We start from the raw sequence: 1,039,532 nt of genomic DNA, 5'->3' as shown, positions 1-1,039,532 counted from the left end.
GGAGTTTCAGCCAATTTGTATGTTTATTAAAAGTCAGCAGCTACAAAAAGTGTAGCTGCTGGCTTTTAATAAACAGACACTTACCTGCTCCAGCGTTCCAGCGCCGCGCCGGCCGGGGCTCCGCTCCTCTTCCCCCCCTCCCCGGGCGGCGTCTTCATTGTCACTGTGGGCACCCGGCCGTGACAGCTTTCGGCTTCACGGCCGGGCACCCACTGCGCATGCGCGAGCGGCCCGGCGCTGCGCCGTGTCATTGGCCAGGAGATCGCCTAGGACCTGTGACGTGTCCTAGGCAATCGCCTACAGCAGCCCCTTCCTGTAGGCGACTAAGCTTAATCGCCTACAGGAAGGAGAAAGTGGGACAGGAAGTCCCACTGTTCCTGAAGCCCCCACTCCCCCCCCAAAAAATGACATGCCAAATGTGGCATGTAAGGGGGTGAGGAGTGGGATAAGAGGAAGTTCCAAATTTGGGTGGAACTCCTCTTTAAAGTCCAAGGGCCGGATTCCGATACCTGAGCGTATCTGTTCGGCCGGCGTAACGTATCTTAGATACGGTATGCCGCTGTAACTTTGGGCGCAAGTTCTGTATTCTGAAGGAACTTGCGCCCTTATTTACGGCGGCGTAACGTATGTGTTGCGGCGTAAGGCAGCGTAATTCAAATGGGGATCTTGGGGGGGCGTGTTTTATTTAAATTAGGCTTGACTCCGCGTATATTGCTTTTTTTTTTTTTAACGGCGCATGCGCCGTTCGTGAAAACATCCCAGTGCACATGCTCGAAAATCTGCCGCAAAACGTCATTGCTTTCGACGTGAGCGTAAATTACGTTCAGCCGTATTCGCGAACGACTTGCGCAAACAACGTAAAAAATTCAAAACTCGGCGCGGGAACGACGGCCATACTTGGGATACGCCGCACATACCCCTCATATAGCAGGGGTAATCTACGTAAATAGTAATTTGCATATTCCTTGCGTAAACAAACGGAAGCGCCACCTAGCGGCCAGCGTAAATATGCAGCCTAAGATCCGACGGTGTAAGACACTTACACCTGTCGGATCTTGGGGATATCTATGCGTAACTGATTCTATGAATCAGGCGCATAGATACGACCGAGCGTACTCTGAGTTACGACGGCGTATCAGGAGATACGCCGTCGTATCTTTCTGAATCCGGCCCCAAATCTTTTTCTGACCCTTGTTCCGTAATGTGGATGTAAACCAGCCGAACTGCGAGTCAGCTCTATACGGCTCGCAGTTCGGCTAGTTACGGAAACTCGTGACGCGCCTTATCCGCCGGGGGGGAGTTTTTGTCAGGCACGTCAATCATCTGGGCGACGTCCCAGAGGACATTGCGCCACTGCATAGGAACGCCTACTCCCGCGGGAGCTAGTACCCGGAAGCCAGGTGAAAAATAGCGATAATCGTAATACCGTATGTACACCCCCCCCTAAAAAAAACAGCATACTGTACATGTTTGAGGTATACAGAATGTAATGTTATATACTTGTTTTTTTTTGGGTGAACCCCCGCTTTAAGTTAAAAAAAAATTTTTTTTTTGCTTGAAAGTTACTTGGAACCCCCAAACATTCTATTTTAGCAGAGACCCTAGGGAATAAGATGGCAATTGCTGCAATATTTTATGTTGCACTGTATCTGCCCAGTGGTCTTTCAAATGCATTTTTTTTTGGGAAAAAATGCACTTCAATTAATAATCAACAAAAAATAAAAAACGAAACTAAAGTTGGCCCAATTTTTATTATATTTTTGTTTTTATGTGAAAGATATTACGCCGTGAGAATTGTGATCTATCTTAACCACTTGCTTACTGGGCACATAAACCCCCTTCGTGCCCAGGCGAAATTTCATCTTCCGGCACTGCGTCGCTTTAACTGACATTTGTGCGGTCGTGCGACGTGGCTCCCAAACAAAATTGACACGCTTTTTTTTTTTTCTACAAATAGAGCTTTCTTTTGGTGGTATTTGATCACCTCTGCGGTTTTTATTTTTTGTGCTATAAACAAAAAAAGAGCGACAATTTAAAAAAATATATATATATTTTATACTTGTTGCTATAATAAATATCCCAATTTTTTTTTTTAAAACAACTTTTTTTTTCTCCGTGAAGGCCGACGTATTTTTCGACTGGTTTGCGCAAAAGTTATAGCGCCTACAAAATGGGGAACAGAATTATGATTTTTTTTTTATTTATTTATTTTACTAGTAATGGCGGCGATCTGCGATTTTTTTTTTTTTTTTTATTTTTTTTTATTTATTTTTTTATTTTTTTTTATTGGGATTGCGATATTGCGGCGGACGTATCGGACACTTTTGACACAAATTTGGGACATTCACATTTATACAGCGATCAGTGCTATAATAATGCACTAATTACTGTATAAATGTGACTGGCAGTGAAGGGGTTAACACTAGGGGGTGAGGAAGGGGTTAAATGTGTATCCTGGGTGTGTTCTAACTGGGGGGTGACTGGGGGAGGTGACCGATGCTGTGTCCCTATGTACAAGGGACACAGATCGGTCTCCTCCTCTGACAGCGCGTGGAGCTCTGTGCTTACACACAGAGCTCGACGATCGCGTGTACCCGGCGGACATCGCGGCCGCCAGGTACACGCATCGGCTCTTCAGCGATGCGCCGGGACAGTGTTTACCCGCTGCGCGCCCCCAAGAGGCGCGCGTGGGTAATGCACTTTAAAAGACGTCCACTTGGCACTTGAGAGCCGCACTGTTGACGTCTTTTGTCAATAGCGCGGGTCTCAAGTGGTTAAGAAAAATAATTGTGATTCTCATTTTAGCCAGAATTGTGCAGCTCTGATACGAACCTTAGCAGACCTCTTCACTTAATAGATCTAGGTGAATAAAAAATTGGCTTGGCTGAAATGTTGGTTCACGCTGTACTTCCAATGAACTCAAAATGGCCACCGGAATGAGGTGGCAAATATGAATGCCTATTGCTTATCAAATATTAAATGCCAGACTGGCATCTGTGGTCTATTGATAAAAGCATGTTGCTACCAATCTTGCTGTTGGATCCAGTCAACCCTAATAATTACTGGGGAGTTGGAAACAGGAGGAGGGTTGTCATCGAGAGTAAAATGGAGGTCGCTGTGCCAAGACGGCTGATGATCATGGCTTGTGATACTGAGAATTGCTCAGTCCTTAAAATTGCTGGTGTCTTGTGATTTGACATTTTGTAATCTGAAGCTCCATAGAAAGGAAGGTGATCACCAAATTTATGATCAGATTGAGCCTATTGTGTAAATATCTTGGCTCCACACTATAGCACTATGTATTTTGGTGCCAAAAGAATTGCTATGTATAGGTTACTCCAGGGCTTGCCAACTAGGGGTTCAGATACATTCCCAATGACACTGTTGATCCTTTTTAGCTCTGTGTAAGGTGGTAACTCTGCCCAATAACCAAGTGTAATGCCCATTCTTCCCACTGACTATCTCACCAATGTATCAGGAGTTGTCATTTTAAGCAAGGGGTTCCCTGAGAGATATTTTGAAGGGTTCCTCCTGTGTTGAAAAGGTTGAGAGGCTGAGTCACTCATTTACTAAATGTTTCCAGTGAACTTCGCAACCTGAAAGTTGTAAAATTCAACACCATATCCGGCAGAGACTGGCTATAAAAGCTATAGCGATGGACCTTGACACCAACTGTAAATAACATTTAGATTGTTTTTCTAATTTGTTCCCCAAAAGTTACTCAAGTGAACTTTCCATTATTAAAACGTTTTTTTTTTTTTTTTTTTTTGCTGCTATAAGTAGTATAATTCCTCAGCAAACAATGGGTTGCACATTTGAAGCTTCAGTGTCATGACATCCCTATAGAGCAGTAGATGGGACATGTTGGGCAGGTTCTCTGTGTAGAACAGAAGATGGGGCATGCCCCGCCTACTGCTCTATAGAGAACCTACCCCGGCATGTCCCCGTCTACTGCTCTATAGGGAACCTACCCCGGCATGTCCCCGTCTACTGCTCTATAGGGAACCTACCCCGGCATGTCCCCGTCTACTGCTCTATAGGGAACCTACCCCGGCATGTCCCCGTCTACTGCTCTATAGGGAACCTACCCGGGCATGTCCCTGTCTACTGCTCTATAGGGAACCTACCCGGGCATGTCCCCGTCTACTGCTCTATAGAGAACCTACCCCGGCATGTCCCCGTCTACTGCTCTATAGGGAACCTACCCGGGCATGTCCCCGTCTACTGCTCTATAGGGAACCTACCCGGGCATGTCCCCGTCTACTGCTCTATAGGGAACCTACCCGGGCATGTCCCCGTCTACTGCTCTATAGGGAACCTACCCCGGCATGTCCCCGTCTACTGCTCTATAGAGAACCTACCCCGGCATGTCCCCGTCTACTGCTCTATAGGGAACCTACCCGGGCATGTCCCCGTCTACTGCTCTATAGGGAACCTACCCGGGCATGTCCCCGTCTACTGCTCTATAGGGAACCTACCCGGGCATGTCCCCGTCTACTGCTCTATAGGGAACCTACCCCGGCATGTCCCCGTCTACTGCTCTATAGAGAACCTACCCCGGCATGTCCCCGTCTACTGCTCTATAGGGAACCTACCCGGGCATGTCCCCGTCTACTGCTCTATAGAGAACCTACCCCAGCATGTCCCCGTCTACTGCTCTACAGAGAACCTACCCCGGCATGTCCCGTCTACTGCTCTATAGAGAACCTACCCCGGCATGTCCCCGTCTACTGCTCTATAGGGAACCTACCCCGGCATGTCCCCGTCTACTGCTCTATAGGGAACCTACCCCGGCATGTCCCCGTCTACTGCTCTATAGGGAACCTACCCCGGCATGTCCCCGTCTACTGCTCTATAGGGAACCTACCCCGGCATGTCCCCGTCTACTGCTCTATAGGGAACCTACCCCGGCATGTCCCCGTCTACTGCTCTATAGGGAACCTACCCCGGCATGTCCCCGTCTACTGCTCTATAGGGAACCTACCCCGGCATGTCCCCGTCTACTGCTCTATAGGGAACCTACCCCGGCATGTCCCCGTCTACTGCTCTATAGGGAACCTACCCCGGCATGTCCCAGTCTACTGCTCTATAGGGAACCTACCCCGGCATGTCCCCGTCTACTGCTCTATAGGGAACCTACCCCGGCATGTCCCCGTCTACTGCTCTATAGAGAACCTACCCCGGCATGTCTGGGTAGGTTCTCTATAGAGCAGTATGTGGGACACAACAGGCAGTGGGTAGGGTAGTGACCCATATCCGATGTTTAAATAACTGGAATATTCCAACATGATTTTTTAAGTTGGCCCCCGTAAACACCGGTGCAATTTCCCTATTGTCAATGGAACTATTCAAATTGGTGTGACTTTGACTTTGCTGTGCCACGCTGATTTTGAAAAATGTTCCTGCGCTTTTTTTTTTTTTTTTTTTTTTTTTTTTTACTTCGGGTGCGACTTGCATAAAAGTCTGTATTAAGCCGCACAGATGTCGCGGTTTTGTGGCCACACACAATCATGTTGTACAATTTGCATTGAAATCCAACCTTTCGCTGTTCCTTTGCCATAAGAGTACCTGTTGATCTTCTGTGATGATTCTGATGAGCGCACGTCTTAAATGTGTTCATTATGTCTTAAAAAGCTTGTTTGCCCAACTAGCCTGTCTTTTGGTTGTGGATTTGGTATTGCACGAGTACTGTTGCAATGAAGGAACTGTTATGTGCTGTATTTCTCTATACTTAGAAGTAGAAAAAATACAAAAACTGTAACCACAGACATTTCGCCTCTTCCTGAGAGCGTGACTTCCGCATTGAGACCCTTCATCTTCAGTCGTTTTTGTACCTTACAAAAAAATGAAATGACAACCTGATTGGTAGATACTGAAAAGTGGCGATTACAAAGTGGTACTCTGGCTTCATGTTTGCTGCCTAGTACACAATGGCTGAATTTCGTCTGGCACCAGCTGGTTCAATAGAAACCGGCAGACATTTTGGCCCGCATGTTCGGCCGCCGGTCCGACAGTGACTGAAAGGCGCTGATCAGTGTTTTCTGTCGGGGTGGCGTCCCCACGTCGGAACACAATGGCTCAACGGGAGATTGATATACTAACATCAGACTGTTGGTACAGCGGCTTGGACCTGAGCTGTCAGTTTTTTGTTGGGCTGTACGAGACTTTAGTACAGTTATCCCCAAATTGTGGTCAGCACCTCCTCCACTTGCTTGTCTATGGGTATCGTTGCTAGAAGACCACTGGGTGCTGCAGTTGCATACAATTTCCCTGACGGGCTGCTATGAAATGGGAAGTGAGAGAAAATCCCTGCAAATGAAAGTGGAAGTAAACTTGTATCTTAAACAAATGGCTGACAGGCGGGGTATTTATGATGGAAGAGACCCTATTAGTCCCCCCTACCATAAATGCTGTCATGTTCATTGAGCTGCGCTTGCGCAGTTCAGCGAACATTTATGGACTCGCTTGGCCCCCAATCCGTGATGTGACTCCTGAGCAGCGTCATCGCGGCCTGGCCTATCAAAGTGGCCCGAAGGCACGGCGCCCAGGAGGGAGACCGGGAGAAGATTGCTGTGCCAGGGACCTGCCGACTCGTTCCCAGCGCTGTGCTGGAGGACGTCGTATGACAGGATAAGTCTGCCATTATGTACTAATATGCTGTGCATACTAGCCACCCGGGGGGCCTTAACCACTTAAGACCCGGACCTTTGGGCAGCTAAAGGACCCGACCAGGGTTTGCGATTCGGCACTGCGTCGATTTAACAGACAATTGCACGGGCGTGCGTCGTGGCTCCCAAACAAAATTGGCGTCTTTTTTTTCCCCACACATAGAGCTTTCTTTTGGTGGAATTTGATCACCTCTGCGGTTTTTATTTTTTGCGCTATAAACAAAAATAGAGCGACAATTTTGAAAAAAATGCAATATTTACTTTTTGCTGTAATATATATATATATATATATATATATATATATATATATATATATATATATATATATATATAATTACACATTTTTTTTCTCAGTTTAGGCTGATATGTATTCGTCCTATTTTTGCTTTAAATGACAATGGTAACTAGGATGAATAGAAGAGGGTGGATCTTCTTAATAGGGGTCACAGACAACCATACAAACTGACAGGTGTTCTAATCCATCTGTACTCTATCGAAAACTAAAAAATAGTTTTGCCTTTAGTTATACTTTACCTGCACACTGTGAGCATGTTGGTGTGCATTAGAAGCTGCAGCAAGCAACCAATTTCCTACTGGAAGGACAACGAACATCTTCTGTTTTCCTCCCTGGCTGTCCTGGCCCCCCTTCATTTCTTGGATTTCAGTTCTAATCCTGGCTCCACATCACATTTGGGTGTTGCATGTAAATGCAGCCAGACCAGGAACAGCCTCGTCCAGGCCGCTGCTTGTATCGGTAGAGATGCAGGGTTCAGGAGACTATGTACTGCACCCTGTCAGCCCTTCCCCTGCGGCCATGATCTGTGTAGAGAAGTATGTAATAAAAAGCAGGTTTCATTTCTTAAAAAAATAAAATAAATCATTGGTATGTTCAGGAAAGGAGGAGCTGGGGGGGGGGCTAAATCTAAGCAGAAAAAAACCTCAACCTTAAAGTGGTAGTAAACTCCTGAATAAGGAAAATAAGTGGGGCCCCCAGGGAATCGCAGAGTGGTGTCCTCACACGAGCCGTTTTTTACCATCAGATGCTGCCTCGCCATCTCCACTATAGGAAACTGGCATTGAAGCCCTGCTGTTTCACAGCTGGTTCCCTACTGCACATGTGCAAAGCACGCTGCACGCTGATTCGGCCAGCTGAAGGAGGGGGAGATGGAACTGTAATGTGCTAGTATGCACCACATGCTCGCTCATTATGACACTTCTCCTAAAACAAAGCCCTCCAGCACTGTGGTTGGCTCTTCACCTGGTCTTCCTTCCAGGTTTGCGCTCTTTGGCAACAATGATGTCACTCCCACTCATGCGCAGGTGGCATCACTGGCTGCTTCAAGCATACATCTCTCAAACGCCCCAAGTTTAGGTGATCCTTGCTGTAACTGCAGGTAAGCCTTGCCTTATAATAGGCTAACCTGTGTGGGTACAAGTAAAAAAAAGCAGAGTTTACTATTGCTTTAGGCTGGGTTCACACGCAGGACCCTTCTGCTATGCGCTCCGCGGTCACCCTGTAGATGTGTGAACCGGCTTCATTTAGAGTCGCTCACGCGTCATGCGAGTTTGATGTAGGGAAAACTGCATCCAATTTGTATTGGTGTAAATGGCAAATAAGAGTCCACAAGGTGGCATACACCTCATTGGACTTGGTACCCATACACACTATTAGATTTACCAAAACCATGTACCGTATTTATCGGGCTATAACGCGCCCCGGCATATAGCGCGCACCCCCGAACTTGAAGAAAAATTCCTGGGGGAAAAAAAAAATACTTAGTTTGGATGCCCCTCGTCGGTGTCTTGCCCGTCGTCCTTCTGCAGCCATCATGGTGTCCTCCCCGCGCTGAGTTTGAACCACTGTGCCGGCATATACCGAGCGCAGTATAGTCGGGCAGGCTCGGCTCCTCCCGCGATCACGTCCTGTGCGTACTTAACACGAGAGGAGCCGAGCCTGCCCGACTATACCCGAGTGTACTGCGCTCGGTATATGCCGGCGCAGTGGTTCAAACTCAGTGCAGGTATCGGCGTATATCGCGCAACCACGATTTTGCCCTGATTTTCAGGGCAAAAAAGTGCGTGATATACGCCGATAAATACGGTAATATGAGGTCAAACCTTAAGGCTCCACGCACACAGGGCTTAAAAATCTGTTTTTAGGCCTGTACATAAAAGCTCTCTAAATTTTTTTACTCCAAAGTTTAGGCGAGTTTTTATGTGTTTTTTTTTTTTTTTTCCTCCCAGTGAGCTTCAATTAGAAACGCGAATGAGGTTTTTTTGTTTTTTTGTTTTTTTTGTTTTTTTTTGTTTTTTTTTCTGCCTCTTAAAGGGGTTGTAAAGGGGAACAAAAATCTTGCATAAGCATCCTTTACCTGCAGACATTCCTCTTTTCACTTCCTCATTGTTCGTTTTTGCTCAGAAGTTGCTCTATTTCTTCTCTGTTCTGTTCACTTCCTGCTTGTCTGATTTTACTGACCCCCGTGATGGGAGGCTTTATTGCTGTGGTCAGTAACGTGCTCACCCCCTCCTGGGAACTACATCTGTGCGGCAGGACACTCTCTGTGTTAGAGACTTCAAGGAGGTGTGAATTACTGGGCGTGCCGCAATGCATACTGGGAAATGTAGTTCTTACAAGCAATTTTTTTTTATGCCAGTGTGCATGGAGCCTAATGCACACGATTGGAAATGCCAATGGAATTTTTCAGTCGGAATTCCGCTGAAGCCTACTTATATCAGTCTTGCCTACACACTGTCAGACTAAATTCTGACTGTCCAAAACGCGGTGACGTAAAACACTACGACAAGCCGAGAAAAATTAAGTTCAATGCGTCCGAGCATGCGTCGACTTGATTCTGAGCATGCATGGGTTTTTCTCTGGAGTTCCACAGACGATCGGAATTTCCTATAATAATTTTTTTTTTTTTTTTTTTACACGGATGGAAAAAGTCAGATGGGGCCCACACACGATTGGAATTTCCAATGGAAAAAAAGTCCATCGGAAAATCCGACCGTGTGTATGTGGCATAAGAGTTTCAATTTGTATGCGATCGGGCAGGCCCTTGCACTACATGGGTTTTGGTAAATCTGAAGACAAATCTAATGGTGTGTATAGGGCTTTAACATTTTTTTATACACCAGTAAAGGACTATTGCTGATTCTCTATCGGTGGCGTTTGTGGGAGGTAGTACCGTAGTAGATGTTTGCTTAGCGTGAATGGGACGTTTATCCCTCTTTTCTAACAATTACATTCTTTCCAACCGCCTGTTCTGCTAAAGTAAGCATTACCCCGATGTGTATAGAAAGCTTTCATCCCTGCAATAGATGTATATCCATTCTTGTCACCAATGGGAGAGCAGAAGAGAATTAGCACATGGGCTGAAGGGTAGTGCAGGGTCTCTGTACTTTGTGGTATTGGATGAACGCCATAGACGTGGGAACCCAACACCAGAGCGCTATGAATGGCGTGCCAAGTTACTTGGTGTCACTAGTGTGTGCACAATTGCTTCAGATTCTGGCTCTTCCAACCTTAGTAAATTTCCCTTTTATCTGTTTTCAAACTTTCTGAAACATGCAGAGCTTAAAGTGATTGTAAAGCCAGAAGGATTTTTTCATCTTGATGCATTCTACGCATTAAAGCAGAGTTCCACACAAAAAAAAATACTAAGTCAGCAGCTACATATACTGCAGCTGCTGACTTTCAATATATGGACACTTATCTGTCCTGGGCGCCTGCGATGTCTGCACCCAAAGCCGATCTGTCCCTCGAGTGGAGGCGCAGCCTTCTTTGGTAAGGGAATGAGGAAGTGAAGCCTTGCGGCTTCACTTCCTGGTTCCCTACTGCGCATGCGTGATTCGCGATCCCACTGGTCCCTGCTGTCTTCTGGGACCTGTGTGTGTCCCAGAAAAGACAGGGGGGGGGGCTGGGAGTAGGCACCGAATGTTTGTGTAGGTCACCTTGTGATCTATGCCCGGAACTGGGAGCAAATGCCTGGATTACACGGGTATCTGCTCCCTTCTCCCCCTGAAAGGTGCCAAATGTGACACCGAGGGGGGGGGGGGAATTAAAAAGAAAAAAACAGAAGTTACATTTTTGGGTGGAACTCCGCTTTGAGATAAAAAGCCTTCCGTGTGCAGCAGCCCCCCATAATACTTACCTGAGCCCCCTCTAGATCCAGCGCTGTTGCAAGAGACATTCGGCTGGCCAGGACTCCCCTCGTCATTGTCTGAGAAAGCAGCGCCATTGGCTCCTGCTGCGGTCAATCTGTCAGCCAGCCAATGAGGAGAGAGTGAGGGTGGAGCCCGGCCACTGCTCGGGGGCTGGATACACAGAGCCCTCATGGCAAGCTGTGGGGACACTCGGCAGGAGGGAGGAGCCAGGAGCATCAGAGGGGGACCCGAGAAGAGGAGGATCGGGGCTGCTTTGTGCAAATCCACGGCACAGGGCAAGTATGACTTTTTTGGTTAAAAAAAAAAAATTCTGTATCTTGGAAGATGAATGAACTTGCGTGGGAGTTGTATCCTTGCGGCATCGCCAATTTATATTGCCCGTAGAGCCTGAACCTAGAGGAACATTGCCCAATGAGGGAGCCTGCAGATTTTTCGTCGCTGAAGGAGGATAGTTCCACTTCAAGCCAGAACTTTATTGGCTTGTTGGATATAATTGGGTATATGAATTGTTGGATATTGCCATGATTATCTCCAGGTTTTGAGTCTTGTGCTATGAAATCAATCCGTACTTTTTAGATGTCTTTCTACTGAATCCCTACTAGACCTAGCAAAGTGTGTGAACATGCATGGCAGGCCGTTGTCTCTAAATGTCTTTATTCTGAATCCTTTACAGGAAAGTGACGTGATGAGACACATCACCGCATACATGACATTTCTTGGCGTCCAAACCGGTTACCCAACTTTTTCCTACGCAATCTATGTGTTAAGTAAAAGTGTCTAATTGTGGGGGAAGACCTGATTTTCTATCTACCCATTCATACTCCTTCCTGGCACAGTCATTTCTTACCTTCCCAATTCCTGGAAAGAAGGGAGATCTCTAGAGTGGAGAGACGGAAAGTAGAAATCTAACAATTTTTCACAACATTTCTTTAAAACAATAATTCCTAATCGTACAGTACAGGGCGCAGGCTAAGTAGTCGTAGACCCTACGTTTTCGATTGGTACGTTGAACCTCTTGACTCCGACAGTATGTATATATGCGGACCTTTGTAAACTGGTAACCGTGCTAGGTGCGCACTTTAGCATGGTAGCTGACGGATCGGGAGCTTTCTGATCATGTGACAGCCAATCGCAGCAGTCACATGGCCATGCCTGCCTCCTGGCGTTTAGTACTTTTAAAGCGCCGGGAGGCGATAGGCCCTAAGGGGTAAACCAGCCAAGATTCGAACAGTTAATGGGCAGGCTGAACGTACGATCAACTTTGGTACAACCAGCTTGCTGGATTCTCTTGCTATTCGTGGTGCAACTGTTTCACCCCTACATGCTATAGCCGCTAGCAATAATCTCCCCCATAGGGGAGAGTGGAAATCTGACAGGGCGGTCCCTGCACAGTGTGCGGGGGCCGCCCTGTCATCTGCCAGCTCAGTGGGGATCAATGGAGCGATCCTTGCTGAGCAAGCAGAGGTTCACAGGGCGAATCATCACGGATCCATCCCGTTGTTAAAGGGGTTGTAAAGGTACAATTATTTTTTTCCTAAATAGCTTCCTTTACCTTAGCTCATCCATCCATTTTGCTTTTAAATGTCCTTATTTCTTTTGAGAAATCTTCACTTCCTGTTCTTCTGTCTGAAACTACACACCGTAATGCGGGGCTTTCTCCCTGGTGTGGAGTGTCTTGGACAACAAAAGTCAGGACGCCCACTAACACACAGCTCCTTTCTCTATCTGCAACGTAAATAGCACCCTGACTCTCCTGTTGTCCAAGGGAGGGGGCGAGCACGACACTCCACACCAGGGAGAAAGCCTTGTATTACTGTGTGTAGTTACAGACAGAAGAACAGGAAGTGAGGATTTCTCAGAAGAAATACGGACATTTAAAAGCAAAATGAAAGGATGAGGTAAGAGGACTGCACTGAGGTAAAGGAAGCTATTTAGGGTAAAAAAAAAAAAAATTGTACCTTTAAAACCCCTTTAACTGCTTGCCGACCAGCCGCCGCAGTTATACGGCGGCAGGTCGGCTCTGCTGTGCGAGATCACGTAGATGTACGTCATCTCGCCGTTCAGCCAATAGGGGCGGGCGCGATCACCGCCGGGCACCCGCGATCGCTCGTTACAGCGCGAGAACCGGGGGTTCCTGGTCCTGTCAGGGGGAGAAATTACTTATCGTCTGTTCATACAATGTATGAACAGCGATCTGTCATTTCCCCCAGTGGCATTTTTATAGTAATCGATGCATTTTTATAGCACTGATCACTATAAAAATGCCAATGGTCCCAAAAATGTGTCCGCCATAATGTCGCAGTACCGATAAGTCGCTGATCGCCACCATTACTAGTAAAAAAAATAAAATAAAAATGCCATAAAACTATCCCCTATTTTGTAGACGCTATAACTTTTTTGCGCAAACCAATCAATAAACGCTTATTTTTTTAACGAAAAATGTCGAATACGTATCGGCCTAAACTGAGGAAAAAAGTTTTTTTATATATTTTTGGGGGATATTTATTACAGCAAAAAGTAAAAAATATATATATATTTTTTTTTTTTCAAAATTATCGCTCTATTTTTGTTTATAGCGCAAAAACTAAAAACGGCAGAGGTGATCAAATACCACCAAAAAGCTGTATTTGTGGGGAAAAAAGGACGCAAATTTGGTTTGGGAGCCACGTCGCACGACCGCACAATTGTCAGTTAAAGCGACGCAGTGCCGAATCGCAAAAGTGGCCCGGTCATTGACCAGCAATATGGTCCGGAGCTTAAGTGGGTAAAGTAAACATGTTGCAAGGAAACGCTGTCCGTCTTCAGGAAACGCTAGTTGCAGGGCTGTCATGCACTTGTTTAGTACTTTCTGACTCGGAACACGAATGCAGTATTGAGACAAGAAGGTTGCCAGGTAGTTGGCATTTTCAAAAACAGGTTTGCAACAGCAGCTCTTGCGTGACAGGTTTCTGGTAGTTCACATTGGATATTTTATTTTTGGATTGTGTAAATGCTTTGTATCCTGTGTCTGAATTAATAAAAAATAAACGCTTATAAGCCAACTATGGCTTTCAAAGGAATTCCCGCAAATGATTCTTCCAGATCCTCCCTCTGAGTTGCTTTGTATTGGAGGTCATGGACATTATAGGTGTTCTTATCGCTTGCAATGTTTATGATGTGATAATTGAAGGAATGTCCTTCCTGTAGGTGAGAATTTATTGTCTTGTCACACGGAGACATTGGCGGGGCGAAGGTTATTGCTGCGTTTGTATTTCTCTAGTTATGGACTATTATGTATTCAGGATTATAAACTTGCTGCTCTTTAGTACAAGTGATGTAAGATGGAAATTTCTTGAGTCTTATTTTTGAATTTTAATCATTTTCTCTTGTTCTATTTTAGTACGGAAACATGAATCCCGCAATGATGGGTCAGGCCATGTCACATGGAGGCTTCTATGGACAACCTCAGTACCCTGGAGGAGACCCCATGTGGAGCTACTTCACAGCAATAGCTGGACAGGTAAATCTTTTATATGGCTGCTATTTACATTTGGGTTCTACAACATTTAGTCCGTGTGCATGCAAAGGGCCTAGGCCTTGGCTGAATACCCTCATCTGGGGAGGTAGGTCCCATGACAACATACCTCTGTCTTGGCTTTGACACTTTGGATTTATTTACTAAAGCTGGAGAGTGCAGAATCTGGTGCAAAGAAACAATCTGCCTCCAGATTTTATTGTCAAAGCTTCATTGAACAAGCTGAAGTTAGAAGCCGATTGGCTACCATGCTCAGCTGCACCAGTTTTAGGAAATCCCCCCCACAGTCTTAGAGCCGGTTCACATAGGGGCAACCTGTCAGACGACTCAGCCGCCTGACAAGTCGCGGTCCGCTCTATTCAATGGAACCGTTCTAATAGGAGCGACGCAAGTCGCTCCGACTTAGAAAAAGGTTCCTGTGTGACTTTGGGGGTGACTCGGGGCGACTTGCATTGACTTCAATGCAGAAGTCATTTTGCAAGTTGCCTCTCAAGTCGTCTTGAGATCGCCTTGCCGAGTCGTGCCGCCCGTGTGTGAACCGGCTCTTAAGCTGAGTATACACGTACCTAAATTTATGAGGTTCAGCAGGAGCTGTCTGAATTTTGGTATGTGGGTACCTCTGTGCAACAGAAGCGGGTCTCAAGACTGTCTTCTGTTAAATGGTCCAGCTAGAAAAACGGCATTCAGACAGCCAACACATTTTGAGCCCCTCCTCCCCCCCCCCCCCCCCTTTTTTCATCAGGTCTGGATCTCCAGAAAAAAAAATTATACTAGTCATGGCAACGATCAATGACTTGTGGTCCGATTGCGGTGGACAATCTGACACTGAAAATGTTGACACTTTGCGGGAACCGGTGACACTAATGAGTGCCAAAAAAATATACATGGTCTCTGTACTAATGACACTGGCTGGAAAGGGGTTAAACGTCTAGGATGATCAAGGCTTCATGGACGCTGGCAGCTCCTGGCTGCAGAAAAAACGCAAACCTTGTTTATGCAGCATTTTTTTTTTTTTTTTTTTTTTTTTTTGAAGCTCCTGAACTCTGCTAAAGTCCATGTGGACATTGACCAATCGGGGCTTTTCTGGCATTAAGTTTAGGCGCTTTGGCAAAAAAAAAAAAGCTCATAACCTTAAAGGTGGTGTAAAGGCAGAAGGGTTTTCATCTTGCTGCATTCTATGCATGAAGATAAAAATGCATGTTCTTACGAATTTTCTTTTTCTTAAAGCGGAGCTCCACCCTAAAGTGGAACTTCTGCTCATCAGAACCAACCCCCCCCCCCCCCCACTCCGGTGTCACATTTGACACCTTTCAGGGGGGAGGGGGGTGCAGATACTTGTCTAAACACAGGTATTTGCACCCACATCCAGCCACACAGTCTGGCCGTAGGGAACCGGGCAGTGAAGCCGGAGCGCTTTTCTTCCTGGTTCCCTCACCGAGGATGGCGGTGGGGGCAGCAGAGTGACGAGCGATCACTCGTCCACTGCTGCGGACGGCGCTGGACTCCAGGACAGGTAAGTGTGCTGTTTTTAAAGTCAGCAGCTGCAGTATTTGTAGCTGCTGGCTTTTAATATTTGTTTTTTTTTTTCGGCCGAGATCCGCTTTAAGCTTATGGTCAAATAAGCTCAACAAAAAAATGTGAACATGGGCTCAAGCTTTTAAAGTGGAGGTTCACCCATTTTTCAACCTTGGATTCCTGCTCATTTTGTCTAGGGGAATCGGCTAGTTTTAAAATCGAAGCTTTACTTATTGTTTAGGGTATGGGCTGCGGGACTGGGCGTTCCTATTTGATTGACAGGCTTCCGACGGTCGCATCCATCGCGTCGCGATTTTCTGAAAGTAGCCGAACATCGGTGCGCAGTATAGAGCCGCACCGACGTTCGGCTTCTTTCAGCTACTCGTGACGCGATGGATGCGACCGTCGGAAGACTGTCAATCAAAATAGGAACGCCCAGTCCCGAAGACCATACTCGGAAGCGGCGGAGAAGATCGCCCTCTACAACGGTAAGTACTGCTTCGATTTTAAAACAACTAGCCGGTTCCCCTAGACAAAATGAGCATCAATCTAAGGGTAACATTTTTTTTTATGGGTGAACTCCCGCTTTAAACAAATCGAGGGGTGTTTTTTTTGCGCTGCAGTGTGCATGAGCTCTAATACATGAGGTGTTGCCGGCCAGGTCACTGAGTTAAAACAGAGGGGGAAACGCTTAAAAAACAAACAAAAAAAAACATGCAGCCGCCACCATCGGTAAGCTGCAATATATTGGTTTTGGGTTTGATATTGCTTTAAATTCTTGGACTCTTGAACGTTGGGTGCTCTCGTTTTTGCATTGCATGTGTGGGCAATAAAAACCTGACGGTGGTTCTAATCCTTCACAACTCAAAAGTTTTGCTGTTTAATGATGGTGTTTGTTTTGTTATGTGGACAGTTTGTTCCATTGTAGAAAGCAGTCGATCTGGTGACAAGGAAGTTCCCTTTCTGCAAAATAACCAGTTTGTGAAAGGTTCATAAATGATCCTTCTCACATTTCATGGTTCTGTTTCCTCTGATTAGTAAAGTAATGATTACTTCCTCTTACTATACATACCGGAGACAACTACAACTAAAGGGAACTTGCATTGAGACATGCAGAGGCTGGCACCCCGAAAGTGCTGTCGGGATTACATGCCCGGAACAATCTGCAGAGTTGAAGTTCTGACTTTGCTTGCTGAACGATGGCCGACGACTTCATGCCAAAACCAGCTATAGATTTATATTTTAAAAAAAAAAAAATTAACCCCCCCACACCCCCCTTTTTTGCGATAGGGCACTGCATTGCTTTGACTCGCAGTCATGTAACGCTGGACCCAAATAAAACGTTTGGCCTTTCCCACAAATGGCTTTCTTTTGGTATTTGGTCACCTCCATTTTTTTTTTTCTTTCTGCTTTAGAACGCCCAATAAAAAAAAATGTAAAAAAACCTAGTTGCTTTATCAATTTGGGCCAATATGTATTCTGCTACTTATTTTTTGGTAAAAATGATCTCAAGAGTTTATTGGTTTGCGCAAAAGTTGCGCCAACTCTCTGGACTATATTTGAATTTGGGCTGCTTTGACTGGGGGAAGATAAAGATCTGTGTTCCTGCTTGGCAGAAATACAGGATCAGTACATTCCCCTTCTCAGAGTGGTAGTCTGCCTTGTTTACATCGGGAGACAGGCAGAACAGCAGTCTAACGATTGGCATGTCCAGCGGACATTGTGTCTGCCTGACATGCTGATTGGCTTCCGCTATGTCCAATCGCAGTGGAGTGGGTCGCCGGGGTGTTTACACTTAGAAAAAAAATTGACAGCATCTCTTTACTGGACCTTTTTTATAAGTTGTCTTCCCAATGGAAAAATATCCCACTCCATTTGTGAGCAACTATTTTCACCCCTGGTTCACACCAGTGCCATTTTGTCATGAAATTTTACTGTTCAAAATCGCATGGTAAGTTGCACCCCATTGCCAGCAATGGAACCCTTCAAATCGTAACCTTGGAAAAGGTTCCTGCACTACTTTCTTCATGATTTCATTGGAGGTCCAAAATGTATGGATCTGTGGCTTTGAAATGGCACGATTTTAAAGCCGCACTAATGTAAATCAGGGCTAAGCCTAGGTTCAACTGGAATTAAATCGTGCCAATTCAGCTGAACTGAGACATCTGTGCGGGTTTCTGCAGAGATTTCTAGTGAAATCGCACCTCAAGTCGCTAAAAGTAGTACAGAAACTACTTTTGTGAATCGGTCTGGCGGCGCAAATACGGTGCCATTGACGTGTCAAATCGCTGCAGTGTGAACCAGGGCTTAAGGATGAAGCACACGAATGGCAAAATTCGAACCAAAATATCTGAGCTCTTGCAAATTGAGAATTGCTACTACATCCATCTACCCAACCAGAGATTGTTCGTTTTATCAAAGTGTCAAATATCGCACTAGTTTTGTTGCCCTTTTTTACTTTTATAACAAACTATAGCAACATTTTTTTTTTTTTTTATTACTCTGGTACATTCTCTATCAAAACGGTAACTTGTGATCTGCTCACCTGTGGAAAAATAAAAATCATGGTTGCATGCAAAAGAGAGATTCTACTCTCCTCCGGTGGCCATTGTCTCCTGTGCTTGCTATTCCAGAACTGCAGCCTCCGTCAGGCTCATCCCAGGTCAGGTGCTTGTGTCCCCCACCATGTGCTATGGATCCATCCTCTGACCCCCGTCATCACTGCTGTGTCTGTAGTGGCATGGGGGTCACAGGACAAAACCATAGCGTGTGGCAGGGGACACCAATGATTAAAGATCAAGTAAACCCTGATGGGATTTACTTCCTCTGTCTCCCTGCAAAGGTAAAGTAATGGGCTACTAATGGGCATCTCATTGTAGCCCATTGTGACACTTACCTGCAGGAGAAGCCCGCAATGTCCCGTCTTCCCTCATGGCAGCGAGCGTCCATCTTCACCCCTCTTCTTCCGGGGGCTGCAAACTCCGGCTCTGTGACTGGCCAGAGTCGTGTGACGTCACTCCCGCGCAGGAGCCGCCTTGAATGGCATTACCCCAGCGTGCCCTTTCAAGACGGCGCATGCGCAGAAGAAGGTGTCGCTCAGGGAAATTGCAAATATCGGAGACTGTGCAGGTCTCGGAGATATTGCAAGCCTTTAATCTAGGCTTGCCTGTAGGTGTAACAGCTTTTCTCCCCAAGGGTTTACAACCACTTTAACACTGCCAGAAGTGTCACGTGCTGAAGAATGATGGAGGCTGTCATGCTGATTGGAGCAAAGATTGCAGACGAGGGCCACTAGAGAGTGTAAGCTCTTGTATTGCAGGCTATTTTCAGCTTTTATCTAATATTTTGCATGGTTCTGGGTAGGGGGGTGAAAGACCCGTTTCTTGATGTTTGTCAGCCTGAACTAACCTTTTAATACAGATGCCGCTTTGTGTGCCCACCTTCAGGAAAAATGTGCTTATGAGTTTAGTGTTCCAAAAGCCGCAGCTGGTCTGATGCATTCCGCTGTACTTGCTAAAATGGCGATTTTCATATGCAAAGCGGGTCTTTGTTTGTCATTGTGAAAGGTGTCTGGTTTTGAATGTGAAAATAAACAAATGGCGCTGTTTTGCAGGACGGTGAAGTAGATGCTGAAGAACTACAGAGATGTTTAACGCAGGCTGGAGTCCATGGGACCTATTCACGTAAGTCACATGTTCTTGGCTGTAATTCCAGCCCTGGGTGCATGGAACAAGTCACATTGTAGGTCATAATCCCAGTAAGGATTGGTAGGTACCAGAAAAAGCAGTTAGAAGCAGTTGTATTGCCAAATAAAAAACAGGTTTTCTGAAATTGCATTGTAGTTATGAATCGGATGTGGAAGTGCTTTGAATAATATTTAGTTGGCCATTCTCACACCTTTTTTATATACTGTATTTGTCGGCGTATAACACGCACCCTATCTTTAAGAGGGAGGTTTCAGGAAAAAACTTTCCACAGCCCCCTGCGTATAACACGCAGGCACAGGTTACCCTCTATTTTCAGGGTAAAAAAGTGAGTGTTATACGCCAATAAATACAGTAATACATTCTATTACAAAATATATAGTTTTCTTTTTAAGGCATAAGGGGGTTATTTACTAAAGGCAATTCTACTTTGCACTACAAGTGCACTTGGAAGTGCAGTCGCTGTAGATCCGAGGGGGACCTGCATGGGAAAATAGCATTTCAGCTTGCACATGATTGGATAATAAAATCAGCAGAGCTTCCCCTCATTTCAGCTCTGCCCCTCAGATTTACAGCGACTGCACTTTCAGTGCACTTGTAGTTTACACTTTTAGTGCAAAATGGATTTGCCCTTCGTAAATAACCCTAATGGTGTAGCTTTAAAGTGGAGAAGAGCTCCCCCTTACGAGACTTTAATGGCCCAAGTAGTAGTAAACAAAAGGTATGTAAAAATTGTATTGAAATCTAAACATTAAAATTTAAATCAATAGGTGGCTATTGACATCTTAATTGCAGTTTTAATTTTGTTGACTAAAACATTTTAGTCAACTAACTTAATACCACTTTAGTTGACTAAAATATGACTAAAATGGCATTTTAGTCATAAGACTAAGATCCCTTTCACACTGGGGTGGTTTGCAGGCACTATTGTGCTAAACATGGCACCTGCAAACCGACCTGAAACAGCGGCTGCTGTTTCAGGCTTTCACACTGGAGCTGTGCGCTAGCAGGACCGCTCCAAAAGTCCTGCTAGCCGCATCTTTCCTTCCTATTAAAAGCAATGGGATCCCGCGGCTATATCGCGCCGGCAATGCGCCTCTGCAGAGGTGCATTGCCGGTGGTATTAACCCTTTTTCGGCCGCTAGCAGTGGAGTAAAACCGCACAGATGGCGGCCGTATACTGCCGCAATTTTGCGGTAAAGCACTGCTAAAAATAGCTGCACTTTACCGCCACCGCACCTCCCGCCCCGGTGTGAAAGGGGCCTAAAACTAAATCGCAATTTGCTGCCAAAATTAACGCTGGTTAATTGCACATGCATGGCAAAAAGCAGAAAAACAAAACTAGAGGTCCAGGGACTACTGTGATGAGGTCACCACGGCAGGTCACATGGACCACACGGGCATTTCAGGAAACTCCTTCTTCAGGGATGGGTAGAACAATTTTTTGTTTCCATATGTTGCCAAAGTAAATGCAGATTCACGTCGCAGCCACAGAGTGATTTTGTAAAAGCCAGACAGCCATGTCCCAACAACAATCCGGACGATGCAGCCAAAACGCCAGATGGAAATGGCAGTGAGCAACCGGCATGGATTAAAGCACAGCCACAGGTGGCACACGGGTACTTTGGAGGGCTTCTTGTAACACTGAGGAAATCCTCATGCTCTGATCAGAGAGGCAATGGGTCGATGCAAATTGGGGCCCCCCCCCCCAAGAAAGAAAGCGGACAGCATGGGTGCAACCTGTGAATGGGACGGTCCATCCCCCATTGCCTCTCTGATCAGAGCATGAGGATTTCCTCAGCGTTATAAGAAGCCCTCCAAAGTTCCTGTGTGCCCCCTGTGGCTGTGCTTTACTCCATGCTGGTTCTCTCTGCCGTTTTCATCTGGAGGTGTTGGCGCCACTATTCGGATCGTTGTTGGGACATGGCTGTTTGGCTTTTACAAAATCACTCTGTGGCTGTGTATCTGCATTTACTTTGCCAACATATAGAAACAAAATTGCTCTATCCATCCTGAAGAAGTTGGATAGACAAGCTGACAAGCCATTCACCTCTGCAGCTAGGGGTTCGGATCCCGGTCCCGGCTACATGTGAATTGAGTTTGGTGATCTCAGCCCGGCTCCTGGTGGGTGTGCTATGCGAGGTACGCCTGCGCTTAGTACGCCCTCCCACAAAAACCACCACACTTACACGCACTCGAAATTGGGTTAACATGCACGCACTTTGACCACGCGGTCTCTAAAAAGAGAGGCGAAGGACTAACGGGGCTGGTTGAGCGGGCAAATCCTCTCACTCCCTTATAGGGAGTCCCTCTGCCCCGTTGGGCTTCAAAGCGGAGCAGGTAGGGCGGGCTGTGTGGGAGGACCCCCTCACACCCGCCATTGCCACCCGGGGCATGGAGAAAGGTGGCAGATTGCCTCTGGGGGAGGCCTGCCTACTCCCAACTCCTGCAGTCTGGCTCCTCTCTCGAGCACACGCACAAATACACTTTAAAAGAAAAAAAAAAAAAGTTTTCTGAAACGTGTCAGGTGTGGTCCGTGTGACCTGCTGTGGTGACCCCGGGCCTCCTCTAGAGTTTTTGTTTTGTTCTGCTTTTTGCCATGCATGTGCAATTGAGATGTCACTAGCCACCTATTGATTTCGATTTTAATGTTTGTATTTCAAACTTTGTACATTATTTTTTGTATACTACTACTCGGGCCAATGAAGTCTCAAAAGGGGGAGCTCTTCTCTGACTTTTTGGGGTGTAGTCAATCATACCACCCCTTTCCTTTTTGTATGGTGTAGCGTTTTTCCCAATATATTGTGTGCTTATTTATGGCTTTGACACATATATCTAAAAAATAAATGCTGAATCTACTTTGCATTCCCCTTAAAAAGGAACTCCCCTCCAACCACTGTGTATTACACTGCGATTCTGTACTTGCCATATCTACCTCTAAGTCTGGCTGCATCCATTTTAACTGTGGGCAGCTGCCTGTTAACTTCCTGAATTTAGAGGCACACCTCCAGCTCTCATTGGCCCTCTTATGACTCATCCTCCCTTCCCCCTCCTTGCAAACCCTCAGAGGAGAAATAGCTGTGCATGTCCTAAGCCTAGGCTTTTTACCATACAAATGGAATGAGGTCTTTACTGGCAGAAAAGTTTTACTATCCAAAGTTAATAAAACAAGGGCAGAAGACTTCATATATGGGAAAAATGAAATGATGACTGAAGGTCGGCTTTAACTAGTCCCATCTACTCTTTGCCTGTTCAGTGTGGAGGAATCCACCTTGTTTGCTGAGTGATTAGTCACCCCAGTTCTGTCGGCTGCCATGAAAATGGTTCCCTGGAGGATTTTCTGGTATTTCTACGAGGACACGGCTAAAACATCAATGGCTTTTATTTTATAGACTCTTCAGGAGATCTTTTGTTCCAATGATTGCACATGTGTATTGATTTTTAGATATTGATCATAATCTTGTCCTAACAGTCATTTATAGATGGTAATTGACACTTCGAATACGGTGTGCTGGTTAAATATTACCAACTGATGAGTGCTCAGTGTTTCCTGTATTATGTCTTATCTCTGTAGGGTAAAGGTGTGTGTGTTTGACCTATATATAGAGCAATTGAAGTCCTAAACTGGTGATAAGAACGGTCAATAAACCTATCAGTGATGGTGTCCCCACAGGAGATCCTTCATACATTGTGGGGGTGGTTTACAAAATCTGGTGCAGCTGTGCACTGTACCCAATCGGCTTCCAACTTCAGATTGTACAATTAAAAGGGGAAGTAAAGGTACAATTTTTTTTCCCTAAATAGCTTCCTTTACCTTAGTGCAGTCCTCCTTCACTTCATCCTTCGCTTTTGCTTTTAAATGTCCTTATTTCTTAGAAATCATCACATCCTGTTCTTCTGTTTGTAACTCCACACAGTAATGCAAGGCTTTCTCCCTGGTGTGGAGTGTTGTGTTTGCCCCTTCCCTTGGACTACAGGTGAGTCAGGACACTACATTGCTGATAGAGAAAGGAGCTGTGTGTTAGTGGACGTCCTGACACTCCTGCTCGCCCCCTCAAGAGGCTTTCTCCACACCAGGGAGAAAGAATCGCATTACTGTGTGGAGTTACAGACAAGAACAGGAAGTGAGGATTTCTCAGAAGAAATAAGGACATTTAAAAGCAAAATGGAAGGATGAGGTAAGTGAAGGAGGACTGCACTAAGGTAAAGGAAGCTATTTAGGGAAAAAAAATTGTACCTTTACTTCCCCTTTTAATTGTACAATCTGAAGTTGGAAGCCGATTGGGTACCGTGCACAGCTGCACCAGATTTTGCCAATAAAAAAACCTGGAAGCTGATTGGTTTCTATGCAGAGTTGCCCCAGATTTTGCTCTCACTAGGTTTAGGCCCATTTCACATGGGCTGCAGGGTCTGATTAGGTGGACCTGACTGGACCCTGCATTGTCCTCTATGGAGTGGCGGATGCCAGGGGACACGTCTGCTGACACCCGCTGCCATTCGATCTGATCTTGTCGGAAAAATAGGATCACAATCCGTCCGTTTTTGTCAATCTGTCGATCGGCTGGAAAAAGCCAGGTGATCCGGGTCCATCTGATTGCACCATAAACCTGCCATCTTGGCCTCTGTTTAATCTACAACTGCAATGATGCTGCACATGTGATCAGATATGACACCAGCCATTGGATGGTTTGACAGTCTGAGCACACAACCAATGGGAGGGTTACTTTACGGGCACGTGCCAGAAATGTAACTTATTTGAAATGGTTAAACGGATGGGTTTACTTCCGCTTTATGGATTTAAACAAATGATGCTTCCAGTGAAAAATATCACCCTGAACCATTTACAGTGGCTTGGTGGTTAGAACTTCCACCTGTCAGCAGTAGGGTTGTCCAAATATCAACCTACTTGCATGGAGTTTGCATGTTCTTTCTCCCTGTACTCCAGTTTCCTCAAGCACTCTAAAGACGTACTGGTAGGTTAGTTGGCTCTAATATGTGTATAAATGAATGTGAGTTGGGGGGCCTTATATTGTAAGCTCCTTGAGCACAGACTGATAATGTGTATTTATCTTCATTTTATTTCTCCCAACAGCTTTCAGCCTGGAAACTTGCCGAATTATGGTTGCAATGTTGGATGTATCCTTTTCTAGAAGCGTTTTTGTGTAAGGATATGATGATGATAGACTTGTACAGTAAATGGCAGAATGATAAAGTAGTAATGCCTACTCTCTCTATACTCTTTATCTTTCTCAGTAACTCTCAGGCTTTAGGTGATCTTTTGACTTTCAGCGGTGACAGCTTCCAAATTTGTTTTTTCTTCAAAGAAAAACTTCACTCTGAACCATTTATTTTGTGTTGTGCCGCTAGTTAGATACAATGGAGAAAGTTCCGCTGGCGGGTCTTCCTCACTGATCCTGCCAATTAGTTGGTATGAGGTTTTAGTTGGTAGTTGGTATCGGCTTTCACACCTGTTTGGAATCCTGAGCTACAAAAACGATATGTCTCGCCATTCTCTTTTCAAGATAGGAAAATCAATAAATGTCCGTCCATGTTTACTGATAAGATCATGAAAACCTCTACATTTCTTTAACTACTCTAAATCAGAGGGACCATACAGGAAAAATGGGCTTCAATGAATTCAAAGAATTGTGGGCAGCTTTAAGTGCCTGGAAACAGAACTTCTGCACATTTGATCAAGACAGGAGTGGGTCAGTGGAGCCCCATGAGTTGAACCAGGCCATTATGTCCATGGGTAAGTAGTTTACAAATGAGGCCATCTGTCGTATCCATGCTAAATGTATGATCTTGGTTTGACTCCGAGTAGGGGGTATCAATGCTCATTGCAGATTGAATTTAAAACTTTGCACAGCCCCCTGCGTATAACACGCAGGCACAGTTTACCCTCCATTTTCAGGGTAAAAAAAGTGAGTGTTGTACGCCAATAAATACAGTGTATGTGTATATTTATTATGTGTATGTGTGTGTGTGTGTATGTGTGTGTGTGTGTGTATATATATATATATATATATATATATATATATATATATATATATATATATATATATATATATATATATATATATATATATATTACATTTTTGTGTTCTATAATCGCGTTTTTTCTTTTTTATCGACTAATTTCGATTATAACACACATACATTTTTCGGATCACCACCATATATAGTCCCCACTGTAATATCCACAGACATCTCCCCCACTGTATAGGAAGGTTAGTGCTAGCTTAGTCTTACCAGAGAAGCCGGCCAAACACGAGCGGTTGAGGCCAGGTGATGACATCAGCGCGCCGCTCTAGGCTCACCTAGGCCGCCGCCGGGTGGACCAAGATGACCGCCGCTCCGGGAGCTAGGCCGAAGCTGCAGCTTTTCCTATAGCCGAGCTCCGAATCACGTGGTGTGCTGATCGGCATATGGTGACTCGTTCGGATCATGGATCATTTACGATCCGTTGCACCACTAGTACCAATTAAAAGAATTTTGATCGATCAAAAAAATAAACCTTTAATTTCCACAGTGTGTGTTTATTTATGTATGTATATAGATAGATATAGATTATATATATATATATATATATATATATATATATATATATATATATATATATATATATATATATATATATATATATTCTCTTTTCTCACTTAAAAAGTATATACACTAAAGGCTTCTGTATACATAGACCCTCTACAATTCAAGACCCGACATTGAGGTGAAGTGTAATGACTGTGGGACTTTTCACCAGTATTAGAAGCATCGGCACCATTTGTCCACAGCATATAGAATTGTAATTTTTAATGGGGATCTTCCTCTTAAAGCAGGATGCCTGCATGTGGAATGTGTCTGATAGGGATGGTATTTTTAGCCAGCTGATAAATTCTATTCTGCCGCATGTTCTGCCCATTTCAAGAGAATGTTTGATAGACACGTACAGCCAACTCAGCTGGAGACGTCCATCTGATTAATTGCCTTAAAGATTTTTCTACTCGGTATAGGACGGGCTCGTTAATCATTATGACTAGGTTATATGCAGTTCTTTGAGGTGATTGGACATTTGCAAAAGAGGTAGCACAGGCCACCCTGTATAACCACCCCCATCCCATTCCAAACTAGCCTCAGTTTTCGGCTAGGGTCCTTGGGTGGTAACCTCATCTCAGAGAGAAGAGGGCTATCTTGGATCTTCGCTTTCATTAACCAGCTGCATCATGGCCATTTCAGCTCTTCATGCAGCTTCTGGAGAAGCTGCAGAGCCTTGGAAGAAAGTGGTGGTGGGGGGGGGCTTTACAGGTAAATTGCTATGATTGGTGCCACTGATCAGAGCCATCAGTTCAGCAGCATCTGCTGAAAAAAATCTGCTACAGGTTAGTGGCCATGAGCTTATAGTAGGAGGAATGCAGGTCCGTACAGACCTGGCCAGCTGAAAGCGGTGCTGTAGGTTCTTGCACCATATGGACCTGCCAGCGAAAGGGTTAATGCTGCCAGAGGTTGGAGTACACTCTGGGGACAGTATCATAAGCATTGCAGATCTTAAAGCGGAGTTCCATCCAAAAGTGGAACTTCCGCTTAATCCACGCCTTGCCCCCTCCTTGCATGCCACATTTGGCACTTCCTCCTTCCGCCCAGGCGATACGTCATATCGCCTTTTGGCGGCCCCTCCCTGTAGGTGATTGCCTGGGACGGGTGACAGGTCCCAGGCGATCGCCTGTCCAAATAGCGCAGCGCCGCTCACGCATGCGCATTGAGTGCCCGGCCGTGAAGCCGAAAGCTGTCACGGCCGGGTGCCCACAGTAACAATGAGGACGCCGGCCGGAGAGAGGAGAGGAGTGGAGCTACCCTGGACCTAACACTAACTGGCTGTCACACTAACTGGCTGTCACACTAACTGGCTGTCACACTAACTGGCTGTCACACTAACTGGCTGTCACACTAACTGGCTGTCACACTAACTGGCTGTCACACTAACTGGCTGTCACACTAACTGGCTGTCACACTAACTGGCTGTCACACTGACACTAAATGCAGTGATCAGTACATATATGATCACTGCATTCAGTGACGGTGGGGGGTGATCGGAAGGGGTTAAGTGTGCCTATGTGTGTGGTGTCAGTGTAGTGTTGGTGCGACTTGCTGTGTGAGTCTTCTCTCATCTCGGCGGTTTGAAAATACCGCCGAGATGAGAGCTGCATCACTTCCTCTGCCTATGTTTACATTTTACAGGCAGAGGAAGTGACACGGCGGAGGCTCGCGGGATTGGCTGGGAGCGATCACGAGGGGGCAGACGGAAACGAACAGCCGCCCCCTCGAGTCTGATCGCTCCCGCAGGTAAGCCGCACCCAGCGGAGGGGGTCCCGATCGGACCCCCGATCCGCTAGAAGTCAAGGACGTATATATACGCCCTTCTGCTTGTACGTGCCATTCTGTGGACGTAAATAGTCACGCGGCGGGCGTTAAGCGGTTAATAAGCATTAAAAATGCCTGGAACTCCCCTTTTAAGTGCAGTGAAAGGATCAGGTGGATTTACTAGCTTAGGCTCAACTCTTGGTTCCAATGGGGGTTGGCAGTTCATCTTTTCAGGGCCCTAGTATCCTTTTCCTCTGGCAGTTGCTCCCATTCCTACTCCATTGTTTGCCTGTTGGCTACACCAACTTCCCTTTGTCCTTTTTAGAAAAAAAAAAATTATCTCCTCATGGCCTCCTTGAAGGCTAATCATACGTTCGAAGACCTGGTAGATAATTGGAGGCTTTATTTAAAGTTTTTTTTTTTTTTTTTTTTTTTTTTTACATTGACGGGACCTGCCATGCAACCTACAGTTGCTTCAATGTCAGTCTCTCAGGCCTGTGTAAACTATGCGCATGGACCAAAATCCTAATCCATCATTACGGATGCTTCTGTCCAGTCCGAATTTTACCTCTTGTACCCCAATGGCTTGGCAGATGGGCTTTTCCAAATATGGAGGATTAATTTTGCTTCTACATGTGCCGGATTCTCGAACTGAAATGCTGGTCACCTAACCTCTCATGCAAGTGATGCCTTGAGCAGGGTTAGGCCCCTTTCACACGGGGCGGATCAGTAATGATCTGCCCGTGAACCTCCGCTTGCTCAGCGGGGATCGCTCCGTATATCCCCGCTGAGACGGCGGATGACAGGGTGGTCCCCGCACACTGTGCAGGGACTGCCCTGTCTTTTCTCCGCTCTTCCCTATGGGGGGATCGGATGAACACGGACCGTCTGTCTGTGTTCACCCAATCCACCAGACGGATGGAAAAGTAGGTTTTTCCTCCGTCACACTTTGGCGGGTCGGATGTCAGCGGGCATGTCACAGCTGACATCCGCGGCTCCATAGGGGAGCACAGAGCGCCTGTTCAGGTCCGCCTAAAAAACTGGCAGGCGGACCTGAACGGGCCGCCCGTGTGAAAGAGCCCTTACCCATTGAAGGCAAATGCTTGTTTGTTCCCTCCTTGGATAAGCACATCAAGAGAATCATGGGGCAAGAGCATTCCTTAATGTTGCACAAGGACCAAGTTGTTATGAAGCCTTCCATCTTATTCAGGATATTGTCTGGTCTGCCTTGCAACCCTCTGTACAAAGCTCATGGCCATTTGGTTAGACAGTCACATGCAGTCTGTATGAATGTTTCTAAATGTCTTTAAAATACCCGTATGAGAAGACTAGGATGCTCGCATCTCTGGTTTGTTGGCTGAACACAGCTTCACTGTGAATGATGTGGCTGCACCACAATTTTTTTTTTATTTTTTTTTTTTTTTTTTTATATGGAACGTGTGCTCATGCGTACCTCCTAATATGTATTTTTTCTCTTTTTTTTTTTTTTTTCTATTCGTATTTAAAGGTTACAGGTTAAACCCAAACACAATTAATACAATAGTGAAGCGCTACAGCAAGAGTGGCAGAATATTCTTTGACGATTATGTTGCATGCTGTGTGAAGCTTCGTGCCTTAACAGGTAAAGTGGTGACTATTCTACTTCTGAACTTATTTCTGTGTTTGTGTGGCTTTAAAGAATCCTGAGAAAGGTATGTAGCTTGCTATTGTAGATCTCTTCTGAAATTGCAGTTTTGCTGATCCAAGTGGATGTAAAGCCGCTCTCATCCTTACTAAATTACGGCCATAGTGCTGATCTATAAGGATATGGATGTCTCCTGCATGTATCCTTACCTGTCAAATGTTTCCCCTCTGTCTGTTATAAGAACTGAAAAACTTCAGATTCGGTGGGTGGAGTAGTGATGTTAGTAGACTCCCTGCCCACCTCTACACTCCCCTTGTCAATATGCATTTTGTCCTGTGTATTTCTTACACTGAATTTTGCTATGATCACTAACATTTAGTCAAAATCCAGAAAAGTAACCACATGACTTCAGAAAAGGAGTGGGGGTGGGAATTAAAAAAGAATGCCTGTCTCCAGGCTAGTGCATGAGATAAGTTAATAACCTGTCACTCACAGCAAGGGGGCGGAACAGACTAAGGTTTTTCTCTGTTAGTCCGTTTTATCTCACTGAACAATAAGAGTATTAGTGAAATATATTGAATTCCGCGCTACGGTATGGGTGTATGGGCTGCTGCCCCCCTAGTAAACCTCCCAAGGGAGGAGTGTAAAATAAGATAGAAGTGGTGTGATGTAGGGCTAGTGGCGCAGCTTAAGGATGGTTACTGGATATCCAATCACCGGTGTGTTGATACCTAGCACTCCATATAGAGTGTGAGTAAAAATTGTCGGACACCTCTGTGCGGTGGGCTCATGAGAAATACCCCCAATTTTTACTCGCACCCACACTCTATATGGAGTGCTAGGTATCAACACACCGGTGATTGGATATCCAGTAACCATCCTTAAGCTGCGCCACTACCCCTACATCACACCACTTCTATCTTCTTTTAATAAGAGGATTGATCAGAGCTGGATTAACTCTGTGTGGCAAGACTGGGCACAGATGATAGGAAATCTTTTACTCTACATTGTGACAGCAAAAAAAAATCGGGTTTACATCCACTTTAAGTACTTTTTGAGTTTCTATTCTGGAACAAGTATGCACCTCCAAAGTTCTGACTTCACTTCCTGCAGGCTTGGTTTTAGATCAGCGATATGGTATTTGAATGAATTGCGCACATCTGCAGCCACAGGACTTCACTTGGCCTCACATTGCTCTGGTGTGATTTTTGGTGACTGCAGTGGGTTTCTTGTCCATAACTTTGTAGCCAAGGGTTTTCCAGAGGTGTTCTATTGGGTTTAGCGTAGGACTCTGGGCTGGCCATTTCATTATATCAGTGTTCAGCTTCAAGGACCTGCTTTACTCGTTTTTGCTGTGTGATGGGGGCATTGTCATGCCTACAAATTGCTGGCTGATTGGGTGATGAACGCAGGGAAGGAACCGCATGTTGAAGGTTCTAATAAACCTGTAAAGGGGTCCCGGCTCTTGATTGGATAGATTGATAGCAGGGCAGCCATTAGCTCCCTCTGCTATCAATCAAGTCCAATGACCTGGGGCGGGGGCTCAAGTCGTCATTTGTGTCTATGGCCACTGAATGCCGTAGAGATCGCTGGAGTAGCGGTAACTGATTTTGAGCTCCTAGAACAGTGGTTCTCAACCTTTCTAGTGCCGTGACCCCTTGATAAAATTTCCCATGTTGTGGGGACCCCTAACAGTAAAATTATTTTCGTAGCGTGGGTTGTCAGCACCCAAGACAAGTAAATTGCACCCCTAACCCACGGATATTTAGCGCTCCCCGAGTCCCTTCCACTCGTACAGTATTCAAACCCCTTATGGTACATTTTAGGATGTACCACTCTTTCTCTTCTCCTTTCTTTCCCTTTGTTCTCCTTTCTTTCCTTCCCATCCCTCACTCTAGCTGTCTTTTGCTACCTTTTTCTTTGTTCCTCCCCCTTTTTTCTCTCCCTTCCATGTATTCTCTATTCTTATTCATTCTCTTACTCCTTGGTGGGTGGGGTTAATAGGATCAGTGGCAATGCTGGGGGGAGTTCTGATCAGTCAACTTGAGTGTCTCCGGATTCACGGTGCCTCCGACTTTGTGGTGTCTCGTAGTATTGACACCTATGCCAAAATCAGGAGATGGGGTCTCCTCCAGCCTCTACCACTTCACATTCCTCACATCAGCTGACCTCTAGTCTCATCCCCCCAGCCATGAACTGAATGCGCGGCTGCGGGCTCCAGGAACAGCCCAGGATTCGGTGACCCCTTGCAAATCATAATTTGACCCCCAGGTTGAGAACCACTGTCCTAGAAGGATCCCATGGTATATGCATAGTTATACTGGTCCAACTCTTTTTGGATAGAGTGAAGAGAGATTAGAACCCGTCAGTGTGTTTGTTTTTTATTTATTTTTATTGCTGCCTTTGCCACGTTGGGAAGATGCTCCCTCTTTCTCCTGTTTATGGTTAAAAGAGAATTCCATATTTTGGGTTGTCCCCCAAAAAAGTAAGAGGGGAATCTTCCAATGGGGACACTAGTTCTAAGGACCTGGGAGTCCCCACGGAATTCCCTTCATTTGCCGGGATTTCCTCACTTCCTGTTTGGCTATGGGACAGGAAGTGAAGTGGAATCTCTGCAATGGAACAAAGATGGTGGGGGGAAAATAAAATAAAAAATCAGACGGGTTCTAAACCCTCTTATCCTATCCGAGAGACCCTATAGTTCTACTTTAAGGATAACATCTTACTACTTTACATTATCGACCCATATAATTGTTAAACCATGGGAGGAGATACTTTTTACTAATCAATTTCTTTCTTGCCAGATGTCTTTCGGCGAAGAGACAGCATGCAACAGGGGATAGTCAACTTCATGTATGACGATGTAAGTGTCTTCAGTGAAAGATTACGTCTTTATGTGCAGAATTGTGTATTTGCACCTAACCTTATCGCCTAACATCCAGTGCCCAGCATACAATATTTTTTTTTTTTGTGTGTGTGTATATACACGGTATCTGGAAAGTATTCACAAAGCTGCACTTTTTCCACTTTTTTTTTTTTTTTTTTTTTTTTTGTTACAGCCTTATTCCTAAATGGATTCAATTCATTATTTTCTTTCAAAATTCTACAAACGATACTCCATAATGACAACCTGTAAGAAGTTTGTTTGAAATCTTTGCAAATTTATTAAAAATGAAAAACCTTGTACATAATTCACAGCCTTTGCGCAATGCAATACTTTGTTGAAGCACCTTTGGCACCAATTGCAGACTCAAATCTTTGTGTATGATGCTACATACTTGGCACACCAATTTTTGGACAGTTTCTCCTCTCAAACTTCTTCAGGTTGGATGGGGAGCCTCTGTGCACAGCCATTTTCAGTTCTCTTCAGAGATGTTCAAGTCTGGGCCACTCAAGGACATTCACAGAGTTGTCCCATAGCCACTTTATCTTGGCTGTGTGTTTGGGGTCGTTGTCCTGTTAGAAGATGATTCTTTGCCCCAGTCTAAGATCCAGAGCGCTCTGAGCAGGTTTTCATCAAGGATGTCTATGCTGCTGCATTCATCTTTCCCTCAATCCTGACTAGTCTCCCAGTTCCTGCAGCTGAAAAACCTACCCATAGCATGATGCTGACACACCACCATGCTTTACTGTAGTGATGGTATTGGTCAGGTGATCGGCAGGGCCTGGTTTCCGCCAGACCTGACGCCAAAGAGTTCAACCTTTGTTTCATCGGACCAGAAAATTTTGTTTCTCATGATCAGAGTTCTTTAGGTGCCCTTTTGGCAAGCTTCTGTTGTGCTGTTGTGTCTTTTACTGAGGAGTGGCTTCCATCTGGCCACTCTACCAATAAGGCCTGTGTAGTAGAGTGCTGTAGAGATGGTTCTTCGGGAAGGTTCTCCTCTCTTCACAGAAAAATTCTGGAGATCTGTCTGTGACCATCGGGTTCTTGGTTACCTCTCTAAGGCCCTTCTCCCCAGATTGCTCAGTTTGGCCAGGCAACCCGCTCTAGGAAGAGTCCTGGTGGTTCCAAACTTCTTCCATTTTCAGTTGATGATGGCCACTGTGCTCATTGGGATCTTGTACCCTTCCCCAGATCTGTGCCCCCATACAATCCTATCTGGGAGATCTACAGACAATTCGTTGGACTTCATGGCTTGGTTTGTGCTCTGACACGCACTGTTAACTGTGGGACCTTATTGTCCAATCAACTGAATTTGCCACAAGTGGTCTCAAAGTTGTAGAAACATCTCAAGGATGATCGGTGGAACCAGAATTCACCTGAGCTTAATTTTGAGTGTCATGGCAAAGGCTGTGAATACTTATGTACATGTTAATTTTTTTATTTAATTTTTTTTTTTTTTTTAATTTGCAAAGATTTCAAATAAACTTCTTTCATGTTGTCGTCATGGGGTATTGTTTGTAGAATTTTGAGTAAAATAATGAATTTAATCAATTTTGGAATAAGACTGTAACATAAAATGTGGATAAAATGAAGCGCTCTGAATACTTTCCAGATGCACTATGTATGTATTGTAATTTTATTTTATGAGCCCACTATGTCTCCAGAAGGCTCAACTGTGATACCCCCAACAATTTCATACTCTGATCGGATCTTGCCTAGTTGTCGTCCATATCAAATTGTGTGTGTGTATGTGTATGTGTGTGTGTGTGTGTGTATATATATATATATATATATATATATATATATATATATTGCATAACAATATACCTGGAGAACGACTGCATTGTAAAACTTATGCTGGCTATCTACTTATTGATTCATTCATTGAACTGATTGCTTTTTCAGCCATCTCCAGGGAAAAGGAAAAATGCTACTTTGCAGTGGGGGCTGCCCTTGCACTACAAAGGCTAAACTATGTTTGGGTCCAAGAGTGGCAACAGACTTTTTATTTACCTGATCCCTGGCAGCTAGTGCTTGCCACTGCTCCCCAACGCTTTAATAGTGAGCTATCGATCGGCGTCCTCTGATCCCATGTAGGGCTAAGTTGTAAGCTCCGTATTGGACTTGATGGTGTCCTAGGACTTTGCATTTGCTGTAACATGGTCTCACAGCATGGAGGGAGGCTTTAAAAGTAGGGGGTTGGGTAAGTAAAGAGCTTTTTGTGGCCCCCTAGACCCAAGCGATCATTTTAACCCTTGCAGTGCACTCTCGTTTGAAATTTTTGGGTTTAAAACGGTGGGGTTACTTTTTTTTTATTTTTTATAATTCATTCTTAAATACTGTATTTATCTTGCTATAACGCGTACTGGCGTATAGCGCGCACCACCGAACAAGGAAAATTCCTGGGGGAAAAAAAATACTTTGGATGCCCCTCGTCGGTGTCTTGCCCGTCATCCATCGCATCCTGCCCGGCGTCCATCAGCGGCCTTGTCCGGTCCGGCGTCCTTCTGTGGCCATCGTGGTGTTTGAACCACTGCGCCGACATATACCGAGCGCAGTACACTCGGGTATAGTCGGGCAGGCTCGGCTCCTCATGCGTAAATGACGTACAAAACGTGACCGTGAGAGGAGCCGAGCCTGCCCGACTATACCCGAGTGTACTACGCTCAGTATATGCCGGCGCAGTGGTTCAAACACAACGCGGGTATCGGCGTATATCGCGCACCCACGATTTTGCCCTGATTTTCAGGGCAAAAAAGTGCGCGGTATACGCCGATAAATACAGTAGTTTGAATTCACCTAACTGACCATTCAATGGACAGGATGTCAAAATATGTATGCCCAGCATCGGTGACTCTTTAAAGAGGAAGTAAACCCTCTGTAACTTTTTCTTATTATTTAAATACACCTGCAAGAGAGGCATAATGAGCTAGTATGCACAGCATACTAGCTCATTATGTGGCACTTACCAGAGATTGAAGTCTGCCTTAGTCCTGTTCACCGCCGCCATGTCCCCTGGAGCTTCTTCCTGTTTTTGCCACTCCAGCGCTGTGATTGGCCGGAGTGGCTGACGTCGTCACTCATCAGATCCCTGCGAAAACACGGCATTAACCCCACTAATGCCATTCACAAAACCGGCACCGCTCTGTTGTCTTACAGCGCTGCCGGTTTTTGTGAAAAAATCTCCTCTACCATGTAGATTAAAGTGGAGGTTCACCTAAAAACTTAATTTTTAACATTAGATTGATGCTCATTTTGTCAAGGGGAATCGGGTAGTTTTTTTTTTTTTAATTAGAAGCAGTACTTACCGTTTTAGAGAGCGATCTTCTCCGCCGCTTCCGGGTATGGTCTTCGGGACTGGGCGTTCCTATTTGATTGACAGGCTTCCGATGGTCGCATACATCGCGTCACGATTTTCCGAAAGTAGCCGAACGTCGTGCGCAGGCGCCGTATAGAGACGCACCGACGTTCGGCTTCTTTCGGCTACTCGTGACGCGATGTATGCGACCGTCGGAAGCCTGTCAATCAAATAGGAACGCCCAGTCCCGAAGACCATACCCGGAAGCGGCTGAGAAGATCGCTCTCTAAAACGTTAAGTACTGCTTCGAATTAAAAAAAAAAACTACCCGATTCCCCTAGACCAAATAAGCATCAATCGAATGTTAAAAATTTTTTTTCGGGTGAACTCCCACTTTAAGGAGATATTTCTTGCCTTAATCTAGGCTCACCTGTAGGTGCGAGTGTTAACAGTGGGTTACCAACCACTTTAATGCCCCATATCTGACTCTACAGGATAGGATTTTGCATGGCGGCTAAGAAAACCATAATTGCAGATGCACCTTCTGTCAAATTTAAGACACGGCTTGATAACAATTTTTTTTTTTTTTTGCTTAGTTTTTGCAGAACACAATGGCCATATAGATGTCTGGACTACAGTCAAGTTTATGAAGAATCTGGCATTATAAATCATCCTGTGAACTGTTCGAAGAGGGAACCAAGTGTGACCACACTGTGAATCTACCTTATTGTACAACCTAATATTTCAATTTTAAGTCGGTCCTTATACACAGTACACTGACTCAACACATTGATAGTTAATTTGTATTATAGGACTCAGAGATCGCTGTAAAATATATGTTCAAGCTTTCTTTTTTCATATAAAAATATATCTATTAAAATCCACCTTCGTCCCAGTTTCTTGTTTTGTGTGTTTTTTTTTTTTTTTTATTGTTTTTTTAGCGTAGATTTCAGTACAACTGTCTCTTGAAACAGGTGAAAATGCATTTGAATTTGGCAGCTGATATGACCTCTCTCCTACTTGCTTTGCGATTGGCTGCTTCCATTTTTTTCTCCAGTAAGTCCAACAAAAAGCTGCAAAGGCCGCCGATCAAAAAACAATCAGTAGGTGGAGAGATCTGTCAGTTACCTTGAACACTCATTTCAAGGAGCAGCTTGCACCTGTTTTGACAGCTGTAAGGGTGGGTAAGGAAGAACTCGTGCAGAACATGTTTGTTCACCTGCATAAATTGCATGCCATGTTGATAAACTGTAATTTTTGTAGTTCATTAAAAACCTACAACTCTACTTGTTTCCCTTGTATATTTTAAGCTTAAAACTTTGTATGAAGGCCAGGAAAACTGGCTATGACGGTGCTTCAAATTGCTTTAGCCAGATTTTCATTTATCTTTTTTCATTTCCAAATTGATTTAAGCCTCGTACACACAATTGGATTATACGACAGGAATTGTGTGATGACAGGCAGTTTGTATGCTCCATCTGACAATTGTCAGATTTTCCTGCAGACAAATGTGGGATAGCGGACTTTAAAATGGTCTGCCAACAATTGTGTGTTGCCAGATTTTCCTATCATGTGTACACATGTCCATCAGATCAAACTCCTAAGTACAAACGTGCATGCTCAGAAGCAATGCTCACCATAACACAACATTAGCAGAAGTTGCCCAAAGGGTGGCGTTAAAGAGACTAAAAAACACATTTTGTGTGTGTTGGTCGACAAATCTCTGCAGTTTTTGTATGCAATAAGTTTCTGGCCAATGCCCTTCGGGCAAAAGTCCTACGCTTTGGCCAAAAAAAATCTGATCGCGTGTATGAGGCTTTACTCTGCAATTCACTTTTTTTTGGAACAAATTCACGTATATATTCAGGCAAATCAATCATGTACCAGTTTGCCTAGTTTACAAATTGATGTGCTTATCTCAAATTGGTACTAGAGGATATGCTTGCTACAAGCCACCAATTGGGTTCCGATGTGCATATTAAAAACCAAATCCAGCTGTGTATATGATTAACACCTCCCGCCCAGCCTATTGTAAAAAAAAATAGGCTGGGCGGAAGCACTGCTCTCCTGGGTAGACATTGTATGGTATAGTTCAATGTGCACTCTGCTTATGACACCAAAAATAAGTGAAATGTATGCTGCTACATAAAATATATCAACCATCAGGTGAATATATATAAAAATTCCACAGCCCCCTGCGTATAACATACAGGCACAGTTTACCCTCTATTTTCAGGGTAAAAAAGTGTGTGTGTGTGTGTGTGTGTATGTATGTGTGAATGAATGAAAGACTTGTATAGCTCGGCACATGCGAACTGAATCGCCTCTGGGCGCTTGTTGTTCCTGTCTCTTGACATCAGAAGAGTTTTGATCTGTCTTCTGAAGGCCAGGTGGTTTTCCTCCAACCGAATTCTGGCTGGTAAAGCATTCCATAGTCTAGGACCCTGGAAAGCAAACCTTCTTTCTCCTTTGGACTTGTATCTTGCTTTGGGTACCTTGACCAGATTTTGGTCGGTAGATTGCAGAACGCGTTTGGAATTATAGGGTTCTATCTTGTCGCAAAGATATTGCGGAGCCTTCCCATGGATGCACTTATGCGTCAGACAGAGTGCTTTAAATGCAATTCTGTCCTTTACTGGCAACCAGTGAAGGTTTCTCAACGAAGGTGAGATTGATTCCCATGGTTTTTTCCCAGTCACAAGTCTGGCAGCCGTATTTTGAACGATTTGCAGACGTGAGATTTGGTACTTTGGGAGTCTGAGGTAAAGGGCGTTTGCATAGTCCAGTCTGGAGTTCACAATTGTTCCCACCACAACTGCTACGTCTTCTTTGGGAATAAATGGAATAAGTCTGTGTAGTAGACGCAACAGATGGTGAGATCCGCTGACTACTGACCCTATTTGTGCGTCCATTGTCATGTAGGTGTCGAAGATGACCCCGAGACTTTTGACTTTGGAGCTAGGGGTGATGATTTGGCCCAGAATGGGCGGGGGTGTCCAGGTTGGTGCCGGTTGACTCTTGCGGCTGGCGTGAAACATGAGAAGTTCTGTTTTAGAGCTATTGAATTTAAGATAACTCTTAGTCATCCAGTTTTCTATTAAAGAGAGACATTTCTCTAAACTGAGATGATGATCCTTTTTGTTGCAGATGCGAAAATACAATTGCGTATCGTCTGCATATGAGTGATAAAGTAGTTCTTGGCTACTGATGATTTTAAAGAGAGGCCGAAGATAGATGTTGAAAAGCACCGGCGACAGGGGGGAACCTTGGGGGACTCCACATGACACCGTGCGCTTCTCCGACGTGAAAGATCCCAGTTTCACTGTTTGTGATCGGTTTTCAAGAAAAGAGGAAAACCATGGTAGATCATCTTCTGCGACTCTGGCTACTTCAGCCAGTCGCGTCAGTAACAGTTTATGGTCTACCGTGTCAAAGGCGGCACTTAGGTCCAGTAAAACCAGGAGACAGGATTCTCCTTCGTCTGCTGCTTCAAGAACGTCGTCCCATATTTTAGTAATGCTGTTTCCGTCCCGTGTCTGGGACGGAAGCCTGATTGAAATGGATCGAGTAGATTATGGGTATCCAGATGCTGTTGCAGCTGTTGTACCACTACTTTCTCCATTACCTTGGAGAGAACGTTTAGGCCTGTTATGGGACGGCGATGAGTTGGGTCCTTAGGGTCTAGGGTAGGTTTTTTCAAGATGGGCTGGATTGTGCCCTCTTTCAGCAGGGAGGGCACTGTGCCTTCCTTAAATGACTGATTTATAAGCTGCGTGATGGGTGGTGCCAGGATGTCGGCACATTCCTTCAGCAGTTTAGTAGGGATAATATCATTAGGTGCTGTGCTGTTTCGCAAAGTACCAATGATGGTTTTTGTGGCATCGATGGAAGTGGGTTCCAGAGTGAACATTGTCGACTGTGGGAAGTTTTCTTTGGTGTTATATGGTTGACTGAAGGGGGTATTGTTCTGCCGAATGCTTTCCCGGATTCCCTCAATTTTGTTGATGAAGAAATCCGACAATCCATCGCAAAATTCTTGGGAATCTGAATTGGGGGCTTCAAGACATCCTGGACTCATGGTCTGGGTGACCATCTTGAAGAGTTCGCGGGGGCGGTTTAAGGCGCTGTTGATAACCATAGAAAAATTTTGTTTCTTGGCTTTGAAGATTTCTTTTTGGTATTTTCTCGTTATTGCCTTGTAGATGAAGAGGTTTTCCTCTGAAGCGGTTCTTTTCCAGGCGGCTTCCGCCCTTCTGCGCTCTTGCTTCAGTAGCGACAGCTGGTTGTTGAACCAGCCGGACTTGTTTTTCCGGATGCGGGCTTTGCGTTTCAGTGCTACGAAGTCGGCTGACTGTAGTAGGGCTGCATTTATGGCATCCAGTGTATCTGAGGCTGTTTGATGTGGATGGATTGTTTTGATTTTACTTCCCAAGGTAGATTTGAAAAGCTCCGAATGGAGCTTCTTCTGAGATCTAGTCCAGTGTGTCACTGGCTTGGGTGCTTTTATCAATGGGGGAGTTTTGGAAATTGTGAATTTAATTGCATGGTGATCTGTCCATGGCAATGGTTCATTTTCCAAAATGCTTATTTTCAGATTATGTCTGAAAATTAGGTCGAGCGTGTGACCTGAAGCATGTGTTGGCCCGCATAGAAGTTGCTGTAGCCCTAACCCTTCCAGGTGGTCAATACAGGCGTCGGCAATGGGATCCTGTGAGGAGTTGGCCCAGAGATTGAAGTCCCCGAGCAGCAAGAGGTGTTTGCTGTTAAGGGTGTAAGTGGAGATAAACTCCATCAATGATGGTAGGAGCTGCGATTTTGGCCCAGGTGGCCTATAGCAGAGAAGAATGTGGACAGTCTCCTGGGGGTTAGTTTGAAGTTGAAGCGTAAGGGTTTCCATGAATGGAAGAGGATTTTGAAGGACTGGCTTAGTGATCGCAAGGTGAATCTTGAGGATCACCGCCAGGCCTCCTCCTCTTTGTCCTATTCTGTTTTCCGTTATAATCCGATAGTTTTCTGGCACCAGTTCTCCGAGAATGGTGTTAGTCGGCCGAGAGCCAGCTTTCTGTAATAGAGGCAGTCTAAATCGTATTGTAGTATGAAATCGTGGATTTCTAATCGGTGTTTTACTCCCGATCTTGTGTTGACCAGAGCACATGATATGTGCTTAGGCTGGGATGAATGGTTAGAATTTTTGATAGTCTATCAATTCTCAAAAGTTGCTCTGTTATTAGGGCTTTTTTGGTGGTGATTGGTAATACTGTGGCGAAACGCCTCAGACCCCAAATAGTTTCTGCAGAGTATTGCTGATTGGCCATAGTCGCCAATCGCTGGGGGGGGGGGGGGTGCCGGTGTTTGAGTGATAATGGAGAGAAGATTCACTGAATCCTCTCTCTCGGCTTTGGTCCAGAGGAAGGCAAAAAACCCCTGGCCGTGCTGGGCCAATTGTGCTGCGGCAGGGAAAAAAATTCCTTCCTGATACCTGGAAAGGTGATCGGACAATCCCTGGATCAAGCACTGTTGGATTGTGGAGGGGGGGTGAGAAGTGTCTCTGTTGCTGGGGTGTACCAAGATGGCCGCCAGATGAGACACAGGACCCAGGCTTGGGGGGCTGTCAGCTAGGTAAAAAGCTGGCTGAGCTGGGTTGCTGATCGGGGGATGGTGGAGTCCTCCAGGGATAAGGGGGGATAATCCTGGAAAATTCTGCACAGTTTGGTGGCGTTTGCAGGGCGTATGGACGGCGCGCCGGTAGGCCGCGGCTGAGGCCGCGGACTTTCCTAAGGCGCGGCGGACGCGAAATGGCCTAGGCTGGCGCGGGTGTGTAAAAGACGCCGAAAATTAAGCCAGGGGGGTGGCGGGGGTATGCCTCAATCGTGGGTGGCCGTGTGGGGGTGATGCAGGGTAAACAGCGAGGCAGAGAGCCGCAGTGAGGGGCCGGTGTGACGGCTGTCCTGAGAAGGACGGCCGTCAATGGTTCCCCGGGATGGAAGGCCCTGAGAGGCAGGGTCTTGCCTGCGGAGAAGAGGGGGTCCAAGGGGAGAAAGGAGCTGGTCCTGGGAGCTGCGGTTTACCTCGTGCAGCACGAGGTATGCAGAGCCTGCCTAGCTTCTGTCTGGTCCCTGGTGAGAGCAGACTCGTAACGGAAGGTCCAGAGCGCCCTACTCCACCACTGACACTGACTGATTGCTCACTGATCTTGGAAAGATAGAGATTAGTTGGTGGACTAGTTTCTGACCTTCCAAGGTCACCGCTACCAAATGTTTTAGGACCTCTCTCAACTTGCCCTCTCCAAGCGAAAGGCCATTAAACTCATCCTGTGTGTGTGTGTGTGTGTGTGTGTATATGTGTATATATATATATATATATATATATATGTGTGTGTGTGTATATATATATATATATATATATATATATATATATATATATATATATATATATATAATTTCTCCACAGTAGCGATGCGACTGTCCATAAATCGTGAAAATATATTGCAATTCCACACTTGTATAAAACTTTTTTTTTTTTTGTTTTTTTAAGTGCAGAAAAATTATTACACAAAATCCTACACCAGTGATGAACAAGGGGCATCAACCCCCTTAAGAAAAGCACTCGCCAAATGCTGTTGCCTTCACTCTTGTGTTTGGCAAAATAAGCTTAAAGTGTATTGGAGTCTCTTGCAAACACCACTCTGTTCAGTTGACTGGCTATAAACTCCACATATAGGGAATAAAATTGGAATGGAAGCCTCCAATAGTGTGAAATCACTTGGGATAACTAATTTAATTAAAATAAACATTGCGTGTACATTAACCCCTTTATTACAGGACTTTTATTCCCACCTCCATACCCGGGCTATTCTGGCACTTCTCTCCTACATGTACAAATCATCATTTTGCTAGAAAATTACTCAGAACCCCCAAACATGTTTTTTTTAGCAGGCACCCTAGGAAATAAAATGGCGGTCAGGGCAACTTTTTGTGTTGCACGGTATTTGCGCAATAATTTTTCAAACGCCTTTTTTTGGGGGAAAAAATGGTTTCATTAATTGAAAAATAACAAAACCAGTAAAGTTAGCCCATTTTTTTTTTTTAAATATGAAAGATGATGTTGCGCTGAGTAAATAGATAATTAACCTGTCACGCTTTAAAATTGTGCACACTTATAGAATGGCATTGGTAGGGTAGGGGGTGCTACGTGAAATAAAAATGTTATACCCTAATAACATTTTTTTTTTTAAAAAAAGATATGTAAATGTACATCCATGAAAATCCATATGCAGTCTGTGCATGATCCAATCCAAAAGTGCAAATACATATAATAAAGTCCTCAAAATACTGTGTTCAATGATTTCAAAAAATAAACACTGGCTGTGTACAACAAACGTTGATTGATGCGGAAGAGAATCCGTGCACATAAAGCCTTCACCATATATTTAAATATGACACCCGACGTGTTCAAATAATAGGTGGCTCCTTACCAGCTCCAGTTGACTCTTTAATTAAAAAGAAGTCAAAAGCGCTATTTGGGAAACACTGTCCCATATGCCCAGGTTCCAATCTCACGGTCAGTTGTGAAGATACATAAACCGGAAGAGAGACCATATAGTGTGATACCTTTTATTAAAAACTTGTAAAATATAAAAATTAGCCAAATGGCTCCTTACTGGAACGAGTGCCACAATCCCGGCACTGAGGCTGTAAGCGTGGATCAGTAGAGAGTGTGAGGGTGTGTTGCAGCGATGGAGCTCTCAGTAAAGCGTGCGTGTCAGCGCCGACAACCAGCAGACCCGGAAGTAGCGTAGTACGTGAATGGTGTACGCCTCAACGTATGTTTCGTATGGATTGCGTCATCAGGAAGCGTAAACCAATTCACGTCGAATGATGCTTTAAATACCCAGTAACCCAATAGAGTGACAGGTGAGGAGACAACTCAACAGCCTCAGTCCCGTATCGTGCAGCAGGATTTGCTCACCTATCATAATTGACTGCTAAACTTGGGATAACATTTACCATATATTAACAATATTAGTAAAAACAATACGAAATTAAAATAGGCATAACAACGTAATTAAGTGGTCCCTTATCACAGTCCATACATGATGTTAGCTATTGTACCTGATTGCTATGAAAACAATAGGCACAAACCAATCAATCCGCAATGTTAATTCCAGATGTGACACATAATTTTCATTGATGAACAAATGAACATACCATAAAATATATTTAAAATACATTTGTAATATTTAAAATCATTAACTCTGATCCCCATATGGGATATTGGTATAAGCAAACTTAAACAGGTTAATTATTGGTGAGAAAGCAATTTAGGTCCAACTCGATATTGAGACCTTGAGGCTGCATCGTACGTAAACGGTACAGCCATTGGGTCTCATTTTGGGATACAGATTTAATAAGGTCGGTCCCTCTCCAATGACTAGTGACCCTATCGATCCCATAGAAAGTCATTCATTTGGGATCCCTATTGTGACAACGGTCAAAATGTTTAGACACACTATGATTGGGATAACCTTTAAGTATATTGGCCACATGCTCATTGATTCTGATTTTGAGGCCCCTGGTGGTGCGCCCCACGTATTGCAGAGAGCAGGAGCATTCCAGGATATAGGTGACAAATCTCGAATGGCAGGTAATTAATGGTTTGATATTAAATTCCTGTTGGGTCACATTAGATTTGAATTTTAGTTTTTTTCTTGCCCTGTCTGGTGGTGGTTTTACAGGATCTGCACCTGGTGCAATAGTAAAAACCAGATCCATCAAGAAATGTAAGAGTTTTTCTGGGGGGGTCTGGTACATTGGGTGCTACCATATTCCTTAACCCAGGAGCCCTTTTATATAAAAATTTGGGTTTGGCTGGTAGCACCGCAGAAAGGTCTGGGTCTTTCAATAGAATAGGCCAAAATTGTTTGAAATTTTTTTTCAACGCATTTGTACTGTCTATGAAAGCCAGATACAAAGGATATGTCCCCTTGATAAGGAATTTTAGATTTTGGTGCTAGTAAAGTCTGTCTGTCCATATTACAGACTAAATCCTTTGTGGTTTTTAAATGAATAGGATTATAACCCTTTTCTTTGAACCTTTCTGTTGGCACATTTGCCTGTGTGTCAAACTCTGTAGGCTGGTCACAATTTCGGCGTAAAATGGCACCAAACTTCGTTAAATCTCCATAGGCAACGCTTTGAAAAAATGTACAGGTTACCAGTTTAGAGAACCCTGAGCACATGTGACAGATGTGAAAGGGCCTGTAACATCGTTCACCATGACTGCTTTGGTGGTAGGTCAGTAATGATCTGGAGGAGAATATCCATGGAGGGACACAGACCTCTACAGGCCACACAATGGAAACCCGACTGCCATTTGTTATCGGGATTAAATCCTTGGACCCATTGTCAGACCCTATGCTGGTTCAGTGGGTCTTGGGTTCCTGATCACAGCTGCCGGCTAGCCACCAGCAGTAATCAATCAATAGCACTGCCAGCTCTGTGCTATCTTCTAACTCAGGGGTTTCCAAACATTCTAAGCAAAGGGCCGTTTTATTGTCCTTCAGACCCTTGGAGGGCCGGACTTTGGCCAGCGGGGGTTGAAATTTTCATGGCATCAATGGGACTAAACATCTGGTATTAGGGGTAGAAATAGTGCCCCATCGTTTGTATCATAGGGGGGAATAGTGGCCCATTAGTGGTGTCGGTGGGAGAAATAGATCTCCACTGTCGGTGTCAGATGTCAGAATAGTGTCTCGTATCAGTGGGAGGTATACTGCCCCAAGGGCCGGATAAAGGCAAGCAAAGGGCCGCAGTTTGGCGATCACTGTTCTAACTCATCCTAGGTGCTTTGAATTCAGCCCCTTGTAGATTGATAATAGAAATTTCCCTATATTCCCACCCCTTTCTGTTTCTCTATACTAATTCAGATGATGGTACTTTACTATGGCTAGTTACGTTTGTATTATCTAAGGCTATACTCAAAAAAAATTAAGAACAATTGTTATATCTACAGCTCGCTGATCACATCAATGTTCCATGAACTATAGATATGATAATTATTTCAGGGGTTCCCCCGAGATCTCAGACTTTTTGTCAGGGGTTCCTCGTGGGTAAAAAGGTTGAGAAATACTTTGTCTAGGAATACAAGCATGTGTCCTGTACTGTCCTCCAAGATAAGGAATGTACAGGTAAGTCAAATTCCCTATTATTTTCTTCTCTTAGGCTCCTTTCACACTGGGGCTCGATGTGCAGTGGCAGTATAGCGGCGCTATTTTTGGTGGCGCTATACCGTCGGAATTGCCGCGATATTTGGCCGCTAGCGGTGTGGTATTAACCCCCGCTAACAGCCGAAAAAGGGTTAATTCCGCCAGCAATGCGCCTCTATTTTCAGCTAGCTCCAGTATGGTCACATCATCCACTGTGTGAGAAAGCTGTGGCTGTAGGGAAGAGGAGAGCTTGCTTGATAATGACTGGTAAAGCCTGGAGTGTTGACATCATGCATTTGTTCCTATGTCCCATCTGTTGTTGGCGCTCCCTCCTCTCCACACTTGTGACAGCGCCCCTCTAAATTTTGCGCCCGGGGCGGTGGCCCCCCTTGCACCCCCCACGCTACGCCACTGGCTGGCAGGACTTTTGGAGCAGTCCCGCCAGCGGGCTTTCACATTGAGACGGCAGGGAAGGAGTTTTTCAGGTGGTATTTAGGCGCTATTTTTAGCGCTAAACTGCCTGAAAAACTCCTTAGTGTGAAAGGGGCCTAACTTTTATTTTTATTGGGTTGTTCATACAACTTCCACCCATATTTTTCAGGTCAGTGACTGTGGAGGGGCATGAAAAGCCATTGGTGACGCCTCCTACTTATATATTTGTCATGACCGCTTCATTTTTCCAAACATTCAATGACACCACACAGAAATGAATTTTTAGAAACTACTTTTTTTATTATCAGAACAATGCATATAATATTTTCTAAATACTAAATCATTTGCAGATATTTTACAGTGAAGTATACATGTCCATATTTACATATCTGTAAAATGCTTCAAAATTTATACCACAAGCAATGTAGAAATCCTAGCATTTTCGGGATATTATTTATAGTGTATACATTCACTAAAATTTGCTACTTACAATATGTACATACAGTAATATACTTGTAAAATCAAGTGCATGCTATCCGTACCCTCAGCAGGGTCTAGCCCCGTCGTTGGGTATATAACCTTAGAAAATATAAATACATTTAAATTTCTTATACAGTAGGTTCTATAGAATCATGCGTACATTGCAAAAGTGATTATGTTCTTGCAAACCGTGTATCTCTAGTTTAAAGAAAAAAAAAATGGCTGTTTCATTGCTTCTTTTTTTTTTGCAACTAAAACTGAAATTTTTGTAAAACAGTTGACAATGCATTTGATTCTTTAGTTAGAAAGCATAAGAAACATTATACACAACGAAAACCTTTAAATTAAATAAATACAAGGCAGAAATTGTGTCAGGCACCATGAAATTAAAACTATAGTCAAACAGTAGTACTGATTTTTAAAATGGCAATATGTACAGATGGGTTACACGAAGCTTCAAGCGAAAATAAACTTTCAGTTTAAATCAACTAAATGACAAAAGGTACATCAAAACAAAAGGCGTTCAAAGACTTTGCCCATAGACGGTGCAAATTTCTGTCCTGTGTTGACAGGTGGAATCCCTCCTGCTAAGACATTGTCGTATGCCGCTGGGGCTGCGGGAGTGGAAGCTTACCCCGCTGGGAGAAGACGTGATTATCTCTAGCGGTTATAGCAGCCGCTTGTGATAATCGCAAGCGAACCTGGCAGACTGGTTGTACCCAAGTTGATCAATCAACTTGGTGCATTCAGTCTCCCCATTAATGGTTCGAATCTCGGCTGGTTCCTGCTGAATGGGTCGAGATTCGAACCATGCATGGCCAGCCTTAGTTTTTTTTTTTTCTTTAGAAAGCAGTCATATCCGGAGTAGAAAAGCCTGTCCCCTGCCAGCATGTTGTAAAAAAGGACCCTTGCTCTCTGTGTTGAAGCAGTGGTCTCTCTGCAGAGGTCTGACACACCCGCTGTTGCCTATAGCTCGGTTGATCGGAGAGTTGTAGAGATTCAGCAGGAGGTGTTCAAGAAAGTAAAAAAATAGTGTTGGACTCATGAGGTCCATTGACGTTGCTATCCAATGGTATTTAGTGATATTGGTTTAGGTGATCTGGGGCTAGATTCAGAAAGAATTTACGCCGGCGTATCTATTGATACGCGGCGTAAATTCAAATCTGCACCGGCGTATCTTCTTTCTGTATTCAGAAAGCAAGATACGCCGAAATTTGGCTAAGATCCGACTGGCATAAGTCTCTTAAGCCGTTGTATCTTAGTTGCATATTTACGCAAGGAATATGCTAATTAGGTAGATACGCCGATTCACAAACGTACGTACGGGCTGTACGTAAGTTACGTTCACGTCTAAAGCATTGACGATTTGCGGCGTAATTTCAAACATGCGCACTGGGATTCTTTCACGAACGTCAAATACGTGGGGTCACAGTAAATTTAAATAAAACACGCCCACATCATCCAAATTTGAATTAGGCGGGCTTACGCTGGACCACATACGTTACTCCGCCGTATTTTATGGCGCAATTTCTTTCTGAATACGGAACTTGCGCCCTAATTTACGGCCGCGTAATGTATCAGAGATACGTTACGCCTGCACAACATTACGCAGGGCTATCTGAATCTAGCCCCTGGTGTCTAGATAGGCACCCCAGAGGATCTCCATGGTTCCCTTTAACTGTATTGGACTACAGTATAAAAAAAGAACTTAAGCAACACACCACTGCTCAATAGTCCGAATACAGTTTTATTCCAGTAAAGTTTTACGAACAATCAAAAGGGTTGCCAACGTGTTCCAGTGGTTCAAAATCGCCCCTTTCATCAGGTTTTTTATTAACTGGAATGTGAGTGGTATTTTCACAAGTTATAGGGTCTGCACAAGTCCCCCCCCCTGCCATAACCAGGAGCTGGTCAGAAGACCATTGTCGGTCATGCCCCTTCGACAGAAGCTGGCCGAACAACCAGCTTGTGTCAGACCGGCTGCAGTACACATGAGCTGAATGTCACCTGGTTTCTATTGAACCGGCTGATGCCGCCTGACATTCGGCCCATGTGTACGGGGCTTAAGGGTCCATCTCTGCAATATGCTGGCAGGGTCCAGGCTTTCGCTGTGGTTACTTTATAAAGAAGAAAAAAAAATAAGAAATAAATGTATAAAGGAAACAAAAAATAAAACTTTGTAAAATTTGGTGTTAATGTACCTGGAATGTATTTAGCTGATTTAAACTGGAAGTCCAAGCAATACAAAAATAGTAAGCTGACTACATACTGCCAGATCAACAAATAGGAAGGACGAGGGCCAACCGGAACAGTCTGTTTGAATTATATCCAGTTAACAAGGTTCTTACATTACAAAGTTTGGAAATGTTGATCTGACAAATCAAAATCTTTCGGCATGCGGCTAGCTCTAAAGCAGTGGTCTCCAAACTGCGGCCCGGGCCAGATGCTGCCTTTTGCTTGCTTTAATCCAGCCCTTGGGGCACTATTTTTATCCACTGATGGGACATAATTCCCCCACACTGACACCAATGAAGGTGCAGAATTCCTCCCAATGAAACCAATGAAGAGGCAGAATTTCTCCCAATGAGACCAACAATGGGGCACAATTCCTTCTAACGACACCAAAGATGGGACACAATTCCTCCTAATGACACCAATGATGGAACACATCATGAACATCATGATACATCTGGTTTGGGCGGTACTAGGTCACTTTTTTGTTTTTCGCAAAGATGGAACACAATTCCTCCTAATGACACCAAAGATGGGGCACAATTCCTCCCACTGACACCACTGATGGGTTGCTATTCCTCCCACTGATACCACTAATGGGTTACTATTCTTCCCACGGACACCAAAGATGGGGCATTGTTTATTCCCGCTGATGTTGGGACCTTTTCTACTCCCAATGGCCCCAGTCCGGCCCCCCCTTAAGTCTGAAGGACAGTAAACTGGCCCTTTGTTTAGAAAGTTTGGAGACCCCTGCTCTAAAGCATTATCTCTGCTTTCCAAACAAATCTGGTATTGTTGGGCTGGGCACTGGTACAGTAAACTTTGTTAAATTAAATGCCCTACGTTGGGTTCATTTAGAGCAGTCGTCTAATCTATACAGTATTCACTTGTTCCCAACATTTTGTGTATCTATAATTCCCCCATGCCATTAGGTACAATAGTCCCGTAGCCTGCATACAGAGAACCGGATAGGGGTTCACATAATTTGTAAAATGATACTGCTGCTGGTACCAAAACGTTCCATGGGCACCTCTTATATTTTTAATACTTTCTTGTCCACCTGAGGAGCACCCTTCGGGCTTGTGGCGAAAGATAAATCCAGTGTGGTCATTCAGAGGCCATTGACAGGTATGTTTTACCTGTAGGTGACCTCCTTGCCTTCCAAGTTGCATGCACCTGCTTTAAGCTTTTGTGATTAGGAGGGATGGGTGGCTTATGGGATGGATCCTTATGCTCCTAGCATTAGTAAATAGATAGGAATGTATATCATATTTACTTGTTTTAAACTTTTTTTTTACATTTCTTCAGTTACTTGTCGCTTTCCAAGCCTAGGCAAATTATGTCATACATCCCAGAAGTCTTCAGGAGGGAAGGATCAGTTTTCGCAGCTAAGCACTCGCTCCTGCCTGTATGCCCGAGCTAAAGCGCTACCAAAACCAAAATTGTAATATATTGCAGTTGCACCAATCATTAGATGTGGAGGCTGCAACAGTTTTCCTTTTCTAGGCTGTTTTCCCTCTGTTTTCACCTGGTGATCTGTCCATTAATAACCGTCCTGTATTAGAGTGCCCCACTCTGGATGAAGAAGCACAGCAGTCAACAGCATTGTTAATCTGGGGAGGGGGGGCGAATTTAGATACACCAACAAATTGAAGCTCACACTGCAGTTACGCAAGCAGTGTTTTTTTCTTTTGGGATAAAGGTTTTACATAAATAAAGTTTATTAAAAGTTTATTATAAGTTAATCATTGTAAGCCCGTCCCCCCATCTCCGTCAGTAGTAAATAGTTTGTCCCAATACTTTTAATTGATACATTTGCAGGAGTGTTTGTTTTGTTGAAAAACAACAGATCTACTGGCCAGATCACCATGAAAAAATAAAAGAAAGAACGCCTTAAAAAATAAAACGAATGCCGCCATTACATCTAATAATTGCTGAGGTGCAATATAATAAATGTTTGCTTGAGGGTTTAATACCACTTAAAGGGGTTGTAAAGGTTTACATTTTTTTTAAATAACAAACATACCATACTTACCACCACTGTGCAGTTCGTTTTGCACAGAGTGGCCCCGGTCCTCGTCTTCTGGGGTTTCTCAGCGTCTGTCTCAGCTCCTCCCCGCAATAGCTAACCCCCTTGGGAAGATCTCTCCCAAGGGGGTTAGCTTGCGGCGCACTCCCGTCTCATACACTCTGCGTCCATAGACACAGAGTGTATGTCCCGGTCCCGCCCCCGGGCGGCCGTGTCATTGGATTTGATTGACAGCAGCGGGAGCTAATGGCTGAGCTGCCATCAATCTGTCCAATCAACGCCGAGAAGCAGTGGAGAAGAGGACGGCCGGGGAACGCGCACAGCAGGTGAATGGGTTCATGTAAGTAAATGGGGGGGCCGTCATTGCCTGGAATTTTTTTACCTTAATGCATAGGATGCATTAAGGTGAAAAAACACGAACCTTTCCAACCCCTTTAAGGGCAGATTTATTCCAGGAAGTAAATGCTACATGAATCATCTGCCCTTACTCAGGATGGCCACCGCCAGTGGTTGCTTTAAATATTAAAAATAACATAAATAAGGGTTTTGGTTTGTGGTGCTCAGATAGAGTGTAGTTCTGCTTTAAATACATGCATTTAAAATATCCCCAAGACAAATATCTTAATTTATTGTATATTAAGGGCCAGATTCACAGTGGAGATACGACGGCGTATCTGCTGATACGCCGTCGTATCTCTGTTTCTATCTATGCGACTGATTCAGAGAATCAGTTATGCATAGATAGCCATAAGATCCGACAGGTGTAATTGTTTTACACTGTCGGATCTTAAGATGCAATACCGCGGCCGCCGCTGGGGGGAGTTTGCGTCATAAACCAGCGTCGGGTATGCAAATTAGGAGTTACGGCGATTCCCGCCAGTTTTTCGCGTTCGCTACATCGCCGCTAGTCTAGTTTCCCGTCGCAAAGTTAGTCGTTTTTTTTGGTGCCTTAACTTTACACAGCAATCGTATTGCTGTATAAAGTATGGTCGTCGTTCCTGCGTCGAAATTTAAAAAATAACGTCGTTTGCGTAAGCCGTCCGGGAATATGGAATTACGCTTCGCCGTTCGAAAAAATGACGTCACGGCACGCAATGCACGGCGGGAGTTCGGAAACGGAGCATGCGCGGTAGGTCCGGCGCGGGAGCGCGCCTAATTTAAATGGCACACGCCCATTTAAATTGGCCCGCCTTGCGCCGGAGGCCGCCGGCGTAGGTATTCATCGCAAGTGCTTGGTGAATCAGGCACTTGCAATGAAAAATTGCGGCGGTGTAACGTATCTACGATACGTTACGCCGCCGCTGCCCTACGTGAATCTGGCCCTATGAGTGTATGCACCATCATTTTTTTGGGGTTTTGGATAAAGCAGGGACAGGTTGGATTTGTTATCAAGATTTTTTTGGCTGCCTGTATTCCCATTGGGAAGATTCCCCCCTCTGTTTGTCCTGTTGACTACTTTCTCAAAGACAGAAAGTGAGATGAAATACAACATTTTAGAGTTGTCACCAGAGAAAAAAAGTAAGTTAATCATCCAATGGGGACAACTATTCAGGTTTATGTCAGAAATTCCCCTAATTTCAGTGAAATGTCCTCTTACAGTGCATCCGAACAAACGATTTTCTAATGAATGATGGAAAAATCGTGCGAGAAATATTATCGAAAAAGAAATTAGCGCAAGAAAATAAAATTCCCAATTTTGAGTGTCATGGCAAAGGCTATGAATACTTATGTACATGTGATTTGTTTCATTTTTTAATAAATTTGCAAAGATTTCAAACAAACATCTTTCACGTTGCCATTATAGGGTATTGTTTGTAGAATTTTTATGAAAATATTGAATTTAATCCATTTTGGAATAAAGCTGTTACAAAAGAAAATGTGGAAGGAGTGAAGCGATGTGAATACTTTCCGGATGCACTATACTTCCTAGTGCAGGGCTATGCAACTAGCGGACCTCCAGCTGTTGCAAAACTACAAGTCCCATCATGCCTCTGCCTCTGGGCGTCATGCTTGTGGCTGTCAGAGTCTTGCTATGCCTCATAGGACTTGTAGTTCTGCAACAGCTGGAGGTCCGCTAATTGCATATCCCTGTCCAAGTGTGTCCTCAGAAATGAATATAAATCTCCCCAGAAGAGATAACCTACATAATTACATAGTAGGTGAGGTGGAAAAAAACACAAGTCCATCAAGTCCAACCTATGTGTGTGATTATATGTCAGTATTACCGTGTATATCCCTGTATGTTGTGGTCGTTCGGATGCTTATCTAATAGTTTCTTGAAACTATCGATGCCCCCACTGAGACCACTGCCTGAGTAATGTAATTCCACATCCTTGCTGCTCTTACAGTAAAGAACCCTCTATGCAGTTTAAGGTTAAACCAGTTTTCTTCTAATTTTAATGAGTGGCCACGTGTTTTGTTAAACTCCCTTCTGTGAAAAAGTTTTATCCCTATTGTGGGGTCACCCGTACGGTATTTGTAAATTTAAATCATATCCCCTCTCAAGTGTCTCTTCTCCAGAGAGAATATGTTTAGTGATCATAACCTTTCTTCATAACTAACATCCCCCAGACCCTTTATTAGTTTTGTTGCCCTTCTTTGTACTCGCTCCATTTCCAGTACATCCTTCCTGAGGGCTGGTACCCAGAACTTGACAGCATACTCCAGATGCAGCCGGACCAGAGTCTTGTTGAGTGGGAGAATTATCATTTTATCTCTGGAGTTAATCCCCTTTTTAATGCATGACAATATTCTGTTTGCTTTGTTAGCAACAGCTTGGCATTGCATTGATAGGAGTTAAATCCCTACTCTATTCTAAACTAAAAAGTTTTGGCTGTAATAATGTAATAATATATTAAGGGGGAGGAACGTTAAGGAATGTTTCAATGGGCACAAGTTGGGGTGAATATTACAGGTGGCTACTCCATATATACATGGTTCGAATTCCAAAATAATTTTCTTTAGAAAAACGTAACTAAGAATTTCTGTTCGGATTTCACACCATTAGTGGGCTGCAGCAATGGCGCATTTTCGTGTTGCCATCAATTTTTTTGAAAAACAAATGATTTTCTAATTAATAAAGAAAGAATTGTGTGAGGATTATAATTGAAAAAGAAATGAGCATGAGCTCAAGAAAATAAAATTCCCAGGAAAGAAAAGAACATTCCTGGCCACGAAAATAATTTTCTGTAGCCACAAGAAAATGAAGGCTTAGTTGATCGAATTTTAAAATCAGTGGTGGCACCATTGGATCACAAAACGCACAAAATGTGTAATTTTTAAAAGAAAATTGGTTCAAAATTTGACCCGTGTATGGCCTGCGGTAGGCCTGGAATATTCAGAGATTCAACAAAATGCTTGCTATGGCTTTTAATGCAGTTCTCTCTTAGTTGTTCCTTTGTGGAAAAGCTTCACATAGATTCCAAAGCTTCTCTGGTTTTCTCAAATGCTTTGTGAAAGTTAAAGCGGAACTAAACCAATCAGTTTAGTTGCTTTCCAAGACAGTTACCTTCAAGGCATACCATGAATGATAACTGTCACAGCTGATTGTGCCCTCAACTGAACTGTCAAGCCATCAAATGGCTGGTGTCATAACTGATTACATGTGCGGCACCATGGCGACTGCAGATCAAACAGAGGTAAGATGGCAACTTCTTTGGCTGTGAAGGATAGGAGGGTTTAGTTCCGCTTTAATAGGATGTATGTAATATTTTCACTCTCCCATGGTCATAATCTAGTTTAATACAAATCAGCCTTTCTCGGCCAATTTAACACAGAGGAACCCTTGAAATAACTTTCAGGTATCGGGAAACCCCAGCCTAAAGCCTCTGCTTCTACAGCTCATGGTTCACTAATGTAACAGCTAGCTGAGATATAAGAAATAGTAAAAGAATAGGGAATGTTGCATATTTGACACCTAGGGCTGTCCTATTCCACAATTTGTTTTAGTAAAAATAGTAAAATGAAATAAATAACAATATTAATAATGGCTAGAAAAGAAAGGCAGTGAAAATTGGTAGTGTTCCCTTATATAAGTGGTCAGTAAAGAAATACTCCATTACATTAATGGCCATTGGGAAAGTGCTCCTTTAAATTGCTGGTCAGTGGAAAAGGATCCACTTGGATTGGTGGTCAGTGGAGAAGGATCCACTTGGATTGGTGGTCAGTGGAGAAGGATCCACTTGGATTGGTGGTCAGCGGAGAAGGATCCATTTGGATTGGTGGTCAGCAGAGAAGGATCCACTTAGATGAGATGTCAATGGAGAAGGATCCACTTGGATTGGTGGTCAGTGGAGAAGGATCCACTTGGATTGGTGGTCAGTGGAGAAGGATCCACTTGGATTGGTGGTCAGTGGAGAAGGATCCACTTGGATTGGTGGTCAGCGGAGAAGGATCCATTTGGATTGGTGGTCAGCGGAGAAGGATCCACTTAGATGAGATGTCAGTGGAGAAGGATCCACTTGGATAGGTGGTCAGTGGAGAAGGATCCACTTAGATGGGATGTCAGTGGAGAAGGATCCACTTGGATTGGTGGTCAGTGGAGAAGGATCCACTTGGATGGGAGGTCAGTGGAGAAGGATCCACTTAGATGGGATGTCAGTGGAGAAGGATCCACTTGGATTGGTGGTCAGTGGAGAAGGATCCACTTAGATGGGATGTCAGTGGAGAAGGATCCACTTGGATTGGTGGTCAGTGGAGAAGGATCCACTTAGATTGGTGGTCATTAGGGTAAGGGCCTTCTTTTACTGGTGGTCAATGTGAAAACATGTCTTTATGTTGGTGGTCATTGGGAAGAATGATCTTTGGCTGTCAATAGGAAGAATGCCTTCTTTACAGATAGCTAACAGGACCATTTACGTGTCAGTGGTTACTTATCTCAAATTGCTCATGGAACTCTTAGCAACCTTTGGAAGAATCCCGGTTGAGAAAGGCTGAGTACAATGGGACCATTCAGTCTGCACTGTGAATGAAAAATGTACTGTGTGCTGTTTTGTGCTCTTGTCCACATTCTGACAGCATCCCTGGCACTGCCAAGAGAACTCTGAAAATAATAGAGGCAACATACTTGTCAGTACCACTCTGGAGTATTAGCTTTATAATAAAACAGATAACATCCTATAGCCATGCATTCAGCAGCCACAACAAAACCATATTCATCAATCCCTGTTCCTCTTCCCATTTACACTTGGGGCTCACTCGACCCCGTGCTTCTGGTCTATTCAGTCTGCAGTGAGTGGCTTTTTGTTTACAGTGAGAAGTGCTCTTGTAAAGTACTAGTATGCGTATACTAACAAAGAGTCCATGCTGGCATTTCTGTCATTAACATAAAATATCCAAAATGAGACTTCAAACTTTAAATAGAATCTCTCATTTGCATTAGCCTCCTATGGGAGGATCCCACCTACCATATATCAGATATAGAGAAGAAACCTCATCCAGCTGTTTTCACTGGTTAAACTACAATGTTGTCCTCTATTATAATACATTTGTACATATGCAAAATGAAGGAAAAACGTTCTGGACAGCCGCACTCCAAAAATAAATAGCTTTTATTTTAAAATAAAAAAACACACAAAAAGCATGCCACAGCAGACGGGGTAAAAATCTGACACGTTTCACACCAAACTTTAGTGCTTATTCATAGCTTAAGCTTTGATTTTACAATAAAAGCAATTTATTTTTGGAGTGCGGCTGTCCTGAAAGTTTTTCCTTCATTTTGCATCATTCCATGCATTGCCAGCACCCGTGGCTTTGGATAAGGTGAGGAGACTTTCTGATTAGTATCCTAGAGCGGTGATTTCTCTTTTACATTTGTACATATGTTTTATAGAAAGGGCTAATATTTCCAGCAGGTGAAATCTGGAATTGGGTCCCGTAAAAACATGTAGTAAGTTTGAGGACAGAGAGGATCTGTGGGGTATAAACAGCTGGACAAATTTGAGTTGAAAGTACCCTTTTCTTTGTTCAAATACTTTATTGAGAATAGGGAACATTGAAGAAAATCCCCATTGACAGATTTGATTTGGTAGGTGCAACATTTGGGCAAATGCAATGTAATGCAAAGCCCAACAAACCCAAAGGTAGGTACTTTACCCTTGTTTCAGACTTATAAATAAGAAATATTTGGCTATTGGCCCTGAGTGGAGATATTCCCTCAATAATAGACATGTGCACTGCCCAAAAATTAGTTCATTTTCATTTTATTCTTTTTGTTGTTTTTTTTTTTCATTTTTCAGGTCATTTATTATGATCGTAATTCGTAAATTCGTACAGTCTTAAATTTGTACAGTCGTAAATTCGTACATTCTTAAATTTGTACAGTCGTAAATTCGTAGATTCTTAAATTTGTACATTCGTATATTCTTACATTCGTAAATTTGGAAATTCCAAATTTCGAAAGCCCGAAAATTGGAAAATCTGAAATAACTATTAAATTATAGATTATTGTAATTTCCGTTCAAATTTGTCTGTTAATGAACGTAACGAATACGTATTTGTCTGAAGTTACGAATTACCTGAAATAACAAATGCTGCATCTAAACAAATGGAACGGAACAAATTAATAATAAATAATAATAATAATAAAAAGTTTTTATTATTATTATTATTGTTATTTATTATTATTAATTCATTATGTTCCATTCGTTCAGATACAGCATTTGTTATTTCGGAAAATAATTTGTAACTTCGGATAAATTTGTATTTGTTAATTTATTATTAGTTAATTATTATTTCAAGATTTCCGAATTTACTCATATACAAATTTACTAATTTAAGCATTTACGTATGTACGAATTCATGAATGTGCGAATGTACGAATTTACAAATGTACGAATGCGCGAATGTACAAATTTATGAATGTACGAATTTACGAATGTTCAGAAAAATTTGTAAAACAGGTTTTCATTAATTCGGATATTTCCAAATTAACGAATTTGGGCGCTGGGCATTATATAGCTAACTGCTCCTTATTCAGACCTGCGATCTTCCAGCATCAACTTTCTTTGCTGCTCTGAATTTAGAGAGCTGCAAAAAACATGATCACTGAACCATGAAATGCTTTGCTTATTAATTAAAGCGTATGTAAAGGTTCAGATGTTTTTTTTTTTTAAATAACAAACATGTTATACTTACGTGCTCTGTGCAATGGTCCCCCATCTTCTCAGGTCCCCCGCCAGCGCTCCTGGTCCCTCCCCCCTGATAAGTGCCCCCAGAGCAAGCTGCTTGCTCCGGGGGCACCTGTGCAAGCCAGAGATTGACAGCAGCAGGAACCAATGGCTCCCGCTACTGTGTCTCAGCCAATGAGGAGGGAGAGACCCAGGAGAGATCCTGCTCTTGTGCACATCGCTGGATCAGGATCGGGGCTCAGGTGAGTAAAAGAGGGGACTGAGGGGGGAGCTGCACACTGATGGTGTTTTTCCTTCATGCTAAGAATACATGAAGGTGAAAAACCGTCAGCCTTTATAACCACTTTAAATGTGAACATTGGGCTGCAGACAAAGTTACCCTTGTAGTGGGCCCCCAAAGTTGAACTACTTCGTTTTTCTAGGGGATGAGAAAAAAAGTGAATTACATATTCACTCCCCCAGGAGCTGGCATTCTCTCTCTGGAGGATGTAGGGGATGTAGGCAGATGTAAATAGACCCTTGGGGTTTTCTCATACAATGCAGGACCCCTGGTCCTGCATTATACATGGTGACATCAGAGCACTGCGACTGGTTGGGCAGCAAAGCGGTGCGGCTTCAGAGGACCATTCATGCTGGAGGAGGGGATGCTAATAGGAGAGAGGGGTAAGGTAAGTAATTTCACCGTATTTCAACCCCCACAAAGCAAAACAGTTAAACCTTGCAGTACGGGGGAGACCTATTGCAAGGGCAACTTTTGTGCAGCTTGGACGTCTGATAAAGAATATTTGTGACAATGACAGGGTGAGTCTATATTATCACAAAGCAGCAGTTATCTTGTTAAGCTCATAAGTTATTTTACAATTTATCCCTTACAGTCTCCAATTTTTAGCATATACATATCCTACAGTAAACCAAACCATGTTCTCTACAAAATCCCTAACACCCAACTTTCCCCGTGGCCACCAATCACTCTGACACGCTTTTGCGTCTATTTATAAAACATTTGTTGGACGAATGTATTTGATTGTTTAAGCTGCAAAAATTTTCCCTGTATGCTTTCTAATACTATAACTTCCTATGATCGCCAGCTCCATCTAGTAGCCAATATTTATTGAGGTATTTTAGAAAAACATTCAGAATTTTGGCCACTAGGAGTGTCAGATCATAGGAAATCATATTAGAGAAAATCCCGGGAAAAATGAATGCAGCCTGGACAAATGCTTGTGATATTCGTTCAACTAAGAAATATAGACTCCTTTGTGTGTATTTTGTTAGGCCTCAGGAAACTGTTTATCAGAAGTCCTCCCCTGAGTGCATTTCATGATACCAAAGTTAACACATTTTACTTTTTTCATTATTTTACAGGTCTGTTTTCAGAAACTTTTGGTTTAAAATTTAAGTTCAGAAAAGAAAAATCACAGATATTATTTCTCTCTGTTGACATATTTACAAAGAAAATCCTTTGGTGCTAAAGCATACTTCATGAATTTAGACATAAATGGCAGACTTTAGGGAGACAGGTTATAAAAGGCTGAAGATCTGCTTTGTGGAAACTATTGATCCTGACTGTTTAGACTATTTATAAAGTTGCTGTTCCTAAAATCTAACATCCAAGACTTGACTGTTGACCTGTCTATTTTTATCATTTTGTTACACCACACTTTCCCATGTCAACTCATTGGGGTTGATTTACTAAAGGCAAATAGACTCCAGAACTTAGTAAATGAGATGAAGCTTCACTTTGCAAAGAATACCCAATCACGTGCAAGAAAAATAAATAAAGCATTTTTGTTTGCACATGATTGGATGATAGATCAAAAGAGCTTTTCCTTCCTCATTTACCAAACTCTGGAGCAACTGCACTTGCAGAGTGCACAGTCTACTTGCCTTTAGTAAATCCACCCCTTTACGTCATATTATGGAAAACAAGGACTCGCAACAACCAATCATACTTCATCTTTTCACTAATACATTTTGATTGGCTACTACAATATACTGCATATCAACCTGGAGGTGCTGTATATCTCAATCACCCTAAAGTTATTGTCTTGCCCATTCATTGTTCTTTACCATCCCACCCATTCCATTCTATCACACTTTGAAAAAGAAATGCACAACAAAAACACGAAAACAATGACAAACCAGCCCAAAAAGTCACATTAACACACTCCACTTCTGATCCATGCAAGACAGGTACCCGCTCCCACTTCCGGCTCAGTTTGCCGCAGTGAAGTGAGACAGAATTTCGACCCCCCCCACAGCCTGCCCATTCGCAAAGTGCAGTAGATACCGGCTGTGAAGCTGCAAGGCTTCACTGTTGGTTTCCCTTAACCAAGATGGAGGCGCCAGCACCTGAGAGCCAATTCAAGAATCGGCTCGGGTGAGAACACTGCTGGATCCCTGGACAGGTGAGTGCCCTAATAGTAAAAGTCAGCAGATACAGTGTTTGATGGAGGGCTGAAACTCCTCTGTCAGGCCTCGTACACACGACCGAGTTTCTCGGCAAAAAACAGCAAGTAACTTGATGGTATTTTTTTTTTGCAGAGGAAACCGGTCGTATGTACACTTTTCGACAAGGAAACTGACGAGGATCTCTTCGAGCCAAAAAGAGAGCATGTCTTCTTTTTCCTCGACAGGAATGGGGAAATTTGGCTCGCCGAGATCCTCGACAGACTAACAAGGAACTCGACAAGCAAAACGATGTGTTTTGCCCGTCGAGTTTCTCGGTCGTGTGTACGAGGCTTAAGTAGTGGATGTGTATGGATTATTTTTGAAGAATAAGGATATTGTTTAGTGTCACTATAAAGCTCAGTTGTACTCTCCCATCTTTTTAATATATTACTCAGTTGTGATCCTGAAGTGCCTGCTGTCCATTTTTATTTCCTTGGAGCCAGTTTCATGTTTTTTTACTTACCCTAGGTGTGTTGATTAGGATCTAGAAATATAAGTCCCTCCGCCGTGGTGGCAGGCTGGTAGTCTTCCCATTCACAGGGCCCTGTGAACGGATGATGCAGGTGTGCGAACCGAACCCCTGCTAGATAAAAAAAATAAACTGGATGTTTCATTGGGGAGCACCACATGATTTAGGTAAGTGCTTGGAGGTTGGGATTTGGAGAATGCGACTGTGTTTTACGTTATACCATAAATCTGGGTAACATAAAACATGGTCCTAAAGTGGACCGAGTCTTTAAGTCGGAGGGAAGCTAAAATCTACATACAGAGTCAGTTACTCAAAATATTGAAGTTACTGGACCAGCATGGGTGTGCTGGCATTTGCAGAAGCAGGTCAGCAATGGCAGCCTACATATTCCCTAATTTCTGGGTTCCTTTAAAAGTGCGGTCACACTCATCGGTAACAGTAAGGTCAACGCATCTTCAAATAACAAAAACTACCATGCTAATTACTAAATACTATACAATGCTACAGCTACAGATTCACTGGTATTATTATTTGTAAGTATAGAGGGCAATCCACCCAATGGGTAAAAGCAGCTCACAGCGCCCTCTCCTGGTCAATGCTTCTCTTGCTTTAGCCAACCAAAAATATCATCTAGCTGTGCAAAAGGCACAAATCATTATTCTTGTCACTACAGAAATGTGTGCTTACTTTGGCATATATTCTACATTCTTAAAACGACCTAAAAAAAGTCTGTAATTCGGCACCCGGCTTCTCTGTACGTTCCCTCTGGTGCTTTTCTCTGGTATGCAAATACCTTGCTTATTGCATATTCATAGACGCATTTAAATCTCAGGTCCTGTAATTAATAGCAGGAAAAGCTTCAGCGATACTTTCTATTGCCCAGAGGGCTAAAATAACAGAGAAGGCAAGGCTATGCAGATACTTGTCAGTCACTACCGGGAACTTTTTGTGACAAGCTCTGCTAAAAGTTTTTTTTCTAGGATTCAGCCTAATTGTTGTATTTGTCATTTAAAGGAGGACACTATTAGGTATGGATTGATGTAGGGATCGAGTGCCAATATTGTGTAAATGGTGCTATTTTGATACAAAACTGGGATTATCAAGCTATGAACATTTTGATCCTCATACTATATCTGCACACAGATTTGTAAAACATGGAAATCATACCACTCATGAAGTATGATTGCCTATTTGTGTGACTGTCCTCGGGTCCTCATGCAAATATGGAATCCCTGTGTTTTTTAATTAGATTGCCAGTAAATAATACCCCATTGAGATGATATTACAGTTTAAGGATGAACTCCAGGTAGATATACAGTAGAAGAACCGAATAACGCAGTGTGTTATTATTTACTTAGTAAATGTATTTTTTATATATATAACTAGTGCAAGTAGTGTAAGTTTGACTTGCCCTTTTGCAATCTCATGTAGAGCAGCACTGGGAGAAGAAGGGGCAAGACTGAGCCAATCAGGTGTGCTGCAGGCAAATCTGCTGACAAGGGTACCAGTTGATTGGAAGAGAAAATAGAGAGCAAAGAGATGACCTAATCAGCCTCCTACTGCTCTTTTAAGCTACCCAGGGGAGGGCTGGGCCGGGGGGCAGGGTGGGAATTGCCTCCCAGGCCGCCCTAACTTATGTTCAAAATGCCTGCTACCATTTTATTTTTTATTCTGGTCTTGGAAGTCGGGCCGGCCACTAGCTTTGCATCTCAGGAGTTGTAGTCCACACTCAAGCTCCCGGTGGGTGGAAAACAGAGCAGCGCAGAGGAAACTACAAGTCCCTGGGAGTGGATTTTTGGAAGCAGGCAGAGGCAGGGCATGACAGGGAGTCTGGACGCAGGTCTGGATGCGCTGGCTGCAACTTGACCCCAGGACCAGGAGCATTACCCCCCAGGAGGCCGTGGCATGCAAGGACCTGCTGAGCTGAGATCACTGAGGTGAGAGACCCTGACATCCATAGTTGATCCCCATCTCCCCCCCATATACCCCATGTAACCTGTCCCAGTGATCAGGCTGCATTGATGGGCACTGGAATTGGCTACACTGATGGGAACTGGTGAAGCTGCATTGAAAATCCAGATGGGCCATGGATGGTGAGCTTATTCAGCGGTTCAATGGACCACTTGACTGGACTTGCCCCCAGGCTTAAGGCTTTCAGCCCTCCCCTGAATCTTCCCATAGATAGTAAACTATCTATGGGCAGGCTGATTGTACCCAAGTCGAACCATTGATCCATTGGGTACAACCAGCATGTCAGATCTTTATATGCAATTATTTCCTTTTTCCAGTGGCACAAGCCGATAGCAATAATCACTGAGTTCTCCCGGCAGGGGTGGCTCCCCGTGCCCCGCTGTAGGGAGAACACAATAGCTCTGTGGGAAGGATTCCCCCATCAAATTGATTTCAAATCTTCTCAATGTTGTGCAACAGGGTTGAGGTCAGGGATCTGGGCAGGCCACTCAAGTTGACAACTGCAAGCTTGTCAGACTATGTCTTTGTTGACCTGGCTTTGTGCACAGAAATACACTCATCCTGGGACAGAAAGAAAGGGGCATTTTTTTGCACAATGTTAGATGTGCAAATTGCCTAAAATGTTTTTATATACCGTAGCATTAACAGTGCCATTCACTACAAACAACTGAACTCAATCATTTTGAAGGGTACCCATACAGTTTTGGTCGTTTAGGTAGGTGTGATGGTCAGGTACCCACAAACTTTTGGCCATATAGTATCGTTTAATCATTGCCTTGGCCCGCCTCTGTGTTGTAACAAAGGGCCTTATTGGTTGGTTGAACTGGATGGACTTGTGTCTTTTTTCAACCACGCTGACTCTGTAACTATTCATAAGTATGCCCAATCTATGTTGCTCCTACATCATCAAATGAAAGGGAATCTGTTACCAAACAAAACACCTATGCGAGAATAAATAATTCCTATAGTCTTGTTACACAGGTGCTTTGCTTTGTGACCCTTTAAAGCTGAATTAAATAAATTCCCTTCACATACAACCTAAGTTTCTTCGACGCTGGAAATCCAAGATTCAAACTTAGCACCACCTGTCTGTGAAATCTGGTGTTGCAACCTAAGTTTCTTCGACGCTGGAAATCCAAGATTCTTAGCACCACCTGTCCGTGAAATCTGGTGTTGCAGATACAGTTAAATCAAATGACAATCCATAAAAGTATTATGTACCTAGAGATGAATTGGAACACCACCAAAAGGTTCCAGTTTCTGCTTGCAAGCATAGTAGGGGAATATGAACCCCTCTATCTTGCTAAAAAGGGATTTCTGAGCCGGGGAGAATGAAAAAAAAAAGAAAATCTACAAGGTCAGCCTACACTCACGTTAGACCAGAGTTGTGTTACTGGCCGCATTCCCAGCATGCTGTGCAGCTTTCTGCTGATGACCAGTGCTCAACAATTGACCAAACACATGCTTCTATAATATCTCACTCATCTTTTTTGCTGACATAAAAGCTAACCAAAACAATTACTTGGAGAGTGTGCAAATATAAGTAACGCTCTGCGTGCGCCTAAAACAGAATGGTTCGGACATGGTCAACTAAAAGCATTCACACAAGAACATGACCTATCCGTGAAATAATTTAATATAATTCTACATGCGATAAAAACAGACATCATAACATGCAAGTTAAAAAAAAAATAAAAAAAAATATAAGGTGCCTTGTGATGCTGGCAGTATTATGTTATTTTAAGCATACAGTCTTTACATGATGTTACATCATGACTTATATATATATATATTTTTTCAAATGTACCTTTAGTAAGCTTCAAATGTATCAAAATATACAGTACTTTTGCATATTAGATATCATTTTTTTGCCCCTGAGTCAAGTAAAGAGGATTTAAATACAAAGAGGAAAACAGCCATTAAAAGCACTTACAATATAATTGAAGGTACTTAAAAAAATGAACCTTTGTTTTTTAATTTTTGGATTATTTGCCCGGTAGACCTGGGTCAGATTCATGCCTGTGGAGGGACATAGACCCTCTGTTGTGTATGGAAGAATCTGGCAGAGAAGTGTGCCTCACTGGGTTAAGATATGACGGACAATGCCTAGCCTGTAGCTCAATCGGAGAGTCGCAGTCGTGATCTAGTATTAACGTCAAGTTGTCCTCGGACGCCGTGTTGAGATGAACTCCACTGGAGAGGGATTCTTTGGATTTGGGTCTGGACTTTTCAAAGTCTACAAATTCTGGACTCTGTGGGTTGAAATACAGAAGTGTGAATGCAATGTATCCAAATAAAAGCCAACTGTTACTTTGACAAAAAAACAGATACAGTATATAAAACATATTTTGAGATTTGAAATGTAAGAGCCGGTTCACACTGGGGCGACTTGGGATCCGACTTGAAGTCGCCTCAAGTCGTCCCAAGTCGCGCTGTCGAGAAAAACAATGCAAGTGAATGGGAGCGGTGTTAATACACACGACTCGAGTCGCTCCGACTTCAAAAGAAGTTCCTGTACTACTTCAATACGACTTGTAGGCGATATGTACCCATTGATTTCAATGGAAGTCGCCTCCAAGTCTGATCACTGTCTTAACTGAAGCGACTTTCCAGGAAGACAACATACATTTCTCAGGCAAACCTTTCCCTCCCCCTCCCTCCCCTAGAGCTGATTGTTGTTTGATTGGCCACTGGAAAGTCTCCTGTCCTGGAGATGACTTCAAGTCGTGTTGTAAATCGCCCCAGATCGCCCTGTGGTTCATGCTCAAGTCGTGTCGGAGTGGCCTCTGAAAGTCGCGCTGGAAGTCGTGTCGCCCTAGTGTGAACCGACTCTTAAGGTGCCCATACATAGGCAAAACAAAGGCAGGACAAAGACAAGAATACAAAAGAATGAGCAGATGTGGGAATAGTAGGGAAGGACATAAAATTAAAAAACGAGAAAGGGTAATTTCTAAACCCCTTTTTCTACTATTTGTTTATTCATGTGAACATCACATATCTTAAAGGGGTTTAAAAGGTACAATTTTTTCCCCCTAAATAGCTTCCTTTAGCTTAGTGCAGTCCTCCTTCACTTACCTCATCCTTCGTTTTGCTTTTAAATGTCCTTATTTCTTCTGAGAAATCCTCACTTCCTGTTCTTCTGTCTGTAACTCCACACAGTAATGCAAGGCTTTCTCCCTGGTGTGGAGTGTCGTGCTCGCCCCCTCCCCTGGAATACAGGAGAGTCAGGATGCCCACACACAGCTCCTTTCTCTATCACCAACGTAGAGAGCGTCCTGACTTTCCTGTAGTCCAAGGGAGGGGGCGAGCACGACACTCCACACCAGGGAGAAAGCCTTGCATTACTGTGTGGAGTTACAGACAGAAGAACAGGAAGTGAGGATTTCTCAGAAGAAATAAGGACATTTAAAAGCAAAATGGAAGGATGAGGTAAGTGAAGGAGGACTGCACTAAGGTAAAGGAAGCTATTTAGGGGAAAACATTTTACCTTTACAACCCCTTTAATAAATAATAAGCAAAGGGATTAGAAACATTGGCATATTTGAGAAATTTGCTACTGGTTCTCCTATATGCAGCTCCTGCTGTCAGCCCCGGAAATGCCCTGACTCTCATGTATTGGCCACATTCAAGATAGTCAGTGCAAGTCATGTAACCCATGATGGCAACATAAATAAACACATAGTATACAAATGATATAGAAAGATCAGGTATTTGCGGTGACTGCTGAAGGTTACGTACACTCTGTACTCGTCTAACAGTTGGTAGTCTGAACTGGCTGTTACCAGGCAGCTTCTCCCTATTAGATTGTAAGCTTGCAGGAGAAGGGCCCCATTTTTCCTTGTATTGCATTGTATTTTTTGCTGCATTGCCTCCCTTTATATTGTAAAGCGCTGCGTAAACTGCGCTATATAAATCCTGAATAATAATAATAATAATATGATGATGATTTACACCCCAGGAATTGATGTGTGATCATACAAGTTCATTTTTATATTATAAGGTTGGGAGCCGGATCAGCACCTATACTACAACCGGGTTAAGTGGTGTGGATCCACCTGGAGTGATGTTATACTCTGAGGAATACAACTGTGTTTTTAATTGTAGGATTAATGCTGTTACTCCAGGCAGATATAAAAAAAATACTAAGTAATCCAGCTCTGTATTTATTAATGCATCAATATTTTTTTTCTGCAAGCAGTGTAACTGAATGTGCGGTCATGTGATGATGTACCCATTTGGTGGTATTTGATCACCTCTGCGGTTTTTATTTTTTTTGCGCTATAAACAAAATAACAGCGACAATTTTGAAAAAAACACTATGGGGGTTATTTACGAAAGGCAAATCCACTTTGCACTACAAGTGAAAAGTGCACTTGAAATTCCACTGAAAGTGCACTTGGAAGTGCAGTCGCTGTAGAACTGAGGGGAAAATGTAAGTAAAATAAAAAAAACAGCATTTTAGCTTGCACATGATTGGATGATAAAATCATCAGTTTCCCCTCATTTCAGATCTTCCCCTCAGATTTACAGCGCCTGCACTTCCAAGTGCACTTTCAGTGCAATTTTTAGTGCACTTTGCACTTGTAGTGCAAAGTGGATTTGCCTTTCGAAAATAACCCCCAATATCTTTTACTTTTTGATATAATACATTTCCCAATAATAAAAAAAAAAAATAATAATTTCCTAAGTTTAGGCCGATATGTATTCTTCTACATATTTTTGCTAAAAAATCGCAATAAGCGTATATTGATTGGTTTGCGCAAAAGTTATAGCGTCTACAAAATAGGGGATAGAATTATGGCATTTTTATTATTATTGTTTTTTTTTGTGACTGCGACATTATGGCGGAAACATCGGACACTTTCGACACATTTTTGGGACTATTGACAATTTTACAGCGATCAGTGCTATAAAAATGTACTGACTACTGTATAAATTTGTCACTGGCAGCGAAGGGGTTAACACTAGGGGGCGATCAAGGGGTTAATTGTGCTCCCTTCATGTGTTCTAAGTGAAGGGGGGATGGGACTTACTAGGGGAAATGACAGATCACTAGTGGCCACAGGGCGAAGCTACATAACATAACGTAGTTTCACCGAGCCGAGCCATTTAGCCGCAGTAAAACTGCGGCGGCTGGTCGGCAAGTGGCTAAAGCCTCGCTTCGATTTTCAGATGACCGAACATCCCTTTTTTTGTGCTATGAAAATTTTCGTACAACAGATTACACCGTCAGAAGTGACGTAACGTGTTGAATAGTTTTGAACGCATTCTTTAGGTTCTCAGCATGCGTAGTCCTGCTCTTACGATTTTTTTTTCTACGAAAACTGTACTAATAAATCGAAAATCGGATGTTGAGTTCACATCTGTAAAAAAATGTTATAGTCTGACGAAAAAGCGAAATCGGCTGTGGAAAGCACCGTACTAACGATCCGAAAATCGGCAGACAGCTCGTCGTACACTTTTTTCTATCTGATTTTTGCATCTATGTACGGGCCTGTACTCCTCTGTCTACATCTGCATTGCTATATGCCAAGAAATCAAAATAAAATAAAGTTATAAGAACTAAGCAACACATTTAAAAAATTGCTGGTTGGGATTCTCCTGTTGCCTTACCTGTGATGAGGGAGTGAAGCTGCGGTCAGTTTTGATGGACGCTCCGGAATGTACACTCTGTACTCGTCTAACAGTTGGTCTCTGGTAGTCTGAACTGGCTGTTACCAGGCTGTATGCGGGTGGCACCACCGAGGCCTGTCTCTGCAGGAGCTGGAGGATGCTCTGGATATCGGCAGTCATCTGTGATTCTAACCTGTATTTAAAAATTAAATAGGAAACAATGGAAGGATTAAAAGCTTACCACCGCACTGGAGCAAAATGATCTTCCAGAAATGATAGTGATCATGTTTCTTTAAAGTGACTGCCCCTTTATTAAACAAGAATAATGGGATTTTTTTTTTTTTTTTTTTTAGATCATATTTACCTAGGTGTATGTAGTGTGTATGCTGTAGTGTGTAGTGTGTAGTGTGTATGCTGTATCTGTCTCCCGCCAGCTCTACCAATGAGAACCAATGAGAACCAAGCGATCAAACCCCACCGATCACTCTATTCTCAGAGCAAAGAAATGGTGACTGCTAGTCACCGCTGTCTGCTCTGCCCCCCCCCCCTCCATGCTTACTGGATCGCTGGGCTGTGGAACGGGTGGAAGCAGCTGGCTCAGGCTCTTAGCGGCTCGATGAGAGGCTGAGCTGGGTGCAGGTCCAGGCATGTGGGCGGATCCGAGCTTGGACCGGCTTTGTGACATCAGCCAACAGCGGGCTTCAGCTCGCTGTCTGCTGAAAATTGGTTGCATTAGTGCAGAATGAACTGCACTCCTGTGAACCACAGGAGAAGTCCAGCCAAACAAGCCCCAGGAAAACGAGTATCCAAAGGAAAGGCATCCCTGTGGAGGAAAGATTAATACTTACCCAATCTGCTGCCAGTACCACTGATAACTGCTACCTCCATGAGCTCTGCTGGCTGATAAATATACAGCAGGGATATGCAATTAGCGGACCTCCCGCTATTGCAAACCCCATCATGCCTCTGCCTTTGGGTGTCATGCTTGTGGCTGTCAGGGTCTTGCTATGCCTCATGGGACTTGTAGTTCTGCAACAGCTGGAGGTCCGCTAATTGCATATCCGTGATATACAGCATCCTACACATTACCAGGAGTGTAAGTTGCCTGGTCTCCTACAGGGTGCTCTAGTTCTTTCCACCAGCTGCTATATGCAGTAATGTCCCATAGTGATGTAGTAGTATGGAGGAAGGAAGCATAACATGCAGAGGGATCCAGTCAACCTACACTTAGGGTGACCACGTGTCCCGGATTGCCCGGGACAGTCACGCATTTTGCAGGTCTGTCCCGGGCACCTTTATTCCAGGACAATACAGTGTCCCTGAATGAAACTGACAATGCCACACCCCCCCCCCCGGGGCCAATCTGATGCCCCCAAAAAAGGCTGCCACATCACCGCTTTACTCACTGACAGTACTTGTCCTGGCCGGGAATGCCTGGAGGAGCACAATCCCCGCCCCCTGCTTGTGATTGGAGAAATCATAAATCCCGCCTCTTGTGTTTAATCACTGTGCTGTGGTTCGTTACATCACAAGATGATTTTTGGGAAGGGGGGTGTCCCTGAATGGTAGTTTGGAAATGTGGTCACCCTACCTACACTTCTGGTTATAGGTCTGAGGAAGGTGGCTAGTCTCCCGCAACACATGTACTGGACAGTGAATGAATGGGAAATGCTCTGTGCACCTGACCCCCTGAGCATGCCTATTTTCCACTAGTTTTGTACTACTGAAAATGTGTTGGATGCTGAAAGCACTTTGGAGATAGTAGAGGTTGGTGGCATGGGCAGCAGGAGGGGTGGGTATTAAATCATCTTCTTTGCAGGGATGCTTTGGCATCAGATATTTTATTGTCTTATGCCCCGTACACACGATCGGAATTTCCGATGGCCTAAAATCAGATGGAATTTTTAGTCGGAATTCCGTTCAAGCTGTCTTGCATACACACTGTCAGACCAAATTCCGACCATCCAAAACACGGTGACGTAAAACACTACGACGAGCCGAGAAAAATTAAATTCAATGCTTTCGAGCATGCGTCGACTTGATTCTGAGTATGCGTGGGTTTTTTCTCCGTCGGAGTTGCACACAGACGATAGGAATTTCTATTGTTTTTTTTCCATCGAAATATTTCTAAACACCGACGGAAAAAAAAGTCAGATGGAGCCCACACATGAACCGAATTTCCGATGAAAAAAGTCCATCTGACTTTTTTCATTGGAAATTCCGATCGTGTGTACGCGGCATAAGATTCACTTTAACGTTGTAGGCTGTGGGGCCTCATCCTCAGACTGGCATTTACCAGAAGGTCTTGTGTGTTTGAGGGTACCTTTATTTGGTATTGATATTGATATTGGTATTGATAAAAATCACAAAATGTCTCATTTATACTACCATATCAGCAGCAGTGACAACAATCTATAATATAGTCCCCAAGAACTTAGTAGATATACATAAATGTGCAGGAGCACAACTAGAAAACACTGGGCCCCTCCGGCCATACAGATGGGTCACCCTATCAGTGGCAGGTGTCATATAATGTGCTTCTATTTACACCTCCTCAGTATTTGTAATCAGAGAGGAATGGCACTGTGACAGACTCACCCGGGACATCCACGAACCATCTTATGTCTAAAATCATGTCCACTAGGGGCATAGGATGACTGAGAAATTATATCTTGGATGGGATTATTATGTAATTATTATCCACAATATATTCCAGGATATCTGTAAAGAACTATTTACCTAGCTAGATTCAGAAAGATTTACGCCGGCGTATCAGTAGATACACCGATGTAACTCTGAATCTGTGCCGTCGTAAGTTTAAGTGTATTCTCAAACTGAGATACACTTAAACCTAGCTAAGATACGACAGCCTGCGCCGTCGTATCTTAGGGTGCAATATTTAGGCTGGTCGCTAGGTGGCGCTTCCGTTGAGTTTGGCGTAGAATATATAAATGCCTAGATACGCCGATTCACGAACGTACGTGCGCCCGTCGCAGTAAAGATACGCTGTTTACGTAAGGCTTTTTCCGGTGTAAAGTTATTCCATCAAATAGCTGGCCTAGTCAATGTTAAGTATGGCCGTCGTTCCCGCGTCGAAATTTGACGTGAATAGCGCTGGACGTAATTTACGTTCACGTCGAAACCAATACGTCCTTGCGGCGTACTTTGGAGCAATGCACGCTGGGATATGTACACGGGCGGCGCATGCGCCGTTCGTAAAAAACTTCAATCACGTTGGGTCACCAAACATTAACATGAAACACGCCCCCCCCCAGCCTCATTTGAATAAGGCGCGCTTCCGCAGGCCACATTTACGCTACGCCGCCGTAAGTTTGGAGGCAAGTACTTTGTGAATACAGTACTTGCCTCTCTGACTTAAGGCGGCGTAGCGTAAATACGATACGCTACGCCGCCTTAAAGATGCGGCGCCGTATCTGAATCCAGCCATCTGTTTGTTGATTCTGAACTCAACAGGTTAATTATAAGAGTGACTCATTCATCATGTTGGGACACATACTGTTAGATGCTAATTGACCCTGCTATTGTGTGAAGATGTCCTGTGTTTACACTTATGATAATGTATATTGTATAGCAGGTGAGCAGAGACGGGACGTCTACTCTGAAATGTCATATCTGAGTCGCCTAGTCTGGGTAAATGATTAGTTAATTAGCTCATGTTAATTTATGTTCTGGTTACCTCCTCTTGAAACTGTATATAAGGTTGCATTCTTGGTTCTATTAAACACTCCATGTTTAGCACACAAACAAGTCTTGTCTCGTTGTGTGTTGAGGGCAGCTGGAATATCTGATATCTATATCCAGACTGATAGGAAGCGGTATATGACAGAAGCACTCAATCGGAGTGTGGGACGTTCCGTTACAGGCACATAATGGGGTTGATTTACTAAAAGCAAATAGGCTGTGCACTTTGCAAGTGCAGTTGCATTCTATAGAGTTCAGTTGTTTCAGAGCTTAATAAATGTGAGGGAGCTCTGCAGAATTCCATCATCCAATCATGTGCAGGCAAAAAAACTTTTTTTTTATGTGTCAACATATACCGTATTTATCGGCGTATACCGCGCACTTTTTTGCCCTGAAAATCGGGACAAAACCGTGGGTGCGCGATATACGCCGATACCCGCTTCCTGCGCTGTGTTTGAACCACTGCGCCAACATATACCGAGCGCAGTACACTCGGGTATAGTCGGGCAGGCTCGGCTCCTCTCGCGGTCACGTCCTGTGCGTCCTTTACGCGAGAGGAGCCGAGCCTGCCCGACTATACCTGAGTGTACTGCGAATGTCATTGCGGGAAGCGGGGATCGAGCGGGGAGGACACCACGATGGCCGCAGAAGGACGCTGGACCGGACGAGGCCGCCGATGAACGCAATGGACGACGGGCAGGACGTGATGGACGACGGGCAAGACACCGACGAGGGGCATCCAAACTGTAAGTATTTTTTTGTTTTCCAGGAATTTTCCTTCAAGTTCGGGGGAGCGCGCTATACGCCGAGGTGTGTTATAGCAAGATAAATATGGTATTTGAGTCCGACAAATTGATCTCCCTGCCGGCATAGTGCAAGAGAAGAGCATAAACACTTCTCTTATGGCAGAGCTGGTCAGAGGGAGATCTTTCCCATGTTCCTGCTGCTACACAGAGCGATAACATTAATGCACATGGGGTGATTAGGGTGTGCCTGGGCACATCCGGCATACCCTGTGCGCACACCTATGCTCTCATTTATAACCCAAAACCACTGGTAGTCAGAGTGGGCAGCAACATAACATAACTACACTAAGAATTGTGGCCACTGTGACCAAACAATAAAAGTTGTAACTAGGCATTTTAAATGGGTCACTCCATGTTCCGAAGGTGCTGGCAGGGCTACTGAGAGATTCTACATCCTCCTTATTAATCACTGTTGTGCTGAGCCTAAGCTGTGTACTAAGGAGGAGTTCCTTATTTGTGGTCAGCTCAAACTAAACTCGCTCAGTGGATGGATCAGTGCACAGGAAACCAGTCTGTGCTTCTATGGCTGTAGTTACGCTCCTAGTAAATGTTGTCTATTATTCCTCCAAGCTGCTTTTAATCTTGTATTGAATCACTCTCCCTATTAACTTTTACAATAGTGCCATCACTAATATTCACTTCATATTTTCCATTTATCATATAACCAGTGCCACTTTGTGAATGCATGCATTGTACTGCCACAAATGTTTTTTTTTTATTTGATGTGAACACATTGCAGTTCTTATAAACTGCCAGCAGAGGGTGACCTTGCTCTACATTTTTATTGCATCTTCTGTTTTTTTAGGTAAAAGCAGTATGAAATGTGGAGTAGTATTCTTTTATTCAAATATACAAGTTTTAAATTACTCTGAACTAAATTAGGTTTCCAAGCTCTCAAGCTAATCTATGAATTTCAAATGGATAAAAGAAATCAGCACAGACAATGAAATATGACTTGTTTGTTTTGCAAGTTTCATCTTGAAAATGTGAATAATACAAGTTACCTTAATATTACAGTAAATTTCAAGATTAAAGCTTCTTACAGCGCTACCCCACTAACTCTCAATGACTAAAGATAATAAAACTGGTACAATGTACCTTCATACCGTTTCTAGAATAGCCCAGGAGCCCCACTATACACTATTTACAAAAGGCAAATCTACTTTGCATTACAAATCAGCAGAGCTTCCCCTCATTTCAGATCTACCCCTCAGATTTAGGCCCCTTTCACACGGGGCGGATCAGTAATGATCCGCCTCCGTATGTCCGTAAGCTCAGCGAGGATCGCTCCGTATATCCCCGGTGAGCCAGCGGATGACAGGGTGGTCTCCGCACATTGTGCACGGATCGCCCTGTCTTTTCTCCGCTCTCCCCTATGGGGGGATCGGATGAACATGGACCGTATGTCCGTGTTCATCCGATCCGCTCTGCAGACGGATGCAAAATCGGATCTTTGCGGAGGCGGACAATTACGGGTGTCAGCGGATATTCATCCGCTGACACCCGCAATCACATAGGGACCAATGTATGTCCCTTTTTCATCCGCGAACGGATGGATGAAAAAGAGGACATACGGTCCGCACGTGTGAAAGGGGCCTAACAGTGACTGCACTTCCGAGTGCACCTTGCCCTTGTAGTGCAAAGTGGATTTGCCTTTCGTAAAAAGAAAAACTTTATTACCAATAGTATTGGGACGCCTGCCTTTACACGCACATGAACTTTAATGGCATCCCAGTCTTAGTCCGTAGGGTTCAATATTAACATCTGCCTCAACACCAGGGGCGGACTGACAACTCATGGGGCCCCCGGGCAATAGAAGATTTGGGGCCTCCGGGCTTACAAATGGCCACCAAGCCAGGAGGCATTACAGAGGCCGGGCAGCTAAAATCTCAGGATTTTCACATCAAAAGCATGTCGGTTTTGGACATATCAGGGACGGATGTAAAAAAACCCACAGATTTTAACATACTGTCCCTGGTTGTAATGAGCCTGGCAACCCTGATGGGGCCCCCTAGTGGCATGGGGCCCTCGGGCAGTGCCCGAGTGCCTCAATGGTCAGTCTGCCCCTGCTCAACACATTCCATGATGATTGGATGGAGGTGTCCATGTTACCTGTGTGAATATAAATTCTGGGATATCTTCCTGACACTCATGATTAGAATTGAAGAAGTGGCTTGGAGAAGCTAAGAAATGTCTTCAACATTATGGAACTAGTCAAACTAAATGTGACTAACTGCTGCTAGCTACATAAATGTTGAAAATGGACACAAATGAGGAATACCACAATATAGAGATGATATTACAGGACATCTTTAGTATCCTATATGATTATTTTCACTTTGTCCTTACCTGTTCATCTGCTCCTGAATAAGGTCAAGTCTGTGCTCCACCTCACTGTAGGTCAGATCATTGTCGGCTTCTCCCATTCCCCAGGTCACATTGGTCAATGTTGTGTGATGAGTTGTACTCTCGTGTAGCTCAGGAACGTCTCTCTCCCAGCTCCTCTGACTTGCTATATCTGTCACAAAACAGGAGTATGCAAACTGGTCAAACAATGTCTGTGTTTGTTCAAATGGAACTCCAGCCAAAATATTCTAGAATTAGAAGAGCTAAAACCTGTCACATTTGTGTTGATGTCTTTGTACCTTGTTGTGGAGGCTTTCCCCTTAGTTCCCAGGAGGCTACATGAGGAGACAACTCTTGAACAGGGATCAAACCATTGACAAAACCTATTTTGGATAGAATGAGGAAAGGTTGAACCCCTGCCAGGGTTATGTGTTCTATATTCCCCCGGTTTGTAAGATTAACCTTGCTTCCTGTGACAGGAGGGGGCATGATGAGAAATTTCATCAGTGGGATGCAAAGTGTCATTAAAGGAAGCACCACATCTAAGGACTAATATTTAAAAAAAAATTGTAACATGCTAGGAATCCCAATGGGGCAGCAGACAGAATAACAAGACCAATGATGCTATGAATCTTTACCAGCAGGGGAGCATGGACATTCCAATGCGAGTACATCTAAGGACTAGTAGACTGAAATGTATTACACTGTTTAGATATCCTTTTTAATCCTTTGCCACCCACACTGATGTCCCCTTTAAAAGTTCTTAATGCCCATGGGAGCAGGAAGGATCAGCGATCATGTGACCACTGTGATTGGCTGTCACAGTGGTCACATGATCGGAAGCTGGTCCTGTCAGCTACCAATGTTTTCAGCAGCTCGGTCTTTGTGCTTGAAGCGTGCAGTAGGGATCCAGTCAGCATGGCTCCCAGTCATGTGACCACTGTAAGATAGTGATTATATGACATTGTTATATATTATTATGGATGTATTTTAATTTTTAGATCCATCTAATTGTGGTCTCCTCTTTCCCCTTCCTGAAGAACTGGCTTGAAAACGAGACTTGGAGGTTTTTCTCACTTCTTCTTCAGTATTGTTTAAGTGAAAAATGCGGTCTTTACACATTGTTGTCCATTTTTAAGCTTATAATAAAAAAGTACTTTTTAGCTTCTAATAAAAGCAAAGTATTTAATAAAACATATTCTAAATAACTAAATAAAAGCTGTACATGTTTTAAAAAAAAACGGTAATTTTTTAGGTAAGCAAACTAGACACAATGCTTTTCTTGAAGTTAACCAACACATACAGATGCCGCTAAATTTGGCCAAAGCAGGACTATTTTCATTGATAAATCTCCAGAACATGGAATTGCCCCTGAAGGTCAGGGACAGCTGGTAACTATGACAATTCCTCAGTAGTAAAAGGGCCTCAGTGTACCTAAAGCTGGAGAGAATCCCACTGCTAATACATCTCTGACACATCCAAGTTTAACACACACAATAGATGAGCAGGAAATGTTCACTTAGCTGTGAAGAACGATCACAAAATCAATGTAGCCTGCAGTATGAATTTTTCACATGTATCTAATTTTAACAAGAAAAATGACTATATCACATGCATAAGATATAAATTATAGAACATATCTTCCAGACATTTCTAGCAGATCAGCACACAGGCACAAGAGCGCCACAGGGCAGATCTGGGTGTCCAAAATGAGTATATATGCCTTCAGCCTGTAATTACATACTGTAAGTGTATTGATCACTTACTCGCCCTTGGTCCCAAACAGCTTAGTGGCAACCAACATCTACTATCATCAGTGTTTCAAGTCAAAGTTCTCTGCTGGATTATAGAACACCTCCGCCTTTTGCTATGGGAAGGGTTCTGTAGTTTAGCAGGGAGGACTGAAGCAGGGCTGACAACACTACAGCGACGGTAACATCCACAGATGTCTAACAGGTTCTCTTTTTTTTGTGTGTGTGTTTTAGGTTTTTCGGTTGATAATAGATGGTCCATTGACCTACTGGTCATTCTTTGATTAACCCTACCTGTGGTCTACAACTACCACCTTTTTGGCCATATGTGTGCTTTTATATATACAGGGCCGATCCGCCCTATAGGCTCACTATGCAAGCTGCTTAGGGCCCCGAAAAGCTGCGGAGTGCCCCCCAAATTGCTAGAGGCCCCGCCTGGTGAGAAGTCATTTTTGGCCCCTCCCCTCGCTGGCTGCATGGGAGAAGAGGTAAGAAGTCAGCACCCCCCGCTTCTCACTTTAATGTAAGATGTAATTTCCAACAACACCCTCTTCCATCCGCTTTTCAACTTTAATCTTTAATGTGACATGCCACTGTCGGCAGCGCCCCCCCCCCCCCACCACTTCTTAAATTTAATGTGACATGTCATTTTAGGCAGCCCGCCCCCCGCATCTCAACCTTAATGTGACATGTAATTTTGCTTAGGGCCCCAGGGAGGTCAGGATCGGCACTGTATATATATATATATATATATATATATATATATATATATATATATATATATATACATATATATATATATATACACATATATATATATATATATATTCACCTCACCTTCTTGTTTAGCATTTTTTTTAATTCTATACGCTTTTGTTAATTGTCTGTTAGACAAACCATTTACATACCCTGGCTGGTATCCCTTGTGCTTGGAACACATGGGGTGGTATTGTTTTCCCCATTTGTGCTCCTCCGTTTTCCCCCCTACCTCTTTCCCATCCGTGATGACCTCTGGCATCGCCAACCTGCTGCATTTACCTGTATTTCATGAGCTATGTAAGTTTTCCTTGTGGATTGTGCTTTGCTTACTACAGCGGCGTTGTTGTCAGCTCACTACAAGACGCCTGGAGCTCACTGCACTTCCAGTAGACAGCAGTGTTTTTCTGTACTCACAGCACTTATACAGAGATAATACATGGTGAAATATGCATGAAAAGTGGAAACTTACTAAAAATGCTTATTTTTTTCCTTTTTATAGATATATGTGGGAAGGTGCAGAGTGATGTGGCGGCAGAAAACACACGAAAGCAAACTGCAACCTGATAGAAAAAAGGGGCAGTAGAGTTGTGGACCAAAGGTGCCGACGGCACCTGTCTTTAGGAACGTAGTATGGCCTGGCTGGTCTACACCCAAACAGGAAAGCTTCCAGGAAGGATGATGTATTCCTGCAATTTCCCTATTCCTCCGGAAGTTTTTCCTAAAGCTAAGCACTGTCCTTATTCTAACCATTTGAAAAATGCCTGCCAAACCCTAGAGCAAGGGCTCTTCTGTGTTTCACGGGCTACAGGTTTGATCGTTTAATAGACTCTGCCTGACCCAAGATGGCCACCAGAGTCACATGGAGTGCCAGCATCCAATTGGATAGTCGCCTCCCTGTGACAGAGGAAATTATAGAGGAACTAGGTTTCTCTTGACTTCCTCCTCCACCTGCATTGCCACTGCGGATGGGTGCCACCTGCAGTGGAGAAAGTAAACTGCACCAGCCTACACATACACTTTTTTTAAAATCAAAATAAAGTTTATTGAACCTTAACAGACAGACATAGCATATACAACCAAAAGAGATGACAGTAGTGGTATTATTCCAATATGTCCGTGATCCATACAGACCATAGTACAACCAGCGAATATCAGACAACCTCAAAGCATAACCATATGTAAAATGCAATACAAACCATACAAACAGTGGGTGGGCAGAATTTCAGACAGTTAAGAATCCAGGAGATTGTCTCCAGTAATAAAGATCACCCCAGGATTCTATCCTTTACCAGGTCTACCAGGGCCAGACCAGGTACCGCCAACCAGTCCCTGCAGAGCCTGTAAAATTTACTTACTTGGTGTTGGAAAATTACTTTTTGAAGTCTGAGAGTGTAACCCATGCTGAGTACCCAATCTTTATGAGGGGAAGCCTTATCCGATTTCCACTGTTACAGAAGGAGTCTGCGGGCCTGGAATAAGGAGCTACTGTCTGAAGTTCTGCTAGTGGAAGGTCACCCAAGATACCCAGAAGACATCTGGTGGGTTCTACACATACACTTTAACTGTGACTAGGGTTTGTAGGGCTTTACATGGAAACTTCAGCACAAGCAGATATAATATACAGTAGAAGCACATACTGCATAGATAATTTATTTTAATCTCATTTTACCCTTTTTATAATTGGCTTATAACCAAGGGCTTGACACCAACATGGTAAAACATGTACCATGTATGGTAATGCACCTTGTGCACATTAATCCACTGTGGTGCCATTCATTTTGAATGGCACCCTAATGCACACGCCATAGTGCACCACAATACACAAGGTTTACTCCCATTTCCTAGGTAGTCCTTGATTCTTTATTTTAACAAGAAAAATATTTTTATACCAAAACTTCACAGGGGGAAAACTCTGGCTGCAATCCTCTTGCTCAGCAGGGGATCTGTCTGTTGATCACTTCTGAGCAGGTTGAGGACAGATCACTCTTATTATACAGAGCAGACATGGATACAGCCCGCTCTTCTCTATAGGCAGTCAGATGTAAACGGGCCAGCTGTCCATTTACACCTGACTGCCATCCGATCCGTTTACATTGGCTGCTCCATGGAGGAAAAAGGAGGTTCCGATCAGGTCCGCCAGAAAAATGAAAAGGTGGACCCGATTGGAATGTTCATGTATTGGGGCCTAAGTCACGGTTCACACTACCATGACCTGTAAGTCGCGTGACTTATGGTGAGACTTTGTCAAGAGACTTCCTGGCTACTTGAGTACTATTTTGAGGCACAAGTCTGACAGAAGTCGCCTTGAAGTAGTACAAGAACCTTTTCTAAAGTCGGAGCGACTATAGTAGTGCTAATTAAGACAGCTCTCATTGACTAACATGGGATTTCACATGTCATGTGACTTGGGGTCTCACAAGTTGGATCCCAATACACGGCAGTGTGAACTTAGCCTTACAGTGAATTTTGCAGCTTGAGCTTCTTTTTTTTCTCTACACCTGTAGGAGAAACCTTCTTTTTTTTTTGTATTGAGCCCAGAGTTAGGCTTTAACCAGTTAATGTAGCAGACACCAATAAAAAGAAACCCTGAAAGGCTCTACCCAAAATAAGAATAATGTTTTGGCTGAAGTTCCACTTAAAAAAATGGCGGTATTCCTTTCACAACATAATGCAGAACTTATTAAGTTATGCTTTTTCTTACCATATGACATGGCCAGCGCCTTCATTTAGCAGTCAGAAATTATATGATGAAATACAGGAAAGCTATGTTATTCTAGTTGTCACAGATCTTTATGTCTAGACTTGATAAGAATAATTATATTTGCATTGGTTTTAGGACACCATTCCCAGAGCAGATTATTATTACAGTGTGCACAAGAAATAAACTCATTTTAGATGCCATTCTCTACTAGACACAATATAATTATAAACCCAATAACAATTTCAGACCTTCGATAATAAGATTTTTTTCAAAGTCAATTGATAAAATTAATTTGCAAGAATATGATCCAGAAAGATACTAAAGCCAAAAATGAGTTCTGTTTGCATCTGCAATTAAGACGAGAAGTCCAGGGCTTATTGAATTATCTGAATTATACAAGGTGTTAATTTCATACCAGCTGTATGCCGAGTCTGTGGATTATTTCCTGTTCTAGTTCAATAAAATATTCTTTGCATTCCAAAAAAGACAGATCTGAATCACGTACGGACATGATCAAAATGCACACTTTTTTTGCAGACTTTCTAAATTTAGCCCAGACTAAAATCCGCAGTAGGTTGCCTTGGTAAGGGTTGCTATGGCTGCGGGGATACAAAGCTTCAGCCTAAATAAGTCCGCAGAAAGAAATCTTTCACTTGGAAAAGTCGTTCATGACAAGTTTGGAAAAGAAAACCTTCGGCTTTAGAGGAAGATAAAAATGTACGTCTTATTCTTTGGCACTTGCTTGAATAATCATTCATTATGAACAGTTCTGAAGGAAAAGGGACCGTCTGGTAACATCTTGCTCCTCATATGTGCGACTGGCCATAAATATGACCAACAGCTGGCAATTCACAGTGGATCAGACAGATTCCCTGGAAGCGGAAATATTTAGTGATCTACCCAAATTGCTGATTTGCTGAATACTGAACTAGCAAAGAAGACCGTGAGACCTCCATGAGTACTAGATGCAGCAAAGAGTCTGATCCCCAAACAATGGAAGGACCCTATGAGTCCAACAGAGAGGAGCTGGTTTTGCAGAATCAATGATATATATTATGCTGAACAGCTCAGGTTCATGGGAGAGGAAGGAGAAGGAGGATTTAAATTAAAATGGCAGGATTGGGTTAATTTTAAACTTTCACCGAGGTATATAGATAGGATGATATAGTGTAAGAAGTATAACGGGCAAAGAGAGATACAATACGAGACAGAATTTCGGAGATAGGGGAGGGCGGGAGGGTGGGGTTAAGGGATGAGGGTGGGATGAGGGTCTGTTCGGCTAGGGGAAATTAATGTATTCATTCACATATTTAAGTATTTTTTTTCTCTTTTGTATATTTATTGACATATATTTAAATGCACTTTTGCAATAACAAAATAACCAAAAAAAAAAAAAGTTTCCCACCATGATGTGAACTAAGGAGACTGCGAATGAACGCAAATTGATTAAGTCTCCTGATGGTTCTCTGAGGCGGAACAGAAAAAAAATAAAAAAAAAAAAAAAAAAAAATAAATAAAATGACTGACTACTACTTTTGGGATGACAATGTGCTTGTGTTTTTTTTATTTCTGTCCAAAGAAGGACTTAAGGAAGCTTTCAAAAACTTTACAAGATACCCTATTAAGATAAAAAACCTTCAGTATGCAGCTTCCCTGGAAGCCCCCCTAATACTTACCCAAGCCCGATCACGATCCAGTGATGTGCATTAGAGCAGCTGCTCTCCTGGATCTCTGCCTCCTGATTGGCTAAGAGACAGATGGCTCCCGCTGCTGTCAATTACAGCTCACAGCTAGTTAGGACTATCCCTATTCTGTGTGTCTTATGGATAGACAGAGTGGGACTCGGCAGAGAGCATGCACAAGTGCCCCCCATAGCAAGCAGCTTGCTATAGGTGCACTCGGAGAAGATAAGGGGCCAGAAGCACAAGTGGGGTACCAGAGAAGAATCAGGGCAGCTCTTTAAAAAAACATTTCACAGAACCGGTAAGGCCACTGTGGGCCACTAAGAGAGGTTCAGATGCACTAAGGGAGCTGGGAGGCACTGTGGGAGGTTAAGGGATCTACAGCTTGTTGAAGGCAAAGGAGAGAGGAGGCTGCAGCCTGGCACTGGGCCACAGCCCAGTGGTATAGAACCAAGGGACAGATGCTCAAGCTCACATCAGTGGATCTGGGTTCTCATCCTATAAGTTACCTGCTTCACCTCAATAGTGTTCTTTTTTCGTGGTATAAATTCTCACTCATGGTACATTTGCTAAATGAGGCCAGGCCAGCCAGCCTTGTGTCCCAGCCCTTTGGAAACAATCCCTCACTTTCCCCATTTCCTTGTGGCTGTCTAAAATTAATGACATTGAATGTATGGAACGTCTGATGGCCTCCTTTTACCATAGGGAGGAGAAATTTCATGATACATGGTTTCCATGGTTGATCTTTTCCTGTTCTTTCGCTTATCAGGATCTACAGTGCTCTTCTGATACGGGTCACCACATGGGTGATCCGGACCTTCAAGGGGATTCTAATAACAGGGTTTAACCTAGAGTGCTACAGCCTGGCCTTTAATTTTTAATTTCAATAACCTTTGCCTGCCTGGACTCCCTCTCTTTCTGCCCCCCCTTTTCTGTTTATCCTTACTCGTTAAATGATTTTTTTTCCCAATAGGTATTGGGTTCTGGCTTCCAACAGGCAGTCCATATGGGAGTCTTCTCTGTTTTCTATGGAGGATGCCTCCATGTCATTCCAGATTCCAACATGCACCTTTGTTTTGCTATTATTACTACTGTTTTTCAACCTACTTTGATGTAACAATTGTCTTTTCTCCAACTACTCAGCTTTGATCGAGCTGCCTTTTCATTGTTACTACAGATGTGCATATAATTTGTAACACCCATGTTTCTTGCTAAATAAAGAATAATAATAATTAAAAAAAAAAAGAATCGAGAGACAATTTATTATATACTAATTTATAATGAAAATTTATTCTTCTGTTATTACTGGAAATAGTTTCTCTGCTTTCCTTTGCTGGTTAACAGGACTGAGTACTGGGGAACATTACATTCTTTACAGAGTTAATAGTCCTTCCTATTCTGTACCTCCATTGTTGGTTACAAATTAATGGAGCTTTAACCGTTGTGTTTTTTCTTTTTTTTGTTGCTGTGCTGGGTGCATACACATGTAAGGTCTGCAGCTGCTTTAAGCAATTTGACCCTTGTACGTTGTTATAATTTTGGGAAAGGGTAATCTCTAGGTGAGCTTGCACTCTATGGGGCAGATTCACAAAGAATTGCATGGGCGCAGCGTATGTGAGATACGCTACGCCGCTGTAAATTACTTTTTTTAGCTTTGAATCCACAAAGTATTCGAGCCGTAAGTTACGGTGGCGTAGTGTATCTCTCGCGGCGTAACGGCGCCTAATTCAAATCGGCGAGTAGGGGGCGTGTTTCATTTAAATGAAGCACGTCCCCACGCCGAACGAACTGCGCATGCGCCGTCCCCAAATTTCCCGCCGTGCATTGCGCTAAATGACGTCGCAAGGTCGTCATTGTTTTGACGTGGACGTAAATTACGTCCATCGCCATTCACGGATGACTTACGCAAACGGAAAAACAAAATTCAAATTAAACGCGGGAACGACGGCCATACTTAACATAGCAGGTTCAACTATACGCCATGAAACAGCAGCTTTAACTATACTCCGGAAAAAGCCGACTAGAGACGACGTAAAATAATGCGACGGCCGCTCGTACGTTCGTGGATCGTCGGAAATAGCTAATTTGCATACTCGACGTGGATTACGACGGGAACGCCACCCAGCGGACGCCGAAGAATTGCATCTTAGATCCGAAGGCATACGAAGACGTACGCCTGTCGGATCTAACCCAGATGCCGTCGTATCTTGTTTTGAGGATTCAAAACAAAGATACGACGCGGGACATTTGAAAGTACGCCGGCGTATCAGTAGATACGCCGGCGTACTCGCTTTGTGGATCTGCCCCTATGTATTTCTTGTTATAAATAACTCAACATACTGTAGGTGCTTTCATAGATTAGGGTAGGGACTGAAATATATGTGAACTAATATTGCAACTTTTATTAAAATGTAAATTTAAAGACAGGTTTTACATTTGATTTAATTTACTTGCTAACAAGGGTAATTTATTTTTTATTTTTCTCTGAATGCAAACAAAAAGAACAATGGATGCAGTTTTAGCTGGTGCTGTAAACTTTTCCCTCAGAATAAATTTACAAATAAATATGTATAAAACCAACATTTTTATAGTACATTCATAATAAAATATCTTGAGTTGTATACCCTAAAAACATAAATCATATCCACAGAAAGCCATGATCAGCTATGCAAACCCAGAAGAACACTTCCCTCCCATGTATCAGTGAGTATAATTCTAAACAGTAGTAAAGCTTAAACAGATATGTAACCGTAACCGTGGAGGAGGTGTAGATATCCAGACACGTTTCGCCAATCTTAGCATCCTCAGGGTTTCATAGGGTGCAACTGAAAATGGATGATTTAAAAGAATGTTCCCCAAAATAGGATATAGCTTGATCTAGTAAACCCCCTGCAATGTACGACCACAGAGGTAAAGGTCGGAATATGGAATAAATGTGAAACCAAGACCCAACCTTCCGGCTGATAACCGAAAGGCAATGCATAGGGAGAAAAAGGCACTCAAACATCCTAGGTAAGTATAGGCCTTGCATCCAATAAGTGTATAAGACCTAAAACATGTAGATATGAAGAGGCATCCTCTTGGCATAGCGCAATCACAAGCATCCAATAATCCACTAGTTCACAATTCAAGCTTCGCACCTGTAACTATTTAGGTGTCCTTTTATGAAGCAGTGAAATCTATTCACTGCTTCGTTCTCCGGCATTCACGGAGGAGATTTTTCTCCTCTGTTTGCCTGCATATGAAGCGGAGTAGATCGCTTCACCCTTGGAGGAGTGAAGTGATCTACCAACACTTCAAACAGTGGAGAACGGCCCCTGATACTGGAATCTCGTGAGACTTTACGAGATTACAGTACCAGAAATTCACAGAAACACAGAGATGTCAGTTTTTTGAGCAGTGATAAATTATCACTCCTCAGTACACTGACAGATGGCGTGGTTAATTAAAATAACAAGTCCCCCTACATAATATATATATGTATACACACACACTATATATACATGTATATACACACACATTATATATATATATATATATATATATATATATATATATATATATATATACATGTACACATTATATATATATGTATGTATATACATAAATATTACAGGGGGACATAGTTACAGTGTTGGGGGGTCTGAACGAGGTAGAAGGAAGTTTAAAATCTTCCTCCTTCCTTCTCAGAACCCCCGGGATTCCCTCTTCACTCCCCCCGCTTCACCACCTCTGAGATGGCGAATCGGGGAGTGTGAATTCTGACACAGATCACCAGTAAAGCTCTCAGATCGCAGCTTCCTAAACTGGCCGTTACTGTGTCAATCTATGAGGATTCTCTGTGTGTGGAGATAATCGGTGGGAGAACAAGTTCAAACACTTCTCCCGCCGATTATCTCTGTTTCATAAACTGTTTATGGGCTGTGATCAGTGGTGATCCTTGGGATCACTGCTTTATAAACGGACACCTTAATTTGAACCCATTATGTTTATACAATTTTTTTTCTGAAAGTTTTGTATATTATTTTATGTATAAGATTTTTTGCATACTTTTACTACATTTAAATTCTATATTGTATTGATAGCACACAAATTCCTTTATATTTTTATACCAAATTGGTATACACCAATGACTCCCTATATATTAAACTATATGGGCCAGATTCAGGTAGGAGAGCGGATCTTTAAATCGGCGTAACGTATGTCATTTATGTTACGCCGCCGCAAGTTTTTCAAGCAAGTGCTTTATTCACAAAGCACTTGCCTGTAAAGTTGCGGCGGCGTAGCGTAAATCACCCGGCGGAATTCAAATTCGGCTGGGTAGGAGGCGTGTATCATTTAAATGAAACGCGTCCCCGCACCGAATGAACTGCGCATGCGCCGTCTGTAAAATATCCCAGTGTGCATTGCTCCAAATGACGTCGCAAGGACGTCATTGCTTTCGACGTGAACGTAAATTACGTCGAGCCCCATTCACGGACGACTTACGCAAACTACGTAAAATTTCAAAATTTCGACGCGGGAACTACGGCCATACTTAAACTTGGCTACGCCACCTAGGGGGCAGCTTTATCTTTACGCCGGCATACCTCTTACGGAAACGGCATATCTTTAATGCGACGGGCAAGCGTACGTTCGTGAATCGGCGTATCTACTAATTTGCATATTCTACGCCGAACTCAATGGAAGCGCCACCTAGCGCACAGCGGAAATATTGCACCCTAAGATACGACGGCGCAGGCTTTAAGTGTATCTCAGTTTGAGCATACACTTAAACATGCGACGGGCTTAGATTGCGAGTTACGTCGGTGTATCTACTGATACGCCGGCGTAACTCTTTGTGAATCTGGCCCTATGTGTAGAACCTGCAAATTGAATACATCAAAACCAGTTGTATCTATTTGTTAGCCCTGATTAAGGGGAAGCAGATCCACAAAGCACACTGGCTTCTCTGAAATCTTATACATACCTTGTTATGCATTTCAGCTCCATAACGTCCATGGTCTAATAGACAAGAGTGCTGGTTTATCATTATTTTCACCTATAATTTATGCAACATGAGAAAAGTTGTCTTTATGCCGTTTAGCGAGCTGCCTGTTATTTCTACATGATTAGATTGCAGCCTGTACCCTCAAGTGTCTTGTCTCATCTATAACAAAGGGCATTTAAATAAATGTATATCAATACTCTACTGTGTACAGTATTATTACTCCAAGCCATGTATAGAGATGTAAATGTATAGATCTCTCTTACCTCGATAGGATAAGCTTCTTTTGGTGATTGTTAACTTGTCAGGACACACAGGTTCTTCAAACTGGGGGACAGAAGGCTTGGTGAAAACAGAGCTGTAACCCCCAATTTCAGTAAACAGCGGCTTCTGTTCATTAATGGAGGAGACCAGTGAGGACAATCCACTTCTCTTTTTGTCTGTATTCTTCTTGTTGTAGTCACAATGTCTGAGATCCTCCAGAGAATTCTCTGAACCACCCTGGCTGTTGTCTCTGCTGGAATCTACAAATAAGAGAAAGGTAAAGAGGTGGTTAATTTTAACATAGCAAGGATATAGTGCAGAAAAAAATTACTATCCTTTTTCTTAATTCGTTTGTTTTACAGAATTTGGTGTATAATGCTTAATGAGGGTTGGCCACTGAATTATTTTATTCCTCCGCCAGCTTGCTGAAGTTATTGCATAATAACATAACATATACAATATTATGTTATCATTACATTTTATGTTCTGACTTCATTTTAGTGTGGTCTCTGCCTATTCATATAACTTGGCTGATTTTTGTTTTAGACTCTAGCCTATGGTGTGTGTTTTAATACATATCTTCTAAATACCCCTGCTCTCCTTTACCCTTCCTTCTGCCCCCCCCCCCCCCCAACACTTAGCAAAATTCCATTCTCCAGTACTAAACTCCTACATCATTTCTAATCAATGGTGACCATACATGCAACAATGCAAACATGTTTAATTACTGACCGATCCCAATCGGTTGTGGCGGAAAATATGATTGTATTAAATACTTATATCAATAAAATTGCTGTGTATATGGACGATCAAAAGGTCTGTTCATGCGATGGAACTATTGGACGTTCAGATGCCCAAGTGGATGAACATTTATATGTATACATTTTGATTGAGTAAACATTAACTGGTCGATAAAAATAAAATATGTTCATTTGGAAAATCGATACATAATGAGACTTGTCTATTTAAGTAAGTTTTGCATATACAGTATGTCCTACGTAACCACCTTATGTCATTATACTAGCCTCAAGTAACTTATATGTGTATATACAATATAATTCTTGTTATATATTTAGAATTTTCAGTCTGGCTGCCTCCATCTATGTCCATTGGGGGGTCTTTTCACTTTGTGTGCCTCTGTGCCCACCCCAGGCGTTAATGGGCGGACATTTGGCTACCAGTAGGAATGTACAGATTAATAAATACAAATGATACTTACGTTGTGTTGTTGCTATGATTGACGTATTGTTTTTTGGTACTAATACTATATTGTTCTAGGTAGCTTGCTGTCTTCTTGTCTGGGTTCTGAGGAATACTAATATCTGGTGAAACCCGTTGACCTTACAGACAGCAGGCTAACTGCATGCTATTTAGGTGTACATACTAAAACATGTAAATATATGGTTGAATGCACTTTTAACAAGCTATGTATACTTATTAGAAGGCATAATTTTCCCCAGATGTTTGGGTTGGGATACTTTGATTTGTATCTACGTTAATATTGTATAATAAAGATTTTTTTTATATCTATTACTTGTCTCCATTGCTTAGGCTGTTATAGTCCACTATTTTAGGTTACTGGAGAATTTTCTCTAGTCCACACCTAGTTTTTTCTTGATACATGTAAAGCCACCAATAGAGGCTCTGCAACTAATTTAAATTAGAAATAATTATTATTATTATACAGGATTTATATAGCGCCAACAGTTTGTGCAGTGCTTTACAATGTAAAGGGAGACAATACACCAAAAGTACAATTCAAAACAAGAGAGTTAAAGGAGCCCTGCTTCTGTGATCTTACAATCTAAGGCCCCGTACACACGAGAGGATTTATCCGCAGATACGGTCCAGCGGACCGTTTCCACGGATAAATCCTCTCAAAGATTTCCGCTGATTTCGATGGGATGGAGTGTACACACCATCGCATTGAAATCCGCGCGGAAATCCTCTGCCGATGACGTGTCACGCCGTCGCCGCGATTATGACGCGGCGACGGGCGCGACGCTGTCATATAAGGAATTCCACGCATGCGTCAAATCATTACGACGCGTGCGGGGAATCCCTTTGGACGAATGGATCCGGTAAGTCTGTACAGACGAGCGGATCCATCCGTTGGAATGGATTCCAGCAGATGGATTTGTTGTGCAGCACAGCAAATATCCGATCTGCTGGAATCCATCCCAGAGGAGATTTCTCCGCGGAAACAGATCCGCTGGCGTGTACACACCATAGGATCTATCCGCAGAAACCCATTTGCTGGGATTTATCTGCGGATGGATTCTATCGTGTGTACGGGGCCTAAGAGGGATGTGCTGGTGAAACAAAAGGTAGGGACTGTGAGGAATGATCTGATGAGGTGGTAGTTCAGGGCAGAATTGTGAATGATGAGTGGTGGACATTGAACGGTTGGTAAGGTGGATGAGTCTGGCAGAGGCATTCGTGATAGACTGAAGAGGGGATAGCTTGTGGAGAGGTTGGCCAATGTGAAGGGAGTTACAATAGTCAAGGCGAGAGATAACAATGGAGTGAATAAGTTGCTTAGTGGTGTAAATGGTTAGAAAGGAGCGTATTTGGAAATATTTTGGGGATGAAGTCTGCACAATTTGGACGGCGATTTGATTTGGTTGTATTATTGATGTTGATGGAAAATTCAGGTGGGGGGAGGGGGGGGCATGACGGTTACAGCTGGAGAAAAAACTATGAGCTTTGTTTTAGAAAGATTTAGTTTGAGGAAGTGGTGTGACATTCATGTTGATTTGTAAGTTAGTAATGTGAGAGGAGACTGAAGAAGTGAGAAATAGATTTATATAACATCAGCATAAAGGTGGTACTGGAAGCCATGGGAGTTTATTACCAGACAAAGGGAGGAGGTGTAATAGGAGAAGAGAAGGGGTCCGAGTACAGAACCTTGAGGTACCCCTACAGAAACCTACAGAAAGAGGAAGTGGAGAGGAGGAAACAGAGTTATAGGTCAGTGTGATAGGTAGGAGGAAATCCAGGTGAGAGCAGAGACTTGAAGGCCAAGAGAGTATAGTTTTTTTGAGGAGGAGGGGATGGTCAACAGTATCAAAGGCTGCAAAGAGGTCGAGCAGTATGAGTATGGAGTAGTGGCCATTGGTTTTAGCAGTTAGTAGGTCATTAGTGAGTTTCAGTAGGGCAGTTTCAGTGGAGTTTAGAAAGCGGAAGCTAGAGTGTAAGTGGTCAAGAAGGTTGTTGTCAATGAGGTAGGAGCTAAGATGGTTGTAGACTAAGCGTTCTAAAATTTTGACGCACACGGAAGCAAGGAGATGGGTCTTAAATTGTTCAGGCTGGTGGGATCCAGTGAGGGCTTTTAAAGTATGGGGGTGGTCAGGGCATGTTTTAGAGGGGAGGGGAGGTGTCAATAGAGAGGGAGAGATTGAACATATGAGTGAGGGAGCATAAGATAGAAGAATTAATGGAAAACAGTGAAAACTTAAAGAGTAAAAAACATGAATTCAAAATTGTATACTAAATGTTACAGCTACTTTAAATATGTTTGTGAAGCCCCCCTTCCGTGCAATGCACAGTCCTGTAATTCCAAACAAAGATAAAGTGAGGTGGTTCCCGCGCCAAAATATATGTTACAAAACGTGCATACAATTATAAACAATAATTATACAGGTTAAGCTGCTCCTCAGGGTACAGGGGTAAGCTGTGAAATGAGTGTAGAAAGTGCTATAGAGGGCACTAAATTATTAGGATACCTGCTGTGATATGTGCTAGGTATTAAAGGCCCCCCTAATGACGTGCACAGCACGAAACATATGTTGGCGGCTTCCTTCTGGTCCCCCCGCATCCAACTGATCTCGGCACTTGTTGGCACCTATCGGGACTTGTCACTGCTGCATAGCCCGCCGCACAGCCCAGGACCATTCAAGTTTCCTGCACCATCTGAGCGACGTTCTCCCACGAGAGATACCAGGCCAGCAGTCACAGTGCCGGGTAGGCACCCACTCAAGTAAGAGGCCAATCAGCTATTTTTAAAAATGCCTTTTAAAATAAACGGTAATACACTATGAGTTTCCTTCTCTATCTTTTTGTGGCTCTAAATACCGGTATCGCAATTGAGGCCATTGTTCCAGATACTATCGCATAGTGTGCAGGCACTCACCCTGCTCAGCGTTTATGACCTACTTTTCATTAAGTGGTCCAATCATTGTGGTAAGCGCATTTGATTATCCAGAGCACTTCGGGTGAAGTCGAATAGTTGGTGAAGGCTGTTTCTATCATCTGGAAATCTGATTGCATGATCACCTATAGAAGAATTTTTTCCTCATATTTTTCCAATACGAACTTCAATTTTCACAGTTTTTCATGGTGTCATTTTTTCACGGCTTAGCAGCAGCTTTGTATGGTGTAAATTTTCACGGTCTACCAGCAGACTTTTTGTACACATCATATATCTTTATTTATGGTTTATGTTTGTTATCATATAACACACATGTTATATATTGAATGAAGCATTAACTCTTTTGCCATTGGTGTATATTAGATATACCAATATATGTGAAATTTAATACCTAGCGCATGGCAGGTATCCTAATAATTTAGCGCCCTCTATAGCACTTTCTACACTAATTCCAAACAAAGCCAGACAGGGTGAAGAAAGCCCCCCACAAGGGTATGTCAAAGACATGTGATAAATGAGTGAGCACCAGAACTATAAATCCTATACACAAAGGCAACAAACTCTCAAAGCCCGAGAGTTTGTTGCAGAAAAGTGACAAGGGAACTGTAACATTAAGGGATACAAAAAATTGTCATAATCCTCCTGTACTGCTATTACAATAAATATCTGCTATCTAAGCAAGTCAGCGCTCCTCTGTGATTCACACACTAAATAACAGTATAGATAAGGTGTGTACAAGATTTTGACCTTCCTGGGCCACATTGGAAGAAGATGAATTGTCTTGGGTCACACATAAAATACACTAACAGTAAGGATAGCTGATGAGCAGAAAAAGCCGGGCAGATCACAAGGTAACTATTACTGATATAGATAATGTACCTGAGTAATAAAACATCATTTTTTTATATATTTTTTATTATGAAAGTAAAAGAGGGCAACATAAAACTAGTGTGACATTTGACACTGCTTTTAATAAACTAACGCAACATGGTTGGATGGATGTAGTAGAAATTCTCAAAGAATTCTTAAGGTGCTCATCAGATATTTTGTTTCAAATTTTTCCCTTTGTGTGCTTCATCCTTGAAAATAGTTGATCACAAATATTGGTTCTGCTGAAAACTGATGACATGAATAAGGCGTGATTGTGAAGAGTGGGAGATTTGGGAAGATAAAATGTATAAAAGTCCAATAAAGAGACGCTGCCAAATTTGTCTTCAGCCACATGTGTTTGCTAAGTGTAAACACATTTTTACAAAGAATAAAAAATAAAAATTAACATTATAAAGTATGTTTACGATTTTGTGTTGGGCTGCAGTCATAGCCGTCTTGGGCTACACACGACCCCTGGGCTGCAGGTTGCTCACACCTGATATAGATAAACTTAGTGCAGCAGTACAGAATATGTCTAATAAATCACTCAAGCCTTAATGTGATACATAATCTAAACCACATCATAATAAAGTGCTCCAAATGATACATAACCACTATGCCAAAATATAATTAAAAAGTGCTCTGTGCTTAATGTGAGACAAATCAATCTCCTGCAAAGCAATCCTGATTTTATAAGGGGCAATAGTGCTTCTTGTGCTAGAAAATGATAAACAACTGTATCACACACATTTCATACTAATGGAAATATAGTCTATCTTGCATGCCTCCAACCTTCAGTTTGTTTTTCATTTTCTAAATAGGTTCCTTAAAGCTAGTGCATTGTTGGTTCACTTACCTTTTCCTTCAATTTCCCTTCTAAATGTTTTTTTTTTTCTTTGTCTGAATTTCTCACTTCCTGTTTCTCCTCAGTAAGCTTGCCCCCATCATCGGAGCTGTTCTGACTGGGGGTTAGTCAGCGTGCTCATCCCACTCCCTTGGGACTACATCCCTGCGGGGAGACGCTGTGTTCACAATGTCTTTACACTCTTTTGTCCATCTCAGGAGTTTAATGCCTCATCTGGATTTGTTTAAGCCGTTAAATTCGTTTTTGCAGATATTTAGCTTAAAACAAACCCTAAAGCAAATCTTTAAGTGCTTTCCATAAAATATAACTTTATTAATAACAAAAGAAAGACACGCTCACAGTGTGCAGTGCACAAGAGTTTGTGCACTAAGATTGTATGCTTGTGATATCCTGTTACTGGCTCTAGCTTCGGGTTCAGACACTGCTGCTGTGTAATTCAATGTGCATTCTACCTCCTCCTACACACATGATGACGTCACCTTGACTCTGTCCTATGCGTTTTGTTCATAGACTTCCTCATTGGCTCAGAATGAAATGATGTCTAGGCTCAACTTATTGCCCTGTTTGTGTATAAATCCCATGGCAGTCATTTCTTATTTATTCTGCAGGACTGTCTATATTACTGTAATAGACAGCAATTATTTTATGTGGAGCTTGCAACTTATAAATGATCTACTAACTCATTCTATCTATTGCTCAGTACAATTTGATATTATCAGTATATTTGCTTATATACTCTGTATGAGTATAAGTGTAGCACTACCCCGAAGGACCCGTCTTTATGCTCTTTATTCAGCCGCTTTGACACATCTGGCTGACTAAAAGTCACTGCAAGCATTTATAAGAACACGAGTATAGATACCTTTAACCTGGCTGTCAGTTAGTACCAGAAAATAGACACAAGACCGTTTTGTGGTAAATGAACTCAGTGCATTAGGTTGCATTAGGTTAGGATGAATGGTGGTTTGACTATTATTGAGTATACAAAAGGTAGGTTCAGACACAATCTGCTAGAAGGTATAATCAATATGTCAAAGTAACTTATAGCTGGATTCAGATAGCTTTACACTGACGTAACTCTGAATCCTAAATTTAAGCGTATTCTGGAAACCAGATACGCTTAAATTAGGCTAAGATATGAGCGGCGTAAGTCTCCTACGCCGTCGTATCTTAGGGTGCAATATTTAGGCTGGCCGCTAGGTGGCGCTTCCGTTGAGTTCGGCGTATAATATGCAAATGACTAGATACGCCGATTCAGAAACGTACATGCGCCCGGCGCATTTTTTTTACGTCGTTTACGTGCGGCTTTTTCCGGCGTAAAGTTAGTCGAACAAATAGCTGGCCTAGTCAATGTTAAGTATGGCCGTCGTTCCCGCGTCAAAATTTGAATTTTTTACGTTGTTTGCGTAAGTCGTCCGTGAATGGGGCTGGACATTACGTCCAGCCCCATTCACGGACGACTTACGCAAACGACGTAAAAATTTTACGTTCACGTCGAAACCAGCCTGAGGTGTTCCTGTCTGCTGCCCAGCCTGAGGTGTTCCAGTCTGCTGCCCAGCCTGAGGTGTTCCTGTCTGCTGCCAAGCCTGAGGTGTTCCTGTCTGCTGCCCAGCCTGAGGTATTCCAGTCTGCTGCCCAGCCTGGTGTCCCGGTGCCTGTCTTCAAACCTGGTGTCCCGGTGCCTGTCTTCAAGCCTGGCGTCCCGGTTCCTGCCTTCCAGCCTGGTGTCCCGGTTCCTGCCTTCCAGCCTGGTGTCCTGGTTCCTGCCTTCCAGCCTTGTGTCCCAGTTCCTGCCTTCCAGCCTGGTGTCCCGGTTCCTGCCTTCCAGCATGGTGTCCTGGTTCTTGCCTCCCAGCCTGGTGTCCCGGTTCCTGCTATCCAGCCTGGTGTCCCGGTTCCTGCCTTCCAGCCTGTGTTCACAATGTCTTTACACTCTTTTGTCCATCTCAGGAGTTAAATGCCTCATCTGGATTTGTTTAAGCCGTTAAATTCGTTTTTGCAGATATTTAGCTTAAAACAAACCCTAAAGCAAATCTTTAAGTGCTTTCCATAAAATATAACTTTATTAATAACAAAAGAAAGAAACGCTCACAGTGTGCAGTGCACTAAGATTGTATGCTTGTGATATCCTGTTACTGGCTCTAGCTTTGGGTTCAGACACTGCTGCTGTGTAATTCAATGTGCATTCTACCTCCTCCTACACACATGATGACGTCACCTTGACTTTGTCCTATGCGTTTTGTTCATAGACTTCCTCATTGGCTCAGAATGAAATGATGTCTAGGCTCAACTTATTGCCCTGTTTGTGTATAAATCCCATGGCAGTCATTTCTTATTTATTCTGCAGGACTGTCTATATTACTGTAATAGACAGCAATTATTTTATGTGGAGCTTGCAACTTATAAATGATCTACTAACTCATTCTATCTATTGCTCAGTACAATTTGATATTATCAGTATATTTGCTTATATACTCTGTATGAGTATAAGTGTAGCACTACCCCGAAGGACCCGTCTTTATGCTCTTTATTCAGCCGCTTTGACACATCTGGTTGAATAAAAGTCACTGCAAGCATTTATAAGAACACGAGTATAGATACCTTTAACTTGGCTGTCAGTTAGTACCAGAAAGTAGACACAAGACCGTTTTGTGGTAAATGAACTCAGTGCATTAGGTTGCATTAGGTTAGGATGAATGGTGGTTTGACTATTATTGAGTATACAAAAGGTAGGTTCAGACACAATCTGCTAGAAGGTATATATCAGATACTATCAGGTAGTAACAAAAGTACACTTACCAAGGCCAAGATGCTGAGGGTGGCTCCCTTTGCGACCCGGCGCGGTCCGCCCCCTGAATTGGGGACAGGGGAGCAGACGCACCAGGAGGCACCGGTACCGATGGGAAGGTGAAGGTTCGGTGCGTGAAACAGGAACAACCGGGCAGTAGTCCACTTGGGAATGGCTGAAGATATGGCAGGGAATTCCAGGAGGTCCGGGAAGCAGGATTGGTAGGAAACAGGGAAATCCAGAAAACAGGCTGTGGTCAAGGAAGTTCAGATAAACAGGGTAGTCCAAAGTTCAAGCCAAAAGGTCAAGGGCAGGTGAGATCAGAATAGTCCAATAGGCAAGCCGAGGTCAAGGTAGGAGAAGGCAGCAATCCGGTAGAGTATAGCCAAGGTCAGGTAAACAGGAACAAGATCAGATAAGGTTTTTCCAGGATCCAGGAAACACTCCAAACAAGCGCTGTGACAAACCAGCAACTAGCCACAGGAAAGGGAGAGGTTTAAATAGCCCGCTCAGGGCTCTGATTGGCTGGACGGAACTACAGATCTTGCGCGCCCGTGCGCGCGCACCTGCTCGCGCCCGCGCGCGCCAACACCACGCACGCGCGCGCCAACACCACGCACGCGCGCGCGGCGCAAACAGCCGCGATTGCACCGTTCTGGAAGGCAGGTAAGAGTTAGTGCCCTGACAGTGCCCCCTCCCTAGGGGCGGACTCCGGACGCCTAAACTGTCCATCAGTTCTGGATGGTCCCGGTGAAAAATTCGGATCAGGCGAGGAGCATGTAAATTTCTGGAAGGTTCCCATGAGGTGTCTTCAGGCGGGTAACCCTTCCACTTGACAAGGTACTGGAGTTGTCTCCCTCTCTTCCGGCAACCTAAAATAGATTCGACCTCAAATTCTTTTTCACCTTCAATCTCCACTGGAGGAGGTGGAAGTTCCTCCCTTCCTGGAAAAGAGTCTGGAATAACGGGTTTGAGCAGAGATGCGTGGAATACGGGGTGGATCTTGTATGACCCTGGTAATGTTAGTTCAAAAGCCACAGGATTGATCACTCTTTTAATTTCGAATGGGCCTATGAATCTGGGACCTAATTTCCGAGAAGGAATGGGTAACCTAAGGTTCGTGGCTGATAGCCATACCTTCTCCCCGACTTTAAAAACTGGACACTCCTTCTTTCCCTTATCATAGGATCTCTTGTAATTTTCCTGGGTCTGTTGCATGTTTTTTTGAAGTCTTTGAAAATTTTGTTGTAAAGCAACTATATGTTCTTGGACAGCAGGTACAGGAATCTCGGGAATTGAATTTGGAAGAAAAGTTGGATGGTAACCATAGTTAGCCCAAAATGGAGTTTGGTTAGTGGATGAATGTAGAGAATTGTTATACGCAAATTCTGCGGATGGTAGCAAAGACGACCAGTCATCTTGCGACGAGGAGCAGAAGCAACGGAGATACTGTTCCAACGTTTGGTTGGTCCTCTCTGTCTGACCATTGGACTGCGGGTGGTAAGCTGATGAAAGGCAGATTTTAATCTCCAGAGATTTACAAAGTTCCTTCCAAAACTTAGATGTAAATTGCACACCTCTATCCGAAACAATGCTTTTGGGTGTTCCGTGGAGCTTCACGATCTCTTTGAAGAAAACTTTAGCGGTTTCTGCTGCAGAGGGTGTGCCAATCATGGGTACAAAATGTGCAAATTTGGACAGCCGGTCGACCACTACTAGGATTGTAGTAAAGCCTCCAGAAGGTGGTAAGTCTACAATAAAATCCATAGAGATGTCCGCCCAGGGGCGTTCAGGAACAGGAAGAGGTCTGAGTAAACCCCAGGATTTGGTGTTTGGGCCTTTGTAACGCTGACACCGAGAGCACGAAGTTACATAGTCTTTACAGTCCGACCTCCACTTTGGCCACCAGAAGGAGCGGCTAACTAGTTCCGCGGTTTTCCGAGCTCCAAAATGGCCTGCTAGTTTATGGTCATGGAATATGCTCAGTACTAGTTGCCTCGAGACCATAGTAAACCGTCCCGTCTTTCAAGAGAGAGTGAGGGTATGTTGGTAATTTGACAATTTAAAGCCGTCTTTAAGGAGGAAAGTAGATCCAACTGAGAAATCAGAAAGAAATTTTGGGACGTCAAGATGGTACTGGGTTCTGACTGATCAGGGGTTTCAGTGAACATTCTGGATAGGGCGTCAGCTTTTCCATTCTTAGATCCTGGTCTGAAGGTTATGTGAAAGTTGAAGCGGGCAAAGAACAAGGCCCAACGGGCTTGCCTAGGTCTCAGACGTTTGGCAGATCGCAGGTATTCCAAATTTTTATGGTCTGTGAAGATCAAGATGGGGTGAAGAGCACCCTCCAAGAGGTACCTCCACTCTTCTAGAGCGAACTTAATGGCCAATAGTTACCGGTCCCCAACATCATAATTTCTTTCCGAGAGATTTAGCTTTCGTGAAGCGTAAGCTATGGGGTGCAGTAAGGATTTGGGTCCTTGCCTTTGTGACAGGATAGCAGCGATGGCTGTCTCCGAAGCGTCGACTTCCAGGATAAAGGGCAAGCTTGGATCTGGATGCCTAAGGATAGGGGCTGAAGAAAACAAGATTTTTAACTTTTTGAATGCTTCTTGAGCTTCCCGGGACCAATGAAAGCGAAGACCTTGGTGAGTTAGACGAGTGATAGGGGCCACAATGGATGAAAAACCAACAATGAATCTTCGGTAAAAGTTGGCAAAGCCAATAAAACGCTGTACCCCTTTTTTGTCAACTGGCGCTGGCCAATCCTGAACTGCTTTGACCTTTTGCGGATCCATGGATATACCGTCGGTTGAAATGATGAACCCCAAAAACTGAATTGTAGTCTTCTCAAATTCGCATTTTTCCGCTTTAAGATAAAGCTTGTGTTCTCTGAGGATTGTCAGGACCTTCTTAACGTGGGTGCGATGTAGTTCGAGTGATACCGAAAAAATGAGGATGTCGTCCAAGTAGACGACTAGAAAATCATCCAGATATTGACGAAAAATGTCATTTACCAGATGTTGGAAAGTGGCAGGGGCGTTGCAGAGGCCGAATGGCATTACCAGGTATTCAAAGTGCCCGAACCTTGATCTAAAAGCGGTCTTCCATTCGTCCCCATGCCTGATCCGGATAAGGTTGTAGGCCCCACAGAGATCGAGCTTAGAGAAAATCCGGGCTGATCGGAAGCGTTGAAAAAGTTCCAGAATGAGGGGCAAAGGATACCTATTTTTGACGGTGATTTTATTTAGCTCCCTGTAATCGATACAGGGCCTGAGGGAACCATCTTTTTTCTCAACAAAAAAGATTCCAGCCCCGGCTGGGGAAGATGAAGGGCGGATGAATTTCTTTCCTAAATTTTCATCGATATAGGCTTTTAGAGCCACCAATTCAGTCTCTGAGAGTGGAAAGATTCGACCAAAAGGGATTTTAGAACCGGGAAGTAAATCAACGGGGCAATCGTATGGCCGATGTGGGGGAAGGCGGTCAGCCTGTTGCTTATCGAACACATCCTTAAAGTCCGAGTATGCAGCAGGAACGTGTTGAAGATCCGATGGTGCAGACATCAAGGTGGAGCAGGAGGCTTTAACGGGAGGAAGACAATGCTGAGAACAGAAAGCAGAAGGGAATGTGATGTCTTTTTTGAGCCAGTCTATAGAAGGTTGATGCACTTGTAGCCAGGGTAAGCCCAAAATAATAGGGAATAAAGGGGAAGGAATGAGATCCAGGCACAGATACTCTCGATGGCCGGTGTCGGAGATGGCGTGGATGGGCAGAGTTTCCATTGTAACTAATCAAGAGCGGGGTAGAGAGCCGTCTGCCAGATGGATCTGTAACTGAAAGTTCTTTGGCCGGTATGGGACATGCAGCTTCTGGGCTAGGGCAGAATCAAGGAAGCAGCTGCAAGCCCCGGAGTCAACGATGGCTGGCAGCCGGACCGCCCCCTGCGGGAGCTGTAGGGAAAGAAAAAGTACAACGTAAGTCTGTGGTAAGTTGGAAATATGGCAATTGAAAAAAGACGGTAGTCTTGACTTACTGGGTCTTATGGGACAGGTGCGAAGAAAATGTCCTGCAGCGCCACAATACAGGCAGAGGTTGGACTGCCGTCTACGTTGTCTCTCTTCAGGGGTGAGAGGTGCCCGGAGTAGACCGAGCTGCATTGGTTCTGGATCTGAAGACGAAGCAACAGGTGGAACTGGAGCAGGTGGAGGAGCCGGTGAGAATCTAGGCGGAACCCAATTAGGACGGGATGTCTGGAAGCGTTCCTGCCGGCGTTCTCGAAGACGTCGATCAAGCTGGGTGGCTGATTGGATTAAGGCTTCCAGAGTGGCAGGCGGGTCACCTCTGGCTAGCTCGTCCTTGAGGGATTCCGACAATCCTTGGCGAAACTGGTATTTTAGGGCAGTTTCATTCCACCCTGTGTCAGCAGACCATTTACGGAAGTCGGCGACGTAGTCCTCTACGGGTCTCCTCCCCTGGGTTAGTTGATGAAGAGTAAGTTCTGCGGTAGCTGAACGGAGAGGATCATCGTATAACTTAGATAAGTGTTCAAAGAAAGTGTCCATGGTGTCTAATATCGGGCTCCCTTGTTCCAACAAACTATGGGCCAAAGCTTGTGGTTCATCTGCAAGGAGGGAGATCACGAAACCAACCTTTACAGCTTCTGAACAAAAAATCCTAGGTTGAAGAGTCAGATATAGGGAGCAAGCGTTCTTAAATGCCCGAAACTTCTTTCGGTCGCCAGCGAATCGCTCCGGGGTAGGCACACGTGGTTCAGGATGAGTTACCAGCACTGGAGAAGCAGAAGAGGGTTGAGAAGAAGTAGGGCCTGTAGCTAATGCTGCGGAGGCAGTCGAGGATCCGGGGGTGACATTCATCTGTTGTAAGCGACCGTCTATATGCAGATAGCCTTCTTGAAGTTTCTGTACCGCTTCGGTGAGGGCTGAGACTTGTTGGCATAGCGTCTCAAAAGGCGAGCGCACCCTGTCGGCCTCGGACATCTGGCTGGTTTGTACTATCAGATACTATCAGGTAGTAACAAAAGTACACTTACCAAGGCCAAGATGCTGAGGGTGGCTCCCTTTGCGACCCGGCGCGGTCCGCCCCCTGAATTGGGGACAGGGGAGCAGACGCACCAGGAGGCACCGGTACCGATGGGAAGGTGAAGGTTCGGTGCGTGAAACAGGAACAACCGGGCAGTAGTCCACTTGGGAATGGCTGAAGATATGGCAGGGAATTCCAGGAGGTCCGGGAAGCAGGATTGGTAGGAAACAGGGAAATCCAGAAAACAGGCTGTGGTCAAGGAAGTTCAGATAAACAGGGTAGTCCAAAGTTCAAGCCAAAAGGTCAAGGGCAGGTGAGATCAGAATAGTCCAATAGGCAAGCCGAGGTCAAGGTAGGAGAAGGCAGCAATCCGGTAGAGTATAGCCAAGGTCAGGTAAACAGGAACAAGATCAGATAAGGTTTTTCCAGGATCCAGGAAACACTCCAAACAAGCGCTGTGACAAACCAGCAACTAGCCACAGGAAAGGGAGAGGTTTAAATAGCCCGCTCAGGGCTCTGATTGGCTGGACGGAACTACAGATCTTGCGCGCCCATGCGCGCGCACCTGCACGCGCCCGCGCGCGCCAACACCACGCACGCGCGCGGCGCAAACAGCCGCGATTGCACCGTTCTGGAAGGCAGGTAAGAGTTAGTGCCCTGACAGTATAATCAATATGTCAAAGTAACTTATAGCTGGATTCAGATAGCTTTACACCGACGTAACTCTGAATCCTAAATTTAAGCGTATTCTGGAAACCAGATACGCTTAAATTAGGCTAAGATATGAGCGGCGTAAGTCTCCTACGCCGTCGTATCTTAGGGTGCAATATTTAGGCTGGCCGCTAGGTGGCGCTTCCGTTGAGTTCGGCGTATAATATGCAAATGACTAGATACGCCGATTCAGAAACGTACATGCGCCCGGCGCATTTTTTTTACGTCGTTTACGTCGTTTACGTGCGGCTTTTTCCGGCGTAAAGTTAGTCGAACAAATAGCTGGCCTAGTCAATGTTAAGTATGGCCGTCGTTCCCGCGTCAAAATTTGAATTTTTTACGTTGTTTGCGTAAGTCGTCCGTGAATGGGGCTGGACATTACGTCCAGCCCCATTCACGGACGACTTACGCAAACGACGTAAAAATTTTACGTTCACGTCGAAACCAGCCTGAGGTGTTCCTGTCTGCTGCCCAGCCTGAGGTGTTCCAGTCTACTGCCCAGCCTGAGGTGTTCCTGTCTGCTGCCAAGCCTGAGGTGTTCCTGTCTGCTGCCCAGCCTGAGGTATTCCTGTCTGCTGCCCAGCCTGGTGTCCCGGTGCCTGTCTTCAAACCTGGTGTCCCGGTGCCTGTCTTCAAGCCTGGCGTCCCGGTTCCTGCCTTCCAGCCTGGTGTCCCTGTTCCTGCCTTCCAGCCTGGTGTCCTGGTTCCTGCCTTCCAGCCTTGTGTCCCAGTTCCTGCCTTCCAGCCTGGTGTCCCGGTTCCTGCCTTCCAGCATGGTGTCCTGGTTCTTGCCTCCCAGCCTGGTGTCCCGGTTCCTGCTATCCAGCCTGGTGTCCCGGTTCCTGCCTTCCAGCCTGGTGTTCCGGTTCCTGCCTTCCAGCCTGGTGTCCTGATTCCTGCCCTTCAGCCTGATGTGCCTGCCTTCCAGCCTGGTGTCCCGGTTTATGCCTTCCAGCCTGGTGTCCTGGTGCCTGCCTTCCAGCCTGATGTGCCTGCCTTCCAGCCTGATGTGCCCGCTTCCCAGTCTGATGAGCCCGTTTTCCAGTCTGATGAGCTTGGTTTCCAGTCTGATGTGCCTGCTTTCCAGTCGGATGTGCCCGTTTTCCAGTCTGATGTGCTTGTTTGCCAGTCAGATAAGCTTGGTTTCCAGTCTGATGTGCCCGCTGTCTGCCCGGATGTGCCTGCTTTCCAGCCTGATGTGCCTACTTTCCAGCCTGATGTGCCTACTTTCCAGCCGGATGTGCCCGCTGTCTGCCCCAATGTGTCTGTACCCGCTGCTCAGCTCAAGCTGCTTTTCGTTCGGTTTAAAGCCATGGACTTTCCTCATATCCAACCTGATGTGACTTTACCTGTTGCCCAGTTTGTCACCATGGACTTTCCCCGGCAGCAGTTAGTTGGAGCGTCCGGAGTACTAGCACACCTCGCCTTGGTATTTCTCATCCTGACCCTGAGCCTGCAATCCTGACCCTGAGCCTGCTTCTGACCCGACTTGATCCGATCTGATCCTTATCCCAAGCCCTGCTCTCCCTGTACGTCTTGCTCCTTGTCCCCCATCCTGCTGATATCCCCTGGTGTATGACCTCGGCCTGGCTTATTTACGTTTATGGTATCTCCCCTGTATTTGTATATAATCCAGTGAAAAAAAAAAAACTGACAGATTGCTGCATTAACACAAGCGATATTAATACAGCAAACTCCCCCACCATTGGCTACAACCACTATTAGGGTGTCGGTCGGCTGCTGGTTTTCAAGCATACTCATTCGACAGAAGCCACTCATGAGATTAGCTTTTGTCAGACAGGCAGCTGTACACAGGGGCCCGTTTATACTGTAACGGCTGATTTTGGGCGATATTTGGCCCATGTGGTACCCAGCATTATCACCACTAAAAGACATAGGGATTTTGCCAGCAAAGCAATCAGCTACAAATTATAATTTCCAAAGCGAAAAATAGAGCCATTTTTTACTAGAATTGTGTCTGTCGGGTTCCGAGAAGGAGGCCGATTGTTGAGAGGGCGCCCCTTGCAGCTAAGTGCAGTGCTCCCCTGGGAGTGATACAGAGGGAGCAGTGCCCAAAGGTGCATGGTTTGCCATGTGTTGTTGGTGATGAGTCGGTCACTTGGAGTGCACTGGTAGTCGTTGGGATGACCCGCAGAGCCACTGAGCATGGGATGACGGGCAGAAGGCGCCAGCATGTGCAAACTGGTAGCAGGAACTGAAGACAAGCCAGGGGTCATACACAAGAAATCAGTCCAGAAATGCCAGAGCCAAAGTATAGATGAAGGAGCAGAGAGGAGCATAGTCGGTGGTGCAAACCAGAGGTTAATCAGGAGCAGATCAGAAGCAGAAGTCAAAAAAGCCGGGTCAGTAACAGGAAACAGGATCATGGAGACACAGGCGCACAGCAAACACCGGGAAGCTGATGATAATCAAGCATGGTGCTGCTCCAACAGCAGGCTTAAATAGACTCAGAAGTACTGCCCACATCAGTACCACTGTGCACTGTGGTGGCCGTGATTGTCTTGGGCGGAATTGCCAGTCCCTCTTCGGCCATTTTCCTAACAGTGCCCCCCAAGGGCAGCCTTCCAAATCTCCAGAAGAGCCCATATTTTAGGATACCGGGTATAGAAACTCTGCAGGAGGTTAGGGGCGTACAGGTTACTTGCAGGCTCCCAGGAATTCTCCTCTGCTGGGTACCCTTTTCACTTAACGAGAAACTGGGCTTACCTTCCTCTATTTCAGCAGTCCAAAATGGCTTCCGCTTCAAATTCTGGTTCGCCTGGTTAGAGGCAGCTCTTCTTCTCTCCCTGGGAAGGGTCTGGGCATTCCTGGCTTGAGCAACAAAATGTGGAACATGGGATGGATCTTGTAGGACTCCGGCAGGGCAAGTTCGAAGGCCACAGGGCTGATTACCCTCTTGATTTCAAACGGGCTGATGAACTTTGGCCCCAGCTTCCTAGAAGGACAGGGCAACCGAAGGTTGATGAAGAAGAGCCAGACCTTGTCCCCCACTTTGAGGTCTGGGCTGTCCCTTCTCTTCAGGTCATAGTGTCTCTTGACATCTTCCTGGACCTTCTGGAGGGTTTGGAGGTTGGACTGGAGAAGGGTCAGCCGGTCTTGGACTGCGGGTACTGAGGCTTCTGGAATGGTATTAGGTAGAGCGGACGGGTTGAACCCGTAATTGGCCCAGAAGGGCGATTGGTTGGTTGTTGCATGTATCGAGTTATTGTAGGCAAACTCGGCACACACGAGCAGGCATCCTGGGAGAAGGTATAGAAGTATACCTCAATGAGCGTGGGGTGCCGCATAGAGAGCGTCAGTAGGCGCAAACCAGTAGCAGGAACTGAAGACAAGCCAGGGGTCATAGACGAGAGATCAGTCCAGAAATGCCAGAGACGAAGTACAGATGAAAGAGCAGACAGGAGCATAGTCGGTGGTGCAAGCCAGAGGTTAATCACAAGCGGATCAGAAGCAGAAGTCAAACAAGCCGGGTCAGTAACTGGGAACAGGATCACGGAGACATAGGAGTACAGGAAACACTGAGAAGCTGACAATAATCCAGCAAGGGGCGGCTCCAACAGCAGGCTTAAATAGACCAGGAAGTACTGCCCACATCAGTCACACTGTGCACTGTGGTGGCCATGATTGTCTTGGGCGAAATTGCCAGTCCTTCTTTGGCCATTTCCCTGACAGTGTTTCAAGACTAGGTTAGAATGTAAAACCGAGTACACATGGGCCAAATATCAGCTATTACAGTAGAAACGGGATGACTTTCACCCCTTGTGTACAGCTGCCTGTCTGACAGAAGCCGATCTCACGACCCGCTTCTGTCAAGCGAGCATGCTTGAAAACCAGCAGCCGACTGGCATCTGATCAGCAATTGCAGCCAATTGCTGCGAGTGCTGACCTATGTGTTCAGGCGGGTACAGCATTGCTTGTGTTAGTATAGCGATCTGTCAGTTTTTATTTTGTTCAGCCCACGTGTACGAGGCTTAAAACTCAGTTGCAGTCTGACTTTAAATCAGTGCCATGTTAAAACGGTATCGGATAAAATCTGAGATTATAAAAGATATATGGGTATAGCAACTGCTGCCAAGTTCCCTTGCTTACTCAGCCCATATTTTGAATAAAATGTATCGGCTTTAGTCTATTTTAATCAGTATGATTAAAGTCAGTGTCTTTTCCAGATATGAGTAACAGAAGTGTTGTTTTTCGGTTATATTTATGACATTGTTCAGTATAAAAATGAATGCTCTTTCCCAATCTGTGGTGGCTTCATTTTGTATTTTTATGCCATATGCTGTAACAATTTCAACAAACTGGCAGCATATAAATAGTCAACAAACAGAAAAGCAATGGAGAACAAAATGTCTCTGTTTATATATCTAGTCATAAGGCCCATTTGATATTTGTATGCTCCAGCATACTGAATAAGTAACATATAAGGATATATTTTTCAAAGTAGACAAAGCACACTTTGGAAAGAATGTCTGTATTCAGAGGATATACCAGAACACAGCAATAATGCATGTTCTGGAAGACTCATGGCTGTCTTTAAGGCAGGGCAAAAAGGGTAGCTGCCCTGGGCCCCATCATTGTTGTGGGGCCCAAAGCAGCTGCCTCATACTTGCCAACTATCCCAGTTTAAATTCCCTTGTCCCTTGAGGTTTTAGTCCTGTGCTGTGTTCCGATATCTCAGTGTGAAGTTCTGTTACTAATGCTGCCCCACTCTGCCCTATTGCCATGTATAGAAGACCTACCTGCAGATCCTGTGTTTACATGTAAATAACCTGCATTGATATGTAAATAGCCGCGTACCGTCTGCATTCATATGTCAATAGAGGGGGCATTCATATGTACAGTATATCATGCCCCCCTGAGGTCTACCCACCATCTGTCCACCCAAGATAGTTCAATTTATCTGCTTGCCCAGAATTCCAGAATTTACTTGTAGTTTTTAACTGTGTTAGGTCTAGTATAAATCCAGATGACTGGACTATATGTCCCACAATCATCTGCTATCAGTGAGAGGTTTCTCCTCTGCTGTCAGGAAAAGATGTGATTATTCCCAATGTTGAGCACAAGGGGGAAGGAGCTCCATGCATAGCCGGAGAAGGAGTGTCCCGGAGTGAAGGTAACAACACAGCCAGCACTTGGCTACACTGCAATATTTTTATATTTCTTTAAACTCTTTAGGGGCTGGTTCACACTTTGGCATGGTGTGGGAAAGACGTGTTCCATGCATGTTTCCCGCACCTCATTTAAGCGCACTGCCCTTGCAATCTGAATGTGGGTGCCAGTGTAATGTTAACAGCACTTCAAATGCAGTGTGTTTGCGGGCACTAAATTGCATGGCACCGCAGTACCATACAATTTGGCGCAGAGCGTTTTTAAAGTAGTGCATGCACTACTTTTTCTGTTTTCTGGTGCGATTTGCAGCCCATTTAAATGAATAGGCTGCACAATCATACCGCACAGGTGTTTAGATCTTTTGTTTAGATCTTATGATAAATAAAGAGAACCTGTACAAAACTATCACGATCTGCCATGAAATGAGTGTTTCCACATGGATTCCACCAGACAGCTGTACGTACACTACAATTATGTTCAGTTGCTAATTGCTTGCAGGTGCCTCATTCTTGTTCCATTGTAATAGGTGTCTTTGGCTTTTGCCAGCAGACTGAACAGCCTGTAGGCTATGCCATGCGAAATCTATCTACGCTGTATCATTACATTTGCCAGGGAAAGGTCAGCCACCGGACCAAGCAGGTTGTTAATTAAGCTCCTTTCTTAGCAGCCCAGTGGAAGGATGGAAAAGATTATAGAAAGTGACAGAACACGTGCTGCAGTTCCTCATTTTAAACTATGTTGGACAGATTTCACATGCCTAGAATGTGGTGGGATGTGGGGGAAATAAAAATAGATAATGAATGGTGACTAAAAATCACTGGACTGTACATAGAATGCATTCATGGCTTCAGATTCTAGACCGTAGCTTATATTAACATGGACTACAAATGATTTATTTGATTTTAATATTAAAATGGAAAAAGTCCATAGCCAGATGCCTGCTTTTATTAAATTCATGAGATCTGATTGCATAATTTTGACTAAATGGGCAACGTTTAGGTTTGGAATTCAGAAGAGACATTCTGCTTTCCATTTGATCCCTCATCATCCCTATCGGTCACTGAGAATATCCAAGAGTATACTTGGTATAGGGGAGCATGAGATTCTCTCCCCTATTTCCTACAATGCAATGACGGCCATCTGACCGTCCAATTACCAGTTCCAAGCGCTGTCTTTTGGGCATGAATGACGATTCCTCACAGTGATTGTGTATGGCACTTTTTACAAAGTTACATTGGTTCAGCTTAAAACAATCTAAGTATGTCTGTGTGATACCTGTGGGGTCCTCATGGTCAACAGCTGCTTGCATCATCGGAAATGATGCCTCAACCTGTACAGCAGTAAGCAGACATTTACCAGGAAGGGCGTGGAGTGGCCTTCATCACCATGACTATGTGTTTTAAGGGATGTCCTCTTTATCAAGTGATGCCTCGAAAAGCATTGTCATGGCGATGAAGGCCACTCCACGCCCTTCCTGGCGATCCTCCTCTGACCACTGTACAGGTTAAGGTGTCACTTCTGGAGACGCCAACAGCTTCTGATGCCCTTTTGGTGCATCACTTCCTGGGACATGGACCCCTGGGTGAGCACCAGAGTTTTCTGCCCTTCCATCCCACCAAATCAAGTGGTTTCCCTTGTGTAGAGGTCCACCTATATGCCCTGATTGTTTGGCCACCCTACACCCTGTTTGGTATCACTTATTCTGCTGGTCTACATCCCAGGAGCCCGAGGATTGCACATGAGCATATTGTTTTTCTATTTTTGGCCATTTATACTTTTTGCCTTATTCATCAATAAAGTTTCAAACTTTACACTGGCCCACAGACTATCCTTTATGGACACTTTGCTATAGACACTACCACTAAGTGAAAGAGGGATCTAGCTCTTTCAGTCAGTTTTATATATTTGTATTATACCAGTTCTCAAGTTTACAAGCTATACTGAGCTCAGAACCTCTTTCTATAACAACTTTGTGTGCTCTGGTGCCTTGTTTTGGTCTTCAAGGTTCTACTAAATCCAGTGGTTTACCGATAAGCAGCATGTGTATGAGATTATTTTATTAACCTCCCTGGCGGTATGATTATTTCAGAAAAAAGGTGCTGAAAGCGGTACCATTATTTGCAAGGAAATTTGGCGTTTTATACTGTAGGCCTGTAATTCTAATGCCGCGTACACACCATCACTTTATGTGATGAAAAAAAATGACGTTTTTGAAAACGTCACTTTAATTGACCGTGTGTGGGGGAAAACGTTGTTTTATGTCTTGTAAAAAACGACCAAAAAAAATTGAAGCATGCTTCAATTTTATGTGTCGTTTTTCAAAAGTGCACTTTTTACTTCACAGAAATTGACCGTGTGTAGCAAAAAACTTTGTTTTCTAAGACGTTTTTTCACCCGCGCATGCCCAGAAGCTACTTATGAAGCAAGCTTCAATGGTAAAACGTGGTGGAACGTAACCTCACTTTGCAAGATCATTGTGAGAAAACAATGGTGTGTAGGCAACTTCGTCTTTGAAAATTGAAGTTTCAAAAACGTCATTTTTTACTTCACAGAAAGTGTCGTTTTTTTTCATCACATAAAGTGATGGTGTGTACGGGGCATTAGGAATAACTCACTTAAATCCGACCAAACAGGAGTCTAATAGGCATCCCGGGTATGACATTTTTTTAAAAACAAAATTATAAATTATAATATAATAAATAATTATAAATAATTATAACAAATAATAATATAATTCTAATAAAAATTATTCAATAATGTAATCAACTCAAAATCACTGAAATTTGCTCAGTTGCAGAATTGTTGCTGTATTTTTTTTTTTTTTATGACGAATTTTCCCACAAATCGCTATCGCACAATTCTGCAAGTGATTATAATTTATTATCGCTGTTTTCTAGCGGCTCTAAAACCATTTTTGACATAAAGGGACACTTCTGGTTGCTATGGACAATCTACAGTTTGCAGGGAGAAAGAACCGTTTTTATTATATAAAAGAACATGTAGGGCACTGGGCAGACCACTAGGGACAAGGGGGGGGGGGGGGTGTATTTTTTACATACAGTACTGTAATCTATAAGATTACAGTATACTGTATGTATAGTGTTTGTTTACTTTTTTGAATTTGGCGCCGATCTCCGCCCCCGTGCGTCGTAACGTCGCAGGGAACGGAGATCGATGGCACACTGGGACACTGTGTGAATCGAGCGAGGTCCCGCTCGCTCACACAGCGCGGTGGCATCGCTGGATCCAGCAACAAGGTAAGCCAGCGCGCGCTGCAGGCTCTGCATAGCTACCCCGAGCGTGATTTGGGGTTACCGATAATGGCACAAAAAAAACACCCCGAGTCACGCTCGGGAATACCGCCAGGGGAGTTAAGAGTATTGGATGCCATGCATTCCAAAGACTGTAGCGCCGGACTTGGCTTGTTTTTTTCTGAAAACACTGATAAATAGACCCTAACAGTAGGTTCACATTTCTGTGACCTGAGTTCTGTGTGTAGGCAACTCATTCATTTCAATGGGCTGCCCTACTTGCAGAAATGCAGGAAAATAAGTCCCTGCCTCTTTTTTTTACAGGGCAGCACACCGACTCACATGGTGTCACAGTATGAATTAATAGCACCCTGCGTGCCTGCTAAATTGCACCACATTTTGTTTTTAGGTCAGGAACACAAGTGATTTTGTGAGCATTCCCGACCCGCACAAGTCATTTTTGTTGTCTCTCTACAATTTAGCATGTCTTTTTTTCCAAACTAGTCTTGTATTGTCCAATTTCAATGAAGAGAAATTGACAATTGAGGAATTCGTTAGAACTGACATTCTACTGTATGTTATACAACGTTCCTCCTATTTACATCAACTTTTCTCTTCAAATGTTTGTTGCTTTCTACCATTTTTTACACTTCTACATAATGCTGATATTTTCCATTTAGCCTGTTGTTTTGCTGTCGGAATAATGTAAATACTGTTGTAAAATAAGGTGAAAATGTGTTCGAAAGACAATATATATTATGTATATTATATAAGAGATGAAGAAAAATAAGGACCCAAAATATCATTTAAAAACACAATAATAACATCTTATTATGTCAATAAAGTACGATAGAATACTCTTTATGTAAACCTTAGAACAGATTAAAAAACAATATTTAAATATAACAAACCCAATTACCTTCATCTGATTTTTCTTTAAAAGATAATTTTCTTCTTCTTAGTTTGAAGCTCTCTTCATCAAAGTCAGCATCCACATGTGCTCTTAGCAGATCAGCCTGGTTTTACAAAACACACATATTATCGTAAGCCATAGGAGTGGCTTTTATCTCAGATCTTCATGTTAAAATATCAGTAAGGGCAATGAATACTTTTGAATGACTTAATTTTAATCACCTAAACATGGCCTGTTAAATCTTGCCTCCAACCACAGTAATACAGAAATTAGAATGCCTCCCCTCTGAACTATACCAGCCAATCAGATTTTAAGCAAAAGGAAAACAATCAACCTAGCTGGCTATCTAAAGAAATCGGTAGTTTGAGCTGCTTTTCAAGAATGAGCCCATATGTAAATCTTAAATAGTAACACAATGTAAATGGTAAAGCATTATTTAGACTGTGTAGCTCTGTGACAAGTCATGTATGTGGTCATAGGGAATAATGGACACCTACATTTCAGAAGTCTACATGCAAATATTTGGAGATGCCAGAAAACTACACAGTTTAAACGGTGCTAGGTCTTATGTGGGCAACACCAGTCATAAGACCCAGTAGCTTGCATCTAAAGGGTACAATAACATTTTAAATAAAAAGGAGGGCAAGGGGGCCAAAGCAGGGCTTGCTTTCTAAAGCATAGGTTACATTTTAAAGGAGTTTTACATGTTTATATAGGAAGTGGAAAACCTTTGAAAAAAAACAAAAAAAAACAATGCACAAGCTTCCCTGCTGCTAACTATGAAAGTTTTCCCTGTTTATACCCCACCAAGCAACTGTTTAAAATTAATAGCAAGTATAAAAACTGCACTTCGAGACTGTGTATAGCTGCTGGCACTTCACTAGACATATAGTGTAAAACATAAACAAACAATAGTACAGCGCTCAAACTAATGCGTGAACCTAGGAAACCATATGAAACCTTGGTTCAAGAATACGATTCCCAGTATCGAAGATTATAAAATGAATTAGACCAAAATACTCATTAAGTATATTGGATAACATGCAACTGATATAATAACCCAAAAATTTCAAAAAGTTCATAAATATAAAAAAGTTAATCAAACCAAAATATATATAGTGTCCTGGAAAATCACAATATGCAAGTGATATGGTAAACCTCAAAAACCTGGAAAAGTTCATAAATAGATCAAAGAATATCCTTATGTGTAGTAGTCCATCATAGAAAATAAATACCATAATTTGAATGGAAATCACCCGTGAACCAACGAAATAAGATTAAACTTCAATATCGCTGTGTGATCCACCACCAGAATATACAGCCAGCACACTTACCAGAAAGTATGGACTCATATACTGGGGAGTACTGGGTCAACCACGCAGGGAATAACCCTAATCGTATGTGGCAATCTCAAATGGTTGTTAAGAAAATCCACCAGCCCAGAATTGGATGGAAAGATTCAATCCTCAAAAGGCATGCTCGTGAGTTTTACCATATCATTTGCATATTGTGATTTTCCAGGACACTATATATATTTTGGTTTGATTTACTTTTTTATATTTATACATTTTTTGGTTATTATATCACTTGTATTTCACCCAATATACCGGTACTAAGTATTTTGGTCTAATTCACTTTAAAATTTTGCGATACTGGGAATCATATTCTTGAACTTTTTAAAATTACCTACTTGGCAGCTCTGTGGCTACCAATGGGCTGGGCAAAAAGGAGCCACAAAGTCCTACTATATTTGGAAGGTCCAGCGGAGAGACTTTCACACTAGAGCGCCAGAAGGATATGCAACCATGGGTGAGTTGGCCCTCTGGTGTCTACCTAAAACAGAAATATCAGTTTTGGACCATTGTGAACTCTCTGCAATGGGGATTCTGGGAGTTTATCAACTTTCACACCAAGCTCTTGGAGTGGACCTGAAAGACCTTTACCCTAATAATGTTTTGTCTTTCTGCAGAGCTTATAAAATATTTAAGGTTAAATGCTAGATATGAAATCTTTTTTATAGTTACACTGGACTAGCTTGAATTAATTTAAGTATGTATGTGTCACACCTGTGGGATCCCCTGGAAGCTGAACATCACTGTGGTACCCACCACTACTACAGTGATTGAAACTAGTGTCCAGGCACTTCTGCTTACTGAACACAGGTTGCCAGCTCAGCACGGGCACCAGAGAACCTTTTGCATTTTCTCTATGAATGCAAAGTGTTCACTGATTGGACAAGGTGGTAATCTTAACTTCAACTCCCTGCCTCTCCACCTTGTCTAATCAGAGAAGTCTTAACTGAGAACATGCAAAGTGTTCCCTGAAAGGCACGGGGGCCAGAAGCTAGTGGAGTAGCGGAGTTTACTACAGTGATTTCTATCTTCTACAGGGATCCTACAGGTATGGTACATACATACAGTGCATCCGGAAAGTATTCACAACGCTTCCTTTTTTTCACAGTTTGTTATGTAACAGCCTTATTCCAAAAATGATTAAATTCATTATTTTGACACAAAGTTCTACAAACAATAACCCTTAAAGACAATGTAAAAGAAGTTTGTTTGAAATCTTTGCAAATTAATTCAAAATAAAAAATGGAAAAAAAATCACATTATCTACTGATCATCCTTGAGATTTTTCTACAACTTGATTGGACATGATTTGGAAAGGCACACATCTGTCTCTATGATGTCCCACAGTTAGCAGTGCATGTCAGAGCAAAAACCAAGCCAAGTCCAAGGAATTGTCTGTAGACCTCTGAGACAGGATTGTATCAAGGCACAGATCTGGGGAAGGGTACAGAAACATTTATGTAGCATTGAAGATCCCAATGAGCACAGTGGCCTCCATCATCCATAAATAGAAGACTTTGGAACCACCAGGACTCTTCCTAGAGCGGGCCGCCTGGCCAAACTGAGCAATCGAGGGAGAAGGGCCTTAGTCAGGAAGGTGACCAAGAACCTAATGGTCACCCTGACAGAGCTCTAGCTTTTCTCTATGGAGAGAGGAGAACCTTCCAGAAGAAAAAACATCTCCGCAGCATTCCACCAATTAGGCCTGTATGGTAGAGTGGTCAGACAGAAGCCACTCCTCAGTGAAAGGCACATGACTGCCCATCTGGAGTTTGCCAAAAGGCACCTGAAGGACTCCCAGACCATAATAATTCTCTGGTCTGATGAAATAAAGATTGAGCTCTTTGGTCTGAATGGCAAGTGTCATGTCTGGAGGAAACCAGGCACCGCTCAATACCTGGCCAATGCCACCCCTGCAGTGAAGCATGGTGGTGGATGCATCATGCTGTGGGAATGTTTTTCAGTGGCAGGAACAGGGAGACTAGTCAGGATCGAGGAAAAGATGAATGCAGCAACATACAGAGACATCCCTGATGAAAACCTGCTCCAGAGCACTCTGGACCTCGGACTGGGGCCAAAGTTCATCTTTCAACAGGACAAAAACCATAAGCACACAACCAAGATAGCAAAGGAGTGGCTACAGGACAACTCTGCAAATGTCCTTAAATGGCCCAGCCAGAGACCAGTCTTGAACCCAATTGAACATCTCTGGTGAGATCTGAAAATGGCTTAGCACCGACGCTCCCCATCCAACCCCAAGAAGCTTGAGTGATCCTGCAAAGAAGAATGGGAGAAACTGCACAAAAATAGGTGTGCCAAGCTTGTAGCATAATACTCAAAAAGATCAGAGGGTATAATTGGTGCCAAAGGTGCTTCAACAAAGTATTGAGCAAAGGCTGTGAATACCTACATTATATACATGTGATTTTTTTCATTTTTTATTTTTAATTTGCAAAGAATTCAAACAAACATCTTTCATGTTATCATTATATGGTATTCCTTTTAGAATTTTTAGGAAAATAATGAATTTAATCAATTTTGGAATAGGGCTGTAACATAACAAAATGTTGAGAAAGTGAAGCGCAAGGGATGGACTGCAGTTTATATGCAATGAAGACTTGGGGGGTTATTTACGAAAGGGAAATCCACTTTGCACTACAAGTGCAAACTACAAGTGCAAAGTGCACTTGAAATTGCACTGAAAGTGCACTTGGAAGTGCAGTCGCTGTAAATCTGAGGGGTATATCTGAAATGAGGGTAAGCTCTGCTGATTTTATAATCCAATCATGTGCAAGCTAAAATGCTGTTATTTATTTTCCTTGCATGTCCCCCTCGGATCTACAGTGACTACACTTCCAAGTGCACTTTGTACTTGTAGTTTGCGCTTGCAGTGCAAAGTGGATTTGCCTTTCATAAATAACCCCCCAAGTCAAATAGATTGCATTTCAAGGTACCAATGGTCCAGACACGGTAATACCATGAGGCATATCTAATAGAACTAAAGGGCTATGGTGTAAATTCTGAACAGGGGTCCTCTCATTCATCACTGGACTTGACTCTTGGGATGCTAATTTTAAAATATTTTCTTTTTCAAAAAGTTTTCTACAAACTCAAGCAACAGAAATCTGTTAAAAATCTGTTAAAAAAAAAAAAAAAGTAAATGCTGTTTTATTCTGCACAAAAAGCAAGACTATCACAAAGCTCATAAGAGGGAATATCAGACAATATTGGTCTCCTGGTCTTATGGACCCTGTGGCATTTTTACCATAGGTACCCTCTGTTATATCCTATCATGGAACTAAAGTTGTTGCAGATCCTACTTTATAAGGTACCACTTTTCTCAGTCTATTCCGTGTGTCCCAGGTTTCTCATTCTTCTGGCTATTTTATAGTAGGTAGATGAAAGAAGTTTCTGTAATTAGAAACCATCAGAAAATACATGAGTTCTTTTTAGTCATCAGTCAACCACTGACTGTTAGGAGAATAAGCAGCCCAAACCACAAACAACATTATATGAATTCTATGAAGCACGATATGCAAGCACTAAGCACCAAAAGTAATATTAACACATACTAATTAAAAAATGGTTTAAAGGTATTAAATATAACTTTGCAAACCTTTGTGCTTTCGTCTCTTAAATTAAAAGTCAGCTCTAGATTTGTGAGAAACTGATCTGAGAATTCTGGATACATATCCAAAACTTCCAATAGTTCTTCTCGCTGAATTTTATGAAGATCACAATAGGTCAGAGCTCGAACATCAGCATTGGATTTCCCAGGCTTAGCATACAGGTGAACCATCTCTCCGAAAATATCATTTTTACCTAATGTAGGAAAGATCAACATGTAAAAATGTACACAATACAAACATAAAGTACAAGCAAAAATAAATCTTATCTCTGGTGGCGCTCTCTATGGGACACTAAATGCTTCCTAATACAAGAACATAGCAAAGCAGTTTGTATCACACTATTTTCTACAAAAGTGGATAGAACCACAGCCCTGAGAGATTGGAGATTAGCATCAGTTAATGGACTTCATGTAATGTAAAGGGTATACCTCGAGTACTGGTTAGCAGCAAAAAAATGCTCTGAGATCCCAATTTAAAGTCCCATACACACAAGCTGAATATCGACTGAAATCAGCCGGTAGAAACTGGCCGACATTCGGCCTGTGTGTAAAGGTCCTTGTTTGACATAAGCTGATCTTACGACTGGCTTCTTTCAAACAAGCATTCTGGAAAATTAACAGTCGATCGGCATCCAATCAGCACTCTCAGCCAATTGCTGTGAGCACAGACCAGTGTGTTCTGGTGGGGGCAATCCCCCTGTCAGAACACAATAGCACAGTGGGGTGATCTCTATACTAACATCGAATAGTAAGTACAGAGACCTTCTCGCGAGCTCCTCACTCACTGTGTATACCAGGCTTTAGACTCTTCTAAAATGGCACAGTTAAGGGTATCCTTATAATTGGAAACATATTTGTATTCATGATGACTGCAGTAAATTTTGGTGTTTAATACCTGCCTGCCAAAAATGACCCTACGCAGTCATAAACCCATGTAATGCAATCAGGAAGGTCCTACAGTATTGGGTTGCACTACTTGCAGATGTTTTATTTGTTTCTATTCAGATAGATGCCCAACTAAACATTCAGTTTTAATGAGCTAAAAAAAAGGTGCATCAAAACAAAAGGTGTGTAAAGTCTCACAGTTTGTTTTCTTTAGAAAGCAGCCACATCCCGAGTAGAAAAACCTGCCTCCTGCCAGCATGCAGTAGAGAAGGATCCTTGCTCTCTGTGTGTAAGTAATGGTACCCATCTAATATACCCCCTGTGGTGTCAGACCAACAGCTCTGTAATCCGCTGATTGGGGAGTTCTAGCACTGACCCAGTAAGTGGTGAGCCAGACCGCTTTGAAAAGACCATTGCTTCCATACAATCCATCTCTGCAACTTGCTGGTAGAGGACAAGCTTTTCTATTCAGGATGTGACTGCCTTCTAAAGAAAATTAACTGTGAGGCCCTTTCACACAGGGTGGACTTTGTTTTTGAGTAGCAGGGGATCTGCCCGCTGGTCCCCTGCTGATCAGAGCAGAGCAAGTTGATGACACAAAAAGAGCCCACTTCAATAGGTGGTCACGCCTAAATGGACTCTGCTTTCAGTTTACACCTGACATCCCTCTGATCCGCCTAGGCCCTAGACAGAGGAGGTCGGATCCCCTTGTATTGTTCTTTTTTTAACAGACTAGATAGGATCAGAGGTAGGCAGGTGTAAACAGACACAAGTACATTTACACCTGCCTGTGCATAGGGGTGAATGGACCTTCAGATCAGTTCTGCCTGAAAAAAAAAACAGGCGGACCTTATCTCATCACCCGTGTGAAAGGGGCCTAAGTTTTGCACACCTTTTGTTTTGATGAACTTGGAATACATTTAGCTAATATAAGCTGAAAGTTCAAATTGGCTAACACACATAGTACTGCCCTAGAGGCATTTTTCTCTGCAATATCCTCCTTGCCCATGGTCTCCTAATGGCTGCAGCTCAACCAATCAGCCTAATTATTGTATGCTAAAACTCACCTAATATCGCAACAACGATATCGTCTTTAAGGATTTCAATAGAACCTCTTGACAAAAAGTACAATGCAGTAAGAACATCTCCTGAGTGTACAAGAGTATCTCCAGGTGGAGCATGGGTAGTTTTAAACCTCATAGCCAAAGCTCGAAGACATCCTTTGCTGGCTCCATTGAATGCTTTGCAGTTCTGCAGCAATGTTTGGTTGAGGTGCAGGCAAATATCGGCTTGCAGGCATTCTGGAAATCCCTTCAGTACCTAGATATAAATGAAAGTAGTAATAGATTCACAATTTTTATTTGAATGTATTCCTGAGATAAATCCAATATTTCCAGAAGGTATATGGGTAAAAAGATGACTATGAAAAAAATAAAAAAACATCTGCAGTTATGAAACTCTAAAATTCCCCAACGTGGTTCCAACTATTTTTTAAAATGAGAAGAAAAAGGGAGAATATTTAAATTACCCTTTTATCCTCAGAACTCAAGAGAAGAATAAAACTTGAATAAAACTTGACAATTTAATGGAAATCTATTCGTCTTTTTAACAAATGGTTAAAAGGATTTTGACACTTTAAGAACACTAAAAGCTGCTGACAAGTATAAAGTACAAGTACCCAAAAGTGTGGTCGTTTCATTGTCTTCTGCTTCATCCAAATCCCAGGTCCTTCTGTTAAGGCAAAGGTCCAACAATATCGGGCAATGGTGGAGCTTACTACTAAGCTCCACTGGCCCCCCCACACACATTCCTATTGGACCATCACTATGATGTGCTCCTTCCTTTTGGCCAATAATATACTGTGGAAGGCAGGAGGGATAAAGCAAGCTATTGAGGAAGTACTGAAATGGCCCTTATCAGAATACACAACATTCAGGCGAAGAAAGAATAATAAAAGCTGCCATAACGATGTGCCTACTCATCTGATTGTCTGCATTTCATAGCTGTCAGCAGATTTCTTTATTCTTAAAGTGGAGTTTGAGTTGACTTTTTATGAACAGATTGCCTTTAATGTAAAAAAAAATTCTTAAAAAAAAAAAAAATTCTACTTACTTCTATATGGGTGTTACTAAATAGATTTCATAATCTGCCTAGTTTCTAGTCCAATGTGGTAGAACTTCCTGTCCTAAGACCCCATTGCCTCCTGGGAACTGATGACACTAATTTCCCTGGAGTCTCTGGGCATTACTGTGCTTTAAAAATCCCAGCATGCTCCTCTCTAGGAAAATCCAGGAAGAAACATGAACTGGGCTTCATGATGCCCACAGCTATGATGGAAACGGCCACAAGATCCCTGAGATTATATCAGGTAAGTTTTTGCAACTGTTTATGTACCGATTGTGCTTTATTAATATGTTTTAATTAATATTCATAATAATGTAATTGAGATTGCAAAAGAAAAAAAAAATGCCCGGAACCCCTCTTTAAAATGACAGTTTCAGAAAACGATCATGAGTAAATGTCCCGCCTAAGGTAAATATTTCTATGAATAAGTGGTAATGTTTAAAAAAAAGCTTCAACCTCTTTCAATAAAGTGTTCCCATTCATAAATGAAATCGGTATTGAGAGAAATAGGGAGGCTGTCATTGCTGACTTCCTGAAAATGGCAGTTGCCTGTCTTTCTTTGACCTCAACACTTTCTGCAAAACTGATGTAAAACAAGCATGCAGGTTAGAAAGTGTGAGTGGAATAACAACTCTCGACCTGCTAGGTGGCTCTGAACATTTATTGCAATATTTACGTATATATATATGTGTGATTCTGCATTTCCGGGTAGGGGGTGCGCCTGTCCGCCTGGCAGTGCTGGGATTCAGCACAGCATATGTCAATCACCGGGTCCCAGCCAGTGACTGACTGTCGGCACCCGGTGACCAGCTCTGAGCTTCATGGAACACAGCTCTGTGAGTGTAAACAGCACGCTATGTTCAGTGACAGGGGATCCAGTTGTACCAGGAATTGAAAACAGATAGATCCCCAGTAAAAGCAGAACACAGTACACACACAAACACTGACTAGGGACATATTTAACACCTTAATCGCCCTAGATGTTAATCTCTTCCTGCCCAGTGTCATTAGTACAGTGACAGTGCACATTATTAGCACTGATTACTTTAATAATGTCACTGGTGATGTCAGTGACAGTTAGTTAGTTTCCACAAAGTGTCAGTTAGATTGCCCACCGTCCTTATATAAATCTCGCTGACCACTGCCATTACTAGTATAAAAATAAATAAGTAAATAAAACTTCTAGTGTATATCCCATAGTTTGTAGACGCTATAACTTTCACGCAAACCAATTAATCAACACTTATTGGAATCTTCTTTACCAAAGACATGTAGCAGAATACATTTTGTCCAAAAGTTAAGAGATTTGATTTTTTTTTTACTTTTTTATGGGATATGTTTTATAGCAGAAAAAAAAAAAAAAAAAAAAAAAAAATATATATATATATATATATATATATATATATATATATTGTTTAATTGTTGGTCTTTTTTTGTTTATATAATAAAAAATAAAATACACCAACAAAATAAATCTCTATTTGTGAGAAAAATGTTGTATGTGCATAGCAATTCATGACGGCGCAATTATCAGTTAAAGTAGCACAGTGCCACATAGAAAAAAATGGCCTGGTCATGAAGGGTGTAAAGCCTTCCGGAACTGAAGTCGTTAGAGTGGAACCTCACCCAAAAGGGGAAGTTCTGCTTATTTACATCCTCCCCCCTCCTCTGCCACATTTGGCACTTGTTTTGGGGGGGGGGGTGGTGGAGGAGCAAGTACCTGGTTTTAACAGGCACCTGCTCCCACTTCCCGTCAGAACGCCCAGGCATCTTCCTACTTCCGGTGACGTAATTTCTGTGCGTTCCACGCTGGTTCCGTTTGACTTCCTGGTGACCACAGGACATGCTACAGACCTCTCTGTACCCCAGCAGCCAGTGGATTCAGTTTGGAAGATGCCAGGAGAGACTAGAGTGACACTATATACCAGATAAGCACCTTTGACCTTCAATCCTAGGGTCCACTTTTCCACATTCATCCACTATGGACCAGGTTTCGGCGGCACCTGCAGGACACAGGATCCTCAGCTGACATCCTCAAAGATGTGAAAGGCTAATCTACCCTGTTTTATCCTGCGAGTGCTTTTATTCTTTTATATTAAAATCCCTCTGTTATAATGCACTTAGTGGTGCTTCCCTTTCTTCTCCCTTTCCCACAGACTGCAGGACCATTCACAAAAGGGCAGAGCGGCTCGCACACGTGCAGTAAAAAAAAACGGCTTTACTGTCGGTTCCTCTTAGTCAAGATGCTGGTACCTGGACCCAAAGAGGATTGAAGAATCGACTCGAGTGAGAACAACACTGGATTCTTGGCCGGTTAAGTGTCCTTATATTAAAAGTCAGAAGCTACAGTATTTGTAGCTGCTGACTTTTCATTTTTTGGGCAGATTGGAGCTCCTCTTTAAAGGGTCACTAAAGGAAAAAAAAATTTAAGCTAAAAAGCTTCCTTTACCTTACTGCAGTCCTGGTTTCATGTCCTCATTGTTTGTTTTTGCTCTGATGTTGCTGTAATTCTGCTCTGTTCTGGACACTTCCTGGTTGTCTGTTTCCTGATCACCACAGTACTGGGAGATTCTAGTTTCGTTTTCCAAACCATCACTTCTCTATGGCTCTATACAGCACAGAGGCAGGATAACATGCAAAAACGAAACTGAAACTACAGGTACATTATATGATTGATTTTTATCTATTTGTAATCATTTTTAAAAGGAATCAGTTAATTATTATGTCTCTATACCCTGTAAACTGTTATTTGAGCAAAACATTTTTTTTCCTTTACAACTCTTTTAAGTGCAGAAACTATTCAGAAATTACTCTGCTGATTTCAAGGCAGTTCATAGTTTAAGTAGCAGCACAGTAGAGTAATCCCCTATATACGTATATAAGTATTACATTGTACTATAATATGACAGTCATAAATCACTTTTCAATGGTCACATCAAAATATAAAGTCTCAAGCCTCGTACACACGACCAAGGAACTCGACGGGCGAAACACATCGTTTTCCTCGTCAAAAGCCTTGTTAGGCTGTCGAGGAACTCGACAAGGCAAGTTTCCCCATTACCGTCGAGGAAATAGAGAACTTGCTCTCTTTTTGGCTCGTCAAGTTTCTCGACAGTTTCCTCGACGAAAATGTACACACGACCGGTTTCCTCAGCAAAAAAATATCTCCAAGCAAGTTTCTTGCTGGTTTTTGCCGAGAAACTCGGTCGTGTGTACGGGGCTTTACTGGGTCTCTTTACAATTCTTCCATGCAGGTAATCCTGCTGACTGCTGAACCTCTTAAAACTGATTCAACACTTGTTCTGAATGACTTTTTGAGATGTTTTATGAAATCCAGCACTGCAGGGAACTTGATGAATTCCCCACTGGAAAGCAAAAATACATATCTCTCTGCTGAGAATGACATGTTGTCTTCAACTTTCTCCCTTGGAATACCATGCCTTGCAAATACATAACTGAGTCTGTCTCCAATTGTTTGAGGCCTTCTGAATATATTGAAAAAAAAAGAGTTCACAGAAAGCAAGGACAGTCCAAAACCAAAGATAATGAGCAATAGTTCATCTAAGAAAGTTTGTGGAGGTGGCTGGTCTGTTTTCTTGACAGACAATTAATTTTTCAAACATCTGTTTGATGTACTAAGAAAAACAAGGGTTGATTTACTAAAACTGGAGAGTGCAAATTCTGGTGCAGCTGTGCATGATAGCCAATCAGATTCTAACTCCAGCTTGTTCAATTAAGCTTTGACAAAAATGGAAGCTGATTGGTTTCTGTGCAGAACTGCACCAGCTGATGCACCCTTCAGTTTTAGCAATCAACCCCAAAGTGTTTTTTACCCTTTGCGAATATAAATATTTAAAATTGTTGTTCCTAGTTTTAGTAAATCAACCCCACACTATCATGTTGACACATTTTCACTATGCTTTGGAGAGCTGTAAGGCCCCGTACATACGACCGAGTTTCTCTGTAGAATTCAGCCAGAAACTCGATGGCAGACGTATTCCGTCGAGAAACCCGGCCGTGTGTACACTTTCGGCCGAGGAAACCGACGAGGACCTCGTCGGGCCAAATAGAGAACATGTTCTCTATTTCCTCGTTAGTCAACGGGGAAACTTGGCTCGCCGAGATCCTCGGCGGCTTCACAAGGAACTCAACGAGCAAAACGATGTGTTTTGCTCGTCGAGTTTCTCGGCCGTGTGTACGGGGCCTGAGGGACTGTGCATAGCTTTGTTTTAGAATTTTATACTACCTTATGGGATTAATAGTTTACCCTCTGCCATGAGTAGGTATGATGAACATACAGTAGTTAAGCAAAATGTGTTACTTCGCCAATCCTACAATTATATATAATGAATCTAACATTATTAAAAGAACAAACAAAGTGCTATAAACTCAAACCCCATGTGAAATAAACCCCATATAGATGAATAAACCAGTATTCAATAATATAAATCCTCTGCAAAATAAGTCCAAAATGAATCCAAAATTAGGAAAAAAAGTTCCAATTCAAATAAAAAGTCCAATGTTCGTGGTGCTCCTTATTGTGAATAAATATATGGTTATTCTTCCACCAGAAACGTGCCACCGTCACCAACTTCTAAAATGGACACTCACCAGACCTAGATATATAAAATGCCTTTAATTATAGGGTGGATCTCCTTACAGGCAATACGCAATCCTCCTCCTCCCATGTACGCATTAGGCCCCATACACACGATAGAATCCATCCGCAGATAAATCCCAGCAAATGGGTTTCTGCGGATAGATCCTATGGTGTGTACACGCCAGCGGATCTGTTTCCGCGGAGAAATCTCCTCTGGGATGGATTCCAGCAGATCGGATATTTGCTGACATGCACAACAAATCCATCTGCTGGAATCCATTCCAACGGATGGATCCGCTCGTCTGTACAGACTTACCGGATCCATCCGTCCAAAGGGATTCCCCGCACGCGTCGTAATGATTTGACGCATGCGTGGAATTCCTTATATGACAGCGTCGCGCTGTCGCCGCGTCATAATAGCGGCGACGGCGCGACACGTCATCGCCAGAGGATTTCAGTGCGGATTTCAATGCGATGGTGTGTACACGCCATCGCATAGAAATCTTCTGAAATCCTCGAGAGGATTTATCCGCGGATACGGTCCGCTGGACCGTATCTGCGGATAAATCCTCTCGTGTGTATGGGGCCTAAGGGTCCTGATGATACCTTAATTTCTCTAAGACAAGGGACTAATCATAGTGCAGTATGTCCAAACCGATGTATTTCTAAAAATAAAAAACAAGGTCTCACTCACAAAGTGTAGTGCCTCCAGACCGGCACCAAGTACTTCCAGCAGTACCGAGCGCAGGAGACGCTCACCAGTGTGTTGATCCCCTTGGCCGGCGTGTGCTTCACGCCTCCGTTTCCATGCGGTTCAGTGGCAGGGGATGACTTGTGACGTGTTTCCGGCCAACATGCTACCCAGAAGCCTCTACGCGTTTTGAAATCAACCTTGCGTCGTCAGGAAGATATGATGAACATAGTGGCCATATTTTTTTTAAGTGAGAGACACTTTTTTCTCAGGTAGGCCTCTTTTTTCTTGCAATCGTTTAAAGTATAACTAAACCCCAAAGTAAGAATGACAATTTTTGGAAGACACTTTGCGACGATGACTTTAACGAATACATATATTTTTTAAGGTTTTACAATAAACTGGGATATATCAGTTCTTTTACCAGTGGACCCCTGGTGACCAATCTGCCAATCTCTGCTTCTCAAATAACAGTAGTTTCTACATTTAAATATCTGGGTGTACAAGTTACATCACAAGTAAGTGCATATGTGGACAGCTCCATTGTTTAAACCAAAGGGGGGAACTTTGGAGTAAGGCCTCATGTTCACGGGACGTTGTTCAACCTCTTCTGAATGATTTAACTTGACAGCTAGAAACCGGCGTCTAAAAACGGCCATTTAGCTGCGTTTACATGCCGTGTTTAGCTGCGTTTGCGACTAGAAGCGTTTGAAAAAAAATATGAAAAACGTCTGTAAACAAAACGCTGCTGAATGCTAGTTACTGTGTTTAGCCATGCTTGCGCTTAAAATGCCTCTTAACACAGCTTCTGAACGCACTTTTTTGGGGTTCGTAAAAAAGCCTCTAAACTTAACTGCCTAGAAATGACTATAAACGACCCTGTGTACATGTACTGATAAGATAACATAAAGAAGAGTTCAGGAGCAGTTGAAAAAAATTCCCAACTGCTCCTAAACGCCCGTTTACCAGCAGCAGTGTACATGAGGCCTAAGCTGCCTTTAACGATAATAGGTAGAGCTAACTTGATATTTTTTTAAACAAATAGATACCTTGTTTAGAGATCTTTTGGAAAAACAAACATCCCCGGATTAGATTACAAAATTTTGCAATTGCCTAAGGATGAAGGAGGCTTGGCTCTACCTAATGCAAGATTGTATTATCTGGCATTCCAACTCCAGCAATTGTATGGTTGGAATAGTATAGACTGTGAGGACCCCATTCAACATTGAAACTATATTTTCTCACTTACCGATAAATCCGCTGATGCAGTTAATAGTAGCCTACCACTTTTATAGTAAACGTAGCTATCCCACATTTTATTTAATTCATAACATTTGGACTACTATTTAACAAGATACTCATTATGAGGGATATACTCAAAATATGCCCAGAGGGAATAATCCACAGTTGCCTAAAGTAGCGAAACATGAACATTTTGATTTATTGAAAAAGGCTGGTATTCTGCTTCTTTGTCAACTTTTTGATAATGAGGTTCTGCAACCATTTGACAAACTGGCATATAAAAATTATTTGCCTAATAAGTAATTTTTTCAATATTTACAGCTGTGACATGCTCTGCAGAGCCAAGCAAAGAATTTTTTATTAAAATATAACCCTTCATCAATTCTAGCTATGACAGTAATTGTAAGAGGATCTAAAAAGGGACTCATAGGGAACATATATTCTTCTCTACAAGAGACAACTAGAATTAATCTACAAGAAGGTATTTCTAGACAGTGGCGTGGAGATTCGGGGACACTTAGGCCCCTTTCAGACGTGCCGACCGTATGTCCGCATTTTCATCCATCCGTTGCGGATGAAAAAGGGACATACATTTGTCCCTATGTGATTGCGGGTGTCAGCAGATGACCATCCGCTGACACCTGTAATCACCTGCCTCCACAAAGCTCCGCAAAATCGGACGGAAGAAAATCCTATTTTTCTTCTGTCTGGCGGATCGGATCGGGTGAACACGGACATACGGTCCGTGTTCATCCGATCCCCCCATAGGGGAGAGCGGAGGAAAGACAGGGCGGTCCCTGCAAAGTGTGCGGTGACCGCCCTGTCAGCCGATGGCTCAGAGGGGATTTTACGGAGGATCCCCGCTGAGCTTGACAGACACACGGAGGCGGATCATTACTGATCCGGCCCGTGTGAAAGGGCCCTTAGTGATGAAGAGTGGGAGCAAACTCTGAAGATTTTATTCGGGGAATCCTCTAAAGTTGTACTTCTGGGGTAAAGCAACTACATCAAATTGTCCAAGGTATAATACTGATGTAGGTACACTTATACATTAATGCCCCAAATTGCACCGTTACTGGGAGTGTGTATTTGATACTTTGAATTTCTTCAAAAAGTATTGCAAAGACCGCCATTTTATTATTCAGGGTGTTTGGGGTTCTAAGTTATTTTCTAGCAAAAAAAATGATTTTAACTTTAAAACCACAAGTTTGAAAAAAAAAGGCCTGGTCTTAAAGTGGTTAATTTGTGGATGTGTATGGATTATTTGGAGAATAAGGATAATTTTTTGTGTCGTTTTAGCTCTCCCTCTTCTAGCTGTGATCCCTATTTACAGTGTGGGATTATTTGTTTTTATGTGAATTAATGAAAAATGCATCCTAAAAGGTGGGTTCCTCCACTACCCATGGGTAATGTTCAGTCATTCCATAAGGAAACCAATCAGAATGCCTTACTTATTACAAGTGATGCAGGGCATAGTATTATCGGTGTGTTGAATCATCAATAGATAACAGTCATTATTTCAAATCTTAATAAGGAAACACAAATTATTATGTGGAAGAGTAAAATTATGTTCCAGACTTCTTTACCACACAATCTAGGAGAAAATAGTGTTGCAAAGAGAGATACAGATATGCCAAAAACATACTAAGGAGAGGCAAATTACAAAGTCTGCTATCTCCGAAACTGCTAACCTGCAAAAGCAACAGAGAAAACTCCATATGAGTTGTGAAATAGAAATAAGCCTTACCTGAAACACATCCAGACACCAATAACGTAACAACCAGCAGTGGTGGAAATAATGAAACACCTTTGTGTCAAAAGCCTCATGAAGGGACAGTCATTACAGTCTGTATGACAATCTCAGTCCCATCAGTATTGCAGGAAAAGTAACAGAACATCACTGGAACTGAAATTGGCATCAGTGATTTATCTTCTGAAAAGGTGAACTGTCTGCAACCTTCATCAGAAAATCTACAAGATCAAATAAGAACATCCCAACTAGAAACTTGTCATATATGGTTTGGTCATACAGTGCCCCAACCTGAGCCTGTGTCATAGAAAGAAAGGCAAAAGCTACCCAAGAAGCAAAAGTGAAGGAAGGAAAAGTCCACATATGGTGCTAGTTGAATAATTATTATTATTATTATTATAAAACAGGATTTATATAGCGCCAACAGTTTACGCAGCGCTTTACAATATACGGGGGAGATAAGGGGAGACAATACAGTTACAATACAATAAAATACAAGAGGATTAAGAGGGCCCTGCTCAGAAGAGCTCACAATCTAATAGGGTGGGGCAGGTGGTACAAAATGTTGTAACTGTGGGGAATTAGCTGATGGAAGTGGTAAAAGATTAGTTGGAGACGTGATAGGCTTCCCTGAAGAGGTTAGTTTTCAGGGATTGCCTGAAGGTAGCAAGAGTAGGGGATAGCCGGACAGATTGAGGTAGTGAGTTCCAGAGGATGGGAGAGGCTCTGGAGAAATCCTGGAGACGAGCATGGGAGGAAGAGACAAGAGAGCTTGACAGTAGGAGGTCTTGAGAATAGCGGAGAGGACGGTTTGGGATATGTTTAGAGACAAAATTGGTGATGTAGCTTGGGGCAGAGTTGTGGATGGCTTTGTAGGTTGTGGTTAGTATTTTGAATTTAATTCGCTGGGTGATAGGAAGCCAGTGTATGGATTGGAGGAGAGGTTTGGCAGATACTGAGCAGTTGGTAAGGTGGATAAGTCTGGCAGCAGCATTCATAATAGACTGAAGAGGGGATAGCCTATAGAGAGGCAGGCCAATAAGAAGGGAGTTGCAATAATCAGACTTTTCAAGAAGGGAAAGATGAAAGGAACCCTTCAGCATCTTCAGTGTGTATGGAAACGCACACCACACCCAGTGTATATCCAATCTGCTTACCAGAATGTAGAAATAAGTAGGCATGTGTTAATCAATAATCAGGGATCACAGCTAGGCTCTGCAAAAACTGATAGTGGATTGATGGTGATCCAATCATGGAGCAATGCTCACATGAAGCCACCAAGATCACAAACTCTAATCAGTAGTGAGTTTGATCATCCAAACAAAAGTTCAGCAACACCCAATGAGAAAATAAGACAGCAAACAGTGAAGCCCGTCAAGTATAAAAGTATGGTAGCTATTTATTGTAGTAAACTTACAGGTAAAAACAGGATAACAGACATCATGATGTGTAACGGCCGAAGCTCTCAGCGTGCTTGCATCTGCCCACCTGACATGTTTCATCCAACCGGATATCATCAGAGGTGTGGCCAGGTGGCGCAAGCACACCCTTTTATCTAAATCATGGATGACGTGCATCATGGAAGGCTGAACTTCACAGATGACAGACCGGCCAGAAATGAAGTAACTGGAACGCATCGCACACCGCGCTTGTGCTCCACTGCTGGCGTGTATCATGAAAGGCCAAACATCCTAGATAGCACGCCAGCAAGAAAATAGGTAACTGGAAACTCGCGTGTTCTCCACAGTAGAGCGATCACGCAAATGACACCAGGGTGGACGGAGAAAACTCCCTGTCACACATGATAGCTTAATGAAATAGCCAGACCAGGTCACATAATTACGTCACTCATCTTGCGTGATCGCTCTATGTAAAGTAATGTATATTAACAAGTACATTAATACATAACCAATATAAATACGTAATACATAACCAATATCAATACTTATAAAAAAAACTATGGGAGAGGCAATAATACATTGCTGGAGGCTCTCCTGGGTATAATAAAACTCCAAAAAGTTTATATTAAAAACATCTATGCTAAAAAAATACTACAAATATATTGATGAACACTAATAATATGAGCAAATGGCTCAGCAAGAACTAATACAAGGTACATATAGAAAGAAAGCCAAAAAAGCAACACTGATATAACTTTAGTTGAAACTCAGCCATCTAGTGGCAGACATGAATACAGGCGGTCTCCGGGTTACAAACAAGATACGGCCTGTAGGTTTGTTCTTAAGTTGGGTCTGTTTGAATCTGTAAGTTGAAACAGGTACATTTTTTAAGTGTAGCTCCAGACAAAAAACGATTTTTTAGATTTTTGGGTAGAATAGAGAAGGGTTAACACCCTTGTAATGTTTATTTTGCTGTCTGTGCCCGTGTTCAGAAGATTTCACCTCACTTTCTGTCCCAATGACAATTGGATTTAGAAAATGTTGGGTTGTTGTAGAAACAAGCCTTGATGATAAAGCATCAGTGGCGGTACCTTTTTCTATAATAACTCTTACAGGAGTGAATTTCCCTTCCATGGGGTAGAATTCCTCTCATGTCCTGTTGTCTCTCTCTGTTTGTAAGTAGGAGTTGTTTTGTAAGTCAGATGTTTGTAAATAGGGGACCGCCTATACTACATAAATAGAAGGAAATGTATGCAGTATGAATTGTTAAATATTAATTATTATTATATAAACAATTCACGTGCCGGTTAACGTTTAATCCAAATGGGGAATAGCATTTTAAGTCATAGATGCAGTGGTTCTCTAATCGTGAGATCTCTCTCTTGGTCACACTACCTCGCCAGTGAAGACTGAATCCATCAATAGTAATGAAAGTAGTTCCTACTGAATTTTTATTATGACATTCAAGATAATGACGAGAAACGCTATGTTTAGTAAACCCTTTCTTGATGTTAGTTATGTGTTCTTTGATTCTGACATTCATAGCTCTTATTGTGCGGCCCACATATTGTAGACCACATGAACAGATCAATAACTAAAGAACATTCTTGGTTGTACAAGTAATGAATGTGTTAATATCATACACCCTAGTCGTGACATTGGACTTAAATTGCCAAATTTTCATATCTTTGTTTATATTAGGATGGCACACAGCACATTTTCGACAAAGGAAAAAAGTCCTTCTGAAAAAAGGAGACTCTATTGGGAGCATCCAAAATATTTGGTACAATCTGGAGTTTAATGGGAGGAACTCCTCTAAAAATAACTTTTGGATTGTCAGGTAATACAGGGCCCAACACTTTTTAGTGCCGCCCAATGTTTGGTCATTATCTTTTTAATATCAGAATATTGATGCGAATAAGTGGGATCATTCTCTTGGGATTGGGATTTTTCTTTACCTTTTAGTATAGAGGCCCTAGCCATTAAATCCACAATAATTTCATCAAGATTGCCTGGTGTATACCCTTTATCAATGAATTTACTTTTTAGAGTTAAGGCTTGTTCTAAATAATCTTTCTTCAGTGAACAATTTCATCTCAAGCAAATAAACTGGCTTTAGGGTACAGATTTCAGCCATATAGGGTGATGGCAACTGCCCTGTCCAATGTAGCAATTTCTATCTGTACTTTTGAAGAAAGTAGAGGTGTTAAACACACATCCCTAATCTCAATATTTAAATCAAGAAAGTGTATCTTATTTTTACTAGCCTCATACTGTAATGAAATACCCAAAGTATTCTCATTGATTTGCTTCATAAAATCGGATAGCAATGTCATGTCACCATCTCATAGGAGGAAGATGTCGTCTATATTCCTCCCCAGAAGACCAATTCGGGTCTCCTGTTGGAGTAGACGACATCCTCCTCCCGTTTGGCCATAAACAGGTTTGCCATGCTTGGTGCAAATTTTGCACCCATAGCTACCCCTCTGTTTTGGAGATAGTAAGTCCCTCCAAACCATGAGGTAGTTGTGAGACATGGCAAACCTGAGTAATCCCAGCACAACCTCCATCTGAGGCAAAATCAAATGATCATCTCTCAGTAGAAACATGTCAACTGCTTCAAGACCATCTGAGTGGGATATAATAGTATACAGAGAGGCCACATCAGCCATTGCCATGATGTAGCTCTCATTCCACGCCATAGTGCCCAAAGTCTGAATTACTTGTGAGAAATCTTTGAGAAAAGATGGAGTCTGCAAGACTAGTGGCTGTAAAAGGCTATCTACATATTTCCCAATCTGGGAGATAACGGAATCCAGCCCGCTAATGATGGGCCTCCCCGGTGGATTAACAGGGTCCTTATGAACTTTTGGAAGAAAATAAATAAATGGTATACTTGAAGCTATAGGGATTAGATATATTTTCTCCTTCTTATTAAGTAGATGACTTTTAAAACCTGCATCTATGAGCTTAGTAAGCTCTTTTTTATATTTTGAAATGGGATCATGGTTTAATGGTATATATTAGACATCTACATCTGGACCTCTACCACCGCTTTGACACATCCCCCGCCTCTTTCTTGGTTCTGGCTGTGATCACACGAGATCCAAGAGGAGGCGATTGGGATAAGAAGATCTTACAAAGTGAAACCAAGTGGATTGAAAGATTGAATGCCACCCAACCCCCAGGTATCAATGAGCTTCAAACATACAAATCATTTTTATAGTTGGTCACGGTGGTATCTTTGTGGCTGACATTGATTCCTCCCAGGTCTCCCTAGTAGATATTGCACTATGGCTCTGCTCCCCCCCCTCCGCAGTGTATTGTGTATATATTTCTTGATATACATTATACTTCGTTAGATATTTTCCCCTTTTTGCTTTCTTGCTACCTCTGTTTTGTTCTTTTCTGTGTTTTTATGACTTTCCATCTTCCTTTAGGTACACTCAAATGTTTAGACATAACTGTATATAAAAATATTGAAGATGCTTGTATTACTTAATACATGTCCTGCTTCACTTGGCAGCAATAATTCATGGCCACTCTCACCATGCATTGGTTTGTGGCGTGTTACTATGTATAATATAGCTTTGTCTATTGTCTTCCTCTTTTAGGAATTAATACTTAAAGTTTCTCTTACCTATGACTCAGTTTGCCATGATTGCTAGGACTGGCGCATCTTTTTGGGTTTCATGGGGGGGTTGTGTACGGCCAGATAACCGCAGCGTATCTTATGCTGCGGATTGTTAGGGGATGGATGAGAGATTTTCGGCCTGACCTGTACTTGTGTTGATGGCTATGCCATCGAATACGTGCAGTGCCGGTCCGACACGCCCCGCCTAATCCCATTGGCGGAGCGTGTTCTTACACTCCTCCCCCTCCACGAAGACCGGCCCTATCACTTGCGTTGGCTCTGGCAGGCGTCATCTGACGCCCATGGAGCTTGTGTTGACAGGTGATTGGTCCTCGTGATCTCTGGTCGGAACACGTGATGCGGAAGTCCCATCCGCTCACGTGATCGGAGACATGCATGTTTATAACGGAGCAGGATCCCCAGGAAGCTACACGTTTGCTCCCATACACAGTGGCGTGTGAGACAACAGGTGTACCCGGACATGGTAAGCACTCCTTTATAGGACTCTTTCTTTTCTTTTGGCAGCGGTGACTGGCATTATTGGTTATGTTATAACAGCCCTCATTTAGACTGTCTTTTGTTTATCCATCTCTTTTTTCATACAGATACCATCTCATACCACTACAGCTCTGTTCTAACGGTCTGGTCCGGTTCTTATAATAATTTTTGGGATTTAACCCTTATGGGTATTTTCCCATTCTACTCACAAATGTGCAGTGTATATACATGATCTTGCACTCCTTCCTAAACTTTGAACCAGCCCTATACTGGCTGTACCCGGTACTCTGGGTATGTATACATGGATTTTTTGATTAGGGTTGCCATATGCACTTATGCGTTGCAAAAGCCCTATTTTCTTATCAGCACTATTTATTTCTTATTTTATTAGACCTACACTCCAGTCCAAATTTGTCCGAAAAATTACACCTCTATCCAGTTCGCTATCTGGAACTTGTTACCACAGTGATCCAGAATTACCGTTGGAATTCTTACACATATATATTTATTCCTTACCTATCATTGCTGATGGTAGGTCTATTATACCTTTTTTTTTTTTTTTTATATTATTACACAATCTTGCCTCTTTATATACACAAAATGGTTCACTTTCACTTCCTTACTGGTGATGTGTGGAGCTTCGCTATTACCTTTCCCTGACTCTATTATCACCGACAATTGAGATATATATATATACTCTTTTCTCTTTCTTGCCGCACTATCTAGGCATACCCGTTATTACTCGCCATTTTTTCTATTTTGGCGAGGACGGTGTCACTTCTCAACACCTCTGACTAACTATATGGGTATGTGGCATGTCCCTACACTTCCCTCACCTTGATCCCCTTTTTGCACCGGTGGTTTGGCGGTCCTTGGCAATCTGAGTCATTTTTTATGGTGCTTTTTTGCACAAGAAACACTATCTATTTTGATTCACAAAATATACAATGATAAATTAAAATCTGAAACCAATAATAGTCTATGTTTTTCCTTCCAGAAAGTATTCTTTTTAAGCTCCCGAAGAAGCAGTAACATGCGAAACATGTAGAGCCTATGTATAAAAATACACAAATTGAAGCCTACGTCTGTTCACCAACTGTTGTTGTTGTCCCTTGTGGACTATCTGTGGTTTTTGTACAACCCCTATGGGTTATTAGCATTTCAGAGATATTCTATGCTTACTAATGTTTTTAATATAGCCAATTATATGTTTTTTAATATTGTTTTTCTATATTGTAATTGTTGATTCAATTACCCAGTTCTCTGGGCTTGTATCAATAAAAAACTTTTTTATATTCTATGTTGACCATTGGTGCCTATAAAGTCCATTATTCCCTCAAAATTAAAAATCTCTACTTATGTTAGGATGTGGCACCGCAATACCTTAGGACACCCATAGTCCATCCTATGGTTGGTGTTCCTTTATTTCTTATTTCATTCTATATATTAGACATGTGCACACTGAAATATTTTGTTTCGAAATTTTGTTTTCGTCCGAAAAATAAATTAATTTTTTTACTCCCAAAATTCGTTTTTATTTATTTTGTTTCGTTAAAAAATGCATTAGTCCGAAAATCCGAATTAAGGTTGAATCTGTCAATTCAAGACTTGGTGTGGTGTTCTAAGAAGATTCGACGAAGCAGCTAAACTTTACGACGAATTCTCCGCCCACAAGCTATAGTAGAATTCTAATGTTGTATGACTAGTAATAATTATATTTATTAATTATTATTACTAGTCAGCCAACATTAGAACTCTTCTATAGCCTATGGGCGGAGCATTTAAACCATAAATGTCCGCTCGTGTCGATCATAAGTTTTTAGCTGCTTTGTCGAATCTTCATGTCTCTATAATGTCAAATCTTTTCTCTCTATGTCGAATAATCTTGGACTAATAGAGTTAGCTTAGGCATATTCGACCGCAGGTTCAATAGACACTATCGCTATTGTCACTGTCATGTCAAATCTTCTATCAATATCAAACTGTTATCGCAACGAAACTAAAATAAAACATTTTTTATGTCGGATATTTCCGATTCTGCACGTTCCTTATCGTTTGTTAAAACGAATGTGAAAATCCTCGAAATTCGGACGAAAATGCATTCGGACGAAAACGAATGCACATGTCTAGTATATATGTGTTTGTGTCAGAGAGGATATTATTCATCTCATCTACATACATTGTTTTATCCAACACCATGATCCCTTTGTCTGCAGGACAAATAAAAATATCACTTCTATTTTGTAAAGACTCCAACCCTTCGCAGAATCTGAAGTTGTTACGATCTTTTTTAATTTTAAGTTTGTCTATATGTTTTAGAACTAGATCCTTGAACACAGAGACCGATGGAGGAACAAAACCAGGTGGGTTAAAAGGGAGGCATTGGATAACCTCAAATGCCGCACCCCACCGGTGGTGCTCTCCATTGCCTTTGGGGATTGTGACAGAAAATACCTTTTGATGTTAATCTTCCTAATGTACTTCTGCACATCACCCCCACTCCTAATCCCCCCTTCCAACACAAATCCCCCTCCCCAAATCTCCCATCCTAGCACAAACCCCCCCCCCAAAAGAAAAAATCCCCTCTACCATTATACTTTTATAGCACAAATCCTCCCCCCAACACAAATCCCGCCAAATCACCACTCCTAGCACACCTCCTCAAATATGCCCTCCTAGAACAATTCTTAACACCCACCAAATTCCCCTTCTTAATACAAATCCTCTTCCCCCCAAAACTCCTTGTGGTGCCCCCCCCCCCACCTCACCTGATACCACAGTGCCCAAGGCAGCCGTCCCTGCTACCCACTCCTTGTCCCAGCCCTGCTTATATGGACAACTGGTATCTCCAGAAAATTTATTTGAAATAAAACAGCAGTGGGCTTCACAGTCCATTGTTGTGCATTAATTCTTTACAGACTATTTGATAAATGTCATTTGCCTCACATCTATGTACAAAAAAGTGTTCCTTTTCCACTTGGGTGGTATGACCTAGTGCTAGCGGAAAGTGACTGTACAATGAGAATATAGTGCTCACCCAACTCTGGCACTCAGAGAGAAAAAAAGGTTATAAAAAATGTTGATACATAAAGAATAAAGCCATGAATTTTAAAAGATGTCTTTTCATATTTAATGAAATTGCACTTTAGGCATTTTGTCTGTCTCTGAACAAATAAGTAAATTATTAACTATGATTTTGCAGTCATTTCTTGTATGCCAGGTCTTTATAGTCACAAAAAGCTGAACTAAAAAATAAAATGATAACTGATATATTTACTATAAACCTAAAGGGGAGTTGCATAGTTCTCATGAGGAACAATGTCAGCATGGATTTTATATGTTCTTCCCTGAATGAAATAGGTGCTCCGGTTTTCTCCCATCTGAGCTATTGTGACTGTGATCGGGACATTATGCAGTTAGTGCCGCTGGGGCTAGGGCTGCATTTAGTCTATGATAAACATCTATGAAAACGCAGATCATTATGGTGCAAAATTGCTAAGAAAATGTAAGCAATGCAAGGCAACAAGGAAACTTTAAAATAGGAAACACAGTAACTGTAGAGAAGACAGAATCCACTACCTTTGCTTGTTTTCTTTAAACCTACCGTATGTAATTCTATGCACTGCAGTGCGTTATGATCTTGCTGTGTCAAAGTGTGACATGTGTACATTTTTTTAGCATGTCGGTGTGAACTGTAGTCATAGAAAACTTGCTTTGTGTAGAACTGCACAGTCCTGACAGTGCTCATCCAGGTATAATTCAAATGGGTGCTTGTAGTGACCACCATTGATGGTACTGTGTAGATATTACAGTGCATCGGGGAAGTTTTTACAGCGCTTCACTTTTTCCACATTTTGTTACGTTACAGCCTTATTTCAAAATGGATTAAATTCATTATTATCCTCAAAATTCTCCAAACAATACCCCATAATGACAACGTAAAAGAAGTTTGTTTGAAATCTTTGCAAATTTATAAAAAATAAAAAGCAAAAATAAATCACATGTACGTAAGTATTTAGGGCCAGATCCACAAAAACCTGGCGCAACTTAAAAAATCCCATTTAAGTTACACTGCCTTAAAATTTCTACCTAAGTGCCCGATCCACAAAGCACTTACCTAGAAATTTCAGGCTGTGTAACTTAAATCCGGCCGGCGCAAGGCGTTCCTATTCAAATGGGGCGAGTCCCATTTAAATGAGGCGCGCTCCCGCGCCGGCCGTACTGCGCATGCGCGAAGTTACGTTACGCCGAGTTTTGTGGATCGCGCCGGCTTAAAAAAGTTGCGTTGGGAAAAAAAAAAAAATTTTGACAGCGTCGCTCGGCATGCATTCCTGAGGGAGAACTCCATGCCAATTTTCAAAGAAAAAACCGGCATGGGTTCCCCCCCCAGGAGCATACCAGGCCCTTAGGTCTGGTATGGGTTGTAAGGAGACCCCCCCCTACGCCGAAAAATCGACGTAGGGGGTCCCCCTACAATCCATACCAGACCCGTATCCAAAGCACGCTACCCGGCCGATCAGGAAAGGGAGTGGGGACGAGCGAGCGCCCCCCCCTCCTGAGCCGTACCAGGCCGCATGCCCTCAACATGGCCGGGTAGCGTGCTTTGGATACGGGTCTGGTATGGATTGTAGGGGGACCCCCTACGTCGATTTTTCGGCGTAGGGGGGGGTCTCCTTACAACCCATACCAGACCTAAGGGCCTGGTATGCTCCTGGGGGGGGAACCCATGCCGGTTTTGATTTTACAAATTGCCGTGGAGTTCTCCCTCAGGAATGCATGCCAAATGCCGTCGCTTGAATGGGCTTTTACATGGTGTTACTAACTTTACACTTTGTAACACCAGCCCTAGTTTTACACTTGCAAACTAAAACTTACGGCGAAAAAACGAAGCTGAAAAGCTTTGTGGATCGCCCTAAGTGCTAATTTGCATACTAGAAGCGGCATTTCGACTCGAAATGCCCCCAGCGTCGGATGCGGTACTGCATCCTAAGATTCGGCAGTGTAATTCAATTACACATGCCGGATCTTCTGCCTAACTTTGGAAAACTGCTTCTGTGGATCAGTTCCAAAGTTAGGACAAGGGATACGATGGAGTAACAGCAGTTACTCCGTCGTATCTCTTTTGTGGATCTGGCCCTTAGAGCCTTTGCCATGAAACTCAAAATGTAACTGTTTCCTGCGTCCTGTTTCCACTGATCATCCTTGAGATGTTTTTTTTACAACTTGATTGGAGTCCACCAGTGGTAAATTCAGTTGATTGGGCATAATTTGGAAAAGTATACACCTGTCCATATATGGTCCCACAGTTAACAGTGCATGTCAACCCAACCAAGAACAACCATCTCTGCAGCATTCCACCAATCAGACCTGTATGGTAGAGTGAGGAGAAGGAGAAGCACAACGCTCCAGGCAAAAATCAGGTGCAGAGGTGGATCACAGGTGCAGTGCTCGGCTCACCACTGTGGAAAACGAACAAAACAAGGAATTGGTCGCACACTGGAACTCTAAATTAGCTTGGTGTCATCTTTATTGTCACACTAGGTCAGACAAACACAGGGCAGCAGTTGACACATTTAACAAGCGATAGATAGCTTGCTTGTTCACAATGCTGTGAACAAGCAAGCTATCGCTTGTTAAATGAGTTTCGTTTGAATGGTAGAGTGGCCAGACAGAAGCAACTCCTCAGTAAAAGGGACATGACAGCCCGCCTGGAGTTTGCCAAAAGGCACCTGATGGACTCTCAGACCATAAGAAACATAATTCTCTGGTCTGATGAAACAAAGATTGAACTCTTTTGCCTGAATGGCAAACATCATGTCTGGAGGAAACCAGGCACCGCTCATCACCTGGCCAATATCACCCCTGAAGGACCCCTGAAGGACTCACAGACCATGAGAAACAAAATTCTCTGGTCTCATGAAACAAAGATTGAACTCTTATGCGTTATGTCTGGGGGAAACCAGGCACCACTCATCACCTGGACAATACCATCCCTATGGTATTGGCCAGGTAATACCGTGGTGGTGGCAAAATCATGCTGTGGGGATTTTTTCAGCGGCAGGAACTGGGAGACTACTTAGGATTGAGGGAAAGATGAATGCAGCAATGTACATAGACATCCTTGATTATAACCTGCTCCAGAGCACTCTGGACCTCAGACTGGGGCGAAGGTTTATCTTTCAACAGGAGAACGACCCTAAGCACACAGCCAAGATAACAAAGGAGTGGCTAAGGGACAGCTCTATGAATGTCCTTGAGTGGCCCAGCCAGAGCCCAGACTTGAACTCGATTGAACATCTCTGGAGAGATCTGAAAATGGCTGTGCACCGACCCTCCCATCCAACCTGATGGATCTTGAGAGGTCCTGCAAAGAAGAATGGGAGAAACTTACAAAAAGTAGGTGTACCAAGCTTGTAGCATCATACGCAAAAAGACCTGAGGCTGTTATTGGTGCCAATAGTGCTTCAACAAAGTATTGAGAAAAGGGGATTTTTTTGTTATAAATTTGCAAAGATTTCAAATAAACTTCTTTAACTTTCTCATTATGGGGTATTTTAAAAAAATGAATTTAATCCATTTTAGGATAAGGCTGTAAAATTTCCAAATGTGGAAAAAGTGAAGAATACTTTCCTGGATGCACTGTAAGGGTAAGAAATCACTTCACCAGCACACCACAGATGTCTCAAGATGTCAAAGAACTCCTCAGGGTGACTCAAACCTTGACGATATGTGACATTATATGTCAGTATTAAAGTGATTCTAAAGTAAAGAACTAAAAAAACAAAAATGTTATACTTACCTGCTCTGTGTAATGCTTTTGCACAGAGCAGCCCCAATCCTCATATTTTTTGGGCTCCCACACCAGCGGTCATGGCTCTGCACCCCTCTTGCTATGGGGGCACCAAAGCAAGCTTGCTACTGAGCCATGCTCTCTGTGTTCATTCACTCGTTGGCTCACTGGCTGTGATTGACAGTAACAGGAGCCAATGGCTCCTGCTGCTGTGTGAGCCAATGAGGAGAGAAAGGCCTGGGTGAGCCACTGCTCTCATGCACGTCACTGGATCCAGATGTGTCTCAAGAATAATAAAGTGTGAATTACTGCGCTGCTAGGTATACATGTATCAAGCTGCTAAACACAGCTACTGAAAAACAAGAAGCAAAAAACAAAATGTGGACACAAAAGTGTAGCGCTCTGATACAAAAACAGGTGTGAAAGTGAAAATCCAAACCATATGTAGTTAATATGCAGTAGTGTGGACTGCACATATATATAAGGACACAATTAGCAATAACAAAAAAAAGTCCAAGAATGAACAAAAAAATAAAAAATTAAATGAAGCAATGTTCAAAAATTGAAGAAAGAGATTGAATCTTCCAAAGATGAGTGAATAAATGTGAATCTCCAAAAGAAGAAATATCCCATCACCAGTGTGAATGCAGGCTTACCGGAACGTATGGACTCTGTGAAATGTATATTTCCAGAGCCAATCAGGTTTGGTATAACTGGAAACCACGGTGTGGAGTTACTTCAGGCAGGGCTCAGCGAATGATCTTAAAGCGATAACCTAGGGAGAACTGGAAGGTCTCTCACTCGGGGAATGCAGGAGATGGTCATCCGTGTTTAAAATTCACATAAAAACGTGGAGAAAGAAAAGAGGGGACGCCATAGTGTAATACCGTCAAAAAATCAGTTTTAGGTTTAATTAAAAGTTGCACTTACATGTCATATGAGAATATAGCGCACTTCAATAAAATGATGGCAACATTGGAGTCTTCCCTGACGCGTTTCGTGTAAGTACACGTTGTCAAAAGGGTATCCCTCTCATGTGGCCAACAGACAAATTTATAGTGAGCCCCCAAACACATACAACTCACCATCTGGGAGGAGTCACTCAGAATTGGAACACTTCCGGGTGAAAATCGAATCTGGACAAAGTGTAAGCTTAGAATGGCATGCTTGTCCGTGCAGTAAGCACCTTAAATGTTTAAAAAGACGACATAAGTGAAAAATGCCAGGACATGTAAAATGAAGGAGCGCTTGGAACAAGCGCTTCCTGAGTGTGGCAAGATGGCGACAGGGCGTGCGCTCCAAGCCTCGTCATGATGCCGTGTTCTGATAGGATGTTCAAGAGCGAGGAGGGGCTGCAGGCAAACACTTCCTGGCATCAACAAGATGGCGCCGGTGCGTGCGTTCCAAGCCTCGTTCTGACTTGATGTTCTGAATCAGATGTCAGAAACGAGGAGGCGCTCCGGACGAGCACATCCTGATTGTACCAAGATGGCGCCGGAACGTGCGCTCCAAGCCTCGTTTTGACTGTATATTCAGAACAGCAACGTTCCACAACACCTGACAATGAGCCAAGAAAGACTGGAATCATCAGAGAAAAGAGAACGAAGCGAAATGCAAATCAATGCAATTCACCTGACTCTATAGTGACCGCTGTGCATTCCATATATACCAAATCTAGAGATTCTGGACTAATCTGCATGATGCATCTATGTAAATATAAAAATAAAGATATAATGGCTAGCAAAGTGGCCCGGTGGTTAATAAATAGCTGGGGCTCCAAATAATTGTTAGAAGTGTGATTCCAGAGCGTATCATGAAGCTGAGCTATAATAGATAAACAATTTTAGAATCACCTGGAAAAGAAAATCTAAATAGGGATTGTAAAAACGTGAAAAAATAATATGTATAAAAATGCATATAAGTGACATGTCTATAAAGCATGGCCTTTAATATTAAAAAATGACAGTGACAGAAATAAACTGTCTTGAATGTTGCAGAATATGAAATCTATGAGTAATGAAAAACTCAAAGAAAGAACTGCAAAGATTTTTTTTGTAATAAAAATCAGATTATATCTGAAAAGCGATGCTGAGTGAGTCGTCCAGATGGTAAGTTGGATGCACAAACACGAACATACATTTACAGATAATATAATTAAACATGTCAGTTATACATTTAACGATACAAATAATTGTATCGTTACACCACAGATGTCTCAAGATGTCAAAGAACTCCTCAGGGTGACTCAAACCTTGACGATATGTGACATTATATGTCAGTATTAAAGTGATTCTAAAGTAAAGAACTAAAAAAACAAAAATGTTATACTTACCTGCTCTGTGTAATGCTTTTGCACAGAGCAGCCCCAATCCTCATATTTTTTGGGCTCCCACACCAGCGGTCATGGCTCTGCACCCCTCTTGCTATGGGGGCACCAAAGCAAGCTTGCTACTGAGCCATGCTCTCTGTGTTCATTCACTCGTTGGCTCACTGGCTGTGATTGACAGTAACAGGAGCCAATGGCTCCTGCTGCTGTGTGAGCCAATGAGGAGAGAAAGGCCTGGGTGAGCCACTGCTCTCATGCACGTCACTGGATCCAGATGTGTCTCAAGAATAAGGGGGGGCTGGGAGCGGCACCCAACAATTTCTTTACCTAAATGTATAGAATGCATCAAGTTAAAAAAACTTGAACCTTTAGAACTGCTTAAATATTTGGAGTGCTGGTGATTTCCTACTATATATATATATATAAAATATATATATATATATATATATATATAAAATATATATATATATATATATATATATATATATATATATATATATATATATATATATATATATATATATATATATATATATATATTAGCATATTGCCTTGCTCTTGCAATGGACAATGCTACACAATGCAGCCCAACACGGCTGGTGTGAAGAAATCCTAAAGCCAAAAGATTTTTTTTGGTTATGGATTGAAGAGGGAAGAGTCATGGACCTCAAAAAAATATATTAGAGGTGCTAATCTCTAGCCAGGATACAAGTTTGGTCCTATTCTGACATATTTTTGTGGGACTTTCTTGTCATTTTCAGGTTCATGGCTTCTACAATGACCAATCCAGGGGTTTATATTCATGTTTACATCTCTTTTGTTGCTGGCTACCTATGAGGAGTGATCTGTTGGTGAGACATGATGCTCTACTAGAGGACGTTTTAAATGCTAATACACTTTGATCAAGTCACCCTATTGTAAGTGCAATTTTATAATATTCGCTTATTCAAAAGGCATTTTTATCCACATGATCCAATGCATTCTTTTACCGTTTCATAGAAAAGGGAAAGGTTAGAACCAATGTCAGGATTTGGCTGCTGTCTTTCTTCACTGGAAAGATTCACTCCTTCTATATGTGCAGATGACCAATGGGACTGAAAGTGAAGGAAAACTCTAAATTTGTAATTATAGTTGGAAGGAAAAACTAAAAAAATCTTCCAATAGGGACACTTTTTTCGGTGACAACTGTCTAAGAGGGATTTCCCTCACTCTTCTGCTGATGTATTGAGCAGGTGGGTTGTGTTCCTTGTCTGCACGCCAAGGTTTAACGTTATCTAAAGCTAATTTGTTTTTATTTTGGATTAAGTAGAGAAGGATTAGAACCCCTGTCAGGTTTTATTTATCTGTGTCCTTGCTGGGGAGATTTACTCTATTGGTCATGGTGACCAATGTCACTGGGACTGAAAGTGAAAAAAAAAATCCTAAATTTTTAGTTGTTACTGGAACATGAATAGAGAGAGGATCTTCCAATGGGGACAACAAGCATAAGAAGCAGGCAGACCAGCCTAGTGAGACTTTTATTGAATATAAATATAAAATACTCACAAATGGAGTTGGGATAAAGTGCATATAACAACTTTCATCACACCACCGGATGCGTGTCCACCAGCAAGGGGTGCAGCTTACATGTTTCGCGTGTAATGCACTAGGCTGGTGAGCCTTTCTATGCTTGTTTTCAAGTACTGCAATAGTGTGTGCAGTGGTGGTTGGAATTCCTGGAGTTTTCCAGTTGAGTTAATTGGGAAGATCTAATGCCGCATACACACGATCGGAAATTCCGACAAGAAAAGCCTGATGTGAGCTTTTGGACGGAAATTCTGACCACGTGTATGCTCCATCTGACTTTTTTCTTGTCGTAATTTCCGCCAACAAAAGATTGAGAGCAGGTTCTCTATTTTTCGTCTGTATGCAATTCCGATGCACAAAAAAACATGCCTGCTCAGAATCAAGCAACAGAGCCGAACTGCCTATTTAACTTCATTGATCTCGGCTCGTCGTACGTCTTGTACGTTACCACATTTTTGACGGTCGGAATTTCAGACACGATTTGTGTGACCGTGTGTATGCAACACAAGTTTGAGCTTACATTCCGTCAGAAAAAATCCACGGTTTTCTTGTCGGAATTTCCGATTGTGTGTACGGGGAATAAGAGATATCTACTTGGAACCTCACTTTGTTGGCTTCCAATGGGGACACCTGATCCTGTGAAAAATGACAGAGAGGAATTCCCCTATTTTGGAGCATTTCCTTCCACTTTCTGTTGTGTTTCTGAATCAAAAACTGAAGAATAATCTTCCAAATGGGATACAGACAACAAAAGAAGAACTTAACAGGGATGACCAGTCCTTACAAGTTTTGCCTTTAGATATTCTATAATTTATCATTTTGACAGAAGTTTATCTTTAAAGTGACCAATGGGAAATTTACTTAAAGCGGGGTGCCGGGCATAATTTTTTTTTTTTTTGCAAGCTAAAATGAATCACATTAAATAGTCCCTAAAACATATTAATAGCTCCCCAAATCGTTCCAGAAATTATTGCAAACACTTGCTTTATATCCTCCAGCTCATGTTGTGGCCGTATCCATCATAAGTGTAGGCATGTGAAGCCCAGTTCCTTTTTCTTCCTGGTTTTCAGGGAGAGGTGCATGCTGGGTGATTTTTGGGCACAGTAATGCCCAGAGACTCCTGGGAAATGAGTGTCATAATTTCCCAGGAGGCAATGGGGTCTTAGGACAGGAAGTTGAACCACCTAGGACCAGGAACTAGGCAGATTATGAAACATTAAAGGCAAGCTGTTAATAGAAAGTTAATTTTTAGAGTGGAACTCCACTTTAATGGAAATGAAGACAGCAATCCAATTTTGAGGTTCTAAACCTTTCCCACACTATCAAAAAATGTTCTTTTAGTGCTGTCTGTGTTGCCAGTGTGAGGTATTCTGGCTGACACCTGACAAATTGACAGGGAGTATTTCACTGTTGGGCTTAATTCTTCATTCATTGTTCTAAAATGTGCAGCACGCGTCTTCCCTCACAAAAGACACCATACAACAAATAACATGTTCATTTGTCTTTCCCTCTTCAACATCATATACAGCTCTCTGTCTGAAAAGGCCAAGCATACTACAGTCATAGAAGGAATGATGTAAGATCCACACCCCAACCACTCGCTTCATCTGGAGCAGGAAACGCAAACAAGGAAAACAACCCATTTCATCGCTTCACATTTCTACAAACTATAATGCAGCCCTCATCTTGTCTTGTTTCTATGGGAACAGAAAAAATCTAAATGGACATCTGCCCCTTAGCTGGGGATGTTTGCTCCCTTGGTACAGACCCCTCAAAGGGGGTACTTTTTCCAACCAAACCGGGATAGATGGCAACCACACTTAAAATACCTGTTCATCATGCCAACAATCTGGTGAGCTGATGCCTGTGCTATTATCATTTACATTGTTCTTAGCTCTAAACACTACAGAACCAAGTCCCTCTATGGCAGGGGTGCCCAACCAGTGCCCCACGGAGCCCTATGATGTGGCCTGCGACCTCCTGCTCTAGGATGACTGATTGGCAATCTCAGAGCATCAGTGTTGTGAATGAAGGCGTGGTAAGGGATGCAAGCGGCTGGGAAGCAGAGACGCATATGTCGCTACCTCCTGTAAAGCACCACCTCCTATCACAGGCGGAGTGATCCCAAATGCACTCTGCCTGGGACTGCAACAGTCGGCGATACATGACTGTAAGACTGTTACTATAGGTAAATGTATTACTAAAATCACAGTGTATATATATATGGGTATATCTGTTCTTCAGTGGTTACTGAGCTGCTTTCAAACTGAATTGCAGGTGTAGCGCAGTGCTTCTGCGGGTTACCTGCACTGAGCCATAGACTTCTGTTATTACCTCCGGATTTGGTGAGCTTTCAGAAAGTGCACCACACCTGCAGGATATAATAGAAGCCTAAGCCAAAGTGCAGCTAAGCAGCCACAGGTGCACTGCGCTGCGGTAAACCTCAGCGCATTCAACTTGAAAGCAGCCTTAGGCCCCTTTCACACAATCAGTCTGACTCAATCAGACCTTTATGGAACTGGAGATGAAAATGGTCTTGTGTCCGTTTACACCCGCCGACCTCCAATTCGATCCACAAAAAGAACAAAACAGAAGGGGATTCGTTCCCTTCCGTCTGGGCCCATAGAGTAGTGTGGGCTGTGTGCTTGTCCCCTCTGCATAAGCAGAGTCCGCTCATTGTGGCCCGCAACCAGATATTAAGTCACTTAAGTGGCCCTCGCTCTTCAAAAGGTGGGGCACCCCTGCTCTATGGTATGTAGAATAAATTCTGTAATCCAATCGTGTTTCTGTTGTTCTGATGCACAACTGTGAATAACAGTTATCACCCAGTTAAAAATAAAGGAAATAAAGCTTAAATTTGAGATTTAATGATCACTTTCAGTGATTTTCACCCCACACATGACTGCAACATGTGTACTATACAATGGTGCATTGCAGTGTCAGTTATTGCACCCCAATGCACCTGGGTTGCAGCGACCCACAATTACATTAATGTAATGCCATGCATGGTGGAATGCAGAGTAAGAAAAAATAATGCATTTCCAATTTTTGCTGTGCTGTGGTTCGCTGGAAGCCCATTAAAATGAATGGGCTTGTTAATGTAATGCAAGTTCACATGAAACATAATGATTTACTAAAACTGGAGACTGTAAAATCCGGTGCAGCTGTACATGGTAGCCAATCAGCTTCTAACTTCAGCTTGTTCAATTAACCACTTAAGGACCGCCTCCTGCACATATACGTCGGCAGAATGGCATGGCTGGGCACAAGCACGTACAGGTACGTCCTCTTTAAGTGCCCAGCCGTGGGTCCGAAGCTCCGTGGCCACGGGACCCGATCGCCGCTGGAGTCCCGCGATCGGTCCCCGGAGCTGAAGAACGGGGAGAGCTGTGTGTAAACACAGCTTCCCCGTTCTTCACTGTGGCGCCGTCATCGATCGTGTGTTCCCTAATATAGGGAACCACAATCAATGATGTCACACCTACAGCCACACCCCCCTACAGTTAGAAACACAGATGAGGTCATACTTAACCCCATCAGCACCCCCTTATGGTTAACTCCCAAACTGCAATTGTAATTTTCACAGTAAACAATGCATTTTTTTGCTGTGAAAATGACAATGGTCCCAGAAATGTGTCAAAATTGTCCAAAGTGTCCGCCATAATGTCGCAGTCATGAAAAAAAATCACTGATCGCCGCTATTAGTAGTAAAAAAATAATAATTAATAAAAATGCAATAAAACTATCCCCTATTTTGTAAACACTATAAATTTTGCGCAAACCAATCGATAAACGCTTATTGTTATTTTACCAAAAACAGGTAGAATAATACGTATCGGCCTAAACTGAGGAAAAAAAAATTATATGTTTTTGGGGATATTTATTATAGCAAAAAGTAAAAAATATTGCATTTTTTTCAAAATTGTCGCTATATTTTTGTTTATAGCGCAAAAAATTAAAACCGTAGAGGTGATCAAATACCACCAAAAGAAAGCTCTATTTGTGGGAAAAAAAGGCCGCCAATTTTGTTTGGGAGCCACGTCGCACGACCGCGCAATTGTTAGTTAAAGCGACGCAGTGCCGAATCGCAAAAACTGCCCAGGTCCTTTACCTGCCTAAAGGTCCGGGTCTTAAGTGGTTAAGCTTTGACAAAGTAAACCTGGAAGCTGATTGTTTTGTTAATGCCCATTCATTAATGCACCGCAGATATGAGAATGTCATGTTGAAAACTGATTTAGTATAAGGTGCAGGATAGGCACAGCATTTAGACTGTAATTCCATGTATCATTCATTACCTTAGATGGCATTTGGATTTTGTCACCTGAAAAACAAAAAGCATTTTGACAGATTCTTGTCTGAATATAGGATTTTGCAATGGCACTGATTTCCCTCTTGGCACAATTATCAGCTACAGTTTTTCATATTGCTGAGAAATCCAATAGTGTGTTCTTTTTCCCTGCCAGCAATACCAAAGAAGACATGGTCAAATAATGTCTACCGTCTCCTAGGAATTATTTCTTACTAGTCTAGGCTTATAGTAAACTGCTTCTAAAATATGTCTTGTGTTTACGCACTTTTCTTGTCAAAAACTATTTGGGTTTATACGTTCTTTGGATATTAAAAGGGATATCACAGTTTTTTTTAAGTAGATACAGTTGTGCTCAAAAGTTTGCATACCCTGGCAGAAATTGAGAAATTTTGGCATTGATATTGAAAATATGACTGATCATGCCAAGGATAGCAATCACATGAAGCCATTTATTATCACATTGTTTTTTGGATCCTTTTTAAATCATAATGATAACAGAAATCACCCAAATGGCCCTGATAAAAAGTTGACATACCCTGAAATGTCTAGCCTTGGTGGAGACACAGAAGATGGCAATGGCAATTAAAAGGTTAATTTCCCACATTTGTGGCTACTTAAATCACAATTAGTGTCTGTGTATAAATAGTCAATGAGTTTGTTAGCTCTCACATGGATGCACTAAGCAGGCTAGACACTGAACCATGAGAAGGTAGAAAAGAACAGTTAAAAGACCTGCGTAACAAGGTTAATGAAACTTTACAACAATGGAAAAGGATATCCAAAGCCTTGAATATGCCAGTCAGTACTGTTTAATCACTTAGGAGAGTCTTGAAGAGAGTATGAGAGCGGTCAGTATTTACAGAATAAGGGTGATGAGGGTATGACGAGGGTATCATTGTGGGCAGTATATGAAGGAACACAGTATGTAGGGTATGGCATGGTGTTCAGGAGAGTGCAGAAGATGTGACTGTAAATAGCATGTTCAGGAAAGGAGTGCAGATAGTATGAGAGTGGATAGTATGTGAAGGAGAGGAGTGTGGAGGATATGACAGTAGTCAATATATGCTGGAGAGGAGTATATAGATTATGACATCAGGCAGGAGGGAAGTGTGGAGGGTATAAGATAGGATACAATGTGCAGGAGAGTAGTGTGGAGGATAGGGCAACAGCTATTATGTGCAGGAAAGGAGTGCGGGTATGACACAAGCCAGTATGGGTGTTTGTTAGGGGGATGAAATGACCAGGAAAAAATGTTGGTGGGTCCTCTAGAGGGATGACTGTCAATGGGGAGAATGTGTATTTGCTGGGGGAAAGAGATGAGCAGGGAGTAATGTCTGCCAGCCAGGGTAGGTGGGCATGGAAGGCATATCTGTGTGTGGGGGGTGTACTTAGGCAAACGGAGGAATGTCTAGCAGCCATGGGTTGGAGAATGCTTGTCAGTGTATGTGGTGAAAAATGGTCATCTTAGGAGCAATAACTGTCAGAGGAGGAGGGATGTTATTGGGCAAATGTTAAGCAGCGCAATGGAGTGAGGGCTATTTTCACCCAGAGCAACAAAATTAAGCTCCATACCTCTGGACTCTGTTGTCCACAATTTTCCTGCAGTACCACTCAGCACTGCAGGATACCCAGCTGGGGAGGAGACAGCTGTTTTCCCTCAATCCCCATAGCTGGAAACTTTTGGAAGTCTGTAAACCTGAGATTGTGGACCAGACAAGGAGAGAAGCTAAAAGCAAGGTTTTTGTGTCATTAAACTTGTTGTCTGACTATAGCTCTATGTTTATCTCAAAAATGTTTTTAAGCCATTTACTGTTGACTGTCTCACTACCTCTGTTGGTAGTTAATTCCAATCATCAACTACCCTTTCAGTAAAATAATACTTTCTAAGATTCGTTTTGAACTTTTCTCCAGTTAGTTTGAGGTCATGTCCCCGTGTTCTTGATTTTGGTTTCATATTGAAAAGACCGCCTTCCTGAACTTTATTCCCCCCCTTGATGTATTTAAAGGTTTCAATCATGTCTCCCCTTCTTTCCTCCAGACTGTACATATTAAGTTCTTGAAGTTGCTCTCGATAGGTTTTATCCCCCCACACCTTTAACCATTTTGTTACCCGTCTCTGGACTTGTTCTATCGTATCAATATCTTTCTGTAAGTGAGGTCTCCAGAACTGGACACAGTATTCTAAATGAGGTCCCACTAAAGATCTATATAGGTAAATCAGGGCCTCCTTCCTCCTGCTGGTGATCCCTCTAGTATAAACTGTATGTAGCTGTTAACGCACCTGCAAAGCGACCCAGTGTGAAAGGGGTCTAACAGAAAAAGGCCTCCCTCAAACTGTTGCCACAAGGTTGAAAGCAAATTGTCTGAAATGTCTTTGTGTACTGTAACATTAACACTACCATTTAGTACCTAAATTCAGTAATTTCAATATATTTTTGGCCACATAGGTAATATATAGGCCATATAGGTAACTGTGATGATCATGTTTCCGTAAACCATTTAGTGTATGTATAAGGAACTGCAGGCTTAGCACTTACCACCCATGTGCATAATGAGTGGTACATTTTAATACACTTTGAGCAATTAGGGTTTGAACCACCAAGGATCAGAATCACCAAGTGTCCAACGTAAAGATTAGTATAAGTAAGGCCTAATAATTATGCCTAGTTCAGACGTGCGGGAATAACGACTGGAAAAGTTCCCGTCGGAAAGCCGAGAACCTGCTCTGTCAGTCTTCCCCCCTACACATGGGTGGTTTTACCGACAGGAAAACTGCGATGGAGCTTTGGTCGGGAATCCCAGCCGTGTGTATGCTCCATCAAAGTTTTCCCATAGAAAAACTGCCAAAAAACGCTGGGCAAAAGTCCGCCGATTTTCCCGGCGGGAAAAAAAAGAGCTGGTTCTTATTTTTTGGCCGGCGTTTTTTGGGCAGTTTTCCCATCGGAAAAACTGCAAGGAGCATACACACGACCGGGATTCCCAGCTAAAAGCTCTCCTCTCAGTTTTCCCATCAGGAAAACCGGCCACGTGTACGAGGCTTTAGGGAGTATAGCAAATGCGAAGTGTAAATCTCCATCATCCCATGCAAATCAGCTGAATTTCCAGATCAGAATAACAGCAGAATTGTTAGCAATGGTTTCTGGAATGCGAGAAAATGCAGTGAGCAGGAGGAATTGGCTCTCTTTATCTCCATCACCATGCAGACACCCACTGCTGGGGTTTACTGTTTCCTGGTGACTGGTGTTCCTCTTTTGTACATAAAAACGTCCTCTGTGTCTCTTTAGGCTTTACATTGGCTCATATTCCTTTATCTACAACAAAAGTGTGTGGCAGTGATCTGATCAAACCCATTCTTAATTTTTCCGACATTCTCATAAGAAAACAGCTTACTTTTCATCTTCAAGCTATGACTTATAACAAGCTTCGAAAAGTGCACCCTGAACAGCTTTGCTTTGAAGAGAAAATGTAGCGCATCGCTTTTTAGAAGCTTCTCACTTGGGGCAGTGGTTTATTGGCAGGCAGTCAAATAAGAGTTTGCAATCACTTTGTTTGAAGAGATGACAGATGACACATTTATAAAACTTCTAGAGAACGCCCCACAGCATCCACACGCTGAGGTAATGACACAATGATCTTGAAATGAAAAAATAATGTCAGTATGAATTTTAGCATTTAAAAGAATGGCGTAGTAGCAGATAATATTAAGTGCACAGATACCAGCCTCTCACTGTTGGTTCCCAGTAGGATGAAGCAGCTGTCACTAAATTGGTTTTCGGACCCAGTGCTGTCACACTGCCTACGCTGTAAAAGATAACTTGTGGCAGCAGAAGTACAATCAAAACAAAATAAGCCTTTGCAGCCCACACCTAGGAGTTCAGTAAATACATTTAAATCCTCACTCTTCTTAGAAATATACATCCAGAGCTTTAGTTGTTGAGGTGCCATTCTACTAATTGTCAGAATGTTCTCCTGGAGGGCAAAAGTAGCACACTCACTATTTGACCAAAAGCTTGTGGACAACTGGCCACCGCACCAATGTGAAGTGGTTGAACATCTAATGCCGCGTACACACGACCGGAAATTCAGTCAAGAAAAGTCCAATGTGAGCTTTTGGTCGGAAATTCCGACCGTGTGTAGGCTCCAGCAGAATTTTTCTGTCGGAATTTCCGCCAAGAATATATATCTGGGCTTCTGGCGTGTCCCTGCATCTTTAAGGAGGAAAGGGCTACACCCATGGCATGCCCGCCCATAAATTATTTACTACTGTATATGTCTCCCACAATGGAAGCTCTGTTAGACTAAAGTGATATTAAAGGCAGATTTTTTTTCAATAACGTACATGTCATACTTACCTTCTCTGTGCAGTGACCTTGCACAGAGCAGCCCTGATCGTCCTCTTCTTGGGTCCCCCAATGGGGGCTCCTGGCCCCTCCTTCCTGCTGAGTGCCCCCATAGCAAGCAGCTTGCTATGGGGGCACCTGAGTGGGCTCGCTCCTGCGCCACTGCTCTGTGTGTCCATTCACAAATGTCCAGAGTGCGAATTTTCCCCTGTCCCCACTCTTTCCTCATTGGCTCACTGGCTGTGATTGACAGTAGCTGGAGCCAATAAGAAGGAAGAGAACCATGAGAGCTCTCGTGCATGTTACTGGATCAAGATGGGGCTCAGGTAAGTATTTGGGGGGTGGCTGGGGCTGCTGCACAAAGAAGTTTTTTTTACTTTCATGCATTTGATGCATGAAGGTAAAAAACCTGGCTTTGCAACCACTTTAAGTACCACAGTTTTCAGAGGTACTGTTGCGTAGTAGTGTGGCTTTACATATATTTGCAAATATATACAACAAACACTTTTTTAATGCCAATTGTTAAAGCCATTAAGGCTACATTCACACTGACAATAAAGGCCAGTGAGAATTGTAGCAGCAGGAATCTTCTGATTAATAGTGACAGGTCGCAGATCAATGTACTAACATAGTTTGTACAGCAAGCTTCTCTGTTTTTTTTTTGGTCAGCCCGTTGGGTTGAATGAAAAGAAAACTTACTGTGTGTACCAGGCATTAGATTTTGCTGCCAACCTGGTAAGTGTGCTGGGATAATTTTAGTATTTTATTGTTTTGTGAACTACCCTGCCCCGAGTGATTGCCTTTTTTATTTTACTGGGATAAGGTGACCTGGCTTATATATTCGGAAGGTGTTCAATAGCTTGAAGCCATGGCTCTGTGCAGGCCAATTGATTTCCTCTACACCAAACTCTCTTTAGGCCAACGCTCTATCCTGGCTTAGGCCAACAAGGCCCAGGCCTAGGGCAGCACTTTGCAAGGGGGAAGCACGGAAAGAGTCTGTGCTGGCTTGCACTGCACTGTTAGTGTAACGCCAGCCTTTTGGGGCGGATAGGGATGAGAGGCAAATTAGTCTAGAGTCCCCATAAAGGGGCCACACTGCTTCCAGTATGCGGGTGGCCGGCATTCCACAACTGTGGGGGAGGGGGGCAGTGCTTCTAATTTTGACTGTCCTATCATCCTGGACCTCACTGTGCTATATGTTTTCTGCTGCACCATTAGCATGGTTATATCTTCTTAGTCCTCTCCATGAAATTATCAGAAATTTGTGTTAAAGTACAACTATAGGCAACACTTTTTTTTCCATTTTTGGATAGCGTAAGGGGGGGTTTTAGCCCCTGTCACCTTTTTTTTACCATCCCTGTCCCATTGCAGAGCTTTCCCTTAATTTCCTGCCCCATAGTCAAACAGGAAGTGAGAGGAAGTATATGCAAATTAAGGGAATTCATTGTCGTCCCCCCCCCAGGCCCTCAGAACTAGCGTCCCCACTCAAACTTTTTATTTAACAGCAAGGGGTGTGGCCTTGACAGAAAGGGGTGGGTCATATTTAAATTAGGGGGTGTACAAGTTTAGTCAGGCCTAGGGTAGCACAAAAGCTGAATATACTACTGCTTTAGGTACCTGCCTTTGTGCATAGGGGCACAGTAATGCTAAATGCTGGAACAGAAAAGGGTCTTACCTAAACTGTTGCCAAAAGATTGTAGGCCGACAATTGTCTAAAATATCTTTGTATACTGTAACATTAACACCTGAATTATTACCTGAACTCACTCATTTAAAGGGGTGTAAACATATTTTTAGCAATGGACACGCGGGCTCTCGCCTGCAATGGATGCCTTGGTCGGGATATGCATAATGACGACCAGCTGGGACTCAGAGAGACCTGCTGGTAAGTCTAGCGGATATGGTACTGACACCAATGAGAGGATAGAGGCATTTGATTTCCAAGGTATGCAACCCCCCTTTGTTATACCATATGGAGCCCGCTCTGTGATTAACTCACAATGACTGTATTGCTTAGTTCCAAGCATATTATTACACATAGATTTGTTTTATAATAACAGGGGGAGTATCCTGGGTATAAAAATACAATACAGTGTTTCATACTGCTCCAGAAGACATTTTATGTGGAAAAAAAGGGGGGTACTAAACCCCTTTAGAGGCAGACTGCTCACCAGTCACCCACACAGTTATGAATTTAAGCTACCATATCATCCCAAAGGTAAGGAATAGGAACTATATATTCCCTACCGATATATGGGTTATGTACATCTTAACCCGGTGAATAGTCCTGGAGAGCCTTTGGACTTATTTGGGGTATAAAGTTTATCCTATGACATCTCACTCTTAATCAGATAATAATTAAGATATTTACACCTTCATCTTTGGATTGGAAGACTACTATTACCTCAGTAAGTGTGCTGCATTTTTTTCTACCTGTTTAGTGGTATTGTGATACCCATTACCTGGTTTTATATTGTTGTCCTTAGGTGTGTCCCTATATCTACCTATATAGGGGGGCTTGTTCCTCCCATTCCTTCCTCTCTCCATTTGATCTACTGTTGATTTTGTAAGTGCTTTTATGTTTAATGAATACACGTTCTGCATTGTATTGAATATTTCTATTATACAATATTTGATTATCTTGTTTCTCACTTTATTATAAACCTACAATATATTTGAACTCTTAAGCTCCTGAAGAAGTGTATACTATGCAAAACATGTCAAGCAACCTGTATAGCGGGATATCACCACCCCTCAAGTAGTCAAACAGGAGTCTATGGTCATGTACTGTATCTGATGTGTTATACATATTTGTAGGCTCCCTACCTATATATTAAAGGTTACTGGTGATATCAGCTTAAACTGTTTGTATTGTGAAGATAATCTAAGTACCGTATATACTCAAGTACAAGCCGGGTTTTTCAGAAATGTTTTTGTGTGCTGAAAATGCCCCCCTCGGCTTATACTCAAGTCTTTATATAAAAAATGTGTATGTGTCCTGCGCATAAGATGTTTTTAAGAAAAAGGCTTCTGCCCCCCCCCCTATTAAATTCAAGTCTCACTGTGTCCTTCTGCAGCCTCATGCACCTGATCTCCCGGTGCTGTGACATGCAGTCTAGTCGGCGGCCGTCCAGTGTAACAAAACCCCGCCTCCTCCTCGTCCTTGTCCGTGATAGGCAGAACACTGACTCACTGCTGGGAAACTGAATCAGTGTTCCGTCACGGACGAGGACGATGAGGGGACGGGGCTTAGTTAACCTTGACGGCCGCTGACTAGACTGACTGCATCTCACGGCGCTGGAGATCAAGGTACATGAGGCTGCAGATGGACACAGTGAGGCAGGGAGATGGACACAGTGAGGCTGCAGATGGACACAGTGAGGCAGGGAGATGGGCACAGTGAGGCAGAAAGATGGGCACAGTGAGGCATTCAGATGAGCACAGTGAGGATGCAAATGGGCACAGTGAGGCTGCAGATGGGCATTGTTGACCCTCTTTTCCACTTACAGTAGCTGCTGCATTTCTCACTCTAGGCTTATACTCGAGTCAATACGTTTTCCCATTTTATTGTGGTAAAATTAGGTGCCTCGGCTTATATTCGGGTCGGCTTATACTCGAGTATATATGGTATGTTGTGTATCAAGATGTTTTTACATCTGATTTTTAAACATTTCCAATAAAAATATATTTTTTAAACAGTGTTTACCTCTAGTGTGGTGCCAGTAAAGTCTCAAGTGTGTTTCTTTTTCCTAAATATCCTTATAATTAGGGACGTGGCACAGTATATTTTTGTATGTCCGCAGTACCACTCTGCACTGACATATTCCTTCTTGAATATATAGTTATGTGTGTTGATTAGGAATCCATAAACTTTTGGCCATTTAGTGAAAGTATAGGCAACTTCAGACAACAATGCCACTAAGCATTGATCACCCATGCACATACTGTGCAGTTCAACTTAGTACAGTCTGACTGAGCAACTGAGGTTAGAACCACCAAGGATTAAAACCACCAAGTGGCACTGTTTAAAGATTAGTCTAAGCAAGACCTAAGAATTAGCGAGTATGCCAAGTGTGAGCTAGATAATTAGCTGCACGTACACTACAAAAACCATGGATTTTTTTCAGACGGATGTTGGCTTAAACTTGTCTTGCATACACACGGTTGCGCGAATGTTGTCGGAAATTCCGAACTCCAAGAACGCGGTCACGTACAAGACGTACAACGGCACTATTAAAGGGAAGTTCAATACCAGTCGTGTTAGTAGAAGTTTAGTGAGAGACGATTTGCGCTTTTCAGTCCGTAACAGCGCGACGAATGTGCTATCTCCATTACGAACGCTAGTTTTACCAGACCGAGCACTTACGTCTTGTACTTGATTCAGAGCATGCATGGAATTTTGTGCATCGGAATTGTCCATACACGATCGGAATTTACGAGAACGCATTTTGTTGTCGGAAAATTTGAGAACCACAAGCTCCCATCGAACATTTGTTGTCGGAAATTCCGACTGTGTGTACGCGGCATAAGATCTGACTTAAACTAGTAAATTTACAAATGAACGTTCACACAAAAATTTGCATCAATACAGATAACACCCACCTTTTGGGTGCAGCTCTCCTTGCAGACCCTCTAAATACTCATCTGAGCCTGATCATGGTACAGCGCTGTGCATGTCTGAAGCAGTCTTCTACCCTCTCATACCTCTCAGAGGTGTGGCTGAGAGCAGCAGGAGCCATTGGCTTCTTCTGCTGCCAGTCAAAACCTGTAAGCAGGGAGTGGGGGGTGGGGCTGAGCCAGGCTGTGTGTCTGAATGACCGCAAAAATCCCAGCTCAAGAACGAGCCAGTACGAGTGCCCCTTAGAAAGTGGCCTCTTATGGGAGCACTCAGTGGGGAGAGGGGCCAAGAGTGCCGGCAGAGAACACAAGAAAAGGGGGGGTAGGGGCTGCTCTATGCAAAACCATTGCCCAGAACAGGTAAGTAAGACATGTTTGTTATTTTAAAGACTAAAATCCAGAAAATTTACAATCACTTCAATGAATGTCGTTAAAAAACCCCGAAAAATGTTAGTTTGATCTTGACATTTGATTTTGGAATGAATATAAAATGGTATTCACTGTTAAGCAGCCCATCGATTATGCCATTTTCTTTGGACTGAAAATTGTTTGATTCCCCCATCAACACAGTCAATATTGATGGGAGAATCCCTCCTGCAGCGTTATGGTGTTCTGCCAGCAGGTAGCATTCCTGGCCAGCAGAATACAATGATTACTGTAAGGCCTCGTACACATGACCGGATCTGTCCGTTGGGATTTATCTGCGGATCAGTTCCAGCAGACAAATCCGGTCGTGTGTACGGCCTAGCGGACATTTTTCGGTGGAGATTTCTCCAGCCGACGGTTTTCAAGCGGATAAAAATTTCTTAGCATGCTAAGAAATTTATCCGCTGGAAACCTGTCCGTTGGACTGATCCGGTCGTCTGTACAGACTCACCGGATAAGTCCAAGCGATCCCCATCCCTCGCATGCGTCGAAGTGATTCGATGTATGCTTGGAAGTATTTACCTTCCAGGGTCGCGCACGTCGGCGCGTCATCATCGCGGCGACGGCGCGGCACGTCACCGCCTATGTTTTCCGCTGGGATTTTGATCTGATGGTGTGTACAGCCCATCAGATCAAAATCGGGAGCAGAAATGTCCGCTGGAAACGGTCCAACGGATATCCTCTCGTCTGTACGAGGCCTAAGTGGCTATAGCAGCTGGCACTAATTGCATGTACAAAATCAGGCTGTCTGTACCCAAGTCAATTAATGGATCAACTTGGGTACAAGCAGCCTGCCCATAGATGGGTCGAATCTTCTAGATTGTAAGCTCTAACGGACCCTTTGATCCCTCCTGTATTGAATTGTATTGTAACTGTACTGTCTGCTCCCATGTTGTAAAGCTCTGCGCAAACTGTTGGCGCTGTATAAATCCTGTATAATAATAATAATAATAATAATCTTGGATGGTCCCTGCTGAACTGGCTGAGTTTCGATCCATCTGTGGCCGGCTCTAGAAATTATTTTGTTCAAGAAAAGTTTCCATCCTGTTCCTTTGAATTTTCTTGTCACTGCGGTCAAAAACAAATATCAATTTGAACCCACTACTGATTAGAATACCGAAAGAATGTTCTGAAAACAAACATTTTCAAACAATATTCTACTAGTGCATGGTCAGCTGTATTATGTATTACTGCAGCTTGTTACTCCTTATTAATTCTAGGCTCCAGGAGTTCGCTTATTACTAGCAATAGGAGAGTGATAATTGCGAGCCCAGTTCCTGCATTTCTTTCAGACTGATAATCTTTAAACTCATTAAATAATTCTTGCAAGGTATACAAAATGTGGCTGGCCTTGACACATTAAAACAATGGGCTCTATTTGCTGCAAGACAATCACCATCACAATTCATTAACACCCATTCAAGTGAGAACAAATATTACCACCATACAGCAACCATGGTAACTTCTACTTACAGAGGGCCGCTAATGCTGCTATAATCTCTTAATTTTTTCACATAAAGCTCATTAAGAGAGAATTGAGCTTTCTGCCGCTTCATTAATATGCAAATGGAACATTTTTCTGTATTGATAACAAGTCTTAAAATTTCTGTAAAACAAGACAAGGTTGATTTTCATATCATGTTTTGCCAAAAACCCTCATTACATCGAGCTCTAGCTTTTTATTTAATAAAATGTATTCTTTGTTAAAGGAAAGTATAGTGGTTTTATATTAATAATATAATATGGTAAGAACCAAAAACGTATAAACATATGAAGACATTTTTCTTTTCTTCAGTGAACTAAATATCCATAAAAACATATAAATACTGTATTGTGTAATCCATAATGTAGCCGTCAGATGGAGCGTTCAGCTCTTTTTTATGAATTTTCCCTGTCTCCTTTGCTCTTTTGGTGTAAACACCCTGCTGCTTACAGAGCTCAATATCTCAAACTGAAATTAACGCAGACATGATTATTTTATTAAGAGAACCCGTCCCCAAAAAATTACTACATAGGGGACTTTTTGTCCCCTATGTGATGAAAAAAAAGTTTAGTGATTTTTTTAAAAAAGTGTAAGAAATTAAACTTAAACACCCAAGCACTTAAAACCTCCCTAAAAAAAAGTTGAGCCCTCCTACTCTCATGTTCATGGATAAGTCCAAACTAATGACTGGGGGCTTTTAAAGTGTCGCCTATGGACAATATAGGGTACTGAAGTTTGTTGCTATTCCACAGGCATACAGTACACAATTTTAAAGAAGGCTTGACATGTTGAGTATCTACTTACCCTTTTATATTTTATAAAAATGGTATTATATTGTGTTTATGTGCCCTAAAATTAAGGTTTTACTAATCTTCAGGCCTACAATGCTTTTTTTTACTGTGTACATTGTTTCCTTTAAGGTAAACAATGATTATTTAGAACAACGGTCCGCAACCTCCCCGGAACCAGGGACTGCTTTGAGGAAGACAACCTTGCCACAGAAGGGGGGGGGTTATGGTTATGGGGGTTTCCTTTCACTGGGTGGGGTAGAGCTTGTCATCTGAAGTCAGCCCAGTATGAGAGCCCCCAGCACATGGTGATCTCTCTCTCCTATAGATTGTAGCAGTGTACGGGTCTCACCAGTGCTCCATGACAATCTTGTCCCAGCCCTCCTCCCTCCCCTTCTTCTTTTCCCCCTTCTCCTTATCTCTTTTCCTCTTCTTCCCACGTATTGCCGAGGTAACCAGGGACGTGAGTAGTGGGGTTGAGAGAAGGGGAGCGGGAACCTCTCTGGTCATTGGACGGTTGCAGTGCAGGTTCTGCTGGCTCACTCGCCCACATCCCCGCCATGCGGCCCGATCCCCCAGCAGACCACGGTCCGCAGGCCAAGGGCTGGGGACCTCTGATTTAGAACATGTGTTTATTGAAAATGTTTTCCCTTTAAAGTCTAAAGGGCACTTAGCAAACTCAAGATTACTTGTTTACTTCCTTGGACGAGAGAAGGAGAAGCCAGAGGCAGCCAACCAAAAAAAAAAAATAAGACATGCAAGTCTGTATATATGCCTAAAAAAAGGACATTCAGGGGGTCATGGTCTGCAGCTTCCAGCAACCCTAAATTTCAATCATGTAGGAATAACTACCAAGCAGAAAGAAGTAATTGATGTCAGAAGTTCTCCATATCATATTTCGAAAATCTGTACGGTCACCAAGCAATAGATAAACTTTCCCTACTCAAAGGGTAACAGACCCTATTCTGTATACTGTGTAAGCTGTAGCCAGCGAATTCAAAGCAGATCTTGTGGGGTAGGATTCATACAAGGAAATAACATCAACCTCACTGGGAGGTATCTTTGTCTTCGTTAGCCCTTGTCTATCAATATACATGACAGTATTCAAAAATGATTCAAGCAACAATTAAGATAATTTGCCTAGGTATTGTGCAGAGTGATGTCAATTTTGAGCACAGAGTATTCTAGGTATATTTTCCAGCATGCTGAAAAAAACATTGCGTGCTGTATTTAATCATTTGGCTTTATGGTGGCATATGGGAACCATTTCTGAGATTTTGGATCTACTGTTGTCTAAAAGAATGTGAATTTTTCACTTTACCAAGCTGATCATGCTAGACATTGGCCATCAATGTACTAGAAAAAAAACAGTTGGCTATATAATGTATTATAAATTCTGTGTTGGCACGATAAGCAGTTTAGGACAACAAATGTGTGTTTCAGGAACCTCCCTTGTGTTCTTCCAGGGAAAGGTGTGTGATGAAGCATATGGTGAGGTTAATGAAAAATGTGTACAAGACAAACCACTTTCCTGAAGAGTCATGTTAAGCAGTGAACCTCTCGTGTATTTTTCTACACTGAGAAAAAAAATATATATTATAGCAACAAAGCAACTATTTTTCGAGGCAGGAAATAGAGGGGTAAAAATCTTCCCATGATAAATAAACTGGAAAATATCTCCTTATCCTCTGAAATTCTAATGCCATTGCCAAACATAAACCTGAATTGCACTACCACAACCATACAATTTGTAGACACTTGACAATCTCACCAATTTTAGCTTTATTGTGGAGTTGCCCTACCTCCCCTTGCAAATATAACAGCTTCCACTCTTCTGGGAAGGCTTTTGAGTGTGTATGTGTGCCCATTCAGGCAACAGATAATTTGTAAGGTCAGGTACAAGTGTTGGATGGAAAAAAAACAGGTCTTTGTGCTCCAACTTATACCAACTGTGTTTAGTAGGGTTAAGGGATGAATTCTACGCAGGCCACTCAAGTTCTTTCCTGCTAAATTTATAAAACCATCTCTTTATGGACCTGGCCTTGTGAAGGGTTAAGGCTTTAGTATAGTTAAGGGATGGTTTCTACACATTCTTTATGGTACTGGCTTTGTGAACAGGGGTGCAGTCATGCTTAAACACAAAAGGTTGCCACAAGGTTGGAAAGGCAACATTCTTTTTAAATTGTATATTGTAGCATTAACAGCACCCTTTACTGGAAACACCTAAACTCAAAAATTTAGAGGGGTTTCCCTTGGCAATACAGGGTACATGTGTAATCGTATATTCGTTACTGGGTACTAGTAATACATTTAATAAATACAAAAATAAAACAAATACCCTTAATAAGTGGCATAACAATAGTTATAGCAGCACATGCAACTGCTGTGAGTCCTGGGAGTTAAAGGAGTCCCCATTAGGAAGCCTGTTTAGGCAAATTATTCATACTGTGGAAAATCTGTATGCTTATGAACATAACACAGATCTAGTTTTGTATCATAGAGAATTTGGGTAGCTGTTGACACAGACCTTGTATCCCTGTGAAGTCAACAGTATAGAAAGGTTCCTGAACAGAAGAAAGAAGTGGTCGCAAACTGGAACTCCAAAGTAGCTTGATGAATCTTTATTGTCACGAATGGTCAGACAAACACCGGAACAGCAGTTGACGCGTTTCACAAGCGATAGCTTGCTTGTTCACAAGTTGTAGTTGTGAACAAGCAAGCTATCGCTTGTGAAATGTGTCAACTGCTGTTCCTGTGTTTGTCTGTCTGACCATTCGTTACAATACAGATTCATCAAGCTACTTTAGAGTACCAGTGTGTGGCCATTTCTTTGTTCTGTTCGTGTTTGACGGTGGTGAGCCGGGGTCTGCACCTGTGACCTGCCTTTGCACCTGTTTTGCCTAGAGCGGTGGGTCTCCCTTCCGTCTCTGCATAAAAAGGTTCCTATCAGAAGCGCAGGAGGATTCTTCAGGATTACAGTTGCTAGTCCCAAGCCCCCCTTTCTTCCTCTGAGCAGTAAGAAGCAGTTGTTTAACTGTCTTAGCAGTATAGATCTATTGCCCTTACTTTGAAATTAACCCTTTTTCTCAAGCTGTAAAAAAAATACCAGAGCTTCTCCACAGCTAAAAACTGATCAGAAAGTCATATGAAAAATACCGCTTTCTAAGTGATCGTACAATAATCCAAACGTAAACACACAGCTTTCGAGAGTCCATCACAATTCATGAGAAATTATCGGATGGGATAAGCACGAAAAGTTTTCTGATATGATATAAGATCATACGATTTTCATTTAATCAGTACAGTTGTCGTTCGAAAATACAATACAAATACACTACAAAACATTACATTGTTTCATTTTTATTCTGTCATACGAGAATTTTAGTAACTTTAGTAAACTCTTCATTTTCGATATGAGACTAGCATACAAAAAAAGAAAAACGGACATTCATTTGTCTGATAATTTCACTGGGTGTACCAGGCATTAGGCCTCATTGTGCAGAACAACGCATCTCAACTAACCAGGTGTAAACAAACCCTCATTGTATGCAGGGGTATAAACAAGTATACTATATATTGTGATGGTGTTATTATTGTTACCACAACTCTTTTTTTGTTTTGTTTTTACTGACGTTTTACATAAGGGTGGAAATGTGTTTTCCCTCACACCCCATCCCCCCTTGCTTGGTGTGACAGCGAGCAGGGGGATCTTCTCCCTACACCCACTGTCACAATTAAAACACATTGCAGCTCATTATTCATTCAGTTTTCTTCAAGCTTAAAATAAAAGACAGGGCCTTGGAAACGCGATTCGGCCGGCCCCTTTTACCTATCACGACTTCCAGTATATGGTTTGAGTGAAGGCTACAGATGCTGCTTTGTAACCACCTCTCACTGGGTATTTGATGGTGTCCCTTCAGCCGATCATCGTTCCTGCCAGACTACTGCTTGCTGTACTGTCCATATTCCATCTCAGCCTGTGGAGTTGTATACAAGTGTTTTCACATGTAAGTCAGCTACACATTTAAGTGGTGATTTTATCCGTTCCTAATCTGCCGCCCTGCTGTTTCTTCTCTTGCATGCACATGACAAATCTCTCCCAGGTCTTATTGCCAAGAGATGTTGGATTTTGACATCCATCTGCTATGAACTGTTTGAATAGTACAGATTTGTCGCCTATTGTGGCTCTGAGCGCTGATGGTTCTTGTATGATATACAAGTATAGCACCCTCTAGTGCTAATAGAAGAAATTGTTATTTTTTTAGCTAAGGTAAATTTTTGCAGGCTGGTAATCAAACTTGTCTGTTTTTTGTTTCCTGGTTTGGGCAGTAATCCAGGGAGAGCTGAATGACTCACAGGTAGCATCACTGAGACCTCCTCCCTCTTTCTAGAATGCACTGGAAGCTTCTGGAAAGGAAGAGGGGAGGTAAGGTGGAGCTGCCTGAAGTATGCAGAGGGTACTGACCAATCCCCAACTTGGGTTGGCAGGGGACAGGCCTCCTCAAATACTTAAGGTCAGCCCAGCTGGGGAGAAGTTGTTCGGGTGGAAGCTGGAGATGGAGTGTTAGGCTGTCATGGCCTTTAAGGGAGCTCCCCAGTCTGGGCAGGGGACATTGGGCTTGGGTGCAGACAGGACCCTCTCAGGACTTATGGGGGTGTTCTGGACAAGAGGCACAGGAGCAAGCAGAGAACAGTGGTAGGACACTGCCAGGCAAGTCTCCAGGAGGAACAAGGAACAGCCAGGAGGGCTGGTGAGTGCCACAAAGTCAGGAGGACTGGGAGGCATGCCTGAGTGGACTGGGATGGAGCAGTCTGGGATAGGTGCACAGCCAGTCTGGAGGATTGTGGTGGCATGGGCAGTGGAGAGAGGCAGCTGCAGCCAGGAGGGCTGACAGGGCCTGAAGGGGTAATACTGGGATCAGTAGCCACGTGGGACAGCTAGCACTAAGACTACCATAGTTTGCTACACCATAGGGGTCCGTGATTCCTGCCTGCAAAGGGCATTTGCTTTGGGCCTGGCTGAGCCAGTGTCAAACATGCAATTCAGTGCTAGCTGGTCCTGAGAGTTGTAGTTCTACAAGCAAGTTTGTACTGGAGGTAGAAGAGGAGAAGTGTGTATATACTGGATGTATATAGTTAAGTCCCTGGAGAATTCCTGTTGATCACATGGACATTCCATATGTACCCTATCCCCATCCAAGTTACATCCCCTCAATAAAAACAACGAAAAAAAGTACAAGGACTATTTCTTGACTGTTGTATGTCTGTAAATTTGTGTGCCTGGCTGTGCAGGTTCACAGACGGACCACAATCACCCGGAGCCCCTACGGAGGTACCGCTACACAAGTCGTTTCTTATTTGTAAAAGCGGAACTTCAACCTCTCAGTCAACACTGACTACTTTTAATACTCATGCCTTAAAGGAGTTGTAAAGGAAACATTTTTTTTGCTGAAATGACTGTTTACAGGGTATAGAGACATAATAGTTAACTGATTCCTTTTAAAAATGATTAAAAATAGATACAAATCAATCATATAATGTACCTGCAGTTTCTAGTTTTGTTTTTGCATGTTTCCTGCTTCTGTGATGTACAGAGCCACAGAGCCAATACAGGAAGGACAGTGATGGTTTGGAAAACGAAACTGATTGGTGCTGTGGGGTTTTAGACACACAGTAATCACACCTCCTTGATTAGTGACCACAGAGAGAAAGCTCCCAGTACTGTGGTTATAAGGAAACAGACAACCAGGAAGTGTGGAGATCAGAGAAGAATTACAGCAACTTGAGAGCAAAAACAATGAGGACATGAAAAAAGCACTGCATTAAGGTAAAGGAAGCTATTAAGATAAAAAAAATCCTTTACAAACCCTTTAAGCATTGGTAAATTGTAAAGTATTTTTATTTACTTGTTTTAAAATATTTTTTTTTACATTTTTTCAGTTACGTCCTGGTTTCTGGCCTGGGCAAATAATGCCATGCATCTAAGAAGTCTTCATGAGGGGAGGCCAGGTTTTCTCAGCTAAGCACATCCTCCTGCCTGCATGCCTGTGCTAAGGGCAGATGGATCCCAGGAAGTAAATGCTACATGATTTATCTGCTGTTACTTAAGGCTCCAGAAATGCTAGGGAGCTGTTTTCAAAGTGATTTCACAGCAAAATAAAGCATGGACACATGGATGGATGGGGGAGTTTGATTTACATTTTAAAAATGAATTAAATAAAGTTTTTGGTTTGTGGTTCTCAGATGCAGTGTAGTTCTGCTTTAAAGTGATTATAAAGCCTAGACATTTTTTACCTTAATGCATTCTTTGCACCAAAGGAGAAGTACAGCCAAAGCTTGTTTGGCTGTACATTTCCCTTAGATCACAGGAGTGCAGTTTGTTCTGCACTTCTGTGACCTGTTTTCAGCTGAAGCTCGCTGTCGGCTGAAATCACAGAGCCGATCCAGACTTGGGCATTGGACAGATGCTGCATCCACCTAGGTAAGTATGATTCTTAAAAAAATAAAAGCCTTACTTCTCTTTAAGGGAAAAATGTTTAGACATCAGTATCACCCCCCTCCCCTTTACTTACCTGAGCCTTCATTCGATCCAGCACTGTGCCCGTCTGTAGCTCGAAGTATCTGTATGGACAGTTTAGTGTGTTTTCAGTTTTGCAGAAACACACTGCTGTCCATTTAACATATGGGTCATGTTCACATCCGTGCATTTTATGGAAAGGGCCAAGGACCTTTTTCTGGTTTTTGGTTCCATAGACTTCAATGGATCAAAAACATGTACTGAAAAACAGTCCACCTGGAATATGCAAATTGCAACATGCATAGGGGTGAATCAGGCCTTCATCATTTATGATGACAACCTCCCTTACTATCTCATTTATAGAATACCAATTCAACAAGATTAAAGAGGCACATCTGCCTGTTGTCTATAATGGCAACCCGTGCATGCCTAATTATATTAATATATTACAGGAACCTTGCCCTCCCACCAGGGCCTGACAAAACAGGTAGAGCTTTTGAAGTCATTTGAACGAAATGCAAATATGTAAAAAAAAAACAAATGTAATGAAATACAAAGCAAATAGTTCAGTATTATTTAGATGATATTAGAGATGTAATTATGGTAATGAATGTTGATTTATTTGCTGGCCCGTATCAGTATAACATGATGAAATTACATTTTACTAAAATACATTCATGCAGACTGAATTATAAGTTAGTCTTAAAGAGGAGGAAAATATCAGGACATGCAGAGACACACCAGAAAAACAATACTAATGAAGATCAGTGGAAATCTTTCATTAAGGGACCACTAAATCCAAAATCATGTTGCTATGAAAGCAAACAACAAATATATTAAAGTTAGTAATTATGTTCACATACTTGAGATGGATCAGACTGTATAACGTTGATGGGGGAAAACTATCCTCTGGTGCCTCCACCTTTGAATGTTGGCACATGTGTCAAACTTTGGACTTAGATGGTAGTTGTTCTCATCGACGTCTCTTGAGACATACTTCAGGATTCAAAGCAGTAACAGCAGAGGCTAGAATCAGGGCACTGGCCATCAAGAGCACGGCCAACACTTTAGATCATCCACAGTATGCAACTGCATTTACAAAATTGTTGCAGAATTCATGGTGTGCATGTAAAGATATACTTATCCTTAAAAATGTGCTATATAGCATGGTGCATTTGAATGTTTTCCATTAAAGAGTACCTCCAATTTGCAACAGTTTTTTTTAATTTTTTACTTTTTGTTCCATATGGTAGGATTCAGTTTCCATCCAGGCCTTAATAGCTGTCTTCTTTTCCAACTTCTCAAAAAATTGCACCAAGGTGACAAGCTAAACTTGACTTTAAATCTAAACAACTGTTAACAGAGGTCAAATTGCATTCTCCGTATACTGTATTCCTTTGGGTAACCCATAGGAGGTGCAAGGCACAGACATGCTGTATCCGTTGTGGGACTGAACATTGCCCATGCTTTTGTATGCCCACTCTGATGCTTCAACAGAATGTTTGCGGCTACATAGTTGATTTCCATTTCAACTACTTCTTAAATGCACGTAGGGCAACTTCTAAAAACCTGCGCCCAGCTTCCACAACCTGCTAATCCCATTGAAACAAAGAACTAGGCCCATCCTTTACTAAATGTTACAAGCCCAGAACACCAGGCCTGCCGGTTAGCATTCCAATAAATGCAGCTTTTATGTAGGCAGGGCCGCCATCAGGGGGTACAGGCATTACACCCGTATTGGGCTTGATGGTCCCCAGGGGCCCGGTCGCAGTACACCCCCCACCGTTTTTTTTAGTTTTACCTCCCACCTTTAGAAACTTCCCCCCTGGTTCTCTGCTCCAGGGGGGCCCTGCCCAAAGCTGTGTAAGGGGCTCCAAAATTTGTGATGGCTGCCCTGTATGTAGGGAACAGTCCATTTGCTTCAAGAGGGAGCCCCAGAAATGGGTCCATGGGGGAAATTCCTGAAAAGTTAAACAAGTGCCTCCATTGGAAGACTTTCCCTCTATTTCTGTTTTAGTGACAACTGTTACATTTTTATTCCCCATCAACTTTTGTCTCAGTGAACGTGGTCACCAGGACAAATAAAGAGAATTAATCTCTACAGTGGTGACACTGTATGACACTGAGTATATATAATACTGATATAGGTTCTAACCCTTCTTTACTCTATCAAAAACTAAAAAAAAGTTGGCTTTATATTCTCCTTAATGAAAGAAATATTTAAATGAAATAATAAAAAGCATGGCCATGGAAATTCAGTGGGATTCAGTCATACTGGAGCTGGAAACTGTAGGTTAAGCTATGGAAAGTTTACTACCTAAATTTTAATTGTGGATGGCTAATTGTGGTAAATCAATAACCACAACATGAGACAAAGAAGACAGGACAACCCATCTGACTAGTTTAATTTTTTTGTAGTGAACTGATAATGTATGCATTTGTAAATATATATACCTTTACGTAACAAGACAACATAGATTTTATGTTTAGTGGTCTCTTATATTATTATTATTATTATTATAAAAATATATTTTGAGACTGTATAATTTGATGGACACATCTATTCAACGTAACATCACAAATAATGCCAAAACAGCTTAGCCTGAAATAAATAATGGTATGGATTCTGGCACTTGGGCAGAATAATAAACGCGTATTAAGCAGACTACATTAATTTCAGCCCACATATGATGACACTGAGATTCTTTCTGGAGAGATTTTTTATGTCCAGTGTTGATATTTTGGTGAGGAAACAACTTTAAATATTAAATTGCTAAATAAATCATGTTTGAAGGGTCTTCGGTAACGGAAAGAAGGATGTTATTAAATAGACTGCAAGCATAAATTAAAAATTGGTTGATGCAAAATAACTCTTAATATCATTCACAGATACATTTGTAAACATTTCATTAATTTGTTAGAACTTTAAAATAAGATGGTTTAGAGGAGAGGTATAACTTGTAAAACACATTAAATCTTTTTTGTGAATCTCAGCAATACCAAATGCAAATAATACATTATAAAGGACAACTGTATGTTTGGTACAAGTCGTTCTTTAAAACATGCCCACCTGGTCCATTGTTTACCTCTGTCTCCATTCCAGCAATCTTCACTATGTAGCTCTTGCCAGAAAGTGCATAGCCTTTATTCTGAAATGCTGCTGTGTTTTCTCCATCCTGTGCATGTGTGCCACTGCCCCATTCATGGCTACTCATATTTATGGCGGCCTAGTGGTAGTGCAAAGTACAGCTCTCTTCATAAGAATGAACAGGTCCACAGTGTGCATGCACAGGAGGAAGAGGGAGCTTTTGAAAAATATATTATGCAAAAAACATTACTATTCAGCTGTGCGATAACAACAATGTTTTCCCCAAAAAAGGCCAAATACATGTGCTTCAATATATAAACATATGTAAAACACAAATAAAATACAGCCCCATGTGCGTAACATGTGGCATCCAAATAATGCAAATTACCTAAGAATCTTCTTATTTAACCACTTAAGGACCCCTTCACGCCGATATACATCGGCAGAATGGCACGGCTAGGCACATCAACGTATATGTACGTTGTCCTTTAAGCCCAGCCGTGGGGTGTTGCTAATTTTCAACAGATGAAGCATGTAGGGCGTGGCTTGTGGTGATACATCATCTCCTGTTTGCTGTTTGATTGTGATGTCTTATGGGTGTTTTTTACTGCAGTAAGTGCCATGCATTATACAATTTTCCTTTAGATTTACCAAAACCATATAATATGAGGTCAACCCTAAACACTTTCAATTTGTTTTCAATCAGGCAGGCCCTTGCGCTACATAGTTGAATGTAAATCTAAAGACAATTGAATACGAAAATTGTATAATAATGTATGGCAACAGATTGTAGGATACCACAATGCCATTCACCAGATAGTATTTAGAGGAGTGAATTATGTTTGGAAGAGCATTGCTGAAGCTGGGAGAAAGATTCTTAGGAATATCACATTATCTGGTTGGCACATTACACATGACACTGTTTTTTATTTGGGTTTTACATATACTGAAGTACGTGTATTTTCATTTTTTCTAAAACACATTGCATGTTATTGCATAGTTGGGCCCTTATTTTTTAAGCTAGAGAATATGGATATTTTTTCTTAATTTAATTTCAAAGTAGACAGTATATATTTATACATACAGTATACTGTATATACACAGATCAGCTATAACTTTATGGCCCACCTTTTGCTGCCTTGACACATCGAGGCACAGATGCCACTAGACCTTTGAAGGTATGCTGTGGTATCTGGCACCAAGCCGTCGGTAACAGATCCTTTATGTCCTGTGGGTTAGGGCCTCCATTGATCAGACTTGTTTTTCCAGCACACCCACAGATGCTCAATTTGATTGAAATCTAAAGACTTTGAAAGCAAAGTCAACAGCTCAAGCTCTTTGTTGTGTTTCTCAAACCATACTTGAACTATTTTTGCAGTCTGGCAGGGTGCATTTTCCTGCTGAAAGAGGCCTCTGCCTTTAGAGAATACCATTTCCATGAAGGGGTGTACTTGGTCACCCACTATGTTTAGGTAGGTGCTACGTGTCAAAGTAACATCCACATGAATGACAGGATCCATGGTTTCCCAGCAGAACATTGGCCAAAGCAACACTCTGCCTCTGATGGCTTGCCTTCTTCACATACTGCATTCTAATACTATCCCTTCCCCTGGAAAGTGATGCACACACAAATCCAGCCATCCACATCATGTAAAAGAGAACATGATTTATCAGACCAGGCCACCCTTTTCCATTGAATTATGATCCAGTTCCATTGAATTATGATGCTCACTTGCCCATTGTAGGCACTTTTGGTTGTGGACATGGGTCAGCGAGGGCATCCGGACTGGTCTGTGGCTACACAACAATTACACAGAAAGCTGTGATGCCCATTTTTTATTTTCAACACATCAGCTTTAGGGACAACACTTTTACTTGCTGCCTAATTTATCCCATCTACTTTCAGGTGCCATTGTAATGAGATAATTAATTTATTTAGTTATTTACTTTACCTGTCAGTGCTCATAAAGTTATGGCTGATCAGTATACAGTATATATACTGTGTATATATTGGGTAGCAGAGTGTTAATTCACATATAAATGCTTTTAGAAGACAGGTTGGTTAGCTCCAGGCAGGGCCACAAATGAACACGGCTGGAATGATGGCAGATATAAATACTGGACTAGGTGGGCTGCACTGAGAAGACATATGGCATGCCTTAAAAGACAACGTTTACCAAAAGTACATTTGCCCTTTAAAGAAATTCTGTATGAAATATAGAGAATGCCACTTCTGGCCTCCATCTAAAAATGCTAGTTGCCTGGCTGTCTCTGCCTTTAATACTTTGAGACCTTTGCTTGCAGAAACCACACAGATCAGGATAGTCAAAGTAAAGTCAAATTGAATCTGCATACTTATCCTGACATGGGATGAGCTTCAGGTTCTGGCCAAACCCAGCCTATTTACAGTTCAGAAAATACATGTCTGCTAGAATGTAAACAAAAAGACGTCCCGTTCTGGGTGACATCATTGGCCAAGTATGTTTACATTACATCAGTATCAGGAATTCTATCAGCTGCAATGGGAGTGTGGTAGGGAAGCATCGCCATGCGGGAGGTCATTGTTGCCTTAGCGAAACAACATCAAGCAGTGGGACTTTGTGACTGACACTGTATTTATATTGCTGATGTGATTGGCTCTGGATTTACATTTTTTACATGTATTTTTATTAAAGGACTTTGCCACGCTGTGTGTTTATTTTCTTTTAAATTTGTTTTATTATTATATATTTTATTATAAAAGGTGCTTTTAGATTTATAAAATTCCCCCTCTCCCTAAATTCCTTTTGAGGGACAGGATGTGGAAAAAGTTCTTATCCCTCAACAGAGAGACCATTTGCCTTGAAAGGGAGGGAGGCTTTGCTTCCCCACATTGCAAGGTACCCTCTAAAGATTGAAAGACATGTGGCCTGGTGTGATTTAGGTGGGAGTCCTGCCCTTTTGTTTTTTGGCCACTCAAGCTGCATTCCTGGATAAGGGCCTGCTTAAACATTTAGGAGGAACCATGCCATTTTGTTACATCATTACTATGTCTTTCAAGTAAAAAACAGCATGGGCTACCAGATTCCCCCCCCCAACCCTCTCTTTTGGGTGAATGGATGTGGGGGTATCAATGTACCCCTCTACTTGGGCGGGGGAGGGGGGGTTGGAGGATATGTGGAGTCCTCTTATTATAGAGGGGGCTTCCAGATTCCTATAAGTCCCCAACATACCTCTGAATCCTTCTTTTTGGGGGACCAGAAGTGGGGAAGAGGTCCTTGTCCCTCAACACTGGGACATGGTGCTTTGTAAAGTGTGTGGGGGGGGGGGGGGGCTCAGGGGTTTGGCATTAACATCGCTGTTCAAATTAGAAATTAAAAGAGATAGAATGAAACATAAGATTTGGCTCACATAGATTTCAATAGGGTTCTATATTTGGGTCTCAGTGGATTTGTTGAACCCCCCCACAAACTGAACGTTGCCTGGTTGGCTCATCCCTAATCCTTTCAAATAAATTAACCAATTAAATAAACGCACATATTTAGGCATGTTGTAGGTATAATTTCTAATACTAAATGATCAACTTTATTCCTGCATCATCAAACAGTTCTCTTAGTTGCAGAAGAACAGAAGATTGACTTTTATGGGCATGGACATTTTGTGATAATGGAACAGGTTATCTTTATACCCAGTGTTATTGTTTATGCCTTAGGAACCATCCATCCCTCCTTGATTTTTCAATTGTTCTGATTAAATTTACTAACAAGCTGTCTTAACAATTATATTCTCTACACTACTAATGTCCTGTTGTAATTGGGTTTAAACACTCCTACTAAAACATATGTATTCAGAATAAAATTCCTTATTATTCAACCTATGACTAAATTTCACATTCGTTTTGAGTCAGTGACCTAAAAGGTGTGGAAACCATTGTATCAAAATAACAGCCAGGGAACAAGCATTTTCAAACGGTGGGGTAAGCAACGGCAGGCCTCATACTTCCCTAGTACAGATTTCCTTTCAAATTAAAAGAGCAGATATCTTAAGACAAAGGCTGCACAGCAAATGTACATAACATGTACAAAATATTGTTTTACAAGAAGCTATGGGTACCTTTACATACATATTCAAACTAAGCAATTCCCATGGACTGAGTAGTCTGGCACCCCATCATTCAATATCCCAAAAAGTCATATAGGAAAAACAAAAATAAAAATTTGGATGGGACATTTAAGATGTGGTTCCTCAGCGAATAAGCAACTAGACATCCAATAAAATTACATAAAACAAAATGCTTATGGGATACAACTTCTTAAATATGCCCATTAATACCCATTATTGTGCATATTTAAGAACTTGTATACAATAAAGCTTTTGTTATATAATTTTAACGGAGGTCCAGTTGTTTATTTGTTGAGGAATCACACTTTGAAAGTCCCTTCCACATTTTTGTTTTTGTTCTTACTTTACATACATATTTGTGAATGGTAATAATAGCTCTTTTGAAAGTAGAGAGAGCCTACTGGTATAGACTTACTGGCCCTTTAAGAAGTAGGAAAAGTAATATTTCTCCATTTTAAAGACTTATTCAACTTTACCCAAAAACTGCCTTTGCAGGAAAGGGGTATCTGTAGATAAAAGCAAACTGTGCAACTTTGACTTGTGAGGCCGCGTACACACGACAAACGGACTGAAGTTCAGTTTCATCGGTCCAAACCGACCGTGTGTACTGCCCATCGGTCTGTTGTCCTTCGGACAAAAATTAGAGAACTTGCTTTAAAATCGAACCGATGGACGGCTGACCATCGGTCAAAACCGATGGTTAGTACACAAAAGCATTGGTTCAAAACCCGCGCATGCTCAGAATCAAGTCGACGCATGCGTAGAAGCATTGAACTTCGGTTTTTCAGCACGTCGTGTGTTTTACGTCACCGCGTTCTGACCCGATCGGTTTTTGAACTGATGGTGTGTACGCACATCAGACCATCAGTCTGCTTCAGCGGTGAACCAATGAAAATGGTCCATCGGACCATTCTCATCGGATGGACCGGTCGTGTGTACGCGGCCTCAGGGTTTCTCTGGTATAAAATTATCAATAATTTAAAAATGATGAGATATGCAGACTGAACTGAAGATGAACTTAGTATGACACATGTTACAGATCAGAATGAAAGTTTCTTGAAATGTTGATTTCCAAAGACATTTATTTAGAAAGGCAATTGCGTCAAGGATACTCTAAGCTGAGGAAAAATGGTAGATGGGATACTCAAACAAAGAGCCTGAATAAGAGAAAACCACTTTAAATTTAAACTACCTTTCTCTGTTTGTAAGGTATTTGCAGATGCAAACAACAACCAGTTTTATAACTGGGAAAGGAAAAATGTATTTATCCAACAGCAAGAAAACTACACTCTTTGCATGATCACTGTAATAATGTAAGACCCATTAAACCATACCAAGGTACCATTGCCCTGGAAAGACATTATAGAAAAGTCAACATGAGCAAGAAAAAGGGACAGATAATTCATTGTGAACACATTAGGCTCTAAGTAGAATCTCTGACATGTTTAACCTGTAATGGCTTCTTCATCAAAAGTTATTAACTACAAGAATCATTTACTATATTAATAAACGTTTCTGAGTTCATAATTCTTTTTTTTGTGTATTATTCTTATAGTGAATGTTTCTTGTAATTAATAACTCTCCCTGAGGAAGCCACTACAGGAGAAACATGTTTGAGATTCTACTTGGAGCCTAATGTGTTATCTTTATATGTCAATGTTTTTAACTGCAATTGGGATTTTATGAAGTTGGAGTCATTTTAACTGTTTACGTTACTTTGGTAGCTTTAAAGTCCCTTTTTCCTTAATTATGTTGGTTTTTCTATAATACATTCTTTGCATACAGTAAAAAATTATTTACAAGGGAATGTTTCTGGAACCTTTCTACAAGTGGTTTAAAAACAAAGAGAGGTCAAATGGAAGTGAACTAAATATCTTTCATTATTTAAAAAAAAAATAGTTCATACCTTTGAAAAACAATAACTATGAGGCCCCATACACACCATAGAATCTATCCGCAGATAAATCCCATCAAATGGGTTTCTGCGGATAGATCCTATGGTGTGTACACGCCAACGGATATTTATCCGCAGAGAAATCTCCCCTGGGATGGATTTCCAGCAGATGGATATTTGCTGACATGCACAACAAATCCATCTGCTGGAATCCATTCCAACGGATGGATCCGCTCGTCTGTACAGACTTACCGGATCCATCCGTCTAAAGGGATTCCCCGCACGCGTCGTAATGATTTGACGCATGCGTGGAATTCCTTATATGACAGCGTCGCGCCCGTCGCCGCGTCATAGTAGCGGCGACGGCGCGACACGTCATCGGCAGAGGATTTCAGCGCGGATTTCAATGCGATGGTGTGTACACGCCATCGCATAGAAATCCTCTGAAATCCTCGAGAGGATTTATCCGCGGATACGGTCCGCTGGACCGTATCTGCGGATAAATCCTCTCGTGTGTATGGGGCCTAAGTGTGTATATGCTTTGCAATTTATACATGCATATATAGGAGATTCTAATATCTAAAGGACTCAATGATGACAAGAAATATAGTACTATGTATTAGTAATATCATAATACTCAGAAATCAAAATATAAGTGCGTTTTCATAATCAATATGGTTCAGAAGTGAGATGAAAATAATGGTGTGATATATCCCCAGATGTCCCTAAAGGATTGGTATGTACTGACTCAAAATTGATCTCTGAATAAATCACACATCTCTGTAAAATATCACATGCAGGGATTATAGTACATTAAAGGTTAATATCACAAATATTCCTATCCACAATGGGGACTATACCTATCCACGCTATGATCTAACCAAGGGATAAAAATATTATCTTTCATATAAGGTTAAATTGAATAATTTCCATTTTATTCCCAGAAGATCTAAAATAGTAATTCCTAGTCTTGGAGCTCCATCTGGTGAGCAGGTACAGTCAACACCTAAACAAACATTGGGTTAATTTATAGAAGTACATTCCAATCAGATGTGGGTAAATATTCTAAACAACACCCTCTAGGCTAATTCTTAGAAAAAAAAAAGTTCAGAGAGGAAAGGGATCATCATCAGATCACACTCCATTGATCACCATCTCGATCAATCATTCATCATCTCCAACACTATCTCGATTGAACATCATCATCGCTCTAGACCTAGCAGATCAGCATCTCAATCTTCCAACAAGACACTCTCTCAAACATCATAGCTATCATGATCAGAGGCTCTGCCAATCGATCTCTGTAATATCTCTTCACATCAGACAAATGGCCTTGTGAATCCCCAGTGTGGAACCATAACCCTTCTTAAAGGTATTTATTTGGTAAAGTATACTTTAATAACTACTTTGAAATTTTCCTCTCACTTCTGAAAGCAACTGTATGCATATTTCATAGTTTCTTGTGTTATATTTTGGCGTTAGATCCTATTCAAAGGTATACTTGCCACCTTAGGAATCAGGTAATTTAGTCAAGCTGTTATCAGCGTAACTAATAGACTCAAGCCTTGAATTTTACTGCAGACGAGTCTGAGAGGAGGGTCGGATTTAGTGGATCTTATTGTCTGCCAGTAAAGTCCAAATGTGTTTATTCTGGGACAGTGGTGATGGTACCTTTCTGAATAACAAAAGTTATCTAATTTATCCTAAGTTCCTAGGCGTAAATCTTTAGTCATACTAATTATTGTTGAAGGTACATGATATTAATTTACCTTTGTCTTTGCAATGCAATAAATCTGACTTATATATGTGATTGTTAGTGACTTGATAGTGAATATATAATGTTTTATTGTTATGAAGTCCATAGTTTCATTGATAATTTTATTGTGATAAAAATCTCTACATAGAGTAAACAGATGCTTATATATATATTTATTATATTTTATGCTTATTAGCACACTGATTTGATTAATCTTGTAAACTTCCTGACAGACTACTATTGGATAGTGTCTTTGCTATAGTTTAGGCTGTTTATGTACCTTTTGAAGCCAATTAGACAACAGACATTGTTAAGAGCTAAAACGCTCACAGATGTTACTGTTTACCCCCATGATCACAGAAGGGAGCTCTCAAATCCCAGCACATGCACGGTTAACTTTCGACTACGCTTAGTTACTGGGAATGATGAAGATGATCATTAACAACTGGGAGTGTCCTAGCAACATCCTGACAACAAGTCAGGATGGGGGAATGCCCTCTCTGAGAATTTTTCAGCCAGACATTGGGATGTAGGTAGATAGCCTACACCTATTTCAATGGTATAATACAACTTTAGTCAGAGCTGCACAGTTTGTTTTTATCTTACCTGCATAGTCAGTTTGGTTTTAGTAAAGGTGAACTAACACTTTAAGTTCAAGGCCTCGTCAGCTTTTTCATAACTACATCATCCAACATACCTAGCTAAAGCTGCCAAATGGAAAACCACAGCTTACATCATTTAGCAAAATATTTTTGGGAGAATAGTCCTGAACAGTCTGCTCCAATAGCTATTACAATTGTATATTCTACCCTACTGTAAAGGTAATCAGAATAGTTGTTTGGAGCGCATTCTTCAAGAACATGTATAAACAGGATTCAGTGTCTACATTGTAAATCAGTATCAAAACATCTTACTTTCACCCTGCATAACCTCCAACTGTCCCAGTTTTGGTTAAAAAGTTCAGATGTTTTGACCGAGGGTCCAGGGCAAAGCAGAAATTTTATTGAGATTTGTCCAAAATGTGGGTGTTAGTCTGGGATGGGTTTCAAACAGTGGACGTAACAAATCTTAGGACATTGGGAGGCATGCATCACTCAGATTCATGCAAAGGAATGGCTTGAAGAGGTTCTCCATGAAACCAAGGGGGATTGTTAAAAAATCTAAGGCCCTCAACTCAATAATATTCAAGTCTGAGGTGTAATCTAAAAGAAGCCATCTGAGATATTGAAGTTTTAAGAAAAAATGCCATATGCTATGCATATATAAAGACCAATTTATATATAACTAATCCATTTCAGCAAAGGTAATTGCAGATATGTTCTCAAACTTCAAATAACCCTGACATCAATATGGAAGTTTTTTTAAATTATGAGTGGAATGAGGTGGGGTTTGGTCCTTCACAAGTTATTCATTGATGTCCATGAACCTGGGGAAGGATGAGGGGCCTCAGGAAGTTCACATCAAAGCACAGCACTGATGGTTATAGTATGGGGTATGGTGATGTGTCTCTGCTGAGGATACACATAGAGGTGATGACCTGGTGAGGAATCAGTCTTGTCTTCCAATACATAACTAGGAAATAAAGTTTTAAGTTTTTCATTGTAAAATGTAATGCTAACAAAAACATAGGATAGCACGGGGACAGGCTTAAGTTTTTACTGCTGTTTGTATCCCCAGTGAGGCGATAAATGTTCATTTATCATCCCAGTGACAGAGGTTCAGAGGAACGGAAAGTGATGGACAATCCCACAATGTGGATGCAGATAGCAAGAAAAATAAATACATATCTAAAAAAGATGGCTTTTTTTTGGGCTCTCCAGCTTTGATGACTTCAATTTCCTTAATTTCTGTCCCTTTGTCACATGAACAAAAAGGGATGGTGAAAATCTAGCCAAGGAAAAGGTGACAATTTTTTTTGGCTGGAGTTGCACTTCAAGCAAAAGGCTATACATTACTAAACATTGCCCTGCAAGTGAACTAGTTTATTTTTTTTCCTGGAAACCTCTTTAAGCCATCACGAAAGAAAGAAAAACTGCATTTCCCAAAAGGAAAAGCACAACTCAATCCAACATAAAAACAAGGCAAATATTCATTTAAAATACCTCCTGTTCTTACCAGTGGGTGTTGTTAATCCATGAATTAAAAGTTAGAGCAGGCAAAAAAAGAGATAAAACTATTATAAGTATGTTAGAAGACAACAACACAAATAATACATCTAACAACTGCTACCAATCATACACTGCAGGTGAACACGCAGCTATACGATCACTAACAGGTGCTGTATAACAGCGCTTCTCAACTCCAGTCCTCAAATAACCCCAAAGGCCACGTTTTTAGTACTTCCTGGCCATTTAATTAGTGTCACTGGATCAGCCATTATTACAGCTGTTCCCAGTGAAGTAGTGTCAACTTACAGTATACACAAAGACACATTTTTGGTATGTTTTTATGTTTTGAATAGAGTAGAAAAGGGTTAAAAATCTCAGTTTTTGTGTCTAACTAATTTTGGACATTTTGCTGTACTTCCTCTTCCAGAGACACAACAGGAAGTTAAAGGAACTTTCTCCAAAATATCCTCTTGGACAGTAAAATCCTCTCTAAAGGCCCATACACATGATGAGACTTTTCGTCAAAGGTCCGACGGACCTGTTTAATTGGACAATCCGACCGTCTGTATGCTCCATCGGACAATTGTTGGTTTTTCAATGGAAACATGTTCACTGTGCATGCTCTCAAACTTTGACAACAAATGTCGGATGGAATATAATTCTATCATGTGTACACAAGTCCATCGGACTAAAGTCCAAAGTACAAACATGCATTCTCAGAATCAATGCTAAACATCAGCCAACAATAGTTGCCCAAAGGGTGGCAGTAAAGAGCTGAAAAATCAAGTGATTTGGTGAAAGTTGGCTGAAAATGTTTTTCCGTGTGTATACAGAAAAAGTTCACGGTCAACGCCCATTCGGGCAAAAATCCATGGAAAAGTCCGATGGAAGTCCGATCGTGTGTATGAGGCTTTAGCCAGTTAAAAACAAAAGCAGCTTTCCCCATTGCAGGCTTTTCTCTCACCTCCTGTTTTGGTGACAACTGTAAAGTTTTGCATTTCCCATCACTCTTTTTCCTGGTGACAATGGTTACCAGAACAAATAGAGAGGGTGAATCACCCCAGCAGGGACACAGACAGCAATTACAAGCTGATATGTGTTTTCAACACTATCACACTCGATTAAAAAAAAAAAAAAAAAAATGTCGTATTTAGGGTACACTTTACAGTTGGGATGTGTACCACTGGTGACAAAGGGCAGTTGATGGCTTCTAAAATGGTGACTGAATGAAGCCAACAGAGATAGACCTTCTAGTTTACAGCTTGTCTAGCTTTTCTTCTGTCTGAGAAGATGACCATCTTCAGCAGAGGTGCTCTTTGTGTGTAACACTGCAGAAGATCACGCATAGGAATGAACTTGAACTTACAATGCTGCTTACTTACATTGTCTCTATAATTTGAGCTTCTTTTCAGACTGTTTTTTTTTTTTTGTAGTGAGGGACATGTAATGATTGAAAACAAGCATCTGCTGTGCTGTCTCCTTAGTTAACTCACAGTGCTGTGTGAATCATTTGTCATGTATTGTGTGTGTTTTTTTTTTATAATCAAGACTGTACTGTATAAAGGTACTAAAAACAGACACAAAACACAACGTAAAAGCAAGGTAAATAAAATAGACCAAAACTATTATAATATCTCTTTAAAATGATGCAAATGGTCCTCTTAGCTACAATGTAAAGGTCAGAGGTGTTTACTGATGTATGTCTAGCGGTATATGTAACAAGAATTAAAAACATGTGTTGTATTGGTGATGTATACCTGCAACTAGAGGGTGTCTGGTGGTTTAAAAATAATAATCATAAAGGTCCACTACCCTTTGGCTCTGATGGCCATGCTAGAGACAACCATGTCCTGGCTAAAAAATGACTATCATGTGCATGGTATGGGAATCTGAACCATAAACTTATAGCACAGACAGAGATTTACCTGGCAGAATTTTAGATAAAGCAGATGCCATCTGATAGGTAGATAGTACATTCAGCACACAAAACCTTCTCTCCTAGCTATCATTGAGATGATGTATGTATACATATGTTGCTTACAGATGATTACATATGTTACTTACAGATGATTACATATGTTACTTACAGTATACAATACAATGTTTCTTGGGTGAATAAAATCTGGGAATCTTGCAGTGACAGAAATCCATAAAACATGATTTACTAAGATTTTCTGAGGACTTGAGTTCAGAAACACTATTCTTTAATCTTGGAGAACAGGAAAAGTGGGAGAGGTATCCAACAGTGTTGTAAGGAGTCACAATGGGTAAGACCAGACCCTACAACTGGAGGCCCATAGCACCTCCTTTAACATCTCCAAATGTCTTCTCCAATGCGCTGGGAACTCAGCAGTAATATGGAAGGGCAGTTTGCTAAACTAGTCTGATGTGTCCTTGTTATTCCAGGTGTTGATTTTTAGCACTCTGAACCCAGTGCTGGTAGGTATTCAGTGGGACATTTGGTACTGAAATCAAGTTAGAAATAAATTGTTTAAGTACATTTCTGGCCCCTCCATTTAACCTAATCCTTAAGCTTGCATTGCCCAAGTTATTAAACCTAGCTTCATGCTAACTCTTAACATTGAACCTTCTTTGGGCTCACCTTACATTCTAAGGTGGTTCTGTGTGCCTGCTTGCCTCTTCACTTCATCTTAAAGGGGTCAGGTTCTGTGGGTCAAGGGTGGCTTACCTTTTCCCTCAGTTTGTGCCTCCTTATTGGCTACCTAATACAAACAACTGCAGTGGAAAGGCATAGAGAAATCCATCCATGACAACAGAAGTGTTTGATATTTGCCTAGTCTTGTTTTCTTTGGATGCCCAGGCACAATGAAGATAAAACAAGAATGGCAATCGTAGATGGGCACACCTTGAAATCTTAACCCTAAATTTTGACTAAGGACTCAAAGGGCCAGATTCACAAAGGACTTACGACGGCGTATCTACATGTACGCCGTCGTAAGTCCGAAAGTGCGCCGTCGTATCTATGTGACTGATTCATAGAATCAGATACGCCTCACTGTTGCCAAGATACGACCTATGTAATTCTCCTACGCGGTCGTATCTTGGGTGCATATTTACGCTGGACGCTAGGGGCGCATCCGTATATTTCCGCATAGAATATGCAAATGAGCTAGATACGCCGATTCACAAACGTACTTGCGCCCGGCGTATTAATATACGCTGTTTACGTAAGGCGTACGACCAGCGTAACTTTACCCCTCATAAAGCAGGTGTAAGTCATGTTAACGTATGGACGTCGGAAACAATTGTAGAAAGAAATGTTTGGACAGCCACACTCTGGAAAAACCTTCTCGGTTGCCTTTTATTGATAAAAGTTATCAAACACCATACATCACAGCAAAGACAGGGGCATACAGCTGACGTTTCGCACTACAATCAGTGCTTACTCATAGCTAACGTAAGCACGACGTCGGAAAAGTCGGAACAGCGTTGTATTTTACGTCGTTTGCGTAAGTCGTAAGTGAATGGGGATGGGCGTAGGTTACGTTCACGTCGACTAAGCATTGAGCCGGCGTAACTTAGGGAGAAAATTTGACGTGATACTGAGCATGCACGCGCATGCGCCGTTCGTTAGGCGCTTCATTTACGTGGGGTCACGATTCATTTCCATACAACATGCCCCCTACCAGCCTACTTTGAATTAGGCAGGTTTACGCCGGCCAATTTACGCTACGCCGCCGCAACTTATGCAGCAAGTTCTTTGTGAATACTGCACTTGCCTGTCTAAGTTGCAGCGGCGTAGCGTAAATAGGATCTGCTACGCCCGCACAAAGATGCGCCCAGATTCGTGAATCTGGTCCAAAGTGTCTCTGTTGCTATTTTTAAAAATTCATAAAGAGACTTGCCTGTAAAGAATACCAGGTTCCCCACTGTACACTGTGGTTCTTTTCACTGGTCTCTATGTCACTACTGTGTCCTGTAGTGATGTAGGAGCCAGTGGATAAAAGTACAGAGCACAGAGGAAGACCAGGCATCAGACACTCCTGGAAGTGTCAAATGCAGCAGATAGTGACAGTTTTTTTGGCTGGCCATAGATGACAATCTTTTTTGGTTCAGCCAGTAGGGAAAAAACAAACAGGTTCTTCCATTTACACAAGTGAGGATGGAGGTGTCCTACTGCTGTGCCATTGTATTCTGACAGCAATACACCTCTGCCGTCAGAATACACTGATCAGTGGCTACAGTCCCTGATCAACAACAGTTTTCCAACATTCCTGTTGACCTTCTGTTGAGTAGGAACAGCCATACATGAATTAAAAGTTCCATTTAACCGTAGCCAGCTTAAAGTGATCATAAAGTCTCTTTTTTCAACTATAAACATGTTATACATACCTGCTCTGTGCAATGATATTACATAGAGCGGCCCAGAATCTCCTCTTCTGGGGTCCCCCGCTGGCACTCTAGACTTCTCCTCTTCGTGTTGGGCTCCCATAGGTAAAACTTTTCCTCTGGCGAGCACACTGGCTCGCTCCCATCCATTGACACACGCACAGCATGGCTCAGGCCCACATCCCCTCCCCCTCACTGTATTTGACTGACAGAAGCAGGAGCCAATGGCTCCCACTTCTGTTTGCCAGTCCTTGTGTGAAGAGTGAGAATAGTTGACTGCAGTCTGGACACATTCCTGGATCGATCCAGGAATCAAGTAAGTGTTTAAAGGGGGCACAGCAGGTCCTAAAACATTAAGGTAAAATATGTATTAGCTTGAAAACCATTTTAATCCTCTAAATCAGAGCTTGCACAAGAGGCAACACAAATTTCAGAACAAAGTCCACAATTGCAGCCTCCATATTTCTCTCAGCACAGGTTTATCATTTTACCTGTACAATTGTAAGTACCTTTTACCATACCACTGATGCTTACTTAACCCCTGCGAACCTAAACTTACCTTGTCAAGAATTCAATTTAGCAATATTGAAAACCTCTCTCATTTGCTGAGAGCCACGGATTGATCCTTCTGGACAAGCAGAAAGCTGGTTAGCTTCCCTCTTCTGATAGGAAGGGTACTATCCACTGGCATGTTCCGATTGGCTAACACTAGAGGGAATACAATGTACCTCCTGCCACTGGAGAGCTAAAGCTTCATGTTGGATTTTTCCCTACAAAATACAGGACACATCTGAGCAGTTCAACCATTTGCCTCTAGGATTAAGGTGAATTATTTTGGTGGTTAAAAAAAGAGTCTGAGTAATAGTGAACATTGTTAGTAAGGGGTAGACCTTGATGCAGCCCATGCGTTAGGGGGAAAGGTGCCAATAGTTACCAATCATATATCCAACAAACAATTTTCTAGTGTAGGTGAGACAGTGAAGGCAGGAATGTAAAAATGACATTTGTGACATCATGCTCCTGGTTTAGTAAGTCAGTCATGGTGGAAAATGCCTAAAACACAGGTTGCAAAACTCTCCTGGTACTCACAGCAGATGCACTGGCAATGGTATCTGAGCTGAACATTGAATGTACTTCTATCAAGTGTTCTGCTTAACATATATGCATACAGTATTATAGCCTTTATTTTCTGAAGGGGGAGAACACAAGGGTGGCCATGCAAGGCCCAATGGAAATGATTAGGAACTGCGTTTGTTTTCCAATGGTGAACATTGTCTGATTCACTCTTCACTACCTACTAATTTGCTGACAAAGAAAAAGCAGCAGACAAAGAACCTAAGCTTTGCAGATTTTACCTGCAGTTTTGTGTTAAGGACAGTAACTGATTATATAGCAAGTATCAGGATGACACAATAAAATCTGCACCTAGATACCCTGTCACCAAAGTGCTCATTATGGGCTGAGAATGGGCATTTAGCACTTACTGTACCCCCTATGTCGGAGTCACAGTTGACCCTTCCTATAATGTTGAAGGCTCTTTCACTCCACAGCCCACAACTTGAGCCCATTCCTCACCCTGATGTCACCAGGGCATCAGCAGCTAAATGGGAAGCCTCATACAATACTGTACTTGGGAGCATGATGAGGCTTTTATTTACCATTGTCAGCGCCAATGTCAGCGGTGACTCAGAATCAAAAAGAAGATTGCTGAAAAAAAAAAAAAGAACAGAAAGATACAAAACAGGGATGTAAAGAAGGTGCTAGATGCCTCCTTTCATTGCACATGTTAAGATTACAATGTGTACTGTAGTGACAGGGTCTCTTTTGAAGGTAAGTTGGTATCAGCAGCTCCTACATCTCTATTCTTACAAGATTTCTTATTACCAATTTAACATTCATATTTCTAAAAATACACATAACATATTAATTAAATGTTAACGTTGTAACTGTTCTGATTTGTTACAGAACACTGCATATGACATTTAAACAACTATTTTCATTTGTGTCTTTTTCACATTACAACATACATTTCACACATGACTAGTTTTGTATTTCATGCACATTTAACATTTACAATAGTCTAAGTAGCTGTACATATCCTTAAAAGCTAGCACAATGGCACATATGTGGATCAGAATCGGATTCACCAAGAATTTTACTATTGATTCACTGATCTTCAACCTTTATCATGCTACTAGCAGTGCTTAAGATTCTAAGCCTTGAGATGAAAGACTTCACATTGGCTAAAATGAAGGTCACTGCCCTTTGGATGAGTAGCTGGAAGTGAAGATGTCTTATTCTGTCAGTAGGTTGTGGGAATTTGCTAGGATTTCGGTAAGGTCTACTCAAGGACAGTAAGGCCTCGTACAGACGACCGAACATGTGTGCTGAAACTGGTCCGCGGACCAGTTTCAGCAGACATGTTCGGTCGTCTGTACGGCCGAGCGGACAGGTTTCCAGCGTCATCGTCGAGGAGACTTTGCGGACACGTCACCGTGCTGTCTGTCCGCGCGGATTTCTGTCTGATGGTGTGTACAACCATCAGACAGAAATCTCCGAGGGGACATGTCCGCTGAAAACGGTCCGGCGGACCGTTTTCAGAGGACTGTCCCCTCGTCTGTACGAGGCCTAACATGATAATATTCAGATTATTGGTTGGTTATGGGGAAAAAAAACAACAAAAAACCTTTACTGTTTTTAAAATTGTCAACCATACTTCGAGGTCTATTTATAAAAAAATTAAAACTGCTATGCGACTGTCCAAAGCACTCGCACAGCTGTCATAAATAAATGCTGCAACTTGTGTAATATCCTTACTTCCTATGATTGTCAGCTCCATCTAGTTGCCATTATGCAGTATATTCCTGAAATTTTTAATCAGAAAAATACAGCATTATGGCCACTAGAAGGAGTTGACGATCATAGAAAATGAACATGTTATACAAATAAAGGTGATTATTTGTGCCAGCTGTGCAAATGTTTTTTTATAAATAGATCTCTTAATTTTCTACTTAAATAATTTAATCTGAATTATTCTCTTTCAGAGTACAATATTTCAGAAAGACATCATAAAAGGTAATTCTTCAGATTTTAGGATGACTTCTGTGCCTGGCTGTGCAAATTTTTGTCTCTTGTTAAAAAATGTATCGGTCATAAAGCCAATACGGTGCCTAGTTAGCATTGTATTAGTATGGTTAAAAGATGTATAAAAAGTATAAAGGCCTCCTCTCCTTCTGTTAAAAAAAAAGTATAAAGGCCTTGCTACCTTGGCGACCAGCAGTGTTCACTCATGACTGACTATGATCTTAGTCTTCTCATAGTGAAGCTGGATTACATGACTGCTAGACTAAGAAAGTACCAGTGTAGAATCCTAAGGGAAGATTGAGCAGGTTAATATACTAACCATATGCATTTCACTTGTGTATCTGTCTACATATAGATAGATACAGAATATATTCTGTGTGTGTGTATATATATATATATATATATATATATATATATATATATATATATATATATATATTGTGGCAGAGCGAGGCTCTGTCCCAATAAAAATGGTGTTGAAGTGGACACAGAGTCTGCATATCGGCTGAGTGCAGAGCTGCAGAGCTTAAATTTTAAAACAGAGAAAACTGCTCTGGAATTTTCTCAGATTTATTAATCTCTACAAGAGGCTCTGTGGCTTGGAGATTCCTCAGAGATATGGGTGGGACGGGACCTCCAACCCTGTGTCCAGATCTTATAGATAGCCTGCAGGGTCTGTGCCCAGGTGCACACAGCTCATATAATGAAGGGCTGGTGAGAGTTAGAAGTGAGAGGAAGGTGGAGTTGGAGCAGTGGCTGCTTGTGAGCATCTCTGTGTGAAGACAGATGCTGTGTGCGTCCAAGAAGCTCAAAGCTGTATGCGTTGAAGGGCTTCAAGCTGTGTGCGACCAAGAAGCCAGAAGCTGTGTGCATTGAGGACTTGAAGCTGTGTGCGTTTAAGGAGCCCAAAGACTGTACACATCCAAGACTATTGGACTGGAAGATCTGGTGGTTTAAGGTACCATCACTGTTGAAGAGTAGCCAGGTGGGCTAGTATTTTCAGTTACTTTCTGAACAACGTTTAAACCCCTGCGTGGGACTTAACAATATATGCCTGTTTGGTGTGGACTCACTACACAAAAATACACCTACCACGAGAGCTAACAACCCCCAATGTCACAATATATATATCTATATACACAGTATATATATATATATATATATATATATATATATATATATATACATATACATACACATACATACGCATACAGCACATACATGAATCTTACATTTTAATACACCGCTGCTGAATATTGTTATTCGGGTTCTTAAACCTATCACACGCATTGCTAATTCAAACAGCATATAATGCAACACTGCATAAGCAAGGGTCACATTTAGTGAACCTAAGTGTCAAAATAATTTGTAGATCCAGAGACATACAGTAGGTGTAAAATGAATTCACTCATCCTTGTCTCCACTTCCCAAGCTTCTATTCCTCATAGAGAACACAACATATATTAAGGGGTCAATAGGGAGGCTTGGAGAATGGAGAGGATGTGTCCAAGATCGACTTTTTAAAGAAAAAGTCATGGCTTTTATGATTCCTTTTTCAGTATTTACTTATATATTTTTTAAACCATACCATCTCAGAATTGCCCAGTTTGTGACATATTCACTTTAAATGGGAAGAGGAGTCAGTATAATTCAATATGACCTGAAGTTATGTCATTAACATGTAGCATACCACATCATTTTAAGGGTGATAGGAAACGGTGTAATACAAACAATTATGACTGTTTCACAATATTTTTGTGTTTTCATGTAGATTTTGTTATGACAGTTCCTATATGGTGTACTGAAGAATGCAATGTATAAAGCTATGACTATTCCGAAGTGTTTCATTATTCTGGCTAATAAATTAGTAATTGTGCTGCCTTCAGCCAGAATCTAAACAAATGTTGAATGCATTTATGTAATTGCACACATAAAAAATGCAATTCTCTGATCTCACACAAAACGTCTATCATTATGCATTTGTATCAGAGTAGCACCATACCATATTCATGTCAATGCCATTGGTGTAAGTCCAGGCGTGCTGGAAGTACTCTTCAAGCCTTTGGCGTAAGGGGTTGGGAATCTGATGAAACCTTATAAACTCTTTCACTCGTAGCATTTGCATATGGTACCGCGCAGTTCCTGAATATAATCTTTGGATTATTGCAGATACATTTCCAAAAATACTTGCATACATTAATGCTGGATTGAAAGGAAACAGAAAATGACATAGTGAGAAATTACATCAAATGGCATAAAACACATAAATATATGCATACATTTAACAACTATAAAAATAAAGCTCACCAGCGCTTAAACAGTTTTTGTAAAGAAAAATTTAAGAGTTTTGTTAAGACATTTAAGCCCTTTTTTAAATATTATTGGAAGCTACAGATTTATTTATAACATTTTATATATGTTTTATTGTATAAATGTTATATATTGAGATTATGTATCCAAAATTGTTCACTTTACTTACTTAAATTTTATAAGAAATGTACAAAAGGCCAAAACTAAAAAGAATTCATAGAAGTGCAACCTGGCCCCAAGGCACTACACAGCCAATATCTGCTAGACATGCCACTAATTGCATTGTTTTCAATAATTAATTCCAGACTACTTTAATTAAGCAGTAATAAAAACATTTGTAAAATAAATACTATGAAGTAAAGTTTGTGTTTTAAAACTAGAAACATGGAAAAGAACAATACTGACAATATAACATGTAGCTGCCTATACAACTGGTGTCAATAAATGGGCAACTGACTCTACCCACAAGCAGCATAGGATGTATGGCCAGGATGAGTTTGACTCCACCCACCAGCAGCTAGGCTGTATGGCCACAATGAATTTGACTCCACCCACTAACAGCATAGGAAGTATGGCAAGGTTGAGTTTGACTCCATTTACCACCAGCATAAGATGTTTGGCAAGGTTGAGCTTGACTCCACCCACCAGCAGCATAGCATGTATGGTCAAGATGAGTTTGACTCCACCCACCAGCAGCAAAGCATGTATGGCCAAGTTGAGTTTGACTCCAACCATCAGAAGCATAGGATGCACAATCAAGCTAAGATGTTTTGCCCAGGTAGCTAAGTGGTAAGCTTGTGGACCAGAATGAAAATTGCTTAGGAGCAGTAAAGTTCAATCTGGTCCATCAGCTGACAAGGGAGAGTTAGATGGTTATAGTACTAGGTTTTTGAATATCTGAAAGCAGTTTGTCAGGCCACATTTTTCCACATTACCTGGGGCTTGGAATTTAAGTAAGAAGTTTTCATTTTTTTCCTGGACCTCAGCTTTAAATGATCTGGGTGTTAATGGTTAACAAATAATAATGAGTGCAAACATCTGAAATGCTTGTCCCTGATTGTAGAGATTTTCCAATAAGAAAAAATGTATGTGACTGAGGAGCAATATTTATTTTTCTTAACATAGAAAATGAAATTGTTCACTATGCAGGTGCTTCAAACAAATGCCACTGAAGTTAAGAAGACAAGTCAAAACAGGTCCACAATTTAGAGAAGGACAATAACATTTCTCAGTGCCTGTTGCAAAAGCAACCTATAAAGACATGACTGCTCCAAAAGTGATATTTAAGTCTAACAAAAAATAATAATAATGGAACAGTGAGAGTTACGCCATTTTAAGAAGATGAAGATCCCATAATTGACTGTATATTCGCACCAGGAAGTATACAGAAAAAAAACATATTGATGTAGAGAAGCAGGATAGCTAACATAAACTATTGTACCTTTTGTTGTACCTTCCAAACATGATTTGTACAGTTCTACTTTAGATTGACATACCATTCTATCAGGTAGACCTTGGTAATTAGTGCCATCAATTTTCTTCTCTATTGCTCTTATTATTATTATTATTATTATTATTATTATAAAAAGAGATGCATTATTTGAACAAAAATGCACAGTATACTGACAACACTAGCAGATCCTCTGATTAATAAATGGAGGAGCTGTAGTTTTTCATGAATATAATTTTGATGATTTTAAATTGTAGGGTAAACTGTAGAAACACAAGGAATGTGGCTCAGCCTTTTCTTCTTTACTCAGAGGGACCAAGCTTTCACACTTCATGGTAACCTTGACAGAGGATTCTCAATGAAGATACCTGAATGTGTTACTACTGACTATTTTGGTGATCACCCAAAAATTGTATATTAGGTTACTTACTCTTATGTTACATTATCTTTAACCCTGACCCCTAACCTTAACCTGATCCCTAACCATGAACCTCAAACCAAAACCTAAACTAAACCAAACCTTACTCTAAACTCCTAACTGTAAATTTAAACCTCAATATAATCCAAAACATCAGGGTAGGACATAATTCATAATTCCATAACTGATAAATGGCAATATTCAGAAAAAGAGCAATACCTGACATCCAAAGTACACAAATTAAATGAAAGCTTAAATAACACACCAGACTATTCCAGTAATATCCTTAATTTCAAAAAATGTGAAAAGGTTGTGCTATTCCATAAATTGTATACAAGAGAAGCTTTAAATGTTCTCATTTGCAATGAAAAACATAAAAACTGCCTCTGTTGACAAGGTTTAGAAGGTGCAGACTTCAGGGCCACCAACTTTATCCTTTCATCGCTACTTGGTGATGGAGTAGGACACCTGCTAAACATATGCTTGCTCCACCTAAGTGACTTACTACAGCTGGCTATACATGGTTAGATTTTTGTTCAAACGTTTCTATTGAAAAATTGTGCATAAGAACCTTCTTCTTACCATCTGTGAGTAAATTATTTTATTTGAAAGCCCTTAACCTGCAATTGAAATCGAATCCTAGACACGTTATTAGGTTTTATGTACAAATTTTCAAAAAAGAAAACCACATTCACAGTTAGAATTTTGTTTGTTTGAGAAACAAATGTCCATCCAGCACCTTTAAATTCTCCAGCCACAACAGTCACAAATTAACATTGATGTGACCTCATTAACCACTTGAGATCTGCGCTATGGTCGAAAGACGTCCACAGCGCGGCTCTCAAGTGCCGGGTGGACGTCCCTGGACGTCCTGTTGTTGTTGTTCCCTGTGCGCGCCGCTGGGGGCGCGCAGCGGGGAAACAACGTGCCCGGCGCATCGTTCGGGAGCCGATGCGAGTGCCTGGTGGCCGTGATGTCCGCCAGACACCCGCGATCGTCGGTGACACAGCAGGACGTGGAGCTCTGTGTGTAAACACAGAGCTCCACGTGCTGTCAGGGAGAGAGGAGACCGATCTGTGTCCCTTTACATAGGGACACAGCATCGGTCACCTCCCCCAGTCAGTCCCCTCCCCCCACACAGTAAGAACACAATGAGGGAATACATTTAACCCCTTCCTCACCCCCTAGTGTTAACCCCTTCACTGCCAGTCACATTTATACAGTAATTAGTGCATTTTCATAGCACTGGTCGCTGTATAAATGTGAATGGTCCCAAAATTGTGTCAAAAGTGTCCGATATGTCCGCCGCAATATCGCAGCCCTGACAAAAAAATCAAATCGCCGCCAAAAAAAAAAAATCATAAATCTATCCCCCATTTTGTAGGCGCTATAACTTTTGCGCAAACCAGTCGCTTATTGCAATTTTTTTTTTTTTACAAAAATACGTTGAAAAATACATATCGGCCTTAACTGAGAAAAAAAATAGTTTTTTTTTTTTAAAAATTGGGATATTTATTATAGCAACAAGTAAAAAAAATATATATATTTTTTAAATTGTCGCTTTTTTTTGTTTATAGCGCAAAAAATAAAAACCGCAGAGGTGATCAAATACCACCAAAAGAAAGCTCTATTTGTGGGGAAAAAAGGACGTCAATTTTGTTTGGGAGCCACGTCGCACGACCGCGCAAATGTCAGTTAAAGCAACGCAGTGCCGGAAGCTGAAATTTCGCCTGGGCACGAAGGGGGTTTATGTGCCCAGTAAGCAAGTGGTTAACTATTGAAAAATCAAATGATTGTTACAAAAACAGAAATGTTTTAATTACTAGAATAGTGTTAGCAGTAAAAAAAAAAAAAAATTGAGTCTGTCTCATTTTTGTTTGTGTTTTCATTTTTTTTTCTGAATATAGATCTATGTTTGACCCAGATGTGATAAAATCTACATACAGTTGACTGACTCACTACCTATGCTGGAAGTCTAGACTCTTTTTGGTAAAATAATACTTTCTAAGGTTAGTTTTAAAGGAGGAGTTATAGTGACATTATTACTGGTATTTTTTATAGCACCAACAATTTACACAATATATTATATATACGATTTATTCACATCAGTCACTGTCCACAAGGATCTAATGCCTTAACCTCATGTACATAGATTCCCATTCTAGGGCAAATTTGGGCAGGAGCTAATAACCTTCGGCAAATGGTATGAAACCAGAGTACCTGGAGGAAATCCACACAAGCCGAGGATCGCACATGTAAACTCCAGGTGTTGCCTGGTGGGGATTCAAACCAAGGATCCTAGTGCTGCAAGGCAGAAGTACAAACAACTAAGCCACTGTGCTGCTTTACCAGTGTATGGCAGTAGTGACGCAAGTATAAAAACAACCCTGGACTTGCACCTTAACCAACAATTCAACATTGGTGGCCCCATGCTTTCTGCCTAGCTGCTTCCCTTCAAAAAGTAGCAATGTACAAGGGAGCAGTGTGGGATAAAACTTGTCTCTATGTTGTCCATGTCAGATTGGTGATTCACATTTTACAGCAATCTGACTTTAATACACAAGTTTTATAAAAAAATAAAAAGCAGGAAACAATTCACATTTGTCAACAAACAAAACACGTTTGTAGTTCATGCCAAGTTATCGAGACAGAACATGTAATATTCTCCTGATATTTATACTAATGAAATCTATTTCTAGATCATTAATCATAGCAAGATACCTTCAGAGACTCAAAGACCTTAAAATCCTGACAGAGCTAATTAGCAGTTGGTTTAAAGGTCTCGCTGGGGAGAATTATAGATCACCTTCTTGCATTTAAGCTACAATTATCAAGGCTGGCTTTAATCGGAGGTCCATAATGCTCCACAGCGGCAAAAGCAGACAAGCCAATTGGTTTCAATTTAATAGATTTAGTGAGGGATGTGGGAGTTCTAGGCTTGTTATATAACCTTCCATTCCAATTAATTCCCTATCTAGAATGACATGGATAAAAATCAATTTTAGATTTCTTTCTAGTATTGACTTGATGTTATCTACTCATCTTTGCAATCTTGGTAAACTACTAGGGAAAGTAAGAAATTACAGTATAGCTTGGTCTCCTTTTAGAAGTATAAGTCAGGCCTTCACTTTGTATTCAGATAGCGTCCTCACAATTTAAATCCTAACTCCAGTGAAACGACTTTTGTTTAATTTTGGAAAAATAAGGCCAAGCATTAAAACCAGGGTCTCTGCACCCTCTGTAGATATCTCAGGTAAATGGGGATTTGGAAGGGTCAGAACTTCTGTTTTTACTGCTGTGTCCACACGTAACAGATTTCACCTTACTTCTTGTCATTGTGACACTATGCATGATGGAGTATCAGCAGGAGAAAGGTAACCCCCCCAAACTGGCACCCCGACAAGAATACAAAACAAAAAGTATCTAACCCTTTCATACGCTGTCAGTTGTTAGCTCGCCTTTTACATTTTTTGTAAGGGTGAACTAACACTTTAAGGGGTCAGTCTACCTAAAAGTAATTTTAAAGAGATATTAAACCCTCAGATTTTAAATACTTTTCACAGCCGAGTACTGATACTGAGTATTTAACTTGTTTATCTTTTAACTCTTTTACTGCCACCTACATTTTTTAAACATATGTGCAAAAACAAACAAAAAAAACATATCCTGGGCTTATCTCTATTATTTACATCTGTACTATTGCACTCCCGGAATATGACTATTTCTATATTTCTGGGAGCCCCAACATTGATGCTTCAGGTCTATGCATATTCAGCATTAGAGTCGATACAGCTGCTATGCCTGTCCCTCCCCTCTTCCTGCCCTATCAGAGAAGCCTTTGCATTATGTGAACTCATTCACAGAATACAAAGGCTTCTCTGAATAGGCAGCAGAGGGGAGGGGTGGGCATTGGTGCTCTGTGTGCCTCTCTCTACAATCTCACAGCCCAAAGTGTCAGTGCATGCTCTGAGAGTGCCAGATATAAACAATAGAGGTACGTTCAGGAGATGTCATGTACTTCCTTGGCTTTAACTCATTGTGTGCCAGCACTTTTTAGAAAGTATTTTTAAACACACCTACGTTTCCACCATCCCTCTTCCTACTTATGAGTGCAATCACAGGCCTCAGATGCAGACAACTATACCTTTCCAATAACCCGGGCAGTGTTTATATTCTGTAATAACAGTATATCTTATATATTTACATATTCTAGACTCAACCATCTACAGCTTGGAGCAAGTACAATGGATGGCCACTATTCCCAGCAAATACATGCCAAGCTGATCCAGTTACCGTATTTTCCGGCGTATAAGACGACTTTTTGGATGCAAAAAAAATGCAGCCAAAGTCGGGGGTCGTCTTATACGCCGGTGACAGTCTCCGTCTGCTGCAAGCGTCCATGATTTAAAAGCCGCTCCTTCTCCTCTGAGTGTCCTGTGATAGGCGGAACACAAATCTTCCCAGCAGCGCCTCTGTTCTGTGTTCCTCCTATCACAGATGCCTTCTCATCCTCGGACGAGAGGACGTCCATGATAGGCGCAACACAGAACAGAGGCGCTGCTGGGAAAATTTGTGTTCCGCCTATCACAAGACAGTCTGAGCAGAAGGTGCGGCTTTCAAATCATGGACGCTCGCAGCAGACGGAGACTGTCACCGGCCTGGAAGTCAGAATCAGCAAAACGTGAGTGATGGCACTGTTGGCACAGTGGGGGAAAGTGATGGCACAGTGGGGGTAAAGTGATGGCACAGTGGGGGCAAGTGATGGCACAGTGGGGGCAAGTGATGGCACAGTGGAGGCAAGTGATGGCACAGTGGAGGCAAGTGATGGCATAGTGGGAGCAAGTGATGGCACAGTGGGGGCAAGTGATGGCACAGTGGGGGCAAGTGATGGCACAGTGGGGGCATGTAATGTAATGGCACAGTGAGGCATGTAATGACACAGTGAGATTTGAAAAAAGCCTGTTTCTGTCAGCGGTTCTGGCTACCCCTCAGCTTCCAGAAAGACTAGTAGGAAGGGGGTAGTCTTATATGGCGAGTATATCCCAAAACCAACATTTTTCCTGGAAAATTAGGGGGATCGTCTTATACGCCCAGTCGTCTTATACGCCGGCAAATACGGTAGGTGTTATTTATCCACATGGGATGTGGTCATTCATTGAGCCAACAGGGATGGGTCAGTCCATAAAGCTAAAGTTTATGTTTTCTCTACAGTTTTAGTTATGTTTACCTGTGATGAAGTATGTCCCTCCTATGAGGGTACGCCCTCTTCAGTCCTATCCTTTATTCATCTATTGAGAAAACTTCTACACTGCCTGTAACACAATCTCTAAACTGGGAAGAGAATCCTGTGACTGATTAGATTCTCCCCATTTACAACTTGTGTTACATGCAGTGTAATCAGTAAAGAAGTTTCCTCAATGGAGGAGAAGGCAGAAGGGGGAGTGCAACTAAGCCCAGAGATCCGAAGCTGGTAGTAACCACCACAGTGCCAGAAGTGCAGTAACAGGAACAGGACAGAGCAGCCTTTCAATGTAGAATTCTACAGAATCCAGCATCCTGTAAGTTGTGGGACATACTTTATCACAGGTAAGTAATTTAACTAAAGCTGTGGGTAAAACAATGGTTAACTAAACTTTAGCTTAAAGAGCCCTTTTCTGGCAGCTCCACCTATGCTTACTCTTTTATGCTTCCATGTGCCCTTGTGGATCAGCAGGTCTGACTCTGCACCTTCTTTTCTTGCTCATTTTGATGCACTCTCTTGCACCCCATCTGACTCTTCAAAATCCAGGTGCATGCACCAGAATTCCAATTATACCCCCAGACACCTTGTGCACCTGGAGCAGTTTAGCCAAACACATTGACACTTCAACAATGTTGCAAATGTCCTAAATGGCATGGCTTCCTTTTTAATGGTCATTTTTTTGATTCATTTTGCACGTTGTAAGGTTTGTTGTTTTTAGGCAGACTATTTCTATGACCTTACTTGTCCTGACCTTGCTTGAACGCCTTCATTACTTGTCTGTGCCTGTTTCTGGTTATGATGCCCCTGACTACAGTTCTATGTTATCCTTTTGACACTGCTGTAGCTACCCTGGACCCCTGCTATTTTATAATTGATCTGGCATGGTTAACCTATCTCATCCAGTACCTGGCTTGTCGGTTCACCTAATACCAATAGGCTGCAACTGTGGGGCTATTGGAACCCTATTCCAGCTCTATATTCCACTGCATAAGTCATAGTGCATAAGTGCATTAGTACCAGTTCAGACATATAAAATAAAAGCAGAAAACTAAGAGTGGTGCATTATTAGTAATAGAGTCTGAACTAGTGTTTGTACCTTACAATTAGTGAGCGTGAAATCTGTTATTATATTTATGTATTTGAGAAGAAGGGCAAAAGGAGTGAGATATGATGGTTGTTAAAAATTGAAATTTGTATTTACATCTTGTACATACGTATTTTGCAAAGCCATTTTATTTAGTGACCGATTCTTCTCCGGCAAGGGCTGACTAAATCAATAAATAAATGATTACTATAACTCTCAGAGTAGATTCTACTTACAGCCAATCAACATAACACAAATGGAGAAGATTTTTTCCGAGTTGGTATTGGGAGACACATTTCCAAAGCCTACGCTTGTCAGACTGCTGAAGGTAAAATAAAGTGCTGTGACATATTTGTCCTTGATAGATGGTCCCGAGCTGGGGTCACTATAATTATACGGTTTCTTTATTTGATCACCCAGAGCATCCAGCCAGCTAATTTTGTGAATTAGGTAAGGTCGTTCCACATTGCCAATTGCATACCAGATGCAGGCAAGCCAGTGAGCGATTAATGCAAAAATGCACATTAGCAGCATAAGGACAGCAGCACCGTATTCTGAGTATCTGTCCAGCTTTCTGGCTACTCTGACCAAGCGAAGGAGCCGCGCAGTCTTCAAAAGTCCGATGAGAGTGGTAGTCTGCAAATAAAAATAAAAAAATATTATTAAACTGTAAACATAGTGAGGTAGAAAAAAGGTCAAGGTCCACCAAGTTAAAGTCCATCTGCAGGCACATAAAAAAAATACCCTTGAAGTCTTGGATGATCCAAATGCTAATTTTAGACTGCAAGAGTTTTTATCTAATTATTTTTTAATGAAGGAACTCCAAAAAAAATAAATGGTTGTGGACAGTTTGAGACCAGACGTGCTATGTGAACTCCCGCTACAAAAAAAATCCAAAATGTCAATGATAGAAAGGCTGCTGTGAATACAAAACAATATTAAACTATATGTATACATCCTTTATACTAATATCAATTTCACATTTATCTATTTTAATCAGCTATGGTCTTTGGGCATGTCTCATATGCCCAGGCACTGAAGGGGTCAAAACAAGCTCACAACTGTGAGTTTGTTTCTCCCTTTCTTAGTAGGCTCCCAGCTTTTAGGTAAAAGTAATCATGCAGCCACCCAGTCACTTTTACTACCAGATGTCCCCTTTGTGGTTCCCGGGCTCTCATACTCCTCCTGGGAGCCAGGGACTGCAACAGTGTCAGGATGACGGGTGGGAGAAGAGCAAAGAATATCCATTCTTCAATGACCTTTGTGAAGTTTGAACCCACTTCCGTGTTCAGAGCTGTCAAAAATGTGATTGTAAATGTAGCCGGGAGCAAACTACAGCACCTGATTTTGCAGACTTGTCTCCTGCTGTCCCAGACTGTTCTGTATTCCCCTAGTGTTGGACTCGAGTTACTGACATCACATTCCTGAGCCTAAAGAAAAGCATTGTGGGAGCTGTAATTTTCTGACCAGACATTGCTAATCTTCAGAACCAACCATGGACCACACATCCCAGCCAGCTATCTGCTCCAGGGGAGAATTGTGGGAGGGACTATAAAGGGATCTGCTGACCAGGCCCACACTCTCTTGCTTCCTGGATCCCATCACATGAGCACCATTTTGTCGCTGTGTAAGGCCCCGTACACACGACCAAACATGTCTGCTGAAACTGGTCCGCGGGCCAGTTTCAGCAGACATGTTCGGTCGTGTGTAGGCCCGAGCGTGCAGGATTCCAGCAAACATTTGCCCGCCGGGCCTTTTCCCAGCGGACAAATATTCCTGGACTTGTTTTAAAACAGTCCGCTGGAATCCTGCCCGCTCGGACATGTTCGGTCGTCTGTACAGACCTACCGTACATGTCCGAGCGCCCGCCATCCCTCGCATGCGTCGAATGACTTTGACGCATGCGTGGAAGCATTTAACTGGCAGGCCCGCCCACGTCGCTGCGTCATCGTCGCGGGGACACCGTGGGCACGCCCCGCGTATTGTTTACGCGCGGACCGCTTTCATCGTACATGTTTGGTCGTCTGTACACGGCCTAAGGGGAATCGTGGCCTACCACACGATACACAGTCTACAGCTCAAGCCCTGGAGGGTCTAGACGTCGCCCGCTTCCTGAAGGATACTCTGCAGGATTGGTGAGGGAGCCTTTCCCCACAGATTCTATTGCTCTATTGATTCTATTCATACATATCCCACTCTGAATACTGTGCACAGACAACTTATACCTGAATCACATTAAGAATTGCTATAAGACAGAATCAGCTATCTTGCCTTGCTCATCAGCACTTTACCACATTAAGGAATTCTTGTTTATGAGCTCCAACTTGCCGGTGAAGTTAGTGCAAGGCCTTGCTTTTAGAACATCAATGTTATTGCTCTTAAAGGGGACAGGTTACTGAAATCTACATTATTATATCCATAATTGGGTTTTAAGGTACTATAGGCTGACCTGGGGTTCCCCTTTAGCAGTAGTAACACCCACAGCAATCAATAGCTTTCTTGAGAAACTTATCTATTACTGTTTATTACTGTACATGTTGGTATCATTTACTTGTTGCTGCTAATTGTTAATCCACTGCTTTAAAAATTGTTTCAACCAAGTCTTGGCTATTTTTCAAGGGCTTGGCTGACTAATATCATTTTAAGTCTCTTCTCTTGACTAAGTTAATCTGAGAGAGCTGAGCCTACTTGAATTGTGTCTGTGTGCCATTTAATGTTCTATACCACTAACCACCTTGCTAGGTGTGCCAGAGGGCTGAGTCTATTTTGTTTGTTTTTTAAACAACAAACTTGTTATACTTACCTTCTCTATGCAGTTGGTTTTGCACAGGCAAGCCTGGATGCTCCTCTTCTCGGGTGCCTCTTTACTGCTCCCTCCTGTCGAGTACCCCCACAGCAAGCAGATTGCTATGGGGGCACGGAGCCGAGTTGCAGCTCTGTGTATCCACTCAGACACAGAGCTGTGGCTCGGCCCCACCCCCTCTCTCCTCATTGGCTTACTGACTTTGATTGACAGCAGCAGGATCCAATGGCGCCCGCTGCTTTGTCTCAAGCTCCAATCAGAAAGAGAGAGTCCCGGACAACCGAGGCTCTCATGCAATATTGCTGGATCAGGATTGGGCTCGGGTAAGTATGAGGGGGGCTGCTGCACACTGAAAGTTTTTTATCTTAATGCATAGAATGCATCAATATGAAAAACCTTCTGCATTTAGAACCTCTTTAACACCAGGAATTGTACAAATTTTCATTAGGATGAAACAGACTTTTACTCCAAACAGATGCACAATTAAAGCGGAGTTTCCGCCAATTTTTTTTTTTTAACGCCAGCAGCTACAAATACTGCGGCTGCTGACTTTTTTAATATGGACACTTACCTGTCCAGCACGCCCACGATGTCGGCAGTTGAGGCAGAGCAATCGCTCGTCCCTCGGCTGCACCCGCCATCATCCTCGGTGAGGGAATCGGGAAGTGAGGCGTTGCTGCTTCACTGCCTGGTTCCCTACTGCACATGCGCAAATAGCGCGGCACGCTGTCACTGGTCCCCACTCTCTCCTGGGAACAGTGTGTTTCCCAGAAGATAGCAGGTGGTGTGGGTAGGGGCGGGGCTGCCGCAGGAGAGTATTCCCAGAAGTGGGTGCAAATACCTGTCTACACACGCTCTGACTTTTCTGCAAACTTTCCTAAAACTTTGCCAACATCATGTGGTTTTTCTGCTCTTTTCTGCTCTTTACCGCCACCCTTTGGTCAACTTCTGCTATTGCTGGCTGATTTTAACATTGGTTCTGGGCATGTGTATTTGCACTTCGGACAAAAGTCCGATGGATTTCTGTACACACGATAGGACTTTGCACCATCGGACTTTTGTTGCCGAAAAGTTTGTCCGTTTGCAGAGCGAACTTTTGTCTGATGAAAACCGAAAAAGTTTGTCCAATAGATCGTACACACGGTCGGATTTTTTGGAAAACTTGCTCATCTTGAAGTTTGTTGGCAAAAAGTCTGACTGTGTATGGGGCTTTAGACAGGTATCTGCACCCCCTCCCCCCTGAATGGTGCCAAATGTGACACCGGAAGGGGGGGGATGGTTTGAAAAGCGGAAGTTCCATTTTTGGGATGGAACTCCACTTTAAAAAGTGGTCAGAGGCAGTTTTTTTGTGTTGCAGGGCTACCTTCAGAAAGAGAAGAATTTATAAACAAGCGGCAATATCATAAAAAGTGGAGCTGCCGTTCATAGAATGCATTAAGATAAAAAACCTTCTGCCTTTACAGCTCCTTTAAATATAATAAAATAAAAAACATGTAGAAGCATCCTTGTCACGCTGTGTACAAACATAAGAATGCAAATGTGCATGTAGGGAATGCGTGTGTATATAAACAATGATTGTACAATACATATTGGGTATTGCTGTGCACACTGGAGTGGGAGAAACAATTATAGGTCCCTGATTTATGGTTAACTCAGCTTATGAGCTGTAAGAACATTTAAAGCGTTGTCTATTGATAATTTTTATTACTGTAATTTTTTACAATTTCACGGGTGCACGGAGATATGAGGCTTGGCATATCTAGTATCTTTTTACCCAACACAACACTGTCTTTAATTTTGGACATACATTGGGGATTACAGTATATTGTGTTTTTGTGCACTAAAATGTATTTTAGTATATTTGTTAAGAATAAATATAGATCTGGCTACACAACAAAAAAACATAAAAATATTGGGACTTTATAGGTGCTGAAACTTCCTCCTAGAATGATGAATCTTGCAATGTGATATTCATTTTTATTTTTTTATATAAATTGTATATTCATTAACGTCAGGCTCACAGCTGTTTCAGCTGAGAAATTACATCCTAGGGATGTGGTTTTGGCACAAATTCCACCCTATTTAAGGGTGGAATGATTATTTGCACATGTGGGTCATTATTTGTAGGTACTTTCAATGGTGGCAGCTGTATCCAGCTCGGATTAGGTGAAGAGTGTGAACGATTTAGCTGTGACATCCTCTCTGTGGGAGATAAGGTATACAAATTGTGTTTAAGTTTGACTAGATATGGGATGTGCAAGTTGTCTGGGAATGAAAATAAGTATTGTTCCTTCTATGCTATTCCAGATCTGATACTGTGCACTATATACCGGCTATTGGAATCTGCCAACCTTTTCTGTTCATGGATTTGAGCAGAGGGTTTCTTTTCTAGGTATGTTTGATATGATGGAGAATATATGGTTAAACTATGCTTTGAGTGGAGGATATGTTATAGCTGTGTGTCATCTATCTTTCCCCTTCTTTTAGTACCTTTTGGTTAAATGTATGATTGATCAGCTTGAATTGCCAATCCCTATATATTGGACCCTGTTTTGGCTTTTTGGATAAGCCCTTCCATTCGACCCCAGGTCTGCTTGACATGGACAGATGCCCGAAATGTGTAATGCCCCTAGGCTAGTATTCAAAAATACTACTACTTATAATAACTATCGTGATATCAATTGTTTATGAGTTCAGTCAATACAATCAATGTACAATATTCTTATCTATTTGTTTATTTTACAGCAACTCTAGTACATTCATTCCACTCCAAAGAAATCCATGATGAAGCCAAACAAGCGAAACGCGTTGGTTTGTGCAGCTCCTTATATATGTGAAAAATAATTGTTTGCCATGGTTATCTATGACTGCATAATCTATTTATCTATAGAGGATTTACTATACTTTGGAGAGGGGGAACTTTGTCAAATTTATTAAAGTTACGCTGTATAAACGTTGTCTTTTTCAATTTCTATCAATATTTTTCAATATATATCATTATGTCTATTATTTGGTATAGCCACAATTTTAACAATTTATAATAAAATTAAAGTTTAATATCACATTGCAAGATTCATTATTCTAAGAGGAGGTTTCTGCACCTATAAAATCCCAATATTTTGTTGTTTCTTGTTGTGTATCCTTACTCCAGCATGTGGTGTTGACTGTCAACTGTGTACATTATTATTATTAGACTTATTTTTGAGTAGTCCAGACACTAATAGAAACACCCATTGGTTTAGGCACCTAATCCCGAAAATAGATATTGAAATAGGGAAAGGAACAAAAGGTATATGTTGCGGTGAATTGGGTATTGCGGAAATGAAGAGAAAAAATATAGTCTACTGTTCATAAAAATTACAAAATGTTTTTATTAGATACAAAAAATATAAAAATTTATGGTCCAATCAATATAATGGTGGTCATCAGGTAACAAGGTTACAATTTTAAATCATACAGAAATCGCATATTCCCGACATGTTTCGCGGTTTTCGCTTCTTCAGGGGAAAGTGATATCCATTTGTATAATTGCAACTGAATGAACTGTCTATATGGCTAATTAAAAAAAAAATTCATTCAGTTGCAATTATACAAATGGATATTGTTTTCCCCTGAAGAAGCAAAAATCGCGAAACGTGACGGGAATATGCGATTTCTGTATGATTTAAAATTGTAACCTTGTTACCTGATGACCACCATTATATTGATTGGACCATAAATTTTAATATATTTTGTATCTAATAAAAACATTTTGTAATTTTTATGAAAAGTAGACTATATTTTTTCTCATCATTTCCGCAATACCCAATGCACTGCAACATATCCCTTTTGTTCCTTTCCCTATTTCAATATTATTATTAGACATGTGCATTCGTTTTTGTCCGAATGCATTTTCGTCCGAATTTCTGGGATTTTCACATTCGTTTTAACAAACGATAACGAATGTGCAGAATCCGAAATCTGAAAGATCTGACATAAAAAATGCTTTATTTTCTTTTCATTGTGACAACAGTTCGATATAGATAGAAGATTCGACATGACGGTGACAATAGTCATCTGTGTCTATCGAACCTGCGGTCGAATGTGCCTAACCTAACTCTATTAGTCCAAGATTATTCGACACAGAGAGAAAAGATTTGACATTATAGAGACATGAAGATTCGACAAATCAGCTAAAAACATACGATCGCCACAAACAAACATTTATGGTCAAATGCTCTGCCCATAGGCTATAGAAGAATTCTAATGTTGGTTGACTAGTAATAATAAGTATAATTATTACTAGTCATACAACATTAGAATTCTACTATAGCTTGTGGGCGGAGCACTGGACCGGAAATGTACGATTGCGACGTCGTACAGTTTAGATGCTTCGTTGAATCTTCTTAGAACATCCGACAGACACCATAAGCCTTCAATGACACATTCGACCTTAACCACTTAAGGACCGGACCAATATGCTGCTAAATGACCCAAGGGGTTTTTACAATTTGGCACTGCGTCGCTTTAACAGACAATTGCGCGGTCGTGCGACGTGGCTCCCAAACAAAATTGACGTCCTTTTTTTCCCACAAATAGAGCTTTCTTTTGGTGGTATTTGATCACCTCTGCGGTTTTTATTTTTTACGTTTAGGCCGATACGTATTCTTCTACCTATTTTTGGTAAAAAAAATCGCAATAAGCATTTATCGATTGGTTTGCGCAAAATTTATAGCGTTTACAAAATAGCGATTTTTTTTCGTGACAGCGATATTATGGCGGACACTTTGGACAATTTTTACACATTTTTGGGACCATTGTCATTTTCACAGCAAAAAAATGCATTTAAATTGCATTGTTTATTGTGAAAATGACAGTTGCAGTTTGGGAGTTAACCACAGGGGGCGCTGTAGGAGTTAGGGTTCACCTAGTGTGTGTTTACAACTGTAGGGGGGTGTGGCTGTAGGTCTGACGTCATCGATCGAGTGTCCCTATATAAGGGATCATTCGATCGGTGCAGCCGCCACAGTGAAGCACGGGGAAGCCGTGTTTACATACGGCTCTCCCCGTTCTTCAGCTCCTGGAGCCATGGAAACTGACGCATGTACCGGGGGGGGGGTCCCGATCGGACCCCCGACCCACGTCTAGGCAGGGACGTACAGGTACGCCAATGTGCCTGTCCGTGCCATTCTGCCGACGTATATGTACATGCGGCGGTCCGGAAGTGGTTAATGAATTTGGATTTCCGGACGAATGCATTTTTTAACGAAACTAAATAAATAAAAATTTATTTCGGGAGTAACTAAATACATTTATTTTTTGGACGAAAACGAAATTCCGAAACAAAATATTTCGGTGTGCACATGTCTAATTATTATATAGAAAAATAAATATACATTAGCTAAACGATTAGATAAATGATGAGTAACATACAAAACAATTAAACTACCACATTTTTAAGTCTATAGGTTCGCTGCATTCAAAAAACATTATAATGTTTTATGAGTTTTAAGCAATTTTGTAGCCAAAAATACAGATTGTAACATTTGTACAAACAAAAATGCAGCAGAAGCAATATGGCTTACAGTGTAAAAAATATAATTAGCTTGAGCTACCATGTTGGCAGTCAAAGCAATTTATCTGTGCCCCTACTGTCTTCATAGCACACTAAGGACTCTGGTAATAAGATCTGACAGGAGGTGAGAATGCTCTATTCCTATAGCTTCAGATGGAAAGCCTTCTTCTAAAATGCTTTCACAAGAGAGAATAGTATTTTTAATTACGACTTCTCAGATTTTCTATTTTTTAATGACAAGCTAAATGCTGTAGTCTGCATATTTAGTAGGCATAATATCACTATTCAGATGAAACTAGTTCTCCTGCTGTTTTCATATGTCCTAATTCACATCAAGTTAAAGACGGCAGAGCATAGCTGTGCAGGGGGGGTTACACAGAGCCACGTATTTAGAGCCTGATTATCAGGTAACACATGAAACGGGTGCAGATTACAATGTGTGTCTTCCTGAGCAAGTAATTACAGAAGGATAACCTTTCTGAAAGCCATTATGGGGAGGAAGTCATGGACTGAGGGTAAATCGGAAGAACGTTAAACAGAGAAAAGGATTGTATTTTTATTTCAAAAGAAGGGAGCTCATTTACTCAACAAATGACCATGTTTTACATACAGAAAACCAAAGCAATACTCAGTGGCACGGATGAATTCCAATTACATGACCCACTAAGTTACATTTGTTGTGCTTTCCCAAATATACATAGATCTATGGGCAGTGGTGTTGCTATTGTGTTGCGGGTCGCACCCAGATGACACCCGCCAGAGGAGTGACATCCAGGACCGGTGGCCTGCTTGTCTCCGCCGCTCACTTACACAGGACCACCTAGCAACCAATCACCTGCTGGTTAACTTGGATAGCCAATTCTGGCAGCTTCCACTGTCTATTCAGCGCTGTTGTTTTTCTCTCCCTTTCTGCCTCCTGCTTCCTACTAGGCTCTCCTGTGTCTCCCACTCTGCATGCCCTCGGGTAGGAATGGGCAAAGCTGCAGGGGGTAGGCGCTGTGTATTGTAAAGGGGTCCAGATGTGTGGGGGGCTGTGCAATGTAAAGGGGTCCAGAGGTGTGGGGGGCTGTGTAATGTAAAAGGATACAGAGGTGTGGGGGGCTGTGTAATATAAAAGGGTCCAGAAGTATGAGGGGCTGTGTAATGTAAGATGTCCAGGGATGCATAGCTGTGTAATTTAAGGGGTCCAGAGGTGCGGGGGGCTGTGTAATTTAAAGGGGTCCAAAGGTGTGGAGGGCTGTGTAATGTAAAGGGGTCCAGAGGTGCAGGGGGCTGTGTAATGTAAAGGGGTTCAGAGGTGCGGAGCTGTGAAATGTTAAGGGCTACAGGGGTGTGGGGGCTGTGTAATGTAAAGGGGTCCAGAGGTGTAGGGGCTGTGTAATGTAAAGGGGTCCAGAGGTGCGGGGGCTGTGTAACATAAAGTGTTCTTCATAAATTTTACCTGCAGTCCTATAGATTTCTGTTAGGTTGAACCTTTTTTTCTGCATTTTCTGAAAGGGCGCCAAAAGATTTGCTGCAGAAATCTTACTCCACTAAGTCTGGCTGCAACCATTTTAACTGTGGGCAGCTGAAGCTGCTGCCTGTTCACTTCCTGGATTTACACAGACACACAGAGGCACACCTCCAGCTCTGCAGCTCTCATTGGCCCTCGTATGACTCCCTTCCTGGCAAACTCTCATGAGATTGAGAGATAGAGAGAGCTGTGCATGATGTCATAAGCCTACGCATTTTTCCAGACAAGAAGCAGGAAGTGGGCTGTCTAAAGTATTTATGGTAAAAAAAAAAGTTTTACTATCCAAAGTTAAAACAACAAGGAGAGAAGATTTAAAAGATGATTTTTTTTTTTGAAGTTATGCTTTAATTGAAGTTAGAAGCTGATGGGCTACTATGCATAGCTGCACCAGATTTTGCACTCTCCACTTTTAGTAAATTAACCCCTCTGTCTCACCCTGCTCTGCACACTCTTAGGCCTCGTACACACGACCGAGAAACTCGACGGGCGAAACACATTGTTTTGCTCGTCGAGTTCCTTGTGAAGCCGTCGAGAAACTCGACAAAACAATTTTCTCCATTCACGTCAAGGAAATAGAGAATATGCTCTCTTTTTGGCTCGTCGAGTTTCTCGACAGTTTCCTCGACGAAAATGTACACACGACCGGTTTCCTCGGCAAAAAAATATCTCCCAGCAAGTTTCTTGCTGGTTTTTGCCGAGGAAATCGGTCGTGTGTACAAGGCCTCAGTTGCTCTAGATTTTTGGGCACTGTAACAAATTTGTAGAGGCCAATCTGCTGACAGCCCGTAGATATACATTTGTTCAGGGCTCTGGGCTTCAGCAAAATGGCGGCCTCCACCAAGAAGATATGAGAACAATGATGGAAGCAATTTACAGCACACACTAGCTTTGGTAGAATAATTACAATGTATGTTCCTTGCTAAAGAACATTATTTTGAGCAAACTGTTATGGGTGTGCCACTCTAAAATATATCCAAATCCAAAACTGTTTTAAACGTTTGAGAGATTTTTTTTTAAATTTGCCTGTATTACCTGATCACTTGGGGAGATTTACCTTGACGTTCTGCCCTGTTTACACAACAGGTAGTAGGGAGAAATCACAAGTAATGTCACTGCAACAAGTGTCCTGATTGGGAGATTTTCCCCCAAATCTTTTTGGTGACAACTCAATTTGTTGTCTTTTCCATCATATTCAGTTGAAGTGACAATGGTAACTAGGATAAATAGGATAAGTGGATGAATCTGCCTAGTGGGGATTCAGACATAAAACTTGACAGGGTTACTTACTCCCTCCCTCCACTTCAACACTAAAAACAATTTTGACTTTAGATATATTTGAAGTGAGGAGTAAGGCTGGTCATATATGGTTGGAATCTTGGCCAGTTCAGCAGGAACTGGCCAAGATTTGAACCGTTAATGGGCATGCTGAACGAACCAAGTTGATTGATTGATCAAATTGGGGACAACAACCCTGCCAGATTTTTTTACGATTATGCTAATCACTGTCTTCTTCCAACTTCCCTCGCCGGGAGCAGACAATAGCTCAGGAAGAGGGCTTCCCCTTTCAGCACTATCCATGTTGATGAGGGAATTGTGCAAATTTCTTTCCTGCAACCCATAGCTGCAGGAAAGAAATTTGCCTTAGGGCACTCTCAATGGCTAGGTGGTGGGTAGGCTGACGGAGTTTAGCTGTTAAGTCAGGGAATGTCAGGCCCCAATAACACAGAGAAACTAAATGAGGGAGGGGCAGACAATTTTTTTTCTTGCTAATTAAGGGAATTACAGGCATCTGGTGTCTAGTCTTAGGGAGAAGTTTTACTTTTAAAATTATAAAATGGAATACAGGTTCACTTTTGTGATATCATTAGAAAGGTGTAACAATTCAGTGGACCATCTATTGCGGGGATATGCAATTAGCCGCACAGTTTACCTGGAAACTTCCTGTTTGGGAAAACAAGCACCTGCATTCATCTCTGCAACACACAGCAGCTGCTACAAGTGGACTTCACCAACACAGCCAAGAGACTGACTGTCCTATGGACCCCATCTTTATGCCTAAATACAGTAACTTCTATGTGAGTAACTTGATGCTGTTTATACATTAAAAGTTTACACTCTTTTCTAAGTGGTGCCTGTTGTTGTTTTCTTTCTGCCTCAGAACTAGTGACCCCACTTGAAAATTTCAGGGTGGGTCTTAAACAGCAAAGGGTGTGGCCTTGACAGGAAGGGGTGGGTCATATTTAAATTAGGGGGTGCAGAACTTTAATCAGGCCTAGGGCAGCATAAAACCTAAATACACTAATGTTTCTCAGATATTTTTTGTGACAACCTAAGAGGCAAGGGTCACAAAGTTCCATTACACATAAACTTTAGGTATTATCTATGTATTTCTTATGCATTAAATATAATCTCCCTTTAAGACTAAATATAAAAGGGGAATATCATATAATGTCCTTTAATTATACTTTGAATAAAAAAAAATGAGACCTCCTCATCCATATTTAAACATCAACATCTAATACTAAATTACCATTTTACATAATAACTCAAGAGACCGGCGTATTGACAGTATAGCCTTGGGTTTCTTCACATATTTTACAGGAAATAGGTCTGTACACATTATGATTTAATTTCCACTGTTAAGCAGACATTAATTTCCTTGTTGAAAGACTTTCAGTCGCTCGGGGATTGAGGTTCATGAAAACTATTCCTTCTATGTGAATGCTAATTACATCAACTGTTCTAAAGGAATGTCTTCCTAATGGACGTCAATCAGAAAAGCTGCTGAGCTGATATTACTAATATACTGTATTTGTTTTATTAAAATGCCGTAGAGCCCAGCCCAGTCAGCCTATCAATGCGTCCAGAAAACAGTGACATCAGTGAGGTAATTCAGCCATGTGACTGGTTGCTGGTGATGTAAATTGCCTACAACCTTGCAGAGCCAATAATTGTCTAAATGCATTCCACCATGAGGGTTGTAATGCAACAACCGTTTTGAGAACTCATCCTTTATAAGTTCACCAGAGACATTAGAATCTGTACAATCTCTTTAGATCTAGTAGTAGTGCAACAGCTTACCTGCCTGGATACAGATTGGGTAAATAGAATAGGTAAGTCCTAATATTACATTTTTTTGGTAAATCTAACATTCCCTGTACGAAGATTATACAGACAGATTGCAATGTGAGCCAAAAAAAAAAAAAAACTTTTAAAATACCTTATTAATCTTTTTTAGTATTATTATTATTATTATTATTATTATTATTATTATTATTATTATTATTATTATTATTATTATTATTATCATTATTGATATTCCACTCCTTTTTGATCATTTAGTTGGAATTTTTTTTTTATAATATGAAAAAATATTTCAATATACACTAACTTCCCAAAATTGCTATATTTAAAGCAAGCTGCTTCCAAAGAGAACATTTGTCTGACTCTGTACAGATGGATGGACCCTCAATGGCCAATATAGAATGAACCTTTGGTGTCCATTATAGAACAAACTTTAAGGGCCAGATCCACATAGATATAGAACGGCGCGCGTATCAGAGATACACTACGCCGCCGTACCTTACCTGGCGCATTTTTCGATATTACATTTTTTTATGCAATTGTACCATATTTGCCGGCGTATAAGACGACTGGGCGTATAAGACGACCCCCTAATTTTTTTGCAAAAATTTTGGTTTTGGGATATACTCGCCGTATAAGACGACCCCCTTCATACTAGTCTGTCTGGAAGCTGAGGGGTAGCCAGAACAACCGCTGACAGAAACAGGCTTTTTTCAGATCTCACTGTGCCATTACATTACATTACATGCCTCACTGTGCCATTACATGCTTCACGGTGCCATTGCCTACCTCACTGTGCCGTTATACATGCCTCACTGTGCCATTAGTAACATGCCTCACTGTGCCATTAGTAACATGCCTCACTGTGCCATTAGTAACATGCCTCACTGTGACATGCCTCACTGTGCCATTAGTAACATGCCTCACTGTGCCATTAGTAACATGCCTCACTGTGCCATTCCATTCCCTGCCTCGACGATCTCCCTACCTTCTCCTATTTGCAGAGTATGTTAGACGGCGGGGAATTCATGATTTAAAAGCCACACCTCCCCCTCAGGCTGTTCTGTGATAGGCAGAACACTAATTTTCCCAGCAGAGCCTCTGTTCAGTGTTCTGCCTATCACGGATGTCCTCTCGTCCGAGGCTGAGGATGAGAAGGCATCCGTGATAGGCGGAACACCGAACAGAGGCTCTGCTGGGAAAATGAGTGTTCCGCCTATTACGGAACAGCCTGGAGGAGGAGGCACGGCTTTTGAATCATGGATGGCCGCCGTCTGACAGACAGGTACCCGGCGTATAAGACGACCCCGACTTTTGGGTCATTATTTTACATGCAAAAGGTCGTCTTATACGCCGAAAAATACGGTAAGTTCATCTAATAATACACCTGCCTAGCCTACACTCAATAAGGCTTAACCCAAACTACGTACAATTAAAGAAAATGTTAAGACATTAGTGACAACTTGCAATCTATTTGCAATCTATTCAGGTCTTTGTCACCAAAGGGTAACTATACTTTTACATTTGTGTTAATGCTCCTTCCACGTCAAAAAGTAAATAGTTATACAGACCTCATATGCAAACCTGACCAACAATGTACAATCCTGCTCTATGGAGCACAAGGCAGTACAACTTTAATCTTAAAGCTCACCAGAGATTATTTTGCTAGTGGAATTTTTCACTTCTTGTCCCAGAGACACAACAGGATATTAGTGGAAATCTCCCAAAGTTGGAGAGTTTTCTCTGGAACAAGTTTCACCATTAATAGAACTCACTTCATTTATAGTTTTTGGGACAACTGTACAGTTTTGGATATCCATTTTCTTTCTGTTTTGGTGACAATGGTTGTTTTGGTAGTTAGATTTTTTGTTATTTTTAAATCTGTGTTATTTATTCAATGTTGTATTTTGATTGTATGGATGCTTTTTTAGAGTATAGATTGTATTTGTTTTATGAGTGCTAATTGCTGTTATTGGCTAATTTTGGTGTGCCATTTTGTCTTGTTCTGTTCATTGTTGTGAACTTATATTGTCTTTGTTGAGTGTGGCTGTGTCACAATAATTTCCCTCTGGGATTAAGAAAGTATTCTGATTCTGATTCAGTACAAGTAAAGGGGTTAGTCTTCCCAATAAAGACTCAGCCAGCAATACAAATTTGACATAAGGTCTAACCCTTGCCCAATCTAGCCAAAACTAAAAAAAAAAAGTTTTCTTAGAGATACACATCAATATGAAGCTGCCCTCCCTCCCCCCTTTCAGCTATAGCTGTATGCATTCTTCTGCAAAGGCTTTCCACAATATTCTGTGAAAAATTGTCCCTATTCAACTAAAAGATGAATAGGGGTTGATTATTGATATTGGGTGAGAAGATCAAACTTGCAATCAGCCTTCCAATTCATCACAGAGGTGTTCATTAGGATTGAGGTCCAGCTTTGGGCAAGCCACTTAAGTTCCTCCACACCAAACTTGTCAAACCATATTTATGGAGCTTGCTTTGTGCACAGGGACACAACCATACTGGAAAAGAAAGGGGTGCTTCCCCAAAAAGTTTCCACAAGAGTGGAAGTGCACAATTGTCTAAAATGTTCTTGTACTGTGTGGTATTGCATAACAGTACCCTTATAGAGAAAATATAGCTGCGCTGCAATGAAGTGTACTCTGAATGGTCACCATTCAGAGTACACTTCATTGCAGCGCAGCTATATTTTCTCTATATTGTTTTTATTGTGTATATCTCACAGTTTTAGCCGCAGCAGCATATTAGTTAATTATCATTTCACCTTATTAGACAGCACAGTATTAACCATTCCACATTACAACAGTACCCTTAACCAGAGAAAAATAATTTGCATGGGCATGCACATGTTTTTGTCCACATAGTGGGGGACATGTACCAATTTTTCCACGCAGCAAGACAATGCTTAACAGGGGTACCAAGAGGGACTTCTTATGATATTGCAGCTTGTTTAGAAATTCTTCTCTTTCTGAAGGTAGCCCTGAAACAGAAAAAAACTGCCTCTGACCACTTCTCAATTGTGCATCTGATTGGAGTAAAAGTTTCATCCTAATGAAAATATGTACAATTCCTGGTGTTAAAGGGGTTCTAAAGGCAGAAGTTTTTTTTTTATCTTGATGCATTCTATGCATTAAGATAAAAAAAGTTCAGTTTTCAGCAGCCCCCCTCATACTTACCTGAGCCCAATCCTGATCCAGCAATGTTGCACGAGAGCCTCGGTTGTCCGGGACTCTGCCTTTCTGATTGGCTGAGACACAGCAGTGGGCACCATTGGCTCCTTCCTGCTGCTGTCAATCAAAGTTGGTGAGCCAATGAGGAGAGAGATGGGGTGGGCCGAGCTACGGCTCCATGTCTGAAGGGACACACAGAGCAGTGGCTTGGCTCAGGTGCCCCCATAGTAAGCTCCTTGCTATGGGGGCACTCAGCAGGAGGGGGGGTCCAGGAGTGCCGGGGAGGGACACGAGAAGAGGAGGATCTGGGCTGCTTTTGTGCAAAACCATTACACAGAGCAGGTAAGTATGACAAAAAAAACAAGACTTTAATATCACTTTATTTCTGTTGCAGACCTCTGCAAAGCTGTCTTAGTTGGTTTCCAATGAGTTCAGGGGCAGGGGTTCCAAATATACAAAATAAACGACCAAAGTTTTTTTTTTGCCTGATTTGCACCTAATTTTGTGGCTAATTTACCTGATACATGGTCCTCTGTGTAACACTGTGAACAAGCACACTTCTGGTATGCTCTTATGCAATAGCCAAAGTATACAACTCACCTCATCAGAGCCAGATCCAAATATCAGCAGATCAAAAGGTATCGCTGCAACCATATCTATTAGGAACCAGCCTTTAAAATAATGTATAGCTATTCTTGCAGGATCGCTGACAACCTCTTCATTCAGATTAACGTATGTGGTCCGGAAGTTTATGAGGATATCGATAATAAACATGATATCGACCATTAAGTCTACGACATTCAGAGGGTTGCAGGAATATCCACATGTGCGTCTCTTCTGCTCCTCTATGTCATTAAGTAGGAAGGCAGCTGAATAAGGAGTGAAAATCGCGGTATAAATAACAAGCAACAGAATGAGCCAGTCCCATACGGCTTTGAAAGGGCTATAGTGCAATATAGTAAACTTATTGATACGAGGTGCTTGAAGTTTGTACTCCGGCAAGACGTCCGCTCCCAGTGACAGAACCTGCAGAGAAAAAGCAGCAGAGATGACAATTAGGGAAAATATATATGTTTACATTGCTGTAAAAGGTTAACATGTCCCCTGCTACAAAATGCATAAATTGATACGCAACAAACTTTCTAGATAGGGGGGCACACAAATAATAAATAATAACATTGTGTTTTTTTAGCTTTAACAAGCAAGGATCTTAAGTCTTTCATTTCCTGCTGTTCTGAATTGTCACTGATCTGCTTTGTTAATGTATGTTTTTGCTGTAAACTATACTCAATAAAAATATATAACACCATTTATAATAAAATCAGCAAAACATTATTGCAGCAATACAGCAAAAATACTTCCTATACTTCCCATGTATATTACGTAATATAACAGGTAATATATACATACATATATATATATATATATATATATATATATATATATATATATAGTATATATACATATATATATATATATATATATATATATATATATATATATATATATATATATATATATATATGTATATATACCACCACCAACAACAATGATGTTACCGGCACCTGCAGCCTGGTCAAATTCCATGGTGTAAATTAAAGTGATGCCAGACATTGTTTAATTCACAATAGCTTCTAGTCCTCTGCTATTGGTCACATGTAAAAAAAACCAGCCTTTGGAATACAGAGTAACAATAAAAAGGGTATACGTTATATATGGGATAGAAGATGGCTCACACCATGCACCACATCCCCAAAATGTAAATAGACATTGTACAGGCAGAATGGGATTTTTTAGGTAATCAAATATTGCCAAATTACAATTTACCAAATCATTTAATTTTTCCATTAAAATATTTGATAAAATCAAAACAAATGATGATGTCCTCTCACATTAATCAATCCATTTAACTTGTGTGTAGTTACAAGTTAATCATAGTATAATGTCATTCAATAATATTTGATCTGAACGATATTTGATTGATCCAGCTACAGATGTTACATTCTTACATGTTTCGCCATAAACACAGCTTCTTCTGGAGTTACTGAAGCAAGCTGTGTACAAAACAAATTACATAATAAAAATCCAAATATAATAAAGGCAACACAAAAGGAATACGGCAAAATAATAGATTTAACAATAAACATTAATTATTTGTTTATTTAGAATAAGCCCTGGGGAATGTCAAGGATCTACCTTTTTTCTGAGTATGAATTCTCAGGATGTTTATTGTTAAATCTATTATTTTGTCACATTGTTTGTGTTACCTTTATTACATTTGAATTCTTATTATCTGATTTGTTTTGTACACAGTTATCTTGCTACAATTGTCATGGATATGCAGTAATGTTTGTGTGTCAGCTTACCTCCTCCATGTGCTCACCTTAGAGGCCAGTCACTCTCACCTGGCTGCTAAAATAATCTCTCCTCTAGCAAGGCTCCACCCCAGGCCATATCAGGTACTCTATATTAACCAGTGCACTGCAGGTCTGCCTTGCTGATCAGCGTTGTTTGTTAAGCATTGTGTGTTTGGTTCCTGCTTGCCATGTGCTAAGTTTATCTCTGTGTACCGATCTTGGCTTGTCCCCGACTATTCCTGTTTGCGTGTGACTCTGACCTTTGGCCTGTCTTTTGTTTATCCTGTCTGCTTGTCGCCCTGACCTTGGCTTACCCCTCACTATCTCTTGTATCCTGAGTGGCTGCTTTCCCTCTCTCCTCTATGCCCTACGGAGCGTGAGCTAGGGGACTCTGGGGCAGCGGCCTGGATTCAGTTGCAGCTAAGGCCCTCCTCACCACTCAAGGCTCTGGTGAAAACCTGCTGAATCTTAGACTCCGTGCCACGGGGAATCTTAGGCTCAAGCTTCCTGTGGGATCCTTGTTTGTGCTCCAGTGGACCTGCCTCCCATATCCACTCTGTGTTCCATCCACAGCAGTCTGCCATAGGGTTTACTGCCTTGTGGTGCACTCCTGACTTCAACGGGGTGCATCTCTCCTCTGGCCACAGGTGACCTGACAACAATAACTCCTAAAGAAGTCATGTTTACAGCGAAACATGTAGAGAATGTAACATCTGTAGCTTGATCAAATATTGTTTGAATCAAATATTGTTTTATGACATCATACTTGAATAGATTGCATAACATGGAAAATAATATATCACCTTTGGGACAAATTAGAGCGGAGACTGCGAGCCAGGCCTTCTAATCCATTATCAGTGCCTGACCTCACAAATGCGCTTCTAGAAGAATGGTCGAACATTCCCATAGACACACTCCTAAACCTTGTGGACAGCCTTCCCAGAAGAGTTGAAGCTGTTATAGCTGCAAAGGGTAGGCCAACTGAATATTGAACTCTATAGACTAATGCCGCGTACACACGATCAGTCAATCTGATGAGAACGGTCTGATGGACCGTTTTCATCAGACCAAACCGATCGTGTGTAGTCCCCATCGGTTATTTATCCATCGGTTAAAAAATGTGAAACTTGTTTTAAAATTAACCGATGGATACCTAACTGATAGAAAAAAAAAATGATCGTTTGTAGGCGCGTCCATCGGTTAAAAATCCACGCATGCTCAGAATCAAGTCGACGCATGCTTGGAAGCATTGAACTTCATTTTTTTCAGCACGTCGTTGTGTTTTACGTCACTGCGTTCTGACACGATCGTTTTTTTAACTGATGGTGTGTAGGCACGACTGATCATCAGTCAGCTTCATCGGTTAACTGATGGAAAAATCCATCAGACCGTTTTCATCGGATTGACCGATCGTGTGTACAGGAAGGCCCATCGGAACCCAACAGGCAAAGCAAGCATTTGCCTGGGGCCCCGAGCTGGCAGGGGCCCCCGAGCTGACCAGGGGCCCCAGCAGGGAGGGCCCTTGCTGCATCGCCGCGTCCTCCTGCAGTTCGGTCGGCCGTGTACCATAACCGCGCGGTACAGGAGAATCAGGTTCCTGTTCCAGGCCGGACTGACAGGAAGTGCACACACTGAGTGTTCACTTCCTTTCAGTCCGGCCCCGGGAACAGCAAACTGAATCTCCTGTACCGCGCGGTTATGGTACACGGCCGACCGGACTGCAGGAGGACGCAGCGATGCGGCAAGGGCTCTACCTGCTGGGGCCCCTGTGCGGACACCAACATCTGCCGGCGTGTGCGTGTGAGGATAGAGGTAAGCCGCCAACCCCCCCCCCACTTCTCAACTGAAAAACTGAAATGTCACTTTTTTTTTTTTGCCTGGGGCCCCCAAATGTCTTCAAATGGCCCTGTGTACAGGGCATAAGACTGGGATGCCATTAAAGTTCATGTGAGTGCAAAAGCATGTGTCCCAGTACTTTTGACAATGTAGTGTACTCCCCATACCCAGAAGTATAGCAGGGGGAGGAGCATGGTAAAGGTATAATTGTGATAGGGATGTAATTATGGAAACATACGGCCTCTAAAAGGACAAAGTGACAGATTCCCTGTAAACATGTGATCTTTAATAAAATAAAACTGACCAAAAACGTATTATCCTTTATCTTTAAAATGCACCTGTGCTTCTCCCAGGACCATTTTATTTATAAAGGTGAGCCTATTCCTATTATAATTGCCTCTAGCCTACTTATGTCCTTAACAGTCCTTGATTCTGTAATGATTCTTCGCACAAGCAATGCACACATTCTTGGAAACTTTAAATATATATACATAAATTACTGGTTATTTGGGAATAAAAACACTGCTAGTATTATAAAGTTTATCCCTTCAGGCTTCACAATGGGGCAGCAAATACAGTGCAAGTAGAATCTAAAATAAAGCACTCACAAAAAAATGAAATTGCTGAGTACAAATAACATTTGTTAGGTACACCACTGGAGCAGGAGGCTTGAATAGAAAACATCCATTATCTCATAGAAAGTACTTAGTGGTAAGTGCTCCATGAAACAGCTACGGTCTGGAATTACTACAACATTTTCACATTGTTACACTAACTGCTAGATAATATAGCTGATTTAAAGTGCATTTTTTTCTACCCAGTGCTTGCATAAATGCTAACTCCAGAATATGTTCTGTATTAGCATGCCTATACAAACACTAGAGTCAGCATTCGACTTTTATGCATTGTTATTTACAGAGATAGAGACATATTTACATACCAACAGGCTAGCTATATTACTAACCTTCCTAGGAAGTATACTACTGAAAAGCATGTTTATCCCATGTGAAACAGATTTATACTACATAGTAATGATTATTCAGGATTTCATGTGTTATCAATGATGGGTACACCAAATTAATGAGTTCAGGTGTTTCCAGTGAAGGATACAGTCAATGCTCCAGAATAAAAAGTCATTTTAAACCAGCGTTTTACAACCTTTTTTTAAACCAGCCTTTTACAAGCTTTTTAGAGTCCCCAAACTTTATAAACAAAGGGCCAATTTACTATCTTTCAGGCTTTAAAGGTGCCGTAAAAAGCAAAAAAACTGCGCTAATTAAAAATAAACAAAATAAAATAAAAGGCAGCAGCTTGCGTGCGATACACAGAACCAGAAATAGAAAGAGAAATAAAGCTGCGCCAACAAAAAATAAAAAACAAAACACAAATAGTGATGATAAACCAAGTCCACTCAGGCTCAGATATATATGTATATAGAGTCCCAATAAACACTTGGGCCTGGATTCACGTAAAGCGGAGCATCTTTGTGCCGGCGTAGCGCATCTCATATGCGCTACACCGACATAACTCTGAGAGGCACGAGCAGTATTCACAAAGCACTCGCTCCCTACGTTGCGCCAGTGTAACGTAAATTGGCTGGCGTAAGCCCGCCTAATTCAAAGTAGGAAGGAAGTGGGCGTGATCCATTTAAATGAAGCTTGACCCCATGCAAATGATGGGCCGAACGAACGGCGCATGCGTGCGCATGCTCAGAATCACGTCAAATTTACTCCCTAAGATACGACGTGAACGTAACCTACGCCCTGCCTCGTTGACTTACGACTTACGTAAACGACGTAAAATCCAACGACTGTTCCGTCGTCCATACCTTTGCATGGGTTGCGCCTCCCTATAGGTGTTTTAACTTTACGCTGGACGTTCGCCTTACGTAAACGGCGTATACTCATGCGACGGGCGCAAGTACGTTAGTGAATCTCTGACATTTGCATAGGCTCCGACAGCGTAGGAGACTTACGTCGGTCGGATGAAGCCACATTTCAGGCGTATCTTGCATTGAGACTCAGGCGCATAGATACGATGGCGCATTTGTGCACTTACGCGGCGTATCTACACATACATCGGTGTAAGTGTTACCTGAATCTGGTGTGTGTATGCAAATAAACGATCCTGAAGACAACACCACCGTGATCTCTTTACCAGTTTCCACACTGAAGTGAAGACCCACCACCGAGTTTAAAAGCCGCTTACCAGAGGGCAAGCTTGATTTGCAGTTGGCTATAGCCCAGCCGCGGCCTTTATTTTTAGTGGAATGACAGGGATACAGGTTCCAGGGAAGAACGTCGGGCGTGATCACAGGCTCATTCAGATGACATGGGTAGAGAAAGGGCGCACCATAGTGTAATTCCGTAAAACTTGTTTTTTTTTGCGAGAGATTAAAAGGTACTTACAAAAGCAGGTTTTTTATTTTTTGTTGGCACAACCTTATTTCTCTTTCTTTAAAGGTGCCGAACTGTGGATAGCAGGTGTGGAAAAATGTCGTGGCATCAGTAACAATGCCCCATTATTCAAGTGTCCCATTGTTGGTTTCAGTGGGCAAAAAAAAGCCCCCATAGTTGGTGTCAGTGGGAGGAATAATCCCCCATCATTGGTGTTAGTGGGAGGAATAATACCCCATCATTGGTGTCAGTGGGAGGAATAGCACCCCACTGTTGGTGTCATTGGGCAGAAAAGTGTCCCATCATTAGTGTTTGTGGGCAGAATAGTCCTCTAGCATTGGTGTCAGTGGGTGGAAATGTTCCCCATCATTGGTGTTAGTGGGAGGAATAGCCCACTATCATTGGTGTCAAAAGGAGGAATAGTACCCCATTATTGGTGTCAGTGGGATAAATAGTGCCCCACTGTTGGTGTCAGTGGCAGGAATTATGACACATTGTTATGGTCAGTGGGAGGAATAGTGCCCCAAGGGCAAGGTAAAAGCAAGCAAAGTGCTGCATCCAGCCCTGGGGCTGCAGTTTGGAGACCACTGCCCTAGAGGAACCCTTGCAATCATTTATAGTAATGAAATGACCTGGATCATTAGCCAATATGGAGGCTTAGGAGGCGGGGAGGGACACAAAGCACATATCCATAGCTGCTTACACAAATCTGGTGCAGTTGTGCTTAGAAACCAATCAGCTTCCAGGTTTAAGGTCGGGTTCACGCTGGTACGACACGACTGTTGTAAGACTGCGACATCGGTCCAACTTCGGTCCTACTTTAATCCGACTTGAATGAACAGAAATCAATTTTGCTCCGACTTTGAGATAGTCCGACTTGTCATTTGACCAATCAAAACAATCCCGGTGTGACATAAATTCCCTTTCCTGGTGCTGTAATCACCATGTCGGATGTCACAAGTCAGATGGTTAGGACGAGGACACGACTTAGATCAGACTTCAATGATATTGAATGGGCTGAAAATAGACTAAAATCAGACCAAAATAGTGCAGGAATCTTTTCTAAAGTCGGACCGACTTATGTCAGACCAGTTAAGACGGCTCTCATAGGGAATCATTGATTTGTAGACATGATGCGACATGTGCCCCCAAAGTCGGAGTGTATTTCACACCAGTTAGAACCGGGCCTTATTGTCAAAGCTTAATTGAACAAGCTGAAGTTAGAAGCTTACCATGCAGAGCTGCACCAGATTCTGAGTGCCCCAGTTTGAGTAAATCTCTCCCAATGATACTTAAAAATGTTATGTCCATTGCTTCTTGTCCTGCTCTGTATGGCTGATTCTGTGACCTGTTCATTTTGTAAATTGTACCTACCCTTTTAATAAGTTCAACAGACAAAGGAAGGGGAAAACTGTATACATGTACCGTTTGTATATATATATATATATATATATATATATATTTTGGTACTTACTTACATAAAATATAACAACATGCAGTTTTCATTGATTGTGCTCTAGAGGATGTTAATATGTTTATTGTGCTCCAAAAACATGCATTTAGCAAGCCATGCTAATATTTTGCCATTGTCATCATGCAGATTAGTCAGCCTCATAAAAGACGCTTGCATTACTTGCAACACTAACAAGGTCGTTCGAGCAGCTCAGCCATGTGTAACACAACATTTCCAACTATATACTCAAGAGGCAACACTTGACACAATGAGAAACACCTAACAAACGGCTTGTCCTTAAGTGTACTTTGGACCTTGTCCACTTCGAGTTGTCTCCTGGCCAAAACCCAGCTGGTGAATGAGCAAATGTTTCATAAGATATTCGTCACTGGCCAGCTCACTGAGATGGAACACCGATGAAAATGATCTTAATGTTTCTGTGAATCTGCCAAAGTACAGTTGGGAGATTCTGCCAGAAGAAACATTGGAACATCCTACTTTGTCTTTCAGTCATGTGTAGCTTTTATCAGAAACAATAACAGCCCCCGAGAGTTCCACATTAGTGATAATGGTGATGTATGAATGTTCTAGTAATTATGTCCATAACTAGTGTTATCAGATGAGATCCCCCCTCTACCCTGCAAAATGGTCCCTAGATGAGATACCTTCTCATTTTGCCAAGCAGTCACTTGTGGTTTAACCATTACTATTTTTTGTAGTCACTTCTGCGTAGAGGTGCATGTCCCCTCTAGCTACTAGTGACCCCGTATCGTGGTACTATACTAAGATGCCCACATCTGAGCAACTAAGGTGCTAATAACTCACCTACAAACTAACAACTCACAGTGGCTTATTGAAATTGATCCTGCCTTCACTTTCTCTTAAAACTAAAATAAGATAGCAGCCAAATAGAGAATTCACTGTTTTCAATGAGTCATCTGACTCATAGGAGTTGATTTACTAAAGGCAAATAGACTGTGCACTTTGCTCCAGATCTTAGTAAATGAGGTAAAGCTTCCCTTTGCAAAGAATACCCAATCATGTGAAGGAAAATAATGAGCAGCCAGGCAGGCGTGTTTTTTTTAAAAGTGACAGCGAGTGGGGGGAGAAGATCCCCTGCTTGCTGTTCTTAGAGGCAGCAGAGCGGGCAGTGGCTGCAGAGGGTTAAATGTTCCACTCTAAAAATGGGTGGAATATGTAACATGTTCCCAAAGGTGGACTTTTTCTTAAAAAATATTAACACATATTGATAAGCTTATTTACATCAAGCAGATTCCTTATACAGTTACAAGAAAAAGTATGTGAACCATTTTGGAATGATATGATATTCTGCACAAATTGGTCACAAAATGTGATCTGATCTTCATATAATTCACAACAATAGACAATCACAGTCGGCTTAAACTAATAACACACAGAGAATTAAATGTTACCATGTTTTTATTGAACACACCATGTAAACATTCACAGTGCAGGTGGAAAAAGTATGTGAACCCCTAGACTAATGACATCTCCAAGAGCTAATTGGAGTGAGGTGTCAGCCAACTGGAGTCCAATCAATGAGATGATATTGGAGGTGTTGGTTACAGCTGCCCTGCCCTATTAAAAACACACACCAGTTCTGGCTTTGCTTTTCACAAGAAGCATTGCCTGATGTGAATGATGCCTTGCACAAAAGAGCTCTCAGAAGACCTACGATTAAGAATTGTTGACTTGCGTAAAGCTGGAAAGGGTTATAAAAGCATCTCCAAAAACCTTGCAGTTCATCACTCCACGGTAAGACAAATTGTCTATAAATGGAGAAAGTTCAGCACTGCTGCTACTCTCCCTAGGAGTGACCTTCCTGTAAAGATGACTGCAAGAGCACAGCGCAGACTGCTCAATGAGGTGAAGAAGAATCCTAGAGTGTCAACTAAAGACTTACAAAAGTCTCTGACATATGCTAACATCCCTGTTAGTGAATATTCTATGGACAGATGAAGCCAAAGTTGAGTTGTTTGGAAGAAACACACAACACTATGTGTGGAGAAAAAGAGGCACATCACACCAACATCAAAACCTCATCCCAACTGTGAAGCATGGTGGTGGGGCATCATGGTTTGGGGCTGCTTTGCTGCGTCAGGGCTTGGACGGATTGCAATCATCGAAGGAAAAATTAATTCCCAAGTTTATCAAGACATTTTGCAGGAGAACTTAAGGCCATCTGTCCACCAGCTGAAGCTCAACAGAAGATGGGTGTTGCAACAGGACAACGACCCAAAGCATAGAAGTAAATCAACAACAGAATGGCTTAAACAGAAGAAAATACGCCTTCTGGAGTGGCCCAGTCAGAGTCCTGACCTCAACCCGATTGAGATGCTGTGGCATGACCTCAAGAAAGCGATTCACACCAGACATCCCAAGAATATTGCTGAACTTAAACAGTTCTGTAAAGAGGAATGATCAAGAATTACTCCTGACCATTGTGCACATCTGATCTGCAACTACAGGAAACGTTTGGTTGAAGTTATTGCTGCCAAATGAGGTTCAACCAGTTATTAAATCCAAGGATTCACATACTTTTTCCATGGTGTGTTCAATAAAAACATGATAACATTTAGTTATTTGTTTGTTATTAGTTTAAGCAGACTGTGATTGTCTATTGTTGTGACCAATTTGTGCAGAAATCCATATCATTCCAAAAGGGTTCACATACTTTTAATTGCAACTGTATATTGAAAGGGCAATGCATTCCCTTTAAAGTTAATCTGTAATTACAGGAAAATACAGGAAATGCTATTGCTGACCTCCTTCTAAAAATTCTAGCTACCAGGCTGCCATGCTGACCTCCTGGTTTTAAAACATTAAATTGTCTTTTTTTTGTTTATAGCGCAAAAAAAAAAAAAAAACGCAGAGATGATTAAATACCACCAAAAGAAAGCTCTATTTGAGTGGAAAAAGGGACATCAATTTTATTTGGGTACAGAGTTGCACAACCGCACAATTGTCAGTAAAAGCGACGCAGTGCTGTATCGCAAAAAATGGCCTGGTCATTAAGGGGGCAAATCTTACGGTCCTTAAGTGGTTAAGACCAAATAAACCTTCAGTTTAAAGCAGTTAAATACATTACAGGTACATTAAAACAAAATGTGCATAATGCTTTACAGTTCATTTTTCTTTTTAGAAAGCAGCCATAGCCTGAGTAGAAAAGCCTTCTGTCCCCTGCCAGCATGTTATAGAGGAAGAACACTTTCTTGCTGTGGGGAAGCAGTAATTTCCCTGCAGAATTCAGACATGTCCCCTGCTCTCTGAGCTAGAGCTCGTCAATAAGCAGGAATAATGGGCCTGGCTGATTGTATAGTTCTAGGTCTAAGCCAGCTGGGAGCATGTTGGTCAGTTGCAAGGAAACCACTGCTTCCACACAGTGAGCAAGGGTGCTTCTCTGCAGCATGCTGGCAGGGGACAGTTTTTTCTACTTGAGCTGGTGCTGCTGTGTAAAGAAAACGAACTGTAAGACATTGAACTTTGTTGGCCTTAAAGGATAAGTTTCACTTTCTTTTACAGTATTTAGTTCCCAATGGGACAGAGTAGTACTTTGTTTCATCTTCGTAACGCTAACAGCGTTGTTGAACAGGGCGCCTCCCCTTAGCACATGGCCACCAGACATCACAGTAGGCAAAGAGACGGCTGCTTTGCTAGCTACTGTCTGTCTCTGGTTTCCAGCACTTGCCTGAGGCAGGCATGACCCGCATAGCTTTCCTCTGTATTCCTCTTGCCAGTGCTTGCCTTGGGGAAGTGCTGGGAGCTGGAGACAGTGCTTGTTAGAAAAGTAGCTGTCTCCTTGCTAGCGGTGTTGGGGGGGGGGGGGCATCCTCCCTAACATCACATGCAGATGGGATAAAGTAGTACATGTATGTTGTCCTTTGGTAACTAAAAACTGAAAACATAATAATAAATTATACTATTTCTTTAAGTTTACATAGTATAACTTTAGCTGTAGCTGTTTAAGTGCATCAAAACCTTCTAGGGTACTCAGATAAAAAAAATAAAAAAAAACGATATCCGTGAAATCTGTCAGCATCTGTGACACTATGTTAATTAGACTCCATATATAATTAATTAACGTGACAACTTTAATGAGAACTTTCTACATTTGTTGAATTAATTGTCATGTTTAAAGGGCTGTCACATTGGGAGCCTTGAAAGGAATGAATGACCAAATGTGCAGAAAAGTGTGAAATTCATTTGTGACTTGATGCAGTAAAGGAAATCTTATACCAACATCAATCACTCCGTGCCCTGAATGGAAGCGACTGCCTTGTGTTCTACAATTGTCTTCCTGTTGTTAACATGAATGGTTCAGGATAATTATTCATTGCAAGAGGCCATCATCTATAACACCTGAATATAGAGTACATGACGGCATTGTTTTGAATAGGTGGTGCATACTCTGTACCCAATGCCAGCTAAGACCTCTAGATGTCCTAGTGACCTGCTACTAAGTGGAAGTGTTTCCAGTCATTCGCAGAAGTATAAACACCATGTAATTAAATCTCAATTCCCAAATGTTTCTTGCCTACATTAGAAAGATATGTGAAGAAATAAGGAAAAAAAGTGATTTCATATGTGTGTAGCGCTATACCCTGTAAGAGCCGCTAGATATATTACCCGGATCTTCTATTTCATCTCCTATAGCCAGGCACACAATATTTTCATCCACAGCCAGTTGCACACTTACTTCCGCTCGTTTCTTCAATAATCAGTCTAGGGCTTCTGGTTGTATTTGGTACTTTATTGTAGAACTTGGATAGGGAAGGGAATGTAGTGGGATTCAAATTCAGCTAGTTACAAGGACAGCTTCTTTAACTGAACTGTGCAGACTGTACAAATAGGAGCAAAGCCTATTGCTTGCAGAAGGACTCAGGCCTCGTACACACGACCGAGTTTCTCGGCAAAATCCAGCAAGAAACTTGCTGTTTTTTTTTTGGGCCGAGGAAACCGGTCGTGTGTACACTTTTCGACAAGGAAACTGTCGAGGATCCCGTCGAGCCAAAAAGAGAGCATGTCTTCTTTTTCCTCGACGGGAATGGAGAAATTTGGCTCGCCGAGATCCTCGACAGCCTAACAAGGAACAATCAAGGCATAGATGATTGACGTGCGGATAGCCGAACTGGGACTCGACTCTATATGGCGCCTGCGCGGTATAGACCCGAGTCCCAGTTGGGCTATTTTCGGAACGTGTGACGCGCCTTATCCGCACGTCAATCATCTACGCCTCTTCATAGGAACGCCTACTCCCGGCGAGAGTGAGAACCTGGAAGCCGGGTGAGAAAGAACTATAAGACGGTACAGCGGGAAAAATAAATAAAACATACCAGCATACTGTACATGTCGGAAGTATGCTGGATGTAATGGTATATAATTGTTTTAGGGTGAACCTCCGCTTTAAGCAGACAAGCTAATGTGGTTTTACCTACTGATTTCCTATTAAGCAGGAGACCACACTATGAACTAGCTACCCTCTAGCACCTACCTAGGAGGGTGCTACATGTGTTTTAACAATTTATGCATTAGTAAAAATCTTTAAAGTAAATCTAAAACTTAAAGTTTTTTTAAACTCAAGTACAAAAATCAATAATATTGCAGCTTACCGGTCAGTAAATGCTGTATTATTTTTTCGCCTTTTATTTTCACCTGGCAATTTTACCATTAACACAATTTTTATCCTAGGGTGACAACTGTACTAAGCAGTGCTGTCACCCAACAGCATCGAATGTGTTAGGACTACATAACACCCATCTCTTATCAATAACAGGGGTGTTTAGTAGTCCATAGAGATAACAGGCAACAAAGCTAACAGTAGACAAAAACAAAGAAGCAGCGCTCTATGGCTAAAGCATAAATACTTGTAGACCTTTGGCAAAGTAAAAGGTTAATTTATTGCACTTATGATAAATGAACAACTATCAATGATAAAAACTTGCAAAGGTTGCAAATAGCATTCATGGAAGCATATAGCCAATATAGATACTGATATAAGAAATTGCTATTAAAACAAAGGTACCACTATGATATCCGGGTGGGGAAGGGTCAACATCATTCAGTCAGCTTGTGGGTTGTACATGGAAAGGGATGTAATGATCCATGTGGATAACAATAGAAGCCCGGTAAACAGAGGTCAATGGTTGCGTCACCACCCTCTACCTCTTGGCTGGTGGCCAGGCTCTGTTGGTGTCCAGGATAGAGACCGCAATGGCGGAGCACCCTTGTGGAAAGCAGTGAGTGCTGTAGCTGGTCGCGGGTGTGAGCCACGCTAAGCAGCAGACAGCGTGGTATGATGTCCACTGCTGAGGAATAGGACCGGGAGAGCCGAACAAGCTGGCTGGAGCCGGGTGCACTGGATGACATCAGAGCCGCGCCGGAAACAAAGGGAATCAGGAAGCCCATCTGTAGTGGTGAACCGGAAGCTCTGGGTTGCCGTGGCTTACATGTTTCACACGCATGTGCTTTTTCAAAGTCCAAAACATGTACCGTCCCTTTGCTTCACCTCCTACCCAGTCCCAAGTACCACTTCTTTTAGAGAATACAGAACCAAGTATCATTTTGTGGTGCTAAGTAATTTGTATGGAATTTGTTAAAGATAACAAGAAAAGCAATAAAATACAACCCCCCCAGAAACAACAGATCTCCCCAACAACAAAAGAACCCCGCAGCAAAATACTTCTCCAGCAATAACAAATCCACCCCAGCAGTCAGCATTAATTGACTCTCCAGCAGCCAGCAACAATTGATCCCTCACTAAACAGTAAATCACTCCCAGCTACAATTGACCCCCCAACCCTCCCAGCAACAAATGATCCACTCAGCAACAGTAGATTCCCCCAGAAATAATAAATACCCCAGCAACAAAATACCCCCCAAGTAACAATAGATCGACCAAAGCAACAATAGACCCTGCAGGCAACAAAAGATCCCCAGCATCAATAAACCCTCCAGCAGAACGCAACAATAGACCCCTCCCTCAACAATAGATCTCTCTGAGCAACAATAGACCTCCCCTGCAACAACATATCCCCCCAAAACAACAGAACCTCCAGTTCACCCCAACACCCCTTGCCATTACATATACTCAGTGATGAAGGTGCCGGAACTGCGTTCCCCCGCGTTCCAGCTGAGAAAAAGCACTGCATTGCAGATTTGCTTTATAAAAGCATAGACTGCATTTTCTACCACATCACTAAGCAGAAACTTGCACGCAGAAATAGAGTTTGGATTCAGGTTAGTGATTTGTTTATTAAGGAATCCAGGATGAGAAGGATATCACTGAAGCAAGCAAATGTTAAAAGCCTATTTATACTATCACATTACCGCAATGCACGGTATAATGCCGCGTACACACGATCGGAATTTCCGACAAGAAAAGTTCGATGTAAGCTTTTGGTCGGAAATTCTGACCGTATGTAGGCCCCATCGGACTTTTTCTGTCGGAATTTCCGACAGGAAAAATTTGAGAGCTGCTTCTCAAATATTCCGATGGGAAAAGTTCTTGTTAAGTTCTTGCTAAGTTAAACTTAGATATAGCCTATATACCATGCAAATACAGACTTTGTGAAAGTCATTGTCATTGGAAAATTAACCACTTGCCGACCGGCTCGTGTCAATATACGTCGGAAAAGTGGCACGGGTGCGCAAAACCACGTACCCGTATATCACGCTGTCACCCGTGGCTAGCGGGTGCACGCGCCTGGCATCCACCACTGTAGCATGCCCGCGGGTCCCGCATACTCAATGTCCGCCGGTGGCCCGCGATCGTGGCACAGACAGGCAGAACAGGGAGATGCCTATGTAAACAAGGCATTACCCTGTTCTGCATAGCAACATGAGAGGGATCTACTGCTCCCAGTGATCAGGAGCATTGATCTCGGTCATGTTCTAGTGAGCCCATCCCCCTACAGTTAGGACACACTGAGGGAAGACAATTAACCCCTTGATCACCCCCTAGTGCTAACCCCTGTATAAATGTCAATGGTCCCAAGATAGTGTCAACATTGTCCGTTCTGTCCTCCGTAATGTCGCAGTCACAATAAAAATTGCAGATCGCCGCCACTACTACTATAATTAAAAAAAATAATAATAATAATGTCATAAATCTATCCCCTATTTTGTAGACGTGATACATTTTTCGCAAACCAATCAATTTACACTTATTGCGATTTTTTTACCAAAAATATGTAGAAGAATACATATCGGCCTAAACTGAGGAAGAAATTTGTTTTTTAGATATATTTTTGGGGGATATTTTTCAAAATTGATGCTTTTTTTTTTGTTTATAGCACAAAAAATAAAAACCGCAGAAGTGATCAAATACCAACAAAAGAAAGCTCTATTTGTGGGAAAAAAATATGTTTTGTTTGGCTACAACGTCACACGACCACGCAATTGTCAGGAAGGGGGTAAATACTTGTGGGGCTGAAGTAGTTAAAGAGCAGCAGCACACTGGTGAGGTCACCACTCTGCTCTCAAACTGTACAGCAGAACCTGAATGACATTCTGTGCTGCTATTTCTTCTCCCAGTCCTGAATAGCAGATTGTAGGTATTGCAGCACTTTATTTTGTTATTTGAATTATTATTATTAATTACTATTATGTTTTACAGGATCCAATAGTGGCATCAGTTTGCACAGTGCTTTACAAGATAAAGGCAGACCATTGCGTTACAATACAATACAAGACCAGGCGTGCAGTACCACAAGGCACAGTACATGGGTTGATACGGTACCATGCCATTCATTCGATATGGTACCCAAACAAACCTTCCTGGCAAGCTGTGCTGCTGTGTACCAGAGGACAATGCACTAGCATAGGGTTGATAATTATAAACAAAAAATAGTGCTGAAAATACCCATTTTACACTGACCTACATGAACAATGTGGTAATTTGTTATTATCCACTGTGCAACTACTGGAAGCATAAGCTTAGAGGTTGCAAGGTGCTATAAAGACAAGTATTGTACGCACCGGTAGAATTTATAAAAACAGAAACATGAGCACACACTGCCTATGGGGAATATAAAATGAGGTCATATTCATTCATGGGCACTTACAATCTGTACACAGTATACAGCCAATTAAAATATACCACTTCACTCAACACAACGAGCCCATGAAGCCAAAATAAAAGTTTACTCAGAGCAAATAAGATATTTACAGACATATCTATTAGATTTTAGGAGCTTATCTATAGCTGAAGATATCCAAAATGAAAGCTGTGAGGACAGAGATTTTCTTACACACAACTGATATCTTGAGCTGTAATCTCATGGCAGGGGATGGTCTCATAGAACCAGGGATGTGCAGTCAGGGGAGGCAGGTGAGGCAGGGCCTCATCTGCCATGAACATTAAAAAATTTTTTTTTTGAGCTTTGAGGGTCGTAGCTTGCGACCCAGGGTGCATGTACCCCACCACTGGGTTCTACCCCACCACTGAGTTCCTATGACATATGGTTCCAGAGATGTGGTGCTCCTTGCGCAGCCTGTTAGAAGCTAAATACAGAGCAGTCATTTTAAACACAAGCCGACACACTCTGCTTGCAGGCTGAGAGGTTGAGCTCATAGTGCCTCTCCTCACTTCTTGTCAGAGGTACTGAGCTCAATGAACAGCTTGAAGTCTCAAAGTCCCAGCTGTCCAATAAAAATGCTGCAGTGGAGGCACGCCTCTCACTGCAGCGTCATAGAAGGGGCATGTGTCTAAAAGACACATGCTCCATTCCAGCCCAGCCCTCTTAACTACAAAGAAAAAAAACCTGTTAATTTACGCGCAAATGTTTTTCTCATACAGTTAAGAGGGAAAAACTGATTCTGTTGAAAAGGTACGGTTATATTCAAGCTAAATCATATATTTATATGCTATATGTTATAACATAATAATTTATTATTGATCTATTTACTATGCAATAACTGGTTTGGAGTTATAACTTCAAACTTCAGTAATTTTTCCGTTAAAGCCGCGTACACACGATCGGTCCATCCGATGAGAACGGACCGATGGGCCGCTGTCATCGGTTAACCGATGAAGCTGACTGATAGTCCGTCGCGCCTACACACCATCGGTTAAAAAAACGATCGTGTCAGAATGCGTCGACGTAAAACACAACGACGTGCTGAAAAAAATGAAGTTCAATGCTTCCAAGCATGCGTCGACTTGATTCTGAGCATGCATGGATTTTTAACCGATGGTCGTGCCTACTAACGATCGGTTTAGTCCTATCGGTTAGGAATCCATCGGTTAAATTTAAACCAAGTTGGCTTTTTTTTAACCGATGGTTAAATAACCTATGGGGCCCACACACGATCGGTTTTGACCGATGAAAACGGTCCATCAGACCGTTGTCCTCTGGTTAACCTATCTGTGTACGAGGCCTCAGCCACCTTCTTGAGTACAGATTTTGAAAATATATAAAATTACCTTAAAAGCAATATATAATAATTATTTGTATATTACTTAAAGGGGTTGTTAAGGATTTTTTTTCCTCTAAATAGCTTCCTTTACCTTAGTGCACTCCTCCTTCACTTACCTCATCCTTCGATTTTGCTTTTAAATGTCCTTATTTCTTCTGAGAAATCCTCACTTCCTGTTCTTCTGTCTGTAACTCCACACAGTAATGCGAGGCTTTCTCCCTGGTGTGGAGAAAGCCTCTTGAGGGGGAAGGGAGCGAGAAGGAGTGTCAGGACGCCCACTAACACACAGCTCCTTTTTCTATCTGCAAAGTAGAGTGTCCTAACTTGTCTGCTCGCCCCCTCCCCCCTCAAGAGGCTTTCTCCACACCAGGGAGAAAGCCTCGCATTACTGTGTGGAGTTACAGACAGAAGAACAGGAAGTGAGGATTTCTCAGAAGAAATAAGGACATTTAAAAGCAAAATCAAAGGATCAGGTAAGTGAAGGAGGACTGCACTAAGGTAAAGGAAGCTATTTAGGGAAAAATTCCTTTACAACCCCTTTAAAGGAAAACGTTTTTTCACCTTAATGCATTCCATGCATTAAGGTGAAAAAAATTCAGAGTGTACCGGCTCCCCGTTATACTTACCTGCAGGGCCGATCCGCCCATTAGGCTCACTATGCAAACTGCTTAGGGCCCCGCAAAGCTGCGGAGGGCCCCCCAAATTACTAGAGGCCCCATCTGGTGAGAAGTCATTTTCGGCCCCTCACCCCGCTTCTCAACTCGCTGGATGCATGGGAGAAGAGGTAAGAAGTCAGCACCCCCCGCATCTCACTTTAATGTAAGATGTAATTTCCGACAACAGAACAGGGTTTAGCACCGGAAACACCTTTTGAAAGATAAAAAGTGCATTTTATATACAACTATATAGATCAGACCAAAATGAGGAACAAATGAGGGGGAAAGAGGGGGAGAGGGACAAATCAGGGACAGTCCCTCAAAATCAGGCACAGTTGGGAGCAGGGGCAGACTGACAACTCATGGGGTCCCCGGGCAATAGGAGATTATGGGGCCCCTGGGCAATAGGAGATTATGGGGCCCCCCGGCAATAGGAGATTATGGGGCTCCCCAGCAAAAGATTATGGGGCCACACAGTATACACATACACATACAGTTTACATACACAATATACACACACAGTATACACACACAGTATACATACACACAGAATACACATTCACACAGTATACACACACACAGAATACACATACAAACACTTAAAAGGTACTGGAGAAGCAGGGCAGCTATAATCTTGGGATTTTTTTTTTTTAAACACAGATTTTTTACATACTGTCCCTGGTTTTACTGAGGCTGGCAACCCTTATGGGGCCCCCTAGTTGCATGGGGCCCTCGAGCAGCGCCCAAGTGCCAGAATGGTCCGTCTGCTCCTGGTTGTGAGCTATGCATATTCTAGGTGAGGTCTTACTAATGATTTTTACGGGGGTAAAATGATATCTCTCTCTCTACAGTCCATACTTTTTTTTAATACAAGTGAGGGGGTTCTGAATTCAGAGGTGAGAACAATCAGCGGTGAGTACTACAAATAAAGTTATGGGGAGAACTTCTGATACCCGGATCATTCCAACCAGTCTGCAAAGTTAAAGCTGTTTTCCTTATTCTCCATTCAGAACAAATTGGTGGTTCTTAACTATCTTATACATAGAATAAATTGGGTTTACAGCTAACATTGTTCCCAATTTTAACTTGATTGCTGAACATAGAATGAATTGTAATATATTTATAGTAAATTATGAAGTGGTAATAATGAGGCAGTTAATTAGACTGATGATAAATACAGACATTTGCTATTTTAGGAGACCACATTTATAATTCATTGGCCCCGCAGATACTGCATTCAGTATGTGGACAAAGAATGACTTTCACATGACAGTAATCGCTATGGCCACGATTCAGGAAAGTGATTACTCTGCTTAGTTCTCCTGCTGTTGCTGCGACACGAGCACAATCTCAGAGGTAAGGAACGCAGCACATCTTAGCTGAATTACCTTGACAATTTGTGGCCGAAAGCCATTTTCCCTATACAGCACATTGTCATCTGGGGAAAAAATTGACTCTTCACAATTTAAAACATCATTGTTGGTCTAGTTTCGTGAGATATTAATTCCTCTTACACGGGACTGCCAAGTGCAGTCACATAAGGCAAGCCATATAAGACAGCGTTCAAAGGAAAGATAAAAAGCACTGTGGCTAGTAATAAACTGTTATACAGCTGAATGTATTGTGTACAATGCAAAGTTTCTTAAAAGAGAAGTATGGGATTCACTTTTTTTGTGAATCATAGTTACCTAGCTGGATGCAGGATTGGCCCGATGCTGCATCTGTCCCCCACTGGCTCTACGACTGAGAACCAAACACGCAATCACTCGGTTCTCATAGTCACCGGCTCTCCGCTCTACCCCACCATGCTCAATGGAGCGCTTGGCTGTGAAGGGGTACGAGCAGCCGGCTCAGGCTCTCAGTAGCTTGCTGAGAGGCTGAGCCAGGTGCCGATCCAGGAATATGGGTGGATCTTGACCATATGGTTGCGACCTTTCCTCAGCCATGGACTAATTCTGTGATGTCATGCGACAGCTCCCAAAATTCACAGTAAAGCTCGGTAAGGAGCCCCAAAATTTCTGTTGGCTGTCCTGCTATTAAGTCATGTAAGTTGCAAGATGGATAGTACTTGTTTTTCCAGCACATCCCACAGATGCTTGATGGATTGAGATCTGGAGAATTTGGAAACCAAGTAAAGACCTCAAACTCATTGTTGTGTTCCTCAAACCATTATTTAATCAAGCAGAGTGGCAGGGGGCATCATTCAGATGAAAGAGGTCACTGCCGTCAGGGAATACTATTTTTATGAAGGGGTGTACATGGTCGGCAGCAATGTTTAGGTAGGTGGTACATGTCAAATAACTTCAATATGAATGGCAGGACCCAAGGTTTTCCAGAAGAACATCTCAACATGTCTCCTGCTGTTGCCGGTCAAATCCTGTGAGCAGAGATGGGAGAGGGGGCGGGGCTGAGCTGAGCTGCACTGTGTATGTCTATGGATGCACACAGCGTGGCTCAAGTATGAGCCCCCAGATGTGCCCCCATAGCAAGTGGCTTGCTATGGTGACAAACCAAGAAGAGAAGTCTTCTGTGAGAAGAGGTCAAGAGGGGAAAGAGAAGACACCAGCTGGTCGCAGTGCTGGATCACTGACAGGCTCAGGTTATATATTTAAAATGACCCAAATAACGGTCTCCTGCAATAGAAGAGCTATTCTACTCCCCTCTCTGACATTTTTGTTTTGCTCCAGTCTACAGCATCCTTCAGACTCTTTGACACTTCCAGGAATGTCGGAAGCCTGTGTCCCCTCTGCGTGTTGTGGTACTATCCTGCCTACATCACTTCTGTGTCCTGTAGTGATATAGGGGTCATGGGATGGAACCACAGCATGGGCCTCTGTTAGGATTTTTTTAAAACAACTGACAGGCTTTGACAACTTCATTTTCACAATGCAATGTTCTAGTAGAAGTTAGGATCAGTTAAACAAAAGACAAAAAAAGTTTTACTGTGGACCTGCCTACAACAATATTTGCGTATGACATATTAAACATAAGAAATTCTCTCCAAATTGTGTATTTTTAAAATCACATTTAGATGTAAAGCCATGAAAAGTAAATGTTATCACAATTTCTAATTAAATTATGAATACATTAGCAAGAGTTTTATGTTACACAGGAAACGAACAGCATCTTAAATTGCGTATTTATACTTTAATGAATATTTATTAGGATGTCTGTAGCTGTTAAAAAAATGAAAAACAAAATTAGCTATTAAAGTAAAACTGTGTTAAAAAATAGAAGCAGACACCCTCTGGAGCCCCAACTTCTCTCTCCCGGTCCTATCTGTAGCAGAATGGAAGCGATTTTAGTGCCAACAATACCCTCACTGTGGCTGCCCTCTTACTGCTAGGCATGCTCCCTCCCCCATGAGACGAGACTTAGGCCCCGTACACACGACCGAACATGTCCGTGGACCAGTTTCAGCGGACTTGTTCGGTTGTGTGTACGGCCTATCGGACAGGTTTCCAGCAGACATTTGTCCAGCCGACCGTTTTCCAGCGGACAAAAATTTCTTAGCATGCTAAGAAACATGTCCGCTGGAAGCATGTCTGTCGGACATGTTCGGTCGTCTGTACAGACTCACCGTACATGTCCACTCGGCCGAAAGCCCTCGAATGCGTCGAAGTGATTCGACGCATGCGTGGAAGCATTGACCTTCCAGGGCCGCGCACGTCGCCGCGTAATCGTCGCGGCGACGGCGCGGCCACGTTTGATGGTGTGTACAACCATCAAACAGAAATCCGGCAGCGTACTGTCTGCTGAAAACGGTCCGGCGGACCTTTTTCAGCGGACAGTCCGTCCGTGTGTACGAGGCCTCACTGTATACCTTGCAACTGGGTACATGGACACCAAGCACATGTTCTACCATTACCTTTTTCAAAAGAGGATTACTTTAAAGTGGTTCTAAAGCCTGAAGGTTTTTTTTACCTTAATGTGCTAAATTCATTAAGGTAAAAACACCTTCAGTATACTGCTCCTCTCAGCGTTCCCCCTTAGTCCAATCTCCATCCAGAGATATGCATAAGAGCAGTGGCTCTCTCCCAGACAGAAAGGCAGTAGCAAGAGCCATTGGCTCCTGCTGCTGTCAATCACAACCAGTGAGGAGAGAAAGGGGGTGGGGCTGTGCTGCGCCCTGTGTGCCAATGGGCACATACAGGGGGCTTGGGATTGACCGCGTGCAAGGGGCCCCCGAAGCAAGCAGCTTGTTAATGGGGCACAGCAGGTAGGAGGAGCAAACAGCGCATTGGGGGACCTGAGAAAAAGAGGATTGGTGCTGTGCAAACCATTGCACATAGCAGGTAAGTATGACAAGTTTTTTATTTATTTTTTATAAAATGTGAAACGTTACAATTACGTTAAAGTGTTGTAAAGTTTTTTTTTATATATATAATCATGTCATATTTAACTGCTCTCTGATTTTGCACAGAGCAGCCCCGATACTCCACTTCTGGTGTTCCCTGCTCTGCTGCCAGTGCTCCTTGCTCCTCCTCTACTCTGAGTGCCCCCATAGCAAGTTGCTTGTTAGGGGGCTACTCACGCTGGGCTCTTCAAACATACTGCCATGAATGCACTCTGGATTATATGTTTACTTAAATAACATATACAAGTAATAAGAAAACAACATAAAGATCAACTTATAATAAAATATATATATATATTATAGTTTGAGTCCCGCACAACTCCTGCTTCATCACTTTACCACTAAGTAGGATCCTTTATGCCCTTCTTGTGACAGCGCAAACATTGCTTTTATGCTCCTGCACTCTGCCAACTCCCAAATGCTTCATTTAGCTTTAGGGCGCCTCACGACTTCTGAGCTGAATAACTTCCAGCACCAGCACTGTAAAATGTGGTGTTGCAGAACTGGAATTAAAAATATGACTTGCTTGCAGCTGGAGCAATGATAGGGGAGTCTAAATGACCTATTCCACATGGAAAGGGTGGCATCAGAGCGATGCTGCATCCACCTAGGCAAGTGTGTATTTTTTTATTTCATTTTTAAACCCATACTTCTCTTTTAACCCACGGAAATCTGTTCATCCATAAAAAGGCTAGATAGTTGTGTTTGTCACTCATGCCAAAGGTTCCCAGTCCTCATCTCCTATTCAGCCACTCATATGCCCATCCACATGTCCTGTCTGTTTGTGCCCTGGCAAACTTAAGTGAGTTTTAGGAAGAATTGATGATGTCACTAGGTGGGCTGATTGGTCAATCTTCAAGAGGGAACAAAGTACGGTAAGTTACATGTTTTTGGCTGCACTGTTAGGAGCTAGAGGGATGTTTGAGGAGGGTTATATTGCTTGCCAAGAGTTGGGCTTTAAACAAGAAGCTGATGGGATCAGAGGAAGGTGATTACTTTAATTAGCAAATTACAGCAAACCCAGACGATCCTTCAAAAGGGTCTAAACAACTCGGACAGACCACATGCCATCCTCAGATTTAAACTTGAAACATCTAATCTTACAAACACACCTTTTTGATAGAACAATTTATCCATCTACATTCTTACCTGCGTAACCTTCTCTGTAACATTGTGCGTTCGCTCCTTCACCTTGGGCGCTATGATCCCTTTTTCCGATGAAGGTGGAGAGGATGTCTTTTTATCAGTTTTTACATCTGAAAAGTTTAGTGTAAGTTGAGGGATTTTGTTGATGGTGCTGTATTTGTTCAGGTTTGAATCAGAAGTCGATCCGAGAAGGCTTGATTTGATATGATTAAATGGGCCTGAAAGCAGTCAAAGACAAATATAACCAAGATATTAAAAAAGGCCATTGTAAAACAAAACACGGAATAACATGAAGCTCTGAACAGGTTTTCATGTATTAAGATGCCAAGGAGAGATGGGTAATATTTATTTATGGTATATTAGTAATGAAGACTAAGTATTTGCCGAGGATTCCGCAGAAATGGAACATTCAAGCCTGGCAAAAGGTAAAGGTGAAAAGTGTAACTAAATGTAAAAATACTGTAACGCAGTTAGGTAACCAAAAACCACCAAACAGGAGGTCAACTCTAGTTACATAGTTACATAGTTACATAGTTAGTCAGGTTGAAAAAAAGACACAAGTCCATCCAGTTCAACCACAAAAAACAAAAAATAAAAAAACACAGTAAAATCCTATACACCCAACTCCATACCCACAGTTGATCCAGAGGAAGGCAAAAAACCCCAGCGGAGCATGATCCAATTTGCTACAGCAGGGGAAAAAATTCCTTCCTGATCCCCCGAGAGGCAATCGGATTTACCCTGGATCAACTATACCTACAAATCTTAGTACTCAGTTATATTCTGTACATTTAGGAAAGAATCCAGACCTTTCTTAAAGCAATCTACTGAGCTGGCCAGAACCACCTCTGGAGGGAGTCTGTTCCACATTTTCACAGCTCTTACTGTGAAAAAACCTTTCCGTATTTGGAGGTGAAATCTCTTTTCCTCTAGACGTAAAGAGTGCCCCCTTGTCCTCAGTGATGACCGTAAAGTGAATAACTCAACACCAAGTTCACTGTATGGACCTCTTATATATTTGTACATGTTGATCATATCCCCCCTTATTCTCCTCTTTTTAGTTAAACATGAAAGGGTTGGGTTTGGCCTCAGTCAAGGGACATGGTCTATCTGATGGGTGGTCCTAATCTTTATCCCAATATATATCTTGTGCAGATGATAACCTCTCTTACTAAATGCTTAGAGTTGTCTCTATCTTTATTTTTAAAATGGCCCTAAATACAGGCCAAGCATGCCCAGGTTTTGAGAAACACCCTATCGTTAAATATTTGCAAGGATTTTTCAGCATTAAAAGAAAAAATCTCGAAAGCAACCCCACTTAGAGCTATAGTAAACAACCAGTTTTTCCATGGTATGAAAGAGAATGTGCATACCCTATGTGAAAGCACTGGGCCAATGAGGGAAGTCCATAGCCTTGTGTGAGCTGCCATTTCATGACTTGCAGCTTACATAAGACATTTAGCTGGATTCACGTAGGGCGGCGTATTTTTGAGCTGGCATAGCGTATCGTATTTACGCTACTCCACTGTAAGTCAGAGAAGCAAGTGCTGTATTCACAAAGCACTTGCCTCCTAAGTTACGGTGGGGTAGTGTAAATGGGCCGGCGTAAGCGCGCCTAATTCAAATTGTGAAGAGGTGGGTGTGTTTTATGTAAATAAACCATGACCCGACGTGATTGACTTTTTTAACGAACGGCACATGCGCCGTCCGTGGACATATCCCAGTGTGCATTCCTCCAAAGTACGCCGCAAGGACTTATTGGTTTCGACGTGAACGTAAATTACGTCCAGCCCCATACACGGACGACTTACACAAACGACGTAAAATTTTCAAAAAAATTTGAGGCGAGAACAACGTCCATACTTAACATTGGCTAGGCCAGCTTTTTGTTCGACTAACTTTACGCCTGAAAACGCCTTACGTAAACGGCGTATCTATACTGCGACGGGCAAGCGTATGTTCGTGAATAGGCGTATCTCGCTGATTTACGCATTCTAGGTGTAAATCAGCGTTCATGCCCCTAGCGGCCGGCGACAGCTAAGATACGACGTCACAGGCCGTCGTATCTTAGCTACATTTAAGTGTATCTCAATTTGAGAATACACTTAAATGTACGACGGCTTAGATTCAGAGTTATGACGGCGTATCTGCTGATACACTGGCGTAAACCTCTCTGAATCTGGCTAATTGTTTCCACTCCCAGAGACCGAACGGAGCAGGAGTGAAATAAAGGTAGTTAATGAATCTGTAGATGTCTGTATGGACAGTTTCAATCTAACTTTCAATCTAATGCTGCATACACACGACCATTTTTCACAATGTGAAAAATTACATTTCTTTTTTATGGTCATTAAAAACGATCATGTGGGGGCTCCAGAGCATTTTTCGCAAACGTTAAAAAAATGGGCATTAAAAATTTAGAACATGCTCTAAATTTTCGCGTCATATATCACGTTGTCGTTTTTAACTTTGTGAAAAATAGTCGTGTAGGCTTTAACGACGTGAAAAAAACATGTATGCTCAGAAGGAAGTTATGAGACGGGAGCGCTCGTTCTGGTAAAACTAGCATTCATAATGGAGATAGCACATTCATCACGCTGTAACAGACTTCTGAAAAGCGCAAATCGTCTCTCACCAAACTTTTACTAACACGAAATCAGCAAAAGCAGCCCCAAGGGTGGCACCATCCGAATGGAACTTCCCCTTTATAGTGTCGTCGTACGTGTTGTACGTCACCGCGCTCTGCTCAAGCATTTTTTTTTCACGATCGTGTGTAGGCAAGGCAGGCTTAACAATAATCGGGTTGAAAAAAAGGTCGTTTTTTCTAGACCATTAAAAACGGTCGTGTGCACGCGGCATAAGTTCCGTAAGGTTTCTGACATCCATGTATAACACTAAAGTATCTCTGAAATATACACATTTTATATCTGATGACCCTGCCACAAAGACAGTAATCTCATTTTCTGTACTGGGCTGACAATGCAGCCTCTGCTGCCTTGAAATCTGAGCTCTAACCTGCTATACTACAGAACCCCTCACCCTCTCCTTATTTCCATAGCATTAGGTGGATGTCTTCTGTAATCCAGAGGTGTAACTAGAACATCCAGGGCCCAGGTGCAAGAAACCATGAAGGACCCCCCTGACCCACCCCTCCATCCAAGCCCTGCTTCCTGCATGCCCCCTGTGAAAAGCATCCAGCGCAATCAGAATGGCCTTTTACCATGTGATCAGCTAATCACATGTAAACAGACTTGCTGGTTATCAGCAGCCCTTTTCTCCCACACTGTGTCTGTGTGAGGAAACGAGAGCCGTTAACCAGCAAGAATGTTAGTAAATTGTTTACACTGATAATCAGTGCAGCCTATCAGTGCTAATCAATGCCACCTATCAGTACTGTATTTGAGTGCCGCCTATCAGTGCCCAAAAAATTCCACCTATCAGTGCCCATCAATTGTGCCCATCAGTGCCACCTATCAGTGCTCATCAATGCTGCCTATCAGTGCCCATCCACGCTGCCTTTCAGTGAATATTCATTCTGCCTATTCCGGGCCCATCAGTGCAGCCTATCAAAGTTTATCAATCCCACCTATCAGTGCCTCCGATTAGTGCCCATCCATGCTGTCTATTAGTGTTTATCAATCCTATCTATCAGTGCCCATCAGTGCTACCTATCAGTGCTCATCAATGCCACCTATCAGCATCCATCAGTGCCACAGCACAGTGGTGTAGTGGTTAGCACTTTCACGTAGCAGCAAAAAGGGTCGCTGGTTCGAATCCCGACCACGACACCATCTGCCTGGAGTTTGCATGTTCTCCCTGTGTCTGCGTGGGTTTCCTCCAGGTACTCTGGTTTCCTCCCACACTCCAAAGACATGCTGGTAGGTTAATTGGATCCTGTTCAAATTGGCCCTGTATATATGTGTGTATGACTGTATGTCCCAAGCATGTCAAGATCCTACAGGGTAAATGACCGCACCAGCCAGGAAGACACTGGGCCAGATTCATGTAGATCAGCGGATCTTTAGATCCGCTAGATCTATGTGTTTTACGATCCGCCGGTGCAATTTAGCGAGGCTAGTGCATGATTCATAAAGCACTTACCTCGCAAATTGCACCGTCGGATCCTAACTCCCCCCGGCGGAATGAAAATTCCGCGGCTAGGGGGAGTGTACAATTTAAATCAGGCGCGTTCCCGCGCCGATTTAACTGCGCATGTGCCGCCGGCGAAAAAGCCCAGTGCGCATGCTCCAAATGACGTCGCTAGGACGTCATTGTTTTCGGCGGCTAGGTTACTTACGGCCATCCGTGATCCCGACGGACTTATGCAAACGACGTAACAAATTTAAAACTCGGCGCGGGAACGTCGGCCATACTTAACATTAGCTACCCCTCATATAGCAGGGGTAACTATCCGCCGGAAAAAGCCGAACGCAAACGACGTTGAAAAAGAGCGACGGGCGGGCGTACGGACGTGAATCGGCAGTTCTCCTCATTTGCATATGCGACGTGTAAAAAAAAGCGACGACACCTAGCGACCGGCGGGAGATTACAGCCTAAGATTCGACTGGTGTAAGTCACTTTTACCAGTCGGATCTAAGGGAGATCTATGCGGAACTGATTCTTATGAATCAGTCGCATAGCTCCGACCGTGGGATCTCACAGATCCGACCGTCGGCTCTCACAGATACGACGGCGGATCAGGAGATCCGCCGTCGTATCTCTTGATGAATCTGCCCCACTGGCTGCAAAAAGCGCCTAGAGGCGATTCAGTTTGCATGTGTAGCGCTATACAAGTAATTTATTCATTCACATATCAGTGCTCATTAATTCCACCTATCAGTGCCCATTCATGCTGCCCATCAATGTTTATCAATTCCACCTATTAGAGCCTATCAGTGCTCATCAATACTGCCTATCATCATCCACCAGTGCTCACCAGTGCCTATCCGTGGCCATCAACTTGGCCTATTAATGCCCATCAATGCTGCCTATCAGTGCCCATAAATTCCACCTATCAGTGGCCATCAATGCTGCCTATTAGTGCCTCCTATCAGTGCATATCGATCAAAGCTGCCAGCTTCCCCAGCAGGGGATTGAACTGCGCATGCTCCGTTTTGAAATTTCCCGTCGTGCTTTGCGCGAAATGACGTCGCACCGATGTCATTTTTTGAACTTAGACGTGAGTTACATCCTTTTCTATTCACGGACGACTTACGCAAAAATAAAATTTAAAATTTGACGTGGGAACGACGGCCATACTTTAACATGGCAAGTCTATCTATACGCCACAAAATAGCAGCTTTAACTATACGCCGGGAAAAGCCGACTAGCGACGACGTAAGAGAATGCGACGGCCGCGCGTACCTTCGTGGATCGACGGAAAAAGCTAATTAGCATACCCAACGCGGAAAACGACGCAAACTCTACCCAGCGGGCGCCGAAGTATTGCACCTACGATCCGAAGGCGTACGAAGTCGTACGCCTGTCGGATCGAAGCCAGAAGCCGTCGTATCTTGGTTTGAGGATTCAAACTAAAGATACGACGCGGCAAATTTGAAAGTACGCCGGTACGTCAGTAGATACGCCGGCGTACTTGCTCTGTGAATCTGGCCCAACATTTTTTTTAGTTGTGGACAGAGAGGAGAGGGATTAGAACACATATCAGCTTGTATTGCTGCATGTGTCCCCGTTAGAGAGAGTCACCCTCTCTATGTCTATTTACAATTATCATTGAAAGTAAAAGAAAATGTAAAATTTAGAGTTCTCCACAGAATAGAGGGAAAGAGGGGAAATCTTCCAATAGGGACAGTAGTTCTGGTGACCTTTGGGTCTCCAAGGGATTCCCTTAATTTGCAAGGATTTCCTCTCACTTCCTTACTATGGGACAGAAAGTGAAGATAAATATCCCCAATGGAGCACAGATGGCAAAAAATTAACCCTCCGTTACTCTATCTAAGATGCAAAAAATAATTGCCTATAGATTTACTTTAAAACTGTTGTGCTAAAAAAAAGAGATTACACAGACTGCTGAATGGCTCAGAGAAGGGATACTAGCCGAAAGGCAAAACTACCTGTTTTGGTGAATTATATACTTGCTTGTAAGCAATGACAGTATGATTTTCAACCAGTGTCAAAAGATGCTCTCTTTAATAACGTTTTATTTTTAATTATCTAATAATTACAAAAATACTAAAAACTGTCAACAAACTTAAAAAAAGGGATAAACTTTTACATAGTCTAAGCTTAATCTGATTTTCTATGTTGTCTACTGAAGCAATAGAGCTATCTTTTCTTAAAAGTACAGGAGGAGATACAAGATTTGAATGGAATACTTGGTTCCAGTTGTTGACACTACCAACACTAACTGTCCTTCAAACCACTGCATGGTCATTGAACATTGGCTAGTCCTTATAAACAGCGTTATAATCAGTCAAGCAAACCCATTGTGGAAAAATTAATTATTTCCTAATGTTCAACTCTGGACGACCCTTTACCCAATTGTCCCCCTACCCCGTAAGAGGCATACTGTATGTATTATTACCTGTCTTCCTGTCTATTTGGCTGTTGTCAGACAAAACAGGAAGTGAGGTGAATTCCAACACAGGAAGCAACAATAACAGGATTAGTAGAACAAGGAGGGTTTTGGGGGCTTTTTCATGTTGTTGTTGCATTCTGTGTCTCCATGAGGGATATCTACCCTTACTTCTTGTTTAAGTGAGAGATGTTTGGCAGAACATGAAAAAAAACACTTACAGAATTCAGGCCCAATCTACTCAATAGGGTCAAAGACTGCATCTAAAACTTTACAGTTGTTCCAACTCCACTTCTCTTAGTGCCACCCAAATCTTTACTTTAAGTACTGTACTGTATATAGTGGGATAGAATTAGAACTTCTGTTAAGTTTTTGCTGCTGTGTACCCATTACGTAGGTATCAGGGTATCACTAAAACAGGACGTGAGGGGAACTCTCCTCATAGGTGACACAGACAGCAAAAAAGCAAACAGAAGGCGCCTTTAAGTTCACTAAACAAAAGACTTTAATTGCCCAAAAGATAAAATACACATTCTAGAATTAAAATTAAGCAAAGCTCATCATGGTAGGTAAGATAGGAAGTCCAGCGACAGGTGGTCCCAGAGGTAGTCCAATTTGAAGCTTGATGGAGTAAGTCCCAACCGACCACCAGAGGGGGGCCGCAGGAGAAAGCACCAGGAAGGACAACCGCACTGCCAGGACCCGAAATGTGACATCAGCAGAAGGCGCACGGGCCAGGGTGCAACGCAGGTGCCCGGATGTGACGTCAAAGGGGCAGGGTGCATTTCAGAGCATCAATTTGCTCCTTACTTGATGAGCCTTGCTTAATTTTAAGTCTAGTAAGTATATTTTATGTTTTGGGCAATTAAAGACTTGTGTTTACTGTACTTAGAGTCGCCTTCTGTTTGCTTTTTTCTGTACTAGAGTATTGCTTCCCTCTTGGAGTGCTGCCCAAGTGCTGTCTCAGACACCTGTTTGGCTGATCTGCATCCATCCCACACTGTGGACATCATCTCTGGCCAGTCCTGTTATCCAGGGTGCCCTACATTCCTTTACCCTAACACAGACAGCAGTACAACCCTTATGATCCAGGGACAGAAAGTAAGGGAAACATCCTCAACAAAAATAGATAAATATCTTATACTGTAGAGCACTGTATGCAAAAAGAAAACAAAAATGGCTTGAACTATTAAATTAGTGGCCACCTTCTAAAAAACATAGGGGTGCATTAACAAAAAAAAAAAATCACATAGGAATTTGACCAATGAAAGTACATTCACTTTCATTCTCTGCAAATAAGCCACAAATTGTTATTAGGCTCTCTGTGCTAGACAAATGTTTTTCATTGATTTAAGATTGAAAATACCACATTTGGCCACTAGAAGAGTCCTCTAATGGCCAAAACCAGTATTTTCGAATTTAACCAATAAAAAACATTTGTCCAACACAGGAAATATAGTAATAATAAGGTACATTTTTAGCCCCATTCATACAGAATACATGTATCAAAACTTTAACTTTTTTTTATTTTTTTAACAAATACACCCATTGATGTATTTGAAGTGTTCAGTAAAGTTTAGTTTAATTCCACTAGAATAACAAGGACTTAGCAATTATCCTGAACAAGTCTCCAAGCAATTCCATGACTCACTAAAATCGTTGATTTCATCAAAGTCTCTGTTTGATGAAGACATTGAATTGAGGGATACATTTCATTAGCCATGAAGCGAAAAACTTTGTGTAATAAAATAGCTGAGATAGCCAAGGAAAATGTAAAACCATGAGCTAGAAAGCTCCATTGATCTTGGAGAAATCAAGATCACTTTAATTGATCGATGCAGTTTAGGCACATTGGGCCAGATTCTCAAAGGCGTTACGACGGCGCAACACCATTAGCGCCATCGTAACACCTCATCTGGCCCCGGGTATCTATGCGACTGATTCTCAGAATCAGTTGCGCATAGGTACCCATTAGATCTGACAAGCGTAAGGCTGTTACGCTGTCAGATCTTAAAAGTATTTTTTTTTCCCGCCGCTAGGTGTCGCATCGTCGCTTTTCCCCGTCGTCTATGCAAATGAGGTAAGTACGGCGATTCCCGAACATACGCGAGGTCGACGCAGCGAATTAACGTCGTTTGCGTAGCGTACCCGACGCGTAAGGTTGCCCCTGCTAATTAGCAGGCGCAACCAATGTTAACTATGGCCGTCGTTCCCGCGTAGAATTCAATAAAAATTACGTCGTTTGCGTAAGACGTCCGTGAATGGCGCTGGACGCCATTTACGTATACATCTAGGCAAATGACGTCGGGGCGACGTCATTTAGCGCAATGCACGTCGGGTAATTTACCCGACGGAGCATGCGCAGTACGCTCGGCGCGGGAGCGCGCCTAATTTAAATGGTGCACGCCCCATTTGAATCAGGCGGGCTTGCGCCGAGCAATCTAACGCTACACCGCCGCAAGTTTACAGGTAAGTGTTCTGAGAATCAGGATTTAAACCTGTAGACCTGCGGCAGTGTAACGTAGAGCTCATACATTATGCTGCCCAGGAGCAGCGCTAATGTATGAGAATCTGGGCCATTGTGTAAATTCTATATCACTGGCATAAATTTGATTTATTAACTTGTTATTTGTTTTAGCTAAAAAAGGATAGAAACAAGTATATCTTAAGCCATTTTTTCATCCTAATTAGACTAGGGCCCTGGTGTCCAACCTGCGACCCATATGTGTCCCTTTTGCTGAATGGCCATTTGCAAGTCCCCAGTAATGGGAGCATTGATTTGCAAAGGAGAAGTATTGGCAGTGATCTCTAGCAGCCTCAAGTTACATTTCCCCAGTCTAAGGTTACCAGATATACAAAATAAAAATCGGGGGCGCCCTCACTTACCATGGCCAGTTTTAAAAACACCCACAAAATTGTACCCAAATTGTAGTCACACCCATAAAATCATGTTTCCATTTTTAACATGCCCTAAACATTTGGTCACCAAATTTTGAAACAAGGGGTATTTAAAGTATAAATAAGAAATGGCTTGGGTATCATGGGCAGAGAAATAATGGGGCACAACTAACTCCCTACTGCAAATTGTAGGTGTGGCAAAATTGCAGTAATAGTGGAAGGGACTTAGGCTGGCCATACATGGGTCGAATTTCAAAATAATTTTATTATGATTATCCAATCATGTGCAAGCTAAAATGCTGTTTTTATTTTCCTTGCATGTCCCCCTTGGATTAACAGCGAACTGCACTTCCAAGTGCACTTTCAGTGCAATTTCAAGTGCACTTTGCACTTGTAGTGCAAAGTGGATTTGCCTTTCGTAAATAACCCCCATGGTGTATAAATAAGAAATGTGTAATGCACGGATTACAGAAGTCAGGAGTGTGGGAGTAAGTTATGAACAGACAGCTTACAAAATAGGTAATCCTTTACACTATATATACAGCGCTGACCTGTAACATCAATATTCAAAGGGCCAACAAGTGTATTTCATTTATATATACCAGTGCAAATAATTAAACTCCAATACAAAAAAGTCCATAGAAAGTGTCTAACCAGTCGTCAAAATTCTTAACAAAGTGACACAGCACTATGCACCTGCCACACAGAAGAACTCACCAGATTTCCAAAACCACCCACTACAGGTAAGTCATGTAAAGCATGATGTTATAATAGTGCTCCGAATATTTCAAGCCTTGCTTCTCTGTGTGATAGCCTGCAATCATCTCACCAGCATGGCCCACATATTTAGGCGTTACATAAAAGAGCAAAGGGGGACTGACATAGTGTAAAACCTTCAACGGTATGAGCAATGTAAATACTTTTAAATCCACTGCAGTGCAATCCTCAGTTCATCACATATATAATGTGACATACATTACAGCTCTCGCTATCTCTTTCCTGTTTTTTCCCGGGTGTGTCCTACCTCACTTTCACGCGTAGTGTGCGTGATGGCATCACATCCTGTACCGCCCCGATGTGTTTCGTCACACGGACTTTGTCAAATAGGCACCTCTTGATAACGTCCGCGTGACAAAACGCATCCGGGTTGTTTTGCACATCTCTGTTCAAATTTTGAACATTGGTTATGAATTATTCAACACAGCACTACAGCACCTTTTTTATTACTGTACTGCACATGCATAGCACTGTGTCACTTTGTTAAGAATTATGAGGACTGGTTGGACACTCTCTATGGATTTTCTTGTATGGCAGTTTAATTCTTTGCATTGGAATATATAAATTAAATAAGCTTGTTTGCTCTTTGAACATTGATGTTACAGGTCAGCCTGTATATATATATATAGCTAGATTCAGAAAGACTTAGGCTGGTGTATCAGTAGATACGCCAGCCTAAGTCTGAATTTGCGCCGGCGCTAATTCAAGCGTATTCTGGTAACCAGATACGCTTAAATTAGGCTCAGATACGAGCGGCATAAGTGTCTTACACCGTCGTATCCTAAAGTGTAATTTTTAGGCTGACCGCTAGGTCGGCGTAGAATATGTAACTCACTAGATACGCCTATTCACGAACGTACGCCCGGCCGACGCAGTACAGATACGCCATTTACGGAACGCATTATCAGGCCTAACGTTATTCCATCAAATAGCTGGAATAGTAATGTTAAGTATGGCCGCCGTTCCCGCGTCGAAATTCGAAAATTTTAAGTTGTTTGCGTAAGTCGTCCGTGAATAGGAATTTACGTGATTTACGTCCACGTCAAAACCAATAGGACCGTGCGGCGTACTTTACCGCAATGCACACTGGGATATGTACACGGACAGGGCATGCGCCGTTCGAAAATTACGTCAATCACGTAAGGTCACCCCCCATTACCATAAAGCACGCCCCCTCAGGTAAATTTGAATTAGGCGCGCTTATGCCCGCCCGATTTACGATACGCCGCCGTAACTTAGCAGGCAAGTACTTTGTGAATCATGTACTTGCCTCGCTAACTTACAGCGGCGTAGTGTAAATGCCATACGCTACGCCGCCGCAACTATGCGCTCGCCATCCTGAATCTAGCTAATAGTGTAAAAGAGTATTGGGCCCTTGATATAGGGAATGATATACAGCTGCCTTACCTGCAATTTAATCCCAGCACTGGTATTATTTGTATTGCCACCACAAAATGATGTTGCTGGACTTCACAGCCAGAAGCCATAAAAACAAAAAATCTGACCCATTGCATGAGTATTGCCATGCAAGTGTAACTGGTTGCTAAAGCAAACAGCACTATTTTGGGGCTCTGTGAGAGCTCTGTGAATGAATAAACTACAAGTCCCGTCTTCCATCACAGCAGACAGCTTGTAGTTCTCGATGAACTGTGGGGGGGGGGGGGGGGGCGCTGGTGAGTATTCTTGTAGTTCATTGAGTTTTCCAGCACTTCTGTACTGGGTATTTGCAGGAGCCTAGCATTGCACCCGCGATCATCAATGCTTTACAGGATGTAAAAAAATAATAAATGCATATTTTTTACCTGCATAATCAATTGATTTTCTTTTTTCAAAAGGTGAACTTATCCTTTAAATGAAAGGATTGCCTATTACCAATCAGGTGTTAGCATTTCTATTTGAACTGTCACCTAAAAATAACAGCTTAATTAATGTTTTCTTCAAGTAACACCTCTAAGGTCTATAAAGGCAGTAAAATAGTTTTTATCAACAGTAAAACATAACAGGATAATAAAGAAAAGTTGTTTTTTCATAAGAACAGTGAACTTGAAAGAAGCTTCCATTTCCCTCAGTATGGATTTCCTTTAATTTAGTAGAGAGATGGTTCATCAGCATCGCTCCCAACTATCCTTCAATCGGGGAGGACCGTTCCTCTTTCCTCCTTTATTGTCTAGACAGACTTCTTTTAAAAATGTACTATTTATCTCCCAAAAGTGTTAAACTAAGTGAAGCGATTCATCCAACCTCCAAATTATTGAATTTGTAATTTTCAAGACTTGCAAAGATCGGGCAGCAGCAAAGAAGGAATTTGTGAGGTTTGTTTTGTGTGAATTAACCACTTCAGCTCCGGAAGATTTACCCCCTTCATGACCAGCCCATTTTTTGCGATACTGCACTGCGTTAATTTAACTGACAATTGTGCGGTCGTGTGACGCTGTACCCAAATACAATTGATGTCCTTTTTTTCCCATAAATAGAGATTTCTTTTGGTGGTATTTGATCACCTCCGTGGTTTTAATTTTTTGCGTTATAAACATAAAAGTCTGACAGTTTTGAAAAAAATAAATAAAACATTTTTACTTTTGGCTATAAAACATATTCAATTAAAAAATTTAAAAAATCGAATTTCTTCATCAGTTTATACCAATATGTATTCTGCTACATATTTTTATAGCGTCTACAAACTATGGGATAGATTTATGGAATTTTTTTTTTTTACTAGTAATGGTGACACCAATACAATGATCAGTGCTAAACAAAATGCACTGTCACTGTACTAATGACACTGTCAGGGAAGGAGTTAACATCAGGGGAGATAAAGGGTTAAATGTGTTACCTAAAGAGTGTTTCCTAAATGTGTTGTGGTGCTTTTACTGTTAGAAGATCAGTGTTCCTGCTTAGACCACCGTTCTGCCTATGTTGGAAATGATCATCAGGTCTGCCGGTCCCGCTGATTGGCTCCCGCTGTGATTGTGGTTGCCAGCAGCTCGCATGTGCACCCCAGAGCAGGAAGAGGCGATCACATACATGTACGTGATTTTGCCTGTAGGAGCAACCGCCTTGCAGTATATGTAAGCGGGGCAGTCAGCAAGTGGTTAAAGTGGTTGTAAACCATTCCATGTACCCAGTGAAGTGATTAGCCTCAGGTGATACACAGAGGCTGTACGGTGCATGCGCTACTGGTGGCGATGCGAGTGATGGTGTTTGAGGCAGGAGGTGGTGGTGGCAGGAGGTGATGGTGGGAAGAGCTGTCAGGAGCTGATTGTGGCAGGAGTTGGGGGTGGTGGGGGCAGGAGGTGGTGGTGGTAGTGGTGGGGGCAGGAGGTGGTGGTGGCAGGAGGTGATGGTGGCAAGAGCTGACAGTAGCTGACAGTATCTGATGGTGGTAGGAGTTGATTGTGGCAGGACATGGTGGTGGTGGTGGGGGCAGGAGGTGATGGTGGCAAGAGCTGGCAGGAGATGATGGTGTCAGAAGGTGATGGTGGCAGAAGGTGGGGGTGGCAGAAGGTGGTGGTGGTGTTGGGGGCAGGAGGTGATGGTGGCAAGAGCTGGCAGGAGGTGATGGTGGAGGACCTGGTGGAGGTGGTAGCAGGTGATGGTGGCAGGAGGTGTTGGCGGCAGGAGTTGGTGGTGGGTGCAGGAGGTGGGGTGGCAAGAGGTGGTAGGGGGTGTTGGTGGCAGGAGATGGTGGGGGCAGGAGGTGGTAGGGGCAGGAGCTGATTGTGGCAGGAGGTGGGGGTAGTGGGGGGACATGAGGTGGTGGTGGCAGGAGGTGATGGTGGAAAAAGCTGACAGTAGCTGGTGGTGGCAGGAGGTGATTGTGGCAGGACGTGGTGGTAGTGGTGGTGGGTGCAGGAGGTGGTGGTGAAGGTGGGTGCAGGAGATGGTGGCAGTGGGGCCAGGAGGTGATGGCAGCAATAGCTGGCAGGAGGTGGTGGTGGCAGAAGGTGGTGGTGGTGGGTGCAGGAGTTGGTGGTGGTGGTGGGGCACGAGGTGATGGTGGCAAGAGCTGGCAGAAGGTGATGGTGGCAGAAGGTGGTGGTGGCAGAAGGTGGTGGTGGCAGGAGCTGGTGGTTTGCAAAAGGTGGTGGTGGTAGGGGCAGGAGGTGATGGTGGGCAAGACCTTGCAGGAGATGATGGTGGCAGGGGGTGATGGTGGCAGGAGATGATGGTGGCGGGAGATGATGGTGGCAGGAGATGGTGGGGGCAGGAGCTGGCAGGAGGTGATGGTGGCAAGAGCTGACAGTGGCTGGTGGTGGCAGGAGGTGATTGTGGCAGGACATAGTGGTGGCAGGAGGTGGTGGTGGCAGGAGGTGATGGTGTCAGGAGGTGATGGTGGGTGCAGGTGGTGGGGGCAGGATGTAATGGTGGCAAGAGCTGGCAGGAATTGTTGTGGGCAAGGGATGATGGGGGCAGGAGATGACGGGGGCGGGAGGTGGTGGTGGCAAGAGCTGGCAGGAGGTCATAGTGGTGGGGGCAGGAGTTGATGGGGAACAGAAATCGATGGACTATTATTATATCGAAAATAACAGATTATTATATCGAAAATAACCTGCCACCACCAGGAGCTGACAGTAGCTGGTGGTGGCAGGAGGTGATTGTGGCAGGACGTGGTGGTAGTGATGGTGGGTGCAGGAAGTGGTGGTGGGTGCAGGAGGTGGTGGTGGTGGAGGCAGGAGGTCATGGCGGCAATAGCTGGCAGGAGGTGAAGGTGGAGGTGGTGGTGGCAGAAGGTGGTGGTGGTGGGTGCAGGAGTTGGTGGTGAGGGCACGAAGTGATGGTGGCAAGAGCTGGCAGGAGGTGATAGTGGAGGTGGGGGTGGCAGAAGGTGGTGGTGGCAGGAGGTGGTGGTGGTGGGTGCAGGTGGTGGCAGGGGCAGGAGGTGATGGTGGGAAAGAGCTGGCAGGAGGTGATGGTGGTAGGAGTGAGGGTGGCAGGGAGTGATGGTGGCAGAAGATGATGGTGGCAGGGGATGGTGGGGGCAGAAGATGGTGGGGGCAGGAGATGGTGGGGGCAGGAGATGGTGGGGGCAGGAGCTGGATGGAGGTGATGGTGGCAAGAGCTGACAGTGGCAGGAGGTGATTGTGGCAGGACGTGGTGGTAGGAGGTGGTGGTGGCAGGAGGTGATGGTGGCAGGAGCTGGTGGGTGCAGGTGGTGGGGGGAGGAGGTGATGGTGGTAAGAGCTGGCAGGAGCTGGTGGGGGTAAGAGATGATGGGGGTGTTGTGCCAGTAAATTTCAATCTGGTAGTTTGGCAACACTGCCCTTAGCAACAAGGCAGACCAGATTAATGTTCTGGGAGATTTTCAGTCAGGCTTCAGGAGGTATGTAAATGGCCTACACTTATAACAAAGGAATTATTTAAAGAGGAGCTTCAGTCAGATGTCCCAAGATTACAAGTCTACAAAAAAAATTCTATAGAAGAATTTCCTTTACTTTATCCAGGTTTTGCAAACACTAGCAAAGGAGCACCACTGGACTCAAATTCATATTTTAGAATAGGGGGAGGAGTTTCAAGAAACCAGGTGACTTTTGTTTCAAACTGAATTTTCGGTTTTAAATACTCTAAATACTCTAAATACATTCCAAATAGACCCCCCCCCCCCAAAAAAAAGAGAGGAAAAAAAACATTGTGCAAAGTTTCACATTTAGATATCTTTAGAAAGAGCAGAAAAGTTTGTGTCCTCTGTCAGCACGATCTTTGTGGGAAGCAGTGGTCTCTCTGAAGAAGTCGTACATGTCTTCTGCTGAGTTTGAACTGAAGCTCCCCAATCAGCAGAAAGCATAAGCTGTGTCAGAACCAGTGATGGCTGGTGGAATTTTTTTTGGGGGGTGCCAAACAGTATGCCCCCCCAGTTGGTCGGTAGCACTTACCCGATCACCGGTGGCTTCCCCTGCTCGGCGGAGGCAGCCTCCTTTTTTCAGTCTCTCCACGGATCATCAAGGCGGCTTCCGTTCCCTCCTTCCTCCTTGGTGGCCAATCTTCTCTTTTTGGCCAATTGGAAAATGGGTCTCGCACACGCTTCTGATTGGCCGGATTGAGGATCTGCGACCTGAGCCTACCCTATTTTTAAGCCTATTAGAGCCTCTGGTGCTTAAAAAATAACCCCGGTCCGCTGTAATTCATGCACCCAGTGCCCTGCAAGGGTCCAAATGCATGAAGAGGGGATGGCCATGGCGGTTGTGGATAGATTCATGCTATGCATTAATCTATCCATTTCATATAGAAGGGTGGCATGGAGAGAGAGGGTGGCGCCCGGGCGCCCATAATGCAGGGGCCGCCACGGGTCAGAACTCTGCAGAAAGACTACTGTTTCCCACGCAAAGGGCAAGGGTCATTCTCTGCAGAATTCTGGCAGGGGACAGGATTTTCTACTCAGACTGTGGTTACTTTCTAAAAAAAAATAAGCTTTAAGACTTTGTGGGGTTGATTTACTAAAACTGGAGAACTCTGGTGCACAGGGGCCTTGCTAGGTCTACAAAAGAATTGGGGCTACAGCCCATAGTGAAGTTACGAAAGCCATACGCTTGGGCGGGCATGCACATGTATAGAATATACGTGTGTGTATATAAATATATATATATTACATTACATATTATATATTATCATTACCTCAGGGTCCCCAGAGAGCCCCCCCTTTACATCAGGGTCCCAAGAAAGCTCCCCACTTATATCAAGGTCCCCAAAGAGCCTCCCCTTGCATTAGAGTCTCCAGAGAGCCCCCCATTACATCAGGGTCCCCAGAAAGATCCCCCTTACATCAGGGTCCCCAGAGAGCCCCCCCCCACTTACATTATGGTTCCCCAGAGAGTCCCTCCTTACCTCAGGGTCCCCAGAGAGCCGTTCCTTTCATCAGGGTCACCAGAGAGAGGGCGGGCAGTGAGAGATGATGTCATCTCTCTGCTGCCCGCGGCTGCACAGTGAGAGTGGAGCAGTGCTGATGCAGGGTGGGCAGTGAGAGATGATGTCATCCCGGCTCTCCAATGCTGCCTGCCCGCTCTCTGGTGCTGCCCGGCTGCAGAGAGGCCACGGCCGTCTCTGAGAGACTCAGGGCTATAGCCCCAAAAGCCACCCCCTAGCAACGCCATTGCTGGTGCAGCTGTGCATTGTAGCCAATCAGCTTCTAACTCCAGCTTGTTTAATTAAGCTTTGATAATAAAACCTGGAAGCTGATTGGTTTCTAAGCAGAGCTGTACCAGATTTTTCACTCTCCAGTTTTCGTAAATCTCCCCTTTTATGCCTTTTGTTTTGATGAACCTGGAATGTATTTAGCTGATTTAAACTGAAAGTTCAGTTGGACGTTAAGGCGCACCATTCATCTGAACCTCGATATACGTGGGATTCTGGTATATAATTTTCATAAGAGCGTGTTTCATATCATTAAACATCCTATTATAAGATTAGTAACTCCATTAGAACAGTGACAACAAATATAGACGACAGTTAGTAACTATACACCATGTTATCATAATCACATAATCATGCACAGCATGCAAGCTAGCAATTTCACAATCAAATGCCACATGGAATGGTTTGCCATGAATAATGATAGACAGGCGTACTGTACAAGAAATTACAAAAATATTCATAGCCTTATACCTGTAGGTTTTACTAGAGATTTTAATGAAATATAATTATTTCCACTGGGTTATTTAAAAAATCCCCCTGAGTTAGAGGTATAAAGTTATATAATATAGATAAACGTAGAAAACTGCTCAACTGAAACTTTATAATGCTACTCTATTTTGACATTATTAAATCACAATTAATTTAAAGATATTATCATGTTTTGTCCATGACAATTTGCCCATTAATTATATATAAAGATATACACTATGGGCTAGATTCACGTAGACTTACGTCGTAAGTCCGAATGTGCACCGTCGTATCTTTAAGCGTATGCTCAAATTGAGATACGCTTAAATGTTGCTAAGATACGACCGGCGTAAGTCTCCTACGCCGTCGTATCTTAGCTGTCTATTTACGCTGGCTGCTAGGGGTGTGTACGCTGATTTACGCCTAGAATATGTAAATCAGCAAGATACGCCTATTCACGAACGTACGCTCGCCCGTCGCAGTAAAGATATGCCGTTTACGTAAGGCGTTTTCAGGCGTAAAGATAAACCACCAAAAAGATGGCGCAGCCAAGTATGGACGTCGGACAGCCGTCGAATTTCACGTAGTTTACGTTGTTTGCGTAACTCGTGGGCGTGGGCGTAAGTGACGTTCACGTCGAAAGCATTGACTATTTGCGACGTGATTTCAAGCATGCACACTGGGATACGTTCACGGACGGCACATGCGCCTGTCATTAGGAACGTCAATTACGTGGGGTCAAGGCTCATTTTAATACAACACGCCCACTGCCTGGACAATTTGAATTAGGCGGGCTTACGCCGGCCCATTTACATTACGCCGCCGTAACTTAGAGCGCAAGTTCGTTCTGAATACAGGACCTGCCGCTCTAAGTTACGGCGGCGTAATGTATCTGAGATACGCTACGCCTGCCTAAAGATAGGCAGATCTTTGTGAATCTAGCTATTTATTGTCAAAAGTTTTGGGACACCTGCCTTTACAGACAAATGAACATTAATGGCATCTCAATCTTAAAGAGTTTGTAAAGGAAACAATTTTTTTATCTTAATAGCACTACCTTAATGCAGTGCTGTTTTTCAACTTTTTGAAGACCCCTCGTACTTTAAATTGCCTTTCATTTGGCACAATTTGTAGGAATGCGGCCATTTTTGTGGTTGTGTCTGGGCAGCTTATAGGCATTAGGCTGACACTGCAGGATTCCATGTATTGTATATCAGATCTTACTGTAAAGGATGACTTCTCTGATCTAAGAATTCATCCATACATCACAAAGGGTAGAAAACGGATACATAGGCTGAATCAATAAAAAGCTAATTATTGCTGTTTAAATGTAATTTGATGAGCTGTGAAACAAAATAAGCATAACTCTTTGCAGTGTACAGTCCTCTGTTTGACCTCTGGGTGGTTCATAAGAATCTGTTATTCTTCAGTCCTGGATTATAAGGATTTGGGCTGAGCTGAGTGATTGACCACAAAATTACTCATTTCAATATTGTACATTAAACTGTTTAGGCAAAATTTGCTTGAAAATAATAGTTTCCCTTTTTCCCCATTTATTTATAGTTTTGTTTTGGTGGGTGCATTTAGAATAGTTTATTGTATTTATAGTTATTTGTGCTTTTCAGATTCTGATTCTGAATACTTTATTAAGCCCAAATTAAAATTAATGTTTTTTTTTCCTCTTGTGTGTATTTAGTTGTATACTTTGTGGGTTTCAATTTTATTTTTAATTAATTTTATATTAATTTATGTATTTTTTATTTAATTTAGTTATTTAATGTAGTTATTTTTTACTGTCTGAAGTATCTTTATCTGTGGAAAGAACTTAAATAATAAGACTGATGGGCTGTTTTTGGCGTAAAGAACTTTCACACCTGCTGACCGTATGTCTGCTTTTTCATCCATCCGTTTACGGATGAAAAAGGGACATACATTGATCCCTATGAGATAGTGGGTGTCAGCGGATGAACATCCGCTGACACCCAATCTCATCAGTGTCCGCAATCCTCCAATTGTGCAGACGGAGGAAAATCCTATTTTTCCCATTCGTCTGCAGAGTGGATCGAGTGAACATGGACAGACGGTCCGTGTTCCGTGTTCATCCGATCCGCCCATGGGGGGGAGATCAGAGTTCTGACAGGGCGGTCCCGGCACAGTGTGTCGGGACCGCCCTGTCATCTGCCGGCTCAGCGGGGATCAACAGAGCGATCCCCGCTGATCAAGCGGATACACATGTACGGATCCCGTGAGGATCCGTACATTTATTGGCCCCTTAGGGGCCAATAAAGGCCCTTTGTAGCCTCACCCTCACCTTCACCGTAGACACTGTAGACAGTGCTTTTCACCAAAATGTCCACATTTTGCACAAACCTCCCATGTTTCACAGAAATTTTTGGGAAATGGAAACGCTCAGGTGTGCTTAGCCCTCAGCAAGAACCTTGGATGATCCACTCAAAATATATTTTAGTGCTGTGTGGATGCCATAAGATTAAATCAGTCACTGATTTTGTATCCCATAAGCCTCATACACACAATCAGACTTTAAACAAACTTTTCCGTGGATTTTTGTTCAAAGGGCGCTGGCCGTGAACTTGATATGCATTTACACGGCATGACTTTTTCAGCCAACAAACATGAACGTAGTGATGTAATAGACATACTACGTGGTTTCGCTGCTCTTTAGTGCCACCCTTTGGGCAACTTCTGCTATTGCTGGTTGATCTTTTGCATTGGTTCTGAGCATGCATGTTTGTATTTGGGACTTAAGTCCGATAGACTTCTGTACACACGATCGGACTTTGCTCCATCTGACTTTTGTTGCCAGAAAGTTTGTCTGTTTGCAGAGCGAACACTTGTCTGATGAAAACCGAAAAAGTTTGTCTGATGGTGCGTACACACCTGCTAATTTTGAAGTTTGTTGTCAAAAAGTCTGATCGTGTGTATGGGCCTTTAGGGATTACCTGTGGCAAAAGCCTTTCTCCTCAATTCCCAGGTCTGCTGCCTATGATGCTTGTTATGGGGAGGTCTCACATGCCCTGCTTTATATTAAATGTAGTTGGTATTATAAAATATACAGCAAAGAAGTTTGGGGGGGGGGTGGATTTGGACCTAAGATCTTGGCAACCCTCCTCCTACCACTGATTAAGAAACAGCCCTTAAAGGCTGCCAAGTATCTGCAGGAGTTTGAAAGGAGTCTCATGTTCTTAAATCCTACGCGAAACCATTAGGTGAAGAGTCAATCAGAGTGGCTCTGTACCTTGTGAAAGCTGTGAACCAATCTCAGCAACCACAAATGTAAACACTGCCCGTGTTTATAAACATTCAGCCCTCCTCTTCCTCTCACAATGAAGGAAGGGTAGGGGGGGGGGGTTGCAGGAAAGAGGGGATTACCAGTAGCAGATTCAAGGTGAGGGGTTTTAAAGTACAATTTTTCAATAAAAGGTATTTTTGTTTTGGAACCTTTGGATGTTCAGCCATTTCTTCCTTTTCTTGGGTTTTAAAGTACCACTGACCACCAATGGTTGTGGGATTTTGTTTTTGCAGAGGCTTGTGCAAACCTTAAACACCTCTGTACCAGCATGTTTCATTGCCAAAATATTGTGGCAAATAGCTTGGCGTGTCCCCTTTCCAAAAAGAGGGCATTTTGGGGGTGTTTGTACTGTACTGGCATTTTTAGTTGATATCGTATATATACGTTTTTTTTTTTTTTTTTTAAACGTGTTTGTCTTTTTTTTCTTAAAAAATATGAAATAACACTTAAAGTAAGCTCTATCTGTTTAAAGACAATCATACCCAAATTCATTCGGGGACACTGTTGTATGAGTAATTGTCCTTCAAACTATCAAAGAATTAAAGACTAAAAAATGGCCTGGCGTTAAAGGGGTATATAAAGGCTGGTATTCTAATGGTTAAAGAGATGTGTATATGGCAAACCATTCCAGTAGGCTCAATAATTCAGACACACATGCATGAATATTTAAACTTAAAAAACAAAACAAAATAAGCCATACCCCCTGCCATCCAGGAATGTGAAACTAGTTTTAAGGAGACAAAAGAGGAGTGAATGAAGTAATTAGGCATTTTTTGCTTCTTTCAATTGACCTCTTTGCTACCAGAGGAAGAATAAACCAATTAACAACGGGGGTCTGGCAGCAAAGGAGTTAACTACAATACTGTACTTCCAACCCTGCAAATTCAAAAAATAAATAAACCAGCGGTTAGGAGTATAGGGACTTTGTGAACGTTCGAAGCATATGTAGTTTACTAAAAAATAATTTGAATATGTAGCATTTACCGCTGGTTTATAGCCTGAAATACTGATTCAATAATGTGCATATTCATTATTGGGCCAGCAGAGGGCACCAGATTCTATTGATCATGCAACAGGCAAGTTAACATGCCGAACAAAAGTGGCACTCTTTAAGAGTCCGGTAAAGAAAAAAAACATTCGCCAAATCACACGTTACCTTTGATATCACGACCATTATCTGATATTCAGCAGAACAAAGGAAATATAAAAGAGAACATTCTAAATTTGGTGGAAAACTATAAACATAACAAGAGAGCCAAAACATACATAGAACATTAAAACATCTATACATGTTGGTTGTTGCAGCAATTCAAGTTGGATAATTTACAGAATAATGACAAAATATAATCCAATCACATGCAAGACTAGTCCCTACTAAATTAGAACTATAGGCAGTTAAAAAAAAGCCACATATGATTTACATATACATTCATCAAATATAAAATGAACACATTTATTATTAAATAGTACTTTAACCTGTAATATCATGTACAGCACTGGGAGATGTGGGCCAGAAATGTAAGACAACCGTGCTCTGTTAAATTCCACAGCACTGTAAAACATTAGAGCAGAGTGATGACCTCAACAGTTAACTTCTGCTCTCTCAATAGCCAATCACAGGCTGCAGCAAGTCTTTGACCAAGCTGGATTGCTTTAACTACAGTGGAAAAAAAGTCAGGTCAGCAACCTGCCTATGCTGTCTGGCATGGGTGCGTGCATCTTAAGAGTAGCAAAACAGAATTAAAAATCTTTTGGCAGGTTCAAGTCCACACATAATGTATGCACTGCATTGTGTATTAAGCTGTGCGCCTATATTATTTGTCTAGGATTTGGAAAGAGAAACATAATCATAAAATATTTTTTTTTTTTATCAGATCTAACACACAGGAAAGGGGTGCCTATTATTTAATTAAAGTTGATAGCCCACCAAAAAAATGACATTAATGTAGTAATTTAACATTAAATGCATTTTAAAATACCGCTAGTATAGCTGCCGTAAATCTGTGTTTTTATTATCTTCCCACAGTTCCCCCCTTGGCAGAGATCTACACTATAAATGGAATATAAATGACTGTATATTAGACAAGCTCAATTGAATTGCACAATGCTGCCACACTAACATGTCTTCAGGCATGGGAAGCAGGAATGGGAGGTGATTGGACACCTTACAGTCCAATGATCAGGGTGGAGGCAGGAAAGTAACACATACTAGGAAAGTGGTGACAACTAGGTATTGTGGCAGGGGAGTGCGAATCACAGGACTGGCTGAACAGAATTGACCAAATACAGTTCACAATCACATACGTAGTTCATCAATGTATTTGAAATGAAGCCGTTAGTCATTATGCCGCGTACACACGATCGCTTTTCAGCATGAAAAAAACATTGGGCCAGATTCAGGTACCTGCGCCACGGCGTAACGTATCCCGTTTACGTTACACCGCCGCAAGTTTTCAGCGTAAGTGCTTGATTCACAAAGCACTTGCCTGCAAACTTACGGCGATGTAACGTAAAGGCGTCCGGCGCAAGCCCGCCTAATTCGAATGGGGCGTGTACCATTTAAATTAGGCACGCTCCTGCGCCGGACGTACTGCGCATGCTCCGTTTTGAAATTCCCGCCGTGCTTTGCGCGAAGTGATGTTATTTTTTTGAACGACGACGTGCGTAACGTACTTTCGTATTCCCGGACGTCTTACGCAAACATTTTTTTTTTGAAATTCGACGTGGGAACGACGGCCATACTTTAACATGGCTCGTCTAAAGTTAAAGGATCACTAAAGGAATTTTTTTTTTTTAGCTAAATAGCTTCCTTTACCTTACTGCAGTACTGGTTTCATGACCTCTTTGTTCGTTTTTGCTTTGAAGTAGCTGTAATTCTGCTGTGATCTCCACACTTCCTGCTTGTCTGGCTCCTTATGAAAAATCTCATGGCAGCTTTTCACTGTGGTCCAAGCTGTGTGTCTAAAACTCCTCAGAACCAATCAGATTCATTTTAAAAACAAAACACTGCCCTGGATTAATTTTTTTTTTGTTCTGTGGGTCTCTTTACTTCATAGAAACATGAAACCAGTTTAAAAACGAAAGTGAAACTGCAGACACATTATATGATTGAATTTAATCTATTTTTAATCATTTTTAAAAGGAATCAGTTAACTTTTATGTCTCTATACCCTGTAAACAGTCATTTCAGCAAAAAAAAAATGTTCCTTTAGTGACCCTTTAAGCCATGTAAAAACAGGCTTAACTTTGCGACGGGAAAAAATGACTAGCGACGACGTAACGAACGCGAAAACCTTCGTGGATCGCCGTAAAAGCTCATTTGCATACCCGACGCTGGAAAACTACGCAAACTCCACCCAGCGGCGGCCGAAGTATTGCAGCCTAAGATCCGAAGGCGTACGAAGCCGTAAGCCTGTCGGATCTTAGCCAAAAGCCGTCGTATCTTGTTTGTGAATCACAAATTAAGATATGACGCGGCAAATTTGAAAATACGACGGAGTATCAGTAGATACTCCGGTGTATCTCTTCTGTGAATCTGGCCCATTGTTTTTCAGCATGTCCAAAAAACAACGTTTTTCCAACTTCATCATTAAAAATGATGTTGCCCACACACCATCGTTTTTGAAAAATGATGAACAAAGCGTGGTGACGTACACCACGTACGACGGCACTCTAAAGGGGAAGTTCTATTCGCCTTGGGGCTGCTTTAGCTGATTCCTTGTTAGTAAAAGACGATTTGCGCTTTTTTGTCTGTTACAGCGTGATGAATGTGCTTACTCCATTATGAATGGTAGTTTTACCAGAACGAGCGCTCCCGTCTCATAACTTGCTTCTGGGCATGCGCGGGTTTAAAACTTTGTTTTTGCCCACACACGATCATTTTTAGCAACACGGAAAAACGACATTTTAAAAAACGACGTGAAAAAATGCAGCATGTTGTAATTTTTTTTTTGTCGTTTTTCAGAAGCCGAAAAACGATGTGAAGCCCACACAATAATTTTAAATTACGTTTTTAAAAACGTCGTTTTTTTTTATGCCGAAAAACGATCGTGTGCACGTGGCATTAGTCATTGCTCACTCAGGTTGGCAGGCTTCGCCATGATCCTGTCTGTTACCATGATCCTGGCATTACAATCTAGCGAACTACAGACCCACTGACCTGGAACAAGCATGAAACAAGTTAGGTGTGAGAAGTCTGACCTTCTGTACTGCACACCTGTTTCAGGTCACCTGTGTAGTTCTAAAAAATGTGCATAGCTGTTTGTCCCTCAAAATCGCATGTTCATTTGTTCTGTGCAAATGTGGAAAAATGAACTGCTCTCAGGATATATTCTTTGCAATTTGAATGTGTAAAAGTGAAAAATACTTCATTATGGCCACTAGATGGAGCTGAGGAGCCTTATTTCTAATATTAGTCAGTGCCATCTATTGGCCATAATGCAGTATTTTCCCCATTTACACATTCTTTAGGTGGGCGTAAACCCACTTAAAAAACAAACAAAAAACTAACACCTGCAAGACAAAGGCATAATGAGCTAACATGCATAGCATACTAGCTCATTATGTAATACTTACCTGGGATCGAAGCCTCCGCTACGGTGCCCGACACAGCACCGGCCGTAGTTACTTCAGGGTATCACTGCTCCAGCGCTGTGATTGGCCGGAGCCACAATGACAACACACCATGCCAGTCACAGCATGACCTCCTTTAGAAACAGCACATTGCATGCGCAGACATCAGCGCAAGTCTCTATTGTAAATATCTCCTAAACCGTTTAGAATTAGGAGATATTTCTAGCACCTACAAGTAAGCCTTAATCTAGGCTTACCTGTAGGTAAAAGTGGTTGTACAACCACTTTAAACTGCTCTTGATTTTGCCCCTTTCGCACTGAATGATTTTACCATGATATTTCAGTGGATGAACAGCAATGCAGATTTTTTATAAATACACCTCTAATAATAAAGCATGAAGACAACGACATCACACGATTGGCTGTGAAGAATTACAAATCCATTGGCAGATTAAAAAGTAATATATATAAATATAATATAAATCGTGTATAACAATAATAATATGTGTTCAAATAGGGATAGCTGACTCGTAAGGGCTTTAATAGTGAATAGGGTGGAGAGCTAATGTTTTATTTGTAGGAATCAAAATAATTTGCATATTTGAAAAAAAGTATTATGATGCACAACGCATATATGTGAACCAGCCCCATGAAAAACAATGAGAAGCCAACTGAGATGTGTTTTGTTGCATCACAATGCACACATCGTGATGCAGAGGTGTGAACAAAAGAAAACAAAAATAATTATTAGCATGTTAAAAACAGAGGAGCAAAAGTGGTGTTGGCTTGAGAACCAGAGGGCTGATAATGGTCTCTTCTTTAGCTGTGCAATCAGGGCCATCGTTAATGTTGATTGGACCCTGGGCAAAAAATTTATTGCCCATGAAGGGCAGCAAGGCTTGTGTCACCACTGTTTTTGACATTCGAGGAAATCTGCATGCAGACTATTGACTAAGTGTTGAACGTCCCACCCGTGCACAGGAGTTTGTGTTCCGTTGTCTGTATAAAACTTTTCTTATATCAGCTTCCCATTATCCTCTTTCATATTTCAAGGAATAATTAGACAATGAGGTAGATGTAAGAAATGGTTGGATATTATGGCCCGCACTTTCACTACGAAGCCTACAGAAATATATTAAGCGCCATGCACAATTTCATGTATGGTAATTCACTGCTCCATTATTACTGCCGAAGGTCAATGTAGTGTGTCACTGCAGCACAAAACCCTCTCCATTTTTATTGCTGGATTACGTGGATAGAAACTCTAGTTCACATCTCTGTCATCAGTACTGGTTTCCATGCACTGCCCTAATCTGGCAACAAATGAGGATTTCTATGTATTCTACCTGATAGTTCATCTAGTTACTGAGCTCTGTTCTGATCTTTGTCCAGAGATACATATTGAAATCTCTACATTGAAGGGTTATTTGTGCCTGCGTATGGATAGCTTTAGCCTTTCGTAGATGAACAATCCACCCCATAGATATCTAATTGAGTCTTTCGCTAGAAGTCTCTTTTCAGTTTAAATTATATATGCAGTAACAAAATAAATGTTATTTTACGTACCATACATTTAGCCGGTCATAACTCAGTAGGCAATAAAAAAATACCACCGTGGCTTTCTTTCATAAACATAAACAGATACCGTATTTATCTTCATATAGCACGCCCCGTCGTATAGCGCGCACCCCCAACCAGGAAGGGAAATTTCAGGAAAAAAAGAAAATACTTACAGTTTGAATGCCCCTCGTCAGTGTCTTGCCCGGCGTCCATCGGCGGCCTTGTCCGGTCCGGCGTCCATCTGCGGCCCTGGTGGTGTCCTCTCCGCTTCTCCCGCACTGTTTCTGAGTCGATCCCCGCTTCCCACGCTGTGTTTGAACGCCGCCGCCGACATATACCAAGCGCAGTACACTCGGGCACACTCGGCTTCTTTCGCATAAAGGCTAGGAGGCGGCACAGGGCGTGACCACGAGGGAAGCCGAGCCTGGCCGAGTGTACCCGAGTGTACTGCGCTCGGTATATGTCGGCGGCAGCGTTCAAACACAGCGCGGGAAGCGGGGATCGGCGTATATCGCGCACCCACGATTTCCCCCTGATTTTAAGGGGGAAAAAGTGCGCGGTATACACCGATAAATACGGTATATAAATCTGGGATGCCCATATTTGCCAAGCATTGCTCTACTATGTGTCTACATAGTGTCTACTTATTTATATACTGCTAAGCCATTAAAAATGTTATGACCCCCCCACCCCCCCACCTATTATTGTATAGGTCCCCATTTGCCACGAAACAGCCCTGACCCTCTGAAGAGGGTCATCCCACAGATGATTGGATTGAGATCTGAAAAATTTGGAGGCCAATTCAACACCTCAAACTCGTTATTGTGTTCCTCAAAACATTCTTGAACCATTTCTGCAGTGTGACAGTGCATCATTATCCTGCTGAAAGAGTTAAATGTTTAATGGTTCCATTGTTTCTGGAGGAAATCAATTTTTACTGGGAAAGGTCTATTGGTGTTGGCTGCAGGGTATCTGTTTTATTACTTTTCCTGCTACCATTTACAAATTCCATACAAATTACTTAGCACTACAAAATGATAATTGGCTCTGTATTCTCTAAAAGGGGCAGTACTGAGAGGTGGGTGGGGATGGATTCAAGAAACAGTGCTCAGAGATGGGTAGGGGGCCGGAGACAAGAATTGACTCACAAAAGGGGGAGTTCCTGCATCTATTTTCTGAGAAAAAAAGCCCTGGTGGTACGTGTCAAGTAACATCCACATGAATGGCAGGACCCAAGGTTTCCCAGGAGAACATTGCCCAAACCATCACACTGCCTCCGCCAGCTTGCCTTCTTCCCATACTGCATCCTGGTGCCATCTCTTCCCTAGTTAAGTGATCCATACTCATCGGTCCATCCACATGATTTAAAAGGAAACATGATTCATCAGACCAGACCACCTTCTTCCATTGCTCTGTGGTCCTATTCTGAATTTCCGACAACATTTGTGTGACCGTGTGTATACACAAGTTTAAGCCAACATCCGTCGGAAAAAAATCCACAGTTTTGTTGTCGGAATGTTTGATCGTTTGTACGTGCCATTAGTGTTCAGAATAAAGGGGGCGTAGATCTGAAATTACACTAGGCAGAGCTCAGCGAGGAGAGTTTTGAGAGCTGATTGGAGTGAAGGGACACACACCCCTCCACACAGCACACATGAACAGAGCTGAGGCTGTCAATTACCTGGAGATCCCTCCCCTGTCACCTTTTTTCTCTTGGTGTCAGGAAAACTTGTCAGATGTGGCTCAAGCTGATAGCAGAGGATTGAGGCAGCAGAGAGAAATGACACTTAGTGCTCTGAATTGAGACAAGTATACACAATAGAGGGATATGCTTTGTTCATATTTAATGTCTGAGGTTTACAACAACTTTAATAATGTTGTTTTGTAATTGTATACATGTTGTCACAATTTATTAGATGCTGAAATAATGATGTACTAATACAAAATGCCCTCATTTAATTGTAATGGAGCACGGGGTGGAGCAAACCTACCTTATGTGGTTTATTCAGAAGCTCAGATGAAGAGTCAACTACCCTCCCGATAGCTGTTGCATATGTAACGGCTATCAGGAGTGTCTATTTTGTTATCTTGGGATGTGTGTAGAAATAAGGATTTAAAAAAGCCACAGGTGCCTCTGTATCTTTTTTGTCGCAAAGGAATGCTTCCACAATAGGACCCAATAGGGGTACATAACATCGGGCATTTTCAATGTCATGGCCTATTTTTCGGAGAACTCATGGAGGAGGTACACAAAAAACACACAAGCTGCTTCTTCCTTGGGCCACTGTTACTATTAAATGCCCCTTTATTGGTAATGACTGCAGTACTCTGCAAGACATTGGGGAAAATATACCTCTAGTAGATCTGCCCTGAATAGAATACAAAGCCAAAGAGGCGATCAATATCAAACTCTGTTCCAAAAAAAGCATCTCTGTGGTCCTGACTCACAATATAATTAAATAATGAGACCGAGAGCAGAGCTGTATATATCTCATAGGTTGGTGCCATCCAAATAAAAATCCCCACAGAGCATGCTTCCTGCTAGGGATGGAGGAGAGGGAATTCTCTGCCATTAACCCACGAAACTCCATCTTACATCATTCTGTAATAACACTATAGGGAAATACTGATTACACAGTGTGTGTATATATATATACTGTATATCTATTGTAAGGGATTAGCTCAGTAGCGGGGTGTGTGACCCCATTGATGGGGTCACTACACATGGAACGATACAGAGAAACATCCGAAGACGGTTGAAAACAAAGAATTTGGTTTATTCTTCCATCTTGCTGGAAACAAGTGCAAGCATCCAAACAGCATAAACAAAATCAAACATAAAATAAACCCTGGCCACTTGGGGCGTCTACCTTCACCACACAGGAACCTATCTATGGAGTCTGGCACAGCCTACTGCTGGGCCGACACTGATGGTCATACAGCAGAAAAACAAATAGTCTTTTTGATTTTTATCACACAGAAAAATCAACAGCACCTCACCTCTTCAGAAGTATTTCTGTTCACTGCTCTCCTTCACTCAAAAAGCCTCAGGATGCAGCAATCAGTAGTAATCCTCTGGATTACTTATAGAGGCCTTAATTGCCTCATTCTGAACAGCTGAAGTTTTTCAACGCCCTTAAATCTTTCTGGCTGCTTCTGCAGCCAACACCTGATAATAATTGGTGTATTGTCTAAACAAGGCAGAAATGTATCTCCTGTCTGTGACAACACCCACAGATTTGCCTGACTTCCTGTCACACTATATATACTGTATATATGGATAGATATTTATACACACTGTATCTATCTATCCATACACATACATAAGATTATTTATCTTGTTGCCATGGCATCTGATATATTAGGCAGCAAGTAGACAGGTTGAGGTGTGGAATGCAAAAAACATAAGCATTGCAGTCTGTTGTCTATGGTGCTGCATAGCCACAGACCAATCAGGGTGCCCATGCTGACTTGTGTCCACAGCCAAAAGAGCCTACAATGGGCACATGAGCATCAGAACTGGACCACACACAGAGCAAAAGAAGAAGGTGGCCTGGTCTGATGAATGAAGTTTTCTTTTACATCATGAGGATTGCCAGGGATGTATGCCACGCTTACATGGGGTAGAAATGGCACTATGATGCAGTATGGGAAGAAGGCACCTTGGCAGAGGCTTGTATTGCTTTAAGCAATGTTCTGTCCTGCCATTCATGTGGCTGTTGATTGACACGTACAGTGGAACCTCGGATTACGAGCATAATTCGTTCCAGGAGAATGCTCGTAAATCTAGTACTCGCATATTCAAAGCGAGTTTCCCCATTGAAGTCAATGGAAACGAAAATAATTTGTTCACTGATTTCAAAGGCATGCAATACTGCATGCAGCCAGAGGACTCCTTGGCTGATCTCGGCAAACCTTGGAAAGACTCCGTTCCCCGAGGTTTGCCAAGGTTAGCCGAACTGTCCTCGGGCCTTTCCATGCATTTCCGCATGGCGCCGATCAGCTCCAGCGCCCCCCCCAACTCAGGCCAAACGCGGTACTGCACACTGATTCTGTTTGTTTTGCGAGACAACACTCCCTGATGGCAGTGGCCTCTTTCAGCAGCATATTGCACCCTGCCACACTGCAAAAATGTTTCAAGAATGGTTTTAGGAACACAACGAATAAAGGTGATAACTAGGCCTCCATATTCTTTAGACCTCAATCCAGTCAACCATCTGTGAGATGTGCTGGAAAAACAAGTCCGACCAATGGAGACCCCACTTGAGAACTTACAGGACTTTAAGGATATGCCACTGTTAGCTTGGTACCAGACACCACAGGAGATCTAGTGGAGTCCATGTTTTGACAGGTCAGGGCTGTTTTCACGCCAAAAAGGAGACCAACTCAATATTCTATAATATATATAATTGTATATAATATAAGTATATTTATTATATATACTGTGTAAACATTCTCTGGATTCCACATGCCAAAATGGACTTTTAACTATCTGTCAGCAATAATGTAGCTAATATAAAGAAAGAGAAACTTTAAATGCACATGACCTGATGCTGATTAATTTTCTGGTGTTTTACAATCCCAATTCCAAAAAGGATGGGATGCTGTGTAAAATCTACATAAAAACATAATGCACTGATTTGCCAGTCTCATAAACCCATTAAATATTTAACCTGAGAAAATTACCTAAGAAAAATATAAGGTAATTTTAAAATTGATGGCGGCAACACGTCTTAAAAAAGTTAGGGACAGGGCAACAAAAAGCTGGCAAAGTAAGTGGTACTGACAAGGGCTGAAAGAACATTTTGCAACAGGTCAGTAACATGATTGGGTATAAAAAGGGCATCTGAGAGAGTCAGCATCTCAGAGTAAAGATGGGCAAAGGTTCACCAATCTGTGAAAAGTTATGTCTAAAAATTGTTAAACAATCTCAAAATAATGTTCCTCAAGGTTAATTAGCAAAGAAGAATCTGGGGAAATCTCTATGTGCAAGGGAAAAGGCCAAAACGCATTATTGGATGCCCGTGATCTTCGGGCCCCTTAGGCGGCACTGCATGAAAAACAGGCATGATTCTTCAATGGACATCATTGCATGGGCTCAGGAATACTTCAAAGAATTACTGCCTGTGAGCACAGCTCACTGCCACCCAAAAACGCAAGCTAAAGCTCTATCCTGCAAAGAAATCATATCTGGACATTATCCATAAACACCACCGTCTTCTCTGGGCCAAAGCGGATTTAAAATGGACTGTTGCAAAGCAGAAAACGGTTCTGTAGACAGATGAATCAAAATTTGACATTCTTTTTGGCAACCATGGACATTGCGTCTTCCTGACTAAAGAGAGAAACCTTCCAGCTTATTATTATTACAAAAGCCTGCATATCTCATGGTGTAGGGGTGCATTAGTGCTTATGAAAAGACAGTATGGGGACACACCTCCCCTCTATGTTTCTACATTATGGAAATAAGAGGGAGGATTTGTTAAGTAGTATAAATCACCAATGAGCAGCCTATAGTACAGAAAGCATCATGGCCAATCTGCGCTTGGGCATTGCCTTAAAGAGCTGGGTGATATTAGAGCAACATGTCACTACACAAGCCTCCAGCGACCCCTGCACCCCTATGCCTTCATTCACTCCTGTTTCATGTACCTCAAGTGACCCCTGCACACTTGTGCCTCCAGAGTCTCTGTGACCCCTGTGCTCTTCTGTGACCCCCAGTGTGCCCAGTGACCAAAAACCTCCTGTGCCTTCAGTGAATCTTTGTCCCATGTGCACCCCAGAGACCCCATGTGTCTCCAGCAACCATTGTGTCTCCAGCAACCATTGTGTCTCTAGTGACCTCAGTGTCTCCAATGACTTCTGTGTCTCCAGCAATCTCGGTGTCTCTCCAGCAAGCTCTGCATTTTTCCTTCTTTATTAGTTGAACTAGATGGACTTGTGTCTTTTTTCAACCAGACTAACTATGTAACTATTTCCAGTGACACCTATGTATCCAATGACCTCTATGTCTCCAGGAAATCCCAGTGTCTTCAGTGACCTCTGTATTTCCAGTGACCCCAGTTTCTTCAGTGATCTCAGCGTCTCTAGTGACCTTTGTGTCTCCAGTAATCCCAGTGTCTCCAGTGACCTCTGGGTCTCCAGTGATGCCAGTGTCTCTATTGACCCCTGGGAATCCAGTGACCTCTGTGTTTCCAGTAAACACAGTGTCTCCAGTGACCCCAGTGTCTTCAGTGACCCCAGTGTCTCCAGTGACCCCAGTGTCTCCAGTGACCCCAGTGTCTCCAGTGACCCCAGTGTCTTCAGTGACGCCAGTGTCTCCAGTGACCCCAGTGTCTCCAGTGACCCCAGTGTCTCCAGTGACCCCAGTGTCTTCAGTGACCTATATGTCTCCAGTGATTCCAGCATCTTCAGATGTCTGAAGAAGAAGCTGTAGCTTCAAAACGTGTTACCGCCCACCCACACATCCGCACACCAGCACGTCCTCCGTAGTGACGTCATGTCCAGCCTAGCGCCATCTTGTGTGACACACTGGTTACGGGGGCGATAGGCCGCGTACTGCTTCCATCTAGTGACACAGCCAGTGCTTGAGGCTGCTACAAAACCCAGAGAGCGCGGAGAGGACTGGAAACTGACAAGCTCTAACTACCTGAGCCCATTTTACTCAAATATCTTGTGAGTTGCTATTTGTCTTGCTCTTATTAAATCATTGATTCAATACTGCACTAAGTCTGGCACCCCTCTGTTCCTGTTTTTCGGAGCAAAAAAGCCCAGAATACATTTATTTAGATACAACGGCCCCTTTGAGGGCAACCATCATGCTGATGCGGCCCGCAATGAAATTGAGCTTGACACCCCTGTTCTTAAGTGTGCCTAAGAAAGAGCAAGGTTAAAGGCAGAGGGGGTTTTTTACTAAAGGCAAATCCACTTTGCACTATAAGTGCACTTGGAATTGCAATCACTGTAGATCTGAGGGGGATATGCAACGGCCCTAGAGCTTGGAAGAGTCAGGGAGCAGCTCAGCCAGCGGTCCACTCTAGCCAGGACTCGGCTCCCTCTTCCAGGGACGGCACACCTGCAGTCACATCCAGCACTCCCCGACTCGGGCAGTGGAGGGAGGAGGAGGGGAGATCAGAGTGTCATCTGGGGACTCGTCAGTCTCCTATGGTAAAGAGGCCTCTGATCGCCCCATCCCTGTCCGTCCGTCTCCCATGACTACTGATAATGCTTTATTGAAAAAGAATCGGGGGGGGGGGGGGCAACTGGTCAAGTTATTCTTATAGGCAATCCACTAAAAACATAGTTAAAATACATATACATGCGACCTGTTATTTTGCTAGAGTAACTTGTGCCTCCAGTCTTGTGTTTGAGGCACCCATAACTGACCTCAGTCAGGTCATGGACCCCATTTGCAGGCTGCACTTAATTTAGCAGATATGTAAACCCAATAGCAACATTTTAATATAATCTTTAGCATGATAATATAATTTCACAAGCCATTTAAAATCTTTTCGAAGCTACGACTTTAAAGGGATAGTTCACCTTTATCAAAAAACTGCCTATGCAGATATGGTGCACCTGTAAAAAAAAAAAAACTGTATGTGAATGCATGAAAGGCCGCATTCACCTGCCAATAAATGAAGATAATAATACCTCATTTACCTCACTTTATGTTGCTTCGCTAATACAAAGCCAGTTCACCCTGATAGAGCATGTGGCTGGGGATTCGGATTTTACTGCCCCCTCCCCATCCTGGCACCCAGGGGTGGCTAATGCCAGCCAGCATGGTCTGGAGATGGGGTTCCTGTCCCCAGGGGTGATAGGGTCCTCTGTACCCCCTATAGTGTCCTCTGTACCCCCATAGTGTCCTCGGAACCCCTCATAGTGTCCTCTGTATCCCACCATAGTGTCCTCTGTACCCCCATAGTATCCTCTGTATCACACCATAGTGTGCTCTGTACTCCACCATAGTGTCCTCTGTACCCCACCATAGTGTCCTCTGTATCTCACCATAGTGTCCTCTGTACCCCACCATAGTGTCCTCTGTACCCCACCATAGTGTCCTCTGTACCCCACCATAGTGTCCTCTGTACCCCACCATAGTGTCCTCTGTACCCCACCATAGTGTCCTCTGTATCTCACCATAGTGTCCTCTGTACCCCCCCATAGTGTCCTCTGTACCCCACCATAGTGTTCTCTGCCCCTCTCCACACCACACACATACTGTGTAGGTAGAACTCTCCTACCTTACACAGGTATACAAAGAGCAGAACAGAGATCAATGTCACAGGGCTGGATAGGGGCGGGAACTGCTGGTTAACTTTTCACATTAACATGAAAATTAACTCCAGCAGTTCCCGTCTCCATCCAGCCCTGTGATACCGCCACTCGCCGCTGTCCAATGAAGAGGACAGTGGCGAACATGTCAGTGGGCTGGGTGCCCATGAATTAATCACGGACCCTGAGGGGACAGACAACTAGCGGTGGCAGGCCGGGTGAGGCCCACGGGCTGAGGGTTCCCAACCTCCTGTTCTAGGACTTTGAAGTTAATAAAGGTCTAGGTTCATGAGGCCTTAGTTGCATGAAAAAATATATTGGGTTATTCTTTTGATCCACAAATAACTGGAATTTGTTTTATTAACCTTTTACATTACTTCACTGTGCTGAGAGGACAATAATGTACATTTTATTTTAGAATACAGTGTGTAATTTTTTTTTTAACTTAAACAAATGTGTAAGACAAGAAAAATGCATTTCATTTTTTTTTCAGCTTATAGTTTAAATCGCGAATAGTGTATTTATTAAAAGAGTTGCAAATAAAACTCTTAGGCCTTGTACACACGACCAGACATGTCCGATGAAAACGGTCCGCAGACCATTTTCATCAGACATTTCTGCTGGCGGATTTTGGTCTGATATGTGTACACACCATCAGACCAAAATCCCAGCGGACAGAAAACGCGGTGACGTGGCGGCGACGATGACGCGGCGACGTGCACGACCCAGGAAGTTCAATGCTTCCACGCATGCGTCGAATCACTTCGACGCATGCATGGTATTTCGGCCGAGCGGACATGTCCGATGAGTCGTACTAACCATCGGACATGTCCGACGGACATGGTTCCAGCGGACATGTTTCTTAGCATGCTAAGAAACATTTGTCCGCTGGAAACCTGTCCGCTAGCCAAGGAATCCGGTCCGCTAGGCCACGGTCGGACAAGTCCGCGGAAACTGGTCCACGGACCAGTTTCAGCAGACATGTTCGGTCGTGTGTACGAGGCCTCATATGCAATGTAAAAATTATTTAGGTGGGAACATTAGATAACTAATTGTGTGTTAGAAAATTGACAAAGCAGATATACATCAAGTATGTTTATACTAAATCTTGGATTTTGATTGGTCAGTGCTGAGTAGAAGGAAAGGATAGAATAATTGACGTATTAATTGTTGTCCCCCCACTCTCTTATACTTGCTGATTACAGTTTGAAGAAAATTTCAATCAATCGTAATAACTGTTTAAAATTTTCTTACAAGTGGTCACGTGACCGCAAAGCTCCGGTTGGTGCTTCGGTCAGTGCGGCTGGTGGGCATTAACTCTTTCAGGGCCAACAATACTTTAGAGCAATGGACGCCAGTGGAATGATGTCACTGCTCTAAGGATTTAGCGCAAAGACAGGCACACCTGCCGGGGCTTTGGGGATGATTTATAGTTGATCAGCATTTGCGTTTCCTTCAACTTTTATGGGGAGAGAATCAGTTCTGAGAAAAACAAAAGCCCATTGACACTGGCCCTCAAGTGTTGTAGTAATTCTTTCCCACAGTTCTAAAAGGTTTTTCGTCTTGGAAAAAAAAACTCAACAGAGGATAATACAGCCAAGGGGAAGGGACAGTTATTAAATTTCCACAATCCCTGCTGCAGGGGTTTTCCGAAGTAATATACGGTAGCTAGAAAAAAAGAATGGTATAGGCTACAGGGCTCAGGAACTCTACAGAAGATTGTCTTCAGGTGAATTCAGCTATGAAAGTAAAGTTATCAATGAAAACTTCAAGCATGCAGTTTTGGTGATCATACCTTCACTTGCGTGGCGGTCTCTAAAAACGCTTTTGGGATGAATAGTAAATCCTTCAATATCATGAACTGAAGATGCTCGTCTCATGCTACAAATACTTTCTTTTGACCGTGCATGAGACAAGCGAGAACCTGCATGTAGCATGTCTGGAAATAGTTGGTCCCATTGCCGTTTGGGTGAAGAATGGTCTAGAGGTCCAGTTATATTCACCAGAGGAGAACATTTATTAGAGTCTATTAGTGCTTTTGTATCATCTGCTTCAGAAGGGCTGCAACTTTCCTTAGTGGGGGATTTAAAGTGCTTCATGGCCATAGAGTCATCGCTGTGCTTTGAGTCCACTATGACGGCATCGGGATCTTCCTGCGGTAATGACTGTTTCCTGTAGTTCAGAAGTCTTAACGATGGTAACCGGAATCCAAACACTTTGCCTGGAAACAGAAAGGTAAAAATAAATGTTATAACATTTCTGAAGCTTAGCAATCATTAAATTAGTAAGTGTGACGCTAATATCAATGGGTGAAGTATAACGATTATGGAGCCAAAGCTAATACCCCAAATGGTGACCACTAAGGGAGAGTCTATGGGTATTTAAATGATGGATATAGAGTGTATATATATATATATATATATATATATATATATATATATTATATATATATATATATATATATATATATATATATATATATATATATTATATATATATATATATATATATATATATATATATATATATATATATATATAAATATATATATAATTTCTTGTATTTATCACTTTAAATCTATTGTGCTCTCTCCGACCCTTCTCCCAAGAACACCCCTGTGCATGCTCCCTAGAGCATCCAATGTGTGCAGGCTTGTTCATATCTGCAGACTTCTGCATGTGTTTGTAGTGAGTATTTTCATCCCACTTATTTGAAGGACCTTTGTTGTTTCATAATACATCATAACTACTATGTACTATTTATGGTTTTTACTTTCATCCTTTTATTCGTAGAAATATTACATCTCCCTCTCTTCTGAAAAAGCGGGTCAAAGCCTGTAAAATGCATAGAGATTTACAAGTTCTTCCCTTGGATACTCCATTAACACATACTGGGCAACACAATATCAAATAAGTTGATAAAACATCACAAGTGATTGATTTGATGTATATAGTATATATTGAGAGTATCTTTAAGGGGGTAGAGCAGCGTGATAATTGGTATTCCTGATAATACATGCTACATACCTCCCAACTTTTTGAGATGAGAACGAGGGGGCACCCATTAGCAAAAGTATGTAGGCATAGGACACACTCCCTGCCACACCCCCTTAAAGGAGAATTATACAACAACAAAAAATTACGAGTTAAACCCACAAGTGTTTTTTTTAGTTTTTTTTTTTACCATTACTATTCTTTTATATTCGCTTTTGAAGTTTACAAATGCAGCAATTTAGAAATTGGATGAGAGGTTTAGCACTGGGAAACACTTTTTTGAAAGATGAAAAGTGCATTTTTTATACAACTATATAGATGAGACCAAAATTAGGAACACATGAGAAACAGGGACAAGTGGACTTTGTTCCAAATCAGGGACAGTCCCTCCAAATCACGGACAGTTGGGAGCTATGCATGCTATACAGGAAAGTTTTTAGTCTAAAAAAAACAATTGTATACACAATTGTATACACTTTGGGTTATAGTAGATCAGAAAAGTCTGATTATTCTAAACCAGCCTTTTTTCAAACAGGGTACCTTGGCAAAATGCCTAAAATTACCTAAACATTGTAAACAAGCCAGCGGGTGGATCAAACCTCTCTTTTAGTTACAGAAAGCCACAGGTTTTTAATTGTGCACTGTTGCAACCTTCTAACCGCCGGTGTCCTAACAACCAAGGATGTCACCAGTTGATAAAGAGGACATCGGGCACCTGCACAATATCCTTGTTTCCCTCTCCCCTGCCCTTCTCTATTAGCACTGGGGTCACATTAGCTGAATGCGAACTAAGAAACACTGGAATACTAGTCAGCACCAGTGTACAAAGGTGTATTTGATTTGGAACTTCAGTATAAAGTACTTCTAATGTTGGGTTTGCTATGCTGCTGCAATATGAAAAACTATTAATTTAGTTTCTTACATTTTTTGAATGGTGTGTCTCGAGATTGTGCAGAGTTTGAAATGCTGTCTTGAACTTTAAAAAGGTTGAGAAACATTGTTCTAAACAATTTGTATATACTGATTCTCAGGACGAGGTGCTTTGTTATATACCCACCCTCTTCCTATGGTATAAATTGCTATTGGTTAAAATATTGTTGCTGGGCTTGCCCACTGAATACTTTATACAAAGGATAGTGCTAAAGTATCCCCTTGAATTGACCTGTAAGCCCTTGCTGACACTGCCGTGACTTGTCATGCAACTTTAGAGTTCAAAGACGCCAGACAAGTCGCACCACATTATTGGCAATTGGACCGTTCTAATCAGTGCGACTCAAGTCGTGTATATACACTTGTTCTCATAAGTTTACATACTCTGGCAGAATTAATGAATTTTTGGCCATTTTTTTAGACAATATGAACGATAACACAACAACATTTCTTTCACTCATTGTTTGTGTTTGGCTGAAGCCATTTATTATCAATCAACTGTGTTTACTCTTTTTAAATCATAATGGCAACAGAAACTACCCAAATGACCCTGATCAAAACATTATACCCTGATAATTTTGGCCTGATAACATGCACACAAGTTGACACAAAGGGGTTTGAATGACTATTAAAAGTAACCATCCTCACCTGTGATCTTTTTGCATGTAATTAGTGTGTGTGTATAAAAGGTCAATGAGTTTCTGGACTCCTGACAGACCCTTGCATCTTTCATCCAGTGCTGCACTGACTTTTCTGGATTCTGAATCATGGGGAAAGCAAATTAATTGTCAAAGGATCTGCTGGAAAAGGTAGTTGAACTGTATAAAACAGGAAAGGGATATAAAAAGATATCCAAGGAATTGAGAATGCCAATCAGCAGTGTTCAAACGCTAATCAAGAAGTGGAAAATGAGGGGTTCTGTTGAAACCAAACCACGGTGAGGTAGACCAACTTAAATTTCAGCCACATCTCCCAGGAAAGTTTTTCGAGATGGAAAGAAAAACTCACAAATAACTTCAGGTGAAATACAGGACTCTCTGAAAACATGTGGTGTGGCTGATTGAAGATGCACAAGTAGGACAAACTTGAAGAAAAAAGGGCTGCATGATCAAGTCGCCATAAAAAAGCCATTACTACGCAAATTTCACAAAGTATCCCGCTATACAATATGTCAAACAGCACAGAGACAAGCCTCAAACTTTCTGGCACAAAGTCATTTGGAGTGATGAGACCACAATTTAGCTTTTTGGCCACAACCATAAATGCCAAGTCAACAAGGCCTATGATGAAAGGTACATCATTCCTACTGTGAGACACGGAGGTGGATGGCTGATGTTTTGGGGATGTGAGCTACAAAGGCACAGAAAATGTTGTCAAAATTGATGGCAAGATGAATGCAGTATGTTATCAAAAAATACTGGAGGAACATTTACATTCATCAGCCAGGAAGCTGTGCATGGGACGTATTTGGACATTCCAACATGACAATGATCCAAAACACAAGGCCAAGTCGACCTGTCTCTGGCTACAGCAGAATAAAGTAAGGTTCTAGAGTGGCCTTCTCAGTCTTCTGACCTCAATATCATTGAGCCACTCTGGGGAGATCTCAAACATGCAGTTCATGCAAGACAGCCCAAGAATTTACAGGAACTGGATGCTTTTTGCCAAGAGGAACGGGCAGCTTTACCATCTGAGAAGATAACGAGCCTTATCCACAAATACCACAAAAGACTTCAAACTGTAATTGATGTTAAAGGGGGCAATACATGGTATTAAGAACTAGGGTATGTAAACTTTTGATCACGGTCATATGGGTAGTTTCTGTTGCCATTCTGATTTTAAAAAGAGGAAACACAGTTGATTAATAATAAATGGCTTCAGCCAAACACTAACCATGAGTGAAAGAAACATTTTTGTATTATCATTCATATTTTTTGAAAAATGGCTAAGAAATCATAAATTCTGCCAGGGTGTGTAAACTTATGAGCACAACTGTATAATAGTGTATATTTGCCTACCTTTACATGCACATGAACTTTAATGGCATCCCAGTCTAAGTCTGTAGGGTTCAATATTATGTTGGCCCAACCTTTGCAGCTATAACAGCTTCAACTCACTGGGAAGGTGGTCCACAAGGTTTAGGAGTGTGTCTATGGGAATGTTTGACCATTCTTCCAGAAGCGCATATGTGAAATCAGGCACTGATGTGGACGAGAAGGCCTGGCTTGCAGTCTCCACTCTAATTCTATTGGGTTGAGGTCAGGACAGTCAAGTTTCTTCACCCCAAACTCACTCGTCCATGTCTATGGAACTTGCTTTGCTTGACGTCCCAATACTTTTGGTAATATAGTGTATATTTGCATTGTGGCTGAAATGTTATTTACAAACAAGGAGACATATTTAATTATATTCAATTATCAATATTCTTGCCAGCAGGATATATACTGTGTTTTCGTTTTTTCAAATATTTGGATTCATAACAATTCAAAGGATGCCAAAATGGGCAAATGTTTGTTGTCATGTACCAACGGGAATACAGTCAGCAATAGCCGGCAAACAGAACAAGCACAAATAACCTCACCAAGCTGTCACATAAGACAAATCTAAAACAAGAGACAGAAGTGGAGGGCAGCAGCTTCAGCCAAGAAAGAAACCTGAGCGAGCTCAACACTTCTATGATCAAAGCCAACTAAACTTGCTTTTGCCTAAAACCAACACCTTGCCCTATAATTGTGTAATTTTCCTATATGCAGTATACATAAACACAACACTTCTACATTTGGACCAGAGAAAGTTGGCACTAGCGGGGTTCCCCCCCCCCCCCCCCCTTTTTAAGCATTTTGAAGTGAAGTTTAATACCAGTTGGCCAGAGTAGAAGTGTCTATCAGGTGTGTTGAGAGTATAATGTAAAATGTCAAATGTTTTTGAACCCAACTGCCATGCAGAAAGCATAGGAATGCAATATTGCTGTGCTGGCACCATAGCAAATCTGGTCATAGATAGGTAGTTTTTCCTCGATCAGCCAGAGGAGTGAAAGAGAAAAAAACAGATTCCTCCATTCACATAAGCCAGGTAGATGGAGGAATACCCTCTGCCGGGACAATGTATTCTGATAGCAGGACTAGCCAATTGGCTGCAGTCGTTGTTTAACCACTTAAGCCCCGGACCAATATGCAGCTAAAGGACCAAAGGTGTTTTTACAATTTGGCACTGCGCTGCTTTAACTGGTAATTGCGCGGTCATGCAATGTTGTACCGAAACAAAATTTGCGTCCTTTTCTTCCCACAAATAGAGCTTTCTTTTGATGGTATTTGATTGCCTCTGCGATTTTTATTTTTTGCGATATAAACGGAAAAAGACCGTAAATTTTGAAAAAAATTGATTTTTCTTATAACAAAAAGTAAAAGATATCGAATAAACTAAATTTTAGTCAAAAATTTAGGCCAAAATGTATTCAGCCACATGTCTTTAGTAAAAAATAAAATCGCAATAAGCGTATATTTATTGGTTTTTGCAAAAGTTATAGCGTCTACAAACTGGGGTACATTTTCTGGAATTTACACAGCTTTTATTTTATGACTGCCTATCTCATTTCTTGAGGTGCTAAAATGGCAGGGCAGTACAAAACCCCCCCCAAATGACCCCATTTTGGAATGTAGACACCCCAATGAAACTGCTGAGAGGCATGTTGAGTCCATTGAATATTTTTTCAATTTAACCGAACCTAAAATAACTAAATAAGTAACTGGCTAACCAGTAACACTTATACGGTGATCACTGGTGAAAGGGTTAACTCTAGGGGCAATCAGGGGTTAAAACCTTTATTTATGGGGGTACCTAACGCTATAGAAACCTGGCGGCGAACCTAAAGAAAAACTAGCTACCAACGGCAACAGTGACACTAATACAGCGATCAGAAAACCAATCGCTTAGTGACACTGGCAATAGGGGGTGAAAGGGTTAACTGGGGCGGTGATCAAGGGGTTAAACCTTTATTAGGGGGGGGGTAGGGGGCTACCCTGGACCTAAAGGGTCCTAACGCTAACTGCCCTAATACTTTTTTCTGTCACAAATGACACTAAATGCAGTGATCAGAAAATAAATGATCACTGCAATCAGTGACACTGTGACAGGGGGCTGGGTGATCGGGGGGTGACTGGGGGGGTTGTGTGCCTATGTGTGACTGTGTCAGTGTACTGTTAAGTGCAACTCACAGTTCTGATGTCTTCTCTCCTCAAGCGTCGGTCGAAAAGACCGCCACGAGGAGAGATGACATCACTTCCCCCTGCCTGTGTTTGCACTTACACAGGCAGGGCGGGCAGAGGCGGCAGATGATTCGAACGAATAGCCGCCCCCTCATCCCGGATCGCTCCCAGATGATTACCAACCGCCGCATGTACCGGGGGGGGGGTCCCGATCGGACCCCCGACCCACGTCTAGGCAGGGACATACCGGCACGTGCATCTGCCTGTACATGCCATTCTGCCGACGTATATTTACATGCGGCAGTCGTTAAGTGGTTAACAAAAGTTTTCTAGCATGTCCAACAGATGTGGATGAAACAATAAACTTCTGTCAAATAGGGATGTCTAAACACTGACCTACTTTACATTTTGATCAGTCTATGGCCAGCTTAAAAATTAGGAGAAGGTCTTTAAAGTGGAGGTTCACCCAAAAACTCAATTTTTAACATTAGATTGAGGCTCATTTTGTCAAGGGGAATCGGGTGTTTTTTTTAAAATCGAAGCAGTACTTACCGTTTTAGAGAGCGATCTTCTCCGCCGCTTCCGGGTATGGGCTGCGGGACTGGGCATTCCTATTTGATTGACAGGGTTCCGACAGGCTTCCGACGGTCGCATACAGTGCGTTACGATTTTCCGAAAGTAGCTATTACGTCGGTGCGCAGGCGCCGTATAGAGCCGCACCGACGTTCGGCTTCTTTCGGCTACTCGTGACGCGATGTATGCGACCGTCGGAAGCCTCTTGAAAGCCTGTCAATCAAATAGGAACGCCCAGTCCCGAAGACCATACCCGGAAGAGGCGGAGAAGATCTATCTCTAAAACGGTAAGTACTGCTTCGATTAAAAAAAAACACCCGATTCCCCTTGACAAAATGAGCCTCAATCTAATGTTAAAAATTGTTTTTCGGGTGAACTCCCGCTTTAAGGGTTAAAGTATGTCAGCACAAAGCACATGACAGAGCCTCTGTACCATCAATAGTCAATATTACAGTCTTTCTTAACATTTTCACTCCAGAGGAAACCTTGAAATACTCAGTTCTCAGGAACCCCTGCTAGGAACAGCCCATCTAAGCTAAACAGGAAAATGCTGCTTACAACGGTGGTCAGTGGGAAGAATGCCCCCTTACGGTAGCAGTTAGCATGCCACCCCTACAATCAGCTAAAAAGATAACTGGTGTTGTGCTACTTGCTCTCACAAGTGGCAACAGACCTGGAACTATGAAGCTATCATTAGATGGGGGGTCAATTAGCCACAGCTCTAGGAACCCATAGTAGCCTCTGGAGGAACCCTAGAGTTCCATGAAACTCTGGTTGAGAATGACTGCCATATCATGTACCCGGCATATACTGTATTCTTATCATTACTTCAGTTTTAACATTCTACTATGGAATATGTTTTTCCATGTCCTAGCTAAAATAGATTTCTTTTTTTTTAATGGCCCAAAAGCAATTACCTCTCCGGTTTTATATATAGCTTATACAGAGAAACAGTTTTGTCATGTGCTATCCAAAATTCAGATCACTGTAAAATAATAGTCCTAGTGAAGCCAGCATGATTATACATGATATGTTCCCATTTTCATTCTTCTCTTGCAGAAGCACAATTTGTTTTATTTTACGGCAAAAGGAGAGTGATATTTCTGATGTATAATTCACAGTGGAGTATTTGAAAATTGATGCAAATCTTTCCTTCTCTATGTACATTTAAATGAGCTACAGATTCAAGTAATCTCATGTGAAAATTGCTTTATATCTTTAAGCTAAAAGTAAGTGTTGGAATTGCAAAGAACTGGCCCCAGGGGGTGAAGACCCAAGCCCTCTGAACACTTTATTCTGATCTTCCAATACTATGCAATTGATAGGAAAACTACAGTTCATTTCAAATGAGTATTTTGAGTTATTAATGTGGTTTACCTAAAAGTCATTTTTATTGATATGACTTTCACGTTTTAGTAGCCTGTCACTCAAAGCTTCATAATGACAGACAAAACAAAAAGTGACATTTGGAGCTCTGGTGGTTTTGGGTAAAACAAGTTACATTAAAATTAACAAAAGTTTAACATTAAAGTTGAACTCCAGGTAAAACAAGTTTTGTTTAAATAAAAGAGCCATGTGTATTTTGATTTTGGCAATTTCTTCTAGAATTGTGTGGTAAGCAAGCACAAGCAACTTCTCCCCTTTTTCTCTGTGCAGAAACTTCCTGTAATGGAGACCAGTCACTGCTGTCCTCTATCCATTTGTGACCAACTGATCTTTTCTCCACCCCTTCCCGTAGTTTTCTTCAGAAAACCTGCAGCGGTTGGAGCACAGTGATAATTTACAAAATAGCTGCTTCTAACCACATCCCGGCCTATAGCAAAATGACGGCCGGGTGGTGGCTCTCCTGTTCTGATTGGATGTCATATGACGTCCTTCAGAACCAGCCACTCGTGTGCCCTCCTGCCCCCTTTGTAGTGCGGTGTGTCGCTCTGACACACTGCATCTCCGATCATGGTAAAGAGCCTATGACGTAGGCTCTTTACCATGTGATCAGCTGTATCCAATCACAGCTGATCACAGCGTAACTAGGAATCAACATTCCTCTATTCACACTAGCAGCGCATGAGTAGAGGAGAGCCAGCCAATAAGCAGCTCTCCTGACAGGGGGGATCTGCACCGATAATCAGTGCAGTGATTATCAGTGCAGCCCCATCAGCGATGCCCACCAGTGGTCACCAATGATGCCTAGGTTGCTTTGATAGTGGCCTTCAGATTGTCTGCATTGTTGAGTCTGGTGTCTCTCATCTTCCTCTTGACAATACCCCACAGATTCTCTATGCGGTTTAGGTTAGGCAAGTTTGCTGACCAATCAAGCACAGTGATACCATGATCATTTAACCAGGTACTGGTACTTGTGGCAGTGTGGGCAGGTGCCAAGAAGGTAGGCCTGCTTGCCTTATGGGAAGCAGGACTGCTATAGATAAAGAACACAGAAGCTAGCTATAGTGCCTGACCACCTGCATTAGGGGTAAGTGTGACAAAAATGCACTGCAACTGGAAACGCACTGCGTTTCTGACCTGAGTTTGAGGTGTTGTCAACATTGACTGACACTCACTGCAGGAACAGTGAATTTTGAACGCGGTAAGGAAAAACATGCACGGGTCACCTATTTACCGCACCATGTGTCAACCGGGGGGCTTAAGGTAGCCATAAGTGGCGTTAATTACATTGATTCCTTCTCAACCACCCAAAAGAGTTGTGGGTGGCACAGATTGCACTGACCAGTGAGAATCTCTTCTGAGCCTTCCTTATTCTGGGATGTGGCTGTGCTCATCGATGACTGCTACGGTAGCTGTTGCTAGCATTATGATGCTATATATAGTCTCTAGGGCTGTGTAATGAAGTTTTCAAGTCTCTCCCATTACACCTGCTGGCATGGGAGGGGGGAGATGGCATTTACAGCAGCTAAGTGCAGGGAGGACTGGGAAGTGAGGAGGGATAACTATTTTTTTTTAAAGTGTGAGTGTTATTTTTATGTATGTATTTGTGTGCACATTTATTTTATTGTTATAATGTCTTTGGTATGGTTCATTTATTCCCTTAAAACCATTAGCATATACTTTACCCGTTGGTCCGTGAACTTGCCTTAACTATAGCATGTGTTTGTGTTCTACATATGTTGAAGTGTTTACACATCATTAAATGACCTCATGTACTACCTTTATATATTGTTATAATTGCCTTGTTCCACAGTAAAGTTGTATTATATGTAGTATTGCTGTAATCAATCACTGTTCAGACATAGCAACACAAATGGAAGACAGATTAGCCATAAGCTTTAGATGCATTTAGTTCCCAAACCAGGGCATTTAAAAAAAAAAGCACACTAGTGATGTAACACTCTCTAGTCTTATTTGATAAATACTTTCTTTTATAACTTCCAGCGATGATGTGAGAAGCATTTTCTACATCCTTTCATTCTATATAGACAGTTGAAGAGTAGAAATTTACATTCAACTTACTAATTATACCTTTCGTTTAATCACAATTTTTGATATTGGAGCACAAATTAAGAACACAAAATACAAAATTGGTGCAGCACTAATGAAATTAGAAATATACAAGTGAACAAAAAGCTTATGCCGCGTACAAACGACCGTTTTTAATGTCATGGAAAAAAACAACGTTTTTCTCTACGTGATCCTTGTCAAGCCTGCCTTGCATACACACGATCGTGAATAAAAAATGCTCGAGCAAAGCGCGGTGACGTACAACGGCATTATAAAGGGGAAGTTCCATTCTAATAGCGCCACCCTTTGGGCTGATTATGCTAATTTCCCATCTCATAAGTTGCTTCTGGGCATGCGCGTTTTTTTCCCGTCGTTAAAGCGTACACAAGACCATTTTTTACGACGTGAAAAACATCAAGAAAGAATAGAACATGTTCTAAATTTTTAATGTCCATTTTTCTTGACGAGAAAAATGCTCTGGAAGCCTACACACGATCATTTTTAATGTCCAATTCAAAGAAATTGCATTTTTCTCGTCTTTTAAAAACGGTCGTGTGTACACGGCTTTAGAATAAAGTCTAATGAAGAGTCCAAATATACAGTCCATAGGTGAAAACCAATATCCGTGCTTTGTGTAGATGAAAAGTAGGTGAGGAGAAAGTGATAAACCTTCACATTAGATACATACAGCTCTACACCCAGGTGAGAGTAAGTAGCCTGCTTACCAGCTCTCCATGACCACTAGAATAATGGTCTCCCCAAGCACAGGGAAATAGGTCTACCCAAAAACCTTAATAGTAGCTGGAATTCCCGCTTTACAGATGGAACCAGTTTGTCGGTCTGGTCCAGTGACCAGGTTAGAAGTTTTGTATCCCGGCCAGGGTTGGTACAAGGATTTTCTACACCCCTGACTCCACCCCATTTGCCCTGCCCATGTATCCCCGACCTTTTTAATAAAGTGCCCATCAAATTCAGCCCATCAGCGCCCATCAAATACAGCCTGTGCGATCCGAGCCTCAGGGTCTGGAAGGGAATCTGGGACAATCTATCATTCCTCCACTCCTGGAGGAGAAGGAGTGGAAACGTGGAGGTGTTCTAGGTCCCATGCCCAGGATGGACACCATTAACAGAATACCTTGCATTTTTCTCAATAAATGCAAGGTGTTCTCTGATTGGACTCAGTGGAAATTGTGACGTCACTACGTGTATTGCTATGGCTATTTTAGTGATTTTTATAGCATACTTTTTGAGGAACATTTTTTAAGACCATATGTTGTTTAGAAGCTAAGGCTCTCCCTATTGATACACTAATGAACCCGTTGGACTGCTTCATGAGCTTAGGACAGGAAATTATGCTACAGGACGTTGGAGGAGGGGTAAGAGGACTTAAACAAGCCATGTGCTAAAAAGACAAAGGGACAGTAGTTCTGGAGGACTTTCGAGAATGAAGATATCCTGGTTAAAAGGTAGAAGACTCCATCACCAGGAAGAACCACATTTAGTAACTGTTTAGGGTATGTCTATTACATACATTGTACATGCTTATTTGCTATGAAGGATAGATAGCTTGTCCATGTTGTAAGCATTTTTTTTATGCTTTGTATACTGTGAGTTTTTTTCTTACAAGTGAGTACAGCATTTTTCTTTTTTAGCAAAGCAAATTAATATATGCTAAAGAGCTCTCATTGCTTCTTTGGGTTCACACCTATGCATTTTTCAGTGTTATTTCAGTTTTGCAGAAACACACTACAGGCCATTTAATATGGTTTCCTATGGATGTAGTTCACATCTGTGCATTTTATGGAAAGTGCCAGGGACTTTTTTCTGGTTTTTGGTTCCATAGACTTCAATGGATCAAAAGTGTGTATTGAAAAATGCAGCTGCAATATGAAAACTGCAATCTGCAAAACTGCAAAACACTGCCTCAGGATACGCTATATTTTTTTTTTCCTGCAAATTATTTTTACAACGAAAGGGGAGTTACCTTTTAAGTAGGGTTGCACCCATAGCACTGATGGGCATTGATAGGTGATACTGATGGGCACTGATGAGACGTAGACTGCGTCAGTAGTTATCTATTATTACATTTTGTTTTTACAATTTAATTTTTAACAATTTATTATTTATCACTTTTTACTATATATATATATATATATATATATATATATATATATATATATATATATATATATTTTACTTTTTTTTCTATTTCATGAATAAACGTAAAAAAAAACCTGAAAAAATTTAAGTTAGCCCAATTTTTTTGTATAATTTGAAAGATGATGTTACGCCAAGCAAATTGATACCTAACATGTCACGCTTTAATATTGCGCACACTTGTAGAATGACACCAGTACCTAAAAATCTCCATAGACGATGCTTTAAAAATGTTTAGAGTTACAGAGGAGGTCTAGTGCTAGAATTACTATTCTCACTCTAACGTTTGCAGCGTATCTAACCTGTATGTATCTGACTTTGATACTAGCCAGTGCCTCACCAGCCACTGACCTCACCGCACGTCCCTGATTTACCAACTCCTTCCGACTCCATCTTGACAGATCCAGGACAAGGGGGACCGGAGGAGGACCTGGGGAGGACACAGGAGACAATCAGGGATGATTGGTGTGGCAAGGGGGGCAGTTACAAGCGCCAATCTACCTGACAGCCACGGGAGAGAGAGGAGGAGAAGCGGCTGTCAGAAAAGCTATACAGGGAGATTAGTGCTTGTAACTGCCCCCACCGCTGCACCGATCATCTGTGAGGCTGCCTGGCTCCCCCTGCTGCACTGAGGACGCTGAGTGAACCGGCCTCCTGCCAGGTATAAGGTCAAGCATAAGAGAATTGGCACGAGTACCAGTACTAGTATTGGTATCAGTGCAACCCTACTTTTAAGGCTACATTCACACACCTTTGGTTGCAGTGCAGTACATTTATTATGCATTTTTTAACATGATCATATGTGTTGCAATCTCCGAGACCTACCAACAACTATATAGTCCGAAATTCTGCCCGACCAGATACAAATTCAGTGCATTGTTTAGTCAGGCCCTCAAATTACTTTAATCTAGAAAATGTAAATCAGATTGTAAGATCAGATTGTCATTATAACATGTATGACTGGGTTCAGCCTTGTTTTACATATGATACCTATCAAACACACAGGTTTATTTTTTTTTGCACACAATGCTAAAATGCATATGGGATACTGCACTTTGTTCAAGTAAGCCTTATGCAGCGTACACACGCTCAAAATTTCTAACAACAAATGTTTGATGGGAGCTTTTGGTGTGTTTTCCGACAACAAAAATTTGAGAGCTGGTTCTCAAATTTTCCAACAACATAATTTGTTCTTGTAAATTCAGAGCGTGTGTAGACAATTCCAACACACACAATTTCACGTATGCTTTGAATCAAGTACGAGGCAGAAGTGCTCGGTCTGGTAAAACTAGCATTCGTAATGGAGATAGCACATTCGTCACGCTGCAAAGAGCAGTAATGGACTGAAAAGCACAAAGCTGAAAAACGTGAATCGTCTCTCGTCAAACTTCTACTAATACAAGATTAGCAGAAGGAGCCCAAAGGGTTTTATTGTGCCGTCGTACGTGCTGTACGTGAACGCGTTCTTGACGTTCGCAATTTCCGACAACATTTGTGTGACCGTGTGTATGCAAAACAAGTTTGAGCCAACATCCGTCGGAAATGTATCTGCGGTTTTGTTGTTGTATTGTTCGATCGTGTGTATGCTGCATTACAGTACATTAATCCTCAAGACTTTTCTATTTCTCTTCTTAGATGTACTGGCTTTAGGCCTTTGCTCTTTGCTGTGCTCTTTGCTCAGGAAAATGACAATTTGGAGCAGTGAAGATGACTCAGAGATTAATTCACCCCACTTTCTCTGCGCCCACTCCATACTATATACTTCCTGCTGAGCTCTATAACTCTACACCCTCAACCTCGCTAATCTTAGAAGAAGAAGAAAATGAAGAAAAAAACATTTAATACTTTCTAACACTGGAAACAACACAGAAAAAATTATCTATAGGAATCATTCTATCTAGGAGCGCTGAACTCCAGAGTACACAAGAATCAGTGGTCCAAAATCTAGGGGTATCAGAGGTATCATATAGTCTATATATATATATATATATATATATATATATATATATATATATATATATATATATATATATATACACACACACACACAGTAACAGTATATGTGTATATATAATATACTTGTTTTCCATCAGTTAAAGGAGTTGTAAAGGAACATTTTTTTTTTGCTCAAATAACTGTTTACAGGGTATAGAGACATAGGCATGGATTCAGATAGGAGTTACGACAGCGTATCTCCGGATATGCCGTCGTTACTCTGAGTGTGCGGGGTCGTATCTATGCGCCTGATTCTTAGAATCAGTTACGCATAGATTTCCCTAAGATCCGACCGGCGTAAGTCTCTTACACCGTCGTATCTTAGGCTCCATATTTACGCTGGCCGCTAGGTGGCGCTTCCGTAGATTTACGCAAGGAATATGCAAATTAGGTAGATACGCCGATTCAGAAACATACGTCCGCCCGGCGCATTTTTTTACGTCGTTTACGTAAGGCTTTTTCCGGCGTAAAGTTACCCCTGCTATATGAGGCGTATCCTATGTTAAGTATGGACGTCGGGCCAACGTCGAATTTTCCGTCAATTACGTCGTTTGCGTAAGCTGTTCGCGAATAGGGCTGTACGTAAGTTACGTTCACGTCGAAAGCATTGCCTATTTGCGGCGTAATTTGGAGCATGCACACTGGGATACGTTCATGGACGGCGCATACGCCGTTAGCCAAAAACGTCATTAATGTGGGGTCAGCCTTCATTACCATACAACACGCCCACTGCATGGATAATTTGAATTCTGCAGGCTTACGCCGGACCAGATATGCTACGCCGCCTTAAAGCGGTTCTCCACCCTAAAGTGGAGTCCCGCTGATCGGAACCCTCTCCCCTCCGGTGTCACATTTGACACCTTTCAGGGGGGAGGGGGGTGCAGATACCTGTCTAAAGACAGGTATTTGCACCCACTTCCGGCCCGGCAAAAGACGGGCATTCCGTCACATCCCGTCGCCCCCCCGTTGTGTGCTGGGAACACTCGGCTCCCAGCACACAGCGGGAGCAAATCGGCGGGCGCGGGCGCATGCGCCGTAGGGAACCGGGCAGTGAAGCCGCAGCGCTTCACTTCCTGGTTCCCTCACCGTGGATGGAGGGGGGAGCAGCAGAGAGACGAGCGATCGCTCGTCCTCTGCTGCGATCGGCGCTGGACTCCAGGACAGGTAAGTGTCCTAATATTAAAAGTCAGCAGCTGCAGTATTTGTAGCTGCTGGCTTTTAATATTATTTTCCCGTGGCACATCCGCTTTAACTTAGGGCGCAAGTTCTTTCTGAATACGGAACTTGCGCCCTAAGTTACGGCGGCGTAATGTATCTGAGATACGTTACGCCCGCCGATAGATACGAAAATGTATCTGAATCCGGGCCATAATAGTTAACTGATTCCTTTTAAAAAACGATTAAAAATAGATAAAAAACAATCATATAATGTACCTTTAGTTTCAGTTTCATTTTTGCATGTTATGCTGCCTCTGTGCTGTATAGAGCCATAGAGAAGTGAGGTTTTGAAAACAAAACTAGAAGCTCCCAGTACTGTGGTCCAAAGGAAACAGACAACCAGGAAGTGTCCAGAACAGAGAGGAATTGCAGCAACATCAGAGCAAAAACGAACAATGAGGACATGAAACCAGGACTGCAGTAAGGTAAAGGAAGCTATTTAGCTAAAAAAATAATCCTTTAGTGACCCTTTAAGCCCCATGGTTAGTACATATTGTGACAGAGCGAGACCCTGTTACTGTTAAAATAGAGTATATGACACATCATTAAGGGTTAATGTAAGGTTCCAGACTATTGTTTCTGAGTGGAAAAAGCAGTTTTTTTGTTTTTCTCCAGATTCTGTAGTTCTGGATCAGAACCTTCAATCCTGTGTCTGAATTTTACCAGGTGCCTAAGTACACAGGTGTGCAGGGTTATTATATACTCAAACCTGAGGATAGCTCAGAGCTCCCAGTTTGGAGAGCAGAGCAGCCAACAAGGGAGCCAGGAGGCTCTGTATTTTCATTTGACTGTTTATATTGAAGTGGAAGAACCCCTGCATGGTCAATAATATCTATGTGAACTTTATGACCTTAAAATACGGTTTGATCTGGTGCAACTCATTAAAAAAGCACCTACCACATTAGTATAAACTCTTCAATACCACAATATTTAGACCAGATACAGTTTGCCTAATAGCCTAGATTGGGAGCTGAGGATGCTATCCTCTTCCTGCTAATTTGCATATATGCACACCGGCAAGCACAGTGAGGGGCATGTTTTTTGCATTCTCCACTGCGTTTGATACCATCAGACTGCCTTTCCTGGATGGGAGGCTAACAGTAATGAAGGCTGAGTTGATGTCTTCCTTGTGTCACGGATTGTTAACTTCTTGACTGGAAGACCACAGTATATGCATTTGCAAGACTGTGTGTTGGATAGGGTGGTCAGCAATATTGGGGTTCCAAAGGGGAAAGTTCTCTTCACGGTCAATACCAATGACTTCAGCTAGTGACTTCAGGTTGTGCCCTTCAGCTAGTGACCTTTCACACGGGGACGGATCCGGTTGCAGCAGTCCGCCAGCTCAGCGGGAGATCTCTCTGTGGATGTCAGGTCCCTCTCTGCTCACTGAGCGGGGAGGGGCTTGTCCAGCACCGCTGTCTCCTATGGAGAGATCGGACGACCCCGATCCAATCCGATCTCACTCGATCCGATCCGCCATGGACGTGCCAAGAGCACTGAAGCACCATGGGTGCCAAGAGCACTGAAGGAGGAGGATTGGGTCTGCTCTGTGCAAAACCACTACATAACATGTTTTGTTTTTTTGAACCTTTAATATCACTTTAACCACTTCCCGCCCGGCCTATAGCCGATTTACGTCCGGGAAGTGGTTCTGAAATCCTGACAGGACGTCCATGGACGTCCTGCAGGATTTCATGCCGCGCGCGCCCGTGGGGGCGCGCATCGCGGCGATCGGTGATGCGGGGTGTCAGTCTGACACCCTGCATCTCTGATCTCGGTAAAGAGCCTCCGGCGGAGACTCTTTACCACATGATCAGCCGTGTCCAACCACGGCTGATCACGATGTAAACAGGAAGAGCCGTTGATGGCTCTTCCTCACTCGCGTCTGACAGACGCGAGTAGAGGAGAGCCGATCGGCGGCTCTCCTGACAGGGGGGGTTCGCGCTGATTGTTTATCAGCGCAGCCCCCCCTCGGATCGCCACACTGGACCACCAGGGATGCCCACCCTGGAGCACCAGGGTGGGCAAAAAAAAAAAAAAAAAGCCCGCAAAAAAAAAAAAAAAAGTCTAAAAAATAAATAAAAAAAAAGCATTAAAAAAAAGAAAAAAGATGCCAGTCAGTGCCCACAAATGGGCACTGACTGGCAACCTGGCAAAAATCAGTGCTGCCACCCCAGTGTCCATCAGCGCCACCCCAGTGTCCATCAGCGCCACCCCAGTGTCCATCAGTGCCACCCCAGTGTCCATCAGTGCCACCCCACAGTGCCCATCCATGCCCAGTGCCCACCTATCAGTGCCCATCTGTGCCACCCATAAGTATCCATCAGTGCCGCCCATGAGTGCCCATCTGTGCCGCCTATGAGTGCCCAGTGCTGCCCATGAGTGCCCATCAGTGCCGCCTATGTGTGCCCATCAGTGCCGCCTATGTGTGCCCATCAGTGCCGCCTATGTGTGCCCATCAGTGCCGCCTATGTGTGCCCATCAGTGCCGCCTATGAGTGCCCATCAGTGTCGCATACCAGCGCCGCCAATCAGTGCCACCTCATCTGTGCCCGTCAGTACTACCTCATCGATGTCCATCAGTGCCATCTCATCGGTGCCCATTAGTGCCGCCATATCAGTGCCCGTAATTGAAAGAGAAAACTTATTTACAAAAAAATTAACAGAAAAAAATAAAAACGTAATTTTTTTTCCAAATTTTCAGCCTTTTTTTAGTTGTTGCGCAAAAAAAAAAATCGCAGAGGTGATCAAATACCACCAAAAGAAAGCTCTATTTGTGGGCAAAAAAGGACGCCAATTTTGTTTGGGTACAGTGTAGCATGACCGCGCAATTGCCATTTAAAGTGCGACAGTGCTGAAAGCTGAAAATTGGCTTGGGCGGGAAGCTGCGTAAGTACCTGGTATGGAAGTGGTTAAGCAGTGCCCTAAAAAAGGTAAAAATTACCTTTTGTCTTGACTTCCATCTGAAGAATAGCGGGGCACATTCTGGTATGTAAGTGTGCCTAGGCACGCTTGTATCTACAGCCTCTTAGCAGTATATGTGCAGAGCAAGCTCTCAGGCCTCGTACACACGACCGAGTTTCTCGGCAAAAACCAGCAAGAAACTTGCTGGGAGATATTTTTTTGCCGTGGAAACCGGTCGTGTGTACATTTTCGTCGAGGAAACTGTCGAGAAACTCGACGAGCCAAAAAGAGAGCATGTTCTCTATTTCCTTTTCCTCGACAGCCTAACAAGGAACTCGACGAGGAAAACTATGTGTTTCGCCCGTCGAGTTCCTCGGTCGTGTGTACGAGGCTTCAGACACTGTTGCCTGTGACCTGTTAGTGAGATTTGGTGATGACACTACTGTGTTGCCTGCTGGAGAGAATTCTGCAATGCATGCATCTCCCTGTTTTGTTTATGTAGTGGATCTGTGGTTTGTAAACCTACTATAGAATTTTCCACCACCAGTCATTGGTTGCTTAGACATATAATAAACAGTAGGATACGTCATCTTTAACAAACCACGTCATTATTTTGAGGGAATAAAGTATCTCTGTCTCACTATGAATGAATCAGCCTCACTTCAAAGTTCCTTTATGTAACTTTATGTGTCCCAGGTCAATGCATTCTTTTGTTAGTACCAGTTGGTTTTGATCGAAAGTTCCTTGGTAAGGGTAGCACAGGCATACACTCTACCACCTCCTACAATGCAGTGCCCTATGGCTATTGCCAGGCTTGCCCATTGCTGCATAGAAGTATGGGGGTGCCATCATAAAGCCAGTATTATTTGAATGTCAGTGTTTAAAGGCTATGGTGGTATTGCAGCTTCAGTTTACATGTGGGCACTATTGATTTTTATAAAGGGATTTGGACACAATGCAAGAAACTGATGGGAGAAGGTTCAGGCAGAGCTGCTGCAGTTCTCGAACGTCTGGGACAAAACTCACAGGAAAGTTGAACAGATCTGGTTTTGTGACTCTACAAGTTAGGGAATGTCAGTTCCCTTTGGATGCTTCTCATACAGGCCTTAAAGCACATTTGGCAATTTTCCCACTAGCTATTGTAATTCAACAGCAATTCCTGTGCTGCAAGCAGCCTAAGCTGGCTTTATAGTACACAATACACCCAAAGGCATTCCAGTGTAATGGAAATATTCTCTCCAGGATCTCGCTCCATTTGTCACTCTGTTCTCAGCAATTTTCAATAGATTTGAAGAGGTATCTGGTGATTGTATGGAGAACTGAAATAGAAGGTTTGTAAAAGCAAGCACAGTGAAACTTGGCAACAAGGCAAGTTAGTCATCTTATATAAATGGTTGCCATGGAAACACTAAAAATCTTTCACTAGAGACCTACCTGAGCCATCAAGCAAGGCTATAAAATTACTGATGAAACTTTTCCAAACAGTTTTACTGGGTCACCATGTTACTGGAAGTGACAGTGAGCTTAACTTTTTCCATGCCAAGCCAGCAGTTTATTTTTTTATATAAGGCCATACAATGTGGGCAATGAGAGGGCTTTCATTGTATAATGATAACAGTTGTTTATGTAAGGATGATATTTCCTTTTTGTTCACACGCCTTTATTTATTCTCTACATCATGGGTGTTTAACCTGTGACCCTCCAGCTGTTGTGAAACTACAAGTCCCAAGGCTGATAGTTACAAGCATGACTCCCAAAGACACTGACATGATGGGACTTGTAGTGCCACAACAGCTGGAGGGCCACAGGTTGAGCACCCATGCTCTAGATGCAGACCAAACTATTCTTAAAAAAGTGACAGTGGAAGAGGTTTGGACTAACTATGACTAGAGTGGCTTACAGCGGTAAACTTTTATTCATATGAATTAAATTGTCTTAAAGCAGAACTTGAATTAATATAAAAATTGTGAGCAGGCAGGATGTTTGTAATGCAGAATAGACATACAGTTGCAAAAAAAAGTATGTGAACCCTTTTGGAATGATATGGATTTCTGCACAAATTGGTCATAAAATGTGATCTGATCTTCATCTAAGTCACAACAATAGACAATCACAGTCTGCTTAAACTAATAACACACAAAGAATAAAATGTTACCTTGTTTTTATTGAACACACCATGTAAACATTCACCTTGTAGGTGGAAAAAGTATGTGAATCCTTGGATTTAATAACTGGTTGAACCTCCTTTGGCAGCAATAACTTCAACCAAAACGTTTCCTGTAGTTGCAGATCAGATGTGCACAACGGTCAGAAGTAATTCTTGACCATTCCTCTTTACAGAACTGTTTCAGTTCAGCAATACTCTTGGGATGTCTGGTGTGAATCACTTTCTTGAGGTCATGCCACAGCATCTCAATCGGGTTGAGGTCAGGACTCTGACTGGGCCACTCCAGAAGGCGTATTTTCTTCTGTTTAAGCTATTCTGTTGCTGATTTAGAGCCCATTCACATCTAGGCGACAAAACGCCCGACGCCGGACGCTTGTGCCGCTAGAGGGGGAAATTCCCATTGCTGTCTATGGAGATGGTTCACATCTCATAGACGCCATACGCCTGTCGCCTGAAAAAAAGTCTCGGACCCTTTTTTTCAGGCGACATTGGCGTTCGCCCATTGACAGCAATGGGAAGAATCTTAAAAAAAAAAAGATACACTATCCGCGGCAAAATACGCCGCGTACGCGGCGTTGCTTGTCGCGGAGATGTGAATGGAGCCTTACTTCTATGCTTTGGGTCGGTGTCCTGTTGCAATACCCATATTCTGTTGACCTTCAGCTGGTGGACAGATGGCCTTAAAGGGGTTGTAAAGGTTTGTTTTTTATTTTTTAAATAGGTTACTTTAAGCTAGTGCATTGTTGGTTCACTTACCTTTTCCTTCGATTTACCTTCTAAATGTTATTTTTTTCTTTGTTTTCTTTGTCTGAATTTCTCACTTCCTGTTCCTCCTCAGTAAGGTGTTCAGTAAGCTGTTCTTAATGACTTTCCACCGCTCGGATGATGGTGGAAAGCTTACAGAGGAGAAACAGGAAGTGAGAAATTCAAACAAAGAAAACATTTTTTTAGAAGGGAAATCAAAGGAAAAGGTAAGTGAACCAACAATGCACTAGCTTAAAGGAACCTATTTAGAAAATAAAAGACGAACCTTTACAACCCCTTTAAGTTCTACGGTAAAATGTCTTGATAAACTTGGGAATTCATTTTTCCTTCAATGATAGCAATCCGTCCAGGCCCTGACTCGGCAAAGCAGCCGAAAACCCATGATGCCCCCACCACCATACTTCACAGTTGGAATGAGGTTTTGATGTTGGTGTGCTGTGCCTCTTTCTCCACACATAATGTTGTGTGTTTCTTCCAAACAACTCAACTTTGGTTTAATCTATCTACAGAATATTTTGCCAGTACTGATGTGGAACATCCAGGTGCTCTTGTGCAAACTGTAAACATGCAGCAATTTTTTTTGGACAGCATTGGCTTCCTCTGTGGTATCCCCCCATGAAATCCATTCTTGTTTAGTGTTTTACGTATCGTAGATTCGCTAACAGGGATGTTAGCATATGCCAGAGACTTTTGTAAGTCTTTAGCTAACACTCTAGGATTCTTCTTCACCTCATTGAGCAGTCTGCGCTGTGCTCTTGCAGTCATATTTACAGGAAGGTCACTCCTAGGGAGAGTAGCAGCAGTGCTGAACTTTCTCCATTTATAGACAATTTGTCTTACCATGGACTGATGAACAGCAAGGCTTTTGAAGATACTTTTGTAACCCTTTCCAGCTTTATGCAAGTCAACAATTCTTAATCGTAGGTCTTCTGAGAGCTCTTTTGTGCGAGGCATCATTCACATCAGGCAATGCTTCTTTGCTTCTTGTGAAAAGCAAACCCAGAACTGGTGTGTGTTTTTTATAGGGCAGGGCAGCTGTAACCAACACCTCCAATCTCATCTCATTGATTGGACTCCAGTTGGCTGACACCTCACTCCAATTAGCTCTTGGAGATGTCATTAGTCTAGGGGTTCACATACTTTTTCCACCTGCACTGTGAATGTTTACATGGTGTGTTCAATAAAAACATGGTAACATTTAATTCTATGTGTGTTATAAGTTTAAGCAGACTGTGATTGTCTATTGTTGTGACTTAGATGAAGATCAGATCACATTTTATGACCAATTTGTGCAGAAATCCATATCATTCCAAAAGGGTTCACATACTTTTTTTTGCAACTCTATTATGTATCTTTTTCATAAAATTACTGCACATGCGCAGGCAGGGCTTTTTTCAGCAGGAACGTGGGGGAACGCAGTTCCAGAACCTCCAGCACTGAATGAATGTAATGTCAAGGGGTGCTGGGGTGTGTTGGAGGGTCTATTGATGTTGGCTGCTTGGGAATCTATTGTTGCTAGAGGGGATCTAATTTTGTAGAGGAAGGGGGTCTATGACATAACTGATAACATTCCCATCCAATTTTGTTAAGACACTTTTCTGCAGTGGAAAGAACAGCATCATTTGCTAAACTGTTGGAGAGCTTCTATTCAGTTGTGGTTGGGTTGTCACGCATCTGAGGTCTAATTTGAGATCAAATTAAACAGTTTTATGAACCAAAGAACCACCAGCATTTAAAATATTTACATCTGCCTGTGGTGGTGGTTGGACATATTTCAAAATGGAGGGATTGTTTCATAAAGTTCAGGATAGTTGGCAACTATGAATGGAAGAGCTGAAGCCTCAGCTAAATAGTATTTTCCTGACAAAACCTTTGTTTTGGATAGAGTGTTGAAGGATTAGGACCCACTGACCAGGTTTTTACTGTGGTCTGGGACATCGCCCTTTACATCCTTTCCTGTAGCACTGTCATTGGGACATAAAAAGGAGAAAAAAATCTCAAGCAGAGACACAGCAGCAAGAAAGACACTATTTTAGTAGGATATGGGAAGATCAGAACCCATGTCCACTTATTGACTGTGGTCTGTGCTTCCCCCTACAATGGGGTGCCATTAAAAATGAGCAAATTATGTTATGACATTCAAAATCAATCCTAATCCAATGCACCACATAGCTAATTGTACATTACCACCGTTAGAATACAAATAAATAAATAATTTCTTCCTCTCTACAACACGTTTCTAAGGGCCACTAGTCCAATACAAAGAATATTTCACTCCATTTACTTCAATGAGAAGCCCATCTATCAGCCTGTCAGATTTCCAACTGTTGTGTGTACGCTACAACGCACATGCACCAGCACAGACTGAAGCATATCCGAATATGTCTTTGAAGGGTCTCGTTCATCCTGGTCATGGTATAGCTAGTAGTAGTCAGTCATATTTAACTGGTTGCTCAGCTTGTTCTGTAATGTTGAAGACACACACTAGATGTCTTCAGCTTCTTAAAGACAATGCCTGGTGTGCGATACCTTTACAGAGGAGAAGGGTTGCCTACAGGTAAGCCTATGCTTTGTCTGTGCATTGTTGGGAAATGCATTAGGGACTCATTAGGAACCACATTTATCAGAAGCGCCTCGTTGCAGCAATTTTGCTTCCATGGATAATTGCAAATGTATAAAAAAAAAACTGACAGAATGTCAGTCTGCCTTGTTTACAAATGATCGGTGGGTGCCGGCTGACATTGAGTCCGCGGTACCCACTCATTGGTTACAGCGGTAGTGAGCCACCGGTGGCGCACACTTGTGCCCCCTACTGGAAGTGTGGGATCACGTAAAATATACATGATCCTGTGCACAGCGGCCACCCTGTAGCAGTAAAACTGCTATAGGGCGGTTGGCAAGCGATTAAAGCAAATCTCAGGGAACCAAAAAAATACTTTAAATGTAATCCTCAGTTTCTAAAAATCCCATATAAATCCTATAATTCTTGTACAAAATGCCTGTGCAAACTGAGTTACCACTATATAGGGGTAGCAGTGACATCATTACTGTGCTGTACAGAGAACAGAGTTATGTACAGAGCTCTATGAGAAGGACCCAGAAGCAGCACCCACTACAGGCTGCTTGCAGAAAAGTACATGGAGAGAGCAGCAGTGACCGGTCTGTATTACAGGAAGCTCATTCACAGAGGCAAAGGTCACACTGTATTACTGAACAGATCTGGAAGAAACGCACAAGGCACACCAAGATTTGAATAAGAATGCACATACTTCTTGTAGTTAGACAATATTTGCTTTTCCCGGAGTTCAGCTTTAACAATATTACATTTAATAACTGCAAAAGCTTTACATGCATGACTGGGTTATTTCATTTTTTTGTCTACACCTAGAGCTATACAATAAATCAAGCATTTCTCCGATAAAATGCATTACATTCATAAGGATTGTTCCCAATTGATTTGCTTACAAACAAGATTTAAGTTACTGTATGTTTGCTTCCATTTAACTTCAAAGTAATGACTGCTCAGTCCATCTAATTTATGGATTTTGTGGTTTAGGTGATTTGTATTGAAAACATATTAAGCATGTATTAAAAAACAGATAAAGGAAAAACACAGTTATACAGATTAAAACTGGATGGATACACTGAATGGATAAGGTCACTTCAAGTGATGAATAATGACCTTCAAACACAAACTGGGGACTGAAAGTTGCTTATGCAAAGCCAATGGCATTAATTCTTAAAGTGACCATGTTATTTTCCCATTTGTGGCAAAGAAATAGGCTGCTGAAAATAAGTTATAGTAAGCAGCCCCACCACCCGTGTTTATCTTCTAGAGCTCTGAGAAAAAACAGGTACTTCACAAGGGAGCAGGTCACTCTCTTCCCTACCTATTATAAGTAGTATGTATCTGTACCTACTCAGAGTTCTGAGACCAGACCAGCATTAACAGTCTTAAGCCTTGTACACACGATCAGATTTCCATCGGACAAAGCGGAGGACTTTTGTCCGAAGGGCGTTGGCCGTGAACTTGTATTGCACACAAACAGCAAAGAATTGTTGGCCAACGAGCACAAAATAACGTGTTTTTTTAGCTCTTCAGTGCCACCCTTTGGGCAACTCCTGCTAATGTTGTGTTATTGATTTTGTTGGAGATATAGGACTTTAAAGGTGCACCATGTAAAAATTCACTCAAGATTAATATTTATTAGGAAACAATATCATAAAAGTAATGGATACAGTACAATCTTATGCCTCGTACACACGTATGGGTTTCCCGTCGGGAAAACTGCCATGAGAGCTTTTGGCCGGGAGTCCCGGCCGTGTGTATGCTCCATCTCAGTTTTCTCGACAGGAAAACTGCCGGGAAAAAAAAGAGAACCAGGTCTCTTTTTTCCCGCCAGGATTCCCGGCAGTTTTTAAGCCGGCACTTTTCCTATGGGAAAAGACTGCGGTGTAGCGGGGTTTCCCGACCAAAGTTCTCATAGCAGTTTTCCTGTCGGAAAATCCTGCCGTGTGTAGGGGGACAAAGTAACCGAGCACGTTCTTGGTTTTCCCTTCGGGTTTCCTGGCGGGAAAAAGTCTGCCGGGAAACCCGTACGTGTGTATTAGGCATTAGCCATAGGTATACACAAAACATCCAATTGTTGACAATGAATTGCTGTAATCACATACATATTTGCATCACGTCCATGTATGTGGATGTGATGCAAATATGTATGTGATTACAGCAATTCATTGTCAAAAATAGGATGTTTGTATACACCTATGGCTATGATTATACTGTATTCATTACTTTTATGATATTGTTTCTTAAAGCGGGGGTTCACCCTATCAACGAAAAAAAAAAATATTTTTTTTCTTTTACCATAAAATCAGGCATTGTAGCGCGAGCTACAGTATGCCTGTCCCGATTTTTTTATCCCCGTACTCACCGTGTACTCGTACATCGAAGATACCGACTCCCCTCGGGGAATGGGCGTGCCTATGGAGACGGAGGATGATTGACGGCCGGCTCTGGCGCGTCACGCTTCTCCGGAAATAGCCGAAATAGGCTTGGCTCTTCACGACGCGTGCGCATAGCCTGTGCGCAGGCGCCGTGAAGAGCCGAGACCTACTCCGGCTGTCTTCGGGGAGAGTGACGTGCCAGGGCCGGCCGTCAATCATCCTCCCTCTCCATAGGCACGCTCATTCCCCGCGGGAGCCGAAATCTACGATGTCAGATTACAAGGTGAGTCCGGGGTTAAAAAAATCGGGACAGGCATACTGTAGCTCGCGCTACAATGCCTGTCTCGATGGTAAAATCGTGTCGGGGGGGGGGGTGAACTACCGCTTTAATAAATATTGTGTATATTTTTACATTAATCTTGAGTGAATTTTTACATGGTGCACCTTTAATGTCCTATATGTCCAACAAAATCACTTTCTAGTTCCTAGGGATGTTGGTGCCATATCTATTATAATACATTTTGTGCTGATCTCTTTGTACTTTGGATTTTTTTCAGAGGAACTTGTGTAGTATGCTTTTGCATATTAACCGTCGGTTTTGACCTATCGGTTAGGCGTCCATCGGTTCAATTTTAAAGCAAATTCTAAAAATTTTGACCAAAGGATAACTGACCGATGGGGCCCACACACCATCGGTTTGGACCGATGAAATGGTCCTTCAGTCCGTTTCCATCGGTTTTGACCGACCGTGTGTACGCGCCTTAAGAATTATGACCCGATTATTTTTTTCAAATAACAGTGAAATCACATATGAACTTTGCCACCCTCTGGTACCCCCCTTTATTATTCCTGTACCCCCCTCCTTCGCCTTCCTGAGCTGCAAAAGTCTCCTAAAAAATAACGTAACTTCTAGGTACGGCGCTAAATACTCACTCTTCACTGATCCTTCCACAATGCAGTGACCCATACCTATGCAACCTTTCCCAGACTGTAATACTGTCATGTAGGCAAGGCCAAGCTTATCCATAGGCAAATACAGATAATTAGGAAAGTCAGTGTTTGCCAACCCTGTCCTTAATAAGACATTAGGGTTGGTTTACTAAGGAATTGAGAAAATTCCCTCAAAAGATTGTAGCTGTGTTTACTTTAAATACCCAATTACATGTAGATAAATTAAACAGGAGTTTGCTTTTCAAATGGTTGGATAATTGAAGTAAACATTTGCACAGTTTATTGGGTGAAGATTCTCAAATCCCTTAGTTACTCCTCCTCATTGCGGTAAAGTGGAACACGTGGTGCTAGCTGCCTACATTGTTTATGGATGGTCTGCAGGCCCTCAGAGTGGCATCTGGTCACAGCAATTTCCGTAAGTCCATTGTTGTGTTCCTGATCTCTAGTATAGTAGGTTTGATATGTGAGTTATAGTTGAAAATGAGAAGGGAAAAGCTCTGCCAGTTAATAGCTGACATAGACATTTGACATTTATGTTCTATTAGATTTAACAAAGTCTGGTTCTGTACACAGATGCAGGTTTATGTACTTTATGTACAATGACTGATGGTAAGGCTGTCAAAGCTTTCCCCTGCCAGGGTGCCGTGACTTCAAAATGAACTGACTGCACTGATGATTTTTGCTCTCACTCTCACAAAGCCTAAAGTCATTGACCACAGCTTGCTTAAAATAGCCATGGTGACAACATCATGGTCTTCATGTCGCAGTATGTAATGGGCCAGCTGAGACAGAGTTACTCTGCAGTGCCCCCCCCCCCAACAGTAAATCATATAAACATCCAGAGGTTTATTTAATGATAATGCTCAGTAATAATCCATAACAGAGATCATACTACATGGTTGTAACAATGGCAGAACAATGGTTGTAACTGGTAACTCTCCTTTGCACCGTTTGCTTTCTTAAAGTAAATTGGCTATTCCCCAATATCTGTTTGGGTTGGACCTTTAAGCAATGGATTCATATGGCATGGCCCTCAAACTAATAGGAGAGTGGTGTTATTTTTATATAATCAATAAATCTCAATAGCAGGTTTGGAAAAAAAAAAAGACCGTACAGCTGTCCACCAGTCTATCTATTCATCCAACCAATAAGCATGTATAAAGAAATACATCCATCCATCCATCCAAACAACCATTCATCCATGTAGCTACTCATCTATCTATATTAATAAATGGAAATCTGTCTGTCCATCTAACCATCCATTCATTCATCCAGCTTTCTAGTAACCTACTTATCCAACCAACCAACCAACCATCCATTCATAGAAGATGGATGGATCTATCCGTTTATCCACATATATGAAAAAAATTGAAAGTCCATCTATCCATTTAAGCATCCATTCATCCATCCAGCCATCTACCCATCTACTTCAGCCCCATACACACTATTAGATTATCTGCAGATTTTTGTGTTCAGTTTTACCAAAACCATAAAATAGGAGGTCAAACCTTTAAGCTTTGTACACATGAGTGTGTATGCTTCATGGCAGTTTTCCCGACAGGAAAACTGCCCAACAAAATAGAGAACCTGCTCTCTATTTTCCCGTCTGACTTTTTCCCGTCGAGAAAACCGGTTGTGTGTATGCTTTTCCGAGGGTAAAAAAAACATGCATGCTCAGAATCAAGTATGAGATGGGAGTGCGCCTTCTGGTAAAACTAGCGTTCGTAATGGAGATAGCACATTCCTCACGCTGAAAATTATTATTAAGAGCAAATCGTCTCTCACCAAACTTTTACTAACACGCGATAACACAAGATCAGCAAAAGCAGCCCAAAGGGTGGCGCCTTTATAGTGCCGTCGTACGTGTTTTGTATGTCACTGCTCTTTGGACCGGCGGGATTTTGTATGACAGTCTGTACGCATGACAAGCTTGGCAGGAATCCCGTCAAGCTTGGCAGGAATCCCGTCGGGAAAACAAACATTTTTTTTTTCCGAGGGGAAAACCGGCCATGTGTACAGGGCTTTAGGCCACGTACACACGATCGGTTAAACCGATAAGAACGGTCTGGTGGACCGCTTTCATCGGTCCAAACCAATCGTGTGTGGGCGTCATCGGTTATTTATCCATCGGTTAAAAAAAAGCCAACTTGCTTTAAATTTAAGCAATGGATTCCTAACCGATAGAAAAAAAACGATCGTTAGTACGCACAACCATCGGTTAAAAATCCACGCATGCTCAGAATCAAGTCGACGCATGCTTGGAAGCATTGAACTTCATTTTTTTCAGCACGTCGTTGTGTTTTACGTCACCGCGTTCTGACACAATCGTTTTTTTTAACCGATGGTGTGTAGGCACAACTGACCACCAGTCAGCCTTATCGGTTAACCGATGAAAACGGTCCATCAGACCGTTCTCATCGGATGGACCGATCGTGTGTACAAGGCTTAGGAGTTTCAATTTGTATGCAATCAGGCAGGTCCTTGCACTACATGGTTTTGGTAAATCTGAAGACAAAAATCTGCAGAAAATCTAATAGTGTGTATGGAGCTTTATCCACCCATCCAACAGTCCATCCATAGAAGATAATGAAAAGAAAACAGCTAACATATTGAAGTGTCTTTGTTACTGGCAAAGCAACTGCTACGGCATCTGAGAAAACAAACATCTATCCATTTGTCCATCCAACTAACCATCCATTCATCCATCCATTTGAATAAATAGAAAGTCTGCCTATCCAATCAACAATCTATTCATCCATCCAGCCATCCATTCATCTACTCTTCCAACCGTCCATCCAACCATTATCCATCCAGCCATCCATTCATCCATCCAAAGAGGATAATGAAAAGAAAAAACACTGTGCATATTAAAATATCTGTGTGACTGGCGAAGCACCTGCTACTGCACCAGAGAAAAACAAACAGTCATTTTCAGATATACAGATATTGCAAATTACATGCCAGAATAAACAGAAATCACTCTCAGTTCAAACAAAGCTTTTATGTGCGTCATAATATCCAGCAGCTGTCATTCAAAGCTAAATGCAAGGATAGATTTTCCCTCATTTACAAAGACAGTGTAAAAACTTAAAGTGAACCTGCAACACACCTACACTATGGCCAGTCAATAGGGGGCTTGAAGAATGTGTATTTGATACAAAACTGTAAAATATGTGTACACACCATGTCATCTAATTGTGTACAACTTCGATATTTTCCTTTAGATTTAACAATAGCGTTGTAGCTTGAGGGTTTACCTAAAACAACCCGTTCACAAAGATGTCAACCTGGGACCTCAATTTCTTTTTTCAGGTATGAGATATGTACTGTATATTTACTTTGGTCCAAGCTTCACCAGTGTAAAGTATACAATAAAGATCATACCCGGAGATCAGGATTGCAAACAGACAAGTAGGTATATTTTATTGCAGAGTACAGGTCTGCTTTAAGCTTTGTTGTTTTATATTTGTTTTTGTTTTTTGCATACACAGTCTTTGTTTCACCAATAGACAATATATGACAAAGGGTTCCTAGAGCACCATAGGTTATCCAAAATGACAGTAAAGCTCACTATGCAGTTCCCTTTGTCTGACAATGGCCCACGACTCAAATAACACATTAGTTCTGTACACAAGAGGCTTCTTTTAGCACAGCTGAAAAGTGAGACAACATACAGTATGTATGGAGACTACTTATGTATGTAGACCAAATACTATGGGCCAGATTCACAGACGACTTACGCCGACGTATCTAATGATACGCGGCGTAAGTTCTGTGATGCGCCGTCGTATCTATGCGCCCTATTCAGGGAACACGATACGCCTGAATTTGGCCAAGATACGGCCAACGTAAGTCTCCTACGCCGTCGTATTTTGGGTGCATATTTACGCTGGCCGCAAGGGGCGCTTCCGTAGATTTACGCGTTGAATATGCAAATGACCTAGATACGCTGATTCACAAACATACTTGCGCCTGCTATGCCGTTTACGTAAGGCTTACGTCTGGCGTAAAGTTACCCCTGCTATATGAGGCGCAAGTAACGCAAAGTATGGACGTTGGAACAAGCGTATATTTTTACCTTGTTTACGTAAGTGGTACGTGAATGGGGCTGGGCGTAAGTTACGTTCACGTCGTTGCCATTAAACCGTCATATCTTAGGGCGTAAATTCGACGTGATTCTGAGCATGCGCGCGCATGCACTGTTCGTACGGCGCTTCATTTACATGGGGTCACGATTCATTAAAATACAACACGCCCACTACCAGCCTACTTTGAATTACGCGGGCTCGCGCCGGCCCATTTACGTTACGCCACCGTAACTTAGGGAGCAAGTGCTTTGTGAATACTGTACTTGCCTCTCTATGTTACGTCGGCATATGAGATGCGCTACGCCCGCACAGAGATACGCCGATCTCTGTGAATTTGGCCCTATATGTATGGACAGAAGGCTACAATAAAGTTTTCCTTTAGATTTACCAATAGTTTTGTAGAATGAGGGTCTAACTAAAACAACCTATTCATAGAGATGTCAACCTGGGACATCAATTTACTTATTCAGGTATGAGATATGCATACTTACTTTGGGTTCAAGCCTCACCAATGTACGTATGCAATAAAGATCATACCTGGAGATCAGCTTTAAAGTTCTGCTTTAACTTGGTTATTTTGCAGGTGGTACACCTGTTATCACCAGATCTTTTTATTATACAGATATTATGTCATCAAATGTGATAGCAGACAAAATGGCAACACACCACTTACTGCTATCACCCACTAAAGGTCATGCAGGTGACTGATCATGCAATGTTTAGGACATTGGCTAAATGCGGCCCTTTGCCTGCCTTAATCTGGCCCTTTGGGCACCATTCCATGATCGATGCGAATCATTATTCCTTTTATTGATACCAACAATGAGGCACCATTCTTTCCATTGATACCAATAGTGGGGCATTAGTCTGCTCACTGACACAAACGGTGGGTCCATTTGCCCTTTATTGACACACACAATTGGGCATACTTTCTTCCACTGATATAAATGTTGGAACACTTTTCCACCCACTGATACCAATGATGAGGCACTATTCCTTCCACTGACATCAACACTATTCTTCCCACTAATACCAATGATGGAGCACTATTCCTCCTCTTATTGACCAGAGGCACAATGTAATTTTTTTTTTACTTTCACTGATCACCAAGCTCCAGGCATTTTCTACTCCCACTGGCACCACCGACGGTGTACTATGTTTTCCACTGACACCAATGATGGGAAACTATTCCTTTCACTGACACCAATGATGGGGCACTATCCCTTCCACTGACACCAAAGATGGGGCACTATTATTTTCAATGACACCAATAATGGGGCACTATTCCTCCCACTAATACCAATGATGGGCACTATTCCTCCTCCTATCGATCAGAGGCACTATGTATTTTTTTTTTCTTTCACTGATCACCAACCCCCAGGCTTTTTCTACTCCCACTGGTCACAGTCCATGACGGACAATAAACTGGCCCTGTGTTTATAAAGTTTGAAGATCTGCTGCATAGACTGACCACTGGGATCCACAGATAGCAAACTATTACAGTATGGATATCAAGACCAAAATGAAGCAAGTTACACACTACCATTTTTATCCACTAAGCCCAGTGGGCTGAACTGTGCTCACTATGCAAAGTAAGTACGTTGATCTCCTCCGCTGAGCTATTGTGTTCTGACAGGGGGACGTCCCCTCCCACACCAGAACACTCAAAATCAGCTGTCTCTGCCATTGGCTGAGAGTGCTGATCGAGTGTTGGTCGGCTGCTAGTTTTCCACAGAAGCCGCCCAAACGAATGTCGTACGTTTTTTTTTTAACTGCCAAATGTCTTCCAGAGGAGACTGCAGATAAAAGGACAAAGGATTCCAGGTACATCACTAATAGTTTTACAGATACATGTATACACCAGTGGCGGTGCGTCCAAAGAGGGCGCAGGAGCACCGCCCCATCTCTCCTGCACCGCTCTATCACCAATAGATAAATTCATGCATTACATGAATCTATCTATTGCCGCTGCTGCCTCCCCCTATTATGGTGTCTGGCCCCTTGTCGGGCGCCGGACATCTGAATTACAGCGGAGGGGTGTTTTTGGAAGCGCCTAATTAGAGCCGTTGGCTCTAAAAAGGGTCCTGATTAGAGCCATAGGCTATAATAGGCTTCCAAATTGGTAAACATCGGATGCAATGCTGTGCGTTCGCTGTTTGCACAGTGTTGTGTTAGGGAAGCAAATAAATCGCTTCCCTAACACTGACCCGCCTCTCAGCCAATCAGGTGCTCGAGTTTGGTTACCCTGTCACCTGATTGGCTGAAGCAACAGGCGCTGTGATTGGATGCCTAAGCGTCCAATCATAGCAGAGACGGGACGAGGATGGGAGAAGACATGGAGGACTCGGAGCGTGGAGGACAGTGCCGAGACAGGTAAGTGCCGGGCCGGGGGGGGGGGGGCACACTGGCAGCATTTGATGGGGCACAGTAGCGGCAATTGATGGGGCACACTGGTGGCAATTGATGGGGCACACTGGCGAAAATTGATGGGGCACACTGGTGGAAATTGACGGAGCATACTGTCAGCAAATGGTGGGGCACACTGGTGGCAATTGATGGGGCACACTGGAGGCAATTGATGGGGCACACTGGCGACAATTGATGGGGCACACTGGCAGCAATTGATGGGGCACACTGGCGACAATTGATGGGGCACACTGGCGGCAATTGATGGGCACAGTGGTGGCAATTAATGGGCACACTGGCAGCAATTGATGAGTACAGTAGCTACGTTTGATGGCACAGTGGCGGGAATTTATGGGTACAGTGGCTGCGCTTGAAGGGTTTTCTTTTCAGTTTGTTTACACCCCCCCAAAAAAATTGAGCACCAGCTGCCACTGATATACATATTTACAAAACTCTATCAGACCCACCACCACCCATTAACTTTTACCTTCTCTGATATCATAGATATAATAAAGAGTCTATTTGATACACCAACTGCTGGTGAAACCAATAAACCTGAAACCTTGCAAATACATCAGTTTAAAGTTACAATACTTTTGAAATGTAATATTTCTGATTTGGGAAAGCTTTATCTCTGCAAGAAGTGCCATCTGAGAGTTGAGGGCTTTGCTCTGTGTTGACGTAACATGGAGGGGTCACAAGCAGACAGTGGACGTCTCTTATATTAGGATTGGAAATCCTCTTTTATGGCAGGAGTACATTTCAATATTGAACCTTCAGTTAGCACAAAATGTGTCTCTGTCATTTGTATGATCCTGACAATCTGAGCTGTAGGCAAAAGCTGTTTGTAATACGTGAAAAGCAGTCTTCAGGGATGTCATTTTTGCTATTAGAAGGCAGTGTCAAAACCTGATACACTGAGAGCAATTTAGCAGATCCTTGAAAAGAAAACATTTTAGTGATCGTGAAAGGGGCACACTTTACCAACTCTACATGACCAGATGCTACTCACCAAGGCTTTAAAAGGAAAACTTGTGGAAATCGCACTACATCTGAAAGACAACTAAAGCTCAACATAGATAAGGACTCCCACACAAAGAGATAAATGACGCCCCTGATAAAATCTTAAGTGTTCCTTGGGAAATCATCACACAAGGCAGCAGATGAGAACCAACTGTAATATCCTTCCGCTGCAGCTATGACTTTGAAAAACTTTATTATAAGATAGATGTTGATATTTGAATTGATATTAGAGGCCACCTAAAATCTCATGGTTATCGTTTCCACATAAAATTGAGTGAAGCTGGCTGCGAAAGACAGTTGTATCAGCAGAAAAAAATTCAACCACTAGAGAATGTCTGTCTTTTTTTACATGATGGCAACATAAACATAGGCATCCATGTTATCCAAGCATGCAGGTTTATGTCTTTTAACTACTTCCTGACGGCCGTACGACTTTATACGGCCGCAGTGTGGTTCTTAATCTCTGGGAGGCCGTCTATATACGGCCAACGGCCTCCAGCCACTGGGGGGCGCGCGCGTGCCCGCTGCATCACTGAGATGCCGATGCGCATGCCTGGTGGCCGAGATGTCCGCCAGGCACCCGCGATCGGCGGTTACAGAGACAAGGACGTGGATCTGTGTTTGTAAACACACAGATCCACGTCCTGTCAGGGAGAGAGGAGACCGTTCTGTGTCCCTTGTACATCGGGACACAGATCGGTCACCTCCCCCAGTCACGCCCCCTCCCCCACAGTTAGAAACACTATGCAGGGTACACATTTAACCCCTTCCTCACCCCCTAGTGTGTAACACCTTCAATGCCAGTCACATTTATACAGTAATTAGTGGATTTTTTTAGAACTGATTGCAGTATAAATGTGAATGGTGACAAAAATGTGTCAAAAGTGTCCGATGTGTCCACCATAATTTCGCAGTCCCAATAAAAATCGCAGATCGCCGCCATTACTAGTAAAAAAAATAAAAAAAAATAAAATAATAATTATGTCCCCTATTTTGTAGGTGCTATAACTTTTGCGCAAACCAGTCGCTTATTGCGATTTTTTTTTTTTTTTTACCAAAAATATGTAGAAGAATACGTATCGGCCTAGACTGAGAATTTTTTTTTTTCTTAATTGGGATATTTATTATAGCAACAAGTAAAAGATATTGATTTTTTTTTCAAAATTGTCGCTCTTTTTTTGTTTATAGCACAAAAAATAAAAACCGCAACCAATCGATAAACGCTTATTGCGATTTTTTTTTACCAAAAATAGGTAGAAGAATACGTATCGGCCTAAACTGAGGAAAAAAAAAAATTATATATGTTTTTGGGGGATATTTATTATAGCAAAAAGTAAAAAATATTGAATTTTTTTCAAAATTGTCGCTCTATTTTTGTTTATAGCGCAAAAAATAAAAACCGCAGAGGTGATCAAATACCACCAAAAGAAAGCTCTACTTGTGGGGAAAAAAAGGACGTCAATTTTGTTTGGGAGCCACGTCGCACGACCGCGCAATTGTCAGTTAAAGCAACGCAGTGCCGGAAGCTGAAATTTCACCTGGGCAGGAGGGGGGTATATGTGCCCAGTAAGGAAGTGGTTAAGGTGAATGGAGGCAGCATGGCATGGCATTCTCTGTACTTGACTATCAAAAAGTAGCAACTGACCAAAATATTCAGCAAGGCTTTTTACATCAGAATGTCAGCTAGAAATGCCTGGTTAATGGTAAAGCATATGTTAAGGCCATGTTTAACCACTTAAGACCCAGACCAATATGCAGGTTAAGGACCTTGCCCCTTTTTGCGGTTTCGACACTGCGTCGCTTTAACTGACAATTGCACGGTCGTGCGACGTGGCTCCCAAACAAAGTGGGCGTCCTTTTTTTCCCACAAATAGAGCTTTCTTTTGGTGGTATTTGCTCACCTCTGTGGTTTTTATTTTTTGCGCTATAAACAAAAATAGAGCGACAATTTAAAAAAAAAAAATGCAATATTTTTTACTTTTTGCTAAAATAAATATCCCACAAAAAAAGATATACATTTTTTGTTCCTCAGTTTAGGCCGATACGTATTCGTCTACCTATTTTTGGTAAAAAAAATCGCAATAAGCGTTTAACGATTGGTTTGCGCAAAAGTTATAGCATTTACAAAATAGGGGATAGTTTTATGGCATTTTTATTAATATTTATTTTTTTACTACTAATGGCGGCGATCAGCGTTTTTTTTGTGACTGCGACATTATGGCGGACACATCGGACAATTTTGACACATTTTTGGGACCATTGTCATTTTCACAGCAAAAAGTGCTATAAAAATGCATTGATTACTGTGAAAATGAAAATTGCAGTTTAGGAGTTAACCACTAGGGGGCACTGTAGGGGTTAAGTTTGACCTCATATGTGTTTCTAACTGTAGGGGGGTGGGGCTGGACGTGTGACGTCATTAAATCGTCTTTCCCTATATCAGGGAACAGACGATCAAAGACACTGCCACTGTGAAGAACGGGGAAGGTGTGTTTACACACAAGATAAAAAGGGGAACAAAGCCGCGCCACAAACTCTATACAGTATTATAAAGATATGAAAAGAAACAAGTCCATAAACAGAGATAAATCAGCATGGAAAATTCAGCATGGATCTCCTGTTAGGTATAGTTCATGCAAATAGAATCCTGGGAATTCACACCACCAAAGTGACAGATGATAACATTTGAAGTGATCCCTTCACCAGTAATATGAGGCCGCTTACCAAAGGGCAAGCAAACTGTCCTGTCGGCTATAGCCCAGCCACGGCCTTTAACCACTTAAGCCCCGGACCTTTAGGCAGCTAAATGCCCAGGCCAGGTTTTGCAATTCGGCACTGCGTTGCTTTAACAGACAATTGCGCGGTCGTGCGACGTGGCTCCCAAACAAAATTGGCGTCCTTTTTTCCCCACAAATAGAGCTTTCTTTTGGTGGTATTTGATCACCTCTGCAGTTTTTATTTTTTGCGCTATAAACAAAAATAGAGCGACAATTTTGAAAAAAATGCAATATTTTTTACTTTTTGCTATAATAAATATCCCCCAAAAACATATATATTTTTTTTTTCCTCAGTTCAGGCCGATACGTATTCTTCTACCTATCTTATGCTGTTTTTACTTCGATGTTTGTGAGTACAACTGGTAACAGGTAAAAAGCCATGGGAATCAGTCTCCCCAGTCTTGAGGTCCCTCCACTGGCTGACTGTACAGGACAGGATGACATTCAAGACGCTCTGCCTCACCCACAATACTTAAGCGGGAAAATAAAACCCTACGTCACCAAGCGCGTGCTCCGGTCAACCAACCAAAACCTTCTCCAAATTCCTAAAGCCCGCTACAAATCGAAGGGAGAACGTAGATTTTCGGTCCAAGGACCACGGCTCTGGACTGCTCTACCCACCACCATCCGCTTAGAGGAAAACCATCGGGCATTTAGGAAAAAACGAAAGACCCACCTCTTCTGAAAGACCGGTACGACGCTGGATTACAAGCGCCTTGAGGCGATTAAGTTTGCATTTGCTGCGCTATACAAGTTAATCACTCACTCACTCACTCACTCACTCACTCACAGAGGCCTAAAACTCAAATAACACCTTAGAGGTCTGTACATATCCAGGGTATTAAACATTGCTTGTATATTCTGCTCAGACCATGACCCCATCATACTTCCAATAAATTAATGACACCACAAATTGGAGTTAAATGGCCATAGCAGCCTTTTAATAACCAAAATATAAACAACATTTTAATAACTTATAAAACACTTAATACCACAGAGTAACAAAAAACATAGAGCCCCAAGGTCCTATTAGGCATCACGAGAAAGAAAGGTAACTGCGTATCACTTAATCAGGCTTCCACCTGCAAGACCACCGACTCGGAGACAACACGCAGATACACATCTCAACAACTGGGAGCCATACCTCAGATATACATTTTTTCCCCACCCTAACCTAAAAGAACCTTATACCCCACCTGCTGCATGACAGAGAAAAACACAAAAAAACTAAATGCACCACACTACGAAACCACAATTACAGGGCGGGAGGATTTCACCCAACTCCTAAGACCATAGGTGTGCGCAGCCTATTGCATTAGGGCATGGGTGCTCAACCTGTGGCTCTCCAGCTGTTTCAGAACTACAATTCCCATGAGGCATTGCAAGCTACTGACTGTTACAAGCATGACTCCCAAAGGCAGAGGCATGATGGGACTTGAAGTTCTGCAACAGCTGGAGAGCCACAGGTTGAGCACCCATGCATTAGGGTGTGCACCCCAAAGCTCCAACATATATGCATGTTTTATGACATGTTTACCAGTCTCTTCCCCACTTCCCATCCTGAAACAATGGGAGGAAGGGGGAACTAGGGAGTACACAGGGGGACCCGGGCAACAGAAAGAGGAGGAACAGGGACAGGAGGGGTTGCTTGATTGGTACCAATCCCCTGTATTTTTCTCCTGTCGACGAGAGGGAGAGGAGGAGAAGCCTACTTTCAGCTGCTGCAGAAGGAAAATACAGATCAGTTCCACTAAATTCCACCCTGCCGCTTTTCCTGTCCAGTTTCTGAGGGTCGACAAGAAAGGATTGCGGTTTGCCTGTCACCTACTCGCCATGGACGGGTTGCCAACCCCAGGATTAGGGTGTGCCCAGGCACACGTGGCATACCCCTTGCGCACGCCTAGGCTTAAGACCTACTGTATGACTGAAGACCTTCCCATACTAACCCTCTACAACTTCAGGCAACCCTGACCCAAGTTCTGCTGCCTATAATGTTTCAAACTGCAACTGAAACCCTCACCTAGACCCAAGCCCCTTTAAGCCCTGTCATGCTGGCCCTCTGTCCCTTTTCTTGTGCATTTTACTCCCTCAAGAGGCTTCTTGAAAAGTGATGTTAATGATGTGAAAACTACAGCATATCCTGCTGCTTGGATAGAAGACTTAATTTGTATGGATAGAAGATTGCATACAGTGGCCCAGATTCACAACCGAGATACGACAGCGTATCTCCAGATACGCCGTCGTATCTCTGAGTTGCGCCGTCATATCTATGCGCCTGATTCTTAGAATCAGTTACGCATAGATATCCATTAGATCCGACAGGCGTAAGTCTCTTAAGCAGTCGGATCTTAACAGCATTTTTTTTTGACCGATAGGTGGCGCTTCCGTCGAATTCCGCGTTGAGTATGCAAATTAGCGAGATATGCAAATTCCCGAACGTACGCGCGGCCGGCGCAGTAAAGTTACGACGTTTACGTTAGGCTTTTCCCGGCGTAAAGTTGCCCCTGCTATATGAGGCGCAGCCAATGTTAAGTATGGCCGTCGTTCCTGCTTCGAAATTTGAAAAAGTTACGTCGTTTGCGTAAGTCGTCCGTGAATGGGGCTGGACGTCATTTACGTTCACGTCGAAACCAATGACGTCCTTGCGGCGTACTTTGGAGCAATGCACACTGGGAAAAGCCACAGACGGGGCATGCGCCGCTACGAAAAAACGTCAATCACGTCGGGTCACAGTAGTTTTGCATAAAACACGCCCCCCTGATCCAAATTTGAATTAGGCGGGCTTACGCTGGCCGATTTACGGTATGCCGCCGTAACTTACGGAGCAAGTGCTTTGAGAATACAGCACTTGCCCGTGTAAGTTGCGGAGGCGTAACGTAAATCAGATACGTTACGCCCGCACAATTTTACGTGGCTCTACGTGAATCTGCCCCACGATGTATGTAGACTACCTATGTATGTATACCAAATATGCATGGGAAGAAGACTACATAAAAGGGTATGTGAATAATATATAAAGTATAGTAAATAATAAAAAAAAAATTAGGGGACTATTTTTTGTTGTCCCTCTGTAGACTCAGCTCAAACTGTACATTGTGTATGAGATCTAGAAAAGTTCTAAAGTACCTGTTTATCCTGCCATTTCCTTTAGCAAAGAACCCCTTCCTCTTTGTTATTGACCAAACTAGGCACGGAAGCACATCCCTACATGTAGCCAGTCTGCATGTCTTCTTTTGACTTTGGAATTACAGGACCTCATACCTGTAGTCACAAAGACAGATAAAAGCCACCACACTAATTCCCGCCTCGCTCCGCCTTCCACAGTTTAAGTGACAGTGCCTTTTTATCACCAAGCATTTTTTTCAGTCTCCACGCCCAGCCGATCTATCATGAGAAATGGGGAAGGTAGGGATGACATGACCACAGTTAAAAGGACTAACAAAAATCATTTTACAGCATTTTTTGATGGCTGTAAATAATGCAATTTGATGGTTTCAGATGTGTTTGTTTTAGTTTTATTATACCTTAATTTACAATTTACTATGCAATATTTCATATTAACTCAGCTAGCAATAAAGAAAATTATTTTCTAAAATTTTATTTTTGTAGACTAGACCATACTATAAAAGAACAAAAATATTCTTTAAATAACAACCTGAATAAGATCATCGAAGCAGCTCCTGACAGACAAGCCTGCTCTTCCATAAGGTCACAAAGAAATAGACTCATCCAAAGGACTAAAGAACAAAAAGGCTGCCTAATAGAGGAGCAGGTCTCTGCTAAGAGTGGCAGATGGTGAGAGTTCTGTCTATCCTCATCAAGATCACCGACCCACTGAAACCTTTTTTCCTTGGCACATACAGTATGTAGGAAATTTTTCTTACCCTTTTCTACACATTATCATCGGTATTATCTCTCTCCTGTTTTTATACAGAAACAACACAAATACACAATCTTGGGCATTTTATGACACTGGTGAAGCCATGGAAAATGATTCACAAGTAGGATATAAGCTGCATATGTCTTTAAAGTGTTACTAAACCAACAACAGTAAAATCAGTCTGTATATGCAGCAAATCATGCTTGTTATACTCACTGTGGAACCTAAGGGGTTAATCCTCTTCATTGCGTAAAAAAAAAGCTGATCCTGTCTTTTCTGATCCCTTCTTTTACTGTGACCTCATGATAGTACAGAGCCTAATGCCTTGTACACACGATTGGAATTTCCATCGGTATAAACTCCGATGGACTTTTCCGATGGAATTCCGTTCAAGCTGTCTTGCATACACACTGTCACACCAAATTCCGACTGTCAAGATTGCGGTGATGTACAACACTATGATGAGCCGAGAAAAATTAAGTTCAATGCTTCCGAGCTTACGTCGACTTGATTCTGAGCATGCATGTTTTTTTCTCCATTGGAGTTCCATACAGACGAACAGAATTTCCGATAGAAATTTTTCCGTCTCTTTCTAAGTCCGTCAGAATTTCCAAAGGAAAAACTCAGATGGGGCACACACACGGTCGGAATATCTGATGAAAAAATTATTTTGGACTTTTCAAATTTCCAATCGTGTGTATAAGGCCTTGTACACACGAGCGGATCTGTCCGATGAAAACGGTCCGCGGACCGTTTTCATCGGACATGTCCGCTAGCAGATTTTTGTCTGATGGTTGTACACACCATCAAACCAAAATCCCCGCGGACAGAGAACGCGGTGACGTATACGACACTGACGTTCTCTGACGCGGAAGTTCAATGCTTCCGCGCATGCGTCGAATCACTTCGACGTCATGCGCGGGTTCTCGGGCGAGCGGACATGTCCGATGAGTCATACTGACCATCAGACATGTCCGGCGGACATGGTTCCAGCGGACATGTTTCTTAGCATCCTAAGAAACATTTGTCCACTGGAAACCTGTCCGATCCGCCGGAAAATTGTCCGGTCGGCCGTACAGACGACCGAACATTTTCAGCAGACATGTTCGGTCGTGTGTACGAGGCCTAAGGCATTAGGGCATCCTGTACATGCTCAGTTTATTGTATATTGCCTAGAGAGTTATTTTTTTTCTTGGGAGAGTGCATGTGATCAGCACAGGGCCAATCAGCACTGTCCAGACAAAGGGTCAGGGGTCATGCAGCCTCAAAAAACTCCTCCTACAAGCTTTGACCAGTGCTCGACCGCACACTAAAGTCTCGTACACATGATCAGTCCATCTGATGAGAATGGTCTGAAGGACCGTTGTCATAGGTTAACCGATGAAGCAGACTGATGGTCCGTCGCGCCTACACACCATCGGTTAAAAAAACGATCGTGTCAGAACGAGGTGACGTAAAACACGACGTGCTGAAAAAAACGAACTTCAATGCTTCCAAGCATGCATCAACTTAATTCTGAGCATGCGTGGATTTTTAACCGATGGTTGTGCCTACTAACGATCGGTTTTGTCCTATCGGTTAGGAATCCATCGGCTAAATTTAAAGCAAGTTTTTTTTTAACCGATGGTTAAATAACCTATGGGGCCCACACACGATCGGTTTTGACCGATGAAAACGGTCCATCAGACCGTTGTCCTCTGGTTAACCTATCGTGTGTACGAGGCCTTATAGAAGTCACAAGGCTGCTATATACTGCTGAAAAGGTATTTAGCAGTTTATATTTACTAAAATAATTGCATTTCCATGTTCTGTGTACTGCGGGAGACCAGATATAATGAATGCAGGTTGCTGAGTTTAGTAACACTTTAACATCTGCCAAGAGTTCAGCTTCAAACAATGGACCACCAGGATATTAAATAAATGCTTTTACAAACTGTCCATAAAAAAAAAGATAAATTACAGAGACTGGGACAAACTATAATACTGCTACATTTTTTTTTATATACGGTCACCTATAAGCCACATGGAGCTTCTGTCAATGGCCAAACATAGCCTGTTTCCAGGTGCATTCAGCCTGCATTCGAGATCAGTTTGGGATGCTTCCATGATAAGCTTCCAGCTACCCTTTCTGCCCCTCCCGTGTGTCTCAGCCCTGGGTAGTAAGCTGAAGGTGCACATTTGTAAATAAGAGGAACAGTTGCCCACAGTTCCCGGGTCAGACATTCCTGGTGGTCAACATTGGAACATGATCATGTGCTTTAATTTTTAGCAGATTTGTAAGTATGGGTCCCCTACCTTAGCTTATTTTTTATATATATTTTTTTAACCAACTATATCATGTATTTCAAAATTGTTTTACTTTACAGATAATTGTGTGTGCATAATACCCTGAGGAAGTGAACATTGATTCATGAAACACGCAGGGTCGTAAAATCCAATTTTAAACTAATTATGTACTGATTTTTGGAATACTGTATTATGTTATGGAATATATCATGGCAATTACTACAAATCTGTCCATTAGCATGGTATTTGTTTGATATGCTATTTTACTATTATTGTACCTGTCAATAAATCTGCATACCATTCATTTATTTATTGGGTGTGTTAAGCCTCATTCAAAGTCCCAAGGGCAAATCTATGTTTATATACCTTCCTCAGTAAGGTCTGGTCCATACCAGAATCCCTCTGTGTTCCCCTGCAGTGCAATTTGGCAGCCCACTCATTTGAATGTGCTGCAAATCTCACCGGACCACACAAAAAGCAGGGCATGCACTACTTTTGAAAAACGTGCCGTACTAAAGTGCACGGTACTGTGGTAACATGCGATCTGGGACCCGAAAATGCACTGCATTTGCGATCTGCATATGGGGTGCCATTAAAAGGTTTTGGCACCCACAGCAGATTGTGGAGGCAGTGCGTTTTGAATGTGGTGTGGGAAATCCACACAGATCAAAGGAGTACAATTTGTTCTACACTCCTGTGACCTGTTTTAATTACAGTGGTGCTGAAGTCCACTGTCTGCTGACGTCTTTATATAAAATTATAAATTTGTTTTTGGATAGATTGAGATAGATTAAGCTTTCTTTTCGACTGCTGATAATCACAAAATGTAAAAAGCAACCTACACTTCACGAAATCATTTTATCAAATGTCTACAATGTTGTTTATATGAAGATAAAATCAGTAATATGTGGTTCATATGAGGACAGAATCCAAAATATATTTCAGCAAAACCTTTTGGATAGAAATAAGGAAGCTGCCAATGCTGACGTATTTTAAAGGCACAATATCCTGGGCTTTTCCCTGATCCATCTTTCACAGCTTAGGAAGCCACTTACCTGAAACAAGTATGGCACCAGTGAAGTGTCAATATATCTAATGTGCACATCCTTGTCCCAGGACAGTGACTTTCAAAGTCCTAAGGCAGGGATTAGAATGTTGGCCTGGAATCACTATTATGCCACGTACACACGACCGTTATTCATGTCATGGAAAAAAAAACAACGTTTTTCTCAACGTGATTCCTCTCAAGCCTGCCTTGCATACACACGATCGTGATAAAAAATGCTCGAGCAAAGTGCGGTGACGTACAACTCGTACGACGGCACTATAAAGGGGAAGTTCCATTTGAATGGCGCCACCCTTTGGTCTGATTATGCTAATTTCCCGTCTCATAACTTGCTTTTCCCCCTCGTTAAAGCGTACACACAACCGTTTTTCACAACGTTTATTTATGTGCCATCACCTTATATTTGTCAAATTGCACACCTAAACACTTCACCTAGCACACTAATTGCAGGTACACTTAAAGGGATACACACCACAAGCAGCACCATACCCACTCCTCTTAAAGAATTGTTTGCTGACTCTACCTAATTTTTTTTGGGGGGGGGGGGTCACAGGCTACTAGTCCCCAGCCCCACACATACCCCATCTAGGTTGCATGCAGGGCTTCATGGTGGCTTCCTCTGCATCTCCTCCTTCTTGGCGGCCAATAGGATCACTTCTCCTCTTGGGCCAAAAGGGTGACGAGGCTCAGGATCCACTTCCTGATTGGCCGGGGGGAGAATCAGGAAGACAACAGCGAATATAAATTCGCTATTGCTTTTGGATTGGGGGGGCGGTGCCCCTGCACCCTACATTACCTTTAGTTTGTATTAAATGTCAGAATTGGCCTAGACTGGAGGTGGTTAAATAAGACATTCAAGCAATTATCTTTTTTGTGAGATCAGCATTGGCACTTCTGTATAATCATGTTTTCTTTATTTTGTCTATTAAATCTGTAAAGATTTTCAGAATGAAAACCCACATAAGAAATTAAAACTTCCGAGATCTACTTACGGTTTTCTGATTTCAGTGGAAGAATTTGGCTTAACTTATCCGGGGAGCTAGGACTATCAAGCTTTGAGACACAGTCGAAATTAATGATGAACATCATGGCTACACCTTCCTGGTTCTTTACAGGAATAATATGGGTACTGCAAACGAACGTTGAACCTGAAAGAGAAGATAAATTACAGTTAGCTCCAAGATATTTCAGTTTTATTCTTCTAACTTGTAGGGAAAGCAGTAATTAAATGTTTCTTCCAGAACTGTCCCTTCTGCCTCCACAAGTCACAAGTCAAGTGAAGGAGTCACTATTTTGAGATTATTCATAATGTAGAGTAAAGACTGTACAAGGATAGTCCAACTGCAAGAATACAACTAAAGCCTGGCATAGGGGTGCAAATTCAGTAATTCACAAAAGGAGTCCCAAGAGAGATTTGCGAGAACCTCAGCAGCAACAAACAAAACTCTCATTGGGTAGGGAGAAAGTAGGTAGAAGAAGCTAAGGTCTAGGGTGGGACATATCACCCAAGTTAGTGCAGAATATCTGTACAGAGAAAGAGTATGTATGGCCCAAATTAAAGTGGATGTCACAATGCTGAGTATAAGATTTCCTATCATCTGTGCCCAGTCTTGCCACACAGAGTTAATCCAGCTCTGAGCAATCCTCTTTTATTGGTCAGTGAGATCAATCTTGACAAACAGCGAAAACCTTTGTCAAATCCTCCCCCTTGCTGTGAGTGACAGGTTATTTACATACCTCATGCACTAGTCTGAGACAGGCACATCCTGTGTAAAAAGTTCACAATTCACATCCCTCTCCCCTCCAGCTCTCCCAGGATTGGCTGCCTTTACTGTGTTTGTCCATTCATAAACTGAAGCAGAGTAACACACAGGTTACTCTGCTCAGTTATCACAGAACACAGAGCGATCAGTAACAAACGCTCCATGTCCCATTCAGAAAAGACATACCGGCCCCTGTCTCTGCTCTCCATCCTGACAGATTCCCTCGCATGCACCCCCTCATCCCCCCTCTCGCAGCCCGCGGTAGAGGAGAGCAGAGGGAAGCCGGTGGCTGCAGGGAACGAGGGGGGTCGGAGGAGGAAGACACACCGGGGCATGTGAAGGACATGGTGGGGGACGAGGGGGGGGTGGAGGAGTAAGCTCTGCCTCTCTGTCTCAATTATCCTCCTGTTTCTTGTGCACATGCGCAGGAGAAAAATTAGCGCGCTCTGCTTTTTCATAGAACGTGCTCTGTCACTCCTGCAGATGCACTTCAGTCTCCCCTGGCACGAGGCTCGTGCTCGCAACGCTGGCTGGCCAGGGGAGTGTAGCAGTGGGTGGAGGAGTCTTCAGACATTACGACTCCACCAACCGAGCGCCGGGAATGAGAAACACCCACCAATTCGGTGATATTGCGGGGCAAATTACAGCTGTGGGGGTGAGTAATAAAACAAAACGATACATGTAGGGGGCATGTATATCATTATAGATATTAACTATGTTAATATCTTGCAGGGATTTTCTCTCACTTCCTCTTTGACTATGGGTCAGGAAGTGAGAGAAAATCCCTGCAAATTAAGGGAATCCCTTGGGGATGAGAGGATGAATGGGGATGGAAAATAATAGGAGCAAATGATGAAATTATTTTGTATTAAGGAATAAGGTTAAAGTAACTCACAGACTCATTAAGATTTTGAATATGGAATAACCAATGGAAACAACGTGAATTTTAAAGGAATTATGTATAAATGTTAAAGTTCTTGTATTTTGTAAAAAAAATCAATAAAAAGAAATTGAAAACAAAACAGTTGAGAGAACAAAAAACTGAGATTTTCAAAGAATATTAAAAGTGGAATTACTTAAAACGTTTTTAACAAAAATAAATCTACTCAAAATAGGCCAGTTATGTGCGGTAAAACCTTACAAATAATATACCTTTAATTATTATAGTCCTCAATTTAGCTGGCAGATCTGCTGGAGGCTTTCAAATTTGCATGGATCATTACTGGAAAGTTAAAATAATTTATCAAAAGTTATCTTTGATTAAAGCTTCTTTAGCTTGCCTCAGTCTTTTCATGTACAACAATTAATCCCATCATATTGATTAGTGTATTATATGTACATTTGATGTCCCAGTTTTGAGTGAAGGAATTTTACACATTTTATCATCCAGAAATTCTCAGTGGCAGAAATTTTCTGGTGAGAACAGGGAGATTCTTAGAGAACACCAAAGTACAGATTTTGTAGCAAATTATCTGTGTGACTAGTCATGTAATACCGGTGTCACAGTTCTGGTAAAATGCATTAGGGTCAAGATGTAAAGTGAAGTTAAAGGAGTTGTAAAGTCAGAAGTATTTTTGTTACCTTAATGCAAGTTATTACTACAAGGGTATTACTAAGCGCAGTGGAGGACCAGGAGATTGACACTACCAGAAGTGTCATGCCGCGTACACACGATCATTTTTCGGGTTGTAAAAAACGAAGTTTTTCAGGCTCTAGAAAAAACGACATTTTTTTCAACTTCATCATTAAAACGGCCTTGCCTACACACGATCGTGAAAAAAAATGTTCTAGCAAAGCACGGTGATGTACAACACGTACGACGGCACTATAAAGGGGAAGTTCCATTTGGATGACGCCACCCTTGGGGCTGCTTTAGCTGATTTTGTGTTAGTAAAAGATGATTTGCGCTTTTCTGTCTGTTATGCCGCGTACACACGATCAGTCCATCCGCTGGGAACAGACCGATGGATGGTTTTCATCGGTTACCGATGAAGCAGACTGATTGTCCGTCACGCCTACACACCATCGGTTAAAAAACTGATCATGTCAGAACGCGGTGACGTAAAACACGACGTGCTGGTTTTGACCGATGAAAACAGTCCATCAGACCATTCTCATCGGTTTAACCGATCGTGTGTACGCGCCATTACAGCGTGATGAATGTGCTTACTCCATTACGAACGGTAATTTTACCAGAACGAGCGCTCCCATCTCATAACTTGCTTCTGAGTTTTTCACGTCATTAAAGCCCACACACGAGCATTTTTTACAACCCAAAAAACGTCAACGTTTAAAACGTCGTGAAAAAATAGAGCATGTTCGAGAAAAAAAATTGCCCGTTTTTCAGAACCCGAAAAATGCTCTGAAGCCCACACACGATCGTTTTAAATTACATTTTTAAAAAACATCGTTTTTTACAACCCGAAAAATGATCGTGTGTACGTGGCATTAGTTTTAAAGAAATAGGCTCCAAATTTCTCTTGTGGAGCTGAGTTTGCAATCAGAGTTGCTCTTGCTCTTGGGCAGGGGTGTCCAACCTTTTTGACCTTCCTGGGCCATATTGGAATAAGAGGATTGTCTTGGGCCACATATAAAATACACTAACATGACTGCGCACCAGTGCACAAAGAAAGGTCCATACAGAAATGCAACTATCCTCTCTAAAGACTGGTAAATTTCAATATATTACATTGTCGTACTTGTATTTAGATACAAAATGCGACAGGTTCACACCGTCGCATTTTGCGTAGGCACCGCAGCCCATTATTTGAGTAGGCTGCTGTACCTGCAGGAAAACGCAGAAAAAGGTCCCTGCACCTTTTTAAAATTGCTGCCAAACAGAAAGTGCATGGTGCTTTTGCACTATGCAATTTACTGCACCTGAAAGTGTGTTGTGTTTTAGGATGCGTGGGGTTGACATTAAGAATGAGTGGCACTCCCACGAGTCTGCCAAAGAGCAGCGTGTTTTGTCTTTGTGTGTCTGAATACGTACAATTTACATGCTATCATGTACCCGCAACAACCCGCCACAGTGTGAATCTGGCCTAAATCCTTTCCTTCATCAGACGTAAACAGATTAGGGCTGATACTGATTAAAATTTCCGTGTTCGATTAATCAATTTTTTAAAATCGATTAATCAACTAATTTCGATTAAATATAACGCACATACAGATCCAACTACTTTTAGCTGATCTCCTTGCATTGCAACTCTGCATTAGTCAGTGGTAAATGTGGTATACACTATATACAATCAACCGACACTAGTTAGTTTCCACAATCCATAACTTAACTTCACAGTTCACACAAATACGTTTTAAATTCAAACTGTAGCACTGACGTAAGTAATTTTTTCTTATTAAACTTTAAGAAAAACGTAGAAAGCTAGTTTAACTTTAATTATAAAACGTATCTAGTATATTGACGGTCAGTCACTTTATAGTAGGCAAGTAGGCATCACTTTAGCCAATCACGCAGACATACAAGAGTGTTTACATTTTCTGGAAGCAGACATGATCGCATTTTATTGACAATATACCCTGAAGAACCGAACAGTCTTTCGCACGGAACAGATGTTACCGACACACAAAGAATTGTCTGCACAAAACTGCTTAGGACAGGAAAACGATGGTTATTTTTGCCCCCTTCCCCTGATGGAGCCTGATGCATCCTCCTGCTCCACAGATGCAAAGGTACCTCAATCCAATGAGTGCAGTTTGCTCGCATCCAGCAGGGTAAGTCTCACTGTCCAGGCTGTCCGGTGATGTCAAGAATTTTGATCTATCAAAAGAATTTTGATCTATCAAAAGAATTTTGATCGATCAAAAAAAATTAAAGATTAATCGAGGAATTAATCTTTAATTTCCCCAGCTCTAAAACAGATACATTTGTTGCAATTATTTTTTTGAAATAAATATTGTGGCAGCAATCCTGCTGCATTATATAATATAATAAAACTTACATTCCACAAATGAACATAATGAATTCAGTTGGTTCGATTTTAAGCAGCTTATGCCACTCATTGCACTTTTTTATATAAAAAAATATAGAAAAAAGTTTCACAAAGTACACTTGATCTTTGCAGACTTCCCTAAGTGCCCGATTCAGCAATTCTGTCTGTTTCAGACTAATGCAATGTGACTAAACACGGTAAAACTAGAAACTTTACTTCCTTGGCCACAGCAAACTGATCTTATATTATATTCTATAAAAACTCAGCTCTATAATGAGGTAAGTGCTGATGCTGGGAAACAATCTGCAAAACAGAACAGTGCCTTAATTATCAGAAGACAATGACTATTGCTGCTGGGATAGCAAAACAAGCCTAAAGTAGAGCTGACATTCTATAATAAATTAGAGAGGTTGGTGTACCAAAGGAAATAGGCAGTTCACTCTGCAAGAACATTTAAATTTAGTGAAAATGGTGGAAATTCAATTTGAAAAGAATAGCCAATCAAATGCAAGGAAAAATAAACAAATAAGGCAAATAAAACATTTTGTTTTGAACATTTGAATTTTTGCTTTTGTATGGTTGGATGATGGAAGTCAGCGGAGTTCCCTTGCAAGGTGAACAGCCTATTTGCCTTTTGTAAACCAACCTCATTGACTCAAAGGAAAAGGGCCAAGTTCATAAATAGGGAGCTGCACTAGGCATTTACATGATACTGTATTATGCCATTTCAGCAGTCGCAGAGTTTTGTACAGTGATATTAGAAATTGTATGTTATTGTTCCTTCTTGTAATAGTGTAAACCCGTGTTTCAGAACTATTTTAAAAATGTATTACAGCCCATATACAAGGGTAGCCAGTGCTAAGAATCAGCCATTCTTGCCAGCATGGACAGGTACACAGTGTGGTTGATTTAATAAAGAAGTTGGGAAGTTGAACTTTGCAAGGGAATTTTCCCCAGAGCTTAGTGAATCAGGTTCAGCTCTGCTGACATCCAATAGCCATTCATATTTGTTGCAATGTTTTTATTGCCATTTATTGGGCTACAGCATCAAATTTAGAAGAAGTAGTATGTATTACACATATAAAAGTGATTGCGGAATGAGCCGCATCCTATCCATCCCTTAAGACGCACAGCGAAATGCATAGGTTGGAGCTTGTTTTGGAGTTACGTCATCCGACACAGAGTGTGTGCCTGCTCACAGTCTGTTGATTTGTGGCTGGAGCTGACGGTATCAGTGATTTGTATACAATGTTATACTAAGTGTTGAGTTAGACACTTCCTCGTGTAAGTGCATTGTGTTTTTTAATAGTTTTTTTTATAAAAGGGGTTTTACATGATGCAGTTTGTTTTTTATGTACAGTCTCACATTCTTAAGCAGCGTAGATGGTGGCTTGGGAGAGGAGAGTGGACTCGTTTAACCCCATAGTGGCTGGAAAAGAGTTGAATTGGTCATTATGGAGAAAGCATTGATGTTTATTGTTTTTGGTAGTTAGTGTAGAAGGTGGAGGAGGCACAGTGTGGACACTGAACATGGAGAAGAGGATAAGGCTTGAAGCAATAGCACTTTCTTATAGGAAGTTTGTTTTGCATATGAACTTTGCACTGTATATTTTTCTTGCATCGGACAGTTTATTTAGAAAATGGTGGGGACACCCGCGCTATTAACCTTTCCTGCAAGAGTTATCTCATACCCCACTTGGGGTTCTATGGCTGTGACTTAAAAAAATATAAGCCCCCCCAAATATGAGAAAGCCCTGGATATATGAAAACAGGGCTCTCTCTCTCTCTCTCTCTCTCTATATATATATATATATATATATATATATATATATATATATATATAAATTTGATGACTGGGGGGACACTCTGGTAGACTTATCAAGGCTACAGTTGTGCCTCTCCCCAAAATCTTAAGCCCTGTACACACAATCGGTTTGTCCAATGAAAACAGACCGATGGACTGTTTTCATTGGACAAACTGATCGTGTGTGGGCCCCATCTTTTTTTTTTTTCATCGGTGAAAAAAACAGAACATGTTTTACATTTTTCCTATGGATAAAAAAACAATAGAAAAAAACGATCGTCTGTGTGGAAGTCCATCGGTCAAAAACCCACACATGCTCAGAATCAAGTCGATGCATGCTCGGAAGCATTGAACTTAATTTTTCTCAGCACGTCATAGTGTTTTACGTCACAGCATTTGGACAGGGTCAGATTTTTGACCGATGGTGTGTAGGCAAGACTGATGAAAGTCAACTTCATCGGATATCCGACGAAAAAATTCATCGGATCAGATTCCATCAGATATCCGATCGTGTGTACGAAGCTTAACACACAAAAAAGAAAATTTGAATGAACAGTACACTTTTTTTAAGAAGATACATTTATTGACACTGGGCAATTTATGAATCATATGGATCATATGGATTTGTACCTTATTTATTTTGCACATTCATTGATATGTTATATTTTATGAAATATATATTTTTGGTGTATATTATATATTTAAAAGCAAAAGAAGCAATTTATGAATAATAAAAAACAGTTTGATTTTGGTGTTGCTCTGTCTTACCCAGGTGGCTAATGCACTGACCCAGAGCAGTATTAGAACAATTCCCTGTAAAAAAACATAATGGCCTACTACATAGGAAATTACAAACAAGCTGACAGTAGAAGTGATCCTCCAAGATAACCTTTATTGAAAGCGCTCTTGGGATGAAACGCATAAGCTTTATCTGTTTTATGGGTGACTTGACTCTTCAATAAAGTTTATCTCAGAGGATCACTATGAATGTTATCTTGTTTTTATTCTTGGCGTGGATACAGTGTGCAGAAAGGACTGTTGCTGGTCACCCACAGAGTAGAGCGCGGGTGTAAGTAGGATGAAGAACCTGTCCTTCTGTGATTGCTTCTACATGGAGCTTTTGGATGATGATGTGCGAAACTTTGCGTCTATCCCTTGTTCTTCTGTAAGAACATCAGCAGCTGGAATGCAATAAGGCTTGTATTTATGGCTTTGGGCATGTGACAATAGCATCAGTTTGACAGATGAATCTGATCTGCAGTTGACCTATTTCTGACCTGCTTCACCATAGAGAATCTATAACCCCTCAAAGGGAATCTATAACCCATCTGCAGCAAAAAAAAACACCTATTGATGCTTGCCCATTGAACTTCTGACAATGTTTTTATCACTATCCCTGCCTTCACATGGGTGTACTTAATGTACAATGGGCCCTAATTGTCCGCAAGGGATACACTGGTGTTCCATGCATCTGAACTCAGGCAATCCCATTCGTGTAAATTGGGAAGCAATGGCTGTACGAACACAGACACTGTTCCCGTTTTGATAGCCATGTGGGTGCATTCCCCAGACTCACACTGGCTGCGTTTGGGGACATACGCTCCTCCCACACAGCTGTCAAGTTGAAATAACTTTCAATCCTCAAAGAAAACAGCCTACAACCCAGTGGGCTGAATGGTAAAAAAACGTAGAAGCTTGGGCCAAGCTCCCTGTACTAACTATGCATTGTTAGTATACGGTTCTTCCCGCTGAGCTATTATGTTTTGACAGGGGGCTGTACTCTTGCAAGAACACAAGGGTGAGCGATCGCTGACATTGGCCGCAAGTGCTGATTGGAAGCTAGTAGGCTGCTGGTTTTCTAGCATACCCATTCAACAGAAGCTGGATGTTAGGCCAGCTCCTTTCAGACCGGCTACTGTACACACTGGCAGAATGTTGGCCGGTTCAACAGAAACCAGCCGATATCTGGCACATGTGTACCAGCCTTAAAAACATTCAACCAAAAGTGAAACTGACTTGAAACAATAGCCCAATAAGCTTTGACCAGAAGGCAAACTAGCCTAAGATAATAGACTAACAACATTCAACCAAAGATAGCATAAACAATATCCTAAGAACATTTGAACAGAAGATAAAATATCCTAAAGCCAGGCATTGACCGTTCATATCATGATTGGAACCATGTATGGGCAGGCTGAATGTACCCAAGTAAAACTGATTGATCAACAGCCTCTTGGATTTCACATGCAACTATCACTAGCGGCTGAATAATCACTGTATTCTCCTGCTGGGGATGGTCCCCCCCCCCTGCGAGAAGAACACAATGGCTTGGGGCGGGAGGGATTCTGTCAACACTGCGGTTGCAGGAAAGAAACTCACTCCGTCTAAGGCCGGCCTAAGACATTGGCCTAACAGCATTCAATCAAAGACAATAGCCTAAGAAAATTCGATCAGACTAGAATTAGTCTAAAAAACATTTAAACAGTAGTGGAAATACCATAAGAACATTTGATTTTGCCCTATTTGTACAACAGCCACAGCATTTATATTAAAAATCCCTAATGAGTGGTTGTGGATTAATTCATACAGAACGAATTTACAAGCAGCTATGCTTGATGAATGGCTATACATTTTTTTTTATAGATAGACCTCTAAATTCTGGCACATCAACAGTTATTTTTCTGTACATGAAGCGTGTGTAAATGGATAAACCTTGTGCATGTCTTGCAGATTATTACTAATATTTTTTTTTTGCTTTTTGCTTTAACATACGCTTTAAAACTCCTCCCTACCCTGAACAACCCCCCAAAAAATATGCATTTTCCAGTTTTGTTTTTTGTCAGTTCCTTTAACGTCCTTTTACATTGTCATTATTTCACATGGGCCAATCTGTGATCAAAAAGCTCAAGTTTTAGCCATTGTGCCTTCAAACCGTCTCTCCAAACTGTTACACCAAGACACTTGCCTCTGTTCCCATGGAAACAAACAAAATTACTTTAGTAAACAGAAAATAAGCAATTTAGGACTGTTTCACAACTTCTAAAAATAGCTTTGCTGAAGGATAGGCTGTGCGGCTCAGACTGATTAAATAAACACTATAGCTTTCTCCATCTGAGAATAGCACTCTTTAAGCGAGTGAATAACATTCTATAGAGCTGTCTTGTTTGATAGAAGGTTATTCAACGCATCATACAGACTCTTTTTATTTTGCATTCCTCAGCATTTATTCATATTTTTGATCCTGACTAGAAAATGTATATTGACAGAGAAAACATTTGGCTAACTAATAGTTGTAGAATTAAAATGTGGATTTGCCAGCAAACTGTTGGAGCCTTTGGAGGAGTGAAGCTCAGAAACCACAACGTTGCAAAAAGTATGTATTGAGTTTTGTATATGTATCTACTAATCAGGGAACAGTTTTGAATATATACAGTTAGGTCCATATATATTTGGACACAATTTTAGTTTTTTCCCAAAACATATTCAAGCTATAGTTATATAATAAATGTGGACTGAAAGTGCACATTCTCAGATTTAATTTGAGGTTATGTACATCCAAATCGGAGGAAGGGTTTAGGAATTACAGCTCTTAAGAATAGCTAACCCCCTTTCTCAAGGGACCAAACGTAATTGGACAATTGCATCAAAAGCTGTTTAATGGGCAGGTGTGAACTACTCCTTTGTTATTTCTTCATCATTTAAGCAGGTAAAAGGTCTGGAGCAGTGTTGCCAACCGCCAGTATTTTTACTGGCAGCCAGTAAAAAATGGGCAATTTTCTCCTGCCAGTAGATGCCAGTATGAGGAAAAGGTTGCCAGTAAAAAATATGGCTGTGACACTTGGCTCGGAACTGTGCATTGGCAGCTCGGGTCAAGAGCCAGCTGAGACCATCCAAGTGCCTGCTACAGTGTGTTTGGGCAGTGCCAGTGGGGGGATGGGTCTGGTGGAGGAGGTGTCTGAGCATGTCGTGTGATGTCATGGTGCAAGGGAGCCAAGCGGAGAGGCCAGAGCCTTGTGTGTGGGTCTGCAGGACAGGAGTAAGGCAAGCCAGGAGCAGAACTGTCAGTGTTGTTTGAACTGGAGGGGACTAAAGGGACCACCTGGCATGGAGATAAACTGTCACTGTGACTCAGGAGGGGACATGTCATGTCGATGAGGAGTCATCATCATCTGTGCTGCTGCATACTGCTGTCAGTATCACTGTAAGAGTCAATTTCATGAGTGCATCACCCATTCTAATTTCTTGACCTCCTGAGTCCTGTCTCTTAGCTACTTACTATATGCTTTTTGCTGTAATATCTACCGTAAATTGCATTGCTACTTGCATATTGTACTTATTTGTAGCATAAATACTGGAATTTGCACTTAAAACTGTAATTTTGTTACTTTTGTAACTGCCAGTAAAATCTTAGCTGTGCCAGTAAATTTTGGGTGATGTGTCAGTAAATTTCAATATGGTAGGTTGGCAACACTGATCTGGAGTTGATTCTAAGTGTGGTATTTGCATTTGAAATCTATTGCTGTGAACCTACATCATCCATTCAAAGAAACTGACCATGCAAGTAAAACAGGCCATTTTAAGTTTTCAAAAACGAAACAAATCCATCGAAGAGATAGCAGCAACATTAGGAGTGGCCACATCAATGGTTTGGTACATTCTGAGGAAAGAGGAATGCACTGGTGAGCTCAGCAACATAAAAAGGCCTAGACGTCCATGGAAGACAAAAGTGGTGGATGATCGCAGGATCCTTTCTATGGTAAAGATAAACCCATTCACAACATCCAGACATGTGAAGGACACTCTACAGGGGATGGGCCTATCATTGTCAAGGTCTACAATCAAGAGAAGACTTCACAAGAGCAAATACAGAGGGTTCACCACAAGGTGCAAACCATTCATAAGCCTGAATAATAGAAAAGCCAGATTAGACTTTGCCAAAAAAAATTAAAAAAGACAGACCAGTTTTGGAAAAGCATTCTTTGGATGGATGAAAGTAAGATAGATCTGTACCAGAATGACAGGAAGAAAAAAGTGTGGAGAAGGCTTGGAACAACTCATGATCCAAAGCACACATCATCTATAAAACATGGCAGAGACAGAGTGATGGCATGGGCATGCATGGCTTCCAGTGGCACTGGGTCATTTGTGTTTATTGGTGATGTGACAGAAGACAGAAGCAGCCGGATAAATTCTGCATTGTTTAGCGATATACTGTCAGCCCAGATTCAGCCGAATACAGTAAAGTTGATTTGACGGCGCTTCACAGTACAGATGGCAATGATCCAAAACACACTGCAAAAGCAACCCAAGAGCTTTTGAAGGAAAATAAGTGGAATATTCTGCAATGGCCCAGTCAATCACCTGGTATCAACCCAATTGAGCATGCACTTCACTTGCTGAAGGCAAAACTAAAGGCAGAAAGGCCCACAAACAAGGAACAACCGAAAACAGCTGCAGTTAGAGCCTGGCAAAGAATCAGAAAGGAGGAAACCAAATCTATCGTAATGTCCATGGGTTCTAGACTACAGGCACTCATTGCAAGTAAAGGATTCTCAACAAAATATAAAAAATTAACATTTTATTTATGATTATATTCATTTGTCCAATTACATTTGAGCCCCTAAAAATGGGGGCGGGGGCTATGTATAAAAATAGCTGCAGTTACTAAAAATTGTACTTGATATTTTTGTTTAACTCCTTGAATTAAAGCTGAAAGTCTGCACATTCATTTAGATGGTTTTGTTTTAATTTTATTCTGGTGGCATACAGAGCCAAAAGTATAAAAATTGTGCCTGTGGCCAAATATATATGGACCTAACTGTATGTATATTAACCACTTAAGGTCCACCTTATAGCAGTTTAACTGCTATAGGGCAGCACCTCTGCGCCGGATCGTGTACCGTATATATACATGATTCGGCTCTTCCGGGTAGGGGCGTGCATGCGTGCCACCATTGGCTCGCTCATGCTGTGATCATACACAGTGGGAGCCTATCGATAGGTATCACAGACTCTATGTCCATCAGCACCCACCAAACATCAGGCAAAGAGGCGGAACGGCGGTCTGCCAGGAGGGATAGGATGGAATTGATGTCCCTGCGAAGCAGGAAAAAAATTCCATGTCTTCCCCATGTGAAAGCAACACACACAGGGGTTTATTTACTAAAGGCAATTCCACTTTGCACTACAAGTACATTGCAAGTGCACTTGGAAGTGCAGCCGCTGTAGATCCAAGGGGAACATGTAAGGAAAATAAAAAGTAGCATTTTTGCTTGTACATGATTGGATGATAAAACCAGTAGAGCTTCCCCTTCCCCTCGGATCTGCAGGGACTACACTTCCAAATGCACTTTCAAGTTCAATTGCAGTGCATTTGTAGTGCAGAGTGGATTTGCCTTTAGTAAATCAACCCCACAGTGTAGTAAAATACTAGCTAGGCACACAGTTAACCTTTTGATCGCCCCAATGTTAACTCTTTCCCAGCCAGTGTCAATAGTACAGTGACAGTGCATATTTTTAGCACTGATCACTGTGGGCACTAGGATTTTTTTTCTGCTCCAAGAAGCTGTTATTAGCATTTTTCTGCTCCTAGAAGTTAAATAGTGTTATTCTATGTGTCCATGCAGAATACTTTAGGCAATTATCATTATTTGAGCGTCTAGGAGCAGAATTTTTAATTTTTTTTGTAGAGTTTCATGGAGCATTTTTCCAGCAGAAACACTCCTAAATGCTCCCAATAGCGTTTTTTGAGCTTTTTTTTACATGCTACTACAAAAATATATTACCAGCGTTTTTAATCCAGTGATTTTTCCCAAAAAATGCTAGTGTGCCTGGAGCCTAATGCCGGGTACAGACGAGAGGATTGATCTGCGGATACGGTCCGCCGGACCGTATCCGCGGATAAATCCTCTCGAGGATTTCCGCGGATTTGGATCCGATGGAGTGTACTCACCATCGGATCGAAATCCGCGCCGAAATCCCATCGCGAAGACGTGTCGCGATGATGACGCGGCGACGTGCACGACGCTGTCATATAAGGATACCCACGCATGCGTCGAATCATTACGACGTATGCGAGGGAGGGAATCGGACGGATCGATCCGGTGAGTCTGTACAGACCACCGGATCGATCCGCTGAAGCCGATTCCAGCGGATAGATTTCTTAGCATGCTAAGAAATTTTTATCTGCTGGAAATCGGTCGGGCCGAAAAAAATCTGCGGAAAAAGATCCGCTGGGATGTACACACCAGCAGATCAATTCCAGCGGATAGATTCTCTCGTGTGTACGGGGCCTTATAGTGTTACTGGTCCCCAAAAAGTGTCAGTGTTTGAGAGTCTGCTCTTCAGATACTTTGATTCTAATTTTGCTGTTTGTGTGCTTCATCCTTGAAAATAGTTGCTCACAAATATTGGTGGTGCTGAAAACGAATGACTAAGGTGTGATTGTGCAAAGCGGGATATTTTTCTTTGGGACGATAAAACTCAAAAAATTCAGGAAAGAGACACTGTCAGGTTTTTTCTTTGCTCACATGTGTTCACTAATGCTGCGTACACACGATCAGAAATTCCGCCAAGAAAAGTCCGATGTGAGCTTTTGATCAGAAATTCTGACCGTGTGTATGCTCCATCAGAATTTTTCTGTCGGAATTTCCGCCAAGAAAAATTTGAGAGCTGGTTCTCAATTTTTCTGACAAGAAAAGTTCTTGGAGGAAATTCCAATCGTCTGTGTGCAATTCCGACGCACAAAAAAAATGTATGCTCGGAATCAAGTCGACACATGCTCGGAAGCACTGAACTTCATTTTTCTCGGCTCGTCGAAGTGTTGTACGTCACCACGTTCTTGACGGTCGGAATTTTGTGTGACTGTGTGTATGCAACACAAGTTTGAACCAATATTCTGTCGGAAAAAATCCACGTTTTTTTTGTCAGAATTTCCGATCGTGTGTAAGTGGGATAAGTGTAAATGCTTTTTTTTTTTTTCAAATCCCCCCGCAAAAAATCAATATTTTTGATTAAGTTTATGATTTTTTGTTTGGCTGCACTCATAGCCTTCTTGAGCTGCATGCGACCCGTAGACCATAGGTTGGACACCCCAGTACTAGAACATCAACTGTAAATACACAATTGCTTACAGTTTACTGCACTCAAAGACATCTGATAGATAAGCGACAACAGTTTTCTACCTTCACTAGGAATACACTGCAAGGTGCAGCATGAAAACATTATACTTTAGCTTGATTAGCATCTGTCAGAAAGGTAATGGAAGCCATGTAAGGCAGCCAACGTATCTTATCTTCCCCCTAACATATGTAAATGGTCAACTACCTGCCGTGATGCTGTTCTTTCCTGACCTTTTACACAAATGAACTTTGCAAAACCATTAAAAAAATATAAGTCAGTGGATTCAGTTAACACGTTAAAGCTACCAGGGATGTGCCTGAGTGGCCAAGCTGGAGTGGCTTATGTTTTCTTTGATTGTCTTATAGTTAATAATTTAAAGGCCTTCTCAGGTGGTACCAGACAACATTCACCTAAAGCTACCGCCTCGTCTATTAATGGAAAGGGGAATGCAGATACTAACACTGTTGATCAGTCTATTTAAAGCGCACAACAAATCTAGAAGTAGGACATGTTTTGTAATCAATAATTGTATAAGAAAAGGGGTTTTTCAAATTCCATAGGACACGTCTTTGAACTGGAACACATGTATGCTAGGAACTCTAGTTCCTATACCCTCCCCCCCCATATGTATGCCAATCATTTTACAACCACAAGGGATTTGAAGTGCTACCCACTGACCATTCCACTATCCAATGGCAGCACCTTCATGTACACTTAGGCCCCATTCGCACCTCAGCATTTTGTAGCTTAAAGCTCCTAAACGCTGGCAGAGAAAATATAAATGATTCTCTATGGAGAAGGTTCACATCTCCACTCCAAGTCGCCTGAAGCCAAACGCCTGAATCTTAAAAAATGTATGTAGCTGGAATCGGGCAGATATGCACATTCGCGCTTTTTGTCGTGCATGTTTGCGCAATTTTCTGCTCAAATGTAAAAGATAAAATAATAATAATAATATATGAACAAATAAATGTAAAATACATGCACAAATAACTAAAAATCATCATAAATAAATCAAATAAATAAATAATAATGTGTAATAATACATAAATAAATAATTAACCCCTAACCTTAAAAATATTAAATAAAGTATTATTATTATTATTAGTAGTAGTAGTGGTAGTAGTAGTAGTAGTAATAGTAGTAGTATTACTAATTATAATAATAATAGTAAAACACCCAAACTCGAAATAAAATATTAACAATAATAATAATAATACATGTATTTATTTTGTGTTAGGGTTAGGGTGTTTAGCTATTTATCATTAATAGTATTACATTTATTATTACCTAGCATTCATTTATTGAATTTATTTATTATTTATTTATACATAGTTATATAGTTAGTCAGGTTTACGTCCATCTAGTTCAAACAATAATAAAATATTTGTGTATTTATTTTACATGTATTTATTCATTTATTATTATTATAATTATTGATATTATTATTATTATTAATAGTAGTAGTAGTAGTAGTAGTAGTAGTAGTAGTAGTAGTAGTAATAGTATTAACACCCTAACACACCTTATATTTTATAAATAACCCTAACCTCTAATCCTAACCCTAACTTGACCTTAACACCTTACCCTAACGAAAAATAAAATAATAATACATTATTATTAATAATAATAATAATAATAATAATAAAGAAGAACAAGCTAATGTAAAAGCTAAAAGAGCTAAAATACCTTGCAACAAATGATGCAACAGATTTTCTCTATTGGCTAATAAAAAAATGCCAAAGCTCAAAATCAAGCATAAAAACAAGCAAGCCACACATAAAAACGTGCCAATATTGCACATAAAAAAGTGCAAAAAACACCTGAAAAATGCTCAAAAATGCAAGGATCAGGTGTGAATGCAGCCTAAAAGCGCTTTGTCCTGCAGTGTGACAGTGAGTGAGGCTTAGTGCCCAAGCTGGAGAATTCAAGGGCCTTAATGATAGACTGAAGGACACATAGAAGAGGCTTATCAAGGTGCCTGTTCTTAGGCAAGACATTTTGGCCCAAGGAACAGAAGTTGTAGACCCCAATGGGGTTGCAGGGTGCATGTGTCAAGCTGAAGAGGTCATCTCAGGGCTTCACCAATAACTGCAAAATCATTTTAGGAAAATAAGGCTTTTAAAATAACCCATATATTTCCCAGACACCCTTGGAATCATGGAAAGCCTTCACAGAAGACTGGAGTCTGTTATAACCACAAAGCAAGGCATGGTTTTGGGATAAGAGGGATTTGAGATTAAATGACCAACAAGCTCATATAGGTGTGATGGTTAGGTGTGCACTAATGCCTTGCCATATATCGGTATTAATAGGCAATCTAAACTGTTGGGCAACAGCTAAAAATACAAGGTGCTGCAGAAAATAGTCAACCCTGGTATTTTGCTCTGGGTCTCTGCAATTTTTACTCACTGAAAACACACTATAGCAAGCATCTAACATTTGAGCTGCATTTTTTAAGCCATTTACCGGTATGTATTGAGATTTTAAACACTAACTACCATGTTTCCCCGAAAATAAGACTTACCACGAAAATAGGACCTAGCATTTTTTTTCCAGGAGGGCTGCAATATAAGACCTACCCCGAAAATAAGCCCTAGTTTAAAATGCTTGTAAAATCATATAATCCACTCTATTACGGTAGTATATAATGTACAATGTGTGTGTTTCTGTAATATAATTGCAGGGAAGAGAGCTCCAGCGGGTCACAGAAGGTTTTTGGCACACTTATATTACAGAAACATACAAATTGTACATTATATACTACAGTAATGGAGTTATTATAGGATTTTACAAGCATTTTAACTTGGTTTACATTGGGGATTACTGACAGACAGGGAGAGAGAGGGGGAGAGAAGACAGCACATTACATGGTAAGACCTAACCCAAAAATAAGCCCTACTGTGCCTTTTATTGCCAAAATTAATATAAGACCCAGGCTTATTTTCAGGAAAACAAGGTACATAACGATTGGCACAATTACAGTAAATCTGTGGTAATCCCATTGCTTGCAAGTTTTCTGTACACAGGCAGAGCGAGATAGAAATGTTTCACTCAGGTTTTCTGAACAAGCCCAATGATATTTTCCACTTCACAAATTTCCACACTTAAGTGGGTTTACCTTCTCAAGCGCTTCACTTTTCCTGCGCCTGCCGTATGACATTTCATTTCTCTACATATTCAGCTCCTTTGTATTGTCAGCATTTTCGAGCCATCTGTTTATAGATTGCTGGCTCTGTTTCATGACTCACTGTCAAAATCTCTTATGTCCTACAGTGCCAGCCTGCATGTGCATGACCTTTTTAACCCGAGAAGGGAGAAGCAAGCCAATCGAGGGAAACCCCGCAGTCTTTATTACTGTGCCGCCTTAGCCAGGATGCCAGGATGAAGTCACACCACAGCTGACTTGGTAAAGCATCTGTTCATTAAAATACAAATCAGCCCAGGGTAGTCTGCATTTAAAAGCATGTGTTCTTCCCTTGCTGTTGTGCAGTAAAACTGAGGCGGCAGGTGACTCCATATAATTTTTAGCTGCCCTCGCTAACCACCTTCTGAAGATACTATTTACCCGACTGTCCATGGCTTCAAATGGCAACAAACAAAAAATGAAAACATCATGTATGTGTAAAGCCAGTCATAGATAGTTAGAAATCAGTCCCTGCTGAACCAGCAGAGATTTGAACATGGGCAAGCTAATATTACACAAGTTGATCAATCAATCAACATGGGTACAACCAGCCTGTCAGATTTTTCATGCAATTATTGCCAGTGGCTATAGCCGCTAGCAATAATCACTGTGTGTTCTCCCAGCTGGGACGGCTCCCCCTGCTGGGAAAACACAATAGCGCAGCATGGGGGATTTCCCCATCAACACTGACTGTGTCGATGGGGGAATCAAGCAATTTTCTTTTTCTGCAAGTCTCGGTTGCAGGAAAGAAAATGGGTTGGGCTAATCTTAGGTATTGGGTGTCCCCTCCTTCCAACAAAATGTTGGTAACATTGGGCTTTAATTAGGTTGTATGAGGGTATATTTGTCCCTGAGGTGGTGTAGTAGCGGCAAAGTGCCTGTTTATTGGGTAGCAGATACAACTTGTTTTGTTGTGATTATATCAGCCTTCAAAGACCTTAGACCTGGCAGGAAATGTTTTTTTTTTTTTTTTTTTTTATGTTTTATGTAAATTACTTGTGACCCGACGTGATTGACGTTTTTTTTTTTTCTTATTTATTTTTTTGCTTTTAAAGTGGATTTTGTGCGTGTACTCGAGAGAGGAGCCGGACTGCAGGAGTTGGGAGTAGGCAGGCCTCCCCCAGAGGCAATCTGCCACCTTTCTCCATGCCCCGGGTGGCAATGGCGGGTGCGTGAGGGGGTCCTCCCACATAGCCCGCCTTACCTGCTCCGCTTTGAAGCCCAACGGGGCAGAGGGACTCCCTATAAGGGAGTGAGAGGATCTAGCCCGCTCCACCAGCCCCGTTAGTCCTTCGTCTCTCTTTTTTTTAGAGACCGCGTGGTCAAAGTGCGTGCATGTTAACCCAATTTCGAGTGCGTGTAAGTGTGGTGGTTTTTGTGGGAGGGGGTGGGCGTACTAAGCGCAGGCTTACCTCGCATAGCACACCCACCGGGAGCCGGGCTGAGACCACCAAACTCAATTCACATGTAGCCGAGACCGGGATACGAACCCCTAGCTGCAGAGGTGAATGGCTTGTCAGCGCAGTGCCAATCGCGTTGAGCCATCGCAGCTCAAATTTGCACATTGATAATGGTGCACCTTTATAGACTAGACTATCCCAGTTATATGTTGTACATTTTTGTCATTTTCTGTACGGATATGAAATTTTGATTCAATTTCAAATTCAAATGTATCTGTACCACCTTTTGAAACCTTCTAATAAAAAAAGTTTGTAAACAAAAAAATAAGGGCACTGTGATGTAAAGGGGGCTATATTGTAAAGGCTACATTGTAATGTATTCAAAAAGTGAACCATCTGGAGTGCATTCCAAAACTTTAGATGGAATCCCCCCCCTTGTTCCATCAGTTCAGCTATTGTGAGCCATCTTCCCCTTCGTATATAACTCACTACCTGTCTACACCCCCCCTCCCTTAAGTCTCGGAAAACTCCATCCTCATCTCCCGGGGGAAAAAGGGGGTTTCCCAGTACTGGGTATAGTGGAGAGGTCCTAGGGTCCATGCCCATCATGGAAAAAGCTGTTACACATATCTTCACTGTATTTCCCAGTATCGGGTTTTTGTTAAGTTCTTTTGGAAATGAAGCATACCACCATGGTGCCCTTTCTAATGGCGTTTTAGATTGGGATTGTTCAATTTGTACCCAGAGTTTAGTGTCTGCGTGCCTATTCCAGTCTATTAATCTGTTCAAGTGGGCAGCATAGTAGTACTTCCGTATATCTGGCACTCCCAGACCTCCCTGTTGTTTGGTATACATTAGTTGTTTTCTTTGTATTCACTTTTTGAATACATTACCAAACCCAGGGGTTTTCAAAAGACCAATTACGAGAATTGAAAAAATGTGTAGCGAGAGGGGAAGATTACAACATACACTATCATTATGTTATGATATATTGACACAGTCAGGGAATCATCCTCTGAAATGTGTCCAGGATTGGGAACAGGAACTAAAAAAGGTATTTAGCACGGAACAGCGACAATGCATATATAAACGAATACATAAAACATCAATATGCGCAAGGACACAGGAGACAAATTATAAGATATTCGCGAGGTGGTACAGGACACCGGAGAGATTAAACAAAATCTTCCCGGAGGTGTCAGATAAATGTTGGAGGTGCCTGGGGAATAAAGGGACGTTGTTACACATATTCTGGGACTGCCCTTTGATAAGGAGCTTTTGGCTGGAGATTAAAAGGATACTTCAGATATGCTCAGAATATGAGATACCGGAAGATCCAGAATTCTACCTCTTACATGTGAACCAAATACAAGAGAAAGCATATAGGGAGACAAGTCTAGGTCATCTATTAGATGCTGCAAAAATGTGCATAACAAAAAAATGGAAGTCCTCAACATCACCCACAATAGAGATGTGGATAAATAAAGTAAAAGAAATCAGTAAATTAGAAGAATTAATACAAACAGCACAACACCAAAAGGAAAGATATTTAAGAATTTGGACACCCTGGAAATCTTTTATAGACTCCAGGGCTTGAGGGGGGGGAATGGGGGTGTGGGATAATGGAGAGAGTATGGGCGAATTTTTTTTTTTTTTTTTTTTCTCCTTTTCTTTATGGTTTTGTTTTCTTTTCTGGTTTATATATCTTTTTTTCTCTTTCTTCTCTTCTCTTTGCTCCTCTAACAGATGGGTAGGAGTGTTTAGGATCACACCCATAGGTTAGAGGGGATACGCTACAGAACGCAGTGGCAAGGTCAACCTATGTGAATTGTATATATATATAATGAAGATGTGTACAACAACAGTATCTTAAAAGTAATAAGCACTGCTATAATTGTATAATGTATAATGTTTTATTAATGTGTATCTAAATAAAACAAAATAATCAGTAAAGGCTACATTGTGATGTAAAGGGACTGTGATTTGGGGGGGGGGGGGCTGTGTAATTGTAATGTTGTAAATGATAGCACTGTGATGCAAAGGAGGGCTGCAATGTGAACGAAGGGTTGTGATGTGAACGAAGGGCTGTGATGTGAAGGGGTGGCTATGATGTAAACTGGGGACTGCAATGTAAAACTGGGCCACTGCAATGTAAATAGGGGGCTGTGATGTGAAGGGGTGGCTATGATGTAAACTGGGGACTGCAATGTAAATATGGGCCACTGCGATGTAAAGAGGAGGGCTCTATGATGTAAAGGGGGGCTGTGATGTGAAGGGGTGGCTATGATTTAAACTGGGCACTCCAATGTAAAACTGGGCCACTGCGATGTAAAGAGAGGGGCTCTGTGATGTAAAGGCGGGCTGTGATGTGAAGGGGTGACTATAATGTAAACTGGAGACTGCAAAGTAAAGATAGGCCACTGAAATGTAAAGAGGGTGGCTCTGTGATGTAAAGGGGGGCTGTGATGTGAAGGGGTGGCTATGATGTAAATTGGGGACTGCAATGTAAAACTGGGCCACTGCAATGTAAAACTGGGCCACTGCAATGTAAAGATAGGCCACTGCAATGTAAAGAGGGGCTTTGATGTGAAGGAAAGGCTATGATGTAAACTGGGCCACTGCAATGTAAGAAGGGGGGCTCTGTGATGTAAAGGGGGATTGTGATGTGAAGGAGGGAATGAGGATACTGATGTGGGGGGGGGGGGGGTGTAATGTAAAGCATCTGAGTCATGGAAAAAACATGAAAATTCGACCTCTCCTGAAGGAGAATTTTACTGACCATATTTTAATTCAATACCCCTGCTGTAGATGTTGTCGTTGACTGAGGACATGCTCCAGAAGACAGATTTAGAATAAAGACACATTACCAGAGACTGCTATAGAGATAACAATCACTTTCAAAATCAGTGCTTCCACATTTGTGCTCCATACACCCCCCTATCAATTTATTCTGCCACATTTGATTTTTCTTACAGCAAGATTCATTAAAGGATCCAAGGGTAAAAAAAAAAAACAATTAAAATGAGAAAAGGGATGAATAGCAGACAAACAGTAAGATAGAATGAAAAAATAAAACAAGCCTTTTAACTATTAGAACCCAGTCTAACATGATGAGGAAAACACAGACTACCAGCTGCAGGATCCCACAGGGCACAAAATAAATGCCAAAGGGCACCAAAGCAAATTGGGCACCAGAGCAAAAGAGCATAATGCTTTTTTTTTTTTTTTTTTTACAAGAGGTAAAGTGATTTTTATTTCCTTTTTTTTTTTACATGAGGTAGAGTGATTTTTTTTTTTTACTTCCGTCTTTTCAAATGCATACTGTGGCCTGCCCTATTTTTTTAATACATACCAATGCCGGGCATTTGTGTAAACTGGCTGCATTGAAAACAATGATACTCTGATCTTGTGTTGTAAATGCTTAGAGCGATGCAGCTATGCACTCGTGACGTAATGAGCCCTAGGGGTCAGATGGGTTGTTTAATGCATTGACATGTGTTGGGAGCAAATTAGAAATGAATGCCGAGATCCCAAAGCACGTGTTACAAACACACATATGTGTGAATTCAGCCTATTGATTTCAATCACTAAAATCTCCCTGAAGCAATGTAATGTGACCCTTTATCTGGGTGGACACGCTTCTGAAATATGCCATTGGAAAGTTATGCATTAAAAATGTTCCCCAAAGATGAACCCCAACTTCACATTAAGGTAAGGTGACCAGATTTTTTTAATTAAATCTGGGGACATATATATATATACATTTTTATTGGCAAATGGCACAGGACTGTATAATACACAATGCGCTGGGCACAAGACTGCATAATACACAGAGCGCTGGGCACAAGGCTGCATAATACACAGAGCGCTGGGCACGGGACCACATAATACACAGAGCACAGAGCACGGGACTGCATAATACACAGAGCGCTGGGCACAGGACTGCAAAATACACAAAGCGCTGAGCATGGGACTGCATAATACACAGAGCGCTGAGCATGGGACTGCATAATACACAGAGCACTGAGCATGGGACTGCATAATACACAGAGCGCTGAGCATGGGACTGCATAATACACAGAGCACTGAGCATGGGACTGCATAATACACAGAGCGCTGGGCACAGGACTGCATAATACACAGAGCGTGGGGCACAGGACTGCATAATACACAGAGCGCTGAGCATGGGACTGCATAATACACAGAGCGCTGGGCACAAGACTGCATAATACACAGAGCGCTGGGCACGGGACCGCATAATACACAGAGCACTGAGCACAGGACTGCATAATACACAGAGCGCTGGGCATGGGACTGCATAATACACAGAGCATTGAGCACGGGACTGCATAATACACAGAGCGCTAGGCACACCACCTCTTAGCCCTTCCCCCACAACAGCTAAACTCTCCATAGCTCCATGCAGCTGCATCAGCTCTGACCCCTGCTCCCCCACTGCCCTCACCTGTGTACACCCCTCGATCTCAGCCCTCCACACAGTAAATTTTTGTCTCCACTATAGAGCATTAGGAGCGGCGGTGAGATTGTCCAGCGGGGGGTGTTGGCATCCGGGCCACAGGGCTGTTTCTCAGCCAGCATGGGATGCCCCGTCTACGTTATAATCCGGCCCTGAATCCGGGGACAAAACCGGGCACAGTGTCCTCAGTCGGGGGACTGTCCCCGGAAAGCAGGGACGTCTGGTCACCCTACATTAAGGTCAGTTGCACACAAATGTAAGAATTTACTGACTGATATGATCAGGATCTTGTAGTAAACTGATCCTAAGTAAAATGTTCTGTAAAGACCTGTGTAGTAATCAAGTATAGTGTCCAACACAGAACCATAAGATCCAATGTACTGAAGTCAGAGAGTAAATTAGGTTGTTTCGCAGCAACTCACAACAGGTTCTCCAGAGAACACATTTAATGGATCTTCCAATAACATACAAAGTCCACAGACGATACAAGAATCCAACAGAGTATAATTCAGAATCCCATCTTCTCCTAGACCTGTGCAATGTTCATCATAGAGTGACAAGACAAGACTAGATTTCTTGAATGCCAGCTTGAGTCCTTCAAATATTGGACTCACGCTGGAAGGGGGGGGGGGGGGGGCAAACAAATGTTCCTATTGAATGAATATCCCACCGAGTCTAATTAACATCAATAAACACTTCCTTATGTAAGGAAGTACCAGGCCACACACCTAGGTCATCTTAGATAAGATTAACACATCAAAGAGTCCTTTTGATACGCGTCGTTTGACCACTAACCCCTTTGATGTGTAACCTTGAATGCCTGTATGTAAACCTATATATACTGTGCCTTTCATATACCACAATATTTTACAATACCTACATATCTATATTAATATTACAACATATTCCCCCACTTGAGTCAGTTCTAACTACTAGAACTGACTCATAAATCAAACATTAAATGTCATTATGGTTTGAGGTATTGGATGCTTTACAATGGCTCATATGAAATATTAAGTTCAGAGAAAAAAAAAAATATTTGAATGTTCCAAAAAAAAAGTCCATTGCTTGATGAAAATTGAGAAAGTGTCCATGAATTCTTTATAATTTCTTGTATAGTGATATTGTCCATTCAGTGTCTCTCCCCCACTAGTCAACAATTTCTCCTGCTATTCACATGCAAATGCATATCTCCAGCAACGTACCTGAAAGACAAAAAACTCTCAGACAAAATCTCATTAGCAAGTACCTTAAACAAAGAACTATTTACATGTTTACACTTTAAAGCTAATTCACCCCCACTGCTATAGAAGTCTCATTTTCATTCAAAAACAAATCTGTACCATTTAACTGTTCTAATAATGTGTAATATTCTATTTTCATCTTATCATACTCAATCTTCAGATGGTCATATTTCTGTTTTAACTGAGGAAATGGTATCCAGGTCCTTTTCTTATTATTATTTTGGTCAGCTCTGTTTATCATGTTAATATCACCCATGTTTGACCCAGAGTTTCCCCTTTTGTTGTGATCATTAGATATTATCTTCTGATCTTTCTGTTCAGTGTTTGTCCTAAACAATGTGGCTACATCAATTCTGACAGCCTGCTCATTTGACTTTCTCCATAAATGATCTGCTCTCAATAATACGTCTTTTAAATCATGAGGATTCGGGGTAACTAATAAAATATTTTGTTTGATATCTTCATGCAAAGCATCTAGCAACATACTGATATGGATCGAGCCTCCCCGCTCAAATGCAAGATTATTACCGACCAACAATTCCATAACCGTATATATCCTGTGCGACAATTCATAGGGAGATTCACCTTGCATCTGCTCAATCTTCCCATGAATCGTAACATCAGAACGCACACCATACAAAACACATAATAATTCCAGTAATATGTCCCTTGTCCTCAGAGGCTGAATACAGATCTGTTTGATTCTCAGCCAAAGACTATTCCCTATAGAATGTTGCAAAACTCTTTCTAAGTCAGATGGGTTGAGATTGTACAAATCTCTGACATTCTGCAAGTCACAAAACCATTTTAAAAATCTGTTAACATCATGGCAGGGAACCATTCCTATTTCTTTAATAATTGCATCCAGTTCTTTTGGTTTCAAATGCTTCATTACAAGCTGAACTTCACCTGTATTATTGTTATTGTTATAAACCGTGGTGGTCACAGTGGGTGCGGCTGGCAATGAATTATCAGATTTAATATGAGGTTCTGTTTCATTTAATAGAAAGTTTGTATTTTGCTGCAGATTGCGTAATCCAAGATTTGATGCACATCTGCATCCCTGAGATCTCTTCTCCAATTCCATAATTCTTAATTTTAATCTCTCATTTTCCTCTGATAATTCATCACAACGTTTAGATTTCTCAAGCAAAGCTCCACCAATGGTAACTGCATGCAATTTTAAATTTACTGTCTCAGTTTCTGATTGGTTTTGTAACCTCTGGCAAACCTTATGGCCATTATCAACTGCACTCTGTAACTGCGCAATTTCCTCAACTTTATCATTCAAAGAACTTTCCATTTTTAAACAGCAAGACAACAAGCCCTGCACAATACAACCTTTTCTTTTACTTTCTGAAATTTTGCTATCAAAAACACTTTCCTCTAAAAATTCCTTCATCATAGTCCATGTCTGCTTACATTTTTCTGGCATTTCATAAGGACCGCCATGACGCTTAATACATTTTAATACCCATCTATTAACTTTATCAGAACTGACACTAGCTTCACACTGAGTAAGCATTTTGACTAAAGTATTAATAATTTAAAATAAAGGAAATATTTTACTCACCGCATTTGAAGCTCCACCTTGCCAGTTCCGTTCTTCTAGTGCACAGCAGTCTTTTCTTTCTTCAGTTTCCAGTCTCCAGAGAATAATTCTGGGGTTCCAAACTTGTTTAGTCTTGTATATCAGACTCTCTTATGTCACAACCAGACATTAGAGTCACCGCGCAGCTCTTGGGTCTCCATCAGACTTCTGTCCAACTCACAGGATTGCTATCATCACCGGCTTCTGTTACTAAGTCCTGAAAATGTGATTCTGGTCACTTGAACGGCACCAATGTAGTAATCAAGTATAGTGTCCAACACAGAACCATAAGATCCAATGTACTGAAGTCAGAGAGTAAATTAGGTTGTTTCGCAGCAACTCACAACAGGTTCTCCAGAGAACACATTTAATGGATCTTCCAATAACATACAAAGTCCACAGACGATACAAGAATCCAACAGAGTATAATTCAGAATCCCATCTTCTCCTAGACCTGTGCAATGTTCATCATAGAGTGACAAGACAAGACTAGATTTCTTGAATGCCAGCTTGAGTCCTTCAAATATTGGACTCACGCTGGAAGGGGGGGGGGGGGGGGTCAACCAAATGTTCCTATTGAATGAATATCCCACCGAGTCTAATTAACATCAATAAACACTTCCTTATGTAAGGAAGTACCAGGCCACACACCTAGGTCATCTTAGATAAGATTAACACATCAAAGAGTCCTTTTGATACGCGTCGTTTGACCACTAACCCCTTTGATGTGTAACCTTGAATGCCTGTATGTAAACCTATATATACTGTGCCTTTCATATACCACAATATTTTACAATACCTACATATCTATATTAATATTACAACAACCTGGTGTAAATGCATGTCAATGAGCATAGGCGTATACAAGCGTATATGTCTTATTTATTGCCAGTATTGCAATATTTGCATATATACACACGTAAAGACGTATATACGTAAATTACTGCACTCAAACGTAAAATTTTCTATTTTCGTTTTACCGCTCTGTAATCATCGCTCTATTACTCATCTTTACGCAGCTGTGTGTATGGTTTCAACAATTCATCTATGCCTAGATCAGTAAAAAAAAAATGGTGGCGTTTTGTACTCCAATGTGCAGGAGGCCTTCTAAAGAAAAAACAGAGCAAAATCTTTTCTCTCTAGCCTTATATGTTTGAATGACACGAGTAAACACAATATTGTATATAGGTCAGTATAGAGCTGAAGGCATTATTTATGCCATGCTGGGAACAGCTAGACAGCCTACAGAAAACAGCAAGCAGAACATATGAAAAAAAGTTAACCAAATACTATAGTAATAAAAGTGTTTAACAATGAATGGAAGCTCAGGAACGTTCAGGACTTAATTTAAAGGAAACCTTAAAGCGGGGTTCCGGTCATAAATGTTTTATTTATTTTTTGGCCAGTTCAATTGAATTAAATACATTAAATATAGTAAAAGATCCCCAAACGATCGCTAAAGCAATCTAACACTTGCCTTCTTTGCTGTAGCTCATTCTGTGGCCGTTGCCATCCTATTTTGTGGGCATCTGAAGCCCAGTACATTTTTTTTCCTGTTTTCGTCGCGAGGTGCATGCTGGGTAACCAGCATGCACCTCTCGATCTCGTGCGTGCGAAGTACAGCGGCGCTCGTAGCACAGGTTGTTTGTGTCGTTGTCATGACAACGGGCAGCGGCGGAGAAATGTCCCGCCCCGTTGTTATGACAACGTGATTTTTCGGCACAGAAGAGCGCTCAGTCTCCTGGGAAATGATGACACTAATTTCCCAGGAGTCTGTGCGGCTTAGTTAGGAAAGAAGAAGGACAGCGGTCCAGGAGGAAGGTAGATTAGAAATTCTGCCTAGCAATAGGCTATTCCAGGCAAGTAAAAACAATTTTTCACACATAACATTTTTAAACTGATTAAAAGGAACATATTGAAGCAAAGTGTGATTTTAGGGTGGAGCTCCGCTTTAACTGAGTACAATAGGGATAATGACATCCTCTGTTTAAAGTGCATGTTACCTGGATATCATGCTACTTTTCAAGTTTGTGTCTCTAGGACAGAAAGTGAAGTGAAACCTTTCCAAGAGTACAAAATGTAATTTTGAAAGTGTAAATGATGGAAATAAAATCTAACTTTTTTTGACATATAAGAATGTCTAATCTGTAATTTAATGCCTTTTGGAGATTTTTCCATCTTTCCTTGGCTTCGTTATGCACATTAATACAAATTTTTACCTGGGGTGCCCAAAACTTTCGATCCCCACTGTACAGAAAAAAATATCTCCTAATACTATTTTTTACATACCACTATCACGTGACCTTCCATGGTGATTGAGGTAGGTGGTCTACCACTGCAGTTCAGCTCTGCTGATTGGTCTTATAGCTGCCCCTTGTATTGTGATCTCATAAGGCTACCATTTGACATCCTCAGGGCTCAATAAAAAAAAAAACTACACTAATGGCTGTGACAGCCAATGGCAAGTTTACACATCACTAGCGTGGCCATCTGAAGGAGAAACATCCCAGTCCTCAAGAAAGAAGAATCGGAAGCCAGCCTGTAACGTGACCAAGGAAATAGGTAAGAATTTGTGAAATGCAGGTAGATTTTTATTTATTTTTAAGGAAAAGGTATAGAATCATTAAACTAGGTGGTGTGTTTTTCTTTTTATACCCCGTGACCTAAGATGCTGGAAGGCCAGCATGGTTTTTCAAAAATGTATCAACAATGGGTTGACTTTTGGAATTAAAGTATAACTAACTATAGTTAAGATGTGATAGGGTGTGGGTAGGTGACCTTAAAGGATCTGGCACCTCAGCCCTTAAATTAGAGAGATGAATACAGGGGATTGGGATTATAGCAGTGCCCACAAACACTTTTAATACAAGTTTACTACAAATTACAAGTTTTTATTGAACAAGACATATACAACGTCAAAGGTGCTTTAAAAGAAGAACAGAGTAGTTCAATAGTCATTGATACTGGCCAAGGTATTCATTTAAAAGTTACTGGTGTGTAGCTGATCCCTACATGTTTCGCCACTCAGTGGCTTCTTCTGAACTATAATTAACCTTTTGTTTTATGATTTGAATGCCTGTCAGACTTTCATTGGTGTTTGTGTCCTTATTGAGGGGAGATTTACTATCTCTGAAATAAAAAAAAGTTTTGGATTTGGATATACTTTGAGTAAAGTTTTTTCTGTCTCTGGCTCTGACTTGCAGCTGTTCACTAATGAGACAATATAATATATATTACCTCAATGTGTCAGCAGACAGAATTGTTTTTTAGGTAAATTTAGTAGAACTGTCACCATGTTTAACTATTTATTTCCAGTGTCAACATGCAGATCACGTCAACAGCTTTCACACCATGTATCTTTCTGCTAGAAAACTTGAAAGGCTTGAAACAGGTGACTTTTCATTCCCTCTTCTATTACTTGGCAACAGCAGCACGGATTTCTAGAGTAAAAATGATTTCTTCATTCTCTGTGTGTTTTATGGTACTGTAATCTAGCTTGACGTTTTCCACTTTTTTTTATGTCATATCTAGGGAAAATTATATACCTGTGCCTGATTCACAAAGCTATGATAGCGTAACTCCACTTTTGTTGAGAAAAAACATTCCCCTCTGGGTGATCTATGTATATTGCAGGGATTTTAACAATGTTTTTTGCAGATTTCTATCTTTTGTTATTCTAAAGAATTATCTGTGTATATGTCTGTGTCCATGGGCACTGTGAATGTAAACGGGAGTGGCTTTATAATTATCAATAAGCTGCTGTACTTGCAGGGCTCTAATGAGGAAAGTGGCAGGATCTGAATCTCTTTTCCTTTGGGGAATATTTTATAAAAGCTGCGTTATCCTTTCCATGAAGCCAGTGCAAATCCGATATCATATATACAATACATATAAAGTGCCATCAGTACAATGGTGCTGTAAAATCAATCAATCATCAATCAAAAAATAAATAAAGTGCATGAGAGTTCCTCCAAGAATGTGTAATAAATTAAGTGCCATCATTGCAAAGGTGCTATATGATCAATAATCGATCAAAAAGTAAAGTGCATAAAAGTCCACGCAAAAACGAACGTGCATAAAAATCCATCCAAAAAAGTTATGGCCCAATAATATCTGTGCAGCTACAAGATAATCTTCAAATACATGCTCAGAGCATCCACTAGTGCTCTATTGCAATACAACTTCCGTGCCCCTACCAGGGTGTGCACTCACCCACCAGTATAGAAACCCCTAATGGTTGAAAGGTGAGTGAAAAATATGGGTTGGAAAGCCTGGATGACCACACAGTGGCAAATAGGGGATCCCAAAGTCCAAGGATAGGAGTGGGGAACAAAAGAAAAGGCTAGAGAGTTACCGAGGGTGGGTGAGACACTGAGTGCCTTGAAAGAGGATGTAGATGGGCCGTCCGCCAGCACAGTCCCGCCAACGACACGCTCAAACGTGCAAAGAGGGAGGAAAGGAGGCGACCGCGTACAGGCACCCAGTGCCTATACATAGGCGCACGATACTTCTGTCATGATGCGTGTGGATGGAAAAATCACCAACGTCAGCACGGGGCGTCAGGAGATGCCACTCGTGCGGGCGTGGGGGGGTGGCGTCTGATGGGCCACCTTCTACACTTAGGTTCTAACCACCTAGCCCTACACTCTTGTTCATGGTCTTTCTTTCTTATCCTGGGAGTCTTGTATCCTACATCCTTCTACAGGGTTGTCATCTCACTGTTTTTTCCCCACTCACCTATCTCATCCATTTCCTTTATTTTCTTTCTCACCAGCAGTTCACTGCCTTCACTGTGTACTTTTATCATTTTTTACATATTTTTTATATATTTTTTACAGATGCCCTTTGGGCTCTTATTTACTGGTTTATCAGTGAAAGGGCTACTTTGTTGAACTTACTTTTGGGCTGCCCTGCCATCACTTTATTACCGCCTCAGCTCCTGGTTGGCTTGTATTCTGTCCCTTGGTGTCTCTCATCCTATACAACAATAGCTACCTCTTTATTATTCTACATTACAACTACAGGTATGAGTGTCAGGATTAGACATTTTATGCTCCCTCTCTTCCTGTTTTGGTTAATTACCATTAACCAACAATTTATTTATTTTACTCAATTTAGATGACCCCAATTACTGCTCCTGATGAGTGGATATTACTCAACGAAACGCGTCGAGTCTCACTACCATTGATGTCATATCACAGCAATCATGAAGTTACCATGGGTCATATTGAAAAGTTTGAGCCATATATCAATGCTATTTTACTGTACTATTTTAATATGTTCAACATTTGAGTAACCATTGACATCTATGTGAATCATGGGTTACTATGCATTTTATGCAACCATTTTTTACTGTTTGATATGATTTACCAATCATCTTATACCATACCTGGTAGTGTCTTATGGATGTACTATTAATGTCATTTTATGTATCATACTCAATGATGTTACTATTAAATGTTCTGTTTATCCTATTGATTGACTCATCCTGCCCTAGTGTTTTGTTTCATTGGAAAGTCCCACTGCCCCTCCCCCGCCCTTTCCCCTGTCCCCATTGCCATCTTTCCACACGATAGGTTAGTCTGATTAAAACGGTCTGATTGACCGTTTTCATCAGACCAAACCGATCGTGTGTGGGCCCCATCGGTTATTTATCCATAGGTTAAAAAAATAGGAACTTGTTTTAAAATTATATGATGGATAAAAAACCTATAGAAAAAAACGATCGTCTGTGGGTACGTTCATCAGTTAAAAATCCACGCATGCTCAGAATCAAATCGACGCATGCTTGGAAGCATTGAACTTAATTTTTTTCAGCACGTCGTTGTGTTTTACGTCACTGCGTTCTGACACGATCGTTTTTTAACTGATGGTGTGTAGACACGACTGATCATCAGTCAGCTTCATCGGATTACTGATGGAAAAATCCAACAGACCGTTTTCATCGGACTAACCTATTGTGTGTACAGGGCATTAGCCTTCAATGACAGATTTGACGTTTGTATGTTTTTCGCTGCTTCGTCGAATCTTCGTTGTTCATGTCGAATGGTCTACCCCAACACTGTCTCTATAATGTCGAATATTTCCTTTCTATGTAGAATAATCTTGGACTAATAGAGTTAAGGTTAGGCACATTAGACCACAGGTTCGATAGACACAGAACGCTATTGTCAGCGTCATGTCAAATCTCCTATCTATATCGAACTGTTGTAGCAACGAAAACAAAAATAAAGCATTTTTTTATGTTGGATCTTTCGGATTTCGGATTCTGCACGTGTGTTTTCGTTTTGTTAAAACGATAATGAAAATACCCTAAATTTGGACGAAAATGCATTCGGACGAAAACGAATGCACATGTCTACAACAGATCCGTATCCCAAATGTAGCTCAGGGACAGGATAAGATCATAGAGTGTATCATAGCATAATACTGTTTTATTAATAAAAGCCAAAATACATAAACTTGTGTCAGGGTGTCCTTGTCCTGGCACCTGGCATGATCTGCCAATATCTCAAGATGGCCGCTGCTGCTCCACAATTCCCTAGAGCCAGCATGCGCTCCACCGGGTGGAAGTAAGGCCTCGTACACACCACAGAGGAACTCGACGTGCCAAACACATCGAGTTCCTCGTCGAGTTCAGGGATGAAGCCGCCGAGGAGCTCGGCGGGCCGCCTTCTCCCATAGAACAACGAGAAAATAGAGAACATGTTCTCTATTTTCTCGACGAGTTCCTCGGTGGCTCCATCGGGCCAAAAGTGTACAGACGACAGAGTTTCTCGGCAGAATCCGGCTCTAACCGAGTTTCTCGCCGAATTCTGCCGAGAAACTCTGTCGTGTGTTTGAGGCCTGACATGTTAGTCTCTTTGGGAGTATTCCACCAAAAATGAAATTTTTGTTGCCGGGGATGCTCAAAATCTGACTTGTATCTTAGTGCAGACTTCTGGGAAAATCAGTAAGCCAATCACACAAGCCGGAATTTACATTACTGGGGGGCGTTCTGTACACACTCTGTGTATGGAATGCCTCCAGGTTGCCATATTGCATTGCATTTTACAGAAGATGACAGCACTGCAGATTGAAAAAGAAAGATAGCATTCACAGCATTAGTAGTAGACTACTTAGTGGCCATTTCAACATACGTAATGCAGACATGGTCCACTCTTGCCACCATCAATAAAGCCACGCTGAAAAGTGCCAAGCAGCTTTGAAGGAGTACATTCAGGCAGCAAGTGGCTGCAAAAAAACTGCAAGCATAGGCGTGCGCACAAGGTGTGCCAGGTGTGCCTGGGCACACCCTAATCACCCTGTGCTGTGCAGATTCCCCCCTGCTGTTTGACTGCAGAGAAAAGGACTGGGGAATCTCTGTTCTTAGTCCCATTTCTCTGTCTCTAAAGTGAGACATCAGGGGTCTGTTTGGATTGGTTTGGTTTGATATTTCACCAAAGCCCCTCAATGGGGCTCCAAAAAAATTTGTACAATTTTTTTTTCTAAAGAATAATAAAAAATTTAAAAAATAAACTCCTGACACCAATCTCCATCCTACTGGCATAATCCACTGCTCTACTGCCCTATATATATATTTACACACACGCATGTGTGTCTGAGCTTTGTGGTGCACACCCTAATGCAATAGGCTGCGCACACCTATGGCTGCAAGAGATGCAACAAAAGATGAACAAAAAGGTGTTTTTTCCAAATAAATAAGACATCTGTTGATAATACTGGGCTTTAGGAGATGTAATTCAGTGAGGAATTACATATACTTTAACATTAACCCATTAAAATGTTTAATTGAACTTCTCTGTTTATTTGCTATGCATTGCTTATGGAATTTCTAGGCCAAGTTATAATGCTGTCATGTGATTTTCTTGGCAATTGTATTAGTGAACTAATCCTATGAGTCACAGGCTAGGACTAGTTCTGTCTAATAAATGTCAATAAACATTAATTTGAAAAGTTGCCAGGAATACGCAGGTCAAAGGACGATTCCAGGCAATTACATAAAAGCACCTGCTAACGTTCATAGCAAACCATTCGGTGTGGCATTTGAATGTGAATTTTTAGCTTGTACTAATCCAATACTGGATGATTCTTTCATTGGCCCAGATTCAAGTAGATTTGCGCTTTATTTGCGCAGGCACAGGGCAACGATTTTGCCCTGCGCCCACGCAAATATTTTGCGCTGCCCTCGATTCACGGAGCAGTAGCTCCGTAAATTGCGAGGGCGCGCCGGCAAAATTGCCCGGCGTAAGTGCGCGCAATGTAAATGATCCCGCCGGGGGCGGGAATCATTTAAATTAGGCGCGCTCCAGCGCCGAGCGTAGAGCGCATGCTCCGTCGGGAAACTTTCCCGCCGTGCATTGCGGCAAATGACGTCGCAAGGACGTCATTTGCTTCAGAGTGAACGTGAATGGCGTCCAGCGCCATTCACGAATCACTTACGCAAACGACGTAGATTTTAAATCTCGCGGCGCGTGAATGTGGGTATCCTATAGCATTGGCTGCGCCTGCTATTAGGATGTGTAACGTTGTGCGAAACCCGACGTACGCAAACTACGTAATTTGCGTTCGCAGGGCTCGCGCAACATTGTGAATCGGTGTTAGTATGCAATTTGCATACTATACACAGATCACAATGGGAGCACCCCCCTAGCGGTCATCGCTAGAATGCAGCCTAAAATCTGCGTGGCATAAGAGCCTTATGCCACGCAGATTTTAGGCTGCAGTCGGCGTAGCGATGTTCCTGAATCAGGAGCATTCGCTACGCCGGAGCAAGTAAGCAATTGCGCCGTGTAACCTATGGTTACACAGGCGCAATTGCTTCTTGAATCTGGGCCATTGTTTTTACCCCTTTCATACTACAAACTCCAGTGGTCTGTATGTTAGACATCTGCAAGTTGCTTCGGGTTCGGATACATTTTTGGTTATTCAGAGATTCAGGGGACTTGTCGAAAACCTGTGTTGTGTCTTTACTCACTTTTTACACTTTTTTGGTGAATAGGTAGGACTACAAATACTCATTCACATGGGGGGGCGTTATCTGGGGGCAGCTCTCTATGGGGACGGTTCACATATCTCCCGCTGCGGCTTTGCTGCAAATTTGCACAGGGGTCCTGTGCGTCTTTTGGTCCAAAAAATTCAGGTTGAAATCGGACCTGAAACAGTGAACCAGGACACACTGGACAGCTAATGTGAGCCGCAAGCAGAAATAGTATGAACCCAGCCTTAAAGGAACACTAAAGGTTTGTTTTATATTAGATTAATTGATTGCTGTAAGCTAGAGCATTTAAATATCACTTACCTCGTTTTTCCTTTTGACCTCCAAAATACAGTAATCCAGGTTTGAAAATGCCATTTCCTGTCACTCCTCTACTTGCTTTCCACCAGCATCTGAGCAGTTTTGCATGGTGGAAAGCAGAATGTGCTCACCCCCTCCCTATGACTACAGCCCTGCGTGAAGATCTCTTATCCCCCACAGGCATGGAGGCTAAGCCTAATGGGGACTGTAGTTCCCATTAGGCCGTGATGTAGCAAGAATGAATGCGCACCGCAAACCAGGAAGTCAGTAAATATAACGATTCAGGACTGACGGAGGTGAATAAAACAGTTCGATTTCAATAGGTATCAAACTAGTTATAATGCAAAACATTACTTTTTACTTTATCAGCTACTGTCAGACTTTAATTTAAGAGGAAAATATTTTTGTCTTTACAACCCCTTTAAGCAGTATTAAACGCAGAAGCAGGGTGCATATAAATCAATGATATTTCAAAATAAATAAAAAAAAATCTATTTTTTTATTTTTATTTAAATCAGATTTTTTTAATTTAAATAGATTTTTTCGATTTGTATCAAATTTATTTTAATAAAATGCTTTTGGAGTAAATATAAATAATTTTGTTTATTCAGCATGAAATGGAGCTTAGTTATGTAGCATGAGGCTGTATATTCTGCAATATTTACATTTTTGGTAAACTTATTTATTGAATCCAAGCTCTGCAAGCTGAGACAGCATGCACTGCATTGATGCATTTACACAATTTCACCGTAACCATGAGATAAAACAAGGTGCAGGAATATTCCTTTATCCCATTGTTTTTCAATTCTATGGACACTACAAACTGTATGATTGAATTGGTTCTGATATCGCTGTTTTACTAACCTGACAGCTTATTATTCTAAATAGGAAACCTTCATTTAGTTTGCAAATTTTAAAGATTCTAACTACCAGCAAGAATAAGTCCTTACATTTAAAGAGCACCTGTCTTTTCAGATCCATCATGGCAGTGCCTGTAAGCGGGCATCCAGTCACCTTCTGGCGCCATGTCCCTCACCTTGTTGTGTCACTGTCACATCACCAGCCACTCCATTAAAGTGAATGGGACTGTCGGTGAGTCAACAGAGGGTCGGAGGAGGAGCCACTGCGGGACAGAAATGACAGTTGCTCTTTAAAAATTATGATTTAAATCCAATCCACCCTGCCCAAAAGCAAACATTATATTGCAGCTTACCGATTCTTACATTCTTAGACTAATTCTTTCTTCTATTTTCATCTAGCGATCCAGTCAGCATTTCTGTTTTTCACACGCTCAAAAAACAAACAAACAGTTTGTTGTAACTGATTATAAATGTGAGCTGGAGCTTGGTTTTAATTTTTTATCTAAATCTGCTAATACATTTAATACTACAATCCCACTCCGACTGACAATGCTGCTGTTTGCTGTGCCACCTGTGCTCATTCATTCAGGGGTGTGTCTCACTAATACCGGAGGTGTGTTACTAGCCAGATCCCTAGGTGAAAACAGAGGGGAAAAAAGCCCAAATAAAAAACACTAATGCGGCCACCGCATCTAATCATTAGTAAGCTGCAATATCATACACTTTTGGTTTTGGATTTAATGCCACAAAGTCGTTTTTGATGAAATATTTTTTGATACTTGCTCTTCCATATTTTTGGTATGGTATGAAATGTACAGAGTTATACATTGACCACCAGGGGGAGCTCTATATTGCACTCATCCTTAGTCAAACTCTCTACTTAAGGCTGGGTTCACACTATTGCAAATTGGTTGCGGTTTTACCCGTATCCAATTCGCATGACAGGAGATTGTGACCGCCTCTCTATGGAGCCGGTTCACATATCTCCGATGTGGCTGCAGAGCAGCTTTGGATCCATTTCAGGCTAAAATTCAGCCCTGAAACAAAAAGAACAGGGACACACCAGAGCCCTGCTGCGAGCCGAATAGGTCGAAGGTGTGAAACCACCCTAAAAGAGAAGTATGAGTTTAATTTTTTCTTAATCATACTGTCATGGATCTGCCACCTAAGGGTTAATAGTGCAGACTGATTTCATTGATTGGCAACAGGCTGCCTTATTTAAACACCTCAGCAGCACTGTGTCTTCGCTGTCTGATCTGCAGTTCATACCTGTTCCCACGACTTCCTGTTCCTGTGATCTGATCTGTTTCCTGTGTTTGACCCGGCTTGTTTGAGTACGATTGATCTCTGTTATCCTGATCCCGGCCTGCCTTGTATCCACGCTCAGCTCTACACTGCTTGATATCCTGTTGCCAAACTTTTCCTGTATCCTGACCATTCTCTGCCTGTCGTCTATATCTACATCTGATCGCCTGTTACCAAACTGGCTTGTCTGACTACGTATTCAGCGTCTCCCCAGCCAGTGCACCCACCAGCCTGCTTCCTGTTTCCTGCTGCACCAGCTGAACTGACAAGACCAAAGACGAACCAGGCACACATACACCGCCAGGCTCTTGCAGCCACTGTTGCAACATCGGTGGCCCTTGAGCCAGGGTTGTACAAGAAAGCCTTCCCACTGTACATCAGGCTCATCCGGCAGGTACGTAACACATACTTACCTAGCTGGATACTGCATCTGTCCCCCGCCGGCTCTAACACTGAGAACCGAGCAATCAAACACTGCTGACTGCTTGGTTCTCAGTGCTCCCTGAGCAGAGAGCTGGTAACTGTCAGTCATCGCTCTCTGCTCTGCCCCCCCCCACTGGAGTGCTGGACTGTGTACATTAAGAAAATGTTTTGTTAAACACTATACATATATTCTGTACTTAATGTATTTTTGGAATTATAGATATCATTAACCCCTCCCTATACCACTTTCTCCTGATGAAGTATAAATCTTTGAAACGCGTTGAGTTTTCACTTTATACATTGTATTAGAGTGATATAAATTAAGTGGTTTGTTATGATTTCATGTGGATACACTTCCTTGAATCTGTAAACTTGTGCTAAAACTTTTGCATGTATTCATGCTTTTTAGAATTTGTACTATTAAATTTATATATTTTTTTAAACAGTTATTGTCGACACACACAATTTTTGGACTCATTGCCTTTCAAAGTCCTGCTAGAAGGTCTCTGTTTTGCCATTTTTGTGGAGGGGGCGGGAGCAGCCGGCTCAGGCTCCCAGCAGCTCGCAGAAATGCCCGATCCGTTGCCAGTCCTGGCATGTGGTTGGATCCCAACCATATAGTCGCGATCCTTCCCGAGCCTGGACCGGCTCTGTGACGTCAGCTGACCACAGGCTTCAGCTGTTTGCTAAGAACAAGTCACAGGAGTGCAGAACGAACTGCACTCCTCAGATCCACAGCAGAAGTATAGCAAAACAAGTTTTGGCTGTACTTCTCCTTTAATAACTGTTGGGATAAATTATCGCTACATGGGGAGTACGCTATTTTATTTATGCCAGCTGACTCATATACTTGTATTGCAAGAACGAGCAGTAAAGCAATTTTGTAGCACTACATAGCTGGAACTAGAGTTTTTTAAAGTAATTAGCAAATATGGCCACCTACACACACACACACACACATATATATATATATATATATATATATATATATATATATAAAAATATTTATTATTTTTTATTAAAAAGAGGGCGAAAGATATAAAACGCACCCTAACTTTAACCACTTCCATACAGGGCACTTATAAACCCTCCCGCCCAGACCAATTTTTAGCTTTCAGTGCTGTTGAACTTTGAATGACAATTGCGCGGTCGTGCTGCACTGTACCCAAACTAAATTTTTATCATTTTGTACCCACAAATAGAGCTTTCTTTTGGTGGTATTTTATTACCTCTGGGATTTTTATTTTCTGCAAAAAAAAATTAAAAAATGACCGAAAATTTAGAAAACATTGTTATGAAACATTGTAAATAAGTACGTTTTCTCCTTCACTGATGCGCACTGGTGGTACTGCACTGACAGGCACTGATAAGGTGGCACTGATGGGCACTGATGAGGTGGCACTGATGTGGTGGCATTGATGGGCACTGATGATGGGCACTAATATGCGGCACTGATGGGCGGCACGGATGGGCACTGATAGGCGGCACGGATGGGCACGGATAGGCGGCACGAATAGGCGGCATGGATGGGCACGGATAGGCGGAACGGATAGGCGGCACGGATATGCACGGATAGGCGGCACGGATGGGCACGGAAAGACGGCATGGATGGGCACTGATAGGCGGCATGGATGGGCACTTATAGTTGGCACGGATGGGCATTGATGGGCACTGATAGGTGGCACTAACATATGTGTTGTACTAATGGATGCCAATCAGTGTCAAACAATGCCTGCCAATCAGTGATGCCCATTGTGGGCACTGATTGGCATCTATAATTTGTGTCATCCCTGGTGGTCTAGGGTGTCATACCTTTGTTTTACAGTGGTCCAGTTTTACAGTGTTTTACAGTGTTTTACAGTGGTCCAGTGGGCATCCCTGGTGGTCCAGTGGTCATCCTTGGGGGGTTGTGCTGATAATCGATCAGCACAAACCCCCCCTGTCAGAGGAGCAGCCAATCGGCTCTCCTCTACTCGCATCTTACAGACGCGAGTGAGGAAAAGCCGATTACCGGCTTTTCCTGTTTACATTGTGATCAGCCGTGATTGGACACGGCTGATCACATGGTAAAGAGTCTCCGTGAGAGACTCTTTACCTAGATCGGTGTTGCGGGGTGTCAGACTGACACCCTGCAACAACGATCACCGCGATGCGTGCCATATGACGTCCCCTCAGGAGATTGAAACCACTTTGCCGACGTCAATCTGTCATTGGCGGGCGGCAAGTGGTTAAGAGGGAAGTTTCAGGGAAAAAATATTCCACAGCCCCCTGCGTATAACACGCAGGCACAGTTTACCCTCAATTTTCAGGGTAAAAAAGTGAGTGTTATACGCCAATAAATACAGTATTTAAAACATTGATAACCTTTTAACTTCATTACTTTCACATGCACTTCCAATAAACTTTTTTTTACAAAGGCTTTATTTCACCATAATCCTATTCTCCACTCACACAAACAATCAGCATTCCATTTCATTATTTCTATTCTCATTCATAGCAATGGAAGAGAGCGATTCACAATGGGATACACATTGCTATGACTCATCTCTCCCGGTCCCTCTGCATTTATGACATCGCACGCTGCCAGGCTCAGAAAAAAAGGCTCCATCCGCTGCCTCATTTATTTCTATAGTAAGAGCCGCACATTAGCGATTTGACTGTAAAAACTTCTGTTGAAGCAACAGCTCTTATCCACCCCGTAAAAGACAAATATGAGTAGGCTGTGCAATTATAGTGGAGCCTTAAAGCGGCTTTCCCTCTCCATTGTACAATATATCATAGAGAATGGATATGACAGGAAATTGTAGGCTTCAGAAAATACAATAAAAATGAATGCTGGTACATTCCTAATACATACGTCTGACTGGTATATTTCACCTATACCAACCAACAAGGTACTGATTTGCACAACTGTGCAGAAAACTGGTGTAAAAAGATTTATAAAAGCCAAGTACATAGACAAGTAAATAGAAAAAAAATGAACAAAATCAGTGTGGTTAAAAGAATATGCTACTTCCTTTATGAAGAAACGTATTCAGTCTTTAGATTCCCTCACCGGAAATAATGTACTTCAGTTGTTTTGGAACTACATTTTCCATGATGCTCATGCACTCTGCAGTGTAGTTGAGCATCATGGGAAATGTAGTTCTAAAACATTTGGAGTGCCAAGGTTCGCCATGACTGGCCTATACCAAAGGTCTCCAAACTGTGGCTTGGGGGCCTGATGTGGCCCTTTGCTTGCCTTCATCTGGCCTTTATGGCACTGTTCCTTCCACTGATATGAGGTGCTATTCCTCCTACTGATACCAATCATGGGGCACTATACCTCCCACTGACACCTATGATGAGAGATTATCATAGATTCCAACTGTCCCTGATTTCAAAGGAACTGTCCCTGATTTGGAGCAAAGTCCCTCTGCCCCTCTTTCCCCCCTCAGTTGTCCCTCATTTTGGTCTGATCTATATAGATGTATATAAAATGCACTTTTTATCTTTCAAAAAGTGCTTACCAGTGCTAAACCTTGCATCCAAATTATAAATTGCTGCATTTTCACGTTGCATGCTGCATTTGTACATTTTAAAAGCCAATATAATGGTAAAAAAAAGCCCTTGTGGATTTAATGAACCCTTTTTTTTGGTTAATTCTCCTTTAAGGGGGTGTGGCAGGGGGCAAGACAGGGGGCGTGTCCTATGCCTGCATATGTTTGCTAGTAGGTGTACCCCATTTCCATCTCAGAATGTTGGGAGGTATGTAATATTCCTCCCACTGACACCAATAATGTAATTGTTTTTAACTCCCACTGATCACCAAGCCTATGGCATTTTCTACTCCACAGCCTGGCCTCCCTGAGGGGGAGTAAACTGGTCCTTTGTTTTGAAATTTTGGAGAACCCTGGCCTATACTATTCCCTTATAAAAAGTAAATATTGGATGTGTATGGAGTGCATGGTACAAAAGTTCATCGTACTTCTCCTGGGGTTACATCCAGGTATCGCGGCTCCGGCGCTGTGATTGGCCGGAGCCGCGATGACGTCACTCCTGCGCATGTGCGCGGGAGTCGGCGGTAACGGCACATGGATTGAAGCAAGGACACATAGGTGCCCTTCCTTCAGTTTTCTTTAGTGCGCAAGTGCCGATGGCATCGGCACATGCAGGGGACAAGGGGATATCTCCTAAACCGTACAGGTTTAGAACATATCCTGGGTAGCTACAGGTAAGCCTTAATATAGGCTTACCTGTAGCATAAAGTGGTTGTAAAGGGTTTACAACCACTTTAAAGCGGAGTTCCGGCCACAATTTCACTTTTTAAATATAAATACCCCTGTAATACACAAGCTTAATGTATTCTAGTAAAGTTAGTCTGTAAACTAAGGTCCGTTTTGTTAGGTTGTTACAGCATTTAGACACTTTATAAAATAGAAATTGACTGGGGCCATCTTAAGTGTGGGCATCATGAAGCCAGACTGTATGACTTCCTGGATTTCAGCCTTGCAGATCTCGAACATGCTCAGTGCTGCACACGCAGTGTCAGATCAGGTTTCAGCACCTGTGCTGTCCAAGTCACATGATTCTTTGAGACTGGGGAGTGCACAGACTCCTGGAAAGTTACACCCACTACATTCCCAGGAGTCTGTGCGGTGTAGGTTAGGAAAGCATTAAGCACCTAGGTGCAGGAAGTGTGAAGATTAACTATTCTGCCTAGCAACAACACTTTGAAGGCATCTAAAAAAAAAAAAAAAATTGTAAAGGACTAATGACAATTTTTTAAAACTACTGATGTAATGTTATATTTATAGGTGGAACTCCACTTTAAGAAAGCAATACCAATAAGATAATCTACAGGTCCAGCACTACTTTTTCACTTTCCCCAACTACTTAGATACTGTATATATGAGAAAGAAAACTACTTAAAACTCGTCATCACATTTGTGGGAGCAAATAAAATGTTGCTGAAATAACCATTACAGGGATTCAGTTGTTTCACAAAGTGCTGAAGTCTCCAAAAATGTTTGTGGCTTATTAGTAAAATATAACAACATTCCCTTATCTGATAATAAAAACACAAGCTTTGGATACTTTTTAATTACTACACAAATCTCTGAACTGCTGAGACAGGAGCCAAAAGGAAATAACGTTGTAGGAATAAACTTAGAACATATTCAAAGTAAATGAACTTTGTCTACATAAACTTTGTCTCCCGAAACATAAGTCTCTTTGAGGCAGGCATTGGCTAATAATGTGTGTATATATATATATATATATATATATATATATATATATATATATATACCTTTGACATATAATGATACATACATGTGTTTTTGGATACTTTGTATTTATTGTGTCTTTTTTTTTTGTATCTTTGTACAGTCTTATGTACTCTTTGACAGATTTGTATATCCCATATCCCCTGATGAAGCTACTAGGCGAAACATGTCAGGATAATATACAAATACAAAACCTTTGTTTAAGCTGGACACTTGCCTTATGACCACCGTCATGATGAAATACTGAACACCTTTGTATAAACCGGATTTGCTCTGTTTTTAACGTCATTCTCAATAAATTTACATAATTTTAAATACAGTGTAACCTTGGATTACGAGCATAATCCGTTCCAGGAGAATACTCATAATCAATCATAAGCACTCGCATATCAAAGCGAGTTTCCCCATAGAAGTCAATAGAAACAAAAAAAATGTGTTCTGTATTGACTTCAATGGCATGCAATACTGCATGTGGCCAGAGGTGAGGGGGTGCCGGAGAGCTTTGGAAATACTCGGAAAGGCTCAGGGACAGCTCGGCTGAACTTGGGAATGCAGTATTTCTGAGTTTTTCCAAGTATTTTCGAATGGCTCCGGCCCCCCCGCACCTCTGGCCAAATGCAGTACTGCACAACGCTGTGGCCTGAATCCTGCTGGTTTTGTGAGACAACACTCGCAAACCGAGCAAGGATTTTAAAAAAAAATGCTCGTATTGCGAAAGCTCGTTAAACGCACTACTCACAATCCGAGGTTTCACTGTATATGGTTCTCATTATTATCTGTAAGCACTGCTAGAAATCCCCTCTTTCCTTCCCACTTTACATATAAGACTCTGACTGAGAGCCTTGGTTGTTTATAATTCTCCTAGCTATGGGGATATGCTGTATGAAGACATTATGCACTCACCAAAGCTCTGACAATTGCTCAGCAGGAGGGATTCTCTGTGAGCACTGTCTGTGCTGATGGGGGAATCATGCAAATTTCTTTCCTGCAACCAGAAATTTGCACCATGTATGGCTGGCCTTAGTCTGCAAGGTCAAACAACTGACAAAGCAGCAGACTTAAGGTGACCTCTGACTCCCTAATAATGATGACGCTACTAACACCTCAAGCACTGAAAGGAGAAAGGTGACAGGTCCATATGCAGCAGTCATGTTTTACAAAGATAAAAGAGGTCCACTACATGACTCACCAGCTACTTGGGTCTCTTGAGTATTTCTTCTGTGAAACTTTTGCAGCTAACTTCACACTTCTCTTTAATCTTTAGAGTGCCATGGAAAACAGATTTTTCATTTGCAGTATGGAAAATTTAGCAAGACAAACAAGACTTACAAAATGGGAAAAATCCCCCAGTGGGGTATTGTCGCAGCAAACATCACAACTTCAAAAGGATAATTAAGAAAAATGTCTTTATTGAAAAAATCACAATATGGGCTAGGCGTTTTAAAATATGAGCTCTGGTCAGGGCAATAGGTCACCTTTTAAAATCTTACAACACATTTTTACACATATAGAATCACACATTTAAAAGTCTGATATGCAAATTTCCAACGCGTTTCGACCTACAGTATGTGGTCAAAGTCTTCCTCAGGGGATTGATTTGCTGCCAAAAAATGTATATACAAATATTATTTTAATTTCTTATCATCATTCTAAAAAATAAATAAGCAATAGCAATTTATGCCTTATTGTAATAGCAGTAAGATCTTCATGGAATATATTTACCAACGAAGAACATATGGGTGACAAGATCTCCTGGCCGGGGTTCGTCTAAAATCAAACAGATGATCCCATGTGTTCACGCCACCTGCATTTCAAGGTAGGACACCCTCGCTCCTGATGTGTCTTGCAAGGAGTCACACTACATAAGCAAGAGATGATGTTGAGGGTATGGGAGAAAATAAGACTTGACTTGGAGATAACATAACTATGAGCTGTGGCAGGAGATCTTGCCAGTGGAGTCCACAAGAAAATCAAGAAACTCCAGCCCATCAGCATCCACTTATAAATAGATTACATTTTGGGTGAAATGATAAGCTAAATTTACTGATCTTGGAAACTACATATGGGCATTGATTTACTAAAGGCAAATCGGCTCTTCATTTTGTAGGGGAAGTTTCACTTTGCAAAGGAATTTTCCCCAGAGCTTAGTGAATGAGCTGAAGCTCTGCTAACTTATATTGCCAAAACTTGTGCAAGCAAAAATTGTGTTTTTTTTTTATTTTCCTTGAACGTGATTGGGTATTCTTTTCAAAGTGAAATTTCACTACATTTACTAAGCTCTGGGCCAGATTCCCTTGCCAAGTGAACAGCCTATTTGCCTTTAAAAATATCTATCTCGTTGAGTAAGGGTGCTACTTGGAATCCCAACTAATGGCTAATTTTGTTGTGGAGAGACCACACACTCCCGACAGGACTCTTAACAGGATTTTTTAATTAATTATAAATAAAAAAAGGCGGAAAGGTGGCTTGTGCAGGCAAAGCAATGTACTGGTACCTCGCTGCCTGCTTCCAGTTTTGGAGCACATGTGTGCATCCATTTCCTACCAACACATGCTGTGATTGTAGGGAGTCTGTTAGCAAGTCCCGGCTAATAGTTCATGGCTTGGATCTACTGATCGGCTGTGTGCAATCACAGCCCAGAGCCCTATGTTGACAATGAACACAGGGCTCTGTACAGAGGGAACAATATTTTTGTTTCTTATCATTTTTTGTTTATATTGCAAAAAATAAAAAACCCAGTGGTGATCAAATACCACCAAAAGAAAGCTCTATTTGTGTGAAAAAAAATCAAAAAGTTTGTTTGGGTACAGCGTTGCATGATCGTGCAAAGTACCAAAGTAGCCCAGTGCTTTGTAAAAAAAGGCCTGGTCATGAAGGGGGTAAAACCTTGTGGAGCTGAAGTGGTTAAACAATGTGGGAACTATCAGACTTGACTTTCACAGGTGACAAACACAATTTCATCGTGGGCCGCATCAGCATTATGATTGCCCTCAAAAGGGCCAGTTGTATCTGTAAGATTAGATGTCCAGCGCATTCCCCTTCCCTTTACATTAGATGTCAAGAGCCACCCCACCATCAGAAGTTGAGTCCCCCACTCTCCCTTACATCACAGTGCACCCCCCTTTCCTTATGCTGCTGCTGGGAAGAAGCTGGATGCATTGCTTGAAAGCAGAAAGTAAGGGTCTGGAGTAGGACAGGAGGAGGGCTGGAGCTCTCCTGCAACTGCAGGAGAGGTGCAAGGGCCACATGAAATGACCTGGAAGGCCGTATTCGGCCCGCGGGCCTTGTGTTTGACACCTGTGTTATAGTACATATATAAGTTGTATCTGTAGGCACAGGCAGGGCCACTGATAGGGGGCACCAGTCCTACTGTAGGGGGCCCAGGCACACATGGGGCCCCGGACAGCAGAGGAAATCGGTGTGGTCAGACGGGGGGGGGGGCAATTACAGAAGGATGCCCTGGGCGGCTCTATGCAGCAGCTGAAAGCCAGTTTCTCTCCCTCCTGGCAGATTTTAGCTGCTACAAGGAAAGACACGGACATAGGGCATTGTTCCTGTAATTTCTTCCCCCACAACGATCCTCCTCCCTGTTCTGCCTGCTTCTGATCCCCCTGTGTGTCCTCCACAGCTTCCCTGTCCCGTAACAAATTGTAAAAAAAAAAAATGAAAATATTGTTTTGAAGAAAAAGTCTCCAAACCTCCCTAAACACTATTCTGAGGCTGAAATACACAACTCCAGGTAACAAAACCCTCTACTGTACTACCTCTGCTCTGCACACAAGGGTGCTGGTCATGCATGCTATTCTGAGGCTGCTGTGACCTGCACCAAGCATACAAGGCAGTTGCAATCACTTTATATCAATTTAGGCATCTATTTTGCTCAATGCAGATAAGAAAACAGACTACCCACAGCAATTAGTAACATTTTAACAAAGCAGTTATGACCAGAAAACACAGAAAAATTAACACTAAGGAGAGAAAGTAATTAAATATAGCTTGAAAAATGTGACAGGAAAATTGCAGGTGGAAAATTGTAAGTGGTAAACTAGAGTTTTTTATTTTTTCACAATTAGAGAAATTGTAATAGTGGCATGATCAGGACTCTTTATAGCATATCTAAACCGAACCGTGTAAATGTAATATATTGTACTTTACCAATCCTTAGGGCCTCATGCAGACTGGGCTTAAAAATGCTGGTGTTTGGTTATTTTTTTTAGCCTGTAAAAGCACCTTTATGTTAGTCTATTTGTCCATGCACTCACAGGCGTTTACAGGGGTATTAGGAGTATTTACAGCCTAAAAACAAAAACAACAAAAGCGTGTTCAAGAGAGGAGCTGAAGAGCAGAAACATTGGAAAATGTGCCTAAACGCATTTAAAAGCTAGACCCATTTAGGCGCGTTTTAGCATTAAGGCATTCCAATGGCTAGAACAATTTAAGATTCTGGCCAGTGAAAATTTTCGAGGTCCAAAACGCATATTTGTGCATATCTGATATCATAATCCACCTTCCACAGCAGTTTCCTCCATCACAGCCCCCTGCAGCTCTGCCCCTCAATTCACAGTCCCCACACTTCTCACCAAAGCTTCCCAATTTACACCACAACCCCCCACAGCTCTGCCCCCTGCTGCTCTTAAACCTTTGCACAGGTGTACAGCAGAGCAGAGAGCTGGATGCAGGACAGCTCCGGACAGGGGGCGGGAGCTGCAGCCGGAATCAGCTTTTCTCTTTCAATGGTTTTTATTTAAAGTTTTCAATTTTCCATAATAAAGAAAGAATAAAAAACATATAAACAATTTTGTAGCAGTAATTACCACTCCTCTCATTAAGGCAATCATGCTCCTCCTATGATACAGTACTAACATAATGCCTTCAAGGATGCCATTTATATTAACAAAACAACTACAAACAAATTACTCTAGTGAGATCTGAATTTAAGCTAGTTAAACATTTCAGGCTACAGGCTGACACTCTACATAGCTCCATCATCCTAATCTGGTACAACCAAGAGGACAATTGCACCCAACAAGAGGTAATTTAAGAAAAAAAGGAAAGAACAAGGAAAGAAGTTGAAATTTAGAAAGTGACCCTCATACCCCAACCTCCGCCCCCCGCCTGCCCCCACAATTTTGTGGTCCCGACTCCCGTGTTAGATACTGGATCCAGGGACTCCATATCTTTTCAAACTGCAAAATTTTATCATTTAAAGTTGCAGTCATTCGCTCGTTAAGCATAATTCAGAATAGTTTGAGTTTGAGCTGGTCGAATGCCACCACCGCGGAATCAGCTTTTCATATCAAAAAGCTGATGATTGGTTGCTAGAAGCACTCTACATCCTAGCAACCAATCACAGGCTAGTCAACTTTAAACCTTAACTCTGGCAGCTTTTGCTCCCAATCTCGGTCCACAATTGTTCTGCCTCCAGCTCTCCACTCTGTGATAATAACAGCGGCAGGGGATGGAGAGAGAACTGGCTACTAAATGGCGGGACTGCAGCAGTCCAGATGAGACAGTGACCTGGTCTGGATTTGGACCGTGGTCCGCCATTTTGTGATGCCTGATTTATGCAAAACCTTTATCTCAAAAGGAAAAGAGTTGCTACAACTGATTAAAAAGTGTTATGCCACATACACACGATCGGTTCATCCGATGAAACCGGACCGATGGATTTTTTCATCAGATATCCGATGAAGCTGACTTTCATTAGTCTTGCCTACACACCATCAGTTAAAAATCCGATCGTGTCCAACGCGGTGACGTAAAACACAACGACGTGCAGAGAAAAATGAAGTTCAATGCTTCCGAGCATGCGTGGATTTTTGACTGATGGATTTCCCCACAGACGATCGTTTTTTTCTATCGGTTTTTTAACCATCAGAAAATTTTAAAACAGGTTCTATTTTTTTTCACTGATGGGAAAAAAAACGATGGGACCCACACACGATTGGTTCGTCCAATGAAAATGGACCGTTTTCATCAGACGAACCAATCGTGTGCAAAGGGCATTAGTGAGAGTTCAGCCTTAATTAGTTAAACAAATCCATCTAAATTTAACACTACCTTCTCTTCAGCTTGACAATGCTGCTGTCCAAGGGTGTCTCCACCGTTCCGCCATCCAGAGTGGAGACACCCTAAGACAGAAAATGCGTTATTGGGCAGATTACTAGTTAAAAATAAGGGGAAAATGGCTAAAATAAAAGGCAGCCACCACATTTAAGGATTGGTAAGCTGCAACAGATTACATTTTTGGTTTTGTGTTTAGACACGCTTTAAGACCTTGGAGTGTGGCTCCGCAACTTGCACGTTTTAGGCTGCCAAATAACTAGAAGCCTCACTATGCCCTACCCTGCCAGTTACTGACTGCCAAGGCATATTGTGTATTTTTATTCCAAATACAAAAAAGCAACTAGGGAAATATTGCTTCCATGCAGAACAGAGTTCATTACATTACATAAAATTGCAGCAGTGAGGCAAAGTTATCCCAATCAGAGAAAATACCATACACACGCTTTAATAAGACAAAACTTAGATGAGGAATAAGACCTAATTATATGAGGGTCTTTCTAGCCTGCTACCTGCATTCTAATTTAAGGTTTAATGACAAACCTCAGTAAGGCGTACAATATTGTTTTAAAGCTCTCAATTTCAAAGGGCTTCTGAAGATGAGAGAGACATTAAACGGAATGTATATGTATTTCCATAGAATCTCCTTATTTATGCATGTTGTTAAAAAAATAAAAATATATATATATATATTTAAACTATTATAAAAGTTGTATTGGACGGGTAGTTATGAAATGTTGCATTATTTATGCTATAATTTAATATGTATGCTTTTTTTGCCAGAAGTTGGTTAGTGTTAGTCTGGTACACCGAGGTTTCAGATAGCTGGCTTAGCGTTGAGCTGAGAATTCAGACCAGAATATTAGATTGTCAGGTTACACACAGCCTAATGAGTCAACAGAATAAATTAGAAAAGTGTTTCTCCACCTTTTTTCAGTCTCAAAACACCCCATTCTAAAATTTAAAAAACTAAACAAAGAGTTTTGCATATCGTAGCAACATCCACATGTGTAGGACACCCAACGTTGGAGGTGATTTACACTTCCAAAGCAAATACACCTTTGTACACTGGTACTGATTAGTATTCCAATGTTTCTCTTCTCCCTCGGTTTCTCTCCCTCACGCAGCTAATGTGAACCTGGTGCTAAAAGAGAGGGGCAGGGGAGGGGCAGGTGCCCAAATCCTCCTTATTAACCAATGGCATCATTGGTTGTTAGGACACTGGCGGCTAGAAGGTTGTAATGGTGCACAATGAAAACCTGTGGCTCTGGGATTAAGGTGGTGGGTGGAGAGGAAGGGGGGGGGGATATTTTATGAAAAAGAATATAAGAATGTATAGTATACACATGTTAGGTTTAGCACAGTAATTAAAGTAAAGAACACAAGGTAGTTTTGGGAATATACACACAAATACTGAATATATATTCACGAAAGAGCACACCAATTTAGGATTTGGGGTGGAAAAGGGGGGAACCTCCCTAAATATAAATATTTATGTAAATATAATAAACACATAATTATGTTTGAACACAACACCCCTTTTTTTTTTATTAATTTATATATATATATATTTTTTCCTTCTCTTTCTCTTTCTTTCCTTCTTTCTCTCTCCACCGCCCTACACTTACTTCTCCCTCGTCCCTTTCTTCTTCTTTCCCTTTGACCTTCTCTTCCCCCCCCTTTTTTTTTAAAGAGATATATACATGAAAATATATAGAGGGGTTTATTTGTTTTGTGTTTGTTTTGATTTTTTGTTTATTTCTATGTAAGGTGTTTGTGTTTTGTAATGATAAATTTATGAATAAAAGAGAGTTACCGTATTTTCCGGCGTATAAGATGACCTTTCACACCGGATTTACACAGGGTGAAGCAGCTGCTCGATCGATATCAGCCCGCCGGGTGCTCTGTAAGGCTGTATGTGATCTGTATTCTGCGCCTGCTCAGCCAATTCCGATGCACTCTGTTGATGACAGAGCATGCTAAGCCTGCTCGGATTGGAGTAATAACCTCTGCCAATCCGAGCAGGCTTAGCATGCTCTGTCATCAACACGGTGCATCAGGATTGGCTGAGCAGGCGCAGAATACAGATCACATACAGCCTTACAGAGCACCCGGCGGAGGCGGCCTCTTCGTTTTAAAAGGCATTACATACAGCCTTACAAAGCACCAGTCAGCGGCCTCTTCATTTTAAAAGGCATTACATACAGCCTTACAAAGCACCCGGCGGCGGCGGCGGCAGCCTCTTCGTTTAAGAAGGCATTACTACCGCACAAGGGGGTCGTCTAATATGGTGAGTAGACCACAAAACCACAGTTTTCAGCAGAATATTAGGGGGTCGTCTTATATGGAGAGTCGTCTTATACGCCGGCAAATACGGTAATAAAGAAAATAACTAATAGGCACTGCCTATTAGGCAGGCTTGATCCAACTGCTGTCTTGTATACAGTTTTTGGGCCATTTCTAGGTATTTTGCAAAGGCACCGCTGAAGAAACCTAAAGGCACCCTGATTGAAAAAGGCTGACTTTAGCCCTGTACACACAATTGGATATCTGATGGAATCTAATCCGATGGATTTTTTCGTCGGATATCCGATGAAGCTGACTTTCATCAGTCTTGCATACACACTATCAGACTAAATTGCCAAAACGCGGTGACGTAAAACACTACGACGAGCCGAAAAAAATTAGCATGCGTGGATTTTTCTCCGATGGAGTTAAACACAGACGAACTGATTTTTCTATTGTTTTTTTATCCATAGGAAAAATTTAAAACATGTTCTATTGTTTAACACCGATGGTCTGTTTTCACCGGACAAACTGATCGTGTGTACATGGCTTTAGAGGGAGAACATACCACTCTCCTTCACAAGTAGAAAGGATGATTTCTAGATCTTCAGTGCAAACCTAGTGCTGGGCTTTCTTATAAGAAAGTTTGATCCGTATTAACACCCTGAAACGTGTTCTCCCATATTAAATGTTTATTTGTAAAATAGGGATTCTATACAAATAATGAAAATAAAATACCAGTTTATATTTAAAAAATACAATAAAGGTTGACTTAAATCACTTACCTTTAAAACGGATCCTATAGTTGGCAAAAAAACAAACTGTCTATGATTTAAAGGTCAGGTGTTGATGGTTGAGGAGCACCAAATTGATAGTCACAAGACATTCAGCTGTAAGAAGCCAAAATATAATTTGAAAGAACCTTTAAATAACAACACATTTCTGTGGTTTGTACTGTAGACCTAAATCTTTTTCAGGGCTCTGGGATTTGGCTGTCACACAGCCTCAGATTGGAGTGCAGAATAGCTTCATATTTAGAGAGTAACTCCACTTTTATTGAGGAAAAAAAACATTCCTATCTAGGTGATCAATGAACATTGCATGGATTTTAACAATTTTTGTTGCACATTCCTACCTGTTTCTGCTCTAAAGAAATACTGTTTTTTATGTCTAGCGTGAATCTAATTGGAAGTATCTTTTTCATTATTAATCAGCTTGTGCACTTGCAATGTTCTACTTTGTAATAAGGAAAGTTGTTGTGCCTGCATAACTTAAGAAGTAATTAGCCCGGTGGGAGTGTTTCACCAAAAATGACATTTTGTGGCAGAGAATGCCTAAAATCTGACTCTTAAAGTGATTATAAAGGCTCCTTTAAAAAACAAAAAACAAACATGTTATACTTCCTCTGTGTAGTGGTTTGCACAGAGCAGCCAAGATCCTCCTCTTCTCGGGTCCCTCTTTACTGTTCTTAGTCCCTCCCTCCTTTGAGTGCCTCTCAGCCAGCAGCTTGCTATAGGGGGCATGCAAGCTGAGTCAGAGTATTCATTCAGACACAAACCCCTGATAAGGCCCCACCCCCTCTCCCCTGATTGGCTGACTGGCTTTGATTGACAGCCATGAGAGCCAATGGCGCCACTGCTCTGCCTCAGCCAATCGGGGGGAGTGTACTGGATGGCTGAGGGGATCGTGGACATCGCTGGAAAGAGAAGAAGCTCAGGTAGGTAAATGGGGGGTGCTGGGGCTGCTACACAAAGAAGGTTATTTATCTTAATGCATAGAATGCATAAAGATAAAAAACCTTCTGCCTTTACAAATCCTTTAATGCAGACTCAATCACACAAGCAGGAAATTACATATCTGGGGAAGTCTTGTACAAAAACTATGTACAGAAGGCCTCCAGGTTGCATTATTGCATTCGTTTTTACAGAAAATTACAGCACTGCAGATTGCAAATAAAAGGTGATTTTTGGGCAGCAATTGCATATGCTCTATTGTTTTTTTTTTTTGTTATATTTTTTTCTCATGAAAGTGGAGTTATGCCGCATACACACGACCATTATTCATGTCATGGAAAAAACAAAGTTTATCTCGACGTGATTCCTCTCAAATCTGCCTTGCATGCACATGTTTGTGAAAAAAAATGCTCGAGCAAAATCGTGGTGTCGTATAACATGTACGACGGCACTATAAACGGGAAATTTCATTCGAATGGTGCCACCATTTGGGCTGCTTTTGCTGATTTCGTGTTACCGCATTTTAGTAAATGTTTGGTGAGAGACGATTCGAGCTTTTCAGTCTTCGCGCTTTTCAGTCTGTTACAGCGTGACTAATGTGCTATCTCCATTACAAACGCTAGTTTTACCAGTACGAGCGCTCCCGTCTCATAAGTTGCTTCTGAGCATGCGTGTTTTTTCCCCCCTCGTTAGGTCATGAAAAAGAACGACGTGAAAAACAACGAGAAAAAATAGAGCAGGTTCTACATTTTTAACAGGCATTTTTCTCACCGAGAAAAATGCTCTGGAGCATACACACGACTGTTTTTCATGACCAATTAAAAAAATTGCATTTATCTTGTCATGAATAACGGTCATGTGTACGCGGCATTACCCTTTATGCTGCGTACACACGATCAGTCCATCCGATGAGAACGGACCGATGGACCGTTTTCATCGGTTAACCGATGAAGCTGACTGGTGGTCCGTCGTGCCTACACACCATCGGTTAAAAAAACTATTGTGTCAAAACGTGGTGATGTAAAACACAATGACGTGCTGAAAAAAATGAAGTTCAATGCTTCCAAGCATGCGTCAACTTGATTCTGAGCATGCGTGGATTTTTAACCGATGGTTGTGCCTACTAGCGATCGTTTCTTTCCCATTGGTTAGGAATCCATTGGTTAAATTTAAAGCAAGTTGGATTTTTTTTTAACCGATGGTTAAATAACCTATGGGGCCCACACACGATCGGTTTTGACCAATGAAAACGGTCCATCAGACCGTTGTCCTCTGTTTAACCTATTGTGTGTACGAGGCCTCAAATGTAATTACGTCTATAGTTTTTCCAAACAAATAAAAACTGACATCCATAGACTTTTATAAGTTTAGTACCTAATGATGTTAGAAAATTATTCTGACCACGGCTTTCTATTTTGATCTGCCTGTCACTGTGCCATATCGAAAGCTTTGATTATTGTCAACATTCAACAAATTCAAATCACATAAAAAGTGTCCCAAGTGTAGAATTGCTAACCACACCGGACTTATAAACACCGGTCTCTGGTTGGCATGTGACACATCACATCACTGCTGTTTTCATTATCAACAGACAGCACCCCGTGTCATACTGGCTGCATAAAGCATTAGTCTCCTTTCTGTAAATAGAGAATTTTAAGTGACACTAAATACAGGCATCAAATGTGGTGTTTGGCACTGTGCAGTGTTTCCACATATACTGTATTGATTGGTTCATCTAGCCTGATGTTCATAAGCAAATTGATTTAAAGATGATCTGTGATGTTTTTACAGCATTCGTTGACAGAGCGAAAGTTTGAAGGATATTGAAAATGCATCCATTCAATAGAGTGACCTTTATAAAACTGAAATATCTGGTCTTGGATTCATCCTCTTCTGTTACATTGTTAACTCTTCTCCTTCAAGTTTGTGATGGTAATCAACAAATGCACTAATGAATGATTGCCTGGATAACGGTACATTATTAATTCTCTTAGAATGGAGACCATACTGTGCCATATTGTAATTCGAGAGATATTAATAGACATAAAAGAAGCTGCCCAAATTCTACTTCTACTTACATTAAAACTGACCGTACAGAAGTGTAATTTCAGAAAAATCCATTCTGCATATAAAAAGTATTTTTTTATGACTTCCCTATGCCAACTTAATTCATATATGAGGGTAGGTTCAAAAATAAATATTGTTCAACAAGATTAAGAGCTTTGAGTATCAAATCATTTTGATAACCCATAGGGCCAAATCCACAAAGAGCCGGCGTAACGTAAATGTTTCCATTTAAGTTACACTGCCTTAAAATTTCTACCTAAGTGCCCGATTCACAAAGCACTTACCTAGCACTTAAATTCCGCCGGCGCAAGGCGTTCCTCTTCAAATGGGGGCGATTCCCATTTAAATTAGGCGCGCTCCCGCGCCGGCCGTACTGCGCATGCTCGTGACGTCATTTTCCCGACGTGCATAGCGCGAAATTACGTTACGCCGAGCTTTGTGGATCGCGTCGGGTCAATAAAGTTGCATCGGGAAAAAAAAAATTCAAAACAAAAAAAAAATCGCGTCGCTGGACAGAAGGGTCTGCTTTTACATGGTGTAAACAGTTTACACTTTGTAAAAGCAGCCCTAATTTTGCGTTTGCAAACTAAAACGTACGGAGAAAAAACGAAGCATAAAAGCTTTGTGGATCTCTGTAAGTGCTAATTTGCATACCCGAGGCGGCATTTCGACACGAAATGCCCCCAGCGGCGGATGCGGTACTGCATCCTAAGATCCGGCAGTGTAAGTCCCTTACACATTAGTGTTGAGCAGAATACGCCATATTCAATTTCGCGATATATCACGAATATATAGCCAAACATTCGAGAAATATTCGCTAAATTCGAATATTCGTGATATTTTATCGAAATGAAATGTTTGCGAAATTTCGCTATTGCGAATGCGAAAATAATTGCAAAATTTCGACAACTGCTGTAGGAGCACTCTGATTGGCTCAGAATATTCGTGATATTTTATCGAAATTTCGCAAAATGCGAATGCGATATTTACTGCGGAATTTCGACAACTGCTGTAGGAGCACTCTGATTGGCTCAGAATATTCGTGATATTTTATCGAAATTTTGCAAAATGTGAATGCGATATTTATTGCGGAATTTCGACTACTGCTGTAGGAGCACTCTGATTGGCTCTGATGCGGAAGATAGGGCGAAGAAAATAATCGCGCGATATTCCGATTGCCGAATAATCGCATTGCGATTTTTCGGCAAGATAAAATGATCGCTTCAGCTACTCGGCCCAAGGTCTCTAATCATACCAGCAATGCTTTTAGACGTCGATGGAGATCTCTAGGATGTGATCTGTTCTAAAAATAAAATTGAAAAAATTCGAATATTCGGAATAGAGAATATTCACAGCGAAATTCGAAATATATCGCGAATACTCGAATATGCCATATTCGAGCCGAATATTCGCAATACGAATATTCGTGAGCAACACTATTATACATGTCGGATCTTCTGCCTAACTATGGGAAACTGATTCTGTGGATCAGTTCCATAGTTAGAAACAGGGATACGATGGCGTAACAGCAGTTACGCCGGCGTATCCCTTTTGAGGATCAGGCCCATAATGTCTATCCTCCTCTTTATTTACCATAGAGATGCCTTTTGCATCCCATTGGAATAGGTTAAACCAGTGGTCTTCAGGGGCCCGATGTGGTCATTTTCTTATCTTTATCTGGCCCTTGAGGCACTATTTATACCACTGAACCCAGCAATGGGCCACTATTCTTCCCACTGACACTAATGATGGGGCACTATTCCTCCCACTGAACACAGCAATGGGCCACTATTCTTCCCACTCACACCAATGATGGGGTACTATTCCTCCCACTGAACCCAGCAATGGGCCATTATTCTTCCCACTCACACCAATGATGGGGTACTATTCCTCCCACTGAACACAGCAATGGGCCACTATTCTTCCCACTCACACCAATGATGGGGTACTATTCCTCCCACTGAACCCAGCAATGGGCCATTATTCTTCCCACTCACACCAATGATGGGGTACTATTCCTCCCACTGAACCCAGCAATGGGCCACTATTCTTCCCACTGACACCAAGGATGGGGTACTATTCCTCCCACTGAACCCAGCAATGGGCCAATACTCTTCCCATTGACACCATTGATGGGGCACAGCGGGAATCAGAAAGGTACGAGGGGCGATGCATTCATAACATATTACATGTTACACCCCGAATATGGGTGTAACATGTTATGAAAGGTGAACTTATCCTTTAAAACAGGAGGAAAAACACTCCATGATTTTTTACATTAATGCACATGCAAACTGTGCACTTTGGAAGAGCAGTTTCTCCAGAGCTTAGTAAATGAGCAGAAGCTCTGCTGACCTCCACCAACAAATCATGTTGCAGAAATTCATTTTTTAATTTTCCTTGCACGTGATGGGGTATTCTTTGCAAAGTGAATCTTTACCTCATTTACTAAGCTCTGGAGCAACTGCGCTTTGAAAAGTGCACACTGCCTTTAGTAAATCAACCCCAGTGTCTTTGGTTGCTAGGAAGCTGTCAACTGCACAGTGTCATTGGTTGCTAGGACACTGTCAGCACAGCATCCTTGGTTGTGTGGATGCTGTTGGCTGCCAATTGTAATTGGTTGCTAGTAAACTGTCGGCCGCACAGCACTATAACAACCAATGACAAAGTGCCACCCCCCACCATGCCTTCATGTGAAAAATGCCTGTACATGTTTCTGACATGTACAACAATGTGTTGAAGGTAGCATCCTCTGTTGCATAAATGGGAGACATTTTTCGTAGGATTGTCTATGACACTATGCATTCAATGCTATGTGCTGACCTCTTTGGATGTTAGTGAATGATACCCAGCATACCCCTAAAGGATAGGATCATTGCACAAGACGTATTATAAGGAGTGGGGGAATAATCTTTCTGTTTGGATATTGTCTTGTTCTCTCCTAGGCAGTAAGAAGGGGAAATTGCACAACACAGAGTTATATTAGGAGAGGCTGCAGCCCATCATACTGTATAAATAATGTGCAAGTTCTATATTTTAACAGATTACATACAATTTAGACAAAGCCAACTGAGGCACACTTTTTCAACACAATTGTAAAACTCTGAACCAATTTTTTTGATATACTGATAGTTCACTTATTATACTAACTCAGTATCTCCATGGTATTCATTACAGTCATCCAACTGTTGAAATCAGCATAACAAGGTGTTATTCTCCTCTATATCTGTTTCATAAGACCGGTGACTGGTATGCTCTTCTCAGAGCCAGTTGGCAGGTGACTCAGAGGTGATAATGCCACCTAGATGCCAGTGTTATGGGGGGAACCTCACCTTGTGCATTGGATGTGATTGCATCGTGGTTGTGACATAGTCACGTTCACCGGAATGGTGAGTATTTTGTGGTGATGCTGCCTGCCAAAAGCAACTTAAAGCAGAGTTCCGCCCTTTTCCAAAAAAAAAAAAAAAGAGTCATCAGCTACAAATACTGCAGCTGCTGACTTTTAAAATAAGGACAGTTACCTGTCCAGGGTGCCGCGATGTCGGTACCCGAAGCTCAGCTCTCGGGTGCTGCCGCCACCATCTTTGTTAAGGGAATCAGGAAGTGAAGCCTTGCGGCTTCACTTCCTGGTTCCCTACTGCGCATGCACGACTCGCGCTGCACGATCACACTCGTCCTTGCTGTCTTCTGGGTCCTGTGTGTCTCCCAGAAGACAGCAGGGGACTACGACGAAGGAAGTGGCGTAGATACCTGCGGGTGGCTCGGGTATCTATGCCCGGAAGTGGGAGCAAATACCTGAAAGTTGGCAAATGTGACACCGGAGGACGGGAGGGTTCCGAAAAGCAGAAGTTCAATTTTTGGGTGAAACTCCGCTTTAAAGTATGAAGTTTGCCAAACTGTTACTGTGGCAATGTATACAGACAGGTCTGCCAGTGGGTGGTCAGCCACCCACTTTGTGAATAAAACATCAAACTTAAGTTTCAATTGGGCTTTAGTTTTTGTTTTGGGGTTTAGATAAGTGTTTTGTTTAAGTTTAAGCTGGACCACTGAATGATACCTTTAAAAAAAAAAAACATAAGACAACATTCTACAACGTAAAAACCCTTAGCCGAGATGATTGCCAAATCATGAACATTTCTAGGTTTGGTCAGAGATGGGTAAATCAGTGCAATACACAGGTAGTGGTTTGTGTAGAAAGATGAGGGATGGACAGCCGCACTCCGAACCAAACAGGTTGTCTTTATTCAAATCAACAGCAAGAACACAGCAGATCACAGCAATAGGAACAGGAGAATACCGACGTTTCGCACTGGCTTCAGTGCTTATTCATGGCCATGAATAAGCACTGAAGCCAGTGCGAAACGTCGGTATTCTCCTGTTCCTATTGCTGTGATCTGCTGTGTTCTTGCTGTTGATTTGAATAAAGACAACCTGTTTGGTTCGGAGTGCGGCTGTCCATCCCTCATCTTTCTATCAATATTTGCCTTAGTGCATTGCCTGCACCCTTGGAGTCCTATATTTTTGAAACGACCCTACAATAGACCTACCTTGAGCGGTGATCTTCTCTCTCATTAGTGGTTTGTGTAGGTTTAAGTACCTACATGGCTTTTAGAGTATAGTATGTGGTCATAGCGGTTGCTCCGTACTCAGCATATGTCACACAATATAATTAAATGCAGTTGCTATAAGTAAACCTAATACAAAATCGATATAGCAATTAGGCTTCTAGCGCTTACAAACAAGCATGCAGGAAGTCTGAATAAGAAAACACTGTAATACTTGCATGCTATAATGAGCTAATTGACTGCGTCTGGTCTATTTCTGTGGGGCATGTTCATATTACAACATATTAGTGTAGCGTACTTTATGAAAGAACTCTGAATTGGTGAAGGGTAGCTAACAAGAAATTCTCCATCTGTTTTTTTTCTTCTGTAGCTAATGTGATGTGTCTTTACAGACACAACACATGCTTTCACATTTTAATGACAAGTAATGGGTGATGTCATTTGGTGGGAAGGAGTATGAGTAAAGCACAGTGCCTACAGCTTCTGGCGCCTCTCTTAACATTAATAAGAGCAATAGCAGTTTCTGGACCATCTATGATTTACCAATGGCAATCTCTGTACATCATTATGTACACATTCTTTATACAGAATGAAGAGGGTAATTCAGGAACTGTTTGTCTAAATTTTATAGCCTTTTCATACCGACATTATAGCTCATTTGCCTTAAAAAAGAGCAAATGCTGTTTGTGGGTGCACCATGTTCTCTGGATAGATCTGGAGGAGTGGTACTTGTATAATACCTGTCAATATCCCGCAGGACATACACGAAATACTGAGCATGTGGGCAACATTAAAGTGACCACTCACTTTGCCATCGCAGGTCAAGTCACTTAGCACCATCCCATCCACTGCTATGTTTCGCTGAAGGAGACTCTCCTCCACCCACATGTGACAACGCCATGTCAATCACCAAGAATGAGAACTGCCACATGGAGCAATATAGTGAGCCACATGATACCCAGGCCCCCCATGTTCCTACATGGAGAAAGTCACTTGAAAGTCGTATGTTAGCCTTTATTTTTTTTTTTTATTTCTATGTGTGTTCACATATGTGTATTTTATAAATCAAAGTCTCTATTATTCCGATGTACATCTTCCATCTGAAGTACTTGGTCAATTTTGACAGTCACCTGCCTTCTTTGTTCTAAAATGTCCCCACAAAAAGGGCCAGGACAAGTAGTGGGCAGGAGCAGAAGCCGCCCTGGGCACAGAGGTGCCCCCCCCCCCTATTCAAGCACAGTCTGCATCTTGCCTGATCCTGAACAGACTATATACAGGAATACCGCGTGTCTGCACAGGTTCTGTAACCCCGCCTCCCACTATCAGGAAGATAGTGAGAGGTGGTCACATGTGCCAATAGTCATATGACAGAGCTTGTTAACCTGGTAAAAAAGGTAAGAAAGATCAATTCTAAAACTAAGCAAAAGTAGTTATAATTGCCTTGATAGTTAGTTATAACTGTATTAGAAAAGGTCTATAACATAGTATGATCATATCTACTTTAACGTTAAATCTGCACAATACATCAGCTTTATCACAGTCTTTACATCTTTTATCTATCCATTTTTGCAATTGATGAGGTTCACTGGTTGTGGGGTGTTTTCTTGGTTAAAATAGAATGCAAACCATATCTGTGTTATACATAGTTTACTAAAGCACTTATCATAAACAATTGGCTTTTTTTTTGTTACATTCTGTTTTTATATTAATTTCTTCCTTTTGTTCATCTCAGTGCTGCTAATCTCCTCCACTCTTTTTTTCAGTCACTTCATGTCTACACGCACTTGCTCCAGTAATGGCAACACATCATTGCTCTTGACCAGCCTCCTGATACGGTGGACCATGCCCTTGCAATGTGTGTTGCCACTAATGACTGTAAACACATGTAAGTGGCTGACAACGCAGGAATACAATTTGAACACAGTGAACACAGTAAAAGAGAGTTGTCACTCTATAACAGTTACTAAACAAGGACCTTCATGGAAGGGTAAGCTGGTGTATTTCAAAGAAAGACAGATTTAAAGGCTAAGTTCACCTTTATTCACCCTTTTTTTTCTTTTAAATTCCAGCTCCCCTATGTACCGCTATAGCATTACCCACTTCCCGCCCAGCCTATAGCAAAATTACAGCCACATAAATACCCATCAGTGCCGCCTATGAGTGCCCATCAGTGCTGAATACCAGTGTCACCAATCAATGCCACCTCATCAGTGCCACCTTATCAGTGCCCATCAGTGCTACCTCATCAGTGCCCATCATTGAAGGAGAAAATGTACTTATTTATAACATTTTATAACAGAAACAAAGAAAAACTATTTTTTTTATTTGTTGCGCAAAAAATAAAAACCCCAGCAGTGATAAAATACCACCAAAAGAGAGATCTATTTGTGGAAACAAAAACATTTGTTTGGGTACAGTTTAGCATGACTGCACAATTGTCATTCGAAGTGCGACAGCGCTCGAACGCTAAAAATTGGCTTGGGCAGGAAGGGGGTGTAAGTGCCTGGTATTGAAGTGGTTAAAGTATTTAACAAAAAAAGAACAGCTTTCCATTAATTGTACACAGGCTTACCTCACTCTCTTCATAACTGTTTAAACACACTTTCCTGCCTTACTTCCTGGTCAGACTTTAGGTCATGACACAGGAAGCAGTTGACCAGCTGAGGGTAGATGATACAGGATGTGTGCTAATGAGATCAGCTGGTCAACTCCTTCCTGTGTCATGACCTAAAGTTGGACCAGGAAGTAAGGCAGAAGTAATCGAGCATTGTGTTTAAACAGCTATGAAAAGCTGTAAGTGTGTGTAGAATTAATGGAAAGTCGTTTTATTTTTCCAAAATAAGTATATTAATGCTATATGGGGTACATAGGGGATCTGGAAATTAGGAAAAAAAACAAAAGTGAACAAGGGTGAACTTAGCCTTTAAAATATTGAAAATTACATTAACACAATAATGTTTATATAAGGTTTTGGTCAATAAGTTTAGATCTACAAAAATGGTTGCAAAGGCTAAAGTTTTTTTTTTACCTTTAGCAGCAAGCTTACCACTACTGTCAGTGACAGCCAGTGAGCCAATGAGGAGAGAGTTTGGGCTGAGCCGCGCTCCATGTGTGAACAGACAAACAGCAGTAGCTCAGAAGTGCGCCTACTCGGTTGCCCTCAGAGCAAGCTGCTAGGCAGGTGGAAGGGGCCTGGAGCGCCAGCAGGGGGACCCAAGAAGAGGAGGATCTGGGCTGCTCTGGTAAGGTAAGAATCACATGTTTGCTATTTAAAATAAAGAAATGTGCTTTTAATATCACTTTAATAAAAAAAGTACTTGCAGTTTGTAGAGGTTACGCTATAAAACTAAACATTTTATTAGTTGATAGCAAATATTCTATTTAATAGCCACAGGCTTGTAAGCAATTTTAACCTTTGAAAAAAGGGAAGGCCTATCTATACCTGGGCGCCATAAATAAACTGTTAAAATAATAGTAAAGTTGTCAAGCAAAGACAGCATTTCCCACCAGATTTATCTCTGTACCTGAAACACATTCAGCTTCCTTCAGAATTGTTTATTGTGCTCTCCAGATATACGAATGCTTTAGCCAGGGTTTGTTCACTTGTCTCAGTTACGTCTTCATTGATTTGTGCCTCCTCTTCCATTGTCTCCAATGACCCCATAGGAGCTGCTCTTACAATGCTTCCATTGTTATCTCCTTAAACGGTGCATAGAAGTGATTGCACTGCTAATAGGGAACATGGCGGGGCAGGTTAGGAACAATTCCGATGGCAGGCATTGAGGGGAAAATTAGCAGCAACTCTTGTAAGGTCCTAGAGCATTTTTTACCTCCTCCTTAGGCATCATACTTCACACTCTTTGGTTCCAAGGGGATTAGAGTTTGTCTATGGCGAGAAAGAGGCTAGTGTTTTCTTTAATTTCAACACTTGCAATAGAATATATATATATATATATATATATATATATATATATATATACATACAGTGGGGATCGATAGTTTGGGCACCCCAGGTAAAAAATTGTATTAATGTGCATAACGAAGCCAAGGAAAGATGGACAATTCTCCAAAAGGCATCAAATTACAGATTAGACATTCTTATAATATGTCAAAAAAAGTTAGATTTTATTTCCATCATTTACACTTTCAAAATGACAGAAAACAAAAAAATGGCGGCTGCAAAAGTTTGGGCACCCTGCAGAGTTAATATCTTGTACTGCCCCCTTTGGCAAGTATCACAGCTTGTAAACACTTTTTTGTAGCCAGCCAAGAGTCTTTCAATTCTTGTTTGAGGTATCTTTGCCCATTCTTCCTTACCAAAGTCTTCCAGTTCGCTTTGCGATTTCTGGGCTGTCTGTCATGCACTGCTCTTTTAAGGTCTATCCATAGATTTTCAATTATGTTGAGGTCAGGAGATTGTGAAGGCCATGGCAAAACCTTCAGTTTACACCTCTTGATGTAATCCCCAGTGGATTTTGAGGTGTGTTTAGGATCATTATCCATTTGTAGAAGCCATCCTCTTTAACTTCAGCTTTTTCACAGATGGCATCAAGTTACCATCCAAAATTTGCTGAAATTTTATTGAATCCATTTTTCCTTCTACTCGTGAAATGTTCCCTGTGCCACTGGCTGCAATACAACCCCAAAGTATGATTGATCCACCCCCATGCTTAACAGTTGGACAGAGGTTCTTTTCATTCAATTCTGTGCCCTTTCTTCTTCAAACGTACCTTTGCTCATTCCGGCCAAAAAGTTCTATTTTAACCTCATCGGTCCACAGAACTTGTTTCCAAAATGCATCAGGCTTGTCTATATGTTCATTTGCAAAGTTCAAACACTGATTTTTGTGGTGAGGACGTAGAAGAGGTTTTCTTCTGATGACTCTTCCATGAAGAGCATATTTGTACAGATATCTCTTTATAGTGGAATAGTGTACCACAACTCCAGTGTCTGCCAGATCTTTCTGGAGGGATCGTGCAGTCAAACGTGGGTTTTGAATTGCTTTTCTCACAATCCTGCGAGCTGTTCTGTCTGATATTTTTCTTGGTCTTCCAGATCTTGCTTTAACTTCCACTGTTCCTGATGACTGCCATTTCTTAATTATATTCCGAACAGAGGATATTGTGAGCTTTGTGAGCATCAACTATTTTCAGTTTCAGTTTTCTAGACAACTGATTAGAAGAACCCATGGTGCTGATTGTTGGGGCAAGGTCAGATGAGTCTGGGCATTTAAAACATTTGAGATTGACATCACCTGGTCTTCCCAGACAATGATTGAGAACAATCCATGACACTGGAAGGTCTCAGCTTTGCAAAGGGGGCAGTGCATGCTATAAATTCTGCAGGGTGCCCAAACTTTTGCAGATGACATTTTTTTGTTTTCTGTAATTTTGAAAGTGCAAATGATGGAAATAAAATCTAACTTTTTTTTTACATATTATAAGAATGTCTAATCTGTAATTTGATGCCTTTTGGAGATTTTTCCATCTTTCCTTGGCTTCATTATGCACATTAATACACATTTTTACCTGGGGTGCCCAAACTTTCCATCCCCACTGTATTATATATATATATTATATACATACATACATACATACACACACAAACATACACACACCGATCAACCATACCATGCAACACCCACTATACCCATCTAATATTGAGCAGGTTCTATCAAAACAGCCCTGACTCATCGATGCATGGACACCACTAGACCGCTCAAGGTAGGCTGTGGTACAGTGGCGGCCCGTCCATATGGGGCCCAGGGACCCCCCTAATTCATGCTTCCAGCCCCCTAATCTACATGCGGGGTGCCGGACTCATTTATTCCAATGTTTTTTTTTTAATTATTTAGAGCCAGAGGCTCTAATAGGCTTAAAAAGGGTGACAATAGCAAAGCAATATTTGCTATTGTCTTCCTGATTCTCCTCCCGGCCCATCAGGAAGTGGGTTCTGAGACTTGTCACCCGATTGGCTGAAAGAGGCACTGCCATCAGGGAATACTGTTTCCATGAAGGGGTGTACTTGCTCAGCAACAATATTTAGGTAGGTGGTATGTGTCAAATAACATCTGCATGAATGGCAGGACTCAAGGTTTTTGCAGCAGAACATTGTCCAAAGCATCATTCTGTCAACTGGCTTGCCTTCTTCCCATACTACATTCTGGTGAGCAACATACATGCACTCCCTGGCCCAGTTCTGATGTTTATGTGTCCATTGTAGGTGCTTTTGGCTGTGGACATGGGTCAGCATGGGCACCCTGACTGGTCTGCGGCTACACAGCCCCATACTAACCCAGGGAACTCCTGCTAATTATAACTCTATCTATAGTTCATGGCACATTAGCATGATGGTCAGTGGGAAGAGTGCTCCTTACATTTGTGGTCAGAATCACTCCCCTTAAAAGCAACTAAAAAGATAATTTTTGTCAGGAAATTGCTCATGGCTCAATGAAACCCCAGCAATCTCCAAAGGAACCTGAGGTTCCATAGAACTCTGGTTGAGAAAGGCAGCTGTAGATGCTTTTAAAGGGATTGTAAAGTCATTTTATGCATTAAGATAAAAACACCTTCTGTGTGCAGCAGCCCCCCTCAGTTCCCCTAATACTTACCGGAGCCCCATCTCTGTCCAGCGATGTCCACGAGTGTCTCAGCCATCAAAGATTCTCCCTCCTGATTGGCTGAGACACAGCAGTGACACCATTGACTCCCGCTTCTGTCAAAGTCAGCTAGCCAATCAGGAGAGAGAGGGGCGGGGCCAGTCTCTGTATCTGAATGGACACAAGGAGCTCTGACTTGGATTGGGTGCCCCCATAGCAAGCTGCTTGCTGTGGGGGCACTGAACAGGAGAGAGGGGCCAGGATCACAGAAGAGGGACCCAAAAAGAGGAGGATCCGGGCTGCTCGGTGCAAATCCACTGCACAGGGCAGGTAAGTATAACATGTTTTTTTATTTTATAGGGAAAGAAACAAGACTTTACAATCACTTTAAAAGAGGCACAGGTACTCCTCACTTAATGTCCAGGTTCAGTTCCATCGACCAGGTCATTAAACAAATTGGTCATTAAACGAGGAGCCACAAGCAATCAATATTTTAAGCATTCTTAACTACTGTACTGTAATGTATTGTGAAAAAAGTTCTAAACACAAAACTCCAGCTCAATAACATTTTAATTTGCATAAGTACAGAACACAAATGAGAATTCTATACTGTTTTGTACAATACAATGATGTATAGCGCATTGTTCGGATGGGGAGAGCTGGTCATAAGTCAGAGTGGTCATTAACCACTTGCCGACCAGCCGCCGTCATTATACTGCAGCAGCTCGGCTCGTTTCCACGAATCGCTGTAGCTGTACGTCGGCCTTTTAAACAGCTATAGTGTGCGCGTGTCAGCTGTACAGCAGGGAAGCTGATGCATGTGGCCGGCAGCTGCAATGTCTGCTGGCCATCTGCGATCACGCCACAGAGATGCAGAAAGGGGATCTGTCAGTGTAAACAAACAGATCCCTATTCTGTCAGGGGAGTATAGAGTGGTCGCCTGTTCCTAGTCAGTACTCTGCCCCCACAGTTAGAAACACCTCCCAGGGTACACATTTAAGCCATTGATCTCCCCTAGTGTTAGCCCCTATCATTTTTATAGCACTGATTTCTGTATAAGTTTCAATGGTCCCAAAAAAGTGTCATAAGTGTCCGATCTGTCCGCCGCAATGTCGCAGTCCTGCTAAAAATTCGCTGACCACCGTCATTACTAGTAAAAAAATAATAGTGTAGTAATTAGGATATCACAAAAGCGCCCGATTGATGATCCACTACTGCGCCAGTATGGAAAAGAATTCAAAAAGTGCCTAGCTGCTGTTTAAATAAATAATATGTGAAAAACTAAGAGAATATATTGTGTACATCAAGTGCCAATATAAAACCACAGCGCTGTAAGAATAAATAAATATTCAAAAACTAAAAATATGCACGTGTACAATGTGATAACACAATTAAAGTGATTAAACTCATACATTGAGACCATGCAGCAAAATTATTATACAGTAATAATAATAATATTGGATAGAAAAATTATTATTAAAATTATATTAATAGTGAAAAAAAGTCCGTGTTGTAACATAAAAGATGTGAAGTATAAGGAAAACAGTTCATATAACTTCAGTGTGATTAATCCACTTCTCCAGAACTTCCACCACACCTCAGTGTTCAGTGCTCAAGTCCCCCCTCACAGTGGAAACTCACCACAATGCTATGCCTCCCACTCTCGTGTTTGGCTAACAAGCTTGAAATAAGAATATCTCGACGGTGTCACCAATTCATTTGAATTCCAAATTTAAACGGATGTTCCAAGTAGCAATGCAAAAAAAGGAAAGGTGCACAATAGTGTAAAAACGTAAGACCAGTTTATTAAATACACTCAAATAAACCTCCAAAAGTTGCACTCACAAACAAACTCCAATAAACAACATTGTGTATACACAGAACGCTGCACACTTCAAAAATCCTCAATGGCGGATAACAGTGGTCACGGCGGACCCTCGGTCAACTGAATGATCTCACCGCAATCCTCGGAACGGCACACCACTTCACACGATACTTCTTATTTATGGAAATTTCCAAATAGCTACGAGATGGCTGCAAGCAGTCTTGAATGTAACTTTAGAACTTTCTAAACATGGATTAGGCCACGCCCCGACATGTTTCGACTTCCTGTCTTATTCATGGGTATGGCCTAATCAACCCATCCTCTCTTTTATGTATACCTAAGGATGCTGTCAGCGAATAAGAGCAGATAGTGACGATTAACACCACGCCTCTTGCGTGTGTATATCGCACCATCTGTGAGAGCGAGGAAAACACCCGGTCACGTGCACTGTAGTGTCCAATAGGGAGAGATCCTCACCGCTGTCTATAGGCGGGAGTTGTGTATAGCGTCTCACTGGTTACTACGGTGACGAGGAGCGCAGCCAATCAAGCTGCGCTTCTCTTGGATCCAATCAGTTCACCGCAGGATTACCAATGAGCATAAGCTATCGTTATGATGCCGCGTTGTCTTAACAACGGGGGACGCAGCCGGCTGGTCACGTGCACCCCGTGGCCAATAGACACTGATCGCAGCATTTAATCAAAACGGAAATGTAGTACATAAAAGATGCACTAATAAATCACACAGCGGTTTACTTTTAAACTAACAAGTTGATAGTGGTACAAGATAGGAGAATGTAATAGTGCGGGCATGATAACAGTTTATCAAAAACTGGGAGTAACTAATCATTTAACTTGGGACCAGTCTCTCGAGGATCCCCGTGACCACTACTCCTTAGTTATACCACACATCACAATACTAGTCATACATTCAATGAATAGATGCAATAATTATATCATTGAAACTTACATCATTAAAAATTAAAATAACACTATAACTTTGGTCTGACATACATATATATTAGCAAGAATAATTACTACTAAGCCATATATATATATAAAAAATATAAAAAATATATATATAAAAAATAATAAAATCTAAGCAAATTTAAAAATTACTATATTAGAATATATTCTATATATCTGCATACTGGTTCAAAAAAAGGGACCCAGTGATTTTATTCTGGACAACACACCATAGGTTGACTCTCATGTGTATGAATGAATATACAAATAAATTTAGAATAAATTAAATAATACATAGTAATTAATTATGGGATGAATGGTTGATGATCAATAGAGATTGAGGATGAACCCACATAAATAGATAGATTAAATCCAGACAACATCATGACCATATAAGAATACATAGAGTATAGGTATCTGGACCCAAATACTGGTAAAAGCAAAGATAAGGGTTTCAACTGGTATCACCCAAGCTAAAATAGCTTATTATCCTGCACTTCACTACTGGGTACAGCCCAGAACCGAACATTAGAAGATAAACTGCTCATCCAAACCATATATAGATGGCATAGATAAACAGCCTAAGTTTGGAGAATATGATAAAGGAACTAGATGCCTCAAGAATTGTTGATAAAGCAGTTGAGGTCAACTTCTATATTTAAACCTCGAGGCTGGAGACATTTAAGCAGGTATATCCATTGGGTTTCGCGCTGTGAGAGGTCCCTTATTCTGTTTGAACCCCTCCATCCGAAATATACCACGTCGATCCCACAAAATTGAATCAGAGATGGATCCTGTTTATGTCTCTTTTTAAAATGCATCGAGACGCTATGATGTTCAAAGCCCTTTTTTATATTCGCTAGGTGTTCAGCGATTCGCACCCTAAGCAACCTTTTAGTTCTCCCTACATAGAGTAAACCACAAGGGCACCACAGTAGGTAAACTACATAGGAAGAATTGCACGTACTAAATTCTTTAATTTCAAAAGATCTACCATCACTTCCTGTTATTTCACATTTCCCCCTGTTGTGTGTATGTACTGTCCGACAACATATACACCTACGACAGGGAAAAAAACCTTTTAGGTCGATTTTTATAGAAGGATTGGGGGGATCCAGAATTTTTTGGACAACCCTATCTCCAAAATTTGGTGCCTTTCGGTAAATAAACCGAGGTTGTTCTGGTATTACGGTCCCCAAATGTGTGTCTCTGGCCAGGATATACCAATGTTTCCGAAAAATAGTTTCAATATCCTTATATTGAGAATGGAAACCTGTTAAAAAACCCAAGTGATGTTGACTATTTGGTTCGGCAGATTCTTTCTTCCTCAGACATTGTTCCCTCGGTACATTTGCTACATCTCTTATGATGTTGTTCAATCTAGTTTCATTGTACCCCTTCTGTACAAATCTCTGTTTTAGCATAGTTGCTTGTTCTATATAATCAGATTCCTTAGTACAATTTCTCCTTACTCTTAGGAACTGTCCTTTCGGAATATTGTTTATCCACGCCGGATGATGTCCGCTTCGGATTGACAAGTAACTGTTCCGATCTGTCGTTTTAAAGTGTACTTTAGTTTTTAAATTTCCATCTAAATATTCAATGTTGACATCAAGGAAATTGACTGAACTCTCACTGATATTATATTCAAGCTTGATGTTATTACTATTGTTATTGAGATCTGTAAGGAACACTCTCAGATCCACCTCCGATCCCTCCCAAATGAGTAAAAGATCGTCGATGAATCTGCGGTAGAAAATAAGCTGATGCTTCTGGTTACGGAAGATGTATCTATCCTCCCATTCCGCCATGAACAGGTTGGCGAGGCTGGGAGCAAACTTTGCTCCCATAGCCACGCCAACCTGCTGCGAAAAGAAGAAGCCATTGAACCAAAAATAGTTGTGCGCCATGCAGAACTCCAAAGCATGGCCGAGGAATTTCTTTTGGACATAGGGAATATCGTCCCTCCTGCTTAGTGCCCAGTTTAATGCGTCATCGTGTTGAATTATGGTATAAAGGGACGCCACGTCCGCTGTTACCAAAATAATATTGGACTCAGGATTGATATTTACTAGCTCCAAAGATGTTAATAAGTCCGTAGTATCCTTCAAAAATGCCTTAGTGTTACGAACACTAGGCTGGAGGAACTTGTCCAGATATTCTCCCAACCTGGCAGTTACTGATCCAATCCCATTTACAATGGGTCGGGCCGGTGGAACTGTTGGGTGCTTATGAATCTTCGGAAGCGTGTATATCACAGGAATCCTGCACACAGAAGGGGCCAGATAGGCTTTTTCTTTAGCATTAAGGGCATTGGTCCGATATCCCCAACACACTAGAGCTTCTAATTGAGATTTATAATCCTCAGTGGGGTCTGAGCCCAGTCTCCTGTAAGTGATAGAGTCACTTAACAGTGTGGTCAATTGGCTCAGATAAAACTCTTTATCCATAACAACCACCCCGCCACCCTTGTCTGCAGGGCGGATGATGATCTCTTTATTATTTTCAAGGCTCTTTATTCCTTCTTTAATAAAATCAGGGTTCACCTTCTTCTTTTGGGGGAGTTCATCAATATCCTTCAGCACTAATTGTTTAAAGACCTCGATGTAATGGTTATTTGGATTTTGGGGATTAAAGAGGGATCTATTCTTCAGGCCACTATCTATGTGCCCAGGTGCAATATTACTCTTTAAAGATGATTCTGTCGGATGGCTCAAAAAATATTTTTTCATGTTAAGCGTCCTTATAAATTTATGAGTGTCAATGTACAAATCAAACTTGTTCATGACTTTCCTTGGTGCACATTTTAGGCCAGTATTTAGTATGTTCAACTCTTTCGAATTCAACACTACTTTACTTAAATTGAAGATCCCTATATTTAAGTTTTCCTCGGTCTTTTCTTTGGATTGCTTTCTCCGTCCGGCCCTACAGCCCCTTCTTCTCTTTGGGGGTAATCCCCATTCTTGGAGTGTGGATGTGGTTGCCCATTCCTGTCCACCCCCCTGTTGTGAGAAGTGTGAGGGGGTCTCCTCGGGGTTGTTCCTCTCCCCCTCCCCCTCTGTCCTAAAAAAGGCTGTGATTGATGATAGTACTGATTAGGTGCTGGGTGTGCATACCATTGTTGATAATCTTGTTGAGGATAATACTGACAATGGTTATGTTCACCCTGTGTGTAATAGGGGCGAGGTGATTGATGATTTTGACCATATTGGTAATCATCCCTTTCTCGTCTAGATATTGCAGGTGATTCAAATTGTGGACCATACTGTCCACTTCCAGAAGCCTGTGAGTCAGAGTTCCGTCTCTGATTTGGCAGTAGATGTTCACTTTTCCTCGTTGTGGCTTTCCCGGTATTTTGTTTACTTGAATCCTTTTTCTGACTCGCGAAATTAGTTTTTTGTACAGGTTTAACTCCCTCGTTCGCGTTATCAGTTCCTACAGCATTTTGCCATGCATATATCTTATCATTCTTGAAATCTTCAGAGTCTCGGTTGTACTTCTTAACCTTTCTCTTCTGCGTTTCCCTATCAACTTTCTCCAATTTTTTCTTCATGTTCGTATTAAATTCTTTAATCAAGGCGGAGTCATTAATTGGTACCAATTTATCCTGTATGATTTTGATTTTATCATTAATCATACTCAACTTAATTTGTTTTCTTTTCAGAACCAATAGTTGTAGGTCCATCCCCACTTTATCAAAAAAATTTTTCCATTCATCCATATATTTAGTCTCATGGAGACCATCTTGGGGAGTCACATCCCACCTTAAACTCCTAAAAATCAGACCCTCTTTATTATAGTGCTCAAACGTAAACACATCCCACCAGGCTTTTATTTGTTTCTCTAATAGAATTTCCAAGGATTTTAAAATCCCTGGATAATCTTCCTCACAGTCTGTCATTTCATGACTGTTGGAGAAGATCGTGTCAGCACTCAATTGCCTGTTCATCAAATAATTGATGGATTCCATGGCTGCTAGTAGTTAAAAAGTATAGAAGTGTAGTAATTAGGATATCACAAAAGCGCCCGATTGATGATCCACTACTGCGCCAGTATGGAAAAGAATTCAAAAAGTGCCTAGCTGCTGTTTAAATAAATAATATGTGAAAAACTAAGAGAATATATTGTGTACATCAAGTGCCAATATAAAACCACAGCGCTGTAAGAATAAATAAATATTCAAAAACTAAAAATATGCACGTGTACAATGTGATAACACAATTAAAGTGATTAAACTCATACATTGAGACCATGCAGCAAAATTATTATACAGTAATAATAATAATATTGGATCGAAAAATTATTATTAAAATTATATTAATAGTGAAAAAAAGTCCGTGTTGTAACATAAAAGATGTGAAGTATAAGGAAAACAGTTCATATAACTTCAGTGTGATTAATCCACTTCTCCAGAACTTCCACCACACCTCAGTGTTCAGTGCTCAAGTCCCCCCTCACAGTGGAAACTCACCACAATGCTATGCCTCCCACTCTCGTGTTTGGCTAACAAGCTTGAAATAAGAATATCTCGACGGTGTCACCAATTCATTTGAATTCCAAATTTAAACGGATGTTCCAAGTAGCAATGCAAAAAAAGGAAAGGTGCACAATAGTGTAAAAACGTAAGACCAGTTTATTAAATACACTCAAATAAACCTCCAAAAGTTGCACTCACAAACAAACTCCAATAAACAACATTGTGTATACACAGAACGCTGCACACTTCAAAAATCCTCAATGGCGGATAACAGTGGTCACGGCGGACCCTCGGTCAACTGAATGATCTCACCGCAATCCTCGGAACGGCACACCACTTCACACGATACTTCTTATTTATGGAAATTTCCAAATAGCTACGAGATGGCTGCAAGCAGTCTTGAATGTAACTTTAGAACTTTCTAAACATGGATTAGGCCACGCCCCGACATGTTACGAACATGAAGAAAAAATTGGAGAAAGTTGATAGGGAAACGCAGAAGAGAAAGGTTAAGAAGTACAACCGAGACTCTGAAGATTTCAAGAATGATAAGATATATGCATGGCAAAATGCTGTAGGAACTGATAACGCGAACGAGGGAGTTAAACCTGTACAAAAAACTAATTTCGCGAGTCAGAAAAAGGATTCAAGTAAACAAAATACCGGGAAAGCCACAACGAGGAAAAGTGAACATCTACTGCCAAATCAGAGACGGAACTCTGACTCACAGGCTTCTGGAAGTGGACAGTATGGTCCACAATTTGAATCACCTGCAATATCTAGACGAGAAAGGGATGATTACCAATATGGTCAAAATCATCAATCACCTCGCCCCTATTACACACAGGGTGAACATAACCATTGTCAGTATTATCCTCAACAAGATTATCAACAATGGTATGCACACCCAGCACCTAATCAGTACTATCATCAATCACAGCCTTTTTTAGGACAGAGGGGGAGGGGGAGAGGAACAACCCCGAGGAGACCCCCTCACACTTCTCACAACAGGGGGGTGGACAGGAATGGGCAACCACATCCACACTCCAAGAATGGGGATTACCCCCAAAGAGAAGAAGGGGCTGTAGGGCCGGACGGAGAAAGCAATCCAAAGAAAAGACCGAGGAAAACTTAAATATAGGGATCTTCAATTTAAGTAAAGTAGTGTTGAATTCGAAAGAGTTGAACATACTAAATACTGGCCTAAAATGTGCACCAAGGAAAGTCATGAACAAGTTTGATTTGTACATTGACACTCATAAATTTATAAGGACGCTTAACATGAAAAAATATTTTTTGAGCCATCCGACAGAATCATCTTTAAAGAGTAATATTGCACCTGGGCACATAGATAGTGGCCTGAAGAATAGATCCCTCTTTAATCCCCAAAATCCAAATAACCATTACATCGAGGTCTTTAAACAATTAGTGCTGAAGGATATTGATGAACTCCCCCAAAAGAAGAAGGTGAACCCTGATTTTATTAAAGAAGGAATAAAGAGCCTTGAAAATAATAAAGAGATCATCATCCGCCCTGCAGACAAGGGTGGCGGGGTGGTTGTTATGGATAAAGAGTTTTATCTGAGCCAATTGACCACACTGTTAAGTGACTCTATCACTTACAGGAGACTGGGCTCAGACCCCACTGAGGATTATAAATCTCAATTAGAAGCTCTAGTGTGTTGGGGATATCGGACCAATGCCCTTAATGCTAAAGAAAAAGCCTATCTGGCCCCTTCTGTGTGCAGGATTCCTGTGATATACACGCTTCCGAAGATTCATAAGCACCCAACAGTTCCACCGGCCCGACCCATTGTAAATGGGATTGGATCAGTAACTGCCAGGTTGGGAGAATATCTGGACAAGTTCCTCCAGCCTAGTGTTCGTAACACTAAGGCATTTTTGAAGGATACTACGGACTTATTAACATCTTTGGAGCTAGTAAATATCAATCCTGAGTCCAATATTATTTTGGTAACAGCGGACGTGGCGTCCCTTTATACCATAATTCAACACGATGACGCCGCGCTGGCATTAAACTGGGCACTAAGCAGGAGGGACGATATTCCCTATGTCCAAAAGAAATTCCTCGGCCATGCTTTGGAGTTCTGCATGGCGCACAACTATTTTTGGTTCAATGGCTTCTTCTTTTCGCAGCAGGTTGGCGTGGCTATGGGAGCAAAGTTTGCTCCCAGCCTCGCCAACCTGTTCATGGCGGAATGGGAGGATAGATACATCTTCCGTAACCAGAAGCATCAGCTTATTTTCTACCGCAGATTCATCGACGATCTTTTACTCATTTGGGAGGGATCGGAGGTGGATCTGAGAGTGTTCCTTACAGATCTCAATAACAATAGTAATAACATCAAGCTTGAATATAATATCAGTGAGAGTTCAGTCAATTTCCTTGATGTCAACATTGAATATTTAGATGGAAATTTAAAAACTAAAGTACACTTTAAAACGACAGATCGGAACAGTTACTTGTCAATCCGAAGCGGACATCATCCGGCGTGGATAAACAATATTCCGAAAGGACAGTTCCTAAGAGTAAGGAGAAATTGTACTAAGGAATCTGATTATATAGAACAAGCAACTATGCTAAAACAGAGATTTGTACAGAAGGGGTACAATGAAACTAGATTGAACAACATCATAAGAGATGTAGCAAATGTACCGAGGGAACAATGTCTGAGGAAGAAAGAATCTGCCGAACCAAATAGTCAACATCACTTGGGTTTTTTAACAGGTTTCCATTCTCAATATAAGGATATTGAAACTATTTTTCGGAAACATTGGTATATCCTGGCCAGAGACACACATTTGGGGACCGTAATACCAGAACAACCTCGGTTTATTTACCGAAAGGCACCAAATTTTGGAGATAGGGTTGTCCAAAAAATTCTGGATCCCCCCAATCCTTCTATAAAAATCGACCTAAAAGGTTTTTTTCCCTGTCGTAGGTGTATATGTTGTCGGACAGTACATACACACAACAGGGGGAAATGTGAAATAACAGGAAGTGATGGTAGATCTTTTGAAATTAAAGAATTTAGTACGTGCAATTCTTCCTATGTAGTTTACCTACTGTGGTGCCCTTGTGGTTTACTCTATGTAGGGAGAACTAAAAGGTTGCTTAGGGTGCGAATCGCTGAACACCTAGCGAATATAAAAAAGGGCTTTGAACATCATAGCGTCTCGATGCATTTTAAAAAGAGACATAAACAGGATCCATCTCTGATTCAATTTTGTGGGATCGACGTGGTATATTTCGGATGGAGGGGTTCAAACAGAATAAGGGACCTCTCACAGCGCGAAACCCAATGGATATACCTGCTTAAATGTCTCCAGCCTCGAGGTTTAAATATAGAAGTTGACCTCAACTGCTTTATCAACAATTCTTGAGGCATCTAGTTCCTTTATCATATTCTCCAAACTTAGGCTGTTTATCTATGCCATCTATATATGGTTTGGATGAGCAGTTTATCTTCTAATGTTCGGTTCTGGGCTGTACCCAGTAGTGAAGTGCAGGATAATAAGCTATTTTAGCTTGGGTGATACCAGTTGAAACCCTTATCTTTGCTTTTACCAGTATTTGGGTCCAGATACCTATACTCTATGTATTCTTATATGGTCATGATGTTGTCTGGATTTAATCTATCTATTTATGTGGGTTCATCCTCAATCTCTATTGATCATCAACCATTCATCCCATAATTAATTACTATGTATTATTTAATTTATTCTAAATTTATTTGTATATTCATTCATACACATGAGAGTCAACCTATGGTGTGTTGTCCAGAATAAAATCACTGGGTCCCTTTTTTTGAACCAGTATGCAGATATATAGAATATATTCTAATATAGTAATTTTTAAATTTGCTTAGATTTTATTATTTTTTATATATATTTTTTATATTTTTTATATATATATATGGCTTAGTAGTAATTATTCTTGCTAATATATATGTATGTCAGACCAAAGTTATAGTGTTATTTTAATTTTTAATGATGTAAGTTTCAATGATATAATTATTGCATCTATTCATTGAATGTATGACTAGTATTGTGATGTGTGGTATAACTAAGGAGTAGTGGTCACGGGGATCCTCGAGAGACTGGTCCCAAGTTAAATGATTAGTTACTCCCAGTTTTTGATAAACTGTTATCATGCCCGCACTATTACATTCTCCTATCTTGTACCACTATCAACTTGTTAGTTTAAAAGTAAACCGCTGTGTGATTTATTAGTGCATCTTTTATGTACTACATTTCCGTTTTGATTAAATGCTGCGATCAGTGTCTATTGGCCACGGGGTGCACGTGACCAGCCGGCTGCGTCCCCCGTTGTTAAGACAACGCGGCATCATAACGATAGCTTATGCTCATTGGTAATCCTGCGGTGAACTGATTGGATCCAAGAGAAGCGCAGCTTGATTGGCTGCGCTCCTCGTCACCGTAGTAACCAGTGAGACGCTATACACAACTCCCGCCTATAGACAGCGGTGAGGATCTCTCCCTATTGGACACTACAGTGCACGTGACCGGGTGTTTTCCTCGCTCTCACAGATGGTGCGATATACACACGCAAGAGGCGTGGTGTTAATCGTCACTATCTGCTCTTATTCGCTGACAGCATCCTTAGGTATACATAAAAGAGAGGATGGGTTGATTAGGCCATACCCATGAATAAGACAGGAAGTCGAAACATGTCGGGGCGTGGCCTAATCCATGTTTAGAAAGTTCTAAAGTTACATTCAAGACTGCTTGCAGCCATCTCGTAGCTATTTGGAAATTTCCATAAATAAGAAGTATCGTGTGAAGTGGTGTGCCGTTCCGAGGATTGCGGTGAGATCATTCAGTTGACCGAGGGTCCGCCGTGACCACTGTTATCCGCCATTGAGGATTTTTGAAGTGTGCAGCGTTCTGTGTATACACAATGTTGTTTATTGGAGTTTGTTTGTGAGTGCAACTTTTGGAGGTTTATTTGAGTGTATTTAATAAACTGGTCTTACGTTTTTACACTATTGTGCACCTTTCCTTTTTTTGCATTGCTACTTGGAACATCCGTTTAAATTTGGAATTCAAATGAATTGGTGACACCGTCGAGATATTCTTATTTCAAGCTTGTTAGCCAAACACGAGAGTGGGAGGCATAGCATTGTGGTGAGTTTCCACTGTGAGGGGGGACTTGAGCACTGAACACTGAGGTGTGGTGGAAGTTCTGGAGAAGTGGATTAATCACACTGAAGTTATATGAACTGTTTTCCTTATACTTCACATCTTTTATGTTACAACACGGACTTTTTTTCACTATTAATATAATTTTAATAATAATTTTTCTATCCAATATTATTATTATTACTGTATAATAATTTTGCTGCATGGTCTCAATGTATGAGTTTAATCACTTTAATTGTGTTATCACATTGTACACGTGCATATTTTTAGTTTTTGAGTAAAAAAATAATAATAATAAAAATGCCCAAAAAATTCCCTATTTTACAGACACTATGGGCCAGATCCACGTAGCCCGGCGTAATTTTAGGCAGGCATAGCGTATCGTAGTTACGCTATGCCGTCGCAACTTTGAGAGGCAAGTGCTGTATTCACAAAGCACTTACCTCTAAAGTTACGGTGGCGTAGCGTAAATCTCCCGACGTAAGGGCGCGGAATTTAAATGATGAACAGGGGGGGCGTGTTTTATGTAAAATAAGCTTGACCCCACGTAAATGCCGCTTTTTCCGTATGGCACATGCACGCGCATGCTCAGTATCACGTCGAATTTTCAAATTAAATTACGCCCGCTCAATGCCTACGTGAACGTAATTTACGCAAAGCCCTATTCGCGAACGTTTTACACAAACGACCTACACAACGGAAAATTCTACGCTGGCCCGAAGTCCATACTTAACATTGCGTACGCCTCATAGAGCAGGGGTACCGTTACGCCGAAAAAAGCCTTACGTAAACAACGTAAAAAAATGTGCCGGGCGGACGTATGTTTGTGGATTGGTGTATCTAGCTAATTTGCATACTCGACGTGGAAATCAACGGAAACGCCACATAGCGGCCAGCGTAAATATGCACCTTAGATCCGACGGCGTACTAAGACGTACGTCAGTCGGATCTAGGCCAGCTTCAGGCGTATCTTGTTTTGTGGATACAAAACAAAGATACGCCAGAGCAAAATAGAAGTTACGCGGCGTATCAATAGATACGCCAGCGTAACTGCTTCGTGGATCGGGGGCCTATAACTTTTGTACAATATACGCATATTGTGATTTATTTTTTACCAAAAATATGTAGAAGAATACATATCGGCCTAAACTGATGAAGACTTTTTTTTGGGGGGTTATTTATTATAGCAAAAAGAAAAAAATATTGTTTATTTTTTTAAATTGGCTGTCTTTTTTTGTTTATAGCGCAAACACCACCAAAAGAAAGCTCTATTTGTGGGGGGAAAGGATGTCAATTTTGTTTGGGTACAATGTCACACGACCTCGCAATTGTCAGTTAAAGTGACGCAGTGCCGTATCGCTAAAAATGGCCTGGTCATTAAGGGGGAACATCTTCTGGTCCTTAAGTGGTTAAACAGGTAAGTCGTTAAACGAGGAGTATCTGTATATCTCAATCTAAAAAATGTCAAAGCTGATTTATTAATATTTTATTATGCTTACTCTGCGCCATCAGAAAACTTAAGTAAATTGAAAGCAAGATGCTTTAGTCAACATATACAGTAGCTTTGTGAGGGAGAGTGAGACCGTTGTTTTATCAGAAACAGGCATAGAGCCTAATGCCGCGTACACACCATCACTTTATGTGATGAAAAAAAATGACGTTTTTAAAAACGTCACTTTAATTGACCATGTGTGGGGGAAAACGTTGTTTTATGTCTTCTAAAAAACGACCAAAAAAAATTGAAGCATGCTTCAATTTTATGTGTCGTTTTTCAAAACGTCAACTTTTACTTCACAGAAATTGACCGTGTGTAGCAAAAACGTTGTTTAAAACGACGTTTTTTCATCCGCGCATGCCCAGAAGCTACTTATGAAGCGAGCTTCAATGGAAAAACGTGGTGGAACGTAACCTCGCTTTGCTAGAACATTGTGAGAAAAACGATGGTGTATAGGCAACTTCGTCTTTGAAAATTGAAGTTTCAAAAACGTCGTTTTTTACTTCACAGAAAATGTCGTTTTTTTTCATCACATAAAGTGATGGTGTGTATGCGGCATAAGACGTGTCCAGTCTGCAACAAAAACCCACACAAAAAAAATAAAGATTTAGCTGCAAGATACTCTTAGTATATACAGTAGCTTTGGACTTTGCTTTTCACTGACTGCTGGCAATGAATTAAATACAACACTGACTTAAAAAGGTGAACTCAATACAACAAGCAATGGGAGCAGGTGGCGTGAAGGCAGAAATGGTTGATGGCACACAACAAGGCCTCATTGCAATTAATTGCACTGTCAAGAATTTTGCTACATTTTCCATCCCAGATCCCAGATAGAAAGCATAGGGAGATTAAATAGAGTATTTTCAATAGGGCGTGTTCACACTACTAAGTTACATTACATCCAGCATGCTGCATTATGGTTTTATTTTACTTGAATGCTGTCATTTAGGTAAACAAAAATAAAAAAATATGATTATATAATCAAAGTTCCTGTGTTTTGATGTGAACAAGGCCTCAGAGAACAGTCTTGGGCTGTGCTACATTCTCAAAAAAGACCAGTGGCCTGGACAGAAGAAAAAAATCCTCCCCGAATGTATCCAACTTTTGGAATTTATACCTACCAGTAACCAGTTGCTGTAGGTGCTGGAGGTTTACTATAGGATTAAAGCAACTCCTTAGATTTGTCTAGACAGGGAACTTGCATAGAAACTGACATTTTAACAGTACAATTTCTATTTTCTATGGACTGTAAAGTGAAATATGGAAAAAAAAAATACTTATATTATGTTCCGGTCAAGTTGTTCCTGGGAATGCTCAACTAATTTAACAGCCCAGCATATCTTGTCTGCTAATCATATAATATGCAAGATCAGCAAATTCCAAACCCCTAAATGTGGATAAGATGGCATTTACATGTTTAGACCAGTGGCGGCCCATCCATTCGTTGCAAATGGGCGACATCCACCCTATTCATGTGTCCGGCCCCCTGATCTACATGCAAGGTGATGGACGCATGAATTCAAATGGGGGCTTTTTTTTAAGCACATGATTAGAGCCAGGGGCTCTAATAGGCTTTAAAAAAAAGGTGGGCTCAGGACACAGAGCACTGTGCCGAAGCTCACCCAAGAAGAAGCATGGCGGGGACACTGCCGTGATGCAGAGGAGGAGATGCACGGCAAGGACACTGACGTGATGCCGAGGAGGAGACGCATGGTGAGGACACTGTCGTAATGCCAAGGAGGAGACACAGGGAAAGCTGGCCTCCTGTCACCCAGAGGGAAGCACTGCCTTGGGTAAGTGTTGAGGGTTGAGTTATTTTCTCTTTTTTTTTAAAGTGTTGAGGGTGACTGCTCGACCAAGATGACCCGCCCCCCCCCCCCAAAAAAAAAAATATACCAGTGGCTGCCACTGGTTTAGACTAACCCACTGTAAGATACCACCAGTTTATACTGGCCATTTATTAAATCAGGGGTATCCAACCTTTTGATTTCCTGGGCTACATTGGAAGAAGAGGAGTTGTCTTGGGTCAAACAAAAATATATCAAAAATAAAGATAGATGATGAGCATAAAGAGTCGGGCAGGTCACAAGTTGATCATTGATATAGATAATGTAACTATCTGAGTAATAATACTTTATTATTTTGTAATATCTTTTATTATCAAAGTAAAAGAGGGCAACATAAAACTAGTGGGACATTTTACACTATTTTTGATAAACTAACACATCAATATTTGGTTTGATGGTTGTAGTAGCAATTCTCATTATATTCTCAAGTTGCTCATCAGATATTTTGGTTCTAATGTTTCTCTTTGTGTGCTTGATCCTTATAAACAGATGCTCACATTATAGGTGCTGCCGAAAAATAAGACGCAATTGTGAAGAGTGGGATATTTTTCTTTGGGAAGATAAAACTTATAAAAGAATAATAAAGAAACACTGTACAATTTTTGTTTGACCATATGTGTTTGCTAAGTGTTTGCTAAGCATTTTTTTTATTTCCCCAAAAAATCTACATTTTTAAGTAAGTTTATGATTTTCTGTTGGGCCGCATTGATAGCAGTCTTGGGCCGAATGCGGCCCGTGGTCCTCAGGTTGGACACTCCTGTATTAAATAGTTAGAAACGAAGTTCACTAATATTCTCTAACCAAACAACATAACAATAGCTGACTCCTGTTGAGACTTGCATTTCCCAGAATTTATGATTTCCATTGATGTTTTGTCACATTGAAATAACATGACACACAATCCTTTACATATCCAGGAACAAACATATTTCCATGAAGACCTACACAAGGACTCTTTCCATTGTGCTGTGCGATGAAGCTAAGTCTTTTGAAATGTAAAGCTTGGCTATTAATAACACAGCTCAGCGTTACACTGATGACTTTCAAAGTCCTCTACAAGGCAGAATAACTGATGATCATAAGGTTCCATTATTGCTTTAAATTTTTAAAGCACCCAGATAGAAATTGAATATGACCTTATTATAATGTACTTCATTATTCACATATAGGGTTGAGTAGTAGGGTCTTCAATGTCAATTTAAATTTATAAAGATTCCATGAGTTCTGTGATCATCATTCCTTGATGTAATTTGGACCTCACAGCCAATGTGCTCTTTTAGCTGGTGGTGACACGGGCCAATTGTTCCCTTGGCTGGCATGAATTTAATGATTTGTCCCTTTCTCTCTATTACTTGTAAAGCCGCAGTAGAGCAGTTGTCAGCACCGATGCCTCATGGGATACAGCTCAGCATATCTGTAGAAGAGGTCATTCATTTCCACTAGCCTATATGGAACGTATGACATGTGTAATATATGTATATGTTCGACAGTGTCAAACTGCCAAAGACAGACCTGAGATACCAAACCTGAAACCTTAACAAAATGTAATGTGTTAGTCAAATATGCCGCAGGCGCTTTCACAGGAGCAGGTAGAAGTAAATAACTCCCCCCCCCCCTTCAAAAAAATACACAAAATGTGGTCAATGCCTAATTATAAAACTCTATTTACCAGTGTTTTCTCTTTGGCTCTGGAGGCATATTCAGAATTAAAAAAAAGTTTTGAATTAGCATTTTTTTCTTAGATAAGATCCCTGTTTTTTAGACCAACCTTTTTCAACCAGGGTGCCTTAAGGTTTCTTCAGGGGTTGCCCAAAAATGTATACACGCCAGTAGGTGGATAAAGTCTGCCTTTTAGTTACACAAGGCCACAGGTTTTTATTCTGCACTGTTTCACCAGCATCCTGACAACCAGCGATGTCATCAGTGTTGAAAAGAAGAGTGTTGATGGCCTGCACAGAATCCTTGTTTGACCCTCCCCTGCTCCTCTCCACCATCAACACTGGGATAACATTAACTGAATAATGGGGAGAAACTGAGAGAGAGTAGAAATAATGGAATACTAGTCAGTCTCAGTGTGCAAAAGCGTATTTGCTTTGAAAGAATATATTACCTCTAACGTTGGGTTGTCCTACGTATGTCAATGCTGCCACATTATGTAAAAACATTAGAACAGTTTTTCCATTTTAGAATAGGGTGTCTTGAGACTGTCCATAATTTTAAAGAGTGTCTTGAGACTGTGCACAATTTGATAAGGTGCCATGGCTGAAAAAGGGTTGAGAAACAATGCCTAGCCATAGTTCAACACTGACAATCCTCAAACACATATAAAGATGTCCTCTTTGTAAACTGCAACTAATAGTGTGAAGAGATGTCAAGTTAATGTTAAGAAATTATGTAAAAATTTACTAACCAATTAAAAAGATCAAGACCAGAATCAAGAAGTCAAAAAGGTCTGTAAACTGGTCATCAAGGGATCTGTTATATCAGGGGTGTCAAACACAATTTCATCACAGGCCGCAGAAGCATTATGGTTGCCCTCAAAGGGCCAGTTGTATCTGCAAGATTATATAAATGTATCAAGTCTTAATTATATTAGATAATTGTATCTGCATTTGATTATGTTTTTATAGCACAGAACCCTCTCACATTCATGTAGCAGATGATTCAAGTCTGGAAAGGAGTGCTGCACACTGCTGGTATCATCCACAAGAAACTTTACTGGAGACTGCGGAGACAGAACATGGTTCTGCAATGGTGTTCTGTCTGAGCAGTCTCCAACAAAAGTTTCATCTGGATGATACCAGTGGTAATATTCTCAGAATAATTATAAGCAGATGTCAAGAGCCTCTCCACCATCAGAAGTCATGTTCACCACCCTCCCTTACACCACTGTGCACCACCCTTACCTTTTGCTGCCAGAAAGAAGCTGGAGACAGAGCTAGGAAGCAGAAAGTGCAGGGTCTGGGGGAGGACCAGAGGAAGGCTGGAGTCAACCCCTGAAATCTGCTGAATTCTGAGACATGGGGTGGTGTAGATGAGGGGGCGTTGCGTCTGCACAGAGAGGAGCTGTAGGGGGAGTTCTGTCCTCTCTGCTGCCGACTGCTAAACCAGGACAGAGCTGAGTTTCTCTGCAGCTGCATGGAGAAGCGCACGACCTGGCAGAAGAGTTCTGTCTTCCTCTTTGCTGCCAACTTCTGAGACAAGTTGGGGGGTGCTGCAGCTGTAGGAGAGGTGTGATGGCCACATGAAATGGCCTAGGAGGCTGGATTCAGCCTTGGGCCATGTGTTTGACACATGTGTGTTGGATATTCATTTGTAAATCTGAATATTTCATTAAAAAACATGAGATATTAAACCAATCGAATTAACCAACCGAAACTCATCCAAGAAATTGAGCATTTAGAATAAAGACACTTTGTTTTTGGCCAACCAAATTATACATCAAATTTGAGTGCCAGGGGGCAGGCATGGGTAGTTTTTGGGACAGAGAAATGCCCTACGCTAATATTCCCCAAACCCACTGTGTAACCCTACTAAGCCTTAATGCTATCCCTCCCTATTACCCAAACCCTCACTCCAACTCAAACACAAAGCCTCACACTAATTTTCCCTATAAACCTTACACAAAGCCATACACTAACCTTCCGTGTAACCGATTTTGAGTTGTAACTTTTCCTTTTGGGTTTGGTCAATCGTCCACCCAAGATCAGGGAATCAGGGAGTGAACCTCCAACTAACACCTGCTTATTTTCTGATCCATATATATTTTGCTAGAATGAAATCATACAAAAAATAAATAAAAAATACCCGGGGGCTCATTTTGCCATTGAGCTGTTATTTTGTATAAAAAAAATGCCATGCAACGGTTCTGTAATTTACAAATTATAGGTCTAGTCTGTTGTTTAGGTTACCTCCTGCTGCGGAGAACTGAGAAACCTGCCATCTTACATCATTAGCTAAATTGACAAACATGGATAAACAGACATAATCATTAACTCAAATAAAAAAAACCTAAGTCACAAGTTACTATTAAGTGTGTATTTATATTTTAGAGCAGAAATCCCGGAGTAATCCTGTGGCATATGTATTACTTGCAAAGCATTTCCACATTGATGTCAATAACTGTTGCCGTAGCAACCTCTCCTGTTTTTTTATGTATGTGTGTGTGTGTGTGGATGACAGTGGAGACTCTAATTTCCCTAGAGGGGACTTGTGTTATCAATTGTTGTTCCTGTAATGCAAATCCAAAATATGGCAACAGCAAAGCTTGTAAATAAAGATGGACATTATTGCTAAATTAGGTCAGTAGTATGCGTACTTTATAATGGGATTAAATTATATCTGGATGAAATTATACAGGAATCCTACTCCATTTAAAGAAGAACTCCGCTAAACACCATCTGCATATAAATTGCCACATAACCTGACCTTATATCAACTTTAGGGAAAATATAACCCTTTCTATGTTAAATTTAGGGTACATACACCAAAATGCCTAAGGGAAGTTTTCAGTTCTCATCCTTGGTCCAATCTGCAAACGTTTTGTATAGATGAATTACAGTAAACCCAAAGGCCCTAGGCAGATATAAAATACACAAACGAATGCAGCTAATCCTAAATACATCATGAATGTATTTGTTATATGCAAACAGTGTATGTGCCTGAATTTGACCTGATATCAGCCTCTTTCGGTCCCTATATATCCAAGTTGGGAGTGTGAGAGGAAGAAGCAGCACAAGGAGCCAATCAGTTGATTGCTGATAGGAAGAGACAGAGAGATGAGCTCCTTTCTCTGTCCAATCACTGTCTGGAGTGGACTCAGAGGAAGTGGGTTAAAGGATGCTGACCATCAGACCTAGGCCATCTAGTGGCAAAAAAAAAGAATACTGTGAGGGAAACTTCTGAACCGATGCTGAATATTACAGCAAAAGCTGGTTTTCCTATTTTATGTTTTAATGGGCTATTCATTTTTATATTGTTTTGGCTGAAGTTCTGCTTTAATAGTGATTAGTATCTTTCGAAAAGTGCCAAATTATAAAACAATATTATAGCACCCTTGTCCCGACAACATGGAAAGAAAGGTTTGTAAGGGGGAGACTGAATTGGACTAAAGTGGTACCGTAAAAAATCTTGGGATAAAAGTCTCAATTTAAGAGATTTTAGACATTTTATTGCAAAAATATTTTAAAATACACAATTTTTAAAACAAGCTAAGATAATCAACAAGCATGAGCTCTAAATTCACACTGGTGTGACAATTTACACAGTGATACCATCTGTATATTGATTGTTCACATGTTTCGCAGAAGAAAATACCACTTCTTCAGGAGCTTAGTTGTACACATACACAAGATATTGTAGAGCGATCATCAATTTATAACAACAAATCAGAAGAAGAAACATACGTTAATCAGTATCACATATAATTAATTCATTCATTAGGTATCAAATAAACATATATAGTTTGAGTGATGTGGTGACCCCTCAAAATGGATCATCTTACCCATGATGCGACCATGTGAATCACCCAAAGGAGGAAAGCCCGTCCCGGAGGGCATGGAAGCCCCACACACAGAAAGACACAGGGAAGATGTATAATCAAAAGTAAGGAAAAATAACATAGTATCCATACATTGGCCATGATAGTTAGTAAATGGTAGATAATAATAGTTCTTTTCATCATACCAAAAAATTAGCTGTAAATATCCAGAAACCAGAAGATCCAATTCAAAGGACCTCTATTGCGTGTTATCAGTCTTAAAATGGTAAATAAATAGAATCCACTATAACCCATGCTGCACAAACAGAGGAATTATTTATCATGTATACATAGCCAGATCAAAGTCTATTTAGTTAACATTTTAGGACCGATAACACTCAATAGAGATCCCTTGAATGTGTTCTTCTGGTTTCTGGATCTATACAGCTAATTTTCTGGAATGATGCAAAGAGCTATTATTATCTACCGTTAACTAACTATCCTGGCCAATGTATGGATACCATGTTCTTATTCCTTACTTTTGATTAGACATCTTACCTGTGTCTTTGTGTGTGTGGGGCGTCCATGCCCTTCAGGACGGGTCTTCCTCCTTTGTGTCGTTCACATGGTCGCATCATGGGTAAGATGACCCATTTTGAAGGGTCACCACATCAGGTAAATTACAGTATATATAGCTTGTTTTAAAAATGTGTATTTTTAAAATATTTTTGTAATACAATTTATAATTATCCCAAGTTTTAGTACGGTGCCATTAAAGTCCATTTCTGTGATTAGTACTTGGCTTAGCTTGAGCATAGATTGCAGAACCCATGATATTCTGCATTAGTTTGACTCCTGAGGGTTACCTGCTTTTACTTTGCTCTCTGAGGTCTCTGAGCTGACTGGATGAGCTTTCACCCCACCAGAGGCTTTTTCCAGGTCACCTTACTCACCCTTTTACAGCTAAAGCTTCAACAAGAAGATCAACATAGGTATTTACTTCCTGCCATTACTCACTATATACAAAGCTTTATCTTTAGGTTATGTAGGCCTGTAGCTTAAATATTGTGAACAAGCAGGCTCTTTATTGCAGAAGAGACATCACTGCTCTGCAAGAAAAAAATGTAAATGCATGCTTACAGTCCAATACAGAATGATTACAGATCTGCACATGAGCAGTTCCAGCTAGATTTTGGACACAGTGCTTGTGTGCCAGGATGAATGACTCCCGCACCCGCACAAGAGTTATTTCATCCCACACTGACCAATCAAGATGGCTGAAGACCAAGTACCTGAAAAAATCTGGTGAAAAGATGGTGGCTTTGGCAACAATGTGGGCTAAGGAAGAAAACAGTCAAGGCAAGTGTAGCAGGCCGTATTTATTAGCATTAACCAAGTGCTCATGACTACACCACATACCTTAGGCTATTGTATTGGGTCCAAATGTTATCCTATGTTGATGTGCTCAATAAAGTAACCATAGAAGACTACTGCCAGGCAGATAGCTGGATGTTCTCTCCTTAAGGGGAACAAAACATAGCTCAACCATAGTCTTTTTCCTGCAAAACTACAGTATCAGCCATATTTTTTCTTTAGAACTGAGGTAATTTTATAACAACTTATTTGAACTTTGGTTAAATAATCTAAGCCAGGTTAGGACCAGTAAAATAAATAATATTCTGTGTACAGGATGCGATAGTGACAGAGGGATGTTGCTTTGAGAGCCAATGGTTGTACAATATGCTTATATGCAACAGTAATGGAAATCCAGCCCTTGGTATATATCCAGTGACATCAGGAACATGTATCTCTTTTCACGTTTACCCAAATCAACTTTAACCCAATTCCATTTTAAATTGATTTAAGGAGCACTAGATAGCCAACATTTCAGCTTCCTCAGGCACAAGACAAGCCCACAGCCTCTTGGGGTTGCACATCACGCATGCTAGGAGCCCCTGGGGTATTCTACAGTGCATACACTGCAGTGTGTCATTGGGGAGAAGCTGTGGCAGCTGTAGGAACCCTAATGACATCATGTGAGCATGTTTTTTTGTGGAAACCCAACAAAAAAGGTAATGGAGGAAAAAAAACATGGAGGGGTGGGGGATGAAATTCCCTTTTAACATGTTAATGCCATTTCAAAAGTGTTGCACCTTTCTAGGCTTTGCTATGTTTTAGATAAAAAAAGGCATTGTGGCAAAAAGTCCCAGAGTTGATGTCAGCAAGCAGGTAAAGATGTACCCCTTTGTGGCTTCATTGGAAGTAAAAGCCCCATTGAAGGTGTCAAAAAATCCTCATCAGTGGTGCAATCAGGGGATACAATAAGCCCTATTGATGTCAGTGGGATGAAATGCATAAATCGCTGGGGTCACACAGCAACCTGCAGCCACAATGCACAGTGTCTCGGATCCTGCAAGACAGTCTGTGGGCAGTGTGGGACAGTATGGGAGAGTGTCCAAAATCCTGATACTATCTCACATGCTGTAAGATGGATATTGTTTGATTAAAATAACACCTGTTAATCCAGCTATATAAGTCTTTGTTTAGGGGCTTTCTGTTTTGGGGTGGCAGCTGTATCTCAATTGTATTTCTGCACTGTCACTAAGTCACTCAAACCCTTGCTGGAGACTACAAGTGACCATGACACTGTAGGGTGCTTAAGCATGGTCCACAATTGTCAGGAATCAGGTCACCGGTATGGATGAGTTCAGGCCTGTTTGGATACAAGTCCAAACCTGCCTCACCTATCCCGGTAGGAAGCTGTCAGAGCCAACAGCCATTCACAGGTGGTGGAGACATTCTCTGCCCCACACCAACACTCATGCAAATGGCATGTATATATGCAGCTGCAGGGTAGGGAATGCCTCTGCTGCCTATGATTGGCGGTTGGCATTAAAAGCTTTCCAGTGGGATAGCTCAGGCAGGTTCAGACTCATGTCCAAACCAACCTGAGCTCATTACTAGTCAAAAGAAATGGGGTTCAGCTGACAATGGAGCATGTACATGTAGACAGAAAGAATCTACTACACTTTTATGAAAGAAAGGCAAAAAAAATAAAAATAACAATTAAACTGGGAGCAGGTGAACTGCAGATGCCTACAAGTCCCTGCATATATCTTCCTCCTGACCCACAAGTTTTCATACCTGGACACTGTTATGTTATCTACTGTAGACAGAAGCAGCACAGATGACAAATCCTTTATAAAAAGCATTGATCTACACTCCATTCACAATGGAGAGGTGCTCTATCTTTGTGGCAAAAATACAATTGGAAATTACTTAGCGTCAGCAGAGACTTTACAGCATAACTAGGGGAAGGGATTAACAAAAGGGATTAGGGTCTTATTAGTCACAGCTGTTTCACATGGGGAGAATAATGGCCAAATAGACAGAAGAATTCCCCATTATGCAACTGCCACTAAGAAATTCACTGAACAGTCACCAACTTTATTAGCAATTAGTTAAAGTGCTGAGAGGTGCAGTAAACTGAACCAATGAAGTCACCAAAAATCTGCTCAAAGGAAACAATGTGCTGTGTTTTCTACACTAAAGTACACTTAATAATAGGATCACGCAGAGGTATTCTCAAGATGACCAGTTGTGGATTTGGGAATACTCATATCGTAGCAATCAGCAAGACATTATGAATGAAAGGCTGTTAAACGATGCAACTCAGATGCCTGCATTGTTCAGTGCATCAGCTCTTTCTGTTTCTAATAGCATTTCAGTTACGATGTATGAAAGTAACATTTTTGATCCCGGGTGGGGTAACATCTTATCTGCACGTCACATCTGAGTGGAGCAGAATCAGAAAAAACTCTCATAATCAAGTGAGAACGTTTCCTACCCAGCTCCTGCAAGAGCTGCATGGTAAATTAATAAGGTGTAGTTAAAGTATATGTCCAAGAAAAAGTAGTCGTGAGACTCTAGTCTCGCATTTTTTATCTGCCCATCAGGAAGAATTGGTGGAAATTGATGACAGAACCTCAGCAGCTCTACCATAATGTGCTGCCCCCAAAAAAGGTCAGTTTCATCCATTATAAATCCAAAAGGAATGCTAGCCAGTCACTTTAAGAGTCTTTTATAATTTATTGTAGATAAAATATAAAACAAGAAATAGATAAAAGTTATCCAAAGCATTTTGAGGATAAACAACATCAGGACTTGGATTAAACATGAAAAAGCATATAGGGCTCTGTATTTGAACACTTTCCAGGAACACTTTGGCCCAGATTCACAACCGAGATACGACGGCGTATGTCCAGATACGCCGTCGTATGTCTGCGTTGTGCCGTCGTATCTATGCGCCTGATTCTTAGAATCAGTTACGCATAGATAGCTGTTAGATCCGACAGGCGTAAGTCTCTTACGCCGCCGGATCGTAACTGCATTTTTACGCTGGCCGCTAGGTGGCGCTTCCGTCGAATTCCGCGTTGAGTATGCAAATTAGGTAGATACGCGAATACTCGAACGTACGCCCAGCCGACGCAGTAAAGTTACGCCGTTTACGTTAGGCTTTTCCCGGCGTATAGTTGCCCCTGCTATATGGTGGCATAAGTGCGGCGTAACAATGTTAAGTATGGCCGTCGTTCCCGAAATTTGAAAATTTTGCGTTGTTTGCGTAACTCGTCCGTGAATGGGGCTGGATGTAATTTACGTCCACGTCAAAACCAATACGTCCTTGCGGCGTATTAGGAGCAATGCACACTGGGAGATTTCCACGGACGGTGCATGCGCCGTTCGTGAAAAACGTCAATCACGTCGGGTCACAGAACATTTACATAAAACACGCCCCCCTGATCCAAATTTGAATTAGACGGGCTTACGCCGGACGATTTACGCTACGCCGCCGCAACTTACGGAGCAAGTGCTTTGAGAATACAGCACTTGCCCGTCTAAGTTGCGGCGGCGTAACGTAAATCGAATACGTTACGCCGCCGCAGAACTACGAGAATCTGGCCCTTTATATTTAGAATCCTAGAGGAAGTTTTTACATTTTTATCCAAGCCCTGATGAAGTGGGATTTTTGGCCCCCAAAAGGCATTGGATACCTTTTATTTTCTTGTAGTCTCAATTGTATCTACAATAAATGATGACTCTTAAAACGACCAGTTGGTGCTCTTTTGTCGATCTCTCTAGTTAAAGTGCATGTCCAGTCTAAACATTTTCTCTTAGTTTTAGAGTGAGGAGGGGTTAGATTCCCCTATTATTTTTTAATACTATCCTATCCTAGGCTTCATTAGAGAGATGTCTTGCTGACATGGGTTTCACTAGACAGGAGCTGAGAGAAAATCTGCAAAAGGGACACAAGCAGAATTACAAAATCTAACGGCATAGGGTAAGGGTGATAGAATGCTAATAATAAAAAAAATATATTAATAATAATAACTTTACTTCATTTCTGGTGCAACTTTGTCAGCAGGACAGTAAGAGAGAATAAATCTATCTATTGGAGTTGTTTCCCACTCTACGCAAAAAAATGTTTTTGGCTCGACATACAGTACATTTAAAAGTGTGTGATAGGGTCATTTTTAAAGTTTTAGATACAGTAGGGAAGAATTGGACCCTTTGAGTTTTTAATGTTGACTGTATCCCCACTGGGAAGTAGGACCCCTTTATTCATCCCAGTGACCATTGGTAATGAGACAGGAAGTGAGGGGAAATTAAAATAAAAAACAAGTTGTCACCAGAGCAAAAGATGAGGGAAAATCCTCCAGTGGGGGGCACCTGTTTCTATGACAACTGTTTAAGATGGAGATTCTGTTCACTTTGAAGAGATTTTTATTTTATTTCCTGTTGCATTTTTAGGACAGGGAAAGAAATGTGCGCAGCAGGACACATGCAGAAAAAAATAACTGGATAGGTCTTTAAAACCTTTCTCTTAAAAAAAAAGTTTGGGCTTTACATGCACTTAGTTTGTCAGATAATAAATGTTTTAGAGCCATTGTGTTTCTCTACTATTGCAGGAAGGATGCATTGAAAATTGTGTTTAGTTTAATAAATTCGTTTTTTTAAACCTCTCAATTTATTTTGCATTAGTGGAGTTCTTCATTAAAAATGGTTAATTTATTTATATAGACAAAAATTGCACAGTAATTAGCAACAACTAGATATAAGCCTACTAAATTCCTATGTAATTATTGTGAGGATTTTTTTTTTTTCAAAATGCCAGACTAAAGCTCATTGTTAGAATTATTAGCGTTGCTATGCAGACCCCCAGAGATATAGCAACTATAGCTGCCAGCATCACCCCTTACTCCAGAACCCCCAAAATGACGCTCCTTCACACCGATCAGTGGGAAAAAATTCTGATATTCACCTCATTCAAGCCATCTACAGCCATGCATTTTGGCACTGTGGGATTATGATTCCCAAAAACAACATTCTGCTTTTTCATGGAGCTACTTTGATACGGTAGAATTCTCTTTTCTTAACATTTTCTCGCTTCTTTCTCTTCTTTACATTATCCTTGTTACACTTGCATCCAGACTCTAGACCACTGCCAAATATGAGGCAATCTCATTAGTCATCTCTCCTTGATACCTTCTACCAGTCATTGTCAAACCGTGAGCTTAAAATCATTTGTATCTATTAGTTTCTTTACTTTCTAATCATTTAATAACAGATTTTTCCTTAAAATGACAAATAAATGAAAGCATAATTTGTATAACAGTTTGATTAAGTTCTCATCTTCCATCAGTTTTAATTTTCACTTAAGGGCTCTTTCACACAGAGCGGACCGTTTCTGGGTCCGCTCTGTGTGTCCGCCAGAGCTCAGCGGGGATCCCCGCTGAGCTGTCGGCGGATAGGGTGGTCCCCGCACACAGTGGAGGGACCGCCCTGTCTCTGCTCCGCTGTCCCCTATGGGGGACCGGATGCAGACGGACCGTCTGTCCGTCTGCATCCAGTCCGTCCCGCCGAACGGAAGAAAAATAGGGTTTCTTCCGTTCGGGAAAGCGGATCCCGACTGACGCGGACGCTAGCGGATGCTCCATCCGCTAACGGACGCGATCCCATAGGGATTCATTACAAGTCCGTTAACGAACTTGTAATGAGCGGACGAACGGTCCGCTAGTGTGAAAGGACCCTTAGTGAAGCCTGAGAATCATCTTAGACAACTGGAAAGAATCCGGAGAACAACGTGAATGGAATGACAGCAGGCAGTATATTTAGTAGAGGAGTACAGAAAGTATTGTAGTGGGCATTATGTACAGGAAGGGATTACATAAGGTATGATAGTTTATGTGTAAAGAAGAGTGCAGTAGGTAGGACAGCAGGCAGCACACGTGCAGGAGAAGTGTGGAGGGGGTTTGACCGGTGGTGGTATGTGCAGGAGAAGAGTTTGGGGGGTATGACAGAGGGCAGTATAAATGTGGGCAGTATAAATAGGAAGTGTAAAGGGTATAATGGGTGGAGGTATGTTCATGAGAAGACTTCGTAGGGTATGACAGTGGGCAGTAAATGCAGGAGAGAAGTACAGAGAGTATAGCAGGAGGAAGTATGTGCAGGAGAGGAGTGCAGAGAGTATGACAGTAGGCATTGTGTGTAGGAAAGAAGTACATCATGTATAACAGCAGACAGTATGTCGTTCCCTAAAAACGCTGCTAAAGTCCTGTAGGAAAAAAACATCTTTAAGCTTACAATATGCATGAGGCCTTAAGAGGAGTGCAGTGGGTATGGCAGCAGGCAGCATGTGCAAGAGTTGTGGCAGGTAGCAGTACTTGCAGGAGAGTGTGGAGGATATGATAGTGTGCAGTATGTAGCGGACAGGATTGTGAACAGTAAGACGGGTGGAGGTATATGCATGAGAGGAGTGCTTTGGGTTTGACAGTGGGCAGTGAATGCACAGACGGTATAGCAGGAGGAGATATGTACAGGAGAGCAGTGTAGAGAGTATGACAAAAGGCAGTGTGTACAGACAAGGAGAGTAGAGAGTATGATAGTGGGCAGTATGTGGAGGAGAGAAGAGTGGAGGGTATTACAGTGGGCAGTATATGCAGGAGAGAAGAGTGGATGGTATTAAAGTGGGCAGTATGTGCAGTAGGGAAGAGTGGAGGGTATTACAGTGGGCAGTATTTGCAGGAGAGAAGAGTGGAGGGTATTGCAGTGGGCAGTATGTGCAAGATAGAAGAGTGAGTGGAGGGTATTACAGTGGGCAGCATGTGCAGGAGAAATATACATCAGGTATGGCAGCAGACAGTATGTGCGAAGAGGAGTGCAGTTTGTATGACAGCAGGCAGTATTTTCAAGGAGTGTGACAAGTGGTGGTATGTGCGAGAGTAGGATATGACAGTGGGCAGTAAGTACAGAATAGGAGTATGCACAGTACGATGGGTGGAGGTATGTCCAGGAGAGGGGTGCATAGGGTATGACAGTGAGCAGTAAATGCAAAAAAGAAGCACAGAGAGTATAGCAGGTGGAGGTATGTGCATTTGAGCAGTGTAGAGTAAGGAGGCAATGACAGCCTAAATCTAGGTACAAACCCCAGAAAGGAAAGGTTAAACACTTCAAGTCCAAATCACCGTAAAACAGAAGGAAGACTTTTTTTATTTATTTCTGTCTATGACCCGATTGAAAATATTTTCCATTATTTGCTATTCTAGGAACTGCTGATAATAAAACATTAAAAAAAGTTCCAACCTTTCTTTAAGATTTTAACCGTGTCCCTGTTGGAGAGATTTTCTATTGCTTCCTGTCTTGAGAGGTGATGGAACATTTTCCCGACAGTGACAGACAGTACTAAAAATCTGACAGAGGTTCTAACCATTCTATACGCTATCAAAAAAAAAAGAAAGAAGTTTGGGCTGGAGCTGGATGCTTTACGTTAAAGGGTGTCCGCTGTGAGATTGCTATGTTTGGGTTAGAGTTTGTTGCTTTAGGTTGAAGGGGTGCCCACTGTTTAAATGCTATGAAGGTAATTTTGAATACTAATCAAGCAAATTTGATATATTACAGAGCTTTAATTACTCCTAATTATTCAAATGTGTTTGCTTTTCCTCCCACATTTATATTTAGGGATGGCAATAATCATATTTCTGCTATTCGTATTGCTAATTAATAATTACATCTAGCTAGAGACTCTTTGCAGTTTTTTCAATATTGCAAAATGTTTTCCCTTCGAGCTAAATGATTTCTAATAGAACTTTTAAATATGGAAATGTAATTCAACACATACAGCTTGGATTCCCTTGATTAAAACAAAAACAACATTAATGTGTTTCTGCTGTTGTAAAGAGATACCATCGGCATTAGCATGTAGGAAGGGCAGAGCAATGTCTTCCTGTAAAAGCTGTATTGGTTGTGTGTTACTACAGTGCATCAGTCAAAAGTGCTATTTTAATAAGGAAGGGGGGAGTTATATTTTCCTACTATGCCCCTTTCCAGGAAATAATTTAACTAGAATGGACCTCTAATCAGAAAAAAAATTCTATGTTAAATGCATGCATCCTATGTGAACGTGCAAGTTGCAAGTAATATGGACATGTAACACTCAAATCCGCCCTATAAAAATCATAGGGCCCCATACAGCCTACTTAACAGAGTCCCCTCACCTTCTGTATGTCTAACATTTTTTTTCCCCATTTTCCTTCATTTATTTTTCTTATTATAGAGGGATGATGCCCCTTTCTAGCCCAGCAGTAGGCCAACTGGGTGCAAGGTCATCACACTAGGATGCTCAAGGGACTGCAGTCCAGAGACAAGCTACCTGCTGGTATCCTGATGAACCATCTATGCAGGACCCTGCCATCCCCCTTCTCCCAGCATGCCCTGCCCAGAATCTCTCAGGTATCACAGGAGGTCCCTCCACCCCCCCTTTCAACTTCTCACCTCCCTCACTGTTGTCCACTGTACTCGGATCCAGACAGTAAAGGGGCTCCCACTGCACATACACTGGGGGGGGACACACAGGCTGGCTAGGCTGGGAGTGCAGTGTGTACATGCATGGACTCCAAGGCAGCAATAGGGACACTGGACAAGACATCACCAGAGGGAGCAATGACGGGACAAGGTCACCCAGCTCTGCCAAACTGCGCCCTGTCCCTTCCCCTAGGGTTAGGGTCAGGGAACCTCCATCCCTGAAATAAACATCCATCTGTGGGCATCAACAACAATCCCATCTACTCATCCCAATTTTTTGTTTTTTATTATTGAGAGGCTCAGTCCTTTTTTAATACCATGCAAAAAGTAAAGTAGTGCAGTCAGGGCCATAATGTAAAAGTATTTGTACACATTAGTATATTCTTCAAGTCTGTTTTCCAAATGATTGTCTAAAGTTTCATGTACTGTATGCAAAAGAAGTCTCTATGCCTCATAAGGGGTCTGACTTCTGTCATAGTCTATGTCAGACAGTGGAAATGACAGCTCAGGTTAAAAAGATGTCATTCTGTGCCCGCAGTCGCAGCATTTGCCGGGGGTGAAACTTAGCATACAAGCAATGCATTATTCCTCACGATAGCCAAAGGTCTGTGTGCCAGTCAACAAAAATAGGCCTCAGGCCTCCAGAAGGGCCATGTGTGAGACAGAACTGTCAGATTCAACATTCTCTCCCACAACAGATGCCATAAGCTACCCAATGCAGATGTAAAAAATCATAATTGCAATTAATAACTTAATTATAATGGTAAAAATATCTTAGATGTGGTCACTGAGGGCTAAGTAACTGCACATGTTAAAGATTTTTTTTTTTTTAAATGCACCGTATTTTCCGGCGTATAAGGCGACTGGGCGTATAAGACGACCCCCTAATTTTTCAAGCTAAAATTTTGGTTTTGGGATATACTCGCCGTATAAGACGACCCCATTCCTACTAGTCTGTCTGGAAGCTGAGGGGTACCCGGAACAACCGCTGACAGGAATCTCACTGTGTCATTACATGCCTCACTGTGCCATTACATGTCTCACTGTGCCATTGCATATCTCACTGTGCCATTGCATACCTCACTGTGCCATTGCATACCACGACGATCCCATACCTTATCCCTGTAATGCAGAGTCAGTCAGACTGTGGGCATCCATTATTTCAAAAGCCGCGCCTCCTTCTTGTGCTGTTCCGTGATAGGCGGAACACTCAGTTTTCCAGCAGAGCCTGTGTTCGGTATTCCGCCTATTACGGATGTCCTATCATCCGAGGCCGAGGATGCGAAGGCATCCGTGATAGGCGGAACACCGAACAGAGGCTCTGCTGGGAAACTGAGTGTTCCGCCTATCACGGAACAGCACAAGGAAGAGGCGCGGCTTTTGAATAATGGATGCCCGAAGTGTGACTGAGACAGGTACCGGCGTATAAGATGACCCCCAAGTTTTGAGGCAAGTCTTTAAGTATAAAAGGTCGTCTTATACGCCGGAAAATACGGTATGAGTGACTATGCAGTGGTTTTAAGAGATTATGAGATAACATAAAACAATTAGATTGACATTCGGTATTTTAAAACAAAATGTTGATTGCATCCAGTAATACCATCAGCAGTGGCGATCCGTAATGCAGAACGCAGGGGCGCCACCCCCCTAATCCACATGTCCGGCCCCTTAATCTACATCCGGATGCATGGATTCTATTGGCAAACTAAACAAACTATGGTCACAGTGTGTACTATTAAGCAGTCTTCCACCTTACAAACTCTAATGAAATTTGAATACATTTGCTACCATGATCCTTTGGATATACAAATTTTTGATATAAGGACAGACCCCTACTTCCCTTACATATGTGGAATGTTGACAGAAAGATTATGGGGCCAATCTAGAGCAGGAACATTTTCAGATATAAGGACAGACCCCTACTTCCCTTACATATGTGGAATGTTGACAGAAAGATTATGGGGCCAATCTAGAGCAGGAACATTTTCAGATATAAGGACAGACCCCTACTTCCCTTACATATGTGGAATGTTGACAGAAAGATTATGGGGCCAATTCAAAGCAGGGAATTTGAAAGAAAATTTGGGAAACCACTGCCATTGCTCAATTAATATGTTGGCATGTGTTCATGTGTTGCTAAATGGTCCCTCACAGTTGGTGAAATTTGTCTCATCTGCTTCTGACCAAAGCTTTAGGGCAGTGGTCAATAACCCTGTCCTTAGGGCCCACTAACATGCCAGATTTTATGTCTTACCATGGGGAAATGCAGACTAGAATACCAACAAAAGAGAGGCTTTGCTAAACCTGAAACTTGCAAAAAAAAAAACAACCATTTTTGTCTATTTACATTTCTCTTCGTGGTGGCCCAACAGGTTCTCGTTAAAGCATAGTGGGCATCAACCCCCACAATTGGCCAAGTGAAACAGAAAATTAATAGGTTTCGCCTCAATGAGAAAATTATGGCTATTCCTTGAAAAAGTTAATTTATTTACATATCAGCCTTTACAGTTGCAATTGTAAAGAAAAGAGTAGAAGGACAGTTGAATTTGAACCCAAAAAGAGGAAGGTTTTAAGCTATAACAGGAATCTACCTTCACACGATTATGATGTACTGTACAAAATATTGTCACATACATGTGCATTTAAATTGGCATCTGTTTTCGATATCAATGTCCTCAAAACATTTAGCACATCAGCATCTATATATCAGCTAATTAGTGCAATTTTGTTACATACCAGCAATAAAATGAATGGTAAACCCAACGATTTTTCATCGATTCTCAAGACACAGAACCACTTTCATCCAGCAATAAATAACAGACAAGTAATTTTTCACAGAATACCAATGGCCCCCCAGAGATAAATATAATATATTACACAATGACTTGGTTCAGGACAAAAGTAGACACAAGTTTAATGTACTTTCTCTAATTGCAAAATCCATTCACGGGCAGCAATTTATAATAAGTAACCATTTGACACCTTTTTAGAATACTTACTGATGAAGCAAAATAGGATACTAAAAATACGCAAGTGACACACTTTTCCTCTTTGGCAAGTGTGAAATCAAATACTGAACTAACTGTGTGAATGGTTTAGTGGATGTAAGTTTTTGGCTCCAATTTTATAACATAACTGTGCTGGAAGGTAATTGCCTACGAAGTTTGTCCAAGAAAAACTCTACTTTAAGGTGCAATCAGCTGTGACTAGGAAGAAGTGAACATTCTGCTGCATGGGTCTTTTAATATACTGGCATTTAAATTTGGTAGTTTGTTCCTAACAAGGTTTTAAGATTTTTCACTGGCATGTACTAAGAATTAAAGCCGTAAACCAAGATTGTTCTCCCAAGTCTAAATGATATGGCACACCATCAGCTATTCATTTATATAGTAAACACTTAAAAAAAAGGAACAAATACCATTTGTAATTTATTCATTATTGGGTCTCGTGACTTTTTTTTCTTTCACTATAGCATGGATAGGGCTAAACATAAAACATAATCACTAACATTTCTGTTTGAAAACTGTTTTTTATTTATTTTTTGAACAGATGACAAAGGAGACTTGATGTGGGGGAAAAAAAAACACTTAAAGTGGATGTAAACCCTCACATATACCCAGTGAAGTGAACACCCTCCGATGATACACAGAGGTGAAACAAATTTCCCTACATAAGTTCTACATGTATATCTGCTGTATTTCCCTTTCTATAATCTTTAGAAAGTGTTGCAAATATTTCTTCCTGTTTCAACAGTGGATGAGGAGTCTGGACACACACTGTGTATGAGCTGATTAGAGGAAAGGCACCCCCCCCTCCCCCTCCACATAGGCAGAGGAATGAAGAAACTTGCAGAGCTGTGCTGTAAATAGACACGCTCTCTGTTTATCTGTCTCTAAGTTACACAAATTCCCAGCTTCTTTTATCACCTGTACTGGAGGGCTTGTCAGAAGTTATCATGCTGATAACAGAAGAACGGAGCAGCAGAAAGATAGTCAAATTTCATGAATGGTGTTTCCAACCACTTTTAAAAATTAAGGCAACATTTTTTTTGTTTTGGACAGAGTGAAAATGGATTAGAACACCTAAATCTAAAGGAAATTGAAGAAAAAAAATGTATAATTTTTGGCCAGCAATGCTTATACCTTACCTGGAAGCTGGAAACCATTGTAATAGGCACAGCTACTACAGTGACATTCACTAGATTCTAGGTCCAATAAGCTTTCTGCCTCTCCAATCACAGAGAACTTTGCATTCATTGAAAAAATGCAAGGCTAGTGGCCTCCTATGTTCACAATGCAGTAGGGAAGCCGCTCTTCATGGGACCCTGTAGCTACTGGAGGTGAATGTAGTAAGTGGTGCACACTATTTTGATTTCCAAGGGGATCCTACAGGTATGGTAGATGCATAGTTACATTGCTCCAAGCTGGGACAATGTAACTATGCATAAATAGCCATACTTGGAATTAAAATTTAAAGTGTTTGTTACCCCATTTCCTATTTCTGATATGTGACCGCTGTACCATGTACTTGTATGGAAAAGTCTTCTGTTCTCTTTTGTATTGCTTCCTCCCTGTGAAATCCCTGGTGTTCCTGCCAGTCCCTCTGCTTTCCTATTAAAAACTGACCACATTAAGCATGATGAGAGCACACCATGGTCAGTTCTCTAGCTATGCTGGGAACTCAGCCTGCTCTCCTCCAATGATCAGACTTGTCTTGACACCCCACCTCCCTGCACAGCCATTCACTGGAAAGCTATGTGTACTGCTGCTTCTCCTCTCTCCATCTCTTATGCACCTGAGAACAGAGGGAATGTGATCACTTATAAAAAAGGGGAAAAGGTGTTTATATAATTTTTTAAAATGTATACAAAAATGTTTTGCCTTTTATTTCTATTTTAAACTGAATGGGTTGCTTTACAAAGTGATCGTTTATAATCACTTTAAATATGTACTGTATTGGTACTCTTAAAATTAAAGAATTCCTAACACCACCTAAATTTGGTACTAAATTTGGTATTTTGACTCGTACACACAAACAGATTTTTTCTTACAACCCATGTATCTTCTAAGTGTCGCCCTTATAGCTGGTCCACATTCATGCTGCATTTCTACCAACGATTAATCTTCTCTTGCCTCAACTGTATAGTATTTAGAGTTCTGATTAATGATATACTATACTTATATACACTAGACTTGAATGGTATCCATAGCAACAAGGAATTAAATCCTGCTCAGTAAATTTGGGTCACGTGGCTATGCGAGGTGGAGACTTACCTGACTTTACTCAGCAACTATTTTCTGTGCTGAATTTATTAATTATTTTTAGAGTAAAAATATTGGATTTTCCTTTAACTGAGTTCAAAGTAAAGGTAACTTGTGTCACCACTTCTGCTGTAAAAATTGCAGTTTGCATTTTTTAACCACTTTAATACAGGTCACTTTCACCCCCTTCCTGCCCAGGCTATTTTTAATCTTTCAGCGCTGTTGTACTTTGAATGACAATTGCACAATTGTCATACAACACTGTACCCACATACATTTTTAATAATTCTCTTCACACAAATAGAGCTTTCTTCTGGTGGTATTTAATCACTGCTGGGTTTTTTATGTTTTACAACATTTTGTAAATAAGTCATTTTTCTCCTTCACTGATGTGCACTGATCAGACGGCACTGATGGGCACTAATGAGGTGGCACTGATGCGGTGGCACTGATGCGTGACTAATAGGTGACACTGATGTGCACTGATGGGCGGCACTGGTGGGCACTGATAGGTGGCACTCATGGCATGGATAGGTGGCACTGATGGGCAGCACTGATGGGCCCTGATTGGCATCACTAATGGGCACTTATTGGTGTCACTGATGGGCACTGATTACCTGTCCGTGTGTCCCCTGTGAGTAGATGCTGCGGATCGGTTCTCCTTGCCACAAACTCTGTACATGTGTGGCGATGAGAGACGATTACTGCACTTCCACATTAACATGTGACCGACTGTGTTTGGACACAGCCGATCACATGGTTAAAGAGCCACGTCATCAGCTCTTTACAGAGAATGGAGTCACGACATGTCCTAAGAACATGCGTGACCTTGCGGGCGTAAGAGAGCAGTCGTTTTGGGGCAACGTCATATAACGTCCACCCAGAACGAGAGCCGCACCACTCCTTAGTCATTTTTAACTTTTTAGAAGAATTCCAGGTGTGGTATACTTATAATATAATGGGAATACCGTGCTAAATAATTATCAACAAACCAAGGTATAGCTTCAGAACTACAATCGACAAACAATTGTGAATAAATAAGAGTATAGACAAGTGCAGCGCTAGAAATTAGGTAACAATAATAAACTGCCTAATAAAGTCAAATCGTTTTCAGAGTCAGCAAAGTGAAAAAACAATATAAATGATGTGTGTTAAAAAATATATAAAAAATTGTAGAATCTATACAGTGCAGAAAACATGATTAGAGATGGCATTAGTGGCAGTCCACAACCACCCTCATTTGCGAGTATCCACAACCGAAACCGAGCATTGCGCCTAATGGAATGCTATGACAGCAAAGCATATCAACTCCAAGTAATGGTATAGATGCAGCTGAGAAGATCCCACATCACCGCCTCAAGATGGTATAAAGTTGTCATTTATGGAATGATATAACAGCAAAGTATGTACACTTCAAGCAAAGAATATGGAAACAGTTGAAATGAACCTGCATCACCGCCTCATGATGGTACTAGATTGCCACTCATTTAATAAAAGCAAAAAAGGAGCCTCCACATAGTGTTAAACCATATTGGATATATTTATTAAAAAAGGTAGACCACTTACATCAAATCCATAAAAAATGAGCTTGTCATAAAGGCCAACACACCAACAGCACGTAGAACGCAATGGCCTGGATAGAGTATGGACCCGGCATGTTTCGTCTGATAAGACGTCACCTGGGGTGGTATACGTATACATAGTTACATTAGCCCTGCTTGGAACATTGTAACTATGTATTCACTGATGTATTTTTTTTTATAAATCTCTTTATTAATTTTAAAAAAAAATTCCATACAAAAAAAAACACATACATATACATTTCACAATTTACATTTATCTGCTCTTCTCGAGCCTTTATAAAATTCCACTTAACATTAATTTCATCTAACACAATACCTTTTATTCATTCATCTCTCACCCTTTTTTCCATGGTGTGGTACCCTCCCCTTATCCCACATTTATCCTGACGCTGTCATAGGGTTTTCTATCCAACTCGCCCATACTCTCTCGTATTTCTCCCCATGTCCTCTATTGCGGTATGTCTCCCTGTACAACAACGGCAGATTGTTGTTTACTACATTTTTCCAATGTGCTACCGAGGGAGCTCTACCTTTTTCCAATTCAAGACTATAGTCTTTCTAGCATAGAATAATAATAATAGGCCCACCTGTGTTCTCCTTCCCACCGAAACAATATTCTTCCCTACCAGCCCTAGCAGGCAGATCTCCGCTTCCTGTTCCAAAACTATTGATGTTACTATAGCAATTATTCTCAGGACCTCCCTCCAAAACACCACTATCTTCAGGCATGTCCAAAATATATGCATAAAGTTTCCTGGAATGTCTGCACATCTCCAGCAGTTCTGAGGGTGTAATGGAGAGAACTTATATAACTTGTATGGTGTGTAGTGGCTCCTATGTATTATCTTAAATTGTATTAGTTTATCTTGGAGTGATACCAGCATCTGAAATGGGGACCTCTATACTTCCTCCAAATTCTCCTCCTCTAATTTTGGAACATACCTTCTCCAATGTTCGCTTAATTTACTTATATCTGGCGATGTAGTCCTTAATAAATACTTATATAAGGTCGAGGTTGACTTTTTTCCACTTTTTTCCACCATTTGCTAAAAACCTAATTCCATTAGTTGCAGAGTCCCCTCAGGGAACTGAGCTGATAAGGCATGGATTAGCTGCATATATCTGAAAGTGTAATGCCGCGTACACACGATCATTTTTCGGCATGAAAAAAACGTTGTTTTTCAAAAACGCCTTTTAAAATGATCGTGTGTGGGCTACAAATCATATTTCAGGTTCTGAAAAACGAGCAAAAAAATTTTCGAACATGCTGCATTTTTAAACGTCGTTTTTCGGGTTGTAAAAAAAATTATCGTGTGTGGGCTAAAATGACGTAAAAAACCTGCGCATGCTCAGAAGCAAGTTATGAGACGGGAGCGCTTGTTCTGGTAAAACTACCGTTCATAATGGAGTAAGCACATTCATCACGCTGTAACAGACAGAAAAGCGCAAATCGTCTTTTACTAACACGGAATCAGCTAAAGCAGGCCAAAGGCGAATGTAACTTCCCCTTTATAGTGCCGTTGTACGTGTTGTATGTCACCTCGCTTTGCTAGATCATTTTTTAAAAACGATGGTGTGTAGGCAAAGTCGTTTTAATTATGAAGTTGGGAAAATGGGAAAATTACGTTTTTTGGACATGCTGAAAAACAAGCTCCCTCCAATGATGGACCCGCGTCTCTCAAAAACAGTAACATATCGTCAGCGTACAGGGCTACCATTCACTGATGTATAAAATAACATATTCCTGTAGTTGTATTGCTTCCTCAACTACCCCCCCCCCCGACCACCATAATTATACGTGTCCAATCTCAATCCAGAGTTGTGCCCAAGTGCAGCAGTGCTTCTCTCTCTTCCTCTTCTCAAATGACTGGAAGTGAAATCAGCAAGCCAGTGTGCCCTTCAAATTCTCCAATCCAGGAGTATGACTTGTTATGGAAACCCCTAGCGCCTTAGTATTCAAAGGAAAGCAGGGAGACATGACTCACCTGCACAACATACAGAGTGTTTGTGCAATGCATAGTATTTCAAACAGTCTGCGTAGATTCTGGAAATGATAGTCACAGCAAGGAAAGGGACTCCAGAAAAGATACTCATATAGTCACTTAAAAAGTCCTGGCAGAAAAAGGCAGCAAAACATAAGCTGAACTTTCAACACTTTGAGAAGGTGATAGATTTGTGGGTCTAGGAGCATAATTCGGTACAGTAACTGCTTCCTTGAATGGAGGAATGCAAGTTGAAACAGACTGGGTGTCTTAAAGTAACATCTGTATTTATGTATAATAACTGATATTCAATATATACTTTACTTTTAAAGAGGTGTGACCAGATGTATCAATACCTACTTTACCTTTACTTGGATTATTTGTAGACATACTTCGATATACCCAACGCCCTTCTAATGACACAGGTCGTGTGTTACCTATGAAACACACAGAGATATCCTCGCCGCACTGGCCCATTGGGATCAATTGTTAGAAAGTGTACATCTCTCTATATAACAGCTATGTTGAGATCTGTTTTGTAAAATACTGTGTTAATAGTAATTGGTCAGTGGGGAATATGAGGTATAGCGGTATAGTGTATGGTAATAATATATGTTTTTCAGGGAACATATACAAGCTGATACTTCAACTGTTATAATTTTATATAATAACTAAAAATATTATTTTAATTGTTAATACTATACACTAAATTTGTTATATATACAGTTCATCCGGAAAGTATTCACATCGCTTCACTTTTTCCACATTTTGTTATGTTACAGCCTTATTACAAATTGGATTAAATTAATTATTTTCCTCAATATTCTACAAACAATACCACATATATATATACACCGCAATACCGCATGCGGCCAGAGACGGGGGCGCCAGAGAGCCTTGGAAATGGCCAGAAAGGCCAGAGGAAAGTTCGGCTGTCCTCGGCAAACCTCTGTTCACAAGCCTTTCCGGCACCCCCCCCCCACCTCAGGCCAAACAAGGTACTGCACACCGCTTTGGCCTGAATCCTGCTAGTTTTGCAAGACAACACTCGCAAACCGAGTTAGGATTTTAGGAAATACAGTGCTCATATTGCTAAACGCTCGTTAACCGCATTACTCGCAATAAGTTCCACTGTATATGTCTACAATAAGGACTTATGTTGTGGGAGATTGTGATGATTGTATTGTTTAATTTATGAATATAACTTGCAAAAGGTCTGATATTAGAGTTATCACGTCAGTAGCGCTGCACTAGATATATATATATATATATATATATATCATGTACTGTGACATACTGAAGCAGAGCATGATCTGCTTCTTTCGGAGACTGGGCCTCAGGGCAGTATTCCAACATGATAACGTCCCCAAACACACCTCCAAGACGACCACTGCCTTGCTAAAGAAGCTGAGGGTAAAGGTGATAGACTGGCCAAGCATGTCTTCAGACCTAAACCCTATTGAGCATCTGTGGGGCATCCTCAAATGGAAGATGGAGGAGTGCAAGGTCTCCAACATCCACCAGCTCTGGGATGTTGTCATGGAGGTGTAGAAGAGGACTTCAGTGGCATCCTTTGAAGCTCTGGTGAACTCCATGCCCAAGAGGGTTAATTTTTTATTTATTTTTTCTTTTTCGTGCCCAATTGACTTGAATAAGATAATCCTAGCTAGATCACATTTGGAGAAGTCTCTTTGGCAGAACCAAAAAATATTCTCAGGAGTTTTGAGTATCACCAAGCTAGATTGCAATCTTCCTTGGTATAACCCAACTGAATAACTGGAGTCTAAGGTTGGATAAAGGGAGGCCTGGACTGATCTTCTCAGCCCACCCCCTATCTCATGTATTAAAAATTATGCATAAATTCTGGGCTGTCTGTACATTTCTATGTGGTATCGTTTAGCAGGTATAAAGCCACCTGCTTCATTCATTATCTATACCAAAGAAAATAAAGCTAAAGCATAATTTAGAAGTAGATGTTATGTTATAGAAAGCAGAATGTCAAAGGTACAATATGTGTAATCACACAGTACAGTTAATGGAACATACGTTGCTTAGAATTAATATAATGCATCATAGCTTTATCCAACAGGATCATTTCTGGGACTCCCGCCAAGCAATACGTGTGAGGGATTCATACATACTTACTGCACCATTTACAGGAATAATTATTACCAGGAGCTAAAATAGAACCTATAGTAAGCATTTTGTTTGAAAGATGTAAAAGCTACAATACCTAACCATATAGCAGCAGTGTAGTGCCATACTACCCTATGAAAGCTGAAAGCCGCTATGTAATGAAGATTTGGATTCATTAAAAAATAATTATAGTGTAACTTATGCCATTTTTCTAGTTCTGGATACAGCAGGCAAGGAAATACAGTAGTAGGGGAAAAAACATACACTCCTACCGTTTTATGTTTATATGTATTTTTCTATTATCCAATAAATATTTAAATGAAAATATGTATCTTTAATTGTCTGAAGGAGACCATTTAATGCCCAGATCCATGACATATTCCCTTTCCCATTGTTTATATTGAGGACTGGCACTCCATGACAATACAGTGGAACCTCGGATTGCGAGTAGTGCTGTTAACGAGCTCGCAATACGAGCACTGTATTTTAAAAAATCTTAACTTGGTTTGCGAGTGTTGTCTCGCAAAAAGAGCATGATTCAGGCCAAAGTGGTGTGCAGTACCGCGTTTGGTCTGAGGTGGGGGGGCGCCGGAGCTGATCATAGCTGGACGACGCCTCTCGCAGCCAATCAGCGCCGTTCGGAAATGCACGGAAAGGCCCGAGGACAGCTCGGCTGACCTCAGCAAATCTCGGAAACTGAGTCTTTCCGAGGTTTGCTGAGGTCAGCCGAGCTGTCCTCGGGCCTTTCCGGACATTTTCGAGGCTCTCTGGCGCCCCCCACCTCTGGCCGCATTCAGTATTGCATGCCATTGAAGTCAATGCAAAATAAACTATTTTTGTTTCCATTGACTTTAATGGGGAAACTCGCTTTCATATGTGAGTACTTTGGATTACGAGCATTCTCCTGGAACAAATTATGCTCGTATTCTGAGGTTCCACTGTACTACTTAAACTAAATATATATGGGCCTTGATTATACAATTTTACTATACTAATAAGTATAACATGTTTGTTATTTTTTTTTAAAACTAGACTTTACAATCACTTTAACTTTTCATTATAATGTATACCATTGATACACCCCCCCAAATATATTATTACAGCCATACCTCAGCAACAGCATACTTATACCATAATTGAATATCTAGCTCTAAATATTACAGCATACGTTCATTGCATTACTGCATTACTAACTTTTTTTTTATATTAAATCTGACTTTTAAATTAAGTATTTATGCATCTCACTTTTTTGTGTTCTTTTCTAATTTTATAAACACTTGCAGGAGCCAGCTGGAGACTCTTGGCAGAGACATTTAAATGTATTTTTATATTCCTCCCGCAAACCGAAGCAATAGTAAACTTATGAACTTGGACCAAACTGATGAGGTTATTTGATTGGTACACAAATGAAAGCTTGGAAGCAGAACAGAACTGCTGCTTCAAATATAAGCTTTTATATACTTCTAATACCAGAGCAGTTTAAATCTTTAAATATAATTTGTTAAAGTGTAATAAAACACATAAACAAAATTGTAATGCAACGCAGCTTACCAGTCCTTGGATATGGTACCTACATTTGTTTTCAGAACCATTTCTCTTTATTTTCATCTGGAAATCCTTTGAACAACATTTCCTGTCCCTGGACAGTTATGCTCACTTACTCCATTGTACCTATGGAGGGAGCCATGGATGTCACCCAGGGTGGACATCAAATATGTCTTCTTCTTTGTTCACTCCATTGCACAGAGGGTGGGAGTAGAAGTAGTTGACAGAATGAAGGTAGTATTGTTTTTTGCTTTCACTTCAGTGCACAGAAGTGACAAGAATAATTTCCTGGCACGATCAGCAGGCATCGCCTGTGTCTGCTGAAAATGTTCTCAGCCAATTAAAACTAATACAGCTACCACATCTAAGCACTAGAAAAATGAGAGACAATCCCCCTCAGGGTCAGGGGAATTTCCATCTTGTCAGTGAAGCAGATGTCTCCACTGGATGATTTTCCCCTAATTCTTGCTCTGATAGCAACTCAAACATCTCCAATGAGAACGCAGATAGCAATGAAAATGTAAAAGAAAACAAGGACAGAGGGCGTACCAGCCTTGTGTGTTACCTTTGTAACACAGAAATGTATTAAAAAAAATATAATGTACTCACAAACGAGTGGTAATGAGTTATGGGTTTCTCATCCCACCCAAGTCTACTGGCCAGCAGATCCTCCTGGATGAGGCCAATGATGGACTTTGCATTACCGGTATCTGTTAGATTTTACCACTCGTTTGTTAAATACATTACCGTATTTTATTTTTAATACATTTCTGTGTTACAAAAGTAATGCGCAAGGCTGGTGCGCCCTCTGTCCTTGTTTTCATTTAGAGTTATTCCTGGGTTCCCCCTGACCTGATGAGAGTGGCAGCACAGCCGATGCAGTGGCATCATTTGTGAAGAATTCTCTCTTCTTCAATTTTCCCTACAACAATCTTTCGAGTGAAAGAGCATTTGTTTCTTTTTGTAGCAATAAAAATGTGACAGAATGTAACTCTTTCCTAATCTGTTCGAGATAAAAAATAAGAAAAAAAAAAAAAACATTTTTTTTGCATACATTTTTTTTTTTAATTTGCAGATGTTAACATGCACATTTTAGACCTAAAGATTACTTCAAACCCCCATGACATGACATATTATCTGAATGTTGAATAAAATGGCGACAGTTAAATTTTTATGTCACATCATAGCTGCGCTACTCTATATTTATGGTACAAAATATACTCATTGGGTCCAAAGGAGCTAAGTGGGGCATATAACTAGGATGGGGTAATTTGGGAGAAGAGCATATTTTCATATATGTAGAGGCTGTAAAGAATTACTTCTACTAAATCCATTTTACGACTGCCCACTGCATATAAACTGCGGCTGCTCTGTGCCGGATCCGCATGCCGGGGTAGATGCCGCTATTGGCTGCAGCACCAACCAAATCAGAGGGTTTCCGGCCGCTTATTGATCACCAGCACTCACCGATCGGACATTACCAAAGAGAGCCCTGTGTAGGAAAACAAACACAGGGCTCTCTTCTGAGAGCAGCAATGTGCTGTTTTTCCCCCCTGCAAAGCAGGAAGTAAAAAACAGCACATTGCTTAGTAAAAGCAGCACACACAGTAACACATGTTGGCCACACATTCAACCCCTTGATCACCCTAGATGTTAACACCTTCCCTGCCAGTGTCATTACATATTTTTAGCACTGATCAATATACTGGTGTTCCCCAAAAAAGTGTCAGGTGTCCGATTTGTCCACTGCAATATCGCAGTCCCACTATTATGCCGTGGGACTGTACACACGACCGTTTTTCATGACGAGAAAAATACAGTTTTTTAAATTGGTCATGAAAAACGGTTGTGTGTAGGCTCCAGAGCATTTATGGCAACAAGAAAATTTGGCTTTAAAAATTTAGAACCCGCTCTATTTTTTATACATCACGGCGCACTGCTCGAGCATTTTTTATCACAATCGTGTGTATGCAAGGCAGGCTTGAGAGGAATCACGTCTAGAAAAACATGTTTTTTTCCATGACATGAATAACGGTCGTGTGTATGCGGCATAAGTCACTGATTGCCGCCATTTTTTTGTTTTTTAGTGCAAAAAATGAAAACTGCAGAAGTGATCAAATACCACCAAAAGAAAGCTCTATTTGTGGGAAAAAAGGACATCAATTTTATTTTTCTAGAGTGTTGCACGACCGGGCAATTGGCAGTTAAAGCATTGCAGTGCCATATTGCAAAAAATGGCTTGGTCATGAAGGTGGTAAATCTTCCAGTGTTGAAGTGGATATACAGTAGGTGAACGCGATATTGTGTCAATCTCGCTCCCTTTCTCGGCGAGATTGACCACCTACGAGCCCCATCGCGGGAGCCAGCGCCGAGCTGGCTTGCCGTGATGGAGACAGAGCCGTCATAGAAGCGACGGGAGATCCGACTTGGATTCCCGCCAATTCTACACGTGTGCAGCGTTTGTTATGAATCCTGAGGGGGAAGTCCCCGCCGGATTTTAAATAAAAATCCAGCATGGGTTCCCCCCTCAGAAGCATACCGGGCCCTTAGGTCTGTTATGGGTTGTAAGGAGAGCCCCCTACAATCCACACCAGACCCGTATCCAAAGCACGCTACCCGGCCAGCCAGGAAGGGAGTGGGGACAAGCGAGCGCCCCCCCCCCCTCCTGAGCCGTACCAGGCTGCATGCCCTCAACATGGGGGGGTTGGGTGCTCTGGGGCAGGGGGGCGCACTGCGGCCCCCCCCACCTCAGAGCACCCTGTCCCCATGTTGATGAGGACAGGGCCCCTTCCCGACAACCCTGGCCGTTGGTTGTCGGGGTATGCGGTCGGGAGGCTTATCGGAATCTGGGAGCCCCCTTTAATAAGGGGGCCCCCAGATACCGGCCCCCCACCCTAAGTGAATGAGTATGGGGTACATCGTACCCCTACCCATTCACCTGCAAGAAAAGTGGTAAAAACACAAATAAACCACACAGGGTATTAAAATATTTTATTAGTCTGCTCCGGAGGCCTCCCCTGTCTTCTTTAGCTCTTTTACCAGGGTAGGTTTCTTCTTCCGATTTCCGGGGGTCTTCTCCTGCTCTCCGGGGTCTTCACCACTCTTCTGTGATGTCTTCTCCGCTCCGGGGGTCTTCTCAGCTCTTCTGTGACGTCTTCTCCGCTCCGGGGGTCTTCTCAGCTCTGGGGGGGTCTTCTTCTATATTCGCCGCTCTCCGCTCTTGACTCGGCGCACCCCGGTTCTTCCTCCCGCTGTCCGGTTCCTTCTCCTTCAGGGCTGGCCGCCGCTATACCACGTGGGTAGGTATCACATGGGTAGGTACAGAGCATGATGGGACTGTGAGGCCTATATAAATCCGACGCAAGCCGGGCACACGTCATTGCAGCGAGAAGAGCCGGCCGGCTTGTCAACATCTGGAGAAGACGGAAGACGAGAAGAGAAGAAGATGACGTTACAGAAGAGCGGACTGACCGCCGCCAGTATAGCGGCGGCCAGCCCTGAAGGAGAAGGAACCGGACAGCGGGAGGAAGAACCGGGGTGCGCCGAGTCAAGAGCGGAGAGCGGCGAATATAGAAGAAGACCCCCCCAGAGCTGAGAAGACCCCCGGAGCGGAGAAGACGTCACAGAAGAGCTGAGAAGACCCCCGGAGCGGAGAAGACGTCACAGAAGAGCGGTGAAGACCCCGGAGAGCAGGAGAAGACCCCCGGAAATCGGAAGAAGAAGCCTACCCTGGTAAAAGAGCTAAAGAAGACAGGGGAGGCCTCCGGAGCAGACTAATAAAATATTTTAATACCCTGTGTGGTTTATTTGTGTTTTTACCACTTTTCTTGCAGGTGAATGGGTAGGGGTACGATGTACCCCATACTCATTCACTTAGGGTGGGGGGCCGGTATCTGGGGGCCCCCTTATTAAAGGGGGCTCCCAGATTCCGATAAGCCTCCCCGCCCGCATACCCCAACAACCAACGGCCAGGGTTGTCGGGAAGGGGCCCTGTCCTCATCAACATGGGGACAGGGTGCTCTGAGGTGGGGGGGGCGCAGTGCGCCCCCTGCCCCAGAGCACCCAACCCCCCCATGTTGAGGGCATGCAGCCTGGTACGGCTCAGGAGGGGGGGGGGGCGCTCGCTCGTCCCCACTCCCTTCCTGGCTGGCCGGGTAGCGTGCTTTGGATACGGGTCTGGTATGGATTGTAGGGGGACCCCCTACGCCGTTTTTTTCGGCGTAGGGGGGCTCTCCTTACAACCCATAACAGACCTAAGGGCCCGGTATGCTCCTGAGGGGGAACCCATGCCGGATTTTTATTTAAAATCCGACGGGGACTTCCCCTTCAGGATTCATAACAAACGCCGCACACGTGTAGAATTGGCGGGAATCCAAGTCGGATCTCCCGTCGCTTCTATGACGCGCTTGCTGGGATGTGCTGTCACTATTCCAGTGAGTGTGAGATGTCGGCGAGATCTCGGCACCATGTCGCCGAGAATCAGCGCGATGCTGTCGTGCTAAAAACACAATATCACAAACACCTACTGTAGTTGGCAGCCAGGGTTTTGGCATTAGTGGTCCATTGAAGGGGTTTGAAGGACATCCTGTCTTGTAGACATAACCAGAAGCGAGAAGCTTCTCCAAAATGAGATAAATTCCTGACCCCTTTCACACTGGAGGGGTTTTTAAGGCGCTTTAGCGCTAGAAATAGCGCCTGTAAAGTGCCTGAAAAAAGCCTCAACTGCAAACCCAGTGTGAAAGCCTGAGTGCTTTTATACTGGGGCACTGTGCTGGTAGGGCGTCATAAAAAGTCCTGCCAGCAGCTTCTTTGCAGTGCTTTAGGAGCGGTGAATACACAACTCTTAAAGCGCCCCTGCCCACTGAAATCAGTGGGCAGCACCGCCAAACCGCTGGCAAAGCACTGCTACAGCGGCGATGGTAAAATTATGGTAAAGCACTGCTAAAAATAACGGCGCTTTATTGCCGACGCCTGGGTGCTTTCAGTGTGAAAGCACTCTTATGCCACACACACACGGAAAATCTGACCGTGTGTATGCTTCATCGGACATTTGCTGTCGGAATTTCCGACAACAAATGTGTGAGAGCTGGTTCTCAATTTTTCCAACAACAAAAGTTCTTGTCGGAAATTCCGACCGTGTGTACACAATTCAACGCACAAAAATTCTACGCATACTAGGAATCAATTCGATGCATGCTCGGAACCATTGAACTTCATTTTTCGGGGCTCGTCGTAGTGTTGTACGTCACCGCATTCTTGATGTTCAGAATTTCCGACAACATTTGTGTGACTGTGTGTATGCAAGACAAGTTTGAGCCAACACGGTTTTGTTGTCGGAATGTCCGATGGTGTTTACGCGGCATTAGACAGCAGTCCTTGGAATAACTGTCCCCACTGAAAGATTTCCACTGTGCAAAAAGAGAGGAGGTGAACTGGTATACAGGAAGCAATACAAATCTTACATGAGTTTCAATCCCTCACCCTTCTATCCAAAAACTAGAAAGAAGTTTTGTCTTTAGACACACTTTAAGTGCACTTTACACAAAACATACTGTACACTCAAACAGATAAGAAAAATAAACAGAAAGCAAAAATAAAAAAAAAGGTTAATCAAAAAACAACCTCCCTTTTAACCTTCAGTCTTAAACAATAGATAATGCTGGCTCCATCTATGACATTTACAAAAAGACAAACTGTCTTATTGTCTTTCTGATCAAGAATAACTCAATTGAACTTCCATTATCTTCTTGGTGTCATCCCAAAAACCTCTTCTAAGTAGACCTGACGAGCTTTCAGCCTAAGGAAATGGGGAAATTTACTTAGTCAAGCAGAGTGAAGGACACCCTGTGAGAAACACATTTCAGCCGGTATTCACATTTGGAAATAATGCCTTTGATTTTCAGGAGGAAAGACAACAGACTCTCAACCAGCAAAGCCACTGCTTTCCCAGCTGCTGGAAAATTAAGTTTGTTTTGGAACTTGGTGCATCCCAGCGGGTAATGTTGCTTATCGCATTATGTCTGTATCAGTAAAGTACTTTTAAATGGCATCAACCAATCACACACTGTATTTCAAGAGATTCTCATTAAAATGGAAAAAAATCTTCTAGCTATTCATTACATTACACTAGAGTCTCAGTAATTGCTGTGATAATATACACTCTTTTTTTTAAAGTTAACTGTTTCGGCTAAGCATTTTGCTTTTGATCTATGGCACATTTCTACGCAAACCAGAGTAGAAATGTTGCAACAATCGAATCGTATTTTGTTAATGTATCCACTATGCTTTGAGTGTCTTTGAGGTGGTAAAAAAATGTCTTTAATTGTCTCTTTATGGTTAACCACTTTGTATCCGATCCAATTCTGACACTTCGGTCCTTCACGTAAAAATCTTACTAGAAAATTACTTAGAACCCCCAAACATTTTATATATATATATATATATATATATATATATATATATATATATATATATATATATTATATACACATACACAAGTATTTTCCTTCCCCGATGTCATGTGACCTGTTAGTGTTACAAGGTCTCAGGTATGAATGGGGAGCAGGTGTGTTAAATTTGGTGTTTTCACTCTCACTCTCTCATACTGGTCACTGGAAGTTCAACATGGCACCTCATGGCAAAGAACTCTCTGAGGATCTGAAAAAAAAAAATGTTGCTCTACATAAAGATAGCCTGGGCTTTAAGAAGATTGCCAAGACCCTGAAACTGAGCTGCAGCACGGTGGCCAAGACCATCCAGCGGTTTAACAGGACAGGTTCCACTCAGAACAGGCCTTGCCATGGTTGACCAAAGAAGTTGAGCTCAGCATCATATCCAGAGGTTGTTTTGGGGAAATAGACGTATGAGTGCTGACAGCATTGCTGCAGAGTTTGAAGGGGTGGTGTGGTCAGCCTGTCAGTGCTCAGACCATACGCCGCACACTGCATCAAATTGGTTTGCATGGCTGTCATCCCTGAAGGAAGCCTCTTCTAAAGATGATGCACAAGAAAGCTTGCAAACAGTCTGCTGAAGACAAGCAGACTAAGGACATGGATTACTGGAACCATATCCTGTGGTCTGATGAGACCAAGATAAACTTATTTGGTTCAGATGGTGTCAAGCGTGTGTGGCGACAACCAGGTGAGAAGTACAAAGACAAGTGTGTGTTGTCTACAGTCAAGCATTATGAAAATTTTTGTTGTGCACATGTCTACCACGAATGTAACCATCAAATAAAACACCCAGAGAAATGATGTGAAGCACGAGTGGAAAATAGGCCTGCATGACATAGCTTTCTCTAAATGCTAAAGCTATTCTTGTTTGCAATTATGGAAATAAATAAATAAATCAAAGTTGTAAATGGGATTTCTCTGAATATTTATGCTTGTGTAATTGGCTTATAATTTTTCCTAGAAGTTTGCACAGAGCATAGGGTTCAAGTATGTGGAATATGGTGGAATCTCTACCAACACTCATGTCTAGTGTAAGTGACTGTGTCTCCAAGCTTTATAAAAGAAAAGGACCAGTTTACTGTTCTCCATATTTTAGAGTGGCTAGACTGTATCTAGTGGGAGTTGAAAATTCCCCCAGTATCAGTGTATTAGGCAATGTCAAGCTTGGTGGTCAGTGGGGAAAAAATACATAGTGCCTGTGATCAGTAGAATGAGCAATAATGTCTCATCATTGGTGTTAATGGGAAGAGTCCTGCCTGATCGTTTATATTAGTGGCAAAATGCCCCATTGTTGGTGTCCTCAAAATTGGTTTCAGGCGGAGAATAAGTGCTTCATCATTGGTATCAGTGGGAGTAACAGTGCCCTAAGGGCCAAATAAAGGTAAGCATACAGCAACTTCAGTGAGAAATACACCTGAAGGCATTCTAGGGGTTCAGTGTTCTTTGTTAAAACACTGGAACTGATTATAAGTGTAAGGAGAGCGTTAATCTCATCACTTCATTTTAAATAATTCAGCAAATTTCTGAGAATATCTCACTGTCTAAAGAAATACCGTTTTATTTAAAGTTATATTAGAAAAGTCTTTGCAACATATGTATCCGAAATGGAAAGTGAGATTTTTTGCCTCTAAAGAAGAAAATGCTTGTCGTACACAATGACGTCACCGCGTTCTTGCCTTTCAAGAGAACCGCGGTTCTTTTGAAAGGTTTGTGTGTATACTCGGGCGGCAAGAGATTCTTGCTAAGAATCTCGTCAGGAAAAACATTGTTTTTTTCCTGATGAGATTCTTGCCCGTGTGTACGAGGCCTAAGCCACAATTTTTAACGTAAGTGCAAAAAAATGAAGTTTTCTATATTGTAATCTTATTATTGGCTTACAGTCCAACTACAGAATTAGCTTGACTTAGCTTGCATCTGCGCGTCTTTTGGATGTTTTTATCATTTTTATCATTGAGTGCTGTACAGTAATGTGAATTCGAAACCTTCAGACCAAAACAGATAGAAAAATGCGATAAAAGGAAAAAAGCCCAGTTTTAATAGAATCACAGTCAACTAAAATCTAGTGGGTTTAGTTACATTTGAATGCCTTATTTAGGCATTTTTTTAGAATTGCCAAACTCATTATATACTTCTAGAGTAAAAATCTCATAACATATTATTTATGGTATTAGGGTTTGAACATGCACTACAGACACAGATTTAGCCGTTGTGATATATTACGTCTATAAACCAAGTTTCATAAACAAACAAAAATATTGCTTTTTGACAAGCAGAAGTACAACCTGAAAATATAAAAATCCAGAAAAACTGTAAACTCTATTGACTGTAATGCCATTGCACATATTACCTGAATATATTACCAACATTAAACATCAAGAAAATAAATATGAAAAGCCTTTTTCTTATTTTTTTTTCTTTTAGCAGCTTAGTCAATGCCCCTACATATTCTTATGTGTTAGTGCAGTGTTATTTTTTATGTCAAATTTCAATTTAGTTTTAGTGATAGTCTTTTGACTAAAATGCCATTTTAGTTTAAAGCCTCACACACACACACACGCGTTTTTTTCCGGCAAGAACCAGCAAGAAAACTGCTGGCAGAGTTTGCCGAGTTAACCGTGCGTGTGTACGAGGCTTTCAGGTTTCTCGTCAAGAGAACTGCCTAAAATCTCGACGAGAAAATTAGAGAACCTGCTCTCTATTTTATCGTTGTGATTCTCGGCCTTGGTTTCCTGCCGAGAAACCCGAGAGTATGTATAATTACCTGTTGCCATGGAAACCTGCGCATGCTCGAAATGACTTTGACGCATGCACGGTAGCTCCCTAGGCATAGGTAGGGTGTAGCAAGATGGCGGCGATGGCATCGAATGTGACGAGCACATGCTCATCGTAGTTGATGACGTCACCGCGTTTGTTCCATTCAAAAGAATGGCGGTTCTTTTGAATGGAGTGTCTGTACACTCGGCCGGCAAGAGATTCTTGCCAAGAGTCTCGTCAGGAAAAACAACGTTTTTTTCCTGACAAGATTCTGGGCCGTGTGTACAGGGCTTTAGGCTTGGTTCACACCTATGCATTTTTTGTGCTTTTTACATTTTGTAGAAACACACTACAGTCCATTTAACATGGTTTCCCATGGAACACGTTCTGTTGTGCAAATCTGAAAAATGCAAAAAGCACCAAAAATGCATAGGTGTGAACCAAGCCTTAGTCATATTTTACGTTATCTCAATTGTTTTAGTTTTAGTCATATTTTAGTTGACTAAAATAGTATTATTTAGTCGATGGAAATTTTTTAGTCGACAAAATTAACACTGATCGCAGTCTAGAGATAAGGGAATGCTAGATAAAGTGTTGGCAGTTTTGAAGAAGTGGGTTGCTCTAGATTTTTTTGATTGATTGATCCATTTTGCCTCTAAAATCTAAAAATACAATGGCATGGATGCCACCAGTGCTACCTGACCCCTCTTTTTTGGGAGCCTTAAAACTGGACCCTGTTGTTTTTCTTATAAGGAAGCTTTTTTATGTTACTCTACACATACTGGCCCAGATTCACAAAAGAGATACGACGGCGTATCTCTTGATACGCCGTCGTATCTCTGTTTTAGGGTCTTCCTAACTATGCGACTGATTCATAGAATCAGTTACGCATAGTTAGCCCTAAGATCCGACAGGTGTAATTGAATTACACTGTCGGATCTTAGGATGCAATACCTCGGCCGCCGCTGGGGGAGTTTGCGTCGTAAACCAGCGTCGGGTATGCAAATAAGTAGTTACGGCGATCCACGACGGTTTTTCGCGTTCGCTACGTCGCTGCTAGTCTAGTTTCCCGTCGCAAAGTTAGTCGTCGTTTTAGCTGCCCTAACTTTACACAGCCCACGTATGTGCTGTATAAAGTATGGCCGTCTTTCCCGCGTCGAAATGTAAACATTTTTTGTTTTTGCGTAAGACGTCCGGGAATACGAAAGTACGCTACGCACGTCGCCATTCGAAAAAATGATGTCACTTCGCGCAAAGCACGGTGGGAATTTCAAAACGGAGCATGCGCAGTAGGTCCGTCGCGGGAGCGCGCCTAATTTAAATGCCACACGCCCCTTTGAATTACGCGGGCTTACGCCGGAGGCCGCCGGCGTACGTTTTCATGCAAGTGCTTGGTGAATCAGGCACTTGCGATGAAAACTTGCGGCGGTGTAACGTATCTACGATACGTTACGCCGCCGCAGTTCTATGTGAATCTGGGCCACTATTTCTAAAACCTCCTGCTCTCTATTTCCCTCATTACCTGCTCCCATGCTCGCATCCAGGACTTTTACAGATCCTCTCCTATCCTATGGTAACCCCTTATCCCAATCTGTCCGACTCTCTCCTACTCTGCTTGCTTTTAGACCATTCCTGAAAACCCTTCTCTTCAGAGAAGCCTGTTCTGCCTTCTCCTAATAACTCTACATTACTTTATCCATCAGATCATCCCCCACAGTTATTACTTTTTCTATCACTTGACCCTCCCTGTTACATTGTAAGCTCTAAACAAGCAGGGCCCTTTATCCTCCCTGGCGGTATGATTAATTCAGATTTTAGGTGCTGAAAGCGGTACCATTATTTTGGATGGAAATTTGGCGTTTTATATTGTAGGCCTGTAATTCTTAGAAATAACTCACTTAAATCTGTCCAAACAAGAGTCTAATAGACATCCCGGGAATAATAAAAATTTAAACACAAAATCATAAATTATAATACAATAAATAAATATAAATAATTATAACAAATAATATAATAATAATAATAATAAAAATTATTACTTTTAATTTTTTGATGACAAATTTCCCCACAAATCACTATCGCTCAATTCTGCAAGTGATTCTAATTTATTATCGCTGTTTTTTAGCTGCTCTAAAACTATTTTTGACATAAAGGGACACATTTTGGTTGCTATGGACAATCTCCAGTTTCCGGGCAGAAAGAACAGTTTTTATTATATAAAAGTGCATGTAGGACACTGGGCAGACCACTAGGGACAAAGGGGGTGTGTATTTTTTTACATACAGTACTGTAATCTATAAGATTACAGTATACTGTATGTATTGTGTTTATTTACTTGTTTAAATTTGGTGTCGATCTCCACCCCCGTGCGTCGTAACGTCGCAGGGAACGGAGCTCGGCGGCACTTGGCATTGTGAATCGAGCGAGGACGCCGCTCAATCACAAAGTGGGGCAGCTTAGCAGGATCCAGGGACAAGGTAAGTAACTTGTGCCTGTGGACTCTGCGAGGCGGTCCCGAGTCTGGCTCGGGGTTACCGCTTTTGGTCCTGAAATTCCACCCCAAGCCAGACTCGGGAATACCGCCAGGGGGGTTAATTCTTCCAGTATTGAAAACCTTCAGATGATGTTTCTTTAGACGAAACGAGTCCTGATGATGTCATTGTGTTACCCACAAACTTCAATTTTAAGCGCTTGATCCACTTTCTAAATGTGAGTGTTTCCAATTTTCTTTCAATACATTTTACGTTTATACGGATTAACACTATGTGGAGTATTTTCTTTTTTGGTCATGCTATTTTGAAAACTTGAGAGGATTCAGTGTGATAAGTTGGTTGCTTCTGACGACCATTTCTTGGTGACATCTGTTGACCAATTAGATTGCCTTACAACTTGATCTGGAACCCAGACGTGGAGATCTCCCATTTTGGTGGTTGCACCATAAGCCTTGTTGGCTCACTGAGCATATGCCCATTTGAGTCCTCTCACTTCGTTAGGCCTCCTCGCTAACCGGTGGTGGTTCTATTGTCTGTGTCCTCACCTCAACATTAATGTCACGTGGAATCCCACTTCTAGTCACATAATTAGTTTTCACCGTTTATTTAAAGACTGCTATGTTTATGTTTTAAAACAGCTTTTGTATAATGGCACATGGACTTTAGTTTGGGTGTGAATTTCACATCTTATTTTCATTTATTTATTATTAGTTTTTGTGGTCATTGCACAGTGTACATTATTTTATATACATATGCATTTCCATGCTTTGAGCGCTGCACATAATTTTACTTTTTACTTATTGTAACTGTACTGTCTGCCCTCATGTTGTAACGAGCTGCGCAAACTGTTGGCGCTATATAAATCCTGAATAATAATAATTCAAAGATAATTTTTATACAAATGGGGGCATTTAAGTTTAATTATACATGACAGCTTTACTTTTATGCCTCGATTTCTTGTGCTCTATATGGTATTTCTATCTAACAACTATCTTTCCATTTCTGCCTGTACAGCACAAAGCCTCTAACCTGCAGATTTTTCTGTTATTGTTTACTTTTCTCTTTTTGGAATGTGAGAAACCAATCTCTGATGCCACAAAGTGCCACTATGTGGGTAAGGCTTTTTTTCACAGTTCATTATCATCTGTATTCTTTTTAACTAGACAGCAACTTATTTCAATAATTTATCAGCAGGATGCTTTTACTGTATTTGTTTGACCACATCTATGAAAAGGCATGTTGCTTCAGATGAAAAGATAAAGAAAACACGCAGTACTATATACTAGGTAGCCATAACCGATCATTTCATTTCATACATAACATGAATCAGTAGGGCACATGTCCTATAACTGTGTGTATGTGCAGGATTCATGTTTAGTAAAATTATTATACTACTTGGTGTTTTCTTTCCTTGCATTACTGTACAAACAGACAAAAAAACATAAAGGCAAAACAGTTTTCATACTATTAGCGTATATTGTTTTCAGTCTTATCCTGCCAGGTTGGCTTGCTCTAGAAAGGGAAAATGAGTGATCATCACTGTCCAAGTCAAGCCACAAATCATGAAGCCAAAGCTTATTTACTTTTAACCTCCCTGGCGGTACGATTATGTCAGATTTTTGATGCTGAAAGCGGTACACTGTTTTGCATAGAAATCTGGCGTTTTATATTGTAGGCCTGTAATTCTTAGGAATAACTCACTTAAATCTGTCCAAACAAGAGTCTAGTAGACATCCCGAGTTTGATAAAGTTTGAAACACAAAATCATAAATTATAATATAATAAATAACTATAAATATTTATAACAAATAATAATATAATAATAATAAAATATATTTAATAATGTAATCAAATCAAAAACACTGACATTTGCTCAGTTGTATAATTGTCGCTGTCATCACTTTCAGTGTTTGATGACAAATTTCCTCACGAATCACTATCGCTCAATTCTGCAAGTGATTCTAATATATCATCACTGTTTTCTAGCTGGTCTAATACCGCTTTTGTCGTAAAGGGACACTTTTTGGTTGCTATGGACAATCTCCAGTTTACAGGCAGAAAGAACAGTATATATAATATAAAACTGCATGCAGGGCACTGGACAAAGCATTAGGAACAAAAGAGAGGTTAAATAATTTAATACAGTACTGTAATCTGTAAGATTACAGATCTGTAAGATTACAGTGTACTGTATGTGTTATGTGTTTTTAACTTTTTGAATATGGCGCCGGGCTCCACCCCCAATGCGTTGAGCGAGTACACAGCCCGCAGACACAGCGGGGAGACATCGCAGGATCCTGGAGACAAGGTAAGTAACATTGCCTGGATCCTGCAAAGCAATCCCAAGTGTGGCTCGGGGTATGGAAATTTCACCCCGAGCCACACTTGGGAATACCGCTAGGAAGGTGAAGGTATAACTAAAGGCAAAACCTTTTTTTTCCTCTTCTTTTTTTTTTTTACATTTGGAAAGAGTGGAGAGGGATTAGAATGCCTGTCCGTTTTTATTGCTATCTGTGCCCCGTTAAAACGTTTGTTAACCCCCCCCCCTAAAAAAATGGACTTTAATTCCTTTAAAAGAATGTATATGGCACAGTGATTATCCTGTGTCATTTGGCCCCCTCTAACACCTAAAAAACCTGGCTGATCCTGACAGTTTCTTCACACCCCTCTGTAAACTGACCACGGTGTATCATGGCTGCTGAGACCAGACACCGTGGTCAATTTACATGCTTCTGTCATCAGCAGCCTGCTATCAGCTCTCTTCTGTGCTCCTGTGTTCTCCTCCCCCTTCCCTCTCTGTCTGTGTGTGAGCCGCCCCTCCCCCCTCATGCGGCTCATATAACACTAACCTGTATACACCATCAGCACTGCCTTCTATTGCAGTGTCCCCATCTGTGAATGATTTATAAATATAAATGCTGTAACTACCTCATTTAAGAGCCGAGATTGTAATCACATGACCAGCCAGCTCTCTCCTCCTCTCCCCCTCTCCTCCAGACTGACATCAGCGGGGGAATCTCAGCCCCGCCCACTGCATCTCTCAGAGGAGGAAAGGAAAAAGCTGGCCAGTCATGTGATCGCAATCTGAGCAGTGAAATTAGGTATTTGCAGCATTTATTTTTATAAATCACACACAGAGGGGGATACTACAATAGGAGGCAGTGCTGATGGTGTATACAGGTTAGAGTGGCTTAACCACTTTACGAAGATTCACCCTCCCTAATTGTACTGTTTACCATTATCATTGACAGTGAACGCAAAAGAAAATCCCAAATTTTGGGTTATCCCCAGAAAAGTAATAGAGTGGAAATCTTCCAATGGGGACACTAATTCTGGTGACCTGGGGGTCCCCAATGAAGACCCTTAATTTGCAGGATTTCCTGAATGAGGGCTTCAAGTGCTTTTATTTCGTGTCCAGAATATGTAAATGGATGGTTTGCATAATCTAAGCACATACATTTTATAAAATGAATAAAACATAAACAAAACAGTTAGGCAAGAATTAGAAAACTATTTTAATACTACCAAATATGAAATGTATTTGATCCAATGTCAAACTAGTGACCCTGCCGCTGACAAGTCATTAGAGAGAGGGAAAAAAAACACTCACAGATTTTTATGGTGTCACTGGTTAGAACAACAAAGTGTTGCTCCCTCCCTGGCAAGATGGATATGTATGATTTCAGCAGTATATAGCAGTCTTGTGACTTCTATCAGTGTCTTGTATAAGCGTGTAGAATGAGTTTTCATTCTCCTCTGACTGTCCTATGAGGCCGCTAGATCCCTGCCCCTCTGTCTGGACAGCGCTGATTGGCCCTGTGCCGATCACATGCACTCTCCCATGAGACTCTAGCAATACACACTAAACGGGGCATGCAGAGTTTGGCCTCAAGGCTCTGTTCTCTCAGGAGATGGTTTGGGGACTGTAGAAGAAGGGGAGGATCAGAGAAGACAGCCTTTTTGCACAATGCCAAGGATTAACCCCTTATGTTCCACAGTGAGTATAACAAGCATGATTTACTGCATATACTGATTTTACTGTTTTGGGTTTAGCAACACTTTAAGTATTTTCCTTTTGTCTTCTGTCACTGGCATGTTATCGCTGCCAGGATTAGCCAGTGTGACATCAGCCTAGTGTTTGGGGATAAGAGTGTTGGGATCTGCATTCCTGCAAAAGGACTTTATTGTAGTGTTTGGAATTTTAATTTTAGAGGGTAATGTAGTATTTGCCTTGCATTGTGCTGTGGTTTTCTATGCTTTACTGTCCTGTTTATCTGTATTTCATCAGTTTTTTTTTTTCATACATGGATTCAGTACTGGTGGGCCATTGACCAGAGCACCACATCCTGATGCAACTGACGCACAATATTATTTACAAATGGACTTTCATGATGTCGAGGGAATACAAGTTTATCTACAGTATATGAAATATTACAGGTTTAATACAATTTTAAAAGTCATATTTTCACAATAATTTTTAAAACACAAGAAGCCCCTATTGGGGTTGTACAACTCCCTCCCCCTCAAGGATCCCTGGATATAGCACAGCCATAATACTCCTTACACTTCTTTATTAGGTACACATTATAAATGAATGGAAAGCGTAGAACATGCAGTTACAAAGAATTTCACCGGCTCTTCTCCCACAATGATCTTGGAAAAAAACAAACATTAAAATGCCAACAGCCAATCAAGTGATCAGAATACAAAGCCTCACAAACACATTTAAAAACCCCATGAAAGCACATCTGACACATCACAAAAGACTCTCAAAACCAGGATCCATCCTTTCCCTGAATGTGGTCTCGAAGGTACATTTTGCTTGTTTCCAACTCTGACTTGTGTACACAAGCCCTCATTTCGCTTGTCAGTGGAAACAATATTGTTAAGGCTTTGTAATGGATTAACCTGCAGCTGCTTTGGGATCTTATATGCGACAATAAGCACTAGGGATCTTCACTAGCACTAGATGCCTGTGAAGACCAAACCAGCAGCACAAAATATGCCATCAATAATTCCCATGGCTGTTGTGGGATTGGTTTTCATTCTCATTTCCAAGCTTACAAAAGTCTCTGAATGAAGAAAGTTTTAAAAAGATAGATACATTTTATCCATTTATACAGCTCAAACATGCTTTACAGAGAAACATTTATATCAGACTGCCCATAAAAGAGCTTACAGTACTTAGCAGGTGCTCTTCAGACATGCATAAGGAAAAAGTCAGACAGACTTTCTCCATCGGAAATTCCGACCGTGTGTATGCCCTATCCGATTATTTCCATCAGAAATTCCGTTGGAGTTTAGATAGAGAACATGTTCTCTTTTACTCCGATGGAAGTCCATCAGAATTCCGATGAGATTTTGGTCGGACAAATGTCCGACCGTACGTACGGACTTAAGAGTCATTTTAGGTAGAAACTGATAAAAACACAATTCAACAGTCTTCAGTTTTTGCTGTAATGCAGTTAGATGGCCTATACAGTAATAAACATGGCCTTTTTTGCTGTTTTTTTTTTTTCAATCAGCCATGTGCCATGTAAACAACCATGCTAGCCATACACCTTAAGGCCTCGTACACACGATAGGGTAACCAGAGGACAATGGTCTGATGGACCGTTTTCATCGGTCAAAACCGATCGTGTGTGGGCCCCATAGGTTATTTATCCATAGGTTAAAAAAAGCCAACTTGCTTTAAATTTAACCGATGGATTCCTAACCGATAGGTCAAAATCGATCGTTAGTAGGCACAACCATCGGTTAAAAATCCACACATGCTCAGAATCAAGTCAACGCATGCTTGGAAGCATTAAACTTTGTTTTTTTCAGCACGTCGTTGTGTTTTACGTCACCGCGTTCTGACACAATCGTTTTTTTAAACCGATGGTGTGTAGGCGCGTCGGACCATCAGTCAGCTTCATCAGTTAACCTATGACAACGGTCCTTCAGACCGGTCTCATCGGATGGGCTGATCGTGTGTACGAGGCTTTAGAGTTCTCTCATTCAGCGCCATAAGCTGAAATGATAGAGGTCAGTTGATTCCCCCATCCTTGCCAAACACCAAGGTTGAAGGAATTACCACTACTGGCTATTGTATTCAGCAGCCAGAGAGACATGGGGCTGCTGAAGACGTGAACAGTGACTGAATCTGAATACAGTTACTGTTTGGGTGTCAATTTTCCATCCAGATCTTTTGACAAAAGTGGATTGAAAGATCAATTTATCCGACCAGGCAGTGCCCAACAGGGCCAGCCACAGCTTGCATTTTGGGTGATTCAGCAAGAATTGTCCCAAATTTGAGCAATGTATGGCCACCTTTACACGCAAGCTCTCCTGTAGTTCGGCATGCTTCATCTAAATCTATGGTCACAGCGTACACTTTCATTTTATAACATAAGCATAGTTATTGCTGACAATCCAATATAAGCTTACTTGAAAAATCTCCTTTTGTGTTGCAAGTGCAGCCTGCCTGCTGGATATCCCTTTCCACAACTTCCTGAATTCTGTTCATGCTATGCGACTCTAGGGGATAGATTTATGGCATTTTTTTTACTAGTAATGGCGGCGATCTGCGATTTTTAACGGGACTGCAACATAATCGCGGACACATCAGACACTTTTGACACCATTGTCATTTATACAGCGATCACAGCTACAAATAGCCACTGATTACTGTATAAATTACACTGGCAGGGAAGGGGTTAAATACTAGGGGGCGATCAAGGGGTTAAGTGTGTCCTAGAGATCTAAGGATTCTAACTGCAGGGGGGGGTGGTCTCATTACAACATGACAGCGATCACTGCTCCTGATGACAGGGAGCAGTAGATCCCTGTCATGTTGCTAGGCAGAACAGGGAAATGTTATCCGTGTCACGATCGCGGGTCGCCGGCAAACATCGAGTTTGCGGGACCCGCAGGCATGCTCCCGCGGCGCACGGCCCATAGGAGGCAAATTTAAAGGGACGTACAGGTACGCCCATTTGCCTGCCCCTGCTATTCTGCCTACGCCGACAAGTGGTTAAGGACTACATATTCCACTGTGCCTTGTTGCCTGCAAAGTGTTTTTTGTTCTCACTCTGCATCCTGAAACTCCTCCTCTCAGCACCTCTGTAGTTCAGGAGCTAGGCATGAATTCGAAGAAAGTAAATAGGTGGGGATCTTCACAAAGTAGGTTTACAAACTTGAAGATCCTTCGATTAAAGGAGAAGTACGGCCAAAACCCTACTTCTCCTATGGGTCAGAGAAGTATAGCTCGTTCTGCACTCCTGTGACCCATTTTGGAGAGCTGGGCTAATTCTTAAGTGTGAGTTTCTCGTATGTGCTACCTTATTGCAGCAATTAGTTAGCCTGACTGCATAGAGGGTTCAACTGGGCTTCAACGTATTCTACTTTTAACATTTTGGACACTTCCGCACTCAGTAGTAGCTAGTATTGTACTGTTGTAGTTTTATGTCCTGGTTTTTAATCACCTCAGGTACTCAAGCTGCATGGCATTTGTATGTCCTCCCTGTGAGGGCTTCCTCCCATAGTCTAAAATACGCTACTTGGTTAATTGGCCCTAGTATAAATGTCGTAAAAAACATTTGATTATAAGTTCCTTTGGAAAACAGTAAAGAGAAAATTTAAATAAGAGGCCGTAAGAAAATATAACACCATAGAGTGTAATACATCTAAAGATGTTGTATGCTTGACAGTTTGTAAATTGTCATCATGCTTTGGGGCCCCATAAAGAATCCGATAAACCGATGCTCAGGTTGGCTGTGTGCCAATAACACTCGGTATGAAAATCTAAAAAAGGTAAACAGCCGGCAACTCAGTATCATCTTATAACTGTTTCTCCTATAACAGTGAGACAGGGGCGGACTGACCATTGAGTCACTCGGGCACTGCCCGAGGGCCCCATGCCACTAGGGGGCCCCATCAGGGATGCCAGGCTCAGTAAAACCAGGGACAGTATGTAAAAATCAATTTTTTTTACATCTATCCCTGATATGTCCGAAACCGACATGCTTTTGATGTGAAAATTCCGTGATTTTAGCTGCCCCTCCTCTGCACTGCCTCCTGGCGTGGGGGCCATCTGTAAGCCCAGGGGCCCCATAATCTTCCATTGCTCGGGGGCCCCATGAGTTGTCAGTCCGCCCCTGGTCTGAGATGTTTACATGCATTAATGCTTCTACACAAAAATTATATATTCATGTATTTATTGTACTTTAATGCAAAAAATAATGAAGATGTCTATTTTTATGTTTATTTAAATACAGTGGAACCTTGGTTTAAAAGTAACTTGGTTTGAGAGCGTTTTGATTTGCAAGCAACTTTTATTTTTTAAAAGCCTAGTCATGTCTGTGAATTTTAGAGTTTTACAATGCCTCATTGGAAGGGCTGTAGTTTGGTGATTCCCTGTTTTAGAATAACAATTTATTTTTTACGTTTCTGTCTCGACCCCTTCCCACAACATGTCATCCTTTTCTATTACTGAAAGGTTTTAACTGAGGTACTCAATATGGTCGATCTGGTCGAAACTAGATGGACCCTGTTTTTTGTAAGGTCTGCCGAAACAGACCCACCCAAGTATTAGGTGGGAGACCTCATGAGAGAGGGTGAACTAAGCCAAAAGGCCATATCCACCCCCTCCCAAGATGCTCAGGGCTGGCCCGAGGACCTACACCCTACCAACTAAGTGCAAAACGTGTACAACAAAAATAAGACAAAAAAGTGACAAACAGGCTATAAATGAATAAAGTGGGGGAAGGAAGTGGAGAGAGTAAGTGAAAGCGCCATTGTGCAATATTATGGGTGGCCCTTCGGCCAGGAATAAAAAATTCCTCCCTCTGGTCCTAGCTAAAAGGCTCGGCCTTAGAGGCAGGTGCGGAAAAAAGTGTGTGAAGTGCAGTGACCTTGGTGCCATAACTCTAATGACCTGCATCTCCATGAGACTACGGCACCTCTAGACTACCTCTCCAGGGGCACATACACCACAGGCTTCTTTCAACCATACATTTATCTATTCACACACATGATTTTTTTTCTACCTGCATTTGCTTATTTTGCTACACATAGTACGTATTGTACCTGTCAGCTTTAGCTCCTTACTTAAAGATAACTTACATCTATGGATTTTTTCCAATTATAGATGGATTGTTGACCCTCTCCCAATGTGATGTTTTTGTTTACTTTGTTATTTCTATTTTTTCATACATCAATCCTCTCTTGGGATGGATTAGTGTCCCATCTTATGTCCGCACCACTCATAGTGGCTTATGATGTACACATGCACTAGCAACTTTACATAAAAGGATGGGCACTTATACGTTTATTGTACTTTAATACATATTAACAATAAATATGTCCTTTCTTATGATTACTTACTTTATAATTACAGTTAAGCCTCTCCTTAGCCATACTTGTCTATCACAGTATGATACTGCAGCTATTAGCTTCGGCTTTTTAAATAATTGATACCATGACAGTTTTTCTTGTTATGTGATGTAAAATTATTTTTTAATTTTAAATTTCCTGCTTGAGTAATTTTTTCCCTTCTATTTGGCTTAATTGGTTTTAATTGCACTTACCTGGATATCATTTCTTATAGTAGGAGGGAAGTATAAATGAAGATTAGTTGTCCAGAGAAACAATGATATGACTAAGGCCCCGTACACACGGTCGGACCAAACCGATGAGACTGGCCCGTCAGACCGTTTTCATCGGTTCACCTCTGAAGTGGCCGTACGGCCTGATATGTGTACACACCATCAGTCCAAAATCCGATCGGATCAGAACGCGGTGACGTCAAACACACGACGTGCTGAATAAAACAAAGTTCAATGCTTCCAAGCATGCGTCGACTTGATTCTGAGCATGTGCAGGTTTTGAACCAATGCTTTTCTGTACTAACCATCGGTTTGGTCCGATGGGGCAGCGGTCCATCGGTTCGGTTTTGAAGCATGTTTAGAAATGTTGGACCGAAGGAAACCAGACCGATAGCCTATACACACGGTCGGTTTGGTCCGATGAAAATGAACTTTGGTTTATTCTCATCGAACCAAACCGACTGTGTGTACGGGGCCTTTGGCCCCATGAGCGTATTTATGTTGTATTCACCCTGTAACTAATAAATACTTCTGGATGATATGGGTTGTCAACTGTATACCCTTTTTGATGTTTATACTTAAGCGGGCCATAGATTATGTGATTTTCTTTCCTGGAACCTGTGGAAAGAAAATCGCTAGATTTCCTCATCAACATAGTCAGTGTTGATGGGGAAATAGCTTCCATGAAGCTATTGTGTTCTACTGGCGGGAGGACACAGGGACTCATCCCTGCCAGAAGAACACAGTGATTATTGCTAGCAGCTATAGCCACTGATAATAATTACATGTAAAAATTCAACATGCTGGTATTACCTAAGTCGATCAATGGATCAACTGGGGTACAATCAGCCTGCCCATAGATTGTTGGAATCTCGGCTGGTCCCTTCTGAACCAGCCGAGATTGGAACCTTCTATGGCTTTACACCTGGAGTTAGTCAGAAACCATTATGGGTCTCCGCTACCTTAAAAAGATTCTCATGTGTGGAGAATTTTTCATGGTTGCATACAGGTCTTTTTCTTTTACAGTTGCTCTTGGTGCTTGGCAAGAAAGAACCAGGACATTACTCACTGCTGTGTAATTGGTGCCCATGTAGGCAAGGTAAGAGATAGGAAGAAAAGCTTTCAATAATTATACAGCAGAAATGCCTATAGTTTATGAGTTCTACAAAATGAATGAGGCTCTGATGGTTTTAGAACAGGAGTTTCCAAACTATGGCCCTTCGGTTGTTCAGGAACCATCATGCCTAGTCATGTCTGTGAATTTTAGAGTTTTACAATGCCTCATTGGATGTGTAGTTTCACAACAGCTGGAGGGCTGTAGTTTGGAGAATTCTGTTTTAGAATAATGTGATCCTTTTCTATTACTGAAGGGTTTTAATGGGAAGATTCTCCCTTGGAGGTCTGTGTCTTCACCCCTCCCCATGGAAGCAGTCTGGACAGCATGACACCATCATTTGACTTTATGGAACCGAAAACTGCTAGAGATTTCCTACCCTTGTAAGATGTAAGGAAGCAGAAGGTGATTTCATTTCTTATCCCAGAAGCCATGCAAATGTTGTACAAGTGTAGAGTGCAAGAAAACTTTAAATAATTTTATCGTAAGGTATTTTTTGACTGTGATATTCAATCTCTCTGGAGACTCTTTAAACATTGCAATAGCATTTAGAAACTTTCAGAAATAAAAATGAAACGATGATAACTTCTCAAAAGTACTTAAAAATGAAAATGAATATTATAGACGCATAGCTTTAGTATAATACATCTCACCTTGACATTGTGTGCAATACTAAAGTTAAATATTATGACACACGAAGCAAGGCTAATCTGTCTTTTTGAGTGATTTATAAAATGACTGCATAGAATTTTTTGCTCGTGAGATTGTTATTTTACAAAAATAAGTAGGGAAAGTAGCCTACAATAGATTTTGTCACATAAAAGAAAAACTAAGTTGATTTCAAAGAAAAAACTTTTACACTTTCAGATATTTAAATATTGCAATTAGAGAGAAGACTGAGGAAATGTTTCCTCCTGCCTGCAGCAGACAGATGACATCATCTCAGACTAGGCAAAGTCAATTGCCTAGAGCTCATGGACTGCTTTTCATTGAGAAATGGTAGAGGGTTTTCTTGGGAGGATACTGTTGTAATAAGTTGTAAAAGAGTTGTAAAAATCACTTTGTCTAGGACTCGGATTCTTAAAGTGATTTTTGCAACTCTTTTACAACTATCAAGAGCTATCGAGGTTAAGCCCAAGCATATGTCTTTGTCTTGGACTCTGATACTTAAAGACAGATAACCGATGAAACGGTCCTTCAGTCCGTTTTCATCGGTTTTGACCGATCGTGTGTACGTGGCCTAACAAGTCACATGACACCAGGAAGGGAAAACGGCTAATTGGGCAGATTTGGAAATTTTCACTTAGGGGTGTACTCACTTTTGTTTCCAGCAGTTTAGACATTAATGGCTGCGTGTTGAGTTATTTTGAGGGGACAGCAAATTTACACTGTTATACAAGCTGTACACTCACTACTTTACATTGTAGCAACGTGTAATTTCTTATAAGTTGTCACATGAAAAGATATAATAAAATATTTAAAAAAATGTGAGGGGTGTACTCACTTTTGTGAGATACTGTATATAGGTGAGACACAACACATGTGTTATTGCTCTTCATAGTGCGTGCCCACTGGTAAAACAAACAAATAGCAGCACACAATGACATTACTGGCCAGTAAAACTTTGTTTGAACAGACTGAGTGTGCCATCTCTGCCTATGGACTGTCCATCTATTACATGTTTTACCCTTATGGGCTTAGTTGTAGAGAAGGCTTGGTGTGCACTGTGAGGGGGCAGTGTGATGCGCTTTTAGAATGCATTGTATGTTTAATCTTTTTTTTCTTAGTTTTACTAAAATGTCACAAAATTACATTTCATTCATCTCTATACACTGTGGTGGAGTGCAATGCAACATGCTGCACTTCATAAAAATGCAACATGTCCTAATTTTTTGGCAGCACACGCCAACTTATTTGTATGATTTAAACAATAGGACATAATGCTAATTGCCTTGTCTTTGCATTGGGACTGCGATGGTCAAAGTACATGTTATGAATGGGCTCTTAAGGTGCCTGACCCTCATCCTTTCCCACCTTATATACCTCACTATTAGCCTATCACTGAGATAGGCACCCTTACTGACTAACAGTAAGATGCGAGATACCAGTGGGGGCAAGGCAAAGGCTCTAAACTACCAGAGCTCGTCACAAGGTGGACACTGGAGCGCAGCAGGACAGCCTAACAAACCATTGTTGTAAGTTTCATATGACTTCAGATTTGCTTTTAGTCTTCCTTAGTCTTAAAGCAGAGTTCCACCCACATTTTTCACTCCTCACCACGCAGTACTAATGTGCATCCTTAAAATGAATTGGCTATTTATTTAAAAAAATTCTGTTCACTTTCCTGATTTATGCCTTTATCTAATTTAATTTCCTCCTTTAGCTTCTGCGGCGCTGTACGTCATTTAGAGAATTGCATTGACTCCTGGGAGATCTTGGTCAGCTTGGCATAGCACTGCTCTCTTAACATCTAACATTGGTGTCTATGGAAAATTGTGGTAAGCTTGGCATGGCACAGCTCTCATAATATTTAACATTGGCGTCTTTGAAAATACCATTCTGGGCCTACTTTCAGGCGCTGTATAGAGCCGACTAGCAGATCTGCATGTTCGGCTTCTTTCGGAAACGCCGTGACTCGGACGCACCTACGCAATACGGGGGGCGGGGCCTTATCCACCGGGGGAAACTTTTGCTGAAAAGACGTCAATCATCTCGGGGCGACCTCCCAGATGACATGCCTCCTCAGCTTGGAAATGCCTACTCCCGCAGGGTGAAGTACCCGGAAGCCGGAATGAAAAGATAGATTATAAGGTATGTACAGCGTAAAAAAAAAAAAAAAAAAATGGTGGACTGTACATGTTAGAAGTCTAAAGAAGTTGTTCTGAGAAAATTTTTATTTGGGTGAACCTCCGCTTTAATAAGGTTTCCCTTAGTAACTAGCTTTCCATTAGGAAAAGGTACTTTAAAAATGATCAAACACCTGCAAAAACTCCCGTAGAAACGCTCAAAAAAGTCTGCAAAACGACCAAAGACACTCAGCTCATGTGTGAATATATTCTAAGAGATACTGTTTCTATTTTTAATTTGTTGCCAAAGCAACATGAGCATATTTAAAGCACTCAAAGCAAAACTTTCATCTGCAGACAACATAGTTTGCAAATATCCAGCAATTCAGCGTGATTCTGGGAATCAAGGATCAGGTCAGACAACAGATTAGCAGTAAAGGTGAGGCACACAGCACCCTTCTAATGCTCTGTCTTGTGTTCTCTATCTTCCCGGATTTGACAGGTATTGTGTTTTATGTAGACCTAGTATCAGGTTTATAGTATTTCATAATGCATGCTAAGTGATGTGTAAGAGCAACATTTACAGGTATGTAGGAGGTGTGACAATGTAATTCCTGGAATGGACTGGTAAAAAAAATTGTGCAGAAGTATTGTGGTGTTGGGGATCCACTTGTCAAGGCCAGAGTTCCAGTCTTTTCCTCCGAACAGATTCCTGTAACCATTTCAGAATTTTTAAGTAACAATGTTGCTTGACATGTGTACCTGATCTTTGAACTCGTAGTGAACTATCCCCTTGTGATAAAAAAAACAAAAAACAAACCAGCACAAGCGTACGAGGGTTCGCACTCTGTCCACATTTGCATCCGTCCTTCGTGTCTTTGGCTGCCCACATCTTGCATCGCCGTGGACATCTTCCCTCTTCCCACTTTTGCCAATATTCAAGCAAAATTTGATGTTAATTCACTGCTCCAGATTCCTGTTACTCATTTTCCACCCACAGCACACACATGTTATTTCTTCTACAACTCTATAAAGAATATGTCAGAACATGCTCGAGTAGGAATGGCTGTGGGACTCACTCTATACCATGGGCATTCCAAAATGAAATTGTCACACCTATTAGGCTCGGTTCACATTACTGTGTATGTAAGTGCACATGTGCATTTTATGTGCAAGCTTGTGTGTCCCATGTAGGAACTATTAATTTCAACGAGCTAGCCTATCTACAAGAAATGCTGGGAAAAAGTCCCCGACCCTTGTAAAATTGTGCCACAGCACCATGGTATGTGCAAAATTGAGCTCCTGATGCATAGGGGTGCTGTTAATTGGGTTGTAAAGTTAGATGTTTTTTTATCTTAATGCATTCTGTGCTTTAAGATAACAAGCATTCTGCATGCAGCAGCCCCCCTTAGCCCCCCTAATACTTACTTGAGCCCCATCTCTGACCAGCGATGTCCACAAGTGTCTCGACTGTTCAGGACTCTCTCTCCTGATTGACTGGAACGCAGCAGCGGTGCCATTACCTGCCACTGCTGTCAATCAAAGCATGTTAGCCAATCAGGAGAGAGAGGGGCGGGGCTCTATGTCTGAATGGACACACAGAGCTGTAGCTTGGCTCGGGTGCCCCCATGTAGGTAACTATAACATGTTTGTTATTCTTATCAAAAAAATTTGACTTTACAAGAACTATTAGCACCCCCCCCCCCCACATCTGCTGAAGAGCAGGGAGTTTCTCTGTTTTGAGAAAGTGTGAGATTTTGCATGTGTTCCTGACACATAAGATGTAAACCAGGCCTTACCTCTTACAGTAGTTAACGTATGCTTCCTGAAAATGCCTTCACCTGTTTATGTTTTCAGAAAGATGGAGCCATGTTGGTTCAGGCAATATTCAGGGTCAGCACCTACTTCCTGGAGTAGGAATACATTCAGATCTGATATAGTCATGGAAATCCCAGTGACCGTACAGCTGACTGTTAGGCCCCTTTCACACGGGCGGACCGCTTGGACCGCCAAAAAGTGTGACGGATGAAAACCCTATTTTCCATCCATCTGGCGAATCGGATCGGATGAAGGCAGACTCCACGATCCATCTTCATCCGATCCCCCATTGGGGGAGAGCGGCGCTCTGACAGGTCGGTCCCTGCACAGTGTGTAGAAACAGACTTGTCATCAGACAGACAGAGCGATCCCTGCTGAGCAAAGCGGAGCCCGTACATGGACACATCCGCGTGAAAGGGCCCTTATGCAAATCAGCCCCTGCTTCAGTCTCTCCCCTTGTGGCTTGCTACAAAGTTACAGTGTTGCAGTCTCAGAGGAGACTGAAGAAATATGCTCTCTTGCCTGCAGCATGTAAATGACATTATGTATGCTTGGGCAAAGTCACTTGTCTAAATCTCAAGGACTGCTTTTAAATGATAAAAGGCAAGGATTTTATGAAAATATTGTTGTATAATGTGACATTTCTGGATTTTTTTGACTTGCAAATTAAAGCTGAATTCTAGGAAGGGGGATTTTTATATAGAGTATATATATATATATATATATATATATATATATATATATATATATATATATATATATATATATATATATTAATTCAGCTTGGAACCATGAAAGTATATTCTGTATGTAGCATACCTTTGGCATTCCCATGGAAGCTGAAAACACTGTAATAAGCACCACTACTCCAGTGACCTCCACTAGAGTCTGGGTTCCGTGCCAAGCTGCTGCCCTGCTGCATTGTGAACATAGGAGGTTGCCCGCTCGACATGGAAGCAATTCAGAAAACACTTTTCTCAGTGAATGCAAAGTGCAACATGGATAAGGTGGATATCATGACATAACTTCTCTGTCTTTTCACCAATCAGAGAGTGCTTTCGCCGCCTTCATTAAAAAGAAAAAGCAAAGCATTCCCTAAATGGCAGATATGCTTAGCAAACAACCTCAAGTAGTTAAACCCTACTTTAACAAGTAGAGATCACAGGGATCCCACGGGTATGTCACATTTATACTGTACTTACATTGATCCAGGCTGGACAAATGTCCATACCTTTAGTTCTGAAATATCCTTTTTAAGTTAACCTTGCACATAATAGAAAATAGAGAAACTCTATCTAATTTTTTAAACTCAGACTTTAAAGATGACTTAGTAGAGATCAGATGTGTATTACATTTGGGAGCTAAAGTACGTTTGGTGTACCTACCATATGGAATCCATAAGGAAACACAATGGGCCTCGTTATTCAGAGTGTTTAACTGAAGAATCACCTATGTTTGCTGTAGCAATTTATCAGCTGCTTTTCCTTCCTTTGAATTCTATCCTGCCCTAGAAACTGGAAAGAAAGAAGGTGACTGCTACAGGGAACAGTGATAGCCCTACTTTACGATTCTTTCAGTAAAAGGCATCTGTGTCCTCACATGGCATTTAAACATTCACCTAATTCTATATAAAAAAAAAAATACTGACATGGTGCTGCCTCATTAATAGACATGTCTATTGGGGCATCAACTCGGTTTTGAAGACATCTTGACCTGTAGCATGAAACACTGAGCTCATCAACCGCCAAGAGCAATAGGCAATGATTTCAAGAATCAGGTCAATCAATAGTGAACATCAAGAAGTACCTTACTGTATGTACAGCCACTGAGAAGGGCCCCCGGAGGCTATCTACTCAAACTGCTCCAGTTAAAGTGGCTCTCCAGCCAAGAATCAATCAGTAGAGAAAGGTTGAAACTTCTTCAAAATTGTATAGCTGTCTGTGTGTCTGTTTGGAAGATCAACCCTCAATATTTATCCTGGTTATAACTGAAAGTGATGGGAGATCCCAAATTGTACAGTTGTCAGAAAATGAGCATAAACCTTGCAATGGGGACTTTTATTTCAATTTGGTGAAACAACTCTCAACTCACTTCTTGTCATGTCTCGGAGAAAAATCATGTCAAAATCTCCCTATTGGGAAAATAGGCAATAGATAAAACCATCAGACAGGTGGATAGACTAAAAGCCCAGGATAATTTTGCATGGGTGATGTAGAGTTAGTGATGTGCAGCATTTTAACATTGGACAAGCAGCTCTTATGTACAAAGGGGCTTCCCAAAGCAATTTCAGGGTGGAATCAGAGGGAAACAAAGAACAGGGAGTAATGCTGCGTACACACGATCAGAATTTCCGACAACAAATGTTCGATGTGAGCTTTTGGTCAGATATTCCGACCGTGTGTAGGCTCAATTGGACATTTGCTGTCGGAATTTCCGACAACAAATGTTTGAGAGCTGGTTCTCAATTTTTCCGACAACAAAAGTTCTTGTTGGAAATTCCGATCGTGTATATGCAATTCCGACGCACAAAAATCCACGCAGGTTCAGAATCAAACAGAAGAACCACACTGCCTACTGAACTTCATTTTTCTCGTACATCTTGACGTTCGGAATTTCCAACAACATTTGTGTGACCGTGTGTATGCAACACAAGTTTGAGCCAACATTCCGTTGGCAAAAAATCCACGGTTTTGTTGTCGGAATGTCCGATCGTGTGTACGCGGCAATAAGGTTGAATATTGTCTATTCCAATAAAATTACTTAAATAAAATCTGTAGGTGCAGCCAATATGTCCGGGGGGCCCAGATCTGCCCACTTCCTCAGGGCTAAATTAATAAAAGGATATGCATGAATGTACACTAAAAAACATTTATAATACAATTTAGGCATATAGGATATGTTGGATGGGATTTGATTTCACTTTATTGTTTTTTACTGATTATTTCATTAATTATTTATCACATATATATTTTTTACATGTTTTACTTTGATAATAAGAGCCCAGTATTTATATATATATATATATATATATATATATATATATATATATATATATATATATATATATATACAGTACAGACCAAAAGTTTGAACACACATTCTCATTCAAAGAGTTTTCTTTATTTTCATGACTATGAAATTAGATTCACACTGAAGGCATCAAAACTATGAATTAACACATGTGGAAATTATACATAACAAAAAAGTGTGAAACAACTGAAAATATATTTCATATTCTAGGTTCTTCAAAGTAGCCACCTTTTGCTTTGATTACAGCTTGACACACTTTTGGCATTCTCTTGATGAGCTTCAAGAGGTAGTCACCTGGCGCAGCACCCCATCACTCTCCTTCTTGGTCAAATAGCCCTTACACAGCCTGGAGGTGTGTTTGGGGTCATTGTCCTGTTGAAAAATAAATGATGGTCCAACTAAACGCAAAACGGATGGAATAGCATGCCACTGCAAGATGCTGTGGTAGCCATGCTGGTTCAGTATGCCTTCAATTTTGAATAAATCCCCAACAGTGTCACCAGCAAAGCACCCCCACACCATCACACCTCCTCCTCCATGCTTCACGGTGGGAACCAGGCATGTAGAGTCCATCTGTTCACCTTTTCTGTGTCACACAAAGACACGGGGGTTGGAACCAAAGATCTCAAGTTTGGACTCATCAGACCAAAGCACAGATTTCCACTGGTCTAATGTCCATTCCTTGTGTTCTTTAGCCCGAACAAGTCTCTTCTGCTTGTTGCCTTTCTTTAGCAGTGGTTTCCTAGCAGATATTCTACCATGAAGGCCTGATTCACACAGTCTCCTCTTACCAGTTCTAGAGATGTGTCTGCTGCAAAAGGTGGCTACTTTGAAGAACCTAGAATATGAAATATATTTTCAGTTGTTTCACACTTTTTTGTTATGTATAATTCCACATGTGTAAATCTACAATGTTCATAGTCATAAAAATAAAGAAAACTCTTTGAATGAGAAGGTGTGTCCAAACTTTTGGTCTGTACTGTATATATATAGGGAGGCACAGAACTTTATTGTATTACAACTAAACTTGTTCCATCAGCTCATCTCTCACATTTATTACCTTTTGTACCACTTACCCCTCCATATTAGATTGTAAGCTCTCATGAGCCGGGCCCTCTTAACCCTCTTGCATTGAATTGTATTTTAACTGTAGTGTCTTCCTTTACATTGTAAATTGCTATGGAAACTGTTGGTATTAAATAAATCCTGCATATAAAATAATAATTCTACAATCCATGGATCCCTAAAGGATGAGCTGGTTTGCTCAGTTTGCTGTCCATAGCATTACCACAAGATCAATGCTCAGAAAATAATGCGGGTGGAGTGCCTTTTCATTTAAAAGAAACCCAAGTTTTATAGTTAATATTACCATCATCTATCAAATGCAACACAACGGAAGAGCTGCAAAGCAGCTTAGCAAAAATAGACCAAAGAAATGAGCCATGTAAAATAAATGATAAATTAAGAGATAGTAAAGAATAACCTAAGGACTTTGCTAATTGAAGCTAGAAGCAAAGGAAGCATTATGCATATAGTCACCAAGCATTAAATTAGATATTATATCTCATTCTGCGGAAAGTTTGTCCTGAGTAGATCACATTTATTTTTAAAACAGAGATACCAGTATCACTGTAAATGCATATAATGGTGTTCACATCCACACCCTGTTTGTTAAAGTGTGTTTTGGGGCATTTTTTTTTTTTTTAATAAGTCTCTCTCTCTCTCTAATAAATATACATTCCCAATGTTTTATCTCTTTAAAAATGATGCAAACACATGTGAATCTTCCAAAAAATTCATTAAGCTACCAACATCCTTTAGATAGATGAAAACAATCTGCCTCTGCCACAAAAACCTTAAAGTTGTTCTAAAGCCATTCTATTCATGAAGGTAAAACACCTTCTGTACTGCAGAACCCCCCCCCCCAGCACACCCTTATTCTTACCTGAGCCTGATCCAATACAGCGACGTGCATGAGAGCAGTGGCTCTCGCTGCTGTCTCCCTCCTCATTGGGCAGATTGATAGCAGCGGCAGCCATTGGCTCCCGCTGCTGTCAACCAAATGCTGTGACGAGGGAGTCTGTGTCAAGACACAGATTGGGCGGCTGGGGAGAGAGCACTCATGGGTGTGCCCAGGGAAAGTGCCTTTCCCTGGGACACTCGCCAAAGGGGCCTGAAGCTCCAGCCAGGGATCCCAGAAAAGGAGGTTTGAGGCTGCTCTGAAAAACCTGGTAAGTATAACGTGTTTGTTGTTTATTTTTTTTTATTTTTTTAACTATGGTATAAAATAACTTTAAGCAATGTACTAGTCAGCCCTGCTCAGGTATCCCCTGTTGCATTACAGAACAACCCCCCCCCCCATTTCTATACTATAAGGGGATTGTGTTCTGTAGTCCAGCACAGTTGAACTCAGGCAGGGCTGACACAGACAGTACTAACCCTTATTACTCTATCGACAGCTAAATCAAAAGTTGACTTTGGATATACTTTAAAGACTAAGTTTACCTACAAAAATACAAAATAAGCACAGGGTACATTACTTACTTTCAATGTGATGTGTCCCTTGTGCTTCTGTCCTCTAGCTCTATAGAAATCTTCATCCTCCGAAGACCCACTACCACCACCACAGTAATCCTCAGAGGTGGAAGGGGTTAGTAGAGCTGAGGAGCTGTCACAGGGTCTCATCAAGAGTGCCCAGCTGTGTCTGCCCTTTCCACCCAACTCTTCAATTCATAGAAGCTGGTACTACAGCCTCTATGAATGAAACACAATCTATGAATAGAGGATGAGCAGGTGACTGAAAGGTCCACCCTCTCTATTCATGTCAGTCATAGAAGCTGTAGTACTGCAGAAAAGACAGGTATAGTCAGACACTCTTGATGACTGCCTTTAACAGCCCCTTAGTTCTAATAATCCCTGCTGCACCTAAAGATTGCAGCCACAGGGTCTTGTGCCACTTTAGTATTTTTTTTTCAATAAACTTAAACTTGACATGCATTTTGAATACAATTAGCAAAAGTACCACATTCAAACTGGGGGGAGGAACCGCAGAACTCTCAGTCAATCAGGTTATTTTGTCTAGGAGGAGAAGAGAACTACTGCTCTTTAACTGTCCAATCACAAGCAAGGCAGATTCTAGACAAGTTAATATTACTCAACTGTAGTGAAGTCTACAAAAAATTGCAAGTGGCTGTACTGTCTAGCAGGGCGTAACGAGTGCTCTCGGCGCCGTAGTGCGTTCCACGTTGGAACGCATTTGGTGCCCACGCAATGACGTCATTGCCCGGCGCCGCATGCGTTCCAGCCTGGAACGCGGAAGTGTGCTGCAAGGCATGGCAGTTTCTCAAATCAGTGCTTATGCACTGCACCTGGCTCTTGCCTATAAAGGCATTCATTAAACATAGAAACCTGGTTCTATTATTGTCGGCCGTAGCCGGCTTGGCTGCATTTTAACCATAGCTACCATCCATCCCTGAACTGGAGGCAATCCCATTCCTGGTGCTATGCTGCTAATCTCGCATTGAGTTGCTGCGGACACCCCAAGCTACCCCCCACCAAGAGACCCTCCATAGAAGAATTGCATTGCTGCTGACACCCTACACTACAGAATCCCATGAGCCCTGCAAACGGATAAGTAGACGTGTTACTTGTAGTGCCTTAGGAAGATCTGCTACACATATTGCTGTTACACAAGTCCTATACTTAACGCTGGCTTATTTCCTATCATCTTACTACTTGGGACTGGCTGTTGTGTTTTGGCTGTTTGCTGCGCAAGATCTTAAAGGAACATATACTCTCAAATATATATGCATCTCTTATGCAATTACTAGTTGCTATCACTATTCTTATTTACTACATGCTTGACATAAGTTATAACTTGTTTATGGGCCTATGCCCTAAGTTACTGAACGTGTTCACCCTAACTTTTCTATGCTAAGGGTTGAGGTATTTCATACAAAACAGAGGTCATGATAGTTGGAAAAGGCAAGACCGACTTTCTTCAAAATTGGCCCACTGAGTTGGGCTTGACACCAAATCCAAAAGATAAGGTGACGGTCCTGGGGGTCATCCTGGACGAAAAAAATAAGTATGATTCCCCAGGTTAGACAATCTGTTTCGAGAGCCTCCCATTTTCTACGACTTATCCGCAAGGCAAAACATCTCCTGACCCAAGACCAGAGGAAAGACTTAGTCCAGGCACTAATTATTAGTGACGGCGCTATGTAGCCACGCCCTCAGTCGAAGTCGGAAGTGACGAAACGCGTCAGGGCGTGGCTACATCGGCGCAACACGGAAGCCTCACTGCGCTCCACAGCTGACCATCAGTTCCCCAGCGATACCAGCACTCGGGCGGCCTCTGGTGCCCAGAGAACGGCGGTGACAGCAGGAGTTTACAGGCTTGCATTTGAGTTCATTTACTTTGTCATTTCTGTACGGGCATTTACATAGGGGGATTGTTCTCCTTTGCATTTTGTGGGGCATTGCTTAAGCGGTACTTTACTATTTAGTATTTTCTTTTGTTTTATGTGCCTGCAATGGAATGACCGTGGCTGACTAAGAGAACAGAGGAAGGTTTGCTTGAGAGTACTGACATTAACACGCCAGTCCTCTTGCACTCTGTGGTAAGGTCACATCCCAAAGGGGGATACCATCACATTACCTGGTGAATCTATAGATAAGGTTTAGGGTGCACTAATACCTGGTCTTTTGGTCACCTAGCACACCACCTACGTTCTCATTTAAAGCTCCTAATTTGGGGCTAGACATCAACAATCTCATAGCGCTGTTTATATCATTGAACCACGGTTCCATAGTCTTTTTTGATACTCTGTTTTATACTAATTATTTCTCGCCTTGACTTTTCAAATGGAGTCCTACTAGGTATTCCAATGAAATGGTTCAAGAAACTGCAGCTGGTGCAGAATCAAGCAGCCAGGCTTATCCACAATCTCCAAAAGCAAGACCATATCAGCCCTGTGCTCAAAGAAGCAGTTACAAAATGGGCCGATTTTAAAATCCTCTGTCTGATCTACAGGGGCTACCACCAGCTGGGCCCACAGTTCCTATCAGATCTGACTCCACACTATATACCTAGACGCTGTCTTCGCTGTCTTCGCTCAGCCGACAAAGCTCTACTCATTGGCAATACTGACAGGCTAATTTCTATAGGAGGAAAACGGATTGGCTCCGCGGGGGCGACTCTCTGGAACCAAATCCCGCTTAACATTCGCATCTCCCGAAGCCTATATGCGTTCAGGAAGAAGCTGAAGACCTGGCTATTCTGCCAAGCATTTCAATCCTATGCCAATTTTTCTTCGCTGATTTCTTGTTTTCTTTCTCCCTTCTCTTTAATTTATGCTCGCCAGAACATCCGGGCTATTTTGTCACAAAGCGCTTTGGCACCACCGACCGGTGGTATATGCGCGCTTCCCAAATAAATAGTAATAAATAAATACCTACTCCCTTAGTGACCTAATGCATTCTTTACGTTGAAGTGATATGATGTAGAGAACCCCCAAACTCCTGTTCCCTAATTGGAGTGATGCCTGGGGTCCAATACTGATAATCATTTGCATACAGTTGTGCATTGGAACCTTCTCGTAAATCGTATCTTTTAACGCTAGGGTTTGGTCGCATGTTGTAATACGTCCTCCCCTAGTAGCTCAACGCCTTCCTTTATGTGAGAGAGAGATGATGTAGAGAACCCCCAAACTCCTGTTTCTGTGGAGTGACGCCTGGGGTCCAATACTGAATTCTCACATAGATAAGTGCATTAAAATCCTTTCCCTAACCGCAGTTGTGGTTCACTCCCATTCACCAGAGCCGTTACACAGGTCTAACTTGATCACAAGTCTAAATAGATACAATTGCAATTTCATTGACAGGTAAAATAGTTTACATTTATGTTATGTCATCTCTGTATTACTTGCAGTAAGAGAAAAAAGTAAGTGATTTTATTTTTAGTTTACTGCTACTGCTCTTTCAGCTTCAATATATATGCAGCACGATTGTTGGATCTAAAATCAATACATACAATAGTTGTTAAACATTCTTAAGTATAGAATATCAATACTGCAAACAGGAATATGATGTTCAGAATAATGACATCGGTTCCATGTCTATGTTCCGTACCAATTAAGTAATCACACAGCCCTAGTTAACAGAGTTACATTGTTAAATTTATAAACTTTTTTATAAGATATTCGTTTTTTTGGCTTGCATGCATCTTAACGCATAACACCCAAGATGACAACTAAAAGGATTTCATTGGCTCATATAAAGGTTTTACGAAGTGTGAGGAACTGACGTACTTAAAAGTTCAAGGCACGGCCAGGCATTGCCTATGAAAGCATGTACTCTATAATCATTGTTTTAAGGGAAACCAGTGTATATTTTTTTAGTGAGAACTCAAGAACTAAGGCCTGGCAGATTACTGTGGACCATTTAGTTTAATGCAACTAATCTTAAAACTGCCTGGTAAATTAATAGCATTTTTGAGCCCTTGTGTGCAGAAGATTATTGGAAGCTAATTTAGGTAGCTGTTTTTCTTCCAGTGTATGTATTTGTGTATAGCTGTTGCTTTGTAATTATTGTAGAGTTAGTTGAATATAAACAGGAACTTGCTGTAACTGCTAGCTTGGTCAGAAACCCTGCATGAAGGACTGTAATATCTTATAATTGGGAAATTTCAGGAAGTTGAGATGTAATTGGACCTCATGGCCTTCCATTGCCGAAGCTGCTGCTGTATTTTATCCAGACCATAAGCAGAGAAAATTAGACAAGTGTTCCTGTGTTCTAATAGTTTAAAAGAGAAATATGGACTTTTTTAAATTTTAGAATTATACTTACCTAAGTGGATGCAGAATCGATCTGATGCTGCATCTGTCCCCCCCTGGCTCTAACACTCAGGGCTCCCAGAGCAGGGAGCTGGTGACTGTCAGTCACTGCTGTCTGCTCTGCCCCCTTCCTCACTCACTGGAGCGCTGGGCTGTAGAGAGGATGGGAGCAGCCAGCTCCCTTACAGATATAAACATTTTCTGGCTTCTTATCACCCAGCTTTCTCAGCAAACATTAATAGGGTAGTTTGGATTTGGATGAATATGTGTATTTTTTGCCAGAGGAAGAAATGAGAAATAGCCTGAAATATTAAAGTACTCTTAAATGTGAAATGTCTCCAGCGCAAGATGAATGTGAAGCCCATTATAGAAAGCTGGAGCCTCTGGCAATGCTTCAGTGACATTTGTACATCCAATAAGTGAAAGGGTCAGCGGGGAAAACTCTATCAGCAGGTAGAATTAGAAGGCTTTTGTATTTTCACTAATACTTTGCTGCTCATCGTTTCAAAGTATTTATTTCTAAATAAAGGCCATCATATGCATCAAAATGATTGACACTTGGCTAATGTAGCTTTGAAGTTGTTGACTTTGATGTCTGGTATCAATTTATCTGAAATATTTTAAATGAGAAAACTCTATTTCCTAACAGATTTCCCTTCCTTTCAAAATACATTTTATTGTAAGAGTGTGTTTTTTTTTCATACTTCTACTTTCATACATTATTATTATTTATTATTATTATTATACAGGATTTATATAGCGCCAACAGTTTACGCAGCGCTTTACAACATCAGGGAAGACATTATAGTTACAGTACAATTTAATACAGGAATGATCAGAGGGCCCTGCTCGTTAGAGCTTACAATCTAGAAGGACATCTTACATTTATAATTTCACATCTGACACAAAAATAAAAACAACATTTAATCCAGTTATTTACTAAAGATACACTTTAATCGCAATTGAAAATTAAACTTTGAGAAGGGTACAGTGCAACCTACCCTCTCAGCACTTTTTTCATTTTCTGTAGTGAACCAGTCCAGTTGGTCCTTTTTCAATATTTCCTGTTTCCAATCTATTTTAGATATTCTTAGACACACCTACTTGCAGGTTCTTTGCTGGCTCTCACATAACCTAATATAAAATGCTATGTAAGGTGAGAAGATGAGCTGGGGGCAGGTCCAGGCATGTGGGCTATGATCTTGTCCAAGCCTCGACTGTCTCTGTGACATCAGCCAACAGCTCGCTGTCTGCTGAAAACGGGTCACAGGAGTGTAGAACGTGATTCACAGAAGTACAGCCAAACAAACTTTGGCTGTACTTCTCCTTTAACTGTTCCTGTCAATCAATAGCAACACAGGCTTCTGTGTGTATCTGAAGCCTGGTGAAAGGAAAGTCTCTGTCCTGTGGTTAGTATCTCTCATGCAGAGTGCCAGAAAGCTAGCTCTGTGTTACAGTACTGTATGCATGTAGTAGTCACCTTGCAGGGTATTGTAGTTTTTTATTTAAAAAAATAAATAATTATACACAGCTCCTATTACCTTAGTGAAAGCTTAGTAAAAGCAGATCTTTTGAACACCCTGCTTTTTGTAACCGGTTAAGCAATAAAGACTCTGGACTCCTAAAGATTTTTAATTTGTGCTCTCTTTTTGACCTATTACATTTGGATTTCTCAACTCGAGTGAATATCCTCTCCCGCAGGATCCCTGTCTTTCAGATGAGCTGCCGAATGCCGGCCAATTGAGCACAAGTAATGACTTTGTTTTATTTATATACATTTTAATAATCTGTGAAAATCCGCGTCCAGTGCTCCTCTACCACCGCCTTTTGATATTTTTTATGTATTTTTTTATTTATTTGAAATGTAGAAAATGCTTTCCCAAAGATACATTACAGTAAGGGTTGCAGAAATCAGACTTCGTATTTAGAAATCACCAATCAAAAAATGAAAACCAAGCTTTCAACCATCCAAAGGTAGAGAAAACAAAGTCAATCGTGACTCTGCCTAGAGCTAGAGAACGCATACAGCCATTATACAACATAGTTGAAATACCTGCATACCATAGGAATACAGAAACAACATCAAATTTGCCAATGGAAATATATGAAGTAGATAATATTACGAAATACTAACATACGAAACAACAGATTCCTTATTTGCAGCATATCTATAAGCTGTACTTATGGGAAATAATAATAAGATAATTGGAGTAAAGAGATAAAAGGTAGAGAAAGAGAGAAAAGGAAAGAAGGACTGAGAGCAGAAATGGGGTATATGGAGGGTGACGGCAGTAGAGGACAGCAGGGGGACATGGGAAGGCAAGGGACGCCGGCTGCAAAACATCTCAAGTTAGAGCTTCAAAGTGGATCCAAGGGTCCGAATATGGGGAGTGTATTTTGTAATTTGGCTGTAAAATCTTCCATTAGTTTGGGGTCATCAAAAATTATATATATATATATATATATATATATATATATATATATATACCGGTATATCAGAAACCAGGCCTCTGCAAGTTGTGCAAATTCAAAGCTTTTTAAAGGGGGTACTATAGGGAAAGATTGGCAAAAATAGGCAAACTTTTTAATTTGGATGTAACTGCATTTGGAAAATCGTATCTTTCTTGCAGGGTGGCAAAGGGTAAGACTATTTTGGTAAATGCATCTAGGATGTTGCCTATTTGGAACAAAGATTTAAGTTTCCACAGCTGTGCCATGCATTGTGTAAGGCTGTCTGACAAACCTGGAGTATAAAGAAAGGAGATCAGAGGGGATGCTGGTAAGTCTAAGTAAAAACTAGACCTACATGTATTCCAGATCACTTGAATAAATCTCATGGTAGAAAAGAGATTGAGATAGCGGAATGAAGCTATGGGACCACACATTAAAGAACTGTAGTGCTTTGGATCTAACCATAGCTTTTCTATTTCTGTCCTTTTATTCTAGAAATACAGAGTAGACTAGGACAGTACAGCATCTTTTGATATTTTCTATTTTTATATTATGTGAGAGCCAGCAAAGAACCTGCAAGTAGGTGTGTCTAAGAATAGCTCAAATAGATTGGAAACAGGAAATATTGAAAAAGGACCAACTGGACTGGTTCACTACAGAAAATGAAAAAAGTGCTGAGAGGGTAGGTTGTGCTGTACCCTTCTCAAAGTTTAAATTTCAATTGTGATTAAAGTGTATCTTTAGTAAATAACTGGATTAAATGCTGTTTTTATTTTTGTGTCAGATGTGCAATTACAAACGTAAGATGTATAAAAGAAAGAAGAAAAAGCCACACTCTTACAATAAAAAAAATATGAATTTTGAAAAGGTAGGAGATGGATTTTTTGGAAATCTGTTGGAAAATAGAGTTTTCTCATTTAAAATATTTTAGATAACATGATACCAGACATCAAAGTCAACAACTTCAAAGCTGCATTAGCCAAGTGTCAATCATTTTGGTGCATACGATGGCCTTCATTTAGAAACAAATACTGTGAAATGATCAGCAGCGAAGTAGTAGTGAAAATACAAAAGCCTTCTAATTCTACCAGCTGATAGAGTTTCCCCCGCTGACCCTTTCACTTATTGGATGTACAAATGTCACTGAAGCATTGCCAGAGGCTCCAGCTTTCTATAATGGGCTTCACATTCATCTTGCGCTGGAGACATTTCACATTTAGGAGTACTTTAATATTTCAGGCTATTTCTCATTTCTTCCTCTGGCAAAAAAAACACATATTTATCCAAATCCAAACTACCCTACTAACATGTGCTGAGAAAGCTGGGAGATAAGAAGCCGGAAAATGTTTAAATCTGTAATGTGAAAATATTAAGAATTAAAATTTATGGATTTATCTTGATATTTTTACTGATGTGATGGAACCCTCTAGGACAGGGGTCTCCAAACTTTTGACTTCGAGGGCCACATTGTATATTTTACAGATATTCGCGGGCCGAAAAAAAAAGAAGCCATTTATAAATTACTCCTCAGCTATGGAATAGAGCAGAATTTAAAAAAAAGCTGCCATTAGCAGGGCTGGATGGTGCACCTGTATCCTCTGCCCGCACCTAAATGCCAGAGCCTCGTGCACTAGGGCCAAATATTAAGTGTGCACGAGGCCTTACATCAGTGTTCCCCATCAGAGCCCCCTCCACATCTACATCCCCACCAGAGCCATCACCACATCCCCATCAGAGCCATCACTACATCCACATCCCCACCAGAGCCCCCACCACATCCCCACCAGAGCCATTACTACATCCACATCACTACATCCCCATCAGAGCCATCACTACATCCACATCCCCACCAGAGCCCCCACCACATCCCCACCAGAGCCATTACTACATCCACATCACTACATCCCCATCAGAGCCATCACTACATCCACATCCCCACCAGAGCCATCACCACATCCCCACCAGAGCCATTACTACATCCCCATCAGAGCCATCACCACATCCCCATCAGAGCCATCACCACATCCCCATCAGAGCCATCACTACATCCCCATCAGAGCCATCACTACATCCACATCCCCACCAGAGCCATTACTACATCCCCATCAGAGCCATCACCACATCCCCATCAGAGCCATCACCACATCCCCATCAGAGCCATCACTACATCCCCATCAGAGCCATCACTACATCCACATCCCCACCAGAGCCATCACCACATCCCCACCAGAGCCATTACTACATCCCCATCAGAGCCATCACTACATCCACATCAGAGCCATCACTACATCCACATCAGAGCCATCACTACATCCCCATCAGAGCCATCACCACATCCACATCCCCACCAGAGCCCCCACCACATCCCCATCAGAGCCATCACCACATCCCCATCAGAGCCATCACCACATCCCCATCAGAGCCATCACTACATCCCCATCAGAGCCATCACTACATCCACATCCCCACCAGAGCCCCCACCACATCCCCACCAGAGCCATTACTACATCCCCATCAGAGCCATCACCACATCCACATCCCCACCAGAGCCCCCACCACATCCCCATCAGAGCCATCACCACATCCCCATCAGAGCCATCACCACATCCCCATCAGAGCCATCACTACATCCCCATCAGAGCCATCACTACATCCACATCCCCACCAGAGCCCCCACCACATCCCCACCAGAGCCATTACTACATCCCCATCAGAGCCATCACTACATCCACATCCCCACCAGAGCCCCCACTACATCCCCATCAGAGCCATCACTACATCCACATCAGAGCCATCACTACATCCACATCCCCACCAGAGCCATTACTACATCCCCATCAGAGCCATCACTACATCCCCATCAGAGCCCCCACCACATCCCCATCACTACATCCACATCCCCACCAGAGCCATCACTACATCCCCATCAGAGCCATCACTACATCCCCATCAGAGCCATCACTACATCCCCATCAGAGCCATCACCACATCCCCATCCCCACCAGAGCCCCCACCACATCCCCATCAGAGCCATCACTACATCCCCATCAGAGCCATCACTACATCCCCATCAGAGCCATCACTACATCCCCATCAGAGCCCCCACCACATCCCCATCAGAGCCATCACCACATCTACATCCCCATCAGAGCCATCACTACATCCCCATCAGAGCCATTACTACATCCCCATCAGAGCCATCACCACATCCCCATCAGAGCCATCACTACATCCCCATCAGAGCCATCACTACATCCCCATCAGAGCCATCACCACATCCTCATCAGAGCCATCACCACATCCCCATCAGAGCCATCACTACATCCCCATCAGAGCCATCACTACATCCCCATCAGAGCCACCACTACATCCCCATCAGAGCCCCCACCACATCCCCATCAGAGCCATCACTACATCCACATCCCCATCAGATCTCCCACCACACACAGTTTTGTCCCCCCTCTATACTTGTGTGCCCCCCCAGCACAGTATTTTCCTCATCACTGTCTGTCTGCAAGTTTCCCCGTATATCAGCGTGTTCTGTGCTGCTTGCCTGCTTCTGAAGAGCCAGCATTAGAGCAGACACGCTGTACTTCCCGGCTCCCGCCCCTTTTACACAGACAAGCTGTTACAGCTAAAATTAACTAACTCTGGTGGAGGAGCTGGGAAGTGCAGCAGGTCTGCGCTGAAATCCCTCAATGCATGTCAGAAGGCAAAGCAAGCCGTCCCTGCAGTGAGTCTGATCACTGAAGCTGCGGGCCGGACAAAACGTCCTAGCGGGCCGGATGTGGCCCGCGGGCCGTAGTTTGGAGACCCCTGCTCTAGGATGTAGGAGACACTTAAGCCTCGTACACACGACCGAGTTTCTCTGCAAAAACCAGCAAGAAACTTGCTGGGAGATATTTTTTTGCCGAGGAAACCGGTCGTGTGTACATTTTCGTCAAGGAAACTGTCGAGAAACTCGACGAGCAAGTTCTCTATTTCCTCGACGGGAATGGAGAAACTTGCCTTGTCTAGTTCCTCGACAGCCTAACAAGGAACTCGACGAGGAAAACGATGTGTTTCGCCCATCGAGTTCCTCGGTCGTGTGTTCGAGGCTTTATAAGTGCAACTTCTCTGTGGAGATTGCCAGATTCCATAAACCAAATAGGTAGGGTCTGAGCTTATGGTGGTGCAGTGCGGTAGACCATGTGGATGTGGTGTTGATGGATCAAGAAGAAAAATCACATAAAAAAAAGGCTTTAAATAAAGACTTTAAAACTTTAAAGTAGACTTATTGTTAATTATGCAAGAATACATGGCTAACATTTTTTATCATTAAAAGGCAGAAGGCAACTTCTGCATGTCATTTACAAACACAGCCCAGAACTACACAAGCACCAGAATATTTGTGATAGTTCCAACTCTGGGCTGGTAACACAATCAAGAAAATTGGTGGTGACCCTAGATCAGTGTTTCTCAACTCCAGTCCTCAAGGCGCCCCAACAGGTCATGTTTTCATAATTTTCATTATTTTGCACAGGTTATTTGATCAGTTTCACTGCCTTAGTAATTACTACAGCCGTTTCATCTGAGGGAAATCTTGAAAACATGACCTGTTGGGGCGCCTTGAGGACTGGTGTTAATAGAGCGACAATTTTGAAAAAAGTTCAATATTTTTTACTTTTTGCTATAATAAATATCCCCAAAAAAAGATATACATTTTTTTTCCTCAGTTTAGGCCAATACATATTCTTCTACCTATTTTTGTTAAGAAAAAATCGCAATAAGCGTTTATCGATTGGTTTGCGCAAAATTTATAGCGTTTACAAAATAGGGGATAGTTTTATGGCATTTTTATTAATAATTTTTTTTTTTGCCACTAATGGCGGCTATCAGCAGTGTGAACCCGGCCTCAAAGAAAAGTTTTTGTGTTATCATTCATGTTTTCTGAAAAATGTCCAAGAAATCATAAATTCTGCTAAGGTATGTAAACTTATGAGCACAACTGTAATTCTAATAACATTTTTATGCTTCACCTTTGTTGCAAAACATAAACCCACAACAGAAAAATCAGTCTGTATTCATCCGCTGACACCCGATCTCGTCCGCCTCCGCAATGATCCGATTCTGCAGACGGAAGAAAACCCTATTTTTCCTTTCGTCTGCGGATCGGATGAATACAGACATACGGTCCGTGTTCATCCGATCCCCCCATAGGGGAGAGCAGAGAAAAGACCTGTCATCTGCCGGCTCAGCGTGGATCAACGGAGCGATCCCCGCTGAGCATACGGAGCATACTGATCCACCCCGTGTGAAAGGGACCTTAATCTATATCTGTTTTGGTGGATTCCATCTGTTTGCCATATGTTTGTGCAGTTTTAGAATTGATCATGGAGCCCCACCATTTATTTATTAGGTGCGTGGACATTTCGACCATGGAGATGGCCATTTCTGGTACCGCGGTGACTGCTTTGAGTCCCTTTTAATAAAAAATGTTTATTAGGTAGCAGGTACGTGTCCTTTGCCTACATACTGTGTGCTAAAAGGTGTCTCTCTCAATAATTTCAGAAGATTGTTGGCATTCTATGGTTCTGGTTCTATCAAAATAAAACAAGGAATGTGTGTTGAGCATTGTAATGAATAAAAGGGATCTTGCATGCAACACATATCTGCCACTCCATATTTTACAGACAAAGCATGGTGCTTTCATTCTACATAAGGCTCATTAATAATTTCTGTATCAAAAGAACACTTGGCAAGGGTGCATGAGACCACTAAAACCTCAGATTATGGTATTTACATATTTTCAAGGACTAAATCATCAAATTGACACTTCATATTGTACCTTAGCTTCGTTATTTTTGCATTTTTCATATAGATGTTCCTTCTTTCAATACTATTAGCCGGATTCAGGTACAGTTACTACGGCGTATCAGTAGATACGACGTCATAACTCAGAATCCGCGTCGTCGTAACATTAAGCGTATGCTCAAACTGAGATACGCTTAAATGTTGCTAAGATACGACCTCCTACGCCGTTGTATCTTAGCTGCCTATTTACGCTGGCCGCTAGGGGCGTGTACGCTGATTGACGCCTAGAGAATATGTAAATCAGCGAGATACGCCTATTCATGAACGTACGCACGGCCGTCGCAGTAAAGATACGCCATTTACGTAAGGCGTTTTTAGGCGTAAAGATAAACCACCAAAAAGATGGTGCAGCCAATGTTAAGTATGGACGTCGGGACTGCGTCGAATTTTTCACGTTTTACGTTGTTTGCGTAAGTCGTCCATGAATGGGGCTGGGCGTAAGCTACGTTCACATCGAAACCAATGAGTCTTTGGGCCGTAATTTGGAGCATGCGCACTGGGATACATCCATGGACGGCGCATGCGCCGTTAGTAAAAAACGTCATTTACGTTGGGTCACAATGAATTTACATACAACACGCCCACATCTTCCACATTTGAATTAGGCGGGCTTACGCTGGCCCAGTTACACTACGCCGCCGTAAGTTAGAGCGCAACTTCTTTGTGAATACAGGACCTGCCGCTCTAACTTACGGCGGCATAGTGTATCTGAGATACGCTACGCCCGCCTATAGATAGGCACATTTCTCTGAATCCAGCTATATGTATGTACATTTTTAGAAACTTTCTGCCATGAAGGATTATATATGAGCAGATGAGCAAGTATTTGCCCCACTGCAGTTTATTCTATCTGTTCCAAATTCTCTGTTTATCCAGTTCAGATCCACACATATTACTTTCTGGGTTAATTATTTTGTGTAGCAGAGGCAAATATGTAAAAAAAAAATCTGGAATCCCTATAGAAAAGCAACTTATATACTCTAGTAGGTAAATGAAATTTGGAAGCTGATTGGTTGCTACATGCAACAGACATGTGTGCCCTGAGACAATTTGATGAGAAGGCCCGATGTAGAAAATAGCCAAATTAGATTAGCCAATTCCGTGTTTTTCTATTTGAATGAACGCTGGACTGTGCATGATAACGACAGCCACTGTGTTTGTGTTGTTATACACTGCATACTTTTCACATGTGTTTGTGCTTGTCATTCCCTTTCAGCGTTGTACAAAAGATGCGAGAATTACTTGAGTGATTTCATGGCGGCAGCACTTTTTGTGATGAGCTAGAATCTCTGGAAATGCCACACATTTGCTTATGATGAAAAGCCATAAATCAAAAAGAAATTTAAAGTCATTGCAAATTAATTAGAAAGGCATGAACGCTTGTGATTTGCTTATGGCTTGAAAAGATGATTTGCATATCTGCTGCAATTTAGGAGATAATTACATTAACAAAACAAAAGTATGTCACGTAAAAATTCAAGGTCAACATACTGTATATTGTCTGTTCACATAACATCCACCTACATGCGTCATAAAAAAGCAACGCTAACACATACATATATCATCAAAAGGTCACAATTCTAAAGAAGTGTCATGTAGTTACCATTTACAAGTGGGTTTTCCTGATTTGATTTTAAACAAGCTTATGTTTATTCCATGCCTAAAATTGCTGGTCCAGCCTTTCTCAGCCAGGGCTCATGGTACCCCATGGTTCTTCAAGAGGTTGCTAGAGGTTTCTTGAGCAGTGAGCATTGAAAATTCCCCACCTGATGTCGCCTGCAGAGTTCCTCTTATCACTGATGATCTTTTTTTCTGTTTGTAAAAGGGGAATTATTTCCATTAACTTCCAATGTAAGTGGAATTCTTCCCACTGATCCTAATGTAAGTCACATTCTTCTCACGACTCTCAATCTAAGCTGCATTTTATCTACTTACTCCCAATGTAAGAATCATTATTTCCACTGACTACCAATGTAACAGAAAATTCTTCTTACTTACCAGTAAAGGGTCATCAATAGAAGGAAGCACTATAGTGACCACCAATGTAAGGAGACAACACACTGACCATCAATTTAAATTGACACTACGCTGACTACCAATGTAAAGTAGCGCTTTCATCACTGACCAAAAATATAAGGGTTCCCTTTTCCAATCAACCAACAATGTAAGGGGCCACTACAATGACCTTAAAGGGGTTGTAAAGGTTTGTTTTTTTATTTTCTAAATAGGTTACTTTAAGCTAGTGCATTGTTGGTTCACTTACCTTTTCCTTCGATTTCCCTTCTAAATGTTTTTTTTTCCTTTGTTTTCTTTGTCTGAATTTCTCAGCTGTTCTAAATGACTTTCCACCGCTCTGATGATGGTGGAAAGCTTACTGAGGAGAAACAGGAAATGAGAAATTCAAACAAAGAAAAAAAACATTTATAAGGGAAATCGAAGGAAAAGGTAAGTGAACCAACAATGCACTAGCTTAAAGGAACCAATTTAGAAAATAAAAGACGAACCTTTACAATCCCTTTAAATGTAAGGGACACTACACTGAAAAAAAATTAAGGGTTGGCCACCAATGTAAGGGTCCACTACCCTGACCTCCAATGTAAGGGGGAACAACACTGATCACCAATGTAAGGGAGCATTTTTCCCACTGGTCACAAATAGAGAGGTGCACCCCCCCATCTTTTACCAATGTAAGAGGGCACTACACTGGCCACCAATGTAAGGGGACACTACACCAACCTACATTGTAAGGACAAACTACACTGATAATCAATGAAAGGGGACACAACACTAACTACCAATGTAAGGAAGCTTTTATGCCACTGGTCACAAATTTAAGGGTGCACCTATAATAAGGGTGTGCCTGTAATAAGGGTGTGCTATATTGACCCACAGTGTTGGGGGACATTTTCTAACATTCAGCTTATATGCACATGGTTATTGTGTTAGTACCTTTGCCAAGCTTAATGACAATTCTCTACCTCTCTGATCGAGGCTGCCCCTGCAAAGTCACTGTAAATTGCACTAAATTGCACAAACCCATCTCCAACATGACACCATAACACTGGGGGGTAGGCAATCATCTGCTCAGGCTCTAAGCAATTGTGTTGAAGCAGGGGATGAGGCACGTGCTTCCTCCAACTGGGATTTTTATATGGTGGCAGCGTAAAGGTAAGAATAGGCACCAGAGAATGCCTAGGACAGGGTGGGGAATTTGGCTTGGGAATGTTATTCTGACAGATTTCCTTTCATGTTTGAAGGTTGGTTTCCTAAACAGAGCCCATTACCAATCTATATTAAAGACACCAGTCTTGTTGGTTGGCATTTTAAAGTAGAACCTTTATTTTTAAAGTGCATCTTTGTAAGAATGTAGTACTGACACTGGTCATCTGTTTCTAAAAATGCTAGCAGCTTGGCTGTCCATGACTTATATACTTTTGTATCACACACCTAGAAGAAGCATACAGTGAATGCAAATCAGAGAAAAGTGAGAATCCCTTATCTCTGTATCTGTTCCAGGTCAGTTAGGAGGACCATTGACGGTTTGAATCTTGGCCAGTTCAGCAGGAATGTTTTAAAGTTTATTGGTCGATCAACTTGGGTACAATCAGCCTGCCAAATTTTGCATTATCACCAGTGGCTAGTATAGCTGCTAACAATAATCACTGTCTTCTCCCTGCGGGGATGGCTACCTTTGGTTGCAGGGAATACATTTTCTCTGCATATGCTTTACTACCGAAGCTACTGGATAAACATGACAGCCTAGCATGGCAGCCTAGAAGCTAGCATTCTCAGAAACATACATCGGCAATGGTAGTTTACATATTTCTACCATGACAGCTTTTTTTTTTTAGACATGCCATTAAAAAAGAATACACAGATGTATTCACATATCGTACTGTCACATTCACATTTCACATTCACATAGTTAGTCTTTGCACAGCGTATAATTTCCTGCCAAATCGAAACCATGACTAGCAGCAAAACAACTGCAAAAATAGTAAGCCATCTACATACTGAGTCACCATCTGAAAATACTGCACAGCCTGATTTGATAGAACTTGAAACAACCTTTACAGCATCAAGAAAAACCAACACTGTCGATCTGTCGCATAAAGGAAACATTCCCAAGAGCCAAAAACTGCTTAACACATTTGACCTATGGGACAAACAACATAAAAAGAGGCTCTAAAAGGTTATAAAAATACAATTTAAATATTTTAGTGACATCAGACAGCATTCTCTGTCTCTACTAAAAGACAATATCCTGGTTCACAGACAAGCCATGAATGCTTTGGACAATAGGAAACTTGGTTTCACTGGCTAAATGCCACAAGAGTCTACTAGATCTGTAAAAAATATCTAAAGCAGATTTTTTTAAATGCATACTATTGCTGGCAAACATTCTCAGTAGGTACAAAAATACATATATTCATATATATAATTCAAATCTGTTGTCATCCCACAGAAATATGTACCAACGTAAGGTGTCCTTACCTGCTGATCCTCATGCCCGCAGATCCTTATTGTCTTTGACAGCCTGCAGTAGCTGTCACAGAGATAAGCACAGGTTACCGAAGGCCACATGGAATGTCAGCAAAGGTCAGCAAATCAACAGACACAAAATGAATACAGTCAAATTTGTGTCCATCATTGATTGTACCTGCCTGACATCCCATATGTTCTATAGTAACTATAAAGAGATTAACAGAGGTCTACTGAAGCCTGAAGATTCTTAACAAGTCATTCCAGGACTGCTAAAATGGAGATAATGGATCTTCATACCTATACAAGAACAAATGAAGAAGAAAAAAAACGGTGTGCAGAGTTGGACTGGGCCCACCAGAGGAAGTGAAAAGTATGGCCTACTACACCTCAAAAACATTTACATAGTTACATAGTTAGTCAGGTTGAAAAAAGACACAAGTGCATCCAGTTCAACCCATTAATAATAATAATAATAATAATAATAATAATAATCCCATATACACAATCCTTTACCCACAGTTGATCCAGAGGAAGGCAAAAAAAACAAACCTGTAAGGCATGATCCAATTTGCTAAAGCAGGGGGAAAAATTCCTTCCTGATCCCCCGAGAGGCAATCAGATTTTCCCTGGATCAACCTGGAGGGAGTCTATTCCACATTTTCACAGCTCTTACTGTGAAGAAACCCTTCTGTAATTGGAGGTGAAATCTTTTTTCCTCTAGACGTAAAGAGTGCCCCCTTGTCCTCTGTGGTGACCTTGAAGTGAATAACTCAAAACCAAGGTCACTATATGGACCACTTATGTATTTGTCCTTGTTGATCATATCCCCCCTTATTCTCTTCTCAAGAGGGAATATATTCAGTTCCTCTAATGTTTCCTCATAGCTGAGCTCCTCCATTCCTCTTATCAGTTTGGTTGCCCTTCTCTGAACATTCTCCAGTTCCGATATCCTTTTTGAGAACTGGTGCTCGAAAATGAACTGCATATTCCAGATGAGGTCTTACTAATGATTTGAACATGGGCAAAATGATATCTCTCTCTCTGGAGTCATACCTCTCTTAATACAAGAAAGGACTTTGCTCGCTTTGGTAATTTTCTCATTTATATGGATTACCATGAGGGAGACATGTTTAAACATACACTGTTTAACAGATGTAGCTTCATATTTATCTATATACTACAGTTTATCATTCAATTTTTTTAAAAGCAGGATTGTTTACTCCCAGTCCAGTAATACTATAAATATGTTACCGATACTGCCTACATATTATTAAAGACTGTCAAAGGGCACTTGTATGGACCAAAAACACTGTTGTAGGCTTCTAGCAGTAAACACAATACTGTCAAAAACTGCTCATGTGTCCACCATTTTTTCCACAGTGACACAGACACACAACCTATGTTCATTGGCTGTAGTCAACACTTTATATAGGCCCATGCACCTCCCAGCACTAGCCTATGAGTAGGACCATATAATTACAACTCCCAGCTTTTGCATTAGAAAAAGGGGGACAAGCAGAAGGTATATGGTGTACACAAAGCACACCACATAGAAAAGTGGGCGTGGCTAAAAATGATGCAAATTGGACATGATTAAAAGTGACAATGTTAAATAAACTTTGAGCCTACTTATACTACACACTGCACACATGTTCTGTCCTTGTAATCAATATACCCCTGCAATTGCATTGCAACAAGTACAGACAAACATAAACCTCTGAACCAAATATCTTTTAAGGCCTCATTTACACTTGTGTTAATTAGTAAAACACAATAAAGTGCCAACCGATTTAACGCATCACAAACACATTTTTGATGTGTTTGTGATGTGTTTTTGAAGCGTTAATGAAGCTTGACAAATCCCCTGTCTATATTGGTTTACTTTTTGTTATAAAGGGGAAATTATGTCAAAAGGGGAAGTGATAATGAGGAAGCCAACAGATTTGAGGTGTGGTTAGGTGCTTGTGTGGCATCTGGTGTTTTGTGTTTTTGTATTTTGGTGGCTCAGTAGTAGCCGCATGCATCAGTTTTCTGTCTCAGTAGTACCTCTGCTCAGCAGATCCCCAGCTCATCAGTTTTCTAGCTCAGTAGATCTCCTACTCTGCAGTTCCCCGGTTCAGTAGTACACCCTCGTTAAAATACTTGGAGGCTATTTAGCAACCAGCTAAACACTTTGGTCAGGAGTATGTAATGTACAGAAAAGCGTACAAAGTACAAAGGTCAGGACTATGTAACATATATCATACCATAATATGATATACCTGCAGAGGTCAGTATGTAATATACAACACAGTGTACAGAGTGCAGCGGTTAGAATTATGTAACACAGTGTCCCTGACATTGCTAATCAGTGGGTGGTAGAAAAAATATCTAGTGTTGGTGGTCAGTGGGAAAAAATTATCTGGACGATTGGTGGGTAAGACTAAAATGCCTTATGTCTTTGGTCTGCAAGGAAAAAAAACACCCTGCATTATTGGTCAACAGGAGGAAAAATACATGGCACCATTTATCACTAGGAAAGACAAAAGTGTGTTAAAGCACAAGGGGCTAATTTATCAAACTGTCATATACTAAGTCTGAGAAATAAATTAGCTCCTTGTATGTATGCCCTGTGTTTTTTCCACTGTAATGCCGCGTACACACGATCATTTTTCAGCATGAAAAAAACATTTTTCAGCATGTCTAAAAAACAAAGTTTTCCCAAATTCATCATTAAAACGATGTTGCCTACACACCATCGTTTTAAAAAAATGATCTAGCAAAGCGCGGTGACGTACAACACGTACGACGGCACTATAAAGGGGAAGTTCCATTCGCCTTTGGGCTGCTTTAGCTGATTCTGTGTTAGTAAAAGACGATTCACGCTTTTTTGTCTGTTACAGCGTGATGAATGTGCTTACTCTATTACGAACGGTAGTTTTACCAGAACGAGCACTCCCGTCTCATAACTACATCGTTTTAGCCCACACACGATAATTTTTTACAACCTAGAAAAACGACATTGTTTAAAACGACGTTAAAAAATGCAGCATGTTCAAATTTTTTTTTGGTCGTTTTTCAGAACCTGAAAAATGATGTGAAGCCCACACACGATCATTTAAAATGACATTTTTGAAAAACAAAGTTTTTTTAATGCCGAAAAATGATCGTGTGTACGCGGCATAACAGGGAAAAGTCAGGTATTTGCAGCTGGCTGGTGCACATTTTTTCATATAAGGGTGTCCAGTTCTTTTATTATCCCCACATCCAAACGTGGGTCTACACTGCTACTTAAACAAGGGTCAAACCACCTGGAGATCGAATAATTTAAGGTAATTACTCCCTCGCCTCGATTTCCCCTTATACCTTATAAAGATATTTTCTTAATATTATAACTATCATCTCATGATCGACAAAATACCAATAGCTCACAGTGGATGTGGGATCTCTTTATTCTAACATCCCACACTATAAAGGCCTTGCAGCAGTTTTCTTTTATTTGAATGCTGACTCTTTAATGCCAAAAATGCAGGTGGGTTTTCTGCTCCAAGCAACTTATTACTGTATCCTGTCACATAACTATTTTTACTTTTTGGACATCTTTTATCTCTAGGCCATGGGAACAGTCATGGGAGCTTGTTTTGCCTCCTGTTTTGCAAATCTGCATTTGGGTCATTTTGATCAAAAATACATCTCCTCATCCACCAGTCCATTTTTTTTCTAACGTTATATTATATAAGAGATGCATTGACCTTGACCTAGTTTGGGAAGGTGAACCTTTGTTTATTCAGTACCTTAATGATTATACCTGGGGCCTGTATATGTCACATTCACTCCTTATGTATAACCTTTCTTGATGTGGTTCTGACAGGTAATCCAGATGGGACACATATTTCAAGAGTATGGATAGTGACTAGGGGTGCAACGGATCGTCATTGATCCGTGATCCGAACCGAAAAAGATTGATCCGAACCGCACACACGTGATCCGAGGATTGTTTTCTAAAAAAAAAATAATAATAATTTGCGCATGTTCAGTCCACACACAGCGTGGTCATGGCGAATGGAGGAGCTTGGAGGAGCATTTTGTCTTCCATGTCAAATATAATGATGAAGGAAAGAGGTTAGTGGATAAAACCGTGACGGTGTGTAGGCACTGTGGCACAAGAATGCCATATGACAGTGGGAACACATCAAGTATTGTCACTAGGGGTGCAACTGATCCGTACGGATCAGCACCTTCGGGTCGGGACACACGGCGATCTACGGGCCTCCCGGTCCATAGGAAAGGCCGCGGCTTCGGCCTAGCTATCGAAGCGGTGGCCATCGAGGTCCACCCGGTGCGGGGGATGCAGGCTGCTCCTCGGAAGTTTGTGGGCACTTGCGCTCAATATGTCATTGACTCCTAACAGCCCAGCGATGAGCTCCATGCTGCACCTTGAGGAATCCACATGGGGAGCCGCTGCCGCCGCCGCACCGGGCGTCCTGCTGAAGAGAGAGGAGGCGATCGGGGGGATCTGTATGGACTGAGCACGTAGGGGGGATTTTCACTAGACACTCAGCCCGCCGATCAATGACACTAAAGGGATCTGATGATTGGGATAGTTCAGGTCACAGTACGGAACTGGTGACACCACTTTCGTACATGGGGCTGCGACTTCCACTTGGCTGCACATATAAGTATTGCGAGATGCAGTTATTTCAACACAAAGCAGAGCTTATACGCTTAAATACAATATTTGTAAATCTGACGGACTGTTTAAATGTGAAAATCAGAGGTGTTCTGTCACATTAGCAATAAACAGTCCGTCGGATTTCCAAACACTGTATTTAAGCGTATAAGCTCTGCTTTGTGTTGAGAAGAACTGTGAAATCTAAAACTCTGGTGGGTGTAACAAGATTTGTCTTTTTTTTAATTTTTTGCTGATCCGAAAATGATCCGATCCGTGACTCCTGATCCGAGGATCGATCCGATCCGTGAGTTTTTTGATCCGTTGCACCCCTAATAGTGACAGCTATTTAAACTGTCATTTTAAACGTTGGTTAAGCTATATACCTTGTCTCACATATTCCAGCTCTTATACATCCAGATAAATCGGGATTTACCCCTTGTAGGGATGGTACAGACAACATCCAATGGGTTTTAAGTGTCATATATTTCCACATTTGAAGCATGTCCCATTAGAGCATTTTTCAGAAGACACGAAAAAAAGAATCTGATGGCGTGAATTGGGATTTTCTTCCATGATACATTAGATCATTAAGGTTTACAGTATTTCTGATAAATAAAGGAATTAAAAAAAGATCATGCACAGTAGGTCTTGGGGAGGTGATGAAAAGCTGTCTCTCAGCACTTTATTCTACTTTGTTGTCTAAAGTCAAAATTAATGATGACATTTCCAACCCCTTCCACATTTGAAATGGGACTCATCAAGGTTGCCTACGGTAACCGCTCATATTTATACTCACTCTAAAGTCATTATTGAGAACCATCAGAGCCCAACCTAATATCCTGACTCTAAATGGGGAATACCTAAGCTAGCCACATATACAGACAACTTAATTTTCTTCATAACGTCCCCTTTGATATCTTTATCCAATCTCCTAGTAGAGATGAACCACTATGGAGCCTTATTGAATTTCAAAATCAATTATTCTAAGTCATATGTGAAGGGTATTGAGATCAACCCAACCTGACAAACCAAATTTGAAATCATTTCCATTTCAAATTGACCAATTCCAACGCTACCTGGAAATCAACATCCCCATTAGTCTGCACCATGTTTTAAAACTACAATTTTGCCTGTTAGCCAGGATGATCAAACATGATTTACATGATGGGTAAGGGAAGCACTCACCTGATTCAGTCAGATCAGTATCAAAATGAACGTCATGCCACTTCTACTATATCCACTCCAAGCGCTCCCAGTAAAGCTTCTCATGGGATTTCTGAGACCTGAGAACCAGATTCATAAAGTATGTATGGGCCAGAAAATCAGCAAGAGTAAGGAGGTTGAGATTGTCTCTGCCTAAGACAACAGGGGGAATTGGGTTCCCTGACCCAGTGAAATACAAACTCTTAACTAGATGGTACAGGACCCCTGTCACTGTGCACCATATGTTCCCACAAATCTATAAAAAATGTTGGAGATGCTTGGAGATGGAGGGTACCCTGTTACCTATTTTTTTGGACTGTCCAAGACTTCCTGGGACATGGTAGAACAAACAGTCAAAACCCTTACAGGCGTGTCTCTTCAAACGAAATACCGCAGGATATTTATACACCCCTATCTATCAAGAAATATAGAAATTCACTGTTAAAACATCTCCTTCAAAAAGTCTGCATCCTGGCTTTGTGGAAACAAACTTTGCCCCCTGCGAAAACGCACTGGTGTGCCAGAAACCCACGGAAGTGGAGTTACCCTTCCTTTAAAACATAAAAATATTATAATACATTAACAAAGTTATGCAAAGATGGATTTACAGACTAAACAGTTTGGGCTAGATTCAGGTATGTCGGCGTAATTTTGAGGCGGCGTAGCGTATCGCATATACGCAATGCCGCCGTAAGTCAGAGAGGCAAGTGCTGTATTCACAACGCACTTGCCTCCTAAGTTACGGCGGCGTAGCGTAAATGGGTCGGCCTAAGCGCGCCTAATTCAAATGTGGAACAGGGGGGCGTGTTTTATGTAAATGACTCGTGACCCGACGTGATTGATGTTTTTCACGAATGGCGCATGCGCCGTCCATGGACATATCCCAGTGTGCATTGCTTCAAAGTACGCCGCAAGGACGTATTGGTTTCGACGTGAACGTAAATTACGTCCAGCCCCATTCACGGACGACTTCAAATTTTCAAATTTCGACGCGGGAACGACGGCCATACTTAACATTGGCTAGGCCAGCTATTTGTTCGACTAACTTTACGCCGGAAAAAGCCTTACGTAAACGACGTAAAAAAATGCGCCGGGCGCACGTACGTTTTTGAATCGGCGTATCTAGCTCATTTGCATATTCTACGCCAAACTCAACGGAAGCGCCACCTAGCTGCCAGCATAAATATGCATCCTAAGATACGACGGCGTAGGAGACTTACGCCGCTCGTATCTTAGCCTAATTTAAGCGTATCTGGTTTCCAGAATATGCTTAAATTTACGACGGCGTAGATTCAGAGTTACGACGGCGTATCTACTGATACGCCGGCGTAACTGTACCTGAATCTAGCCCTTTGTTCCCTAATAGGTTAAATAAGGTTATTGTTTTCTTGTGACTCTTCATCAGTATTCTGCTCCTTATCCCCTTTTACCCCTTTCACATGCAGTATTTCTAGCATATCATTACTTGTCTTGCATAACTAAGCCCATCAATATCCCTCTTAGTTTTACATAGCATAGTTTGGTAATAGTTGCACTAATGTTTTAGTCTTGTAGTTATTATCGCCATTAAAGATGAATCCACCTTTCATTTGTGATATTCTTATGACTTACCAGACTAAATATGTTCATAAATTAATTCATCCTATTTACAATATTTACCAAATCCCACAAGCCAATCACCATATTTTACTATTTACTACCCCTTTGTGTTGTTTTTTTAGTTTATCATTACATTATACAGCTTATTTCTAATGCTATCATCTATTCACGTTTAGCACATCACATTACTGTATATATTGCTTTTTTATTTAAACCACAGTTCATTCCCACTGTTTTCACACTATCTTTTATTACTCCCTTTTCATCTCATTACCGCTCCCAGCTATTTTCAGACCACATCTTTAGTCCCACCAGAGCACCCATTCACAGTGAATGCTCATTATTTTTCTCATTGTGTCTAGTACACAGGATCAGAAAACCAAATGAAAAATACCGCTTTCGAAACGATCGGACGATAATCTGATTGTTAGCACACATCTTTCAAGAGCCGATCATAACAGTTCATACAAAATAATTTAAAGGGATAAACAAAAAAATGTTCTTTTACGATACCAGAACATAACATATTTTTTTTTTTTATCCCTACAGTATTTGTCTAAAAAAAAAGGAAGACCAAGACCACGCATGCAGAGAAATTACAGAATATATTACAATACAATGCAACACATTACTTCACTTCCGAAGTTGTATTCTGTTGTACCAGAATTTTTGTAAATTTAGTCACTTTTCTACAAATCCCTGCTGCCTGGAGTGAAATGAAAGCCCAGTGTAAACTATGAATTGCTGGAGTCAATAATTTACACTGGGCTATGGACTCCCTATGTGACAACATTAACTGACCTCCGCTGCTGTCACATGTAGTGAGTCACATGCTCCTTATCAGGCATTGCTCTTCCGCTGAACTGAGTGGCAGCGAAGAAGAGATAGGTACAGTATTTGTTGGTGAGATGGGGTTAAAACAACAAGTTCTTTACCCTGAAATGGCAAATTGCAGATTTAATTTTAGCTAATGAGCTTCCTTAACTGTCTTCATTTTTAATAGGTGGCAAAAGGACAAAGAAAAACATGTGAAAATGAGCCTAGAGCTCCATCTGCTGGCACAAAGAAACATACAAAATATGCAATATTTCATATTTTATTCTTTGTCTTACTGTAATAAAAAATAAATAAAATGTGTATAAAACCAATATACATATGTTTCTTTTAGGTGATGTTAGGCCCCGTACAGACGACCGAACATGTCTGCTGAAACTGGTCCGCGGACCAGTTTCAGCAGACATGTTCGGTCGTCTGTAGTCTCTGTACAGCCGAGCGGACAGGATTCCAGCGTACATTTGCCCGCCGGGCCTTTTTCGAGCGGGCAAATATTTCTAAACATGTTTAGAAACATGCCCGCTGGAATCCTGTCCGTCGGACATGTTCGGTCGTCTGTACAGACCTACCGTACATGTCCGAGCGGCCGCCATCCCTCGCATGCGTCGAATGACTTTGACGCATGCGTGGAAGCATTGAACTGCCAGGGCCGCGCACGTCGCCGCGTCTTCGTTGCGGCGACGGCGCGGCCTCGTCGCCACGTATCGAGTACGCGCGGATTTCTGTATGATGGTGTGTACAGCCATCATACAGAAATCTCCGGGCAGACATGTATGCTGAAAACGGTCCGGCGGACCGTTTTCATCGTACATGTTTGCCCGTCTGTACGAGGCCTAAAACAGTAGAACTCATTAAATCTATTATTGCAATAATACATTTGGATTCAACTTTTAGGTGTTGTGCTCCTGCTCTTAACTTTCCCTTAAGAAACATCCCTGGGCAGTCAATCTTAAGCCTCACACTGGGGCCGAATGTCGGACAGCATTGGCCGATTCAATAGAAGCCAGGCCGACGTTCGGCCTGTGTGTACTGCAACCAGTCTGCCGATGGGTCATGACCCAAAAAAAATCTGGCAACTAACTCCTGGCCAGTGCGCTCAGCCAATGTCTGGCAGTGGGGCCGTCCCCCTGTCAGAACACAACAGAAGTGCAGGGGAGATTGATGTACTAACGTCAGATAATTAGTACAGCAGCTCCTCTTGAGCTGTCAGGTTTTTTTGTTCAGTCCTGCTGGGTTGTGTACTAGGCCTTAGAGAAAACAGCCAGTCACTACTGCTCCCTACCACACCCCTGAGATAAGGAGGTGGTTGTAGTCCCAGCATCCAATTCCATCAATATACTCACATTAATGCTAGCATTTTTTGCAGAAAGTTCCAGTGGACAAAAATGGATCTGCATGTCTAAACACTCTCCAATATATATGTATATCTACTGACAGCTTAAAAGGGGTTGTAAAGGTTCATCTTTTATTTTCTAAATAGGTTCCTTTAAGCTAGTGCATTGTTGGTTCACTTACCTTTTCCTTTGATTTCCCTTCTAAGTGTTTTTTTTTCTTTGTTTGAATTTCTCACTTCCTGTTTCTCCTTAGTAAGCTTTCCACCATCATCCGAGCGGTGGAAAGTCATTTAGAACAGCTGACTGAACACCTTACTGAGAAGGAACATGAAGTAAGAAATTCAGACAAAGAAAACAAAGAAAAAAAACATTTAGAAGGGAAATTGAAGTAAAAGGTCAGTTTACCAACAATGCACTAGCTTAACCACTTAAGGACCGCCTCCTGCACATATACATAAGCAGAATGGCACGGCTGGGCACATGTACGTACAGGTACGTCCTGTACATGTACCCAGCCGCGGGTCGCGGGCGCGTGCCCGTGGCGCGTGCCCGCGCCCCGGTCCGAAGCTCCGTGACTGGGACCGCGGGACCCGATCGCCGCTGGGGTCCCGCGATCGGTCCCCGGAGCTGAAGAACGGGGAGAGCTGCGTGTAAACGCGGCTTTCCCGTTCTTCACTGTGGTGGCGTCATCGATCGTGTCATCCCTTTTATAGTGGGACACAATCGATGACGTCACTCATACAGCCACACCCCCCCTACAGTTTTAAACACACATTAGGTGAAACATAACTCCTTCAGCGCCCCCTGTGGTTAACTCCCAAACTGCAACTGTCATTTCCACAGTAAACAATGCATTTTAAATGCATTTTTTGCTGTGAAAATGACAATGGTCCCAAAAATGTGTCAAAATTGGCCGAAGTGTCCGCGATAATGTCGCAGTCACGAAAAAAATCACTTATTGCCGCCATTAGTAGTAAAAAAATAAAAAATAATAAAAATGCAATAAAACTATCCCCTATTTTGTAAACGCTATAAATTTTGCGCAAACCAACCGATAAACGCTTATTGCGATTTCTTTTACCAAAAATATGTAGAAAAATACGTATCGGTCTAAACTGAGGAAAACATATTTTTTTATATATTTTTGGGGGATATTTATTATAGCAAAAAGTAAAAAATATTGCATTTTTTTCAAAATTGTCACTCTATTTTTGTTTATAGCGCAAAAAATAAAAAATGCATAGGTGATCAAATACCACCAAAAGATAGCTCTATTTGTGGGGAAAAAAGGACACCAATTTTGTTTGGGAGCCACGTCGCACGACCGCGCAATTGTCAGTTAAAGCGACGCAGTGCCGAATCGCAAAAAGGGGCAAGGTCTTTTAGCTGCATTTTGGTCTGGGTCTTAAGTGGTTAAAGGAAACTATTTAGAAAATAAAAAACAAACCTTTACAACCCCTTTTAAGTACGACTACAGTCATTTCATTTTTAGTTTTCGATAGAGGAGAGGAATTAGAACGCTTGTCAGTTTTTGATGGCTGTCTGTGCCCATGTTAAGGAGATTCACCCTCTCTATTTGTTCTGTTTACCATTATCATTAAAAGTGAAAGTAAAAATTATTTTGAGTTGTCCCCCAAAAAATGATGGAGGGGAAATCTTCCAATGGGGACACTAGTTTTGGTGGCCTGGGGGCCCCCAAAGAATTCTCCTAATTTGCAGGCATTTCCCCCTACTTCTTGTTTGGCTATTGGACAGGAAGTGAAAGGAAACAGAGACAGAGATGGCATAATAATAATAAAAAAGTTTTACCTATAGTTCTACTGTAAAGTAGTTGCAAAGCTATATTGCATCCAACAGTTCACTGGCAAAAAATTGAATATGCTTGTTGCATAAAACATTTTATTTCCCATGGTCATGTAACTGCAATTCCCCCGCAGATTGGAACACCTCAGCTCCTGCGTCAATGGTGGAAGTGATTTATGCCCACCTGGACGTGTTTCTAGGGTAACAGAATACCAGTTATACCAGCAGCTGTTTGGGAGAGGTTTACACATACACTCTTGGAGCTTTTTCATGAATGACAATATTTGTGTGTCCTCATTCATGAGAAAGTCGTCAGAGCCAACAACAATAATTCATCAGGCCAGGAAAAGAACTTCAGGAGCCACGAACGCTACTTCTCTAGGACAGGAAAAGAAATGTGTCAAAGCCAACAAAGCTACTTCACCAGAATAGGAAAAGAATTGCAGGAGCAATGTGGGAGCCAACTATGCCATTTCACCAGGACAGGAAAAGAACTGCGGAGCCAACACTTCTGTGTCTACTTCAACAGGACAGGAAAGAAGTGTGTCAGAGTCAACAAAACTACTTCACGAGGACAGGAAAATAAATGTGTTGGAGCCAACAATGCTACTTCACCAGGACAGGAAAGAAGTCAACAAAACTACTTCACGAGGACAGGAAAATAAATGTGTTGGAGCCAACAATGCTACTTCACCAGGACAGGAAAATGACTGTGGGGCCAACAAAACGACTTCACCAGGACAGGAAAAGGACTGCGGGGCCAATAAAACTACTTCACCAGGACAGGAAAAAACTGTGGGAGCCAACAATGCTACTTAACCAGAACAGGAAAATAAATGTGGGAGCCAACAACGCTACTTCACCAGAACAGGAAAAGAAATGCGGGAGCCAACAACGCTACTTCACCAGGACAGGAAAAGAACTGTAGGAGCCAACAATGCTAATTCACCAGGACAGAAAAATAAATAAATAAACGTGTCAGAGCTAACAATGCTACTTTTTCAGGACAAGAAAAGAACTGCGGGAGCCAACTATGCCACTTCACCAGCACAGGTGTCCTTATGCATGAGAAAGTTGTCGGAGCTAACAACGATACTTCACCAAGACAGTAAAAGAACTGCAGGAGCCATGAACGCTACTTCACCAGAACAGGAATAGAAATGTATCAGAGCCAACAATGCTACTTTTCCAGGACAGGACAATAACTGCGGGAGCCAACACTACTTCATCAGGGCAAGAAAAAAACTGCGGGAGCCAACTATGCTTCTTCACCAGGTTGAAAAGAACTGGGGGGGGGGGGGGGGGTGACAACACTACTTTACCAGGACAAGAAAAGAGCACAGACAGAACTATTAGGAAATAGCTATTTAACAGTTGCACTCTAGCATTGTTGGTCCAAAAGAAGATAGGAAATAAAAAGGGGCTTTGCAGAATGACCAGATACAAGAGAAAAATAAGACAAGCGTTGGCGCACTGTGACAATGAAAGAAGCGAGTATGGGCAAATTAAAAACAGTGCAGGAGCAAGTCCAAGTCTCTTAAATGAGTCTCTAAAATCAACTGCTGCAGGCTCAGAAAGGAGCTAGAAGGACACTGTGGATGCAAAAGCCAAAATAGAGAGAACAGCGCCATCTGAGTGCAGTATTAAAGTGCTTTAATAATCAGCAATACATATACACACTCAATAGATAAAGGAAGATGAGCGCTGTGTGTGCACAATTCAGGTTTCATCCGCTCTATGGGGGGGACGAGCTGTGGTTGATGGAGATGTCACTGTGGTCACAGATGTGCTGGCACTTCCCAGTCCATGGATACACTCAGGGGAAGCCACTTACGTCACTTCTGGTTGTCAGGTGGAGCGGGGAGGTGTGCTCGTTCGGAGCATGCATGCTCCTTCTTCAGGCAAAATAGCCAGATACCCAGGTTCTTCCAAATTACACATACATACATAAATAAATAAGAACCCTGTGTAATATGAAGGGTGGTTACTTTTTACATTCTGGGGGGAAATTCCACTTTAAGGCAAGCAAACCATCCACTTACATAAACTTTCATTCAAATCTTATTGCATAAAAAAGGAAGGTTCAGGTTTCTGCAGTTGTATGGAAATGTTGTGATGTCTGAGAGCTGTAATTAAACACATACAGCCCCAGCCCATGAATAGAAATGTGTGTGAGCCATGTCTATAGCTGATGACAGGTGTACACCACTAGCACAATGTACAGTGTTTGCCTAGCTAATATGTAAGAACATAGCACAGACCTGTGTTAAGTAAACATGGTATTACATTGCAGTATTGAATCATGTATAGAAAGACGGGTAGATAAAGGGATGAATATTGTGTAAAATAGTATAAACAGACTTAAAGTGGATCTAAAGACTATGATTTTTTTTTACCTTATACAGTATGTAAACCCAACATTTTTTGTGCCTGTTGTACTTGCATGTACTTGTATGAAAAAGTATTCTGTCCTAAAAAACTTTCTAAGCCACAGGACCCCCCCCCCCCGCCCCTCTTATACTTATCTGAGCCCAATGCTGTTAATCAAATTCTGTAACACGGAGCGAGCAGGGCCGAGCTGCGCTGTGTTTGCCTAAAGAGGCAGGTAGCGGCTTTCTTTGGGGTAACTCGTGAAGAGGTGGAGTCAGGGTCGCTCATAGGGGACCCCAGAAAAGTTGGATTGGGGCTGCTCCATACAAATCTATTGCACATTGCAGGTTAAAATGACATGTTTATTTTTATTTTTTTAAAAGAGCTACAGTCACTTTAAGGGGTTTTATTCATTCACACGTATATTGGCTTGTACACAGTCTTCGTGTTTCCTTTGAGAAATACATAAATTACCTTTTCTACCATCCAATGTATTTATTAAACATGTCATCTCGTGTATCTGACTTTATAGGTCTATTGTGGTCCATCGTCTAGTCTTCGTATTATGTATGAGGAGCTTAAATACTATCAGTGGGTGTTATGGGGGCAACAACTGTAGATGAGAAACAAATTTATAGTAATACATACAGCATATAAGACAAAAAGCAATTTGCTTGTGTTTGATTTTTGGATGTGCTGCATGGAAAAGAGATTATATTCCAGAAAGATATGAAATGACACCATAATACTGCTTTGCTATAGTGAGCAATCATTGTAAAGAAAACTTAAGTGACCCAGAAGATTCCAAAGTGCCATTATTATGTTATAACATCTCCAGGTGCCTGCTCATCACTTTAATGTACTAGTGTAGCAGGTTGGATTCCTTGAATGGTGATTGGGAAACCTCCAGAAGTCAAAACTTCGGAGCCATAAGTTTCCTTCGTGAAAATTTGAATCAGACTCATACTGGTTGGTATTGCAGAGCAGTAAATGGTGCAAAGTTGTGCTGAATGGTTTAGGAAGCTCCTGGCAGCACTGCTACACAAGTTGACGGGGCCAAAAAAAACTGCCCGAGACTAAAAATTTTAGCAGAGAATAACTGACGGCACAACAGCTGAAGAAACGGCACGAGCGTCAGTGTGCTAGTGCTGATACAGTGAATATCTCCTAAACTATGCAAGTTCCTCCACAGATACTGTGATGGAATAAGTGTAGCCTAAGACAGGAAATGTGTTACTGGCTGGATCACAGGTGAAAATAAAGGAAAAAAAAAAGCCCCAAAAAAACAATGGAGCCCCCATATCTAAGGACTGGTAAGCTGCAGTATATTGATGTTTTATCTTGGGGTTAATATAAACTTTAACTACTGTTACACCTAGCCATGGACGTGGTTTTCAGATCACTTGTAGCTCTGTGCAGAAAGTGAACACTAATTAATACATTGTCATCGAGTGCTGGCACAGGCAGTAATAACAGTTAATCTTGTTCAGAATATTACAAGAACATCTTTTACAGACAGACAGCGGATTGCTTGTGTTCCAATTAAAACACTACATGATTCTGTAGCTTTTACAATGCGTGATACCTTGGAAGCAAGAAAATTCTTAATACAAAGTGTTCTAATCCATTTCAGCACTAGGTAGAGCATTCCGCTCACCAAGCAGCACTTGGATACTCAAAACTTTATCAACTATACACAACCAAAGGCTCCTATATGAAAATCGAAACAAAAAAACTTCAGGAGCTTTATTTTGGGCAACATGCTTCACGTGATGCGGGTTGCCACGATTGTAGCACGATTTTTCGCACGCCAATCGCGGCAGAACCACACCACGATTTTAGGTGCCATTCAAATGAATGGCATCTCAAATGTACTTGCTGGTATTTGTCATTCACACATCAGCGCTTTGAAATCGTGGGCAGAATCGCAGCAAAGCTGCCTGCGATTCCGAATGCTGATATGTGAATGCAGCCTGACATAAAGTATTAGGCCTCGTAGACACGGCCGAGAAACTCGACGGGCAAAACACATCGTTTTGCTCGTCGAGTTCCTTGTGAAGCTGCCGAGGATCTTGCTATATAAAAAAAAAAAAAAGCTGATTATACCTTATATCAGAACGTTTCTCGGGGCTCACGTGACTCCTCTGTTCTCTCTCCTCTTTCCTCAGCCGGGGAGAGGAGAGAGCCGAGGAATCATGTGAGCGCCAGGAGACGCTCTGATATAAAGGTATAATCTGCATTTTTTTTTTTTTTATATAGATCGGACACTGGGACACATATTGTTATATAACATAGTCATAGGGGATAGCATAAATATATTATATGTAACAAAAAGCAAAATACTCCCAATGGCTTATACGCAGCTTACACGTAATGAAACATATTTATTTTATATTTTTGCATGAATATATTATGGTGGCTTAACAACCACTGCCCAAAGGTGCCCCCTGTGCTCCTTCATCCAGAGTGGTATCTCTAATAAAGGAAGTGTCAGATCATCAGGTTTCAGTGCTATACCGTTGTGTCTTATTTTACCAATGTGTAGGACTCCTAGGGAGAGATACACATTGGTGTTTTCATAGTAAATCTATTTTATTGAGATCAACTTATGTGTACTTACAAACTTCACAGATTAAACAAAAAGCATTTACTGCACTGGAGATAATTAGTATGAGTTAGATAAACAGGCTTAGGAATGATTTTCCAAACTCAGAGTTTATAATCACAATGAAAACACAGTTTGTCACAGTGGGAACACTAGAACTATTACAACACGTCCAAATCAACATCATTATGCTGCAGAAAAAAATGCAATTACAAAGCTGTCTGTTCGGAGGATTAAAATACAACACGACATGCCGCTAGCTAAAAAATGCTGCAGACTTGTCATGGTGTATCAGAAGTCATCAAATTCACCAATTCACTACCAAAAAAAAGAAAGATGTCATTGTTTTATTTAAAGGACTGCGCTGAGCAGTATTCTCGTCCAGGCCATACCCAAGACCAGGGATCTCCAATTAATTCCGTATGGATTTTACAAATATTTACAGGCTGAAAAAAATCAGCTTTATAAATGAATAATTGAAATTTAAAGTGGTTGTAAATCTCAGACATGAAATATGAACAAAGCATGTCCCTCTCTAGCAGGCATGGGCGTAGCATAAGGGGCTGCAGGGGTCACAATCGCAACACCACCCCTAACCACAGGGGGCCCCTGCAGCCTCCCTGTCATATAATCATATCCTCCACAAAGTCCAGCTCTGATCTGCCCTATGGCCCTACAGCCACACTCCACTATGCCTTCCACAGTCCACACCCCTCCGTTCTCATTGGCTGGGGAGAAGCTGTGAGCTATTTCCTGAATGGAGAGGAGCATGGGGTGAGAACAGCTCTGCCAAGTGACCTACCAGGGGTGATTCCATCCTCTGATTCTCCAGCGGTAATCCCTGCCCTCTGATGTAAGGAGAAACTCTGGGAACTCAAAACTCTTAAGCCACTTTGAGTATTTTGCCATGCGGTGGGTGTATCTACACGCACGGTGGAAGTGGTGGGTGATAGTGGGTGGGAGGCCCAGGTCAACTTTTGCATCGGGTCCCACAAGCTTCAAGCTACGCCTCTGATAGCAGGGGTCTCCAAACTGCAGTCCAGGAGCTGGATGTGGCCCTTTTCTTGCATTTACCTAGCCCTTGGGGCACTATTCCTTCACCTGATATGAGACACCATTCATAATACTGTAGTACCCCATCATTGGTATCAGTGGGAGGAATAGTGCCCCATCATTGGTATCAGAGGGAGGAATAGTGCCCCATCATTGGTATCAGAGGGAGGAATAGTGCCCCATCATTGGTATCAGAGGGAGGAATAGTGCCCCATCATTGGTATCAGTGGGAGGAATAGTGCCCGTCATTGGTATCAGTGGGAGGAATAGTGCCTCGTCATTGGTATCAGTGGGAGGAATAGTGCCCCATCATTGGTATCAGTGGTAGGAACAGTACCCCATCATGCATTCTATGCATTAAGGTTAAAAACCTTTTTTAGTGCTGCAGCCCCCCCCAGTCCTCCCGTTTTACTTACCTGGATGCTGTAATCCTACGGCCGGGAATGAGCGAACCGCCTGTAGATGGTGTCTCATGTCCTGATTGGATAGATTGATAGCAGCCAGCCATTGGCTCTCGATGCGGTCAATCAAATCCAATGACGCTGCACCGAGGGGCGGGGCCGAGTCCTGCATTCTGTGTGAATGGACACAGATGCGACATTCTGAAGTCATGTGGTTACTTTTCGGGATTTTGACTGGATGTTAGGGATCATAGCAGAATTTAGTGTAAGGAATACACAAGAGAAAATGCATGTTGACAAGGGGAGTGTAGAGGTGGGCGGGGAGTCTACTGACATCACGACTCCACCCACCGAGCTCCAGACAACGGACCCACCCACAGAATCTGCAGTTTTTTGGGTCTCATAACAGACAGAGGGGAGACATTTGACAGGTAAGAATACATGCAGGAGGCATGTCTATCCTTATAGATCAGCACTATGACAGTCGTTTAGAAAGGATGAGAGTGGGGTTACATCCACTTTAATGCTTTATTAATTCAATGTGACTTCTCTTTTCCTCTGTAACCTATGCCTTCCTTGTCCATATTGCGCCCCCCCCCCCCCCCCCCCCCCCCGGTTTTTAAATTGGGATATTTATTATAGCAAAAAGTAAAAAATTAAGTTTTTCTTTCAAAATTGTCGGTCTCTTTTTGTTTATAAAAAATAAAAACCACAGAGGTGATCACATACCCCCAAAAGAAAGCTCTATTTATGGGGAAAAAAGGACATACATTTTGTTTGTGTACAACGTCGCATGACTGTGCAATACAAAGTGCTGTACTTCAAAAAATGGCCTGGTCATTGAGGGGGTGAATCCTTCCGATGCTGAAGTGGTTAATAATTCCTGTATGCTACAAATCAACATGCTGTCTAATTAACACACCTAGGACATTTGCAATGTGAGCCACTAACGTGATCCTAGTAACTGGACAAAATTTGATTGCGGTACATTTTCATCCAACAGCAGAGTCATTAATTCAGGTTATACTTTAGAGACTCTGCAAAGAAATGTTTTTCTGTCTCCACTGCAGGGGTCTGAAAGGCGACGAGATGAAGGAGATACATTATTGACCATTCCAGCAGAAGCGGCTCGCTACCTTACATGAACCCAAAGTGTCTACATAAACCAACACCTTCCCTCTGTCAGGGCCTTCTTTACAACTGCAAAGTGTATGATTTGTGTCACAGTTTCATTCAACATAAAGCCACAAATGCATTTAGGAACCCTTAACAGATAACTTTGTGTGCTGGCATCACGCCGGCAGGTGGGTCTCACAGTATGTAGTAGCTGTGGTTACTTCTATGCCTATCAACAGACAGATATATCAGAAAGCACATTGTATGGGCAGACACAATTGCTCAGTTAGGCCCCTTTTACACTGGGGCGGGAGGCGCGGTGGCGGTATAGCACCACTAAAAATAGCGGCGCTATACCGTCGGAAGTGACGCAGGATTCGGCCGATAGCGGTGCGGTATTAACCCCCGCTAGCGGGCGTAAAAAGGGTTAATGCCGCTCGCAATGCGCCTATGCAGAGGCGCATTGCGGGCGGTATTACTGCCGTTTCCCATTGTTTTAAATGGGAAGGAGCGGTGAAGGAGCGGTATACATGCCGCTCCTCTCACCGCTCCAAAGATGCTGCTTGTAGGAGATTTTTTTCTCTCCTGCCAGCGCATCGCTTCAGTGTGAAAGCCCTCGGGCTTTCACATTGAGAAGGCTGGGCAGGAGTTTTTCAGGCGGTATTTAGGCGCTATTTTTAGCCTGAAAAACTCCTCAGTGTGAAAGGGGTCTTTGTCTAATGCCTCGTACACACGATCAGTTTTCCCGACGGGGAAAACTGTGAGGAGAGCTTTTGGCCGGGAATCACGGCCGTGTGTATGCTTATCGCAGTTTTTCCGACGGGAAAACTGCCCAAAAAACACCGGACAAAAAAAGAGAACCAGTTCTCTTTTTTTACCACCGGGAGAACCAGCGGACTTTTTGCCCGGTGGTTTTTGCCAGTTTTCCTATGGGAAAAACTGCGATGGAGCATACACACGGCCTGGATTTCCGACCAAAGCTCCATCGCAGTTTTCCTATCGGAAAAAAAAGCCGTGTGTAGGGGGAAAGACTGAACCGAGCAGGTTCTCTGCTTTCCTCTAGGGATTTTCGGCGGGAACTTTAAATGCTGTTCATACTCGCTCAGTCACTATGAGATTAATTTTCTGTATTCTGCAAAAAACCTGGTTGATCCTGCTGTTCTCTACCTCCCCCTCCTGTCCATGTCCCCAATTCAGCTAGGGATTTTGCAGCTGTGGTGGCAACTCTGCACATGCTCAGCAGCATTTCCTCCTGATCCCATTTGAGCAGCCCATGTGACTATAGAGTCATATTTGTGGGCATATACACAGTAGTAAATGACAGCTGGCTCCCTCACTCCTCCTTCATGCCCATTCACCAGCTAAACACAATGGCGATGGGATATTACACGTAGATTAATGGAGACATAATGTTATTTCCACCAAATAATAAAGATTTGATTTCAAATACATATTTATATGACAATTTAAAACCGTTTATTTATTTTTACTCTGAAATCCAAAGCCTGGTTTTTTTTTACCATGTGACCAGCAGCAGAGGACTAGAAGCTCCTCCTGCTTATGTTTCCCTGCAGATAGGCTGGTAAAGAGCTGGGTCATGTGGTATATCCATTAGGAAAAGGGACTTTGATGTTTTTTTATGTTTTCGTATGTGTTTTACAAATATTTACTGGCCGTAAAAAATCAGCTTTATAAATGAATAATAAATGAATAATTCAAATTTAAAGTGGTTGTAAGGGCCCTTTCACACGGGGCGGATCAGTAATGATCCGCCTCCGTGTGTTCGTAAGCTCAGCGCGGATCGCTTCGTATCTCCCCGCTGAGCCGGCGGCTGACAGGGCGGTTCCCACACTGTCTTTTCTCTGCTTTCCCCTATGGGGGGATCGGATGAACACGGACTGTGTGTCCGTGTTCATCCAATCCGCAGACGGGAGAAAAAATAGGACATTCTTCTATCTGCAAAATGGGATCTTTGCGGAGGCGGGTGATTACGGGTGTCAGCAGGTGTTTATCCGCTGACACCCGCAATCACATAGGGACCCATGTATGTCCCTTTTTCATCCGCAAACGGATGGATGAAAAAGCGGACATATGGTCCGCACGTCTGAAAGGGTCCTAAACCTCAGAAAGGAAATATGAACAAAGCATATCCCTCTATAACAGGGATCTCCAAACTGCAGCCAAGGGGCTGGATGTGGCCCTTTGCTTGCATTTACCTAGCCCTCAGGGCACTATTCCATCACCAAAAGCTAAGACTAGAGCAGCTGTTCATGGCAACCAATCTGTTTCTAGCTTTCATTTTTAAAGCTTCATTGAACAAGCTGAAACTAGAAGCTGATTGATTACTAGACACCAGTTAGATACTGGAGCAGCTGAAACTAGAAGCTGATTGATTACTAGACACCAGTTAGATACTGGAGCAGCTAGTTATTAAATCGGAGGTTCACCCTAAAAATCAACTTTCTACCATGCCATCCAGCATACTAGCGTCAGCTAAAGTATGCCTTTATTTTTATTTTTTTGTGCTGTACTCACAGTTTAATCCATTACTTTCGTTTCTGACTCCCGCGGGGAATAGGCGTTCCTATGCAGAGGGGAACATGATTGACGGCCAGCTATGGCGCGTCACGCTTCCCGAAAATAGCCGAAGTAGGACTCGGCTCTTCACGGCGCTATACGGCGCCTGCTCACAGACTAGGAGCTGACTGCGCAGGCGCCGTATATATCCGAGTCCTATTTCGGCTATTTTCGGGAAGCGTGACGCGCCATAGCCGGCCGTCAATCATGTTCCCCTCTGCATAGGAACGCCTACTCCCCGCTGGAGTCTGAATGGATTAAACTGTCAGTACAGCGAAAAAAATAAAAAATAAAGGCATACTGTTGCTAACGCTAGTATGCTGGATGCATTGGTAGACAAAAAACATTTTTTTTTTAGGGTGAACCCCCGCTTTAAGCTGCTCAATATTTTCCCCAATTTTAGTAAATTAGGGAATTTTACTAAAACTGGTGCACACAGAATGTGGTGTAGCTGTGCATTGTAACCAATCAGCTTCCAGGTTTTATTGTCAAAGCTACCTTGAACAAGCTAAAGATAGAAGCTGATTGGTTACTCTGCACAGCTGCACCAGATTTTGCGTTCACCAGTTTTAGTAATAAACCCCTACTGTCACATTGATCTACATAGGCAACCTTAAAATATGCTATTCTTTCCATTGAAGATAAAACTCTAATGCCAATAATTTATTGCGAGGGCATGTAATTAAAATACCAAAACTGGCACATGCACAGACTGGCAGATATTAATATAGACTCCATGACAGACATACCTTTCTGGCACTGTATATGCTCTTGGCAAGTCGTGGTCACCAGGAGTCTCCAGGTTGTCCAATAAGGACAAATAAAATGGTCTCTAACACTCATTCATTTTCATTTACGTCATAGAAAATAATTCCAATATTTAGTGTTTATTACATTTGAAAAGGGCACTAAGGCTTCATTAGCAGTAAATCAATACTTGGATCCTGTACAAATTTAGAAAGAAAATATAAGTGGGGAAATTCAGCAATGAGATCAAGCTACAGCTGCAGGTGGAGATAAGTAAATGGCTTAATATGAGATAAAACTGTTCATTAATGCTGAGATGTATTGCTGGTATAACCTGGCGTGGCCCTTCTGCAGACCTGTGATTTATGCTGGCATTTGGAACGTGTTACAATTTGCACATCCTTTCATTATTTAATAAAGGAGAACTTCAGGAAAAAATAAGGTCATAAATGTGGATTGGTCCACATCTGTCACAATAGAAATACAGATGCTGCCAATGTTCACCTGTTTTTAAGGATGCAAGCTCTAGGGCTGCATTTCTCATTCAGGCGTTACTACTTAGCAAGACTGGATATAGTATACTTATTTTAGGTATTTCTCTAGCTGCATGCTTGCTTGTGGAACAAAAACAATGACAATCCTGGAATTTTTATGATTTGAAACAGTGGGATTCCTTTTAAAGAGGAAGTAAACCCACTGTTAAAATAAAAACACTACCTGCAAGACAAAGGCATTATGAGCTAGTATGCATAGCATACTAGCTCATTATGTAATACTCACCTCAGATCGAAGCCCCCGCAGCCGTCCTCGTACGCGGCTCGGGTGGCTGACATCTCTCTGGGTTACTTCCGGGTATCGTGGCTTCGGCTCTGTAATTTGGCCAGAGCCGTGATGACGTCACTCCCGTGCATGCACGTGGGAGCCCCCAGTCACGGCACAGCCTAGTTTAGGAACGGCACAATCGGCGTTTCTAAAGTCTGCATGCGGCATAGACATCAGCGTCCGTCATTTTTCTAAATATCTCCTAAATAGGGATGAGCTTCGTATTCGAGTCGAACTCATGTTCGACTCGAACATCATATGTTCGATTGTTCGTCAAAATACGAACAAAACGGGTCGTTCGCGCCAATTTTGAGTTACGTTTCACAGACCATAATTCACTGCGGCATCACTGGCTCATGATTGGCCAAGCATGCACTATGACCCGCATGCTTGGCCAATCACAGCGCGCAAAAAACGGAGAGCCATCTGGCCTTTTTCAATAGAACAAGCTTTCCTGCTGAAGCAGTTAGAGGGTGAAGACAAGTCATTTACACTGCCTTTCCTCTGATGTCTCCGCTCTGTTGGCGTGGATGTGGTGAACGTGCAACACATGCACATGTCTGGTGGTACTGCACACATATTCGCCCATTTTGGTCGTCAATTTTGCATTGGATGAAGAAAATTCAGAGCTTGGGGACCCCTGGGTACTTTTGTTACACTGTACAGCCGAACCAATCGGATCATACAAAAAATCATTAACGCCCCATTTGCTGAATGCAGCTAAGTCCCTTATTCCTCGATTTTGGAAGCAAACAGTGGTGCCCACTTTGCACCAGTGGCTGGTAGAAGTGGATCGTATTTACTACATGGCGGATCTTACTTACTCTCTTAAAGCGGGGGTTCACCCTATAAAAAAAAAATAAAAAATTTCCTCTAGCATAAAATTAGGCATAGTAGCGCGAGCTACAGTATGCCTGTATTTATTTTTTTAGCCCGATACTCACAGTGCAATCGTATATTGAAGATTCCGACTCCCCGCGGGGAATGGGCGTTCCTATCCAGAGGGAAGGTGATTGACGGCCGGCTCTGGCGCGTCACGCTTCTCCGGAAATAGCCGAAATAGGACTTGGCTCTTCACGGTGCCTGCGCATAGTCTGTGCGCAGGCGCCACATAGCGCCGTGAAGAGCCGAGACCTACTCCGGCTGTCTTCGGGGAGCGTGACGTGCCAGAGCCGGTCGTCAATCACCTTCCCTCTGGATAGGAACGCCCATTCCCCGCGGGGAGTCGGAATCTTCAATATACGATTGCACAGTGAGTACCGGGCTAAAAAAATAAATACAGGCATACTGTAGCTCGCGCTACTATGCCTAATTTTATGCTAAAATGTTGTTATGGAGGGTGAACCACCGCTTTAAGAACAAATCTGATTTGTTACGGAAAATATGGTCCGGTTGGTTCGCCTTTAAATATACCTCGGCGTATGCCGATATAAGGTCTCAACCTGTATAAAGATTATGTGACATGTTGTATATGTGGTGGTTTGCTATGCCTAGGGGATATTTGTTTGCCTTTTCTTTGTTTTTTCGGTACAGGGCGACCTCTGGAGGTGGAGGATTCCCACCCCCCCCCTCCCCCTCTTTATTCTCTTTTTTTTTTTCCCTCTCTCTTTCTTTCTTTACTTTCCTTTCTTTATTTATGTTTTCTCAAATGAATAGCTCTTTTGTTTATGTTGTGTGATGGGCGGATCAAGGTTTTTGTTTGTCTGCTATTGATCGTGTATGAGGGTATGGGAGCTACTTGCTCCTGGTCATGATGCTTTTACCAGTCCGTCCGTGCACTCTTAAGGTCATATAAGTTATATGTGTTTGATTGCTTATGGCTTGTGTTTTATGGTCATATCTGTCTTTGTCATTTGTCCTTTTCTCAATAAAAACGTATTGAATAAAAAAGTAATTTACACTGACAGGGGTGCTTACAATGTTTGGCTTTTATTTATTTATGTAAAACGTTTAAACCAAAAGGAAAAAAAGAACAGTCACTGCTTCTAAAGTGTTAGCTGGAGTATGTTGTCAATTTGTTAGTGTATCTAAATTTGCTAGTACATCTAACACTCCTCTTCCCCCAGACTGACAATGCTGCTGTCCAGAGGTGCCCCCTGTGCTCCTTTATCCAGAGTGAGTGTCATCTAGAGTGGGCACACTCGAATACAGGAGGTGTGTTACTGACCAGATCACCAGGTGAAAGAGGTGCACATTTTTACCTTAAAGCGGAGTTCCACCCACAAATGGAACTTCCACTTTTAAAGACAGGCATGCTGTGGTCCACTGGTATATTTTGCAAGTGGTATGGTGCATGTACTGAAGGGGACAGTCACGCTGAAGTGGGAGTCCTCAGGTGGATCCAATGGGATTAAGGCCCCGTACACACGTCCGAGAAACTCGACGGGCAAAACACATCGTTTTGCTCGTCGAGTTCCTTGTGAAGCCGCCAAGGATCTCGGCGAGCCAAGTTTCCCCGTTGACTAACGAGGAAATAGAGAACATGTTCTCTATTTGGCTCGACGAGTTCCTCGTCGGTTTCCTCGGCCAAAAGTGTACACTCGACCGGGTTTCTCGGCAGAATATGGCTCCAATCGAGTTTCTGGCTGAATTCTGCCGAGAAACTCGGTCGTGTGTACGGGGCCTGAGAGTGCTGCCCTGATGTTAACACCCTGAAGCAGGATCAGGGAGGCATCTTGTGGACAGCAGCGTCTGTTGAAGTGAGAGTGGACCACAGCAAGCCTGTCTTTATCACCCTACAGTGATCGTATGCGATACTCCGATCCCTGAACATACCTTTCAATCACCAGTGCCTCGTGCCCCCTGTCGGGGAGTCCTGTCACTGGGGGTTTCTCACATCTGGGCGCATACTGTTCGCCGGACACTGGTGGGGCACAGTTATCGAAGCAAAGGCACTCGGTTGTTTTTAACGGATGCAGTAGTATGACTTTCAGGCAACTACATATAACATGCTAATCATTGCTGATACAATCACCTCCCCTGAAGAAGAAAACTTTTTTCGAAACGCGTCAGTTTCTCATCATTTTGTGTCTGCATATTAAATGGTGCCTCTGATTGTCAGCCTTATGTACTGCATGCCACTATGTTTGCATCCTTTCATGTCATATAATTGTTAAATGTTATGTAGATCTCATCTACTACCCTGTTTTGACAATACATACCCTGCATTTTACCTAATTTTCTACTCCTTTACTACCAGAGTAACTTCCCTTTAAAGTCCCACAAGAGAAACCCTTTCTGTCCATTATTTTAAAAGTCAGCAGCTGCAGTATTTGTAGCTGCTGACTTAAAAAAAATTAAAATTGGCGGACCTCCACTTTAATGCAGAGGATGCATTATGGTAAAACAAATTAAGACTTTACAACCACTTTATTGTGTAGTCCTTAAATGTGGTGCCTGCATTCATTTTAATTTCCTAGGTTGGGTAAATTTTCTGCAAGTGCAAAAAACAAAACAAAAAAAAAAACACCAGTCCTTATGCACTAAACTGATATCTTAAACAATGTTATCAGCCTTCCCAGTTCTCTGTGAACTATAGAACACCTTCCCCAATGTTGTGGGGTGAGAAGAAGGGAAGGTTCTTGTAGTCTAAATCAAGAGTAGCCTAGGGTGACAACGCTGCTGCTTTATAGATATTGTACAGTGAGTGTTGTCACCCTAAGACCAGAAGTATGTTACTAGCATGGTAACAAGGTGAAAATAAAAGGCAAAAAATAGAAAAGAAAACTAACAAAGCCCCAACAGCTAAGTCATGGGTGCTTAACCTGTGGCCCTCCAGCTGTTACAGAACTACAAAACCAATGAGGCACTGCAAGGCTGATAGGTACAAGCATGACTCCAGAAGTCAGAGGCATTCTGGGAATTGTAGGTTGGCAACAGCTGGAGGGCCACAGGTTGAGCACCCATGATAAGGGCCGGTAAGCTGCAATATATTATTTTTTTTTCCAGGGTTTGGATACACTTTCTTTTCTCTGTACACAGAGGCTCATCATTGGTGGATTTCAGGTGGAGTCCCCGTCTCCACTGCTTCAGATCACATGACCTCCCTGTGATGTGCCCGGGACTCCCCCAGGGGGCTGCAGTATTTTTCCTGTTCTGCTCCACTAATGCCCGTTCAGGGATCTGGTTTCCTCGGCACTTAATTTGTGTATTATTTATTGGTAGCTAAGCTTCTATTTGCAGTATAACAAGTAGGAGCAAGTTTATAGGAGAAGGGTTTGTGATTGGAAGAGATACTAATAAAAGCAACAAACACATTATTCCCGTCACACGGACGTCTGTTCAGCAAATGGCTGATATTGTTCCTCTCTGGTTGCCGAGCAATTAATAGAACACAGGGAATACCCTTCCTCTTTGCTTGATTACAGTCTCCGTTCAAGCATAAGCCTCCAATGTACGGATGTATAAGGGGAAAGTGTTTCTCACTGGCTGTACATGTCTTTTTTTTTTGCTAATGAATGTCTAGTTCTCAAAGGGCATATTTTATTATTATATGGCTAAACCTCACGAAAAGCCTTGCTGATAAGGCCAACTCAGGAACTATTTCTGTCCTAGGATATAACACTCCTCTTTTCACAAAGTGTCTATGTACAGACCAATAATATACCAAGATACCAAAATTGGATTTCTCCAATTGTAGCTGACCTATGTATAAGCAACTACGTATGGTAACTACGCTTACGGCACAAATCTGCTCTAAAAGTTACCATTACGCATAGCTACCAATTGCCCCTGATTTCGAGGGACTGTCCCTGATTTCGAGGGACTGTCACTGATTTGGAACAAAGTCCCTCTGTGCCTCTTTCACCCTCATTTGTCCCTCATGTTGGTCTGATCTATATAGTTGTATAAAAAATTCACTTTTTATCTTTCAAAAAGTGTTTCCAAGAGCTAAACCTTTTTATCTAATTTCTAAATTGCTGCATTTGTAAATTTCATAAGCCAGTATAAAGGAATAGTAGTGGTAAAAAAAAGCACTTGTGGGTTTAACTAATCTTTGGTTTGTATAATTCTCCTTTAAGGGGGGGCGTGACAAGAGGTGTGTCCTATGCCTACATACTCTTGCTAATAAATGACCCTCATTCCCATTTCAAAAAGTTGGGAGTACGGAAGGGTTCCCCTTTGGCTTTGTCGGGGGGTCCTGCTCCCCCTCCTTTCGATCTGAGCATTCCTTGGGTGATCATGTTAGTTGGTGGTATGATTATGAAATTATTAAAGCCCCGTACACACGATCGGAATTTCAGACTGACTTTTTCCATTGGAAATTCCGACCGTGTGTATGCCCCATTAGACTTTTTTCCGAGGAATTCCGTCGGAGTTTAGATAGAGAACATGTTCTCTTTTACTCCGATGGAATTCCGATGCGAGTTTGGCCGGGCAAAAGCCTGATCGTGTGTACAGGGCATAAGAAGTGTTTGCTGATATCATTTTTTTTTACCTAGATTGCACGCTGTGCCAATTATGTATCAATGGATCATGAAGAAGTGGACCAAGTCCAGAAAACACTTTGAGCCTTAAAGTTTTACTAAACCCACAACAGTAAAATCAGTCTGTATATGCAGTAAAGCATGCTTGTTATACTTCCTGTGGAACCTAAGGGGTTAATCTTCTGCATTGTGTAAAAGGGCTGTTTGATCATGTCTTCTCTGATCCTCCCCTCCTTCCACTGTCCCCTGATAATTTCCTGATAACACAGTCAGTGCTGCAAATGCTCAGTTTGGTGTGTATTGCTAGAGAGTTTTTTTTTTCTTGGGAGAGTGCATGTGATCAGCACAAGGCCAATCAGCAATGTCCAGACAGAGAGTCAGGGGTCTTGCAATCTCATAGGTCAGAAAACTCCTCCTTAAAGCGGTCCTCCACCCTAAAGTGGAGTCCCGCTGATCGGAACCCTCCCCCCCTCCGGTGTCACATTTGACACCTTTCAGGGGGAGGGGGGTGCAGACACCTGTCTAAAGACAGGTATTTGCACCCACTTCCGGCCACACGCTACGGGCGAAAGACGGGCATTCCGTCACATCCCGTCTGTCGCCCGTTGTGTGCTGGGAACACTCGGCTCCCAGCACACAGCGTGTGAGCCAATCGGCGGGCGCAGCGCGACTCGCACATGCGCCGTAGGGAACCGGGCAGTGAAGCCGCAGCGCTTCACTTCCTGGTTCCCTCAGCGTGGATGGCGGGGGGAGCAGCAGAGTGACGAGCGATCGCTCGTGCTCTGCTGCGATCGGCGCTGGACTCCAGGACAGGTAAGTGTCCTAATATTAAAAGTCAGCAGCTGCAGTATTTGTAGCTGCTGACTTTTAATATTTTGTTCCCATGGCACATCCGCTTTAAGGCTTTAACCAGTGCTTGGCTGGACACTGATAGAAGTCACAAGACTGCTCTAACTGCTGATGAGAAAAGGTATTTAGCAGTTTATATTTACTAAAATAATTGCATTTCCATGTTCTGTGTACTGTGGGAGACCAGATATAGTGAATGCAGGGTCCTGGGTTTAGTAACACTTTAGGACCATCACATGTGGACAAGATGCATCACATTGTCATTATTGGCTTGTTATGGTTATGTGCTGTATTACAATAGTGCGTGTAGGGGAATCAATTATTACAATAACGTCTTAAAATAGAACAAATGTTGTGCCTCAAACGTCCCATAATGACATTTTCATGTTTTGGAATATAATACACCTTTTATAGGGATGTGGCACCCAAATTTGCTATTTATGTATGGGTCTACTCTTGCTGATAAGTGTCCCTCGTTCCCATCTCATAAAGTTGGGAAGTATGCATTATTCATTGAAGCTGCAGTCTTGCCAGGGTGGCAATGACCCATATATGCAGCCCTTGTATGATTACTTTGTAATATCAATATGTCTCCCTGCATGATATCTGTCAGATTTTAAGATCAATGTATTGCCAAGGAGAAGTGCCATCTGGCCCAATCTGCATGTGTGTAATGTGGTCATACTTCACCTCTATACATGAATGGAAATGAGAAAAGGTAAAGGTGTTAGCGTTATAAAAAATCATGAACGAATACATCATAGAAATTGGAATAAACCACTTCCTATCCGGGCCAATTCTGCCACTTCACTCCTACATGTAAAAATCATATTTTTTTTTGCTAGAAAAATTACATAGCATACCCCCCCAAACAGTATGCATGTTTTTTTAGCAGAGACCCTAGAGAATACAATGGCGGTCATTGCAACTTTTTATCTCGCACGGTATTTGCACAGCAATTTTTCAAACACTTTTTTTGGAAAAAAAACATGCTTTCATGCTTTAAAAAAAAACAAAACAGTAAAGTTACTCCAATTTTTTTTGCATAATGTAAAAGACGATGAGTAAATAGATACCTAACATGTCACACTTCAAAATTACACACGCTCATGGAATGGCGCCAAACTTCGGTACTTAAAAATCCACATAGGCGACGCTTTAATTTTTTTACTGGTTACATGTTTTGAGTTACAGAGGAAGTCTAGGGCTATAATTATTGCTCTCGCTCTAACGTTTGCGGCGATACCTCACATATGTAGTTTGAACACCGTTTTCATACGTGGGTAGGACTTACGTATTCGTTCACTTCTGCGTGCGAGCACACGGGGCAGGGGCGCTTTAAATTTTTTTATTGTTAATTTAACTTTTCCAGTTTGACACTTTAAAAAAAAATACATTTTGATCACTTTTACTCCTAGTACAAGGAATGTAAACATCCCTTGTAATAGGAATATGACATGACAGGACCTCTTTACAGTGATATATGGGGTCAATAAGACCCCACATCTGACCTCTAGGCTGGAAAGCCTGAAATAATAATAATAATAATAAAAAAAAAAAAAAAAACGATCTTGGCTTATCAGCTGAGGCGGCGCAATTTGTTTGAATGCAGAGGCTGGGTGTGACGTTTACCATTGGAAGATTGTTACTGAAAAATATTTTGTTGTAGAGACTGAAAAATATAAATTTTCTGCCCCGAGTGTCAAATGCGCTAGATAGATCACATTCTCTTCTATTGTACTTAAACTTTTCTACAACCTGACGTACCTAATTTTTGGCTGGGGTTTGCTGAGATCTCAAAATTATTTTGGTAAAGAGGTTCACTAAATTGTTAAAAATAGCGCCTGCAAAGCGCCCGGAAAGAGCCTCTCCTTTCACTCCGCTGTGAAAGACGAGGGCTGGAGCGGTGCGCTGGTAGAACATTAAAAAAAGTCCTGCTAGCCGCATCTTTGAGGCGCTGTAGGCGCGGTACACCGCTCCTAAAGCGCCCCTGCCAATTGAAATCAATGTGCAGCGCCGCCGAACCGCATGCAAAATGCCGTTTCCGCTAGCTATGGGGTTAAAAACGCCCGCTAGTGGTCGTATAGCGTTGTAAAAACTACGGTAAAGTGCTGCTAAAAATAGCGGCGTTTTACCGCCGACGCCCAGGCGCTGTGAGTGTGAAAGCACTCGAATGCTTAGATCACCTCTGTGCAATTTGGGGGTTCCTTGATCCTAGTAGCGTTCTCTCTATTATAATACATGATTTTTGCTCTGACTTAAAGTTAAACCTGCAATAGAAAAATGCAAAACCATGTGAAACTGAACCCACTCAACCACTGAAGGTTATGGAGCCAAAAGTGTGTCACAATGTTAAAAAAAAAAGCTCATGCACTTTTTCAAGCATAGGACGTAGAGTGTAGGGTGAGTGAAGCCTCGTACACACGACCAAGAAACTCGACGGGCGAAACACATCGTTTTCCTCGTCGAGTTCCTTGTTAGACTGTCGAGGAACTCGACAAGGCAAGTTTCTCCATTCCCGTTGAGGAAAAAGAAGACATGCTCTCTTTTTGGCTCGACGAGATCCTCGACAGTTTCCTCGTCGAAAAATGTACACACAACCGGTTTCCTCGGCAAAAAAAAATCCCAGCAAGTTTCTTGCTGGTTTTTGCAGAGAAACTCGGTCGTGTGTTCTCGGCAAAAACCAGCAAGAAACTTGCTGGGAAACTTGCCTAAGGCCTCGTACACACGACCAAGTTTCTCTGCAAAAACCAGCAAGAAACTTGCTGGGATTTTTTTTTTGCAGAGGAAACCGGTCGTGTGTACATTTTTCGACGAGGAAACTGTCGAGGATGTCTTCTTTTTCCTCAACGGGAATGGAGAAACTTGCCTTGTCGAGTTCCTCGACAGCCTACCTGCCTGCCCCGTGCTGCCCTCGCGGCAGGTGCAATTTTAGATGGGGCATCAGCCTGTGAAAAATAGCTGGACTCGGTGCATAGCACACCCCTAACCCTGCATTCTGTACACAGCACACCCCTGAACACTGCACTCTGTACGTAGCACATGCCTGAACTCTGCACTCTGTACGTAGCACACCCCTGGATTCTGCACTCTGTACGTAGCACATCCCTGAACTCTGCACTCTGTATGTAGCACATCCCTGAACTCTGCACTCTGTATGTAGCACATCCCTGAACTCTGCACTCTGTACGTAGCACACCCCTGAACTCTGCACTCTCTACGTAGCACACCCCTGAACTCTGCACTCTCTACGTAGCACACCCTTGAACTCTGCACATAGCACACCCCTGAATTCTGCACTCTGTACATATCACATCCCTAAACTCTGCACACAGCACATCCCTGAATTCTGAACGCCTTACACAGCACATCCCTGAACTCTGCACTCTGTACGTAGCACACCCCTGAACTCTGCAAACAGCACATCCCTGAATTCTGAACTATGTACACAGCACATCCCTGAACTCTGCACTCTGTACGTAGCACATCCCTGAACTCTGCACTCTGTACATAGCACACCTCTGAATTCTACACTCTGTACGTATCACATCCCTAAACTCTGCACACAGCACATCCCTGAATTCTGAACTCTGTACACAGCACATCCTTGAACTCTGCACTCTGTACGTATCCACCATTCAATGTGGTTCAGCGGGGGGGGGGGCATGATTGAGTTCCTCTACCTATTCCCTAAGAAAAATGCCCTGGATACATTTATACAGTCTTACAGATACAATTGGTCCTTTGAGGGCAACCATAATGCTGATGCGCCCGCAATGAAATTGAGTTTGACACCCCTGGCCTAAATGTTACATTTCTAAGCAGTCAAAGCGACGTACAGTGGTGTTGTGTGAATCAGGTGGAGGACCTTTACAAATGACCAGAATCTTATAGTTGCCGGATTCGGAAAATGAGAGGTAATTATGTCAAACTGGGAAAAAAGTGAACATTTATTTTAAATATTACTAAAGGGAAAAAAAAAAAAGCAGCAAAGGCAAATATATTAGAGGATGAAAAAGCATTAGTTGACTACAAAGGTAAAATCCAGAATGTTGGCCTTGGTCATTTGTATTTTCTTACGCCTACGAATAAACCCATAATGCACATGTTAGGTTAGCATGACACGCTATAGAGCTTTGTGGCTCCTTCTATCTTCTGTGGAAATGTGATTTATTTTACAGTCATTCAACTGGGAAGAACAAACATTGTCACTTCCCTGGCATGGCAAATCATTTGCCTGGTAATATCCAACTTTTTTATGCAAAAGAGGCAAGGCTGCTCCATATGGAAATACAGCTAAAGATTAATTCCATGGCCTATCTGTGACATGCAAACTAGTGCAGAGTGTACTCTTCCTGTATGTATTTTGTATTGTATTTTATTGCTTTCCTCCCCATTTCAAAAATATTCACTATGCAATGTCACACAGCCTCTTCATACAAAACTCCCCACTAGGTCCTCATGTTATTGTGCATGTGTGATGGGAAACAAATGTATTCCTAATGAGCCAAACTCATAGTAGCCTCTAGCTGTCTAGTGGAATATTGTTTCCCCATAGGAAATAATGGGGACGCAGCACGCATACGTAGTAAGAAGAAAATCCAGAGAAGATGTTTTCCCAGCAAAGGCTGACTGATGCTAGGTGAGGCTGCAGAGAGAACATCTCTAGTATAGGAAAAAATGAAAGTATTTTACATGCTGCACATCAACTTAAAGTGATTGTAAAGGAAAATATTTTTATTAAAAAATAAAATAACAAATATGTCATACTTACCTGCACTGGTTTTGCACAGAGCAGCCCCGATCCTCCTCTTCTCGGGTCCTCCGCCAAAGCTCTGGGTCCCTCCCCCTTGCAGAGTGCCTCCATAGCAAGCTGCCTGCTGTGGGGGGAATTGTGCATGCCTGCTCCCGAGCCAGCTTTCTGCATTTATAAGACACAGAAAGAGTGTCTCAGTCCAGCCCAATGACGATCTACTGGTTGCTGACCCTCACTTTAAACTGTATGTGAGGCCAATACTTTGTTTCGTTTGTATAGAGTAAGCAATAGTAAAAGAGAATTCCAGGCATGCAATATTTTTACATTCATTCTGAAAATGCAATGCATTCTTTTAATGTCAGCCAACCTCCTGTGTTCACAGTGCATCAGGCTAGCCGCTCTGCATGGCACCCGGAAGCAAGTGGAGAGCACTGGAGTAGTGGTGTTGAACTCCGTGATATCCAGCTTCTAGGGGCATCAGTCAGGTATATTATATACATAGTTACATATCGTATATACTCGAATATAAGTCGAGGCACATCATTTTACCACAAAAAGCTGGGAAACCGTATTGACTCGTGTATAAGCCTAGGGTGGGAAATACAGCAGCTACTGTAAGTGGAAAAGAGGGTCAACAATGCCCATTTGCAGCCTTACTGTGCCCATTTGCAGACTTACAGTGCCCATCTGCAACCTCACTGTGCTCACTGTGCCCATTTTCAGCTTCCCTGTGCCCATCTGCAGCCTCCTTGTGCCCATCTGCAGCCTCCCTGTGCCCATCTGCAGCCTCTCTGTGCCCATTTGTCTCTAAATACCCCTCAGGTGTTTACAGGTGTTTAAAGGCAGAAAAAAAAGACCCATTGCCATCATGTTTTTACATGAGCAGCAGTGTTTTGGAAGAAAAAATGCTTGAAGCACCTAAACTCCCAGTGTGCATGAGGCCTCATGCTCAATTACTTTTCCTGTGAAAGTGCTAAAAAAAAAATGGATTTCTTATCATCTTTTGATGAAAAGATGGTCACCAAGATACATATAGCAGGTAAATCTCTTGAGTAGGGACAGAGGTTCTAACCCAGCCACATGCTATCCAAAACGAAAAACAAAAGTTTTGCCTTGGCTTTACTTGTTCTGCCCTTTGTCTCATCCCATCACCCTGACTGCTTGCAAGAAACATCTCCTGAGGCCTCGTACACACGATATGTTAAACTGAGGATAACGGTCTGATGGACCGTTTTCATTGGTCAAAACCGATCGTGTGTGGGCCCCATAGGTTATTTAACCATCGGTTAAAAAAAAATTGAACTCGCTTTAATTTTAACCTATGGATTCCTAACCGATGGGAAAAAAACGATCCTTAGTAGGCAAAACCGTCGGTTCAAAACCCACGCATGCTCAGAATCAAGTCGACGCATGCTTGGAAGCATTGAACTTCGTTTTTTTCAGCACGTCGTTGTGTTTTACGTCACCGCGTTCTGACACGATTGTTTTTTTAACCGATGGTGTGTAGGCGCGACGGACCATCAGTCAGCTTCATCGGTTAACTGATGAAAACGGTCCATCGGTCCGTTCTCATCGGATGGACTGATCGTGTGTACGCGGCATTACTGTGCTTTTTCATGTGCTGGTAATGAATGTTAAGGCTGCATCTAACACAATTTCTTCTCAGCTATCCTTTGCCTTACATCAGTCTTACCAGTTATTATTGTAATGCAGTCCCAAAAGGATTCCGCAGTCAATTGTAATGGTAATGTTTAAGCCTTTCTCGGAAAATATGTATATGGCTGAACAGGAAGTCATGCATATTTGTAATGGAAAAGCTGAGGGCAACAATGACTAAAATCCTGCAGTTTCGGCACTGACAGCAGCCATTTACTAATAGGAAAACATGCAATCAGTAGATTTCTAAGTTTGGGGTATTACTGAGCTTTCTGTTTAATGTATTAAAAAGCTAAAGTCCAGGCTAGCTGATTAACCATTTTGTGCCTGGTGGTCACTTAAGTGTAGATGTCCAGGTCAAATTTAGCAATGTCAGTATGGTACAGTTAGCTTGACAAAAAATCTAAAGCAGTAAATATCACGCCTAAAGCATGCTTTTTAAATTATAGGGATAAATGTACCTGCAATCAATGTTTGGTGAATGTCAAATTCACTGCTTTGTAAATACACCAATATACACTATTTTTTTTATGCTATTATTGTATGAGACAATTGCAGTATTAAAGAAGAACACTGTCATCTACAATCTGCAGTGGTCTCTGCAAGCTGATTTGTTTCTCTTCAATAAAGCCTGCAGTCTGTGTGTGTTCACTATGCTGTAACATAGTTGTCATTGGAGCTAACCATTGGAGCTAACAGAAAATACCCAGTGGTTCCCTCCTCCATTTGACCTAATTTTCGAATGCAGTGCTCTGCCTCAGCAGCCAATTACCCGGCCTGACCAGTGTCACGTGAGGGAGGGCATAAAATAAACAATGTTGTGGATGTTCCAACACCATAACAGGGTTAGGACTACTGAAAAACAAAGGGATAATAAGTAAGATGAGCGCAGGTGGGTCAGAAGGTTAGCTTTAAAGTAGGGGTCTCAAACTGGCGGTCCTCCAGCTGTTGCGAAACTACAAGTCCCATAATGCATTGCAAGGCTGACAGTTACAAGCATGACTCCCACAGGCAGAGGCATGATGGGACTTGTAGTTTCGTAAAAGCTGGAGGGCCGCCAGTTTGAGACCCCTGTTTAAAGAATCCCAGTCCATGAGTACTAATGCACAAACACTGGATTTTTAGTTAGGATTATCGGCATTCACAATCATGTTGGTTGGAGGAAGGTGCAGTGGTTTATTTGGGGAAAAAGGGGGACTTTGTTGGGTGGGATATAAGGTATCTGGTCATTGCAGCCGCAATACAAATCATATCTTAGTCGTGCTAATATAAACACTTGAAAAGCAAGAAGTATATGCAGTGCAGTAATAGGCTGAATATTGTTTCAAATTTGTTGCAGAAAAATATGTGTACTATCAGAAATGCATATAATATTATTAACGTTCTCATCGTCACCTCTTGTTCTACAGAACGAACGCCTTGTGCCTGGAGCTGGCGCCTATTATGCTGAACTCTAGTAGGCTAACTAGATCTGTCACTGCATGCTCCACTAAACCAAATTGCTTGAAGATTTAACCGTTATCACATCAGAGGATCCACGCTGAACTTTTAAGATACAGCTAATCTTCCTCGAGCAGTGCTTCCGATTTGTGTTGCTGAACCAATTCCTCTTCATTTATTTTAACACCTCGTATAAACAGAAAGCCCCTCCTAACGCTTGCTTCACTGGCTTACTCACACTGTAAATCCTCACACTGTGCCCAATTTATAAATTCTCCAATTTTTAAAAAAAAATGGGCTGCAGTATAAATTGAAAAACCTTAAAATTGCAAAGAAATTATTAGGGCTCATTTACATTTGCAGTTTCCCTCTGAAGAGCAATCTGCAGTGGGTCACTTTGCAGAGGGTGTTTGAGAGGCAGTGAGGGGGTATTATGTCACCTTATCCCTACTTGTTTTAACAGCTAAAAACCTGCACTGCCATGCTACAACTGCATGGTGCAAAGCATCATGGTCACAGCATGTGTACAGCTGCCTGCAGCCTTTGCAGCCTAAAGCGGAGATTCACTCTAGAGTTGCACAATTAATCTTCAAGAATCGAGATCTCCCCCCTCGTAATCTTAACAAAGTATTTCCCTGATTCTTTCTATGCAGAGAATTCTCTGCTCAAGCTGACAGCTGTCAAAAAAAACAAAAAAAAACAGGCAGTCTGCCAAGTATCACAACATTCCTCAGCTGCTGTGATAAGTATAAACATTGTAATGTTTTGTACTTTAGATCAAAAGAAATTAACTTTGGTCTGTAAATGAGGGAAGTGTAACCACTTAAAGACACAGGTGTCCCTTTTATGAAGCAGTGAAATCTATTCACTGCTTCGTTCTGTGTGTGTGTATGTATACACATACATATTACAGGGGGACATGATTACAGTGTTGGGGGGTCTGAACGAGGTTGAAGGAAGTAAAAAATCTTCCTCCTTCCTCCTCAGATCCCCCGGGATTTCCTCTTCACTCCCCGATTCACCACCTCTGAGATGGTGAATTGGGGAGTGTGAATTCTGACTCAGATCGCCAGTGAAGTGCAGAGATCGCAGCTTCATAAACTGGCCGTTACTGTGTCGGTCTATGAGGATTCTCTGTGTGTGGAGATAATCTGCGGGAGAACAAGTTCAAACACTTCTCCCCCGATTATCTCTGTTTCATAAACTGTTTATGGGCTGTGATCAGTGGTGATCCTTGGGATCACCGCTGTTCACTGCTTCATAAACGGACACCTAAACCTTTTTCTGACACTTGTTGGTTTTCAGTTGAAATCAATATATTTTGCTAGAAAATTATTTAGAACCCCCAAACATTATATATATATATATTTTAGCAGAGACCCAAGAGAATAAAATGGTGATTGTTGCAATGTTTTATGTCACACTGTATTTGCACAGCAGTCTTTCAAATGCAATTTTGTGGGGACAAAATACACTTAAAGGGTCGCTAAAGGAAAAACATTTTTTTTAGCTGAAATTACTCTTTACAGGGTATAGAGACATAATAGTTAACTGATTCCTTTTAAAAATGATTAAAAATAGATAAACAAACAATCATATAATGTGCCTGCAGTTTAGTTTAGTTTTTGCTGTTGTTTCCTGGTTCTCTGATGTACAGAGAGCCAATAGAGGGCAGTAAGCCAATAGAGGGCAGTGATACTTTGTCTAAAACTCCTCAGCACCAATCCAGTTTCGTTTTACAAACAGTAATCACACCTCCTTGATTAGTCACCACCGTGAGAAATCTCCCAGCACTGTGGTGATCAGGAAACCAGGAAGTGTCCAGAACAGAGAGGATTTACAGCAACATCAAAGCAAAAACGAACAATGAGGACATGAAACCAGGACTGCAGTAAGGTAAAGGAAGCTATTTAGCTAAAAAAAAAAAATTCCTTTAGTGACCCTTTAAATTCTGAATTTGTATGGTGTTTATGTGACTTGTTAGTTTTTTGACAGTTAGAGGGTGTGTGCTAGCGCCTGACATTTTTTTAATCACATAGATAAGGTTTGATTGACCACTCAAGTCATAGAACTGCATCCCGGGAGGAGGTTACATGCTCCCCAAATACCCACATGCATCGGGTAAATTGATGGTTACTTAAAGAAGAACTTTTTTCATTTTGGATGGTTATAACCCTTGTCTGATGGTTATAACCCATTTGTGTCCCTTTGCAGAGATTTCGCTTTACTTCCTGTGCCATAGCCAAACAGAAAGTGAGAGGAAATCCTTGCAAATTACGGGAATTCCTTGGGGCTCTATTACTTTTCAGGAGACAACCCAAAATATGGGGTTTTCTTTTACATGCACTTTCAATGATAATACAAAACAGGACAAATAAAGAGCGTGGATCTTTTTAACAGAGACACAGACAGCAATAAAGTGTATAAGCATTCTAATCCCTCTTTCCAAACAATTTTTTTTTGCCCTTAGTTATAAATGAAGACTGCACTGGTATCTATTTTCTGGCATTCCAGCCCTTCTGGCAAGTGCTAGAGTTGCCAGACTACTAGTCCTGGGCTGCCCAAAAACTACTGCCACCATGTGGTGAACACAGTAAACAACACTACATGGAAATGTAATTACTTTACTCAAAGGAAGCCATACTCTTCACTTGTACAGAGGTCCAAAAATTATTTTAGAGTGTTTAGTAAGTAAAGAATCTCTATTGAGAATGTATCAGGATTCTGAAGAATGGATGTCATCACAAAGTATTACATTACACATAGGAACATGACACCCTTCCAATTCACATAACAGGGAATTAACAGACATTATCATGCTTCACTTTACTAATTTTAACATTATAAAAATGTGACAAGTGTTCAACTAAATTAGCATCTGGTCAGTCAGAGCAGATGGTTATTCCTTACCAGTGGTGGCTTTTAGGTATCAACTTAAATAGCAAGTCAGAAATCCATTATCTTCATTTCTGAGTTTACTAATTTGTTATGACAGCTGGATATGATCAGTCAGTCCCTCTTCTACAATAGCACCTAAACACTTTGCACAACTCTTCAGGAATGTAATCATGAATAAGTAAAAGGATAATTATACTCCTTTTTTAATTTTGTGTGCTTACACATAATATATACATATATATTATACAGTATCTATATCATAACCCATTAGGCATTTGCCAGACAGGAAAACGAACACACGGGCACTTTCCTTTTAGGGAAACCCCATATTAACAATGCTTCTCATTAAAATAATTAATGTCTAATAACATTTTTGTAATAACTGTACATATAGAAAAATGCAACTCTCATTGTAACACAACCTCCCCAATGTTGTCCCCTGCACCCTGCAGACTCACCCACTCAATGTCCCAACACCAGCCCTGCTGCGGGTTAAATGAGGCTGGGTGTGTTTCCTGGAATGCAGTATACATGGGCCCACTCCAAGTGGGAAGGCATCACCCCAATACCTTGCACTCACAGAATAATGATGCAAAGAATGACGCTAATGTCATCTTGTTAACAATGCTTTCTGCATCACTGAAGACTACCAAGCACAAAATAAGAGGCAAACATGACACAAAGGGGTTGATTTAGAGGCGTAACTTGAAGCTTGATGCAAAAGTTGACCTGGGCCCCCCCATCACCACCCTCCACTTCCACCACGTGTGCAGATACATCCACGCCAAAATACTCAAAGTGGCTTAAGAGTTTTGAGTTCCCAGAGTTCCCCCTTACATCAGAGGACAGGGATCACCGCTCGAGAATCAGAGGACAGCGATCACTGCTTGAGAATCAAAGGACAGGGACCCCTGGCAGGTCACTTGGCAGAGCTTTTTTTTCCCATCCCAGCACTGTATACAGCTCCTCCCCCCAGACTACACAGGGCTGAAATCACATTCCTTTACACACAGTCTGTCAGCTTCCACAGGGTGTATCTGGCTTTTATGTTGCTATTCTGACCTGTGAAATTCTCTGTGCGGAATGGCAGTGTAGTTGCAGCAGGCAGATACACGATGCGCAGATCATGGTTGACTGGCTGTGTTTTAAAAGAATGTGGTAGTAATGATGATATGGAGAGGGTGATGGCGCTGTCTAAATATCCCCCTTTTTATAGAAGAGATAACAGAAGGTGAGGCGTATGCTGTTCACTATCAAGTGGGTCAGTAGGCTAAAATCTTTAATAATGAACAATAATGGATGAACCCAATAGGGGATAGACAGTGATAATTACTGTGAATACCATGAGTGATCTACTGAAGAATCAGTGTGGAGCCTACTGAGCATGTGCAGTATATTAAACCTGTAAGAGCAATGATACAATTGGCTAGAGATAAACCACAATAATTATATAAATACAATAAATAATGTGTATTGTGCAAGTGTGCACATCTATGCGCTAAGTGCCAATGATAAAACCAAAACAATTCTAGCACAGTGGTACCAGTGTGCTGGTGATAAAATAAAATATAACTGAATATTGAAAGTAATTATTGCGCATATGCGCGCACCTATGCGCTACGTGCCACTGCAAAAAATCCAAGGAGGCTCATGCACAGTGTTCCCCAATCCTGGGAGAGGAAAAAACGCTAACAATAATTATTTCATGTCAATGTCCCATAAGCTACATATAATCCAGAGTAGCGTGAAATACAAAAATGCAAATGATATATATATGTAAAATAAATAAATAATGTCCAAACATTCTAAAAGAATGTGGTTTCAGCCCTGCGGAGATGGAGCAGTATAGACAGGGCCGTCTTTAATATGGTTTGGGCCCTGGGCAAACATTTTTTTTGGGCCCCCCTCCAGCTTATTTTGGGCCTGGCTGGTTCACATGTATGTTTTGGCGGTCTTCATTTGTGCAGGTACAGCAGCCCATTGATTTGAATGGGCTGCCATGCCTTTGTTTCCTGCAGAAAAAAGGTGCATTCAGCATTTTAAAAATACAGTTGCCTTGAAATCCATTCTGCTTTTGCACCATGCTACTTACCTGCAGTTCTTGCACACACAAACGCACTGTGTTTTTAAAAGCGTGACCTAAACGTCTAAAAATGCAGCAAGTTTGACAGTGCGGGAACTGCAGATAAGTCACAGCAGACAGCAGAATGGACAGACAGTGCTGTATTTCAGTGCTTGATGGGCATAGGCGTGCCGTGTGCGCAGCCTATTACATGAGGCATGCGCTTTTCTTTGCAGGAAACGCAGGCATGGCGGCAAATTCAAATGAATGGGCTGCTGTGCCTGCGCAAATGTGGGCCGCCAAAACACATACATGTGAACCAGCCAGGCCCAAAATAAGCCCATCAAGCAGTTAAATACAGACAGTAATGCCATGTGCTCTGAGGCTTTACTCAGCCTGGACTGCAGGTCTGGTCTGTGATTTAAAGAGTTCCTCTATTTTACACATGGCATGGGGTCCCATGGTGCTAAAGCAGAATGGACAGACGGTGCTGTGACCCCATGCCATGCCATGTGTAAAATAGAGGAACTTTTTAAAACACTGACCAGACCTGCAGTGAATCATCAAATATTATAAAGACTTTGGGCACACTCTACAGAAAACTTCTATTTACAATACAGATTAGCAAACAGTGACATACCTTGAGGAGCAGGACATGAAGAAGTCAGCCTCGGGAAGAGCAAACTGGGGATGTTATAAAATCACATTCTAATTCACTTTTATATACAAGCAGCACCCAGTGGCAGGAATGGAGAAGTGCACGTCTAAAGGGAAGCCAGGGGTGCTGTACATTTTAAAACACTGGGAAGGGAAGCAGTACTGTCACTGGCTGCATGCCGCTGATGATTTTCAGCCTGATTTGTGGGCAGCACAGGGGCTAAGGCTAGGTTCACATCACGATTTTTACATCCGATAATCGGACCGTTAAATCGAATGGAATCGTATATGACAAAATCGTATGTAATCGTATGTCAAAATTTATTTTTTAAATCGGATTCATAAATCGCACAGCTAAATTTTCCATCCGATTTTCACTAAAAAATCGGATCCTGATTTTAAATAATGTCTGGCAATGGCCATAAAGTATTATGTAGAGAAGTGCTTTCTGGGAAAAAGAAGATTCTTGAAGTTTCTAGCTCGTTCCAGTGTCTAGTGCGCATGCGTAATAAAAAATCGGGTACGATTTATCGGATAAAAACGCACAGTCATCCGATTTATTACGATTTAGATTGACCACAATATAAAACAAATCGGACACGATTTTAATACGATTTCAAATCAGGACCAAAAATCGTGGTCAAACACGATTTTTGATGCGATTTTAAATCGTATCAAATCTGATGCGGATCAAATCGGATTCACTTGGGGACCTACATTAATGAATGGAAGTGAATGGATACGTTTTGCCATACAGATTTGTACGATTTCAAACCTAAAAATCGTGAGAACAAGTAGGATGATAAAATCGTGGTGTGAATGCACCCTTAACGGGCGGCAGGGCCGCCATCAGGAATTATAGGGCCACTTACACAGCTTCAGGCATGGGCCCCCTGGAGCAGAGAACCGGGATGGGGGGTGCTGCCGCCTGAAATTGAGAAGCAGGGGGGGGCTGCCGCGAATTTAGAAGCGGGGGCCCTTTATAAAAAAAGAAATAAAGAAAGAAATAAAGAAAAATATATATACAAAAAGGGGTGTAGCCATCCGGGGCCCTGGGGACCTCTGGGCCCTTTAATAAAAAAAAAAAGAAATAAAAAATATATATAAAAAATATATTTTAAAAAGGGGGTTGCCATCCGGGACCTCTGGGCCCTTTAATAAAAAATAAATATATAAAAAAAGAAACTTTTATAAAAAAAAAAAAAAAAGGGGGGGTTGCCATCCAGGGCCCTGGGGACCTCTGGGTCCTTTAATAATAATAATAATAATAATAATAATAATAACATTTATATTATATTATATTTTATATATATATATATATATATATATATATATATATATATATATATATATATATATATATATATATATATATAAAAGAAATATATAAAAAAATATTTTTTTATAAACAAAAGGGGGGTTGTCAACTACGGGCCCCTGGGGACCCCCAGACCTCTAAAAAAAAAAATTGGCCCTTTAATAAAAAATGAAAAAAAATATATATTAAAAAAAAATTTTTTTTTTTATTTAAAAATAAATAAAAAAGGGGGGTTGCCATCTGGGGCCCTGGGGGCCTCCGGGCCCTTGGGGACCCCTAAAAAAATTGTCCCTTTAATAAAAAATAAAAATATATAAAAAAAAAAAAAAATTTTATTTAAAAAAAAAATATTTTTTTAAATTTAAAAAAAAATAAAAAAAAGGGGGGTTGCCATCTGGGGCCCTAGGGGCCTCCGGGCCCCTCCGGACCCCTAAAAAAAAAAAAAAAAAAAAAAAATAAAATTTTTTTTTTTCAAAGGGGTTTGCTTTGGGCCCCCAACAGTGACAGGGCCCAGGGCACCTGCCCCATTTGCCCTGCGGTAAAGACGGCCCTGAGTATAGAGGTCTGTAATGGGAAAGGAGATCAGCATCCAGGGAAGAGGGGCAGGTCAAGAGGCTTTGGGGGGGAGCAACTTGGATCTAGGGGGGCAAAGCCATGTGACACAAAATCTGTGAGCCTGTAGCTCCTCAGGGTCCCCTCAGGTGGTGTTAAGGGATTTGTTTTAGCAATTTCTGAAGGTTTCTCTGTCAGTGTTGGCAGATGTTGGGAGAATGTCACCTCCTGGAGGTGTGTGTCTTTTCCTCAGTTGTCAGGGAAGTGGGGTAAGCGGACATCCCCCAGTGGGGGGAGTACAGAGAATCACAGCTGGTGACTAGGAGACACTGAGCGGTGTCTTACCTCACCAGTGACATCGGTCCCATCATGGCTACAGGACAACACTCTCCTCCTCTTAACTCACTGAGCTTGGTTACCATTAAATGTTGCTAACACACAGCACAGATACTTCCCCATCCTGGGCTGTTCTCGCCCCGTGCTCCTCTCCATTCAGGAAATGACTCACCATTCAGGAAATGGCTCACAGCTTCTCCCCAGCCAATGAAAACAGATGTGTGTGGACTGTAGAAGGCAAAGTGGAAGCCCAGTACTGGAGCGTGGCTGTGGGGCCCTAGGACAGATCGGAGCTGGACTTTGTGGAGGATATGATAATATGCCAGGGAGGCTGCAGGGGCCCCCTGTAGCTAGGGGTGGGGTTGCGATTGTGACCCCTGCAACCCCTTATGCTATGTTAGGAAGAGAATACCTACTGTAACATGTAATTAATATTGGCGATATTATTTTTCTGTTAACAATGGTGTATGGGACATTCTTTGTTATGAATAAGGTGAAAGTGCTTTGGATAAATAGGCAAGCTTTCAAGTCTCGGATACCAGCCTTTATGGCTATTTATCTATTGACATGCACTGATGCATTGGTTGCAGATCCGCTGACAATTTCCCATATGTCCTCCTGGCTACACACAGTAACTTGTAGAGGGACACAAGTCTATAGGCCAGAACTGAAAACAAAAAAGGCATCTGAGATCCCCCTACAAATGTATTCTGCTTTCCACAATTGGCTCATTTGGATCACAAAATTTGGCAGTAAGAATGGGGCAGCCTTTCTCAGCCTATTTAATACCGAGGAACCCCTGTATTAGCTTTCTTGTCTAAGGGAACCCTAACAATAATTACTATATCTACAGCTCATCGGACATTAGCTTGATGGTCAATGGGAAGAATGCCCCTTACATTTGTGGTCATTGGAGAGACTCTCCTCTTACAAAAAAGGTAAATGTCTATTGATTTCAGTGGTTGTTTTTCTGAGAAGCAGAATTTGCACATTTCTTGAGGAACCCTTAGCAATCTCTGGAAGAACCCTAGTTGGAAAAGGCTGGATTAGGGCTTTGCTACACTTACACCACCAATTTGTGAGTTGCTTCTCCAGTGACTCTATGAGTGCAGCGGAGTATAAAAAACATTACCTATGGATCATGTCACTGAAGACTTTAACTGAAACAGGTATATGGAGCATCTGCCTTCCATGTTCTCAATTTAAAGCTGGGTATACACATTGATTTTTTTTTTCGCTCAACCAATGGGTCGATCAACAAAAAAATCCACAGATCCTCGCATCAACAAGCGATGTCGATGCAGGTATCTCGTGAAAGGTAAAGTGACGAGCGCAATGAATATGACTAAGTAATCAAAGTGTTAATCAGTGAACATTGATAATAAACTAAAATTGAAACAAAGTGCTAAAAAACATTAAAAACATCAATAATGAATAAAAACGTTCAGCCAGCAAGTGGCCAGTGAAAAAAAAAAAAAAAAAAAAAAAGTGTGCACAAAAATAGCTGCAAAAGTCAGCAGGCAAACATAAATATGAAGCCTAAATCAGTCCTGGAATAATAGGCTAACAATACAGCCTTTATACGTGCATAAAAGTGTAGGAAGTTCCATAAAGACAAAAATAAATATAAACTTCTCCAATAGTGATAAACAAATGTTTAAAATCTTCTCATGTGGATCTTCAAATAATGTGGGCTCACAATGCGCTTACCTTCCCAAGGTAGTAATCAAGCCTTGATTAAATGGATATCCACAAGGGGTGTTGTTGAATCTGCAACTAGCTGTGGATGTTCAGGGCGTCCTGTATAATCCAATGTTTGTAGGCTCCAGATTTCTATTTGGCAGCGGTGGTGCTCAGCATGGGGAAATAAAAAAGGTAGCTTCCCATAGTGTAGTAAACCAAGGCTAATTTATTGGTAAAAACGCTAACAAGTGCATTTTAAAAGATCAAAAGAAAACGAAACTAAGAAACAGCTGATGACAGCTTACTGATGTATTGCTTCAAAAATCAGTCCGTCCCTTACATGTTACACCACGTCACGTGGCTTCATCAGAGGTGACGGATTGGTTGTTGGACTTGTCATTTATAAGAGCCAGCAGGTATCTCGTCTCAACTCTCCCAGTCCTCTAGATCACTCAGTTGTCTTGACTCTTAGTCCTCTAAACAAAGAAGCTCCAGATTTCAGCGGGGAGTACAGTCTCCTGAGCAGAGCACACCTACCACCTAATGGGAGCCCTAAATTAAGACCAAGCCTATGATTATAAAGGCTGTGTGCACTTGTACACACAGCCTACCAGTTCCCAGTACGACCTGGACACTGGGCTGGAGGCTTCTTCCCTCCCAAAGCTCTTTAAAGTCTCCAACCTCTGGAACCTAATTTGGGAACACCAAAACTCAAAGAAAGCTGAAAAGCCACCTTTCTCCTCTTAAACTGGACATTCCGGAGCCCCACACTCTATTAATGCAAATCTTGTGTCTCTTGTCTGTTCTCTACAGGGGCCTTGCACTGTCACAATATGTATTTTTAATAACATTGATGGATAAATATACAGCATATTTTAGAAGACAATCTGAACAAAGTGACATATTACAGAGCAATACTTTCGTATACACAGCCGACTTCCTGCCCGGACATCAAATAGAAGAAAAGTACCAGCTGTCATTTTGCTGTGTATGTTGGCGGTTTACACAGAACAATAGGCCGTACAACATGAAATAAATGTCAATTATCTTCATCTCTGTACTCCTACAGATGCTCTTACACGACTGTAAAGATTATTAGCAGCACTTTTAACATGTATAAGATCATTCGGTTTTGAAATATAGTGCTGCTTTAAAAGGGTAAAACACCATCAAATTAAGAGTAATTGTCAATGATGCATATCATTTTTTTCTACAGTCTTAATCCTTTACCAGCATTGTACTTTGTAAACCACTAAGACTGACCACATTATTGAAAAGTACAACATAAACAGGAAATGCACTCATTTCTCAGATGGTACTCCGCAAACCTACAGTAAAAATACTAGCGGTAATAATACTTGGATGAGCATCTTTATTCATGTCCCACACATGAACTAGAATTAAAAGAGAATTATGACCAATGCAGTTTTGGCCATACTTCTCTTGTGAGTCATAGGGGTGCATTTGCTTGTACTCTCCTTTGACCCAGAAACGTCTTGTCAGCGGGCTAAAGTGTGCTGTTGGCTGACGTTACAGAGCTGCTCCAGTTTCTGGATTTATCTCAACAATAATGTCGGGATTCACAAAGAAACCCAATCAGCAGTGAGCTCTGGAGAGGCAGAAAACAGAGTGGTGTGTGGGCAAGGCCTACTGCGCCCGTGCATGTGGGGTAACACACGCACGGAGTATACTCATCAATGCCTGCTGTCATGTGAAGAAGCTAACATTAAGGCAGTTCATTAACTTAGAGATGAGCCTCAATGTATGTAGTAATAATAGGTAAAGTTTATCTGAAAAACGACTTGTCCCATGTCACTATACACTGCAACTTGTATGTTGCATTAGGAGGAACGTGCTTAAACTGCGTTTATTCCACCAGTCCAGCTACTTCACTCCCAGTCACAGAATGTGGTCCTCCCGAGCACATAGCACAGACCTCATGACTGCTCTCACTTAACTTTGTCATATAATGTGACTAGGCTGTGGATCTCCATAATGCTAATGTGCTCCCGGTAGCCATTGAAGACGGACTGCTAGGGAGGGAGCCAGAACACTGACCGCTCGATACCGGAGGACCTGTATTTCACCAAGTGCCACACTTAACAAATGCTTGTAGCTTATTCCTTACTTGGTTACTTTTAGCAACTCTACTCCTCCACTTGTGTCCTGCCGAGTTAACCCCTTTTGTAGTAGTGTTGCTTTCTACCCCATAGTGCAATTACAGATTCAGGTTCTTCGGAATACACCAGAACCAACATGCACCCCTTTAAATAACTTCAGACAAGACTTAGTAACTTTTACTGTAGATAGGCATCATGGCAATACAAGATGAATACATTTTGCACTTTCCAGCTTTAGTAAATAAACCCCAATACTTAAAAGTGGGGTATGCCTGTAATGTTCTGTTCTAAACCTAACTAACATAATGTAGAAGCCCAGGCATACCTCTGTAACTCCTATATGAGTCCATATAGGCATTGTCCATGACTGTCCATGACAAGTGCCAAAAGTTTGGATTACCCAGAAGCCTCCACGCGTTTCACATACGTGAATGCGTCATCAGGAAGCTTGCATCAGGATGACACATTCACGTATGCGAAACGCGTAGAGGCTTCTGGGTTATCCAAACTAGTGGAACTATGTCACGCGACACCTCCGAATGCTGAACAGCTCAAACACCGAGGCGTGGAACGCACGACGGTGGGAAAACATAGTGATCGGTTACGCTGGATAAACTAGTGCTGGTCAGAACAGGCACAAACACATGTGAGTGTAAAATTTATATGACTTTTGTATGAATAAATCCGCTACCTTTTTGAACATACTACACCATATCAGGCCTTTTATTTTAAGAACCTAATTAGGGAGAGAAAGCAGCAGGAGTGCTGTGGAAAGAGGAGAAATATCTCTGGCTAATATCGTTATAGGCATTAATTATATCTTGGTCTGGTGAGCGCATATTTTGTAAAGAGGTGGTGGTGACACAACGGGTGGAAAAGTCACGAATATCTGATTGATTCTTTATGGAATTTCCAATGGGATTTGTATTAATTTTATTTTGAAGAGAAATGGACTGTTTTTTGGCACTTTTGACTTATTGATTTATGTACTTTATGGGTTGGATCACTTTTTGTCAGTTTTTTTGGTGCACATTGGTTATTTATTTATTTATTTATTTATTTAACTAACTTATTTGGTGAATTAGATTTATAATATTTGCAGGTGTATCATAGTCACATTTTTGTATAGAATCAGCGCAGTAATATATGTACACATATATATAACTTTTTTTAGACCCATATACTAACCTTCTTTTCACTTATCCATAGCTCTGTTAAACTACCAGGAGTTATTGTAAAGCCCTATGTAATAGGAAAAACCCTAGAGTTGCTGGAATTGAGGCCATTAGACCTACTTAGGTACATTAACTATACAAAATAGGGTGGTCATTTTAAAAATTACTTTTTTTGAAAGAAAAAAAAATATATAATAATAATAAATTCTATTCCTACTAACTATAATATAGTTTCCCTTCAATGTGAATTTTAAAGTACCATTACAGACACTGCTACAGTATTCAAATTAATCTTTGGTGAGTCCAAGTATAACAAGGTGAAAAAGAAAAGAATGTCAGTTGTTGAGTAATTAGTTAGCTGGCAAAACTTGACAGTGCAAGCTGTGCACACAAGCTCTCACGTTCTTGTCTAGAAGTTTTAACAGAAGTATTTCACTGCTATATAGAGAAGCAGAAATTAAATGAAGCAATTTCAAAGTCGGTATGGCTGTATTCATAAATCTAGAAAATGTGAGGTTTTCAGACAACAGGGGTGAAGACCAAACTCTGGCAATGCAGCAATCTAATTTTCAGGATTATGTCAAATGGGTGATTCTGTAGCAGAGATTAATCGCCTCTACAATCTGCCAATGCTGGTGATAAAAAGCAATTTGTCGCTTGTGAATTTTCACTGGTACAAACTAAACTAGTGGTATGGCATTGGGTTGACAAGGTTTGATTTGTAGCAGAGAACGTCTACCCTTCATTAATTTGTAACTAAACAATCCGATCAGAAATATAATTCTACTTCTATGCCATTTTCCTAAATTTGGTACATCAAAACTATATTTATAGTGTAGACGTGGGACTTTTAAGGCACAGAACATTTTGTTGTGGGTAAAATATAACATTTATTCAAGTTTGCTAAAATTAGACAATATATGGTCCATATTTACAACAGACTGATAAAATACAGTTTTGTAAAACCAGTCGATATCAATACTGCAATGATTGTGCATAGTAGTCTTTACAGCTCAACACGTTTCTTGGACAAATTCCTCTCTATCAGGAGCTATCAATACAGACTTTCAATAAATGCCATCCAAATGAAACAACAAAAGTTTGAGTAATCATATCATGGTACAACGACAGTTTATTTTGCATATTACATTGGAATACTCCCTCATAGGTAGGGAGGCAAGGGCCCAAAAGCATACATACAACCACAGGGGTCCCAAAAGTCCCTCTCCTACTTCCTCCTTAAGCTGGCTATATATGATCCAGTTTTTCTTTAAAACAGGACAAATTCCCCCATCCACAAATTCAAGGTAGATGGAGCAGTCCTCCCAGCTGTGTCAGTGTATTCTGCCAGTGGGATTCCTTTCCATCAGAATACATTGATCAGCACTGCAGGAAATTGGCTGCATGTGAAGACTTTGTAAAAATTTACCCACAAGCCAGTTCATGAGAAGTTGATAGATTGACTTCTCATGAACGGCAATGACCATACATGGATCAAAATTTGGTTGGTTAAGCAGGAAGCTGCTGAAACGGCCTAGTGTCAGTCCGTGTATGACCAGTTCAAGTCCATGGATGTTGCTAAAATAGCTGAGCGATTGAGCTATAAATAGCTGAAAAATTACCAAATTAGCGATTCCATAGATTTAACTATGATTTTCTTAGCAGGAAATACTCTAAAATCAGCCTAACACTGGTTCACACTCATGGGCGTCCGCAGGTAGGGGCAGGGGGGGGGCAAGTGCCCCCCCCTGGAAATGTCAAGAAGATGTTGTTGCCAGCTGCAGTATCCGCAGTGACTTTTTTCTGAGTCAGCCGGCTGCTCTCTGTCCTGACACATCTGATGTCCCTCCCTCGCCCCCCGACACGATCATCGGATAAGATGGCTCGGAGATTCCGCCGATCCTCTTCAGTAATTGGCTGTCTGCCTGTGTACATGTTTTATAGATCCAGCCACCACCCACTCAGTCCACTCATTGGAGGAGCATTTTGATTTATATATTGTTGGAAAGTTGGAAAGTTATTACTGAAAAGATATGTCTGTATATGTTAAAAGAGAATTCATCTTCTTCACTTTGTATAGGACGTTTTCATCAAGGAAAAAAATATGGCCAAAACAGATGTATTGCAATACATTGCAATATAGAAATATGTACATTCTCTAGGCTATATGTATATGGGCATGGACTGGTTGTACGCCTGGCCTGAGTAACTTCCAATACAAAGTAAAGCTGAATTATCTCTTATATAGCTCATATATCTTTCCACTGGAACGATATATGTGTTATATAAGAGATAATTCAGCGTCACTTTGTATTGGAAATTACTTAGGCCAGGCATACCATGCTTATATAAATATAGCCTGGAGAATGTACATATCTTTATGTTGCATGTGTGACCTTAAAATTATGCCCCCCCTCCTGAAAAAAAGTTCTGCGGGCGCTCATGTTCACACTGTAAGTGAGTTTGGGCAATAAATGGTAATAATATCATGTGGAAAAGCCAGTCCCCCTCTTCCATATGTCGTTGACCAGTATCAATTTACTCAAGTTTTATATATGTTTAAAATGATGATTGTTCAGAAATTTCCCACCAGTAAATTGACAGGTATTCCATTTATTCTCCCAGGTTAAACTATACTGGAAAAAGAGCATTTTATACATGGTACAGAATTACAGTCCTATTATTTAAAATTGCATGAGATTGTATGCTCTAGTTACTCGAAGTGAAAACGGGAAATGATTTGGCTTTGTCAGTAAGAAAAACAGGTAGTGATTTTTCCTTCCAGCAGGAACATTCATCTAGTAAGTTATGTCATTTCTGTGGAATGCCTAGGGGGTACAGAGCTTAAGATAGGCAACATTTAAAAAAAGGATAATAACAACATTAATAATTGCATTTGCCTCCAGCATGACAAAAAACTGTTTACCCCAGTAATGAGGACTCTTGTAAAAGGTATAAAAATATGATTGCATCAACAAATAGTTTTTGTGTTCCTACCAGGGTAGTCCATTTTCAGCTGAGTATGTTTAATAATACATCATTATTGTAATGGAATACTATGGGCCGGATTCAGAAAGATGAGCGCATCTTTCTGCGGGCGTAACGTATCTCCGATACGTTACGCCGCTGTAACTTTGGGCGCAAGTTCCGTATGCAGAAAGAACTTGCGCCCTTAGTTACGGCTGCGTAACGTATGTGTGGCGGCGTAAGCCTGCCTAACTCAAATTGGGATGTTGTGGGCGTGTATTATTTAAATTTAGGATGACCGCGCTTTTTTGAATGGCGCATGCGCCGTTTGTGAAATATCCCAGTGTGCATTGCTCCAAAGTACGCCGCAAGGACGTATTGGATTCGACGTGAACGTAAATGACGTCCAGCCCTATTCGCGAACGACTTACGCAAACGACGTAACATTTTCAAAACTCTGCGCGGGAACAACGTCCATACTTAAAATTAGCTACGCCTCATATAGCAGGGGTAACTATATGCCGAAAAAAGCCTAATGTAAACGACGTAAAAAAATGCGCTGGCGGGACGTACGTTTCTGAATCGGCGTAAATACCAAATTAGCATATTCCTTGCGTAACTATACGGAAGCGCCACCTAGCGGCCAGCGTGATTATGCAGCCTAAGATACGACGGTGTAAGACACTTACACCAGTCGGATCTTAGGGATATCTATGCGTAACTGATTCTCTGAATCAGGCGCATAGATACGACGGCCCGCACTCAGAGATACGACGGCGTATCAGGAGATACGCCGTCGTATCTTGTATCTGAATCTGGCCCAATCTTAGCAAGGTTGAGGGTAATATTTGGTGCCATACTAGATGATGGAGGAAGAATCAGTGGTTGAAGACAATAGGGTGGATTTACCAAGGGCAAATAGACTGTGCACTTTGCATGTGCAGTTGCTCTAGAGCTTAGTAAATGAGTAGAAGGTCTGCTGACATCCATCATCCAATCACGTGCAAGCAAAAAAGCCGTTTTTTTTTTTACTTTCATTGAATGTGATTGGGTATTCTTTGCAAAGTGAAGCTTCATGGCATTTACTAAGCTCTGGAGCAACTGTACCTACAAAGTGCAGTCTATTTGCCTTTAATAAATCAACCCAAATGCATTACTTTACGTCCCCTGAAACTATTCCCTAATCAGTTATTAATATGATCCATTCACTGCAGTAGAAATGTTTCTTTCCAAAATCCCTAATAAAAAAAATGCATGAAATCAACGTCAAATAAAAACGATTTAAAGTGATAGTATACCACCCCCATAAAATAAAAAATAAATAAATAAATTGTGCCCCCTGCAGCGCTATGCCATAATGTGCTTGTATGACAGACCTTCCTGCATACAAAGCCCTCCATCACTGCGCTGTCATGGCTTCCATCTTCACCCGGTCTTCCTTCCGGGTTGGCGGATTCCAGCTGTATGCACGTGTATGCCGTCCCTTCGGAGCGCATGCGTGGTGATTTCACTGACTGCATCCCATGTGAATATCTCCTAAACAGTTCACGTTTAGAAGATATTCACTCTACCTACAGGTAAGCCTTAATAGAGGCTTACCTGTAGGTACAAGTGTTAGGCCTCGTACACACGGCCGAGGAACTTGACGTGCCAAACACATCGAGTTCCTCGGCCAGTTCAGCCCTGAAGCCGCCGAGGAGCTCGGCGGGACGAGAGCTCCCATAGAACAACGAGGAAATAGAGAACATGTTCTCTATTTCCTCGTCGAGCTCCTCATCGGCTTCCTCGGCCGAAAGTGTACACACGACCAGTTTCCTCGGCAGAATTCAGCCAGAAACTCGGTCGGAAGCTGAATTCTGCCGAGGAAACTGGTCGTGTGTACGGGGCCTTAGGCTTCATGTACATGTAAATGTTCATGTACGAACGTTTAGGAGCAGTCGGGCATTTTTTTCCAGCTGCCCCTAAACTCTCCTCTATGTTATCTTATCAGTAAATGTACACATGGCCATTCACAGGCATACCCCACTTTTAAGTGCACAATGGGGTTTATTTACTATCGCTGGAAAGTGCAAAATGAGGCTCACTTCTGCATAGAAACAAATGAGCTTCCAGATTTTATTACCAGGCTTATTTGAACAAGCTGGGGTTAGAATTGGTTATTGTGCAGAAGTGAGCTTGATTTTGCACTCTCCAGCGATATAGAACCCCATTGTGTACTTTAAAGTGGGGTATGCCTGTATAGTCGTTTCTAGACAGTTGAGTTTAGAAGCATTTTTTGGAAAGCAAAAAAATGCGTTCAGGACGGATGAAACGCCAAACGTCTGTAACAGCTTGTAAACGTGATAACTCACGTTTAGCCGTGTTTAGTTTACAGGCGTTTTGAAGTTTGACTATTTGAAAAAAAACGCTTCTAAACACAAATGCGGCATGTAAACGTGGCAAAACTGACCTTTTAAACATCGGTTACTATCTGTCAAGTTAAATCGTTCAGGAGAGGTTGTATAACGTCCCGTGTATATTAAAGGGGTTGTAAAGGTAAAAAAAAATCCCCTAAATAGCTTCCTTTACCTTAGTGCAGTCCTCCTTCACTTACCTCATCCTTCCATTTTGCTTTTAAATGTCCTTATTTCTTGTGAGAAATCCTCACTTCCTGTTCTTCTGTCTGCAACTCCACACAGTAATGCAAGGCTTTCTCCCTGGTGTGGAGTGTCGTGCTTGCCCCCTCCCTTGAGGGGGGAGGGGGCGAGCAGGACAGTCGGGACGCTCTCTACGTTGCAGATAGAGAAAGGAGCTGTGTGTTAGTGGGCGTCCTGACTCTCCTGTTCGCCCCCTCCCCCCTCAAGGGAGGGGGCGAGTATGACACTCCATGCCAGGGAGAAAGCCTTGCATTACTGTGTGTAGTTACAGACAGAACAGAAAGTGAGGATTTCTCAGAAGAAATAAGGACTTTTAACCTGCCTGGCGGTATTCCCGAGTCTGACTCGGGGTTAGATTTTCCTGCTGCGAGCGGTAACCCCGAGTCGGGCTTGCCTCGCTAGATCCACAGGCATGGTTTACTTACCTTGTCCCTGGATCCAGCGATGCCACCGCGCTGTGTGAGCGAGCGGGACCTCGCTCGATTCACACATTGCCTCTGTGTAACGCCGATCTCCGTTCCCTGCGACGTTACGACGCACGGGGACGGAGAACGGCGCCAAATTCAAAAAAGTAAACAAACACATTACATACAGTATACTGTAATCTTATAGATTACAATACTGTATGTAAAAAATACACACCCCCCTTGTCCCTAGTGGTCTGCCCAGTGCCCTACATGTACTTTTATATAATAAAAACCTTTCTTTCTCCCTGCAAACTGTAGATTGTCCATAGCAACCAAAAGTGCCCCTTTATGTCAAAAATGGTTTTAGATCAGCTAAAAAACAGCGATAATAAATTATAATCACTTGCAGAATTGTGCGATAGCGATTTGTGGGGAAATTCGTCATAAAAAAAAAAAATAATGACAGCGACAATTCTGCAACTGAGCAAATTTCAGTGATTTTGATTTGATTACATTATTGAATAATTTTTATTATAATTATATTATTATTTGTTATAATTATTTATAATTATTTATTATATTATAATTTATAATTTTGTTTTTAAAAAAATGTCATACCCGGGATGCCTATTAGAATCTTGTTTGGTCAGATTTAAGTGAGTTATTTCTAAAAATTACAGGCCTACAATATAAAACGCCAAATTTCCTTGCAAATAATGGTACCGCTTTCAGCATGTTTTTTCTGAAAGAATCATACCGCCAGGGAGGTTAAAAGCAAAATGGAAGGATGAGGTAAGTGAAGGAGGACTGCACTAAGGTAAAGGAAGCAATTTTTTTTTTACCTTTACAACCCCTTTAAGCCTTAAAAAAGTGGATATTACTAGGGCTGCAAGGAGGAGCAAGAGGAGGAGCATGATGTGAGGACTCGTTCCTGAGGCTGCTGCCGTCGCTGACCCCGGATCCCCAGGCTCTACAGGCTCCACGGCTCCATGAGATCGATGAGCCATCCCCATAGGCGGTGCTGCGATAGGTGGCGTCCAGCCGTCCAGCTGCTCGGCTGTGATCAGCTGAGCGATTAGCTGAGCAATCTCCCCCACCTCCCCGTGTCAGCGCGTCGGGTTGTTTTTGAACTGACCGGCCCCCCTCCTCCACCTCTCTCCCACCTCTCTCCCCGCTCTCTCCCCCGGAGTACGACAGCATGACAGCTTGTTTGGCTTTGCTTGGCGGGCTTACGCTGGGCAGTGTTGTGTAGAGCTGTGCTGGTTCACTGGGTGCTTCCAGCACGCTCACATCCATACTCAGTGGGTTTAAAAGGGAGGGCTTGTGAGTGTGTGGAGTGAGCTGAGCCAAACGAATCCAAGCCAGGAGCTACAGCATGAATGCTGCTGCACGCTGACACTGACTCCCGCTGTGTATTGAGTTCTGGGAGATCCTCATTTGGGGAAACTGCCCCCCCCCCTCATCCTCCAGTTGCTTTAGTGGGTCAGCTGGCTCACTCTGGTAGCCTGATAAATTCTGTGTCAGGGTAAAGGGGTCCAACGTATTCACGAATACACTAATCCACCCTCCCCCCCAGTAAAGTGATACAGCCTGAAGGAACGGCAGACCGACGGGTCCAATATCCATGAGCAAGCAGGGAGGTACAAGGAGGTACAACAGGTATACTATATAAAGCTAGAAACAGTATTCACAGAGAATTCTACAAATGGTGAGTCATCTCTGCATACTATGCATACTACGCTTACTTCATACTTCACGCTCCTATGTTTAAAAAACTGACCTGCAAGATGTAACGCAAGATGTATGGTTTTGACTATAAATACTAAAGTGTACAAAGGAGAGTGATATAACTGAGCTTACAGACTGGAACAGAGATTGGACATTCTGGGCATTCCTTCTGCATTTTCTTTAGCATATATATCACACTATAACAAGATAAGAAGGCTGTAAGAAAGTAACATCAACCTGGTTATCCTGCATTATGTATCTGTGCGACTGTTAAATGTGACTTTTTAAATCTTAAATTTGATCCATTACTGCCGTTACTATATACCACACATTGATTCATAAAGTTTTTTTTATTTTTTTTTTTATTTTTGACCCCCGGGCTCTGGGTGTCCCATGTAAGGGATCACTCTCTCCACCCACATCCTACTGCACTGATCCATCGTGGTTGCTCGGTGGCTCGGATATTCCCTGTGGTCTTTGGGCTTTGGACTGGGGGGAGCAGCATTGTGTACTCTACCAATATCCTTACGGGGTGACTGATGCCTGAAGGATAAGCAGATGTGGCGGTTCCAATGAACATGCAGAGGCTGCTCTTTAGGTAACTCTGAAACAAATTAAAATCAGCCCACATAGAGAGTTCGGAGGTAAATAAACGAAGTGTCACCATCTCTGAAATTATCTCATATTTGATGTGTTTCAAAGACTGTTCTGCAAGATGAAATGAATGAAAATGATCGCTAAAGTGAGTTTTGCATGGGAATTTAACTGTGACTATTAATAAGACTTTAAGAGGTGCCTTTTTGATTACTCCCTAATCGTGATACAGATTGGCCAGCTTTACAGCACCGATTGTATGCACACGAGGGCTGTCTCACTAATGGTTATTGCTCAATCGCATCGCAGGTAGTAACTACAATAATAAAAATATAATTGTTATTATAAGCAGCGGGTATTATTTACTCCTTCTTATACATTCATATTTTTGTATTGTAACCGGGCCTCTCTTTTTTCTCTGGGGTGCCTTTTCTTGGCAAAGCAGAAAAGAGGGAAGGGAGAATGAGAGGCCGTCCTGTAAGAGGAGTGGTAGCCAATGCCCCCAAAACCAGTGCTAGCCCAGGCACAATAAAAAAATATATGACTCAAAATGGCACCAAAGATAACTCTGGGAGAATAGCAGGGGCCAAAAGTAGACTATCGGAGGGCCAATTAGAAAACAGTCAAAGAAGACAATCAGAAATTGGGATAACTGAAGAAACAGAGGAGGTTGCTGCAGGACCAAGCGGAGCAAGTTATATAGACCTACCCCCATCAAAAGGGGAGTTATTGGAGATGTTTTCAAAATTGCAAATATCTATCACTCGGATGGAGAATACGTTAAAAAATGAGATATCAATAGTACATGATGACATGAATCATCTATTAAGAAGAGTTGAAGAAACAGAGGAAAAACTGGACTGCCAGGCAGAAGAAGTGATAGAGTTAAAAAAACAGATGAAGGATTTACAGAGAGAGCAACGGAATATGCGGTACAGAATGGAAGATCAAGAAAATCGGAACCGGAGGAAAAATCTGAGGATCCGTGGTTTGCCAGATCAGGAAGGAGAAGATCTTCAAGAAAAATTGGATAAAGTTTTTGGTCAATTATTGGGAAAAATTGAAACTGAAAAAATTAAATTTGAAAGGTTTCACCGGATCAGGAAACCTACGGAATTGGCTGCGGAAATACCTAGAGATGTTATCGCGCGGTTCCATAACTTCCAAGATAAAGAACAAATCTGGCAAGCCCTGAAATTAAGACCTGCGAAGTTAAATGAGGTCAACTTACAGATCTTTCCGGATCTCGCTACCGAGACCTTGTCCAGAAGGAGACTATTAAAGCCATTATTGGAACATCTTAAATTGAATAATATTCAATATTTTTGGGGTTACCCTGCTTGTTTAACGGGAAGAAAGGAAGGCAGGTCCGCGACCCTAAGATTTCCTGAAGAGCTGGCTAAGTTCTGCAAAAGACTTGACATTCCACTGATAGATATACCTGGATGGAGTGAAAATGAAGAGAAAACATCGCAAGCACTTGAACAACAGACATGGCACCGCATTCCAGGAAATAAAAGAGGAAAATAAAAGAGGAAAATAGTAATAGCAGAAATAATAATAAAAACGAGGGAGTAGTAGGGTGGCCTTAAATGGAGGGGGGAGGGCTGTGGAATAAAGGCCTAGGATCCCACGGCATGGAGCGTTTTGGGAAAGGAGGAGGGGGGGAATAAAAGAAAAAAAAAAAAAAAAAAAAAAAGAGGGGGGAGGAAACGAAGAATGATATGGGGTTAGAGTCGACTTTATAAGTGATGGAAGTTTAAGTAGGGGCGCGGATATCGGGGGCGGGCGGCAGAAGCTCTCTGAGGGTCTTGTATCAGAGCTCAACCTCAGGGGGGAGAACCGTAGGGCCGGATGGAGAAGGAGGGCCACGGATCCTTAAGCCTTTTGAAGGCTGCAATCCCCCAATATGATAGGGGTAGTAGGGGGAGGTTTTGGGGGGGTAGGCCTGGTACGGGATGTTGTGGGTGGGCGGGAGGGGGTGGATGGAATGGGGGGGAAGTGGGAAAGGGGGGGGTGGGTTTTGGATTGAGGTTCTCTCCGAACCTTCAGTGTAGTCCTGGTGACATACCATCCGGCAGTTAAAATAGGAACCCTAAAAATTCTTTCGTATAATGTTCGTGGTTTGAATAACCCTACAAAAAGAGGTAATATTTTGAGAGAACTTAAATTTCTTAAAGCAGATATAGTTCTATTACAAGAAACACATATTTCACTGGACTCTAATCTTAAAATAAGTTCATATGACTACCCGCTATGGTACTATGGGGACTCACCGATTAAACGTGCTAAGGGTGTTGCCATTGGCTTTGCCAGGGGAGTCAGATTTTCCCTGGGGGAGAGAATGGTAGACCCCGAGGGGCGCTATCTTTTCCTCAAGGGCAAAATAAATGAAGTCGATTACTCTATAGCTAATATCTATGGCCCAAACCAAAACCCTGTTAAATTTCTTAAGGGAGTAATTGAGAGGTTCATGGATTTTAGGTCCGGCAGGGTAATTATGGCCGGAGATATGAATCTCTGTCTGGATCTAGATGCCGACTGCACGTCGCGTGTACAGAGGGGAGGGAACGTACAACGGAAATTACTAAAAAAGAAATTACATCAACACCAATTAATGGATGTATGGAGAATTCAACACCCAAAAGTACGGGATTATTCATTCCGCTCCTCTGTACACGGGACGTATTCCAGAATTGATTTATTTTTGGTGGACCATGAATCTTTGGAGACAGTCAAAAGTTCTGATATCGGAATAGTAACTTTGTCGGATCATGCCCCAGTATCAATTAATTTAAACATAGCGGGAATACAAAAGAATAATAGAACATGGAAAATAAATGAGGATTTATTGCAAGACGAAGAGGTTGTAGATAAGATTAAAAGGGAATTAGGATTGTATTTTAAAGAAAATAGTTCAGAATTTCTGTCAGAAGCATTAATATGGGAAACTCACAAGGCCTATATCAGAGGTATTATGATCGCAATCGGAACAAGTAAAAAAAAAGAAAGTAGTAAGAAACGAGATGACTTATATAAAACAATTCTCGATCTGGAACAAAGACATAAATTAACAGGTGATTGTGTAGCTGGACATTCGGTTATTTTAAAAAGGGCAGAACTAAGGGACCTTATTGAACAAGAAAATAGATCAGTCTGTCTTAAAGTTAAAAAAGAAAGGTACCAATGGGGGGATTTGTCGGGAAAATACTTAGCCAAAATGTTAAAAAAGGAATCTACCAGAAATTTTATTGAAAGTATACAAACTAGTAAAGGAAATAAAGTATTTACAACCCCTGAGATTGCGGGAATATTCCAAGAATACTATGGGAGGCTGTACGCTATATCTCAAAATGATCCCCCTGAGAAAGCGAAAAGGAGATTAGAATACCAAAAAAAATTCTTAGAGGGAGCAGGTCTTAAAAAAATACCAGTAGATAAACTTAGTTCTCTAGAGGACCCTATAACAGAAACGGAAATTAGGAAAATCTTAAGAGAGTCCCCATTAGGGAAAAGTCCTGGCCCGGATGGGCTAACAACTGAGTATTATAGGAAATTTAGCGATATCCTAGTTCCTAGGATGTGTGCTTATATGAACGGTATTGGCACAAATTGGGACATTCGTCGTGAGGCACTTGAAGCTGCAATTACGATTATCCCTAAAGAGGGTAAAGACCCTTCACAGTGTTCCAGTTATAGACCTATTTCCCTATTAAATGCGGATGTAAAGTTGTTCGCCAAAATCTTAGCTGGTAGAATGAGGAATATCATGAATAAATTGGTATATAATGATCAAGTGGGCTTTATCCCAGGTAGGGAAAGTAGGGATAACAGTATCAAGACACTGTTACTGATTCAGAGAATAAAAGAAGGTAAGTCCCCAGGTCTACTACTGTCGATAGACGCTGAAAAAGCTTTCGACAGAGTAGACTGGGGATACCTTCAGACTACTTTAGAGTTTTTTGGGGTAGGCCCCAAGATGTTGGGGTGGATAAAAGCTCTATATAACCACCCAACGGGAAGGGTTAAGGTAAATGGAACGGTATCCGGGCTTTTTGAGATGTTTAATGGGACCCGTCAAGGCTGTCCCTTGTCACCCTTATTGTTTACTTTGTCCTTAGAACCTTTACTTTCTACGATTAGAAATAATCCTGACATCGAGGGGATACAGACAGATGACAGAGAACATAAAATTGCGGCTTACGCCGATGATATCCTGTTATATATAGTGAACCCGATTACATCTCTCCCTAATCTTTTAAAAACTCTTAAAGTCTATGGTGAAGTTTCTAATTTCAAAATTAATCCCTTAAAGTCCGAAATCTTGAATATTACTGTGAAAGCACAGGATGTAACCAGATTTAAAAAAGACTTCCCATTTATTTGGAGAGACACGGTATTAAAATACCTAGGTGTCAATATAACAACATCTCCTGAGTCAATTTATCAGTATAATTTTATTCCATTACTGAACGATATTAAAATGGACTTAAATAAAATTGCTTCCAGACAGAGGTCCATATTAGGAAGAATAAATAGTTTTAAAATGTTAACTTTGCCCAAGATTCTATATAAATTACAAATGTTGCCGATTGCAATACCAGAAGTATATTTTAAAACATTAAAAAAATTATTAATTAGATTCATATGGCGGAAAAAGAAAGCGCGCATAGCCATGTCTATACTCACCAGAGACAAGGCGCAGGGCGGGTTGGGGTTACCTGACATCAAGGCATATTATATGGCCATTCACATGACACGGGTGGTTGAATGGGTTAGAGAAAATAAAGAAAAATTATGGGTTAAATTGGAAAGTAGTTTAAATAAAACTAGGTTAGGAAAGGAGATTTGGATTCCGGCACAATTTAGACAGCCTAAAGAGCACTTGTACACGATTACACGGACATCTATGTTAATATGGGATAGGGTTCACAAAAATGAAAAATGGGGGTACAATTCCTTATTAATACCACTATACGACACAAATTATTTTGCACCAGGGAAAGTAAGCTTGTCTGGGAGTTGGATAAAGAAAACTGACGTAAAATTAAGGGATATACTGAAAGATGGCAAAATCTATAATTATCAGGAACTAGGGAAACACAAAGAAATGTTTGAGTTGAATTGGCTGAGATACCAACAGTTGAAACATTTTGTGGACTCCCTTCCTCGTCCGATCAGGCTAGAGGGAGATTTGCTCCCACTAGAGCGTATGTGCCTGGCCTCGAGCGGACGAGGCGGGATCTCACGGATTTATAAAATATTGTCGGGACTAAAAAATAAGGGGCTACCTCCGTATATTAAAAAGTGGGATGAAGAGTTGGCAACAGGGGACACTGAGAGAGATTTTGGGAAAATATTGAAGATGACACATATCACTTCAACTAACTGCGGGTTGATAGAAATGAATTTTAAATGTTTATCAAGATGGTATATCACCCCAGATATTGCACATCGATTCCAAGGGGAGACTTCCGGATTCTGTTGGAGGGGTTGTATGGAACCCGGAACCATGTCACACCTTTGGTGGACGTGCCCCAAAATCAACAAATATTGGCATAACGTGGTATCAGTAATCAAGGAAATCACTGGAAATAAAATAGCAGTAGACCCGTGGGTGTGTTTGTTCCACGGGACAAATTTGACTAGTAAACAGTATATGAGAACCTTGCTCCCCCATATCCTGAATGCAGCAAAGAGCCTGATCCCTAAACAGTGGAAAGATCCCGAGAGCCCAACAATGAAGAATTGTCTTGATAAAATAAATGATATTTTTTATATTGAACAGCTTAAGTTTATGGGGGAGGAAGGTGAAAGGGGATTCAAACTTAAATGGCAGGACTGGGTTGACTATAAGTCATCACAGAGTTATCTAGTCCGGATGGTATAGGACAGGTTGTGAAGTAAAAGTTGACAAACTAAGAGACTGAGGTTCGGAGAGAAAGGGGTGGGTCAGGGTATGGGGGGGGGGGGTTGGGTTAGTTGACTTGGGTAGGGGCACTTTGGTCTTATGATGTAATTTTTTTCTTTTTGTACTTTGCCATACTGCCGTATGGCAATACTGTGCCCATGCTGGCTTAATATACACACATGACATAGCAAACAAGGCAGGACAAAAAATCTATATAATAAGAAATAACCACATATGATGCAAAGCCACAAATGAGACGCTATGGGCGGTTATACCGTGAGCAGGTCTCCCTGTCCTATGTCAGGGTAGTCTTTTGTTGGCGAAGTCTGAAGTGGACGGAAAAAAAAAAAAAAAAGAAAAAAAATAGAAAGACTAGGGCTGCAACTAACGATTTTTTTCATAATCGATTAGTTGGCCGATTATTGTTTCGATTAATCGATTAATCGGATAATAGCCTAAAAAAATAAATTGGCATTTTTAATTTTTTTGGGGCCAATTTGTTGTTGGTCAGATTACAAAACACAAATTGCCGCAAAAAACACATTACATGCTTTTCTGCAGCTTCTCCATTGAAGTATATTGAACCAAAAAAAACAAAATAGCACAGTTTTGCGTTAAAAAACTCCTTGCCCTTTCCAAATATGCAACAGCTGAAAAAAAAAATCATGGATGTGAACGTGTCCCATAGGAAAACATGTAAATGAACTGTAGTGTGTTTCTGCAAAAAGCACCAAAAAACACAGAGGTGTGAAGCAGGCCTGAGGTGTTTAGTAAAAAAAAAAGTACAAAAAGAGCAAATAATCGCTACTGTAAGGGGTTCATTTTTTTACTGTGGGACAGTGAAAGTAATATTTACAGTAGCAATTTGCTTTTTTGTACTATAAAGGGCTAATTTTAGTTTTTTTAACCCCATTTTTATGTTACTGGCCGATTATTCGATTATGAAAATTGTAATCGATTAATTTCATAATCGATTAGTTGTTTCGGCCCTAGATTTTACTTCCACTTTAATTACATCCAGGCAATCTACTTAATCGTTTTTGACTCTCTGTTTTCTGTTGTACTTCAAACATAATGGAACTGAGTACGGTATATTGAAAAATTCCAAAGTGGTAACATGGACATACTTTTTCATGCTTTGCTACATGCAAGAGTGGCATTGTTTGACATACCTGGATCCCAGTGCTGGATATAACTGTGACAACTACCATGGACTAAACAACACCAATGACACTAAACTGCAGCTTACATGTCCACTCCATTGCCTAAGCCTCATTTCTAAACTGCCTAAACCTGCCAATTTATCTAGCACTTTAGTACAGACTTTCTCAAGCTTTTTTCCCAGAGGAATCCTTGAAAAAAAAATTCATGTCTCAGGGACTCCTTATTAAAACTAATTAAAGGGGTTATAAGGGTTCATGTTTTTTCACCTTAAAGCGGTAGTTCACCCTCCTTCACAGCATTAGACCATTACTTTCGGCATCGTAGCGCGAGCTACGGTATGCCGGTCTTAAATTTTTAATCCCCGTACTCACTGTGCTATCGATGATTGAAGATTCTGACTCCCGCGGGGAATGGGCGTGCCTATGGAGAGGGAGGATGATTGACGGCCGGCTCTGGCACGTCACGCTCCCCGAAGACAGCCGGAGTAGGTCTCGGCTATTCACGGCGCCTGCGCACAGGCTATGCGCAGGCGCCGTGAATAGCCAAGCCTATTTCGGCTATTTCCGGAGAAGCGTGACGTGCCAGGGCCGGCCGTCAATCACCTTCTCTCACCATAGGAACGCCCATTCCCCGGATTCTTCAATCATCGATAGCACAGTGAGTACGGGGATAAAAAATGTAAGACCGGCATACCGTAGCTCGCGCTACGATGCCGAATGTAATGGTCTAATAAAAAAAAACATTTTTTTTTTTTAACAGGGTGAACCCCCGCTTTAATGCATCCTATGCGTTAAGGTGAAAAAGCATCCGATGCTTACTGGTCCCCAAACCCCCCGTTTACTTACCTGAACCATCGAGAATGCGCACAATTTCGGCCCGATCTTCTCGGCTCTTCATTGGATAGATTGATAGCAGCGCAGCCATTGGCTCGCGCTGCTGTCAATCAAATCCAATGACGCGGGCACCGGGGGGCGGGGCCGAGTCCGGCATTCGTGTCTATGGATGCAAATGCTGGACTCGGGAGCGCGCCTGCAAGGTAACCCCCTTGGGAAAGCGCTTCCCAGGGGGGGTAGCTGATGCAGGGAGGAGTCGAGACAGCGGCCGAGGGACTCCAGAAGAGGAGGATCGGGGCCAAAATGAGCTGCACAGTGGAGGTAAGTATGACATGTTTTTTTTTTTGTCGAACCTTTAGCACCCCTTTAATTGGTGGTCAGAGGAAAAATGAACCTTACATTGTTACCCATACAGACAGCTAAAAAAGATCAATGCAGCTGGCCAAGTGGTACTGACCCCAGAACTATGCAAGCACCATCAAATGAATGGTTAACCATACACAGCTCTAGGAACCCCTAGTAACCTCTGAAGGAACCATGGGATTAAATGGCCTCTTGGTTGATAATGGCTGCTCTAGTATGTCCTCATCCTTTGTAGAAATGATTAGGCTGTATACTTGAGCTTGTTTACATATGGTTACAAAGGCCCTATGCCTTCCTACCCCCCACCCCGCCCAAGGAGCCCAACTGCAACCTTTAGTATCTCTGTTCCTACAACACTTTTGCCTCGTACACACGACCGAGAATCTCGTCGTAAAAGAAACTTTGTTTTCCTCAACGAGATTCTTGTCAAGCTTTCCTTCCTTGCATACACACTGTTGAGACAAAATCTCGTCGTTCTCAAACGCGGTGATGTACAACACGCACGACGGCACTATAAAGGGGAAGTTCGATTCCAGTGGCGCCACCCTTGGGGGCTGCTTTTGCTAATCTCATGTTACCGCGTGTTAAGTAAAAGTTTGATGAGAAACGATTCATGCTTTTCAGTCTGTTACAGCGTGACGAATGTGTTATCTCCATTACGAACGCTACTTTACTGAAGGTGCGCTCCCATCTCATACTTTATTCTGAGCATGCGCGGGTTTCTAAGCATACACACGAACGTGTTTCTCGTCGTAAACCAGCCCGACGAGAACCACGACCAGAAAATTTAGACTACCGACGAGATAAAAAGAGAGCATGTTCTCTTTTTTTCTCGTCAAGATCCACAACAGTTTTCTCGACGAAAAACATACACACGACCGTTTTCTCGGCAAAAAAGCTCTGCCAGCAGTTTTCTTGATGGTTTTTGCCAAGGAAAACGGTCGCGTGTACGAGGCTTAACAAGTAGACTGTCCAGCATACGGAAAATGTTTAAAGGGTCACTAAAGTTTTTTTAGCTAAATAGCTTCCTTTACCTTACTGCAGTACTGGTTTCATGTCCTCATTGTTCGTTTTTGCTTTGAAGTAGCTGTAATTCTGCTGTGATCTCCACACTTGGTTGCCTGTTTCCTTATAACCATGGTACTGGGAGATTTTCACGGTGGTCTAAGCTGTCATTACTGTGTGTCTAAAACTCCTCAGAACCAATCAGATTCATTTTAAAAACAAAACACTGCCCTGGATTTGTTTGTTTTTGTTCTGTGAGTCTTCCCGACTCACCTCTCACCCGGAATTTCATGTATGTACCTTTAAAACCGAAAGTGAAACTAGAGGCACATTATATGATAGATTAAATTAAATTTTTAATAATTTTTAAAAGGAATCAGTTAACTTTTATGTCTCTATACCCAATAAACAGTAATTTCAGCAAAAAAATGTTTTCCTTTAGTGACCCTTTAAGTTCAATTAGCTTAATAAAGACAAACACTCATCTAAAATATTACTTACATTAAGCTGATCCCATACACATATAGATTTAACTGACTGTTAAACTGATGCCATTCCCCCAGTAGATTCATTATGTAGAGTTGATTGTCAAGAAAGACAGCTATTAACGGCCTCTGACTACCACTTGGCATGAATATTGCAGTACGATGTAAGTATGAATAAACGGTTCTACCTAAATCGAAATAATCAATGTTTGGTAGTATTTGCTTATGTGATTTTACTTAAATCAACTATTCCCAATTCATATTCCTTCTGATGTTCATCCTCACTGCCCTATCCTTAGCAGCTTTCTGAATTATTTAGAACATGACAGTCATTACCTCCTCCATCAAATTTACCACTTGTTCCAAATGAGAAATCGGTGGGGGGAGTAGTGACTATTTTGCTCTGCATAATTCAGTATGTGTTCAGTAATACTATTGAAAACAGGGGGTGCTATGTCACATATATGGTGGACCTGTCCAAAAATTAAAACATACTGGAATAACGTATTATTAGTAATTGAGGAGATAACCGGAATTAAAATACCTCCTGATCCATGGGTCTGTCTGTTCCACGGGACAGAAATGTCAACCAAACAGTACATGAGAACTTTACTTCCCCACGTACTAGATGCAGCAAAGAGTCTGATCCCCAAACAATGGAAGGACCCTATGAGTCCAACAGAGAGGAGCTGGTTTTGCAGAATCAATGATATATATTATGCTGAACAGCTCAGGTTCATGGAAGAGGAAGGAGAAGGAGGATTTAAATTAAAATGGCAGGATTGGGTTAATTTTAAACTTTCACCGAGGTATATAGATAGGATGATATAGTGTAAGAAGTATAACGGGCAAAGAGAGATACAATACGAGACAGAATTTCGGAGATAGGGGAGGGCGGGAGGGTGGGGTTAAGGGATGAGGGTGGGATGAGGGTCTGTTCGGCTAGGGGAAATTAATGTATTCATTCACATATTTAAGTATTTTTTTTCTTTTTTGTATATTTATTGACATATATTTAAATGCACTTTTGCAATAACAAAATAACCAAAAAAAAAAAAAAAAGTTTCCCACCATGATGTGAACTAAGGAGACTGCGAATGAACGCAAATTGATTAAGTCTCCTGATAGTTCTCTGAGGCGGAACAAAAAAAAAAAAAAAGAAAAGAAAAAAAAAAAAAAAAAGAAAACAGGGGGTGACACCGGACAAGAAGCAAATGAGCCATTTGTTTCAAGATGTTGCAAAAGTGCAATGATGAGGCTTTCTGCAGTATGCCAAATAAACTATGATATCAACACTAGGGTATCAATATGGGTATCAAACTATCAATATAACACTAAAACACTCCTCCCACATGGGTATTGATAAGGATATGTGTTATAACAGCTTAAACTGTTTTCATTCTCTCCAGGAGCCCTCTACCATTCCCTCTTAGCTCTGTATTCCAAGAGGTTAAAGTGGTTGTCACAATGTAGAGAATAAGATTTCCTATCATCTGTGCCCAGTCTTGCCACACAGAGTTAATCCAGCGCTAGGGCAATCCTCTTTTTATTGTTCAGTGAAATAAAACAGACTTCCAGATAAAGACCAAAGTCCTTGCTTGAGTGACAGGTTATTTACATATCTCGTGCACTAGCTTGCAGACATGCACAGCTTCTGTAAAGTGCACAATTCACATTCCCCTTCCCTCCCCTCTCCTCTCCTCTCCTCTCCCGTCCAGCTCTCCCAGGATTGGCTGTCTTTCCTGTGTTTTTATTAAATGTTTTCAAAATATGGGGTGATCCACAGTTCAGTGTAAACAGCCATCAGAATATACATAGACAAGAAGCTGTGCATGTCTGCAAGCTAGTGCACGAGATATGTAAATAACCTGTCACTCAAGCAAGGACTTTGGGGCCAAATCCTCAAAAGAGATACGACGGAGTAACTGCTGTTACTCCGTCGTATCCCTGTTCCTAACTATGGAACTGATCCACAGAATCAGTTTTCCATAGTTAGGGAGAGGATCCGGCATGTGTAATTGAATTACACTGTCGGATCTTAGGATGCAGTACCGCATCCGCCGCTGGGGGCATTTTGTGTCGAAATGCCGCCTCGGGTATGCAAATTAGCACTTACGGAGATCCACGAAGCTTTTCAGCTTCGTTTTTTCTCCATAAGTATTAAGTTGCATACGCAAAATTAGGGCTGCTTTTACATGGTGTAAAGTTAGTACACCATGTAAAAGCAGACCCTTCTGTCTCGCGACGCGTTTTTTTTTCGAATTTGAATTTTTTTTTTCGCGCCGTATCTTTTTTTTTTCCCGTCGCAACTTTATTGACCTGTCGCAATCCACAAAGCCCGACGTAATGTAATTTCACGCTATGCACGTCGGGAAAATGACGTCACAAGCATGCGCAGTACGGCCGGCGCGGGAGCGCGCCTCATTTAAATGGGAATCGCTCCCATGAAATGAGGAACGCCTTGCGCCGGCGGAATTTAAGTTACACGGCCAGAAATTTCTAGGTAAGTGCTTTGTGGATCGGGCACTTAGGTAAATTAGAAATTCGCCGTTACGCCGGGTCTTTGTGGATTTGGCCCTTGGTCTTTATCTGGAAGTCTGTTTTATTTCACTGAACAATAAAAAGAGGATTGCTCAGCGCTGGATTAACTCTGTGTGGCAAGACTGGGCACAGATGATAGGAAATCGTATTCTCTACATTGTGACATCAAAATAAAATAAAAAAATTTAGGGGTTTACATCCACTTTAACTCTTCCAAGTGGCTCCAACTAATAGACTGTCTGGGTATGTCCTTTATGAAATCCCTGACCCCACTATAACCAAGAGAAAAATAGTTAACATAGATGTAAACCACGACAATAAAAAAGCAATGGTATGCCAGCTTCTTTAAAAAATAAAAACACTAAACACTTGACATTTCTAAAGCACAGCAATATGCTTGGATGTGCTTAGCGCTCTAGCAGCTTCGATATGCCCTCTTCACTGAACTCCTGAAGCATTGTGTATCATAGGCAACTGCAATGTTTTAAATAAAAGACTGAACATAATAGACCCAGAAAAGCGTGTTTCAAAGCATCTGTGTACTCTGTGCACCTGGGGTGCCCACGCTAAAGAAGGACTTGACCTGGAGGTGCATGTTGTGTGTGAATAAAGCTGAAGTTTAATTTGCTTATATTTTGCCTTCCTTCCTCCCCTGATCAACACGCTAATGAAAATTTTAAATAAACCCTTTGTTTTTTCAATAACCACCTTATTTTGGACCCAGTAACAACATCATTGGGTCTATGGGGGAGATTTACTAAAACTGGTGTGCACAGAATTTGATGCAGCTTTGAATAGTGACCAATCAGCTTCTATTGTAACAGCTTAACTGCTTGCCGACCGTATAATTTACATATACGGCGACAAGACGGCTCTCCTGCACAGGACAGTACGTTATCCTACACTTCCAGTTCTGGGGCGCGCATTCCCGCTGCCGGTGGCTCGCTACAGCTGTGATTATACTCAATGGGAGCTGATCTGCGGGTACTGCGGACTCGATGTCCGCCAGCATCTGCCAATCATTAGGCAGATCACATTTCTGTCAGTAGGGAAGGCATTGATCCTGTGTTCCTGCGGGATCAATGCAATGCAGGCTATTTGTTAGCTACCATCCGGGCACACCTTCCCAGGCATCGGTTAGGCCGTGATCAAGATTTAGGCTGGTCATTTGAATTCTAGAAACATATTCTAGAGACAGGGGGAAGCAATAAAACTCCCAGGCCCGATACATTACGCCGCCGTAAATTTGGGCGCAAGTTCCGTATGCAAAAAGAACTTGCGCCTTTAGTTACGGCGGCGTAACGTATGTGTTGCGGCGTAAGCCCGCCTAATTCAAATGGGGATGTTGGGGGCGTGTTTTATTTAAATTTCACTTGACCCCATGTTTTTGACGTTTTTTTTAACGGCGCATGCGCCGCCCGTAAAGTATCCCAGTGTGCATTGCGCCAAAGTACGCCGCAAGGACGTATTGGATTCGACGTTAACGTAAATGACGTCCAGCCCTATTCGCGAACGAATTACGCAAACAACGTAAAATGTTCAAAACTCGGCGCGGGAACGACAGCCATACTTAACATTAGCTACGCCTCATATAGCAGGGGTAACTATACGCCGAAAAAAGCCTAACGTAAACGACGGAAAAAAAAAATGCGCCGACGGGACGTACGTTTCTGAATGGGCGTAAATACCTCATTAGCATATTCCTTGTGTAACTATACGGAAGAGCCACCTAGCGGCCAGCGTAAATATGCAGCCTAAGATACGACAGTGTCACTTACGCCAGTCGGATCTTAGGGAAATCTATGCGTAACTGATTCTCTGATTCTCGCACTGAGAGATACGACGGCGTATCAGGAGATACGCCGTCGTATCTCGTTTCTGAATCCGGGCCCCAGTCTGTAAAAGCCCTGAACAGACCACATGAAAAAATCACAGGTCCCTTGAATGAAGGAGCAAATAACTAAATTTACCTAGCAGCCTACGCTAGGAGGGTGCTAAAGAAGTATATTTTTACGTGGGCAAAATGTTGTAATAAAACGACTTAAAGAGGAGTTCCACCCAAATTTGGAACTTCCTCTTAACCCACTCCTCTCCCCCTTACATGCCACATTTGGCATGTAATTTTTTTGGGGGGGGAGTGGGGGCTTCAGCACGAGTGGGACTTCCTGTCCCACTTCCTCCTTCCTGTAGGCGACTAAGCTTAGTCACCTTCAGGAAGTGGCTGCTGTAGGCGATCGCCTAGGACACGTCACAGGTCCTAGGCGATCTCCTGGCCAATTACAGGGCGCGGCGCCGGGCCGCGCCGCTCGCGCATGAGCAGTGCCGCGCCGCTCGCGCATGCGCAGTGGGTGCCCGGCCGTGAAGCCGAAAGCTGTCACGGCCGGGTGCCCACATTGAAGATGAAGACGCCGGCCGGGGAGGGGGGGAGAGGAGCGGAGCCCCGGCCGGCGCGTCGCTGGAGCGCTGGAGCAGGTAAGTGCCTGTTTATTAAAAGCCAGCAGCTACACTTTATGTTGCTGCTGACTTTTAATAAACATACAAATGGCTGGAACTCCCCTTTAAGAGCCCATTCACACCAGCGAGCCACACTGAATGCACAGACACTGATGTGAACTAAAGGAACATGATGGCCTTGTTTACTTTTTTATTCACAGAACTTTATTGAAATGTTAGTGATGTTTATATATTTTCTTTAGCGTTTTTTTGATGCAGTTCATACTGTACAGTTTTTTTTTTAGTGCAGACCACAGCACAGCTGTGGTGTGAACTGCCCAGGACTTTTTTTCAATGGGAATGTTGGGGAACGCAATTCTGGCAATTCCAGCGTTGAATGTATTTTATGGTAAGGAATGCTGGAGGGTCTAATGATGCTGGCTGTTGGGGGATCTACAATGTCGCAGGTGGGGATCTATTTTTGTGTGGGGGGCTATTGTTGCTGGGTGGGTTTCTTGTTGCAAGGGGGGGGGGGTTCATTTTTTCTGGGAGGGGGATCTACTGTTCAGGGAGAGATCTATTGTTGCTGGCTGCTGGAGAGTCTATTGATTCTGGTTGCTGGAAGACCTGTTGTTGCTTCTGGGGGGGGGGGTTCTATTGTTGCTGGGTTGGTATTTTATTCCTGGGGAGGTCAATTGTTGGGGATATCTATTCTTTCTGGGGGGATGTCTAGTGTGTGGGGGATCTATTGTTGCTGGGGTGGGGTCTATTGTTAATGGTGGGAGTCTACTATTGCTGGGGCGGGGTCTATCAAATTCCATACAAATACCTTAGTAGCACAAAATGATACGTGGTTCTGTATACTCTAAAAGGGGCAGTACTGAGAGAGGGTAGGAGGTGTAATTAAGGGATGATGCTCAGAGGTGGGTAGGGGGCAGAAAAAAAGCCCTGGAACTGCCCTCATAGGAAACAAGGCAATTGCCTTGTCTTTCAGTCTGAACTCGGCAGTCTCACCAACCATACCTCCATGTTTAGAAGCCCTTAGCGAAAATTCTGCATCCTAACCTCCCTCTTCAGTGCTCTGTGCTGGCATAGTTGAGTAAGATACACACCCCCTCAGCATACATAACCTCACCCGGACTTGTACTGCAGAGGAAGAGAAAAGGTGTATAAGAACAGTTCTGTTACTGACAACACTAGTGAGTCTATCCCTGGTGTCTATAGGACCGCATAGTGCTATTTAGACATCAACTTAGAAGGAAGAAGCAAAACTATGAAAACGGAGGTTGTCAGTACACTGTCTGTCTGACTCTGCATATCTAATTTGATTTCAATTGGACTTTTCGTTTGCATTAAATGTTTATGTTCAGGTTTTAGCTGAAATAGCAGCAATAATAGAATGTAAATATCAAATTTTGCACCCCATAAAACAACATAAAGACCAGCAGCAGGGGAGACATTTCAAGGCAAACGGCAAGAAAATTATTATTTTTGCATACTGAAGCAACTACCGATTCCTCTGTTCTCTTATTCAGCAATTCCTAAACTACATTACAGAAAATTATGTTTATTGCAATATTGTTTTGCAAGAGTAATTCATCTTAAAATACAAGTTTCCTATAAAACCTTAAAGGAGTTGTAAATATTTTTTTTTTTTTTTGCTGAAATGACTGTTTACAGGGTATAGAGACATAATAGTTAACTGATTCCTTTTAAAAGCGATTAAAAATAGATAAAAATCAATCAATCATATAATGTACCTGTAGTTTCTAGTTTCGTTTTTGCATGTTTCCTGCTTCTCTGCTGCACAGAGCATACAGAGCCAATCAGGGCCGTCTTTAATATGGTTTGGGCCCTGGGCAAACATTTTTTTTGGGCCCCCCTCCAGCTTATTTTGGGCCTGGCTGGTTCACATGTATGTTTTGGCGGTCTTCATTTGTGCAGGTACAGCAGCCCATTGATTTGAATGGGCTGCCATGCCTTTGTTTCCTGCAGAAAAAAGGTGCATTCAGCATTTTAAAAATACAGTTGCCTTGAAATCCATTCTGCTTTTGCACCATGCTACTTACCTGCAGTTCTTGCACACACAAACGCACTGTGTTTTTAAAAGCGTGACCTAAACGTCTAAAAATGCAGCAAGTTTGACAGTGCGGGAACTGCAGATAAGTCACAGCAGACAGCAGAATGGACAGACAGTGCTGTATTTCAGTGCTTGATGGGCATAGGCGTGCCGTGTGCGCAGCCTATTACATGAGGCATGCGCTTTTCTTTGCAGGAAACGCAGGCATGGCGGCAAATTCAAATGAATGGGCTGCTGTGCCTGCGCAAATGTGGGCCGCCAAAACACATACATGTGAACCAGCCAGGCCCAAAATAAGCCCATCAAGCAGTTAAATACAGACAGTAATGCCATGTGCTCTGAGGCTTTACTCAGCCTGGACTGCAGGTCTGGTCTGTGATTTAAAGAGTTCCTCTATTTTACACATGGCATGGGGTCCCATGGTGCTAAAGCAGAATGGACAGACGGTGCTGTGACCCCATGCCATGCCATGTGTAAAATAGAGGAACTTTTTAAAACACTGACCAGACCTGCAGTGAATCATCAAATATTATAAAGACTTTGGGCACACTCTACAGAAAACTTCTATTTACAATACAGATTAGCAAACAGTGACATACCTTGAGGAGCAGGACATGAAGAAGTCAGCCTCGGGAAGAGCAAACTGGGGATGTTATAAAATCACATTCTAATTCACTTTTATATACAAGCAGCACCCAGTGGCAGGAATGGAGAAGTGCACGTCTAAAGGGAAGCCAGGGGTGCTGTACATTTTAAAACACTGGGAAGGGAAGCAGTACTGTCACTGGCTGCATGCCGCTGATGATTTTCAGCCTGATTTGTGGGCAGCACAGGGGCTAAGGCTAGGTTCACATCACGATTTTTACATCCGATAATCGGACCGTTAAATCGAATGGAATCGTATATGACAAAATCGTATGTAATCGTATGTCAAAATTTATTTTTTAAATCGGATTCATAAATCGCACAGCTAAATTTTCCATCCGATTTTCACTAAAAAATCGGATCCTGATTTTAAATAATGTCTGGCAATGGCCATAAAGTATTATGTAGAGAAGTGCTTTCTGGGAAAAAGAAGATTCTTGAAGTTTCTAGCTCGTTCCAGTGTCTAGTGCGCATGCGTAATAAAAAATCGGGTACGATTTATCGGATAAAAACGCACAGTCATCCGATTTATTACGATTTAGATTGACCACAATATAAAACAAATCGGACACGATTTTAATACGATTTCAAATCAGGACCAAAAATCGTGGTCAAACACGATTTTTGATGCGATTTTAAATCGTATCAAATCTGATGCGGATCAAATCGGATTCACTTGGGGACCTACATTAATGAATGGAAGTGAATGGATACGTTTTGCCATACAGATTTGTACGATTTCAAACCTAAAAATCGTGAGAACAAGTAGGATGATAAAATCGTGGTGTGAATGCACCCTTAACGGGCGGCAGGGCCGCCATCAGGAATTATAGGGCCACTTACACAGCTTCAGGCATGGGCCCCCTGGAGCAGAGAACCGGGATGGGGGGTGCTGCCGCCTGAAATTGAGAAGCAGGGGGGGGCTGCCGCGAATTTAGAAGCGGGGGCCCTTTATAAAAAAAGAAATAAAGAAAGAAATAAAGAAAAATATATATACAAAAAGGGGTGTAGCCATCCGGGGCCCTGGGGACCTCTGGGCCCTTTAATAAAAAAAAAAAGAAATAAAAAATATATATAAAAAATATATTTTAAAAAGGGGGTTGCCATCCGGGACCTCTGGGCCCTTTAATAAAAAATAAATATATAAAAAAAGAAACTTTTAAAAAAAAAAAAAAAAAAGGGGGGGTTGCCATCCAGGGCCCTGGGGACCTCTGGGTCCTTTAATAATAATAATAATAATAATAATAATAATAACATTTATATTATATTATATTTTATATATATATATATATATATATATATATATATATATATATATATATATATATATATATATATATATATAAAAAAAATATATAAAAAAATATTTTTTTATAAACAAAAGGGGGGTTGTCAACTACGGGCCCCTGGGGACCCCCAGACCTCTAAAAAAAAAAATTGGCCCTTTAATAAAAAATGAAAAAAATATATATTAAAAAAAAAATTTTTTTTTTATTTAAAAATAAATAAAAAAGGGGGGTTGCCATCTGGGGCCCTGGGGGCCTCCGGGCCCTTGGGGACCCCTAAAAAAATTGTCCCTTTAATAAAAAATAAAAATATATAAAAAAAAAAAAAAATTTTATTTAAAAAAAAAATATTTTTTTAAATTTAAAAAAAAATAAAAAAAAGGGGGGTTGCCATCTGGGGCCCTAGGGGCCTCCGGGCCCCTCCGGACCCCTAAAAAAAAAAAAAAAAAAAAAAAATAAAAATTTTTTTTTTCAAAGGGGTTTGCTTTGGGCCCCCAACAGTGACAGGGCCCAGGGCACCTGCCCCATTTGCCCTGCGGTAAAGACGGCCCTGGAGCCAATACAGGGCAGTAATGGTTTGGAAAACGAAACTGATTGGTGCTGAGGGGTTTTCGACACACAGGGCCAGATTCAGAAAGAGATACGATGGCGTATCTCCTGATACGCCGTCGTATCTCTGAGTTCCGACGGTCGTATCTATGCGACTGATATATACGCATAGATATCCCTAAGATCCGGCAGGTGTAAGTGTTTAACACCGTCGGATCTTAGGCTGCAATTCCAGGCTGGCCGCTAGGTGGCGCTTCCCTATTTTTACGCGAGGAATATGCGGAAAATGAGGAGTTACGCCAAATTCAGAAACGAACGACCGCCCGGCGCTTTTTTTTTAGGTCGTTTGCGTTGGGCTTTTTCCGCCGTATAGTTACCCCTGCTATATGAGGGGTAGCTAATGTTAAGTATGGCCGTCGTTCCCGAGCCGAGTTTTGAAATTTTACGTTGTTTCCATAAGTCGTTTGCGAATCCGGCTGGACGTAATTTACATTCACGTCGAAAGCAATGACGTCCTTGCGACGTCATTTAGAGCAATGCACACTGGGAGATTTAACGGACGGCGCATGCGCCGTTCAAGTAAAACGTAAAAAACGCGGGGTCAAGGGAAATTTAAATAAAACAAGCCCCCTACATCCCCATTTGAATTACGCGGCCTTACGCCGCAACACATACGCTACGCCGCTCTAACTAAGGGCGCAAGTTCTTTCTGAATAAAGAACTCGCGCCCAAAGTTAGAGCGGCGTAAAGTATCTCAGATACGTTACGCCGGGCGGACAGATACGCCTATGTATCTGAATCCAGCCCACAGTAATCATACCTCCTTGATTAGTGACCGCAGAGAGAAAGCTCCCAGCACTGTGGTTATCAGGAAACAGACAACCAGGAAGTGTGGAGATCAGAGAAGAATTACAGCAACTTGAGAGCAAAAACGAACAATGAGGACATGAAAACAGCACTGCATTAAGGTAAAGGAAGCTATTAAGATAAAAAAAAAATCCTTTACAAACCCTTTAAAGCTGCACTCTTTGCAGATATAAAAAAAAACAATTATTGCAGCTCTGTATTTGGTAATGCATCATCAAAATGTATTTTTTAACCACTTGCCGACCGCCGCACGCACTTTTACGTCGGCAGAATGGCACGGACAGGCAAATGGGTGTACAGGTACGTCCCTTTAAATTCTCCACCGTGTGGGCACTCGTGCCCCTGCCGCAAGCTCTGTGACTGTGCCCGCGGACTCGATTTCCACTGGTGTCCCGCGATCGTGTTAAGAAGCAGCAGAACAGTGACAGGTGACAGGACACTGATCGTTTGCTCCCTGTCATCGGGAGCAGTGATCAATGTCATGTGACAGTAAGCTTAGCCCCAACACAGTTAGAATCACTCCCTAGGACACACTTAACCCCTTCCTCAACCATCTGCTGCTTCTTATTTCAATGTCCAGTAACAGGGTGCGGCTGGTAAGGGGACATGAAATGCTAGTTTCACATATGTGTGGGTTGGAAACACATGCATAATTATGCCTGTACTGGCCCGCAAGCAAAACAGGCTTCTCTTTAGCAGATGTTAATAAATGGCACCCCCACGCATTGACAAAACACCTGAATTTTCATGCATGTGAAACCACATGGTGCAGAGGAAGAGAAAGTATAAAAGGTGCAGTCCAGCAAAAATGGTATTCCATCCTTAAAAAAAAACATACACAGTGACCATCCCAAGTGCTGTTACAAATATCAGAAATTGCCCCGTGCTGCTGAAAATACCCTTATTGCAGAAAACCAGGTAAATGCCCGAGACAGAAAGTAATGAGAAAATCCCAAATTGTTGCTATGAATACCTTAAAGTAGAACTATAGGCAATTTTTTTTTTAATTTTGGATAGAATAAAGTAGGGTTATAACCCCTGTCAGATATTTTTTGTCCATCTGTGTTCAATTGGGGAAATTTCCCTTAACTTCCTGTCCCATAGTTAAACAGGAAGTGAGAGGAATTCATGGAATTACTTGTAAAAAAAATGAAACATTTTACAAAGACAAATTTATATTACTTATTTTACCTCCTTTCTTTGCAAAGGGACAGCAGTCAGATACATGACCTGACACCCAGGGTGGTGCTGTTGATGTAGCATATCTTGATTTCAGCAAAGCATTTGATACAGTTCCACAGAATGTTCCAATACAAAATGGTACAAGCTAGGACTTAACCCTTGGGTGGTTCAGCGAATATGCAGTTGGCTAAATGATAGATGCCAGAGTATGGTTGTAAATGGGGTTCACTCAGAACAGAGACCAGTCACTAGAGGGGTACCACAAGGCACTGTACTGGGGCCCTGTTCTATTTAATATCTATATACCGTATTTATCGGCGTATATCGCACACTTTTTTATCCTTAAAATAAGGGGAAAATCGTGGGTGCGCGATATACGCCGATAGCCGCTTCCCGGGCTCAGTTTGAATTCCTGCACCGACATATACCGAGTGCAGTACACTCGGGTACATTCGGCTAGTCTCGGCTTCGCTCGTGCTCACGCATAAACGTCACAGAGCGTGAGCGCGAGCGAAGCCGAGCCTTGCCGAATGTACGCGAGTGTACTGCACTCGGTATATGTCGGCGGAGGCGTTCAAACTGAGCGCGGGAAACGGGGACTCCACCAAGGCCGCAGACGGACGCCGGACCGGACGATGGACGCTGGGAAGACACCAAAACTGTAAGTAATAAAATCATATAACATTTTTTTTTACAGGAATTTCGGGGGCAACTTTAGGGGTGCGCGGTATACGCGGGAGTGCGCTATACCGCGATAAATACGGTAAGTGATATAACTAAAGGATTTTTGGACAAGGAATGTCTTTTTGATGATGGCACAAAGGCATACCACCCAACGTTTCAGCAAAAGTATGCAGGCATAGGACACACCCCCTGCCACGCCCCCTTAAAGGAGAATTGTACAAAAAACAAGATTGGTTAAACTCATAAGTGCTTTTAACTATTCATTTATATTGGCTTTTGGAATTTACAAATGCAGCAATTTAGAAATCAGATGAAAGGTTTAGCACTGGAAACACTTTTTTGATAGATAAAAAGTGCATTTTATATACAACTATATAGATCAGACCAAAATGAGGGACAAGTAAGGAGGAAAGAGGGACAGAGTGACATTGCTCTGAATCAGGGACAGTCCCTCGAAATCAGGGACAGTTGGGAGCTATGACAAAGGTGCGTAATAGGGTTGATACCCCTGGAGTTGTCTGTAACATGGAACATGATTTGGCATTGCTGGAAGATTGGTTAAAGCTGTGGAAATTGCAGTTCAATGTTTCTAAATGTAAAAAGAATGCACCTAGGGGAAGATAATTCCATGACCATTACTACAGAAGAAAAAGATTTGAAGGTACTTATTTCAGGTGATTGCAAAATGAGCAAACAGTGTGACCAGGCGGTGGGAAAAGCAAATACAATTCTAAAGCCCCGTACACCCGATTGGACTTCCATCAGACTTTTCCATGGATTTTGGTCGAAGGGCGTTGGCCATGAACTTGGTATGCAAAAACACGGCAGAACATTTTCAGCCAACATTCACCAAATCGTGTTTTTTCAGCTCTTTACGCAACCCTTTGGGCAACTTCTGCTATTGTTGTCTGATGTTTAGCATTGGTTCTAAGCATACGTGTTTGTACTTTGGATTTTAGTCTGATGGACTTGTGTACACACAATCGCATTATCCGACATAACACATTTGTTCTCGGAAAGTTTGAGAGCATGCACAGCAAACATTTGTTGGCAGAAATTCCGACAACAATTGTCCGATGGAGCATACAGATGGTCGGATTGTCCGATAAAACAAGTCCGTCGGACCGGTGTTGTCGGAAAGTCCAATCGCGTGTATGGGCCTTAAGATGCATCACTAGAGGAATCACCAGCAGGAGGAAGGAGGTTCTGATTCCTCTGTATAGATCTTTAGTAAGACCTTATTTAGAATATTGTGTCCAATTCTGGAGACCTCACTTACAAAAAGCTATTGATAGGATAGATCAAGTCCAGAGATGGGTAACAAAATTGGTGAAAGTTTTGGGGGATAAAACATATAGAGTGACTTCGGGAACTTACAGTAATATGTACAGTCTGAGGGAAAGGGGAGACATAGTTGAAACCTTTAAATACATCAAGGGGGTGAATAAGGTTCAGGAAGGCAGTTTTCAATATGAAACCAAAATCAAGAACATGGGACATGACCTCAAACTAACTCTAGGGAAGTTCAAAATTTTACTGAAAGGGTAGTTGATGCTTGGAAAAAACTACCAGCAGAGGTAGTGAGACAGTCAACAGTAAATAGCTTCAAACATGCTTGGGATAAACATAGATCTATAGTCAGACAACAACGTTAACAAAAAAAAAAAAAACACATAGCAAGGCTCTAAGAGACTGCATTGCATTACGGCATTGCGATTCTTTTCTTTAGTCCTATTCTTCTGTAAAATGCTAGGAGTGATCGACACACTAATTTCCTGGCCTGTACAAAATTGTTTCTGAGAAGTGAATTTCTGGACCTCAAGGAAAACAACATCTTGGAACCCCTTAGCATTTAGGCAAGGCCCCTGTGGGGCAACATGGGATAAAAGTGAAGTGAGTCTGTTCACCATTAGGATATTATAAGTGATGTTCAAAGTTGGAGTGGCCAATTAAAGGAAAATAGTCAAAATCCTCCCAAAAGGAGGCCAAGGGTACACGATAAAATGTCAGTTTCCCTGGTATTTTGTTATCACTGTGAAAATATAATGGGGCTGTATTGGTCCCAAACAAGGAAAATTCTCTAAGTCACCAGCAGGTGGCAGAAGACTTTTAATGAGATGCGTCTCTAGAAGTGTCCAGTCCTCACCAGATCCAAGATGTGGGTTGAATTAATAATATACCATTCCTAGAGTTCAGCCTGACAGATCAGACAGGGCCAAAAGCAGGTTCAAAGTCTGGTCAGGCCAGATCTCAGGGATGAAGGCAGAAATGGGTTTATAAGGATTACGCAGAAATTCGGAACAAGCAGAAGGTCAGGATATGCAAAAAGTCAGTAAGCAAAAGCCAAATTCCAATCCGTGTCAGAACCAAAAGAAATTGAAAGTAGCAGATGTTGAGGAAAAAGCAGAATTCAAAAACAGATGCCAAGTATTATTAGAGATGTTTAATGTTGGAGTGGCCAATTAAAGGAAAATAGTTAAATTTCTCAAAAAAAATAAAAAATGAGTACATCATAAGATGTATATTTTTCTTAAATTTCCAGGCGTAGAAACTAGTCAAGTCATCGCAAGAGAAAGAGATCAATCGTGTAGGTTTAAGTACCTTTGCTCAGCTGCTAAATCGGTACACTGAGCCAGGTTTACAGAAATCACTGTACTGATTGCCTATCATACCAACATATGGCACAGGTTTCTCAACCAGGATTCCTTGAGCAATGATTATTTGCTGCCTCTCATATATGTAACCACTGACTCTTGTCAGCTTTGTATGGTGGGCATCCTTCAGAATGACTACCAAAGTAAGCGGCATTCTTCCCCTCATTGACCACCGATGTAGGGGACATTCTTCCCACTGGCCACCAATGTTAGTTACCTTCTTCCTAATAATCACCAATGTAAGGGCTTTTTTTTTCTCATTGAGCCGCTCATGTAAAAGAGGCTTTAAAGAGCAGCCCTGAGTATGAAATATAGAAAGTTCCTGCATCCCTTATTCCTTTATTTATGTTATATCCAGAACATATTGTTCATGCTAATGTCCTGGGAGTGGTAGACACAATAATTATCACTAGGGTTCCCTAAGGCCTGGAAGTTATATTAGGCCTCTTGCACATGGTACCGATGTTTGAGCATCAGCATTTCCGGACGTAATTTCAGGTCTTTGTTTTGCATGTATCTGTGCGTACAATATATTCCTACACAAAATTCTGTAATATTTATGCTCATGTTCTCATCTTTGCTAGCATTTGTGTGTATTTGCGTGACCGCAAATGAATGCCGCCGCCACCACATCTAATGATTGGTAAGCTGCAATATATTACATTTTGGGTTTTGGGTTTATTACTGCTTTAAGGGTGATCGGAATTTCCGACAACAAAATCATAGATTATTTTCCGACGGAATGATGGCTCAAACTGGTCTTGCATACACATGGTCACACAAATGTTGTCGGAAATTCCGAAGGTCGAGAACGCGGTGACGTACAACACTACAACGAGACGAGAAAAATTAAGTTTAATGATTCCGAGCATGCATAGGATATTTGTGCGTTGGAATTGCATACAGACGATCGGAATTTCCGACAAGAACTTTTGCTGTCGGAAAATTTGAGAACAAGCTCTCAAATTTTTGCTGTCGAAAATTCCGACAGAAAATGTCCGATGGGGCCTACACACGGTTGGAATTTCCGACCAAAAGCTCACATCGAACATTTCTTGTCGGAAATTCCGATCGTGTGTACGAGGCATAACTCCTGATCAGTCCAGCAGTAATGAGTCGAATTTCGAAAGAATTGTATCTTATCTAAGAATTTTTGTTCTTATTTCGCACCATTAGTGGGCTGCAGCAACAGCCGATTTTTGTGTGGCCATTGAAATATAATAATCGGACACAAGAAAAAAAGTTGGAGAAAAAACTGCGCTAATAAACTGTGGAAAAGACCCGTATCTCAAACGGGAAAGTGTTGGCTAATAAGCCAAATGTGAAGCAACACCTTACTGTGTGACATTAAACAGTGATACAAAATATGGAAAAAACAAGTTGCGCTAAACATTAAGAAACAATTGGTGTGACCAAAAATTATAAGTGTGTCATATGATCAATGAAATGTGACAGTCTAAATACCATCATTTAACATACAATAACATACAAACAATAGTCCATAAGTGATGTGAGTAAATGTTGTATGAAGTGATCAACATGGAGTGCTTATTCCCCAGTGACGGAAGAAAAAAGTCCTCAAAATGTTAAAACCAGATGAACCACCAGTAGAAGTGACAGCCAGAAAGCTAGAATCCTCCACCACCAAAGCAAATATGTCTGCTTACCAGAGCCCGGTGGTCCCTTGATTATAGGGGACCCCAGGTAGCCTGTAGGTAATTATGATGACAGAGCCGCGAACTGGATGGAGCCAATCTATTGGGGATCATCACCTCGTTCCATTAGTCCAGGAAATGAACAGTCATGTGTCATAAGTTGGAAAAAGAAGAGGGGGGCCTCGATAGTGTGAAATCTTTAAAACGTTTTATTTTAAATCATAGTACATGCTATTACACTCACATTTCTGTAGAAAAAACAAGCCTTTAAATCGGATGTCACTTTTTTGAATTAAAAAATAAGACAACAGTAAAGTTCGCCCAATTTTTTTTTATATTGTGAAAGATAATGTTACGCCAAGTAAATTGATACCAAACATATCACGCTTCAAAATTGCGTCCGCTCGTGGAATGGCGTCAAACTTTTACCCTTAAAAATCTCCATAGGCGACTTTAAAAAATTCTACAAGTTGCATGTTTTTAGTTACAGAGGAGGTCTAAGGAAAGAATTATTGCTCTCGCTCTGACAATCGCGGCGATACCTCACATGTGTGGTTTGAACACCTTTTTCATATGCAGACGTTGCTCACGTATGCGTTTACTTCTGCGCGTGAGCTCGTCGGGACGGGGCGCTTTAAAAACATTTTTTTTTTATTTATTTTACTTTATTTTCTTTATTTTAACACTGTTTAGAAAAAAAAAATTGGGTCACTTTTATTCCTATTACAAGGAATGTAAACATCCCTTGTAATAGAAAAAAGCATGACGGGTCCTCTTAAATATGAGATCTGGGGTAAAAAAAAAAAATGAAAATGAAAAAATGACAACAAAAAAATGTCCCTTTAAGACATATGGGTGGAAGTGACGATTTAACGTTGCTTCTGCCCCGCAGTGATATGGAGACAGTGGGGGGGCCCATCTTCCCCTTACTCGTCTCCATACACAGGCAGGGACAGGACCAGATTGCCTCCATCGCTGCCAATGGCTGCGGTAAGCGGCGGAGGGCACCGGAAAGCGGCGGGAGGGGGGCCCTCTCCCGCCGCCGATAAAAGTGATCTTGTGGTGTATCTGCCGCAGAGACCACTTTTATCTTGTAGCGGACCGCCCACTGAAGAAGAGGATACCAGGGTTATGGTAGCTAGCTGCTACCATAACAACGGTATTCCTCTTCAAACAGATCATGTATAATGACAGTGGGCACTCCGGAAGTAGTTAAAGAGGGGGTTCACCCTATACATTTTTTTTTTTCTAGCATTAAATTAAGCATAGTAGCACGAGCTACAGTATGCCTTTATTTTATTTTTCTGCCCCGTACTCACTGTTTAATCCTATAGTGAAGATTCAGACTCCCCGCGGGGAATGGGCGTTCCTATCCAGAGGGAAGATGATTGACGGCCGGCTATGGTGCGTCACGCTTCTCCGGAAATAGCCGAAATAGGACTTGGCTCTTCATGGCGCCTGCGCCTAGTCTGTGCGCAGGCGCCATATAGCGCCGTGAAGAGCCGAGACCTACTCCGGCTATCTTCAGGGAGCGTGACGCGCCATAGCCGGCCGTCAATCATCTTTCCTCTGGATAGGAACGCCCATTCCCCGCAGGGAGTCTGAATCTTCACTATAGGATTAAACAGTGAGTATGGGGCAAAAAAATAAAATAAAGGCATACTGTAGCTCGCGCTACTATGCTTAATTTAATGCTAAAATGTTGTTATTGAGGGTGAACCACCGCTTTAAATAAGCAAGTAGTAGCAGGGATGTGGTCTAGTAAAATCCTTTAAATTATTTAGGCAGAAATGAACAATAAAGCTGCCCCGGGCCCCCCTATTTAACTGATAAGGTCTGAGCCCAGTACAACAGGATCAGTTGTACTGCCTTATCAGCGACTCTGCTGGAGAAACATCTCTAAAGGCCCGTACACACAATCAGATTTTCCGACGGGAATTGTATGATGACAGGCTTTTGTTGGAAAATCCGACCGTTTGTACGCTCCATCGGACAATTGTTGTCGGATTTTCCACCAACAAATGTTGGATAGCATGTTTTAAAATTTTCCGACAACAAATGTGTGTTGATGGATTATCTGATCGTGTGTACTGTGAGGGGTTAGCTCAGTAGCGGGGTGTGTGACCCCTTGGATGGGTTCACCACACACTGAATTTCTACAGACTGGCAGTCGAAGACACTTGAAAACAAAGTTTCTGGTTTATTTTTCCATCTTGCTGGAAAACAATTGCAAGCATCCAAACAGCATAAACAAAATCAAACATAAAATCAATCCTAGCCACTCTGGGCGTCTACCTTCCACACAGGAACCTATCTATGAAGTCTAACACAGCCTACTGCTAGGTAGACAGTGCTGGTCATACAGCACAAAACAATAGTCTTTTGATTTTTATCACACAGAAAAATCAATCCTCTTCTCAACTTCACACAAGGCTTTCTGGCACTGCTCTCCTACTCACACAGACTCAGGATGTTGCAGCCAATTAGTGGTAACCCTCTGGACTCCTTATAGAGGCCTTTAATTGCCTCACTCTGAACAGCTGGAGTCTTCCAACGGCCCTTAGCCTTCCTGGCCACATTTGTAGCTGACACCCAATAATGATTAGTGTATTGTCTAAGCAAGGCAGAAATGTATGTCCCGTTTGTGACAACAATCACAGATTTACCTGACTTCCTGTCACAGTACAGAAGTCGAAAGCACAAAAACACATGCTCAGAAGCAATGCTAACCCTAACACAACATTAGCAGAAATTGCCCAAAAGGTGGCGCTAAAGGTTAGAAAAAAAATCGTCGTTTTGTGTTTGTTGTCCAACAATTGTGTGCTGTTTGTATGCAAGACAAATTCCTGGCCAACGCCCTTCGGACAAAAGTCCTACGCTTTGTCCACAGAAAATTTGATCGTGTGTACCAGGCTTAAGAGTGGATTATTACAATTCGCTGTATTTTTTTGATTTAGTAACCTTTCATCTTTTCACTACTCTTCACATAACTATTGAAAAAAGAAAAAAAGATCAATAATGCGTACTAGTGATCTATTATCTTTGTTAGCGTGACTTGAAAATCCTGCTAGATTGAGAACACGATGGAGCGCGCTGTATCAATCAAAAAGAACTCTGTGTTCAGATACAATGTAAGATACACTACAGGAAGCACAAGGGAGGACTGCGTGCCGGGCTCTGACAAGATAAACACTTCGCAGACATCGCCATTACGGCCATTTGATAGCTTTATATCCACACTTGTGGGCTAAACAAATATGTTTCATAAATAGCTTTCTAGCAAAATACGCCATTTACGCCTATGTTGTCTATGACACACATGATACTCGGTAAATAAGCTTCCATCTGTTCAGAAATACTCCTACATCATGAAACAAACACATTCTGCCTGTCAGAGTATGTAAATACCAGCCATGTATTTTGGATGATCTATTTATATAAATACAAATGTGCTGCCAGTGACATGACGGATTCATGGAAAGAGCAAACTGCTGGTTTTAAACCAATGCTAACCGAGACCCTGCCATCAAATTTAACAATTGTATGCAAAAGCACAGACAAATCAGGAATTTTAAATGCTTGCTTACAGCATTTTTTTACATTATTTTATTATTTTAATAACTGGATTTTATAACGTTGCGATGTGTCTTTGAACTTGCTAAAAAATATGACCACTCTAGGAAAAGTAATTTCCCTAGTGCAGACCCCCCAACCCGCCACAAACACACCTGCTTTGCACATTATAGCCCTCTCCTTTTCTGGGAATGTTTACCTGCTCTCTGCGCTGGCCCAGCTCCCCTATGCCTCCCTTAGGTCTCTACATAACCTTTTATGTAGCTGTCAGGGGAGGGGCAAAGGGGGATATTATAGAGCAGCTATTTTGCAGAAACAGCGGTAAAGATGGCTTTCTTACCATTGTAAGCAGGGCTTTCTTTTAGGGGGAACTTGGTGGAACTCAGTTCCACCACCTCTGACTCAGACCCTTTGGTGCCTGCTCATCACAATCACTTGTAAACACAGAAGTCTGGTTTCTGTGTTTACAAGTGACAGCTCTGCACTCTGTTTGTAATTCAATCCTGGTATTTAATGCCCTTTTAAGACCCTCCTACTGTTTTTGGAGGGTGTGTGTAGGGGGTGGGGGTTGTTTTGTGGGGCCATTGTTATGTTCCAGCACTGTTTGAGAAAAAAAGCCCTGATTGTAAGAAGCATTCTCCCCAATGTAACCAATGTAAATGGCATTCTTCCCACTGACCACGAATGTAAGGAGCATTCTCCCCACTGACAACCAGTGCAAGGAGCATTTTTCTACTAACCACCAATGTAAGGAGCATTCTTCCCACTGAGCCGCCAGTGCAAGGAGCATTCATCCCACTGATCACCATTGTAAGGGGCATTATTATCACTGATAGGGATGAGCTTCGTATTCAAGTCGAACTCATGTTCGACTCAAACATCGTATGTTCGATCGTTCGTCGAATTACGAACGCTTTGGGCCATTCGCGCCAAATTCGAGTTACGTTTCACAGACCATAATTCACTGTGGCATCGCAGTGCATTGCTGGCTTATGATTGGCCAAGCATGCACTATGACCCGCATGCTTGGGCAATCATAGCTTGCAAAAAACGGAGAGCCATAATTGGCCAAAGCCAGGGTGGCTTTGGCCAATTTTGGCTCAGGGGGTTTAGTACACGCCCCACACTATAAAAGGCCGCCTGCAGGTCGACCTTGTGTAGTGTGTTGTGGTGGTTAAGAGAGAACAGAGAGAGACAGAGAGAGTGTCATTTTTTGCAGGTAGATAGAGCAGGCAGGCAGGCAGGCTAGTCAGTTAATGTTACAGTGTTTAGAGGATATATATACATCCCAGGTGTTGTACATATATTTATACACTGTATAGTTTAGCTAGATCAGCTCTTCCTAATTTACTGGCAGGCAGGTAATTGTGCTAGCTGCAGTATTCTTACGTGGTTTATTGCCTGTGTCCTCTGTAGTTTCCACCTAAAGCTACTTGGTGTGTAATGGCCGTGTCCTCTGTAGTTTGCACCTAAAGCTACTTGGTGTGTACTGGCCGTGTGCTCTGTAGTTTGCACCTAAAGTGGTGTGTGTACTGTCTGTGCTAATTTTCTCAATGCTTTTCTTCTATATTGCAGGGACCAGACATTACATTGAAGCCACAAGCAGTTTTAAATTACTTTTTTCTTATAGTAATCTCATTTTGTGCAGGGACAGTTCTAAACACGTGCCACTTCACAGGCATACTATAGACACCCAGCAGGTACAATATTTAAAGGAATTTTTCATATTTTTTTATTTTTTATTTAAGCATCATTAAAATCACTGCTCCTGATTCAGGAGCAGTGATTTTAATGATGCTTAAATAAAAAAAATAAAATAAATGAAAAATTCCTTTAAATATTGTACCTGCTGGGTGTTTATAGTATGCCTGTGAAAACGTCTTTGAGAACCCGGGTCTTGCCCGAGGAAACATGTATCAATGGAAAAAAAGTTTTAAAAACAGTTGTTTTTTCCATTGATACATGTTCCCTGGGGCAAGACCCGGGTTCTCAAAGATGTTTTACTACAATAACTTGCATATTAGGCTTTAAAATGAGCACTTTTGAATTTGAACGTTCGAGTGCCATAGATGTCAATGGGGTTCTAAATGTTCGTTCGAAGGGTCTGGTGCGAACCGAACGGGGGGGTGTTCGGCTCATCCCTAATCACTGATCACCAATGTTAGGTGCATTCTTCCCACTAATCACCAATGTAAGGAGTTTTCTTACTACTGATCACCGATATCAGAGGCATTATTTTCACTGGCTACTACTGTAAAGGACATTCTTCCCACTGACCACCAATGTAAGAAGCATTCTTCTCACTAACTACTATTGTAAGGAGCATTCTTGCCACTGATCACCAATGTAAGGAGCATTCTTTCCAATGACCAACAATGTACTGAGCATTTTTCCCACTTAAAACCAATGTAAGGAGCATTGTTCTTCTCACTGACCACAAAGGCGAAGCTCTCTCACTGACCAAAATGTAAGGGTGCCCTTTACTGACCACCAATGCAAGGAAGAATTTCTCTACTAACCACCACAGTAAGGGTAGATAGAAGGTGTAGATACAAATTGTCATAGGGCTTCCCTGAAACCTGAAAATGTTTTTAAGGTTCCCGTGATAAATAAAAAGCAAGGATGCTACTGTGTGTCATCTGAGTGATAGCTCTGTCTCAATTTGGGCTGATGTCAGCAGCATGTAAATAAAATGCCTAAAATGTTTTAGGTGCACTGCACACATAACCTTATAGCAAGGTTTATGTTAAAATGAATGGTCTGTCGACAAGGACTCTTTAATTTAATAAACATCTTACTGAGATCGGTAAATAGAGTAGCAAAAGAATCCCCCCCCCCCCAAAAAAAAAATATATATATATATTAGAGCTTACCAGTCCCTAGACTGCTCCAAGCCCCAGACTATTTATGTGCTCTACAGCCACCTGCTGGGTGCACTTCTCCAGGGATTGGCTGAGACCTCATAAATATTCAGGCCACTCCTTTGACCTGCTTAACTCCTATGTTCTGGAGCCTTCCAGAAGGCAGTGAGAAGCATTCAAGCCTGCAGCCTGTGGGACAATGATCAGTCCAAAGCAAAACTGCTCCACTGATTACAGAGGAGCCCAAAAATAACTAAATTTAACTGATACCTAGCACCTAACTGGGAGGGTGTTACAGTACTTACATTTTTTTTTTTTTACATTAGATTTTTTATATGCAGAAGACAGCAAAGCGTGTGTTCCAACATCACCAGCTGGCAATTTCCAGGATTACCAAAAGTGGGAATAGAGTTCAATGTAGCAGAGATACTGAACAGGTAGGCTCCGCACTCTTGATGCATCTTATAGATTAAAATTCAACTTAAGCTGCTGTGTACCTTAAACTAAGGCTTAAGTTCAAAAATAATTTGATGCCTCGCAGAGTTGATGTAGAAAAACGATAGGCTTGAATTAATCAAGAAGAGAGATAGAATATTTGTCCCTGAACTGTCAAACACCATTTGTCTTAGGTCACCCGGCAAACTTAAGCCATTTAGCCCCTGTCAACCCAGTTAGTTAGGCAATTGTGATTAAATATGAAGTTTCCAAAGATACCAAAAGTGATACCGGGAAGCAGTATTTCTAGGAAAGAGGTAATGTTAGATTGTGTAAATGTAAGGCTAGAGACAACGAGGTAACATAAAACTGCTTTTGACATATAATGTTTTCCTTGGGCTGCCACTCAAAGGAGGTAATGGTGTAATAAATTAGCTGAACAAGACACTTCCTACGTAATCTTGCGGGCTGTGTGATTGCAAAACACCACAAATGAGCTAAACATCATCCAAAAGGACAATAGGAAGAGAGACTACACATTCAGTGAAAGAAAGATTTTAGTCCCCTTTCCTACTTATGTTTAGGGGAAGTCTATGGAAGATTCAGCAGGGGGGTTTATGCACACAGGAAGCGTCATACAAAGCGTCTGACAGCACCCACAGCCATTCACATGTAACTGGGCATGCAGAATATGATTGACATTGGACGAAAACTGTTTGCTTCAGCCTGTCATTGATTTGTATAGGGAAATCACAAGAATTCATAGCATGCTCCTAAACACAAGTGTGAATGGGGCCTTACTGTGTTCCAGAGTCTCTTTAAAAAAAAAGTAAAAAGTGTTTAATTTTTCCGTATGTGTTTGGTTATCTCAATCTGCAACTGGAGCTCCATCTATACTATAAGGCTTGGCTCACACTGCTCCGACCCCAAAATCATGTGACTTCCAGTGTGACTTTGCATTGCAACTTGATGCGACTTTGATGTTTTGTGACTTTGGAAAATCATAACATGGAGTGTGGCACATATTATTGAACTTACAAAACCCTCATGTCATAGCCAAATTTACAAAAGATAAGACAAAGAAATGTAATTAAACTTTGTGCAGGAACCATTTTTTTGTCACTGCGACCTAAGTTGCAGCAATTAAGACAGACCCCATTTAAAACTAATGCGTTTTGATTTGTCACTAATCCACTAAAAAACAGACAGATGGGGATCCGTTCCCAATCTGTCTTTTGGATCGGATCAGATGACAGTTGGGTGCAAACAGAAAGAAGGTCCATTTACATCCGTCCACCCATAGAGCGTCACGTCTACCCCAACGCAGGTGGTCAGACTCTATAGCTGGCTATTGTGTGCTTCACCTATAGCAGCCCCGTTTCCCTTAAGGCAAGCAGGCCTACCAGTACTTTGTTGCCCCCAGGACTTATACACAATGCTATAATGCCTGGCCACCATGCCAGGGCAGATGCGAACTGCGCAAACAGACTACTTGCAGTTATCAGACAGATAGCTTGGTTCTATGACAGTCCAGGTAAAAGGCAGGATGAGTTCAAGGAATAGCCAAAATAATCTGGTCTGAAGTCATACACAGGGAAATCCAAACTAGTATAGCAGGGCAGACAGATAGGGAGCTCGATCAGGAACAACACAGGTATCATTCGCTATCACAAGCACAGGACTAAGCATTTAAATTGCTTATAACAGATGACTGACCACATCCATCACTTAGCAGGTGGACACAGACAGGGGGAATGCAATAGCCAAAACCCGGATGTTGGAACGAGGACCAGGAGCACTCTTAAGTGATCATGACATAGAGGAGAGCGGGCTGTGTTTGTGGCTGATCTGCATAAGCAGAAGGGACACAAACTGGCCATTTGCCTGAGACTAGCGGCGCCCACCCATGTGGAAGGGGCCTAACTCAGGGTGCAGAGTTTGACAAGCAACATCGTTTGTCAACCTCACCCATTGAGCTCAATGTGGCCACACTGCAATCCCAAACAATGCGAGTGAATGTGCGGTGATAGTGTGGTGTCATAGGGTTAAACCAGGTTGGAGGTTGAGGCAATATAACTCCTCCTCACTAGCTGTCAAATTCCCAATTAAATGCAATCTGAAAGCGGACCGCTTTTCCAACGGCAGTATATTCCAGAACTCTTCAAGAGATTTTCAGTAGCGTGATTGAGCCATTCTCCCAGGAAAACACAATTTTGCAATTTCACTGCATTGCAGATATTATTAGCAATCAATGCCCCCAACCACCTCTTCCATCCCATAGACTTGAATGGGAGTAGGACATTATTGCTCAACAATCACTCAATTATTGGGTGATCTTTGCCAATTCATAGGCAATTTTTGGTCTAGGAGACTTTTTATAATCTCTGAGAATAAAAATCTCCAATGGATAGGATCCAGTTCCAGCAGGTACAGGACCTACAGGACATACCTCTGTGGATAGACCAGAAATCTTCTTTTTTTTTAACAGCAGCTTCGTTTTTTTTTTTTTTTTTGCATTGCAGTTGTAAACAATCCTTGTTGACAAGTCAGGTTGCCGAATCTGACATCTGCTCCGTATTTCGGGAAGAAAAACTACAGTCGTCTAGGAATAAAAATAGCTGCTTTGCATTTTTTGTGCCTTCAGCATTGATGCATTTGTGGCAATATTTGTTAATTAAAGATTAGCTTAACAGATTTCCCCAGCTGGCTTCGACATATCTAATTAAAAATAGATACAGCATGCAATGCCAAAGATTGTTCTGCTGCAGCTATATTTAGCATTTATGGTAAATTAGGAAAATGTTGTTTTCCTTTATACGGCTGTACAAAATCAAACTCGCAGAAAAGTTACAGAACACGTATTTAAACAAAAACTTTCTTAGCATATGGTTACATGGGTGATTTTGTTAAACTGTGCAATTAAAATCAGTCGTTATTAAATAAAGACAACTTGCAATCGATTGCCAAGTAATAAAACAATAAGCTCCCTATAGTGCAAACTACATGATAGACTGTAGTTGTGATAAATCATAGAAGACACAATGCGGTAATATTGCATGATAAATAGCAGCCAGATTCTAAGATGTGCTGCGCCTCATTGGGAACCCATTGTGACCGGTCACAGGCCTTACAGTGTTAACTGAGAGAATTTAATTAAGCAATTTATAAACTAAATCTCGCCAATGTAGCTTACAGAGTGCCTGTAATTGCAAAGTTAAAGTGCAACTGAAGTTCCACTGTAACAAACAGCAAACCATTTTTTTTTTTTGTAATACTGTTTTTATTACTGTCTGTGCCCCCTTTAGGGAGATCCATCCTCTCATTTTGACCTGTTTATCATTATTATTGAAAGTAAAACAAAATTCTAAATTTTGGATTGTCCCCAGAAAAGTAATAGAGGGGAAATCTTCCACATACATTTATATAGGGGTCTATACATCAGGCCAAAAATTGGGACAACTAGGAAAGAAAGGCCTAGGGTTTTCTTTTAAAAAAGAGGACAAGCCTTCCAAATGAGGAAGTATGGAGTATGTGGATTGAATGAACCCTCAAGACTATTTGATCTAATGGTCCAAAATGTCATCATGCATGCTGGAAGCCTGCCCAGGCCAATGCCACATAGAGGCAATGTACCATGTTATTCCAATCAAAGAGTTGGACTCAGTTGTGGAGGTAATAAAATGTAACTAACTGAAATGGAAGAAAATGTAGTCAGTTCTACCCAGACTATACTAAAGTGTATCCATAGTCTATCTCCCCTTAATAATTATACCTCTATTCATTACGTAATTGACAAGAAGGGGCATACAGATAAAAAAAAAAAAAAGAAAACAACTATGCTGTAAGATATACAAATATGCCAGTTCTAGCATCAAAGCTTAAAGTGGCACTAAACTCTGACTTAAAGATACGTAAACCTAACATATGTTATTCCTGTGCCTGCTGTACCATGTACTTGTATGAGGAATATCCTGTTCTCTTTGTGTGAAATCATTATTGTCCCTGCCAGTCGCTCTAGTTTACGAAGAACAACTGACCAAACTAAGCACCAGAACACATTATGGTCAGTCCTTTAGCTGTGCTGGGAACTTAGCCTGTTCTCCTCCAATGACCAGACTTGTCCTGACAACCCCTTTCTCTGCACAGCCTTTCACTGGGAAGACCAGTCTACTGGTGCTGTTCTCCTCTCCCAGGTCTCATTATTTTCATATCTATACACAATTGCATTGCCTTTCATTTCTATTTTAAAGGGAATGGGTTTTGTTATAAGGTGAGGGTTTCCATATACTTAAAAAAATATATATATAACTCAAGTAAGCATTCCTAGTTTTAAAAAGTACTTTTTATTGCTCCCAGCTTCCTCCAAATCTCCAAGTTCCCCTTTCTTTTTGCTGCTGTGATGTCACTTCCTGCTAGAAGGTGGCTATGTTTTTTCTTTATGGTCCCACTGTACGAGGGGGTGCTGATAAGTATTGAGCCTTACCCCAAAAAAATTGAACTAGGAAGCTGTAAATTGCACGGTGTACTGGCCAATTTATCTATATTTAATGGCTCGGGAAAAAAACTACCTATGATTTTAACTTATCTTTCTTTTTCAGCTCCAAAGTGAACATGGCAGCACCTCCAGAAAAGTTCAATGTGGAAAAGCATAGGACCATAATCATGTTCCTCGTTCTCCCCAGGGAAAGGTGCAAAGCAGATCCATGATGAAATTTCACAAACTTTGGGTGACAGTGGCCCTTCATATGCAACAGTTAAACGTTGGGTTGTGAATTTTAAGACTGCCCATTTCGGTGTTGAAAGAGAGAAACCTAGTGGAAGGCCTGTTTCTGTCTCTGTGCCTGCAAATACGAAAGCCATCCATGTCATGATCATGGAGGACCGCTGAATATCAGTCAAAAGTATTGCTACATATCTGGGAATATCACATGAGAGAGTTGGTGCCATTATCCACAACGACTTGGAAAAGAGAAAGCAGCAAAGTGAATCCCAAAACTTTTGACTTTTGCAGGCACAGTCTTCGACGGGAACACAGCATATGGAGACAGAAAAAGGCCTTCCACTGGGTTTCTTACTTTCAACATGATCATGTCATGGATGGCTTTTACATTTGCAGGCACAGAGACAGAAACAGGCCTTCCAACAGGTTTCTCACTTTCAACACCGAAATGGCCAGTTTGACAATCCAACGTTTAACTGTTGCATATGAAGGGACACTGTCACCCAAAGTTTGTGACATTTCATCATGGATCTGCTTTGCACCTTTCCCCTGGAGAAACGGAATTATGGTCCTATGCTTTTCCACACTGAATTTTCTGGAGGCGCTGCCATATTCACTATAAATTGGCCAGTACACTCTTACTGGGTAAGGTTAAATACTTATCATCACCCTCTCGTATGTAGGAATGTAGTCACCTTCTCTGGACTAGGGACTATAGATTATAGGATTTGTAGTGTGCATAAAGCAGTGCACAATGACCACAACTGCTCATTATAAACAAACAAATGTTTTGGGAGTTCACAAAGAACATCACAAAGAAGCAGATATACAGTGGAACCTTGGATTACGAGCATAATCCGTTCCAGGAGAATGCTCGTAATCCAAAGTACTCGCATATCAAAGCGAGTTTCCCCATTGAAGTCAATGGAAACGAAAATAATTTGTTCCGCATTGACTTCAATGGCATTCAATACCGCATGCAACCAGGGGGGGCACCGGAAAGCTTTGGAAACGGCCGGAAAGTCCCGAGGACAGCTCAGCTGACCTCAACAAACTTGGAAAGGTTTGTAAATGGAGTATTTCCGCGTCTTTCCGAGCATTTCCAAGCCAATCGCCGCCGTTTGGGTCCGGCGCCCCCCCACCTCAGGTCAAACGCGGCAGTGCACACCACTTTGGCCTGAATCCTGTTCGTTTTGCAAGACAGCACTCGCAAACCGAGTTAGGATTCTTTCAAATACAGTGCTCGTATTGCGAAACACTCAGTAAATCTGAGGTTCCACTGTACAGAAAAAAACAATTTCACATAAAATAGATTACTGGGCCACTAAGTAGTGGTTGTGTATCAATTATTTTTGGAGACTACGGGCATTGTTTAGAGCTACTTTAAGCACATAAAACAGTTTATTGTGATTGATCTCAGTGTGTTGATACTTTATCATTTTCTTAGGCTGAATTTTAAACATGTTTTGTATTCAGAATCTACAAGCAGAACATTTTGGAGAAAGCTTAAGCTGGCATTCCTACTGCCAAAAGCCTCTGCATGCCACTGATTATGAGTTTGAGTGAGTTTTCAATTTAGTCTACAAAAATAACTTCCAACTGTCATCTTTTTTTTTTGGAAGGACGGCCACTCTTTTGGCCCAAATTGTTCTGTTCCTTTGTCCTCCGGCACTTTCTGATCATGCTCCCAACCTTGTTATATAGCTATATAGAACCCCCTGGTTTTTATTTTTTGAGCTATAAACACAAAACTAAATTTAAAAAAAAATATATATATATATATATATATATATATATATATATATATATATATATATATATATATATATATATATATATATTTTTCCTTTCTGCTATAAAACACATTCAATACAATTTGTGACTTATAACTTAAGATCAGAAATTCATTTGTTCCATTCTGCTGAACTGTGAAATTGGGAGTAAACTCCCATCTATGACTTTTACCTATAGGTAAGCCTATAATAAAGGCTTTATATTATGTATTTATATTTTTTTATAGCAGAAATTAAGAAAATATATATATTTTTTTCAAAATTGTCAGTCTTTTTTTGTTTATAGCACAAAAAAATAAAAATTTGCAGAGATGATCAAATACTACCAAAGTTAAGCTCTAGTTGTGGGGAAAAAAAAGGACAGACATTTTTTGGTTTGCGCAAACGTTACAGCGTCTATAAAATAGGGCATAGTTTTATGGCATTTTTATTGTTATTTTTTTATTAGTAATGGCGGCGAACAGCGATTTTTATCGTGACTGATACTTTTGAAGCTATTTTGGGACTATTCACATTTATACAGCGATCAGTGCTATAAAAATGACTGATTGCTGTATAAATGTGACTGGCAGGGAAAGGGTTAACCACTAGGGGGCAGAGAAGGGGTTAAGTGTGTCCTAGGGAGTGATTCTAACTGTAAGGCTTACTGTGACACGACAGTGATCCCTGCTCCTGATGAGAGGGAGCAGACGATCAGTGTCCTGTCACTAGGCAGAACAGGGAGATGCCTTGTTTACAAAGGCATCCCCCCATTCTGCCGCTCTGTGACACGATCACGGGACATCCGGCAGACATTAAGTCTGTGGGCATGGTCACAGAGCTCGCGGCAGGGGCGCGCGCACGCCCACATGGCGGCAAATTTAAAGGGATGTACCTTTACGCCCATTTGCCTGTCCGTGCCATTCTGCCGACGTAAATGTGCGTGCGCTGATCGGCAAGGGGTTGAACGTGGTAAAATGTACTACTGCTTTAAGCACTGCTTAGAACTCAAGTGCTACTGAAGTTTAAAGTTGCCACTCCTAAAACCATAATCCTAAAGTTTAATGCTGCGTACACAGGATCACTTTTCGTCATGAAAAAAAACAAAGTTTTAAAAAAATGTCATTTAAAATGATCGTGTGTGTGTGCTTCACATAATTTTTCGGGTTCTGAAAAACGAAAAAAATTAATTCTCGAACATGCTGCATTTTTTAACGACGTTTTAAATGCTGTCGGTTTTCGGGTTGTAAAAAATGATCGTGTGTGGGCTAAAACGACGTTAAAAACCCGCGCATGCTCAGAAGCAAGTTATGAGACGGGAGCGCTCGTTCTGGTAAAACTACCATTTATAATGAGGTAAGCACATTCATCAGGCTGTAACAGACAGAAAAGCACAAATCGTCTTTTACTAACAGGAAATCAGCTAAAGCAGCCCCAAGGGTGGCGTCATCCGCATGGAACTTCCCCTTTATAGTGCCGTTGTACGTGTTGTACGTCACCGCGCTTTGCTAGAGCATTTTTTTTTAAACGATCGTGTGTGGGCAACGTCGTTTTAATGATGAAGTTGGAAAAAACAATGTTTTTTCTACATGCCGAAAAACGTTGTTTTTTTCATGCCGAAAAATGATCGTGTGTACGCGGCATTACATTTGTATTATTACTTTATTATATCACATTATTATACTCTCTAACTTTCTGAGCTAGGAAAGAGAAAACCTGTGCAGAACCTTATTTCATATAATTTCAAAGAGGCCATCAATACTTTATGTGCAAAAGACAGGATTTCATGCATTCACAAGCACCAACTGTGATTCTCATTTATAAAAAATGAATACAGATTCAGAAAATGATAAAATCATTTAAACATGTATGCTGTCCACTATCCGGTGGGGATAGAGAGAACAACAAAAACAAACATCAGAGGTAACTGATAACATCACAACCTTTTTATCAAATCAGATATAAAAAAAAGTCCAAAAAATGCAGTTATATATATTTAAATATATACATTTTTATAATTTGTTGAATAAATGATATTTTATTATTATTTTATAACAAGAACAAGTACATTGCCTCATTGTATAATGAATAGTAGAAGCTTGGTAGAGAAAACAGTGCTTATACAGACCCATGGAGCAATCTATGAAAACACAACAAAATACAGTGCCTTGAAAAAGTATTCATACCCATTGAAATGTTCCACATTTTGTCATGTTACATCTAAAAATGTAAATGCATTTTATTCGGATTTTATGTGATAGAACACAAAGTGGCACATAATTGTGAAGTGGAAGGAAAATTATAAATGGTTTTCAACATTTTTTTTACAAATAAATATCTGAAAAGTGTGGCGTTCATTTGTATTCATCCCCCTTTACTTTGATACCCCTAACTAAAATCTAGTGGAACCATTTGCCTTCAGAAGTCACCAAATTGAACTACAAGGTCCATAAAGACATGGATAAGCGAGTTTGGGGTAAAGGAATTTGACTAGCCTGAAAAGAGTCCTGGCCTCAACCCAATAGAACACCTTTAAATATATATATATATATATATATATATATATATATATATATATATATATATATATATATATATATATATATATATATATATATATATGAAGTTGCTATATTCTTTTTTGATGAAGGTATAAGTTATGCCCACTGTGCCTCCTTGTTAAAAAAAAATGATATATATATATATATATATATATATATAGACACAGAGAAAAATGGAGCTGGATGTGAAGGCAGCTAAGTAAAACGAACAAAACATGGTCCGTTGTGTCAAATTTTGTTAAGTGATTAGTCAGCAAAGCCAGATTACGGCTGCACTCTCTGGAGGAAACCACTGCCTCAGGCTCACATTAGAACAGCTCTTGACTTGGGAAATATATGTGTTCTTCCACAGCCGAGTTATAAATTATTGTCGTTTTCAAAATATATAAATAATTTCAAATAATTATTTATTTTCAATCCTTCAGCGGCAAGCAGGAATCAAAGACACACATACAAACCATATAATTATTATACAAACCGACCAAATCTTATATATAAAAGGGATTTTGACATTTATTGCATTATGAAAAAGTATTCCTGGAGCTGTGCCACTAATAAGGAAGTACACAGCCCTAGAGAATTGGCCCCTGTAAAGCCCAGGCCCCAGCATCGTTCTGCCTGTCACGTCCTAGCAAATGATTCTGGGATTTCCGATTACATGATGGATCAACCGCGACGCGGCCTTGTGTTCTTGGAGTGATAAAATGATGTACATTTTTACACGCCTGTAAGATTTCCCCCCAAAGCATCTAGAAGGATAACAAGTACTCCTCAGCAATCATAATCTTATTAAAAAAAGTGCTAAGCCGAGGGTTTTATAAGTAACCAGAGTGACCACTGATGGGAAAATTTCTCCCATAGGAAGACAGGTGGGGAAAAATCTTTCTGTAATTGAAGAAGTCACCTGAGCTTTGGGACATGCTCTGGCTCACTAGGTGGTATCTGGTTCCTGGGAGGTAGAATCTTGCGCCAAAATATAAGTAGAAAAATAAATAAAAAATGTTGTAATAAATAAATAACCTGAGCTGCTACCCCAAAATTACAGTGATATGTAACAATGTGAATAAGTGAAGAAAACGGGGGCGCTAGGGAAATTAATCATCTAAATTTAAATAAATAAATAAATAATGACTAATCAATAGTGAATAATCAGCAACAATGATTCATCATAAATAGTGAGAAAATATAAAATATTATTATTGATAATAAGACTGCAAAACGATAATGTCCATCATAGTACAGACTCCCTAATAGGGAGATATCTTTAACCAATAATGTGCAGAAAAAAGTCCAAACAGTGAATAATAAGCAAAAGCTTGAAGGATTATTCCACTTAATCAGTACAGGCTTCCACCTCCACCACAAGAAGAAAAAGATGTAATCACCGCAAAAAAGTGCTCATGGATGGCACCTTACCATAAGATGTTGACCCCTTTAGTTAAAAAGAGGTCAAATAAGCATGGGTTAAAACCATAGATTCCAGACGTAGCTCTTGATGTCTCGATATCGTCATACACATTATTCTGGACCTTCCACGCCAGGAGAGCCTGAACCTGGGTGGGATGGTTCGGTAGGGTTTTTTTTTCTTTTTCTCTCTCTCTCTTTGTCAGAGTCTGCTTGTGGTCTGGTCATCCGACCAAAAAAAGAAAAGGGAACCTGGTTCCTGACAGAATTTCAAAATTCTCTCCACAATGTCCTTCCCATTGCTTCCGAGGCTGCCTTACCCCTGGTACACAAACGCATATACGGTGGGAATGACCTAGGAGGGCTTAAGGCTTTGAGCCTGACAGCATGGGCATGAGGTCACCCCTCCCCTTAGAAATAAATAAAATAGAATTAATTAAATAAATAGCTAAGGATATGTAAAAATTAATGTATTTGGGGCAATGTCCCTTTAAAGCCACGTACACACGATCAGTCCATCCGATGAAACCGGTCTGAAGGACAGTTGTCTTAAGTTAACCGATGAAGCTGACTGATGGTCCGTCACGCCTACACACCATAGGTTAAATAACCGATCGTGTCAGAACGTGGTGACGTAAAACACAATGACGTGCTGAAAAAAACGAAGTGCAATGCTTCCAAGCATGCGTCGACTTGATTCTGAGCTTGCGTGGATTTTTAACCGATGCTTTTGCATACTAACGATCATTTTTGACCTATCGGTTAGGCGTCCATTGGTTCAATTTTAAAGCAAGTTCTAATTTTTTTGACCAAAGGTTAAATAACCTATGGGGCCTACACACGATCGGTTTGGACTGATAAAAACGATCCTTCAGACCATTCTCCTCTGGCGATCCTATCGTGTGTACGAGGCCTAAGAGAATTTCAAATGGGGCTGGGGCGGGGTTAACAGTCTCAAGGCTATTGGGAGTTTCCCAGATGGTCATGTGACCCATGGTGAATGTTCTGGAAAGGAGCTTATTATATATATAGGACCCTCTCACAGGTGTATTCCCGCCAGTTCCCAGCCAGGCAGTGAAGGTGCAACAAGCTCCCCACCCTCCCTCACTTGTTGCTAAGCACGATTATGTGGTCTGTCACCCTACGTAATTGTAGGGGGGACTTTGGTTATAAATATTCTGTATGCTCGATTCCTTTAAGACTGAGCTGTTTTAAGTTCATTGTTGAACTGTAAGAATTTTATGAAGCAATAAAATTATCAGAATATGGTTATTATTTATTTATTGATTTGAATACACCAATAAAAGTGCTGCGGACAATTCTTTGCCAATAAGTGGTTTGAGTTGTTATTTAAATAGGTATATACATTTTGGTATTCGGGCAGGGTAGGTGCGGCCTGCATTCCCATGCAAAATAGTCAACTCATCCTTAACACGATGTTCAACACTATTCTTCTACAGCCTGATCCAGCTACAGAACTCCTGAACAGTAAACCCCACACCCTATCACATCATCAATTTAAACGAATGCTCTTTATAACCACAGCAGCAAAGCAGACTATTGCGACAGCATGGAAATCTGACTCACTATGTATTTTATCAGTCAAAAACAGGATTACTCAATCCATGATTCACGCAAAAACAGAAGCAATATTTCTTGACAATATATCCAACTATGAAGCCTTGTGGAGCCTTGTGGAGCCTTGTGGTTTGAGCATTTCCTACCTCCTGTCTCTATGAGGGAGTTTGAGGAATATTTCCAGAGGATATTAATATAGGCTCCACTCTATCATTTTCTCAAACTGGTTTAGTTTTACTTTATTTTTCTTACAAACACGTTTAACCAATCAAAACAAGGGTCATCTGAAATAGTTAGGAATATAACTTACCGTATTTTCCGCACCATAAGACGCACTCCTCCCCCCCCCCCAAAAAATAGGGGAAGTGTCCCTGCGTCTTATAGAGCGAATACTGGGCAGGCCCCGCCCCCCCGTCGCCGCCACCGTTGTGTCAGAATACATACACTCTGCTTTTTTGTGTAAGAGAGAGAGGACAGGATGTGAGGCAGGTCCTTGCAGGGGCATACCAAGTGGAGCGGGGGGAGGCGGTCTGCCCCAGGTGCCAAAACATGGGGGGTGCCAGCGGCTTTGCTATAATGGTGCGCTCCGCACCCAGGTAAGTTGACACCCGCAAGATGTGACACCATCCTGCAAGCGACAAGAGCCCTGGCTGGCTTTTTGTTTACAGCTGGAACACCCCCGGCGCTTTTTGGTCTGGTCCAGTCTCACTTCCTGCCTCTCTCCACTGGCCGCTGCGGCTGCTAACGATGTCCTCAGTCCTCCTTGTTAGCTGCTGCCTGGGTGTATCTGACGCTGAGAGACAGCCAGAGGGGGTGTGCATTGTAATGGCAGTGTCCTCCACTGCCTGAGGTGAGCTGGTGATAATGGGGGTGGGAGGTGTGGGCTGGCATGGTATCCACTGTCCATCACCTGAGCTGTTGTGATAGAAGAGGCTGAAGGGGTGTTTGTGTCTGCCCTGCCACCCTGAGCTGATCTGGGAGGGGAGGGGGGGAGGTTGCTGTGTGTCCACCAACACCCAGGTATAGTGTAGCTGAGCTGATTTGATAGGGGAGCTGGTGTTACTGTGTCCACCACCCACCTATAGTAGTAATATAATATTAAATATTTTAGTACATCATTTGGTTCAGAATATTTTTTTTCTTGTTTTCCTCTAAAACCTGGGTGTGTCTTATGGTCAGGTGCATCTTATATAGTGAAATTTACGGTAATCTCCAGATAACGCCAAGCCAATTAGCAGGAACTTGGCCCTGGAATAGTTCATTCATTTCTCCTATATTAGGTTATTTTGACACGCTATATCGAGCAAACGCTATCTTCTTCCATTTTCGCTATAACTAAATATTACCTTTTTATATTCTCCCATCTTGATTATATATGATTGTTATTGATGATAGCTAGAATAACATCACTAAATTGTTATGATAACTGAAATGTTACACTAAGGAATACTCCTTACATTTGGTTCTATATACTTCATGTGAGAAGCATAGTTATAACTGCTTTTTTGCATTTTACTCTTTTCATTGTTTTGTACTAATATGAATGGTATTATTCGTATGACCTTTGGTATGCCTTATGTAAACATAATAAAATATTCAAACAGGAACATGCTCTGACTCTCACCTGAAAGTGATAGTGGTACACATGTTGATAACCCATTAATCTGTTTCACAATACCTCTGACCACGGGAGGCTCTCACTATCGCCCCCTAGGAGTTATTTTGTGAGAATAGTTTGTATTATTTATAATTATTTGGTCAGATGGGTAGAGGGGGAACCAAGAGAACTTTGCCTTGAATGGGCACATGGATTCCTCTTAATTGTGGAACTGGAAAAATAGCACTGTACCCACAGGGTTATCTCACTGACATTGCTAGTTTAAAGTATCGATCTTGATGTACAGTATAGGATCTGGTTTCTGGATAGGTGGCTTCTACATCCCAGTGGATCTTCACATTTTCCTTGACTTGTTGTGTAATGCAATAAAAATGGAAACTGAAGCAATACACCACTGCTAAGAGATCTAGATACAACTTTATTCCACTAAAAGTCAGGGGAACGAAAAAGTATTCAATGTATTTTTTTTTTGGGGGGGGGGGCAAAGAGCGCCCTCTTCATCAGGGCTTGATTGACAACCAGCTGCTGACAAGGCTACAACTAAATCTGATATGAGCCCTTTGCATATAACAAACGGGCCTCTTTGGTCCCCCATAGTAGTCACATAGGCTGCTATTATAAAAAGAGGAAGTAAACCCTCGTCCAAAAATCCCCCCCCCAAAAGAAAATGCAAGACAAAGGCATAATGAGCTAGTATGCATAGCATTCCAGCTCATTATGTATTACTTACCTCAGATTGAACCCCCCGCAGCCGTTCACGTATTCCCCCTCTGGCAAACTGACATGTCGTCCCGGAGTTACTTCCGGGTATCTTGGCTCCGGCTCTGTGATTGGCCGGAGCCGCTATGACGTCCCTCCCTGCACAAAGACACATAGGTGCCATTGCTTCAGTTTGCCCTAGTGCGCCTGTGCCGATGAGTTGGCACATGTTGACACAGGGGATATCTCTGAAACCGTGAGGGTTTAGGAAATATCCTGGGTAGCTACAGGTAAGCCTTAATATAGACTTACCTGTAGCATAAAGTTGTTAAAAAAAGGGTTTACAACCACTTTAAGTTCATATTCTTGTTTTCTCTTATTTACCAGCTGTGTGTTCCAATTACATTCAGTACAGGTTTCTCTTTCCCGTCACATCTAATCTACTTTCAGTCATCGGGTATGATAAAGCCCCACTTCGCTTTGTATAACTTTTAGCTATTCCTCTGTGTTGGAATGTATTTTTTTTACGCTTTAGATTGCATACAATAGAATGCAATAAAAACTCCTCTAAAAAGCACATAAGAGGTACGAAAAAAGTTTTTTTTTTTTATTTGCACTGTGGGAAACTACATTGCATGCTGGAAGTCACGCTGTTTTCTCACTTCAAACACATGTGACTATATGACATAGGAGAAGCACTGAAAACTCATAAATACTGAATTAGAAAAATACATAAGTTTGCATATTTTCACAAATCGGCACGTAGAGGTGTTAAAGTCATGCAACATTTATTAGGAACACCATCACTAGAATAAAGAATGATAGAGCAAAAAATTGAATTTTCCATAGGCATCCTTTACACTTCACTAATGAGTAATTATCTCCAAGGCCTTCAACCTACATTCACACACCTCCTCTAAATCCTCCTCTACAGCAGCTCCCTAAAGACTTCTTTAAACACAGCTGACATACAGGACATGAAACATATTGCCAGAACAAGCCAAGAACAAACTAATATAGATTAATCAATATGGCTCTAAATATAGACATCAATGTAGAAGCTTCTGTCTTACCGTCTTTATGGTAATAGGTGACTTCGACTTTTCTTTCTTCTGACCCCAGCAAGGCCTGCGCTATCTGTGCAATGTCATGTCTCTGGGTCTCCGGACCATAGAGGAAGTCACAGGTGCATGGTTTCTGCATGACATCTGGCCTTGAGAACCCCGTCATCTCACAGAAGCCATCATTACAGTAAATAATCGCACAGTTCTGGACCCTGGCATTAGCAATAATGAATTTCTTATCTGTAAAAAGAAAATTGGAACATTATAGTTAAAACAAACCAAAAACATGTAAGCACACAAACATTTTTGTAGGAATGCTCCAGTCAAACATGAACATTTTCCATTTGAATGGGCTAACTTGACCAAGGATTAAAGTGGTATTAAGCTCTGGTTTGAAAAGAAAAAAAAATATGTTCAAGTATATACTGTATGTTCTTAAAGTGGAGTCTCGCCCCCAAAAATAATATATATATATATATATATATATATATATATATATATATATATATATATATATATATTTATTAAAAGTCAGCAGCTACAAATACTGCAGCTGCTGACTTTTAATATATGGACACTTACATTTTCCATGGTGCCTGCGAAGTCGGATTCTGAAGCCAATTTGTCCCTCGGCTCTCGGGTACTGTCACCGCCATCTTCGGTAAGGGAATCAGGAAGTGAAGCCTTTCGGCTTCACTTCCTGGTTCCTTACTGCGCATTCACGAGTCGTGCTGCGGGGGCGGAATAGGCTCCGGACGTGACGTAGGTCACCGCAGTGATCTATGCCTGGAAGTGGGAGCAAATACCTGTATTACACAGGTATCTGCTCCCTCCTCACCCTGAAAGGTGCAAAATGTGACACCGGAGGGGGGGGGGGGATTCCAAAAAGCGGACATTCCATTTTTGGGTGCAACTCTGCTTTAACTTCATAAAGTCCCTTCTATTGCTCTCAGCCTCCTCCAAATCTCCAAATTCCTTTATCTTGCTGATGTGAGCAGCATTTATCAATCGTTTTATCCCAAAGGAACCTCTACAATAGTTTCCAGGTCTCCCTTACTAAATTCAATTTATCAGGGTACAGTTAGGAAAACACGCCTTACATTGGTGGTCAGGAGGAAGAATGCAACCCTTATAGGCAGATTATAAAGATCATTGGTTTCATGCTGATGGCTCTGCTTAACTCTGCAGGCACCATTAAATAGGAGGTCAATAAGCTACAGCTCAAGGAACCCCTAGAAACCTCTGGAGAAAACCTAGAATGGCTGTGTTAGAGGGTGGCTACGTTCATTCTCTATGATACCTCTATATGTATGAATGTAGCCCCCCTCTCTTGCTTGCTCCCAGGATGGTCTATGGACTACAAGATGTATAGTGTGCGCACATCACCAGGATATTTGCTTCCCAGGAGAAAGACCATTGGGAGTTTTCAAAAGGTTTACCTAAATATTAATAACAACCACTGTAAGTGATTTGTGTCCAAAATGATGAGGCAATGGGCGCTGTCAACACACCCATAATGGAGCCAGTGATTAAAACACAATTGAATCTTTTGTTTAAAACATCTAAATAAATTTTAGGTGCATCACAACAAAAGGTGTTCCATGTCCTACAATTTGCTTTCTACAGTAACCAAGGCCGACAACTGCTCAGTGGGACTTTTGCCCTTCTTGCCTCTGTGAGTAAGCAGTGATCTCATTGCAGAGGTCCAACACGCCTTCTACGGAGTCAGACCTCATGCTTCCCACTGATTGGAGAGCTCTGGCACTAACTCAGTAGGTGGTATGTCAGAGATCAGATAACAATGGTCCCACTCTGCAACTGCTGGCCAGGGATGGGCTTTTCTACTGTGTGGCTGCTTTCTATACAGGAAATATACTGTAAGGCCATAAACATAAAATTTTGTTTTGAGGCATCTGGAATGTATTTAGCTGATTTAAAAGGAGGGTTCAATTGGGCTTTAAACATCCTCTAAAACAAACAGTGGAGGCTAAAAGGGGGGGGGGGGGGGGCTTATAAAGAGGTCTGTATTGAGACATCTCAGCTCATACCTGAATGACAATATCCTTTTAAACAAGGTTCATCCCTTCTATCATGCAATTATTTTAGTAAAAACAGATTCTACAATGAACTATAGGAGTCACAAAAATACCTACCGGTACTTTTTTATTCACAACTACATTTTACCTGCACAGAGCTATAACCAAAATAACAGAAATATGTTTTAATGTTTCTTGGTCTGTAGTGATTCTTCTCAGTGTCTCCTGCACCCCTTTACTTCATTTTACAAGCTTGGGCACAAATGTCCAAAGATGTCAAGAATAGGGAAATTAAGTAGAAAAAAATTATTACAGTTTGCATTTTGGCACATGTTCCCTAGCACTGCTACTCTAGACACTATGTATAAAAGACAGTGCAGCGCTATTCAAGTCCATAAATCTAAAAATCATACATGTGATCTTCAATAGTGATTTATAGCTGTAACATGCAGGTGGTGACGTGAAATGGTGAGGGACCTCCACCAGTGATAAGACCTCACGATGTAGACCCTTATATAATAGAGGGTCACAAAACACCTTCCCATATGGGTAAAGACAGAGATGATTTAAGGTGGTAATCCAGCGTTCCAGGGTCAGAGGTGACAACAGCAACCAGGCAACCTTCGCAAATTACTCCAATAGGATATGGGTCATGTAAATATATAAAGAACTCTTGCTTTCATCTCCCCTTGGGACATGCACAGAACGGAGCTGCTGACGTCACTTCTGGAAAAACCGGAAGGGGTGGAGGTCCTTTACCATTTCACGTCACCACCTGCATGTTACAGCTATAAATCACTATTGAAGATCACATGGATGATTTTTAGATTTATGGACTTGAATAGCGCTGCAATGTCTTCAATACATTTTATTTCAGGGATTTTGAAATTTTGACCCTTGGTGTTCAGCTGCTTCTATCAGGGTTGTATTTATTGTGCCGATTTGTCTTCTTTTTTAGATTTATTCTAGACACTAGCCCACCATTATGCCGCGTACACATGGTCGAAATTTCCGACAACAAATGTTCGATGTGAGCTTTTGGTCAGATATTTCGACCGTTTGTAAGCTCCATCGGACATTTGCTGTCGGAATTTCTGACAACAAATGTTTGAGAGCTGGTTCTCAATTTTTCCAACAACAAAAGTCCTTGTCGGAAATTCCTATCGTCTGTATGGAATTCCGCCGCACAAAAATCCTACGCATGCTCGGAATCAATTTGACGCATGCTCAGAATCACTGAACTTCATTTTTATCGGCTCGTCGTACTGTTGTACGTAACCGCGATCTTGATGTTTGGAATTTCCAACAAAATTTGTGTGACCGTGTGTAAGCAAGACAAGTTTGAGCGAACAATCCGTCGGAAAAAAATCCACAGTTTTGCTGTCGGAATGTCCGATCGTGTGTACGCAGCATTATAGTAAATACAGTCCTACATAGAATATATATCTTAAATATTATATTTATCTGAAAAATGAATGCTCTGTCCACATTACTTGATGGATATATATTGTGGGTGATATGATGTAGCATTATTTGATGGCTAACTTAGCTATGTGTAATACAGGACAGTACAGTATGTCATTTGAGTAGGGATAAACTTTTGCACAGGTCCCTCACCTAGCACGGCATTAAAGGAAGTGTTGTGCCAGCCGGTGGCATGAATATAAGCTAGGCATTAAGTGGGGCAAATGTTTTTAAAAAGTGGTAAACAAATATGTTTTCCGTGCTAGGGAGACAAGTAAATAAAAAACCTGAATGAATCAGTAGGCCTCACTTAAGAGTGGCCTACATCTGCCAAATTGTCTAATTTGGAAATCAAATACTCCCTGCCAGGAAATATATCAAAAGTTGACCGGTCCTATTTAGTACAGAGTAAATACTGCAGAATTACTTTGGGCCTCTGATAGGGTCCTTTCACACTAATGGACCGTTCATCCGCTCATTACAAGTCCGTTAACGGACTTGTAATGAATCCCTATGGGAACGCGTCCGTTAGCGGATGGAGCATCCGCTAGCGTCCGCGTCAGTCGGGATCCGCTTTTCCGAACGGAAGAAATCCTATTTTTCTTCCGTTCGGCGGAGCGGAACTGATGCAGACAGACAGACGGTCCGTCTGCATCAGGTTCCCCATAGGGGACAGCGGAGCAGAGACAGGGCGGTCCCTGCACTGTGTGCGGGGACCGCCCTATCCGCCGACAGCTGAGCGGGGATCCCCGCTGAGCCGACGGAGACACACGGAGCGGACCCGGAAACGGTCCGCTCCGTGTGAAAGAGCCCATACTGGAGATTTGACAAAGCCTCTGCACCTGTCTAAAAGTGCAATGCCTAGTGCATGAGCTACAGGTGAAACTCGAAAAATTTGAATATCGTGCAAAAGTTCATTTATTTCACTGATGCAACTTAAAAGGTGAAACTAATATATGAGATAGCAAAAAATAAATTTTCCAGAAGGAAAAAAACACTGCGCTAGATAAGGTGATGAACACCAAAAATAAATGAATGAATATTAAGCTGCCAGTACCAAAAAATTGCGATACAACAAATTCCTAAAACATGTGTAAAAAAATGGTACAGTGCTCAAAAAAACAAGTAAAAAGGATCTAAAATAATAGATCTTAGATGTACAATATTGAATAGTGAAATGAGAAAAAATTCTCTCACTGATAGATAGAATAAAATAATGTGACAAAAATAAGTGAATATAAGAAAGTCCCACTGTGTGAATGTAACATCCAAGATATTTGAAAAATAAATAGAATTAAGTCCTTGCAGGATAGAAAATTTCTTGAAGGGAAATCCGAATGGACACCGAAAGAGGATATAAGGAAATTCATCCACCAGGAAGACACCCAAATGTGGTAATGTAGTCTCCTTACCCTGTCAGTGCGATCACCATTACAGTGATCTCAGCGCACCTGAGGATTTTAGGTCTCCCTCTGGACCCTCTGTAAGATGTATGAAGTGGTGCCTGTGCTCTTGGATGGTCAGAAATTGAAAAAGAAGAGGACCATAGCGTAATACCGTAAAGCTGAGTTTACTAGGCAAAATTACTATGCACTTACGATTCCGATGACATCTTATAGCGATATAAAAACACATCTAGTGGAGAAGCGGCGGCTTCTCCTATCTCTCCTATGCCACATCTTAGAGAAAATGTACAGGTACGTTAATCTGCCTGTACGTGCCATTCTGCCGAAGTATATCGGCGTGAGCCGGTCGTTAATCGGTTAACCATTAAGACCCGGACCAATATGCAGGTTAACCACTTGGTAACCGCCCCATAGACAATATACGTCTACAGGGCGGGTGGTTAACTCTAGGAGGGCGTCAATGTACGTCCTCCCAGAGTCCGTCTCCCGCGCGTCCCCTGGGGCGCGCACACGGGAACATTCGTGACCGCCGGGTCCAGAGGACCCGGCCGATCACGAATCGCGGTAAACGGCCGCTGATAGCGGCCGTTTACCATGTGATCGCTCCGTCCAATGACGGAGCGATCACATGTAAACAAACCGGCGTCTTTTGATGACGCCGGTTCCTCCCTCCTCTCTCTGTACCGAGCGGTACAGTGTGAGAGGGGGGAGCGCGGGTGTCAGCAGCGCTGTGGATGGATCTGTGACTATTGCAGTCACAGATCCATCCATCCCTGCTCAGCCATCCCTGAAACCCCCTGCAATACTGTGCAATACCCCCCCTACAATACTCTGCAATACTCTGCATACCCCCTACAATACTCTGCAATACCCCCCCTGCGCAATACTCTGCATACCCCCGGCAATACTCTGCATACCCCCCTGCGCAATACTCTGCATACCCCCTTGCGCAATACTCTGCATATCCCCCTGCGCAATACTCTGCATATCCCCCTGCGCAATACTCTGCATATCCCCCTGCGCAATACTCTGCATACCCCCCTGCGCAATACTCTGCATACCCCCCTGCGCAATACTCTGCATACCCCCCTGCGCAATACTCTGCATACCCCCCTGCGCAATACTCTGCATACCCCCCTGCGCAATACTCTGCATACCCCCCTGCGCAATACTCTGCATATCCCCCTGCGCAATACTCTGCATACCCCCTCCGAAATACTCTGCATACCCCCCCCCCTGCGAAATACTCTGCATACTCCCCCCTGCGAAATACTCTGCATACCCCCCCCCCTGCGAAATACTCTGCATACCCCCCCTGCTCAATACTCTGCATACCCCCCTGCGCAATACTCTGCATTACTCCCCGGCAATACTCTGCATTACTCCCCGGCAATACTCTGCATTACTCCCCGGCAATACTCTGCATTACTCCCCGGCAATACTCTGCATTACCCCTGCACAATTACTCTGCAATACCCCCCGCACCAATACTCTGCAATACCCCCGCACCAATACTCTGCAATACCCCCACACCAATACTCTGCAATACCCCCGCACCAATACTCTGCAATACCCCCGCACCAATACTCTGCAATACCCCCACACCAATACTCTGCAATTCCCCAACACCAATACTCTGCAATACCCCGGCTAATACTCTGCAATACCCCGGCTAATACTCTGCAGTACCCAGAAAATACTCTGGGGAAAAAATGCGTTTTAACCACTTCCCGCCCGCCGGCCGTCATGACGTCCTTGACTTTGTGCGGGGATATCTGAATGATGCCTGCAGCTACAGTCATCATTCAGATATCATTTTTTTCAGCCGGCGATTCCCTACACCATAAGAACGATCATGGCTGCTGTTCCGCCTCTTGATTGTTTTTACGGGAGGCGAAAGGGGACATCTCCCCTCCCTTCTCCCTCCGGTGCCTCTTCTGACTCACCGCTACGATCGAAACCAGGATCGTTTTATTTTTTTTAATTTTTTTTCAGGCTTCCCAGCCTAGAGGTGAGATGTGGGGTCTTATTGACCCCACATCTCACTGTAAAGAGGACCTGTCATGCTATATTCCTATTACAAGGGATGTTTACATTCCTTGTAATAGGAATAAAAGTGATCAAAACATTTATTTTTGGGGAAAAACGTATCAAACTAAAATAAATAAAGTGAAATGAACAATAAAAATATTTTTTTTTTTTTAAAGCGCCCCCGTTCCTGCGTGCACGTACACAGAAGCGACCTCACACGCAAGTCCCGCCCACATATGAAAACGGTGTTCAAACCACACATGTGAGGTATCGCTGCGAACGTTGGAGCAAGAGCAATACTTTTGGCCCTAGAGCTCTTCTCCAACTAAAAAGATGTAACCAGTAAAAATATTTAAAGCGTCGCCTATGGGGATTTTTAAGTAGCGAAGTTTGCCGCCATTCCACAAGCGTGTGCAATTTTGAAGGGTGACATGTTGGGTATCTATTGACTCGGCGTAACTTCATCTTTCATATTATGCAAAAACATTGGGCTAACTTTAATGTTTTTTTTTTTTTAAAAGCACAAAACCGTTTTATTTCCAAAAAAACACATTCGAACAATTGCTGCGAAAATAACGTGCGCGATAAAAAGTTGCAACGACCGCCATTGTATTCTCTAGGGTTTTTGCTAAAAAAGCATATATAATGTTTTGGGGTTCTATGTAATTTTCTAGCAAATAAATGATGATTTTTCCATGTAGGAGAGGAATGTCAGAATTGGTCTGGGTGTTCCAGAACGCCTGATGGTGCTCCCTGCATGTCGGGCCTCTGTATGTGGCCACGCTGTGTAAAAGTCTCACACATTTGGTATCGGCATACTCGGGAGGAATAGCAGAATGTGTTTTGGGGTGTAATTAGTGTTATGCATATGCTGTGTGTGAGAAATAACCGGCGAATATGAACATTTTGTTAAAAAAAAAAAAATATCTTGATTTTGCAAAGAATTGTGGGAAAAAATTACAACTTCTAAAAACTCACCATGCCTCTTTCTAAATACCTTGGAATGTCTTCTTTCCAAAAAGGGGTAATTTGGGGGGTATTTGTACTTTTCTGGCTTGTTAGGGTCTCAAGAAATGAGAGAGGCTGTCAGTACATCAGATGTGATCAAATTGATCAATTTTCAGTAATTGGTACCATAGCTTGTAGACCCTATAACTTTCACCCAGACTAAATAATAACCCAATTTTTTTTTGTTTTTACCAAAGATATGTAGCAGTATACATTTTAGGCCAAATTTATGAAAAAAAAAAACTTTTTTGCAAAATGTTATAATAGAAATTAAAAAAAAATTTATTTTACAAAATTTTCTTTCTTTTTTCATTTATAGCGGAAAAAATAAAAACCGCAGAGGTGATCAAATACCACCAAAAGAAAGCTCTATTTGTGGGAAAAAAAGGACAAAAATGTCATTTGGTTACAGTGTTGTATGACTGAGTTATTGTCATTCAAAATGTGAGAGCACCGAAAGCTGAAAATTGGTCTGGTTATTAAGGGTGTTTAAGTGCCCAGTTGTCAAGTGGTTAAGGACCTTGCCCCTTTTTGCGATTCGGCACTGCGTTGCTTTAACTGACAATTGCGCGGTCGTGCGACGTGGCTCCCAAACAAAATTGGCGTCGTTTTTTTCCCACAAATAGGTGGTATTTGATCACCTCTGCGGTTTTTATTTTTTTCGCTATAAATAAAAATAGAAGACAATTTCGAAAAAAAAACAATATTTTTTACTTTTTGCTATAATAAATATCCCCAAAAAAGATGTAAAAAATGTTTTTCTCCTCAGTTTAGGCCGATACGTATTCTTCTACCTATTTTTGGTAAAAAAAAAAAAAAACGCAATAAGCGTCTAACGATTGGTTTGCGCAAAATGTATAGCGTTTACAAAATAGGGGATAGTTTTATGGCATTTTTATTAATAATTTTTTTTTACTACTAATGGCGGCGATCAGCGATTTTTTTCAAGACTGCGACATTATGGCGGAAACATCGGACAATTTTGACACATTTTTGGGACCATTGTCATTTTCACAGCAAAAAGTGCTATAAAAATGCATTGATTACTGTGAAAATGACAATTGCAGTTTATGAGTTAACCACTAGGGGGCGCTGTAGGGGTTAAGTGTGACCTCATATGTGTTTCTAACTGTAGGGGGGCGGGGCTGGACATGTGTGGTCATTGATTGTCTTTCCCTATATCAGAGAACAGACGATCAATGACAGTGCCACTCTGAAGAACGGGGAAGGTGTGTTTACACACACCTCTCCCCGTTCTTCAGCTCCTGTGACCGATCGCGGGACACCGGCGGCGATTGGGTTCGCGGGTCCCGCGGCCAAGGAGCTTCAGACCGGGTCACGTGCGCACGCCGGCGGGCCGTATGCGCGCTTTGGCGCCGCGCGCTTGACCCACAGCTGGGTTATTAAAGGCGACGTACCTGTACGTGCCTGTGCCCAGCCGTGCCATTCTGCCAACATATATGTGCAAGAGGCGGTCCTTAAGTGGTTAAGAAGAATACAATGCTTTTCAGAACTGAAATAACTGCAATTAAGTGATAAAGACGGTTTTCATCATTGTATTTCTATAAACACTCCCTGTTCATCTATCATTTAGAATATTTTCCCGATTCTAGTTTATTAAAAATGATAGACTTTCCAAATACACTGAACATATTAAGCTAATTATATCATCCGTCTGCATTCATTTCCCAGTGTCAGTTGTGCTAATATGACTTTGTTAAAGAAGTAACGGATGTCACATGTGCCAGGATCTGGCGGACTATAATCTAGAAGGCAGTAAGTTTATATGTAGCAGAATATATCAATTTCCTTCTGAATAATTTTAACATTCCATCACAATCAGCCGACATGTTCTTGCCTCTTCGGTGGATCAGAGGAGATAAATCGTTCTGGCACAGCAATTCCATTTTATGACTAGAATAGGTAACAGCTTTTTAATAAAGTTATTATGTTTCAAGCAGACTCAAAAGAACACAGATGGAAATTGTTAAAGATATATTTCCTTGTGTACAAAGTGTAACTGGAGATTGGAGAATAATGCTAGGTTGCTGAAAAGAACTTGAGGGCCTTGTTTTCACCGGCAGGCGCATTATACCGGAGCCGCTGGTGTGTGCTGCAAAGGGAGCTCTGCTGATTCATCATAAATGATGAATTTCATTGTTTACTTTTTCAACTTTATTGAAATGTCACAAAGTCACACTTCATCTACCTTTATTCAAAGCAGTGGGTACTGATGTGGTGTACTGCGTCACAACAACACAACACGTTCTACTTTGTTCAGTGAACCACTGCAGCCCCTACGTGTTGAAACTGTGTGAGGCAAGACTATTTAGAGCAGCTTAAAGGGGAGTTCCAGCCTTTTTTTAAGTTTATTAAAAGTCAGCAGCTACAAAAAGTGTAGCTGCTGGCTTTTAATAAACAGACACTTACCTGCTCCACGGCTCCAGCGACGCGCTGGCCGGGGCTCCGTTCTTTGCCCTCCCTCGCCGGCCGGCGTCTTCATTCCTAGTGTGGGCACCCGGCAGTGACAGCTTTCAGCTTCACGGCCGGGCACCCACTGCGCATGCGCGAGTGGCATGGCGCCGTCCGACTGGACAGGCGCTCACCTACAGGGAGGGGCTGCAATAAGGCGATTAAGCTAATCGCCTTACCAGCCCCTCGGCGGAAGGAGGAAGTGGGACAGGAAGTCCCCTTCTCCTGAAGCCCCCACTCCCCCCCAAAAGAAATTACATGCCAAATGTGGCATGTAAGGGGGCGAGGAGTGGGTTAAGTGGAAGTTCCATTTTTAGGTGGAACTCCGCTTTAATGCATATAATGTAAATGAGCCCCAAAGTTTCTGCAATACTTGCAAACAAGCACTGACATTACTCTTTTGTAATGTATGCATAGCTCCCAACTGTCCCTGTGCCGCCTCCCCTGTCCATGCATCCGGCCCCCTAATCTACATATCAGTGGCGCCACACTATGGATTCCAATGATGCTCTTATAGGCTTAAAAAAAAAGGATGAGCTTGGAGCGCAGAGCATTGCGCTCCAAGCCCTCTCAATTGTGTGACATAGCAAACACATTTTTGCTATTATCACACTAAAGTTCCTCCCCGCCAATCAGGAGGCAGGTCTCTGAGACCTGTTTCCCGATTGGCCAAAGCGTCAGGCGATATTGGATGCCTATCACTTTGGCAGATGACACACTGCGGAGGAAGCTGGAGGAGCAGTCACCAGACTCCAGGAGAGAACACCACAGCCATGCCACACGATCGGGTAAGTGCCGGGCCGTAATTCCTGCGTGGGGGGAGGGGTGCTGCACCGGATTGCTTTGCAGATCACATGCAATGTCTGTATGATGCAAATTTCAGCCATACAAACTGTATGGCTGCATTTGCATCGCATTCGGACCAAACTCGTGCAGCACCCTTTTTTTGGTCCGCACCAAAATCGGATTGCATAGGTGTTCACACCCATGCAATCTCATTCTTCAAATCGTGAAGCGTTTTGCAAACTGATTGTGGTGTGTCGTTAACTTAACACTCTGCAATCAGCTTGCATAAACAAAGCTGCAATTTAGAAGCGTTGCGAATTTGCAGCAAATTTTCTGTGAATTGAAGCAACATCTTGTGTCAACTGAGCCTTAAATAGAAATGCAAGGCAAAATATTTGTGTATAGATATAAAAACATTGGGCCAGATCCACAAAAACCTGACGTAACTTAAAAAATCCAATTTAAGTTACACTGCCTTAAAGTTTCTACCTAAGTGCCTGATCCACAAAGCACTTATCTAGAAATTTCAGGCTGTGTAACTAAAATTCCGCCGGCGCAAGGCGTTCCTATTCAAATGGGGCGAGTCCCATTTAAATGAGGCGCGCTCCCGCGCCGGCCGTACTGCGCATGCGCGCCGGCCGTACTGCGCATGCGCGAAGTTACGTTACGCCGAGTTTTGAGGATCGCGACGGCTTAAAGTTGCGTCGGGGATAAAAAAAATGACAGCGGCATGCATTCCTGAGGGAGAACTCCATGCCCATTTTCAAAGAAAAAAACGGCATGGGTTCCCCCCCCAGGAGCATACCAGGCCCTTAGGTCTGGCATGGGTTGTAAGGAGACCCCCCCCACGCCGAAAAATTGACGTAGGGGGTCCCCCTACAATCCATACCAGACCCGTATCCAAAGCACGCTACCCGGCCGGCCAGGAAGGGAGTGGGGACGAGCGAGCGCCCCCCCCCCCCTCCTGAGCCGTGCCAGGCCGCGTGCCCTCAACATGGGGGGGTTGGGTGCTCTGGGGCAGGGGGGCGCACTGCGGGCCCCCCCACCCCAGAGCACCCTGTCCCCATGTTGATGAGGACAGGACCTCTTCCCGACAACCCTTGCCATTGGTTGTCGGGGTCTGCGGGCGGAGGCTTATCGGAATCTGGGAGTCCCCTTTAATAAGGGGGCCCCCAGATACCGGCTCCCCACCCTAAGTGAATGGATATGGGGTACATCGTACCCCTATCCATTCACCTGGAGGCAAAAAGTAAAAGTTAATAAACACACAACACAAGGCTTTTTAAAATATTTTATTATTCTGCTCCGGACGCCCCCCCTGTCTTCGTTATTAGCTCAATTACCAGGGGGGGCTTCTTCTTCCGCTCTCCGGGGGTCTTCTCCGCTCTCCGGGGGGGTTTCTTCTTCCGCTCTCCGGGGGGGGGGCTTCTCCGGACTCCGGGGGGCTTCTTCCATCTTCTCCCCTCTTCCGCTCTTGACTCGGCGAACCCCGGTTCTTCTGCAGCTCTCCGGTGCCTTCTTCTTCAGCGCTGGCTGCCTGCTATGTTTGTGTGTTAGCTCGATTTCAAACAGGCAGCCGGCGCGGTCTTCTGTGACGTCAGGGTCTTCTCTTCTGTTCTTCTCCCCTCTTCCGATATTGCCTCGTCGCCTGTTGTCGCTGTAATGATGGAAGCGCGCCTTGCATCCCATTTATATAGGCATCACCGTCCCATCATGCTCCGGTAGGTACCCACGTGGTGGGTGCCTACCCACGTGCACCCACCACGTGGGTACCTGCCGGAGCATGATGGGACGGTGATGCCTATATAAATGTGATGCAAGGCGCGCTTCCATCATTACAGCGACAACAGGCGACGAGGCAACATCGGAAGAAAGGAAGAGAAGACCAGAAGACCCTGACGCCACAGAAGACCGCGCCGGCTGCCTGTTTGAAATCGAGCTAACACACAAACATAGCAGGCAGCCAGCGCTGAAGAAGAAGGCACCGGAGAGCTGCAGAAGAACCGGGGTTCGCCGAGTCAAGAGCGGAAGAGGGGAGAAGATGGAAGAAGCCCCCCGGAGTCCGGAGAAGCCCCCCCCCGGAGAGCGGAAGAAGAAACCCCCCCCGGAGAGCGGAGAAGACCCCCGGAGAGCGGAAGAAGAAGCCCCCCCTGGTAATTGAGCTAATAACGAAGACAGGGGGGGCGTCCGGAGCAGAATAATAAAATATTTTAAAAAGCCTTGTGTTGTGTGTTTATTAACTTTTACTTTTTGCCTCCAGGTGAATGGATAGGGGTACGATGTACCCCATATCCATTCACTTAGGGTGGGGGGCCGGTATCTGGGGGCCCCCTTATTAAAGGGGACTCCCAGATTCCGATAAGCCCCCGCCCGCATACCCCGACAACCAATGGCAAGGGTTGTCGGGAAGAGGTCCTGTCCTCATCAACATGGGGACAGGGTGCTCTGGGGTGGGGGGGCCCGCAGTGCGCCCCCCTGCCCCAGAGCACCCAACCCCCCCATGTTGAGGGCACGCGGCCTGGCACGGCTCAGGAGGGGGGGGGCGCTCGCTCGTCCCCACTCCCTTCCTGGCTGGCCGGGTAGCGTGCTTTGGATACGGGTCTGGTATGGATTGTAGGGGACCCCCTACGTCGATTTTTCGGCGTAGGGGGGGTCCCCTTACAACCCATACCAGACCTAAGGGCCTGGTATGCTCCTGGGGGGGAACCCATGCCGGTTTTGTTTTTTTACAAATTGACGTGGAGTTCTCCCTCGGGAAAGCATACCAAATGCCGTCGCTGCAATGGGCCTTTACAAGGTGTGACTAACTTTACACTTTGTAAAACGAGCCCTAATTTTACACTTGCAAAATAACACTTACGGCGCAAAAAGGAAGCTAGAAAGCTTTGTGGATCGCCTTAAGTGCTAATTTGCATACTAGCAACGGCATTTCGACTCGAAATGCCCCCAGCGGCGGATGCGGTACTGCATCCTAAAATTAGGCAGTGTAATTCAATTACACATGCCGGATCTTCTGTGTAACTTTGGAAAAAGCCTTTTGAGGATCGTTTCCAAAGTTACACACAGACTGAACAGCAGTTAAGTCGGAGTATCTCTTTTGAGGATAACCCCCATTATAAATACCCTTTTCTACCTTCACATCCCCAATAAAATACCAATGCCCGCAAAAACAGTTAACACAGGTTTTTTGTGCACAGCATTTTTCAAGAATATCCCAACTTACTGCTTACAAGGACAGGGAATTCTTGGTATTTTAGTTATACCCTAATAAGAAGTGTCCCTGGACACAGGGCTGTTTTTAAGGCAGAGCAAAATGGTCACCCTGGGCCCTGTCATTGTTTTGGGGCCCAAAGCAGCTGCCTCTAACTTGCTAACTATCCCAGTTTAAATTCCCTCGTCCCTTGAGGTTTTAGTCCCGTGCTGTGTCCTGATTTCTCAGTGTGAAATTATGTTACTAATGCTGCCCAGTTCTGCCCTATTGTTGTGTACAGATGACTCACCTGCAGACCCTGTGTTTACATGTAAATACCGACATTGATATGTGGTGGCATTCATATGTAAATAGAGGCGGACCGGAAGCAGTTATATGTAAATAGAGGTGGAATGCATATGTATATCATGCCCCCCTGAGATCATTTCCCCTATCACATATACTGAATGCTGCCCATTGGGGAGATAAAGGGGCATGTTTGAATGTCTTGCCTGCAACTGTGGTCATTAAAGTGTTACTAAACCCAGTAATATGAAAATAGTTTATCTGCCTGCCCATGACATATTACATTAAAATATTTGTACTATACTGTATACCTTTTTGGCTGATCTGTATACCAGGGTCAGTGATAAACTGTACAGTTTCTCCAGTGCTGAGAGTTTAGGTAGGAGGAGATTTCCAATGCAGCCTGTATACACGCCCACATGTGTGATGTCAATATCATGTGACCTGGCTAGTTTAGCTCAGAGGCCCAAGAATTTTGTTGCCCAGGTTCCAATCAATATTAAAGACGGCCCTGGCTGGATGTACTTTCTGGGTTCACTCTAAAGTGGATGACAGACACATACCTAAGGCGTGTATGCTGCTGTAATGGCAGCCATCATTTCTGGTGAGTGTCCATTTCACTGGGGCGTGGTGGCTGACCTTGGAGCACTTTTCTGGATTATCTGTGTTCACTTCAAGAGGTGTTATTGTAGTTCCTTTGTATTGCTGCACTGGATCTTTCTCTGAGGCTGGGTTCACACTAGTGTGAATTGGATGTGGTTTACTCGCATCCAATTCGCAATAGCAGGAGATTGTGACCGGCTCTCTATGGAGCCGATTCACATATCTCCGCAGCGGCTCTGGTGCGATTTGCTATGTGTCTTTTGGTCTGTTTCAGGTCAGAATTCAGCCAAAAAAAATAAAAAATCGTGCTGAAATTGGATCTGAAGCAGTGAACGAGGATGCACCGGACCCTTGCTGTGAGCCGCTGAGTGTTCATATGCCTTAAAGGGTCACTAAAGGAAAAAAAAATGTTGCTGAAATGACTGTTTACAGGGTATAGAGACATAAAAGTTAACTGATTCCTTTTAAAAATTATGAAAAATAGATTCAATTCTATCATATAATGTGCCTCTAGTTTCACTTTCGCTTTTAAACTGATTTCATGTTTATGTGAAGTAAAGAGACACACAGAACAAAAACAAACAAATCCAGGGCAGTGTTTTGTTTTTAAAATGAATCTGATTGGTTCTGAGGAGTTTTAGACACACAGCTTAGACCACAGTGAGAAGCTCCCATGAGAAATTTACTATGGAGCCAGGGAACCAGGAAGTGAGGATTTCAGCAAAGGATTACAGCTGCTTCAAAGCAAAAACGGACAATGAGGACATGAAATCAAGACTGCTATAAGGTAAAGCAAGCTATTTAGCCCCAAAAATTTTTTTGTTTAGTGATCCTTTAAGCCTTCATCCTCACACTGGACACAAGATTTTTTTTGTTTCCCTATTCATCATGGAGGATTATATTCACTGATTGATGACTTTTGTTTTTCACTTTACATTACTAGTTTGTTTATTCAATTACTTTTTGATTATTGCCGCTACACATCTGCTTGCACATGTTTCACTTGGATAGTATAAATTGCACTAGTAAATACATATGGCTAAAACAAAAACAGTGTCTGTCTTCATTTCAGGCTGCAAAGCAACAAAAAGTGATTATTTTAACCACGTAAGGACCGCCTCCTTCACATATACGTCGGCAGAATGGTATGGCTGGGCACAAGCACAGGCCTGTATGTCCTCTTTAAGTGCCCAGCCATGGGTCGCGGGCGCGCGCCGGTCCGAAGCTCCAGGACCCGATCGCCGCTGGAGTCCCGCGATCGGTCCCCGGAGCTGAAGAACGAGAAGAGCTGTGTGTAAACACAGCTTCCCCGTTCTTCACGGTGGCGCTGTCATTGATCGTGTGTTCCCTGATATAGGGAAGCATGATCAATGATGTCACACGTCCAGCCCCACCCCCCTACAGTTAGAAACACATATGAGGTCACACTTAACCCATTCAGCGGCCCCTAGTGGTTAACTTCCAAACTGCAATTGTCATTTTCACAGTAAACAATGCATTTTTATAGCATTTTTTGCTGTGAAAATGACAATTGTCCCAAAAATGTGTCAAAATTGTCCGATGTGTCCGCCATAATGTCGCGGTCACGAAAAAAAATCGCTGATCGCCGCCATTAGTAGTAAAAAAATAATTATTAATAAAAATGCAATAAAACTATCCCCTATTTTGTAAACACTATACATTTTGCGCAAACAAATCGATAAACGCTTATTGTGATTTTTTTTTTAACAAAAATAGGTAGAAGAATACGTATCGGCCTAAACTGAGGAAAAAATGATTTTTTATATATTTTTTAGATCCTGTACACCCACCTGGTCGACCCATTTTAAGTGGGATCGACTCAGTAACCTCTAGAATTGGTCGCTATATCGACAATTTTCTACAACCTTTGGTACAACGCACTCCATCTTATCTTAGAGATACGAGGGCAACCATAAATAAATTGGATAATGTTGAGGTAAAGGGTAATTTTATTATGGTGACGGCCGACGTAGCATCCCTCTACACCTGTATCCCTCACGATATAGGCTTTGAAGCCGTACATTATTATTTAAAGAAGGATCAGACGTTAGCTTCATTCCAGACAGACTACATTATGGAATTGTTAAAATTTGCCACCAAACATAGTTATTTTTGGTTTAATGATCAATTTTATTTACAACAAAGAGGTGTCTCTATGGGGGCTAAGTACGCCCCAAGCCTCGCTAACTTGTTTATGGCCAAGTGGGAGGAGGATGTCGTCTACACCTATGACACCGCTTCACTGGTGTTTTGGGCAAGGTATATAGACGACATCCTCCTCCTATGGGAAGGCAGTCTGGCAACACTCGAGATCTTTATGAACCATTTGAACACTAATGACAGGGGGATATCCCTTACCCATACAGCTAGCTCAAATACAATTCAATTTTTGGATTTGGAGATCAGCATTGTAGACAACCGGTTTCAATTTAAAACATTTTTCAAAAAAAACGACCGGAACAGCTTTATCCCCATTGACAGCTGTCATCATCCGTCATGGTTGAACTCGATACCTCGAAGTCAGTTTCTTAGGTTGAGAAGGAATTGCACGAACTTGGACACCTTTTCTGTGCAAGCTAACATCCTTAAGCACAGGTTCATTGACAAGGGATATGACCCTGTTAATATTGAACTTGCTCTCAAAACTTCTCTTGAAGTTGACAGAAGCTCCCTTCTAGAGGTCAAACCCAAAAGGGAACAAGATGAGAGTTTCAAATGGGCTCTGCTTACATCATTTTCTACACAACATAAACTGGTCAAGTCCATTGTCTCCAAGCATTGGAATATATTGAGAAATGACCGAGCTCTAGCAACGGTTTTACCCGAACGAGCCAAAGTGATATTTAGGGGTGCACCAACACTCCAGAGCAAAATTGCCCCGAATATCATCAACCCTCCAACACGTCCATCTTTCTTTTTTTAGTTAGTTGGTTATCATCCCTGCAAAAAGTGTACAGTATGTAAATATAACATCTCCGGTAGAACCAAAAACCTTGAATTTCGTTCCACAGTAACTGGGAAAGTCTACCCTATAAAACATTTTTGTACTTGTTCAACCAAGTATGTGGTATACCTTATTACCTGCCTGTGCGGCCAACAATACGTTGGTCGCACCATCCGGAAATTCTCCGTCAGAGTCGCCGAACACATAGCCCTCATTTTAGCTGGTGATATTCACCATACTGTACCAAGGCATTACAAAAATCATCATGCTCAGAACCCCACTGGCACACAATTTCTCATTATAGATCAATTTGTGTCCCCTTGGAGAGGTAGCCCAAAAACTCACGGGGTGTCCCAACTCGAGACATTCTGGATTTACGAGTTGGGTACGCATACACCATCAGGTCTTAATGTAGAGTGGGACATCAATTCCTTAATTAATAAGTCTTAACACCTATATGATGTCCTAATCTATCATCCTCAATTGTTTCATAATTTCTCATAAATTAAACCCATTTGGTGTCGTTTGGAGCACACCTGGGTCCATTTATGGTTCACACAATGTGGGTCTGTGAAGTAAGATCTATTTCTTTTCTTTCTCGTATATATGTTTTAACCATTTTTAAATATCTCTCTCCCATGTAAATATATACAATGGAGTGTATTATATTCAAATATATTTTTTACTGTACCACCTGTCATGGGGGTTCGTCCAATGCAGAGTCACTTCCTGGACACAATATTGTACACATTGCTTTTTGCATATATAGGCAAGAGCCTTTTTATACAAATAGAAATATAATTCTTATTTTTATATTTCTTATTTTTAATTTTTATCTCTTTTTTATGTTTATAATATTTTTCCATGGGACATTAGAATCGTAATGTCTGGTATCCAGGTGCACTGATATTTGGCATAATATTCCCTTACAAAGATTTGTTGTCCCCCTGTTTGTGTTAGAGATACAATTCAGTAGACACGATTTTATAATATATAGATTTTCATTATTTTAAATATAATAATAATACCCTGTGGCAGTTGATATCTGAGTCCACTCTCTTTTTTCCTAGTTGTTTCATTATAAACACCTAATATCCATGGCGTTTATGTTGTTGGTCATCCTTAACCCCCCGGAACGCATAGTGGAGCGCAGCGTTCCACGTTTAACCATCTTGGAACGCAACGCGTGTATGCGTACACATGCACGCACGTATTGACGTTCAGAAACACTGAGAGAACGCCCATCATGACCGTCACTACACGGCGCTACGTCGGATGTATGGGACGAATGGCGCGCCGGGTGACGATTTGTTTATGCGCCCTTTAGACGCGGTCACGTGACCGAGACGACGGCAATGCTCATTCGCTGTCTGGCTACACTGCGGTGCCGTGCAGTGACGTGGATTCATTTCATTGGTCCTGGCTACCTGCTCGGATGAACACGTGACTAAGGCATGTGTCCTCAGCAAGCTTGACCACCATGCGCCATCAGGTATACATCATACATATACCAGGTTAGTGGACTTCAAACATCTAACTGGCCAAAACCTACTTTTTCACATATGCTGTCATAGAGTTTGCACAATAGAAGTCCTATACATTTAAATATTGTATGAGACACTAGGTTGACCCGGAAGTGCACTCTCATTGGGCGATCCCCTAGGGGAGTTTTCCCAAACAGGTCATATCTTACATTTAAGCATGGTAGCAACAGTAGAGTCTTACCCCAGACGATGCTAGTTGTAGCGAAACGCGTCGGGACTCTACTGCTGCCATGCACTATACTACATTGATGTCCTTTTATGCCTACATAACTGTAAGTGTTTTTAACCAGTATTAAACTTCCCCGTTTTTGCAGAGTTACGCTATGTGCCTTTTATTTTCCTCCACATACTCTGGGCAAGCTCTTCCACTTCCATGAGCCATCTCCCAGCTGAGATTACCCTTTCCACCTGCCATTAAGTGAAAACTTCATCGTTGTTTGCTGGTCGTACGTTTTGGTGTGGTCCGGTTTATCCTCATATTCAACTTATTTACAAGCTTTATTGATCCTTTGGGCATAAGCTCATTTGGGTCCATCACATCCGGTAAGCCTCCAATGGTGGCGGGCGTTATCACTAATATTCCAGTTCATTCAGAATCACCGTGGGTGTCGTGTCACTGTCATTTGATTGACCATCTCACCTTTTATTTTCACGTTTACTTTCACGGACTCACATTTTCACATTTATTGAGATTGAAATATATGTCTACAGTGTTTTCAACACACTGATCAACATTTTCAACCTAAGACTATTTGCACTAATTTATGGACCTATACATTTTTGTTTACACTTATATGTGTTCTATATAGACATCATTGTCTATTCATTATTTATTTTTCAGCGCTGCATTTTTTGTTTCCTGATATAGGGAAGCATGATCAATGATGTCACACGTCCAGCCCCGCCCCCTACAGTTAGAAACACATATGAGGTCACACTTAACCCATTCAGCGCCCCCTAGTGGTTAACTCCCAAACTGCAAATGTCATTTTCACAGTAAACAATGCATTTTTATAGCATTTTTTGCTGTGAAAATGACAATTGTCCCAAAAATGTGTCAAAATTGTCCGATGTGTCCGCCATAATGTCGCGGTCACGAAAAAAAATCGCTGATCGCCGCCATTAGTAGTAAAAAAATAATTATTAATAAAAATGCAATAAAACTATCCCCTATTTTGTAAACACTATAAATTTTGCGCAAACCAATCGATAAACGCTTATTGTGATTTTTTTTTTACCAAAAATAGGTAGAAGAATACGTATCGGCCTAAACTGAGGAAAAAATGTTTTTTTATATATTTTTGGGGGATATTTATTATAGCAAAAAGGAAAAAATATTGCATTTTTCCAAAATTGTCGCTCTATTTTTGTTTATAGCGAAAAAAATAAAAACCGGAGAGATGATTAAATACCACCAAAATAAAGCTCTATTTGTGGGGAAAAAAGGACGCCAATTTTGTTTGGGAGCCACGTCGCACGACAGCGCAATTTTCAGTTAAATCGACGCAGTGCCGAATCGCAAAAACTGGCCAGGTCCTTTACCTGCATTTTGGTCCGGGTCTTAAGTGGTTAAAGAGGGGTGATTCTTTTCTATATCCACTGTATCAGCCTGTAACAGCCTAACAGTGTTATAGATACTCTAGGAGTTCTAATGTGTCAGGATAATTGCGACTGGTCTTGTGCATTCTGTGTCAGGACTTTCCAACCAGCTTCACATTATGACAACACATGTATACCCTGGTGGATCACTCTGGTGGTCTCCTGAGACAGAGTTTACAGATAATGATACTATAGTAGACCGCTGTATTTATAGAAGGTATTGTACATCCATCTATCCACAGTATATGTATATGTATATATATATATATATATATATATATATATATATATATTTTAACTTATGGTATATAGTGTTATAATGATCTATGCATATGGCGGCAGCCATTATTGGTCATTACACGTGCAGGCTCTGTCTCTATCTTGTGCTGTGTTGTGTTTTACACAATGCAAATCTATGGGTTGCCTAATTCAATGAAAAGAAAGCACTCCCTGTGTGGCTGATATCTTATCTCAACAGCTGTTAAGCAGCCAGGCAGAGTAATTCAAGGGGATAATTTTATCATACCTCCTGTAGCTAATCTACAAATCACTACAGTACATGCGATAGAATAACACAAATTTGGAAATGCAAGGACGAAAAATGTGAAAGTCACTGCAATACTTAGTCACTATGGGCCAGATTCACAGCCAGCGGGCGCAATGTAACTTTTCTGATTTAAGTTACACCGCCGCAAATTACACAAGTTAGTGCCCGATCCACAAAGCACTTACCTGGAAATTTGCGGCGGTGTCTCCTAAATCAGTCCGGCGCAAGGCGGGCCAATTCAAATGGGGCGAGTCCCATTTAAATTAGGCGCGCTCCCGCGCCGGACGTACTGCGCATGCTCCCGACGCTATTTTCCCGGCGTGCTTTGCGCGAAGTTACGTTGCGCCGAGTTTTGTGAATCGCGACGGGTAAAAAAGAGTTGCGGCGGGAAAAAAAAAAGATTTGAAAAAAATTCAAAACCGACGCGGGAACGACGGGTATACTTTTGCATGGTAGAGTACCTTTACACTTTTGTAAAGGTACCCTATCTTTGCGACGGCAAACTAACACTTACGGCGACTTAACGAAGGGAAAAAGCTTTGTGGATCTCCGTAAGTGCTAATTTGCATACCCAACGCTGGATTACGACGAGAAATGCCCCCAGCGGCGGCCGCGGTACTGCATCCTAAGATCCGACAGTGTAAGTCCATTACACCTGTCGGATCTTAGGACTAGCTATGCGTAACTGATTCTATAAATTAGCCGCATAGTTAGAAACAGAGATACGACGGCGTATCAGTAGATACGCCGTCGTATCTCTTTTGTGAATCTGGCCCAATATGTGCTTACTGGGAATATTCCATGTGTTCTCTTTAAAACACACAACCAATTTACAATTCATAATTTTGGTTTTAATTTTTGCCTAATAGAACAAAGTTACACAAATGACATATATTTTGATGACTGAGGGGCAGATTCACATACAATTGCATGGGCGCAGCGTATGTGACATACGCTACGCCGCTGTAACTTACTTTTAATAGCTTTGAATCCAGAAAGAATTTGCGCCGTAAGTTACAGCGGCGTAGTGTATCTCTCGCGGCGTAACGGCGCGTAATTCAAATCGGCGAGTAGGGGGTGTGTTTTAATTAAATGAAGCGCGTCCCCGCGCCGAACGAACTGCGCATGTGCCGTCCCTAAATTTCCCGCCGTGCATTGCGCTAAATGACGTCGCAAGGACGTCATTGTTTTGACGTGGACGTAAATTACGTCCAGCCCCATTCACGGACGACTTACGCAAACAAAAAAATAATATTTTCAAATTCGACGTGGGAACGACGGCCATACTTAACATTGCGTACGCCACCAAATAGCAGCTTTAACGATACGCCGAAAAAAGCCAAACGGAAACAACGTAAAAGAATGCGACGGCCGCTCGTACGTTCGTGGATCGTCGGAAATAGCTAATTTGCATACTCGACGCGGAATACGACGGGAACGCCACCCAGCGGACGCCAAAAATATGCATCTAAGATCCGAAGGCGTACGAAGACGTACGCCTGTCGGATCTAACCCAGATGCCGTTGTATCTTGTTTTGAGGATTCAAAACAAAGATACAACGCAGGAAATTTGAAAGTACGCCAGCGTATCAGTAGATACGCAGGCGTACTTTCTTTGTGAATCTGCCCCTAAGTATGTATCCCTCTAGGGGTCTCCAAACTCTTAGGCCTCGTACACACGATAGGATCGCCAGAGGACAACGGTCTGAAGGACCGTTTTCATCAGTCCAAACCGATCGTGTGTGGGCCCCATAGGTTATTTAACCTTTGGTCAAAAAAATGAGAACTTGCTTTAAAATTGAACCGATGGACGCCTAACCGATAGGCCAAAACCGATCGTTAGTATGCAAAAGCATTGGTTAAAAACCCATGCATGCTCAGAATCAAATCTACGCATGCTTGGAAGCATTGAGCATTGTTTTACGTCACCGCGTCCTGACGCGATCGTTTTTTTACGCACGACGGACCATCAGTCAGCTTCATCGGTTAACCGATGAGAATGGTCTTTCAGACCGTTCTCATCGGATGGACTGATCGTGTGTACGAGGCTTTAAGGATGAGGGTCACATCGTATATATTTTACAAATATTCGCAGCCCCTCCTCTTTCAAATAAACTGGCCCCAAGGGTTTCTGCTTTCTGCTCTGCTGCCTCCTTCACAGGTATAAGCACCCATATCCAGCTGATCCATGCATACATATTTATGGCAGGATTTTTGGTCTGACAGATCTTTCAGTGATATCTTTGACACATTTACATACCTGAACACCAATATGGCTGCCACCATAGCTAATACCATACATTTATTTGCTAATAAAAATGATAAAAAAAAAAAGTACGTATGCAGTAAATTATAAACATACATTTATGGGAAACTCCTTAAACTCCTTAAATCTCCTACCAGCAGCTCTACCCAAATCTACCTAGATATGCTGGCTATAGTATTCTGACACTTCGACTCCCGCATTCAGATACTGTAAATATACTGTATGTAAAGCGTGATAAAATGTTCCTATAGAAGGGGTTTATTATATATTCTGGTTCCCACGGTGCTTGGACCCTTTAAACAAACATCTGAACGCAATCTCTGCGAAAAGCTGTGACTTACAGACTTTACAACACTCAAGTTGTTATCATCTGTTTCCAGGACAGTGTTATCGGCAGGAGCATTGCATGTGAATTTCCCTCTAGTACTCAGTGCCCCCCCCCCCCCCCCAGCGCTATATAAAGAACACTGAATGTTAGTCATCAAATGAAAAAAAAAAAAGAACTCAACATCGACAGATAAAATAAAATACTTGTATACTGTTGATTTGAATATTTCAGCAATACTGATAGACTTTTCTGATGCTGATAGGCTTTCCATGTATTCCAAAAAATATATATATATATAAAAATCGTATTTGGATTACACAGGGAGGAAACCTTTGCAGAGTGAAAGATGCAGGCTGCTGTTGCTGATTTCATCTTCTAAAAATGCTTGTTGTCTGGCTGATGGAATGTCTTCATGAAGTCACTGACCTGAAACAAGTGATCCAGAGTGCACTTGCTGCATGCTTGTTCTAGGTCAGTGCCTCTGTATGTACAGTAAAAAAAAAAAAAAAAGAAAGGCATATTCGATGAATCACTGTTTTTCTTTTTTTTTCTGCTGTCAGTCTTCTATGTTCAGGGACTGCCAGGCAACGAATGTTTTCACAAGGTAATGGTCTCAGGCCCCGTACACACGTCCGAGAAACTCGACGGGCAAAACACATCGTTTTGCTCGTTGAGTTCCTTGTGAAGCCGCCGAGGATCTCGGCGAGCCAAGTTTCCCCGTTGACTAACAAGGAAATAGAGAACATGTTCTCTATTTGGCCCGATGAGATCCTCGTCGGTTTCCTCGGCCGAAAGTGTACACACGACCGGGTTTCTCGACAGAATACGGCTCCGATCGAGTTTCTGGCTGAATTCTGCCGAGAAACTCGGTCGTGTGTACGGGGCCTCATACGTATTTCTACCAATCCAGGTGCGTAAATGCCTAAAAGCAATAAAGTGTAGCAAGTCATATACAAATATACACAGTATATTACAGTAGTTAGCACATCCGCCTAGCAACACTATAGTCGCCGGTTCGAATCACAACCATTACACTACATGCCTGGAGTTTGCATGTTCTCCCTGTTCCTGAGTGGGTTTCCTTCCACATTGCAAAGACATGCTGGTAGGTTAATTGGATCCTGTCTAAATTGTCTCTAGTGAAAGGGTAGGAAAACCTTTGAGAGATGGCGATCTACCGGACAACAATGAAGAGATCGAAGATCACCGGGTACAGCAGTGATCTTTGATCACGATAACTAGCAAGCCCACAATAAAGAGTAAAGGCAGCATTAGAAAAATCTACTAAAACAAATGTCACTGTAAAAATATAAACTTTGTCTACCTTAAAAGTTAGCTTCAGTGAGAAACTCTGCATTTACTTTCATTCACAATATTGTCATATCTGGGGAGCAATTGGTTACCCCCACAAGTCTCATGCCAGAGTTCATCATGAAAGCAGAACATCTGGTACAGAGTTCAGTAATATGTAGGGTGGCGTACAGAGGTTTGTAGCAGGTAGGCCAGCGTACATAGGTCGGTAATATGTAGGGCGGCGTACAGAGGTCAGTAGCAAGGAAGACAGACGTACAAAGGTCGGTGGCAGGTAGGCCGGTATACGGAGGTCAGTAGCAGGTAGGCCGACATACAGAAGTTGGTAGCAGGTAGGGAGGCGTATAGAGGTCGGTAGCAGGTAGGGCGGCATTGAGAAGTTAGAAGCAGATAGGCCGATATACAGAGGTCAATAGCAGGTAGGCTGGCATACAGTGGTCGGTAGCATGTAGGCCGGAGTACAGAGGTCGGTAGCATTTAGGGTGGAAGACAGAGGTCAGTAGTATATATAGTAGGGGTCGGGAGGGCATGGTACAAGGAGGTCAGGAGGGCAAGGTACGGAGGGTGAGGTGGGCACAGTGCAGGGGAGCCAGGAAAGTATGGTACTGGGAGATATGGAGGGCACAGTACAGGAGGATCAGGAGAGCTGGGGTCTCAAGAGGGCATGGCACTAAGGGGACAGGAGGGTATGGTATGGGGGGGGGAATCAGGAGGTATGGGGTATCAGGATGATATGGTATTGGGGGGGGGATCAGGAGGGCTGGGGTGGCAGGAGGGTATGGTATAGGGGGGGGGGAGTAGGAGGGCTGGGGTGTCAGGAGGGTATGGTATTGGGAGGCCAGAAGGAATGGTACTGTGGTGTCATGAGGGCTAGAGTGTACAAATGTTTTTAATGCAGAGTGGCGCAGGGAAGGTGCAGTGGTGCTGATCCCTGCCGCCACTCCTCTCACCTTCCCATATGGTATCCTTGGATAGGGGAGGGCTAGAGGCGATGGACACGCAATACTCCTTTGAAGCGCTTGGGCATGTTCGGAGAAGAGCCCGAACCCGACAGACCTGCCCAAACTGCCAAAAGTATCACTGCCTGGCTTAATAATTATGGTATCACTGTGCTTGATTTGTCAGCAAACTCACCTGACCTAAACTCCATAGAGAATCTGTGGGGTATTGTCAACAGGAAGATGAGAGGCACCAGACCTAAAAAATACAGATGAGCTGAAGGGCGCAAAGAAACCTGGGCTTCCATAACACCTCAGCAGTGCCACAGGCTGATTGATCCATGCCACGCCGCATTGATGCAGTAGTTCATGCAAAAGGAGCCCTGATCATTTATTGAGTGATTACTATTAGAGGTCGACCGATATATCGGCTGATATTTGGCCTTTTTTAAGAAATCGGCATTGCCCGATTATTATGTAAATTTGGCTGATAACAGTGACCGCACGTGCCCCGTCGACCCACAAGTGTTGCTCCTCCCTTCCCTACACTCCATTGGCAGAGCGGTTCTTGACAGAGCTACTAAGTGTGTGACATATATAACTGAAAGCAGAGAGAGGAGCTGTCAAAATTCAGCGTTGATGTCGGGGGTGGGTGGGACCCGGGGTGGGCGAGCCCAGCAGCTATCAAACACAAGCCAATAGGAGGAGATCTGGGCGGGCCACTACGTGTATGTGGGCCCCGCCCCATTTCTTAAGCAGCCCAATCATTGGCTGGTGTTAGATACCCACCCACCCCCGACCTCACCACAGAATTTTGACAGCTTGTGTCTTTCTGCATTCAGTTACATATGCCAGTTTCACAGTTACACTATATCGGCTCAGTGTGAAACCTGTAAGTGCCACCTGCCAATGCCATCCAGTGCCACCAGCCATTGCCAACCAGTGTCATCTACCAGTGCCAACCAGTAACATCTACCAGTGCCAATTGCCAGAGCCACCTGCGCAACTGCCAGTGGCAATCACTGCCAACCAGTGTCATCTGCCAGTGTCAGTGCCACCTGCCAGTGCCAACTGTCAGTGCCACTTGCCAGTGCCAATCAGTGCCAACCAGTGCCAGCTGCCAATCTGTGCCACCTGCCAGTTCCAATCAGTACCAACCAGTGCCACCTGCCAAGAAAAAATAAAAATCGCCCTAAAAATCTGCAAAAATCGGCATCAAATATCGGCCCTCAGATTTCTAAATATCGGCATCGGCCAGAGAAAAACCCATATTGGTCGACCTCTACTTACTATACTGGACATACTTTTCAGTAAGCCAACATTTCTATATTAAAAATCCTTTTTTTATTGGTCTTATGTGATATTCAAATTTTCTGATACTGGATTTTGGGTTTTCACTAGCCGCAAGACATCATCAAAATTAAAAGAACGAAATGCTTGAAACATATCACTCTGTGTGTGTAACACACCTACAAAAAATATATGAGTTTCACTTTTTGAATTGAATCACTAAAATAAATTATAATATATATATATATATATATATATATATATATATATATATATATATATATATACACATACACACAATCTTTTTTTTTTTTCTTGTAGGGCTGGAATTCTTCCTAATATGCACTTTAACTGAATCATTTCTCTGTGCCTGCACTGGTTTAATGCCTAGTACACATGGGCAGAATATCACCCAATATTGGTCACTTCAACAGAAGTCAGCCAACATTCGGCATGTGTAATGGCTGGTTTCTAGCAAAAACCAGCATCCGATTAGCACTGGAAGCCAATGACTGAGATCTGACCAGAGTGTTCTGGCAGGGGGTCCCCCTGTCGGAACACAGTAACCCAGCGGGGAGACTGCCGTATAACATTGTTTAGTCAATACAGTCACTCGTGAGCTCTTTAGTTTTTTTTTGTTAAAAGCCCGCTGGGTTGAATGAGAAAAATTGTAAAGTGTGTACCAGGCTATAGATCATTGGAAGTCAGTAGTCATGGCCTCTGAGAAGAGGGTGACGTTTAGTACCAGTAAACTCCTGGATTGCACTGCAGGCTAGTTGTTCAGGGATACTCAGAAGATAAGGATAGTGATATCCACCTGTATTAGTGAATACTGCAACAAACTACACAACAGGAATGTTGGGTGGAAGTTTTAAACCACTCAGCAGTTAATCCAGGTAGCCAATGTTCCTGAAGTACCGTAGTTTAAATGTAAAATTTAAACTAAATTGGTTCTCTTTATTTAAAGTAAACTTGTTAGGACTTCATACATGTAAAGCTGACATTATTAATAAAACACAGCTACGTCAAGGTTCCTGTACACATCTACAGATGATTCTTGAGCACCTCCGGAACCTCAAACCTCTGAACCTCTGGATCTCTATTATGCAAATACTGATATCAGTTAGGAAGATGTCTCTTTGGTGAGCACCCTTCAACCCTTCCTTAATGTTCTGTAAAGTTACTCATCACACTGCTGAAAAACAGGAAGGTAGAGGTAGGTCAAAGCACCAACCTCCTAGGTCAAGGTGGGATATACATAATAGATATTCTGAGGCTTTAAAGCGGGGGTTCACCCTTAGAGGGCACTTTTTCCCCTTAGATTCCTGCTCGTTTTCTCTAGGGGAATCGGCTATTTGTTTTAAAATATGTGCAGTATTTACCCGTTTACGAGATGCATCCTCTCCGCCGCTTCCGGGTATGGGCTGCGGGACTGGGCGTTCCTATTTTGATTGACAGTCTTCCGAGAGGCTTCCGACGGTCGCATCCATCGCGTCACTATTTTCCGAAAGAAGCCGAACGTCGGTGAGCAGGCGCAGTATAGAGCCGCACCGACGTTCGGCTTCTTTCGGCTACGAGTGACGCGATGGATGCGACCGTCGGAAGCCTCTCGGAAGACTGTCAATCAAGAAGGAACGCCCGCTCCCGAAGACCCATACCCGGAAGCGACGGAAGAAGATGCAGCTCGAAAACGGGTAAGTACTGCTCATATTTTAATACAAATAGCCGATTCCCCTAGACCGAACGAGCAGGAATCTAAGGGGAGGAAAAAAACAATTTAAGAAATGGGTGAACTCCCGCTTTAAGAGTTCTGGAGGACATCTATGTGTACAAACCCTTCTGGGTTTGAGATAAAAGTGGTTGTAAACCCTTACATATATCCAATGAAGTGACTATCCTCAGGTGATACACAAAGATAAAACAACCCCTCCTATGTATGTTGTACTTGTTTATCTGCAGTCTTCTCTTTTTTACATACATCCAAAGTGCAACATTTATAAAGCCTGTCTGAGCTGTCAGAAAAAAAAAAGAGGCGGAGAGCTGAAATTACACTCTGCAGAGCTCAGTAAGGAGTGCTCTGAGAGGTGATTGGAGGGAAGAGCCACACCCTCCTTTACACAGCAACAGAGCTGGAGCTGTCCATCAGCTGGAGGTTCCTCCCCTGTCAGCTTTTTTTTTTTCTTACTGTCAGGAAAACTTGTCAGAAGTAACTCATGCTGATAGCAGAGGAAATGAGCACCAGATACAAATGACAGTTAGTGCTCTGGGTTGAGACAAGTACATGCTATAGAAGGATATGCTTTGTTCATACTTAATGTCTGAGGTTTACAACCACTTTTACATATGAAGTCAGGACATATTGACTTTAAACAAATGTTGGCTCTAAAAGCAAACATTTTCATACAGGTGGGTTACCCCCAAATCTTTCACACACCCCAGTTACCATTGGTTAGACCCCATAATAATTAAATTTCCTTTTAGTAAAGCTGTCAGTAAAATATGCACTGATTATGCATAAGGGTTCACAATGAATATCATGGCAGCCCATTGCATTGTTGATGTTACTGTTATTGTATGTTCCTGCTTTAACATAATGGCAACATCCCTTCATATACAAAACATGATGAAATGCTACAAATAAAAGTATTTTTCGAAGGATCTTCATTGGGTTCGGATACCTTTTTGTGGTTGATGTAATAATCAGCATTTTAGTAGTACTTAGTAAGAGAACAATATGTTAACAATCTCCTAATGTATATGGGACGTTTAGGGTGCCAAAACTAAGACAAGAATTTAGTTAAAATAGTACTTCTTATTAAATTATTATTTTATGTTCACATACTCCTTGTATATAATACCTGAGTTGCTAATCAAATCAATTTTCCACAGCTTCATTAATTCTCTGGAAGGCAACCCTATAACTTAAACCAGGGATATGCAATTAGCGGACCTCCAGCTGTTGCAAGTCCCATCATGCCTCTGCCTCTGGGTGTCATGCCTGTGGCTGTCCGAGTCTTGCTATGCCTCATGGAACTTGTAGTTCTGTAACAGCTGGAGATCCCCTAATTGCATATCCCTGCCTTAAACCATGGGTGCTCAACCTGTGGTCCACCAGCTGTTGCAAAACTACAAGCCCCATCATGCCTCTGCCCTTTGGAGTCATGCTTGTACCTAGGGTTGACACCTGTCCAGGAATCACCCGGACAGTTTGGGTTTGGAATCATAGTTCCGGGTTTCAGACTGCCTGAAACCCGTACACATTATTTAGACTGGACTATGGCTTCCCAGCAGGGTAGCTGGCTGCAGTTGTCTGAGATGAGAGTGTCTGTTACACTCTTTCACACTGCCCAAAGCCAGCACTAACAACCCCCCCCCCCCAAACACCCCTACCCCTCTGTGTCTGTCCACACTCCAATCCATGGGGCTGTTCCTCAGAAAAGGATAGTTGGGGCCGGAAAGTTGAAGTCCAGCAGCCTCGGATAGATCTGGATGAGAGGTGCTGACTGCCAAGGGGTGAGCGAACTCACCATCCATCCCTGTCTGTGACTGAAGTCTCCCCCCTTCTCTCTCCTGCCTCTGAGTAAGTACACTAAGGTAAATCAGGGTTCTCAGAGCACCCCTTACATCAGAGTTCCCCTTTACACCAGAAGCCACAGCGGTCCTCCTTACATCAGGAGTCTTCTCTGTACATCAGCGTTATCAGTGTTCCCCCTTCAATCTGGATTCTCAGAGCATCTCTTATGCTTGAGGCCCCAGTGTTCTCCCTTACATCAGAGTCTGCAGAGTTCCCCCTTACAGTGAAAGGGAACTCTGCGAGTTCAGATGTAAAAGGGGAAACTCTGTGCACTCTGATATAAAGGGGGACTCTTTTTTAACTTCATATAATTAGAAATGTTATTTAATAGCAAAATATTTCATCTGGGGGGATAAGAGGCCTAGGGTGAACAAAGGCACATTGTATACGGAAAGGGGGACTAGGTCTGCCTGACCTGCAGAAATACTTTAATGCGACCCAGGTGGCCCAACTCTCTAGGTTTCACTCTAAGCAACCACAAGCAATATGGATGACCATGGAATCCTATTCCTGTCGCCCAAATCAAATATCCCACATTATGTGGCTTCCGCCTAAAGATAGGCCAATTATTTTATGCCCATCGTTATCCTTCTTGCTAGAGATTTGGGACAGGCTTTCCAGAACCCAGAAATTCAAATCACCCCACACTCCATTGGCACCCCTATTAAAGAATAGTGCTTTCACCCCGGGCCTCGTTCCTCACACTTTCGAATGGTGGACCAACAAGGGCCTACTACGTATAGCCGACCTTTGCAATAGTAACGGTATGCTATCCGAGCAATTCACGAAGGAAAAATATCAAATGCCATTAGTGGAATGTTATAGATATACTCAAATACATCATTATGTGCAAACCTTAGCCCGTAAGAGTGACCTAGCGACATTTACCCCCATGGAGTACTTCTGCAATCATTACGATAAAACCAGGGGCCATATATCTGCTATATATATATACCATGTTGATGAGTGCATCGACTAAATTGAACTATATGCTCCAATGGGAAGAGGATTTTCAAGAAACCCTTGACCTGGAGAAGTGGCATACGATATTGGAGACCACTTCACTCATCAATACCTTGATAATAGAGGCTAATTATAAGGTTTTATTGAGATGGTATATGGTTCCGGCTAGACTGGCCACCTTTGTGCATGGAGCTACATCCAAATGTTTTAGAGGATGTAACCAGGTTGGAACCACCTACCACATTTGGTGGACTTGCCCTAAGGTCACAAGATTCTGGATCAGGGTATACAATTTTATTTACACCCTTACCCAGTTGAATTTGATTAAATCAGCAAAACAAGCTCTCCTGGGTGACAGGGTGGAGGAAGCCTCTAAGGCCTAAAGGCGGATACTTACTTTAATTTTCATATCGGCAAAAATTACTATAGCCAGGAATTGGAGATCCGCTACCCTTCCATTTGACCAACTTAAAAGTAAATTGTCTTGACTGATGTTGAATGAAAGATTGACGGCACTAGTCCAGGACAAAATAAAGTTATTCCATAAAGTCTGGTATCCATTGCTTGGATATCTCACTAATGACCCCAGGACGCTGGCAACGTAGGTATAGTTTTATTTAATGGGATTCTGGGTGCTGGACAGTAGCTCCCCCATATCTCCCCCTCCCCAACTCTCCCCTCCCAGCTTTACTTCACCCCCCTATCTTTTCTTTCTTTCTTCTTAAAGCGGAGGTTCACCCTAAATATAAAGTATAGCTTATCCATAACATCTTATTATGTAGATCGACAGTTCGCTATCCAAAATTTTTTAAACCATTTAAATACCTTTAATGTCTTTTTAAATACAGACACTTCCAGGTTTGTCTCCTGCGGGAGTGGGCGTGTCACTTCTCTTTCTGAGTGCCCGAGTGTTTGCTGGGAGTCTTTCGCTATGTCTCCTGGAAGCACAACTTTGTTTTCCTGGAGACTAGTAATTGCTCATAAAGACGAAATCTCGTGTGATTTTAAACGTCACGTGACTCTTGAAGCAGGTCACGTGACAAGGACGAGGATATCAGCATTCACGATTCCCGGAAGTATTTGCTTGTGGACTTCACAATGCCCACAAGCAAGATGGAATCTTACTGCAGGAAATTTTATAAATCTTTATTTTGCCCGAATGTAATTGCGGATGCATATAAATTTCAGACAAGTGAGTACCAATCATAAAAGCAGTAGATGCACATGTTTTAAAAAAAAAAAAAAACGATTTCCCACAGAACCCCGACTTTAAAGTTCTCAAGTACTGGTTTTTATTTTGAGGTGACAGTATCAGTGGATTTATGGGCTTACATTTCGGGGACCATGGATACTTTGGCCCGTTGGGGGTCTGCCCCCATGGGGGGTTAGCTGGCCCCCTGAGAGTGGGGAGGGGGGGTTTCCCATTGGGTGGTCCACCGGGTAAGCACAAAACATATGATGAGCTTGAGGTCCCTGATGTGGGAGACCGAGGCTTTGTTTATTACAATTTTGTTGCTGTTTGGTTTACACCTTAAAGCAGTGATGGGGAACCTTGGCACCCCAGATGTTTTGGAACTACATTTCCCATGATGCTCAACTGCATTGCACAGTGCATAAGCATCATGGGAAATGTAGTTCCAAAACATCTGGGGGGGTGCCAAGGTTCCCCATCAATGCCTTAAAGGCTTATTTGATAATGTTGACAATGCAGGTGTGACCTATGTTACACTACTTGATCGATGTACGGGTCCTTGAATACTTTAAATACTGTACAAAATACGCTGAGATACTTTTGTATTGTCTGTTGAAAGACTTTAATAAACATTATTGAAACTAATAGCAAAATATATGTATAGTTTATACTATAAAAATATATTGCCATGCGCTGCTAAAGTGTTTGAGTTCGACTTGAAGAAAAGGTGGCAACCCTACTTGTACCTGTCAGCCTTGCAATGCCTCATGAGACCTGTAGTTCTGCAACAGCTGGAGGACCCACAGGTGGAGCACCCATGCTTAACCTATAATGCATACATCACTACATTACTCAAAAATGTATGTGAATTTATTGGGTGATTAGGTAAATAACATAAGTTCATAGAACAGTAGTTAAAGTTCTTTAAAATTTTAAGTAAGCTACAAAACGGTCAAGAAACTAAGATGCTAGTGTTACAATTGCCCGTGTCATTTACACGTCCATTAGGTATACCCATCCAGTAACAGTGCTATGTAAGGTTAACCTACAGTATCAGTTATGACATACATACTTAGTTAATTATTTAGACCAGAACACAAGTATAATCTAATTTGTCTTAGTTTAATGAGAGGGGGTTCCACTGTCTGAAATTTCATCACAACGTGACACTATCTAATTAATTTCATACTTTTAGTATTGCTATTTTAAAATTAAATCGACAGAAAAAAAAAAAAAAAAAGATATATGTATAATTAATAAATATATAAAAATGATATAAAACAAATAATAACCACAATTCATACATATCAGTCCAACGTTGCCTTTTATTAGCCTTCTGTTGCTAAAACAGTGGAAGATGATCGCTGACTTGGTACTATGGTTCACTGAATGTTGCTCTGTGCCTTAAATAAGCTCTATTAAGTCTGACTCACATGCAAGGATCATTGCAAACCTCTCTAAAAGGAATAGCAAATGTAAACTAAAAAGCCTTTTGTAGCTCAAAAGACAGACCTCTTATTTTACTACTACGTTTTAAGGTGACCTATGTCTATGTCTGCCAAGGGGTTAAAATAAAGCAATGGCAGAGACGCTATTACAATGGCGATTTGCTTGATGAAACTGAAACACGGATCTCTCTCTATCTTTTCATACGCCGCACAATTCCCCAGCTCTCAGTAGTGCTTCGTTACATAACTCATCAAAAAAAAAAACTGCAGCAGGCATTGCAATGTTAGGTTGTAACTCCTGCCGAATCGCACCTTGTAACTGGAGTGCTCACAGCACCTTGCTCACCCATTCATGAACCTGCTGTGTGTTTGTGCCAGTTAGGCGCAGGCTTCAAAGTGAACTTGAGCTGTATGTGCAATTAAGAATTCACGTTTGCTGCTCAGCCATGAGATTTGGGGTTGCAAAAAAAGAAATGTGCTCACATACAGAACATCACAGGTGTGTGCAGCCTATTGCATTAGGATGTGCACCCCAAAGCTCAAACACACACTACTGATCACTCACGATGTTCATTCAGAAAGGGAAGGAATCTGTAAATTACATATTTACTGGCCCCTTCCCCCACTCATCCTAAAACTTCCTTGCAGCAAGAGGAGAGGAGGGAAGCCGAAAGTGTTGCGGGGGGCGGGGGGGAAGGAAGGGAGAGCTAGAGCAGTAGGGGCAATCTGTGCTGCACAGGGTGATTAGGGTGTGCCTGGGCACACCTGGCACACCCTGTGCGCACACCTATGCAGAACATATGCACCTTTCACGTGTACAGTCTTCCCCATATGAAAGCATGTATTGTATGTGAAATGTGAACGACAACCGCACAACTGCTATGGGTAATTAATGACATATATATATTATATACAGTACCTATATGGTAGGTTAATTGGCTCCGCTATGTGTATGCATGAATGTGAGATAGGGACCTTAGATTGTAAACCTCTGAGACTGCGTAAATTGTTGCCACTATATAAATACTTGTAATAGTTTATACAGTGGGGATCGAAAGTTTGGGCACCCCAGGTAAAAATGTGTATTAATGTGCATAACGAAGCCAAGAAAAGATGGAAAAATCTCCATAAGGCATCAAATTACAAATTAGACATTCTTATATGTCAAAAAAAGTTAGATTTTATTTCCATCATTTACACTTTCAAAGCTACAGAAAACAAAAAATGGCGTCTGCAAAAGTTTGGGCACCCTGCAGAGTTAATATCTTGTACTGCCCCCTTTGGCAAGTATCACAGCTTGTAAACGCTTTTTGTAGCCAGCCAAGAGTCTTTCAATTCTTGTTTGAGGTATCTTTGCCCATTCTTCCTTACAAAAGTCTTCCAGTTCTTTGAGATTTCTGGGCTGTCTGTCACGCACTGCTCTTTTAAGGTCTATCCATAGATTTTCAATTATGTTGAGGTCAGGAGATTGTGAAGGCCATGGCAAAACCTTCAGTTTACGCCTCTTGATGTAATCCCCTGTGGATTTTGAGGTGTGTTTAGGATCATTATCCATTTGTAGAAGCCATCCTCTCTTTAAATTCAGCTTTTTCACAAATGGCATCAAGGTACCATCCAAAATTTGCTGAAATTTTATTGAATCCATTTTTCCTTCTACTCGTGAAATGTTCCCTGTGCCACTGGCTGCAATACAACCCCAAAGCATGATTGATCCACCCCCATGCTTAACAGTTGGTTATTTTCATTAAATTCTGTGCCCTTTCTTCTCCAAACGTACCTTTGCTCATTCCGGACAAAAAGTTCTATTTTAACCTCATCGGTCCACAGAACTTGTTTCCAAAATGCATCAGGCTTGTCTATATGTTCATTTGCAAAGTTCAAACGCTGATTTTTGTGGTGAGGATGTAGAAGAGGTTTTCTTCTGATGACTCTTCCATGAAGACCATATTTGTACAAGTATCTCTTTATAGTGGAATAGTGTACCACAACTCCAGTGTCTGCCAGATCTTTCTGGAGGGATCGTGCAGTTAAATGTGGGTTTTGAATTGCTTTTCTCACAATCATGCGAGCTGTTCTGTCTGATATTTTTCTTGGTCTTCCAGATCTTGCTTTAACTTCCACTGTTCCTGATGACTGACATTTCTTAATTACATTCCAGACAGAGGATATTGACATCTGAAAACGCTTTGCTATCTTCTTATAGCCTTCTCCAGCTTTGTGAGCGTCAACTATTTTCAGTTTCAGTTTTCTAGACAACTGCTTAGAAGAACCCATGGTGCTGATTGTTGGGGCAAGGTCAGATGAGTCTGGGCATTTAAAACCTTTGAGATTGACATCACCTGGTCTTCCCAGACGATGATTGAGAACAATCCATGGCACTGGCAGGTCTCAGCGTTGCAAAGGGGGCAGTGCATGCTATAAATTCTGCAGGGTGCCCAAACTTTTGCAGACACCATTTTTTTGTTTTCTGTAATTTTGAAAGTGTAAATGATGGAAATAAAATCTAACTTTTTTTGACAAATTATAAGAATGTCTAATCTGTAATTTGATGCCTTTTGGAGATTTTTCCATCTTTCCTTGGCTTCGTTATGCACATTAATACAAATTTTTACCTGGGGTGCCCAAACTTTCGATCCCACTGTATATACACATACAGGGTTATACAACATGCATAAGGGGTTTAATTAAAGCATTTGTTACCCCAACACTTCATATTTCTGATATGTACCCACTGTACCATGTACAGTAAAACCTTGGTTTGAGAGTAACTTGGTCTGAGAACATTTTGCAAGACAAGCTACATTTTCAAAAATATTTTGACTTGATATACAAGCGATGTCTTGATATACATGTAGTGTCATGTCACAACTGAGTATGAAACAGAAAATAGGCGCCTCTAAGGCCTCTTTCACACGAGGTGGACTCCGTTGCTACAGAGTCTGCCAGCTCTCGTCAGCTCAGCAGGAGATCTCTCTGCTGAGACGGCGGATGACAAGTCCCTCTCTGCTCACTGAGTGGGGAGGGGCTTGTGCAGCGCCGCTGTCTCCTATGGAGAGATCTGATGAAAATGGACAGCATGATCCAATCCGCCATGGACGGATGGGGACGTATCGCCATACGTCTGATTTTGGCGGATCGGGTCGGATGTCAGCAGACATGTCTCCACTGACATCCAACGCTCCATAGGATTGCATTCAGGTCTGTTCAGGTCTGGCAACAAAACTGACAGGCGGATCTGAACGGTCCGACCATGTGAAGGGGGCCTACGTGTAGCAATATGGTTACATTTAATGAAGGCATAACATTTAGAAACATATTTCTACACTTATAGGCGCCTCTTTTCTCTTTTATACTCTGTAACTCCTGCTGGATTTTGCTTCTAATCCCCTTGTGGATGGACATTTTATGTTACACAACCTGGTCACATTGCTATAATCTTCTTACATGGACTATAAACTGAAGGACCTATAAATAAATGGTTGTGGAACTAATCATTTGAGTTTCCATTATTTCTTATGGGGAAATTTGCTTTGATATGCAAGTGCTTTGTATTACAAGCATGTTTCTGGAACAAATTATGTTCACCATCCAAGGTTTTACTGTACTTGTATGAGAAAGTATCCTGTTCTGTTTGTATTGCTTCCTTTGTTTGAAATCCCTGGTGATCCTGCCAGTCCCTCTGCTTTCCTAATAAAAATTGACCACACTAAGCAGGAGAGCACACCGTAGTCAGTTCTCTAGCTATGTTGGGAACTCAGTGTACTCTCCTCCAATGAAGATCGGTTTGCTGTTTCTCCTCCCCCCAGCTCTGAGATTAGAGGGAATGTGATTACTTACAAAAAAGAGAAAAAGGGTATTTATAATGTTTTTTTTTTTTTTTTATCTATACAAAAATGTTTTGCCTTTCATTTTTTTTATTTTAAACTGAATAGGTTGTTTTACAAGGTGATCGTTTAGAATCACTTTAAGACTTTATTTTATTTATTAAAACGTTAAACACACCTGCTCAGTGCACTGGTATTGCACAGAGCGCCCCCCAAACCTGCTCTTCTGGGGTCCCTCCTCTTCTGTGTCTGCCACCATAGTAAGCCTCTTGCCATGGAGGGCAGATGTGTGGGCTCATTCCAGAGCTGGGCTGTGTGTGTCCACAGACACACACCAAGCAGTACAGCCCTGCCCCCCGCTCTCTGCACACAGGATGTGATTTAGCAGAAGCTAATGGCAGGACTAAGGTAAAGTATTTGAAGGGTGGGGGCACAGGAAGTGGCAAAATTTATTTTTTTACCTGAATGCAGGAAATGCATCAATGTAAAAAACATTTTTAGCTTTAGAACCACTTGAAGTAAACCAGAGGTGCATTTTACAGTAGGTGTTTGTGATATTGTGCTTTTAGCACGACAGCGTCGCGCTGATTCTCGGCGACAGGGTGCCGAGATCTCGCCGGCATCTCACACTCACTGGAATAGTGACAGCACATCCCAGCAAGCGCGTCATAGAAGCGACGGGAGATCCGACTTGGATTCCCGCCAATTCTACACGTGTGCGGCGTTTGTTATGAATCCTGAGGGGGAAGTCCCCGCCGGATTTTAAATAAAAATCCGGCATGGGTCCCCCCCTCAGGAGCATACCGGACCCTTAGGTCTGTTATGGGTTGTAAGGAGAGCCCCCCTACGCCGAAAAAAACGGCGTAGGGGGTCCCCCTGCAATCCATACCAGACCCGTATCCAAAGCACGCTACCCGGCCAGCCAGGAAGGGAGTGGGGACGAGCGAGCGCCCCCCCCCCCTCCTGAGCCGTACCAGGCTGCATGCCCTCAACATGGGGGGGTTGGGTGCTCTGGGGCAGGGGGGCGCACTGCGGCCCCCCCACCTCAGAGCACCCTGTCCCCATGTTGATGAGGACAGGGCCCCTTCCCGACAACCCTGGCCGTTGGTTGTCGGGGTATGCGGGCGGGAGGCTTATCGGAATCTGGGAGCCCCCTTTAATAAGGGGGCCCCCAGATACCGGCCCCCCACCCTAAGTGAATGAGTATGGGGTACATCGTACCCCTACCCATTCACCTGCAAGAAAAGTGGTAAAAACACAAATAAACCACACAGTGTATTAAAATATTTTATTTTTCTGCTCCGGAGGCCGCCCCCTGTCTTCTTTATTAGCTCTTTTACCAGGGGGGGCTTCTTCTTTGACGTCTTCGGGTGGGTGGGGGCCGCCGTCTGGTTCTCTTCCACCGCCGGGGGGGGATGGCTTTTAAAAAAGCCCCCACCCCCCCGGCGGGTTTCCTCCGGCGTCTTCGGCGGGGCTCTTCTTCTTCCGCTATCCCGACGGGTCTTCTCAACTCTCCGGGGTTCTCCTTCTGTCTTCGCCGCTCTCCGTTGTTGACTCGTCGCACCCCGGTTCTTCGTCTCGCAGTCCGGTCCCTTCTTCCGTGCTGTACGTCTTCTTCTGTGCTGTGAGTTCTTCTTCCGCGCTGTGACGTCATGTTCTTCACTTCTCTTCTTCTCCCCATGTTGACTCGCCGGTCCTCCTCGCTGAAATGACGGATGCGCGCCTTGCATCGGACCTATATAGGCCTCGCAGTCCCATCATGCTCTGTACCTACCCATGTGATACCTACCCACGTGGGTAGGTATCACATGGGTAGGTACCAGAGCATGATGGGATTGTGAGGCCTATATAGGTCCGATGCAAGGCGCGCATCCGTCATTTCAGCGAGGAGGACCGGCGAGTCAACATGGGGAGAAGAAGAGAAGTGAAGAACATGACGTCACAGCGCGGAAGAAGAACTCACAGCACAGAAGAAGACGTACAGCACGGAAGAAGGGACCGGACTGCGAGACGAAGAACCGGGGTGCGACGAGTCAACAGCGGAGAGCGGCGAGACCCCCCGGATAGCGGAGAAGACCCGTCGGGATAGCGGAAGAAGAAGAGCCCCGCCGAAGACGCCGGAGTTAACCCGCCGGGGGGGTGGGGGCTTTTTTAAAAGCCACCCCCCCGGCGGTGGAAGAGAACCAGACGGCGGCCCCCACCCACCCGAAGACGTCAAAGAAGAAGCCCCCCCTGGTAAAAGAGCTAATAAAGAAGACAGGGGGCGGCCTCCGGAGCAGAAAAATAAAATATTTTAATACACTGTGTGGTTTATTTGTGTTTTTACCACTTTTCTTGCAGGTGAATGGGTAGGGGTACGATGTACCCCATACTCATTCACTTAGGGTGGGGGGCCGGTATCTGGGGCCCCCTTATTAAAGGGGGCTCCCAGATTCCGATAAGCCTCCCGCCCGCATACCCCGACAACCAATGGCAAGGGTTGTCGGGAAGGGGCCCTGTCCTCATCAACATGGGGACAGGGTGCTCTGAGGTGGGGGGGCCGCAGTGCGCCCCCCTGCCCCAGAGCACCCAACCCCCCCATGTTGAGGGCATGCAGCCTGGTACGGCTCAGGAGGGGGGGGGGGGGGGGCGCTCGCTCGTCCCCACTCCCTTCCTGGCTGGCCGGGTAGCGTGCTTTGGATACGGGTCTGGTATGGATTGTAGGGGGACCCCCTACGCCGTTTTTTTCGGCGTAGGGGGGCTCTCCTTACAACCCATAACAGACCTAAGGGCCCGGTATGCTCCTGAGGGGGGGGACCCATGCCGGATTTTTATTTAAAATCCGGCGGGGACTTCCCCCTCAGGATTCATAACAAACGCCGCACACGTGTAGAATTGGCGGGAATCCAAGTCGGATCTCCCGTCGCTTCTATGACGGCTCTGTCTCCATCGCGGCAAGCCAGCTCGGCGCTGGCTCCCGCGATGGGGCTCGTAGGTGCTCAATCTCGCTGAGAAAGAGAGCGAGATTGACACAAAATCGGCTTCACCTACTGTACAAATGCAACACTTTGACCAATCATGCCCTTTCTCAAGTCCAAATATATACTGTGGACCAGATCCACGAAGAAGTTACGACGGCGTATCTATTGATACACCGCGTAACTTCTAGTTTGCTCCAGCGTATCTTTGTTTTGTATCCACAAAACAAATTACGCCTGAAGCTGGGCTAGATCCGACGGGCATACGTCTTAGTACGCCGTCGGATCTAAGGTGCATATTTACGCTGGCCGCTAGGTGGCGCTTCCGTCGATTTCCGTGTTGAGTATGCAAATTAGCTAGATACGCCAATCCACAAACGTACGTCCGGCCGGCGAATTTTTTTACGTTGTTTCTGTAAGGCTTTTTCCGGCGTAAAGTTACCCCTGCTATATGAGGCGTATCCTATGTTAAGTATGGACATCGTTCACGCGTCAAATTTTGAAAATTTTACGCCGTTTGCGTAGAATTAAGTTCACGTGGAAAGCATTGGCTTGTTGCAGGTTAATTTGGAGCATGCGCACTGGGATACCCTCACTGACGGCGCATGCGCCATTCAGAAAAAACGTAATTTACCTCCGGTCAAGATGTATTAACATAAAACACGCCCCCATCTCATCCATTTGAATTGCGCGCCCTTACGCCGACACAGTTACACTACGCCGCCGTAACTTACGGCGCAAATTCTTTGAGGATACGGAAAATACGCTGTAAGTTACGGCGGCGTAGTGTATCTGAGATACGCTACGCCGGACGGAACAATGCTCCACGCTATGTGGATCTGGCCCTGTGTGTGTGTGTGTATATATATATATATATATATATATATATATATATATATATATATATATATAATATCATGAAATGAAAAAGGTCAAAGTGCATAACTAAACCAAAAATATACATGCTTGTCCTAAAACTGCCAGTGTGCAATAAGAAATATTATATGTAAAAATCTAAATAGCATGCAATGCAGCTCACGTATAAATATTGTGCCCACACATACATTAAAGTATATAACACATCCACTTGCATAAAGATTAGTGAAAACGAAACATCCTTATATATAATCCAATTGAAAAACAAATGTAACAAAACTAACAAAAAGCACTCAATGTTTACAAACAAGTGACAACCCTAACAAAATACAACCAGTCTTTGCTCTTCTATAAATCATGATGACTTTTGTTTTTATGTGGGCATAACCAAACCAACAGATCAGCTTGGCATAGTCATCATGACATTGCTCTGCCTACTGTAAACTGAAACCTATTGAATGCTATGTATGTAATATCTGTCCAAAGCAAAAAATAAATAAAAAATGTGCAGCCACTGGCTTCAAGTTTGGACCCTTGGATGCATTTTCCACTTCTCCAAATAAAAATGTCGCTCTTCCTACAGAAAACTAAAACCCAATTGGATGTTTTGTATGGAATATAATTACCTAAACTTTAAAGCAAAGTGTATTCTATGCCTAAAACCCCAAATTGGAACACTGACTATATTTTTGGGGCTCCCTATTTTTTTTTATAGTTAGCAGTCTTGAAAATGGGTTCTGTAGGCACCAACCTGACTTTGGGGTCCATCACAAAATATAAACATCACCCTGGCACACTGAGACCCATTGGATGCTATGTGTGTAATAGCACTAGCTAAATCAAAGTAACCCAAAAAAAAAAGGAATAATTATAATAAAAACAAGAATAAAAATAATACTCAATCAGTAATTTTCCTAACGTAAACTAACAACCTGACTGGTTGCTATGCTTGTAATATCAGTAGCTAAAGAAGAAGAAAATTGTTCAACCATTATCTAAAGCTAGCCATACACTCAAAGCCACTGATGGGGGAAGGGGGGGGGGGCAACAAACAGTCCTCCTGTAGGGGGCCCGGGCACGCAGGGGGGCCCTAAAAGCAGGAGGAATCGGTGTGGTCGGGCGAAGGGGCAATTACTCAAAGATGCCCTGTGCAGCTCTCTGCAGCAGCTAAAAGACAGTTTATCTCCCTCCTGATGGCTTTCAGCTGCTGCAGGGAGAGACACAGACACGGTATCGTTCCTGTAATCGCTTTCCCCGCACCAACCCCCTCCCTGTTCTGCCTACTTCTGATCCCCCTCAGTGTGCTCCCCTGTCACTGTGCTGCACCACCCCCCCCTCCCGTGGCACTCCCGGCTTCCCTGTCCTGTAAAAAAATAACATTGTAAAATAAATTTTAAAAAATTGTAAAATAAATTTTAAAAAAGTAAATAAAAAATCCAATTATTCCCCCAAAAAATATGTAAAAAAAATATATTGAAAGGGGGTTCATTTACACAGGTTCTCTTTTATGTTTGTGTCCACTAATAATGATGTTAGTGTGTTTTTTTTTTGTGAAATCTTGGGCTAGGACCCCAAATCAGACCCCAGCATGCATTTTGCACGCCCCCCCCCCCCCAAAAAAAACGCTCAGTCAGTGGCTCTTTCTACAGGAAACTAAAATCTGATTGCCTGCTATTTATGTAATATCAACATCTAAAAAAGCACAGTGTGTTATCTTTGCCTAAGACCCCAAATTAGACCCTTTAATGCATATTACACCCCTCCCCCCCAAAACCCCAATAATATTCAATTAGACACTCTTCCTTTAGTACTTTAGTAAGCTAAAACCCATGTCTGTAATATGTACTAACTAAAGAGAGCCTGTGCAACCTTTGGCTAAGACTCCAAATCAAACCCCTGCATACATTTTTCACCCCCCCCCCCCAAAAAAAAACAGTTATTGGTTCCTCCTACAGTAAACTAAAATATGATTGGTTGTTATTTATGTAATATCTCCAGCTAATAAATACACAAAGTGTTCCACCTTTGCCTAAGACCCCCATTTAGACCCCTTGATGCATATTACACCCCCCCACCCCTCAAAGAAAATGTTAATTGACCACTCCTACAGTAAACAAAAACCTGATTGGTTGCTATGTCTATAATATTTACTAACTAAAGAGAAAGCAACATAGTGCAACCTTTGGCTAAGACCCTAGCTAAATCAAACCCTTGCATACATTTTGAACCCCCCCCCCCCCCCAAAAAAAAAAAAAACTGTTATTGGTTCTTCCTACAGAAAACAAAAAAATGGTGTTATTTATGTAATATCAATGGTTAAAAAACAAAAACAAGTGTACAACATTTGGCTAAGACCCCAAATTAGACCCCTGGATGCATGTCACCTCCCCAAAAAAAGCCAGGAGGACTGTTTGCCCCCCTCCCCCATCAATTAGAGCCACTGTTCCTACAGTAAACTAAAACCTGATTGGCTGCTATGTCTGTAATATTTTCTAACTACAGAGAAAGCAACCTGTGCAACTGTTGGCTAAAACTCCAAATCAAACCCCTGCAAGCATTTTGCACCCCCACCCCCAGCCCCCTGCCAAAAAAAAGAAAAAAAAAAAACCTTCTCAGTTATTGGTTCTTCCTACAGTAAACCAAAAAACTGATTGGTTGTTATTTATGTAATATAAACAATTACAACAAAAAAAAACCCTTTGGCTAAGACCCCCAAATTAGACACTTGAATGTATATTACACCTGCCAACCCCCCCCCCCCTTCAAAAAACTTCTTAGTTATTGGTCTTTCCTGCAGTAAACAAAAAAACCTGATCGGTTGTAATTTATGTAATATAAACAGTTACAAAAAAAAAAAAACCTTTGGCTAAGACCCCCCAAATTAGACCCTTAAATGCAGATTACACCTGCCACCGGGGGGTGGCAGGTGTAATATGCATGCAAAAAAAACTGCTTTCGTCTTTCCTACAGTAAACAAAAAAACCTGATTGGTTGTAATTTATGTAATTTATGTTTACTGTAGGAAGAACCAATAACAGTTTTTTTTTTTTTTTTGGGGGGGGGGGGGTTCAAAATGTATGCAAGGGTTTGATTTAGGTAGGGTCTTAGCCAAAGGTTGCACTATGTTGCTTTCTCTTTAGTTAGTAAATATTAGAGACATAGCAACCAATCAGGTTTTTGTTTACTGTAGGAGTGGTCAATTAACATTTTTTTGAGGGGGGGGGGTGCAATATGCATCAAGGGGTGCCCCTTTCAAAAAAACTGCTTAGTTATTGGTCTTTCCTACAGTAAACAAAAAAACGGATTGGTTGTTATTTATGTAATATAAACAGTTACAAAAAAAAAAAACCTTTGGCTAAGACCCCCAAATTAGACCCTTGAATGCATATTACACCTGCCCCCCCCCCCCCCATTCAAAAAAAACTGCTTAGTTATTGGTCTTCCCTACAGTAAACAAAAAACCTGATTGGTTGTTATTTATGTAATATAAACAGTTATAAAAAAAAAAACTTTGGCTAAGACCCCCAAATTAGACCCTTGAATGCATATTACACCTGCCAACCCCCCCTTCAAAAAAACTGCTTAGTTATTGGTCTTTCCTACAGTAAACAAAAAAACCTGATTGGTTGTAATTTATGTAATATAAACAGTTACAAAAAAAAAAAAAAAACCTTTGGCTAAGACCCCCAAATTAGACCCTTGAATGCATACTACACCTACCACCCCCCCCCCCCCCCCTTAAAAAACTGCTTAGTTATTGGTCTTTCCTACAGTAAACAAAAAACCTGATTGGTTGTTATTTATGTAATATAAACAGTTACAAAAAAATAAAAAATAAACTTTGGCTAAGACCCCCAAATTAGACCCTTGAATGCATATTACACCTGCCAACCCCCCCCCCCCCCCTTAAAAAAAACTGCTTAGTTATTGGTCTTTCCTACAGTAAACACAAAAACCTGATTGGTTGTAATTTATCTAATATAAACAGTTAATATATATATATATATATATATATATATATATATATATATATATATATAAAAAACTTTAGCTAAGACCCCCAAATTAGACCTTTGAATGCATATTACACCTGCCAACCCCCCCCCCCCCCCCCTTAAAAAAAACTGCTTAGTTATTGGTCTTTCCTACAGTAAACAAAAAAACCTTATTGGTTGTCATTTATGTAATATAAACAGTTATAAAAAAAAAACTTTGGCTAAGACCCCCAAATTAGACCATTGAATGCATATTACACCCCCTACAAAAAAGAGGGATGCTCAATTAGCTGCACCCCTCCAAATAGAAAGGCTGAGTAAGTTGCTCTTCCTACAGTGAGCTAAAACCTGATTGGTTGCCTTATACTATCTGTAGCTCTTTGGCTAAGACCCTGAATTGGACCCATGACTATGTGGCCCCCTAATTTATAAGGAGTGACAGTCTGAAAATTAGGTTCTGTAAGCACCATTCTGTCTGTGGGGTCCATCAATATAGATGTCAGCCCGGTACCCACAGATACCTTGACTGATCCAATGACTGATCCAATGACTGATCCAATGACTGATCCAATGACTGATCCAATGACTGATCCAATAATTGATACATTGGCTGATACAACATTTGATACAATAATTGATACATTGGCTGATACAATACTTGATCCAATAATTGATACATTGGCTGATACAATACTTGATCCAATAATTGATACATTGGCTGATACAACGTATCCATTGACTACCCGGACTGGAGATGACACATACAACAACCCACCACCCAATAGGAAGGAAGAAGTGCTATCTATCCATGGAGCAGAGGGGAGAAGTCTTACTTTGTCCTTCGAATTTCCTGATGATGATCCCCAGGAAGGTGTTCTGAGGGGCCACATGTCCCCTCCTGACAGGCATTATTATTGGAAGTGAAGTGCGCTCAGTTGTCCAAGTCTTGCACGAAGCTCCTCCGCCACCCGATCTTCTCCGGTCTCCTCATTCAGCTCTCATCATCTCCTATAGAAGAATGGTGAAGCCCGGGGATGTGGTGGGAAAGGGGCTCCTCCTGCAGCACCTTCCCTGATCATTCAGGTGATCGCAGCCCCCTCCCCGCAGCAGGGAGAGAGAGTGTGAGGGTCGCTGTCCTTCCCCTCCTCACCTCCGGAGCCTCCGGCACAGCAACGATGTGATGGGAGGAGGAGGAGGGGGAGCAGCACAGCAGCGCAGCCTCTATCCGAGGCTCATGTCTCTCTTATTGCTCTTAAAGGACCAGAGTCATCCCCAGCAGAGGATGCCCCCCCCTCCCCTCCCCCCCTTGTGTGCAGCTGGCACATGGCATTCCTGGCATACAGAGCTGTCAGCGGTCACAGGACAGGTCCAGGGGACCAGAGAGGGGACACAGTGACAACTGCCAATTACCGGATATATACTATATATTACTATATACTACCTATACTACTAGAAGTATATACTACCTATATTATTATAATTATGTACTATATACCACCTATATTACTATAAGTTTATACTATATACTACCTATATTACTATAAGTATGTACTATATACTACATATATTACTATAAGTATGTACTATATAATACCTATATTACTATAAGTATGTACTATATACTACATATATTACTATAAGTATGTACTATATACTACATATATTACTATAAGTATGTACTATATACTACTTATATTACTATAAGTATGTACTATATAATACCTATATTACTATAAGTATATACTATCTATATTACTATAAGTATGTACTATATAGCACCTATATTACTATAAGTATATACTACCTATATTACTATAAGTATATACTATATACTACCTATATTACTATACGTATATACTACCTATATTACTACAAGTATATACTACCTATATTACTATAAGTATGTAGTATATAATACCTATATTACTATAAGTTTATACTATATACTACCTATATTACTATAAGTTTATACTATATATTACTAAAGGTATATACTATATACTACCTATATTATTATAAGTATAAACTACCTATATTACTATAAGTATATACTATATACTACCTATATTACTATAAGTCAGGGGTGCCCAACCAGTGGCACGGGGACCACATGTGGACCGCGGAGTCCTCTGATGTGGCCCATGACCTCCTGCTCTGGGATGGAATAAAATAGAATAGAAAACTTTTATTAAAGGTAAGTTTATTACTAAAATCACAGGGCCAGATTCACATAGCCCGGGCGCAACGTAACTTAAACAATTTACGTTACACCGCCGCAAATTGCCCAAGTTAGTGCCGTATCCACAAAGCACTTACCTGGAAATTTGCGGCGGTGTATCCTAAATCAGTTCGGCGCAAGGGCGGGCCAATTCAAATGAGGCGAGTCCCATTTAAATTAGGCGCGCTCCCACCTTGGACGTACTGCGCATGCTCCCGAGGCAAATTTCCCGACGTGCGTTGCGCGAAGTTACGATGCGTCAAGGTTTTGTGAATCGCGACGGGTAAAAAAAAGTTGCGTCGGGAAAAAAAGAGTTGCGCCGGGAAAAAAAATACAAATAATAATTTGACAGTGACGCGGGAAAGACGGGTATACTTTTACATGGTGTACTAACTTTACACTTTGTAAAAGGTACCCTACAGTAGGTGTTTGTGATATTGTGTTTTTAGCACGACAGCATCGCGCTGATTCTCGGCGACATGGTGCCGAGATCTCGCACTCACTGGAATAGTGACAGCACATCCCAGCAAGCGCGTCATAGAAGCGACGGGAGATCCGACTTGGATTCCCGCCAATTCTACACGTGTGCAGCGTTTGTTATGAATCCTGAGGGGGAAGTCCCCACCGGATTTTAAATAAAAATCCGGCATGGGTTCCCCCTCAGGAGCATACCGGGCCCCTAGGTCTGTTATGAGTTGTAAGGAGAGCCCCCCTACGCTGAAAAAAACAGCATAGGAGGTCCCCCTACAATCCATACCATACCCGTATCCAAAGCACGCTACCCGGCCGGCCAGGAAGGGAGTGGGGACGAGCGAGCGCCCCCCCCCTCCTGAGCCGTACCAGGCTGCATGCCCTCAACATGGGGGCGTTGGGTGCTCTGGGGCAGGGGGGCGAACTGCGGTGCCCCCCCACCCCAGAGCACCCTGTCCCCATGTTGATGAGGATAGGGCCCCTTCCCGACAACCCTGGCCGTTGGTTGTCGGGGTATGCGGGCAGGAGGCTTATCGGAATCTGGAAGCCCCCTTTAATAAGGGGGCCCCCAGATACCGGCCCCCCACCCTAAGTGAATGGATATGGGGTACATCGTACCCCTAACCATTCACCTGTAGGAAAAATGTCAAAGTTAATAAACACACCACACAAGGGTTTTTAAAATAATTTATTTTTCTGCTCCGGAGGCTCCCCCTGTCTTCTTTATTAGCTATTTTACCAGGGGGAGCTTCTTCTTTGACGTCTTCGGGTGGGTGGGGGCCGCCGTCTGGTTCTCTTCCACCGCCGGGGGGGGTCGCTTTTAAAAAAGCCCCCACCCACCGGCGGGTTTCCTCCGGCGTCTTCGGCGGGGGGGCTTCTTGTTCCGCTATCCCGATGGGTCTTCTCCGCTATCCGGGGGGTCTTCTCAACTCTCCGGGGGTCTCCTTCTATGTTCGCCACTCTCCGCTGTTGACTCGGCGCACCCCGGTTCTTCCTCTCGCTGTCCGGTGCCTTCTTCTTCCGTGCTGTACGTCTTCTTCTCCTTCCGTGCTGTGAGTTCTTCTTCCGTGCTGTGACGTCATGTTCTTCACTTCTCTTCTTCTCCCGATGTTGACACGTCGCCTTTCCTCGCTGCAATGACGGATGCGCGGCTTGCATCGGACCTATATAGACCTCACAATCCCATCATGCTCTGGTACCTACCCATGTGATACCTACCCACGTGGGTAGGTATCACATGGGTAGGTACAGAGCATGATGGGACTGTGAGGCCTATATAGGTCCGATGCAAGCCGCGCACCTGTCATTTCAGCGAGAAGAGCCGGCGTGTCAACATCTGGAGAAGAGAAGAAGATGACGTCACAGCCCGGAAGAAGAAGAATACGTCACAGCACGGAAGAAGAAGATAGACGTTCAGCGCTGAAGGAGAAGGCACCGGACAGCTGGAGGAAGAACCGGGGTGCGCCGAGTCAACAGCGGAGAGCGGCGAACATAGCAGAAGACCCCCGGAGAGTGAAGAAGACCCCCGGATAGCCGAAGAAGACCCCCCCGGATAGCGGAAGAAGAAGCACACCACCCCCCGCCGAAGACGTCGGAGGAAACCCGCCGAGGAGTGGGCGCTTTTATAAAAGCGACCCCCAGCCGGCGGTGGAAGAGAACCAGACGGCGGCGAAGAGCGGCCCCCACCCGAAGACGTCAAAGAAGAAGCCCCCCCTGGTAAACAGAGCTAAAGAAGACAGGGGGAGCCTCCGGAGCAGAACAATAAATTATTTTAAAAACTCTTGTGTTGTGTTTATTGACTTTAACATTTTTCCTCCAGGTGAATGGGTAGGGGTACGATGTACCCCATATCCATTCACTTAGGGTGGGGGGCCGGTATCTGGGGGCCCCCTTATTAAAGGGGGCTCCCAGATTCCGATAAGCCTCCCGCCCGCATACCCCGACAACCAACGGCCAGGGTTGTCGGGAAGGGGCCCTGTCCTCATCAACATGGGGACAGGGTGCTCTGGGTGGGGGGGCCCCGCAGTGCGCCCCCCTGCCCCAGAGCACCCAACCCCCCCATGTTGAGGGCATGCAGCCTGGTACGGCTCAGGAGGGGGGGGGCGCTCGCTCGTCCCCGCTCCTTTCCTGGCCGGCCGGGTAGCGTGCTTTGGATACGGGTCTGGTATGGATTGTAGGGGGACCCCCTACGCCGTTTTTTCAGTGTAGGGGGGGCTCTCCTTACAACCCATAACAGACCTAAGGGCCCGGTATGCTCCTGAGGGGGGAACCCATGCCGGATTTTTATTTAAAATCCGGCGGGGACTTCCCCCTCAGGATTCATAACAAACGCCGCACACGTGTAGAATTGGCGGGAATCCAAGTCGGATCTCCCGTCGCTTCTATGACGGCTTTGTCTCTATCGCGGCAAGCCAGCTCGGCGCTGGCTCCCGCGATGGGGCTCGTAGGTGCTCAATCTCGCCGAGAAAGGGAGCGAGATTGACACAATATCGCGTGCACCTACTGTATCTTTGCGACGGCAAACTAACACTTACGGCGACTTAACGAAGGGAAAAAGCTTTGTGGATCTCCGTAAGTGCTCATTTGCATACCCGACGCTGGTTTACGACGAGAACTCCCCCCAGCGGCGGCCGCGGTACTGCATCCTAAGATCCGACAGTGTAAGTCCATTACACCTGTCGGATCTTAGGGCTATCTATGCGTAACAGATTCTATGAATCAGCCGCATAGTTAGAAACAGAGATACGACGGCGTATCAGTAGATACGCCGTCATATCTCTTTTGTGAATCTGGCCCACAGTGTATACTATATGGGCATATCTGTTCTGCAGTGGTTACTGGGCTGCTTTCAAACTGATCCACAGGTGCAGAGAAGTTACCTGCACTGAGCCATTGACTTCTATTACCTGCGAGTTTGGTGTGCTGAGAGTAGAGTGGGCTCTATAGAGCTGAGTGGGCTGCCATCCACCCGCTCCTTTCATTGTGGCCCGTCCCGGGTTACCAAGTCGCTTAACGGTTGCTCTTCAAAAGGTTGGGCACCCCTGATATAAGTATATACTATATACTACCTATATTACTATAAGTGTGTACTATATACTACCTATATTACTTTGAAGCCTCGTACACACGGCCGAGGAACTCGACGTGCCAAACACATCGAGTTCCTCGGCCAGTTCAGCCCTGAAGCCGCCGAGGAGCTCGGCGGGACGAGAGCTCCCATAGAACAACGAGGAAATAGAGAACATGTTCTCTATTTCCTCGTCGAGCTCCTCGTCGGCTTCCTCGGCCGAAAGTGTACACACGACCAGTTTCCTCGGCAGAATTCAGCCAGAAACTCGGTCGGAAGCTGAATTCTGCCGAGGAAACTGGTCGTGTGTACGGGGCCTAAGTGTGTACTATATACTACCTATATTACTATAAATATGTACTATATACTAACTACAGTATCTCACACAAGTGAGTACACCCCTCACATTTTTGTAAATATTTTATTATATCTTTTAATGTGACAACACAGAAGAAATTACACTTTGCTACAATGTAAAGTAGTAAGTTTACAGCTTGTATAACAGTGAAAATTTGCTGTCCCCTTAAAATAACTCAACACACAGCCATTAATGTCTAAACCACTGGTAAAAAAAGTGAGTACACCACTTAGGCCCTGTACACACGGGCGGATATCCGATGAAAACGGTCCGCCGGACCGTTTCCATCGGATATGTCCGCTGGCGGATTTTGATCTGATGGCTGTACACACATCAGATCAAAATCCCCACGGAAAAAATCCGCAGGGACGTGGCCGCGACGATGACGCGGCGACGTGCGCAACCCTGGAAGGTAAATACTTCCACGCATGCGTCGAATCATTTCGACGCATGCGAGGGATGGGGATCGGACGGACTTATCCGGTGAGTCTGTACAGACGACCGGATAAGTCTGAAGGACAGGTTTCCAGCGGATAGATTTCTTAGCATGCTAAGAAATTTTTATCCGCTGGAAAACCGTCGGCTGGACAAATGTCCGCTGGAAAATGTCCGCTCGGGCCTACACACGACCGGATCTGTCCGCTGGAACTGATCCGCGGATAAATCCCAGCGGACAGATCCGGTCGTGTTTACAGGGCCTAAGTGAAAACGTACAATTTGGGCCCAATTAGCCATTTTCTCTCCCCGTTGTCATGTGACTTGTTAGTGTTACAAGGTCTCAGGTTTGAATGGGGAGCAGGTGTGTTAAATTTGGTATTATCGCTCTCACTCTCTCATACTGGTCACTGGCAGTTTAACATGGCACCTCATGGCAATGAACTCTCTGAGGATCTGAAAAGGAGAATTGTTGCTCTACATAAATATGGCCTAGGCTAGAAGAAGATTGCCAAGACCCTGAAACTGAGCTGCAGCACGTTGGCCAAGACCATCCAGCAGTTTACCAGGACAGGTTCCACTCAGAACAGGCCTCGCCATGGCCGACCAAAGGAGTTGAGTGCACATGCTCTGCGTCATATGCAGAGGTTTCAGATGATCCAGGCCAGGGATCTATAAACTACAGGCCTCCAGCTGTTGTGGAACCACACGTCGCATGAGGCTCTGATATTCACAGATGTGACTACTAGGCATGATGGGAATTATAGTTCCTGTACAACTGGTGGGCCATAGTTTGGAGACCCCTGATCCAGACTAAACCACAATCTACACTATATTACCAAAAGTATTGGGACACCTGCCTTCACACGCACATGAACTTTATTGGCGTCTAAGGCCTCGTACACACGATAGGTTAAACAGAGGACAATGGTCTGAACCGATCGTGTGTGGGCCCCATAGGTTATTTAACCATTGGTTAAAAAAAAGCCAACTTGCTTTAAATTTAACCGATGGATTCCTAACCGATAGGTCAAAACCGTTCGTTAGTAGTCACGACCATTGGTTAAAAATCCCCGCGTGTTCAGAATCAAGTCGAAGCATGCGTGGAAGCATTGAACTTTGTTTTTTTCAGCACGTCGTTGTGTTTTACATCACCGCGTTCTGACACGATCGGTTATTTAACTGATGGTGTGTGGGCGCGACGGACCATCAGTCGGCTTCATCGGTTAACCGATGACAACGGTCCTTCAGACAGTTCTCATCAGATGGACTGATCGTGTGTACGTGGCTTTAGTCTGTAGGGTTCAAAATCGAGTTACACAGTTACATAGTAGGTGAGGTTGAAAAAAAAGACACAAGTCCATCAAGTCCAACCTGTGTGTGTCAGTATTACCTTGTATATCCTTGCATGTTGCAGTCGTTCAGGTGTTTATCTAATAGTTTTTTGAAACTATCTATGCTCCCTGCTGAGACCACCGCCTGTGGAAGGGGATTCCACATCCTTACCGCTTTTACAGCAAAGAACCCTCTACGCAGTTTAACCGCTTAACGACCGCCGCATGTACATATACGTCGGCAGAATGGCACGGACAGGCAGAACGACGTGCCCACACGTCGCTGCCTAGACGTGGGTCAGGGGTCCGATCGGGACCCCCCCGGTACATACAGCGGTCGGTAAGCCTCTGGGAGCGATCCGGGATGAGGGCGCGGCTATTCGCGGAATAGCCGCCCCCTCGCGATCGCTCCCCGGAGCTGAAGAACGGGGAGAGCCGTATGTAAACACGGCTTCCCCGTGCTTCACTGTGGCGGCTGCATCGATCGAGTGATCCCTTTTATAGGGAGACACAATCGATGACGTCACACCCCCCTACAGTTGTAAACACACACTTGGTGAAACATAACTCCTACAGGGCCCCCTGTGGTTAACTCCCAAACTGCAACTGTCATTTTCACAATAAACAATGCAATTTAAATGAATTTTTTGCTGTGAAAATGACAAAATGTGTCAAAATTGTCCGAAGTGTCCGCCATAATGTCGCAGTCAAGAAAAAAATCGCTGATCGCCGCCATAAGTAGTAAAAAAAAAAAAATAATAAAAATGCAATAAAACTATCCCCTATTTTGTAAACGCTATAAATTTTGCGCAAACCAACCGATAAACGCTTATTGCGATTTTTTTTTCAAAAATATGTAGAAGAATACGTATCGGCCAAAACTGAGGAAAAAAAATGTTTTTTTATATATTTTTGGGGGATATTTATTATAGAAACAAGTAAAAAATATTGCATTTTTTTCAAAATTGTCGCTCTATTTTTGTTTATAGCGCAAAAAATAAAAACCACAGAGGTGATCAAATACCACCAAAAGAAAGCTCTATTTGTGGGAAGAAAAGGACGCAAATTTAGTTTCGGTACAACATTGCATGACTGCGCAATTACCAGTTAAACAGCGCAGTGCCAAATTGTAAAAACACCTCTGGGCATTTAGCTGCATATTGGTCCGGGGCTTATGTGGCTAAGGTTAAACCTCTTATCTTCTAATTTTAATGAGTGGCCAAGTGTCTTGTTAAACTCCCGTCTGCGGAAAAGTTTTAACCCTATCGCGTGGTCACCATTACGGCATTTGTAAAATTTAAATCATATCCCCTCTCAAGTGTCTCTTCTCGACAGAACAAGTTCAGTGCTCGTAACCTTTCATCATAACTAATATCCTCCAGACCCTTTATTAGTTTTGTTGCCCTTTTTCTGGACTTGCTCAATTTCCAGCACATCCTTCCTGAGGACTGCTGCCCAGAACTGGACGGCATACTCCAGGTGCGACCAGACCAGAGTCTTGTAGAGCGGAAGAATTATTGTTTTATCCCTGGAGTTAATTCCCTTTTTAATGCATGCCAATATTCTTATTGCTTTGTTAACAGCAGCTTGGCATTGCATCATCTACTAGGACCCCCCAGGTCCTTTTCCATCCTAGATTCCCCCAGCTGAACTTTATTTGGGGCTAATCAGAGGCACTCTAATAATGTCAGGTGTGTACTGACTCCTATTTACCATCAGTTTGAATGTGATTGCTTAATTCTGAACACAGCAACATCCCCAGTTAAAATACATATTAAAATATCATAAATACCCTTCCCCTCTTTTTTTAGAAGTGAACACATACCCTCTTTTTTCAGCTGCTTAAAGCGGTGGTTCCCCCTTAAAAACAACATTTTTTTATTCCACTGCCCCCCCCACATTCCATCACGATTAATGCTCTTAATATTTTTTTCCTGCTGTACATACCTTAGTACAGCATCTTCACCCGTGCATCCGGGTTGCGAGTCCCGCGGGAGTGGGCGTTCCTCACAGGCTGTTGATTGACGTTTTCCCCAAAAACGAGCTCTCCCCCCGTCGCGTAAGCCGCGTCACGATTGGCGAAAGGAGCCGAACGGCGATGCGCATGCGCAGTATAGCGCCGACTCGCCGTTCGGCTCCTTTCGCCAACTGTGACGCGGCTTACGCGACGGGGGGAGAGCTCGTTTTTGGGGAAAACGTCAATCAACAGCCTGTGAGGAACGCCCACTCCCGCGGGACTCGCAACCCGGATGCACGGGTGAAGATGCTGTACTAAGGTATGTACAGCAGGAAAAAAATATTAAGAGCATTAATCGTGATGGAATGTGGGGGGGCAGTGGAATAAAAAAATGTTGTTTTTAAGGGGGAACCACCGCTTTAAGGATGTCAAAAAAATAGGGCAGAAGCAACATCAGCACACTGGTCTTTCCAGTGAATGACTATGCAGGAGAGGGAAGGGGGGCAGTCTGATTATTGGAGGAGAGCAGGCTGAGTCCTCAACACAGCCAGAAAACTGACAACCCTGTGCTCTAATGCCCAGTGTGGTCAGTTTGTATTAGAAAAGCAGAGGGGCTGGCAGGAACACCAGAGATTTCTCATAAAGGAAACGATACAAACAGAACAGGATACTTTCCCATACAAGTACATGGCGAAGATCAGGAATATAAAATGTTGGTTTGACATATTGTTTAACCACTTGCTTACTGGGAACTTAAACCCCCCTCCTGCCCAGACCAATTTTCAGCTTTCAGCACTCTCACTCTACGAATGACAATTGCGTGGTCATACAACATTGTACCCAAATGACATGTTTATCATTTTTTTTCCCACAAATAGAGCTTTATTTTGGTGGTATTTGATCACCTCTGCGGTTTCTATTTTTTGTTACAAAAAAATAAAAAAGAACACATTTAAAAAAAAAATATACAAAACCGTTTTATATATTGTTATAAAATTTTGCAAACGGGTAATTTTCTCCTTCATAGATGAACGCTGATGAGGCTGCACTGATGGGCACCGATAGGTGGCACTGATGGGCTGCACTGATGGGCACCAATGGGCTGCACTGATGGGCACCGATAAGGCGGCACTGGTGGGCACTGATAGGTGGCATTGGTGGGCACTGAGAGGTGGCACTGATGGTTGGCACTGATGGGTGGCACTAAAGGACATTGATAGATGGCACTGGTGGGCACTGAGAATTGGCACTAAGAGGTGGCACTGATAGGTGGCAGTGATGGGCACTGATATGTGGCAGTGATGGGCACTGATGGGTGTCAGTAATGGGCACTTATCAGCACTGGTAGGTGACATTGATAGGCAGAACTGCTAGGTGGCACTGATGAGGCACTCACTGGCACCAATGGTGGGCATTGATAGGTAGCAGTGATGGGCATTGATAGGTGGTACTGATTGGCACTGACAGGTGGCACTGGTGGTCACTGTGGGCACTGGCAGGGGGCACTTGTAGGTGGTACTTGTCTGCACTAATGAGACGGAAAGACCGACAGCCCTTACACAGCAGCCGGTTATCGGCTTTTTTTTCTCCTCACGCTGTCAGCGAAATTGGGGTCCGCGCTGTAGCCGTTATTCGACTATAGTGCGGCCCCTAGTGGTTAAAGGAAGTTGAGGGTGCTCATAAAAAAACAAAAATACTACTTTATTGATTCTAGTGACAGACTGTATTATATATGCTATTTTTTTTATTATTATTTTGCTTTTAGTACCACTTTGTGTATGCACAGTCATCTTCTTCTTTTTTTTCTTTCATATTTTCACTCCTTGGTTGGAGTTGGAATAATATCTGCTGCATTTTATAAGGGGAGGTTATCTTGCAGCCTTTGCCACCTAGATTCAGCAAGCTCATGTCATGTTTTATTATATTTCACACCTTTAGTAAAAGGTACAAAACAGAATGTCAGGGATTATGTTACATGCTATTGAGTATGTTATAAATTACACAGTAATTATTTATTTTATACTGCTGGTATATTTCCTAGATTCAATTAGGCGATGTCACTATATATATATATATATATATATATATATATATATATATATATATATATATATATATATTTATATTTATATATATATTTGTTTATTATTATTATTATTTTATATATATATATATATATATATATATATATATATATATATATATGGATTGTGAAGATAATTATAATGTGTAAATATATGACAAACACATGCAGCTACTATACACATTTTTACTTTAAATCTGCAAAGCTTTGTATTTACGTGTGAACTCCTCACTGCAAGGTTTGAATTGCAAGAGTTGAAATCTGCTTTATTGATTTTAAATAATCAACTCAACCCTGAAACTACAGAGTATTCGACCATTACTCATGGCCTGACCCTGTGTAAACTCTGCCGGCCACACTCCTCTGAAAAGTCCAGTGGACGATCTTTGGCTAAACAAAATATCACTTGTTATAGGCAGAAGAAATGGATCCGATCCTAATAGGCGCGGAGGGCCGTAGTTCACGATCCTCACCCCGATCTGACTGTTTGAACACACAAAGCTGTAAACAAATCCTGCAATGTACGTGCGTGGCATTTCAGGACACGTTGAACAAGGGCTTCGTTCGATTTTATCCTGACGGATTATTTTATCTTTGATATAAAAATGTGCTGCACTATGCCAAAGAAAAACACAATCATAAAAAAACCTCATAACATAAATAAAAAGTTCAATCAATGTGCAAGAGATAAAGAGAAGATGCTAATTTCAGAGTGTCTTCTAAAAAAGATGCAGCTACAGGCTTAAAGCCAACTACATACAAGAGAACGCTGTTATTGAATATAAAAAAAAAGCTTTAATAAACAAGGCCTCCTGTAGATAAATGCAGTTACGGGTGTATGGCCATACAGACAAAATTGCAGTGCCTGGCAGCCCTGGCTAAGGCATGTTTCTGCCCATGTTACTGTGTTACAAACATAGACGTGTGCACAGGGTGTACCGGATGGGCCTGGGCACACCCTAATCACCCTAACACTGATCCGCCTCTCAGCCAATCAGGTGCACAGGCAGGGCCGCCATCAGGGGGGTACAGGCAGTACACCTTTAAGGGGCTCTGAGGTCCTCAGGCAGGCCCGGACTGGCCATAGGGCATACCGGGCATATGCCCGGTGGGCCGCGGCGGCCCGCGGGCCGGTAGCGGCCCGCGAATGGCCCTCGGCGGCCCGCGGGCCGATTGCGGCCCGCGAACGGCCCTCGGCGGCCCGCATGTCACTTCTACCCAGAGGTGTACCAAGGCCCTTGGGGCTGGGTTGCAAGAATGCATTTGCCCCCTGGGCTGCTCTAATGTCCTGCAAAAAGGCCACTGAGCTGGCCGAGTGCGCCACCTGCCACAAGTTGTGGATTGTCCACTGGCCACGTCACCTGCCATGTCACCTGGCCACGTCACCTGCCACAAGTTGTGGATTGTCCACTTGCCACGTCACCTGGCCACGTCACCTGCTACGTCACCTGGCCACATCACCTGCCACGTCACCTGGCCACATCACCTGCCACAAGTTGTGGATTGTCCACGTCACCTGCCACGTCAACTGGCCACGTCACCTGCCACAAGTTGTGGATTGTCCACTTGCCACGTCACCTGACCACGACACCTGCCACAAGTTGTGGATTGTCCACTTGCCACGTCACCTGCCACAAGTGGATTATGCACTTGCCAAATCACCTGGCCACGTCACCTGCCACAAGTTGTGGATTGTCCACTTGCCATGTCACCTGGCCACGTCACCTGCCACGTCACCTGTCCACATCACCTGCCACGTCACCTGGCCACATCACCTGCCACAAGTTGTGGATTGTCCACTGGCCACGTCACCTGCCACGTCAACTGGCCACGTCACCTGCCACAAGTTGTGGATTGTCTACTTGCCACGTCACCTGACCACGACACCTGCCACAAGTTGTGGATTGTCCACTTGCCACGTCACCTGCCACAAGTGGATTATGCACTTGCCAAATCACCTGGCTACGTCACCTGCCACAAGTTGTGGATTGTCCACTGGCCACGTCACCTGCCATGTCACCTGGCCACGTTACCTGCCACAAGTTGTGGATTGTCCACTTGCCATGTCACCTGGCCACGTCACCTGCCATGTCACCTGGCCACATCACCTGCCACGTCACCTGGCAACGTCACCTGCCACAAGTTGTGGATTGTCCACTGGCCACATCACCTGCCACGTCAACTGGCCACGTCAATTGCCACAAGTTGTGGATTGTCCACTGGCCACGTGACCTGGCCACGTCACCTGCCACATCACCTGGCCACGTCACCTACCACAAGTTGTGGATTTTCCACTTGCCACGTCACCTGCTTCAAGTTGTGTATTGTCCACTTGCCATGTCATCTGCCATGTCACCTGGCCACGCCACCTGCCACAAGTTGTGGGTTGTCCACTGGCCACGTCACCTGGCCACGTCACCTGCCACAAGTTGTGGATTGTCCACTTGCCATGTCACCTGGCCACGTCACCTGCCACGTCACCTGGCCACGTCACCTGCCACATCACCTGGCCACGTCACCTGCCACAAGTTGTGGAATGTCCACTGGCCACGTCAACTGGCCACGTCACCTGCCACAAGTTGTGGATTGTCCACTTGCCACGTCACCTGCCTCAAGTTGTGTATTGTCCACTTGCCACATCATCTGCCATGTCACCTGGCCACGCCACCTGCCACAAGTTGTGGATTGTCCACTGGCCACGTCACCTGGCCACGTCATCTGCCACAAGTTGTGGATTGTCCACTTGCCATGTCACCTGGCCACGTCACCTACCACGTCACCTGCCACATCACCTGGCCACGTCACCTGCCACAAGTTATGGAATGTCCACTGGCCACGTCACCTGCCACGTCAACTGGCCACGTCACCTGCCACAAGTTGTGGATTGTCCACTTGCCACGTCACCTGCCTCAAGTTGTGTATTGTCCACTTGCCACGTCATCTGCCATGTCACCTGGCCACGCCACCTGCCACAAGTTGTGGATTGTCCACTGGCCACATCACCTGGCCACGTCACCTGCCACAAGTTGTGGATTGTCCACTTGCCATGTCACCTGGCCACGTCACCTGCCACGTCACCTGGCCACGTCACCTGCCACATCACCTGGCCACGTCACCTGCCACAAGTTGTGGAATGTCCACTGGCCACGTCACCTGCCACGTCAACTGGCCATGTCACCTTCCACAAGTTGTGGATTGTCCACTTGCCACGTCACCTGCCTCAAGTTGTGTATTGTCCACTTGCCACGTCATCTGCCACGTCAACTGGCCATGTCACCTGCCACAAGTTGTGGATTGTCCACTTGCCACGTCACCTGACCACGACACCTGCCACAAGTTGTGGATTGTCCACTTGTCACATCACCTGCCACTAGTGGATTATCCACTTGCCAAATCACCTGGCCACGTCACCTGCCACAAGTTGTGGATTGTCCACTGGCCACGTCCCCCTCTCTACATATTAAGTGTTATATTACAGCAGCCTGTGACAGTTTCTTGCCCTCCTAGATGTTATGATGTGGGTTCACACTGGCAAGCTTCAGTTTAGCTGCAGTGCTGGTGTTCTGGCATGTTACCCGCCAGTCCCATAGACTTCTATTAGGTTGTACATTTTTGCTGCATGTCCTGAAAGTGCACAAAAAGTCCTGCATGCCGCATCTGTGGTGCAATTCCAAAAAATGCAGCAAAAATGCACAATTTCTAATTAGAAGTCTGAGGGACTGGGGCTATGGAAAACCGCCACAGTGGCGGCCTGTCCATTAAGGGCACACAGGCACTGCCCCCTCCATTATGCCACCCCCATATGTAAAATGGATAGATTCATGCCTGACCGGCCACTAAGATGGGGTAAGTGTTGGTCATACAGCAAGTGGGTGGAGGGTGTGTTACAGTGGCTGCATTTGATGGGACAAAGTGGCTGCATTTGATGGGGCACAATGGCTGCATTTGAGGGGGCACAGTGGCTGCATTTGATGGGGCACAGTGGCTGCATTTGATGGGACAAAGTGGCTGCATTTGATGGGACAAAGTGACTGCATTTGATGGGGCACAGTGGCTGCATTTGATGGGACAAAGTGGCTGCATTTGATGGGGCACAGTGCCTGCATTTGATGGGGCACAGTGGCTGCATTTGATGGGGCACAGTGGCTGCATTTGATGGAGCACAGTGGCTGCATTTGATGGGGCACAGTGGCTGCATTTGATGGGGCACAGTGGCTGCATTTGATGGGGCACAGTGGCTGCATTTGATGGGACAAAGTTGCTGCATTTGATGGGGCACAGTGGCTGCATTTGATGGGGCACAGTGGCTGCATTTGATGTGACACAATGGCTGCATTTGATGTAGCACAGTGGCTGCATTTGATGGGGCACAGTGGCTGCATTTGATGGGGCACAACAGCTGCATTTAATGGGGCACAACAGCTGCATTTGATGGGGCACAGTGGCTGCATTTGATGGGGCACAGTGACTGCATTTGATGGGGCACAGTGGCTGCATTTAATGTGACACAATGGCTGCATTTGATGTGACACAATGGCTGCATTTGATGTAGCACAGTGGCTGCATTTGATGGGGCACAGTGGCTGCATTTGATGGGGCACAACAGCTGCATTTGATGGGGCACAGTGGCTGCATTTGATGGGGCACAGTGGCTGCATTTGATGGGACACAGTGGCTGCATATAATGGGGCACAGTGGCTGCATTTGATGTTTTTGTTCAGTTTGATTGCTTCCCCCCAAAAAAATGTTGAGCACCAGTGTGAGCCAAAAGGCTTGCACTCACAGATACTCCACTGAAAAGTTATCAATTCTCATGTCACTTTTCAGAGGCATTTGACAGACAGTAAGGAGGTGATGCCTAATTTCCTCCCTGCCTGTTTTAACCTCAGCCAGTCCCTCCAGATATTTCACTTTGTACTCCACCTTATTTTCATTACTCTTTATAGGTATTAGATGTTCTCTCACCTTATTCTTTGCACATCTAATACATAATGAGAGTTCTGGAAATAAGGTGGAGTTCAAAGTAAATTTCTAAACCTAAGTTGAGAACCCCTTTCAGAAGATTTGAGGATATTATTAAACTCAGAGACTGGTGGACTTAGGCCATCATAAATAGATTGAAAATCTGCCAGTTCAGCAGAAATTTCAACCTATCAATGTGCAGACTGGTTATACAGACTCCGATCTATCAACTGACTTCAGTACATGGGTCTTCAAACTACGACCCTCCAGGTGTTCAGGAACTACAACTCCCATCATGCCTAGTCATGTCTGTGAATGTCAGAGTTTTGCAATGCCTCATGGGATTTGTAGTTCCGCAACAGCTGGAGGGCCGCAGTTTGAGGATCCCTGCTTCAGTACAACAATGGGAAATGTCCAACGATTTCTCTCTGTTCCAGCAATGTGGAGTGATTTCTCTCTCTGTGCCACAAATGTGGAGGCAGTCTCTCTCTCTGTGCGGGCATTCCATCATTAACCCCCGCCGCGTGTGCCCCCCCCCCCCCCCGGGCTGCTCAGTCTAAAATGCCCGGGCCTATTTTTTGTCCCAGTCCGGGCCTGTCCTCAGGGGCCCAGATGGCAACCCCCCTTTTTTTGAAAGGGGCCCAGAGCTCCCAGGGCCCGAGATAGCAACCCCCCTTTTTTATTTATTTTTAATAAAATGTATTTTTTAATTGTTTTAATATATTTTTATTTTATTTTTTGTTTTTAATAAAGGGCCCAGAGGTCCCCAGGGCCCCGGATGGCAACCCCCCTTTTTAAAAAATATTTTTTTTTATAAAATTGTTTTTTTTACATTTTTATTAAAGGGCCCAGAGGTCCCCCCCTTTTTTTTATAAAAAAATGTTGTTTTAATTGTTTTATATATTTTTTTATTTATTTTTATTAAAGAGCACAGAGGTCCCCAGGGCCCCAGATGGCTACCCCCCTTTATATATATATATATATATATATATATATATATATATATATATATATATATATATATATATATATATATATATATTATGTTTTTTTTGTAAGGGGCCCAGAGGTCCCCAGGGCAACCCCCCAATTCGTGGCACCCCTCGCTTCTCAATTCACGCCTGTGCACCGGGTCTGGTTACCTGTCACCTTTGTAAACTGTGTAAACAGCGAATGCAGAGCATTATGCCCGCTGTTTACCAATTTGGATGCCTATTAGAGCCCACGGCTCTAATCAGGCACTTCCAAAAACACCCTGCTGCTGTAATTCAGATGGCCGGCACCCAAAAAGGGGCCGGACACCTGAATAGGGTGCGGCAGTGGCGACAATATAATGCAATGCATGAATCTATCTATTGGTTATAGAGCGGTGCAGGAGAGAGGGGGCGGGACTCCTGCGCCCTCTATGGACGCACCGCCACTACCTTAGTCCCATAGAAAATGTATGGAGGGAGCTGAAACTTCGAGTTGCCAAGTGACAGACAAGAAACCTTAAGGATTTAGAAGATCTGTAAAGAAGAGTGGAGCAAAATCCCTCCTTAGATGGTTACAAACCTGGTCACCAACTACAAGAAACGTCTTTCCTCTATGCCAGTCAACAAGGGTGTCTCCACCAAGTACTAAGTCATGTTTTGCTTGGGGATCAAATACTTATTTTACTCAATTTCTAACATTTGTATCATATGTTTTTTCTGTATTTTTGGTTGATTTTCCTTCTCTATCATTTAACCACTTTCATACCGGGCCTATTCTGCCACTTCTCTCCTTCATGTAAAAATCATATTTTTTTGTGCTAGAAAATTACTCAGAACCACCAAACATTATATATATTTTTTAGCAGACACCCCAGGGAATAAAGCGGCGGTCATTGCAATTTTTCAAACGCCATTTTTTGGGGAAAAAAACTGTTTCATGAACTAAAAAAATAACAAAACAAGTAAAGTAAACCCAATTTTTGTGAAAGATGACTCTACGCTGAGTAAATAGATACCTAACTTGTCACACCTTAAAATTGCGCACACTGATGGAATGGTGCCAAACTTCGGTACTTAAAAATCTCCACGGGCGACGCTTTAATTTTTTTTACAGTTTAGAGTTACAGAGGAGGTCTAGTGCTAGAATTATTGCTTTTAAAAAAAAAAAATGTTGACCACTTTTATTCCTATTACAAGGAATGTAAACATCCCTTGTAATAGGAATGGTGTGTGACAGGTCCTCTTTATGGGGAGATGTGGGGTCAATAAGACCCCACATCTCTCCTCCAGGCTGGAAAGCATGAGATCAGGAAAAAAAAAAAATCACGATCTCATGCGTTCAGCCAAGATTTACCACTTTGTTTACTTCCGGGTACCGGGTAGATTTCTCTATGACCGTCGGAGGCCCGGGCGCGACGTTCATAAAGGAATCTCTATCCTTCTCATCCGGCGGCAGGCCGATAAGTTCTCCTGTGCCTATAAGGAGGGGGGGGGGACGTCTCCTCCCGCTGCCTATAAGAACGATCAAGCGGTGGAACCGCCGCTATGATAATTCTTATGGTGCGCAGAATCGCCGCCTGAAAAAAAGGATATCTGAATGATGCCTGTAGCTGCAACCATCATTCAGATATCCCCCCTAAAGTCCAGGATGTCATATGACGTCCTATGAGAGGGAAGTGGTTAAAATGCAGCTATGATAAAAATTATAGACCCTTCATTTCTTTGTAAGCGGGCCAACTTACAAAATCTGCAGGGGCTCAAGTAGGGTTGCCACCTTTTCTTCAAGTCAAACCCAAACACTTTAGCGGCGCACAGCAATTTAGTTTTATAGTATAAACTATACATATATTTTGCTATTAAATAACATTTCTAATCATATGAAGTTAATAACAAGAGTCCCCCTGGATCCACAGAGTCCCGTTTTACTTCTGAATCCACGGAGTCCCCCTTTACATCTGAATCCACAGAGTCCCCCTTTACATCTGGATCCACAGAGTCCCCCTTTACATCTGGATCCACAGAGTCCCCCTTTACATCTGGATCCACAGAGTCCCCCTTTACATCTGAATCCACAGAGTCCCCCTTTACATCTGGATCCACAGAGTCCCATTTTACACCTGACCTTGCAGAGTTCCCTTTCACTGTAAGGGGGGGGGGGGACTCTGCAGACTCTGATGTAAGGGAGAACTCTGGGGACTCTGACATAGGGATGCTCTTGGAACCCTGATTTAAGGGGGGACACTGAGAACTCTGATGTACGGAGAGGACTCTGATGTAAAGGGAAACACTGTGGCCTTTGGTGTAAATGGGAACTCTGATGTAAGGGGTGCTCTGAGAACCCTAATTTGCCTTATTGTACTTACTCAGAGGCAGGAGAGAGAAGGGGTGTGTTTGGGGGGCGGGGTTTGTTAATGTTGGCTTTAAGCAGTGTGAAAGAGCAACAGATACTCTCATCTTAGACAACTGCAGCCAACAACCCTGTTGGGAAACCATAGTCCAATCTAAATTATGTGTCCGGGTTTCAGGCAGTCTGAAACCCGGACACATGATTCCAAACCCGAACTGTCTGGGTGAATCCTGGGCAGGTGGCAACCCTAGGCTCAAGTAATTATTTTCCCCACGCTGTAGGTGTGAACCAAGCCTAAGACAGGAAATGTGTTACTGGAAATATCACCAGGTGAAAATAAATAATAATAAAAAAGCCTGCAAAAAAAAAAAAAAGAAAACAAATGCAGTCACCACATCTAAGGACTGATAAGCTGCAATATATTAAATTTCTGCTCTTGGGTTTGGATACGGTTTGTTTTTAGATCCACTTGCCTATAGGCATGCTTACTAATCCTTATGTATGAATGAATGAATGAATGAATGAAACTATGAAAACACTCAGACAGAGGGATTCGATGAGCTGAGAACACATCCTATAGATCATGGAGACAACATCATCACTTTTCTACCTGTTTTAAATAATACTCATAGATCTATTATTATACTGTGTTTTCCCACAATATGTTCTGACAATCATACTCACCTATATAATAATATCTGCAGTGCACACATGCCGTATACACACAAGAAATGCTGACACCGCAGCTTTGATTAACTCTTGAAAGTCGTATCACGCTGGTTTGCTCACCTTTACTGCCAGCCACATAAATCATGTATGAATATCCTGCTTCGCTGTACAGTGACATAATTTATTGCTGATCAACTGAAAAAAAATACTACAATGGAATATTGCCTATAATTGCAGATGGATCAGTAAAGATGCACAGTAAATAAATCATATACCATATCAATAAGCCCATATTTATATTTCAACCTACTGATGACAACAGGCTTATCTAAGTATTAAACTTTCCAAAGGTACCGATAACCTCTAAAAAAGTCACATAACACCAGGACAGAAAAGACATGTATGTTACTGTACCTTGAGTTCATTTGACTCAGTTCCTTTAATACTAAGTGCCCATTCACTACGAAACTCAGTATGGGAAACACGAGTTCCGTGCGCATTTCCCGCATTACTCAGCCTGTGACAGCGATACAGGAAGCTCTTCTCTCTACTCTCCTTCCTCCAGCGCCACCTCCTGTCACACTGATGCTTAAGGATGGTAGATCGGGAACCAGACAGAAATACTCACCAAAAGTACCCACCAGCAGTACCCACCAACAGTACCCACCAACATTACCCACCAGCAGTACAAACCAGCAGTACCTGTCACCAGTAACCACCAACAGTACCCACCAGCAGTACCAACCAGCAGCCCCAGCCAGCAGTACCCACCAGTAGTACCAACCAGAAGTACCCACCAGCAGTAACCACCAACACTATCCACCAACAGTAAAAACCATCTGTCCTAGCCAGCAGTACCAGCCAGCAGTACCCACCAGAAGTATCCACCAGCAGAATCCACCAGCAGTACACACCAGCAGTACCCACCAGCAGTACCAGGGCCATCTTAATATCATCATGGGCCCCTGGGCAAGGTAATGCACTGGGGCCCTTACCAGCCTGCCCCAATTTACACACCTACTCTCAAGACTGAAAGTATAAATAGCTGATAGAATTAAACATATATTATTAGTACTTTTAATAAAAGGGTGGGTGATGAGGGCACAATGCTGGGATCAGGACAGCACAGTAAAGGTTTTGGGATGCTGCCTGGAACATGGTCATTCTGGGACAACTTAGTAAAAAACTATTATAGTGGGGTCCCCATATACTTGGGGCCCCTGGGAAGTGCCCAGGGGTGCCCATGCATTAGGATGACCCTGAGCAGTACCAGCCAGCAGTACCCACCAGCAGTACCAGCCCTGGGGGACAGCAAGCCACAGCCAACAGCCATACCTGCCTGGGGGACAGCAGCAGCCAATGATACCTGCAGGAATCCCGAGGAAGAAGTGAAGATTGAGGTCAATTGAGGTGCAGCTAAACCACAGTGCATCAGTGTGAAAGCAGCCCTATGCCGCGTACACACGATCGGAAATTCCGACAAGAAAACCGTGTATTATTTTCAGACGGAAATTTTAGCTCAAACTTGTGTTGTATACACACGGTCACACAAATGTTGTCTCAAATTCCGACCGTCAAGAACACGGTGACGTACAAAAGGTTGGGCACCCCTGCTATACATGCATATACACGAGAGTATTTGTTTAATTTCAGTTTATTGGGTAGAACAAATGAGTATCATAGCCATTAGAAGGAAATTGCACAGAAGTCTTATGCACAAAAATGCTCCAGACTAAGCTTTTATTGCACTGGATATTTCTGTCAGCTTATAGCAAAAAGATTCCGTGTACATGAGATTATTTTAACATGCCTGTGTGCATGCAGCCATAGCATTAAAAAGCAGTCCTTAAACTGTGTTACTGGCCAGATCATCAGGCGAAACAGAAATAGCCTAAAAAAAATGAATACAACTAAAGCAAGGTCCATAAAGACATGGATGAGCGGGTGGAGGAACATGACTGGCCTGCACAGAGTCCTGACCTCAATCCGATTGAACACCTTTGGGATGAATTCGAATGGAGTCTGCGAACCGGGTCTTCTTGTCCAACATCAGTGCCTGGCCTCACAAATTCTCTTCTGGAAGAATGGTCAAACATGCCCACACACTACTGAGCCTAGTAGACAGCCTTCCCAGAAGAGTTGAAGCTGTTATAGCTGCAAAAGGTGGGCCAACTTAATATTAAACCCTACAGACTAAGACTGGGATGCCATTAAAGTTCCTGTGTATGTAAAGGAGGGTGTCCCAATACTTTTGACAATATAGTGTATATTTTAATATAAAAACCTGAAAGTGTAAGGCCCTTTTCATATATCTGGTATATCTGGTCCAATCAAAGCAGAACAGAATGGATGTTGCCTTTGGATGGGAACCCAGTCGCTCACTGGGTCCCCACCGATGTTCAGATGCTCCGGGTCAGAAAGGCCCCGGAACCAGGAGCACCGCATGGCACGCACACCCCGCCAGGTAGGCCATAACGCCGGGGCGCTGTGATGTGGCTACCCTCAATGTGGGTGCCACACTGGACGAAGAAGACCCAGAACCAATGGCATCTGCCCCATAAATACCCCTCCCCAGCATGCACAGCGAGGACAAACCCTTGTGATTGGCTGCTGGGAAAGAGCACCCAAACCTTGACTCCACTGCTGCCACCTACAGCACCGGGGCTGGAAGAACACCCCGGTACAGCAGAATGGACTCACAGAACAGCCAAGCTGAGACAGAGACCGCAATTTGCTACTAACAATCATGATCAGAGTTTAACTACACTCTGATCTACCCTTAAATTTGACTAGCACCAGTACTGTAAAGTACACAGGCGCTACACATGAAAAAATAAATATGATATATCTGACGCTAAGTCCTCTTTAAGATCTCACAATCTGTATAAACAGAGGAGGAAGGACAGAGATAACAAAATGAGTTTATATATGAAAAGCAGATTGGCTTTCACTTTGGAAGAAAATAATAAAGTCCTCATTTTATGATGATATCCATGACACCTGCCTGTGATAATGCCTGAAAGAATGCCATTGAATATTAGAAAAGTTCACATCTCTACTATATGAAATGCAGAAAACCCATCAATGTGGATGTATTGTACAGTACAATATGTTGCAAGTGTGCTAGTACATTGTACAGCTAGTACAGCGAACGTTCATCCTTATGGGATCCAGTTTCAGCACCTTGGACAGCTTCCCCATTCACTTCTATGGACAGCACTGTACTATGTAATGCCTTATAATAAGTACACCCCCAATTCTGTGTACATCCCTATACTATGTATTGCCCTACATTGTGTACATCCCTATACTATGTACACCTCTACTATGCACACCCCAATACCATGTACATCCCTATACTATGTACTGCCCTACATTGTGTACATCCCTATACTATGTACACCTCTATACTATGTACACCCCAATACCACGTACATCCCTATACTATGTACTGCCCTACACTATGTACACCTCGTTACTATGTACACCCCAATGCCATGTACATCCCTATACTATGTACTGCCCTACACTATGTACACCTCTATACTATGTACACCCCAATGCCATGTACATCCCTATACTATGTACTGCCCTACATTGTGTACATCCCTATACTATGTACACCTCTATACTATGTACACCCCAATACCACATACATCCCTATACTATGTACTACCCTACACTATGTACACCTCTTTACTATGTGCTGCCCTATATTGTGTACAATCTTATACTATGTACTGCCCTATATTGTGTACAATCGTATACTATCTACTGCCCTATATTGTGTACATCCTTATAATATGTAGATCCCTATACTACGTACTGCCCTATATTGTGTACAATCTTATACTATCTATTGCCCTATATTGTTTACATCCTTATACTATGTACATCCCTATACTATGTACTGTCCTATATTGTGTACAATCTTATACTATCTATTGCCCTATATTGTGTACAATCTTATACTATCTACTGCCCTTTATTGTGTACATCCCTATACTATGTACATTCCTATACTATGCACTGTCCTATATTGTGTACATCCCTATACTGTGTACTGCCCTACATTGTTTACATCCTTATACTATGTACATCAGTATACTATGTACTGCCCTATATTGTTTACATCCTTATACTATGTACATCCCTATACTATGTACTGCCCTATATTGTGTACAATGTTATACTATCTACTGCCCTATATTATGTACATCCTTATACATCCTTATACTATACTACATCCTTATACTATGTACACCCCTATACTATGTACTGCCCTTTATTGTTTACATCCTTATACTATGTACATCCCTATACTATCCCTATACTATCTACTGTCCTATATTGTTTACATCCCTATACTATGTACACCTCTCTACTATGTACTGCCCTATACAATGTACTATCCTACTACTATGTAAACCTCAATACTGTGTTCATCTCTATGCTAAGTACTACCCTATAATAAGCAAACCCCAATACCATGTACACTCCTATACTATGTACACCACTATACTATGTACTACCCTATACTATGTACTATCCTATACTATTTACAACCCTAAATGATGTACTTTCTTGCAGTATGTACTGCTCTGTATTATGTACAGCCCTATACTATGTACACTCCAATGCTATATACAGTTTTATGTACATCTCTTTACTACATCCCTATACCACTGTATGTAGATCCTTATACTATGTACAGCCCTATGCTATGTACACTCCAATACTATATACAGCTCTATGTACATTTCTTTACTACATCCCTATACTATGAAGATCCTTATACTATGTACAGCCCTATGCTATGTACACTCCAATACTATATACAGCCCTATGTACATCCCTATACTATGTACAGCCCCATACAATGTACATCCCTATACTGTGTACAGCCCTATACTATGTACATCCCCATACTATGTACATCCCTATACGATGTACAGCCCTATACTCTGTAGAACCTTTATACTATGTACAGCCCTACACATTCCTATACTATGGACAGCCCTATGCTATATACATCCCTATACTATGTACATCTCTCTTCTGTGTACAACCCTATGCATGCTATGTACATCCATATGTTATGTACAGCACTATACTATAGACAGCCCCATAATATGTACAGCCCTAATATAAGTACTGTCATATAATACTATATACTGCTCTGTACTATGTATAGCCCTATACTATGTACTGCTGTATACTATGTATAGCTTCATACTATACATTTCCTAATGCTATGCACTGCTTTATATTATGGACAGCCTGATGTTGGGGATTGGAGGAAGGGGGGCTTCCTCACTGTTCCAGGACTGACAATACAAAGCCATCTGATCACATTCATATCTAACTAATATTATTGCAAACTACATAAAACAATATTTGATCGTCATGGTTTAATAATTCTGCATGCTGATTTAATAATGCTAAGAATCTTGCTCCATGTAGTCATTGTTATTTTTTTTTGTTTACAAACTTTTATTGCAAAAGATAGAGAGCGGTACATAGTTGGATATATATAAAAAATACAGCATAATTATAAAAGTTGCGGTAAGTCCATATCAGAAAAACAGAAATATAATATGACACAGCAAAGCAATTGGGGTTAACAGGCTTTTTTTAGAGATGGGAAAAAACCATGGAGGATCTTGAAAGAATATTGAGGGAAGCCATGTTAAAAGGAATGTGGTATAATAAAGGAATTAGTTTGTATTAAAAAAGAGAGGTGAATATTCAGACCAGGGGGACCATTTATTGTTGAAAATCTGCATGGTGTTTTGTAGCGTATGGGAGATTTTTTCCATCAAATTTATCTCGTTAATTCTGTGTTTGAGTGGATTTAGGAGTATTATTGGAGATTTCCATTGAGATGCAATCAGCCAGTGTATGGCTACACATATTGTATCATGTAGTCATTGTTATTAATATTATTACTAAATGTTGTCCTCGGGTTATATTTATATATAACGTGATTTCTCTTCTCTAGGATGACATGAGTTTCTGTATTTTAACACAAATCTTTCAAATACTGTTACTATGGACTGGTGCAAACAAATAAAGACACATAGCTGGATTCGCCATGCAGTTCTTTGTTATGATGAGTGAGTATAATACCAGAGAGGAGAGGAGGAGGAGGGAGGAGATGAGGAGGAGAGGAGGAGCGGAGGAGAGCAGATGATCCCAGCATGGGGTTCAGGAAGGAGAAGAATGAAAAACGAGTCAGACACTGCAGTGCTGCTGGTTACCAGAAGGTGGCGTCTCCCTCTCCTGCTCCTAATACGAGGTCAAATATTGATCTCCTATCTGGTATAATGGCATCTGATATGGGCGAAGCAGATCGATTGCCCTTGCAGCTCCACCACTTATCTGACAGGAAGGACTCTGGAAGGATTGCAATTCACAAGGATTGTTTTGTTTAAATAAATAAACAAACAAACAGCAGAAAAGAATGAGAAAGAAAAGAAGCATTCATTTCCAGACTTTACTTTCTAATTTACATTATTATGGCAATCATGTAAAAAATAATAACATTGTTAATAATATTATTTATTAATATAATAAAAAAAAAAAAATGATGCGACTTTTAAAATATGCAGTTTAACCACTTCAGTGCCGGACACTTTTGCGCCCTTTCTGCACAGGCCAATTTTCAGCTTTTAGCGCTGTCATACTTTGAATGACAATTGCACGGTCATGCAACACTGTACCCAGACTACAATTTTATAATTTTCTTCACACAAGTAAAGCTTTCTTTTGGTGCTATTTAATCACTACTTTTTTTTTTCTAAATAAATGAAAAAAAGACAAATTCCTGGAAAAAAAAAGTTTTTCTTAGTTTCTGTTATAAAATTTTGCAAATAAATAATTATTCTTCATAGATGTGGCCCAAAAGTTATTCTGTTACATTTATTTGGTGAAAATAACCCAAAATAAGTGTATATTATTTAGTCTGTAGGAAAGTTATAGAGTCTAGGACTATATGTATATATCTGAAAATGTATCATTCCTGATGTACGGAAGGCAAATCTCATTTCCAAAGTATTTAGTAAGAGGCATGGCGAGTTTCTTAAAGTTGTCATAATTTTTGGGAAAATTAAGAAATTAAAAAAATAAAAACATACTGTCACCAGTGCAATACAGCATCACCATATAACTGGTGTGGCGATGATCAGGAACACTGACTGGTGACAGTGAGCCGGTACAGTGATTAATCGTCCACCGTGTCTGGTGGATACAGCCGGTGACAGCTCGCGCTGCGGCCCTGTGGGGACACACAAGGCAAAATTTGGGAGGATATCATATGATGTCCACTCACATCGACAAGAGTCCTGGGACTCTTGTCTAAGTGCTTAAATAGGGAGCCTAGCGGGGATTTTAAGACACTAGTTCCCCATCAGGTCTGCTCAAAATATGATTGACAACAGGCAGTGAGTAGATCCTAAGCCAATAGACAGCCTGCTCTTGGATACACATTCCGCTCTTTGCCTGTCTGCTCTCAATTACAAGTGGAGCAGACCTGGTGGGGAACTAGTGTCTCAGCTTCACCATCAGGCTCACTGACAGCGTCCCTGGTTGTTAGGAGGCTTTTGACTGTGAAGCCAACAGCGTCCTTAAAGCGGTAGTAAACCACCTGCCAAAGAGAAGAAATGTGCCCCCTGCAACATTATGCCATAATGTGATAGTATGCACTGCATGCAAACACATTATTACAGGATTACCTGCAAAAGGGCCCTCCAGCGCAGCGCTGTCGTGGGCCCATAGCACCTCCATATTCACCTGGTCTTCCCCCCGGGTTTGCAAGCTCCGGCCACTTCAAGGGCTGAAGCTGCGATGATGTCTCTCCTGTGCATGCTCACGGATCCCCGGCCGTGGAACGGCGCTCTGCATTTCACGGCATACTGTATACTGTGCATGCGCATGTGACATCTTTGGCTATTGAGCATATCTCCTAACAGTGTACGTTTAGGAGATATTAATTGCAGGGATATATGCCACTCTGCTACAAAGCCTAAAGGGACAGACACTCTACCTGGCTCTGTACAGCAACTTAGGATTTGTTCACCCCTATGCAGGTGCAATTTAGTGTAGCACCCTCTAGCTAGGTGCTAGTGTACATAGTTGTTAGAGTAGTTATATTTGGAATTGCTAGCAGCCAAGCCTGGGTTGAATCTGGGTCAGGAATGAGTGACTCAGGAAGGCTGTATGACTCATGCAGGCAGCATCTCTGGTAACGCCCTCTGTTCTCTGGAACCTTGGAGAATCTTCCAGAAGTAGAGAGTGGGGTTTAGAAGGAGCTGCCTGGAGTATTAATGAGGGCCCCAGCCAATCCCCAGTAAATGGGCTGGCAGGGGGTGGGTACCTCATAAATACTCATGGGTCAGAGCAGCAAGAGGCAATTGGGTAGAAGATGGAGAAGGAGTGCAGAGGAGGCTGTCAGTGGCCCTTGAGGGTTCCCCCTAGTCTTGGGGTGGAGAGTGACTTCTGGGCCTGGGGCTCGGTTGCTGGAAGTACCCTTTATATCACACAGAGGATATCCTTCCTGGATGCACTGGAGCAAGTGTGAGGACAGTGGGAGAGAGTCAGCACGTCCAGGACATCTCCAGGTGAAGTCAGTCGGGTAGGCTGGTGAGTGTGCAGTCTGGGAAGACTGTGGGGTCAGTCTGGGAAGACTAGGGAGAAGTAACCAGGAGGGCCAGTGAAAGGGGCAGATGCAGCCAGTTGGGCTGACAGTGCCTGAATTGGTGGTGCTGGGATTAGAAGCCACAGGGATTTAAGCTGGACACTGGACTTTGCTACACAACTAAAGTGTCCTGGGGTCCCTGCCTGTAAATAAATGGCTCATGCTTTGAAGGTGAAGAAGGTGAAGAGCACTGGGGGGCGGCAGAGAGCATGGGGGGAGGTGGAGAGCACGGTGGGCCGTGGAGAGCATGGGAGAGGTGGAGAGCACTCTGGGGTGGCAAAGAGCATGGGGAGAGGTGGAGAGCACTGGGGATGGCAGAGAGCATGGGGGGAGGTGGAGAGCATGGGGGGAGATGGAGAGCATGGGGGGGGGGGCAGAGAGCATGAGGTGAGGTGAAGAGCACTGGGGGGTGGCAGAGAGCATAGGGGGAGGTGGAGAGTACTGGGGGGTGGCAGAGAGCATGGGGGAGGTGGAGAACACTGGGGGACGGCAGAGAGCATGGGGGGAGTGGCAGAGAGCATAGGGGAAGGTGGAGAGCACTGGGGGGGTGGCAGAGAGCATGGGGCAAGTACCGTTTTGCTCTATGGCCAATCTGGGCCTGCTGACAGGTGTTCTAATCCCTCTTCACTCTATCCAAAAGCGTTCTGACCCGACCGGGTTTTGAACTGATGGTGTATACGCACATCAGACCATCGGTCTGCTTCAGCAGTGAACTGATCAAAATGGTCCGTCGGACCATTCTCATCGGATGGATCGACCGTGTGTACATGGCCTAATATGTCCTTCTTTAGGGCCACATAACACGTTTTGGAGCAGACTGAAACAATGAAACAGTGCAGAAACAACAGTAAGGCTGGGTTCACACCTTTGACGGATGTGGCTCGCAGCAGGGGTCCGGTGCATCTCTGTTCTCTGTTTTTGGCAGAATTTAGAGAGCCAGTCACAATCTCCTGTCATGCAAATTGGATACGGGCCAATTTGCATGGGTGTGAACCCAGCCTTACTTTTCAAACTCACAGTGTCATTGCCATGAACACAATGGCGGGGAAAGCAGCAGTTTTGGCTCCTTTTTAATTAAATCTCTGATAACTTTTTAGTAAGTTGCACTGATTCTCCAGCGGCTACTCTGTACCTGGATAATTATTCAGCATGGCAGATATCAGAAATATTTTTTTATTGAAATGTTAACCTGGACACTTGCAGAGTCACTGAAAGCAAATTCTTTAAAATGAACTACTGCATATTGAAACACTTTTTACTTGTGAAATGTTCTTTTTAAATTGGAGTTTGAGTGTGGATTATAATATTATGTCATGCAAATGTCTTGTAATTTATGAGCTGCAGGAATATGTGCCTGGATTTTATAGGTTAGAACAGGGGTCTCCAATTTTTCTAAACAAAGGGCCAGTTGACTGTCCCTCAGACTGTAGGGGGCTGGACTGTTACACTTGGAAGTTTTCTAGCATTTCTCACATTTTCTAGCATTAGTGGAAGTAAACATTGGTGTCATTGGGGGAAATATAGGAGGAACTGTGCCGCATCATTGGTATCAGTAGGAGGAATTGTGTCCCATCATTGGTTTCATTGGGGGAAATAGTGCCCCATCATTGGTGTCATTGGGAGGATTAATGCCCCATCAGTGTTGTAATTGGGTGTAAATGTGCCACATTGTTGGCATCAATGGGAGGAATTGTGCCCCGTCATCAGTGTCATTGGAGTCCACTGGTTTAGAAGGTAAGGACACATTTGCAGGTAAAGAGTTATTATTAGTTACAGTAAAACCTTGGATTGCGAGCATAATTCGTTCCAGAAACATGCTTGTAATCCAAAGCACTTGTATATCAAAGCGAATTTCCCCATAAGAAATAATGGAAACTCAGATGATTCATTCCACAACCATTTACCCATAAGTTCTTCAGTTTATATTCCATATAAAATGATTATAGCAATGTGTAACCATAAAATGTCCATCCACAAATAGAAGCCTCCACAAGGGGATTAGAAGCAAAATCCAGCAGGAGCTACAGAGTATAAAAGAGAAGAGAGGCACCACTAAGTGTAGCAATGGGTTGCTAAATGTTGTACCTTTATTAAATGTAAGCATATTGCTACACTTAGGCCTTGTACACACGAGCAGACATGTACGATGTAAACGGTCCGCGGACAAAAAGTTTGCCAGGCCCTACACACGGTCGGACATGACTGCGGACCAGTTTCAGCGGACATGTTCGGTCGTGTGTACAAGGCCTAGAGGCTCCTCTCTTCTCTTTTATACTCAGTTGTGACATGACACTACTCGTATATCAATTTTTAAATAATATTCTAAAAAAAAAAAAAATACACATTGTAAATAATAAAAAAAAAAAATGCTGACACGATACACTGCTCTACTAACACTGTTCTCAGCTCGACTGACAAAGTCCACTGCCCACTGAGACCATTTCCTGTCCTGCTAACACCAAACACTGCTCTACTGACACCACCTGTTGTAATACATTTAAAATGTTTGTTTACACTTATTTATTAGCGTATATATATATATATATATATATATATATATATATATATATATATATATATATATATATTCACATATACATATACATACACTATATTGTCAAAAGTATTAGGACACCTGCCCTTACACACACATGAACTTTAATGGCATCCCAATCTTAGTCTGTAGGGTTCAATATTGAGTTGGCCCACCCTTTGCAGCTATATCAGCATCAACTTGGCTCAAAACTTCCCAAAAATTACAGATTTTGTTGCCTTTGATTGGCCGAAAAATTAACAAACTGGTCAAGTTCCCGAATTTCAGCCAATATTTCATATAGTGTATGGCCAGCATAAGACTGGGATGCCATTAAAATTCATGTGCATGTAAAGGAAGGTGTCTCAATACTTTTGACAGTATAGTATAAATAAATAAATAAGTATATATATATATGTATATATATATATATATATATATATATATATTGTAATGTTTGGGGGACCAGCTTGATCGCAGGACACAGGCTTCTTAAATCAAAACTATGGTTTATTAAACTTAAATGGCTTAGCAGCAGCAAAAACAAAAGAAATAACAGTCTCACCGACTTGTACAGCTCAGAACTGCTATCGCAGTTAAACAGTCCTTCCAGGTAAGTCCTTCAGTAGCAGGTTTTTAGGCAGGACACTGCCAAGTCCTTTCACAGCTTTTCATAGCTTCCACAGCTTTCCTTGTCCACCATTCACCATGCATTGGACTCTCCTACACTCCTTCACTCTCACCTGCACTTCCTGTCTGCTTTAAACTACTTCCTTACACAGGTGCGTTAACCCTTTCCATTCCCTTAAAGGCACCACAGTCCAAACAGAGGGGAAATATAACGTCCTTCCAGGACCCAGCCATGGCGTCCTGTACATATCCCCCCCCCCTGTGCCCCAACGCCAAGGAGGTGGAGGCAACAGTGGAGCTCAAACAATGGACTCGGGAGAGGGCATCTGCATTTTGATGCAGTCTCCCGGGCCTATGCTCCACTACAAACTTAAATTCTTGGAGCGCCAGGAACCAACGTGTAATCCTGGCATTAGTCCCTTTACCCTGCCTCATCCATGTTAAAGGGGCATGATCAGAAATGAGCCTAAACTTCCTCCCCAAGAGGTAATACCTGAGGGAATCCAGAGCCCACTTAATGGCCAGACACTCTCTTTCAATAATAGCGTAGTTTTTCTCCGCTGGTGTCAACTTTCTACTGAGGAAGACTACTGGGTGTTCCTCACCACAAACAACCTGTGACAACACAGCTCCCAATCCTACATCGGAAGCATCAGTTTGGACAACAAACTCTTCTGAAAAATTGGGCGCTATCAAGACAGGGTGTTGGCACAGTGCTGACTTGAGCACCAAAAAAGCCTTCTCAGCGTCTGCATTCCACTCCACCATGACCGATTTCCGACCCTTAGTCAGATCGGTCAATGGAGCCGCCAATGTGGCAAAGTTGGGTACGAACCTCCTGTAGTATCCCACCATGCCCAGGAATGCACGTACCTGCTTTTTTGTGAGGGGGCGGGGCCAACTCTTTATAGCCTCTACCTTGCTGACCTGAGGTTTCACCACCCCTCTACCCACAATATAGCCCAGGTATTTCACCTCCTCCATTCCCAAAGCACATTTTTCAGGGTTTATTGTAAACCCCTCTTTCCAGAGAGAGTCCAGTACTGCCTGGACTTTGGGCAAGTGTGACTCCCAGTCTCTGCTAAAAATGACTATGTCGTCCAAGTACACTGAGGCATACTCCCGATGAGGTCGTAAAATCCTATCCATTGCTCGCTGGAACGTGGCTGGAGCAGTTTGCAGTCCAAAAGGCATTCTTTTGTACTGAAAACTCCCCTCTGGAGTAGAAAAAGCAGTTTTCTTTTTAGCAGCCTTAGTTAATGGGATTTGCCAATACCCCTTGGTAAGGTCTAATGTTGTGATATACCTAGCTGGACCTAGTCTCTCAATAAGTTCATCTACCCGGGGCATGGGGTAGGCATCAAACCGTGAAACTTCATTAAGCTTCCGGAAATCATTGCAGAATCGCAGAGTCCCGTTGGGCTTTGGTACCAACACAATCGGGCTCGACCACTCACTCTGCGATTCCTCAATGATCTCCAGGTCCAGCATCTTCTTTACTTCCTCTGAAACGGCCTTCCTTTGAGCCTCTGGGATGCGGTAGGGCCTGACAAAAACTTTGACTCCAGGTTCCGTGATAATATCATGCTCTATGATACTAGTTAGCCCCGGCAAGTCTGAAAACTTCTCTTTATTTCTCTGCAAGAACTCCTTTGCCTGCTGACTTTGGTATTTAGATAGGGTATTTGCTACTTGGACACTCTCCACCCCAACCTGTGGCTCAAGCCTTGCACTAGCCAGGGAGGTCACCGGTTCCCTGTCTGTCCAGGGCTTTAACAAGTTGACATGATATATCTGATACGGTTTCCTCTTGCCTGGCTGGTGGACTCTATAATTGACCTCTCCCACTTTTTCCACAACTTCAAAGGGTCCTTGCCACCTGGCTAAGAACTTACTTTCCACAGTGGGAATTAGCACCGCTACTCGATCCCCCACTTGGAAGTGCCTTATTTTAGCAGCCCTGTTATAGACCCGTCGTTGAGCCTCCTGGGCTTTTTGCAAATGCTCTTTGACTAGCGGCATCACGGTTTGGATCCTTTCCTGCATTTGGGAGACATATTCCAGGACACTCTTATGCTGAACAGGTTCACTTTCCCACTCCTCTTTAACCACGTCAAGAAGTCCGCGAGGTCTCCGCCCATATACCAACTCAAAGGGTGAAAAACCCGTGGAGGCCTGGGGCACTTCCCGGATAGCAAACAGGAGAGCTGGTAACAGGCAGTCCCAATCTTTCCCATCCCTTTGTACCACTTTCTTGAGCATAGATTTAAGGGTCTTATTAAAGCGTTCCACCAACCCGTCCGTTTGGGGATGGTAGACCGATGTGCGTAGCTGTTTAATCCGGAACAGCTTACACACATCGGCCATAACAGTTGACATAAACGGGGTACCCTGGTCTGTGAGTATTTCCTTGGGGAAACCAGTCCGTGTAAACATCTGGAATAATTCCCGGGCAATGGCCTTTGAGGAGGTATTCCGCAGGGGTAGCGCCTCAGGATATCGGGTGGCATAGTCAAGAATCACCAATATGTAGGAGTGACCTCGAGCTGACTTTACCAAGGGACCCACTATATCCATGGCTATCCTCTCGAATGGGACCTCAATTATGGGCAGAGGGACCAAAGGGCTCCGAAAATGAGTCACCGGAGCGGTCAACTGACAGGTCGGACAAGAGGTACAGTATCTCTTTACCTCTGCTTTCAGACCTGGCCAGTAAAACCGGTCGGTGATCCGTGCCTCCGTTTTTTCAACTCCCAGGTGTCCCCCTAACACATCGTTATGGGCCAGGTCCAGAACCTTTCGTCTATATTGTTGGGGTACCAACAATTGCTCTACCACATTTTCTCTCTCCTTGGTAACCCGATACAGCAATTCATTATATATTGCAAAGTGTGGCCACCTCTCATTCGCACCTGGCTCTTGGGGAACCCCATTTACTACTACCACTTGTTCCCGTGCATGGGCCAAAGTGGGGTCCTGCATCTGAGCAGTCCCAAATGCCCCATGGGGAACACCCAAATCCGGCAGCGCAGGGGTAGAGGCCACTTCCTCATCCTCTTCCCCCAGCATTACCTGAAGTGGGAAAGGCTCCTCCCCCTTAGTGTTTTGGTAGGTCTGTGGACCACATATCTTGACATCCTCAATAGTATCAACACTACTTTCATCACCATTAACCCAATCATTAGCATTTTCCCCATCTGGGTCCACATTAACGTTTGGCAGTTCAGGGTTATCCCTCTCAGCAGCAGGAACAGGGGGGCTAGTTTCTCCCCAGTCTCTGAACTGTTCTCCTTGTTCCCACAGTTTTGTAAACAATGGACAGTCTCGTCCTATTATAACATCATGCACCAAGTTCTTTATCACCCCCACCTCTTGAGTAACAGTGCCACATGCTGAGGAGATAGACAACGTGATGAGCGGGTACTCTCTAGTGTCCCCGTGAATGCATACCACCCGTAAAGTTTTTCTTACCGGACCGATCTTCCCAATCACTCTAGGATGAACCAGGGTTACCATGCTTCCAGAGTCCAACAAAGCCCGGGCAGGGAGGTGGTTCACTTGGACTTCACACTCAAACTTTTCCTCATCCAGGTCGAGGTGTGTGGTGCACACTTTGTGGGCACAAAAAGACCCCCTCCGAAGAACCCCGCACTCCATGGGCTCCTCTTGCAGTGGGCAGTGTGCCCGGGTATGACCCCAGGAATGACATCGCCAACATTGTACATCCCCTCCTCTCCGAACAGGAACAGAACGCTGCGAAGGTACCGGGAGTGTCTCTTGGCCTTCCGGGGTGTTTGTCCCAGGGCTCCTTGGAACATCCTTTCGAAGGGCAGCAGTTGGTCGAACAGGCCGTGGCAGACTAGGCCCTATGCGCTTGGTAGGTCCGAGCAGGTCCTCCACCACTGTATATCGTTCCACCATCTCAACAAGGAGGTTTGCTGTTTTGGGGTCTCCATGGCTGACCCACCGTTGGAGGTCATCTGGCAGGGACCTCAGGTATCGGTCCAGCACGACCCGCTCCACAATTTGGGGGCCAGACAACACCTCAGGCTGCAGCCATTTTTTTACTAGTTGCACCAGGTCATGCATTTGAGACCGGGGTGGCCGATCTGGACGATATTTCCATTGGTGTACACGTTGGGCCCGAACGGCCGTAGTCACCCCCAGACGAGCCAGAATTTCTGCCTTTAGCTTTTGATAGTCTTTAGCATCATCTGGTGGCAGGTCAAAGTAGGCTTTTTGAGGATCTCCAGTGAGAAAAGGAGCAATGAGGCCGGCCCATTGGTCCTGAGACCATCCTTCTCTCTCCGCTGTCCTCTCAAACGTAGCAAGAAATGCCTCTACATCATCGCTCAGGGACAACTTCTGTAGAAAATGGCTTGCCCTCACAGTCACCTGGTTGCCAGGGGCAACAGCCGCTGGCTCCTGAACCTGAGACAGCTGTTGCACCGCTTCCTTTAAGGCAGTCACCTGAGCCTGCATAACCCCTTGCTGGGCTGCTTGCTGGGCTGCTTGCTGGGCTGCTAACTGGGCCACCAACAGGCGAGTATTTTCTTGCTGCAGAGCCAGCGCCTCTTTGTGGTAAGTTTGCGCTTGTATGTTAGCCAGGGTCAGCTGTTTAATTAGCTCCTCCATTGCTTCAACTTTCAATGTTTGTGCAGCTTTAACCCAGGACATAAATTCAATGTACTGTCCCTTTAAATGTTAGTTCAATATAAAGTCCAATGCAACAGAAAAAAAAACGTTGTTTTTTTTTTCTCTTCTTATGCCTGTTATTCAGTCCTGCCCGCATTCGAGCACCAGTGTAATGTTTGGGGGACCAGCTTGATCGCAGGACACAGGCTTCTTAAATCAAAACTATGGTTTATTAAACTTAAAGGGTCACTAAAGGAATTTTTTTTTTTAGCTAAATAGCTTCCTTTACCTTACTGCAGTCCTGGTTTCAGGTCCTCATTGTTTGTTTTTGCTTTGATGTTGCTGTAAATCCTCTCTGTTTTGGACACTTCCTGGTTGCCTGTTTCCTGATAACCACAGTACTGGGAGATTTCTCACGGTGGTCACTAATCAAGGAGCTGTGTGTAAAACGAAACTGGATTGGTGCTGAGGAGTTTTAGACAAAGTATCACTGCTCTCTATTGGCTGACTGCCCTCTAGTGGCTCTCTGTACATCAGAGAACCAGCAAACAACAGCAAAAACGAAACTACACTGCAGGCACATTATATGATTGTTTTTTTTATCTATTTTTAATCATTTTTAAAAGGAATCAATTAACTATTATGTCTCTATGCCCTGTAAACAGTCATTTCAGCTAAAAAAAAAATTTCCTTTAGTGACCCTTTAAATGGCTTAGCAGCAGCAAAAACAAAAGAAATAACAGTCTCACCGACTTGTACAGCTCAGAACTGCTATCGCAGTTAAACAGTCCTTCCAGGTAAGTCCTTCAGTAGCAGGTTTTTAGGCAGGACACTGCCAAGTCCTTTCACAGCTTTTCATAGCTTCCACAGCTTTCCTTGTCCACCATTCACCATGCATTGGACTCTCCTACACTCCTTCACTCTCACCTGCACTTCCTGTCTGCTTTAAACTACTTCCTTACACAGGTGCGTTAACCCTTTCCATTCCCTTAAAGGCACCACAGTCCAAACAGAGGGGAAATATAACGTCCTTCCAGGACCCAGCCATGGCGTCCTGTACAATATATATATATATATATATATATATATATATATATATATTAGGGCTGTTACTGATCAAAATTTTTCTGTTCGATTAATCGTTTTTTTTAAAAACGATTAATCGACTAATTTCGATTAATTATAACGCACATACAGATCCAACTACTTTTAGCTGATCTCCTTGGAGATAAAATCGATGTAGCTACATAAACTGTAAAAATGGTGCGAGTAATACCAAACGGTACCAAAAGCAGTCATAAAAACATGTAGCTAAGTATGATACTGGTAAAAAATGTGTACAATGATACCACTGCTGAATCCAGATGAGAGGTTAACATCAGTCCGTCGGCATGTAGATGTCCCATGAAGGGAACTATCACAACTCCCAGTGGATGGCTGTAGAATCCCAGGTTGATAGAGGGAAGTAATAGCCCATTGCGTGTGGCAGATAGTAAGGTCCCGCCGGCATGCAGATATGAAGGCACAGCAAAGGATTGATTGATTGATTGATATTTGAGCTTAATTAGGCGCCAAATGCCCACTGTGAAGTGAGCGTCTAAGCCCTTCAGATGGACACGGCAAGCCCTGCCGGTGTCCGTGACGTCGGAACTCTCCCTTAAGGCCCAGAAGCCGGCGAAGAGGTGAGTACCAATCAAAAGAATTTTAATCGATCAAAAAAATTAAAGATTAATTGATTAATTAAAAGTTAATTTGCACAGCCCTAATATATATATATATATATATATATATATATATATATATATATATATATATATATACAGTGAGGAAAATAAGTATTTGAACACCCTGCTATTTTGCAAGTTCTCCCACTTGGAAATCATGGAGGGGTCTGAAATTGTCATCGTAGGTGCATGTCCACTGTGAGAGACATAATCAAAAAAAAAAATCCAGAAATCACAATTTATGATTTTTTAACTATTTATTTGTATGATACAGCTGCAAATAAGTATTTGAACACCTGTCTATCAGCTAGAATTCTGACCCTCAAAGACCTGTTAGTCTGCCTTTAAAATGTCCACCTCCACTCCATTTATTATCCTAAATTAGATGCACCTGTTTGAGGTCATTAGCTGCATAAAGACACCTGTCCACCCCATACAATCAGTAAGAATCCAACTACTAACATGGCCAAGACCAAAGAGCTGTCCAAAGACACTAGAGACAAAATTGTACACCTCCACAAGGCTGGAAAGGGCTACGGAGAAATTGCCAAGCAGCTTGGTGAAAAAAAGTCCACTGTTGGAGCAATCATTAGAAAATGGAAGAAGCTAAACATGACTGTCAATCTCCCTCGGACTGGGGCTCCATGCAAAATCTCACCTTGTGGGGTCTCAATGATCCTAAGAAAGGTGAGAAATCAGCCCAGGACTACACGGGAGGAGCTGGTCAATGACCTGAAAAGAGCTGGGACCACCATTTCCAAGGTTACTGTTGGTAATACACTAAGACGTCATGGTTTGAAATCATGCATGGCACGGAAGGTTCCCCTGCTTAAACCAGCACATGTCAAGGCCCGTCTTAAGTTTGCCAATGACCATTTGGATGATCCAGAGGAGTCATGGGAGAAAGTCATGTGGTCAGATGAGACCAAAATAGAACTTTTTGGTCATAATTCCACTAACCGTGTTTGGAGGAAGAAGAATGATGAGTACCATCCCAAGAACACCATCCCTACTGTGAAGCATGGGGGTGGTAGCATCATGCTTTGGGGGTGTTTTTCTGCACATGGGACAGGGCGACTGCACTGTATTAAGGAGAGGATGACCGGGGCCATGTATTGAGAGATTTTGGGCAACAACCTCCTTCCCTCAGTTAGAGCTTTGAAGATGGGTCGAGGCTGGGTCTTCCAACATGACAATGACCCGAAGCACACAGCCAGGATAACCAAGGAGTGGCTCTGTAAGAAGCATATCAAGGTTCTGGCGTGGCCTAGCCAGTCTCCAGACCTAAACCCAATAGAGAATCTTTGGAGGGAGCTCAAACTCCGTGTTTCTCAGCGACAGCCCAGAAACCTGACTGATCTAGAGAAGATCTGTGTGGAGGAGTGGGCCAAAATCCCTCCTCCAGTGTGTGCAAACCTGGTGAAAAACTACAAGAAAGGTTTGACCTCTGTAATTGCAAACAAAGGCTACTGTACCAAATATTAACATTGATTTTCTCAGGTGTTCAAATACTTATTTGCAGCTGTATCATACAAATAAATAGTTAAAAAAATCATACATTGTGATTTCTGGATTTTTTTTTTTTTTATTATGTCTCTCACAGTGGACATGCACCTACGATGACAATTTCAGACCCCTCCATGATTTCCAAGTGGGAGAACTTGCAAAATAGCAGGGTGTTCAAATACTTATTTTCCTCACTGTATATATATATATATATATATATATATATATATATATATATATATATATAAACACACATGTGTTTTGGAGCTTTGGGGTACACACCTATGGCTTTACCTATTGTTGAAATATCAATTCTCATGTCCTTATTCTTTAATTTCATAGACCTTTTTACTATAGCTTTTCTATTCATATATTGCATGGTGTTTAGATGTGGAAATTGCAGTCCAATTTACTTTATGAGAGGCAGAAGTTTAAAAGTCTGTTTCATTATGAGTTATTACAAAGTATAGATACTCCGTAAGGTTAGACTTATCTATAGTGGTTGCTCGGCAGGTATCCAGGAATAAGGACAGAGACCAAGCCACAGCTCTTTATCATTATAAGTCTCACAGTGAGCTGGAATATGCAAGGAAAGGGGCAGTTTCGTGTCTACAGGTGATGTATTATGTTTTCAATGAGTATAGAATTTGAAAGTGATTTTCGATGTGACTTTTTGTGTGCATATTGTTCCTACTTCATTAACTGTATTTTATATATACAATGGTAGATTCTGTCACTTATTACAGTAAAAGTTCAAATAAAGTTGTAGTTTAAATCAGCTATAGGTCTTCCTCAGCAGGTGGTGAGTTGGACCTCTGCAGAGAGATCATTATTTTTGCAAAGAGAGCAAGGATCCTTCTTTACAGCATGCTGGCCTTAAAATAAAATGAACTGGAGGACTTTGCATTTTGTTTTGATGCCCATATATTTAGTTAATTTTAGCTTTTAAGACCCCATTGCGATTTTTGATGAAGCTGCTGTAGCGCAGCACTACACAACAATGGAAATCACATTATTCTCTATAGTGGCCATTCGCATTAATTCAGTGCAGCCGCAGCACTTTTTTGGAAAAGGTACAAGTGCTTCTTTAGTGCAATTTTGGCTGCCTAGATTTCAATGAAAAGACGTATATAAAACACATGCACATATGTTTTTGGTGCATTTATGGCAGAGTTTTGTGAACAAAAATGCAAAAAAAGTGTGATTGTCACACTACACAATTGCACTGCAAATCAGATCATGCTGCAGATGCACTAGTGTGAATCTAGGTTTAAGCTGGCACATGACTGCAAAGGTAACTTTATTTAAAGCCCAACTCCAAGCAACTAAACTGTGTCTGCACTGCAAAAGGTTAATTACTCATTTTGGTCTAGGGCAGGGGTCTTCAAACTTTCTAAACAAAGGGCCAGTTTACTGTCCTGTAGACTTGGGAGGTGCCGGACTGTGGCTACTAGGAGTAGAAATGGTCCCAATGTCAGTGGGAAAAAGCAATGCCCCATCTTTGGTGTCAGTGGGAGAAATTGTTCTACATCATTGGTGTCATTAGGAAAAATGTTACCCCAACTTTGGTGTCATTTCGAGGGATTGTGCCTATTCATTGGTGTCAGTGGGGGAAATTATGCCCCATTGCCGGTATCAGTTAATTAAATAGTGCCCCAAGGGCCGGATAAAAGCAAGAAAAGGGCCGCAGTTTGGTAACCACTGGTCTAGGTGATTTACTTACCCAATCCTCTGCTTCTCCCTATAGCTAGACTTCAGCTTCTTCTCCTCAATGCTTCAGCGGTCTAGAGCCCTGATGTCACGAAGAACAAAGCACGTGATGACACTGAAGGACATTTCACCACTGAAGCTTGGAGCGCTATTTGTGCAGGGAGCAGAGGGTCAGGGGTCATTTTGATTTTTCCCAGAGTTGGGCTTTAAACAATCCCTTTCCATTTATAAATGTTTCCTGGTGAAAGATAGAGAAATACGGGGACAATCTTTATTGATCTCCTTATAAGAATGCCAGTCTGTCACTGGTGGCAATACTTTCGGAATTACTGATCCAAACCAACCATGCAAATCAGAGTAAACACAAAACCACTGATCTGTGTGAATGTTACGAATCATCGACCTAGAAAGTTGTTAAGAGCATGACAGCTAGGAACTAGAATTTTTTAAAGGAGAGGTGAGCAATGGCAGATTTACTTTGAAGGCAGGTGCAGTCTACTTTCTGCACTGTAGGTGGCGCTTGGCAGTGACAATGCAGATAGAGGAGGAAGTCAAGAGGAAACTCTTCCTCTATTGCTTCCTTGGTCCCAGAGAGGCAACATTGGTATTGATGCTAGCACCCCTTGTGACTTTGGCTGCCATCTTGGGTCAGGCAGAGTCTATTTGAGGCTTGGGCTCCTGGGTTTGGAACACATTTAGCCTGTGGCTAGAGAAGGAAAAAATCTCCTGTCTGTCAAAGGCAGTGCTTAGCATCAGGGAGAGGTTTCAGATGAGTAGGGAAAGTGCAGGAACACCCCACCCAACCTGGAAGCCTCCCCACTTGGGTACGGACTGGCCAGGCCAGGCCACAGATTTTCCCTTGAGACGGATGCTGTTGGCACATCTGAGGCCTTCTGCTACTACTCTTGCTGTTACATTCTATGATTGTTTCCTGTCTGGTGCATTTTGGGCTTGCTGTGTATTGCTGAACTTCAATTTCAATACAGTTCCCTTTTCTGCACCTGGACCATCGATCAAATGCAAGAGGATGAATTTAACATGTTAGGGAAAAGAATAAAGCTCTTCCTTCTTTTCGTCATGGCTGTAAATGGTGGTGGTGGGGACTCTACCGACTTCCAATTATATAAAATATAAAGTATAAAGTATAAAATTAGTCAGGATACAAAGAATTAAGGATTCTCATATAACAGATCAGGTGTGCGATTATAACACTAACACAAATGTCCTTGCTTGTATGATGGATAACAAGATAATGGTGTAAGATGAGATTCTGTCATCAGTTAAGATTATGTACATCCCTTGCATATAAGAGACATTACTTCTCAGGCTAGTGTATATTGTCTGGTACTAATACTTACTCTTCTTGCTGTAACATTTTGAATGACAATTGTGCGGTCATGCGACGTTGTACCCAAATAAAATGTTGTTCGTTTTTTCCCCACAAATATATCCCTCTGTGTGTAATGCATCTATATAAAATATGAGTTTCACTTTTTGAATTTAATTACGGAAATAAATTAACTTTTTGATGATATTCACATTTTATTTTATGCACCTGTATAGGGCAAGACAACTATCAATACAAAGTCCTGGCAAAGCAATGTGCAAGAAATTTGCTGATCATCAATCTACCTAAGGCATTTTTGGTAAATCTTAAAATGTTCTTGAAATGTTCCTTTTCCCATAGGTGTAAATAAAGCCCTGGTTGTCCTACCTAGCAGGTCCCCATTTTTTTCTCATTCCTTATGACATGTGTGACATGGCCTTCCACTGTGCTAAGGGATGTTGGTGTCCCAACGTAGTAAGATGACAGAGGAAGGTTTTTTAGTCTAAAGCCCTGTACACATGGCCCAGATTCTCGTCAGGAAAAAAACATTGTTTTTCCTGACGAGATTCCTGGCAAAATGTTCTTGCTGACCGAGTGTACACACGTATGATTCAAAAGAACTGCCGTAGTGGAGCTGCGGTGGCTCAATGCGATTGGCACTGCGCTGACAAGCCATTCACCTCTGCAGCTAGGGGTTCGGATCCCGGTCTCAGCTACATGTGAATTGAGTTTGGTGGTCTCAGCCCGGCTCCCAGTGGGTGTGCTATGCGAGGTAAGCCTGTGCTTAGTATGCTCACCCCCCTCCCACAAAAACCACCACACTTACACGCACTCGAAATTGGGTTAACATGCACGCACTTTGACCATGCGGTCTCTAAAAAGAGAGGCGAAGGACTAACGGGGCTGGTTGAGTGGGCAAGATCCTCTCACTCCCTTATAGGGAGTCCCTCTGCCCCGTTGGGCTTCAAAGCGGAGCAGGTAGGGCGGGCTGTGTGGGAGGACCCCCTCACACACCCACCATTGCCGGGCATGGAGAAAGGTGGCAGATTGCCTCTGGGGGAGGCCTGCCTACTCCCAACTCCTGCAGTCCGGCTCCTCTCTTGAGTACACGCACAAAATACAAAAAAAGAATACTCAAAAGAACTGCCGTTCTTTTGAATGGAACAAACGTCACATTTGATGCTGTCGCCGCCATCTTGCTTCACCCTACTTAGGCCTTGGAAGCTACCGCGCATGCGTCAAAGTAATTGGCACGGGTTTCCATGGAGACAGGTAAGTATACACATGCTCTGGTTTCTCGGCAGGAAAACACTGCCGAGAATCACGACGAGAAAATAGAGAGCAGGTTCTCTATTTTTCTCGTCTAGATTCTGGGCAGTTTTCTCGACGAGAAACCTCAAAGCCTCGTACACACGCACGGTTTACTCGGCAAGAAAGCTCTGTTAGCAGTTTTCTTGCTGTTTCTTGCTGAGAAAACCGAGCATGTGTACGAGGCTTTACTTTACATAGTCGTACTTTCCATTGGTTCCACTTTAAAAGAATCAAAAGTCAAATAGGATCTTTTTGTTTCTCCATAAGTTCCCAGTGGTTTTCAGGGCCTCATAAATAAACATTGGTTGGAATTATGAAGAATTTCTTTTGTAAATAGCAACCAGATTCCACCTGCCCCTTCATTATGTTAGAAAACAAATCTAAGCATGTGGTTTGTGATTGGCTGTGATAAACAACTGCGACACTTTCAGTTTCTCTAGTTTTTCATTGCGATATGGAGTCTGTTGAAAATGTCTGAAACATTCTGCTCAACCTCTCAAACACTCTTTGTAGTGCTTAGTCCAGAACAAATAGCCTGCAAGCTCTGAAAAATTAAAAGGTCATTATGATACGAGACTAGCTTGCTACTTTTAGCTACAGTAGAGATTTATCATGCTAGTGTCTAGTTAGAAGCCTGATACAATATAGATCTCCAATTATGCTAACAGAAGTCTTAAGCAGTGCAGAGAGCATTATCAAATGGAAAAAGTTAGGGCACTTGACAGCAAGTGGTAGGTAATGTCAAAGAAAGGTTGGATGTAGTGCAATGCTTTCAGAAAAAAAGAGTTGGCAATGCAGAGTATGCACTGTAGGCTTCTGAGTTGTTGTTTTTTTTACTAGGCATTTAACAAGGCTATCCAAAATTGGTATTTCAGTATTTGGTTAGAAGTTTTCAGTTGTTTTACAGGTCTCTGCAACTCAAGAGTTGCAATCCATTGAGTATGATTCCTGGTGCCATTTTCGGTGCCATTTTATCTACCAAGAAGATCCTCAGAGCCAGATTTAGTTTTCTCATGCCCATGTGGTGATCTTTGCGGCTTATGTGCTCAGATATAGAATTAGGTTCTTCCCACCACCAACATCAAACTTTTTGAACTTACTGTATAGTGAGATCTGCATAAAGCCTGTCATAGACCTCATAATAGAAAACCAGGATAGTAAAGATGTGGTGATAAGCCTCTAGCTCATTATAGTTTATATATATATATATATGTAAGCTATTTGGATTAGAGCACAGACATCTGTAGAGTTCTATTGCATAGTACAGGTCATTGACCAGACCCAAATCTGTAACTCACATTTAACTGTGTCTGTCTGCCCCATATTGGCACTATATGTTCATTAACCACTTTACCTCCGAAAGGTTTTACCCCCTTCTTGACCAGGACATTCTTTGCTATTGGGCACCAGGTAATCCCGTCCCCATGTGACATCACCGACCCAGCTATTTAAGAACTGTCAGACGGTGGGAGCCAGCAATGAGCATACCATGCAATGGTAGAGGCGCTCATCGTGATTGATGCTGGATCTACACTGGGGGACATTGTTCTTTTCTTTTTGACACTTTTGACACTTTTTTGGTGAATAAGTAGGGGTAAAATGTAGCCCATACTCATTCACATGGGGGGGGGTCGCACTATGGAATCTGGGGGCATCCAGATTTCGATAAACCCCCTGCCCACAGACCCCCACAACCACTGGCCAGGGTTGTAGGGAATAGGCCCTGGTCCCGATCATCATGGGGACGAGGTGCTTTGGGGCAGGGGGGCAGAGACCCCCCCTGCCCCAAAGCACTCTCCCATGTCGAGGGCATGTGGCCTGGTATAGTTCGAGGGGGGGCGAGCGATCACTCGTCCCCCTCCTTCCTGGCCTGCCAGGCTGCATGCTCAGATAAGGGTCTGGTATGAATTTGAGGGGGTTCCACACGCCATACAAAATTGGTGTGTGGTTTCCCTTAAACACTGTACCAGACCAGAAAGGGACTGGTATTGACTTGGGGGGGGGGGGGGACACTTTTATTTTTATTCTTGTGATTGAATTTGTATTCAAAACTGATGAGATGTGAGATTTAGATGCATTCCCATAGAAGTCAATAGCCTGTAATTTGCATCTGAATTGCACCAGTACTCAGAAAACACACATGACTCTTTTTAAATTTGTAGTGAATTTGCACTGCCACTGCACTCTATATATGTGGACCGGCTTCATAGAAAAGGCTACTGGTTCACATGTCATGCAAATCAGATGTAGTTCAAAACACATCCAATTTGCATATATGTAAACTGAGCCTAAGGGGGGATTTTTCTAAACTGACTTTTGTAAGTTCATATCGTACCATGAGAGTCCATCTTGCCTCCATACTTTTCCAATTCCCAATTCAGCATTAGGAGGAAGGTACATTAATTTCTTTATAACAAGTAGTCCCACATACATCTAAATATAAATAAATACATCAATAAATATTGATGTAGAGTTGTTCACTTTAAAGCGGAGCTCCACCTTAAAGTGGAACTCCCGCTGATCGGAACCCTCCCCCCCTCCGGTGTCACATTTGACACCTTTCAGGGGGGAGGGGGGTGCAGATACCTGTCTAAAGACAGGTATTTGCACCCACTTCCGGCCACACAGTCTGCGGGCAGAACTTCAGTTCCCGTCCCCCCTCCTTGTGTTCTGGGAACACTCGGCTCCCAGAACACAGTGGGAGCCAGTCAGACGGTGCAGCGCGACTCGCGCATGTGCTGTAGGGAACCGGCAGTGACGCCGGAGCGTTTCACTTCCTGGTTCCCTCACCGAGGATGGCAGGGGGGGGGCAGCAGAGTGATGAGCGATCGCTCGTCCTCTGCTGCGGACGGCGCTGAACTACAGGACAGGTAAGTGTGCTGAAATTAAAAGTCAGCAGCTGCAGTATTTGTAGCTGCTGGCTTTTAATATTTTTTTTTTCAGCGGACATCCACTTTAAGGTCATCACAGTGGACAAGGGGCACTCTTTACATCTGGAGGAAGAGAGATTTAATCTCCAAATACGGAAAGGTTTCTTCACAGTAAGAGCTGTGAAAATGTGGAATAGACTCCATCAAGAACTGGTTCTGTACAGCTGAGTAGATTGCTTTAAAAAAAGCCTGGATTCCTTCCTAAATGTACATAATATAACTGGATACTAACATTTATCGGTAAAATTGATCCAGGATATATCTGATTGCCTCTCGGGGATCAGGAAGGAATATTTTCCCCTCCTGGAGAAAATTCGATCATGCTTTGCTGTTTTTTTTTTTTTTACCTTCCTCTGGATCAACTGTAGGTATAGGATTGTGTATATAGGATTGTATTTTTTCCCTTTTATTGGTTGAACTAGATGGACTTGTGTCTTTTTTCAACCTGAGTAACTATGTGACTACACAAATGAACTAGACCAAAGAGATGAACTGTGCCCAGGCTCAGTTAAAACTGCCAATGAGGCAGCGAACACACAGTCGGAATTTCTGACAACAAATGTTCGATGTGAGCTTGTTGTCGGAAAATCCAACCGTGTGTATGCTCCATCGGACATTTGCTGTTGGAATTTCCGACAACAAATGTTTGAGAGCTGGTTCTCAAATTTCCCAACAGCAAAAGTTGTTGTCAAAAATTCCGATCGTGTGGAGCCGCACTGTCTATTGAACTTCATTTTCCTCGGCTTGTCGTACGTCTTGTACGTCACCGCGTTCTTGACGTTCGGAATTTCCGACAACATTTGTGTGACCGTGTGTATGCAAGACAAGTTTGAGCCAACATCCGTCGGAAAAAAATCCACGGTTTTGTTTTCGGAATGTCATTAGAGACATCTCTGGTTGATATCTTGTAGGGCTAAACAACTAGCTGAAGAAATCCATCTTAGTTGATTAACTTTTTCCTTCGAAAACTCAGAAGCTTGATGTTGGTCATAGTTGGAGACAACCTACACACCTACAAGTGTTCCCTGATCTGCCTGTTTACAGGAAGAGTTTCTGATACTATAAATGCACGTTATATTCTGTATTTTTCACTCTTTTTTCATCTGTGTGAAGTATGAAGCATGGCAAACCTTTTTTTGTTACTGAATTACATTTGTTCCCAGTTAGTAGGGAAGTATAGCTCTTGGGGTTCCATTATTGCAATTACTTTAAGCCATTAGGCAATAGAGCCACATACATCAATCCAAACCACTCACTAAAAGCTTTCTTTTTGGAATAAATAATATGTTATTGATCCTTAAAGTATAAGTTCACCCTCTGAGCTCAACAATTGAAACAAATGCTGCATCACAAGTGTTGATACATTTTTTTTTTTTAGCTAAGATTTTTTTCAGTATTTATTTCTCTCATTCCGGCAATACCTAATATGCGTTGTGCAATCGTCATTAACAAATGTATGTGTGCATATTTATTATGTATTTGCATATGCAGGAGATATTTATTCACTAGCTAACCTGCTAAGTAAATACCCCTAATATGCTAAAAATCATACTAGAAGAGCAAAACACAGTAACCCAGATTTACTAATAGCATGTCCAATTTGAAAGTGAACTTTAACTTATGAATGAAGTGCTGTAATGAGTAGATGAAGTCCAACAACATGGAAACTACCTGTACAATAAAATACTCAATCTTGTGCAAAGAAAATAAAAAAAACAGCATTTTTGCTGTCACCTGATTGGATGATTGAAGTCAGCACTAATGCCTTATACACAAGGTCGGACTTTCCGAGGAAAAAAAGTCGGACAGACTTATTTTCTAGGAAAGTCCGGCCATGTGTAGCCCCCATCTGACTTTTTCGGTCGGAAGTCCGACAGACCTTAGATAGAGAACCTGTTCTCTATCTTTCCGTCGGACTTCCGACGGACTCACGGCGGACTTTTGCATGGTCAAAAGTCTGACCGTGTGTACAAGGCTTTCGATAAAATTTACTTGGCTTAGTGCTGCTTTTAAAAGCTGAAGTTTAGGTATGGAAATTTTTACATAGTTACATTCAGTGGTGGCTGGTGCTTAATTTTTTTAGGGGGGCGGCAAACAAACCTGGCTCTCTCACCCCCCCTCCCTGTTGCTCTATCAATCGCCCGCTTCATTGCTGTTTCACCCGCCAAGCCCCACACTTACCCCATCCAGGCTGTTGCTTTGGTGGCTTCCCCCCTGCATCTCCTCCCAAGTCCTGGCGGTCGCTTCCTCCTCCCAGGCAATAGGGTTTTAGGACATTTCGGCGAAAACAACTATTAGGACTTTCAGGCCAATTGGATCACAATTGGGGAGGAGGAGCAGGAAGACATTATTAGTGAATATTAATTCGATATTGTCGCACAAGTGGGTGGGCTCGGGGAGCAGTGTGCGGGCTCTAATCATGTGCTTAAAAATTTTTTTTAAATCCATGCGTCCAGCACCCTGCATGAAGGTTAGGGGCTAGGCGCATGGATTAGGGGGGCAGCGTCCCTGCGTCCCTTATGAGTGGCCGCTACTGGTTACATTGGTCTAGCTTGGACTATACCTGTGGTTTCCCAGAAGGAAGCTATAAAGGACTGGAGTAGGCACCACTACTCCACTGATCTCCACTAGCTTCTGAGTCCTGTGCCAAGGGGCTGCCCTGCTGCAATGTGAACACAGGAGGGTGCTCGGCATGAGTGCCCCTTTCTTAATGAAAGTGTTTTCTAATTAGATGAGGTGGAGAGGCAGAGAGATGACTTCACAAACTCCACCTTGTATAACTAGAGAACACTTTACATTCATTGACATAATGCCAAGGTTTCCCTGATTGGCACCTGTACCAAGTGAAAAACCTTCTCTGTTCACTAAGCAGCAAGGCAGCCATTGGCATGGGACCAAGAAGCTAATGGAGATCACTGTGGAGATAGTAGCGTCACCTTGTACATTGATTTCTAGATTCTGTTAGACTCCTACAGGACTCCTACAGGTATGGCACATACATACTTACATTGCATAAAAATTGGCATACCTAGATTTCAGCTTTCATCATCCAAATGTTTAAGAAAAAAATCCTGTTTTTTTTCCCTAGCACATAATTGGAGATTTTATGCAAACTGATTTTTCACACTGTTTCACCTCATTCACTAATATACTGTAAGTAAAAAGTAAAAGTGTAAAAAACTTTGCAAAAAATAAATAAATACAAGCTGCATTAAACCCAAAAGCAAACATTTATTTTATTGCAGCTTACTAATTCTTAGATGTGGGGGCTGCATTAGTTTTCCTTTTTAGTCTTTCTTCCTTCTATTTACATTTGGTGATCCAGCCAGTAAGTCTGTTGTATTTCTACAGAACACGCAGTTACATGGATAAGACAAACCATTTAGTGCTGATAGGTGTGCTTACAATGATTAGCCTTTATTTATTTATGTACAATCTTCATCCTAAGGGTCAGTTCACACTGCCACGACTTGGGATCTGACTTGTGAGTCCCCCAAGTCGCATGACATGGGAAGTCCATGTTAGTCAATGAGAGCCGTCTTAATTAGCACTACTGAAGTCGCTCCAAATTCAGAAAAGGTTCCTGTACTACTTGAAAGTGACTTTTATCCAACTTCTATTCTCTTCTAGTCTATACTTTTATCAAAGTAGTACTCAAGTCACCAGAAAGTCGTCTGGCAAAGTCGCACTCCAAGTTGCACAATTTTCAGGTCGTGGCAATGTGAACAAGCCTAAAAATAAACTGTTGCTGTAACTGCTTTTAAAGTGTTAGCTGGAGTTTTACTTCAATGTGTTTAGTGTATCTAAATATGCTAGTACATCTAACACTCCCCTCCATCCTGACTGACAATGTTGTTGTCCAAAGGTGCCCCTATGTTTCTTCATCCAAAGTGGGGCACTCTAAGGTGTCCGTTTATGAAGCAGAGGAAAATATCCACTGCTCAGTTCTCTGGCATTTACAGTGGAGATTGTTCTCCTCTGAGTGCCTGTTTATGAAGCATCTGGTTCAAATGGTGTCAAGCGTGTGTGGCGGCAACCAGATGAGGAGTACAAAGACAAGTGTGTGTTGCCTACAGTCAAGCATGGTGGTGTGAGTGTCATGGTCTGGGGCTGCATGAGTGCTGCCGGCACTGGGGAGCTACAGTTCATTGAGGAACCATGAATGCCAACATGTACTGTGACATACTGAAGCTGAGCATGAGCCCCTCACTTCGGAGACTGGGCAGTATTCCAACATGATAACGACCCAAAACACACCTCCAAGACAACTACTGCCTTGCTAAAGAAGCTGAGGATAAAGGTGATGGACTTACCAATAGGGATGAGCTGAACACCCCCCGTTCAGTGTGTGTTGCCTACAGTCAAGCATGGTGGTGTGAGTGTCATGGTCTGGGGCTGCATGAGTGCTGCCGGCACTGGGGAGCTACAGTTCATTGAGGAACCATGAATGCCAACATGTACTGTGACATACTGAAGCTGAGCATGAGCCCCTCACTTCGGAGACTGGGCAGTATTCCAACATGATAACGACCCAAAACACACCTCCAAGACAACTACTGCCTTGCTAAAGAAGCTGAGGATAAAGGTGATGGACTTACCAGATAAAGGTGAAGGTTCGCACCAGAACCTTCGAACGGACTGACCGTTCGCGCGAACATTTAGAACCCCATTGACGTCTATGGGACTCGAACGTTCGAATTCAAAAGTGCTAATTTTAAAGCCTAATATGCAAGTTATTGTCGTGAAACGTCTTTGAGAACCCGGGTCTTACCCCAGGGAACATGTATCAATGGGAAAAAAGTTTTAAAAACTGTTGTTTTTTCAGGAGCAGTGATTTTAATGATGCTTAAATAATATATATATATAAAAAAAACAAATCATTTAAATATTGTACCTGCTGGGTGTCTATAGTATGCCTGTGAAAACGTCTTTGAGAACCCGGGTCTTGCCCCAGGGAACATGTATCAATGGAAAAAAAGTTTTAAAAACGGTTGTTTTTTTCTGGAGCAGTGATTTTAATGATGCTTAAATTAAAAAAAAAATATGAAAAATGCCTTTAAATGTGTTGTACCTGCTGGGTGTCTATAGTATGCCTGTGAAGTGGCACGTGTTTAGAACTGTCCCTGCACAAAATGAGATTACTATAGGAAAAAAGTAATTTAAAACTGCTTGCGGCTTTAATGTAATGTCTGGTCCCTGCAATATGGATGAAAATCATTGAGAAAAATAGCACAGACACAGACAGTACACACACCACGTAGCTTTAGGTGCAAACTACAGAGGACACAGGCAATACACCATGTGAGAAATTGGGAAGAACTGATCTAGCTAAACTAGACAGTGTATAAATATATGTACAACACCTGGGATGTATATATATCCTCTACACACTGTAACTTTAATTGACTAGCCTGCCTGCCTGCCTGCTCTATCTACCTGCAAAAAATGACACTCTCTCTGTCTCTCACTGTTCTCTCTTAACCACCGCAACACACTACACAAGGCTGACCTGCAGGCGGCCTTTTATAGTGTGGGGCGTGTACTAAACCCCCTGAGTCATAATTGGCCAAAGCCACCCTGGCTTTGGTCTATTATGGCTCTCCGTTTTTTGCAAGCTGTGATTGGCCAAGCATGCGGGTCATAGTGCATGCGTGGCCAATCATCAGCCAGCAATGCACTGCGATGCCACAGTGAATTATGGGCTGTGATACGTAACTTGAATTTGGCGCGAACGGCCTAAAACATTCGTAATTCGACGAACGATCGAACATGAGTTTGACTTGAATACAAAACTCATCCCTACTTATCAAGCATGTCTCCAGACCAAAACCCTATTAAGCATCTGTGGGGCATCCTCAAATGGAAGGTGGAGGAGCGCAAGGTCTCTAACACCCACCAGCTCTTTGATGTCTTCATGGAGTAGTGGGAGAGGAAATACAGGACTCTGAAAACATGTGGTGTGGCTGTTTTAAGATACACAATAAGGAAACACTTGAAGAAAGTTGGCCTGCGTGGTCGAGTCACTAGAAGAAAGCCATTAATACACAAAGTATCCCGCTTACAATATGCCAAACATCACAGAGACAAGCCTCAAACCTTCCTCCACAAAGTCATTTGGAGTGATGAGACCAAAATTTAGCTTTTTTGTCCACAACCATAAATGCTTCATTCAGGGAGAAGTCGACAAGGACTATGATGAACGGTACACCATTCCTACTGTGAACCATGGAGGTGGATCGCCGATGTTTTGAAAATGTGCGAGCTACACAGGCACATGAAATTTTGTCAAAATTGATGGTAAGATGAAGAACATTTGCATTCATCAGCCAGGAAGCTGCGCATGGGACGTACTTGGACATTCCAACATGACAATGATCCAAAACACAAGACCAAGTTGACCCATCGGCTACAGCAGAATAAAGTGAAGGTTCTGGAGTGACAATCTCAGTATAATTGAGCCACTCTGGGGAGATCTCAAATGTGCAGTAAATGCAAGACAGCCCAAGAATTTACAGAAACCCAAGAGAAATGGGCAGCTTTACCATTTGAGTAGATAAACTCTGGACAGTGCTAATTGGCCCTGTGTTGATCACATTCACCCTCCCAAGAAAAAATAAACTCTCTAGCAATACACACCTTTCACGTACCAGACTGGAGGTTGAGGTGTTGAGAGGGCACCCATTACGGCTGAGTGCAGAGTACCCCTGAAGGTGGTGACAGAGGTTGCTATGCAAGAGGCACGGGTTGCCTGAAGATGAAGCTGTCTGATGATTTCAGATGCAAGGACACCCAGGAGCAGAGAAGGTGGTCACAGCCAATGATTCCCAGGAGATGCTGGCGGATCTAGACAGATGGGTAAAGCAGGAGCAAGGTCAGAAGCCAGGCGGGGGGTCAAACACAGGAAGTCAGTCAGGAACAGAGGCAGGAAGCGTAGTCGAGATCAAGCTGGGGTCAAACACAGGATGTCAATCTGGAATAGGCAGGAGCAGGTCCATGAAGAAATTCCAGAGTCAGGAGAGAAGCCAGAGCAGGTCAGGGATAAGCCGGGTTGGTAATGGGTAATCAAGCAGAAGCACAAGGTACAGGAACACAGGATACAAGGATGACGATAATCCTGCAATTTGTGAGAGCCACTGGTGTCCTTATATAGGCTAGTACGCACGTTCGCCGTGGTGAACATACGCTTGCCTTTGTGTGCCGCAGGGGTGGATCCAGATGGGGCAATGGGGCAATTGCTACCCCCCAGAAATTAGTGTTAGTTGCTAAACTTGCGGTGCCCGAGAGTCTGAGTGGCCCCGCGTGTGAGTGACAGAGCAGCTCTACGGGCGGGTGACAGCGCTAGCTGCCGGGTGCCTTGGTGTGTGGGCCGGCCAGTGAGTGAGAGTCAGAGAGTAGGTGGTCAGCTGGTAGGCTCTGAGGGTGAGCGGGCGGCTGGCCAATCAACAAGCTGGCGGCTGGGAGGAACAGATAGATGATATCATCTCTCACCGCCCCGCGCCCGCCCTGCATCCCTGCAGTAACTTCCACCCTTACTGTGCAGGCAGAAGAGAGATTGCATCATCTCTCTGCTGCCTGACTCTGACAAGCAAAACACCACCTTAGCAAGTGACAAGGTGTGGCAGATGGGGTGGCAAGTGACAATCTGCATCTGGTGGTAGGCAAGTGACATTTTTGCACCTTGTGGCAGGTGACGTGGCAAGTGACAATCTGAAATATGTGGCAGGTGACGTGGCAAGTGACAATCCGCAACATCTGGCAGGTGACGTGGCAAGTGACAATCTGCATCTGGTGGCAGGCAAGTGACATTCCGCAACTTGTGGCAAGTGACAATTCAAAACATGTGGAAGGAGACGTGGCAATTGACAATCCGCAACTTGTGGCAGGTGACGTGGCAAGTGACAATTTGCATCTAGTGGCAGGCAAATGACATTCCGCAACGTGTGGCAGGTGACGTGGCAAGTGACAATCCGCAACGTGTGACAAGTGACAATCCATAACTTGTGGCAGGTGACGTGGCAAGTGATAATCAGCAAAATGTGGCAGGTGACGTGGCAAGTGACAATCTGCATCTGGTGGCAGGCAAGTGACATTCCGCAACTTGTGGCAAGTGACAATCCAAAACATGTGGAAGGAGACGTGTCAAGTGACAATCTGCAACTTGTGGCAGGCGACGTGGCCAGTGAAAATCTGCAATGTGTGGCAGGTGCCGTGGCAAGTGACAAACTGCATCTGATAACAGGTGACGTGGCAAGTGACAAACTGCATCTGATAACAGGTGACGTGGCAAGTGACACACTTGGGGCTCCCACTGATTCAGCATTATGGTGAGTTGAACCATTTCATTTTATATAACAATATAATAATAGAAATAATGCGCTTCAAACATCCTGACACCATAACAACCATGGTGCCGTGATCATTGAAGCGCTACCACCAGTCATTTCCCTGATAAATTTCCCCCCAAAAAAATATTTTCTGGTAGTGCCCCTCCCGAGACTAGACTTTGGATCCGCCCCTGGCGTGCCAATCGCTAATGTGTATGCGCGGCCATATTGGATATTGGCATATTTGCCAGTTCGTCTCAGAAATCTTCCCTAACAACACAAAACTGAGCATGTGCAGACCGACTCCAGGAACTCTGTCTTATCCATACATGTTATGTGGGCAACACAAGAAGGGGAGGATCTGTGCATACAGGATCAAACAGCCTTTTTACAAGGCAGAGGATTAACCCCTTAGGCTACATATACAGACTGATTTTACTGTTGTGGGTTTAACTCCTTTAGTAAATCAACCTCACCACCTGCCTCCCTTATTCCGCTCCTTTACAGTATTGTTACTTCAGTCTATTTTGGTACCAAACCGAATGATCCTTTAGGATATGACATATATTTATCTGTTTAGATGCTGATCTAGTGTTCGCTTCTATACAGTGAAGGATGACTGCACCTAGATGAACATTTCACTGTGTACGCATCTCACCGTCTGTTATATATTCAAGACGTCTGTCTATTTATATACCTTCCAAATACCAAAAATAGACAGAAGTGTTATGGATGGTGTTGTAGAGGGAAGGTGTCTGAAACAATGCAGAAAAAAGCCGAGGATACAAGCAGCAGGGAAACAGAGAAATCTCTAATGGTACTTTCCATTTGCAATGTCATATTTTATAAATAACCTTCACATTTTAGTGTGAATATGCTGATGCAGCAATGCTGCTGTTTTCCCAAAGGAAGACATACATTTTTCATCCTGTACTTAGAGAAAAAAAACATGTACACAAAAAAAAAAAAATACACAAATATGTTAAAAATAAAACAGCCTGCTTCCTGTACAAGAAAACCTCCATGCACAGAGATACCTTCATTATAGTTCACTTAAGTATGCCTTCCAAATTAATGTAATCGTTTCTTGATTTAGTAAATGTAATTACCGGTAGGTAAAAAGTCATTTTGGGGAATTCACAATGAAAGGCTTAAAGTGATTGTAAACGATCACATTGTAAAACAACCCATTCCGTTTAGGATAGAAATTAAATGCAAAACATTTTTGCGTAGGCATAAAAAAAACAAAAAAAACACATAAATACCCCATTTCCCTTTTTTTTTTTTTTTTTTCCACAATCAAATCTTTATTAAAAGTAGAGAAGAATTTAACATTGTACATGGTAATAAATAACTTGTACAGCGAGAGAGTTTACGTTTTCACACAGTTTCAGCATATATAAGCACAATGTGATTGTGGTTGTAATAGGAAAAGTACACAAAGGAACGTGTATTTATGGAAAGGAAAATATTAGAATGAAATATTTTTTTTGTAAGTGATCACATTCCCTCTTTTCTCAGCTGCATAAGAGCTGGGGGGAGGAGAAGCAGCAGCACACTGATTATCACTAAACGGAAGAGGAAACAGCAGAAGGGACATTGGGGTTGATTTACTAAAGGCAGAAAGACTTTGCACTTTTGAAAGCGCAGTTGACCTCTGCAAGTGCAGTTGCTCCAGAGCTTAGTAAATGAGGGAGTACTCTATGAACTTCCATCATCCAATCATGTGCAAGCAAAAATTCAATTTTTTTTACTTTCCTCCCACATGCTTGGGTATTCTTTGTGGAGTGAAGCTTTACCTAATTTATTGACCACTTAAGCCCCGGACCATATTGCTGGTCAAAGACCAGAGCACTTTTTGCGATTCGGCACTGTGTCAATGTTTCCATAATGATCTAATTTAATGATCTAAAGATAAGCCATGTTAAAGCAGGTGTAACTTTGCGACGGTTAAAAACGACTAGCGATGACATACGGGATTGCGACGAACGCGCCGTAACTAGTCATTTGCATATTCTACGCCGACCGCAATGGCCTCGCCACCTAGCGCCCAGCATAGAATTGCATCCTTAAGATCCGACAGTGTAAGTCAATTACACCTGTCGGATCTTAGGGCTAGCTATACGTAACTGATTCTAAGAATCAGCCGCATAGTTAGGACGGGCGGATCACAGAGATACGACGGCGTATCAGGAGATATGCCGTTGTATCTCTTCTGTGAATCTGGCCCATTGTGTATAATACATTGCATTTTTCCTACTGCTGCCCTTTTATTTAGGAAACAGCCCAATACAAATATGTACTTTAGCTGTTTCTGTGCACATAATGCTGTAACACTCAAAATTGCTTCTTCTCTTGAAAAACATTGCATACATGTCACGCAGTACACCGCACCACAACCAGAACAGCTGTCCATCTTCAGAGACATCAGTTCATCAGCAGATCACCCGGCAGCTCTCACCCCATCTCTGCCAACTAGGAATTAGAACATGTGTTATGTAGTCTTTGTTCTATTTTTTCACATTATAATCTGAATGGCTGTTAATTGCATACAAATGATTAAATCTGGGCAAACTGCCTATTTGATAAGTGTTGCTTCCACTGGGGCAAAACCTCTACTTCAACTTCAACTTCAAAAAACACAAACACAAAAAAGTATAAACTTATTTATTTGCCAGACTCTCTTCAGCAGTTGGACATTCAAAGAAGGCTTGTTTACACATGCATTGTGCTCTAAAATGTGGGGGATCACTTTTCAGTCTGTGTTCTATCGAAAAATGCCTCAGATGATCTGTGCATGCGCAGTGCACAACGTCACTCCAGCTGATATGTTAATCAACTGGTATGACGTCAACACTGCGCATGCGCAGATCATCAGAGGCATCATCCGGCAATCTGCAAAGTGAGAATGTAACTTATCAGATTCTGCCTGCTTCTCTGCTCTCGCGGAAGAATTGGCCGACCACATGACAGGCGAATTTGAGTGTGTCGCAGGATGGTGGCATTTGGTGTGTTGCAAGACAGTGGCCCGCCCTGCAACAGACCCACTTCTGCTTGTCACGTGATCAGCCAATTCTCCTGCAAGAGCAGAGAGGCAGGCAGAATCTAACAATTATATTCTCCCCTTGCAGATTGTCGGATAATGACTCTGGCGATTTGTGCATGCGCAGTGTTAAAGTCAAGCCAGCTGATCAACATATCAACTGCAGTGACATTGCATACTGCACATGTACAAATTGTCTGTGTCATTATCTGATGGGGATGCACTATTTGATAGAACGCCGGCACTTTACAGGAGAATGCATTGCATGCGGTAGCAAGTACACGTTCAGCTGGTGGTGCTGCCCAGCAATTCAACAGGGGGTATATGTTGGAAGAACAAAAACATGTAATGTAAAGTAGCTTTATAATGTGAACTATTGGGACTACCTGTATACCTTTCTATCCAACAGGTGGCACTGCAGTATTCTAGTGTGCATTCTCTGTGTTAATGTAATAACAGGATGTACCGTCTATCTAAGTGCATGTAGTTGTATGCTCCTTATTCCTGTTATCTTCTTGTTCTATTATAAAAGACGTAATATATTTCTCCATGAAAGTAAGGCTAATTGCTGAAACAAGAAGCTTCCAGCTCATAATTATTCAATAACCTGCTAACAGTATAATTCTTGCCATATCACACGGCAAGTATATTACTCCTCCAGCTGCCTTTACAGCTTAATCGCTTCACCCCTGGAAGGTTTACCCCCCCTTCATAACCAGGCCATTTTTTGCAATATGGCTTTCTTTTGGTGGTATTTGATCACCTTTTTTTTTGCATAAAAAACAATGGCCCGGATTCACGTAGAATGGCGTATCTTTGTGCGGGCGTAACGTATCCTATTTACGTTATACCTCCGCAACTTTTACAGGCAAGTGCCGTATCCTCAAACGAAAGTTGCCAGCGGCGTAGCGTAAATAGGCTGGCGTAAGCCCGCCTAATTCAAATGTGGTAGATGTGGGCGTGTGTTATGTTAATTTTATGTGACCCCACGTAAATTACGCTTTTTACGAACGGCGCATGCGCCGTCCGTGAAAGTATCCCAGTGCGCATGCTCCAAATTAACCCGCAAGAAGCCAATGCTTTCGATGTGAACGTAAATGACACCCAGCCCTATTCGCGAACGCGGGAACGACGTCCATACTTAACATTGGTACGCCGCATGTACGCCTCATATAGTAGGGGTAACTTTACGCTGGGAAAAGCCTAGCGTAAACGGCGTATCTGTACTGCGTCGGCCGGGCGTACGTTCGTGAATTCGCTTATCTAGCTGATTTACACATTTCTAGGCGTAAATCAGTGTACACGCCCCTAGCGGCCAGCGTAAATATGCAGTTAAGATCCGACGGCGTAAGAGACTTACGCCGGTCGGATCTAATACAAATATATGCTTAACTGATTCTAAGAATCAGGCGCATAGATGCAACGGCTCAGACTTAGAGATACGACGGCATATCTGGAGATACGCCGTCGTATCTCCTTTGAGAATCTGGGCCAATATTGTTTACTTTATGCTATTAAACACATCCAATGAAACTTTAATAAAAATCAAATTTCAGAAATCAATTTAGGCCAATATGTTTTCTGCTACAAGTTTTTAGTAAAAAAAAATCCCAATAAGCATATATCGATTGGTTTGCACAAAAGTTTTTTATTACATTTTTGTGTAAATATGAGATCTGGGGTCTTTCTGACCCCAGATCTCATATTTAAGAGGTCCTGTCATGCTTTTTTTTATTACAAGTTATGTACATTCCTTGTAATAGAAAAAAAGTGACACCATTGTTTTTTTTTAAAGAACAGTGTAAACAAATAAAATAAAATAAATAAGTAAAAAAAAACAAAAATGTTAACGTGCCCCGTTCCGCCGAGCTTGTATGCAAAAGCGAACGCATACGTGAGTAGCACCCGCATATGATAACAGTGTCAATAATTCTCGCCCTAGACCTCCTCTGTAACTGAAAACATGAGCGAGCGCAACTTTGAAGCATTCTCTTCCACTCCTCCATGACGACATCACGGAGCTGGTGGATGTTAGAGACCTTGCACTCCTCCACCTTCCGTTTGAGGATGCCCCACAGATGCTCAATAGGGTTTAGGTCTGGAGACATGCTTGTCCAGTCCATCACCTTTACCCTCAGCTTTTTTAGCAAGGCAGTGGTCGTCTTGGAGATCTTGGAGGTGTGCTTGGGAATGTTATCATATTGGAATTCTGCCCTGCGGCCCAGTCTCTGAAAGGAGGGGATCATGCTCTGTTTCAGTATGTCACATTACATGTTGACGTTCATGGTTCCCTCAATGAACTGTAGCTCCCCAGTGACGGCAGCACTCATACAGCCCCAGACCATGACACTCCAACCACCATGCTTGACTGTAGGCAGGGCTGTCTTAATGAGAGGGCACACCTGGGCGCTGCCCAGGGGCCCCAGCTGCATGGGGGCTCCTGTTTTTTCCCCAAAGCAGCTGGTCCTTGAGCCCACGCTGCACCGAAATTGGGGGCCCCATGATGGCACTGAGAGTAATAGATACACAGGGGAGGCAGTCTGCCTCCTACCTACTTGATGTCTGTTTACCTGCACTGTCATCATTGTAGGGGCCCCAGAGCATTACTTTGCCCAGGGGCCCATAATGCTATTAAGACTGCCCTGACTGTAGGCAACACACACTTGTCTTTGTACTCATCACCTGGTTGCCCCCACACATGATTGAAACCATCTGAACCAAATAAGTTCATCTTGGTCTCATCAGACCACAGGCCACGATTCCAGTAATCCATGTCCTTAGTCTGCTTGTCTTCAGCAAACTGTTTGCAGGCTTTCTTGTGCATCATCTTAAGAAGAGGCTTCCTTCTGGGATGACAGCCATGTAGACCAATTTGATGCAGTGTGCGGCGTATGGTCTGAGCACTTACAGGCTGACCCCTTCCACCCCTTCAACCTATGCAGCAATGCTGGCAGCACTCATATGTGACAAGGCCTGTTCTGAGTTGAACCTGTCCTGTTAAACCACTGTATGGTCTTGGCCACCGTGCCGCAGCTCAGTTTTAGGGTCTTGGCAATCTTCTAATAGTCTAGGCCATCTTTATGTAGAACAACAATTCTTTTTTTGTTGTTAGATCCTCAGAGAGTTCTTTGCCATGAGGTGCCATGTTGAACTTCCAGTATGAGAGAGAGAGAGAGAGAGCGAGAGATAATACCACATTTAACACACCTGTTCCCCATTTACACCTGAGACACGAATGAGTCACATGACAACAGGGAGGGAAAATGGCTAATTGGGACAATTTGGACCTCATTGTTTGTTTTTGCTTTGAAGTAGCTGTAATTCTGCTCTGATCTCCACACTTCCTGCTTGTCTGGCTCCTTATGAAAAATCTCATGGCAGCTTTTCACTGTGGTCCAAGCTGTGTGTCTAAAACTCCTCAGAACCAATCAGATTCATTTTAAAAACAAAACACTGCCCTGGATTTGTTTGTTTTTGTTCTGTGTCTCTCTTTACTTCACAGAAACATGAAACCAGTTTAAAAACGAACGTGAAACTGCAGGCACATTATATGATTGATTTTTATCTATTTTTAATCATTTTTAAAAGGAATCAGTTAACTTTTATGTCTCTATACCCTGTAAACAGTCATTTCGGCAACAATTTTTTTTTCCTTTTGTGACCCTTTAATGGCTGTGTGTTGAGTTATTTTGAGGGAACAGCAAATTTACGCTGTTATACAAGCTGTACACTCACTACTTTACTTTGTAGCAAAGGGTAATTTATTTTGTGTTGTCACATGAAAAGATATAATAAATTAAAAAAAAAATGTGAGGGGTGTACTCACTTTTGTGAGATACTGTAAGTGGGACAATGACAGAGAGGCCCACCTGCATATTTTTAAGATCATTGATGTCCTTGGCTAGGTGGCCCTCCTACAAATGCAGATCGGACAGAGACAGAAAATGGGAGGGGGGTATTCATTTGCATGTTCATGTTAATTTTCCAATAGAAAGGTGCCAGATGTGAAACAACCTTTTAGTAAAACATATTTCTTTACATTAGAGACCTGCAATTAATTAGTGTCAGTAATGATGGAGGAGCGGTGCGGGATATGGAATGATATGGAACATTCAGGAGTAATTATATGATATCAAGAAATAGTTTCTTATAGCCGGTATTAAAATGTTAGGGCAAATAATATATATACAAAAAGAGATTGCGCAAAACCCAAACACATCAATAAATAATCATTCAAACATAATATACATTATATAACATGTGTGTGAATAAATCAATATATCAGGTGAGTAAGTTAATCAATAAAAATCAATTAATGAATTAATTATTTTGGTGTTAGAAAGAGACCCAAAAAACATAAAAAAAAATAGACTTTAGTCTAAGAAATCCACAAGGGATACTTATAATTGATATGTTTAAAAAGCAAGAAGAAGATGAGTTTGAAATAAGGTGATAGTAAAAGCAACTTTTGATACCGATATCTGGACAGAGAAGTGAGCTAAAAAAGCCGGACGGCCTCTTACCGAACTTGATGGACCCCAAATTATAAGGGGTCAAACTCACCTGGTATCAGCAATAATGAGCTGTGATGTTCCACCCGGTCCGCTCCAAAGAGAAATATTCGCTCTCTCCCGTCAAGGACAGCAAGATGGATTAATAACTCTCCAGCTTTCCAGTCACTTTGCTCGATTCTCCTCCAATGAGTTTTTTAAAAAAGATTTTAGAGGAACTTCATAGTGCAGTAAATAATGATAGTTTATTCCAAAATCTTCTTATGCACAGCAAAGAAATACATACAACACACAGCTATAAGCTCTCAGGCTGCCAGCTGGTGCGTGGTGACGTCACAAGATTCTCTCCATCGACTGGGAATAGAGATAGGGTGAATAATAGACATGTGCAATTTGTTTTGTAATGAATCGAAATTCGGTCGAACTTTGCATCTTTCGGACATTCTAATGCATCCGAATATCCGATGAAAAAAATTGACAAATTTCAACTAATACAAAATAAATTATAGCGAAAAAAACAAATTAATTTGACATGATTTGTTCATTTGTTAAAGGTCTAGTGAAACAAAAGGTCAACTCAGAGTAAATCTTACAGTCCAATCCGCTGATTAATTTTGTGCTGGAGGTTGGATTACTGGCAAAGTGCATTTCTGAGAACTCAGTGAGAAGGGTGTTGTATTGTATTTAACCACCTAATCACCGCCCCATAGCCGAATTACGGCTACAAGGCGGTTCCTTAACTCAGGGAGGACGTCCATGGACGTCCTCCCAGAATCGCGATCCCGCGCACCCCTGGGGCGCGCACACAGGAGTGTCCGTGACTGCCGGGTCCAGAGGACCCGGCGCATCAGGGATCGTGGTAAATTGCCGCTGATAGCGGCCGTTTACCACGTGATCGCTTCGTCCAATGAGGGAGCGATCACATGTAAACAAACCGGCATCATTTGATGACGCCGGTTCCTCCCTCCTCTCTCTGTACCAGTCGGTACAGTGTGAGAGGAGAGAGTGGGTGTCAGCAGCGCTGTGGGCTGGATCTGTGACTATTGCAGTCACAAATCCAGCCATCCCTGCTCAGCCATCCCTGCAATACCCTGTGCAATACTCTGCAATACCCCTGCACAGAACTCTGCAATACCCCCTGCACAGTACTCTGCAATACCCCCTGTGCAATACTCTGCAATACCCCCACACAATACTCTGCAATACCCCCGCGCAATACTCTGCAATACCCCCTGCGCAGTACTCTGCAATACCCCCGTGCAATACTCTGCAATACCCCCTGCGCAATACTCTGCAATACCCCATGCGCAATACTCTGCAATACCCCCTGTGCAATACTCTGCAATACCCCCTGCGCAATACTCTGCAATACCCAATGCGCAATACTCTGCAATACCCAATGCGCAATACTCTGCAATACCCCCTGCGCAATATTCTGCAATACCCCCTGCGCAGTACTCTGCAATACCCCCTGCGCAGTACTCTGCAATACCCCCTGCACAGTACTCTGCAATACCCCCTGCCCAATACTCTGCAATACCCCCGCACAATACTCTGCAATACCCCCTGCGCAATACTCTGCAATACCCCCTGCGCAGTACTCTGCAATACCCCCTGCACAATACTCTGCAATACCCCCTGCACAATACTCTGCAATACCCCCGCACGATACTCTGCAATACCCCCGCACAATACTCTGCAATACCCCTGAACAATTTTCAGATATTGGCACCATAGCTTGTGGACGCTATAACTTTCACAAAGACCAAATAATATTCACCAATTTGTACTTATTTTTACCAAAGATATGTAGCAGTATACATTTTGGCCAAAATTTATGAAGAAAAATTACAAATTTGCTAAATTTTATAACAGAAACAAAGAAAAATTCATTTTTTTATAGAATTTTCAGTCTTTTTTCTTTTATAGCGCAAAAAAAAAAAAAAAACAACGGTGATTAAATACCACCAAAAGAAAGCTCCATTTGTGGGAAAAAAAGGACGAAAATTTCATTTGGGTACAGTGTTGTATGTCTGAGTAATTGTCATTCAAAATGTGAGAGCACCGAAAGTGGTCCCAATACTTTTGGTAATATAGGGCCAGATTCACGTAGAATCGCAGTGGCGTAACGTATCCTAGATACGTTACACCGCCGCAATTTTTCATCGCAAGTGCCTGATTCACCAAGCACTTGCGATGAAAACTACGCCGGCGGCCTCCGGCGCAAGGCGGGCCAATTTAAATGGTCGTGTGCCATTTAAATTAGGCGCGCTCCCGCACCGGACCTACTGCGCATGCTCCGTTTCTTAACTCCCGCCGTGCTTTGCGCGCCGTGACGTCATTTTTTTGAACGGCGACGCGCGTAGCGTACTTCCGTATTCCCGGACGGCTTACGCAAACGATGTTAAATTTTAAATTCCGACGCGGGAACGACGGCCATACTTTAGACAGCAATACACTTGCTGACTAAAGTTAGGGCACAAAAAAAAAAGTGTAACTTTGCGACGGGAAACTAGGCTAGCGGCGACGTAGCGAACGCGAAAAACCGTTGTGGATCCGCCGTAACTGCTAATTTGCATACCCGGCGCTGGTTTACGACGCAAACTCCCCCCCAGCGGCGGCCGCGGTACTGCATCCTAAGATCCGACAGTGTAAAACAATTACACATGTCGGATCTTAGGGATATCTATGCGTAACTGATTCTATGAATCAGTCACATAGATAGAAACAGAGATACGACGGCGTATCAGGAGAAACGCCGTCGTATCTCATTTGTGAATCTGGCCCATAGTGTATATCTGAAAATTGCTCAATCCTGATGTACTGACGGCCTATCACATTTCTTGAGACCCAAAAATGCCAGGACAGTACAAATATCCCCCAAATTACCCCTTTTTGGAAAGTAGACAGTCCAAGGTATTTAGGCAGATTTTTTTAAGTTATAATTTGTTTGTCACAATTTTTTGGAAAATTAAGACATTTGAAAAATATTATTTTTTTTCACAATTTTCTTTACATATAGGCCATATAGGTGGTTAAATACTTTATAGTGTGCAAGATAATACCAAGACAAATTTTGCTTTTTAAATTGCTTATATTAAAAAAAAAAAAAAAAAAAGTAATGATCTATTAATAAATATGGAGCTGCAGTAATTTAAGTCTGTTACATTTGCCTTGAGTTTAACTTTAACACTTTACCAGAAAGAAAAGCAAACATTGCAATTTTATTTTTGCCTTTTTTGCAGGAATACTAAAGTCAAATCATTTTCTGAACTGTTCAAAAAATTACAGGATAATTATAACATGTGACAACGTGAACAGCAGTAGAACATTAAACACCTCCTGAGACTTTTATAGAATAAAAGTGTTACATCTAAAGTGATTCATAAACATTTGGCTTAAATACCTTTTTATTTAAATGTATTAGGATACCTAAAGGGACATTAAAGATTAATTATCATGAAAGAGAAATGGAGTTATATGTAACACAATCACTAATCACTGTCAGAAACAGATTATTATACATGTTGTCTTCTTCGCTCCAGTATACATGAGAATTTCTGTTTATGTACAAGATGGACAAACACTTCTGCTACCTATTATTAGTGATGGGTGAATCTGCTTGGGTTTGATTCGTGGGCACGTTTGATGAACAAAACTGCAAATTATGGTAAACATTTTAATGTGAACCCCACTGAAGTGAATGGGAGGGGAATTTTAAAAGTAATATCTATTTTCAAGGCTAACAGGCAAAGGGTTGTCAAAGGGCATAGGGGGCTTGGCCCTGCTAGGGAAAACATATACCCTTGCAAAAAAAAAATACAAACATATACAGTTGTGTGAAAAAGTATTTCCCCCCTTTCAGATGTTTTATTTTTTTGCATATTTGTCACACTTAATTTTATTATTACACAAAGGTAACCCAAGTAAATACAAAATGCAGTTTTTCAATGATGGTTTCACAAATTAAGGCAAAAAAGCTGTCCAAACTTGTGAAAAAGTAATTGCCCCTAAACCTAATAACTGGTTGTGTCACCCTTGGTGCCATCAGCTGCAATCAAGCATTTGCGATAACTGGCAATGAGTCTTTCACATTGCTGTGGAACAATTTTGGCCCACTCTTCTTTGCAGAATTGTTTTAATTCAGCCACATTGCAGGGTTTTCCCGCATGAACGGCCTGCGTAAGGTCATGATACAGCATCTCAATTGAATTTAAGTCCAGGCTTTGACTAGGCCACTCCGAAACCTAAATTTTGCTTTCTTTGATCCATTTGGAGGTGGACTTGCTATTGTGTTTCAGATCATTGTCTTGCTGCATAACCCAAGTGCACTTGAGCTTGAGATCACAAACTGATGGCCGGACATCCTCCTTTAGGATTTTCTGGTAGAGCTCAGAATTTATGGATCCATCAATTATGATAAGTCATCCAGATCCTGAAGCTGCAAAGACCATCACGCTACCACCACCATGTCTGACTGTTGGTATGATGTTCTTGTTATTAAATGCTGTATTTTTTTTAGGCCAGATGTAACACCTTCCAAAAAGTAAAATTTTTGTCTCATAAGTCCACAAAATATTTGCCTAAAAGTCTTGGGGTTAATCAAGATGTTTTTTGGTAAATGTGAGAAGAGCCTTTGTGGTTTTTTTTGGTCAGCAGTGGCCTTGGCCTTGGAACTCTCCGATGGATGCCATTTTTGCCCAGTCTTTTTCTTATTGTTTAATCATAAACACTGATCTTACCCGAGGCAAGTGAGGCCTGCAGTTCTTTAGATGTTGTTCTTGGTTCTTTTATGACCTCCTGGATGAGTCATCGTCATGCTCTTGGAGTAATTTTTTTAGGCCAGCCACTCCTGGGAAAGTTCACCACTGTTCCAAGTTATCTCCATTTGTGCATAATGGCTCTCCCCGTGGCTTACTGGAGTTCCAAAGCCTTAGACATGGCTTTGAAACCCTTTCTAGATGGATACATGTACATAACTTTGTTTCTAATCTGTTCTTGAATTTTTTTAGATTGTGGCATGATGTGTGGATTTTTGTGATCTGTTAGCGTGCTTCACATTGTCAGACAGTTTCTATTTATGTGATTTCTTGATTCAACAGGTCTGACAGTAATCAAGCCTGGATGTGGCAAGTGTAATTTAGCTCTGCTTTCCAAAAAATCAAAAAGCGGTCAATCACGGTCCATTCATGATTCAGCATGGGAGGGGCAATTACTTTTACACATAGGGCCAGGCAGGTTTGAACTGCTTTTTTCCCTTAATAGATGAAATAATAATTTAAAAACCGCATCTTTGATTTACTCAGGCTATTGATGTGTAATGTTAAAATTAGTGTGATGATCTGAATCATTTAAAGTGGAGGTTCACCCTATAAAAAATTTCTAACACTACATCCAGCACCGTGCTGCATATAAAATGTCACTGACCTTTATTTATTTTTTTCCCGTAGATATCGTTTAGCCGTGGAATTCACCGCAGCTTCCGGGTAGGGAATCCCGCGGGAGTGGGCGTTCCTATTGACATGCCAATCAATTGGCATGCTAAACGACGGTGAACACAGCGTGTCACGACTTCCCGAAGGAAGCTCGGGTCGGCTCGGCTCTATTCGGCGCCTGCGCACCGGCGCCGAATAGAGCCGAGCCGACCCGAGCTTCTTTCGGGAAGTCGTGACGTGCTGTGTGCGCCGTCGTTTAGCATGCCAAATGATTGGCATGTCAATAGGAACGCCCACTCCCGCGGGATTCCCTACCCGGAAGCCGCGGTGAATTCCACGGCTAAACGATATCTACGGGAAAAAATAAATAAAGGTCAGTGACATTTTATATGCAGCACGGTGCTGGATGTAGTGTTAGAATTTTTTTATAGGGTGAACCTCCACTTTAAGTGTGAGAAATATGCATAAAAAAAATCAGGAAGGGGGCAAATACTTTTCCACACAACTGTAATTTGTCTGGGATGCTTTAAACCGGCCAGTGAAGTGATGCACCTGGAGGATGTACTAAACCAAAAGTGACATTTGAAAGCACGTGACTCCCTCTAAAAATCCATACTAGACAATTATCTGTAATGAGGGTCTGGTATGGATTTAAGGAGGAGAGGTAAAAGAAAAAAAATCCATACCAGACTCATCAGGTCTCATATTGATTTTAAAGGAATACTCCTACAAAAAAGCAAGAAAAATAGCCCAGAGTCCCGCACAATTCATACTGAACCCTTATCTGAGCATGCAATCTAGCTGCTCAGGTAAAGGGGGACAGCGACCATGTGGCTCCCTCCTTCCTGAATCATAAAATGACAAATTTTCTCAACATCGGAATGGTATCTTGCTTCCCCCCGGCAAATAAATTTGTGTCGGGACAAAGGCCTCTTCTGCACATTCCTGGCCTAGCCTAGTAAATTTGAAGATATGCAGGATAGAAGTTATCATAATCTGGAAGCTTCCTATAATGTAAAGGGTCCCCAGATATCCAATCATCATATAAATGGGGCAAGGGCAGTATTGTACAGGTGGGGGGCACACACAATTGCCCCGCACTCTATTCCTAGTCAGACAGGCTGTATGCTCAGATTAGGGTCTGTATTGCTATCTGTGACCAGAAATAAAAAATGTAACCATTTGTTGCTGTGTCTGCGGCTGCTGTTTTCTTTCACTCCCTTTAGTCACATGGGGGAGTATCAGGAAGAGTGGGGGGAGCTAAACACAGCAAGACTTCTCCTATGTGCCGGACAGAGGGGAAGTTCTCACAGACTGCATTCCGGCAAGCTTTAAATGCCGGTTTAAAGGGGCTAATGTGCGCAAGCGCGGTGACGTCATGCAACTGATCAGCTGCCTGTGCTATGGGCTATTTTTTAAGACAATGTTGTTGTTGTAATATTAATATATATGTGTAGGTATTTAATATATTGTGTTATATGTATTGCACAATATATTGTATTGCATTACCATATTGACCAGGAATTCAGTTGAACTGTCCAAGCCAGCTGAATTCTAACATATCAAAGGGACAGCTGAAGACCCTTTGATGTGTTAATCTTATCTAAGACTACCTAGGTGTGTGAGGTGGCCCGTTAACCTCAAAGGGTACATTGTTTACATACGTAAGGAAGTATTTATTGATGGTATTTAGACTTGAGGGGGTAATCATTCATGGGAAACATTTGGTTGACCTGGAAAAACCCCTCCCTCCAGTGTGAGACCAGTATTTGAGACATTCAAGCTGGCATTCAGTGAGTCTTGTCACTCTGTATGAATATAGCACAGGTCTAGAATTGATCTAGTCAAATGGGACTTTGAATTACTCTGTTGGATTTATATCGTCTGTAGACTTTGGACTTTGTTCTGTATTGGAAGTCAAATAAAATGCACTCTCTGGAGAACCTGGGGTATTGCTGCGGAACATAATTTATAGTCATCATACTAATACCTAAATATCAATTATCTAACCGGACTCCACTATATATGATATCACTACATTTGGATCTTATGGTTCTGTGTTGGATATTTGATATCACTACAGTTGTGTCCGAGGGTTTACATTACAACCACTTTAAATGACTGGCATATTATTGAAAAAACTTAAGCATAAGGGGCCCCCTATTGGGCAGGCCCATGGGCTTGAGACCAGTCAAGCCCACTGGTAAGTGCGGCCCTGCTCTTGGTTTTGCATTCAGAATGCCACTCCCACCATTTTTGAGTACCAGGCTTGTGAGTAATCTAAAAGGATAAACCTAATTGCACTATTTAATAAAAAAGATAATAAATACTGTGCAAAATACTATTCAGTACTGCTTAATATTCAGTTCAGGCTGTTGTATTGATTTGTAACCAGTAGGAATTGTTTACATTTTTCTGTATAGAATTATGTGTAGTTGACAATGGAAGGTTCTTGTTAGAGATTGAAGTCATTTCAGCAAAATTGGTATGACTAAAAAATTACAGATTTCATCAGTGGCGATATTTTGCCAAAGCAGAAGCTGTCCTTTTTGCTTACTAAAGTCTGGTACCAACTATGATTTTTTTTTTCCATTTAACCCAGCGGGTTGAATGAACAAACTGCCAGCTCCAGTCAGAGAAAAGTTATGCTATGCAAAGTTAGCACAGCAATCTCCCTGGCTGAGCTGTTGTGTTCTGGCAGGGGGATGGGGTTTTCCAACATGTTCTGTCGGACAGGGTGGCAAACACATTGGCCGAATGGCAGCCTTTTTTTTCCGCCCGATGCCTTTTGACATTGGGCCTATGTGTACTGGGCATAAGGGGTTACTTTTCTAAAGCAAAATCTAGTGCAGCTCTGCATAGGAACCAATCAGCTTTTATTTATTTTTTTTGTCAAAACTTAATTGAACAAGCTGAATTTAAAAGCTGATTGGCTATCATGCACAGCTGCATCAGATTGTATGCACTCTTTAGTTTTGGTAAATCAACCCCTAATAAGTGTTTTGGCAAAATATGCTTGGAACAAAAAAAATTCTTCTGTGTGTGTGTGTTTTTTCTTTTTGGACGGGGGGTATATTGCAAATAGTTTACTTGATCTCATTTTGTTTTGTTTGTTTTATTGAATTCGTTTTTTTATATTTGATCATTATTTGATTATTTATATACGGTTGCTCATTTTATTCTGTGTTTTTTTCTTTCTGTGAAAAACATAAAATATTAAGGGTTATGACGGGTCATTTTGTGGCACTAAAACATGTCCAGCATATTTAATTTTTTTTCCAAAACCCTAGGATCAGATAAAGGTAGTTGCACCCTTAAAACAACAAACTAAATGAGATCAGATGGAATCGGATGAAAACGGGCATGCGGTCCATTCTCATCTGATCTCCCCATAGAGGAGAGCGGGGCTCTGACAGGTTTGTCCCAGCACAGTGAGCAGAGACGGACCTGTCATCAGCGGAGTTATCCCTGATGACAAAGCGGATGTGCCCGTGTAAAAGGGGCATTAATGAAGAATTTCAGTTAGATTGTAAAAAAAAAAAAAAAAAGTAAAAAGTCAGCAGCTACAAGCAAGATAAGGAAAATAATTAGCTGCCCTTCCTTTTCTGGGTAATGAACCAATTTAGTTTGGCCTGCTCATGGGCTCCAATGAATTTTGGCTAAAATTGGCTAAACTTCAGGGACATGAAAACTCTCATGCCTAGTACACACAATCGTTTTTCCCGTCGGGAAACCTGCCGTGTTTTCCTTTGGCCAGGAAAACCGGACGTGTATATGCTGACTGGAAAACTGCGGGTTAAAAAATGAGAACGCAAATCGCTGTGTTTTTTTCCCCAATTTTCCTATGGGAAACACTGCAAGGGAGCATACACACGGCCGGTTTTCCCGACCAAAGTTCTCCTGGCAGTTTTCCTGTCGGGAAAACCGGCCATGTGTACAGGGGAAAAGGGATCGAGCCGATTCCCGGTTTTCCCCTCGGTTTTCCCGGCGGTCTTTTGACCGTCAGGAAAACCGATCGTGTGTACTAGGCATTAATTCCACCTATCCTTAGCACCTATACTCTCCTCTTGTTCTTTTTTTTGTAATTAACAAGCTTTTTTTACAAAGTAAAATGGATCATGGCTAGAAATTTTCTTCCCTCCAGGGTTTAAATGGCCAGAAAAAAATGATGCTGGTTGAGATGTCAAGCATTCAATTTTTCTGAAAGGGTAAGTCCTGGGTGATCAAAGAAAAGCTTAGAGGTCTTTAGAAATCATAGATGGAATATCAAGAAAGTAAGTGAATCCTTAGTGTGCACAATAAGAGATTTATGCTGAAGCCGATCAAGAGTTGTTTTTGGAAATGCTTTAGATTTAGTTCAAGGGCCTACCTTACTGAATACATAAATTCCAACAAACTATTTAAGCAAGGTCATAAGCAACCTAGTGATGGGAAATAAAGATGTACAGAGATTTTGCAATCATATTTTAACTTTGAGCACTAATTGTTCTGAATTGGTAACTCACCAAGTATTAAAGCAGTTCTGTTGCTGCTACTTGTGAAAGAGAGTCTAAAAAAGTGTGTAATTACTATTGCCGATGCCTGCACCCCTGAATGTTGCTTTATTCTGTATAAATGGTCCCTTTAACTCTGGTGTAAAAGCAACATGTCTCCTGAAGTGACTTGGAAGTTAGCAGGAGAAACCAATGAGAGCTGTAGGGAACCTAGAAGATTGAGCCTCCCAGAAGTGTTGGTTTCCCAAAAGGCTTTTGGGGGACCATTTCTACAGGTCTGGGTTCAGCCATGCATGCACCAGGATATACTTTTACAGGAAACAGTTTTACCTGTTTTATTTCATTAAAGGGTCACTTTTAAAAGAGATCTTGAGCATGCAAAAAAAAAAAAAAACAAGATGGCTATGACAGCTCCCATAAAATTCCTACCATGACAGGTTTTTTTTCTTTCGAGGGTACCCATCATCACTGGATAAATTTGTCAACCAGTCACAATTATTAATTCAAACTTTCAGCACAACATACAGTATATCGTTCATTAACCAGCAATGCCTTGTACATAATCTATATAAAAAATAAAATAAAAAGGAAGTGATTAGCAAAATTCACAAAGGTTTCTGACAGCAAGTTACAGAAAAAATGTTAGCTCAGCAATTTTTTAATGATAAATGTATGCAGCTTTACAGTTGTTTGTACAGTATGTTCTACTACAGCATCACTGTTTTCATTGTTCAACCTTCACCAACAAGTTTTATTTACCTATTTATTCTTTAGTACACAATAGGTCTAAGGTAAACAAGCTATAAAAAAAGCTATATGCTATTACTTTTTTTATTTTCAACAAGGAGAGCCGACCATAACGGTCAAGTGTCTGAAAATAATTTTATATGGGAAATAGCATATGTTATAGCTTGGTAAATTGAGCTCAATGCCTTTATTTTTAGGTTCCTGGCCTGTTTCCAGAAAGACTTTCATTGTATACTTTTAGATGAATGTTATAAATGATGAATGATACAAATTATCCCCTTCACTGTCTGAAACCACCTTATCCCTGTGTTAACCTCCCTGGCGGTATGATTATTTCAGATTTTAGGTGCTGAAAGCGGTACCATTATTTTGCAAGGAAATTTGGTGTTTTACATTGTAGGCCTGTAATCCTTAAGAATAACTCACTTAAATCCGTCCAAACAAGAGTCTAGTAGGCATCCCGGGTATGAAAAACAAAATCTTAAATTATAATATAATAAATAATTATAAATAATTATAACAAATAATAATGTAATTATAATAAAAATTATTCAATAATGTAATCAACTCAAAATCACTGAAATTTTCTCAGTTGCAGAATTGTCGCTGTCATTACGTTAATTTTTTTTATGACAAATTTCCCCACAAATCACTATCGCTCAATTCTGCAAGTGATTTTAATTTATTATCGCTGTTTTCTAGCTGCTCTAAAACCACTTTGGACATAAAAGGACACTTTTTGGTTGCTATGGACAATCTACAGTTAGAAAGTAGTTTTTATTATACAAAAGTACATGTAGGCCACTGGACAGACCACTAGGGACAAAGGGGGGGTGTATTTTTTACATACATTACTGTAATCTATAAGATTACAGTATACTGTATGTAATGTGTTTATTTACTTTTTTGAATTTGGCGCCGTTCTCCGCCCCCGTGCGTCGTAACGTCCTAGGGAACAGAGATCGGCGGCACACGGGGACACTGTGTGAATTGAGCGAGGATGCCGTTTGCTCACACAGCGGGGAGGCATCGCAGGATCCAGGGACAAGGTAAGTAACTTTGTCTGTGGCTGCTGTGAGGCAATCCCGAGTCTGGCTTTTTGGTACAGGAATCTTACCCCGAGCCAGACTCGGGAATACCGCCAGGGGGGTTAATGAGGACAATGGTCTCTTCTTCACAACCTTGCTCCGGTGTGGTTGTGGGGGTTCGAGGGGGGGACCCCAGGTCTGGTCACCCCATGTTTACTTACCAGCAGGGGACAAGCAGCTGTTATTTGGCGAGTGTCTCTTAAAAACTCTGTGTTTTTTTTCTTTGCTAAATTTTGTTGAAGGGGGATTCCAGATTCTGATAGGCTAACCCTCACACCCCAACAACCACCAGGCCAGGGATGTGGGGATAAGGCCCTTGTTCTCATCAACTTGGGGACAATGTGCTTTGGGTGGGAGGCACACCCTATGTTGAGGGAATGTGGCCTGGTATGATTCAGTGGGGGGGGGGTGCTCACTCATTCCCCTCTTTTTTTGCCTGTTAGGCTACATGCTCGGATAAGGGTCTGGTATGAATTTAGGAGGGAGGTGGTGCTGTATGCTTTTTTAATTTGGTGTAGGCTCCCCCTTGAAATCCGTGACAGACCCAAAGGGCACCCCCACACTGTTTTTTTTTTTTATTGTAATGCCGGCTCTTCTTTTGTTTACATTCTGCTGTCAGTGGGGAACGCCGGAGATGAATCATAATTGTTAAGGATAGGATGGACATTCGCTTCTTAACCTGCTATTATGCACCATTTTGATTACATTCTGCTGTCAGTGTGGGATCCCCCTAAAAAAAACATACCATGAAAAGCCTGGTATGAATTGGGGTGGCATCACTGAACATTATAAATGCCATTCAGTTAGGCTTTACAACTCCATTGAGAAAACTGGAGCAAAAGTGGAGCTTCACCTACCCAAGTCATATTACTTAGTATTCTAATTAGGCTTGTCAGTATTATATAATTATGGCAATGTTATTTAATTACCGCAATGAATCAGACTGTACTTTTTGGAGCCCTATTGATAGATGAAGCAATTATAACAGATTTCAAAAATACAAATATGCAAGGTCATGCAAAGCATGCATACTTTTTGGACCTCTAAGCAAATGAGACACCAAATGATTTTCATTTCATGGAAGTGTTTATGAAAAGTTAAAGGGGTTGTAAAGCTTTGTGTTTTTTTTACCTTAATGCGACCTATGCATTAAGGTGAATAAACACCTTGCACTCTCCGGCCCCCCAGCCCCCCCCGTTTTACTTACATGAGCTCCGAATCTCCGTGGGCGCGATCCCGCGATGCTTTCCCCCAGCTTAAGGCAGCTCTTCATTGGATGATTGATAGCAGAACAGCCATTGGCTTCCTCTGCTGTCAATCAAATCAATGATGTAGCGCACCTGGGGGCAGGGCCAAGTGTATCACACTGGAGCGTGCCCGCACGCTAACCCCCTTGGGATAGCACTTCCCAGAGGGGGGTTAGCTGTTACGGGAAGGAGCCAAGAAAGCCACCGAGGGACCCAGAAGACGAGGATCAGGGCCACTCTGTGCAAAACAAACTGCACAGTGGAGGTAAGTATGGTATGTTTGTTATTTAAAAAAATAAATAAATAAACCTTTACAACCCATTTAACATTATTATTCCCAACACTGAAATGACACAATGTAAATTTCACCATGAATACAGATATCTGTACTCTTGAGTGTTTAAAAATCAATAAAAAAAGGAATAAAAACAAATATCAACAGTAACATTCATCAAGGTGGAAGAAACCTTTTAGGATTACCAGTAGGTTTGCTCTTATACTCCTGATATTTGTTGTCCACAGAACAAAAGGTCACAGAACTTGTCATAGCATACCAACATATGTAGACACTGGCAGTCATACATTGATCCAGAATTTTACTTTCACTAGGCTTGTGACTAGACTAAGGGGTACACAGATAACTGTACTACACTGTGGTTAAAATGTTGCGGACACGCCTTCAGATTTTGTTGTTAAATTAAGATGTTCCAGTAAAGGGTACAGCTAATGCTATAATCCACCAAGACCTTTTAGACAACAGTGCCCTTCCTTTCTCGTGGCAACAGTTTTGGGCCATCTTCTGCTCCAGCATGTCTGTGCCCCTGTGCAGAAGGCAAGGTCCATAAAGACATGTTTGATGAGCTTGGTGTGGAGGAACTTGAGAAGTCTGCACAAAGCCTTGACTCAAGTCCTACTACACACCTTTAGGATTAATTGAATGGCCAATTATGATATTTGCCTTTCTCATAAATGACCTTTTAGCTGTATGAAACACAATGTCCAACAGACAAACTTTTTTTTTTCAAAAATATTTTATTAATTTCCAACAAAGGAGAGAAAGAAACAGTATACCATAAAAAAGACACAAATCCAATGCATGTAAGTACATCCAGATACGTTAAAGGTGTCTGTAATTGGCATTTTGGTCGCCTAACCAATTAGTAGGGTCTGGCACATAGGTGGGAGATGGGGAGGTGGTTACACAATGTATAACAACCCGTGGTTAGTGAGTTTAGAAAAGGAAGAAAAACAAAAAAAAGAGAGGAAGAGGGAGGAAAAAGAAAGGAAGGGGAAGAGGAGGTATTCCAGGATGAGAGCAAGGTGTTGTATAACCAGGCAAGGTGAGTAAGATAAGAGGAAAAAGGGAGAAAGAGAGCAGCACAGTAGAATCGGTCAAAATCTTAAAATTCTCTACACTAATACTTAAAAAAACAACCAAAAGGAGAGTCATAGTATTGATTCTAAGGAGGGGTTTGTAGCTCACAAGGGCGAGATGATCAGTCAGGAGGGGTTGGGCTTCCAATAAGGCCCTTGTCTGAGAAAGTGAAGGCACAGGACAGCAGGTTTTGTTGCTCAGAAGCAGACAGGCTAAACTTAATAAAGGGCGACCATTTCTTGTCAAATTAATTCTTGATTAACAGACAAACTTTGAAATCCTTTGGCTATATAAGGGTTGATTTACAAAAACTGGAGAGTACAAAATCTGGTGCAGCTCTACATAAAACAATAATTAGCTTCCAGTTTTTTTTGTGAGAGCTTAATTGAACTGAATTAAATTGAAGTTAGAAAATGATTGGCTACCATGCACACCTGCACCAGATTTTATACTCTCCAGTTTTAGTAAAATGTTTATGTTTATTGCATAAACCTGCATGCTAGTATGACCCCAACAGTTAGGCTATTACACTATTGAGAGGGCCAATATGACTGCACAGTATCTCCCAGGTTATAGCTCTCAGGACTATATCAATGGTAACAGCCAGGCAAGAGTCAGATAGGACATGAAGAGCACCCAGGGCTTTTTTGCAGCTGGAACTTGGTGGAACTCAGTTCCACCACCTCTGACTCAGACTCTCTGCTCCCTGCTCACCACTATTACTTGAAAACACAAAAGTCAGACTTCTACTGTATGCTTAGAAGTGACAGCTTGTCTCCCAACAGCTCCCACAGATCTGATCTCCTGAGTGGCTCCCACTGAGTGAAGGATGGGCACAATGGAGATGCAGGTACCCAGGGTGCAGTACAAATGCCAACATCACCACTGGATGATCTCCCCACAAGTGAGAGAGGTGGAGCCAACTACAGTATGTGGAGAGGTACTGGAGCCGGCTGGGTGCTTCAGCTTAATACAGCAACAAAATTAAGACATGTGGAAGATGGTGGAGCTTTTAAGGAGATGGGGAGAAGATGGGGGCAGTAGAGAGGGGTTGCATGCAGAGGTCAGAGCTGAAGAGGGGCAAACGTAATATGGGGATGGGGATGCAGAGTTAAGCAGCTGTGGAAGAAGGCTAAATTCTGCACTCTGTATGCAACACACCTCTGAACTCTGCACTATTTATGTAGCACATCATGAACTTTGGAGTCTGTGTGTAACTCCCTCCCTGAACTCTGCACTCTGTACATAATGCACTCCTGGTATTAATGACCCTGTTAAGACCCTCCCACTGTTAGTGAAATTTGACCACACCCACTATTTAATGCGGGTTGGAGGGTGTGTGTAAGGGGCGGGGGCGGGTCATGATTGAGTTCCTGAACCTATTTTCCGAGAAAAAAAGCCATGAGAGTACCAAATTGTGATGAATCATCAAGTTCAGGCCAGAAGTCAGAGCAGGTGGAAGGGTAAGTAAACTCTGAGAATCATACAGAAACTCTGAGCATAAAGTGATCTTTAACCTTTAATAAATAAAAATCTAAGAGCAACTGATCTGTAGGCATGAGCAAAATAGAGAATTTTAATTTCCCAGAATTCACTGCTAAATTCAGGCATTTTCATTTGTTTATCATGTTTAACATCCACTGTGTAAAAATAAATATTGATGTATGCACTTGATTACAAATGATCTTATATAGATATAGCCTTCCCTGTCTCTATTATTCCCACATGCAAATAGCATTTGGATAGGTCAGTGTGAATACTTCAAAATGCTTGTATGATAAGAAGAAGAAAATACATGTAATAAATACTGCTTACAACGTTTCCCTGCATCACATAATCAGGTTTTCCAAATAAGTGAGATAACACTTTAAACAGATCCGGTTAGAAAAAAGATATGGAAGTTTCCATTTTCAAGTTGGTTTTTAAAGGTGCAAGCTCAAGGGCTGTCGTTCTTTCAAGGGCTGTAACACATTTCATTCAAGGGCTGTAACACATTTCATTCAAGGGCTGTAACACATTTGTAGTGTGTGAAAGAAGGGATAGTCTCAAACACTAAGGCCCCGTACACACGATAGAATCTATCCGCAGATAAATCCCATCGAATGGGTTTCTGCGGATAGATTCTATGGTGTGTACACTCCGGCGGATATTTATCCGCGGATATTTCCGAATTCCAGCAGATAAATATTTGTCGACATGCACAGAATATCTATCTGCTGGAATCGGATCCCACGGATGGATCCGCTCGTCTGTACAGACTCACCGGATCCATCCGTCCAAAGGGATTCCCCGCACGCGTCGTAATGATTTGACGCATGCGTGGAATTCCTTATATGACAGCGTCGCGCCCGTCGCCGCGTCATAATAGCGGCGACGGCGCGACACGTCATCGCCAGAGGATTTCAGCGCGGATTTCATTGCGATGGTGTGTACACGCCATCGCATAGAAATCTGCTGAAATCCTCAAGAGGATTTATCCGCGGATACGGTCCGCTGGACCGTATCTGCGGATAAATCCTCTCGTGTGTATGGGGCCTAAGTTTTACAAATAGAATAAATATAAATTGGTAAATAGTCAAACAGAAAAAAGATCACTGTTAAAAATGAATGTTACAAAAATCTGATTAAAGGTCAAATATAACTCCGTTTATTAACTATACAGCACTAATACACAAACAGAATCCAGATCAATAATCAAACAAAATCAAGATCAATATTTAAACAGAATTTAGGTAAATGAATGCAGACCATTAATCAAACAGATTGCAAATCAATACTGAGAAACAAGTTGGATAAATAATCAAGTAAGAATGAATATACTTAGCTGCAGACGGAAGTCCAAACCTAATAAGTTAAGGTGCCCCCACCCTCCTAAGCAATCAGCACCTATGACCACTGGCAAATTCAATTTCTATTGTTCTGGAACAACAGTGGAAAAATAATTTGACCATTGCCCCTATTGTAAATTTTAAATGTGCTAGCTATTGTTAATCAATCACAATTGATAAAGACGCATGGTTGTATGATATATACTGCATGACCTATGTGTGGAGATATATACTGCATGATCACTTCATGGCATGAATGCACTATATGTGCACTCAGGGTAAACATACACTATATTACCAAAAGTATTGGGATGGCTGGCTTTACACACACATATGAACTTTAATGGCATCCCAGTCTTAGGCCTCGTACACACGATAGGTTAACCAGAGGACAACGGTCTGATGGACCGTTTTTAATTGGTCCAAACCGATCGTGTGTAGGCCCCATAGGTTATGTAACCTTCGGTTAAAAAAAAAGCCAACTTGCTTTAAAATTTAACCGATGGATTGCTAACCGATAGGTCATAACCGATCGTTAGTACGCACAACCATCGGTTAAAAATCCACGCATGCTCAGAATCAAGTCGATGCATGCTTGGAAGCATTGCACTTCGTTTTTTTCAGCACGTTGTTGTGTTTTACGTCACCGCGTTCTGACACGATCGTTTTTTTAACCAATGGTGTGTATGCGAGACGGACCATCAGTCAGATTCATCGGTTAACCTATGACAACGGTCCAGCGCATCCCTTATAAGGACTGGTGACCAGAACTGGACAGAATATTCCAGATGTGGCCTACCCAGAGTTTTATAAAGTGTCAGGTAGGGCTGCAACTAACGATTATTTTCATAATCGATTAGTTGGCCTATTATTGTTTCGATTAATCAATTAATCGGATAATAGCCTTAAAAAAAAAATTGCATTTTTACATTTTTTTGGGCCAATTTGTTGTTGGGCAGATTACAAAACACAAATTGCCGCAAAAACACATTACATGCTTTTCTGCAGCTTCTCCATTGAAGTATATTGAACAAAAAAAAAAAAAAAATAGCACCGTTTTGCGTTAAAAAGTCCTTGCCCTTTCCAAATACTCACAGCTGAAAAAAAATCATGGATGTGAACGTGTCCCATAGGAAAACATGTCAATGAACTGTAGTGTGTTTCTGCAAAAAAAGGGATTTTAATAACAGCTTACCTGTAAAATCCTTTTCTTGTAGTACATCACGGGACACAGAGCAGCATAGCCATTACATATGGGTTATATAGTGCACCTTCAGGTGATGGACACTGGCACTCTCCGACAGGAAGTTCCCTCCCTATATAACCCCCACCCATAGTGGGAGTACCTCAGTTTTGTAGCAAGCAATATGCATCCCAAAATTCCCCCAAAAGAGGGGTGGGAGCTCTGTGTCCCGTGATGTACTACAAGAAAAGGATTTTACAGGTAAGCTGTTATTAAAAATCCCTTTTTCTTTATCGTACATCACGGGACACAGAGCAGCATAGCCATTACATATGGGATGTCCCCAAGCAATGCAAATGAGGGGAGGGAAAACAACCATGCACAGAAAAAAACAGCGGGTGCCATAGGACAAGAGGATCTTATACTGCGGCCTGCAGAACCGCCTGCCCGAAGGCTGAATCAGCGTTCCTCCTAACGTCCATTTGATAAAATTTAGCGAACGTATGAACCGACGACCAGGTCGCTGCCTTGCAGACTTGGGCCATGGAGACCTGGTGATACGCTGCCCAAGAGGCGCTCACGGCTCTTGTGGAATGAGCCTTGACCGACAAGGGCGGGCTCTTACCTTTCAGGCCGTAGGCCTGTACAATCACTTGTCTAATCCACTTGGAAATGGTGGCCTTAGACGCTGCCTGACCTTTTTTAGGTCCCTCCGGCAGAATAAATAAGACTTCAGTCTTGCGAATCTGGGCTGTGGCCTTTAGATAAATCTTAACAGCCCTAACCACATCTAAGGAATGCAGGAGTCTCTCCTTCTTAGAAGAAGGTTCAGGAAAAAAGGACGGGAGAATTAAGTCCTGATTCAAATGAAAGCTAGATACCACCTTTGGTAGGAAGGACGGATGTGGTCTAAGAACGACCCTGTCCTTATGTACAATCAAGTACGGTGTCTTGCATGACAAGGCTGCCAGTTCTGACACCCTTCTGGCGGAAGCCATAGCGACCAAAAAAACTAGTTTCCTAGTCAACAAGACCAGCGGGATTTCAGACAGCGGTTCAAAGGGCTGGCTCTGCAAAGCCGAGAGAACCAAGTTTAGATCCCAAGGATATAGGGGAGCTTTAATCGGAGGGTTAATCCGAATGACTCCCTGTAAAAAAGACTTCATTAAGGAGTGAGAGGCCAGAGGTCTCTGAAAGAAAATGGATAAGGCCGAGACCTGTCCTTTGACTGTGCTAATAGCTAGTCCCCTTTCTACTCCTAATTGTAGGAATTCCAGGATTCTCCCAATGACATACTTGCGGGGATGCCATCTCTTAGCCTCGCACCATGTAATGTAAGCCTTCCACACCCTATAGTATATAAGCCTAGAAACTGGCTTTCTTGCATTAATCAGGGTGGGAATGACCCGGCCAGAGAGGCCCCTGTTTCTGAGAATTAGGGATTCAGCCGCCAGGCCGTCAAATTTAGGGCCTGTAAGGCAGGATGGAAGAACGGTCCTTGTGAGAGGAGGTCCGGCCTTAACGGGAGGACCCAAGGTTCTTCCACTGCCATCCTTATTATTAAGGAGTACCAAGGCCTCCGGGGCCACGCGGGGGCTACTAGAATCGTTGGTTTGTGCTCCACCTGAATTCTGAGAAGAAGACGGGGTAGCATCCGTAACGGAGGGAAGGCGTAGATCAGTGCAAACTGATGCCAAGGACATACTAGGGCGTCCGTCCCGTAGGCCAATGGATCCCTTGTCCGTGACACGAATCTGGTCAATTTCGTATTGAATCTGGAGGCCATTATGTCCACCTCCGGGACTCCCCACCTTTGGCAGATGTCCTGAAATACCTCGGGATGGAGGGACCATTCTCCCGGAGACATCTGATGGCGGCTGAGGAAATCCGCCTGCCAATTGTCCACCCCGGGGATAAACACTGCTGAAATGCAGGGAACATGGGACTCTGCCCAAGCAAAGATCCGGTCCACCTCCTTCTGGGCTGCCTGACTTCTGGTGCCGCCCTGGTGGTTTATGTAGGCCACAGCCGTGGCGTTTGTCGGACTGTATCCTCACAGGGGAGTCCTGTAATACATCTGTCCATGCAACCAGAGCTAACCGGATTGCTCGTATCTCCAGAACATTTATCGACAGGATCGATTCTGCTCCTGACCACTTCCCTTGCTGGGTCAATCCGTCCAGGACTGCGCCCCACCCCAGAAGACTCGCGTCTGTGGTCACAATCTTCCATGAAACTGGACAGAACGACCTTCCCTTCAAAAGGTTCTGTGGGACCAGCCACCAGCACAGACTCTGACGGGCTGCCTGGGACAGGGATATGGGAAGATCCAGGGCCTGGATTCTCTTGTCCCAAGCTGCGAGAATTGCTTTCTGCAATTTTCGGGAGTGGATCTGGGCGTAGGGCACCGCCTCGAAGGTGGCCACTAGCTTGCCCAAGAGGCGCATACACAGGCGAACTGTTGGCCTTGCGCGGCTTAGAACCACCTGGATCAATTCCTTTATAGAGTCCACCTTGGACTGGGGAAGAAAGACCTTCTGCTGCATAGTATCTAGAATTAACCCAAGATACTCCAACCTTCTTGTGGGCTGCAAGGCCGACTTGTCCTGATTTAGAACCCAACCCAGGGTTTCTAGATAATTTACCACTAAGCAAACTGCCTGTTTTAGGCTGGCTACTGAAAGGTCGACGACTAATAGATCGTCTAGATAAGCCATAACCAGGATCCCCTGGGATCTTAGGTTGGCCAACACCGGGGCCAAAATTTTGGTGAAGACCCGGGGAGCCGTGGCTAGCCCGAAGGGCAAGGCCGTGAACTGAAAATGCCGATGGCCTAAGGCAAACCGGAGGTACCTGAAATGGCCGGGGTAGATTGGCACGTGCAGGTATGCATCCTTGATGTCGATGGATGCGAGAAATTCTTTTCCCTGTAGGGCGGCCATCACTGAACGAATGGACTCCATACGGAAGGAGCGAACCCTTAAATAACGGTTCAGGGTTTTTAGATCCAATATTGGTCTTACATCTCCGTTGGGCTTTGGGACTATAAATAGATTTGAATAAAATCCTTGTCCGCGCTCCTGAGATGGTACTTCCATAATCACTTGTTGATCTAAGAGGCGATCTAGGGCTGCTAGGAGCGAGACCCTTTTCTTTGGATCGCTTGGGAGCCTGGACTCCTGGAAGTGAGGAGGGGGAAACCCCAAAAACTCCAGCCTGTATCCCCGAGCTACTGAGGACAGAACCCATTCGTCGGAGATTCTGGCCTCCCAAAGCTCCGAGAAAAAGCGGAGTCTTCCCCCCACCCGAGAGAGTGGGGGCGTCCCTTCACAGATTCGCTTTAGGGGCAGCTTTAACTGGTTTGCGAAACCACGGTTTTTTGATACCTGGAGCTTGCCCTTGCGGTCTGTTTGCGGGTGAACGGCCAGCAGGCCGTCGATACTGCCGGGAGGGTGAGGGACCTGGACCTGGAGAGTTTGGGCGCTTAAAGGTTGGCCCTCGAAACCTCTTTTTAACAGGCAGGAGAGTGCTCTTGCCACTGGAAATCTTCTGGATATACTTATCCAGATCATCTCCAAACAACCTCTCCCCCTGGAACGAAAACCCAGTTAAGAGTTTCTTACAGGGAGTCTCTGCCGACCAATTTTTTAGCCATAAAAGTCTTCTCATGTGAACCAGGAATAAGGATAACCGAGAAGCTTGCTGGATGGAATCCTTAATGGCATCTACGGCAAAGCATAATGCCCTAGGCAGATCAGCCAAGTCCTGTGCCTGTTGCGCCGGAAGGTCTCTTAGAACCTGTTTGGCCTGGTCCTTCAATGCCTGGCATACGCCAATGGCGGCTACCGCTGGTTGCACTACAGCCCCTGCGGTGGCAAAGGAAGATTTTAGCAGAGTTTCAAGCCTTTTATCGACAGGATCCTTAAACATGTGAATGTTGTCTACCGGACACGTCAAGGACTTATTGACACATGAAATGGCTGCGTCCACCGTAGGGACAGTCCATTTTTTTGAAAACCCTTCTTCCAAAGGATATAAAACTGAAAACCTCTTAGGAGGAAGAAAGATCCTATCTGGTTTGGCCCAATCCTGAAAGATTAGGTCCCTCAGCAAGGGATGGACCGGAAAAACCGCACTGGTTTGGGGAGCTTTTAAGGAACCAAGGGAGGATACGGTAGCCTGAGGTTCAGGCAAGGGTAACTTAAATGCCGTCCGCACCATGTCCGCTAAGGACTGTATCCATAGTCTCTCTGCCTGAGAGGCTGAGAACGGTTCCTCTATTGTGGATTCTTCCGAACCCTGTTCCAGGGGGTCATCCCCCTGCTCCGCCAAGAAATCAGTTTCTTCTTGGGAAAGGACCTCCTCATCTGGAGAGTCGACCCTAGGGGAAGGGGACCTAGTCCGTTTCTTCCCGGGAAATGATGCGGCCAATAAAGCAGTCATTCTTTGCTCAAATCCGCCTAAGGTGGCGGCTAACATCTCCTCCGTAACAAAGGAGGGAGTTGGTTGGGTAGGGCCAGCCGTAGCACCTAGCAACCCCAAAGGCTCAACTGGGCTAACGACCTCTGGTCTGTCCGGGGAGGAAGGCACTGCAGAGGTCTGGCCAAGATCCTCCGAACCCGATGGGGAACCCTTCTGCTTTTTTGTAGCTTTAGCATTTTTGGAGCTTCCCGCGCCCTTAGGAGCCATCTATACAAACCCAAGGTACTCCGCTAAACACCACTAACTGTTTTAATCAGCAGAGACACAAAAAAACACCTCTTTGAAAAAAAGTGTCAAAAAAATTATAGGTTAGGGTGCTGTTAAATTAATAAACCTCCCATAACCTAATAAAGATGGACACTACAACGCCCCAAGGGCTTGCAACTCACACAAAAAAATGAGCTAAGTAAAGCCACCTTTATGCTGATCTGGGATAGAGCCGTGGGTAGCAAGGCTCAGACTGCTGCAAGTACACCGGCTTTTTAAACAAAAAACGAGCCGCAGGCTCTTTAAGAAACGTGTACTTCACCAGATCCACCACCGGGTGTCACTCTCCCTTTGCACAGTACTGCTCTCACGCAGTTAACCTGCCGCTGCTCCGTGTCCCACGGCGACCCAGATCGACTGCCAGCCTAATATAGGCTCTCAGAGCAGGAAGAGGGACCGCCCCGAAAAAACTCCGCCTCCTCACGCAGCGTCGCCGCGTCTATTTACCTGGTGCGCGCGCGCGCGCGCGCGCCCGTTCCGGACGCTGCTGGAGGAGCAGAGACACACGTGGGGCTGCAGTATGGGAGTGAGACGCCCGAACAGGCTTACGGGGGAGCTATGCAGCTGCGCGGATGGTAAGACCTCCATGCTACACAAGTGACCCCCCCTAGCGCAATAGCACTCTTATTGTAAACCTTATGGTATGCAGCCGTCTACCAGAACCAGCCAGGGGAAACCTTAGTGGGTATATAGAAACCATCCTGTCATGCAGACTTTGTGGAATGAGGCGCCCATGCACAGAGGCATAAAGCGGGCTAAACCCAGAGTCCCCTGTGGGGGCCTGCTGACAAACCAAGTTCCGCAGGCCCCCTCTTACCTTCTCCACGCCGCAGGGTATTGCCATACTGCAAGAGGCCCAATCTTCCCCCTAAAACGTGGGTAACGTCATAGACCTTCAGGTACCGGGGTCCAGATTAGGAACACCACACTCCTGGACCTATATAGCACTGCTGGCAACAGGAATTGCTTGGTTGCAGGAAACCAGTCCTGGAACCCAGAGTCCAGCTCTCGCAAAGGAGAAGCGTTATAGGCAAAACCCCCTCCAGGACCTGGGGGCCCGGGTACCGTCCACTTTGGCTATGAAGCACCTTGGACGGATCCGGTCAGCTTGCCCTGGTCCAGAGGACAACTATAGGCAGAGCTCTTCAATGCACCAACACCTAAGACACTGGCGAAAAAACTGAGGTACTCCCACTATGGGTGGGGGTTATATAGGGAGGGAACTTCCTGTCGGAGAGTGCCAGTGTCCATCACCTGAAGGTGCACTATATAACCCATATGTAATGGCTATGCTGCTCTGTGTCCCGTGATGTACGATAAAGAAAGCACCAAAGAACAGAGGTGTGACCCAGGCCTGAGATGTTTAGTAACATAATGGGGTTAAAAAAAACAAAAATAAGTATAAAAAGAGCAAATAATCGCTACTGTAAGGGGTTCATTTTTTTACTGTGGGAGAGTGAAAGTAATATTTACAGCAGCGATTTGCTTTTTTGTACTATAAAGGGATCATTTTAGTTTTTTTAACCCCATTATGTTGGGGTTACTGGTCGATTAATCGATTATGAAAATTGTAATCGATTAATTTCATAATCGATTAGTTGTCGATTAATCGATTAGTTGTTTCGGCCCTAGTGTCAGGATTATAGTGTTATCCCTGGAGTATATCCCTTTTTTTATGCATGCTGATATTATGCTGGCTTTGGTAGCTGCAGCTTGACATTGCATGCTATTGCTCAATCTGTCATTTAAGTGGTCTGGGGTGCTGGAAAAAGAGAAAGGAGCCCAAATAGAGATTGGCTTTAATTGGTTAGCTAGTATAGACTTTTCTACCTTCACTTTTCCTTTTCTCACTCCCAGAAAAAGTGGGTGGAGACCTGATTTCGCTGGTTGGAGATCTGTCATTGGTGAAGTAGTAAACTAAAGCTGGCTATGCCCCATTTAGTTTGAAATGTTTCATTTTAACAATGTTCGTTAGATTTTCTAATTGTTAGTGTAGGCAAATCAAAGTTAATTTTAAACCAGTTGCCTTATAAGCTTTCTATTCTAAAATAGATATATGCATAGACACATCTGAATGCCGTCTTGTTTTATGTGCTCACACAAAAAGAAAACTGTATATTCATTTATTGAGTTGTTTGCTATGACAAATATGTTTGCAGAAGAGAAAAGGGCGAACCTATTTTTCAGAGCAGACAGCCAGGGCTAATTAAAATAAAAACAGGCTTGGCAGGGCAAAGGTTATAAGACGTCTTTCACCTATAAGGTGTTCGGTAACGATTCTGGCAGCATTTTGTGGCTTGGCCTCATTAGAACCTTGTTAGTGCCTAGAATGGGAAACGATGACATGGGTTATTTTTTGGCTCAATAATATTGTTGCAGGAGCTGTGAAACAAACTGGAAGACATCTATTTTGTCACTGTTAGGTGAAGAGAGGGCATTCAACCAGGATGGAAGCAAATAACTAAATTCACATGTGTAATAAATTAATGTGAACTGTGATAGAATGTGTTATCCTGTTAACCTTTCTGTTATGCAGACACCGTCTTCCAGACAGTATAGGCAACTTTTTTTTTTACAGATAAAAATATTCAAAAATGAGGAACCAAAAGATCCATTAGCTAAATATAACTTTCAAGGCACTCTACAGTTAAAAGTAGCAAAAACACAATTAAAAAAATTAAGATCTACAAAATGTTTTAATCACAAATCATCACTAAAACAATGCAAAACTATGTTTCGTATTTTCTCACTGATTGATTATTTACAATTGTTAGTTTTTCACTAACTATTGACCCTCAAAAGAGTTCATACACGATCCATATGTAGAATAGCGATAGATGTCCTCATATTGTTGCATTACTTGAGAGATCCCAGCTCAATGCGTTTCACAGCCAACCGCTGCTTCTTCAGGGAAAAACAACAGGCTTATCTAAAATATAACACAAAATAACACAGATAAAACATTCTTATTTCACACAGAAATATGCAACTGTAATCATGTATAGTACACTGAGGCTTACCACAATAATAAAAGCAAAAGAAGAACATTGAGCATGTTAAGTGCTCCACCTAGGCATCTAGTCACCACCTAGGCATCTACAGCAGGGGCAGCTCCAACTCCTTCCCAACTCACATCAGGTTTTGGTAGGGTTGTCCCGATACCACTTTTTTAGGACCGAGTACAAGTACCGATACTTTTTTTCAAGTACTCGCCGATACCGAATACCGATACCTTTTTTTAAATATGTCCCCAAATGCAGCCATGTCCCCCGCGAATGCAGCGATGTCCCCCACATATGCAGCCATGTCCCTCACATATGCAGCCATGTCCCCCATATATGCAGCCATGTCCCCCATATATGCAGCCATGTCCCCCACATATGCAGCCATGTCCCCCACATATGCAGCCATGTCCCCCACATATGCAGCCATGTCCCCACATATGCAGTCATGTCCCCCACATATGCAGCCATGTCCCCCATATATGCAGCCATGTCTCCCCACATATGCAGCCATGTCTCCCCATACCTAGATGCCGCCGCCTAGTTAATCAGCATGCGGGGAACATTACAGCTTTCATTTGAATAGCTGTCTGTTACCCGCCGCGTATAGACACTCCCCCTTGCTCGGGATTGCATCAGTGATCTGCACTTTGATAGACAGATCACCCGTCCAATCCCGAGCAAGGGGGAGTGTCTATACGCGGCCCGGCGGGGAACAGACAGCTATTCAAATGAAAGCTGTAATGTTCTCCGCACGCTGATTAAATAGGCGGCGGGGGTGTTGCGGTATGCGGCGGCATTGCGGCGGCGTCGGGGGGGGTTTAGTATCGGATCTGGCATCGGGGGCATTTGCGGGAGTACAAGTACTTCCGCAAATGCTCAGTATCGATCCCGATACCGATACAGGTATCGGTATCGGAACAATCCTACCTCAAAACACTGGATCACACAGGGAGTAGACTGAAGCCACCACCAGCGCAGCAGTCCTAGATAGTCAAACTACGAAAACAGAAAACACACAATTATAGTTAAATATTTCCGGATCACGCAGCAATATGAGGACATATATCGCTATTCTACATGTGGATCGTGTATGGACACTTTTGAAGGTCTAAGTGCTGTATAAACTATTGTAAATTATCAATCAGTGGGAAAATATGAAATAATAGTTAAAAAAATAATAACAATTGGCGCAATTTACTGTGAGAATTATAATTAATAATGTAACTGCTGTCACTTAACCACTTGGTGCCCGGAGGACGTCATATGACGTCCCCTACCTGGATCATTTTAATTAGGCTGCTTGCGCCGGAGAATTTACACTACGCCGCCGCAACTTTACAGGCAAGTGCTTTGTGAATCAAGCACTTGCCCGTAAAACTTGCGGCCGCGTAACGTAAACGAGATACGTTACGCCGCCGGAGTTTTACTCCATTCTACGAGGATCTGGCGCAAAGTGTCAGAATTGGCCTGGGCCTGAAGTGGTTAAAGCGACTTCACCTACAAACAATATTATGTACCAGAAAACAGTGCTGCACTACTAAATATTTTATAATATGACTAATCCGTAAGCAATATACTAAGTGAAAAGCAATAATATCATACAAATTGATTTTGCGTTAAACTATTTATGTAAAAAATCTTATAACAAAAGTTCATGTGAATATTGCTTGATTGAAGACAATCCTGCCATAAATCAATTCACCAAACAGTGTAAACAAGGATGAGTTTTCTCCACCACCAGTTTCACAGGCTGCTCACCTCATAACAGAGAAGAATCACCAGTATCCCCTCTGGGGAAATGATGACACCTGGCAAACTTATGTATCACAGACCTCCTTAGATGAATGGCTCCTCAATAGGGTTTCAAGAACCCGGATCGTCTTGTACAATGAATGTTATATGTAAAATAAAGGTAACATCTAGTGCTCTCCGTTTCCAAAGGTTTTAGTAGTAAAAAGGTAAATAAATACACTTACACTTTGGTTCCTAATTTTTTTATGTAAGTACATTATATTGGATGTGGCACTTCATATTTTTTCCCCCAAACTATGGTAATTTGTGCCTTGTGCATGGATAAATATAGATAGAGGTAGGTCAAACCACTCCAGCCCTTGATTGGATCATGATGGAGAAGCAGCTTATTTATTAAAGTGATACTATGGGGTGTTTTTTTTTTTTAAATAACAAACATATCATACTTACCTCCACTGTGCAGTTCGTTTTGCACAGAGTGGCCCCAATCTTCTTCTTCAGGGGTCCCACAACGGCTCTCACGGCTCCTCTGGGAAGCTCTCTCCCGAGGGCGCACTTCTGTGATTATGCACTCGGCGTCGAGTGTATGACCCCCCCGGGAGCCAATGGCTGTGCTGCTATCAATCTATCCAATGGGGAGCCAATTGGCCATGGAGAGAACGATGCGGGACCCCGCCCTCGGAAATTTAGGGCTCAGATAAGTAAAACGGGGAGCGGGGGGGGGGGGGACACAGCAAGGGTTTTTTTTTCACCTTAATGCATAGAATGCACAAAGGTGAAAAAACACAAAGGTTAACAACCCCTTTAAATCTTCCTTGTGTTTTCTTCTGTAAGAAGCCTTCCTGATTTGGACTGACAGCAATGTGCAATGCAGTAAAACTTGGATGGCTTACAGCACTGGTTGTTTCTTATCCTAGGTTACAGAGGGAAAATGTAATAAGAAGCAAAGGCACTTTGGAAAATACATTTTCTATACTTCTGCTTGTGGATGAAAATCTCTTAGTCATCGGGTGGACAGGCTATGAATATTTAAGTATTTACATTCGTAGTAGTGGCAAACCTGAACCTCACCCCTAATATGCTGCACTGCTCATGAACTAAATTTTTACATGTGTAATACATTTTTGTAAACTCTGATAACTGCCAAAAAAAGCCCAGGTTCACACTGGGCTGCGGAAAATGAAACCGTGCGAGTTCAGCTGGGATGTTACCATCCCAGGCCAAGGGTGGCAGCAGTTAAGTCAAGGTGTTTTGGGTGTTCCCATTCGGCAGCCAATCAGAGGGAGTTGATTGTCCTGCTGTGCATGCTGGGGAGGAGTACTTAAGGGACAGACGTCATTAGTCCGGGGTCGTCGTCGATCTTGGGTCTGTCGTCCCACCACCCCCCGTCTGTGGCCCTCCTGGCCGGGGGTGCATGTTCAAGTGTTCCTGGCTCCGGGACCATGTTGGTCCGGGGTTGTGATCCACTAAGTAGGCCCGGTAGTCAGACTGGGGTTTACGCTTGCAGAGTGGTCCTGTGCTGTCTGTCCTGGAGGGAGGAAGCCACTCAATGAAGAACCTGTCTTCGAGAGCACCGAACAAGAGGCTGGTATCTCAGGAGGGGCCTTGAACTTCATCGAAGGATGCACCATTACCGAAAGGCTGAATGATGGTCACCTGTCAGTTTTAAGTTCACAAGAAGTTATTCAGGAGAGATCCGGGTGCTTAATTCTGTGCTGAGATGATTTTGGACCGAATATACCTCCATCTTTGGGAAGGTCTGTGGCAGAGACTTTACCAAGTTTCTGTGCGCCATCCCAGCTGCTATGTTAGTGAGAGAGGCCTATGCAGGTGCACAATACCCACTCTGGCTGGAGTGGCGACGAAAGCTGTGTTGCTGGAAGCAGGAGTGTTTCCGAACAGAAGTTATACACCTGAACTTATTACCTATTACCAGGGGTCAAGTCCTGGGAAAATAAGTGTGGGAACTCACCCAAGATTCCCCACCTCAAAAATACAAAAAAAGTGTGTGTGTTTCTATATATCAGGGCCAGCCCAAGACATTGTACTGCCTGGGCCCAGGAATGAAGTGCTGCCCACCAAAAGGCCCCCACATTAATTATTTTATATCATTACAATTAAAACCCAAATTAAATTTACCAGTAAGATTTACATGCAACAGTGATGGTGGGGTTCAGACACAGGCAGGGATGGTGGGGGGTTTAGACTCAGGCAGGGGTGGTGGGGGGTTTAGACCCAGGCAGGGGTGGTAGGGAGGGGGTAAGACACAGGCAGGGGTGCTAGGGAGGGGTAAGGCACAGGCAGGGGTGCTAGGGAGGGGTAAGACACAGGCAGGGGTGCTAGGGAGGGGGTAAGACACAGGGGTTGTAGGGGTGTTAGACAGGAGGCAGGGGTGATAGGCATGTTAGACACAGCCAGCGGTGGTAGGGAGGGGGTTAGACACAGCCAGGGGTGGTGGGGGGGTAGACACAGGCAGGGGTGGTAGGGAGGGGGGTTAAACACAGCCAGGGGTGGTAGGGAGGGGTTAGACACAGCCAGGAGTGGTAGGGAGAGGGGTTAGACACAGGCAGGGGTGGTAGGGAGGGGGTTAGACACAGGCAGGGGTAGTGGGGGGGGTTAGACACAGCCAGGGGTGGTAGGGAGGGGGGTTAACACAGCCAGGGGTGGTAGGGAGGGGTTGGACACAGGCAGGGGTGGTAGGGAGGGGGGTTAAACACAGCCAGGGGTGGTAGGGAGGGGGGTTAAAGACAGGCAGGGGTGGTAGGGGGTTTAGACACAGGCAGGGGGTGTAGGGAGGGGGTTAGACACAGGCAGGGATGGTAGGGAGGGGGTCAGACACAGCCAGCGGTGGTAGGAAGGGGGTTTAGACACAGCCAGGGGTGGTAGGGGGGTTAGACACGGCCAAGGGCGGTAGGGGTGGTTAGACACCGCCAGGGGTGGTAGGGAGGGGGTTTAGACACAGCCAGGGGTGGTAGGGTTGTTAGACACAGGCAGGGGGTGTAGGGAGGGGGTTAGACACAGGCAGGGGTGGTAGGTAGGGGGTTTCGACACAGCCAGGGGTGGTAGGGGGGTTAGACATGGCCAGGGGCGGTAGGGGTGGTTAGACACAGCCAGGGGTGGTAGGGAGGGGGTTTAGACACAGCCAGGGGTGGTAGTGTTGTTAGACACAGCCAGGGGTGGTAGGGGGGTTAGACAGGTGGGGGAGCAGTGTGACAGGTGGGGGAGCAGTTTCTTGGGGGGGCAGTGTGTCAGGTGGGGGAGTAGTGTGATGGGGGAGCAGTATGACAGGTAGGGGAGCAGTGTGACAGGTGGGGGAGCAGTGTGACAGGTGGGGGAGCAGTGTGACAGGTGGGGGAGCAGTTTCTTTGGGGGGGGCAGTGTGTCAGGTGGGGGAGTAGTGTGACAGGTGGGGGAGCAGTGTGACAGGTGGGGGAGCAGTGTGACAGGTGGGGGAGCAGTGTGACAGGTGGGGGAGCAGTTTCTTTGGGGGGCAGTGTGACAGGTGGGGGAGCAGTGTGACAGGTGGGGGAGCAGTGTGTCAGGTGGGGGGGCAGTGTGTCAGGTGGGGGGGCAGTGTGTCAGGTGGGGGAGCAGTGTGACAGGTGGGGGAGCAGTGTGACAGGTGGGGGAGCAGTTTCTTTGGGGGGGCAGTGAGTCAGGTGGGGGAGTAGTGTGACGGGGGAGCAATGTGACCATAACATATAATGCACAGCTACGCTCAGCTCAAACCCACATCACACACACAGCTCACCTCCCCCCAGCAGCTGCAGCACTGCCTCGCACAGCTCTCCCTCCACCTCTTCACGGCTCAGCCTCCTGTTCTCACATCTCGGGTGTCCCAGCCAGGTCCCGCAGCACCACCACCAGCAGATTACTCCCTGCCGCCTCCTGCTCCACCAGTCCACCATACCTAGAGCCGACCACAGAGTGTGAGGAAACCCGGAAGTAGCGCGGAGCTGCATGTAGGTGGACTGGGCGCTAAGAGAGGAGGAGGAGGGTGCTGCATACCTCATACTGGCCAGGTTGGACTCTGATCGGCTCAGGCAGCTCTAGTCCTGCAAAGGGAACGGCGTGAAAAAAGTGCAGGGACGCTGTTCCCACACGTTCTCGCAGGACTCGAGCCCTGCCTATTACCCTTCCACCTCTTCAACTACTACTTTTTATTCTTTTGCCAAGTTCGTCAAATAAAGCAAAGAAAAATAAGTTTAAAGTGTGGACATTGAACTTTTTCTCAACTCTCATCTGATACCCTAGACAGCGAGGAAATAGAGGTAACATGCCGCCCAAAACAAACCAGCAGCTCCTCCGGGGGTAGCGCTACAGAAATATAATAAGTAGCCGAGAGACCATTTTCTATATTTCTGCTTGTGGATGAAAATTCCTAAAGTCATCCTGCAAATTCTTGAACGTATACAAAGGTGCACCAAGTACAAAAGTTTATTTGATTTGAAGGGCTTTTACTGGTCAGGGTGCACATGCTAACCCATGCCCACTGTCAAAAGCACCTACAATGGGCAGGTGAGCATCAGAACTAGACTACGAAGCATAGTAAGGAGGTGGCCTGGTCTGATGAATCACATGTGGATGACCAGGTGCATGTGTCACTTACCTGGGGAAGCAATTGTATCAGGGTGCAGTATGTAAAGAAGGCAAGCCAACTGAGGCAGTGTGATGCTTTGGGCAATGGTTTACTGAGAAACCTTGGTCCTGCCATTCATGTAGATGTTACTTTAACACGCACCACCTACTTAAACATTGTTGCTGACTAAGTACACCCCTTCATGAAAATGGTATTTTCTTATGGCAGTGGCCTCTTTCAGTAGGATAATAGGCCCGCTATGCTGCAAAAGAATGGTTTGAAAAACACAACAAAGAGTTTGAAGTGTTAACTTGGCCTCAGAATTCTCAAGGTCTCAATCCCATCGACCATCTGTGGGATGGTTGATGGGATTCCATGGAGGCCCACCTCACAACTTACAGAACTTAAAGGATCTGCTACTGATGGCTTGGTGCCAGGTAGCACAGCATACCGTCAGTGATCTACTGGCATCCATGCCTCGATAGGTCAGAGCTATTTAAGGAGCAAAAGGGGCTGTTTTGGTGGTAACAGGGACCTTCTCAAAATAGGGTGGATGTTCACAAAGTTATAGTTAAAGGCTGAATAGTATATATCAGTGGCGGTTCGTCCATAGAGGGAGCTGGAGCGCCGCCCCCTCTGGCTCTCACCCGCCACTGAGTCTAATAACATACATTCATGCATTGCATGAATGTATGTTATTGTTGCCAGCTGCCGCTGGTCTATTCAGAGATGGCCGGAACTTGAGCGCCGGCCACCTGAATAACGGCAGCTGGTTGGCTGTGCGGAAGTGCCTATCAGAGCCAGTACAGCCCTCGGCTCCCGGATGTCTTATCCTCGGAACGTACGTGGGGTGCGTTCCTTGGATAAGACTGGCGGCCGTCTCAGCCAATCAGGTTCCCCGATTCTGGTTATCGGTAACCTGATTGGCTGAAGCGTCACCGAGGCGGGAGAAGACATCGAGGGACGTGGAAGGAGTAAGGTAAGTGCATTTTACAGGGCACAGCGGCGACAATGGGCACAGAGGCATCAAAGGGCACAGTGGTGACAAAGGGCACAGTGGCATCAATGGGCACAGTGGTGACAATGGGCACAGTGGTGACAATGGGCACAGTGGAAACAATTAAAGGACACAGTGACATGCACAGTGGTAACAATGGACACAGTGGCGACAATTAAAGGGCATAGTGGTGACAATTTGCACAGTGGCGACAATTGGCACAGTGGCGACAATTGAGGGGCACAGTGGCTGCGTTTGATGGCATGGCACAGTGGTGACAATTGATGGCACAGTGGCTGCGTTTGATGGCATGGCACAGTGGCTGCGTTTGATGGCATGGCACAGTGGTGACAATTGATGGCACAGTGGCTGCATTTGATGGGCACAGTGAGGCTGGAATTTTTTTCATTTTTTTTTTCGTTTGCGCCCCCCCAAAAAATTTGAGCACCAGCCGCCACTGGTGTATATCAACTTCAGAATCTCTTTATTTTAAAATGATATCCTGGCATTCAGCTACGCAGCAGTTCCTCTTTAACACCTTAAAATTAAATGCCGTGTTTATCACTTCTGGTAATGGGGCCGTGCTCTGTCCGCCTTGTGTCTGTATCCTATTGTTTCTAGATAAATGGAATGCTATTGTCCTGTAAAGCTTTCTTCATGGTCTATTTCTGTCCAGCACTTGTGGGAAAACATTATGAGATGTCAGCATGTGTGAGAGCAGATAATAAAGCTTGTCATGTGCAGATAGGCCTTCCTCTGGAATAAACGCTTGATTTTGCTTGTTATCACTCACACAGTCTTGTTTAACTTGATCGGTTCCTGGGGTTCGTCAAGGCAAAAAAGAAAGAGCTGCCACAAGCAGATGGTTGATAGGAGACAACCAGAACATCTTTTCATATAGGTAAAAACATTGTGCAGGGAACTAAGCAGAACAGAAGCACGTCTGTGGATAATCTCAGCTTCACATGAAAATATTGATGTTGATGACTTGAAAAGATAGACTATAGATTATAGAACAGAATCTGGAGCTTCTAGGGTACCAATAGACATGAGATGATTGTCACAACTTCAAATCTAGATGACCAATTCAAATTAGAAACAAGCATGGTTGTTATTTTCATCTGAGATCTGTTTCCTAAGGGCTTCAGGCTACATTTTGTTGCAATAATGTGTGTGAATATGCCTTGCAGTGCATGAATTGAACCCCTAGCTAGCCAAAACACAATATTCTATGTCCATTTTAGTGGACTGCAAAAGAAACAGAGGTGTGGTATTGTAAAAAAAATGGCTCCTGCTCTTTAAAACATGCATTGTAGTGCATTGACAGCCCATTGGGGAACTATCATTTTAACCCAAATTAGCCCAGCGTTTAATACACCACACATTGCCATACATTGGATCAGAGAAATATCTCATGGTCGTCTGCAAGGGGGGGATAAGGGATCAGATTGGGGGTTTGCCACTCACCCCTTATCCTAGCGCAACCCTGATCACACCTGTACACCATCAGGCAGCCACCTTAGGGCTACTTGTGGAGCTGAAGGGTCTGGTGACACCTGGTGTGAATAGAGGGACAGCAAAGGCCTCAAGGGGTGGGCAGGATGACATCACCAAGTCTCCACTGTGTGAGCGGGCAGTCCGGGTGACAGAGGCCATGGGAAAGGAGAGCAGAAAGACCTCCAAAGGTGCCAGGAACAGCAGGCACAGCGTTCCCTGGTGCCTCCCAGAGCCTGGAACCCCTGGACTCCCTAAACCTCCTCACCACTCCCAGGCCCGGAGTACAGACTGACCGCGGTTCCGAGAACAAGGACAGGTGGGAAATGCAGGCAGGCAGGGACCGCACCATGTCACAACATAGATCCAGTGGAAGGAGCAGAGCACCTCCTGTCCTCACCTAGAATGAAAATGGGTCTTGCCAGCTGCTGGTCATCATGGACATCCTACTGGCATGCAAGGTACCATACTGAGCATTACACACACCACTGGAACATAGGGGCACTAGAAGGACTGCAGACAGGGCTAAGGGTCTTTCTCTCTCTCACCCCCCTCTCTCTCTCTCTGTCACACCCTCTCCCTCTCTTACCCTCCTCTCTTTCTCACCCCCCATCACCCCTCTCTCTCTGTCACCCACCTTGTACCATGTATGCAGTCTCTGGCAGCCTATTGTTCCATGCATGCAGTCTCTGACAGTCTCTTGTGCCATGCATGCAGTCTCTGACAGTCTCTTGTGTCATGGATGCAGTCTCTGACAGTATCTTGTGCAATGTATGCAGTCTCTGACAGTCTTGTATGCTATGTATGCAGTCTCTGATTGTCTCTTGTGCCAAGTATGCAGTCTCTGATTGTCTCTTGTGCCATGTATGCAGTCCTTGACAGTCTCTTGTGCCATGTTTGAAGTCTCTGATTGTCTCTTGTGCCATGTATGCAGTCTCAAACAGTCTTTTGTGCCATATATGCAGTCCCTAACTGTTTGCTGTACCATGTCCACAGTCTCTGACCATCTCCTGTACTACTACTTATTTCTCTGACCGTGATAATGTAATAATGACATTGTCAAAAAGGGGCAGAGCATGGGTGATCTTAAAATGATGCCCCCCCCCCTGAAAAAAGATCACAGGAAATAAATACTTATATACTTATTTACTATGAATGTCAGCTCCATCTAGTGTCCATAATGCAGTATTTTTCCAAATTACACTTAGGTGTGGGGCTTAAGACATTCTAGTGGGGACACTGTGGAACTGCGCTCTCTGGTGCCTAACCTAGGCAGGGAGTCTTGTCATGTGAAAGTCTACACTTTGTAATATGTGGCCATACTTCTTACACTACATTAAACACTTTGGGCCAGATCCACAGGCAGCCGCCGTAACTTAAATATTCCCATTTAAGTTACACTGCCGGAAAATTTCTACCTAAGTGCCCGATCCACAAAGCACTTACCTAGAAATTTTCGGCTGTGTAACTTAAATCCGGCCGGCGCAAGGCGTTCCTATTCAAATGGGGCGAGTCCCATTTAAATTAGGCTCGCTCCCGCGCCGGCCGTACTGCGCATGGTCACGACGTCATTTTCCCCGACGTGCATTGCGGTTTTACGTTACGCCGAGTTTTGTGAATCGCGCCGGGTAAAAAAAGTTGCGCCGGGGGAAAAAAAAAGATACAGCGGAAAAAAAAAAATAACAGCGTCGCGGGAAAGAAGGGTCTACTTTTACAAGGTGTACTAACTTTACACTTTGTAAAAGCAGCCCTAATTTTGCGTTTGCAAACTAATACTTACGGAGAAAAAACAAAGCTGAAAAGCTTTGTGGATCTCCGTAAGTGCTAATTTGCATACCCGACGCGGCATTTCGACTCGAAATGCTCCCAGCGGCGGATGTGGTACTGCATCCTAAGATCTGGCAGTGTAATTCCCTTACACATGTCGGATCTTCTGCCTATCTATTGGAAACTGATTCTGTGGATCAGTTCCAAAGATAGAAACAGGGATATGCAGGCAGAACAGCAGATCCGCCTGCGTATCTCTTTTGAGGATCTGGCCCTTTGGACACTACTTCTGTTAGAGAACAAAGCACAACAGTGCTTAGTCATGACTAAGCACTGTTGAGAGTGTGAAACGCATGAGCTTTTTTATCCTGTACCCCGCTGTGGTTTGTACTTATGTCGTTTTGAACAATAAAGGCGTTTTTATTGGAATGCGGCTGTCCAGACCTTCCCTATTCTCATTGCTACATGCTTTAATTTCCATTTCCATACACCCAGCTGGAGAGGCGATCCCTTCCCCTTAGAACCTTCTTGGAAGCACCTGCTTGCACACTATTCTTATGAATGAATTACATGTGACCTAGTGAAAAAATAGTCTAGTAACATTTGATTTTGCCAGAATGAATGTACATGCAGCTTTGCAGGCAAAATAAACTGCAATTATTTTATAAATATACCCCTAAAGCCCTGTACACACGATCGGTTTGTCTGATGAAAACAGACCGATGGACCGTTTTCATTGGACAAACCGATCGTGTGTGGGCCCCATCGGTTTGTTTTCCATCGGTGAAAAAAAAATAGAACATGTTTTAAAAATTTCCTATGGATAAAAAACCGATAGAAAAGCGATCGTCTGTGTGGAAGTCCATCGGTCAAAAATCCATGCATGCTCAGAATCAAGTCGACGCATGCTCGGAAGCATTTAACATAATTTTTCTCAGCACGTCATAGTGTTTTACGTCACCGCGTTTGGACACGGTCGGATTTTTGACCGATGGTGTGTAGGCAAGACTGATGAAAGTATAAATATGTATACCCCAAAGGATTGGGTTGTATTTCCTCGGTGGGACTTTTAGATTGGGAGACTCATTGTAAATGATGTAAAAAATTGATTGATAAACAGTTGTATTGCCAAAAAGTATCAACATTTTTTTTTATTCAGTGTTGTTAAAGGTAAAACAACACATCAAGGCCAAAGTTACAAAATGTAATAAAAGCATCCAATATGACCAAAACAGGGGGCAAGCAAGTCCGGGCATACAGAAGTCAAACAATTTTAAGCATCAAAAATAACAATAATAATAACAAAACATAGAAAACAATATATAATAGCGACAAAAGCGATAAATATTATGCATATAGGAAAAACCCCCCTAAAAGAGCTGTCTATTGGAGTAAAGACAGATGTGCCAACGTTTCGAGGCTTATATAGGGTGTAGCCTCTTCATCAGAGCGAGGGTCATGCAAGGTTGTCGCTGTATAGTCTAAAATGAAAGAAAAAATATAAATAGTAATGCAAAAGTAAGAATAAAATAGCAGAAAACAGATCACAGAAAGTGTAATTATTCCCTCATTCAGGCTGTTCCCTGTGTGTGGGGAGATGCACAAATGGACATACAGGTAGAGGGGCCACAAAGGGGGGGGGGGCCCCTAGAGCAATATATGCGCATAAATATGCGCTCAAAAAACGCTTAAAAAATAATAATTAATCAATTAACTTGAACAATAAATTACTTAAATATTGGAGTAGTTTGGGATTATTGACAACATAAGGCTGCCAAGAGCGGGGCATGTAACATACCTTACGGTCTTTGTCTGTCTTTGTCGGCGGCGCTCTGAGACAGCCGACAAAGACAGGATCGGCGTATAACGCGCACCCAAGATTTTTCCCTGATTTTAAGGGGAAAAAAGTGTGCGTTATACGCCGATAAATACGGTAGTTGTATATAAAATGCACTATTTATGTTTCAAAAAAGTGTTTCTCACTGCTTAACCTTTCATCCAAATTCTACATTGCTGCAATTGTATATTTCAAAAGCCAGTATAAAGGAATAGTAGTGGTTAAAAAAAGCACTTGTAGGTTTAACTAATGATTTTTTGTAGAATTCCCCTTTAAGGAGGGCGTGACATGGGGTGTGTCCTATGCCTACATACTATTGCTAATAGGTGTCCCTCGCTCCCATCTCAAAAAGTTGAGAGGCATGCTGTCACTCAAGGGACACTTTAGTGTTCCAATTTATTCCTCCCCCAGCTGCTACATAAAAGGTTATGCGGGAAGGTGAGAGGAGGGGCAGAGGAGCTAGACCAGCACAAAGAGTAATGCCTCGTACACACGATCGGAATTTCCGATGGAAAAAGTCTGACTGACTTTTTCCATCGGAAATTCCGAACCTGTGTATGCCCATCAGAGTTTTTCCATCGGATATTCAGAGGAATTCCGTCGGAGTTTACATAGAGAACATGTTCTCTTTTCCTCCAATGGAATTCTGTCGGAATTCCGATGTGAATTTGGTCAGACAAAGGTCCGATCGTGTGTACAGGGCATAACAAGACACTCCCAGAAGAGGACAGGGCTAAAACATCATGGGAAAGGTTTGTGCTAGAGAATTGACTTGACTTTCAGTTGACTTTAGACCTTCGACTACTTCATAGCCAATTTGCTAAAACATTTCCTCTGAAGGAACAGCTAAATAAAAAACAAATTGTAATGGAAAGAAAAAAAATTCTGCAAGTAAGCATTTAGCATACTTGATTTTCTGTGCTTTTACCTAGAAAGTTTTTAAGTGACACCATTTTTAAAGCTTTCAGAACGTATTGCACATTTAGTATTTCCAGCAAATTCTGCTATGAATTTTTATAAAAAAAAAAAAAAAAAGGCATGGCTAAAATTAGGAAACCTACAATGTTGTAAAAAGGTATGCTTTGCAAGTGAATTTGTCACTTCGGATGTGTGCTGGCCCAGTAAAGCCACAGCCAAATTCCTTACACGGCAATGAGAGCCTTTTTCGCTTGCTTGAACATTCTGACAAGAGCCCGGACATACTGCATAAAACACTAGAGTTATGGCTCTGAAGATTAGATTCTGCCTCCACACAAGCTCTAACATAAATATTTTATGTATCTGGTTATAAAGTTAAATTCAATCTGAAATGGGAGGAAAAACACATTTAGTATTTTTTTAAATATCCATTCTGTCCTGTAGTAATACATTCTTGTTTAAAGTATAACAAGTCAACAGAATTTGCTATAAAACTATAGAGGACAACATGCATATTTTTAAAAAAAAGGAGTCAGCCATCTAGAGCCATTTTTAAATCGTAAATTTACCCAACATTAACCTTGTTTGGAAGAACAAAAAAAATAAGCAAGTGCCACACCTCGCCTCAGACATAGCCTGTATGCTATTGACACATCTGCTTTTACTATATATGTCAGCAAGAGGTAGGGGGCGGGGGTTGGGGGAGTGGTTAGAGATGGAAATGAGGGCATAGTGACTTATTTTAGAAAACAAAGTCAACATTTGGATATTGTTATACCTATTGATATACACTGTTCATTGTAATTTTGAAGGTGTGACTGTGTTTACCTGTAAGCTACGATTAAGCACTAATTTATAGTGCGAAATGCGTCAGGTGTTTTACTCCCGTGTTTTACTTCTGTGTTGTGTGCTGTGACTTGTAGTGCATTTTTCCTTTTTTAAATAGACAACCATCAAGGTTTTTTGGAGTGCGGCTGTCCATATTTTCTTTTTCCATTTGTTGTGTTTACATGTTTGGTGGGTGGAAAGGTTTACTTTAACCACCTTAATAACCAGGCCATTTTTACGGCACTGCGTCGCTTTAACTGAAAATTGCGTGGTCGTGCGACGTTGTACCCCCACCAAAATTTACATCCTTTTTTCCCCCCACAAATAGAGCTTTCTTTTGGTAGTATTTGATCCAGAACTATGAAGAAGAGGGACAATTTCCTCCTTCCTTCCTCCTGCACAAACTTGGTGTACAGCTCCTGTTCATCACTCCAGGGGAACTAACAGTCTTTAGTGTTAATTTAGCAACTTCCCATTACAGGCTGGGAACATCTTGTCCCTTTGTGGATAAAGTAGTACAATATGGAGTAAACAGCATCTCCCTCTGCCTTCCTGTAGACCCTGAGCCCGGAAGAAGATACCAGGCTACCTGGCTGCTTGCTTCCCCAGTCCCCCTGACTGGCACACACATTCCTAGTCCTGCCTGACTGATGCATTTCCCCAGTCCTTCTTGACTGGCACAATTCCATGGAAATTCCCCAAGGCAAGGATGAAGATTTAAGGACGCCGCTGCCTTCATAGATCACTGTAAGAGCCGACAGTCTCACCCCCTTGTGTTGTCCCTGCACTGTTCTGATATTACTCACTGTCTTTGCTTGCTATTTCCCACTGCCTCTTCCAGCATTAATCCCTCCAGTTGCCTCCTATGGTGGGATCCTTCTAGGCCAGCTATTCCGAGCTCCAGCCCGAGGTAAAACCCCTCCCCAGCAGAGGTCTGCATCTCCAGCTTCCACCTGACTCCCCTGCTGGCATGGCCCATGACTATGAGATTTTCTCACCCCCCCTGCCAGGCCGCTTCTGGGGATTGGATGAGGTTCCATAAATATTAATGACAGCTCCTCCTTACCTCCGCCCTCTAGTTCTACAACATTCTTCAATATTCCAGATACCAGAGAGCTGCCAGGATGAGTTACCCTGCCCTGGCCTTTAGCAACCCTGACCCCGATTCAGTGACTCAGGTTTTAAATCCTAGAGCCAGCCAAATGCTTTTACTTACAATACTCTTCTTGTAGCACACACTAGAGGGTGCTACAATCAGATCACCAATAATTGGGGTTAAGCTCTGTCATCAACAAGCAAAACATATTCTTTTATAAAGTTGTCTGTTTACACCTAGAGACACAGTGCAGCACAAGATAAGACCACTAATGGGGAAAATAAGATGCAGGGAGGTGGCAATACTGGATACTAGTCTTTGGCCTCTGCTTGCCTTTTTTGGGCACAGATTTAAAAAACAGCTAGGATTTTTATGATAGAGGAGACCCTCCTTTGCCATAAACCCTTCTCCATGCCTGTCAGACTGAGTGGTGCATGCACAGCTCAGCATACATTTATGGTACAGAGCGCTCTGTGCCATAATTGTGACTCCAGTATGCATGCATGGAATGATATCATCGCGGTCCAGCCCCAGGTAAACACGTGGCCGAACTTTAGGAACCCAGAAGGAAAACTGTGAGAAGATGGCAGTGCCCGTGACTGATGTGGAGGTTTAGTCCCACTTTAATTACGATATAACAGATTATTATTTGTTTCATTATTAGAGACAATTACAGCCTCAGGCCTCGTACACACGACCAGACATGTCTGATGAAAATGGTCCGCGGACTGTTTTCATCGGACATGTCTGCTGGCAGAATTCGGTCTGATGTGTGTACATACCATCAGACCAAATTCCCCGCGGACAGAAAACTTGGTGACGTGGCGGCGACGTAGCGGTGATGATGACGCGGCGACGTGCGCGAATCCGGAAGTTCAATGCTTCCACGCATGCGTCGAATCACTTCGACGCATGCACAGGATTTCGGGCCAGCGGACATGTCCGATGAGTTGTACTGACCATCGGACAAGTCCGACGGACAGCTTTCCAGCGGACATGTTTCTTAGCAAGCTAAGAAACTTTTGTCCGCTGGAAACCTGTCCGCTAGGCCGGAAAATTGTCCGGTCGGCCCTACACACGGTCGGACATGTCCGCAGAAACTGGTCCGACGGACCAGTTTCAGCGGACATGTTCGGTCGTGTGTACAAGGCCTTAGACTCAAACATGTTGATTTTTTACATGAATATAGCAGAAGGAATTGGAAATATGTATTATTATGCTGTATCTATTTTTTTTTATCCCGTGGATCTTGTATTTTAACGAGAAGTGCCTTGGCTTCTTTGAACATTCAATGCCTTTACAGCTTCACAATCAAAGCTCCATTACATACAAGTCTCTTTATCTGTCCCTGTCCTTTTGTTCATAGGGCAGATCTCCTATCTGTAATGACATAATTAAATATAGACAATAAAAAGAAACACATTTCAGCTCTGGGAAGAGTAGGAATGTAAAGTTTAGAAAATGAGCTTTGAACTGCAATGCTTTATTATATACATTTAATAGCATCTGCTTACTACATACTGTATACTGCGTGTCTCTGCTTTCATTTTGCCTCTTTGTATTATACCGTTTTGGATTTGGTTACATTCCACATAGAGGAAATTGCTTTCATTGTTGCTTAAGGGCATCATATGACTCACATAGTTTAACGCCCACTGGAGTGACAGCAAGTCAGTTGGCATACACATCACCCACAAAAACATTTCAGCACAGACTAAACCGATTTCAAGGATTAGAGCAAGATACAGGGATATTGTTTGACATTGATAGGACTGCAGTATCTATACTAAGTGTAGCGATGGCCCCATGGGGTCGCTGCATGTTTATACATTCACCCATTTCACCCATTTCCCAATGAACAGTCTCTTGCTTGTTTTTGCTGTTTTTATTAGAGGATTAAACTTGGATGGGGAAAAGAGACATGGGATGCCCAGATAATGAATCTTTAGCGATAGAAATAAATATAGTTTGAATCAAAATCTGACAGTCTCTTCCTCTGCACTAGGGATGAGCCGAACACCCCCCGTTCGGTTCGCACCAGAACCTTCGAACGGACCGACCGTTCGCGCAAACATTTAGAACCCCATTGACGTCTATGGGACTCGAACGTTCGAATTCAAAAGTGCTCATTTTAAAGCCTAATATGCAAGTTATTGTCGTAAAACGTCTTTGAGAACCCGGGTCTTGCCCCAGGGAACATGTATCAATCAAAAAAAAGTTTTAAAAACTGTTGTTTTTTCAGGAGCAGTGATTTTAATGATGCTTAAATCAAAACAAAACAAAAAAAATGAAAAATTCCTTTAAATATTGTACCTGCTGGGTGTCTATAGAATGCCTGTGAAAACGTCTTTGAGAACCCGGGTCTTGCCCCAGGGAACATGTATCAATGGAATTTTTGTTTTTTGTAAATGGTCGTTTTTTCTAGAGCAGTGATTTTAATGATGCTTGAATAAAAAAAATATGAAAAATTCCTTTAAATATTGTACCTGCTGGGTGTCTATAGTATGCCTGTGAAGTGGCACATGTTTAGAACTGTCCCTGCACAAAATGAGATTACTATAAGAAAAATGGAATTTAAAACTGCTTGCGGCTTTAATGTAATGTCTGGTCCCTGCAATATGGATGAAAATCATTGAGAAAAATAGCACAGACACAGACAGTACACACACCATGTAGCTTTAGGTGCAAACTACAGAGCACACGTGCAGTACACACCAAGTAGCTTTAGGTGCAAACTACAGAGGACATGGGCAATACACACCAAGTAGCTTTAGGTGCAAACTACAGAGCACACAACCAATTAGCTTTAGGTGCAAACTACAGAGCACACGGCCAGTACACACCAAGTAGCTTTAGGTGCAAACTACAGAGCACACGTGCAGTACACACCATGTAGCTTTAGGTGCAAACTGCAGAGCACAAGTGCAGTACACACCAAGTAGCTTTAGGTGCAAACTACAGAGCACACGTGCAGTACACACCAAGTAGCTTTAGGTGCAAACTACAGAGGACACGTGCAGTACACACCAAGTAGCTTTAGGTGCAAACTACAGAGGACACGTGCAGTACACACCAAGTAGCTTTAGGTGCAAACTACAGAGCACACGTGCAGTACACACCAAGTAGCTTTAGGTGCAAACTACAGAGCACACGTGCAGTACACACCAAGTAGCTTTAGGTGCAAACTACAGAGCACACGTGCAGTACACACCAAGTAGCTTTAGGTGCAAACTACAGAGCACACGTACAGTACACACCAAGTAGCTTTAGGTGCAAACTACAGAGCACACGTGCAGTACACACCAAGTAGCTTAAGGTGCAAACTACAGAGCACACGTGCAGTACACACCAAGTAGCTTTAGGTGCAAACTACAGAGGACACAGGCAATACACCATGTGAGAATACTGCAGCTAGCTGCCTACAATCACCTACCTGCCAGTAAATTAGGAAGAACTGATATGGCTAAACTATACAGTGTATAAATATATATACAACACCTGGAATGTATATATATCCTCTACACACTGTGGGCCAGATTCAGATACGTGATACGATGGTGTATCTCCAGATATCTCTGAGTGCGGGCCATCGTATCTATGCGTCTGATTCAGAGAATCATTTACGCATAGATTTCCCTAAGATCCGACCGGCGTAAGTGTCTTACACCGTCGTATCTTAGGCTGCATATTTACGCTGGCCACTAGGTGGCGCTTCCGTATAGTTACGCGAGGAATATGCTAATTAGGTATTTACGCCGATTCAGAAACGTACGTCCCGCCGGCGCATTTTTTTTTTACGTCCTTTACGTTAGGCTTTTTCCGGCGTAAAGTTACCCCTGCTATATGAGGCGTAGCTAATGTTAAGTATGGACGTCGTTCCCGCACCGAGTTTTGAAAATTTTACGTCGTTTGCGTAAGTCGTTCGCGAATAGAGCTTTGCGTAAGTTACGTTCACGTCAAAACCAATGAGGCTTTGTGGCGTAATTTCGAGGCATGCGCACTGGGATTCTTTCACGAACGGTGCATGCGCCGTTCACAAAAAACGTAAAATACGCGGGCTCGTATAACACGCCCACAACATCCCCATTTGAATTAGGCGGGCCTGGCTTTGGCCAATTATGGCTCTCGTTTTTTTGCAAGCTGTGATTGGCCAAGCATGCAGGTCATAGTGCATGCTTGGTCAATCATCAGCCAGCAATGCCGCAGTGAATTATGGGCTGTGAAACGTAACTCGCATTTGGCGCGAACGGCCCAAAACTTTCGTAATTCGACGAACGATCGAATATACGATGTTCGAGTCGAACATGAGTTCGACTCAAATACGAAGCACATCCCTACTCTGCACATCTCCTCCAGTACACTACTTGAGAACACTTGCTTCACTTCACTGTCCAAATCTAGGTTCCTGTCACCATTAGCACATGGCTAGGCCTCACTCTGAATAAGTCCTAACGTTTTCCTGATAGCCCATTACAGGCAGGGGTTTACAGTCCCTATTGTGGTAGCAACCATTTTAGATGAGAAGAATAAATGTGCTAACTGACACTTGGTGGACTACTGATCCCAGCAGGTCCAATGCAAATCCTGCCAGCCCTCCTGGCTGCAACGACTTGACTTCACAACAACCCCACAGTCTCTCCCTCCGGCTCCACATCCAAATCCTGGCATGTCTCTTCCAGAGCTTTCCACTGTGCTTTTCACTCACTGACCCTGGCACGGATCCCTCCTGAATGACTTTCCTGGCCGTGCTCCCCACTGTCTTCCTCCTGCTCCTGTTCTAGGACACCTCTCAATGTCCCCAGGCTCCCTCCCAGCTCCCGAGCTTTAGGCCCAAGGTCCCCCCCCCCCCCCCAGAAAGAGGGTTCCCTCAGACCATGACAGTCTAACACTCCATCATTCAGTTCATCCACCTGACAACTCCTCCCACAGCAGGCTAACCACAGGTACATATAGGAGGTCTGCACCCTACCAATCTTAGATTGGCCAGGGCTCCCACATACACCCCACGTCACTCCAGCTCTCTGGCCTGCCTCTTTTCCAGAACCTTCTGAAAATCAGAGGAGGTGCCCAAGAGCTGAAGTACATGTCAATAACCTGCTGCTACACTAAACCACTCCCCTGCCCCAGATCAAAACAAACAGGCCTAGCTCCTAGCATAGGCCTGCCTAAATTTAACTGTGCTGACAGTACAAAACAAACCCACTACTCTAGCACCTACCTACCTAAGGTAAAGGGTGCTATATAAGAATTTGTTTAAAATAACTAATAAGCATATTTATAATTTCCAAAACAAATTGACAATAGATTAACAACAATAGATCAATGACGACTTTTACAAAAACTTGATTGTGTTGCAACAATGAAATGATACGATTATAAAGAGTAAGAATAACTCTTGTAATGCTCTTGTGTTAAAATCAAATGTTATTTGAGTGATTTGAGTTAAAGAGAAAAGCAGTAGCAGCCTTGCTTGTCTCGATAAATTAAATGTGGACAGGCAGGCTAAAGCTTAATATACACATTACAATTTGATAGCACAGTCTGTACAATATCCTTTAGATTTTCAAAAACATTATGTGAGTACCTGTTTAGACTGTCCATTCATCTTGCATACAAGTCCTTACCCCACATACCGTGTTTCCCCCGAAAATAAGACCGGGTCCTATATTAATTTTGGCTAGAAAAAACACACTAGGGCTTATTTTCAGGGGATGACTTATCTGTCTTCTCTCCCCCTGTCAGCTCAGGAGTCATCATTATGATATCTTTAATCCCTAAAATAAACCTTAGTTAACCTAAGTTCACATCGCTGCGGGTTAGAAATCAAATTCCACCCGGCAATGCATTCTGACTTCAGGGGCGATTTGACAGAAATCTGTACAGGTTTTGGGAATTAATGAAGCGCCGCAAAGTTGCCACCGCACCAATTCCGACAATGCCGTTGTCGGCAATAGCCGCTGATTTGGCATGTGATTTGACATGTCAAATTGCTCAAAAAATCACTCCAATGTGAACCTGGGTTTAAAGTCATTGTAAAAATATTTAATACGTTTTGTAAAAAGATTATATCATTTCCAGTGTGTCTCCTTTTGTAACTTTATTTTTAAAAATACCTTATTTAGAGTGCCGCTGGGCACTCACGTGATCCGCCGGAGCTCTTCTTTCCCGCTCTGAGCACTACCGAGGGAAGGGTCGAGATCCCCAGGAGGAGAGGAGAATATCTTCCACCTGGTCATGTGAGCGCCCAGCAGGTTGCTGTAAATAAGGTATTTTCGACAATAAATACACAAAAGGAGACACAGTGGACATTATACAATCTTTTTACAAAAGAGAGTATATATTTTTACAAGGACTTTGCTAGAGCTTATTTTCAGGGTAGGGCTTATATTGCAGCCCTCCTCGTAAATACGGCTAGGGAAACACAGTAGTTGGTAATTCTAAAGGAGATTTTGCAAACAGATTTTAAAGATTATGGTCAACTTTAAAAGGGTTTTAAACCCTCAAGCACCTCAAAAACCTTCTGTCACTCAGCAGCCCCCACGAGTCCCCATTATATTTACCTGAGCCCTGTGTTTCCCACTATGGGAACGAGCACACCAACTCTGGCCAGTGTCTCCTGTCCTGATTGGATAGATTGATAGCAGTGCAGCCATTGGCTCCCACTGCTGTCAATGAAATCCAATGACGTGGGCACACGGGTGTCCCGAAGGATATCGCTTCTCTGATGGCGCACTCGAGAACAGGAGGAGCCAGGTGCGCCGATGAGGGACCCCAGAAGAGGAGAATTGCGGTCACTGTGCAAAACCAACTGCACAGTAGAGGTAAGCATGACATTATTTAAAAAAAAACTGAACCTTTATAACCCCTATACAGAGACCCTCTCAGCACCCCATGTATATTAGGAGTACAATGTTACATAAAAGATATTGACTACCTCTCTTTTACAATTCTGTGCTAATGTTGCACTGCAAATCTTGGATCTATTCTTTACTGTTACTAACGCTTCTGGGAGTGCTAAATGATGCTGCAACTCCCCTTCATCTGGTATGACAATGGGACTCCATTCACACTTGTTATTTCTGGAACACGCGACAACATGCATAGACAAAATTAAGACGTTGCTGTGTGTTTCAGAAATGTGCTATAAACATGCACAGTGCTTGAAGTGCCATTAATTGTTAATGCCACCCGAAGCACTGGTAGCAGGTGTCTCTCCCATGCATTTTGTCATGCAGCAAACGTGTTACAAATGCACCAGAGCGTGCAGTGGGAAAATGCGCTCCACTCCAAAATAGGTGTTGGAGCTTCTGTGGGGAGCTTGTCATGCATTGAACAGACCATTCAAGTGCAAAAAAAATGAGTTCCTGCTACGCTCATAACTGTGTTCCTGGCAGTAGCCAAGAAAGCCTTGTGTGATCTGCAAAGACTATGCAGTTGAGGCAAGGCTTCCTGGGGCAATACTAGAAAAACTTGTAGTAGGGATGGGCAAGGAAACTACAATGTCAGGCTGGAACATAGAACATGTAAAATCCAATAAGTGTTGGAGTAAGAGAAGAATAGTTGAAAGTCTACAGCACATCTTTTGGCACAACATTAAAAAAGAAGAGAGGTAACCACATGTATTGCATTTTGGGTAAATTTAAAAAAATCCACTAATATACATGAGGATCTCTTTTAGTCAATATGTCATAATGTTTAGAGTTTCTGACTAGGGGGCTTAAGGACTAGGGGGCTCATCAGGAGAAGGTGGGTGATGTGGATGGAAGAGGGTTCTTCCTTCCATTGCACCTAATCTGGAGATTTCCTAAGACCCTTTTCACACTGAGGAGTTTTTCAGGTGGAACAGCACTAAAAATAGCGCCTAAATACCGCCTGAAAAACTCCTGCCCAGCCTTCTCACACTGAGGCGATGCGCTGGCAGGAGAGAAAAAAATCTCCTGCAAGCAGCATCTTTGGAGCGGTGAAAGGAGCTGTATGTATACCGCTCCTTCACTGCTCCTTCCCATTTAAAACAATGGGAAACTGTGGTAATACCGCCCGCAATACTGCCACCACGCCAACCGCCCCAGTGTGAAAGGGGCCTTTTAGAACCAGCATGGACCAGACTCCAAACAGCATATTTACTCACTAAAAGGGGCTAACGAATTGGGTTTAGCCCATTTATACTGGAAATGTGAAGGATATAAAACCAATTACACTGGTAATACAGGTGAAGGTAAAGTTGGGATATGGTAGTGATCGAGTACCTTTAGTATTAGACAAAGAAAAATTGGGCCAAAAAATGGGCAACCATACCTTTACGCTTTATATATTGTTATATGCCCCCTCTGGTAGATGGACCAAGGCAAGAAAGCATGTCCTTACAAGGGCAACTATGGCCATCAAAGCAGTATTAAGATGTCCATATTAAATTTTACCTCCCCACATAAGTTTTAAAGTTATCAGTTAGAAGTCATTCCAAAAAAGTTTGAATAAAAGTATGTTTATATAGAAACCTGTGCTAAAAAATATATATAGACTGCAAATGCTGGATTCTTTTGAAAATGCATACAGTCAACCAAGATTTTTTTTTATAAGGAGATGATCTGTGAAAGTATATATTGTATATGTCTATCAGTACAGGTTACTTACCTTAAAATATTTGTAGAATGATAAAGCACAATAGTTCTGTTTTATTAACATGTTAATTCAAAATTCTAATATATTTCTTCCAAAGCCATTAAAATCATGAATTTAATGAATGAACCTCGGCTACAAAATCCCATTGAGAAGCAGTAAATTATCTTCATAGAGTGCATGCATGCCAGATGGTTGTTAGCATCTTGGAGACCAAATAGAAAAGTTAAAATGACAGTGATAGCAAATGTGAATAATTTAATTACTGAACTTTGAATGGCAAGATGATTGAGTTTGAGATGTATTTAAAAATATATCGTTATGAAGAGAAAACCCCATATGCTTAATTCTCCTCTGAAGAATCATTATTTTCCAGGATTGGCATGTGATATTGAATACTAAGGACAAGGTAGTTAGATGTAAAATCCTCCAATTTAAAGTGGAGGTTCACCCGGAAATAACATTTTTTAACCTTAGATTCCTGCTCATTTTGTCTAGGGGAATCGGCTAGTTTTTTTAAAATTGAAGCTGTACTTACCGTTTTAGAGAGCGATCTTCTCCGCCGCTTCCGGGTATGGTCTTCGGGACTGGGCGTTCCTATTTTGATTGACAGTCCTCCGACAGGCTTCCGACGGTCGCATACATCGCGTCACGATTTTCCGAAAGTAGCCGAACGTCGGTGCGCAGGCGCAGTATAGAGCCGCACCGACGTTCTGCTTCTTTCGGCTACTCGTGACGCGAAGGATGCAACCGTCGGAAGCCTGTCGGAAGACTGTCAATCAAAATAGGAATGCCCAGTCCCGAAGACCATACCCGGAAGCGGCGGAGAAGATCGCTCTCTAAAACGGTAAGAACAGCTTCGATTTTAAAACAACTAGCCGATTCCCCTAGACAAAATGAGCATCAATCTAAGGCCGGGTACTAACGAGCAAACATGTACGATGAAACCGGTCCGTCGGACCGTTTTCACCGTACATGTCTGCCAGAGGGCTTCTGTACGATGGCTGTACTAACCATCGTAGAGAAGTCCGCGCGTAAACTATACGCGGGGCGTGTCCGCGTCGTCGCCGCGATGATGACGCGGCGATGACGCGGAGACGTGGGCGGGCCTGCCATTTAAAGGCTTCCACGCATGCGTCTAAGTCATTCGACGCATGCGAGGGACGGCGGGCGCTCGGACATGTACGGTAGGTCTGTACTGACGACCGTACATGTCCGAGCGGGCAGGATTCCAGCGGACGGTTTTAAAACACGTCCAGGAATATTTGTCTGCTGGAAAAAGGCCCGGTGGGCAAATGTTTGCTGGAATTTGGCCCGCTCGCGCCTACACACGACCAAACATGTATGCTGAAACTGGTCCGCGGACCAGTTTCAGCATACATGTTTGGTCGTGTGTACGGGGCCTTAGGGTAACATTTTTTTTATGGGTGAACTCCCGCTTTAATCATCACTATCATTACAAAATGTAATGGTAACTGGCTAGGGGTTTTGTTTTTCGTTGTGTTTATTTTGTAGACGTTGAACTTGGATGGGGATTGGGGGTACCTGGGATGCCCCAACAGTAGAAAACTGCTAAAGTTTCTGGCTGCTGTACTGCACAACAGTGGGAGTAATGGTGCATCTGAAACAGGGAATAAAAGTCACATAAAGTTGTGTTGAAGACATCTGGCCATATTACACAGCACCTGGCTGCTCTAGGCCCAAAGTTATGCCGTGTACACACGACCATTTTTCGGGTTCTAAAAAATTACGTTTTTAAGGGTCTAGAAAAAAACAACGTTTTTTTCAACCCAATCATTAAAACGGCCTTGCCCACACACGATCGTGAAAAAAAAAATGCTCTAGCAAAGCGCGGTGATGTACAACACGTACAACGGCACTATAAAGGGGAAGTTCCATTCGGATGGCGCCACCCTTTGGGCTGCTTTAGCTGATTTTGTGTTAGTAAAAGACGAATTGCGCTTTTCTGTCTGTTACAGCGTGATGAATGTGCTTACTCTATTACGAGCGGTAGTTTTACCAGAACGAACGCTCTTGTCTCATAACTTGCTTCTGAGCATGCACGGTTTTTTCACGTCTTTAAAGCCCACACACGACCATTTTTTACAACCTTAAAAACGACAACGTTAAAAAAGTCGTGAAAAAATAGAGCATGTTCGAAATTTTTAATGGCCATTTTTTAGATCGTGAAAAAAGGTCTGAAGCCCACACACGATCGTTTTTAATGACATAAAAAAAAACTTAATTTTTTAGAACGCGAAAAACGGACGTGTGTATGCGACATTAGAGGTGTTGGGGTGCTCCTGACTGTCTTTAAGGTACTCCTGGTTCCATACACATGAGATATTGCCCTTCACTGTCCTCTCCTTCCTTTGGGTGTATGGCTGGCTTGTACTCACTCAGTCTCTTCAAGTAGCTCCCAGAATCCAGAAGGCTGCTGTACTGGCCTTTTAGTGAACTGGACTGCTTCTGAGTTGGCTTGAAGTCTTAGACCGTAGCTGAGTGATGTCCTAGAGCAGGGGTAGGGAACCTTGGCCATCCAGCTGTTTTGAAACTACAAGTCCCATGAGACATTGCAAGACCCTAACAATCACAGGCATGACTCTGATGCCGCGTACACACCATCACTTTATGTGATGAAAAAAAACGACATTTTTTGTGAAGTAAAAAACAACGTTTTTGAAACTTCAATTTTCCAAAACGACGTTGCCTACACACCATCGTTTTTTCACAATACTCTAGCAAAGCAAGGTTACGTTCACCACTCTTTTCCATTGAAGCTTGCTTCATAACTAGCCTTTGGGCATGCGCGGGTTTAAAAACGTTGTTTTAAACGTCGTTTTTGCTACACACAGTGATTTTTTGTGAAACAAAAAACGACGTTTTGAAAAACGACACAAAAAATTGAAGCATGCTTCAATTTTTTTTTGTCGTTTTTCACAAGACATAAAACAACGTTTTCCCCCACACACGGTCATTTAACCACTTAAGCCCCGGACCAATATGCAGCCTAAAGACCCAAGGTGTTTTTACAGTTCGGGACTGCGTCGCTTTAACAGACAATTGCGCGGTCGTGCGACGTGGCTCCCAAACAAAATTGGCGTCCTTTTTTCCCCACAAATAGAGCTTTCTTTTGGTGGTATTTGATCACATCTGCGGTTTTTAGTTTTTGCGCTATTAACAAAAATAGAGCGACAATTTTGAAAAAAATGCAATATTTTTTACTTTTTGCTGTAATAAATATCCCCCAAAAACATATATAAAAAAAAAAATTTTCCTCAGTTTAGGCCGATACGTATTCTTCTACCTATTTTTAGTAAAAAAAATCGCAATAAGCGTTTATCGATTGGTTTGCGCAACATTTATAGTGTTTACAAAATAGGGGATAGTTTTATTGCATTTTTATTCATTTTTTTTTTTTACTACTAATGGCGGCGATCAGCAATTTTTTTCGTGACTGCGACATTATGGCGGACACTTCGGACAATTTTGACACATTTTTGGGACCATTGTCATTTTCACAGCAAAAAATGCATTTAAATTGCATTCTTTATTGTGAAAATGACAGTTGCAGTTTGGGAGTTAACCACAGGTGGCGCTGTAGGAGTTAGGGTGCACCTAGTATGTGTTTACAACTGTTTGGGGGTGTGGCTGTAGGAATGACGTCATCGATCGTGTCTTCCCTATAAAGGGAATGACGCGATCGATGCGCCGCCATAGTGAAGGACGGGGAAGCCGTGTTTACACACGGCTCTCCCCGTTCTTCAGCTCCGGGGAGCGATCGCGACGGAGCGGCTATAAACAAATAGCCGCGCCGTGGTCCCGGATCGCTCCCCGAGCGGACCCGACCTCCGCATGTAGCGGGGGGGGTCCCGATCGGACCCCCCACCCGCTAATAGGCGAGGACGTACGTGTACGCCCATGTGCCTGTACGTGCCATATTGTGGACGTATATGTACATGCGGGGGTCGGGAACTGGTTAAATTGACGTTTTTAAAAACGTTGTTTTTTTTTCATCACATAAAGTGATGGTGTGTACGCGGCATCAGAGGCAGAGGCATGATGGGATTTATAGTTTTACCACAGCTGGAGGGCCGAGGTCGCCTATCCCTGTCCTAGAGCTTCTGTTCCCTCTCTCTTCCCTGCTCTTGCTCATTCTCCTCTGCCCCAGGGGCAGAGCCCCAGCACAGGCTTGACCATGAACTCTGCTCCCAGATTTCCAGGCTTCAGGATATTTATGGGTTGCTTCCCCACCTTATAGGCCTGCCTTTCCAGGGAATGGTGGGAGCTCCGTGAATATTCAGGCTGCAGACTCTGTCCCCCCACCCACTATGTTCTAGAAACATCGAGAGATCTGCAGAAGACAGGGGGAGGTAACAGAGCTACCGCCTGTGAAGCACTGCACTGTCTCCTAAACACAATAACAAAATTAACCCCTGCTTCTTTGCCTACAAGAGGGTTACTGAATATACATAACAAACAGCAACTGTGAGGGTGCTACATATACTGCATATTCACCATATAGTCAAAAGTATTGGGATACCTGCCTTTACACTCACATGAACTTTACTGGCCTCCCAGTCTTAGTCCATAGGGCTCAATATTGAGTTGGCCCACCCTTTGCAGCTATAACAGCTTCAACTCTCCTAGGTAGGCTGTCCACAAGGTTTAGGAGTGTGTATATGGGAATGTTTGACCATTCTTCCAGAAGCACATTTGTGAGGTCAGGCACTGATGTTGGATGAGAAGGCCTGGCTCTCAGTCTCAACTCTAATTCATCCCAAAGGTGTTCTATCTGGTTGAGGTCAGGACTCTGTGCATTCCTCCACCCCAAACCCACTCATCCATGTCTGCATTTGGTGGGCACAGTGGCTACATTTGGTGGGCACAGTGGCTGAAATTGGTGTGCATAGTGGCTGCAATTGCTGGCACAGGGGCTGCATTTGATGGACACAGTGGCTGCATTTGGTGGACACAGTGGCTCCATTTGGTGGACACAGTGGCTGCAATTGATGGCACAGTGGTTGCAATTGATGGCACAGTGGCTGCATTTAATGGGCACAGTGGCTGCAATTGATGACACAGTGGCTGCAATTGATGGGCACAGTGGCTGCAATTGATGGGCACAGTGGGGCTGCAATTGATGGGCACAGTGAGGCTACAATTGATGGGCACAGTGGCAGTATTTTTCCAAATTTCTCAGTTTGTTTGCGCCCCCCACAAAAAATTTAGCACCATCCGCCACTGCTGGAGAGTGCAAAAATCTGGTGCAGTTCAGCATTGAAACCAATCAGCTTCCAGGATTTTTTTGTCAAAGCTTAATTGAACAAGCTGGAGTTAGAAACTGATTGGCTACAATGCACAGATGCACCAGATTTTGCACTCTCCAGTTTTAGTAAATCAACCCCGCATTATCCTGCTCCAGGCCTCCCTCTGTGACTTACATTGGAAACACACTAGGGTTGATTTACTAAAGGAAAATACACGTGCGCTTGTATCGCAGTTTCACAAGTGCAGTTGCTCCAGAACTTAGTAAATGAGGAAAAGCTCTGCTAACTTCCATCATCCAATCGTGTTCAAGAAAAACTGCTGTTTTTATTTTCTCTGCACGTGAATGGGTATTCTTTGCAAAGTGAGGCTTTGCCTCATTTACTAAGCTCTGGGGCAACTTCACTTTCAGAGTGCAACTGCCTTTAGTAAATCAACCCCCCTATGCGGAAATTGGGCAAAAATAGCTAGAATGATCAATCAAGTTTATGTTCAGTAATATACTGCTTTCAATAACCGATTCTTTTGAGATGAAAATGTTTGGCTGGTGGGCGGAGGTTGGTAAGCATTGTGAGGAGCAATATACAGTAGGCAAAGTTAAGCTGAAATATCAGTGCAAATATACAGTCCACATTCCTTGAATGGAAGTTGGAGAAAATCAATGCTCAGATTTCACTATGCAGAAATCTGCTTTGAACATTCTGTTTAATGCAAATATACACAGAAGGCCTTTTTAAATGGTTGTATTTTCAAAGACTAAGAAGCTCTGCAATTTGTAACAGTTAAGATTTAGGCTCTCTTGAGTATAATCTAGTAAATGTAATTAGATTCCCTGTATGGAATTGGACCTTTAAGTATAAAAGTAAGGAGCATCAAGAGAATTATATTTCACTGCTCTTTTGTTTAGGCAAAGACAGGTAGAACTCTCTCTATATACTACATGGCACATAGGGCCAGATCCACAAAGAGCCGGCGTAACGTAGAAATTCCCATTTAAGTTACACTGCCTTAAAATTTCTACCTAAGAGCCCGATCAACAAAGCACTTACTTAGAAATTTTCGGCTGTGTAACTTAAATTCCGCCGGCGCAAGGCGTTCCTCTTCAAATGGGGGCGATTCCCATTTAAATTAGGCGCGCTCCCGCGCCAGCCATACTGCGCATGCTCGTGACGTCATTTTCCCGACGTGCATAGCGCGAAATTACGTTACGCCGAGCTTTGTGGATCGCCACGGGTCAATAAAGTTGCGTCGGGAAAAAAAAAAAGATTCGGTGGAAAAAAAAAAATTTAAAACAAAAAAAAAAACGCGTCGCTGGACAGAAGGGTCTGCTTTTACAAGGTGTAAACAGTTTACACTTTGTAAAAGCAGCCCTAATTTTACACATGCAACTTAAAACTTACGGAGAAAAAACGAAGCTGAAAAGCTTCGTGGATCTCCGTAAGTGCTAATTTGCATACCCGAGGCGGCATTTCGACGCAAAATGCCCCCAGCGGCGGATGCGGTACTGCATCCTAAGATCCGGCAGTGTAAGTCTCTTACACATGCCGGATCTTCTGTCTATCTCTTGGAAACTGATTCTGTGGATCAGTTCCAAAGATAGAAACAGGGATACGACGGTGTATCAGTAGATACGCCAGCGTATCCCTTTTGAGGATCTGGCCCATAGAGTGCATCAGTAGTGTAGCACCCTGGAGTTTAGGCAGGGTTTCTCCTAAATTTACCTGCCAGGAGTAACTACCATGGCTAATTGTTAGGGATCAATTGATTTCTCCCTAAGTCTGGCACTGCTTCACTTTTCTCTTCTGCCACTAGTTGGCAGTTGTATCTGGTGGCATTAGATGTGAGAAGGGAAATGCAAGGTCAGATTATGGGTATATGGGGTATTTCAGCCAACAGGCATGGGTTTTCTTCAATCCCTTGTCCTGTTGGGAGAACCTATATATTTGGGTGGAGTCAGGTGATCGCTGTTCTGTGCCACCTGAACAGCTATCTGGGTGGACGTGTGTTGTACTGCCTGGGCTGCTAGGCTGGATATTGAGCCTATTCCGAGCACATCTGGCTTCTAGGCTGTCTGAGGGCCTATCCACAAGCAAGAGAGCAGTGCAGTGTTGGGATTGCGGCTTGTCTCTTCCTGTGAGCAGTCTCACAGTCTCTTCCTGTGAGCAGAATCCAAAAATATCTTCCTTCCTATCTATGTTTTGTATACTACCAATTTCCCTGCCAGCTGTATAACACACATGAAAAGATATGGCCTTGTTTGTAGTCCATATCAGGAGAGCAGTCTATGAACCAGGGGGCATCCGAGGAACCGTGGCAGGAACTGGGCAACCCGAGGAGCGGTGGCAGGAACCAGGCATCCGAGGAGCAGCAGCAGGGGCAGGCATTCAAAGAGCAGTGGTGTGTGGGGATCGGGCATCCGAGGAGAGGCAGCGGGGAGCAGGCATCGGCCAGCGGCTCTTCTCCTCGCTACCACTGTGCATCTCCTTCCCTCCTCCTAGGCGTTCAATAAGATTGCCTGTGCTTTCAGCCAATTGGGGGACAGGTATCAGACCCACTTCCCGATTGTCCGGGAGGAGTATCAGTGTTGCAACAGTGAATATTCATTCGCTGTTTCAACACACCTGGGTGGGCTCTGGACACATTCTCTGCACCACAAGCCCACCCTATTTTGAAGCATATTAGAGCCTCTGGCTCTAATCAGGTGCTTAAAAAAAACAGATCGCTGTAATTCATGCTCGGAAAGGGGCCGGACGCATAAATAGGGGGCGGCTGTGGCAGCCATGGATGGATTCATGCTATGCATAAATCTATCCATTGCATATAGGGGGTGGCCTGGGGAGAGGGGTGACACCCGGGCACCCCTAATGGGCTGTCCCTGATCCAAATCAATAAATGTGCTGCTCTGTGCCTGCCTATTAGGGATGAGCCGAACACCCCCCTGTTCGGTTCGCACCAGAACTTGCGAACACACCAAATGTTTGTGTGAAATTTAGAACCCTATTAAAGTCTATGGGACTCGAACGTTTGAAATCTAAAGTGCTAATTTTAAAGGCTAATATGCAAGTTATTGTCCTAAAAAGTGTTTGGGGACCTGGGTCCTGTCCCAGGGGACATGTATCAATGCAAAAAAAAGTTTTAAAAATGGCTGTTTTTCAGGTACAGTGAATTTAATAATGCTAAAAGTGAAACAATAAAAGCTAGGGGGGTGTAAAGTTAGCATTTGAAATAGCGCATGTTTCCCGTACTTAGAACTGTCTCTGCACAAAGTGTCATTTCTGAAAGAAAAAAATACATTTAAAACTGACTTGCGGCTATAATGAATTGTCGGCTCTGGCAATTCAGAGCGAATTCATTCATAAAAAAAAAAAAAATAGCGTGGGGGTCCCCACAAATTCAATTACCAGGCCCTTCAGGTCTGGAATGAATATTAAGGGGAACCCTGCCGTCAATTTAAAAAAAACTGAATATTTCACTTTTATTGTTTCACTTTTAGCATTATTAAATTCACTGCTCCCGAAAAAACAGCCGTTTTTTTAACTTTTTTTGCATTGATACATGTCCCCTGGGACAGGATCCAGGTCCCCAAACACTTTTTAGGACAATAACTTGCATATTAGCCTTTAAAATTAGCACTTTAGATTTCTCCCATAGACTTTAACAGGGTGTTCCGCGGCTTTTCGAATTTGCCGCTAACACCCCAAATTGTTAATTGTTCGCCGAACAGGCGAACAGGCAATGTTCGAGTCGAGCATGAGTTCGACTCGAACTCGAAGCTCACCCCTACTGCCTATCCAAACGTGTATAATTAATACGTGCTCACAATGAAAGAAAAAAAAAATTATATAATATTAATATCACGGTAATTAACATTCAGTTCATAGTGCTTGAATACAGTTCTCTGGTGTGCAGTTCATATATTTCCCAAGTGACGTGAATCCTTCAACAAATCACATTCCAGTGGGAGGACGCTGAGCAGGGGAGCAAACGGTCAGTGCAAGGCAGCAGGTGAGGCCGCCGTGTGTGCCATAGCACTGCTCCAAAAAATCCCCCTGAAGAAGACACATGACCCTGTATCGACATGCGTAGGGGACGGGTGAGGACGGCGAAGGCATCCGCACCCTTACGAGGGGAAAGTAGTCAGTGGGCAGAGAGTGGTTGTGTAGCTTTGGGGGAATTTTATTACACCACTTCCTGATTTAGCCTGGTGTGCTGGAATCACCAGGAGTATGTGAGTACTCAACCTTAAGTTTTAAATAAAGTCAATGTCTTAATGGTATAAGCACTATTGGAGCCTTTTTTACCCATATGCACCTTGATATTTGGAAAGGTAGAAAAGATCCAATTAGTTTCAGCTATACAACAACGCATCTCATCCCATAAAGTAGTAAGTGAGAACGGAGAAGACAGTGGGATTATAATGGTGCTACATGAAATAAGTTCTAAATGTAACAATTATGTAACAATTAGATTTTAATAATGTAATAAAATATCATGGGAATTTGGTACATCACATGACACAAGGCTTAGTAAAACATGTATATTATATCAAACATGAGGTTTCCGGGTCGCTGGAGATCCCAAAAGGAGTACATAACTGGTCAGTTAGGATGGTGACACCCAATATATTTCGCCTATTCCAGGCTTCCTCAGGGGTTGGACTAACACCAGCAATAGATAGCCAGCTCTAGCAATAGTAAGAAACATACATGTACCTTGATGATATCCACTGATGGCGAGATTGTTATATGGAAAAGCGTAGAAGCTGGGAAATCTAGACCTATCAGATTGAGCCCTGGAGAGGCTCACAAACACTTTTTGACCTAACTTAAGTGTGGGGTCACACGCCTTGAGGTGAGGATACACTCATGGGGGGGGGGGGGAGCACATGTGAAGTGGCACAGCATTATTTGGAGCAGTTAAAAATTAATTGGATCAAGGAGTTTTTCATGGAATGTGATTTATTGAAGGATTCATGTCACTTGGGAAATATATGAACTACACATCAGAGGACTTTGTTCAAGCACTATGAAATGCATGTTATTTTGTTTAACACTGTAATATTATTATTATATAATTTTTCATTGTGAGCATGTATTAATTATACATGTTTGGATAGGCAGGCACAGCGCGGCACATTTACTGATTTGATTGATTTCATGCACATGTATACAGGAATGTGATCAGTGTCAGCAGCTTGTATTTAATTTCATTTTAATTTTAAATTTATTTTTTGTGAACAAACACGGTAGCTTGCAAGACTCTTTTTTAAATTATTCTTGAGTTTAACCACTTCAATACAGGGCATTTTCACCCCCTTCCTGTCCAGGCCAATTTTTAGTTTTCAGCACTTTCGCGCTTTGAATGACAATTGCGCGGTCATACAACACTGTACCTAATATTTATGATTTTTTTCCCCCACAAAAAGATCTTCTCTTTTGGTGGTATTTGATCACCTATGCGGTTCTTATTTTTTGCGCTATAAACAAAAGAAGTGACAAGTTTGAAAAAAACACAATATTTTTTTCTTTTTGCTATAATAAATATCCCAATTTAAAAAAAAAAAACAACATTTTTTTTGTTCAGTTTAGGCCGATATGTATTCTTCTACATATTTTTAGTAAAAATCCCAATAAGCATATATTGATTAGTTTGCGCAAAAGTTATAGCGTCTACAAAATAGTCCTGCTCTGTTATCCGGCAATCGCGGGTGCCCGGCGGACATCGCGGCTGCCGGGAACGCACACCGGCTACCAAGCAATGCACGCCCCCTAGACAGCCGGGAAGCCCAGGACATCATATGACGCCCGCCCAGGATGGGAGATCCCTCCTGCGGACGTCATATCACTATGGGTGGGGTATGAAGTGGTTATATAAATACAGTTTTTTCTGCCTGGAAACTGGAGATTTCCATAGCAACCAAAAAGTGTCCCTTTTATGTCAAAAGTGGTTTTAGACCAGCTAGAAAACAGCAATAATAAATTAGAATCACTTGCAGAATTGAGCGATAGCAATTTGTGGGTAAATTCGTCATCAAACACTAAAAGTAATGACAGCGACAATTCTGCAACTGAGCAAATTTCAGTGTTTTTGATTTGATTACATTATTAAATAATTGTTATTATTATTATATTATTTTTTGTTATAATTATTTATTATATTAGAATTTATGATTTTGTGTTTCAAACTGAATCATACCCGGGATGTCTACTAGACTTTTGTTTGGACAGATTTAAGTGAGTTATTCCTAAGAATTACAGGCCTACAGTATAAAACGCCAAATTTCCATGCAAAATAATGGTACCGCTTTCAGCACCAAAAACCTGACATAATCATACCGCCAGGGTGGTTAACAGAGTATTTCTGGTTAATATTAGTGAGGATCCCAAACCCTGCTTTTTGGGTATATTAGATGATCTCCAGGTGGAAAAGGTTACCAAACAACCCATAGCACAAGCCTTATTCCAGGCTAGAAAGCTAATCCTCAGACATTGGAAATTTGATGAACCTCCCTCCTTAAAGGAATGGATTGCAACAATGGGAGATACAATCCATTTGAAAAAATATATCTACCAGCATAGGGGTAGCTCACATAAATTTTAAGCAGTATGGTCGCCTTGGCTTCATACCCCGGGGTTATCGCCGGTTGACTTAATTCTGGATAGAGTCCTGTACAGGTAGCAGTCTCATACTCTGAATATATGAAAATTCATGAAGTCAATCTGGTGTGTTTGTAATTTGACACTTAGGACATTTTTGTTTTACATGTACCATTGTGACCAGAGCTTTTTTTCTCAGGAAATAGGTGCAGGAACTCAAATACGACCCATTCAGATTTCACAAACAGTAGAAGGGTCTTAAAGGGGCATTAAATACGAGGATTGCATTACATACAGAGTGCAAAGTTCAGGGGGTTACACACAGAGTGCAGAGCTGTCACTTGTAAACACAGAAACCAGACTTCTGTGTTTACAAGTGATTGTGGTGAGCAGGCACCAAAGGGTCTGAGCCAGAGGTGGTGGAACCAAGTTCCCCCAAGTTCCCCCTGAAAAAAAGCCCTGAATGTGACAATGTTGGTCTTGTCACTAAAACCGTGGCATGTTTGTGGCAATTTCCCCTGGAATGGTTCAATGACTTGTACTTTTTCAATAAAAACTTTATTGAGTTAAAGAAAAAAAATTAAGCTTTGACAATAAAACCTATAAGTTGATTGGTTACTATGGACCAGATTCTGTGTGCCCCAATTTTTGTAAATCTCCCCCTTTAGCTCTCAGTTTATTAGTTGCACCTTTGCCACCTCAGTCTGACACTAACCAATGTAATAAGGTTAGTATTTATGAAATGCAACTTTTCTTAGTATTTCACAAATAAACACAGATACAATTGATATGCATTCACCGCTTTAATGTAATTTTTGTTCTAACCCTACAACGCGAAGTAGACCGCAATACAGAAAAAGCAGCTTGATTTAAGTAATTTTACCATGTGCTATAAATCATCTCTTACTATAACATTGTTACAGACTTCAGTGATATAATAATATATAATGATCTGTTATCTGTCAACATGTCAGCTGGGACAGTGCGCAATCTAAACTCAATAGTAATGTCCAGGTACACATTACTTAACTCACCGAAACATGATCAGCTCCTCTCACAGTCACAATGTTTGTCTACAACGGTTCTTCTGTAACTGACAAGGTGACAGCAATTGATACTGAAAGACAAGGGCAGAGAAGGAGCTTTAAAAAAAAGCCACAAAGTACATAAACAACGAATGTCTATTTAAAATAAATCTATTGCACATTCTCGGCAAAGCACTCTGTTGGTTCTGTTGGTGTTACATATTCCTGAAAATGATTTTGACGTGGCTTTTATATTTTGGTACAGGTATGTTAACATTTTGAAATGTTCACAAGATCATTGATAGTGACAGAAGTGTGGCTGGAGCAAACTATTTCTAAAGTTAGCTGGATTGACCAATTTAAGCAGTGATGATAAAAGTATAACTAAAGGCTAATATTTGGTTTTGGACAGAGTGCAGAGGGATTAGAACGCCTGTCAGTTTTTATTGCTGTCTGTGCCCCTATTAAGGAGCTTCATCCTCTCTATTTTCTTGTTTACTATTACTCCTCATGCACACTGGACGTTATAATAACATTAAAAAAATGCAAGTAGCTCTGTAGTGACTTTTTCAAAACCTTTTAAGCTTTTCTCATAATTTTTGAGCCATTTTCAGCGTTTTTTTAGCGTTAGCATCTTTAACCACTTACCCCCCGGACCATATTGCTGCCCAAAGATCAGAGACCTTTTTGCGATTCGGGACTGCGTCGCTTTAACAGACAATTGCGCGGTCGTGCGACTTGGCTCCCAAACAAAATTGGCGTCCTTTTTTTCCCACAAATAGAGCTTTCTTTTGGTGGTATTTGATCACCTCTGCGGTTTTTATTTTTTGCGCTATAAACAAAAATATAGCGACAATTTTGAAAAAAATGAATATTTTTTACTTTTTGCCATAATAAATATCCCCAAAAAATATATAAAAAAACTTTTTTTTCCTCAGTTTAGGCCGATACGTATTCTTCTATATATTTTTCGTAAAAAAAAAAAACGCAATAAGCGTTAATTGATTGGTTTGCGCAAAAGTTATAGCGTTTACAAAATAGGGGGTATTTTTATGGCATTTTTATTAATATTTTTTTTTACTAGTAATGGCGGCGATCAGCGATTTTTTTCCGGTACTGCGACATTATGGCAGACACTTCGGACACTTTTGACACATTTTTGGGACCATTGGCATTTTTTATAGCGATCAGTGCTATAAAAATGCATTGGATTACTATAAAAATGCCACTGGCAGTGAAGGGGTTAACACTAGGGGGTGGGGAAGGGGTTAAGTATGCCTGGGTGTGTTCTTACTGTGGGGGGGGGGGGTGTGTCCTCACTAGGGGAAACACTGATCCTCTGTTCATACATTGTATGAACAGAAGATCAGCATTTCCCCCGCTGACAGGACCGAGAGCTGTGTGTTTACACACACAGCTCCCGGTCCCCACTCTGTAACGAGCGATCGCGTGTGCCCGGCGGCGATCGCGCCCGCCGGGCACACGCACGAGAGTCGGGGGCGAGCGGGGGGCGCGTGCGCTACGGGCTCTCGCCCAGCAGAGCCAACCTGCCGCCGTAGAATGACGGCGGCTGGTCAGCAAGCAGTTAACCACTTCAGCCCCAGACCATTTGGCTGGCCAGAGCACTTTTTGCGATTCGGCACTGCGTCCTTTTAACTGACAATTGCGAGGTCGCGCGACGTGGCTTCCAAACAAAATTGACGTTCTTATTTCCCAACAATTAGAGCTTTCTTTTGATGGTATTTGATCACCCCTGCGGTTTTTATTATTTGCGCTATAAACTAAAATAGAGCGTCAATTTTTAGGTCGATACGTATTCTTCTATACATTTTTGTTAAAAAAAATTGCACTAAGCGTTTATTGATTGGTTTGTGCAAAAGTTATAGGGTCTACAAAATAGGGGATAGTTTTATTGCATTTTTATTAATATTTTTTTTTTACTAGTAATGGCGGCGATCAACGATTTTTATCATGACTGCGACATTATGGCAGACACATCGGACACTTTTGGTGCTATTTTGGAACCATTCACATTTATACAGGATCAATGCTATAAAAATGCACTGATTACTGTGTAAATGTGACTGGCAGTGTAAGTTAACCAGTAGGGGGCAGGTAAGGGGTTAAGTGTGTCCTAGGGATGTGTTCTAACTGTAGGGGGGATGGGTTAAGTGTGACACGACACTGATCACCGCTTCCGATCACAGGGAGCGGTGATCAGTATCCTGTCACTAGGTAGAATGGGGAAATGTTTTGTTACATTAGCATTTCCCCGTTCTTCCTCTCTGTGAGACGATTGCGGGACTCCCGGCAGACATCGAGTCTGCAGGACCCGCTGTCAGACTCACTTTACTTCACTTTTCCATTTTACTCATTCTGGGAATTAGAAATAAAGGGTACTAATGTACCTCTGTACTCACTCCCCTGGTAATGGACTCTCAGGTGTGCATGTGCTAAGGAAATCAGTACCCAGAGGTTACTATATGGACTGTTTTTGCGCTTACAGAGACCTAGAATCACTGGCCATTCCCTATTACCTCCAGTCAAGGCTGTTTCAAAAAGATTTTCTAAAAAGTTTGTCCTCCTGTTGATTTCTGCTATCATTTTAGAGTATCACTGCGATTCTGCCCATGATTCCTAATCTTGCCAAACTGTGCAATGGGCAGTTGGGTGCCATTATTATTAATGGCATACCACATATTAGTGTGATTCTGCTGTGATTGCTGTGCAACAGAACTGCATGGCAATAGCAGCAAAACACACACAAAACAAATTGCAAGTTAGGCCTGGTTCACACTTATGCATTTTTTTTGTGTGTTTTCAGTTTTGCAGAAACACACTACAGTCACTTTACCATGGTTTCCTATGGATGTAGTAGTTCACATCTGTGCATTTTATGGAAAGGGCCAGGAACTTTTTTTTGGTTTTTGGTTCCATAGACTTCAATGGATCAAAAACGTGTTCTGAAAAATGCAAAATGCACCTGGAATATACTGTACAAACCTACATAGGTGTGAACCAGGCCTTAGTCCCCAAAAGGAGCAGGAGCTTTTTTTACGAAAGGCAAATCCACTTTGCACTACAAGTGCAAACTACAAGTGCAAAGTGCGGTTGAAATTGCACTGAAAGTGCACTTGGAAGTGCCGTCACTGTAGAGCCGAGGGGGACATGCAAGGAAAATAAAAAAACAGCACATGATTGTATAATAAAATCAGCAGAGCTTCCCCTCATTTCAGATCTACCCCTCAGATTTACAGAGACTGCACTTCCAACTTCACTTTCAGTGCAATTTCAAGTGCACTTTGCACTTGTAGTTTGCACTTGTGGTGCAAAGTGGATTTTCCGTTCATAAATAACCCCCAATGTCTGAAGTGGGGCTTAGGTCCCATACACACTATCAGTTTTCCTGCAGGTTTTTCTCTTCAGGTTTACCAAAACCATGTAGTGCAAGGGCCTGCCTAATTGCATGCGAATTGAAACTCTGATGCCGCGTACACACCATCACTTTATGTGATGAAAAAAAATTACGTTTTTAAAAACGTCACTTAAATTGACTGTGTGTGGGGGAAAACGTCGTTTTATGTCTTGTAAAAAACGACCAAAAAAAATTGAAGCATGCTTCAATTTTATGTGTCGTTTTTCAAAAGTGCACTTTTTACTTCACAGAAATTGACCGTGTGTAGCAAAAAACGTCATTTTCTAAGATGTTTTTTCATCCACGCATGCCCAGAAGCTACTTATGAAGCAAGCTTCAATGGTAAAACGTGGTGGAACGTAACCTCACTTTGCAAGATCATTGTGAGAAAACGATGGTGTGTAGGCAACTTCGTCTTTGAAAATTGAAGTTTCAAAAACGTCATTTTTTACTTCACAGAAAGTGTCGTTTTTTTTCATCACATAAAGTGATGGTGTGTACGCGGCATGAAGGTTTGACCTCATATTAGATGGTTTTGGTAAACCTGAAGAGAAAAACCTGCAGGAAAACTGATAGTGTGTATGGGGCTTACGTTTCTGTTTGCAGAATGCCATTGCTAAACATTTCTAAAGGTGTCTTTATTGTAATTTTTATAATAAGGTTGAAGTTTCACTTTGAGGAATTGGGTGTCGTTCCATTTTTTACAGGAGCAGGAGATAACAATATCCTCCAGGTGAAGTTCCACTTTAAGTACTATCCATTTTCATTTTATTAGTCTTCTGTCAGTAGCAGTATCTGATTGGTTACAATAAACGACCGACAGCTCTTTCAATAATGAACACACTTGTAAAACGATTTATTGTAGCCTGTGAGCAGAATTAGTAATAACAAACTACGTCTTCTTGAAGCATATGATGTTTCGATGTCACTACTTGCATGTTTTTCCCATTTTCTTCCAATGTTGATATAAATCCTCACATTTCTAGGTGCTATAAATTCTTGTGATATCTTCATAGATGATATGAACCCACTTGCCAGATGACAGTATTTTGATGAGTTTTATTAGTATTCATAATTACAATACAGATACCACACTTCTTTATTGAGGAATTCTCCAGAACTCTGATTGCATTAAAAGAGAATATATATTATTTTCGTACATGTAAAAGAGATCCAATCAATATACTGTATATACATATATTGATCCACACTCATATTTGTGTAAACCTCTTCCAGTCAACAGGTGGGTCTTATTGCCAGATCTATGCATATGTGTTAGCCAGCTCCATTGTTCTGCACTTCCAGCACAGTGACCGAACTGTCAAATTTTTTGGTAAATGCTAACAATTGGGAGCCTGTGGGAGGGACTTCGAATTATGTAACTGCAGTGACAGCCAAAGAGACAGTAATCTCTTGAGCATGAAGTCCTTCTTGACCTGCCATCTTTCAGGACTCCTTAAAGCAGTGGTTCTAAACTCCTGTCCTCAGGACCCCCTAACAGGCCAGGTATGCAAGATAACCGAAATACATTGCAGGTGATAAAATTTGCTACAGCGATTGCTGTATTCTAGTCTGCATCTCCCCCAAGGTAATACTTAAAATATTGCCTGTTAGTGGGTCCTGAGGACAGGAGTTCAGAACCACTGCCTTAAAGGATCGGTGGGAGTCAGTGCAAGGTGATTAAAGCCCATCTTCACCTTTTTGGTAGAAGAAACAAAGAAACAAACAAACAAAAGAAAATAGATAAACAAATAAAAAAATAAAACAAATTTGAACTGCAATACTTCTAATAGGTCTTGTCTTTCCTCTACCAGGTTGAGCAATGCCAAGAGTACAGAATGGTGGAGGAGAAACTCCCATTGAAAATGGGACTTTATGGGCTCAAGGAATGCACAAACATAGACATAACATAGTATTAATGTAAAATATTTATAGGTACATATACTAATGGCAATATAGAAAATAAATGGTCAGTGGCCACAAGGCAAAAGGAACCACTCAAACACAATGGTGGAGATTAGACAAAAACCAAACACCAATGCGTTTCGGTGTCCTTTATGCTCCTTCTTCAGGGAAGGTTTGAACAATCTTGATAAATACAGTAATGCCTAGGCGTGGAAACGTGGCACACAGTAAACGGCGGCCAGCCCTGAAGAAGAAGGCACCGGAGAGCGAGCGGGAGAAGAACCGGGGCCGAGATGACAGTGGAGAAGATGGGAGAAGACCCCCGGTGAGTGCAAGAAGACCCCCGGAGCGAGGAGAAGACCCCCGGAGAGCGGAGAAGACCCCCTGAGAGAGGAAAAGACCCCCGGAGAGCGGAGAAGACCCCCGGAGAGCGGAAGAAGAAGGACCCCCCCTGCTAAAAGAGCTAAAGAAGACAGGGGGGGCCCCCGGAGCTGACTAATAAATTACTTTAAAAACCCTGTGTTGTGTTTTTTTTTTCTTTTACACTTTGCCTCCAGGTGAATGGGTAGGGGTACGATGTACCCCATATTCATTCACCTAGGGTGGGGGGCCGGTATCTGGGGGCCCCCTTATTAAAGGGGTCTCCCAGATTCCGATAAGCCCCCGCCCGCAGACCCCGACAACCAACAGCTAGGGTTGTCGGGAAGAGGCCCTGTCCTTATCAACATGGGGACAGGGTGCTCTGGGGTGGGGGGCCCACAGTGCGCCCCCCTGCCCCAGAGAACCCAACCCCCCTATGTTGAGGGCATGCGGCCTGGTACGGCTCAGAAGGGGGGGCGATTTTCTCGTCCCCACTCCTTTCCTGGCTGGCCAGGTAGCGTGCTATGGATACGGGTCTGGTATGGATTGTGGGGGGACCCCCCCACATCGGTTTTTCGGCGTAGGGGGGGTTTCCTTACAACCCATACCAGACCTAAGGGCCTGGTATGCTCCTGGGGGGGAACCCTTGTCGGTTTTTTATTTAAAATTTGGCGTGGAGTTCTCCCTCAGGATTCATACCAAACGCCACAGCTAGAATTGGCGGGAATCCAAGTCGGATCTCCCGTCGCTTCTATGACGGCTTTGTCTCCATCGCGGCAAACCAGCCCAGCGCTGGCTCCCACGATGGGGCTCATAGGTGGTCAATCTCGCCGAGAAAGAGAGCGAGATTGACACAATATCGCGGTCACCTACTGTATGTATTTTAAACTAAACAAAATAAATAAAAACTAATTTCGGGAGTAACTAAATAAATGTATTTTTTGGACGAAACTGAAATTCACATGTCTAGTAGACGCGCTCCTTTTATATGTGTATGTATTTAGATTCAACATCCAGTATTCTGATGTTTTATAGGTGCAGCTCTGTACACATATTGTTGGACTAAGCGCAAAATATTTTTTCTTTATTTATAATATATCCAAACATATAGATACTAGCACCTTATTCCTCTCATAGCTTTTCAATTTGTTACTCAAACTATCCTCAGGCAGTTATTTAACTGTCTATACAAAAAGCTCTCTAAGGTGTAAATCATATAGATTACATGCTAATGTGCTCTAGACTCCCCCTCACATAGGATGCCACAAGGATGGTGTTTTATGATATTGTAAGTGGATATTAATAACAATTAATGTGTTAACATTACTGAGACTATAATATGTGATTTCAGTACCTTAAAATTCCCATACAGCTATTTTGAATTCTTTTGCTGTCAGTGGTTTTGGATAAACTTTTCTGGTATAATTAACAAATATAAATCCAATATGTGTGGGACATTGAGGGTGTCCAGATTTCTGTACAATATGCACCACTATTAAAATTCATACATCTATTGGAATATTTTTGGGCTTAAAAATTCCATCACATTCTGCCAAAACATGGCTTTATTTATGTGCATTCACAATATAATTAACAATAAAACATGGTAAATAGTTTCACAACAGATTGCAGAAGTGCTTTTATCTTTACTTGCATTCACCCAAGTGATTTCAAGGACTTTGAATGGCAACAGCAGGAGGGATCTCAATGGTCATTCCACAATACGTTTCAAGGGTTCCAAATATCTCTCCCCCAGCATGTCCCGCGAGGGAAATCTCCTCTAATTGGCTGCTGGGGAAAAGCGGCTCTGCCAGAACCACTCTAGCGCCAACTGTCGCCCAGGGATGGGATTGCATCCCTGGAGCGCAGACTGACCTACAGTACAGTTCCGGAATGACAGCAGCCCAAATTTAGAAAATTGTGAACGGGAGCAAAATAACTCTCCCATTCCCCACTAAATTTAACGTAGTGCCCATACTGAAAGTAAGGGGGCGCTACATAGACAATACAAATCATATTTCCATGAATCATAGAGTCAGGTAACTGGAAAGGAAACACACCAAACCCCTCATTGGGAGGGGAACCAGACAATCACAAAGAAGAACAAAAACAGAATTAAGAAAAAAAAAGGAAAGGGGACATCTAGAGTGTACCACTCTATTATGTGTTCTCATTTAACTCCACAATAGATAGTGCGTAATCACTGGGAGGGGGGCCGGGTCTTAAAGGCTATGAAGCTGTATTTTTGACCTAGAATAATATGGGATATTAGTTCAAATATCTCTGAAATGTAAATAGATAAATCCTGTCCCTTCCATATTCCCACTTTAACCTATATAATCGTCCTCAATAGGGCCTCCCAATAACCAAATATAGGCAAACAACATCCTAATTCCAAGCCTGAGATATACATAATGCATAATAATAAAAAAGACCCCTTAACAGAGTATGTAAAATAATTATGGCAGCTCTAAACCTAAATATAAAGTGACCCTTTACATGCTCAATGTAACAGCACTGGTGAACGGAGTGAACCACAACTGCGGTTAGCAAGGATTTCAATGTGATTCTCTATGCGACAACTCAGTATTAGGCCCCAGGCTTCACTTCTCGCAACAGGAGTTTGGGGGATCTATACATTATCTCTCTGTCACATAAAGAAAGGCGTTGAGCTACTAAGCATGGACGCATTACAACATGCGACCAGAGCTTAGTGTTTAAAATTATAGTTCAAGGAAAATATCCCAATACACCACTACATGCAAGTGATTATCAGTAAGGGACCCCAGGCGTCACTCCTAGCAACAGGAGTTTGGGGGTTCTCTACATCATATCAACCTTAGCATGTAGAGATGTATTAGGCCACTAGGGGGGATGCTATGAAATAGCATCAACCCCTAGCATAGAAAAGTTAGAGCGAACATGTTCAAACAATTAGGACAAGGCCTATGAGGATTTGTACTTATGTCAAGCTCGTAGTAAATAGAAGTTGTAGTGACAACTCTTACTTGCATATGACAGGTACTTTAATTGAGTAATAGTACTTGCGTATGAGAGGCAGTATAGCTCAGGTAAATATAGTTGCAGATATGAGCTATAATTATAGATGTAGCAATGGCAATATTGAAGTAAAAATAATGGAATCCAACCTGGGGTGTATAATAAATATTCCAAACCTCTGATACGTCTATACAAGACGGGATACCTCCCAATAGACACTGGGTAACTATGTAAAAAAGAGAAGGATGAGACAGAGGTCTCAAATAATGTCTTTGAGGGAGAATCAGCAACAGGGTCAAATGGAATGTTAACAAAAACTTTATTGATGAATACACATACAGTTTAATAAATAAAGGTCCAACTGGGGTGGTGCAGAGACCTCCCGAGTGGGACTCGTTCCTCCAATGTACAGTTATCTATAAAAATTCAAAAAATTACAACGTTGTATAATAATAAAAGTTTGCTAAAAGACTGACCAACCGCTACTGACTGGGGAGATAAACACAAACCTCCGATATACACACTGATCGCTGGCAAAAAATATATATATATATATGTGAATATATGTGTGGCTGACCCCCCTGATCTGGGTCAAAGAAAAGGGGGAAGCGGATGCAGATTCAAACAGGTCCATTCATAAAGGCACATATGAGAGGCAATATAGCTCAGGAATTGATAGAAGCATACGTGAGCTAAATATTGCTGTAATAATTTAGAGATAGCTGTCCCTTTAAGGTACTCCTTTGCAACAAGCTTTAGCACAAGAGTATCTCCCAGAAGATATGTTAATATCCACACAGTATTTGTAATACTACAATAGTAATAGATAATACATTAGCATTAGATCTTCCTATAGAACTACAAGTGAAGAAATGACATCTTATCCGTTTGTAGGTATCTTTATGCAGGAGATGGAATGTCCATAGTGAAAGGTGTTCAAGGCATGAAGATAGTACCCAGCAATGCTGTTGTTGTAGAGGAAATCTTAGCAGCAAAGTAGTAGTTGTTTCCTGGAGCGGTGTTCCGGAAAAGGGAGCAAAGGCAGCTGCATGTGTAAGGTAGCTGAGCTACAGCTGACAGGCTACGGCTGACATGAATAGAACAAGGCTTGGAAGCCAAGTAAATGCCTTTATAGGGAGCAGAGGAGTAGGCAGATGCAGTGCATAAGCACTAATTCAAGCAAAGCGCCGTGTGCGGCGCACTTCTGTGTTCCAGGCTGGAATGCATCACAGCGCCGGGCGATGACGTCATCACACGAGCGCCATACGCGCTCCATCATGGAACGCATTACGGCGCCGAAGGCACCTATTTTGAAAAAGGAACAGCCAGCGAAAGCAGCTGTTACAGTACCCCCCTCTTAGGAGATACCCTCTGGGGATCTCAAGTGGGCGAAGGCTCAAGAGGATATGTAGAATGGAATTGACTTCATAATTCAGGTGCATGCACTTCCTCTAAATCTTCCCAAGTGTCTTCTTGTAAACCATAATCCTTCCATCCAATTACTGTAGATATTGTAGACGTCCCCTTCTTTTTCTAGAGTCTAGAAAATCTTCAATCTCATAATGTTCTTCACCTTCGACTCGCATAGGAGGTGCAGAAGGAGGATTCCTACCAGAAACGGGTTAGGTCGATAGGGTTTGAGAAGAGACACATGGAATGAGGGATGAATGGTAAGTTCCGGAGGGAGAGAAAGTTGCATAGTATTTTGGTTAATAACTTTAGATATTGGGAAGGGACCATCTGACATGTTTTCTATGTTGCATCAAGTCATCTGAGTAAATGAGTATGTCATCCAAGTATACGACTACGCATACGTCGAGAAGGTCTCTGAAAATATCATCGACAAAGCTTTGAAAAGTTGCTGGAGCATTACACAACCCAAAAGGCATGACAGTGTATTCGAAGAGTCCATAACGTGTGCGAAAGGCGGTCTTCCATTCATCACCTGATCTAATACGAATCAAGTTATAAGCACCTCTAAGATCGAGTTTAGTAAATATGCTAGGGCAAGGAAATTTTTTCCGCAGAGGAGGTTTTAAGCAGCGAAAATTCCAACAATTACAAAATTATATATTAAAAGGGTTTATTAAATGTGTATATTTGGACACAGTCATGATAATAAAAACATTTTTTTTTTTGAATCTCCAGTCACAAGAATAAAAATACATACATACAGTTAGAAACACAACATTGCAATTACAGTTGTACATAACAAGGACATATGTATATGTTGAATAGTCTGACGCGTTTCGATCCCTGATGCAGGATCTTCTTCAGAGGATTTATAGTTTGCTGTAATGGAATAAGTAATACATTTAAATTATATACCTAGGTGTATGCCCAATGGTTAGAAAACAAGAATATATAGTTACCAATCAACTGTGTTGTAGGAACAGTATTCGTAACTGGAGTCCCACCAAATATGTTAAAGAGAGATCCCGGCCGCTAAACCTCCCAGAACGCAGCGCTGCCAAGCCATGTGTGACTTGCAGAGAGTCATGCTAGGGAGAAAGGCACCCCTGGGGGCACTCACGATGGTACGATCGGCACTTATAGTGAAGCATCAAGGGCGTTATTATAGGATGCATTGTTGATGCTTCCATACAAATTGTATTAGTTTGAAATGGTATATGGATGAACAGTATACAAAAATATGCCTGCCAGCAGGATCCCTGATCCCCTCCGGACACCTATATGCTGTCCGCACGTGTGCGCCTTGTCGCACGTGCGTGTGATGTCAGGACGTCACGTGTTTGCGGCGGAGGCGACGCCAGTGGGCGGGGTCTTCTGTTCTTCCAGGAACGCAGAGGGAGCCATGTGGGGGAGCCCCCATTTTGGTGGTTTAGTCACCCTCGGGGAGGCGGAGTGCGGATGGAGGTGGGGCACCTATGAAGCACCTTAGGACCCTTTCCCAATTGAGGGTAGTACTTTTAGTACATAGGAGCTAGGTTGATCTGATGATGATCCCTAGTGCCTCTCTATGGATCACCACACAGTCTTCATATGTAAGTATACCGGCCTTGCATAGAACATTTGCCCTTTAGCTTTATCCCAGGGATACACTCCTTGGGTTTAATAAATGATGCCTTGATCAAATTTGTTCTAACTTTTAGAACCTTACTGTTGATGCTGGTTTTCTTCCTTGGCTTTTACATTTGGCCTGGAACTCTCCAGTACCAAACAGTATTCTTTCTATATTTTCATCTTTTCTGTCCCATAGGATCTCAGCCGACCACCACTAGATGGCGACCTGGTTGGGTGTTCTCTATGGGTTGGTTCCCATGCTGCCTCACAGAAAGGGACGGGAGCACACAATGCTCCACTGGATGGCAGACGTAGGCCTGCCGGCAGTTGTGAGACAATCTGTCATGAACAATCTCGGCCACTAGATGGCAGTAGCGGCACTTTGGCGCGCACGGGCGCGCGCACTAGCAATCGCGGCAAAATCGCGCACCGTAATGCGCACAGGCGCGTGCACGGGCGCGCGCACCGGCGGCGGCAGCGCGCGTGCACGTGAGGACGCAGTTTTGGCGCCAAACTTGGATTCAAAAGGATCCTGATCCCTGCACTTCTTGCTGACCTGTCTACAGCGCCCCCTGTGACCCTTGTATCCTTGTTCCTGTTATACCTGTTCCTGATCACCCGGCTTGTACCTGTCTCTCCTTGCCTGCCGCCTGCCCTGACTACGGATCGTCTGACCATTCTCCTGCCTGACCCACTGTACCTTCTGCTGCCCGCCTGTTGCCGACTCTGCCTGGACTTGACTCTGCTTGCCTACCGCACCTGTACCGGATCCAATACCCATCTGTGGATCCCTCTGCTGGGACTTGTCCCCACTGGACTACAATACACCTTCCCCGCTGTTGCTGCCTCGTCTGCATCCTGCGCCTCCACCTGCCTATTGGGTCCGCCAGCCTGCACCTGCTTCCCTACGCAGTCCGGGACCTCTGGAGCTCCTCTCAGCTCAGCACCAGCGCTGCAACCGACACTCGTGCAACTCTGTACCCCCGAGCCCCCTGTCTGCTCTTTCAGGGGTCTCGTGGTCAGAGGAGCAAGGGCAGCCACTCCTTGCACGTCGGACTCGTCAACCAGGTACGTGACACAATCCCTCTCTGGCGGCATCTGCGACATCTCCCGGAGGCCGCTGTCGTCCACGCATTCACGGCTATGCCATGCGTGCGCGTAACGCCACATCCCTACATGTTTTCGATGGAAGTATGGCAATTGCGGGGGACACCTTCCCTCAGTGACGCCGAGGGAGTTCACAGGGGAGAGCCGCCTTTGCGGTATGTATGGTCCATATGTCCTTGGTTGGGCGTGGGGGGGTTAAGGATGTATTCCCAGCACACAGGCAAAGCAATTAGCTCAATTAAGAGCACACCTACCATATAAAATCAGGGAACTAGGGGAGACACTGAAAGTTTAGATGGTATGACATTTTTCGACTCAACTTAGTAGGTTGGGGTTCCCAAAGTCAAATAGAATATGCAAAGAAAAGAAAACAAGCCAAGCATGTTTTCCAAAGGTGGCGTCAATATGGATCTTACAGCAGCATAGATCCATAGTTTGATAAAAGAAAAGAGACACAATTTCAATAATGTATGGCTATTAGCCACAATAACAGTAAAACATTCACATATATTAAAAAATCATGACAACGTTGTCACAATAAAATTGAAAAACATATCAGCCTCACTTGCACACACACACAGACAACATGAACTGAGAAGTGGGGGGTGCCAGGAATTGGGGGGGGGGGGGGAAGATTGCTCTGGGGACCTCTTGGTCCCTTACAAAGAAAAATAAATTATATATATATATATATATATATATATATATATATATATATATATATATATATATATATATATATATATATACAATTATAAAAAAAAGGGGAGTAGCCATCCGGGGCCCTGGAGAGCTCTGGGCCCTAAAATAAAAATAAAAATAAATAAATAAAAAAAATACATATAAAAAAAAAACATTAATTCCAAACACACGTATCATTTAGTATAATGTAATGAAGGTTTGAAAGTAGATGGAATTTTTTAGAAGCGGAGAGAGGTAATAGATCATAAACATTATTTTGGGTTAGGATAAAGTATATATATCTCATAGTGGGTATTAAAATGCAGATTGATCAAGTACCAGCACGCCTATGATAACATGGGAGAAATTATGATAGTATACTTCTAAGCAAGAAGAGAAGATCATAGTTATGATTCAAAAAAAGGTTGTAAGCTTAATTCAGTAAGTAACCCCTTCGGGATTATAGTTCACAAACAAAATATCCATTCCTTTTCTTTTCACAGGATAGTGTTGTAGGATGTATAAAACTTTTTCTGTGCCACTGTTAATGAACCTTTTAAACTGGTAAATTCTTTTGCCGTTCATGTCCGTAAATTTATCTGTACACTCAACATGGTGGCAAATGTGGCAATGACCACATGAAAACATACCCTTAGGCCGAGGTATTTCCATCAGCCAACTCTTGGATGGAATGCGTGTAAACTCAGAATGTACCAGATTATCTTTGAGGTTTTTGGCTCTTCTAGAAACTAGCAGGGGTTTTGGGCCCATGATATTAGAGAGGCCAGGAGAACATGTCAGAATGGACCAATGTTTGTTCAAAATTGACCAAACTTCCTCCCATTGGACCCCATAGCGAGTAATTATACGTACAGGAGAAGGTTGGGATATTGCAATTTGGGAATGAAAGTCTTGTATCTGTTTAGGGACAAGGAGGTCCCTACATTCAGTTGAAGAGGCTCGCCTGTGTGTATATTTAATGTTTTTGTGGGAGTAGCCTTGTTGCCTTAATCTGTTATACTGTATAATTCATTTGACTCAGATTGCTATGTAGTTTCGCTTGAACAGTTCTTTTGAATTCGAAGGAACTGCCCTATTATGATCCCTTTAATGACCAATGGTGGATTGTGACTGGAGGATGGAAGAAGGTTATTGGCTGCAGTGATCTTCCTATACGTTTTAGTCTCCATTTTACCACCTACAATGGTAATCAAAAGATCAAGGAAAGGCAAGGAGTTGGGATCATAGATGTAGGTGAGCCTGATTTTTTTAACATTAGTATTGAGTTCAGACAGAAATTCCTGCAGCCCCTGTATCCCACTGTTCCAAATCATCAAAATATTGTTGATGAACCTTAGCCACAAGAAGGCGTGGCCAAGGTACATTGGCAAATGATAGACAACTGACTGTTCCCACCATCCAAGATGGAAGCACCAGTATGTGGGTGCCCAAGGTGCCCCAATAGAAGTTCCTCTTGTTTGCTGGTAATTTGCCCTCAAAAACCGGAAACAGTTATGTGTGAGGGCAAATTCCAAGAGCTCTAGAATAAATTAATTCTGTGATGCCATTAGGGGGTACTTAATTTCGAGAAAATGGGTCACCACCGCCCTCCCTGGTGATGGGGGATGGAGGTGTTGGAGGGACTCAACATCAATGCTGACAAGAAATGCTCCCTCCCCACCTGGGATATTTCCCTCTTCCTCCGGAAGGTCTATCTCAGACTGGTTCATCAAGACCTAGCCACTACGGGGGTACAGAGGTTCATTGGAGAGTTCCAGAGATAAACAGGCAGAGAAAGAGCTACTTTCACTTCTAGAGGTAAATCCCAGTGATGAAGAAACAGAAAATACATCTAATCTACATCTACAGCCAGGCAAAGGATGACTGCTTCCACTACCTGAACCGTCTTAGGGACTTTTGGACATCTGAGGAGTCAATCGGTACTGGACTAAGGAAGCAAGCAGCTTGGTGAGATTGTGTCAGGGACGCTGCAGTCCCATCATGTAAACCTTTCTGCATGCATTGTATATGTTAAATCTCGTGCCTCTGGCTGTGGCGGCTGCCTGCACCAGGGATCAAAGACCTACAGTATGTTATATGCTCTCTTATAGCCAAGTCTAGATGCCTATCATATTTTGAAACTCATCCATACATATGTACGTAACATTGAACTATATACTGGATTATCCTCTTTACAGCTGACTGTATTATCTCACTGATTTTCAGGATTTACATTTCCGTTTTTTCTACTGTGACACCACTAATTCCTCTATACTCAGGAGATTCCTGCTTTTGTGGTATACCCATACCTGTTGTCACTGGAGGCTGATTTAAGACTTTCAACACAGAGTCTGATACCCACTTCTTCCCTGCATGTGTACTGAGTGTCTGTGTGTGTGCACGTGAGCCCGGGCTGATATGTGAGTTCCATATTGAAGCCCCTTTACAAGCCTGCTTGACTTCTTTTCTTTTCTTTGCGTAGTCCCATATGTACAGAGATCAGTCCACTACATAAGAGTCATCCTCTTGCCATTCATACTGCTCTATCTCCTTTCTTCCTCACCACATCCCTATATGGTCAGCCAACTTCAGCCACAAATAGTTGACTGTCATGTGCATGACTTAGGCCTCGTACACATGACCGAGAAACTCGACGGGCGAAACACATAGTTTTGCTCGTCGTTCCTTGTGAAGCCATTGAGAAACTCGACAAGCCAATTTTCTCCATTTCCGTCAAGGAAATAGAGAACTTGCTTTCTTTTTGGCTCGTCGAGTTTCTCGACAGTTTCCTCGACGAAAATGTACACACGACAGGTTTTCTCGGCAAAAAAATATCTCCCAGCAAGTTTCTTGCTGGTTTTTGCTGAGAAACTCGGTCGTGTGTACGAGGCCTTACTCACCTTTTGTTACCAACGTTAACCAGCAGGATATCGGAAGACTTTTTGAGTACATTCAATCATGGCCATATGGGCTTCATCTATAGCCACTGACTGATACCCTTTTGAATGACTGATGTTGGACTTTGGGTGTGTTTGGTAGTAATACGAGTAGGCTGGCTGTTTTGATCGGGGGTTATGCAACCTTGCTCTACTATGGGGCAGTACCTCATTCGCCCATTGTGGCTTTAAGGTGGAGCACTGCACCCAGTGGGAGCGGGTTCATACATGGTCCCTGGCTTGGTGGATTAGGGCATGATTATACAGGGTGAGTACTACACTTACCATGTTCCTCATGTTTTGAATTGTACAAATATCTTGACAGAGTGGGGTTTCAGGCAAGTATTCCTGTTTCCAAAAATCCCAGAAAGGGGAAGCCTTCTAAAGGGTAAGTGCCCTATAAGTACACTTACCCTTTAATGATATCATCTTCTTTAAGTTTGTGGCAGAATTTTTATTATTTCAGGCGTTCTTTATGACCTTGTGCAAACAACATCTAAACTGTTAACACATAATTCCATCCATTGTTCCCTGTTTAGGCGCAATTATTCATTTATAGACAGACTCTTGGGCTTCTGAGGTTGGAGATGAACATCCTTGCCAAATATTTATGGAGTTTTATAGTGTATTTTAAGTAGCTGTGGTTTTCTGTAAACTTGATAATGGTGTTTTTGAGTTATGTCCATAAAGACTAAAGCATCATTACTGCAAATGTTTAAAATTTCAGCAACCACATAACATGCTGCCATCCTATCAGATAACAATGACTGTTTTTACTTATATTCAGATGTAGCCTAATATCTTGCTCCACAACCTAATATATTAAATTGATACATTTACCCTGATGCATGATTAGGCCTACTTAAATCACAGATTTCTCTATAGTAAGCAATTCTTGCAACACATCCTTTTGAACCAAGCATTTATCTAAAATAAAATAAAATAGCTGTGCGATTAATAGGAGAATGTATTGTATATGGCATACTCAAAAATCCCCTGCCATGAGGTTGCTAGCTGCATTTATGTAATAGCCATTTTCATTTTATCAAAATTTCTTTGAGAATCTTGACAGTTCGATGAAGTTTTACCAATTTGATGAAAATACGTTGCAGTCAATAAGTATGGCTAAATTATGGTGGTTTTGTTGGTTTTTAAAGGTGCAATGGACTAGGGATGAGCTTCGAGTTCGAGTCGAACTCATGTTCGACTCGAACATTGCCTGTTCGCAGAACAGCGAACAATTTGGGGTGTTTGCGGCAAGTTTGTGTGAACTTTAGAACCCTGTTAAAGTCTATGGGACTCGAACGTTTAAAATCTAAAGTGCTAATTTTAAAGGCTAATTTGCAAGTTATTGTCCTAAAAAGTGTTTGGGGACCCGGGTCCTGCCCCAGGGGACATGTATCAATGCAAAAAAAAAGTTGTAAAAACTGCAGTTTTTTCAGGAGCAGTGATTTTAATAATGCTTAAAGTGAAACTATATAAGTGAAATATTCCTTAAAATTTCGTACCTAGGGGGTGTATAGTATGCCTGTAAAGTGGCGCTTGTTTCCAGTGCTTAGAACTGTCCCTGCACAAAGTGTCATTTCTGAAGGAAAAAAGGTAATTTAAAATCACTCGCGGCTATAATGAATTGTCGGCTCCCGGCAAAACAGAGAAAAGTAATTCATAAAAAAAAATGCGTGGGGGTCCCCCTAAATTCAATTAGGGTCTGGTGTGGATTTTTGGGGGGAACTTCACAACATTTTATTTTTATTTTTTGGGGTGGAGTTCCCCTTAAAATCCATACCAGACCTGAAGGGTCTGGAATGGATATTTGGGGGAAACCCCACATAATTTTTTTTATTTGACGCAGGGTATCCCTTAATATCTATACCAGACCTGAAGGGCCTGGTAATTGAATTTGGGAGGACCCCCACGCATTTTTTTTTTTTTTATGTGTGACTTTTCTCTGTATTGTCGGGAGCCGACAATTCATTATAGCCACGAGTGATTTTAAATTACTTTTTTCCTTTAGAAATTACATTTTGTGCAGGGACAGTTCTAAGCACAGAAAAAATGCGCTGGCATACTATACACCCCCCTAGGTACGAAATTTAAAGGAATATTTCAATTTTATTGTTTCACTTTAAGCATTATTAAAATCACTGCTCCCGAAAAAACTTCAGTTTTTAAAAAATGCAAGTCACATTTTTTTAACTGAAATTATGAATATTTAGAAATAATAAAAAACACACAAAATGGTGGCTCATTTTAAATTTGCATCAGCAATGGTATTGTTTGTGCTTTGTAAAGACACCTGTGTGAGTTTGGGTAAAGATTTTTGTGAGATAGACACCAACAAGTGAGAGAGACAGAAAAAAAATATTTTACTAAAACATAAAACATTACACATTCTGACATTCTTAAAAACAAAATAGATGAAGAAGAATCAACATTGTTGCAAGGACTATTTATTTGAAAGAAAGATGCAGTTCATCTCAACATGAAAAGTATTTATTTGGGGAAGTTGTAGCATTATAATCAATGCCTGAAATATAGCGCACATTTTCACTCTAAAAAAGGCATTTTAGCTAAGCGCTAATTTTAGTATTTACTATAGCACCCTGTAAAAAAGGCATTGGAGTTAAAATACGAGTTGTTTGCAGGTCTGAGCATGCTCAGTTGTGCTGGCACATAGTTGTACAGAGATGGGGAATTTATCTCTTCTCAGACTTTTAAAGATATTTCAGTGTATATAACACTTTTTAATGCTATTTAAAAGCAGACTATCTTTAAACAATATACCACATATTCAAGTACCATTTAGGCAATCATATTATGCTCTTAACATTATTTCCATGTGCAATTCTCCAGGTTATAGCAATAGTAATGGTTTGGGCGGTATCTGTTGTCTGGGCGCTATAGTAAATTTGATTTTGGGAGTATTTTTCCCCAGCACTACAGTGAATTCCGTTTGGTACTAAATTTTCTACTCTGAGAGTATTTATTTACTCAAACGCATATGAGTGCTATTAGCACTATAGTAAATGAACCCCTACAGGTTTCAAAATAATCCTCCTCTCAGCATAGCTTGACCACACTGCAGGACTCAGGGGTGTGCTTACAGGCGAGTAATGCAAACCCACTGCAAAATTCGGGCCCATGCAACAAGGTCACATGGGGTAACTATCCTGGTTGTATGCAAATGCCAATTGTTACTATCATTTATCTGTACAATTCAAGGGTTCAGGTAATGACCGTGATGAGTGTCCATATCACATCATGCAATCATATTTCTGCTTATAAGAGCTAGATCTGCAATTGTGTGTGCATGGAGGCATAAGATTTATTGCCTGCCACTGTGTTAGTGCCTCCGTTATAGGAATCTGTAGACCCAGTCAATTTGTGGATAAGTACAAATCACTTTGCATGTGAAAATTAAGCACCTAGTTCCATATATATCCTGATGCAGTCTTACCGATCCGAATCAGTTAGGCTTAATATCAATACCATGAAGAATGGTAGTATGGTTTAGTTTCAGTACCTGGTCTACAGGAGCTTAGCCACATGTGCGGTAACACATTTCACCTGCAGAGAGTGGTGTGTAAAAAAAAATTCTGGGAGTCTTAAAGGTCCCTCAATATGGAGGGGTGGTACATAAAGGGGAAGTGGGAGGAGAGGTGGGACATGCAACCACATATTGGTGTGTACCAGCCTGCAATGTGTTCCACTGTTTCTACATCTGCAATACATACCCCATGACTGTTACAAAACATTCAAAATGTATTAAACATACCAACTATTACATTTATAAAGAAATTCATAATTAAGCTTTGAAACTGTCATGAATAAAAAAATATCAGTTAAGTTAATCCCAAACAAATATTTTAGAAACAAAAGAGAAAAAAATGTGACATTGAAGTTACAGTTAACCACTTGCCGACCGCCACACACCGATTTACATTGGCAGAATGTCACAGGCAGGCAAATGGGTGTACCTGCAGGAGCGTGTTAGAAGGTAAATGTAAATGTAAACTTTGAATTGTAGTCATTCAAAGTCTACATCCAATTCCAACAAGTGGGTTTCGAGTGGTACTTCCAACCATAGAAACGATATGTGGGGTGTCCCTTTCATATAATATGTGGTTTTAAAAAAAGGTCAACAGAAAAGTAGCCTTTTCAGTTAAAGAGTCTTTCCAAGAAACTGTTGGTCGCCCTTTTTTTTTCAGGTAATCCCATCCACTTCTCTGAGAATCTTTGATATCTTTTTGGGTTGTCTATTTACTTATATTGTTTAAAAGTCATGATGAGCACGTTCCCATATTTATCCGTTGATTTAATAATTTGATCTTTGTACTCTCAATACAATATTACTTTGTTCTCTTGTGATATCATTCCTCTTATTGCTTGAAAAATAGTTCAGCATAATTTCATTGCCTGCCCTTCTTACAAATGAAAATAATGTCATATTTTGGAATAATGGTATGAAGGAGGTTGGCCTATTTCTAAACTGATCTTCTCTCCCTGACTTCTCCCATTTGATGGACACTTACCATCATCTATTTGCTCTTCTGCGATACATCCATAAGGCCATTCGATCTCCGAAGGCCCTATACTCCTATTTTTCTTAAGTCTTTCTAATCAGAGAATAAACATTGTGACAGTAAAACGTAATCGCCATATATGTACATCTGTCTCCATATAAGATATAGGATTTTCTTCTGTCCGATTTTGCAGAGCTTTGCGGAGGTGGGTGATTACGGGTCATCCGCTGACACCCGCAATCACATAGGGACCAATGTATGTCCCGTTTTCATCCGCAACGAATGGGTGAAAATGCGGACATACGGTCCGCACGTCTGAAAGGGGCCTTAATACCTTACCTACATTGCCTGACTCCTGCGTATGTGTTTTCTTAAAGTGGTAGTAAACTCTGTACTACCACTTTTACCTACAGGTAAGCCTATAATTAGGCTTACCTGTAGGTTAAAAGAATATCTCCTAAACCTAAACGGTTTAGAAGATATTCCCCTCGCAATGTGCCGTTGACTGCAGCGGCGCATGCACAGCGGGGATCCTCGGCTAAAGGCCCGGCAGCCGCCGGACCTTGCCGGAAAGAAGTCTCCCGCGCTCATTTTCTGCACTTCAAATCCCATTTTCTAACCACCTTTGTATGTCCCAACTATAAGATATATTTGTTTCAAATCTAACTGATTCCTTGTAAATTCATTCTCTTTTGTTTCAACTAATTCTTTAGGTAGTTTTTCAATCAAATGTATTAAACCTTAAAGCGAAGTTCCACCCCGGGGTCACATTTGACACCTTTCAGGGGGAGGGGGGAACTAATACAAGTATTAACTCCCACTTCCGGAGATAGATCGCCGTAAGATTCCGCGACAATCTACCCCCCACTGTTCACCACAAAGTTTGCGAACTTCAAGCATAATTAACAAACATATTTGCCAACCAAGCCCTGGCGGATTCCCTAATCCCTAATACCCAGAATACCAGTGTGAAAATCCTAAAATGGGAGCATTGACACTGTGACTGTGGGGACACATATTGTACAAGATTCACACCAACAGCATTTGATGTGAAGGGGAAATTGACTACCCAAGCCTATCATGTGACCACAAAAGAAGAGACTAGCAGCTTCTTATTTGTTTTTGTGCCTATATACTCACTATGCTCAGATGCAGGGACAGGTCCCTTTAATTCCATTTCCCACAACTACCTGGGTTCCTAGAGAAACCAAGGGAAGTCACACTCCTCTGCTTCCCTGCCTCAACAGCTCAGAGAGGCAAATCTGATAAGGCAGAGGTAGCTAGACAAGTGGACTGCAGCGAGGTGAGTGGCCCTCCATTGTCCCATGCAGGGATTTAATAGCATGCAGCTTCTCTGGAAACTACTGTGGGAGGCAACTTCCCCATCTACTACCAGAGTAGTGCAATTCAGATGGGGAGCCCTTTTGTGCTCAGGCCTTGAATCCCTCCATCTGTTCACCTGAGTTACCTGTACCTGAATTAGTGATTCTCAGCTTGACTCTCTGGTGCTATAGAGTCTTAAAGAGACTATTCTACGCATGTGAACCTGATGAAGTCCCAGAGATATTGCTGTGAACAGTCCATGTTTTTGTATTCGTTTTCAGTGTAGGCAAGCTCTTTTCCATCCACAATCTGTTTGCATTATTGCTTCCAACATTGTTCTAAAATTCTAACATGGCATTAATTTAGTAAATTGCAAATCACAGTACTCTCTGTTTGATCATTCGCTGAATAACAATTACATTACAATTCTTCTTACATAAGTGTTTACTTTGTTACAGATTCTCTTTAAATTATGTTTATGAATTTATCAACAGTGATATCAACTATTTTATATAAAGCCTTTAACTATGTGATACAGAAAATTCTTTTTTGATTTAATGGAACATCATAACATGTTATTTTTGTTTGTTCATATATATAGCAGACACAGAAAATATTTGATGGAATAAATAGCTAATTCTGTGAATTTACATAACACGGATTTTCATAGCATGTAAACAATGAATTATTTACATCTGGCACACAGATTAAACCCGACAGATGTATGCTGGCTTATAGTTGGCAGCAATATTTGACACTAAGGAAAAGGGAAAAAATATGTGCCAAAATACGGAGTCATTGACCAAGGACAAGCTGAGCAGCCTAAATTATCATTATACTATACACACTACAGAAGACAGGGCCTTCGGGAGAATATCACAAGAGCTCCAACTCAAACCAAACAGAATATTTGTATTTCATAATACGACAACATTCATGTTAAAAATATCTTTTGATAGTCTGGTGAGGGAATACGATGTTTTTTCTATGTAACCAATGTACAATGAACAGTATAATAAAAGGATCTAGCTGCTAGATGGCAACCCTAGTACCATTTCTTATGAAGCACAACTTTCCACTCTCCAAATGTGTACTTCACAGGAAAAAAAGTCCCTCTCTAGCCCATTTAAAGGACACTTTTTAGCCACTCTCCTGCTGTAGATGCATTGCCAATGCTTTTTTTGTTCTCCTTCCTTTTCTTTGGCAGCCCCATGACGATGTTGAGGTCTTATCTCCGTTAAATTGGAAGGAGGGATCTGAAAGATGCTCTGCATCCAGAGGAAGTGACACAGAGCAACCGTTAGGATTCCTGCTCCTGGAACGGGGGGATACATTTCTACACTGATTGTATGGGTGGGTTAATAGCAGTGACTAGCTAATATTGATCCCCTTTTGCAGGTCAGGATGTTGTTGCACAGGGTGACAACACTGCAGTAAAAGTCAGGTGGACAATTCAAAGGTAAATCAACATGCTTTGGAGAACCAAATATGGCCCCATCAGGGCTTGATTGAACACACAGCAAATTAACTAGAAGTGAGCTTTAATATACAGTATTTCAAGGGTGATTACAAGAACTGGCCTTACCGGCAGTTGGTTTGGCATGTTTGGATCCTCTAAAAACATTGAAATTCTTTGGATTTTATCCCTTACTTTTATTGGAACCTGATACATGGACTTTTTAGTAGTGGTATGGTGCGTCAATTTACATTTTTGTTACAGTACAATACAAGCCAAGTAGATCCTCTGGGATGTAGAAGTTGTCTGCCTATGAACTAGAATATTAACATCAACATTAGTACTTTAAGTCAACAATGCCAATAAGATAAGCTTATGGCTACAGTGCTATTTTTCCACTGTCCTCAACTCTCTAGTCAAGTTGTTGTAAGATGAAATAGTGTTGTCCCCCTGTAGAAGGACATTCCGTGAACTAGTCTGATCGTCAAGTATTTATTATTAGAACACCAGAGCTTCCCTAATTTATAGGAGGCAATATCATTTGTTTGCAATGGAAATGTTAAATGTTAAGTTTATATCGGCCTAAACTGAGAAAATATATATATATATATTTTAAATTGGGATATTTATTATAGCAAAAAGTAAAAGATATTGTGTGAGGTGATCAAATACCACCAAAAAAAAAGCTCTTTCCTCTTCAATCTGCAGCCACTGTAATTTTCTGAGAATGCATAGAAATATGGCGTTGTTCTGTACACAGATAGGTTGATTCACGTACCTTGGCCTAAAATTAGGACGGCCTAGCCTAGTCTTTTTAGGCTATACCGCCATAAATTATTTAGGCTAGTAGTGATTCTTAAACCACTTACCTGCTAATTTTCGGCGGTGTAGCCTAAAACGAGCGGGCGTAAGCGCGCCTAATTCAAATGACTTGGAGGGGGGCGCATTGTATTCAAATGAGGCTTGACCTCACGTTTTTTTGACGTTTTTTGTCACTGCGCATGCGCCGGGCGACTACATTTCCCAGTGTGCATTGCAGCTAAGTAGGCCGTACGGGCCTATTGATTTCGACGCATACGTAAACGACGTAAATCCCGATTCGCGGACGACTTGCGCAAACGATGTAAAAAATTCGAACCTCGCGGCGGGAACGGCGGCCATACTTAACATTGTTATTCCACCTCATAGGTGGAATAACTTTAGGCGGCCTATTGCGTACGGAAACGACGTCAATCGACTGCAGGGAGCTCGCGTTCGTTCAGGAATCGTCGTAAATGCTCATTTACATAATCTAGGCCGGCCGCAATGTAAGTGCCACCTAGCGGTAAGCCAAAACATTTCAATCTAAGATAGGACGGCGCAAGCCGTCCTATCTTAGATATGTTTAAGTGTATCTCTGTTAGAGAATACACTTAAGCATAGGTCGGCTTAGATTCAGAGTTAGGTCGGCTTATCTGTAGATAAGCCGGCCTAACTCTTTGTGAATCTACCTAAGAGTGTGTACTGACCACTCCCCAGAAACATCATTTCCTGCTTGTGTGATTGGCTCACCAATTTTCCCAAAAGTCTGCCTAAGATACAAGTCAGATTTCAGGCATCCCCTGCAAAAAAAGAGTAATATTTGGTGAGATACTCCCAGTAGGAACATGTCTAAGGCCCCATACACACGATAGAATCCATCCGCAGATAAATCCCAGCAAATGGGTTTCTGCGGATAGATCCTATGGTGTGTACACTCCAGCGGATCTGTTTCCGCAGAGAAATCTCCTCTGGGATGGATTCCAGCAGATCGGATATTTGCTGACATGCACAACAAATCCATCTGCTGGAATCCATCCCAACAGATGGATCCGCTCGTCTGTACAGACTCACCGGATCCATCCGTCCAAAGGGATTCCCCGCACGCGTCGTAATGATTTGACGCATGCGTGGAATTCCTTATATGACAGCGTCGCGCCCGTCGCCGCGTCATAATCGCGGCGACGGCGCGTCACGTCATCGCCAGAGGATTTCTGCGCGGATTTCAATGCGATGGTGTGTACACTCCATCGCATAGAAATTTGCGGAAATCTTTGAGAGGATTTATCCGTGGAAACGGTCCGCTGGACCGTATCCGCGGATAAATCCTCTCGTGTGTATGGGGCCTAAGGGATGCAGGTCCAGCAGATTTCCTAATTAGAGCCCTGCAGATGCACACCTGATAGATAATTATGAAACCACTCCCTACTCCATACTCCTATTCTTTAAACAAACAGATAACAAACATATATATTTTTTCTATATTAACACTTAACCTCCCTAGCGGTATGATTATTTCAGATTTTAGGTGCTGAAAGCGGTACCATTATTTGCAAGGAAATTTGGTGTTTCATACTGTAGGCCTGTAATTTTTAGGAATAACTCACTTAAATCTGACCAAACAAGAGTCTAGTAGGCATACCGTTTTTTTAAAAAACAAAATCATAAATTATAATATAGGAAATAATTATAAATAATTATAACAAATAATAACATAATTATAATAAAAATTATTCAATAATGTAATCAACTCAAAATCACTGAAATTTGCTCAGTTGCAGAATTGTCGCTGTCATTACTTTTTTTTTTATGACGAATTTCCCCACAAATCGCTATCGCACAATTCTGCAAGTGATTATAATTTATTATCGCTGTTTTCTAGCTGCTCTAAAATCATAACAGTAAACATGAGGCATAATTACTTCATAAATGCTCACAATGTGTTTAAAAGGTGGACTATGGGATAGATGTGGTTACAAGATGCAGATTGGCTAGTCCATGTTGAGAGTTGGCACTGGCAGTATAGTGTACCTAAAATGGATATAGGTTTTCACTTGTTAGGAAAAAAGAGTATGACTGAAATAAGGCAATTGATAAGAGTATATTTATAGAGTCTTGAAAGATAATTGCAGAAGTACTTTTGAGAAAATCAAGGAGTAATTGGCAGTAGTAATTGGCAGTCACGTTATTTTTGTTAGAAACCCTCCTATACAATGGATTGATCATATAATTGGCTGGAATTCTTAAACTATGTAGTACACACAAATATATTGAGGGAATCACTCAGGTCCTCTCACTTTCTAGAAATTGGACAATGGATCCTAAATCTACCTTCCAAAATAAGAAGTATGTAAAAAAATGAAAGTACTATACAGTCTACATCAATATATATTATTAATAATAATAATAATAATAATAATAATAATAATAATAATAATAATAATACAATTTGGCCAGACTCTGATGGGAATGGTCATGCATTGGGGCATGCATGTCACACCTGAATACTAAGTATAAGAGATGTGTATCTCTAGGTGCAGAGTTAACTCTTTCTCTTTTTCTAAAAGAAGAAATCTCCTTTTCGTTACAACTTTTGGTGAAGCAACATCTTCTGTCATTTGCTGTATGGTTCCAGAAAACAAGGGGCAGCTGTGGTTCCAACTAGGCTGTGGAGATCAGAGAATGGCCTGACTTACTAAGCCAGTCCTTAATATCAGTAATAGCTGCTGGTTTAAATTGATATTACTAAACTGTGTAAAAAAAAAATAGCTCCAGACCTAGGAGGCAGTAAAGCTAACCAAGCGAGAACAGAGTATTTTGCCCCAGAGAGTAGTGACATCATGTATTGTAGAGTGGAGAACTGTGTTTACCTTGGGGCATACGTTTAGCTGGAGTGTGTTTTACAGTTCCTGAACGCAATAAGCAAGGGTACTTCAAGATCAGCAAAATATTTTTTAATGTCAGATAATCTGCAACCAGGGGCATTGTTTTATTCATTCTACCTCAATCCTTTTTCGTTTGCTCTTTCTAAGGACAGCATACCGAATGTACTTGACATTTATTGCACAAAAGGAAACCAACGAGGTCAGATACAATATATTTTTACCCCTTTAAGCTGAACTCCAGGCATATACAGTACAGTATAAAATACATACATTTAAGTGATATTAAACCCAAAACCTAAAAATATATGCAGTACTGTGCAAAAGATTTAGGCAGTAGGGATGAGCTTCGTATTCGAGTCGAACTCATGTTCGACTCGAACATCGTATGTTCGATCGTTCGTCAAAAAACGAACAAAACGGGTCATTCGCGCCAAATTCGAGTTACGTTTCACAGACCATAATTCACTGCGGCATCATGGCTGATGATTGGCCAAGCATGCACTATGACCTGCATGCTTGGCCAATCACAGCTTGAAAAAAAAAGAGAGCCATATTTGGCCAAAGCTTTGGCCAATTATGGCTCAGGGGGTTTAGTACACGCCCCACACTATAAAAGGCCGCCTGCAGGTGGGCCTTGTGTAGTGTGTTGCGGTGGTTAAGAGAGGACAGAGAGAGTGTCATTTTTTGCAGGCAGGCAGCTAGTCAGTTGATGTTACAGTGTGTAGAGGATATATATACATCCCAGGTGTTGTACATATATTTATACACTGTATAGTTTAGCTAGATCAGTTCTTCCTAATTTACTGGCAGGCAGGTGATTGTGCTAGCTGCAGTATTCTTACGTGGTTTATTGCCTGTGTCCTCTGTAGTTCGTACCTACAGTAAAGCTACTTGGTGTGTACTGGCCGTGAGCTCTGTAGTTTGCACCTAAAGCTACTTGGTGTGTACTGGCCGTGTGCTCTGTAGTTTGCACCTAAAGATTCAGGAGCAGTGATTTTAATGATGCTTAAAAAAAAAAAAAAAAAAAAAAAATTCCTTTAAATATTGTACCTGCTGGGTGTCTATAGTATGCCTGTGAAAACATCTTTGAGAACCCGGGTCTTGCCCAAGGGAACATGTATCAATGGAAAAAAAGTTTTAAAAACAGTCGTTTTTTCAGGAGTCCTGAAAAAAACTACCGTTTTTAAAACTTTTTTTCCATTGATTCTCAAATGATTGGTTCTCAAAGACGTTTTCACAGGCATAATATAGACACCCAGCAGGTACAATATTTAAAGGAATTTTTCATTTTTTTTATTTAAGCATCATTAAAATCGCTGCTCCAGAAAAAACGACCGTTTTAAAACAGTTTTTCCCTTGATACATGTTCCCTGGGGCAAGACCCGTGTTCTCAAAGACGTTTTACAACAATAACTTGCATATTGGGCTTTAAAATTAGCACTTTTGAATTCGGTCCGTTCGATGGTTCTGGTGCGAACCGAACGGGGGGGGGGGTGTTCGGGTTATGCCTATTATCCCTTTAGGAACGCGGCATTGTGGATGCACACAAGCCCGCCGTGAGCTCATTGAGCCCGACCACGATCGTCTCACAGTAAGGAAGAGCGGGGAGATGCTGATGTAAACAAGCATCTCCCCGCTCTGCCTAGTGACAATGACAGTGATTACCGCTTCCTGTAATTGGAAACGGTGATCACTGTCTTGTTAAGTGTAGCCCATCCCCCCTACAGTAAGAATCACTCACTAGGGCACACTTAACACCTACAGCGCCACCTAGTGGTTAACCCCTTCACTGTCAGTGTCATTTTCAGAGTAATCAGTGCATTTTTATAGCACTGATCGCTGTAAAAATTACAACGGTCCCAAAAATGTGTCAGAAGTGTTCAATGTGTCCGCCATAATGTTGCAGTCACGATAAAAATCGCTGATCGCCGCCATTACTAGTTAAAAAAAAATATTAATAAAAATGCCATAAAACTATCCCCTATTTTGGAGACGCTATAACTTTTGCACAAACTGATCAATAAACGCTTATTGTGATTTTTTTTATCAAAAATATGTAGAAGAATACGTATCGGCCTAAACTGAGGAAAAAAACGTTTTTTTTCAAAATCATCACTCTATTTTTGTTTATAGCGCAAAAAAAAATAAAAACCACAGAGGTGATCAAATACCAACAAAAGAAAGCTCTATTTGTCGGAAAAAAAGCACATAAATTTTGTTTGGGAGCCACGTCGCACGACTGCGCAATTGTCAGTTAAAGCGACGCAGTGCCGAATCGCAAAAAGTGGCCCGGTCATTTGGCTGCATAATGGTCCGGGGCTTAAGTAGTTAAAAAAAGTAAACAAAGAAAAAAATCCAAATCAAATTATTATTTAGTGTGACCACTCTTTGCCTTCAAAACAGCATCAGTTCTTCTAGGTACACTTGCACTTGCACACAGTTTTTAACCCCCCTGACGGTAAACCCGAGCGTGACTCGGGGTTGGTTTTCAATGCTAAAATCGGTATCCCAGAGTCACGCTCGGGGTGGACGTGCAGCGGCGCAGCTTACCTTTCGCTGGATCCACAGGCAAATTACTCACCTTGTCCCTGGATCCAGCGATGCCACCCCGCTGTGTGAGCGAGCGGGACCTCCTCGCTCGATTCACAGTCCCCGTGTGCCGCCGATCTCCGTTCCCTGCGACGTTACGACGCACGGGGACGGAGAACGGCACCAAATTCAAAAAAGTAAACAAACACATTACATACAGTATACTGTAATCTTATAGATTACAGTACTGTATGTAAAAAATACACACCCCCCCCCTTGTCCCTAGTGGTCTGCCCAGTGTCCTGCATGTACTTTTATAAAAATAAAAAATGTCATTTCTGCCTAAAAACTGTAGATTGTCCAAAAGTGTCCCTTTATGTCAAAAATGGTTTTAGATCAGCTAGAAAACAGCGATAATAAATTATAATCACTTGCAGAAATGTGCGATAGCGATTTGTGGGGAAATTCGTCATAAAAAAAAAAAAAATAATGACAGCGACAATTCTGCAACTGAGCAAATTTCAGTGATTTTGAGTTGATTACATTATTGAATAATTTTTATTATAATTATATTATTATTTGTTATAATTATTTATAATTATTTATTATATTATAATTTATAATTTTGTTTTAAAAAAAAAATCATACCCGGGATGCCTACTAGACTCTTGCTTGGTCAGATTGAAGTGAGTTATTTCTAAAAATTACAGGCCTACAGTATAAAACGCCAAATTTCCTTGCAAAATAAATGTACCGCTTTTGGTACGTAATTCCAGACAGAATCATACCGCCAGGGAGGTTAAAGGAACTAGGCAGATAGGTTGTTCCAAATATCTTGGAGAACTAACCACAGATCTCCTGTGAATGTAAGCTGCCTCAAATCCTTCTGTCTTTTCATTTATTCTCAGAGAGACTCCATGTTGAGATCAGGGCTCTGTGGAGGCCAAACCATCACTTCCAGGACTCCTTTTTCTTCTTTACATTGAAGATAGTTCTTAAAGGGGTTGTAAAGATTTGTGTTTTATTTTCTAAATAGGTTCCTTTAAGCTAGGGCATTGTTCGTTCACTAGCTTTTTTCTTCTTTTTCCTTCTAAATGTTTTTTTTTTCTTTGTCTGAACTTCATGTTCCTCCTCAGTAAGCTGTTCTGGCTGACTAACCCCCAGCCAGAACGGCTCGGATGATGGGGGAAAGCTTACTGAGGAGAAACAGGAAGTGAGAAATTCAAACAAAGAAAAAAAACATTTAGAAAGGAAATCGAAGGAAAAGGTAAGTGAACCAACAATGCACTAGCTTAAAGGAACTTATTTAGAAAATAAAAAACAAACCTTTACAACCCCTTTAATGACATTCGCTGTATAATGGATAAGTATTTCTGTATTTCTCAGCATTGAGGACACCATTGATCCTGACCAAATCTGCAACTCCATTTGCAGAAATTCAGCCCCAAACCCGCAAGGAACCAGCACCATGCTTCACTGTTGCCACTGTTGTTACTTAGTTGCCACTGCTACATTAGCATGGTTGTTTCCATAATTTGCATTCTATAGTATGTTTTTTAGAAAAAATATTATTGTGTGGAAATAATCAGACTAGTTAACACACAGGATGCTAGCATGGTTGGGATTTGAACTCATGACCTAGGTGCTCTGTGTTGATGAGTGTAGCACACTATGCCAATGTGCTGATTATGATTATACTTGCATAGTAGTTTAGTATGATTAAAGAATGAACATAGATAATTAGATCACTGTAGTCTCCTAAAAAAGAAATAGAACATGAAAAAAAAATTACCATTTAGCAGATATGTAACAGTAAATGATAAATACTGTACATGGAACCCCACGGAATAGCAGACATTACTTATTGGCATACATGTACACACATTATCATAGCTAAATACTGCAGTGCAGTTCCATATAGGAAACTCATTGGCAATTGCCAGCTATGGAACCGTAACTATGCCAAATTGGAATGTACTAATGTTCACTACCTCACTTTTCTGTTCGCACGTTCGCCTAGTTGAGTTCCTAATTGGCTTAATTGGGAGTAACTAGATGTAGAGTGACAACTTTTTCCCCTTATTCTTAGTGAATTAGGTCCATTGTGTCAAAATGAAATATATCATCTTAATTTTACAATTTTTTATATATAAATATTAAGACGTACCTGTGTAAAACCAGTCTTAGAAGTCAAGAAAAAGAAGGTTGAACCTTTCTACTGTCTTAAAAAGGAGTGAAAACAAGTCAGGATTTGTATATATAATTTAAGTTGGAGTATGACTTATTTATATGGTCACTGTATGTCAACCTCACGCAAGAAGGATACTTTTGTCTTAAGAGGGGTCCAAGTAATGTATACGCACAACCATAATCCTGGCCAGAGGACACTTACATAATATATGTGAAAGCATAATACAAACTCTACATCTTCTAGGTGTATTTATTTACATAACATCTGTTTGTGCATTTATTATTTATGCAGTTAGTAAAAGTATTTGCTTTAGCAGACAGTGTGCCTCATTTATTGCATTACACAATTGTCTGTACCTATACATTCCAAAAATATGTTATAGCCAATATTATAGACAAGGTGAAGCCACTAGTCATTAGTGCTGATTAACTATGAATTTTAGTACAAATAAAATACAAATATGCCAGACTTGCCACATTTTTTTTATATACTGTATAAATGTTAAATAAATGAAGTTCAAATTGATACCTACACTACTAAGTCGGACTTCTGGAGATATGGGGCCAGATTCTGATACATTTACGTTGCTCCACGGCAGCGTAACATATCCCATTTACAGCGTAAGTGCCTGATTCACAAAGCTCTTACCTGTAAACTTGCGGCGGTGTAACGTAAATTCGCTCGGCGCAAGCCCGCCTAATTCAAATGGGGCGGGCACCATTTAAATTAGGCGCGTTCCCGCGCCGAACGTACTGCGCATGCTCCGTCGGGAAAATTACCCGACGTGCATTGCGCTAAATTACGTCGCACGGATGTCATTTGTATAGACGTTAACGTAAATGGCGTCCGGCGCCATTCACGGACGACTTACGCAAACAACGTGATTTTTTAAATTTCGACGCGGGAACAACGGCCATACTTAACATGGCTTAGAACACCTAGGGTTCCGCCCTAATTTTACGACGCGTATCTCAACGGAAACAACGTAAATTTAGAGCGACGGGTAACGCGGACGTTCGGGGATCGCCGTAACTAGTCATTTGCATATTCTACGCCAACCGCAATGGCCTCGCCATCTAGCGGCCGGCATAGAATTTGCATCCTAAGATCCGACAGTGTAAGTCAATTACACCTGTCGGATCTTAGGGCTATCTATGCGTAACTGATTCTATGAATCAGCCGCATAGTTAAGACGGGCGGATCACAGAGATACGACAGCGTATCAGGAGATACGCCATCGTATCTCTTTTGTGAATCTGGCCCATACTGTGTATATATGTGTATATATATATATTATGTTATGTGGAGAGGTTAACAATACTAATAGCACCACCATCCCAAAATTAGAAAATTCATAGCAGAGTGGAAAGTGTGGGACCTTTTAGGTGCTTGATCAAATAGTACAAGACATTTCTTAAAAACAGAAATATTTATTTACTTAAACATAATTGAGTTAAAAACATGTGTACAACCATCTGATGTCATTGCTCTGTCTTTGCTCAAGTATGTATAGCATTTATCTAACACCACGCTTATACTTCCGACATGTTTCCCCGTTTTCACCTTCATTAAAGGAAAGCATGATGGATTCACTGATAAGTAAGCAAAAAACAAAATCAATAATGAACAATGTACAATAAATTCATATTTACAAATTTTTTACATAATATATATATATATATATATATATATATATTATATATATATATATATATATATATATATATATATATATATATATATATATTATATACAGGGCCAAAACTAAGGAGTAGGGGGGACAGGAAGGGAACAAGCCCCGGGTGACGCATCTAGGAAGGCCCTGCCAGGGGTTCCACCCCCCACCCACACTGGGAAGCGCTGCTCTAAGAGTGTCACTGCTGCCCGATCAAGTGTAATGGACAGGCAGCGCCTGCTGCATAGTTTGCTAAATACCAGAGAACCAAATAGGAGAGACACGGCACAGGCGCACTAGCACTGACTCACTCTGCTCCTCCCACCCACCTGTGCTATAGAAAGGCATTCCAGAGTGACGTTTCAGCATGGGAGATCCTGGTACTGGAAGGCATTTATTAGGACAAGGAGAGGGGTTTGTGTGCGGAAGGTCCTGGACTAGGAAGTTGGGATTGGTATGGCAAAAGATTGGAGGGCCTGGTGAGGGGGTGCAGAGAAGGCCCTGGACTGAGTGATGCAGTGGTGGCCCTGGGGTGAGGGGGGTTCAGAGGAAGCATCCCTGGACTGGGGGGTGCAGTGGGGACTTTAAATTGATAGGGGGTGCATTGGAGACACTGGACTAGGGGGGGTGCCATGGAAGCCATGGACTGAGAGGGGTGCATTGGTGGCTCTGACCTTGGGGGAGCACAGAGGAGACACTAGACTTGGGGGGTTCAGAAGAGGCTCTGGGATAGGGGAAGCAGAGGAGCCCATGGGCTGGAGGGGTATTGCAGAAGAGGCCCTGGGCTGGGGGGATGGTGCAGAGGAGGCCCTGGGCTGGGGGGTGCGAAGGAGGCCCTGGACTGGGGGGTGCAGAGGAGGTGTTGGAGTAGGGTGTACAGAGAAAGCCCTGTACTAGAAAAGGGTTGGTGTGGCAAAGACCCTGGGTTAGGAGAGGAGGCCCTGGACTAGGAGGGAAGTACACAGGACTGGGAGGTGCAGAGGAGGCCCTGGACTAGCAGGAGAGTGCAGATGAGGCCTTGGACTAGGGGGATGCAGAGGAGGCCCTGGACTAGGAGGGGAGTACACAGGAGGCCCTGGACTGGGGGGTGCAGTGGAGGACCTGGACTAGGAGGGGAATACATCAGAGGCCATGGACTGGGGGGAGTAGAGGAGGCTCTGGACTTGAAAAGTGTGGCAAAGGCCCTGTTTTTGAAGGGCAGGGTGAAGTGGAAGCTTTGAACTTGGGAGAAGGGGGCTGTGGAGGAGGCCTTGGACTAGGAGGGGAGTGCAGAGGAAGCACTGGACTGGGGGGAGGGGTGCAGAAGAGGCCCTTGACTAGGGCATGGTGGTTGGTATTGCAAAGGTGCCTGGATGGGGGGTGGGAGATCCTGGGTTAGGTGAGGGGATGCTTGGGGTCCTAGATTCAGAGAAAGGGTGTCTGGAGGCCCTGGACTAGGACAGCAGGTGTCTTGGAAGCCCTGGACTATGAGAGGGGGATTGTGAAGGCCCTCTGGACAAGGAAAGTACTGTATGTGTCTGAAGGACCTGCCAGATTCGGGAGAAAGAGCCTGGATCTAAAGCCTGGGCTGAAGAAGAGCCTTCCTGGGACCTGGGAGGTGAGTTCACAACATAAATTAGGACATTTAATAATTGTTGGAAGTGATGCCAAACAGGAGCAGAGAGACAGGTCATGTGATAGATTTATTGATTCTTTGACTGTACTTCTCCTGTGGATCACAGCAGTGAAGATTGTTTTGCACTCCAGTGAACCATTTTCAGCCAGTGGCTCTAATTGGTTTAAAAAAATGAACTGTGCTCCAAGCCCACCCAGTTTTGTGATGTGTGCGGCAGTGATTGGAGTGGAGGAGTAGAAGGGGGGGATCTGGTGGCAGCCAATTACTGTGCAGTCTCCGGCGGCGACATGCATAGCAGCCTGAGCAGAAAGACGGAAGTTGGCGCGCCGCAGCTAGGCTCTGTCCACTTGGCTAGTCTGCCGAGAGGGAGGGGAAGCGATCGTGGATGGGGTAAGTGTGGACTGGCTATCACACCTTCCCCCACCACTGTGATGCTGTTTGAGAGAGAGTGGGCTGCATAGATGGAAGTCAGCTTGTCTGTGTAGGGCTGTGGGCTGCCCACTCTTCCCCTCACTGCAGCTCAGTGACAAGAGGGGGAGCTGTGTAAACCCTGCTCACTCTCTGCTCTCCCCACCCTCCTGGCGGAGCAGCCTGTGACCCAGACCGGGGGGGGGGGGTGGTGGTCAGGATTGTTTGCCGCCCCCCCAAAAAAAAATACACCAGCCAACAATGTGCAATAGAACAGTTTTATTTTATTAAAATGAGTTTGTGCTGTCTGTTACATACTCGCTTGTTGTACAGTCATTAAAGCATCTGCCAATTTAAGCCCCTCCCACTGTTGATTGTTAGGACACTGGTGTGTCTGGAAATGTGTCTATGGTGCACAATGAGAACCTGTGTAACTAAACGGCAGGCGTGCTCCACCTGCTGGCTTGTATACAGTTTTTGAGCAACTTTAAGGCACCCCTGAAGAAACTTGAAGGCACCTCAGGGTGCCTGGGAACCATGGTTGAAAAGGGATGGTCTATTGGTAGCACTGATCCTAAGCCTGGGGAAAAAGACCTTTCAACAAGGTTGGCCTAAATGTTTATGCCCTTCCCCACCATGCACCACTGGTAACACAACTCCTAGTAATTGGCAAGAGAAGGACACAAATAGTCATACTCCAAACCTACTGTATTGTCTCTCACATCTCTATTACCAGAGGCACTCCCTAATAGCGGGAGAAAACAACTAGGCTGGAACTAAGGAAACCATAAGAAGCAGAATCATCTATCAATCAAGCACTGGCTAGATACAGCCAGGCGCACTAGGTTAAATAGACACTTCTGATTAAGGTAGGGTGGCTACATATATATAAAGGCTGATTTACTAAAAGAGTTGAGACCCTTCACACAATAAATGGTGTAAATATTCACTTTGATTATCCAATCATATGCAAATAAAACTGGTAAAAATAATTAGCTTTTTACCTGTATGGATATTTATAGTGAATTCCTTATCAAGTGCCCACTGTGATTGGTTTTCTTAGTGGTCACGTGATCAGGAGCTGTTCCCACTGGATCTGAATCATTGCCAGAGACTGGGAGCTGTCTTTGGAATCTCAGTCACTGTGTGGCATGTGGCTGTTAAAGCCCACCCTCTTTGCTGTTGCAGACATGTGTTAAGTTGGTGGCAACAAGTTAAATCAGCCTCAAGGTGTTAATGTGCATTATATGTGTTGCTCTATTGAAATAACATATATATATTATTTTTTTATGGTGCCACAGAAGATGCTACTTTGGGCTATTTTTAGGCATGTATTGGATAATAAATTACCATCATGGCAGCCCAGAGTAGCATCTTCTTCAGCAAAGTAAGCACTACAGACTGTTTTGTGACACTTTGTTATGCCAAAAATATTATTTTATTCAGCATAGGTCTACTTTCTGTTGTATTTCATTCATACCACTTTCCTTATTCACAATTAGGCTTGTTTTGCTGCTTTAGAACATTTATTCTGCCAGTATTAAGACGAGAAACAGGTTAACAGTATATCATTTGCAATGCAAAAATTTACAATGGAGCAATTAATACTCTTATCATCATGTTCTTTTTATTATATCATTTTATTGTGTCCTGATAAATGAAGAGCATGTTAAGCAGGCTGCTATTATCTCATTACAAGGCAGTTGTCAACGCCACGTCGCTGCCATTGACTGGAACAAGCCCTTCATTCAGCACCAGTAGCTGTTCACTGCTAACATTATGTTTCTCTTTTTTATCTTCTTCCACAGAGCATGTCGAATCCTCAGGACATTTCCTCCCTTAGTCCACCATAAGTGAAGACTCAAGAATGAATTACCCTTACACTTGTATTGTCTGCATTGCATTGTAAATATAATTTCCCTGTAATTATCGTATTCATCGGCGTATAACACGCACCCTAACTTTAAGAGGGAAGTTTCAGAAAAAAGTAAATTTTTCCACAGCCCCCTGCGTATAACACACACGCATAGTTTACCCTCAATTTTCAGGGTAAAAAAGTGAGTGTTATACGCCAATAAAAACAATATTCATTGCAAATGGAATAAAGCACAACATTATGGCCAGATATCAGTTTTTCCAGCATACCAAAGAAATGCAGGTCTTTACCAGACCACAGTCAGGCCTCGTACACACGACCAAGTTTCTCAGCAAAAACCAGCAAGAAACTTGCTGGGAGATATTTTTTTTGCCGAGGAAACCGGTCGTGTGTACATTTTCGTCTAGGAATGTGTCGAGAAACTCGACGAGCCAAAAAGAGAGCAAGTTCTCTATTTCCTCGACAGGAATGGAGAAACTTGCCTTGTCGAGTTCCTCGACAGCCTAACAAGGAACTCGACGAGGAAAACGATGTGTTTCGCCCGTCGAGTTCCTCGGTCGTGTGTACGAGGCTTCAGAGAAAACAATGGGTGCTTTAGGTATTTCGCAATGCTCACTATTGCTTGGTTGTGAACAGTTGGGTAGTTCAAGAGACCTCACAAGTAATGCTTGAATCTGTCATATCTACATTATTACGGTCACTGAGGCATGCATGTCAAGCCTTGAGACCTACAGTATATGACAAAAGCGAGTACACCCCTCACATTTTTTGTAAATATTTTATTATATCTTTTCATGTGACAACACTGAAGAAATGACACTTTTCTACAATGTAAAGTAGTGAGTGTACAGCTTGTATAACAGTGTAAATTTGCTGTCCCCTCAAAATAACACAACACACAGCCATTAATGTCTAAACCTCTGGCAACAAAGGTGAGTACACCCTAAGTAAAAAATGTCCAAATTGGGCCCAATTAGTCATTTTTCCTCCCCGGAGTCATGTGACTTGTTAGGCCTCGTACAGACGGACGGACTGTCCGCTGAAAACGGTCCGCTGGACCGTTTTCAGCGGCATGTCCGCCCGGAGATTTCTGTCTGATGGTTGTGCACACCATCAGACAGAAATCCGCACATACACGATACGCGGTGACGCATGCTAAGAAACATTTGTCCGCCGGAAAACGGTTGGCTGGACAAATGTCCGCTGGAAACCTGTCTGGTCGGCCATACACACGACCGAACATGTCTGCTGAAACTGGTCCGCGGACCAGTTATAGCAGACATGTTCGGTCGTGTGTACGGGGCATTAGTGTTACAAGGTCTCAGGTGTGAATGGGGAGCAGGTGTGTTAAATTTGGTGTTATCGCTCTCACTCTCTCATACTGGTCACTGGAAGTTCAACATGGCACCTCATGGCAGAAGAATTCTCTGAGGATCTGAAAAAAGAATTGTTGCTTCACATAAAGATGACATAGGCTATAAGAAGATTGCCAATACCCTGAAACTGAGCTGCAGCACGGTGGCCAAGACCATACAGTGATTTCCTGTTTCCTTTACTCAGTTCAGGCCCCATTCCTCAGTACAGACACCCCTCAACTAAGTACAGACTCCCCCTCCCTCTGTCTAGACCCTCCTCCACTAAGTACACACCGCTCTTCCTCAGTACAGACACCACTCCACTAAGTACAGACCCCCCTCCCTCAGTATAGACCCCTCTCTCTACTAAGTATAGACCACCCCCTCCCTCAGCACAGACCCCCTTCCCTCAGTACAGACCCACTTGTCCACTAAGTATAGAACCCCCTCCCTCAGTACAGACGCCCCTCTCCACCAAGTATAGTCCCTCCTCAGTAAAGACCCCCTTCCACTAAGTACAGACCCCCCTCCATCAGTCCAGACCCCACTCCACTAAGTACAGACCCCCCTCTACTAAGTACAGACCCTCTCCCTTAGTACAGACCCCTCTATCAGTACAGACCCCCCTCTCCACTAACTATGGACCCCATTCCTCAGTAAAGAACCCCCTCCCCACACTATGTAAAGACCCCCTCAGTCCAGACCCTTTACTCACTTCAGACTCCCTCTCCCTCAGGACAGACCCCCCTCCCTCAGCACATACACCCCTCTTCACTTGTGCTAGTAGGGAGTTGGGGGGTCTGTTATGTGCTGGGGGGCACTTTAGGAGAGGAGAGAACTTGTGCTTGTTAGGAGGTAGGGAGTCAGATATATACTGGGGGGCACTTTGGGAGGAAAGAGGGCTTAGGCTCTTGTGGGGGGGCAGATTTCAAATCCAACCCCCACACCTCTTCCCAGTCACTCTGTCCCCCTTATCTGTCCATCTACAATATAACACAGTACAATGCAAACCTTAACTCTGCATGCACAGTGGTGTCCCTCCTCCGGTCTGTGCACATTTAAACAGCCGAGGAGGGGGAGGCAGCTTTGGCTTTGGTCCACTTTGCTGTGTGAGACAGTGGGGGGAAAGCAGACAGCCGGCGAGAGATACGGACGCTGGTGCAGTGCTAGTGGTGCCCTTGCCGATGGGTGTCACCCCTCTGGTGGGTGTCACCTGGGTGCGGTCCACACCCCCCCGCACCCACCTAGAGACACCATTGTTGTAGTCCTCTTAGAGGTTGCATGTTGCATGAGCACAATTTGAAGACAGTTGTCACCCCATAAAAGGAAGTGACTGAACAAGAACTCTAATGGAAGTTGAATTTTAAAGTAGCTAAACACGACATGTATTTCAAAGCTTTTATGAGCTTTTAGTGATTAGATTTAAATTTAAATTAAAGAGTAACTTCACTTTTTCTGGGAAAATAACAATCCCCTGTGGGTGATCAATGTACATTTTAGGGATTTTAACAAACTTTGTTGTAGAGTCCGAACAAAAAGCTTTCTCTTTTTCGCAAAGTTTCACAATAACCTTTGGATACTGATTTTGAATGGGAAAGACCGGTTCCTTATAATCAGCTGGTGCACTCTTGGTGCTCTGATGAAAAAAAGCAGCAGTGTCTGCATCCCTTTAAAGGGATTTAACCCTTGTAGTATATGTGACCAAACTAAAATTTCTATTGCAGAAGATACTGAAAATTTGACTTGTATTTCTGGAGATTTTTGGGAAAATCAGTAAGCCAATCATACAAGCAGAAAATTACACTTGTGGGGGTGTTCTGTACACCAAATGTGTACAGAATGACTCTAGGTTGCCATATTGCATTGAATTTTACAGAAGATAACCACAGCTGCAGATTGAAAAGAAAAGGTAATCTAGAATAACATTAGATTACAATATGGCTTGTGTAGCAATTATACAGTATATACTTTATATAGCAAATAAAAAAATAGTAGTTTTTCGCAAATGCGTAGTTACACTTTAATCTCATTTGTTAATGCCACTGTAGTATACAATATTATGAGAAATACAATATTTGCTTCTGAAATGGTTGGTTCATGTGACTGAGTCAGCCTTCATTTTTGACCAGCTATAAAATGCCCATGAACTTAGAAGGTACGCATAATACAAATGTCTTAAGGGAGGCCCAATAAGTACCATTGTTCAGCTCAGCTAAGTGTTCTTGTTAACACCTATACAGTAGAGACTGGAATAGGAATTTAAGGTAAACCACAAAACAACCCTATTCAATGAATGAATCCATTAGCCATTTAGAGCCTGGAAGGAGCTGTAGATATTTTTTTTAGGCATCCACAGACCAGTTTTTCCTGGATTATCTACATGAATCTGTCATTAATGAGCAGCAAAGTTTCCCAAAACGTGAACAAGTGCACCCAATCTGTAAAACCTCATATAAGAAGTTAATGTCATTTCAAAAGTAATTTTTAACATCTTCAAATTGGCTGCTTTCATTAAAGAGGTTGTAAACCTGATAAAAAACATGTAAGACAAAAGCACAATGAGCTAGTATGCATTGACACTCCTGCTTGCCCCCTTCCCCCTCAAGAGGCTTTCTCCACACCAGGGAGAGAGCCTCACATTACTGTGTGCATCTACAGATAGAAGAACAGGAAGAGAGGATTTCTCAGAAGAAATAAGGACATTTAAAAGCAAAATGGAAGGATGAGGTAAGTGGAGGACTGCACTAAGGTAAAGGAAGCTATTTAGGGATTTTTTGTTTACCTTTACAACCCCTTTAAGTCAGAGCTGCACAGTTTGTTTTTACCTAGAGGTGCCCCCTATCTGCAGAAGCAGTTTTTTGGTAAAGGTGAACTAACCCTTTAAAGGGGCACTGAGAACGTTTAGATTTGCATGTGTAGTGAGATAAAAGAAAACTAACTCAAACAAACAAACTCAATAGCTGAGGTAGCTACCACAAAGCAAGACTTCCCTCGATGGGCACCTGACAGTAGCTCAAACCATAAAAATTCAGAAAAGATCCCGAGACCAAAACCAGATTAAAGAGTCTAATGCCGCGTACACACAATTAGAATTTCTGACAACAAAAATGTGGATTTTTTTCTTACTTGGTTTAAACGGTCACACAAATGTTGTCTGAAATTCCGAACATCAAGAACGCAGTGACGTACAACACTACGACGAGCCGAGAAAATTAAGTTCAATGATTCCGAGCATGTGTCAAATTGATTTCGAGCATGCATTGGACTTTTGTGCGTTGGAATTGCATACAGATGATCAGAATTTCCGACAAGAACTTTTTGTGTATGAAAATTTGAGAACCAGCTCTCAAATGTTTTCTGTCGGAAATTCCGACAGAAAATGTCCGATGGGGCCTACACACGGTCGGAATTTCCGACCAAAAGCTCACATCGAACATTTCGGAAATTGTGTGTACGTGGCATTAGATAATTTTAATTGTTGGTAAAATAAGTCATATAAAAACAAGCAATATCAAAGAAAAAGATCCATAAGCCACACATCATGAAACAGACCCATGTGCAAGAAGAGCGATAAATGGCACCCTCAGCCTGGATGCCACAGTTTTCTAAGAATCCAGTCCATCCAAGGTTTATCCTGTTTTGAGCCCTGATGATGGGGGATTGGTGTTGTCCCCCAAAATGCATTGGCTGTTTTTGACTTAAATGGTTTACTAACGATTAAAATGTATCTTGGACCCTTTATTCCGCTTTTGGACTAGCACTGCTTTCTATATTTTTACTCTTTTGTCAATGACACGTTCCCTTTATGAGATTCATGCTGAACTGATATCGATAAAGGAAAAAATAAATGTCTTTCTGTGTGAAAATACCTACAAAGAAACATCAAGAAACAAAATGGGGTTGATATACTAAAACTGGTGCACACAGAATCTGGAGCAGCTGTGCATAGTGACCAATCAGCTTCAAACATCACTTTGTTCAATTAAGCTTTGACAATAAATCATGAAAGATGATTGGTTATTATGAACAGCTGCACCAGATTCTGTGTGCACCAGTTTTAGTAAACCCCCCCCCCCCCCCACAATATAAAGCTGTAATAATTGGTCATATACATAGAACAAGAAATTTAACTGACCAAACAAGCAGAATAGTTTCCTTTAATGATATATCTTGTAGGTAATGTTAAAGCCTTGGAGATGTCCTCTGTGTGTGGGTGTTCATTTGTGTGTAAACAGCACCAATTAGTTTATCTGTGATGTGCGATTGTTCTTACTCCAGCAGGAGCTCAATTAAAATGAACAAGTCATAAAGAAATATGATCATTGCGTGGAACATTATTTTCTGGTGTGGTTATACTCAGTGTGGGCAAAATGTGTACATGATTCAGGCTACAAAAATACTTGTGTCAGCCCTTTTCTTTATGTGTAATGACTCTGCATGCTGTGATAGCCGAGTTATAGACAAAGTAAACACAGCTTCTGATGTCCTTGTTTTGAGGTTATTACTGATTTCCAAAAGATTTTGGAATCTTACAAAATAATGGTCAAAAAAATCCAATGGCAACATTCACACCTTTAAATTGTTTCATCTGACTTACATATGTAGCACCCTCTAGTTGTGCTATGTGTTAATGTAGGCACATTTCTTTTAGCTAAGGGCTAAGCCTGAGTTGTGAATTTGGGTCAGGGTTCAGTGACTCAGGGCTGGATGACTCATCCTTGCAGCCTCTGTGGTGCCTCCCCCTGTTTTCTGGGACATTGGAGAATGTTCTGGACATAGTGGATGGAGGTTAGAAGGAGCTGCTTGGCATATTTGTGAGGGCCTCAGCCAATCACCAGTACAGGGGGCAGGCCACCTCATAAATTGGCATTCCAGGACGGACAGTTGGGTGGAAGATGTAAATGGAGTGCTGAAGAGGCTGTCAGTCGCCTTCAGGTGTGCCCCTAGTCTGGGGGGTGACCCTGGACCAGGGCTTGGGTGCTGGAAGGATCCTGCCATAACACACAGAGGAAGCCCTTTCTGGAGGCACGGGGGCAAGGAGAGAGGAAAGCAGGTTACCCAAAATCCTTTGGTAATCCTCAGATTTCATGATGCCTTGCACACATTCAAGGCACCCAGTGCCAAAGGCAGCAAAACAACCCCAAAACATCATTGAACCTCCACCATATTTCACTGGAGGTACTGTGTTCTTTTCTTTGTAGGTCTCATTCGGTTTTCAGTAAACAGTAGAATGATGTGCTTACTCAGAAGGATTTTGGCTTACTCAGGTACATTTTTGGAAAACTGTAGTCTTGCTATATTTATGTCTCTGTGTCAGCAGTGGGGTCCCCCTGGGTCTCCTGCCATAGCGTTTCATTTCATTTAAATATTGACATATAGTTCTCGCTGACACTGATGCTCCCTGAGCCTGCAGGACACCTTGAATTTCTTTGGAACTTGTTTGGGGCTGCTTTTCCACCATCCAGACTATCCTGCGTTGCAATCTTTCATCAATTTTTCTCTTCCGTTCACGCCCAGAGAGATTAGCTACAGTGCCACGTGTTGCAAACTTCTTGATAATGTTGCGCACTGTGGACAATGGCAAATTTAGATCTCTGGAGATGAGTGAGTGAGTGAGTGAGAAACTTGTAAAGCGCAACACATGCGAACTGAATCGCCTCTGGGCTTGATGGACTTGTAACCTTGAAATTGTTGATATTTTTCTACAATTTTGGTTCTCAAGTCCTCAGACAGTTCTCTTCTCCGCTTTCTGTTGTCCATGCTTAGTGTGGCACACACAGACACACAATACAAAGACTAAGTGAACTTCTCTCCTTTTTATCTGCTTTCAGGTGTGATTTTTATATTGCCCACACCTATTACTTGCCCCAGGTGAGTTTAAAGGAGCATCACATGCTTGAAACAATCTTATTTATCCACAATTTTGAAAGGGTGCCAAGAATTTTGACCAGCCCATTTTTGGAGTTTTGTTTGACATTATGTCCAATTTGCTTCTTTAGCTCCCTTGTTTTGTTCTAATGCACACAAAGGGAATAAACATGTGTATAGCAAAACACGTGTTACTGCAATACTTTTCTGTGAGAAATACTTGATTTTCTGGAAAAAATTCTGGGGTGCCAACAATTTGACTGCTATGACTGTATCTGTAGTGTTTTGTTATCTCTCTTCAAAGCACTATGGGCCAAATTCACGTACCCGCGGCGCAGCTTAACGTAACCCGTTTACGTTACACCGCCGCAAGTTTTCAGTCTAAGTGCCCGATCCACAAAGCACTTACCTGGAAATTTGCGGCGGTGTATCGTAAACACGTCCGGCGCAAGGCGGTCCAATTCAAATGGGGTGGGTACCATTTAAATTAGGCTCGCTCCCGCGCCGGACGTACTGTGCATGCTCCGGTCGCAAGTTTCCCGACGTGCTTTGCACGAAATTACGAGGCGCCGACGTTTTGAGAATCGCGACGTGCGTAACGTACTTATGCCGAAAAAAAAAAAATTCAAAAGCGACGCGGGAAAGACGGGCATACTTTAACATGGTGGAGTACCTTTACACCATATTAAAGGTGCCCTATCTTTGCGACGGGAATCTAAAACTTGCGATGACGTAACGACGGGACAAACCTTCGTGGATCGCCGTAACTGCTAATTTGCATACCCGACGCTGGTTTACGACGCAAACTCCCCCCAGCGGCGGCCGCGGTACTGCATCCTAAGATCCGACAGTGTAAAACAATTACACCTGTCGGATCTTAGGGATATCTATGCATAACTGATTCTATGATTCAGTCGCATAGATACTCTGAGAGATACGACGGAGTATCTGAGATACTCCGTCGTATCTGAGATACTCCGTCGTATCTCCTTTGTGAATCTGGCCCTAAGTCTCCGAGCTGTTTCCTGCTCCCTTCTGTTATCAGCCTGACAACTCCTAACTCGCCACATCTAACAAAAGCAGCCAGAGTTTTGTTTGGGGGAGGATGCTAAAAAAAGATTTGCAGAGCCCTGAACTATTCAACGATCAGCTCTGAAAGTCTCTACCTATGAGGAGAGGGGGGGTGTGGCTTTCCTCCAATCAGCTGGATTGGCTGTATGCTAGACATGTCCGAAAACGTGAAAAATTTGGAAAGCTGAAATAATAACTAACTAATATTAACTATTACTAACTATTAAATTATAGGTATTGGAACTTCCTTTCAAATTTGGCTGTTAGTGAACGTAACGACTACAAATTTATCCGAAACGTATCTAAACAAATGGAACCTAACAAATTATTAATAATAATAATAATAAAAACTTTGTATTATTGTTAATATTTATTCCATTCCATTTTTTTAGATTGTGGCATTCGTTATTTCGGATAATTCGTAACTTTGGATAAATTTGTGTTCGTTATGTTCACTAACAGCCAAATTTGAAAGGAAATTCCAATACCTAAAATTTAATAGTTATTATTAGTTAGTTATTCTTTCAAATTTTCAGATTTCTTTCTTATTTTTGAGTTTTCGAATTTGCAAATTTACAAATTTATGAACTTACAAATTGCGATCATATTGAATGACCCGAAAAACGTAAAGAAACCCCCAAAAAATGAATGGAACGGAAACAAACAAATATTTCGGCAGTGCACATGTCTACTGTATGCTCAGACTTCACTGCAGCTTTGAACAGGAAGATAAAATCTCCTAACACGATCTGCACATTCTAAACAGTATATAAACCCGAAGACAGCAGATATACATGTAAAACTTATGTAGGGAGATGTCTATAATCTCTGTGTATCATCTGAGGATGTTCACTTCACTGGCTATATGCGAGGGTTTACATCCACTTTAATGCTAATGTTATAATAATTCTGCTAGCAGTTATTCTCGATTACCCGGTTGATCCTGCCAGTTTCTATCATCCTGTTAAAAAACTGACCACACTAGCATGGAAACCCTTGCTAGTGTCTTCAGTTTATGTCCTCTGTCATCACGCATTTTTATACAAGCAAGCTGTACACTCACCCCCCAGCCATCCATCCCCACACAATGCTGCATATGGCTGCATTTTACCCCCTTGGAAACTATGGCATTACATCACTTCCTGCAATGACGTCTAGCCTGGCTCTGTTACATCCCACCTGCAGGTCTGTGAATTGCAGATCTGTGAAGAGCGTTTACATGATCTGCATACAGAATGGCATAAAAAATTACTTTTTAATGCAAGCCAGCATTTTTATAATGTATGATAGCAAAACGTACCTCCTTTTCAGCACTGCCCCTGTAGTTGCACCACTCAGTACAGTGTCGGTGATTATTTCCCAGGTTGAATGACACTCAGAGCCTGAATCCAATTCCTGTAAGTCCAGGCCTTAACCATACCTCCCAACATTTTGAGATGGGAATGAGGGACACCTACTAACAAAAGTATGTAGAAATAGCACACGCCCTTGCCACACCCCCTTAAAGGAGCATTAACCAAAAAAAGTTAATTAAATCCACAAGTGCTTTTTTTTACCACTACTATTCCTTTATATTGGCTTTTAAAAAGTTTAGCACCGGGAACCACATTTTGAAAGATAAAAAGTGAATTTTATATACATCTATTTAGATGAGACCAAAATGAGGGACAAATGAGGGGGAGAGAGGGAAAGAGGGACATTGCTCCAAATCAGGGACAGTCCCTCAAAATCAGGGACAGTTGGGAGCTATGCCTTAACGGACATCCCTCTGGGAGTGCATCTTCAAGCTCATACTTTAGTGATACACTCCACTGTGTAACTTTAGCAAGATCTTCAGTGCCAGGTCTTGCTCATCCCATACATGCCCACCCATGATCTTCATTAATTCCAGTGGAACATTTGTACTCTGCAGTTGATATTTACAATATATAAAAGTATGCACTGGGTATTAGGCATCCTGAATGTTACTGAAAGCTATTTTCAAGCACCTGAGAATTTTTGCTGTTTCTCAAAAAGGTAATTTCATGAACCACTTAAAATGGAAAGGGATATTTTAACTTGATGTCTTTCACTTGATGTCGTTTTTAGCAATCTGGAAATAAAAGAACAGAGTTTTTGCTGATATGGCATATTGTAATTGCATGTCAAATGCATTCATTTACCTTTATAGTGTGAATTGATCTAATTTGCCACCAGATTAGTCAATTGGTAGGTCATAGAATTTTTGCTGACCTTCATGCAAAAATGGCATAGTGTCAACAATAAGAAAGGCTGACAGATTTAACTGGGGAGATTTGTTGACGATTAAATTATTCTTAAAGTGAACCAGTGCGGATAGAAACATAGAAGTTGCAGGCTTCGGGGCTGTCATTCCTATTCAAGTAAGTCACTGACCTGGAAATGGCATGAAAACCAGTAACATTTGAAACCTAAGTCAGAGTCCCTATCCTTTCATGCTTGTTTAAAGTTAGCAATGTAAACTCCCATTTTTCTGTTCTCAAAGGTTCCCTTTAACCACTTCAGCTCCAGAAGATTTACCCACCTTCATGACCAGGCCATTTTTTTTGCGATATGGCACTGCGTTACATTAACGGACATTTGCGATACTGTACCCAATTAAAATTTATGTCCTTTTTTTTCCCACAAATAGAGCTTACTTTTGGGGGTATTTGATCACCTTCGTCTTTTAATTTCTTGTGCTATAAACAAAAAACGACCGACAATTTAAAAAAAAACAATATTTTTTACTTATATAAACATATTCAATGAAAAAAATATTTCTTCATAAATTTAGGCCAACATGTATTCTGCTACATATTTTTGGTAATTTTTGGTAAAAAAGTTATATCGTCTCCAACTATGGTGTGTGTATATATATATATATATATATATATATATATATATATATATATATATATATATATATATATGGAATTTTTATTTTTACTGTTGTCCTAACAACCAGGCCCTTTCAGGTCTGGTATGGATTTTAAGGGGAAAAACATGCCAAAAATAAAAAAACAAATAGCATTGGGGTTCCCCCCTAAATCCATACCAGACGCTTAGGTCTGGTATGTATTTTGAAGACAATGCCATGCCAAAATGAAAAAAAAAAACAGTCAAATCTTCTGGGGGGCTGAAGTGGTTAAGGAATGTTGATGTCAACACCATTGGATTCTATTAAAAAAATACCTACCGTATTTATTGCGGTATAACGCGCTCCCGCGTATACCGCGCACCCCTAAAGTTGCCCCGAATCCTGTGGAAAAAAAGTTTTTTTTGTACTTACAGTTTTGGTGTCTTGCACGGCGTCCATCGGCGGCCTCGTCGGGTCCGGCGTCCGTCTGTGGCTTTGGGTGTCCTCTTCGTCGGGTCCGGCGTCCTTCTGAGGCTTCGGGTGTCCTCTTCGTCGGGTCCGGCGTCCGTCTGCGGCTTCGGGTGTCCTCTTCGTTAGGTCCGGCGTCCTTCTGCGGCGTCCTCGCGTCCTCCCCGCTCGTTTCCCGCACCGAGTTTGAATACTGCGCCGACATATACAGAGCGCAGTACACTTGTGTATTGTCGGCAATGCTCGGCTACCCGCGTTGACGTCCTGTACGTCCAGGACGTCAGCGCGGGAGGAGCCGAGACTGCCCGGCAATACACGGGAAAGCGGGTATCAGCGTATACCACGCACCCACTCAGGGCAAAAAAGTGCGCGGTATACGCCGATAAATACGGTAAATGTTATTTTGTTTTGTGTTGATCTGTGGTTCTGCAGTTTGTGTCAACCAGTACATATCTGAGCTTCTGTGATGTATGTATCAACTCCCAAACACCCTGCCAATGTTTGCATTGCAAGGGGAACCCAATTAACCAGTTTGCCGTTTTAATCCAGATTAAGTAATTAAGTCTTGTGTCTACAGGGGGCCTGCAAATGCTCCCTGTTGACAAGAATTCATTAAAATAATATATATATATATATCGAAACTTGCATTCATTAGAGGCTTTATAAGAAGAAAAAAAAAAAAACATATATTTTGTTAATTATATTATGCAAAACATGGGTCTGTTCTATGAGTAATAATGTCATAGGGAATGTAGGGAATATAGGGGGTTATTTACGGAAGGTAATCCCACTGTGCACTACAAGTGCAAGCTACAAGTGCAAAGTGTACTTGAAATTGCACTGAAAGTGCACTTGGAAGTGCAGATGCTGTAAATCTGAGAGGTAGCTCTGAAATGAGGGGAAGCTCTGCTGATTTTATTATCCAATCATGTTCAAGCTAAAATGCTGTTTTTTATATTCCTTGCATGTCCCCCTCGGATCTACAGCGACTGCACTTCCAAGTGCACTTTAATTGCAATTTCGTAGTTTTTGTAGTGCAACATGGATTTGCCTTTCGTAAATTACCCCCATAGTGTTTCACTTTAAATTAAATAATTTATGTAAAGTTTAGATATATTTCTTACTCTTTACATGTACTTAAGCAGATCTGCCATCCACTCAGTTAAAGGATAAAAGCAGAAATTGTCCATTTGAGGATCAAAAAAAATCTGAGATGAGAAGGAATAATTTACAACTGGATGGCACTGACACAACTAAATCCCTGATAAATTTTACATTTTTTTCTGAGCACCAAAGAATAGACAAAAAAATATATTCACTTCAACTATCCTGATGTATATAATATATTATTCAACCCAAATACGATATTAGCAATTAGCTTCATGTAACAAAAACTGGAGGAGAATGCAGGCAATGTCTATACCGGTCAAATGGATTTTAGATTTTAGTTATTTTGGTTTTATTACAGGTGAAAAGACAGCATAACACACCTACCTGATTGTTTGCAAAAAGCAACATTGCTTTCACATCTCATTGAATAGTGACATAATAGGGACAGCGGACATTATATTTCTATATAGACGTTGCTCTGTTTTACTTCATATAATCCATAATTTGCAAACAACAGCAGGAAAGCAGTACAGTGAGTAGCTTACTCTTCCAGAGTTTGCAATGTTTTAGGTCTGTTGACACGTGCAGTTCACTTTCTTCACTGCAGGTGGTGCTTAGCCACAGTGGCATTGCAGAGGGAGAGGAAGTCAAGGGTAACATGGTTTCCTGGGTCACTGGGGAAGCTATTGAGTTGGATTCTGATGCCATCTTGGGTCAGGCAAAGTCTATTTAAGTCCATGGCTTCCAAGCTTGGCGTGCATTTTGCATGTGGGTTGTGTAGGTAAAGACAGTGATTAGTGGTAGAGAGAGGTTTCCGGCCAAGTAGGAAAAGGATAGGAACATGCCATCCTTCCTGGAGACCTCCCTATTTGGGTACAGACCAGCTGAAAGACTCTGTCAGCACATCTGAGGCCTGCTCTGCTAAACACTGCTGTTACATTCTGTGAGTGTTACTGGTCAGGTACCTTCCTGATGGACTTGTTGTGAATTATTGAATTCTACAGTAGGTTCTGGTTTCCTCAACTTGACTTCCCATACTGCCCCTCCCCACAGGTCAATCTAACTCATTCTCAAGACTGGAATTACATAAGTTATGGGTATGAAAAAAGAGCAATGCCTATATTTAAATGTGCCAACTGTTTTAGAAACACCAGAGTAAGCCCTTGAGTGTACTTGAGAAAATGGGTTAAAACATAAGCATGACATAATCTATAAGGCTGCATTCACACTACAGTGTTTTGAATCGTGGGCAGATTTGCTATTTGACAGTGCCGATGTGTGAATGACAAGTCACAGGGCTCGCACTTGAGATTCTATTCATTTGAATGACACCTCAAATCGCGGTGCGGCTCTGCCGCGATTGTCACGCGATAATTCACGCTGCAATTGTGGCAATCCTCATCACAGGAAGCATGTCGCCTAAAAAAAGTTTAGGAGCTACTTTGGGGCGACATGCTTCCGGCAATGCAGATTGCCGAGATTGCAGCATGACAATCGCAGCAGACCCGCACCGCGATTTGAGGTGTCATTCAAATGAATGGCATCTCAAATGCGAGTCCCTCGATTTGTCATTCACACATCGGTGCTGTCAAATCGGGGACAGATTCGCAGCAAATCTGCTTACGCTTTAAAGTGCTATAGTGTGAATGCAGCCTTAAGCCTCGTACCCACGATAGGTTAACCAGCGGACAACGGTCTGAAGGACCGTTGTCTTAGGTTAACCGATGAAGCTGACTGATGGTCCGTCATGCCTACACACCATCGGTTAAATAACCGATCATGTCAGAACGCGGTGACGTAAAACACAACGACGTGCTGAAAAAAACGAAGTTTAATGCTTCCAAGCATGCGTCAACTTGGTTCTAAGCATGCATGGATTTTTAACCGATGGTTGTGCCTACTAACGATCGGTTTTGACCTATCGGTTAGGAATCCATAGGTTAATTTTAAAGCAAGTTGGCTTTTTTTTAACCTATGGTTAAATAACCTGTGGGGCCCACACACGATCGGTTTTGACCGATGAAAACGGTCCTTCAGACCGTTGTCCTCTGGTTAACCTATCGTGTGTACGAGGCCTTAGGGATGCATTTTTGACCTGTTGACAAAGAATAGTCACAGCATACCAGTATTAGTAGATAAATACAATATATAATGCAATACAATTACATACTGACATAAAGAAACATACTGTAGAACATTTTTGCTTTTTGAATTAAGCCCTAAAGGGGGTTAAACATGTCAGTGGAAGAGCAGAATTTGGTTAAAGAGACCAAGCATGTATAATAAATCTTACTGAAAAAGGGACATGAGTATTCATGTATTGCTGAGTACTCCTGGGAAAGAGATGGATTTTGTTGGTGGTCATAGCACCCGTGGGTGGTGGGGTCTGTCTGGAGCAACACCAACTTTTTGTGCATCACATAGATGCAAGATAGATATCATTCAAACAACATCGCTAATCACATTTAAAATGTAAAAAAAAAATGACCACATACCAAAAAGCGGGCAAATAGGTAGAATGCTAAAACAATGTTTTTTACAAATAGGTCGTGTCACAATTAAGTAGCTTTGGGAAGAAGAAGCATACAACCAAGCAGTGGCGGTGCGTCCATAGAGGGCGCCAGAGCGCCGCACCCTCTCGCTCTCACACCGCCACTGTATACAATACATAGATTCATGCATGAATCTATGTATTGCCCCTGTCGCCGACTATTCAGATGGCCTGGCCCCCTGGCGAGCGCCGACCATCTAAATAACGGCAGCTGGTTTGCTGTGGAAGTGCCTATCAGAGCCAGCGGCTCTGATAGGCCTTACGATTACAGCCCTCCGGCTTCCAGATGATTATCCAAGGGACGCACGGGGGTGCGTTCCTTGGATAAGACTGACATGCGTCTCAGCCAATCAGGTTCACCGGTTCTGGTTACCGGTAACCTGATTGGCTGAAGCGTCATCAAGGGCGGGAGAAGACATCGAGGGACGGTAGAAGCAGGATGGCTGACCCCAGAAAGGTAAGTGACAGGCGGGGGGGGGGGCATTTTACAGGGCACAGCGGTGAAAATTGCTGGGCACAGTGGCTACAATTGCTGGGCACAGTGGCTACAATTGCTGGGCACGGTGACGAAAATTGATGGGCACAGTGGCTACAATTGCTGGACACAGTGGCAACAATTGCTGGGCACAGTGGCGACAATTGATGGCACAGTGGTGACAATTGATGGCACAGTGGTGACAATTGTTGGGCACAGTGGCAACAATTGATAGGTATGCACTATATGGTAATTGTGCTTTTTAGTTGACTCAGTGATTTTGAAATTTTCTTCTCCACCGAAGTATCCTGCTAATGCAGCAGATATATTGTACTGACAAGCAGAGGCTTCTGATGGTCATTATTACTGAAGACATTGCCAGGGTCTCTGCTACATTACTTAGCAATCTGTCTATGATGAATAGAAAATGAGTCTTTAAAGAGAGTGCTATATACAGTACATACCCAGAAGCAGGCAACAATGGAAAAAATGATTAGTATGAACCAGAAATCCGCCCATGACTATCTGTTTTTTTCAGAATAAGAAAATTCCAATTTTGAACAGCTACTTAAACACCTGGTTTTAATTAAGCAGTTTTTTTGTCCTTAAAGAGAGCTTGTCTACAAAGAAAAACTCTACCTCTCCTCAGTTAAAGGAATGAAAACCTTGAATGACTCTCTAGTGTTCCTTGCCATGTATTGGCACTTTCTTCTGACACTTACGTGACTGCAGTGACGTAGGGGGCAAAATGAAGGGAATTTAGGCATCTGACCATCCTAGAGATGTCGAATGCTAAAAAGGTTGAAGCTCAGAAATAGAGGAGATGTAGAAGAATGTACTGCTAGAGAGGTGAGTATACTCTATATTATTTTGCAGGAATCTGCTGAGTTTAATTCTTTACAGACCTAACAAGATCATTTACATTTTTTATTTTATTTGTAGATTTTTTTTAAATTCAAAAGTAACCTCCAAAATAATAATAGTATAGGAAACCAGGCATAGGAAGCTGGAATACCTATGGCTGAAGGGCATGGGACAATGGGCACTCATGCCTTGTACACACGACCGGTTTTCCCAACGGGAAAACTACGAGGAGAGCTTTTGGCCAGGAATCCCGGCCGTGTGTATGATCCTCGTCGTTTTTCTGATGGGAAAACAGCCCAAAAACCGCTGGACAAAAAAGAGAACTAGAAAACCGGCCGACTTTTGCCCAGCGTTTTTTGGCAGTTTTCCTATGGGAAAAACTGAGATGGAGCATACACACGGCCAGGTTTTTCAACAAAGCTCCATCGCAGTTTTCCTATTGGGAAAACCTCTCATGTGTAGGGGGAAAGACTGTCTGAGCAGGTTCTTGGCTTTCCCCTTTGGGATTTCCGACGGGAACTTTTCCCGTTGGAAGTCCTGCACATGTGTATGGGGCATCAGTCATGCTGATACCAACCTATTTGTTGCAATAGGGGTGTTAAAAAAATAAAAAAGCACCTTCAGTACTTATTGTGGATCTCTAAAAGCATGCAAGCAAACTAAAAAAAAAGTAAAGAAAAAAAATTGAGCAAATTTAATCGAAAATAGATAGATTGGTAGAACTCCCCAAGAAAACCCTATTGATTGTCAGAAATCAGTATTAGGGTCTACTCTTTAATAAAATTAGAAAAAACACTTTTTATCAGCTTGTAGCGATGTTTCTCCAGCATTCATGAGCTTTGGTTTCTTTGCTCCAGCAATGCTGCTCCCAGCTCCCAGTCCTATTACACCCTGTTACCGCAAGCCTAACAGATCACATGACCGAGGCTTTTATCAGAACAGGCCAAGTGCTGAAGATTACCTGCCTGACTACTTTAACCACTTGCCGTCGCCGCACCGTCATAATACGTCCACAAGGTGGCTCTCCTAGGCGAGATCACGTATTATGACGTCCTACCTTTTAGCCGCCACTAGGGGCGCACGCGAGCCGCCGGAGGCGCGCGCGCGCGCCCCCCGCTCGCCCCCGACTCCCGTGCGTGTGCCCGGCGGGCGCGATCGCCGCCGGGCACACGCGATCGCTCGGTACAGAGCGGGGAACGGGAGCTGTGTGTGTAAACACACAGCTCTCGTTCCTGTCAGCAGGGGAAATGCTTTTCTTCGGTTCATACAATGTATGAACCGAGGATCAGTGTTTCCCCTAGTGAGGCCACCCCCCCCCCCACAGTAAGAACACACCCAGGCATACTTAACCCCTTCCCCGCCCCCTAGTGTTAACCCCTTCACTGCCAGTGGCATTTTTATAGTAATCTAATGCATTTTTATAGCACTGATCGCTATAAAAATGCCAATGGTCCCAAAAATGTGTCAAAAATGTCCGAAGTGTCCGCCATAATGTCGCAATACCGAAAAAAAAATCGCTGATCGCCGCCATTACTAGTAAAAAAAATATTAATAAAAATGCCATAAAAATACCCCCTATTTTGTAAACGCTATAACTTTTGCGCAAACCAATCAATAAACGCTTATTGCGATTTTTTTTTACGAAAAATATGTAGAAGAATACGTATCGGCCTAAACTGAGGAAAAAAAATGTTTTTTTATATATTTTTGGGGGATATTTATTACAGCAAAAAGTAAAAAATATTATTTTTTTTCAAAATTGTCGTTCTATTTTTGTTTATAGCGCAAAAAATAAAAAACGCAGAGGTGATCAAATACCACCAAAAGAAAGCTCTATTTGTGGGAAAAAAAGGACGCCAATTTTGTTTGGGAGCCACGTCGCACGACCGCGCAATTGTCTGTTAAAGCGACGCAGTCCCGAATCGCAAAAAGTACTCTGGTCTTTGGGCAGCAATATGGTCCGGGGGGTAAGTGGTTAAATAACAGGACTGGGAAATTACTGTAAGCTTGTCTCAATCATTGCATTCAAGAAACACCAGATTTAGGTTCCCAGATAAGTTAAATAAAAACTGTGTATTTGAGAAATGCACTACATTTGTTTCTTTTGTTGCAATATTACATAGCTTGAATGGCCAAAATTACCATACAGAGACACATCTCTATCAGCTGAAAAAATAGTGATGACACCCATAATGACAACAATCTTATTTCCATTATGAACTATTACCTGTATATATATGTATCTTATTTAGGTGAAAAGGCCCAATGTCTAAAACTGTTATATATATATATATATATATATATATATATATATATATATATATATATCCAGCTGGGTGAGTCACACTATCAAAATTGGATATGTGTGCATCAGAGCAGGCTCCTATACTTCATCTGATGCAAACAGCAGGATGCAGCACTACAATTTTCTCTTGCAAATGTAATCTTTGTCTGTGTATTGCAAGCAACAATCAAATGATTTCAGGGTACAAACACAAGCTCACGTTTGTATATACAATCCTTTGAAGCATACTTTGCAATAAAGGCACAATGTTAATACAATTATATCAGTGTATACTAATTTATAGACATTTATTGTGAGGCACTGGCAGTCAGGATTGTGGTGTGGATGATGTATCTCCTAAGTTTTTCACCTACACACAGATTGGGGTTCCAGGGTTTGAGACTGATGTGGAGAAAACAGACTTTTGATTTCTCAGAATCTTGATAAATCTTATTCTAGATCCAGGAGCCTGGAGGCTTTGTAAAGCTTTGGGTGGGATAAAACCTTCACATCTATGTACACAACCTGGTGGTAGCCAGACCTCGTGATTGGTCTCAGCTGTGCAAAGGCTTTTAAATATGTGAATTGAATAATACTCAGAGCTCACTTTCTCACTCTCCCTGCTGTTGTGTGAAAGGGCTGAATGCTGGTTGTTTTGGGGAACCCATTAAGGAACAATCTGTTAAAGCCGGTTCACACAGGGGCAACACGACTTTGGGAGGCAACTTGGACACGACTTGAGTATGAATCATCAGTCAACTTACAAGGCAACTTCAAGTCGCCTCCAGGACAGTACAAGGCAACTTCAAGTCGCCTCCAGGACAGGAGGCTGTCCACTGGCCAATCAAACAACAATCAGCTCTGTGGGAGGGAGGGGTTTGCCTGAGAAATGTATGTTATCTTCCTGTATTGTTGCTTCAGTTAAGACAGTGATCCGACTTCTGAGGCGACTTCCATTGAAATCAATGGGTACAAATTGCCTAAAAGTTGCCTAGAAGTCGGATTGAAGTAGTACAGGAACCTTTTCTAAAGTCGGAGCGTACATCAGTAGTGTATATTAAGACGGCTCCCATTCACTTCCATTCATTTTCTCGACCATACGACTTGGGGCGACTTGAAGTCGGATCCCAGGTCGCCCCAGTGTGAACCGGCTCTGAGTCAGGAACTGAACTGAGTTTAGTTACTGGCTTGGACAAACAGATGTTTTGCTTTGTTTTAAGCTATGGACTTGTTGCACAAAGCCATTAAAACAATATATATGTTTACTGCCTTGTTCAATAAAAGTGAAGCAGAAACCTATATGGGCTGTTTTTGGGTGTACCTGTCTTTTGCGTGATTTACCTCTGCCAATACAGTTGAGTCGGTCCCACTTTCAACTAGGTTCTTAGATGCAGAAAGCACATTCAAAAGACAGACATCTAATACTCAGTGGTGGCTGATGCTCCATCGGTCGGGGGGGCAGCAAACAAACCTAAAACGTATACCCCCTCACTCCGCCCACCACCCCACACCAACCCACCCCCTGGTCTCTCCAGCACCTCATCCCAAACCCCCCAGGTCGATTGGTCGCTCGCCGATTAATCGATTGGCACTTACCCCATCCAGGTCGCGGCTTCAGCCTCCCCACTCCGTCTCCTCCGTGTCCTATGGCCACTGCTTCTTCTCCAGTTCAATCAGATCTTGGGACGTCCGGCCAATTGGGTCTCAGGAGCCACTTCCTGATTGGCCAAGAGGAGAAACAGGAAGACATTAGCGAATATTAATTTGCTAATGTCACACAACTGGGTGGGCTCAAGATGCAGTGCTCTGGGCACCCTTTTTTTGAAGCCTAATCATTTGTTTAAAAAAAAAAAAAAACAATAGAAATCCATGTGTCTGGCACCCTACTTGTAGATTAGGGTTGGGCACATGGATTACAGGGGGCGGGGGGGAGTGGTTTCTAAAACACCTTTTATAGACAAACAGTATCCAGCAACAGTAAAATGTTGCCCAACAGCAGGCTATTCAGCTACTGCAGCAGGCAAATTGCTTAACCATCCAAACAGATGCAAGAGCTTAGTGCACAAAAAGGGAGAAAGAAAGGCGCACCAGCCTCGTGTACTACCGTTTGGCAAATTTTAATGGAATAATAAAATAATGAAAACTACTCACAAACAAAGAATGATAAAAGGCTTGTCAAACGATAATTGAAATACCCCTCAAACCACACTCCAGAATGTAGGGGGGGTGGCGAGGTGCGTTGCTGCTGGCTGACGCGTTTCGAGGTGACAGAAACCTCTTCCTCAGAGCCCAGCAGCAAGAGCTTAGTGCACCTGCAACAAATTTAGACGGTACTAGTATTTGGTCCTCCCTTTTGGCTTTTTATGTGGTCCTGGCTTCATTTCAAAGAATGATCACATTTTAAATTCCAAAAAACATACATTTTTAGATAATACTAGTGTGCTTCTCTAATTCAGACAAAACATAAGTTAAATAAATAATATCTAATAGATGATAATGGATTACAATCCTTATGATAATGTTAAAAAAAAAAAAAAGTGAAAAATAATAATGAAGTCCATTAGAAAATCAATTCACCAGTGACAGTTCAAAGGTATAGTTCCAAATAGAGACAATCCATGTGATCCAGATGACAATCCACTTTAATTAATAAATTATTACAGTTTATGCACTTCAGTTTCACTTGGGATCACATTGTGTATGCACATTAGACATGTGCACACTGAAATATTTTGTTTCGTAATTTCGTTTTCGTCCGAAAAATAAATTTATTTAGTTACCCCCGAAATTTGTTTTTATTTATTTAGTTTTTCGTTAAAAAAATGCATTCGTCCGAAAATCCAAATTAAGGTCGAATCTGTCATTGAAGGCTTATGGTGTCTGTCGAATATTCGAAGAAGAAGAAGAAGAAGAAGAAGAAGAAGAAGAAGAAAAAAAAGTTTGACTCTTCATGTCTCTCTCTGCCGAATCTTCATGTCTCTCTATGTCGAATCTTTTCTCTCTATGTCGAATCTTTTCTCTTTTTGTAGAATAATATTGGACTAATAGAGTAAGGCCCCTTTCAGACTGGGGCGGGAGCTGCGGTGGCGGTATAACGCCGCTAAAAGTAGCGGCGCTATACCGCCGGGATTGCCGTGGAAATCAGCCGCTAGCGGTGCGGTATTAACCCCCGCTAGCGGCCGATAAAGGGTTAATACCGCCCGCAATGCGCCTATATAGAGGCGCATTGCGGGCGGTATTGCCGCGGTTCCCATTGTTTTCAATGGGAAGGAGCGGTGAAGGAGCGGTATACACGCCGCTCCTCTCACCACTCCAAAGATGCTGCTGACAGGAGATTTTTTTGTCTCCCGCCAGCGCATCGCCTCAGTGTGAAAGCCCTTCGGCTTTCACATTGAGGTAGCTGGGCAGGAGTTTTTCAGGCGGGATAGCAGCGCTATTTTTAGCGCTGTACCGCCTGAAAAACTCCTCAATGTGAAAGGGGCCTTAAGGTTAGGCACAATTAAGGTCGAATCTGTCATTGAAGGCTTATGGTGTTCTAAGAAGAAAAAAAAAAAGAAGATTTGACAGAATCTTTAAAAAAAAAAATTGTCCGAAAATCCAAATTAAGGTCGAATCTGTCATTGAAGGCTTATGGGGCCAGATTCACGTAGAAGTGCGGCGGCGTAACGTATCGCAAGTGCCTGATTCACAAAGCACTTGCAATGAAAACCTACGACGGCGGCCTCCGGCGTAAGCCCGCGTAATTCAAATGGGCGTGTGCCATTTAAATTAGGCGCGCTCCCGCGCCAGACCTACTGTGCATGCTCCGTTTCAAAATTCCCGCCGTGCTTTGCGCGAAGTGACGTCATTTTTTCGAACGGCGATGACGTGCGACGTGCGTAGCGTACTTTCGTATTCCCAGACGTTTTACGAAAGAAGCGCAGTAGTGGTGGGAATAATAATCAATTCCAGGCTCGACTATGCAAACTTCCTTTACCTCGGACTCCCAAAATACCAGATTTCCCGTCTACAAGTCGTTCAGAACACGGCGGCACGACTGGTAACAGGAAAAAAAAACCTGGGAATCAATTACTCCCTCCCTGAGGTCCCTCCACTGGCTGGCCGTAAAGGACCGAGTCACATTCAAGGCTCTCTGTCGAATCTTTTCTCTTTTTGTAGAATAATATTGGACTAATAGAGTTAAGGTTAGGCACAATTAAGGTCGAATCTGTCATTGAAGGCTTATGGTGTTCTAAGAAGAAAAAAAAAAAGAAGATTTGACAGAATCTTTAAAAAAAAAAATTGTCCGAAAATCCAAATTAAGGTCGAATCTGTCATTGAAGGCTTATGGGGCCAGATTCACGTAGAAGTGCGGCGGCGTAACGTATCGCAAGTGCCTGATTCACAAAGCACTTGCAATGAAAACCTACGACGGCGGCCTCCGGCGTAAGCCCGCGTAATTCAAATGGGCGTGTGCCATTTAAATTAGGCGCGCTCCCGCGCCAGACCTACTGCGCATGCTCCGTTTCAAAATTCCCGCCGTGCTTTGCGCGAAGTGACGTATTTTTTTCGAACGGCGATGACGTGCGACGTGCGTAGCGTACTTTCGTATTCCCAGACGTTTTACAAAAGAAGCGCAGTAGTGGTGGGAATAATAATCAATTCCAGGCTCGACTATGCAAACTTCCTTTACCCCGGACTCCCAAAATACCAGATTTCCCGTCTACAAGTCGTTCAGAACACAGCGGCACGACTGGTAACAGGAAAAAAAAACCTGGGAATCAATTACTCCCTCCCTGAGGTCCCTCCACTGGCTGGCCGTAAAGGACCGAGTCACATTCAAGGCTCTCTGCCTGACACACAAATGTGTACATGGAATCGACCCCCAATATTTATGTGAGAAAATAAAATATCAAAACCCCAATCGCGTTCTGCGATCAACTAACAAAAATCTACTACAAATCCCCAAGGCCCGCTACAAGACCAAAGCAGAACGAAGATTTGCAGTCCAAAGACCGTGACTGTGGAACGCGTTACTAACTAATATCCAAACGAAAGAGAATCAGGCCTTTAGGAAAAAACTCAAGACCCACCTATTCTTAAGGCTAAATAGAGGGAATGGATACCAAGCGCCTTGAGGCGATTCAGTTCGCATTTGTAGCGCTATACAAATTATTCACTCACTCACTCGATGTCCGACAGCCACCTGCAATCGCGGGAAAGAGAGCCAGAACGGGCCTCTGTCAATGTAAACAAACAGATCCCCATTCTGACAGGGGAGGAGAGAGAGATCTGCTGTTCCTAGTGATCAGGAACAGCGTTCTCTCTCTTCTCCCAGGCAGCCCATCCCCCATAAAGTTAGAAACACCACACAGGGAACACATTTAACCCTTGATCACAATTAATGTTAACCCCTTCCCTGCATTTGTATAGCACTAATCACTGTATAAATGTCACTGGTCCCAAAAAAAAATTAAAAGTGTCCAATCTGTTCACCGCAATGTTGCAGTCCCACTAAAAAGCATTGATCACTGCCATTACTAATTAATAATAAAAATGCCATAAAAATATCCCCTATTTTGTAGATGCTATAACTTTTGTGCAAACCAATCAATATACTCTTATGATTTTTTTTTACCAAAAATATGTAGAAGAATACATATTGGCCTAAACTGATCAATAAATTCGTTTTTTTTATATATTTTTGGGGATTTTTGTTATAGCAGAATATAAAACAATATATTTTTAATTTTTTTGACATTGTCTATTGTTTTGTTTATATTGCAAATAATAAAAAACAAAAAAAAATAGCAAAAATTTTAAAATATTGCTTTTTTTTTCAAAATTGTCACTCTTTTTTTGTTTATAGCGCAAAAAATAAAAACTGCAGAGGTGATCAAATACCACCAGAAGAAAGCTCTATTTGTGGGGAAAAAATACATACATTGGCCCGGATTCACAGACAGCGGCGCACATTTATGCCGCCGTAGCGTATCTCCTGTACGCTACGCTGACGCAGCGCAGAGAGGCAAGCACTGAATTCACAAAGCCAGTGCTCCCAAAACTGTGCTGGGTTTCCTAGGCGTAAGCCGGCGTAGGTGGAAGTGGGCGTGAGCCATGCATGTGAGGCGTGACCCCATGCAAATGATGGGCTGAGCGCCAGAAAGATACGTATAACGAACGGCGCATGCACCGCCCCGTGGACGCATCCCAGAGCGCATGCTCAGAATCACATCAGAACTACTCCCTAAGATACGTCGGATCACTGCCTACGGTGTGAACGTAACCTACGCTCAGCCATATTCACGTCCAACGTAAACTACGTAAAATATGCCGGCTTGTGTTCCCTGGTGCAGCCCTTTGTATGAATGCTGCTGAGTTACACCTCCTTTATGGGGCATAACTTTGCAACATACGTATAACTTACGCGTACTTGAGTCGGGTGCACGTACGTTTTGTGAATCGCCGTATCTCCCTCATTTGCATATTTGAATGGAAAATCAATGGGAGCGCCAAATGCGTCCAGCGTAAATATGCGCCCACTCTACGCCGGCATAGGCAAGTTACGTTGGTGGGATGAAGCCTGTTTTTAGGCGTATCTTAGTATGTGGGTCCGGCGCACAGATACGACGGCGCATATTTGCACTTACGCGGCGTATCTGGAGATAGGTCGGCGCAAGTGCTTTGTGAATCCGGGCCATTTTGTTTGGGTACATTGTCACACGTGCGCAAATGTCAGTTAAAGTGTGGCATCGCAAAAAATGGCCTGGTCATTAAGGAGGTGAATCCCTCTGGGGGTTAAGTGGTTAAAGAAATTCAAAAGGTAGCAACTGGTTATTTTGAATCAATCCTACCTGTCACTTATGGTGTTCTGTAAAAAAAAAAAATATTGTTAAAGGTTGCACTTCTTGATCGCGAGCATTCAAAAATAATAGCTTTGCCCCCAGGAAATATAGAAAAATTACTAGCAAGAAGCTTTTAGAATACAGGAAAGCTTAAGACTTTAGCTATATTATGGAATGTCTTTAGGACACTCTGTACTGTAGCTTGCTGGTGCAGAAAGCTTATTCCTTCTGATGAATGTAACTCTCCACATGAATCATTTATTTGTCAATCATAAAGGCCACATAAGTCCATAAAAAATAGAAACACTGACTTTGCATCTATAAATGATATAGCGTCTCCAAAATCTAGCAATAATTTACACCGCTCTTCAGGTTGCCTTGTTCCAAACAGTTTTATTAATCATAAAAATCACGTTTGACAGGAAAGAAATATTCAGCGTCCTGATATAAATCCAGCTTGTGTTTGATGTCTGGTTATTTTGCTTTCCTCTTTGTTGCGAGGGTTCAGGATGTAATGAATGTGTGCTCAAGAACTGAGATGCTGGGATAGGTGTGATGTTCTAAAAAAAAGAAAAAGACTTAGGGCTCATTATCAGTCTGCAGTGACCTGCATTTTTCTGCCCTGGATATAGGTTATCACTAGGGCTCAAAGAAAACATTTGTTTTCTATGTGCCCTATACATACCGCCACACTGGTGTAATGTGTAGACCAGAAAAATGCAGCATGTCTATAATTTTCCACACCTCACCAGAAAGACACTGCATGTCATCGCGGTGACATGAAGGTAGTGACACTACAAATAAAGTTGTAAGAAAAAAATAAGCAGGGCAATGCACTGATATGTGCATTGTACTGCCCCCTGCTGGAGCATTGTAAAATGCTGCATTTTACCATGCAGCCTTAGGCTGGTCATACATTATGCAATTTTCTTTATGTCAACAACAACACTGGGGATGAGGTGGGCATGATCACTGCAGAAGGTTGATAGGAGGAGTAGCAGGGCGGTGTATAGAGAAAACTATCCCCTCAATTTCAGCAGCTGCAGGAGGAAAATGGAGACCCATCACCCCTACTATCCAGGTGTACAGGGGAGCTGCATGTGCTCCCTGGAGCGTATGGCCGGGTCTCAATGGCGACCCCTGTATGTACGCCCCATGCATTAGATGATCTTGGTGAAAACTTGTCAGCTGATGACTTCTCTGCCTGTGCTGTCTTCAAAGCAGTTACATTGTTCCTGGTTATCTCTAATGCCGCGTACACACGCTCGGAATTTCCGACAACAAATGTTCGATGGGAGCTTTTTGTCGGAAATTCCGACCGTGTGTAGGCCCCATCGGACATTTTATTTCGGAATTTCCGACAACAAAAAATTTAGATCTGGTTCTCAAATTTTCCGACAACAAAATCCGTTCTAGTAAATTCCGAGCGTGTGTAGACAATTGCGACGCACAAAATTCCATGCTCTGAATCAAGTAAGCACTCGGTCTGGTAAAACTAGCGTTTGTAATGGAGATGGCACATTCATCATGCTGTAATGGACTAAAAAGCACAAAGCTGAAAAACGTGAATCGTCTCTCACCAAACTTCTACTAACACGAGATTAGCAGCAGGAGCCCAAAGGGTGGCACAATTGCTATTGAACTTCTGTTTTATTGTGCCGTCGTACCTGCTGTACGTGACCACGTTCTTGACGTTCGCAATTTCCGACAACGTTTGTGCAACTGTGTGTATGCAAGACACGTTTGAGCCAACATCCGTCGGAAAATGATCCACTGTTTTGTTGTCGGAATGTCCGATCGTGTGTATGCGGCATAAGGATTACAGATCACCCCTCTATGTTATGGAGGTTTTTGTAGTCCTACCCTGTATCTGCTGTCTGATATGGTTGGATGAGTGCAGTAGCGGCTAGTGTTTTCTTTTGGGGGGGAGGGGGTGGCAAACAACCGGCGGCACCCCCTGCTGTCGGCTGGGGGGTCTCACAATTCGGATTTTCACCCCTGAACTTACCCCATCTAGGTTGCGGGGAATGGGCGACAGCTTTTATCACGTCTCCTCCTCCTCTGTATCATGGCGGCGTCCGACGCACGTCTCCTACCTCCTCCTCCTAGGTGTCCAATATGATCGCCTGTCTGATTTTGTAGCTATGACTAAGCATTCGTTTTTAATGCAAAACGCGTCAGCTGTTCATCCCACTGCTTGCTGTTGTATGCTGTGCATTTTTCCTTTTTAAATAAAGAGCACGTCTTTCTTTTAAAAGACCTATTTGGAGTGTGGCTGTCCATCTATTTTCTCATCTGCAGGATCGCCTGTTCCTTTAGCCAATCGGGAGACGGGTCAAGTTGATGCAGAGGAGGAGCAACGGTCTGCAGGAGTTTATGCAGGGGAAGTGACTGTGATTATTAGCGTCTATCAGTTCTTTAAATGCTCAATTCATTCAACCAATTCCTAAATATGATGGCAAAGTGATCTGTTCTATGGGCATCCCATATCCCCTTTTCCCAACCAAGTTATATCCCCCAAATAAACAAAAACAAAACAAATCAAAATGACTGTTCATTGTCTCTGAGATTGATATATGGAGGTCTGGCGGCAGGGTAATATAGTGGATGTTAGTAACTAGTAGCAACCATCCGCTACAGAAAAAAAGCTTGAAAAAAAGAAAAAGTAATAGTGAATTTTTTGTTTCAGGGTTTAGTTATGTTTAAACTCTTGTCATATGCCTAAAATATACAGTAAGCTCAGTATAACTGTGAAGCCTATTTTTTTTTTTTAATCTATAAACATCCCTTGCTTGCAGTTTTTTTTTTTGAAAAGGTGAACTAAGCCATTAACCTTTGTTACATTTTCTCTAAGGCTATAACACCAAGCAGGCTAATCCATGCATAAACCTTTTTAATGTAGGAAGCCTGTAAAAAATATTTTGTTAGGGGCAGGCTGTGAACTGTTAGTAAATGGATCTAGAGGAAGTATGGCCACATACAGTATTCATACACAAGAACAAATTCGTATTAAAGAGAAAATTCGAGTACTCATACATTTTTAGATGCATTTACCATCTTACCACGGAAAATGGATAAAAAGCCCAGAGTCTAAAGTAAATATGGGATATTTTTTTATCTTAATATTTTCTATCATTTAGATGGGGAGGGGTGTAAATGGGGGCTATTGCATTTTCATGGTGTCAGCTATCCCTATATGCAGCTCTGCACATGGTTACTGGGAGGCGACTTCCTGAAGCCAGGGCAGTATAACATTCTCTTTCTTTGCTATTTGTATCATTAATTACACTCAGATCTCAAAAACAAGTATGAATCTAATTGTTGGTTTGGAGAAATGTCTTTATATCAGGTTTTTTGTATGTGTACAAACCATTAGTAAGACCTCCGCTGGAATATGCAGTTCAGTTTTGGGCACCATCTCACAAAGTCTGAAGTGCAGAGAAGGGTAACTTAAAGCGGTAGTTCACCCTCACTGACTTGATTTTACCATCGAGACAGGCATTGTAGCGCGAGCTACAGTATGCCTGTCCCGATTTTTTTAACCCCGGACTCACCTTGTAATCGTACATTATAGATTTCGGGTCCCGCGGGGAATGGGCATGCCTATGGAGAGGGAGGATGATTGACGGCCGGCCCTGGCACGTCACTCTCCCCGAAGACAGCCGGAGTAGGTCTCGGCTCTTCACGGCGCCTGCGCACAGGCTATGCGCAGGCGCCGTGAAGAGCCAAGCCTATTTCGGCTATTTCCGGAGAAGCGTGACGCGCCAGAGCCGGCCGTCAATCATCCTCGGTCTCCATAGGCACGCCCATTCCACGGTATCTTCGATGTACGAGTACAAGGTGAGTACGGGGGTAAAAAAATCGGGACAGGCATACTGTAGCTCGCGCTACAATGCCTGATTTTATGGTAAAAGAAAAAAAAAATTTTTTTTGCGTTCATAGGGTGAACCCCCGCTTTAACTGATACACACACCTAGGGAACATAATTAACCCCTTCCTCGCCCCCTAGTGTTAACCCCTGCCAGTGGCATTTTTATAGTAATCAATGCATTTTTATAGCACTGATCTCTATACAAATGCCAATGGTCCCAAAAATGTGTCAAAAGTGTCCAAAGTGTCCGCCATAAGGTCGCAGTACTGATAAAAATCGCTGATCGCCGCCATTACTAGTAAAAAAAAAATATTAATAAAAATGCCATAAAACTATGCCCTATTTTGTAAACGCAATATGCCCTATTTTGTAAACGCAATAATTATTGCGTTTTTTTTTAAATATGTCGAAGAATACGTATCGGCCTAAACTGAGGAAAAATATTTTTTTCATATATTTTTGGGGATATGTATTTCAGCAATTTTCAAAATTGTCGCTCTATTTTTGTTTATAGCGCAAAAAAAAACGCAGAGGTGATCAAATACCACCAAAAGAAAGCTCTATTTGTGGGAAGTGCCGAATCGCAAAAAGTGGCCCGGTCATTGACCAGCAATATGGTCTGGGGCTGAAGTGCGACGTACCTGTACGTGCCTGTGCCCAGCCGTGCCATACTGGCACAAACGCTGTGATGTCTTCAACTACGACGAGCTCATCACATTCAATGTCATCGCCGCCATCTTGCTTCACCCTACCTATGCCTTGGAAGCTACCGCGCATGCGTCAAAGTCATTTTGAGCATGCGCAGGTTTCCATGGAGAGGTAAGTATACACACGCTCGGGTTTCTCGGCAGGAAACCACTGCAGAGAATCTCACGATAAAAAAAATAGAGAGCAGTTTTTTGAAAGAGCTACTCCGCATTTCTTTACAGCTCTTAAGCCACGGTTTTCTCGGCAAGAACCAGCATGAAAACTGCTGGCAGAGCTTTCTTGCCGAGAAAACCGTGCGTGTGTACGAGGCTTAAGAGCTGTAAAAAAATGTGGAGTAGCTCTCTCAAGAACTATTTTTGGCCAGCTCAGTCAATTGTTTAAAAAAAAATGCCTGGACGTAAATGCACAGAATAAAACTGGATATAAACATCTACAGGTAAAAACACCAGAGATCGTGGATCCAGCGAATATCCAATTGCCTTTTGAGGGATCAGGTATGAATTTATTTTTAAATTGAATTGGATCATGCTTTATAGAGTTGTTTGCCTTCTTCTGGATCAATTGTGGGTATAGGAGTGTGTATATTTTTTATTTTTTGTTTTATTGGTTGAACTACATGTACTTGTGTCTTTTTTTTCAATCTGACTAACTATGTAACTATGTGAAAGACAGCAATGGCCAGCAGTGGGTGTTTGGGAATAGAAAACCTCTATTTACACAATAAAAAATTGAAAAAGTTGAAATAGAAAACATCAATATACACAATTCTTCGAGAGGAAGGCAAAAAACTCTATCCAGTCTCTCCTCCCCAAAGCACGGCACCGGAGAAAGCGAGCCGCCCCACCCCTCCTCTTTCTCCTGAGGAATTCTGGGTATTCCGACATCACGGCCAATTCCCGCCCTACCGACTATAAAATACCAGCGCCCACCGATTTCAGCCTCTTCCTCACCGGGTCTGCGGCAAATTTATAAGGTGTCCATCGCCAACATCTAGAACTCCACAATGGGAAAGGAAAAGACTCACATCAACATCGTGGTCATTGGACACGTAGATTCGGGCAAGTCCACAACAACTGGACATCTCATCTACAAATGTGGTGGGATCGACAAGCGTACCATCGAAAAATTCGAGAAGGAAGCTGCTGAGATGGGAAAAGGCTCCTTCAAATATGCTTGGGTGTTGGACAAACTGAAGGCTGAGCGTGAACGTGGTATTACCATCGACATTTCCTTGTGGAAATTTGAGACCAGCAAGTACTATGTTACCATCATTGATGCCCCTGGCCACAGAGACTTTATCAAGAACATGATCACTGGTACTTCTCAGGCTGACTGCGCTGTGCTCATTGTTGCTGCTGGTGTTGGTGAGTTTGAGGCTGGTATCTCAAAGAATGGACAAACTCGTGAACATGCTCTTCTGGCCTACACTCTGGGTGTGAAGCAGCTTATCGTTGGTGTTAACAAAATGGATTCCACTGAGCCACCATGCAGCCAAAAGAGATACGAGGAAATTGTAAAGGAAGTCAGCACTTACATCAAGAAAATTGGTTACAATCCAGATACTGTTGCCTTTGTGCCCATTTCTGGTTGGAATGGTGACAACATGCTGGAACCCAGTAGCAACATGCCATGGTTCAAGGGATGGGCCATCTCCCGCAAAGAGGGAAAAGGCAGTGGAACCACTCTGCTGGAAGCTCTTGATAGCATTCTGCCTCCTAGCCGCCCCACTGACAAGCCTCTTCGTCTGCCTCTGCAGGATGTGTACAAGATTGGTGGTATTGGTACAGTACCAGTTGGTCGTGTTGAAACTGGTCTCCTGAAACCAGGTATGGTGGTTACCTTTGCTCCAGTCAATGTAACAACTGAAGTCAAGTCTGTGGAAATGCACCATGAAGCTTTGACCGAGGCTTGTCCCGGTGACAACGTTGGTTTCAACGTAAAGAACGTTTCTGTGAAGGATATCCGTCGTGGTAACGTTGCTGGTGATAGCAAGAACGACCCACCATTGGAAGCTGGTCAATTTACTGCACAGGTCATTATCCTGAACCACCCAGGACAGATCAGTGCTGGCTATGCACCTGTTGGATTGCCATACTGCTCACATTGCCTGCAAGTTTGCAGAGCTGAAGGAGAAGATCGACCGTCGTTCTGGTAAGAAACTGGAAGACCTTCCCAAGTCCCTGAAATCTGGTGATGCTGCCATCGTTGATATGGTCCCTGGCAAGCCCATGTGTGTGGAGAGCTTCTCTGACTATCCTCCCCTTGGTCGCTTCGCTGTGCGTGACATGAGGCAGACTGTTGCTGTTGGTGTCATCAAGGCTGTCGAAAAGAAGGCAGCAGGTACTGGCAAGGTCACAAAGTCTGCTCAGAAGGCCCAGAAAACGAAATGAATATTTCAACAATCCCGCACCACCTCAGTCTTAACCATCGGTGGAAAATCGGTCTCAGAACTGTTTGTCTCAATTGGCTATTTAAGTTTAATAGTAAAAGACATTTTTGATCCCTCAGAAAGCAATCAGATATTACCTATATCAAGAATCTCTGAAGATATTATTCATAGATATTAATATCCAGTTATATGTTGTGCATTTACAAATACATGCGCCCCCCTGAATATTGAGCCCGGGGAAGCCTTACCGGCTGCCCCCCCCCCACGCTACGCCACTGCATGCAGCATTTTAAAATTTCAGTGGCCTTGAAATCCACCCTGCTTTTGCACCATGCGACTTACCTGCAGCCTGCAGTTCCTGCACTGGCAAGCTTGCTGCGTTTTTAGGTATGTGGGCCATGCATTTAAAAACACAGTGCGTTTGCATGACACAGTTAACGCAAATGCACTGCGTTTTTAAATGCATGGCCCACATACCTAAAAATGCAGCAAGCTTGCCAGTGAAGGAACTGCAGGTAAGTCGCATGTTGCAAAAGCAGGATGGATTTCAAGGCCACTGAAATTTTAAAATGCTGCATGCACCCTTTTTCTGTGTGAAATGCAGGCATAGCAGTCCATTCAAATGGATAGGATGCTGTGCCTTTGAAAATGTGGCCCGCAACCTGCATACATGTGAATCAGGCCTAAAGTAGGCCCATCAAGCATTGTCTGGTCTGGTGGTGGCCCAGGCCATGCAAATAAATCATTCTGGACACAGCCACAGCCTGGACTGGTCAGGATTTACTAACTAACTGTCTGGATTAACTACCTATATGGGGAGCAGGAGCCTAGGGAGGAGAAAGACCTACCTTGTCTGGTCCTGGCCAGCTCAGATCGCACTGATTAGTGGCTGCCTGAGCTGCCTCACTCACAGGAGCACTCTGCTTCGGCTCCACTGCGCAGCCCGACTCCTACCTCCCCGAGGCCTCCCGCCGTGTAGCGCACACACCATTCACGGCAAGGGGCGGGGTCAGAGCATCAGTGGAGCTCAAGGCCCCGCCCACTCCTCTCTCTTCGCTCCTTGCTAGAGAAAATATTCAGCAGCAGAGACTGCACAGTGCGCCGATGCCAGGCCCGGCCGGGTGTCGGCTTCTGTGCGCAGAAAGTGCAGTCAGTCGACCGGCGGACGGCGGCTTAAGGGGCAGCTCTGCTTAAATTGGGCCCCTAAAGATTGACAGGGCCCTGGGCAGCTTCCCCTTTTGCCCTGCGGTAAAGACGGCTATGCAAAGCCCCACTGGGGAAACCTTTCCACGTTATTTGCTTTCGGGGTGTGCAGCTTTTCCATCTCTCCTATTTGTGCCCTTTCCGTATTGAGTGCATGACAGCTATGCTGAGATGAAAAATGAAGGCACTGAATGGATAAGTAGATTGTATTTAATTGTAAATGTTGACTGAAGTGTACTGTTGAGAAGGTCATCACTTCATTTTAAACAGAACACACAGCATTTATTCAAATGGACATTCACATTTAAATTGCATTTTTTTTCCTCTGTAGGCTGATAAATAACAGGTAATCTGTTTTATCACAGGACAGAAACAACATGACTATGTAATGTAATTGACAAAGAATGCTACGGACTTAGAAATAATAGAGTGGGACCTGTCATTCCAATTGTTTTCATTGAAAATTGGAAAGTTGATGCAGAGGAAAAAAAGGAACTGAGAAAATAAATTTGGCAGTCCGACATTTATTTTACATTTTGGCACAGCAGTAATGAGATCTTGCAAATATAAATAAATAAATAAATAAATAAATAAATAAATAAATAAACAAATACATAAATAAAGTTCAACTTAATGGTGGGAAATTGTGGCTCCCCCACTGCCTTCACTAACTACATTGATCAGAGGAAAAAGTTACACGCTGTGTTCTATGACAACTTGTATTTCATAAGCTGACTGTCACGGCGGAGAACATTTTTAAGGCCGCAGTTATTAAATAGTCTTGTCAAAAGCATAGGAAACTTCAACACATAATATGAAAAGGTTATAAAATAATAATAATATTATTTAGCTATACAGTCATTATTATAAAAACGACCTTCACTCAAAACGATTAATATGCTGTAAAAGCTTCTTTCCAGCCCAAACTTTCAAGGTTAGCACCTCTGTTCTACTTTTATTGCTCAGGAGGTAGAAAAAAGGTGTGAGGCACTGGATCTCCTAACTTCTTCCTGCCAATGTCACAAATGTATACCAGGGCATGGTGGTCGACACATACAGGTGCATCTCCAAAAATGTGAATATCGTCAAAAAAGTTTTTTTCTCAGTAATTCAGTGAAACTCATATATTTTATATAGATTCCTTACAGAGTGATATATTTCAAGCATTTCTTTCTTTAAATTGTAATAATTATGTTACAGCTATTGAAAACCCCAAATTCTGTATGTTAGAAAATTTGAATATTACATAAGACCGATAAAAAAAAGGATTTTTAATACAGAAATGTTGTCTAACTGAAAAGTATGCCCATGCACAATATAGTATGCACCTAGGGCCAGATTCACGTAGAATCGCGGCGGCGTAACGTATCGTAGATACGTTACACCGCCGCAAGTTTTCATCGCAAGTGCCTGATTCACAAAGCACTTGGGATGAAAACTACGCCGGCGTGTGCCATTTAAATTAGGCGCGCTCCCGCGCCGGACCTACTGCGCATGCTTCGTTTCGCAATTCCCGTCGTGCTTTGCGCGCCGTGCCGTTATTTTTTCGAACGGCGACGCGCGTAGCGTACTTCCGTATTCCCGAATGTGTTACGCAAACGACGTTAAATTTTAAATTTCGACGCGGGAACGACGGCCATACTTTAGACAGCAATACGATTGCTGACTAAAGTTAGGGCACCCAAAAACACGACTAAATTTGCGACGGGAAACTAGACTAGCGGCGATGTAGCGAACGCGAAAATCCGTCGTGGATCGCCGTAACTCCTAATTTGCATACCCGACGCTGGTTTACGACGCAAACTCCCCCCCCCAGCGGCGGCCGCGGTACTGCATCCTAAGATCCGACAGTGTAAAACAATTACACCTGTCGGATCTTAGGGATATCTATGCGTAACTGATTCTATGAATCAGTCGCATAGATAGAAACAGAGATACGACGGCGTATCAGGAGATACGCCATCGTATCCCCTTTGTGAATCTGGCCCCTAATACTTTGAGGCTCATTTTGCATGAATTACTACATCAAGGCGGCGTGACATGGAGGCGATCAGCCTGTGGCACTGCTGAGGTGTTATGGAAGCCAATGCTTTGATAGCGGCCTTCAGCTTGTCTGCATTGTTGGGTCTGGTGTCTCTCATCTTCCTGTTGACAATACCCCACAGATTCTCTATGGGGTTTAGGTCAGGCGAGTTTTCTGGACAATCAAAGCCAAATCAGCATTTCCATAAAGCTGGTCAACAGAGGGAAGCAAGTACTCTAGAATTTTCAGGTAGAGGGCTGTGCTGACATTGGACTTGAGAAAACACAGTGGACCAACACCAGCAGATGACATGGCTCCCCAAATCATCACAGACTGTAGATCTCAGAGTCTGGAGGAAGAGTGGAGAGGCACAGAATCCAAGCTATATGAGGTCCATTGTGAAGTTTCCAAAGTCAGCTGTGATTTGTGGAGCCATGTCCTCTTCTGGTGTTGGTCCACAAGTTCAGTGCAGGACTCTTCCAGGAAATTATAGAGCACTTCATGCTTCCCTCCGCTTTCATATATTAACAATTCATAAAATATTATAAAATGATAACAAAATTCACTTTAAGTACTAATTTAACATACAATTTGATAAAACAGAAAGAATATGAAATTGTAACAGATATTGATAAAAATATAGAAATATAGATATTTGGTTTAAAGCTACTTGAAGATGGTCTGTAGCGGTGGTTGACATTGAAGGCCCCTTTCACACAGGGGCCTCCACCTGGCAGACTCTACTTGCTCAGCGGGGGATTGCCCCGCTGACCCCGTTCAGCAGGCGGATGGCAGGTCAGTCTACGCTCACTGTGCAGGGTGGAGACGGACACAGTTCCGCTCTCCTCTATGGGCAAATCAGGTAAAAATGGACCGCCTGTCCATTTTCATCCGATCATATCCAATCTGATTAGCCAGAATGATGGAAAATAGGACCACCATCCATCTAAGTTTTGCGGACAGGATTGATAGCGGCAGATGACTCCATGGGGGAGAATGCAGGCAGATCTGATCAGACAGCCCATGTGAATGGGGATTAGGCTAGAGCCTTGTACACACGGATTGTTGGCCAACCGAGCGTCTGATTTTGTCAAAAGGGCGCATGCCAGCATCTTGTCTTGCATACTAATGTTACACAGTTGTCGTGCCACAAATACGAATCTAGTGACGTACTACGAGGAATTTCAGCTCTTGAGCGCCACCCTTTGGGCCCCTTCTGCTAATTTTGTGTTTGATGAGCATTGATTCCGAGCATGCGTGTTTGTTCTTTCGACTTTTGTGTGACGAATTTGTGTAGTGACCATACAAAAATCAGACGTAGAGTCGTTGTCAGCTGAAAATTTACTAGCCTGCCATCCAACGCTTGTTGACTGAAAATTGGAAAACAATTGTCTAAAGGAGCGTACTAACAGTAAGATTTTAGGACAACAGTTTGTCAATAGACAATCCCCTTCCAACAATCAAACCGTGTGTACAAGGCTTTAGAGTATTAGGTTCATGGGCATGATTCCTGCTGGACACACTAGGGGAGATTTACTAAAACAGGAGTGTGCAAAATCTGGTTCAGCTGTGCATCGTTGCCAATCATCTACTAACTTCAGCTTGTCCAATTAAGCTTTGACAATAAACCCTGGAAATCGATTGGTTTCTATGCAGAGCTGAAGCCATACCTTCCAACTGTCCCTGATTTTGAGGGACTGTCCCTGATTTGGAGCAATGTCCCTCTGTCCCTCATTCTCCTAATTTGTCCCTCATTTTGGTCTGATCTATATAGATGTATATAAAATGCACTTTTTATCTATCAAAAAGTGTTTTCCAGTGCTAAACCTTTCATCTGATTTCTAAGTTGCTGCATTTGTAAATTCCAAAAGCCAATATAAAGGAATAGTAGTGGTAAAAAAGCACTTGTTGGTTTAACCAATCGGATGTTTTTGTACAATTCTCATTTAAGGGGGCGTGGTAAGGGGTGTGTCCTATGCCTGAATACTGTTGCTGATAGGCGTCCCTCATTCCCATCTCAGAAAGTTGGGAGGTATGCTGAAGCAGATTGCACTCTTCAGTTTTGGTAAATCAACCCCAATATCTGCATGAAGCTTCTATGCTCTCTGCTGTGTTTGAGTGTTTAGACATGCTGCCAAATCATACATGTTACAGTAAGGCTGGGTTCACACCAGTCTGGTACGAATTTCAGCTCTGTTTTCCCTGCGAAGAGAAAAATCAGTTGTCCAGCGTTTCACATAAGTTTTTGATCAGGATCAGGTCAGCATTGCATCAGTATCTGGTCAGCATTTTATCCTGTTCACAACAGAAAACACATCTGCGAATCAGATGCGTGCCCATAGATTATAATGGGCCTGAATTCGCACTTGAGCCGGACCGGAATGCCTAGAAAATGCACAATGTGGGCAATGTGCAGTGCGAATACACCGCATATATGTGAACCAGCCACATTTAAACATTTAAAATGCCATGCGAATTGGATGCGTGGTAAGTCGCATCTAATTTGCATGGTGTGATCCCAGCCTGAAATTGTGTGGACCCCATGGATGTCTGTTGTGTTTTTTGAAGGCATTATAAATTAAGTACGCTGTTTGACTTTGTATATTTATCACAGTATTCAATGCAAGGTATAATTATGTCCTGGAGTGATTAACTGGCAAATTACTTTTACAATCAATCCCATAGATTTTATATAAAGGGGATAGATAGGAGGTTCACAATATTTATGTTTTTCACATAAGAATTTTCTTTAGCAGTAAAGATAACAGTGACATCTACTGGTCTTGTTTTATATCTACCTATCTATCTATCTATCTATCTATCTATCTATCTATCTATCTATCTATCTATCTATCTATCTATCTATCTATCTATCTATCTATCTATCTATCTATCTATCTATATATATAAAATTATGTATGATATAATAATGATATCATTTTTTTTTTCCACATGATTTTTAATCATGAGTTGGTAGAAATTTGATGTTTATAGCCCAGTGAATATGTGTAAAAGTCTTTTTTTCTCATGCTTAAAATATAAAGGGGCAGATCCTCAAAGAAATTACGCCAGCGTATCTGTTGATACGCCGCGTAATTTCAAATTTTGCGCGTCGTATCTTTGTTTTGGTATCCACCAAACAAGATACGACGGCATCTGTGTTAGATCCGACAGGCGTACGCCTTAAAACGCCGTTGGATCTAAGATGCAATTTTCCGGCGGCCGCTGGGTGGCGTTCACGTCGTAATCCGGGGCGAGTATGCAAATTAGCTATTTCCGACGATCCACGAACGTACGAGCGGCCGTCGCATTCTTTTACGTCGTTTCCGTTCGGCTTTTTCCGGCGTATAGTTAAAGCTGCTATCTGGTGGCGTAGTCAATGTTAAGTATGGCCGTCGTTCCCGCATATAATTTTGAAGATTTTTCTTTGTTTGCGTACGTCGTCCGTGAATGGGGCTGGACGCCATTTACGTTTACGCCAAAAACAATGACATCCTTGCGACGTCATTTGGAGCAATGCACCCTTGGAGTTTTGACAGACGGGGCATGCGCAGTTCATTTGGCGCGGGGACATGCTTCATTTAAATGAAACACGGCCCCTAATCGCCGCATTTGAATTCCGCGCCCTTACGCCGCGAGAGATACACTACGGCGCAAATTCTTTCTGGATTCAAACCAAAGCCAGGTAAGTTACGGTGGCATAGCGTATCTCAGATACGCTGCGCCGGTGCAGATCTTTGTGAATCTGCCCCAAAGAGTATAATCAGGGGTCCAAGTGGTACAGATTTGCTTGATTAAAACACTACGGGAGACATAAGAAGCCAACTAATGGGTGACTAAGGTCGGTCATACGTCCAAACATGGTTTGAATCTCAGCCAATTCAGCAGGAACCCGCCAAGATTCGAACCGTTGATCAATCAAATTGGGTAAAACCTGCCTGCCAGATTCTCTTGCGATTATCGCTAGTGGCAGAGGCGTAACTCGAAATTTCAGGGCCCCGATGCAAGAAATCAAGAAGGGCTCCCCTGACCAGCGGCGGTGCGTCCATAGTGGGCGCAGGAGCGCCGCCCCCTCTCTCCCCTGCGCCGTCACTCAACTTAGTTACTGTAATACATAGAGATTCATGCATTGCATGAATCTCTATGTATTGTCGCTGCTGCCGCCCACTATTCAGATGGCCGGCCCCCTGGTGAGCACCGGCCATCTAAATAACAGCAGTTTGTTGGTGTTTGGAAGTGCCTATCAGAGCCAGAGGCAACAATCTGGCGGTTTTTGAGGGGGCAAACTGGGGGCAATTGATGGGCACAGTGGTGACAATTGATGGCACAGTGGCTGCGTTTGATGGCATGGCACAGTGGCTGCGTTTGATGGCATGGCACAGTGGCAACAATTGATGGCACAGTGGTGACAATTGATGGCACAGTGTCGACAATTGATGGCACAGTGGCGAAATTTGATGGGCACAGTGGTGTCAATTGATGGCACAGTGGCTGCGTTTGATGGCATGGCACAGTGGCTGCGTTTGATGGCATTGCACAGTGGTGACAATTGATGGCACAGTGGCGACAACTGATGGCACAGTGGCGACAATTGATGGCATGGCACAGTGGTGACAATTGATGGCATGGCACAGTGGCTGTGTTTGGTGGGCACAGTGGCTGTGTTTGGTGGGCACAGTGGCTGTGTTTGGTGGGCACAGTGGCGACAATTGATGGGCACGGTGGCGACAATTGATGGGCACAGTGGTGTCAATTGATGGGCACAGTGGCTGCGTTTGATGGGAACAGTGGCTGCATTTGATGGGCAGAGTGGTGGCAATTGATGGGCACAGTAGCTGCGTTTGATGGGCACAGTGAGGCTGCAATTGATGATTTTTTCGTTTGTTTCCCCCCCCCCCCCAAAAAAAAAATTTGAGCACCAGCCGCCACTGCCCCTAACCACTGGCTGAGGCCCTTCCCACTGATCCCGATGTCTTTTACTTATGTCGCAGGGCCCTTTATTATGGTCCCGTAGCAGGAACCTTTCACATGTTCAGTAGTGGGTCCCCCTCCTGCTATCTTGGGGCTGCCCCACAGTGGCACAATGCCAGGGCCCAGTCACAAAGGCAACCTTTTCTACCCTGACAGTTCCACCCCGGGTCTGCCTTCTCTGTAGACTACCAGCCTCCAACCTTCCCTCATAGCCAGTTAAACACACACCTGTCAATTAAAAGAGTGCCGGCCTCAAACCTCCCCTCATAGCTGGTCCAACGCAAGCCTTTCAAAAACAAAAAAAGAACCGGCCTATAAAAAGGCTGGTCCAACACATGCTTGTCAAAAACAATAAATACCAGTCTCCAACCTCTTCTCATACCTGGTCTAATGCATGCCTGTCACATAAAAGGACCAACCTCCTCTTATAGCCTGCCAACACAGGCCTTTCAATATAGAAGTACTGGCCTCCAACCTCCCCTCATAGCTGGTCCAATAAAAAAAGTATTATTATTATATCAAGTGTGAGAATTCTCCTGAACCCTGTGCATTGACCACTGCTGACTCCTGAGGAAACCAACAAGATCGGTGAAGAGAGCTGGTGGTCTCTTGGAGAAAGGTGCTGAGAAGAATCCTCCAATATAGTGATGATGTAGAGAAGACTCCAGTGATGATGGCTTGACATCAGATCCTCGGATAAAGATCTGCTAAAGAGACAAATGTAGAAATGTTTACAAAGTTGGCCATTTAGAAATCTGTGTTTATGTTGAAGAACTCTGAAATTATATTAGCATAAGCTGGTGCAATGTTCCCTAAATATGATTCTATTAAGGGAAAAAGGCCATCTCCTGGAGACATATCCTACTGCACTACAGGCGCAGATAAATGTGCAGATTCTTCTTGGTATATTTGTATATAAATCCTCTGTACATAATTTACTTACAAATCAGTAAGCTAAAAATCTACCTTAACTGTCTATTTTGTTTGTTTCCCCATAGGAAATGATAATCCATTCCAGTGGCACTGGTAGTGTATGCAGTACCGCATGTGGCCAGAGGTGGGGGGACACTGGAAACACTCGAAGAGCATTTGGAGCCAATTTGGATGCACTCGGAGAGGCTCTGGGACACTTGGGAACAAAGTGTTTCCAAGCAGCTCCGAGTGTCATCAACGCCCCCGCACCTCTGGTCAAATGTGGTACTGCACACCCCAGAGACTTGAATCCTGCTCGTTTTGTGAGACAACGCTCGCAAACCAAGTCAGGATTTAAAATAAATACTAGCTCATATTGCGAAACGCTCATAAACCTCGTTACTCGCAATCTGAGGTATTACTGTATATGATTTAGCTTGATTAAAACAGTACCTTTTCAACAGCAGCACATTCTCATTCTCCCTAATAACTGTGTGAGAAAAACATGGGATTGCTGGTAGTTTAGAGGGATTGGCTGGAAGGGAGCATTTGGGGTAGATTTACAAAGGAGATACGACGGCGTATCTCCAGATACACCGTCGTATCTCTGAGTCTGGGCGGTCGTATATATGCGCCTGATTCATAGAATCAGTTACACAGAGATTTCTTTTAGATCCGACTGGCGTAAGAGTCTCTTACGCCGTCAGATCTTAACTGCATATTTACGCTGGCCGCTAGGGGCGTGTATGCTGATTTACGCCTAGAAATATGTAAATCAGCTAGATACGCAAATTCACGAACGTACGCCCGGCCGACGCAGTACAGATACGCCGTTTACGTTAGGCTTTTCCCGGCGTAAAGTTACCCCTGCTATATGGTGGCGTTCATGCGGCATACCAATGTTAAGTATGGCCATGGTTCCGGCATCTAAATTTTATGTCGTTTGCGTAAGTCGTCCGTGAATGGGGCTGGACATCATTTATGTTCACGTCGAAACCAATACGTCCTTGCGGCGTTCTTTGGAGCAATGCACACTGGGATATTCCATGGACGGCGCATGCGCCGTTCGTGAAAAACGTCAATCACGTTGGGTCATGGTTAATTTAAATAACACACGCCCACCTCTTCACAATTTGAATTAGGCGGGCTTACATCGGCCTATTTACGCTACGCCACCGCAACTTTCTTTTGAGAATACGGCACTTGCCTGTAAAAGTTGCGGAGGCGTAATGTAAATAGGATACGTTACGCCCGCACAAAGTTACGCGCATGTACGTGAATCCGGGCCTAAGTCTTTTAGACACGTTCCCCCTTCTATAACACTGCAGTGAGAGGCGTGCCTCCACTGCATCATTTTTATTGGACAGCTTGTGCCAATGATACTTTCACTGGTCCCCAAAAAGTGTCACTCAGTGTCAGATTTGTCCCCCGAAATGTCGCTGTCCTGCTAAAAATCGCTGTTCGCCATCATTACTAGTAAAAACATAAAAAATAAAATAAAGAGTCCATAAATCTATCCTATAGTTTGTAGACGCAATATATTTTGCGCAAACCAATCAATATACACTTATTGGGATTTTTTTTTACCAAAAAACACGTAGCAGAATACATATTGACCTAAATTGACGAAGAAACTAGATTTTCTTTTAATTGTATGTGTTTTATAGTAGAAAGTTAAATGTTTTTTCTTTTTTTGTTCTTTTTTTGTTTATAGTGCAAAAAATTAAAACCGTAGAGGTGATCAAATACTACCAAAAGAAAGCTCTATTTGTGGGAAAAAGAGGACCTCAATTGTATTTATATTATATTTGGGTACAGCATCACACAATTGTCAAGTAAAGCAACACAGTGCTGTATCACAAAAAAATGGCCTGGTCAGGAAAGGGGTAAAGCCTTCTGGAGCGGAAGTGATTAAAGCACAAACACGCACATTATAACCTTTAAAATCATTTTACCATTAATTTTCGCTAGTGTGAAATTGCTTTAAATTAGGTGGTAAAATGTGTTCTAGGCGTTATACCAAATTTAGGCAAAAGGTGGCAGCATTTCCAAAGGAATTCACATCGACCTATCCATATGTGTTGTATGGGATATAGAAAGGGCATGGGGGACTAAATAAAGAAAACACGTTAAAGTTTGCTAAAATGAATCTCTCGTACCTACCGAGCACTCTGAATAGCATAGGTACTCTTTAGAACATCTACTTAGACACTTTACCCTTCCTAAAAGGTATTTGTATTATTTCACAGCTATCATTTATATACTCAAGTTTTCAAAATTAAATATAAAAAGCTAGATTGAGATAGCCCGGCGTATTTTTATGCTGGCGTAACGTATCTCAGATACGTTACGCCGCCGTAACTTAGGGCGCAAGTTCCGTATTTATAAAGAACTTGCGCCATAAGTTACGGCGGCGTAGCGTATGAGGTCCGGCGTAAGCCTGCCTAATTCAAATGTGGATGATGTGGGCGTGTTTTATTCAAATTTAGTGTGACCCCACGTATTTGACGTCTTTTACGACCAGCGCATGCGCCGTTCGTGAAAGAATCCCAGTGCGCATGCTCGAAATTACACCGCAAATCGTCAATGCTTTAGACGTGAACGTAACTTACGTACAGCCCTATTCGCGAACGACTTACGCAAACGATGTAAAATTTGCAAAATTTGACGCGGGAACGACGTCCATACTTAACATTGCGTACGCCTCATATAGCAGGAGTAACTTTACGCCGGAAAAAGCCTAACGTAAACGACATAAAAAAATGCGTCGAGCGGACGTACGTTTCTGAATCGGCGTATCTACCTAATTAGCATATTCCTTGCGTAAATCAACGGAAGCGCCACCTAGCGGCCAGCGTAAATATGCAACTAAGATACGACGGCGTAAGAGACTTACGCCAGTTGCATCTTAGCCTAATTTCGGCGTATCTTGCTTTCTGAATACAGATAGAAGATACGCCGGCGCAGCTTTGAATTTACGCGGTGTATCTATAGATACGCTGACGTAGATTCTTTCTGAATCTAGCCCAATATCTATGTAGTGAAGCTTCTGTCAATTTGCGCATGTTTAACCACTTCCATACAGGGCACTTACGCACCTTCCCGCCCAAGCCAATTATCAGCTTTCAGCGCTGTGGCACTTTGAATGGCAATTGTGCGGTCATGCTACACTGTACCCAAACAAAATTGGCATCCTTTTTTCCCCACAAATAGAGCTTTCTTTTGGTGGTATTTGATTACCTCTGTGATTTTTTTTTGCGCAACAACTAAAAAAAGACTGAAAATTTTGAAAAAAATTACGTTTTTATTTTTTTCTGTTAATTTTTTTGTAAATAAGTAAGTTTTCTCTTTCAATTACGGGCACCGATATGGCGGCACTGATGAGCACCGATGAGATGGCACTGATGGACATCGATGAGGTAGTACTGATGGGCACCGATGAGGTGTCACTGATGGGCACTGATTGGCGGCGCTGGTATGCGGCACTGATGGCCACTCATAGGCGGCACTGATGGGCACTCAAAGGCGGCACTGATGGGCACTCATGGGCGGCAGTGATGGGCACTCATATGCGGCACTGGGCACTCATAGGTGGCACAGATGGGCACTCATGGGCGGCACTTATGGGTGGCACTGATGGGTACTTATGGGTGGCACAGATGGGCACTGATAGGTGGGCACTGGGCATGGATGGGCACTGTGGGGTGGCACTGATGGACACTGTGGGGTGGCACTGATGGACACTGTGCCAGTCAGTGCCCATTTGTGGGCACTGATTGGCATCTTTTTTTTTTTTACTGCCTTTTTTTTTTGCCCCTTTTCTTTTGCCCTTCCCTGGTGGTCCAGTGTAGGCTTCCCTGGTGGTCCAATGTGGCGATCCGAGGGGGGCTGCGCTGATAAACAATCAGTGTGAACCCCCCCTGTCAGGAGAGCCGCCGATCGGCTCTCCTCTACTCGCGTCTGTCAGACGCGAGTGAGGAAGAGCCGATCAACGGCTCTTCCTGTTTACATCTTGATGAGCCGTGGTTGGACACGGCTGATCACGTGGTAAAGAGCCTCCGCCGGAGGCTCTTTACCGAGATCGGAGATGCAGGGTGTCAGACTGACACCCCGCATCACTGATCGCCGCTCGCCGCCACGTCCATTGACGTCCAGTCAGAATTTCAGAACCACTTCCCCACCTCACAGCCCATCAAGTCTTACTCTCCGAGCTCCGGCTAATACTGGGTTGGGAGCGGAGGAAGATCACCCCGCCAGGGAAGGCAAGGAGATAAACAGGCAGGCGGCTGGCCGGGACTTGAGCCAAGGCAGAAGAACATGCAAGCGGAGATGAATGGGCATGCACCTAAAAAAGGAAGAAATATTCCCTCCGCTCCGACCAGCACATAATCATCAGAAAGGGGCACAGATAATGAAAAAAAAAATACACCCCCCCACCAAGCTAGTAGGAGCGGCAGTGCGTGGGGGTTGCAATTCTGAATTTTTCTGCACTGAATGTCTTCCAATCCGGGGACAAAACCGGGGACAGTGTACTCAATCCAGGGAACTGTCCCCGGAAACCGGGGATGTCTGGTCACCCTAGTCTATGGGAATGTTTTACCATTCTTCCAGAAGCGCATATGTGAGGTCAGGCACTGATGTTGGACAGGATGGCCTAGCTCGCAGTCTCCACTCTAATTCCTCCTAATGATGTTCTATCGGGTTGAGGTGAGGACTCTGTGCAGGCCAGTCAAGTTTCTCCACCCCAAACTCGCTCATCCATGTCTTTGCATGAGGAGAGAAGAAGAGAGCCGATAACCCGCTTATGTTAAAGGGACATCGGCACTGATTATCATAGCGCTGTTTATCAGAGTCCAGATTATTAGTACAGTCCCAGCAGTACCCACTAGTGCTGCCAAACAGTGCCCACCAGTGCTGACAATCAGTGCTCATAAGTGTTGCCAACCAGTGCCCATCAGTGCTGCCAATAAGTGCCCCCTCATCAGTGTCACCTATCAGTGCTACTTATCAGTGCCCATCAGTGAAACAAACCAGTGCCTACCAGTGGCCATCAGTGCCACCCATCAGTGCTGCCTATTAGAGCCCTTTAGTGCCACCTATCAGTGCCCCTCAGTGCCGCCTATCCGTGCAGCCTCATCAGTGCATCCTCATCAGTGCCCATCAGTGCCACCTATCAGTGCTCATCAGTGCAGCCTAGCGGCGCACACCAGTGGTGATAAAATACCAATAAAAATAAATCTATATTTGTGCGAACAAAATTATAAAAATTTCATATGAGTACAGTGTTGCATGACCGTGCAATTGTCATTCAAATTGGCACATTGCTGAAAGCTGAAAATTTGCCTGGGCAGGAAGGGGGTAAAAGTGCCCAATATTGCAGTAGTTAAAGTGTGTTTAGGCCAAAATAATGTACTTCTATTTTTTTTTTACTTTTGGTCAGTTACATTTTGTCATAGCTGTTTTATAAGTGCAAAAAAAACTGTTAATCTTGATCTTGCAGAAAGTAAGAACCGTCCTGTGTATTGTGCACACTTCCTGTGTCATCTGAAAGAGGTTATTTAACCTTCCTATGTTTTATCATGCACTACAAAATGATTAACCTTTATGTATTAGGGATCTGAAAGTGAGAATGGATGGGTAGTTTATAACCGGGGTGCCTCCCAAGATAAGAAGAAAAAAAGAGACTAGGGGCTGGGGAAGAGTTCCTTATGGTGTAGTAGTCTGACAGATAATTGGATGGAATATAGGAATAGAAGATAAATTACAATGGTGTTCTCACATCTGTGAGGTTGCTGAGATCCCTAATGGGAGATCAGACAACCTGCAGTAAAAACCTGCAGGGAATATGATTGTCCCTATGCAGTAAGGTTGCTCTTGATCCTCTGTGGCGTGATCCAGACAATCCTACGTTCGGTGGTCTCAGGATTTTGTGGTGTTCACAGAAGTCTATGAGCCCCAAAATTACTTTTTCATCTTTTGGGGCTCATAGGCCTCTTATCTCTTGAGTAGTTTAGGAAAAGACACTGAGCAGTGCTGACCATACTCAGTCCACAAAAAGCCTCCCTGGCGGTATGATTATGTCAGATTTTAGGTGCTGAAAGCGGTACCATTATTTTACATGGAAATTTGGCGTTTTATATTGTAGGCCTGTAATTCTTATGAATTAACTCACCTAAATCTGTCTAAACAAGAGTCTAGTAGACATCCCGGGTATGATAAAGTTTGAAACACAAAATCATGAATTATAATATGATAAATAACTATAAATAATTATAACAAATAATAATATAATAATAATAATACAAATTAATCAATAATGTAATCAAATCAAAAACAATGAAATTTGCTCAGTTGCAGAATTGTCACTATCATTACTTTCAGTGTTTGATGACGAATTTCCCCACAAATCACTATCTTTCAATTCTGCAAGTGATTCTAATTTATTAGGGCTGTTTTCTAGCTGCTCTAAGGGTCCTTTCACACTAGCGGACCGTTCGTCCGTTCATTACAAGTCCGTTTACGGACTTGTAATGAATCCCTATGGGATCACGTCCGTTAGCGGATGGAGCATCCGCTAACGTCCGCGTCCGTCGGGATCCGCTTTTGTGAACGGAAGAAACCCTATTTTTCTTCCGTCCGGCGGAATGGATTGGATGCAGACGGACAGACGGTCCGTCTGCATCCGATCCCCCATAGGGGAGAGCGGAGCAGAGACAGGGCGGTCTCTGCACTGTGTGCGGGGACCGCCCTATCCGCCGACAGCTCAGCGGGGATGAAGGATGATCCCCGCTGAGCTTTGGCGGACACACGGAGTGGACACAGAAATGGTCCGCTCCTTCTGAAAGGACCCTAAAACCACTTTTGACATAAAGGAATCACTTTAACAGTGATCCTCACTTGTCTCACTCTCTGCTGACTTCCATCAGCCAATCATGAACAAATAAAAAATATTATAAAGGCAGTACAACTGTGGCTTAAGTGTTTGTTTTTTACTGCCTTCCATTTGAATGCATAAATGAGGACTTATAACTCTTCCTCTCCTACATCTGATGTACTGTATTATTTACTACGCATGTGCACACTGAAATATTTTGTTTCGGAATTTCATTTTTTGTTCGAAAAATAAATTGATTTAGTTACTCCCGAAATTCGTTTTTATTTATTTTGTTTCATTAAAAAATGCATTCGTCCAAAAATCCGAATTAATTAAGGTTGAATCTGTCATTGAAGGCTTATGGGGCCAGATTCACGTAGGGGAGCGGCGGTGTAACGTATCGTAGATACGTTACACCGCCGCAAGTTTTCATCGCAAGTGCCTGATTCACAGAGCACTTGCAATTAAAACTACGCCGGCGGCCTCCGGCGCAAGGCGGGCCAATTCAAATGGGCGTGTGCCATTTAAATTAGGCGTGCTCCCGCGCCGGACCTACTGCGCATGCTCAGTTGCGCAATTCCCGTCGTGCTTTGCGCGCCGTGACGTCATTTTTTCGAACGGCGACGCGCGTAGCGTAATTCCTTATTCCCGGACGGCTTACGCAAACGACGTTCATTTTTAAATTTCGATGTGGGAACGACGGCCATAATTTAGACAGCAATACGTTTGCTGACTAAAGTTAGGGCACCTAAAACGACGACTAACTTTGCGACGGGAAACTAGACTAGCGGCGACGTAGCGAACGCAAAAATCCATCGTGGATCCGCCGTAACTCCTAATTTGCATACCCGACGCTGGTTTACGACGCAAACTCCCCCCAGCAGCGGCCGCGGTACTGCATCCTAAGATCCGACAGTGTAAAACAATTACACCTGTCGGATCTTAGGGATATCTATGCGTAACTGATTCTATGAATCAGTCGCATAGATAGAAACAGAGATACGACGGCGTATCAGGAGATACGCCGTCGTATCCCTTTTGTGAATCTGGCCCTAGGTGTCTGTCGGATGTTCTAAGAAGATTCTACGGAGCAGCTAAACTGTATGACGTCGCAATCATACATTTCAGGTCAAATTCTCGGCCCATAGGCTATAGTAGAATTCTAAAGTTGACTACTAATAATTATATTTATTAATTATTATTACTAGTCAACCAACATTATAATTCTTCTATAGCCTATGGGCGGAGCATTTGACCATAAATGTCCGCTCGTGGTGATTGTAGATTTGTAGCTGCTTCGTCTAATTTTCATGTCTCTATAATGTAAAAAATGTTCTCTCTATGTAGAATAATCTTGGACTAATAGAGTTAGGTTAGGCACATTTGACTGCAGGTTCGATAGACACAGATCGCTATTGTCACCGTCATGTTGAATCTCCTATCTAAATATAACTGTTGTTGCAAAGAAATGAAAATAAAGCTTTTTTTATGTCGGATCTTTCAGAGTTCGGATTCTGAGCGTTCGTTATTGTTTGTTAGAAAAAAAGCCGAAAATCCCTGAAATTCATGCTAAAATGCATTTATCTAAATATATTTTATGTTGATACTACACTTAACGCTTTATCCAACCACCAAATGATTGCAGTGGTGATTTTCAAATGGTAATCATATGGAAAAGTATCAATGAAAAATAATACATTTTGCATTTTTAATTTGTTTTGGTCTGTGGTATTGGACATGTTTCTTACCTTAATACTTTAGGATAAAAGGTTCCCATCTTTTCAACCTCAGAAGGTTGGCAGGTATGAAAGTACCACCTAGGCAGAAATAGGTGCATGAAGTTGTTGTGGTAATGGGAGGTTTTATCCAGACTTCATAATAAATTACATCAGTTTATCAACAATATTTCACTCTGCAAACATTAAGAGATTGCCTACTGGTGAGTCTTCACAGTCATGATAACTATTTAAATAACACAAAGCCTTGAGTTTACCAGACAATGGGATTGGTTTAAAGGTGGCACCGTGGTCAAGTCTTGTCATTAAGAATATCCTTCAGTTTGAAAGGTTACTTTATCCAAAATGTATACTTTGTTGTTGGAATGAGAAGTAGAATTACTAATTGGCTTGTTTTATTTGCACTTTCTAAAGAATCTCCCAGCAATGATGAGGTACCTCTGATGGGTAAGGCAGCTTGGTGGACCTCAAAACCCAGCACAGAAAGCTTACTCAGGGCCATCTTTAATGTTGATTGGACCCTGGACAAAAATTTTCTTACCCCCCCATGCAATTTTTCTCTCCACCTGCTCTGAGACATACAATAAATATCAGCTAGACCTAAAATCGGTTTACTCTATCAGATCAGGCAGTGATTGCGATTGGTTGCCAGAGGTTACAGCATATCATTACCACTTACTGACTGGTTGCTAGAGGTTACAGCACACATTATGGCTCACTGATTAGTTGCTAGAAGTTACTGCACATGATTTCTTCTTGCTGATTGGTTGCTAGAGATTACTGTACAGTAATACTGCTGACTGATTGGTTGCCAGAGATAACTGTACAGTAATACTGCTGACTGATTGGTTGCTAGAGGTTACACCACATCATCTCTTCACTGCAGAGGGGAATGATATACATATGAATGCCACCTTTATTTACATATGAATGCTCCCGTTATTTACATATGAATGATGGTTATTTACGTGTAAACACAGGGTCTGCAGGTGAGTCATCACAACAATAGGGCTGATCTGGACAGCATTAGTATCAGCACTTCACACTGAGATATCAGGACACAGCACAGGACTAAAACTTCAAGGGACAAGGGAATTTAAACTGGGATAGTTGGCAAGGGCCCAGGGCAGCTTCCCTTTTGCCCTGCCTTAAAGATGGCCCCGAGCTTACTACCATGAAACTTCAGAGATTCAATGAGCTGATTCAACTTGCACTCTTAGCTAAAGATTGGCTGAAGAGATGGAACACATCCTGTTTTATCAGCATTCTATGTTTGGTCCTCACCATTGTTTCTAAAGTAGCTTCAATCTAGCTTTAATGTTGTCCATTGTTTGACATTTGGGGATTTTGATGATGGCATGAGCTTGACTTTAGTTTGAGAGGCTTCTAAGATCATTCAGAATTAATTGACATGTGCAATTGACCTACAATTGACCTCCTTCTGACTTCCTTCTGACTTGCATTTGACCTGCTTCAAGCAGGATTTGCCTTACCAATGCAGACTTGTATGGGAACAAATGCTAAACGAGAATAAAAGCCTGTCCACATAGACCATGTCCACATAGACCATGTTGCACTATATTTATTTCACATTTTCACAGATGAAATTACAGCAAAGTATATACTTTTACCGATGCTACACAGTTTAGGTAACCATTTCAAAAACACTATCTTAGGGGTGAATGAAATTTGAATGAAATCTTTATATCAATAATAAAAGATTTATGCAGTAAAGTGTGACAGTCAAGTCTTTATCTGCCAACTGCCAAGTACTACATATCCCTTGAGCATGCAGCACAGCAAAACTTAATTAATAATTGATATGTTGCCTTAAGTTTTCTGGCCATCATCTGATGCTTCAATGGTCTTTCATAGTAAGAATAGTGTGATTGGTATTGTACAATTGTTTAAAGGGGACCTTTCATGAAATGCAAGCTCTGCTTTTTTGACAGCCCACACCCCCATAATACAATTAGGCAGGGCTTTTTTTTCAGATAATAGGTAAAGGTACTCCCTCCTTCCAAGTCATCCCCTGCCCCCTCTGTCTCCCCCCCACCCACCTCTGAGCAGCATCCATTAGTTCCCTACTCACCTACCCTGTTTCCCCGAAAATAAGCCCTACCCCAAAAATAAGACCTAGTGTTATTTTTGGGGCTGGCTGCAATATAAGCCCTACCCCAAAAATAAACCCTAGTTAAAGTCGTCGTAAAAACATGTAATCCGTTTTGTAAAAAGATTATATAATGTCCAGTGTGTCTCCTTTTTGTAACTTTGTTTTGGAAAATACCTTACTTACAGTGCCGCTGGGCGCTCACGTGACCGGCTGGAGATCTTCTTCTCTCCAACGTCAGCGGTCCCTTCCTCTGCAGTGCTCAGAGTGGAGAAGAAGAGCTACGGCGGGTCACTGTGCTGGCGATCATGCTTTAAAGGATCAGGATTTATTTATTTTATTTTTGGGGTTACAACCACTCTAAGATTGTCATGATGACATCACTGTATTTGAATAAATGTAGATTATTGTACATACCGTAAATAAATAAGACATCCCCTGAAAATAAGCCCTAGTGTGATTTTTGTAGCCAAAATTAATATAAGACCCGGTATTATTTTCGGGGAAACACGGTACCAGTACTGCCCCTTTTAGAGAAAACAGAACCAAGTATCATTTTGATGTTATAAGTAATTTGTATGGTATTTGTAAATGACAACATGAAAAGTAGTAAAACAAATCCTCTGCAGCCAGCATCAATACCCCCCAGAAACTATAGATCCTCTCAGCATCAATAGACCACCCCAATAAAATACCTCCCAGCAACAAATGACCCCTGCACAATAGATATCCCAGTAGCCAGCATCAATAGACCTTCTAGAAACAATAGACCCATCCTGGCAACATTTGACCACCTAGCAACAATAGACCCATCCTTCAACAATAGATCCCCCCATTACAATAGTTCCCCTTTCTCAGCCAGCATCAATAGACCCTCCGGCACCCCTTGTCATTATTAACATTCAGTGCTGGAGGCGCTGGAACTGCATTCCCCTGTGTTCCCGCTGAAAAAGGCCCTGCAAATAGGTTATAATTCTTTTTTTAAGAATTTTTTTAAATATTACCATGACCTCTCGAGTAGGCTGTGAAAATACACTTTAACCTGTGAGTGTCAGGAGCCTGGGCTTAGGAAAGGATTTTTTTATATATAGATTTTTTTTATTTTGATTTAAAACATGTTTTTACCTATTTGCATTATAGGATAGGGGACTGTCAGTAATACCATTTCACAGGTCTGCTTTAAAGAGAAACTTTAATGCAGATGTAAAAAATAATCATGGGTTTTACAAACTGTCCATTAATTTAATGGCGGTTGGCAACCCTGGTATTTTCTGTGTGGGGAGGTAGAGGGGAGGTTGTGGGTGGGGGGCTTCGGGGGGAGAAACAACCCCCCCTCCCCCTATAAAGCCAAGAGGCATTTACTTGCCTGGCGCTATGTAGAATTCCTGCTTTAGCTGTTTCCGGTGCTTCTACAAAAACTGCACCCCCATCATCCCTTTAGCTGTGCTCATGCCTGCATTCTCGCAGTGCTGCACCAATGAACCGGGTGGTAGGGGATTCCCTGCCCCACAGCTGCATGTACACAAAGGGGCTGGGATGTTCATGACATCAATGACCTAATATGGTCACATGGTCCCCTGGGGGATTACCCACCCCTTTGTGTACATGCAGCTGCGGGGCAGGGAATGCATCACCTGCAGCTCATTGGCCCAGGAATGATTGCTTTGTTCTCGGTTAGCTCGACACTTTCTGATAATATTGAGATAAGCCTGCAGAGTTTACAGGTCACAGGGCAGCACTAAAATTATTATTACACGATCAACAGATTTTTTCTTAGAAATATTGACCAAATTTATTCTCTGTGCTACCAATATCTCAATATCTATATGTACTAATGTGAGGAACAAAAATAATCATCTACAGTCGCAGCTAAACAATACACTTACACTATATTGTGCTCTGAGCACCAACTAAATATTGCTCAACCCATTGTTTAACCAATTGAATTGAGCAAAATTTTGTTTGTGCGCAGAGCACAATATACGAGGGGCGTTCAAGTCAAACTGGGACTTTTTTTTACAGGTATAAAATGGAATGCTAGTGAGGTGGTACTACATGCAGTAGTAAGTGGCAAGTGTGTCCTATTACTGATATGCGACACACATGTCTTGGGCCAGGCCGTTAATCAAGATGGGAGACACAGTGGCCCAGATTCAAGTAGAATCGCGCAATATTTGCGTGGGCAAAGAGCAAATTTTTTTCTCTGCGCCCACGCAAATATTGCGCTTTGCCCGCGATTCACGGAGCAGTTGCTCCGTAAATTGCGCGGGCAATATGCTAAGCAGCCGGGCGCAAGGCTGCCTAATGTAAATGATCCCGCCGGGGGCGGGAATCATTTAAATTAGGCGCGCTCCCGTGCCGAGCGAACAACGCATGCTCCGTCGGGAAACTTTCCCGACGTGCATTGCGGCAAATGACGTCGCAAGGACGTCATTTGCTTGTAAGTGAACGTGAATGGCGTCCAGCGCCATTCACGGTTCACTTACGTAAACGACGTGAAATTTAAACGTCGCGAGCGGGAGGCGCAGCTATACTTTAGCATTGGCTGCGCCTGCTATTAGCAGGAGCAACCTTATGCTAAAGGTGCCGTACGGAAACTCCGTACCTTGCGTACGCAGGGCCCGCGCAACTTTTGTGAATCGGTGGTAGTATGCAATTTGCATACTACACGCCGATCACAAAGGCCGCGCCCCCTAGCGGCCAACGCAAGAATGCAGCCTGGGATGTGAAGGCATAAGGAGGCTTATGTTTGTCACATCCTAGGCTGCATTCGGTGTAACGAGGTTCCTGAATCAGGAGCACTCGTTACACCGGAGCAAGTAAGCACTTGCGCCGCACAACTATGGTTGCGCGGGCGCAAGTGCTTCTTGAATCTGGGCCAGTGTGTGGTAATAAAGTTTCGTCTGAATGAAGGTGTAAAACCCGCAGATATCTACTGTACACAAGACTTCAAGCACAGTACGGTGAAAAGACTCAACCACAGTAAGACATTTGAATTGTGTAAACATTTCAAAGATGGCGGTACGTCGATCAGTGATGATCCCGGCCGTGGGAGTTCCCAGCCCACAGCAGTCATTCCTGTCAACATTCAGCATATGGAACACCTGATCCTGGATAATCAATACATAACTTGTCATTAAATAGCACAAGAGATGAATGTTTCCATGGGAAAAGTGAACACAATCATTCAAAAACATTTTCATTTGATGGGCGTGGCCTGGCAGGCAATGGAGTGAGACGTGTGGAGACAGAGCTCCTCATGCAATAGATCCTGATCGATAGATTGCGCGTATATCCTGGGACTTTAAACCGCGCTAACACCGGCTGGAAGGTCCAGGGAACAGAGAGAGTATGTCGCCGCCAAAGAAACCATCCTCAGCGGTCGACAAGCTGGCTAAATTCCGGCATGAAGGAGGCGAGGACCAGGCCAAAGATGGCGCCAGCGAGGAACGAGGGGAGGACCGCCAGGCTGCTGACACGGCGAAAGTGCTGGAAGCGATCGCAGCGCTTCAGGGCACCTTAACAACCAAGATAGATGAGGTAAAAATAGACATATCTCTTATGAGACAGGACCTGGCCACAGTGAGAGACAGGGTCACAGAAGCAGAGACCCGGATAGGAGCAGCAGAGGACATTTTGCACCCCTTACAGCAGGAAACGGAGGAATTAAAGCGCCAAGTGTACCAGCTCCATTCCCATCAGGATGAAATGGAGAACAGACTCCGCCGCTGTAATTTGCGGTTCATTGGTTTGCCAGAGAGAGCAGAGGGCAGAGAACCAGCCGACTACCTGGAAAACCTCCTTATTACAACATATGGAAGGGAAGCATTCTCAGTGATGTTCGCGATGGAAAGGGCGCATAGGATACCAGCTAAGCCCCCACCTGAAGGAGCACCCCCCCGCACGTTTATTGCAAAGTTTCTGAATTTCAGGGACAGAGACACCATTATGCGGCTATCCAGAGAGAAGGGGAATATTAAGCTGGGAAATGGCCACGTGGCGGTCTTTCCGGATTTTTCCAGTGAAGTACAGAAGAAAAGGGCGCAATTTCAGGAAGTGAAACGCAGGCTGCGGGTGCTGCACATCAGATACTCCATGCTGTTTCCTGCCCGTTTGAGAGTGGAGGAAGATGGAAAAGCCCAGTTTTTTGACACACCTGCTGCGGCCGTAGCATGGATGGATCAGAAGGGAAGGCAGGAATGGTCCTGTAAATAAGTGATCGTGAGTACCTTTACGTCGGGGAGGAGGGGGATGAATGGACATATACTACCACAGGGGGGGTCCTAATATCCTGGATAGCAGCGGGACATGACAGTGTTACTATGCAGACACCCCTGGGACACGAGACTCTTGGCTCTCTATCCAGCCCCCCCTCTCCCCTAAGGTTTGCTTCTACCACATAGTATTTGCACAGCCGGACTGATCTTGTGGTGGCCCCCCACTTCACTTCCCCCACCTTTCCACACCTTTTGATACAGGCCTGGACTGGGGACAAGGGCCACCGGCTTGGTGCTCAAACAAATACACTGATTGTTGGACAGAGACTGTGCTATTGTGAAGCCTGACGCACTGAATCCTTAAGTGCAAGAGGAGCCCAGGCCTGATTTTTGCCTGGGAACACTGTTCTCCCACGTGTTAGATCCACACCTGGATCAGTGGACAATCGTCCCCATGGAAAAGTATGATGTAATGTCCTTATACACAGAAGCAAGATATGTGCCTCCAGCTCGAGTTCAAAGCTGGATGTTTTTTGAGACAGTTTGGTTTATTTTGTTCGGGAATCAAATGCCTGCACCAGGTTTGGGGGGTGCTGGGCTGGGAGGGGGGAAGGTTGCCTACGGGCGGAGCCACCGTTGTGGCCCTCAAAGGGTGAGATCGGGTTTTATGTATTATGGAGATGTGCAAGGGGGGGTGCAGGGGTACGGGAGGCGGATGGATATGTATGGGAGTCAAAAACGGATGCAACTGGTCAGTGAAACGTGGGGTAGGCCGAGACGGTTAAGAAATGTATATATGATGCAGACATGATAACAATTAAATTTCTGACGTGGAACGTCAGAGGGGTAAGAGACAAAATTAAAAGAACGGCAGTTCTCGCATATTTGAAAGCACAGAAAGCTAACGTGATTGCCCTAACCGAGACTCATGTTACAGGCCATCTGCAGGCGGCATTGAAGCGTCCATGGATTGGCTGGGCATACCATAGCACACATACCAGTTTCTCCAGAGGCGTGTCATTGCTGGTAACTAAGGCCACCCCATTTGAGCTTGTAACACTGCAGTCCGATCAGCAGGGGAGGTATCTGTTCATGAATGTGTTAATTGGTGGAGTCCCTGTGGTGTTGATAATATGCTATATCCCCCCTCCATACAGCTCTGAGGTCGTAATAGCAGGCTTGGAATTTATGGCCAGGCACCAGAATGTTCCGGCTGTGTGGATGGGGGATTTTAATATGACCATGGATCCATACATGGATCGTCCCGCGGGTGTAGATGGGAGAGTGGGAGTTATCAGACAGACCAGGCTAAGCAGACTTTTTCAGGAATTTGCATTAGTAGACGTTTGGAGACAGAGAAACCCGGAAGTCAGGGCGTATTCATGTCACTCGGCGAGCTACGCAACCATGTCCCGCATAGACTCTGTTCTTATGTCAAAACCCTTGATGCCGAGAGTGACAGGAGCAGGTTTTGCTCCTCGTGCCCTCTCGGACCACTCCCCGTGCTGGGTACAGATGTCCCTGCTGGGGGTAGCACCCGAGAAGATATGGAGACTAAATCCCTACTGGCTGACGGCCCTGACAGACCAAGACAGTGTGACCAGGGAATTGACATTCTATTTTATGGAAGGGCGGGATGCAACCTGGATTAATGGGCACTGGGATGCATTTAAACTACATGCACGTGGGATCCTAGATAACAGAATTAATAGGCTTAAAGCTTCCTCGAAGGCGGTGGTTTCCATGTCTGAGAATGTATTTCGGGAACTGGAGGGGGCCTACAATGCGCAGCCATCTCTAGACAATCTCACTAAGGTCAAGCTGCAATCCAGGGTGGTATCACAATTACTTATGGAAAAGGCTAAACAGCGGGTATTTTTTGGCAAGACCAGGATCTACGAACATGGAGAAAAAGCGGGGAAGATGCTGGCATATCTGGCGCATATGGAGGACAGGCCTCCGGTGGTGGTATCTTTGATGGAGCCGGACAGCTCAGTAATCACGGATCCCCCGAAGGTGGCGGATAGATTCCAAAAATTTTATGGGGCGCTGTATAAATCACAGTGTCACAACACGCCAGCGGAAATTAGAAACTACCTGCATAGATTGCAGTTCCCCAAACTGAACTCAGAACAAGCTAAAATATTAGAAGCCCAGGTTACAACGCAGGACATAGATAATGCAGTATCGCAACTAGCCAAATCTAAGGCGCCGGGACTAGACGGCCTACCATTGGAGTTCTATGCCACCTACTCAGAGGTCTTAGTCCCTAAACTAAAGGAATTGTTCCATTCCATCTTTGAATTGGAGATGCTCCCCTCTTCTATGCAGGAGGCCCAGATCATAGTGCTACCGAAACCGGGCAAGGATCCGCAATACCCAGAGTCATACAGACCTATATCCCTGTTGCCGGTGGATATTAAGATCCTAGTCAAGGTACTGGCCAATAGATTGAATGAGGTTATTCTCTCCTTAGTGCACCCGGATCAGACCGGGTTCATGCCGGGGAAGAATACAGCAATGAACATAGTAGACTATTTATGAATATCCAAGCCCAACATGATAATATGGGGACGAGAGTAGTGGTGGCGTTAGACACGGCCAAGGCCTTCGACTCGGTCGAGTGGCCGTACTTGTGGGAATGCCTAAGGTGCTTTGGATTCGGACCAAATTTCATCAAATGGGTGCAGCTTTTATACCAGACCCCCAGGGCTAGGATTTACGTTAATGGCTGGCTCTCGGATCATATCTCCCTGGAGAGGGGTACGAGGCAGGGCTGCCCCCTGTCTCCACTGTTATATGCCCTGGCAGCGGAGCCCCTAGCTATCGCCATACGGATGAGCCCGGAGGTGATCGGATTTAGAAAAGGCGACACATGGGAAAAGATAGGACTATATGCCGACGATACGGTCCTCTATTTAGCTGACCAGGGCCCATCACTAACAGCGGCACTAAATATCATAGAGGAAATAGGAAGATTCTCAGGGCTCAAAATAAACTGGGATAAATCTAAGATCCTCCCACTAGATCAGTTCCCTCCATCGAAGACTCAATCGGAAATGCCACTGCAAAGGGTAGCAGAGGTTAAATATCTTGGAGTTATGGTCACCAAAAATTTACAAGAGTATGTGTCCCTTAATATAGACCCTCTATTTGGAATTATAAAATCTAGAACTCAGGCCTGGGCGAGACTACCTCTGGGGGTCATGGGAAGAATCAATCTAGTTAAGATGATCCTACTACCCAAAATTCTATACATGATATGGCATGCCCCCCTATATATCCCACTGAAGATATTCAAACAGATGGAGGCAATACTAAATTCCTTTGTATGGGGATCAGGCAGACATAAACTGGCATGGCATGTACTCAAAAATCCCACGGCGGAGGGGGGATGCTCTCTACCAGATATCCAGGACTACTATGTAGCAGCTCAACTCTCTCACTTATATCATTATAATACAGCTGAGTCGAGGAGATACGGTTCGCTGGTCTGCAACAAGCCGGGAGGGGTGTTTCACACCCCCTGCCAGGCGGTATTCAGGAGAGGACAGGGAGGATGTAAGACACCGCAGTTTGGAGCTGGTATGCTAATACACCTCCAAAAGATATGGGACATAGCACTTAAAAAGCAAAATAGGTCACATATCCATTCGCACACGCCACTATGGCTCAATGGAGGCATGACCGAACTGACTTCAGTACCAGACCCACAGATCTGGGCAGCGTATGGGGTACTATACCTCTCCCAGATCCTAACAGAAAATGGGGTCAAGCCATTCTCAGTGGTGAGGAGGGAGTTCTCCCTCCCACAACAATTCCTATTTAGATACCTGCAACTCAGGCACGCAATTAGAAAACAAATGGCATCGGCGGCGGTAGACCTGAGTATCTCACCGGTGCTGAGCATCATATTCGGAGCCGATCCGACCAACCTCATATCCAACTTATACTATGCTATTAGGCAACGTAAGGTAAACGGGATAGTACAGGCAGCGAGAATACAGTGGGAGCAGGATGTGGGCCCCATCGAGACAGAGGATTGGGGGGAAATTCTGGAGGGAGTGAAGACCGCATCTCCCAAGCTCTCCGACAGACTGACACAACTATATATAATTCACCGAGCGTACCTGACGCCACTGAGACTAACAAAATTCCAACCCACGAGAAGCCCACTATGCCCCATGTGTCTAATAATGGAGGGTACCTTCTACCATTTGCTATGGCAGTGCTCCGACATGCAGGCATACTGGTTACAAGTGACGCAATTCCTGCATGACAATATGGGATCACCGGTGGGAATGGACCCAAGACTGTGCCTACTGGGTTTAATACCAGACGTTGAGGTTGACAAATACCAGACCATATTTATACAGGAGTCACTGTTTGTCGCAAGAAAAGTGGTAGCTAAGGCATGGTTGCGAGCAACGGCTCCATCCCTACGGGATTGGAAGAAGGAAATAAATGCTGTATTGCCTTATAGGAAAATGATATATAAACATAGGGGCCGCCCACAAAAATTTTCTAGTGTATGGGACCGGTGGTTGGAGGATGGGGAAACGTGCACCGTATAATCCAGGAGTGACAAGGGGAAGGCAGTGGGTGGAGGAAAAAGTGAATGACTACTGAATATTAGTAAACACGAAATGGGATTCCTCATAAAAGATATGGAAATGGCGATTGTAATAAAGATAGGTATACTTACCTGGAACATAATGCCAAGGCGGACGGCCTTGAATTCAGAATGCATATGTTGTAAGACAGGAGGAAATGTAACTCCTGTATTGTATAACCTGTACACCTTGAACACATCTCAATAAACTTGTTTTGAAGTTAAAAAAAAAAAACATTTGCATTTTCAAAAAGTTAGCTTTCCGCTTTGACCGCCACATAAGGGTGTCTGCGGAAAATAACGACCTGGTTTGATCACTAAGGGCGTTCTGTTTCTCCAGGACAACGCACAAGCTCATACTGCTCACCGCACTACGTGCACAGCAACTCAACTGGGAGGTATTGCCACATCGCCCTTACAGCCTGGACCCCGCTCTGAGTGATTTCCACCTATTTGGACCCTTAAAAGTGTTCCTCAGAGGTCAACATTTCAGCCCTGATGACGAAGTGAAGTAGGCTGTCCTATGATGGTTCAGGCATACTGACAAATCTTTCTATGCCAAAGATTTTCAGGCATTAGTTAACCATGTAAGGACTGAAAGGATTTGCCCCCTTAATGACCAGGCCGTTTTTTGCAATATGGCACTGCATTATTTTAACTGTTAATTGCGTGGTCGTGGGACACTGTGCCCAAACAAAATGTATATCCCGTTTTTCCTCCCAAATAGAGCTTTCTTTTGGTGGTATTTGATCACCTCTACGTTTTTTTTTTTGCGCTATAAACAAAAATAGAGCGACAATTTTGAAAAAAAAAAGCAATTTTTTTTAATTTTTGCTATATTAAATATCCCCCTCCCCAAAAAAAATCGTTCCTCAGTTTTGGCTGATATGTATTCTTCTACATATTTTTGGTAAAAAAAAAAAAAAACTGCGTATATTGATTGGTTTGAGCAAAAGTTATATTGAGGAAAACAATTCTTTTGTACTATGAGGGAAATATGTAATGTTCATACCGCTGTCCTGTAGATGTCACTATTTACATTTATTACATGTATAATACTTTCTATACTTTCTATACAACTTAGTTCCAGTTCCTGTTATGATATGCTCAGAAGCCAACACATGTATTGGGGATAAAACACATGCCCCATTTAAATGCAATCACAAAGTGAAACAAAACCAAAAAACAGAAAAATGAATAATAAGAACAAAGCAAATACATATGTGCCAAAAAAGTCAAAAATTATATCATAAGTCCACGAGTGACTTTAATTGACAATCAAAACAAATATAACTGCTTCTAATGTTCAGGTGCCGCTCCCTCATTCACAGTCTCTTACCAGAGAAAAGACCACAGAGCAGTGGTGGCCCATCCATACGGGGTGCAAGGGCGTCACCCCCCTAATCCATGCGCCTGACCCTTATCTACATGCAGAGTGTTGGACACTTGGATTCCATTTTTTTTTTATTTAGAAGCTCATGATTAGAGCCTGAAGCCTCGTACACACGTCCGAGGAACTCGACGGGCGAAACACATCGTTTTGCTCGTCGAGTTCCTTGTGAAGCCGCCGAGGATCTCGGTGAGCCAAATTTTCCCATTCCCGTCGAGGAAAAAGAAGACATGCTTTCTTTTTGGCCCGACGAGATCCTCGACGGTTTCCTTGTTGAAAAGTGTACACACGACCGGTTTCCTTGGCAAAAAAAAAAAACCCAGCAAGCTTCTTGCTGGTTTTTGCAGAGAAACTTGGTCGTGTGTACAAGGCCTGAGGCCTGAGTGTGTGACAAATTAATATTCACTATTGTTTTCCCAATTCTCCTCCCGGCCATTCAGGAATGAATTTATAAAAAAAATGTTCAGCAGGAACAAAAAACGGTAAAGAGTATACACAGCGCCACCGCAGGACCAGTTGGCGTGTGAGTTGACACCACAAAGCAGCTCCACACAACACGTTTTCCACCGAACAGGCATCCTTAGAAAAGGAGACTGGTCTGTAATGTCAGGTGCATCCACTAAATAGCAGGAGGGACAAACAGCAAAAAAAAAAAAAACAGTTCATATGTAAACTAATGTGAATATTTCTTACATAAACATATACAAATATATATCATGTAGACAATGTGTTATCAGTATCTAAATAATGTTAATAAAACAGGAAATAAAAAAATATAATTTTTTTTATTTTAATATTAAACCTAAAAAAATTCAGAGATAGAAAAAACTATGGGCCAGATTCACAACCAGCGGGCGCAACGTAACTTTTCTGATTTAAGTTACACCGCCGCAAATTACACAAGTTAGTGCCCGATCCACAAAGCACTTACCTGGAAATTTGCGGCGGTGTATCCTAAATCAGTCCGGCGAAAGGCGGGCCAATTCAAATGGGGCGAGTCCTATTTAAATTAGGCGCGCTCCTGCGCCGACGTACTGCGCATGCTCCCGACGCTATTTTCCCGAAGTTACGTTGCGCTGAGTTTTGTGAATCGCGACGGGTAAAAAAGAGTTGCGCCGGGAAAAAGAAAAGATTTGAAAAAAATTCAAAACCGACGCGGGAACGACGGGTATACTTTTGCATGGTAGAGTACCTTTACACTTTTGTGAAGGTACCCTATCTTTGCGACGGCAAACTAACACTTACGGCGACTTAACGAAGAGAAAAAGCTTTGTGGATCTCCGTAAGTGCTAATTTGCATACCCGACGCTTGATTACGACGAGAAATGCCCCCAGCGGCGGCCGCGGTACTGCATCCTAAGATCCGACAGTGTAAGTCCATTACACCTGTCGGATCTTAGGACTAGCTATGCGTAACTGATTCTATGAATCAGCCGCATAGTTAGAAACAGAGATACGACGGCGTATCAGTAGATACGCCGTCGTATCTCTTTTGTGAATCTGGCCCACTATATGTAAAATAAGTAAAAAAAGGCAGATAAATAAAGTACTAGGGGCTCAACTGTTATTAATATCACAATTATTAACCCAGTCAACATTCAAACCCCATGGGCTGAATGTCCTGAGAACAAATATCCAACAAATTTCTTCAAGATAGTTCTCCTGAGATTACTTCCCCTCTAATGAGGAGCATATTTCTCTATGCCTATCGACTGTAGAGAGAATGGACTACTGTCAGTATATAAACGGCAGTGCTTTAAAAAGACTAATGTTCTTTAAATCCCTTTCAGATGTAGGCCAGATGTTCCCCAATTCTCACATCCAGAGCCCATGTGCTTAGCCTCACATATTGCAAACCACATGGGCACTGAAGGAAATAAATTCCCCCCCGAGTAGTGCAGGTAACAAACCCCTGTATGTCATAAACCTTTGAGGTTGCACATGAAGAAAAATAAGTGGTGTGAAGTTATGAAACATAGTGACAGTGGAAGAAGGCGCTATTTAGTGGATGCACAGGACGTTACTGACCACTCTCCTTTTCTGAGGACACCTGGAAGTGCAGTCGCTGTAGATCTGAGGGGGACATGCAAGAAAAATAAAAAACAGCATCTTAGCCTGCACGTGATTGGATGATAAAATCAGCAGAGCTTCCCCTAATTTTAGATCTACCCCTCAGATTTACAGCGACTGTGCTTCCAAGTGCACTTCCAGTGAAAATTGAAGTGCACTTTGCACTTGTAGGGCCAGATCCACAAAGATCTGCCTATCTTTAGGCAGGCGTAGCGTATCTCAGATGCACTACGCCGCCGTAACTTAGGGCCAGATCCACAAAAGGGATACGACGGCGTATCTGCTGATACGCCGTCGTATCCCTGTTTCTAACTATGCAGCTGATTCATAGAATCAGTTAGGCATAGCTAGTCCTAAGATCCGACAGGTGTAATGGACTTACACTGTCGGATCTTAGGATGCAGTACCGCGGCCGCCGCTGGGGGCATTTCTCGACGTAATCCAGCGTCGGGTATGCAAATTAGCACTTGCAGAGATCCATAAAGCTTTTTCCCTTCGTTAAGTCGCCGTAAGTGTTAGTTTGCCGTTGCAAAGATAGGGCTACTTTTACAAAGTGTAAAGTTAGTACACCATGTAAAAGTATACCCGTCTTTCCTGCGTCGCTGTAAATTTTTTTTTTAATTATTTTTTTTTCCCGCCGCATCTCTTTTTTACACGTCGCGATTCAAAAAACTTGGCGCAACGTAACGTAACGCAAAGCACGTTGGGAAAATAGCATCGGGAGCATGCGCAGTACGTCCGGCGCTGGAGCGCGCCTAATTTAAATGGGACTCGCCCCATTTGAATTGGCCCGCCTTGCGCCGGACTGATTTAGGATACACCGCCCCAAATTTCCAGGTAAGTGCTTTGTGGATCGGGCACTAACTTGGGCAATTTGCGGCGGTGTAACTTAAATCACAAAAGTTACGTTGCGCCCGCGGGTTGTGGATCTGGCCCAAAGAGCTTAGTTTCCGTATCCACAAAGAATTTGCGCCGTAAGTTACGGCGGCGTAGTGTAAATGTGTCGGCGTAAGGGCGCGCAATTCAAATGACTAAGATGTGGGCGTGTTTTATGTTAATTCATCTTGACCCTACGTAAATTACGTTTTTTTTTAACAGCGCATGCGCCGTCTGTGGGGGTATCCCAGTGCGCATTCCTCAAATCACGTCGCAAATAGTCAATGCTTTAGACGTGAACGTTAATTACGTCCAGCCCCATTCACGGATGACTTACGCAAACGACGTAAAACACGACGCTGTTCATACGTTTCCGACGTCCATACCTAACATGACTTTCCCCTGCTTTATGAGGGGTAACGTTACGCCGAAAAAAGCCTTACGTAAACGACGTAAAAAAATGCGCTGGGCGGACGTACGTTTGAGGATCGGCGTATCTAGCTAATTTGCATACTCTACGCAGAAATCAACGGAAGCGCCACCTAGCGGCCAGCGTAAATATGCACCTAAGATCCGACAGCGTACTAAGACGTACGTCAGTCGGATGGAGCCCACATTCAGTCGTATCTTGTTTTGTGGATACAAAACAAAGATACGACGGGGCATTGTAGAACTTATGCGGCGTATCAATAGATAACCCGGCGTGAGTTCTTTGTGGATCTGGCCCGTAGTTTGCACTTGATGTTTAAAGTGGATTTGCCTTTCGTAAATAACCCCCATTGTTTTGTTTTTTAAATTGTCGCTCTTTTTTGTTTATAGCGGAAAAAATAAAAGTGATCAAATGCCACCAAAAGAAAGCTCTATTTGTGGAAAAAAAGGAAATCAATTTTGTTTGGGTACAACATCGCACAACCACGCAATTGTCAGTTAAAGCGACGCAGTGCCGTATCGCAAAAAAATGGCCTGGTCATTGAGCAGCCAATTCTTCCGGGGCGAAGTGGCTAAGTGGTTAAAGTGTAACTTTAGTCAGAAAATGAAGTCCTGCTTGATCACTTCAGGTTGCCCCCTTTTGCAGGTATAGCAATGTAAAACATACAAAATAAGTGACTATACTGTTTAAAATTCAGTAATACACTGCCTCACTCTGATCTGACCGTTAGCAATCCGGGTGATCTGCCAATATGGTTCCGGCTAACGTGAAAGTTCCTGCGCAGGCGCAATCTGATCTGCCGATATGGTTCCGGCTAACGAGAAAGTTCCTTTAAGGACTGCGCAGGCGCAAACTTACCGACGGAAATCTCCGAACCTCCTCCGGCATCCAGGGCAACGTGGATTTCGAGGAAAGTGGCCAGTCGGCATCACCTCCTCGCTTCGCTCGGACGGCTCGCTCGGCCTCCTGGCTCTTTTTTTAACATCCTCCAATCCACGGGGATGTTAAAGAACGAGCCTGGATGCCGGGCGAGGTTCAAAGATTTCCGTCGGCAAGTTTGCGCCTGCGCAGTCCTTGAAGGAACTTTCTCGTTAGGGGAACCTTAAGGACAAGTCACTGGCATTCCAGGAATGTAACTGTTTTTTGAAACCATTAAATCGATGGATTTACTTCTGCTTTATGATTTACTGCTGTTAAGGGGTTCTTGGCTTCAACAAAATGGCAGCATCCAGAAAAGAAAAAACAGGAGCAATGCTGGAGGCAATTTACAGCACACACTAATTTTGGTAGCATAAATATTAATGTGGAATGAATGCTCCTTGCTGAAGAACATTATTATTTATCAAGTTGTTATGAGTAAAGTTCTGAATTTAGTGTACTTTAAATACTTATCCTATGGCTGTGTCACTCACATCCCCATTTCTCCTGCTGCTGCTGTCCCCTGTGTAGTGTCCGCTACCTATTCTGCTTATTCTGTTTGGGGGGTTGGCCCCACTCACACTGTCTAAGATGATCCTTGTAAGTGCACTGAAGATCGATGGAAATGCCATGGTAGTCTAGGAACTAAAGCACCGTATTTATCGGGGTATAACACGCACAGGTGTATAACACGCACCCCAACTTTAACCACTACAGATCCGCGCTATCGTCAAAAGACGTCTGCAGCGCGGACTTTGGACGTCCTATTGTTTACATTACACAGTAAACACTGTGCCGTCGCATCGCTGGGAAGCCGATGCGTGTGCCTGGCGGCCGCGATGTCCGCCGGGTACACGCGACTGGCGGTGACAGCAGGGACGTGGAGCTCTGTGTGTAAACACAGAGCTCCACGTGCTGTCAGGGAGAGAGGAGACCGATCTGTGTCCCTTGTACATAGGGACACAGCATCGGTCACCTCCCCCAGTCAGTCCCCTCCCCCCACACAGTTAGAACACACCCAGGGAATACATTTAACCCCTTCCTCACCCCCTAGTGTTAACCCCTTCCCTGCCAGTCACATTTATACAGTAATTGGTGAATTTTTATAGCACCGATCGCTGTATAAATGTGACTGGTCCCAAAATTGTGTCAAAAGTGTCCGATATGTCCGCCGCAATATCGCAGGCCTGACAAAAAAAATCGCAGATCTCCGCCATTACTAGTAAAAAATAAATCATAAATGTATCCCTTATTTTTTAGGCGCTATAACTTTTGCGCAAACCAATCAATAAACGCTTATTGCGATTTTTTTTTAACACAAATTTGTAGAAGAATACGTATCAGCTTAAACTGAGGGAAAAATATTTTTTTTTTTTAAAAATTGGGATATTATTATAACAAAAAGCAAAAAATATTGTGTTTTTTTCCAAAATGTTCTGTCTTTTTCTGTTTATGGCGCAAAAAATAAAAATCGCAGAGATGATCAAATACCACCAAAAGAAAGCTCTATTTGTGGGAAAAAAATGATAAAAATATAATGTATGACCGCGCAATTGTCATTCAAAATGCGTCAGCGCTGAAAGCTGAAAATTGGTCTGGGCACGAAGGGGGTTTAAGTGCCCAGTAATGAAGTGGTTAAGAGGAAAGTTTCAGGAAAAAAACTTTCCACAGCCCCCTGTGTATAACACGCAGGCACAGTTTACCCTCTATTTTCAGGTAAAAAAGTGACGCCAATAAATACAGTATTTAATCTCTTGCACAGTGTAGTGGCTCTTCCCTAGTCACAGCTTGTGGGTCATGTCTCTCAGCTATACAGTGGCTTTTCTCTGGGATGCCAATAGGCACCTAATTCGCAGCAGAGAGACATGTGAGGGCCCACTGGGGAATCCTTCAGTTCTCCAGCAGGATAGACCAAGCATGTATGTTTTTTTTAATTTACAATACATTTTTACTTTCATGCAATCTGCTAAATGAACTGCAGGTGTCAGCAAAAGCTATATATTGCAATCTGGTTTATGTAATGTAGAACAAAAGATATTTAAGCCTTCTGAGTACTGATAGAATCAAGACAGTCAAATCAGGCAAGTGTATTCTTGTATTCATTAACACTAATAAATACATAAACTCTGCACTGATATCTTGTTGCACTCTATTTGTATGTTCTTATGTTTTTAGTTAAAATAAACCTGAGAACTTTTTCAAGAAAACGTAAAAAAAAAATATTTTCTGCATATCGAATGTGCTAGAGAACTGTTCAACATAGAATCAAGAAGAAGCAATATTATAACGAGGGTAGTCAATTCACAAGATCCAGTCTGATGTTCTATTAACTACTTCAGCCCCAGAAGGATTTACCCCCTTCCTGACCAGAGCATTTTTTGCGATTCGGCACTGCTTTGCTTTAGCTCACAATTGCACATTTTACCCAAACAAAATTGTCTTTTTTTTCCACAAATAGAGCGTTCTTTTGGTAGTATTTGATCACCTCAGCGTTTTTTGTTTTTTTTGTGCTATAAACAAAAAAAACTGACAATTTTGAAAAAAACTATATTGTTTTACTTTTTTTCTATAATAACCCCAACAAAATATATAAAAAAAAATATTTCAGTTAGGCCGATACCTATTCTTCTACATATTTTTGGTAAAAAAAAAATTACAATAAGTGTATAATAATTGGTTTGCGCAAAAGATAATGGGCCAGATTCTTGTAGATTCCGCGGCGGCGTAGCGTAAGCCATTTACACTACGCCGCCGCAAATTACTGGAGCAAGTGCCGTATTCTCCAAGCACTTGCTCCGTAATTTGCGGCGGCGTAGTGTAAATGGCCCGGCGTAAGGCCGCGTAATTCAAAGGGGGCGGCTTGTATTTAAATTAAGCGCGCCCCCGCGCCGATCGAACTGCACATTTCCCCTGGGCGGAAAAATAGCCCAGTGCGCATGCTCCAGCTCACGACTGAAACGTCAATGACGCCGACGTGAGCGTCATTGACATAAAGTCGTATTCGCGGATGACTTAGGAAAACGACGTAAACGACGGAAAAAGCCGACGCTGACCCGACGCCATACTTAACATGGCATACGACGGACCTTCGTAAACTTGCCCCTCATATAGCAGGGGCAAGTTTACACTTACGGAAACGTCGTAAATTCACTGCATCGTCCGCGCGTACGTTCGGGAATCTCGCGTAAATAGCTAATTTGCATAGACGACGGGGAAAACGACGAGGCGACACCTAGCGGCGGGAAAAAAAATTGCATTTAAGATCTGACAGCGTAAGAGCCTTACGCCTGTCAGATCTAAGGGATATCTATGCGTAACTGATTCTAAGAATCAGTCGCATAGATACGACGGCCCAGATTAGGACTTACGACGGCGCAAATGGCGTTGCGCCATCATAAGCCCTTAGAGAATATGGGCCATAGCGTCTACAAAATAAGATATAGATTTATGGCATTTTTATTATTATAATTTTTTTCACTAGTAATGGTGTTCGATTTTTATCGAGACTGTGACATTATGGCGGACAGATCGGACACTTTTGACACTATTTTGGGACCATTGACATTTATACGGCGATCAGAGCTACAAATAGTCACTGATTACTGTATAAATGATACTGGCAGGGAAGGGGTTAAACACTAGGGGGCGATCAAGGGGTTAAGTGTGTTCCCTTGATGTGTTCTAACTGTAGGGGGGGTGGGCTCACTACAACATGACAGCGGTAACTGCTCCCGATGACAGGAAGCAGTAGATCCCTGTCATGTCACTAGGCAGAACAGGGAAATGCCTTGTTTACATATCCCCATTCTGCCTCTCCTTGCCACAACCGCAGGCCACCTGTGAATACTTAGTTTGTGGGACCTGCGCGCGCGCACGCCCGCTAGGTGTCAAATTCAAGGGGACACCTTTTTGCCTGCCTGTGCCATTCTGCCGACGTAAATAGGCGTGCGGCGGTCGGCAAGCCATTACATGACTAGATTCTGGGTTTGAGAGGTGATCTGAGAGCCAGCCTTGGGTATAAAGTATTCAGCATTATTCTGATACAGATAAATGTTTTGCTCATTTTGCTTAAAGTGAGTTAGACCCTCATTAATGTTTTTATTGCTGTCTGTATCTTCATCACAAGGCTGTGATGGCAGGCAAATACACACTGGTCAACAGCTCTTTAGGAGACTCTTTGGACAGGTCTCAGCTACTAATTGCAAACTGAGACAACATGCACATTTTTGAGTGTTCTGTAGGGTTTGCTTCAAGGAAAGCAGTAGTGTCCCAGTAATGGGATTGAGAATAACTCCATGTCATGGGAATGTAGCCACAAGTCTTGCTTCCCTCTCGGACTGGGTGTGTCTTGAAGCTGCTACAAAACATGGACAAAAGAGGGCGCACCAGCTTAGTGCATTATCCCACAACATTTATTGAAAAGCAACTGTTTAAAATTATACTCACAAACAAGGGAATTAAAATTGCACATCAAGCTACTCATTTTTTTGCCCTGTAGTCCACAACACAATTCAATCCAAAGTCCAGGGGGACCACAGCAGGGTCCTTACTGGCTGATACATTTTGATAGATATGCCTTCTGGCTCTGAGGAAGAAGGTGTATCCTTCGAAACGTGTCAGCCAGTCAGGACCCTGCTGAGGTCCTCCCTAGACTTCGGAGTGAATTGTGTCGTAGACTACAGGGCTAAAAATTTGTAGCTTTGTTCTTTTAAATTCTGTCCCACTTTCCGAAGCTATCCCTATTTTTCCACTCTCATCCCACTCACTACATCGCAGTTGTTCCATTTTACATCTGTATTCAACGTTCCTGCCAGTGTAGTGGGATTAAACTTTTAGCAGCATTTAATAAATGCGGTATCAAAGTATTTTTATAATGTTTTATTGGGGTCTCTATGCCATGAAATAGGCATACCCATGGATCTTCAAGTATTTCTATTTTTATAATCTCCTTAAGCAGAGATAACACTTCTTTCCAATATTGTTTAATTTTGTGACAATCCCACCAAATGTGAGACATATTTCCTAGAGTGTCTCAGTCTCGCCAACAGTTTGGTAATTTTCCTGTTTGATACTTATGAACTTTATATGGGGTTATATACCATCTAGATAAACATGTAGAGTTAATTTATGTGGTATTTATATCCACTGCGGAACTATGTACCATTTTTATAATTTTTCTTAATTGAAACTCATTGAAAATATTCGAATATACCTCATGGAGTGGGATTATGTAGGCAACACACAAAAGAGTTTCAAAATATATAAAAAATTATATCAATTTATTACAAAAATAGATTAAGCACATGCAAAAATATCTCAAAAATTACATAAATATACAATGTACAAATCATAAATGATGCAAATACTGTCCGGCATATGGTACCATCACCAAGGTTGGGAGGTAAGTTGTAGCTGAAAGCCGACGCGTTTCGAATGCTACGCATTCTTCATCATGGCATAAACAAGTATTACATCTAAAGTAGAACAAGATATGATATAAATATTAAAGCGGGGGTTCACCCTATCGACGAAAAAAAAAAAAAAAAAATTTATTTTACCATAAAATCAGGCATTGTAGCGCGAGCTACAGTATGCCTGTCCCAAATTTTTTACCCCCGTACTCACCTTGTACGCGTAGATCGAAGATACCGGGGAATGGGCGTGCCTATGGAGACGGAGGATGATTGACGGCCGGCTCTGGCGCGTCACGCTTCTCCGGAAATAGCCGAAATAGGCTTGGTCTTCACGACGCGTGCGCATAGCCTGTGCGCAGGCGCCGTGAAGAGCCGAGACCTACTCCGGCTGTCTTCGGGGAGAGTGACGTGCCAGGGCCGGCCGTCAATCATCCTCCCTCTCCATAGGCACGCCCATTCCCCGCGGGAGCCGAAAAATACGATCTCCGATTACAAGGTGAGTCCGGGGTTAAAAAAATCGGGACAGGCATACTGTAGCTCGCGCTACAATGCCTGTCTCGATGGTAAAATCGTGTCGGGGGGGGGGTGAACTACCGCTTTAAGTACATTCACAATATAACGTTATACTTTCTTCATTTAAATATAGAAACAGCGTATATAATAATATACTTTCTTCATCAAACAAAGAAACAGCATATATATTGATGAAAAAGAACTCACCTATTGTTTAAAAATTCCGTGCCCAAGGGTGTAATTTTTTAGATATTTTTGTATGTGCTTAATCTATTTTTGTAATAAATTGATATAATTTTTTATATATTTTGAAACTCTTTTGTGTGTTGCCTACATAATCCCACTCCATGAGGTATATTCGAATATTTTCAAGTACTATGGGATGATGGCAACTACATGCCGTCATATATGAGTTGGTCCTTTTTCAATTGAAACTCATTCACCCGGGCTCCTAATTTTTTTTCCCATTTTTTGATGTATGGCAGTTATTCTGTTGCAGCTAATGTCAACAGTATTTTATAAATTCAGGAGTTCCAATGTCTAGTATTTTTAGATGTACACAACTGTTCTAATGGTAATACATTTTCTCCAGATCGTATTGGTTGTGGTAACGATGTCACAAAATGCCTCAACTAAAAATACTGCCATTCATCAATCACCACCCATTCTTTTTTATGCTTTAAGTCCTGTAGTGTTAGTATTTCCCAATTTTCCATTACAGGTGGTCCCCTAGTTACAAACATCCTAGTTACAAATGACTCCTACTTACAAACGGAGAGAGATAACAGGAAGTGAGAGGAAATCTACCCCTAGGAAGGGAAATTCACACCTGTAAGTGTTATTATGGGGAAAAAGGTACCTCCACTGATGCTTTATCACCAAGGCTTTTTTCCACACCAACCCCAAATTTTCCAAATCCAATTGTCATTGGGACAGAAAGTGAGTTGAAATCTTCTGAACAGGCTCACAGACAGCAAAACAAATGTTACAGGGGTGATAACCCTTCCCTATGCTATCCAAAAAGCTTAACAAGCTACACTTAAAAAATGTACCTGTTTCGACTTACAAACAGATTCAACTTAAGAACAAACCTACAGACCCTATCTTGTTTGTAACCCGGGGACCGCTTATATATCTTAGAACTTTTTTTATCCATTCCCCAAATAATCTCCTTTTCCCAGGTGAAAAGGAACATGTGTCCCTTAATGGAATTAATGGTGAATTAAACTTCCAGTTAGCTTTTTTGTGTCTTAAATCCCAAATTTTTTGTACTTTTAATGTCAATTCATGTGTGTCTGTGATTAACCACTTAAGGACCGCCTAACGCCGATATACATCGGCAGAATGGCACGACTGGGCACAATCACGTACCTGTACATCCTTTTTAAGTGCCCAGCCGTGACTCGGTCCGAAGCTCCGTGACCGTGGCCGCGGGACCCGTGGACCCGATCACCGCCGGAGTCCTGCGATCGGTCACAGGAGCTGAAGAACTGGGAGAGGTGTGTGTAAACACACCTTCCCCGTTCTTCACAGTGGCGCTGTCATTGATCGTCTGTTCCCTTATATAGGGAAAGGTGATCAATGACGTCACAAGTCCAGCCCCGCCCCCTACAGTTAGAAACACATATGAGGTCACACTTAACCCCTTCAGCGCCCCCCAGTGGTTAACTCCCAAACTGCCATTGTCATTTTCACAGTAAACAATGCATTTTTATAGCACTTTTTGCTGTGAAAATGACAATGGTCCCAAAAATGTGTCAAAATTGTCTGATGTGTCTGCCATAATGTCACAGTCACGAAAAAAATCGCTGATCACCACCATTAGTAGTAAAAAAAAAATTTATAAAAATGCAATAAAACTATCCCCTATTTTGTAAACGCTAAAAATTTTGCGCAAACCAATCAATAAACGCTTATTGCGATTTTTTTCCCAAAAATAGGTAGAAGAATACGTATCGGCCTAAACTGAGGAAAACAAAGTTTTTTTATATATTTTTGGGGGATATTTATTATAGCAAAAAGTTAAAAATATTGAATTTTTTTTTAAATTGTCGCTCTATTTTTGTTTATAGCGCAAAAAATAAAAACCGCAGAGGTGATCAAATACCACCAAAAGAAAGCTCTATTTGTGGGGAAAAAAGGACACCAATTTTGTTTGGGAGCCACGTCGCACGACCGCGCAATTGTCAGTTAAAGCGATGAAGTGCCGAATCGCAAAAAGGGGCCTGGTCCTACTCATTGCGATGGATTTACTAAGTAGTTTTCCTAGGCAGTTGCACTTATTGTTCTTAGTAAATGTGGTAAAGTTTCACTTTGTAAAGAATACCCAATCAGGAGCAAGGGAAAAAATGCATTTTGTTTCCACATGATGGAAATCAGGAGAGCTTCACCACATTTACTAAGGGCTATTTGCCTTTAGTAAATCCAGTCCAGTGAATTGGTGTAAGGCATCATTGTATTTTTTATGCTGGGTGGCCCTTGTATGACTTCTTTAATTTTTAATCCAGTTAACATAAAAACTGCTTGAAAATAGAAAGCTCAACATATTGTATTAATACAGATTGAAAGCATTATGTTATAAATCAGGAATAACACCTGTAAGAACATTGAAACAGTAGCTATTGATTGACATTATGCTCTCTCTGTATCTCCAGATAAATCTTGTATTAAATTTGTTATGTTTACAACTACCGGCTCAGGATGCACTTGACCTAGCTGACTTGCACTTTTAATTAATGCATGCCTTTCCATCAGAGTCTTCATATTTCCTTCTATACCACATAGATTATAAGCTCTTCAGGGCAGGGTCTCTCTACTAATTGAGTAAACTTTCTATCCTAATTATTAACTACTTCTTCTTCTACTAGATTTCTTGGTAAACTACCATTCGAACAATTACGTACTTTTAGCTTAGGAAGCACAACAAGAACACCAATATAATAATGCATTTTTATTGTCATATCGCAAGATTCTAAAAATAAAATATAATTGCAATTCACACAAACACCTCCTAAAACCAAACTGTATAAGCCTGGCTCCTTTGGCTGTGTAAATAACCCTCTCTTCTTTTAACGTGGCTTGGTAATTGGAATGTTCAAAGTCCAACCCTTTGACCTGTTTATTCATCCAATTGGCAAACATGTAATATATGTTAAAATGTTGCAGTCTGTAAAAGCACAGGAAAAGGGGTCTCAGCACTGGTTCATTCTGGGACATTAAGCTGTTGTAAATGAGGGGCAGAGATGGATGTTATTTCTGTTTTACATTACCTTTATCTTCTCCCCCATTCGGCAATTAGTTTTGCCAGTGTTCAGCAATGGGCAAAACCAATTCCAATTTGATGAACTTGGCCCCTTGGGTTTGGGGTGTTTTAAATAGCACTTAGTCCCATTAACCTGTTCTGCCTTTTACCTTCCAGAGCCCTTAGGACTTTACTCAACATTTTATTATTATATGCCAGAAAGGCTATTCTTTTACATTGTAAAAAATCCCAACGCTCCCACACTGTCATTCTGGAAGGGCCTGGTAAACTCTATGATACCACTCTAAAGAGCCATTTATGTTTCTAGAGGTTGAATGAAAAAATTTGACAAAGTATGGCAAATTTGGTTATCCACATTCCCTACTACAGATGGATGTAGTTGGGTATTTTTTGAGCAAAAGTACAGTCTGGTTACTATTAGAGGCCCTCTTCACCCCTGTCTACCCTTAATTGGTACTCAGGAGCCAGTAAATTGGTATTGGTTTTGTTTAGTTCTTAAAGTGGTAATAGTTTTCATGGCATTTTTTCCTCTTACAATAGTCCTGATGGTCTACTTGGAATTACTATGACACTTTGTTCTCGGGTTTATTCTCTGGTGTGTTTTTTGCCCTGAAATAAATGCTGCATAGGTTGTTGGAGATTCGTTTTTTTTTTAGAGGGTTTAGGAATGTTAGTTGGTCTCAGTTAGTAGGAAGTTGAATTTACAACATGGTGGGTCTCAGACTTGGGTTATTCAAGGACTTTAATCAAGCAGATTGAAGACACATAGAAAGCTGTTTTTACATATTGCATTACGTTCATCTGCTCTCTCATTCAATACACAGTAGAACTGTATTTTTACATTTGTAATCCTTCAACATTATCCCATGATTTGAATTAGTTTTTTTTCCTCATACCTTTTTAATTTTCAAAGACGTTGAAACAGAAATTGTTTGACAAAGACAATGCTTCGGGTAGTTTACCTTCCCTATTGTGCATTTTATAGGCTTTTAGGTAGAACAATTACCACATAAGGGCTGTGTAGCCACTCAATTCCCCTGCACCAGACTAAAAAATCAGAATCTTTGTATATTGGTCTTGTGTTTAGGGACGCTTTTGATGACCTTGGTTTCACTAAAGCATGAGGCATAAAAGCATATGCATAAAAGATCTGTCACGCATGCAGTAACAACGGGATGACATTATTGTATTATGATTGCAGTTAAGTAATATGGTTGGACTGATTTAAAGTCATAGAGGCACATCCCCAAAGATATCCTATTAAAATATACAATTCAGAATATAAGACTTTAAAGATACCAGTAATCAGAAGTGCATTGATGAAAATAATTATTTAAAAAACTACAGACTTTCTGACTTCTTTGTCATATTAAGACATTAATAAAATCCTATTTCTCAGGAGTGCATGCCATTACAAAATTCAGTTTTTTTTTCTATTACATGTGTATCTTTAAATACAGAAACCTCCTACTGTCTCATGACCTCCCTACTGTTCGATTCATCTCATATACATTGCATTTAATATTATTGTCTAACATTTAATTGTCATGGGCTAGCACAAAGGTATGTAAATAAAAAACATAACACCAAATATAATCCAACACCTTTATTAGTGGTATAAATCGGCCACGGTGCTATCCATAAACGGGGGGTTACAACTTTATTAAAATAATAAATAAATAAATAATTAAATACATAAATAATTAAATAAGCCATCTTGGCTAAGATATGTTTTAACAGGAATTAAATGGTGTCCATCCAGCAAAGCTGGACGACTATTCCCCTAAGGATAACCTCGTGACTTTGGACAGAAAATAGGGGCGGGAGGGTGGGCGCTGCTCCTCTGACTGGAGCTGACTGAAAAAGCCGCCGCGCTTGGATCCTTATATAGCCTCACAGCGCGGGAGGCTCGGCGGTCTTCTGGCCAATCAGCGGCTCCTCTCGGCGGCCAATCACACGGCTGTTGCTGCCCGCGGATGGCTTGTAGATCTGCAATACAAAAAACACAGCAGGGATACTGTCCTTTCTTCTCCCTTTGAGCTCGCCCACGTTGGTCCAGCTTATTGCTGTGACCTGTCATGGGCTAGCACAAAGGTATGTAAATAAAAAACATAACACCAAATATAATCCAACACCTTTATTAGTGGTATAAATCGGCCACGGTGCTATCCATAAACGGGGGGTTACAACTTTATTAAAATAATAAATAAATAAATAATTAAATACATAAATAATTAAATAAGCCATCTTGGCTAAGATATGTTTTAACAGGAATTAAATGGTGTCCATCCAGCAAAGCTGGACGACTATTCCCCACCGGCCGAGACCCGCAGAGCATCTGCCGGTTGAGGCCCCCCCAACACCGTGGCTGATTCAATCAAACTTTGCAGGCCCATGTTGAAAATATCCAGGCCTATTGGAGACAAATGCACCTTATCATTTCTAAACAGACCTGGGATAAAACCCTCTAACTCCGAATGGCGGAAGGACACTCCGCCAGCCGTGGTCAGAAAACTGTGCATAGTTCTATTTAGTCTCCTCCGAATCTTGTCCAAATAGAACAGACCACTAAGAGGAGACCACAGCAACCTAGGAATCATCTCTGAAAATGCCAAAACCGCAGAGGGAAACATAAGCTTTATCAAATTAAGGTCCCTCTTCATTTCGCACAAAAGGTCCCATGTACCGAATTTGCCAAGGTCATTAGCGCCAGCATGCATAACTAAAATTTGAGGGGCAGGCCAAATAGTAGACAAATAGGACAAATGATCCCTGACCTGGCGCCAACGAAGGCCCCTAACACCTGACCATAGAACTAAAAAGGAATTAGAGTCGAGACCTAGATTGGTTGAATAGGATCTGGACTCCGAATGCTTGGCGGCCCAAAACACGTATGAGTGGCCTATAACCCACACCACTTTCCTGGCTCGATCTGAAAGAGAAAATTACAATATTAACAGTTCCGGACGTACATACAATTTATATCTAGAACTATCCCATCGACCAATATGTTTTAATCTATCCTCTGAAAAACCAAGGGAGCTTGCTGTGGTGGCCGCCCCAATTCTAAAAGAGTGGGACGAAAAACGAAAACCAGATAACTTCAACTGCTTGAGACAAGAGGAGAAAACCGCCGAAAATTGGAACCTAGTTAAAGGGGACAAATCATTATGGACAAAGAAAGAGGCTGTTGCAGAGGGCCTAACGAGCATGTATTCTCTCACGAGCCGCACTGGGCACAACGCTCCGATAGGAGAACTGGATAGCGAGAACCACCGACCTCTACCGATAGGAAACGTCTTGGACCTGCACAGGAAAAGAAACAAACAATCTTCTCTAACGCAGTCGTGATCCGCTCTAAGGAAAGACAAGGAGCTTTTGTTAGCGGCAGTAAACTCGCCAACTCTGAGAGCTCCAAAGAAGGCGACCGAAAAAGCCGCCTTAAACAGAAGAGACTCAAACCTGGAAGCACATACCTTGTCGAGGGCACCAATGAGATCAACCAACAATGAGACCGAGATGGGACGCCTCACATCGCTAGAAGGCCTGGATCTTCTAAAACCTTTAAGGACTTGTGACACCTGAAAAAAGGAATTTAAAGCCGGCAGGCCTGCAAATTTCAAGAAAAAAGAAACTCCGGCCAATATCTTGCTCACTGATGCTGGACTCAGGCCTGACTGTATAAGGGAAGATAAAAAGGTTAGCGCTACATAAGAAGTGACATTCAAAGGGTCCACACCGCCTTCATGACAAAAGGCACACCATCTTGACCATGAACTCGTGTAGTCTAGCCAAGTCTTGCTCGATACCGAATTCCTAAGATTGCGGAGGATTACTCCCATATTAAGCCCCAGAGGAAATCTGGGCAAGGGGTCCCCTGCTGCTCTGCCGACGGTGCCAACTCCCGAAATTTTTCCAGCTGTAGACGAGATAAGGCATCGGCGATGTTATTATGTATGCCTGCTATGTGTTCAGCTTTTAGCCATATATTAAAACGCATACAGTGTAATACTAAAAACCGCAATAATTTAAGTACCGGTACAGACTTGGAAGATAACGAGTTCACTGCAAAGAAGACACCCTTATTATCCGTGTGCACAAGTATTCTTTTGTTTGAAAAGGAGTCCTTCCAAATTACCACCGCTACTATGACTGGGAATAGTTCCAAGAGAACTAAATTCTGCAGAATTTCTTCTTGCAACCAACTTTCATGCCACCTGACAGCACACCATCGTCCATTTAGAAAGGCACCAAAGCCCACTGACCCAGCGGCGTCCGTAAAAAATTCTAACTGACTGCTAGTTTCAAAATCCTGTTGCCACACTGTGGCACCATTGAAATTGCTTAAAAAAGCATCCCAAATCCTCAGATCCTCTTTAATACTTTTGGACAAACGGATATGCGCATGTGGATTACTCAACCCCCGAATGGACAAAGAAAATCTGCGGGAGAACACCCTGGCCATGGGAATGACTCTGGCTGCAAAGGCAAACAGCCCCAGCAGAGACTGGGCTTCCTTCAGGAGAACTTTCCTCCTAGCCAGAAAAGAGACAATCAACAACCTCATTTTTTGTAATTTCTGATCAGGTAGCCTAAACTCCATGTTCACGGAATCTATCATTATGCCCAGGAATTCTATGGACGTGGTAGGAAAACAAGTCTTCTCGTGTGCCAGGGGCACACCAAAATCCTTGCAAATTTCGCAGAACGCCTGTAAGGCCTCCAAGCATTCGTCAGTTCCTTTAGTCCCGATGAAAAGGTAGTCATCCAAGTAGTGGAGGGAAGCCCCATGGGGGAATCTTGTGGACAAGACCCAGTGTAAGAAGGTGGAGAAAACTTCGAAATAGAAACAGGATAGGGAGAACCCCATGGGCATGCACTTGTCAAAGAAATATTCGCCTTGGAAATGGAAACCCATCGAATTAAAACCTTGCGGATGTACTGGGAGAAGGCGAAAAGCCGACTTGATATCCACTTTTGCCATCAAGGAACCTTGTCCCATTTGCCGTAGCATTACCAGGGCTTCGTCAAAAGATGAGTAGCAAACTGGGGCAACCACATCCGCCACCTCGTCATTCAACGAGGATTTCGGAGGGTACGATAAGTGGTGGATCATTCTGTAAGTACCTGCTTCCTTCTTAGGGACTATCCCTAGCGGGGATAAACGGAAATTAGCAAATGGGGGAACCGAGAAGGGGCCGGCAATCCTGCCCTCCGCCAATTCCTTGGTGATTTTTTCTTGCACCACACTCTCATGCGTGCGAACCGAAAGTAGATTAGAAAATATTTTACAGCCTGACCCTTGGAAGGAAGGCACTAAAAAACCGTCCTTGAAACCGTTAATTAAGAGAGCCGCCCTCCTGGGGTCTGGGTAAAGCTCTAACCACGGGCGCATTCTTATTAGGCTCACTGGTGTCGATGCCCTTTCCATGCAATGACTGGTGAGCGGTTGCGGATGACTTGCGAAAACACCTACATGCTGGGTGAGTACCATTGCAGTAGGAGCACTCATGTCTATACCTGCAATTCGCCAGATATTTGCACTGGCCTTCATTAAAGGCGAAGCAAAAACCTTTGCGCAGGGTATTCTGCGCCGGGTTGGATAATGGCCTAGGCGCGAACTGTGGTTTAGTGGGCAACATCAGGTTGAGCCACAAGCCCACGTCCTTTGACCCCCAATTAAGTGAAGGGTGGACCGCCAGCTTCTGACGGAAGTTTTCGTCGTACACGAACCAAGCTGATCCGCCAAAATGGCGAAAAGCTTCAGCTATTATGTCGACATGCTGGAAAAGACCGGAACATTGTTCCGGAAACCGTTCCCCCAGCACTGCAGCATAGATGCAAAATGCTTGCAGCCAATTCTGAAAAGTCTTTGGAATAGCTCTCCTCCTATCCTCCTCAGTCCTGTCACCAGATTGCTTCTCTGATTTAGCTAAGAATTCTTTGGAAGCGGGTAGTAGTGACAATAAATCCAGAAACTCACCCTTCCAGATCTTGTCTTTAACCGCTTTAGGCAGATGGAAACCTAGCGGGGACAGAACGCATGGAAGAGGTTCCTTAAATGAGGACTCGCCAACCGTTGCAGCTGACAACCTGAGAGGGACCGTGGGATTCACCATGTCAGGATGGTTGACACCTTTAACCACTTACCCCCCGGAACATATTGCTGCCTAAAGACCAGAGTACTTTTTGCGATTCGGGACTGCGTCGCTTTAACAGACAATTGCGCGGTCGTGCGACGTGGCTCCCAAACAAAATTGGCGTCCTTTTTTTCCCACAAATAGAGCTTTCTTTTGGTGGTATTTGATCACCTCTGCGTTTTTTATTTTTTGCGCTATAAACAAAAATAGAGCGACAATTTTGAAAAAAATGAATATTTTTTACTTTTTGCTGTAATAAATATCCCCCAAAAATATATAAAAAAACATTTTTTTTTCCTCAGTTTAGGCCGATACGTATTCTTCTACATATTTTTCGTAAAAAAAATCGCAATAAGCGTTTATTGATTGGTTTGCGCAAAAGTTATAGCGTTTACAAAATAGGGGGTATTTTTATGGCATTTTTATTAATATTTTTTTTACTAGTAATGGCGGCGATCAGCGATTTTTTTTTCGGTATTGCGACATTATGGCGGACACTTCGGACATTTTTGACACATTTTTGGGACCATTGGCATTTTTATAGCGATCAGTGCTATAAAAATGCATTAGATTACTATAAAAATGCCACTGGCAGTGAAGGGGTTAACACTAGGGGGCGGGGAAGGGGTTAAGTATGCCTGGGTGTGTTCTTACTGTGGGGGGGGGGGTGGCCTCACTAGGGGAAACACTGATTTTCTGTTCATACATTGTATGAACAGAAAATCAGCATTTCCCCTGCTGACAGGAACGAGAGCTGTGTGTTTACACACACAGCTCCCGTTCCCCGCTCTGTACCGAGCGATCGCGTGTGCCCGGCGGCGATCGCGCCCGCCGGGCACACGCACGGGAGTCGGGGGCGAGCGGGGAGCGCGCGCGCGCGCCTCCGGCGGCGCGCACGCGCCCCCTAGTGGCGGCTATACGATAGGACGTATAGCTACGGGCTCTCGCCCAGGAGAGCCGACCTGCCGCCGTATAATGACGGTGCGCGGTCGGCTACTAGTTAACTGACATCAATTTTTTGGTATCCTGACTAGCAGGCATACACCAGTCCTGCCACACGGCACTAATGTCATCTGTACAATGTATGTCATAATTATCCATAACCTCTCTGTCAGAATGCAAACCATAATCAGCACCAGACACCTGTGCACACTGATAACTTTTGGCTGTCTTACCCCGCAGCTGCGGACTCTGCCCAGCACCAATATTCGTTTGTGCCCCTGAGGAAACATCCATCATATGTTGTATAGCATTCCCTGCACCAGACACCTGTGCCCTCTGTGTAGCCTCCCCAGCACCACTAGCATGTGCCCCTTTGAACTGATTTAAAACATTGGATAAGGAGTCTACTAACACAGCAAACTGTGACATTTCAGGTAACATACCTTTCCCATCTTCCAATGACTGCTCACTCGCCTCCACAGCTGATGGGGGAGAAGGGCTGCACCCCCTCTTCCGAGGTGCACCCTTTTTGACAGGCCTGCCAACCTTCCTCGGACCTGCTGGCTGAGGGGAGGCAGCTGCACTCTTGCCCTTTTTCTTCCTCAAGGGCTGCTTTCTTGTCCCGCTCCCAGAGGCAGCGGAGTCCGTCCTTGGCAGTGAGGGAGTGGGCGCAGGGGAAGCTGGAACATTCTCCCCTTCTAGACACTGGCGCAGCCACTCCTCACCCCCCATGCCTTCTGCTTTCTCCAGCAGTCGGCATAAGAGTGCCTCACGGTCTCCTGTTGCGCGGCGCTTCATGACAGAAGCCGTGCAGCGCTGCTCCTCTGACTGGAGCTGACTGAAAAAGCCGCCGCGCTTGGATCCTTATATAGCCTCACAGCGCGGGAGGCTCGGCGGTCTTCTGGCCAATCAGCGGCTCCTCTCGGCGGCCAATCACACGGCTGTTGCTGCCCGCGGATGGCTTGTAGATCTGCAATACAAAAAACACAGCAGGGATACTGTCCTTTCTTCTCCCTTTGAGCTCGCCCACGTTGGTCCAGCTTATTGCTGTGACCTGTCATTCTATTTTCTAGACAGTTCTTGTGGAGGGATGTGACCACTTCTCAACACCTTTTCCAGGTAATAAATCTGCTTTTTCAGGAGAAATCTGCTGGCAATGGCACACAATCCTGTGAAATACGATTTTATTAATGCCTTAATAAGAACATGAATAAAAGTCTGTACATTTTTTAATAATTATTTTTTAATAATTTGTTTTTTTTATCTACTTCTGATTATTGTTACCTTTTAAGTCCCATGTTATAAATTGTTTGTTTTAGTATTGCATTATGATATCATATTTGCATTCAAGCCAAAAAGAATCAAAGGTAAGGTATTTCATATTTGCATTCAAGCCAAAAGGAACAAAGGTAAAATACATTGCCTTCGATGAAGTCTAATAATCACACAGAGTAAGCTAAATTAACTAAGTAGTTGACATGCTGAAGAAAAGTCTTCTTACTGGAATGTCTCCAGTCATTCAGTGCAGCACAATGATTAAGGTAATGGTTAGGTAGGTCAAAAAGAACCACTGAAGTCTAATAGTATATACAGAGAAGTAAAACACAGCTATCTCAACACAAGCTAAAACATTTTTGTATTTTTATGATAGGATAGCATAGGGAAGCATTAAAATGTTATTTTTTTTCTGCAGTCTGTGCCACTAACGGAAAGGTTTCTGTTTACATCCTATCTTGGAGATCACTGTCACTGAGACAGGATATGAGGGTCGATCCTCCTGAACAAGAAAAAGATGTCAGTAAAAATCTGACAACCCTATTCTTGTTATCCCCTTCCAGGTCTGAGAGGCAGAACACTCAGACATTACCGGAAGTGATGAAACTTGGATTAAAACAACCAAGCATTTGGGCATATCGGGGGAATGAAAGCTGCTGATTATGTTTTGCTAGTAGAATATGCTATGCATATTAAGTTATACCTAAACATAATATTTTAGAATTACTTAAAATCATTCAGTTTATCATTTTGACCTGTTAAATGCTCATTAACTGTTACAGCAACACATTCGAGCTGGTGGCGTGGGGTCATCCCAGGTTCAGAGTTTAAGCACCAGCTGACTTTCACTGGAGCTACTCATAGTAAAGTTGGGTCCTAATGGACTATTGAGCTTTTTTGCTACTGGTTGGTACCAGGTCATGGCCCTCAGCATCTCCCTGCTAAGGGGTGAGTAAGGACAAGAAAGATACAAACTGGAGACTTTATAATAGGGAATAGGCAAGAGATAGTCAGATCCAAGCAGTGGTCAAGACTGAGAGCAGTCCAAAGGGTAGTTGGGTTAAATCAGGCAGCAGACAAGAGAGCAGTCAGGTCAATCAAATGCTATCTCATGGGTATGTATTATAGCAATTTGTAACAAGGAGCAGCTGGTGAAAAGACACTGCAACCACGTTAAGTACAAGAGCTTAAATATCCTTTCAGTCAAAGGACACACCTACAGTAGGTGCACGCGATATTGTGTCAATCTCGCTCCCTTTCTCGGCGAGATTGACCACCTACGAGCCCCATCGCGGGAGCCAGCGCCGAGATGGCTTGCCGCGATAGAGACAAAGCCGTCATAGAAGCGACGGGAGATCCGACTTTTAAATAAAAATCCGGCATGGGTTCCCCCCTCAGGAGCATACCGGGCCCTTAGGTCTGTTATGGGTTGTAAGGAGAGCCCCCCTACGCCGAAAAAAGGGTCCCCCTACAATCCATACCAGACCCGTATCCAAAGCACGCTACCCGGCCGGCCAGGAAAGGAGTGGGGACGAGCGAGCGCCCCCCCCCCCCTCCTGAGCCGTACCAGGCTGCATGCCCTCAACATGGGGGGGGTTGGGTGCTCTGGGGCAGGGGGGCGCACTGCGGGGCCCCCCCCACCCCAGAGCACCCTGTCCCCATGTTGATGAGGACAGGGCCCCTTCCCGACAACCCTTGCCGTTGGTTTGTCGGGGTATGCGGGCGGGAGGCTTATCGAATCTGGGAGCCCCCTTTAATAAGGGGGCCCCCAGATACCGGCCCCCCACCCTAAGTGAATGGATATGGGGTACATCGTACCCCTACCCATTCACCTGGAGGAAAAATGTTAAAGTCAATAAACACAACACAAGAGTTTTAAATAATTTATTAGTCTGCTCCGGAGGCCGCCCCCTGTCTTCTTTAGCTCTTTTTACCAGGGGGGGCTTCTTCTTTGACGTCTTCGGGTGGGGCCACTCTTCGCCCGCCGTCCGGTTCTCTTCCACCGCCGGGGGGGGTCGCTTTTATAAAAGCGCCCACTCCTCGGCGGTTTCCTCCGACGTCTTCGGCGGGGGGTGGTGTGCTTCTTCCGCTATCGGGGGGTCTTCTTCGGCTATCCGGGGGGTCTTCTTCACTCTTCGGGGGTCTTCTGCTATGTTCGCCGCTCTCCGCTGTTGACTCGGCGCACCCCGGTTCTTCCTCCAGCTGTCCGGTGCCTTCTCCTTCAGCGCTGAACGTCTATCTTCTTCTTCCGTGCTGTGACGTATTCTTTTTCTTCCGGGCTGTGACGTCATCTTCTTCTCTTCTCCCGATGTTGACACGCCGGCTCTTCTCGCTGAAATGACGGGTGCGCCGCTTGCATCGGACCTATATAGGCCTCACAGTCCCATCATGCTCTATACCTACCCATGTGATACCTACCCACGTGGGGAGCCCCCTTATTAAAGGGGGCTCCCAGATTCCGATAAGCCTCCCGCCCGCATACCCCGACAACCAACGGCCAGGGTTGTCGGGAAGGGGCCCTGTCCTCATCAACATGGGGACAGGGTGCTCTGGGGTGGGGGGGCCCCGCAGTGCGCCCCCCTGCCCCAAAGCGCCCAACCCCCCCATGTTGAGGGCATGCAGCCTGGTACGGCTCAGGAGGGGGGGGGCGCTCGCTCGTCCCCACTCCTTTCCTGGCCGGCCGGGTAGCGTGCTTTGGATACGGGTCTGGTATGGATTGTAGGGGGGCTCTCCTTACAACCCATAACAGACCTAAGGGCCCGGTATGCTCCTGAGGGGGGAACCCATGCCGGATTTTTATTTAAAATCCGGCGGGGACTTCCCCCTCAGGATTCATAACAAACGCCGCACACGTGTAGAATTGGCGGGAATCCAAGTCGGATCTCCCGTCGCTTCTATGACGCGCTTGCTGGAATGTGCTGTCACCATTCAAGCGAGTGCGAGATGTCGGCACCCTGTCGCCGAGAATCAGCGCCGATGCTGTGTGCTTAAAACACATTCTCGTCGGCAGGTACTGTAGCATCATGTCAGGGAACTCTGGAAGTCCTGGCAAGGATTCTGGGATTATCATTGTAAGTACTGGCAGGGATTTTGTGAGTATCATTGAAAGTACTGGCAGGCCGAGAAGCTGCTTTATCAGTCAACAGGTTGGATCGGGTGATGGTTAAAACTGCCAGATCATTGAAGATCACAGCAACAGCCAGGCACCATGTTTTCTAAATGTTGCAGATCAACTGAAGAGCTGATTTGTATCCTAGAGCGGTGATTTCTCTTTTTCAATTATTACCTGTTGTGATTTAGTGTAGAAAGGCTCGATGTAGCACATATTTGCAATGAGTTGAATGTAATTTACTTAATAGGAAGCAATTTTGTGTTATGACTATACAACTTTTATTTAAAAAATAAAAGTAATTAACTAATGCTGCAAATGAAGATTCCCCTTATTGATTGTACCCTAATAAATACACAGTTATAAAATACACATAATTTCTAGACAAGGAAAACAAGTAGAACTAAATGTATCAATTAGTAGTAATTTAATTAGTGTTAATTTGCAAATGTAGAAATGTTTCTAATGTCATTAGGTGTGCAGCTGAAATTAGGTCTTAATATTTTAATTTAGATTTTTGTCCTAAAAAAGATTTGCTATAAAACCCATATTAAGGGAAATTATTTATCACCAATTCAGATTTCTAACTAAACATGTATAACTAAATGTAGTTGGAAAAAACTGTGGGCCTAATCCTCAAAAACCCGGCGCAACGTAACTTTTGCCATTTAAGTTACACCGCCGCAAAATTTCTAACTAAGTGCCCGATCCACAAAGCACTTACCTAGAAATTTTGAGCGGTGTAACTTAAATCCGGCGCAAGGCGTTCCTCTTCAACTGGGGGCGATTCCCATTTAAATTAGGCGCGCTCCCGCGCCGGCCGTACTGCGCATGCTCGTGACGTCATTTTCCCGACGTGCATAGCGCGAAATTATGTTACGCCAAGCTTTGTGGATCGCGACGGGTCAATAAAGTTGCGTCGGGAAAAAAAAAACATACGGCGAAAAAAAAAAATTTAAAACAAAAAAAAAAACGCGTCGCTGGACAGAAGGGTCTGCTTTTACAAGGTGTAAACAGTTTACACTTTGTAAAAGCAGCCCTAATTTTACACATGCAACTTAATACTTACAGAGAAAAAACTAAGCTGAAAAGCTTCGTGGATCTCCGTAAGTGCTAATTTGCATACCCGAGGCGGCATTTCGACGCAAAATGCCCCCAGCGGCGGATGCGGTACTGCATCCTAAGATCCGGCAGTCTAAGTCCCTTACACATGCCGGATCTTCTGTCTATCTCTTGGAAACTGATTCTGTGGATCAGTTCCATAGATAGAAACAGGGATACGACGGCGTATCAGTAGATACGCCGTCGTATCTCTTTTGAGGATCTGGCCCTGTATGTGCAAAAATTTTAGAAGCCAATCAAGGCTTTTAAATATATACTATTACTGTTTTAACATTTCGATGTATTACTATTTGGACATACATTATTGTGCTTGAAATAATAAAAATGCATTCAGTCTCCAGCTTAGAACTAACATTCCTTATAGATTGTTTGTTGGATAAATGGAGTATTAAACAATAGTTTTTAAATGTCTTCTGTGAAGCTAAATGTGACAAGTATTCAAACAGCAGATGTCCTAAATGTTCTGTGCATATAGATTCAGTAAGATGTGTAACTGATGGAAAGAAGAAATGAGGAGAAAATACAATATGTCAACCAAGGTCACGTTTCTTAAAACAGACAATTAAACTCCAGGCTAGTATGAAAGAACACTAATTATTGCAGCTCTGTGATTGTAAATGATTACCTGCTCTGTGCAATGGTTGTACAGAGAAGCCTCAATCCTCTTCTCAGATCCTCCAACTGCGCTCCTGCTTCTTACCCCCCAACCAGGGCCTCTTAGCAATTTGCTTGCATGGGGGAACTCGTGCTGCTCGTCCAAAGCTGGCTATGTGTGTTTATTGAACATAGAGTGCAGCTCGGCTCTGCCCCCCCAGTCCCACCCTCACTGGCTGTGATTGACAGCAGCAGGAGCCATTGGCTCCTGCTGCTATCTCTGAGCCAGTGAGTAGGAAGAGGAACTAGAGAGCTGCTGCTCTCATGCATATCTCTGGATCGAGATCAGTCTCAGGTAAGTATAAGGGCAGGTTTGGGGAGCTGCATGCAGAAAGTTTTTTACCTTAATGCAGAGAATGCAACCTTCTGCCTTTAGAACCACGTTAATACACTGATAAATGTATTTTAAAAAGCAGCCTGTGCAAGTACCTGAATTAAACTTTCAAACTATCAAAATGGCAAAAATCCACACTCAGGTTGCTAATAGAAACTACACATGGAAAGCCTTCACGATATTTTGATACCCAGTACTGTAAATAAAGTATTAAAAATGTGCCACGCTATTTACTCTCATTCAACCCTCAGCCTACCTGCGACGCAACCTGACCCTTCCTCTGGCACTACCCAGCGTATCCTGGTCTTACTGGACCTCAACATCCCACTTAGGCAAAAGGTATCACCATTCTATATAATCTGGAAAAAGATATGCATCAAAATGCAATTGAGGCAGCCCCCTTGGACTTTTTAGGCAGAAAAAATCTGGTAGAGAAGGTAGATAAAAGGCAATATAGTGAACATAGCCATATAGACAATTATATAAAAATATACAAAATATGCAAAAGAAACAAATAGTACAGGTACATGAATGTCAAACCCAATAGAGCAATTGTATCCAGGTACTGCCAGAATCAGGCTGTGGTCAGTCCATGGAAATTGTTAGTATGAATCCGAGAGTTTGCCTATTAAAGTACTGCTCAATGCATGAGGTTCTATGAGATCTGGTAAGCTGCCTCTATGTGCAAAGTAATGGTGTGTGGCACTCATTTCATGTGGCACGATTTTCAAGCCTGGTATTTTACCAAATACAGCACCAGTGAAGACATTTGCATGGACTTTTGGATGTCAATTTCATTCACATTTGTGATATTTTCAAACGTTTTCGGTCAAAGTCAGATTTTTACTATTGCATGCAAATTTTTATTTTTATGTAATATAACTGCATTCACCTTATTCTCCTTGACTTTTTTTTTAATTTGGTTATGTGATCACATCTTTTTATTTACTTTGTGTTGTTAGCATGGCATCGAGGTATAAAACTATACATCCTAAATTGTAACGTTTATTTTGTTTTTTCTCCCTTTTTATTTTATATCAAATTGGCAATAAATACATTTTGGGTGAGTCTTTTTTGTGGTGGCTTGAGTTATTGCAGACTGTGATAACTGTTTTACAGTCTCACTTTACTTTCCCAAGGTAAAATCTCGCTTCATACTTTCTCTCTCAAATAAAGTTCTTCCTCTAGCCAGCAAGTCATTGAGGGTGTGATCCCTTGACAGCAAGTTTATTAACCCCCCTTGCGGTATTCCCGGGTCTGGCTCAGGGTAAGATTTCAATACCAAAAGCAGTATCCCCAAGCCAGACTCGGGGGCCGCCTCGCAGCATCCACAGGCACAAGTTACTTGCCTTGTCCCTGGATCCTGTGATGCATCCCCGATGTGTGAGCGAGCGGCGTCCTCGCTCGATTCACACAGTGTCCCTGTGTGCCGCCGATCTCCGTTCTGCGACGTCATAAAAAAATAAACTAATGACAGCGACGATTCTGCAACTGAGCAAATTTCAGTTTTTTTGATTTGATTACATTATTGAATAATTTTTATTATAATTGCATTATTATTTGTTATAATTATTTATAGTTATTTATTATATTATAATTTATGATTTTCTTTTTCAAACTTTATTATACCCGGGATGTCTACTAGACTCTTGTTTGGACACATTTAAGTGAGTTATTCCTTAAGAATTACAGGCCTACAAGGTAAAACGCCAAATTTTCATTCAAAATAATTGTACCGCTTTCAGCACCTAAAACCAGAAAGAATCATACTGCCAGGGAGGTTAATCAGGTGACTCATTTAAAACAATGCACAACCAGGAGGAATAGTTGCAATTTGAGTGTTTGCACTCTCTGCCATCAAACCTACAGCTCTCTATGTTTAAAGCCTAGTGCACACAGGCCAAATGTTGGGCGGCATCGGCCGGTTCAAAAGAAACTGGCCGAAATTCGGCCCGTGTGTACTGGAGTCGATCCGACAGAGGCTGGCCGTTCAGCCGGCTTGTGTCAAATGGGCATGATCGAAAAATGTCTGCCGATCGGTTCCTGATCACTTTCTCAGCCAATGGCTGAGAGCGCTGACTAGAGTGTTCTGTCAGAACACAATAGAACAGCAGGGGAGATCACTGTACAAACATTGGATAGTTAGTACAGTAGCACCTCCTGATCTGTCAGTTTTTTTTTCCGTTCAGCTCTGCTGGGTTTAATGAAAAAAATAACTACTAGTGTATACAAGGTTTTACAAGACAACAAAACCTAAGTTTAAGAATGTAAACATGTGAGAATCACATCAACAAACATTATAAAGGAAACACTGAAATAATAATTCAAAATCTGTAGTACCAGTGGTGGTTGGTGTTCAATATTTGGGGGGGGGGGCGGCAATCTAACACCCCTCACACAGGAGACAGACGGAGATGATCATTCCACCCCCCCCTGCGGGAGATGGATGGCCGCAATCAACTCCCCCACTGCGGGAGACGGACAGTGGCAATTCCTCCCCTCCTGGAGACGTACGTGATTGTGGCAATCAGATGCCTAACCTTAGCAGGCAGGGGAAAGGACGAACCCTCTTCTCCCAGCCAGACTTAAAAGGCATAGTCTGCCAGGTGGGGTGAGTCTGTGCATGATGCAGCACACAGAGAGACATTCTCCTCCCGGCCGAACAGGAAGTGTGTCCTGAGACACGATTGGCCAGGGAATCCTAAGACGGGAGGAGAATCAGGAAGACAATAGTGAATATTAATTTGCTATTGTCACACAACTGGGTGGGCTCAGGGAGCCCTGAGCCCACCATTTTTTAAGCCAATTAGAGCCACAGACTCTAATCATGTGCTTAAATAAAAAAAAATTAAATCCATGCATCCAGCGCTCTGCTTGTAGCTTAGGGTCCGGGCTTATGGATTAGGGGGATGGCGCCCCTCTGTCCTGCATGGATGGACTGCCACTGATACACTGCATGTACATTAACCACTTTGTTACCGGGCCTATTTTGGCACTTTTCTCCTTTATGTAAAAATCACAATTTTTTTGCTAGAAAATTAATCAGAACCCCCAAACATTATATATATATTTTTTTTTAGCAGACACCCTAGGGAATAAAATGGCGGTCATTGCAACTTTTTTTCTTGCATGGTATTTGCGCAATAATTTTTCAAACGCCTTTTTTTAGGGAAAAAAACAGTTTCATGAATTAAAAAATAACAAAACAGTAAAGTTAGCCCAATTTTTTTGTATAATGTGAAAGACGATGTTACGCCGAGTAAATAGATACCTAACATGTCACGCTTTAAAATTGCGCACACTCATGGAATGGCACCAAACTTCGGTACTTAAAAATCTCCATAGGCAACGCTTTAATTTTTTTTACAGGTTACTATTTTTGAGTTACAGAGTAGGTCTAGTGCTAGAATTGTTGAACACGCTCTAACGCAAGCGATGATACCTCACATGTGGGGTTTGAACGGTGTTTACATATGTGGGCGGGACTTGCATGTGCGTTTGCTTCTGCACGCGAGCGACCGAGACAGGGGCGTTTTAATTTTTTTTTTAATTATTTTATTTTATTTTTTTACTTTATTTTTTTATTTTTACACTTTTTTTGACATTTTTTTTTTTAATCACTTTTATTCCTATTACAAGGAATGTAAACATCCCTTGTAATAGGAATCAGTGTGACAGGTCCTCTTTATGGAGAGATGTGGGGTCAATAAGACCCCACATCTCTCCTACAGGCTTACAAGCATGAAATCGGTAAAAAAAAATTTCACCGATTACATGTCGACAGCCGCAATAGCGGCTTTGTTTACTTTCGGGTACCGGGCGTGACGTCATAACGTCGCGCCCGGCCCTCCGACGGTCATAGAGATGACTGTGACCATCTGGTCACCAGTCATCTCTATGGTTCACCAACGAGCGCCGGCCGATTCGCTCTCCGGGCCCCCGACGGCACGGGAGAGCCCAGAGAAGCACCGGATGGCGGCGGGAGGGGGGACGTCCCCTCCCGCTGCCTAGAAGGACGATCGAGCGGCGGAACCGCTGCTTTGATCGTTCTTCTGGTGCACAGAATCGCCAGCTGAAGACAGCGATATCTGAATGATGCCTGTAGCTGCACCCATCATTCAGATATCACCGCACAAAGTGGAGGACGTCCCAGGACATCCTACGGATCTGAAGTGGTTAAAAGACACTGAAACTCATTTTTCTTTTTTAGTTAAAATCACAAAAAAATCTAGCAAGTTGTAAACCTGAATGTGTATTAATTAATTATTCATTCATTATAAAGGTTTCTGCTAAATTCTGTTTGCCAATAGTATTTTCAAAAACAAAAGCCTTGTCAACAGAAATTATTATACCATATTCGTTTTTACATTAATGATCAAACAAACAAAACGTTTGAGCTAATTGTGCCAGCTCAAGTGGCTGTTCTATAATCATAGCTTCAGATCTCACTACTATGTTCTCTTAAAGTGATTCATTTTACAAATTCTAATTCTATTTTTGCCCACTGAAATATTGGGATTGATTTACTAAAACTTGAGAGTTTGGTTTTGACAAACAAACCTGGCGCAGAACTGCACCAGATTTTGTAATAATATTAATCATCATTATCAAAATATTATTATTTATTTTATTATTAGTAGTCTTATTATTGATACTAATAATCATTATAATCAAAATGTTAATAATGATGATAATAATAACAACATAAAATAATGATAATTGCACTTCACAGGAACAAAGCAGGACTGGGGAGTCTGACTTTGTGCAGCTTTCTTTACAGCTATAATCCCATGTCAGATACAATTTAATAGTGCCAACCCACTGATTTTACACATCTGACTACTTTGCCACATTATCATCAATGTAATAAGTAAGGCCGATGTCTTCTTTACAACATGCAATTAACTCAGACTTCAAAGACATATCAATTGGTTGTAATAAGTTACTAATGGTTGTACATTGTAAATGGGATACAGTTGTAAAATAAGCAGACTATGAACTATTTGCAAAACAAAAGTTGGGAACTATCAGAGCAATAGCCCTAATAGCCAATAACGTGAAAATATACTTCAAATGTTCATGCAGTGATTTTACTTCACTTTTCTTTTCTTTTATCTGCAAAAAAAATTGCAGTTTGGGTATCCATCTTAATTCATTCATATACATTAAAGCAATAATGATAAACTATATTTCAGCTAGCCACAACAGATTTATTACAGTTGTTCTATTGTACTGTAAAAGCATTTTTAAAGTTGTGTGTGTATATATATATATATATATATATATATATATATATATATATATATATATATATATATATAGATCTATCTATCTATATAATATATAGATAGATAGATCTATATATATATATATATATATATATATATATATATATATATATATATATATATATATATACACACATCTTTCTCTCTCTCTCTCTCTCTGTTTACACCCTAATCACCCTAGTCACCTTGTATGCTGCAGATGCCCCCTGTTTAGACCCGTCATATTTCAACAAAACCCCCTAATGGGTTTTTCCAAAAAAATAAAAAAATAAATAAAAAAATGTATAAATAATACATTAAAAAAATTTAAAAAAATAAAACATAATGCAATTGTAAAAAATAGTAAAAACTACTGACACGTCCACTGCCCCACTGACACCAAACTCTGCCCTACTGACATTATGGGGCCCCTAAATAATAAAAAAATATATATATAATAAAAAATTAAATAGTAAAAATAAAAACCACTGCCCCCGAGCTTTGGGGTGCACACCCTAATGCAATAGGCTGCGCACACCTATGATATATACATATATATATATATATATATATATATATATATAGAGAGAGAGATAAAGATATATATAGATAGATAGATAGATAGATAGATAGATAGATAGATCTACATAAATATCTATCTATCTATATCTATCTTCATCTAACTATATATATATATATATATATATATATATATATATATATATATATATATATATATATATATATATATATACTATATTACCTAACTACCCAACATAACTAAAGTGATGGTGGGTCTGTAAATGTATTGTGACTGTTTTGGTGGTTTAATAAACACAGAGCTGCTTGTATTTTATAAACAGGTATTTTACTAGTGATCATTTTAAAGCAAGCCTTTGATTATATTCACTGTAAAGGCGATGGGCATTTTATTTACATTTTTTCCCAGCTTCTTACATGTGATAATGAAAATTTAGACAGATGCAGAGTGTTTTGCAAATAATGTTAAACACTGGAAATTATACTCTGCATTTTAATAAAGCGGTTGGGGCAGATGTCTGATGTTTAATTGGTTTCACAAATGACAAAGAGGGTGAAATTATGCCACAGCCTCTTCTTGTAATGGGGAATCAAGATTTTAATTATATGTACTATCACTTTTTTCTAGGCTTCGCCTGGGCTGATCTGCCATTTTCTGCCAAATACTATAACTGTATATCTTGTGATCACTCAGCTAGACCAATAATCAGTTTTCAGAAAATCTCCCAAAGAGCCGTAAGACATGAAAATTGCTCTTTGCCATGTAGAAAAGATCAGCAAAGTGAATTGGGCTCAAAACATGTACTTGTTGGCATTGTCTCTTTAACCTTGTTGAAGACGTCTCAAATTTCTGTAAGACCAGACAAATCAGTCTGCTGTACATCTCCATTTCCTTTGGACAACTATAAAAATTTTGACCTTTTTGAATGTTATGCTATAGTGTCATATAAATGCTGAACAGACCCTTAAGGCAAAAATCTCTTCTTCAATGTCATTTTCACTCTCTGGCTTAAAGTCTTTTGCTACAACTGGAAATGTACAGTTCAACCATATCTTCTTTAGTAGTCTCAACATCCAATAGAGAGTGTGAACTTAATTATGCAGTCTGTCACGCCGTATATTATGGGTTTTAAAATAGTAGTCTTGACCATTCATTTACCGTAAGTCAGCGTTATATGTAATTTTTATTTTCAACGGGGGGTTAGATTGTGTCAAAATTAAATTTGAATTCATTAGTTTAACAACTCGATATGGGGCGCTGAACTCTGAAGTTTTTTTTTGCAAAGTATTTTCATTCATTAAACATGTTTTATTGGAGTCAGAAATGTATTGAGCTGATGAATTAATTAACAAATTAAAACAGGATGAAATGACTTTTAGGTGTTAATATATTAAAGAAAACTATTGCATGTTATTAGCTTTCTGTAAAAGATACATTGTGGAGGTCAATACTGCTAAAAGCAGGTGCTTGGCTAGATGTGTTTTAAATAGCTAGTGCTGTGTTTAAGCAGAAGGAAAGTTTTCACCAACTATACCTATTAATTTATTGTAACAATAAGCAACTGAACCATGATAAGCTATGGTGTGATAAGGATTTGACTGCAAGACATATTTAAACATGTCATCTGTATAAAACAGCTATATGAAAATGTATAAATGTTTACTAGCTTAATAACACAGAAAATAATATTAAAAAAAGACTTTGCAGTGCCATAAATATCTGTAACGTTTGTAAACAAGATGAGTTGATATATATATATATATATGTACACACACACTCACTGGCCACTTTATTAGGTACACCTTGCTAGTACTGGGTTGGACCCCATTTTGCCTTCAGAACTGCCTTAACCTGCCTGGCGGTATTCCCGAGTCTGACTCAGGGTTAGATTTTCCTGCTGCGAGCGGTAACCCCGAGTCAGACTCGGGCTTGCCTCGCTAGATCCACAGGCACTGTTTACTTACCTTGTCCCTGGATCCAGCGATGCCACCGCGCTGTGTGAGCGAGCGTGACCTCGCTCGATTCACACAGCGTCCTCCTGTGCCGCCGATCTCCGTTCCCTGCGACGTTACGACGCACGGGGACGGAGAACGGCGCCAAATTCAAAAAGGTAAACAAACACATTACATACAGTATACTGTAATCTCATAGATTACAGTACTGTATGTAAAAAAAACACCCCCCCCCCTTGTCCCTAGTGGTCTGCCCAGTGCCCTACATGTTCTTTTATATAATAAAAACGTTTCTTTCTCCCTGCATACTGTAGATTGTCCATAGCAACCAAAAGTGTCCCTTTATGTCAAAAATAGTTTTAGATCAGCTAGAAAACAGCGATAATAAATTATAATCACTTGCAGAATTGTGCGATAGCGATTTGTGGGGAAATTCGTCATAAAAAAAAAAAATAATGACAGCGACAATTCTGCAACTGAGCAAATTTCAGTGATTGATTTGATTACATTATTGAATAATTTTTATTATAATTATATTATTATTTGTTATAATTATTTATAATTATTTATTATATTATAATTTATAATTTTATTTTTAAAAAAATTTCATACCCGGGATGCCTATTAGAATCTTGTTTGGTCAGATTTAAGTGAGTTATTTCTAAAAATTACAGGCCTACAATATAAAACGCCAAATTTCCTTGCAAATAATGGTACCGCTTTCAGCATGTTTTTTCTGAAAGAATCATACCGCCAGGGAGGTTAAAGGGTCACTAAAGGAATTTTTTTTTTAGTTAAATAGCTTCCTTTACCTTACTGCAGTCCTGGTTTCATGTCCTCATTGTTCGTTTTTGCTCTGATGTTGCTGTAATCCTTCTCTGTTCTGAACAGTGTGTTTCCTAATGAAAAAAGTCATGGGAGCTTTCTCTCTGTGGTCACTAATCAAGGAGGTGTGAATACTGTGGGCCAGATTCAGAGAGCTTCGCCTATCATTAGGTGGGCGTAGCGTATCTCAGATACACTACGCCGCCGTAAGTTTGAGCAGCAAGTTGTGTATTCACATAGAACTTGCGCTGAAACTTACGGCGGCCCAGTGTAACTGGGCCTGCGTAAGCCCGCCTAATTCAAAATAGGCTGGTTGGGGGCCTGTACTATGTAAAATAGTAGTGACCCCACGTTTTTGATGTTTTTAACGAACGGCGCATGCGCCATCCGTGGACGTATCCCAGTGTGTATGCTCCAAATGACGTCGGCAAATCGTCATGCTTTCGACGTGAACGTAAATTACGTCCAGCCCTATTCGCGAACGACTTACGCAAACGACGTAAAAAAATTCAAAACTCGGCGCGGGAACGACGGCCATACTTAACATTAGCTACGCCTCATATAGCAGGGGTAACTATACGCCGAAAAAAGCCTAATGTAAACGATGTAAAAGAATGCGCCGGCCGAACGTACGTTTCTGAATCGCCTTATCTACCTAATTAGCATATTCCTTGCGTAAACATACTGAAGCGCCACCTAGCGGCCAGCCTGAAAATTCAGCCTAAGATACGACGGTATAAGACACTTACACCTGTCGGATCTTAGGGATATCTATGCGTAACTGATTCTCTGAATCAGGCGCATAGATACGACCGACCGCACTCTGAGATACGCCGGCGTATCAGGAGATACGCCGTCGTATCTCTTTTCTGAATCTGGCCCTGTGTGTCTAAAGCCCCTCAACACCAATCAGTTTCGTTTTCCAAACCATCACTGCCCTGTATTGGCTCTTTGTCTCTGTTCATCACAGAAGCATGAAACAGCATGCAAAAACGAAACTGAAACTGTAGGTACATTATATGATTGATTTTTATCTATTTTTAATCATTTTTAAAAGGAATCAGTTAACTATTATGTCTCTATACCCTGTAAACAGTAATTTCAGCAACATTCCTTTACAACTCCTTTAATTCATCATGGCATAGATTAACCACTTAAGGACCGCTGCATGACTATATACGTCTTTACTTTGAAGAGGGATATCTCGGCAACGGCAGCAGCTGCTGCCACAACCGAGGTATCCATCTTTTCAGGCGGCGGTCCTGTAAACTATAATGGTGGTCTCTGCGACGGATTTGCAGCGAGATTACCATTATCGGGTCCTTCCTCATGCTGGGCATGGATACAGGTGAGGGCAAGATGGCCCCCACCTGTCTCCATACCATAGCAAGGCAGTAGCAACGTCACTTCCGCCCATACGTCTTAAAGGGCCAATTCATTTTTGTCATTTTTTCAAATAACAATTTCTGGTTATTTTTTTTTATTGCATTTGAGTCTAAATATGAGATCTAAGGTCGTTTTGACACCAGATCTCATATTTAAGAGGACCTGTCATTCTTTTTTCTATTACAAGGGATATTTACATTCCTTGTAATAGGAATAAAAGTGACCCAATTTTTTTTTTTAAAACAGTGTAAAAATAAATAAAATCTAGTAAAATAAATAATATATATTTTTTTTTAAAGTGCCCCGTCCGGACCAGCTTGTGCGCATAAGCGAACGCATATGTGAGTAGCGCCCGCATATGAAAACAGTATTCAAACAACACATGTGAGGTATCGCTACGATCGTTAGAGCGAGTGCAATACTTATAGCCCTAGACCTCCTCTGTAACTCAAAACATGCAACCTGTAGATTTTTTTAAATGTTGCCTATGGAGATTTTTAAGCGTAAAAGTTTGACGCCATTCCACGAGCGGGTGCAATTTTGAAGCATGACATGTTGGATATCAATTTACTCAACATCGTAACATTATCTTTCACAATTTAAAAAAAATTTAAAAAAAATGGGCAAACTTTACTGTTTCAAAAAAGGATTTTTTTTCAAAAAAAGTGCGCTTGTAAGATCACTGCACAAATACGGTGTGTTAAAAAGTATTGCAATGACCTCCATTTTATTCTCTAGGGTGTTAGGAAAAAAATATATAATGTTTGGGGGTTCTAAGTAATTTACTAGCAAAAAAAATATGTTTTTAATGTGTAAACACTGAGTCGAAACCGGCCCAGGGCTTAAGTGGTAAACCACTTACCTACTGTGCACATACACCCCCTTCCTGCCCAGACGAGATTTTAGCTTCCGGCACTGCGTCGCTTTAAATGACAATTGCGTGGTCATGCGACATGGCTCCCAAACAAAATTGGCGTCCTTTTTTTCCCTACAAATAGAGCTTTCTTTTGGTGGTATTTGATTGCCTGTGTGGTTTTTATTTTTTGCGCTATAAACAAAAAAAGAGCGTCAATTTTGAAAAAAACACAATATTTTTTACTTTTTGCTATAATAAATATCCAATTTTTTTAAAAAATATATATTTTTTTCTCAGTTTAGGCCGATACGTATTCTTCTACATATTTTTGGTAAAAAAAAAAATCGCAATAACCTGGTTTGCGCAAAAGTTATATTGCCTACAAAATAGGGGACAATGATTTTTATTTATTTTTTTTACTAGGAATGGCGGCGATCTGCGGTTTTTTTTCGGGACTGCGACATTATAGCGGACACATCGGACACTTTTGACACATTTTTGGGACCATTCACATTTATACAATGAACAGTGCTATAAATGCATTGATTACTGTATAAATGTGACTGGCAGGGAAGGGGCTAACCACTAGGGGACGGGGAAGGGGTTTAAATGTGTATCCTGGGTGTGCTCTAACTGTAGGAGGGGAGGGGGGTGCATGGGGGAGGTGACTGATCAGTGGTCCCTGTTTACAAGGGAGACAGATCGGTCTCCTCTCTCCCTGACAGGACGTGGAGCTCTGTGTTTACACGTCCTGTCGGAACAATAGAGCATTCTGCCCGCCGTCATTTGACGGCGGGCGGATGTTAAGTGGTTAAACAAGTTTTTGGAAACATTTCTCAGAGAATATGGTCAATAGTGACTTGATAAAATCACACAGTTGCTGCAGATATGTTGGCTGCACATCCATGATGCCAATCTCCAGTTCCACCACATTCCAATGGTGCTCTATTGGATTGAGATCTGGTGACTGTGGAGGCCATTGGAGTAAAGTAAACTCATTGTCATGTTCAAGAAACCATTGGTGAGATGATTTGAGCTTTGTGACATGGACAAGGTCAGCAACAATACTCAGGTAGGTTGTGGTGTTTAATGCTCTAAGGGTACTAAGGGGCCCAAAGTGTGCCAAGAAAATATCCCCCACACCATTATACCACCAGGCAGGATGGATCCATGCTTTTACGTTGTTTACTCAAAATTCTGACCCTACCATCTGTCGTAGACTAGGCAACATTTTTCCAATCTTCTATTGTCCGATTTTGGTAAGCCTGTGCAAATTGTAGTTTCTTATTCTTAGTTGACAGGAGTGGCACCCGGTGTGGTCTTCTGCTTCTGTAGCTCATCTGTTTTAAATTTTGATTTGTTGTGCTTTCAGAGATGGTATTCTGCATACCTTCGTATTAACGAGTCGCTATTTGAGTTACTGTTGCCTTTCTATCATGTCAAACTAGTCTGCCCATTTCCCTCTGACCTCCGTCATCAACAAGGCATTTTCGTCCACACAACTGCCACTCACCTGATATTTTCTCCTTTTCAGACCATTTTCTCTAAACCCTGAATATGGTTGTGTGTGAAAATCCCAGTAGATTAGCGGTTTCATACCAGTCTCATACCAACCCATCTGGCACCAACAATCAAAGTCACTTAAATCCTCGTTCTTCCCCATTCTGATGCTCAGTTTGAACTACAACAAGTTGTCATCACCACATCTAGATGCCTAACGGCATTAAGATACTGCCATGTGATTGGCTGCTTAGCAATTTGTGTTACTAAACAATTGAACAGGTGTACCTAATAAAGTGGCCAGTGCTGTATATATGTACTGTATTCATGGCCCATCTCTGAAATACATGCACATTTTTCCATATTTAGCCCTTTACAAACACTGCAAACAGAGAAAAATAACTTTTGATCCTGCCATAAAATACAGGGGCCCAGATTCACGTAGAATCGTGGCGGCGTAACGTATCGTAGATACGTTACACCGCCGCAAGTTTTCATCGCAAGTGCCTGATTCACAAAGCACTTGCATGAAAACTTACGCCGCGGCCTCTGGCGTAAGCCCGCGTAATTCAAAGGGGCGTGGGCCATTTAAATTAGGCGCGCTACCGCGCCGGACCTACTGCGCATGCTCCGTTTTGAAATTCCCGCCGTGCTTTGCGCGAAGTGACGTCATTTTTTCGAACGGCGACGTGCGTAGCGTACTTTCGTATTCCCGGACGTCTTAGGCCCCGTACACACGACCAGTTTCCTCGGCAGAATTCAGCTTCCGACCGAGTTTCTGGCTGAATTCTGCCGAGGAAACTGGTCGTCTGTACACTTTCGGCCGAGGAAGCCGACGAGGAGCTCGACGAGGAAATAGAGAACATGTTCTCTATTTCCTTGTTGTTCTATGGGAGCTCTCGCCCCGCCGAGCTCCTCGGCGGCTTCAGTGCTGAACTGGCCGAGGAACTCGATGTGTTTGGCACGTCGAGTTCCTCGGCCGTGTGTACGGGGCCTCACGCAAGAACAAAAAATGTTCAAATTTCGACGCGGGAACGACGGCCATACTTTATACAGCACATACGTGGGCTGTGTAAAGTTAGGGCAGCAAAAACGACGACTGACTTTGCGATGGGAAACTAGACTAGCAGCGACGCAGCGAACGCGAAAAACCGTAGTGGATCGCCGTAACTACTAATTTGCATACCCAACGCTGGTTTCCGACGCAAACTCCCCCCAGCGGTGGCCGAGGTATTGCATCCTAAGATCCGACAGTGTAATTCAATTACACCTGTCGGATCTTAGGGCTAACTATGCGTAACTGATTCTATGAATCAGTCGCATAGTTAGGAAGACCCTAAAACAGAGATATGACGGCGTATCAGGAGATACGCCGTCGTATCTCTTTTGTGAATCTGGGCCAATGTATTTTGGTCACTTTTGGTTTTCTTGTTTGCTGAGTAGGAAGATGGGAGGGGTTTGATAGGATTTAACAATGTAGGGGTTACTTTATTACTGCTATATATTAGGTTCATTTTAACATATTAATCTACTTGGAGAGTGTCAGTTTTATATCTCTTTTAATACATCATTGCATTATCGACATTCCTTTTTCATCACCTCCTTAGACCTTCTAAGTGGTTATTTATGTCAATTGTAATCTTCAATTTCCTATACTGGCATAAAAATGTTGTGACTCATATGCCACAAATAAATGTATACCTTTTAAAATGTTGAGTCACATACCACAGTAGTGAATTAAAATATCAAAGGCCCTGGGCACTTCTGAAGCTACAAGGTCTTCTGACATACATTGCTTGTGTCTGATCACCCATGGAAAAATGAATCATCTTTAGTTTGTTTAATATACGGTACTCCAGGCCTTTCCGTTGAATCTCATTTTCTTTTCTTTGAATATCAAAATTTACCACTGGCTTTGAATAGAAAGGTTTATCTCACCCCTAAAAATAGGGACTCTGGACTATCACCCAGATTGCTGCTTTTATAATTCACCAGTGATGTGCTGCCTTCGGGGAAGCTTTAATACAATGGACTCAAGAAATGACCACAATCTTTAGAATATGCAGCAGTTATGTGACTAAGGCCGCGTACACACGATCGGTTAAACCGATGAGAACGGTCTGATGGACCATTTTCATCGGTCCAAACCGATCGTGTGTGGGCGCCATCGGTTATTTACCCATCGGTTAAAAAAAAGCCAACTTGTTTTAAATTTAACCGATGGATTCCTAACCGATAGAAAAAAAACGATCGTTAGTAGGCACGACCATCGGTTAAAAATCCATGCATGCTCAGAATCAAGTCGACGCATGCTTGAAAGCATTGAACTTCATTTTTTCAGCACGTCGTTGTGTTTTACATCACCGCGTTCTGACAGAATAGTTTTTTTAACCGATGGTGTGTAGGCACGACTGACCATCAGTCAGCTTCATCGGTTAACCGATGAAAACGGTCCATCAGACCGTTCTCATCGGATGGACCGATCGTGTGTACAGGGCTTAAAGCGGATCTCCACTCTAAAGTGGAGTCCCGCTGATCGGCACCCTCCCCCCTCCGGTGTCACATTTGACACCTTTCAGGGGGAGGGGGGTGCAGATACCTGTCTACAGACAGGTATCTGCACCCACTTCCGGCCCTACAATGCGGGCAAAAGACGGGTTTTTCCCTTGCTTCCCGTCCGTCCCCCGTTGTATGCTGGGAACACTCGGCTCCCAGCACACAGCGGGAGCCAATCGGCGGGCGCAGCACGACTCGCGCATGCGCCGTAGGGAACCGGGCAGTGAAGCCGGAGCACTTCACTTCCTGGTTCCCTCACCGTGGATGGAGGGGGGAGCAGCAGGGTGACGAGCGATCGGCTCGTCATCTGCTGCGATCGGCGCTGGACTCCAGGACAGGTAAGTGTCCTTATATTAAAAGTCAGCAGCTGCAGTATTTGTAGCTGCTGGCTTTTAATATACTTTTTTAGTGGCACATCCGCTTTAAGTCTACTGTCAATCCATAAAAGCATACAGTGACCATCTCCCATTCATTACAAGTAAGGGTAATAGTAACATAAGTATCAAAATCTTGGAATATATACTCTGGGCATTTATGAATACTATAGAATATTCATCCTAACCTCAATATAAGATCAAAGTATGACAATGTATACTAACCAAAACAAAAAAATGTTTTAAGATATAAAAGGTAAGTGGGTATGCAGTAATGAAATTGGCAGCTTTGGATGTAAATCCACTATTGATCACCTTAGGTATTCATGCCATAGCCCAAGGATGAGGGTCTGTTTTTTTGAAATTTTTTGCATAGTTGTTGCTTTCACTTGGTTCAAAAGGCTGTAAAGGTAGAATTTTTTTTTACCTTAAAGTGGATGTAAACCCGTTTTTTTTTTTGCTGTCACAATGTAGAGTATAAGATTTCCTATCATCTGTGCCCAGTCTTGCCACAAAGAGTTAATCCAGCTCTGAGCAATCCTCTTTTCTTTTTTTTGTGAGATAAACGGACAAACAGGAGAAAACTTTTGTCTGTTCTTCCCCCTTGCTGTGAATGACAGGTTATTTACATATTTCATGCACTAGCCTGGAGACAGACATTATTTTTTAATCCCCACCCCCACTCCTTTTCTGAAGTCATGTGGTTACTTTTCTGGATTTTAACTGGATGTTAGTGATCATAGCAGAATTCAGTGTAAGGAATACATAGAGGAAAATGCATGTTGACAAGGGGAGTGTAGAGGTGGGCGGGGAGACTACTGACATCACGACTCTACCCACAGAGCTCCAGACAACAGACCCACCCACAGAATCTGCAGTTTTTCAGAGGGGAGACAGTTGATAGGTAAGGATACATGCAGGAGGCATCTATATCCTTCTAGATCAGCACTATGGCAGTAGTTTAGAAAGGATGAGAGTGGGTTTATATGCACTTTAATGCATTCTCTGTATTAGGCCTTTTGTACACTGGACGATAAAATAACGTTATAAAAACACAATAAGCTTTGCAGTGAGTTTTTCAACTTTTTTCAAAGTTTTTGCAATATTTTTTTTGCGTTTATTACCGGTTTAAAAAAACGCTGTTGAGCAACGTTTTTGCTTATTATCTACATTTATTAGCGTTAGAGCGTTTTTTCCAGCTGAAAAAAGTCTCTCAGAACCCACTCAGTTTTTATTTTTATTTTTTTTACTGCTCAAAAACACCACTGCCCAAAACTGCTGATAACAACCTATGTGTGCATGGACACATAGGATGACATAATGGAGAGTTTAATGACTGTAGAAAAAAACTTCTACAGCCAAAACAACTGCTGTAAAAATGTAAAAATGTCAAAAAAACATCCAGTGTGCATGAGGCCTTAAAGTAAAAAACCTTTAATAGTAGCTTCCCTGTACCCCCCCCCCCCCCCTAAACAGTCACCTGAGCCTGATCTCAATCCAGCGATGTGCATGTTTGCAGCAGCACTTCTTCCATTTCCCTGCTCCCATAGGTTTGGCTAAGAGCAAGGGGAGCCATTGAAAGAGACAAAATGTGCCCATGAGACTTTTATGACTGGTGCTAAATAAAAGATATTACAAACATGCCAAAATGTATTACAAAATACATAAAAAACCACATGCATCAGGGCCCCCAGACGTCGCGCCTGTGTGACAACACACGCTCTATTGGAACATCATAGTCCGACATGGCTGTTTTCACTGCCATCCTTGCTTGTCCTTTTGTTAGTGGGCGCAGGTTTCTTTCACCCTCCTCATGGTGCTTGGTGTGGAATGGCCCCTCTGGCAGTACTTAAAGCGGAGGTTCACCCTCAAAATGAACTTTCCAGCATCCTTAAAGCGGATGGAAACCCATCAATTTAACAGTTTGAAAAAGCAGTTACATTCCTGGCATGCTGGGAATGCTAACTGTCACATTGGTTGTGCTCTCAACCAAACTGTCAAACCATCCAATGGCTGGTGTCATAACTGATCACATGTGCAGCATCATGGCAGTTGAAGATTAAACAGAGGCCAAGACGTGTCTTAGCAGCCATCAATCAACTCCTCTTCGCTTAGAAACGCCCATTCCCCGCAGGATTCCCCGCTCGCAGCCGGAAAACAAGGACTCATATAACGATAAGTACAAGTAAAAAAAAAAAAACACAGCATACTGCAGATGTTAGCAGTATGCTACAGCTAATGTCAAAAAGTGGATTTTTGGGTGAACCTCCGCTTTAAGGAGCGGTGCTCTGTCATACAGAGTCAGGATTTCACATTCACATTCACATTCTGCTCCTCTCTTGCATGGTTTGCAGGCCACCCTCCATTCAGGTATAGCTTTCTTACTTTTCACTGTCCTCATTTCACTGCTCTTGTTATAATCTCCTATCACCACTTATTTTCTTTCTCTGTTTCCTATGGGTGTATATCCCTCCAGGCTCACTTGTTTCAAATATGGGTAACCATTATATACCCTTTTTTCTGGTTATTTGTATGTACTTAACAGTCTTCTTCATGCACGTTTTTTCAGCAGTCACCACAAGGGATGTTTCCTATGTCTTTTTATTACCTACTTTCTGTCACAGTGCATCTCTCTTTACGATTGTTTGTTTACCAACAGTATTTTTGAGCCCCATCTTTTTCCCATTATAGGGCTATTGTGCCCCCTCTTCAGTACTTGGCCTTGGCCATCCACCACTATCAGCTCCCGGTTTAAATCATTTCTGTGGATCTTTTTTCCACATTATTGAGCTCCTGGTAATATATATACATTTGTTTATTGGCCAAAATCATTTTGTCTATTCCCTATATCATCCACGTTGGTATAAGTATATTCTCCATATATTTTGTAGTCGTTCCCTGCATATGGAAAAATGATTCCCTATATCCTCTTAATATAAATGCATTAACCTCAACTTATAAATTTTTTTGTGGTGTTCTTATGACATGGTCTTTCCACAGATATATACAAAATATTCAACCTGGGAAATTTCCTGAAGAAGTGGGCACTGCCCCATGAAATGCGTAGAGAGTTGAATTCAATATTACATGTTTCTGTAACCATGGGTGTTATGTTGTATATACATGATTAATTTGTGGATTTTTATGATATTACCCAAAATCTAATTATATGTGTTTTTTATGTATTTTGTAATACATTTTACATGTTTTTAATGTTTTGTTAGACTATTTTTTCAGCACCATTTATAAAAGTCCCATGGGCACATTTTATTTGGCTTTTCTATATATAAGGGACTTCTGCTGTAGTTTGAGCCAAGGCTGCCATTTCTTTCTTTTGCCAGGGGGAGCCATTGGCTCTTGCGGCTGTTAGTCAAAACCTGTGAGCAGAGAGCTTGGGGCATGCCCAAGTCGGGCTGTGTGTATGAATAGACGCAAACAGTCCGGTTCAGGATTGAACCCACTCAAGTGCCCCTGTAGGCAGCTACTTCCTATGGGGGCACTAGGTGGGGGGGGGAGCCATGAGTGCAGGTGGGGATCTCAAAAAGAGGAGGATTGGAGCTGCTCTGATCAAGACTGTTGCACAGATCAGGTAAGTATGACATGTTTGTTATTTTAATGAAAAAAAAAGTAAGCTTTACAATCACTTTCAGTGTGCACAAAGTGTGTTCCCAAGTACATGTTTTGATCTTGACTCATCTGATCTTGAAATGTGGATTCTATTTTGTTTGCTTTTAAAACTATTCCTTTGTGTATAGAGTTAACACCTTTGTTTATTTTTTAGCACAGATTCTTTGTCTTATTAATAACACTTAATAGTAATGCTGCAAATAATTTGATCTTGTTGACTGCTGTTCGAAAGATAACAATTTCAACTCGTAAAATTTACTATCCATAGGCAACGTTTTAAAAGCATTTGCAGAGGAGGTCTGGTGCTAGAATTACTGCCCATGATCTGACGTTTGCAGTGATACCTTACATGTGTGGGACGATCGATGTTTGTGTGCGTTCGGGACCACAACTTTACATTTGCCAAGGTCAAGGTCCTAGGAGTAGTCCTGCACTCTGAACTGTCCTTTAAGCCTCACGTTCAATCACTGTCCAAATCTTGCCGCCTCAACCTTCGCAACATCTCCAAAATACGCCCCTTTTTAACCAATGACACCACAAAGCTCTTAATTCACTCCCTGATCATCTCTCGCCTTGATTACTGCAACTCCCTCCTTATTGGCTTACCTATACATACTCTAACCCCCCTTCAGTCCATTATGAATGCTGCTGCCAGACTCATCCACCTTACTAACCGCTCTGTCTCTGCTACTCCCCTCTGTCAATCCCTCCACTGGATTCCGCTCACCCAACAAATTAAATTCAAACTATTAACAATTACCTACAAAGCCATCCACAACTCTGCCCCCAGCTATATCAATGACCTAGTTTCTAAATACCAACCTAATCGTTTTCTTCGTTCTTCTCAAGACCTCCTACTCTCTAGCTCTCTCATCACCTGCTCCCATGCTCGTCTCCAGGACTTTTCCAGAGCCTCTCCAAGCCTATGGAACTCCTTACCCCAATCTATCCGCCTATCTCCTTCTCTATTAGCTTTTAGAGGATCCCTGAAAACCCTTAAGAGAAGCCTACCCTTCCCACACCTAACAACTGTATTTTCATTTGAGTCCATCTGATCATCCCCCACAGCTACTACCCTTTGTTCCACTTGACCCTCCCTTCTATATTGTAAGCTCTAAAGAGCAGGGCCCTCTGATCCCTCCTGTATTGATTTGTATTGTGACTGTACAGTCTCCCCTGATGTAAAGCGCTGCGCAAACTGTTGGCGCTATATAAATCCTGTATAATAATAATAATAATAATAATAATAATTTGCCTTTTATTATTATTAATTATTATTATTATTATTGTTTTACACTGTTGCTTTAAGTTAATTACATTTTTTTGATCACTTTTATTGGCATCACAAGGAAAGGTGAACATCCTTGTGACAGCAATAGGCATGTGACAGGTCCTTCTTTTGGAAAGATCTGGGATCTATAGGACCTCTGCACTTAAAATAAGTCACCAATGACTCTTGGAGTTTTTATACTCCTGATGATGTGTGTGTGTGTGTGCGCGCGAAACAGCTGTAGATGTTTATTACTATATAATGGCTGAGGTTCTGGCCTCCACTCTGTTTCAGATTTGAGGCGCTTCATGTAAGTGCAAGTTTGCTATTCTACACATGGTGTTACATAGTTACATACAGTAGGTGTTTGTGATATTGTGTTTTTAGCACGACAGCATCGCGCTGATTCTCGGCGACATGGTGCCGAGATCTCGCCGACATCTCGCACTCACTGGAATAGTGACAGCACATCCCAGCAAGCGCGTCATAGAAGCGACGGGAGATCCGACTTGGATTCCCGCCAATTCTACACGTGTGCGGCGTTTGTTATGAATCCTGAGGGGGAAGTCCCCACCGGATTTTAAATAAAAATTCGGCATGGGTTCCCCCCTCAGGAGCATACCGGGCCCTTAGGTCTGTTATGGGTTGTAAGGAGAGCCCCCCTACGCCGAAAAAAAACAGCGTAGGGGGTCCCCCTACAATCCATACCAGACCCGTATCCAAAGCACGCTACCCAGCCGGCCAGGAAGGGAGTGGGGACGAGCGAGCGCCCCCCCCCTCCTGAGCCGTACCAGGCTGCATGCCCTCAACATGGGGGGGTTGGGTGCTCTGGGGCAGGGGGGCGCACTGCGGCCCCCCCACCTCAGAGCACCCTGTCCCCATGTTGATGAGGACAGGGCCCCTTCCCGACAACCCTGGCCGTTGGTTGTCGGGGTATGCGGGCGGGAGGCTTATCGGAATCTGGGAGCCCCTTTAATAAGGGGGCCCCCAGATACCGGCCCCCCCACCCTAAGTGAATGGATATGGGGTACATCGTACCCCTACCCATTCACCTGTAGGAAAAATGTAAAAGTTAATAAACACACCACACAAGGGTTTTTAAAATAATTTATTTTTCTGCTCCGGAGGCCCCCCCTGTCTTCTTTATTAGCTCTAATACCAGGGGGGGCTTCTTCTTTGACGTCTTCGGGTGGGTGGGGGCCGCCGTCTGGTTCTCTTCCACTGCCGGGGGGGTCGCTTTTAAAAAAGCCCCCACCCCCCGGCGGGTTTCCTCCGGCGTCTTCGGCGGGGGGGCTTCTTCTTCCGCTATCCCGACGGGTCTTCTCCGCTATCCGGGGGGTCTTCTCAGCTCTCCGGGGGTCTCCTTCTATGTTCGCCGCTCTCCGCTCTCCGCTGTGAGTTCTTCTTCCGTGCTGTGACGTCATGTTCTTCACTTCTCTTCTTCTCCCGATGTTGACACGTCGCCTCTCCTCGCTGCAATGACGGATGCGCGCATTGCATCGGACCTATATAGGCCTCACAATCCCATCATGCTCTGTACCTACCCATGTGATAGGTGTAGTGTAGTGTAGTGTAGTTGGGGAATATTTTTTGATATTCCTGGCATTCAGCTTTAATTACACATAACACTACCGAACAGTTTCAATGAAGCAAATGGGGATTGTATTATTTTCTGTATTTTAACTAAAGAAATTCCTTGTGTTTATTGTTTAACTGTCAGCTGCAGTATTGCTAAATATTTACATCAGAGTAATGAGGTAAGACAGAATTCACAATGAAATATATTTTTTTCTTAACCAATTCTCATGACAAATGCCTTATGGCACAGTGCAAAAAATCTTTATCAGGAAGGGAATTCCCCCACGGATTAATTATAACTGAGGATTGCAGATACTTATCAACAAATAGTAACAAAGGTTTGGAGATAGTGTACAGTATACAGAACATTTCATTAATTTATGAGTGGTGCTCCTGTGCAAAAGTCTATGTATTTCTTACATGAAAATGAAGAGAAAATATGTGTATAATTAATGTATATTGGTAAAGAAAATATAAAGTATGAGACACAGCAGGGCTCTTTGTGTTTTTTTTCTTACCAAAGCATCATCATAATAAGATTTTTCTTTCTTCAAAAAACATCTACAGGCCAGAAATATATAGAAACAAATTGTCAATTTCTTCATGCCTTCAAAAGTCATGATATCATGTTTTATGTACAGTATATGTATCTGAAATGTACAAATGGCAAATGCTATAAACACAATGAAATCAGGCTTACGGTGAGAGTGCTTGCTGTGTAAGTTAGGCTGACCAGACGTCCCCGTTTCCTGGGGACAGTCTCGTAATTGAGGACACTGTCCCCGAACTGAATATGTCCCCGGTTCTGTCCCTGGATTCAAGGGCAGCACCCATGCCCATTGATGACAGTCTAGCCCTAGCAGGACATGCAGCAGTGAGAATATCCATCCACCACAGCAGGGATTGGTGGTCAACCCAGGACGTAGATGGCCACAAGTGAGTGGAGCTGTCAAATTGGACCTCTGATGTTGGGTGGGCAGGGCTGATATACGAAGCTCTGCCCCCTTAGTCTGACAACCTGTGCACAGACAAACAGCTGGCAGTTATACATTGGTGGGCGGAGAGTAAGGTGGCAGGGGGTGGGGCCAATTGTAACTACTGTAGGTGTGCCAGCAGTGGTGTATAATTCAGGTTTAGTATACACCGCACTGGGTGCACATACAGTAGTTACAATTGGAAAAGTATATAAAAGGTGGAGCTAAGCATAGACAAGTGAATATACAGTATCATGAACCAAAATCATGAACATATATCACTGCAAAAAAAAACACATACAGTTGCAAGAAAATGTATGTGAACCCTTTTGGAATAATATGGATTTCTGCACAAATTGGTCATAAAATTTGATCTGATCTTCATCTAAGTCACAACAATAGACAATCACAGTCTGCTTAAACTAATAACACACAAATAATTAAATGTTACCTTGTTTTTATTGAACACACCATGTAAACATTCACAGTGCAGGTGGAAAAAGTATGTGAACCCCTAGACTAATGACATCTCCAAGAGCTAATTGGAGTGAGGTGTCAGCCAACTGGAGTCCAATCATTGGGATGAGATTGGAGGTGTTGGTTATAGCTGCCCTGCCCTATAAAAAAACACACACCATTTCTGGGTTTGCTTTTTTTTTCATGTCTGTGTATGGTGGATTTTAATATAATTTGTAATAAAAACTATTTTTTTATGTATATGGATTCTATATTGATTTGGTGACTTCATGAGGTGTATATTTGAAAATCCATTATTTCTAATGTCTGGTCATTTTTTGTTTATTTAAGATGAATTTATTCATTAATACCTTATTTACCAAAACTCAGTTTAATACATAAAGACACACTTTGCAAAATGAACTGCCTTTACTTTTTAGAAATGTATTTCCAGTGTAAAGGAAGTGCTCGGTATTAAATTTATTCTAAATTAAGTTTTATACAAGTATTGGAAAATGTGACCTAAAAAGTTCAGTTTGGAAATGTATTAAACCAATCAAAAGTTCACAAAGTGCAATAGAACACTTCTCTACAGGATGTGCGCGCACGTGTAGGTGGGAGGTGTAGGTGGGAGGTGCCGGAGCGCTCCATGGCGTGTGGTCACGGGAGCGGGAGGGGAGTGCCGACGGATCCAGCAGCGGGCCGGTGGATGTCAGAGTGAGAGGCTGACACCCCCGGCGACCGAGTCGGAGACTCACCCCCCGCCCTGCACGGCTCGACGAAAGAACCCCCCGTACGGTCGGGACCCAGAGGGATACCTGGTGACCCGGAAGAAGCCACGTGATTGGCCAGCACCACGCCGGGAGCAGCTGTGGAGCGGAGGACGCTGTGCTACGATAGGGGATGACTCAGGACAGAAAACGGAGCCCCAGCAGCACTGGCAGCGGCAGCAACAGGTCGCCAGGGAGGTCCTGAGGTTGGGTGAGACGCTCAGTAGAGCCGAGCAGGGTCGGGTGCCACCCCGCGCCCCCCCCCCTCCTCCTCCCTGGGCCCCCCCCCCCCCTGATCCCCCTGGGTATTGTGTTGTCTCTGCGCTGGGACTCTTTTCAGGTGCCGCAGGCCTCAGGAGATAAAGGGGAAGAGATTTTTTTTTTGATTAAGCGGTTATAAGTGCTTTATTATATATGCAATGAGCTAAAACTGTATATACGGGGATAAGGACTGAGCCATGGTCTTGATACAATGGGATAGTAGGACTATTGTCATTATTATTAAGGTATTGCTTTTCATGATCACCAAGCAAGAGACTGAACGTTTATGGGCGATTTTTAAATAAGTACCAAGCTGACAAGTGTCTCTAAAGATTAAGAGATATAAGTTGCCTACCCTACAGGAAAGAGACTTGTGGTAGAAATCCTATTGGATGCTGAGCGGACTTTGACACGCGCTTCTTTTCGCTTTTTATTCTTTCCTTTTTTTTCACCCCCTCTTCATTAGTGTTCCTTCCCTGCCTGATCTCCCTCTGTGTATTATGGCAGTAAGGTGAGCATACCTGGTAACCAGTATTCTGGGGGGCAGTTAGACCAGGGAAGGCATACTGGTGAGTCCTACTTTTTTCTGGTATACATATAAAAAAGTCTGTATATAATACACTAACCTATGAAGGAGCAGGACTCCCCCTATATACAAAAGGACTGTATTGATCAAATAACGCGGACACACAGGATAACTAGTCCGGCAATGTAACCATAGGCTGAAGGTAATAGCGTGCCAAGGGATGCTGAATAGAGCTTAACCTCCAGGTGCCTATAGAAGATTATAACATCTCGCCAGACAACATTGAGAACTGTATACAGTGTTTAATCGGGTGAAGACAATCAAAACAGATAAGGAGTTAAAGGAAAAAAAAAAAGAAAATTTTTTTTTTCACCCTAACCACAGATATACATATAAATCCTTATTAGCGGCCTGGGGAATCTAACCTGTAGAAAGCCCCCTATGGGTTAGGAGGACTAGCCAGAGAAAATACCGCAGCTCAAAATTTAAAATCATATGGAAGACAGTTCAGACACAAGAAGATAAAAAAAAAACAGTTGGTTCGTCCATTGCAATAATTAAGCTAGGTAGCGGACGGGGAGTAGGCGGGATTCAACAGGGAGGCGGAGAGGAGGTGCCCCTACTTCGGGCCCTTTTCATTTGCCTTCTTACTTCTTACTTCCCCGTCTGGTCCCCCCTTCTCCCGGTGCGTTATACGGGGGATTCCTCCCCTGTATTTTCTTTCCTTGCTGATGCCCTTGGCCATATCCCTCTTCTTCTTTGTTGCCTGTACCCCCACTGCGCCTTATTTCTCCTCTTAAAGGGAGAGGAGAAAATAACAAGAGGAGAATAGTTACCCCCATATAGAGGAGCTAAGGCAAGGTTGGAAAAAAAAAAAAAGGGGAAAAAATCATCAAGAGTAGATTGAAAAAATCCTCATTCAAACTGGGGAAGAGAATTAGACCCTCCAATAAAATGAATAGGTCAACGAGAGGTGTTACCACAAAACCCTCTAAGAATAACCCGGGGAATAGCTCTATACAGCAATATATGACACAAGAGGGGAGTCTTAAAAGTCCGGGGCTCGCAAAAAAGACGGAAAGGAAGAAGAATGAATCGAAAAAGGGAGCGAATAGTGCGGAGAGCTCTAAAAGTGAAACTACAATAGAAAGCGAGCAAGACCACAATAACACTGAAGTGTTGGCCCCAGACTTACAGGACACACAGCCCCCTACAAAGGCAGAAATGAACGCTATGCTATTAAGGATGGAAAATGTCATAAAGACAGAGATCAATAAGGTGAGAGTGGACCTCGGAGGACTCAGAGAAAGAGTAGTAGAGACAGAAAGGAGATTAGAGGAACAGGATCAAGAAATAAACGCCCTGAAAGGGCAGGTTAAGGCCCTGACCGAGAGTCAGAGAGTAGCGGCTTACAGGATAGAGGACCAGGAGAATCGCAACAGGCGACAGAACCTTAGAGTTAGAGCGATAGTTGAGGAAAAGGAGGAAGACCTCATGGAGGTCATGAATACAATTTTTTGCCCCTTACTTGACAGACCAGCAGATGCGAAGCCCCTCAAAATCGAAAGAGTGCATCGAGTGGGAAATCCTCAGATGATAGATAGATACGGGCCAAGAGATGTTGTTGTTCGGTTCAAGAATTTTGCTGATAAAGCAGAAATTTGGGGAAGACTTAGGGGGAAACCCCCCCTGAGATATAGAGAGACTGACTTACAAATATTTTCTGATCTATCTAAAGAAACACTGGCAAGGAGAAGGCATCTGAAACCACTCTTAGAGCTGATGCGGGCACAAAATATAAAGTACCAATGGGGCTTCCCGGCATGCCTTATAGGCATTAAGGGAGGTAAAACGGCTCGACTAAGATTTCCGGAAGAACTGAATGACTTTTGCTCTAAAATGCAGATAGCACCCCCCGATTTATCGGCTTGGGTGGATTAGGGATGTTCTGAGTTGCCTGGATTCCCGGGATTATGGACCGGGGGGGGGGGGGGGGGGGGGGGGGAGCCAGGGGAGTGCCCGAGCACCACCACAATTAGAGGAGTTGAGGGTGAAGGTGAGAAATCGCCCTTCCAAGGCTCATAGGCCAAAAATAGGCCAGGGGGGAGGAGGGAGGGAGGGGGGACGGGATAGAGGAGGGAGGGGGGAGGGAATGGGAAGAGTGGGGGGGTGGGGGGAGGCAGAGAGACCATCTGACTGACTTCACAAGAAAATATTCCAAACACTTAAAAAAAAAAAAAAAAAAAAAAGACATATGACAGATGTCAAGTTTCTCTCATATAATGTAAAGGGACTAAATTCCCATATTAAAAGACACAAAATTCTCTGTGAATTAACACAGTATAAAACAGATATTGCCTATCTTCAAGAGACCCATATTACCTTGGAATCCAATATAAAGCTCTACTCAACAGAATACCCGATATGGTATTATGGGGATACAATCTCATCGCGATCCCGGGGGGTTGCTATTGGATTCGCTCATAGAATCCGATTTACATTGGTGGATAGACAAACAGACCCGGAGGGGAGATTTCTGTTCCTGAAAATAAAACTGGGAGGAGAGATCTATACCCTAGCTAATGTATACGCCCCCAATGTAAACTCGGTTAAATATATTAGTAAAATCATGAGAAAACTAAAAGAATTTGAAGAGGGCCATGTAGTTTTGATGGGAGATTTCAATTTCTGTATGAGTCCAAGCCTCGATAGTACGTCCTGTGCACAGGGGACAAATCGTGAGCAACTAAAAATACTGATAAAACAAATGACACAAAATCAAATGGTGGATGTATGGCGGATCCTCAATCCGAGGGCCCGTGACTACACGTTTTTCTCACCTGTGCATGGGACGTACTCGAGGATCGACTATGCCCTTGTCGACCACAGACTTCTGGAGAGTGTGATAGAAGCAAGGTGTGAGATCATGACGTTATCAGACCACGCCCCTATAACCTTAAAAATAAAAACTTCTATACAAAAAGACACACCACCAGAATGGAGATTGGATGAGAGTCTGTTGGGGGACGAGGAGGTAGCGGAGAGGATACAGAAAGAGTTGGAATGTTATTTTCAGGAGAACGACAAGGAGGGTATCTCAAGAGCATCCCTTTGGGAGGCCCATAAAGCGTATATAAGGGGAATTTTTATTGTAGAAGGGGCAAGGAAAAACAAAATAAGAACGAGTAAATTAAAAACACTAAGGGAGGAGATATATCGGCTAGAACAGGAACATAAGTCAAAGGGGCAAAAGAGGGAAATATTTCATAAGTTGAGTATAAGAAGGGATGAATATAGAGCTCTGGCGGAACAAGAAACTAAGAAACATATAGACCGGACAGAGAGAGAAAGATACGTCTGGGGAAACAAACCTAGTAAAAATTTGGCCAGAATGGTAAGAAAAAAGAAAACTAGGAATTTTATAGAAAAAATCAGAGACAGGAATGGTGACTTAGTATATGCGACAAATACAATAGCAGAAGTATTCCGGAGCTACTATGAAGAACTTTACGATATCCAACAAAAGATCAGGTGCCCACGCGAAAAAATGGACAAGAGTAGGGAAATACTACAGTTAGCCAATCTCCCAAAATTAGAAGAAGAGGAGGTAGAAGAGATGGAAGGTTCAATAACGGAACAGGAAATAAGGGAGGCCTTAAAAAACACTCCTAAGGGGAAAAGTCCCGGGCCAGATGGCTTTACATCTGCCTACCTACAAAAGTTCAGTACCATCTTAATCCCCAGACTCTGCCAATACTTTAATGGCCTTGGAACTGACTATGAAATGAGTAGAGAGGCTTTAACAGCAACGATTACAGTGATCAAAAAAGAGGGAAAGGATAATACGACTTGTTCGGGTTATCGACCGATCTCACTCCTAAACGCAGATACGAAACTGTATGCAAAAATTTTAGCGGAAAGAATGAAGGGAGCGATGACAGCCATCATCCACCCAGACCAGGTAGGTTTTATACCTGGGAGAGAGGGAAAGGATAATGGTGTGAGGGCGCTCCTTCTCCTGGAGCAGATCAAAGAAAGTGGGACCCCCGGTCTATTCCTGTCGGTTGATGCTGAGAAAGCTTTCGACAGGGTAGACTGGGGATTCCTGATACAAACCCTAGAATTCATAGGAATAGGTCCAGGGATGATAAGGAGAATAAAAACCCTATATTTTCACCCGTGTGCAAGGATCAAAATTAACGGATCCTTATCCGCCCCTTTTGAGATGAAAAATGGGACTAGGCAAGGATGTCCCCTATCCCCCCTCCTCTTTGTCCTAGCATTGGAACCCCTCCTGGCAATGGTCCGACAAAACCCAGAAATCTATGGGGTAGAAGTAGGCGAAGATGAGCATAAACTGTCAGCCTTTGCTGATGATTTATTATTCTACATAAGCAGCCCAAGAGTCACCCTCCCGAAGTTAATAGATACCTTAAAACAATATGGCGAGGTCTCAAACTTTAAAATGAATACAACAAAAACGGAGATTTTGAATATTAATATCCACAAAGACGAAGAATTATATTTGCGGAAGAAATTTAATTTCTCCTGGCAAAGAGAGATAAAGTATTTGGGTATAAAAATGGCAAATACTTTGAAAAAAATATATAGAATAAACTTTATCCCCCTTCTCGACGAAATTAAAAGAGAAATTAAAACTATATACAATAGACCAATATCGTGGTTTGGGAGGATAAATGTGGTAAAAATGGTACTTATCCCCAAAATTTTGTATAAATTCCAAATGGTCCCAATTTATTTGCCTCCGTCATATATTAAAATAATTAACTCCCTTCTAATGAAATACATATGGAACAATAAAAAACATAGAGTCTCTGCCCAAATTCTAAAACGAACCAAGAAAAAAGGCGGCCTGGCTGTACCTGACATTAGATTATACTACAACGCTTCGGTCCTCACACGGGTCATAGAATGGGCTAAAGAGTCACAGGATAAAAGGTGGATAAGTATTGAATGCACCTTAGCGAGGGCACAGTTAGGGAGATTAATCTGGAACCCCCCACACTATAGAACCCTACACACGTCAACACACGCAATTACACATAACGCTTTAAGGATATGGGATCGATTACACAAACAATTAAAAACTAAATTCAATTCACCCCTTATAGATTTGAAAGAAAACGAATATTTTGCACCTGGGACTAAAGAGGTAGGTGGTAAGTGGATTAAAAATAGAACACAGTTAAAAGACATAACACTAGAGGGCAAAATTATGACCCTTCACGAAATTAGGATTGAAATGGAGGCACTCAGCGAGTGGAGATACCTTCAGTTGGTGTCATTCGTTAAGTGCCTCCCACATCCATTGAGGTCACGAGAGGAGTACACTACATTGGAACAGATGTGCAGTACCGAAAGCTCAAAAGGAAATATCTCCAAAGTATATAAATATTTACAGAAAATAGACGAGTCGGATACGCTAAACTACATACAGAAATGGGAGAGAGACCTAGGAGTTCCAAGGGGGAAGACGACCATAGGGAGAATCCTTAATTTGACTCATACTTCGGCGGTTGATGTAAAAACCGCCGAGATGAACTTCAAGTGTCTGACAGGATGGTACACTACCCCAGATAAAATGGCCAAATTCGGAGTAGGGGAGTCAGAGGAATGTTGGAGAGGATGTGAGGCAAGAGGAACGATGGCCCACCTGTGGTGGGACTGTGTAAAAATCAAAACGTTCTGGGGAAAAGTTTTGGCTTTGATAAAAGAGATAACTAAAAAAGAATTGGAAAATAATCCTTGGATAGTCCTCTTTCATGGGGGAGAAACGCCAGTGAACGATTATAGGGGATCACTAATTCCGCATTTGTTGAACTCTGCGAAACGATTGATACCCCTAAAATGGAGAAACCCGGTAAGCCCGCAAATATGGGAGTGGATCGACTCTGTAGAGGGTACTTATAGGAGGGAGAAAGTAAAATACGGTGGCGAAAAGAACAAGGCAGGAAAAAAGGATATCTGGGAAACATGGATCGATTTTAAAAAGTCTCGGAAATACGCAGAAAATATGAGAGAGGAATAAGAATGCAGCAATATAGGAAATAAAAATACTAGGTGGAGTCGGGAGATGGTCTGGGAGGGGTGGGAAGGGTAGTGGGGGGGAGGGAGGGGAGGGAAGGGACTGGGATGGGGTGATGTGTCACGTTATCACGTAATGATAGCATGTTGGATCTCGTATATATGAGGAACGCTCTAGCCCGTTTAAATTGTTAAAGGGCTGAGAGAAGATATGCTTAATAAAAAAAAAAAAAAAAAATCAAACAATATGCAAATAGCAGAATAACAAATATAGAATCAAGAAAAAAAAAAAAAAAGAAAAATAAAAAAATAAACTACCACAAATGATGCTATACCTGAAATAGAGACGGAATTATGAATAAAATCATGAGCAGGTCTCTTGCTGTGGCTATGTCTGACGTAAAAAAAAAAAAAAAAAAAAAAACAATCAAAAAAAATATAATAACGTTTACCCAAACCATTATAGTTATTAGCATCCATTCCAATCACTACATTAGTTAACCACTACATACATGGGCAGATACTGCTTGTTATACCCAATGTACTGTTCAAAATGTCTTTCTGTTATAAATATAAAGTAAAAAAAAAACTAAGGAGAAATTCCATAAGTAATCATGTCCTTTTAAATGGTAATTTCAAAAAGAGCTCTTGATCTATAAATAATACTAGAAATAGCCCAGAAAACATGCATTTAATTACATCTAATTCCGAAAAATCAATGAAAAACACTTTTTTAAAGCAGGCACCATTTCAGTGAGCTGACATAAAACTTCCGCCCTTTAGTCATTCACCTACTTACTGTTTTTACATTTTTAGCATAATATTTCCATATTTATAACAGGCAAACTATAAAAAATTTGCAGTCAGCAGATCTTGCAGACCATTAGAAAATGCTTTTTACTCTTTTTTTTTTTCTTGTACCAAATTTACAGAGCTAAGATCCAAGCCATGTCAGGCTGTGAGAATTACCTACCATTCATTCTTTTCATAATACAAACTTTTTTTTCGAACACAGTAAAATGGAAGTCTCCAAAGAACTCAAAGGAAGTGCAGTGTCATCAGGATGTATACCACGGACAGCTTGTAGTTAAAGTTGAAAAGTGTCCTGCAGTAACTATTTCATTTAGAAGACTGGAGAAATTCAGCAAACAGAGTTAGGTAAATGGTTTTATAAGCTACCTGCTGGCATCCTCCTAACGATGCATGATCCTAGACATATGTCTTTGAAATGAATTCTTTAAATTGCCTTCGCTCTATTGAAACATCAATACAGAATTTCAAATGTTCTAATTTGGGGCAAGCTATCGTGAATCAAGCCATCAGTTTAATGTTAACCTTTGAATACTGAAAGTATTATTCTTCAAAAATATCTTTTAGATCATAACATCATCCCAAGTAATAAAATGTGAGGATTTAATAAGCCTAGAAAACTTTATACAAATGATGGAGATATAGAAGCTGAGAAAAAAAAAGTACATACATTAATACCACATTTTTGAACTATAAATGTATATATAAAAATCAATATATATTTGAATTATTTAACAAAAAAGATCCAATGTGGTTTCTCAGTGGCACACATCCTACTCTGTATTTAAAAGGAGACAGGTGGATTGTCTATAGATATCATTGGTTCGGACATACTATATAGAATGCTCATTAGTAGCTTAGTTCTGGGCACCCTGTTAGTAGAAAGGCAGGGATCACAGCAGGGAAGTTACATCTCTAGCTTCTCACATTCCTGCTCTATCTTAGCTGGGCTCCGCTCGGCTTTCTTTGGCAGCTCATTAGTAGGTCCACTGATGCATAAGAGCCAGTCATTAGGAGTATTTCTCAACATAGGCTTTTCATCAGGTGACTGAATTTACATTGCTTACATTGTTTTTTTTGTTACAGATTCTATGGCTAGATAACAAATTAAATACATTTTATAAAAATGTTTTTCTTTAACAAGTGGAAAGCTCTTAACTGTTTTCCCAAAAAAAAAAAAAAAGATATTTTTTTTTGTAAAAGCTGTTTTCACAATTGCAACAGGAGCATAATGGAATTTTGTAGCTCTCCCCAGATAACAGAATGCCTGTCCAAAAAATCAGCCTCACTTTTACCGTGTGCTTGAGATACAAAAGCCACTTATAATTATTTGATGCTTTTCCAAGATTAAATGTTAGACCGACATGAAGATAATTGTGTTACTGTAAAAATCTAAATCAAAATACTGTGTTGAAAACTTTTTTCTTTTATGTTTTTTCATTAATAGCATACATAATTTGTCTTTTTAATTATAATGTTTTTTTTTTTTAAACACAAGAGTGTTTAAGTTTTAAGTGATAGCAACTATAATGAGTTAACCTTTTGTTACAGTGAATAGATAGTAAGTTAGTTATGAGGTACATTGTTTCATTGTTGCTGGGTATTTAAATGATACTTTAGGAAATAACATGTGTGGGAAATAGATACGTTATGTTATATGACCTATTTTGAAAATAAATGCAAAAGAAACAGACTGCTGCCAATGAAGTTTCACAGTGGAAACTCATATGGTATAAATTAAGCTTAAAAATATGCTGTAGCCATTGCCTGCTTCTCTTCTGAAGTTAATACAAACACCATATTTTCCTATGGGCTGACACATTTCTTCATTATGAGGGCAACATTTAAAGTGTTACTTAACCCACAACAGTAAAATAAGTCTGTATATGCAGTAAAGCATGCTTGTTATACTCACTGTGGAACCTAAGGGGTAATCCTCAGCATTGTGTACAAAGGCTGTTTGATCCTGTCTTCTCTGATCCTCCTCTTCTTCCATTGTCTCCTAATAATTTCCTGAATAACACAGCATCTTTGAAGTCAGGCGGCACATGCTCAGTTTGGTGTGTATTGCTATAGGGGCTTTTATTTTTTCTTGGGAGGGTGCATCAGCACAGGGCCAGTCAGCACTGTCGGGACAGAGGGCCATGGGTCTTGCAGTCTCATAGGATAATCAGAAAACTCCTCCTAAAACTTTAACCAATGCTTGTCTGGACACTGATAGAAGTCACGAGACTGCTCTAACTGACTGATCGGAAAAGGTATTAAGCAGTTTATATTTATAAATATTTTTGCATTTCCATGTTCTGTGTACTGTGGGAGACCAGATATAGTGAATGCAGGGTCCTGGGTTTAGTAACACTTTAAGGCTCTGCAGGGAAGATCTTGGCATCTATGAAAAAGCCGTGTATTGAAATAGTGATGCCTATTCCATAATTCAATTTGTTTGTCAGGTGCATGCCTCATGATAATGGCACATAATGATTACATTATTAATTGGATTATATTACTTTTACAGTTGGTTACTCTATGAGAGTAAAACTCATAGAGCGAGAGAGAGTGTCTGTGTTGCTGTTAAAGACAGAACCATAGATCATTTTTTTTCTTGGGGGAACGGGGAGGATTCAACCTTGTATACCAATATGGACCTTGTACCCAAAAGCCTTATACACATAAACATATTTAGGCCATTTACAATGCACATATGTACCTTTATGGGCAAGTACTGCCATGTATCCGTATACAGCTGCTCACAGTCATTCATATCGGTTGGTCAACTGTATGTGACACCTGCGCTTGACCCAGAAATACACCATATTTACACTGTACATGACCTCATATGCATGAGACCAAATAATGAAATAGTTTATATAAGTAATAAGAAAACCTGAGAGGTTAGCAGCAATAGCATCAAACCAACATAGAGACTCTGGGAATCCTAGCATACCACCTCCTGCATAATTCATCCTTGTACTGTTTTGTCTTTTTCTGGTCTCCCGACATCTTTCCCTGCCTGTCATGGGTACCACTGATTACCTCCAATGGCACACACAATCCTTGGCACCTTCTTCTTTCCAGGGGTAGGGCCAGAATCTGGCTGTCAATGCAGCCCATCAGAGTTCCCCTCTCCCTGAACCACTGTGCTTTCAGTGGTAGAGAGACGCAAGACAATGCTTGGACTGTATGACTCCAGCACTGTAAAGCATCCACAAGTCAGGACCCTCTGAGGGGATGTTGGACCCCAGTATTCCTTCCCTTATGTACATCCCTAGTTAAAGAATGCCCCCTTTACTTCCTGTCTGGTAAAACATCATCAGGATAGGATGTTAAATAAATCTTTATAGTGGAGCCCCAGGTAGCAGGGGTTCTAATTTGTTCCAGTCTGTCCAAAAAGGAAACATATTTTGGTTAGGCAGACACTTTGACCTTCAGTATGGATACATTTTAACTGAAAGCTTTTTAACCAATTAAATAATGTGTTCTTCTATATAGCGTAATATAAGTAATCTTCCAAAACATTTTATCTGACAAGCTGAGAACAGTCTTCATGCTAAATAAAGAAAAGAAACAGACACAAAATAAGCTACTAATACACATGGGACTTGTTACAAGTACATCACTATTAAAGTGGTTGAAAACCCTCACATATACCAAGTGAAGTGACTGGCCTCAGGTAATGCACAGAGATACAACAAATTCTCCTGTATCTGTATCATCATCTTTTTATCTGCAGTCATCTGTCCTCTACAGTCTTCCAAAACACACATTTTGCACAGGATCACTCAGCTCTGAAAAACAGGGGGTGGGGAGCTGAAGTTACATTCTGCAGATCTCATTGAGGACAGCTCTGAGCTCTGATTGGAGGAAATAAACACAAACCCTCCTCACAGTACATGAAATGAGTTAGAACAGGAAGCCAGGGAAATATTTAATAGGGACACACTAAACAATGACGGTCCAAAAGATGTTCAAACAATCCCAACTCTATCTAAATAAAAAAAAAAAATGGAAGAACTACAACAGAAAATACAATGCAGATAATTGTTCACGCTATATGTTTATTGACATTGAATCTTTAATTCTAATAGTATAACCAAATTTATCTCCTAATACAACTGATTTGTTCCATCACCAAACTGATTGTATAAATAGCGCAGTTCATAAACACCTGTATGCATATGCCAAGTATGGATATCATCTGCAGGACCAATTAACTGCAACCTATGAAAGAAGGTAGGAAGAAAATATGCCAACAGGAACTGATTTCCAGAAATATCAGTTTATTTATATGTAACAGTTTTACTTGGATTGAAGAAATATGGTCTTCCATTTAAAATAATATGTGGTAGACATGTGCACACTGAAATATTTTTTTTTCGTAATTTCATTTTCGTCCGAAAAATACATTTATTTAGTTACTCCCGAAATTTGTTTTTATTTATTTTGTTTTTCAATAAAAAAATGCATTCGTCCGAAAATCCAAATTAAGGTCGAATCTGTCATTGAAGGCTTATGGTGTCTGTCGAATGTTCTAAGAAAAAAAAAAAAGAAAAGATGATTCGACAGAATCTTTAAAAAAAAAAAAAATTTGACTCTTCATGTCTCTCTATGTCGAATCTTCATGTCTCTGTGTTGAATCTTTTCTCTCTATGTCGAATCTTTTCTCTTTATGTAGAATAATATTGGACAAATAGAGTTAAGGTTAGGCACAATTAAGGTTGATTCTGTCTTTGAAGGCTTATGGTGTCTGTCGAATGTTCTAAGAAGAAAAAAAGAAGATTCGACAGAATCTTTAAAAAAAAAAAAAAAAATTGACTCTTCATGTCTTTCTATGTTGAATCTTTTCTCTCTATGTCAAATCTTTTCTCTCTATGTCGAATCGTTTCTCTCTATGTTGAATCTCCTTCATGTCTCTATAATGTCGAATCTTTTCTCTCTATGTTGAATATTTTCTCTTTATGCAGAATAATATTGGACTAATAGAGTTAAGGTTAGGCACATTCGACCGCAACGAAAATGAAAAGAAAGCATTTTTTATGTCGGATCTTTCGGTTTTCGTTTTCTGTGCTTTCGTTATTGTTTGTTAACCTCCCTGGGGGTATGATTCTGTCTGGAATTACGTACCAAAAACAAGGAAATTTGGCGTTTTATACTATAGGCCTGTAATCCTTAGGAATAACTCACTTAAATCTGACCAAACAAGAATCTAATAGGCATCCCGGGTATGACATTTTTTTAAAAACAAAATTATAAATTATAATATAATAAATAATTATAAATAATTATAACAAATAATAATATAATTCTATCAAAAATTATTCAATAATGTAATCAACTCAAAATCACAGAAATTTGCTCAGTTGCAAAATTGTTGCTGTCATTATTTTTTTTTTTTATGACGAATTTCCCCACAAATCACTATCGCACAATTCTGCGAGTGATTATAATTTATTTTCGCTGTTTTCTAGCTGATCTAAAACCATTTTTGACATAAAGGGACACTTTTGGTTGCTATGGACAATCTACAGTTTGCAGGGAGAAAGAACAGTTTTTATTATATAAAATAACATGTAGGGCACTGGGCAGACCACTAGGGACAAGGGGGGGTGTATTTTTTACATACAGTACTGTAATCTATAAGATTACAGTATACTGTATGTAGAGTGTTTGTTTACTTTTTTGAATTTGGTGCCGATCTCCGCTCCCGTGCGTCGTAACGGCACAGGGAACGTAGATCGACGGCACAGGAGGACACTGTGTGAATCGAGCGAGGTCCCGCTCGCTCACACAGCGCGGTGACATCGCTGGATCCAGGAACAAGGTAAGCCAGCGAGCGCTGCAGGCTCTGCAAAGCTACCCCGAGCGGGACTCGGGGTTACCGATTTTAGCAGAAAAAAATCCACAAGTCACGCTCGGGGATACCGCCAGGAGGGTTAAAACGATAACGAAAATACCTGAAATTCGGACGAAAATGCATTCGGACGAAAACAAATGCACATGTCTAATATGTGGTGCAACTATTCAATTTAAGCGCATCTGTACTTAAAGTGTATCTATACCGAGGACCCTCCCACAGTACACAGATCATGGAAATGCAATAATTTTTGAAAATATAAACTGCTAAATACCTTTTCTCATCAGCAGTATATAGCAGTCTTGTGGCTTATATCAGTGCCTGGGTAAAGCTTGTAGGAGGAGTTTTCATACTGTACTGACTGACCTATCAGGACACAGGACCCCTGACCCTCTGTCTGGACGTTGCTGATCACATGCACTATCCCAAGAAAAAATAAACTCTCTAGCAATACACCAAACTGAGCATGTGCAGAGTGACTTCAGTAACTCTGTCTTATCTGAACATGTTTTAGAGTGCAAGAAGGGGAGGATCTGTACATCCAGGATCACACAGTCTTTTTATACAATGCAGAGGATTAATCCCATAGGTTCCACAGTGAGTATAACAAACATGCTTTACTTCATATACAGACTGATTTAAATGTTGTGGCTTTAAGCCTCATTCACTCAGGGCATAGTATAGCATGCACATATGCGAGGGTTGTGTTGTGAGGGATGCACAGGTGTTCTATGGGATTAGAAGAAGTGGCTGTATTCATGCAGCAATTGCATCCCAATACATATCAATGGGACTGCCCGCATGGGGATGCATGGGACACCTGTGCATTTCCGTGTGGGTAAACACGGCCCTCGCAAATGTGTACTCTGTAGTACACCCCATGAGAGGGGGGGTCTTACTTTTTCCTATGCAAAGTCCCCCAAGCACCTGTTAAACCTGCCAGAGAACAGCTGCTTCCTGTGATAATGTGGCAATGATGCTCCTAAATTTTCCACACGCTGTACCTGTTTGGACTAGAGAGCAAAAATGCATTTTGCAGGAGATGGATGTGGATCAGCATCATTACTGGAGAGTCACAAGTGTGTAGCTTGCCAATCATCATCTGGACACATCTAGCTCTGTCCACTGTTTTCTGGATTGACAGCATTACCCATGTACAGTAGATGCCCCTTCAAATATAAGCTGCAGTGCCTGGGAGGGGTAGCATTAGAAAAACTAATTAAGGAGGATTGGGTTTAGTCAGGGAAGGTAAAGGAAGTTCTTTGTTTACTTTATGAGGCTTGTGCATCACAGTAACTGTGTTTGGGATTAGTTTAGATTGTCATGCAAGAGCCTTTTGTTTTACCTTTAAAACAAAAAAAAGAAGATTACATTGAATATTAGAACAAATATTCCCAGGAAATTATTCATTTGATTCCCCTAACAACATTTGGCTGTAAGTTTTGAAGAAAATATCACCTGCAAAACTGATATTTAAAAAAAAAAAGATACTACGTGTATAATTGTCTACAGGCACTATCTATACAAACAATTTTTAGGAAAATGTTTGCTGTGACCTAATACCCACTTATGTTGCCCAAGGTACAGATACTGAATTATAATTCCAAACATCTTACATTACCATTCCAAGCTGCAGTTTGAAAAATATTTTTCTTTCAGCGTCTCTCAGTAAAATTCAAACACATTCTTGTATTAGGTAAAATAGTTTGAGCAGAAAATATAGACAGGGCAGTACAACGTGGGTCCTCAAGGACTGTAGCAATTTTAAAGCAGGCTGTCCACCAGCGGCGGTGCGTCCATAGTGGGCGCAGGAGCGCCGCCCCCTCCCTCCCCTGCTCCGTCACTCAACTTAGAGTACAATACATAGAGATTTATGCATTGAGGGGGCAAACTGGTGGCAATTGATGTGCACAGTGGTGACAATTGATGGGCACAGTGGTGAGAATTGATGGCACAGTGGTGACAATTGATGGCACAGTGGCGACAATTGATGAGCACAGTGGTCATAATTGATGGCACAGTGGTGACAATTGATGGCACAGTGGCTGCGTTTGGTGGCATGGCACAGTGGCTGCGTTTGATGGCATGGCACAGTGGATGCGTTTGATTGCATGGCACAGTGACTGCGTTTGATGACACAGTGGCGACAATTGATGGCACAGTGGTGACAATTGATGGCACAGGGGCTGCGTTTGATGGCACAGTGGCGACAATTGATGGCACAGTGGCAACAATTGATGGCACAGTGGCGACAATTTATGGCATGGCACTGTGGCAACGATTGCTGGGCACAGTGGCAACAATTACTGGGCACAGTGGCTGCGTTTGATGGCACAGTGGCGACAATTGATGGGCACAGTGGCTGCGTTTGATGGGCACAGTGACTGCGTTTGATGGTCACAGTGGTGGCAATTGATGGGCAAAGTGGCTGCGTTTGATGGGCACAGTGGTGGCAATTGATGGGCACAGTGGCCGCATTTGATGGGCACAGTGGCTGCATTTGATGGGCACATTGAGGCTGCAATTGATGATTTTTTTTTTGTTTTTTAGCGCCCCCTCCCCAAAAAATTTTGAGCACCAGCCTCCACTGCTGTCTGCTAAAGTGCAGGAAAGATTCACGAGTATCCAATATTTGTAAATCACATTTGGAACATAGAAATGTGGATTTTAGAGGTGCAAATGAGCAAAACTCAAAAAATGTATTTATATAAAACACTGTTACAATGTTATTAATTTTACTTTTAAAACCATCATTCCAAACATATTGTTCACAAAAAGCAGTCTCTGCTTTGTAGTGGCAGCAATGATGTTATATTTTTTTCAAAATTGCAAAAAATCTAAAAATCTCTAGGCAAGTAACTATGCCTGATAGAACACGGTCTGTGTTGGGGGCGATGGGGGTAGCAAAACACACCTTTGCCTAAGTAGACAAAAATCCAAGACTGGATATATGTAAGGGTTTACAGCCACTTTAAAAATTATGTTTGAGAGTAGGATCAAGTTAAAGAATATCTATAGTCACAGCATACACTTTAATTTTAAACATTGGCCCAGATTCAGCATAGCTTGCGCTATATTTGCGGGGGAGCAGGGCAACGATTTTGCCCTGCGCCCCCGCAAATATTTTGCGCTGCCCTCGATTCACGGAGCAGTAGCTCCGTGAACTGCGAGGGCATGCCGGCAAATTTGCCCGGCGTAAGCGCGCGCAAGTTAAATGATCCCGCCGGGGGCGGGAATCATTTAAATTAGGCGCGCTCCCGCGCCGAGCGTACAGCGCATGCTCCATCGGGAAACTTTCCTGACGTGCATTGCGGCAAATGACGTCGCAAGGACGTCATTTGCTTCAAAGTGAACGTGAATGGCGTCCAGCGCCATTCACGAAGCACTTACGCAAACGCCGTGAAATTCAAATTTCACGGCGCGGGTAGGCCGGCTATACTTTAGCATTGGCTGCCCCTGCTATTAGAAAGGGTAGCCTTGCGCTAAAGTTGCCGTACGGAAACTCCGTACCTGGCTTGCACGGGGCCCGCGCAAGCTTGTGAATCAATGGTAGTATGCAATTTGCATACTACATGCTGATACACAATGGGAGCGCCCCCTAGCGGCCCCGCAAGAATGCAACCTAAAATCTGATAGGCATAAGAGCCTTATGCCGTGCAGATTTTAGGCTGCAGCCGGTGTAACGAGGTTCCTGAATCAGGAGCACTCGTTACACCGGAGCAAGTAAGCAATTGCGCCGTGTAACTCATGGTTACACGGGCGCAATTGCTTCTTGAATCTGGGCCATTGTAATAGCAATACCACCCTTTTGAACAATTTTAATAGCCAGTCAAAACAAAAATAAAAGCAGCTCAGTTAGTTTGCACTACCTCCGGTTTTACCCCCCTCAGACTCTAACACTACTTTTCACCCCTGTATACACCCTCATCCAGCGTTGTTGCAGTGCCCGATGTGTTCCCTGTCCGGAATGCCTGAGTTTCTTCTCGTGGATCTGTGTTCTGGAGGGTGACTTGCCTGCACATGTGTGCCTGGGACTGTAAAGAGATAAAAGGCCAGCTTACTCAGAAACCATTTTGCCAGAGCCACATGGTCGCCACTGTCTGCCTATGCTAGTGATTCCACCGTTGAGTTATTTACAATGCTCTGCCCATCTAATATCTTTCCATTTATAAATGGTCTGGCCTCCATTTTAGGCAACAAACACTGCCTGTGAGTATATTAATATTATGGGATACTGAAGGGTATCTGAGTCCTATATTATTTGCTCATAATAGAACAATAACCTCTAGATTTTTTCTTTTTAGGTTTTTATTGTTGGCTGTAATAACTTATATATCAATAAATATATTATAGGAGACATTTGTGACCATGATTGGATATTATCCTTCCCAGATGGTATTGTCACAATTTTTTTTTTACATTTTGGGCAGTCCTCAATATTGAGAGTGAACGAGTGTGAGCAGTTTCTGGTGTTTGATTCTGGGACTTCTGCTGGGTCTGGCAATGACCCTTCTCGCTGAGCTACCTGAGATGCGGTTGGACAACCCCACCTTGTGCCTTAACTTCTGCTGAACTTTGAATTATTTTCTCTTTTCATGAACTTCTTAATTTAAACCATGTCTCTACACTTCCTGTTTGCCATATTATTGTAATGTCTTCAGCCAGTATCTCGCTCTCGTCTACCCTGCTGCCATCCATATTTTTCTACCACTCGTTATTGACCCATGGCTTGTTCCTTGACTACATTTCTGCCTGATCCCAACCTGCAACTATTCATTACTGACCATTGGCTTGTCTACTGACCACGGTTCTGTTTGATCCTTACCTGCTACTGGACCCTGGCACGTTCACCTCCTGCTCCTGCTGATCAATGGTAGCTGCACAACTGGTGTAGCAACTGTTCTTCGAGCTTGACCTCCTGATTGTGAAAAGTGTATAGTTTTATGAGAGTATGAATCCAAAAGTAAATTTAACTAACAAGATTTTGTTGTATTGGATTATCTTAAGTTAATTTCTTCTCCTTATATCACTTGGTCCTTTTGTTCCTCCTGCGGTCACCAAATAACCACCCATTTAGACACCACCTTTGGCTCCTCATCATTAATTTAATTAAAGGGCACAGTAGAATGTAATGCTGACTCTTTGTGAAGCTGAGTTTTGAGAAAATGGGTAAGCACAATATAATGTTATCCATAGGCATGAATATTTATTAATTTCTGACTTTCTAATTTAGCATTTTACGTATTTTTATACAGCCTAAGCATATCAGTGGCAATTATCCTGAAGAAGGCCACTATAGGTAAAACATGTTAAGAAAATAACATCATTATTTCTGCCAGAAAATGATGATACAGAGACCTCTTGTTTGGAACATATGCTTTTAATGATGGTTTTAAAGGAAAAATGAATAAAATTGTAACAATGGTTTATATAAATGTATTTTGTGGGTTTAGTTCGTTTGCACTTATAAACTCCCACATTTCTTTGTACCTATTATGATTTGCAATCTGGGGTGCGGTGCATATCCAATACCGATTCCCCACCTACACAATAAATGTATGCAATATTTGTACATAACACTCGAATGCTCTGATGTTTTGCTAGAATACCTTGGAACTTAAAAGAGATTTTGCCATTAGTTTTTACTTTAATCCTGGTGACCATGTCTGTAAGATCCATTACCTCATCTTTTATTTTCCATGATAATAATCTAAAAATTCAACATAGAAAGGGGGAATCCCCCAAAATGGTCACAGAAGGTGCTATGACCAAAAGATATCTTACTAATAAATTTTGAGATGTAATAAATTCCCAGAAGGTTAAAATCTCCAGCATCTACCAAAAAGTGAAATGCTAATTTTGGATTGACTGACCCTTTACGCTTAATAGAAGGGAAATAATAAATGTTCAGATAACGATAAGTGTAATTTGCTTTGGGCATTGCTCATATGTCCAGTCCTGGATTTCAGACACCTAAAAATAATGTACCAACATTGTGTATCTATAATCTACAATTATTTTCTTACAGGGGAAACCATATTTTTGGTGTGTCCAATATGTAAAAGAAGCAAGATGCTAAAATGACCAAATATCACCTTTGAGTGTACTGAGTAGAGACACTTAACCCTTTCATGACATTGACCCTTTATACTCTTCCTGCTGATTAACACAGATTTTTTAATGCAACCTAAAACCCTTAACACCTAAACTACCGTATTTATCGGGGTATTGCGTGCTCCGGCGTATAGCGCGCACCCCTAATGTGGACCCGCATTCCTGTTAGAAAAAACATTTTAGTACTTACAGTTTTGGTGTCTTGCGCAGCATCCATTGGCGGCCTCGTCGTGTCCGGCGTCCGTCTGCGGCTTTGGCGGTGTCCTCGTCGGGTCCGGCGTCCTTCTGCAGCCATTGTGGTGTCCTCTGCTGCTCGATCCCCGCTTCCCGCTCCGAGTTTGAACCACTACGCCGGCATATACCGAGCGCAGTACACTCGGGTATAGTCGGGCAGGCTTGGCTCCTCTCGCGGTCATGTCCTGTGCCGGCGCAGTGGTTCAAACTTGGCGCGGGAAGTGAGTATCGGCGTATATCGCGATTTTCAGGGCAAAAAAGTGCGCGGTATACACCGATAAACACGTACTCTATCACATGGTGTCACCTACTGCAGCCTTCTTCTGTGAGTTCAGGATGGCTTGATAATATGTTCCTTGATACCCAGAGTTAACAGAAAGTGGGATGAAGGATGATGGGCATCTCTCAACCTGGGTGAAAATGGGTGCTAGAGTCTGTGGGAAATAAAACCAGAGAAAGTGTAAGAGCTGTTTTTATTTTTATTTTAACTGTCTGGGTATTAATATTGTCCAAACAAGGTGGTAGGTTGGATTGGGGCTTTAAACTGGCCATTAGAATCAATCCCATAACACCAATCTAAATGTGAACACATAGCTTCAACAGTTTAAGTGAATTAATAGTCAATGTGTAAATTCATTTATTCTTTAAATTTCAAATATTTCTAGCCTACTCCTCAACTGAACTACTACAATGTGCTGTAAATATTCACTGCTTGTGTTAAACATTTCACAGATATATAGTCCTCAGAAATTGAAAGTGACCCCAGAAATTAGCACAGGAGAAGCCACAAAGCATGCAGGGAATCCAAGAAGTTCTGAAAAGAGATGGCCAGTGGACAGACAGCACTCACAACATGAAATGGCATTTTTCAAGCAAGCTTATATTGGATTATGAAACATATCTATTGTTTGTATACGTATTATTACAATGCTAAAGTTTAAAATGAAAGTGTATGCTGTAACTACAGATCTGCTTTAACCTAATCCTACTAGTGTCAAATATATTTTTTAATGTGAATGTTCACTTATAGAAATATGTAAGGTTACACTTACAGTTTTTTATGATGTCTAAGGCCTCGTACAGACGAGCGGACATGTCCGATGAAAACGGTCCACTGGGATCATTTGGTCTGATGGCTGTACACACCATCAGACCAAATTCGTAGACAGACGACGCGGTGACGTGGCGGCGACGACGATGACGCAGTGACGTGCGCGAACCCGGAAGTTCAATGCTTCCATGCATGCGTCTAATCACTTCGACGCCATGCGTGGGTTCTCGGGCCAGCGGACATGTCCGATGAGTCGTACTGACCATCGGACATGTCCGACGGACAGGCTTCCAGCGGACATGTTTCTTAGCATGCTAAGAAACATTTGTCCGCTGGAAACCTGTCCGGTCGGCCGGAAAATTGTCCGGTCGGCCCTACACACGACCGAACATGTCTGCTGAAACTGGTCCGCGGACCAGTTTCAGCAGACATGTTCGGTCGTGTGTACGAGGCCTTACAGAGATCATATTACTCCCCTTGTTGATGCTTTCATCCAGGGCTTTTTTTTAGCTGGAACTTGGTGGAACTTAGTTCCACCACCTCCTTCTCAGGACCTCTGCTTCCTGCTCAACATTATCGCTCTGTGGGAGCCAAGCTGTCACCTGTAAACACAGAAACCAGACTTCTGTGTTTACAAGTGACAGCTTGGCTCCTTCAGGTCTAATCTCCTGAGTGATTCCCACTGAGTGCAGGACAGGGAGAAGGGAGATGCAGGTGCCCACGGTGAGTGCAGAGCATGGTTGAATTCCTGGGAAAAAAATACATGCTTTCATCTATCAGCATCCCCCCTGCTCCAAAGCACCTTGTCCTCATGTTGAGGGGGACAAGGCCCTTATCCCCACAACCAGGGCTGGACTGGGACAAAAAGTTGGCCCTGGACTTCATCCAGACTGGCCCACTTTGAAAGGTCTCTCCCATGGTGACCGGAAAACTCCCGCACCCCCCCAAGCCCCCTCTCCCCCTTCACTAGCCACTAGCCATTCTACTTTATTAGAGTAGAACGGCTGGTACTGGTACTCTTGTAGGCAGTACCAGTGGGGAAGCTAGACATTATTTCACCCGGGGCAAAGAATCATTTCGGTGCGCCCCCTTATGGAATAAGATTAGACAGAAGTGAGAAACTCTTAGGCCATAGCTGTTGAGTCAGCTGTCTGTCCCCACCCCCATGCTCCTCTGTCGTCCCCCCTGCTCCTCTGGTTATCCCCCTGCTTCTCTGTTCCCCCCAGGTGAGCGCTGCGGGGAAGGAGAGGAGGTGAGCGCTGCGGGAAGGGAGAGACAGAGGAGCAGAGGGGGGCGGCGGTCCGCTGTCACTAAAGCCAGCCCACTGATCCATCGGCCCACCGGGAAACTCCCTGTAGTCCCAATGGCCAGTCCATCCCTGCCCACAACTGTGGCCAGTGGTTGTGGGGGTCTGTGGGCAGGGGGCTTATTGAAATCTAGAAGCCCCCTTTAACAAGGGGACCCCAGATCCAGCTCCCCCTCCAGTGAATCAGTATCGGGTACATAGTACCCCTATCCATTCACTAAAAAAAGTGTCAATAAGTAATAAAAAGACAGTTTTTAACAATTCCTTTATTAAAAAACAAAAAAAAAAAAAAAAACAGTGTCCCCCGATGTAAATCTATTGTCAATAATGCCGCCCCCAACTGAAAAAGAAAAAAAAAACACTCTCGCTGAAATGATGGCTGGCTGCCTACTGCAGGCTAAGCTGTTTTACATTTCTTATACAGGGAATGGGCCGGGCCAACTGGCTACATTACCTGGTGGCACAGCCCCCTCTGACATTACAGACCAGAGGGCCTGGTATGGACGGGATACCCTCGTTTTTTTTTTTACTGGCTTATACTGCACCCTGTTTGGGAAAAGCTTTGCCGAACCAGGGCGCAAAATGCACTGTGCAGTGCATTGCAGGGCATCCAGAGGGGTGAACAGCTAATGTTCGACCCAAATTGATGCTCGGGCCGAACTGTTCGCCCAGCTCTAGTGACTACACAGTCCTAGTCTACATTTACAATTTATGTTGTCTAACATCTACTTCAAAGCTACACAGTTGAAGAACATTGGGGAAGCAAAGACTGAGGAAATGTTAAAAATGACATCATTAATCCATCCTATACAGGCATACCCCGGTTTTAAGTACACAATTGGGTTTATTTACTAAAGCTGGAAAGTGCAAAATCAGGCTCACTTCTGCATAGAAACCAATGAGCTTCTATCCCCAGCTTGTTCAATTAAGACTGGTAATAAAACCTGGAAGCTCATTGGTTTTTATGCAGAAGTGAGCCTGATTTTTTGCTTTTCAGCTTTAGTAAATAAACCCAATTGTGTACTTAAAACCGGGGTATGCCTGTACTTCTTAGCTTAGCACAGTTATTTGTCTAGAGTTAAAAAAATGATTGTAATTGTTAAAACGTACAGCCATTTTTTAAAATATATCCTATTTGTGTACAGTATGTTGTAACATGTCAGGAATGTATACCTGCAGTCTTAAAAGTACACTTCTAAGTATACTGTGTGGCAGAGCGAGGCTCTGTCCCAATAAAAATGAAGATGGTGTTGAAATGGACACAGGATCTCCAACCCTGTGTCGAGATCTTACAGATAGCCTGCAGGGTGTGTGCCCAGGTGCAAACAGCTCATATATAATGAAGGGCTGGGGAGAGTCAGAAGAAGGAGGAAGGTGGAGTGTGGGCAGCTGGCTGCTGTTTCAAGACACTGTGTGTGGAAAGCTGTCTGCCCTGTGGAAGATTACATCCCTGGTGTGGGGGGACTTCGTGCCTGACGGACTGGGAGGCTGGTAGACCTGAGGTGGCTAGCAAATCCAAGGGGGGCTGAAGGAAGTCCTGACGTCTGGGAGACAGTGGGCTGGAGAATCCTGTTGAGGCCAGGAGTGGGCCAGATTTAACAGGTAACAGCACGGCAAAGAAAGCCTAGGAGCCAGGAGGCTTGGTATTTTTGGTTACATGAACTGTACTGGAGAAGAACCCCTGCGTGGGAAATCCTATGTGTGAACTTTTATTTTTGTTTCCTTTTAAATAAAAATGGTCTGCCATGCCCTCAAAACTGACAACGGACTGCTGTGGACTCGCTAAAAAACGCATTTACCACTTGAGTTAAACACCCCCATATTACAACTGTTATCTAATCCTTACCCTTTTGTTGCTGCCACCTTAACTATTATGGAGGCAGCAATGCCAGCATGTAAACACATTCTCTGATGATATTGCAGCCAGAAGTTTGCTTACCTTTTTACCAGTCACCAGTCAAGTAGTAGAAGTGATTCAGACCACCTCGTCCCTGCCTTACCCCCCTCCCCCATCATGTGCCATGGGTTTACCTCTCCCTTTTGGGTGTCCTGGACCTCCATTTCGTATAAGGTATATGAATGAAACTCAGCTAACATCCATTCAGTGATCTCTCCTGTGAAGTGTGAAACCCCAAAGCCTTCAACTCTGAGAACCTCTGGGTTCAAGGATGCTAAACCTCATCTGCTCTCATCAGGGAGAAGGCCGATAAAGCACCGTTTGTGCTTGAATGTATTCAGCAGGGAGCAGTGATGACATCAGGGTCTAAAAGGACCCATATGATGCTACATATGGGGCTTGTTAACCTCCTTGCAATAGCGATAAGTTGAAAAAAGTAAAAAAAAAATGTGTTTGGTAAAAATTATTTAAATTTAACATAATTAATTAATAAAACAGCATAAAACATTTTAAAAAGCCTTCCACACTCATGCGCATGCAGATATCAATGCAAATACACTTGTAAGGCCCGTACACACGATAGAATGCATCCGCTGAAAAATCTCAGCGGATCGGTTTCAGCGGATAGATTCTATGGTGTGTACATTCCTGCGGATATTTATCCGTGGAAATTTCCCAATTCCAGCAGATAAAAATTTGTAGACATGTCTACAAATCTATCTGCTTGAATTGGCTCCCGCGGATCGATCCGGTGGTCTGTACAGACTCACCGGATCGATCCGTCTGAAGGGATCCCCCACATGCGTCGTAATGATTCGACGCATGCATGGAATTCCTTTTATGACAGCGTCGCGCACGTCGCCGCGTCATCATCGCGGCGACGGCGCGACACGTCATCGCGAGGGGATTTCGGCGCGGATTTCGATCCGATGGTGAATACACTCCATCGGATCCAAATCCGTGGAAATCCTTGAGAGGATTTATCCGCGGATACTGTCCGGTGGACCGTATCCACGGATAAATCCTCTCGTGTGTACTAGGCCTTAGGTTCACATTTCTATAACAATGATTGTACCACACATATTAAGTATTACCAATGCACAGCTGATTGAGAGGAATAATTTTAGAACTATCATTCATGATTAACTCTAAACTTTGGGCACAGTCATTTTTTTTTATATGTTATGGGCACACCCAATTTTAAGACTGGATATATTTGGTATATATTTACCAGACATGACCTTATCCTTTATAATTTACCAGACAAGGTTTGGGATTATATTGTGTTTGTGCCCTAGGATTATTTTGGATTTGATTTTCAGCACAAATAGTGTGACAAATTTGTTTTCTACACAGTCTCTGCTTTTAGGCTTAAAGTGCATTTTCATGTACAAAATGTAAATTTTAGTATGTGTGTGCAAACAGTAAAAAAAAAAAAAAGTTTTTCCCTTTTGTTTCCTAATGGGGGGATGTCACGTAATTTTCTGTCCCATAACCAAAACAGAAAGTAAGAGGAAATCCTTCCACAGTGAGGGAATCCCTTGTTGTCACCTGGGTCACTATAACTAAGGCCTCCATTGGAAGATTTTCCCTCAATTCCTGCTCTGATGAAATCCCAGAGTTTGGGATTTCCTTTCAATTTTGGTGACAACACTAAACAGGGCAAATAGAGAGGGCGAATTACCTAACAACAGTTATTTTCTACAAAAAAAAAGAGAACTCTGCGCTTAACCTAGTAAAAAGTGAAGGTAGAATAAAGTAAATAATATAAAAATATTATAGGATGAGTGAAAAAATATATTATATTTAGAGAGTGGTGCTGCTGCTTGTGAAAGCCTAAATACTTAGGGCCAGATTCAGGTAGATCTGCGGCGGCGTAAAGTATCGCATTTACGTTACGTCGCCGCAAGTTTTACGGGCAAGTGCTTGATTCACAAAGCACTTGCCTGTAAAGTTGCGGCGGCGTACCGTAAATCCCCCCGGTGCAAGCCCGCCTAATTCAAATGATCCAGGTAGGGGGCTGTTTTGTCAGTACAGAAGGCATGGATCCTGTGTTTTTGTAAAGCAGAAACACTGATCCATGCCTTCCAGTAGTAAAAGCTCATCCCCACTACATAGAAACATTAGCTAGGACTAGGCACACAGTGACAGTGCATATTTTTAGCGCTGATCACTGTAAAAAATGTAACATACATAACACATATCTCCTGCGCTCAAAGGTGGGCCCAACAGTGGTGTTACTCTAGGCTTCTGTCTTGTAAAATCCAGGTAAATGCCACCTTTTTGTCCTCATAAGACTGGGGGTGTCTGGATGCACTGAAATTGAGAAATAAACAGAGGGCACACTGGCCTAGTGCATTAACCTCAATAAATTACTTTATTGTGTTAAAACAAAGAATGAAATTATTAGCAGCTTTACATTCATGGTATCACATTGCAGATGAATTATCCCACAGTAAAACTGAGGAAGAGGTGATACCTAGAAACGCGTCAGCCAGTTTTACAGTGTAACATTTCATCTGTAATGTGATACCATGGGCGTAAAGCTGTTAATAATTTGCTGTATTCAGGTGCATGTTTGTGAGTGTCATTCTTTGTTTTTATACAATAAAGTAATTTATTGAGGATAATGCACTAGGTCGATGTGCCCTCTGTTTATTTCTAAATTTCACTGTAATAATGTCACCTCTCCCCAAAAAAGTGGGAAAAGTGTTGTCTGATTTGTCCGCCACAATATTGCAGTCCCACTATAAGTTGCCGATCATGACCATTACTCATAAATAAATAAATAAATCTATCCCATAGTTTGTAGATGCTATAACTTTTGCGCAAAAAACAGAAACCGCAGAGGTGATCAAATACCACCAAAAGAAAGCTCTATTTGTGGGGAAAAAAGGATGTCAATTTTGTTTGGTGCAACACCGCACGACCGCGCAATTGTCACTTAAAGTTATGCAGTGCCAAATTGCAAAAAATGGCCCGGTCATGGAGGGGGGTAAACCTCCAAGAGGTGAACTGGTAAAAAAAATTCTTAGAGTTATTCCACCTAATATATGACTTACCTGAATGTGCAGATATGTAGCCACTGGTTTGGATGTTGCCCTCTCTCTCAGCTCACTGTGTCCTAACCTCTACACACCCCATGAAACATGAATGGGTTGTGCACAGCATAGAATCATGTGACAAGAGACTGCTGTACTACCCAAAATACTGAATAAAGAGAGAAGAATCTAATACAAATAGATTATATAAAAGTCAAAATATAGCCCAACTCCACCTTAGGACTTCTCCCAGTTTTAGTTAGTGTAAATACCTATATTTGCTTTGATTTTATCACCCTGCAATCCTATTCACAGCAGGACAAAGACTGGGAGAGAGAGGGTCAGGATAAGGAGCCATGCTGATAGGGGGGGGGGGAGACTAAGCAAAGCTAATGATTTCTGGTTAACTGCTTGTTTTTGTCCAATTAGCAGGCTGGGCAGTGGTGGCTGCTCATGAAGGGCACAGGGGCGCCGCCCACCGAATCCATGCGATCAGCCCCTAATCTACATGCATTGCGTTGGACACAAGGTTTCCAATGTTGTTGTTATTTTTTCAAAGCACATGATTAGAGTCTGAGGCTCGAATGTGCTTCAAAAAGGGTGGACTCAGGGTGCAGAGCACTGTGTCCAGAGCCCACCCAGTTGTGTGACATTAATATTAGCTACTGTCTTTCTGTTTCTCCTCCCAGCCAATCAGGAAGCGAGTCCTAAGACCTGATTGGTCGGAAATCCTAAGAACTGATTGGTAGCGAGTCCTAAGTCTGGCAGGGGGCCCAGCAGGCAATGCACGAGTGATGCAGCTTTTGACCAATGGGGAAAGCAGCGAGCGAGGGCCTCCCCCCAAGAAAATTGAGCAACACTGAGGCTGGGGTGTGTTTTTTGACTTAGCTGTGTTGCTGCACGTTAAAGTTGAGGCACTGCAGTCTGGATGCACAGAATTACAATCTTTTAACAGGCAAAAACAGATTGTATATAAGAAATTCTGATATTTATATAGAAAATTACCTGGAGACCGGCTTGAAACACATGTGCAGCGCATTTTTAGCATCATTAGGTGTTAACGAATTAGCTTGTTTCCAGAGTTGTTGTTTTAATAGATTTTGATTACAAGTAGCTAGTTAGATGCTTTGGCAGTAAACTAACAAGACCAGACCCGGTTAAATACAGTGTGTAGAACACACAGCCATTTGCCCTGGCTTAAAGACATTACAATGTTTGTTAACCTTCGGGGTCATTCTTGATTCACTTCCGCAGACAGAAAACAAGATTTATATAGCACAGATCAATACCACCCAAAGACTTTCACCACTGAAGAGGCTAGATTGAAGCTCCTCTCTTTATCAGTTTACCATGACACTAATGTATTTTGCCTGTTTTGCCTGGGCAGTGATAAATCTGCTGGCAGGACAAAACAAATACGTTCTCTTGTTGAGAGACATGTTGTCCATGATTTGTCTCGGTAGACATGCCAACTTGCTGGTCAATTCATTTCCTATTTAATTTAAGTGGCATATCTGTCTTCTTACTTCAGAAATGTCTTTTGTCTTGCATACTGGCAAGGAAGGAATCTCAGTGGAAGACCTTTCCCGAGTAGCTTAACCATACATCATACCATAACATATTAATATTTCTTCTATCACAAAACCTATATAAAACATTAATCGTGCAGTAACTATAAATCATGTATATTGCTGAAATCTCTTAAGAAAATAGTTTTTTTTACTTTTCAGTGCTTTCTTTTTTATTACCACTACAATGTTCACTGTTGTTGAGTATGACATATAAAAAATATATATATATTTCATATTAACAGTAATATATATAAAATATCACATTAAAAGTGTAACCTATCAAGACAGCCATAAGACTTGAGTCAGAAGACAAGTGTGGAGTGTATATCACACACGAAGAATCAACATCTTATTGTCTTATTGTGCAAAAATAGGAACAGGTTTCTTTTAACTCATATCCAGCCTTAACCTACTTCTAGACAAACATGTAGATATACACATGAAATATATATACAGGTGCATCTCATAAAATTAGAATATCATCAAAAAGTTAATTTATTTCAGTAATTCAATTCAAAAAGTGAAACTCATATGTTTTATATAGATGTATTACACACAGAGTGATTTATTTCAAGCCTTTCTTTCCTTTAATTTTGATGATTATGGCTACAGCTAGTGAAAACCCAAGATTCAGTATCTCCGAAAATTTGAATATTACATAATACCAATAACAAAAGAGGATTTTTAATAGAGAAATGCTGGCACTCAATACTTGGTCAGGGCTCCTTTTGCATGAATTACTATATCAATGCAGCGTGGCATGGAGGCGATTCAGCCTGTGGGACTGCTGAGGTTTTATGGAAGCCCAGGTTGCTTTGATAGCGGCTTTCAGTCCATCTGTATTGTTGGGTCTGGTGTCTCTCATCTTCCTCTTGACAATACCCCAAAGAATCTCTATGGAGTTTAGGTCAGACGAGTTTGCTGGCCAATCAAGCACGATGATACCATGATCATTATACCAGGTATTGGTACTTTTGACAGTGTGGGCAGGTGCCAAGTCCTGTTGGAAAATTAAATCAGCATCTCCATAAAGCTGTTCAGCAGAGGGAAGCATGAAGTGCTCTAGAATTTCCTAGTAGAGGGCTGTGCTGACTTGGGACTTGATAAAACACAGTGGACCAACACCAGCAGATGACATGGCTCCCTAAATCATCACTATAACTGTGGAAACTTTACACTTGACCTCATGCAACTTGGATTCTGTGCCTCTCCACTCTTCCTCCAGAATCTGGAACCTTGACTTCTAAATAAAATGCAACATTTTCCACATTCCATGATTTAGGGAGCCATGCCATTTGCTGGTGTTTGTCAACTTTTTGAATTGAAATACTGAAATAAATTACATTTTTGATGATGTTATAATTTTATGAGATACATCTGTATATATGTATGTATGTATATATATATATATATATATATATATATATATATATATATATATATATATATATATATATATACATATACAGAGTGGGGCCTGGTACCACCCCCTTGTCATTGACTGTAATTGACAGCAGCAGGATCCATTGGCTGTATCTGAGTCAATGAGGAGGGAGAGAACCAAGAGACCCTCTGCTCTCCTGCACATCGCTGGATTAAGATTGGGCTCAGGTATGAAGCTGCATGCATTTTTTTTTTTTTACCATGATGCACAGAATGCCTTTAGAACCACTATAAATAAAACAGGTTTTATCCTACCCCAGCCTGTGAATGGACAGTGAAAAGAGAAGCAGGAGACTGATTAGTTCATGTCTTTATCACTCTTCTCTCCTTCCTATTAGTAGGTTTCTTATGCATCAGCACTGCAGCACAGATAAGCTTTAATCCTAAAAACAAATATATCCACTAAAATACTGGGTCAGTACTTTATTGAATTTAATAGTAGTATTGATATATATATATATATATATATATATATATATATATATATATATATATTGGTCTTGGCAGAAAATGGTGTTGACTCATTATGGTGCTAAAAAAACAGCATCTCTACTGTATATATATATATCATAGATTCTTTTAAAATACTAAGCATTCTGCATGCAGTAACTAAAAGAAATGGTAAGCTGCGCTGTGCCTCACATAATCTGCATCAATTTAAATATTAAATAAAAAATCCTAATTTCTCCTGTTCTGAGCTATAAATGTCCTTTATATTTATTAAGAAGACTTCTTAACCAGAAGAAAACTCAAAGAATACTGACCATCAAATGTGCATATATAATTTTAAGGATACAATTTGCATAATATGAAGACCAATGTTAAAAAAAGAACACATTTAATGTAATCTGTAAACTAAAACTATTTAAAGTACAATTACAGCTTTTACTTGCATTTAGTTTGATTGGGACAAATGAACTATATCAATTACATTACTATGTATCAGCTACATACAATATGTGGCAATGTGTTCCAGCAGTAGAACAGGTGATTTATTGTGTGCTGCCATCAATGAATACAAGTCTTCCTCTGATTGACCAAGGTGGAAATTGTGAAATAATTTGCCCCTTTTAGGCAAATCAGAGGAGTCCTTGTTTTAATTGATAAAAAAGGTTTCTCCTGAATGGAAGATGAGCACTCAGGACAACTCATTAATTACTGTATGAGCTAACGCTAACAACAGTATGATATGGTGCACACAACATACAGTACACATAGTATTGTAATGAAAATAGATTATTTGATCCAGCTTGACCCAAAAAAACTATTTAAAGCTTAACTCTGGGTTGCAAATAAAAAAAACAACAACACTTAGTAGTATCATCTATGTTAACCTATAAACTTTTATCAAGTTAGATATAAACTTCACACTTTAGATGATAAATTGGATGAAAGATCTGTGACCTCTTAGCTCCAATTCGTAAGTAAATAGTGTCTGCCAACTCCAGGAGGAGGAGTAAAGCAGGCATACACATCACATCCAGTATTCTCACTGCACAGCCATGAGAAACTACAGTTCCCATGGGAATTGTAGTGAATGGACATGATTGTAGGCCAATATACATTTATATTATTATACAGGATTTATATAGCGCCAACAACATGAGGACAGACAGTACAGTTACAATACAATTCAATACAGGAGGAATCAGAGGACTACTCATTAGAGCTTAGAATCTAGATGGGAGGGTCAACTGAAAGAAAAGCTAATTACTGTGGGGGATGAGCTGATGGAGAAAATTAAAATACAGTTGTTAGGTGTGGGTAGGATAGGCTTCTCTGAAGAGGAGGGTTTTCAGGGGTTATCTAAAAGCTAATAGAGTAGGAGATAATCAGACAGGTTGGGATAAGGAGTTTCATAGGATTGGAGAGGCTCTGGAAAAGGAGGTAAGCAAAAGAAAGGGGTTGACAAGGGAGCTAGAGAGCAGGAGGTCTTGAGAGGAGTGAAGAGAATGATTAGGTTGGTATTTTGAGACTAGGCTAGTGATGTAGCTGGGGCTAAATTATGGATGGCTTTGGAAGTTGCTGTTAGTATTTTAAATTCAATATGTTGGGTGAGAGGGTTCCAGTGGAGAGATTGACAGAAATGAGTAGTAGACACAGAGAGATTTGTAAGGGGGATGAGTCTGACAGCAACATTCATGATGGATTGAGGGCAAGAGATGAGCAGGGAGTGAATTAAGAGCTTTGTTGTGCCATTGGTTAGAAAGGGGCATATTTTGGAGATGTTGCAGAGATTTGGACAGTGATTAGAAATGGGGCTTAAAAAAGAGTTCAAAGTCCAGGAGACCAGGACTATACCTAGGACCTTGGCATGCGTGGATGGACTGATAGTTGGGCTATTGATTTTGAGAGAGAGATCAGGGGAAGGGGCACATGGTGGAGGAAAAATTATAAGTTCGGTTTTGGATTGATTGAATTTGAGGAAGTGGTGTGACATCCAGACTGATATTTCTGTTAGTAAATTAGTGATACATGAGGAGATTGAGGGAGTGAGTTGAGGGTTAGAGAAATAGATTTTGATGTTGTCAGCGTAGAGAGGGTATTTGAAGCCATTGGAGGCTTTCAGCTGACCCAGGGAGGAGGTGTAGATTGAAAATAGGAGAGGCCCAAAAACAGAATCTTGGAGGACCCCAACAGAGAAAGAAAGAGGAGAGGGGGAAGTAGAGTTGCAAGTAACGCTAAAAGTGTGATTTGGAAAGTAGAAAGAGAACCAGCGAAGAGTACAGTCACGGAGACCAATGGCGTGGAGTTTTTGGAGGAGGAGGGGGTGGTCAACCGTATCAAAGGCAGCAGAAAGGTTCAGGAGTAGGAGAACAGAATAGTGTCCATTGGTTTTGGCCATTAGAAGGTCGTTTGTTAGTTTTAAGGCCTCGTACACACCACAGGACATGTCCGATGAAAACGGTCCGCGGACCGTTTTCATCGGACATGTCCGCTCGGAGATTTCGGTCTGATGGCTGTACACACCATCAAACCGAAATCCCCACGCACAGAGAACGCGGTGACGTAGACGTCACCGACGTTCTCTATCGTGCGAGTTCAATTCTTCCACGCATGCGTCGAATCAATTCGACGCATGCACGGGATTTCGGTCCGCTGGTTAGACGTACTAACCAGTGGACATGTCCGACGGACAGTTCTCCAGCGGACAAGTTTCTTAGCATGCTAAGAAACTTTTGTCCGCTGGAAATCTGTCCGCTAGCCTGTACACACGTTTGGATCTGTCCTCTGAAACTGGTCCGCGGACCAGTTTCAGCGGACATGTCCGGTCGTGTGTACGAGACCTCAGAGAGCAGTTTCTGTGGAGTGTTGAGGACAAAATCCAGACTAAAGGGGATCAATTAGGCTATTCTCGGCAAGGTGGTTGATCAGTTGGGTGTAGACCAGACGTTCAAGGAGTTTGGATAAAAAGGGGAGCAAGGAGATGGGGCGTAGTTTGTTAAGATTGGTTGGGTCCAGTGCAAGCTTTTTAAGTGTGGGGCTGACTAGTGCGTGTTTTAGAGAGTTGGGGAAGATGCCAGAAGGGAGGGAGAGATTGAATATGTGGGTTAGTGAGTGTAGAATAGAGTCAGCAGGTGAACGTAGTATTTGCGAGGGAACAGGATCCAGCGGACAGGTGGTTAGTTGGATGTTGGCAAGTAGTTTAGCAACCTTGTCTATAGTGGTGTGGTTGAATGAGGGAAGTAATGATTGTACCTGTGGGCATGACGTGTAAAGCATGAAAGGCATTTGAACAGCAGAGATCTCTTTACAAATTGTTTCAATCTTCTGTTTGAAATGATTGGTAATCTCCTGGGCAGTGAGTGAGTTAGTGGGTGGAGGTAGTGGAGGACGAAGTAGAGAGTTGAAGGTAGAAATAAGTGGATGGGGACGGAATGATAAGGGCCTGATTCTGTGTGATGCGAGAGGGGCCAGTGTGTCCATGGAGGCTAAAAGTGAAGCGTTGTAGACAGAAGTGGCTAGGTCAGTGCAGGACAGGGGTGCGATTTTGTCATAGAGGTGGTCAGTAGCAGAGTAGAGAAGAGAAGAGTTGATTTGGTGTAGGTTTCTACAGGTAGCTGTTAGGGTGTTGGAGGGAGAGGAGGTGAAGGAGAGGGAGAGAGTGAAACTAATAATATAGTGATCAGAGAGAGGGAAAGGATAGTTGGAGAGGCTGCACAGAGTGCATAGGTGGGATAAAACCAGGTCATGGGTATTGCCTTCAGAGTGAGTAGAAGGATATATCTATTGCTTCAGGTCAAAGTAGAAGGTTAGACTGAGGAGTTTGGAAGTAGCAGGAGTGTTAGTAGGGATGTTGAAGTTCCCCGAGAATGATTGTGGGGATTTCAGAAGAGAGAAAGTAGGGTAGCCAGGCAGAGAAGTCATCAAGAAAGGTTGATACCGGTCCAGGGGGCTGGTAGATCATAGCTATCCTTAGATAAACTGGGGAGAAAAAGACGATTGCAGTGTGCCTCAAATGAGGAGAGTAACAGAGAGGGAGGTAGGTGAAGTACCTGAAAGGTGTTATGTGGGGCTAAAAGTATTCCGACACCCCCTCCCTTTCATCCACTGAGTCTGGGAGAGTGAGTCCAGAGAAGACCACCATGGGATAGGATAGCAGAAGATGCAGTGTCGGATTCACGATGCAAGGGTTCGGTAATGGCGAGTAGATTGAATGAGTTAGTGATAAAGAGATCATGGAGAGAGGTGAGTTTGTTACAGACAGAGCGGGCATTCCTAAGGGCGCAAGAAAAAGGGAGTCTGGTCTTGGGAAGAAGAGAAATGGGAGTTAGTTTAAGGATAGAAGACACAGCTGTCAGAAGGAGGGGTAACCAGTGCATGTTAAAAGGGGAGAAAGAACTGAAGGGGTAAACAAGGTTACTTGTAGTCTGTGTGGTGTTTTTCAAAGTATTTTCTTTTGTTCATTCTCTTTGTGCATTCGCTGAAGTGAAGAGCCACTCCCACTTAAAAAAATGCCCCCACTTTGAGAAAGAACCCCATCTGCAAATGTGGCACCCTTTTGGCAAGTGTGCTGTCCCCAAGAGATGCTTAGTTATATAATGCTAGGGATGGGATAATACAGTGTATGAGCTTGTGTGTGTTCCCTTCCCACATCGTCCTCATGACACGCCCACATTTTTTTTACACCTGGAGTAGTAATAATAATGTAATAACTTTAAAAAGCACCTTACCTGCTCCTCACTAGCAAATATTGCATGTGTCTGTGGGGAGAAGCGCTTACACTGAGCCTAGTGCACATTTGCATAGCCCCATGGAAAGCAGAGACAAACTAGCAGACTCCTGGCTTGTCAGCCACTGTGTGAGGTCATTGGAGAGGGGACAGACCAGGAGTTTCCTAGCCTGTCAATCAAATGATGCTGCAACAGTGGGCAGGTAAGACCAGGAGCCTGAGACTCCCGGATCCATGTACTACAGTAAGTGGGGACATAATTAGGTCATAACTTGCTACAAAGAGCTATAGTGGGGAAGTGACAAGACTGGTGGCTGGGAGGATAGCGGGAATAACGGCCACCAGTCTTATAATAAAGATAATGAGAGGACTGAAACCTGAAATTCATAAAATGCTTAATGGATTTCTCAGGGACAACATCCTGGTGAATGGAAAGCAGAACATATTGGATTAAGGTATGAAGGCAGCAACATTTACATGTAAGAAAAATTCTGCCCAGAGTTCTCCTTTAAAGCCAAAAAAGAGCTGTAATTCTACTTACATTCCAAAATATGCAGTTCCCTCCATATATACTGTATGTCTATAAATGGTAAAAAGACCATAGATTCCATTCAAATATTGACCTTTAAAAACCAAGAGTATATCACCTACCATAAATTGCATTAAATGAAACACACTTTTTTTTTTTTTTTGCTATTTTTTAAATAAGCCAATGGTTCAATTTTTAAGCTACACATTTCCTTTAAAAAATATTCATTAGATTAACTATTATCCTGCTCTAAGCAGATCTTAAAGTGACCTTGCCACTCCTTGAAGGTAACAAAGACATCTCTGACTTTTGACAGTGAGAGAAATTAAGAAAAAAACTGATAAATCCTAGAAAGGCATAGCGAGTACCTGTATTTCTGGCCAGAAGAGATGGTGACAGTAATCAGTGAAGGCTACCCTGGAAACATAAGCTTAGAACTATATATTTTGTAAAAATAATGACCAGCAAGTGGGAACCTCAACGGATCTTATTGACAAGGTGAGGAAATTAATCTCATGACTTATTGAAATAGTGATTATACTTACCGTACATTATGAAATGGTTTACTGATGGGTTTTCATATGTACTGTATGTGAAATCAGTGCTTGTAATAAATATACTTTGAAAACTCCCAATCTGATCCTGATTTACAAATACACATGGTTACAGTTTGCATAAAGGTTACATTTTGTAGCCTTTCTCATTATCGAATAAGTCAAGTTTCCCTACTGTCCATACTCCTTCTGATTTAATATAAAATGTAACAGTCTGTTAGGTTTGCGGTACTGAAATTTATGAGTAGATTCAACTGTAATCATCATTTCAAACCATAATGTACTGCATGGCCTTTTGTATGATAGTTGAATGGTATTAGATGGAACAATAAAGGGGCTTTTGATAAACAAAACTCTTCAGTCATCATGTCAGTCAACCAGAAGCTGTTACAGGGATATTGTAGGGAAAACTAACAAACTGCATAGGGGGAGCTTAGAGTCAGTTAGGAAAACTGTGCTTTTGGCCAATGCTTTTTTAGCCATACTTCTCTTGTAACTCACAGGAGTGCACTTACTAAAGCCCACTGTTGGCAGATGTCACAGAGCAACTCCAGGCTCTGGAAGGATCCTGACCATATTGTCGAGATACACCAAGCTGCCTGATTGACAGCAAGCTCTGGCTCTCAATCGAGAGCTGAGAGCAGAAGCTAGTTGCACTTACCCCCTTCTCCAGTGAGCACTGTAGGGATAGAGCAGAAAGTAGAGACTGATAGTCACCACTCTCTGCTGAGAGCTGACTGAGAACGGAGTGATCAGCAGTGCTGTGATTGCTTAGTTCTCTGGCTAAGAGCCAGGCTAAATCTCTGGCTAAATAACGTTTTTAGGGATGTTTTTTTTAAGTTTTATGTGCTAAAAGTGGAGCATTCATTTAATACTCATCATGAGTTGTTGAAGCTACCATTTGTTCACTGCTGCATTGCTTGAAAGAAAAAAACTAAGGGCCAGATCCACAAAAGGGATACGCCGTCGTATCTACTGATACGCCGTCGTATCCCTGTTTCTATCGTTTCCAAAAGATAGGGAGAAGATCCGACATGTGTAAGGGACTTACACTGCCGGATCTTAGGATGCAGTACCGCATCTGCCGCTGGGGGCATTTCGAGTCGAAATGCCGCGTCGGTTATGCAAATTAGCACTTACGGAGATCCACAAAGCTTTTACGCTTCATTTTTTCTCCGTAAGTATTAGTTTGCAATCGTAAAATTAGGGCTGCTTTTACAAGGCCTAAACTGTTTAGGCCTTGTAAAAGTAGACCCTTCTATCCCGCGTCGCCGTCTTTTTTTTTTTTTTTTTTTTTTTTTCGCCGCAACTCGTATTTTTTTTTTACGCCCTTTTTTTTGCGATACTCAAAACCCGGCGCAACGTAAAAGCGCGCTAAGCACGTCGGGAAAATGACGTCGTGAGCATGCGCAGTACGGCCGGCGCGGGAGCGCGCCTAATTTAAATGGGACTCGCCCCATTTGAATAGGAACGCCTTGCGCCGACAGGATTTAAGTTACACAGCCGAAAATTTCTAGGTAAGTGCTTTGTGGATCGGGCACTTAGGTAGAAATTTTGCAGCCGTGTAGTAACTTAAATGGCAATATTTAAGTTACGGCGGCTGGCTGTGGATCTGGCCCTAAGTGCAAGAACAGTGTGTACCTAAACCATCTCACATTAGATCACTCACATTTACTGGCCCCCACATTCCCATAGATAAAGGACAAGTTAGGCATACACCAGTTAGGCCTATCATTCATTAAAACTATTTTGCTACTGATCAGTTTTACACTGCTTTGTCATCTTCAGTCTCAAAATTAAGGCTGTCCATGCATGAGTCATTTGTACTCATTCAATCAGCGGGTTGGATGAAAGAACATGACTAATTTCCCCAATCCACACACTCTTTGTGACACTGTTCCCCACACATGGCTCATGTGTAAGGTAAAGTCTACAGGCTTGGAAAGATCAATTTGTAAATAGATAGAAAACTGGCAAAAAGACAGGATTCAGGGAGTAGTGGTTAATGACTCTTACTCTGAATAGTCTAAGGTTATCAGTGGTGTACACCAAGGTTTAGTGTTAGGACCCTTTCTTTTTAATATCTTTATAAATGATATTGGGTCTGGGATTAAAAGCAACATTTCTGTCTTTGCAGATGACACTAAGCTATGCAGTGGAATAACATCCTTATAGGATGTCTCCAATTTACAAGTCGACCCCAATGCACTAATTGGCCAACTTGTGGCAAATGAGGTTTACTGTTGATAAATGTAAAGTTTTGCACTTGGGGGCTAAGAATATGCATGCGTCATACATACTAGGGGGTGTACAACTGGGGGAATAGGTAGTGGAGAAGGATCTGGGGGTTTTAGTAGATTATAAGCTCAATAATAGCATGCAATGCCAAGCTGCTTTTTCCAAAGCGAGCAACGTCCTTTCTTGTATTAAGAGAGGTTTGGACTCCAGAGAGAGAGATATCATTTTTCCCCTGTACAAATCATTAGTAATTCTTTTTTTTTTTTTGTGGTAGGATGAATGAGTTTGGAATGATATGTGGGGATGTGGGTGAGAATGTAGATCTCCTGAAGTAGAATAGAGGATTGTATGATAGTAATAAGAAAATAATGGATAACAACCAACAACTGTTAATACTTTTGCATAAATTAATAAAAAGGAAATTTAAAACAAATCATTAGTAAGACCTCATCTGGAATTTGCAGTTCAGTTTTGGGCACCAGTTCTCAAAAAGGATATCGGGGAACTGGAGAAAGTGCAGAGAAGGGCAACCAAACTGATAAGAGGCATGGTGGAGCTCAGCTATGAGGAAAGATTAAAGGAACTGAATCTATTAAGTGGGGATATAATCAACATGTACAGATACAAATGTGGATAAAAAATGTGTAGCGCTGAAAAAAGTCACATGTTGCCAAAATGATTCAAAAATAATTATAACAAAAATAGTGTCCAATAAAAGTGAATGAAGTTCATATGGGAAATATTCCCACGAGGAAGATGTAATCCTGTGTTACTCCAATGTTATTCCAAAATATGTGAAGACCCACCACCAGTGAATGTAAGGGGAGGCTTACCAGCTAGCCTGTGACCGCCCTTCTCAGGGGGGTCAATACAGGCTCTGCAGAGATACAGATGATCGTGAATGGTGTCCCGTGGAGACCTCCAGGAATGATCCTTTATCTATCCCCTCCGTAGCGATGGTCAGTGCAATCACTCAGGTGCTCCAATGAAAGGTATTCCAGCACAAGAGAAGCAATGGTGATCCAGATTTTGAAAATTTAGTGAAGCCAAATGGTATAGGAAAAAAGAGATAAGGCTTCCAATAGTGCAGACGTTATAAAAATGTATTGTAAAATGCACAATAGAAGCTCAAAAACTCCCTATAAAGAGTTGCAGACAATTTCCTTGCAAGGATGTATAAAAAAGAAGCTCCGTTCGTGTCAGTACACGGGTTGCCGTTTCGCACATGCGCAGTGCAAAAAGATACAAATGTGAACTCGGTGTTGAGTTATTCACTTTAAGATCATCACAGGGCACTCTTTACGTCTAGAGGAGAAAAGATTTCATCTCCAAATATGGAAAGGTTTCCTCACAGTAAGAGCTGTGAAAAAGTGGAATAGACTCCCTCCAGAGGTGGTTCTGGCAAGCTCAGATTGCTTTAAAAAAGCCCTGGATTCTTTCCTAAATGTACATAATATTACTGGCTACTGACATTTATAGGTAAAATCGATCTTCCCCTGCTATAGCAAATTGGATAACGCTTTGCTGGGGGGTTTTCACCCTCCTCTGGATCAACTATGGATATAGGTATTTTTTTGGGGGTTGAACTGGATGGACTTGTGTCTCTTTTCAACCTGACTAACTATGTAACTATATGTGGATGGGGGAATCCCTCCCACTGAACTATTGTATTCTGCCCCCCCCCCATCAGAATATATTTATTAGTGCCATTGGCTATAGCTGAGTAAGAGAACGTTTTCAAAGCAGAGAAGAAGGCGCTTCTAAGTGCAGTAATAAAACACTTTAATAACAAGGAGGGGTTAAAAACACTTACAAGATGGAAGTGAATAACAGGCATATAAATGGTTCCATGACGTCCAGTAGCAGGCCTCCTGGGAGTAAGGACAGCTGCAGGTGGAAGTTCCAGCTGACCAGCGGTGGGGAACACTATCTCTCTGATCCAAGATGGAGGGCTGTGCTGTCCCAGGAAGCATCCCACTGGGCGTTATGGATCTATTGGTATGCCTGTTTTTCACTTCCATATTGTAAGTATTTTTAACCCTTCCTTAGTGCACTTAGAAGCGCCTTCTTCTCTGCTTTGTTTTTCCTATAGAATCGCATTTCAAGAGCCAGTCATGTACTGTATGTTAAAGTCTCCATGTTATCCAGAGCGCCCTATTCTCCACTATAGGTGTGCGCAGCCATTTGCATTAGGGTATGCACTCCTAAGCAATAGGGCAATGGACAGTGTTGGTAGAGCAGATGACGATGTCAAAAGGGTAGAGACTGGTGTCAGTTTAATTTTTATATTTTTTTTATTATTATTTTTTTACAATTTTATTATTTTTTACAATATATTCAGTTTTGTTACAATATTATATTATTTTTTACATTTTTTTTAGGAGCCCCTAGGTGAAATATCAGGGGTCTAAACAGACCCCTGATGTCTCACTTTTGAGACAAAGAAAGGGACCGAGGACAGAGATTCCTCAGTTCCTTTCTCTGCAGCCAAGTAGCAGGGGGAATCTGCCCAGTACAGGGTCATTAGGGTGTGCCCAGGCACACCCTGTGTGCATGCCTATGTTCTCCAAACATAGACAACATACTTCAAGACAAAAATTTCAACCTGCTTCCCCATTATTTTTCGATACAAGTATGGCCGGCTTTATGTAGTAAAATACCAGCCTGTACTCCCTTTCTGTAGTACATTTCGGCCAGTTCTCGACATTAAAAATGTCCTGCTTTTGGCCAATTTTACACTGCTGTATCATCTGTTCATCATCAGTTTTGTATCAGTGAGAACACGGACAGCCACAGTGAATTACTGGCCAATTTCTATTCTTCAGTCAAAGCAGGTCTGGTATTTTTCAAACTGAAATTAAAAAGATTGTGGTCCTGCTGCTGCTGCTGCTGTATGTAAGTGTCAATCTATGCTGCTGACACTGTTTGTGAAAATCATTGTCTGTGCCCCAGGTGCCAATCTTTTGGATAACTAAAGTTACACACAAGTTGCCTTTTTAACCTTGTTATTAGTGTAAATGCATACATTTTGCTTTAGGTACACTTTAAATTTGAGATATTTTAAGATCAAAATATGTAGATGTTATAAAGCTTAATCACTTCCATACCAGGCACTTTAGCACCTTCCTGCCCAAGCCAATTTTCAGCTTTCAGCACTGTCGCAATTTGAATGACAATTGCGCGGTCATGCTACACTGTACCCAAATGCAATTTTTATAATTTTGTACCCACAAATAGAGCTTTCTTTTGGTGGTATTTGATCACCTCTGCAATTTTCAATTTTATGCGCAAAAACAAAAAAAAGACCGACATTTTTGAAAAAAATTAAGTTTTTATTTTTTTCTGTTAATTATTTTTTTAAATAAGTACATTTTCTTCTTCAATTATGGGCACCGATGAGGTGGCACTGATGGACACAGATGAGGTGGCACTAATGGGCACCGATGAGGTGGCACTAATGGGTACTGATAGGCGGCACTGATGGGCACTGATAGGCGGCGCTGGTATGCTGCACTGATGGGCATTCATAGGCGGCACTGATGGGCACTCATAGGCGGCACTGGGCACTCTTTGGCGGCACTGATGGGCACTCATGGGTGGCACTTATGGGTGGCACTGATGGGTACTTATGGGTGGCACAGATGGGCACTGATAGGTGGGCACTGGGCATAGATGGGCACTAAGAGGTGGCACTGATGGACACTGGGTGGCACTGATGGATACTGAGGGGTGGCATTGCTGGGCATCATTTTAGCCAGTGCCCATGTTGCCAGTCAGTGGCCATGTGTGGGCACTGATTGGCATCGATTGTGTTTTTTTTTATTGGTGTTTTTTTTTTGCACTGGGGTTTTTATAGCACTGGGGGCCACTTCCTGGTGGTCCAGTGTTGGCATCCGAGGGGGGGCTGCGCTGATAAACAATCAGCGTGAACCTCCCCTGTCAGGAGAGCCGCCGATCGGCTCTCCTCTACTCGCGTCTGTCAGACATGAGTGAGGAAGAGCCGATCAATGGCTCTTCCTGTTTACATCGTGATCAGCCATGGTTGGACACGGCTGATCACGTGGTAAAGAGCCTCCACCGGAGGCTCTTTACCGAGATCGGAGATGCAGGGTGTCAGACCCGCATCATCGATCGCCGGGCTCGCGCCGGCATGAAATCCTGCAGGACGTCAATAGACGTCCAGTCAGGATTTCACAACCACTTCCCGGACGTCAATTGACTATTGACCGGGCGGGAAGTGGTTAAAAAAGTAAATTCATATTTTATAGGCAAAATCCCTTAAATCAACACAAACAGCTTGTATGCATTTCTATACAAATTCTTGCTGTCGCTTGCAAAATGGCAACTGACTGCATCCTAGTAAGATCAGACTATTTCCACACCACTGGCTTTGTCAGAGCTTTTAGCACACATATAATTGTAATCACGATGTAATCTTCATTTCCAAACATTTTACTTATACTGGAAAACACTGAAAACAAGGCAGTCTTGATTATTGTTAACCCAAGGCCACGGACATCTTTAAGTGAAGGATATTTGATGGAAAGGTTAAGAATATCCCTTCAATCACATTTGTTGGGAAGAATGCAAGATGTTCTTTGCTTTTGTAATAATTTATCTTCATTCATCATAAGAGAAGCATTCTTAGTGCCTGCAATAGAATTCCTGTTCTTTAGAATTTCTAAGCAGCAAACATTGCATTACACAAGTACTGCTATTCCTGTCACTAACAAGATACATGTATTGTACGCCCGCTGACAATTCTTAATGTTTTTTTAAAGGATACTGTATGCTAAGATACCTGACCTTTTCCTTGTACCATTTTTATTAGGATTTAGATAAAATCACATCAAGTTAGCCAATAATTTTTATGATACTATCTCTCAAAATGAAGTAGCGTATGTCTTACTTAATGGCTAGATGGTAGGAAGGGAATGTGTGCTCACCACGGCAATGCTCAATAAATCCTTGCTTCGGGGTTTCAGTGTACTGTCTCTAAAGAGCAAAAATATAAAGATAACTCATAATTGTAGTTGTATTTTCAGAAATAGTTTCCGTCAGTATTCACTGGTAGAACGTTGAGTTTCATAAACCAGCAATGAAATAATTCAGTAAGGTGGATAATGAACTTCTTCGAGAGGTTTGTTGATACTCTAATCGAGACCTGCAAAAGTCCCATAAATATAGCCTGCTAAAAGCAAACCCACTTTCATAGGAGACTTCAAATATGGTATTTGGTAGGGAATGAGGGGTATCTAACTTTATTAAGGTATTTTTTTAAATTGTCATGTAAAAAGGATGTGGTAGAATTTTAATTACAGCTTTACAAGTGCATATAGAAAAAAACATGACCAGCTATTTTTACCTAGGGTCTGGTATATCCTACAAGTCTCAATGTATGCTTAGGTATAGACTGATTTAGGTTTTGGAGTCAATGGTTCAATAAAGAAACAGGCCATATTTTCTTTTCAATTAGCAATAATATAACATAATATACAAAAACACAAACACTGTAAAACCCTCTTATTAAATGAAAAATGTAACCATATTGCTACACTTAGGCCCCTTTCACATTGAGAAATTTTTCATGCAGTACAGCGCTAAAAATAGCACTGCTATACCGCATGAAAAAATCATGCCCTGCAGGCTTCAATGTGAAAGCCCGAAAGCTTTCACACTGAAGTGGTGCGCTAGCAGGACCGCTCCAAAAGTCCTGCTAGCCGCATCTTTGGAGCGGTATAGGAGCGGGGTGTTTACCGCTCCTATACCGCGCCTTCCCATTGAAATCAATGGCAAACTGCGGTAATACCGCCCACAATGCGCCTCTGCAGAGGCGCATTGCGGGCGGTATTAACCCTTTTTCGGCCGCCAGCGGGGGTTAAAACCGCACCGCTAGCACCAGAATATTGCGGTAAATACGACGGTATAGCGGTGCTAAAAATAGCGCTGCTATACCGTCACCGCACCTCCACTGCCCAATGTGAAAGGGGCCTTAGAGGCGTCTCTTCTCTTTTATGCTAATTTGTCGCTACTTGTATATCAAGACAACGCTTGTATATCAAGTCAAAATGTTATAAATAAATGTTGCTTGTCTTGCAAAATGCTTTCAAACGCAAGTTACTCCCCAGCCAAGATTTTACTGTATTTGCTATTTTTTCCATGAAAGTAGAGTTACCTTTTAGGTATAACTATTATGAATCCTTTTTATACTTCTAACATAGTTAGCCAAAGTTGCATTCTTTCACTAATGTAAAAGATGAAAGTGAATAAATACATAATATATAAACATAATATGCTGTTTGAGTGCTTACCATGAGGAAATAATATTTTAGATATTAGTAGTGTTATATTTACAGCCTTTGAGTCTTTCTGATTTAGCAGCTCTGAATATAAAAGTGCAGAGAATCGGATCATTTGTAATAGACAATTAAATAAAGGATGTTTTGTTGTGGCCAGTGCAAAGTTTGCACTCGCTGTTAGTAAATAAGGTCTGAGGTCACTGCTATACCCCAGAGACTTGTTAGTGTCATGAGAATTACCATGAACTGGATGGGCTCTCAATTGACAGTTGTATAAATATTTTTCTTCACTGAGCTCACAAAAGGCAAATGTCAGTTCACAACACTCTGGCAGGAGGTGACATTCAGAACAATTGTTACATTCCCACTTGACACACCACCAACAGAGGAACAGAGAGGTGTCTTTGCTTGGATCATAATACCTGATGGACCGTGGTAGACCTCCTTCCTCCACCTAGCAGACATAGACACTATCAGGCTGGTTCAATAAGGAAATGTACAGTCTGGTACACAATGAATGGAAATATGATCTTACATATGGAATTGTATTTGCATTAGAATTGACCAAAATCTATTTTGCAATATTTTGGCTACATTGTCTTAGTTATGTTGGTAAATAAACACAGGCTTGGAATATATATATATATATATATATATATATATATATATATATATATATATATATATATATATATATATATTAGGGCTGTTACTGATCAAAATGTTTCTGTTCGATTAATTGTTTTTTTGTTTAATCGATTAATCGACTAATTTCGATTAATTATAATGCACATACAGATCCAACTAGTTTTAGCTGATCTCCTTGCAGGCTGATTCCCAGTGCAGCTACCAACCACTGGAAAAATGCATAGCAGGATACAAAAAACACACAAAGGCAGCGCTCGATGGGAATAGCATTAAAACTTTTATAGTCTTCAAGTAGGTAACAAAATAAATATTGCACTGGAGATGAAATCAATGTAGCTACATAAACTGTAAAAATGGTGCGAGTAATACCAAACGGTAACAAAAGCAGTCATAAAAACATGTAGCTAAGTATGATACTGGTATAAAAATGTGTACAACGATACCACTGTTGAATCAAGATGAGGAGAGGTTAACATCAGTCCGTCGGCATGTAGATGTCCCATGAAGGGAACTATCACAACTCCCAGTGGATGGTTGTAGAATCCCAGGTTGATAGAGGGAAGTGATAGAGGAAAGTGTAACAGCCCTTGCGTGTCGCAGATAGTGAGGTCCCGCCGGCATGCAGATAGGAAGGCACAGCAAAGGAGCCTTCAGATGGACACGGCAAGCCCCGCCGGTGTCCGTGATGTCACGGGATCTCCGACGGAACTCCCTGAAGGCCCAGAAGCTGGCGGAGAGGGGAGTACCAATAAAAAGAATTTTAATCGATCAAAAAGATTGTGATCGATCAAAAAGATTGTGATCGATCAAAAAAATTAAAGATTAATCGATTAATTAAAAGTTAATTTGCACAGCCCTAATATATATATATAAAATATTTATATTTTATCATTAAAAAACTGGCTAAAGAAGAAATACAATTTGTCTATTTAAAGAAAACCTCAAACAAGTCCACAATTAAAATAAAGAAATGCTGTTGGTAAAAGGAATTTATTTGTACTGCATTTTTCCCCCCACAACTGGTTAAAATAAGCCTCAACCACATATATACACTATAATACCAAAAGTACTGTATTGGGAAGCCTGCCTTTACACACACATGAACTCTAATGGCAATCCAGTCTTAGTCCGTAGGGTTCAATATTGAGTTGGCCCAGGTAAGAAAGCTGCCGCTCCAGGTGAGCTCACTAGGGTAATTGATGTCCACTCAGAAGCAGATGGGTGCTGGCAATGCACTGGATGTGCAAAAAAACGACAAGGATATGGACAGCCGCACTCCAGTAACTTGAAAAAGACATGCCCTTTATTGGGTACAGGAAAAAATACACTACAGGTATCAGCACACAGTGGGATAAACAACTGACGCGTTTCGCATTGAGTGTCAATGCTTAATCATAGCTATGATCCTTATCCTTGTCGTTTTTTGCACATTGAGTTGGCCCACCCTTTGCAGCTATAACAGCTTCAACTCCTCCGGGAAGGCAGTCCACAAGGTTTAGGAGTGTGTCTATGGGAATGTTTGACCATTCTTCCAGAAGCGCATTTGTGAGGTTAGGCACTGATGTTGCACGAGAAGGCCTGGCTCACATTCTCCACTCAAATTCATCCCAAAGGTGTTCTATTGGGTTGAGGTCAAGCCAATGAATTTCCTCCACCCCAAACTCGCTCATTCATGTCTTTATGAACCCTGCTTTGTGCACAGGTCCAAATCATTTGATGGAGGGGGGATTATGGTGTGGGGTTGTTATTCAGGGGTTGGGCCTGGCCCCCTTAGTTCCTGTGAAGAAAAATCTTAATCTGTCAGCAAACCAATACATTTCGGACAATTTCATGCTCCCAACTTTGTGGGAAAAGTTTTGGGATGGCCCCTTCCTGTTCCAACCTGACTGCGCACCAGTGCACAAACAAGGTCCATAAAGGCATGGATGAGTGAGTTTGGAGTGGAGGAAATTGACTGGGCTGCACAGAGTCTTGATCTCAAACTGATAGAACACCTTTTGAAAAAATTAGAGAGGAGACTGTGAGTCAGGCCTTCTCTACATCAATACCTTAACTCACAAATGCACTTCTGGAACAATGGTCAAACATTCCCATAGACACACTCCTAAACCTTGTGGACAGCCTTCCCAGAAGAGTTGAAGCTGTTCTAGCTGCAAAGATACTTTTTGTAATATAATGTTTATATATGGGGAGGCTTATTTTAGCCAGTATACATAGATTCCTTTTACCAACAGCTGTGGTTATATAGTGTATATAATATCATCCCTTTCCCTGTGTGCAGCCATCTTTGATCCTCCAAACTACACCGCTGCGAAAAGCAATTTAATTAGAACCTAACCTCTTCTGGGCTTTGCGGAGAGCTTTTTTTTAAAACTCAGTAATTGTTATATTTTATTTTTGCTTTTCAACTGTAAATGCTTCCATAGTCAACATAAGATCTATATGCATTAGGCCTAAATGGTAATATATTACTTCCCCTTGAAATGTAAAACTGATCTTATTATTTTGTTTGGAACAAATATAATCTCTTTTATTATCTGATATTATGTATCCTATTAAAATGGAAACGTACCTTAAGAAGAATATTTTTTTATACCTTTTGTCCACATCTGTGACCATGCCAGTAATGCCATCAAGATTATTTCTTAGATGAGCGCAAGCTTTTAGTTTAGCTTAGAATGTATAAATTGAATTAATGGCAATATGTTTTAATTAAGTGTTAAGGGGCATCTGAGTCAGCTATTTACCCACTTATGTATTTCTTTAGAGAACAATGTTACTATTCTCATCATTGCTCCACTATAAAACATTATGTTTTAAAAGACCAAATCACCACAGCAGTAAGTATGCTAATTGGAAATGACTGTACTCTAAAGAGGCATTAAATATATCTATTCTCCTGTGATATACTGCACAGTCTGCAAGAGGCATCAGCAATTGTGTATGCATAAGGATGAATTTTTTATGCTTTAGGTCAGTTTCAAAACCTTGTAAAAGTTATATATTCATATTAGATAGAATGGCTGAAAAGGGAAATATGTATATTCATGAAAAAAGAACTTGCACACAATATTCGAAATATTAGTCATATACTGTCTTTATTTCATAATCACAATTAGTGTTGTGGGCCACGATTTATATGTTTCTAAAGAGGAAAATTCCCACTCCTATTTGCAGTGTTTGGCAAACTGAGAATTCTGGTATTTTATGGTGGTATAACAATGTTATATTTCACCAGGAGGTGGAGCTACAGACTAATTGTACACATTTTAACCTGGGGCTTTGCTGTGGGAGAAACCCTTCTATGGTTAGTCTACTCAAAACCTACGTATATATTTCAGTTTTTGGTAAACAAAGAGACAAACCGCCTAGTAGCGTTTTTTTGTATCTCTCAGACCTTGTACACTCGGTCGGTCAAAACCGATGAAAACAGACGGAAGGTCAATTTCATCGGTCCAAACCGATCGTGTCAAAAATGTTAAAACTTGCTTTAAAATTGAACCAATGGACACCTAACCGATAGGTCAAAACCGACGGTTAGTATGCAAAAGCATCGGTTAAAAACCCACGCATGCTCAGAATCAAGTCGACGCATGCTTGGAAGCATTGAACTTCATTTTTCTCAGCACGTCGTTGTGTTTTACTTCACCGCGTTGGACTCGATCGTTTTTTTTAACTGATGGTGTGTAAGCACATCAGACCATCAGTCCACTTCATTGGCTAACCGATGAGAATGGTCCTTCGGACCGTTCTCATCGGATGGACCGACCGTGTGTACGCGGCCTTAGACTCTGACAGCATGTTCTTGCATTCCCATTCTTGCACAACTGTTGCAGCTGTTTGTGAGGGGGAGCCACGGTTCTAGATTTCAGGTTTTACTTTATTATAGAGAGCAGATGAGGTGTACAGAAACACAAAGTGATCAAAATCGGGCAGGAAAAAAGTCAGTAGGCAGTACTCCCCACCAGCAATAAGCAAATCAATTCATACAAAACAGCTCATTGGAAAGTTACCTGGCTTTGCTTTAAGATTGTAGAACTGAGGTTCTTTGGCACTTTCAGAGCACCAAAAACGCCACTGTAACTAAAACTAGAAACAGGTTTGACTGCAGTTTCAATTAGACATGTGCATGATGAAAAAAAATTGTTTATTTTCATTTAGTTTAGAATCATTAACTAGTTATTTAGTCTCTTAAATTCGGTGATTCGTTGAATTTGTTGTCGGAATTTGTATTTGGAATTTGTTTCCTTTATTATTTCAAATTTGCTTTGATTTTTCATTTTTTTTTTTTTGATTCTGAGCGATCAAACTGAAAAATGTTGCTGAAATGGTTTCCTACATAAATACCATTTACAATTGAGGCAAAAAAGTTCTATATTTTTTTATTCAGACCAGAGATTTTTTTTGTTCCCCACAGTCTAAGAACCTTTCAGGTGCTTTTTTGAAAATATTAAGAATTTTAAACTTTATTGTGTTTTGCAATGAGGGGAGCCTCCCATCTTCATCTAGCAACTCTGCCAAAATAAAAGCCACATCAGTGGAGGACTGCAGTGATGGTTGTCATTCTTGAAAATTGTTCCATCTCATCTCCAACAACCCTCACAAATTCCACTCGCACGCTCGCATGCGAGTGGATTTTGAGGGCTGCCGAGAAGGGCTTCCTGGGAGCCGGGGGGGGGGAGGGTAGGGGGACCACTGCCGATTACAGAGGGGAAGAGAGGAGAGCCGCCACCGGATGATCAAAGCAGGGAACATCAAGATTTTGTTTCAATAGCTGTGTGCTGTCACCTAAGCCCCTCCTCTTTTTCCGGGACTGCATTGGGCACAGACTGCGTGGGGCACAGGCTACATATGGAACACAGGCTGCATATGGGACACATGCTGCACATGGGACACAGGCTGCTTATGGGACACAGGTTGCACATGGGACACAGGCTGTACATGGGACACAGGCTGCATGTTGGGCACAGGCTGCATTGGCGGGCATCGGCATGCTGCATTGATGGGCATGGATAAAGTTATTAATATTTTTATAACATTAAGGTTTTTCATGAGATAATTTATGAGGGCGGATTTAGAGGCGGGGCAGGGTAGGGGTTGGGCAGGGCAAATGGTGGCGAGTAACCCTTGAGACCTGGCTAGTAGCTCAGGACTTGAAATTTTGAGCTCTGTTAATAATATGTTTATTCAAAATATGTGAAGTGTACTAATTAATAAAAGTAATATCCTATTCAACATTTTACTACATATAATACTGTGCAGAAGTTTTAGCCAGCTGAGAAAAAATAATGTCAAGTACAAATGGTTTTAAATATATATATTTTACTGCTTTCTTTTTGTAAATTTTACACATACAAAGTGAACAAACAAAAGAAAAATCTTCACCAATTGCTTAAAATCAATATTTAAATGACCTTTGGCTTAAAAAACAGCATTATTTTGAATTGGTACACACAGTCAGATTTCAGCAATATGTTTACAATTCAGATTCCCTTTTCAAATTCAAATGGAATTCGATTTGAAATTCAGTTAAAATTTTTATTCAAATTAATCGAAAATTCTGACAAATTTAATTTCATTATACATGTACAGAGAATTAAGTAAAAATAGTTTGTACTGTAATTCGGAGATTTGAATACATCCGAGAGTTAGAATAATGAAAAATGAATCAGAAGTTTTAATCGCAATGAAATGAACTGCACATGTCTAGTTCCAATTGAATGTCATGATGGCCAACTGTTCTAGGTGTGATACATAGACACAGTATACACAATCCAGCATAAATGTAAAAAGTCATTAATTCAATTTGCATACAGTTGTCCAAGGCCGCATACACACGGTCGTTCCAAACCGATGAGATTGGACCGAAGTTCAGTTTCATCGGTCCAAACCGACCGTGTGTATGGCCCATCGGTCTGTTGTCCTTCGGTCCAAAATTTTAAAACATGCTTTAAAATCGAACCGATGGACCGCTGACCGATCGGTCCAAACCGATGGTTAGTACAGAAAAGCATCGGTTCAAAACCCGCGCATGCTCAGAATCAAATCGACGCAAGCTTGGAAGCATTGAACTTCGTTTTTTTAGCACGTTGTGTGTTTTGAATCACCGCGTTCTGACCCGATCGGTTTTTGGAACGATGGTGTGTACGCACATCCGACCGTCAGGCCACTTCAGCGGTGAACCGATGGAAACAGCCGTCGGACCCTTCTCATTGGTTTGGATCGACCGTGTGTACGCAGCCCTAGGATTCTTAGTCATCATCAGTGCAAAGAATATAAACCCATTAATTGTTTGTAATGGGACTCTGGAAGCAACAAGACAGGACAATAGGTCAGGCTATGGTGAGGTAAGCTGAAGGGAACCAAAAAAACCTCTAGTAAAACCACTGTTATATAGTCATAAAACAGTTAAAAAAATACTTAATTCCACCTCAATCCATCTGACAAAAGGTTTATTTTATATTTAGAGATAGTGTAAGAAGCAATGCAGCTAAATTACTGTGCAATGCTATTTGTGCAAACATAATGTTTGGGTTTATTTACTAAAGAAATAGAGACTGCTCAATCAGGTGAAGGTTTGCCTTTAAAGGGGCAGATTCAGATAGAGATACGACAGCTTATCTCCTGATACGCCGTCGTATCTCTGAGATCCGACGGTCGGATCTATGCGGCTGATTCATAGAATCAGGTTCCGCATAGATCTCCCTGAGATCCAACAAGTGTAAGTGACTTACACCGTCGGATCTTAGGCTGCAATCTCCCGCTGGCCGCTAGGTGGCGCTTCCATTTGTATACGCAACGCATATGCAAATGAGGAGATCCGCCGATTCAGAAACGAACACCCGCCAGTCGTTTTTTTTTTACGTCGTTTGCGTTCGGCTTTTTCTGGCGGATAGTTACCCCTGCTATATGCGGCGTATCCTATGTTAAGTATGGCCGTCGTTCCCGCGCCAAGTTTTGAATTTTTTACGTTGTTTGCGTAAGTCGGTCGCGAATACGGATGGACGTAATTTATGTTCCCGTCGAAACCAATGACGTCCTAGCAACGTCATTTGGAGCAATGCACACTGGGAAATTTAGCCGGCGGCGCATGCACAGTACGATCGGCGCGGGGATGCGCCTGATTTAAATAGTAAACTCCCCCTAGCCGCAGAATTTGAATTCCGCCGGGAGATTTACGATCCGCCGGCGCAACTTTCGAGGCAAGTGCTTTCTGAATACAGCACTTGCCTCAAAAACTTGCGCTGGCGGATCGTAAATAAGATAGATTACGCGGATCTAAAGATCCGCTGATCTATCTGAATCTGCCCCCCTGTTATTTAATGAATAAGTTAAAGTTATGTTCACTTCAAACTTATAATCATGATTGGATAATAAAGCCCTTTTTATGCACAATTAACTGCTGTTCCTAACATTCCCTTGTCTCCCCCATTACTGTTCATCAAGCACAGCTTTCCTCACCAGTGCCTTTCCTGAAAGTTAAGACTTGGGATCTAGGGCTGAAATTGATGTCCCAAAGACCTCTTGTGACATCATCATTCTAATGCTGTCTTCTGTATTTTAAGAGGACCCCGTAACTGGAAAACCAATAGGAAGATTCCTCATCATCCAGGCAGAATCGTGTACACCAAGGAAGGGCTCTTCCACTTTGTAGAATGTGAGAAGGAGAATCCGCACATAGTGTACCTACAGATTTTTGTTTTTGTTTTTGCTGCAGTAAGTAGTGGGAATAAGCTTTGAGTTTGAACTGAACATGAGGTCATCTAGAACCCAAGTCAAATACAGTTCAAAAAAATTGCAAACGAATGTGGCTCTTCACTGCTGTAGTAACCAATTACCCTTTCTTGCCCTTTGTGGTCAAGTGGTTTAAAAGGGCCAATAATAGGGGTTTTCTTACATGCTATCCCCTCCCTATAAATTGGAGTAGATAGGGAGAGCTGGCATAGGGGTTGATTTACTGAAGGCAAATAGACTGGGCACTTTGCAAAGTGCTGTTGAACTTTGAAAGTGCAGTTGCCCCAGAGTTTAGAAAATGGGGTAAGGCTTCACTTTGCAAACAATGCTCAATCACGTGCAAGCAAAATAAAAATACAAATTTGGATGATGGAAGTCAGCAGAGCTTTTACTAATTTACTATCACTGGAGTAACTGCTCTTGCAGAGTGAAACTGCTCTTTGCAAAGCACACAGTCTATTCACCTTTTGTGAATGAATCCCATAGTGTTTGAATTGAGAGATAGTTAAGATGCTGCTATACAGTGCCAAATAGTGCTGTATTGTGCAGTCTGGTGAGTTACATATTTGTGTGTGCCCCCTTCCAGGGACGGACTGACCATTGAGTCACTCGGGCACTGCTTGAGGGCCCCATGCCACTAGGGGGCCCCATTAGGGTTGCCAGGCTCAGTAAAACCAGGGACAGTATGTAAAAATCTGTGTTTTTTTTTTTTTACATCTGTCCCTGATATGTCCGAAACCGACATGCTTTTGATGTGAAAATCCAGAGATTTTAGCTGCCCTGCCTCTGCACTGCCTCCTGGCGTGGTGGCCATCTGTAAGCCCGGGGACCCCATAATCTTCTATTGCCCGGGGGCCCCATGAGTTGTCAGTCCGCCCCTGCCCCCTTCTGAGTTCATAGTGCATATAGACTCAACAGTGTTTTCTAGATTAAACTGTTTGTGTGTCAGCAACAACTTCAATTTCTGTTTATCTGCTGTCTCCCCCTGCAATTTTTTTTTCAGGCTTTATTTATTTATTTTTGATGGTGTTTTACTAGAGTATTTTAATTTTTTCTTAAATCAGCAGTGTTACTTGTTCCCACCATGTAAGAAAAGGATCCAGAAAGCTCTAATCTGGTTCACACTCACACGTATACTCAAAGTCATTTCTGTTAAGGCATCCATGTGTTTTACACACCTCTTCTGCATTGCAAGACCAGGGGATTTTTCGGCTTCTTCTGGTTTAGCTTTAGTATTTTTGGTTCATATTTACTAGTCCTCGGTGTGTATAAAAAACAGGCTGTTCATTCATATGGCGCAGCACCCTTCTCGGCAGCAAACCTCCTATCTAATATGGTGCCCCTGCCTAGTCTCTCCCTCTTTAACTGTGGCCTACTAAATAAAGCAGCTTACATAGTAAAGACTTTAACTGAAAAAAAAAAAAAACCACTAACACTTTAAAGATTAAATAGAATTTGTGTATTTTTTTATTCACATTGGCACATTTGATACATCTCCATAGTGCCGTTCATTCTTAATAATAAAAGTCTAGAATGCAGTCAATGCAAGGCAACTATTAAACTCACAGGGCTGTCCAGGATAGTTGTTAAGTATAGTCTATTTACTGCAGCTGAGAATTAATCATTATTATATAAATACAGTATATAGATATCATCATAAATGCAGCAATTGATTTTTATTTATTTTTTCTATATTATACATGCTGGATTGACAGTGTATCAGATATATTATTCCTGTAGTTCAACAATCAACATAATGTTGTAAAGAAAATGTCTCTCCATTAGGAAGCACAATATCTCCACTCTCATTTATCCTGGAGCATTGATTACACACACCACATTTATATGTACCTTTTATTAAATACAATTTAAATGACTATGAATAAGCTTATCTCCAATGAAACTGGACCTCTGTCTTATTTTGAATTAATACTGTATATATCAACCAGTGACACTATAGTGAGCAAATATGTGTATTAAATGCATGGAATAGCGTATAGAATGTCCAGTTCCATTAGAGATAAGCTTTTTCCTAGTCATTTTAATGGTATTGACAGGGGAAATCTGTGTATCATATAAATGTGGTGTATGTTATTAATGCTCCTGAATAAGACTAGAGATACAGTGCTACCTAATGGAGAAAGCGTTTCTTTACAACATTATGTTGATTGTCAAACTACAGCAATAATATATCTGATGTGCTGTAAAATTGCCACGTTTTATATAGGGGAAAATGAAATGTCAATTTCCACACTGCTTTATTGCTCATATCTGTTTAATTGAAAACGAAACTCTCAACCCCAGTGAGTAGACATGTCTATTCAATACTTCTGTTATCTATTTTGTAGCATTATATCTAGTTTGGGAAGACCCTAAAGGTGGGGATTTTGAGGCCACACAAACATCATGTCTAAATAAAGCACTTATCTTTAATCCTTTCTATAATAACCTGTCTAAAAATTAAAGATCGAATAAGAATGGTTCCAGTTTTCTGCAACAACAGTATGTGATTTAACTATGTAAGCAATCATATATTAGTAGGATATTACAACATATATGTATATTTTTATAAATGTTACGTAGTGTGAAGAAAAGTGTAAAGTGTTTTTTAATGGATTGTAGTTCATTAGTTTATTGTATTATGTCATGTATTTTTTTGGTGGTTGCACTTCTCCAGTCTGTGTTTATGCTGTCCTGCATGCTTCCTCTTTGGTATGTTTTAGGGGGTCTGTATGAGTAAGGATATAGGACATGCCTACTGTTCCTCTTTCTATTGGGGACTATTGTAACTGTGTCCCCTGTGTCCTGTTACTCAGGACAGTTTTTTAGTGTCAAAGTGCTTGCTGCCCTTCTGCTGTCCATCCAATTCAGAAGCTGGGGTGCATTACACCTGACAGTGTGGGCTGATGCATTCTCTGTGGGCCCCCTTTAAGTGTATGCTAGGAAGCCCCATCTAGGCTGAATACATTCTGAGCCACACTGTATTAGTAGGCGTCAATACTTTGGTGGGGTTTGGGCTTTCTCCCCACTAAGGTTTGGGCTTTCTCCCCACTTAGGCCCCATACACACGATAGAATCCATCAGCTGAAAAATCCCAGCGAATGGGTTTCAGCGTTCAGCGTTCAGTCTGTACAGACTCACCGGATCCATCCGTCCGAAGGGATCCCCCGCATGCGTCGTAATGATTCGACGCATGCGTGGAATTCCTTATATGACAGCGTCGCGCACGTCGCCGCGTCATAATCGCGGCGACGGCGCGACACGTCATCGCCAGAGGATTTCGGAGCGGATTTCCATGCGATGGTGAGTACACTCCATCGCATAGAAATCCGCGGAAATCCTCGAGAGGATTTATCCGTGGAAACGGTCCGCTGGACCGTATCCGCGGATAAATCCTCCCGTGTGTATGGGGCCTAAGGGAGAGGACAGTGTAGGAGCCCTGAATTGAGTAGTTAACATGAGTTTTTTTAATATTGGGAGTTGCACATTAACATTTAAATTACACAAAACTCCTGCTTTGATATTACCTAAACTGACTTTGCCTTTACCTAAATGTTTTAAAAACTTGGTTGTCTATTTTTAGTGGTTGTAAAACCAATTCATGAAATTTGATCTAAGCACATCTAAGCACATACAGTATCTCACAAAAGTGAATCCTCACATTTTTGTAAATATTTTATTATATCTTTTCATGCAACAACACTGAAGAAATTACACTTTGCTACAATGTAAAGTAGTGAGTGTACAGCTTATATAAGTGTAAATGTGCTGTCCCCTCAAAATAACTCAACACACAGCCATTAATTTCAAAACCGCTGGCAACAAAAGTGAGTACACCCATAAGTGAAAATTTCCAAATTGGTCCCAATTAGCCATTTTCCACCCCAGTGTCATGTGACTTGTTATTGTTACAAGGTCTCAGATGTTAATGGGGGGGCAGGTGTGTTAAATTTGGTGTTATCACTTTCACTCTCTCATACTGGTGACTGAAAGCTCAACATGGCACCTCATGGCAAAGAACTCTCTGAGTAGCTGCTGGCACTGGGGAGCTACAGTTCATTGAGGGAACCATGAATGCCAACATGTACTCTGACCTAGCGAAGCAGAGCATGATCCCATCCCTTCAGAGACTAGTCCGCAGGGCAGTATTCCAACATGATAACGACCCAAAACACACCTCCAAGATGACCAATGCCTTGATAAAGAAGCTGAGGTAAAGGTGATGGGCTGGCCAAGCATGTCTCCAGACCTTAACCCTATTGAGCATCCTCAAATAGAAGGTGGAGGAGCGCAAGGTCTCTTACATCCACCAGCTCCATGATGTCCTCATGGAGGAGTGGAAGAGGACTCCAGTGGCAAACTGTGAAGCTCTGGTGAACTCCATGCCCAAGAGGGTTAAGGCAGTGCTGGAAAATAATGGGGGCCACACAAAATACTGACACTTTGGGCCCAACCCTTGGACGTTTTCACTTAGGGGTGTACTCACTTTTGTTGCCAGTGGTTTAGACATTAATGGCTGTGTGTTGAGTTTGTTTGAGGGGACAGCAAATTTACATTGTTATACAAGCTGTACAAGTCAACGTTACATTGTAGCAAAGTGTCATTTCTTCAGTGTTGTCACATAAAATTATGTAATATAATATTTACAAAAATGTGAGGGGTGTACTCACTTTTGTGAGATACTGCATATTTGTAGTGTTTACTTATCTCTCTCTAAAGCTGTAAGTGTTGTTTCTTTTTGACACTCCGTTCATCTGTTATCAGCATGGGTCACTTCTGACAAGTTCTCCAACACACGAGATGACAACACCTGAAAATTTGTGTCGGGGAGGGAGCTTAGAGGGAGATAAGCAGGGAGCTTGTCTATTCAGCATGCAGCTCTGCATTTTCTTTTGTTCCTCTGCCTATGTCAAGGGGATGTGTCCCTTTCCTCCAATTGGCTTTCACACAATACAAATACAGTCTCTCCACCCACCCCTATGTACTGCTGAATTATGAAGAAAGATTTTTTTTAACACAATCTTCTCTTTTGAAAGGGTGTAGACTGCAGATATAAAAAAAAACTTGTGTAGGAGGATTTGTTTCATCTCTGTGTAACATATGCGGCTGTTCACTTCACTGGGTACAGTATATGTGAGGGTTTACAACCACCTCAATTTGTTTTTCCATCAGTTACTATTAGAGACTTACTATGTAAGTGAAGTCTTCAATCTTTTTTAATAAAGTTTTGATTAACTACTGGATTGCCTTATCTAAGTGACGTTACCCATGGTAACTATTGGATTTGGATTAACTTTGGTAAGGTTGTCACTGATATCCAAACTATACAAAATCAGTTTTAATATACACGTAGGGTTGGGTTTATATATCCTTTAATTTAAAGCGTTACCTTGACACTCTATCATCATTAAATATTCTAGGAAGTACTGAAATCCCTGGGTAAGAGCAAGGTTTATTTGGTATAGGGTTAATTATACATACAATATGGAGTCTTTGGCATCCTAATACATTAATGTATAATATATCAATATATAATATGTAAACACACCTTCCCTGTTCTTCGTTGTGGCAGTGTCATTGATCGTCTGTTCCCTGATATAGGGAAACGCGATCAATGACGTCACAAGTCCAGCCCCGCCCCCCACAGTTAGAAACACATATGAGGTCACACTTAACCCCTTCAGCGCCCCCTAGTGGTTAACTCCCAAACTGCAATTGACATTTTCACAGTAAACAATGCATTTTTATAGCATTTTCTGCTGTGAAAATGACAATGGTCCCAAAAATGTGTCAAAATTGTCCGATGTGTCTGCCATAATGTCGCAGTCATGAAAAAAAATCACTGATCGCCGCCATTAGTAGTAAAAAAAATTTTTTTTATAAAAATGCTATAAAACTATGCCCTATTTTGTAAACGCTATAAATTTTGCGCAAACCAATCGATAAACGCTTATTGCGATTTTTTTTACCAAAAATAGGTAGAAGAAAACATATCGGCCTAAACTGAGGAAAAAAAATGTATTTTATATATTTTTGGGGGATATTTATTATAGCAAAAAGTAAAAAATATTGTTTTTTTTTCAAAATTGTCGCTCTATTTTTGTTTATAGCGCAAAAAATAAAAACCGCAGAGGTGATCAAATACCACCAAAAGAAAGCTCTATTTGTGGGAAAAAAAGACGCCAATTTTGTTTGGGGGCCATGTTGCACGACTGCGCAATTGTCAGTTAAAGCGACGCAGTGCCGAATCGCAAAAAGGGGCCTGGTCCTTTACCTGCATTTTGGTCTGGGTCTAAAGTGGTTAAAAAAATAAGTAGCTATAACAGACTATGCAATAGGCCTTGTACAATTAGGAGAATAATGTGTTTATATACATTTTTAAATAATACCAAGGGACACATTTCGTATGGCAGTGGATTTAATTTAATATTATTTCACAGCTGAAACTTGAAAAATGTGAATACCGTGCAAAAGTTAATTTACTTCACTAATGCAACTTGAAAGGTGAAACGAATACATGAGAGAGACTCATTACATACAAAGCAAGATAGTTCAAGCCGTGATTTGTCATCATTGTGATGATTATGGTTTACAGCTCATGAAAACCCCAAATCCACAATCTCAGAAAATTTGAATATTGTGAAAAGGTGCAATATTCTAGACTCTAATCAGCTAATTAATCCATAACACCTGCAAAGTCTCTCAGTCTGGTTCAGTAGTAATCACAATCATGGGAAAGACTGCTGACCTGACAGTTGTGCAGAAAACCATCACTGACACCCTCCATAAGGAGAGAAAGCCTCAAAAGGTAATTGCAAAAGAAGTTGGATGTTCCCAAAGTGCTGTATCAAAGCACATTAATAGAAAGTTATGTGGAAGGGAAAAGTGTGAAAGAAAAAGGCGCACAAGCAGCAGGGATGACCACAGTCTGGAGAGGATTGTCAGGAAAATGCCATTCAAAAGTGTTGGGGACTTTCACAAGGAGTGGACTAAGGCTGGAGTCAGTGCATCAAGAGCCCCCACACACAGACGGATCCTGGACATGGGCTTCAAATGTCATATTCCTCTTGTCATCCACTCCTGACCAACAAAAAGCGTCAGAAGCGTCTTACCAGGGCTAAAGAAAAACACGCCTGGTCTGTTGCTCAGTGGTCCAAAGTCCTCTTTTCTGATGAGAGCAAATTTTGCTTATCATTTGGAAACCAAGGACCCAGAGTATGGAGGAAGAATGGAGAGGCACACACTGCAAGATGCTTGAAGTCCAGTGTGAAGTTTCCACAGTCTGTGTTGATTTGGGGAACCATGTCATCTGCTGGTGTTGGTCCACTGTGCTTCATTAAGTCTGGGGTCATTGCAGCCGTGTACCTGGAGATTTTGGAGCACTTCATGCTTCCTTCCGCAGATGAGCTCTATGGGGATTCTGACTTAATTTTCCAGCAGGACTTGGCACCTGCCCACACTGCCAAAAGCACCAAAACCTGGTTCAATGACCGTGGGATTACTGTGCTTGATTAGCCAGCAAACTCGCCTGACCTGAACCCCATCGAAAATATATGGGGCATTGCCAAGAGAAAAATGAGAGACATGAGATCGAACAATGCAGAAGAGCTGAAGGCCGATATTGAAGCATCCTGGTCTTCCATAACACCTCCGCAGTGCCACAGGCTGATCGCTTACATGCCATGCCGCATTGAGGCAGTAATTGCTGCAAAAGGGGCCCAAACCAAGTACTGAGTACATATGCATGCTTATACTTTTCAGAGGTCCGATATTGTTCTATGTACAATCCTTGTTTATTGATTGCATGTAATATTCTAATTTTCTGAGATTGTGGATTTGGGGTTTTCATGAGCTGTAAGCCATAATCATCACAATTATGACAAATCACAGCTTGAACTATCTTGCTTTGCATGTAATGAGTCTATATCATATATTAGTGTAGCACCTGGTTACTTCCAAGGTAACCGGTGCTATTGAAATTTAGGGGGATAGTCAGAGTGTAAGTGACTCTGACTCCGATTTTATTCATTTAATAGGGTCTCTTTTTCAGCTTGGCTGTGCTGTGGGCTCATTCTGTCGTGCTGCGGTGTCTTCCCGCCCCGGTGCGTTAGGTGGCAGCAGTGGAGTCGAGGTTTGGGTGCCTCTTGCCAGCGGCCAATAAGGAGGCTTGGGCCTCGCTGGGCATGCTGGGAAGGGGGTACTTATGGAACAGACGCCATTTTGTGGGGTCTTCTTCCGGTGTGGCACCCACCTTTAGGGTGGCCACATCACAGCGCTCCGGCATTTTGGCCTACCTGGCCGGAGTGTACGTGCTATGCAGAGTTCCTGGTTCCAGGCCTAGGTTGGTTCGGAGCATTTGAGCAGGAGGGGGACCCAGTGGTGACTGGGTTCCCACTTTTAAGATCCCAAGCGAGTTTAGCTGTTCAGTGGGGAGTCCATCTGAGGAGTGCCAATGAGAGGCTGGCGGTCCAATAGGATTCTGATGAACCACCGGGGATCGAGGTGACCAGACACTGAAGGATTGACTCCTCTTTCAGTCGGTACCTGGGCGACGTTAAAAGGAAAGGATTCAGGCATAACTTTACCTAGGAGGGTCGTCTCTGTATCTTCATTCAAAAGGGCCGGTGGCAGAAGTTCCTATCTGACGTTCATTCTTAAGAGATCCGAGCGGTATTCCGGCTGCTAGGTCAGTGAGAGAGGCCTATCCGGGCATGCTAATCCCACTCAGGCAGGAGTGGTGTAAGAGTGTTACTCATGGGAACAGGACTGTTCCAGAAACTACGCCTGAATCTGCTGTTCTCCTTTACATCTCTATCCCTTTCATCACCTGTTAACTGTTTTTACCCGGCTGGGTAATAAAGAGCACATAAAATACATTTTCTTCATGGACATTCCTTTACTGCTGCTGTGTGCATTATTCACCGCTAGACGTTCAGAGGGAGCCATGAGGTAAATCTGCCATTCCATCTATTATCAGCGGCTCCTTCGGGGGTGAGCGCTACATTAGTTTCACCTTTTAAGTTGCATTAGTGAAATAAATGAACTTTTGCACGATATTCACCTTTTTCAAGTTTCACCTGTAAGTGTGTTTTAATGTACATGAATAAAAACGCAAAAAGACTTTAATGTTTTTGTAAATATTTGTGTATTGATACCTTTAAAATTCCATTTTCCTAACACGTTTTTACTAATCAAATTGGGGACATGATACCATCATTGTAATATCAGTCCATTAATATATACTTAAATGAACACAGTTTTGTATTATTTACCATGCTAAGTTGAAAAGTTGACTTTCACTTTGCAAAGTGAACATTCAATTTAATAAGTGAACCCTCTTTATACCTTTAGTAAAACAACCCTATGTTTGTAATGTTATATTAAGTTGCTACTGGAATTTCTGTAAGGAAGATCATTTACAAGGAAAAAAGATTTAGTGCCATAGTGTGACTATAGCAGTCAGAATCAAGAGCAGATATATGTTTCTAAAGAGGAGAAAAAATGCAGCCCCTTGAGATAAAATTTCATATGTCACTATCTGTGATAGAAAATATGTATGTTAAAATGACAGTTATGTCCATAAACTAAAGACACGTTTTATGAACTCTACTTACACGCTGCCCCATTTGACAGTACACTTGTTTCAACGAGTCATAATTGACCAGTTACATCAGCAAGGTTCAAACATTTCTTCTTTTCACAGTTTTGCTTGAAAAGCATTTCAGACCTCTGAGCTTTGGCCCAAAAGTATGCCCATACAAAGGAAAAAAAGACTTTACCTTCTCTGATGTTCCACTGCTTATTATAATAAGCCTTGGCTACAGTTTATTAACAAAGTGTGCTGCGTTGTCCCTACAATATAAAGTCTTTTTATTTCACATGTCACCCGTTCTTTTTAACTAGAGGAAATGAGATGTAATATATGGTCTTGAATTGCTATACGCTAGCAAAAGTGTGATCATTTCTTGAATAGCAGAAATGTAGAAGGTATGTATTATAGTGGACTGTGCTTTGAACTGCAGTAAAAAGAGGCAGCGCTTTGTGGCATTGCAGGATGGCACATTTATGAACACTTTTAGTGGACTGCTGTGGAGACACTGACTCATGCACCAAAAAGGTTTCTAGGAACACCTGTACACCTGATTATTTATGGAATAATTTTTTTTTTAAATCAAAATTACCGGTAGTTTATTAAAAACTTTCAACAGTACAATAAACAATGCACATTTCGAAGTATTACTCTTAAATAATACCTTCACAGAATACAAAGTAGAATATTGTTCTTCTATATAGCCAAAGCAGGTTTATAAAACAAATTGAACCTGGGATTTCATAGGTAGTTATATGTCACAGTGTATGCATCCCTAGATATGGTTTAGGAAGACATTCTCATCGCATCTCTTCCCCAGTTCCCATGTTAAGTAAAAAGCCTATCAAAAATTAGGTCTAATGGAGCCAAGCCAGGGGTAGCTAGCCAGCATCCCCAGATCTTATTGAACTGGTTCAGGCTGCCTATATGCTGATATATCAAGCGCTCATATCCCATATTGGTTAACCACATCTCTAAAGTTAGAGAGGTTTGAGAGATCCAATTTTGCAAGATCAGCTTTCATGCTTGGAAAAGTGCTCTGGACACCGCCTCTCTGACATATTTGTCCATCATAACCTAATCCCGTATATACCCAATAAGTACGGTTTAGGGTCAAGAGTGACATTTTACTTGAAAAGTATTGTTGATGGTGTTTACTATGCCAGTTCAAAAGCGGTGCAACTTTGTGAACTGCTAAAGGAGATGTATCAGGTCCCCATTAGCTCCCTTGCATCTCGCACACAATGGGTCTGGGTGGAGTCCAAGAGCAAACAATTTAAGTGGGGCACGATGAACCCCCAATAATATATATAGTTGGGGCAGTCTTTGGGTTACATTTAAAGAACAGCCGTGGACCAATTCCAGGGCCTGGGGCCACTGTTCCCCTTCTATAGCCCCCACATCCTCCACCTATTTTTCCATAGCCATGTTGGAAAAATTCTCCAGGTACTCTGGCAGCAGCATTGCATAGCACCTGGAGATAAACCTTTTGTGGATGTGGATTGCTGCATCACATTGAAAAGAGGAGTGGGAGAGAGCACTGCCTGCTCTAAGATATGCTGCAATTGAAGGTAGGGGAAGTGCATTTTGTTTGACAAACTATATCTGGCTTGCATCTGGGCAAATGGAAGCAACCTTCCATTGCTTAAAATGTGACAGAGGTGAGTACCATCATATGCTCGCCACTGGGCAGCACACTACAGATTTGCCAGTTATAAGTCAGTATTGTTATTCCAAATGGGGCTGTGACTAGTAAATCCTAACACTCTTTGTAGTTGTTTTGCTTCAAACAAAATTGTATGTAGTAACCTATATGTTGGGTACCGTTTGTTGGACTTTAAGAAAAGCTGGGCCTCAAGGGCTTCCGGGAGAGTCTAAACCACTACACAGTGTGCTGTTGCTGTCGCTGGGCTGTTAGGTAGTACAGCCAAGGATACAGGAAAGCTAGGCCCCCATTATCTGTGGACCTCTGGAATTGCTCCAGCCTGACTCTAGCAGGGCCCGATTTCCATAGTAGCGAGCAAAATATGAAATGTACCACTCTAATGTAAAGGGGTATAACCACAGGCGTATTGTGGAGAAAATAGAACAGCTGGGGCATTAAGAATGTTTTTGCTAAATTAGCTCTACCCGATACTGACAGCAGTAGTTTAGACTACAATTTCACCTCATCCCTAAACTGTGACAGCAGGGGAATTATGTTCAAACGGCAATAGTCCACAATCTCAGCCAAGACTATGATCCCCAAATATCTGAACTGCCCCACTATAGGCACAGAGCAGAAAGAAGATAACTGGGGGTCAAGAGCTCCATCCATCGGCAACAGGGCTGACTTGGTCCAGTTATTAGTCAAGCCTGAATAAGTGCCAAATTTAGTGATTATGTCCATTACCGCCTGCAAAGAGGGGTTTGTGTATCCCATCAAAAACAGCATGTGTACAACATGATCTTTCCATGGAGTGCACCATATTCAACCACTTTAACACAGGGCACTTTCACCCTCTTCCTGCCCAGGCCAATTTTCTGACCCCTGAACTTTGTACGTTACTTAAAAAAGAAGTATGTTTTTTTTTCTTTCTTAATTCATACTTACCTATGTGGATGCGGCATCAGACCGAACTGAGCCACCAAACATCGCTGAAGGCTCAGTTTTCACAGATCCCAGAGAGGAGAGTTGCTGCCTATTAGACAGCGTCTCTCCTCTCTGCTTCTCCATGCTCATTGAATCGCTTAGCTATGGAGGGGCGGGTAATGGCTTTCTCAGCAGCTCGCTGAGATGTTAAGATATCAATCAAGTAAGCTGGCAGATCCAGACTTGGGAAGTCGGGATGACGCACTGCCTCAACTAATTACAGTGACGTCAGCGGAGAGTGGACTTCAGACCACTCTCCGCTGAAAACCGGTCACAGGAGTGCAAAACGAACTGCACCCTGTGACCCAGAGGAGATGCTTAGCCTAAAAAGCTCAGGCTGGGCTTCTCTTTTAATTCCTGACACCTGCACTATGTGTTACCTAATCCTTAACCCTTGAACTGTGTACGTTACCTAATTCTGATCCCTAATCTCTGCACACTACTTAATTCTGACCCCTGAACACTCTTTTGACCCATAAAATTATAGGTTCAGGTTTTTTTTTTTTATAAACCGACCCTTTTAAGCTCTGGCCACTGGAAAAACATAATGTACTCACTATTTTATGCAAATACAAATGAAGGAATACAAACCCAGGAGCATGGCATTACACAATTGCATAGCTCCCAACTGTCTTTGATTTTGAGGGACTGTCTCTGATTTTAAAATAAATCCCTGGCCCTCTTTCCTCCTCATGTGTCCCTCATTTTAGTCTGGTCTATATAATTATATATGAAATGCACCTTTTATCTCTCAAAAAGTACATCCCAGTGCTAAACCTTTCATCCAATTTCTAAATTTCTGCATCTGTAAATTCCAAAAGCCAGTATGAAGGAATAGTAGTTGTAAAAAAAGCACTTGTGGGGGTTAACTGATCATTTTTTTTTTTATAATTCTCCTTTAACCACTTAAGCCCCGGACCATTTGGTTGGCAAAAGACCAGCAGGATAACATGCCGGGTGGTGCGCAGCGTGGGATCGGTGGTGTGGGGTGTCAGTCTGATTGGCGGCTCTCCTGACAGGGGGGTATACGCTGATTGTTTATGAGCGTAGCCCCCACAGATGCCCACACTGGACCACCAGGAAACCCACCAGGACCACCAGGGAAGGGGGCAATGTGGATGGCCAGGTATGTACCACATGGCCTTCCACATGTTAAAAAAAAAAAAAAAAAAAATATTTGCAATAGATGCCAATCAGTGCCTACAAATGGGCACTGACTGGCAACATGGGCACAACATAGGAAAAGTGATGCCCAGCATTGCTACCATCAGTGCCACCCCTCAGTGTCCATCAGTGCCAACTCTCAGTGACCATCCATGTCCATCAGTGCCCACCTATCAGTGCCCATCTGTGCCACCTATCAGTGCCACCCATAAGTACCCATCAGTGCCACCCATAAGTACCCATCAGTGCCGTCTATGAGTGCCCATCAGTGCCGCATACCAGCGCCGCCTATCAGTGCCCATCAGTGCCGCCTATCAGTGCCCATCAGTGCCGCCTATCAGTGACCACCATCAGTGCCACCTTTATCAGTGCCACCTCATTGGTGCCACCTTATCAGTGCCCATCAGTGCCGCCTTATCAGTGCCCATCAGTGCAGCCATATCAGTGCCCGTAATTGAAGAAGAAAATTTACTTATTTACCAAAAAAATTAACAGAAAAAAAAACTTTTTTTTTGAATTAGTCTTTTTTTAGTTGTTGCGCAAAAAAAAATGCAGAGGTGATCAAATACCACCAAAAGAAAGCTCTATTTGTGGGAACAAAATGATAAAAAAATTGCTTGGGTACAGTGTAGCATGACCGCACAATTGTCATTCAAATTGCGACAGTGCTGAAAGCTGAAAATTGGCTTGGGCAGGAAGGTGTGTAAGTACCTGGTATGGAAGTGGTTAAAAAATCATTTTTTTTCTCAGTTTAGGCTGATATGTATTCTTCTACATATTTTTGGTAAAAAAAAATCGCAATAAGCGTATATTGATTGGTTTACGCAAAAGTTATAGCGTCTACAAAATAGGGGATAGTTTTATGGCATATGGCAATAAGCAAATTGGCTGGACAGAAGGATCTATAAAACTCTAGAAAACAATTTTGATGCCCATACAAGTGAACTATTGGCAATACTTTGTATTCCCAGTCTTTTCTGTGTGATGCTGTTTATCTATTGTTATGTTTGCCTTAATCTTTTTTATTTTCATAATAATATACAGTGTATTCCGTCAGCTCTGTGTGGCTCATTTATTATTTTTTGTACTTTCCCTTGCAAATGTTGAGTAAAAATCAGTACATGGCAATAGTTCTCAGTATTAGCCACATGCAAATACCAATCTCCCTTGGGTCATTGATATGGAAATACATATGGCACTATGTGCTATATTTTTGGTTGCCATTTCTCTGAAGTCTAGATGTCGTTCGTCATCCCGCAAGGTGCATGCAAATTTGTTCTTCTTACGGCCCACTACTGTAAAACTACATATGTCAATGTGTCCAGCTATTCTCCAAACATCTGAGCTACTAAAGGTACTTTGCTAATTAATCTGTGCAAGTAATATTATTAATTTCCAGTGTGATTTAATCATTGCAAGAGAAAGAGAAGTTCAGATGTGATTCTGACAAAATGGATGATATACAAATAATAGAATGTCATTTATAAAATTATTTAGATTGTAATTTGAAATGACATTGAAAATGCTGTATCAAGGATACATGTAGATATTCAAAACAAAAATCCAACTCCAAAAATGTAAATTTAAAACTGGTAATCCATTTGCAGATTTTTTATTTTATTTTTTAAAAGCAGCTTTTGCAGCAATACTCACCTTTAATCAGTCACTTAAAAGACTTAAAGCATTTGTTAACCCATAAAAAAAATGGGCTTGTTAATTTAAAGCATTTTATACAGCACAGTACTTGTACCAACAGGTCCCGTTTGAATAAATTGCAGAGGTCAGACAGCAATATCAGTCTATTCTAACTGATGCATATCAGCAAAATCTTATTGACAAAGATCTATATGAATACTTAGAAATTAAATGGCCAATTACTCCAACATTCTATTCAATACCGAAGGTTCACAAAAGTGTAATGAATTCCCCAGGTAGCCCGATAGTCTCGGGAATAGGTTGTCATAGGGAAACAGCTAGTAAATATGTCGACTGCCAACTTCGCCCCCATGTGATGGGTTTACCATCCTATTTGAAGGACACTCTCGACTTACTGAAGGTAATTGAGGGACTTACGGTCCCTGCAGGAGCAATCTTGGCTGCCATCGACATTAAAGTACTATATTTCAGTATATCCCATCTTAAAGGTATAGAAATTGTTTCTGGTTTCCTAAAGGAACAAGACTGTAACAATTGTAAACAATGTCATTTTGTTACTACCCTTTTGGAACATATTCTTACTACCAATATTTTTCTGTTTAATGGCTCTACCTACCTCCAGGTACAGGGGGTTGCGATGGGGACATCTTGTGCCCCATCGTATGCCAACCTGTACCTGGGGAATGGGAAAGAGCTCTGTTTGCAGACGACGGTGCCGCGATATACCTCTGCTACATTTTATCGTGGCGGAGGTATATCGATGATGTCCTGGTCGTCTGGACAGGTTCGGCCAATGAACTTTTAGAGTTTATCACGTTTATTTATTCAAATGTATTCAACCTCAAATTCACCATACAATCAGATACCTCTAGTATCCCCTTTTGGACCTGCAACTCTTCCTTGATACTGATGGTACAATGACAAAAAATAAAAAAGAAACAGACTGCTGCACACACTAAAGAGTTAACTACAAATTTATTGAAGCTATAAGCTATATCAAAAACATTTATAGGACATAAATACTGGTCCCCTATAAATAGGTGGACCTACCCAGATCATACCCCATTAAAAGAACCCCAATAACGGCATGTACTGGTAACTAAACAAACTCGATTCCCCCGCAGGAGGACCGAGGTATATGAATAGCACACCCACCCTCCACAAAACACAGACACCCCCCATAGATGAATAGCCTAATTGCTAGCTAAATGTACCCCTGATGGTTCCCACACAGGACAGTGATTCCCTGTAATAACAGGTAATAGATGTCCACTGTCTATGTGTGGAAACGCAGCACTGAAAAGACACCTGGAAATAAATATACAAACCACGTGAATGTGGTAAAAAGATATGGTACACCACTCCACTCGGATGGATAACTTATAAAGAGCAAGATTGTCAATGAAAATACCAGAGGGACAAGGAACCTGATGGGTAGATTAAAAGTCCTTCCATAGAAATCACCATGTCAGACAGGTGTAACCTCCATATGGGTCTGATCTCATTGATTCTTAAAATTATTTGGGAGACAGAGGAGATGGCAAAGCGCTGTAGATATTCACAATATTATTCACCAGAAATACGATTAGTAAAGTCGCAATGATGTGGCCACAGTTAAACGGATTCCCATATCATACGGGTCTAGTCCATTCAATCAAAGTAATTGTGATGTAGAAAACTGTCCATAGAGCTATTCACTATATTGCTAGCAGCTGCTACTCATAGAAGACCTGGATCAATCCATAAGATTTATATCCACAGTGTTGGGTAGGCAGCTTGTAAACAGACAAGTAGCGTGATGGTTATAAGGAACAGTCATTGCAGTAGTATTCCAAAGCAATGTAACACACAGGTTTACTCACTGTTAGCTGTCACAAATAGCTCAGAATCGCAGCTATTCCATCCAATATGTTGTCACAAGTTGCTCAAAGGGATTGCAGCCAATCCATCCATCTGTGTAAATCCACAACACTGAGTGCACGGCTCATTACTAGAGTAGATGTGGTAAATGTCCGGTGAAATAATAATTAGTGCTGATATCCGGTGAAAAACAATGGTTGATGCCAATGTCAGGCGTAACAATGGCTGGTGCCAATGTCTAAACAAGATATATAGTAAAGTAATAATCTCCAGTCTCCAATCAAACAGTTTAAAGCAACTCCATGCAGAGGGTGGTGATTGGTACAATACACAGCAGTCTCTACAGGAAGGAGACAGCGGGAAATACAATTCTCCATTACTCCAGTGCTCATCCTCGCTTCCTGGTCCGAAGTATCCCATTTGGCCAATATTTAAGGATACGTCGGAATTGCGCCAAAGAGGAGGATTTTGAACTGGAGGCAAAAGTACTATTTTGGAGACTATTATGTAGGGGATACAGTAAAAAGTTCCTCAAAATGCCTACCAACGAGCCAAGTCTAAGACTAGGGAAACATTGATCTTTAAGTCGAGAATTAAGGAAAGTATGTCCACCACCAAATACATCACCACTTTTAGTTCAAATCAGGATACTTTTTGTAACCTAATAGCCAATAATTGCCATTTTTTATCCAAGGATCCGATAATATCTAAATATGTGGCAGCAAAACCTGAAATTGTTTACAGAAGGCCACGATCCATCAGAGATAGGATAGTTCATAGGCACCTTACCCCCGATGCCCCAATTGTTGGTGCAATGGGGGGTAAAGGGACTTTCAGATGTGGAAACTGTGACCAATGCCCCTGGGTCAAAGAAGGGACGGGATGTCCTCTACCCAGAGGTGCATATCATAGGTCTAAATCATATGCTGACTGCACAACAATTGGTGATGTCTGTTTAGCTACATGTTTATGTGGCACGTTTTACATTGGCAAAACTAAGCGTCCATTTGCTAGATGCATACAAGACCACCCATATTATCTAGATGCAGGATTACTGTATACTCCCATCTGTAAACATATTAGTTTGCAGCACAGCTATGATCCTTCCTATGTATCCTTCTTTGTCCTTGAGGTCATCCCAGAACAGGAAAGGGGAGGTAATTTCAATAAAAAAAGTCCTCCAGCAAGAGGCAAGGTGTATATTCAATCAAAGAGCCACTTATTCACCAGGGCTCAACACAGCTGTATCGTTTAAACCCTTCCTGTAGCTCTTGTAAACATTGGGGGTTTAGCTTAAGTGGTAAATGCAATTTAAAGAGTCCACAGCAGCCAGTTGTAAGATTTAAGGGCATGGCAGCCCATTTTTATTTAAAGGAAACAAAATAAAAAGTCCATTCATAGGATTCCCACGCAGGTGTTCTTCTCCAATACAGTTCACAAACACAAAATGCCAAGCTTCCTGGCTCCTAGGCTTACTTCAGCCTGGCTGTACCTGTTAAACCTTGGCCCACTCCTGGCCTCAACAGGATTCTCCAGTCTATTGTCTCCCCGACTTCAGGACTTCCTTCAGCCCCTCTTGGACTCACTAGCCACCCCAGGTCTACTAGCCTCTCAGTCCATCGGCACAAAGTCCCCCCCCCACACAAGGGATGTAGTCTTGCAGGGTAGACAGACAGCTCCCCACACACAGGTCTGCCTTGCAGCAACAGCCAGCTGCACACACTCCACCTTCCTCTCCACTCTGTTCTCAGCAGTCCCTGATTATATTGTCTGTTTTCACCTGAGCACCCAACCTGCTGGCTATTCCCAAGACCTGGACACAGGGCCGGAGATCCCATCCCGCCCAAGTCTCTGCAGGATCTCCAAGCCACACAGCCCCATTCAAACTTAGCAAAACCCGGAGAAAGCTGCCAAAACAGTTTTCTCCGTTTTAAAGTTATGCTGTGAAGTTCTGCAGTCCACTGACATGCAGACTCTGTGTCCGTTTTTTCTGCGTTTTATGGTGACCGGGACCCTCACTATTACACTCTGTTTACCATTATTTGGTGACCACCATATAGGAATAGGTTTATATTTATTTTTGCTTACTGCTTTATCTTTATTTATTTTTTATTTTTATTTAAATTTGTTGTTCTTGTGGCACATTATGGACATCCAGAGGCTATCCTTATATAGAGTGGTGGATGGCGTTATTTTCTAAGTTGAGTATTTCATACACGGCGTTGTATAATTAAGATTTATATTTGTACAATGTTTAATATATGCTGAGTTAATGTTGTTATTTGCATTATATTATATAGAATTATGTTGTCCTTGGAAGTTCTGTTTGGGGCCGTTGCAGCGCTGTGTGAGTGTCCACCTCATAATATGAGCTCCGGGATTCACACTATCAAGTGGAGTTACTCGGATGTCCCAGGTGGAGAGAATGGGTGTTTCCCTTCTCAAACCCAGTCTGCATTCACATATGCGGTACACTGCGCATTGTGACTGTTTCCCGGTCCTTCTGCGCATGCGCCCAATTAGGGACACCCGCACCGGAAGTGATGTCTGGGGTCAATCGTGATCCTTCACTTCTAGTGGGACCATACTTCATAAGACGCCAGTCGACACACGCGTCTTGAGGGCAATACGAATATCAGCGTCACCAGGAAGGGACCCACGCAGACATCTGCGGCATTTTTCTGCTATTATTACCGCAACAGGTAATAGCCGTCCTATTTTTTGCCCTATTTGAATTGATAAATTAATGGGGGTTTGTATCATACCCGCGTCATACTAACTATTATACCGCATAGTATGCTATTTCTTATTAGAGGCACTATATTGATTGACATCATCCCAATTATGCCATTGTCTAGTTTCTTACATATTGATAGGTGCTATATGGTTTATATTTACAGCATTACTGTGGCGTGGCAGTTACTGGTCCCATTCTGTTGTATGAATTCAGCCCTGCGTTGATAGTTGGAGGAAAATATGTGGGATCATAGTAATTAAGATAGCAGGTATATTTATTACATACAATACCTATCTAGTCTCTTATTTCTATATATAATGGATGAGGTTTTCCTTTCTTCATGGTGGTGTATATTGTCTCTCCTGAACCCCATAGACTTGGTGAGCATAAACATATTAAATTAAATGTTAGAAATGTAATGAATTGTAATGTAATGAATTGAACAATATTGACAAATCTTTGAATGCAGATCTATACTAATGACATGTAATTTGTTTTGTATGATCAGATACAAAGATAGATGGATGACGCAAAATTGTGAAACATGTTGGTTTCCAGCATCAGTATCATCTAGTAACTTTGTAATCAGCATTGATCAATGGTCTAAGTGTTTTTATGACTATGTCATTTAATTTTTATTATTTTAATACATTTTGTATTTTCTTAAACCTTTGTGTTATATATGCTCACCTAATAACAGACATATTATCTCCATAAATACCTATTCTATACTGAGTAAGCAATTGCCGGCCCAGTTTCCTTATTTTCTTTTAATATATTCAAGGACTGAAGTACCTTGTCTGTTCTAGAAATTGTCCAATCACACCAACCCAAATATACTTGTACTGTGTCATTTGGCCCCCGTAACACCTGTAATACCTGGCTGATCCTGCCTGTCTATACCCTCCCCCCTGTATGCTGACTCTGATATATCAGGGCTGCTGAGCCCTGACACCGGTGGCATTCATACGTGCCTCAGTTATACGCATCCTGTGATCTGTCTCCACTGTTCTCTATCCCCCTCCCCTCTCTGCCTGTCAGCTTCTGACAGTGCCTGCCCCATCAACTCCTGCTGCTCAAATAACTTTCACATCTTCATACTATCCCCTCTGTGCCCTAATCCTGTGTGAGTGATTTATAAAATGCTATACCTCATTTCACAGCTCTTCTCAGCCATCATATGATCGGCTGGCTCTCTCTCTTCTCTCCTCTCCTGAGTGATGTCAGCAAAGGAATCTTGGCCCCACCCACTGCATCTGTCAGACAGGGAGAGAAGAAAGCCAGCCAATCATGTGATCGCTGAAAAGAGTTGTGAAATAAGGTATAGCAGGCTTTTTTTATAAACCACTCACACAGGGGCACACAGGATTAGAACACAGAGGGGGTGGTATGAAGTAGTCTCCTGCACTAGTTCCTTTTTACCACTGGATATATTCAGTCCTAAAGTGGTTGTAAAGGCATTCTATGCATTCCTGGCTCCTCTGCTATGAGGCTATGAGGAGTCAAGAGCACTATCAGGAAACCACAGATGAGGAAGTTCAGGGCTATCACCAAAAAAAATACTGTATATATATATATATTTTGCCTTTAATAACACTTTGAGGGTTGAATGACAATTACCTTGCTTATTTCATGGACCTGAACCCTGAAAAGACGTCATCATACTGGTTTGGGCTCAGAGTACGACTTTAAAAGTACTGATTTCCCAGCATATTGTGTTTTATTTACTAAAGGCAAATCCATTGTGCACTACAAGTGCACTGCAAGTGTACTTAGAAGTGCACTTGGAAGTGCAGTCTCTGAAGATCTGAGGGGAAGATCTGAACTGAGGGGAATCTGCTGATTTCTATCATCCAGTCATGTGCAAGCAAAAAGGCATTTGTTTTGAGATCTAGCTCTCTCCAGTTTTAGTAATCAACCCCTGAGTGTCTACAGCCATAACAAACATCTTTAAAAAAACAAACACAAGAGGACACCTCCATCTAGGTGTAGCGATAAAGGGGCCCTCCTTTCTGCCCTGAAACATGTAGCCACATCCCCTCCACTTCCTGTCTTAAGTCGGCCTTGAGAGGTGCTGTTTTGGAGCCACAGCCATCTTGCCACTTCTGCTGCTGATGCTTATGTTCCAGCCTGAAACCTGACAGCTGCACTTCCTTCAAGAACTCTGCTTCAACCAGCCACATGCCTGCTGAGCTCTGAAGCCTCATGGGTCTATGACAGGCCTTGATCTACTTTTATCTAGTGAGTGCATGTCAACCACTTACGGACCGCCCGCCATTGTTACACTTCGCTACTTTGAAGAGGAATACCGTTGTTATAGTAGCAGCTAGATACCATAACCCTGGTATCCTCTTCTTCAGTGGGCGGGCCTCTTTGAGATAAAAGTGGTCTCTGCGGGGTAACTCATTACGCCGCAAGATCCCTTTTATCAGCGGCGGGAAAGGGGCCCCCTCCCGCCGCTGTCGGCAGTGGCAGAGGCAATCTGGTCCTGTCCCTGCCTGGGTATGGAGACGAGTGAGGGGAAGATGGCCCCCACCCTCCACATCACTGCTGGGTCGAAGTGACGTCAAAACGTCACTTCCACCCAATGCTCCTAAAGGGCCATTTTTTTTTCAGAATGACATAAAAAAAATAAAAAATTATTGAATTTTAGTCTAAATATGAGATCTGAGGTCTTTTTGAGGACCTGTCATGCTTTTTTTCTATTACAAGGGAATTTTAATCCGCATATGAAAATTGTGTTCAAGCTACATATGTCTGGTATCGTCGCGATCGTTAGAGCGAGAGCAATAATTCTAGTCCTGCTCTGTAACTCAGAACATGCAACCTGTAGAATTTTTTAAATGTTGCCTATGAGGGTAAAAGTTTGTCACCATTCCACGAGTGGGCGCAGCTTTGAAGCGTGACATGGTGCATTTAAATTTACTTGGCGTAACATTGTCTTTCACTATATAAAAAAAATTAGGGCTAACTTTACTGTTGTCTTATTTTTTTCAAAAAAGTGCGCTTGTAAGACCGACGCGCAAATACGGTGTGACAAAAAGTATTGCAACGACCGCCATTTTATTCTCTAGGGTGTTCGGGGTTCTAAGTTATTTTCTAGCCAAAAAAATAAATATTTTTAATTAATTCGCTACACCTAGATGGAGGTGCCCTCTTGTGTTTGTTTTGTTTATATGTGCATTAGGATCTCAAGACCTAATTTGAGAGGAGCTTCATCCATTTACCTGGTGTTCCCTACCACTTTCCTGGCTCTTTTGTGTGCCCCATTCAATGACGGTTGAGTTCCAGTCAATGCAATAGCTTATTCTTTTTTCTTTGATAACAACGTTTTTTATACTGAAAAGAGCTTTATTGAAGCAAAAAACAAAGGTTTGCAGTGCAATACAACAATGTGTATCAGAACATTTACAATAAGGCATACGGATAATTAAAAATAAGTTACAGGCAGTATTCAGGTGACAAGAACTTATAGTCTACAAAATATTTTAAATCCATAAATGTCATCGTTACCAGATCACCGTTCATAGAGATGAATATACAGGTGCAAACCAATCTACCTCAGCAAACCAAACAAAGAGTCAAAAAAAAAAAGAGAAGAAGAAGATATAAAATAAAATCACGTTTAAAATGAACAACAATGTCAGGTCATTCTTGAAAACACAACAGCCACCATGGGTTCCACTTAGCATCACAAATGGGGGTGGTGTCATGAAGCCTATGATAAATTTGTTCAGACAACATTATTTGATCGATCCTAGTAAGGACCTGAGCAAAGGGGATTGTTGGGGACTTCCAGTTCAAGGCAATAGGCCAGAGCATGGCAATACAAATGGTGTGCAACAGTTGCCTCATTGGTTTAGGGGTGTCAGGAATCTTCTCAAACAGTAAGCAGTGTCTATGTATAACAAAGATCTTTACCTGATCCAGCTGGTTATCACCAAATTAGGCATAAATATATAGACGTCCGTTTGGATGGAAAAGTTGTATGCTAGACTGAGTTTTCCTGGTGAGTCACTATTTTCCACAAATATAAGCCAGTGCAATGCCTGCAATTCCATAGACATTAACTATCATGCTCAATTAATCTAAATGTGATCAGTGCCTATACTTCTAAGACCAGTTCTGATTTCTGAAGGTAGATCTTTGGTCCCAAATAGTGGCACTGGAAAGGGGCCCCAGAGTTGGCATTACTGAATTTGGCTGCTACAGGAATATTTTTTTCTATAATAATCAACAGTGCTTCTGAGTGATGATGACTATCGTATTTCAGGTATCTCTAAAGGCATTAAAATACATTTGTGAATGAATTATTGACGATCTATTTGACTATATCTATATCTCAAAATATGTGTGAGCAACTATGAAGCAAGCACATGTCTTTTGCTAAATATAATGGTGTCATCTTTCTTCTTTTAGGAAAATAATCTAGGATGTCCTCAAGTTTGTAGCCAGTCAGAACACTGATGTAGTTACATAAACAAACTATGTTTGTTCATCTGTTCAACTTTACTAGTTATGTCATAGTTTTGCACTTTATATTAGGCAACATTCTATTTTATGGGGATAAACCCAAAATCTCTTGCTCATATAAATATTTTTTTTGGTCTATATTCATTAAAACTGCATCATTCCCAAAATATACCACTGTGTAAAATAGACTGTTCATTCACTTGGTAAATAGTTTTAAACCAATGACTTTTTTTTTCCTTTACTTCACTTGACAAACCTGCAAATAACATGCTTCTTATTCCTGGGTGACTACAATTACTTCTCCACTGCATCTATGGAGGGAGCCATAGTTATCACCCAGGTCAAAGTTCAAAAATGTCATTCTCTCTTCATCCTTATTACCTGGGGTATAGAGATTGGTATTTTCACAGAAGGGAGAAGGAAGAGCACATTGTTCATGTGCTCATTTCATCAAACAGGATATACAGTAACTGGGACACTGCATTTCCACTACATCTAAGGGCTGTTAATGCTGCAAAATACAAATATTTATATATCTTTTCATTTTTTACTTTATTTATAGCAGCTGTCTGAAAATGACCAGTTTCTCCTTTAAAATACTCCATTAAAGGGCAAGTTCTTAAATGGCAGGGGTTACAGATACATAGATATTAATAGATAAATAGAAAAAAACAACACCCAAAGTATTGCATTAAATCCTAGATCCACATGTATTCTTTATATGATGTATACTGAATAAACATGAATGAAACCTGGCCTATTTCTTCCATACAAAATTTCTGCATCATTTTCTGTGGAATTTTGTCTTTTGGCAAGAGCTTTTAAAAGCTTTAAAATAATTTTTAATTTTTTTGTGTGCTGTTTTTTAGGTAATAGTTTTTTAGATAGTAGTTAAAGCAACTACTCTGAATAGCAAAATCCAAAAAAACATGAGACAAAGGTCCAACCTTTTTTGTGTTTTTAACATATTTTTTTTACATTTCTATTCAATTCTGACAAAAATTAAACCGTTAATTTTGCTGAAAAATACAGGTTTTCACAAAATTTGACACTCATTGCTACTGAACTATTTATAAACAATGATTTGTGGTCAGAAATGATGAAACAATAAATCTGCGCTAAAGGGAGCTTACTTTAAATTGATCATCCAATCTTTTGTGACAAGCCAATAAATGAACTATTGTGCTGATATGCTACTGTTTTCTTTAAAATATATCAGTCCAACCAAATGAAAACCAGATGTATGGATGAACAGATGGATAGGTAGATGGATGGGCTGAATGTAGACATACTACAACTAATAGGCTTATTTTATAAGGCATGGTGTAGAGCAATAATAATTAGTGAAGGGCACCAGAACTCCCAAACATAGAAAAAGTTTGGACGTGAACTTTAAACCCTTTTCAAGTCTATGGGACAGTAAAACAGTAAAAATGAAAAATGAAAAACTCATTTAAATATAGTGCCTGGGGGGGTCCCCTTAGTCTGTCTGTAAAGTGATGCATCTGTATAGAACCTATTGCAGCAAAACAGACACTTCTTAAGAAAAAAATACATTTAAATTGCTGGCAATACAATACCATTGCCAGGAATAGAAAAAATAGCAAAAACAGCGCGGGGTCCCTCCCAATCCATACCAGGCCCTTTGGGTCTGTTATGGATTTTAAGGGGAACACCACACCAACATATTTAAAAAAAACTACGTGATTTCCTCCCAAATTCCATACCAGACCCTTATCCAAGCATGAAGCCCGGCATGCCAGAAAAGGTGAGGCGAGAGAGCCACCCCCCCAAATAATACCAGGCCACATACCCTCAACATGGGGGGGGGGGTGCTTTGGAACAGAGGAGCTCTGTGCAAAGCACCTTGTCCCCATATTGATGGGGACAAGGGCCTTCCAGACAACCCTGGGCTGTGGTTTCGGGGTCTGCAGGTGGGGGGCTTATCGTAATCTGGAAGTCCCCTTTAACAAGGGGGCCCCCAGATCCCTCTTCCCATGTAAATGAGTATGGGGTACATAGTACCCCTACCCATTTACCCTAAAAAGTGTAAAAGTGAATAAAGACAGTACAAAAGATTTTGACAATTCCTTTATTTAAAAAATGAAAAAACAATGTCTCTGATATAGATCCATCGTCAATCATGCCGCAACTGCTGGAGCCCAAAAAAAAAGCACCGCCATCAACAAAGGCTAACCGCCTACTACAGGCTCTGCTGTTTGACAGTTCTTCTATTAGTAAGGGGTGGAGCCACATGGCTATGTCACCTGGCGGCACTGACCCTTGGGGATTCCTCCTATGCACTGGTCGCCACTAATAAGGGGGTAATGAAGTGGTGGAGGGGTGCCCCAGCCCAAAAAACTTGGTCAGGGCCAATACAATATACAAAAACATATTTGGGGGCACACCCTAAAATGTGTTTAGATTCAAGATGATGCAGCTACAAGACCAACAAACAGTACAAAACAGATTATAGGGCACACATTCAAGAATGACATTTATCCTGCAAGGCTAGGTAAAAACACCTGAACATATTCAAAAAAATACAAGGGTATTTTTGTCTATCATCAATCACAACGCTACTGCCACCGCTGGACCTGAAAAAAATGCACCGCCCACGACAAAAGCTAGTCGCCGGATGCAGGCTCTGCCGTTAGTAAGTTCTTATATAGGTAAAGTACGGGGCCACTTGGTGCCAAAACCCGATGGCACTGTTCATTTGTGATGTCACTGACCCGGCATGCACCGTCTGTGATGTCATATAGGGGTGGTGATAAGCCCCCTGCCTTCACACCCCCACAACCACAGCCCAGGGTTGTTGGGAAGAGGGCCTTGTCCCCATCAACATTTGGATATGTAGTACACACTTAATGACACCTGATGATTAGGACCATCAGATATGCCTAAAGCCCAACAATAGAGAAACCATGGCACCACTACTGCCAGTTACTGTCCTAGAGTAAAATGAAAAATTCAAAAGCTTGCTTCTGGTATATGGTTTTGTCTTTAATGCCCATCATCGTTATCCTAACCTAGCTTTATCTATATAAAAAGAGTCATTGCTTCCTGAATACAGTCTCTCTATACACTAAAACAAATTGAGGTTATTAGCAAAGCAAAAATAACTGATTCTCTAATTCTGCCAGGTGTAAACATGACTGCTAAAGATTTATCACACATTTATGATTCATGAATATTTTAATAATACATTTATCTGATGGATATGGCCTATATTACAAACTGATCTATCATTCAGCAAATTTCATTAATAACCATGACCCTTTTTAAAGTCCATTAAGGTACTACCAATATGAAGTATGATTTATGGAGTGTATGTGTGTGTGCAATAGGACCCATGTTTTATATCAACTGGCCCAATAAATGGTTCAACAGCATTAAAACTTTCGCAAGATCAATCAGACCTATTTATTAACGTTGTGCAAACATAGTAACTGAGGTAGGTGGTGGCTACGTCACATGCTAGAGATCAGGATGCAGTAGCTCGAGAGCAGCTGCAGCATCAAATGCTTGAATATGTGAAATTGCTCTCATTCTATCAGCAGCATGCATAGAAGCAGAGAGTGTCATTCCTGGAGATACTGGCATCTGTTAACAGTGGCAGCTAGGTTGTACAGGCTAATACAGTTTGGTGGTTTGAAGTAAGTGCTACAGTGCTTTACCCCAGATGCCTGTATACTTAGATGTGCCTGTTTTAATCATTAACCATATGACTTGCTAAATGTTGTACCTTCATTAAATGTAACCATATTGCTACACTTAGAGGCGCCTCTCTTCTCTTTTATACTAAGTTGTGACATGACGCTACTTTTATATCAAGACATCGATTGTATACCATTTCATGCCTAAGCCTATTTCTGACATTTGGTGTTTACAAGATAAAATCCATATATCATATATCCATGTAAACATCCCTTGTGACAGTAATAGGTGGTGACAGGTACTCTTTATGGAGGGATCTAAAAGACCCCCGATCCCTCCTTTGCACTTCAAAGTATTCAGATCACCGAAAACGGCGATTCTGAATACTGTGTATTTTTTTAAATCCGGCGCCATTGGTTTCGATTCAGTCTGTGCCTGGACACTGGAGGTGCCGGATCGAGGATCGGGTCTCCCGGTGGGGGGATGTCCCCTCCCGCTCCTCCGGCATAACAACCAAGTGGCTTTTAGCCGCATTGGTTGTTATGCCTGGATAGCCAATCGCTGGCTCTAAACAACGGTACCGGGATGATGCCTGCAGCTGCGGGCATCATCCCGGTATAACCCCCGAAAGCCGAGGACTCATATATGCGTACGCTCAGTGTGAAAGGGTTAAGTCAAAATGTATTTAAACATTTTGGTTGTCTTGCAAAATGCTGTCAAACCAAGTAACTCTCAAACCAAGGTTTTACTGTACTGGGCAACCAGTGGAGAGGAAAAAGAAGAAACAGGAGCAAGTGCCACCTCATCCTATATGGACATGGATGCCAGGTCTGATAGTGTGTATATTATATATATATATATATATATATATATATATATATATATATATATATATATATATAGTGTAAATTTGCTGTTACCTCAAAATAACTCAACACATAACCATTAATGTCTAAACCGCTGGCAACAAAAGTGAGTACACCCCTAAGTGAAAATGTCCAAATTTGCCCCAAAGTGTCAATATTTTGTGTGACCACCATTATTTTCCAGCACTGCTTTAACAATCTTGGGCATGGAGTTCACCAGAGCTTCACAGGTTGCCACTGGAATCCTCTTCCACTCCTCTGTGACGACATTACGGAGCCATTTGAGGATGCCCCACAGATGCTCAATAGGGTTTAGGTCTGGAGACATGCTTGGCCAGTCCATCGCCTTTACCCTCAGCTTCTTTAGCAAGGCACTGGTCATCTTGGAGGTGTGTTTGGGGTCGTTATCATGTTGGAATACTGCCCTGCGGCCCAGTCTCCAAAGGGAGGGGATCATGCTCTGCTTCCGTATGTCACAGTACATGTTGGCATTTATGGTTCCCTCAATGAACTGTAGCTACCCAGTGCCGGCAGCGCTCATGCAGCCCCAGACCATGACACTCACACCACCATGCTTGACTGTAGGCAAGACAGACTTGTCGTTCTACTTCTGACCTGGTTGCTGCCACAGGCATGACACCATCTGAACCAAATACGTTTATCTTGGTCTCATCAGACCACATGGAATGGTTGGTCACCATTCCATGGAATGGAATGGTGACCAAAACTGAAGGGCATGCTCAAGACGTGGCAGGAACAGAGTTTTGTAAAGCGGTAGAAATATATATTGACTCTTGAGAAAATAAAAATTGTAACCACTTCCCGACCAGCCGCCGTCATTATAGTGCGGCTGATCGGCACGATCCCGTGAACCGTCATAGCTGTACGTGGGTTTAAATGGCTATAGCCGGCGCGTGTGCCCGCTGCAATACGTGGGTGCCGATGTGCGTAGCCTGCAGTCGCGATGATCGCAGGCCACGCGTGATCGTGGGCACGAGAGCCGGGACAGGGACGTGTGTGTGTAAACACACAAATCCCTGTTCTTTGAGGAGAGGAGAGACAGCTAGGAACAACGATATGTCTCCTCCTCTAGTCAGTCCCATCCCCCCACAGTTAGAAACACAAACAAGGGAACCCTTTGTTTGCCCCTAGTGTTAACCCCTTGCCTTCCAGTGACATTTATACAGTAATCAGTGAATTTTTATAGCACTGATTGCTATATAAATGTCAGTGGTCCCAAAAATGTTTTTAAAATTGTCCGATCTGTACCGCTAAAAATCGCTGATCACCACCATTACTAGTAAAACTGAATGCCATAAATCTATCCCATAGTTTGTAAACACTATGGGGCAGATCCTCAAAGAAATTACGCCGGCGTATCTGTTGATACACCGCGTAATTTCAAATTTTGCGCGTCGTATCTTTTTTTTGGTATCCACCAAACAGATACGACGGCATCTGTGTTAGATCCGACAGGCGTACGCCGTAGTATGCCGTCGGATCTAAGATGCAATTTTCCGGCAGCCGCTGGGTGGCGTTTCCATCGTATTCCGCGTTGAGTATGCAAATTAGCTATTTCCGACGATCCACGAACGTACGAGCGGCCGTCGCCTTCTTTTACGTCGTTTCCGTTCGGCTTTTTCCCGCGTATAGTTAATGCTGCTATCTGGTGGCGTACTCAATATTAAGTATGGCAGACATTCCAGCGTATAATTTTGAAAATTTTAATTTGGTTGCGTAAGTCGTCCATGAATGGGGCTGGACGCCATTTACATTCACGTTGAAAACAATGATGTCCTGGGAGCTGCGGTGGCTCAACGCGATTGGCACTGCGCTGACAAGCCATTCACCTCTGCAGCTATTCATGGATCCCGGTCTCGGCTTCATGTGAATTGAGTTTGGTGGTCTCAGCCCGGCTCCCGGTGGGTGTGCTATGCAAGGTAAGCCTGCGCTTAGTACGCCCACCCCCCTCCCACAAAAACCACCATACCTACACACGCACTCTAAATTGGGTTAACACACGCACTTTGACCACGCGGTCTCTAAAAGAGAGGCGAAGGACTAAAGGGGCTGGTTGAGTGGGCTAATCCTCTCACTCCCTTATAGGGAGTCCCTCTGCCCCGTTGGGCTTCAAAGCGAAGCAGGTAGGGCGGGCTGTGTGGGAGGACCCCCTCACACACCCGCCATTGCCACCCGGGGCATGGAGAAAGGTGGCAGATTGCCTCTGGGGGAGGCCTGCCTACTCCCAACTCCTGCAGTCCGGCTCCTCTCTCGAGTACACGCACAAAAATACGTCCTTGCGACGTCATTTGGAGCAATTCACCCTGGGATTTTTGACGGACGGGACATGCACAGTTCGTTCGGCGTGGGGACACGCTTCATTTAAATGAAACATGCCCCCTACTCGCCGCATTTGAATTACGCGCCCTTACGCCACGAGAGATAGACTACGCCGCCGTAACTTACGGCGCAAATTCTTTCTGGATTCAAACCAAACCCAAATAAGTCACAGCGCCGTAGCGTATCTCAGATATGCTGCGCCGGGGGAGATCTTTGTGGATCTGCCCCCAAACCATTTGTGCAAACCAATCAATATACGCTTATTGCTATTTTTTTTTATACCAAAAGTATGTAGAAGAATATATATTGGCCAAACCTTATGAAGAAATGTGACTTTCAAAAACATGTTTGGGGATATTTATTACAGCAAAAAGCAAAAAATATTGTTTTTTTATCAAAATATTCCCTTTTTTTGTTTATAGCACAAAAAATAAAAACCACAGAGGTGATCAAATACTACCAAAAGAAAGCTCTATTTGTGGGAAAAAAGGTAAATTTTGTTTGGGTAAAGCTTTGTATGACCGTGCAAAAGTCAGTTAAAGCTACACAGTCACAAAAAATGGCCTGGCAAATCTGACAGCCTCTAAGTGGTTAATGCATTCTAATAGTCTGCTGGCCTGTCTTGCTGCAGCTTGGCATTGCATGCTATTGCTTAATCTGTTATCTACTAGGACCCCAGATTATTTTCCACCCTCGATTTCCCCCTGAGGTTCTCCCCCAATGAGTATCTTGAACATTGCAAATTATCTTGGCATAAGGAAAGGCTATTCAAATATTGACATTATTAGATAAAAAGTAAACGGAACAAAATGACAAGGCATAAAGTACAGTAACCAAGGGCAGCCAACCATATTTCATATTACCGAAATGAGGCACCTTATCTTCAGCACTTTGCCCCTGCTGCTAATTTTTAATAAGACCAAAGGTGTTGAATTGTTGTACTAAAGTGTTGTGCTAGTTAGAATACTGAAGTTATATTGTAATAGCTAAAAATTGTATATAAGAACATTTCTGAATTAAAGATGTTTGCCATTGTTAGAATATTTTGACATTTTGGGAAAAATGTGGCACTCCCTTTGTCTGATTTCAGCTCTTTAATCGGTAAGTGTAGTCCTCTAACTGCACAGCACCTGAGCTCTAATAAATTAGCTTACACATAAACATATATCTGAATTACACTGCTTTTGACTCTTGTGTCAATGGAAACCATTTGACATTTATATTTATATTTTTTATGGTCCCAAAGTCTTGCCATTTGTCAGGATGCACAGGAAGTAATCTGACATGTTGTATCCAATGTGCAGTTATTACTGCTATTTTGAACGATGAAGCTCATTTTTATTTGTTTTTCTTGCTCAAGAAAAACACATTTGGAAAAGATAAATTGGCAAGATGTATTGCGTTGACAGACTAACACAGAAATGTATGTAATACTTAACTGACAATTTTGTTAAATTTCTCTTAGTAGGAAAATGTTTTTAGTATAGCATTGTCTTTCTTTCTTTGTCACAAATTGCACTTATGTTACATTCTCTGTACATGACATTAATGCTTTTAGGATTAAAGTATTTGATGGTTGCTACTGAAAAAATGTACAAAGGTGAAAAATTAGGAAAGAAAGTAGAAAATACAATACATCAATATAAACATTAGACAATAATAAAAAGTATGTTTATGAAAATATTTTACAGAAGAAAAAAGTAGTTATGCTTTCTGAAGAGACCTCAACTTCTCTGCAATAGTAACCTTTTAATGCAAGTTTAAGTCCATGTTTACATGATAATAAAAGGAAAATAAAAGTTAGAAAAATAATCATGAATGCATTTATATACAGACAGGATATTTCTGTGATACTTGCACTTAAATTGAAAAATATATGATGCAATTTGTCACTAGCAGCAACACATCAGTTTATGTTTTTCTGAGTCTCCTCCGTAACATAGTTATTTTACTTGATGATCCTGCCCGGAGATCTGTGATTTTTCCAGTTCCTGTGCACTACCTTAACATGTAAAACTGCACAGCAACATTGTGACCCTGTGGGAAAGTATAGTCTTAGGTTAACACATACTTTTAAATGGATTTTAGGTGAGAGTGTTTAGACAATATGAATAAAAGCTGACTATTGTTTGCAACTCTGCCAATTGTAAATCATTTTTTCCAAATCCTTATAACTGCCACACATGCTGCACAGCTTGGCTTGTTAATGGAAGTTGAAAAATAACAGACCTATTGCTGAATCAACAGGTAAGAAATCAAGAAAGGACTTGAAAAAAATAATAACTGGTGTGTTAAAAGAGAAGTCCACCCTGAGCTGTTTAGGCTGGGCTTCTCCTCTGGATCACAGAAGTGCAATTCATTTTTCACTCCTGTGACCCATTTTCAGCGGAGAGTGGTCTGAAGTCCACTCTCCGCTGATGTCACTGCCATCAGTTGGGGCAGCATGTCATCACGACTTCCAAGTCGGGATCCGCCAGCTGCCCTGATTGATGGCAGTCTCAGCATCTCAGCGAGCCGCTGAGACAGCCTCTCCCTGCCCCCCTCCCCCCCACTGCTCAGCACTCCAGTGCGCGTGGAGATGCATAGAGGAAAGACGCTGACTGACAGGAATCTGTGAGAACCAAGGGAATCTGTAAGAAATGAGCCATCGGTTCTCAGTGCAGAGATAGTGGGGTACAGATGGAGCGTCGGTCTGATGTTCCATCCACCGAGGGTGTATGAACAGCTAAAAAAAATAAAACATACTTCTCTTTTAATGCTAGTGATAGGCTACATTTTATATGTTACTTCATTTGGCCCAAAGTTCCACTTTAATGGTGAAACTACTTACTGGCTGTTAAGTTTAATTAGATGGTTATGAAAATTTACTGTTCAAATGAACTACTTTGCTTTGAGGATAATATACCAGGAAGATATTGGTTCTGTTATAACTTTATTTTTTTTATTTATTGAAGAATTGCAATTTGTGCTTGGTCTCTTTTTTATCTAAAGCAATTAATGCTATTAGCTGTATTTGTAGACTGCACAAAAAAACTGCATGGTACTTAAAAAAATAAATTCCTGTTAATGGAGTCTTTGCTCACTAACACAACACATTTCAGTAAAACATCAATGATTGTAGGTGCATGAATAATCAACAGAAACAAACAGGGGATAGTATAGTCCATAAGCAATATACGATAGTTAAATTGTAGAGAGTCCTAATAAAACAGATAGTTGATGATTAATGGTGGCAGCTATCCTCACAGGATGCCAGCTCTGTGAAGTAAGGCAAGACAGGGAAACACAAGAAGCACCACCTGAATGTAGTATTACTAGAAACAATTTAATGGCAAAATACAAAACACTATTTTAACACATTAAAGTTAAAATATGCTCATCTGTTAGGGGTGTCATTCGGGTCTCACAATTGCATCCACAGGCTGCCAGAGTGGCGGGGAGTCCACTGCACGTAGGTGGCCATTTTTGGAAGTCTGATGGGACCAGCATGGAACACACAGAAGTGATGTCACTGGAAGTGGAGAGAAAGCCGGGAACACGCAAAATAGGTCAGAATAGGTCAGCTTCTTTTACTGGCCTAAACTGGAATGCCTGTACAGTTCTATTTGAATAACCATAAAACAACAAGGACCAGAACCTCTACAAGGAGCGATAATATACATAAAAATACATTAAAAACAGTGATTTGCTAAACAATGTTTGGCTAAAACCCAGAAGGATAGGATAGTAAGTAAAATATCATAAGGTGGGAGACAACCAACATCACTAGTTGTAAACAATCATAAATAACAGTTAACAGTTAAGACTGGTGTGACCAATAAAATAAGATACAATAAAATAAAGTAATATGGAGACTGAGCCACAACACCCCCTGTAGGTTCTTGCAAAAGCAGTTGAAGCTAATGGTGACTAATGGGGGTTGTTTGCAAAGCAGATAAAGGGGAGCATTTGTACCTATTCAAGGGTAAAAGATGAAACAATTTATATATCCAGACAGGGAGTTGTTAGTATAGTGTATAGTATAGGGCAAGCATGTACAAATCAGCAGAGAACGTTTCTCAATGTGATATAGTCATTATGTATTGGGGGAGGGTGGGGGGACTGGCACGTCAGACATAGAGGATTTTTTGCACTGGTAGGGATGTAGCAGTGCAAAAAACCTCTATGCCTGATGTGCCAGTTTGTCCAACATGGCCAAACAAACTTTTCTGTTAAGGGGAAATCCTATACCCTTAAAGAATTTTACAATTGCTCTAACGATTATGTAGTGTACTCTTTAACCTGTCCCTGTGGGTTGTTCTACGTTGGTAGAAGTATCAGAGCCCTTAAAGTGGATATAAACCCACCGCTCACCATGTATCAACTTATGGTATAGTATTAATCTATATGTATATGCAAACCTCCTGCATGTATTCTACCTTGCAAATGTCACCCCCTTCTGCAGTAGGAACCCTGTAAAACTCCGGAATCGGTGCACAAGTCTATTTGCCGGCATACGGTGAGCAGAGTCGTGACGTAACAACATTCCCTGTCCACCTCTACACTTTCCTTGACAAGGCAGTGTCGAGAGGATGCTGTTTGGTTTGTTTTAAAACAAATGAACACCCAGTGTTTGAGTCGTACTTACGTTTTGACTTGAACTGCGGGCTCATCCCTACTCATTACCAAGCCATTGACTATACTCTATATTAACTATAATCTGATCCCCTCCAGGTACTGCTTTGTACTGAACTTTGGCTTGTTTACTGACTATGCTTCTGCTTGATCTCTAACTGCTATATCTACTACCAGACCCTGGCTTGCTCACCTCCTAGTGGGGCAATCCTGAGGATGGTGGCCTGGTAATAACATGCAGCAAAACCTCCACCATTAGGAGCTCTGGTAAATACTGGCTAGTGTTTAGACCCTGCACCTCAGATGAGCCTATGTCATCCACTAGAGGGATCTGTTTGTACATTTCCAGCTGACTAACTGTAAACCTCTGTATTTCTACAGCCACTGGTCTTAGAGCCTGATCCCAGACCATTACACTATCATAGTTTAATGGCTGAGAAGAAAAAGATGGACATGATGTATTTTCCATTCTACATCTCTTGAACATTAATATATCATAGTTGTCTCTACAAATTCTATTCTCCATCTGCCGCCTCTCGCTGTCAGGTTTTGGTTAAAACCAGCCACTCCCTCGAAATGAACCAACACCTCAAATAATCAGAATGCCTACAGCATAATAGTAGGGCTAGGTCAAAGTTGTTATTCATTATAAATTGACCTGCATGCAATCAGCTTGAGTAGTATACGTCTAACTGCCCACGTAAAACTTGTTAGACCTATTGAACAGGCCAGTCAATAAAAACCAAAGCCAAGCATGAGTGAGCCACCAAAAACAAACACAGGTAAAATTCCATGCAAATGTAACATCGGCTTTGTTTTATCAAACAGCTACAAACAGGTACACCTATATATTCACTCTGTAAATTATTTCAGTATTTTACAGCTAATTAATACATTTATTCCTACACTACAAATCTTATGATGAATGCCACCATGCCAACTTAGATGAAGGATGTCATTATTCACAGCGCTCTAATGTTGTCTATAATTTCGGTGTTAAACCTGACATTAGAAATCCTTTAATCTGAGTACTTAAAAGCTGCTCTATGGCTCATTTTTCAAATACAGTTTCTGGTATTGCTTCAGATACTGCTAATGAACCACTAGCTTGATATTCCTTTCTCAGATAAATGCTGTTGACCAACATTACTATTTGCTCCTCATATAATTATTTTTCTTCTTCTCTTTTTTTAATTTAATAGCTTCAACAAAAGGCACATATAATGCATTTTTAATTACACTTCCCAAGTGACCTATGTAAAATAAGTTTCATAACGAAGCACTAATAATTAGCCTGTCACAGTCCAGTTTTTTTAGCTATTGTCTGCATGTCCTTTATGTATTCTACCTTCAGATGATGAGCGTGATTAAGTCCTTTAGCGCTTGCAGCATAAATTTTTATTTTTATTTTTTTAAATTGCAAGTGGCAAATTTATGTCTTTCTCATTTATTCCCAATGTGATGTTGAAAAGTCACTTGTGAAATAAAAATAACAGCCCACTCCAGAAAGTCTAATGGCCCTAGAGAATAAATAGTTTGTAGATATACCCAGTTCCCATAGGACAGATAATTGGTTTACACAGCTCAACATCTTAAACAAGCCATTAAAAAAACAACAATAAAAAAAAAATGTTGCTATCGATGCTCATTAAATATAAGGCCAAATAAATCTTATATACAGAGAGTGTTATGGGCTATATCATTCCAAGCAAAAAATAATAGAAAACAACTAAGTTATAGATTATTTTTTAAACTTTGTATTACAAGTATTTTATTGTAACTTTTGTTTATTTTTCCATTTCTTTTTTTTCTCAGAACCTTAACATTGATTAAACACTATACTGACATCATCCCTAAAAAATATTGTATATTAAACAAGTTAAAAACATAATTAAATGGGCAGTACACCCACAGTGATATTTTGGTGATACACAGGGTCTGGTGGGCTAATTTGTCTGCTATATTCTTATAGCACAACCTAATACATAATTCTCCTACAAACAGCCCAACTTAACAGCAAAGAATTTAACACAACATTATTGCTTACAAATGTTTGCTAACATATGTGGATGCTGCACATTGTACAAGGATACCTCTGTATTGTGCAGTTATATTCCAAGATATGGGAGCTCCAACAGTGGGGCATATATTTTGGAATTACATGATTAAAAAGGATTTTTTTTAAACAATTTTGAATTTTTTTTCAGTGCAACCATTTCTATATTTATTAAATTAAAGGAATTTATAATGCACATAAAACAAAAGCAGCACTAATGTTAAAAGTAAATATATCATATATTGTTATTACTCAACAAAAATGAATAACATCATTGAAACTGTAAATGACACAATATATTCCCCACTAATTGTGCCGATATCAGCGCAGCAAAAAGAACAATGGGCCAAATCTTCAAAGGAAATACGCAGGCGGAACTGCTGTTCAGCCTGCGTATCCCTGTGGCTATCTTTGGAAACGATCCTCAGAAGGATTTTTCCAAAGATAGTCAGAAGATCCGACATCTGTAATAGACTTACACTGTCGGATCTTAGGATGCAGTACCGCATCCGCCGCTGGGGGCATTTCGAGTCGAAATGCCGCTTTGCGTATGCAAATGAGTACTTAGGCAGATCCACAAAGCTTTTTAGCTTTGTGTCTTCTGCGTAAGTTACGTTTTGCATGCGTAAAATTAGGGATGCTTTTACAAGGCCTAAACTGTTTAGACCTTGTAAAAACAAACCTTTTTTTCGATCACCGCGTTTTTTTTAAAATTTAAATTTTTTTTTCCCGGCGCATATTTTTTTTTTTACCCGACGCAACTTTATTGTCCCGTCGCGATCCACAAAGCCCGGCGTAAAGTACGTTCGCGCGATGCACGTCGGGAAAAATGACGTCACACACATGCGCCGAACGTCCGGCGTGGGAGCGCGCCTCATTTGAATAGGAATCGCCCCCTCGATCAGACGACCGCCTTGCGACGGAGGCACTTAGGTTACACGGCGTGTAATTTCTAGGTAAGTGCTTTGTGGATCGGGCACTTAGGTAGAAATTTAACGCCTGTGTAACTTAACTGCTGAAAGTTAAGTTAGGCTGGTTTTTTGAGAATTTGGCCCAATGTATATGAATCTTAAAAAAACAATAAATGTGATAAAGTCCATGCTCAAAGTTGCTCTGTGATGGGTGTAAACAAAAACCACAGCTAGTGCAAATACAATTCTATATTAAAGCAGAGGTTCACCCAAATAACAACACTGTCCTATCCGCATCATTACACAAAATAGATATACAATTGCCCTAAGAATTGTTTTTTCTCTTTTAACCACTTCCTTACTGGGCACATATACCCCTTCCTGACCAGGTGAAGTTTCAGCTTGTGGCACTGCGTCACTTTAACTAACAATTGCGCGGTCGTGCGACGTGGCTCCCAAACAAAATTGACGTCCTCTTTTCCCCACAAATAGAGCTTTCTTTTGGTGGTATTTGATCGCCTCTGCGGTTTTTATTTTTTGCGCTATAAACAAAAATAGAGCGACAATTTTGAAAAAAAAACAATATTTTTTACTTGTTGCTGTAATAAATAGCCACATTTGTTTTAAAAAAAAAACATTTTTCTCAGTCTAGGCGATACGTATTCTTCTACATATCTTTGGTAAAAAAATAAAATAAAATAAATCGCAAGAAGCGTCTGGTTTGCGCAAAAGTTATTGCGCTTACAAAATAGGGGACAGAATTATTATTTTTTTACTACTAATGACGGCGATCAGCATTTTTTTCATGACTGCAACATTATGGCGGACACATCGGACACTTTTGACACATTTTTGGCGCCATTCACATTTATACAGTGATCAGTGCTATAAATATGCACTAATTACTGTATAAATGTGACTGGCATTGAAGGGGTTAACACTAGGGGGTGAGGAAGGGATTAAATGTGTACCCTGAATTGTGTTCTAACTGTGGGGGAAGGGGGGTGACTGGGGGAGGTGACCGATCTATGGGCCAGACCACGAAGCCCGGGCGCAACTTAATTTTTCGGATTTAAGTTACACCGCTGCAATTTTTCCAAGTTAGTGCCCGATCCACAAAGCACTTACCTGGAAATTTGCGGAGGTGTATCCTAAATCCGGCCGGCGCAGGGCGGGCCAATTCAAATGGGGCGAGTCCCATTTAAATTAGGCACGCTCCCGCGCCGGACGTACTGCGCATGCTCCGTTTCCGAACTCCCGCCGTGCTTTGCGCACCGTGACGTCATTTTTTCGAACGGCGACACGCGTAGCGTAATTACGTATTTCCAGACGGCTTACGCAAACGACGTTGATTTTTAAATTTTGACGCCGGAACGACGGCCATACTTTAGACAGCAATACACTTGCTGACTAAAGTTAGGGCAGCAAAAAAAAAGTGTAAATTTGCGATGGGAAACTATACTAGCGGCGACGTAGCGAACGCGAAAAACCGTTGTGGATCGCCGTAACTCCTAATTTGCATACCCGACGCTGGTTTACAATGCGAACTCCCCCCAGCGGCGGCCGCGGTACTGCAGCCTAAGATCCGACAGTGTAAAACAACATGTCGGATCTTAGGGATATCTATGCGTAACTGATTCTATGAATCAGCCGCATAGATAGAAACAGGGATACGATGGCGTATCAGCAGATACGCCTGCGTATCCCTTTTGTGGATCTGGCCCTATGTCCCTATGTACAAGGGACACAGATCGGTCTCCTCTCTCCCCTGACAGGACATGGATCTCTGTGTTTACACACAGAGCTCCACGTCTTGTCCCTGTAGCCGCCGATCCCGAGTGCCTGGCGGACATCATGGCCGCCAGGCACACGCATCGGCATCTCAGCGATGCAGCGAGCACGCGCGCACCGCCGCCGGACGTGCACGCCCGCGCCGCAGACTGCGCACGCCGGCCGTATAAACACGGCCAGTTAGAGAATTAGAACCACCCCGCGGCCGTATAAAGTCGTACGGCCGTCGGGTAGTGGTTAAATACCGTAATATTGCAGACTTCCGGGTTTTTCCTCCCGCGGGAGTAGGCGGCTCCCAGGCGCTGCAGTGTTGTCTGGGAGCTCTCCGCAATGTCTACTGGGAGCACAGTGTCATGCTTCCCAATTGGCACCTTTCGGGGGGGGGGACAGGATAACAGGATACCTGTCTTTGATGGAAACATCAGCTGCGGGTGCGACATCGCTGGACTCCAGGACAGGTAAGTGTCCTATTATTAAAAGCCACCGCTTTAACTACTAGTAAAAATCTACTGCCTGGCTGACTGCTACTGTGTACTAGCATCCTATAGAATAGATAGGACCTTAGTGAATAAGGTAAGGCTTCAATTTGCAAAGAGTGCCTAATCACATGCAAGGAAAATAAAAAAAAACAGCATTTTTGCTTGCACATGATTGGATGATCGAAGTCAGGAGAGCTTCTGCTCGTTAACTAAGATGCATTTTGTGAAATGCACAGTCTTTTTCCCTGTAGTAAATCAACCCCATAACCTTTTACTGTGTTCAGGGGCTTAGGCAAAAAACACCAAAAAACTCAAAAAGTCAGTTTAGCAGCAGCAGTGTGCATGAGGCCTAACAGCCATTGCTTTACTGGCGCACAAAAAAAAATGCTAAAAATTTTTTATGAATGACATTAATATTTTCAAGATTATGTGAAATTTTTGTGATAAGATTTACCTCTACAATAATGAAAATTCAGTGAGATTTCTTAAGCCCCATATACAGATTTTTTGTCTTCAGATTTACCAAAACCATGTAGTATGAGGTCAAACCTTAAGAGTTGCAATTTGTATGCAATCAGGCAGGCCTTTGCACTACATGGTTTTGGTAAATCCAATGACAAAAGTCTGCCAAAAATCTAATAGTGTGTATGGGGCCTTAGGCCCCGTACACACGACCGAGGAACTCGACGTGCCAAACACATCGAGTTCCTCGTCGAGTTCAGTGTGGAAGCCGCCGAGGAACTCGGCGGGCCGACTTTTGCCATTGAACAACGAGGAAATAGAGAACATGTTCTCTATTTCCTCGCCGAGGTCCTCGTCGGCTTCCTCGGCCGAAAGTGTACACACGGCCGGGTTTCTCAGCAGAATTCAGCTCTGAACCGAGTTTCTGGCTGAATTCTGCCGAGAAACTCGGTCGTGTGTACGGGGCCTTAGGCTCAGTATAAACCTGAAGAGACATTAGTGACTGGTGAGCATATTTACAAAACAACAGTTTTTGTAAAATATATAATTGATGTGTGGAGTTCTTTTGGGCTGTTTATAGATTGCTGGATCTCTGATGGATTGCTGCAGTCTATATAAGCAGTACCCTCCCAAGATGAAACAACTATTAAAATATATATGCAGTACATATTTAAAAAACTTACAATATCATACATTTATGATGCAAAGATTCTTTTAAGAGTCACAACCTGTTTTGTTCAAACCCACAGAAAATATCTCCATGTTTTTGCAATAGATGATTCCATTACCCATGGTTTACAAGGACTAGAAAACCTAGATAGTAATGTATTACATCTAATACACTTAAGGAATTTAAGAAAATTTTTTGAATATCCATTCATGGAGCCAAGTGTAAACACCTCTATTCAGACCAAGTTCAAGATACTAAAAAGCACCACTAATGCACACATAACATCGTCATCCAATGTTTCTTTCACATACCATTATGCAAATTGAAAAATTTGAATAGGGTATTTGTAGAAAGTGGTGAGTACTCTGCAGCAATTCTTAGAATTCTTCTATAAATGTTGCTAAAGCTGACTTTATAGAACACTTAAGTGCAACATGCCCTAACAATATTGCTTTTGCTATTGTATCTATGTATCTATCTATCTTTGCCCCATGCAACCTTATATAGTACAGACAGTCTGAATGTTTTAAGAGTATGGGAAAGTAATACGTTCTGTGTGTATATTCAATATTTTTTTCTTTAAAGAATATTTTACATTAAATAAAAAAATATATATATATATATATATATTTACTAATATAACCAGAATTGGTTGCGCTGTCCAACATTAAAGTGCAAATGCATAAAATAAAAAAGATTACAGAATTCATCAAATAAAATAACAAAACATATGAGTGACATACATAAAGTGTTTAAAATTATAAATCAATGAGTACCATGTGCATACTCACAAAAATAGTTGAACATAAATCACATATAGGAAGACATGTTTTGATTTAATATATATTCAGATTTCCATTTAACTATATATTTTTTCATTCTATTTGGTTTCTGATTTGTTCCTGAGTGTGCTGGCTTCGGCAATATGGCCGCTGACTCTTGATACTGATGTCTAAGGAGGGGAGCATCCTCTAGTTACCATTGCTGGCTGTGTCTATGTATTGCTTATGTCCTCAATCATCGCTATACTCTATTGCTCTATTGACAATGTTCTATTGGGTGAGACAGGTCGGGTGGAGCTACAACGGTCATGTCATCATGTCCGCCAGGGTGCTGATCAGAATTACCTGTTTTACATGTGATTTTTTTCTGCCTGTTTTTAACCTTATTAAATGCTGGATTTTACAACTACTACACTATGAGTTTCTTTCTTGCCTTCCTGAATTCCATATGTGGATTATCCTTGCCGATTGGATGATTGGATGTTTTTTACTTGAGACCTGGATCGTATTAGGTGCAGCCAGACCTTGGTGTCCAAGGTCTTATCTTTTGGTAAGCAGCCTGTGAGTAGGGCTGTACACCTGGATGAAGAGAGTTGTTCACTTTGATTGGTATCCGGTGACATATGAACTTGTTTGTTGACTTTTGCATTTGAGTATTTTTCTGCCTACAAGGAATTTCATTTGTACTGTTTTCATGAGCATGCACATGTTAATTATTGATTAATGCTATACTATATGTATAAAACCTTTGCTTTTTAAACAAAAATGTTTATAGCTGAACATCTATATACACAGCTTAGACGCATATAAAGGGACTTTTTATCTGCCAAAGTATGTGTGTTCCTGTTCATTCAGTCCTGATAATAACAGGGCCCTACCACACAGCAAGGCCAGATGGATAACACCACTTTACCTTTTATAGATAAGCAAGACAGTGATATCTCCTTGGCCATAGTCTACTGATTGGAAATTAGAGCACATTCTAGAGACTTTGTTCCTGCTGAAGCACCAGTCCCAGCTACTTTCTGTGGACATCTGTATCACACTCTTTTTTCTGTCTTTGCTGAACCTCATGTGCTTCTTGGTCAGTCAACACAGAGGTACCAGTAGGTCTGCTTGCCTTAAAGGGTCACTAAAGGATTTTTTTTAGCTAAATAGCTTCCTTTACCTAACTGCAGTACTGGTTTCATGTCCTCATTGTTCGTTTTTGCTTTGAAGTAGCTGTAATTCTGCTGTGATCTCCACGCTTCCTGGTTGCCTGTTTCCTTATAACCATGGTACTGGGAGATTTTCACGGTGGTCTAAGCTGTCATTACTGTGTGTCTAAAACTCCTCAGAACCAATCAGATTCATTTTAAAAACAAAACACTGCCCTGGATTTGTTTGTTTTTGTTCTGTGAGTCTTCCCGACTCACTTCTCACCCGGAACTTCATGTATGTACCTTTAAAACCGAAAGTGAATCTAGAGGCACATTATATTATAGATTAAATTCAATTTTTAATCATTTTTAAAAGGAATCAGTTAACTTTTATGTCTCTATACCCAATAAACAGTCATTTCAGCAAAACATTTTTTTTTCCTTTAGTGACCCTTTAAGGGAATGGGGGCTGCTACAGTTGAAGCTACACTAAGCCAGCTATATGCCCTGACCACTCGTTGAGGAGCAAGCATTACAGTAAGTATCAGTTGTACCCAAGCCTTTGACCATACAGTGTAAATTAAAAGTCAAACAGGAAAATAAGACCCCCTTGGTGTATCAGTGGCAAATGTGTAGATTTGGAAACATACTGTATGAGCACAGATCTTGCCATTAAGGGATGTAAAAAAAAAAAAAAAGTATAATTCTACTTCTGCTGAAGAAAAAAACAGTCCTGCCTAACAGTTACACACATTGCAAGTATTTTAGCCAATTTTATTGCAGAGACCTTTCTGCTGATGGTAATAATGATACTTTTAGTTTCTATGTTCTTGGTGTTGGGTGGAAGGGTCTTTCTGCTCAAATAACATGACAAATCTATGTGTTGCAATAATAATAAAAAAACTGCTAGGAACAGCAGTGAGCCAATCACAAAATCTAAAGATTGTACAAAACACCCCCATACATCAAAGCTCTGTTTGCATTTTTTTGCCAGTTTTAGAAAATCACAGCTGGCTTCAGATTTGCAATCACCCATGGCTAGAATGGGGTGCAAGTCCCTGATCGGTGATGGGGACATATGAGTAAACCTAATTAAATTTATGAACACCTATTATTTTTTAGTAACATTAAAGAAAATAAAGGCTTGAGAAGTAGGTAGTGTTGCCCTTTAATCCTACAACAACCACCACAAACAAAAATATCAGCCTTGACTTTTCTGGTCTTTCAATAAATAAAGACCATGCCGTTCTTATGGCTTAAAATTACTGTTTTCAATAAAGGTATTTTTGATGTGGTCACAAGCTGGATTCAGTTTATTGGTAGTATACACTGTGCATCCAACTCTGCTGGCATGAACTATTTACTTCAGTAAGACTGATGTTTTATAGTAATAAACATATTTGCCTTCATATTCATCTGGCTAGGTCATACACCAAAACATATAGCAGCTTTTCTAGCACAGAAAAAAAAATTCCATTGTGTTGACTATTAGCATAAGAGCTGTGCAGTCATTTTGCACACACAATGGATTATGGATCTCCATCCTGTATGCAGCCTATTCTATGCCTTGCCTGTAACAGAAGCCCCTTTCTTCACAGGCTTTACGTGGCGATGGAATATTGAGTGTCTCTGTGTAAGGCTGATGCTGTGAAATGCAAAATATGCTAGAATTTTTCGAGCTGTGATGGAGCATTGTGAAAACGAGTCCCTGTGAAGTGTCAGGAAGGCAAGAACATAATAAAATCTGTCTTGTGAGGTGACAGCAGTCACCCTTTTGACTTCCCTCCAAACTGTTGCTTGGTTGGAAATATCAAGCTATTACTAATGGCTATTAATGTGTACATGCTTCATGTAATTTTATAGTATATTTTTTAATATCTGTAGCTTTAATGAATCTCAATTTAGCAAAGAAACCAATTTAATTTCCTTAATATAATATAATTATAGACCAAATTAACCCCACACTCGTCCTAATTACCTTTAGTTTCATCTGACTGGTCACATAGTTGCCATGCCATTTTATTTTCAGTGAAAAAATGAAGTTGTTAAAGTCTTCTCAAGCAAAGAGAGTTTCTTGTTCATTTGGTATAACGACCAAACCATTCTGAATATGTTTGTGTTAAACATGTCTTTAGTTTCAGCTATAAAAGCTAGCATAATCTTCTAGTCAGGGAAATGCATAGGAATAATAACTTCCATAAGCTTTTTGTTCTCTAAGTGATACGCTTTCTTACGTCGTCTTAAATTAATTCTGACATATTGCTCTCTAAAAGATCACATTGATAGTAGGTATTTTAATGTAGACCTTAAATATCAATCACCAACATCTCATATAATGTTTAACATAATATAATATATGTTATATGTTAATATAATTCCAAAACATGGTTTGTAATCTATTTAAAATGTGGCAAAGAATACCTTCTGATCTTACCATGAAGGTTCTAATTCAGTCACTTTCTATCATGGGTGACAGCTGTCTTCCACTGTCCCACTGTTGTAAAGGCACAAGGTTTTTTACTTTCATTCATTCCAGGCACGAAAGTAAAAAACCTTCTGTGTAAAAAAACTTCTGTGTGCAGCCCCCCAGACCACCCTAATACTTACCTGAGCCCCCTCTCAATCCAGCAATGTCCAGGAGAGCCTTGCCTCTCCAGGTACTTGCACTCCTGATTGGCTTTTGTCAATCACAGAAAGTCAGCCAATCAGGAGATGGAGGGGGGAAAAGCAGCGCCCCAGCCAGTATGCTCCCATAGTAAGTTGCTTGCTGTGGGGGTACTCAGCAGGAGAGAGGGGCATGAGTGCCGAAGCGGGATCCAAGAAGAGGAGGATCTGGGCTTCTCTGTGCAAAACCACTACACAGAGCAGGTAAGTATGACGTGTTTGTTTTTGTTTTTTAAATAAAAAACAAAACTTTAATATCACTTTAAATTGTGGTACTATGGTATCCATAATGATGGGTCACTTAAAGCACTGTACTTAATCAAATGTGATATATTGTATAGACTGTCCCTAAAATTAAGCCCATATTAAAGTTAATAAATGGAAAAGGATGCCACATCTGAACCATAAAATGTACTTTGAGTGAATGGAAAACCTCATGTACCTATTAAAATAATTGCTTGGTTCTCCTGAAATATTTTATAAAGTATCACTTTATAACATGTTCAATTTAATTCCAGGCTTTAAAACAGTTCCATGTTTTAGTTATAATCTACGCATAGACTAATTTTATAAATTGGGATACTCACCGAGGACAAGCACGGGGTCATTATTGCTGATCTATTTTGTATTCTACAATCAAACCTGTTCTATCCTGACCCCTTGTCTCAAGATATTTTCTTATTCACTTTGTACAAGTCCTGTGCCAAATAATACTAGCTGTGGTCACATGCTGTGTGACTCCGTGTCTGTGCACTGCTGGCATATGTGGCTGCCCTTTGCTTGAAGAGCTCAGAGTATGACAAACAGTTTCAACACCTACCTGTGTGTGGTCAGCATCCAACAAACAGCATCATACTAGCATATGTAGTGTAACCTACCGAGTGTACAATAAGCACAGACAAATGTTAGACCTTAAACACAGCATTAGGCTAAGTAGATAGAAAAGGAGTTGTAGATAAGATTGCAATGGTTTGAACTTTAAAAAGACAGAGCAGAAAGACTGCGGATTTGTTATGTCACATCAAAATGCCAAAATCCAAGACTGTAAATAAATATATTTTTTCCTAGAGATACATAGAGTAACTGAATTAAAAAATCTACTATGACTTTAGGACTTTTCGAATATGGCGTTTTTTACATGCAGACATAATATATATAAAATAAATAAGAGTAAAGATGCCATTTTAAATGTTTATCACAAATATAAAGTCTGTAGACATCCATAGTAAGTTTGATACTATAAACTGTGATTAGTATATGTTTCTTAGTTCCTTCTAACACCTGTATACAGACAGGTACATCATCTATAATTGTGTGTACTAGCTTAAACACATGGGGGGTTATTTACGAAAGGCAAATCCACTTTGCACATGCACTTGAAAGTGCACTGAAAGTGCACTTGGAAGTGAAGTCGCTCTAAATCTAAGGGGTAGATCTGAAATGAGGGGAAGCTCTGCTGATTTATTCATTCAATCCTGTGCAAGCTAAAATCATGTTTTTTATTTTCCTTGCATGCCCCCCTTGGATCTACAACAACTTTACTTCCAAGAGAACATTCAGTGCACTTGTAGTGCAAAGTGGATTTGCCTTTAGTAAATAATCCCCATGGACTTAAAGCGGGATTCCACCGGCAATTTTTTTTTAAAAGCCAACAGCTACTAACACCGTAGCTGCTGACATTTAATAAGGACACTTACCTGTCCTAGTCGCCCGCTATATCGGTCCCCCGACGGTGATCGCTCAGTCCTGGTACCTCCATCCTTACTAAGGGAAACAGGCAGTGAAGCCTTACGGCTTCACTGCCCATTTCCTACTGCGCATGCGTGACTGGCGTGGCGCTTTGTGAATGGACGGCTACCTCCTGGGATACACACAGTTCCCAGAAGGCAGCGCGGCTCATTCACCAGAAGACACCGTGATGGAGGACGAGGCAGAAATTCCACCGCGGTGGAAGAAGAGGCAGAAGAGCTACTTCCGCATAGCAACCGCCCTTTCAGGTGAGTAAAACAAATAGTTTTTTAAAAAAAAAAATCAATTTATTTTAAGATTTTTGGGGTTAAAAAAAAACGGGTGGAAATCCACTTTAAGAGCATAGACATTAGTTTCTTCTGTACATCAGCTCTTATATACCTAATAGCCAATATATATATATATATATATATATATATATATATATATATATATATATATATATATATATATATATATATATTTTTTTTTTAAAGGAGAGAAGATCTGGAAAGAAGATTTTGTAAAAAGAAATGCATCTAAGATATTCATTGTTGGGTAGTCCGATTAGATAAAATAAAATAATATATATATATATATATATATATATATATATATATATATATATATATATATATTATTTTATTTTATCTAATCGGACTACCCAACAATGAATATCTTAGATGCATTTCTTTTTACAAAATCTTCTTTCCAGATCTTCTCTCCTTTAAAAAATAAAAATGAAATCCCTATTGCTTCCAAACTTAAACACCCCTTTAATTAATGAATTGATTATTACTGCATTATACAGATACATTTTTTATATGCATATATTGTACAAACCATAATCCCGCACGTACTTAATATGGGAAGCGCCACTCACTATGTATTTTATTTCCTTCATCCTAGTCCATATTACTATTCTAGCATATTTAAATTACTGCTATATAATGGCAGCTGTTAGATGTATATGGAATATCCTCTTACACATTGTTATACATACTGTATATATCTTCTATTTTCTGCATAGTTAATTTTAATTCATTGTAATTCATATCATTTAATTGTACTCTAATGCAGCGTACACACGATCGGTCAAACCGATGAGAACGGTCTGATGGACCGTTTTCATCGGACCAAACCAATCGTGTGTGGGCCCCATCGGTTATTTATCCATAGGTTAAAAAAAAGCAATCTTGTTTTAAATTTAACTGATGGATACCTAACCAATAGAAAAAAAACGATCGCTTGTAGGCACGTCCATCGGTTAAAAATCCACGCATGCTCAGAATCAAGTCGACGCATGCTTGGAAGCATTGAACTTCGTTTTTTTTCAGCACGTCGTTGTGTTTTACGTCACCGCATTCTGACACGATCGTTTTTTTAACCGATGGTGTGTAGGCGTGACTGACCATCAGTCAGCTTCATCGGTTAACTGATAAAAACGGCCCATCAGACCGTTTTCATCGGATGGACCGATCGTGTGTACAAGGCTTTACTTTAATTGATTTGTACTTTAGATTGGGATGCATGCATAAAGTCTTGATCTTTGATCCTTATTTATTATTATTCTCACAAAGGATTCATAGGCATGTATACGTTCCGTGTCTCCTCCTTAAGTTGACGTTCATCTTAATTGTATACCCCACCACCTACCCACCCCCTTCCCCTTATATTCTCCGGGCATCTCCATTTTGTAAGGAGCTATTGTGCGCATGTTCTGAAATGCCTTACCACCCCCTGAGGTCACCATGCCCCGTGAGGTCCACGAGCAAGGCGTGCGTTCCACTGCGGCATTGAGTGCCAGACCCCCCATGGACCAGCTTTCCCCATTCAGTGCTCCACAACACCTCCCTCCCTGCCCCCTAGGTCACAATGGCTCTTTTTCAGACTCCTCATTCCCCCCATCTTCCCCAGCCACAGCGCCTTCCTATGATATGCCCCTCTCCAGCCAGAGCACCTCCTTGCTCACTAACACATTCCTATTCCCCTCCTCCTCCCCTTTCCCATCACAGTGCATTCCTTCCCAGGCTCCTTGCTCACAGTATATCGCTTACTGAAGACATCATTTACTCTCCACTAACAGGATATCTCTCCCTGCATCCACCATTTACAGTCCACTGACAGTTCATCTCTCCTGCATCTGCCAGTTACCCTCCACTCACAGTATATGTCTCCCAGCATTTACCCTTTAGGATCTGTTTACAGTACACCTCTTCCTGTACCCACTATTTACCCTCCAGTCACAATACATCTCACCCTGCATCCACCATTCTCCACTCTAAGTACACCCCTCACAGCATGCAACATTAATTCCCTGATTACATTCACTGTTTTACTAGCATAACAACCTCTTCCACTGCATCAATGAAAACCGCCCCCACACTTCACAGGTATGCACTACATTCCACCCTACTGATCAGCTCCATGCCACAAATGTACCCATTCTAGAAAAGGCACACTTTTGCTTGTCTCTAGACAGAGGTGAGTAGAAATGTGAACTTGTATCAGTTTTTTTATTGTTGTATGTTTCCCCATTGTGCAGATTTCCCTTCACTTCCTGTCCCTAGGTGATGACATGATGTGATTTCCTCCAAAGTGAGAGGAAATCACATAATTTTACCAGAAAATGTTTCTCCATTGGAAGTGTTCCCCAATGTGATGACACTGGCGACAGCTATAACACTTTGGATTTTGAAAAAAAACTTTAAACAGGCAAAGGTAATCTACCTCTGAGGCCCCGTACACACGGCTGAGGAACTCGACGTGCCAAACACATCGAGTTCCTCGGCCAGTTCAGCCCTGAAGCCACCGAGGAGCTCGGCGGGCCGAGAGCTCCCATAGAACAATGAGGAAATAGAGAACATGTTCTCTATTTCCTCGTCAAGCTCCTCGTCGGCTTCCTCGGCGAAATTGTACACACGGCCGGGTTTCTCGGCAGAATTCAGCCAGAAACTCGGTCGGAAGCTGAATTCTGCCGAGGAAACTGGTCGTGTGTACGGGGCCTAACAGTTTGGTTAGCATGGAGGGTAGGTGGCTTTGATCCATTCAGTTGTTTCTGAAGTCATAAGCTGGTTGAAAATGTTAGAAGGTAGACCACATGCATGGCAAGAATAATGCAATTATGCAAACACAGTTCTTGTTTTTGTGGCCTGTCAAGTTTTGTAATAATGGTACTGTATATGAAAATTATGATATTTTTTACTGGATGATACCAATGTTTGTATTTAGTCTCTTGTAACTAATATTATTGTGCAAAGTGTCATTTTGGGTTGTTGAGAGCTAGCTGTATAAAAATGTCAGCTCTGTACACCCTGTGAGCTGTAGTACATCTGAAGTATACAAACATACACTTATACATGCAACCCCTGATCTGTTGTAGATGTGTTTTACTTCCTGGGACAGCCATTGTCCGAGGAGTGCAACAACTAGCTTTATTAGTTCCATATGAAAAACTGGTTTATAACCAATTAGCTAACAGACGTACCCAAAACACCAACAGAGGTTTTTAATGCATTGTCACTGCAGGAGAAGATTGTGATAAAACCTGGAAAGATCACATGTGTGGAGGGTTACAGTAGGTGAGAAAAGAGTGGTAATGGAGAAGAGCATAGCAGAACCAAATGGAGAGACACCACAACATGGAGAGTAGAATTCAAGTGGTCAAAAAGCTAGGAAATAATAGCTAATAAAAAAAGCCTAATTGAGAGAATAAATTAGAGAAACTTCACCTTCCCCGTATCATTTTTTTTTCCTGCTTCCCCAATACTGTGTAGTGTACAGTTCAGATATTATCCCACTCAGCAGATCCAGAGTTTTCCCACTGAGATCTTCTTCATAGCAGTCTTTGCTCAGGTCTGGCACTGCTATGTTCTCCTGTGAATTCATTAAGAGGCTGCTAGCTCTTGCGGGATTAGACGCAGCCTCTCGATGACATGCCAATAGGCCTGCCACTCTTCTATCTTAGTGAATGAAATGACTGTTGTGCGCCTGGTGCCTACTGGGATATGCACGTCACATATCCAAAGAGGCACTGACTGATGCCATTTTCCTAGGTGAGGATTGTGAATGGGGGCGGGCAGAAACCTATTAATTGAAAAAGTAAGGGGAGTTGCGGTGGCTCAACGCGATTGGCACTGCGCTGACAAGCCATTCACCTCTGCAGCTAGAGGTTCGGATCCCGGTCTCAGCTACATGTGAATTAAGTTTGGTGGTCTCAGCCCGGCTCCCGGTGGGTGTGCTATGTGAGGTAAGCTTGCGCTTAGTACGCCCACCCCCCTCCCGCAAAAACCACCACACTTACACGCACTCGAAATTGGGTTAACATGCACGCACTTTGACCACGCAGTCTCTAAAAAGAGAGGCGAAGGACTAACGGGGCTGGTTGAGCAGGCTAGATCCTCTCACTCCCTTATAGGGAGTCCCTCTGCCCCGTTGGGCTTCAAAGCGGAGCAGGTAGGGCGTGCTGTGTGGGAGGACCCCCTCACACACCCACCATTGCCACCCGGGGCATGGAGAAAGGTGGCAGATTGCCTCTGGGGGAGGCCTGCCTACTCCCAACTCCTGCAGTCCGGCTCCTCTCTCGAGTACACGCACAAAATACACTTAAAAAAAAAATTTGAAAAAGTAAGCAGACAAAAAAAGATAGATATTTGTATAGCATAGTGGGTAATGGATGAGGAGGAGTAAACATTTTTTAAAGTATGAAAATCTCTTTATGGGGACCAGGGTGTTTGACTGGGGGAAATAAGGGGGCAGAAATTTCCTCTCTGCTGGACACCACCATTTTTACTCCATATTATATTCTGCATTTTACGAGTCATTTGTAAAATGCAGGCCAGGGTGTGGAGTCTGTGGTGTCTCACAGACTAGAAATAAGGTTTGTGATCGGGAAGGTATTTTAATACAGAAGAGACACACTATGCCCCTTCTGCATTAAAGTATTTTTGCCTGCCTGTTTGCATTGTATTTCAACAGCTACCAAGATGACTAAATTCCAGCACATAGGAAGGAGTGATGTCATTTTGACCCAGCCAATCAAAAGATCAGAATCCAGAAAAAGACTGGGCAAAGATCTTGAAGGCCAACAGGGTAACTCCTGGACACTAAACTGGTGAAGTGGAGGTAACAATATTTATGCTTTAATACTGCAGACAGAACTCAGTGATTGGAGAAAAGGTCGGTCACATAAAATTGTCATGTGACTAAACTATCCTGCTGTGGTTTATAAATCTGCCGTATAAAGAACTTTAAAGTGATTACCCTTTCCTTATGCCATATCTCCCACAGACCACACCAGAAAAGGTCTGAATTGCTATACAGGTTTGTAGTGTGGAGAATTGGTCAACAGTTACAAAAAGTTACTCTATAAAGTCTACAGCCATTTTAGAAGCATTTGACTCTTAGTATCTACTAAGATGGATAGATGGAGAACAATTTTCTGATGGTATTAAAACTGAAGTCAAGCCAAACATTGTTTACAACCTTAAATATAGATGTGTGCGTCCACATTGGGGGAGATATTTCCTACTTCTTGCCCTATGACCCCTTATATCCCTGGCTCACAGGATAACCTATATAATGTATTACATAATGATGTAACCAAATCACTGCCTAGTAATAACGCTTTACATTATGAACCAATCAGTGATATTTGGGGGAGTGTCTTCTGAAGTCCCAGGATTCTACATTCGGTAACACATTGATGTTGATTTACTAAAGTTGTTTTACTATAATATTTATTGATAATAAAGTGAAATAACATCAAAAGAACAACACAATTGGTCAGATTCAGGTAGGGAGCGCGTAACTCTGTGCGGGCGTAGCGTAAATAGGATTTGACAGGCAAGTGCATTATTCACAAAGCACTTGCTCCGTAAGTTGCAGCGGCGTAACATAAATTGGCCGGCGTAAGCCCACCTAATTCAAATGTGTAAGATGTGGGCGTGTTTTATGTAAAATCATTGTGACCCCACGTAAATGACGCTTTTTACGAACGGCGCATGCGCCGTCTGTGAACGTATCCCAGTGCGCATGCTCCAAATTAACCCGCAAATAGTCAATGCTTTAGACGTGAACGTAAATTACGCACAGCCCTATTTGCGAACGACTTATGCAAACAACGTAATCGATGGAAAATTCGACGCTGGCCCGACGTCCATACTTAACATTTGCTACGCCTCATATAGCAGGGGTAACTTTACGCCGGAAAAAGCCTTACATAAATGGCGTATCTGCACTGCGATGGCCGGGCGTACGTTCATGAATAGGCGTATCTAGCTGATTTACATATTCTAGGCGTAAATCAGCATACACGCCCCTAGCGGCCAGCGTAAATATGCAGACATTTTTCAACTAGAGAGAGGAACGCGTCAGGGCTGTCCCCTTTCCCCCCTTTTGTTTGCTCTGGCGATGGAACCACTAGCTATCAAAATTAGAAATACTAAAGATATACAGGGGTTCCGCAGACAGACTATAGAGGACAAGATTGCACTGTTTGCGGACGATGTCCTCTTCTTGAGGAAGAAAAGTGTTACTGCGCTGATCTAATTATCCAGAGGTATTAAATCTCTGGGAGTATGGACATAAGTGAAATATCAGGGCCACAATGTACCCAATCTTAAATGTGAATAACCTGGATACAAACAATATATAAAAAAATATGAGAAATATATGAGTCATACAATTGTGACACAGTGATTTCAAACTTGAATCGTATATCTAGATCAGTGTGTCAGCATACAATCCATATGCCACAGTGCTTCTATGAGAAAAATGGCTGTTGCTGCTACTGACCAACCAAATAGTGAAAACAATACGAAAGATATTACAAAAAATATTGTGTATATATGTGTATAAAACTACAATATGCAGTATGCCAACTGCACCGTGAGTTGTCCAATAACCGGTATTGGAACAAAATAAATATCAAAAAAGTGAAATAATTATCAAACAACCATACAAATGTGCAATGTGCTGACTGCACTTAAAAATAGTCCAAATGGCAGGCAATCTTGCGCTTATACAATAGGTTCCAGCAAACACAAGGTTCAATGTTGGTAGTACTGTGTAGAGGAAAGTGCCGCTATCTCTTCCACCCGACAAAGATGTGCCACCATCACCAATGGTTAAAATCAACACTCACCAGACCCCAGATATTATTAGGCTCCAAAGTGGTGTCTTTTCTTTGTCCGTCAGTGGGTGTTGCCTCCTTTTCCCTTTTACAAGGTGTCATCAATTCCTCAAAAACAAGGGGCTCATCATGGTGTAGTATATTAAAATATGTATTTATTTAAAAAAAGGTAAAAAAATATAACACTTACAATATAAAGTGCCTCTGACCGGCACTGAGTGTCTTTGGCAGTGTCAACCGTTAAAAGCCGCTGACCAGCATTTAAATGGCGTCCTAAGAGGTGTGCTTGCCCCGCTGTGCTCCGCATGTATTGCTACAAGGGGTCCGGGCGCGCTGGTGTGCTGCACCCTCTATGTGCGTGTCCAAACAGCCTCTACGCGTTTCGCTAATTGCGTCGTCAGGAGAGCTGTGGACACTACTGTTTAAGCTGTATTTATACCCCTGTGGATTCCCTGAAATGCTGCAAGGTAGTCACAGGAAACAGGAAGTCTTCCGGCCACCATCTTGGCTGATGGCACAGGAAGTTCCTGTTCCACCATTTTGGTTACTGGATACCTGGCTATTTGCCAGTCCTGGCTGTTACTGGGTGTCAGCAATAGAAATATGTATATACCCCTGTGGATTCCCTGAAATGCTGCAAGGTGGTCACAGGAAACAGGAAGTCTTCCGGCCACCATCTTGGCTGATGGCACAGGAAGTTCCTGTTCCCCCATTTTGGTTACTGGATACCTGGCTATTTGCCAGTCCTGGCTGTTGTTACTGGGTGTCAGCAATAAAAATATGCCCAGCAGCCAGGGTGGCTGTATGTGTGGGGCGCTATGTGCGCTGCTACCTCCGTTCGTTTGTGCACCTCCCCCCCCTCCGTGTGTGCGCGCTTATCGCCCTGTGTGTTATTCCCTGTATTATCGCCGCTACCGGAAGTGCTTGTGCGGCCATCTTGCCTCCGTCACCGGAAGTGTCCGTTCCGCCAATTTTGGTTACTAGCATCCTATGTTAGTCTATGCCTGTTTTGGGTAATGGCTAATTCTCCACACAGGATGTAATGTTAATCATTTTAGCTACTGGCAATAGTCCCTGTGTAGCAGTCACCGTCTCTGGTTGACGCTGCCAGGGACACTTTACAAAAAACAACATTTTATCACCTATATTACTTTAAGTGGTCAAAAGCTGTGTTTATTAAAAAAATGTATTTACTAAAAATTAATCAAACACCATGAGGCCATAAGCAGCAGGAAACAATACAGTTTTCATTTTTCTGTTGCTATATTTTGACTTTTCTGTATAAACACTTCTCAGTGTGTGTTATTACTGGTTTAATTTTCTTATAATTTTTTTGCAAATCTATAAGAGTTTCAAAACTGTTAAAGTCCCTGTTTGGCGCAAACTTAATGCCCTTGTCTAATACCAGTAGTTCCTCCTGGGAGAATTCAATGTTAGTTAGGTTGAAGATCCCTTCACCTAACCCACCCTTTTTCTTTTTGCTTCACCTTCTGTACCCTCTCCTTCTTGGGGGTTGTGATTCCACCCCCCTCTGCCGGTCTGAAAAACCGGCATAGGTGGTCTGAAAAACTCCCCCCAGTCCCTCCATTCCCCCTGCCATTGGGGTGGCCCATAGTTTTGGCCATAGTATCCTCTCCCTCTACCCCTTTGGCCTCCCCTCCAGGGTCTGGAGTATTGGCCATAATAAGGGGGGTAGGAGTGTTGTTGGGGTGGTGGTGGTGGAGGTGGTCCCCCTTGTTGGTTTTTATTTGGGGTGGATTTATGTGCAATATTTTTAACAGCCGGGGTGGCTGCTTTCTTTTTCACACTAGTAGTCTCAATTTTCCCCTGGGAGGTGCTTGCACCCTGCGTTTTGTTCGTTTCCATTTCGTCATTGAGGGATGTATTATTCGAATTGGGTATTATATCATTCTCTTGCCAGCTATAAATTTTTCCTGCTACATAATCTTTCTTATCTCGTTGGTATTTTTTAACCTTTTTATTTTTGATTTCATTATCTAGTTTAGTCAGGAAATCTTGCAATTTTTTAGCTCTGGTGCTGTAATCATCAGTGCTGCTATGTGGGGTCATGTTCTCTTTAAGGCCGTTAATGGTTGTTTCAATTTTCTTTAGCTTTATCTTTCTTCTGTCAATAATAATGTCCAATAGTTTGTTTTCACATCCATTAAAAAAGTTATACCAAGCTTGTGTTAGGCCCTCCTCTGTTAGCCCATCATTGGGTCCTAAATCCCACCTTAACCTACGTGGTGTTATGTGGGCTTGTTTGTATTTTTCCAAGGTTGTAATGTCCCACCACACCCTTGTTTGTTTGTCCATTAAGTTTTTTAACTGTTTGAACCCTTGTTCCAGATTGACTGTGGGGATATCATCTGTATTTTCAAATGGGTCTCCCATTTCTAACCTTCTACTGGTCAGGAATGAGAATACCTCCATTTATGCTGCCCGTGCGGTAATTTAGGAGAAAACAATTGGTTGTGAATGTCACCGGCGCAAAAGAAAATAAATAAATAAATAAATAAATGTGAACCGTGATCTGCTGCAGTACTGTGTGCCCTTAGTGGGGGTCAATAGTGCATGAGGAAGAAAAGTGTTACTGCGCTGATCTAATTATCCAGAGGTATTAAATCTCTGGGAGTATGGACATAAGTGAAATATCAGGGCCACAATGTACCCAATCTTAAATGTGAATAACCTGGATACAAACAATATATAAAAAAATATGAGAAATATATGAGTCATACAATTGTGACACAGTGATTTCAAACTTGAATCGTATATCTAGATCAGTGTGTCAGCATACAATCCATATGCCACAGTGCTTCTATGAGAAAAATGGCTGTTGCTGCTACTGACCAACCAAATAGTGAAAACAATACGAAAGATATTACAAAAAATATTGTGTATATATGTGTATAAAACTACAATATGCAGTATGCCAACTGCACCGTGAGTTGTCCAATAACCGGTATTGGAACAAAATAAATATCAAAAAAGTGAAATAATTATCAAACAACCATACAAATGTGCAATGTGCTGACTGCACTTAAAAATAGTCCAAATGGCAGGCAATCTTGCGCTTATACAATAGGTTCCAGCAAACACAAGGTTCAATGTTGGTAGTACTGTGTAGAGGAAAGTGCCGCTATCTCTTCCACCCGACAAAGATGTGCCACCATCACCAATGGTTAAAATCAACACTCACCAGACCCCAGATATTATTAGGCTCCAAAGTGGTGTCTTTTCTTTGTCCGTCAGTGGGTGTTGCCTCCTTTTCCCTTTTACAAGGTGTCATCAATTCCTCAAAAACAAGGGGCTCATCATGGTGTAGTATATTAAAATATGTATTTATTTAAAAAAAGGTAAAAAAATATAACACTTACAATATAAAGTGCCTCTGACCGGCACTGAGTGTCTTTGGCAGTGTCAACCGTTAAAAGCCGCTGACCAGCATTTAAATGGCGTCCTAAGAGGTGTGCTTGCCCCGCTGTGCTCCGCATGTATTGCTACAAGGGGTCTACACAGTACTACCAACATTGAACCTTGTGTTTGCTGGAACCTATTGTATAAGCGCAAGATTGCCTGCTATTTGGACTATTTTTAAGTGCAGTCAGCACATTGCACATTTGTATGGTTGTTTGATAATTATTTCACTTTTTTGATATTTATTTTGTTCCAATACCGGTTATTGGACAACTCACGGTGCAGTTGGCATACTGCATATTGTAGTTTTATACACATATATACACAATATTTTTTGTAATATCTTTCGTATTGTTTTCACTATTTGGTTGGTCAGTAGCAGCAACAGCCATTTTTCTCATAGAAGCACTGTGGCATATGGATTGTATGCTGACACACTGATCTAGATATACGATTCAAGTTTGAAATCACTGTGTCACAATTGTATGACTCATATATTTCTCATATTTTTTTATATATTGTTTGTATCCAGGTTATTCACATTTAAGATTGAGTAAATTGTGGCCCTGATATTTCACTTATGTCCATACTCCCAGAGATTTAATACCTCTGGATAATTAGATCAGCGCAGTAACACTTTTCTTCCTCATGCACTATTGACCCCCACTAAGGGCACACAGTACTGCAGCAGATCACGGTTCACATTTATTTATTTATTTATTTATTTTCTTTTGCGCCGGTGACATTCACAACCAATTGTTTTCTCCTAAATTACCGCACGGGCAGCATAAATGGAGGTATTCTCATTCCTGACCAGTAGAAGGTTAGAAATGGGAGACCCATTTGAAAATACAGATGATATCCCCACAGTCAATCTGGAACAAGGGTTCAAACAGTTAAAAAACTTAATGGACAAACAAACAAGGGTGTGGTGGGACATTACAACCTTGGAAAAATACAAACAAGCCCACATAACACCACGTAGGTTAAGGTGGGATTTAGGACCCAATGATGGGCTAACAGAGGAGGGCCTAACACAAGCTTGGTATAACTTTTTTAATGGATGTGAAAACAAACTATTGGACATTATTATTGACAGAAGAAAGATAAAGCTAAAGAAAATTGAAACAACCATTAACGGCCTTAAAGAGAACATGACCCCACATAGCAGCACTGATGATTACAGCACCAGAGCTAAAAAATTGCAAGATTTCCTGACTAAACTAGATAATGAAATCAAAAATAAAAAGGTTAAAAAATACCAACGAGATAAGAAAGATTATGTAGCAGGAAAAATTTATAGCTGGCAAGAGAATGATATAATACCCAATTCGAATAATACATCCCTCAATGACGAAATGGAAACGAACAAAACGCAGGGTGCAAGCACCTCCCAGGGGAAAATTGAGACTACTAGTGTGAAAAAGAAAGCAGCCACCCCGGCTGTTAAAAATATTGCACATAAATCCACCCCAAATAAAAACCAACAAGGGGGACCACCTCCACCACCACCACCCCAACAACACTCCTACCCCCCTTATTATGGCCAATACTCCAGACCCTGGAGGGGAGGCCAAAGGGGTAGAGGGAGAGGATACTATGGCCAAAACTATGGGCCACCCCAATGGCAGGGGGAATGGAGGGACTGGGGGGAGTTTTTCAGACCACCTATGCCGGTTTTTCAGACCGGCAGAGGGGGGTGGAATCACAACCCCCAAGAAGGAGAGGGTACAGAAGGTGAAGCAAAAAGAAAAAGGGTGGGTTAGGTGAAGGGATCTTCAACCTAACTAACATTGAATTCTCCCAGGAGGAACTACTGGTATTAGACAAGGGCATTAAGTTTGCGCCAAACAGGGACTTTAACAGTTTTGAAACTCTTATAGATTTGCAAAAAAATTATAAGAAAATTAAACCAGTAATAACACACACTGAGAAGTGTTTATACAGAAAAGTCAAAATATAGCAACAGAAAAATGAAAACTGTATTGTTTCCTGCTGCTTATGGCCTCATGGTGTTTGATTAATTTTTAGTAAATACATTTTTTTAATAAACACAGCTTTTGACCACTTAAAGTAATATAGGTGATAAAATGTTGTTTTTTGTAAAGTGTCCCTGGCAGCGTCAACCAGAGACGGTGACTGCTACACAGGGACTATTGCCAGTAGCTAAAATGATTAACATTACATCCTGTGTGGAGAATTAGCCATTACCCAAAACAGGCATAGACTAACATAGGATGCTAGTAACCAAAATTGGCGGAACGGACACTTCCGGTGACGGAGGCAAGATGGCCGCACAAGCACTTCCGGTAGCGGCGATAATACAGGGAATAACACACAGGGCGATAAGCGCGCACACACGGAGGGGGGGGAGGTGCACAAACGAACGGAGGTAGCAGCGCACATAGCGCCCCACACATACAGCCACCCTGGCTGCTGGGCATATTTTTATTGCTGACACCCAGTAACAACAGCCAGGACTGGCAAATAGCCAGGTATCCAGTAACCAAAATGGGGGAACAGGAACTTCCTGTGCCATCAGCCAAGATGGTGGCCGGAAGACTTCCTGTTTCCTGTGACCACCTTGCAGCATTTCAGGGAATCCACAGGGGTATATACATATTTCTATTGCTGACACCCAGTAACAGCCAGGACTGGCAAATAGCCAGGTATCCAGTAACCAAAATGGTGGAACAGGAACTTCCTGTGCCATCAGCCAAGATGGTGGCCGGAAGACTTCCTGTTTCCTGTGACTACCTTGCAGCATTTCAGGGAATCCACAGGGGTATAAATACAGCTTAAACAGTAGTGTCCACAGCTCTCCTGACGACGCAATTAGCGAAACGCGTAGAGGCTGTTTGGACACGCACATAGAGGGTGCAGCACACCAGCGCGCCCGGACCCCTTGTAGCAATACATGCGGAGCACAGCGGGGCAAGCACACCTCTTAGGACGCCATTTAAATGCTGGTCAGCGGCTTTTAACGGTTGACACTGCCAAAGACACTCAGTGCCGGTCAGAGGCACTTTATATTGTAAGTGTTATATTTTTTTACCTTTTTTTAAATAAATACATATTTTAATATACTACACCATGATGAGCCCCTTGTTTTTGAGGAATTGATGACACCTTGTAAAAGGGAAAGGAGGCAACACCCACTGACGGACAAAGAAAAGACACCATTTTGGAGCCTAATAATATCTGGGGTCTGGTGAGTGTTGATTTTAACCATTGGTGATGGTGGCACATCTTTGTCGGGTGGAAGAGATAGCGGCACTTTCCTCTACACAGTACTACCAACATTGAACCTTGTGTTTGCTGGAACCTATTGTATAAGCGCAAGATTGCCTGCCATTTGGACTATTTTTAAGTGCAGTCAGCACATTGCACATTTGTATGGTTGTTTGATAATTATTTCACTTTTTTGATATTTATTTTGTTCCAATACCGGTTATTGGACAACTCACGGTGCAGTTGGCATACTGCATATTGTAGTTTTATACACATATATACACAATATTTTTTGTAATATCTTTCGTATTGTTTTCACTATTTGGTTGGTCAGTAGCAGCAACAGCCATTTTTCTCATAGAAGCACTGTGGCATATGGATTGTATGCTGACACACTGATCTAGATATACGATTCAAGTTTGAAATCACTGTGTCACAATTGTATGACTCATATATTTCTCATATTTTTTTATATATTGTTTGTATCCAGGTTATTCACATTTAAGATTGGGTACATTGTGGCCCTGATATTTCACTTATGTCCATACTCCCAGAGATTTAATACCTCTGGATAATTAGATCAGCGCAGTAACACTTTTCTTCCTCATGCACTATTGACCCCCACTAAGGGCACACAGTACTGCAGCAGATCACGGTTCACATTTATTTATTTATTTATTTATTTTCTTTTGCGCCGGTGACATTCACAACCAATTGATGTCCTCTTCTTTCTGGGAGACGTTGAAACCTCGTTAAAAAATGTGATCAAAACAGTGGGCGAGTTTGGGCTATGCTCCGGGTTGGTCATTAACTGGGAAAAGTCAGCACTATTGCCAATTGATCCCCTTGGCGCCCAGATACCTCCTGGAATCCCTCAGTTAAAAGTAGTAGTTATGTTGAAATATCTCGGGATTTGGATCACGAGGGACATTAATAACTTTGTCCAAAATAACTTAATCCCTCTTTTATCCAAATGGGAACATAAAAGAGACGCCTGGTGTAGACTACCATTATCCATAGCGGGGCGATGTAATTTAATAAAGATGCTATGGTTGCCCCAGTTACTCTATATCCTCCAGAACTCCCCAGTTTGGATAGATCAAAAATGGTTCAAAAGGATAGAATCCCTCTTCAGAGAGTTAATCTGGAAGAAGGGACAAGCCAGGATTTGTCTCCAGACCATGCAGTTACCAGCTAAAGAGGGGGGAATGGCAGTCCCACACCCGAAAACATACTTTCTGGCCTCGCAGTTACAACATCTTGCGAACTGCGGACTGGAGGGAGGGGGTAATTCCGGTAGATTGATGCTAACTGGGGCACCACATAGGACAATAGTGGAGGCACTTGAGGCGGGCTCGTTTGTCCATAAATGTCCAACTATAAAACTTAGCCTTAAAGTGTGGCAAACAACAAAAGTATTGATGGGCTATAAGGGAATAACAATTTTTACCCCTCTCTGGTGCAATCAAAACTTAAAAGAATTAAAGAACATTGAGAGATGTAAAGAATGGGAGAGACAAGGGATAAGCCGTTTAAACCAACTGTACAATGGAGAACAGATGAAATCCTTCGCAGACTTGCGACAGGAATTCAACATAACAAATAAAACATTTTACAGATATCTCCAGATCCGACACGCCATCCAAACTCAGTTTGGGCTGCAACCCATCGTATGGTCCCCAGCTCCCACCCTCCTGAAAATAACCTCTTCAAAAACAACTAAAGGACTGATATCCGAGTTGTACTCAAGAATAGGAGCTAAATCCATAAGTAGGGCAGGCCTTACTAAGAGCAGGACAGGATGGGAGAAAGACTTAGGTCAAATGACCACGGAACAATGGAGTGCGATCTTGAGTAGGGGGGTATTGGTTTCGATCTCCCCATCTCAGAAGGTATCACACTTGTTCCTCTTGCATAGAGTATACTATACCCCCAGGAGAATGTTCAATCTTGGGTGGAGAAGTACTGACGAATGCCCAAGGTGCAGAGCGACAGGCAATCTTATCCACATGTTGTGGAAATGTCCTAAGCTATTTAGATACTGGGAGGAGGTGGTGGACATAATAAATAAAACTTTTAAAACTAAGCTTGAAGCTGAGTCTAAGATATGCTTATTAGGTAGTATAGAGGAAAATAGAGTGCCAGCCAGTTCCCTCGAAGTGGTACTGAGATGCCTCTTCCAGGCAAGGAAGTTAATTGCGTTGAGGTGGCAGGCCCAGATACCACCCACTGCTAAATCTTGGGTTGAAACCATTAACACAATGATTTGGAGTGAGAGAGTGACACTTACCTGACAGGGGAATTATAGTAAGTTTGTGAGGATGTGGAAACCCTGGCTAGATGAAACAGGATGCTCTATATAAAAAGAGGACTGTCGTCATCCAAATTCAATAAATATCTTAAGCCGCTATCGGGCATTCCTTTATGGGGAAGATTCACTTAAAGTATATTGATTTCCAAAATTGGCTCACGGTGTGATGGGAGGGTGGGTGGGAGGGTGAGGGTGTGTGGGGTGGGGGGGGGAGGCGAGGTATGACAGTTTAGAATAAAGAGATCTTTCATTTATTTAAAATGGTACAAAGAAAGAGGTGAGGACAAGATAGGGGGAAAATGGGGAAAAATGTATGGTTGTGTATTTTTTATATTATGCACGATGATGTAATATCTTTTGTATCTTTTTGTATGCAAACAACAATAAAAAAAGTATTGTATTTAAAAAAAAATATGCAGTTAAGATACGACGGCATAGGAGACTTACTCCGGTCGTATCTTAGCAATATTTAAGCGTATCTCAGCCTGAGAATACGCTTAAATATACGACGGTAGGGATTCGGACTTACGACGGCGTATCTACTGATACTCCCGTCGTAAGTCTACCTGAATCTGGCCCAATATGTTTACAGAAGGTTGTATCCAGTCTTCATTTTACTCTTCCAGAACTGACAACCTCCAATTGAAGAAGCTAATATCCATATAAAGCAAAGCAATAGTTTTATACAACTATAATAATAGAAATACCTGTCACCCCATGTGGGATAAAGCTGTTAACAGGCCCCATAGGAAAGGAACACAAAATGTAATAGAACGTAATGGTATCAACAATATTCTGGAGCTTCACATGAAAATACCAGCTTGATGAATGCACTAAACAGAAGAAGAGGGGTTAAGACATAATACACCATCTCATTTGTTTTAAAGCTTTAGGTTGCGATAAGCAGGACTGACATTGCTTAAATAAATCTATCTGCTCTGAATTCTTTATAACCTAACAGCATTTCGTAATGGCATTGGCTATTCAATCAGCTAATAACAGTGGATAAGAACATGATACATGTCCCACCCTTTTTTAGGATGAAACATGTAATATATTCCAGTATCTGCGCCCCACACAGCTGATTCCCATCTCCATGTGACTATGGGCAGGGGGATCCCCTCTCTATACCCACTGTCACTAAAACAGTGTGGCTGTGCGGGGCTCTGTCAACAAGGCCACATCATTCATTAATTGTTTCCTGTGAATAGATAGACAACATGTACCATCAGCATTGCAACTGGTGGCTTGTAGTTTTCAATGAACTACGAGGACACTGGTGAGTGCTTTGGTAGCTCATTGATTCTCCTTGCTTTCCTGTAAACTGCCTGCCAGTACGATGTACAGGCAAACAGCTATTCTAATGCCCTGTACACACGATCGGTTCACCTGATGAAAACGGTCTGAAGCTGACTTTCATCAGTCTTGCCTACACACCATCAGTTAAAAAAACAATCGTGTCAGAACGCGGTGACGTAAAACACAACAACGTGCTGAGAAAAATGAAGTTGCTTCCGAGCATGCGTCGACTTGATTCTGAGCATGCGTGGATTTTTAACCAATGGACGTGCCCACAGGCGATTGTTTTTTTCTATAGTTTTTTTAACCATCAGATCATTTTAAAACAAGTTCCTAGTTTTTTCACCGATGGATAAAAAAACGATGGGGCCCACACATGATCGGTTCGTCTGATGAAAACTGTCCATCAGACCGCTTTCATCAGACGAACCGTTCGTGTGTACGCGGCATAAGAGTCAGCAGGGGCCTGACACTGCATTTTGGGAGTCTCTATATCCTTTCCTCAGGGTCATAGTTAAAGGCTAAATTCAAATTTTGAAAGAAAAAAATATATAATACCTTCACATTGGCAGGTAAAAGAAATGTGCATTAAATATTTTTTTCTAAGAAGCCTGCAATTGTTGTAATTTATTTTTTAAAGGTGAATTTAGTCTTTACCTATGACCCTGGGAAGAGGATATTATATTGAGATGAAGACTCCCAAAATGCATTGGGTTCTTGTTTTTATTGTCCCCTGTCCTTTACTTGTAAAGTTGTATCTGGACCTTTCAGCAGCACTTTAAGTCACATTTTCTAAATAGAAAAAAATGACATAGGATATGAGACAGCTGGACAGTCTGTCACAGCATAAAACTAGACGGGTGTGTGGTCTGCCAACTTTCCATTTGAAGCAAAATTTCACAGAAGGCTGTCTTATAACGGACATCAAAAGCCAAAAGATAGCCTGACTGTTTCTAGGGTTAAATGAAGCTGCAAGAACAATTTTGGCAAATAAATGATGTGGATAATGACATGCATTGCTGTTGATTTTCAAAAGGAGCAAAGACAGTTTACTTAGCAAATGTTTATTGAGCTAAGTAAAATGCCAATGCTCTGTTCACTTCAATCATGCAAACATTCAGCAATAAAAAAAACACGTCTTCTTCAAATTCCCTTTGACAAGATTGGCTCTTGAAAAATGAACATAGTTTCACTAAAGTACAAAATCGAACATTTACTTGTTTATAAAATCAACCTCACTGTGTTTACAGAGCATTCTTGGCTTTCTGGTAAAGAGTAGAAGCTCAATTGTGGCCTGTCTCTCTCTGATTGATACTCTATGCAGAGCTGTACGTGCTAGAGACAGGGAGCGCAGTGTCTCATATATATATACTAAGCTCAGAGAATGTTCACTTTGTAAAGTCTCTACTCTATTAGTAAATGAACCCCATAGCCTCAAGTTCTTTGATAAATAAAATATTTCAAAAGTGACAGATCCTCTTAAAACACAAATAATTTTTTACTGTAATTTAAATATTAGTCACATATATTAAATGTGACTGACTTGACGTTCCTGGACGTTGGTTCTATGCATGATTTACAAACTCGCGAAAATGTAATATAATAGAAAGTGCTGCTTTAATACATAATTTGCATGGGAAACTGAAAGTATATATGTTAAAAATTAAGCCAATCATTTCTCTATTATAGATGAGCCATCTCTGCATAATAAACATATTGAAACTATGAATAATGTATTGCAGATTGCATGCGGAAAATGAAACATGCATGGAAAACTTGGAGTTAGTTGTCGAACAATCAGCTATCAAATTATTACACGTTTTCTTTTTCAGATTAAAGATGAAGTGGAATAATTGGTTCATAATATTATGTAGGAGAAAATAGTAGTAGAGGAAGGGAATGGAATTAATTTAGCACAATTCACTGGGGGGCGGCTAAACCCTCATCTGCATTATTACAATCTTGAGTTGGGGGTTCCCTGTTTCGTGCATTAGTTGGAAATTACTAAAGCCCCGTACACACGATCGGAATTTCGGATGGAAAAAGTCTGACTTACTTTTGCCATCAGAAATTCCAACCGTGTGTATGCCCCATCTTACTTTTTTACGAGGAATTCCATCGGAGTTAAGATAGAGAACATGTTCTCTTTTACTCTGATGGAATTCTGTCGGAATTCCGATGTGAGTTTGGCTGGACAAAAGCTTGATCGTGTGTACGGGGCAATATTGTTTCACTTTGCTTGAAGTGTTCTGGTATCCCTAAAATGATGACTATAGCCCTCCATTTGCCATTCCCTTTTAAAGGATAACCACTTCTATATCTTCAATATCATACTCCTGTAAAAGAGAAGAAAATTAGTCTTCCACATTGGAAAGCGATACATACAGTATAAGCACTGATCCTCCAAGATTGAAGTGGAATAATTGGCTGATACTAACATGTAGTAGAAAATAATAGGGAAGAAAATTGAAAGAATCAATTGAGCTCAAAACACTAGGGGGGCTATACCTTCACCTGCCTAATTGCAAACCAAAAATGGGTTTCCTGGTAATGTGAATTATTTGTAAATAGTGCTTACTGTTTCAGTTTGCTTTTAGTGTTCTGGTTTCTCTAAAATGATGACCATAACCCACTTATTTACAATTCCCTATCCAAGGATGGTCCCTTCTGTATCATCAGGGTCAAGAGATCTGTTAGAGGGTGTTGTGAGGCTCTCTCTGTGAAGAGTGCTGCCACAATAAGAGCATATTTCAAATATAAACAAGCATAAGGGGCCAGATTCAGGTACAAATGCGGCGGCGTAACGTATCCCCTTTACGTTACACTGCCGCAAGTTTTCAGCGCAAGTGCCTGATTCACCAAGCACTTGCGTGTAAACTTACGGCGTTGTAACGTAAAGCCGTCCGGCGCAAGCCTGCCTAATTCAAATGGGGCGTGTACCATTTAAATTAGGCGCGTTCCCGCGCCGAACGTTCTGCGCATGCTCCGTTAGGAAATTTCCCGACGTGCTTTGCGCGAAATTACGAGGCCCCAATTTTTTTTTTGAACGGCGACGTGCGTTACGTCGTTTTGTATTCCCGGACGTCTTACGCAAATATTTTATTATATCTTTTCATTTGACAACACTGAAGAAATTACACTTTGCTACAATGTAGGGTAGTGAGTGTACAGCTTGTATAACCCATTCATAACTAAGCCTATTTCTAACATTTGTTGCTTACAAGTTAAAATCTGTATTTTTTGCTAGAAAATTACTTAGAAACCCCAAATATTATATATATATATATATATATATATATATATATATATATATATATATATATATATATATTTATCACAGACCTTGGAGAATAAAATGGTGATTGTTGGAATATTTTATGTCATACGGTATTTGCTCAGCGGTCTTATAAATCTTTTTTTTTTTTTTAACCACTTGCCTACGGCTGGATGTCCTGGGATTTGTGGTGGTATATATGAATGATGAGTGCAGCTACAGGCATCATTCCGATATTGTTGTTTTCAGACAGCGATTCCCTACACCATAAGAATGATCATATTGACTGTTCCGCCACTTGATCATTTATATGGGTGGCGAGAGGGGACGTATCCCCCCTCGCCACCCTCTGGTGCTTCTACCATCTCACCGCTGCGATCAGTGAGACAGAGAATGGATCTGCTGGCCCCGGATGTTCACCATAGAGATTTCCATTGGACCAGATGGTCGCTGGAGTATTTATATTCATCAGAGGCTGGACGCAATGTTATGACATCACGTATTTCAGGCTTCCCAGCCTAGAGGTGAGATGCGGGGTCTTATTTTTTAAAAGTGTCAAACAAAAAAATGTAAAATACAATTACATTTTTTTTTTAAAGTGCCCATGTCCCCGTGTGCTTGCACACAGAAGTGAATGCATATGTAAGTCCCGCCCCCATATGAAAACAGTGTTTAAGTACTGAAGTTTGGCTCCATTCCACGAGCGTATGCAATTTTGAAGCAAGACATGTTAGGTATCTATTTACTCAACGTAACTTCATCTTTCACATTATGCAAAACATTGGGCTAATTTTGCCGTTTTGTTGTTTTTTAAAGCATGAAAACATTTTTTTCCCAAAAAACGTGTTTGAAAAATTGCTGCGCAAATACCGTGCAAGATAACAAGTTGCAATGACCGCCATTGTATTCTCTATGGTCTCTGCTAAAAAAAAAACCCATATATAATGTTTGGGGGTTCTATGTAATGTTCGAGTAAAAAATAGGATTTTTACATGTAGGAGAGAAATGTCAGCATTGACCTGGTTGGCAAGTGGGAAAATCGGTGCCATTGGCAGCCGAGTAAACCGGAAGTAACGCTGCAACGTCGCTTCCATGTGTTTACATAGAAAACTGGAACAAAGCTATTTTCCAGCTTTGTTTCATTCTCACTCTAGCCGGCGGAAGTGCCTGGTCATGGAGCGGGTCTCCCGGTGGGACGGGAGACCCGGGAAGAGAGGCGTAAGGTGGCAGGAGGGGGGACGTCCCCTCCCGCTCCTTTAGGATAACAGCCAAACAGCTTTTAGGGGTGAGGGGTGTACTCACGTTTGTGAGATTCTGTATATTAGGTTGTTAAGGTACATTGATAATAGGAGATAGAGAGATTTGTGACTAACACCTTTAAAATTGTTTGTGAATGTTCTTCATGTTATTATGATGTATATGGTTTGAATATTGCACAATGTATATTGGGGATTGGATAGATCCCACTATAAAGTTGGTGCCATGCATCCTACCTCTCCTTGAGGACGTTGAATGATGAAACTAGTAGAGTGGGGCTAGGACGCTGAAACTATCACGCTAGTCTGGTTCGAACTTGTGGCTTTAACGTTGCAGCAGGAGGCTATTGGCACACAATACCACAAAGTGCTTATTCCCTAGTATCGGATGACACTTGTAATATGTGGGTGTTCCTAAAATGTTTTTAATAAATCAGCAATTTTAAAAGTTTTTATGCTATGGAGATTTTCCTTCCTCTTCCCTAAATAAACCCCATGCATGATTGTGTCACACTCGAGAGACGAGTTGGGAGCAGCAGCAGAGAGTCTTTTCATTTGAATTTTTCAACACAGAGCGCTTCTGCTAGTTAATAATTTGAGCAGCTCTTGTTTCTGGTGAGTAATCTTGGAGCAAATGGTGAAGAAGCACACCGGGTGTTATTTAACGTGGATATAATATTAATCTTTGATCACAGACAGTACCATATTAATGTATAGTAGGCACCAATTTTTTTGCACTTAGCACTTTTTTTTAGCATACTGTATATATGGTTTGCACTTTGTATTAGCATTTTAACTTTAATTACTGTTTTATTGTAATTTTAGACACAGTGCTATGGTTTTCACAATATTGATCACACACTACATATGTCTAATAAGTGATTAGGCTCAACAGTGGGTGTAATAGTGTTGGATTGTGGTATTATAGATTTGGTATGCTTGTTTCTTCTTTCTTATTACAGATGACACTTGGATAATAGTGATTATGGTGTAATCACATTTGCTAGAAATTACAGGAAAGAGAAGCATGTTGGTATGACAAGAACCCTAAATGTGAAAAAAAATGTTTTAATAAGCTGCAATTGATACAAATATTTGCAACAAAGATCACACAAGTGGTAGTGTTTTAAAGATGAATCAATCAAGCGTATAAATCATTGTATGCTATTGGGTAACAAACATAAAATAATAAAATTAAAACTTATTTGGCTAAATTCTATTGTAAAAAACAGGTAATTGAAAAAAAAAATGGAATGGACATTCCCGGCATTCTAGATTTACAAGTAATACATCAAGAAATGCAAGGGAACAATAACAGTGGGTAAAACAAAATATGAAGAAACACAAAGCTAAAGCAAGTAAAATAAAACTCTTATTTTTTCCAAATACATCAATAATAAAAAAAGGTTAAGAAATAACAGAAAGGCTCCATAACAGATGAAAAAGGGAAGCTGGTCACAAGTTACTGGGGAAAAGGTAGATGCATTATTTTTTTTCTCTTTGGTTTTAAAAAATAAGACAATGATAGTTGATAGTGTTAACACCTATATTAATTATGTTTTACCAAAGGAACCAGTTTGGTTGACAGAAGACCAGATACAAAAGAGTCTAGAGAAACTTCATGTTAACAAATCATCGGATCCTTAGGGTACTTGGCTCAGTTAAAGCCAAGCCAAAAGTATAGTCTCTAAAAACACATTACTGACTAGAATGGTACCAATTGGTTGGCATGGGGTAAATATGCTATAAAAGGAAACTACAGACCAGTCAGTCTAACATCAATAGTATGTAAGGTATTTGAGGGAATGATAAGGCACTCTATACAGAAATACAGTATGTCTGTGATAAAGGTATCATAAGTGATGGACAGCATAAATTTATAAAAGATCCTTCTTGTCAGAAAAGCATGTTATTGTTCTATGAGGAAGTAAGTGAGAAATCACATTGTGGAAGTCCAGTGGATGTAAATTTTTGTAGATTATCTAGATTTTGCTAAGGCATTTGGTACTGTACCTCATAATAGCTTATTATATAAAAAAAACATGTCTGTTGGAGTTGATGAAATTGTATGTACATGGATAGCATGCTTACATGAACAGGTCCAGAGAGTCGTCATAAATGACTCATGCTCTGAATGGTCTAAAGTATGGAGTGGTATGCCCTAGGGTTCTGTTTTAGGGATGTAGAGCAGTGGTTGTCAACTTACAAGGTGTAGGGGGCCTCAACTGTGGCCCCTGAGAGAACCAAAGGGCCACACATAATATTCAATATATGACAGAAGACATCACACA

At 42.2% G+C, this 1,039,532-nt stretch overlaps 2 protein-coding genes and 1 pseudogene across 2 annotated transcripts in view; 2 read left to right on the top strand and 1 right to left on the bottom strand.

The window, feature by feature from the left end:
• The window catches only part of GCA (grancalcin), a 50,478-nt gene extending 13,854 nt beyond the window's left edge, over positions 1–36,624 (top strand). The window contains exons 2-8 of the mRNA XM_040357855.1: positions 14,215–14,334; positions 19,478–19,547; positions 24,661–24,704; positions 25,173–25,320; positions 29,431–29,544; positions 32,352–32,410; positions 36,326–36,624. Of these exons, the coding sequence (XP_040213789.1) occupies positions 14,215–14,334; positions 19,478–19,547; positions 24,661–24,704; positions 25,173–25,320; positions 29,431–29,544; positions 32,352–32,410; positions 36,326–36,352 (582 nt within the window). The 3' untranslated portion in view covers positions 36,353–36,624. The remainder of the gene's footprint in view (positions 1–14,214; positions 14,335–19,477; positions 19,548–24,660; positions 24,705–25,172; positions 25,321–29,430; positions 29,545–32,351; positions 32,411–36,325) is intronic.
• A 28,113-nt stretch (positions 36,625–64,737) lies between these two features.
• Positions 64,738–636,794, bottom strand: KCNH7 (potassium voltage-gated channel subfamily H member 7). The gene is made up of 16 exons (XM_040357854.1): positions 636,436–636,794; positions 588,693–588,923; positions 321,379–321,534; positions 275,399–275,824; positions 259,895–259,918; positions 238,088–238,302; positions 214,047–214,472; positions 197,544–197,943; positions 188,806–189,005; positions 118,389–118,641; positions 116,425–116,630; positions 111,463–111,559; positions 87,738–87,995; positions 75,595–75,763; positions 68,738–68,930; positions 64,738–65,376 (listed from the first exon to the last, which is right to left on the bottom strand). The coding sequence occupies exons 1-16, from the start codon at positions 636,509–636,511 to the stop codon at positions 65,110–65,112; spliced, it is 3,597 nt and encodes a 1,198-aa protein (XP_040213788.1). The 5' UTR covers positions 636,512–636,794; the 3' UTR covers positions 64,738–65,109.
• A 194,424-nt stretch (positions 636,795–831,218) lies between these two features.
• Positions 831,219–832,776, top strand: LOC120944065 (annotated as a pseudogene).
• Positions 832,777–1,039,532: the final 206,756 nt, after the last annotated feature.

The sequence above is a fragment of the Rana temporaria genome, chromosome 6, assembly GCF_905171775.1.
Source record: "Rana temporaria chromosome 6, aRanTem1.1, whole genome shotgun sequence".
Taxonomy (NCBI): domain Eukaryota; kingdom Metazoa; phylum Chordata; class Amphibia; order Anura; family Ranidae; genus Rana; species Rana temporaria.
This window is presented reverse-complemented; position numbering and strand designations above follow the sequence as displayed.

Bases quoted from the DNA above. Each gene is read 5' to 3' on its own strand.
- KCNH7 (XM_040357854.1), bottom strand. From the start codon at position 636,511: ATGCCTGTCAGGAGGGGACATGTGGCCCCTCAGAACACCTTCCTGGGG. The intron at 189,006-197,543 runs GTAAGTAGAATC...CTTTCAATCCAG, and splicing joins TTGTGTTATGTTGATTGGCT to CATTAATGTATGCAAGTATT. The intron at 75,764-87,737 runs GTAAGAGAGATC...GTTTTGTGACAG, and splicing joins AAGAAGCTTATCCTATCGAG to ATATAGCAAGTCAGAGGAGC.